General features: G+C 46.8%; 28 protein-coding genes, 6 long non-coding RNA genes, 1 other non-coding gene and 11 pseudogenes across 133 annotated transcripts in view, besides 117 other annotated features; 18 read left to right on the forward strand and 28 right to left on the reverse strand.

The window, feature by feature from the left end:
• Nucleotides 1–1,954: 1,954 nt before the first annotated feature.
• Nucleotides 1,955–17,893, reverse strand: OR1D2 (olfactory receptor family 1 subfamily D member 2). 2 transcript variants are annotated; one of them, NM_001386088.1, is made up of 2 exons: nt 17,575–17,893; nt 1,955–6,517 (listed from the first exon to the last, which is right to left on the reverse strand). In NM_001386088.1, the coding sequence occupies exon 2, from the start codon at nt 6,465–6,467 to the stop codon at nt 5,529–5,531; it is 939 nt and encodes a 312-aa protein (NP_001373017.1). In that variant the 5' UTR covers nt 6,468–6,517; nt 17,575–17,893; the 3' UTR covers nt 1,955–5,528. The 2 variants fall into 2 exon arrangements, with proteins under 2 accessions (NP_001373017.1, NP_002539.2); NM_002548.3 differs by having other exon boundaries at nt 17,570–17,893.
• On the forward strand, nt 29,798–30,945 carry OR1E3 (olfactory receptor family 1 subfamily E member 3 (gene/pseudogene); annotated as a pseudogene).
• OR1G1 (olfactory receptor family 1 subfamily G member 1) lies at nt 40,081–41,022 on the reverse strand. The gene has a single exon (NM_003555.1). The coding sequence runs from the start codon at nt 41,020–41,022 to the stop codon at nt 40,081–40,083; it is 942 nt and encodes a 313-aa protein (NP_003546.1).
• Nucleotides 41,023–48,439: 7,417 nt separating this feature from the next.
• LOC100288728 (uncharacterized) lies at nt 48,440–90,406 on the reverse strand. The gene is made up of 4 exons (NR_147912.1): nt 90,347–90,406; nt 77,164–77,360; nt 73,705–73,759; nt 48,440–48,661 (listed from the first exon to the last, which is right to left on the reverse strand). It is a non-coding gene; the product is annotated as an uncharacterized LOC100288728 (long non-coding RNA).
• Nucleotides 67,361–68,353, reverse strand: OR1P1 (olfactory receptor family 1 subfamily P member 1 (gene/pseudogene); annotated as a pseudogene).
• A 20,583-nt stretch (nt 90,407–110,989) lies between the features above and the next one.
• Nucleotides 110,990–111,919, forward strand: OR1A2 (olfactory receptor family 1 subfamily A member 2). The gene has a single exon (NM_012352.3). The coding sequence runs from the start codon at nt 110,990–110,992 to the stop codon at nt 111,917–111,919; it is 930 nt and encodes a 309-aa protein (NP_036484.1).
• A 9,218-nt stretch (nt 111,920–121,137) lies between these two features.
• On the forward strand, nt 121,138–132,367 carry OR1A1 (olfactory receptor family 1 subfamily A member 1). 2 transcript variants are annotated; one of them, NM_014565.3, is made up of 4 exons: nt 121,138–121,471; nt 122,052–122,469; nt 125,938–126,070; nt 129,087–132,367. In NM_014565.3, exon 4 carries the CDS (start codon nt 129,092–129,094, stop codon nt 130,019–130,021), a length of 930 nt encoding a protein of 309 aa, NP_055380.2. In that variant the 5' UTR covers nt 121,138–121,471; nt 122,052–122,469; nt 125,938–126,070; nt 129,087–129,091; the 3' UTR covers nt 130,022–132,367. The 2 variants fall into 2 exon arrangements, with proteins under 2 accessions (NP_055380.2, NP_001373033.1); NM_001386104.1 differs by lacking the exons at nt 122,052–122,469; nt 125,938–126,070.
• A 21,779-nt stretch (nt 132,368–154,146) lies between these two features.
• OR1D4 (olfactory receptor family 1 subfamily D member 4) lies at nt 154,147–155,085 on the forward strand (annotated as a pseudogene). Its single transcript, NR_145519.1, has one exon. The product of NR_145519.1 is annotated as an olfactory receptor family 1 subfamily D member 4, transcript variant 2 (transcript).
• On the forward strand, nt 179,283–179,925 carry OR1D3P (olfactory receptor family 1 subfamily D member 3 pseudogene; annotated as a pseudogene).
• On the reverse strand, nt 189,584–299,779 carry OR3A2 (olfactory receptor family 3 subfamily A member 2). Of its 2 annotated transcripts, XM_047436157.1 has the most exons (7): nt 299,596–299,779; nt 249,500–249,597; nt 213,204–213,317; nt 212,577–212,736; nt 197,829–198,022; nt 192,547–192,624; nt 189,584–192,394 (listed from the first exon to the last, which is right to left on the reverse strand). In XM_047436157.1, exons 6-7 carry the CDS (start codon nt 192,562–192,564, stop codon nt 191,441–191,443), a joined length of 972 nt encoding a protein of 323 aa, XP_047292113.1. In that variant the 5' UTR covers nt 192,565–192,624; nt 197,829–198,022; nt 212,577–212,736; nt 213,204–213,317; nt 249,500–249,597; nt 299,596–299,779; the 3' UTR covers nt 189,584–191,440. The 2 variants fall into 2 exon arrangements, with proteins under 2 accessions (XP_047292113.1, NP_002542.4); NM_002551.5 differs by lacking the exons at nt 212,577–212,736; nt 213,204–213,317 and having other exon boundaries at nt 189,648–192,394.
• On the reverse strand, nt 204,488–211,831 carry OR3A1 (olfactory receptor family 3 subfamily A member 1). Its single transcript, NM_002550.3, has 2 exons — nt 211,754–211,831; nt 204,488–206,059 (listed from the first exon to the last, which is right to left on the reverse strand). Exon 2 carries the CDS (start codon nt 206,051–206,053, stop codon nt 205,106–205,108), a length of 948 nt encoding a protein of 315 aa, NP_002541.2. The 5' UTR covers nt 206,054–206,059; nt 211,754–211,831; the 3' UTR covers nt 204,488–205,105.
• On the forward strand, nt 223,716–224,917 carry OR3A4P (olfactory receptor family 3 subfamily A member 4 pseudogene; annotated as a pseudogene). The gene has a single exon (NR_024128.1). The product of NR_024128.1 is annotated as an olfactory receptor family 3 subfamily A member 4 pseudogene (transcript).
• Nucleotides 224,671–225,363, forward strand: OR3A5P (olfactory receptor family 3 subfamily A member 5 pseudogene; annotated as a pseudogene).
• Nucleotides 290,938–291,184, reverse strand: OR1AC1P (olfactory receptor family 1 subfamily AC member 1 pseudogene; annotated as a pseudogene).
• OR1R1 (olfactory receptor family 1 subfamily R member 1) lies at nt 299,401–300,345 on the forward strand. Its single transcript, NM_001396056.1, has one exon. It carries the CDS (start codon nt 299,401–299,403, stop codon nt 300,343–300,345), a length of 945 nt encoding a protein of 314 aa, NP_001382985.1.
• A 10,229-nt stretch (nt 300,346–310,574) lies between these two features.
• Nucleotides 310,575–311,881, reverse strand: OR1E1 (olfactory receptor family 1 subfamily E member 1). The gene has a single exon (NM_003553.3). It carries the CDS (start codon nt 311,879–311,881, stop codon nt 310,937–310,939), a length of 945 nt encoding a protein of 314 aa, NP_003544.2. The 3' UTR covers nt 310,575–310,936.
• Nucleotides 311,882–324,840: 12,959 nt separating this feature from the next.
• Nucleotides 324,841–337,541, forward strand: OR3A3 (olfactory receptor family 3 subfamily A member 3). Of its 2 annotated transcripts, NM_012373.3 has the most exons (3): nt 324,841–324,955; nt 325,449–325,642; nt 334,051–337,541. In NM_012373.3, exon 3 carries the CDS (start codon nt 334,057–334,059, stop codon nt 335,002–335,004), a length of 948 nt encoding a protein of 315 aa, NP_036505.3. In that variant the 5' UTR covers nt 324,841–324,955; nt 325,449–325,642; nt 334,051–334,056; the 3' UTR covers nt 335,005–337,541. The 2 variants fall into 2 exon arrangements, with proteins under 2 accessions (NP_036505.3, NP_001373027.1); NM_001386098.1 differs by lacking the exons at nt 324,841–324,955; nt 325,449–325,642 and adding an exon at nt 333,895–333,916.
• Nucleotides 337,542–346,340: 8,799 nt separating this feature from the next.
• OR1E2 (olfactory receptor family 1 subfamily E member 2) lies at nt 346,341–347,312 on the reverse strand. The gene has a single exon (NM_003554.2). It carries the CDS (start codon nt 347,310–347,312, stop codon nt 346,341–346,343), a length of 972 nt encoding a protein of 323 aa, NP_003545.1.
• A 6,177-nt stretch (nt 347,313–353,489) lies between these two features.
• SPATA22 (spermatogenesis associated 22) lies at nt 353,490–427,329 on the reverse strand. Of its 8 annotated transcripts, none has more exons than NM_001321336.2 (9): nt 426,883–427,329; nt 382,754–382,869; nt 380,945–381,025; nt 376,178–376,238; nt 375,954–376,049; nt 362,278–362,620; nt 359,943–360,072; nt 356,645–356,742; nt 353,490–353,809 (listed from the first exon to the last, which is right to left on the reverse strand). In NM_001321336.2, the coding sequence occupies exons 2-9, from the start codon at nt 382,794–382,796 to the stop codon at nt 353,618–353,620; spliced, it is 1,044 nt and encodes a 347-aa protein (NP_001308265.1). In that variant the 5' UTR covers nt 382,797–382,869; nt 426,883–427,329; the 3' UTR covers nt 353,490–353,617. The 8 variants fall into 8 exon arrangements, with proteins under 8 accessions (NP_001308265.1, NP_001308266.1, NP_001164166.1 ...); NM_001321337.2 differs by having other exon boundaries at nt 380,897–381,025; NM_001170695.2 differs by lacking the exon at nt 426,883–427,329 and adding an exon at nt 385,217–385,290 and having other exon boundaries at nt 380,897–381,025.
• ASPA (aspartoacylase) lies at nt 387,581–416,876 on the forward strand. Of its 3 annotated transcripts, XM_017024661.2 has the most exons (8): nt 387,581–387,645; nt 388,889–389,100; nt 389,605–389,866; nt 395,074–395,269; nt 396,970–397,063; nt 402,706–402,813; nt 407,821–407,930; nt 412,362–416,876. In XM_017024661.2, exons 3-8 carry the CDS (start codon nt 389,631–389,633, stop codon nt 412,557–412,559), a joined length of 942 nt encoding a protein of 313 aa, XP_016880150.1. In that variant the 5' UTR covers nt 387,581–387,645; nt 388,889–389,100; nt 389,605–389,630; the 3' UTR covers nt 412,560–416,876.
• Nucleotides 396,215–396,760: an enhancer, noted in NCBI's record as "OCT4-NANOG hESC enhancer chr17:3386038-3386583 (GRCh37/hg19 assembly coordinates)". NCBI's record gives its function as "activates a minimal SCP1, AML or CMV promoter by ChIP-STARR-seq in primed H9 embryonic stem cells {active_cell/tissue: H9 hESC(primed)}" and the evidence as "EXISTENCE:reporter gene assay evidence [ECO:0000049][PMID:30033119]".
• Nucleotides 423,470–424,008: an enhancer, noted in NCBI's record as "OCT4-NANOG hESC enhancer chr17:3413293-3413831 (GRCh37/hg19 assembly coordinates)". NCBI's record gives its function as "activates a minimal SCP1, AML or CMV promoter by ChIP-STARR-seq in primed H9 embryonic stem cells {active_cell/tissue: H9 hESC(primed)}" and the evidence as "EXISTENCE:reporter gene assay evidence [ECO:0000049][PMID:30033119]".
• On the reverse strand, nt 423,973–471,283 carry TRPV3 (transient receptor potential cation channel subfamily V member 3). 2 transcript variants are annotated; one of them, NM_145068.4, is made up of 18 exons: nt 471,147–471,283; nt 468,203–468,323; nt 458,638–458,742; nt 458,050–458,136; nt 456,945–457,099; nt 455,993–456,169; nt 449,044–449,184; nt 446,128–446,408; nt 443,498–443,674; nt 442,308–442,466; nt 441,496–441,597; nt 440,325–440,398; nt 437,669–437,834; nt 434,444–434,510; nt 432,047–432,321; nt 429,928–430,040; nt 428,064–428,143; nt 423,973–427,482 (listed from the first exon to the last, which is right to left on the reverse strand). In NM_145068.4, the coding sequence occupies exons 2-18, from the start codon at nt 468,319–468,321 to the stop codon at nt 427,388–427,390; spliced, it is 2,373 nt and encodes a 790-aa protein (NP_659505.1). In that variant the 5' UTR covers nt 468,322–468,323; nt 471,147–471,283; the 3' UTR covers nt 423,973–427,387. The 2 variants fall into 2 exon arrangements, with proteins under 2 accessions (NP_659505.1, NP_001245134.1); NM_001258205.2 differs by having other exon boundaries at nt 423,973–427,485.
• Nucleotides 437,686–438,185: an enhancer, noted in NCBI's record as "H3K4me1 hESC enhancer chr17:3427509-3428008 (GRCh37/hg19 assembly coordinates)". NCBI's record gives its function as "activates a minimal SCP1, AML or CMV promoter by ChIP-STARR-seq in naive H9 embryonic stem cells {active_cell/tissue: H9 hESC(naive)}" and the evidence as "EXISTENCE:reporter gene assay evidence [ECO:0000049][PMID:30033119]".
• Nucleotides 441,076–441,996: an enhancer, noted in NCBI's record as "H3K4me1 hESC enhancer chr17:3430899-3431819 (GRCh37/hg19 assembly coordinates)". NCBI's record gives its function as "activates a minimal SCP1, AML or CMV promoter by ChIP-STARR-seq in naive H9 embryonic stem cells {active_cell/tissue: H9 hESC(naive)}" and the evidence as "EXISTENCE:reporter gene assay evidence [ECO:0000049][PMID:30033119]".
• Nucleotides 449,220–449,269: a silencer, noted in NCBI's record as "silent region_8012". NCBI's record gives its function as "represses an Ori minimal core promoter by ATAC-STARR-seq in GM12878 lymphoblastoid cells {active_cell/tissue: GM12878}" and the evidence as "EXISTENCE:reporter gene assay evidence [ECO:0000049][PMID:35858748]".
• Nucleotides 467,556–468,057: an enhancer, noted in NCBI's record as "H3K4me1 hESC enhancer chr17:3457379-3457880 (GRCh37/hg19 assembly coordinates)". NCBI's record gives its function as "activates a minimal SCP1, AML or CMV promoter by ChIP-STARR-seq in primed H9 embryonic stem cells {active_cell/tissue: H9 hESC(primed)}" and the evidence as "EXISTENCE:reporter gene assay evidence [ECO:0000049][PMID:30033119]".
• Nucleotides 470,242–470,301: a silencer, noted in NCBI's record as "silent region_8013". NCBI's record gives its function as "represses an Ori minimal core promoter by ATAC-STARR-seq in GM12878 lymphoblastoid cells {active_cell/tissue: GM12878}" and the evidence as "EXISTENCE:reporter gene assay evidence [ECO:0000049][PMID:35858748]".
• Nucleotides 471,483–472,299: an enhancer, noted in NCBI's record as "H3K4me1 hESC enhancer chr17:3461306-3462122 (GRCh37/hg19 assembly coordinates)". NCBI's record gives its function as "activates a minimal SCP1, AML or CMV promoter by ChIP-STARR-seq in primed H9 embryonic stem cells {active_cell/tissue: H9 hESC(primed)}" and the evidence as "EXISTENCE:reporter gene assay evidence [ECO:0000049][PMID:30033119]".
• Nucleotides 471,483–473,114: a biological region, named in NCBI's record as "H3K4me1 hESC enhancers GRCh37_chr17:3461306-3462122 and GRCh37_chr17:3462123-3462937".
• Nucleotides 471,942–472,001: an enhancer, noted in NCBI's record as "active region_11504". NCBI's record gives its function as "activates an Ori minimal core promoter by ATAC-STARR-seq in GM12878 lymphoblastoid cells {active_cell/tissue: GM12878}" and the evidence as "EXISTENCE:reporter gene assay evidence [ECO:0000049][PMID:35858748]".
• Nucleotides 472,082–472,131: an enhancer, noted in NCBI's record as "active region_11505". NCBI's record gives its function as "activates an Ori minimal core promoter by ATAC-STARR-seq in GM12878 lymphoblastoid cells {active_cell/tissue: GM12878}" and the evidence as "EXISTENCE:reporter gene assay evidence [ECO:0000049][PMID:35858748]".
• Nucleotides 472,162–472,391: an enhancer, noted in NCBI's record as "active region_11506". NCBI's record gives its function as "activates an Ori minimal core promoter by ATAC-STARR-seq in GM12878 lymphoblastoid cells {active_cell/tissue: GM12878}" and the evidence as "EXISTENCE:reporter gene assay evidence [ECO:0000049][PMID:35858748]".
• Nucleotides 472,300–473,114: an enhancer, noted in NCBI's record as "H3K4me1 hESC enhancer chr17:3462123-3462937 (GRCh37/hg19 assembly coordinates)". NCBI's record gives its function as "activates a minimal SCP1, AML or CMV promoter by ChIP-STARR-seq in primed H9 embryonic stem cells {active_cell/tissue: H9 hESC(primed)}" and the evidence as "EXISTENCE:reporter gene assay evidence [ECO:0000049][PMID:30033119]".
• Nucleotides 472,602–472,661: an enhancer, noted in NCBI's record as "active region_11507". NCBI's record gives its function as "activates an Ori minimal core promoter by ATAC-STARR-seq in GM12878 lymphoblastoid cells {active_cell/tissue: GM12878}" and the evidence as "EXISTENCE:reporter gene assay evidence [ECO:0000049][PMID:35858748]".
• Nucleotides 472,732–472,791: an enhancer, noted in NCBI's record as "active region_11508". NCBI's record gives its function as "activates an Ori minimal core promoter by ATAC-STARR-seq in GM12878 lymphoblastoid cells {active_cell/tissue: GM12878}" and the evidence as "EXISTENCE:reporter gene assay evidence [ECO:0000049][PMID:35858748]".
• Nucleotides 476,346–476,545: an enhancer, noted in NCBI's record as "active region_11509". NCBI's record gives its function as "activates an Ori minimal core promoter by ATAC-STARR-seq in GM12878 lymphoblastoid cells {active_cell/tissue: GM12878}" and the evidence as "EXISTENCE:reporter gene assay evidence [ECO:0000049][PMID:35858748]".
• Nucleotides 476,766–476,815: an enhancer, noted in NCBI's record as "active region_11510". NCBI's record gives its function as "activates an Ori minimal core promoter by ATAC-STARR-seq in GM12878 lymphoblastoid cells {active_cell/tissue: GM12878}" and the evidence as "EXISTENCE:reporter gene assay evidence [ECO:0000049][PMID:35858748]".
• Nucleotides 477,111–477,909: an enhancer, noted in NCBI's record as "NANOG-H3K27ac-H3K4me1 hESC enhancer chr17:3466934-3467732 (GRCh37/hg19 assembly coordinates)". NCBI's record gives its function as "activates a minimal SCP1, AML or CMV promoter by ChIP-STARR-seq in primed H9 embryonic stem cells {active_cell/tissue: H9 hESC(primed)}" and the evidence as "EXISTENCE:reporter gene assay evidence [ECO:0000049][PMID:30033119]".
• TRPV1 (transient receptor potential cation channel subfamily V member 1) lies at nt 478,917–522,882 on the reverse strand. 4 transcript variants are annotated; one of them, NM_080704.4, is made up of 17 exons: nt 522,780–522,882; nt 521,898–522,036; nt 505,538–505,854; nt 504,658–504,824; nt 504,435–504,587; nt 503,723–503,863; nt 503,278–503,576; nt 501,659–501,838; nt 499,239–499,397; nt 496,809–496,901; nt 493,928–493,998; nt 491,069–491,234; nt 490,597–490,663; nt 487,104–487,426; nt 485,593–485,720; nt 484,995–485,110; nt 478,917–480,458 (listed from the first exon to the last, which is right to left on the reverse strand). In NM_080704.4, the coding sequence occupies exons 3-17, from the start codon at nt 505,819–505,821 to the stop codon at nt 480,286–480,288; spliced, it is 2,520 nt and encodes an 839-aa protein (NP_542435.2). In that variant the 5' UTR covers nt 505,822–505,854; nt 521,898–522,036; nt 522,780–522,882; the 3' UTR covers nt 478,917–480,285. The 4 variants fall into 4 exon arrangements, with proteins under 4 accessions (NP_542435.2, NP_061197.4, NP_542436.2 ...); NM_018727.5 differs by lacking the exons at nt 521,898–522,036; nt 522,780–522,882 and adding an exon at nt 510,389–510,513; NM_080705.4 differs by lacking the exons at nt 521,898–522,036; nt 522,780–522,882 and adding an exon at nt 509,135–509,302.
• Nucleotides 488,469–489,668: an enhancer, noted in NCBI's record as "CDK7 strongly-dependent group 2 enhancer chr17:3478292-3479491 (GRCh37/hg19 assembly coordinates)". NCBI's record gives its function as "activates an origin of replication core promoter dependent on BRD2, BRD4, P300/CBP, MED14 and CDK7 cofactors, with strong dependence on CDK7, by STARR-seq in HCT116 cells {active_cell/tissue: HCT116}" and the evidence as "EXISTENCE:reporter gene assay evidence [ECO:0000049][PMID:35650434]".
• Nucleotides 507,781–508,281: an enhancer, noted in NCBI's record as "H3K4me1 hESC enhancer chr17:3497604-3498104 (GRCh37/hg19 assembly coordinates)". NCBI's record gives its function as "activates a minimal SCP1, AML or CMV promoter by ChIP-STARR-seq in naive H9 embryonic stem cells {active_cell/tissue: H9 hESC(naive)}" and the evidence as "EXISTENCE:reporter gene assay evidence [ECO:0000049][PMID:30033119]".
• On the reverse strand, nt 521,711–549,721 carry SHPK (sedoheptulokinase). The gene is made up of 7 exons (NM_013276.4): nt 549,523–549,721; nt 543,676–543,817; nt 537,519–537,702; nt 536,810–536,962; nt 534,708–534,883; nt 528,808–529,008; nt 521,711–524,443 (listed from the first exon to the last, which is right to left on the reverse strand). Exons 1-7 carry the CDS (start codon nt 549,688–549,690, stop codon nt 524,031–524,033), a joined length of 1,437 nt encoding a protein of 478 aa, NP_037408.2. The 5' UTR covers nt 549,691–549,721; the 3' UTR covers nt 521,711–524,030.
• Nucleotides 522,772–523,273: an enhancer, noted in NCBI's record as "H3K4me1 hESC enhancer chr17:3512595-3513096 (GRCh37/hg19 assembly coordinates)". NCBI's record gives its function as "activates a minimal SCP1, AML or CMV promoter by ChIP-STARR-seq in primed H9 embryonic stem cells {active_cell/tissue: H9 hESC(primed)}" and the evidence as "EXISTENCE:reporter gene assay evidence [ECO:0000049][PMID:30033119]".
• Nucleotides 532,535–533,399, reverse strand: LOC100422717 (pterin-4 alpha-carbinolamine dehydratase 2 pseudogene; annotated as a pseudogene).
• Nucleotides 537,072–538,271: an enhancer, noted in NCBI's record as "MED14-independent group 3 enhancer chr17:3526895-3528094 (GRCh37/hg19 assembly coordinates)". NCBI's record gives its function as "activates an origin of replication core promoter dependent on BRD2, BRD4, P300/CBP and CDK7 cofactors, and independent of MED14, by STARR-seq in HCT116 cells {active_cell/tissue: HCT116}" and the evidence as "EXISTENCE:reporter gene assay evidence [ECO:0000049][PMID:35650434]".
• Nucleotides 547,273–548,138: an enhancer, noted in NCBI's record as "NANOG-H3K27ac hESC enhancer chr17:3537096-3537961 (GRCh37/hg19 assembly coordinates)". NCBI's record gives its function as "activates a minimal SCP1, AML or CMV promoter by ChIP-STARR-seq in naive H9 embryonic stem cells {active_cell/tissue: H9 hESC(naive)}" and the evidence as "EXISTENCE:reporter gene assay evidence [ECO:0000049][PMID:30033119]".
• Nucleotides 549,437–549,496: a silencer, noted in NCBI's record as "silent region_8014". NCBI's record gives its function as "represses an Ori minimal core promoter by ATAC-STARR-seq in GM12878 lymphoblastoid cells {active_cell/tissue: GM12878}" and the evidence as "EXISTENCE:reporter gene assay evidence [ECO:0000049][PMID:35858748]".
• CTNS (cystinosin, lysosomal cystine transporter) lies at nt 549,930–576,574 on the forward strand. Of its 12 annotated transcripts, none has more exons than NM_001031681.3 (13): nt 549,930–550,179; nt 550,578–550,787; nt 553,659–553,738; nt 560,915–560,993; nt 562,318–562,402; nt 568,469–568,572; nt 568,692–568,823; nt 569,958–570,057; nt 570,147–570,266; nt 571,476–571,646; nt 573,329–573,446; nt 573,707–573,821; nt 574,088–576,574. In NM_001031681.3, the coding sequence occupies exons 3-13, from the start codon at nt 553,678–553,680 to the stop codon at nt 574,203–574,205; spliced, it is 1,203 nt and encodes a 400-aa protein (NP_001026851.2). In that variant the 5' UTR covers nt 549,930–550,179; nt 550,578–550,787; nt 553,659–553,677; the 3' UTR covers nt 574,206–576,574. The 12 variants fall into 12 exon arrangements, 11 of the variants coding, with proteins under 11 accessions (NP_001026851.2, XP_006721526.1, XP_011521993.1 ...); XM_006721463.4 differs by having other exon boundaries at nt 549,930–550,174; XM_011523691.3 differs by lacking the exon at nt 549,930–550,179 and adding an exon at nt 550,231–550,358.
• Nucleotides 549,977–550,226: an enhancer, noted in NCBI's record as "active region_11511". NCBI's record gives its function as "activates an Ori minimal core promoter by ATAC-STARR-seq in GM12878 lymphoblastoid cells {active_cell/tissue: GM12878}" and the evidence as "EXISTENCE:reporter gene assay evidence [ECO:0000049][PMID:35858748]".
• Nucleotides 550,507–550,596: a silencer, noted in NCBI's record as "silent region_8015". NCBI's record gives its function as "represses an Ori minimal core promoter by ATAC-STARR-seq in GM12878 lymphoblastoid cells {active_cell/tissue: GM12878}" and the evidence as "EXISTENCE:reporter gene assay evidence [ECO:0000049][PMID:35858748]".
• On the reverse strand, nt 551,968–568,474 carry LOC105371493 (uncharacterized). 2 transcript variants are annotated; one of them, XR_007065579.1, is made up of 6 exons: nt 566,941–568,474; nt 565,938–566,060; nt 564,895–565,073; nt 563,635–563,732; nt 558,432–558,646; nt 551,968–552,556 (listed from the first exon to the last, which is right to left on the reverse strand). It is a non-coding gene; the product is annotated as an uncharacterized LOC105371493 (long non-coding RNA). The 2 variants fall into 2 exon arrangements; XR_001752759.2 differs by having other exon boundaries at nt 565,938–568,474.
• Nucleotides 553,893–553,952: a silencer, noted in NCBI's record as "silent region_8016". NCBI's record gives its function as "represses an Ori minimal core promoter by ATAC-STARR-seq in GM12878 lymphoblastoid cells {active_cell/tissue: GM12878}" and the evidence as "EXISTENCE:reporter gene assay evidence [ECO:0000049][PMID:35858748]".
• Nucleotides 553,893–554,443: a biological region, named in NCBI's record as "H3K27ac hESC enhancer GRCh37_chr17:3543723-3544266".
• Nucleotides 553,900–554,443: an enhancer, noted in NCBI's record as "H3K27ac hESC enhancer chr17:3543723-3544266 (GRCh37/hg19 assembly coordinates)". NCBI's record gives its function as "activates a minimal SCP1, AML or CMV promoter by ChIP-STARR-seq in naive H9 embryonic stem cells {active_cell/tissue: H9 hESC(naive)}" and the evidence as "EXISTENCE:reporter gene assay evidence [ECO:0000049][PMID:30033119]".
• Nucleotides 567,808–568,526: an enhancer, noted in NCBI's record as "H3K4me1 hESC enhancer chr17:3557631-3558349 (GRCh37/hg19 assembly coordinates)". NCBI's record gives its function as "activates a minimal SCP1, AML or CMV promoter by ChIP-STARR-seq in naive H9 embryonic stem cells {active_cell/tissue: H9 hESC(naive)}" and the evidence as "EXISTENCE:reporter gene assay evidence [ECO:0000049][PMID:30033119]".
• On the reverse strand, nt 576,364–609,875 carry P2RX5-TAX1BP3 (P2RX5-TAX1BP3 readthrough (NMD candidate)). The gene is made up of 15 exons (NR_037928.1): nt 609,340–609,875; nt 605,115–605,265; nt 604,427–604,498; nt 604,076–604,151; nt 603,898–603,994; nt 603,541–603,621; nt 602,963–603,101; nt 602,097–602,230; nt 601,483–601,576; nt 595,367–595,449; nt 593,061–593,255; nt 582,529–585,964; nt 578,150–578,269; nt 577,666–577,743; nt 576,364–577,356 (listed from the first exon to the last, which is right to left on the reverse strand). It is a non-coding gene; the product is annotated as a P2RX5-TAX1BP3 readthrough (NMD candidate) (long non-coding RNA).
• TAX1BP3 (Tax1 binding protein 3) lies at nt 576,366–582,049 on the reverse strand. 2 transcript variants are annotated; one of them, NM_014604.4, is made up of 4 exons: nt 581,959–582,049; nt 578,150–578,269; nt 577,666–577,743; nt 576,366–577,356 (listed from the first exon to the last, which is right to left on the reverse strand). In NM_014604.4, the coding sequence occupies exons 1-4, from the start codon at nt 581,995–581,997 to the stop codon at nt 577,219–577,221; spliced, it is 375 nt and encodes a 124-aa protein (NP_055419.1). In that variant the 5' UTR covers nt 581,998–582,049; the 3' UTR covers nt 576,366–577,218. The 2 variants fall into 2 exon arrangements, with proteins under 2 accessions (NP_055419.1, NP_001191627.1); NM_001204698.2 differs by lacking the exon at nt 577,666–577,743.
• Nucleotides 578,648–579,211, forward strand: RPL21P125 (ribosomal protein L21 pseudogene 125; annotated as a pseudogene).
• Nucleotides 580,843–581,374: an enhancer, noted in NCBI's record as "H3K27ac-H3K4me1 hESC enhancer chr17:3570666-3571197 (GRCh37/hg19 assembly coordinates)". NCBI's record gives its function as "activates a minimal SCP1, AML or CMV promoter by ChIP-STARR-seq in primed H9 embryonic stem cells {active_cell/tissue: H9 hESC(primed)}" and the evidence as "EXISTENCE:reporter gene assay evidence [ECO:0000049][PMID:30033119]".
• Nucleotides 581,375–581,905: an enhancer, noted in NCBI's record as "H3K27ac hESC enhancer chr17:3571198-3571728 (GRCh37/hg19 assembly coordinates)". NCBI's record gives its function as "activates a minimal SCP1, AML or CMV promoter by ChIP-STARR-seq in primed H9 embryonic stem cells {active_cell/tissue: H9 hESC(primed)}" and the evidence as "EXISTENCE:reporter gene assay evidence [ECO:0000049][PMID:30033119]".
• Nucleotides 581,997–582,336: a silencer, noted in NCBI's record as "silent region_8017". NCBI's record gives its function as "represses an Ori minimal core promoter by ATAC-STARR-seq in GM12878 lymphoblastoid cells {active_cell/tissue: GM12878}" and the evidence as "EXISTENCE:reporter gene assay evidence [ECO:0000049][PMID:35858748]".
• On the forward strand, nt 582,283–583,136 carry EMC6 (ER membrane protein complex subunit 6). Of its 2 annotated transcripts, none has more exons than NM_001014764.3 (2): nt 582,283–582,483; nt 582,569–583,136. In NM_001014764.3, the coding sequence occupies exon 2, from the start codon at nt 582,618–582,620 to the stop codon at nt 582,948–582,950; it is 333 nt and encodes a 110-aa protein (NP_001014764.1). In that variant the 5' UTR covers nt 582,283–582,483; nt 582,569–582,617; the 3' UTR covers nt 582,951–583,136. The 2 variants fall into 2 exon arrangements, with proteins under 2 accessions (NP_001014764.1, NP_112588.1); NM_031298.4 differs by having other exon boundaries at nt 582,283–582,370.
• Nucleotides 582,438–582,968: an enhancer, noted in NCBI's record as "NANOG-H3K27ac-H3K4me1 hESC enhancer chr17:3572261-3572791 (GRCh37/hg19 assembly coordinates)". NCBI's record gives its function as "activates a minimal SCP1, AML or CMV promoter by ChIP-STARR-seq in primed H9 embryonic stem cells {active_cell/tissue: H9 hESC(primed)}" and the evidence as "EXISTENCE:reporter gene assay evidence [ECO:0000049][PMID:30033119]".
• Nucleotides 582,969–583,499: an enhancer, noted in NCBI's record as "NANOG-H3K27ac-H3K4me1 hESC enhancer chr17:3572792-3573322 (GRCh37/hg19 assembly coordinates)". NCBI's record gives its function as "activates a minimal SCP1, AML or CMV promoter by ChIP-STARR-seq in naive H9 embryonic stem cells {active_cell/tissue: H9 hESC(naive)}" and the evidence as "EXISTENCE:reporter gene assay evidence [ECO:0000049][PMID:30033119]".
• On the reverse strand, nt 586,698–637,306 carry P2RX5 (purinergic receptor P2X 5). 8 transcript variants are annotated; one of them, NM_001425084.1, is made up of 17 exons: nt 637,159–637,306; nt 633,778–633,873; nt 630,159–630,269; nt 628,212–628,413; nt 625,618–625,684; nt 618,897–619,116; nt 605,115–605,265; nt 604,427–604,498; nt 604,076–604,151; nt 603,898–603,994; nt 603,541–603,621; nt 602,963–603,101; nt 602,097–602,230; nt 601,483–601,576; nt 595,367–595,449; nt 593,061–593,255; nt 586,698–587,348 (listed from the first exon to the last, which is right to left on the reverse strand). In NM_001425084.1, the coding sequence occupies exons 12-17, from the start codon at nt 603,089–603,091 to the stop codon at nt 587,339–587,341; spliced, it is 645 nt and encodes a 214-aa protein (NP_001412013.1). In that variant the 5' UTR covers nt 603,092–603,101; nt 603,541–603,621; nt 603,898–603,994; nt 604,076–604,151; nt 604,427–604,498; nt 605,115–605,265; nt 618,897–619,116; nt 625,618–625,684; nt 628,212–628,413; nt 630,159–630,269; nt 633,778–633,873; nt 637,159–637,306; the 3' UTR covers nt 586,698–587,338. The 8 variants fall into 8 exon arrangements, with proteins under 8 accessions (NP_001412013.1, NP_001412012.1, NP_001412011.1 ...); NM_001425083.1 differs by lacking the exon at nt 625,618–625,684 and having other exon boundaries at nt 628,208–628,413; NM_001425082.1 differs by lacking the exons at nt 625,618–625,684; nt 633,778–633,873 and having other exon boundaries at nt 628,208–628,413.
• Nucleotides 602,079–602,987: an enhancer, noted in NCBI's record as "H3K4me1 hESC enhancer chr17:3591902-3592810 (GRCh37/hg19 assembly coordinates)". NCBI's record gives its function as "activates a minimal SCP1, AML or CMV promoter by ChIP-STARR-seq in primed H9 embryonic stem cells {active_cell/tissue: H9 hESC(primed)}" and the evidence as "EXISTENCE:reporter gene assay evidence [ECO:0000049][PMID:30033119]".
• Nucleotides 607,227–607,276: an enhancer, noted in NCBI's record as "active region_11512". NCBI's record gives its function as "activates an Ori minimal core promoter by ATAC-STARR-seq in GM12878 lymphoblastoid cells {active_cell/tissue: GM12878}" and the evidence as "EXISTENCE:reporter gene assay evidence [ECO:0000049][PMID:35858748]".
• Nucleotides 607,677–607,726: an enhancer, noted in NCBI's record as "active region_11513". NCBI's record gives its function as "activates an Ori minimal core promoter by ATAC-STARR-seq in GM12878 lymphoblastoid cells {active_cell/tissue: GM12878}" and the evidence as "EXISTENCE:reporter gene assay evidence [ECO:0000049][PMID:35858748]".
• Nucleotides 608,697–609,213: an enhancer, noted in NCBI's record as "H3K27ac-H3K4me1 hESC enhancer chr17:3598520-3599036 (GRCh37/hg19 assembly coordinates)". NCBI's record gives its function as "activates a minimal SCP1, AML or CMV promoter by ChIP-STARR-seq in primed H9 embryonic stem cells {active_cell/tissue: H9 hESC(primed)}" and the evidence as "EXISTENCE:reporter gene assay evidence [ECO:0000049][PMID:30033119]".
• Nucleotides 609,326–609,375: an enhancer, noted in NCBI's record as "active region_11514". NCBI's record gives its function as "activates an Ori minimal core promoter by ATAC-STARR-seq in GM12878 lymphoblastoid cells {active_cell/tissue: GM12878}" and the evidence as "EXISTENCE:reporter gene assay evidence [ECO:0000049][PMID:35858748]".
• Nucleotides 609,496–609,855: a silencer, noted in NCBI's record as "silent region_8018". NCBI's record gives its function as "represses an Ori minimal core promoter by ATAC-STARR-seq in GM12878 lymphoblastoid cells {active_cell/tissue: GM12878}" and the evidence as "EXISTENCE:reporter gene assay evidence [ECO:0000049][PMID:35858748]".
• Nucleotides 615,733–615,933: a silencer, noted in NCBI's record as "peak2690 fragment used in MPRA reporter construct". NCBI's record gives its function as "represses an SCP1 promoter by STARR-seq MPRAs in K562 erythroleukemia cells {active_cell/tissue: K562}" and the evidence as "EXISTENCE:reporter gene assay evidence [ECO:0000049][PMID:32103011]".
• Nucleotides 624,293–624,493: a silencer, noted in NCBI's record as "peak2691 fragment used in MPRA reporter construct". NCBI's record gives its function as "represses an SCP1 promoter by STARR-seq MPRAs in K562 erythroleukemia cells {active_cell/tissue: K562}" and the evidence as "EXISTENCE:reporter gene assay evidence [ECO:0000049][PMID:32103011]".
• On the reverse strand, nt 628,099–714,659 carry ITGAE (integrin subunit alpha E). 8 transcript variants are annotated; one of them, NM_002208.5, is made up of 31 exons: nt 714,582–714,659; nt 691,011–691,131; nt 677,340–677,431; nt 675,386–675,453; nt 674,874–674,991; nt 674,484–674,648; nt 673,643–673,758; nt 672,873–673,024; nt 671,177–671,330; nt 670,455–670,605; nt 669,301–669,368; nt 668,588–668,732; nt 667,254–667,396; nt 666,761–666,901; nt 665,121–665,345; nt 663,823–663,953; nt 661,393–661,523; nt 659,235–659,398; nt 656,960–657,088; nt 653,276–653,349; nt 648,288–648,420; nt 645,839–645,937; nt 644,575–644,654; nt 642,949–643,026; nt 641,576–641,639; nt 641,390–641,497; nt 637,159–637,215; nt 636,759–636,854; nt 633,778–633,873; nt 630,159–630,269; nt 628,099–628,413 (listed from the first exon to the last, which is right to left on the reverse strand). In NM_002208.5, exons 1-31 carry the CDS (start codon nt 714,613–714,615, stop codon nt 628,318–628,320), a joined length of 3,540 nt encoding a protein of 1,179 aa, NP_002199.3. In that variant the 5' UTR covers nt 714,616–714,659; the 3' UTR covers nt 628,099–628,317. The 8 variants fall into 8 exon arrangements, 3 of the variants coding, with proteins under 3 accessions (NP_002199.3, NP_001412000.1, NP_001412001.1); NM_001425071.1 differs by lacking the exon at nt 642,949–643,026; NM_001425072.1 differs by lacking the exons at nt 636,759–636,854; nt 637,159–637,215.
• Nucleotides 637,275–637,434: a silencer, noted in NCBI's record as "silent region_8019". NCBI's record gives its function as "represses an Ori minimal core promoter by ATAC-STARR-seq in GM12878 lymphoblastoid cells {active_cell/tissue: GM12878}" and the evidence as "EXISTENCE:reporter gene assay evidence [ECO:0000049][PMID:35858748]".
• Nucleotides 637,275–638,059: a biological region, named in NCBI's record as "H3K27ac hESC enhancer GRCh37_chr17:3627127-3627882".
• Nucleotides 637,304–638,059: an enhancer, noted in NCBI's record as "H3K27ac hESC enhancer chr17:3627127-3627882 (GRCh37/hg19 assembly coordinates)". NCBI's record gives its function as "activates a minimal SCP1, AML or CMV promoter by ChIP-STARR-seq in naive and primed H9 embryonic stem cells {active_cell/tissue: H9 hESC(naive and primed)}" and the evidence as "EXISTENCE:reporter gene assay evidence [ECO:0000049][PMID:30033119]".
• On the forward strand, nt 637,374–640,170 carry HASPIN (histone H3 associated protein kinase). The gene has a single exon (NM_031965.2). The coding sequence runs from the start codon at nt 637,407–637,409 to the stop codon at nt 639,801–639,803; it is 2,397 nt and encodes a 798-aa protein (NP_114171.2). The 5' UTR covers nt 637,374–637,406; the 3' UTR covers nt 639,804–640,170.
• Nucleotides 651,266–651,560: an enhancer, noted in NCBI's record as "tiled region #669; K562 Activating DNase unmatched - State 8:EnhW". NCBI's record gives its function as "activates a minimal TATA promoter and a strong SV40 promoter by Sharpr-MPRA in K562 cells {active_cell/tissue: K562}" and the evidence as "EXISTENCE:reporter gene assay evidence [ECO:0000049][PMID:27701403]".
• Nucleotides 668,612–669,315: an enhancer, noted in NCBI's record as "H3K27ac hESC enhancer chr17:3658435-3659138 (GRCh37/hg19 assembly coordinates)". NCBI's record gives its function as "activates a minimal SCP1, AML or CMV promoter by ChIP-STARR-seq in primed H9 embryonic stem cells {active_cell/tissue: H9 hESC(primed)}" and the evidence as "EXISTENCE:reporter gene assay evidence [ECO:0000049][PMID:30033119]".
• Nucleotides 677,150–677,249: an enhancer, noted in NCBI's record as "active region_11515". NCBI's record gives its function as "activates an Ori minimal core promoter by ATAC-STARR-seq in GM12878 lymphoblastoid cells {active_cell/tissue: GM12878}" and the evidence as "EXISTENCE:reporter gene assay evidence [ECO:0000049][PMID:35858748]".
• Nucleotides 684,121–684,240: an enhancer, noted in NCBI's record as "active region_11516". NCBI's record gives its function as "activates an Ori minimal core promoter by ATAC-STARR-seq in GM12878 lymphoblastoid cells {active_cell/tissue: GM12878}" and the evidence as "EXISTENCE:reporter gene assay evidence [ECO:0000049][PMID:35858748]".
• Nucleotides 705,301–705,390: an enhancer, noted in NCBI's record as "active region_11517". NCBI's record gives its function as "activates an Ori minimal core promoter by ATAC-STARR-seq in GM12878 lymphoblastoid cells {active_cell/tissue: GM12878}" and the evidence as "EXISTENCE:reporter gene assay evidence [ECO:0000049][PMID:35858748]".
• Nucleotides 707,655–708,377: an enhancer, noted in NCBI's record as "H3K4me1 hESC enhancer chr17:3697478-3698200 (GRCh37/hg19 assembly coordinates)". NCBI's record gives its function as "activates a minimal SCP1, AML or CMV promoter by ChIP-STARR-seq in naive H9 embryonic stem cells {active_cell/tissue: H9 hESC(naive)}" and the evidence as "EXISTENCE:reporter gene assay evidence [ECO:0000049][PMID:30033119]".
• Nucleotides 708,378–709,099: an enhancer, noted in NCBI's record as "H3K4me1 hESC enhancer chr17:3698201-3698922 (GRCh37/hg19 assembly coordinates)". NCBI's record gives its function as "activates a minimal SCP1, AML or CMV promoter by ChIP-STARR-seq in naive H9 embryonic stem cells {active_cell/tissue: H9 hESC(naive)}" and the evidence as "EXISTENCE:reporter gene assay evidence [ECO:0000049][PMID:30033119]".
• Nucleotides 708,378–710,521: a biological region, named in NCBI's record as "nonconserved acetylation island sequence 85 enhancer".
• Nucleotides 708,860–708,909: an enhancer, noted in NCBI's record as "active region_11518". NCBI's record gives its function as "activates an Ori minimal core promoter by ATAC-STARR-seq in GM12878 lymphoblastoid cells {active_cell/tissue: GM12878}" and the evidence as "EXISTENCE:reporter gene assay evidence [ECO:0000049][PMID:35858748]".
• Nucleotides 708,963–710,350: an enhancer, noted in NCBI's record as "nonconserved acetylation island sequence 85". NCBI's record gives its function as "activates a minimal heat-shock promoter by reporter assays in Jurkat T cells {active_cell/tissue: Jurkat}" and the evidence as "EXISTENCE:reporter gene assay evidence [ECO:0000049][PMID:17135569]".
• Nucleotides 709,100–709,821: an enhancer, noted in NCBI's record as "H3K4me1 hESC enhancer chr17:3698923-3699644 (GRCh37/hg19 assembly coordinates)". NCBI's record gives its function as "activates a minimal SCP1, AML or CMV promoter by ChIP-STARR-seq in naive H9 embryonic stem cells {active_cell/tissue: H9 hESC(naive)}" and the evidence as "EXISTENCE:reporter gene assay evidence [ECO:0000049][PMID:30033119]".
• Nucleotides 710,292–710,521: an enhancer, noted in NCBI's record as "active region_11519". NCBI's record gives its function as "activates an Ori minimal core promoter by ATAC-STARR-seq in GM12878 lymphoblastoid cells {active_cell/tissue: GM12878}" and the evidence as "EXISTENCE:reporter gene assay evidence [ECO:0000049][PMID:35858748]".
• Nucleotides 711,237–712,135: an enhancer, noted in NCBI's record as "H3K27ac-H3K4me1 hESC enhancer chr17:3701060-3701958 (GRCh37/hg19 assembly coordinates)". NCBI's record gives its function as "activates a minimal SCP1, AML or CMV promoter by ChIP-STARR-seq in naive H9 embryonic stem cells {active_cell/tissue: H9 hESC(naive)}" and the evidence as "EXISTENCE:reporter gene assay evidence [ECO:0000049][PMID:30033119]".
• Nucleotides 712,316–712,375: an enhancer, noted in NCBI's record as "active region_11520". NCBI's record gives its function as "activates an Ori minimal core promoter by ATAC-STARR-seq in GM12878 lymphoblastoid cells {active_cell/tissue: GM12878}" and the evidence as "EXISTENCE:reporter gene assay evidence [ECO:0000049][PMID:35858748]".
• Nucleotides 712,386–712,435: an enhancer, noted in NCBI's record as "active region_11521". NCBI's record gives its function as "activates an Ori minimal core promoter by ATAC-STARR-seq in GM12878 lymphoblastoid cells {active_cell/tissue: GM12878}" and the evidence as "EXISTENCE:reporter gene assay evidence [ECO:0000049][PMID:35858748]".
• A 969-nt stretch (nt 714,660–715,628) lies between the features above and the next one.
• On the reverse strand, nt 715,629–759,717 carry NCBP3 (nuclear cap binding subunit 3). 3 transcript variants are annotated; one of them, XR_007065313.1, is made up of 15 exons: nt 759,512–759,717; nt 756,557–756,622; nt 753,571–753,676; nt 742,714–742,839; nt 739,558–739,686; nt 739,238–739,314; nt 738,413–738,521; nt 735,424–735,523; nt 734,720–734,823; nt 731,734–732,043; nt 729,587–729,741; nt 727,793–727,954; nt 726,588–726,750; nt 725,965–726,125; nt 715,629–715,952 (listed from the first exon to the last, which is right to left on the reverse strand). XR_007065313.1 is itself a non-coding variant. In NM_001398494.1 (14 exons), exons 1-14 carry the CDS (start codon nt 759,692–759,694, stop codon nt 726,017–726,019), a joined length of 1,899 nt encoding a protein of 632 aa, NP_001385423.1. In that variant the 5' UTR covers nt 759,695–759,717; the 3' UTR covers nt 715,629–726,016. The 3 variants fall into 3 exon arrangements, 2 of the variants coding, with proteins under 2 accessions (NP_001385423.1, NP_001107590.1); NM_001398494.1 differs by having other exon boundaries at nt 715,629–726,125; NM_001114118.3 differs by having other exon boundaries at nt 715,629–726,750.
• Nucleotides 726,361–726,866: an enhancer, noted in NCBI's record as "H3K27ac-H3K4me1 hESC enhancer chr17:3716184-3716689 (GRCh37/hg19 assembly coordinates)". NCBI's record gives its function as "activates a minimal SCP1, AML or CMV promoter by ChIP-STARR-seq in primed H9 embryonic stem cells {active_cell/tissue: H9 hESC(primed)}" and the evidence as "EXISTENCE:reporter gene assay evidence [ECO:0000049][PMID:30033119]".
• Nucleotides 745,683–745,862: a silencer, noted in NCBI's record as "fragment chr17:3735506-3735685 (GRCh37/hg19 assembly coordinates)". NCBI's record gives its function as "represses an EF-1alpha promoter that drives an FKBP-Casp9 reporter gene in an ReSE screen in K562 erythroleukemia cells {active_cell/tissue: K562}" and the evidence as "EXISTENCE:reporter gene assay evidence [ECO:0000049][PMID:32094911]".
• Nucleotides 759,416–759,705: a silencer, noted in NCBI's record as "silent region_8020". NCBI's record gives its function as "represses an Ori minimal core promoter by ATAC-STARR-seq in GM12878 lymphoblastoid cells {active_cell/tissue: GM12878}" and the evidence as "EXISTENCE:reporter gene assay evidence [ECO:0000049][PMID:35858748]".
• Nucleotides 759,886–760,005: a silencer, noted in NCBI's record as "silent region_8021". NCBI's record gives its function as "represses an Ori minimal core promoter by ATAC-STARR-seq in GM12878 lymphoblastoid cells {active_cell/tissue: GM12878}" and the evidence as "EXISTENCE:reporter gene assay evidence [ECO:0000049][PMID:35858748]".
• On the forward strand, nt 769,670–772,251 carry LOC124903897 (uncharacterized). Its single transcript, XR_007065580.1, has 2 exons — nt 769,670–769,710; nt 772,048–772,251. It is a non-coding gene; the product is annotated as an uncharacterized LOC124903897 (long non-coding RNA).
• Nucleotides 772,252–773,785: 1,534 nt separating this feature from the next.
• Nucleotides 773,786–806,524, reverse strand: CAMKK1 (calcium/calmodulin dependent protein kinase kinase 1). Of its 3 annotated transcripts, none has more exons than NM_032294.3 (16): nt 806,410–806,524; nt 798,799–799,201; nt 797,851–797,898; nt 797,355–797,408; nt 796,900–796,951; nt 796,513–796,646; nt 795,999–796,035; nt 795,098–795,119; nt 793,817–793,905; nt 789,694–789,893; nt 786,880–786,933; nt 786,025–786,098; nt 783,272–783,359; nt 782,958–783,086; nt 779,379–779,482; nt 773,786–775,754 (listed from the first exon to the last, which is right to left on the reverse strand). In NM_032294.3, the coding sequence occupies exons 2-16, from the start codon at nt 799,156–799,158 to the stop codon at nt 775,682–775,684; spliced, it is 1,518 nt and encodes a 505-aa protein (NP_115670.1). In that variant the 5' UTR covers nt 799,159–799,201; nt 806,410–806,524; the 3' UTR covers nt 773,786–775,681. The 3 variants fall into 3 exon arrangements, with proteins under 3 accessions (NP_115670.1, NP_757343.2, NP_757344.2); NM_172206.2 differs by lacking the exon at nt 806,410–806,524 and adding an exon at nt 804,164–804,214; NM_172207.3 differs by lacking the exon at nt 773,786–775,754 and adding an exon at nt 795,728–795,841 and having other exon boundaries at nt 778,628–779,482.
• Nucleotides 781,266–781,767: an enhancer, noted in NCBI's record as "H3K4me1 hESC enhancer chr17:3771089-3771590 (GRCh37/hg19 assembly coordinates)". NCBI's record gives its function as "activates a minimal SCP1, AML or CMV promoter by ChIP-STARR-seq in primed H9 embryonic stem cells {active_cell/tissue: H9 hESC(primed)}" and the evidence as "EXISTENCE:reporter gene assay evidence [ECO:0000049][PMID:30033119]".
• Nucleotides 781,768–782,267: an enhancer, noted in NCBI's record as "H3K4me1 hESC enhancer chr17:3771591-3772090 (GRCh37/hg19 assembly coordinates)". NCBI's record gives its function as "activates a minimal SCP1, AML or CMV promoter by ChIP-STARR-seq in primed H9 embryonic stem cells {active_cell/tissue: H9 hESC(primed)}" and the evidence as "EXISTENCE:reporter gene assay evidence [ECO:0000049][PMID:30033119]".
• Nucleotides 793,486–793,780: a silencer, noted in NCBI's record as "tiled region #11291; K562 Repressive non-DNase unmatched - State 16:ElonW". NCBI's record gives its function as "represses a minimal TATA promoter and a strong SV40 promoter by Sharpr-MPRA in K562 cells {active_cell/tissue: K562}" and the evidence as "EXISTENCE:reporter gene assay evidence [ECO:0000049][PMID:27701403]".
• Nucleotides 793,486–793,780: an enhancer, noted in NCBI's record as "tiled region #11291; HepG2 Activating DNase matched - State 10:DNaseD". NCBI's record gives its function as "activates a minimal TATA promoter and a strong SV40 promoter by Sharpr-MPRA in HepG2 cells {active_cell/tissue: HepG2}" and the evidence as "EXISTENCE:reporter gene assay evidence [ECO:0000049][PMID:27701403]".
• Nucleotides 801,544–802,063: an enhancer, noted in NCBI's record as "H3K27ac-H3K4me1 hESC enhancer chr17:3791367-3791886 (GRCh37/hg19 assembly coordinates)". NCBI's record gives its function as "activates a minimal SCP1, AML or CMV promoter by ChIP-STARR-seq in naive H9 embryonic stem cells {active_cell/tissue: H9 hESC(naive)}" and the evidence as "EXISTENCE:reporter gene assay evidence [ECO:0000049][PMID:30033119]".
• Nucleotides 802,064–802,585: an enhancer, noted in NCBI's record as "H3K27ac-H3K4me1 hESC enhancer chr17:3791887-3792408 (GRCh37/hg19 assembly coordinates)". NCBI's record gives its function as "activates a minimal SCP1, AML or CMV promoter by ChIP-STARR-seq in naive H9 embryonic stem cells {active_cell/tissue: H9 hESC(naive)}" and the evidence as "EXISTENCE:reporter gene assay evidence [ECO:0000049][PMID:30033119]".
• Nucleotides 805,831–806,080: a silencer, noted in NCBI's record as "silent region_8022". NCBI's record gives its function as "represses an Ori minimal core promoter by ATAC-STARR-seq in GM12878 lymphoblastoid cells {active_cell/tissue: GM12878}" and the evidence as "EXISTENCE:reporter gene assay evidence [ECO:0000049][PMID:35858748]".
• Nucleotides 806,221–806,400: a silencer, noted in NCBI's record as "silent region_8023". NCBI's record gives its function as "represses an Ori minimal core promoter by ATAC-STARR-seq in GM12878 lymphoblastoid cells {active_cell/tissue: GM12878}" and the evidence as "EXISTENCE:reporter gene assay evidence [ECO:0000049][PMID:35858748]".
• Nucleotides 806,431–806,970: a silencer, noted in NCBI's record as "silent region_8024". NCBI's record gives its function as "represses an Ori minimal core promoter by ATAC-STARR-seq in GM12878 lymphoblastoid cells {active_cell/tissue: GM12878}" and the evidence as "EXISTENCE:reporter gene assay evidence [ECO:0000049][PMID:35858748]".
• Nucleotides 810,063–829,936, reverse strand: P2RX1 (purinergic receptor P2X 1). 10 transcript variants are annotated; one of them, XM_006721529.3, is made up of 12 exons: nt 829,560–829,936; nt 818,691–818,838; nt 818,329–818,400; nt 817,801–817,870; nt 817,399–817,495; nt 817,022–817,051; nt 816,673–816,814; nt 813,105–813,232; nt 812,405–812,495; nt 811,955–812,020; nt 811,480–811,581; nt 810,063–811,350 (listed from the first exon to the last, which is right to left on the reverse strand). In XM_006721529.3, exons 1-12 carry the CDS (start codon nt 829,694–829,696, stop codon nt 811,285–811,287), a joined length of 1,149 nt encoding a protein of 382 aa, XP_006721592.1. In that variant the 5' UTR covers nt 829,697–829,936; the 3' UTR covers nt 810,063–811,284. The 10 variants fall into 10 exon arrangements, with proteins under 10 accessions (XP_006721592.1, NP_002549.1, XP_011522199.1 ...); NM_002558.4 differs by having other exon boundaries at nt 817,022–817,102; XM_011523897.3 differs by having other exon boundaries at nt 812,405–812,555; nt 817,022–817,102.
• Nucleotides 817,285–817,963: an enhancer, noted in NCBI's record as "H3K27ac-H3K4me1 hESC enhancer chr17:3807108-3807786 (GRCh37/hg19 assembly coordinates)". NCBI's record gives its function as "activates a minimal SCP1, AML or CMV promoter by ChIP-STARR-seq in naive H9 embryonic stem cells {active_cell/tissue: H9 hESC(naive)}" and the evidence as "EXISTENCE:reporter gene assay evidence [ECO:0000049][PMID:30033119]".
• Nucleotides 824,695–824,744: an enhancer, noted in NCBI's record as "active region_11522". NCBI's record gives its function as "activates an Ori minimal core promoter by ATAC-STARR-seq in GM12878 lymphoblastoid cells {active_cell/tissue: GM12878}" and the evidence as "EXISTENCE:reporter gene assay evidence [ECO:0000049][PMID:35858748]".
• Nucleotides 825,125–825,194: an enhancer, noted in NCBI's record as "active region_11523". NCBI's record gives its function as "activates an Ori minimal core promoter by ATAC-STARR-seq in GM12878 lymphoblastoid cells {active_cell/tissue: GM12878}" and the evidence as "EXISTENCE:reporter gene assay evidence [ECO:0000049][PMID:35858748]".
• Nucleotides 827,628–827,687: an enhancer, noted in NCBI's record as "active region_11524". NCBI's record gives its function as "activates an Ori minimal core promoter by ATAC-STARR-seq in GM12878 lymphoblastoid cells {active_cell/tissue: GM12878}" and the evidence as "EXISTENCE:reporter gene assay evidence [ECO:0000049][PMID:35858748]".
• Nucleotides 827,758–827,827: an enhancer, noted in NCBI's record as "active region_11525". NCBI's record gives its function as "activates an Ori minimal core promoter by ATAC-STARR-seq in GM12878 lymphoblastoid cells {active_cell/tissue: GM12878}" and the evidence as "EXISTENCE:reporter gene assay evidence [ECO:0000049][PMID:35858748]".
• Nucleotides 828,058–828,137: an enhancer, noted in NCBI's record as "active region_11526". NCBI's record gives its function as "activates an Ori minimal core promoter by ATAC-STARR-seq in GM12878 lymphoblastoid cells {active_cell/tissue: GM12878}" and the evidence as "EXISTENCE:reporter gene assay evidence [ECO:0000049][PMID:35858748]".
• Nucleotides 828,248–828,317: an enhancer, noted in NCBI's record as "active region_11527". NCBI's record gives its function as "activates an Ori minimal core promoter by ATAC-STARR-seq in GM12878 lymphoblastoid cells {active_cell/tissue: GM12878}" and the evidence as "EXISTENCE:reporter gene assay evidence [ECO:0000049][PMID:35858748]".
• Nucleotides 829,040–829,109: an enhancer, noted in NCBI's record as "active region_11528". NCBI's record gives its function as "activates an Ori minimal core promoter by ATAC-STARR-seq in GM12878 lymphoblastoid cells {active_cell/tissue: GM12878}" and the evidence as "EXISTENCE:reporter gene assay evidence [ECO:0000049][PMID:35858748]".
• ATP2A3 (ATPase sarcoplasmic/endoplasmic reticulum Ca2+ transporting 3) lies at nt 837,344–877,908 on the reverse strand. Of its 18 annotated transcripts, none has more exons than XM_047436151.1 (23): nt 877,645–877,908; nt 867,164–867,181; nt 866,818–866,900; nt 865,052–865,156; nt 864,722–864,860; nt 864,164–864,244; nt 863,982–864,067; nt 860,862–861,326; nt 858,531–858,619; nt 858,175–858,277; nt 856,862–856,993; nt 856,077–856,202; nt 854,907–855,125; nt 854,442–854,777; nt 850,887–851,107; nt 849,738–849,940; nt 848,663–848,748; nt 843,772–843,905; nt 842,799–842,916; nt 842,134–842,251; nt 841,711–841,798; nt 838,867–838,909; nt 837,344–838,272 (listed from the first exon to the last, which is right to left on the reverse strand). In XM_047436151.1, the coding sequence occupies exons 1-23, from the start codon at nt 877,760–877,762 to the stop codon at nt 838,258–838,260; spliced, it is 3,126 nt and encodes a 1,041-aa protein (XP_047292107.1). In that variant the 5' UTR covers nt 877,763–877,908; the 3' UTR covers nt 837,344–838,257. The 18 variants fall into 18 exon arrangements, with proteins under 18 accessions (XP_047292107.1, XP_047292106.1, NP_777614.1 ...); XM_047436150.1 differs by having other exon boundaries at nt 838,867–838,912; NM_174954.3 differs by adding an exon at nt 841,452–841,509 and having other exon boundaries at nt 837,344–838,912.
• Nucleotides 841,335–842,534: an enhancer, noted in NCBI's record as "BRD4-independent group 4 enhancer chr17:3831158-3832357 (GRCh37/hg19 assembly coordinates)". NCBI's record gives its function as "activates an origin of replication core promoter dependent on BRD2, P300/CBP, MED14 and CDK7 cofactors, and independent of BRD4, by STARR-seq in HCT116 cells {active_cell/tissue: HCT116}" and the evidence as "EXISTENCE:reporter gene assay evidence [ECO:0000049][PMID:35650434]".
• Nucleotides 843,362–844,306: an enhancer, noted in NCBI's record as "H3K4me1 hESC enhancer chr17:3833185-3834129 (GRCh37/hg19 assembly coordinates)". NCBI's record gives its function as "activates a minimal SCP1, AML or CMV promoter by ChIP-STARR-seq in naive H9 embryonic stem cells {active_cell/tissue: H9 hESC(naive)}" and the evidence as "EXISTENCE:reporter gene assay evidence [ECO:0000049][PMID:30033119]".
• Nucleotides 854,576–855,075: an enhancer, noted in NCBI's record as "H3K4me1 hESC enhancer chr17:3844399-3844898 (GRCh37/hg19 assembly coordinates)". NCBI's record gives its function as "activates a minimal SCP1, AML or CMV promoter by ChIP-STARR-seq in primed H9 embryonic stem cells {active_cell/tissue: H9 hESC(primed)}" and the evidence as "EXISTENCE:reporter gene assay evidence [ECO:0000049][PMID:30033119]".
• Nucleotides 858,309–858,468: a silencer, noted in NCBI's record as "silent region_8025". NCBI's record gives its function as "represses an Ori minimal core promoter by ATAC-STARR-seq in GM12878 lymphoblastoid cells {active_cell/tissue: GM12878}" and the evidence as "EXISTENCE:reporter gene assay evidence [ECO:0000049][PMID:35858748]".
• Nucleotides 866,444–867,292: an enhancer, noted in NCBI's record as "H3K4me1 hESC enhancer chr17:3856267-3857115 (GRCh37/hg19 assembly coordinates)". NCBI's record gives its function as "activates a minimal SCP1, AML or CMV promoter by ChIP-STARR-seq in naive H9 embryonic stem cells {active_cell/tissue: H9 hESC(naive)}" and the evidence as "EXISTENCE:reporter gene assay evidence [ECO:0000049][PMID:30033119]".
• Nucleotides 870,790–871,694: an enhancer, noted in NCBI's record as "H3K4me1 hESC enhancer chr17:3860613-3861517 (GRCh37/hg19 assembly coordinates)". NCBI's record gives its function as "activates a minimal SCP1, AML or CMV promoter by ChIP-STARR-seq in naive H9 embryonic stem cells {active_cell/tissue: H9 hESC(naive)}" and the evidence as "EXISTENCE:reporter gene assay evidence [ECO:0000049][PMID:30033119]".
• Nucleotides 877,121–877,210: a silencer, noted in NCBI's record as "silent region_8026". NCBI's record gives its function as "represses an Ori minimal core promoter by ATAC-STARR-seq in GM12878 lymphoblastoid cells {active_cell/tissue: GM12878}" and the evidence as "EXISTENCE:reporter gene assay evidence [ECO:0000049][PMID:35858748]".
• Nucleotides 877,461–878,240: a silencer, noted in NCBI's record as "silent region_8027". NCBI's record gives its function as "represses an Ori minimal core promoter by ATAC-STARR-seq in GM12878 lymphoblastoid cells {active_cell/tissue: GM12878}" and the evidence as "EXISTENCE:reporter gene assay evidence [ECO:0000049][PMID:35858748]".
• Nucleotides 878,431–878,590: a silencer, noted in NCBI's record as "silent region_8028". NCBI's record gives its function as "represses an Ori minimal core promoter by ATAC-STARR-seq in GM12878 lymphoblastoid cells {active_cell/tissue: GM12878}" and the evidence as "EXISTENCE:reporter gene assay evidence [ECO:0000049][PMID:35858748]".
• Nucleotides 880,187–880,306: a silencer, noted in NCBI's record as "silent region_8029". NCBI's record gives its function as "represses an Ori minimal core promoter by ATAC-STARR-seq in GM12878 lymphoblastoid cells {active_cell/tissue: GM12878}" and the evidence as "EXISTENCE:reporter gene assay evidence [ECO:0000049][PMID:35858748]".
• Nucleotides 880,777–880,856: an enhancer, noted in NCBI's record as "active region_11529". NCBI's record gives its function as "activates an Ori minimal core promoter by ATAC-STARR-seq in GM12878 lymphoblastoid cells {active_cell/tissue: GM12878}" and the evidence as "EXISTENCE:reporter gene assay evidence [ECO:0000049][PMID:35858748]".
• Nucleotides 889,256–890,092: an enhancer, noted in NCBI's record as "H3K27ac-H3K4me1 hESC enhancer chr17:3879079-3879915 (GRCh37/hg19 assembly coordinates)". NCBI's record gives its function as "activates a minimal SCP1, AML or CMV promoter by ChIP-STARR-seq in primed H9 embryonic stem cells {active_cell/tissue: H9 hESC(primed)}" and the evidence as "EXISTENCE:reporter gene assay evidence [ECO:0000049][PMID:30033119]".
• Nucleotides 890,093–890,928: an enhancer, noted in NCBI's record as "H3K27ac-H3K4me1 hESC enhancer chr17:3879916-3880751 (GRCh37/hg19 assembly coordinates)". NCBI's record gives its function as "activates a minimal SCP1, AML or CMV promoter by ChIP-STARR-seq in naive H9 embryonic stem cells {active_cell/tissue: H9 hESC(naive)}" and the evidence as "EXISTENCE:reporter gene assay evidence [ECO:0000049][PMID:30033119]".
• LINC01975 (long intergenic non-protein coding RNA 1975) lies at nt 890,574–896,616 on the forward strand. Its single transcript, NR_146884.1, has 2 exons — nt 890,574–890,665; nt 894,914–896,616. It is a non-coding gene; the product is annotated as a long intergenic non-protein coding RNA 1975 (long non-coding RNA).
• Nucleotides 895,493–896,408: an enhancer, noted in NCBI's record as "H3K27ac-H3K4me1 hESC enhancer chr17:3885316-3886231 (GRCh37/hg19 assembly coordinates)". NCBI's record gives its function as "activates a minimal SCP1, AML or CMV promoter by ChIP-STARR-seq in primed H9 embryonic stem cells {active_cell/tissue: H9 hESC(primed)}" and the evidence as "EXISTENCE:reporter gene assay evidence [ECO:0000049][PMID:30033119]".
• Nucleotides 907,188–907,317: an enhancer, noted in NCBI's record as "active region_11530". NCBI's record gives its function as "activates an Ori minimal core promoter by ATAC-STARR-seq in GM12878 lymphoblastoid cells {active_cell/tissue: GM12878}" and the evidence as "EXISTENCE:reporter gene assay evidence [ECO:0000049][PMID:35858748]".
• ZZEF1 (zinc finger ZZ-type and EF-hand domain containing 1) lies at nt 917,916–1,056,501 on the reverse strand. Of its 9 annotated transcripts, none has more exons than NM_015113.4 (55): nt 1,056,013–1,056,501; nt 1,037,378–1,037,522; nt 1,030,443–1,030,637; nt 1,027,770–1,027,941; nt 1,026,080–1,026,279; nt 1,023,124–1,023,334; nt 1,019,164–1,019,280; nt 1,018,104–1,018,282; nt 1,015,788–1,015,886; nt 1,010,080–1,010,171; nt 1,009,302–1,009,450; nt 1,004,190–1,004,301; nt 1,002,149–1,002,364; nt 1,000,905–1,001,005; nt 999,957–1,000,126; nt 999,141–999,274; nt 995,908–995,975; nt 994,847–994,961; nt 991,354–991,513; nt 990,339–990,460; nt 990,108–990,230; nt 988,734–988,900; nt 988,568–988,649; nt 987,621–987,822; nt 986,079–986,227; nt 984,155–984,395; nt 980,634–980,713; nt 979,918–980,011; nt 977,832–978,300; nt 976,224–976,388; nt 972,642–972,761; nt 971,465–971,626; nt 969,687–969,816; nt 967,528–967,666; nt 965,442–965,607; nt 964,252–964,514; nt 963,179–963,330; nt 957,695–957,845; nt 955,900–956,039; nt 947,486–947,763; nt 946,299–946,473; nt 945,597–945,729; nt 938,390–938,589; nt 936,180–936,299; nt 934,600–934,791; nt 933,140–933,240; nt 931,307–931,442; nt 930,842–931,201; nt 929,794–929,937; nt 927,818–927,986; nt 927,561–927,659; nt 926,920–927,085; nt 923,075–923,228; nt 922,354–922,425; nt 917,916–920,441 (listed from the first exon to the last, which is right to left on the reverse strand). In NM_015113.4, the coding sequence occupies exons 1-55, from the start codon at nt 1,056,364–1,056,366 to the stop codon at nt 920,361–920,363; spliced, it is 8,886 nt and encodes a 2,961-aa protein (NP_055928.3). In that variant the 5' UTR covers nt 1,056,367–1,056,501; the 3' UTR covers nt 917,916–920,360. The 9 variants fall into 9 exon arrangements, 8 of the variants coding, with proteins under 8 accessions (NP_055928.3, XP_005256618.1, XP_016879872.1 ...); XM_005256561.3 differs by having other exon boundaries at nt 995,908–995,978; XM_017024383.2 differs by lacking the exon at nt 917,916–920,441 and having other exon boundaries at nt 922,161–922,425.
• Nucleotides 918,140–918,219: a silencer, noted in NCBI's record as "silent region_8030". NCBI's record gives its function as "represses an Ori minimal core promoter by ATAC-STARR-seq in GM12878 lymphoblastoid cells {active_cell/tissue: GM12878}" and the evidence as "EXISTENCE:reporter gene assay evidence [ECO:0000049][PMID:35858748]".
• Nucleotides 918,320–918,399: a silencer, noted in NCBI's record as "silent region_8031". NCBI's record gives its function as "represses an Ori minimal core promoter by ATAC-STARR-seq in GM12878 lymphoblastoid cells {active_cell/tissue: GM12878}" and the evidence as "EXISTENCE:reporter gene assay evidence [ECO:0000049][PMID:35858748]".
• Nucleotides 920,566–921,533: an enhancer, noted in NCBI's record as "H3K4me1 hESC enhancer chr17:3910389-3911356 (GRCh37/hg19 assembly coordinates)". NCBI's record gives its function as "activates a minimal SCP1, AML or CMV promoter by ChIP-STARR-seq in primed H9 embryonic stem cells {active_cell/tissue: H9 hESC(primed)}" and the evidence as "EXISTENCE:reporter gene assay evidence [ECO:0000049][PMID:30033119]".
• Nucleotides 932,001–932,050: an enhancer, noted in NCBI's record as "active region_11531". NCBI's record gives its function as "activates an Ori minimal core promoter by ATAC-STARR-seq in GM12878 lymphoblastoid cells {active_cell/tissue: GM12878}" and the evidence as "EXISTENCE:reporter gene assay evidence [ECO:0000049][PMID:35858748]".
• On the reverse strand, nt 970,227–970,347 carry RNA5SP434 (RNA, 5S ribosomal pseudogene 434; annotated as a pseudogene).
• Nucleotides 999,678–999,957: an enhancer, noted in NCBI's record as "active region_11532". NCBI's record gives its function as "activates an Ori minimal core promoter by ATAC-STARR-seq in GM12878 lymphoblastoid cells {active_cell/tissue: GM12878}" and the evidence as "EXISTENCE:reporter gene assay evidence [ECO:0000049][PMID:35858748]".
• LOC124904128 (small nucleolar RNA U13) lies at nt 1,028,079–1,028,181 on the forward strand. Its single transcript, XR_007066005.1, has one exon. It is a non-coding gene; the product is annotated as a small nucleolar RNA U13 (small nucleolar RNA).
• Nucleotides 1,040,049–1,040,138: an enhancer, noted in NCBI's record as "active region_11533". NCBI's record gives its function as "activates an Ori minimal core promoter by ATAC-STARR-seq in GM12878 lymphoblastoid cells {active_cell/tissue: GM12878}" and the evidence as "EXISTENCE:reporter gene assay evidence [ECO:0000049][PMID:35858748]".
• Nucleotides 1,040,539–1,040,588: an enhancer, noted in NCBI's record as "active region_11534". NCBI's record gives its function as "activates an Ori minimal core promoter by ATAC-STARR-seq in GM12878 lymphoblastoid cells {active_cell/tissue: GM12878}" and the evidence as "EXISTENCE:reporter gene assay evidence [ECO:0000049][PMID:35858748]".
• Nucleotides 1,056,227–1,056,396: a silencer, noted in NCBI's record as "silent region_8032". NCBI's record gives its function as "represses an Ori minimal core promoter by ATAC-STARR-seq in GM12878 lymphoblastoid cells {active_cell/tissue: GM12878}" and the evidence as "EXISTENCE:reporter gene assay evidence [ECO:0000049][PMID:35858748]".
• Nucleotides 1,056,227–1,056,813: a biological region, named in NCBI's record as "H3K27ac hESC enhancer GRCh37_chr17:4046085-4046636".
• Nucleotides 1,056,262–1,056,813: an enhancer, noted in NCBI's record as "H3K27ac hESC enhancer chr17:4046085-4046636 (GRCh37/hg19 assembly coordinates)". NCBI's record gives its function as "activates a minimal SCP1, AML or CMV promoter by ChIP-STARR-seq in naive H9 embryonic stem cells {active_cell/tissue: H9 hESC(naive)}" and the evidence as "EXISTENCE:reporter gene assay evidence [ECO:0000049][PMID:30033119]".
• Nucleotides 1,056,477–1,056,786: an enhancer, noted in NCBI's record as "active region_11535". NCBI's record gives its function as "activates an Ori minimal core promoter by ATAC-STARR-seq in GM12878 lymphoblastoid cells {active_cell/tissue: GM12878}" and the evidence as "EXISTENCE:reporter gene assay evidence [ECO:0000049][PMID:35858748]".
• Nucleotides 1,056,639–1,071,172, forward strand: CYB5D2 (cytochrome b5 domain containing 2). 5 transcript variants are annotated; one of them, NM_001254756.1, is made up of 4 exons: nt 1,056,639–1,056,784; nt 1,063,362–1,063,502; nt 1,068,145–1,068,331; nt 1,070,337–1,071,172. In NM_001254756.1, exons 2-4 carry the CDS (start codon nt 1,063,448–1,063,450, stop codon nt 1,070,551–1,070,553), a joined length of 459 nt encoding a protein of 152 aa, NP_001241685.1. In that variant the 5' UTR covers nt 1,056,639–1,056,784; nt 1,063,362–1,063,447; the 3' UTR covers nt 1,070,554–1,071,172. The 5 variants fall into 5 exon arrangements, with proteins under 5 accessions (NP_001241685.1, XP_047291289.1, NP_653212.1 ...); XM_047435333.1 differs by having other exon boundaries at nt 1,056,668–1,056,705; NM_144611.4 differs by having other exon boundaries at nt 1,056,668–1,057,476; nt 1,070,337–1,071,168.
• Nucleotides 1,056,814–1,057,366: an enhancer, noted in NCBI's record as "NANOG-H3K27ac-H3K4me1 hESC enhancer chr17:4046637-4047189 (GRCh37/hg19 assembly coordinates)". NCBI's record gives its function as "activates a minimal SCP1, AML or CMV promoter by ChIP-STARR-seq in naive H9 embryonic stem cells {active_cell/tissue: H9 hESC(naive)}" and the evidence as "EXISTENCE:reporter gene assay evidence [ECO:0000049][PMID:30033119]".
• Nucleotides 1,056,814–1,057,516: a biological region, named in NCBI's record as "NANOG-H3K27ac-H3K4me1 hESC enhancer GRCh37_chr17:4046637-4047189".
• Nucleotides 1,056,937–1,057,516: an enhancer, noted in NCBI's record as "active region_11536". NCBI's record gives its function as "activates an Ori minimal core promoter by ATAC-STARR-seq in GM12878 lymphoblastoid cells {active_cell/tissue: GM12878}" and the evidence as "EXISTENCE:reporter gene assay evidence [ECO:0000049][PMID:35858748]".
• Nucleotides 1,068,308–1,069,664, reverse strand: LOC124903898 (uncharacterized). The gene is made up of 3 exons (XR_007065581.1): nt 1,069,418–1,069,664; nt 1,068,761–1,068,895; nt 1,068,308–1,068,394 (listed from the first exon to the last, which is right to left on the reverse strand). It is a non-coding gene; the product is annotated as an uncharacterized LOC124903898 (long non-coding RNA).
• Nucleotides 1,071,173–1,077,291: 6,119 nt separating the features above from the next.
• The window catches only part of ANKFY1 (ankyrin repeat and FYVE domain containing 1), a 100,159-nt gene continuing 52,857 nt past the window's right edge, over nt 1,077,292–1,124,593 (reverse strand). For 6 of the 10 annotated variants that reach the window (NR_047571.3, NM_016376.5, XM_047436224.1 and 3 more), the window contains 21 exons: nt 1,123,295–1,123,418; nt 1,121,404–1,121,553; nt 1,119,792–1,119,957; nt 1,110,844–1,111,048; nt 1,108,874–1,108,942; nt 1,108,449–1,108,648; nt 1,102,853–1,102,950; nt 1,098,289–1,098,517; nt 1,097,283–1,097,381; nt 1,096,869–1,097,022; nt 1,095,652–1,095,823; nt 1,094,725–1,094,843; nt 1,093,192–1,093,348; nt 1,092,328–1,092,528; nt 1,090,597–1,090,773; nt 1,087,380–1,087,527; nt 1,086,825–1,086,915; nt 1,086,027–1,086,151; nt 1,084,186–1,084,332; nt 1,082,669–1,082,759; nt 1,077,292–1,081,382 (listed from right to left, as the gene is read on the reverse strand). Coding sequence is in view for 9 of the 10 variants with exons in the window: in NM_016376.5 (NP_057460.3) it covers nt 1,081,250–1,081,382; nt 1,082,669–1,082,759; nt 1,084,186–1,084,332; nt 1,086,027–1,086,151; nt 1,086,825–1,086,915; nt 1,087,380–1,087,527; nt 1,090,597–1,090,773; nt 1,092,328–1,092,528; nt 1,093,192–1,093,348; nt 1,094,725–1,094,843; nt 1,095,652–1,095,823; nt 1,096,869–1,097,022; nt 1,097,283–1,097,381; nt 1,098,289–1,098,517; nt 1,102,853–1,102,950; nt 1,108,449–1,108,648; nt 1,108,874–1,108,942; nt 1,110,844–1,111,048; nt 1,119,792–1,119,957; nt 1,121,404–1,121,553; nt 1,123,295–1,123,418 (3,055 nt within the window). In the remaining variant the exon portion in view is untranslated. Of the gene's footprint in view, nt 1,081,383–1,082,668; nt 1,082,760–1,084,185; nt 1,084,333–1,086,026; nt 1,086,152–1,086,824; nt 1,086,916–1,087,379; nt 1,087,528–1,090,596; nt 1,090,774–1,092,327; nt 1,092,529–1,093,191; nt 1,093,349–1,094,724; nt 1,094,844–1,095,651; nt 1,095,824–1,096,868; nt 1,097,023–1,097,282; nt 1,097,382–1,098,288; nt 1,098,518–1,102,852; nt 1,102,951–1,108,448; nt 1,108,649–1,108,873; nt 1,108,943–1,110,843; nt 1,111,049–1,119,791; nt 1,119,958–1,121,403; nt 1,121,554–1,123,294; nt 1,123,419–1,124,593 lie in introns of those variants that run through there. The other 4 variants (NM_001330063.2, XM_017024733.2, NM_001257999.3 and 1 more) reach the window with 2 other exon arrangements.
• Nucleotides 1,082,810–1,082,965: a silencer, noted in NCBI's record as "fragment chr17:4072633-4072788 (GRCh37/hg19 assembly coordinates)". NCBI's record gives its function as "represses an EF-1alpha promoter that drives an FKBP-Casp9 reporter gene in an ReSE screen in HepG2 liver carcinoma cells {active_cell/tissue: HepG2}" and the evidence as "EXISTENCE:reporter gene assay evidence [ECO:0000049][PMID:32094911]".
• Nucleotides 1,089,969–1,090,470: an enhancer, noted in NCBI's record as "H3K4me1 hESC enhancer chr17:4079793-4080294 (GRCh37/hg19 assembly coordinates)". NCBI's record gives its function as "activates a minimal SCP1, AML or CMV promoter by ChIP-STARR-seq in naive H9 embryonic stem cells {active_cell/tissue: H9 hESC(naive)}" and the evidence as "EXISTENCE:reporter gene assay evidence [ECO:0000049][PMID:30033119]".
• Nucleotides 1,090,471–1,090,970: an enhancer, noted in NCBI's record as "H3K4me1 hESC enhancer chr17:4080295-4080794 (GRCh37/hg19 assembly coordinates)". NCBI's record gives its function as "activates a minimal SCP1, AML or CMV promoter by ChIP-STARR-seq in naive H9 embryonic stem cells {active_cell/tissue: H9 hESC(naive)}" and the evidence as "EXISTENCE:reporter gene assay evidence [ECO:0000049][PMID:30033119]".
• Nucleotides 1,091,983–1,093,182: an enhancer, noted in NCBI's record as "MED14-independent group 3 enhancer chr17:4081807-4083006 (GRCh37/hg19 assembly coordinates)". NCBI's record gives its function as "activates an origin of replication core promoter dependent on BRD2, BRD4, P300/CBP and CDK7 cofactors, and independent of MED14, by STARR-seq in HCT116 cells {active_cell/tissue: HCT116}" and the evidence as "EXISTENCE:reporter gene assay evidence [ECO:0000049][PMID:35650434]".
• Nucleotides 1,100,157–1,101,156: an enhancer, noted in NCBI's record as "H3K27ac-H3K4me1 hESC enhancer chr17:4089981-4090980 (GRCh37/hg19 assembly coordinates)". NCBI's record gives its function as "activates a minimal SCP1, AML or CMV promoter by ChIP-STARR-seq in primed H9 embryonic stem cells {active_cell/tissue: H9 hESC(primed)}" and the evidence as "EXISTENCE:reporter gene assay evidence [ECO:0000049][PMID:30033119]".
• Nucleotides 1,113,838–1,114,431, reverse strand: LOC100420060 (stem-loop histone mRNA binding protein pseudogene; annotated as a pseudogene).
• Nucleotides 1,120,521–1,120,721: a silencer, noted in NCBI's record as "peak2695 fragment used in MPRA reporter construct". NCBI's record gives its function as "represses an SCP1 promoter by STARR-seq MPRAs in K562 erythroleukemia cells {active_cell/tissue: K562}" and the evidence as "EXISTENCE:reporter gene assay evidence [ECO:0000049][PMID:32103011]".

Consider the following 1,124,593-nt stretch of genomic DNA (forward strand, 5'->3'; position numbering starts at 1 on the left):
TTATTTCTCTTTGTCTGCTGGGTTTGGGTTTGGTTTGTTCTTGTTTCTCTAGTTCCGTGAGGTGTGACCTTAGGTTGTCTATTTGTGCTCTTTTAGAATTCTTAATGTAATAATACTGTGAACTTTTCTCTTAGTACTACTTTTGCTGTATTCCAGAGATTTTGATAGGTTGTGTCCCTATTATCATTCATTTCAAAGAATTTTTAAGTTTTCCTGTTGATTTTGTTGTTGACCCAACAATCATTCAGGAGCAGGTTATTTAATTTCCATGTATTTGGATGGTTTTGTGGGTTCCTTTAGGAGTTGATTTCCAATTTTATTCCAGTGTGGTCTGAGAGAGTACTTGATATAATTTCAATTTTCTTAAATTGATTGAGACTTGTTTTGTGGCCCATGATATGGTCTATCTTTGAGAATGTTTCGTGTGCTGATAAGTAGAATGCATATTCTGCAATTGTTGGGTAGAATGTTCTATAAATATCTGTTAAGTTCATTTGTTCTAGGATATAGTTTAAGTCCATTGTTTCTTTGTTGACTTTCTGTCTTGATGATATGTCTAGTGCTAACAGTGGAGTATGGAATCCCCCACTATTATTGTGCTGTTGTCTATCTCATTTCTTAGGTCTAGTAGTAAATGTTTTATAAATTTGGCAGCTCCAGTGTTAGGTGCATATATATTTAGGATTGTGATGTTTTCCTTTTGTACTAGTCCTGTTATCATTATGTAGTGTCCGTCTTTGTCTTTTTTAACTGTTGTGGGTTTAATGTCTGTTTCGTCTAAGAATAGCTACTCCTGCTTGCTTTGGTGACCATTTGTATGGAATATCTTTTTCTACCTCTTTGCCTTAAGTTTATGTGAGTCCTTATGTGTTAGCTGAGTCTCTTGGGGATGGCAGGTACTAGGTTGGTGAATTCTTATCCATTCTACCATTCTGTATCTTTTAAGTGGAGTGTTTAGGCCATTTACATTCAACATTACTATTGAGATATGAGCTACTATTCTATTTGTCATGCTAATTGATGGCCTGAAGAGCTTGTTTTATTTTTCCATTTTGTTATTGTTTTATAGGTCCTGTGAGATTCATGCCTGAAGGAGGTTCTATTTTGGTGTATGTCAAGGGTTTGATTCAAGATTTAGAGCTCCTTTTACAAGTTCTTGTAGTGCTGGCTTGGTAGTGCCGAATTCTCTCAGCATTTGTTTGTCTGAAAAAGACTATCTCTCCTTCATTTATGAAGCTTAGTTTCATGGGATACAAAATTCTTGGCTGGTAATTGTTTTGTTTAAGGAGGCTAAAGATAGGACCCTAATCCCTTCTAGCTTGTAGGGTTTCTGCTGAGAAATCTGCCATTAACCTGATAGGTTTTTCTTTATACGTTACCTGATGCTTTTGCCTCACAGCTCTTAAGATTCTTCCCTTCATCTTGACTTTGGATAACCTGATGTCTATGTGCCTAGGTGATGATCTTTTTGTGATGAATTTCCCAGTTGTTCTTTCAGCTTCTTGCATTTGGATGTCTAAATGTCTCACAAGGCCAGGGAAGCTTTCCTCAATTATTCCCTCAAATATGTTTTCAAAACTTTCAGATTCCTCTTCTTCCTTGGGAACACCAGTCATTCTTAGGTTTGGCCATTTTACATAATCACAATCTTCTTGGAGGCTTTGTTCATTTTTTAAAATTCTGTTTTCTTTGTCTTTGATGGGTTGGGCTTTTGAAAGCCTTGTCTTTGAACTCTGAAGTTCTTTCTGCTACTTGTTTGTTTCTATTGCTGGGACTTTCCAGTGCATTTTACATCTCTCTAAATATGTCTTTCATTTCCAGAAGTTGTGATTGTTTTTTATTTATGCTATCTATTTCACTGAAGATTTTTGCTTTCATATCCTTCATATCCTGTATCTTTTTTAGCAGGAAGAGCTGCAGACCAAACTCCTCAGACACCAAGTTAAAGAAGGAAGGGGTTTATTTGGCCAGGAGCATCGGCAAGACTCCTGTCTCAAGAGCTGAGCTCCCCCAGTGAGCAATTCCTGTCCCTTTTAAGGGCTCACAACTCTAAGGGGGTCTGCGTGAGAGAGTCATGATCAATTGAGCAAGCAGGGGGTACGTGACTGGGGGCTGCATGCACCAGTAATCAGAACAAAACAGAACAGGACAGGGATTTTTACAATGCTTTTCCATACAATGTCTGTAATCTATAGATAACATAACCAGTTAGGTCAGGGGTCGATCTTTAACTACCAGGCCCAGGGCGTGGTGACAGGCTGTCTGCCTTTAGATTTCATTTCTGCCTTTTAGTTTTTACTTCTTTCTTTGGAGGCAGAAATTGGGCATAAGACAATATGAGGGGTGGTCTCCACCCTTACTTTTTTTTTTTTTAATTTAAGTTGAACTTCACCTTTCTCGGGCACCTCCTTGATTAGCTTAATACTCAACTTTCTGAATTCTTTTTCTGGCAATTCAGAGATTTCTTCTTGGTTTGGATCCATTGCTGGTGAGCTAGTGTGATCTTTCAAGGGTGTTAAAGAACCTTGTTTTGTCATATTACCAGATTTGTTTTTCTGGTTCCTTCTCATTTGGGTAGACTATGTCAGAAGGAAGATCTGGGGCTCAAGGGCTACTTATCAGATTGTTTTTGTCCATGGGATCCCCCCTTGATATGGGGCTCTACCCCATCTCCTGGGGATGGGGCTTCCTGAGAGCCAAACTGCAATGATTGTTATTTCTCTGCTGGTCTAGCCATCCAACAGAGCTTCTGGGCTCTGAGCTGGTACTGGGGGGTGTCTGTGAAGAGTCCTGTGATGTGATCTGTCTTCAGTCCCTCAGGCATGGATACCAGTGCCTGGTCCAGTGGAGGTAGCAGTGGAGTAAAGTGAACTCTCATGGTCCAAGTGTTTATCTAGGAGTCTATGGTCCTTGGTTGAAGTTTTGTTTAGTGTACTAGTTGGCCTCCAGCCAAGAGGTGGTCCTTTCAAGAGTGCACCAGCTGTGGTAGCATAGGGGGGATACAAACTTGCCCTAAGGTGGCCTGGATAAGTATTCCAGTTTCTCAGGTGGTGAGTGGGACCATAGAGCTCCCAAGAGATTATGCCCTTTGTCTTCGGCTACCAGGGTGCGTAGAGAAAGACCATTAGGTTGGGGCAGGGTTAGGCATGTGTGAGCTCCGACTCTCCTTCGGTGGGGCTTGCTGTGGCCACTGTGAGGGATGGGGGTGTGGTTAACAGGCCAATGAAGTTATGTTCCCATGGGGATTATGGCTGCCTCTGCTGTGTCATACAGGTTGCCAGGGAAGTGGTGGAAAGCCAGCAGTGATAGGCCTCACCCAGCTCCCATGCTGTCCAAGTGGCCATGTCACTCCCAATGTGCCCTACCCCTAACAGTGCTGAGTTTATTTCCGGGTAGCTGGTGAGCAGGGCTGAAAACTTGTTCCAGGCTGCAAGTCTCCCTGTTGAGAAAGCAAGCAGCACTTTCAGGTTTCTGTTTTCCTGCCTGTGGTGGCTGCTGTGAATAGCCATTTTTAGAAAAATAAGTTTTCTGCCTCCTTTTCTTTCACTTTTCCTTCTGATACTTATGTAATGTGTGTATTTGTTTGATGGGTCCCATATGTCCCATAGGCTTTCTTCACTCTTTTTCCATTTGTTTCTCTTACTAGTACTTTCAAATGACCTGTTTTTGAGTAGTGAATTCTTTCTTCTGTTTCTTCATATCTGCTGCTGAAGCTCTTTTGAGTTTTTTAAAGTTTAGTCATTGTATTATTTAGCTCCAGAATTACTGTTTCTTTTTTGTGGTTTCTGTTTGTTGAAATTTACATTTTATTTATGTATTGATTTCCTGATTTTGTTTAGTAGTTTACCTGTGTTTTTGTGTGGGTCACCATGTTTCTTCAAATGATCACTTGAATTCTTTGTCAGGCAGTTCATATTTCTCCATTTCTTTGATGGTTTCTGAAGCTTTATTTTGTTCCTTTGGCTTTGCTAAGTTTCCTTGATTCCTTGTGTTTCCTGTAGCTTCACATTTGTGTTTGCACATTTGAAGAAGCAGTCATCTCTTTTAGTCTTTACAGGCTGGTTTTGATAGGGAAAGTCCAATTTGATAGGAACTGTTTTTCACCAGTCAGCTTAGCCAGATATTCTGGGCTGGCCAGTTGGCAGGGTCTATGGGCAGGCAGGCCTAGTGCTTGGGGATGTGGGTGGATGGGCCAGCTTCTGGGCACCATGCACAGGCCCACTGTAGGGTGCAAGGCCCCAGTTGTTAAAATACACATACTGACTATTAAGAGCTCCCAACCATTTTCTTATTTTTTTTTTTTCTTGTTCTTAGCTACTCAGAGGGGTCTGGCCATGTGAATTGCCTCAGTATTCTTGGTGAGGCATGACAGAAGTGGTCCTCTTGGTTAGCATCCTGAAAGTCAGGGGAAGTTGTACATATGTTTTATTTTCTTTTTTACTTATGGAAGAACTCATGAGATGAGGGGATCTCTCTTTGTGCTACTCTGTGCTGGCTTGGGTGAGGGGTGATTCAGGTAATGTGACAGAGTTTTTTCTACAATGTTCAATATGGTGTTTTTTCTACTTCTGTGTACTACCAGGGTGCTATAAACTTTCACTTGGATTCTGGAGCTCTCACAAAGGTATTTTCATCTGTGGATGGTTGATAAATTAGTCTGTATGTTGGTGGATGAGAGATACAACTGTCGATTCCACCATCTTGTTGACATCACTCCTTTCACCCGTTTTGAAATATCTTTTACCTGATGTCATTGCAGCAATATTTCACTTAAAATATTTAGTATTTTCCAAATATGTCTGTTTCTCTTTTTAATTTCAAGCTTTATATATTCCTGTGCTTTCATCGTGTCTCTTTAAATACATCTATCTATATTTTATTTTTTAATCAGTATGTTGAACATTACTTTTTAATTGATGAGTTAGGTCCATTTATGTTTAATGTAAATTTATGTACTTCCCCGAGTAGACTGTGACCTCACATTTGTAACCCAGTTTGAGGCCTCTGTACACTGTCATTATGAATAGAATGAGTTGATGAATGACTGCATGAATGTCAAATGAATTGAACACCACCTGTCGAGGTCTATATCACGTGCTGGATCAGCTGATACAAATATGTATGATTGCAATCTCTTTCAAACCTCCACAGCCATGTGACTAACTTTCTTATCAGCTACTATTTACTTTCTGTACTTTGGATGTGTGCTAGATGAGAGACACTTCTAGGTTTAAACTGGATATAGTCAGATAAGGCCAAGAATGTGGCCCTGTAGTCAAGTACATTGAAGAATTTGACCCTGCAACATTCTAGTGTTGGTGTTAGTGTGACCTTATTTACGGCCAAGGCTGATGAGACCTGGGGGACACCAGGTTACAAATATGTCTTTTTTATCACCACATATCTATATGCTGTCTCTGAGCTGGAGCCATGTCCCAATCACTGCTGTATAACACACAGGACAATCCCTTACATAGGGTGAAGGATATTCCTAGTCTCCACTTTAATGCTGTCTTTCCAAATTGCCCTCATGTCAGCCTCTTAAAGTGTTTATCTAGGAGTCTTCCCAGAGCCCCATGCATGTCCTTGTTCCTCAGGCTGTAGATGAAGGGATTCATCATGGGTGTCACCACAGCATACATCACTGTGGCTACTGAGTCCTTCACAGAGTAGGTATGGAGGGGCTTTAGGTATACCATACAAAGTGTCCCATAGAAGAGGGAGACTGCACCCAAATGGGAGGCACAGGTGGAGAAGGCTTTGTATTTCTTAGAGACTGAGGGTATTCTGAGGATGGCTCTGATAATCAGCACATAGGAAATGATCACGAATCCAAAGGGAATGAGGAAGATGAAGCAGCCTGTGGCAATCAGCACTGTGTGATTAATCTGAATGTTGGAACATGCCATCCTCAGCAATACATACATCTCACAGAAGATGTAGTGGATTTTTCGTGACCCACAGAAGGTCACTCTGGTCATGAGGAGGGTGTGTATGAGGCCATAGAGGACGGATAGGACCCAACACAAGGAAAGGAGTAAGATACAGAGCTTAGGGCTCATGGCTGTGGTGTAGTGGAGGGGGCAGCAGATGGCCACATAGCGGTCATATGCCATCACAGCCAGGATGAGGTTGTCCAGGGCCACCAAGGAGACCAGGAAGTAGAGCTGTGTCAGACACCCTGCATAGGAGATGGCTTTGTTATGGGACTGGAGGTTCACCAGCATCTTGGGGATTGTGTTGGTGACAAAGAAGAGGTCAGTGAAGGAGAGGTTGGCCAGGAAGAAGTACACGGGGGTGTGCAGGCGGGAATCAGAGCTGATGGCCAGGATGATGAGCACATTTCCCACCACCGTGACCAGGTACATGGACAGGAACATCCAAAACAGGATCCGCTGCTGCTCAGGACTCTCTGACATCCCCAGGAGAAGGAACTCTGAACCTTCACTCTGGTTGCCTCCATCCATTTCCCCAACTCTCTTTTAACATTAACACCAGCAAATGTTTACCAAAAGTCCTTAATTGAATAAAAACATGAAGATAAGCAAAATCAACATTTTCTTAGAATTAAGAATGTCTTACACCCAATTTTATAATTTTTGAAAATAAGAAAGTGAAAAATATAACAAAGTTTTTATGCGATATAATTATTTCAGCTACTTCAAAGCTGGGAAACTCAATGTTAAAGGAATAATGTGTAATTCTTATTTTCAATCCTGTCATCTTACACTATTCTTGAAGTGTTTGGTGATTAGTGTGTTATGATATGTATATGTGTTAAAATAATTAATATAGATACATGCAGTATAAGTAGTTCAAAAAAGGAAGAAAATAAAAGTATTTGAAAGGAGTAGGAACAATTATTATTTGTTGATATGATGATCTATCTGAAAAAAGTGGGACTATCCACTGAAAGACTACTAGAAATAGAGTTTAGAATACTTGAAATCAAGTCTTTCCCTGCTAGTAAGATAGTACGCACTGCCACTTACTTGCTGTGAAACCTCAGGTAGGGTTCCAGAGTTCCTTAAGACTCAGTTTCTTCATGCGAATCATGAGTTATAGGGTGGGGGAAAATTAAGTAGTAAAGTGCTTAACACAAGGAGTTGGTAGGCAATTAGCACTCAGAAATGTTGCCTATTATTGTTATATTTAACGAGAATCAGGAAAAATGTTATAATGAAAAACTATCTCATCCCCACTGTCAACAAATAAATCATGGCACTCAGATGTTAACAAGAATCAGGCGAAACCTTCAAATTCTCCAGTGAGGGGTAAAGTAAAAATTAAATAAATTGATAAACATATCAAGGTTTCTAATATGAAGAGAAGTGTCACCAAGCTATATACTCTTTTGAATTAATTGAAAGTTTACTGGATATCAAAATTATAACAGGGTTTTGGAGAAATGAAACTGGTCTAAATTTCATCTAAATATAAGCATGTAGATAAGCTAGAAAAACATTGAATAAAAGAATAACAGGGTGATGCTTGCACATCAAATATTAAGAATTCTAAAGCAATATGATAGTAATGTTGGAATGAACAGATCAGTAGAAACTTCACAGATAGACACAAAAACGTGGAATTTGGCAGATTAATTTGGGTGCACTGTATATTAGCCGGTAAATTCTGCATGGGTACACTCTATATTAGCAAGTAAAGCCTGCATTATTCAAGAAATGGCACATTGAGATAACTGTGTAATTAATTTCGGAGGACTAGTTCGAACAATATTTTGTATCTTATCAAACACATTTAAAACATACTAAAGATTAAAATACTATAGTGTGCCTTTTTTTCCTTCGAAAGCCTAATGTGTATAGAATAAAATGTTTAAAAAATCAAAAAAGAAAAAAGAAACATGTATATGTAAAAATATAAAAAAATGTAGTATATATAAAACAGCTGAATGCGGTCAGGGAAAGAGTAAGATCTCTTCCAATACTACTGACAGTTCTCAGTGACTGTGGGAACTAAGCAAATAGGTAAATACCAATAACCAGCCCCATTAGGGGAGACTAGTACCCTGAATTGTTACAATAAATTATCTAAAATGTCCATATTCCAACAAAATTTATGAACCATGAAAAGAAACAAAGTATGATCCACATATGAGGAAAAAATCAGGCAACAGAAACTACCTGTGAGCACAATGTGATGTCAGCCTTCTTTGAAAAGACCTCAAAGTAGCCATTGAAAATATTTTCACAAAACTAAGAGAAAGCATGATTAGGGAAGTAAAGGAAGGTACAGTGAGAATGTCATGACAAATGGGGAATATCAATAAAAAGAATGGATAAAAGAGAGCCAAATGGAAATCCTGCAGTCAAAATGTACAGTAACTGAAATGAAGATTTTATTAGTCAGGCTGAATAGTAGTATTGAACTAGCAGAAAAAATAGCATTCTTTAAGATAGATTGATATCAAGCTGAAAAATAGAGGAAGAGAAAAAATGAAGAAAAATGAACAGAGACTCAGAAAAGTGTGGAGCACCATTAAGCATACCAGCACACATGGAATGCAAGTGCTGAAGGACAGGAGAGAGAAAAATCAGAAAAAAAATCCAAAGAAAGAATGGCTGAAAACGTAGTAAATTTGTTTAAAAAACTACACATATAGGAAACTCGACAAACTTTAGGCAGAATAAATACAAAGAGATTCACAAATAGACACATCATAGTAAAAAGGCTGAAAGGCAGAGACAAGGAGAAAATCTTGAAATCAGCAAGTAAAAAAGATTTTTTACTTACAAAGGAAGCCTAATAATATGAACAACAGACTTCTCAACAGAGACAAAGGAGGCTCCAAGACAGTTGGATAACATATTCAAAATGGTTGAAGAAAAAACCCATCAAGTAAGAGTCTAATATTCAGCAAAACTATCTTTAAAAGAATGAAGGCCAAATAAAGATTATCTCAGGTGAACAAAAACACAGAAAATTTTTGCTAGCAGACCTATCTTATAAAAACTACTAAAGAAATTTCTTTAGGTTGAAAGTAAGTTACCTCAGATGATAATTTGAATCCACATGCACAAAAAGGAAAGAACAGTGATAAAGTATGAAAATGTGATATTATAAATGTATGTAAATATGTAAATATATATTGATATAATCTATATATCTATGTAATATTTTACATATATCTATTAAGTATGACAGTATAAATTCATATTTTCTTGTTTTTTCTTATAACTTATTTAAACACCATTTATGTAAGATAATATGTATATGATGTATCGTTGAGGCCATAGCATATAGAAATATATGTATAACATGTTTGTCGATTACAGCATAAAGGAGCTGGGTGGAGGCAAAGTTGGACTAAGGAAATGACTACAGAAGGTATAGTAGTAATTATAACAGTGGATTATCAGGATTAATAGATGTTACATCTGTAACAATAATACTACAAAAGGAAGAAAATAATAGAATTATATAGAAATCATTTTCTATATATCATTGGACTTAAGTTGGTATAAATCTGCAGCTGATTCTGATAAGATGTATGTGGTAGACTTTAGAGCAACCACTAAAAATTACCTTCAAAAATAGAGTGAAAAAATTATTAAAGAAATTAAAATGCAACATGAGAAAATATTAACTTAATGGAAAAGGAAGTGGACAAGGAAAATAGAGGAAAAAAGGACATGGGACACATAGAAAACACAAAGTAAAATGGGAGACATAAATCTAACTATATCAATCATAACATTAAGTGTGAATGCATAGAACAATTCAATCAAAAGGCAGAGACTGTCAGAGTGGATAAAAACATGATTCATTTATATGCATTCTACAGAAAACCTACTTGATTCACAGATACAGCAAGGTTGAAAGTAAGAGGATGGGAAAAGATACCATGCAATCAGGAACCACAAGAAAAACGGAATGGCTGTACTTTAGCCTTAAAATATAAAATGGCTTTAAAGATTAAAATAGAGTTTATGCTGACCTGGTGGCCCATGCCTGTTAATCTCATCACTTTGGGAGGCTGAGGTAGGAGAATGGCTTGAGGCCAAGAGTTCAAGACCAGCCTGAGCAACATAGCAAGACCCCATCTCTTAAAGAGAGTTTAAGTCAAAAAGTCTGACTAGAGATAAAGTGAGACATTTTATAATGACAAGTGGGTCAATCTATGAAGAAGATATAACAATTGTAAACATATATGCACCCAAATACGTGAAGGGAACTGATAGAAATGAAGACAGAAATGTGTAATTCAACAACAGTATTTGGAAAATTCAACACACCACTTTCAATAATGGATAGAACAACTAGAAAGATCAACAAGGAAAAAAAGATTTGATCCACACTGTAAATTAACTGCGCCTAACAGATGTCTATGTAACGCTCTGCCCAACAACAAAAGAAGAAAGTTATTTTCAAGTGTCATGGGAACATTCTCTATGATAGACCATATTCTAGGCCATAAAATAAACCCAAATGACATTAAAAGGCTAGAAAAAATACAAAGTATGTTTTCCCACTGCAGTAGAATAAAATTAGCAATGAATAGCAGAAAAAATTGAAAAACATGTTTCATTTCCATATGTTACTTCATTTCCATATTGTGGAGGATAATATACTTCCAAGAAGGTTCTTCCAGGAATTTATCCATGTCTGTTAAATGTTCTAGTTTGTGTGCGTAGAGGTGTTCACAGTAGTCTCGAATGATCTTTTCTATTTCTGTGGTGTCCATTTTACAATGGACTTTAAAAAAACTTGAAAGCATTCCTACTGAGAAATGGAACAAGACAAAGATGCCCACTTTCATTACTTCTATTCAACATAGTACTAGAAGTCCTAGCCAGAGCAATAAGACAAGAGAAAGAAATAAAGGGCATCCAAATTGGAAAAGAGTCAAATTAGTGCTGTTTGCCAATGGTATGATCGTATGCTGAGAAAGCTCTAAATACGAGTCCCCACCCCCAAGCCAAGGGAGGTGGTGAGTGAGCATGCTACCCAGCCAGGGAAATCATGCTTTTTCCATGGAACTCTGCAACCCACAAATCAGAAGATTCCACTGGTGAACCCATGCCACTGGTGCCTAGGGTACCAACCCCAGAGCTGTGCAGATTCTCAACAGCCTCTCAGCTAGAATCTGCTTAAGCCTGCCAAGTTCCTTGAGGGAGAGAAAACTAGCACCATAGCTGCAGCTGCCTGCTGTCTAAGCTGTTTGAGCTCCTTGCAGGAGGGGCAGCACCCAACATTGGGACTGATAACTGCCTAGCACACTAAGCTCCCTGGGTGGGGGAAGGGCGGCAGCCATCTCTATAGCTCCAGCCCACACTTTTCCCCTGCCGGAGCCTGGGAGACTGGTTGACTTGGTCCCAAAATGTGTCCACCACAGCCCAACACACCCCTATGGTCGACTGTGGCCAAAGCACCTCTTCAGGCCTGACCCTGACCCACTCTTCCTCACTGGGTGGGGCCTCAATGCAGGAAGTACAACTTCAGCCAGGGGCTCAGGGACAGTACCCTGATCTCCCTGGGCCTGAGCCCCTAGCAGGAGAGGTGGCCGCAATCTCTGTGGATCAGCAGACTTAGCCTTTCCTCCTGGTAGTTCTGAGGAATCCAGGTAGCCCAGATGAGTGGGTTTCCCCTAGTGAAGCGCACACCCCCTTCACCAAGGGACAAAGTGCTTCGTTAAACGGATCTTTTTCCCTGTGCCACCCAACTGGGTGAGACCCTCCAACAGGGGATGTCAGACACCCTATACAGGAGTGAACCTACTCGTATCACGTTGGTGCCCCTTGAGGTCAGAGATCCCACAAGGAGGAGCAGGCACCCATGATTCCTGTTCTCCACCTCCTTGAGTGATACCTCCAGGCACAGCAGCGAACCAGATGAATAGGGCCTGTAATGAGCCCCCAGGCCTACTAAAGAAGAGGGACCTGAGCATTGAAAGAAAAACAAACAGAAAGCAACAACAGCAGCATCAACAACAGCAAAAAAGTCCTCACAAAAACCCCATCCAAGGGGCGGCAGCCTCAAAGATCCAAACTAGACAAACTCATGAAGATGAGAAACAACAACAACAACAACAACAAATGCTGAAAACACAAAAGGCCAGCGTGCTGCTGCTTCTCCAGATAGTTGCAATACCTCGCCAGCCAGGAAGCAGAACTGGATGGAGGATGAGATGGCTGAATTGACAGAAATAGGCTTCAGAAGATGGGTAATAACAAACTCCTCCGAGCTAAAGGAGCATGTTCTAACCCAATGCAAAGAAGCTAAGAACCTTGATAAAAGGTTACAGGAGCTGCTGACTAGAATAATCAGTTTAGAGACGAACATAAATGACCTGATGGAGCTGAAAAACATAGCATGAGAACTTCATGAAGCATGCACAAGTATCACCAGCTGAACCGACCAAGTGGAAGAAAGGATATCAGAGTTTAAAGACCACCTTGCTGAAATAAGGGATGCAGACAAGATTAGAGAAAAAAGAATGAAAAGAAATGAAGAAAGCCTCCAAGAAATATGGACTACGTAAAAAGACTGAACCTACGACTGATTGGAGTACCTGAAGGAGACAGGGAGAATGGAAACAAGCTGGAAAACACACTTCAGGATATTATCCAGGAGAACTTCCCCAACTAGCAAGACAGGCCAACATGCAAATTCAGAAAATACAGAGAACACCACTAAAATACTCCATGAGAAGATCAACCCCAAGACACATAATCATCAGGTTCTCCAAGGTCAAAGTGAAGGAAAAAATGTTAAGGGCAGCCAGAGAGAAAGGTCAGGTCACCTACAAAGGTGACCATCAGACTAACAGTGGATCTCTCTGCAGAAACCCTACAAGATAGAAGAGAGTGGGGGCCAATATTCAACATTCTGAAAGAAAAAAATTTTCAACCCAGAATTTCATATCCTGCCAAACTAAGCTTCATAAGTGAAGGAGAAATAAAATTGTTTCCAGACAAGCAAATGCTCAGGGATTTCATCACCACCAGGCCTGCTTTACAAGAGTTCCTGAAGGAAGCACTAAATATGGAAAGGAAAAACTGGTACCAGCGACTGCAAACACACACCAAAATATAAAGACCAATGACACTATGAAGAAACTGCATCAACCAGTGTGCAAAATAACCAGCTAGCATCATGACAGGATCACATTCACACATAACAATATTAACTTTAAATGTAAATGGGCTAAATGCCCCAATTAAAAGACACAGGTGGCCAATTTGGATAAAGAGTCAAGACCCATCAGAGTGCTGTATTCAGGAGACCCATCTCACGTACAAAGACACACATAGGCTCAAAATAAAGGGATAGAGGAAAATTTACCAAGCAGATGGAAAGCAAAAAAATAAAAAATAAAGCAGGCGTTGCAATCCTAGTCTCTGACAAAACAGACCTTAAACCAACAAAGATAAAAAAAGGCAAGGGCATTACATAATGGTATAGAGATCAATGCAACAAGAAAAGCTAACTATCCTAAATATATATGCACCCAATACAGGAGCACCCAGATTCGTAAAAGAAGTTCCTAGAGACCTACAAAGACTCATAGACTTTATGTGTCTATGCGTCTTTAAAGTGGGAGACTTTAACACCCCACTGTGAATATTAGATCAATGAGACTGAAAAATAACAAAGATATTCAGGACTTGAACTCAGCTTTGGATCAGGTGGAGCTAATAGACATCTACAGAACTCTCCACCCCCAATCAACAAAATTTGTCTCAGTACCACATGGCACTTATTCTAAACTTGACCACATAATTGGAAGTAAAACGCTCCTCAGCAAATGAAAAAGAACTGAAATAATAACAGTCTCTCAGACCACAGTGCCATCAAATTAGAACTCAGGATTGAGAAACTCATTCAAAACCACACAATTACATGGAAATTGAACAACCTACTCCTGAATAACTTCTCAGTAAATAATGAAATTAAGGCAGATATCAAGAAGTAGTTTGAAACCAATGAGAACAAAGAGACAATGTACCAGAATCTCTGGGACACAGCTAAAGCAGTGTTAAGAGGGAAATTTATAGCACTAAATGCCCACATCAGAAAGCTAGAAAGATCTCAAATCAACACCCTAACATCACTATTAAAAGAGCTAGAGAATCAAGAGCAAGTGAATCCAAAAGCTAGCAGAAGACAATAAGTAAGATCAGAGCAGAACTGAAGGAGATAGAGACACAAAAAAACCCTTCAAAAAATCAATAAATACAAAAGCTGGTTTTTTGAAAAAATTAACAAAATGGATAGACTGCTAGCTAGACTAACGAAGAAGAAAAGAGAGAAGAACCAAATAGACACAATAAAAAGTGATAAAGGGGATATCACCACTTATCCACAGAAACACAAACTACTATCAGAGAATACTATAAATACCCCTACGCAAATAAACTAGAAAATCTAGAAGAAATGAATAAACTCCTGGACATATACACCCTCCCACGGCTAAACCAGGAAGAAGTCAAATCCCTGAATAGACCAATAACAAGTTCTGAAATTGAGGCAGTAATTAATAGCCTACCAACCAAAAAAAGCCCAGGTTCACATGGATTCACAGCCAAATTCTACCAGAAGTACAAAGAGGAGCTGGTACCACTCCTTCTGAAACTATTCCAAACAATTGAAAAGGAGAGACTCCTCCTTAACTCATTTTATGAAGCCAGCATCATCCTGATGCCAAAACCTCACAGAGACATAACAAAAAAAGAAGTCTTCAGGCCAATATCCCTGAAGAACATCAATGCAAAAATCCTCAATAAAATACTGTCAAACCGAATCCAATAGCACATCAAAAAGCTTATCCACCACGATTAAGTTGGCTTCATCCCTGGGATGCAAGTCTGGTTCAACATACATAAATCAATAAACATAATCCATTACATAAAGAAAACCAAAGACAACAACCATACGATTATCTCAATAGAGGCAGAAAAGCATTTTGATAAAATTCAACATCCCTTCATGTTAAAAACTCTCAATAAACTAGGTATTGATGGAACGTATCTCAAAATAAGAGCTATTTATGACAAACCCACAGCCAATATCATATTGAATGAGCAAAAGCTGCAAGCATTCCCTTTGAAAACCGGTACAAGGCAAGGATGCCCTGTCTCACCACTCCTGCTCAACATAGTATTGGAATTTCTGGCCAGGGCAATCAGGCAAGAGAAAGAAATTAAGGGGATTCAAATAGGAAGAGAGGAAGTCGAATTGTCTGTTTGCTGATGACATGATTCTATATTTAGAAAACCCCATCATTTCCACCCCAAAACTTCTTAAGCGATAAGCAACTTCAGCAAAATCTCAGGTTACAAAATCAATGTGCAAAAATTATAAGCATTCCTTTACACCAACAATAGACAAGCAGAGAGCCAAATCATGAATGAACCTCCATTCACAATTGCTACAAAGAGAATGCTCCCAACACAATGAAATGATAAATGTCTGAGGTGATGACTGTCCTAAATATCCTGATTTGATGATTACACTTATATTCATGTATCAAAATATCACATGTACCCCCAAAATATGTACAGTTATTACTGTACATATTAATTATTACTGTACATATTATTGCAATGTTTTGGAAAACCAGCCAGTGTGCCAGGGAAGTATGGAGCCTGTTCTGCAAATTCAATCTGAAACATGGTTAATTTGAAGTCACAGCAGAATAAGCAAATGGAGATGAGGGAACTGTGAGTAATTTCGACTATTAAAGTAATTTGGAGTGCCAGATTTGGGGTGGGGTGAGGGTATATGGCAGTCCTAGCATTCATCAAATGAGTGAATTCCTTACCTCAATGTAGCAAGTTAAACTCCTAGATGTCCACGGTAGGTGGCATAGTGGAAGGAGATTTTGAGTCTGAAGTTTGGGTTCAAACCCCAGCGTAACAAATTCAAGCATTTTTTGAACAAACTGCGATTTCATTAGACACACACATACATACATACCTACGGTGCTATGTATATACATCTTTTATTTACAACGACGTATATCGTTGTAACAACGAGCTATTTGTTTCTGTTATCCTGCTTTATAGATGAGGTGACTGAGATTTAGGTTAATGAGTTTCTCACATTCACTCAATCAGAACTGACACATTGGGATTTGAGCCCCCGTTCTGCCTCCAGATTTCACAATCTAACTATTCTACCATGGGATGGAGGACAGCAATAATGCCCACCTCCCCCGGGGTCAGGAGAAAGAGCTGAAATGCTGTATGTGGAAGCAGCTCTCCAAACTTAAAGCCTAATTGTCCTTGGAAGGGGCCTGTGATGGGGGTGGCAAAGGGACTCCTATTCTTCATTCCTCCAACTTGTATTTCCCACCCCTTTCTAGTAGGGAACCCACTCTCTCAGTACAAAGAGCAACAGGGTTCCCAGTCTTGCCTCTATCCTGGTTCTGCTGCCCTCTCAGACAGGAGCAGCTGGACCCCACTCTGTCTGTCCGGAATGGTCCAGGATGTCAGGGTGGGACTCCTGGTGTCAGGCCTCATGGTGCAACTGCAGGGGAGACAGAAGATGAGGGCACACGGTATTACAGGCTTCCCACATCACAAATGACTTCTTTCTGCAGTCTTGTTCTTACCATTCAGAGCTCTATGGGACATCTGCTGATGGGAGGGAGGGTAGAGGGCAGGTGACAAGACTGAGGAAGGCCAGAGAACTCCCAGGGAAATTGAGAAATTGATCCCTCTGCTTGCTTGCTTCCTTTTTTCTTCTTTCTTTTCCTTTCTTTTTTTTTGAAATGGAGTCTCACTCTGCCCAGGTTGGAGTGCAGTGGCACGATCTCGGCTCACGGCAATCTCCACCTCCCGGGTTCAAGCCATTCTCCTGCCTCAGCCTCCTGAGTATCTGGGATTACAGGCGTGAGCCATTGCATCTGGCCAGATACCTCTGCTTTGTAACCCACAAGGCAAGCATCTCCTGCACTCATGTGCATCACGATCACCTGTGATGCTTCATAACAAAAAGCTGACTTTCTGACTTTCTGACTCTCTCTCTTGAAGTCCTGAAGTCTCTCTTGAAGTCCTGTTTCTGAGAACCAAGTTCTTTTTAGCAAGCATGCAGTAGTTCTGATGCTATACTTTGGGAAACACTGCTCTGAGTTTGTAAGAGTCAGTGGGTTCTGAACACTGATGTGGTCAGATGGTCACAGAGACACAGACCCCTCTGTTGTGTTGCTGGGGTGTGAGGGGGGAGATTGTAGGGGCAATATGGAAAAGGGGTCCAAGCTTGCAGTGGAAACACTGGGCTTTGTACCTCTTCTGTTACTTCCTAGCTGTATGACCTTGAGTAGGGCCCACGACCTGCCTAAATCCCCTCTTCTCACCTAGGTAGTCATTCTCACAGGCTGTGAGAATTACATGCAACAGAGAATGTGAAAGTACCTTGAAAACTGTAGAGTGCTTCTAAGATTCAAGGGATTGTTCTATTACCTTTGAAGACTAAGAGGTGAGATTACATGAGTTCCCAAAGTGTGTGAGTATGTTTGTGTGACAGAGAAAATGGAGAAGAGAGAAGATAAGAGAGAAGATAAGAGAGAAGAGGGAGAAAGAGCATGAGGCTGAGATGTACAGACCTTACCCACTGCTCTGTGCTGCTCTCAGAGTTCACTGGTTCAGCTTCCTCCACGTTCCTGTTCTACAGGATGAAAACACATTCAGGTCATAAAAGACCAGAATGCATTATTTTCTGAATAGGTCTTGGAGACTCATCCTATTGGCTAAAGGTACAGAGCAGAGAACTTGTTGCCTGGGTCTTCAGCTTCTGTAAAAAAGGAGACAGGATTTCAGGCTATTGATGCCCCAATGAGATTTGTGGGATATGAGAACTGAGTCTTGGATCCTAGATTCATGAAGAAACGGGATGAACAGGGAGCACATCAGGTCTGCTTATCCATTTTGGAGAGAACTTGGGGATGCAATCCCCAGATAGCCTCTTGAGATGAACATGGATAATTGCTCCGATGTTATTCTCTAGAGGTGAGGGTCTTGGGAAATGAGTCTTGTTTACAAGAAATAAACCAGCTCCTTATTGTGCAGTAATCCTAAAATATACCCTAGGAAGGCTGGGTGTGGTGGCTCACACCTGAAATCCCAGCATTTGGGAGGCCGAGGCAGGCAGATCACCTGAGGTCAGGAGTTCATGACCATCTTGGCCAACATGGTGAAACCCCCATCTCTACTAAAAATACAAAAATTAGTTGGGCGTGCTGGCACTTACCTGTTGTCCCAGATGCTTGGGAGACTGAGGCAGGAGGATCGCTTCAACCTGGGAGGTGGAGGTTGCAGTGAGCCGAGATGGCACCACTGCACTCCAGCCTGGGCAACAGAGTGAGACTCCATCTGAAAAAAAAAAAAATAAAAGATAAAATACATATAACAGTAAGCCAAAGTAACAGTAAGCCAAAAATAAAGCGGACTCTACATGTATTGCCTGTTGACTTTGAGTAGGGAGAGGTCTGGCAAATTTAAGGTACTAAACTTCAACTAGAATGATTCCAGATGTCTGTGACCCAAAGTACTAAGCAAAAGCAAGAAAGAAATCCTATTTAGAGGAACATAATGTCACCTTAGAGCTGAAATAACAGAATTATTTCTGTTAATAATTTTTCAAGCACAATATCCAACATAAACCCAAAGATAAAAAGACACAAGGAAGATTCCAATAGCAAGAACCAACACAGGGGAGGCATATAGGGACTCTAGATAATATAGTTATTAGACATAGATGGAAAAATAATGATGCTACATTATTTTAGGAAATAAAATGAAGCCTGAAAATTTTATCAGGAATGTTTACAAACAGGCCAGTCATGAGTAACCAGCACTCAGATGAAAAACACATTACTGACCCTCCAGAAATGACCAAATATTCCTTTCTAGTCACTGTTCCTGCACAGGTACTCACTATCCTAACTGCTAATATCATTAAGCTAGCTTTATCTATTTTCTTACTTTATTTAAATGGAAGTATACAGTTTGTACTCTTTTGTGTTGGCGTTTTTCACTCATTGTATATGTCAGATTCATCCACACAGTTGTATGTGGTTGTAGGTTGTTCATGCTCATTGCTGTATGGTGTTCTATTGTGTGAAGAGACCACTAAACACCCATTGTGGGCATTAGTAGTTTCCGGTTTTTGTCCTGAGTCGTGTAGCTACGCATATCTCTTAGGCATATATACTTAAGAGTGGAATTTATAAATCACATGGCAGGCCTATGTATAGTTTTTGTAGCCAGTGCTAAACACTTTTCCAAAGTACTAGACTTGTATCAATTTTCCCTACTGCCAGCAGTGTATGAGAGTTCTAGTTGCTCAATACCTTAACATGATTTGGTATTTTTCATCCTTTTCATTTTAGCTGTTGTGGTGAGTATAGCGGTATCTCGCCATGGTTGAATTTTTTTTTTTTTAAAAAAAGATACATAATAGAGGTACATGTGATAATTTAATATCTTCATAAAATTTGTCAAGATCAAATTGGTGTAATTGGGATATATATCACTTTAAATAGTTGTCTTTTTTTATGCTAGAAACATCTGAATTGTTCCCCTTTTACTATTTTGAAATATACAATAGATGATTGTAAACTATATTCAGTCTTACTGCTTCTATCAAACTGTACTTTTGTACCTATTAATCAACATTTCTTCCTCCCCCTCCCCTCACTCTTCCTGGCCTCTGGTGACCACCAGTCTGCTCGTTTATCATCATGGGATCCACTTTTTAAACTTTCACATGTTGAGTGACAACATATAATATTTGTGTTTCTGTGCTTGACTTATTTCACCGAACATAATGACTTCTAGTTTCATCTATGTTGCTGCAAAGGACAGGATTTCATTTTTTTTTTGGCTGGATAATATTCCACTGCGTATATATGCCATATTTTCTTTCTTCATTCATCCTTTGATGGGCATTTGGGTTGATTCCATATTTTGGCCATTGTGAATAGTGATGCAGTAAACGTGGAAGTGTAGATATCTCCTCGATACATTGATTTCTTTTCTTTTGAATATATGTCCAAGAGTAGAATTGCTGATTTCCATTTACATTTCTCTGATGACTAATGAAGTTAAGCACTTTTCATAGAGTTATTATCCAAAAGTATATTGTCTTTGTAAATCACCTACTCAAGTGTTCTTCTCATTTTTTTCTATTGGGTTATCTGGTTTTTTTTAAATGTTGATTTGTAATTCTTCATATTTTCTGGCTATGAGCCTTTGTCAGATGTTTGTAACAAGACTATCTTACCCACCTTTGTGGGTTGGCTTTTGTTCAATTAATGGTGCCGTTAGAGAAATAGAAGAGTTTTAATGTTTTAATTTATCAATTGTTAAATAATTAGTGCTGTCTATATCTTAAGAAATCTTTGCTAAATTTTTGTCATGTTCTCTATGATTTCATCAGGAAGATTTGCTTTTACCTTTCACATTTAGATCTGTGATCAATGTGGAATTGATATTTATATTTGGTGAGGTAGAGATCAACATACATTTTTCTTCCTGAAGTGTGGATATTCAACGGATCCAGTGCCATTTGGAGAAAAGCCGTCCTTTCCCTGCTCCATCACAGTGGAAATCTTTATCATCAGTCTGGTGACTATATATATGAATCTGTTTCTGGAATCTTAATCTCTTCCATTTGTCAGTTTGCCTATCCTTATATCAATAGTCTACATATTAATTATTATATCTTCTAATAGGATTGCTATATGGTTTGCTTGTTCTTCTTCTTCAGTATTTCCTTTTTTTCTTTTTTTGACACAGCCCAGGCTGGAGTGTAGTGAATGGCGTGATCTTAACTCACTGCAACCTCCACCTCCCGGGTTCAAGCAATTTTCCTGCATAAGCCTCCTGGGTAGCTGGAATTATAGGCATGTGCCAGCATGCCCAGCTAATTTTTGTATTTTTAGTAGAGACGGGGTTTCACTATGTTGGCCAGGCTGGTCTTGAACTCCTGGCCTCAAGTGATCCACCTGCCTCAGCCTCCCAAAGTGCTAGGATTACAGGCATGAGCCACTGCACCTGGCTGGAATTCGTGTCCTTTTAAAAGAGACTCCAGAGAGCTCCCTTGTCCCCTTCTGACATGTAAAGACGCAGCAAAAAGATGGCCATCTGTGAATCAGGAAGTGGGTACTCACCAGACACGGAATCTTCTGGCAAATGGATCTTGAACTTCCCAGCCTCCAGACAGAACTGTGAGAAATAAATTTCTGTTATGTATGTCACTCACTCTATACTATTTTGTTATAGCAGCCTGAATGGATTAAGATATGCTGTTTGAAGGTATTGAGACCCTGTCCTGTTCCTCAACAGCTTTTAGGGTTTTCGTTTATATTTGGTTTCAGTAGTTTTCTCCAATATGCCTATGTTTGGTTTTCTCTCGATTTATACTGCTTGAGATTTGCTGAGCTCCTTCAACCTGTAGTGTTATGTCTTTTATCTGTTTGAAAAATTCTTGGTTAATTATCTTCTCAAATATATGACCCTGTTCCATTCTCTTTCTCCTGTCCTTCTGGGACTCCAGTGATACATAATTAGGCCTTCTGTGCATGTTCCATTTATCTCTTATGGCTGTATCTGGGGTTTCTTCCTTTAATTTTTTTTGCACTTCAGTTTAGGTATTTTATATTGACTTGTCTTCTAGTTTATTGATTCTGTATCTTGCTATGTCCAACTTGTTAAATTCATGCACTGAGTTCTTAATTTCAGATACTGTAGTGTTCACATCCAGAATGTCCATTGTGCTCTTTATGCTATTTGCTAGTAAAATTATTCATCTTTTTATCTATTTCACATACTAATTGTTATCTTAAATTCCTTGTCTGCCACCTCTAAGATCAGAGTCATCTTTCAATCTTTATTTTTTGGTCTTAATTATTAGGCATGTAATTTTGCCTCTTGCCTGTGTGTAGTAATTTTTTTAGTATGTGCTGGGAGTCATGGATACTAGGGTTACAGTGGCTTCAAGTGTTGTTACCTCTACCAGAGATGGTTCTTCTTTTCCTCTTTAATGCAGATACGGTGAGTGGGTTCATCACCTGAATTCAATCAGGAATTGGTTTGGGCTTAGGATTAGGTTGTAACTTTAGGAAGGTTAAGTTTACTTCTGTTCCTAGGTTGTTTCCTTTTTGGGATTTTCATGCATCTTGATGTCCTTAGCCCTGAAAAGTAGTGAGAAATTTTCTTCAGAGGTTTTTAGCTTAGTTCTTTGGACTTTGCCTCCATGCAAATTCAATGTTTGGCAAATATCTTGAGGGAGAGACCAGAGGCGTGTTCGAAAAAGGCCTCTTCTAACAGTGTGTTTGCTTCCTCAGTCCTGAAAGTCGGCAGGAGATTTTTTTCCGTCTTTTAGTAGTGTCTGCCTAGATTTCCAGCATTCTTATCAGAGTCAGCAAATGTCTCATGCGGAGAATAGTACAGGGGTTTGAGGCCCCTCATGCTTCAAAACTGTTATTCTGGTCTTGCGTGAGTGCTACACGCTTTAATGCTTTCATTTCCCCGGCACAGATCCTCTACCTAAGTCTGTGCCCAGATTCAGCAACTACTTTTCCCAAGGGAAAAAATAGCTAGTTGGAGTAACCTCATCTTAGAATGGTCACCCTCTCTCTGAAACTTTAGGTTATGTAGTTTTTGTTGCTTCTGCAACTCTTTGATACCTTTAAATTATGATTTTACCTTTTAAAATTATGATTTTACCTTTTAAAATTCTAATTGTTGCAGGAGGATCATTTTAGCTTGCTAGAACCCACTATATCCTGTGTGCAAGCAGAGGTCTGCCTCTTTTATTTTTGAAGAGACTTGTGTCTCTGGCATTGTGGCTTATGCCTATAATGCCAGCACTATGGGTGGCTGAGGTGGGAGGATCACTTGAGGTCAGGTGTTTGAGACCAGCCTGGCCAACATGGTGAAACCCCGTCTGTACTAAAAATACAAAAATGAGCTGGGCGTGGTGACATGTGCCTGTAGTCTCAGCTACTTGAGAGGCTGAGGCACGAGAGTTGCTTGAATCTGGGAGGCAGAAGTTGAAGTCAGCAGAGATCACACCTTTGCACTACAGCCTGGGTGACCAAGTGAGGCTCTGTCTCAAAAAAATGTCAGGAAATCTTAGTTTGGTTACAACATTTGGTGGACAAAAGAGGGTATAAATCACACTACTTGTACAAGAAGGTATTCTTTGGCAACTATTATCCCTTGATGGCTCCCCCTTATTTACTTCACCAGATGAATTAAAGTTTTATTTTATTCTCATGTTGAAATGAAGATTAGTGAAGAATATTTATAGGTGTCCCTATTTCTCCAGTATGTGTAATTGAGGCCCTGTTTCCACTCCCTTAATGCAGGTTACCATCATCTCTCACTTGAGTTACTGAAATAACCTTGTAAATGATTAATCTGCCTTTCTGATTGATTAATGCTAGTCTAGTCTCCTCACTTCAATCAGATTTACATTTCTACCAATTAAATCTAAGCATCTAATTGCCCTACCTGAAACCAGTCAGAGACTTTCCCCTTGGGATGAAGGTGGTGCTGCTGACTGCATCTCACAAGGCCTTGAGGAGCAGGACATTGCCTGGTTCCCTTTCTCCCCTTCAGTTCTCTGCTTCACACGATACGCGTCCGGACACAGAACGTCCTTTAGTTTCTTGAGTATGCCATGTTGTCTTGACCTCTTGAGTCTTTGCAAATGTGGTTACTTTTCTCAGAACTCCACTTTCTCCCCATTTATCTTTTTACGCCCTCTTAACCCGTAAAGACCCAAGATAAAGTTGTCATATGTGGCTGGGAGAAATTAGGAAGTAATTGTGTAGAGGTAGCAATTGTATTGTGTTTAGAGACTGGGATTAGATTTCAACATTCAGTGATGAGGGATGTGTGGACATAACTCAAAGTGGGTTTTCCTAAATGTAGCAGAGATAAATGATGGGGCCAGATGATTGAATTAGTTGATCAATAAAGAACGTTTCTTTCTTCATTTTTAGGATAACATTTTTGAAGTAATAAGTGGACAATACAGAGCAATTCATTATATTTTGGAAAGCAAATATTTTAGGAATTAAAATAATGAAATATTCAGGCTGGGTGCAGTGGCTTACACCTGTAATCCCAGCACTTTGGGAGGCCGAGGCGGAGGGATCACCTGAGGTCAGGAGTTCAAGACCACCCTGGCCAACATGGTGAAACCCTGTCTCTACTACAAATACAAAAATTAGCAGTGGTGGGCACCTGTAATCCCAGCTACCTGGGAGGCTGAGGCAGGAGAATCACTTGAACCCAGGAGGCGGAGGTTGAAGTGGGTTGAGATCATGCTGCTGCACTCCAGCCTGGGCAACAGAGCCAGACTTCATCTCAAAAACTAAAATAAAATAAAGAAATATTCAGACAAGGAAGAGATCCTGTGGACTGCTGTGGTCTGAGCAGCATTCCTGGTGGGACTTGGGGATGATCTTGCTTCCTCTTCTGCCTGTTCTCCTACCCCAGAATGGGCAGCTATAAAGTACTGCCTGCTCTAGACCTCCTAGGAGATTTGTCCCAGGGGATCATGGGCAATTACTTTGTTTGTTGTTAATAAGTTTCACCAGGGCCTGGGGTCCAATGGGACCTACTGTCTCTAGAACCTGGAAAACATAGACTGGGAGATATGTGAAGGGACGGGGTGGGCTTAGATGATGACGACAGAGGCTGTATCTCCATGTGTCTAACGTGCATAAAAGAGCGAAGGCTCCCAGGTCAAGGCCTCGGGATTCCTTTCAGACATTCCTTGTAAGTTAGGCTGGAAGCTGTGTCCCTCTGGGTCCTTTCGACCTTCGGGTCCTGATTACTAGGGTTCTATGGTGTGACTATGTGGGACTGTTCTTTAGGTACTGTAAAATCCAAATTACTGTTTAACATTCTAGAAATATCTTGATTGCTGTTTACCAGATTCAATTTCTTTATTTAAAATGGTATTCATAAATACAGTTGCCCCATGAACAACACAGGTTTTGAACTGCATAGGTCCACTTAGATTTTCTTCTGCCTCTGCCACCCTGAGTAGCAAGACTAACCCCACCCTGAGTGGCAAGACCAACTCCTTGTCCTCAGCCTCCTCAACATGAAGACAACAGGGATGAGGAGCTTTATGATGATCCATTTCTACTTAATGATTAGTAAATATGTTTTCTCTTCCTTATGATTTTCTTAGTAACATCTTTTCTCTAGCTTACTTTATTGTAAGAATATAACATACTAAATGTGTGTTAATTGACTGTTTATGTTATCTGTAAGGATTCTGGTCAACGGTAGGCTAGTAATAGTTAAGTTTTGGGGCAGTCAAAATGTATTTGTGTATTTTTTTTTTTTTTATTGATCATTCTTGGGTGTTTCTCGCAGAGGGGGATTTGGCAGGGTCATAGGACAATAGTGGAGGGAAGGAGGGAAGGTCAGCAGATAAACAAGTGAACAAAGATCTCTGGTTTTCCTAGGCAGAGTGTTTGTGTCCCTGGGTACTTGAGATTAGGGAGTGGTGATGACTCTTAACGAGCATGCTGCCTTCAAGCATCTGTTTAACAAAGCACATCTTGCACCGCCCTTAATCCATTTAACCCTGAGTGGACACAGCACATGTTTCAGAGAGCACAGGGTTGGGGGTAAGGTCATAGATCAACAGGATCCCAAGGCAGAAGAATTTTTCTTAGTATAGAACAAAATGAAAAGTCTCCCATGTCTACTTCTTTCCACACAGACACAGCAACCATCCGATTTCTCAATCTTTTCCCCACCTTTCCCCCTTTTCTATTCCACAAAACCGCCATTGTCATCATGGCCCGTTCTCAATGAGCTGTTGGGTACACCTCCCAGACGGGGTGGTGGCCGGGCAGAGGGGCTCCTCACTTCCCAGTAGGGGCGGCCGGGCAGAGGCGCCCCTCACCTCCCGGACGGGGCAGCTGGCAGGGCGGGCTGCCCCCCCACCTCCCTCCCGGACGGGGCAGCTGGCCTGGCGGGAGGCTGACCCCCCCCCCACCTCCCTCCTGGACGGGGCGGCTGGCCGGGCAGAGGGGCTCCTCACTTCCCAGTAGGGGCGGCCAGGCAGAGACGCTCCTCACATCCCAGACGGGGCGGCGGGGCAGAGGCGCTCCCCACATCCCAGACGATGGGCGGCCGGGCAGAGACGCTCCTCACTTCCTAGATGGGATGGCGGCCTGGCGGAGACGCTCCTCACTTTCCAGACTGGGCAGCCAGGCAGAGGGGCTCCTCACATCCCAGACGACGGGCGACCAGGCAGAGACGTTCCTCACTTCCTAGACGGGGTGGCGGCCGGGTAGAGGCGCTCCTCACATCCCAGACGGGGCGGCGGGGCAGAGGGGCTCCTCACATCCTAGACGATGGGCGGCCAGGCAGAGACTCTCCTCACTTCCTAGATGTGATGGGCGGCCGGGAAGAGGCGCTCCTCATTTCCTAGATGGGATGGCGGCCGGGCGGAGACGCTCCTCACTTTCCAGACTGGGCAGCCAGGCAGAGGTGCTCCCCACATCCCAGACGATGGGCGGCCGGGAAGAGGCGCTCCTCACTTCCTAGATGGGACGGCGGCCGGGCAGAGACGCTCCTCACTTTCCAGACTGGGCAGCCAGGCAGAGGGGCTCCTCACATCCCAGACGATGGGCGGCCAGGCAGAGACGCTCCTCACTTCCCAGACAGGGTGGCGGCCGGGCAGAGGCTGCACTCTGGGCACTTTGGGAGGCCAAGGCAGGCGGCTGGGAGGTGGAGGTTGTAGCGAGCCGAGATCACGCCACTGCACTCCAGCCTGGGCGCCATTGAGCACTGAGTGAACCAGACTCCGTCTGCAATCTCCGCACCTCGGGAGGCCGAGGCCGGCGGATCACTCGCAGTTAGGAGCTGGAGACCAGCCCGACCAACACAGCGAAACCCGTCTCCACCAAAAAAATACGAAAACCAGTCAGGCGTGGCGGCGCGCGCCTGCAATCCCAGGCACTCCGCAGGCTGAGGCAGGAGAATCAGGCAGGGAGGTTGCAGTGAGCCGAGATGGCAGCAGTACAGTCCAGCTTCGGCTCGGCATGAGAGGGAGACCGTGGAAAGGGGAGACGAGAGGGAGAGGAGGGAGAGGAGGGAGAGGAGGGAGACGTATTTGTGTATTTTTGACTGCACAGGGGTTGGTGCCTTTAATCCCTGTGTTGTTCAAGGGTCAACTGTATTACATAGTGGAGTCACGTAAAGAAGGAATTTTCATAAAAGATTTCAACTTTATCACTGCTTTGTGCCATCAGCAGGGTTAAGTCAGTACTCCTATTTTACAGCTGAAGAAATTAAGATGCAGAGAAATGAAAAGAGCAGGCAAAGCCCACATGCCTCATCTCCTCAGTGGCAGCATTTGTGATATCTGACTGATTTGGGCTCTGTAATCACACATTTTAAAAAGAGATGGTACCAACTTAGTTCCCAGGATGGAAATTCCCAGAGAATCAAAGATAGATTCTTCTCATCAGTAAAACACAGCACCACATCTTTCATTTTTTCTGTACACATTAATCTGGCCGGGTTAAACCCCACGATCCTGTTAAATACCCTGTAGTGAGAGGTCCCTTCTGTATCTTCAGGGTTTGTAGAAGTTCTGAAAACTCCCCAGGACTGCACTGTGAGAGAGGCATCTGGAGGAGACCAGGAGCCAGGTCGGAGAGATTGGAAATGTCCTTAATCCTTTCCCCGTGATTTTTTCTTTTTTTTTTGATACAGAGTCTCACTGTTGTTGCCCAGGCTGGAGTGCAATGGCACGATCTCGGCTCACTGCAACCTCCACCTCCCAGGTATAAGTGATTCTCCTGCCTCAGCCTCCTGAGTAGCTGGGATTACAGGCACCCTCCACCACGCCTGGCTAATTTTTGTATTTTTAGTAGAGATGGGCTTTCATCATATTGGTCAGGCTGGTCTCGAACTCCTGACCTCAGGTGATCCACCGACCTTGGCCTCCCAAATTGCTGGGATTACAAGTGTGAGTCACCGCACCTGGCCTTCCCATCATCTTTAAACTTTCACATCAGTCTCATTTCTGCCCACATCAATATCTTGATATTGGGTAGGCTGAATCACAAGAAAAGAAAATCGTAGCCTTGTCTGGGTAGATTGGCATTAAGCCATGTTACAGGGTAGCTGAGGATGGGGTAATATTTTGGAATGAAGCTGGCAAGCCTACAGTGCAGTTACCTAGAAATCAAAACAAAGGATTTATAAGAAGGAATTCTTGATTTGGAAAGGCCCAGTGGCAGTAGATGTTCTAACCTCCAGTAGTTTTGGTTTCTGTTGAAATAATTCAGTAGTCTCTTAGGTAGCACAAATATATATATACATATTTTGTGGCACACATTGCTGTAGATGTTGGGGTTCATCAGTGAACAAGATAGATATTTTCTCAATTATTAAAGTCTAGCAAAGAGCAAGTCCTCCCAGATTTAATGATCTAAAGGATGAGTTTCCAGGAGAAGAGATGGAATGGGGTTGAGACAGCAAGTTCAAGGCAGTGGTACTGTGATATGTCATGGTGGGTGAGAGCAGATGCTTTTGAGATACTAGGAGAAATCCAGTGTTGTTCCTGGAGTAGAGAGAGAGAGGTAAGCAGGAGAGAATTCACCTGGTAAAACAGGGTCTTATGGTTCATATTAGCTATTTTGGACATTATCTTAACAGAAATGAGAAACTCTTTAATTAGATAGTGACATGAGCAGGTTGAGTTATGAAAAGGATGATTCAGGATAAAGTCAATAGATTTATTTATTTTTATTTTTTGTTTTTATTTTTTTGAGATGGAGTCTCGCTCTGTCACCCAGGCTGGAGTGCAGTGGCAAGATCTCGGCTCACAGCAACCTCTGCCTCCCAGGTTCAAGTGATTCTCCTGCCTCAGCCTCCTGAGTAGCTGGGATTACAGGTGCCCGCCACCACGCCCGGCTAAGTTTTTTGTATTTTTATTAGAGACGGGGTTTCACCATATTGGTCAGGCTGGTCTCGAACTCCTGACCTCAGGCGATCCACTCGCCTCAGCCTCCCAAAGTGCTGGGATTGCAGGCATGAGCCACCACGCCCGGCCTCAAGTCAATAGATTTAAAGAGAGCAAAAATATATGTTTGGAGACCATGTCTGCCTCAGTGGTGCAGGTGAGAAAAGTAGCTGACCTGAAAGGTGGCTGTGGGGTGCAAACTATGAGCACAAGGAGGGATGTTTAGAAGGTGGAATTGATAAGATGTGGTAATTGAATGAGGGAACTGAAGGGTAGGCAAGAGTCAAGGATGACTGTCAGGTTTCTGGCTTGGGGACCATGTAGATGGCATAGGCAGCAAGAGAATACTGGAGTGGAACACACGTGGGTCAGGGAAGACAGCAGACTTAGTATCAGAAAGATGAAGCTTGTGGTGGCCATGAAACATGCAAATAAGATGGTCATCAGGGAGCTGAACATCCAGGTCTGTAGCTCAGAGGAATGGTGTGGGTTGAAGAAGTACATTTGGGACTCACTGGCATATTTGGGAAATGTGTAAGGACAGTACTCTGAGAAGCACCAATATTCAAAGATAATGGAACAGGAGCAGTTGTCTGAGAAGAGTGTGAAGTATTGCAAGGTAGGGAGGGAGAGCGTCACCTGGCCAAGTGAGGGGAGGGTATCATGGAGTAGGAAGTGATCATTAGTGTTAAATGTGATAGGTCATTGGATTTAGAGATGGGGATTTAGAGTCATCAGTGGCTTCGACTGGGAAATTTCAATAGATGATGGGGTTCAGAGGCCAGTCTGCTACCTGTGCCTACATTCTCATTCATGGTCTCTTTGCAAATAGGCCACACATTATAGAGATATGTTTATTGGTTACCTGTAGGTGTTAAGGTGCATTATATTCTTCTTAAGGATAATAGAGTCACAGAATGATGAAGAAGAACCAAACCATGATCTCAGAGTTCCTGCTCCTGGGCCTTCCATCCAACCTGAGCAGCAGAATCTGTTCTATGCCTTGTTCTTGGCCGTGTATCTTACCACCCTCCTGGGGAACCTCCTCGTCATTGTCCTCATTCGACTGGACTCCCACCTCCACATGCCTATGTATTTGTGTCTCAGCAACTTGTCCTTCTCTGACCTCTGCTTTTCCTCGGTCACAATGCCCAAATTGCTGCAGAACATGCAGAGCCAAAACCCATCCATCCCCTTTGCGGACTGCCTGGCTCAGATGTACTTTCATCTGTTTTATGGAGTTCTGGAGAGCTTCCTCCTTGTGGTCATGGCTTATCACTGCTATGTGGCTATTTGCTTTCCTCTGCACTACACCACTATCATGAGCCCCAAGTGTTGCCTTGGTCTGCTGACACTCTCCTGGCTGTTGACCACTGCCCATGCCACGTTGCACACCTTGCTTATGGCCAGGCTGTCCTTTTGTGCTGAGAATGTGATTCCTCACTTTTTCTGTGATACATCTACCTTGTTGAAGCTGGCCTGCTCCAACACGCAAGTCAATGGGTGGGTGATGTTTTTCATGGGCGGGCTCATCCTTGTCATCCCATTCCTACTCCTCATCATGTCCTGTGCAAGAATCGTCTCCACCATCCTCAGGGTCCCTTCCACTGGGGGCATCCAGAAGGCTTTCTCCACCTGTGGCCCCCACCTCTCTGTGGTGTCTCTCTTCTATGGGACAATTATTGGTCTCTACTTGTGCCCATTGACGAATCATAACACTGTGAAGGACACTGTCATGGCTGTGATGTACACTGGGGTGACCCACATGCTGAACCCCTTCATCTACAGCCTGAGGAACAGAGACATGAGGGGGAACCCTGGGCAGAGTCTTCAGCACAAAGAAAATTTTTTTGTCTTTAAAATAGTAATAGTTGGCATTTTACCGTTATTGAATTTAGTAGGTGTAGTAAAGTTGATAATGAAATATCACTCTAAATCAGTGGCTTAAAGATTTTTTAAGACCACTAAACCTTTAGTTTAAACAAAACTCTATGCTAAAGGCTAACAGGAAAAATATGACAACAGACCTGTGTTTGGAGTGAAGTTGGGGGCAGGAAGCCAGGTGCTAAGTATGCTTCTTCCTTCCTTCCCAGGTGGAAATGAAGCTTGAAAATAAACGTTAAATATCTTTGTGCCAACACCTATTATCCATATTAGTTGGGAATTAACTTTTTTTTTCTTTTTTTGAGACAGAGTCTCGCTCTGTCCCCCAGGCTGGAGTACAGTGGCATGATCTCGGCCCACTGCAACCTCCACTTCAGGGTTCAAACAATTTTCCCACCTCAGCCGCCTAAGGAGCTGGAGTACAGGTGCATGCCATCACACCTGGCTTATTTTTGTATTTTTGTAGAGACGGGGTTTCACATGTTGGCCAGGCTGGTCTCAAACCCCTGACCTCAAGGGATCCACCCACCTTGGCCTCCCAAAGTGCTAGGATTACAGGTGTGAGCCACCACGCCAGGCCTTGGGAGTTAACTTCTTAAATATCACTGTAATCTTTGTGTTCATCCTGCTCAAGAATTTTCAATGACATTCTCAAATGGAGAAAAGAAAAACCCCAACATTTTCTGTCTTAGGGAGCACATGTACTCCTAGAGTTCTGTGCTTCCAATACCTTACTCTTTGCTGTTGAATAAAAGCATTTATTTCCTTCTCTGCATACATATCCTCACATCATTCTATCCTTTAATTTTTATGTAATTTTCCAGACCTCGCAGAACAACCTGTCTGTAAAAGAGCTAATAAATAGTAAACCCTTATTGGGTGGTTTTCTCTGTGTAAGGCACTTTCACAACCTACTCACATACCAACACTATGAAGTTGGTCCCATGATTATCCCAATTTTATGAATAAAGAGACAGAGGCTGGGCATGGTGGCTTACGCCTGTAATCCCAGCACTTTGGGAGGCTGCAGTGGGTGGGTCACCTGAGGTCAGGAGTTCAAGACAAGCCTGGCCAACATAGCGAAATCCCGTCTCTACTAAAAATACAAAAATTAGCTGGGCATGGTGGCACGCACCTGTAATCCCAGCTACTTGGGAGGCTGAGGCAGGAGAATCGCTTGAACCTGGGAGACAGAGGTTACAGTGAGCCAAGATCGTGCCACTGCACTCCAACATGGGCAACAGAGTGAGACTTTGTCTCAAAAATAATAATAATAATAATAATAATAATAATAATAATTAATTTGCCGTCCAATATCACACAAAACGTCAGTGATATAGTTAAGATTTGAACCCAGGGAGTTTACGTTTAGAGATCATGACTATACTGTGTCTTGGGGCTATAGAGTCCTACTCCTGTTTCATTCGGTTCCAATCACTTCTCATTTAATCATGACCATTTCCTTCATATCTTCCTCATAGTTCTCATTGTGAGCTTGAATTATGATTTTCTTCAGATACAACCAGAAAGTGGAGAGCAGAGTTTGTAAAACCACGTTTTCATGGGGCCAAGCAGGTCACATAGATCATTGTAAAGCCGGCCAGATTTGAGAAAAATCAGTTGCAGAAACATGATCAAAAATTGTTATTTTATTAATATGTGGATTATGCCTCTATCATAACACAAACATATATGCTATTGGAGATGATATTTCAAACTTGATATTGAACAAAGTCTAATTAAAAAATAATCACTATATATTTGTAGTTTGTCATTCTTTCATTGGGAACAAAATGTTTTTCTTCTGCACTTTGATGCCAATATGAAGTCCTTTGTTTCTTCACAGATTGGTAGAGAACTGAGGCTTGTGTCCACTAAGTAGGAGGGATATTTAGATCTCTTTTGTTTAATAATAGATGAGTTGTTGAATGCACTGTGAACATGGATCAAATCTTTGCAATAACATTGTTATATTTATTTATTTTTTTATTTATATATTATATATATATTTATACTTTAAGTTCTAGGGTACATGTGCACAATGTGCAGGTTTGTTACATATGTATACATGTGCCATGTTGGTGTGCTGCACCCATTAACTCGTCATTTACATTAGGTGTATCTCCTAATGCTATCCCTCCCCCCACCCCACAACAGGCGCCGGTGTGTGATGTTCCCCTTCCTGTGTCCATGTGTTCTCATTGTTCAATTCCCACCTATGAGTGACAACATGCGGTGTTTGGTTTTTTGTCTTTGTGATAGTTTGCTGAGAATGATGGTTATATTTAATTTAAATATTACAAGTTTAAAATTTTATATTATACATTTCTTTTTTTTTGAGAAGGAGTTTCGCTCTTTGTTGCCCAGGCTGGGGTGCAGTGGCGTGATCTTGGCTCACTGCAACTTCTGCCTCCCGGGTTCAAGGGATTCTCCTGCCTCAGCCTCCTGAATAGCTGGGATTACAGGCACCCGCCACCACGCCCATCTAATTTTTGTATTTTTAGTAGGGACAGGGTTTCACCATGTTGGCCAGGCTGGTCTCAAACTCCTGACCTCAGGTGATCCACCTGCCTCAGCCTCCCAAAGTGCCGGGATTACAGGTGTGAGCCACTGTGCCTGGCCTACTTACACATTTTCATACAGATAGGTTAATGTAACATGTTTGAAATGTTATTCTGATTCTTTATACTGGCAACTGAATGAACTTTGAATGCTACATATGGAAATATTTTTATTTTTGTAAAAATTTATAATAAAAACAAGAAATATTCCTTATTTAATTTCAGTAAAAATTTTATATTAATTTTATTCTGCTTTCAATACATAATTTTTGCCAATTTAGAAAAAGCATTTGAAAAATAATTTTAGGTTTGCAATTTTTTCCATTTACTTTTATATTTTAAATGAAATTACATAAACATAATTATATTTAGCTTTTTAATGTTTAATCTTTAAAAAATTTCATTGTGTAACTTTTAAAAAAAATTTAAGTCCTGGGATACATGTGCAGAACCTGCAGATTTGTTACATAAGTATACATGTGCTATGGTGGTTTGCTCCACCTATCAACCCATCATCTAGGTTTTAATTATTAGTATTATTTCCTGGAGAAGCTTTACAGTATGATTCAATCCTGTTTGTCTATTTTTGCTTTTGTTGCCTGTGCCTTAGAGGACATATTAAAAAAATCATTGCCCAGACGAAAATAATGGAGATTTTCCCCTATGTTTTCTTCTAGTAGTTTTACAGTTTTAGGTCTTATATTGAAGACTTTAATCAATTTTGTGTTGATTTTTGTTTATAGTTAAACTAAGGGTCGAATTTCATTCTTCTGCATGTTAGATACCCAGTTTCCTCAGCATCATTTATTGAATAGACCATCTTTTCCCATAGTGTGTTCTTGACACCATTGTAAAAAATCAGTTAGCCATAAATGTATGAGTTTATATCTGCACTTTCTATCCTGTTCCATTGGTTGATGTGCTCATTTTTATGCCTGTACCATGCTGTTCTGATAATTGTTTTATTATATATTTTGAAATCAGAGAGTGTGATGCCTCCAAGCTTTGTTCTTTTTGCTCAATATTGTTTTGGTTATTTGGGGTCTTTTGTAGTTCCATATGAATTTTAGAATTATTTTCTATTGTGAAAAATGACATTGTAGTTTTGATAAGGATTGCATGAAATCTGTAGATCAATTTGGGCATTTCATAATAATTCTAATCCAAGAACACAGAATATCTATTTATTTGTGTTTTCTTCAATTTCATTCAACAGTATCTAGTAGTTTTCGTCATACAGGTCTTTAGTTAAATTTATGCCTAAATATTTTATTTATTTTTGTTGCTTTTATTTTGTTTATATCTGTTGTAAATCAGATCACTTTCTTAATTTCATTGTCATATTATTATTCGTGTATGGAAACATTACTGATTTTTGTATGTTAATTTTGAATCCTGCAAGTTTATTGAATTTCTTTATCAGTTATAATAGTTTTCTGGTGGAGTCTTTAGGGTCATCTATATATAAGATCACGTTGTCAGCAAATAGAAACAATTTTACTTCTTTTCATATTAGGATGCCTTTTCTTTCTTTCTCTTGCCTAATTGCTCTGGATAGAATTTCCAGTACTGCGTTGAAAAGAAGTGTTGAGGGTGGGCATCCTTGTTTTGTCCCTGATCTTAGAGGAAAAGCTTTCAACTTTTCACTGTTGAATATGATGTTAGCTGTGGGTTTGACACAGACAGTCATCCCTCAGTTTACTTGGGGAATTGATTCCACGACCCCCTGCACATCCCCAAACCTATGGATGCTCAAGTCCTGCAGTTTGTCTGTGGAACCTGTGGATACAAAAAGCCAGCCCTTTTTATTTGTGGGTTCCATATCCCACAGATACTGTATTTTTGACCCATGGTTGGTTGAATCCATGAATATGGAATCTGCAAATATGGAGGGGTGATTATCGCTTCTATTGTGTTGAGGTACATTCCCTCTATACCTAAAGTTTTGAGAAGTTTTTTTTTTAACCACAAAAGGGTGTTGAGTTTTGTCAAATGACTTTTCTTAAGATTATATGGTTTTTGACCCTCATTCTGTTAATGCTTATCTCACTTATTGATTTGCATATGTTGAGCCATCCTTGCTACTCAGGGGTAAATCCTACTTGATCAAGGTGAATAGTTTTTTAATGTGTTGTTTAATTTGGTTTACTGGTATTAGGTTGAGAATTTTTGAATCTACGTTCATCTGAGATATTGGCTTGTATTTTCTTTTCTTGTATTGTCCTTGTCTGGTTTTGGAGCAGGGTAATGCTGGCTTGGTAAAATAAGTTTTAAAGCATTGCCTCCACTTTGATTTTTTGGAAGAGTTTGAGAAGGATTGGTATTAGTTCTTGAAATGTTTGGTAGAATTCAGTGGTGTCGCCATCGAGTCCTGGGCTTCTTTTTGATGGGAGACTTTTTATTACTGACTCAATCTCCTTACTTGTTATTGGTCTTGTTCAGAATTTGTTTCTTCATGATACATTATTCAGTCTTGGTAGGTTGTGTGTGTCTAGAAATTTGTCCACTTCTAGATTATCCATTTTGTTTGTGTATAATTTTTCATACTAGTTTCTTATGATCCTTTGTATTTCTGTGGTATCATTTGTAATGTCTCCACTTTCATTTCTCATTTTATTTGAGTCTTCTTTCTTTTTTCCTAGTTAGTCTAGGAAACGCTTTGTTGGCTTTGTTTACTCAGTAAAACAACTTTTAGTTTCATTGTTTTTCATTGTTTCTCGTCTCTATTTTATTTCTGCTCTGATCTTTATTTCCTCTCTTTGGCTAACTTGAGCTTAGTCTGCTAGATTATTTGAGTTTTGTTAATTGATATAAACATTTGTTACTATACAATTCCTGCTTATACGATGCAGAAAAGTACTCATAAGTTTTTGTATGTTGTAGTCTCATTTTCATTTGTCTCTATTTCCTTTTTGACTTCTTCAGTGACCCATTGGTTTTTTAGGAGTATGTTATTCAGTTTCTACATATTTGTGAATTTTTTAGGATTTCTCCTGTTACTGATTTCTGGTTTCATACTATTGTGATCAGAAAAGATACCTGATTGACTTCAATAGTCTTAATTTTGTTAAGACTTTTTTGTAGTCTAACATACAAGATAATCTATCTTGGAGAATGGTCTGTGTGCACTTGAGAAGTACATGGATTCCGTCGATGTTGGATTAAATGTTCTGTACATGTTTGTTAGGTGCATTTGGTTTAAAGTGTAATTAAAGTCCAGTGTTTCCTTATTGATTTTCTTTCTAGATGATCTTTTACATTTTCATAGCAATTTGGCAAATTAAGGAAATTAAAGAAAATTAGCTTTAAAACTATCTGTAATTATTGCTGGATATATTTTTAAAGAAGGTAGGCTAGGAGAGTAAATCACACAAAAATATGCTTATAAAAATCATATTTATATATTCAAAAATTTGATTTAATCCATAAACTTGACAGTAGAGTAATCTTTGATCAAACTATGGTGTAAGAGTGTCTAGGCATGGTGGCTCACGCCTATAATCCCGGCACTTTGGGAGGCCAAGACAGGTGTATAACCTGAGGTCAAGAGTACCAAGACCAGCCTGTCCAACATGGTGAAACCCCATCTCTACTAAAAATACAACAACAACAAAAATTTAGCCGGGCGTCATGGTGTGCACTTATAGTATCAGCTATTCGGGAGGCTGAGACATGAGAATTGCTTGAACCCAGGAGGTGGAGGTTGCAGTGAGCCAGCATCATGCCACCGCACCCCAGCCTGGGTGACAGAGTGAGACTGTCTCAAAAAAAAAAAAAGTATATAGGCACACCTCAAATACTATATGACAAACATGTAAACTGTGTTGTTACATGGACATTCTTGTACAAAAAATACATATAAAAGAGTAACAAATAATTTAAGTTAAAAAGGTAGAACTAAAAGTATGGATGCATGTTAATTTAAACAGTGAAAGGTGCATGTCTGTCAATGAATTAGGAGAGAATATGGGATGATGTAAAAACTTTTGTATTTTAAATTAAGTAGGCAGAGTTTTACTGTTAAGTACCTAGTATGCATTATTTGAAAGGTAGGTTGCAATCTTTCTTGCAAATGAATCTCTGTAGGTAGGTAATTCCTCATTAAATGCCACAATGTCCCCAAAAGTGTAATTTCAGCAGTGTCCCTTCCCGGTTCACAGTGCGGGCAATAAGTCATTCCTTATTCGCAGTTCCGAGGAGTGGATTCACTTTATCTGCCACTGCTCAGCTTTCATTTTAAGAAGGGCTAATGCAGGACAGTTCTCTGGGTGGCCTTGAATGAACCAGGTTTCCCCCTTTTCTTGCTTATAGTTTTCCAGAATAACTGTAGAATGTGACATCCTGAGATAGGGAAGAGCTGGATGCAACAGCCCAGGTTCTGATCCACTTGCCCTAGAAATAGGATGTTATAGAAAACCAAACACCACATGTTCTCACTCATAAGTGGAAGTTGAACAATGAGAACACATTGGCACAGGGAGGGGAACATCACACACCGGGACTTGTCGTGGGGGATAGGGGGCAAGGGGAGGGAGAGCATTAGGACAAATACCTAATGCATGCGGGGGTTAAAACCTAGATGACAGGTTGATAGGTGCAGCAAACCACCATGGCACGTGTGTACCTATGTAACAAACCTGCACGTCCTGCACTTGTATCCCAGAACTTAAAGCAAAAGCAAAAAAAAAAAAATAATAAAAAAATAAAAAAGAAATGTTCTTCAGCCGTTTAGCCAAGTGGATCCTGTGACCCCCAGGGTGTAAGGCCCAAGGTGGGCTGCCTTATAGGGTCTCTCAGCTGTAGTGTAAGTGGAGTACCTGCATGTGAGACTCATTCCCCCTGTGCAGCTTTTCTGAGCCTTGGGGGACCAGCTCGAGGTGAATCCTAGGCGTCTGTTGTTCCTTGCTGCCTATCTGTGAATAATAAACGTGCTTGATGTCACTTGTTGTCTGTGTGGGTGTTCTGTTTCACTCGACTCGGACAAGTTGGTAACCGGTGCACAGTGAACCTGCTTCAGAGCTTCTACCTCAATGGCTGACACCGATTGAAAATACACTACGTACTAGGAGTTAACCCTGTATGTGTATTTATGCACATTTCATTTAATTATCACAGAGAATGCTTTACATATATTATCATATTTAAACTTACAACACAATGAGGTAGGCTTTTTCTTTTTTTTTTTTTTTTCCAAACATTAAATAATTTCCTAGGATCACACAGCTTAAACGTGGCAAAGCCGGGGTTTGAACTTGATTCCACAGCGTCCACGCTGCTTACCACTTTGCTCTACTACCTTTTATTATCAGACGATCGTGTCTGGGCTTCAGATAAGGTGAATAGGGAGCTGGTGAGCTAGAATTGCTATTATCTACAGCAATTACCATCTATGGCACAGCAGCCTGCAGTCAGATACCTGAAGGTAAACAGACAACAAGAATGAAAAACAGCACCCAGTTGTGACATTTTATTTTCCTATAGAAACGTATTGGTTGTGGCTGTAACGTACTGTACAGAGTCTTGCCACAACGTCTACTGACAAAGCTTTCCAAGTCGTTTTTGGCAACCATGCACAATAATCAATGTATTCTGAAACCGTTGGCCTGAGTTGACCTTGGGAGAAATACGGAAGAGTGTGGTTAACTGTGGACATCAGTTATGAACTGGTGGCACTGGGCTCGCATGCTACGGTAAACAGCTGGAAGTTGATTCTGCAGGCAGTTTCAAGCCACTGGACATTTCTCTTAGTGATATAATGGTACCCTATGAAGATTAATCTGATTATGGTGTACAGAGTTGATGGAAGGCGGGTAGACTGAGGACTGAAGACCAACTAGGAGGAGGCTTTAATCATTCAGGCAGGAGAGCATAAAGTGTCCATAAAAATCATTCTTTTCCCCTAACTTTAAGTTGTAACCATTTCAGTGGGATTCAGCACCTATCAATGGTACCAGGCATTACGCCATGTGGTAAGCATTGGGGCTGCAGAGATGAAATGAGTGTGGAAAAAATTGCCCTGAAGAGGAACCTGAGGTTTTCACATGAAGTCTAAGGTGGCAGGAGGATTATGGGTCTTGGAGGCCTGGTAAGACACTGCAGTGAGTCTGTCTGAAGATGCCATCTCCATCAAGCCCTTCCTAGACCCAGTTCCTCATCACTGAGCATGGGAGCATCACAGATACGGGCAGTGCCTGTGGCAGAAACACTGTGGGTGGGGATCCGAGTGATCAGGATCACAGTGATGCTGGGGGAAGGTCGTCCTTCCCTGAATTTTATTCTTGGCCCTATACAACAGCCCAGCCAGATATTCCCTTATTTCAGTCATGAGCTGTCCCATGTTGTTTAAAAAGCATTAACTAATAACATTATTAAATCATCAATATTATTAACTATAGTAAATATAATAAGGCATGACATTATATTATACATCTGGATGGCTGTGGTTTTAGAACATAATTGTAAGAACTTCACCTGTGACATTGGCCTGATGATGGGTTATGATGCAGTCCTGTAGCTTAGACATGAATATTTCAGGTTCAGATCGTAGGTACTGGAACAGAGGTCTCTAGATTCTCTCCATCTTTCATTCTTCACTGCTTACTGTGGTGAACGCAGGTGCATGGAGACCCCCATATTGGATGTCAAGTCACTACCACTAAGGGGAATGAATTTTCCGAACCCAGATTAACTTTCTCAGGGAAGACTTTATTTCTTGGTTCCTCAAACTGTAGATAAAGGGATTCAACATTGGAGTTACCACTGTGTACATCACTGATGCAACTGTGTCCTTCTGGGCCGAGTGGGTTGAGGGAGAACTGAAATCAACACAAAAAGAAGTCCCAAAGAAGAGAGAGACCACGGAGAGATGAGAGCTGCAGGTGGAAAAGGCTTTCCGCTTCCCCTGAGCTGATGGGATCTTCAGGATGGTCGAGAAAACGTTCGTGTAAGAGATAATCAGGCAAAGCACACAAATGAGTCCTGTGAGACCCCCAGTGATGAAGATCACCAGCTCATTGGTGAAGGGGTCTGTGCAGGACAGACTCAGGAGGGGATTGATGTCACAGAAGAAGTGTGGGATCTCATGGTTTGCGCAGAAGGACAGGCTGTTCATCAGAAGTGTGTGTAGAAGGGAGTGGAGGGCATTCATGATCCAGGATGCAGACACGAGGAAGATGCAGAGCCCAGGGCTCATGATCAGAATGTAATGAAGTGGGTGGCATATGGCCACGTAGCAGTCATAGGCCATGACCGCCAAGAGGAATGCCTCCAGCATCACAAATAACATGAAAAAATACAACTGTAGTAGACACCCTGAGTAGGAGATGGCCTGACTCTGGATCTGTATGTTTGCCAGCATCTTAGGGACTGTGGTGGACACAAAGCAGGCATCTGCAAGGGAGAGGTTGGCTAGAAAGAAGTACATGGGGGTATGGAGTTGAGTGTCAGTAATGATGACTAGAATGATGAGGAGGTTGCCTGCCACCGTGACCAAGTACATGAACAGGAAGGACCCAAAGAGGGGCTTCTGCTCCTCCAGCTGCTCAGAGAACCCCAGGAGGAAACATTCTGAGATGCTGGTCAGATTTTTCCCCTCCATTTGTCTGTAGGAAGAAAGTTGGGTTAATTGGGTGACGTTGGTAAGCCCTGGATTGTGAACTCTGAAAATTATGCAATATTCCAGTGTTGATCTTCTAGTGTGAGGTTGGATCATAGGAAATCTCCACTATTTGACTCTTTGGGACCTGCAAAAATGGCCATTTCATAGGGTTCGACTAAATATTTGCAAATTCCTGTGCTTGGTGCTATGAGAAACCACAGATTTGTTTGTAATGCAATGAGAGGCTTTTAAATTTATTCCATAAGCATTAAGCCAATATGTGTATTTTGGGGCTGGGCTGGAGGGGCTTGCTGGCTTTGCTCTGGTAGTGTTCATGTAGAAACTATGACATTTATACAACCCAAGATTTTACAGGTCAAATGAGCCCATTGTACCAATAATTAAAAAGACAGCTCCTGGAAAGGGGTTTTGGAATTGGGAAAAGCATGGCTAACATGGAAATCATTATCACTGTTATCTACACAGCGGGTCTGGCCAGAAACCTGAGCGTCATTATTGACCCACGTTTCTCCCTCCCTGCCTACATCCAACCACCACCAAAGCCTGGCAATTTTACCTTCTCAATATGGCTACAATTTACTGACGTCTCTCTGTTTACTGGTCACCATCAGTCCCAGCTGCAGCTCATGTCATTCAGGGCACTGTGATTTCTCACTTGGATTTGGGCAGTTGATCTCCATGCCCCCAGGTATGCCCACCTGCCACCTGCTGTTCTAAATACACAGAGAATAGGCTTGCTAAAAATCAAATTCGACTCTTGTCTTTCTGCTTGAAAAATCCTTCATACACTCCTCATTACTCCCAGGATAAACTCTAAACTGAACACGGCTGAATGTCCTGGATCTTACCGTCATTTATTACAGACATCCCCAGTTCCTCATGAAACTCCCTCCTCCACTCCACACTTTATGCACTAATCATAGTTTCAATTATTTTAAAGGCCCAGATACTCCCTCACCTTTAGGCTTTCTCAGGCTGAAATAGTTTTTCCCATCCCATTTATCAGACGAGCTAAGCTTCAGGTCTCACCTTAGATGTCACCTCTTCTGGGAAGTCTTTCCCAACTCATCCTCTCACCAGAAACTCAGGTTCGTGACCTTCCTAATGCAGTGCCTCCCCCATCACAGCACGTGTCACCTTGGATTCTGAGTGTCTGTTTATATGAGTGTCCCTCATTCTGCTGTGAGCATCACTGGGAGTAGGCAGAGATGGTGCCTAATTGGCTCAGCTTTGAAATCTAGCATTAGCCTTGAGGCTGGTACAACACAGATGCTCAGTATGAATCTATCATGTAAATACATAAACCCCAGAGAATGGAAAGAGTGGGAAGAATGGAAAGGGGCTTTGCTATAGAGGTAATATCAGGCATAAGAATTAGCCTGAACCTTTATTATTATTGTTATGATTTTTGAGATGGAGTCTCACTCTGTCACCCAGGCTGGAGTGCAGTAGCACGAACTCAGCTCACTGCAGTCTCCACCTGCTGGGCTCAAGTGATTCCCTTGTCTCAGCCTCCTGAGTAGCTGGGATTACAGGCCACTGCTACCACACCTGGCTATTTTTTTTTTTTTTTTTTTTGTATTTTTAGTAGAGATGGGGTTTCATCACATTGGCCAGGCTGGACTTGAACTCCTGACCTCAGGTGACCCACCTGCCTCGGCCTCCCAAAGTGCTGGGATTACAGGCATGAGCCACCACACCCAGCCAACCTTTTTGTTAGTAGGTTCAGTGGTAGCTTTGAGTTAATGGAGTCCTGGCCATAGGAATATGTAGGGAAACACTACGGTTACAGAGAGATAAGTGTTCCAAACAAATGCATTCTTTCTAGGTGAAATTCTTGGGATGGAACAGTGTTTCAGCTGAGTGATTAACCCACGGAATCAGTTTCCCTGTGCCGCTTTTTTTTACCTTCAGAGTTTAATATAACCTATGGATTTGTAAGCCTTAGTTACGTACACTAAAATTACTACTTACTAGGCAATAGTGGCATCTTATGTCTTATTCTCTCTCTGACCATGGATATTTCTTATTTATTTATTTTTGAGACGGAGTCTCACTCTGTCACCCAGGCTGGAGTGCCGTGGCAGAATCTTGGCTCACTGCAACCTCTGCCTCCTGGGTTCAAGCAATTCTGCTGCTTCAGCCTCCCAAGTAGCTGGGACTACAGGCACACGCCACCACACCCGGCTATTTTTTTTTTTTTTGTATTTTTAGTAAAGATGGGGTTTCTCCTCATTGGCCAGGCTAGTTTCAAACTCCTGACCTCAGGTGATCTGCCCACCTTGGCCTCCCAAAGTGCTGGGATTACAGGCGTGAGTCACCGTGCCTGGCCTGAACATGGCTATGTCTTACCGAACTATCTTCTGCTAGTATGTGGATGCCCCAGGGACTGTGGTATATGTTACTTCTCTCCTCAATACAATTCATCAAAGGAAAAAACAGAAAACCCAGAAGCAGAGCACAGTATTCCTCAGACTTTGCTTTACTAACAGTGGCACTGCCAATCAAAAGGAAGAAGAGATTGAACGAACAATGCTGGGACAAGCTGGTTAAGTCTCTGGAAAATTAATTTAAATTCCAACCTAATAGCACTTACCTGAATAAGTTTCAGATGGTTAAAGCATTTTCCCTGCAGATGTAACTCTAAAGCAACCAGGAGAAAATGCAGCACAATATTTACTCTCAGGACAAGGGTGGACTTTCTAAGTAAAAAACAGTGAAGAAAACAAGAAAGGAAAGGAATAATTGGTTTGATCAAATTAAATTAAAAATACACCATGGAATACTATGCAGCCATAAAAATGATGAGTTCATGTCCTTTGTAGGGACATGGATGAAATTGGAAATCATCATTCTCAGTAAACTATTGCAAGGACAAAAAACCAAACACCGCATGTTCTCACTCATAGATGGGAATTGAACAATGAGAACACATGGACACAGGAAGGGGAACATCACACTCTGGGGACTGTTGTGGGGTGGGGGGAGGGGGGAGGGAATAGCATTGACGAGTTAATGGGTGCAGGACACCAACATGGCACATGTATACATATGTAACAAACCTGCATGTTGTGCACATGTACCCTAAAACTTAAAGTATAATAATAATAATAAAATTCTTTTAAAGAAAAAGATCACATGCAAAGTAAAAAAACAAAGTAGGAAGGTACTTTTTGCATTTATTAAGGAAATAATTAATATTCTTAAAAGTGTTATGTTCCATTAATGAGAAAAGGGTATCTTTCCTTCATTCATAGAAAAACGAAGAATCCCTTGAGCCTTAAGTCACATCCAGCAAGTGGCAGAGCCTGGATGCAGCCTCCACTGTTTAATCCCAAGCTTCTTGTTCTTCTCACCTGCCCACGTGGTCTTCTTTAATCATTTTATCTGCCAGCCGCTGAAATCTCCAAGGTCTCCCCCTTGCGTGTTCTTGGCCAAAATGTGGTCATAGTAGGTGATGTTTCCCTTACTCCCTACCAAGAGTCCCCATTACCACTCAAGGCATGTGTTTATTAGCCTCTGCCTTCCTCATCCTCCCAAGACAGAGCTCTAGGTGAAGTGGGTGGATTCGTGGGGCTCAGTGCATTTTTTTTTTTTTTAAGACAGAGTCTCACTCTGTCATCCAGGCTGGCATGCAGTGGCGCAATCTCACCTTTTTAATCTGCCTAAGTCAATGAAAGGCTCTGCCTCCTGGGTTCAAGCGATTCTCCTGCCCCAGCCTCCCGAGTAGCTGGGATTCCAGGCACATGACACCACACTTGGCTAATTTTTCTATTTTTAGTAGAGATGGGGTTTTGCCACGCTGGCCAGGCTGGTCTCGAACTCCTGGACTCAAATGATCCAACTGCCTCGGCCTCCCAAATTGCTGGGATTACAAGCGTGAGGCACCGTGCCAGCCTCAGTGCATATTTACAGGTGCATCTACAAGGCTCTCCCGACGCCCTGGTGAGCACGATCACCCCTGCAGCTCCCTCACTTTAACAGCTGTTGCTTTTTGTGGTGCCTGGAATTGATTCTCACCTCTCCCTCATGTAGGACAAGCCTTTCATTGACTTACGCAGATTAAAAAGGCCTTAGAATCCTCACCCTCCTTCATCGTGGGGCTCTTGGCTGTTTCTAGTTTAGCAGAGATGGAAACCTCAGCCCGTTTCCCCTCCATTTTTTCTCTTGGTCCCCAAGTCACTGACCAGAGATCTTATTTCCTTCCTTCTCCTTTTAGACCTTTAGGTCTCAACTTTTAGACAACCACGTGCCCAGTGAATGGCCAGCCCTTCGTCCACATAGAAAACCCTTTCCATGCATCGTCCTTCTTTCTTTTCACGTGGAGTCAGCAGGCATTTTCTTAGGCTTATTAGGAACCCTAACTCCAACAACTCAAAATAAAATCGTTCTTATATTCTATATTAGCTATGTGCTGTTTTAGAAGACATTTTGTCTGTGGTAGATGGATTACAATTTTTGGTGAACTTAGTTTGGATGCCTTAGGACCCAGGTTCAAGTTTGAAGGTGGAAATAAAGTGTAGAGAACTTATGCTCCCCACTGATGAAGAAAGAAACATGCAAGGAGGAAAGAAGTGAAAGTTATAAGGTTAAAAACAAACCAGAGGGAATAAGGATGTGGTGGGGGACCGGAGTGATCAGGACACAACTCAAGTCCCTATTCTTATTTTGGTCACAAATAACACTTTAACTCCACCTTCCAAAATAACATGCAATATATTGTCTAGTATGTTCATTAAAACTTTCTGGAAGAATTAAACAGGAAACCAGTAACAGCGATTACTTGTTACAGGCACAGAACTGGGTAGATGAAAGGCAGGAGGGGAGAAAGATGTTCATATCTACCTTTCAGCACTTTTTGAAGTCTGACTATGAGAATGTACTACTTACTGAAAAATAAATTACTTAAGAAAATCTTACCCCAAAGGCAAGCCACAAGCTCATAAAATGTATAAAATGGAAGAAAATGCAGTCGAATGCAGCTTCTCTTTGACGAAGATTCCACAAATAGCAGAGGAACCGTATGGCTGAAGGCTCATCCTTCTAAGGCGTCAGTGTTCTGTGTGGGCAAGAGTGTGCATATGGTGTGGACATCGGGGTGTGACTGCATCCGTGTCTCCTGCAGAGAAAGGGCTCATCAGGGGATTGTTTGGACAGAGGTCTCTGTTGCTTCCTGCTCTCCCATTTCACAATCACTCTGATTGTCTGTAAGGTCCTGAGGATCTGGGTCTTTGGCCTTTTTGGCTATGAAAGCAGCATCATGTCATTGTTATGGTTACAGGGCTGATTTTGAGAGACGGGCTCTCAATGCACCAAAGGCTGGAATGGGCCGGAGAAGGGACAAGAAAAAAGAAGCCAGGCCGGGCGCGGTGCCTCACGCCTGGAATCCCAGCACTTTGGGAGGCCGAAGCAGGCGGATCACGAGGTCAGGAGATCGAGACCAGCCTGGCCAACATGGTGAAACCCCATCTCTACTAAAAATACAAAAATTAGCTGGGCGTGGTGGCGGGTGCCTGTAATTCCAGCTACTTGGGAGGCTGAGGCAGGAGAATCGCTTGAACCTGGAAGGCGGAGGTTGTAGTGAGCCGAGATCGTGCCATTGCACTCCAGCCTGGGCAATAAGAGTGAGACTCCATCTCAAAAAAAAAAAAAAAAAAAAAAAGAAGCTCCTCTAGTCCTCACCCGATCGTTCTCGCCAGTTCCCAGGCTGTCACTGTCAGAATTCTCCCTGCTTCACCTGCATCTCTCCCCCTGAAGACGGGGACAGGAACGTGACAAAAACTCCTTTTAAAGGCACCAAAAGGAAAACCGCTTCAGACTCGGGGTGAGTTGAATGATGACTCTTGACGTCACTACCTCTCCTTCAATTCCTCCTTTTGTCTCACAGGATTAGAGAACCTCTTATCTTTGTCCATTCTGAGAGTAAGGGACAAAAGCTCCAGGTCAAGATCAGGATCATGCCAGCACATGTATCTTGGGAAGCTGCATTCACAGAACCCCACACAGAGCCTGATAATCACATCCTGCCCCTTTTCTACTTACTTAAAATTTGCTCTAATGTCTGTTCACTTTCCTTATTCACGGAGACCATGAGAAATGAGTCCTTATAATTTCATCAGCACCTGGAATTAGGGTCCTGCTATATTTAGTGACAGGTTGGGTCAATTTCAAAACATGTTAAATTGGAGGTAATTAATTCTGGGAGATGCCCCAAACCCAAGGGGATTAGGAATCCAGCGCTGGATCCCTGTGGTGATCGGGTCCAAGAGAGGATAAGGCACTGGGAACCGGCCCACGACACCTCTGGAGTCTCAGAAGAATTTTGGTATTCCAAGTTCACAAGCAAAGAGTGGATTTTTGTTTTCTGGAGCTTTCCAGGGTAGTTCAGATAGAGGCCTGTAGGACCATGAAAAGGGCCAGATGGTGTAAACTATTGTTGGCTCCAAAGTCATATGAATGATTTTAGCTATTATGTTTATTTAAAAATTCTGGAAGAATAAACAGGAAACCAATAACAATGATTACTTGTTAGAGGTATGGAATTGGATGAGAGACAGGAGAGAAAAACGATTTCCATGTGTACCTTTTAGCACATTTTGGAGTTTGAATATGTGAATGTACTCCTTATTGAAAAATAAATTAATTAGGAAGTCTTACCCCAAAAGCAAACCATGGGCTCATAAAATGTATAAAACAGAAGAAAATGCAGTATAATGCAGCTTCTCTTTGATGAAGATTCCATAAACAGCAGAGACACTTGTATGTTTGGAGCCACATCCTTCTAATGTCTTAATGCTGTGTGTGAGCAAGAGTGTGTACGCGCCTGTGTTAGTGCAGGAAGATACGCTTATGCCATCTTTTCTTCTTCCAGACGTGAGAACCCGAGAAGCAAGGCTTAGACTATGTTGGTGCAGGCTCACTTGCCCTATTTTTATCTTCTCTGGACTGGAGAGAGCAGAGATAAGAATCTGAACATCCCTAAACATGGCAGGTGCCAGAAACCTGAACACCATTCTGGCAGATGTGGCATCAACAGCTCCATGCGGCAGGTGGAAAGTGAAATGACACCCAGAAAATGGAGTCTCTGTTTTCTCCTGTAGAAATGGCCCCATGAGTCTCCCTAACCCAGTTGATCTATCCAGGGAATCTGGAGAATAAAGAAGCATAGAATTTGGATAACTTGGGCATATGGGTTATTCTTGATATCTCTTTGGGACAGTGGCCAATGTCTTGTATGTTCTAGGGGTATAATTATGATATACCTTTAAATCAGCAGTATAATAGTTTAAATATATTATTCCATTGGATTGAACAAAAGAACAACCACCTAATTTTATGCTTAAAAAAATCTAGTTTATTTTTTTTCTACCTTTGGTAAAAGGAAGGGAATAAGCTGCTTGTTTAAGAAGAAAGTAGAAATACATGAAATCCATATTCTGTCTTCCAGACACATGACATGGCTTAGCTGTGGTATTTGATGTTCAATCCATTCATCAAAGTGGAATGCTTACTGGTGCAGCTGAATGAACAAAAGTTGGGAAGAGAGCAATGCAGGTCTTGGAGTTGGAAAAGTCATCTGTGTTAGTCCTTCTTCCTATTTCACTTCTTTTCTTAAAACCTGGAGAGGTAGAACATAAAGGGAGCCCAAATCCAACTCATGTGTTCTTAGTTTGACCAGATGAGCATTTGCAAGGACCCCCTTTTATCTTTTAGAGAATGAAGAAGATCTAGTATTTGATAGCACAATACCATCACTATAGTCAATTCAATCATACATTAAAAATAACTAAGTATAATTGGATTGTTTGTAACACAGCGGATAAATACTTGAGGTGATGGATACACCACTTACCCTGATGTGATTATTACACACTGTATGCCTGTATCAAAATATCTCATGTACCCCATAAATATACACACCTATGTACCCACAACATTTTGAAAAATGTAAACAATAATGAAAAATTATGACATTGATTTGGTTGCTTTGTAATGTAGATAGATGTTATATATATAGCATCTAGCAAAAGGCATTGGAGCAATAAATGAGATTATGCAAATACAGAGCTTCTACATTTTACATGAGGTGGTGTGATATTAACTGTAAATGGACTGTGAGAAGCCAAGCATGTATATCGAAATCCTACAACCACGAATGAAAACATAAGATAAAGGGGAATAACTTAAAAAGTAATAAATAAATAGGAATTACAAAAGGGACCATTACCATGGCTGGAGTGTCCCCTCTGCTTGTTAAAGTTCTAGCCATGTTTCCTGCATGTGCACACATCCTGACTTCTTTAGATATCTCTCTTTATTATTCTATATTCCCTCTACAGGCCAGCTGTGGAGGCAGAGGAAGAGCATTCAGCATGAGGAAAACTAGGCTCAAATACAAGATCTGCATTTTTCTAATTGAAAGACATGGGCTAAATCACTTCATCTTTGAGAGATGTGACTTCATCTGGAAAGAGGGCTATTGCCATCTGTGCCACAGGACTATTTTGAAAATTCAAAGAGACAATAATATATGTGATAGACGAAATGCACACACCCACATGCATACATACATTTCATATGTAATGAAATGGCTACTTTCTCTGAACCTACGTGGCACATTAACTTCTTTTGCAGCACTTATCACTTTCTTTCTTGTTTCATTTTTTTCAAAAACAAGTATTTGAGTGCTCAGTAGTGCAGGACAATACACTGTGCTATGTCCCTTGACTGATATAAAAGGGAGAGAGACACATAGTTTGACTTGGAGGGACATCAAGTCTTGACTGTACAAATATCTTCCTTCCCCAACTAGAATCCTCATTCTCCAGCCTGGCTCCCTTTCTTGTAGTCATTCTGCAAGCCTCTTTGTTGAAAACTTGACTTCTCAGCTCCCCTCTGATCCATGTTCTGTTAATTTTGCTCCAAAGCTTTGTGTCTTCATTCTACTATTTAATTCAATACATCCGCAAGAGTCACAGGAACACTAAAAACACACCCAAAATGGAACTATTTTTTTCTTAAATTACTCTTTTGTTCACTACTGTCATTAAGGGCATCTTTTTCCTTTTAGTGACTCAAACTCAAAATCTTGTAGACATCTTATTGCTATCATAATAATTCATTCTGTGGTTTCTATTTCCACATAACCTTTGCATCTAGATCGTAGATGCAAAGGAGCATACCTCCTTATATAGTATCTATCCTCTTTGGTATTTATTATTTCACTATGGGCAATAAACACCTAATTTCATTTGATGTTACTGAGTTTATCCATAACAGCAAAATTAGTCTTGTATTCATTTTGTATCTTCACTCTCTCTTCCCTAGATTGCTTTAAGAGCTGTCTAATTAAACTCCTGATCTCATCACTCTCCCCTCCTCCCTTACTGCTCTCTTATCTATCCATTCTTGATTAAAGAGAAGCTCTCTTCATTGTTTCATTCAGAGCTTTTATCTATGTATCTATGTAACTATCAATCATAATTTCATAAACACCCCTGGACTCACCACTTAATCTGAATATTAGGACTGTAGTAATAACCTACATCTAACTATGTGATAACCCTAGTTCTATTCCTCCATCTCTCCTCTTGAATTTTGTCTCATCCTCAACCCTGTGGTCATTCTCTCCTTTGCTTTTGTTTTTATTTTATTTTTATTATTCATTAATGACTGTCTTAGCAAGATTTTAGGATTTGTATTATCTTTAGATATAGTCTAGTTTAAACTATGAAGTAAGCACAAAAATATTTCCCCAGGTCAGTTTCTTTTTTTATTATACTTTAAGTTCTGGGGTACATGTGCAGAACATGCAGGTTTGTTATGTAGGTATACACGTGCCATGGTAGTTTGCTGTACCCATCAACCCATCATCTACATTAGGTATTTCTCCTAATGCTATCCCTCCAATAGCCCCCCACCCCCTCACAGGCCCCAGTGTGTGATGTTCCCTTCCCTGTGTCCATGGGTTCTCATTGTTCAACTCCCACTTATGAGTGAGAACATGCAGTGTTTGGTTTTCTGTTCCTGTGTTAGTTTGCTGAGAATGATGGTTTCCAGCTTCATCCATGTCCCTGCAAAGGAAAGGAACTCATACCTTTTTTATGGCTGCATAGTATTCCATTGTGTATATGTGCCACATTTTCTTTATCCAGTCTATCGTTGATGGGCATTTGGGTTGGTTCCAAGTCTTTGCTATTGTGAACAGTGCCACAGTAAATATACGTGTGCATGTGTCTTTATAGTAGAATGATTTATAATCCTTTGGGTATATACCCAGTAATGGGATTGCTGGGTCAAATGGTATTTCCGGTTCTAGATCCTTGAGGAGTCGCCACACTGTCTTCCACAATGGTTGAACTAATTTACACTCCCACCAACAGTGTAAAAGCATTCCTATTTCTCCACATCCTCTCCAGCATCTGTTGTTTCCTGACTTTTTAATGATCGCCATTTTAACTGGTGTGAGACGGTATCACATTGTAGTTTTGATTTGCATTTCTCTAATGACCATTGATGATGAGGTTTTTTTCATATGTTTGTTGGCTGCATAAATGTCTTCTTTTGAGAAGTGTCTGTTCATATCCTTTGCCCACTTTTTGATGGGGTTGTTTTTTTCCTGTAAATTTAAATTCTTTGTAGATTCTGGATATTAGCCCTTTGTCAAATGGATAGATTGCAAAAATTTTCTCCCATTCTGTAGGTTGCCTGTTTACTCTGATGATAGTTTCTTTTGCTGTGCAGAAGCTCTTTAGATTCCACTTGTCAATTTTGGCTTTTGTTGCCATTGCTTTTGGTGTTGTAGTCATGAAGTCTTTGCCCATACCTATGTCCTGGATGATATTGCCTAGGTTTCCTTCTAGGGTTTTTATGGGTTGAGGTCTTATGTTTAAGTCTAATCCATCTTGAGTTAATTTTTTATAAGGTGTAAGGAAGGGGTCCAGTTTCATTTTTCTGCATATGGCTAGCCAGTTTTCCCAACACCATTTATTAAATAGGGAATCCTTTCCCCATTGCTTGTTTGTGTCAGGTTTGTCAAAGATCAGATGGTTGTAGATGTGTGGTGTTATTTCTGAGGTCTCTGTTCTGTTCCATTGGGCTATGTGTCTGTTTTGGTACCAGTACCATGCTACCATGCTGTTTTGGTTATTGTAGCCTTGTAGTATAGTTTGAAGTCAAGTAGCATGATGCGTCCAGCTTTTTTTTTTTTTTTTTTTTTTTTTTTTTTTTTTTTGCTTAGGATTGTCTTGGCTATACGGGCTCTTCTGTTGGTTCCATATGAAATTTTAAAGAAGTGTTTTCTAATTCTGTGAAGAATGTCAATAGCAGTTTGATGGAAATAGCATTGAATCTATAAATTACTTTGGGCAGTATGTCCATTTTCATGTTATTGATTCTTCCTATAAATGAGGATGGAATGTTTTTCCATTTTTTGTGTCCTCTCTTATTTCCCTGAACAGTGGTTCTTAGTTTCCCTTGAAGAGGTCCTTCACGTCCCTTGTAAGCTGTATTCCTAGGTATTTTATTCTCTTTGTAGCAATTGTGAATGGGAACTCATTCATGATTTGGCTCTTGGCTTGTCTATTGTTGGTGTATAGAAATGCCTGTGATTTTTGCACATTGATTTTGTATCTTGAGATTTTGCTGAAGCTGCTTATCAGCTTAAGGAGTTTTTGGGCTGAGACTATGGGGTTTTCTAAATATAGAATCATGTTGTCTGCAAACAGATTCTCTTCCTATTTGAATACCCTTTACTTCTTTCTCTTGCCTGATTGCCCTGGCCAGAACTTCCAATACTGTGTTGAATAGGAGTGGCGAGAGAGGGCATCCTTGTCTTGTGCCAGTTTTCAAAGGGACTGCTTCCAGCTTTTGCCCATTCAGTATGATGTTGGCTATGGGTTGTCATAGATGGCTCTTATTATATTGAGATATATTCCATTAATATCTAGTTTATTGAGAGTTTTTAACATGATGCGATGTCGAATTTTATCGAAGCCCTTTTCTGCATCTATTAAGCATGTGGTTTTTGTCATTGGTTCTGTTTATCTGATGGATTACATTTATTGATTTGCATATGTTGACCCAGACTTGCATCCCAGGGATGAAGCCGACTTGATTGTGGTGGATAAGCTTTTTGATGTGCTGCTGGATTCAGTTTGCCAGTATTTTATTGAGGATTTTTGCATCAGTGTTCATCAGGGATGTTGGTCTGAAGTTTTCTTTTTTTGTTGTGTCTCTGCCAGGTTTTAGTATCAGGATGATGCTGGCCTCATAAAATGAGTTAGGGAGGAGTCCCTCCTTTTCAATTGTTTGGAATAGTTTCAGAAGGAATGGTAGCAACTCCTCTTTGATTCACAGCCGAATTCTACCAGAGGAACAATCTGGTGGTCCTGGGCAGTTTTGGGTTGGTAGGCTATTCGTTACTGCCTCAATTTCAGTAGTTGTTATTGGTCTATTCAGGGATTCTACTTCTTCCTGGTTTAGTCTTGGGAGGGTGTATGCATTCACAAATTTATCCATTTCTTCTAGATTTTCTAGTTTATTTGTGTAGAGGTATTTATAGCATTCTTTGATGGTAGTTTGTATTTCTGGGGGAGGGGGTGAGTGGTGATATCCCTTATATCATTTATATTTTGTCTATTTGATTCTTCTCTCTCTTTTTCTTTATTTGTCTAGCTAGTGGTCTATGTATTTTGTTAACTTTTTAAAAAAAAAAAAAAACCAGCTCCTGGATTAACTGATTTTTTGAAAGTTTTCTCGTGTCTCTACCTCCTTCAGTTCCACTCTGATCTTAGTTATTTCTGGTCTTCTGCTAGCTTTTGGATTCGTTTGCTCTTTCTTCTCTAATTCTTTTAATTGTGATGTTAGGGTGTTGGTCTGAGATCTTTCCGGCCTTCTGATGTGGGCATTTAGTGCTATAAATTGCCCTTTTAACACTGCTTTAGCTGTGTCCCAGAGATTCTGGTACATTGTCTCTTTGTTTTCATTGGTTTCAAATAACTTCTTAATTTCTGCCTTAGTTTTGTTATTTACCCAGGAGTCATTCAGGAGCAGGTTGTTCAATTTCTATGTAGTTGTGTGGTTCTGAGTGAGTTTCTTAATCCTCAGTTCTAATTTGATTGCACTGTGGTCTGACAGACTGTTATGATTTCATTTCTTTTGCATTTCTGAGGAGGGTTTTACTTCCAATTATGTGGTCGATGTTAGAAAAAGTGCCCCGTGGCACTGAGAAGAAAGTATATTCTGTTGATTTGGGGTGGAGAGTTCCATAGATGTCTATTCGGTCCACTTGATCCAGGGCTGAATTCAAGTCCTGAATATCCTTAATTTTCTGTCTTGATTATCTAATATTGACAGCGGGGTGTTAGACTCTCACACAATAATAGTGGGAGACTTCAAGTGTCTTTGAAGGTCTCTAAGAACCTGTTTTATGAATCTCAGTGCTCCTGTATTGGGTGCATATATATTTAGGATCGTTAGCTCTTCTTGTTGCATTCATCCCTTTACCATTATGTAATACCCTTCTTTGTCTTTTTTGAAGTTTGTTGGTTTAAAGTCTGTTTTGTTAGAGACTAGGATTGCAACTCCTGCTTGTTTTGCTTTCCATTTGCTTGGTAAATTTTCCTCTATCCCTTTTTTTTTTTTTGAGCTTATATGTGTCTTTGCATGTTAGATGGGTCTCCTGAATACAGCACACGCCGATGGGTTTTGACTCTTTACGCAATTTGCCACTCTGTGTCTTTTAATTGGGGCATTTAGCTCATTTACATTTAAAGTTAATATTGTTATGTGTGAATGTGATCCTGTCATGATGCTAGCTGGTTATTTTGCACACTGGTTGATGCAGTTTCTTCATAGTGTCACTGGTCCTTATATTTTGGTGTGTTTTTGCAGTGGCTGGTACTGGTTTTTCCTTTCCATATTTAGTGCTTCCTTCAGGAGCTCTTGTTAATGCAGGCCTGGTGGTGACAAAATCTCTCAGCATTTGCTTGTCTGTAAAGGATTTTATTTCTCCTTTGCTTATGAAGCTTAGTTTGGCTGGATATGAAATTCTGGGTTGAAAACTCTTTATTTTAAGAATGTTGAATATTGGCCCCCACTCTATTTGGGCTTAAGGTTTCTGCAGAGAGATCCACTGTTAGTCTGATGGGCTTCCCTTTGTAGGTGACCTGACTTTTCTTGCTGGCTGCTGTTAACATTTTTTTCCCTCATTTTGACCTTGGAGAATCTGATGATAGTGTGTCCTGGGGTTAATCTTCTCGTGAAGTATCCTATGATGTTCTCTGTATTTCCTGAATTTGAATGTTGGCCTGTCTTGCTAGCTTGGGGAAGTTCTCCTGGATAATAACCTGAAGTGTGTTTTCCAACTTGTTTCCATTCTCCCCATCTCTTTCAGATACTTGTATCAATCGTAGGTTCAATCTTTTTAAATAGTCCCACATTTCTTGGACGTTTTGTTTGTTCCTTTTCATTCTTTTTCCTCCAATCTTGTCTGCTTATTTCAAGATAGTCTTCAAGCTCAAATTCTTTTCTCTGCTTGGTCTGTTTGGTTATTGGTACTTCTGGTTACATTGTGAAGTCCTCGTGTTGTTGATACTGTGATTGCATTGTGAAGTCCTCCCTTGCCTGGAGTTGCTGAAATTCCTGCAGGGAGCCAAGCCACGAGGAGGAATGTGTCAGGGTCCAGCCTAAACAGGCAGTCTGGCCATGATCCACCACAGCCGCTTTACTGCACTGTAGGAAATTCATCCTGGATCTAAACTGTCCAGTTTCTCTGGCACTGGCAGGGTAAAAACAGCTGACTGGAGCTGTAGTGATGGCTGCCACCCCTCCCCTGGGAGCTCAGCCTTGTTTTTTTTTTTTTTTTTGAGACAGAGTCTCGTGGTGTCACCCAGGCTGGAGTGCAGTGGCATGATCTCGGCTCACTGCAACCTCCGCCTCCTGGATTCAGATGATTCTCCTGCCTCAGCCTCCTGAGTAGCTGGGATTACAGGCACCCACTATCCTGCCCAGCTAATTTTTTTTTTTGTATTTTGGTAGAGACAGAATTTCACCATGTTGGCCAGGCTGGTCTCGAACTCCTGACCTCTGGTGATCTGCCTGCCTTGGCCTCCCAAAGTGCTGGGATTACAGGCGTGAGCCACCACACTGGCAGGGAGCTCAGTCCTCTTAGGCAGCCACCAGCTGCAGTGATGATGGCAGTCCCTCCTCCCACCGGAATTCAGTAGGCTTAAGCAATCTCCAGCTGAGTGGCCGCTGAGAGTCTGCACAGCTCTGTGCTTGGGACCCAAGGACCTGGTGGCATGGGCTTCCGAAGGGGATCTCCTGATCTGTGGGTTGCACGCATCCGGGGAAAAACTGTGGTTCCCTGGCCAGGGTAGCACCATCACTCGCCACCTCCCTTGGCTGGGGGTGGGAGCTCCCCTTGCCCTGTGTGGCTCCCAGGTGGGCCATCGCATCACCCTGCTTTTCCTCACTGTTCATGGGTCACGCCAACCACCTAATCAGTCCCAGTGAGAGAACCTGGATACCTCAGCTGCCATTTTCATTCTTCTCAGAGGAAGCCTCTGACTGCAGCTGTTTCTAGTCAGCCATCTTGGCCCTCTCCTCTATATTTTCTTATACATTTTAGAATAATCTTGTTTATATATAAAACAAAAAAAATCCTGCTGGAATTCGGATAGGAATTTAAACCTAAATCTCAATTTGAGGAGAATTGGCAACTTTGCTATGTTAAATTTCACAATTCATGAACGTGTTCTGTCTCTCCATTTATCTAGGTCTTCTTGATTTCTTTCAGCAGTGTTTTGTAGTTTTCAACATAAAAATCCTGTACATGTCAAAAATTAGCTGGGTGTGGTGGTGCGCACCTGTAGTTCCAGCTACTTGGGAGGCTGAGGCAGGAGAATCGCTTGAACCCGGGGGGGCAGAGGTTGCAGTGAGCCAAGATCCCGCCATTGCACTCCAGCCTGGTGACAGAGTGAGACTCTGTTTTTTTTTTTTTTTTTTTTTTTTTGAGACAAACAAAAAAAACTAGTCCTGTACATGTGTTTTTGTTTTCAGATTTACATCTGTTTTATTTTCCTGAGTGATTGTAAATGCTTTTGTATTTTTAAGTTTGGTGTCTGCATGCTTATTGCTACTGTAAGATATACAGCTGATTTTTGTACGTTTATCATGCATTTTGTGACCTTTCTGAACTCACATAAGCATTTTTTAGGTTTTGTTTTTGTTTTGTTTTAGCTTTTTAAAGACATTTCTTAGAATTTTCTATGTCCTCTGAATCATGTCATCTGAAAATGGTGACAATTTCATTTATTTCTGTTTGTATGCCTTTTATTTCCTTATCTTATTGCACTGGATATAACTTCCAGTTCTTTATTCAATAAGAGTAATGACAGTCAACATTTTTGATTTGTCCCCAGTCTTTCCTCATAACCTACAGTATAATGTTAGCCATAGGATTTTGTAGATGCTTTTTATCAAGTTGAGCAAATTCCTCTTCATTCTTCTCCTTCTCAGGTTTTATTTTTAAAAATTTATGAAAGAATGTTAAATGTTGTCAAATCTGTTTACTGTATCAATTAGTGGGATCATGTAATTCTTTAGGCCGTTAGTATGCTAGATTGGATTGACTGGCTTTCAACTATTGAACCAACCATGCATACCTGGAATAAACCCCACTTGATCATGGTGTATAATTTCTTTTATATATTGCTGAATTTTATCTGATATTATGAATTTTTACATTTATATTCATAAGGGTATTGGTCTGTAGTTCTCTATGTCTGTACTCTCTATCTGGTTTTGGCATCAGGGTAATCTCTTCTCTCCTTTTCTATTTTTGGAAGAGATTGTGTAGAATTTGTGTTAATTCCTCTTTAAACATTTGATGGAGTTTTCCAGTGAAACCATCTGGACCTATATATTTCTTTTGAGGCCTTATACAATTATTATTTCAATTACCTTAATAGCTGTAAGTCTACTCAAATGATCTATTTCACATTGGATGAGTTGTGGTAGTTTGTATTTGTTGAGGAATTCGTTCATTTTATCTTCATTGTCAAAATTATGTGTGTAGAATTCCTAATAGTATCCTCTTATCTCTTGTATGTCTGCAGGGTCTGTAGTGATATACCTTATTTCAGTTCTTATATTGTCTTCTCTGTTTTTTCTTTGTCTTGCTAGAGATTTGTTATTGATCTTTACAAAGAACCGGGTCTTCGCTTCTTTGATTTTTCTCTGTTGTTTTTTATGTTCAATTTCATTGATTTTTGATCCTATCATTATTACTTCCTTCCTTGTGTTTGCTTTGAATTTATTTTGCTCTTTTCTAGGCTTCTTAAATGGGAACTTAGATTATTGATTTGAGACTTTCCTCTTTTCTAATGTATGTATTCAGTGCTATACATTTTCTTCTTATCATTGTTCTAGCTTTGTTCCACAAATTCTGATATGTTATATTTTCATTTTAATTCAGCTCAAGGTTGTTTTTTAAAATTACACTTGCAACTTCCCCAGGGATTATTAATAAATGTGTTGTTTAGTTTTTGAGTGTCTGGAGATTTTCCTAATCTTTGTTATTGATTTCTAGGCTGATTTGTTAAGTTTATCTTATACCCCAGTATATGATCTATCATGGTATATATTCGGGAGCACTTGAAAATAATGTTAGTTCTGCTGTTATTGAAGGGGGTGGTCTATAAATGTCAAATAGATACTGTTGGTTACTGCTGTTGTAGAGTTATCCCATATCCTTACTGAGCTTCTGTCTAGTTATTCTATCATTGTTGAGAGAGGGGTTTTGAAGTCTTCAAGTATAATCGTGAACATTTGTCTATGTCTCCTTCAGTTTTCAGTTTTTTTCTCACATATTTTGCATTTCAATTGTATGATGAATACGTTTTCAGGATTGCTATGTCTTCCTGGTGGATTGAGCCCTTTATTATAATATCCCTCTCTGTCACTGATAATTTCCTTTACTCTGAAATCCACTTATATGAAATATATATAGCCACGTCTCTTTCTTTTCATTAATGTTTATATGTCTTTCTCCATTCTTTTCCTTTCAACCTAAGCTGTAATATTTGAGGTGAGTTTCTTGTGGACAACATAGAGTTGGGTAATGTTTATTTTGAATCTACCCTGCCAACTTCTGTCTTTTAATTGGTGCATTTAGACCATTTACATGTAATATAATTAATGCTTTCTTTTTCCTGCCTTCTTGTGAGTTGCTTTAACATTTGGTGTTTTTGAGTATATCCCTTTGTATAGTTTTTTAGTGGCTGCTGTAGGCATTACACTAAACACACATACATAATTTATCACATTTTACTGTTTTCATCATTTTACCAGTTCAAGTGAAGTGTGGAAACCTTACCTCCCTTTAATTAATCCACTAAAATAAAACCAACTGCCCCCGACCATTTCGTGCTCCTCATGCAGTAGACCAACAGAAAAAGATACGAGACACTTTTTTTTAACTGATAATTGATATTGATTACCATGAAGATTTATGGCTGCTACTACACAATTGAAAATAATACATCTTAAACTTAAGGGGTTTACTTCGATATGCCATGAACTTTCATATTAATTCCATAAATAGTAATAAATGCTAACAAGAATTTTAGTCATCATAACACAAAAAAAGCAGAATAACTAAAACCTCTGATTGTTGAAGGTCTAATTCATTCTACCAGGCATCAACACAGACCTGCCAACTGATAGCTTAGATGAGGGAAATCTAAAATACGTAGTAGAGAATTGAGCTAATTATCTGCAGTTACAGCTTTGGGACAATCAACAGTAGTATGAACTGTATCTTGTTTTGATTACACTTTTATGAAATCTTTCCAACTCCTAACTGGCCACCACCTTAAAGGGAATTCTGAGTTATGGGGCATATACCCACCCTATTTGGGAAGGAATCAGGCTGAATTCATTTTAACAACACTTAGAGGCTCCGTATCATAGGATGAGAGCTGGATACAATGGGGAACTGCAAATGGATCTGAGTAGCACAGGCGTGGATTGCATTGAACACAAACGTCATGCACCTCCTCAGTTTCTCTTGACGATCTCCTTCTTTCTGAAGGCATCCCCTGCCTCCTGGACCAAGTCACTACCACTGACAGCCTTACCCCTCTTGTGGGAGATGGGGTGTGCTACTCAGCACAAGGAAGCAAAGTTATGTGTGGTCCACCACTCTTTGTCAAATTCCTCAAGATGGCTGGAATCCCAGTTTTTGACCCAGACCTGCATGGGCTATAGGCAGATACACACACACAACACTCACAGTCAGCCACGACTTAAGGAAGAAAGCTAGAAATAAATACACATGGCTGGGCGTGGCAGCTCACACCTATAATCCCAGCACTTTGGGAGGCCGAGGTGGATGGATCACTGGAGGTCAGCAGTTCGAGACCAGTCTGGCCAACATGGTGAAACCCCGTCTCTACTAAAAATATAAAAATTAGCCAGGCGTGGTGGCAGGCACCTATAATCTCAGCTACTTGGGAGGCTGAGGCAGGAGAATCGCTTGAACCTGGAAGGCAGAGGTTGCAGTGAGCCGAGATCGTGCCATTGCACTCCAGCCTGGGCAATAAGAGTGAGACTCCATCTCAAAAAAAAAAAAAAAAAAAAAAAGAAAATAAAAAGAACTACACACTAGTTACCATAATATATAACTTACATTTATTTATCTTCTCATTACAAATTGTTTGTAAATCTTTTTACTAAGAGAACACAGATCACTCCTATATTGCTGAGAGCTTTGTTTTTTTTTATTATTATTTATTTTTTTTTAATTATACTTTAAGTTTTAGGGTACATGTGCACATTGTGCAGGTTAGTTACATATGTATACATGTGCCATGCTGGTGCACTGCACCCACTAACTCGTCATCTAGCATTAGGTATATCTCCCAATGCTATCCCTCCCCCCTCCCCCCACCCCACCACAGTCCCCAGAGTGTGATATTCCCCTTCCTGTGTCCATGTGATCTCATTGTTCAATTCCCACCTATGAGTGAGAATATGCGGTGTTTGGTTTTTTGTTCTTGCGATAGTTTACTGAGAATGATGATTTCCAATTTCATCCATGTCCCTACAAAGGACATGAACTCATCATTTTCTATGGCTGCATAGTATTCCATGGTGTATATGTGCCACATTTTCTTAATCCAGTCTATCATTGTTGGACATTTGGGTTGGTTCCAAGTCTTTGCTATCGTGAATAATGCCGCAATAAACATACGTGTGCATGTGTCTTTATAGCAGCATGATTTATAGTCCTTTGGGTATATACCCAGTAATGGGATGGCTGGGTCAAATGCTATTTCCAGTTCTAGATCCCTGAGGAATCGCCACACTGACTTCCACAATGGTTGAACTAGTTTACAGTCCCACCAACAGTGTAAAAGTGTTCCTGTTTCTCCACATCCTCTCCAGCACCTGTTGTTTCCTGACTTTTTAATGATCGCCATTCTAACTGGTGTGAGATGGTATCTCATTGTGGTTTTGATTTGCATTTCTCTGATGGCCAGTGATGATGAGCATTTTTTCATGTGTTTTTTGGCTGCATAAATGTCTTCTTTTGAGAAGTGTCTGTTCATGTCCTTCGCCCACTTTTTGATGGGGTTGTTTGTTTTTTTCTTGTAAATTAGTTTGAGTTCATTGTAGATTCTGGATATTAGCCCTTTGTCAGATGAGTAGGTTGCGAAAATTTTCTCCCATTTTGTAGGTTGCCTGTTCACTCTGATGGTAGTTTCTTTTGCTGTGCAGAAGCTCTTTAGTTTAATTAGATCCCATTTGTCAATTTTGTCTTTTGTTGCCATTGCTTTTGGTGTTTTAGGCATGAAGTCCATGCCCATGCCTATGACCTGAATGGTAATGCCTAGGTTTTCTTCTAGGGTTTTTATGGTTTTAGGTCTAACATTTAAGTCTTTAATCCATCTTGAATTGATTTTTGTATAAGGTGTAAGGAAGGGATCCAGTTTCAACTTTCTACATATGGCTAGCCAGTTTTCCTAGCACCATTTATTAAATAGGGAATCCTTTCCCCATTGCTTGTTTTTCTCAGGTTTGTCAAAGATCAGATAGTTGTAGATATGCGGTGTTATTTCTGAGGGCTCTGTTCTGTTCCATTGATCTATATCTCTGTTTTGGTACCAGTACCATGCTGTTTTGGTTACTGTAGCCTTGTAGTATAGTTTGAAGTCAGGTAGCGTGACGCCTCCAGCTTTGTTCTTTTGGCTTAGGATTGACTTGGCGATGCAGGCTCTTTTTTGGTTCCATATGAACTTTAAAGTAGTTTTTTCCAATTCTGTGAAGAAAGGCATTGGTAGCTTGATGGGGATGGCATTGAATCTGTAAATTACCTTGGGCAGTATGGCCATTTTCACGATATTGATTCTTCCTACCCATGAGCATGGAATGTTCTTCCATTTGTTTGTATCCTCTTTTATTTCCTTGAGCAGTGGTTTGTAGTTCTCCTTGAAGAGGTCCTTCACATCCCTTGTAAGTTGGATTCCTAGGTATTTTATTCTCTTTGAAGCAATTGTGAACGGGAGTTCACTCATGATTTGGCTCTCTGTTTGTCTGTTGCTGGTGTATAAGAATGTTTGTGATTTTTGCACATTGATTTTGTATCCTGAGACTTTGCTGAAGTTGCTTATCAGCTTAAGGAGATTTTGGGCTGAGACAATGGGGTTTTCTAGATATACAATGATGTTGTCTGCAAACAGGGACAATTTGACTTCCTCTTTTCCTAATTGAATACCCTTTATTTCCTTCTCCTGCCTAATTGCCCTGGCCAGAACTTCCAACACTATGTTGAATAGGAGTGGTGAGAGAGGGCATCCCTGTCTTGTGCCAGTTTTCAAAGGGAATGCTTCCAGTTTTTACCCATTCAGTATGATATTGCCTGTGGGTTTGTCACAGATAGCTCTTATTATTTTGAAATATGTCCCATCAATACCTAATTTATTGAGAGTTTTTATCATGAAGGGTTGTTGAATTTTGTCAAAGGCCTTTTCTGCATCTATTGAGATAATCATGTGGTTTTTGTCTTTGGTTCTGTTTATATGCTGGATTACATTTATTGATTTGCGTATATTGAACCAGCCTTGCATCCCAGGGATGAAGCCCACTTGATCATGGTGGATAAGCTTTTTGATGTGCTGCTGGATTCGGTTTGCCAGTATTTTATTGAGGATTTTTGCATCAATGTTCATCAAGCATATTGGTCTAAAATTCTCTTTTTTTGTTGTGTCTCTGCCTGGCTTTGGTATCAGAATGATGCTGGCCTCATAAAATGAGTTAGGGAGGATGCCCTCTTTTTCTATTGATTGGAATAGTTTCAGAAGGAATGGTACCAGTTCCTCCCTGTACCTCTGGTAGAATTCAGCTGTGAATCAATCCATCTGGTCCTGGACTCTTTTTGGTTGGTAAGCTATTGATTATTGCCACAATTTCAGATCCTGTTATGGGTCTATTCAGAGATTCAACTTCTTCCTGGTTTAGTCTTGGGAGAGTGTATGTGTTGAGGAATTTATCCATTTCTTGTAGATTTTCTAGTTTATTTGCGTAGAGGTGTTTGTAGTATTCTCTGATGGTAGTTTGTATTTCTGTGGGATTGGTGGTGATATCCCCTTTAGCATTTTTTATTGTGTCTATTTGATTCTTCTCTCTTTTTTTCTTTATTAGTCTTGCTAGCAGTCTATCAATTTTGTTGATCCTTTCAAAAAACCAGCTCCTGGATTCATTAATTTTTTGAAGGGTTTTTTGTGTCTCTATTTCCTTCAGTTCTGCTCTGATTTTAGTTATTTCTTGCCTTCTGCTAGCTTTTGAATGTGTTTGCTCTTGCTTTTCTAGTTCTTTTAATTGTGATGTTAGGGTGTCAATTTTGGATCTTTCCTGCTTTCTCTTGTGGGCATTTAGTGCTATAAATTTCCCTCTACACACTGCTTTGAATGTGTCCCAGAGATTCTGGTATGTTGTGTCTTTGTTCTCATTGGTTTCAAAGAACATCTTTATTTCTGCCTTCATTTTGTTATGTACCCAGTAGTCATTCAGGAGCAGGTTGTTCAGTTTCCATGTAGTTGAGTGGTTTTGAGCGAGATTCTTAATCCTGAGTTCTAGTTTGATTGCACTGTGGTCTGAGAGATAGTTTGTTATAATTTCTGTTCTTTTACATTTGCTGGGGAGAGCTTTACTTCCAAGTATGTGGTCAATTTTGGAATAGGTGTGGTGTGGTGCTGAAAAAAATGTATATTCTGTTGATTTGGGGTGGGGAGTTCTGTAGATGTCTATTAGGTCTGCTTGGTGCAGAGCTGAGTTCAATTCCTGGGTATCCTTGTTGACTTTCTGTCTCATTGATCTGTCTAATGTTGACAGTGGGGTGTTAAAGTCTCCCATTGTTAATGTGTGGAAGTCTAAATCTCTTTGTAGGTCACTCAGGACTTGCTTTATGAATCTTGGTGCTCCTGTATTGGGTGCATATATATTTAGGATAGTTAGCTCTTCTTGTTGAATTGATCCCTTTACCATTATGTAATGGCCTTCTTTGTCTCTTTTGATCTTTGTTGGTTTAAAGTCTGTTTTATCAGAGACTAGGATTGCAACCCCTGCCTTTTTTTGTTTTCCATTTGCTTGGTAGATCTTCCTCCATCCCTTTATTTTGAGCCTATGTGTGTTTCTGCACGTGAGATGGGTTTCCTGAATACAGCACACTGATGGGTCTTGACTCTTTATCCAATTTGCCAGTCTGTGTCTTTTAATTGGAGCATTTAGTCCATTTACATTTAAAGTTAATATTGTTATGTGTGAATTTGATCCTGTCATTATGATGTTAGCTGGTTATTTTGCTCATGAGTTGATGCAGTTTCTTCCTAGTCTTGATGGTCTTTACATTTTGGCATGATTTTGCAGCAGCTGGTACCAGTTGTTCCTTTCCATGTTTAGTGCTTCCTTCAGGAGCTCTTTTAGTGCAGGCCTGGTGGTGACAAAATCTCTCAGCATTTGCTTGTCTGTAAAGTATTTAATTTCTCCTTCACTTATGAAGCTTAGTTTGGCTGGATATGAAATTCTGGGTTGAAAATTCTTGTCTTTAAGAATGTTGAATATTGGCCCCCACTGTCTTCTGGCTTGTAGGGTTTCTGCCGAGAGATCTGCTGTTATTCTGATGGGCTTCCCTTTGAGGGGTAACCCGACCTTTCTCTCTGGCTGTCCTTAACATTTTTTCCTTCATTTCAACTTTGGTGAATCTGACAATTATGTGTCTGAATCTGACAATTATGTGTCTTGGAGTTGCTCTTCTCAAGGAGCATCTTTGTGGTGTTCTCTGTATTTCCTGAATCTGAATGTTGGCCTGCCTTGCTAGATTGGGGAAGTTCTCCTGGATAATATCCTGCAGAGTGTTTTCCAACTTTGTTCCATTCTCCCCATCACTTTCAGGTACACCAATCAGACGTAGATTTGGTCTTTTCACATAGTCCCATATTTCTTGGAGGCTTTGCTCATTTCTTTTTATTCTTTTTTCTCTAAACTTCCCTTCTCACTTCATTTCATTCATTTCATCTTCCATCGCTGATACCCTTTCTTCCAGTTAATCGCATCGGCTCCTGAGGCTTCTGCATTCTTCACGTAGTTCTCCAGCCTTGGTTTTCAGCTCCATCAGCTCCTTTAAGCACTTCTCTGTATTGGTTATTCTAGTTATACATTCTTCTAAATTTTTTCCAAAGTTTTCAACTTCTTTGCCTTTGGTTTGAATGTCCTCCCGTAGCTCAGAGTAATTTGATCGTCTGAAGCCTTCTTCTCTCAGCTCGTCACAGTCATTCCCCATCCAGCTTTGTTCCGTTGCTGGTGAGGAACTGCATTCCTTTGGAGGAGGAGAGGCCCTCTGCTTTCTAGAGTTTCCAGTTTTTCCCCCATCTTTGTGGTTTTATCTACTTTTGGTCTTTGATGATGGTGATGTACAGATGGGTTTTTGGTGTGGATGTCCTTTCTGTTTGTTAGTTTTCCTTCTAACAGACAGGACCCTCAGCTGCAGGTCTGTTGGAATACCCTGCCTTGTGAGGTGTCAGTGTGCCCCTGCTGGGGGGTGCCTCCCAGTTAGGCTGCTGAGGGGTTAGGGGTCAGGGACCCACTTGAGGAGGCAGTCTGCCCATTCTCAGATCTCCAGCTGCGTGCTGGGAGAACCACTGCTCTCTTCAAAGCTGTCAGACAGGGACATTTAAGTCTGCAGAGGTTACTGCTGTCTTTTTGTTTGTCTGTGCCCTGCCCCCAGAGGTGGAGCCTACAGAGGCAGGCAGGCCTCCTTGAGCTGTGGTGGGCTCCACCCAGTTGGAGCTTCCCGGCTGCTTTGTTTACCTAAGCAAGCCTGGGCAATGGTGGGCGCCCCTCCCCCAGCCTCGCAGCCGCCTTGCAGTTTGATCTCAGACTGCTGTGCTAGCCATCAGTGAGACTCCACGGGCGTAGGACCCTCCAGGACAGGTGCAGGATATAATCTCGTGGTGCACCGTTTTTAAGCCCCTCGGAAAAGCGCAGTATTCGGGTGGGAGTGACCCGATTTTCCAGGTGCCATCCGTCACCCCTTTCTTTGACTCAGAAAGGGAACTCCCTGATCCCTTGCGCTTCCCAAGTGAGGCAATGCCTTGCCCTGCTTCAGCTCGCGCACGGTATGCGCACCCACTGACCTGCGCCTACTGTCTGGCACTCCCTAGTGCGATGAACCTGGTACCTCAGAGGGAAATGCAGAAATCACCCTCTTCCGCGTTGCTCATGCTGGGAGCTGTAGACCGGAGCTGTTCCTATTCAGCCATCTTGGCTCCTCCCCAAGAGAGAGCTTTGTTTTAATAGCTGCAAATATTTTTGATTCATAACCTTGAGACAATTTGTATAATTTCCTATTTTTTGTAGGAAAACATACTTGTTCACTTAAAGTTGTAAAGTCTTTCTTTGCCATCTGATATTGACTTTATTGCTAATATTGTTATTAGCCCACTTTCCATGACTTCATTAAGTTTTAATAAACTAGCATATAACAGGCTACACGGGCTTTTAGAATTAAAAGCATTGCAAAAGTCACGCCTCCTTGTGAAAAATTATTAATAGGTTAAATGAGCAAATAAGGCGCTCTTCACAGATGAAGCACGAAGCAAAATCTTGATTTTCCTTCAAACTTGCAGTGCGCATTCAGGGAGGGGAGTGCTGAGAAGGGATATGTGGGATTCCGAAATTACACACTTGAGGTAGAAATTTCTGTCAAGCCCCTCACTGGAGGGGATGGAGAACACCTTGGGTTTCTCAGCAGAAGTCACTGGCCCTGTGAGAAGGAGACCCTGCCCTTGAGAAGTCTAACCACCGCCGCCTTCATGTCCTTGTTCCGCATGCTGTAAATAAAGGGGTTCAGCAGGGGAGTCACCACTGTGTACATGACAGCAGCCGCTGTATCCTCCTTTACTGAGTTGGAGGAAGAGGATGAGGGGCACAGATAAGCCCTGATCACTGTCCCAAAGAACAAAGCAACAACAACGAGGTGAGAGTCGCAGGTAGAGAAGGCCTTGCGCCTTCCCTGGGCAGAGGGGGCCCTGAGGATGGCTGAAACAATGCGGATATAAGAGACCAGGATGAGCATAAAAGGGATTAAAATGACTGCTCCCCCTAGGAAGAGGAGCACAAGCTCATTGACCTGGGCGTCAGAGCAAGACACCTTCATCAGCGGTCCCAAATCACAGAAGAAGCCAGGAAGGATCTAAGAGCACAAGGAAAGCCGGAATATGAGGAAGGTGCGAGTCATGGCGAGAAGACTTGTGAGGGTCCAGCAGGCTGTCACCAGGAAGGCACAGCGGTGGAGGCTCATGATCATCATATAGTGGAGCAGGTGGCAAATGGCCACATAGCGGTCATAGGCCATTGTAGCCGGGAGAAAGATGTCCATGTCCCCAAAAGTCAAGAAGAAGTAGAGCTGTGCCAAACACCCTGCGTAGGAAATGGACCTGCTCTGGGTCTGGATATTCACCAGGGCCTTGGGCACAGTGGTGGAGGTGGAAAAGATATCTGCACACGACAAGCTGGCAAGGAAGAAGTACATAGGGGTGTGGAGGTGTGTGTCAGTGCCAATGGCCAGGACAATGAGCAGGTTCCCAGCCACAGTGACCACGTACATCCACAGAAACAGCAGGAAGAAGATGTGTTGCTGCTGTGGCTGGTCTGAGAGTCCCCAGAGGAGGAACTCAAAGGTGCTAGTCTGATTCCCTCCTTCCAGGAGCTCAGAGGTCGGAGGAAAAAAATCTTGAGTGAGCCCCATTAGAATTCTATAAAAATGTTTTACTTTAGATTGGTGAGCATGCTATTCTCTGAGCTTTAAGGAAGAAGAAGAAGAAAGAAAGAAAGTACTTTTATTGGCCATCTACTATGTTGCACTGTAAATTTTTACTGAAATACACTATGCTAGAAAGTGTGCGAGATACAACATAAGGTAATTAAAATACATTTCTCGTTTGTTTTTCTACACTCTTTTCCATCCCAAATTTCTTTAGTTGTACTCTCAGAGGAGTTAAGATGCTTTCTTTCATTAATTTTACAGAAATTAATTACTGACTCTGGACCTGGCACAGTGATAACCCTTAACCTCAGGGAATTTTCGATCTAATGGGCTAGACATAACTGCTTCTATTAAAATCTTATATGAGTTGGATACAAGTTTTCCAGCCATTCACCTGCTTTCAAACCACTCTCAGACCCCAAGACTGCACCTGTTCTGATTAATCAAGCCCAAAACTCAATATTCTCTGAAGATGCAATTTCATGTTATCTATTCTTCTGGAAACCAATTCAACAATCAACTATTTAGAGAATCTGATTTGTTCTTTGGAGTTTCACTGACACCTCAAAAAGTAACCTGTATATAGTGGGTCTTTACTAGTCTCCAGAATCTTAAACAGGACAGGACCGAATGTGTCCTGAAAGAGAAGCTGAAGGCCAAAACTCAGCAATCAGGTAACTCAACCCAGGGTTACCACTGGAGAAGCAGGTAGGGCTATTCTGATGGAAGAGGCCTTCATATGGATAGAAACATCAGCAATAGGCCGGGTAAGCTGACTCAGGCCTGAAATACAGCACTTTGGGAGGCCTGGGTGGGCAGATCACTTAAGGGCAGGAGTTCGAGAATAACCTGGGCAACATGGTGAAACCCCATCTCTACTAAAAATACAAAAAAATTAGCCTGGTGTGGTGGCAGGCGCCTGTAATCGCAGCTACTCGGGAGGCTGAGTCAGGAGAATCGCTTGAACCAGGGAGGCTGGTAGTGAGCCAAAATTGCCTCACTCATGCCAGCCTGGGCCACAGAATGAGAAAAAGGAAGGAAGAAAGAAATCAGCAACAGGGAGTAAAGGTCCCCTAATGAGTACGGCCACTATGTGGGGGTGACTTTTCTCTCCATTCTGACTGGTAAAATTCCACACATTTCCACACAAATGCCACCTACTACTTAATTCATGGTCCTTCTATAAGAAAAAGGTTGTTCCTGCACCAAACTTCCCAATATTTTGACTACACATCTCTTTTTTGAACATTTTTGTGCCCCCGTATTAATGATAGATTCTTTAACATGCTATGTCGTCCACACAGTAGCTGTAGTAGTGTCTTGAATATAGAGAAATAAATGTTATTAAATGATTTAGAGTTTCCACTTTTCTACTTTCCTTTCCTGAATTTATTCTTCTAAAGGCTGAGAATTTTAAAACACGGAGTGAAACATGAGTTTGGGTCAGTTTAATTCAGTTCAATTCTGCAAACATTTATCAGTCTTCTCACCCTCTGTACATGCATCTTGACTGTCTTTACCCAGCGAAGCAGTGCATTCTGTGTTTTTTATCTGCATAAACACCCTTGGACTGAATGGAGTGAAGTGTTGACTGGCGGTGATGGCTTTGAGGACTCTGTGAAAGGGAGAAGTTCTAAAACATAATTTGATCAAGTCACAGATAAAACTTTCATAAGATTTTGGTATCCTTTTCAACAACTACATATCTGAAGAAAGAATAAAAAGGGTACAAAGGGAACTACATTAAGAAAAGGGTGCATGGAACCATTTATATCTGAATTATGTATTCGGGACTAAACAGTGATTGTCCAGATCCTGATTTTCTTATGTATCCCCTGAGAACTATGCAAAGTGACAAGGAGGGGCAATATAAGCTCAGATACATATACTTTCATTGAAACTGAGTGTCAGAAACATCCCACAATTAAAAAAAAAAAAAAAAAACCTTGGAAATGAGTGGAAGAAAACACCATGAATCAGCCCCATCAATGTGGAAAGTAAAGGCCAAGTAGCAAAGTAGGTGAGTAGGGCAGGGAGTAATGGGGAGTATCAGAATCTACAAATCCTTAGCTGACAATCATGCCTAGAAACAGAGGGCATAACCCTGAGGGATAGTTATGTATAGATCTGAGGAAACAGGGCAAGAAGTCATGCTGAACAAAGGTGAAGAGGAAAGGTGAGGCACTTGTACACAGAAGCCTCATGTGATGAAGCAACCTTCATCATTGTAGCAAAGGAAGGAGTCCCTGAATGGAGAATCTGGGCAAGTTACCCTCATCTTGCTAAATCTCTGGTACAGAAAAAAGGCAAATTGTTCAAATGTGAATCATAACTAATGACTAAATTGCTGGACCTATACAGAAATATAAAAAAAGGAACCCCTGAAAAGTCAAGCTTTTTATCACAAGAGAACTCACTAGGAAATTGTCTCTATTGAGAAAAATTCCAATACAACATGTCTTCAAGAATTACAACATGTCTTCAATAATTTTCAAAGTGATAGAACTAATTGTGAAAGAATACTACAAAGAGGAAATAAGTAAACTCAGACAAAATAATATGCCTGACCACAAGAAGGTGTGAAATAGGAACTGAGAGAAGTCTGGAAAGAAATTAAAGCAAAAGCTACTTACTCGATGAAGAATAAGTTACAAAGAGTTTTTAAAAATGAACAATACAGAAATCATTATAAAGGACCTAAAGACTAGAAATCAGAAAAGCAAAATAAACAAAAATAAAGAATGGAGTGAAAGACTTAAATAGGTCTAGAAGACTGACCAAGAAGATTCAGTATATTATAAGCAGAATCCCAAAGAAAAAAGTAAATTTCAGAATAGAAGATTAAAAATTAATTTAAAATGAACTTCCCAGAAATAAAAGACTTTAATCTACATATCGAAAAGGCATATATCTTGGAAAATGGACATAAAATAGTAAATTCCAAAAAATATCTTAGTAAAATTGTTAGACCTTTAAAATAAACAAAGAATCCTTCAAGTAACCAGTTCCTCTTCCCCAACCAAAAAAAAATCAGGTTGACATCAGTCTTGATAGCAACTTTTTATACCAGGAAATAATAAAAGAACACTTACAAGAAACTCAGAAATATAAAGATAAGCCAGGAGTTTTATAGCAACCAGTCTGTACTTTAAGTATAAGGGCTACAAGCAAAGAGTCTGAACATAAAGAAACTCAGGGATTATTGTTCCCATGGCTCTTTCTGGGGTTTCTACTAGAAGATGCGGTTCATATAATCAGGAAAATGTTGGAATAATCTTAGTGAAAAGCATTGAATATAGATTTACTGCAGAACTAAACTAGGATCAGAATGTGGGGCTAAAGGTGACAGGATAATACCTAAATGCAATATATGCTAATAATATGGAAATAACTAGCCAATAAGTGCGAAAAGGAAGAAAGTAGGAAGTATAAGTTTCTGATTATCTCTTAGGAGAAAAGGAATATCATATAAAGCAAATAAGTCAAATAGTAGAAGCTTAAGCTTGTCTAAGAGGATAAAGAATATTCTTGAAAAAATAGTAATATTGAATGGTGAAAAAGAGGTAGGAGACGGGAGAATAAAGTTTACAAGTTAATTTCATTGTATATAATAAGGAACAAAAGATACTGTCTAAAGAAAGAAGAGACTAAAGGTATTATATTATGATATTAGCATTATGAAAACTTCCTATGATCAGAAAGAGAATGGCAGACTACATACTAAACATAAAGTCATATGGCACACCAACACATCAGTTATGTTAATAAATGTAAATGAGCTTAATGAACCTTTTAAAAGAAAAATCCTTCAAACTGACTCTCAAAGCAAAACCCAACTCTATTCTGTATATAAGAGAAATTGCTAAAATAAAGTAATTCAGAATGATTGAAAATGAAATGATAGGCAAAGACATAGGTTAATGTGACCAAAACAATGTGATCCTTATATCGAAAAAACAGAATTCAGGAGGACAAAACTAAACCTACAATCAAAATAAAAATCTATAATATTTATGAAGCTTAGTTTGGCTTAGTTCAACCATTGTGGAAGACAGTGTGGTGATTCCTCAAGGATCTAGAACCAGAAATACCATTTGACCCAGCAACCTCATTACTGGGTACATACACAAGGGATTATAAATCATTCTACTATAAAGACACATACACACGTATGTTTATTGCAGCACTATTCACAATAGCAGAGACTTGGAACCAACCCAAATGCCCATCAATGATAGACTGGATAAAGACAATGTGGCACATATACACCATGGAATACTATGCAGCCATAAAAAAAGGATGAGTTCATGTCCTTTGCAGGGACATGGATGAAGCTGGAAACCATCATTCTCAGCAAACTAACACAGGAACAGAAAACCAAACACCACATGTTCTCACTCATAAGTGGGAGCTGAACAGTGAGAACACAGGGACACAGGGAGGGGAACATCACACACTAGGGCCTGTTGAGGGGTGGGGGGCCAGGGGAGGGATAGCATTAAGAGAAATACCTAATGTAGATGATGGGTCGATGGGTGCAGCAAACCACCATGGCATGTGTATACCTATATAACAAACCTGCACATTCTGCACATGTATCCCAGAACTTAGAGTATAATAAATCTATAATATCTGGGTACTACATAAAACAGAAATTTTCTTTAAAAGATACACGAAGAAACAGAAACACATTAATAAAAAGAGAAGGTTTTGTCAGTCCAAGGCAGATCAAGTGATTAAAAAAGGAAGGATAGAAAATATCAAACAAGGCCAGGCGCGGTGGCTCACGCTTGTAATCCCAGTACTTTGGGAGGCTGAGGTGAGTGGAACACGAGGTCAGGAGATTGAGACCATCCTGGCTAACACAGTGAAACCCCACCTCTACTGAAAATACAAAAAATTAGCCCGGTGTGGTGGCAGGCGCCCGTAGTCCCAGCTACTCGGGAGGCTGAGGCAGGAGAGTGGCGTGAACCCGGGAGGCGGAGCTTGCATTTATTCTTAAGTTATTTCATAGATTTTGTCATTGTTGCTGCTGTGATTTTTTTTTTCAATTTCTATTTTTAGCCTGTGGTTACCAAAGCTGAGAAAAAATATATAGCCTGCACTCATATATATATATGTGTGTGTATATATAACGTATGTGTGTGTATATATACATATATGTATGTGTATATATATATCCCTTGTGTCTTATCTATCCATCCATCCATCCCGGCTTTTATGTGCAATAATTTCTACCCCCAGATACTTACAGGGTTCCTGTCATATAGTTTATACTCAGTTAATATTTGTTGAATGAGTGAATGTCATACTGTTAGTAAAGGAAACGTCACCTGTTCTTGCCTCTTGCCAGAGATCCGCTTTGAGGGTAAAGAGCTTTGAGTTCACCTAGAAAATGAGAAGGAATCAACTTGCTGTGGTCAAACACAAGAGCCCAAGAGTCCAAGTTTTTGAGTTTGAGAGAATTGGGCTTGAGTCTTGATTCTACCATTTAAAAGTTATATGAACTTTAAATAATTGTTAAATGATTATTTATTACTTTTAGAGATAGGGTCTTGCCCTGTCACCCAGGCTGGAGGGCAGTGGTGCAACCATAGCTCACTTTAGCCTCAAACATGTGCACTCAAGTGATTCTCCTGCCTCAACCTCTTGTATAGCTGGGACTATAGGCAAAGGCCACTGTGCCCAGCTTATGTGAACATTTTAAGTAATTTCTCTAAATGTCAACTTCCTCACCGGTAAATTGAGATAATAAATAGTTTCTTCCTTTTACTGTATTGTGAAGGTTAAATAAAACAGGTAAAGAACTTTGGAAAGTATCCTGGACAGTAAGGTCTCAATAAATACTGATTCGTACTCAACAGAGGTTGGTGAATATTTTTCTTTGAAATTTAAAAGTTCCAAGATACGTACATGTATAAGCCATTGTTCTTCAATAATTATTTGCAGAATTCTGAGAGCCATTTAGATTTCTAATTGCAAGTCTCTATTTTAGTACAAAGGGCTCTAATATTTTCCTTTGGAGTTTCTCAAATTTTTGCATTGGATTTTAGTTCTCTATTCCCTATAACTATCAGGCAGAAGGTGGGGTGATGCAGCCAGGAGCCAAGGATCCCCTGCGGCCACCTGAAGCTTGGAGAGACAGGGAAGGATCCTCCCCTGGAGCCCTGGAGGCAGTGTGGCCCTACTGACAGCTTGATTTAGGACTTCACACCTCCAGAACTGAGAGAGAGTGCATTTCTGTGGTTTTAGGCCACGAAGTTTGTGACAATTTGTTGCAACAGCAGTGGCAGTACACATACCAGGTAAAGTAACACAGGTTCCAGAGATTTGGATGTGGACATATTTGCGAAGCCATTATCTAGCCTACCAGTCTTTATTCATTTTTGTTTGTTTGTTTGTTTTTGTTTGAGACAAACAAAACTCCAGACTGCTCTCTCTCCCAGTCTGGAGTGCAGTGACGTGATCTTGGCTCACTGTAAGCTCTGCCTCCCGGGTTCACGCCATTCTCCTGCCTCAGCCTCCGGAGTAGTTGGGACTACAGGCGACTGCACCACACCTGGCTAATTTTTTGTATTTTTTTTTTTTTTTTTTTTTTAGTGGAGACGGGGTTTCACCGTGTTAGCCGGGATGGTCTCGATCTCCTGACCTCGTGATCCGCCCGCCTTGGCCTCCCAAAGTGCTGGGATTACAGGCGTGAGCCACCGCGCCCGGCCTTTTCTCGTTATTTTTATCTCTTGTTGCTTTCCTGTGAAACTTTTGAGGAATTCTTAAGTTTTTACTCTACAAAACAGATGATCACTTCTGGAGGGTTCATATTAATATTATCTGCACCCTACATAGGCTTTTTAAATTTACATTTTTATGTTGCAATATTTTAAAGTAAATTGTAATTATTGTGGCATTACACCCCTAAATATTCAGCCTACATCTCTTTAAAAAAAAAACACCTTCTTCCACTTGCCCCAAATAGCACTTTCACACCAACTCAATTAATGATGATTTCTTATTATTATTCATTACTGGGCCATATTCAAATCTTTCCAGTTTCCCTGAAACTATCCTTTTTGTCTGCTTTGTTAAAATAGGAATCCAGTCCAGAACCTTGCATTGTATCTAGGAGCCGTGACCCAAGAATGTCCTAAATTCCCTCTAGAGTCACTGGAGACAGACCTGGCTATCATCCTGTGTGAAAGGAGCACGCTGAGGCTTAAGAGGCTGAGTGAGTTACCCCAAAGTCACACCCCTGATAAGTAGCAGAATCTGGATCTGATCATTACTCTTTTGATTCCAAATGTTATGCCCTGGTGTGGTGTGCTTTGCAAAGAAGAGTGGCCATGCACAGCTTATATTTGGACCCAAATAGCTTTTCCTTCTGGCCAGCAGGCCCATTAATCAGATGCTGTATCCGCTCTCTTAGTCCTTCCTCCCAAAAAGTGCAAGTGTCAAGATTTTTTTTTTTTTTTTGAGACAGAGTCTCACTCTGTCGCCCACGCTGGAGTGCAGTGGCACGATCTTGGCTCACTACAACCTCCGTCTCCTGGGTTCAAGCAATTCCCTGCCTCCGCCTCCCTAGTAGCTAGGATTGCAGGCGCCCACCACCACACCTGGCTAATTTCTGTATTTTTTGTAGAGACCGGGTTTCATCATCTTGGCCAGGCTGGTCTTAAACTCCTGACCTCGTGATCCACCCGCCTCGGCCTCCCAAAGTGCTGCAAGTGTCGAGATTTCATTTGGTGACTCCATAAACTGCCTCGGGAATCTCTTGTCTTTGGGATGAAAAGACTTTTAGACTTTTACAGTCCTTCCTCCCCAAAAGTGCAAGTTTCAAGATTTCATTATATTTTTGTTATCAAATCATTAGGTCTTTATTCCCTACTTGACTTTGACTCTTGGAGATGGAGAACATGTCTTAGGTACTTTCATATTCTCTCAGCACCATTTCTCTGTTGAACAGAGGCTCTCCTGGGACTTGTGTCCCACCCCAGCTGGGAGGCTTACCTTCCAGCCTGTGTCCACGACAGCCACCATCACAATGACCTGTTGCCTCTTCTGTCCTCTACATCATCGGAAATACACATTAAAAAGCTGCTTGAGAACTCGGAGGCTGTCCCCCTGTGGCGCGATGAACACGGCCAGGTTCCCCTTCCTCTGTGGCAGCAGAACTTTGCTGTACCCCAACTGCAGCAGGATAGCAGATGGGAGATTTCTGTTCATTAACCCCACGACCTCTGGAATAATCCTAGGTTCTCCAGCCCTGGGCTACAGGGGACTTGTCCTATTTATTTATTTCCCAGGTAGGCTCTGTGTGAGTTCCCTGGGGTGTCCCTTGGGAAATGGGAGCTTTGTCATTTCCCATGCCCTCTGTATCCCCTCAGGAGCAGTTTCTTGGAATGGGGAAGGATGTGGTCCAACAGTACTGGGATTTCTTGCATGAGAAGTTATTATCTGCCTGTTTCTTGGGTGGAACTAAAGAGCTAACCAATCTATCAAAAAAAATCTCCTTTCATATTTGCAATGATACTCTTAAGTCGCAAAAGGCCTCTGCTAAAATTAAAATGTGTTGCCTGGAGGGAATCATCTCTCGAGACCATAGAGAAATTGTGAAGCCATGGCCATTCTCATTTCAGTGTGGGTTTTTTCTTGGAGTCTTTATGAGAAGCTCATTCTAAACTTGGTCAGGAAATGGGGAGATGCCAAGAGAAAGACACAGTGCTTCGTGAGCCTCCAGCAAGAAGTAGTTTGGGAACAAGGGGCAGCAGATGTTAGAAAACTGCGGGCTGTGGACATACCTCCAGCTCCACCTGCAGATCCCCAGTGAACATGAGCTCCAGGGTGCACAGCCATTGCCTTCCCCAGAGTGGGGATCCAGCACTGGTCCTCTGGGTGCAGCTGCTGCAATTGTGATTAGAGCTCAGATCCAGAACCATGTCCATCCCACCAGCATCTCTGTGGCCACAAACTTGATTGCTCTTCCTCCAGAAAAAGACTGGAAAAGAAAAGCTCAATTTTAGAATATACTTACAGTTGTCTTAGAATCACTAACCCGGCCGGGCACGGTGGCTCACGCCTGTAATCCCAGCACTCTGGGAGGCTGAGGCAGGCAGATCACAAGGTCAGGAGTTCAAGACCAGCCTGGCCAACATGGTGAAACCTCATCTCTTCTAAAAATACAAAAATTAGCCGGGCATGGTGGCGGGCGCCTGTAATCCCAGCTACTTGGGAGGCTGAGGCAGGAGAACTGCTTGAACCCGGGAGGTGGAAGAGATTGCAGTGAGCTGAGATCACGCCATTGCACTCCAGCCTGGGTAACAGAGCGAGACTCCTTTTAAAAAAAAAAGACCTAGATTAATTCTCCCTGCCCCCTTTCGGTGTGGTTATGTTGCTCATTTGAAAGACAGTGGGAGTGGGAGGGGAATGTGTTATAAAATCATAAAACATACCATATAGGCAGATAGATTGAGCTCTAGGTATAGATGTTGATACAGCTATACAAACAGATATGTATATAAAATCAAGTATAGAAGAAAACCAAAAAATAATACAACTAGAAACAAATAAATCTAACTGTATTTCAAATTAATAACAAACCACACTGAAGAAAAGGAAGGAGATCTAATCCAAGCAACTCTTGAACATAGCAATTTGACTATATATGTTCAGGATAAAGAAAACTAACTTTAAAAAATATATTCTCTTGTTATTTTCTTTTTACAGTAGTATGGAAATACTTTATGTATATTCTAAGATTTAGCAAATAAATAAATATAATATGGACAACATAATAAGAGCCAGGTTGCATAATGTTGAAGAAGGGAGTTACAAATACGGAAAGGGTTGGCCAGGCATGGTGGCTCACGCCTGTCATCCCAGCACTTTGGGAGGCTGAGGCGGTAGACCATTTGACGTCAGGAGTTCTAGACCAGCCTGACCAATACGGTGAAACCCCGTCTCTACTAAAAATACAAAAATTAGCCAGGCATGGTGGCAGGCATCTGTAATCCCAGCTACTTGGGAGGCTGAGGCAGGAGAATCACTTGAACCCGGGAGATGGAGGCTGCAGTGAGCCGAGATCGTGCCACTGTACTCCAGCCTGGGTGACAGAGTGAGACTCCATCTCAAAACAAACAAACAAATACAGAAAGGGGAAGGGCTAGAATGAACCCTGAGATGTTGCACTGGAATTGAAAGTATGGTTATAAGCGCATAGTTCTGGGGAGAGAGAGGAGATGGAGGTGTGTGTATTTGTGTATATGCGTATGTCTTGGCTCTGTCCATTGAAAGGACCTCGAAGCAATGACAACTCAATAGCAATGAGCACATCTATTAATTACCCAGACCTCAGCTTTGAAATAGCATTCTCTTCTAAGAGAAATAAAGACTTTTTGGAGAAACGTATAATTCCACTTCTGGACAGAGAAAATAAAAGATGAGTCTGGAACATTTGTTTTGCCAGAAAGGAGGAAAGTGTTCCAAAATTGCTGAAAGCATGCCAAAAGACACAGAAGCCAACTCGAAGGGTTCCCAGTGACAAAGTGGGAAAATCAAGCAACAATATAAAGATAGGAATGAATTATAACTCATAGATAAAATCAAAATAAGTTTATCATACTGCTGCAAATGGATTAATAAATGAATGAATAAATGAACAAACAGATGAATAAACAAATAATAAAAAAAATCTTCCTTGGATATAATTTCAACTAATGTATAAGGCATGATTGAATCAGAAAAAAAATCATATTTAGCAGACACAATAACAGTTGTCCCAGGATATTTATTCATTACAAAGAAAAAATTGTATCTCTTCAGTAGACAGACTAGTATATATCACCTTTCACAAGTGGTCAACAACAGCATCACCAATATTGGGATAAATTATGTGCCTTCTCATAGACCGCACGCAGAAGGACATAGCATTTCTGTCATGCTCCTGCCCACAGCTTCATAGCCTGAATCTACGCATGAGAAAATATCAGACAAAATTCAAACTAGGCATTGATGCAGTGATGTCAGCAAAATGGCAACCAGGAAGTCCCAAACATTTAACAACTTCTCAGGGACAAAAATAGCTCTGGGAGAGTGCCACAGTACATTTAAGAAGGTTCAGCAGCACAGTGTAGCACAGAAACAGAGTGGCTGCAGCATAGAAAAACACAGGCATACCTGGTGAGGATGGTGAAACCTTGTCTCCACTAAAAACACAAAAAGTAGCCGGGAGCGGTGGCAGGCGCCTATAATCCCAGCTGTTAGGGATGCTGAGGCAGGAGAATAGTTTGAACCCTGGAGGCAGAGGTTGCAGTGAGCTGAGATCACACCACTGCTCTCCAGCCTGGGTGACAGAGCAAGACTCCATCTCAAACAAAACAAAAACCAAAACACAAAAACAGAATGGCGAATCCTTTCCAGAAGGTTTTCAGTTTACTTTGCCCAGGTACATCAGTGGAATCACTGTCTATGGCAGCCACAGCCTTACAAAACGTGTTTCTTATATAATAGACTTGAAAATAGACATGACTTGGCCAGGTGCGGTGGTTTGTGCCTGTAATCCCAGCACTTTGGGAGGCCGAGGCAGGCAGATCACCTGAGGTCGGGAGTTCGAGACCAGCCTGACCAACTTGGAGAGACCCCCATCTCCACTGAAAATGCAAAGTTAGCCGGGTGTGGTGTTGCATGCCTGTGGTCCCAGCTACTAGGGAGGCTGAGGCAGAAGAATCACTTGACCCCAGGAGGCGGAGGTTGTGGTGAGCTGAGATCACACCATTGCACTCCAGCCTGGGCAACAAGAGTGAAACTCTTGCTTCAAAGGGGGTACAATTGCTTGGGTTCTGCCCCGCTCTGTCAGGTGGAGTCAGCATTGGCAAAGACTGTGGAGGTCCTCAGTGGGGAAAGGTGTCCAAAGTGGAGAGAGCTCCTGAGACTTAAAAAAAAAAAAAAAAGGAGACATGACTCCCCGATCTACGAGCTGCAGAATGGACGTTGTGTTTGAAAACAACATTAATCTCCTTGTGTGTCTCCATCAGAGTCCTTGAGTGAACAGGTGCATTGTCAATGAGCAGTGATATTTTGAAAGGAATCTTTTTTTTCTGAGCAGCAGGTCTCAACAGTGGCTTACAATATTCGGTAAACCATGCTGTAAACAGATGTGCAGTCATCCAGAATTTTGTTATTCCACTGATAGAGCACAGGCAGAATACATTTAGTATAATCGTTAAGGGCTGTAGGATTTTTGAAATGGTAAAAGAGCATTAGCTTTAACTTCAAGTAACCAGCTGCATTCGATCCTAACAAGAGTCAGTCTGTTCTTTGAACCTGTGAAGCCAGGTCTTGATTTCTCCTCTCTCGCTCAAAAAGTTCTAGATGGCATCTTCTCACACTTGTGTTACGGAGATGGTCCCTTCCTTTTCCCTCCTCTCTCTCTCTCTTTCCCTTCCTTCCTCTATTTCTCTCTTTCTCTTTCTGATGGAGTCTTGCTCTGTCACCCAGGCTGGAGTGCAGTGGCACAATCTCGGCTCACTGCAGCCTCTGCCTCCCAGGTTCAAGCGATTCTCATGTCTCAGCCTCCCAAGTAGCTGGGACTACAGGCATCCGCCACCACACCCAGCTAATTTCTGTATTTTTAGTAGAGACAGGGTTTCACCATATCGGAGATGGCTTATTTTCTTAAACCTTATGAATCAACCTCTGCTAGCTTCCAACTTTTCTTGTGTAGCTTCCTCCCCTCTCTCAGTTTTCATAGAATTGAAGAGAGTCAGGGTATTGCTCTGGATTAGGCTTTGGCTAAAGGGAATGTTTTGGCTGGTTTGATCTTATCCAGACCACTCAACCCCTCTCCACGTCAGTAATAAGACGGTTTCACTTCCTTATCTTTCATAAGTTCACTGGGGTAGCACTTTCACTTTCTTCAAGAACCTTTTCTTTGCATTCACAACTTGGCTGTTTGACGCAAGGCTTAGCTTCCAGTCTATCCCTGCTTTAGACACGCCTTCCTCACTAAGCTTAATAATCTCTCGATTTTGGTTTAAAGTGAGAAAGGTGGGTACAGTGGTGCACACCTGTAATCCCAGCTATTTGTGAGGCTGAGGCAAGAGGGTTTCTCAAGCTCAAGAGTTTGAGACCAGCCTGGGCAATATAGTGAGACCCTGTCTCAAAAATAATAATAAAATAAAGTGAAAGGCATGCAACTCTTCCTTCACTTCAACACTTAAAGGCCATTGTAGGGTTATTGACTGACCTAATTTCAATATTGTTGTGTCTCAGGGAATAGAGAGACCCAAGGAGAGGGACAGAGGCAATGGAATTGCTGGTTGGTGGGGCAGTCAGAACACATACAACATTTATCAGTTAAGTTCACCATCTTACATGGGTGCAGTTCGTGGAGCCAAAAACCAATTACAAGGGTAACATCTAAGGTAAATGATCATAAATCACCATAACAGATATAATAACAAAAAAGTTTTAAATATTGAGAGAATTAATTTGACACAGAGACCTGAAGTGAGCACATGTTGTTGGAAAAATGGCACCAATAGACTTGCTCAAGGCAGGGTTGCCATAAACCTTCAATTTGTAAATTTGAAATATCTTCATACAATAAAATGAGGCATACCTGTATATGAACATTTTTCTGGCATTATTCCATCCCCCAGGCTGGAAAAGCAGGTGCCAAGAGGGATCCTGCCAGCAGCAACTTCCCCTCATGAGGGGAAAAGAAGAGTAGGAGATCCTTCAGGACCTCTCTCCACTTTGGACACCTTTCCCCACTGAGGACCTCCACAGTCTTTGCCAATGCTGACTCCACCTGACACAGCCGGGCAGAGCCCAAGCAATTGCACCCCCATCTCTGGAGACAAAGCAGGAACCGCTGCTACATGCCAATATCCCTGATGAACATAGATACAAAATCCCTGAAGAAATACTAGCAAACCCAATTTAATGGCCCATACACCACAATCCAGTGGGATGTATCCCTAGGGTACAAGAATGATTGACAGATGCAAATCAATCAATGTGATACACCACATTAAGAGAACAAAATAAAAATGTGTTAACAGAATGAATTTTAAAATGAAAGAAATAAATGATCACAGAGACACAAGTGTCTCAACAGAAGTAGAAAAAAACATTTAACAAAATTGAACATTCTTTCTTGATAAAAACTCTCAACAAAATAGCTATAGAGGATGCAGAGGAAGATGGCTCAATAGAAACCTACACTGATCATCCTCCTTGTAAGAACACCAAATTTACAACTATCTACACACAAAAACCACCTTCATGAGATCCAAAATCAGGCAAGCAATCACAGCACCTGTTTTGAACTTCGTATTGCTGAAAGAGGCACTGAAAAGTGTAGGAAAGACAGTCTGGAATTACAGACGTCGCCCTTCTCCCATCCCCCAGCAGTGGCTACATGGTGCAGAGAGAGACTGAGTGCTTGGGGGAGAGAGAATGCAGTGAGTGTGGGACTTTGTATTGAAAGTCAGTGCTGCCAACCGTGGGTAAAACTCAGCTAATGTCCATGAAGGGCGCATTTAGACAAACTCTAGCCAGAGGAAAATTGCCCATCCCAGCAGCTGGGTCAGAACCCAAGTTTCAGCAAGGCTCACCACCACAGGCTAAAGTACTCTGGGGTCCTGCAAAAACTTGAAATGCAGTCTAGGCCACAAGGACTGAAACTGCTAGGTGAGTCCTGGTGCTGTGCTGGGCTCAGAGATAGTGGACTTGGAGGGGAGGGCACGTGACCTAGTGAGACACCAGATGGGGCAGCTAAAGGAGTGCTTGTGCCACCCCTCACCAACCCGAGGCAGCATAGCTTGCAGCTTTGAAAGAGGCCCTTCTGCTTGAGAGTGAATAAGAGGACTTTGTCTTGCAACTTGGATACCAGCTCAGCCACAGTGCCCAGGGCACTGGGCAGTTGCAAGGCCCCCATTTCAGGCCCAAATTCCCAGACATTTCTGGACACACCCTGGGCCAGAAGGGAACCTGCTGCCTTGAAGGGAAGAACTCAGTCCTGGCAAGATTTATCACCTGCTGACTAAAGAGCCCTTGGGCCCCAAATAATCAGCAGCAGTAACCAAGTAGTACACACCATCAGCCTTGGGTGAGACTCAGATATTCTGGCTTCAGGTTAGACCCAGTACACTCACAGCTGTACTGTCTATGAAAAGAGATGCCTTCTGGTTAAGAAAAGCAGAGGGAAGCACAAAGGGGACTTTGTCTTGCAGCTTAGGTACCAGCTCAGCCACAGTCGGGTAGAGCACCAAGCAGGCTGTTGGAGTCCTTGATTCCAGTTCTTGGCTCTTGGATGGCATTTCTGGGCATACCCTGGACCCAAAGGGAGCCTTTTGCCCTGAAGGGTGAGTCCCAGGCCTGGCAGCATTCACCATGAGGCTGATTGAAGAGCCCTGGGGCCTTAAGCGAACACCGGCAGTAGCCTGCTGACATAGTTTGGATATTTATCCCTGCCCAAATCTCATGTTGAATTGTAATCTCCAGTGTTGGAGATAGGGCCTGGTGGGAGGTGCTTGGGTCAGGAAGGCAGATTCCTTACGGTTTGGTGCACGCCTCGTGATCATGAGCGAGTTCTTGAGAGATCTAGTTGTTTACGTGTGTAGCACCTCCCATAACAACTGTCTTTCTCTCCCACTTTTGCCATGTGAAGTGTCTGCACCCTTCTGCCAGAGGAAAAGTTCCCTGAGGCCTTCCCGGAAGCAGATGCTGATGTACAGCCTGCAGAACTGTAAGCCTATTAAACCTCTTTTCTTATAAATTACCCAGTCTTGGATATTTCTTTATAGCAATGCAAGAGCAGCCTAACATGGAAAATTGGTATTGAGAAGAGGGGAATTTCTATAAAGATACCTGAAAATGGCTACATCTGAAAATGTGGAAGTGACTTTAGAACTGGGTAATGGGCAGAGGATGGAAGAGTTTGAAGGGCTCAGAAGAAGACAGAAAAATGTGGAAAAGTTTCGAACTTCTTAAAGACTGGCTAAATCGTTGTAACCAAAATACTGATGGTAATATGGACAGTGAAGTCCAGGCTGATGAGGATTCAGATGTAAATGAGGAACTTACTAGAAACTGGAGCAAAGGTCACCCAGTTTATGCCTTAGCAAAGAGCTGGGGTGCATTGTGTTCATGCTCTAGGGATCTGTGGAAGGTCGAACTTGAGAATGATGACTTAAGATATTTGGCAGAAGAAATTTCTAAGCAGCAAAACATTGAAGAAATTGCCTGGCAGCTTCTAACAGCCCACACTCAGATGCAGGAGCAAAGAAATAACTTAAGGTTGGAATTTATATTTAAACAGGAAGCAGAATGTAAAAGTTTGAAAAATGTGGAGCCTGGCTATGTGGCAAAGAAAGAAAGAACTTTTTATGGAGAGGAATTCAAGCAGGCTGTAGAGCAACCACTTGCTAGAGATACTTGCATAACTAAAGGGAAGGCAAGTGCTACTATCCAAGACAATGTGAAAAAGTCCTTGAAAGCATTTCAGAGACCTTCATGGCAGCCCCTCCCATCATGGATCCAGAGGCCTAGGAGGGAAGAATGGTTTCTTGGGCCAGGCTCAGGGTTCTGCTGCCCTGTGTAGCCTTGGGACACTGTTCCCATATCCCAGCCACTCCAGCTCCAGCTGTGATTCAAAGGAGCCCAGGTACAGCTCATGCTGCCACTTTGGAGAATGTAAGCCATAAGTCTTAGTGGCTTCCATGTGGTGTTAAGCTTGCAGGGGCACAGCAAGAGTGAAGGAGGCTTGGCAGCCTTCACCTAGATGCCAGAGGATGTATGGGAAAGCCTGACATCCAGGCAGAAGTCTGCTGCAGAGGCAGAGCCCTCACAGGGCAGTAAGGAGAGGAAATGGGGGATTGGAGGACCCATACAAAGTGTGCCCACTGGGGCACAGCTTAATGGAGCTGTGGAAAAAGGGCCACCACCCTGCAGACCCTAGAATGGTAGATCCACTGGCAGCTTGCACCCTATACCTGGAAAAGCCACAGGTACTCAACTCCAGGCCATGAGAGAAGCCACAGGGGCTGAACCCTGGAAAGCCACAGTGGTAGAGCTGCCCAAAGCCTTGGGAGGCCATTCCTCATATCAGTGTGCCCAGGATGTAGGACACGGAGTCAAAGATTATTTTGGAGCTTTGAGATTTAATGACTGCCCTGCTGGGTTTCAAGCTTGAGTGGAACCTACAGCTCCTTTCTTTTGGCCAATTTCTCCCTTTTGCAATGAGAATGTTTAACCAATGCCTATAGCCCCATTGTATCTTGGAAGTCCATAACTTGTTTTTGATTTTATAAACTCAGGTGGAAGGGATTTGCCTTGTCTTGGATGAGAAATTGAACTTTTGGAACAAGTTAAGACTTTGGGGGACTGTTGAGAAAGCATGATTGTGTTTTGCAATGTGAGAAGTACATGAGATTTGTGGGGGACCAGAAATGGTATTATATAGTTTGGATATTTGTCCTTGCCCAAATCTCATGTTGAATTATAATTTCCAGTGTTGCAGATGGGGCCTGATGGGAGGTGTTTGGGTCATGGGTGGAGATTCTCCATAGCTTGGTGCTTTCTTGTGATAATAAGTGAGTTCTTGCAAAATATGATTAAGTGTGAAGCACGCCCCTTCCCCACCTCTCTCTCTATTGCTCCCATTCTCACCATGTAAAGTGCCTCAAACTTCCACCATGAGTAAAAGCTATCTGAGGCCTCCCCAGAGGCAGATGCCAGTGTTATGCTTCCTGTATAGGCTGCAGAACCATGAGCCAATTAAACCTCTTTTCTTTTAAATTATCCAATCTCAGGTATTTGTTTATAGAAATGCAAGAACAGCCTAATACACCTGTCAGTATTTCTTATGGGCCTGTGGTGGTGGTGGACATGGGGAGAGACTCCTCTGTCTGAGGAAAGGTGGGGGAAGAGTGGGAAGGCCTTTTTCTTGTGGTTTGGGTGTCATCTTCAGATGCAGTAAATTGAGCACCAGGTAGATTTCTAAGGCTTCCAACTATAGGCCCTGGCTCCCAGATGGCATCTCTGGACTCACCCAGGGCCTGGGTGACTTGGCAGTCCAAAGTGAAGAAGACAAGCCTGGTTGTCTTTACCACCTGCTGACTGTAGAGCCCTAGGGCCTTGAGCAAACACAAGTGGTAGCCAAGGAGTGGTAACAGTGGGTCTTGGATGATACCCAGTGCTGTGCTGTCTTCAGGTCTGACCCAGCACAGCCCTAGTGGTGGTGGCCACAGGAGTACTTGTGTTACCCCTCCCCCAGGAAGCTCAGGAAGCTTCCAGGAAGCTCAGCACAGAGAAGGGGAGAGAGAGATTCCATTTGTTTTGGAAAAAGTAAGGGAAGAGATCAAAAGTTTCTGCCTGGTACTCCAGATAATCCTTCTGGACCTTATCCAAGACCACCAAGGAGGTAGGTACCTCTACAAGTTGGCAAAAACCACAGCATTACTGAGCTTGAGGTGCACCCTAATGCAGATATGGCTGCAGTGACAAAAAAAAATGTAGATCACAACACCCAAGTCCCTTCAAATACCTAGAAAGCATTTCCAAGAGGACAGGTACAAACAAGTCCAGACTGGCAAGACTACAATAAATATCTAACCCTTCAATCCTCAGCCACTGAAAAACTTCCACAAGCATCAAGACAATCCAGGAAAACACGGCCTCACCAAATGAACTACATAAGGTAAGAGGAACCACTCCTGGAGAAACAGAGATATGTGAACTTTCAGAGAGAGAATTCAAAATAGTTGTTTTGAGGAAACTCAAAGAAATTCAAGATAACACTGAGAAGGAACTCAGAATACTATCAGATAAATTTAACAAAGAAATTCAAATGGATAAAAAGAATCAAGTAGCAATTCTGAAGCTGAAAAATGCAATTGACCTGCAAAAGAATACAGCAGAGTCTCTTAATAGAAAAAATGATCAAGCAGGAGAAAGAAATAGTAAGCTGGAAGACAGGGTATTTGAAAATACACAAAGGAGGCAAAAAAAAAAAAAGAATAAAAAAGAATGAAGCATACCCACAGGATCTAGAAAATAGTCTCAAAAAGGCAAATCTAAGAGTGATTGGCCTTAAAGAGGAGGTAAAGAGATAATGATAGAAAGTTTATTCAAAGGGATAATAGCAGAGAATATCCTAAACCTAGAGAAAGATATCAATATACAAGAAGGTTGTAGAAAAGCAAGCAGATTTAACCCAAAAAAGACTACCTCAAGTTATTTAATAATCAAACTTCCAAAGATCAAAGATAAAGAAAGGATCCCAAAAGGAGCAAGAGAAAAGAAAAAAATAACATACAATGAAGCTCCAATATATCTGGCTGCAGACTTTTCAGTGGAGAAAAGGGTAGGAGAGAGTAGCATGATATATTTAAAGCACTGAAGGAAAAAACAAAGTTTACCCTAGAAGAGTGTATCTGGTGGAAATATCCTTCAAATACTAAGGAGAAGTAAAAACCTTCCCAGAGAAACAGCTTGCTGAGGGATTTCATTAACACTAGACCTGTTCTACAAGAAATCCTAAAGGATGGTCTCCGATCTGAAAGACAAAGATGTTAACGAGCAATAAGAAATCAGCTGAAGGCACAAAACTCAGTGCTAATGGTAAGTACATAGAATATTAATTGTGGTGTGTAAATTCTTCTGATCTTAATTAGAAAGACTTAAAGAAGAACCAATCAAAAATAATTACCAAAACAACTTTTTAAGACACAGATAGTACAATAAGATATAAATAGAAACATCAAAAAATTAGAGAGGTGGAGGGATGAAGTTAAAGTGTAAAGTTTTTATTCATTTTCTTTTTGCTTGTTTGTTTATGCAATCATGTTAAGTTGCCATCAGTTTAAAATAATAGGTTATAACACATTATTTGCAAACCTCATGATAACCTCAAATCCAAAAACATACAATGGATACACAAAAAAATAAAAAGCAAGAAATTAAAACATACTATCAGAGGAAATCACCTTCACTAAAATAAAAAAAAGGAAGGAGGGCCAGGCGCAGTGGCTCATGCCTGTAATCCCAGCACTTTGGGAGGCCGAGGTGGGTGGATCACGAGGTCAGGAGATCGAGACCATCCTGGCCAACATGGTGAAACTCCATCTCTACTAAAAATACAAAAATTAGCCAGGCATGGTGGCGGGCACCTGTAATCCCAGCTACTTGGGAGGCTGAGGCAGGAGAATCACTTGAACCTGGGAAACAGAGATTGCAGTGAGCCGAGATCGTGCCACTGCACTCTAGCCTGGCGACAGAGCAAGACTCCATCTCAAAAAAAAAAAAAAAAAAAAAAAAGGAAAAGATAGGAAGGAAAGTAAGACCACACAACAACTATAAAACAAATAATAAAATGGCAGTGGTAAGTCCTTACTCATCAATAATAACACTGAATGTAAATGGACTAAACTATCCAATCAAAAACATAGAGTGGCTGACTGAAAAAAAGCAGGACCCAGTGATCTGTTGCCTACAAGAAACACGCTTCATCTATAAAGGTACACAGAGACTGAAAATAAAGGGGTGGAAAAAGAGTAGGAGTGGGTATATTTATATTAGACGAAATAAATTTCAAGCAAAAACTATAAAAAGAGACAAAGAAGGTCATTATATAATGATAAAGGGATCAATTCAGCAAAAGGATATAACAATTTTAAATATGTATGCACCCAACATTGGAGCACCTAGATATATAAAGCAACATTATTAGAGCTAAAGAGAGAGATAAACCCCAATGCAATAATACTGGAGACTTCAACAGCCCACTAGCATTGGACAGATCTTCCAGAAAGAAAGTCAACAAAGAAACTTCAGACTTAATCTGCACTATAGACCTACATGGATCTAATTGATATTTATAGAACATTTGCTCCAATGGCTGCTGAATTCACATTCCTCTCCTTAGCACATGAATCATTCTCAAGGATAAACCATATGTTAGGTCACAAAACAAGTCTTAACACATTCAAAAAAACTCAAATAATATCAAGTATCTTCTCTGACCACAATGGAATAAAACTAGAAATCAATAATGAGAGAAATTTTTGGAAAATATACAAATATATGGAAATTAATATGCTCCTGAATGTCCAGTGAGCCCCAACTGGTTAGTACTAAAAAATGCCCAGGCTACAGCATCACAAGGTAAAATGGGAACCCAATCCAAAGTGGGGTGGGTCGCTTTACTGTGGGGGGCTCCCTATCACTGAAAGCCCTAAACAGGCAAAACAGCCTCTACCAGCACTTTGGGAGGCTGAGGTGGACAGACACCTGAGGTCAGGAGTTGGAGACCAGCCTGGCCAACATAGTGAAACCCCACCTCTACTAAAAAATACAAAAATTAGCCAAGCATGATGGCGGGTGCCTGTAGTCCCAGCTACATGGGAGGCTGAGGCAGGAGAATCCCTTGAACCTGGGAGGCGGAGGCTGCAGTGAGCCGAGATGGCACCACTGCATTCCTGCCTGGGCAACAAGAGTGAGACTCCATCTCAAAACACAACAAAACAAAAAAAAACAAGAAAAATGAACTCGATTGCCTTCCACAGCACCCCTAATTCCAATGCGCATCCTTCTAGCAAAGGGGAGAAGAAGAGGAGTCAGAAGTAAGGGAAAACAGGGGGAGGAGCCAACAAGGCCGAATAGGAACAGCTCCGGTCTACAGCTCCCAGCGTGAGCGACGCAGAAGACGGGTGATTTCTGCATTTCCATCTGAGGTACCGGGTTCATCTCACTAGGGAGTGCCAGACAGTGGGCGCAGGCCAGTGGGTGCGCGCACCGTGCGCAAGCCGAAGCAGGGCGAGGCATTGCCTCACCTGGTAAGCGCAAGGGGTCAGGGAGTTCCCTTTCCGAGTCAAAGAAAGGGGTGACGGACGCACCTGGAAAATCGGGTCACTCCCACCTGAATATTGCGCTTTTCAGACCAGCTTAAAAACCGGCGCACCACGAGACTATATCCCACACCTGGCTCGGAGGGTCCTACGCCCACGGAGTCTCGCTGATGGCTAGCACAGCAGTCTGAGATCAAACTGCAAGGCGGCTGCGAGGCTGGGGGAGGGGCGCCCACCATTGCCCAGGCTTGCTTAGGTAAACAAAGCAGCCGGGAAGCTCCAACTGGGTGGAGCCCACCACAGCTCAAGGAGGCCTGCCTGCAACTGTAGGCTCCACCTCTGGGGGCAGGGCACAGACAAACAAAGAGACAGCAGTAACCTCTGCAGACTTAAATGTCCCTGTCTGACAGCTTTGAAGAGAGCAGTGGTTCTCCCAGCACGCAGCTGGAGATCTGAGAACCGGCAGACTGCCTCCTCAAGTGGGTCCCTGACCCCTGACCCCCGAGCAGCCTAACTGGGAGGCACCCCCCAGCAGGGGCACACTGACACCTCACAAGGCAGGGTACTCCAACAGACCTGCAGCTCAGGGTCCTGTCTGTTAGAAGGAAAACTAACAAACAGAAAGGACATCTACACCAAAAACCCATCTGTACATCACCATCATCAAAGACCAAAAGTAGATAAAACCACAAAGATGGGGAAAAAACAGAACAGAAAAACTGGAAACTCTAAAACGCAGAGCACCTCTCCTCCTCCAAAGGAATGCAGTTCCTCACCAGCAACGGAACAAAGCTGGATGGAGAATGACTTTGACGAGCTGAGAGAAGAAGGCTTCAGATGATCAAATTACTCTGAGCTACGGGAGGACTTTCAAACCAAAGGCAAAGAAGTTGAAAACTTTGAAAAAAATTTAGAAGAATATATAACTAGAATAACCAATACAGAGAAGTGCTTAAAGGAGCTGATGGAGCTGAAAACCAAGGCTCGAGAACTACGTGAAGAATGCAGAAGCCTCAGGAGCCGATGCGATCAACTGGAAGAAAGGGTATCAGCGATGGAAGATGAAATGAATGAAATGAAGCCAGAAGGGAAGTTTAGAGAAAAAAGAATAAAAAGAAATGAGCAAAGCCTCCAAGAAATATGGGACTATGTGAAAAGACCAAATTTACGTCTGATTGGTGTACCTGAAAGTGATGGGGAGAATGGAACCAAGTTGGAAAACACTCTGCAGGATATTATCCAGGAGAACTTCCCCAATCTAGCAAGGCAGGCCAACGTTCAGATTCAGGAAATACAGAGAACACCACAAAGATACTCCTTGAGAAGAGCAACTCCAAGACACGTAATTGTCAGATTCACCAAAGTTGAAATGAAGGAAAAAATGTTAAGGGCAGCCAGAGAGAAAGGTCGGGTTACCCCTCAAAGGGAAGCCCATCAGACTAACAGCTGATCTCTCGGCAGAAACCCTACAAGCCAGAAGACAGTGGGGGCCAATATTCAACATTCTTAAAGACAAGAATTTTCAACCCAGAATTTCATATCCAGCCAAACTAAGCTTCATAAGTGAAGGAGAAAAAAAATCCTTTACAGACAAGCAAATGCTGAGAGATTTTGTCACCACCAGGCCTGCACTAAAAGAGCTCCTGAAGGAAGCGCTAAACATGGAAAGGAACAACTGGTACCAGCTGCTGCAAAATCATGCCAAAATGTAAAGACCATGGAGAATAGGAAGAAACTGCATCAACTAACAAGCAAAATCACCAGCTAACATCATAATGACAGGATCAAATTCACACATAACAATATTAACTTTAAATGGACTAAATTCTCCAATTAAAAGACACAGACAGTCAAATTGGATAAAGAGTCAAGACCCATCAGTGTGCTGTATTCAGGAAACCCATCTCACGTGCAGAGACACATATAGGCTCAAAATAAAAGGATGGAGGAAGATCTACCAAGCAAATGGAAAACAAAAAAAGGCAGGGGTTGCAATCCTAGTCTCTGATAAAGCAGACTTTAAACCAACAAAGATCAAAAGAGACAAAGAAGGCCATTACATAATGGTAAAGGGATCAATTCAACAAGAAGAGCTAACTATCCTAAATATATATGCACCCAATACAGGAGCACCCAGATTCATAAAGCAAGTCCTGAGTGACCTACAAAGAGACTTAGACTCCCACCCATTAATAATGGGAGACTTTAACACCCCACTGTCAACATTAGACAGATCAATGAGACAGAAAGTCAACAAGGATACCCAGGAATTGAACTCAGCTCTGCACCAAGCAGACCTAATAGACATCTACAGAACTCTCCACCCCAAATCAACAGAATTTACATTTTTTTCAGCACCACACCACACCTATTCCAAAATTGACCACATACTTGGAAGTAAAGCTCTCCTCAGCAAACGTAAAAGAACAGAAATTATAACAAACTATCTCTCAGACCACAGTGCAATCAAACTAGAACTCAGGATTAAGAATCTCACTCAAAGCCGCTCAACTACATGGAAACTGAACAACCTGCTCCTGAATGACTACTGGGTACATAAGGAAATGAAGGCAGAAATAAAGATGTTCTTTGAAACCAACGAGAACAAAGACACAACATACCAGAATCTCTGGGACGCATTCAAAGCAGTGTGTAGAGGGAAATTTATAGCACTAAATGCCCACAAGAGAAAGCAGGAAAGATCCAAAATTGACACCCTAACATCACAATTAAAAGAACTAGAAAAGCAAGAGCAAACACATTCAAAAGCTAGCAGAAGGCAAGAAATAACTAAAATCAGAGCAGAACTGAAGGAAATAGAGACACAAAAAACCATTCAAAAAATCAATGAATCCAGGAGCTGGTTTTTTGAAAGGATCAACAAAATTGATAGACCGCTAGCAAGACTAATAAAGAAAAAAAGAGAGAAGAATCAAATAGACACAATAAAAAATGATAAAGGGGATATCACCACCGATCCCACAGAAATACAAACTACCATCAGAGAATACTACAAACACCTCTACGCAAATAAACTAGAAAATCTACAAGAAATGGATAAATTCCTCGACACATACGCTCTCCCAAGACTAAACCAGGAAGAAGTTGAATCTCTGAATAGACCAATAACAGGAGCTGAAATTGTGGCAATAATCAATAGCTTACCAACCAAAAAGAGTCCAGGACCAGATGGATTCACAGCCAAATTCTACCAGAGGTACAGGGAGGAACTGGTACCATTCCTTCTGAAACTATTCCAATCAATAGAAAAAGAGGGCATCCTCCCTAACTCATTTTATGAGGCCAGCATCATTCTGATACCAAAGCTGGGCAGAGACACAACCAAAAAAGAGAATTTTAGACCAATATCCTTGATGAACATTGATGCAAAAATCCTCAATAAAATACTGGCAAACCGAATCCAGCAGCACATCAAAAAGCTTATCCACCATGATCAAGTGGGCTTCATCCCTGGGATGCAAGGCTGGTTCAATATACGCAAATCAATAAATGTAATCCAGCATATAAACAGAGCCAAAGACAAAAACCACATGATTATCTCAATAGATGCAGAAAAAGCCTTTGACAAAATTCAACAACCCTTCATGATAAAAACTCTCAATAAATTAGGTATTGATGGGACATATTTCAAAATGATAAGAGCTATCTATGACAAACCCACAGCCAATATCATACTGAATGGGCAAAAACTGGAAGCATTCCCTTTGAAAACTGGCACAAGACAGGGATGCCCTCTCTCACCACTCCTATTCAACATAGTGTTGGAAGTTCTGGCCAGGGCAATTAGGCAGGAGAAGGAAATAAAGGGTATTCAATTAGGAAAAGAGGAAGTCAAATTGTCCCTGTTTGCAGACGACATCATTGTGTATCTAGAAAACCCCATTGTCTCAGCCCAAAATCTCCTTAAGCTGATAAGCAACTTCAGCAAAGTCTCAGGATACAAAATCAATGTACAAAAATCACAAGCATTCTTATACACCAGCAACAGACAAACAGAGAGCCAAATCATGAGTGAACTCCCATTCACAATTGCTTCAAAGAGAATAAAATACTTAGGAATCCAACTTACAAGGGATGTGAAGGACCTCTTCAAGGAGAACTACAAACCACTGCTCAAGGAAATAAAAGAGGATACAAACAAATGGAAGAACATTCCATGCTCATGGGTAGGAAGAATCAATATCGTGAAAATGGCCATACTGCCCAAGGTAATTTACAGATTCAATGCCATCCCCATCAAGCTACCAATGCCTTTCTTCACAGAACTGGAAAAAACTACTTTAAAGTTCATATGGAACCAAAAAAGAGCCCGCGTCGCCAAGTCAATCCTCAGCCAAAAGAACAAAGCTGGAGGCATCACACTACCTGACTTCAAACTATACTACAAGGCTACAGTAACCAAAACAGCATGGTACTGGTACCAAAACAGAGATATAGATCAATGGAACAGAACAGAGCCCTCAGAAATAACGCCGCATACCTACAACTATCTGATCTTTGACAAACCTGAGAAAAACAAGCAATGGGGAAAGGATTCCCTATTTAATAAATGGTGCTGGGAAAACTGGCTAGCCATATGTAGAAAGCTGAAACTGGATCCCTTCCTTACACCTTATACAAAAATCAATTCAAGATGGATTAAAGACTTAAATGTTAGACCTAAAACCATAAAAACCCTAGAAGAAAACCTAGGCAATACCATTCAGGACATAGGCATGGGCAAGGACTTCATGTCCAAAACACCAAAAGCAATGGCAACAAAAGACAAAATTGACAAATGGGATCTAATTAAACTAAAGAGCTTCTGCACAGCAAAAGAAACTACCATCAGAGTGAACAGGCAACCTACAAAATGGGAGAAAATTTTCGCAACCTACTCATCTGACAAAGGGCTAATATCCAGAATCTACAATGAACTCAAACTAATTTACAAGAAAAAAACAAACAACCCCATCAAAAAGTGGGCGAAGGACATGAACAGACACTTCTCAAAAGAAGACATTTATGCAGCCAAAAAACACATGAAAAAATGCTCATCATCACTGGCCATCAGAGAAATGCAAATCAAAACCACAATGAGATACCATCTCACACCAGTTAGAATGGCAATCATTAAAAAGTCAGGAAACAACAGGTGCTGGAGAGGATGTGGAGAAACAGGAACACTTTTACACTGTTGGTGGGACTGTAAACTAGTTCAACCATTGTGGAAGTCAGTGTGGCGATTCCTCAGGGATCTAGAACTAGAAATACCATTTGACCCAGCCATCCCATTACTGGGTATATACCCAAATGACTGTAAATCATGCTGCTATAAAGACACATGCACACGTATGTTTATTGCGGCATTATTCACGATAGCAAAGACTTGGAACCAACCCAAATGTCCAACAATGATAGACTGGATTAAGAAAATGTGGCACATATACACCATGGAATAGTATGCAGCCATAAAAAATGATGAGTTCATGTCCTTTGTAGGGACATGGATGAAATTGGAAATCATTATTCTCAGTAAACTATTGCAAGAACAAAAAACCAAACACCGCATATTCTCACTCATAGGTGGGAATTGAACAATGAGATCACATGGACACAGGAAGGGGAATATCACACTCTGGCAACTGTGGTGGGGTGGGGGGAGGGGGGAGGGATAGCATTGGGAGATATACCTAATGCTAGATGATGAGTTAGTGGGTGCAGTGCACCAGCACGGCACATGTATATGTATGTAACTAACCTGCACAATGTGCACATGTACCCTAAAACTTAAAGTATAATTAAAAAAAAAAAAAAAGAAGTAAGGGAAAACGTTGAGGAGTTACAAGTAAGTTGTCCTGAAAGTGACAGACTCCTGTCAGTGGTGGGGACTCCATGGAAGCTCAGGGTCTGGGGTGAGTCCATCCAGAGGTGGTACAGGGGGAGAGGAGCTACATAGAATGGGCTGTGCTCTATGTGCAGCCAGCACAAGACAGGAGAAGAGAGAGTGGGGGGGATGGGGATGAACAACAGTATAAACAGCCAGGATAGGAGGGCTTGGGTCTCAGGGGGTGGACAGAAACACCAGGATGCCAGTGACCTCTAAGGGCCATGTTCCCTCCACAGGACTAAGGACTCAGGCACTGGACAGGATGACTGGCTCTGTCAGACCTCAGAGTACAGACTGAGCAAGAACCTCACCCACCTCAAGTATGGGAACATTCCCTGTAAAGTAACACTGAGCACAGCGTGTTCCTGCCAAAGCCTCCCTGCTGAGGCTGCTGAGAACTTCCTAAATCCCTTCAAGAGTCACTGAAGGTAGACGTTGCTATCAACCTGTACTATATAAGGAAACTGAGGCTCAAAGAGGTTAAGTGACAAAAAACTAAAAATAAATCTACCATATGATCCAGCAATCTCACTGCTGAATATATGTCCAAAAGAGAGGAATATATAGAAGTACATAGAAGATCTATCTGCTCTGCTATACTTGTTATAGCATTATTCACAATAGCCAAGATATGGAATCACCCGAAGTGTCCATCAATGGATAACTGGATAAAGAAAATGTGGTATACACAATGGAATATTATGCAGCCATAAAAAAGAATGAGATTCGGTCATTGGCAGCAACATGGATGAACCTGAGAGACATCATATTAAGTGAAATAAGCCAAGCTCAGAAAGACAAATATTGCATGTTCTCACTCATGCATGGGAGCTAAAAAAATTGATCTCATGAAGGTAAAGAGTAGAATGATGATTAACAGAGGCTACAAAAGGTAGGGAGAAGGAGGGAATGAAGAGAGTTTGCTTAATGGGTACAAAAATACAGTTAGAAGGAATAAGTTGTGGTGTTTGATAGCTCAGCAGGGTGGCTATAGTTAATAACATTTTCTATATCTCAGAATACCTAGAAGATCTAGAATGCTCTCAACATAAAAATATGATAAATGTTTGAGATGATGGATATTCCAAATACCTTGATTTGATTATATATAGTACGCATGTATCAGAATATCACATGCTTCCCATAAATATATGCAATTATAATGTATGAAAAATAAATAGATAAATGAAACTGAGTGAGTTGCCCCCAAGTCATACCCTGATAAGTAGCAGAATCTGGATCTGATCGTGATTCTTTTGACTCCAAATGCTATTCTTCGGTATGGTGTGCTTAGGAATGAATGGCAATCAAGAGCTTACATTTGCACCTGAGTAGTTCCTCCTAGCCAGCTATTGTTCATTCTGATTGGGGTCTCTCCCACTGATGGTCCCAGAGATCTTCTCGTGTTCTCGTGTGTCTCCTGAGTTCCTTCCATCAGTGCCTTGAAAACACAGACTCCCCTCAACCCCACCCCTAGACTTCGTGTCTGGAGGTTCTCACATACTCTTTCTTCTGCCTGAAACATTCTCTTCTCTCCCACCATCCACTCCCTATCTCTTCATTTAACTTCTATTCATCCCTTAGGTCACAACATGAGCACCCCAAAGAGGACTTTCTGCACCTTCCTGGCTATTCTGATATTTCTAATATCCCCCTATTTTAACACCACTAGAATTTCCAATATTTATTTGATTACATCTATCACCAGATAAAAGCTTCAATAAGTCAGGACCCCTATATGTTTTGTTCTGCGTGTGATTCCTCAGTACCTAAAATAACTCATGGCACAAAAGAGATATTCAAGGAATACTGGATGCTGGAGTCAATGAAGACATGAACACTGGAAGATGTATAATTCAACCTTTTCATTCTACAATTAGAAAACCGAGGCACAGGGAAGTAAACAAAAAGCTAGTTTCCCTGGATTCGTGAGCATGTGTGGCAGGGTGAGTGCTAGCCACTGACCATATATTCCAAGAAGTCTAGGACCCTGTACTGTCTGCAACACAGTGGAATGGGTCAACGGTAGGCTTGCCTTGATGCAAAGCAAGAGATCATTCCCACCCAAACCTGTAACCCTTGAATGTCAAGGACCAGTCTGCTAGAAAAGTATTTCTCAGTCAAAGCACAACCCCCCCGGCCTTGTTTTTTTTTTAGAGTGCCCAACTTTCTGAGACTCCCAGCTGGGATGAAAGTATGAAATACACAGCCATCCTAAAAGGCTCATCCTGAGATTGTCTCTGTGAAGGGAAACCCTTCTTTCACGAGTTGGTCCTTTAGCCCAGTGGGGCTGGCTCTGAATCACTCCAGGTCCCCTTGTTTGTGAAGCTGGCCCTGGCCACACCAGCCTGCAGGGATCCTTCTGTGGCTTCACTCCCATATTACCTATTTTCTGTACCCTTCATCTGGTGATGCCCACAGACTGTCTTTGGAATATCTTGACTTCAGCTTGGAGAGACGTTTACACTTATGTCATCTTTCTTTCCAAACAGTACAAGGATCAAGATTTCATATTCGCTTACCAGAGGCTTGGATCTTTACTTTCTTACCTAACCCAGACTCTTCAGAGATGAACAGCATGTTACTTCCTTACAATAAATGAATAAACAGATATATAATTGGTTCCTTTTCTCTATATATTATACTATGTGTTTTACATAAGTATATATAATTTTATATATTATATAAATAAAATTGGTTCTATTTCAGATTTGTGTGTGTATGTGTGTGTATATATATTACCATTTCTCTGGAGAGCCAACATGCTTTCCCTGTGAACAAAAATGACAATGGAAAATAAAAATAAGGATAGCGAATTCTTTATAGCTGCAGAGGGCTGACAACATCCCGAACTGAAAATCTGGTTCAGAGATACTACTCTGACAAGATCTTAAACTGAAAATAAGGCACAAAATTATCTCACTCTCTTTTTCTAGTATAAAGGCTCATATAAAATTTTTCAACTGTAAGCATCCTATTCGGTTTTTAGTTCAAAATAAATATATCCTCGAATAGAAGTTTTTTTCAAGACACTTTAATTTTCAAATATTATTTTTATATCTTATGGAATGTGATCTTTAATCTTGTGTCTTTCAGGCATGTTAACCTGATGGCCTCAATTAATTAGTTAATTGACTAAATAATGATTTCAAATTTGCACCTCTGATTTCTGGAACTATTCGTACTACCTGCTTTTTTTGTTTGTTTTTTGTTTTTTTAGTTGCTAGAGACTTGGAATTTCACCCATTTTCTATTTCTGCTTAAAGATAAATGTAATGTCTGACTCCAGTGGACTTCTTTAAACTAAAATATGAGTTTACTGCTCACTCTATGACATCATATTTTCAATGACTTTATTTTCATTAAGTTTGTTTCTTTTTTACACTGTCTCTCAGTTTTAATGTCTTAAGAACGTAAAAAATATATATTTTTTGAGACAGAGCTTTATTCTTGTCAGCCAGGCTGGAGGGCAATGGCGTGATCTTGGCTCACTGCAACCTCCGCCTCCAGTGTTCAAGAGATTCTCCCGCCTCAGCCTTCCGTGTAGCTGGAATTACAGGTGCACGCCACCACACCTGGCTGATTTTTTATATTTTTAGTAGAGATGGGGTTTCACTATGTTGGCCAGGCTTGTCTCAAACTCCTGACCTCATGATCCTCCCGCCTTGGCCTCCCAAAGTGCTGGGATTATAGGCATAAGCCAACATGACCAGCTGAAAAATAATTTTTTTTAAAAAATTTTGCTAATTCTTAAATTCTGTTCAAGTAAAAAACTGTATTCCAAGTATCTATTCCTGTGATCATATAGGCCACAGCTGATGTGATACAATGACTTTTTTATTCTACTAGTGGATATCTAGTTAACTAGAAGGCTTAACATATTTAAACTTTTTTTTCTCTATTTATAAACTCAAGAACCAAACAATAACCTGAGTCACAAGAATTGGAATATATTTTGCTCCTATTAGGACAAATACCTAATATGCATGCGGGGTTTAAAACCTAGATGATGGGTTGATAGGTACAGCAAACCACCATGGCACATGTATACCTATGGAACAAACCTGCACGTTCTGCACATGTATCCAAGAACTTAAAATAAAAAGTAACAATTAAAAAAAGAATACATTTTGCTCCTTGCATTTCTTCCCAGTCTTCAGATTCATGGTCTTTGTTAAGTTATTCAAAGATTTAAAATACAGGTTATTCCAAAAAAAAATTTAATTTGTGCAAATAAGATTTTATTTTAATAGGATATTTTCACCACATGTTGTAAATATATCCACAATAGAAATAACCTAGCTGGGTATACTTTGAGTTGTGAAATTTTCCTCTTAAAACTCTAATAATTCTTCAGTGTTTTCTTGCATTGATGTTTTGTAGGGAGAAGTCTAAAGCTAATTTGACCTTTTATTTCTCTTTAGGTAATCCTTTATTCCCTGGCATTAAACTTTCAACTATTTTCTTATTATACTTTCAGTTTTAGGGTACATGTGCACAACGTATGTTGTTACATATGTATACATGTGCCATGTTGGTGTGCTGCACCCATTAACTCGTCATTTACATTAGGTATATCTCCTAATGCCATCCCTCCCCGCTCCCCCCACCCCACAAAGGATTTATAATCCTTTGGGTATATACCCAGTAATGGGACGGCTGGGTCAAATGGTATTTCTAGTTCTAGATCCCTGAGGATCTAAAAAAAAAATTTCCTGTCACTAAAATACCAAAATATTACTAAGATACATCTATGGATAATTTCATTAATAGTCTCAAAACTACAGTGAGGCTTTCCATTTGTGATCTGAGGTTTTCGATTTTCTAAAACATTTCCTTTTTTGTAACTTTTTTTTTTTTTTTTTTTTGAGACAGAGTCTGGCTCTGTAGCCCAGGCTGGAGTGCAGTGGTTGTGATCTCGGCTCACTGCAACCTCCGCCTTCTGGGTTCAAGTGATTCTCCTGCCTCAGCTTCTGGAGTAGCTGGGACTACAGGTGTGTGCCACCACGCCAGAATAATTTTAGTATTTTTAATAGAGACAGGGTTTTGCCATGTTGGCCAGGTTGGTCTCGAACTCCTGACCTCAGGTGATCTACCTGCCTCAGCCTCCCAAAGTGCTAGGATTACAGGCATGAGCCACCGTGCCTGGCCTGTAACTTTAATTGTTGCTTTTGTTCTATTTGTTCTGCTTTCTTTTTATGAAACTATTACTCCGAAGTGAGAGATCCACATTTTCTCCAATGTTTTTCATTTTCTTTCCTTATTGTTTTAAACTCTTTATCTTTTTAATCTTCTTTAAGGAAAGACTTCTGAAGTCAGTTCTACATGTTATTAATTTATTTTCTGAAATGACAATTTGGCTAAAATGCCAATTAAAATCTTTTTCTGTCCCTTTTTTATTTCTGTTTGCCGTTTTCTGGTCAACTTTATTTTCATTGAGTTTGTTTCTTTTTTTTTTTTATACAGTCTCTCAGTTTTAATGTCTTAAGAAGAAGAAAAATAATTTAAAAATTTTTGGTTCATTCTTAAATTGTGTTCAAGTATAAAACTTTGTCCCAAGTATCTAAAATGTTGATTGCTGTTTTTTATTCTGCAAATATTTTTCATTGATCATTCCTTTTATACAAAATGTCTGTAAAAAAGAAGGGATTTAACCAAACCTGGAATTTGCCAACGAACAAATGTACTCTCTCTTATCTGCAGGTTTTTCTCTTTGGGGGATAAGTGGAATATAGTGATTTCCTTCATAAGTTAATGAAATCTGCAGTCACAGCCCACAGAAAATATGTGCAAATGTTTGAAAGTTAAAGCATTATTTTCTTTATGGTTCTTTGGTTCTTTTTGAGACAGTCTCGCTCTGTCACCCAGGCTGGAGTGCAGTGGCGTGATTTTGGCTCACTGCAAGCTCTGCCTCCTGGGTTCACGCTATTCTCCTACCTCAGCCTCCCGAGTAGCAGGGACTACAGGCGCCCACCACCACGCCCAGCTAATTTTTTGTATTTTTAGTAGAGATGGGGTTTCACCATGTTAGCCAGGATGGTCTCAATCTCCTGACCTCGTGATCCACCTGCCTTGGCCTCCCAAAGTGCTGGGATTACAGGTGTGAGCCACCGCACCCAGCCTCTTTATAGTTCTTTTCTATGCCCGTGTGCAACTCCTTGTGCCTAATGAGTACCCAGTCAACAAAACCTGGAAGTAGTAAGACATTCTGAGAAGGACCTCAATAGTGAAATGTTGTTACTAGGAAGAAAACATTTATTGTGGGATGTCATATCTGTGTTTTTGGAAACTGTGTCCTAGAAACTACAGCATGAGCTGAACACAGGGCAAGTAAAAATAGAGCAAACAGGATGGTGTGACCTGAAACATATCTAGAAGAAAATGCAATTGAACAAAAGTTGTTGCAACATCCAGCGTTTGCAGAATCTCCTAGAAGATTTTAGAGAGTTGTCCAACAATTACATAACTAGTTTAGGTGTTAGTAAATAATAGATAATGTTTACTAAATGCTAACTGTGGGCCAGGCTCAGTTTTAAAAACTTTTCAGGTATTAATTTGGTGCTCATAATAACTTCATGAGGATGTTATTATTATTATTTCTATTTTGCAGATGAGTATATAAGTTAATAACTGTCCAAGGTCAGTTTCAGGTGATATGCGCAGAGCCAGGATTGAAAACTAGCCAGGGCTTATAGCGTTCATCATTGCCCTAAACAAAAACATAGTAACTTCTCTGCCAGTGGAGGTGTTAAGTCATAGTATCATGACCGTTAATTAAAGCTATTATAAAAGTGGCAGGCAGGTGAAGTGGACTAGACATATAGGCCCTTTTCATCTCTGAAACTCTAAAAAATTAAAATACCTACCTTTAGTATGCTTGATTTTAAAAGTATGACTCTTACTCTAACCCTTCTCAAGTCAAATCCTAGAGAAAAGAGAAAATATAATTCTTCTTTGCATCCTAAACACCAGGAAGGATTGAGCATGAGCTAGAAGAAAGACCAACCACTCAATTGTACTCTAGTCCTTGTAGCTCCCAAGGCATGGTTCCAAGTTTGTGCTAGACAGCAGAGAAGAGGGGTCTGCATTCCAATAAGTAGGATGAACTAGCTTGGCCCATAGTTTGGACCTTGGAGACATACTCTCCAGGAAATCCTCTTGCCCATCCTTTCCTCTGGGATGATGTTTATTTTGGAAAATAAACCTGAGGGGGGCTTCTGGCTGAGTTAGGTTAGAGGCACTCTGTCTTACAGACTAAGAAATTTTAAGGATTCAGGGCAGGAGAGTTTATCAGAGGCTTGGACTGCTTCTGTGTCTCCTTGTTGTGCTTATCTAGGAGGGAGAGTTGTGTGCCTGTTCCCATACATCTTCCTGCAGCTGCAGGGATACCCCCCGAGTCTGCTTTTAGCTTCCGTTAGTGCACCTGAAGGGAAAGGAATGTGGTTATTAAGGCCCACTGTTTTACTGGGGCCCATTGTATGAGGGTGAAGTTTGGCAGTTACCCAACAGACTTTTCCCCCGCCTCCCTCTGTGCCCAAGCTGTCTTATCTGTGTTTCACTGTCTGCTCTTTCTGGCTGCTTGTTGTTAGAAGAGAAGTGATTTCTTTGAAATGCATGAGGCTAGAAAGAGAGCTGAAACTTAAAGTGGTGGAGTTTGTCCGAGATGAGGGTGCTCCTGCTCTGTCATTAACATCCAGCCCTGCAGATGTCTGTCATCCAGCCCATGTGCCCAGTAAACTTTCCTCTGGTGTTGGGTTGCTTTAGATCCCACAGTGATTAATTCTATCAACCTCTTCTCCTTTTCTGGTGCTATTTCTCTTACAGTCTTTAATTTTTTTATTTTATTTTATTGGCTTCTGGTTGTCCTTGCACCAGATTGTCATTCCAAAATGTTGCCCTATTGATCCGGCATCTAATGTATGGGCCCCATACCTATGTTTACATTAAACCAAAGGGACCTAATGAAGACAGTACAAATTCCTTGTGTTAGTCAAAACCCTTCATAATTTAACCCCAAATTTCTTTTCCTGACTGAATTCTTCCTAATCCCTTCCCTGTACCCTCGGCTCCTGATAAAGATATATAACACATTTCTGGCCAGACATGGTGGCTCAGGCCTGTAATCCCAGCACTTTGGAAGGCTGAGGTGGGCGGATCATGAGGTCAAGAGATCAAGACCATCCTGGCCAACATGGTGAAACCCCGTCTCTACTAAAAATACAAAAAATTAGCCGGGCGTGGTGGCGGGCACCTGTAGTCTCAGCTACTCGGGAGGCTGAGGCAGGAGAATCGCTTGAACCCGGGAGGCAGAGGTTGCAGTGAGCTGAGATCGTGCCACTGCACTCCAGCCTGGTGACAGAGTGAGACTCCGTCTCAAAAAAAAAAAAAAAGATATATAACATATTTCTATTTAAAATTACCCTCATTACTGAACACTTTGTCCTTGAGTTTTTCTTAATGATAATGCTAGGGAAGCAGGAGCCTGGGAGAGACAGAGTAACGCCATTTTAAGTACAGCTCCATCTTGAAACTAACAAGGCACATTCCCTGCCAGTCACAACCCACGGTCATAAGACGTTTATAGGTGAGAAAACAGCCTAAAGATACCTGTAAGGACACATTCCTACAACAGCAAAAAGTCCAGCTGTCCCAATACCTATAACAAGACATGCTTTCAAGAAAATTGTAAGCCAAACCATATCACTCTATATATGTCTCAGAATGGTTTTTAGTGTTCTGTACAATATATATTTAAGACCTTTTGTGTTGTAGGGCATGTACATTTTTGAAAATGGATGCTAAGGAGAACGTCCTCTGAATCTCTAATTATACCCTCATCACAATGTATGAGAATACACCCACACTTTTGCTCAATATATGAGGAAGTTTTAATTTTAATAAATGTGAATGGTGAAAAAAAAGAAAATTATGCTTCGATGTACTCACACAGCAGAATATCAAGAATAGTTTTCTTTAAATCAATAAAATAATAAATTTTGTCATGCCATCAGCCAACCCGCACATTGTTACAGCTTAGTTTAGTCTTGACATAAACAAGATCCCTATATAAAAACTTGACACAAAGCCAGTGCATTCCTCTGCTTAGTTTCTGAGGGTGCCCTACCCTGTAAGAGAGTAGCTTTCTAGAGACTACTGCTTCTGACTGCACTCTGCGATTCATCTTGAATTCCATCCTGTGTGAGATCCAAGAATCCTCTCCTGGGGTCTGAATCAAGACCCCTCTTCCAGGACTGTAAGGCACAATAAGGCACTGAGACCTCATCCATTAGGTGATGAGGAAACAAGGAATTGTTTTAAAGAGACAGACACCATCACTTGCATTTTCTAAATGTAATTTTGGGGCCAGTAAGCAAATTTCTCTACTAATAAGCCTGGCTGAGCATGTAAATACATTTTTTCTCCCCATTTATTCTCAATCTTTTCCCAGTGCCATGGACACACTTTTGATCCAATTATTATCAAATATGTGAAATCTTTACCTTAAATTATTAAATGTGTTTATTATAATAGTATGATTAAAACATCAGCAAAACAAAGAGAATAATATAACAAAAATTTATTATCTAGATTTAACAAATATAAGAATGTGGTCTTAGTTATTCTAAGTTTTTTAAATAAATAAATACTACAAATACTTTTGAGACTCCCTTTTTTTCCATCCAAAATCTAATTTTTTCCCCTTTACCTCCAGACATAACTGCAATTCTAGAGTTGGTAGTACGCTCCCAGTCAGGATTTATACTTTGACTACATACACATGTATTATTTTATCCATTAAAATTTACACATATTATATGATATAGTATATATCTTTCAGTAACTTCTTTCTTCAATCACATTATTTTTTATAAAATGAGGTCAGACATGCTGGCTCATACCTGTAGTCCTAACTCTTTGAGAGGCTGGGATGGGAGAGTCACTTGAGGCCAGGAGTTCAAGATCAGGTTGGGGAACATAGCGAGACCCTGTCTCTACAAAAATTTTAAAAATTATCTTATTAGTGTATAGGACTCCTACGTATTCTGAATATGAATTCCTTATCGATTATGTGTTCTGCAAATACCTCTTTCAGTTCATGGCTCATCTTTCCCCCTCCTTACGGTATGTTTTTTACCAAATGTTTTCCATTTTTAATGTAGTCAAATTTTACAATATTCTCTTTCATGTTTTATGTGGTTTAAGAAATAAATTATATCACAAATATATTTTCTCTATTTTCTTCTAAAATTTGGAAGCTTTGCTCTTACAATTAATCCCTTGGGAATTATTTTTCTGCACTTTTTAAATAAATGGGTATCCCATTGTTCCAGCACTCTTAGCTAAAGTCAGTCCATCCTTTCTCTGCCTACAGTATTATAAACCAACTCATGTCATACACCAATGTCTAATAAATTGCTTGGTGCAATGCTTGGTCTGTTCTGAGCTCTCCAGTCTGTTACATAGATTTAATTTTCAGTCCCTACACCAGAACTACTCAAATGCTTCAACTACCACAGTAATTCATTTTTTAAGGAATATGTACACCTTATTTTTTTGCATTTTTAACTCATTCCCTTTTTTTAATTGATATATAATAGTCGTATATATTTGGGGGGGTACATGTGATATTTTGATACCTGTATACCATGTGTAATGCTCTAATTGGGGTAACTGAGATATCCATTGTCTCAAACATTTGGCATTTCTTTGTGTTGGGAACATCATATTCTTCTCGTCTAGCTATTTTGAAATAATATATTATTGTTAACTCTAATTTCCCTACTGTACTATCAAATACTAGAGCTTATTTCTGAGAACATAGTAATTCATTTTAATACCTGAAAAAGTAATTTTTTTCTCATGCTTTTCCTCAAATGGACTTAGACTTCTTGGCTCTTTATTTGTCTACGTCAATTTTAGGATAGTTTGGTAAGTTCCATGTTTAAAATAAACCTGTGGTATGTTGATTAGATTGCACCAAATTTATAGATTAACTTGGGAAGAATTGACATTTTTACCACATTGAGTTTTTCTATCACCGGTGCTTTCATCTCCACGTTTTTAGATATTCTTTTTTTCTTCTTAAGTAAAGGTTTGTAATATTTGATAACAGTCTTGGCTTTTTTTGTTAGAATCATCCTAGATTCCCTAAAATTTCTGTTGCTTTCTGAATGGGGATCTTTTTCAAATTATATTTTCTAAGTTATTTTTACCTAAATACAAAAACAGCATTGATTATTTTAAATGATTTATATCTAACAAGCTTTCTGAAATCTCTTAGTGTATCTATTGATTCTCTTTGATTTTATTTCTAGACAACCACATTTTCTGTGAATTTTCTCTATTTCCTTTCCAATTCTCATGGGGCAAAAGTTTCTTACAATGATCCTTTCAAATATAGGACAGTATTTTAAGTATTTTAAGCAGACGACTCAAGTTAAGCTTCCTGCTTCTGCAGACCTGTGACTGCATCTCCAGTACCAAAAGGGAAATAATAGCACAGACTCCATCCCTGAGAGCCAAATTCCTGGTTCAAAACCCCAAAGGACCACCACAGCATCAGTTATAGCCTAAAACCCCTGCTCTGAGTTTTCTCTTGGGCTTAGCTACATTTACAAAAAAATTTTAATTTATCTAGAATATGTTTTAATAGAAACAGGACCTGTCAACATGAGTTTGCTTTGCCATGTTGCCCAGAGTTCTCCTCTGTCTGAAATCTTACACTTCCGTATCATAGGAGCTAATAATGTCTCTGAGCCCTCCAAAATTACTGAATCCTTTGAAACCTGAGGTATTATGATTCTGTGTGAAGATGAGAAAGGGCATTTCAAGACAGAAAGCCAAGTGACTTTAGGTGCAAAGATGAAAGAACACATCATGTTTGGGGATAAGATAATTAGACCTGCATACCCAGGGCTTAGCATGTACTTCACATGTATACTATATGAGACACCAGGAATTGATGATTGAATTAATTATAGATCGGATTAACTATTCAGCAAAGTGTTTTAAGAAAAAAAGTTAGGATATATTGGGCTACAGTAACAAATACATCAGAAAATGTTTAGGCTGGGCATAGTGGCTCATACCTGTAATCTCAGCACTTTGGGAGGTCGAGGCAGGTGGATCACAAGGTCAGGAGTTCGAGACCAGCCGGGCCAATATGGTGAAACCCTGTCTCCACTAAAAATACAAAAATTAGATGGGTGTGGTGGCAGAGGCCTGTAGTCTCAGCTACTCGGGAGGCTGAGGCAGGAGAACCACTTGAACCTGGGAGGTGGAGGTTGCAGTGAGCCAAGATGGCACCACTGCACTCCAGCCTGGTGACAGAGCAAGACTCCATCTCAAAAAAAAAAAAGTGTTTTAAAAAAATAAAAGTAATTGTTTAAACAAATAAGAATTTCTTTTTCTCTAATGGTCATAGTGGGCCCTCTTGGTCATGAGTGGCTCTGCTGGATATGGAGAGCTAGGGACATAGGCTCATTTCACCATGCAACTCCATCATCACATTCAGCCTCTTCACCATTTGCATTCAGTTGGGACAAGGAGAAAAAGGGTATGGAGGAGCTCAATGAGTAGAACTCAGTTGGTAAAATGAAGTTACCTTACCACACCTCATTGCAAGGGAGGCTGGGAAATGTAGTCTAATAGAGTGTCCACGAGGAAGACAGCAACGCAGATTTAGGTGAGCAGCTGGTAGTCTCTACGACAATTAGTATGATCTCAAAATGCAAGATGGATCAAAGAAGAGGGAACTGTAGTGAAGCAGTTAAGGGACTACTACAATACTTAAGTTGAAAATGATGATGGTCTAAGCTAAATTAGTAAAGGGTAATTTAGCTTAGGTAAGTAAAGAGAAAAGTTGAGTTATATAACAATTTTTTCAAATGAAGATTCAACAAGGTCAGACGTACAGGCAGAAGATAAACTGGATGAGTGTTTCTGTGAGAATCCCACATGTGGGGAACCATGAAATAAACCTGGGTTCAACTCAATAATTGAGTGCAAATTAATTGGTGCACAAAATGAATGATATTTTACAAAAATCAATTTGGAAGACATAAACATAAACAAGTTATGATTTTCCTCTTCAAAAACATCTTGCACCTGTAATCCCAGCACTTTGGGAGGCCGAGGTGGGCAGGTCACAAGGTCAGGAGATCGAGACCATCCTGGCTAACACGTGAAACCCCGTCTCTACTAAAAACACAAAAAATTAGCCAGGCATGGTGGCGCGTGCCTGTAGTCCCAGCTACTCGGGAGGCTGAGGCAGGAGAATGGCGTGAACCCAGGAGGTGGAGCTTGCAGTGAGCTGAGATCTCGCCACTGCACTCCAGCCTGGGCAACAGAGTGAGACTCTGTCTCAAAAAAAAAAAAAAAAAAAGAAAAGAAACATCTTGCAAACTACTTAGGTTTTAAGTGCAGAGTGTGGGGTTTGGTCAGACATGTTAGCAGGATGACTGAATATGGAAATATGGGAAAAAGAAATCGAGACCACAGATACAGACATGACAGTTTACTAAAGAATAGTTGAATCCACTGTGGACTTGGATTACTACAAAAAGAAATAAGGAAGACAAGGAAGAGAAGACTGCTATGGATTGAGTTTGCCCTCACCAAAACTCATGTTGAAATGTGATCCCCAGTGTGGGAGGTGTTGGGAGGTAAAGCCTAGTGGGAAGCGTTTGAGTCAAGGGGGTGGATCCCTCATGAGTGGTCTGGTGCTGTTCTCATGGTAGTAAGTGTGTTCTCATTCTCTCAAGACTGGATTAATCTTAAGGGAATGTTCCTACAGGAGTGGGTTGTGATAAAACCAGTATACTTCTCGGGTTTTCTCTCTTCCCCTGTATCCACTTCCCTGTTGACCTTCTCTGACAGGTTATGATGCAGCAAGAAAGCCCTTGCCAGAAGCCAGGGCCACGCTCTTGAATGTCCCAGCCTACAGATCCATGAGACAATTCAACCTCTTTTCTTATAAATTCCCCAGTCTCAAGTATTCTGTTATAGCAACACAAAATGAACCAAGACAAAGGCCAGTGGAAAAAGCACTGTGATTATGTATAGTTATGGGCTTTGAAAAGAGAGAAAAGCTGTCAAAAAGATAGGGAATATCTTTGAAAATCGAACACCTGTGGAGTAAGTTCACTGAGCTTGTTTTTCTAGGACCTAATGCCAGTTGTCTTTCTGTTTTAGAATCTGATGGCAGTGTAGACACCTCTGACTTCCTGGGCTCTGGGCTCACCCCGAGACTGGTTGGAGGAACAACTTTAAATTGTTCACTGCATTCCTACTATGATACATCCTTTGCACTGGAGGATTTTTTGTTTGTTTTTTTCACAAGGACTCCAAGAGGCTATCCTTTTCTTACCATGTGTAATAAAATTATTGTGTGAGTCTGGCTTTCCTATTCAATTATAAGGTCCTTGAGAACAGATGCTATGTCTTGTGTAACAAATAAGTGGATGAATAACTGTATTTTCACATATTTATTGTTTCTCTACAAAGTAAAAAAAAATCTAAGACATGAAACATGAAATTAGGTTTTTGTTATGTGATTAAATTATAGATATTAAGGTGGTGGTGCTACATTTGGAAGGACAACCATCTTTACTTCACAGATCGCTAACTTCTTTGACATGAGTGTCCAGGAGGTCAATGAGAGTTCGTCCCATTGACCAACAGAGATTTTACCCAAAAGTGCTGGCTATATTTATGATTGTAAAAACCAGGTATAGCCATGGCTAATGAAAAGTGGTGGATAAGTTTGACAGCAGGTGAATTTGTAAAATAATTAAAAACGTTTAAGTGGTAGATAAGGCAGACTATAACACACACTAACTGCGCTAATAATTCTGGGTTCCTCTCCCCTTTCATGCTGAAGAAGCCATGAAGAAAGAAAATCAATCCTTTAACCTGGATTTTATTCTCCTGGGAGTTACTAGTCAGCAAGAACAGAATAATGTCTTCTTTGTGATTTTTTTGTGCATTTACCCCATCACACTGACTGGAAATCTGCTCATCATCTTGGCCATCTGTGCTGACATTCGCCTTCACAACCCCATGTATTTTCTCCTTGCCAACCTCTCCTTGGTTGACATCATCTTCTCATCCGTAACCATCCCTAAGGTGCTGGCCAACCATCTCTTGGGGAGCAAGTTCATCTCCTTTGGGGGATGCCTAATGCAGATGTATTTCATGATAGCCTTGGCCAAGGCAGACAGCTATACCTTGGCTGCAATGGCATACGATCGAGCTGTGGCCATCAGCTGCCCACTTCATTACACAACAATTATGAGTCCACGGTCTTGTATCCTGCTTATTGCTGGGTCTTGGGTGATTGGAAACACCAGTGCTCTCCCCCACACTCTGCTCACAGCTAGTTTGTCCTTCTGTGGCAACCAGGAAGTAGCCAATTTCTACTGTGACATTATGCCTTTGCTGAAGTTGTCCTGTTCTGACGTCCACTTTAATGTGAAGATGATGTACCTAGGGGTCGGCGTTTTCTCTTTGCCATTACTATGCATCATTGTCTCCTATGTTCAGGTCTTTTCCACAGTCTTCCAAGTTCCATCTACCAAGAGTCTATTCAAAGCCTTCTGCACCTGTGGCTCCCACCTCACAGTTGTTTTTTTATATTATGGTACAACGATGGGCATGTATTTCCGCCCTCTGACCAGTTACAGCCCCAAAGATGCAGTGATAACTGTGATGTATGTGGCAGTGACCCCAGCATTAAATCCTTTCATCTATAGTCTGAGAAATTGGGATATGAAGGCAGCCCTACAGAAACTCTTCAGCAAGAGAATCTCCTCATAGCCGCTGTGAGATTACACGCTGGATACTGTAATGACCAAGTGGGATACACTTGGAAATCCAGCTCCAATGTCATTGCCCTTCAAGAAGCTCCTTTTGTTCTTTTGAGCCAGAAATTCCTCTACCAGAAATCTTGTAACGGATGTGATATTTTATTGAAATTATCACTTTGGACAAATTCCTGCTCTTTTTTGAGAGAGTGGCAGGCTGGGAATATCAGGTTCATGTCCCAGTTAGCAGAAATTTACTAGCAGAGTAAAGTTGAAAAAGTCTGAGTCTCAGCTTGCATATCTACATGTTAGGAAAATAATATCTGCCGGACTCTCTGACACAGCTTGTGTATATCAAAATGGCTCATGCTTTGAAGGCTGCAAATTACTATTCTAATGTAATCTTTACTGGACTTTTATGTCTAGCCACCCCTACTATACTTGTACTCTGGTGGCAAAAGCTGTGTTAACATATCACTTACTTTTTTAGTATTTTGATCATATAAAATATTGGTGGAAAGCAGGAAAATGTATAAAAATATTAGTTTCTGAAATACAATCTGATAATGAATAAACATAATCAAACTGCATAGTATTCATTCATGTATTATAGAGCTGGTATGTCTGTTAAGGTCAGTTAAGATCCATGCAGGAAACAGAAATCACACTTGGTATATTTATACCAAGAAGATTTGATACAGAGAATTGGCTACATAGGTGTATCCTGAAAGAGACTAAATAGTGAAAAGGCAGATGCTGATGCCACCCACAGATTACCAACGGCATGAAGAAGATACCTCAGGCAGAACTAGGAAAATAAAAGTGTAAATGTGGTGTTACCGAAACCTAGACCCTCCAAGGAGGGATGACCACACATTTGATGCCCAGGTCTCTGAACACAGGTACCAAAGAGCTGGCACTTGGCCCTTATCTGGTCAGCTAAGCCAAATTTTCACTTCTGGGGATCTGAGGCCTCAGCAGTAGTAGCGACTGTTTAAATGCTTCTGGTTGGTGCAGTTTATATTCACCTTTGCTACTGGGTATGGAAAGAATAAGAAGCACCCCAGACATAATTGTAATCATGAGCTTCTGCCTCTCATTGTGTAGCAGCAACACAATGTCTTTGGTAACTGGGTCAGTCACTCCAGCCAGTAGAGAAATCCCTTTCTCTGAATGACCCACAGAGCCATGCTACAATTTGGTTAAATCTCAGCAACACGACATTAAGTTTGAAAAATGCAAATCCCAAAAGATTATTATTAATGCTTTTTATATGGTTATGAACAACTGAAACAACTAAAAATGTGCTTTCCTGGAATATACATAAATGCCATTAAAGTGCACTAAAAACAAAAGAAAATGATGAGCATAGGATCAGGATGAGAGAAAATTCAAGGGGAGAGACTAAGGGGATGGAAATGGGGATAGCGTATGGTTAGATTTCGGTTGCTACTAAACTCATAATTTTCAGGTTGGGTGATGGGTCATTGGGTATTCATGGTAGTATGATAGACGGATGTATAGATAGGTAGATTGATTAAATAAAAGCTCTTCATGATGCAATAACGAGAGCATGAGAGTTCGTCTTGAGACAATGATTAGTAAGAGGGCAATAAGGGAGGAGCAGGTAGTGGTTAGATCAGGAGTGAAATTAGGCAGCCCCTAAAACAATCTTAGGATGAGACAGTGAAGACATAGACAAAGGGTGAGATAGAGTGGTAATATGGAAATAGAAAAAATAGGATATAGTATTTTTATGATAATAGTAAGTAAAGGTATGTCTTTAAGATTTTGAGGTTGAGCCACTAAAAGAAAAAAAAAAATGCCTTTAGTGGAAATAGTGAACAAGAGTACTATGAGAAAAACTTAACAAAAACTAACACTGAGAACAAGGTGGCAGAGTAATAAGTTGCAGACCTTCCCCTCACCCACAAGTACATCCATTTAGAAACAATTCATGGATAAATTTCCCTTGTGAGAAATCCCAAAACTAATTGAAAGGCTCCCACATCTCAGGCAAATGTTAAACTAGACTTACCAAAAAGCCACCTAAGAGACTCAGAACATCCAGCCAACAAATTCCCTAACCAAGCACAGTGTCATATAATTAGTAAGAGACCCCGTAGCTCCCAGCTTCTGCCACTAAACGGAGGAAGTTGGTTTGTGCATCCAGTGCCCCAATGTGTCTGGAAGACTCTTTAGAGGGCTGGTGTCTCTCTGACCTGACTTGGAGCTCTGATGGGACAATCTAGCTGCCAGAAAAAGAATGAGAGGGTGCTGTGGGCTGGTAGATGCCATAGATTCCATACCCCATGGTTTAACACAAAGTGTATGAAAAGCAGCCCATGAAGACTGTGAGAAGTTCCTGCTTTGTCTAATGCACAGACACCAACACGGTCAAAAAAAAAAAAATGAAGAACCAGGCTAAATTGTACCAAAGTGGCTGGGCACGGCGGCTCACACCTGTAATCCTAGCACTTTGGGAGGCTGAGGCAGGAGGATCATGAGGTCAGGAGATCAAGGCCATCCTGGCTAACACGGTAAAACCCCGTCTCTACTAAAAATACAAAAAATTGGCCAGGTGTGGTGGCGGGCGCCTGTAGTCCCAGCTACTTGGGAGGCTGAGGCAGGAGAATGGCATGAACCTGGGAGGTGGAGCTGGCAGTGAACCAAGATCAGGCCACTGCACTCCAGCCTGGGCGACAGAGCGAGACTCCATGCCAAAAAAAAGAAAAAAAAAGTACCAAAGAAAGGAGCAAGATAAATATCCAGAAACCAATTGTAATGAAACAGAGTAATGTGATTTACCTGATAGAGAACCAAAATAACTGTCATAAAGATATTCACTGAAGAGAACAATGCATGAACAAAGTGATAATTTTAACAGACAGATAAAAAATATTTTTAAAGTGCCAAACAAGAATCATGTTGCTGAAAACCACAATACTTGAAAGGAAAAATTTACCAGAAGGGTTCAACAGCAGACTAGATCAACTGAAGGGTCAGTGAATTCAAAGACAGGTCATTGGAAATAATTTAGTAAAGGGAGAAAAAAAAGAATAGAAATGAGTGAAGAAAGCTCTATGGGATACCATCAAGCAGACAAATATTTGTGTTATGGAGTCCCTGAAGGAGAAAAGACAAGACCAGAAAGCTTATTCAAAGAAATAATGGCTGAACGCTTCCCAAATCTGTAGAAGGAAATGGATATTCACACCCAAGAAACCAAAGGACACCAGAGAAGATGAACCAAAAATTAAAAATCCACACTGAGGCCGGGTGCGGTGGCTCACGCCTGTAATCCCAGCACTTTGGGATGCTGAGGCGGGCAGATCACAAGGTCAGGAGATCCAGACCAGCCTGGCTAACACGGTGAAACCCCGTCTCTACTAAAAATACAAAAAATTAGCCAGGTGTGGTCACGGGCACCTGTAGTCCTAGCTACTCAGGAGGCTGAGGCAGAATGGCGTGAACTTGGGAGGCGGAGCTTGCAGTGAGTCAAGATCACACCACTGCACTCCAGCCTGGGCGACAGAGCGAGACTCCATCTCAAAAAACAACAACAACAATAACAAAAACAAAACAAAACAAAAATCCACACTGAGAGACAATGTAATCAAACTGTCAAAATTCAAAGAGGCAAGTTTGAAAGCAGAAATAAAAAAGCAACTTGTCATACACAAGGGAAGTTTCATAAGACTATCAGTGAGTTTTTAGCAAAAATGAAGAGGAGATAAAGACTTTCCCAGACAAACAAAAAATGGAAAACTTCATCACCGCTGCACCTGCATTACCAGAAACACTGAAGGGAGTTCTGCAAGTTGGAACCAAATGTCAGTAAACCTCACCATAGCATAAGAAAGTCCACTGGTTGTGGTGGCTTACAGCTACAATCCCAGTGCTTTGGGAGGCTGAGGTGTGAGAACTGCTTGAGGCCAGGAATTTGAGATCACCCTGGTCAACATAGCAAGACCCCCATATCTACCAAAAATTTGTGAAAAAAAAAAAGCCAGGCATGGCGTCACATACCTGTAGTCCTAGTTACTTAGGAGGCTGAGGCAGGAGGATTACTTGAGCCCTGGAGTTTGAGGCTACAGTGAGCTATGCTCATGCCACTGTACTACAGCCTGGGTGACAGAGTGAGATCCTGTCTCTAAAAAAAATTTTTAATTTACAAAACAAAAAAATTTTTAAAAGAAAGTAAGAAACTTATTGGTAAAGATAAATATGAAGACAAATATACATTACTGACATTACTGCATAACTGTAATTGTAGATAAATCACTTTTAAAACTAATATAAAAGTTAAAAGAGAAAAATATTAGAATATAAATAAAATATATTAAAAGATACACAATATGAATACATGTGAGGTATGAAAACAACAAAATGTGAGAGAGGAAAAAAAGTGCAAGGTTTCGTATGTAATCATCAGATTAAAATTGATGGTCATAACCAGAAGATACATATAAACCCCAAGAAAATCACAAAAAAAATCCTATAGAAGTTTTACAAAAGAAAAAGAGAAAGGAATCAAAGCATAACACTAAACAAATCATCAAAACAAAAAGAAGGTGTCAGAGAGATGTTGGTCAAAGGATACAAAATTTTAGTTAAGTACAAGAAAATAAGTTCAAGAGATCTATTGTACAACATGATGAGTACAGTTAACGATATACTGTATTATTGAAAAATGCCAACAAAGTAGATTTGAAGTGTTCTCACCACAAAATAATAACTTTGTGATGTTATGCATATTTTCATTAGCTAGATTTAGTCATTCCAAGATGTGTGTATATATTTCAAAACATTATCTTATACACAATAAATACGTACAGTTTTATCTGTCAATTTTTAAACTTTTTTTTTTAAAAAAAGAAAGCCAGTAAGAAAGGAAAAGACAGTCAGAAGAACTACAACTAATAGAAAAAAAAAACAAAACTAACAATAGTAAGCTCTTACTTACCAAAAGTTACTTTAAATGTAAATGCATTAAACTCCCTGGTGAAAGGCATATAGTGTCTGAAAGGATTAAGAAAAATAAAACAAGACCCAAGTGTATTCTGTCTAGAAGAAACTCACTTTAGATTTAAGGACATATAAGCTAAAGTAAAGAGATGGAAAAATATAGTCTTTTATTGGACAAAACAGACTTTACGTCAAAACTATCACAGAAAGAAGGACATTATATAATGATAAAAGGATCAATCCACCAGGAAAATATAATAATTTTAAATATATATGCACCTAGCATTGGAGTACCCTAATATATAAAACAAACAATGACAGAACTGAAGGGAGAAATAGGCAACAATATAACAGTAAGATATGGTAATATCCCACTTTGATAATGAATAGGGAAATGAGACAGAAAATCAACAGGAAACAGCGGACTTGAATAACACTATAGAACAAATGAACTGTGAGACATATACAGAACTTTCCACCCAACCGCAGCAAAATACACACTCCTCTCAAGCACACATGGACGTTCACCAGGATAAATCACATGTTTGGTCACAAAAGAAGTCTTAACACCTTTAAGGAGATTAAAATCATACCAAGTATATTTACCAACCACAATGGAAACAAAACTACAAAGTAATCACAGAAAGAAAACTGGAAAATCAAAAAATATGTGGAAATTTAACAGCACACATTTGAACCACCTATGGGTCAAATAAAAAAGAAAACTGACAATATCTTGAGACAAACAAAAATGAAAATACAACATACCTAAACTTATAGGAGGCAATGAAAGCAGTACTTAGAGGAAAATTTATAGTGATAAATACTTAGATTTTAAAAGATCTCTTTTTCTCCACAACCTTGCCAGCATCTGTTATTTTTTGACTTTTTATTAATAGCCATTTTAACTGCTGTGAGATGGTATTTCTCATTGTGGTTTGGATTTGCATTTCTCTAATAATCAGTGATGTTGAGTTTTTCGTATGCTCGTTGGCCACATGTATGTCTTCTGGGAAGTGTCTGTTCATGTTATTTGCCCACTTTTTGTGAGGTTGTTGGTTTTTCTTTTCTTCTTGTCTAAGTTCCTTATAGATGCTGGATATTAGACCTTCATTGGATGCATAGTTTGCAACATTTTTCTCCCATTCTGTCGGTTGTCTTAAAGTTTACTCCGTTGATAGTTTCTTTTGCTGTGCAGAAGCTCTTTAGTTTAACTAGATCCCATTTGTCAATTTTTGCTTTTGTTGCCATTGCTTTTGGTGTCTCTGTCATGAAATTTTTGCCCATGCCTATGTCTTGAATGGTATTGCCTAGGTTGTCTTCCAGGGTTTTATAGTTTTGGGTTTTGCCTTTAAGTTTTTAATCCATCTTGAGCTAATATTTGTATATGGTATAAAAATGGAGAGAAAATTCTCAATAACCTTCTTACACCACAGGCTTCCTCCTTATCAGACCAGTAGTGGATAGTATCAGACATGCTGCAGATTAAAAAGACATTTGTGGGTCAACCTTTAATATTTACCATTAATCACAGGAATACTTTGTTTTATTGTACTTAACTTTATTGCTCTTCACATATGTTGTGTTTTTGGTTTTTGGTTTCTGTTTTCTAACAAATTGAAGGTTTATGGCAACCCTGCATCGAGCAAGAGTATCAGTGTCATTTTTCCAATCGCATGTGCTCACTTTGTGTCTCTATCACATTTTGTAATTATCACAATATTCTCTCCTTTTTTATTGCTGTCATATCTGTTATGATGATCTGTGATCAGTGATCTTTGATCTTACTATTGTAATTGTTTTGGTGTGCCACAAATCATGCCCATATAAGAAGGCAAACTTAATCAATAAATGTGCGTGTGCTGACTAAAAAAAAAAAAAAAGGTGTAAGAAAGGGGTTGGTGGGTGTGTAAAGTGGTTCAACCGTTGTGGAAGACAGTGTGACAAGTCTTCAAAAACCTAAAGTCAGAAATACCATTCAACCCAGCAATCCCCATTACTGGGTATACAACCAAAGAGACAGAAATTGTTCTATTATAAAGACACATGCATGTGTATGTTCACTGCAGCACCATTCGCAACAGCAAAGACATGAATCAACCCAAATGCCCATCGATGATAGACTGGGTAAAGAAAATGTGTCACATATACGCCATGGAATACTCTGCAGCTATAAAAAGAACAAGATCATGTCCTTTGCAGGGACATGGATGGAGCTTGGAGGCCATTATCCTTAGCAAACTAACACAAGAACAGAAAACCAAATACTGCATATTCTCGCTTATAAGTGGGAGCTAAATGATGAGAACGGATGGACACATAGAGGGAAACAACACACACACTGGGGCCTATCAGATGGTGGAGGATGGGAGGAGGGAGAGAATCAGGAAAAATAACTAATGGATACTAAGCTTAATACCTGGGTGATGAAATAATTGGTACAACAAACCCCCATGATACACGTTTACCTACATAACAAACCTGCACATCCTGCACATGTACCCCTGAACTTAAAAGTTCTTAAAAAGGCAAACCACCATGACACACATATACCTATGTAAGAGACCTGCAAGTTCTGCACATGTATCACATTTTTTAGAAGAAATGAAGGGGGAAAAGCATCACTTCCTTCATAATTCTATGCCATTGTGCAGTTTTGGCCCCTAATACGTACCCAGTAAACAAAGCATGGAATCAGTAAGAAGTTCTGAGAAGGGCACAAGGAGCAAAATGTGATTACTAAGAAGAAAGTATCTATCTGGAATGTCATCTTATCTGTGCCTGAGAGTCCATGTCCAGGAAACCGAAATGTAGTCTCAATATAGGGCAGGTAAAGACAGAGCAAACAGGAAGGCGCAGGCAGAAACATGTTTGCAGGAAAATGCAATTCTGCCAGTGGTTCAACCTCTACCATGTGTAGAATCTGATAGATTTTGTAGAGTTGTATAATACAACAATCACATGACTAGTAGTAAAGCAGGCAGTATTATAGGTCGTCGTATAGAAGTAGCAAAGCATAGAGGAAGGAATAACAGTTAACATTTCCTAAGTGCTAACTATGTGCCAGGCTGTTTTAAGAGCTATCAGGGGCCGGGCTCAGTGACTCACGCCTGTAATCCCAGCACTTTGGGAGGCTGAGGTGGGCGGATCAAGAGGTCAGGAGATGGAGACCGTCCTGGCTAACACGGTGAAACCCCGTCTCTAATAAAAATACAAAAAATTAGCCGGCTGTGGTGGCGGGCACCTGTAGTCCCAGCTACTCAGGAGGCTGAGGCAGGAGAATCACTTGAACCCAGGAGACAGAGGTTGCAGTGAGCCGAGATCGCGCCACTGCCCTCCAACCTGGCAACAGAGCAAGACTCCATCTCAAAAAAAAACAAAACCAAAAAACAGCCTTCAGGTATTCATTCATTTGATCCTTATAGCAACTTAATGAAGATATTGCTGTTGCTATTGTGGTTATTCCATTTTAGATATGAGCAAATGCATTAAATACATAAATGTCTGAGGTCAGTTACAACTAGTTAGTGGCAGAGCCAGAATTCAAACCCAGCCAGAACCCATCATCTTCTCAGGGTCCTCTATAGAAAGGCAGTGAACCCTCTGCCACCGGAGGTGCTGAGCCACAGGATAATGACCATTAGTCAGGGCTACTATAAGGGTGACACATATGTGAAGTGGGCCAGATAACACTAGGCCCTTTCCACTCTAAAAACAAAAAAAAAAAGGCCTACTATCTGCATGCCACATTAAAAACAAGTAGACAAGTATAACTTCCACCCTAAACTTCCTTGAGAATAAATTCTAGAGAAAAGATGAAATATAACTCTTCTCTGTAGTCTAAACAGCAGACTGGAAGAAAGACTAGGAGCTTCACTCCACCATAATCCTTGTAGCTCCCAAGGGGCACTTCTGCGTTTGTGCAAAGGAGAGGGGGTCACATTCCAACAGCGAGGTTGGAATAGCTCACCCCAGGGCTTGGACCTTGGAGACACACTCTCTGGAAAGCCTCCAGTCCATCCGTCCTCCTGGAAATGATTACTCTTGTGAGCCACTGTGTCCCCTCGGGACACAGGTGAAGGAGTATGTAAATAAGCTGCAACAATTACTCTAACTTTGGCTCGGATGAAGTCCTGGAGGAATCACCTTTCCAGAGACTTGATAACCGGGTGACTAATGCCCACTTTTCTCTATGCTGTGACCTGCCTGCTTCCTTGAGGAGGAAACTCGACTCCTTGTCCTCAAGCTCTTTCGGGGTAGCTCCTCTTGTCCCTTCGGCTCCCCTGTTGGGAAACTGGGGACTCCTCCTTCTAAACCATCCCATTCCTGTGTCCTCCACCTCAGGAACAGAGGATTGTTCCCCATCCTGCCACTGCTTCTCCAGCATGGCTGCCCTCAAACGGGATGCTAGCAGGTGCTAGATGAACTAACTGCAAACTTCCTTTCTGTGGAGGAGAAGTGAAGGCCACAGGGCCAGGACCCTTTTTAAAAGCATCTGAACTGACTCCACAGATAGGGACTTAGACATTGGAAGAGACTGTATCACAGCAACATCAAAGGGTAGACAGCCAGCAACTGTAGGCTACTTGCCCAAGAGGTAAGTTGAATTATGATGTCATTTTATCAAACATAAAAAGACGGTAAATTGAACTGCCCAAAGACACACACAGAGATAGTGGCAAAATTAGAACTCAAATCTTGGCCTGGCTCCAGTATCCAAGTTCTGAGGATCAGATGGACAAGAGAGAGATAGAGATAGAGATAGAGATATATATATAGAGAGAGAGAGAGGAGGAGGAGGAGGAGGAGGAGGACCCTCCCCTTCTGATAATGTTTCTCCTTGGGCTGTTGTCCATGAAAACAGCATCAGAAAAAGATAATTCTGATTTGCTTTTCTCAGTCTTTAGCTCTTTCTACCTCCTATAGTAATATAGTGTGTGTGTGCATGTGTGTGTGTGTAAGAGAGAGCGAGAGCACCTGCCAAAAGTGCATTGTCTTAGAGACCTACAAAATCACCTTGGTCATGCTAATGGGCCCATTAGAAAACATGGTATTTCATTACCAAAGCACTGATGAGCTGAACTATCATGGAAGTCTCAAAGTACTGAGAGATGCATCTTGGTGGTCTACACTGCTACCCAGATAAGGGGAAACACTTGCCTCCTCTGTCCCTGCAGAATTGTTCTCAGCACCACCCCATTCACATGGCTGATATCTCAGAGGATGACGCTTTCCAGGAAAGTGGGTATTAAAGGCGCCGCAATGTTCAAGGCCCTGACGTCATCCCAGTGAACTCAAGGCCCGCTACGTCTCCAGCATGCATGTTGAGGCACCTCCTGGCTTCTCTTCTTGGTGGTAGAGGGTCTTTTTACCTCTTTCCCCTAGTCTGATATATGGCCCCTGGGTCCCTCTTCCAGTATAAATAAACCTCCATTTATTCTCAACCTCTTTACAAGGAACATTCTATCTCCTACCTTAAATGAAACATGAACTTGAGCCACCCAGCTCCATCGCTGTCCTCTGGACCAAATCATCACAGAACATGTGAAATAACAACAGAAGCTCATCATCTAGATTATACAAATGGAACATTAGGTATTTGCTCCAACTGTTTCTTTTTAATTTTTTTAAATTATTTTATTTTTCCTTAAGTTACTGGGGTACAGGTGGTATTTGGTTACATGAGTAAGTTCTTTAGTGGTGATTTGTGAGATCCTGGTGCGCCCATCACCTAAGCAGTATACACTGCACCATATATGTTGTCTTTTATCCCTCGCCCCCTTCGCACTCTTCCCCCCGAGTCCCCAAAGTCCACTGTATCATTCTTATGCCTTTGCATCCTCATAGCTTAGCTCCCACATATCAGTGAGAACATACGATGTTTGGTTTTCCATTCCTGAGTTACTTCACTTAGAATAATACAACATAAATATTGCAGGCCAGGTGTGGTGGCTTATGCCGGGAATTTCAATACTTTGGGAGGCTGAAGTGGGAGGATCACTTCAGGCCAGGAGTTTTAGACCAACCTGGGCAACGCAGCAAAACCCTGTCTCTACAAAAATAATTGTTAAATTATTTTTATTATTTTTAAAAAATTTTTGTGGGTACATAGTACAATTCAATTTACCATATCTTTATGGGGTAACATGAGATGTTTTGATACAGGCATGCCATGTGAAATAAACACATCATGGAGATCTACAAATCCAATTTTTAAAAAATTAGCTGGGAGTGGTGGCACACACCTGTAGTCCCACTTGAGCGGCAGATTCAGGGTGACTGCTTGAGACCAGGAGTTCAAGGCTGCAGTGAGCCATGATCATACCACTGCCCTCCAGCCTGGGCAACAGAGTGAGACCTTGTTTCTAAATAAATCGATATTACAGATACACTTGAAATTTTCTTTGTTCCCATCCAAAATCTTATTTTCTGCCTTTCACTCCAGAGAAAACCACTATTCTATTGTTGATAGTATATTCCTATTCAGAATTTACACTTTTACCACATACAAACGTATTATTTTATGGTTAAAATTTACATATACATTGTGACATGCCATATATCTTCCAGCAACTGGCTTTTTATCATCACATTGCTTTTCTTCCCTAATTTACCCCATGAATTTATTCATTTTAACTATTGCATAGGATTCACTACTAAAAAATAGCACAATTTACTTATCTATGCCTCCGTGGGTAGACCATTTCTAAGTTTCCCATATGACAATGCACATGTGCCCGTCTTCTTTTTTCTTTTCCATTTTTTTTTTTTTAGATGGGGTCTCACACTATTGCCCAGGCTGGTCTTGAATTCCTGGGCTCAAGCAATTCTCCCACATCAGCCTCCTGAGTGGCTGAAATTATCTTACATGTGTCTTCTTCCACCCATGTGCTACAGTTTCTCTAGAAGCTAAGCAGAAAGCAGAATGGCTGGGTCAGAGATGTGTGAATTTCGACTTTCCTGGATATGGGCTCACTATTTTCTGAATGTAATATAATACTACTGTATTCATTTTTCCCAACACTTGGAATTGTCAGAGTTTTACACTTTACACACTCCAAGATGAAAGATGTTAAATTTAATTTTATTTTTAATTTAGTTAAAGGTCTTTGCTTATTGGGCCATGCCAGTTTCCTATGACTTGCCTGTTCAAGTCTTTGGACCATTATCTTCTGCCGTATTGCTGGTCCTTTTTTTGTTGTTGTTGTTTTTGTTTTTTTGAGATGAAGTCTTGCTTTGTCACTTAGGCTGGAGTGCAGTGGCGCAATCTCGACTCACTGCAACCTCCGCTTCCCGGGTTCAAGTGATTCTCGTGCCTCAGCCTCCCAAGTAGCTGGGATCACAGGCACCCACCACCACACCTGGCTAATTTTTGTGTTTTTAGTAGAGATGGGGTTTCACCATGTTATCCAGGCCGGTCTCCAACTCCTGGCCTCAGGTGATCTGCCCGCCTCAGCCTCCCAAAGTGCTGGGATTACAGGTGTGAGCCACCGTGCCTGGCCTGTTGGTCCTTTTCTTATGAGTTTGTAGGAAATCAATTCCTATCTTGATAGCATACACAAATTTTCCCTTTATTTTCCACTAAATTTTTTGACGTTTTGCTTTTCACAGTTAATCCTTTAGGAATTATTTTTCTGTATAACTTCTCATATATAGATAACCAACTGTCCAATGACTCTGGGCTAAATAGTTCATCGTCTCCTTGCCTGTTTCTAAACCACCTCATGTCACACACCACTTTCTAAGAAATGCTTAACCTGTGTCTGGCCTTCCTAGTCGATTAGACCAAATATTGATTTCTTTGTCGGTCTCTAACTCACTATTACTCCGATGTTTGAATTATCACAGTAAACCTTTTTTGTACCTAATGAGACAAAAAGTACCTCACTTTCTTTCCTCAAATTGTCTTATCTCTCCTCTTTATTCTCCTAAATGAATTTTTTTTTTTTGAGTCAGAATTTTGCTCCTTCCCCCAGGCTGGAGTGCAGTGGTACAATCTCGGCTCACTGCAACCTCTGCCCCCGCAGTTTCAAGCAATTCTCTTGCCTCAGCCTCCCAAGTAGCTGGGATTACAGGTGTGCACCACCACGCCCAGCTAATTTTTGTATTTTTAGTAGAGATGGGGTTTTTCCATGTTGGCCAGGCTGGTCTCAAATGCCTGACCTCAGGTAATCCGCCTGCTTCGGCCTCCCAAAGTGCTGGGATTACAGATGTGAGCCACCGTGCCCAGTCTCCTACATGAATTTTTGGATCAGTTTGTCAAACTCATGTTTAAAAGAAACTTGTATCTGGTTTGGGGTTGCATTACATTTAGAGAGTAATTGGAAGAGGACTGACATTTTCACAATATTGAGGCTTCCATTAACAATTTACCTCACCACCTTTTAAATATTTTTGTGCTTCACTAAAGTTTATTTTTTAAATCAATTTTGGATCTCTTATTAGAATTATTTCTAGATTCCTTAAAATTTTCTATGGCCATTTTAAAAAATAAATCTTTATTAAAATTATATTTTCTTGCACTGGAAAAAGGGTCTCTGGGAAAAAGTAAAAATGAATTCCATTTTCTAATTTAGTGTTTAAGTACAAGAATAGTATTGATTTTTGAAATACTTGTTTATAACAAACTTGCTGAAACATCAATTCCCTTGGGTTTTCTTTGTAGACAATATTTTCTATGAACTCTTATCTTTTTGTTCTTTTCTTTCCAATTCTTTTATGGCAAAATTCTTTCTAGTGTTCTTTTCAGAAATAGGACAACACTTCAAGGGTTTTTTAACAGAGTCTCAAATTAGTCTCCCTGCTTCGTGTGGATCTGTGGTCACACTGTATCAAGGGGCATAAAGACCTTATACCCAGCCATTAAGAACTAGCTAATGTCTGAATGGAGACCCCAAGGGGCCACCACAGCATCCTCTATGGCTCATGTTTCTTGTTCTGAGTTTTATTCTTGTTTCTCACACTAAGGTATTCCTATTTCTTTCTTTTAGGTATGGTTATGTGTTTTGGGTTTTTTTTTTCTTTACTTTGATATTTTTCTATAACTTCAATGTATTTTAACAGCAATGGGAACTGTCAACATCAACTTAGTCTGCCATGATGCCAAGAGCTCCACCTCTGAACTCACATATCCGTACCATATGAGCTAACCATGCTCTCTGCCTCTCCAGATTTACTGAACGATTTGACACCTGAGGTATTATGATTCTATTTGAAGAAGGGGGAGGGCATCTCAAGAGAGAAAATCAAACTTCTTTAGGCGCAGAGATGAGAAAGTACATCATAATTATGAAATGGCCTCCTTGTCTGGGGTAATACCCGAGGTTCCTTGCCTCACAGCCAAGGAAATCAAGGACGTGGATACACACAGAGTGAGGATAAGAGTGGAAGTTTAATAGGTGAAAGAAAGAGGATAGCTCTCTGCTGGAGAGAGGGTTCTTGGAGAAATGGGCTGCCGGATCTGCAGTGAAATGGAGGCAGGGGGTTAGACGCCTGGTGAGGAGGTAGAGTCTGATTTACATGGAGCAGGAAAGACTGGCTGGACCAGGTGTGTCATTAGCATAGGGTGTGAAAAACTGATTAGGACTAGATGTGCCATTTGCATAGGGCATGAATTTCTGGTAGCCCCCACCCTAATCTTTAATTATGCAGGTAGGTTCTCCGTCTGGCCTGCACCACGTTGCCCATTCCCTTATTGTACACATGATAACAAAAAAAGGAAGATGGAGCCTCCATGTTGGATATGTCTGGCCCCCAGGTAGCCCTTTCCTATTGGCACAGCTGCCAGCCTTCCCCTGTGCAGGCTTCCGGCTTGCTTGTCTATGTCTGCAGCTCAATTTCTCAGGCTGCTCTTTGTTAGAAAAAAAGTAATTTATTGGGCTGCTTTTTGTTAAAAGGGAAGCTCTGCCAAAGACTCTTTTACTTTCACTATCTGCCTAAATAATTTCTTTCTACCTCCTGTATCAATGAGAAATGATAAAGATGATTAGACCTACATCCCTCATACCTAGCACATGATTCAAACATGTACTACAAGAGATGCTGAGAAGTGAGGATTGAATTAATTACAGATCTAATATATTTTTGAGTCAATATCTCTTTAGAAAAATTAGTAAATGCTAGATATTCTGCAGAACTGTCACAAGTTGATCACAAAATGTAAAATGGCTTAAACAAAGTAAAGGTTTATTTCTCTCCTACATAATGGTTACAATAAATGTTTTTGTTTGGGGGAGGTTCTCCTGAGTGTGGAGTACTGGGGATACAGGTTCATTCCATCATGTGTCTCCATCATCCTGTTCAGCCTCCTCTCCATTTGCATCCAACTGGCACAAGGGTAAGAAGGTGTGGAGGAGCCCAGAACTGGGACACGTGTGGAATGGCTAGAACTCAGTCACATGAGCACACCTCACTGCAAGGGAGTCTGGGAAATGTAGTCTAATTGAACGTCCAAGAAGAAGAGAACAACACGGATTTGACTAAGCAGCTGATCGTTGCCGCTGTAATTTAAGTCTTAGAGTACAAGACGGATCAAAGAGGAGGAAACCTGGAGTCAAGCAGTTGAGTTAGCATTACAATACTTCAGGGAGAAAACAATGATGGAGCTGAAGCACTGGGACATTTAGTAGAAAGGCTGAATTATGTAATAATTATTTTAAAGGAAGAATCAACAAGATTAGATGTAGAGGTGAGAGAGAAACTGAGTCATTAAGCTTGTGAGCATCCCACATATGGGGAGTACAAGAAATATACCTGGATTTGACTCAAAAAATATTAAGAGAAAACTTATTGATACATACAATAGAAAATATTTGGCTGGGCACGGTGGCTCACGCCTGTAATCCCAGCACTTTGGGAGGCCGACACGGGCGGATCACCTGAGGTCAGGAGTTTGAGACCAGCCTGGCCAATGTGATGAAACCTCCATCTCTACTAAAAATACAAACAATAACAACAACAACAACAAAAAACTAGCCAGGCGTAGTGGCACATGCCTGTAATCCCAGCTACTCAGGAGGCTGAGGCAGGAGAATCACTTGAACCTGGGAGGCGGAGGTTGCGGTGAGCCGAGATCACACCACTGCACTCCAGCCTGGGCAAGATGCAGTGAGACTCCATCTCAAAAAAAAAAGAAAAAAAAAAAAAAAGAAAATATTCCATAATAGTCTATCTGAAGGAGGTAAAAATAAACAAGATATGGTTTTCCTTCCCCTAAAATCTTGCCCTCATCTTAGGTTGGATGTGCAGTTTGGTCACGTTGGCAGTATGAGTGAAGTGGAAATACGGAGGGAAAAGTTCACACCTACAGATGTAAACCTCACAGTTTACTAAGCAATGGTTGAAGCCACTAAGCAGTTGCTTGAGTCACCCAAAGAAATAATTAAGAACAGGAAGAGAAGGCTGAGAGAAAGGCATTGTGATTGTATATACTTGAGGGCTTGCCAAAGAGAGAAAAAAAACCAACAACTCTTTTTTCCTTTCTTTTAAAGGAAATGGTGAAAATTTACTTTGAAAATGAGACACCTGGGGAGAAAATTCTCCAGACTGTTTTAGTAGGATCTAAATGCACTGGTCCCTGTGATTTACAATCTTCCGACACAGTGTAGATACATGTTACCTCCTGGGCTCTGGGATCCCTCTGAGTTTTTTCAATGGAAAAATTCCTAATTTCTGGGCTGGCCCTTTCACCAGCAGACCTTTTGCACTGGAATATTTTGTCAAAGACTTCAAAATGCTGTCCTCTCCTTATCATGGGTAATAAAATTAGTGTGTGATTTTGGCTTCTCCACTAAGTTGTAAGGTCCTTGAGAACAGAGACCACGTCTTGAATAAATAGATGAATAAACTGTATTTGTCACATATTTATAACTTCTCCATGAGGTCTAACAAAGTGACTAGACCATGGGACATGACAATTATTTGTTATATGATTAATTTCTAGGCGTTTAGTGGTGGTGCTTGGAACAGGAAGGATGGGCACTTCTGATTCAGAGATTGCTCACTTTTTAGACATGACTATAAAGGGGTGAATGACAATTAGTCCTATTGACCTACAGGGATGTTTCCCCAAAATACTGGATATCTCTATAATTTAATAAACTCAGGTGTATACACAGCTGAATCACTTAAGTCAGAAGTGATGGAGAAGGATTATCACTACACACAGTAACTATGCTAATATAATGATATTCCTCTCCCCTTTCATGTTAAAGAAGCCATGAGGGAAAATAACCAGTCCTCTACACTGGAATTCATCCTCCTGGGAGTTACTGGTCAGCAGGAACAGGAAGATTTCTTCTACATCCTCTTCTTGTTCATTTACCCCATCACATTGATTGGAAACCTGCTCATCGTCCTAGCCATTTGCTCTGATGTTCGCCTTCACAACCCCATGTATTTTCTCCTTGCCAACCTCTCCTTGGTTGACATCTTCTTCTCATCGGTAACCATCCCTAAGATGCTGGCCAACCATCTCTTGGGCAGCAAATCCATCTCTTTTGGGGGATGCCTAACGCAGATGTATTTCATGATAGCCTTGGGTAACACAGACAGCTATATTTTGGCTGCAATGGCATATGATCGAGCTGTGGCCATCAGCCGCCCACTTCACTACACAACAATTATGAGTCCACGGTCTTGTATCTGGCTTATTGCTGGGTCTTGGGTGATTGGAAATGCCAATGCCCTCCCCCACACTCTGCTCACAGCTAGTCTGTCCTTCTGTGGCAACCAGGAAGTGGCCAACTTCTACTGTGACATTACCCCCTTGCTGAAGTTATCCTGTTCTGACATCCACTTTCATGTGAAGATGATGTACCTAGGGGTTGGCATTTTCTCTGTGCCATTACTATGCATCATTGTCTCCTATATTCGAGTCTTCTCCACAGTCTTCCAGGTTCCTTCCACCAAGGGCGTGCTCAAGGCCTTCTCCACCTGTGGTTCCCACCTCACGGTTGTCTCTTTGTATTATGGTACAGTCATGGGCACGTATTTCCGCCCTTTGACCAATTATAGCCTAAAAGACGCAGTGATCACTGTAATGTACACGGCAGTGACCCCAATGTTAAATCCTTTCATCTACAGTCTGAGAAATCGGGACATGAAGGCTGCCCTGCGGAAACTCTTCAACAAGAGAATCTCCTCGTAACCAATGTGAGGGCCTACATTGGATACCGTAGTCACCAGTTACGGTATATTGGAAATCCAGTTCTGATGTCATCCTCCTACGAGAGGCAGTCTCTGATCTTTCTAGCCTGAAATTCCTAATCTCAGAACTCTTATAACATTTTAATAAGTTAATAATAAGTGATTATTGAAATTACCACTTTCAACTCATTGCTGCTCTTTTTGGCAGAGTGGCAGCACAGGGATATAGGGCATATGTCCTGATGAGCAGAGTCAAGTTGGGAAGATCTGAGCCTCAGCTTTCACATCTACATGTTAGGAATAATAAGTGCCCTACATGGGTCACATGGTGTGTTGATTACAATAGCTCATGCTTCCAAGATTATAAATCACTATTCATGTGTCCATTTTTATTTGACTGTTAAGTTTAATCACCCTTATTAGGCTTGCAAGCCTCTGAGGGCAGGAGTTGTTTTTACACATCACTGTACCTTCCCAATCTTGGTCAGATAAAGTGCATCCAATAAATACTGGTGGAAGTGGAATGAATAAGATATTAATATCTGAAACGTAATATTATAATTAGGGATAATCAAACCAGACATTATTTTCTCATCCTTTAAACCTTTCAAGAAACTCCCATTCACAAATGCTACAAAGGGAATAAAATACCTAGGAATACAGCTTACAAGGGACATGAAGGAACTCTTCAAGGAAAACTAAAACCCACTGCTCAAGGAAATAAGAGAGGACAAAAACAAATGGAAAAACATTCCATCCTCTTTTATACAAAGAATCAATATCATGAAAATGGCCATACTGCCCAAAGTAATTTATAGATTCAATGCTATTCCCATCAAACTACCATTGACATTCTTCACAGAATTAGAAAACACTTCTTTAAATTTCGTATGGAACTAAAAAAGAGCCCGTATATCCAAGACAATCATAAGCAAAAAGAACAAAGCTACAGGCATCATGCTACTTGACTTCAAACTATACTACAAGGCTACAGTAACCAAAACAGCATGGTACTGGTACCAAAACAGACATGTAGCCCAGTGGAACAGAACAGAGACCTCACAAATAACACCACACATCTACAACCATCTGATCTTTGACAAACCTGACAAAAACAAGAAATGGGGAAAGGATTCCCTATTTAATAAATGGTGTTGGGAAAACTGGCTAGCCATATGCAGAAAAATGAAACTGGACCCCTTTCTTACATCTTATACAAAAATTAACTCAAGATGGATTAAAGGCTTAAACGTAAGACCTAAAACCATAAAAACCTTAGAAGAAAACGTAGGCAATACCATTCAGGACATAGGCATGGGCAAACTTCATGTTTAAAACACCAAAAGCAATGGCAACAAAAGCCAAAATTGACAAATGGGATCTAATTAAACTAAAGAGCTTCTGCACAGCAAAAGAAACTATCATCAGAGTGAACAGGCAACCTACAGAATGGGAGAAAATTTTTGCCATCTATCCATCTGACAAAGGGCTAATATCTAGAATCTACAAAGAACTTAAATTTACAGGAAAAAAACCACCCCATGAAAAAGTGGGCGAAGGATATGAACAGACACTTCTCAAAAGAAGACATTTATGCAGCCAATAAACATATGAAAAAAAGCTCAACATCACTGGTCGTTAGAGAAATGCAAATCAAAACCACAATGAGACACCATCTCATGCCAGTTGGAATGGCGATCATTAAAAAGTAAGGAAACAACATATGCTGGAGAGGATGTGGAGAAATAGGAAGGTTTTTACACTGTTGGTGGGAGTGTAAATTAGTTCAACTATCATGGAAGACAGTGTGGTGACTCCTCAAGGATCTAGAACCACAAATACCATTTGATCCAGTGATCCCATTACTGGGTATATACCTAAAGGATTATAAATCATTCTACTATAAAGACACATGCACAAGTATATTTATTGTGGCACTGTTCACAGTAGCAAAGACTTGGAACCAACCCAAATGCCCATCAATGATAGACTGGATGAAGAAAATGTGGCACATATACACCATGGAATACTACGCAGTCATAAAAAAGGATGAGTTCATGTCCTTTGCAGGGACATGGATCAAGCTGGAAACCATCATTCTCAGCAAACTAACACAAGAAAAGAAAACCAAACACTGCACGTTCTCACTCATAAGTGTGAGTTAAACAATGAGAACACATGGACACAAGGAAGGGCACATCACACACCAGGGCCTGTCAGCGGGTTGGGGGCAAGAGGAGGGATAGCATTAGGAGAAATACCTAATGCAGATGTCAGGCTGATGGATGCAGCAAACCACCATGGCACGTGTATACCTATGTAACAAACCTGCATGTTCTGCACATGTACCCCAGAATTAAAAGTATAATAATAAAAAAAAGAAACTGACCTGGGGAAATATTTCTGTGCTTACTTCATAGTTTAGACTATATCTAAAGATAATACAACTCCTCCTAAAATCTTACTAAGACAGTCACTAATAAATAATAATAATAATAAACAAAAACAAAAGCAAAGAAAGAATGACCACAGGATTCAGGATAAGAGAAAATTCAAAAGGAGAAATGGGGGAATAGAACTAGGGTTATCACATAGTTAGATGTAGGTTATTACTACAGTCCTAATATTCAGATTAAGTGGTGAGTCCAGGGTGTTCATGAAATTATGATTGATTGATAGTTACATAGATACATAGATAAAAGCTCTGAATGAAACAATGAAGAGAGCTTCTCTTTAATCAAGAATGGATAGATAAGAGAGCAGTAAGGGAGGAGGGGAGAGTGATGAGATCAGGAGTTTAATTACACATCTCTTAAAGCAATCTAGGGAAGAGAGAGTGAAGATACAAAATGAATACAAGACTAATTTTGCTGTTACGGATAAACTCAGTAAGATCAAATGGAATTAGGTGTTTATTGCCCATGGTGAAATAATAAGTACCAAAGAGGATAGATACTATATAAGAAGGTATCCTTCTTTGCATCTACGATCCAGATGCAAACGTAGTGTGGAAATAGAAACCATAGAATGAATTATTATGATAGCAATAAGATGTCTAGAAGATTTTGAGTTCGAGTCACTAAAAGGAAAAAGATGCCCTTAATGACAGTAGTGAACAAAACAGCAATTTAAGAAAAAAAAAAAAAGTTCCATTTTGGGTGTGTTTTTAGTGTTCCAGTGACTCTTGTGGATGTATTGGATTAAATAGTAGAATGAAGATACAAAGCTTTGGAGCAAAATTAACAGAACATGGATCAGAGGGGAGCTGATAAGTCAAGTTTTCAACAAAGAGACTTGCAGAATGACTAAACTTCAAGAAAGGGAGCCAGGATGGAGAATGAGGATTCCAGCTGGGGAAGGAAGACACTTGTACAGTCAAGACTTGATGGTCCTCCAAGTCAAACTATGTGTCTCTCTCCCTTTTATATCAGTCAAGGGACATAGCACAGTGTATTGTCCTGCACTACTGAGCACTCAAATACTTGCTTTGAAAAAAATGAAACAAGGAAAAGTGGTAAATGCTACAAAAGAAGTTAATGTGCCACGTAGGTTCAGAGAAAGTAGCCATTTCATTACATATGAAATGTACATATGCATGTGGGCGTGTGCATTTCGTCTATCACATATATTATTGTCTCTGAATTTTCAAAATAGTCCTGTGGCACAGATGGCAATAGCCCTCCTTCCAGATGAAGAAGTCACATCTCTCAAAGATGAAGTGATTTAGCCCATGTCTTTCAATTAGAAAAATGCAGATCTTGTATTTGAGCCCAGTTTTCCTCATGCTGAATGCTCTTCCTCTGACTCCACAGCTGGCCTGTAGAGGGAATATAGAATAATGAGGAGAGATACCTAAGGAAGCCAGGATTTGTGCACCTGCAGGAAACATGGCTAGAACTTTAACAAGCAGAGGGGACACTCCAGCCATGGTAATGGTTCTTTTTATGATTCCTATTTATTTATTGCTTTTTAAGTTATTCCCCTTTATCTTCTGTTTTCATTCATGCTTGTAGGATTTCAATATACATGCTTAGCTTCTCACAGTCCATTTACAGTTAATATCACACCACCTCATGTAAAATGTAGAAGCTCTGTATTTGCATAATCTCATTTATTGCTCCAACTGCCTTTTGCTAGATGCTATATATATAACAACTACTTACACTACAAAACTGGCCATCAGAGAAATGCAAATCAAAACCACAATGAGATACCATCTCACACCAGTTAGAATGGCGATCACTTTCTTATTTTCAAAAATTATAAAATTGGGTTTAAGATATTCTTAATTCTAAGAAAATAGAATTTACGTTGACCTGGTGGCTCATGCCTGTTATCTCCGCACTTTGGGAGGCTGGGGTAGGAGAGCTGCTTGAGACCAAGAGTTCAAGACCAGCCTGAGCAACATAGCAAGACCCCATCTCTTAAAAAAAGTTTAAGTCAAAATGGACACCCACAGAAATAGAAAAGATCATTCGAGACTACTGTGAACACCTCTATGCGCAGAAACTAGAACATTTAGCAGATATGGATAAATTCCTCGAAGAACCTTCTTGGAAGTATATTATCCTCCACAATATGGAAATGAAGTAACATATGGAAATGAAACAAGTTTTTCAATTTTTTCTACTATTCATTGCTAATTTCATTCCATTGTAGCAGGAAAACATACTTTGTATTTTTTCTAGCCTTTTAATGTCATTGAGGTTTATTTTGTGGTCTAGCATATGGTCTATCATAGAGAATGTTCCCATGACACTTGAAAATAACTTTCTTCTTTTGTTGTTGGGCAGAGCGTTACATAGACATCTGTTAGGCGCAGTTAATTTACAGTGTGGATCAAGTCTTTATTTCCTTGTTGATCTTCTGTCTAGTTGTTCTATCCATTATTGAAAGTGGTATGTTGAATTCTCCAAATACTGTTGTTGAATTATTATTATATATTATATAATATATATATTATTATTATATATTATATATATTATTATATATTATATAATATATTATATATTATTATATATTATATAATATATTATATATTATTATATATTATATAATATATTATATAATATATTATTATATATTATATAATATATTATATATTATTATATATTATATAATATATTATATATTATTATATATTATATAATACATTATATATTATTATATATTATATAATACATTATATATTATTATATATTATATAATATATCATATATATTATTATTATTATTATTCCCCACCCCACAACAGGCCCTGGTGTGTGATGTTCCCCTTCCTGTGTCCAAGTGTGAAGATAATGTATGGAGTTTTTCTATGTAGATAAGTTGTTATCGGCTTCAAACAGACTGTTGTAAGAATTTTTATCCAAACCTCATGGTAATCACAAGGAAAAAGCCATTGTACAATCAAAAAATAAGACTGACAGGGCATGGTGGCATGAACCTGTAGTCTCAGCCACTCAGGAAGCTGAAGTGGGAGGATCACTTGAGCCAAGGAGTTGGAGACTGCAGTAAGCTAGGATCATGCCACTGCAATCCAGCCCGGGCAACAGAATGAAACCCTGCCTCTTAAAATAAATAAATAAATAAAAGTAACTTTTAAAAACAAAGAGAAAAGGATCAAAGTATATCACTATTTTACAAAATCATCAAACCACAAAGAATACAACAAGAGATGGACATCCAGCTTTCCCAGCATTCCAAGACACCTGTTAGGATGCCCACTCCAGTCTCACCTCACAGAGATCATAGTGGGGTAATGGCAAGGTTAACTCCCTGTGGTCAGATACAAACAAAGAAGGGAGGTGTTTCTCTGAGAAAGAGAGAAACAAAAGACTGACAAAAAAGACAGAACACAATCACAAATTGACCATAGTGTTTGCCTATCAATAATTACTTCAAGTATAAGCAAATTACACTCATTATTCAAAATATATACAGCAGCTAAATGAATTAAAATACATGATCCAACTATGTGCTTTCTAGAAGACACAAACTTTAAATTTAAGGACACAAAGAAACTGAAAGTAAAGGGAAGAAAAAATACATTCTATGCAAATTGTAACCAAGTGATGTGGTTTGGCTCTGTGTCTCCACCCAAATCTCATTTCAAATTGTAACCTTCATGTGTCAGGGGAGGAACCTGGTGGGAGGTGATTGGATCATGGTAGCAGATTTTCCTCATGTTGTCCTCATGATAGTGAGTTCGTTCTCATGAGATCTGATTGTTCAGAAGTGTGGCACGTCCCACTGCCCCTCTGTCTCCTGCTGCCAAGTAAGATGTACCTTGCTTCCCTTTCACTTTCTGCCATGATTATAAGTTTCCTGAATGCTTCCCCAGCTATGCAGAAATGGAGTCAATTAAACCTCTTTTTTTTATATACATTATCCAGTCTCAGGTAGTTTTTATGCAGTGTGAGAATGGACTAATACAGAAAATCGTTATCAGTGGATTAGGGTACCTCTATAAAGATACTTGAAAATGTAGAAGCAACTTTGGAACTGGGTAACAGGAAGAGGTTGGAACAGTTTGGAGGACTCAGAAGACAGGAAGATGTAGGAAAGTTTGGAACTTCCTAGAGACTTGTTGAATAGTTTTGAACAAAATGCTGAAAGTGATATGGACAATGAAGTCCAGGCTGAGGTGGTCTCAGATGGAGATGAGGAACTTATTGTGAACTACGGTAAAGGTGATTCTTGCTATGCATTAGCAAAGACACTGGAGGCATTTTGCACCACCCTAAAGATCCGTGGAACTTTGAACTTGAGAGAGATTATTTAGGTTATCTGGTGGACGACATTTCTAAGCAGCAAAGCATTCAAGATGTGACCTGGCTGTTTCTAAAAGCCTATAGTCATATGCATTCACAAAGAGATTATCTGAAATTGGAACTTATGTTTAAAAGAGAAGCAGAACATAAAAGTGTGGAAAATTTGCAGTCTGGCCATGCAGTAGAAAAGAAAAACCCATTTTCTGGGGAGAAATTCAAACTGGCTGCAGAAATTTGCATATGTAACAAGGAGCCAAATGTTAATAGTCAAGACAATGGGGAAAATGTCTCCAGGGCATTTCAGAGACCTTCACAGCAGCCCCTTCAATCACAGGCATGGAAGACTAGAAGACTCAATGCAGCCATGGGACATGGCACCCTGCATCCCAGCCACTCCAGCTCCAGCCATGGCTAAAAGGGGCCAAGGTAAAGCTCAGGCCATTGCTTCAGAGGGTACAAGTCCTAAACACTGGTGGTTTCCACATGGTGTTGGGCCTGCAAGTATGCAGAAGACAAGAGTTGAGGTTTGGGAATCTCAGCCTAGGTTCCAGAGGATGTATGGAAATGCCTGGATTTCCAGGCAGAAGTCTGTGGCAAAAGCAGAGCCCTCATGGAGAACCTCTACTAGGGCAATGCAGTGGGGCTGGAGCCCCCCATAGGAGAACCGCCTAGTGGAGCTGTGAGAAGAGGGCCACCATCCTCCAGCCCCCAAAATGGTAGATCCACCAACAGCTTGCACTAGGTGCCTGGAAAAGCCACAGGCACTCAATGCCAGCCCATGAAAGAAGTTGCAGGGGCTGTATGTACCCTGCAGAGCCACAGGGGTGGAGCTGCCCAAGGCCTTGGGAGCCCACCTCTTGCATCAGTGTGCCCTGGATGTGAGACATGGAGTCAAAGGAGATTATTTTGGAGATTTAAGATTTAATGGCTGCCCTGCTGGGTTTTGGACTTGCATGAGGGCTGTAGCCCCTTGGTTTTGGTCAATTTCTCCCTCTTGGAATGGGAGCATTTACCCAATTCCTATATCCCCATTGTATCTTCGAAGCATCAAAGTAACTAACCTGTTTTTTATTTTACAGGGTAGTAGGCAGAAGGGACTTGCCTTGTCCCAGATGAGATTTTGGACTGGAACTTTTGAATGCCTGAATGAGTTCAGACTTTGGGAGACTATTGGGAAGGCATGATTGGTTTTGAAATGTGAGAAGAACATGAATTTTGGGAGGAGAAGGGTTGGAATAATACGATATGGCTCTGTATCCCACCCAAATGTTACCTGGAATTGTAATCCCCACATGTCAGGGGAGGGAACTGGTATGAGGTGATTGGATCACGGAGGCAGATTTTCCCCATGCTGTTCTCATGATAATGAGTGAGTTCTCATGAGATCCAATGGTTTAAAAGTGTGGCACTTCACCCTCCCCTTCTCTCTCTCCTGCTGCCATGTAAGATGTGCCTTGCTTCCCCTTTGCCTTCCACCATGATTGTAAGTTTCCTGAGGCCTCCCCAGCCATGCAGAATTGTAAGTCAATCAAAGCTCTTCCTTACCTAGTCTTTACCCAGTCTCAGGTAGTTCTTTACAACAGTGTCAAAACAAATACACCAAGTGTGCAGGGTGGCTATACTTACATCAGATAAAATGGACTTTAATTCAAAAGCTGTTACAAGAAACAAAGAAGGTCATTACATAGTGACAAAATGGTTGATTCCATAGGAATATATAACAATTATAAATATACATGTACCAAACATCAGAGCACCTAACTATATAAAGCAAACATTGACAGATTTTAAGGGATACATAAAAGCAGTACAGTAATAGGAGACTTTCCATAAAGGATTTATAATCTGAACAGAAGATCAATAAGGAAACACCAGATCTGAACAATGCCATAAACCAATGTATGAGTCAGACATGTACAAAACATTCCACCCAACAGCAGCAGAAAACACATTCTTCTAAAACAGACATGGAACATTTTCCAAGAAAAATCACATGCTAGGTTACAAAATAATTGTTAACAAACTTAAGAAGATTGAAATCATTCTGTGTGCCATTTCTGGCTATTAAAAAATGAAAAATGAATTCAATAACAATAGGAAAATTATAGATTATATGAAATTTAAACACTCCTGAACAACTATTGACTCAAAGAAGAAATTAAAAAGAAAATTAAAAAATATTTCAGGGAAAACAATGAAAATAAACACAACATACAAAAACTTACAAGTTGCAGCAAATGCAGTACTAAGAGGGAAATTGACAGTGAGAAACTTACATTATGAAAGAAGAAAGATCTCAAATAAACAACCTAACTTTACACTTAAGGAAGTAAAAAATAAGACATTAAACCCAAAGTTAGCAGAAGGAAGAAAATCATAAAGAATAGAGCAGAAATAAATGAAACAGAAAATAATTACAAAAATAGACTAAAGTAGACATTGTTTTTTGGGAAAAAATGTGAAAAAATTAACAAACTCTTAGCTAGAATCATTTTTAACATAAGAAATACTCAAACAAAATCAGAAGGGGTGAAATTTCTATTATCTATGGCCATGGAAATTAAAGAAGGTCAGAAAGAATTATTATAAACAATTGCAAGCCAATTAATTGGACAGCCTATAAGAAACTGATAAATTTCTAGAAACACACAACCTTTCAACCTGAATAAGAAGTAGAAAGCCTGAACAGTCCAATAACAAATAAGAAGACTGAATCAGTAATTTAAAAAACAAACTTTCAAACGATAAAAGAAACATGAACGGATGGATTCACAGGTAATTTCTACCAAATATCTAAAGAAGAATTAATACCCAAACTTCTTAAATTCTTCCAAAAATAATAGTAGGAAACACTTCCAAACTCATTTAATGACACCAGCATCACTCTGATACCCAAGCCAGACAAAGACACCACAAGAAAGGAAAACACAGACCAATATCTCTTATGAACACAGATTCAAATACTCAGTAAAATATAAACAAACCAAATTCAACAGCACAATAAAGGATCATACACCACAGCCAAGTAGGATTTATCCCTGGATGCAAGGTTGATTTGACATACACAAATCAATCAATATAACATACCACACTAACAGAATGAAGGATAAAAACTACATGATTATATCCATAAATGCAGAGAAGGCATTTGACAAAATTCAAAACCATTTCATGATGAAGACTCTCAACTAATTAGGTACAGAAGTCACTTACCTCAACACAATAAAGGCCATATATGAAAAGCCCACAGTGAGCATCATTCTCAGTAAAGGATAACTGAGAGCTTTTCTTCTAAGATTTGGAAGAAAGCAAGGATGCTATGTTGGCACTTCTATTCAACATAATACTGGAAGTCCTAGCCAGATCAATTAGGAAACAAACAAACAAAAAGACATCAACTAACACAGGAACGGAAAGCCAAACAACGCATGTTCTCACTCATAAGTGGGAGCTGAACAATGAGAACACGTGGACACAGGGAGGGGAACATCACACACCGGGGCCTGTCAGCGCGTCGGGGACTAGGGGAGGGATAGCATTAGAAGAAATACCTAATGTAGACGACGGGTTGTTGGGTGCAGCAAACCACCATGGCACGTGTATACCTATGTAACAAATGTGCCCGTTCTGCACTTGTATCCCAGGACTTAAAGTACAATAATAAAAAAAGAAGATAAAAAAAGACATCCAAGTCAGAACAAAATAAAATTATTTATAATCTTATATGTAGAAACCCATAAAGACACCACAAAATAAACTGTTAGAATGAATTAACAAATTCAATAAAGTTGCAGGATATAAAATCAATGTATAAAAATCAGACATATAGACCTTATACACACACACAAACACACACACAAATATATTAGTCATAAAAAGAAGTAAATCCTGCTATTTGTGATATGGATGAACCTGGAGAACATTATACTAAGCAAAATAAGCCACACAAAGAAAGACAAAAACTGCAGGACCTCACCTATATGTGGAATCTGAAGACGTATAGCTCAGAGTTAGAGAGTAGAAAGATCCTTACCAGAGGCTGGGAAGGATAGTGGTGGGGGGAGATGGCTAATGGGTACAAAAAATCGTCAGAATGAATAAGGCCCAGGACAGGGTGATTATAGTCAATAATAATTTAATTGTACGTTGTAAAATAACTAAAAGGGTATAATTGGATTGTTTGTAACACAAAGGATAAATACTTGAGGGAACGGATACCCCATTTTCCATGATGTAATTATGATACATTGCCTGCTTGTATCAAAGCGTCTCATGTACCCCATAAATATATACATGTACTATGAACTCACAAAAATTAAAAATTAAAGATTTTTTTTTTTTTGAGACGGAGTCTCGCTCTGTCTCCCAGGCTGGAGTGCAGTGGCGCGATCTCGTCTAACTGCAAGCTCCGCCTCCCGGTTTTACGCCATTCTCCTGCCTCAGCCTCCCGAGTAGCTGGGACTACCGTGCACCACCTACGCCTGGCTAATTTTTTTTGTATTTTAGTAGAGATGGGGTTTCACCGTGTTAGCCAGGATGGTCTTGAACTCCTGACCTCATGATCGGCCTGCCTCGGCCCCCCAAAGCGCTGGGATTACAGGCGTGAGCCACCGCACCTGGCCTAAAGATTTTTTTAAAAGTATAGGTCACAGAAGCAGACTAAAAGAGTGGTTACCAGAGGTCAGGCATGGATGAATTGGGGAAGCATTGGTGAAAGGGTAAAAACTTCCAGTTATGAGCAAGTTCTGGAGAGCTAATATATAGCACGGTAACTACAGTTTGTTGTTGTTGGTGGTGGTGGTGGTGTTTTAGAGGCAAGGTCTTGCTCTGTCACCCAAGCTGGAGTGCAGTGGCAGGATCATAGTTCACTGTAGCCCCCAACTCCTGGGTTAAAGCAATTCTCCTACCTTAGCCTCCCAAGTAGCTAAGATTACAGGCACACATGGCCATGCCTAATTATTTATTAATTTCTCTAGAGATGGGGTCTCACTATGTTGCCTAGGCTGGTCTCAAACTGCTGGCCTCAAGTAATCCTCCCGCCCTAGCCTCCTAAAGTGCTAAGATTACAGGCCTGAGCCACCACACCCAGTCTATAGCCAATAATACTATGTTACATAGTCAAAATTTGCAAAGAGAATAGATCTAGTGTATTCTCACACCAAAATAACAGTAACTGTGTGAAATGATGGATATGCTAATTAGCTTGATTGTGCTGATCATTTACAAGAGATATATATTACATATATCAAAACAGCATATATAAACCTTAAATAATTTTTATTTGTTAGTTATACCTCAATAAAGATATGAAAAAACCATTTACACAACAATGCAGTATGGAAAGGATGGTCTTTTCAATAAATGGCACTGGGTCAGCTGGAGATTCCTATTTGTAGGATAAAAATATATCTTGACCTATACCTCATCTGACATAAAAACCAGTTTTAGATTGATGGTAAATCTAAATGTGAGTGGTAAAACAATACATCTTTTAGCAGAAAACATAAAAAAGAACATTGGCAAATATTACTTTTAAAGGATGCAAAAAGCAATAATTCTGAAACAAAAATTGATAAATTGGACTACATTAAAATTAAAATCTTCTGTTTCTCAAAAGCCACCATTAGTTGCATAAAAGCCAACCCACAAACTTGACACATTTAATCTTTCTATTAGGTTGGGGCAAAAGTAATTACGGTTTTTGCCATTAAAAGCAATGGCAAAAACCGCAGTCACTTTTGCCCCAACTAATACAAGCATTTGCGAAGACTCACAAAACATGTAAGGAAATACAAACCAACATAAAAAGATAACCTGATAGAAAAATAAGCAAAATACTTGAATGGGTAATTTACACAAGAAGATACATGGTAGACAGATGACAAAGAGAGATGATAGATAGACAAACAGCCATGTAAGAAAGTACTTAACCGCATTACTCAACATGAAAATACAAATTATAACCATAAACAATACCACTACACACACACCAAAATATCTTCAGATACCAACTTATAGGAGATATACCTAATGCTAAATGACGAGTTAATGGGTGCAGCACACCAGCATGGCACACGTATACATATGTAACTAACCTGCACATTGTGCACATGTACCCTAAAACTTACAAGTATAATAATAAAAAAAAAATTTGGAGCAACCAGAACCCTCATACACTGCGCGGGGAAATTAAAATGGAGACACGTGTTTGGAAAACTGTTTAGCCCTGTTGACTACACAAAAGTCTGCCCTAGGTTACAGAAATTCAAAGCCAGGTATGTATTTCCAACAGAAACGTGCATCTGCCCTTTTCAGAACACGCCCAACTGGCTACTAATGTCTATCAATGGTTAAATGCATTTATTAAATGGTACATTCACACAATACAATGTTAAACAGCAATAAATATGAGCAATAATATACAACCACATACAACAGTGTGGCTGAATCACACATATATAAGGTTGAGTGAAAGAAGCAGATACAAAAGAGAACAAACTGTATGATTTAATGTAAAGTACAAAAATGAATAAAGCTAATTTATGCTATTAGGAGTCAAGATACTGATTACCCGCGTAGGAACAGGGACTACAGAGGAAAATGAGGTGACTTCTGGAGGGCCAGTAATGTGTTTTCATCTGAGTGCTGGTTACTCATTATGACTGTTCCATTTGTAAAAGTCGCTGACAACATTTTCAGGTTTCATTTTATTTTCTAAGACACCATAAGCATGACTGTTTTAATCTGTGTCTAATAATTATATTATCTGGAGTCCCTATATGCCTCCCATCTGCTGGTTCTTGCTGTTGGAATCCTTCATCCTTGTGTGTCTTATCTTCAGATGTATGTTGGATATTGTGCTTGAAAAAGTATTAAGAGAAGTAATTTGAGCTCAAGGGGGCATTGTTCCTCCGAATAGGATTTTTTTTTCAATTGCTTTTGCTTAAAACTTGGGGTCACTAGAAGTCTAGATCATCCTAATCGAAGTTTAGTACTTCAGATTTTCCAGACCTCTGATAAGTCAAAGCCAGGCTGCAATATGTATGAGATCTGCTTTATCCCTGACTGACTCCCAGCGTGTGTTTTAGGATTGCTGCACAGTAAGGAGCTGGTTTACTTCTCGTAAACAAGACTCATTTCTCAAGGTCCTTGCCTCTAGATAATAACATTGGAGCAATTATCCATGTTCATCTCAAGAGGCTACCTTGGGATTGTATCTCCAGGGCCGCTCCAAAACTGATAAGGTCTGATACAGTCCCTGTTTAGTCCTTTCCATCGTGAATCTGGGATCCCAACATCAGTTCTCAAATCCCCCCAGGCTCATCAGGGCATAAAGAGCCTCAAATTCTGTCTCCTCTTTTGCAGGGACTGAAGATGCAGGTAACAAGTTCTCTGCTCTTTACATTTAGCAAATAGGACAAGTCAGCAAGTTCTATTCAGGAAATAATGCATTGTAGTCTCTTATGTCCTTACTGAATTTTCATCCTGTAGAGCAGGAACGTGGAGGCAGCCGAACCAGTGAACTCTGAGAGCAGCACAGAGCAGTGGGTAAGGTGCGTCCGCCTCAGGCTCATGCTCCTTCTCCCTCTTCCCTCTTATCTTCTCCTCCATTTTCTCTCATATTTGTGGGATAAAAAATATATCTTGACCTATACCTCACCTGATACAAAAATCAGTTTTAAATTGATAGTGAATCTAAATGTGAATAGTAAAACAATAAATCTTTTAGCAGAAAATATAAAAAAGGACATTGGCAAAGATTTAGCAAAGATTTCTTTTAAAGGATGCAAAAAGCAAACATACTCACATCTTCATAATCTAACTGCTAAGGGTTTAAGGTAAGATAACAATTCCTCCAATCCTTTTGGCACTCTGCAGTTTTCACGGGCTCACTGGCACCCGCCCTGCTGCCTGTGATTCTCACAACCTACAAGAATGCCCACATGGTGGCTCTGGGGGACTGACTGCCCAACTCAAAGTCCTACAGCTGGGGAGCAACAGAGGCGGCACAAAGGCCAGTGTCCCAACAGCAAGCTTGCAGCACTTTTCTGTAACACACGCACACTCGCTGTCCTCTCCCCCAGGCCGCGCTACGTAGGAGTTTGTGTCTCTACGGCCTTCACACCGCACGAGCGTTCAGAACCCGCTGACTCTTCTGGGCTGAGAGCAGTGTTTCCCAAAGCATAGGATCAGAATCACTCGGGGCTCACTAAAAAGAACTTGGTCCTCAGAACAGAACCAGCACCTCCGAGAAGGGGCGGGAAAATCAGCTTTTTGTCTTGGAGCATCGCAGGTGATCCTAGTGCTCACTGCAGCGTGGGAGATGATACCTTTAGGGCGGGCGAGCAGAGGTGTCCAGTCCTCTGGGCAGCCTTGGTTTTCTGAAGTCCCATCACCTCCCTCCTACCTTCTCTCCTGTTGGGAAGATGTCCCACCCAGAAGGCGGGAAGGAAGTAGTTTCTTCTGGGGTCTAAGAAGGTGGAAGCCGTTTCTCTCCATGGCAGAAACAGAGGTGGTGGGCGAGTGTGCTCAGGATTGGGGCCCTGCAGGGAATCACCACGGTGCTGCTTTTCATGCTCAGGTCACGTAGGGGCCTTGGGGTGATCTCAGGGATGAGCCCATCAGCTCCCTCTTTCTCATTGTAACCGCTTTTCTAAGAGGCAAGCAGAGCTTTGGTCATGGGCTCATCTCTGCCGTCAAATCGCTCTGACTTTGCGCAGATCTCTTCGGATCAAGGCTGCACGTTAAGTTCTGGAGTGTGGGAAATAAACGGGCTCGTTTGTGCTTAGAGCCGTAAGACAACTAACAGATAAGAGATGTGGGAAGCTGTAGATACAAAGAGTCTCCGGAGCATGTGCTCAGGGTTACTCCCACTTTCACTGAAATGCCAGAGGACCACTCCATCATGAATGTGTAATTTGGAACCTTATTGCTAAAAAAGGCCTTAACCAGCACTTACTTCCACTAAATGCTCCAATTGGCTCTGAAACGATCACTCAGCCCATGGCATCGTGCAGCCTGTTCTAGTCCCTTCTGTGACGGGGAGTTCACCTCCTTCCCAGTGCCCTTCGCTGGCCCAGTACTTAAGTCTTCTGGGTGACAGCCTGGCTCCTATTTTTCTCTCTCTCTCTCTTTGCCCCCTGGTTTCTGACCGAGGCAGTGCTTATCCCTTTGTATGGGAAGCCCATCATAACATGTCCCCCATCTGTCTCCCATGTAGCTGCACCAAGTGTCCGGACACGATTACGTCCCAACCCTGACATCCTGGACCACTCCCTGCAGACCCCAGGGTGGACTGAGGGATCCCAGGGTGCCTGAGTAGGGGGCAGAACCAGGTCCAGGATGGAGAACAGTTTCCTGCTGGAGTGGGCTGGGAGACAGAAGCTGGAGGAAATGGTTAAACAGGACTCCCTTTGCCATCCCCATAACAGCACCTCCCATTTAAAATCAGCTTTCAAGCTAGAGAACTCCTTCCACATTCAGGATTTCAGCTCTTAACGTTGCATAAAGTAGACATTATTGCTGTCCTTTAACACGCGGTCGAGTAGTTGGGGCATCAGCTTTGAGTCAGTAAAGAGGGTTAAATACTGACCCCATTCTTTTACAAGCTGAGTAACTGTAAAAAGATTATTGCTCTTCTAATTCTTGGTGGAATCATCTCTCATAGAGCCAAATAGTTCCGCGTGTGGGATAAATAAAAGACCTTAATATAGATAAGGCACGTAAGCACATTCTCTGTCCAAGTGCTCAGAAATGAGGAGTTATTTGCCGGGGGTGGGTGGAGTGGGGGGAAACGTTGTATGCGTTAATCTAGGATTTGAATCCACACTTCTGCCTCAAACTTTCCTTTCAGTATACCACTGACCCTAGATATCAGGGAAATCAAATCTGTAAATTGAGATTTAAAAGTCCATTCATGGCTGGGCACAGTGGCTGACACCTGTAATCCCAGCACTGTGGGAGGCTGAGGTGGGAGGATCACGTGAGGCCTGGAGTTCGAGACCAACCTGACCAACATGTTGAAACCCTGTTTCTACTAAAAATACAAAAATTAGCTGGACATGGTAGTGGGCGCCTGTAGTCCCAGCTAGTCAGCAGGCTGAGGCAGGAGAATTGTTTGAATCTGGGAGGCAGAGGTTGCAGTGAGCCGAGATCACGCCACTGCACTACAGCCTGGGTGACAGAGCGAGACTCTGTCAAAAAAATAAAATAAAATAAAATTAAAATTAAAAAAACACATTCATTTGCTAAATGCTTGCCTGCCCCATCCTACCTCCACTAAAGCTTGTAGCTCCAACTTACTTTAACCTTCTACATTGCTCACAGTCCCCACATCAACATTTTCTTACCCAGCTGCTACTTCAAATTTATCCTGTTCAAGACTGAATTTGCAGAACGTGCTCCACATTGCCCTGGCATCAGCTAGTTCCCTAAGCAACCACATTTTCATCGATACATAGGCGCCAGGTCTCATGACTCTTGTCCATTCATTTATGTCAAATGCATGAAATGTCTACTATTCTATACAGTTTAGTTCAACCTTGTTTTACTGATCTCTACATTATGCCTGGCATTGTGCAAGATCCTGAGGATGCAGGAATTCAGAGTAATGTCCCTACCCTTGAGACTCTCTCAGTCTTGCAGAGAATGGATAGTTAAGCAAAATGTGCAAAGGGTCAATCCGAAAAAGAATACAAAGGCCCAAAACAGTGCAGAAACTGGAGTGGTTACCTCTGGGGTGGGAGATGTCAGGAGGAGGAGACGCTTAAGCAGGTGCTAGAGCAGGTCTTACCAGGCTGACAATTGAAGGAAAAAAATTCAGTCTGGAAAAGCAGAATGAAGAAAGCATATTTGGTGAAAAGGAACAATCAGTATGAAGGACAGAGACAAAATATTTTGTGTATTCTAGAACCATACAAACTGCAAAGGCACTGCTAGAGTAGAGAGTGAAGGTCAGGCAAGCAGGAGAGTCCACTGGGGCTGAAGCATCCTGGGCCTTGACCGCCTGGCCATAAACTTGAGCTATTGTGGGGGAAATGGGGAGCCTCAGCTACCGTAGGGAAAATACACGATAAATTTGTCCGGAAGCATGCTTCATGCTCAGGCAGAGGTGAGCACTCTACCTCGGCTTTCCTGGTATGTTCCTGTGGTTGTTCTTGGAGCAAAAGCTCACGATGGGAGTCTCCAAAGGCTGCTCTGTCCGTCCAAGTGGGAACTGCAAGTTAGTCCTGCCTCCTATCCACCATTTTTCCTACACTCCCCGAGTCCCTTAAGTTTTGGAAAGTTGTATCTTCACTTTCATTTATCTTTTGTTTCTGTTGCTTCTTTGATTCATTGGTTATTTTGGAGGATGGTGTTTGATTACCAAAAATATGTGAGTTTTCTCCATTTTTTCTTCTTTCCATCGCAAATTTCATTCCTTTGTAATTGAAGTACACACTTTGTGTTATTTCCATCTGTTGAATATCATTGAGGTTTGTTTTATGCCCTTGCATATGGTCTGTCTGGGGGAATATTCCAAGGATGGCTGAAAAGAATCTTGTTCTATTTTGAGGTGCAGTTTTCTATAGATATCTGTTAGGGATACTCCATTTGACATCTCTGTGTAACATTTTGGTAATTCTCACAACATTTCAAACTTTGTCATCATGATTACATCTGTTATGCTCATCTGTGGCCAGTGATCTTTGACGTAACCATTGCCATTATTTGGGGGTGCCATGGACCACACCCACATAAGAAGTAGGACGGAATCGGTAAATGTCTTGTGTGTTCTGACTGCTGATCAGCGATTCCTCCATCTCTGATCAGCCATTCCTCCGTCTCTCTCCCTTTCCTCAGACCTCCTTATTCTCAGACATATCAGTATTGAAATTAGGCCAGTTAGTAACTCTACAAAGGCCTCTAGGTGTACAAGTGAAAGGAGAGTCACATGCCTCTCACTTTAAATCAAAAGCCAGAAATGATTAAGCTGGTTGAAAAAGACAATCGAAAGCAGAGATAGGCCAACAGCTAGACCTCTTGTACAAAACAGTTAGCCAAATTGTCAATGCAAAGGAAAAGTTCTTGAAGGAAATTAAAAAGTGCTACTCTACTGCACACACAAATGACAAGAGAGTGAAACAGACTTCTAGCTGATATGGAGAAAGTTTTAGTGGTCTGGATAGAAGCTCAAACCCGCAATAACATTCCCTTAGGCCAAGGTCTAATACAGAGCAAGTTCCTAATTCTCTTCAGTTCTGCAGAGGCTGAGACAACTAAGAAAGCTGCAGAAGAAAATGTGAAGCTAGAAAAAGTTGGCTCCTAAGGTTAAAGGAAAGCAGCCCTCTCCATAACATAAAAGTGCAAGGTGAAGCAGAAAGTGATGATGTAGAAGCTGCAACGAGTTATCCAGAAGATCTAGATGAGATAACTGACGATGGTGAGTACATTAAACAACAGATTTTCAATGTAAACAAATCTGCTTTCTCCTGGAAAAAGATGTCATCTAGGACTTTCATAGCTAGAGAAGAGAAGTCAATGCCTGGCTTCAAAGTTTCAAAGACAGGCTGATTCTCTTGTTATGAGCGAATACAGCTGGTGACTAAGTTGAAGCCAGTACTCACTAACCATTTCAAAACTCTTAGGGCCCTTAAGAATTAGGCTAAATCTATTCTGCTTGTGCTCTATAAATGCAACAACAAAGCCTGAATGACAGCACATCTGTTTATAACATGGTTTACTGAGTATCTTAAGCCACTGTTGAGATCTACTACTCAGAAAATAATATTCCTTTCAAAGTATTATGTTCATGGTCACCCAAGCACTCTGATGACAATGTGCAAGAAGGTTGATGCTGTTTTCATGTCTCTAGCACAATATCCATTCTGCAGCCCAGGGATCAAGGAGTAATTTTTACTTTCAAGACTTATGATTATATAAGAAACACATTTTGTAAGGCTACAGATGCCATAGATAGTGATTCCTCTGATGGATCTGGGCAAAGTAAGGGAAAGCTTGGAAAGGATTCACCATTGTAGATGCCATTAAGAAATTCATGATTCATGGGAGGAGGTCAAAATATCAACATTAATAGGAGTTGGGAAAAGTTGATTCCAATGCTCATGGATGAATTTGAGGAGTTCGAGACTTCGCTGGGAGGAAGAGTTCCGTAACTGCAGGTGTGATGGAAAGAGCAGAGAACAGAATTAGAAGTGGAGCCTGAAGATGTGACTGAAGAGCTACAATCTCGTAATAAAACTTGGACCGATGAGTAGTTGCTTCTTACGGATGAGCAAAGAAAGCAGTTTCTCGAGATGAACACCACTGCTGGTGAAGATGCTGTGAACACGGTTGAAATGACAACAAAGAATACAGCATAGACATGAACTTATTTGATAAGGCAGTGGCAGAGTTTGAGAGGATGGCCTCCAATTTTGAAAGAAGTTCTACTGTAGGTAAAATGTTGTCAGGCAGCATCGCATGCTACAGAGAAATGTTTCCTAAAGGGAAGAGTCAACTGATATGGCCAACTTTATCGTTCTTGTTTGAAGAAATTGCCAAAGCCACCCCAAACTTCAGCAACCACCACACTGGTAAGTCAGCAGCCGTCAGCATCAAGGTGAGATCTTCCACCAGCAAAAGGATTATAACTTGCTGAAGGGTCAGGTGATTGCTATCATTTCTCAGCAATAAGGTATTTTTAATTAAGGAATGTACATTTTTAGACATAATGCTCCTGCACACTTAATAGCCTACAGTATAGTGTCAACGTAACACGTATACACTGGGAAGCCACAACACTGTGTGATGCGCTTTATTGCAATATTTGCTCTATTGAGGTGATCTGGAATCAAACTCACAATATCTCCAAGGTACGCCTGTAGCTGGGTTGTTTTTTTTTAAATATTAAGATTTAAAAACTATCATGCAGCTCACACCTGTAATCCCAGCACTTCGGGAGGCCAAAGCAGGTGGAGCACTTGAGGTCAGGAGTTCAAGACCAGCCTGGCCAACATGGTGAAACCCCTTCTCCACTAAAAGTACAAAAATTAGCTGGGCATGGTCGTGGGCGCCTATAGTCCCACCTACTCGGGAGGCTGAGGCTGGAGAATCACTTAAAGCCGGGAGGCAGAGGTTGCAATGAGCCGAGATTGTGCCACTGCAGTCCGGCCTGGGTGACAGCAAGAGACTCCATCTCGGAAAAAAACAACTATCATGCAGGCTGAAAAATAAGGTCCCTGAACAACAACAACAACAAAAATAGCTAATGACAATATTGACTTGGAGGAAGTTCCCCATCACATTGCTGAGTGAATAAAGATGACTGAATGAATCAAACGGAAAGTATCTTCACCAAAGTGTAAACAGTGGCTGCTCTGACAGAATTTGGGGCGACTTTTACTTATTGTATAAATTTTTTGGTATTGCTTTAATTGTTCACGTTGGAAATTTTTTGTCTATAATCAATAGATTACAATATAGTTTTTTAGAGCCATTTTTTTGAGACAGGGTCTTGCTCTGTTGCCCAGGCTGGAGGGCAGTGGCACAATCGTGGCTCACTGCAGCCTCGGCCTCCCAGGCTCAGGTGATCCTACCACCTCAGCCTCCCAAGTAGCTGGGACTACAGGCATCTGCAGCCACACCCAGTTAATTTTGTATTTTTAGTAGAGATGGGGTTTTGCCATGTTGCCCAGGCTGGGTCTGGAACTCCTGGGCCCTAATGATATGCATACCTCTGCCTCCCAAAGTGCTGGGATTACAGGCATGAGTCACTGCACCCTGCTGAAGCTATTTTTATTTAGAAAAAGAATTCCAAGGCCAGGCTCAGTGGCTCATGACTATAATCAAACCACTTTGGGAAGACAAGGCAGAAGGATTGCTGGAGGCCAGGAGTTGGAGACCAGCCTGGACAACATAGCGAGACCCTGTTTCTACAGAAAAAAATTAAATCAGCCAGCCATGGTGACACACGCCTGTGGTCTTAGCTACTCGGGAGGCTGAGGTGGGAGGATGGCTTGAGCTCAGGAGTTCAAGGCTACAGTGAGCTGTGATGACACTGCTGTACTCCAGGCTGGGCAACAGAGTGAGACCCAATCTCTAAATAAATAAATGTATACAAAAAGAATTCGACAAAATATTTTTAAAATTTCTCTTGTAAGCCATTAAAGAAATTGCAGGAAATTTTAAATGTTAGACTTGACAATAAGTGAATACAAGTTTAGTATGGACTCTGATGCAAGCCAAATTGTACTAAAAAGGCAGATACCAAAAAAGACCGTAGACAAACTTCACGAATAATTGTGACTACAAAAGTCTAAATAAAATATTAGCAAATTGATTCAGTGGTTCATAATGGGCATACAAGTATGCTTCCATATTAAGAAGGCTATTCACATAATGTATCTTGAGTGACACTGAAAAAGTGTTTTATTAAAAATGCAACAGCCATACCTGATTTTTTAAATACTGTTGATAAACTATGAAGAAAAACAATAGTTGCTAAATATGCACAGCCACTTCTGCTTTACAGTTCATTACTGGCCATTGCACAACATCCTGTCTCACCAATATCCTCTTTGCTCCCAGACATGCTGGCCTATATTTACTTCCTTAAACACAAGAACGACCTTTCCCTGCTCAGGGGCTCTGCTCAGGGTGGCTGTTTTTCTGCAAAGCTCTTTGCCTATTGTGTTACAAGACTGGCTTTTTGTGGTCCTTCATGTCTCGGCTAAAAAGACATTAGCCATGGTTATCTAACTCTACATGCTGGAATTTGATACAATTTTTATTATCTCCTTTATAACTTTTCAGATTTTTAATGTTTTATTCCATATACATTCAGTTTTCAAAAGGAAAAAATAATTTTTTAATCTTTAGTATATTTTGATAAAATATACTAGTATGTTTGGTATGTTTTAGTATGTTTGATAAAATACAAAACATTGATGTAACTTTTCCCAAAAAATAAGTAGACAGTTGTCCTAATGTCATTTATTGCATAATGCAACCTTTCCCTGGTGAATTAAAGTGTCACATTCCACATGAACTTGGCTGTTTCTTAAGTTTCTAGACAGTTCTACTGATCTGTTCATTCTAGCACCAGTACCCCCACTATTTTAAAGTTCTTAATAGAGCAAGTGTCTCCTTGTCTTCAACATTTTCCTAGCTTATTTTCATTCCTATTTTATAGGAAATTTAAACTAGCTCTTGTTTCTTTAAAACCCTGTTACAATTTTGACTTTCAAATAGGTTAAATTTTAGAACAACTCAGAATATGCACCTTTGCAACATCTCATCTTTTTTATCTAGAATCTTGGTTATATCTGTCCATTTAATAAATTTTTACTTTATGCCTCAATAGAGAATTTGAAGACCATACCTGATTCTTATTAATATCTTAATGCATAGATTGTTTGCTGATAATGTGTTTCATATTTTAATCTTAGTATTCTTATCATTCATATATAATAACAGGTACTATTTATTGAGTGCTCTCCACATGTCAGCTCTTTGTGTTAAGTACTTTATTCCTTAATTTTCTCCTCACCCCAACCCATTTTTCACATTTAAAAAACCTGAGTCTTAAAGAACACAAGTGACCTGCCTGAGGCATTACAGCCAAGAAGAGGCAGTGCTTTGACTTGAATTTAAGAGTTCGGGATCAATAGATGCCCAAACGTCAGCATCTCTCAATATATCCTTGTAACAAATCTGCACATGCACCCCCAAATCTAAAATTAAAATTAAAAAAAAAAAAAAAAAGAGTTCCCACAGGACGGTCTTTAGCACTGCACTACGTGGCTTACGGGGACCATGAAAGCTGAGAGCCTGTTCATTTTGTCATGGGTCACTTCACTGACTAATCACAGACATCTTTTTTTTCTAATGATGTTTCCACTCATTTTCTTAGATTTCCCAGAGAGATCATTATATCAACAAGTAATAATAATTCTTCTTTCTCCTTTCCAATATTTTATTTCTCCACTTCCTCCAATTGGACAATAATCTTTTCTTGTAATGCATATACCTGTATTAAATACCACTTAAAACCCTGTATAAAATCATAACATAACACACTAAACTTTAAACACTTCAAGACTATTGGAAGATGGCAGGATTAAAAATAAGGCTTAGACATTGTTTTTATAATATTCATTATGTCAGGTGAGAAGTTGCTGGAATAAATAAGTTGCATACTTTCCATATTCTATTTTTGTGCCTATAATGACCTGTTGCTTTTATTATTTTTAAAGTTTAGTCCAAGATATTTTAATTCTAAGAAAAGAGTTGATTTTGCTTATCTTCGTGTCCTTATTCAAATGAGGGCACTTAATAAACATTTGTTGGTGTTAATGTTACAGAAAGTTGGGGGAATGGATGGAGATAACCAGAGTGAGAACTCACAGTTCCTTCTCCTGGGGATCTCAGAGAGTCCTGAGCAGCAGCAGATCCTGTTTTGGATGTTCCTGTCCATGTACCTGGTCACGGTGCTGGGAAATGTGCTCATCATCCTGGCCATCAGCTCTGATTCCCACCTGCACACCCCCATGTACTTCTTCCTGGCCAACCTCTCCTTCACTGACCTCTTCTTTGTCACCAACACAATCCCCAAGATGCTGGTGAACTTCCAGTCCCAGAACAAAGCCATCTCCTATGCAGGGTGTCTGACACAGCTCTACTTCCTGGTCTCCTTGGTGACCCTGGACAACCTCATCCTGGCCGTGATGGCGTATGATCGCTATGTGGCCATCTGCTGCCCCCTCCACTATGTCACAGCCATGAGCCCTGGGCTCTGTGTCTTGCTCCTCTCCTTGTGTTGGGGGCTGTCTGTTCTCTATGGCCTCCTCCTCACCTTCCTCCTGACCAGGGTGACCTTCTGTGGGCCTTGAGAGATCCACTACCTCTTCTGTGACATGTACATCCTGCTGTGGCTGGCATGTTCCAACACCCACATCATTCACACAGTGTTGATTGCCACTGGCTGCTTCATCTTCCTCACCCCCTTAGGGTTCATGACCACATCCTATGTACGTATTGTCAGAACCATCCTTCAAATGCCCTCAGCCTCTAAGAAATACAAAACCTTCTCTACCTGTGCCTCCCATTTGGGTGTGGTCTCCCTCTTTTATGGGATGCTTGCTATGGTGTACCTGCAGCCCCTCCATACCTACTCCATGAAGGACTCAGTAGCCACAGTGATGTATGCTGTGCTGACACCTATGATGAACCCTTTCATCTACAGGCTGAGGAACAAAGACATGCATGGGGCTCCGGGAAGAGTCCTATGGAGACCCTTTCAGAGGCCTAAATGAAGGTAATTTTGGAAAGGGGATTGAAGTGGAGACCGGAAATATCCTTCTCCACACATAAGGCATTATGCTTTGGGATATGCAACAGTCAGAGTACAGCTCCAGATCAGGATGAGCATATCTACCTGTGGTGAAGAAAAGACACAATGTGTATCCCAGTGCCTCCCAGACCTCACCAGCCTTGGCAATAAATAATGTCATGCTAACACTACTACCAGGATTTTACAGGGTCAAATATTTAAACCTGCTTGATCATAGGCCCACAGTCCTAGGCTTATCTATATATACACAGTCATAGCTTAGGGAGGGCTCTCATGTTTTCTAGCACCCATTCACTTATGACCCAGAGGTTTGGCTTCTCTAAGGAGCCTGCTATCTTCAAGCTCTTTAGAGAAGACACTTTGCACTACCCCTACCACAGATGCCCTGGGTGAGGCTTCCCCTTTCTTGATGTTCTAACAGGTACAACACGCACCACTTCAATGTTGACATATAGTCACTCTGGACACAGCTCATATGGTTCATGCAGAAATGCCAACAAGATTCCTCTTGTGCTCTGGGTTGATTTTATCTTTGGGGCCTCAAAGCAACACTCTCTTGCCTTTTCCCTGCATTCCTTTTCTCTGTAGGAAGTCAGACCTTGCCCTTGGAAAGACCATCCTATCTTTTATTTCTGTAGTTCCTCACCTTCCTTCTCTTTATGCAAGAATTCCATCCACCCCTGAAAACAAAACTCTCAAACATAAATGCATATTCATAAATAGCAGTGGTAGTATGGCCAGTAGAAGGGGAGGATTCTGGAACAAATGAACAATTTAGTGATCCCAGAGAACATAGAGGAAAGGAGATATTTTAATAAATAAATTGGGAATCGAACTCAATAAAATATAAAACAAAAATACAATGAAGAGGATTTTAAAAGCCAAAGATAGGTTCTTTTAAAATAAAATGAAGTGAACAAACCCCTGGAACATTGAGCAAAGAAAGAAAAGACATGAGTAAAGACTACAGTGGGAAGAATGGTGGTAAAAACTAAAGATAACATCAAGATTAGGGTGATGAAGAGGGAATATCATCAACATCTACATGCCAATAATTTTGAACATTTTGACAAAATAAATAAATCCTTGAAAAAAATGTGACTTTTCAAAGCTGACTCAAGAAGAAATGGAAAAATTAAATAGTCCTATAACTAGAATTTAAGCAATCATTTTAAATATTCATATATATATGAATATGTACACATCACAAATATAAATCCATTGATAAGCAACTTTTACGAAGTTACGAATCATCCAGTTTTTTTTAAAAAAAATTTGCAGAGAATAGAAAAAGAAATAAAACTTCCCAAATAGTTTTATGTCATAATTATCACCTGATATCAAAGCAGAAAAAGAGGACAAGAAAAAGTGCAAGAGCTAATTTCACTTAAAAATATAAATACAGGTATCCCAAAGAAAATACTAGTAAATTGAATCCAACAGAGAATTTAAAAATAATAATACTGCATAAGTACCCATTAGGATATTTCAAAGGTATATAAAGATAATTTGATACTTTTTAATCCATAAGTGTTTATTATATTGACAAATAAAAAGAAAAAATCAACATGTCAATAGATGCAGAGACAGACAAAATTCTTAACAAATGTTGTCCTTGATAAAGCAATAAATTTTTATTAAATCACATCTTTTCATGTATGTCTTTTTAATATTTTGTATAATATAATGGCTAGTACCAGAGAGCACTTCTGCATCTCAGAGTACAATGATTGTCTTGTGAGGAAGTACTTGAATGATTGAATTTGGGCTCAACCAGCCATTTCATGGAACATTATTTTTATTTGTTAGAATTACTGATAAACTATAGTTATTCAGAATTGGTATTTGGCAGGCGTTGCCACAAAATAAATGAAGTGAGCCTGTCGCTGTAAGAAAAACTGACAGTATTTGTTGCCAGTAATAAATATTTGGTCTATCAAGCAATCTCACCCCTTTGGAAAATTCGTCCATCATGGTGATGGATATATATTTCATATATATATGAAATGTGTCAACACTGGAAGATCTGTATAACTCAGTGAGCCAGTATTTTTCAAATGACCAATGCATTATGTGAAAAAGTTACACATAAATAAAAGATTAACTTAAAATGCAAAAGAAGCCAATGGATTTTAATGACATAGGGGATAAAATGTCTATTCATGTGTTATCAGATTCTGCATTGCTACTAACCTTTAAGAAACTACCACTTATCATGTTTTGATGTAGTATCAAATAATATTAATTGAAAAGGTTATTAACATAATCCTCCCTTTTGCAATTACACATCTGTATAAGGCTGGATTTTCTTCATACATGTCAACCAAAATAACATATCACTACAAATAAATGCAGAAGCTGATACAGGAATCTAGCTCCCTTGTGTTAAGCCAGACATTAAAAAGATTGGAAAAAAAGTAAAACCATGCTATTCTTCAATAAATTTTTTTAAAAAATATAGTTATTTCTATTTAAAATCCTACTATAAAAACATGTCATGGTAATATTATTGTTTTATGAGGGAATTAGTAAATAAATATTTTAAATGTCTTTCTAATATGAGAATATCAGTAGATAAAACCCATATAAACACAGCTCATGGCTCTTTTGGTCCCAAAAATTTTAAGCAGGTAAATGCATCCTGAAACCAAAAGTTTGAGAACTGTTCTCCTAAAGTACAAACATACTTGAAAATTGTTCTCAAATTCGGAAATCAATTCCTTTGAAAAGGAGAACAAAATGAGGGAAAGGAATAGGGATAATGCTTTAGTGTTAACTATAATATTTTAAATCTTTTTTACAGAAAGAAGTGACATGATCAGGTAACAAATTAATATTTTTAATTTTGTGGATGGTATATATGTGTCTAAAATTATTTTATTTTATTATATGCTTGAAATATGCCGCTAAAGAAAATGTAACACTTATTTTTAACCCTAAAATATTTATTAAGTAGTATTAAATTCCTTTGTTATTTTCAAACTCATATTTTTAATGGTTCTTTAACAAATTAGTTATTTAAAACATATAGCCTTATATGTGCTGGCAATGCCAACAGATAACACATAAATTCCAGCAGATAAGGTTACAAATAGAACACACTTTCAAATTACCTTCCTCTTTTCGTGATCAAAGACTATAAAACGTCATATACTTACTGACCATTCCTTCTCAATATTGATAATAGAATCAGAAATAGTCTCTTGTTTTATTTTCATAAATACTTTAGGAAGACATTGAGGCTTTAACATTTTTAATTTGGATGATGTTTACATTGTACAAGTATATGACATAAAATCATTTTCAGGTAGAGTTTAAGTAACTTGAAATCAAAGCTGAGCTGAAAGGGAAGTGACTCTGTTTCACCCACACTATCTAAAGGCTGATATTGTTCCCGTTTCCTAGCTGAACTGTTTGCTCTTTCATAGAAAATGGAACTATGCAGAAATTGTATTTAAAAATGTATATTGCAAATTTATAAAGGGAGGATAGGACAGAAGACCACTATGGGAAGAAAAAACTGTAACAGAGAATCAGAATGCAAAAACCCAGAAAAAAAACTCAGTACTTAAAAATTATAATACATCTTTTACCACAGTAATTATATAAACTAAAATTAGAATCTAATTTTTGCCTAATTATACCTTATAAGACACAAGTATAATTGAATTTATGCCATGGTTAAGTGCTATTCTACCTTACACTACATCATCTACACTATTGCGAAGCACTTACTCCCAATTTTAACTGTATGTGAAAGGAATAAAAGTCTTCAGCCATCTAGGCATGCAATCTTTCTCAATTGAGTGAGTTAAATGGTACCTGGAAAAGGGTTTGATACGGTGTCAAAATATGAGATATAAAAAGATAGCTTATATCTGTGAGGTTTTTATTATGCCACTGAATTAATAAAGACTTTAAAGAATGAATCAGACTTTAAAACTCATCTATTCATGGATCTGTAGAGACAAAAGTCATGGTTATTTCTAACCAAAATTAGCTGAAGCATTATTTCTATTACTTTTCTATTATGCTCACTGGTGTCAAGAAAGGAAGGAAATCATATTTCTGACATCTGCCAGATTACAGGACTTTCAAATGTTTCTCATTGAGTCCTTTAAACAATCTTATGAACAAGGTTTTGTTATTTTTATTTTACAAATGAGGAAACAGATACATAAGCAATTTTCCTAAGTAAATCACAGGGCAGTTATTCAAATTCATTTAGTTTAAGAAAATGTTATGGCAAAAATGCTGAGAAAGTGTGACGGAAAGAAAATTATAAGATTTTTATGTAATTTTTTCAAAATCTGTGAGTCATTTTCAGAATATAAACCACACTGCCTAAATCAGGGTCAATAGTTGATTTACTCTTCATAATGTATACATCTGACAAAGGACTAATATCCAGAATTTACAACAAACTCAAACAAATCAATAAGAATAAAACAAACAATCCCATCAAAAAGTGGGCTAAGGACATGAATAGACAATTCTAAGAAGATAAACTAATTGTCATCAAACATTTGAAAAAATGCTCAACTTCACTAATGATCAGGGAGATGCAAATCAAAACCACAATGTGACACCACTGTACTCCTGCAAAAAGCAGCCATAATCAAAAAATTATCATACTCCTGCAAGAATGTCCATAATCAAAAAATAGAAAAACAGGAGATGTTGGCATGGATGCAGTGATCAGGGAACACTTCTACACTGCTGGTGGGATTGTAAGCTAGTACAGCCACCATGGAAAACAGTGTGGAGTTTCCTTAAAGAACTAAAAATAGAACTACCATTTGATCCAGCAATCCACTACTGGGTATCTATCCAGAGGAAAAGAAGTCATTATTTGAAAAATGTACTTGCACACTCATGTTTATAGCAACACAATTCACAAATGCAAAATCGTGGAACCAACCCAAATGCCCATTGATCAACGAATGGGTAAAGAAACTATGGCATATATATAATGGAATACTACTCAGCCATAAAAAGGAATGAATTAATAGCATTTGCAATGACCTGGATGAGACTGGAGACTATTATTCTAAGTGAAGTAACTCAAGAATGGAAAACCAAAGATCATGTGTTCTCAATGATATGTGGGAGCTAAGCTATGAGGACACAAAGCCATAAAAATGATATAATGGATTTTGGAGACTTGGGGAGAAGACTGGGAGGGGGGCGAGGGATAAAAGACAACAAATATGATGCAGTGTATACTGCTTGGATGATGGGTGCACAAGGATCTCATAAATCTCCACTAAAGAACTTACTCATGTAACCAAATACACCTGTACCCCAACGACAACGACTTATGGAAAATAAAATAATAAAATAGTTGATTTACAAAGCAAAAAAAAAGAAAAAAAAAAGAAATTATTCATAGTTACTTTTTTAGTTTTTAAAGGATCTGAAGCTTTGGTTTGCCATTGGGTTTGAAACTGGATGAATGATTAGATGTGGAAAACACATTTGTCTTAGTCAATTAGGGATGTTATAACAAATACCATACACTGGGTGGCTTAAACAACAGATTGATTTTCTCACACTTGTGGAAGCTAGGAGTCACTATCAGGATGCCAGCATGGTTGGGTTCTGGTAAGACTTCTTCCTAGCTTGTAGGCAGCCACCATCTTGCTGTGTGCTCACATGACCTCTTCTTTGTGTATGCAACGAGAGAAAGGAAAAGCACTGGTCTCCTCCTCTTCTTATAAGAGCACTAATCCCATTATGGGGCTCACCATCATGAGCTCCTCTAAACCCAGTTACCTCCCAAAGGTACTATCACATGGGGCAGTAGAGCTTCGACATATGGATTTGGCAGGGACACAAACATTCAGTCCATAACAATACTTCTTTCCCCTCTAAACACATAGAAAATCTGAATCATATATTTTTTATTAAAAATTGGTCAAGAAGAGAATGACATAAGCAAGATGGCAGAATAGGAGTTCTCCACTTTCACTCCCCCACACAGAAATCCAACTAGAAGCACCCACAATCAAGAATACCATCCTAACACAAGGACACCGGGAGAGGAATGACACACACTGGGTCCTGTTGGGGGAGTGGGGGCGGTGGAGGGAGAGAATCGGGATAAAGAGCTAATGCATGCAGGGCTTAGTACCTCAGTGATGGGTTGACAGGTGCAGCAAAACACCATGGCACATGTTTACCTACGTAACAAATCTGCACATCCTGCACATGTATCCTGGAACTTCAAATTTTTAGAAAAACATCTTGAACATTCCAGGAATTGGGACTGAGGCTGAGACACCACCCTGGGCCACACAACTGAGAAGAGCCATCATCAAAGAGTAACAGAAATTGTTCCCTGACCATTTCACCCGCCCCAAAGTCAGCACCACACCACACAGAGAATGTTCTAGACCCACAGTTTCTACAATAAGAAAAGTGAATTGGAAGCGGATACTCAGTTTCCCCTTCATTCTGGGATCCTTTGCAGGAGGAGGCAAGCTCATGCTTGTCTCATCCCAGGGGACACAGAGAGAGCGCAGGCAGAGTGAGACCACCTGGGGTCAGTTAGAAACAAAGAATGAAGGTAGGACTTAAAGTAGCCAGCACACAGATCTTGGGAATTGCTCTGTATTCTGGCCAATAGAGGTGCCACACCAGAAGAAACTAGTCGACAACATCGTGCTGTAGGAAACATTGTCCATAGGCCTTTCAGGCTCAAATCCTGAGCCACCTTTCCCACACAACCCAGTTGCTTTCATTAGTCTTCCCCAGGTTGAGAGGCAACTGCATGTCAGCAATTACCTGTAAAATGACCATCTGGACTTGCCCAACTTTACTTCCTGGGATGCAAGGCTGGTTCAACATACACAAATCAATCAATGTGATTTATCACATAAACAGAATTAAAAGCAAAAACCATATGATCATCTCAATAGAAACAGAAACAGGTTTTGGTAAAATCCAGCATCCCTTCATGATAAAACTCCTCAACAGAGTAGGCATCCAAGGAACATACCTCAAAATAATAAGAGCCATCTATGACAAACCCACAGCCAACATCATACTGAATGGACAAAAGCTGGAGCCATTCCCCTTGAGACCTGGAACAAAACAAGGATGCCCACTGTCACCACCCTATTCAACATAGTACTGGAAGGCCTAGCCACAGCGATCAGGCAAGAGAAATAAAAGGCCTCCAAATAAGAAAAGAATAGGTCAAACTATTGAAAAGTGGGACCTAATTACCTAAAGATCATCTACACAGCAAAAGAAACTATCGAAAGAGTAAACAGACAACCTGCAGAACGGGAGAAAATATTTGCAAACTGTGCATCTGACAAAGGTCTAATATCCAGTATTTGTAAGGAACTTAAATAAACAAGCAAAAAATAACCACATTTAAAAAATGGGCAAAGGAAAAGACACTTCTCAAGGGAAGGGACAGGATTGGACAACAAACATATGAAAAAAAATGCTCATCACTAATCATCAGAGAAATGCAAATCAAAACCACAGTGAGACACCATCTCACACCAGTCAGAATGGCTATTAATAAAAAGTCCAAAAAAAGCAGATGCTGGCAAGGCTGTGGAGAAAAGGGAGGGAACGCTTATATGCTGATGGTGGGAATGTAAATTAGTTCAGCAACTGTGAAGAGCAGTTTGGAGATTTCTCAAAGAACTTACAACAGAACTACCATTTGACTCAGCATTTCCATTACCGGGTATATAAATCATTCTACCATAAGGACATATATATGCATATGTCCATCACAATGCGATTCACAACAGCAAAGACACGGATTCAACTTTGGTGCCCATCAGTCGTTGACTGGATAAAGAAAATGCTTATATATACCATGGAATATTATGCAGTCATAAAAAAGAAGGAAGTCACATCCTTTCCAACAACATGGATGGAGCTGAAGGCCAAAATCCTAAGCAAACTAACTCAGGAACAGAAAACCAAATACCACATGTTTTCACTTATAAGTGGGAGCTAAACATTGAAGACACATGGACACAAACAGGAGAACAACAGAAACTGCAGACTAATGGTGAGGGAGGAGGGGAGGGAGGCATGGGTTGAAAAACTACCTGTTTGGTACTATGCTCTCTGGCTGGGTGCAATATACACATGCAACAAACCTGCATATGTACCCTCAATATTGAAAATTTTTTAAAATAAAATTTTTAATAAACAAAAACAAACCATTCCATATAAAACCACAAAAGACCCCAATAGCCAAAAATAAACTTCAGCCAAAAGAACAAAGCTGAAGGCATCACACTCTCTGATTTCAAAACATATTAACATATTATAAAACAATTTTAATCAAAATACTATGGTACTGGCATAAAAACAGAAACATCTATACATGAATAGTGAACTATCTGAAAAAAAAATGGAGAAACCATACCATTTACAATAGCTACCAAAACCAAAGATCCCTTGGAGTACATTTAACCAAAGAGATGAAAGATCTCTAAAATAAAAACTATAAAACATTGAAGAAAAAATTGAAAAGAGAATAGTAAATGAGAAAATATTCCCTGTTCATGGATTGAAAGAATTACCATTACTAAAATGTCCATGTTACTCAAAGCAATCTACAAAGGCATAAAAATCCATATCAAAATAGCAATGATGTTCTTTATAGATATATGAACTGATGTTTCTTTAGATGACATACAAATGGCCAATAGGTACATGAAAATATGCTCAGCATCACTAATCATTAGAAAAATGTACATCAAAATCACCATGAGGTATCATTTCATGCTTGTTAGAACAGCCTTCACCATAAAGATGAATGACGAGTATCGGAGGATGTGGAGAAAAGGTAACTTTTAAGCATTGTTGGTGGGAATGTAAATTAGTATAACAATTATGGAAGATGGTATGGAGGTTCTTTAAAAACTAAAAATCGAACCACTGCTGGGCACAGTTGCTCGTGCCTGTAATCCCAACACTTTAGGAGGATGAGGCACGAGGATCACTTACAGCCAGGAGTTTGACACCAGCCTGGGCAACATGGTGATACCCCATCTCTACAAACACAAAATTTAAAAAGCTAGCTGGGCATGGTGGCACACACCTGTAGTCCTAGCTCCTGGGGAGGTTAAGGCAAGAGGATCTCTTGAGCCCAGGAGGGCAAGGCTGCAGTGAGCTATGACTGTGCGACTGCACTCCAGCCTGGGCGGAAGAGTGAGACCTTGCCTCTAAAAAAATTACTTTTTTAAAATGAAGCTACCATGTTTCAGTAATCCCAATTCTAGGTATGTACCCAAAGGAAATGAAGTCAGTATGTTGAAGGCATATCTGCTCTCCCGTGTTCATCACAGCTCCTGCTCCAGAATCACAACTACCATGTCAGGTAGTCCTGGGTCCCTTTCTGCTCTGGAATCCATCACTTCTGGGTACCAAATACACTTCTGTATACAATACTGTACCCACCAACTACAGCAGTACTCTCTAAGCAAAGGGAGGAGGGAGAGAACAAAGAAGCAAGCCAAGCCCAGCAACAAGGAGCCAGGTAGGAGATATTCCCTGAGCTGGGTTTGAAGGGACAGGAAAAACAGAAATTTTGTTGACCAAAGAAAAAAAATTGAGAAGAAAAGTTGAGGCAAAGGGAATAGCACACATGAAAGCACAGGGATTTGAAACAGGGTGTGTGCGGGGAGTGATGGGGAGTCTGGTATAAATAAGAGCGGCGGCAGTGACGCTATCCAGGCAGTGTCACAGGCCAGGGGCTCCAGAAGCAAGTATGAGAAAGAGTTTGGAGTGAAAAGTGTTTACTAGGGAACAACACCTGTGAAGGAACAAGGGAAGGAGATTGATTGGGCAGAGGAGGAAGTCAAATTGCAGGCTGACCTCCCAGAAAGCCGATTATCTCAGCACATTTTCTGCTTCTATAACAAAATACCTGAAACTGGGCAATTTATAAAAAACAGAAAATAATTTCTCACAGTTCTGGAGGCTGGGAAATCCAAACCAAGCTGCCAGCTAGTGAGGACCTGGTCTCTGCATCCCCTTGGGGGACAAGAACACCGCACCTTCACATGGGGAAAGGTGAAAGAGCAAGAAAGCCACACACTGCATGAAGCCTCTTTTATAAAGGGTCTTATCCCATTCACGTGGGAGGAGCCTCGTGGCCTAATCACCTCTTAAAGGCCCCACCTCATAATACTATCGCACTGGCTATGAAGTTTCAACGCATGACTTTTGGAAAGGACACTTTCACACCGTAGCACCAACCCAGCAGGGAGATTTGGAATGACTGTTGGCCATCGGAGCTGTCCCATATCAGGTTAAAATGGACAGTCTTTATACCCCTGCCTCAATCACCAGGTCCTCAATCACCAGGTGTGGGCTATCCAGGAAAAGGGACTGCCTTGGGGAAGGAGGCTCTCTGCAGCTACGGTAAACCCTAAAGGAGGTGACAGCTGAAGGCTGTCTGCTGACCACACTCCTCACAGCTGGGCAGCAAGTCTGTCTTTGAAGGGAGAACTGTTCTTGAAGATCATCTCCATGTGTCCACAGACACGTGTGAGCAATGTCATTGAGGGCCCCTATGGCTAGTTAAGGAGCTTGGATTGTATGCAATAGACAATAGAGAGTCCATGAAAAGTCTCAGGCATGGAAATGACACACCCAGCTTTGTGTTAAGTGGCATTGTCAACAATGCGTGTGAAACAGGGCTGAAGGGTGAAGTCAGGGAGATCAGTTAGGAGACTGCTAAATTGGCCAAAGTGAGGGGAAGCACCTGAAGAGGCAGTAACAGAAGCATAAAGGAGAGGAAGGATCAGAGAGGAATTTAGGAGGTAAAACTTGCAAGAGGGAAGCCGACACTGTGTATTTTTGGAAGGGAAATCACAGTATCAAACATTCAAAAGCAGAACCTCTCAGCATCTACCCTCGCCCTTCCCAGCCAGCATGCACCTGATTAGACATTCTGGTTTTGTTCACCAGTTTTCCCAGTATCTGGGTCAATTGTTTCATACATAGTAAATGCTTGATAAATACTTGTTGAATGAATGATGGATGAGTAAGAGGACCGAGGCCACAGTCAACTGACACAAGATGTGGCTGCCACTTCCTGACTGTAAGCCTTCAGAAGCCATATCAAATTATAGTCTCTACACTCACACAAACATGCAAGGTGAAATGCAATACAAGGAAAGGGCTGCCACGGAAGCACAGCCTAGCTTTGCTTTAACAGCAGCTGAAGAATGAAGGCACACGCACCCTCTGGTGCAGCAGAGACCGTGGAGTGAAACAACTTGTCATTTTCAGTGGAGCCCAGGCCTTTCTCGTCCATTCCAAGGCCACAGGACACACTGCCTGGCCTGCAATTCCTCCACCACCAGGCAAGCAACCCACTTAGCTATGGGCCAAAAACATCTTGGTAGCCTAAGAATCTCTCTCTCACACACACACACACACACACACACACACACACACACTCACACACACAGAATCCAGATCTCAGCTCTTAAGAGAATGACTAGAAGTGCATATTTTGAGGACACCCAGCAGTGGTACCTAAGATGCCATTTGACTGAAAAAAAAAAAATTCAAAACCTCATCCTACTTAACCCATATTATTACTAAGTACTCATTGATATGTTTTTTTTAGTTGGCCTTCTAATCGGCTTGCCTGCAAAAACAATGCAAATATGCAGAGAGTTAAAAGTAAGAAGTGTATCCATAAGTGCCTATTTGTATAGTCTATGTTGTGAAGGACGCTCAAGACACTTAGAAGCTCCCCCTGGAAATGGGAACAGGGACAGGAAGGGACAAGAAGGATGGCATAAACAAGACCAGACTGCAAAAACTGCAATAAATGCCTAATTCTTCAATGCCCAGACACCAATGAACACCTAAAAACACTGAGACCATCCAGGAAAACATGAGCTCACCAAATGAACTGAAGGCACCAGGGACCAATACTGAAGAAACAGAGATATTTGATCTTTCTTTTTTTTTTTTTTTTTTTTGAGACGGAGTCTCGCTCTGTCGCCCAGGCCGGACTGCGGACTGCAGTGGCGCAATCTCTGCTCACTGCAAGCTCCGCTTCCCGGGTTCACGCCATTCTCCTGCCTCAGCCTCCCCAGTAGCTGGGACTACAGGCGCCCGCCACCGCGCCCGGCTAATTTTTTTTTTGTATTTTTAGTAGAGACGGGGTTTCACCTTGTTAGCCAGGATGGTCTCGATCTCCTGACCTCATGATCCACCCGCCTCGGCCTCCCAAAGTGCTGGGATTACAGGCGTGAGCCACCGCGCCCGGCCGATATTTGATCTTTCTTACAGATAATTCAAAATAGCTGTGTTAAGGAAATGAGAAGAAATTCAAGATAACACAGTGAAGAAATTCAGAATTCTATCAGGTAAATTTCACAAAGAGATTGAAATTATTAAAAAGAATCAAGCAGAAATTCTAGAGTTGAAATACTACAGGGAAACATTGGAGAAACTCTCAAGGACATTGGTCTGGGCAACAATTTCTTGAGTAATATCCCACAAGCAGAGGCAACCAAAGCAAACATGGACAAATGGGATCACATCAAGTTAAAAAGCTTCTGTGCAAAGGAAATAATCAACAAAGTGAAGAGAAAACCCACAGAATGGGAGGAAATATTCGCAAACTACTCATCTGACAAGGGATTAATAATCAGAATGTATAAGGAGCTCAAACAACCCTACAGGAAAAAATCTAATAATCCAACTTAAAAATTGGCAAAATATTTGAATAGACATTTCTCAAAAGAAGATATACAAATGGCAAACAGACATATGAAAAGGTGCTCAATATCATTGATTGTCAGAGAAATGCAAATCAAAACTACAATGAGATACCATCTCATCCCAGTTAAAATGGCTCTTATCCAAGAGACAGGCAGTAACAAATGTTGGTGAGCATGAGAAGAAAAGGGGACCCTCATCCACTATTGATGTGCATGTACATTAATACAAGCACTATGGAGAACAGTTTGGAGGTTCTTCAAAAAAAAAAAAAAACCAACTAAAATTAGAGTTACCATAGGATCCAGAAATCCTGTTGTGAGGTATATACTCCAAAGAAAGGAAATAAGTATATTGAAGAGATATCTGTACGCCCCTGTTTGTTGCAGCATTGTTCACAATTGTCAAGATTTGAAAACAACCACAGTGTCCATCAACAGATGATTGGATAAAGAAAATGTGGTATATATACACAATGGAGAACTATGCAACCATAAAAAAAGAATGAAATCCTAAATGTGGAGAAATAGGAACGCTTTTACGCTGCTGGTGGGAATGTAAATTAGTTCAACCATTGTAGGAGACAGTGTGGCGATTCCTCTAGGATCTAGAACCAGAAATACCATTTGACCCAGCAATCCCACTACTGAGTATATACCCAAAGGATTATAAATCATTCTACTATAAAGACACATGCACATGTATGTTTATTGTGGCAGTATTCACAATAGCAAAGACTTGGAACCAACCCAAATGCCTATCAATGACAGACTGGATAAAGAAAATGTGGCACATATACACCATGGAATACTATGCAGCCATAAAAAAGGATGAGTTCATATCCTTTGCAGGGACATGGATGAAGCTGGAAAGCATCATTCTCAGCAAACTATTGCAAGAACAGAAAACCAAACACCACATGTTCTCACTCATAAGTGGGAGTTGTACAATGAGAACACATGGACACTGGGAGGGGAACATCACACACCAGGGCCTGCCGCAGGGTGGGGTGGGGGACTAGGGGAGGGACAGCATTAGGAGAAATACCTAATGTAGATGATGGGTTGATGGGTGCAGCAAACCACCATGGCACGTGTATACCTATGTAACAAACCTGCACGTTCTGTACATGTATCCCAGAACTTAAAGTATAATAAAAATAAAAATAAAAAAGAAGAATCATAATTGAATAAAAGTAATTCTACCACTAAAAAAAGAATGAGATTTGAAACAACATGGATGGAACTGCAGGACATTATGTTAAGTGAAATAAGTCAGGCACAGAAAGACAAACTTCATATTTTCTCACTTATTTCTGGGAGCTAAAAATAAAAACAAACCCATGGAGATAGAAAGTAGAAGGATGATTACCCGAGGGTGGGAAGGGGAGTGGGAGGATGGGGGAGAAGCGGGAATGATTAATGTGTACAAAAAAATAGAATGAATGATATCTAATATTTGATAGCTCAACCGGGTGACTATAGTCCATAATAATTTAATTGTACATTTAAAAATAACTAAAAGAGTATAATTGGATTGTTTGTAACACGAAGTATAAATGCTTGAGGGGATGAATACCTCGTTTTCCATGATGCGGTTATTCCACATTGCATGCTTGTATCAGGTTATCTTGTGTGCCTCATTAATATATACACCTATTATATACCCACAAAAATTAAAAATAAACAAGTAAAAAATAAAAATAATGAGCATTATGAACCACTATATGCCTAATATATATAACTGACAATTTCCTGGAAAAACATAACATGCCAAAATTGGCCCAAGAAATAGAGAATTGAACAGATGCTAAATATTGAAGAAAGTAAAATGGTAGTTATTGGCTTCCTAACGTCCCTTCAAAAAAACCTCCAGGAGGCCCAGCGCGGTGGCTTACGCCTGTAGTCCCAGCACTTTGGGAGGCCAAGGCGGGCAGATCAAGAGGTCAGGAGATCTAGACCATCCTGGCTAATGTGGTGAAACCCTGTCTCTACTAAAAAATACAAAAAATTAGCCGGGCGTGGTGGCGGACGCCTGTAGTCCCAGCTACTCGGGAGGCTGAGGCAGGAGAATGGTGTGAACCTGGGAGGTGGAGCTTGCAGTGAGCCAAGATCGCGCCACTGCACTCCAGCCTGGGCGACAGAGTGAGAATCTGTCTAAAAAAAAAAAAAAAAAAAAGTTGGAAAAGAATTCAAAGAAATGAAGACCTCTTCTTTAGACCTCCCCTTTCCCTCTCCTGTTCTGTAGATGATCTCATCTGACTCGACGGCTCAAGATAATTTTGTATGTCTCCAAATTCGTATCCCCATACAAAACCTCTCACGTATCTCAGTACCCGCCTGCCATCTCCCTGCTCGCCTCTCAGGAGCTTAAACCCTTTCTCGTGTTAATTCGTTAAGTACCTCCCCAAATTCCTTAAGAAGAAAATGGAGGCCATCCTTGACCTTCCCTTTTGTTTTATGTCCAAGACCCAGTCCACCACTGAATCTTCATGATTTCACCTCCAGATGTAGGTAGCTAATGTATGTTCCTATTTTCCCTGGTCCTATCCTAGTTCAAGCAGCCCTCCCCTCCTGCCTGAGCCACTGGTCTTCCAAACTTGCTTCTGTCTGTCTCCAAGCCTTGTCTGCATGTAGCAACCCAAATGACCGTCTTTCAACCTATTTGAATCAATCCACTCCCCTGCTCAAAATACTTCAATAACCTTTCATTGTAACTAGGATAAAAAACAGAAAGACTCACCAGCTCCATCTGCCCCTCCTTCCCTCCTGACGTTAATTTGTGTCATCATCTTGCTCACAAAACACTAGCACTGACTTTCTCTCAGTCCTGGAACACAAAAAACTAATTCCCCACTTTCATGTCCTTGCAGGTGCTGTTTCCTCTCTCTGGAAAGGTCTTTTCTCAGTCCTTTGAGTAGGTGACACCCTCTCAGTTTTCTGGTCTTAGCTTAAATGTCTCTTTCTCAGATATCTTTTCTTTTGTTTTTTTTCTATGTTTAGATGTTTATTTTTTTATTTTTCCGTAAGTTATTGGGGTACAGGTGGTGTTTGGTTACATGAGTAAGTTCTTTAGTGGTATTTGTGAGATTCTGGTGTACCCATCACCCGAGCAGTATACACTGCACCTTATTTGTAGTCTTTTATCCCTCACCCCCTACTCTTCCCCCCGAGTCCCCAAAGTCCACAGTATCATTCTTATGCCTTTGCATCCTCATAGCTTAGCTCCTACATATCAGTGAGAACATACGATGTTTGGTTTTTCATTCCTGAGTTACTTCACTTAGAATAACAGTCTACAATCTCATCCAGGTCACTGCAAATGCTGTTAATTCATTCCTTTTTATGGCTGCATAGCATTCCATCATATATATACCACAGTTTCTTTATCCACTCGTTGATTGATGGTTATTAGGGTTGGTTCCACGATTTTGCAATTGTGAATTGTGCTGCTATAAACATGTGTGTGCAAGTATCTTTTTCGAATAATGACTTCTTTTCCTCTGGGTAGATGCCCAGTAGTGGGATTGCTGGATCAAACGGTAGTTCTACTTTTAATTCTTTAAGGAATCTCTCCACACTGTTTTCCATAGTGACTGTGCTAGTTTACATTCCCACCAGCAGTGTACAAGTGTTCCCTGTTCACCGCATCCACGCCAACATCAGATACCTTTTCTGACCAAGTGATCTAAGAAGTCGATCACTTCTCTTCCCCTATTATCTGTAGCTCAGATTCCCGTTTCCTGGGGGCATTCATCAGTTTGTGATGATTTTATTTCCCAGTCTGTTTACTTTAGAAGACTTCTCCCATACTGGTCTGCAGACTCCAGGAGGGGAGGCAGTTACGTTCATCTTGTTCCTGGTGGTATCTGCAGCACTGAGCCCAATGCCTGCCGTCAACAACACATGAACAGCGCAAGAAAAAGATGAACGGCAAGATAAACTCTGGGTATGAGTAGAACTGAGGTTGGTTTTGATGAGAGGTGTCGGGAGTCTGGGCTGCTCCCAGAAGGGGGATGCAGGGGTGAAGACTGAATGCAGGGACTTCAGTAGCAGGTGAGAGGGTACGTTCTCCAAATGACTCTGTGGGATGGCTGGGTGGTGGCACTGAGGCAGCCCTGCCCACCTCAGAATCTCACCATGGAGGGCTTGTTATTGTTAGATTTGAAAAGTAGGGGAAACTGCTGGGCACGGTGGCTCACGCCTGTAATCCCAGCACTTTGAGAGGCTGAGACAGGCAGATCACGAGGTCAGGAAATTGAGACCATCCTGGCTAACATGGTGAAACTCCTACTAAACTCTATGAAAAATACAAAAAAGTAGCTGGGCGTGGTGGCGGGCGCCTGCAGTCCCAGCTACTTGGGAGGCTGAGGCAGGAGAATCACTTGAACTCGGGAGGCGGAGGTTGCAGTGAACCGAGATCGTGCCACTGCACTCCAGCCTGGGTGATAGAGCGAGACTCGGTCTAGAAAAAAAAAAAAAGAAACAAAGAAAAGTAGGGGAAACTAGGCCTAGAACGATAATCATGGCCCATTAGTAGTAGAACTAGGAACAGTGCTGAAATCATTCACATTCTCCTCCAGCACAGTGCCTATGGTGTCACTCTGGCCTGAAGGAGGACTCCAAACTGACATGTTTTACACCTGCCAAGTATGAGGACCAGAGGCATGTTGCTTGAAACCTGTTGGAAGGCAGTAAACTTCCCATAGAAGAGGAAATACAGGGCTAGGTTCAGTCCTATAATCCCAGCACTTTGGGAGGCCAAGGTGGAAAAATTGCTTGAGCCCAGGAGTTTGAGACCAGCTTGGGCAACATGGTGAGACCTCGTCTCTACAAAGAAATAAAAAAAATTAGCCAGGTGTGGTGACACACACCTGTGGTCCCAGCTACTCGGGAGGCTGAAGTGTCAGGATCGCTTAAGCCTGGGAGGTTGAGGCTGTAGTGAGCAGTGATGATGGTGCCACTGCACCCCAGCCTGAGCAACAGAGCAAGACCCTGTCTCAAAAAATAAAATAAAAATAAAGAGGAGATACAAAGACAAGATGAGTTGTTAGCCAGATGAGGTGTTGTTTGGCCAGGGTGCTAAAAATCCAATTACTTTATGTGGAGGATATAAGGCTGCGTAGCCTGGTTTGAATCTGAAGTCCTTTCAGCTCTGAGACAGCGGAGCTAGGAGTTTGGTCAGAGAGAGGGCGGGCTGAGGCAGAGAGAGGGCGGGCTGAGGCAGACAGAGGGTGGGCTGAGGCAGAGAGAGGGAGGACTGAGGGAGCCATGGTTTGGTCAGAGAGAGGGAGGGCTTTGGGAGCCATGGTTTGGGAGAGCCAAGAGCATCCTATCCACCAGAAAGAGGAAAGGGAGATGGAGCAGGAAGGTGTCCATGTGCGGGAGGAGGGAGACTCTGGCCTACTCCTTGTAAACAAGACTCATTTCCCAAGGCCTTTGCACATAGATATTGAGATTGAGGGAATTACCCAGGTTTATCTGAAGACACCATCTTGGGATTGCCTCCCTGAGGCCTCCCCCAAACTGATAAATAATCCTGACACAGTTCTGACATGGCCTCTTCCTTCCCGACCTGAGGCTCAGTCATCAGCTTTCGGGTCCCGCAGCCTGGCTGGGGCACCCTGTCTTACATTGTGTCTCCTCTCTTCTGGGGACCAAAGGTCCAGGCGCCAGTTCTCCTGCTTTTCACCTGTACCCTGCTCCAGCCTTGAGTCCCACAACCAGACTTACGGCCCTGTATGTCCTGACTCTGAACGTTCACTGGATGGAGGAGAAAAGTGGAGGCAGCAGAACCTGTGAATTCTGAGAGCAGAACGGACACTGGGTAAGGTCTGGATGGCTCAGCCTCAGGCTTGATTTCTTTTCTTTTCTTTTTTCTTCCTTTCCTTTTCCTTCCTTCCTTCCTTTCTTCCTTCCTCCCTCCCTCCTTCTCTTTCTTTTCTTTTTCTCTTTTCTTTCTCTTTCCTTCCTTCATTCCTTCCTTCCCTCTCTCTTCCTGCCTCCCTCCCTCCTTCCTTTCTTCCTTCTCTCTTCCTCCTCCTTCCTCTTTCTCTCTTTCCTTCCTTCTTTCTTCTTTCCTTTTTCTCTTTCCCTTCCTTCCTTCCTCTCATTCCTCTCTCTTCCTTTCTTTCTTTCCTTTCTCTTTTTCTTTTTCTTTCTTCCTTCCTTCCTTTTTCTCTCTTCTTCATTTCCCTCTCACAAACATCCTTGCATACTTTAAAAACTCTTCATATAATCTCGCGTATTAGTGTTGAAAGGGAATCGAAGAATCCCTGCAATTATTTTACTGCTCTTTTGCAAAGTGCTGTCACACGCCCTGCTGCATGTGATTCTCACAACCTGCAAGAAAGTCTTTGTGGGTGCGAGGAGGCGGCTCAGGGATGTTGCATGCCCTGCTCGAGGTCACGCAGCCAGGAAATGACAGGGGAGGTACCAAGCACAGTGTCCTGACACCAAGCGTGGAGCCCTTTTCCATATGGCCCCCGCGTTCTCTCCCCTCTTCCCCCAGCCACGCTGCAAGAGGGTTTGTCTCTCTAAGGCCATCTGACCACACAACTGTTCAGAACCACTGACTCTTACGGACTCAGAGCAGTGTTTCCCAAAGCACAGGATCCAAATCACTGGGTCCTTCCTAAAAAGACTTGGTTCTCAGAGCAGAATTCAAAACAGGGGGCCAGAAAACTGACTTTCTGTGTTGAGGCATCACAGGTGATTCTGATGCACAGGGTCCGGAGACCTTTGCCGTGAGGGCTAGAAAGCAGTGGTACTGATTCCTCTGGGGGTCTCTGGCTTTCCCTGTCACCTGTCAGGAAAGAGTCCCAGAGGGCGCTGAACTCCAGGCACCAGGCTTGCTAGGGAGTGGACTTGAGCGACAGAATAGGGGAATCAAATCTGGTCTTCGTCACTTACTAGTCAAGCAATTTCAGGAAACTTACTTTCCAAGCCTCAGTTCCTCATCTATAAAATGGGACAATAGGACCAAGTAGGGTTGTTGTGTGAACTAAAGATCTTGATATAAAGTATTTCACACATTGTCTGACCAAATGCTGAGTAAAAGGTGGTGGTTTGCTCAAAACACAGTTGTTATGTGTTAAACTTGGATTCAAACCCAAGCTTCTGACTCGAAATTTTCTGACATACCAGTGGCACTGAATATCTGAGAACTGGATTTGGGGAATTGGAGTAATGAATCCACTCATTTCCTAAATGCAGGGCCTGCCTCATCCTCTGCCCTTCACCTGGAGCTCCTTCTGGGTTACTCACAGTTCCCACATCTGCATTTATTTATTCTTCATTACTTCAAATTAATAATGTTTCCGATTGAATTTGCAGAACAGGCTCTACACTTTGCTGGCACACTGGCTGGATTTTCGCACAACTGCATTTTTCTCTGTACTGTCTCTTACTTTCTTAGGCTCTTGGGCTCATCACGATTCCTTACTTATTGTTCTCAATTGCACGGAGTGTCGAATATTCTATGCAGTTCAGTTCAGCCCTTGTGTATGGATGCCTACACTATGACTGGTACTGGCTGAGGTCCTGAGGATGCAGTAACGACAATGATGTTTTCCCTGCTGTGGAGGTGCTCACAGTGTCGTGGGAAAACAGACATTTAGGAAAAACATGAGATGGACCATCCTAAAAGAATGTGAAGACCAAGATATAACGCAGAACCTGTCATTGTGACCTCTGGGGTGGGAGGAGGTGCTTGACTGGGAGCAATAATGGGTCCTTCCAGGCTGACAGTGGAAGATCAGAGTGGAGAAAGCGCATTTGGTGAAAAGGAAGAGTGAGGCTAAGGATGGAAGGAAAAGTGTTTCTTGCATTCTAGAAGTGCAAGGCCAGGGAGTAGGAGAAGCCACTGGGGATAAAGCAGCCTGGAGCACTGACGAACCGGCCACAAAGTTGGCCTGCTCTGGAGGACGTGGGAAAGCTCAGCTACTACAGGGACGCTACGTGATCTGCTTTGTAATTTCGAAAGCACACCCAATGCAGCATGGGTGCTGAGCCCTTTATATTCTTGCCTTCACCCTCACAGTGACACTGAAGACTCAGTAGCACTAGCATCCAGTGTGGGTGAACTGCATGTTTTTTATATTATTATAGAAGAATAATAAACTGGATTCTTAATTTAACAATTACTATAACCATCTTTCCATATATAAATTAAAAAAAATTAGCATCATTGTTTATGATCATTCCAGAGTGTTCCATTAATTCGATGGATTATGTAATTTTAAAACAGACTTACTGAGATGTAAGTAATGCCATAAAATTCAGCCGTTTAAAGTGTACAACGGAATTATTTTTGTTTGTTTTTTGTTGTTGTTGTTTGAGACAAAGTTTCACTCTTGTTGCCCAGGCTGGAATGCAGTGGCGCGATCTTGGCTCACTGCAACCTCCGCCTCCTGGGTTCAAGCGATTCTCCTGCCTCAGCCTCCCGAGTAGCTGAGACTACAGGCGCCACCACCACGCCAGGCTAATGTTTTGTATTTTTAGTAGAGACGTGGTTTCACCATGTTGGTCAGGCTGGTCTCGAACTCCTGACCTCAGGTGATCCATCTGCCTTGGCTTCCCAAAGTGCTGGGATTACGGGCATGAGCCACTGCACCCGGCCGGAATGGTTTTAATATACTCATGTGCTTTTGCAACTATCACCACATCTAATTCTGCAGCATTTTCATCACTCTCGAAAGAATCCTGTACCCTTTCACAGTCGCTCCTCGTGTCTCCCTCTCCCCAGCTCCTGGGAGCCACCAGTCTACCTTCTGTCTCTATGGATTTGCTTATTCTGTAATCTTTCAAAGAAAATCTCGAATGTTGAATGTTTATGTTATTTCTACACTTTTTTCGATTATTAACAGGTTCTGAGAAACATCTCAGAAAATACCTACATTTTTACATTGTCTGATTATATTAAATTTCTAGAATTAGAATATGCTGAAACAAAAGCATGTCCTTTTTTGTTAGTTTCCCAAGTCACAAAATGACATTGTTGAGTGTACGTTTTTCTCCTTTTTTGTGGAAAAATACTTAGTAATTGATGCCGAAAAGATAGTTTTCAAGGATAATAGTGTGTGTGTGTGTGAAAATGAGTTTTTGAACATATTGTTATGATCTTCAAGAAATATAAAATTAAATTTATGAAAGACTTGAAGGCCAGATACAAGGAGTCTGCTATTTGCTACAGTGTCCAGCACTGTGATAATGATTCCCGGCATAAAAGCAAAAAGTGTACGATCTCAAGTCTCTTTAATAACTGTCAGTATAACTTATAACAGTGTGACTTAGCTCCAAAAAGTCTATTTCCTTGCAGTATTTTTTGCCATAGTTATTGCATTTTCTTTTGCAAAATAAATGCAGGTGTGATAATGCAAAGTGAGTAAGATTGGCCCCCCACACCACACAAACAGGCTGTGGACCAATCCTGTTTATAAATATAACTACAAAAGCCACATAAAACATTAGGGAGTCAATTTTAATAGTTTATACCAAGAACACAAGTATGGCTCCATATTGGGAACGCTGTTAACTGTGATAAAAACTTAAAAAGCATCTGCTTAAAGATGCAGCAGCCCTACTTGATTATTAAAATACTCCTGGTAAAATGCAAGCAGAAGGAGAGTTGCTAAATAAACATATCCTCTTCGGCTTAAAGTCCTTTAAGGCTCTTTATTGCATTTGAAATAAAATTTTAGGCTGGGCGCAGTGGCTCACGCCTGTAATCCCAGCACTTTGGGAGGCCGAGGCAGGCAGATCACGAGGTCAGGAGTTTGAGACCAGCCTGAACAACATGGTGAAACCCTGTTTCTACTAAAAATACAAAAATTAGCCGGCCGTGGTGGCGAGCACCTTTAATCCCAGCTACTTGGGAGGCTGAGGCAGGAGAATTGCTTGAATCCGGGAGGTGGAGGTTGCAGTGAGCTGAGATTGTGCGCCACTGCACTCCAACCTCATGACAAGAGTGAAACTTGGTCTTAAAAAATAAAATAAAATAAAATAAAATAAAATAAAATAAAATAAAATAAAATAAAATAAAATAAAATAAAATAAAATAAAATAAAAGTACTACCATAACAATCCACTAAATCCACGTGTACTGGCTGTTTCTGAAGTTCCATCCAGTTCTACTCACCTGCTCACTCTAGCATCAGTACCAGGCTTCAGAGTCTGGATATTTGGCAGAGCGGGTTTCCTTCGTTACTCTGTTTCAGTCTTTTCCTAGCTTATTTTCATGCTTACTTTTAGGTAAAATTTAGGTTAGCTTTTGTTTCCCCCAAATCCCATGATCTTGACTTTGAGAGGTTAAGCTTCAGGTTAATGCAAGTGACTATGCGTTACTTTTGGTAATTTTATCTATTTATTAAATGTATATCTTATGTCTCTTGGGAGAATCTGCAGGTCCTGAGCAATTCTTGTTAACATCGTAATACTTAGATAATGGAAATGGGATTGCTTTGTATTGTATTTTAACCTAATTCATAGATATAATATATGGAATAATGGGCAATATTTGAATACTTTATTACTTAATTTTATCCTTGCCACCCCCATGTTGCACATGAAGGATCCCAGTTCTGGAAGAGCTCAAGTAACCTGCCTGGGATGTCACAGCTAGTCGGTGGTAGTACTCGGATTTGCATTCTGAGGGCACAGGCTGTATGGCTACACTATATGGCTTACTGGGAGCACCATTAGTTTGGGGTCTATTCATTTTGTGTTTGGTAACTTTACTGACATCCCTTTTTATTTCTAGTGACATTTCATCAATTGAGGGTTCCCAAATAGACTATCATATAAGCAAATAATAATTTTTCCCTCTCCTTTCCAATATGTTCCCCTTTGTCTAGTTGTACAATATCTATTTCTTATAATGTATACATCTGTTTTAAAAATCTATAAAATGTCATAACATAACATACTCATCTTTAAACATTTCAAGAGTACAGTAAGATGATAGGATTTAAAATAAGTCATAGATATTATTCCTATAATATTGAGTATGCCAGATTAGAAGTTGCTGGAATAATTAAGTTGCACAGAGATTTTCCACGTTCTGTTTTTGTGCCTTATGACTTTGTTGCCTATCTAAACAGATTATAAAATTTAGTCTAAAATATTTTTAATGCTAAGAAAATAGCTGATTTTGCTTATCTTCTTGTCATCTTACAAATTGAGGACACCTTGTAAACATTTGTTGGTGTTAATGTTGCAGAGAGTTGGGGAAATGGATGGAGGCAACCAGAGTGAAGGTTCAGAGTTCCTTCTCCTGGGGATCTCAGAGAGTCCTGAGCAGCAGCAGATGCTGTTTTGGATGTTCCTGGTCAGGTACCTGGTCACGGTGCTGGGAAATGTGCTCATCATCCTGGCCATCAGCTCTGATTCCCGCCTGCACACCCCCATGTACTTCTTCCTGGCCAACCTCTCCTTCACTGACCTCTTCTTTGTCACCAACACAATCCCCAAGATGCTGGTGAACCTCCAGTCCCAGAACAAAGCCATCTCCTACACAGGGTGTCTGACACAGCTCTACTTCCTGGTCTCCTTGGTGGCCCTGGACAACCTCAACCTGGCCGTGATGGCGTATGATCGCTATGTGGCCATCTGCCGTCCCCTCCACTATGTCACAGCCATGATCCCTGGGCTCTGTATCTTGCTCCTCTCCTTGTGTTGGGTGTTCTCTGCCCTCTATGGCCTCATCCATATCCTCCTCATGACCAGGTGACCTTCTGTGGGTCTCAAAAGATCCACTACCTCTTCTGTGAGATGTACTTCCTGCTAAGGCTGGCATGTTCCAACATCCACGTCAACCACACAGTACTGGTTGCCACGGGCTGCTTCATCTTCCTCATCCCCTTAGGTTTCATGATCACATCCTACGCCCGCATTGTCAGAGCCATCCTCCAAATACCCTCAGCCACTGGGAAGTACAAAGCCTTCTCCACCTGTGCTTCCCATTTGGCTGTGGTCTCCCTCTTCTATGGGACTCTGGGTATGGTGTACCTGCAGCCCCTCCAAACCTACTCCATGAAGGACTCAGTAGCCACAGTGATGTATGCGGTGGTGACGCCATGATTAACCCTTTCATCTACAGCCTGAGGAACAAGGACATGCATGGGGCTCTGGGAAGACTTCGCCAAGGAAAAGCCTTCCAGAAGTTGACATGAGGGGTAATTTTGGGCATTGAAGTGGAGACAGAAAATTTCCTCCACCGTGAGCAAGGCCTGTGGGGGATATCGGAGTGATTAGAACACAGGTCCAGCTCAGAATGAGTTTATGGATTTGTGGTGAAGCAAAGACGCCTCCGTCTAACCCAACTGCAGCTGCACCAGACCCATCTGCTTCAACTTTAATGTAACAAGGTTGTAAGTTGTTTTTCAGTGGCCATGGCTCCTTAGGTCATGTGACCTGAGTATGCTCGGATGAACCAAGCATGAAACCACAGGAGAAACTAAGTGCTGGGGCTGAAGCTTTTTCTTTTTTTTTTTTTTTGAGACAGAGTCTGGCTCTGTCACCCAGGCTGGAGTGCAGTGGCACGATCTCAGCTCACTGCAACCTCCACCTCCCGGGTTCAAGCAATTCTCCTGCCTCAGCCTCCCAAGTAGCTGGGACTACAGGCGCCCACCACAACGCCTGGCTAATTTTTTTGTATTTTAGTGGAGACGGGGTTTCTCCATGTTGGCCAGGACAGTCTAGATCTCCTGACCTCATGATCTGCCCGCCTTGGCCTCCCAAAGTGCTATGATTACAGGAGTGAGCCACTGGGCCCGGCCATAATTTTTGTACTTTTAGTAGAGACAGGGTTTCACCATGTTGACTAGGCTGGTCTCGAACTCCTGACCTCAGGTGATCCACCTGCCTCGGCCTCCCAAAGTGTGGTGAGAGATGAAGTCCCTGGACTTCCTGGGTAGAGTGGGACTTGGAGAACTTTTCTTTCTAGCAAGAGGATTGTAAAATGCACCAATCAGCACTCTGTAGCTAGGATTGTAATATGTACCAATCAGTGCTCTGTAGCTAGCAAGGGGATGGTAAAATGCACCAATCAGCACTCTGTAAAATGCACCAATCAGCAGGATCCTAAAAGTAGCCAATAACAGGGAGGATTGAAAAAAAAGGGCATTCTGATAGGACAGAAACGGAACATGGGCGGGGACAAATAACAGAATAAAAGCTGGCCACCCCTCAGCCAGCAGCGGCAACCCACTCTGGTCTCCTTGCATGCTATGGAAGCTTTGTTCTTTTGCTCTTCACAACATTTCTTGCTGCTACTCACTCTTTGGGTCCATGCCATCTTTAAGAGCTGTAACACACCGTGAAGGTCCACAGCTCCATTCTCGAAGTTAGCAAGACCATGAACCCACTGGAAGGAACCAACTCCGGATACACCGGGATTATAGATGTGAGCATTTAATAATTTAATACCTGCCTCTGGTTTTGCTTCCCAGATTCCAGATTCTCAGCTTCAGGAGAAGCACCTCCACTCTTACTGCTTTCGCTAACTTCATTTCCCTAACACTATATTGCCATTGTTTTAATACATTCTTCTTTATCCTATGGGAATAGTTGTCTCTCATTATTATTTTCATTTGAATAGCTCTGACGTAATAAGGTTTATCTTTTTCCTGGTATTTGTTAACAATTTGCATTTTTTGTTAATCACTCTTGTGCATTTTATTTTTGGTTGTGTATTGTTCAATTTCCAGTACTATGGAATCTCTATGTATGTCTTTCCTTCAGAAGTAACCATGACCCTGAATTTTGTGTTTGTCATTTTCTTCCTTCACTCCAACCCGTGGGGAGTACAATTCAGCATGATATTTGGGTAGGGACACAGAGCCAAAACTTATCAGTGTCCATTCACCTACAGATGGACATTTGGGTTGTGGGGCAGGCAGCCTCTAAAATGTCTCCCAGTGATTGCTGCCTCATGGTATTCATAGCTGTATATAGTCCCCTCTCTTGGGTGTGGGTGAAATCTAGGGACTTGCTTCTAACAAAGAGAATACAGTAAAACTAATGACTTCTGAGATTAAGTTATAAAAGACTATGATTTCCATCTCCTCTCTTTCTGGCTCTCTTCTCGATTGCTCTGTGGAAGGAAGCAGACGTGTTTTGAGAGGCCTTAGTAGCAAGGAACTGAAGGCGGCCTCCAGCCAACAGACAGTGAGGCACTGAGGCCTCCAGTCCAACAACCAGCAAAATGTGGAAACTTACCAGGGATCACGTGAATGAGCATGGAAGCTTATCCCTCCCTGGTCAAGCCTTGAGACAGCTGCACCACTGGCTGATACCGCTAAGGCAGCCTCATGAGAGAACCCGGACCCAGTATTTCTGATGCAAATTTGGCATCCTAATTGAGATGTGCTATAAGTTTAAAAAACACGTACCAGGCCAGGCACGGTGGCTCACTCCTGTAATCCCAGCATTTTGGGAGGGTGAGGCGGGTGGATCATGAGGTAAAGAGATCGAGATCATCCTGGCCAACATAGTGAAACCCTGTACCTACTAAAAATACAAAAATTAGCCGGGCATGCTGGCATGCACCTGTAGTCCCAGCTACTTGGGAGGCTGAGGCAGGAGAATTGCTTGAACCTGGGAGGCGGAGGTTGTGGTGAACCGAGATCACGCCACTGCACTCCAGCCTGGCAACAGAGCAAGACTCTGTCTAAAAAAACAAAACAAAACAAACAAACAAACAAAAAAAACACATACCAGATTTCAAAGACTATGAAATATAAAAATGTAAAATCTGTCACTTATAATTTTTTATTTTTAAAATATTTTTCTTTTTTCACTACAACCATGACAGATGAAAAATTTTAAATATTAACATGTTGAAGTGGTAATATTTTAGATTATTGAATTAAATAAAATACATCATTAATTTCACCTGTTTCTTTTTACTTTTATTAAAGTGGCTCTTGAAAAATTTAAATTATGTATGTGGTTCATATGAAATTTCTATTGGATAGCACTGCTCTGGATGATAGCTTCTTCTTCCAGAAATGACTTATTTTTGAGTCTGGCAGGCAGAAAGGATAGGAGTAGATCCCTTTTATCCAACCCATGATCGAGTTAGTTGCTTAAAGCTGAGTTTCATTCTTTGCGAGGCTTGGCCTATTTCCGATTATGCCTTACTCCTAGAATGTATAGCACGCTAAAACTCCCATTTCAAAGCTGAGAGTGTTTATTGTACTTTTCCCTTTGGCAGCACCTTACCTGCAAGTTTTATCTCTCCAGCCCCATAAGCCGCTAAAACTCTGCTCACTTCTTAGCCTCTCAGCTACACTCTCTGCTATCTCAGTCCCTGTGTTGGAGTCAGCAAATGCGTTTTGAGGGGAAGCAGTTCAATCATTAGCAGTCTGTTTTTGGGATTCCTTTCTCTTCTGGGTTTTGGCCCAAGTCAGACTTGGTAGCTCTTTTTTGTCTCTCAGACTTCTGGTGGCAAGGTCATTTCTTTGCTTGATGAGGAGCAAGAGTCTAGAGTTGTCCTCTTCTACCAGAGTTCCCTGAGGGAATTAACTGAACGTCCCAAAACATACACTCTGTCATGTACTAACTTCCATCCTATGCGTCTAGAATGTTGCCAGCTATGTATCTTTGGGGAAATTTAGAAAATAGCCGAGTCATTTTGTGTAGGGCTTAATTCTCTCATGGAAACTGAGTTGAGCAATGCTAGTGTAAAGAATCTTGTTAAGGTAACTTAGGTCACACACCCATATAGAACCATCACACCATCGCCAGGCCATTAGATATTCTGATACCCCCTCTCTGGAGCCTGGGCTGGAACCACACTCCCTGGAGCCACCTGGATGCCAAACAGAAATTGGCAGCTGTCAGAAAGGGAGAAACAGAAGTCGGAAAGACCATAAATGTTCACCACCAGCAGTTATCAATAAAATAAAATGTAGAGTCCTGGTTTACACTCCAACATGTAAAGAGATTAGAAGTCATCAGTCCTATTCCCACAATAAAAAGTGCAACAAATTCAAAAGCAACAACTCTTCTTAGATTCCTCAAAGAACTCAAGTCACAGGGCAAGCTGCTGCTCTGAAAATGGGAGAGAGGTGAATACGAAGAATCATGGCTTAACTGGAATAGAAGCCCAGGAGCAGAAGCCCACTGCTGGGGCCAGCACAGGTACACACACCGAGACCACAATTGACAAGTGGGAGAATCGTTGTGAACTAGCTTGGGAATTAGAAACTCTGGGCTGGGGTGTGGGGAGTCTTAAGAGGACCGTCACAGTTTCCTGAGTTTTACCTCCAGGAACACCACCAGATTCTTACTGTGAAGATTTTAGAAGGATCCTTTTATGCTTCTGACGGGGAGGAGAAAAGCAACCCCTGTCAGACCCCCAAAAACAGCAATTTTGAAATATGCTCAGAGTATATTTCCTTAATAATGGCTGGCTCTCAAGGGAAATGATTTTACCAGAGCCTAACCCATTGTAGGTTTTTGTTTTTGGAGATAGAGTTTTGCTCTTGTCACCCAGGATGGAGTGCAATGGGGCAATCTCGGCTCACTGCAACCTCCGCCACCTAGGTTCAAATGATTCTCCTGCCTCAGCCTCTGGAGTAGCTGGGATTACAGGCATGTGCCACCATGCCTGGCTAACTTTTTGTATTATTAATAGAGATGGGGTTTCACCATGTTGGCCAGGCTGGTCTTGAACTCCTAACCCCAGGTGATCCACCTGCCTTGGCCTCCCAAAGTGCTGGGATTACAGGTGTAAGCCACCATGCCTGCCCCAACTATAGGTTTTACCAGAGCCTAATTGACAATGTGGGGGAAGAAAAATACCCAGCTCCCTCTAACCTTCAACATGGAGGAAGGGAAATACCCAACTCTAAACTTCCTGTCTCACTTAAGGGAGAGGAGGAAGTTGAGTAGCACTTGTGAAATAACAGTGCAGGGGCACAAACTCATCATGAGACCTGAGTGAGACCGAGACCTAATCACAGGATTATAGAATGCTTTCCTTGCCCCCACATCTCACCATCACACCAGTAGGGCTCCTATATGCTAACGGGATTACAATGGAAAGAACTGCAAGGTTCCAACCCTATTTAAGAAGGAATATCTACAGAAACCCAAAGACAATGGGGAGATAAACACAAGGACACCAGAGAAAATTTTACCCACTGATATCTATGGCTACAGCAAATAGTAAACACAGCCTAACTTCTGGCCATATAAACACAACACTTCCCACTAAAGGCCTATTTGCCATAGTTCCCTTTACCCATACGTGATGTCCAGCATTCAACAAAAATTACAAGACATGGTAAAAGGCAAAACACACAGTCTGAAGAGACAAAGCAAGTATGAAAACCAGAATCAGATATGACAGAGATTTTGGAATTATCAGATTGGGAATTTAAAATAACCGTGATTAACATGCAAAGGGATCTAACGGAAGAAAAGTGTACAATATGTAAGATGGTTAGTGTAAGCAGAGAGATGGAAACTTTAAGAATCAAAAGGAAATGCTAGAAATCCAAAACACCATAACAAAAATGAAGAATGCCTTTGACGGGTGCATAGAGTGAAATGTTTGTCAAAATTCATGTGTTGAAATCTAATCTCTAATGTGATGGTATTTGGGGATGGGGCTTTGGGGAAACGATTAGGTCATGAGAGCAGAGCCCTCATGGAAGGGATCAGTGCTTTACAAAATGAGCCCCAGAGAGCTCCTTTGTCCTTTGCACTATGTACAGATGCAATGAGAAAACAGCCACCTATGACTTAGGAAGTGGGCTCTCATTAGATACCAGGTCTATTGGCAGCACCTTGATATTGGACTTCCCAGCCTCCAGAACTGTGAGAAATAAATTTCTCTTGTTTATAAGCCACTCACTCTATGTATTCCGTTATAGCAGCCCAGATGGACTAAGACAATGGCCTCATCAATAGACTAGAGATGCCTGAGGGAAAAAAAAAAATCTGTGAACTTGAAGTTATGTCAATAGAGCTTGAAGATATGTCAATAGCAACTTCTCAAACTAAAAAGCAAATAGAAAAAAATGATAAAACTAAAAGAGAATGTCCAAAAACTGTGGGATAATAAAGAAAGATGTAACTTATACATAATGGTAAGACCAGAAGGAGAAGAGAGAGAAACAGGGACAGAATAAATATTTGAAGTAATGGTGTCTGAGAATTTTCCAACATTAATAACAGACACCAAATCGTAGATCTAGGAAACTCAGCGAACAACAAAATAGGATAAATACCAAATAATCTACATGTAGAAATACCATATTTAAACTTTAGAAAATGAAAGAAAAGATAAAAACTTAAAAGAAGGCAAAGGATGAAAAACCAACTTTACCTATAGAGGAAAACAAATAAGGATAATCTTGGATGCTGGTCAAAGGGCACAAAGTTTCAATTAGGTGGAAGGAGTAAGTTCTGGAGTTCTATTGTACAGCATGACAACTATAGTTAATAATAATGTATTATGTCTTTGAAATCTGCTAGCAATAGATTTTACATGTTCTCATCACACACACAAAACCATAACTATATGAGGTGATGAACATGTAAATTAGCTCGATTGTGGTAATCATTTCACAATATATACATTTATCAAACCATGCTTTATAGCATAGGTACAATTTTTTATTTCTTAATCATACTCCAATAAACCTAGAAAAAATTCAATTAAAATACTATAATTTTTCAACTTTCAGATTGTAAAAATTAAAGACACTATTTATAATAGCCCTTGATAGTAGGGATGTGAGTAAACAGACACTATCATAATTCAGTGAATTTATAAGCTGGTGCAAAAGTTTCAAAAATTAAGAAAGGTGTGTATGCATATCTCAAAATGTGTATTTGCACATCCTTTAATCTGATAAAGTTATTCATAAGAATTAATCGCAGCGAACTAATTCTAGAGATTTGGAAAGACAGCACTGTAAGAATATTCATCACTGTTTGTCTGTTGTTGGTGTATAAGAATGCTTGTGATTTTTGTACATTGATTTTGTATCCTGAGACTTTGCTGAAGTTGCTTATCAGCTTAAGGAGATTTTGGGCTGAGACAATGGGGTTTTCTAGATATACAATCATGTCGTCTGCAAACAGGGACAATTTGACTTCCTCTTTTCCTAATTGAATACCCTTTATTTCCTTCTCCTGCCTAATTGCCCTGGCCAGAACTTCCAACACTATGTTGAATAGGAGTGGTGAGAGAGGGCATCCCTGTCTTGTGCCAGTTTTCAAAGGGAATGCTTCCAGTTTTTGCCCATTCAGTATGATATTGGCTGTCGGTCTGTCATAGATAGCTCTTATTATTTTGAAATACGTCCCATCAACACCTAATTTATTGAGAGTTTTTAGCATGAAGGGTTGTTGAATTTTGTCAAAGGCTTTTTCTGCATCTATTGAGATAATCATGTGGTTTTTGTCTTTGGCTCTGTTTATATGCTGGATTACGTTTATTGATTTGCGTATATTGAACCAGCCTTGCATCCCAGGGATGAAGCCCACTTGATCATGGTGGATAAGCTTTTTGATGTGCTGCTGGATTCGGTTTGCCAGTATTTTATTGAGGATTTTTGCATCAATGTTCATCAAGGATATTGGTCTAAAATTCTCTTTTTTGGTTGTGTCTCTGCCTGGCTTTGGTATCAGAATGATGCTGGCCTCATAAAATGAGTTGGGGAGGATTCCCTCTTTTTCTATTGATTGGAATAGTTTCAGAAGGAATGGTACCAGTTCCTCCTTGTACCTCTGGTAGAATTCAGCTGTGAATCCATCTGGTCCTGGACTCTTTTTGGTTGGTAAACTGTCGATTATTGCCTCAATTTCAGCTCCTGTTATTGGTCTATTCAGAGATTCAACTTCTTCCTGGTTTAGTCTTGGGAGAGTGTATGTGTTGAGGAATTTATCCATTTCTTCTACAGACAAACAGAGAGCCAAATTGTGAGTGAACTCCCATTCACAATTGCTTCAAAGAGAATAAAATACCTAGGAATCCAACTTACAAGGGATGTGAAGGACCTCTTCAAGGAGAACTACAAACCACTGCTCAAGGAAATAAAAGAGGATACAAACACATGGAAGAACATTCCATGCTCATGGGTAGGAAGAATCAATATCGTGAAAATGGCCATACTGCCCAAGGTAATTTACAGATTCAATGCCATCCCCATCAAGCTACCAATGCCTTTCTTCACAGAATTGGAAAAAACTACTTTAAAGTTCATATGGAACCAAAAAAGAGCCCGCATCGCCAAGTCAATCCTAAGCCAAAAGAACAAAGCTGGAGGCATCACACTACCTGACTTCAAACTATACTACAAGGCTACAGTAACCAAAACAGCATGGTACTGGTACCAAAACAGAGATATAGATCAATGGAACAGAACAGAGCCCTCAAAAATAATGCCGCATATCTACAACTATCTGATCTTTGACAAACCTGAGAAAAACAAGCAATGGGGAAAGGATTCCCTATTTAATAAATGGTGCTGGGAAAACTGGCTAGCCATATGTAGAAAGCTGAAACTGGATCCCTTCCTTACACCTTATACAAAAATCAATTCAAGATGGATTAAAGATTTAAACGTTAGACCTAAAACCATAAAAACCCTAGAAGAAAACCTAGGCATTACCATTCAGGACATAGGCATGGGCAAGGACTTCATGTCCAAAACACCAAAAGCAATGGCAACAAAAGACAAAATCGACAAATGGGATCTAATTAAACTAAAGAGCTTCTGCACAGCAAAAGAAACTACCATCAGAGTGAACAGGCAACCTACAAAATGGGAGAAAATTTTCGCAACCTACTCATCTGACAAAGGGCTAATATCCAGAATCTACAATGAACTCAAACTAATTTACAAGAAAAAAACAAACAACACCATCAAAAAGTGGGCGAAGGACATGAACAGACACTTCTCAAAAGAAGACATTTATGCAGCCAAAAAACACATGAAAAAATGCTCATCATCACTGGCCATCAGAGAAATGCAAATCAAAACCACAATGAGATATCATCTCACACCAGTTAGAATGGCAATCATTAAAAAGTCAGGAAACAACAGGTGCTGGAGAGGTTGTGGAGAAATAGGAACACTTTTACACTGTTGGTGGGACTGTAAACTAGTTCTACCATTGTGGAAGTCAGTGTGGCGATTCCTCAGGGATCTAGAACTAGAAATACCATTTGACCCAGCCATCCCATTACTGGGTATATACCCAAATGACTATAAATCATGCTGCTATAAAGACACATGCACACGTATGTTTATTGCGGCATTATTCACGATAGCAAAGACTTGGAACCAACCCAAATGTCCAACAATGATAGACTGGATTAAGAAAATGTGGTACATATACACCATGGAATACTATGCAGCCATAAAAAATGATGAGTTCGTGTCCTTTGTAGGGACATGGATGAAATTGGAAATCATCATTCTCAGTAAACTATCACAAGAACAAAAAACCAAACACCGCATATTCACACTCATAGGTGGGAATTGAACAATGAGATCACATGGACACAGGAAGGGGAATATCACACTCTGGGGACTGTGGTGGGGTGGGGGCAGGGGGGAGGGATAGCATTGGGAGATATACCTAATACTAGATGACGAGTTAGTGGGTGCAGCGCACCAGCATGGCACATGTATACATATGTAACTAACCTGCACAATGTGCACATGTACCCTAAAACTTAAAATATAATTTAAAAAAAAAAAGAAAAAAAAAGAAAAAAAAAAGAATATTCATCACAACATTGTTGTTGCAAAACAATTGAAAATAACCCAAATTATAGAAATAGAGGTTTAATGAAAGAAATTGTGACTTACATGTTTAATGATATACTGTGCCACCATTAAAACAGATAAAGCAGGATGTTAGTCTTCATTATGTAAAAGATTGTATGGCACAATATGCAGGAAAAACAGGAAGCAGATCACAGAACAGTATGGTTCTACTGATGTGAAACGGGCATATCATATATACAGGAAATCGCTAGAGGAAAAAACACAACAATTGTCAGAGGCGTAAACTCTGAACAGTGTGATTTTTGGTGCAGTGAAGGAACATTTGGATTTTTATTTCCTACTTGACAAAATAATATCGTCTGAATGTTTCCACTATTAGGTATAACATTCTGAATAATTTTTAAAATAAATATATTTACACTGGGAAGGAAGGAAGACAGGCATGCATGCATCCCTCCTTTCCAGGAACTACATTTATGGGTATGTATTTTCTAAGCAAGGAGCTTTGAGAGAGCTAAGTAAGACTTTGGAGGAGAAGGTTATATTGGATATTCTACATTGAAAATTCTAAGGACCTGATTGTAATACAAACATTTACTCTTTCAAAAACTTTATCATATGTGTGAGGAAGGTAACATTAAATGAGAGAAAAAGGCATGGCAGGGAATGGAGATGAAACCTTCCTTTTATGACCTTAAGATATATCATATATGTATGAACGTAGTTTTAATTTAGTGGGCTCTTTTCCTCTCTAGACCTTTCCTGTTCCCTAAACATCCAGCAGGATTCTTTTTTTTTTTTTTTTTGAGACGGAGTCTTGCTCTGTCGCCCAGGCTGGAGTGCAGTGGCGCTATCTCGGCTCACTGCAAGCTCCGCCCCCCAGGTTCACGCCATTCTCCTGCCTCAGCCTCCCGAGTAGCTGGGACTACAGGCGCCCACCACTACACCGGCTAATTTTGTTTTTGTATTTATAGTAGAGAAGGGGTTTCACTATGTTAGTCAGGATGGTCTCGATCTCCTGACCTCGTGATCCATCCGCCTCGGCCTCCCAAAGTGCTGGGATTACAGGCGTCAGCCACCCTGCGCCCAGTCAACATCCAGCAGGATTCTTTTGTGGTAGCGGAGAGAAGAAAATGAAGGTGAAAGGCAAACAAATGAATGAAATAATCCATTGCACTAGGCCTATGGTTTTGGTTTTTTTAAAAAACTTTTTAACAAGTTTTTAACAAAACAACAACAAAACAAAACAAAGAAACAAACAAAAAATTTTCCCCTATTCTGATCTGCAGGGAATCTCATGTCCTCACCAGAAATATTGCAGAAATACTTTTGGTCACTTAGGCTGTGATTGACCGACTGGACATTCTTTGTAGAATGCTGCTTGCCAGGCACACAGAACTACAAGGCTTTAACTCTATCCAGAAAGTAGGCACAGCCAAAAACAGGGTAAAACTTGCACAGGGCTTGCTTGGCAGAACCTGACTTCATATTAACATCTTTGTTCATCTCTATAGAAACTATCATCATGTGGTATATATGATGCTTATTTACTTTGTCTACTTTTATAGCATGTGAGTTGCATGAGTGCAGAGACTTTTGTCCATTTTGTCCACCAATGCCTTGGAAGACTGTCCAGATCATAGAGGTACTCTAATAAGTATTTGTTGAATGAATAAATTATGTAGGGTTTCCTAGTAGGACAAATATGTAACACCGATCTTCAAGCATCAGGAGATAGGAAAAATAGTTGTGGCTGAATTTTTCCTGGTTACTGTCTTCATGGGAAATTTTCCTCAGTCCAGAAAAGGCAGGAAAGGAGGGACCCCATTACCTCTCAGGTCAGTGATCTCCTCCCCAAAAATATTTGCCACAGAGCACCCTGAACATCAGGGTTTCTGAGGCTGTAGATAAGAGGGTTCAGCATAGGGTTGATAACAGTGTTGAAAACTCCAACCCCTTTATCCTTGTCTGAAGCCTCCTCTGAACCCAGTCTCATGTAGTTGAAGATACCTCTTCCAAAGAAAAGACAAACCACGGTGAGGTGGGAGCCACACGTGGAGAAGGCCTTCTTTCGGCCCTCCACTGAACGGATTCGTAGAACTGCAGCTGCCACGTGGCTGTAGGCAGTGATGATGAGAACCAAAGGTGTGCCTGCCATGATGAAACCCACAGCAAAGAGCAGCAGCTCATTGAGTTGGGTGCTGGAGCAGGAGAGCTGGAAGAGCTGTGGGAGGTCACAGTAGAAGTGATTGACCTCATTGGGGCCACAGAAGTTGAGCGTGGACATGGCCACAGTGTGGGTCAGTGCGTTGGTGAAGGCACAAGCCAAGGACGCAGCCACCAACATCCTCTGGACTGTCTGACTCATGCGGGTGCTGTAGGTGAGGGGCTGGCAGATGGCCAGGAGTCGGTCATAGGCCATGGCGGTCAGCAGGAAGCAGTCCATCCCAGCCAGAAGGTGGAAGAAGAAGAGCTGGGAGAGGCAGGCGTCATAGGAAATTGTGGACTTGTGGGACAAGAGACGACCCAACATTGCAGGAACAGTGACAGTGATACATCCGACATCCAGCACTGACAGGTTCCCCAGGAAGAAGTACATGGGGGCGTGGAGTTTGGGCTCCACCAAGACGGCTGCCAGGATGCTGAGGTTGCCCCCAGTTGTGACCAGATAGGCAAAGAGGAGGAGCACAAAGACAACTGGCTGCATCTCTTCTGTTTGCACTAGGCCCAGTAGAATGAACTCAGCAACAGCGGTCCTATTGGTCCCAGCTTCTGGCTCCATGAGTTTCTGTAAGGACATGTCCCAGCAGGGGAGGTATCAGTTCACTCAGTTCACTTATTCAACATTAATATTTTAAACCATTTATGTTCAAAGCCCCGTGGCGAGTCCCCAGGCCATCCCTCACTCGTTGACCTCCTCCATCACCTCAATGCCTTTACCTTGCTCTTGGTTGACATGCCCAATGACACCACCACCTTGTCCTCCTCATCCTCTGCTAGCTGAAAAGGTCAGAATACCTGGAACAACATGAGAACTATAGTTAATAAAGTGTATTGCATTCAGGATTTTTGCTGAGTAGATTACAGCTGTCCTCGCCACAGGGGGGAAATGGGTAACTATGTGAGATGATGAATATGTTAATTTGTTTCACTATAGTAACCATTTTACTAACTACAAGTATCTCATAACATCATGTTCTGTACCTTAAATATAGACAAAAACTTTGTTTTAAAAAACATACAAGGCTTCCTCTATGAATATAGTTAGATTTAGATGAAGTTTTCCTATTGCTCTCTGAGGGATCATCCCAAACTAATAAGCAGGTTTCAAAATAGAAATCCAGAGAAAGTAGAATGCATTTAAAAACATAACCCAGGCTGGGCGTGGTGGCTCACGCCTGTAATCCCAGCAGTTTGGGAGGCCAAGGCGGGTGCATCATCTGAGATCAGGAGTTTGAGACCAGCCTGTCCAACATGGTGAAACCACATCTCTACTACAAAAATTAGCTTCGTGTGGTGGGGGGCACTTGTAATCCTAGCTACTCAGTAGGCTGAGGCAGGAGAATCGCTTGAACCCGAGACGTGGAGGTTGCAGTGAGCCAAGACTGCACCATTGTACTCCAGCCTGGGTGACAGAGCGAGGCTCCATCTCAAACAAAACAAAACAAAACAAAACAAAAACACCTAGGTTTAAAGGCTTCTAGACATAATAAAGGTCAAGCAAAGCTGTAGCAAGAATCAGAGAGAAGGTATTCATGATTGTGGATATCAGAAAGACCAGCCAAGTACATTTCTTCAAGGTGAGGGACCACACTCTGAAGTATCAACTCAACATTTCTTGTTCAATAAATTGTTAATGTTATTGTTACTTAAGCCCCTACAATGGACTTTGACTAATGACTTACTGTAAAATGATGTTTTTCTGTGTGTATTATCTGCTATTCCTCTCTAAAACCAAAGTTGTGGTCATAGCCTGTGGGTTGGTTGCCGCCAGGTGCAGTTACATTCTGCATTGCACAGTCACTGTCCTTCCCTTGTCCTTGACTTAGGCACGGTAGGTTGACCAATGGCTCTAATGATACATCCTGAAATGACGAAGGCATGTACTTGGAAAACCACGCTGAAGTCATTTTTCAGATTTTTTTTTTTTTTTTGAGACAGAGTCTTGCTCTGTCACCCAGGCTGGAGTGCAGTGGCGCGATCTCGGCTCACTGCAAGCTCCGCCTCCTGGGTTCACGCCATTCTCCTGCCTCAGCCTCCTGAATAGCTGGGACTACAGGCGCCCACCACCACGCCCGGCTAATTTTTTTGTATTTTTAGTAGAGACGGGGTTTCACCGTGTTAGCCAGGATGGTCTCGATCTCCTGACCTGGTGATCCGCCCGCCTCGGCCTCCCAAAGTGCTGGGATTACAGGCGTGAGGCACTGCGCCCAGCCCATCTTTCAGATTTTATATCCTACTCCAGATCAAAAAACATCAATGTCTCTATTGCCCATGGAATAAGCCAGGCCAGAGGTTCTTTAAAAGCAATGTTACTCCCTTGCATAGAATAGACTGGAATCAGAGGATGGGAAGCAGCTGGAGGGGAACAGTGATGATTGCCTGAGCTGGGGCAGTGAAATGCAGAGGCAGGAATGATTAAGGAGGTTCCAGAAATCAGAAATGCTGTAGCAGCAGTATGACTGATATGACTGCCTAGGGGTGTGGTCACCAAAATGATGTTTAAATCCTTTGTTCATAAAAGTGGGAATTGAGTGCACGGGTTGGTGGCACGGTCTTAACTGGTCTCACTAAGATCTGGAAAGCAGAAGAGGCAGGAGTGAATGAGAAGCCATCCGGGCAGGCTGACTGTGCAGTGTTTAGGTGGGACTTTAAAAGCAAGAAGCCGGCATTATCAGCAGTTCCTCAGCCTCTGGTGAGCACTGACTAGGGAAGTCAAGGGAAAATGTACTCACAATCCTGGAACAAGTGACTTACAGCCAGTATCAACCTTGGCTGCACATTAGATTTATGTGGGAGCCCCCAAAACTCCTGTTGTCCAGAATTTACCCACAGGCCGATTAAATCAGAATCTCCCAAGATAATACCCAGGCATCAGGATTTTTTTTTTTTTTTTTGAGATGGAGTCTCCCTCTGTCACCAGGCTGGAGTGCAGTGGCACGATCTCGGCTCACTGCAACCTCCGCCTCCCAGGTTCAAGAGATTCTCCTGCCTCAGCCTCCTCAGTAGCTGGGACTACAGGCATGCACCACCACGCCCAGCTAATTTTTTTGTATTTTTAGTAGAGATGGGGTTTCACCATGTTGGCCAGGATGGTGTCGATCTCTTGACCTTGTGATCCACCCGCCTCAGCCTCCCAAAGTGCTGGGATTACAGACGTGAGGCACCGCGCCCGGCAGCATCAGCATTTTTCAAAGCACCCACCTGATCACTGCTGTCTTAGCATTTAACTGAGCAGATACTTCCAACGACTAGCTCTTTCTTGCCACCCCCTCAAATTAAGAGTTTTGTTTGTTTGTTTTGTTTTCTCATTTTACTTTTACTGATAACCCTGAAGGGAGAGCAGGAAATACTTTATAAAATGACACACAGAAAAGTTACAAAAATTTAAGATACCTTGCAAAGGTTTGGTGGTATTTCCAGCCTCGATTTCCAACTCTGTTAAATTAGATTCTTAGTCCCCATGCTTATTGGAATCACCTGGGATGCTTTAAGAAGAAAATACTGATGCTCAGGCCTTTCACCAAGAATTTTGATTTAATTGGTTTAATTGGTGGTACCTGGGTATGGGTGTTTCCTTAGCGCCTCCCAGGTGGTTCTAATGCCCAGCCAGGACAGAGAACTCTGCCAGATTTGCAGCCTGGGAGGCATGATGATGGCTTGTTTCCCTCTTCATTGTTTTTCTCCATACCGGACATGAAGGTCACCAGCCCTTTTAGGTGATCCAGCCACTTCCACAAAGACTCCTCCACCTACGCTTAGAATCAAGGTAATCTCAGCCAGGTGCAGTGGCTCACACCTGTAATCCCAGCACTTTGGGAGGCTGAGGTGGGTGGATCACGAGGTCAGGAGATTGACACCATCCTGGCTAACACGGTGAAACCCCATTCAATACAAAAAATTAGCCAGGTGTGGTGGTGGGCACCTGTAGTTCCAGCTACTCCGGAGGCTGAGGCAGGAGAATCACTTGAACCCGGGAGGCGGAGGTTGCAGTGAGCTGAGATCGCGCCACTGCACTCCGGCCTGGGCGACTCCGTCTGAGATTCTGTCTCAAAAAAAAGAGTCAAGATAGTCTCTAAAGACTGACCCGCAGTTTCATGTGGATAACGTGCATCTCACTGGAGTCTCTACAGCAAGGGGATGTCTCCAATGTGAGGCTGTCTCGATGACCAGCCTTCCAAATGAGGTCTCCACTGTGTGTGCTCAGGCCACGGGGAAGCTGCAGAGGGGATGCCACATGGGTGAGAATGTGGATGCGGTGATCTCCAAGAGGTCCTTAAAGTTCTAAGATCACATGACTTGGAGGAGGGCAGAAATCATCCTCTGGCCTGATTATCACTGACAGAGGTGGTAACTGATAATGCTTTGCAAATCAACAAATCAAAGGGTGATAGCTCTTTACATATGTTATATTAAAGGATAGTTGACTACTTCCCTTTTTCCTGTCAGGTCCATTTTAACAGAAGCATTGGACAGCAACCCTGTGATCTTCCAGCTCCTTGCTCATGCTGTTTTCCCCACCTGCAATGGTTTCCCTCCAACGGCACATGCCCAGATATTTCACAACTTGACTCAAATGCTGACTGATGAATTAATCCTTCCTTGAAACTTCTCCATCTAAAAAGAATCTCTCTCTCCTTCTTCCTCTCTTCTGCTCTCCTCTTCTGTCTCTTTCTCTCTCTCTCTCTCTCCTCACCCCCTAAACTATCAATATACACCATTTCTTGGAATTTATGACTGTTTACATTTTGGGTGAGTCACTTCTTTATAGAGTCTGTCTCTGTAAGTGACTTGAGGACAGAATATGTTTGATTCATTTTCAATAGCAATAATCATCATAACACTTTACACATAGGTACCCAATATTTCATATTTTTCTCTTTTTTTGAGACAGAGTTTTGCTCTTTTTGCCCAGGCTGGAGTACAATGGCATGACCTCGGCTCACTGCAACCTCTGCCTCCTGGGTTCAAGCGATTCTCCTGCCTCAGCCTTCTGAGTAGCTGGGATTACAGGCATGCGCCACCACGCCCAGCTAACTTTGTATTTTTAGTAGAGACAGGGTTTCTCCATGTTGATCAGGCTGGTCTCGAACTCCTGACCTCAGGTGATCCGCCCACCTCAGCCTCCCAAAGTGCTGGGATTACAGGCGTAAGTCACTGCGCCCGGCCGGTATCCAATATTTCTTAAATAAATGGATGGTTAAAATGTGTACGATATCATCAGTATGAGCTAGAGTTCTCAGGGAAGACTTTCTGGACACACTGGAATTTGTCATGGCTTAGTGTGCTTTAGGGGAGGTCCAGGTTAAGTGCAGGGTTCAAGGCTGTGGCAGGGACTCCTCTGTGTTAACAGGACAAGCAGGTCATGGACCAGTCCACATCTTCTTTTTACTTAAACCTCCCAAAACAATACGGCCCTTAGGAGGGGCCACACCTTACAGACAAGTAAGTCATGGTCAGGGGTAGAAGAACCACTAAACAGCTGTTGCCAACCCTCAGACAGCTAGAGATACAATTGCTTAAAACCAGGGGGATTCTGGGATGACCTCAGGTCACCGAGACATCCAGAGGGTCTGACAGGGTCCCCACGAGGCCCACTGGGGAGCCCTCCTGCACGACCACTCTCGAGGCTCCCCTTACGAGCTGTGACAGCTCCCTGCTCTGGAACTCCAGCCCATCCCTCACGCGCCCAACATGACGAGGCTCAAGGACTTCGCTGGAGCGAGGGTTCCCCGCTGCCTGATGCAGTGGGTGCGGGCAGTGAACTGGTCTGAGCGAGTCTCCTCACACTCATGCTAACAGGCAGCAGGCTTCATCTGAGAGAGGCGAGCACGGGGAAAACCACAAAAGAACCCAGGACCTCCGGGCTGTAGTGCCAGGTCTTCCCCTAAATGGCTTTCCCTGTCAGGGGCATCCATCGCACCAGGCTTACTAAGCTGATGGCAACAGAAGCCCCTTCTCTATCTTGCAGGAGCAGAGGAAGGACTCAGGAGAACACTCACCCTGGCAAGGGCACGGAAGCCACTGAGGTTTCTTCAGGAAAGAAGGGGAGGAGCTGCGCACACCCCGTTATCCTCCCGGAGAGCGAGTGAGGGGCTAATGACTGAGAAATGAGAGGAATCAAGCTGCTGTCTTCTCTGTACAGGGCTGTGTTCACTACAGCATTCTCCTCTGGGGCACTCAGAAACTGGCTCTCCTAGGAGAGAGAAGGATGGGGGGAGAGACACGGAAAAGGAGACACCTCAGGCCCTTCATACTCATGGCAACGATGCCTCACCCCTTCTGGTATTTAGACTTTCTCACAAGGAAGGCTTTGCCTCTAGCCCTGGCTTTGTGGGCAGGTTGTTACGGCAGATGATGTCCGCTCTGCTTAATGTGGGTCACTGAGGCCTACAGGACTTGCCTATGTCCTCAAAGTCCCCCAGGAAGGGAGAGGTGCAGCTGGAGACTCTATATGGGCTTTCTAAGGGGATATTTTCTTTCCCAGATATCAACCAGGGCATTTGAGCAGAAACAAGCCAATTCCTGAACTTGTCTTGGACCTGGGGAGGTAGGAGGAGGCCCCAGAAGGGAGATAAGAGGGAAAAGCTTTCTTCAAAGCCGGTTTCCTGTTGAGCCCTCAGTAGTGAGGCGCTTTCTCTCCTGGGGACTTGTTAGTGGGGGACACTTGGACTGTGTCTTGGGGATCCTATAATGATTCTAGAGGTGGTGGGAGATGAGCCCTATGATGCTAGCAGGACTACTGGGAAGGTGCCTATCAACATGATTTTCTAAGTCCGGCCCTGAGGAATTGAGAGGCCTGGTGAAGGTGGCAGGTTAATGAACAGAAGCTGTGGGAAGATGTAGGCGTGTGTTCCTCTGACTCCTCTTCCCACTAACATTCCCTCGCCTAAGAGAGAGGGCTCCTTCTTCTCCCACCAGGGAGTTGTGGTGCAGTAGAAAAAGCAGAATAGACAAACCTGTTCTTCTGATTATTAGTGGTTTGACTTTGTACAAGCTGCAAAGTCAGTTTTGGGGCCTCAGTTTCCTCATCTGTAAAATGAGATATCCTTCCTCACAGAGCACTGCTGTGAACATTACATTCATTAAGTTGCTAATAGAGGTTCAACAATTTATCTACATATGAATTGATAACAATTATGAGTATCTGTGGCTGTGTGTGGTGACTCAAACTTGTAATCTTAGCACTCTGGGAGGCTGAGGCGGGGATCGCTTGAGCCCAGAAGTTCAAAACCAGCCTGGGTAACATGGTAAAACCCCATCTCTACAAAAAATAACAAAAATTTGTCAGGCACAGTGGTGCGGGCCTGTAGTCCCAGCTACTCTGGAGGCTGAAATGAAAGGATCGCTTGAGCCCAGGAGGTGGAGGCTGCAGTGAGCCGTGATCGCACCACTGCACTGCAGCCTGGGCTATAGAGTGAGAATCCCTCCCAAACAACAACAACAACAAAACAAACACAGACAAACAGGAACCATTTATGAGTGTTTGTCATGTACATGGTAACATGCTAAGAACACAACAAGCCTGGAGTCTCAGTCTTCACAATTCTATGAAGTAGATTTTCTCTTTTTAAATATACTCTAAGTTCTGGGGTACATGTGCAGAATGTGCAGGTTCGTTACATAGGTATACGTGTGCCATGGTGGTTTGCTGCACCCATCAACCTGTCTTCTACATTAGGTATTTCTCTTAATGCTATCCCTCCCCTTGCCCCCCACCCCCCAAGAGGCCCTGGTGTGTGGTCTTCCCGTCCCTGCGTCCATGTGTTCTCATTATTCAACTCCCACTTATGAGTGAGAACATGTGGTGTTTGGTTTTCTGTTCTTGTGTTAGTTTGCTGAGAATGATGGTTTCCAGCTTCATCCATGTCCCTGCAAAGGTCATGAACTCATCCTTTTTTATGGCTGCATAGTATTCCATGGTATATATGTGCCACATTTTCTTTATCCAGTCTGTCCCTGATGGGCATTTGGCTTGGTTCCAAGTCTTTGATATTGTGAACAGTGCTACAATAAACATACATGTGCATGTGTCTTTATAGTAGAATGATTTATATTCCTTTGGGTATATACTCAGTAAGGGGATTGGTGGGTCAAATGGTATTTCTAGTTCTAGATCCTTGAGGAATCGCCACACTGTCTTCCACAATAGTTGAATTAGTTTACACTCCCACCAACAGTGTAAAAGCATTCCTATTTCTCCACATCCTCTCCAGCATCTATTGTTTCCTGTTGTTTCCTGACTTTTTAATGATAGCCATTCTAACTGGTGTGAGATGGTATCTCATTGTGGTTTTGATTTGCATTTCTCTAATGACCAGTGATGACGAGATTTTTTTCATGTTTGTTGGCTGCATAAATGTCTTCTTTTGAGAAGTGTCTGTTCATATCCTTCGCTCACTTTTTGATGGGGTTGTTTTTTCTTGTAAATTTGTTTAAGTTCTTTGTAGATTCTGGATATTAGCTCTTTGTCAGATGGATAGATTGCAAAAATTTTCTCCCATTCCGTAGGTTGCCTGTTCACTCTGATGGTAGTTTCTTTTGCTGTGCAGAAGCTCTTTCATTAGATCCCATTTGTCAGTTTCGGCTTTTGTTGCCATTGCTTTTGGTGTTTTAGACATGAAGTCCATGCCCATGCCTATGTCCTGAATGGTATTGCCTAGATTTTCTTCTAGGGTTTTTATGGTTTTAGGTCTTACATTTAAGTCTTTAATCCATCTTGTGGTAGGTAGAAGAATGGGCCCCAGAGATATCCAACCTAAACCCTGGAATCTACTTTATATGGTAAAGGAGACTTTAAAGTTTGAGATCTTGGGATGGGGACATCACTCAAATAATGTACACTGTACTAATTAAGTAATTTCTCATCATCCACCCCCCTCCTACCCACCCACATTTCTGATACATCCACAGAGTGCAGAGTGGTCAGGTCAGGGTGTTTAGGGTTCCCATCACTCAAATAATGCACATTGTACCCATTAAGTAATTTATTCTCATCATCCACCCCCCTCCCACCCACTCCCATTTCTGATTTTCCATTGTCTATCCTTCCACTCTGCATCCATGTGTACGCGGTATTGTGTCTATATCTCTGCTGAGATTTTCATTCCTTGAAAACATGTTTAATTTTTTACCTAATTTGGGGTAATTATAACAGCCATTTAAAATTTTCGTCTGTTAGTGTCAACATCTAGTTCATTTCAGAGTTGGACTTGCTGGATTTTCTTTTCTCTGGAGAATGTGTTGCATTTTCTTGATTCTTCATATATTAATTCTGGACTGTATCCTGGACATTACGAATATTCAGTTCTGCTGGAGATTCTCAATTACATTATTTATCACGTGTCATTTCCCATGTTTGATAGGTAATTCTCTTGGCGAGGCTTGAACTGCAAACTTGCTTCGTGGGTGGCAGCATTGGTCTCAGTTAAAATATTTTTACTTTTGCTGAATTTATGTTTTTCTATTATATATATATAATATCAATATACTGTATATGTAATCGAGCTTATATTAAATTTTATAATAAAATTATTGTGTTGAGACAATTGTTATCTACTAGGAAAAAATTAGAGCATACATAACAATAAGCTCTAAATATATTAAATATTTGACTTAAAAAGAAATGTAAAAATACTAGAAAAACATCAGACACATATTTATACAGCATTTAGATGAAAAAGCTCTTTTTCCTAAGCATGACATAAAACAAAGAAGATAAAGGTCATAAAATATAAAATTAATTTGGGCAGCAGTTACTCTAAACAAAATTAAAGACAAATGGGAAATTAGGAAATATGTTAGCAACATATATGGCAAAGAATTACCATTTTAAAACAGAAAAGGTTTCTACCAATCATTTACAAAAAGATAAACTATCACCAAAAGGGCAAAAAAAAAAAAAAAAAAAGACAAAAAAAGAAAAAGAAATCTGCAAAGAAGAAATACAAATAACAAATAAATACAGTTATGAGCTGTATAATGATGTTTTGGTCAACAAAGCCTGCATACATGGCAGTGGTCACAGCAATAGGCTATTAACAGGCTATTTCATATAGCCTAGGTGTTCAGTAGGCCATACCACCTAGGTTTGTGCAAGTACATTCTTACACAGGGGTAAGCGATGTTTGCACAACACAATCACCTAACAATGCATTTCTCAGAATGTATCCCCGTTGTAGAGTGACACATGACTGTACATAAAAATGTGTTCAACCACACCCATAATCAAAGAAATTCAAATTAAAAATAATACAGTATTTCATCTAGTTTTCAAATATAAAAAGATATATATATAACATCCAATGAGGTCAAAGATGTGAAGCAACAAGCATTTGCATACACTGCCAATCTGGATGTAAAATGCTGTACATTTTTTGGCAAATACAAAGGCAGAATACTTATTAAACTTTAACTTTGCATTTGTATTTCTGATAGTGAACACGTACTTATACACAAACACACAAACTACGTTCATGAACTTAGCCACTGGAAATAATTTCAGATACTCAGCTATATATATAAATACTAATCTCAGTATTATTGGCAGTCGCAAAAATAGGAACTAAATTACATCAATGGGGTGTGGTTAAATAGATTATAATTTTACATAAATGGAATATTATGCAGCCTTTAAAATGGGTAAGATAGATTTGTAGGCTCACATGTAAGAATTATACTATGCAATATAGACAGAGAAAAGTCAGATTACAACACAGTATGGTTTTGAATGTGGGTGTGTTTGTGTGTGTGAGTGTGTGTTTGTGTGTGTTCATTTGGAAAGCTAAACATGAAACTATTAACAGTAGTTACTTTTAAAGATAAGATTACTGTGCGGATGGTGCGGAAGGGTGGTGATGTTCTGTACTGTTTGTACATTTACAACATGATGTATTACATGGATAATAGAATTTTTAAGTAGCAAGGAGATTTCCAGTTTGAAATATAAAAGGGGAGAAAAATTCCAAATGAAATGGAATCTCCCAAATTGATAAAGAAACCGTGTGATCCTGGAGGGTGAACAGGGACCTGGGAATCAGGCCTTTGGCCATTGTCTATGATGCTGGACCCAGTGGCTCCATTCCACCCTAGTGGCAAGGCCAAGACCGAAATCTCTCCTTGAGGCTTGAAGTAAAGAGCCAGCTGAAGAAATGCCAGAGGCACCAGATCTTTGGAGATAAACAGCAGGCTCAGTTTTGCTGCAGGGGTTAAATGTAGCCAAAGAAGTGATGGTGGAAGGTGTGGTAGCTCCCTCAGGGTAAACAGATACAGTCTTTCTATTCATTCAAACTAACAGACTCAGAGAAATCTCGCAGTGGAAGAACCTTAATATAACCTAGTGCTTTTGGTCAAGAACAGACCCAGAGGAACTCATCAACTTATTCAAGGTCAAGCGTGTCGTGAATGAGAGAAGGGATGAGATGAGAACCACATCCCAGGTCTTCCCCAACGGTCTTCTTGACCCTGGAAGAAGACTCACTCTTTGTGTCCCTGAAGTTTGTCTGATGATGCAATAAATCAGAAAAAGGCATCTTTTTCCTGTGTCTATTGACGCCGTCAGCCAGCATGACTCAAAAGGTAGGGAGTGTTAAGTTGGGCAGTTCGTCACAAATTTTGATGACATTTTAGATACGTAGCTGGAGAAAATACCCAGCACTCTTTTCTTCTGTGTTTTCTCATCTAGTAAACCTTCTTCCTGACATCCTAGGAGCACCTCTGTTTAGAGAAAGAGAAAACGAGTCCTTGGTGTACTTTTTTTGTACACTTAGCATAACTTAAAATATCAATCACTTCCTTCTTAGTAGAGAAGACGGACTACAATGATGGCATCAGGAGTGCTGGAATTGGTTATTGCTGGAAAACATAGAATGGGAAGCCCACATCTCTCATGTGTGACCCACTTATTTTATGCCCCCGCTTTCTTCCTCTGATCTTTCAATACTCTCAAGGCATCTTATCCAATTCCTCCATTCTTTCTCATTTCCCATTCTGTGTACCACGTTTGGTCCTAACCCCCTCCACTTGCAATTCTCTCCCAGTTCTCCCTATTCCTCATCTTTCCACTTCATTTTCCTACCAACTCTCCTCCTCCAGTCTTGTTTTGCTTCCCTCTTTTGTGTCTTTTCTCTTTATCTCTATCTTACTGCATCTATTCAATCCCTCACCCCCATAAAATATTATAGAGAAGCCAAGTCACAGGTGCCAGTCAAAGGAAAGTTTTAGGAAAATGCATTTGGAAACAGCAGTGGCACAGCAGAGTTGCCAGGAATGGGCAATGAGTCCTAAATGGGAAGCTGAAAAGATACAGCGAAATCATGGCTGGTTTAACTTCAAGCAAGTTGAGCTAATGCTCTGGGTCAGAGCCACACTCCCCTACTGAGAAGGGACATTCAGGGTGACTCCTCACCATATGACTTGCATTTATAGTTATGGATTATCTCAGCAAGGAGGTTTGGAGACTAAGAGTGAGAGTTTTGGAGAAATTTTCATATTGAGTAGTCTTGGATTTTCTGAAATATGTAAATAATGCTTAGATTATAAATTCTTATCTTTTCAAAAAATTTGAAACACATGGGAGAAAAAGATGAGGAAAATTCATTTTTGTAACATAAGATATATAATACATATTAATGGAGTTTTAGCATTTGGAAACAAGTCTGTGAGCTGCACACAGGTATCAGGTGCTCCAGAATTACTAGAGAATACATAATCATACAGCTTCCCCTCTGTCCCCTGTCTATGCTATGGGGTCCTTGTTTAATGGGAATAGAAAGAGCTACTTTTTTGTTTTTGTTTCTTTTTGTTTTATTTTTGCTTTTAGAGTTCTGATGGGAGAAATAAAACAATCCTAATCTCTAGACCTATGTTTTATAAACAGACCAAGCACACCTGAACTTGAGGGAAAAATATGACTTCTGGCGGGGAGTTTTCTGGGGTACTTCTGGCAACTAAGGCTGTAACCAACCAAAGAGTCATTCCTTCTGGAACATGAACCTGTCAGCACTCACAGCTTCCTAGGTTTCACCTCTAGCCAGAAAGGAGAGAACACGGTGCCTGAAGCTGAATTTGTCTAAGGGGCTGGCTTGGCAGATCCTATACACTCATTGCTTATAATTGGACAGGGCTGCTTTCAGAAATGAAAACTATTATTCCCTACAAAAAGTCCTTCTTATGCCCATGAAACAGAAACAGGTGTGAACCATTTTTTTCCTAGTTTCTGGCTCTAGAAGACTTTTCCTTTAGTACAAGACACAGGGAGAAAGGGTCAATTGAGACCTCCTCAAGCCAGTGACCGCCTCCCTGTGAGCATCCTCCAGATGGCACTCTGCACATCAGGGTTTCTGAAGCTGTAGATGATTGGGTTCAGCATGGGATTGATGACAGTGTTGAAAATTCCAACAGCTTTATCCTTGTCTGAAAGCTTGGTTGAACCCAGTCGCATATAGTTAAAGATACCTGAACCATAGAATATGGCAACCACAGTGAGGTGGGAGCCACATGTGGAGAAGGCTTTCTTCCTGCCCTCTACAGAGCGAATTCGCAGGACTGCAGCTGCCACGTGGATATAGGAGATGACAATGAGAGCCATGGGGGTACCTGCCATTATAAAACCCACAGCAAAAAGCAGCAGCTCATTGAGTTGGGTGCTGGAGCAGGAGAGCTGGAAGAGCTGTGGGAGGTCACAGTAGAAGTGATTGATCACATTGGGGCCACAGAAGTTGAGCGTGGACATGGCCACAGTGTGGGTCAGTGCGTTGGTGAAAGCACAAGCCCAGGACGCAGCCACCAACATCCTCTGGACTGTCTGACTCATGCGGGTGCTGTAGGTGAGGGGCCGGCAGATGGCCAGGAATCGGTCATAGGCCATGGCGGTCAGCAGGAAGCAGTCCACTCCAACGAACAGATGGAAGAAGAAGAGCTGGGTAAGGCAGGCCCCACAGGGAACTGCACGCTTGCGGGACAGGAGACGACTCAACATTGATGGAACAGTGACGCTGATGCACCCAACATCCAGCACTGATAGGTTCCCCAGGAAGAAGTACATGGGGGTGTGGAGTTTGGGCTCCACCAAGACAGCTGCCAGGATGCTGAGGTTGCCCCTGACCGTGACCAGGTAGGCAAAGAGGAAGAGCACAAAGACAACTGGCTGCAGCCCTGGCGCCTCCAGCAAGCCCAGCAGGATGAACTCAGCAATGACTGTTCCATTGGCCCCAGATTCTGGCTGCATGAGTTCCTGCAAAGAAACATCCAGGGAGGAAAAGAATCACTCCTCCCAATAATTTATTTACTCAAGAAAAAGAAACAGACCCCCTTCTACTTGCCCGGCCCTCTGCCACGTTCCCTCTGTACAAGTAAGGAATTTTGCGCTCCTTAGGCCACACTACACTTGTTTACTCTGTCGCTACATTTACCTGAATAACTTTATTTGCAGGCGTAAGCACAGGTAACATTACCACTCTGGACCTCCCTCCTCCAACCCGCCCCCCAGCTGCAAGAACCTATTTGTAAAGATTATGAAAGACAAACCCTTGGGAAAAATAAGCAAAAAGTGTACTTCTGGTTTGAACATGGCCGAGTAAATCCAAAATGTTCTCTTCTCAGAACTTATCTCTTTCCAAAACAAGCAGAAAAATAAACATACAGATTCTATCTTCAAAGAAACTAGTAAGTGTCCACAACCCCAATCCATAAACTAGATTGGATGGATTCAAGAACAGTAAAGATCAAATAGGAGAGTGACAAGAAGCAGAGAGAGGAAATCCATGACTGTATAAGAGTTAAATGAGTATAATTCTCTTAAAAAAAAAAAAAGGGTGGGTAGGGGGAGGCAATCAACAAAAAACAAAACCAAAGCTCTTGTTTGCAATAATGGGTATATGGTGTAAAGTATGGCACCATAATCCTCTGTGACCCTGAATTGGACTCAAGAAGCAGAGAAAAGGCTAAATGAAGACTTAGGTACACAGGCTATAGATAAAGCATAAAACTGGAGGCAAAAGGTAGAAAAAAATACATCAGTTCTAACAGTTCTATTTACCTGTCTGCATTCATTACACACAAATAAAAGCTAAAATAATTTACCTCCAATTCTGAATCACAAGGTAGGTTCCTGCTAGTCTGAAACATGTCTTAGACTTGCAAGATACAAGCATCTTGTGAATATCTAGTTTGGCAAAAACTCATGTCATTTAAGGATTAAAACAAACCTGCACATCATATAAACAAGGATTCTACAAGAAAAAAGAGGTAAATAAACAAGAAAGACAAATGGATGACAAAATTCACTCCATCAAAGAATGTTGCCAATGAACATATGAAAACTGTTACCTGGCAAAGACATGGAATCAACCCAAATGCCCATCAATGACAGACTGGATAAAGAAAATGTGGTACATATACACCACGGAATACTATGCAGCCATGAAAAAGAATGAGATCATGTCCTTTGCAGGGATGTGGATGAAGCTGGAAGCCATTATCCTCAGCAAACTAATGCAGGAACAGGAAACCAAACACTGCATGCCCTCACTTATAAGTGGGAGCTGAACAATGAGAATACATGTACACAGACAGGGAAACAACACACACTGGGGCCTGTCATGGGAGGGTGGCCAGGGCGAGAACATTAGGGAAAAGAGCTAATGCATGCTGGGCTTAATACCTAGGTGATGGGGTGATAGGTGCAGCAAACCACCATGGCACATGTTTACCTATGTGACAAACCTGCATGTCCTGCACATGTACCCCAGAACTTAAAAAAATAAAATAATAACAATAAAAAAGAAAATTGTTACCCAACATTTCGGCCTCTCTAAAAATAAAATAAAAAAAAAACTTAAGGAGGCATTTTCTGGTATAAAATAAGAAAACAGAGTAAAAATATAAGAGCTGAGGGAAGGGATTGCAAGAAAGATAAGAAATATGAGCTGGAAGAAGAAAGAAAAGATGTTAAAGAAATGTAAAATTACTATACCAAAAAAACCAATATTAGAAACAATACATGGAAAAAAATTAGACAGATGCAGGAACAGTATTTTAAAAGATGACAAGATGCAATGAGAAAAGAGAGAAAATGACAGATATGAGAAAAGACAAAGGAGATCCAATCTATGTACATTCGAGTTACCAAAGGAGGAAATCAAAAAAGTGGAAAAGAACAATTATTTAAAACTCAATTTTAATTAAAAAATTACAGAAACACTTGACTTTACAATTCAAAAGTGTACACTTTGTCCCAGGAAACATTCATACAGAACGCCAGCATTGTTACATACCACTGGAGTATCACTGAATATCAATGATTAAAAAAATGGATAGCCTAGTCAAAAAACAGACAAACAAACAAAATCCTGTCAATTCTAAAGGAAAGAAATTAAGGTAGCATATCATTTCTCCAAAGTAACAGTCAAAGTTGGAATGTAATGAAGAACATGCCTGCAGTCTCCGGGGGAAGAAATGTGATCCAAAATTGTTGAAACTATCTAGACTATTATTCAAATATAATATTCATATATAAAGTTAAGTTGGCAATCTGAGAATTCAAGGAAAGTTACAAACATTAGCCATTGTTGAAGAAAGCAGACTTCAGAGTTTTGTTTTGTTTGTTTTTTTTAACAGAAGCTTTTTTAAGAAACAGACTTCAGTCAACAAAAAGAAAAATAGGAACTCTGCAGTCTATAAACTGGTGGTTAATATTAAATGTATTTAACAATAGGTCTAAGACTAAAACATTTGTGAAAATTGTAAGTATGAAAGAAAGTGTAAATGTTTTTAAAATCTCAAAAGGTAAAATGTTTATAATTAGCAAAAAAAGGAGATAGGAGGACGTATGTGTTGATTTCCTCATCTTCTATAGCTGAATGTTAAAAGATATTATTTAAACCTGATAAATTACATAATGGGGGTATAAGTACACAAATCAGTATAAAAGAAAGATTAATATAACATAATCAAATAAATTACATGGTATAGGAGAGAGAGAAAAGGGAAAAGAAACAGGAATATACTAATTTCATTGTGCTTATACCAGGGAATTAGTAGACACTGACTAAAAACAGAGTATTGGAACTCTACACAAAGTTACAGTTATAAAAGTAACCCTAGAAAAAAATCTTCTAAAATATAAGAGGAAGGATGCATACAAAACAAAGACAAATGTAGCCCTTACAGTGAAAGGCTATTTCAAAACAATAAAAGCAAACAGTATAACATAACAGAACAAAATTAGTACCAAACACACTTACAATGATAAAGCCGAGTGGGCCAAGCTCATCTAGTAAAAGAAAAGAATTTCAGGTTGGATCTAAAAAATACAACTCTAGGCTGATGCCAAAATATACAGCCAAAACCAAGTTAATTAGAAAGGGTGAAAGGTAAAGGAATACCAGTCAGATGTAAACGAAAATAAAGCAGGGATCATAATCTTAATATAAAATGTGTTTGAATTCAAAAAAGTCAGTAAATGAGGAAAAGAAGAGCATTTTATAAGGGGTGCAAGAAGATGTAATAGGTATGAAAACGAATGTCCTAAGTATATAGCATTGATACGTAAAGCAAAAAGCACAGGATGTTCAAAGAGAAATAGTCAGAAACAGGGTAACAGTGGATTTTAGTGACTTTCAGTCCATATAAATTTAAGTTGGCAGAATAAAGGCGATAAAAACCTCAATATTTTTCAAGAGGTAGAACCAATTGACATTGTACACCTTCCTTAAAGTGCCCATGAAACATTTACTGCCCAGAAACAGCATATATAAAACCAGAAATTCAGCAAACTTCAAAAGAACAAATAATACAAACAATGATATATGATCACAGCCCAATGGAAAGAAACATGATTTTAAAAATAAAATCCAATATTTAAAGAAATCCTTAAGAAACGGTTGGACCAAACAGAGAATGAAAACTAAAACTAAAGAATATCTGCAGGAGAAGAAAAAGGAGATAATGACAGCAGCACATTTTAAAAAATGGATTAAATCAGTGTTCAGAAAAGAATTCGTAGCCTTAAATGAGTATATCCACAACAACGAAAGAATTAAATGATCCAATCAAGACATTAGAAAAGGAACCATAAGAAAAGTCATAATAAAAGCAAAACTTGAGTAGAAAGAAATACAGAGCTAATAAACAAGTTCAAGAAATCTTTTATGGGTAGGAAAAGGGGTACATAAACTTGTTAAATTTTTTATTAATTCAATCAATAAAAAGAAAATACAACTGTATAAAACAACAATTTATAAAGGAAAATAATCACAATTACATTAAAAGATTAAAAAGTACTTACAAAGTCACTTTACCCCAATCTATATTTTTTGAAAAATTGGACATAATTGGTAAAATATGATTAAAAATCATGTGAAAACTTGCTCGAGAAAAGTTGAAAAAATTGAAACAAGCTAATTACTATGGGAAAAAGATACAGAGAAAGTTGTTCAAAAAGGGACTCCATTCCATTACACTACCACCAACATTCCGCCATCCCCACCAAAAAATGGAAAAATTGTGTTAAACTTTCAAGGAATCATTTTTTCCAATGTTACTTGACTGTACTGGGATATTGAAGAAGGAAAGCTTTTCAAATTACGTTTATGGAAGGGGCATAACATCTGGTTCTTTTCTTTCACTCTCTGCTCCCTCAGCCAGTAGCTGCCCCCTCTGGGCCCTGCAGAGATTCCCTTTTCTACACAGGTTCATTTTATATCTGCAATTAAGGCAGAGCAGCAGTTATGGACACCAGGCAGAGCTGGTGGAAGCCTCAAAGCTAGAATCCCAAATTAGGTCCCCATAAGGTGGTGGCTGTCGGATTTGGGAGATGTTGCATAGGGTGTCTCCTAAAAATTCTTAAATCAACAATTCCTGTTGTATCACCCTCTGAGTCTAATCATCGACTTAAAAATCATTCACTATAAATACTCTGTGAATTGACATATCTATAGGAGCAGAACAATTCCCTTACATATTAAGTAATTAATTAAACTACCTCTCATTTGCCCTTTCCCATCCACTTTAACTCAGGTTGTAAGGTTTTACACCCTTTGATTCTGTATCTTCCCATCTTTGTTCTAACCATTTACTTTATCTGGAACATCCTCTAACTAATTCTAAGTTCTCAAATCCTTTGGCTCAATTAAAATGTGCTTCCTCTGTAAAGGTTTTCCTGGTCCTGCCCCATCTCATATTCCTGTCCACTAAACTCTGCGGCACTTTAATTGTATACTTTACGGCTCTTAGCTCTGTTAACCTCTCACACGGACATTTCTCTATAGAGCACACCTCCTCTACTCCATTGTGGCTTGCCAACAGATTTCTGCCAAATTCAGCTTTGCATTCTTAATGCCTTGTGTCACACTTTGCATACAGTAGGGTTCAATATTTCTGAAATAAATAAATAAATGAACTTTGAAAGTATGACCGTAAGAGCAACAATATTTCAGTAAAAGGGAGCATCAGATTGGGCTGTAGGAGTTGGGAAAGGCTTTCTGGATGAGCTGGAGTTTGTGCAACACGATAAAAGATTGATACGATTTAAGGGAGGTGCAAGTGTGAGGAAAAGGCACAGAAGTACTGCTGTAGGTGTCTCTTCTCCCTTTATCTAGATGGCGTGGGGTTTCTTTGTTGTTCTTCTTTTTTATTAGTTTCTTCTAGAGTCAAGATAGATGGGGTGGTTCTGAGGACTCATTTGGGAATAGTTAAGACATTAGTTAAAACAATCCATTCACGGAGATGTCTTTTTGATAGAACATCTCAAAAGAATTTGGCAATTAGGAATGGTAGACCCTATGAATAAATAAGAATAGGCTAGAAGAGTACACCCCACAGAGATGCCATATAACCCAACAAGAGTCTAGGATGAACACTGGTCTATGTTTCCAAGAAGCCTGTCTTACACAGGATCACAGTGATGACCTCACCTGTAGAGACTCACCTGGATTACCACTCTCAGGCATCCAGCTTGAGGCTCAGGCTGCCCTTATTGAGTGATCCTGGATCCCTGCTCCAACATTCCAACTAAGTCCTTTATGCATCTGATGATCGTGACTCAATACAACCCTCTGTTGTAGGAACCTGGTTCAGCGTTGCTCCCCGAGAAATGGGTCCAGGCAGGAAGGTTGGATTCTCTGAGTGCCCTCCTACTCACTTCAGTAAAAAGAGAAAGCAGGCCTCATCTAGGAAGGACGGGCATTGGCAACGTGCCCTGGCATGGGAGAGTCCCAGATCTTTCTCTCACTTGATATGTTATCTCGAACAAGACTCTCTTTCTCTAGTAAGTCCTCCATGAAATAAGAGATTTGACCACTTGGTAACAACTCAAATGCCACCTCTATTATTAGGGAGCAGAAGGGGGCCCCCGGAGAGTCCTCACCTCGTTGTGGATACAGAGGCCAGCAAGGTTTCTATTGAAGGGAAAGGAAGCGGGTGAAGCACTGTGCAGGCCTGTGCTCCGGAGAGCAAAGAAGGGCCATATACGAGAAAACGAGTGAGCCAGAAATGAGATCATCCAGTCATCTATCCACTGCCGTGTCAGCCTCTGGGGATCTCAGAATTAGCCCTTCCAGGAAGGTTCGGAGGTTTAGGGAGCCACAGAGCAATAAACAACCCAAGCTTTTAATGAACCCAATAATGATGCCTTATGACTTTGTGATGCTTTTGATTTTCTCAAAGAGGCCTCCCCTCCAACTCCTTACTGCACCCCTCATATTAGTTTCATGGGGGTAATTAGGGAGTATTAATAATCCCATTTATCATACCACACCAATGAAGTCCAGAGAATTTATTCATCTTCACAAAGCCACAGTGGATCTAATGGTGGTGCTGAGGCTAGAGTAAGTATCCAGACAGAGCGTTGTTCTCCCAGATTCCTCTCGGAACAAGAGTTCTGAGCAGAGAGAGCTGACTCTCAGGCTTGCCCTGGAGGTGAGAAGGAGGCACAAGAATGGAGACAAAAGGGAGAAGCTTTCTCCAACCTTGGCTTTCTAATGAGTCCTCAGGAATGCAGTGCTTTCTCCCTCAGGACCTTGTTAATCGGGGGCACTGGGGGGCACTGGAATTGCATCTTGGGGACCCCATCATGACTTTGGAATTGGTGGTAGAAGAGCTGAGTTCAGTTAGGAGGGACCAAGGGGTCCTGAGGGACGTCTCTTCCCACTGTAATTCTCTAGGCCAGGACCTTAGAAGTTGAGACTCTTGGTGATGAGGTTAATGAACGGCGAATGTGGAGAGGTTGCCGAGCCCTCCCTCAATGTCCTACTCCCTGTTCAAACAGGAAGTGCCCACCATGATGGAGACCTTGCATTTCCTTTGCTGCAAAACCTCCAGCCCTTCACACTTCCCCAGAAGAGCCTGGTAAGAAAAACACTGACGTGGTGTACACTCACACTTGCTTTTCCAGTGACTGACGGCGTGCCTTAGGACCAGCTGCTCAGCAACTCTGGCCTTCCATTTCTTCATGTGTAAAAACAGAATAATATTTCCAACCACAGAGGGTTGGTCTAAGAATTAAATAAAATAATAGTTAAAGCACTTGGTAGGGGATCAACAAATATTAATACTAATAAAATGGCAATCATTAATATTTGCTTTATTTTGGTGCATTATCTTAATTTTCTGGACAACTCTTTGACATGGCTTTGTTATTTGCTCCACTTTGCAGAGGAGGAATTTGAGGCTCGGGGAAGTTTAGTAACTTACTTAATGTTACCTATCTAGGATGTAGCAGAGCTGGACCTCAAGCCACAAAGCATGATTTTAACAACTTTTCTATAAGACTTTCCCTTCCCTCTTTTTTTTTTTTAATCTGCTTCAAAAAACAACTTTTATGACATCATCTGATCACTATGACTGTCTCTGCCCTCAAGACTCTGACTTTTGTGCCAGCCTTTTCAGCTTCTTCTAGCAAATGTAAATTAAAATCACAATGGAGGCTGGGAGCAGTGGCTTACGCCTGTAATCCTCACACTTTGGGAGGCCAAGGTGGGGGGATCACCTGAGGTCAGGAGTTCGAGACCAGCCTGGCCAACATGACAAAACCCCATTGCTACTAAAAATACAAAAATTAGCTGGGCATGGTGGCACATGCCTGTAATCCCAGCTACTCGGGAGGCTGAGGCAGGAGAATCACTTGAACCTGGGAGGCAGAGGTTGCAGTGAGCTGAGATCACACCACTGCACTCCAACCTGGGCAACAGAGTGAGAATCGGTCTCAAAATAAATAAATTAATTAATTAATTAAATAAAATCACAATAGAGACACTATTTTACATGTACTATTGGCCTAAATGAAGAAACGACATAATATCAAGTTTTGATGAAAATATTGAGCAACAAAAATTTTTTTCTTTTTTTTTTAAATTATACTTTAAGTTCTAGGGTACATGTGCACAATGTGCAGGTTTGTTACATATGTATACATGTGCTGTGTTGGTGTGCTGCACCCATTAACTCGTCATTTACATTAGGTATATCTCCTAATGCTGTCCCTCCCCCCTCCCCCCATCCCACGACAGGCCCTGGTGTGTGATGTTCCCCTTCCTGTGTCCAAGTGTTCTCATTGTTCAATTCCCACCTATGAGTGAGAACATGCGGTGTTTGGTTTTCTGTCCTTGTGATAGTTTGCTGAGAATGCTGGTTTCCAGCTTCATCCCTGTCCTTACAAAGGACATGAACTCATCCTTTTTTATGGCTGCATAGTATTTCATGGTGTATATGTGCCACATTTTCTTAATCCAGTCTATCACTGATGGACATTTGGGTTGGTTCCAAGTCTTTGCTATTGTGAATGGTGCCACAATAAACATACGTGTGCATGTGTCTTTATAGCAGCATGATTTATAATCCTTTGGGTATATACCCAGTAATGGGATTGCTGGGTCAAATGGTATTTCTGGTTCTAGTTCCGTGAGGAATCGCCACACTGTCTTCCACAATGGTTGAACTAGTTTACAGTCCCACCAACAGTGTAAAAGTGTTCCTATTTCTTCACATCCTCTCCAGCACCTGTTGTTTCCTGACTTTTTAATGATTGCCATTCTAACTGGTGTGAGATGGTATCTCATTGTGGTTTTGATTTGCATTTCTCTGATGGCCAGTGATGATGAGCATTTTTTCATGTGTCTGTTGGCTGCATAAATGTCTTCTTTTGAGAAGTGTCTGTTCATATACTTCACCCACTTTTTGATGGGGTTGTTTGACTTTTTCTTGTAAATTTCTTTAAGTTCTTTGTAGATTCTGGATATTAGCCCTTTGTCAGATGAGTAGATTGCAAAAATTTTCTCCCATTCTGTAGGTTGCCTGTTCACTCTGATGGTAGTTTCTTTTGCTGTGCAGAAGCTCTTGTTTAATTAGGTCCCATTTGTCAATTTTGGCTTTTGTTGCCATGGCTTTTGGTGTTTTAGACATGAAGTCCTTGTGCATGCCTATGTCCTGAATGGTATTGTCTAGGTTTTCTTCTAGGGTTTTTATGGTTTTAGGTCTAACATTTAAGTCTTTAATCCATCTTGAATTAATTTTTGTATAAGGTGTAACGAAGGGATCAATGTGCAAAAATCACAAGCATTCCTATAACAGACAAGCAGAGAGCCAAATAACACCAGTAACAGACAAGCAGAGAGCCAAATCATGAGTGAACTCCCATTCACAACTGCTTCAAAGAGAATAAAATACCTAGGAATCCAACTTACAAGGGACGTGAAGGACCTCTTCAAGAAGAACTACAAACCACTGCTCAACGAAATAAAAGAGGATACAAACAAATGGAAGAACATTCCATGCTCATGGATAGGAAGAATCAATAGCGTGAAAATGGCCATACTGCCCAAGGTAATTTATAGATTCAATGCCATCCCCATCAAGCTACCAATGACTTTCTTCACAGAATTGGAAAAAACTACTTTAAAGTTCATATGGAACCAAAAAAGAGCGCACATTGCCAAGACATTCCTAAGCCAAAAGAACAAAGCTGGAGGCATCACACTACCTGACTTCCAACTATACTACAAGGCTACAGTAACCAAAACAGCATGGTACTGGTACCAAAACAGATATATAGACCAATGGAACAGAACACAGCCCTCAGAAATAATACCACACATCTACAACCATCTGATCTTTGACAAACCTGACAAAAACATTCCCTATTTAATAAATGGTGCTGGGAAAACTGGCTAGCCATATGTAGAAAGCTGAAACTGGAGCAACAAAAATTTTTATACACTGCTGGTGAGATCATAAAATTGTACTATCACATGAAAACACAATTTGGGCTTTATTCTTTAAATATAGTTGCACTAATTCCGTTCCTAATTAGAGACCCAAAAGAAATTCTTGCACATGTACAATCCTACATGCCTCCACCTGCAGGATGTTGACCGACTGGGAAAGGGCTAGTGGCCACATTTCATCTGCAGATGCTTTGCTGTTGGTCTCGTCAAAGTGCCTGGTATCTGTCATGCACTGTGTGAGCCTAGGGCTCCATATCCAATGTCATGCTCATTCTGGGAAGGCCAGTACTCAGTTCGGGCTAAAAGCGGCTGCCACCCACAGTACAACTTTCTATCTCACTAGGCTGCCCCTGTTCATCACAACATATTTTAAAGGAATAGTAATTTAAATAGTGTTATATTTGAGCAAAATTAGAGAAATCAACCAAAATAACACATTAGAGGACCTGTAAATAATATATGGAAATTTGATCCATGACATGGTGGCCAATAGATCAGTAGGAAAGGACAAGTCTTTCAATAAATAGTGCTGGAGCAACTGAGGAACCACAAAGAAAAAAATGATATTATATGTCTTTCTCACGCCATGCATAAAGGTCAGTTTCAGGTAGATGTGATACTTATACTGAAGAGTAAAAATGTAAATCATTGAACATATTCTGTGGAATATCTTTATAATATTTTAGGAGGTAAATATTTCTTAAATAAGTTGAAAGAACTTTAGTTATCTAAAAAATAAGACAGCAATTTGCCTACACTAAAATTTCAAGCCTCTACTCATCATATGACAATGATTTTCTAAGTGAAAAGGCAAGCTACAAATTTGATTTTCAGCATATATAGCTGTTCTGAAGTATCCAAAATATATTTCAAACTTCTACAACCAGGCCAGGCATAGTGGCTCATGCCTGTAATCCCAGCACTTTGGGAGGCTGAGGTAGACAGATCACGAAGCCAAGAGATCGAGATCATCCTGGCCAACATGGTGAAACCCCGTCTCTACTAAAAAAAAAATACAAAAATTAGCTAAGTGTGGTAGTGCATGCCTGTAGTCCCAGCTACTCAGGAGGCTGAGGCAGGAGGATCGCTTGAACACGGAAGGCAGAGGCTGCAGTGAGTCAAGATCACACCACTGCACTCCAGCCTGGCGAATGAGCAAGACTTCATCTCAAAAAAAAAAATTAGCCAGGTGCCTGTAATCCCAGCTACTGGGGAAGCTGAGGCAGAAGGATCGCTTGAACCTGGGAGGCGGAGGTTGCAGTGAGCCGAGATCATGGCACTGCACTCCAGCCTGGGCGATAGAGTGAGACTCCATCTCAAAATAAATAAATAGATATAGATATAGATATAAATATATATATTATATATATATATTAGAAGTTTTGGTACTAATATATATATATACTAATTATTATACTAATAATATATATATATATATATGTACCAAAATAACAGTAAGCCAAAGTAACAGTAAGCCAAAAATAAAGCAGACTCTACATGTATTGCAGCTTGGCTTTGATTAGGGGGACTGAGACAACACTCTTTGTAGGACTCTACACAACCTGTGTGATGGCTGGTGAGCACATGAACCATTCTTGGCTCTACGCCTCAGAGACTTTTCCTTCCTACTGCCTTATAGTGTTTTTCTCTCCGGATGTTAGAGTTTTCTCTCATGCACACACAGATTCCAATGCAGCCAAGGACCGGCGAAGACCCACCTGCAGGACTCTGGAGCTGTCTATCTGTGAAGCTCCCTCTTCTCCAGTACTTTCCCTCACCAATTCGTGCTGCCACAGCCAGCCTGAACTCTGTCTCCTCAATTCAGAAGACCACTGGGCTCTGTTTGGGTTCTCCTTGCCCTGGGTGTGGTTGGCCACTCTTTCTGGCAATAAGCTGAGGCAACTGTATTTCTCACACTGCTCTAGAGGTAAGGATTCACCGTCCTGCCCTGCATGGTATCCACTGCTTCATAGATTTTGTTTGGTTTCTTAGCTGTTTAAAATGGGAGAGTAAATCTGGTCCCTGTCACTTCATCATCATGGCCAGAGTAGTTTTCTAAGGAAATACAATTTCCCAAAACTGTTTACGAAGAAAAAGAAAATTTAAACAGAACAAAAAACAGAAATATTGACAAAGCTTTGGTCCTCCCTTCCTTCAAAAGCCTGCGGTCCATATGATTTCATAGGAGAATTCTACCAATCATTTAAAAACAAACTAGGTATATTCATACGATGGAATACTTCAGCAATAAAAAATAAACTATTGATACATGCTACAACATGAATGACTATAAAATCCATTATGTTGAGTAAAGGAAGCCTTACATAAAGGCATATGCACTGTACGATTCCACTTATATAAAGTTTTAGAATAGGTAGAATTAATCTATGTTGAAAAAATCAGAACAATAATTGTTTTTGAGTAGTCATTTTTTAACTGGAGAAAGGTACGGGGTAACATTTTTGGGTGCTGGCAATGTTCTGTATTTTGGTAAGTGTATGCATTTGTCAAAACTCAGTAAGTGTGCACTTCACATTTCTGTGTTTCACTGCATATTAAGTTTGCATAAACAACAGACATAAACATATTGAAGTTGTGTTATGATATGCATGCTTAAGTATTTAGGGGGACATGTACTGATGTCTGCGTCTAGAGGGGTGGAGAGGTATGTCTTCGTTTTTTTCCTTCACAGTTGACAGAGTTAAAATACCTCTGTTAACCACCAATCCACCAGGCCTTGAAGCCAATCAAAACTCCCCTTGAAACAAAGATATAGGCAAGGAATATGAAGAATATAAGCAGGGGATATGAAGACTACATGTTTCCCTGCCCCTTATATAAAATATAACTGAGTAATTTTTACTTTTGTCATGAGGTAACAAGGAATCTAGTCTTGGGAATGTAGAGTATCAATGGAAGAGACGAGATCCTTGCACAAATTAGGGAGGTAGAGATTACTCATGACATAGGACAAAAATCAGAGATGCAAATACTTTGTTGTATTATTATTCATAATGGCAAAAAATTGAAAACTAAGTATGCAATGGTTAAGTGAATGTTAGCACATGCAAATGGTAGCATATTAGAAAATCATAAAATTTTGAAGAATAATATATTACACGAAGCTCAAATATAAAGACAGTAAAAGAAAGTTGAAAATAAAATTCTATTAAATATCATACCTTTTGTAATAAAATTCTATTAAATATCATACCTTTTGTAAACCACAAATGATTAGACGTGTGTGGACACGTGCATAGGAATAGTGATTAGGTGGTAATTATTTGGTTCGTGCCTTCCTTCTTTATGAGCTGATAAGCTCCATGTAGGGAGGGAGCATGTCTGTATTTGGTCACCTCTTTACTAGCATATTACCTGAAAAATAGTACTGTGCTCAATTAATAGATGCCAAATAATGAGTGGCAGGATCCTATCTCTGTTAAGCAAGGTGAAGAGGAGCATTTGGTGTGCGGAACAAGCAGCTCTGGATACTCAAGAAGGTGGTTCAGCAGCTCAGTGGAAGAACAAGCCAACAGTGGCTGAGCTCCACTGGAGGCTCTGCCTTTTTTGGTTGTTGTTTGTTTGCCTGTTTTTTTAGAGACAGGCCTTGCTCTGTTACCCAGGCCGAAATTCTATGGCGCCATCATAGCTCAACGCAGCCTCAAACTCCTGGCCTCAAGCAATCCTCCTACCTTAGCCTCCCAAGTAGCTGGGACTACATGTTTGTGCCACCACAGTCAGCTAATTTTTTTTGTAGAGACAGGGTTTCATTATGTTGCCCCTGATCTAGAACGCCTGGCCTCAAGCAATCCCCCCACTCCAGCCTCCCAAACTGTTGGGATTAGAGGCACAAGCCACCGCATCCAGCCACCCCCATTTTGATGAGGTTACTTCCTCATCCAGGAGGCACCAGATGTAATGCAGTTACCTAGATGCTCCCACTCCCCCTTCCAATTCCTACAAATATATAGAGTGTTTGTGGGGGGTGGGGTCCCTTTCTACTGAAAAGCTTGCCATAGTGTGTGTAGTCTAGTGACGCTCAACCTTAGCCCCTCTCCATGTGGAATAGGGAGAGTGCAGGGGATCACTGTGCTCTACTACTCTTCAAAAAAAAAAAAAAAACCGTAACCCCTTTTATTTTCTCCACTTAAAATCAAATAGAAAACAAAAACCACTAATATCTTCAAAAGACATTGTTAGTGTAAGAGAAAGACTAAGAACCACTTAAAATCAAATAGAAAACAAAAACCACTAATAACTTCAAAAGACATTGTTAGTGTAAGAGAAAGACTAAGAACAAAAATTGGGTTTATAGAGTCAAACATAAGTGAGTGTCACTCTTATACTTCCAAGTTTTTCCACAACAAGGCATGTGGTTCAACTGGATTTACACACGCACGCGTGCTTGTGTGTGTGCGCATTTTGTACAAAAGGTTTTGTACATCTTGGGTTCCTGTGGGATGTTCAGGTAGAAATATCCAACACACAGGCATTAGGGTCAACAACTTAGTGTCTGGGAGGGAGATAAAAACTGAGGATCGCCTGCATGTACTGCCTTTGGATTGCTATGGGAAGACAGAGGAAGGCCTCCTAGCCTGGCCCCAGGGACTCATAGGCAGTTTCTGGAAAGGAGGAGACCTGCAATGAGTCTTCAAGGAGGAAGTTCCCTTCCTTAACATTGTGTCAGAAAAGGAGACGACACAGCCTCCGGTATGTCAGGAGAAAGCAGAAATAATGGGTTCTATTTGAGCTCTGCAACTTAGCCTCTTACAAGGACAGCTGTCAACAGAAATCCCAATCCATCCTAATTCTCTGACAACTCCTCCTTGGCCCATGACAGGCTTAAGCCACTATGAGTTTCCTCAAGTGATCCTGCAAAGAGCTTCTTCCAAACCTGTTAATGAGAGTCAGTGAGAATGCTTAATTAATGAACAAGGAATTAAAATTGCAGTTGATGTCTGAAGCCACCATTAGATGTTAGTGAAAGTAGATGGTCCTGTTCTAAAAGTCCTCTAACCCTTTATCTTCCTTTGTGGTGTTGGAGGCATGAGACTAGAAAACATTTTGAGCCAGGATGCTACAGGTTCTAGATTACACTGTGGGAGCCCAGAAAAAGGCAAAGCGCTTGACTGAGACTAGAAGAGAAGCCGGGCTTGAGGATGGCTCACGTGAGCTGTGATGGGAGGTGACCTTGTGAGATGATGGCAAGAACACTGATCCAGGGATGAAACAGGAGGAAATCCTGACCTAGGCTCTGGCCTCCTCCCAGCCCCATGCTGCAGGCCAGGTGAGAAAGTCACAAGTCACTGCTCCTCTCCTCTCCTGTCCCCACCCAAGATGATGGGCTGGATTAAATCAGAAACCCAAAATCTCAACACCGTCCCCAACACAAGGTGACTTTCAGGATTTTAAGTCTTTGAGATGTTCATTTTAACTCTATAAAATGTTGATTACAAGAGTGCCGTTTCACCAGTGCTCAAAAATATTTTTGTTAAATAAATGAATGAATTTTGCCATATTGAAGAAGGCTGTACTTGGAAACATTTTGACAAGTCCATAACATTTTAAAAATATTTGAGGTCATTATGTCTTTGGCAAAGGCAGGTGTCTTTACCTGGTTCTGGCTCCCCCTGGAAGGTGCTAATTTCTGAGGCCTCCAGGGGAACAATGAGGAGGAGAAAAATCCCAGTGTGAAAATGATGTCAGCGGAGTTGCTTGTCCCTTTGTCTGTCTGTCCTTTATAAGCCATCCCCTCTGCAGAGGCTGCTGGGCCGGCGGGACTGTCCCTCCTCCTCTTTGCCCATCTCTTTGGCCGGGTGAGTCTCATCTCAAGACTCCTCACTGTACTCTCACAGCTTGGTCTCCATACAAATGAAGTTCACCCTCTGGGCTCTGAAACAGCTTCTCACTCCACCCAAAAAGATCCAGTGGGATTTGGGTGCTTCAATGTGCAGGGTTAGAGAGAGGGAAGAATCAGTAATGACTAAGCTTTCAAGCGCTACTCACGGGGAGGATGGCAATGCTGCTACCAAAATACTTAGTCCAAAGCAGATTGAGATTGAAGAAGGACGGTTCTGATTTGGAGAGACTGAGTTTGAGGTAATGGTAAGAGCATGTCCATGCAGAAAAGGCCATACTATTAGATGGTAATTGACCCTCTGGAGACCTGAGGACGGCATTCTCCACATTTAATCATTGGGAAATATCTTCCTCTGCTCATGCCTTTTGCCCCCTAGTGGTCTCCAACTCCACCCCTTCCCTGGATGAGTTAGCCTCCATGTGAGAGACTTAAATATCTATCCCTCAGCCAGAGGTTGAGGTGGATCACTGAGTATTTTATTTTATTTTTTGAGACTGAGTCTCGCTCTGTCACCCAGGCTAGAGTACAGTGGCGCTGTCTCAGCTCACTGCAACCTCCACCTCCCAGGTTCAAGCAATTCTTCTGCCCCAGCCTCCCGAGTAGCTGGGATTACAGGCACCTGCAACCACACCCAGCTAATTTTTGTATTTTTAGTAGAGACGGGGTTTCACCATATTGGCTAGGCTGGTCTCGAACTCCTGACCTCAGGTGATCCACCCACCGCGGCCTCCCAAAGTGCTAGGATTACAGGTGTGAGTCACCACGCCCGGCCGAGTATTTTATTAGCAGTGATTAGGGCTGGGAAAAGAAAAGCATTACCTAAGTGATCATATATGTGGGCAGTTCATGGCACTGTAAAAGACTTTGGCCCTATCTGGTGATCAGATAAATAGCATGTGTGTTGGATGATGCGTAATTAGAACCAGGAGACAGAAGAGTGAAAAGCTCAGTGATGGTGGAGTTGGAGGCATGGGGAATTCAGGGTGTGGGTATCTGCTTACCTAAGACTCTATTTGTGTGAGAGTTCACCTGTATATTCAATGAAACAGCGTTACTTGGTATCCACCAAACCCACCTGGGAGCCTAAGCCTGGAGACTCACCCTACTCAAAAGCCCTTTTTACATTCTTCATATTTGGTAAACGGTCAGTACTTTTGAGCCCAAATTTCCCAGACTCTATACGGAGAAATGCAATGTAATATTACTACTTGGAAAATCTAAAAGGCTGGTAGTCACCAGCTATGGAGCTGGAAATGTCCTCGGTGATGTTTCCTCGTTTAGTTTCACTGTTTTTCATCTCATTTCGCTTTTTTTCTGAAATGTCCGGACCAAATCTCATGGCCTCGCATGTTAATCTTTTAATAGTCTGGGCCACGACAGGCATCTCACTACTGCCATGGTGTATGACAGCACGTGTATGCGGGGGGTGCAGGGACACAGGTTGTGGGGAGCATGCTTTCCTGCTTCCCCGAAGCTTCCCTTTCATCCTCTGGGATCTTGTGTACCTCAACTATGGCCATGCCACCATCTGTAGACTTGGGGTTTCCTCCCAGAACTTTGGCCTCAGGAAAATAATTTTTCCCTTTACCTTTCTAATGTAACATTTGTTCCCCTTTCTACATCAATTCATGGATCTCTGTTTGAGTCTGTCCAATGCCACTCTTGTTACCCATTAAGAGTCAGATATCAAGTCTTTTCATACTACATCTAAATCTTCAACTTCCTTCCCCTTACATTTCATGCGTTCTTCCATCCCGGCCCTGTCCTGGACATTGCTATCAAGATCTCATTGATGATTGTTATCAACACCTCATCCTGCTTCTGCCACCACCGGCCCCATCTAACACTGCTCAGTCCACTGCTAGTGGAAGACAGCCATGGATCTGGGGAACTCAGGGAATGATTCAGTTGTGACCAAGTTTGTCCTGCTGGGCCTCACAGAGACTGCAGCTCTACAGCCCATCCTCTTTGTCATCTTCCTTCTTGCTTACGTCACTACCATTGGAGGCACCCTCAGCATCCTGGCGGCCATCCTTATGGAAACCAAACTCCACAGCCCCATGTACTTCTTCCTGGGGAACTTGTCCCTGCCAGATGTGGGGTGTGTCAGTGTCACTGTCCCTGCCATGCTGAGCCATTTCATATCCAACGACAGAAGCATTCCCTATAAGGCCTGCCTCTCCGAGCTCTTCTTCTTCCACCTCCTGGCTGGGGCAGACTGCTTCTTGCTGACCATCATGGCCTATGACCGCTATCTGGCCATCTGCCAGTCCCTCACCTACAGCAGCCGCATGAGCTGGGGAATCCAGCAAGCCCTGGTGGGCATGTCATGTGTCTTTTCCTTCACCAATGCACTGACCCAAACTGTTGCCCTGTCTCCTCTTAACTTCTGTGGCCCCAATGTGATCAATCACTTCTACTGTGACCTCCCACAGCCCTTCCAGCTCTCCTGCTCCAGTGTTCATCTCAATGGGCAGTTGCTGTTTGTAGCAGCAGCTTTCATGGGTGTGGCCCCCTTGGTCCTCATCACTGTGTCCTATGCCCATGTGGCAGCTGCAGTCCTGCGAATCCGCTCTGCAGAGGGCAGAAAGAAAGCCTTCTCCACGTGTAGTTCCCACCTCACTGTGGTGGGCATCTTCTATGGGACGGGCGTCTTCAGCTACACAAGGCTGGGTTCAGTGGAGTCTTCGGACAAGGACAAGGGCATTGGCATCCTCAACACTGTCATCAGCCCCATGCTGAACCCACTCATCTACTGGACATCTCTGCTGGACGTCGGGTGCATCAGTCACTGTTCCTCCGATGCTGGCGTGTCTCCAGGCCCACCAGTGCAGAGTTCCCTATGCTGCCTGCAGTTCACAGCTCTTCTTTCCCCACCTCCTGGCTGGGGTGGACTGTCACCTCTTAATAGCCATGGCCTATGACCGCTACCTGGCTATCTGTCAGCTTCTCACCAACAGCACTCGCATGAGCTGTGAAGTCCAGGGTGCCCTGGTGGGAATTTGCTGCACTGTCTCCTTCATCAATGCTCTGACTCACACAGTGGCTGTGTCTGCGCTTGACTTCTGTGGCCCTAATGTGGTCAACCACTTCTACTGTGACCTCCCACCTCTTTTCCAGCTCTCTTGCTCCAGCATCCACCTCAATGGGCAGCTGCTGCTTGTGGGGGCCACCTTCATAGGAGTGATCCCCATGATCTTTATCTCAGTGTCCTATGCCCACGTCACAGCTGCAATATTACAAATCCGCTCAGCTGAGGGGAGGAAGAAGGCTTTCTCCACATGTGGCTCCCACCTCACTGTGGTCTGAATCTTTTATGGAACTGGCTTCTTCAGTTACATGTGTCTGGGCTCAGTCTCAGCCTCAGACAAAGATAAGGGGATTGGGATCCTCAACACTATCCTCAGTCCCATGCTGAACCCAGTCATTTACAGCCTCCAGAACCCTGATGTGCAGGGCACCCTGAAAAGGGTGCTGACAGGGAAGAGGCCCCCAGCTTGAGAAGATGGGGTTCAAAATGCAACCTCCCTCCTCGAGCAACCCCCCGACTTTCTTATGCTGAAGGACTAGGTATGGGCAGGAAAAATCCTCAGCGTCGGGTCATAAAATGGGAGGAAAGTAGATAGTCTTGGTCAGGGTAGAGTGTGGTCTGCCTTGGATTGAGGAGAAAGGCAAAAGCTTAGGTGAGAGAGTATCTAAGTTACTGATACAAAGTGAATTGAAGACAAGAGAAAAATATGATGTGGGTCAGGTAGCGGGAGACAAACTATTTTGTATTTTTTTAATTTAATGATTGTTCAATTGAAACATATATAAAATGTTAATAAAAATGAAATGTCTGGCCTCCTTTTTAGCAAAACTATATTTGTATTCGAGTGTTGGGTGTGATTTTTAAAAGGCTCTACTTTAAGAAATAGGTCTAGTATTGTAAAGTTAAATTTGGGCTTGACATACACTAGGAGCAGAGTGTTGGTACTTGTCAGAGCACCCTGCAAGCACCTTCTTCAGAGCAACATCATCAAACACCTGTTCCCAAAACTGCAGCCCCTTTCTGACTACTTATTAGTAGGGACAACACAGGTACATGGCAGTGCATGAGCCTATTCTCACAACCTGCCCCCGCCCCCTGACCAGAAACATAAGAATGTATCACTGTATGTTCCCTGAGAAGAAGCATTAATAACTAGTAAGATAGATTTATTTATTTATGAGATGGAGTTTCGCTCGGTCGCCCAGGCTGGAGTGCAGCGGCACGATCTTGGCTCACTGCAGCCTCTGCCTCCTGGGTTCAAGTGATTCCCCTGCCTTAGCCTCCCGATAGCTGGGATTACAGGTGCCTGCCACCACGTCCGGCTAATTTTTGTATTTTTACTGGAGACGGGGTTTTACCATATTGGCCAGGCTGGTCTTGAAGTCCTGACCTCATGTGATCCACCCGCCTCAGTCTCCCAAAGTGCTGAGATTACAGGTGTGAGTCACTGCACCTGGCCATAAGTTTTACTTTCAATGGCAAAATACACTGATTTATGTTGGACATTCTGTTTAATTCATACGTACAGATAATTAGTAAAGGTGAGGAGACTGATAAGAAGGGGAAACTAGAGGGGAATATCATTTGCAATTTATCAATGAGTAAGTACTGGAACCTGAGATTTTAACAACAGAGTGAAATTACGGCAATCCAGAGAGAAATAATAGAATCATAGTCAATTTCGTGCACTATCGTGGCCATTTCTAGAACTTATTCTGTAAATCCTTCAGGCACTTCCTGGACAAGAAGTTGGAAGTTGAAGACTCACCTTGTCCGACATGCTTATTATTTGAGGAGGGCAGCAGGGAACCCTTAAGGGGCCTTAGATTATCTCAGCACACAGAGGTATCCACAGTTATTCTCCACATCCAGCCATCCGTTGGGTCCCACTGAACATTATGCTGGACTCTCTTACACCATTGTCCTCTGGCAGACAGCTGCCTCCCAGCTGGGACCCATGCCATCCAACAGTCTCTGAGCCCTGGGCTCCTCCCTAACTCAGTGCTGTCTACACTGCCCCATTAATCCCCTGGAACAATATCTGCTCAGTGTCATTTCATCTGCCAAAGGCTGCCAAGTCTTTCTGATCAAATCTAGACCTTTCTCAGGTAGGCAAAGTCTTCCATCATTCCTTCCTGGCTTCTCCACTCAATCTTCATCTTTCAACCACGGGTGCTCACTTAGGTGGCTCATGAAGCCCTTGGTTTGTATTCAGTGTTCTTAATCTCCTCTGAAAGAGTGTAGCCTACACAGCATGACAGCATCATAATTTTCTCTGTATTCCTCCAGCTTCTTTTATTCTTCCCAGCTAGGTTATAATCTCCTTAAGGACGGGATCCATGTCTTATATTATGTCTTCCAAACACACAACAGAGTGCTGAGTAGATAGCTGATGTTCAAGCCATCTTGTGGGTTATTTGATAGCAGAAAGCATGACTTATGATAAGAAATTTGTCTTCCACATAGGAAGTCAGTGAAACTGCTAGATGTTTTCAAAATATCCTCAAGGTCCCAATATTAGGATAGTATAAAGATATAAAGAGAAAATTTTTTAAAGATAAATTTTCTTCTGATGAAATAAAGACAATCATTGAATTTGACATAACAGGGAAAAGGCTTCCTAACTTTGTGCATGAAATGCAATATCATTTCTCCTCAAACAAAAAAACCCTGAAACTAAAACCAAAGAAGTACCTCCTTCTTGCAAAAAATTATAAACAGAGCATTTAATTAGCAAAATCTGAGCATAACACTATAGGTTGGGAAATCCTATAATATCCAAAGACTTGGGAAAGCATTACAGAGAGAAGTGTAATAATAAATGAGTGATCACAAGTTGTGTCAGTGTTTGTCTTTCCTTAATTCATCTTCTAAAGTAAAGAGTTTTTAACTCTGCTATGCAAATATAAATAATTCATGTTTTATGTAAATAATTTAAATAAAAAGCATATATTTGTTTAAAAAGAAGAGTGAACGTATTGACATGAGAAGTTGTATAGCACATATGACTAAATTGAGAAAGTGATGATGATGTAAACATGTGTATGGGCTGAAAATCCTGGAGGAAAACCCGTAAGCTGCACACGGTGATTCCCTCTGTGGAGGGAATAGGACTGGGGAGGGCAGTGGAAAATGGGGAATGACTTTCGGTTTTTACTCCATTTACTCTGGTATTATTCAAAGTTTTTCACTGAGTTCTGTAATTTTAAAAAATTAAATACATATATTTTTTAAATTTCCACTTTTACTTTAGATAAGGAGATGTATGTGCAGATTTGTTACTTGGTAATACTGCATGATGCTGAGATTTGGAGTCCAGATTCCATCACCTTGGTCATGAACACAGTACCCGATAGGCAGTTTTTTAATCCACACCTTCTCCCTCCTCTTTTTAGTAGTTCACAGTGTCTCTTGTTCTCATATTTATGTCCATGTGTACTCAATGCTTAGCTGTTAATGATTAGAACGTGGTATTTTATTTTCTCTTTCTGCATTAATTTGCTTAGGAGAATGACCTCCAGCTGCATCCATGTTGTGGCAAAGGACATTATTTCATTCCTTTTTATGGCTGCATAGTATTCCATAGTGTATATGTACCACATTTTCCTTATCCAGCTCACCACTGATGGGTACCTGGGTTGATTCCATGTCTTTGCTATTGTGAATAGCTCAGTAGTAAACATATAAGTGCGTGTGTCTTTGTGGTAGAATGATTTACTCTCCTTTGGATATGTATCCAGTAATGGGACTGCTGGGTCAAATAATAGCTCTGTTTTAAGTTCTTTGAGAAATCTCCAGACTGCTTTCCACAGGGGCTGCACAAAGTTACATTTCCACCAACAACGTAGAAGCGTTCTCTTTTCTCTGCAGCCTTGCCAGCATCTGTTGCTTGTTGACTTTTTAATAGTAGCCATTCTGACTGGTATGAAGTGGTGTCTCATTGTGATTTTGATTTGCATTCCTCTGATGATTAGTGATGCTGAGCACTTTTTCCTGGGTTTGTCGGCCACTTGTATGTCTTCTTTTGAGAAGCGTCTGTTCATGTTCTTTGCCCATTTTTTAATGAGATTATTTGATTTTTGCTTGTTGATTTGTTGAAGTTCCCTATAGGTTCTGGATATTAGGCCTTTGTCAGATGCACAGTTTGTGAATATTTTCTCCCAATCCATAGGTTGTCTGTTTATTCTGCTGATGGTTTATTTTGCTATGCGGATCTTTAATTAGGTCCCACTTGTCAATAACTAACTAAATAAATAAAACTTTTAAAGTGCTAACTGGTGAAAATATGGGGGGGGGGGCGGTAGTAAGATGAGTAGTAAGATGAGTCTACTATAGTGTTTTCTCTCCAGCCTTCAGAGTGTCCCGTCATCCTCACCTTTAAGGAAACTAGTGAGTTGTCCCATCTATCCAACACAAGCCCACCTTGTTCACTTGATCAAGATTTAGAGGCAGTCATCTTGTCCATCTCTCTTCATCTAAGTGAAGAATCAAACCAAACAGCTCTTATCCTTAAGAGAATAGCCCTGGTGGACCTTCTTACCTCTTTCCATCTCCTGTCCCTGAAGATTGAAATATCACCCTCCACTCCACACCAACCCTCATCCTGCACCACCATCAACAACCTGTCCCCCCAGCACCCACTTCCCTATTGCACAGTTTTGAATCTTTATATGAAATTCCAGTCAAAGGTGGTGACTAATCTTGGTTGGGATGAATGTATGATCTTTGCAGATATAAGTCCATGGATTCCTGACACTAAAAGAAACTTCTAGCAAAATTTTTGCCCAGCCATCCTAACTGAGATAGCTCATATTCAAAGAAACATGTTTCAGACATTGTGAGTTCTCAACACATCTGTGAACTGTTGAGTACATCCACGATCCATGTGTCAAGCTCAGCAGATGTCATTTTACACACCATGGGCATCTACATATGTCTACTTGGAGATGATCTCACACACATCCCAACAATACCTCCTTCTCCCACATCCATCCTACCATCTGTGTCCAGCCCAGAGAAAAGCTCTACTAGGACTCAGCAGAATTATAACAGTAGTATATTTTATCTTATTATTTTATTAGCACATAGCAATATTTACAAAGCAATTTTAAAATCTGTGTTCTCATTTGAATTTTTCAGTGGCACAGTTGAATGTAACCCACAGTGACAACCAGGACCAGGATTAGAAAATAGGAAGGCCAGCTTTTATTATTCTCACTTCACAGATGACAGATTCGGTGACTTGCCAGAGGCCATAGAGTTAGGCCCAGTAGCTTTGCCTCCTTCCCTGCATCCAGTTAATCATCAAAGAATTCAAAACTAAACAGAGTGATAATGACTGTGGGTGCAATGAGTTTCAGAAATGCAAAAGGCAGTACAGTTGAATGAAGAGAACCTTCAACAGAATATATGGAGATCAAAGTTTTAATTCAGTCTCTGCTATTTTTAGCCTACAGATCTGTTCAAGTTTTGATTCTTTATCTACAAAATTAGTCACTTCCAAGTATCTCAGGCTTTTTTCACTCACCTACTACATAGTAAATACTCAAGCCCAGACAGGATGCCAAAGACTGCAGGGATTAAGAGACTATGAGCTATTAAACGGACAGGCAATAAGGTTGAGTACCGGTGCATAAACCCAGAAACTATTTATACAGTGGATCAGATGAGCAGAAGTTCATTCTGGGGCTTCAGCAGCTGGAGAGATGCCAGAATTGGAGGTGGTAACAGTGAGCCAGGAAGAGACGTGAAGGCCTGAGAAGTAGCAATAAGTGAAACAGAAAGAGGTGAGCTTTGGAAAGAGTCTTGAAACATCAGCCAGAAAATATTTAACCTCTCTTTTAGACTATGGTTGTAAAATCTTGGAGGGTAAAGATATCAGGGATCTGAAAGGGTTACCTTTATTTGGTATTTACAGGTAGTTGTCCAGGCCAGAATATAAGGACAAATAAATACAAATCCAGCATCTTCTGTGTGGCAGGCAGCAAGCTGGGAAGCTCACGCACCTTGTTGCATTAAGTTAACTTTGGTCAAGTGAACATAGCATTGGAGTGAGAAGTTGGGAGGCCGGGGCTCTGGGCTAACACTGCTCCTTGCTAGCTGTGTGACACAGGGTAGATCATTTCCTCCCTGTGGGCCCCAGTTTTCCCATCCATAAAATAGGAATGGGAATCATACCATGAACTTCATATGATTATTTTGGGGACTAAATGAATTGAGGTACAGAATTACTGAGTCAACAAGTATAGTGTAGAACATGTTAAAATTTCATTGGGTTTTGAGTTGAAGGAGTTACCCTATTTCGAGAGTTGTGCCCTCTCTCTAACAAAAGCCAGAGTAGGAATTTATCTCCCCAGGCCCAAAACTCTACCCCTCCCGGCCAGTGCTATGCCCTTTGTACCACACTAGCCCTCACTTTCCATGAATGAACTAGTGAAGAATTCAGGCCTGTAGAAGCCACAGTGTCCCCCCGCTCTCTCCACACTGGGAGACAGCATGATTAATCTCTTGGGATCCACACCACTTCAGTTTATTTTGGCGTTTTAGTTAAGCAGCAACTCACTGATAAACTTTGCTAACTTCCCCAGTTCAACAGGGTCTCGGGAGATATCTATCCAGCAAGTCTTCAAAGAAAGGTTCCCACAGAGACAGCCAGGGCTAGGATTGGGGAGTTAAGTGCTTACAAGTTCCACAAACAGAATCCCCTAATTAGCTCCCAAATGAGAGTTCAGGATAATGCAGCCTAGGTGCTGAGGGAAGACTGGGAATTTCCTGACTGTCTTCTGTGTCTCTGCTAATAAGGCCAGAGGGAAGGGATGCACAGAAAGAGATTCACTTTCTTTTTGGTCCTTAGTCTGAAAGAAACTGGGACCTTAGAGAGTGGAAGAGGCCAATTAGTGATGGGGGAGTTCAGTACTTTTGTTAGCAAGACTCATTAGCCAAGTTGTGACTAGCAGGAAGATGAGTTTAAAACGAGAATGCCTGGGCATGAGTCAGCCTCCCTGTAAACGCTAGCCTCCCCTTTATTTGCTTGTTGTCTGCTTATCGAGACCGCATTCCTCCAGCCTCCTTCACACCCCAGAACTTCCTTGTTCTTCCACTGTTCTTCCTACCCAGCACAGCCTGCTTACTTTTTAGTTCCACGTGAATAAATGCATCTGCTTCAGTGTTTGCAATGGCTACATCATTTGACAACTGCATTATCAACCCTCTATCTTCACCCTTTAGGTTGTTTCCAGTTTTTCACTATTAAGAACCATAATTTGATGTGTTTTTTCCACAGCTATTTCCCTAAATGGGCCACATGTATGTGTATATTTTCAACACTTTTATGAATATTGACAAACTATCAACTAGACAGATTGTACCACCAATTCAGTGCGAGAGGGCCACTTTCCTAACCCTAACCAACCCTAAGTATTGCCATTTTTAAACATCCTTACAATGTGATCAGTGAATCTCTATTTCCTATTGTAGTTTTACTTTGCATTTTTTTTAAATAAACCCTATTCTATAGCTTTAAATGTAAACAAAACAACTCCCTCCATTTTCAAGTATGTCTTAAACCTCCATTGCTTTTACCTGCTACATACACACCAAATCATGGTGTACACTGGTGAATAAATGATAAGTAGTCCATAGCCTTTACTATCATTGAAAAAACAGTGTCCCTCCACTAATTAATTCATTTATTTAGCAAACATTATGATTCTACTGTATGCAAGGACAATCTATATGAATATACACTAACTTCAGTGTATTCCATATTGTTGGGTTATTGAGTCTGAGGGATTAGCAGATTTATTTGTAAAGGACTAGGCAGTAAATATTTTAGGCATTGGGGGCCACATATATCTCTCTTGCTGCTGCTGCTTTTTAAAATTTATATTATTTTTATTTTTTATTCATTTTTTTAAATTTTATTATTATACTTTAAGTTTTAGGGTACATGTGCACAACATGCAGGTTTGTTACATATGTATACATGCGCCATGTTGGTGTGCTGCACCCATTAACTCGTCATTTAGCATTAGGTATATCTCCTAATGCTATCCTTCCCCCATCCCACCACCCCACAACAGTCCCCAGTATGTGATGTTCCCCTTCCGGGTCCATGTGTTCTCACTGTTGAACTCCCACTTATGAGTGAGAACATGAGGTGTTCGGTTTTCTGTTCATGTGTTAGTTTGCTGAGAATGATGGTTTCCAGTTTCATCCATGTCCCTACAAAGGACATGAACTCATCATTTTTTATGGCTGCATAGTATTTCATGGTGTATATGTGCCACATTTTCTTAATCCAGTCTATTGTTGTTGGACATCTGGGTTGGTTCCAAGTCTTTGCTATTGTGAATAGTGCTGCAATAAACATACGTGTGCATGTGTCTTTATAGCAGCATGATTTATAATCCTTTGGGTATATATACCCAGTCATGGGATGGCTGGGTCAAATGGTATTTCTAGTTCTAGATCCTTGAGGAATCGCCACACTGACTTCCACAATGGTTGAACTAGTTTACAGTCCCACCAACAGTGTAAAAGTGTTCCTATTTCTCCACATCCTCTCCAGCACCTGTTGTTTCCTGACTTTTTAATGATCGCCATTCTAACTGGTGTGAGATGGTATCTCACTGTGGTTTTGATTTGCATTTCTCTGATGGCCAGTGATGATGAGCATTTTTTCATGTGTTTTTTGGCTGCATAAATGTCTTCTTTTGAGAAGTGTCTGTTCATGTCCTTCGCCCACTTTTTGATGGGGTTGTTTGTTTTTTTCTTGTAAATTAGTTTGAGTTCATTGTAGATTCTGGATATTAGCCCTTTGTCAGATGAGTAGGTTGCAAAAGTTTTCTCCCATTCCGTAGGTTGCCTGTTCACTCTGATGGTAGTTTCTTTTGCTGTGCAGAAGCTCTTTAGTTTAATTAGATCCCATTTGTCAATTTTGTCTTTTGTTGCCATTGCTTTTGGTGTTTTAGACATGAAGTCCTTGCCCATGCCTATGTCCTGAATGGTATTGCATAGGTTTTCTTCTAGGGTTTTTATGGTTTTAGGTCTAACATGTAAGTCTTTAAGCCATCTTAAATTAATTTTTGTATAAGGTGTAAGGAAGGGATCCAGTTTCAGCTTTCTACATATGGCTAGCCAGTTTTCCCAGCACCATTTATTAAATAGGGAATCCTTTCCCCATTGCTTGGTTTTCTCAGGTTTGTCAAAGATCAGGTAGCTGTAGATAGGCGGCATTATTTCTGAGGGCTCTGTTCTGTTCCATTGGTCTATATCTCTGTTTTGGTACTAGTACCATGCTGTTTTGGTTACTGTAGCCTTGCAGTATAGTTGGAAGTCAGGTAGTGTGATGCCTCCAGCTTTGTTCTTTTGGCTTAGGATTGACTTGGCGGTGCGGGCTCTTTTTTGGTTCCATATGAACTTTAAAGTAGTTTTTTCCAATTCTGTGAAGAAAGTCATTGGTAGCTTGATGGGGATGGCATTGAATCTATAAATTACCTTGGGCAGTATGGCCATTTTCACGATATTGATTCTTCCTACCCATGAGCATGGAATGTGTTTCCATTTCTTTGTATCCTCTTTTATTTCATTGAGCAGTGGTTTGTAGTTCTCCTTGAAGAGGTCCTTCACATCCTTTGTAAGTTGGATTCCTAGGTATTTTATTCTCTTTGAAGCAATTGTGAATGGGAGTTCACTCATGATTTGGCTCTCTGTTTGTCTGTTGTTGGTGTGTAAGAATGGGTGTGATTTTTGTACATTGATTTTGTATCCTGAGACTTTGCTGAAGTTGCTTATCAGCTTAAGGAGATTTTGGGCTGAGACAATGGAGTTTTCTAGATATACAATCATGTCATCTGCAAACAGGGACAATATGACTTCCTTTTTTCCTAATTGAATATGCTTTATTTCTTTCTCCTGCCTGATTGCCCTGGCCAGAACTTCCAACACTATGTTGAATAGGAGTGGTGAGAGAGGGCATCCCTGTCTTGTGCCAGTTTTCAAAGGGAATGCTTCCAGTTTTTGCCCATTCAGTATGATATTGGCTGTGGGTTTGTCATAGATAGCTCTTATTATTTTGAGATACATCCTATCAATACCTAATTTATTGAGAGTTTTTAGCATGAAGCGTTGTTGAATTTTGTCAAAGGCCTTTTCTGCATCTATTGAGATAATCACGTGGTTTTTGTCTTTGGTTCTGTTTATATGCTGGATTACATTTATTGATTGGCATATGTTGAACCAGCCTTGCATCCCAGGGATGAAGCCCACTTGATCATGGTGGATAAGCTTTTTGATGTGCTGCTGGATTTGGTTTGCCAGTATTTTATTGAGGATTTTTGCATCAATGTTCATCAAGGATATTGGTCTAAAATTATCTTTTGTGGTTGTGTCTCTGCCAGCCTTTGGTATCAGGATGATGCTGGCCTCATCAAATGAATTAGGGTGGATTCCCTCTTTTTCTTTTGATTGGAATAGTTTCAGAAGGAATGGTACCAGCTCCTCCTTGTACCTCTGGTAGAATTCAGCTGTGAATCCATCTGGTCCTGGACTTTTTTTGGTTGGTAAGCTATTGATTATTGCCACAATTTCAGAGCCTGTTATTGGTCTATTCAACTTCTTCCTGGTTTAGTCTTGGGAGGATGTACGTGTCGAGAAATTTATCCATTTCTTCTAGATTTTCTAGTTTATTTGCGTAGAGGTGTTTATAGTATTCTCTGATGGTAGTTTGTATTTCTGTGGGATCGGTGGTGATATATCCCCTTTTTCATTTTTATTCATCTATCTGATTCTTCTCTCTTTTCTTCTTTATTAGTCTTGGTAGCAGTCTATCAATTTTGTTGATCTTTTCAAAAAACCACTCCTGGATTCATTAATTTTTTGAAGGGTTTTTTGTGTCTCTATTTCCTTCAGTTCTGCTCTGATTTTAGTTATTTCTTGCCTTCTACTAGCTTTTGAACGTGTTTGCTCTTGCTTCTCTAGTTCTTTTAATTGTGATGTTAGGGCATCAATTTTAGATCTTTCCTGCTTTCTCTTGTGGGCATTTAGTGCTATAAACTTCCCTTTACACACTGCTTTGAATGTGTCCCAGAGATTCTGGTATGTTGTGTGTTTGATCCCATTGGTTTCAAAGAACATCTTTATTTCTGCCTTCATTTCGTTATGTACCCAGTAGTCATTCAGGAGCAGGTTGTTCAGTTTCCATATGGTTGAGTGGTTTTGAGTGAGTTTCTTAATTCTGAGTTCTAGTTTGATTGCACTGTGGTCTGAGAGACAGTTTGTTATAATTTCTGTTCTTTTACATTTGCTGAGGAGTGCTTTACTTCCAACTATGTGGTCAATTTTCGAATAGGTGTGGTGTGTTTCTGAAAAGACTGTATATTCTGTTGATTTGGGGTGGAGAGTTCTGTAGATGTCTATTAGGTCCGTTTGGTGCAGAGCTGAGTTCAATTCCTGGACATCCTTGTTAACTTTGTCTCGTTGATCTGTCTAATGTTGACAGTGGGGTGTTAAAGTCTCCCATTATTATTGTGTGGGAGTCTAAGTCTCTTTGTAGGTCACTAAGGACTTGCTTTATGAATTTGGGTGCTCCTGTATTGGGTGCATATATATTTAGGATAGTTAGCTCTTCTTGTTGAATTGATCCCTTTACCGTTAAGTAATGGCCTTGTCTCTTTTGATCTTTGTTGGTTTAAAGTCTGTTTTATCAGAGACTAGAATTGCAACCCCTGCCTTTTTCTGTTTTCCATTTGCTTGGTAGATCTTCCTCCATCCCTTTATTTTGAGCTTATGTGTGTCTCTGCACGTGAGATGGGTTCAGCACACTAATGGGTCTTGACTCTTTATCCAATTTGCCAGTCTGTGTCTTTTAATTGGAGCATTTAGTCTATTTATATTCAAAGTTAATATCGTTACGTGTGAATTTGATCTTGTCATTATGATGTCAGCTGGCTATTTTGCCCATTACTTGATGCAGTTTCTTCCTAACCTCGATGGTCTTTATAATTTGGCACGTTTTTGCAGTGGCTGGTACCGGTTGTTCCTTTCCATGTTTAGCACTTCCTTCAGGAGCTCTTTTAGTGCAGGCCTGGTGGTGACAAAATCTCTCAGCATTTGCTTGTCTGTAAAGGGTTTTATTTCTCCTTCACTTATGAAGCTTAGTTTGGCTGGATATGAAATTCTGGGTTGAAAATTCTTTTCCTTAAGAATGTTGAATATTTGCCCCCACTCTCTTCTGGCTTGTAGAGTTTCTGCTGAGAGATCAGCTGTTAGTCTGATGGGCTTCCCTTTGTGGGTAACCCGACCTTTCTCTCTGGCTGCCCTTAACATTTTTTCCTTCATTTCAACTTTGGTGAATCTGACAATTATGTGTTTTGGAGTTGCTCTTCTCGAGGAGTATCTTTGTGGTGTTCTCTGTATTTCCTGAATTTGAATGTCGGCCTGCCTTGCTAGATGGGGGAAGTTCTCCTGGATAATATCCTGCACAGTGTTTTCCAACTTGGTTCCATTCTCCCCGTCATTTTCAGGTACACCAATCAGACATAGATTTGGTCTTTTCACGTAGTCCCATATTTCTTGGAGGCTTTGTTCATTTCTTTTTGTTCTTTTTTCTCTAAACTTCTCTTCTCCCTTCCTTTCATTCATTTCATCTTCCATCACTGATACCCTTTCTTCCAGTTGATCGCATCGGCTACTGAGGCTTCTGCATTCGTCACGTAGTTCTCGTGCCTTGGTTTTCAGCTCCATCAGGTCTTTTAAGGACTTCTCTGCATTGGTTGTTCTAGTTATCCATTCGTCTTGATTTTTTTTCACAGTTTTTAACTTCTTTGCCATTGGTTCGAACTTCCTCCTGTAGCTTGGAGTAATTTGATCGTCTGAAGCCTTCTTTTCTCAACTCATCAAAGTCATTCTCCGTCCAGCTTTGTTCCATTGCTGGTGAGGAACTGCATTCCTTTGGAGGAGGAGAGGCACTCTGATTTTTAGAGTCTCCAGTTTTTCTGCTCTGTTTTCTCCCCATCTTTGTGGTTTAATCTACCTTTGGTCTTTGATGATGGTGACATACAGATGGGTTTTTGGTGCGGATGTCCTTCCTGTTTGTTAGTTTTCCTTCTAACAGACAGGACCATCAGCTGCAGGTCTGTTGGAGTTTGCTAGAGGTCCACTCCAGACCCTGTTTGCCTGGGTATCAGCAGTGGTGGCTGCAGAACAGCAGATTTGGTGAACCGCAAATGCTGCTGCCTGATCGTTCCTTTGGAAGTTTTGTCTCAGAGGAGTACCCGGCCGTGTGAGGTGTCAGTCCGCCCCTACTCGGGGGTGCCTCCCAGTTAGGCTACTTGGGGGTCAGAGACCCACTTGAGGAGGCAGTCTGCCCGTTCTCAGATCTCAAGCTGAGATTTTCTTCTTATGTGAATGCATGTATTAAGTATTTGTCATAGATGCTGCAAATATTTTCCTTATTAAATCTGTCCTACTCATGCTAATGATGTTTTTGACATACAGACTTTTACACAGTCAAGCATATGCACATTTTACTTTATGACTTCTGTCTTTGCTGTTATGCTTGAAACTATTTCCCCATCTCAAGTTCATATTGTCATCTATTTTTTTTACTATTTTTATGATTTTGTTTTTTATATCTTATGTTTTATACTTTCATATTCAAAATTCATTTTAGTAAATGTTGTGATAAAGGGGTACAACTTTATTTTAACTCTACAGCTTGTGTTCAAAGATCCTTCCAATTTTTTTTTTTTTTTTTTTTTTTGAGACAGGGTCTCGCTCTGTCGCCCAGACTGGGAGTGCAGTGGTGCAATCTCAACTCACTGCAACCTCCACCTCCCAGGTTCAAGCAATTCTCCTGCCTCAGCCTCCTGAGTAGCTGGGATTACAGGTGCATACCATCACACCTGGCTAATTTTTATACTTTTAGTAGAGATGCGGTTTCACCAGGTTGGCCAGGCTGGTCTCAAACTCCTGACCTCAGGTGATCCACCCACCTTGGCCTCCCAAAGTGCTGGGATTACAGGAGTGAGCCACCCCACCCTGCCTGTTCTAAATGTTTTAAGTATCTCTTTTTATCAAATTTTAAATGTATATAGATATATATACACACACTTGTATTTTCTTCTGAACTTTATATTCTGTTACAGCAGTCCGTGTTAGTATACCACAATGTTTCAATAACTGTAGCTTTATTTATTTTTTCTGATCAAGCCTCTTTTTAAAAATTAAGGTATCACATCTCAGCCTTTTGGTTAAGATCAAGTGTAAAAATTGAGGTAAGATATACATGTAAAATTTACCATCTTTACTACTTTTTCTCTCTTCAACTTTCACTTTAAGTTCCAGGGTATACGTGCAGGATGTGCAGGTTTATTACATAGGTAGATGTGTGCCATGGTGGGTTGCTGCACAGATCAACCCATCACCTAGGTATTAAGCCCAGCATCCATTAGCTGTTCTTCCTGATGCTCTCCCTTCCCCTACTCCCCCTGAAGGTTCTGGTGTGTGTTGTTTCCCCGAATGTGTCCATGTGCTCTCATAGTTCATCTCCCGCTTATAAGTGAGAACATGAGGTGTTTGGTTTTCTGTGCCCGCATTAGTTTGCTAAGGATAATGGCTTCCAGCTCCATCCATGTTCCTGCAAAGGACAGGATCTCATTCATTTCTATGGCTGCATAGTATATCATGGTGTATATGTACCACATTTTCTTTATCCAGTCTATCATTGATGGGCATCTGGGTTGATTCCATGTCTTTGCTATTATGAATAGTGCTGCAATGAACATATGTGTGCATGTATCTTTATAATAGAATGATTTCTATTCATTTGGGTTTATACCCAGTAATGGGATTGCTGGGTCAAATGTAAAACCCCAAACTATAAAAACCATAGAAGAAAATCTAGGCAATACCATTCAGAACATAGGCATCGGCAAAGATTGTTGCGGGAAGTCAGGGACCCCAAATGGAGGGACCGGCTGGAGCTGCAGCAGAGGAACATAAATTGTGGAGATTTCATTTTAATATGGACATTTATCAGTTCCCGAAATTAATACTTTTATAATTTCTTATGCCTGTCTTTTTTTTTTCTTCTTTTTTTTATTATACTTTAAGTTTTAGGGTACATATGCACATTGTGCAGGTCAGTTACATATGTATACATGTGCCATGCTGGTGTGCTGCACCCACTAACTCGTCATCTAGTATTAGGTATATCTCCCAATGCTATCCCTCCCCCCTCCCCCCACTCCACCACAGTCCCCACAGTGTGATATTCCCCTTCCTGTGTCCATGTGATCTCATTGTTCAATTCCCACCTATGAGTGAGAATATGCAGTGTTTGGTTTTTTGTTCTTGCGATAGTTTACTGAGAATGATGATTTCCAACTTCATCCATGTCCCTACAAAGGACATGAACTCATCATTTTTTATGGCTGCATAGTATTCCATGGTGTATATGTGCCACATTTTCTTAATCCAGTCTATCATTGTTGGACATTTGGGTTGGTTCCAAGTCTTTGCTATTGTGAATAATGCCGCAATAAACATACGTGTGCATGTGTCTTTATAGCAGCATGATTTATAATCCTTTGGGTATATATACCCAGTCATGGGATGGCTGGGTCAAATGGTATTTCTAGTTCTAGATCCTTGAGGAATCGCGACACTGACTTCCACAATGGTTGAACTAGTTTACAGTCCCACCAACAGTGTAAAAGTGTTCCTATTTCTCCACATCCTCTCCAGCACCTGTTGTTTCCTGACTTTTTAATGATCGCCATTCTAACTGGTGTGAGATGGTATCTCATTGTGGTTTTGATTTGCATTTCTCTGATGGCCAGTGATGATGAGCATTTTTTCATGTGTTTTTTGGCTGCATAAATGTCTTCTTTTGAGAAGTGTCTGTTCATGTCCTTCGCCCACTTTTTGATGGGGTTGTTTGTTTTTTTCTTGTAAATTAGTTTGAGTTCATTGTAGATTCTGGATATTAGCCCTTTGTCAGATGAGTAGGTTGCAAAAGTTTTCTCCCATTCCGTAGGTTGCCTGTTCACTCTGATGGTAGTTTCTTTTGCTGTGCAGAAGCTCTTTAGTTTAATTAGATCCCATTTGTCAATTTTGTCTTTTGTTGCCATTGCTTTTGGTGTTTTAGACATGAAGTCCTTGCCCATGCCTATGTCCTGAATGGTAATGCCTAGGTTTTCTTCTACGGTTTTTATGGTTTTAGGTCTAACGTTTAAGTCTTTAATCCATCTTGAATTGATTTTTGTATAAGGTGTAAGGAAGGGATCCAGTTTCAGCTTTCTACATATGGCTAGCCAGTTTTCCCAGCACCATTTATTAAATAGGGAATCCTTTCCCCATTGCTTGGTTTTCTCAGGTTTGTCAAAGATCAGATAGCTGTAGACATGCGGTGTTATTTCTGAGGGCTCTGTTCTGTTCCATTGACCTATATCTCTGTTTTGGTACCAGTACCATGCTGTTTTGGTTACTGTAGCCTTGTAGTATAGTTTGAAGTCAGGTAGTGTGATGCCTCCAGCTTTGTTCTTTTGGCTTAGGATTGCCTTGGCGATGGGGGCTCTTTTTTGGTTCCATATGAACTTTAAAGTAGTTTTTTCCAATTCTGTGAAGAAAGTCATTGGTAGCTTGATGGGGATGGCATTGAATCTGTAAATTACCTTGCGCAGTATGGCCATTTTCACGATATTGATTCTTCCTACCCATGAGCATGGAATGTTCTTCCATTTGTTTGTATCCTCTTTTATTTCCTTGAGCAGTGGTTTGTAGTTCTCCTTGAAGAGGTCCTTCACATCCCTTGTAAGTTGGATTCCTAGGTATTTTATTCTCTTTGAAGCAATTGTGAATGGGAGTTCACTCATGATTTGGCTCTCTGTTTGTCTGTTGTTGGTGTATAAGAATGCTTGTGATTTTTGTACATTGATTTTGTATCCTGAGACTTTGCTGAAGTTGCTTATCAGCTTAAGGAGATTTTGGGCTGACACAATGGGGTTTTCTAGATATACAATGATGTTGTCTGCAAACAGGGACAATTTGACTTCCTCTTTTCCTAATTGAATACCCTTTATTTCCTTCTCCTGCCTAATTGCCCTGGCCAGAACTTCCAACACTATGTTGAATAGGAGTGGTGAGAGAGGGCATCCCTGCCTTGTGCCAGTTTTCAAAGGGAATGCTTCCAGTTTTTGTCCATTCAGTATGATATTGGCTGTGGGTTTGTCATAGATAGCTCTTATTATTTTGAAATACGTCCCATCAATACCTAATTTATTGAGAGTTTTTAGCATGAAGGGTTGTTGAATTTTGTCAAAGGCCTTTTCTGCATCTATTGAGATAATCATGTGGTTTTTGTCTTCGGCTCTGTTTATATGCTGGATTACATTTATTGATTTGCGAAAATACGTCCCATCAATACCTAATTTATTGAGAGTTTTTAGCATGAAGTGTTGTTGAATTTTGTCAAAGGCCTTTTCTGCATCTATTGAGATAATCATGTGGTTTTTGTCTTTGGCTCTGTTTATATGCTGGATTACATTTATTGATTTGCGTATATTGAACCAGCCTTGCATCCCAGGGATGAAGCCCACTTGATCATGGTGGATATGCTTTTTGATGTGCTGCTGGATTCAGTTTGCCAGTATTTTATTGAGGATTTTTGCATCAATGTTCATCAAGGATATTGGTCTAAAATTCTCTTTTTTGGTTGTGACTCTGCCCGGCTTTGGTATCAGAATGATGCTGGCCTCATAAAATGAGTTAGGGAGGATTCCCTCTTTTTCTGTTGATTGGAATAGTTTCAGAAGGAATGGTACCTGTTCCTCCTTGTACCTCTGGTAGAATTTGGCTGTGAATCCATCTGGTCCTGGACTCTTTTTGGTTGGTAAACTATTGATTATTGCCACAATTTCAGCTCCCGTTATTGGTCTATTCAGAGATTCAACTTCTTCCTGGTTTAGTCTTGGGAGAGTGTATGTGTCGAGGAATTTATCCATTTCTTCTAGATTTTCTAGTTTATTTGTGTAGAGGTGTTTGTACTATTCTCTGATGGTAGTTTGTATTTCTGTGGGATCGGTGGTGATATCCCCTTTATCATTTTTTATTGCGTCTATTTGATTCTTCTCTCTTTTTTTCTTTATTAGTCTTGCTAGCGGTCTATCAATTTTGTTGATCCTTTCAAAAAACCAGCTCCTGGATTCGTTAATTTTTTGAAGGGTTTTTTGTGTCTCTATTTCCTTCAGTTCTGCTCTGATTTTAGTTATTTCTTGCCTTCTGCTAGCTTTTGAATGTGTTTGCTCTTGCTTTTCTAGTTCTTTTAATTGTGATGTTAGGGTGTCAATTTTGGATCTTTCCTGCTTTCTCTTGTGGGCATTTAGTGCTATAAATTTCCCTCTACACACTGCTTTGAATGTGTCCCAGAGATTCTGGTATGTTGTGTCTTTGTTCTCGTTGGTTTCAAAGAACATCTTTATTTCTGCCTTCATTTCGTTATGTATCCAGTAGTCATTCAGGAGCAGGTTGTTCAGTTTCCATGTAGTTGAGCGGTTTTGAGTGAGATTCTTAATCCTGAGTTCTAGCTTGATTGCACTGTTGTCTGAGAGATAGTTTGTTATAATCTCTGTTCTTTTACATTTGCTGAGGAGAGCTTTACTTCCAAGTATGTGGTCAATTTTGGAATAGGTGTGGTGTGGTGCTGAAAAAAATGTATATTCTGTTGATTTGGGGTGGAGAGTTCTGTAGATGTCTATTAGGTTGGCTTGGTGCAGAGCTGAGTTCAATTCCTGGGTATCCTTGTTGACTTTCTGTCTCGTTGATCTGTCTAATGTTGACAATGGGGTGTTAAAGTCTCCCATTATTAAAGTGTGGGAGTCTAAGTCTCTTTGTAGGTCACTCAGGACTTGCTTTATGAATCTGGGTGCTCCTGTATTGGGTACATATATATTTAGGATAGTTAGCTCTTCTTGTTGAATTGATCCCTTTACCATTATGTAATGGCCTTCTTTGTCTCTTTTGATTTTGTTGGTTTAAAGTCTGATTTATCAGAGACTAGGATTGCAACCCCTGCCTTTTTTTTGTTTTCCATTTGCTTGGTAGATCTTTCTCCATCCTTTTATTTTGAGCCTATGTGTGTCTCTACACGTGAGATGGGTTTCCTGAATACAGCACACTGATGGGTCTTGACTCTTTATCCAATTTGCCAGTCTGTGTCTTTTAATTGGAGCATTTAGTCCATTTACATTTACAGTTAATATTGTTATGTGTGAATTTGATCCTGTCATTATGATGTTAGCTGGTGATTTTGCTTGTTAGTTGATGCAGTTTCTTCCTATTCTCGATGGTCTTTAAATTTTGGCATGATTTTGCAGCAGCTGGTACCGGTTGTTCCTTTCCATGTTTAGCACTTCCTTCAGGAGCTCTTTTAGGGCAGGCCTGGTGGTGACAAAATCTCTCAGCATTTGCTTGTCTGTAAAGGATTTTATTTCTCCTTCACTTATGAAGCTTAGTTTGGCTGGATATGAAATTCTGGGTTGAAAATTCTTTTCTTTAAGAATGTTGACTATTGGCCCCCACTCTCTTCTGGCTTGTAGGGTTTCTGCCGAGAGATCAGCTGTTAGTCTGATGGGCTTCCCTTTGAGGGTAACCCGACCTTTCTCTCTGGCTGCCCTTAACATTTTTTCCTTCATTGTTCAACTTCGGTGAATCTGACAATTATGTGTCTTGGAGTTGCTCTTCTCAAGGAGTAACTTTGTGGCGTTCTCTGTATTTCCTGAATCTGAACGTTGGCCTGCCTTGCTAGATTGGGGAAGTTCTCCTGGATAACATCCTGCAGAGTGTTTTCCAACTTGGTTCCATTCTCCCCATCACTTTCAGGTACACCAATCCGACGTAGATTTGGTCTTTTCACATAGTCCCATATTTCTTGGAGGCTTTGCTCATTTCTTTTTATTCTTTTTTCTCTAAACTTCCCTTCTCACTTCATTTCATTCATTTCATCTTCCATCGCTGATACCCTTTCTTCCAGTTGATCGCATCGGCTCCTGAGGCTTCTGCATTCTTCACGTAGTTCTCGAGCCTTGGTTTTCAGCTCCATCAGCTCCTTTAAGCACTTCTCTGTATTGGTTATTCTACTTATACATTCTTCTAAATTTCTTTCAAAGTTTTCAACTTCTTTGCCTTTGGTTTGAATGTCCTCCCGTAGCTCAGAGTAATTTGATAGTCTGAAGCCTTCTTCTCTCAGCTCGTCAAAGTCATTCTCCATCCAGCTTTGTTCCATTGCTGGTGAGGAACTGCATTCCTTTGGAGGAGGAGAGGCGCTCTGCATTTTAGAGTTTCCAGTTTTTCTGTTCTGTTTTTTCCCCATCTTTGTGGTTTTATCTACTTTTTGTCTTTGATGATGGTGATGTACAGATGGGTTTTTGGTGTGGATGTCCTTTCTGTTTGTTAGTTTTCCTTCTAACAGACAGGACCCTCAGCTGCAGGTCTGTTGGAATACCCTGCCGTGTGAGATGTCAGTGTGCCCCTGCTGGGGGGTGCCTCCCAGTTAGGCTGCTCGGGGGTCAGGGGTCAGGGACCCACTTGAGGAGGCAGTCTGCCCATTCTCAGATCTCCAGCTGTGTGCTGGGAGAACCACAGCTCTCTTCAAAGCTGTCAGACAGGGACATTTAAGTCTGCAGAGGTTACTGCTGACTTTTTGTCTGTGCCCTGCCCCCAGAGGTGGAGCCTACAGAGGCAGGCAGGCCTCCTTGAGCTGTGGTGGGCTCCACCCAGTTCGAGCTTCGCGGCTGCTTTGTTTACCTAAGCAAGCCTGGGCAATGGCGGGCGCCCCTCCCCCAGCCTCGCTGCCGCCTTGCAGTTTGATCTCAGACTGCTGTGCTAGCAATCAGCGAGACTCCGTGGGCGTAGGACCCTCCGAGCCAGGTGCAGGATATAATCTCATGGTGTGCTGCAGTCCGAAAAGCGCAATATTCGGGTGGGAGTGACCTGATTTTCCAGGTGCGTCCGTCACCCCTTTCTTTGACTCAGAAAGGGAACTCCCTGACCCCTTGCACTTCCCAAGTGAGGCAATGCCTCGCCCTGCTTCAGCTGGCGCACGGTGTGCACACCCACTGACCTGCGCCCACTGTCTGGCACTCCCTAGTGAGATGAACCTGGTACCTCAGATGGAAATGCAGAAATCACCCGTCTTCTGCGTCGCTCACGCTGGGAGCTGTAGACCAGAGCTGTTCCTATTCGGCCATCTTGGCTCCTCCCCTCTTATGCCTGTCTTTACTGCAATCTCCGAACATAAATTGTGAAGATTTCATGGACATTTATCAGTTCCCAAATAATACTCTTATAATTTCTTATGCCTGTCTTTAATCTCTTAACTCTGTTATCTTTGTAAGCAGAGAATGTACGTCACCTCAGGACCACTATTGTACAAACTGATTGTAAAACGTGTGTTTGAACAATATGAAATGAGTGCACCTTGAAAAGAACAGAATAACAGCGATTTTAAGGAACAAGGGAAGACAACCATAAGATCTGACTGCCTGCAGGATTGGGCAGAATAGAGCCATATTTTTCTTCTTGCAGAGAGCCTATAAATGGACGTGCAAGTAGGAGAGATATTGCTAAATTCTTCTCCTAGCAAGGAATATTAAATATTAAGACCCTAGCAAAATAATTGCATTCCTGGGTGGAGGTCTATAAATTGCCGCTCTGGGAGCATCTGTCTTATGCAGTTGAGATAAGGACTGAAATACGCCCTGGTCTCCTGTAGTACTACCTCAGGCTTACTAGGATTGGGAAATTCCAGCCTGGTAAATTTTGGTCAGACCAGTTCTCTGCTCTCAAACCCTGTTTTCTGTTAAGGTGTTTATCAAAACAATATGTGCACAGCTGAACATAGACCCTCATCAGTAATTCTAATTTTGCCTTTGCCTTGTGATCTTTGCTTTGCCCTTTGCCTTGTGATCTTTATTGGCCTCAGAAACATGTGATCTTTGTGACCTACTCCCTGTTCGTACATCCCCTCCCCTTTTGAAATCCTTAATAAAAACTTGCTGGTTTTGCAGCTCAGGTGGACATCACGGACCTGCCAATATGTGATGTCACCCTCGGAGGCCCAGCTGTAAAATTCCTCTCTTTGTACTCTTTCTCTTTATTTCTCAGACTGGCCAACACTTAGGGAAAATAGAAAGAACCTGCATTGAAATATTGGGGGCATGTTCCCCCAATAAAAGATTTTATGACAAAAATGCCAAAAGCAATTGCAACAAAAGAAAAAATTGACAAAAGGGAGGCAATTAAACTAAAGAGCTTCTGCACAGCAAGATAAACTATCATCAGAGTGAACAGACAACCTACAGAATGGGAGAAAAATTTTCCAGTCTATCCATCTGAAAAAGGTCTAATATCCAGAGTCTACAAGGAACTTAAACAAATTTACAAGAAAAAAACAACCAACCCCATCAAAAAGTGGGCAAAGGACATGAACAGACACTTCTCAAAAGAAGACATTCATGCCGCCAAAAACATATGAAAAAAAGCTCAACATCACTGATCATTAGAGAAATGTAAATCAAAACCACAATTAAGATATCATCTCACACCAGTCAGAATGGCAATTACTAAAAAGTCAAGAAACAACAGATGCTGGCGAGGTTGCAGAGAAAAAGGAGCGCTTTTACATTGTTAGTGGGAGTGTAAATTAGTTCAACTACTGTGGAAGACAGTATGGCGATTCCTCAGAGATCTAGAAGCAGAAATACCATCTTTACTATTTTTAAGTGTACAATTCAGTGGTAACATTTATATTCTTTTGTTTTCTCTTCATCCCCTGCCTTCCACCTACCATTCCTGGCCTCTGGTAACCACTATTCTACTATCGTCATGAAAAACACTATTATTAGCTTCCACATATGAGTGAGAACATGCAACATTTGTCTTTCTTTGCTTGGCTAATTTCACCTAACATAATGACCCCCAGTTCCATCATGTTGCTGCAAATGACAGAATTTCGTTCTTCTATATGGCTGAATAATATTCCATCACTGTAGATTTACAATACATATTCATGCCTCATTCTGGAAATTTCCGTCATTACTCTCTTTCCTCCCAAATGTTTTTGACTGCTCTCACATGTTTTCTCTTCCAGGTTGACTATAGAATTATTTTTGCTGATTGAGTTTTTCTACCATTGGGATTTTAAGCAGAACTGGGTTAAATTTATAGATTGATTTCAGAAGAATTGACAGCCTTACAATATTAGATCTTTCCATATAGAGGCATACAATCATCTATCCATTTATTCAAGTGTTATTTCTAGAGAAGAGTGTCATAGGCTTTTAAAAATTAGAGTTTCTGCCTTTTTAATAAGTCTAATTCTAAATATGTAGTAAGTTTTTTAACTATTGTGAAGTGAATATTTTAATATGAGATGAATATTTTAGGGTTCTTATACATATTGCTAAACTCTTCAACAGGAAGGTGACAGTTTGTCTCCATTAGAAATCACTGTGTCCATTTCACTGTAACATCACAAGTACTAACTAGTTTTATTCATTGCTAATTTGAGAGGCAAAAGTATAACTTTACTTTGCCTTTTCTGCTTATGAGTGAAGCCATTATCTCTTATCTGTTAAATATGTTTTCATTTGTCTGTTTGTAAATTGCCTTTATGTTCTTGGCTTATGTATTCACCAGTATCTCAGTGTTTTCATATGCATTTCTTAGATCTTTACATGGTAAAAATATTAACCTTTTCATATTTTCTGCAAATATTTCTCCAAGTCTGTTTTTTGCCTTTTAACTTGGTTAACTTTTCCATAAATTTTAAAAAATGTTTATGCAGTCAAATCTGTTGATATTTCTTTGTGCCTTCTTCCTTTTCTTGTATGCCTGGAATATTAATCTAGCCTTTCTTTTGATACATTTTATAAATATATGTATCCAAGAGGGATTTTTCCAATGAATAATCAATTACCTCAACACTATGTATTGAGTATTTCACTCCCTGCCCCACCCCTACTGATTTGTGGTATTTAATTTATGCATATATTAAATTATTTTAAGTTTAAAAATGTGTTTCTGATCTGCATCTTCCATTCCATCAATTTTCTATTCCTAAATCACTATGGCTCAAATTGTTACACAATAACAATCACCCCCACACATTTCCAGTCATTTAGACACCAGCCAGAGACTACACTTTACATACATTATCTCATTTAACTCTTCGAACAAAAGTCCCATGAGGCAAATGTTAGAATTTTCATTTTATAGATGAAGAAAGCCCCAGGAAGAAAAAGTCTGACAGAGAACACATTCCAGCTTTGTCTTCATTCTTTTTCCCAGTTTGTTTAAGAATACACCACCTGGCTTCTCTCAATCCAATTTTTCTTACTTAGTGCCCATGCATACCTCCTACCACCTCCTAATTTGGATTCAGGGTCAGATCAGCCAAACAACTGACAAGGTGCCAACACATAACAAGTGCTAAAATGTCACTGCAACATTTCCACTCTGATTTACTCACGCAACTCCTTTCATAACTGGCAAATGCAAACTTACAAACCATTCCTGCCGGAACACGCAGAGCCCTCCAGTGGAAGTTTCAGAAACTCTCCTTGCCAACGCTGCCTATCTTCATTCAACATTTTGTGGCATGTCTGTGGAAATAATGACAGGTCATCAGCCCTGCCATCAGCCAAGCATTCACTAGTCATCCAAATACAACAGGTGATGTAGGCTAAAATTCTAAAACTGAACAACTCACAGTACAGTGCTTTTCAGTGATGATAATTCATTTTTTCCCTATTGTCTAAATTTTAAACATTTTAATCTGTACCTTGAAAAGTTATCTGGTTTAAAAAATCACAAAAGAAAACTGAAGACAGGATAAATGGAAAGTGTTTTGCTGATGTGAATGCCAGGAAAACAATAATTTTCATACATATTTTGACAAAATTTTAGAACTATATTTATATAAACTTTATGTGTAAGAAGTGTAACTAATGATAGATACAAATAGTGGAAAAAACATTAAATAAAAGAATTTCAAATAAACTTAGATGTTATGTTCAGTGTAACTACTAAATCCATTAATGGTAGCCAACCAAGAGAGATGTGCAATTATTAATTGAAAATCTACTTCATGCTCTACAATAAATATTTGAATAAATGTATAAAGAATATCAATTTGAAGATGTATCCAAATCTTACACTGTCTGGGTTGCCAGACACCATACTTTAGCTGCGCTCATACCTGAGATGTCCTCTTAACTCTTTCCCCTCTAGACTAGACAGACTTCTCCACAAAATCAAGAAATTGGGTATCATTTTTTAAAAAAACTTCCTCAGAACCCAGCACACATGATCACCATCAATTAATGTTTTCTGAGTAAACAAACGCTGCATCCCTCCTCACTCCTACCTAACCCCAATTTAGCTCCTCTTCAGAAAGACCAGTTCTTCCACCCCTTTGACTGTGTTCTCCATCTTATGGAAGATAATTACACAGAAAACAAAAGATTCACCCTAGGTGAGCTATGCACATGGGTTCCGATATCTGTGTCTAATTTCATACCTCTTTCTGCTTCCAAACCCAAAATGGACATTCAGGTCCCAGGAAGCAAGGCCCACACTTCCTTATATGAAATTCTTTTTATTTAACCTTCATTTTTTATTTTAGTAAAATATGCATAACATAAAATGTATCATTTAACCATTTTAAGGGTACAGTTCAGTAGGATTAAGTATATTCACTTTTTTGTGCAACCTCACTACTATCGTTCTCCAGAACTTCTTCATGTGCACTTTTTAAAATTATTATTGTACTTTAAGTTCTAGGGTACATGTGCACAACGTGCAGGTTTGTTATATATGTATACATGTGCCATGTTGGTTTGCTGCACCCATTAACTCATCATTTACATTAGGTATATCTCCTAATGTCATCCCTCCCCCATCCCCCAACCCCACGAGAGGCCCCGGTGTGTGATGTTCCCCGCCCTGTGTCCAAGTGTTCTCATTGTTCATTTCTCACATATGAGTGAGAACATGTAGTGCTTGGTTTTCTGTCCTTGCGATAGTTTACTGAGAATGACGGTTTCCAGCTTCATCCATGTCCTTACAAAGGACATGAACTCATCATTTTTTATGGCTGCATAGTATTCCATGGTGTAAATGTGCCACATTTTCTTAATCCAGTCTATCACTGATGGACATTTGGGTTGGTTCCAAGTCTTTGGTATTGTGAATAGTGCCACAATAAACATACGTGTGCATGTGTCTTTATAGCAGCATGATTTATAGTCCTTGGGGTATATACCCAGTAATGGGATGGCTGGGTCAAATGGTATTTCTAGTTCTAGATCCTTGAGGAATCGCCATACTGTCTTCCACAATGGTTGAACTAGTTTACAGTCCCACCAACAGTGTAAAAGTGTTCCTATTTCTCCACATCCTTTCCAGCGCCTGTTGTTTCCTAACTTTTTAATGATCGCCATTCTAACTGGTGTGAGATGGTATCTCATTGTGGTTTTGATTTGCATTTCTCTGATGGCCAGTGATGATGAACATTTTTTCACGTGCTGTTGGCTGCATAAATGTCTTCTTTTGAAAAGTGTCCATTCATATGCTTTGCCCACTTTTTGATGGGGTTAATTTTTTTCTTGTAACTTTGTTTAAGTTCTTTGTAGATTCTGGACATTAGCCCTTTGTCAGATGGGTAGATTGCAAAAATTTTCTCCCATTCTGTAGGTTGCCTGTTCACTCTGATGGTAGTTTCTTTTGCTGTGCAGAAGCTCTTCAGTTTAATTAGATCCCATTTGTCTATTTTGGCTTTTGTTGCCATTGCTTTTGGTGTTTCAGTCATGAAGTCCTTGCCCATGCCTATATCTTGAATGCTATTGCCTAGGTTTTCTTCTAGGGTTTTTATGGTTTTAGGCCTAATATTTAAGTCTTTAATCCATCTTGAATTAATTTTTGTATAAAGTGTAAGGAAGGGATCCAGTTTCAGCTTTCTACATATGGCTAGCCAGTTTTCTCAGCACCATTTATTAAATAGGGAATCCTTTCCCCATTTCCTGTTTTTGTCAGGTTTATCAAAGATCAGATGGTTGTAGACGTGTGGTGTTATTTCTGGGCCTCTGTTGTGTTCCATTGGTCCATATCTTTGTTTTGGTACCAGTACCATGCTGTTTTGGTTACTGCAGCCGTGTAGTATAGTTTGAAGTCAGGTAGCATGATGCTTCCAGGTTTGTTCCTTTTGCTTAGGATTCTCTTGGCAATGCAGGCTCTTTTTTGGTTCCATATGAACTTTAAAGTAGTTTTTTCCAATTCTGTGAAGAAAGTCATTGGTAGCTGATAGGGGCATTGAATCTGTAGATTACCTTGGACAGTATGGCCATTTTCACAATATTGATTCTTCCTATCCATGAGCATGGAATGTTCTTCCATTTGCTTCTGTCCTCTTTTATTTTGTTGAGCAGTGGTTTGTAGCTCTCCTTGAAGAGGTCCTTCACAACCTTTGTAAGTTGGATTCCTAGGTATTTGATCCTCTTTGTAGCAGTTGTGATTTGGAGTTCACTTATGATTTGGCTCTCTGTTTGTCTGTTATTGGTGTATAAGAATGCTTATGATTTTTGCACATTGATTTTGTATCCTGAGACTTTGCTGAAGTTGCTTATCAGCTTAAGGAGATTTTGGGCTGAGATGAAGGGGTTTTCTAAATATATAATCATGTCCTCTGCAAACAGGAAGACTTTTACTTCCTCTTTTCCCAATTGAATACACTTTATTTCTTTCTCCTGCCTGACTGCCCTAGCAAAGAACTTTCAACACTATGTTCAATAGGAGTGGTGAGAGAGGGCATCCATGTCTTGTGCCAGTTTTCAAAGGGAATACTTCCAGTTTTTGCCCATTCAGAATGATACTGGCTGTGGGTTTATCATAAATAGCTCTTATCTCTTATTATTTTGAGATACGTTCCATCAGTACCTAGCTTATTGAGTTTTTAGCATGAAAGGATGTTGAATTTTGTCAAAGGCCTTTTCTGCATCTATTGAGAAAATCATGTGGTTTTTGTCTTTGATTCTGTTTATGTGATGGATTACATTTATTGACTTGCATATGTTGAACCAGCCTTGCATCCCAGGGATGAAGCCAACTTGATCTTGGTGGATAAGCTTTTTGATGTGCTGCTGGATTCAGTTTGCCAGTATTTTATTGAGGATTTTTGCATCAATGTTCATCAGGGATATTGGTCTAAAATTCTTTTTTTGTTGTGTCTCTACCAGGCTTTGGAATCAGGATGATGCTGGCCTCATAAAATGAGTTAGGGTGGATTCCCTCTTTTTCTATTGATTGGAATAGTTTCAGAAGGAATGGTACCAGCTCCTCTTTGTACTTCGGGTAGAATTCAGCTGTGAATCTGTCTGGTCCTGGACTTTTTTTGGTTGGTAGGCTATTAATTATTGCCTCAATTTCAGAGCCTGTTATTGGTCTATTCAGAGATTCAACTTCTTCCTGGTTTAGTCTTGGGAAGGTGTATGTGTCCAGAAATTTATCCATTTCTTCTAGATTTTGTAGTTCATTTGTGTAGAGGTGTTTATAGTATTCTCTGATGGTGGTTTGTATTTCTGTGAGATCAGTGGTGATATCCCCTTTATTATTTTTTATTACATCTATTTGATTCTTCTCTCTTCTTATTAGTCTTGCTAGCGGTCTATCAATTTTATTGATCTTTTCAAAAAAACAGCTCCTGGATTCACTGATTTTTTTGAAGGGTTTTTTGTGTCTCTATCTCCTTCAGTTCTGCTCTGATTTTAGTTATTTCTTGCCTTCTGCTAGCTTTTGAATGTGTTTGCTCTTGCTTCTCTAGTTCTTTTCATTGTGATGTTAGGGTGTCAATTTTAGATCTTTCCTGCTTTCTCTTGTGGGCACTTAGTGCTATAAATTTCCCTTTACACACTGCTTTAAATGTGTCCCAGAGATTCTGGTACGTTGTGTCTTTGTTCTCATTGGTTTCAAAGAACATCTTTATTTCTGCCTTCATTTCATGATTTATCCAGTAGTCATTCAGGAGCAGGTTGTTCAGTTTCCATGTACTTGTGTGGTTTTGAGTGAGTTTCTTAATCTTGAATTCTAATTTGATTGCACTGTGGTCAGAGAGTTTGTTGTGATTTCTGTCCTTTTACATTTGCTGAGGAGTGCTTTACTTCCAACTATGTGGTCAATTTTGGAATAAGTGCAATGTGGTGCTGAGAAGAATGTATATTCTGTTGACTTGGGGTGGGAGAGTTCTGTAGATGTCTATTAGGTCCATTTGGTGCAGAGCTGAGTTCAATTCCTGGATATCCTTGTTAACCTTCTGTCTTGTTGATCTGTCTAATGTTGACAGTGGGGTGTTAAAGTCTCCCATTATTAAAGTGTGGGAGTCTAAGTCTCTTTGTAGATCTCTCAGGACTTGCTTTATGAATCTGGGTGCTCCTGTATTGGGTGCATATATATTTAGGATAGTTAGCTCTTCTTGTTGAATTGATCCCTTTACCATTATGTAATGGCCTTCTTTGTCTCTTTTGATCTTTGTTGGTTTAAAGTCTGTCTTATCAGAGACTAGAATTGCAACCCCTGCTTGTTTTTTGCTTTCCATTTGCTTGGTAGATCTTCCTCCATCCCTTTATTTTGAGCCCATGTGTGTCTCTGCCCATGAGATGGGTCACCTGAATACAGCACACTGATGGGTCTTGACTCTTTATTCAATTTGCCAGTCTGTGTCCTTTAATTGGGGCATTTAGCTCATTTACATTTAAGGTTAATGTTATGTGTGAATTTGATTCTGTCATTATGATGTTAGCTGGTGATTTTGCCCGTTAATTGATGCAGTTTCTTCCTAGCATTGATGGTCTTTACAATTTGGCATGTTTCTGCAGTGGCTAGTACCGGTTTTTCCTTTCCACGTTTAGTGTTTCCTTCAGGAGCTCTTGTTAGGCAGGCCTGGTGGTGACAAAATCTCTCAGCATTTGCTTGTCTGTAAAGGATTTTATTTCTCCTTCACTTATGAAGCTTAGTTTGGCTAGATATGAAATTCTGGGTTGAAAATTCTTTTCTTTAAGAATGTTGAATATTGGCCCCCACTCTCTTCTGGCTTGTAGAGTTTCTGCTGAGAGATCCACTGTTAGTCTGATGGGCTTCCCTTTGTGGGTAACCCGACCTTTCTCTCTGGCTGCCCTTAACATTTTTTCTTTCATTTCAACCTTGGTGAATCTGACAATTATGTGTCTTGGAGTTGCTCTTCTGGAGGAGTATCTTTGTGGTGTTCTCTGTATTTCCTGAATTTGAATTTTGGACTGCCTTGCTAGGTTGGGGAAGTTCTCCTGGATAATATCTTGAAGAGTGTTTTCCAGCTTCGTTCCATTTTCCACATCACTTTCAGGTACACCAATCAAATGTAGATTTTGTCTTTTCACATAGTCCCATATTTCTTGAAGGCTTTGTTCGTTTCTTTTTACTCTTTTTTCTCTAAACTTCTCTTCTTGCTTTATTTCATTAATTTGATCTTCAATCACTAATACTCTTTCTTCCACTTGATCAAATCGGCTACTGAAGCTTGTGCATGCGTCACGTAGTTCTTGTGTCACGGTTTTCAGCTCCATCAGGTCATTTAAAGTCTTCTCTACACTGTTTATTCTAGTTAGCCATTTGTCTAATCTTTTTTCAAGGTTTTTAGCTTCCTTGCAATGGGTTCAAACACCCTCCTTTAGCTCAGAGAAGTTTGTTATTACCGACTTTCTGAAGCCTACTTCTGTCAACTCGTCAAAGTCATTCTCTGTCCAGCTTTGTTCTGTTGCTGGCGAGGAGCTGCAATCCTTTGGAGGAGAAGAGGAGCTCTGGTTTTTAGAATTTTCAGCTTTTCTCCTCTGGTTTCTCCCCATCTTTGTGGTTTTATCTACCTCTGGTCTTTGATGATGGTGACCTACAGATGGGGTTTTGGTGTGGATGTCCTTTTTGTTGATGTTGATGCTATTCCTTTCTGTTGTTAGTTTTCCTTCTGTCAGGTCCCTCAGCTGCAGGTCTGTTAGAGTTTGCCGGAAGTCCACTCCAGACCGTTTGCCTGGGTGTCACCAGTGGAGGCTGCAGAAGGGCAAATATTGCAGAACAGCAAATATTGCTGCCCGATCCTTCCTCTGGAAGCTTCGTCTCAGAGGGCCACCTGGCTGTATGAGGTGTCAGTCAGCCCTACTGGGAGGTGTCTCCAAGTTAGGCTACCTGGGGGTCAGGGACCCACTTGACGAGGCAGTCTGTCCATTCTCAGAGCTCAAACACCATGATGGGAGAACCACTGCTCTCTTCAGAGCTGTCAGACAGGGACGTTTAAGTCTGCAGAAGTTTCTGCTGCCTTTTGTTCAGCTATGCCCTGCCCCCAGAGGTGGAGTGCACAGAGGCAGGCGGGCCTCGTTGGCTTCCTGGCCGCTGTGTTTACCTACTCTAGCCTCAGCAATGGTGGACGCCCCTCCTCCAGCCAGGCTTGCCGCCTTGCAGTTCGATCTTGGACTGCTGCGCTAGCAGTGAGCAAGGCTCCGTGGGCATGGGACTCACTGAGCCAGGCACGGGATATAATCTCCTGGTGTGCCATTTGCTAAGACCTCTGGAAAAGTGCAGTATCTAGGTTGCAGTGTCCCGATTTTCCCGGTACAGTCTGTCATGGCTTCCCTTGTCTAGGAAAGGGAAATCCCCTGACCCCTTGCACTTCCCAGGTGAGGCGATGCCCTGCCCTGCTTCGGCTCACCCTCTGTGGGCTGCTCCCACTGTCCAACCAGTTCCAATGAGATGAACCAGGTACCTCAGTTGGAAAAGCAGAAATCACCCATCTTCTGTGTCGATCATGCTGGAAGCTGTAGACCAGAGCTGTTCCTATTCAGCCATCTTGAAATGAACCTACTTATATGAAATTCTAATGCAAACACAATAAGAAATTGACTCACTGGCCAACATAAACTCAGTATGCCCCATCCAATATCTCATTTTGGAGAATGCTGAGATTTTAATGTGCTGCGTCTTGCTTTCACTTACTGCCATGCATCCATTTTAGAAAACAGAAAGAAACTAGAAACCATGACTTCTTTCCACCTTTAAAAAGCATTTCATGAAGAAAACTAAGCCACAAATTCAGTAATTCAGTAGTTCTGGGTGGGAAGTGGGGAAAAGAACAAGTTTGGAGGGAGTACACCCAGGAGTTGTCAGCACTGTATTGAACAGGAGTGTTCATTCAATGAAAGCTTGCTTAGTGTCATATCAACCTACTCCCATTTTTAACAGTAGTCTAGTTTTCATCCAGCCTCCACCCCTCCCTGACGTAGCCCACATGCTTTGGCAGAAGATAACTCCATCTCCCCCACCCCCTTTGCCTCATTATTTGTTCAAGTAACCTAGATTCATGCCAACCAACACTTGAAATGCTGTCCCATCACCATGGACAACCTATGTCATCAAAGAAGCAGAAGGAGGGGTCTGTGATTCTACTTTGTCTAGGAAGTTTTTCTCATTCTAATCCATGGCTTGCAATACATCTTAGTGTCATTCACCTTGTTTTGATTTTTCCACTCAGTGATATACAGGAGTGCTGTAGTGCCACATCAGTGCATATGCAGTGGGATATTCGGCTCTGTGGCATTGCCCCTTCTTTAGGTGGCATGTTACAAAAATGAGCCAAAGATGATGTCTGTGTATTGACTCTTAGGTGGTTTATTTCTTCACTGCTGGCTGAGACTTGTGAGCTAAAAAGCCTGCTTCCACCAAATTCAAATTTTTACACATCTAATTATTTTTAAATAAAAATACCCTGAAGAAGAAGATTTTCAGCAATTTAGACCTTCCTGCTTTGCGTGTCCTGTAAATATTCACCCTGCATCTGCCAACCACAAACAAGATAGCCTTGTGGTTGTAAGACTCCAGGCCACTACTGTACCTTGGAGACTCTGACCCAGAGATTCCCCACCATACAGCTAGACAATATCATCTAGACACAAAAGTCCCTCTCCGATTCCCTTCTCTTCTGGGAGTTCTCTTGCCCTCCTCCAGGAAAGGGATTTCTTTGCCTGCAAACCTGACCACTTCCCTTAATAAAGTTTGTAGGCACTACTGCCACTTATAGTCATATCCTTTTCCTTGACCATTCCCCAAATCCCTCAAACCACCTACATAACCACACTCCAATATCACTTTGAGGAACTATGCCTTCAAATCTCCTTCAGTTTATGAGCTTTGGGTGGGGCTGCACACCAAGATCTGGTCAAGCAGTATACCAAATCCTCCAGTTATAGCTTTAGGGAAGGGCATCTGACCCAAGTTGATCCAACCAAAGTGAATCCTAGGCCTCATGCTGAGCCAACTGGAGGGAATGTTCCCTGTCTCCCAAAAGCCTGTAATGGGAAGAGCAGTAGCAGCTACCTTGCCTATCAAGTCTGGAGGATCAAACAAAGTCTCTAGGACTCACTTTTGCTCCATCTCTTAGAACTGCTTTTCTCTGTGTTGGCCTCATCCTCAAGTGGGCTAAAGAGATAGAGGAAACCAAGAAGAATAAAATGATTGTTTTTTAAAAGGCAAGCAGGGGAAGATAAGATCCAGAAGACAGGTGGAGAGGTGGATCTGATGAAGAAAGGAAGGAAGGTACCACGATGCTGATGTAGGTAGGACAATAAATTCAGAGGAAAGATGTCGGTACAGGCAAATTATTAGAGGATTTATCTCTCAGGGAGCTAAGAGGAACAAATACAAGAGAAAAGACATTCATCTACTAATAGAGGTCAACCAAGTAAATAATCCGGACACATCTATTGGTCCACAAGCCTCACCCTTTCAGAGAACTTCCAATCATGTTTTTAGGACCTTTTTCTTAAATAATGAAGACAGCCAAAATCATCAGAGAGAGTACAAGACCAAAAACAAGAGAAAAAAAGGAAAGAGAGAGAGAGAGAGAGATAGAGACAGAGAGAGAGACCAAAATAAGAAACGAAACAACACAGAGGGCAGAAGAACAACAAAATTATAATAAGCAGCCTTAGAAAGTGAAATAAAATAAGAAGAGCCCATAAAAAGAAACAATATCACAAAAACAGTTCTTGAAAATGAAAAACGTGATCACAGAAATTCATTAAAATCAACAGAAGTCTTGTAGTTTAAGTTGAGAAAGTCTCCCAGAAAGTAGAGAGAAAAGAAAAATTGATGGATAATAGGAGATAAATGAATTTTTAAAAAGGCCCCAAAGTTTTAACATCTGAAGAATAAAAATTCTCTAGAAAAAGAACAAAGAAAATGGGGATGAGGGAGCACCAGAGTAATATTTTTTAAAATTTTTCCAAAAATTGAATAAAGTACCCACATTCAAAACAAAATGGATTAAAACTAAATTCACCCCAAGACAATCACTGTGAAATTTCAGATCACTAAGATCTGACAGAAGAGTCTACAAGCTTCCAAAGTGGGGATGGGGGAGAAGGGGCGTGTCAGTTTTCACATGCAAAGGATGAATGAAAGGATTTCTGCTTCTTCTAACAGCAGGCTAGGTGTTTTGTACTAAACCTTCCTCTGGGGACAATTATAAAAGCTAGACAAAATATTTTAAAATATATTTTTGAAGGCACCACAGAGCTAATAAAAAAAATTGCCAGGACAGGACATTTCACTTAACATAATGTCCTCCATGTGCATCCATGTTGTCACAAATGACAGGACTTCTTACTTTTTAAGGCTGAATAGCATTCTGTGTGGTATATATACTATATTTTCTTTTTAATTTTTATGGGTACATGGTAGGTGTACATATTTATAAGTACATGAGATATTTTGATATAGGCAGGCAATGTGTGCAAATTACATCCTGAAAAATGGGAAGGGCATCTGACCCAAGTTGATCCAACCAGAGTGAATCCTAGGCCTCATGCTGAGCCAACTGGAGGGAATGTTCCCTGTTTTCCAAGAGCCTGTAATGGGAACAGCAGTAGCAGCCACCTTGCCTATCAGCCTATCAGCCGCCTTGCCATCCCCTCCAGCATTTGTCCTTTGTGTCACAAACAATCCAATTATAGCAATTATACTATTTCAGTTATTTCAAAATGTACAAACCATTATTAATTATAGTTACTCTGCTGTGCTATCAAATACTAGTTCTTATTCACTCTTTCCATGGTTTTTTTTTTTGTACCCATTATCCATCCGCACCTCTCCATCTCAGCCCCCAACTGTCCTTCCCAGCCTCTGCTCTTCTACTCACTATGGTTATGAGGTCAATTGTTTTGATTTTTAGATCCCACAAATAAGTGAGAACACATGATGTTTGACTTCCTGTGCCTGGCTTATTCACTCAATATAAGGACCTCCAGTTCCATCCATGTTTTTGCAAATGACTGACTCTCATTTTTTATGGCTGAATAGTACTCCATTGTGTATATGCACCACATTTTCTTTATCCATTTGTCTGTTGATGGACACTTAGGTTGCCTCCCAAAGCTTGGCTATTGTGCACAGTGCTGCAACGAACATGGGAGAGCAGATCTCTCTTTGATATATTGATTTTCTTTCATTTTGATATATACGTAGCAGCGAGACTGCTGGATCATAGGATAGCTCTATTTCTACTTTATTGAGGAACCTCCAAGCTGTTCTCCATAGTGGCTGTACTAATTTACATTTCTACCAATGGTGTATAAGGGTTCCCTTTTCTCCACAACTCAATGATGTTGAGTACCTTTTCATATGTCTGTTTGCCATTTGTATGTCTTCTTTTTTTTTTTATCATTATTATACTTTAAGTTTTAGGGTACATGTGCACAATATGCAGGTTAGTTACATATGTATACATGTGCCATTCTGGTGCGCTGCACCCACTAACTCATCTTCTAGCATTAGGTATATCTCCCAATGCTATCCCTCCCCTCTCCCCCGGCCCCACAACAGTCCCCAGAGTGTGATGTTCCCCTTCCTGTGTCCATGTGTTCTCATAGTTCAATTCCCACCTATGAGTGAGAACATGCGGTGTTTGGTTTTTTGTTCTTGCAATAGTTTACTGAGAATGATGGTTTCCAATTTCATCCATGTCCCTACAAAGGACATGAACTCATCATTTTTTAAGGCTGCATAGTATTCCATGGTGTATATCTGCCACATTTTCTTAATCCAGTCTATCATTGTTGGACATTTGGGTTGGTTCCAAGTCCTTGCTATTGTGAATAATGCCGCAATAAACATACGTGTGCATGTGTCTTTATAGAAGCATGATTTATAGTCCTTTGGGTATATACCCAGTAATGGGATGGCTGGGTCAAATACTATGTCTAGTTCTAGATCCCTGAGGAATCGTCACACTGACTTCCACAATGGTTGAACTAGATTACAGTCCCACCAACAGTGTAAAAGTGTTCCTATTTCTCCACATCCTCTCCAGCACCTATTGCTTCCTGACTTTTTAATGATTGCCATTCTAACTGGTGTGAAATGGTATCTCATTGTGGTTTTGATTTGCATTTCTCTGATGGCCAGTGATGGTGAGCATTTTTTCATGTGTTTTTTGGCTGCATAAATGTCTTCTTTTGAGAAGTGTCTGTTCACGTCCTTTGCCCACTTTTTGATGGGGTTGTTTGTTTTTTTCTTGTAAATTTGTTTGAGTTCATTGTAGATTCTGGATATTAGCCCGTTGTCAGATGAGTAGGTTGTGAAAATTTTCTCCCATTTTGTAGGTTGCCTGTTCACTCTGATGGTAGTTTCTTTTGCTGTGCAGAAGCTCTTTAGTTTAATTAGATCCCATTTATCCATTTTGGCTTTTGTTGCCATTGCTTTTGGTGTTTTAGACATGAAGTCCTTGCCCATGCCTATGTCCTGAATGGTAATGCCTAGGTTTTCTTCTAGGGTTTTCATGGTTTTAGATCTAACGAAGCCTCAGGAGCCGATGCGATCAACTGGAAGAAAGGGTATCAGTGATGGAAGATGAAATGAATGAAATGAAGCGAGAAGGGAAGTTTAGAGAAAAAAGAATAAAAAGAAACGAGCAAAGCCTCCAAGAAATATGGGACTATGTGAAAAGACAAAATCTACATCTCACTGATGTACCTGAAAGTGACGGGGAGAATGGAACCAAGTTGGAAAACACTCTGCAGGATATTATCCAGGAGAACTTCCCCAATCTAGCAAGGCAGGCCAACATTCAGATTCAGGAAATACAGACAACACCACAAAGATACTCCTCGAGAAGAGCAACTCCAAAATACATAATTGTCAGATTCACCAAAGTTGAAATGAAGGAAAAAAATGTTAAGGGCAGCCAGAGAGAAAGGTCGGGTTACCCACAAAGGGAAGCCCATCAGATTAACAGCAGATCTCTCGGCAGAAACTCTACCAGCCAGAAGAGAGTGGGGGCCAATATTCAACATTCTTAAGGAAAAGAATTTTCAACCCAGAATTTCATATCCAGCCAAACTAAGCTTCATAAGTGAAGGAGAAATAAAATACTTTACAGACAAGCAAATGCTGAGAGATTTTGTCGCCACCAGGCCTGCACTAAAAGAGTTCCTGAAGGAAGTGCTAAACATGGAAAGGAACAACCGGTACCAGCTGCTGCAAAATCATGCCAAAATGTAAAGACCATTGAGACTAGGAAGAAACCGCATCAACTAACGTGCAAAATCACCAGCTAACATCATAATGACAAGATCAAATTCACACATAACAATATTAACTTTAAATGTAAATGGACTAAATGCTCCAATTAAAAGACACAGACTGGCAAATTGGATAAAGAGTCAAGACCCATCGGTGTGCTGTATTCAGGAAACCCATCTCACGGGCAGAGACACACATAGACTCAAAATAAAAGGATGGAGGAAGATGTACCAAGCAAATGGAAAACAAAAAAAGGCAGGGGTTGCAATCCTAGTCTCTGATAAAACAGACTTTAAACCAACAAAGATCAAAAGAGACAAAGAAGGCCATTACATAATGGTAAAGGGATCAATTCAACAAGAAGAGCTAACTATCCTAAATATATATGCACCCAATACAGGAGCACCCAAATTCATACAGCAAGTCCTGAGTGATCTACAAAGAGACTTAGACTCCCACACATTAATAATAGGAGACTTTAACACCCCACTGTCAACATCAGACAGATCAACGAGACAGAAAGTCAACAAGGATACCCAGGAATTGAACTCAGCTCTGCACCAAGCAGACCTAATAGACATCTACAGAACTCTCCACCCCAAATCAACAGAATATACATTTTTTTCAGCACCACACCACACCTATTCCAAAATTGACCACATACTTGGAAGTAAAGCACTCCTCAGCAAATGTAAAAGAACAGAAATTATAACAAACTATCTCTCAGACCACAGTGCAATCAAACTAGAACTCATGATTAAGAATCTCACTCAAAACCACTCAACCATATGGAAACTGAACAACCTGCTCCTGAATGACTACTGGGTACATAATGAAATGAAGGCAGAAATAAAGATGTTCTTTGAAACCAACGAGAACAAAGACACAACATACCAGAATCTCTGGGACACATTCAAAGCAGTGTGTAGAGGGAAATTTATAGCACTAAATGCCCACAAGAGAAAGCAGGAAAGATCCAAAATTGACACCCTAACATCACAATTAAAAGAACTAGAAAAGCAAGAGCAAACACTTTCAAAAGCTAGCAGAAGGCAAGAAATAACTAAAATCAGAGCAGAACTGAAGGAAATAGAGACACAAAAAACCCTTCAAAAAATTAACGAATCCAGGAGCAGGTTTTTTGAAAGGATCAACAAAATTGATAGCCTGCTAGCAAGACTAATAAAGAAAAAAAGAGATAAGAATCAAATAGATGCAATAAAAAATGATAAAGGGGATATCACCACCAATCCCACAGAAATACAAACTACCATCAGAGAATACTACAAACACCTCTACGCAAATAAACTAGAAAATCTAGAAGAAATGGATAAATTCCTCGACACATACACTCTCCCAAGACTAAACCAGGAAGAAGTTGAATCTCTGAATAGACCAATAACGGGAGCTGAAATTGTGGCAATAATCAATAGCTTACCAACCAAAAAGAGTCCAGGACCAGATGGATTCACAGCCGAATTCTACCAGAGGTACAAGGAGGAACAGGTACCATTCCTTCTGAAACTATTCCAATCAATAGAAAAAGAGGGAATCCTCCCTAACTCATTTTATGAGGCCAGCATCATCCTGATACCAAAGCCGGGCAGAGACACAACCAAAAGAGAGAATTTTAGACCAATATCCTTGATGAACATTGATGCAAAAATCCTCAATAAAATACTGGCAAACCGAATCCAGCAGCACATCAAAAAGCTTATCCACCATGATCAAGTGGGCTTCATCCCTGGGATGCAAGGCTGGTTCAATATATGCAAATCAATAAATGTAATCCAGCATATAAACAGAACCAAAGACAAAAACCACATGATTATCTCAATAGATGCAGAAAAGGCCTTTGACAAAATTCAACAACCTTTCATGCTAAAAACTCTCAATAAATTAGGTATTGGTGGGACGTATTTCAAAATAATAAGAGCTATCTATGACAAACCCACAGCCAATATCATACTGAATGGGCAAAAGCTGGAAGCATTCCCTTTGAAAACTGGCACAAGACAGGGATGCCCTCTCTCACCACTCCTATTCAACAGTGTTGGAAGTTCTGGCCAGGGCAATTAGGCAGGAGAAGGAAATAAAGGGTATTCAATTAGGAAAAGAGGAAGTCAAATTGTCCCTGTTTGCAGACAACATCATTGTATATCTAGAAAACCCCATTGTGTCAGCCCAAAATCTCCTTAAGCTGATAAGCAACTTCAGCAAAGTCTCAGGATACAAAATCAATGTACAAAAATCACAAGCATTCTTATACACCAACAACAGACAAACAGAGAGCCAAATCATGAGTGAACTCCCATTCACAATTGCTTCAAAGAGAATAAAATACCTAGGAATCCAACTTACAAGGGATGTGAAGGACCTCTTCAAGGAGAACTACAAACCACTGCTCAAGGAAATAAAAGAGGATACAAACAAATGGAAGAACATTCCATGCTCATGGGTAGGAAGAATCAATATCGTGAAAATGGCCATACTGCCCAAGGTAATTTATAGATTCAATGCCATCCCCATCAAGCTACCAATGACTTTCTTCACAGAATTGGAAAAAACTACTTTAAAGTTCATATGGAACCAAAAAAGAGCCCGCATCACCAAGTCAATCCTAAGCCAAAAGAACAAAGCTGGAGGCATCACACTACCTGACTTCCAACTATACTGCAAGGCTACAGTAACCAAGACAGCATGGTACTGGTACCAAAACAGAGATATAGATCAATGGAACAGAACAGAGCCCTCAGAAATAACACCGCATATCTACAACTATCTGATCTTTGACAAACCTGAGAAAACCAAGCAATGGGGAAAGGATTCCCTACTTAATAAATGGTGCTGGGAAAACTGGCTAGCCATATGTAGAAAGCTGAAACTGGATCCCTTCCTTACACCTTATACAAAAATCAATTCAAGATGGATTGTATGTCTTCTTGTGAGAAATATCTATTCTAATCTTTTGCCCATTTTTTAATCAGGATTAGATTTTTTTCCTATAGAGTTGCTGAGCTCCTCATATATTCTGGTTATTAATCCTTTGCCAGATGGGTAGTTTGCAAATATTTTCTCCCATTCTGTGGGCTGTCTCTTCACTTTGTTGATTGCTTCCTCTGCTGTGTAGAAGCTTTTTAACTTGATGTGATCTCATTTGTCCATTTTTGCTTTGGTTGCCTCTGCTTGTGGAATATTACTTAAAACATTTTTGCACAGACCAATGTCCTGAAGAGTTACCCCAATGTTTTGTTTTAGTAGTTTCATAGTTTGAGGTCTTCGATTTAAGTCTTTAATCCATTTTGATTTGATTTTTATTTATGATGAGAGACAGGGGTCTAGTTTTATTCTTCTGACTATGGATATCCAGTTTTCCCAACACCATTTGTTAAAGAGACTGTCTTTTCCCCAGTGTATATCTTGCATCTTTGTCAAAAATGAGTTCACTGTAGGAGTGTTTGTTTCTGAGTTCTCTATTATGTTCCATTGGTTTATATGTCTGTTTCTATGCCAGTACCATGCTGTTTTGGTTACTATAGCTCTGTAGTATAATTTGAAGTAAGGTAACATAATTCTTCCAGTTTTGTTCTTTTTGCTTCAGGATAGCTTTGGCTAATCTGGGTCTTTTGTGATTTCATATAAATTTTAGGATTTTTTTCTATTTCTGTGAAGAATGTCATTGGTATTTTGATAAGGATTGCATTGAATCTGTAGGTCACTTTGGGTAGTATGGGCATTTTACCAATATCGATTTTTCCAATCCATAAACATGCAATATCTTTCCATTTCTGGTGTCCTGTTCAATTTCTTTTATCAGTGTTTTACAGTTTTTCATTGTAGAGATCTTTTTCTTGGGTTAATTCCTAGGTATTTTTATTTGTGGCTACTGTATAGGGGATTACATTTTTTATTTCCTTTTCAGATTGTTCACTGTTAGCATATAGATATGCTACTTTTTTTATGTTGATGCTGTATCCTGCAACTTTACTGAATTTGCTTATAAGTTCTTTTTTTTTTTTTGAAGGGTATATCTAGGTTAATTTTAATAAGTGTTGCCAGGTTGCTTTCCAAAAATGCCATAACAATTTATGTTTCAGCAACAGTGAATTAGAGAATGCTTTCCCTGAATCTTTGCCCAATAGTTCTAATTGGTAGAGTCTTTAGGTTTTCCCAAATACAAAATCATATCAACAGGGGTAATCTGACTTCTTCTTTTCCAATTTGGATGTCCTTTTATATGTTTCTCTTGTCTAACTGTTCTAGCTAGGACTTCCAGTACTATGTTGAATAACAATAGTGAAAGTGGACATTCTCGCTGTATTCTGGATCTTAGAGGAAAGGCTTTCAGTTTTTCCTAATTCAGTATGATACTATTCATAGCTGTGGATCTGTCATATACATGGCTTTCATTATGTTGAGGTATTCTCCTTCTATATCCAGGTTTTTGAGGGTTTTTATCATAAAGGGATGTTGGATTTTATCAAATGATTTTTCAGCATCAATTGAACTGTTCATATGGCATTCTGTTGATATGATGCATCACATTGATTTTTAAATTTTATTATTTTAAATTTCTTGTGGGTACATGATAGGTATATATTTATAGGGTACATGAGTTGTTTTGATACAGGCGTGCAAAGTGAAATAAGCACATCATGGAAAATAGGGTGTCCATCACCTCAAGCACTTATGTTTCAAGTTACAAACAATCCAATTATATTGTTATTTTAAAATATACCATTAAGTTATTATTGACTATAGTCACCCCACTGTGCTATCAAATAGTGGTTCTTATTCATCCATTTTTTTTTGTACCCATTAACCATTCCCAGCTCCATGGTTATCAGATGCTGGGAAGGGTATCACATTGATTTATTTGCACATTTTGCACCATCTTTGCATCCCTGGGATAAATCTCACTTAGTTATGATGAGTAATTTTTTTAAATGTATTGTTAAATTTGATTGGCTAGCATTTTGTTGAAGATTTCTGCACCAGTATTCATCAGAGATACTGGCCTGTAGTTGTTGTTGTTGTTTTTAATGTGTCTGTGTCTGTTTTTGGTATCAGAGTAATACTGGCCTCAAAGAATGTTTGTAACATTTCCTCCTCCTCTATTTTTTGGAACAGTTTGAATAGGATTTGTATTAGTTTTTAAATATTTGCTAGAATTCAGCAGTGAAGCCATTGCGTCCTGTGCTTTTCTTTTCCTCTTTTTTGAGAAAGGTTTTGCTCTGTCACCCAGTGTGCAGTGCAGTGGTATAATCATGGTACACTGTAGCCTCAACCTAAAGAAAAGTAAAGGTTTTTATTTATAGGAGACCTTTTATTATGACTTTCATCTCATTATTATTATTGGTCTATTTGTATTTTGGATTTCTTTATGGTTTGATCTTGGTAGGTTGTATGTGTCTAGATTTTTGAATTTATTGGCATATGGTTGCTAATAGTAGTCACTAATGATCCTTCAAAGTTCCGTGGTATCAGTAGCAATGAGTCTTTCTTCATCTCCGATTTTATTTATTTGGTCTTCTCTCTTTTTTTCTTAGTCTGGCTAAAGGTTTGGCCATATTGTTTATCTTTTCACAAAACCAATGTTTTATTTCACTGATCTTTTATATTATTTTCTTCATTTCAAATTCTCTTATTTCTGCGATGATCTTTATTACCTCCCTTCTTTTACTAATTTTGGGGTAGGTTTGCTCTTGCTTTTCTTGTTCTTTAAGATGCATCATTAGGCTATTTATTTGAAGTTTTTCTTCTGTTTTGAGGTAGGCATTTATACCTATAAATTTCCCTCTTAGTATTGCTTTTGCTCTATCCCATAGGTTTTGGTATGTTGTGTTTGCATTATCATTTGTTTCAATAAATTTTTATTCCTTCTCAATGTTGTTATTGGCCCACTGGTCATTCAGGAGTGTACTGTGTAATGTCTAATGTGTTCATATAGTTCCAAAATTATTCTTATTATAGTTCCATATAGTTCACATAGTTTCCAAAATTCTTCTTATTATTGATTTCTACTTTTATTCCATTGTGGTCAGAGAAGATGCTTGATATTATTTCAATTTTTTGAATGTTTTATCATTTGTTTTGTGACCTAATATATGGACTATCATTGAGAATGATCCATGTGCTGAGGAAAAGAATGTGTATTCTGCAGCCTTTGGATGAAATGTTCTGTAAATATCTATTAGGTCTATTTGTTCCATGGTGAAGATTAAGTCCTATCATTTTTTGTTGATTGTCTGTCTGGAAGATCTGTCCAGCACTGAAAGTGGGGTATTGAAGTCTCCCACTATTATCATGTTGGCATTTCTCTCTCTCTCTCTCTCTCTCTCTCTCTCTCTTTAGCTCTAATAATGTTTGCTTTATATATCTGGGTACTACAGTGCTGCGTACATATATATTTGCAATCATTATATCCTGTTGCTGAATTGACCCCTTTACCATTATATAATGCCCTTCTTTTTCTCTTGCAGTTTTTGTCTGGACATCTATTTTGTCTAATGTAAGTATAGCTACTTCTGCTCTTTTTTGGTTTTCATTGGCATGGAATCTTTTTCCATCTATTATTTTCAGTCTGTGTGCATATTTATAGGTGAAGTGTGTTTACTGTAAGCAAGAGATCACTGGGTCTCATGTATTCATCCACTCAGCCACTCTGTCTTTTGGTTGGAGAGTTTAGTTCATTTATATTCAAAGTTATTATTAAGTAGGGACTTACTCCTGCCTTTTTGTTATTTGTTTTCTGGTTGCTTTATGGTCTTTTCTTCCCTCCTTCCTTCTTTCCTTCCTTCCTGTCTTTTGTTTTTAGTCAAGATTATTTGCTCTGGTGATATCATTTAATCTCTTGGTTTTTGTTTTTTATATATCCCTTGTATGTTTTTTGATTTGAGATTACCATGAGGCTAGCAAATACTGTCTCATAACCCATTATTTTAAACTGATGACAGCTTAACACTGAGTGCATAAACAATCAAACAAACACACAAAAAGAAATAACTAATAAAAATTCTACACCTAAACTTCATCCCCCACTTTGTAATTTTTTGTTGTTTCTCTTTATGTCTTATTGCACTGTGTTTAAAAGGTTGTTTTAGTTATTATTTTTTATTGGTTCATCATTTAGTCTTTCTATTTGAGTAGTTTACACACCACAGTTATAGTGTTTTAAGATTCTGTTTTTCCATGCACTTACTATTACCAGTCAGTTTTGTACCTTCAGATAATTTTTCCTTGCTCATTAACATCCTTTTCTTTCAGAGGGAAGACTTCCATTTAGCATTTCTTGTAGGACAGGTCTGATGTTGATGAAATTTCTCATCTTTTGCTTGTCTGAGAAGATCTTTATTTTCCTTCATGCTTGAAGGATATTTTAGCAACCATATGCAAATAAATTCAAAAATCTAGACACATACAACCTACCAAGATCAAACCATGAAGAAATCCAAAACACAAACAGACCAATAATAATAATGAGATAACTTTGAGGATTAGACACTATTTTCCACCATAAATACTCTAACAATTGTAGTAATTAGTAGCAGACAAACCTAGCATCCAGATCACCAATCAATAGCCTTTGGGAGGCAAATATTGAAACTGAAAAATTCTTTGTCCCACTTAACAGACAAAGACTCTATGATGACAAGATGCAAGATAAATACGCTCTTAAGTTTATAGTAACTATATATAAGCATTCTCCAACTGTCTCATCTTTCTAAACAATAAAAAACATGGCTAAGTACTGAGTTTAAAACTTCTCATGTCAATAATTTTTTTCACTAGAAGTTTCTCATTAAGTACTATTGAAACTTAAGGGCCATGATTTCAAGTGTAATTTTAACTAAGCCTGAATCAAAGAACTGGAAGCTTATCAGTTTATTTCCACAATACCAAAGTGAAAATTAATCCCTATTTGAACATCTTCCCTTCTCCCCTTGCTACAACAGCTCAAGAGTGCAACTGTTTCACCACATCTTGTTTACAGTCATGTATATAACACACTAGTTCCCAAACTTAGTTGTACATTCTTGCCTGTTTGCATAGGTGGTACTAATACAGCTAGTCCATGAAGCAGCATTTGGGAACCATGGGGCTTCATCACATCCTCAGTAGCCTGAAAACACTTATCTAGGGATAAGGTGAGAGCTGATTTCTCAAAGGTCCCAGAATCTCATGAGTGTCGTCTGGGGCTCTATCACCTAATCCTTGGTGCAAGAATCAGAGACTTTCAGTTTCCTGTAAAGGCAAAGTACATAATGCAGACCAACCCTCCCCATGAAAATAAAAAGCCAGATGAAATATTAAGAACATCTTAGAACATCAAAGGATAAGCTGCACACAAAGAGACATATAATGTATAATTCCATTTTTGTGAGGTGTCTAGAATAGTCAAACTCAAAGAGACAAGGTAGAATGGTGGTTGCCAGAGGCTGGGAGGAGAGGAGAAGGAGAGTTTTTGTTTAATGGGTACAGAGTTTCAATTGGGGAGGATGAAAAAGAGGTCCAGAGATAGATGCTGGTGATGGCTGCAGAACATTGTGAATGTATCAGTGCCAGTGAACTGTACACTTAAAAATGGTTAAAATGGTGTATATAATTTTTAATTTTTTTTATAGAGAGACAGGGTCTTGCTATGATGCCCAGGTTGGTCTCAAACTCCTGGCCTGAAGCAATCCTCCTGCCTTGGCCTTCCAGAAGTGCTGGGATTAAAGATGTGAGCTGCCACTGCTGGGAAAAATGGTGTATTTTATGTTATGTATGTTTTACCACAAAAACAATTTTTTGATAAAAGCATCAGAAACCTAATAGGCTAGTGAGGCCTTGCCTGGCAGAGATCAGAGTGGGGGTCAGGTTCAGAGAGGCCACTTAATAACTGAAGCCTCTGGACTTGGAGCCAATTTTTCCTAGAAGCATTTTCTGATCCAGACGAGGTCTCGAAGAGGCTGAGCTGTACTACTGGCAGGCTCATTGGCCTAGGAGGACATCAGTGGAACTCCATCACTCTGGGCTGAATTATATCATATAACCACTAAAAAAATTAAATTAGCAATTTAAAATTTTCTCACAAAGAAAATCCCAGACCTAGAAGGTTTCAATGGTGAATCTGATTAAAGAATTAAGAAATAAATCATGGTTTTCTTGTGTCTTGATTTCCCCTCAGTTCAGTTCTGATTTTTGTTATTTCTCATCTTCTGCTAGCTTTGGGGTTGATTTGTTCTTGCTTCTTTAATCTTTGACTTGTGAAGTTATGTTGTTAATTTGATATCTTTTTAACTTTTTGATGTGGGCATTTAGTGCTATGAATTTCCCTCTTAACATTGCTTTAGCTGTGTCCCAGAAATTCTGCTATGTTGTATCTTTGTTCTCATTAGTTTCAAAGACAGTTCTTGAATTCTGCCTTAATTTTATTATTTATTCAAAAGTCATTCAGGAGCATGTTGTTTAATTTCCATGTAATTGCATGGTTTTGAGTGATTTTAATAATCTTGACTTCTATTTTTATTGTGCTGTGGTCTGAGAGTATGTTTGGTATGGTTTTGGTTCTATTACATTTGTTGAGGATTATTTTATGTCTAATTATGTGGTTAATTTTCGAGTATGTGCCATGTGGCAACAAGAAGAATGTATATTCTATTGTTTTGGGGTGCAGAGTTTTGTATAGAAGTCTATCAGTTCTATTTGTTCCAGTGTTGAGTTTAGGTCCTAAATATCATTGTTAATTTTCTGCCTTGATGATCTGTCTAATACTGTCAGTGGAGTGTTGAAGAGTCCCCTTATTATTGTTCAAGAGTCTATGTCTCCTTGTAGGTCTTTAAAACTTGCTTTATAAATCTGGGTACTCCTGTGTTGTGTGCATATATATTTAGGATATTCAGATCTTCTTGTTGAATTGAACCCTTTACCATTGTGTAGTGTCCTTCTTTGTCTTTTTTGATATTTGTTGGTTTTAAATCTGTTTTGTCTGAAATTAGGATTGCAACCCCTGCTTCCTTTTTTCTATTTGCTGGGTAGATTTTCCTCCATCCTTTTATTTCAAACCTATGAGTGTTGTTTTGTGTGAGATGGGTCTCATGAAGGCAGAATACTACTGGATCTTGCTTTATCCAGCTTGCCACTCTGTGCCTTTGAAGTGGGGCATTTAGCCCATTCACCTTCAAGGTCAGTATTGATATGTATGGATTTGATCCTGTCATTGTGCTGTTAGCTGGTTATTATCTTGGCTTCTTTGTGTGGTTGTTTTACAGTGACACTGGTCTGTGTGTTTAAGTATGTTTTTGTATTAGCTGGCAGTAGTCTTTCCTTTCTATATTTAGTGCTCATTTCAAGATCTCTTGTAAGGCAGATCTGGTGGTGATGAATTCCCTCAATATTTGCTTATCTGAAAAGGAACATATTTCTCCCTCACTTAGGAAACTTAGTTTGGCTGGATATGAAATTCTTGGTTGAAGATTATTTTTCTCTAAGAATGTTGATTATAGGTCCCCAATCTCTTCTGGCTTGTAGGGTTTTAGCTGAGAGGTCTGCTGTTAGCCTAATGGGGTTCCCTTTGTAGGTAACCTTCCCTTTCTCTCTAGTTTGCTGAGAATGATGGTTTCCAGCTTCATCCATGTCCCTACAAAGGACATGAACTCATCCTTTTTTATGGCTGCATAGTATTCCATGGTGTGTATGTGCCACATTTTCTTAATCCAGTCTATCATTGTTGGACATTTGGGTTGGTTCAAAGTCTTTGCTATTGTGAGTAGTGCCGCAATAAACATATGTGTGCATGTGTCTTTATAGCAGCATGATTTATATTCCTTCAGGTATATACCCAGTAATGGGATGGCTGGATCAAATGGTATTTCTAGTTTTAGATCCCTGAGGAATTGCCACACTGTCTTCCACAATGGTTGAACTAGTTTACAGTCCCACCAACAGTGTAAAAGTGTTCCTATTTCTCCACATCCTCTCCAGCACCTGTTGTTTCCTGACTTTTTAATGATTGCCATTCTAACTGGTGTGACATGATATCTCATTGTGGTTTTAATTTGCATTTCTCTGATGGCCAGTGATGATGAACATTTTTTCATGTGTCTGTTGGCTGCATAAATGTCTTCTTTTGCGAAGTGTCTGTTCATATCCTTCGCCCACTTTTTGATGGGGTTGTTTTTTTCTTGTAAATTTGTTTGAGTTCTTTGTGGATTCTGGATATTAGCCCATTGTCAGATGAGTAGATTGCAAAAATTTTCTCCTATTCTGTAGGTTGCCTGTTCACCCTGATGGTAGTTTCTTTGGCTGTGCAGAAGCTCTTTAGTTTAATTAGATCCCAGTTGTCAATTTTGGCTTTTGTTGCCATTGCTTTTGGTGTTTTAGACATGAAGTCCATGCCCATGCCTATGTCCTGAATGGTATTGCATAGGTTTTCTTCTAGGGTTTTTATGGTTTTAGGTCTAACATTTAAATCTTTAATCCATCTTGAATTAATTTTCGTATAAGGTGTAAAGAAGGGATCCAGTTTCAGCTTTCTACATATGGCTAGCCAGTTTTCCCAGCACCATTTGTTAAATAGGGAATCCTTTCCCCATTGCTTGTTTTTCTCAGGTTTGTCAAAGATCAGATAGTTGTAGATGTGTGGTATTGTTTCTGAGGGCTCTGTTCTGTTCCATTGGTCTATATCTCTGTTTTGGTACTAGTACCATGCTGTTTTGGTTACTGTAACCTTGTAGTATAGTTTGAAGTCAGATAGCGTGATGCCTCCAGCTTTGTTCTTTTGGGTTAGGATTAACTTGGCGATCTGGGCTCCTTTTTGGCTCCATATGAACTTTAAAGTAGTTTTTCCCAATTCTGTGAAGAAAGTCATTGGTAGCTTGATGGGGATGGCATTGAATCTATAAATTACCTTGGGCAGTATGGCCATTTTCACGATATTGATTCTTCCTACCCATGAGCATGGAATGTTCTTCCATTTGTTTGTGTCCTCTTTTATTTCGTTAAGCAGTGGTTTGTAGTTCTCCTTGAAGAGGTCCTTCACATCCTTTGTAAGTTGGATTCCTAGGTATTTTATTCTCTTTGAAGCAATTGTGAATGGGAGTTCACTCATGATTTGGCTGTTTGTCTGTTGTTGGTGTATAAGAATGCTTGTGATTTTTGTACATTGATTTTGTATCCTGAGACTTTGCTGAAGTTGCTTATCAGCTTAAGGAGATTTTGGGCTGACATGATGGGGTTTTCTAGATATACAATCATGTCATCTGCAAACAGGGACAATTTGACTTCCTCTTTTCCTAACTGAATGTGCTTTATTTCTTTCTCTTACCTGATTGCCCTGGCCAGAACTTCCAACACTATGTTGAATAGGAGTGGTGAGAGAGGGCATCCCTGTCTTGTGCCAGTTTTCAAAGAGAATGCTTCCAGATTTTTGCCCATTCAGTATGATATTGGCTGTGGGTTTGTCATAGATAGCTCTTATTATTTTGAGATACGTCCCATCAATACCTAATTTATTGAGAGTTTTTAGCATGAAAGGTTGTTGAATTTTGTCAAAGACCTTTTCTGCATCTATTGAGATAATCATGTGGTTTTTGTTTTTTGTTCTGTTTATATGCTGGATTACATTTATTGATTTGTGTATGTTGAACCAGCCTTGCATCCCAGGGATGAAGTCCAGTTGATCGAGGTGGATACGCTTTTTGATGTGCTGCTGGATTCGGTTTGCCAGTATTTTATTGAGGATTTTTGCATTGATGTTCATCAGGGATATTGGTCTAAAATTCTCTTTTTTTGTTGTGTCTCTGCCCGGCTTTGGTATCAGGATGATGCTGGCCTCATAAAATGAGTTAGGGTGGATTCCCTCTTTTTCTATTGATTGGAATAGTTTCAGAAGGAATGGTACCAGCTCTTCCTTGTACCTCTGGTAGAATTTGGCTGTGAATCCGTCTAGTCCTGGACTTTTTTTGGTTGGTAGGCTATAAATTATTGCCTCAATTTCAGAGCCTGTTATTGGTCTATTCAGAGATTCAACTTCTTCCTGGTTTAGTCTTGGGAGGGTGTATGTGTTGAGGAATTTATCCATTTCTTCTAGATTTTCTAGTTTATTTGCGTAGAGATGTTTATAGTATTCTCTGACAGTAGTTTGTATTTCTGTGGGATTGGTGGTGATATCCCCTTTAGCATTTTTTATGGCATCTATTTGATTATTCTCTCTTTTCTTCTTTATTAGTCTTGCTAGCAGTCTATCAATTTTGTTCATCTTTTCAAAAAAACCAGCTCCTGGATTCACTGATGTTTTGAAGGGTTTTTTGTGTCTCTATCTCCTTCTGTTCTGCTCTGATCTTAGTTATTTCTTGCCTTCTGCTAGCTTTTGAATGTGTTTGCTCTTGCTTCTCTAGTTCTTTTCATTGTGATGTTAGGGTGTCAATTTTAGATCTTTCCAGCTTTCTCTTGTGGGCATTTAGTGCTATAAATTTCCCTCTACACACTGCTTTAAATGTGTACCACAGATTCTGGTACGTTGTGTCTTTGTTCTCGTTGGTTTCAAAGAACATCTTTATTTCTGCCTTCATTTCCTTATGTACCCAGTAGTCATTCAGGAGCAGATCCAACCCCACATTTCCCCTCAGCACTCCACTAGCAGAGGTTATCCGTGATGGCTGAGCCCCTGCAGCAGACTTCTACCTGGACATCCAGATGTTTCCATACATCCTCTGAAATCTAGGCAGAGGTTCCCAAACCTCAACTCTTGTCTTCTGTGCACCCACAGGCCCAACACTATGGAGAAGCTGCCAAGGCTTGGGTTTGCACTCTCTGAAACAATGGCCTGAGCTGTACCTTGGCCCCTTTTAGCCACAGCTGGAGCTGCAGCAGCTGGGATGCAGGGTGCCATGTCCCAAGGCTGCACAGAGCAGTGGGGGCCTGGACCTGGCCCATGACACCATTTTTCCCTCTTAGGCCTCTGGGCCTGTGATAGGAGAGGCTGTGAAGAAGATCTCTGAAATGCACTGGAGACATTTTCCCCATTGTCTTGGCTCCCCATTAAATATGCAAATTTCTGCAGATGGCTTGAATTTCTCCCCAGAAAATGGGTTTGTCTTTTCTACCTCATGGTCAGGCTGCAAATTTTTCAAACTTTTATGCTCTATTTCTTTCTTCATGCATATGAGTATACACTTTTAGAAACAGCTAGGTCGCATCTTGAATGCTTTGCTGCTTTGAAATTTCTTCTGCCAGATACTCTAAATGATCTGTCTCAAGTTCAAAGTTCCACAGATTTCTAGGGCAGGAGCAACATGCTGCCAGTTTCTTCACTAAAGCATAGCAAGAGTAACCTTTACTCCAGTTTTCAATAAGTTCCTCATCACCATATGAGACCACCTCAGCCTGGACTTCACTGTCCATATCACTGTCAGCATTTCGGTCACAATCATTCGACAAGTCTCTATGAAGTTCTAAACTGTCTCACATCTTCCTGTCTTCTTCTGAGCCCTCCAAACTATTCCAACCTCTGCCCATTACCCAGTTCCAAAGTTGCTTCCACATTTTCAGATATCTTTATAGCAATGCCCACTTCCCTGGTACCAATTTTCTCTATTAGTTCATTTTCACACTGCTATAAAGAACTACTTGAGACTGGGTAATTTATGAAGAGGTTTGGTTGACTCATAGTTCTGCAGGCTTAGCAAAAAGCATGACTGGGAGGCCTTAGGAAACTTACAATCATGACAGAAGGTGAAGCAGAAACAAGCACCTTGTTAACATGGTGGCAGGAGAAAGAGAGAGAAAGAGTGAAGGAGGAAGTGCTACACATTTTTAAACCATCAGATCTCATGAGAACTCACTCAATATCATGAGAACAGCAAGGGGAAAATCTGCTCCCATGATCCAATCACCTCCCACCAGGCCTCTCCTCCAATTCGACATGAGATTTGGGAGGGGACACAAAGCCAAACCATATCACAAGCTTTTAAAAAGTAACTTATAAATGATATAAATGTATGTGTAGAAAACAAAAGAATTTACAGACAAAGTGTTAGAATCAGTAATTTTAAAAGCTAAGGTCCTGAAATTATTGTGACAGAGGAAGCAGATAGCCTAACATGTATATTTTATTATGTTTTATTGTATTTTTAATTGACAGATAATAATTCTATTTATGGGGTATAATATGTTTTGATACACGTATACATTATGGAATGATCAAATCAGGCTAGTTAGCATATCTCACTTCCAATATTTATCATTTCTTTGTGATGAAAACATTTAAAATTCTCTTTTAGCTATTTTGAAACATACAATATGCTATTATTAATTATGGTCCATGCTGGTCAATGGATTGCCAGAACTTATTCCTCCTAACTGAAATCTTGTACCTTTTGACCAATGCCCCCCATCCCTGTCCACGTCTCACCCAGCCTCTGGTCACCACCATTCTACTCTCTACTGTAGTGAGTTCACAATGAGATATCACCTTACTCATGTTAGAATGGCTATTATCAAAAAGTTAAAAGATGACAAGCATTGGCAAGGATATGGAGAAAAAGGAACCCTTGTATGCTATTGGTAGAAATATAAACCAGTACAGCCATTTTGGAACAGAAATTAAAAACCAGAATTACCATATGATCCAGCAATCTCACTCCTGGGTATATAGCCAAAGGAAGTGAAATCACCATGTCAAAGTGATGTCTACACTCCCATGTTCATTGTAGCATTATTCACAGTAGCCAAGATATGGAATCAACTAAAGTGCCCATCAGTGGGGAAATTATATGTGCATTTTAAATACTTAGCAATAAGCAGAACATATAAGCACTAAGGTAAAAAAAAAAAAGCAATTAATTACAGGTCACTGTTACATTATTCTATTATAATTCCATTATTACACATAGAGAATGCTTTTTTTAAGTTAGCAGCAACAATGAGAACTAAGAAATGGTCTAATGATGACCAGAGCAAACCCTGAGCTGAGTAAGACAATGGCTCCTTTGATCATAACAAACTCCAAATGGTGTCACTACAGTTCACCAGGCCATTGAATGAAAGTCTTATAACACCTTGAGAAGTCTGGAAAACAATTCACTCTACAAAAATTCATAGTTCCCGACTGTATCTTAGGTATGTGGGGGTATACCAGAAAATAAGATTGATGGGATCTTACACAAAGCATACAACAGAGATAAACATAAAACTCAGAAGTAAATTAGGAAAAAATAATCTGATCTGGTGACCCAGGACTTCCAGGGGAAACTACTTTTTGTTGTTGTTTGAGGAAATAAAGAAACTGAGGCAAAGACAAATGGTCTCATGAGTGGATGTGTGTCAGAAGCCACAGCACTGAGTTTGTCACCTTTTGCCCCTTACAATCAGTGCTCTGTTTCAGCTGGGATAATGGAGGCTATGCTGAGGTAACAAATTAACTTCATAATCTCAGTGGATTAACACAACACAGCTTGTCTCTCAATCATGCCATGTGCTCATATGGTCACAGTGATCTATACCCACATGTCAAGGACCCACATTGACAGAGGCTCCACCGTCTTGAACTTGGAACCCAACACCTTGAGGTTACTGCAGCAGGGAAGAGAGGGATGGAGGAGTTGCATGGGGTCCTAGCTGAGTCAGACCAAAAGTAACACACAACACTTGTATTCACAGCCTCAACCTAACTGCAGAGGAAGCTGAAAAATACAACGTGTCTTTGCCATCATTTCTTTAATTGCATGCAACAGAAATCAACTAGCTTGCTTATGCAAAAAGGAAAAATTTTTGGAAATGCCTGGGGAAGGAAGATCACAGCATCAAAGGGAAGACTGAAGAGCCAGCTTTGAACACACAGGACTCAGGAAGCCACAGAGGTTCTTGAGAATAGGAAGTCCTTGAATGTCTCTCCTGGGCACCACTGCTAGAATGAATGATGTCTAGTCTTTCTTCAGTCCTGTGTATGTTCACTCAAGAGTCAAAATACCAGGGACTAGTTAGCGGAAAACGTCTGATGGAAGGATTATTCAACCATCTCTTCAAGTTAACATGTGCAAAGGGAAAGCAACTGGATTCACTGTCCAAACGATGATCAAGTAGGAGTGAAGTAGTTCCCCAAAAGGAAATAATAGCAGATTTATACGTTGAAGAATGGACATAGAGTGGCCACTATACTGATATTCTCATTTTCATATTAATCTGTGTTGTTCCAGCTACCTGCCCCATCCTAGCTAATCCCAGAATCTCAGGGACCCTGCCATGGGAACTGACCCTTTAGCTTGATGCAAAAATGTTGGGGAAACAGAAAATCTTTAGTTGCAATTTTAAAAAGAAATCTCTCAAAGGCTGAAAATATTTCAGAAAATTCAGCTTGTCATTTATCATACCACAGTTCCTGGATGCCACAAAAGCTTGGAAATCACAAAGAGTTTTTAAAAATTGTTACAGTTTCTTGTGAAAAGCTTCACTGGGCAACAGCAACAGAAAAAACAGAAGTATGATTAACAACCCCAAGAACATCCGATACTCTCTACCTTACCCCTATTATGGAGATTTATGATTTTCCAATTTGTTTCATCTCAGTTTTTCACACACACACAAATGCCCTAAAACATTCATGGCAGATATTCTTGAGTCTGTGAGAAAATGTAATCTGGTCAGTGTTCTGGGCTTTGTACTCTGTGCTGTACTGAGGGAAATTCCAGGTGAAACAGAGCAGCCAGCTCAGCAGAACCATTGTGGACAATCTCTTCTCCAGTAAACCCCTCCAGAGGCATACAGTGTTTGTGCTTTCATTGCCAATGGAATCCCTCCCAGCCAATGTTCCTTGTCATCTCATTAGCCAGAACCAGGTCATATGCTGGCCCTGAGACAAATTATAAGCCAGGGAGTGAGATTACCTTGAGACTGGTGTAGGCTAATCAGCCTCTGCAACTGGTCCTGAACATTAGTGGGCCACATGATTCTTCCACTATCCAGATAATTGATAAGGCTCTAGGAAATATGAATGCCAGTCCCACTGGCTCACAAAATAGAGTTTGGGAAGCAATGACCTATCAGGGCCACACCTTCAGACTTGATCTGGATCTTCCATTTACAAGTTCTGTGACTTTTGGCAATTTACAGCTCAGACTCAGTTGTTTTTATTTCAATAGATTTTGGGGAAGAAAAGGTGGTTTTTGGTTACATGAAGAAGTTATTCGGTAGTGATTTGCGACATTTTGGTCCACCCATCACCAAGCAGTGAACACTGTACCCAATGTGTAATCTTTTATCCCTCATACCCCTCCCACCCTTCCCTCCCAAGTCCCCAGAGTTCATTATATCATTCTTATGCTTTTGCGTCCTCATAGCTTAGCTCCCACTTATGAGTGAGAACATATGATGTTTGATTTTCCACTCCTGACTTACTTCACTTAGAATAATGCTCTCCAACTCCATCCAGGTTGCTGCAAACGCCATTATTTCATTCCTTTTTATGGCTGAGTAGTATTCCATGGTGTATATGTATATGTGTGTGTGTGTGTATATATATATATATATATATGCCATTTTCTTTATCCACCTGTTGGTTGATGGGCACTTAGATTGGTTCCATATTTTTGCAATTGTGAATTGTGCTGCTATAAACATGCATGTGCAAGTATCTTTTTCACATAATGACTTCTTTTCCTCTGGGTAGATACCCAGTAGTGGGATTGCTGGTTCAAATGGCAGTTCTACTTTTAGCTCTTTAAGGAATCTCCATACTGTTTTCCATAGTGGTTGTACCAGTTTACACTCCCACCAACAGTGTTCCCTTTTCACCACATCCACACCAGTATCTATTATTTTTTGAGTTTTTAATTATGGCCATTCTAGCAGGAGTAAGCTGGTATTTCATTGTGGTTTTGATATGCATTTCCCTGATAATTAGTGATGTTGAGCATTTTTTCCTATGTTTGCTGACCATTTGTATATCTTTTGAGAATTGTCTATTCATGCCCTTAACCCACTTTTTGATGGAATTGTTTTTTTCTTGCTGATTTGTTTGAGTTCCTTATAGATTCTGGATATTAGTGCTTTATCAGATGCATAGTTTGTGAAGATTTTCTCCCACTCTGTGGGTTATCTGTTTACTCTGCTGATTATTTCTTTCGCGGTGCATAAGCTTTTTAGTTTAATTAAATACCATCTATTTATCTTTGTTTTTATTGCATTTGCTTTTGGGTTCTTGATCATAAATTCTTTCCCTAAGCCAATGTCTAGAAGAGTTTTTCCAATGTTATCTTCTGGAATTTTTATGGTTTCAAATCTTAGACTTAAATCTTTGATCCATCTTGAGTAGATTTTTGTATTAAGTGAGAGATGAGGATCCAGTTTCATTCTTCTACGTGTAGCTTGCCAATTATGCCAGCACCATTTGTTGAATAGGGTGCCCTTTCCCCACTTTTAGCTTTTCGTTGCTTTGTCAAAGATCAGTTGGGTGTAAATATTTGAGCTTATTTCTGGGTTCTCTTTTATGTTCCATTGGTCTACGTGTCTGTTTTTATATCAGTACCATGTTGTTTTGGAAACTATAGCCTTGTAGTATAGTTATAAGTTGGGTAACGTGATACTTCCAGGTTTGTTCTTTTTGCTTAGTCTTGCTTTGGCTATGCAGGCTCTTTTTTAGGTTCCTTTTGAATTTTAGGATTGTTTTTTCTAGTTCTGTGAAGAATAATGATGGTACTTTGGTGAGCATTGCAATGAATTTGTAGATTGCTTTTAGTGGTATGGTCATTTTCACAATATTGATTCTACCCATTCATGAGCATGGGATATGTTTCCGTTTCTTTGTGTCCTCTATATTTCTTTCAGCAGTGTTTTGTAGTTTTCCTTGTAGAGATCTTTCATCTCCTTGGTTAGCTATATTTCTAAGTATACATATATTTTTTGTAGCAGTTGTAAAAGGGGTTGAGTTCTTGATTTGATTCTCAGCTTGGTTGCTGCTGGTGTATAGCAGTGCTACTGATTTGTGGACGTTGATTATGTATCCTGAAAGTTTACTTAATTCATTTATCAGATCTAGGAGCTTTTTGGATGAGTCTTTAGGGTTTTCTAGTTATACAATAAGATCTTCAGTGAACAGTGACAGCTTGACTTCCTCTTTACCAATTCAGATGCCCTTTATTTCTTTCTCTTGTCTGATTGCTCTGGCTAGGACTTTCAGTACTATGTTGAATAGAAGTGGTGAAAGTGGGCATCCTTGTCTTGTTCCAGTTCTCAGGGGGAAGGCTTTCAACTTTTCCCGTTCAGTATAATGTTGGCTGTGGGTTTGTGATAGATGGCTTTTATTACCTTAAGCCATGTCCCTTCTATGCTAATTTTGCTGAGGGTTTTAATCATAAAAGGATGCTGGATTTTGTCAAATGCTTTTTCTGCATCTATTGAGATGATCATAAGATTTGTTTTTAATTGTTTACATGGTGTATTCATTTATTGACTTATGTATGTTAAACCATCCTTGCATCCCTGGTATGAAACCCACTTGATCTTCGTATATTATATTTTCGATATGCTGTTGGATTCAGTTAGCTAGTATTTTGTTGAGGATTTTTGCATCTAAGTTCATCTAGGATATTGGTCTGTAATTTTCTTTTTTTGTTATGTCCTTTCCTGATTTTAGTATTAGGGTAATCCTGGCTTCACAGAATGATTTAGGGAAGATTTCCTCTTTATCTTTTTGAATGGTTTCCGTTAGATTGGTACTTTTTTTTTTTTTTTTGAGGCAAGCTCTGGCTCTATCACCCAGGCTGGAGTGCAGTGGCATAATCTCAGCTCACTGCAACCTCTGCTTCACAGGTCCAAGCTATCCTCCCACCTTAGCCTCCCGAGTAGCTGGGACTACAGGCGCATGCCACCACGCATGGCTAATTTTTGTATTTTTTGTAGATGATGGGTTTCGTCATGTTGCCCAGGCTGGTCTCGAACTCATGAGCTCAGTGATCTGCCCATCTTGGCCTCCCAAAGTGCTGAGATTACAGGTGTGAGCCACAGTGCCCAGCCCAATTCTTCTTTGGATGTCTGATAGAACTCAGCTGTGAAACCATCTGGTCCTGGACTTTTTTGTGTTGTTGGCATTTTTTAAATTACTGTTTCAATCTTGCTACTTGTTCTTGGTCTGTTCAGTTTCTATTTCTTCCTGGTTTAATCTAAGAGGGTTGTATATTTCCAGAATGTCTCCATCTCCTCCAGGTTTTCTAGTTTGTGTGCATAAAGGTGTTCACAGTAGCCTTGAATGATCTTTTGTATTTCTGTGGTATCAGTTGTAATATCTCCCATTTTGTTTCTAAGTGAGCTTATTTGGATTTTCTCTCTTCTTTTCTTGGTTAATCTCAAGAATGGTCTATCAATTTCTTTATCTTGTCAAAGAACCAGCTTTTTGTTTCATTTATCTTTTGTATTTTTTGTTTGGATTTCATTTAATTCTGCTCTGATCTTTGTTATTTCTTTTCTTCTGCTGGGTTTGGGTTTCGTTTGTTCTTGTTTCTCTAGTTCCTTAAGGTGTGAACTTAGATTGTCTATTTGTTCTTTCGGATTTTTTTTTTTATTGTTCATTCTTGGGTGTTTCTCGCAGAGGGGGATTTGGCAGGGTCATAGGACAATAGTGGAGGGAAGGTCAGCAGATAAACAAGTGAACAAAGGTCTCTGGTTTTCCTAGGCAGAGGACCCTGCGGCCTTCCGCAGTGTTTGTGTCCCTGGGTACTTGAGATTAGGGAGTGGTGATGACTCTTAACGAGCATGCTGCCTTCAAGCATCTGTTTAACAAAGCACATCTTGCACTGCCCTTAATCCATTTAACCCTGAGTGGACACAGCACATGTTTCAGAGAGCACAGGGTTGGGGGTAGGGTCACAGATCAACAGGATAAGAATTTTTCTTAGTACAGAGCAAAATGAAAAGTCTCCCATGTCTACCTCTTTCTACACAGACACGGCAACCATCCGATTTCTCAATCTTTTCCCCACCTTTCCCCCCTTTCTATTCCACAAAACCACCATTGTCATCATGGCCCGTTCTCAATGAGCTGTTGGGTACACCTCCCAGACGGGGTGGTGGCCAGGCAGAGGGGCTCCTCACTTCCCAGTAGGGGCGGCCGGGCAGAGGCGCCCCTCACCTCCCGGGTGGGGCGGCTGGCCAGGCGAGGGGCTGACCTCCTCACCTCCCTCCCGGACGGGGCGGCTGGCCGGGCAGAGGGGCTCCTCACTTCCCAGTAGGGGCGGCCGGGCAGAAGTGCCCCTCATCTCCCGGACGAGGCGGCTGGCCGGGCGGGGGGCTGACCCCCCCACCTCCCTCCCGGACGGGGTGGCTGGCTGGGCAGGGGGCTGACCCCCCCACCTCCCTCCCGGACGGGGTGGCTGGCTGGGCGGGGGGCTGATCCCCCCACCTCCCTCCCGGATGGGGCGGCTGGCCGGGCGGGGGGCTGACCCCACCACCTCCCTCCCGGACGGGGCGGCTGGCCGGGCGGGGGGCTGATTCCCCCACCTCCCTCCCGGACGGGGTGGCTGGCCGGGCAGAGGGGCTCCTCACTTCCCAGTAGGGGAGGCCGGGCAGAGGCGCCCCTCACCTCCCGGACGGGGCGGCTGGCCGGGCGGGGGTGCTGACCCCCCCACCTCCCTCCCGGACGGGGCAGCTGGCCGGGCAGAGGGACTCCTCACTTCCCAGTAGGGGCGGCCGGGCAGAGGCGCCCCTCACCTCCTGGCCGGGGCGGCTGGCCGGGCGGGGGGCTGACCTCCCCACCACCTCCCGCCCGGACGGGGCGGCTGGCCGGGAGGGGAGCTGACCCCCCCACCTCCCTCCCGGACGGGGCGGCTGGCCGGGCGGGGGCTGACCCCCACCTCCCTCCCGGACGGGGTGGCTGCCAGGCGGAGACGCTCCTCACTTCCCAGACGGGGTGGCTGCCGGGCAGAGGGGCTCCTCACTTCTCATACGGGGCGGCTGCCGGGCGGAGGGGCTCCTCACTTCTCAGACGGGGCAGTTGCCAGGCGGAGGGTCTCCTCTCTTCTCAGACGGGGCGGCCAGGCAGAGACGCTCCTCACCTCCCAGACAGGGTCGCGGCCGGGTAGAGGTGCTCCTCACATCCCAGACGGGGCAGCGGGGCAGAGGCGCTCCCCACATCTCAGACGATGGGCGGCCGGGCAGAGATGCTCCTCACTTCCTAGATGGGATGGCGGCCGGGAAGAGGCACTCCTCACTTCCTAGATGGGATGGCGGCCGGGCAGAGACACTCCTCACTTTCCAGACTGGGCAGCCAGGCAGAGGGGCTCCTCACGTCCCAGACGATGGGCGGCCAGACAGAGACGCTCCTCACTTCCCAGACGGGGTGGCGGCTGGGCAGAGGCTGCAATCTCGGCACTTTGGGAGGCCAAGGCAGGCGGCTGGGAGGTGGAGGTTGTAGCGAGCTGAGATCACGCCACTGCACTCCAGCCTGGGCACCATTGAGCACTGAGTGAACGAGACTCCGTCTGCAATCCCGGCACCTCGGGAGGCCGAGGCTGGCGGATCACTCGCGGTTAGGAGCTGGAGACCAGCCCGGCCATCACAGCGAAACCCCGTCTCCACCAAAAAAATACGAAAACCAGTCAGGCGTGGCGGCGCGCGCCTGCAATCGCAGGCACTCGGCAGGCTGAGGCAGGAGAATCAGGCAGGGAGGTTGCAGTGAGCCGAGATGGCAGCAGTACAGTCCAGCTTCGGCTCGGCATCAGAGGGAGACCATGGAAAGAGGGAGAGGGAGAGGGAGGAGAAGGAGAAGGAGAGGGAGAGGGAGAGGGAGAGGGAGAGGGAGAGGGAGAGGGAGAGGGAGAGGGAGAGGGCTCTTTAGGATTTTTTGATGTAGGCATATAATGCTATGAACTTTCCTCTTAGCACTACTTTTGCTACATCCCAGAAGCTTTCATAGGTTGTGTCACTCTTATTCAGTTGAAATAATTTTTTTAATTTCCATCATGATTTTACTCAAATAACATGCAGAAGCAGCTTATATAATTTCCATGCGTGTGTGTAGTTTTGAGGGTTCCTTTTGGAGTTAATTTCCAATTTTATTCCACTGTGGTCTAAGAGAGTACTTGATATAGTTTCCATTTTCTTAAACTTATTGAGACTTGTTTTGTGGCCTATCATGTGGTCGATCTTGGAGAATGTTCTATGTGCTGATGAAAAGAATGTATATTCTGCAGTTGTTAGGTAGAATGTTCTGTAAATATCCGTTAAGTCCAGTTGCTCTAGGTTATAGTTTAAGTCCATTGTTTCTTTGTTGACTGTCTTGATGACCTGTCTAGTGCTGTCAGTAGAGTACTGAAGTCCCCTACTATTACTGTATTGCCATCTATCTCATTTCTTAGTTCTAGTAGTAATTGTTTTATACATTTGGGAGCTCCAGTGTTCGGTACATATATAGTTAGAATTGTGATATTTTCCTGTTGGACTAATCCTTTTTATCATTATATAATGTCTCTCTTTGTCTTTTTTAACTGCTGTTGCTTTAAAGTCTGTTCTGTCTAATATAAAAATAGCTACTCCTGCTTGCTTTTGGTTTCCATTTGCATGGAATATTTTTTTCCACCCCTTTACCTTAAGTTTCCATGAGTCCTTATGCGTTAGGTGAGCCTCTTGAAGACAGAAGATACTTTTTTGGTGGATTTTTATTCATTCTTCCATTCTGCATCTTTTAACTGGGGCACTTAGGCCATTTACATTCAATGTTAATACTGAGATGTGAGGTAGTGTTCTGTTCATCATGCTCATTGTTCCCTGAATTCCTTGGGTTTCTTTTTTATTGTGTTATTGTTTTATAGGCCCTGTGAAATTTATGCTTTAAGGAGGTTCCAGTTTGTTGTATTACAAAGTTTTATTACCAGATCCAGAACTCCTTTTAGCATTTCTTGTAGTGCTTGTTTGGTAGTGACAAATTCTCTTAACATTTGTCAGTCTGAGAAAGATTTTATCTCCCCTTTGTTCATGAAGTTTAGTTTTGCTGGATACAAAATTCTTGGCTGATAATTTTGTTCAAGGAGGCTAAAAGTAGAACCCCAATCCCTTCTGGCTTGTAGGGCTTCTGTTGAGAAATCTGCTGTTAATCTGATAGGTTTTCCTTTATAGTTTACCTGATGCCTTTGCCTCACAGCTCTTAAGATTTGTTCCTTCACCTTAACTTTAGATAACCTGATGACTATCTGCCCAGGTGATGATCTTTTCGCAATGAATTTCCAGGGTGTTCTTTGAGCTTCTTGTATTTGGTCATCTAGATGTCTAGTAAGACCAGGGGAGGTTTCCTCAATTATTCCCTTCAGTAAGTTTTCCAAACTTTTAGATTTCAGTTCTTTCTCAGGAACACCAATTATTCTTATGTTTGGTTGTTTAACATAATCCCAAATTTATTGGAGGCTTTATTCATTTTTCTTTGTCTTTGTCAGATTGTGTTAATTTGAAAGCCATGTCTTCGAGCTCTGACATTCTTTCTTCCACCTGTTTGATTCTATTGTTGAAACTTCCCAATGTATTTTGCATTTCTTTAAGTGTGTCTTTCATTTCCAGAAATTGTGATTATCTTTTCTTTACGGTTTCTATTTCTCTGGAGACATTTTCCCCCATGGTCCTTCAAGATTTTATTTATTTTTATTTTTTAGCTCCATAGGTTATTTGGGAACAGGTGATGTTTCATCTCACGAATAAGTTCTTTAGTGGTGATTTCTGAGATTGTGGTGCACTCATCACTCAAACACTATACACTATACCCAATTTGTAGTCTTTTATCCCTCACTCCCCTCCCACCCTTTCCCCCAAGTCCCCAAAGTCCATTGTATCATTCTTATGCCTTTGCATCTTCATAGCTTAGCTCTCACTTATGAGTGGGAACATACAATGTTTGGTTTTCTATTCCTGAGTTACTTAACTTAGAATAATGGTCTCCAGAGAATTTTTCATTCATATCCTGTATTTTTTTTAATTTCCTTAAGTTGGTGTTCATCTTTCTCTGGTACTTCATTGAGTAGCTTAATAGTCAACCTTCTGAATTCTTTATCTGGCAATTCAGAGCCTTCTTCCTTTTTTTTTTTTTTTTTTTTTTTTTTTTTTCTTTTTGAGACAGTCTCACTCAGTTGCCCAGGCTTGAGAGATTTCTTCCTTTTTTTTTTTCTTTTTTTTTTTTTTTCCCCCCCTTTTTGAGATAGTCTCACTTGGTCACCTGGACTTGACAGATTTCTTCCTTTTTTTTTTTTTTTTCTTTTTGAGACAGTCTCACTCAGTCACCCAGGCCTAAGTGCAGTGCCACGATCTCAATTCACTGCAACCTTTGCCTCCTGGGTTCAAGTGATTCTCCTGCCTCAGCCTCCCTAGTAGCTGGGACTACAGGCATATGCCACCATGTCTGGCTCATTTTGTATTTTTAGTAGAGATGGGGTTTCACCATGATGGTCAGGCTGGTCTCAAACTCCTCACCTCAAGTGATCCACCCTCCTCAGCATCCCAAAATGTTGAGATTACAGGCATGAGCCACCGTGCCTGGCCCAGTAATTTCTTCTTGGTTTGGGTCCATTGCTGGAAAGCTAGTGTGATCTTTTGGGGGTGTTATAGAACCTTGTTTTGCTATATTACCAGAATTACTTTTCTGGTTCTTTCTCATTTGGGTAGACTGTTTTAGTGGAAAAATCTGGAACTCAAGGGCTGCTCTTCAGGTTCTTTTGTCCCATGGGGTGATCCCTTGATATGGTGCTCTCCCCCTTCCCCTAGAGATGGAACTTCCTGAGAGTGAGACTGCAGTGATTGTTATTTGTCTTCTGGGTCTAGCCACCCAGCAGGGATACTGGGCTCTGGGCTGGTGCTGGGGAATGTCTGCAAAGAGTCCTGTGATGTGATCTGTCTTCAGGTCTCCCAGCAGTGGATACAAGTACCTGCTCTGGTGGAGGTGGCAAAGAGTGAAATGGACTCTGTGGGAGTGCTTGGTTGTAGTTTGGTTTAGTGCACTGGTTTTCTCAAATGCTGGTCATGCTAGCAGTTAAGCTGTCACATGGACAAACTCAGGATCTCTGGTTGACCAGGGTGTTGCAAACAGTGGAATGAGATATTGTTTTCTCCTTCTTTGGAGCAGGTTTGTTCCTTATGAGTTGCTGTAATGGCTTTAGATTGTTGGCCCCCAGCCAGGAGGTGGCACTTTCAAGAGAGCACCAGCTACGATAGTAGAAGGGGGATATAAGCTTGCCCTACATTGGCCAGGATAAATAATGGGGTTTCTCAGGTGACGGTTGGGGCCACAGAGCTCCCATTTATGTCTTTTGTCTTTGGCTACCAGGGTGGGTAGAGAAAAACCATCAGGGGAAGGCAGGGTTAGGTGGGTCTGAGCACAGACTCTCCTTGGGCAGGGCTTGCTGCAGCCACTGTGGGGGACGGAAGGGGTGGTTCTCAGACCACTGGAGTTATGTTCCCAGGGGGAATATGGCTGCCTTTGCTGCATCATACATATCACCAGGGAAGTGGGGAAAACCAGCAGTGACAGGTGTCACCCAGCTTCCATGCAGCCAGAAAGGCCAGTCTCACTCCCATCATGACCCACCAATAGCACTGAGTTTATGTCCAGGCAGCAGGGCTGAGATCTTCCCCCAGGCTACCAGCCTCCCCACTGAGAAAGCAAGCAGGGCTATCAGGTCTTGCCTCTCCCTGCCTGCCTTATTACAGAGGTCAGCTAGAAGCTTCCTTCACCCTTTGGCCCCTCCCCCAATTCTGCTGGCTGCCTTTCCCAAGGATCCCTGTGAGATAAGGCCAGGGATGGCTTCCCTGGGCTTGGACTGGAGACCAGGGGTGCCTACAGGGCTCTTTCTATTGCTTCTTCTACTTTTATATTTTGCTCGGTTCCTTAAATCTGCTTTAGCTCTAGGTAAGGTTAAATCCTTCTCTCCCATGATCTGATTTTCAGGTTCCCTAGTGGGGATGTGGGTTTGGAGGCAGACTTTTCTCCCTCTCACACATTGAAAACTCAGTTTTTCAGCTGCCTTGCAGAGTTTGCAGCGGCAAGCTGCTTCTTTCAAAGGGTATGTGAATTCTTTTGGTTTTGCTTGTATCTTCCTGTAGTGATTCTTGTAGAGAAAGTTCACAATGTGAGTCTCCACACGGTGTTCTGTCCAACCAAGGGGGAGCTGCATGTTAGTCCCGTCTCCTAACCGCCATTTTCCTAGCATTTCCCAGCCTCAGTTTGGTCATTTATAAAATGAAAATAATAATGCCCTACTTCATGAAGCTGTTAGGAATATTAAATGACAATATATAAGCAATAAAGGCAATGTCTGGTAGGTGTTCAATAAAGGGTAGCTGCTATCATTATTATTGTTGCTTATTTTATTAGCTTTATTCTCTCTCTTCCTTAATGGGCCCACATTCTTTGCCTACCTCACTGAGACTGTAAGTGGAAGAGACCATTTTGGCCCTGAGATTTATCCCCGAAGACTCCTTCAGGCGTTTGTTCCTCGGGCTTTAGATGAATGGGTTTGGCATGGCCATGACTACTACGTACAGCACGGGGGCTGCTGAGTCTCCTCTACCAAGCTGTTCCATTGACCAGGGAGATGACACCAAGGTGAGGGCTGCAGGCACTTCTCTGGGGAAAAGAAGACTCTGAGGATAGCTGAGACCATACAGATAAAGAAAAAGATGATATAATCCAGTATGACAGGGCCAGTAGAAAGGCTAAAATTAAAAATTGATAATACCAGGTGTTGACAAGAATGTCGAGAAATTGGAACTCTCAAATATTCCAAAGGGGATGTAAACTAGTCTGACCATTTTGGAAAACTATTTATCAGTTTCTAAGAAAGTGAGACATATAACCACCTTTTGACCCAGCAGTTCTGTTCCTAGGTATATAACAAGGAGAAATGAAAACATAACAAGGAGAAATGAAAACATAACAAGGAGAAATGAAAGCACCATCTGATTGGCTGAATGGTCATCAATGAGGTTCGCACACCAGGCTGCTGACTTCACCTGGAACCGGCAGCCTGGCCCCCAGGCTTCAGGCCATCCCTGGCTTGAAGGTGGGGTTTCACCAGGACCTGCCCCTTCCCACCTAGGAACCTGTCTGCCTTTTACATGCTGTCTGTGGTACCCAGGCTGTCCACACTGAGAGGCATCTGTAGGCCCATGCCAAGCTGCCCTCACACCGCCCTCCCCAGACTCCCCTCCCACACTCTTTGGTGTCCAAAGTCTGGAGGGGGCAGAGGCAGCAGGGGGCTGGCACGTCAGCCCCCTGAGTGTGTGCACACCTGGCTGGGTTGCAACAATGCCCAGGCTCGGCCACAACTTTGCTCTGCCCTGGAGCAGGTGCCAGGAGTAGGGAGAGGCCAGAGCAGAGCAGGCACTTTCAAGCCCGTGGGGGCAGGGGGCTTCCTGGACCCCTAAGAGTGCAGGGATGCTTGGGTCCAGAGCCACGGCTGGGCAGCTGCAGCTGCGCCTAGGAGTGTGGGGCTCCTGCCTCACCAACTTGGTAGGGGGTGGGGCTCCCACCTCTTCCCAGCCCCTGCCAGCTCCACCGAGCACGCAGCCCTGGCCGCACCTCCCCTGCTGCAGCTGGCATCCCCGCAGCAGCTGCTCCAGATGGGCCACCACTATCACTTCTGCATAAACTATGGTTCCCAGGTACTTCCCACATGCCCAAATCCTTCCACTTTTCTTCTTGTTTAAATACCACTTCCCCCCGGAAGTTCTCCCTGAACACTCAAGCCACAGGTGCAGTTTCATTTCAGTACCTAGGGCACTTATTGCCAAGCACTGTAACTTGCTGTGCCCAAGTCTTCTCCCCGCAACCTGTTAACTATGAAATGTGCATCCTCAAAACTTTATACCCTCAAACATGAAAGAATCATCAGTTTACTCCTCTCAATTTACCAGGGAGAAAGCTGAGACTCACAGGGGAGAAATGCCTCACCTAGGGTCAAAAGCTAGTGGGGACTTGAATATCTCACTCATTCCACAACTTCTCTGACACTCCTCAGAGATCAACAAGGCTGGGACCCCATATGCTGAGTAAATATTATCAAGTGAATGAATAGTCAAGCTAGAGAAGTTCATTCCATGGGACGTGACTATCAGTTCCACAAGAACTAAAAGGCATATGGCCCAGGTAGAGAAAGGAAAGATGAGAGAACAAGACTGTCCTCAGGAGAAACTGGTCCAGCCTGGGAAGTTAGGTTGGCCCCTCCAGATCCAGGAGGGCTACTCTGCCGAGGCCAATGAGGACACGACAGTCAAAAGGCTTCAGAACAAGGAACAGAAGTCATTTTGCTCTGACACCAGCTGGACAAGGCTGAGATCCCCACAACTCCAACCTGAGCAAAGGAGTAACAGAGAGCGCCAACCCTGAAGTCCACAAAGAACAGCTCCACATGGGGTGTGAGGCTCGGCTGCCACGATCCCTGAACCTACTGTCCTGGAGCAAATCTGCTGGCAATTCCAGCCCTTCCTCTCCTCCCCCAGGTTCTGGGTGAGGTGGGACCTCAGAGGTTGAGGCAGGCCTGGAGCTCAGGGAAGGGCACCCGCAGCTCCACTTCACTGCTCACAGTGGAATTAGGAGGAAGAGCTCTTCCCCGAGCAGAGGAATCACATGGTGAGGTCGCAGCTTTAGGGGTGATGGTTGTAGCTCAGGGTGGGAAAAACCAGGGAGAAGAGGCCAGGGTCACTAACACACCCCGTCCCTCACATGCCATCCTGCATAGAAGGGGCAGGGGAGTGACAGCATCATCCTCTGAGCACAGCAGACCAGCACAGCCAGTCACCACACTGAGAGGCATCTACCTCAGTTCTGGCTTCCCACACACCTCGATGCCCCCTCTCCTACTCAGTTCTCTAGCACAAGAGAGGAGGGGAGGCTGCACTAGCTGAGGACTGAGGAGTCCTCAAGGGGCCAGTGGTTTCAGAGGCCACCATAACTCTCCACAGAATTTCCAGGCTAATCAATTAGTGGGTGGCCCCTCTCCTCCCAGCCTGCAGGCCACTCCTCCTGCCTTTGGCTGCTGAGGCCAATCTTCCTCTCCAGGGCACACCTGCTGTAACTCCCCCTTTGCCTGAAGCAGATTAGCCTCTGTGGGTGAGCTGTGGAGGGCAGAGCTCGTTAATGCTTGCAGACTTGCTGGGAGGAAGCAGAAGAATCATGGCAGAAAGGGAAGGGGAGTAAATCAAGCGTCTGAGGGAGAGCAATACACGAGAACGACCTGCCAACGTGTGGCACGCAGCACAGGGAAGTGGATGAACCATAGGTGGGTTCGGAGCCCAGGATCTGGACTCTGACTGATCCCCTGATTACTGAGCGACTGCAGACACAGTTCTCCGGGTGCTGCTTTCCCTGTCTATGACATGGGTGTTGGGTGGAATGATATCTAGGAATCATTGCCAGCTGCCTGATACCAGGATAGAATGGTGAGTTCTTTGTCTTTGTCTTACTCATCTCCGAATGCCTCCCCCACCAGTGCTCAAGTACCTGCCTGGCATGGAGTAGATACAACAGTTAAGATGTTTGAATACATTATTGAAGACAAATGAGTAAGAAGTTGGCAGAAGGAAGTAGAGGAGAAGAGATCCTTGGAATACAAAGGGCTCATCCAGGACTAAGACTGTGGTTAAAGAGAAAGCTACTGGGCACACCATCAAGAGAAGAATCTGGGCTGGCCAAGGAGAGACTGGATTTAAGGAATTGGATAGAAACCCCCAGGCCTGAGAGCGTGGGGGCCACTGATGGTTTCCCTGTTTACCACTGCCCACTCTCCACTCTGTTGAGGCAGGCGGACTTGAGGCAAGAGAGAGCGAGAGGAAGGAGGGAACCGGTATGTGGATGTTTGCGTGTAAGATTCACGTGTGTGCCTCAGTGTGTCTGGGAGCATCTATTGAGGTTTTATGTCTCTGGCATTTGTTTGGGGGCAGGGCATCTTTGTTGGGTGTTGCATGTGTATGTGGCATATATGATTTATGTTTTTCTCTAGTGCACGGATCTCTGTAGGTGTCTACGTCTGTGTGTAAGGGACTGAGTGTTTGTATGTGCCCATATATTCATATATTCCTGTCCCGGTGGGTGTGCGTGTCTCTGGCATGTCTGTGTGCCTGGACATATCGGGATACATCCGTGTGTGTCTGTGTGCAAGCGTGTATCCCTGTGCACTTCCGTGTCTTGGGGCATCTGAATGTGCGCTCCAAAAGTGACCATTTTAGCATGGAGTTGAAGGCAGTGAGCTGCCTCAAACATAGGGTTTTTTTTTTTTTTTTAAATTCTAGATCCTAAGCATCCCTGCCTCATTTTGCGACCTTAAATAATCAATCCTTCCTGCCCAATTCAAAGCAGACACCTGCCTGACCTGGGCCTGAGGAAAGGGCTATGTGTCCACAACAGCAGCTCAGCATCCAGGGAGCCCAGCCCTGTGCCTCGTGTTTCAACAGGAGCTGACACAAACTCAGTCATCATATCTCCCCATCGCCTGAAGTCGTCAGGAGATGGGGAAGGAAACTGACATTTATGAAGCACCTACTATTTGCAAAGTGTTTATAAGCAAACTGTGAGGATGGTATTTTTATCCTACTTTTGGAGAAAAAAAAATGAAGCTCAAAGAGGTTAAGAAGCTTCCTGGAGTTTCTCTTGTATTTCCTTTGTACGTGGAAAGGAATTCTTTCTAGAATTCTCTCCTACTCCTATGTGTCCACTGAATGCCTTGTCCTTCAAGCTCGCCCTGCTCAAATGCCACCTCTTCTGTGGAGTCTTCCCTGACTTTGCCAGGAAAGTTAGGACAAAACCTTGTGCCGAGCCTGAGGTCAGATGAGGAAAGACAAACATTTGTCTTCAGAAGGCTCATCATCTAGCAGGGAAGATCAGCATTACAGAAAAAACAAAAACAAAACAAAAAACAGAAAAGAAATCCTCACTTTATACCAGCAAATGAGGGCCAAGTTCCCAATGAGAGATACAAGAAGCAGGAGTGAGGTGTTCGTGTGGGCTGGGAAGTCAAGAAAGGAGGTGGGGTTTCCTGGAGGAGTGGAGCTGGGCGGGGTACTGGGATAGGGTAGGAAGAGTATTTCAGGTAGGGAGGAGCATACAGGGAAGGCATGTGAGAAGGAGGGGGCCATGCTGGAAAGCTCTGGATGTGTGGCTGAGCCACCGGCACTCTATCTAACAGGCAACGGGATATTTGTATGAGTGCAAACGGCTCAGCCCTGCATCCAGTAGGCAAGAGGGAAACTGGCAGGAAAGTAAAGTTGAGTGGGAAAACTATGGCTCAGGAATTCCCAGAGCCCTTATAGCTGTGGCGTTCTCTCTATATACAGCTTCTGTCTCAGCCCACAGGAAACCCACTGAAGTCTCTGGGCTGAGATGGATGACAACACATTTGCCTTCAAGACTGGGTACCTCTGGCTGGGAGGGAGACCAGCCAACAATCTCTGCAGAGAGTACTGAGTTCTGGCATGCTGCCCTTCAGGTGAGAAAACCCAACATTTCTCTGCTATCTTCTTTTCCTCATGTCCTATTTTCCTCCCTGACCCCACGTCCAAACTCTGCCTTACAGCACTAGGGAGGAAGAGGCCACATTTTAGCTCTAAGCAACCCACAAAACATCTTCTTATACCTTCACATTCTCTTTCCCCTGCCTGAAATGCCCTTTCCACTCCCAAGCATCTGTATATCTGGTGGTCTCCTACTCATTCTTCCAAAATCAGCTCGAATTCCACTTATTCTTTGGAATCTTCTCCAAATCGTCTAGCAGAGGAAACCACTCCCACTTTGTTCATGCAGTTAGTGTAGTGCTTATTACATTGTGCCTAGCTGGAGGTCAAGGACAACGACTGGCCTTTCTTCAGAGCCCCGGAACCCAGCACAATGCCGGACCCAATAAAGGCACTCAATAAAGGGGCATGAATTGTACGGCTGAGCCATCATACGGCTAGAGCATTGTGTCCAACTCCTGTTAACATGGACAAAGCAGAGAGTGACCAGAATGGAAAAGGACCTAAAAATATGGCTCTATAAGAAAAGATCTAAGGTACTAGGGGTGTTTGGGTTGAAGAAAAGAATAGTGGAATAGGTTCCTTTGGCCACTATGTGAAAAGCTGCAGAGAAAGCAGGCTTGGCATGTGTAGCTCTGAGGCCAAAATTGGAATCATTTGTAGAAGTCACAGGAAAGCAGACTTCAGCTGAGATTAAGAAAAAGACTTAAACAACTACAGTCCTCCAGCGCTGGACTGGCCTATCTCAAGAAGCCATCAGGGAACAGAGAGAAACCATCAGAAGCTGAGGAAAAAGGAACTAACATCTATTAGCATCCGTTCCCTGCTACACTTCTGTATGTGCATTACCTCTTTAATCTTGACATCAACCGTGTAAGAGAGGCCTCAATATCCCCATTATAGATGAAGAGACTGAAGAGGAAATGAAGTGGGTCCACGTTTCCACAGCCAGTCAGGATGAAAATCCAGGTGGCTCTAAAGCTAGTGCTCTTCTCACTGCATCACACAACCTGCCTAAGAGGAGTTTGGGGAGTGCAGGTTAGGAGTCAGTTGAGAAGAATCCTACAACTGAAGAGAATGGATTGGAGGGGTGCCAAGGTCCTGGCTCTCTGATGCTACTACTCTATACTGGGGCAAGGGGTGGGGTTGGAAGGGGCATAGCAGATGATTTCCCTGGGACGGCAACTGGGTGACAATGATAGAGAAGCAGCAAAATATAAAAAATGTTATATATCTGGTTACCTTAGGAAGTTGACAGCAGTTTGCCTTGGAGTTTGTCCATCACCCTCTCCTTCACGGTCCCTTCACCTCTGTTTTCATTCATTGCTCTTCCAAAAGCTTCATTCAACAAATATTTATTGAATAAATATTGTATACAAATATTTATTGAATAAATATTGTATACAAATATTTATTGAATAAATATTGTATACAATATTTATTGAATAAATATTGTATACAAATATTTATTGAATAAATATTATATACAGATCACTGCACAAGACAGTGAGATGTAGCTCCTTCCTGCAAGGAGCTTCCCTGCTAAGACCTGACTTAGTCCATCCTCCAGGATTTCACCAAAGCCTGGAGCTTTCCTGGCAAAGGGTAGGTGTGCTAGATTGGTTGAACACTGCTAGAAACCTTGGAGCAATGGGAGAAAAGAATGTGGTGTTTTAAGGAAGAGATTAAATGGGGGACAAAATGAGTACATTGTTTCTGAGATAACTGAAGTCACTTGGTTAACTGAGAAATTTAAAAGTGTTTTCTCCAGTTGATTTTGTGCACTGAGGACAGAGCAAGGACAAGCCTTTCCCAGTGTCATGTGCGGATGTTTTACTCTCTTCACTCCATGCCTCCTCTGCCAACAACTCCACACAATCTCTTCATGCAGTCTGCAATGCCCTCCCTGTCCCACACAACATCATGTCTGTTTGGTGAACCTGATTCATTCACCAAGACCCAGTTCAAGTCTCTCCTCTTCTTTGAATTCTTCCCAAATTTCTCTAGGAAGAATAATTTACTCCTGCTTGGTTCATGAAATTAATAAAGTATTAAACATGCTGCAAGCTACTGCACGTCAAACTGTTTGGGGGCAGAAGCTAAGACTCATTCATCTTCCTGCTCTCTACAGTATCTAGTACAGGGGTCAGCAAATTGTCCAAATCCAGACCACCACCTGTTTTGCAAATAAAGTTTTATTGGAACAGTACTGTGGCCATTCATTTACTTTTTGTTGATGGCTGCTTTTGCACTGCAACTTCTGAGCTGAGTTGTTGCAACAAGACCATATGGACCACAAGCCTAAAATATTAACTATATGATTCTTTACCAAAAAAAAAAGCTTGTCTGGCCAGGCACAGTGGCTCACGCCTGTAATCCCAGCACTTTGGGAGGCCAAGGCGGGTGGATCACCTGAGATCGGGAGTTCGAGACCAGCCTGACCAACATGGAGAAACCCGGTCTCTACTAAAAAAAATACAAAATTAGCCGGGCGTGGTGGCGCATGCCTGTAATCCCAGCTACTCGGGAGGCTGAGGCAGGAGAATTGCTTGAACCCAGGAGGCAGAGGTTGCGGTGAGCTGAGATCATGCCATTGAACTCCAGCCTGGGCAACAAGAGTGAAACTCCGTCTCAAAATAAATAAATAAATAAATAAATCTTGTCAATTCCTGAAGAACCATATAATGTGTGGTCAACAAATGAATGGTAAATGCAGTAAGGTGCTTTATGAAGAAATTTAGACTGGTACTCAAATGGCCTGGGTCCGAATTCTGCTCCTAATTGTTTAAACAAATAATGATGATTAAGTAAATAGATGTTAGATAGATTACACAGATGATACACAGATCACATAGACAGCAAAGACAGATGGATAGATGATAGAGGAGGATAGATAGATAGATAGATAGAGGAGTTTGGATAGATAGATGATAGAGGAGTTTTGAGTGCTTATTATATGCCAGGCACTGTGCGAAGTATTTTAAACTTATTCACTGTATCCAACAACCAATTCCATGGGTAGCCACTAATATTTTCCTCATTAAAGAAGAAGAAACTGAGGCTCAGAAAGGTCTCAACACCTTTGTGGTAGAGCCAGGATTCAAAGCAGGTCTGACCTACACCAAAGTCTGAGAGTTACCCACTACGCTAGAACACTCTTCTGAGATTCCGTTTCTTCATAAAATTAAGATTATTGGATGAGCAACGTGATTTTCAATCCATTTAGCAAGCAGAAATTTGTATATTTATAAACATATATTAAAATGTATATCTGGAACCTCAACATGCAGGAAGTCTACCCGGAGTTCTAGAATTTCGGCCGGCTGCCTCCTCCCTCCCCTCGGCATTCCCACCTGTCAGTCCACTCCATGGCTCCGACCAACCTCACATCTGCCCCCGTGTTCCTCCTCCTCGGCCTGGTGGACGGAACAGACGCCCACCCGCTGCTGTTCCTGCTCTGCCTTGGCATCTATCTGCTCAACGCCCTGAGCAACCTGAGCATGGTGGCGCTGGTGAGATCCGACGGGGCCCTCCGCTCCCCCATGTATTACTTCTTGGGTCACCTGAGCCTCGTGGACGTCTGCTTTACCACCGTCACGGTCCCCAGGCTGCTGGCCGGCCTGCTCCACCCGGGCCAGGCCATATCCTTCCAGGCGTGCTTTGCCGAGATGTACTTCTTCGTGGCTCTGGGCATCACCGAGAGCTACCTCCTGGCGGCCATGTCCTACGACCGCCCGACGGCGGCGTGCCGGCCCCTGCGCTACGGCGCGCTGGTGACGCCATGGCGCTGCGCCTCGCTGGTGCGTGCGTCGTGGGCCGTGACGCACCTGCACTCGCTGCTGCACACGCTGCTCCTCTCCGCGCTCTCCTACCCCTACCCCACCCCCGTGCGCCCCTTCTTTTGCGACATGACGGTGATGCTGAGCTTGGCGACCTCGGACACGTCCGCCGCGGAGACGGCCATCTTCTCCGAGGGCCTGGCCGTGGTGTTGGCCCCGCTGCTCCTCGTGTTCCTTTTCCTACGCGCGCATCCTGGTCGCGGTGCTCGGCTTGCCGGCGGCCGGCGCCGCGCCTTCTCCACCTGCGGGGCCCACCTAGTGGCGGTGGCGGTGGCGCTTTTCTTTGGCTCTGTCCTCTCCGTGTATTTCCCGCCGTCGTCTGCCTACTCAGCCCGCTACGACCGCCTGGCCAGCGTGGTCTACGCTGTCATCACGCCGACCTTGAACCCTTTCATCAACAGCCTTCGCAACAAAGAGGTCAAGGGCGCCCTGAAAAGGGGGCTCAGATGGAGGGCTGCACCCCAAGAGGCGTGAGGGCAAATCTGGCTCACTGGCATTTTCATGATAACAGTTACAGAAAAAAAAACCTTGTTTTTTGGCTTTCTAAAGCACTATTAATTTCGATCTACCCTGTCTTATTTCTGTTAAATAAGAAATTAGACCCGAAGTAAATATGACAAAGTGTTTACTGTAGTGATAGATACATAGTAGGTTGAATTCGTGTGTTATCTGAATGTGTGAGATAGATTCTACTTTTAAATTTTGGGTAAATGAAAAGACAGCAAATGGAGGTAGACAAATAGTTTGTGAAGAGGGAGAAGAAAGAGTGTGACTAGCAGGAACCCGGTGGGTGGACGGGAAGCCTGTGAAGCAATGGATAATTTTTTTTTTTTTTTGAGATAGTGCCTCCCTCTGGCGCCCACGCTGAGTGCAGTGGTGCCATCTCGGCTCACTACAACTTCCGCCTCCCGGGTTCAAGCTATTCTCCTGCCTCAGTCTCCCAAGTAGCCAGGATTACAGGCACCTGCCACCGCACCCGGCTAATTTTTTTTGTGTTTTCTTTACTAGAGACAGGGTTTCACTATGTTGACCAGGCTGGTCTCGAACTCCTGGCCTCAAGTGATCCCCCTGCCTGGGCCTGCCAAAGTGCTGGGATTACAGGCGTGAGCCTCCGCATCCAGCCCAGGGGAGGATCTTAAAGAGGTGTTTGTTGTTGGATGCCCCTGCAGACTCCTCCTGGAGAAACTTCAAGATCCAGTTATTTTTTAAGTGGCTTAAAATAATTTAAATTCTTTTCCTAGATACTGTATCAACCATTTTTAATGTAAAAATTCAGAGTTGAAGTTCTGTTTGACTACCACCCAAATCAACCTCTACCGCCATCCCAATTATCAGTTGAATCTCTTGCTCTCACCTTCACTCTTGCTCTCACCTTCACTCTTGCTCTCTCGCTCTGATTTTGAAACAAATAGTGTCATTCTATTTATATATATTATTCTGATCTTGAAACATAAATAGTGTCATTCTATTTATATCTATTATTCTTCAGTTTCCTTTTTTTATGAAACAATACATCTAGAAGATCTTGTCTTATTACCACAAATAGAATGCCTTCATTCTTAACTTCATGCTATACAATCCTATACTGTGGATCTTCCACAGTTTAATCACTCCCTTATTAATAAATATTTATGTTTTTCTAATTTTTCACTATTGCAAGGTTGTAATGGAAATTCTTGCAATAAAAATAATAAAAGCTGGTCGGGCATGGTGGCTCACGCCTGTAATCCCAGAACTTTGGGAGGCCGAGGCAGGTGGATCACCTGAGGTCAGAAGTTCAAGAGCAGCCTGGCCAACATGGTGAAACCCTGTCTCTACTAAAAATACAAAAATTAGCTGAGTGTGGTGAAGGGCGCCTGTAATCCCAGCTACTGGGGAGGTTGAGGCAGGAGAATCACTTCAACCCGCAAGGTGGTGGAGGTTGCAGTGAACCGAGATTGTACCACTGCATTCCAGCCTAGGCGACAGAGTGAGACTCTGTCTCAAAAAAAATAAAAATAAAGCTAACATTTAGTGAGGAACTGTTACATGGCAAGCACTTTTAAAAAGAATATAATCACAAAGGAAGATTTTTTAAATCTTTCTAAAACTTCTCAAGTAAATTTAAAAATCAAAATAAGACTTCTACGCAAAGACAAACTGCAAAACCTGGCTCAATATATACAATGTCTGACTAGACCATTAAAATAAATATTTGAGGAGGGAAAACTTAGACTAATAATATAAAATAAGCCAAAAAATTATCTCTAATGAAAGTCTCGAAGCCGACAAGCATATGAAAACATATTCAACATTATTATTCATCAGGGAAATACAAATTAAAATCGTAAGATACTACTACATACCCATCAGAATAGCTAGAAACAAAAGATTGATAGTATCAAATGTTAGCAAGGATGTGGAGAAATTAACACCCTCATATATTGCTAGTAAGAATGTAAAAGAATAAAACTGTTCTGCAAACTATTTGCAGTGCCCAAAGTTTTAATATTTACCCAGCCTACAGCCCAGAAATTTTGCTCCTGAAGTACCCAAAATAAATGAAAACAAAAGATGTGTATTAGAATTCTCACAGAGGCTTCAGTCATAGTAGCTAAAACTGAAAAACCCAAATGTTCATCAGCAGAAAGAATAAGTACGGTGGCATAATCATTTCAATGGTGTACTATGTAGCAGTGAAAAAGATTGAACTCTGATGATTCACACGACATAGATAAATCTTTAAAACATTATGATGAGTAAAAGAATCCAGAAAAAAAAATATTGTATGATTCCATCTATTCAAAGTTCATGAGCTGGCAAATTTCTCTCTGGCAGTAGAAACCAGAGTAGTCATTACCTCTGGATGTGGGTGGGGACTCACGAGGAGGGGGCACAAGGAAAATTTCTGAAGTGACATAAATCCTCTGTATCTTGATCTGTACAGTGGTCACACGGGTGTCAAATTCAGCAAGCTGTACACTTAAGATTCGTGCACTATATTTAAATTATATTACAGTAAAAAAATCCTTGGGTGAGGAAGCTTTCTGGGTTTTTCAAAATTTCAAGGACCAAATACTCCCCTTTTCAGACGCTCAAGGAATAATCCCCAGGCTCTATATAATTCATTCCAGAACCAAAAATTAAGTAAAATTAAAATAGCTAATTTACTAAAGAAGAAAAATACAAGACACGAATACAATTATAGACCAGTTCTATCTGTGAAAATTGATATCAAAATGATGTCTAAAGCACAAATAATCCCATCTTTTCATATTTGAAATCACACTAATATGTTCAATTTAAACATTTAGGATTACCTCATCAGAGGCAAAAAGGCTTCTTAAAAAATCAATACCAGTTCCTGATCAAAGCTCAGAATAAAATAAAAAGCTACATCTTTAACAAAATGTGTTAGAGTCAGCCAAGGCTGTATCTTATCCTCTCTCTGGATGAGAACATTCTTTAATTCTCTAAATGGCAATAAAATGGAAATTATAGGACCCCTAGGTAATCCTATTAAAAGATTTTGCTCTCCCTTTATTCTTTATCAACTATAATACCAGGTATAATGTACACTGCTCCCAGCGAGGATTCTTCAATGCTTCAAACAGCTTCAGTGCCTCTGAACTCAGCAGTGGATTGCTTGCCCTGGACCTACCATCTAAGTCTCTGCTAGCAGCACTGAATGACTCGTACATAACAACGACATTGTAGTTACATACGAGAATGTTCTTTTGAGGAGATTCAGAACTCTAAATTATATAGTGATGAAGTGTCTTGATGTCTGAACATTATCTCAAGAGGCTCAGCCATTAAAAAAGAATAAAAAAGAAAGAAATAGGGTTGGGGAGAGTATAAATAAGAAAGAGAGGGAGGGAGGGAGGAACAGAGAGAAATTGACATATGCTACAAAAATGAGCAAATGGAATGTGGCCTGATTTGAGAAATTTATGGAGTGTGAGAAAGGGAAACTAATTTGACATTAAGCTTGTAACCTTTGCTCTGACTATCACAGGTTTAATAATGTAGGATTTTTTTTTAAATCTATGAGTTCAATCATACATCTTGCTTCTGAAGTGGTAATATTTACATAATTATAATATTATAAATTTTGTTTTCCATTTTTATTTTTAAAAACAAATCTCTCATTTCGTGTATATTGATTGTGGCATATAAACTTCAAACTTGCTACAAAATTCTTGGTCTTACTAAAGTGCAGAATAAGGAAAAAAAGAAACGATGATGTTCCAGATATAATAGCAGAAAACTGTTTAGAAATGCAAGTGCAGACTTGAAAATCAAAAGGAAACTTTTGTGCTATAAAAAATTATAATAAAAGTCAGCAAATACAAAAATATAGACTGATGAAAAAATAATCCTACATGCATCAGTGGGGGGAAAGATGACCATATAAGAAGTAGAGAAAAGAGAGAATATCAGCCTTACTTCAGATTTTTTCACAGCTATTTCAGAAAATGAGTTATAGATGAGAGAACAGATGTCCACAAATTTTATACCTAGCTAAGTCATCCTTCAGATATATAAATACATATGCAAAAGAAAAATCTAAAATATGTGAAAATTCAATAAATATAACATGGATGTACTAGTCCTTTAAAAATGACTTGATGCAATGCAACCAACCAAGGAATTAGTCAAAATTAAAAACTCGAGAATTTAAAAGTCATAATATTAAAAGGATGGTATGTAAAAATTTATTTAACAATAATAAAGAAAAATATGTGTTATGGTAATAAATGCAGATAGCATGCTTTATCTTTTAATAACAAAGTTGAATTTAAGGCAAACAGCATTACAGAGACCAAAATTCACTGCTATAATAAAGGAAATAAAAAGATTGTTTTAGGGTAAGGCCAGGTTGGAAAAGACAATATAGGTATAAAAAATATATCAGGAAAAAATGATATGACAGAGATAGAATGATTTTAACATTTTAGTAAGAATAAGTTAAGAAGGAAACATATGGATCAATAGAACAGAATAGAATCCAGAAACAGAACCAACCATCTTGAGTTAATTTTTGTATATGGTGTAAGGAAGGGGTCCAGTTTTAATCTTCCACATTTGGCTAGCCAGTTATCCCAGCACCATTTATTGAATATGGAATTCTTTCACCATTGCTTGTTTTTGACAGCTTTGTTGAAGATCAGATAGTTATAGGTATGCAATCTTATTTCTGGGTTCTGTATTCTCTTCTATTGGTCTATGTGTCTGTTTTTGTACCAGTACCACGCTGTTTTGGTTACTGTACCCCTGCTGTATAGTTTGAAGTGATGCCTCCAGCTTTGCTCTTTTTGCTTTAGATTGCCTTGACTATTTGGGCTCTTTTTTGGCTCCATATGAATTTTAAAATCGTTTTCTCTAGTTCTGTGAAGAATGTCAATGTTTAGTTTAGTTTATAGGAATAACACTGAATCTATAAATTGCTTTGGGCAATATAGCCATTTTAATAATATTTATTCTTCCTATCCATGAACATGGAAGGTTTTTCCGCTCATTTGTGTCATCTCTGATTTCTCTGAGCAGTGGTTTGTAGTTCTCCTTGTAAAGACCATTCACCTCCCTAGTTAGCTGTATTCACAGATATTTTATTCTTTTTGTGGCAGTTGTGAATGGGAGTGGATTCCTGACTTGGCTCTCTGCTTGACTGTTGTTGGTGTATAGGAGAACACCTGGACACAGAGGGGAGCAACACACACTGGGGACTATTGGAAGGTAGAGAATGGGAGGAGGGAGAGGATCAGGAAAAATAACTAGGGTTATTTTTCTACAAGTTACCCAGATAATTAAATAGTGAAAAGGATAGCATTTTTCAACAATTCATGGTCTAAAACTGGATACATCCCCAAAACTATCAAAAGTGAAAGAATGAACAAATCACGGTGTCTTTATACAATGGAATACTACTCAGTAATAAAAAAGTCACTGATCTACACAATTACATATGGGTACTAGGCTTAATATCTTGGAGATGAAATAATCTGTACAACAAACCCCCATGATACAAGTTTACCTGTGTAACAAACCTGCACATGTACCCCTGAACTTAAAAGTTAAAAAAAATAGATCCAACTATATATGGTCAACTGACTTTCTACAAGTTACCCAGATAATTAAATAGGGAAAATGATAGCATTTTTCAACAATTCATGGTCTAAAACTGGATACATCCCCAAAACTATCAAAAGTGAAAGAATGAACAAATCACGGTGTCTTTATACAATGGAATACTACTCAGTAATAAAAAAGTCACTGATCTACACAATTACATGATGAAATCTACAAAACATTATGCAGAGCTGAAGTAGCCAGATACAAAGAGTACATACTAAATGATTCCACTTATGTGAAGTTCAAAGCAGGCAAATCTCATTTGCAGTGATATAAATCAGATAGATAAAAATCAGATTAGTGGCAGGAAGAGCTTAATTGCAAGGGTACACATTGAATTATGAAGTGATGGAGTTATTCTAGATTTGGATTGGGGTAGAGGTTACATGACATAAAAGTCCCCTATTCCCACATCATTGCTATTACCATAGAAGGTCAATCATTTCTAAATTTTCCAAGTATGTGGTCATTCAATAATCCCTTATTGTTTTTCAACGGTTTTTTTGTTTGTTTGTTTTGTTTTGTTGTGCTTTGCTTTGTTTTGTTTTTGTTTTTGAGACACAGTCTCACTGCAATGCCCAGGCTGGAGTGCAGTGGCACTATCTCAGCTCACTGCAACCTCCGCCTCCTGGGTTCAAGCAATTTTCTTGCCTCAGCCTTTTGAGTAGCTGGGATTATAGGTGCGTGCCACCACGCCCAGCTAATTTTTGTATTTTTAGTAGAGACAGGGTTTCACTGTATTGACCAGGCTCATCTTGAACTCCTGACCACGAGTGATCCGCCCATCTCAGCCTCCCAAAGTGCTGGGATTACAGGTGTGAATCACCGCACCCAGCCTTTTTCAAGTTTTTTTCCTGGTTAACACTAAAGCTGAACGTCTTCTTATATTGTTTATTCTTTATGAATTTTCTGTTAATATTCTTTGTACATTTTTATTCAGTTGTGTTTTATTTTTATTAGATTATAGGAGCTCTTTGTATATTTTAAATTTCAATCTCGTGTTTATTAGACATGTTATAGCCTGTTACTTCTTTTTCAAATTTCTGTTATCTTTTGTCCCAGAAAACTTTCCTATTTCTATCTGGTCAAATATGTCAACATTTTTATACAGCTTCTGAGTTTTGCATAAATTATAAATATTATTTTATATTAGAGTATTTTTATAGATTGTAATTTAAGTTTAGCTTTTTAAGGCACCTAAAATATAATTTACTTGTACTGTAAAAATTTCATTTACTATTTTCCCATGTCAATTCCCCGGTAGTATATCCCTTCTCCCATTGATTTTCTTAATCACAAAATAAATCCTCTGAGTTTTGCATAAATTATAAATATTTTTTATATTAGAGTATTTTTGTAGATTGTAGTTTAAGTTTAGCTTTTTAAGCCATCTAAAATATAATTTACTTGTACTGTAAAAATTTCATTTAATATTTTCCCATGTCAATTTCCCTGGTAGTGTATCTCTTCTCCCATTGATTTTCTTAATTACAAAATAAATCCTCACATACACAGGACTATTTTTAATGTTCTTTTCACTCAATTGATCTTTTTTGTCAATTCCTGAATAAATACATACTGTTTTAATTATTGGGTTTTTTCAAATATGTATTGATACTTGGTAGAAAAAGAACGAATTTATGGTTCCTATTTTTCAAATATTTCTTATAAATTTTACCTTTTTGTCTTTCAAGAGAACTTGAGAATAAACTTGTCCATCTCCACAAAAATAATTCCACTGGGAATTTTATTTGGATTGCATTGAATGTATTTGAGTAGAGTTGCTTTTGTGAAAGTACTGAGGTTTCAAAACATATTAAGTGGTACAGTTTTAATTAGACTGATTTTATTGCATAAAAATTAATCTTTAAAAAACTGTTAAAATTGAGGTACCCTTTCCAGAGTCATTATATATGTTCATTTCTTGTAGTATCTTTTATACCTTTTATTAAATTTTTAAAGGTTTCTTCCTTAGTTCTTGTACTTACCTTTACTTGCTATTAAGAATTAAATCCATTTTTTATTGATTTTTAAATTGGGTTTTTCTGGCATAAAGGAAAGTGATTTAAAGATCAATCTTTTTTCCTGCCTCTAATACCTCTGATGTATTATGCACTGAGAAACTGGTGTTACCCTAATGACCATATGGAGATTAATAAAGTATTTCAGGAAATATTAAATGAAAAAGGTGAAATTCAAAATGGTATATATACACATATAGAAGTGGTTGGTCAGGTAACTGGATGGGAGGAGACATCATAAATACCAATATGGGATCAATGACAAAGAAGAGACTTGGATGGAACATGAAAAGTTTAATGCTGTGCGTGTTGAAACTGAACTGCCCATAGAGTCTCAAGAAGAGGTATCTATTAGGCAGATAAGAAGAACAGTTGGAAGTTCTGGAGAAAGGCTGGGCTTCAGATAGAGCTGTGGAGGTCGGCAGAACATACAGAAGGATGAAAGTGATGGGCTTGGATCACATCACTTAGAGGGCACAACTAAGAATACAAACTGAGTGGGGCGCAGTGGCTCACGCCTGTAATCCCAGCACTTTGGGAGGCCGAGGTGGGCAGATCACTTGAGGTCAGGAGTTCGAGACCACCCTGGTCAACATGGTGAAACTCCATCTCTACTAAAAATATATAAATTAGCTGGGCGTGGAGAGGTGGGGCAGGAGTGGGGGGTGCCTGTGGTCCCAGCTACTCGGGAAGCTGAGGTGGGAGAATCGCGTGAGCCCAAGAGGTGGGAGAATCATGTGAGCCCAGGAGGCGGAGGTTGCAGTTACCCGAGATGATGCCATTGCACTCCAGCCTGGGCAACAGAGCGAGACTTATTTAAAAAAAAAATAAATAAATAATAATAATAATAATAATAATAATAAAGAATACAAATTGACCAATGTTGGAAACTTACGCCACAAGTGGAGTTAAGAGTTTTAAAAAGATCTATATTCCTTTGGGCATATACCCAATAATGGGATTGCTGGGTCAAATGGTATTTCTGGTTCTAGATCCTTGAGGAATCGCCACACTGTCTTCCACAATGGTTGAACTAATTCACACTCCTATGAATGGCTGCTCCCTTTCTTTCTAAAGTGAGAGAAAATGAGAATAAACTGCAGAATCAGATAGTCTGGAATTTTATAAAAGCTCAACAATTGACACACTGTGTGATGTAGAAAGTTGCTGAGCTACGTACTTTTCAGCATGTAACACAGTGTTAGCATCTTCTCTACTTCCTGGGATCTGTCATGAGGGTAAAATACAAATAGAAATATGAAGTTATTTTGTAACATCCAAAATACCAAACAGAAGAGAGACATTCTTTTTATTTATTTTATTTTATTTATTTATTTTTGAGAAGGAGTCTTGCTCTGTCACCCAGGCTCGAGTGCAGTGGCGCAATCTGGGCTCACTGCAAGCTCCGCCTCCCAGGTTCACGCCATTCTCCTGCCTCAGCCTCCCGAGTAGCTGGGATACAGGTGCCCGCCACCACGCCCGGCTATTTTTTTGTATTTTTAGTAGAGACAGGGTTTTACCGTGTTAGCCAGGATGGTCTTGATCTCCTGACCTTGTGATCCACCTGCCTCAGCCTCCCAAAGTGCTGGGATTACAGGTGTGAGCCATCACGCCTGGCCAGAAGATAGACATTCCTTAAAACTGAGCTTTTTTAAATTTACCAGCAACTAGCTTCTTTCCTGGTGAAATAAATTTTAGGGCCTCAGGGTATTAGTTAATTCCAGGTAAAGACGAAATACACCGTTGTAGTAAAAGTGTTAGAAAAATGTATTGAAGGTCAGACCAGGTGAGAAAAGTCTATGGAGATGTGAAAATAAATCAGGAGGAGGGAGAAGAGGTAAAATGGTGTGAAAATTTGTGCAGGGAGAATATGTAGGAGACACTCAAAGGGCGGCTGGGAGGTTAAGCTGTTTAGATCTTATTTAGCACTAACCTAAGATTATAGAGCACTATTTAGAAATGATTCTATCCATGCACTTTGGAAGGCCTAGGTGAGCGGATCACAAGGTCAGGAGTTCAAGACCTGCCTGGCCAACATGGTGAAACCCCATCTCTAAAAATATAAAAATTAGCCCGACGTGGTGGCATTTGCCTGTAATCCCAGCTACTCGGGAGGCTGAGGCAGGAGAATTGCTTGAACCCAGGAGGCGGGGGTTGCAGTGAGCCAAGATCATGCCATTGCACTCCAGCCTGGGTGACAGAGCAAGACTCAGTCTCATAAATAAATAAATAAATAAATAAAAATAAAATGATTCCACAAGCCAGGCATGGTGCCTCACACCTGTAATCCCAGCACTTTGAAAGTCCAAGGTGGGAGGATCACTTGAGGCCAGGAATTCAAGACCAGCCTGAGAAACTTAGGGAGACCTCATCTCTACAAAAAAATCTTAAAATTAGCTGGGCGTAGTGGTGCATGCCTGTAGTCCTAGCTACTTGGGAGGCTGAGGCAGGAGAATCCCTTGAGTCCAGAAGGTTGAGGTTACAGTGAGCCACGATTGTGCCACTGCACTCCAGCCTGGGCAACAGAGTGAGACCCTGTGCGAAATAGAAAATAAAAATAAACAAAAAATTTAAAAATTTTTTTAATTAAACAAAAATGATTCTACAATCAAAGCAAAATTCTGAGTAACATAACAAAATCCTGTGATAATTTAAGAATGTGGGGCATGAAGACCATTTAAAACAGTTGTTCTTAAACTACATTTTTCCAAGATCACCTTGGGAAGACAAACAGGAAGTCTTAGCCAGGTCACCAAGACCCTCTTCCCTAGTTCAACTACTCAGCTATGCTTCATCTCCACTACATATTGAAAAATTATGTACGATGCCATTTCAACAAAAGGATGGTGAGGAAATAATTTAGAATAATATTCCAATATTAATATCAATATTTTACTGGATAAACTATGTAATAGCTCCAAGTGTTATCATCAGAGAGAGAAGAAAGTTTTCTTCTGATGAATGACTCTGCTCAGGGCTCCCTTCATGTCTCTGTTCCTCAGGCTGTAGATGAAGGGGTTCAGCATGGGGGTCACCACAGTGTACATCATAGCCATGACAGTGTCCTTTAGAGTAGAACTATTAGCTGATGAGCATAAGTAGAGACCAATAACGGTTCCATAGAACAGTGACACCACAGACAGGTGGGAGCCACAAGTAGAGAAGGCCTTGCAGATACCCTTAGAAGAAGGGACCTTGAGGATGGAGGAGACAATTCTTGCATAGGACCCAAGGATGAGTAGGAATGGGATGACAAGAATGAGCCCTCCCATGATAAATATCACCCATTCATTAACTCGAGTGTCAGAGAAGGCCAGCTTCAGCAGAGCAGACATATCACAGAAAAAGTGGGGGATCACATTGTCTGCACAAAAACACAACCTGGCCATGAGTAAAGTGTGTAACATGGCATGGAAGGTGGTCAGCACCCAGGACAGCGCCACCAGGGCGAGACAGAGCATGGGGCTCATGATGGCGGTGTAGTGCAGGGGGAAGCAGATGGCCACATAGCGGTCATAGGCCATGGCCACAAGGAGGAAGCTCTCCAGGTCTCCAAATAACAGGAAGAAGTACATTTGGGTCAGGCAGTCCGCATAGGGGATGGATGGGTCCTGGTTCTGCATGTTCTGTAACAACTTGGGAATGGTCACGGAAGAGAAGCAGAGGTCAGAGAAGGACAAGTTGCTGAGAAACAAATACATAGGCGTGTGGAGATGGGAGTCCAGTCGAATGAGGACAATGATGAGGAGGTTCCCCAGGAGGGTGGTAAGATACATGGCCAAGAACAGGGCATAGCACAGGTTTTGCTGCTCTGGTTGGATGGGCAGGCCCAGGAGCAGGAAGTCTGAGATGCTGGTTTGATTTTGTCCCATCATGCTCTGTCTCCAGTATCTTTAATGGAAAAACAACAGTATCCTTTAAAATCTGAATTTTAAAATGGAGATATTTCTGTGACACTTGGTCTGCTGAGTGTTCTGCGAAAATTATTTAACTGACATTATAATAATCATCTCTATACCACAAATATCTATAATTAGAATCTCTATAATCAGAAATGACTTAACTTTATCTTTTTTCTCTTCATTTATCTTTAACATGTAACAATATTCCATCCTTTCTAAAATACTCATCTATTTACTTCTGAAACATAAAGTGTGTTGGTTTCTCTCTTACCTGCCTCACCAGTAACTGCAGTTGGCTCCTCCTCTGTCAGTATCTTACATGTTGATATTCCTCAGGGATTTTTCTAAACTTCATTTTTTTTTTATAATTCTGCATAATGGCCAATAAAAACACATCTACTCCAATGGCTTTAATTGCCATTTAAAACTCAGGTGTAGGCTGGGCGCAGTAGCTCACACCTGTAATTCCAACATTTTGGGAGGCTGAGGTGGGTGGATCACCTGAGGCTAGGAGTTTGAGACCGGCCTGGCCAACATGGTGAAACCTTGTCTCTACTAAAAATACAAAAATTAGCCTGGTGTGGTGGCGGGTGCCTGTAATTCAGCTACTCAGGAGGCTGAGGCAGGAGAATTGCTTGAACCTGGGAGGCAGAGGCTGCAGTGAGCCAAGTTTGTGCCATTGTACTCCAACCTGGGTGACAGAGTAAGACTCTGTCAAAGAAAGAAAAGAAAGAAAGAAAGAAAGAAAGAAAGAAAGAAAGAAAGAAAGAAAGAAGGAAGGAAGGAAGGAAGGAAGGAAGGAAGGAAGGAAGGAAGGAAGGAAGGAAAGGAAAGGAAGAAAGAAAGAAAGAAAGAGAAAGAAAGAAAGAAAGAAAGAAAGAAAGAAAGAAAGAAAGAAAGAGAAAGAAAGAAAGAAACAAACAAACAACTCAGGTGTTCAGGTGTAGCGTTCTCTAGTATACAGAACTTAGTATCCTGAGTCTCAATGATTAACATCTCTTGGATGGATCACAGGCATCTTTGGCTTGACAGATCCTAAATGACATTCTGATCTCACCCTGCTCCTCTTCTAACTCCATCCTCCTCCACTCTCTCATGTTTGGTGAATGGAATCCAGGCTCAAGTCAGAAACCTAAGGTTTGATTTCATTAATTCATTTCTCTCACAGTCAATATCCAATCTAGCAAGTCCTACAGATTCTGCACTTCATTCTCTTTCTAATTCATCCACTCCTTATCCCAACTACCACAACCCTAAACCAGGTGGAAATCTTGTATTACCTGGACTATTGAAACTGCTTCTCAATTCATCTTCCTGCCCCTGTGTTTCAACAACCTTCTCTTCCAACAATCTTCATTTACACTGTGGCATTCTGAGATGAAAATCTGATCATCCCTCTCTTGTGATTAAATATTTCGTGGATTATCATTGTTCTTAAGATAGAGGCAAAATTCCTTTCAAGAGCACAAAGGATGTTTCATTACCTGACCAACACCTGCCTCCACAGCCTCACCTGGCCCCACAATGACTCTTGCATCCTCTTTTCAGCAATGCTGGACTTATACGTCATAATTTCTTGCCTCCAGCCTTTCATACTTGCTATTCCTCCTACCTAGCACCTATCCCCGCTATGCCCTGTCTTCATCCGGCTCATTCTCACTTATCCTTCAGGTCTATTACATGTAACTTGCTCAGCTAAACCTTCCCTGTGTCTCTGTAAACCAAGTGAGACCTGCTTCTATGCTTCCGCAGCATCTCATACTCATCCAATAGCACTCCATGCTTTGACTACCTGTTGACAGCTGACTTCCTTACCAGACTGTAAACTCTGTGCCTGAAAGGCCATGTCTGCCTTCATAACTGCAGCAAGACAGTTGCGGCACTTGGCGTGGTGCCCAGATATTGCTGATGTTTTCTAAATAGCTGTTGGCTGTCTCTCAGGCTGGAACGTGCATTCCTCCAACTTAAAAGGTAGCAAATGGCCAGTAAGTTAGAATAACTACTTCTACTAAATCCTCCTGGAATAAGAACTCATTACCTTTAGCAATTTAACACTACATTTTGACACTCTGTTGCTGATTTCACCAATGTAATTTTGTGCCCGTGGAAAATATTAGGGTATCTCAGATATACTACTCTTTTCACAAATACAAATGACCCAAACCAAACATTCTTATGCTCAAATCTACATCATGTCATTGAAATTGGTGTGAGAAAAACAAATATGATAATAATTTTATAAATGTTGGGACAAACAGAAAGAAGAAGGATAATTTCCAACCTCAAGCCCTCATTTGAGTTCATCCTCAGATATTCATATCCCATGTGATGGTTAATTTTTATTTTTTTTATTTTTAAGTTCTGGGATACATGTGCAGAATGTGCAGATTTGTTACATAGGTATACATGTGCCATGGTGGTTTGCTGCACCCATCAACCCGACATCTAGGTTTTAAGCCCCACACAGATTAGGTATTTGTCCTAATGCTCTCCCTCCCTTTGCCCCCAACCCCCCAACAGGCCCGGCTGTGTGTTGTTCCCCTCCCTGTGTCCACGTGTTCTCATTGCTCAACTCCCACTTATGAGTGAGAACATGAGGTGTTTGGTTTTCTGTTCCTGTGTTAGTTTGCTGAGAATGATGGTTTCCAGCTTCATCCATGTCCCTGCAAAGGACATGAACTCATTCTTTTTTATGGCTGCATAGTATTCCATGGTGTATATGTGCCACATTTTCTTTATCCAGTCTATCACTTGGCTAGGCCCTGGTACCAAGTTTTGGTCAAATGCCAGTTCTAGATGTTGTGGTAAAGGTATTTTGTAATATGATTTACGCTTAAATCAGTAGACTTTGAGTAAAGCAGACTCCCCCTATTATGTGATAAGCCTCATAGAATTAGTTGAAGGCCTTAAGAGAAAAGACCACAGTCTCCTGAAGAAGAAAGAATTATGCCTTCAGACTGCTCAGACTCAAGACTGTAACATCAACTCTTTCCCTGGGTCTCCAGACTGCTTACCTACCCTGTGGATTTCAGACTTACCCATGCTCACAATCTTGTGAGCCAATTTCTTAAAAGAATCTCTCTCTCTCTCTGCCTTGATAGATATAGATAGGTAGATAGATAGATAGATAGATAGATAGATAGATAGATAGATAGATAGATAATGATAGATGATAGAGATAGGTAGATGACGATAGGTGACAGATGATAGATAGATAGATAGATAGATGATAGATAGATAGATAGATAATAGATAGATACAGGTAGAGAGATAGATTAGAGATAGATAGATATAGATAGATGATGATAGATGACAGATAGATGATAGACAATAGATAGATGATAGATAGCTAGAGGTAGAGAGATAGATTAGAGACGATAAATAGATATTTAGTTAATAGATAGATAGACAGACAGACAGACTATGCTTATGGTTCTGACTTCTGGAGAACCATAAAATTGTCTGTAAAGCTTCACAGATAATTTTAAAACAAAACAAGGCTTGAGAATGACTGCATTAAAGCATACCTCACAGAGCTGTCATTATACCAAAATGATAGGATCTTGTGAGGATATATTGCACAATAAGAAATATTTGTAAGTGCTATCATTACCAATGACTGTAACTGGAAAACATTAGTTAAAATACTTCTGGAATGTTGGAAAGTCGTGGGAGGCAAATACATAGAAAAGAGGAAAGTTATTATGACTGAAAAAATATCCTGCAGAACATCCTACACCTGGGAAATCAAGACCCTCAGGCTGGAAGGACACCAAGAATCAGCTCATTCACCCTTCTGCCCAACTCACCCAGCATCTCAAGGTAACTCCACAGTCCTGACCTGACATCCTGCTCCATTTTATCCATTACGACACGTAAAGTAACAGTCTCTGTAGTTGTCCCCTGTGTCTGGACAACTCCTTCTCACATCTCCCCTTCTACCCATCCCTGAGCCTCAGGGACCCTGCATCCCAGAGGAATCCAGATTCCAGAGTAACTCATTAAAGACACAGTAATTACCCTGGACCTCTCTAGAATAAATTTGCTCAGACTCCTACAGCAGTAACTAATTACCGTACATGTCATCTGTCACTGTAATCAGTCACTGATCGCACCTGACTGTATTTAGGGCTATCATGAGGACGGAGCTCATGGATGGATGCTTAATCACTGCCTGCTTAGGAAATGGAGAGTAGCCCTGTGTGGCTGCAGCCTACATTTTGGGACTTGAAAAAGAATGGCCATAAAAGACTGTGAATGGCCTCAAATATCTTAGACGTATAACATTTACACAATAAATTGACACAAAAAGGTAATGGTCTTTAAGCAGAGTAACCACTATGAAAGACACATGCTTTGTAAAGATATCCAGGTGGTAGCGTCTCACTAAAACTCAGCTTCCCATAAAAATACCCCAGGATCAGACATCTGTGACTCAATCATAAGCAGATACATAGAAAAGAGATGAAAAGAAGAAAAAATGAGCTCTCTCAGGTCATGCTCAATTCTTCCTCAGGCCAAAACAGAAAAAGAAACCCAAATTCCCACCCGCTTAGTTACTTTTATCTCCTTCTCTCTCTAGGAAAACTTGATAGCACTCATCACTACCATTGTGCCAACCGCTCTCCACCTATGTCAGATTACCTCCTAATGCCATGTTCTTCCTGTCCCTACAATGGCTCACAAGGCCACAGTGGACATTTATATTTTTTTCTTCCACTACCCGTTCTACGTTCCCCTTTCTTTTGGCCATTATCAGCTGGGTGACATTCTCCACACAGTGGTAACAGTGCAAACTTTCATCCCTAGGAAATCTGCATCCCATAAGCCTTGCTTTCTCAAGTTGTTATATTTTTTCTTAAACTTTATTGATGCACATGGAAATACTAAGTGGCAACCAAATAATTCTCCAGGATTTTAGACATGGGCCTCTCTTTTCCAGTTGTGTAGAACAACCAAATTTTCCCCTGGTAATCAATATCAATCACACTAGGCAGAATGACAACCCTATTCTTTGTATATTGGCTTACATGAGTACCAAAAAATGACTGGGTGGTAGGCTTAACCTCCAATCCAGTGAAGCCACTGTTACATCACCTGGTAGAAGAACACATCCCTTGAGATCTATAGGAGACACTTATGACACACTATTTTAGGTTCTCTCAGCCTCATCTGGTATTTCAGCCACAGCTGAAGGAACCAGTTCTGCGATGGCTTCAGCTAGCTTTAGTGGGTGCAACTGAAAGCACCTCAGCTCCTTGCTGCTACATAACTTCCTTGCCTCCTTTTCTGGGACTTGTACGACCCCACAGATGTCGTGGTGAATCTTTAGCACTCACACACATATTAAGGCCTGTGATCCACTTTGAACTCGTTGTAGAGTGTTAAATGTTAAATTGAGGTTACATTTTATTTCTTCTGCATATGGAAACCCAATTTTTCCAGCGCCATTTGTGGAAGACTAGTCTTCACTGAATTGCTTCTGTACCTTTGTCAAAAATCAGTGAATGATCAGCACCAGCATGGCACATATATACATATGTAACTAACCTGCACAATGTGCACATGTACCCTAAAACTTAAAGTATAATAAAAATAAATAAATAAATAAATAAATAAATAAATAAATAAATAATCAGTGAATGATACATGAGTAGATCTATTTCTGGACTCTTTATAGTATTATATACCCTCAATACTCATCTACATTTCTATCCTTTGTCTAATACTACACTTACCTCATTATTGTAACTTAATAGTTAATTTGGAAACAAGACAATGTTAGTCCTTCTACATTGTTCTCCTCTTTCAAAACTGATTTTGGGTGTATTTGTCTTTACACATAAATTTTATAATCAGATTGTCAAATCATGCACAAAAATTTCTGTCAGAATTTTTATTAGAATTTTGTTAACTCTCCAGATCAGTTGCTGAAGAGTCAACATCTTAAGAGTGTTGAGTTTTCCAATCTGTAAAAATGTTGTATCTACCCATTTCTTTTTATTTGATTTTAAGTTCTGGGGTACGTGTACAGGATGCTCAGGTTTGTTACATAGGTAAATGTGGGCCATGGTGGTTTGCTGCACATATCAACCCATCTCCCAGTTATTAAGCCCAGCATGCATTAGCTATTTTTCCTGATGCTCTCCCTCCCCTGATCCCACCCCCTATAAGCCCCCGATGTGTGTTGTTCCCCTCCCTGTGTCCATGTGTTTTCATTGTTCAGCTACCACTTATAAGTGAGAATATGTGGTACTTGGTTTTCTGTTCCTGCATTAGTTTGCTGAGGATAATGGCTTCCAGCTCCATCCATGTCCCTGCAAATGACGTGATCTCATTTCTTTTTATGGCTGCATAGTATTCCATAGTATTCCATGGTGTATATTTACCACATTTCTTTATCCAGTCTATCATTGATGAGCATTTGGGTTGATTCCATGTCTTTGCTATTGTGAATAGTGATGCAATGAACATATACGCATTCATGTATCTTTATAATAGAATGATTTATATTCCTTTGGGTATATACTCAGTAATGGGATTGCTGGGTTAAATGGTATTTCTGTTTTTAGGTCTTTGAGGAATTGCCACACTGTCTTCCACAATGGTTGAACTAATTTCATTCCCACCAACAGTGTAAAAGCATTCCTTTCACTCCACAGCCTCCCCAGTATCTGTTGTTTCATGACTTTTTAATAATTGCCATTCTGACTGGCATGAGATGGTATCTCAATGTGGTTTTAATTTGCTTTCTCTAATGATCAGCGATGTTGAGCCTTTTTTCACGTTTGTTTACCGCATGTATGTCTTCTTTCAAGAAGTGTCTGTTCATGTCCTTTGCCCACTTTTTAATGGGTTTTTTTTCTTGTAAATTTGTTTAAGTTCCCTGTAGACGCTAGATATTAGACTTTTGTCAGAAGGAGAGATTGCAAAAGTTTTCTCCCATTCTATAGGTTGTCTGTTTGCTCTGATGATAGTTTCTTTTGCTGTGCAAAAGCTTTTTAGTTTAATTAGATCCCATTTGTCATTTTTTGCTTTTGTTGCCATTGCTTTTGATGTTTTCATCATGAAATCTTTGCCTGTGCCTATGTCCTAGATTTTCTTCTAGGGTTTTTATAGTTTTGGGTTTAAGCCATCTTGAGTTAGTTTTTGTATAAGGTGTAAGGAAGGGATCCAGTTTCAATTTTCCGAATATGGCTAGCCAGTTCTCCCAACACCATTTATTAAATAAGGAATCCTTTCCCCATTGCTTGTTTTTGCCAAGTTTTTTGAAAATCAGGTGGTTGTAGGTGTGCAGTCTTATTTCGGAGTTCTCTATTCTGTTCTATCGGTCTGTGTGTCTGTTTTTGTACCAGTACCATGCTGTTTTGGTTGTTGCAGGATTGTAGTATAGTTTGAAGTTGGGTATCTACCCATTTCTTAAGTGTTTGATTTCCATAACCAGTGTTGCAGGTTTCATGTCATAGATCTTACACATTTTTGTAAGACTTATACTTAAATATTTAATAATATTGTGCTATGTAAAGAGTACTTTAATTTTTTTCAACTTCCACATGTTCATTGCTATTTGATATAATTTTAATATATTAATATTATATATATATTTGTATACACAAATAAAACTTTTTAATATGTTGACCTTATACCCTATGGGTTTACTAAACTTGATTACTGGTTCTAGAACCCTTTTTTAGATAATTTTGTGGATTCTGTACAAACATGAATAGAGATGGTTTAATTTCTTACTTTCCAATATGTATACATTTTAGTTCTTTTTATTGCCCTTTCTCACTGCCTAGTACAATGTTTAAAAAGAGCAGTGAGTTCATTTTTGTATATGGTATAAGGAAGGGGTCCAGTTTCAATCTCCTGCATATGGCTCTCCAGTTATCCCAGCACAATTTATTGAATAGGGAATCCTTTCCCCATTGCTTGTTTTTGTGAGGTTTCTATCTGTCAAAGATCAGATAGTTCTTGGTGTGTGGTCTTATTTCTGGGTTCTTTATTCTGTTCCATTGGTGCCCGTGTGTCTGTTTTTGTACCAGTGCCATGCTGTTTTGGTTACTGTAGCCCTGTAGTATAGTTTGAATATAGTTTGAAGTCGGGTAGCGTGATGTCTTCGGCTTTGTTCTTTTTGCTTACGATTGCCTTGGCTATTCAGGCTGTCTTTCTGGCTCTGTATGAATTTTAAAGTAGTTTTCTCTAATGCTATGAAGAATGTCAATGGTAGTTTAATAGGAATAACACTGAATCTATAAATTGCTTTAGGCAGTATGGGCATTTTAATGATATTGATTCTTCCTATCCATGAGCATGGAATGTTTTTCCATTTGTGTTGTCTCTGATTTCTTTGAGGAGTGTATTGTAGTTATCCTTGTAGAGATCTTTCACCTCCCTAGTTAGCTGTATTCCTAGGTATATTGTTCTTTTTGTGGCAATTGTGAATGGGCGTGCATTCGTGATTTGGCTCTCAGCTTGACTATTGCTGGTGTATAGGAATGCTAATGATTTTTGCACATTAATTTTGTATCCTGAGACTTTACTGAAGTTGTCTTTCAGATTAAGATGCTTTTGGGCCAAGACTATGGAGTTTTCTAGATATAGGATTATGTAATCTGAAAACAGGAATGATTTAACTTATTCTATTCTTATTTGAATGCCCTTTGCTTCTTTCTCTTGCCTAATTGCCCTGGCCAGAACTTCCAATACTATGTTGAATAGGAGTGGTGAGAGACGGCATCCTTGTCTTCTGCCAGTTTTCAAAGGGAATGCTTCCCACTTTTGTCTATTCAGTATGATGGTGGCTATGGGTTTGTAATAGATGGCTCTTATTATTTTCAGGTATGTTCCTTCAATACCTAGTTTATTGAGAGTTTTTAACATGAAGGGATGTTAAATTTTTTTGAAAGCCTTTTCTGCATCTATTGAGATAATCATGTAGTTTTTGTCTTTAGTTCTGTGTATGTGATTAATTACATTTACTGATTTATGTATGTTGAGCCAAACTTGCATCCCGGGGATGAAGCATACTTGATCATGGTGGATAAGCTTTTTGATGTGCTGCCGGACTCAGTTTGCCAGAATTTTGTTGAGGATTTTTGCATCAATGTTCATCAAGGATATTGGCCTGAAATTTTCTTTTTCTGTTGTATCTCTGCCAAGTTTTGTTATCAGGATGATGTTAGCCTCATAGAACAAGTTAGGAAGGAGTCCCTCATCCTCAATTTTTTGGAACAGTTTCAGTAGGAATGGTACCAGTACCAGCTCTTCTTTGTACTTCTGGTCGAATTCAGCTATGAACCCATCAGGTCCAAGGGTTTTTTTGGCTGGTAGGCTATTTATTACTGACTCAATTTCAGAGCTCATTGTTGGTCTATTCAGGGCATCAATTTCTTCCTGTTTGTCTCAGGACAGTGTAGATGGCCAGGAATCTATCAATCTCTTCTAAGTTTTCTAGTTTGTTTGTACAGAGGTATTTGAAGAAATTTCTGATGGTTATTTTTATTTCTGTGGGGTCAGTGGTAATATTCCCTTTATCATTTCTAATTGTGTTTATTTGGATCTTCTCTCTTTTCTTCTTTATTAGGCTAGCTAGTGGCCTATCTTATTCATTTTTTTTTTAAATCAACTCCTCTATTTGTTGATCTTTTGAATGGTTTTTCGTGTCTCAATTTCCTTCAGTTCAACTCCGATTTTGGTAATTTCTTGTCTTCTCCCAGTTTTGGCGTTGATTCTTTCTTGCTTCTCTAATTCTTTCATTTGTGATGGTAGGTTGTTAATTTGAGATCTTTCTAACTTTCAGATGTCAGCATGTAGTGCTATGAATTTTCCTCTTAATACTGCCTTAGCTGTGGCCCAGAGATTCTGGTATGTTATATCTTCTTTTTGAGACTGAGTCTCACCCTATCGCCCAGCCTAGAGTGCAGTGGCATGATCTTGGCTCACTGCAATCTCTGCCTCCCGGGTTCAAGTGATTCTCCTGCCTCAGCCTCCTGAGTAGCTGGGATTACAGGTGCCCACCACCATGCCTGGCTACTTTTTTGAATTTTTAGTAGAGATGGGGTTTCATGTTGGCCAAGCTGGTCTCGAACTCCTGACCTCTAGTGATCCTCCCACCTCGGCCTCCCAAAGTGCTGGGATTTCAGGCATGAGCCACCACACTCAGTGTGTTGTATCTTTGTTCTCATTAGTTTCAAACAACTTCTTGATTTCTGCCTTGATTTCATTATTTATTCAACAGTTGTTCAGAATCATGTTGTTTAATTTCCATGGAGTTACATGGTTTTGAGTGATTGTCTGATCCTAACTATTTTGGAGGCACTGGGAGACATGGAAGTAGTTCTGGAGGACAACAAAAATCATCTTGTGAGACTTCTTCCTCACATAGGGTGTTTGCATGGTCTTCAGGCAAAAGGAGGTTGCTCATTTCTAGCAAGGGGAAGGGATACTTCTGCCCCAGCAAGTGAATTCCGGGGAGTCTGAGGATTCAAAATTCTCATGTTCATCCACTCAAACAAGACTCAAGGTCTCACTCTTTCCTTCCCAGGGTCTGTAATTTAGCATAGGAGACCTACCTAAGCTACATGTGCTGCCTCCTTAGTAGCTCTTGCACCCTTAGAATTAAGTCTCAGGCCTGATTTTCAACACCGTGTGTCAATGGTTGTAGAAGATTAACGTTTCATTAAATGTTGCCATGGATATTTTCTGGCTTTTACAAAATAAACCCTAAGTTGATAGTTGACTAACCTGGACCTATCATTCTATTTCTTCCAGGCTTCCAAGGAAGTTAACAAAAGCTATCCCTATTCTTAAAACTCCAGGCCAGGCACAGTGGCTCATGCCTGCAATCTCAGCATTTTGGGAGGCTGAGGCTGGAGGATTGCTTGAGCCCAGGAGTTCAAGACTAGTCTGAGCAACATAGCAAAATCCCATCTCTACAAAAAATAAAAATTAAAAAAAAGCTTCCAGCTTTTGCTCGTTCGGTATGATGGTGGGTATGGGTTTGTAATAGATTTTTTTTTTTAATTTTTTTTAACCAGGTGTGGTGACATGCACCAGCTCTTCAGGAGGCTTAGGTAGGAGGAGCGCTTGAGCCTGCAAGTGAGCTATGATTGCACCACTGCTCTCCAGCCTGGATAACAGAGTGAGACTCTGTCTCAAAAAAAATCCTAATTCTAATAACTACCATGGTTCTTATAACATTAACTTGCTGGAGCTAACACATGACACAGTGTTTCTCCGTCTACCTGTACCTCATCCCAAACTACCACAAGTGAGTCTTGGTAATTGTGATGCTATCACATGCTAGGGCTTATCACAAACCCCACTTACTCCAACAGTGGTGAATGCTCCAGTTCCAGAATCCCTCCCAAAACCAATTGTCTTAGTTTGGTTCCCACCAAAGAAGAGCCTGAGAGAAGATGTGTGTGTGTATGTGTATGTGTGTGTGTGTGGTTTAAGCAGGAAGTCATCTCAGGGAGCAAGAGTGAAGTTATTTATTTGGGAGCTAGTCCCCAAGAGCAAGACTGATTTATGAAGAGGGTGAGGCAGAGAAAGAAAAATTGTCCCTTACTAACAACATATTACGCAAGTCCCCACTATGAACACTAGAGATTGGATTGACCCAGAGCATACACAATGTCTCCCAGAATTGTGTAAAGATGGGGGCTGAGGGGACTTTTTTTTTGAGACGGAATTTCGCTCTTGTTCCCCAGGCTGGAGTGCAGTGGTGTGATCTTGGCTCACTGCAACCTCTGCCTCCTGGGTTCAAGCGATTCTCCTGCCTCAGCCTCCCAAGTAGCTGGGATTACAGCCATGTGCCACCACGCCTGGCTAATTTCGTATTTTTAGTAAAGAGGGGGTTTCTCCATGTTGGTCAGGCTGGTCTCGAACTCCCAACCTCGGGTGATCTGCCCGCCTCGGCCTCCCAAAGTGCTGGGATCATAGGCGTGAGCCACTGCGCCTGGCTCCTGGGATATTTATCCCCTGGCTCCATTCCCCATTGTCAAGTTGCCCTCTGCACTTCTGAGCTCCACATGTGCTGAGACAGAGTAAGCTCCCCCACTGTTTGTGGCATCAGAGGATCCCAGGGAAGAGGCTTCACTGTCAGCTTGCAATGGAAGCCTGCAAGGAACTATCCCCTGCAACCATGGCTGAAATCAGAAGACAAGCATCTTGTCTCCTTTGTTCTCCAGATGTGAAGCAGAACATCTGATCTGTCTGCTACAATCTACTTTGCAGAAGTGTTAGGAAGACTGATAGACCCTCCAGGCTTGTACGGTTCTTAGCAAATTACCATGTAAATAACAAACACTCACAAATGTTCTCAGTTTGTATGTAGATGAATTGTTGAACTTCTGTTAGCAGCTTAATGAATCCTACTTCGTTTAATGTTCAGACAGCAGTGCTCTGTAGGGGAGAATATGCTCATTTTACAGATGAGGAAACTGAGGCTCAAAAACTGACTTTGCAGCTTGTTCAGAGTCAAACCACTAATAATCAGAAGAACAGGTTTGTCTATTCTGCTTTTTCTACTGCACCACAACTCCCTGGTGGGAGAAGAAGGAGCCCTCTCTCTTAGGCGAGGGAATGTTAGTGGGAAGAGGAGTCAGAGGAACACACTTCTACACCTTCCCACAGCTTCTGTTCATTAACCTGCCACCTTCACCAGGCCTCTCAATTCCTCAGGGCCGGACTTAGAAAATCATGTTGATAGGCACCTTCCCAGTAGTCCTGCTAGCATCACAGGGCTCATCTCCCAGCACCTCCAGAATCATTATAGGATCCCCAAGACACAGTCCCAGTGGCCCCCACTAACAAGGCCCCAAGAGAGAAAGCGCCTCACTACTGAGGGCTCAACAGGAAACCAGCTTTGAAGAACACTTTCCCCTCTTATATCCCTTCTGGGGCCTCCTCCTCCTCCCTCCCCAGGTCCAAGACAAGTTCAGGAATTTGCTTGTCTCTGCTCAAATGCCCTGGTTGATATCTGAGAAAGAAGAGGCAGGCGGATCATGAGGTCAGGAGACTGAGACCATCCTGGCTAACATGGTAAAACCCCGTCTCTACTAAAAAAATACAAAAAATTAGCTGGGTGTGGAGGCAGATGCCTGTAGTCCCAGCTACTCGGGAGGCTGAGGCAGGAGAATGGTGTGAACCTGGGAGAATGGCGTGAACCTTGCAGTGAACCGAGATCGCACCACTGCACTCCAGCCTGGGCGACAGAGCGAGACTCCGTCTCAAAGAAAAAAGAAAAGAAAAGAAAATGTCTCCTTAGAAAGCCCATATAGAGTCTCCAGCTGCACCTCTCCCTTCCTGGGGGACTTTGAGGACATAGGCAAGTCCTGTAGGCCTCAGTGACCCACATTAAGCAGAGCCGACATCATCTGCCGTAACAACCTGCCCACAAAGCCAGGGCTAGAGGCAAAGCCTTCCTTGTGAGAAAGTCTAAATACCAGAAGGTGTGAGGCATCGTTGCCATGAGTATGAAGGGCCTGAGGTGTCTCCTTTTCCGTGTCTCTCCCCCCATCCTTCTCTCTCCTAGGAGAGCCAGTTTCTGAGTGCCCCAGAGGAGAATGCTGTAGTGAACACAGCCCTGTACAGAGAAGACAGCAGCTTGATTCCTCTCATTTCTCAGTCATTAGCCCCTCACTCGCTCTCCGGGAGGATAACGGGGTGTGTGCAGCTCCTCCCCTTCTTTCCTGAGGAAACCTCAGTGGCTTCCGTGCCCTTGCCAGGGTGAGTGTTCTCCTGAGTCCTTCCTCTGCTCCTACAGAATAGAGAAGGGGCTTCTGTTGCCATCAGCTTAGTAAGCCTGGTGCGATGGATGCCCCTGACAGGGAAAGCCATTTAGGGGAAGACCTGGCACTACAGCCCGGAGGTCCTGGGTTCTTTTGTGGTTTTCCCCGTGCTCGCCTCTCTCAGATGAAGCCTGCTGCCTGTTAGCATGAGTGTGAGGAGACTCGCTCAGACCAGTTCACTGCCCGCACCCACTGCATCAGGCAGCGGGGAACCCTCGCTCCAGCGAAGTCCTTGAGCCTCGTCATGTTGGGCGCGTGAGGGATGGGCTGGAGTTCCAGAGCAGGGAGCTGTCACAGCTCGTAAGGGGAGCCTCGAGAGTGGTCGTGCAGGAGGGCTCCCCAGTGGGCCTCGTGGGGACCCTGTCAGACCCTCTGGGTGTCTCAGGGTGACCTGAGGTCATCCCAGAATCCCCCTGGTTTTAAGCAATTGTATCTCTAGCTGTCTGAGGGTTGGCAACAGCTGTTTAGTGGTTCTTCTACCCCTGACCATGACTTACTTGTCTGTAAGGTGTGGCCCCTCCTAAGGGCCGTATTGTTTTGGGAGGTTTAAGTAAAAAGAAGCATGTGGACTGGTCCATGACCTGCTTGTCCTGTTAACACAAAGGAGTCCCTGCCACAACCTTGCACCCTGCATTTAACCTGTACCTCCCCTAAAGCACACTAAGCCAGGAAAGTCTAGCCCAAATATTAATGTGTCCGGAAAGTCTTCCATGACAACTCTAGCTTATACTGATGCTCTCTTTCTCTGAAATTGTACGAACGTTAGAACAATTGATAATTCGTTTCACAAATATTGAAGTATTATGATGGTTACTGCTATTGAAAAGACTGAATCAAACATGTTTTGTCCTCGAATTACTTACAGAGATGTAAGAAAGATATGTTCTATAGAGCAATGACTGAACTGGAAGGTAAAGCATAGTAAGTTGCATGAAATAATATGTGTGGGAGTTTAGGAGAGAAGCAGCAGGAGGGAGGCAAAGACAGGGAAAGAGAGAAACAGAGAGACAGGCAGGAGTGAGAGGGAGAGTGATCCTTTTGAGATGGGAAAGTTTCACGGAAAGATGAGTTCAGCAGCCAGCAACTGGCGTCAAGTCTTGAAATATTTGGGAAGTGGACTTGGAGGAAAACTATCGCAAAAATATCTTCTTCAAAAGAACATATGTACAGAGCTGTTACCTACCCACTGATTTGCCAATTTGCAAAGCATTTACAATTACCAATTTCATCAAGATAATCATACCAGAAGATGATTTCTTCCCACTCCCAAGTCATGTGATCTTAGAATTTTAAGGACCTGGATGGATGCGGTGGCTCACGCCTGTAATCCCAGCACTTTGGGAGGCCGAGGTGGGCGGATCATGAGGTCAGTTGTTCGAGACCAACCTGGTCAACATGGTGAAACCCTGTCTCTACTAAAAATACAAAAATTAGCCGGGCGTGGTGGCAGGCACCTGTAGTCCCAGCTGCTCGGGAGGCTGAGGCAGGAGAATCACTTGAACCTGGGAGGTGGAGGTTGCAGTGAGCCAAGATCATCAAAATCATGCCACTGCACTCCAGCCTGGTGATAGAGCAAGACTCCATCTCAAAAAAAAACAAAAAAACAAAAAACAAAAAAAAAAAACTTTAAGGACCTCTTAGAGATTACCGCATCCACATTCTCATCCATGTGGCATCCCCTCTGCAGCTTCCCCGTGGCCTGAGCACACACAGTGGAGACCTCATTTGGAAGGCTGGTCATCGAGACAGCCTCACATTGGAGACATCCTCTTGCTGTAGAGACTCCAGTGAGATGCACGTTATCCACATGAAACTGCGGGTCAGTCTTTAGAGACTACCTTGACTCTTTTTTTTGAGACAGAGTCTCAGACGGAGTCGCCCAGGCTGGAGTGCAGTGGCGCAATTTCAGCTCACTGCAACCTCCACCTCCCGGGTTCAAGCGATTCTCCTGCCTCAGCCACCCGAGTAGCTGGGACTACAGGTGCCCGCCACCGCACCGGACTAATTTTTTGTATTTTCAGTAGAGACGGGGTTTCACCATGTTAACCAGGATGGTCTCGATCTCCTGACCTCATGATCCGCCCACCTCGGCCTCCCACAGTGCTGGGATGACAGGCGTGAGCCACCATGGCCGGCCAGGATTTTTTTGAAGCTCCACATATTTCTACTGTGCAGCTGAGGTTGAGACTCACTGCAGTACATTTTCATAGAGCATCAGCGAGGAATGAATGCCCGGTGGATTTCCTAACATCTTTACAAAGAAAGAAAAACACGATGCAGGAAGGTAGTGTGAATTCTCCGAAACGATCTCAGGATTTTAAGAGTCACAAAACCCATCTGATAGTGCTTTGACAATTGGAGCAGCAATGCGATCAGAGACCACTGGACACATTCTTGGTAACTGGAGAAAAGACCCAAATCACCTCAGGATGTCAGAGAAAAGGCATTTACTGGCAAGCCAGGAGATAGCTCATCACCAGAAATGGAATTTGGTTGACAGGAAGTAAAATAGCCTGGGAGAGCTGCTGTCTACTCCCAGAACCCACCCAAGGCTCTTCTGTGGATAGCAACTACCGCAGCGTGCAAGGCAAGGGACTTTGAAATTTACAAGTCGTAGCCACTGAGAGGGTGGGAATAATTCGATCATTCATAAAAAGTATATTAATAATCATTAAAAAAATAATATAGGTAATATGTTAACATTTAAAATCTCCAATGAAAAACACTAAAACCCATTATATTACTACCACTCTTTGAAAACCACTGCAATAGCTCAGAGTTTCCTTCTGTTTATTATATGTGTATGTGGTAACAGTGAGATCATATTTTAAGTATACAGTTTTGTCTTTCCTTTTACTTACTGAATATCTTACCACAAGAATTTGCTTGATTTTAAAGTCATTTCTGTTAATGTGAATTTTTTACAATTATTTTTTCTAGTTTATTATGGTATATATAAGAAAACAACATATTATCGTATATTATTTTTATATTTACTTTTTATCTTGAAATTTTCCTATACTTTCATATTTTTAAGAGTTTTCCAGCTGGGCTCGGTGGCTCACACGTGTAATCCCAGCACTTTGGGAGGCCGAGGCGGGCGGATCACATGAGGTCAGGAGTTCGAGACCAGCCTGGTCAACATGGTGAAACCCTATCTCTACTAAAAATACAAAAATTAGCCAGACGTGGTGGCGGGTGCCTGTAGTCCCAGCTACTCGGGAGGATGAGGCAGGAGAATTGCTTGAACCTGGGAGGTGGAGGTTGCAGTGAGCCAAGATCATGCCACTGCACTCCAGCCTGGGTGACAAAAGCGAAACTCCAACTCAAAAAAAAAAAAAAGAAAAGAAAAACCAACAACTGTTTTATTGCTTTCTAATATATGGTCTTTTAATTTCTTGCATTGGCTAAAGCTTTCAGAACAATGTTAAATAATAATTGATAATGAATTTACTTGTCTCATTAGTGACTTGACTGAGAATGCTTTTAATGTTTTTCTATTAAACATGATGCTGTCTTTGGAGTTTAGTTCGTTTTATTTTATTTTTTATTTACTTATTTTTAAATTATTATTATTATTATTATTATTATTATTATTATTATTATTATTTGAGACCCAGGCTGGAGTGAAGGGGCACGATCTTGGCTCACTACAACCTCCACCTCCTAGGTTTAAGCAATTCTCATGTTTCAGCCGCATACCAAGTAGCTGGGATTACAGGCGAGCACCATCACGCCTGGCTAATTTTTGTATTTTTGATAGAGATGGGGTTTCACCATGCTGGCCAGGCTGTTGTCAAACTCTTGAGCTCAAGTGATCCACCTGCCTCAGCCTCCCAACGTGCTGGGATTACAGATGTGAGCCACTGCACCTGGCCTACTTAGTTTTATTTTAACATGTTAGGTAAGTACCTAACTATTCCTATTTTATTATAAGATTTCAGAAATCAAAATGAACATTTAATATAATCAAATGCCTTTTTAGCATCTATGGAAAGGATCACATAATCTCCCTTTACATCTGTTAATATCATAAAACATATTAATACATTTTCTCATTTTGAACTAACCTGGCATTCCTGACCAAATCCCAAATACTTATGGTTAATTATTTTGGTAAAATTACTGAAATAAATTTGTTAATCTTTTATGATTTCATATTTTCTTTACTTTAACATAAATTTTTTTCTTTTCTTTTGAGCTAGTTATGCACACTTCGCAAAAAAAAAATGGAAGCTTTCTTCTTTTATATTCTTGAATAGTTTGATCGTCATTACAAACTTCCCTGTGGCATTTTACGGAGATGTTGCTTTTCATTAGTGGCAATTGGAAGCTAGCTCTTTCTCTACTTTTTCTATAGTAGTCTGTTTAGATTTTCTAACTGTTCTAGAATTATTTTAATAAATCATAACTTCATAGAAAACTTTTATAACTTGGAGTTCAGAAAAATAGAATTTTATAATTTTTATTGAAATATAATAGTTGTATATATTTAGGGAGTACACTGTGATGTGTGTATATATATATAAAACAATGTGTAAGGATCAAATCAGGGTAATTTGGATATCCATCACCTCAAACATTTGTCTTTGTGTTGGGGACATTCCAATTCTTCTGGCTATTTTGAAATATACAATAAATTATTGTTAACTATAGTCTCCATACTCTATCAAATTCTAGAACTTGTTCCTTTTATTTAACTGTATTTTTGTACCCATTAACCAATTTATCTTTATCACTCCTTCCCCTCACCCTTCCCAGCCTCCAATCACCACCATTCTATTCTCTACTAGAATTTTTCAATTTTCTATTGGGCTATGTTTATTTTCTCCCTGTCAATTATTATTTTGCATGCTTATACTTTTTTGCTTTTACTCACGATTAGATCACTTAGTTAAGGTTTGTCAATTTCATTTTACCACAAACAACCTGTTCTCAATTTGTATTCATTCTTTTGTTTGTCTATTTTCTAATTTTTTACTATGGAATTCCTTTAGATTTTCTTAAATTTCTTTTGTTTTCTTATTCTAAATTCATGATTGGGTTAAGCCTTTTCATTTCAACATTTTTGCTGATTAACATGAACATATCTTTTGACTTACAATTGTAAGACAACTAAGGAAGTCAGCATACCTACACCATCTCTACATGTTCTTTCTTCTCCTCTTAACTTTATTAGATTTCTACAGTGTCATTGTTCAAACATTTATATTTTATTCTGAAACCACAATCCCCATATACGTCTTACAGTAAAAAAAATTCAGTGCTTATTACCAGTTATTTTGTTTTCTTTTTCCTTCCTCTTCTCTTTGTTGGCTGAAGTTTATCCTCTAGAAGTTTATTCTATGGGGCTCATAGAACAACTATTCTTGAGTTTTTGAGTGTCCAAAAACTTTAGGCTGTTGCTTGTATATTTGAGTTACAGTTTGTCTTAATAGAAAATTCTTTGGTTACATTTTCCTTCTATGAAGATTTTATAGGAAGTTTTCTATTTTCTTCTAGTCTTGAATACTTCTGTAGAGAAATTTAAGATAAGCATCTTCTCATTCTATTGTAAGTGACTTGATTTCTGCCAATATACCCAAAGGATTCATTATTTTTTAATTACAATGACCTTACTAGGACTATCTCAGAATGGGACCTGTTTCTGTCTCCTGGTACATGTTGTGACTTTTCAGTCTCTAGAAGCCGGTCTTCAGTTATTTCTGGAAAGTTTTATTTTGTCTAATTGTTTGTTCCTCCATGCTCATTTTTTACCTGAGTTCTGTTATCTCACATTTCACTTCCATCTGGTATCTTGAAACTCTTCCCTGAGGTCTTGTATCTCTGTCTTGTGTTCTTGTCACATAGAGGTGAATGGTTTATTACATGTTTTAAGTTCACACTTGTTTTTTGTTTTTCAGTTATTCAGTAGCTCTATGCCACAATTTTTCTTCTGAGTGTTTGTAGTCTAGCATTTGTTTGTCCTAGTTTCTCTCCTCTACCCTCCCCATTTTTTTCTTGAGTATCTTTAACTAGACCTTGTGCTGGTTCCCTTTTGAAGTCTAAATGAATCGAAAGGTTTCTCAGCCAGTTTTTCATGAGAGGTTTTTGCTGGGGACAGGTGCATGTCTTGATTCACGGTTGTTTTTGAGTACCTTTTGCCTTGACTTCTCTAATGTCAATGCTGACACACAGCTGAGGAACTGCTGACAAGGCAGTTTTCTTGCTTTTACAGTCTCACCTAAACACTACACAATCAGCTTGCCTGGGTGGCTTCTCATTCAGTCCTGTCTCCTCTGCTTCTCAGATCCAAACTGAGACCAAAGAAGACCATGCCACCAACCATTTCCACTTTTATAAACAAAGGATTTTAAAGAATATTTTGGTGACCATCCCCCAAAGCAGTCACATCAACCATACTACTACAGCACTCTGATTTCTGAGATATGATTTTCTTAACCGCTCCTGGCCCTGAATTTCACTGCCCCAGTTCAGGCAATCATCATGCTTCCCTTTCTGTTAGAGTTATCAGACTCCAACCCCTTCCCATCTTCTGATTTCAGATACAAGGGTATGATATTGCTCTTAAGGAAGCTCAAGCCCTACTTGTCTCTAGTCAATAAAGACATTGATATTTTTTTGATTCAGAGTTTGACATAATTCAGTATGGCTTTCCAAGTACATGCCTTCTTCATTTGAAGACATAGCCTTAGAGTCATTGGTCAATCTACCATGCCTGAATGAAGGACAAGTAGAAGACCAGTGTCTGTGCAATGTAGAACCCTAACTGCACCTGGCAGCAACCAACCCACAGGACATGATTACAACTTTGGTTTTAGAGGGGAGTAGCTGACAATGTACACAGAAAAAATAATTTTAAATTAACTTGTTAGTCAAAGTCCAGTGTAAGGATTTAAGTAACAATAATAACACTAGCAATTAATTGAACAAGGAGTGTTGAATTGACACTTCATAGTGTGGTCCCTCTCTTTGAAGAAATGTGCTGGGCTGGTCTTTCTGACATTCAGAATCATGAGTATCTTCTCTCTGATTCCTGGCATACCTTCACTTGATCTTCACTATTTCCAGAAGCCTTGAAACCTAGGCAACAGTTTCAATATTTTCTAGTTTCTCTGAAACTCTCATGAATTTTTCTATTTTGAAGTCTGCTTATTGGTCTCTGATTCTATGACATTGACTTTTTAGATTCCACATGTAAGTGAAATTGTCAAATATTTATCTTTCTGTGTCTAGTTTATTTCACTTAGCATAATGTCATCCAGTTTGTATAAAAGGATATATTTTAACATTCTCACCACAAAAATGAGTTGTTGAAGGGATGGCTATGTTAATTACCTTGATTTAATCATTTTACAAAGCATATGCCAATCAATATCACACTGTACCCCATAAATATACACAATTATTATTCATCAATTAAAAATAAATTATTAAAATGTAATCTGCTTATTAGTTTGGGTTGATCCCTCAGAGAAAAATGGGAAAATTCTATCTTTTTTTTTTTTTTTTTTTTTTGAGACGGAGTCTCACTCTGTCGCCCAGGCTGGAGTGCAGTGGCGCGATCTCGGCTCACTGCAAGCTCCACCTCCTGGGTTCACACCATTCTCCCGCCTCAGCCTCCCAGGTTCACGCCATTCTCCTGCCTCAGCCTCCCGAGTAGCTGGGACTACAGGCGCCTGCCACCAAGCCCGGCTGATTTTTTTTGTATTTTTAGTAGAGACGGGGTTTCGCTGTGTTAGCCAGGATGGTCTCAATCTCCTGACCTCGTGATCCGCCTGCCTTGGCCTCCCAAAGTGCTGGGATTACAGGCATGAGCCACTGCGCCCGGGGAAAATTCTATCTTAATCTCACTATATTCAAAAAGGAAGTCTTTTGCCTTTTTTTTAACAAATTTTATTGCGTATATTTAAGGTTCACCACATGAAGTTACGAGATACACGTAGACAGTAAAATGATTAGTATAGTGAAACAAATTAACATATCCATCATCTCACACAGTTACCCATTTTCCCCCTTCCGGCAAGAGCAACTATAATCTACTCATTTAGCAAAAATCTTGAATACAATACACTTTATTAACTATAATCCTCATGTTATAAATTAGATCTTTTATCTTAGCTTATTTTCCCAAGTATTCTGACCTTTTCAGCTAGCAGAGGATGAGAGGGACAAGGTGGTGGTGGCATTCGGCATCTCAACCAAGAGCAAGGTAAAGGCATTGAGGTGTTGGAGGAGTGAGGGATGGCCTGGGGACTCGCCACGGGGCTTTGAACATAAATGGTTTAAAATGTTAATGTGAACTGAGTGAACTGATACCTCCCCTGCTGGGACATGTCCTTACAGAAACTCATGGAGCCAGAAGCTGGGACCAATAGGACCGCTGTTGCTGAGTTCATTCTACTGGGCCTAGTGCAAACAGAAGAGATGCAGCCAGTTGTCTTTGTGCTCCTCCTCTTTGCCTATCTGGTCACAACTGGGGGCAACCTCAGCATCCTGGCAGCCGTCTTGGTGGAGCCCAAACTCCACGCCCCCATGTACTTCTTCCTGGGGAACCTGTCAGTGCTGGATGTCGGATGTATCACTGTCACTGTTCCTGCAATGTTGGGTCGTCTCTTGTCCCACAAGTCCACAATTTCCTATGACGCCTGCCTCTCCCAGCTCTTCTTCTTCCACCTTCTGGCTGGGATGGACTGCTTCCTGCTGACCGCCATGGCCTATGACCGACTCCTGGCCATCTGCCAGCCCCTCACCTACAGCACCCGCATGAGTCAGACAGTCCAGAGGATGTTGGTGGCTGCGTCCTGGGCTTGTGCCTTCACCAACGCACTGACCCACACTGTGGCCATGTCCACGCTCAACTTCTGTGGCCCCAATGAGGTCAATCACTTCTACTGTGACCTCCCACAGCTCTTCCAGCTCTCCTGCTCCAGCACCCAACTCAATGAGCTGCTGCTCTTTGTAGCAGCAGCCTTCATGGCTGTGGCACCCTTGGTCTTCATCAGTGTGTCCTATGCCCATGTGGTAGCTGCTGTGCTGCAAATCCGCTCTGCTGAGGGCAGAAAGAAGGCCTTCTCCACATGTGGCTCCCACCTCACTGTGGTGGGCATCTTCTATGGGACAGGTGTCTTCAGCTACATGAGGCTGGGTTCAGTGGAATCTTCAGACAAGGATAAGGGGGTTGGGGTTTTCATGACTGTGATCAACCCCATGCTGAACCCACTTATCTACAGCCTCAGAAATACTGATGTTCAGGGCGCTCTGTGTCAGCTACTTGTGGGGAAGCGATCACTGACCTGAGAGATGACCTCCTTTCCTGCCTTTTCTGGACCGAGGAAAATTTCCCGAGAAGATAGTAACCAACAAACCTTGTTTATAACCATTATTTCTATCTCCTGATGCCTGAGGAGTGGTGTTATGTGTTTGGCCTACAAGGAAACCCTATATAATTCATTCATTTATTCATTCAACAAATATTTATTAAATTACTTCTATGATCCAAACAATCTTCTAGGGCATTGGTGAGCAAAATGGACAAAAGTCTCTGCACTCAAGCAAATCACATGCTATAAAGGTAGGCTAAATAAATAAATAAGCATCATATATAGTATACCACATGGTGATACACTCTATAGAAAAAAGCTGGTAAGACAGGAAGACATGAAGTGAGCTTCTGCCAACCAGGCCTCCTGGGCAAGTTGGTACCTTGCTTTGGGCTGTGCCCGCTTTCTCGGTAGAGCTGAAATCTTGGCAGCACTTTATGCCTGAGCAGCAATGTCCTACAGGAAAGGGCCACTTCATCCCAGCCTAGGTAACCAAGAATATCACTGCAAAGTTTCCTTCCAGAGGGATGTGAGACTCCCTCCAGATCAGAGTGTGGAAAGGTATTTTGAACCGTGGGCCCAGTGCCAGGAATCATTTCATGCTACTGTTCACCTTTCACCTCCCATAAAATCAGTTCCCTCGCTTTAATACCACACGGGAATCCCATAGGACGATCAGGCAACAGGTGGGGTCTAGAGAAGGAAAGAGCTACTAAATAAAAACTATGTTAATACATAAGTGATATACCTTAAGATCAAAAAGGGAATGTCCTATTTCCATCCCCTGCGGTATCTTTCTGTCTTATTTGATAAATCATCTTCCTGACACATATGATACTTTTTGAAACAGTAAGCGTTTATGTTCCAACTAGGTCCTCAGAATTTTATTGTAGAATACCCAATACAACATTCTCCTCCAAAGTCTTACTTTTCTATCCCAAACCTTCTAGCCTGAAAATACACACCCATAAATGCAGTCCCTGGGAGTGACACCTCCTTCTAACTTTAACTTTATTTGATTAATACATCAATACTGCTGCAACCCAGAGCATTTCCTCATCTTGATGTCTATCCAGGTTTCAGCCCATTAATTCCTGATTCTCTCCAGCCCCTCTAGGAAGACTGTTTACTGCGTCCTAGCAACACTACTGTCCCTCTGCTGTTCATCCCTAAAACTGTCCATGGGTGCACCTGAACCTTGGCTTCTCTGTGATTTCCTCTTGGGGTTGACTGGAAGGATGGGCTGAGATAAGGTTGTGAAGACAAGATGTGAGAGTGGGAGGTAGGAACGGATTGGAGCGGAGCAATGAAGATGAAATGAGCATATCGAGAGGGATGGGACAGGGTGATGAGCAAAAGTGGTAAGAAGGAAGGATGGAAGTAATGAAGGAAATGATGCAATGAGAGAATGGGAAGAGAGAAGTATGTCTCTTACCTGATGCTCTTGGGTGTCCAGACACTTTAACGTTAAAGAACTTGAGCTTCCCTTAAGGGCAAAGTTCTTGTGAATGAAAATCACGGACACGGGTTGTAATCACATCATTCCTACTCATCCACTGCTCTGTGATCTTAGAAAGTTCCTTACCATGGTTGGGCTTGTGTCCACCTGTACCATAAGGGACTGGGACAAGATTTTCTATCCACGGTTCCTCACATTTAATGACCTCTGATCATAATAGTCTGAATGAGCTCTTCCCTGGGTCTGAACACATCACAAACATTTTGAGAGCATTACCACCACCATTTCCACCACTCCATCTACGCCGTGAGCATCTAACGCTTGTCTATGACCCCCAAAGATCCCAGGCCCTGGCACTGCCTCCTGTGTGGCATTGCCACCTCCTTTCCTGTGTTCCACCTGTCCTCCAACACTGAGGGGTTTCCTGAACAAGTGAGAAAGATGTACTTCCTTGGGAGTTTCTCTCTTTGTGCTCTCAAATATAAATATACCTATTTTTAAATGTTTCAGAAATATTATACCTGATAGTGGAAACATTCAGAAAATATTATTCTTTCAAATGGGAAATAAAAATCCAATTATTCCTTCACCTCGCCAAAAACCTCATCAGAGTTAACTCCTCTTAAGAATTTGATGACCAGGCATGGTGGCTCACGCCTGTCATCCCAGTGCTTTGGGAGGCCAAGGCAGGTAGATCACCTGAGGTCAGGAGTTCGAGACCATGCTGGCCAACATGGTGAAACCCCATCTCTACTAAAAATACAAAAATTAGCCGGGCATGATGGCGGGCACCTGTAATCCCAGCTAGTTGGGAGGCTGAGGCAGGAGAATCGCTTGAACCCAGAAGGCAGAAGTTGCAGTGAGCTGAGATAGCGCCACTGCACTCCCGCCTACACTCCAGCCTGGGCAACAAGAGCGAAATGCCATCTCAAAAAAAGAAAAAAAAAAAAAAAAAGAACTTGGTGTTTAATCCTCCAAAGATTTCCTATATATATGATATGCCTACTTCACATCTGTAGAAACATACTGTTCTGTGATCTGCTTTATGATTTTCCCTACATGTTATACAATATAATCTTTTACATGATAAAGACTAAAATTCTGCTTTATCTCTTTTAATGATGACACAGTATATCATTAAACATATAAACTATAATTTATTTAATCAAAACTCCACTGATATAACTTGGGTTGTTTCTAATTGTTTTGCAATAACAAATAATATTGTGATGAATATCCTTACGGGGCATTTTTCTAAATTTATGTAATTATTTCCCCAGGATTAATTCACATGAATAACTTTATCAGATTATAAAATATAAATAACAAATATAAATTTTAAGATACACATGCACAAACACATACACATCTTAATTTCTAAAACTTTTGGGCCAATTTACAGATTTGCTGTTGTGATAGTGTTTGTTTACCCACATCCCTCCCATCAATGGTTGTTATTAAAAAATTTTTTTCTCGATTTTTATAACCTGAAGGTTGAGAAATTGCAGTATTTTAATTTGAATTTTTAATTTCTTTTTTCATTAATTTTAGTTTTATTTATTTATTTAAGTAGGTGCCATGTATTGAGTACTTACCAGGTGCTAGTAAATGCTCTATCCACATTACATAAGAGAATTCATTTAATCCTTAAAGTCACTGTTTGAGCTATCATCCCTATTTTACCAACAAATTGAGGGATAAAACTTTGTATCAACCAAATATCTCAGTAATTGCTGATCAGAGCTGATTAACAAATGATAATCAACATGTTCTATATTTGGTATTTCCTTTACCTTACAGGGCATTCTTTTTTTAACTTTTAAGTTCAGGAGTACATGTGCAGGTTTGTTATATATGGGTAATATAGGTTATATATACCTATATAGGTATATATAGGTAATATAAGTTATATAGGTAAACTTGTGTCATGAGAGTTTGTTGTACAGATTATTTTGCCACTCACATATTAAACCTAGTACCCATTAGTTATTTTTCCTGATCCTCCCCCTCCTCCCAACCTTCACTCTCTGATAGGCCCCAGTGAGCGTTGTTCCCCTCTATGTGTCCATGTGTTCTCATCACTTAGCTCCCACTTATAAGTGAGAACATGCAGTATTTGGTTTTCTGTTCCGAGTTAGTTTGCTAAGGATAACGGCCTCCAAGCTCCATCCATGTTCCTGCAAAGGACATGATCTCATTCTTTTTTATGGCTGCATAGTATTTCGTGGTGTACATGTAACATATTTTCTTTATCCATTTTACCATTGATGAGCATTTAGGCTGATACCATGTCTTTGCTTTTGTGAATAGTGTTGCAGTGAACATAAGCGTGCATGTGTCTTTATGATAGAACTATTTATATTACATTGAGTATATACCCTGTAATGGAACTGCCGAGTTGAGTGATATTTCTGTTTTTAGGTCTTTAAGGAATTGGCACACTGTCTTCCACAATGGTGGAACTAATTTATGCTCCCATCAACAGTGTATAAGCATTCCTTTTACTCCACAACATCGCCAACATCTGTTATTTTTTGACTTTTTAATGATAGCCATTCTGACTGGAGTGAGAGTATCTCACTGTATCTTCAAATCCTTGATAGTTGCACTAATCTCTGCAATCCCTTCAGGGATGCGATATTGTTTTCTATTTACTATTTTTCTAGGTAGAGGCAGCTCTAATGGCTTCCATTTGGCCTTTCCCACCATAATAGCCCTCACCCTACCAGTCAAGGAGTCAATGTGAGGGTCCTGACACTGCTACGTATGTCTATGCCAATTATGCATTCTGGCACTGGGGAAATGACCACGGGATGAGTACAGGGACTCACTGTAAGTTGGACCTGAGCTAAAACTCCATTAATTACCTGACCTCCATAAGCCCCTACTTTAACTGGAGGACCACAGTGACGTTTCGGATCCCCTGGAATCAATGTCAGCTCAGAACCAGTGTCTAGTAGTCCCTGAAAGATCTGATTATTCCCCTTTCCCCAATGCACAGTTACCCTGGTAAAAGGCTAGAGGTCTCCTTAGGGAAGAATGGGAGAAAGATTAACAGCATGAATTGTCAGTAGTGTAGTGAGGTCCTTCCCCAAGGGGACCCCACCTCCCCTTCATTCAAAGGGTTCTGGGTCTGTAAACTGGTTCAAGTCTGGAAACTGATTGAGGGGCCATGATTCTCTGTTTTTATATATCAAATTAGTATTTTGTCCACTGGACCTGGAAGTTTTTTGCTTATATAAATCAAGTAAGAATGCAGTAGGCTTCCTGTCAGTTTCACTTCTAGGAACACCATGATTAATTAGCCAATGCCAGAGCTCTACACAAGTCAGACTATTCTGATTGCTGTTTTGCCTCTGCTGTCCATTATGGTGGCTACAGCCAACTTGTCTTTAATGGTTGAGTGCTGCCACTTGGCCCCTGCCACCTCGGGATCCAATTATTCCCACTGCATTTAAATTTTATAGTTGAGTGACTGCAGTTCCCACTGTAAGATCTGACATACAGAGAGGAGCAATCATAGAGCTCTTTGAGGATGCAGGTGCTGCCCTCACAAATCTATTTCACAAAGTATTAATCAAGGGTATATCTTCTGGGCCCTCCCAGCTGGGATGAGTAGGTCTAAAGTGACTAATCCACTCCAGCATCCCTATCTCCCTAAGCCTTTGGATTCCTTCCTCTACATTAAACCAAAGAAGATCAGGCATTTCCAGCTCGCTCACAGTGGGCCATCTTTTAATCCATATTTCAGCTAACCAAGCAAATAAGCTAGTAGAATCTTTTTTAACTTCCCAAGCAGCAACATTAAATGCAGAATCCCTGCTTAGTGGGCCCAAAGCAATAAATTCAGCCAGATACAACTTTATGTTCCTTCCACCATTATCCCACACCCTTAATATCCATTCCCGTGCCTGTTCTTTAGATTTCTGCTCATTTAAATTAGAAAACTCAAGCAGTTCTTTTGGATTGTAGCACACTTCTTCATGGGTCACACTCTGAACCTCACATCTAGGGGCCTGCTGGGACTTTAGTCTAGTTATAGGTCTAGAAGCAAACAGGGGTGTTGGGGGTGGGCCCTGAGGAGAATAAACATTGCATAGCCACTGCCTCAGAGAAGGCCATTGCTGTTGCCTTGGGCAGTGCAGGGTTATTCTCCTCAATCTCCATACATGCAGTCAGCAAACATACGAAAAAACTCAACATCACTGATCATTAGAGAAATGCAAATCAAAACCACAATAAGATAACATCTCATGCCAGTCACAATGGCAATTATTAAAAAGTCAAGAAACAATGATGCTGGTGAAGCTGCAGAGAAATAGGAACACTTTTACACTGTTGGTGGGAATGTAATTAGTTCAATCATTGTAGAAGACAGTGTAGCAATTCCTCAAAGACCTAGAACCAGAAATACCATTTGCCCCAGTAATCTCACTACTGGGTATATACCCAAAATAATATAAATCATTCTGTTATAAAGGTACATGCACATATATGTCCACTGCAACACTATTCACAATAGCAAAGACATGGAATCAACCCAAAAGCCCATCAATAATACACTGGATTAAAAAAAATATGGTACATATACACCATGGAATACTATGCAGCCATAAAAAGGAATGAGATCTTTATTTAATTTATGGTCTTTTTTTTGAGACAGTGTCTCACTCTGTCACCCAGGCTGGAGTGCAATGGCACGATCTAAGCTCACTGCAACCTCCACCTCCTGGGTTCAAGTTATTCTCCTGCCTCAGCCTCCATAGTAGCTGGGATTACAGGCACCCGCCATCATGCCTGGCTAAGTTTTGTAGTTTTGTAGAGATGGGGTTTCAACATGTTGGCCAGGCTGGTCTCGAACTCCTGACCTCAGGTGATCTGCCCGCCTTGGCCTCCCAAAGCTGAAATTACAGGCGTGAGCCACTGGTGATCATGTCCTTTGCAGGGACATGGATGAGGCCAGAAGCCATTATCCTCAGCAAACTAATGCAGGAATAGAAAACAAAACACCATATGTTCTCACTTATAAGTGAGAGCTGAACAATGTGAACACATAGACACAGAGAGGGATACAACATACTGGGGCTTGTTGGGGTGGGGGGGCAGTAGGAGGGAGAGCATTAGGAAAAATAGCTAATGCTTGCTGGGCTTAATACCTAGGTGATGGGTTGATAGGTGCAGCAAATCACCATGGCACACATTTACCTGTGTAACAAACCTGTACATCCTGCACATTTGCCCTGTAACTTAAAATAAAATAAAAATAGAAACACAAAATTCCAAAACCTATAGAATACAGCAAAAGCAATATTAAGAGGGAAATTTATGGTAACAAACTCCTACATAAGAAATATTTCCAATAAACAACCTAGCAATATACCTCAAGGAACTAGAAAAGTGAGAACAAATCAAACCTGAAAGTAGTAGAAGGAAAGAAATAATAATAAAGATCAAAGCAGAAAGAAATAAAATTGAGACTAAAAATGTGAAATATTAATAAAATGAAAAGTTGATTTTCCTGAAAAGTTTAACAAAATTGGCAAACCATTAGCTAAACTAATTAAGAAGAGAGAAAACCCAAATAAATAAAATCAGAAATGAAAAAGGAGACATTATAAGTGATACCACAGAAACACAAAGGATCATTAGAAAATATTATGAACAACCATATACCAACAAATTAGAAAACCTAGAGGAAACAGATAAATTCCTGAAGATAAACTGCCTATAAAGATTGAACCAAGAAGAAAAAACAAACCTGAACAGACCAATAATGAGTAATAAGATTGAATCTGTAAGTAAACATCTGCCAACAACAACAACAACAAAAAAGTCCAGGATCAAATGGTTTCACTGCTGAATTGTTCAAAACTTTAGAGAAAAAAAACCCTTAATACAATTTCTTTTCAAGCTGTTTCAAAAAACAGAAGAGGAGGAAACTCTTCCAAACACATTCTATAAGGATAGCATTACCCTGATACTAAAACAAGACGAAAAAACAAAAATAGAAAACTAAAGGCCAATATCCCTGATGAACATAGATGCAAAAATTCTTCACAAAATACTAGCAAACAAAATCCAACAGCACATCAAAAAGATTATGCACTATGTTCAAGTGGATTCAAGTGGATTTATCTCAAGAATGCAAAGATGGCTCAACATATGGAAATCAACATATGAGATACATCACATTAACAGAATGAAGGACAAAACCCATATGATCATCTCAATAGACACAGAAAAAGCATTTGATAAAATTCAACATCACTTTATGAAAAAAATTCTCAATAAATTAGGTATAGAAGAAATGTACCTAAACACAATAAAGACCAAATATGGCAAACCCACAGCTAATATCATGTTGAACGGAGAAAAGCTGAAAGCTTTTTCTCTAAGAACTGGAATAAGACAAGGATGTGTACTCTTGCTAATCTTATTAAATATGCTACTGGAAATCCTATCAAGAGCAGTTAGACAAGAGAAAAAATAGACAGCATCTAAACCAAAAAGAAGGAAGTCAAATTGTCCTTTGCAGATAAATAGTCCTATCTATAGAAAAGCCTAAGAATCCCACCAAAATGTCTTAGATTTAAATTAAATTAAGCAAATTCAGTAAAGTTGCAGAATACAAAATCAACATACAAAAATTAGTAGCATTCCTATACACCAAAAACAAAGTAGCTGAAAATAAATCAAGAAAGCAATCCCACTACCTAGGAAAAAAATCTAACCAATCTCTATAAGGAAAATTATATGAAAGAAAATGAAGAGGATAAAAAAAAAAAAGGAAAAACATTCCATGTTCATGGATTGGAAGAAATAATATTGTTAAAATGACCATACTACCCAAAGCAATCTACCAATTCCATGTAATTCCTATCAAATAGAAATGATATTCTTTCATGAAATAGAAAAAAAAAATCCTGAAATTTATATGGAACCACGAAACACCCCAAATAGCCAAACCAATCCTGAGCAAAAAGAAAAAAACTCACTGTATCACACTACGTGACTTCAAACTACACTACACAACTATAGTAATCAAAACAGCACGGTACAGGTATAATAACAGACAGACCAATGGAACACAATAGAGAATCCAGAAATAAATCCATGTATTTACAGCCAACCAATTTTCAACAAAAACACCAAGAACATACACTGGGAAAGTCAGTCTCTTCAATAAATTGTGCTGTGAAAACTGAATATCTACATGCAGAAGAATAAAACTAGGCCCCTACCTCTCACCATATACAAATATTAACTCAAAATTGATTAAAGACTTAAATGTAATACCCAACACTATGCAACTACTAGAAGACAACATAGGGAAAATGTTTCAGCAACTTACTCTGGGCAAATATTTTATGGATAATACCTCAAAAGCACAGCCAACAAAAGAAAAAATAGACAACTTGGATTATATCAAACTAAAAAGCTTCTGCACAGCAAGAAAACCATCAACAGGATGAACAGAAAACCTGTAGAATGGGAGAAAATCTTTGCAAGCTATTCATTTGGTAAGGTTTTAATATCCAAAATGTACAAGGAATTCAACTCAACAGCAAATAATAATAATAATAATCTAAGTTAAAAAATGGGCAAAGGATCTGAATAAACATTTCTCAAAAAAAGACATACAAATGAACAACGTGTGTGAAAAAATGCCCAATATCACTAATTATCAGGGAAATTCAAATCAAAACCAAAATGAGACCTCATCTCACCCCAATTAATGTGAGTATTATCAAGAAAACTAAAAATAACAAATGCTGGCAAAGATATGGAGAAGGATAATTCTTATATATTGTTGTTGGTGGGAATGTAAATTAGTACAGCTATTATGGAACATGGTATGGAAGTTCTCATAAAAGCTAAAAATAGAACTACCAATTGATCTAGCAATCCCATTACTAGGTGTGTATGCAAAAGAAAGAAAATAGGTATGTCCAAGAGACATTTTCACTCCTAGCACTATTTATGTTAGCCAAGATATGGAATCAACCTAAGTGGCCAATCAACAGATGAATAATGAAAATATGGTGTATATATACACAATGGAATACTACTCAGTCAGTAAAAAGTATAAAATCTTGTCATTCATGGCAACATGGATGAGCCTGAAGGATATTTTGATAAATAAGTCAGGCACAGAAAAATAAATACCACATATTCTCATTCGTGTGTGGAAGCTTAAAAAGTTGGCAGTATAGAAGTATAGAGTAGAATATTGGCTGCTAGAGGCTGAGAAGGGGAAGAAGTGGGGTTATAGAGGTTAGTTAATAGATAAAAAATTATAGGATAGGAGGAATAAGTTCTAGTGTTCTATAGCGCTGTAGGATGACTCTGGTAAACAATTTATTGCATTTTTCAAATAACTAGAAGAGAGAATTTTGAATGTTCTCAATACTAAGAAATGATAAATTTTGAGGTGATAGAAATGCTGATTTTCCTGATTTGATCATTGTACATTGTATATATGTATCAAAATATCACACTGTACCCAATAAATATGTACATTATGTGTCAATTTTTAAAACAATTTCAAAATAACTAATATAAATGAATGAGTGAACAAATGAGTGAGGTTCTTAAGCAGACTTTGGTTCCCTTCCCCATGCTTGAGAAGTCCTTTTAGGGCCTTAGGTATGACTTAGTTCTTAGATATAGATAAACTAAAGTATGGTATGTAAGCAAATAGAAAGTTCATTTTAGGTTTGGGTCAGGTAAAAAGACATGCAGACATAAAAATTAAGAAAAGTTCAACCATTGTGGAAGTCAGTGTGGCGATTCCTCAGGGATCTAGAACTAGAAATACCACTTGACCCAGCCATCCCATTACTGGGTATATACCCAAAGGACTATAAATCATGCTGCTGTAAAGACACATGCACATGTATGTTTATTGCAGCACTATTCATGATAGCAAAGACTTGGAACCAACCCAAATGTCCAACAATGATTGACTGGATTAAGAAAATGTGGCACATATACACCATGGAATACTTTGCAGCTGTAAAAAATGATGAGTTCATGTCCCTTGTAGGGACATGGATGAAACTGGAAATCATCATTCTCAGTAAACTATCGCAAGGACAAAAAACCAAACACCGCATATTCTCACTCATAGGTGGGAATTGAACAATGAGAACACATGGACACAGGAAGGGGAACATCACACTCTGGGGACTGTTGTGGGGTGGGGGGAGGGGGGAGGGATAGCTTTAGGAGATATACCTAATGCTAAATGACGAGTTAATGGGTGCAGCACACCAGCATGGCACATGTATACATATGTAACTAACCTGCACATTGTGCACATGTACCCTAAAACTTAAAGTATAATAATAATAAAATTTAAAAAAGAAAGAAAACAAAGTTAGGAGACAGGCTGATGTGAACACTTGCTCAGGAAAATGAGTAAAAAAAATTTATTCAAAATTTGTAGTTTTGTTTAGCAAAGAAGGGGACTGAGATGTCTGGGTCTTATTATTGACATGAGAGGACAGAATATCATTTAAAGCAGACCTACAGGGTTTTTTCAAGTACACATGATAAACTGGTGGTTTAACAATGAAGACGGAAATTTTAATTTAAATATTTTAAATCTTTAATTTAAAGATTTTCTTCACCTGGGATTAGCAAAAAGGAAAATCTTCCTAGCAGGTTACTGAGAACACCTTACTTCAACTACATATCCCCCCCACATCTGTTTTACTTACTCAGAAATTATGTAATATTACATTTAAACAAAAAGTTTCATGTGCAGAAAAAAAGAGATCTGAAATAATATTGAAATATTAATGTCCATGTATCTATTAGATAAAATTATATAAGACTCCCAAGTATTACTGTCATAGAAGGAAGGGATTTTTCCTTTTACAAATGACCCTTTCCAGGGCTCCCTTCATGTCTCTGTTCCTCAGGCTGTAGATGAAGGGGGTCAGCATAGGGGTCACCACAGTGTACATCATAGCCATGACAGTGTCCTTTAGAGTAGAACTATTAGCTGATGGGCATAAGTAGAGACCAATAACGGTCCCATAGAACAGTGACACCACAGAGAGGTGGGAGCCACAAGTAGAGAAGGCCTTGCAGATACCCTTAGAAGAAGGGACCTTGAGGATGGAGGAGACAATTCTTGCATAGGACCCAAGGATGAGTAGGAATGGGATGACAAGAATGAGCCCTCCCATGATAAATATCACCCATTCATTAACTCGAGTGTCAGAGCAGGCCAGCTTCAGCAGAGCAGACATATCACAGAAAAAGTGGGGGATCACATTGTCTGCACAAAAACACAACCTGGCCATGAGTAAAGTGTGTAACATGGCATGGAAGGTGGTCAGCACCCAGGACAGCGCCACCACGGAGAGACAGAGCATGGGGCTCATGATGGCGGTGTAGTGCAGGAGGAAGCAGATGGCGGTGTAGTGCATGGGGAAGCAGATGGCCACATAGCGGTCATAGGCCATGGCCACAAGGAGGAAGCTCTCTAGATCCGAAAAATACAAGAAGAAGTACATTTGGGTCAGGCAGTCTGCATAGGGGATGGATGGGTCTTGGTTCTGCATGTTCTGCAGCAATTTGGGCATTGTGACTGAGGAAAAGCAGAGGTCAGAGAAGGACAAGTTGCTGAGAAACAAATACACAGGCGTGTGGAGATGGGAGTCCAGTCGAATGAGGACAATGATGAGGAGGTTCCCCAGGAGGGTGGTAAGATACATGGCCAAGAACAGGGCATAGCACAGGTTTTGCTGCTCTGGTTGGATGGGCAGGCCCAGGAGCAGGAAGTCTGAGATGCTGGTTTGATTTTGTCCCATCATGCTCTGTCTCCAGTATCTTTAAGAGAATATAATAGGGTCCCTCAAAACCGTGAATAAAAATAAATATATTCCTATGATACATGGTCAACAGGTGTTCAATCACTGATTTCACCCTCATTTTCCCTAACAACAATCTCTATATTCAGAGATTTCTATAATTATTTCTATAATCAGAAATGTGCCACATCACAAAATCCACGCTACTTTTCACACTGATCCATCTCACTTTGCATAACATGTAGCAAGATTGACTCCTCCTTTCTTTCTAAAACACTCTTATCTATTAGCTTCCGTGCAATCACACTGGTTTCCTGACACATATTGGCCATTCCTTCTTAACAACTGTAAATGGTTTCTTCTCTAACAGTATCTTATACGTTGCTGTTTTCTGGGAATTTTTCCTAAATTCTGTTCTAATTCTACAGATCAAGCCCTGAAAGAGTTCACCTGTCCCCGTGACACTGATTACCATCTGAACTTCCTGGGTAAACCTATCATCATTAGTACTGCATTAGCAGTTGCTTCCTGATTATCTCCCTATGGATCATGACCATCCTCAGCTTAACAGATCCCAGATGAAACTCGTTATCTCACCCTGCCACTCTTCCAATTTGCTCCTCCAGTCTCTCATATCTCAGTAAAAGGAATCCAGGCTCAAGTCAGAAACCTGGGAGTTTTCTTTCATTTATTTATTTCTCTCAAGATCAACATCTAATCCTAGCAAGTTATATAGATTCTGTACTTCATTCTATTTCTAATTCACCCACTGCTTATCCCAGTTGCCACAATCTGGAACAGGCTGACATCTTTTCTTGTCTGGACTATTGGAATAGTCTCTTACTTCATCTCCCTGCTGCTATGCTCACTAGCCTTCAATCCATTCACACTGTGGCGTTCTTTTTTTTTTTTTTTTTTTTTTTTTGAGATGGAGTCTCGCTCTGTCACCCAGGCTGGAGTGCAGTGGCGCAATCTCAGCTCACTGCAAGCTCCTCCTGCTGGGTTCACGCCATTCTCCTGCCTCAGCCTCCCGAGTAGCTGGGACTACAGGCACCCGCCATCGCGCCCGGCTAATTTTTTGTATTTTTAGTAGAGACGGGGTTTCACCGTGTTAGCCAGGATGTTCTTGATCTCCTGACGTCGTGATCTGCCCGCCTCAGCCTCCCAAAGTGCTGGGATTACAGGCCTGAGCCACCGTGCCCGGCCACACACTGTGGCATTCTAAGATAAAAATCTGATCATCATTCTCCTGCTCAGAGTCCTTATGGATTCTCATTATTCTTAACATATACACAAAATTCCTTTCAAGGACACAAATCATATTTCATTATCTGACCCATGCCTACCTCCACAGCCTCATCTGGTCCCACAATGACTCTTGCATCAGCATTCTCCAGCATTCTCCAGCAATGCTAGACTTAGAAGTCATAATTTCTTGCCTCCAGACGTTCACACTTGCTGTTCCTTCTGTGTAACATCTTACCTCTGCTTTTTTTTTTTTTTTTTTTTTTTTTTTTTTTTTTTTTTGAGACAGTCTCGCTCAGCCATCCAGGCTGGAGTGCAGTGGCACGATCTTGGCTCACTGCAAGCTCTGTCTCCCAGCTTCACGCCATTCTCCTGCCTCAGCCTCCCGAGTAGCTGGGACTCCAGGCACCCGCCACTACACCAGGCTAATTTTTTTGTATTTTTAGTAGAGATGGGGTTTCACCATGTTAGCCAGGATGGTCTCGATCTCCTAACCTCATGATCCGCCTGCCTCAGCCTCCCAAAGTGCTGGGATTACAGGCGTAAGCCACCACGCCCGGCCCCTCTGCCTTCTCTTACTTGGCATACCCCTGCTTCTCCTGCAGGTTTACTACATGTCACTGGCTCAGCTCAATCACTCAGACCAGGTGAGACCTGCTTCTAAGTTTCCACAGCATCTTGTACTCATCCAGCAGCATTCAATGACCTTGATTGCTTGTTTATAGCTGAGTTTCCTACCAAATTGTAAACTCCATACAGATAAGGCCATGACTGCCTTCGTGACTGCACCAAGGCCAGCAACTGGGATGGTGCCTGGATATGGCCAATGTTTCATTAGTATTTGTTGGCTGTCCTTCAGGCTGAGACATACACTCCTCCAACTTTATTTTTTATTTATTTTGAGACAGAGTTTCACTCTTGTTGCTCAGCATGGAGTGCAATGGCACGATCTCAGCTCACCGCAACCTCCGCCTCCCAGGTTCAAGCAATTCTCCTGCCTCAGCCTCATGAGTAGCTGGGCTCACAGGCAAATGCCACCACACCCAGCTAATTTTTGTATTTTTAGTAGAGACGGGGTTTCTCTATGTTGGTCAGGCTGGTCTTGGACTCCTGACCTCAGGTGATCCACCCGCCTCGGCCTCCCAAAGTGCTGGGGTTACAGGCGTTAGCCGCCGCGCCCGGCCCCTCCAACTTTAAAGCAGCCAACACCCATTGTAGTTTAACGACTCCTATTAAATCCTCCCAGAATAAGAATTCACTAGCCTTAACCATTTAGTGCTAGTTTTGACACTTTATTACAAAATTCTGAGATAAACTTCAGACCTATGGAAAATGTTAGACCATCCAACCACCCTACTCTTTATTTTAAAAAGACAGCCCATTATGCATGTTGACACTGTCATTTTGGTTTTGGTGTTGATGTCTACATGGTTCAGTTATGTTGACATGAAGAATTGTATCTGAAAGTTTCTATAATTTGGGGAGAAAGGGAACGAGGATATCCACCCTTGAGACCTCGCTGTACTTCCTCTCCAGATATCCATACCTCAAAATGCCTCTGAGCTAAGAAAGCTGAAGGGTGTTAGGGTACATGAGAAGTTCCTTCCCTAGAGGGATGTAGCTGAGTCTGTCGGGATCTTCACCCTGCTAGTGATGTTTAGTCTAGCCACGTTAACAGTTTTTCACATTTGAATATAATCTGCTAGTATTGTAGTAGGGAAATGGCATCAAGTGAAGTTTCACATGCCTGTTCTCTCAGAAGTTTGCCTACCTGGGAAATGAGTGGGACCAATCTCTGGTGTCAAGGGTCTTATTAGAAATTCCAAACCAGAGAGACATCACTTGTGAATGCTGCCACTGATCGGGAATATAAATTTCAGCTGCTCCCTCAATAATGCCTCTCATCTTCTTCACCTGGTAAATCTACAGTTCTCAGTCTGGACTGAATATAAGAATCACAAAGGTCACTGCTTCTAAAACTTTAATTTACATACAAACCACCTGGTGGTCTTGTTAAATGCTGATTTTGATTCAATAGGTCTGGTGTAGGGCCTAATATTCTACATTCCGAAAGTTAAAATTTCACATTTGGTGATGCCAATTCTGCTGTTCTGTGGACCACACTGAGTAGTAAGGACATATAATACATTTTAAAAATACAGATTACGGCACCATCCCCCAATAAATGTAATTAGAATCTCTGGAGGGGGCCTTAAGTAAGCTCCTTAAGTAATTCAAATATATGGCCGAGGGCTTGAAATCTCTGTATTAAATGCCTATCTCATAGAGATGTCATTATGTTGAAATGATACAATCATGAGAGAGGACATTGCATAGTATTAATGGACACTGTCATTAATAAAAAGATATTAAGTTGTGAACATTAAATCAAAATATTTCTGGAATGTAGAAAAGTCTTGAAAAGCAGAGAGGTGGAGAAAAGGAAAGTTATATCTGAAAAACTATCCTATAGAACATCATACAACTGGGGAAATCAAGACCCTCAGGTTGTAGGGATGCTAAGCTACCAGCTTATTCACCCTCCTGCCCAACTTACTCTGTGTCTGAGGTTAACTCCAGGGCCCTGATCCAAAATCCTCCTCCCCTTTATTGGTTGCAACAGCCTTTGTAGTCATCACCTGTGTCTGTACTCACCCTTCTGACATCTCTCTTTCTACCTATCCCTGGCCCTACCGGACTATGCATCCCGGAGAAGCCTAGATCCTGGAGGAACTCATTAAAAACAAAGTAATTACACAGGACGTCTCTAGAACAAATTATCTTAGAGTCCTGCAACAGTGACTGATTACAGCTGTTGATCACACCTTACTATACTTTGGGGGATCGGGGGATCATGAGAATGGAGAGAAGCTCAGGGATGGGTGTTTAATCATTGCCTGCTTAGGGAATGGAGAGCATGCCTGTGAGGTTGGGGCCTACATCTTGAGAAGTGAAGAAAAATGGTTGGAGAAGTCACAGAAGCAAGCAGGGACCAGACTGTAAATGTCCTAAAACATCTTAAGAGTCTAAGAGTTTAGGCTTTATCCTGTGGACAACAACAAGCCATCAGTGGTCTTTGAATAGAGGACCACCAGGGAAAGACATATGCTTTGGAAATATTTCCAGGTGGCAGAATCTCTTACTATAACCCAACTCCCTGTAAATAGGCCCTAGGAGAGAGAAAAATGGTAACCAACAAGGATCAGACTTCCATTATCCAACCATATACAGATATAAAGGACAGGAATAAGAGAAAAGATGAACTCTCCCGGATCACATTCAATTCTTCCTCAGGCAAATATGGAAAAGTAAATCCATATTTGCAGCCCTCTGAGTTACTTCTAGCTCCTTACCTCTCTAGGAAAACCTTAATAACCAGACACCATCATTATCTCAACCACTCTTCACGTGTCATATTACCTCCTACTAGCTTTTCCTTACCCTACAACTGATCACAAGACCACAACTGACATTTACAACTCCTTCTTCCACACCCATTCCATGTTCCCTTTTACATAACTTCAGCTAGATTCAACCCACATTCCTTTTGAGTCTGAATCCTCAGTGTTATTGTTTTTCTTGGGTTGCTATAATAGTGTTCCATTAACTTTTACTAAGTGACATACAGAAGAATCCCCTGCATGTCAGATATGGTCTTCCCTTTCCTCATTATGCAGAGAAACACAATTTTCCATTGTTAACTGGGATTGAAGTACCACAGGCAGTACAGTAAACCCCTTCTTTGCCTACTGATTTGAAAACATAAAGAACCAAAATTGCCAAATGGCAGTCTCAACTTTCAGTAGACTAGAACCATGGAAGCACTTCCGGTAAAACATTAAGAATTGTATCAGACACTTCTTCCTTAAGAATTGTATCAGACACTTCTTGTCCACCACTTCAAATTCTCTCAGCCATCTTCTCTTATTCCAGCCATGGTTGCAATAACCAATTCTGTGCAGCCTTTGACCAGCTTCACATAGATTCGGTCTGACAGTTTTACTCAGGCCTATTCCATCTGCTTCTTGTGTCCTGCCATATGGTTCCTCTGATTCCATGGAGTAGAATATCATGGAAAACCAGCCCAATGCTCATACATACACAACCAGAAAGTGCAAGGGAGTTGTTGCCGTGTTGGTCAACCCTTAAATACAGGTATTGGGAGCTTATGCATATATGCCTTAGTCCCTCCTAGTGGCTGCCAACTCAATAAGTCATCCTAGTAACTGGTCTCTCTTCTTCCCTATTTAACACCCCCTCTATTCCTTACTTCTTCACATGAGGTAAAATTCTCAAATAAACTACTTACAAATAAGACTTTTTCTCAGTCTCCACTTTTTGGGTAACCTAGGCTATGACAGAAAGTAAGATCTGTTAATCAACAGAGCCCAAAATTGTGGGGGTAGGGAGCAAAAGTTCTGTGGGTATGTTAGTTGGTCTAATAATGAGGAAGTCAGCCCTACTACCACTCCTTGATTTCCAGACTTGTGAATCATGGCTATGAGAGAAACATGATGATACATGGGCTCCTGGTTCAAAGCACACCAACCTTTCTGGCACCCCTAATTTTTGTTACTTTGTGAACTGCTCTGTCTCTAGCATTTGCAACAATGCCTGGCACAAAGCAGATTTTCATTAAATATTTGAAGTAATTAAATGAACCGCACAGACTAGCAGTTCCAGAACAATGCTTAATAACAGTAGTGACAGTGGGTACACTTGTCTTTTTCCTGATAGTGCAAATACCTGTAGTATTTCCCCCTTAAGCCCAATGCTGGCTTTTGAGCTAACTCAGATGTATTATTATCCCATATTAAATAAGCATCATCTATTCCTGTTACAGTGAGCATTTTTATCTAGGATGGTTGTGGAATTTTAGCAAATATACCATTTTAATAAAAACATTAAAATTATACTTCAAAAACTCTTTCCACATTTAAAAGAATTCAAATACTTTAATTCAACAAGTGAAATACAATAGTAGCTATAAAACTATGGAGATGGTAAATTAAGCAATAACAGAAAACTGCTATAATTTATGCTAAACTTCCTTTTATCACTACTTAAGTTTCATTCATCACATTAATATAATACTGCATCTCAACATCTGCAATTTTGACAAATGCCTGGAAAGTTTTTTGTTCAGAAACAGACGCCGGTCTGACAGAAACACATTGGAAAATGTTCTTTTTCTGGTCATAGTTGCCAACACATCTATGAACTCGGCCTCTAATCAGTCTCGGAAGTTCACGATCCTGTTTTTCAAAAAATAAGTATCAAAAAATAGTTATTACTTCATCTGAATTTCAATTTTTTAAATATTTATGTGATCAACTAAACATGTGCCACCTCAAAATGCTATAATTCCTTCACGTGAGTCAGGGCCCCACTGCTAACAAGACAATGATAGTTATTCACATATTGGTACCCTGTAACAGAGGAAAGACCCTCACTTGGTAGGGCTCTTACAAGCTAGCAAGTTGTTGCTTCATCAAAGACTGAATAATCCCCAGTGTAATGACACATGAAATTACCCACTCTTTTATCAGATTCCCAGAGTTCCACTTTCAGTAGGCAGCAGACTGGGTGACTCAAAACAGCTCATCAGATGACAATTAGGATAGCTGGATGAAATGTTTTGTTAAAAATCTCCTCGTAAGCATCAGAGAGATATCAAGACAGTGAGGAATTACAGAGACCCCCTCACACCCCATCTAGGATAGTATGGGAGTCTCAGATGAAACCTGGTTTGGGGTGTGCTTTCTCCCTGAGATGTCTGCAAATTACAGAAAAGCATTTGAGAGTCTAAGAAACTGAGCAGAGATTTCACAGACTTGTATAGGTGGGAAACAAAAAAATGGAATCTTAGGCGTCCAAGGAAAAGAGATTCTAGTAACCACCCCCACTCAGACCTGAAGCTTAAGGTTGGGACCCAAAAGTGTGATGCCTTTAGAGACAAGTAAATCAGAAAAAGATTAGCCTTCTCCAAATCCTCTCAATTATGAATAAAATTAAAGCATTCTGAAGTTGCTTTCATTAAATAGTCACAAAAAGCACTAATTATAAGGGGAAAGACTAATTATTGATAAAAGGATTATATGAAAATGAAAAACTTCTGTTTATCAAAAGCCATCATCAAGTGGGAAAAAGCAAACCATGGATATGAGAAAATATTTGCAATGCACATAATGGACAGAAAACTGATTCCCAGAATAGTTTTTCTTTTTAATTCCTAGAATCAGTAAGAAAAAGACAAATAAGAGAAGAAAACAGCAAGATGCCTGAACAGACTTTACAAAAAAGATATCTAAATAGCATATGAAAAGGTACTCAACCTCATTACTCACTAGGGAATTGTAAAGAAATGAGATAACACTAAATTTACTCATCAGAATTGTTATAATAAAAAAGATCGACAATACTAAGCGTTCGTAAGAATGCAGAGCAACCATAACTCTCCTACATTGCCTGTGAGTACTTAAATTGACACAATCCTTTGAAAAATTCTTTGGCAATATCTACTGTATTTGAATATACACATGCTCTATGACCCAGCAATTTTACTTCTGAGTATATATCAAACAGAAATACATGCAAATGCATAAGAGACATAGATAAGAATGTTCATAGAACATTATGCATAACAGCAAAAAATCCAGAAACCCAAATGCCCACCAACAGTGAAATAGAAAACTGTAGCATATTCATGCAGCACAATATTATACATAGCAATATAAATGAGTGAGCTACAGCTACACACAACATAGATGAATCTTACAAACATTTTGTCAAATAAAGGAAATCACATATTTAAAAAGACATAATGTATGATACTATTTTTATAAAGTACAAAAACAGGCAGAATGAATTGATGACATTAAAAGTCAGGCTAGTGGTTACCTGTAAGTAGAAGACAAGAGGTAGTGAATGGGAAGAAGCACAAAGGGATTTGGGGGGTGATGACAATGTTCTGTTTCTTAACCTGGTTTGGCATTCACTTTGTGATACTTCACAGAACTGTACAGTTATGATTTTTATACTTTTCTGTACATGTTATACTGCAATAACAAAGTTTTTTTAAAAAACTTCAGACTAGATAAAAATAATACACATTCAAGATATTATAGGAATTGACAATTATTTCTTGATCATCAACTATGTGTCATGCACTGTATATTCATGTTTCATCATTTAATCCCCTTAACAACCTTTCGAAGTAGGAATTTGTCTCCCCATTTTATATTTTTTAAAAATCTGAAGTTCAAGTAATTTAAGCAGCTTTCTTAAGTCATAAAACTAGAAAATGTTGGAGTAAATGCTGGAATCCAAGTCTGATTTCAGAATTGAGGCCAATGTCAGAATTAAGGTCAAACTTTTACAAAGTTTATGTAGCTCTTATACAGCCTCAATGTGTGTAGGTCTATAGCCTCCTTTGCAATCTCCACACTTCTATGTCACCAAGCCTCCTTATATCCCAGCCCACTATGCTTTCCCCCACTTTCAGAACCACTACCCTTACCCCTAACAGTTCCTAACTCTTCACTTTGGTAATTATAACTACTTTCAGTTCCCTGAACAAGTGAAGCTCTCTCTTAGCTTCAAGTCTTTGCATATGCTGCTCCCTCACCTTAGACTATATCCTTCTTTCCCTCCCCAACACATTTTGGCTTAGTTGATTCTTATTAGTCCTTAAAGATCTAGGATAAGTTACCACCTTCTTTGAAAATCTTTCCCTGATCTGCCCCTTCCTTCTTACCTACTTCTCTAGCACCCTGCACATACCTAGCTCCACCAAGCCATTCACCATATCACAGTGTAACATTTCTGTACCATTCTACCTGGGATTACAAACTCTGAGAGAAAGAGCCATTTGCCATTTACATTCCACTTTATATCCCTCAAACCCAGCACAGTACCTAGCACGTAGTAGGCTCTCTATATTATAAAAATAAACAACTTTCATATCAGAACTAAAACCAGTGTTAAAAGTACTAAATTGTTAACAGAATTTATATTTCAACTGAATTATAGCCTGCATGTTTATATTCTGTTGACATAGGCTTCGCAAAGAGTACTTTAAAAATACTCACGATTTCATAAAAGACACAAGGCAGAGTATTTTTCCCATCCCTCATAAGAAAAGTCTTCGAATAATATGGGCCAGGTGTAACAGCTGAATCAAGAACAGCTAAGCAATATTGAAATGGGGGAAAAAATGAATGTTGGTAAACTGCAAATAAAATTTAACAAAGAGAAGCTGATGTTTAAATAACTATCCATATCAACCTCTCATAGTGCTATTTATATAGCAATAAAGAAGACATTTTAAGAAGAGAAGATATTTCTCAGGCAGTTTTATAGGTAGGAAAACAAAACTTCTGACTCTCTCCAACTTAGGAACAGATTATATGCCAAGCTCATACAATTGACAATAAATGGCCATCTGAAACTTTTTCCTTAGAATGTGTAGTACAGAGTGGTTAAATCCCCAGAACAGTCTACAACATTATAATAATAAAATGCACATGTGTAACAAATAAGCATCATAATTTAATGAAAAAAGAAACATTGAATTAGAATCAGGAGACATGCATTCAGGTCCCAGGTACTTCAACTTACTAATATTTTGTGACTTTGAGCAAACTGGGTATTAAATTTATTTTTATTATATACATTTAAGGTATACAACATATTTTCATATACATACAATATATTTTCATATACCTATATATAGTGAAATCATTTCTACAGTGAGCAAGTTAACATACCCAACACCTTCCATAGTTATCCTTTGTGTGTGTAAGAGCACCTACAATCTACTCTTACCAAAATTTTAATATACAATACAATAATATTAACTATAGACCTCCTCTGTGCATTAAGTCTCTAGACTTACTCATCCTACATAATTGCAAGTTTGTACCCTTTGACCTACATCTCCCTATTCCCTCCTCCTTGAGTAAATTGTTTAACCACTTTCAAATCTGTTTCTTCACCTATAAAACGCAAATTGTAATTCATGTTTATCTCAAGAAACTATTATGAAGTGACAGCATTATTCATTTATTTAATAACCATCTACTGAGTACTGGTAGTGGGCATTTGTTATTTTGAGGCTGGCCTCCATTTCTGCTAAAAAGACCCAGATTATCCTTCAGGAAAATTCCATTTTTAGCCATATTATTTGGATAGGATTTGTCCCCATCCCCAGATCCACGAGTGAACTGTGACTGACTTAATCCAATCAGCATATTTTATTACTCAACTACGTAGTTCAGGGTTTCTGCAATAGGCATGTTACCAAGTCAGAAATGGTTATATGCAAAGACTCATTTGTTAGTTTGTAGGAAAGAGCAATCAGAAGAAAAATCTAAGAATATGACGGTGTGGTATAAGAATGTATAGTCTACAAAAATTTAATAATCAACTTGCTACCATAAGGAGAGAGTCAGAAGCTTCTGGAGAGACTATAGTGTGGAGCCTTAAGATGAAGCCAACGTTATGACTGGCCAGAAGGATGGAGAGAAATCACTGTGCCATCTCTTGAGCAGCTAGATCAAGCTTTGCCTGAAGTCAGAAACCTAGCCACTTTTCAGTTGCGTGAATAATTCTCTATGCAACACAATATTATACATAGCAATATAAATGAGTATTTAAAATCCACTAAAGTTGTTTTTTTCTGGGGGGTGCTTGCAACTGGAAGATACTTCCTATATACAGTGCAGTGTGCTAGACACTAAAGTGTAGTAAAATGAAGTATCTACCTTTGATAAGTTTAGAGTCTAGCCTAGGAACTCAGGATTATTATAGCACTATGAAAGCTAACCATCACATATAAAAGCATGGACCCCCTTCATTTCTTGATAAGAATGTCTATTGGTGTTTATAATGAGTATTGTGATATTCTTAAAAGGATTATTCTGGAGTGAACCTGAACAACTCACCAAAGAGAACCTGGGGAAATGAATGGAATCAGCATGTCCTTTTAATAGGCTCAGGTTATTTTAATATTTATATTCTGTAAATGAGGTGAGAGCCAAAGGCATCTTTCACACAGGAAAAAGCAATTTAGTGGGAAGTCCAACAGGGGTTAAGATCTTTGAAATAAGATGTTCTACCTCTGACAGTATTCTAGCTCTGACAGAAAACTGACATGAAATAGAATACCATCTGCTATTGCAGTTACGTGGCTACTGGTAAGAACTGAACAAAATAAGAGCTAAGTCAAGCTTCAACAGAGTAGTAACAGTCATGCCAACCAGCTAAGAGATATGCTTCAAGCAACATGAGTAGGACTTGATAAAGAATCCCTGAAGTATATGGGAGTTCCAGAGGCCAGAGGCATGGAAACCTCCAAAAAGCCAAAAACGAAAACTGAACAAAACCAGCCCAGCCAACACCTTGATTTTAGCACTGTGATACCCTGAGTATAGAACGCAGTCAAGCCCACATGGACTTCTGATCTACAAAACTTGAGTTAAGAAGTGGGTGTGGTTTTTAGCTGCTAAGTTTCCATTACTTTGTTACGCAGCAATTGAAAATGAATACAGCGTGCTTTACTCAAAGTCTGAGTCTCTATTGAATCCAATGTCACTTTATATAATAAAGCTTTTTCCTTAATGGTAACAAGAGAGAAACTGGAATCATTTTTAGGTGAAAGTTAAACATGTGAAATGACTGCACTGATAGAAATCTACATCTATATATACACACATTTATATTTACATATATATATATAACAGGACAAAAGGAAAAGGAGGAGGCTGTATCAGTTTCCCATTGCTGCTTACAAATTACCACAAACTTAGTGGTTGGCTTAAAACAACACAAAAGCATTATCTTAATAGTTACGGAGGTCAGAAGTCTATAATGAGTCATCAAAGCCATGTTCCTTTTGGAGGCTCTAGAGTAAAATCTATTTCCTTAATTTTTCCAACTTCTCAAAGATGCCTGCATTCTTTGGCTCATGGCCCCTTCCTCCATCTTCAAAGCCAGCAAGGTAGCATCTTTCAATGCTTTCCTTGTATAAGGGACCCTTGTGATTACATTGAACCCACCCAAATAATACAAGATAATCTTCCCATTTCAAGATCCCTAACTTAATTACATCTGCAAAGTCTCTTTTGCCATATAAGGTAGCATTCACAGGTTTTGGTAATTAGAATGTAGGCATTTTAGGGTGCATTATTCTGGTAATTAGAATGTAGACATTTTTAGGGAGCATTATTCTATCTACCACAGGGACTATTATTAAAACCAGTTCTTTGAATACACTTTAGGGAGTAGCAAAAAGCAGACTGTTTTATTTGGAAGAAAAAGGACTAATCAGACATTAAAACCTGTCCTCCAGAGAGTATTACTGAAGTATTTTTAAAGTATTTTACCTACCTAATACTTCAAAAAGAAGTACAGTTTTCTGTGCATGTTCACGCCAATACTTCATGCTTTCAATAACTGCAGAAATAATTCTTAAAGAACTAGCTTTTTCCTTAAACTGTAACTGATACAATGAGGTTTCCTTTTGAAAAAATAAGAAACATAGTATTAGAAAAATATTTGTTTTTTTCATCATACTCGTTTACCTTCTACGTAAAAATTCTAAGTCCTTACAATGGACAAGTGTGTAAAAAGAACTACTGAAAATTTTAGTATAGTTACTTCCCTAAAATAAGGCCATCAATACTATATTACAGATGGAGAAACCAGGGTGCACTTAGAGACAATCAAGAGGAGAATTATTTATATAGGTATTCATTCACTCATTCATTCATTGACTATTTTAAAGCATCATATGCCAGATCCTGTGACAAATATAGGTAAGGCCATTCCTTTCCCTAGTGCACTCACACTCTAGGGGACTCTAGGGAAGGAGCCAGACACATTCATTCATTCATTCGTTTCAAAAGTGTTTACTGAGCACCTACTACATGCCAAACATAGCTATTTAGGAAAAATTCATGGACAAAACAGTCAAGATATCTGTCCTCGAAGATTTTATTGTCTAGTGGAGGATTTAAAAAATAAGTAAACATATAACAGAATGTCAGGAAATGTACTTTTTTTTTAGGAAAAAAACACACAAGGTAAATGGAAAGAGAGAGAGATGGGGGTTATTATTTTAAGTGGGTTGTTGAATGAGGACAGTGGGAACAGCAAGTATAAAAGCCCTGAGATGGAAATGTTCTTAGCATTTTTGAAGATCAACTAAGAATACAGTGTGTTAAAATACTAATTTTCAAAGGCAAGGGGACGCTTTCCTTTGTGAGGGTGAGGGTTGTGAAGAACATATGATGGGACCTTTTTTCAAAATACAGGTAGTTTCTTCCCTCTTCCCCCGCTTAACGAAGATTCTAACATGCCTCCTGTTGATGATGGCCACAGTAAACCACTGTTACTAAGGTGATTATGTCATATAATTCTTGAGTACAAGGAAACATAAGATTGAGAACCACTGTGAAACATGCTTTATTAATCTTATTTCCAACAAAAAACAAAACATGCAAAAACAAATTTTACCCCGATGGCTTTTTGAAAAGATTGCTTTTTCAGACATAAGGGCAGAACAAAAACTAACAACTGTAAGAAGTTGTTACCATTCCTAGGCTGAAAGGACAAGAGGAGAAAATAAAAGTATCACGCCCAGGAAAGCTATACTCATGAAGGGGCTACATCATGCAGTGACACAGCCACTGCTGGTGATGTAACATTTAAGACAGGAGAAAGTGAGAAAACCCAACCTTTCCTCCCACCCTATGATGTCGTACCAGTGACTCCTACTGGCTGACCTCTAGCAAAAGCCAGCAAGTAAACAATCTCAGGATGATGCACTACATAGGACAGTTCAGCCTTCCACAACAGAGAAGGGCAGGTGAAGAATCAAGTGGGCCAAGGGGCCAGGGAGCAGAGATGAGGAATAACCAGCACACATAATATATAAATAACATTTACAAAGAGCAATCAGAGCACTGAGCGTAGAGAGGAAGTACAGTTGAGATACAGGTATAGGGAAGAATATAAACCAAAGCACAGAGTGTATGCTATGTTTAGAGAATTGTGACGAGTCTGAAGTGGCTAGAGCATTGGACAATTAGTAGACTATGAAATATGAGGCTACAAAGGTAGACTAGGACAAGATCATAAAGCAAAGGTCATAATAAGTTGATCATAAAGAAAACTATGGCCTGCAGTGCAAATCTAACCTGCTATCTATTTGTGTAAACATTTGTTGGAGGAGAGCAGTGTCCATTCATTTATGTATTGCTTATGGCTGCTTCCAAGCTACAGTGGCAGAGTTGAGTAGTATTGCTGAGTAGCTGCAACAGAGACAGTACGGCCCATAAAGCCAAAAATACTGTCTGGCCCTTTAAGAAAAATGTTTGCTGACCTCTGTTGAAAAATACTTAGAATGACATATCAAGAGCCTGGGTAACTTCATAAACAATGGATAAACTGTCTTTATCTTTAAAATGAGTGTAAAGTGAAAGTCAGAATCCAGCAGAAAACTCTAAAGTTTGAAAGGAAAAGGAGCAGCCATTCATACCCTCTAAGAAAATATTTTGGAAACTAACATTCATCCACTTCAATGGAACTGAATATTTATGCTAATCAAGTAATGTATGTCATGGAATTTATTTCAGGCGCTCTTATCTCTGTAGTTTTCTAAATATTTACCTCATATTTTTAAAAATGTAAATAAGTCATTAATTTGTATTTAAACATTTACCTTCAGGGTGTTGTCTTCTGGAATATCATCCAACATTTGTTTCTTATATTGATTTTGTTGAAAATTGGGCTTAAGTGTCTGTAGTGCACTGTTTTTGTCTAGCCCTCTCATTGTGCAGCCAGATATTTTTGATGAATGTGTTTGTCTGAGTAGCTCGGTTTCTTTGTTGCGAGATAAGTTAGGAGGTTCAGGTATTCTTAATTGTTTTTGTTGTTGAGCTCCCGAACTCACTGGACAAGAATTTTTTCCATCATTTGCCACTAAGTTTGTTCGTTTACATTGAGGCTTAAAATCATTTTTATTCCAAGTTTTCAAGCTGGTATTTTTGTTACCATCTCTGTAGCTGTAATAGTGCAAAAAAAAAGCATTTGTTTCTATATGGTTTCTTAATTACAAAAAAAATTAATAATGAAAAATTCATTTATATGGCAATTTATGACTTAGAAAGCACTTTATAACTAACTACTGAGAAATTCCAAATACATCACAACAACCCTACAATGTTGTACTACCTCTCTTTCCAGATGAGAAGACTGATCCCTAATGAGGAATTAACTTGTCCAAAGTCATACAGGAAATTACTCACAAGTCTAGAACCCAGGAAATACAAGATCTCCCAACTCAGAGTCTAGTACTACAAAGTATATTTTTAAATGATAGCATTCTTCATATGATAGTAGTTGTATCCAAGTGGTAAGACTTTGAGGGCATTTACTTGCTTCTTTATATATTCAATTTTAAAATTTTCTACAAAGTAAAATTTTAAGAAGTTAAACTGTGGCTTAGCAATGATTTTAAATCACAAGGAGAATACATATAAGCAGGATAGATAGCTATTAATATTTGATTAGAAATTTTGTGGTTTTACTGCACAGCTTAAAAGCCCTATAATGTATTTGGTACAGCATTTGTCAGCAACATTAAGTGTGTTATATCAGCTGACCAGAACATTATGCTAGATGCTAATGAGGCCAAAATCAAAAGCATAATTTCTGAGCAGCCTAGTTAGGAGTTCCACAGGAAACAAAACTAGTCTAAGTCACGAATTTTTTTTTTTTCTCTTGGAGACAGGGTCTCGTTCTGTTACCCAGGCTGGAATGTAATGGCAAGAACACAGCTCACTCTAGCATCAATCTCCCAGGCTCAAGCGATCCTCCCACCTCAGCCTCCTGAGTAGCTGGAACTACAGGTGAGTGCCACTATGCCCAGCTAATTTTTGTTATTTTTTGTAGAGACAGGGTTTCACCACGTTGCCCAAGCTGGCCACAAACTCCTGGGCTCAAGTGATCCACCTCCTTGGCCTCCCAAAGTGCTGGGGCTAGAGGCATAAGCCACCATTCCCAGCCCACAAATTCTTAATTCTCAGTAATTTTCCTGGAAATACCACAAGTATCACAAGAGGGCAACCAATACAACCCATCCCCTACTTAGGTAAATAATCCAAAAAGAGGTCTAGGTACACTGCTGACCAGGAACAAATCCAAGTTTTATGAGGTCTGAAGCTTGTATAATTTGGGGAACACTGTTAATTGGGTACAAAGTTAGTACAAAATAACGAGAAAAGAAAGCACAATTACAACAATTTAAGTTATAAACACCACAAACATCACGATACCCAGAAAAAAATTGTTAGAATTATTATAAATTAACTGCCTGATACTCCTTTATAGAAATTTTTTCCTACACTGATCACTTCTTCATACGACAATAATTTTGTAATTTTTTTGGACTCAGGCCAGTCTCAAACCCATGGGCACAAGTGATTCTCCTGCCTCAACCTCCAGAGTAGCTGGCACTACAGGTACGTACCATCACACGCAACAATTTTGTAATTTTATTTTCAATAAAGAGAACAGAAACACAATTTTGTCTTTCCTCACTCTCATGGTTATAGAAATTACTTTTATTATTCATAGTCTAGAAAAATTTATTTCAGCTTTACAACTCTCTGTTCAGCACATTTGTAGTAATGCCAAAGATCACTGATCACAGATCATCATAACAGATATAATAATAATGAAAAAGTTTGAAATATTGCAAGAAGTACCAAAATGTGACATAGAAACATGAAGTGAGCACATACTGTTGGAAAATGGCACCAATCGACTTGCTCAATGCAGGGTTACTACGAAACTTTGACTTGTAAAGAATGCAGTATCTGTGAAGTGCAATAAAGCAAAGTGCAACATAATAAGGTATGCCTATATGAGGAGAGGCTGAGTGGATTAAAGATCCAACTGTATGCTGTCTACAATGAACTCAGTTTAGATTCAAAGACACATAAAAGCTGAGAATAAAGGGATGGAAAAAGATATTCCATGCAAACAGCAACCAAAAGAAAACAGGGGTGGCTAAGTTTATGTCAGACAAAATAGACTTTAAGTTAAAAGTTGTTTCTAAAGACAAAGAAAGTCATTATATAATGATAAATGGGTAAATTCAATAGGAAGACATAAAAATTGTGAACATATATACATCCAATATCAGAGCACCTAAATATATAAAGCAAATATTGACAAATCTAAAAGGAAAAATTGACAGCAACATAATAAAAAAAAGAAAGCTCAATACTCCACTTTTAATAATAGATAAATCATCCAGACAGAAAAATCAATAAACAGTGAACTTGAACAACACTATGGATCAAATGGACCCAAAAGACATATATGGAATTTGCCAACCAACAGCAGAAGACTACACATTCTTCTCAAGCACAGATGGAACTTTCTGAAGGATAACTCACGTTAGGTCACAAAAACAGACTTAACAAATTTAAGAAGATCAAAATCACACCAAGTATCTTTTCTGACCATAATGGTATAAAACTAGAAATCAATAACAGCTAGAAAATGGAAAAATTCGCCAGGCATGGTGGCTTACGTCTGTAATCCCAGCACTTTGGGAGGCCGAGGTGGGCGGATCACAAGGCCAAGAGATCGAAACTGTCCTGGCTAACATGGTGAAACCCCGTCTCTACTAAAAATACAAAAATTAGGTGAGTGTGGTGGCATGCACCTGTAGTCCCAGCTACTTGGGAGGCTGAGGCAGAAGAATCACTTGAACCTGGGAGGCGGAGATTGCAGTGAGCCGAGATTGCACCACTGCACTCCAGCCTGGGCGACAGAGCGAGACTCTGTCTCAATTAAAAAAAAAAAAAAGAAAACCAGAAAAGAAAATGAAAAAATTCACAAATACAACAACACCCTCTTGAACAATCATTGATCAAAGAGGGAATTAAAAAAGAAAATCTTAAAATTATTGAGACAGAAACAAAACATAACATACCAAAACTTATGGGAAAGCAAAAGCAGTACTAAGGGGAGTTTATAGCAATGAATGCCCAAGTGGAAATAAAAAGATCTCAAATAAGCATCCTAACTTCACACTTAAAGAAATTAGAAAAAGAATAACAAACTAAGCCCAAAATAAGCATATAAAGGCAATAATAAGACTAGAGTAGAAATAAATAAAATAGAGAATTAAAAAAAAAAAAAAGCAAAACTGGGACCGGGCGAGGTGGCTCATACCTGTAATCCCAGCACTTTGGGAGGCCGAGGCAGGCGGAGCACAAGGCCAAGAGATCGAGACCATCCTGGCCAACATGATGAAACCCCGTCTCTACTAAAAATATAAAAATTAGCTGGGCATGGTGGGGCAGGCCTGTAGTCCCAGCTACTCGGGAGGCTGAGACAGGAGAATTGCTTGAACCCGAGAGTGGAGGTTGCAGTGAGCCGAGATCGTGCCACTGCACTCCAGCCTGGCAACAGAGTGAGACTCCGTCTCAAAAAGAAAAAAAAAGAAAAACTAAGAGCTTATTTTTTTGAAAAGATAAAGTCGACAGCCCCTTACATAGACTAAAAAAAGAAAAAAGAAGATTTAAATAAATGAAAGAGGAGACATACAATGGATTTCTCAGAAATAAAAAAGATCATAAAGGACTATTATGAACATTATATGACAACAAATTGGATAACACAGAAGAAATGGATAAATACCTAGAAACAAGCAACTTACCAAGATTGAATCAAGAAGAGGCAGAAAGCCTAAACAGACCAATAATAAGGAGATTAACGAAGTAATCAAAAACCTCTCAACAAAGAAAAGCCCAGGACCAGATGACTTCACAGTGAATTCTATCAAACATTCAAAGACAAATTAATACCAATCTTTCTGAAATTCTTTCATAAAACAAGAGGGAATTCCACTTCCAAATTCATTTTATGAGACTAGCATCACTCTGATATCAAAATCAAACAAAGACACTGCTAGAAAACTACAGGCCAATATCACTAAAGAACATACATGCAAAAATCCTCAATAAATACTAGCAAGGCAAATTCAACAGCACATCAAAAAAATTACCTGTCGAGTACTCTGTTCACTTCATGGGTGAGGTGACAGGATCCATACTTCAAACCTTAGCATCACACAATATTCCCATGTAAACAAATCTGCACATGTACCGCTTATATTTAAAGTGAAAGTTGAAATATTTTTTAACAAAATTATACACCATGATTAACTGGGATTTATTTCTGGGATGCAAGGTTGGTTTAACATACGCAAATCAATCAATGTTATACACCACAGTAGCAGAATTAAAGACAAAAATAGATGCAGAAAAAGCATCTGACAAAGTTCAACATCCATTCAGTTTACTCTAAAAAAAATAAGTATAGAAGGAACATACTCCAACACAATAAAGGTCATTTGCAAAATTCCCACAGCTAACATCATAATGGGGGAAAACTGAAAGTTTTTTTTCAAAGATCCAGTACGACGCAAGGATGCCCACTCTCACCACTTCTATTCAAACATAGTTACAGGCTGGGCATTCTAAATCTGAAAATCCAAAACTCGAAATGCTCCAAAATTTGAAACTTTTTGAGCAACAACATGATGCTCAATGGAAATGCTCACTGAAGCATTTCAGATTTTGAATTTTCAAATTTAGGATACTCAACTGGTAGGTATTCTGAAAATATTCCAAACTACAAAAAAATCTGAAACATTTCTGATCCCAAATATTTCAGACAAGTAATACTCAACTAGTCTTGGAAGTCCTAGCCAATCAATTAGCCAAGAAAAGGAAATAAAAGGAGCGCAAATTGGAAAGGATGAAGTAAATGTCTCTGTTTGCAGATGACATGATCTTGTATGTAGAAAACCCTAAAAACTCCATTAAGAAACTGTTAGAACTAAAAAATGAATTCAGTAAAATTGCAGGATACAAAATCAACATACAAAAATCAGGAGCATTTCTTTACACCAACAATAGATATTCCAAAAGGAAACCAAGAGAATGATCCCATTTACAATAACACCAAAAAGAATAAAATACTTAGGAATAAATGACCAAGATAGAGAAAGGTCTATACACTAAAAAATATAAAACAGATTAAAAAAAAAAAACCTGAAGACAAAATAAATGAAAAATCCTGTGTCATGGATTTGAAGAATTGATATTGTTTTTTGTTTTATTTATTTATTTATTTTTATTATTATTATTATACTTTAAGTTTTAGGGTACATGTGCACAATGTGCAGGTTTGTTACATATGTATACATGTGCCATGCTGGTGTGCTGCACCCATTAACTCATCTTTAGCATTAGGTATATCTCCTAATGCTATCCCTCCCCCATCCCCCGACCCCACAACAGTCCCCAGAGTGTGATGTTCCCCTTCCTGTGTCCATGTGTTCTCATTGTTCAATTCCCATCTATGAGTGAGAACATGCGGTGTTTGGTTTTTTGTCCTTGCGATAGTTTACTGAGAATGATGATTTCCAATTTCATCCATGTCCCTACAAAGGACATGAACTCATCATTTTTTATGGCTGCATAGTATTTCATGGTGTATATGTGCCACATTTTCTTAATCCAGTCAATCATTGTTGGACATTTGGGTTGGTTCCAAGTCTTTGCTATTGTGAATAGTGCCGCAATAAACATGCGTGTGCATGTGTCTTTATAGCAGCATGATTTATAGTCCTTTGGGTATATACCCAGTAATGGGATGGCTGGGTCAAATGGTACTTCCAGTTCTAGATCCTTGAGGAATCGCCACACTGACTTCCACAATGGTTGAACTAGTTTACAGTCCCACCAACAGTGTAAAAGTGTTCCTATTTCTCCACATCCTCTCCAGCACCTGTTGTTTCCTGACTTTTTAATGATCGCCATTCTAACTGGTGTGAGATGGTATCTCATTGTGGTTTTGATTTGCATTTCTCTGATGGCCAGTGATGATGAGCATTTTTTCATGTGTCTTTTGGCTGCATAAATGTCTTCTTTTAAGAAGTGTCTGTTCATATCCTTTGCCCACTTTTTGATGGGGTTTTTTTTTCTTGTAAATTTGTTGGAGTTCATTGTAGATTCTGGATATTAGCCCTTTGTCAGATGAGCAGGTTGCGAAAATTTTCTCCCATTTTGTAGGTTGCCTGTTCACTCTGATGGTAGTTTCTTTTGCTGTGCAGAAGCTCTTTAGTTTCATTAGATCCCATTTGTCGATTTTGTCTTTTGTTGCCATTGCTTTTGGTGTTTTAGACATGAAGTCCTTGCCCATGCCTATGTCCTGAATGGTAATGCCTAGGTTTTCTTCTAGGGTTTTTATGGTTTTAGGTCTAATGTTTAAGTCTTTAATCCATCTTGAATTAATTTTTGTATAAGGTGTAAGGAAGGGATCCAGTTTCAGCTTTCTACATATGGCTAGCCAGTTTTCCCAGCACCATTTATTAAATAGGGAATCCTTTCCCCATTGCTTGGTTTTCTCAGGTTTGTCAAAGATCAGATAGTTGTAGATATGCGGCGTTATTTCTGAGGGCTCTGTTCTGTTCCATTGATCTATATCTCTGTTTTGGTACCAGTACCATGCTGTTTTGGTTACTGTAGCCTTGTAGTATAGTTTGAAGTCAGGTAGCGTGATGCCTCCAGCTTTGTTCTTTTGGCTTAGGATTGACTTGGCGATGCGGGCTCTTTTTTGGTTCCATATGAACTTTAAAGTAGTTTTTTCCAATTCTGTGAAGAAAGTCATTGGTAGCTTGATGGGGATGGCATTGAATCTAAAATTACCTTGGGCAGTATGGCCATTTTCACGATATTGATTCTTCCTACCCATGAGCATGGAATGTTCTTCCATTTGTTTGTATCCTCTTTTATTTCATTGAGCAGTGATTTGTAGTTCTCCTTGAAGAGGTCCTTCACGTCCCTTGTAAGTTGGATTCCTAAGTATTTTATTCTCTTTGAAGCAATTGTGAATGGGAATTCACTCATGATTTGGCTCTCTGTTTGTCTGTTATTGGTGTATAAGAATGCTTCACAATTAAAAGAACTAGAAAAGAAAAAGCGAACACATTCAAAAGCTAGCAGAAGGCAAGAAGTAACTAAAATCAGAGCAGAACTGAAGGAAATAGAGACACAAAAAACCCTTCAAAAAATTAATGAATCCAGGAGCTGGTTTTCTGAAAGGATCAACAAAATTGATAGACCGCTAGCAAGACTAATAAAGAAAAAAAGAGAGAAGACTCAAATAGACGCAATAAAAAATGATAAAGGGGATATCACCACCGATCCCACAGAAATACAAACTACCATCAGAGAATACTACAAACATCTCTACACAAATAAACTAGAAAATCTAGAAGAAATGGATAAATTCCTCAACACATACACTCTCCCAAGACTAAACCAGGAAGAAGTTGAATCTCTGAATAGACCAATAACAGGAGCTGAAATTGAGGCAATAATCAATAGCTTACCAATGAAAAAGAGTCCAGGACCAGATGGATTCACAGCCGAATTCTACCAGAGGTACAAGGAAGAGCTGGTACCATTCCTTCTGAAACTATTCCAATCAATAGAAAAAGAGGGATTCCTCCCTAACTCATTTTATGAGGCCAGCATCATCCCGATACCAAAGCCGGGCAGAGACACAACAAAAAAAGATAATTTTAGACCAATATCCTTGATGAACATTGATGCAAAAATCCTCAATAAAATACTGGCAAACCGAATCCAGCAGCACATCAAAAAGCTTATCCACCATGATCAAGTGGGCTTCATCCCTGGGATGCAAGGCTGGTTCAATATACGCAAATCAATAAATGTAATCCAGCATATAAACAGAGCCAAAGACAAAAACCACATGATTATCTCAATAGATGCAGAAAAGGCCCTTGACAAAATTCAACAACCCTTCATGCTAAAAACTCTCAATAAATTAGGTATTGATGGGATGTATCTCAAAATAGTAAGGGCTATCTATGACAAACCCACAGCCAATATCATACTGAATGGGCAAAAACTGGAAGCATTCCCTTTGAAAATGGGCACAAGACAGGGATGCCCTCTCTCACCACTCCTATTCAACATAGTGTTGGAAGTTCTGGCCAGGGCAATTAGGCAGGAGAAGGAAATAAAGGGTATTCAATTAGGAAAAGAGGAAGTCAAATTGTCCCTGTTTGCAGACGACATGATTGTATATCTAGAAAACCCCATTGTCTCAGCCCAAAATCTCCTTAAGCTGATAAGCAACTTCAGCAAAGTCTCAGGATACAAAATCAATGTACAAGAATTGATATTGTTAAATGTCCAAACTACCCAAAGTGATCTACAGACTCAATGCAATCCCTATCAAAATTTCAATGATGTTTTTCACAGAAATAGAAAAAACAATCCTAAAATTCATATGGAACCACAAAAGACTCTGAATAGCCAAAACAATCTTGAGAAAGAATAAAGCTGCAGCCATCACACTTCCTGATTTCAAGTTATACCTAAAAGCTACAGTAATCAAAACAGTATGGTACTGGTATTAAAACAGGCACATAGATCAACAGAATAGAGAGCCCAGAAATAAACCCATGCATTTACATTTAATTGATTTTCAACAAAAGTGAGAAGAACACACAATGAGAAAAAAAGTCTCTGCCATAAATAGTGTTGGAAAAACTGGATATCCAGATGCAGAATAATGGAACTGAACTCTCACCTTACACCATATACAAAAATCAACTCAACATGGATTAAAGACTTAAATGTAAGAACTGAAACCATAAAACTCTTAGGAAAAAACGCAGAGAACAAGCTCCTTGACACTGGTCTTGCAAATGACTTTTTTTAATATGACACCAAAAGCACAGTCAACAAAAGCAAAAGGAAATATTTGAGAACTACATCAAACTAAAGAGCTTCTGCACAGTAAAGGAAATAATCAACAGAGTGAAAAGGCAATCTATAGCATGGGAGAAAATTTTGGCAAACTATGTAACTGTTAAGTAGTTAATATCCAAAATATTTAAGGAATTCACAGAACTCAGTAACAAAAAACAACACAATTTAAAGATGGGCAAAGAACCTAAATAGACATTTTTGTAAAGAAGACACACAGATGGCCAACAGGTATATAAAAAGGTACTCAACATCACTAATCAGCAGGAAAATGCAAATCAAAACTACAATGATATATTATCAATTCACACTTGTTAGGATAGCTGTCATCAAAAATTCAAAAGATAACAAGTGTTGGCGAGGGTGCAGAAAAAAGGCAATCCTTGTACACTCTTGGTGGAAATGTAACTTGATACAGCCATTATGAAAAACAGTATGGAAGTTCCTCAAAAAATTAAAAACAGAACTACTATATAATCTAACAATTCCACTTCTGGATGTATATCCAAAGGAAATGAAATTAGTATCTCAAAGAGATATCTGCATTTCCAGATTCATTGCAGTATTATTCACAATAGCCAAGAGGGCCAGGCACGGTGGCTCACACCTGTGATCCCAGCACTTTGGGAGGCTGAGGCAGGTGGATCACATGAGGTCAGGAGTTGGAGACCAGCCTGGCCAACATGGTGAAACCCCATCTCTACTAAAATACGAAATTAGCCAGGCATAGTGGCACATGCCTATAATCCCAGTTACTCGAGAGGCTGAGGCAGGAGAATCACTTGATCCCAGGAGGTGGAGGTTGCAGTGAGCCAAGACCACACCATTGCACTCACATTGTCTTGTTGCCACTGCCTGGGCAACAAGAGCGAAACTTCACAAAAAAAAAAAAAAAAAAAAAAAAATTCCAAGATACGTAAACAATGCAAGTGACAGATAAATGGACTAACAAATGTATCATAAAGAGATAACGGAATACTATTCAGACATTAAAAAGAAGTAAATCCTGCCATTTTTGACAACATGGATGAACCTAGAGGATGTTATGCTAAGTGAAATAAGTCAGACACAGAAAGAATGTGTGGGATCTTTACAAATCAAACTCATAGAAGCAGAGCGTAGAATAGTGGTTACCAGGGGTGAAGAGGTGGGAGAAATAAGGTGATGTCAGTCAAAGGGTACAAACTTTCAGTTACATAGAATGAGTAAATTCTAGAGATCTAATGTAGAGCATGAGGACTATAGTTAATAATACTGTGTTATACAGATGAAAATCACTTAGAAGGTAGATCTTAAGTGTTCTCACTACAAGAAAAAAATGGTAATTATGTGAAGAGATGGATATGTTAATTAGCTTGACTGAAATCAGGTCACTATGTATATGCATATTAAAATATCAGGTTGTACACCTTAAATATATATAATTTTTTTTAAAAAATACTTTTTTTGAAACAAGATCTCACTTTGTCACCCAGGCTGGAGTGCAGTGGCAGGATCTCAGCTCACTGCAACCTCCACCTCCCAGGTTCCAATGATTCTACTGCCTCAGCCTCCCAAGTAGCTGGGATTACAGGCATGCGCCACCACGCCTGGCTAATTTTTGTATTTATTTGGTAGAGACGGGGTTTCCCCATGTTGGCCAGGCTGGTCTCAAACTACTGACCTCAAGTGATCCGCCCGCCTCCGCCTCCCAAAGTGCCGGGATTACAGGTGTGAGCCACTGCATCTGGCCCTAATTAAAATTTTTTTAAGATAACAATAGAAATACAATATTCAACTGCAGTCAGAACTGTTAACAAAGATGAGACTGTCAAGAGAGTGTTCCAGAGGCAAATAAAGTCCAAAAGAAAATATTCCTCATATCTTTGGCCATCCTGAGCAAGTTGAAGGAGATCTAAAAGTTTAAAAATTTAGTTATATGGATATTGGGGGCCTGCCACCTCCTTTTATGAATTACTGACTTAAGTTATATACTATTTTATATTATTAAACTTTTATAATAGATCTGTGTAACAAGAATGGTTGAAAGACATGATGTGTTATAAGAAAACAATTCTGGGTGAATCAGAGCAATAGGCATTCTAAGTATTCCACACACAAGCACGTTAGATAAATTCATGTATTTGTAAAATCCTTAATCAAGGGTTTTCTTGGTAATGATAGACAAGACAGCACAAAGTTATATAAATACATCAGAACTGTGTGTTTTATCCACAATATATATTGAGCACTGAAGGAACCTTAGATATCATCTAGTTCAATTTTTTTCCCATGGATAAAGACATAAGACTCAAAAAAGGTGAAATGGCTTTTTTCTGTTCAAAAATAAATTAATGATTAACTCTGGATCAGTGCAACTATGAATAATTTTCTTTTTACCTTTTTTCTAGAATTATTCTATTATTTTCATAATGAGAATAGTAAGTTATTTTAGAAAAAAATAATATCCTTATCTTCCCTTAAAATTTATGCATTTATCTGAACCCGTTTGCCAGGTTGTGTTCAGTTCTCAGCTTCTAAAGCCTTCATCTCACCGAGCACAATAGTGTATGCCTGTAATCCCAGCACTTTGGGAGGCTGAGGTGAGGGAATCACTTGAGCCCAGGAGTTCAAGACCAGCCTGGGCAACACAGCAAGGCCTCATCTCTACTAAAAATGTAAAAATAAGCCAGGCATGGTGGTGCAAACCTATAGTCAGTCCCGCCTACTCAGGAGGCTGAGGTAGGAGGATTGTTTAAGCCCAGGAGTTCAAGGTTGCAATGAGCTATGATCATGCCACTGCACTCCAGCCTGGGCAACATGGCAAGATCCAGTCTCAAAAAAAAAAAAAAAAAAAAAAGATTAAAAATGTTAAAAGTCCTCATATCACCTCAACTCCTCAACTGAGATGTCTTAACTACTAAAAGTACAAGCTCAATGTCTCCTCAGAGTCTAAAGCCAATTGTAGGGGCTTTGGCAAAGAAGCTCATCCTTACTAATCTTACTAATTGTCCATATCCTAATACTGGTGAATGAAATCTATATTGATAATGTATCTAATAACACAGTATCTATAAGAATAGGAGTGTACTTTGCTCTTGAAAACTCCATGCCCCAAGAAAGTATAGACTAGGCTGCTAGAAACAATACAGGATGGCCAGTTAAATTTGCATTTCAAGTAAGTAACAAATTTTTGGTATAAGTATGTCCCAAATATTGGCTGTGACACATACTAAAAAATTCCTGATTACCTGAAATTCAGATTTAACTGGGCATCCTTTATTTTTATTTGCTAAATCTGGCAACTGTAGCCTGGACTCTAAACCTGAAGATTAGTCCTTTAACTGGTTCAAAAGATCTTCAGCAGATTACCAACTGCCTGCATGGATTTTTAAATGTTCTGTACTCCTGGATTTCCTGTTGTATTCCAACAGTCTGACAGCTCATGTATTAATTCAAATTGTAATATCCAATACTGGCTGCCTGTCCAGATTACAATCTGTTTACCTAATTATCTGTCTAATGCTTGTCAGAATGGATTTTCTTCTAGCTCCTGCAGTTGGAACAATGTCTCTAAGAACCATCCCAAACCACTGAACAGGCCTAGTTTTAAGGCCTTGTTATGAAGAAACTGACAGACTGGTCCTGGGGAAACTAGCATGAATAATAAAATCAAAACTAATTTTTAAATAAAGATATTATTTCAATGTATTTATTAACAACTATATAAAAAGTTCCCCCTTTTAAAAAAATACGATATCTTTATATAATAAAAATGAGAATAGTATTAACTTCATATGGTTGTTGTAAGGATTATTGAAATAACATATCAAAGCACTTAACAGTGACTGATTTGGTGTTGTTTTCCCAGCACTTTGTTTCCAAAATCATTTCCTTCTATATTGCCATTTATCCAAGGCTACTAAAATCCAACCAAGAGAAATCCATGTTCTTTTTCTATCAATTTTTTCATACTATTTAAACATTAAGCTTTGGTCCTTATGGCAAGAACCCTCACCATCTTTTTGACCAGCTTCTTCATTTCTTGAGCCCCTACTATTGCAGATGCATATGCATCACAGCCTCCATTTTTCTTTCTTCTGCCATTCCGTTTACCTTGAAGCCGGCTGTCTTACAGGATAAGACTGAGCACTCTAATTGGTTCTCAAGTCCTAAATATAATCAATACTAAGATATGATTCCTGTCTATTGTCAATTAAATCATTAATAACCCATAAGCAAAATCATAAATTCATAGCAATGAATATTGGCAGAAATTTCATTGTCATATTAAGAATCTTTTGAAGCATAATCACTGTGAAATTTACATATTTTTTAAGTTTTACATGCATGTTCTCTTAAGCTCTTTCATAAAACATAATTAATACTGCCATAGTTGTTATTTATAGAAATTTCCTAAATGTAATTCTGTCTGAGAAACAACGAAGTGAAGGAGGAGGGAAGAATGAAGAGGAAGACAGGAAAATGAGAAGGAATAGAAGAAGAAAGAAATTTTAAGTAGACTCACCTCCAACCACCCTGGCTTCTTCCAGTATTTGATTGAATAGAGTTAAAGACAGAATCTTGACTTCTCAGAGGACGAGAAACTGAATGTGGTATTTGCCTTTCAAGGGAATATGTCTTGTTAAATATTAATAGTTTGCTTTCAAATTGAGAAATTAAGATATACGTAGAAGAACAACATCAGTTAGTAACAGACACACATCCAATGGTTTATATTTCTCCACATACCCGGTGTCCACTGTTTTCATTACAGGAGCCAACTCTGGATTCACAGCTTCCCAGGCCCAATCTCAAAAGATATAAGTAACATAGATAAAAGTAAGATAGGTAGTATTTTTCAAAATGATAAATTCATACTTATTTAATTTGGAGGGTTTAAAAACTTGAAGAAGAAAAAACTTGAATATATGGATTTCTTCAACAGTACTTGTTGGAAAACCTGTCACAGCCTGCTTTATTAATTTTTATAGATGTCTTTCTTATCCATTGTATTTTAAGCAAAGATAATTTAATCTGTATCTTTTCTACAATCAGTTCTAGTATAGTATCTTTAACTTTGTAACATGAATTTCATCTAATCCAATGTTTACTGAACTTTTAAAATCTCACCCACAGAAAGAAATACATCATAACTCAGAACATATACATGCATGATATATGTGTGAGACAGAGATAGAGAGGAGAAAAAAGAATATAAAACTTCATCAAATCTTATCCTTAATATGTGTGATACACACTGACACAGTCATGTGTCACTTAATGACAGGGATACAGTCTAAGAAATGCATTGTTAGGTGAGTTTGTTGTGCAAACAACATAGAGTGTACTTACACAAAGCTGGAGAGTACAGCTTGCTACACACCTAGGCTATATGTTACAGCCTATTGTTCCTAGGCTACAAACTTGTGCAACATGTTACTGTACTCAATACCACAGGCAATTGTAACATAATAGTATTTGTGTATCTAAACATATCTAAACATAGAAAAGGTACAGTAAAAATATAATATAAAAGATAAAAACCAATACACCTAAGAGGGCACTTACCATAAATGGAGCTTGCAGGACTGAAAGTTGCTTTGGGTGAGTTAGTGATTAAGTGGTGAGTGAATACGAAGGCCTAGGACATTACTGTATACACTACTGTACACTAAACACACCATACATTTAGGCTACATTTATAAAAAAAAATAAACTGTGCTATGACATTATGACAGCTACTATGTCACCAGGAGACAGAAATGTTTCAGCTCCATTATATTTGTAATGGCACCACCATCACACAGGTGGTGTGATTGACCAAAACATGGTTATGCAGTGCATGGCTGTATTTTCTATTCTACTCTATTCTCTTCTATTTCTTTTTTCAAAGATCGATTATACCTCAGACTGATTAATGGATCAAGACAAACATTTTAAAAAAACACTGATCCTCTCCCTCTCCCTCTCCCTCTCCCTCTCCCTCTCCCTCTGCCTCTCCCTCTGCCTCTCCCTCTCCCTCTCCCCACGGTCTCCCTCTCCCTCTGTTTCCACGGTCTCCCTCTCATGCCAAGCCGAAGCTGGACTGTACTGCTGCCATCTCGGCTCACTGCAACCTCCCTGCCTGATTCTCCTGCCTCACCCTGCCGAGTGCCTGCGATTGCAGGCGCGCGCCGCCACGCCTGACTGGTTTTCGTATTTTTTTGGTGGAGACGGGTTTCGCTGTGTTGGCCGGGCTGGTCTCCAGCTCCTAACCGCGAGTGATCCGCCAGCCTCGGCCTCCGGAGGTGCCGGGATTGCAGACGGTGTCTGGTTCACTCAGTGCTCAATGGTGCCCAGGCTGGAGTGCAGTGGCGTGATCTCGGCTCGCTACAACCTCCACCTCCCAGCCGCCTGCCTTGGCCTCCCAAAGTGCCCAGAGTGCAGCCTCTGCCCGGCCGCCACCCCGTCTGGGAAGTGAGGAGCGTCTCTGCCTGGCCGCCCATCGTCTGGGATGTGAGGAGCCCCTCTGCCTGGCTGCCCAGTCTGGAAAGTGAGGAGTGTCTCTGCCCGGCCGCCGTCCCATCTAGGAAGTGAGAAGCGCCTCTTCCCGGCCGCCATCCCATCTAGGAAGTGAGGAGCGTCTCTGCCGGGCCGCCCATCGTCTGAGATGTGGGGAGCACCTTTGCCCCGCCGCCCCATCTGGGATGTGAGGAGCGCCTCTGCCCGGCCGCGACCCCGTCTGGGAGGTGAGGAGCGTCTCTGCCCAGCCGCCCCATCTGAGAAGGGAGGAGACCCTCCGCCCGGCAACCGCCCCGTCTGAGAAGTGAGGAGCCCCTCCGCCCGGCAGCCGCCCCGTCTGAGAAGTGAGGAGCCCCTCCGCCCGGCAGCCACCCCGTCTGGGAAGTGAGGAGCGTCTCCGCCCGGCAGCCACCCCGTCTGGGAGGGGGGTGGGGGGGGGTCAGCCCCCCACCCGGCCAGCCGCCCGGTCTGGGAGGTGAGGGGCGCCTCTGCCCAGCCGCCCCTACTGGGAAGTGAGGAGCCCCTCTGCCCGGCCAGCCGCTCCGTCCGGGAGGGAGGTGGGGGGGTCAGCCCCCAGCCCGGCCAGCCGCCCCGTCCGGGAGGGAGGTGGGGGGTCAGCCCCTCCACCCGGCAGCCACCCCGTCTGGGAAGTGAGGAGCGTCTCCGCCCGGCAGCCACCCCGTCCGGGAGGGAGGTGGGGGGGTCAGCCCCCCGCCCGGCCAGCCGCCTCGTCCAGGAGGTGAGGGGCGCCTCTGCCCGGCCGCCCCTACTGGGAAGTGAGGAGCCCCTCTGCCCGGCCACCACCCCGTCTGGGAGGTGTGCCCAACAGCTCATTGAGAACGGGCCATGATGACAATGGCGGTTTTGTGGAATAGAAAGCGGGGAAAGGTGGGGAAAAGATTGAGAAATCGGATGGTTGCCGTGTCAGTGTAGAAAGAAGTAGACATGGGAGACTTTTCATTTTGTTCTGTACTAAGAAAAATTCTTCTGCCTTGGGATCCTGTTGATCTGTGACCTTACCCCCCAACCCTGTGCTCTCTCAAACATGTGCTGTGTCCACTCAGGGTTAAATGGATTAAGGGCAGTGCAAGATGTGCTTTGTTAAACAGATGCTTGAAGGCAGCATGCTCGTTAAGAGTCATCACCACTCCCTAATCTCAAGTACCCAGGGACACAAACACTGCGGAAGGCCGCAGGGTCCTCTGCCTAGGAAAACCAGAGACCTTTGTTCACTTGTTTATCTGCTGACCTTCCCTCCACTATTGTCCTATGACCCTGCCAAATCCCCCTCTGTGAGAAACACCCAAGAATGATCAATAAAAATAAAAATTTAAAAAACAAAAAAAAACAACACTGATGCAGTCCTATCTCTTACCCAATACAGGAAAACTACTATTTCTGACAAATAGTAACCCTGGTCCGAGCTTGAAGTACTTCAGGAGGACACACATTTCCTTATGGAGTAGCTCAATTTTTCAAGGTCAACATTCATGCTACTTATAAAAATATTTTAAATGACGGAATGTTTTTTAAATGGTGGAGTATGACCAGATAAATGCCCAGTTGTGCATATCCATGTGAATTTATGATTTTTATACACAAAAATTGGAAATATATGAACTTCACACTTAAATTTCTTCAAATATATCTTTTATATATTTTGTTTTCTTTAAACAAAATACAGATTTAGAAGTATATTAAAGTCTATGGGAGCACACTAGATGAAATTAACAATACAAGTATTGCTACATCAGAGATATTTTTAAATTCTAGCTATATAAGATCCTATTAATTTTTAAAATGTGCCCCCAAAATGTAAATGTATATAACCAGCATGTACCACGTATACTTCAGAATGTCTGCCTGCCCATTCCTCTTCCAGAGGAAAGTAAAAAGTCAACAACAACCATTAAGACCTCCCAGCACCCACCAAACCTCAGCTAACTGGTTCAGAGGTAAGAGGCCTAACCCAAACCTAAGCCAGGATTTCAGTGGCCTTACTTAAAAGATGAGCTGAATCACAAGCTGTCTCTAGGATGTGAATTAAGAGATCCAGAGGGCAGTCTACTGGTGACCTCTGAGAACTAGAACTAAAAGGTTATGCAAACTCACAGGAAGGGCAACTTAGCTCATGTGCCAGTTGAAGCTGTAAGGAAGCCAACTGGATGAAGGTGTGTCTTAGTCCCTTTGGACTCTACTATAACAAAATACTTTAGAACGGGTTATTTACAAATATGATAAATGTATTTCTCAGTTTTGGAGGCTGGGAAGTCAAGGCTTCTTACTGTGTCCTCACATGACAGAAGGACGGAAAAGCTCCCTCATACCTTTTATAAAGTCACTAATCTCATTCATGAGGGCTCTGCCCTCATGACTTAATTACCTCCTGAAGGCCCCACATCTTAATACTATCACACCAGCAATTAAGTTTCAACATATAAATTGGGGGGGATCACATTTGGACCATAAACAGCTAACAAATCAATGAAGGCAAAAATGCCATAAAAAGAGAAAAAGACTACGGCCAGGCACCAGATACTTCCAGGCATCTGCACTTCCTAAAATCTATCTTTTTTTTCCCATTTTTCCTGTGTTCCCATGCACACTTATCCCCACTCCTGAGGCAATTCAAGTGTTTCCATTCTTTACCACCAAATGTATAGGCTATAACACAATATCCACGTGAATTTTGACAAAGAAAAAATATTTTTTACAATATATGTTACTACTTTATTAGAACAAAGACTCCAAATCTAAGATACTCCATTTAAATGCTAAGCCACCCTTGTAGATAAGGAAACTTAAACTCCTGACCTGGAATGTTCAGAAAGTGCTATGTAATTTCTATATGTGGATAATGGAAAGAAGAAAAAATAAACTTTCTATTTTCATTATAATATAAATTACAATTTTCTATAATCCTAGTTTTGTATTTCCTGAAAATTTTTACCTTATTAATTTTCTTACCTGTAGGTAGAGGAGGAAAATCATAATTGTCAGAAGGGGTACTGATACCTGAATCATCTTTAAGTGGATTAGAAGTTAATGGCTGTCTGTTCCTCTTTTTCTGATTGAACAACGGAACAGGCAAACAGCCTAAATTGAATGTACCAATAAATTAGTACATAATAGACAAATAAGCAGATCTAGTTGTAAAATAATTACTAGTATAATACACACTTTACATTTATCTACTTCTATATGCTAATATACTTATAGATTTCTATAACCTTAGAATGATTTTTACATTCTTTTTAAGATCCTGAATAGCCTAATTTGTTTCTTCAAAAAACTTTTCTTATTCTACTCTAACAGTTTTAATTCCTCCCATATGGAAGTAATTCCCATCTCCCCCCTCATCCCCCAACCTTTCCAAATCCACTTTTTGTTTTCCTTATCCCCCTCCTGTGCTTGCCTGTTACCATATCGACTGCAGGGGACCTTTGAAGTACAACAGAGGTGAGGAAGAACCAAACTCTGAACCATGCTTTGGACAATAGTGGCACACCCTTTTGGGCCTTGGTTCTCAAAGTTTCATTGGACTAAGATTTATCTGGAATTCTGCTTAATGTGCAGTTCCTAGACTCCACTCTCATAGATTTTATTTCAACAGATTTAGCCTGGAACTCAAAACTCTGCAATTTTAACAAGCACCTCGGGTATCTGTAATTATATATTTTGTGGATCATTTTGAGAATGCCTTAAAGAGTAATAATATCCAGTCCAAATGAGAATAAATACTACTACCGATTCCTCCAGATGGCGGATCTAGGATCTCAATTCAGGTCAAAAGTCACAAAATATAAACTTTGAAACTTAGGGAACTCGAAGGGAAAAGAAGTTCAAAAAGCTTGTGCATTGCTATAGAGCAAGTCAGTGGAAGAATCTAGATAGGACACAAGATTCCTAAATATCAGTTTGGATCTCTTGCCACTGTACCATTCTCTAACTGGTCATCATCAATTGTTCTACAGGCAAATACAGACTCTGTGAACAGTCTCTGATGAAAGGCTGGGAGAATTATGTGGGCTCTGGAATCAGACCGCCTAGGTCTTGAATTATGACTTCAAAGTAGGTTTGAATTACAATTTCAGAGTATGATCTTGGGCAATTTCCCTAAACTCTTTGTGCCAATATGACATATACTGATAGCATAATGATTAAGAGCATGGACTAAGAGCCAGATTCCTAGGTTCAAATTCTGATTCTGCTACTTCATGGATTACTTATTTAACCTCTTTTAGCCTTGTTTTTCTCATCTGAACAACAGAAATGATTATAATAACCTATCTCAGGGTATTGGTGTAAAGATTAAATAAATTAATATATATAATTAATGTCTTGAATACAGTTAATCCACCATAAATAATAGTTACTATTATCTTCATTATGCATCATCATTCCCCTGGTTCTCATCATCCTTGCCATCTGTCTTTATACTAATAAATTGGGAAAGCAAAAATGATAGGAGAAGCTATTAGAAAGACAGAAGTGCTTCCGGAAATATTTTTAACAAGTAAGTCACAAATACAAACAAAAATAGATCTATTTCTTTGTTTTCAGTTTTAAAGCATAGAATAACTCAAGCACATCGAATTTGTAGAAAGAATATCAAAATAAATCTAAGAAACTTTGATCTTACTCCCACCTCTACCACTAAATGTTTTGTCTTGAGTAAGTTATTTTACTTCCTTGGACCTAAAAAGTAAAGAGGCTAGATTAACTGTTCAATCTATTTTAAATTTATTTCCAATGTTATATCTATAAACTATACAAGCTTTATATGCTATACAGAAAATTTAAAAATAAAAAGTTGTTCAATACCTGCTGTACTTCGAGCTGAATTTTCATTTAGGCTTCGCTTCATTTCCTTCAATATCAAAATCTATAATTTTCTATTCAGCATTCCAAATTTATAATATGACATTGTCCCACTAGACCTGCAAAGAAAGAAACTTATAACTCGTATTGTCTCAACTATAAAACCCAATCCTCAGCCCAGTGATTACTGAAATTATGGTTGTAAACTACTTTCAAACCTGATCACGTAAACACTTTAGGGAGTCCTTTGCTTTCTAAGAGTTTACACCATAATCCACTTTTCCAACCCTGTTCAAATTAAGTTATGACTAGGGCAACTGTAACCTTGCTTCGTAAACATATGTGCATTTTTTCACACAGTATATGTAATTTATTTCAGAATCCCGCACCCACAAAGAGAATTCTGAACCACACCTACAAAGAGGAAAATGGACCACAGCGTTGGCAAACGTACATGCTTCCAAGGCCAAGGAGGAAACACAGTATTTAGCCACCGGGAACTTCCTCCATGCCCCACTTTAAGGCATTGTGCAGGACATCTGCCTTTGCATCAGTTTGAAATGCCTGGATTATATAATATCAAAGACTAAGTCTTCCTGAGGTCAGGAGTTCAAGACCAGCCTGGCCAACATGGCAAAAGCCCATCTCTACTAAAAATACAAAATTAGCCAGGAGTGGTGGCGGGCGCCTGTAATCCCAGCTACTCGGGAGGCCGAGGCAGGAGAATCGCTTGAGCCCGAGAGGCCGAGGTTGCAGTGAGCTGAGATCGTGCCACTGCACTCCAGCCTGGGCAACAAGACCCAGACTCCATCTCAAAAAAAAAAAAAAAAAAAAAAGACTAAGTCCTCCCTTCATATCTAGAATAATTGTAATGACAAGTTTCCACTCCATTTCCACAACTTCAACAAGTGAAACAAGTTTTTCCTTAGTTTTCTTCTTTTACAATAGAATTTCTCTTGTAATTTTGCACGTTTAGCCCCTTAACACATTTCATCCCCAATCTAATACAACGAACACTTGCCCACTGCAAGAAGAGGCAAGATACAAACCCAAACCAGGTAACTTCTGTTCCAAATTCACAACCCAATGAGACAGACAGACCGACACATACACAACTAAGCAATAATGCAAGTCAGGCCGAGGTGTTAACTTTCAAATATCGTTTGTAAAAATAAAACTTGGGAAACAGGCCGGGTGCAGTGGCTCACGCCTGTAATCCCAGCACTTTGGGAGGCCGAGACGGGCGGATCACGAGATCAGGAGATCAAGACCATCCTGGCTAACAGAGGGAAACCCCGTCTCTACTAAAAAATACAAAAAAATTAGCCGGGCGTGGTGGCAGGCACCTGTGGTCCCAGCTACTCGTGAGGCTGAGGCAGGAGAATGGCATGAACTCGGGAGGCGGAGGTTGCAGTGAGCGGAGATCGTGCCGCTGCACTCCAGCCTGGGCGACAGAGCGAGACTCCGTCTCAAAAAAAAAAGAAAAAAAAACAACTTGGGAAACACGAGGTCAGGTGCTGCCTCTGTTTTGTTTCCACATCTTAGGCTTGAAGCTGGGTAGAAGAGATGGACCCTTTAGAAAATATTCCTGGTGGCCAGGTGCAGTGGCTCATGCCTGTGATCCCAGCACTTCGGGAGGCCAAGGCAAGTGGGTCACCTGAGGTCGGGAGTTCAAGACCAGCCTGACCAACAACGTGAAACCCCGTCTCTACTAAAAATACAAAAATTAGCCGGGCATGGTGGTGCGTGCCTGTAATCCCAGCTACCCTGGAGGCTGAGACAGGAGAATCACTTGAACCCGGGAGGCGGAGGTTGCAGTGAGCCGAGATCACGCCACTGCACTCCAGCCTGGGCGACAGAGCGAGACTCTAGGGAAAAAATGGAGAGAGGGAGGAAGGGAGGGAGGGAAGGGAAGGAAGGAAGGAAGGGAAAGGAAAGGAAAGGAAAATATTCTTGGCGCCATCCTAGGAGCCACAACAGGGATTCTGCCACTTTCTCCACCGGCGCAACTCACATCCTATATTTAGAGGGGCTTACGAGGGCTATTATGTTTCTCAGGATCAAACAAACAGAATAAACAACAACAAAATTTTTAAGTGTAACATTCCACCCGCGGGACCATTGATCCTGAGGGCGGGGACCCTCATTTACCCCCAATCCCAGCTCCCAAATGGACCTAAGTGGCGTTAGTAATGGGGTTGGTGGCATTGGTGTGCAAAAAGTGTGCTCAATCTGCACGCACACACACACACACCACCCACAAAAACCACGGCCTCAAATGGCGGCCTGTTTTGGCTCCTGACCGCGGTGGGAGAGAAGAGGCTCCAGTCCGAGTTGAGACGCTCTTCCAAAGGCCTCTCCTGACCCGCCCACGGAGTGGGGGCAGTTTGGTATCAACGCACAGTCTTTCCCTTCTAGGCCCTCCTGCCAACACGACACACAACTTTCGCCCTCAGTTTCCCTCGCCTCCGTCAACCGTCGTCCAGGCGGCCCCGTCAGCAACCGCCGCCCTTCCCGCCCGCGAAGAAAGCGCGGGAATCAGGCTGTTCGCAGGCGCCGTGGACCGCGCAGGCGCAGTGGCCGCCACCTCGGCGCGATGGCATCTTCGCTGCCTGCCTGGCCGCCCTTGGCCGGGCGCGATGACGTTAACGCTCTTCCTTGGCGTTCTCACACTGTGGACCCAGGGATGGCTCCAGCTCCTTAGAGTTTTGCCCAGAGAGGAAAGGAGACTGTCCTGTGACTGGAGAGACAGAGGCAGATCTCCTGCCCAACCGGCCTCAGCCCCACCATCGTCTAAAAAGTGTGCCCCACTTCCCCTCACCCCCTGGCCCTTAGGGTCCAGACATCCGTTTGTTAGATGCTGGTGGCCACCCAGAGTGTGCCCAGAGATTGACTCGAAGGCCACCCGAGGTGTCTGGCTCAATTTCTGGGTCGGATCAGGGTCAGGGAATCTGAGTCCCCGGGAGGCTGGGGACAGAGCTGAAGCCCAGGTTCAGATGGCGGCCATGGAAGGCGGAGAGCCGTCAGCGAGGCAGCGCCGGGGCTGCGGGAGCTTGCGGGAGGGAAGCGCCCGTGAGCCGCAGAGACGCTCTGCAGGGGAAGCCGCGTGGTGTGCGACCCTGGGCGTTGAGCTCCAGGCTTCCTGGCAAAGAGGACTGTGGATTCCTGGCCCTGTGACCTTGGGCAAGTTACTTACTGAACACCCTCTGGACCTACCAGTAAAAGAACAATAACAACAATCGCCCTAAAAATACTAGAAGATGAAATAGACAATCCTGGCACACAGTAAATGCCCAGTAACTGTTAGCCCTTATTTAATTTGAGTAACAGTAGCTGCCATTTATCCGGAACTTACTATGGGCCAGGTAGTGGATTCTAGAGCTGTCTGAGTTCAAAGCCCATGTTTTGTTGTTACCGTATCTTCTAACCATTTGAAGACTGGGATAGGGAAGGGCTTAGAGATGAAAGGAAGATTGTTAGTAAAGGCCTAGGCCTATAAGACCACAGACATTTTAGTAGTTGCTTTAAAACTATCTCAAGTAAAGAAGAGTGTTAGAAAATAATATTAGATGTAGACTGAGACCAGATAATAGCAGACCTTGAATGCCAGAGTAAGGAACAGCTTTCAAGGAATAGGGCCATCTTTTATTTTGGGAAGAAGAAGACTTGAACAATAAAAATAAAACTTGTTATTTATCATGGTTCCAGAGAGGAGTTACCCAAAACATGAATAGAAGCTTCAGGGAAGCAGATTTTGACTTGATATCTACATACGGATGTGCATACATTTACAACACACACCCACCCACCCCAAAAATAGATTTTTCATTAAAAAAAAAAAAAAAAAACCACCTTAAGCCGATTACTTCTGTAGGGACTGCAGACATGAGCAATATAGAATATTTGCTAGCAGTTTATAAACTTAATCTGTTTTATACTTGTCTTTTTCTGCTTATTTATTTCCACCTGGAAAGTTGGTCAGGATGGATCACAGGGAAGGAGAAAACTAAAGTAGTAAAAGTAGTTTGATTACATAACTACTGAACATCACATTATGTATGAGACATCTTATGTATAATATTTAACAAAAAACCCTTCTTATCCCCCAGTCATACCATTTGGGAAACAACCCACCTTAAATTTGTCTCCTACAAAATTTCTGGCAGGGATCTACTGGACAGCCATGACTGTGAAGTAAAACTCTGCTCTCCTTTTGTTTTGTTTTGTTTTGTTTTTGAGACGGAGTTTCGCTCTTGTTCCCCAGGTTGGAGTGCAATGGCACAATCTCAGCTCACTGCAACCTCCGCCTTCTAGGTTCAAGTGATTCTCCTGCCTCAGCCTCCTGAGTAACTAGGATTACAGGCACCCGCCACCACGCCCAGGTAATTTTGTATTTTTAGTAGAGACGGGGTTTCACCATGTTGGCCAGGATGGTCTCGAACTCCTGACCTTAGGTGATCCGCCCACCTCGGCCTCCCAAAGTGCTGGGATTACAAGCATGAGACCACACCTGGCATCCTTTTGTTTTAAACTACATTATTTTATTAATACATCAGGCAACTCTATCCCACAAAACATTTGTAATGCTGGAAGTTATGCTTACTCTTTTAAGTACTTCAGAATATTATATATTCAACTTAATAATGAGATAGTGACAATTCGAAAGGGTTTCACTTCGTATACTATCAGTTCGCTGAGAACTAATAAAAAAGTGTGGTTTTTTGGGTCATCCCAAAAATCAAGTACACTTTGGGAAACAGGGAGTTAAAAATCTTTCGGAAGTTAACTTGGTATAAGAGTATGAAAAGCCTCTGTTGCTCTACTTCTGAGGAAATGCTCTCCTTTTTCCTAATAAAGCTTTCCACAGAAGACAAACTCTGTACACAAAAAACAAGGTAAGTATGGGAAATAATTGCTGCAATTCATTAACTCTCAAAAAAGTTATTCATTTTGACATGTAAGAGAAACTTTATTTATGAATGTGAAATGTGCTTCAAAGTGCTGATCTGTTAAAATTCCATAAAACAAGCTTCAAAATGCAAGTCATTTGTGCCAGCTACGAGTAAATAACTGAAGCAGCATTTCCAGAGAGACTAGGGCAAAGGACAGAACAAACTACAAATCAGCAGAAAAGAAACCAAGCATAGTAGAGTGTTAATAATTCACCATGGTTACTGCTCTTAAAACCAAAGCAACTAAACAACTGTCATCTGTTTACTTTTACGTGTGTTTTCATCATCTCTACACCGTCTGAAGTGTTCAGTGTACATGGATGTGGACAGACAGTCAAAGCCTACAGGAGCTTTTTTTTTCTATTAGAACAGTCATTTTAATGCATAGATTTGATGTGGTTATTTTGCTTTCTCTATCTCTGCATTATAAGCTCTTAAAGGAAGAACATTCAGTGGGTTTATTAAATATTAGGAAGCATTCATATTTTATTTTTCCACCATGTATTTGGTTTGTATGCATGTTTGTTTCCTGAGCACACTGTAATGGCTGTTTATGTGAATTCTGAAAGAGCAAAACTAGAACTGTGAAGAAGACCAAAAATAACAGAGAGGCACCCTATTGTCCTGTGAAAAACACTAGACTTGGGATGAGAAACATGGGTCTCAGGCCTAGGTTCTCCTACATCCCTGCAGAACCTTAACTGAGTTACTTAACCTCTCTTTCGTTTACCCCTGCAGTGGGGATGTCAACACCTAACCCACCCTATCGTATAAAATTAATGTATGAATAAACTGAGTGAAAGGACATTATAAATTAAACTCTGCAATTGTAATAAATTACTCTTATTGTACCCTCTATCAAACAACCTGGCGTTACTAGTACATGGTATTCCCAGTACTTGAACATATGTGACTTTCTGGGTGACTGAGCATGAAATCAAATCAGATTTGGCTCAGAGTCATTTCTCCAAAGGGATGTAATCATCTTAGTATTCTGGAAAATTTCCCCTAATAAGACCCCTTTTTGAGTAACACAGTCCAGTGGAGAGTCCCCGCTGACAGTGAATAAGGCTGTGTCTATGTAAGTTCACATGATGTGGTTAGCACATGCAGTGTGTCCCAAGACATTTTCAGGCATCACAAAAACTTGAAAAGTACTAACAGTTGTCTTTCCTTTGGTATTTAGGCAAAAAATGAGGAAGATTCATAAGTAAGTTAACACAGAATTACCAAAAACCTCATGAGAAAGAAATGAAGGGATGTTTCAGGGTAGCTTTTCGAGTCCCAAGTGATCATTGATTTGGCCCTTCTGTTTCTGATTGTGAAAAAGCATTCTGAAAGAATGGGCGCCGGTTCAAGAGGAGGTCTCTGAGGGTCAGCCTTTGGCTGTTTATAGAGGTGAGATTCAAATGCCCTCAGATCATGAAAAGTGCTTGAACTCATTTCAGAGAAGAAATGTTTTGAAATGCCCGTGGAAATACTGAGTGGGCCACTTTTTTATTTTGTGAAATTAGAAACGTATAAACTATTTTTATTATTACAGATAATTGTGAAAGCCTCACTGGATGACATCCTAGCTGAGGAAAAGAATGGAATTTTTGTATTAGTATGAAATGCTAATTTATTACTGTATTTAGATCTACTGACCATCTGAGGGAGTTAGAAGTTAAAGTAAACAGCTGTATCTCTAGTTGATCTTTGCATATTTTAATCCAAATATGGCAAAGGGCAGGGCTAAAGAAGGGAGTGTCCATAAACGGGGCTCAGAACTTGTAACAGAAAATTAAAATATACTCCACTCAAGGGAATTCTGTACTTTGCCCTTTGGGTAAAGTCTCATTTACATTTCTAAACCTTTCTTAAGAAAATCGAATTTCCTTTGATCTCTCTTCTGAATTGCAGAAATCAGATAAAAACTACTTGGTGAAATGACTTCTTGTCACATTGCTGAAGAACATATACAAAAGGTTGCTATCTTTGGAGGAACCCATGGGAATGAGCTAACCGGAGTATTTCTGGTTAAGCATTGGCTAGAGAATGGCGCTGAGATTCAGAGAACAGGGCTGGAGGTAAAACCATTTATTACTAACCCCAGAGCAGTGAAGAAGTGTACCAGATATATTGACTGTGACCTGAATCGCATTTTTGACCTTGAAAATCTTGGGTAAGACTATGCTTTGTATTGTATATGTATGTATGTTGTGTGAAAAGTGGTAGGTGTGTGAAAGAGAACACATATATGTATATGCAGATGATAATTCATGTCCGTACATGCAGTCGTATGTTGAATAAGATCACTTTCACTTTTAATTATACTGCATTGTGAATTGCACAATTATCTAAACTGGGCATTCACATGCTCTTTTATAAACCTTCTTAAGCACCAGATTATTAAGTTTTCTTTTCAAATGTATACAGACTGAGACAATAAATAGAAAAGGGTTTTGTTTTAAAATCATACCTTTAAAGAAACAGATTTAATACTCCTTTGCATTGAGTTAGTGTTTGGCCACTATGCTTGCATATAAAATTGTTAGCTTTTTAGGAAATTCACTACGTTTTCAAGCAACTATGCTTACGGTAATGCATAAAGTTCTAGTTCAAAAAATGTAATGTTTCAAGTAATATTTGTTGAATGAAAGCGTGATTAAATATCTTTTGTCAGAAGACATCAGACACTTTGGGAGGCCGAGGCAGGCGGATCACGAGGTCAGGAGATCGAGACCATCCTGGCTAATGCAGTGAAACCCCATCTCTACTAAAAATACAAAAAATTAGCCGGGCGTAGTGGCGGGTGCCTGTAGTCCCAGCTACTTGGGAGGCTGAGGCAGGAGAATGGCGTGAACCCGGGAGGCGGAGCTTGCAGTGAGCCAAGATTGTGCCACTGCACTCCAGCCTGGGAGACAGAGCAAGACTCCGTCTCAAAAAAATAAATAAATAAATAAAAATAAAGACATCAGACCTCCCTGTGATCCGAAGTAGCAGACGTACTTAACTTCCATGGTGGATTGTTGTAGATGGGATACCAGAGATGAGAACTAAAGACACCATCTGAATTTTCAGAGCTTATATTTTGCTGATTTGTAATATATTGCATACAACGTAAGCAGTCATAACATGCTAGGTTAGGTCCTTATTAATTATTTTTGCCTTCGTTTACATCATAATAGCTACCACTGTGGATATAATATGACTCCACATATTTGCTTTTTACCACTTCTTTCTTTCTTTCTCTTTTTGAGATGGAGTTTCGCTCTTGTTGCCCAGTCTGGAGTGCAATGGTGCAATCTCAGCTCACTGCAGCCTCCACCTCCGGGTTAAAGTGATTCTCCTGCCTCAACCTCCCGAGTAGCTGGGATTACAGGCACTTGCCACCATGTCCGGGTAATTTTTTGTATTTTTAGTAGAGACGGGGTTTCTCCATGTTGGCCAGGCTGGTCTCAAACTCCTGGCCTCAGGTGATCTGCCTGCCTCAGCCTCCCAAAGTGCTGGGATTATAGGCATGAGCCACCGCGCTGGGCCGCTTTTTTTCTTTTACTAAAAAATATTCTGAAACATCTGTTTTTCTCAGGAAACTGTGCCAGGTACTGGGGGAGTACACAGCTCTATACAACTTGGTTTCTACCCCTCAAGGAGTTGGTAGACTACTAGCTAAGATATAAGATACATGGCCGGGCACAGTGGCTCACACCTGTAATCCCAACACTTTGGGAGGCTGAGGCAGGCAGATCATGAGGTCAGGAGATCAAGACCATCCTGGCTAACACGGTAAAACCCCGTCTCTACTAAAAAAAATACAAAAAATTAGCCGGGCATGGTGGCGGGCACCTGTAGTCCCAGCTATTCGGGAGACTGAGGCAGGAGAATGGCGTGAACCTGGGAGGCGGAGCTTGCAGTGAGCAGAGATGGTGCCACTGCACTCCAGCCTGGGTGACAGAGCGAGACTCCGTCTCAAAAAAAAAAATATATATATATATAAGATATGCACAGGCACAACTAGCCACTGTTCTATGTGCTTGTTTTCTGATCAACTCTAATTTGAGTTAGATCACTCCTTAGGTTTAGTCTCAACACAGATCAAAACATGGACACTACTCTTAATAGAAACATGCCTCACTTTATGGAATAGATGTTTTTCAGGGCAATTATACTGCAGTCATCCTGTTTGTATCAAATCATATTTTTACTAGCATAAATTTTAATTTGAGAAATGCTTTATCTTCATGACTGAGGTTATGTCAACACAATTCATGCTTATCTATTGACCTAAGAGAGCTGTTAACTAACTTCTATATTACAAGTAAGAATTTGTTGAAGGATAACTTTTAGTCGGCATATTAACTTCCCAAATAGGTGTGAAATGGACTGGGGTGAGTTTATGAGCACCCAGTAGTATGCATTTCAGTGAGCACAGTCTTTTCACTTAAATTCACTTTCTGCTCCTTACTGTTAACACTGTTCAGAGACTAGACTGTTCCCAGCGTGGTTGAAAAATTATAAAATAGATAAACTAATTAACTTCTCCCATCCTGCCTCTCCCAAATTTATTCATTTTCCTATATTCCTCATCTCAGTGGTGGCATCATTATCCACCAAGTCCCCTGTGAAAATCACCCTAGAACCTTCCCAGTCCTTTGTCTCCCACGTCTAGTGGGTCACTAAGTCCTCCCAATTATTCCTTGCAAGTACTTCACAAATCCAGCCTTCCTCTCCAGTTTTACTACCTTAGTTGATTTCCTCTGTGGACAGTTAGAATAGCCTCCTAAAGGGTCTCTCTGCATCCAGACTTGCTCTGACCCTTCCTGTCATCTATTTTCCATCTGATACCTCTAGGAATCATCCTAATATGCAAATCTTATCATGTCTCTCCCCTGCTGAAAATTCTTTAAAAATGTATCCAGAATAGATTTAATCAACTTAGTATGGCTAATGCCCTTCAGAATCTCACTCTTCCCTATTCTTCATCCCTTGGGACTCTTCCAATGGGAGCTCAACTGCAGGCATGAGAACTCAAAAGTGTCCATCTTTTTGAAAACTTCCAGACTTGACTCTGAGCAACTGGGTAGATACTAGCACCATTTACTCAAATGCGGAAGAATGATATAGAACCAAAATTGTCGGGCGCGACCTCAGGGGGTTATTTCATGAATTAACTTTTAAAATGTATAAATATCCATTAGGCTTGGTTTGCATACAATAGGAACCTAAGAATAGTGGTTTAAACAAATAAGGGTTTCTTGTTCACAAATAATAAGTCCAGAAGTAGGCTGTCCAGGGCTGATGGAGCGGCCACATGATATCATCAATGCCACAGGCTCCTTCTACCTTCCCACAGCACTGTCTCAACATGGCCCCTTCCACCTTCCCACTGCACCATCTCAACGTGGCCCTTTCCACCTTCCCCCTGCACCGACTCGACGTGGTCCCTTCTACCTTCCCAGTGCACTATCTCAAGATGCCGGCTTTGTCCTCATGGTTTTTGCTTCAAAGTCACAAAATAACTACTCCACCTTCCTGATCTCATTCCAGGCAGGAATTAGCCCATTGTACACAGTAGGTCCCTTGAAGATACTAGCAAAAATAACCAAGGAATACAAATAGATGGAATTTTAGGAAAATGTGGTTGAACGGTTTAATGAGGAAAAGTAAATGAAAAACATTATTATATCTAGAAAAAAAATGTATCTTAACCATTGTGGGAAGTGGGGAGAGGGTAGAGGCCCATTTGAGAATGGAAGAAAAACTACTGGCCCTTGTGCCAGAAAAAAAATACATATATCTGTACCTGCAAACTTGTGGCCTTTTTGGAGAGGTTAGACTCTGAAAACTCTGTCCCTGGACCTCTAGTGGTTCCTGGACCTCAATTAAGAATCTCTAATTAGGCCAGGTGTGGCTGCTCATACTTGTAATTCCAGCACTTTGGGAGGCCAAGGCAGGAGGATTGCCTGAGGCCAAGACTTCTGTAACCACCCAGCAAGTTCTCCTCATCCGCTGCCCAGACAGAGCTGATTTATCAAGACAAGGGAACTGCAATAAAGAGTTTAATTCACACAGAGCCGGCTGTACAGAAGGCCAGAGTTTTATTATTACTCAAATCAGTCTCCCCGAAAATTCAGACACTGGAATTTTTAAGGATAATTTGGTGGGTAGGGGGCCAGTGAGTCGGGAGTGCTGATTGATCAGATTGAAGGTAAAATCATAGGGAGTTGGAGCTGTCCTCTTGCGCTGAATCAGTTCCTACGTGGGGACCACGAGACCAGATAAGCCAGTTTATCCATCTGGGTGGTGCCAGCTGATCTGTCAACTCAGGGTTTACAAAATATCTCAAGCCCTGATCTTAGGTTTTACAATAGTGATGTTATCCCCAGGAGCAATTTCAGGAGGTTCAGAATCTTGCGGCCCTCCAGCTGCATGACTCCTAAACCATAATTTCTCATCTTGTGGCTAATTTGTTAGTCCTGCAAAGGCAGTCTAGTCCCCAGGTAGGAAGGGGGCTTGTTTTGGGAAAGGGCTGTTATCATCTTTGTTTCAAAGTTAAGCTGTAAGTTCCTCCCAAAGTTAGTTCAGTTTACACCCAGGCATGAACAAGGATAGCTTGGAGATTAGAAGCAAGATGGAGTCAGGTTAGATCTCTTTCATTGTAATAATTGTCTCAGTTATAATTTTTGCAAAGGCAGTTTTAGTTCAAGACCAGCCTGGGCAACAGAGCAAGACTGTATCTCCACAAAAGATAAGAAGATTAGCTGGGCATGGTGGCACGCACCTGTAGTTTCAGCAGCTACTCAGGAGGCTGAGATGGGAAGATTGCTTGAGCCCAGGAGTTTGAGGGTACAGTGATCCATAATTGGGCCACTGCACTCCAGCCTGGGCAACAGAGCAGAATCCTGTCTCAAAAAATTAAAAATTAAAATGATCTCTAATTAGATTATGTGAGCCCCTAAGTGACTATATTTGTGCACTAGAATTAGCTAAAGTGGGGGAAAAAAAGATGCATTTGATGGTCTAGTCCCATAATAAATAACCCAGTGTACCATAACTACTAAGAAACTGTTCATTAAATTAATGGATATGTTGCGTTCAAGATTGAAATCAAATGATAAATTCTGTTTGATATGTCCTATTCATGACCAGCCACATAAATGCACGTATTACTTCGCAAGCATGCCAATGCAACATTAGTTATATGGAATCAAATGAAGAAAAAGAATGTAAGTTTTCATATATAAACATTTCAGGTAAGTTTTTACTTACCACACAGATTTTTCATATTAAAGATTTGGCGACTGGTTCTTTTTACACTGTGTTCTTATTATATGTTTATATTATCTCAGGCACAGATGTTGTTCATCTTTTTCTTTCTGCTTATAACAGCAAAAAAATGTCAGAAGATTTGCCATATGAAGTGAGAAGGGCTCAAGAAATAAATCATTTATTTGGTCCAAAAGACAGTGAAGATTCCTATGACATTATTTTTGACCTTCACAACACCACCTCTAACATGGGGTGCACTCTTATTCTTGAGGATTCCAGGAATAACTTTTTAATTCAGATGTTTCATTACATTAAGGTAATGTTAATGTTATTAATTTATAAGTTAGCAAAGGACTTGTACTTTTAAGTCAATTATGGATGTGAGACAATCAGAAAACAGTTATGAGGGAAGGTGCAAGAGAAATGGGGTTTATTCCATAGCCAGGCTTGGTGGTTGGGGGGAAAGGGTGCTACCAGAACACAGAGGCAGTGGTGAGAGGAAGGAGAAAAAGAGAGGAAATAAGTAAAATAATAAACACAATTAATAAAGTAATAAAACACTTGTGGATTCTTGTGTCTATAAAATTACACGTTTTATCCAGACAGCCACCAGATGGTGGGGTATTTGTTAAAACCAAGTAAAATTAATATTAAAAGTTTAAATGGTATGGTCAATTTGTTAAAACCAAGTAAAATTAATATTAAAACTTTAAATGGTATGGGATCTCAATTACAAGGTTTTAGGAAACTTAAGAAATAGTCCTTTAACGTAGACTAAAGCCCAGTGATAAAAAGATTGCCTCCCTTTAGTCCTGCCCTCGTCCCCATTTGATTTAGACACCCCAGAATACGTCTAATCTTTCAGTACTTCATAATCATTTTAAGGCTCAGAAATCTCAGAGAAAATTTGCTAGAAAATAGCAACCAACCAGAAACACACATAAGGAACTGTATGCTTATTTCTGTGTACTAGATAGCCTTCCTTCCTGAGAGCAAGGATGATTGAGAGGAAAGAGTGTGGCCTGTGCTCAGATCCTGACTTTCTCCTTCACTAACCTTAGACAAAACACACCATTCCCAAAACCTTGCCTCCTTCATTTTATAAAATTGGTGTCATAACAAACAACACTTACCCATAAGGGTACTCAAAGCCTTAAATGACATAAAGTATTTAAAACATTTAGCCTCATACCTGGCCTATAGTAAAGATTATTATTTTTGTTTCCCTTCAGTTTTGGACAGTAACTGGGTAGTGGTCCTGGTAGGAGATCATAATGTAGCGATTCTTTTTTTTTTTAATTTTTTTTAAATTTTATTACTATTATACTTTAAGTTTTAGGGTACATGTGCACCATGTGCAGGTTTGTTACATATGTATACATGTGCCATGTTGGTGTGCCGCACCCATTAACTCGTCATTTAGCATTAGGTATATCTCCTAATGCTATCCCTCCCCCCTCCCCCCACCCCAATTCTTCATTGCCTATTGAAGAGAGAGCGGAATGCTTTGGTTGCCAGATATGGAAGCAGAATTGCTGACACTTTGTTATCCAAACCAAGAGGCCTGTCTTCAATTTTCATGCAGATAAGCAGGAGGAGGGGGAATCACCCAACATCTGTAGAGAGCTGGACCACAGGAATAGAAACAGAATTGTTTAAGAGACCAATACCAAGCTAAATAGTTAGTGTAACCAGTGATGAAACAAAAATCACCACATCCATTAAGAAAGAACATTTATTTCATGTTTTTTGATCATGGTTCTGGAGAACTATTTAATGTATATTTTACCTGGAAAGACACTGTATAATTCAATTGTATATGAATTTCATATTGTATAATTTATTTGTATGTTTTCAAAGCTATAATACCATTGGGTTTTAAAGTATTTCATAAAGCTGTCTTACCAATCTTAGTTGATGAAGTAAAACGTATTGAAGGTATTATTGACTCTGTTGAAGCAAAGAGAACAAAACATACGGTTTTTACCTAAGAAAGACGTTTTTGATTTTTTTCAGACTTCTCTGGCTCCACTACCCTGCTACGTTTATCTGATTGAGCATCCTTCCCTCAAATATGCGACCACTCGTTCCATAGCCAAGTATCCTGTGGGTAAGTCATAGTTCCCACTGTCATAACTCAATAAAATATGTCCTAGCTGAAACTCAGAGAAATTTATTTTTTATCTTATTTTATTTTTGAGACAGAGTCTTGCTCTGTCACCCAGGCTGGAGTCCGATGGTGTGATCTCAGCTCACTGCAACCTCTACCTCTCTGGTTCAAGTGATTCTCCTGCCTCAAGCTCCCTAGTAGCTGGGATTACAGGCATGTGCCACCCTGTAATTTTTGTATTTTTAGTACAGACGGAGTTTCACCATGTTAGCCAGGGCTGGCCTCAAACTCCTGACCTCAGGTGATGCACCTGCCTCAGCCTCCCAAAGTGCTGGGATTACAGGCATGAGTCACTGCCTGGCCGAGAAAATTATTTTTAAAAAAACATTTACAGCTACCTTCCATATCCTTAGGCTTATAATTGTCAAGTAACAAGCAATTTAGCTCCAGGCAGGCTCTAATTGTACCGAATTTCCCCAATTTCACTGAGCAGCTTTCTGGTTTTGTTCATGTTCCCTTTGCTGTAATGCTTGGCCCTTCTATTTAGTCTGGCACAATTCTTCTCATTCTCAAGATTCAGTTCACCTGTCACCTCCTATAGAACTTTCCCTGACCCTCCTCTATAGCATTAATTACTCCAGAAATGTGTACATTTGACTAATATTTATAGTGTGCCTACCAGAGACCAACCCTGTGCTAGGTGCGGGGGACAGAACAATGAGCAAGACACACAGTCTCCCCTCAAACAGCTTCGTATGTGATGAGAAAACAGACAGGTAACCAGGTAATCACTGCACAGAGTGATAAATGCTAAATAGGGGCAATTACAGGAGACTGGAAGAGCAGGAAAGACCTAACCCAGTCTTGATGGATCACAGAAGGCCCAAAGAAGTGGGATCCATCTTGAGGTTGTGTATGTGTATGTGTTTGGGGGAGGAAAGGAAAAAAATTGAGAGCAGTCAACAGGATTCTAGACAAGTGTCTTGAAATTATCTGTGATGAAAGGCCATTGCTGATTTCCAATCTGCTATAGAGCAATACTTTTGTAAAATGTAATTTAAAAATGGATTTCTAGAAAAACGATCACATACTTGAATATTTTAGCAATGTCAAATTGCTATAAAAGTTTCTAAACACTTACTTTAATTTCTGTACATATCTCGCCTGGGACCAGCAGCAGACAATTGGTGGACCAGTCCCTGTCCTCAGACAATACTTTGAGGAAAAAGGAATATCATATACAAGGGCCCCAAACCCCTAACTGATGACATGCCATACTTGATACACTGTGTTCTCCATTTATCTTAGCACTCTCTGTTCCCTATCCCCTTCTGCAGGCTGATAATGTATGCTTACTAAATATTAGCTCAAATTACCAGTAAGTACACAATTCTAACTTATAAATGATCATCATTCACAGTAGGGTTTTGTTTTGTTTTTTTTCTGGAAAAGGGTCTCACTCTGTTGCCCAGGCTGAGTGTAGTGGCACGATCACAGTTCACTGCAGCCTTGACCTCCTGGGCTCAGGCAATCCTCCCATCTCAGCCTCCCAAGTAGCTTGAACTACAGGCACGTGCCACCACATTCAGCTAATTTTTTATTTTTTGTAGAGACAGGATCTCAGTATGATCAGGTCTCAAACTCCTGATTCAAGCGATCCTCCCACCTTGGCCTCCCAAAGTGCTGGGATTACAAGCGTGAGCCACCACACCTGTACCTCATTCACAGTTTTAATCACACCTATCCCACACAGACTTATACAAACTTATCCATTCCTTCCCATGCAGGTTCTATAACTATAACCATATATAAAATACTAGCCAACCAGGAGAATCGCTTGAACCCCGGAGGTGGAGGTTGCAGTGAGCCGAGATCATGCCATTGCACTCCAGCCGGGGCAACAAAAGTGAAACTCCGTCTCAAAAAAACAAACAAACAAAAATACTAGCCATCTAACACTGGAAATACATACATTCATGAGCTTGTCCGGAGTGATCAGATTTGACTGGATCAGAAAGGCAAGGGATCTGTTTCTCCAAAGTGCTTGTGCTACCAGTGACCTACTCCAGGTTGTTTTCTGACCCTCTCCTTATCAAGACCTGTCAAAGATCTGAGAAATTTTACCCGACTTACAAGCTAACCATTAGCCTAGCACCTCTGAGTGGATGCCAGTAGAAGACACAAGACTCCTAAAACAGAGACAAAGAATAGATTATTGACAGTAGTAATAGCAGAGTGTCAGCATTTCTGCACCATTACCCAAGCTCCAGTTCCCACAGGGTGACATAGAGAGAGCCAGATGGCAGCTATCCATGCCAGTGGTTGCATTCTAGGAGGGAACCTTTTTTTTTTTTTTTGAGACGGAGTTTCGCTCTTGTTGCCAAGGCTGGAGTACAGTGGCACAATCTCGGCTCACTGCAACCTCCGCCTCCTGGGTTTAAGCAATTCTCCTGCCTCAGCCTCCTGAGTAGCTGGGATTACAGGTGCCCACCACCATACCCAGCAAATTTTTTGCATTTTTAGTAGAGACAGGGTTTCATCATGTTGGCCAGGCTGGTTTCGAACTTCTGACCTCAGGTGATCCACCCGCCTCGGCCTCCCAAAGTGCTGGGATTACAGGCGTGAGCCACCGCACCCGGCTGTGAACCTTCATTTTTATAATGGGCAGTAGGCACGAGTGCCCTTTGCTCCAGGGAAGACCCCATTCCTAACTTCCAAGGCTGTTCACTATACAGACATCCTTGAAAAGATCATCTGGAACAAAAATAGTCCGTGTCTTGCTCATGAGACTTGCAGATATGCAGAAGATCCATGAAGAATCCTCTCTCCACATCCCTCTTACCACCTGCTTTGCAATAGACATTTCACGAGCTGTTTGTCATCTATTCACTTGTTTATCCTGCCAGTTACTAGGCTGTGACTTCATCTTTACCTTCTGGTAACTTCCAACATGCAGCCCCACACTCTCACACACCCTCTCAAACACCCTCTTTCTTCTCTAGTCCATTCTCTTTCTTGAGCGCCTCATTAGCATAATTAATTATCTGCAGACTACACTACAATTAAAATTACAACTTAAAATATTTTTTGTTAAATCTCAGATGGTTTAGCCAGGAGTAATGTAATTTAAAAGCAGGTTGGCAAACAATATAAATAAATTAAAATCTAAAATTATTCTGGAAATTCAAGTAGTGATACTTTTGTGCATAATAAAAGGATCTTTATATGCCATCTTTGGTGGCCCTATTGTCCAAACCAAAAATTAATTTTTCGATACAAGATCTCATATCAGAGCAGAATATTTAGATTGTAGGACATGGCTATGGCAGAGTCAGGGGTGGCGTTGAATGAATAATAATTACACAAATAACTTTCCTAAGTCTCAAATGAGACCACGGTTAATCTGAGAAAGTTAGGAGAGGGCTGTGTCCAGTCGCTTTCCCATATTTGTGTGTGTGTGTGTGTTTATGTGTGTGTGTGCGTGTGTGTGTGTGATCATAAGAGTGGCTGCAGCAAACTGCTTCTTTCTAGGATAAGGTTTGCCTAGAATGATCCTGTCACATTTCTTCTTCCTTGAGAACAGAGTACAAAGGTGGTCCTTGTAGGTGCCTACTAGAAGTTAAAGCAAAATTTGTATGCAGCAATATTCTTAGTGTATTATAAAATGTTGACTCAGAAAGATTGTCTCTCTAATGTTAAACATGCTTTTTTCCCAGTGAGTGCATGATATAAAATATTCCAAATAAAACAGCAAAGTTGGAAGGAGAACATATAACATTTCTAATTATTTACAATGAGCTTAATACTCCCTCATATTGAAATATTTTAAAGATTTGGCTCAACTTGTAAGGGCCAAACATATCAGCAATGTTTGTTCTGGCTAAGAGTAGCATTGCCTACAAATATCATAGCCTAAGATTGATATTTGAGAGTTTGGAAATCTTAAGCTTTTATTTGGTGTCACAGAGAAACAGGATCTGTATCTCTTATTGCTAAGCCTTTGATTTGTTTCAGCTAATTGCCTGTATTTGGATATTTAGCTTACTCTAATTCCTTACTTCAAGTATTGATACTTTTGTGCATAATAAAGATTCCTTCATTCTTAAATCATTGACTAGGGGATTATTATGATTGACTTAAACTATTCAACATTTACTCTTGAAATGGAGAGAAATTTACCTACCTTGAAGATTGGAAGCCCAACTAATATCAGGATTCTATTAGAAACAGGAGGAAAGTGAAATGGATTTGGGGTAGGCAAACGACAATGTATTCTATAGTATTCCTACAGACATATCTACAAACACACTTTTTCACATATTTGTGTAAGTCATTTATGCACAGATGCATACCTTAGCCACATTTATGACACCATATACTTAAATATATGTTCATACATATATGCAAGAAACCTAAGCACAACAAATAAAAAATGATGCAAGAGAATAAGATAAGATTTTGTGTATTGGGAAATAACAGAAGCGGGTGAAAACAAGATGAGTGTAAAAGAATGCAGTATGTTAATGGGATGGAAGAGAATGAGGGTAGTGCAGTTGGGGTAAATGGTTTGCCAAATAGAGAAGGTGATGACTGGGGAGATGACTTTGTGGGAGACTTGAACAGGAAGGAAGGGTCTACAAAAGTAGTTTAAAGAAAGAGTATTTTGTAGATGTAAGGATGGATGCTTAACAGCCACACAAAGTAGACCTAATAGTACAGGCATCATTTCATATGAGTTAGAAGAAATGAACACAAGTTTTTTCCTGCATAAAATTAAAACCAGGCCAAGCACGACGGCTCACGCCTGTAATCCCAGCATTTGGGGAAGCCGAGAAGGGCAGATTACCTGCGGTCAGGAGTTTGAGACCAGCCTGACCAACATGGTGAAACCCTGCCTCTACTAAAAATATAAAAATAAGCCAGGAATGGTGGCCCGTGCCTGTAATCCCAGCTACTCGGGAGGCTGAGGCAGAAGAATCGCTTGAACCTGGGAGGCAGAGGTTGCAGTGAGCAGAAATCACACCACTGTACTCCAGCCTGGGTGACAGAGTGAGACTCTGTCTCGAAAAAATAAATAAATAAATAAAACCATTGCACTATTGTGTTAGGATGGATTGCTAGGTTAAGGGCAAAATCATTGCTCAAGGGTCACATAGATTGTCATATTGACTGAAATCCATGATTCATCTAGTCTGGATTTCTGTGAAATCTATAAAAATAGATGTCCTTCCTCCCGTCACAGCTAAATGTTAGATCTTAACAGTTTCTCTTCAGGTCCACCTATTATTTTGTCAGCATAAACTTGTTCACCTTTTTTACTATGTTATGACTTTTAAATATTTTAGCAATACTGAAGGAAATTTAAAGAAAAAAGACCACAAGAGTTTCCTATTTCTAACACCACTGATTTTTTCCATGTTCTTTCCCAGTCTTTATTCACTATGCATCTAACTTAAACATGTAAATGTTCTGCTTCACGTTTTGCCAAACATTATGTCTCAAATATTTTCCATGATGCTACATGGTTTACCTTTTTAATAATTTTAACAACATAATTCTAAATCTTGATACATTAAAATGCTTAGTTTTATAATATATTTTCATACTTATATAAATGTGACTATCTCTCCTTCTGTACCTAGGTATAGAAGTTGGTCCTCAGCCTCAAGGGGTTCTGAGAGCTGATATCTTGGATCAAATGAGAAAAATGATTAAACATGCTCTTGATTTTATACATCATTTCAATGAAGGTAAGTAATAATGAAGGTAACGTTATCAAACTTAACCACCAAACATTTAAATAACAATTGGAACCTGGGTCAGATTTGCCATGCTAAAGATATGAAGTGCTTTTTAAAATTTTTATTCACTTCAGCTATTCCCCAATGGCCAGGATAGACACATTCAAGAAAAGCAGCTGCCAAATAAAGACTCCACATTAAATCCTTATTTCCTGCTAATCTCCATTTTAAAAAGAAAAGACGAGAAAATACAAATGCCCAGTAAACATATGAAAAGATGTTCAACATCACTAGTAATTAGAGAAATGCAAATTAAAATAAGAAGTCACTTCCCCCATTAAGTTGGGAAAATATTAAAGTCTGCAAATATCAAGCGTTGGTAAATGTGTAGGAAAAGGGGAAACTCTCATTACCTGCTGGTGAACATATAAGTGAACATATAAGTTGGTAAAGACATTTTAGAGGATAATCTTACAGCATCCACTTCTTAAAACACACCAATCTTATTACCCAGCGATTCCACATCTCAAAGAAACACAAGCACAAGCAACATGTTGTTTACAAAGATTGTTATCGTGCATCATTTATAACAGCAAAAGAATGGAAACAGCATGAATGTCCACCTGTTGGTGGAGAGTTAAATAAACTAACATGGAAGAATCTTCAAAACACAATGGTAATTAGCAGAAAGCAAGTTGCAGACCAAGACATTCAGTACACCAATTGGCTTTAAAATAACAATAATAATCATCACCTTCTAGGATACATATATATGTTAACACATCACAGGGAAAGTCCTAGAAGAAAACACACCAAACTGATAACAATAGTTACCGGGGACGGGAGGCAAAACCCAGGCTAATTTTGTCTTAATTATATTCAATAAGAATAATGTATTTATGTATTATTTCTGTAATTAAAAATTAATTAAACGGGGACTGGTGGACAAGGTGGGTATATGCAGCTCTATGCACTATCTGCTCATTTATTTGGTAAATCTAAAACTGCACTAAAAAGTCTATTAGTTATAAAAAAAGTTTACTTTAAAATGGAAAATAGTTGCTTAAAATCAAAGAGACATTCTATGTAAACAATTATTCCAACAGACTGAGTTGAAATTGTTGTTGAGGAATGGGCAATTATAATAACAGAGGGGGTGTGTACTTCGGTGTCTGTGGGGAGTGAATTCCTCAACCTCAGATCGTGCGCACCCCACTGCAATCACAGACATTCGTTTTGTGCTTGGGAATCCTTTGACTCCAAAATCATGAAAACTGAAAATTTGCTTTTTACCATCTTTGTCTGAGGGCAGGTTCTATACTGTCTAATGGAACTGGTTTTGAGAAGATCACAACATACTTACAATAAACCCTCTGAATAGGAAGTGTGGGACTACAATATATTAAGAAGTGATACATTCAGATAGAAGGCCACAAATCTGGGTGGAAAACGTGGTTGGTTTTCAGATCATAGTCCATAGAATCCTATCACAACGGTGGAGAAAAGCAGTTCCTGGAACACCCCACCCCTTAACCCCTTATCTCTGCTTCAACCAGAGCTCTTCTGTGTAACATTTCATTTAAGCAAAGGATTCGGCAAATCAAAAATTGTCAACCACGATTAATTTAGACTATCCAGCTTGGTGGATTTTCAACTGAGCACTCCTATCCACAGAATGCTGACAAATGAATCATAGCCGCCATGTGAAAAGTCTGAAGAAGTGTGTAGAAGGGCTTCATTCTTGACTCTGTCCTACTCAGAACTGTAGTTAGTGACTTGGATAAAGACATATGCGACATGCTTAGCTAAGTGACAGGTCTCAGGAAGATAGCAGGAAAACATCCTGGTTGAGAAGGCAGATCCAAGAAGTCCTGACAATCTTTAACAATTGTTTAAACCAAATGTTTAAGGTTAACAACATCAGGGACCAAAGTTTTGTTCTTATGTTTAAAAAAAATCCCAGAATAAGGGAGGTAATGGTCTTTTTTTTCTGCCTTGAATAAACAACACTTGAGAACTGTAAATAAATTCTGAGTCCGTAATCCAGGAGAAACATCTATAAAGAGGAATTTAGCCAAGGAGAGCATTGAGAATGTTGAAGAGCTTGAAAATCATAATGAGAATAATTCCTGGCCAGGCGCGGTGGCTCATGCCTGTAATCCTTGCACTTTGGGAGGCTGAGGCAGGCAGATCACTTGAGGTCAGGAGTTCAAGACCAGTCTGGGCAACATGGGGAAAACCTTGTCTCTACTAAAAATGCAAAAATTAGCTGGGTGTGGTGGCATGCGCCTATAATTCCAGCTACTCCGAAGGCTGAGACATGAGAATCGCTTGAACCAAGGAGGCAGAGATTGCAGTGAGCCGAGTTCATGCCACTGCACTCCAGCCTCGGTGACAGAGTGAGACTGTCTCAAAAAAAAAAAAGAAAGAAAGAAAGAAGTCTACATTAGAAAGAAATTCAACACATTTTCTGTGACCCAGAGGGCAGAAGAGAATCAATGAGATAAAGTTATCTAGAGACAGAAATTTTTTTCTTTTGTTTTCTTTTTTTTTTTTTTTTTTGAGACAGGGTCTCACTCTGTTGCCTAGGCTGGAGTGCAGTGGTCCAATCACAGCTCAATGGAGCCTCAAGTTCCTGGGCTCAAGCAATCCTCCCACCCAGCCTCCTGAGTTGCTGGGACTACAGGCGTGCACCACCACACCTGGCTAATTTCTGTGGTTTTTGTAGAGACAGGGTTTTGCCACGTTGCCCAGGCTGGTCTTGAACTCCTGAGCTCAAGCAATCTGCCTGCCTCGGCTTCCCAAAGCATTGGGGTTACAGGCCTGCGCCATTGCGCCTGGCGAGACAGAAATTTCTTATTAAAAAAGCTGAGCAGCAATGAAACGGGCCACACTTTTTGAGGCTGTAAGAAGTCATCTTCTGCATCTGTAAGATGGCCAGAACAATACGGAGAATACTCAAACATAGATGGAAGTTAGGCTTTCAAGACTCCTTCCAACTGTAAGTAGCAAAAACATACTCCTTTGTGTTCTATCAGTTTTTACTTTCTTCCTATCCAACTTTTTGGTTTAAAGAAATGAGATCTGGTAAGTTCCCATCTTCATCTTGGAAGGTGTGGTAGATTTTAATTCTTCCCTTTCCCGCGTCCACATCCTGGCAGTGTGATGTTTCATATCCTTCTGTTCAGAGATAGAGTCTATTTTTCCACTTCTGGAATAGCTGGCTTGCCCATGTGAATTGTTTTGTGCCATAGAAGAGGCTTGAAAAGCACTTGCACATTGGAGCTTGCTCTCTTCCTGCTCTTGGAAACCCTGTACGTGTACCATTATGTACAACAGCCCACATTGGCCTGCTGGATAATGAAAGCCTTTGAGGTGGAAAACTCAGGCACCCTAACAGACAGAGTCATGCAACTCCAGCTGACAGCCCATCAGACATAACAGTAAGGCCATCCCATAGGATCCAGCCTCCAGGTGAGCTGTCAGCTTACCACAAAGGCAGGAGCAAAACAATAAAAAAAATCCACAAAGCCAGTGTAGACGGAAGAAACTTTCCAACCAACCCACAGAATCATGAACTAAATTAGGAGGTGGTTGTTTGAAGCCACTAAATTCTGGGGTAGTATGTTATGCAGCAGAAGCTAACTGATACAGAAGTGATCACTGGGCATACCCATTCTAACTCTGCTCTAAAAGCAAAGGAAGGCTTTCCTTTGAGTTGTGACCATAACACGCTGTGGGCCCTACATTGGACCAAACGTTCATCCTGTTTGCTCAGAGATAGCCTGGTATATGCATAAACTACTCCTTTTCCAAGTTTCTGGGAATTGGGTTGAGGTTGCTGCATCTTTGGAAGTTGGTCTCCACCACTGGCAGGCTGCCTGCATCACAAGATCTCATTACTCAGGAGCTGTCCAAGTGTCTAATGTACTTAGTTAAGAAAAAGAGGCTGGGCATGGTGGCTCACGCCTGTAATCCCAGCACTTGGGGAGGCTGAGGCGGGCGGATCACAAGGTCAAGAAATCGAGACCATCCTGGCCAACATGGTGAGACCCCATCTCTACTAAAAATACAAAAATTAGCCGGGCGTGGTGGTGCATGCCCATAGTCCCAGCTACTCAGGAGGCTGAGGCAGGAGAATCGCTTGAACCCGGGAGGTGGAGGTTGCAGTGAGCCAAGACCACGCCACTGCACTCCAGCCTGGGTGAAAGAGCGAGGTTCCATCTCAAAAAAAAAAAAAAAAAAAAAAAGGAAAGAAAAAGAGCACGATACTGAAGTCACCTCAGTTGCTGGAACTCCTCCTGAAAATATGCAGTCATAAAACATCATAGCTGGAAGGGTCCTCCAAGATAAGCTAATCCAATACCTTCATTTGACAGGTCAAGAAAGCGAGCCTCAAGAAGTTAAGCATCTTGTTCAAGGCCGCATAGCCAGGGGATTAGAGCCCAGGTCTCCTGACCCCTAAACCTAGATTCTTTTTCTCTCAAACTGGCTTTTTCAGTTCTGTTTTCTACCTCTGGCCGTCGGCGTGTTTGTGGACAGAGTGCTGATAGGAATCATTCAAGGACATCTTTTGGCCTAGTGCTGTTTATGAACATCCTTAACTAAACGTTATCTGTTCTCCCCATAGCTGTCTTCATTTTGTTATTGTTGCTGTTGTTATTATTGTTTCTTCCTTACATTGTTAACTTCCCTTTTTCCAGATTTTTTTTTTTTTTTTGAGACAGAGTTTCACTCTTGTTGCCCAGGTTGGAGTGCAATGGCTTACTGCAACCTCCACCTCCCAGGTTCAAGAGATTCTCCTGCCTCAGCCTCCCAAGTAACTAGGATAATCCCAACCTGGGTATTTTTAGTGGAGATGGGGTTCACCATGTTGGCCAGGCTGTTCTCGAACTCCTGACCTCAGGTGATCCACCCAACTCGGCCTCCCAAAGTGCTGGGATGACAGGCATGAGCCACCACACCCGGCCCAGAGATGTTTTTAGTTGCCATTGATACATATTGTTTTTGTCATAGGAAAAGAATTTCCTCCCTGCGCCATTGAGGTCTATAAAATTATAGAGAAAGTTGATTACCCCCGGGATGAAAATGGAGAAATTGCTGCTATCATCCATCCTAATCTGCAGGTAACATTTGTTCTTTCTTTAAAATGTTGAAAATAATAATGCTGTACCTTTGAATAGAAGTTTATAGCTCATACAGCACTTCGCGTACATTCGCCCATTTGATGCTCTCATTAGACACTGAGTGTAGATAGGGAAGATGTTCGGACTGTCGCTCAATAAATACTTATTCAGTGTAACCTGTGCTGGCTGTGTGGACACACCAGTAAGTATGGCCTGCACGCTCAATGGAATTTATAGTGTAGGTACACAAAAGTCTAACTTTAGTCTAGAAATGAAGACAGCCAGATGAGATGACAGAATAATGAGATGGGAGAGGAGTGGTCAGACAAGGCCACTTAGAGAAAGTGAAACTCCTACCCACATTCAGCGGGTGGGAATTATGATGTCTATTTTAATATAAGGAAATACAGGGACGGAAGTTAGAACCTTCCCACAGCCATGTAGCTATCAATGACAGATCCAGAGTTAGTGCTCTTTCAAGTTGGCCGCATCACTTGCTACCTCCCTGTGACAGAATAAGTTAGAGAAAAACGACTGGAACCTCTTTCTTCTGCCACCATTCCCCAACTCTCCTCAGAACCCCCAGAATCTACTCCTTGCCTAGTTTTATCAATAATGACATAGTGAAGAAGGAAAAAAAAAAGGCTCTTGAGAGAATGTAGGAGGTTTAAATCCGGAAAAGGCAAAGGGAAAAGGAGAGAAGAACAGATTTCCAAAGCCAAAGTATCCATTCCCCAGTGCAAGTGGCCTGCACACTCCCAGACCTCAGAGATGGAAGAGAACTGGTGGATTATCTAGTCCAGGGCTTTCAACCCCGACTAACCTTTACCTAGAGAGCTTTTAAAAAACATCATAATAGCAATGGCAGGACTCCACTCTGAGATACTCTGATCTTTTTGGCTTGGATAATCAGGATTGAAAAACACTGATTGATCCAGTTCCTATCCCTGTTTAGTGACTCTAATAGTCATCCAGACTTGCAACTGAATGAAGTGGCCTGCCCAGTAATACAGACGAGTGAAGCAAATCCTGCTTTGTGGCTTAATGGGACCCAGGTGGAAACCTGAAGAAGCAGCCTTAGGCAGTGTTTGTTTTTGTTTTTGTTTTTGTTTTTGTTTTTGTTTTTTGAGATGGAGTCTCGCTCTGTCGCCCAGGCTGGAGTGCAGTGGTGCAATCTCAGCTCACTGCAAGCTCCACCTCCCGGGTTCAAGCAATTCTCCTGCCTCAGCCTCCCGAGTAGCTGGGATTACAGGCTCACGTCACCACACCCGGCTAACTTTTGTATTTTTAGTGGAGATGGGGTTTCACCATGTTGGCCAGGATGGTCTCAATCTCCTGACATCATGATCCACCTGCCTCGGCCTCCCAAAGTGGTGGGATTACAGGCATGAGCCACCTTGCCCAGCCTTAAGCAGTGTTTTAAAGGAAAGGTAAAGACTGGGGGAGAGAAAGGAAGAAAGCACTATTGGTGACAAAAATATCAAGTACAAGAAACAGAGGCCAAGGTGATGATATCATGGCAGGCTAAAACAGGATTTTTCAGGTTTTAGGATACTCTTGAGGAGTACAAAAATAATCCCAGGCAGACGGAGAAGTGAGATGAATGAGATCAGTAGCAAACTGGGCTAGTGGTAGGTCTCGAAAGTTAGGAAGGATGGTTTTGATTTGACAGACAATAATGAATGGCTCAGTATTCTACAGGAGGGATTGATTGGTTAATTCTGCCAACAAATATTTTTGAATGACAACTAAGCTCATTCTGGGCCTTGAGATTCAAGATAGGGAAGGTTCCTCATGGAGCTTCCATCCCAATGGGTGAGGAGAACTGACCATGAATAAGTAAACAATATGTAAACCAAATCATTTCAAACTGTAATAAGTGCTGTAAAAGAAATACACAAAATAATATAGCAGAGGGTATAACAAAGGGTTCCAATTAGACGGAGTGGTCACAAAGTGCCATCTCAGAGATGGTGGCACTGAAGTTGGAACCTAGAAGATGAGAAGCCAGCCATGTGGAAGGCAAGTGAGAGGCCCTGAGGCTGGAACAAACTTGGAGCATCTGAGGAACAGCAAGAAGACCCATATCCCTGGAGAGGAGGAGTGAGCAGAGGACGGTAGAGCCTGGAGAAAACACAGTTCAGGACCCGGTTATGAGTCTAGATTTTGTCCTAAGAATGACAGTTCTTACTAAGGGATGCTAACTGGAATCACGTAGGGGACCCCCTCCCAGTGCCTAGAACCCACCACAAACTACTAAAGTAGCGCTTCTCAAACTTGAGCCACATGACAATTATGGGGAGCTTTTTAAAAATGCTGATTCCTGGCCAGGAGCGGTGGCTCACGCCTGTAATCCCAGCGCTTTGGGAGGCCGAGGCGGGCGGATCACGCGGTCAGGAGATCGAGACCATCCTGGCTAACACGGTGAAACCCCATCTCTACCAAAAATACAAAAAATTAGCCGGGCATGGTGGCAGGCGCCTGTAATCCCAGCTACTCGGGAGCCTGAGGCAGGAAAATTGCTTGAACTCGGGAGGTGAAGGTTGCAGTGAGCTGAGATTGTGCCACTGCACTCCAGCCTGGACAGAGCTGAGATTACGTCTAAAAAGAAAAAGAAAAAATGCTGATTTCTGAGTCCTCTTCCCAGGGGCTCTGATCTAATTCATCAGGGTGTAGACAGGGAATCAATTGAGTTCACCAGGTGATTTTCATGTGGCTCAGGTCTGGATAGCACTGCACAATGTCGGAATCTCCACAGGTGGGGCTAGCCAGACGTGTGTTGAAGAGGTTCCTTTAGTGATTCTGGGGCAAGTCTCTGCCTGAAAAACCACCGGTTCAGAGAAATAGTTCTCAGCCGAGCCACCCTGTAAATCATCTGGGGCCTAAATACAATAAACACAGAAAACAGTGAACTATAAATGGGTAGCATGAGGGATTCGAGGAGGTGGCTGAAAGAAGCACGTATCCTGATGGCATGGTTGCGGGTTATATGACTCCATGCTCTGCAAGTCAGAACTCATAGAACTGCACACAAAAATGAGCGAATTTCACTGTAGGTAAATTTAAAAATAAAATATAAAAATAATGATGCCTAGGCCCTCCTCTCAGATTCTGATTTGATTTATCTGAAATGGGCCAGCCCCTCTACCTGTATATATGTATTTAACATCCCAAGCGATCATAATGTGCCACCAGGATGGAGAAAACTGCGGTGATGCGGCACTTCCCAAACACTAATGTCGTGCACGTGAACGTCAAGGACCTGTTAACATGAAGATTTTGATTTGGTAGGTCTGCTGCGCATAATGAAATCCTGCTTTTCTAACAGGCTCCTGGGTGATGCGGATGCTGCTGGGAAATGTTAGACATGCAGAATCCCAGGCCCCCACCCCCAACCTATAGAATCAGAATCTTCATCTTAACAAAATCCCCAGATGATTTACAAGCACCTCAAAGTTTGAGAAGAACTGTTCTGGGGTTCCCGTGGTGTGACAGCCATGGTGCTTGAGGGCTCAAAGGTCCAAATCCCTGGTGCGGGACCCTTCAGATAACTCAGTTGTTACCCTAATGTAGGAGCACATTTGGAATACACCCACCTTGTCCCAGACTCTCCCCAGCCCAGCACCACCTTCTCTCACCAATCCCCGTCAGAATAGAATCTCCTTGTATGCAGGTACAACATGGCTCATTTTTATATTTCCCAACGGTAGAATGTCTTGCACACAGAAGACTCCTAATGGATATTTCCTAAATTTTGCTGAACAGAATTTAACTTGAGCTGGCAACAGGCAGACTATGCACTTAGGTAGACATGCATTTAGTTTTGCCTTTTAATATTATAAATCTCTTTGGCTACATTCAAGGTAAACCTGGTATTGAAGCAAACTCTTTTTTATTTTTTTTTAGAGACAGGGTTTCATTCTGTCACCCAGGCTGGAGTGCAGTGGTGTGAACATAGCTCACTGTAGCCTCAACCTCTGGGGGCTTGAGCAATCCTCCCACCTCAGCCTCCTGAGTATCTGGGACTACAGGCATGCACCACCACACCCAGCTAATTTTTCGTATTTTTTCTAGAGATAGGATCTCTGTGTTGCCCAGGCTGGTTTTGAACTCCTAGGCTCAAGCGATCCACCCACATTGGCCTCCCCAAGTGCTGGGATTACAGGCAAGGAGCCACTGCACCTGGCTGAAGCAAATGTTAATTACACGTTTCAATTATACAAATGCAAAGGGGAACTCTTAAAACTACTGCCAAAATTCACGACCCAATGTCAGCGCAGTCAGATCACTTGCCTGCATCTCAATGCCTCGCTCAAGTATCTCTTTTAAAACAACAGAATACTGTAATTTGTTAGTTGTCTAGAGTCTGACATAAATTTTTAGAGGAGAAAAACCAAATATAATATATTTATTTTGATTGTTTCCTGAGAGGATCAAGACTGGAAACCACTGCATCCTGGGGATCCCATGTTTTTAACTCTTGATGGGAAGACGATCCCACTGGGCGGAGACTGTACCGTGTACCCCGTGTTTGTGAATGAGGCCGCATATTACGAAAAGAAAGAAGCTTTTGCAAAGACAACTAAACTAACGCTCAATGCAAAAAGTATTCGCTGCTGTTTACATTAGAAATCACTTCCAGCTTACATCTTACACGGTGTCTTACAAATTCTGCTAGTCTGTAAGCTCCTTAAGAGTAGGGTTGTGCCTTATTCAACTGCATACATAGCTCCTAGCACAGTGCCTTATTCGGTAGGCATCTAAGCACATTTCTTAAATTAATTAATATATCTTTAAAGATATCATATTTTATGTATGTAGCTTATTCAAAGAAGTGTTTCCTATTTCTATATAGTTTATTATACATGATACTTGGGTAGCTCAACATTCTTAATAAACAGCCTTTGTATTCAGAATATAAAATTGAAATAGATATATATAAAGTTATTTGTTTTATTGTGCTTTGCCTTACTACACTTCACGGATACTGTACTTGTACTTTTTTTCCAAATTGAAGGTTTTTGGCAACCCTGTGTCTAGAAAGTCTAACAGTGCCATGTTTCCAACAGCATGTGCTCACTCCTTGTCTCTGTGTCACCCTTTGATAATATTTCAAGCTTTTTTATGATTTATTTATTATATCTGCTATGGTGATCTGTGATCAGTGGCCTTTGATGTTACTGTTGTTAAGTGTTTTGGGGCACCATGAATCGTGCCCATGTGAGACTGCGAACTTAGTGAATGTTGTGTGAGTTCTAACTGCTCTACTGACCGGCCATTTCCTTGTCTCTCTCCCTGTCCTCTGGCCTCCCTGTTCCTTGAGACACAATAATTAATAAGTCTACAGCAGACTCTGTGTGTTCAAGTGAAAGAAAGGGTCATACTTCTAGAAATTAAGCTTAGTAAGGAAGGCATGTCAAAAGCTGAGACAGGCTGAAAGCTAGGCCTCTTGCACTGGTTAGCCAAGTTGTGAATTCAAAGAAAAGGATCTTGAAGAAAATTAAAAATTCTACTCCAGTGCACACACACAAATGATAAGAAAGCAAAACAACCTTATTGCTGATATGGAGACAGTTTTAGTGGTCTGGATAGAAGATCAAACCAGCCACACATTAAGCCAAAGCATGACCCACAGCAAGGCCCTAACTCTCTTCAATTCTGTGAAGGCTGAGAGAGGTGAGGAAGCTGCAGGAAGCTGGGAGAGGTTGGTTCACAAGGTTTAAGGAAAGAAGACAGCTCTAAAACCTACAAGTGGAAAGCGAACCAGCAAGTTGCTGATGTGGAAGCTGTAGCAAGTTATCCAGAAGATGTAGCTAAAATCATTGACAAAGATGGCTACACTAAACAACGGATCTTCAGTGTAGTTGAAACAGCCTTCTATTGGAAGAAGATGCTATCTAGGACTTTCCTAGCTAGAGGGGAGAAATGAATGCCTAGCTTCAAAGCTTCAAAGGACAGCCTGACTCTCTTAAGAGCTAACACAGCTGGTGACTTTGGGTTAAAGCCAAAGCTCATTAACTGTTTCAAAAATCCTAAAACTCTTGTTTTTTGTTTTTTTTTTGAGACGGAGTCTTGCTCTGTCGTCCAGGCTGGAGTGCAGTGGCGCAATCTCGGCTCACTGCAAGCTCCGCCTCCCAGGTTCATGCCATTCTCCTGCCTCAGCCTCCCCAGTAGCTGAGATTACAGGTGCCTGCCACCACGCCCGGCTAATTTTTTGCATTTTTTTAGTAGAGATGGGGTTTCACTCTGCTAGCCAGGATGGTCTCGATCTCCTGACCTCATGATCCGCCTGCCTCGGCCTCCCAAAGTGCTGGGATTACAGGCATGAGCCACCACGCCCGGCCCAAAAATCGTAGGACTCTGAAGACTGATGCTAAACCTGCTGTGTCTGAGCTCTATAAATGGAACAACAAAGCCTCGCTGGCAGCACATCTGTTTGCGGCATGGTTTACTGTATATTTTAAGCCCACTGTTGAGACCTACTGCTTGGGAAAAAAAAAAATTCCTTTCAAAATACTACTGCTGATTGACAATACACCATGTTACCCAAGAGCTCTGCTGGAGATGTGCGAAGAGATTAGCATTGTTTTCGCGCCTGCTACCACGACATCCAGCCGAAGCCCATGGATCAAGGCGTCATTGTGACTTTCAAATCTAACTATTTAAGAAATACATTTCAGGCTGGGGGAGGGGAGAAAAAAGAAAAAAAAGAAAGGAAGAAAAAAATCATTTCATAAGGCTATAGCTGCCATAGATAGTGATTCCTCTGATGGAGCTGGGCAAAGTAAACAGAAAACCTCTGGAAAGGATTCAGCATTCCAGATGCCATTAAGAACATTCAGGATCCGTGGGAGGAGATCAAAATATCAACATTAACAGGAGTTTGGAAAAAGTGAATTCCAACCCTCTTGGATGACTCTGAGGAATTCGAGACTTGAGTAAAGGAAGTCATGCAGATGTACAGCAAGAGAATGAGAAGTGGAGCCTGAAGATGTAACTGAACTGCTGCAATCTCATGATCACACTTGAATGGATGAGGAGTCGCTTCTTATAAATGAGCAAAAAAGTGGTTTCTTGGCTGCAATCAACTCTTGTTGCAGATGCTGTGAACACTGTTGAAATGACAAAGGATTTAGAATATTACGTAAACATAGTTGATAAAGCAGCAGCAGGGTTTAAGAGGATTGACTCCTATTTTGAAATGAGTTCGGCTGGGAGAAGTGGCTCATGCCTGTCGTCCTAGCACTTTGGGAGGCCAAGGCAGACAGAGCACCTGAGGTAAGGAGTTCGAGACCAGCCTGGCCAACATGGTGAAACCCCCTCTCTACTAAAAATACCAACATATTAGCCAGGCGTGGTGGCACGTGCCTGTAGTCCCAGCTACTTGGGAGGCTGAGGCAGAAGGATCACTTGAACCCAGGAGGCAGAGGTTGCAGTAAGCCAAGACTGCGCCACTGCACTCCAGCCTGGTGGACACAGCAAGCCTCCATCTCAAAAAAAAAAAAAAAAAAAAAATGAGTTCTACTGTGAATAAAATGTTATTAAACAGCATTTCATGCTACAGAGAAATCTTTCACGAAAGGAAGAGTCAATCAATGCAGCGAACTTGTTGTTTTATTTTAAGAAATTGTCACGGCCATCCCAACCCTCAGTGCCCAACCACCCTGATCAGGCAGCCATCATCAAGGCAAGGCCCTCCACCAGCAAAAAGATCATGAATTGCTGAAAGCTCAAATGATGGTTAGCTTTTTTAGCAATAAAGCATTTTTAATGAAGGAATGTACATGTTTTAGATATAATGCTATTACACATTTAACATACTACATATAGTGTGAGCATAACTTTTACACGTACTGGAAAATCAAAAAATATGTGTGGCTCATCTGTTATAATGTTTGTTTTATTGTGGTGATCTGGAGCCAAGGCTGAAATATCTCTGAGGTATGCCTGTAATGTATAAGTGCTAGTAGAAATGAGTTGTGCAGAATTGCTATTTTTTTCAATTTTTATATTTGGGTTAATGGTAATATACTAAGCGTCCAGTCTATAAACTTCAGCATTCGTTGCGAAATCCAGAGGAGACTTTTAAGTGCTGTTTTGTAGATGAAATATGAAAGAGAAACAAGGGCTTAATGGTAAAGATGACATATGACTATATTAAGAAACTGAATGGCCCTTTGTCCACAAACAGTAACCCACACAGCATTGCTACTGTGGCATGCCCACTGCTCTGCACTGACCTCATGGAGCAGAGAACCTCCTTCAGACACCTCACGCACCCCCTGAGGAGCTAATGTTTCTTCCCAACATGGAAAATTTGGAAGAGGCCTATTCTTCACAGCTGTCACTTCTCATTTTGAAAGAATATGCCCACCCTTATTCGCAGGCAAGGTGTGAGGAGGTCTTTGGGCTCCAGCTGTTGCCAGCAGAGGTGGTGAAAGTCAACAACAGGGCACTGGACACACATAGAAATGTGACCCACAGCTATGGTTTGCAAATACAGTCTTTCAAGAAGTCCTGCCATGTCCTAAATGCCCAAACCCCTTGCCTCCCATGATTCTTCTCCTCAAAGGACCTTCTGCTGGACGCCGCCCCCTCCCTCTCCAGCCCCACCAGGGCCCTCCCCGCCATCCTCTTAGGCCACAGCAGCCAATAAAGAGTGTTTTTATTCCATGATCTGTACCCCCAATGAATCCATAATCATAGTTTCAAATGTATTTACCAAAAATACTAACATTATCTGGAATGAATGAATGAATGAATGAATGAATAAATATTATATATTTATACATTTTCATTCTTCCAAAGTGAACCCCACTATGCCAGTTTTACTCCATACTCAGTGTTCTGGAAAGCCCATATTCTTTCTAAATTTTTCAGCATTTTTTTCTATTTTTGTACTTTACCAAAATTATTTACATTGGAATAAACTCTCTTCCTTCTGAATTCTGTAGTAAAAATGTGATTTATCAGCTTTTGTACATAAGATTTACCAAGCTTCCTTCTCCTGCTGTGAATGTTCCGTTGTGTCCTATTTCTGAGTCCAATTTTTCTAGGTCAGCTTTTTCCAGATGAAAATTTTGGCAAGAATATTCTTCCCTCAAATTTTAGTTATTTGTAAAATTTACAGTGTACAATTTATATCACTGTGGTTTCAGTGGGTTTCAGGGTTGATTATTCCTATCAAGTCTAATCTTCCCTTTTACAGTCTTTAAAGTTTCTAATTAGATGTGTGGTTGGTTTGTTTGTTTTTAATCTATAACATATTGCTGTGTGGTTTTAGCCACTTTGAGTTTTATTTTACTTTGATTATTTCTAACAATCTACATTTGCATTTTTCTCATTTATAAAATGGGAATGATAATAATAATAGTGCCCCTTTCATGGGGTTACTGTGAGGATTAAGTGGGCTAAGACATATAAGCACTTAGCTCAGTGCTTAGCACAGAATACATACTTAACAAATCACTGAAGTTCAAATTCCTAGCACAAAAGGCCCTTCCTGATCTGCCCTCCCTCCCCGACGCCTCCCTACACTCATCTCCCTTTGGGCCATCTCCACTCCAGTGTCCTTCCCACTGTTTATTCCTCTAGGCCTTTACATAGACTGACTCCCCTACCCAGAACTCTCCCCCACTGTCCTCCACCTCCCACCCCACCTCAGACTGCGCTCTAGCCAATAATGCCTTTTTCTCCTTCAAAATGCAACCCAACTTTCATTTCATAGCCAACATGGTCTTCGTCGACCTGACTTTGTTGCCACTTTGCCCCTCCTTCTATCCCATCTTGAGGGCATCAGCAGTGTCTTTTTCGATGTCTACAATCTAGAAAGTGACCAATAGAGGTGAGTTGAATAAATGAGCATGCTCAAACATCCCTTCTCTACTGGAACATCTTCATCTTCCACCAATGGCCCTGCCTTTCTTTTTATCTTCCTTCCCAGTCACCTCCTGAGAACTGTCCCCATCACTCCCAAGTGAAACACTTCGTTTTACACCCTCCAGACTGTTACTATGTCCCAAAGGACAGTGGAAGGAAAAAACAACCATTTAAGTCTGCAAATCCATGGGAAAAAAAAAAGGAAATTTTCTTTTCTTTTTTTTTTTTTTTTTTTTGAGATGGAGTTTCACTCTTGCTGCCCAAGCTGGAGAGCAATGGCATGATCTCGGCTCACCGCAACCTCTGCCTCCTGGGTTCAAGCGATTCTGCCGCCTCAGCCTGTTGAGTAGCTGGGATTATAGGCATGCGCCACCACGCCTGGCTAATTTTGTATTTTTTTAGTAGAGACGGGGTTTCTCCATGTTGGTCAGGCTGGTCTCGAACCCCCGAACTCAGATGATCCACCCACCTCGGCCTCCAAGAGTGCTGGGATTACAGGCAGGAGCCGCCGCACCAGGCTAAAACAAGGAAATGTTCACACTCAACAATTCCCCTGTTTACAATCCTTTGGTGGCTTCTTACCCTTGTTATGAGATCTCAAAGCCTCACCACGGCTGTCCAAGTCCTACATGCACTGGCCTCTGCCCACCCCTCTAGCCTTATTTCATGTCACTTGGCCCCTTGCTCCCAGCAATTTGGCCACATAAGACTTCTCCAGTCCTCAGATGCACAAAGTTCCCTACCACCTTTGCCCACATTTTCCCACTTACTGAAACGCTTCCCCATCTCCACACTTCCATTAGCTAAATGACGCTACTCTTAAACATGACTCAGGCTAGGTTAGGCCACTCTGTTATACAAGCTCATTGCCAGTACTAGACTGGCACTTACCCAAATTGCAACCGTAATGCTTTATGACACCGGGGCAGGTGAAGTTATTGTCTGTCTCTGATTAAACTGCAAAAGCTCCAAGAAAGCAGGGATAGCATTTGTCTTATTCTTTGTCGTACACACAGCACTTCACGCATAGAAGGAGCTCAGTGCGTTTTGCTGGATAAATGAGAGTTGCTCTGCTGAGTGTGAAGCTATCTGGAAGGGCTTCTTTGGAAGAGCGGGTTGTCACTTCCCTCACAAGGGTGACCCCAAGATAGCCACTGGAGACCACAGAGAGTGGGAATGGTGAACCACATACAGGCAGTGCTCCAATAGGAGGAGCAAATGAAAAGTGGCAGCTGGGGAAACCCTGAAGCCTGAGAGTCCCATGGGGGTGACCAGGGAGAGAGGCCTATACGGGTCATGGATGTTCCAGGGCAGCAGGACCAGGGAGCGTCTGAAGGCCCATATTTGCATATCCGACAAAAACAGAGTCTGGAGGGAAATAGCTGCTTAGGGGTTTTTTGTTTGTTTGTTGTTTTTTGTTTTTTTTTTTTTGTTTTTGAGACGGAGTCTCACTCTGTCACCCAGGCTGCAGTACAGTGGCATGATCTCCGCTCACTGTAGCCTCTGCCTCCCGGGTTCCAGCGATTCTCGTGCCTCAGCCTCCTGGGTAGTTGAGATTACAGGCATGCGCCAGCAAGCCTGGCTAATTTTTATATTTTTAGTAGAGATGGGGTTTCATCATATTGGTCAGGCTGGTCTCGAACTCCTGACCTCAGGTGATCCGCCCACCTTGGCCTCCCAAAGTGCTGGGATTACAGGCGTGAGCCACCATGCCCGGCTGCTTTTCTAATATCTCTATACTTCCCACACATACTGCCTTCAAGAGGCTTGTGATCTACCTGTAGAGACCTTTGTATGCCTGTTCCCAAAGCAGACACACCAAAAACCCTAGTCTAGTACTTGGCAGACAGTAGTTCCTGAACACCTACCAAGCCGATGACTGAGAGGGTCACTCAGAGAGGACTTCGCCCAGGGCTGCCCCATCAGGCTTGGTGGGTTGCACAATATGAAACTCCAGGGAGGTACCTGCACACACCACAAAGTCAATGGCACAGCCCAGAAGCTTACATCCCATCAAAGCAAAAACAGCACTAAAGTTTCCCCCATTCTGCCAAGAAAAGAACAGGAACTTGACTAGCAAACAAAGTCAACCAAAAAACTGAGGTCTATAGGGGATTAATGTAGTATAATTAAGGGGAAAAAAATACTAAAGCCCCATTAGCTACAGATAGACTAAATGTTTAACAGAAAAACGTCATTTTTAGAAACTACATATTAAGGGAAAGAATAACTTTCACAGTCTTGAAACATAAGAAAGCTCAAGAGCATAGAGAGCATAGAGAGAGGTCCCTAGACAGGAGTTTTCTTGCTCTAAGTGAAAGGCAGGGCCACGCACAGGGACCTGTAATCCCAGCACGTCGGGAGGCCGAGGCAGGTGGATCACCTGAGGTCAGGAGTTTGAGACCAGCCTGGCCAACATGGTGAAACCCCGTCTCTACTAAAAATACAAAAAATTACCTGGGCTTGGTGGCGGGTGCCTGTAGTCCCAGCTACTTGTGAGGCTGAGGCAGGAGAATTGCTTGAAGCCGGGAGGTGGAGGTTGCAGTGAGCCGAGATCATGCCATTGCACTTCAGCCTGGGTGACAAGGCAAGACTCTGTCGGAAAGACAGAAAAAGAGAGAGAGAGAAAGAGAGAGAGAAGGAAAAGAGAAGGAAGGGAGGGAGGAAGGGAGGGAGGGGAGGAGGGAGTGGGGAGGCGAAGGCAACCAAAGCTTAGGAATGTGGGTGCAAATAAATTCACAGGTTTGGTGGTCACAAGTTGAAGGTGTTTCCAACTTATGGCTTCCATTTTCACTGTAAAATAAGGGATAAAACCTACTACAGCTATTGATATGGAAATGGTGGGGTCACAGGTTTAAGAAGTATGATGGTTTTGAAATAACAAAATATGATGGTTTTAAAAAATAAAACAGAAAACCGATGAAAGAAATAGAACAGCTGGACAGTAACAAGGGTTGCTATAAACATTAAATGAGACATGTATGTAAAGTGCATGGCACTTTATAAATATTCATGTCCTTCTCCCCTCCTACCACCATCTTAAATGGAAGAAACTGTCTTACTTATATTTGTATCATCTATCATTGCCCATACTTCATGTTCAATTTTTGTTGAATTGGTTCTAAATCTTCACACATAGTAAGTGAGATACATTTTTTGAGTTGGACTGAATCCTTTCTGCAGAACTTTGCTGTTACTGTCAGAGGGGTTGCTGGTGCAGTGAGAAAAATGGTAGTTCTTGATACTAGACTAACTAAACTTCAGAGAACCTGGATCCTCCAGCCAGGAGAAAGGATTGTGAACTTCGCATGTCATTCCGTCTGTCTCCAAGTCTCGATTTCCCTACCTATTAAACTGGGATACGACACTCACCAAACCTACAAAACAATAACCAACATGACCGGAAGAGCTTTGTAAACAGTGTAGCATACAATCTCAAAGGCTGAACGCATTGAAGGAATCCTTTGGGGAGGTAATTTCTCAGAGTATCAAGAACCATAAAAATGTTGAAACCAATTGACCTAGGCATCTCCTTCCCAGAAATATATCCTATGACAAGGGTTTCCACCCTTTTTCTACCCGTCCACCCAAAACATCCCCATGGATGGCACATTCCTAGGTTTTGGACTAACGCCTATTAAGCTAGGATGTGAATCACGTACAATCCCTGTCTTGCTGCCACTCAACAAGATACATCCCAGTGAAGGAAGTTATTCTGGGAATCATCTGAATTAAGTAAATAATTCACCAAATGCAGTATTTCACTTATTAACAAATTGGTTGCAAGTTCCACAACCCATCAAGACAAGCAGTCAAGACTTGGCATTCCATCAGAGAAATGCAAATCAAAACCACAATGAGATACCATCTCACACCAGTTAGAATGGCAATCATTAAAAAGTCAGGAAACAACAGGTGCTGGAGAGGATGTGGAGAAATAGGAACACTTTTACACTGTTGGTGGGACTGTAAACTAGTTCAACCATTGTGGAAGTCAGTGTGGCGATTCCTCAGGGATCTAGAACTAGAAATACCATTTGACCCAGCCATCCCATGACTGGGTATATACCCAACGGACTATAAATCATGCTGCTATAAAGACACATGCACACGTATGTTTATTGCGGCACTATTCACAACAGCAAAGACTTGGAACCAACCCAGATGTCCAACAATGATAGACTGGATAAAGAAAATGTGGCACATATACACCATGGAATACTATGCAGCCATAAAAAATGATGAGTTCATGTCCTTTGTAGGGACATGGATGAAATTGGAAATCATCATTCTCAGTAAACTATCGCAAGGACAAAAAACCAAACACCGCATGTTCTCACTCATAGATGGGAATTGAACAATGAGAACACATGGACACAGGAAGGGGAACATCACACTCTGGGGACTGTTGTGGGGTGGGGGGAGGGGGGAGGGATAGCATTAGGAGAAATACCTAATGCTAAATGACGAGTTAATGGGTGCAGCGCACCAGCATGGCACATGTATACATATGTAACTAACCTGCACATCGTACACATGTACCCTAAAGCTTAAAGTATAAAAAAAAAAAAAAAAAAAAAAAAGACTTGGCATTCAAGTTAAGAACTGCCATCCTTATGAAATCACTCAAAGGAATGAAGAACTGAATATACCTATGAATTAGGCTGATCGGCAATAATGATAGTAAGAACATCAGCTCTTTCCTATCTATTCTCTCATTGCCTCCTTGTGAAAAGCCTGCGTGGTGGACAGGAGGGATTTATACCTTCTGTTCTCCAGGTGGAACCATGGGTTTCTATTCACTCAAAATAATTTGACAGCCAACAGCCATGATGGATAGAGCCCTCATTTTTTTTATTTCTTCCAAAAAAAAAAGGGGGGGATACAGGTGCAGAACATGCAGGTTTGTTACATAGGTATACGTGTGCCATGGTGCTTTGCTGCACCTATTGATCCATCCTCTAAGTTCCCTCCCCTCACCCCCTACCCCCCAACAGGCCCTGGTGTGTGTTGTTCCCGTCTCTGTGTCCATATGTTCTCAATGTTCAATTCCACTTATGAGTGAGAACATGTGGTGTTTGGTTTTCTGTTCCTGTGTTAGTTTGCTGAGGATGATGGCTTCCAGCTTCATCCATGTTCCTACAAAAGACATGATCTCATTCCTTTTTATGGCTGTATAGTATTCCGTGGTGTAGATATAACACATTTTCTTTATCCAGTCTATCATTGATGGGCATTTGGGTTGGTTCCATGTCTTTGCTATTGTAAATAGTGCTGCAATAAACATATATGTGCATGTGTCTTTATAGTAGAATGATTTACATTCCTTTGGGTGTATACTCAGTAATGGGATTGCTGGGTCAAATGGTATTTCTGGTTGTGGATCTTTGAGGAATCGCCATACTGTCTTCCTCAATTGTTGAACTAATTTGCATTCCCACCAACAGTGTAAAAGTGTTCCTATTTCTCCACAGCCTCTCCAGCATCTATTGTTTCCTGACTTTTTAATAATCGCCATTCTGACTGGCGTGAGATGGTATCTCACTGTGGTTTTGATTTGCATTTCTCTAATGACCAGTGATGATGAGCTTTTTTTCATATGTTTGTTGGCCACGTAAATGTCTTCTTTTGAGAAGTGTCTGTTCATATCCTTTGCCCACTTTTTGATGGGGTTGTTTTTTTCTTGTAAATATGTTTAAGTTACTTGTAAATTCTGGATATTAGACCTTTGTCAGATGGGTAGATGGCAAAAATTTTTTCCTATTCTGTAGGTTGCCTGTTCACTCTGATGGTAGTTTGTTTTGCTGTGCAGAAGTGGATAGAGCACTCTTTGAGGGCTTTCATGGCCTGAACCACTGACATTATGTGGCTGTGAATCCCTGGGCACATCACTTCAAGCCCGTGAGTCTCCTTTTATTGAAACTGCTTCCAAAGCTGCTGAGTGGTTCGAATTGACTACCTGATGTGAATGCGCTTTGAGATGCAAATACGTACAAAGGTGACATGCCTTATGGCTTGCTGGCTCTGTTCCTAAGCCGGAACCAATGATAATGCTTCAGGTCCAAAAACGGGCCTTCCCTTTACCCACTCCTGTTAACAACACTCTAGGGTTTCTAGTCAATCTGCACATTGGCACACCTAACGCAAGGATAAAACGTGGCCATAACGAGGCAAAACAAATATTTATTAGAAATCAAAAAACCATTTCTTCAATGGCACAAACATGTTCTTACTCTTTGTATGATTTCTTTCTTGAACATAGAGTTTCGCACACACATACACACTAAGAACAAGTAGGTAAATGAGAATTTACAAGGATCCGGCACATTCAAGGGAGAATGGGGTGACGATTCTGTGTTTGGAACCAAGATCACAGTAAAAAATATGTAAATCAATGCAGAAATCAAGTACGGCTTACAGGCCCGGATGACGGCCCATCTACCTGGGCCCTGCCCAGAGCGAAAGGTCACAGGTCACCAGGCCTTGAGGAAGGACAGGAATGTCAATAATAAAGGGCTCTCTCAGGCTGGAGCCTTCTAAGAGCCTGAAGACTTCACAGTACAACCTCCAGCACCTTCTCCCACATCCCAGGGAGGAAGGTTAAGCACCTTTTATTCCTAACAGATATATCACATAATGTCTAGAATAATGAATTCTTCCTGAGGAAAAGTTTAGCTAAAGGAGCATTTGCAGCCAAAGGCACTATCTGAACCTGGGAGACCCCATCCCTGGAAAACACCTTCCCCTGAAATTACTGAAATGTCAATCACGGAGTTTTAGGATGTCCTGATAGACCCACGGGTTCAACGGGGTGTGTGTGGGGGCTGAGGGTGTGTGTGTGCATGGGTGTGGTTTTGTGCACCCCTGTGGGCACACTTGAATTTTCAACTAGTCATAGGGAACATAGGGGACAATGTTGACTGCCAAATGAGACACCTGAGAAAATAGTCCTGCCCCCCAATATAAGCGAAATACAAAGACTCAAAATGATGGAATAACTGTGCTTTTTAAAAATAAATAAATAATGGCTCAGGGAGACATCTGTGGTCCAAGAATCAGGACACTCCAGCCTCCACAGCTCTGATATGACCTTCCTGCATGACTTTGCCCAAGTACACATTCCTCTCGGAGCATTAGCCTCTGGGCGTAAAATGAAGGAAGTGCTCCTTTTCACTCTGATGCTTCTTGACTTATGGCTTCCCTTGGTAAACCTACCTAGGCTCAGACGTTTTGGCTGAAAGCCTTTTGGGGTGGACACTGTTGGGAAGAATATCCAATACAGAAAATGGTCTTGCCAACAAATTCCATCCAGACCCACAGACAGCAGATCACCAAAACATGTGAGATGACAAACATCCCTATGGCTCTCCATTCCCCACTTGGACAAAAGCTGGCAGGTTAGGCAAATAGAAATCAATAATTGGCTTTATCCATTAACATCCGAGTCAAAGCAACTCTGGATACGGCTTTATCCATAACAGATACGGCTTTATCCATTAATGGATATGACTTTCTCCATTAATATCTGAGTCAAAGCAATTCTGGAATTCCCAGCTCCATAGTGTGGAGCTTGGCATCATGAATCCAAACCACTTCCTTTCAGACCAAGATGTCTGTTCAGGCTTAATGCGGGTAGCTAACTCCAGATGTGGAATGCTGATTTGTACAATCTCCAGGCTAAAAGGGACCTTAAACTTCTTCCAATGACCATTTTCAACAACATTCCTCATTAAGTGCGCAACCAGCTTCTGCTTAAACATCTCCAACATCTGGAGCAGTTGCTGGATTCTGTTGAGCCAAAATCTTTCTCAATTTCCTAATTCTGCCCATTCTGAAACACATCTGCTCCTCCTGCCTCTAGGACAGTTCTCCTCAAATCTTCTCTTCTCCAGAGGCCCATGCCCAGCCCCGACCACTGTGGCTTAGAGCACGCGATTACTCCCTGGGTCAGCTGGGAGGGCAGGGGCTGCTGTGGATTGTGAAGCCTCACACACCCCAGCCCACCTCTCCCCAATCGGCCCCATCAGGGGCACAAAGTCTCTATCTGTCCAGCTAGTCTGGCACACAGAGTGGCCCAGGGCAGAGAAACTGGCCCAGAGTGCACTGCTAGGCCCCGACTCTTCAGTTTGCCTCAAGCCAGATGAACTTATCTATCGCCATGTTATCTGAAGGCCAAATTTCTATTTCTGCCATTTAAGATTAACATTTATGGTTACTATTTTTATAATTCCACCTCGAACATTTTTACATGAATCCTTTCACCAGATAACGGCGGCAGAGTGGATTTTCTGGTGGTTTCGGCCCCAGTCACCTGGAAAATCCTTCCGTCTCCACTTCACCTCTGCCCCCCAGACTGACTCCGTGTCATTTCAGAAAGAGAACATCAGAGGACGAGGACCTAAAAATAAGCTCAAAGTCTTGGCAAATGCTTTTCTCTCACAAGCTTCCCCTTCAGCTTCAAAATTCACAGTTAAAATTAAAAAAAAAATACTTCGTACCAAAGCAGTTGAGGCATTTTGTTAAATTCCCCCACTGAGACATACTGAGGTATGCGACTAACTGCTGAGTTCCAAGATGATATCGATCGAGCAGCTGCTATTTCTGCTTCAGCGAAAGCCACGATCCCAGCACACAGGCACGCGCTACTGTGAGGTCAGGACGAGGAAAAGAGCCAGGACCTTTCACCCAGATCGCGGCGGCCCAGCAGGACTTGCCCGGAGTGTCTCATGCAGACTTTTGTGTGTGTGAAGAAAAGCTTTTTGTCTTGCTCTGGGCACCCTGAGGCCAAATATATAATACTTACATCCAGCCCCAAAGCCCCCAGTCTGTCTCCACTTTTAAAATCACAAACTTCATTGTAGTAATTTTCATTCTCAACTGAAATGTCTTTTCCGTATTGCAAGTTAAAACCCTGTGTTAATTCTGCTACTAAAAACATCTCTCAGCTTGAGACAGTTTGAACCTTGGGGTGTCAGGGGACGTTCACTCCAAGGATGGTCTCCTTTTCCCCGAAGGGTTCCGGAAGGGTGTTTCCAGAGCGCATTCCCCTCCTCCCCCAGGATATCCAGCTTACCTCCGTCCCCCGCACACTCTGGGATGGGATCACGGGTCTCCCACAAATTCAGGCAACCCAGTCACAGCAGAAGAGATGGTACAATGTGTGGGCTGGGGTTGGGGCTGACGGGGGAAGCTGGCAGGAGGAAAGACTCCTCTCCCTGCTCCTCAAGACTGCTGCCCCTTTCCCGCCATCCATCTCTCCCAGCCAAGCCGACCTGCAATTGGTAAAACCAGAGGCTTCACCCGGGACTTCAGGAGGCTCCCAGGCTCCAGACTGCTGCTGGCTGTAGGTTTACACCAGCTGTTTGCCAAGTAACAAAATCCAGGATGTTTCCCACTCAGACAAATTGACAACTGCCCCTCAGTTCAGACACCCACTGAGCACTGAGCACGAGGGTGCACTCTGCTTCTAGGCCAGCAGAGCCGGACTCCACCATCCCTCAAAGCCTCTCTGCACAGAGTCGGTGACTCCGCCTGCAGCGCCAGACAGCGCACGCGCACACCAGCTCTGGGTTCCGCTTCTACACCGAGGTTTCCGGGAATTCCTCGACTTCTTCAAATGCATTGAGAGTGGTTTTGCTGTTGTTCCTGGAAGAATCTTGGATTTTGTTGAAATCTGCTTTTTAAAAAAATATATATTTTAGAAATATATCACTCTGCATAGTGTGTTTCTTTTTTCTTTTTCTTTTTTTTCTTTTTTGAGATGGAGTTTCCCTCTTGTCACCCAGGCTGCAGTGCAGTGGTGTGATCTCAGCTCACTGCAACCTCCACCTCCCAGGTTCAAGCAATTCTCCTGACTCAGCCTCTCGAGTAGCTGGGATTATAGGCACCTGCCACCACGTTCGGCTAATTTTTGTATCTTTAGTAGAGACAAGGTGTCACCATGTTGGCCAGGCTGGTCTCAAACTCCTGACCTCAGGTGATTCACCCGACTCGTCCTCCCAAAGTGCTGGGATTACAGGCACGAGCCACCGCGCCCGGCCTGCATGATGTGTTTCTATGGCTTAGGGCTACGCCATTTTAAAAGTTGTGCCAACTAGGGTTCTAAAAGTCAGAGCTGGAAGAGACCTAAGAAGCATTTCCATTCAACCCTCCCATTTGACAGATGGGGAAAGTCAGGACCCTTAGACTTGATCTGCCCAAGGTTACATGGTCTGAGACAGGAGCGGACACCATGTCACCTCACAGCGACAGTACCTGTTCGTCTTACAGGCCCCGGGTCTTCGTTAAGGAAGGAGACGTGCGTCTTCCATTCAGTCCACTTCACCTCATTGATCCTGCAAATGTGATAATCATTCTTACTATTTCACCAGTGCCTCACTGAGTACTAACAAATAGCCCTGCGTTTGGGACGTCCTGGTGTCTACACAGCTCCCCTTCTGTCTGTCCTAGAGATCAGGAGCACCCCTGACCCGAGGGGTCACACCAAAGTTGTTGGAGTTTGAACTCTATCCCCATCTCCACGTCCCCAGGCCTCAGAGAATCAGTTCTCCTTCCATTGTAGGGAACTCGGAAATCCTGCAAGTTGCCCAGACAGGTGTAAAGGGTCCAACTTCAGACAACAGCTGCTGTGCCTGACTGGTGACAGCCCAAGGGGAAGCGGGGACAGACAGAGGGAGGGCCCGGGCCACGAGGGTGTGAAGATTAAACTCCAAGTGTAGCAGGGGTTGAGGAAGCACGAAGAGCCTGTGGTTAGGGTCAGTGCCCCAACAAGAGTGGGTGGCGTCTGAGGTGTTAGAATACAACCATAGGCATTGATGTGACTTCAATTCACACCCAGAGAACATCTCTAGAGTGAGGGTGGCAACATCACAACTGTTTGTTAGGGTAATGATTGCAGTCAGAAATGATGCTTTCCACGGGGCGCGGTTTCAGTCAGAGAAGTGGGTTAAGGTATGGTCATACTCCGAGAAGGTGGTCTGTAGGCTCAGGCAGTTGGGTCAGGGTAGGAGGAGGTGGGCTTATCAGAAAAGGTGTTCATGGGGCCGGGCACCGTGGCTCACGCCTGTAATCCCAGCACTTTGGGAGGCCGAGGGGGGTGGATCACTTGAGGCCAGGAATTCAAGACCAGCCTGGCCAACGTGATGAAACCTCGTCTCTAATAAAAATACAAAAATTATCCAGGCGTGGTGGCATATGCCTGCAGTCCCAGCTACCGGGGAGGCTGAGGCAGGAGAATCGCTTCAACCAGGGAGGCGGAGGTTGCAGTGAGCAGAGATCGCATCACTGCACTCCAGCCTGGAACTCCTTTTAAAAAAACAGAAAAGAAAAGGTGGTCATAGGATATGTAAGGACTTTAAAAAAAAAATGCAAAAAGCCAGAGATCTGTCAAAGTAGCCACGTCACTTTCCATCTGCCAGGGGCAAAAGGGGCCTCAAGTCACCCGGGGTCACAGGAACTCACACAGGGTAAACAGCAGGAAAAGGAGTACCCAGCAGGCAGATCTTCCCTAAACCAGATAGCGAACACAGAGAGACCATGGAGGCACCTCCAAAAAAGCAGAGAGAGGGGCTGGGTGCGGTGGCTCATGCCTGTAATCCCAGCACTTTGGGAGGCCAAGGTGGGTGGATCACCTGAGGTCAGGAGTTTGAGACCAGCTTGACCAACATGGTGAAACTCTGCCTCTACTAAAAATACAAAATTAGCCAGGGGTGGTGGCGCATGCCTGTAGTCCCAGCTACTCGGGAGGCTGAGGCAGGAGAATCACTTGAACCCGGGAGGCGGAGGTTGCAATGAGCCAAGATTGCGCCATTGCACTCCAGCCCGGGCAACAAGAGCAAAATTCCGTCTCAAAAAAAAATAAAAGAAGAAAGAAAAATGCAGAGAGGGGAGCCGCTGTTGGCAGTCTCCTTCTCTTTCTCTTCTGAAGCTCAGGAACCCCCATCTCAGGGCCTGCAACCCCATAAGCAAATTCCTTCTTCCAAGGAGGCCACTGGAAGAGACAGTAGCTGTGGTTATGGTTAGCAAGTGGCGGCACTGTTTCTCTAACATCCTGTCACCATCCTGCCCCTCTCTACCCACCCCAAAGACCACCACCCCAGGGCCCTTCTCCCTTTGTTACCGCAAACACAGTCGGAAATCATCCTCGGCCACTTTGCACAGCTCTCCCATCCGGAATCTGCTCCTCAGCCATTCTGGTAACATTTTCTCAAACTCCAAGATGGTCCTGGCTCTCTGGGGACATAAGCAAGTCTAAGGAGTAGGCATCCACACTCACAAGCACACACAAGGGCACACACACTGTCGGGGAGCCCACTCCACCCTCACCTCATGCTTAATGCATAGATCGCAAGGGTTTGGCTAATCTACAGAATTCAAAGACAAAAAAGCAGGCCGGGCACGGTGGCTCACACCTATAATCCCAGCACTTTGGGAGGCCAAGGTGCGTGGATCACCTGAGGTCAGGAGTTTGAGACCAGCCTGGCCAACATGGCGAAACCCTGTTTCTACTAAAAACACAAAAATTAGGGCTGAGCGCACTGGCTCTTGCCTGTAATCCCAGCACTTTGGGAGGCCAAGGCGGGTGGATCACCTGAGATCAGGAGTTCGAGAGCAGCCTGGCCAACATGGCAAAAGCCGGTCTCTACTAAAAACACAAAAATTAGCTAGGCGTATGTCAGGCGCCTATAATCCCAGCTACTCGGGAGGCTGAGGCAGGAGAATCACTTGAACCTGGAGGTTGGAGTTTGCAGTGAGCCGAGATCCCACCATTGCACTCCAGCCTGGGTGACAGAGCGAAACTCCATGATATAAATAATATTTCTGAAAGCCCAGGAGCTTCCTATCTGAAAGTGCTGGGGTCCTGGAATCCCATAGCAGAGGACCGTTCAAACATCATTTGTCCCACCCCCTCCCAGGCTTGGAATCTCTCTGCAGTTTCCTGGCCATAATTTTTCCAGTCTCTCTTGAATAGCATCAACAAACCAATTAAGAGGGCCTTGGACAGGCGCAGTGGCTCACACCTGTAATCCCAGCACTTTGGGAGGCTGAGGCGGGCGAATCGCTTTGAGCTCAGGAGTAAGCGGCCAGCCTAGGCAACATGGTGAAACCCCATCTCTACAAAAAATACAAAAATGACCCAGGTGTGGTGGCGCGTGCCTGTAATCCCAGCTACTTGGGAGGCTGAGGTGGGAGAATCACTTGAGCCCGGGAGGCAGAGTTTGCAGTGAGCTGATAATCGTGCCACTGCACTCCAGCCTGGGCAACAGAGCAAGACCCTGTCTCAAAAAAAAAAAAAAAAAAAAAAGGAGGGCCTTAATAAAGAGAAACTTCCATGTGTGACATCAAAGCTTTTCTCCCTGTAGTAACCCCATGTACATCTGCCTTCCAGGACCACAGAAGGGATCTGCTCCCTCTTTCATAGGTTGTTCTGCAGATATCCAAAGGCACGCTCACCTTTTTCCAATGAGCATTTCTTTTTTTTTTTTTTTTTCTATTTTTGAGACAGAGTTTTTGCTCTGTCACCCAGGCTGCAGTGCCATGACACAATCTCAACTCGCTGCAACCTCCACCTCCTGGGTTCAAGCGATCCTCCTGCCTCAGCCTCCCAAGTAGCTGGGATTACAGGTGCGTACTAACACACCTGGCTAGCTTTTGTATTTTTAGTAGCGATGAGGTTTCACCATGTTGGCCAAGCTGGGCTCGAACTCTTGACCTCAGGTGATCCACCCGCTTCGGCCTTCCAAAGTGCTAAGATTACAGGGGTGAGCCACCATGCCCGGCCGCCAACCACCATTTCTTAAGAGGCAGTCTCCAGTCCTCTCCCAAACCTGGTTACCACCTCTGAACCCATCCTATGCATTGGTTTCCTCAGCATGTAAGAAGTGTTCAGGCCAGGATAGAATAGAGCAGAACTGTCACCTCCACTGTCCTAGACGCTGTACTCCTCTTAATGCAACCTAAGGTCAAACTTCAACATCCACACATCACACTGTCAACCCTGAGCAGAGCACCCCCATGAGCCTGAGTTTTTCTACACATTCTGTTGCACAGCCACACTCCCTAGACCCTACACTCAAAGAACCTAGGCTAAGGCCTCCTCAAACCTGGCCACACACTGAGGAGCTTGTGCAGATTCTCAGGCCCCACCTCAGACCCACTGGTGCTGACAGTAGTCAATGACCACGTGCTGAACTGAGTCCCGTGGAGGCCCCCACGCTGGGGTCTCCACCTAGGCTCACCTGCAGGCGCCAGATGCGTTCGCTCTCCTTGGAGACGTTCTCCACAGTCTCGCCCATCAGAGCAATGAGCATGTTGAGGAGGAGAACAAAGGTGAGGATGACATAGGTGATGAGCAGGAACAGAAAGAGAATGGGATACTTGGAGTTCTGCTGGATGTTCAGGTCACCCAGGCCTATGGTGAGCTTGAAGAGTTCCAGCACTGCGTCGCTGAAGCTGCCGTAGGAGCTGCAGTCCTTGTTGTCTTTGGGACACTTCTCGATCAGCGAGGCCAAGGCTAAGGGAACATAACAGGGTGCTCTCCTCAGCTCTCTGCCTGGTAATTACTCTACAAGCTTGCGTGTATTTGCCTACATGACAAGCCTGCTGCCTCCTTCTCTCTGGCCATTAAATCCCATCTCCAGTTTCAGGTCCTCTCAAAGCCTCATCAGGCTGGCTTCTCTGGCCTGGCCTCCTGCAGAAAGCCCTTCCACCTAACAAAGCCCAGAGTCTTCTCTCCTTCCTTTACCCCGCAGTCTGCCCTTGATCACTTGCAGCCTTGCAGAGCCACTAATTATAATCCATGTGTGTGTCCCTGGCTCCCCAGCTAGTCTTTGAGCTCCTGACTTCCTCTAGCCTGGGTCACCTCCCTCAAGGCTGTAAGATCCTGAGTCTCCTCCTAATGCTCTGTTTTGAGTTCCCTGTGAGCAAGACCAGGCTCACACTTCCCTTCTTTCCAACACACCACAGTAGAGGTTCACTGCTGAATGGTTGGATGGATGGATGGATGGATGGATGGATGGATATGGAGGGATGGATGGAGGGATGGATGATTAGATGGAGGGATGGATGGATGGATGGATGGATGATTGGATGGATGGATGGATGGATGGATGGATAGATGATTAGATGGATGGATGGATAGATGATTGGATGGATGGATGGATGGATGGGTGATTAGATGGATGGATGGATGGATGGATAGATGGATGGATGGACCAATTGATCGATGGATGGATGGATGATTAAATGGATGAATGGATGGATGACTGGATGGATGGATGGATGGATGGATGGATGATTAGATGGATGATTAGATGGATGGATGGACTGATTGATCGATGGATGGATGGATGATTGGATGGATGGATAGATGGATGGATGGATGGATGGATGGATGGATGGATGGATGGATTGATGGATGAATGATTAGATGGATGGATGGATGGATGGATAGCTGGATGGATGGACCGATTGATCGATGGATGGATGATTAAATGGATGAATGGATGGATGACTGGATGGATGGATGGATGGATGGATGGATGGATGGATGATTGGATGGATGATTAGATGGATGGATGGATGGATGGATGGATGGATAGATGGATAGATCAATGGATGGATCGATGGATGAATGATTGGATGGATGGATGGATGGATGGATGGATGGATGGATGGACGGATAGACAGGTGGATGAGCAAATTAAATGAGAGAGTAAATAGATGGATGAATAAACAAGCAGGTGAAGGAGCAAATAAATAAGCAAATTGTGACCCAGAAAAGGTACCAGACAGATGGAAACAGCTACTTAATTTCAAATGTCAATGGTCACTGAAGAAAAGAAAAAAAAGCAACTGGTACGTGGGGGAAAATGATATCTCTCTATGCAGAGGTTAGAAATACAACCAGATCGTGCTGTTCCCTCTGTTGTAAATGGAGAGATTTTAAGAGGGGGCTCCTTCCTGGTCCCAGCAGACCAGAGAGGCTCTCACAGTTGTATCTAAAGCAAACTGTGAGAGTAACGTGATGTGAAATCCAAAGGAAATCACCTCAGGGTATTAGTTTGCTCCTACTTTGCAAAGACCATCAGTTGAGTTTCTGTGGACTTTAGTTTCCGCATCTGTTAAAATGGGGCTGAAAACACTTGCAGAACCTATCTTAGGTCGTGAGGGCCACGTAAGCAATGAATGGGAAAGCCAGAGGTATATACCACATGGTGAAGTTGGATTATGAGTGGCTGGCCTGGTTTGAATCCTGGAGTCTCTAAGCCTCAGTTACCTTATGATCGGGGTGATGATTCCCACTTGATCAAGTTGTTGAGAGAAGTAAAAAGGTAATGCTTGATTAGGAGATATACCTAATGTAAATGACGAGTTAATGGGTGCAGCATACCAACATGGCACATGTATACATATGTAACAAACCTGCATGTTGTGCACATGTACCCTAGAACTTAAAGTATAATAAAATATATATGTATATATATAAAGGTAATGCTTGGAAAATGCCAAGCATGGCAAGTGCCCCACTGGTAGTTGGTCTAATTGTTGCCAAGGCCGCCATGCACTTTGCCATTTTGACATCTGTATAAAGTGTTTATAAATGTGGGAGTTACTATTATTTATAAATCAATTACCTACTCCAAATCCAAGCAAAAACACGATATATACAAACAAGAACTTCAGAACATCATGCAAAATGACCTATAAGGAAATAAACATAATTCAAGTGTAAGGTGCAAGCACATATTCACGGCACCCTGATCTTCCTGCTTCCCACCCTCTCCCACCCCCCACCCTAACTGTCTCTTCACTTGGGCCACTCTCCCTTCCCCCAGCCAAATCCTCCTGATGCTCCAAGGCTCAACACTGGATCCTGCCTCCTCCAGGAAGCCTTCTGTTTCTGCTCCAGCCCCAGGTTCTCTTCTCCCTGTGATTCACCCTGTACCTTTCACCATAGGGTCTCACACTGGAATCCTCACACTTGCTGGGGGCAGTGGCATGCTGGAGCCAGCTCAGAAGAGCTCGCAAGAGCTGATCGTTAAATTCTCATGAAGCTTGTGAGCTGGTTGTTAAACACAGCCATTATTCAGAACTAAATCAATGAATAAGATGAATAAGTTCTGGGGATCTAATGGACAGCATGATGACTATAGTGAACAATACCGTGTTGTGTACTAGAAATTTGCTAAGAGAATAGATCATAAATGTTCTCACCACACACAAAGAAATGGCAACTATGTGAGGTGATGGGTGTGTTAATTGGAAATTGGAAATCATTTCACAATATATACCTATATCAAATCCTCACATTGTACATCTTAAATTTATACAATTATATATGTCAGCTGTACCTCAATAAAGCTGGGGGTAAAGAAATTATTATTTGTATTGCCAAAAAATTAAACCATATAAACTTACAATTAAATAAAATAAGTTATATTTAAAACAAAGACAGGCCAGGGTGCAGTGACTCACGCCTGTAATCCCAACACTTTGAGAGGCTGAGGTGGGTGGATCGCCTGAGGTCAGGAGTTGGAGGCCAGCTTGGCCAACATGGCGAAACCCCGTCTCTACTAAAAATACAAAAATTAGCTGGGTGTGGTGGCACACACCTGTGATCCCAGCTACTCCAGAGGCTGAGGCGGGAGAATTGCTTGAACCCAGGAGGAAGGGGTTGCAGTGAGCCTAGATCGCACCACTGCACTCCAGCCTGGGGGGCAGAGCCAGACTCTGTCTCAAAAAATTAATTAATTAATTAATTTAATTAAATAAAACAAAGACAATAAATGTTCAAAACTCATCCCCGTCCAGTTATTTCACTATATTTACAATTGTGTGTGCTTTTGAGGTTACTTGTCTCTATCATAGCCATATGGCAGGAATTCTAGAGCGATGTGGATCTGCATGTTTCTCCCTAACTCTATGTCCAGTAACATAATGTTGGTAGCTGGAAATTGGCCCTGAGAGGAGAACAGTAGTCCGCCCTTCTCTTCGATTTCACTTTCTGCAGTTTTGGTTGCCTGTGGTCAACTATGACCCAGAAATATTACACACAATACAATATTCTGAGAGAGACAACATTCACATACTTTTATTACAGTATATTGTTATCATTGTTCTGTTAGTTATTGCCATTAATCTCACTATGCCTAATTGATAAAATAAATTTTATAAATTCCACATAGCCAGTTGAGTCTTAGAATAATTTGTTGATTCCCCCCCCCACCCCCCAGCACTTTGGGAGGCCGAGGCGGACGGATCACCTGAGGTCAAGAGTTGGAGACCAGCCTGGCCAACATGGCGAAACCCCATCTCTACTAAAAATACAAAAATTAGCTGGGCATGGTGCATGCCTGTAGTCCCAGCTACTCAGGAGGCTGGGGCGGGAGAATTGCTTGAGCCCGGGAGGCAGAGGTTGCAGTGAGCCGAGATTGCACTATTGCACTCCAGCCTGGGCAACAGAGCGAGACTCAGTCACAAACAAAAAAAAAAAAAAAAAGCAAAAATTATTCTAAGACTCAACTGGCTAAGTGGAATTTACAATAAACTGTATTGTATAGTATATTTTCATTATTTGCATAGATGTATATGTATAGGAAAAAACATAGCATATTATATAATGTTTGGTACTATCTGCAGTTTCAGGCATTCATGGGGGGTCTTAGAACATCTCCCCCAAGAATAAGGGGGGACTACTGTATTTACATCATGAAAATTGGTAAATGCCACAAATCAGAGATTGATTGACTCATTGTTTTGTTGATATCTAGATCTAAATGATTTAAGACAGTGATGGAGAAACTATTAATCCAGTTTAAATTTTAAAATGTGTTCTGTCTGCAGCCTTTACATTATGTATAGCACAAAAATATCAACAGAATATTATTCTGGTATTTGCAAACTAGTATCCAATTCAGCAAAGAAGTTGCTCACATCATTGATAAACAAGTAAAGTTCAACATAAATCTTAATTGTTTCACTTCAATCACTGCTTATAAAGAAAACTCTCAACCAACATTCATGTCTGATAGCACTCTTTTGTCAATTGCAACCAAAAGTTGACAACAAAAACTAGAATTCAATAAAAAGCAACAAATAGGCCTGGCGCGGTGGTTCATGCCTGTAATCCCAGCACTTTGGGAGGCCGAGGCAGGTGGATCACCTGAGGTCAGGAGTTCAAGACAATCCTGGCCAACATGCTGAAACCCTGTCTCTACTAAAAATACAAAAATTAGCCAACATGGTGGTGCGTGCCTGTGATCCCAGCTACTCTGGAGGCTGAGGCAGGAGAACTGCTTGAACCCAGGAGGCAGAGGTTGCAGGGAGCCGAGATCGCACCACTTTACTCTGGCCTGGGCAGCAGAGCAAGACTTGGTCTCCAAAAAAAAAAAAAAAAAGCAACAAATTATTCTGAGACTCAACTGGCTATGTGGAATTTACAATAAACTGCATGGTATATTTTCATTATTTGCAAATTGTGTGATACACATCGTTTATATAGTAAAATGTATGATAAGTCTTTTGTGTATATATATGGAATATACATATTCCACCTACACACACACACATACACACACACACACACAGAACAGTCGTTAAATGTTTACCAGCACGCCACTGCCCAGGGGTGAGAACATTCCTCCACAAACTGTACCCCTCCCCAGCACCCCACAAGCCTGGGGGATTTAAGGTCTTGACACTTAAAGCCTGGCCGAAAGCAAAGGGAGTGCATGGCATTTGGGAGAAAGAGCAGTGACCTGCCCCTTGGTAAACCCCTCTTCCTCTCCAGATCTCAGTTTCCCCATCTGAAAAATGGCCATCCTCCGAGGGCCCTCCCGCCGGCGCAGCTCTCAACGCACCTTCTGGATCATGACGCTGTACATGCCCATGGACTGGAAACCCCGCGTATAGTAGAGCATGTTCGCCCAGCCCAGGGCCATGGCCAGCACGAGGCAGGCGAGGTACTCTTTGTAGGCAAACAAGTACAAGAAGACAGACAGTATCACAAGCACAGCTTGGATAAAACTGTTCAGGAGACACAGGAGACACGGGCCTTACTTACTTCTCAGCATCAGGGCAAAGATATGCAAATCCCCCAAACCTCCCTTAAACCCCCTGAACAGTCACCCCGGTGACGGATGCTGAAGAGACCAGAATCACGCTGCCTCAGATCCATTTGGCTACCATAGAATTCAGCCTGTAGAGACATCACCAGATGCCACTCACAGCCTGTGGTAAGCTGATTGCAGCTGGTGGGGACTTTAAAAAAAGAAAAAACACACATCCACAGGGCCGCAGAAGATTCTAGGGTACTGCCCGGGAGGCCATATATTTTTTAAATTACCCACACGGGCCTGGTGTAGTGGCTTTCGCCTGTAATCCCAACACTTTGGGGGGCTGAGATAGGAGAAACGCTTCAGGCCAGGAGTTCAGGACCAGCCTGAGTGACATAGTGAGACCTTGTCTCTACAAAAAAAAAAAAAAAAAGAAAAGAAAAATAATCTAAATCACCCACATAATTTCTGACTCCTGCATCGATTTGAGAACTACTGGAGTAGACCAAAGATGTGGTAAATGATTGTATTTTTAACCAAAATGACAAAAACTGCCAATATCTATACTTAAAAGCCAATCATAGCAAAAGTCCCCCAAACCCTACTTTTTAAATCGTGGTGTTTTTTGGGGGGGTCAGGGGGGCAGAGACAGGGTCTTGCTCTGTCACCTAGGCTGGAGTACAGTGGCATGAACTCTGCTCACTGCAACCTCCGCCTCCCAGGCTCAAGTGATTCTCCTGCCTCAGCCTCCCTAGTAGCTGGGATTACAGGCACCCGCCACCACACCAGGCTCATTTTTGTATTTTTAGTAGAGATGGGGTTTCACCATGTTGGCCAGGCTGGTCTCGAACTTCTGACCTCAGGTGATCCACCCACCTCGGCCTCCCAAAGTGCTGGGATTACAGGCGTGAGCCAACGCGCCCAGCATTAAATCTTTTTAAAGTATGATGTATGCTAAGTGAAATAAGATAGGTGACTCCACTATATGACTGTACCTAAAATAGTCCAATTCACAGAGAAAGATGGAAGAATGGTGGTTACAGGGGGCCGGGAAAGGAGAGGAATAGGGGCTGTTGTTTAAGGGGTATGGAGTTTGAGTTTTACAGGACGAAAACAGTTCTAAAGACTGATTGCCCAACAACATGAATGTACTTCACAGTATTGATTTCTACGCTTAAAAAATGGGTGCAATGCTAACTTTTATGCTATGTGTATTTTACCACAATTAATTTTTTTTTTTTTTTTGAGATGTAGTCTCACTCTGTCGCCCAGGCTGGAGTACAGTGGCATGATCTCGGCTCACTGCAGCCTCCGCCTCCCTGGTTCAAGCAATTCTCCTGCCTCAGCCTCCAGAGTAGCTGGGATTACAGGTGCATGCCACCACACACAAGGCTAATTTTTGTATTTTTTGTAGAGAGAGGGGATTTCACCAGACTGGTCTCAAACTCCTGACCTCAGATGATAGGCCCACCTTGGCCCACCAAAGTGCTGGGATTACAAGCATGACCCATCGTGCCCGGCCCACAGTTAAAATGTTTTTAAGTATAATATATCGCAAACATACAAAATCAATATCTACTCCTACACAGTCACATGCAGACATCTGCATAACATCCATTATGCAGACATCTGGATAAAAACACTGTCTTATAACATCAGACAGTTTCCAAAATTATAAAATAGCTAACCAAAGTCACAACACAGGCACGATTGTAAGAAAAACCATCTAATTCATCAACTGCATTTTAGACTGAAATGAAGAATGTCTCCCTCCACACTAACAAAACAAATAAGAAGCAGAAGAGGCCGGCGCAGGAGCTCACACCTGGAATCCCAGCACTCTGCAAGGCTGAGGTGGGCAGATCACTTGAGGTCAGGAGTTCAAGACCAGCCTGACCAACATGGCGAAACCCTGTCTCTACTAAAAATACAAAAAGGAGCCAGGTGTGATGGTGCACGTCTGTAATCCCAGCTACTCAGGAGGCTGAGGCAGGAGAATCGCTTGAACCTGGGAGGTGGAGGTTGCAGTGAGCCGAGGTCACGCCACTGCACTCCAGCCTGGGCAACAAGAGTAAAACTCCACCTCAACTAAAAAAAAAAAACAACAACGTAAACAGGACTGCTAAGCCTGTTGCCGCCTTCTCCACTCCATGCTGCCTTCCACGTGGGGCTCTGTGATGGGTAGAGTTGGCCATCACCACCATCTCAGCCTCCCAGAGTGCTGGAATTACAGGCGTGAGCCACTGGGCCCCACAGCCCTGAAGTTTTCTGACCTTCTCCATGGGCATTTACGTGTCTCCTACTAGGAGGAAGAGAGGAGACCCCTGGCGTGTAACCATGGCAGAGTGACTGGGACACCGTGGCACAGTAGGATATTTGTTCAAGAGGCGGACACGGCAGCCACCATACAGGACGTCAACCCTGCCTGTGAGGCGATAACCAAGGGGCCAGACCTACTTACAAGACAAAGTGGAACCAGGCATCCGAGAGGATGGACTGCAGATCCGAGGGTCTCAGCAGGAAGATGGCAATGCCCTAAGGCCAGGAAGGAAAGAAACAGTGCACCCTCTTCATGGCCCTCAGCAGGGGAGCTGAGCAGAGGGTGCTTCCCCAGGACCAAGACTCAGTGAGGGTTGAATGCACAAAGGCCCAGCTAGAGTCCAGGTGGCGGATCTGAAAGGGGACCTGTGCCTGGGGGGCGTAGGCACCTCCACGGTGAAGGTGAACGCTCCCTCAAATCTTCTCACCTCCCTCACTCCTTACCCCATCCTCACCCCAGAACCTGCAAAGCGGTACTACCACTACAGCCGCCTTCCATTCCCCACATCCAGCCTAGCGTTCCAGCCTCCGAGCCTTTGCTCATGCTGTTCCCCATATCCACCCTGTAATGACCTTGTCCTCATCGTCCTCGTGCCCAATCCTACCCCACCAGAGTAAGTGCCATCTCTGCCTTCAAGCATCTCTACCATTCCCTGTCCCCAGATAAAAGTCACCTCCCTTCCTCTGAACACTGATCTGAACCCAGCTTAGGGTCTTTTTCGGTCTATCATAAAGTCTTGATATTTATGCCTATGCTATGTCCCCAACCAGGCTGTGAATTCAAAGAGGGCAAACTCGTCCCAACCCTGTCACCTCCTCCAGGGCCACACATATATAGAAGGTGCTCAGATTATATGTGTTGATTCATTGGATGGATGGAAGGATGGATGGATGGATGGATGGATGGACGGATGGACAGATGGAGAGATGGAAAGATGGTTGGATAAAGGATAGAAGGATGGTCGGTAAGGATGAGTGGACATGTGAATGGATGAATGAGTGGCTGGGTCCATGAAAGAGGGCAGGTGATCGGATGGGTGGATGGGGGTGGAAGAGGACAAGGGACACTGAGTGGCTGGGAAGGTAGATAAATGGCGGATAGTTGGGCAGATGGATAGAGAAGTAGATGGATGAAGTAGGTAGGATAGGCCAGCCTTATCCATTTTTTCCCATGTTATAACTCAGAAAGGTAAGGCTTGGGAAGGAAACGCCTCCCCAGAACCCCCCAGCAGTAATGGCAGAGCAGAGAGGGATGGAGGCTGTCACCTGCCTGCCTCGCGGGGCGGTCTGGAAGGGCCGGGTGGCCCACTTACCTCTTTCACAGAGATGCACATGGCCCAGATGAGCACAAACATCCTCCCTAGGAGCTGCAGCCACCCCATCTTGTGCGTCAGGGCCAAGGGGTGCGGGATGGCCTGCAGGGAAAGAAGAGGGGTGGTCAGTATAGGAAGCAAGGAGGACAGGGCTGGCACCAACTCTAGAGGGACCAAAACCCAGGTGAAACACTCAAGCCGGGCCAGAGACCAGCATGAAACCTGATCTCTGTACAGGGCAAGAGAAGGAAGAGCAGCTCCCTGACCCCAACTCTCCTCACCCTTGATGGAAACCCAGAACTCTACAACGAAGAATATCATCCAATCCGTGCTAACAACCCTCACACTCCATTGCAATAGCCTTTCCGGAACCCATCCATATCCAGGCACTCAACATGGCCTCACAGCACCGTTAAATAAAGCCGAGGCTCTGTGCCCCACGTGACGCATGGGAAACCGAAGCCCAGCAGGCAGGGAGAGCTTATCCTCCTCCCGTTTCCTGCAGCCCTCACAGCAGAAACACCCAGCTAGTTCTATATTTACAGACAGAGACCCTGTGCAGGGCCTGAGTCTCCGAATTCTCCAACTTTCCTCCCAGCAAGGGTCTGCCCTTGGGACTCGGCACCTGGGGCTTAGCCCAGGCTAAGCACTGAAGACATATTCAGTTCCCTGGGAAGCGTGAAGGACAACTGGGGGACCCCGCCCAATCTCCTGGTCTCTCTGGGCCTCAGTTTTCCCACCTGCACGTGGGGCAGCTCCAAGCCCCTCCAGCTCTGACGGCCCCATTTTCCCCCTCCAAGGGGCCCACGTACCTCCTCCTCCCGGGGGCGGTAGTACGAGACGAGGGTCAGGGTGATGTTGTAGAAGAAATAAAAGCAGAAGGACAGAAAGAACATGTGCTTGGCAAACTTCTTCCACTTCATATGCAGCAGCGTGTGCAGCGGCTCCAGGGTCAGCATCTCATGCCGGTTCTAGGGGTAGAATGCCACCAGTCACCATGGAGATGAGGGAGAGAGGGAGGGACCGTTTTCTAAAGGCCTGCGGGAGCTCTGAGTCAGTGCTGCAGAAGGGGCCCATCATTATGCCCGATGGACTGGTCTGGTTGGAAATGCTGGGAGGGTGATTTCCGGCTCCTGAGGCTCCTCCCCAGGGTACTAGGGCAGCAGTCAGAGGCCGCAGGAGCCCGGGCTTGCAGCAGGAGGACCCGATGCACAGCAGAAAGTGGAGGATAGAAGCGGGCAGGAGGTGGTGGCAGGGGTTCCAGCCCCAGTTTGCTCCTCCTTTGCTGTGTGACTTTAGGACAGACCCTGACCCTCTCTGGGCCTCAGACTCCTCACCTATAAAACTGCTAACAATCCCTGCCCTACCAACCAGGCTGCTGTGAGGGTCTGGGAAGACCCAAGGCAAGGGGACTCTGGGAAGCATGACTCTTAGTAAAGTATGAAGGAGGAAGACCCAGCCTGCTGCCTCACTGCCCCCAAGAGCTGAACACCTCTCATAGCTGCTCCTCTCTTCACCTCCAGTTGCACCGAACTCTCCCCTCTAGCCTCCTCCAGGAAGGCCCCCCGATTGCTCCTCAGTGCACTCTCTGACCCTCATTTGGGACCAGGTTTTGGGGAAGAAAGAATTCTAAGCCTGGCCGTATACACCAACGGGGGGTGGGAGAGAAACAATATGGAAAGGATCAACCCCAATCACCCCATCACCCACACCCACACCCAAACAGCCCTGGATACTCGGTCCAGAAGACCTCCCGCCCACCGCCCCCGCCACCACCACTCAGGTCTACAGTCCAAGGTCAATCAGGAAGAGTCGGGCCCAGCATCTGTCCCAGGCCTCGCCTTTTCTGTGCCTGACTCTGCTCACTGAGGCAACAGAGTGGGGTATGCAGATGCCGAGGGATGGAGCTGGCAGCACTGGGTCTTCCCAGCGTCCTCTCAGCCCCTGGCCTGAGGTCCAGCCCTCTTCTCCCTGCCCTTCCCCGCCTGTGCAGGAGACCCACGTCGATGTTGGTGTTGTAGACAGTGATTTCCAGCACTGAGTTGTCCGTGGTGGTGTCCACGTTGGTGAGGTCGTAGAGGGAGGATGACACGGGTCCGTACGCCCAGTCGGTGAACTTCCTGGACAGGCTCCGGAGCCGCTTCTCCTTGATCTCACGACTGAGGATGTACTTCAGGATCTGGGACAGGAGGAGGAACAACCATCAGCTGCAGAACAGGGGCTTAAGGCCAACAGGGCTGGACCAGCCAGAGGCTGGCTGGGCCCAGGGGATACACCCGCCCAGAATGGGTGGAGACCTGCCTCTGCGCCTGGCGCCATGGCCCCTGGGCCCCGTCTTTATCTGTGGAATGCGCACAAAGCTTGCTGTTCCGCCCATCTCACTGGGGGTTGTGAATACCAGGGACAAAGGGTGTGAAGGTTCTTCGCAGGCTGCAGCAAGCTGCACAATCAGCTTGAAATGCCTCACGCCAGCTGGGGACCCGGTTCGGTGAAAAATCCAGGCACTGATGATTTTTTAGAAACAGTTTCCATTTGCTCTGGACTTGAGAAGAAGCCAGAAGTGTTCTCAGCGTCCCCAGCCCACCCTAAGCCAAGACTCCTCCAGCTGTGGCTCACCACTCTGGCCAGGCAGGTGGTGACGAGAGACACCACGCCCTACAGGGAGGCCCGTGGGACTTCGGTAGGCCAGTGATCCTCAAACTCTGCTGCATGTTAGGGCTGCTGGGAAACTTAGAAATTCCCACAGCATGGCCAGGTGCAGTAGCTCACGCCTGTAATCCCAGCACTTTGGGAGGCCGAGGCGGGTGGATCATTTGAGGTCAGGAGTTCGAGACCAGCCTGGCCAACATGGTGGAATCCTGTCTCTACTAAAAATACAAAAATTAGCTGGGTGTGGTGGCAGGCGCCTGTAACCCCAGCTACTCAGGAGGCTGAGGCAGGAGAGTCGCTTGAACCTGGGAGGTGGAGGTTGCCGTGAGCCATGATTGCGCCACTGCACTCCAGCCTGGGCAATGAAGTGAGACTCTAGTCTCAAAAAAAACAAAACAAAACAAACAAACAAAAAAACCAAAAATTCCCACAGCATCAACTGATGAAATCGAAATATCCAGGGTGGGACCCAGGAGTCTGTATTTGTGAAGCTTCCTGGTTGGCTCCAAAGTGCAGGCTGGACACAGAGCTGCTGTCTCTGGCTTCCTACTTCCAAAAAGCTGAGCCCTGGGTTACCCCAGGATGAGACATGGACTTCCTAGGACACCAACTCAAGACCCAAGAGGAAGGGACTGTTGGGAAGGACAGTGTCAGAGACCTGGCCTCACAAGACCCACTGGGTTCCCATCCCATCTGTCATGAGAGCCCAGGCAGAGAGCTTCTAGGGATAAGGCCAGGTCTCTCCGCCCCGCACCCCAGCCTATAAAAGCCCCAGGACGGTGGCCAAGCTGGGCAGCATCCAGAAAAGTTTTCTGGAGGACACGGAACAGAGGAGGGAAGCGGGAGACAGGTGCCTCCCCCGGGCCGGCCACAGCGGGCACACTGTCCCCTAGAAAACAAGGGGGTCCTGGGACCATGCTCCATGCAGGAAGCCTCCTCCCTGGGCTGGGGTGGCAGGGACAGCACCCGCCACAGTGGCACACAGGGAAGACGGCCTTGGAGAAGGCTCCTTCTGCAACCACAAGCTGACTCTTCAAAGCCCCAGCAAGCTGTGACCCTGAGGGTAGGCAGGAGCTGCGGGGAGGCAGACACACAATTCCTCCTCTGTTGAAGCCGTTCTCCATCTCCTCCTCCCCCACGGGAGAATCAAAAGGCCCCTTGTGGGTCCCAGCCCTGACCACTTGGGACAGGACCAAGGCCCTCGGGGCAGCTGACCAGGGAGGCGGGTACCCTGAGGCTGGCACAGCTGCGATTACTCAACAGTCACCACCCCCCAGTGTCCTCTGATGGCGTCCCAGGAGCCACAGCCTCCTCGCAGAGCGTAGAGACAGTGAGGCTGAGGAACACGCTTGGACCCCAGAATCAGTCCCCTGAGAAGAACATCTCAGACCAAGCCATGACACCGGCCCCTGAAAGAGATCTGAGCCCAGCCCTGCTCAAGTCTTCACCAAGGCTCCCAGCCAAGCCTCGATTTCTCAGCCACATCACACAAGGCAAGAAGGGCCCAAAGCGGCCACACTCTTGGCTGGGGACCTGGCACAGAGTTCCAACCGCACAAACAGGCTGGGGTCTCCCCATAATTGGGAAATGGCAGCATATTAGCGCTGCGCCCGCAGCAGCCATTCTGGAACTCCCGTCCTCGTGAGAGGCAGAAGGCCCCAAGGGCCACCCACTGCTGGGGCTATTGTGTCACCTCAGCCTCAGGCTCCCCCAGCCTAGCCCTCCCAGGACAAGAGATGGAAACGCGGCGTATTAGGGACTGAAGTCTAGAGAGTGGGCTGCATCGCACCAGCTCCGCGTGGCCCCTCAGAACAAACCTGCCTCCGGCCGCCACGCCACTGCAGTTCTGGACCCAAGGCTGGGACCTTCTCAAGGCTGAGGCTGTGGTTTGTGAATCCCCAGTAAGGCCCCCGGGGCTGAGAGGGTGGCAGCTGTACCTCCTGACCTCCCGACCTCCTGCCTCCCCACGCCCCATGGCCCCACCTCCGCCTTGCCCATCTTGGCGGCCAGCTGCAGCGGCGTGAGGCCATCGTTGTTGCGAGTGGTCTCCAGCTCCCAGTTGCCACTCCGCAGTAGGATCATGTCGTACATGCGCTTCACAAAGTCATTCTGCGTCTTGAAGTCCTCGGCCACGGTCACCAGGGCGTGAAGGATGTTGTTGCCTCGTGAGTCCCGCGAGGTGATGTCCGTCTGCTCGTGCTCCATCAGCAGCTGCACAATCTCGGGCTGGTTGGTGCATGCTGCCAGGGCCAGGGGCGTCTCACCTGGGGGATGAGCGCACTGAAGCTTGGTTCTCTCATGGGCCGGAAGCAGCGTCCCCCAAGCCCCAGGACTGGGGCCCATATCCTATCTCAGCAGGATGGGCACCTCAGGTTCCCTAGCCCTCTCCCCATCTTCCGCTTCTACGGGGAAGAGTGAAGCTAGATCACTGCGGTAGCCTCCTAACTGGCCTCCCTGCCTCCACCCTGGCCCTTTAATACTCTGCTCAGCACAGCAGCCAGACCAACCTGTTAGTGCCTCCCCCAGAATGAAAGCACAGGTTCCAATGACAGCCCACAAAGCCCTGCATACTCTGACCTCCTCTCTCCATCACTCACTCCCTCCTGCTACAACGGCCTTTTTCCACCTCCTCCAACACGCCGCCTGGGGGCCTTCGCTCGGCTGTCCCCTCTGCCTGTAGATAGCCCAGTCACTTTCTCCCTCACCTCCTTCAAGTCCTTGCTCAAATGTCACCTTTCAGTGAGCCACCCTAACCACTCTATTTAAAATTAAAATCCACCCTCCTCTTGTCCCAGACAGAACTCTTGGTTCCTTGTCCTCTGCTTTACTTTTTTTTTTTTTTTTGAGATGGAGTCCTACTCTGTCGCCAGGCTGGAGTGCAGTGGTGCGATCTCGCCTCACTGCAACCTCTGCCTCCCGGGTTCAAGCTATTCTCCTGCCTCAGCCTCCTGAGTAGCTGGGACTACAGGCGCCCGCCACCACGCCCGGCTAATTTTTGTATTTTTAGTAGTGATGGGGTTTCCCCATGTTGGCCAGGATGGTCTTGAACTCCTGACCTCGTGATCCACCTGCCTTGGCCTCCCAAAGTGCTGGGATTACAGATGTGAGTCACTGCACTCGGTCTACTTTGTATTTTTTAAGAGCACTTATCATTTCATATCATAGTATATAAAATTCTTATTTATAGTGCTTATTACCGATGGTCTCTCCCTGTCTAGAATGTAAGTTCCATGAGGGCAAGGATCTCTATTTTGTTCACTGATACATTTCAAGTACCTAGAACAGTGCCTGATGTAGACAGTAAGTGCTCAATAAATGCTTGTTAAGAAAAAATAAGGCAAGTGACTCACATGAGGTCACACAGCAAGCCTGGGACACGACCAGCTCCGGACACCAGGTCTTCAGCTGCCTCCCCTCTCCTCGCCCCACCCAACAAATGCTTCCCAACACCAGGTCCAACCAGCTCCTATGCAGGGCAATGGGGACACACGATGAACTGGACAAGACCCCGTTTTCCAGGACACCCACACCTGGACACGCAGGGCTGCCCAGAGCACAGACTAGCTAGTCCTGCTGATTAAAAAACCACCCAGAAGATAGTCCCAGCTACTCAGGAGGCTGCAGCATGAGAATCGCTTGAACCCAGGAGGCAGAGGCTGCAGTGAGCCAGATGGCACCACTGCACTCCAGCAGCCTGGGCAACAGAGTGAGACTCCATTAAAAAAATAAAAATAAAAAAAATAACACCCAGAAGAGAAAACAGATGGGTGATCATCAGTCAGGCAAGACTGGGTGGCAGGAGGGGTCTCCTCTGCAACAAAGTTACACAGAGAAATTTTTGTGTGTGACGGAGCCATTTGTTCCCTGTTCTGACTGCAGTGGTGGTGAACCAACTCGACGCACTGTGAAAATGAACAGAACTGTCCTCTAACACGGGTGACTTTCACTATATCTAAATTATGCATTTCAATTTTTTTTTTTTTTCCTAGAGCATCCTAACCCCAATTGCTTCTGGACTCTGTGACTTGTGAGGCAGGGGAGTTCTGCCCTCTCACTCTCGACTCCCTGTCTGCAGTCCTGAGATGCACTGGGCCCTGGCACAGAGGTCAGAGCTGGAGGCCAGGACACCTAAGTCAATGCCCTGCTACCCTGGGGCAAGTCCTTTCCCTTCACAGAGCCATCTCCTCGCCTGTAAAATGGGGCTGCCTCCTCAGCCTCCCTCCCAGGTCTCTGTTCCCTCAGAGAGCTACCCAGGACAATGCTTCTAAGACCACCAGGTGACACCACCGGAACATGGACTCCTCCCCCAACACCTCCTCCCAGCCCCTCCTTCTCTGGTCCACCCTGGTGTCCTGCTCAGATGGACATGCCCAGCCTCCTCCCCTCCTGCCCCTCTGGGGCACCAGAGCTTCTTAAGGCAGGGACAGTGTGGGTGGAGCTCAAAGCGGGGTGGCCCCTCCCTTCCTCCCTCCTTCCTTCCTTTCTCTCCCTCCGCCCTCCTTCCTCCTCCCTTCCTCCCTCTCCCTCCTCCTTCTCCCTTCTGTCTCCTGCCTCCCTCCTCCCTCCCTCCCCCTCCTTACTCCTCCTCCCTCTCCCTCCTCCCTCCTCCCTTCCTCCCTCCTTCCTGCTTCCCTCTTCCTTTCTCCCTCCTCCCTTCCTTCCTCTCCCTCCTCCCTTCCTTCCTCCCTCATCCTTCCTGCTTCCTTCCTCCCTCCTCCCTCTCCCTCCTCTCTCCTTCCTGTTTCCCCCTCCCTTCCTCCCTCTCCCTCCTCACTTCCTTCCTCCTTCCCTCTTTCTTCCCCCCTCCTCCCTTCTTCCCTCCTTCCCCTTCCCTCCCTTCCTCTCCCGTCTCCCTCCTCCCTCCTCCCAGACTCCGCACCGGGCGGGGGCGGCACCCACCGAAGTAGAAGCCTTCGTGTTGGTACTTGGGGTTGAAGAAGGCCCCCTTGGCGTGCGCGTTGACGTCGGCGCCGGCGGCGATGAGCAGGGCTGCGATGTCCCCCTGCCGCCGCTCGATGGCGATGTTCAGCGCCGTCTGCCCTGCGGAGCGGGCGGGGACGCGCGGGAGCCTCAGCGCCGGGCACAGGGGCCTCTTGCCCACCCGCTCTGGCCTCCATACCCTCCCCGAACCCACGGGGAGATCAGAACCCTGGTCTGTGTCGCCAGCTACCAGGAATCCCAGCTTTGTTCTTTGCTTCCTTCATGCCTGCGCGGACCCAAGAAATGTTTGTGGAGCGCCTGCTCCGGGCTCCGGCCCCAGGCGCTGGGGGTCAGTGGGTGCCCAAGACGCAATCTCGATTATTTTCCTCAAGAAGCCCGCAGTGTCACTGAGAACGAGGTGCTACGATTCAGAGGGGTGCAGGAGCTGCGGTACCCAGAGCAAGGGCCCTTCACAGCCAGAGAGCGTCAGGGGGCTTCCCAGAGCTCTCTAACCTGGGACCTCAGAAGTTTAGCGAGGCGGTGTGGGGCCAGCTCATCAGCCAGGGCAAGAGGGCAGAGCTTGTGCTAAGGGCCAGAGTCACAGACGGCCTTGAATTAGGAAACTGGCAGGACGAGAATGTAGGGCTCGGTGCATGGGTGTTTTCAGACCTCTCTGGCTGCAAAAGTGGAGGATGCGTTAGAAGCAGCCGAGACCAGTGAAGGAAATGATGAGGCCTGTAATCCCAGCACACTGGGAGGCCAAAGCAGGTGGATCACCTGAGGTCAGGAGTTCGAGAGCAGCCTGACCAACATGGTGAAACATGGTCTGTACTAAAAATACAAAATTAGCCGGCCGTGGGGGCGCATGCCTGTAATCCCAGCTACTTGGGAGGCTGAGGCAGGAGAATCGCTTGAACCCAGGAGGCAGAGGTTGCAGTGAGCCGAGATTGGTCCATTGCACTCCAGCCTGGGCAAGAAGAGTGAAACTCCATCTCAAAAAACAAACAAACAAACAAAAAAATGATGAGGCCTGGACTAAGGGGAGTTGGAGGGCACATGAAGGGTGGAGAAAGGAGGAAGCCCAAAGACCCTCTGGAGAAAGAGCCTTCAGGATGCCCGGCTGGGAAGAAGGGTGTCTCAGGTAAGATCTAGGTATTCAGCCCTGGCGGTGGGTGAATGATACGCTGGTGACACAGCAAGAGGAAAGAAGGGTAGCGGGAGAGACACTAAGCCTGCTGGAGACCAGAGAACTTCCAGATGGAAGGGACCAGAAGGCTGGAGTGGGGGAAGGGTCTCGAAATGCACCAACAGAAACAGCAGTTTCCAAAGAGCTGCCGCTGTGTCATAAACAAACATAGTCTTGGTGGATTAAAGAACCAAGCTTTAAGACACATTAGAAAGTTTGTTTATAGCTAACCTTTTGGTAGGGAAGACCTTCTTAAGCAGGATCCAAAAGGCAGAAACCATAAAGAAAAGGCTGACATATTTGCTTACATAAAGGTTTTTGGTTTTGGGGGTTTTTGGTTTTTTGTTTGTTTGTTTGTATGTTTGACATAGGATCTTGCTGTGTCACCCAGGCTGGAGTGCAGTGGCGTGAGCATAGCTCACTGCAACCTTGAACTCCTGGGCTCAAACGATCCTCCTGTCTCAGCCCCCCAAAAGCTAGACTTTCATATTTGGCATAAGAAATGCTCTAAGACATACAGTTAATCAAACAAAGCAACTTGTAGAATACAGACGTGATGGTCCTATTTTATGTTAGATAAGTAAATAAAACTATTTCTGTGTACATATATACACACACACGTGTGGACTACAGGCCTGCACCACCACTCCCGGCTTATTTTTAAAATTTTTTGTAGAGACAGGATCTTGCTGTGTTGCCCAGGCTGGTCTTGAATTCCTGGGCTCAAGCAATCCCCCTACCTCGGAGATTTCTGTATTTCCGAATGCATCCTAATGAAAGTTAAAGACAAGTGATAGGCTGGGGAAAATATTTGAGATATATAAAAAGGCAATGTGTTTTAGGGCCGGGCGCGGTAGCTCACACCTGTAATCCCAGCACTTTGGGAAGCCGAGGCGGGTGGATCACTTGAGGTCAGGAGTTCGAGACCAGCCTGGCCCACATGGAGAAACCCCATCTCTACTGAAAATACAAAAAAATTAGCCAAGTGTGGTGGCGGGCACCTGTAGTCCCAGCTACTCAGGAGGTTGAAGCAGGAGAATCACTTGAACTCAGGAGGCAGAGATCGCGCCACTGTACTCCAGCCTGGGCTAGAGAGCAAGACTCTGTCTTTTTAAAAAAAAAAAAAAAAAAAAGGCATGCCAGGCACGGTGGCTCACACCTGTAATCCCAGCACTTTGGGAGGCTGAGGCGGGCAGATCACGAGGTCAGGAGATCGAGACCATCCTGGCTAACCTGGTGAAACTCTGTCTCTACTAAAAATACAAAAAATTAGGCGGGCGTGATGGTGAGTGCCTGTAGTCCCAGCTACTCGGGAGGCTGAGGCAGGAGAATGGTGTGAACCCGGGAGGTGGAGCTTGCAGTGAGCATGCCACTGCACTCCAGCCTGGGCAATAGAGCAAGACCCCGTCTCAAAAAAAAAATAGAAAGGCATTGTGTTTTTAAAAGTCTATAATATATTACAAGCGCCTATGAATCAATAGAAAGACAAACAGTCTAAAAGAAAACTGAGAAAAGATTATAAACAAGCACCTCACAGAGGAGAAAATACACACAGTGAATAAACAAAGTGAAAGATGTTTGGAATCACTGGTGGTCAGGAAAATGAAAATTAGAACCTAAAGAGTTAACCCTTTTCACCCACCAGACTGGAAAAGAACAAAAAAAAAAAAAAAAGGATAATTTGCAGTGTTAGTGATAAGTAGGAGAATGAGTATTTCTGTACACCGTTGTGGGGAGAGAGTAAATGAGTATCTTTTAGAGACAAATTTGGCAATAACTATTATAACTTTATTTTATTTATTTAAAAAAAAATTTTTTTTTTTGAGATGGAGTCTCCCTCTGTTGCCCAGGCTGGAGTGCAGTGGCGCGATCTCGGCTCACTGCAACCTCCGCCTCCCAGGTTCAAGTGATCCTCCTGCCCCAGCCTCCCAAGTAGCTGGGATTACAAGCGTGCCCCACCACGCCCTACTAGTTTTTGTATTTTTAGTAGAGATGGGTTTTCACCATGTTGGCTAGGCTGGTCTGGAACTCCTGACCTCAAGTGATCCACCTGCCTTGGCCTCCCAAAGTGCTGGGATTACAGGCATGAGCCACTGCGCCTGGCCACTATTATAACTTTAAATATGCATGCGGTTGAACCCAGATATTCCAATTCAAAATATTTTCTGAAACATATGTGCACCTGTGCACAGGGTCATAGACAAGATCGTGCACTGTGACATTGTCACAACACAGCTGGAAACACCTGACTGTCTGTCAGTGGGGGAGTGGTGAAATTAGCCAAGGTGCAGCCGCAATTGCAGACGAATCTGGTGAAAAGAAGCTAGACTTTCATATTTTGGCATAAGAAGTGCTCCAAGACATATGGTTAATAGTTAATCAAAAAAACCAACTTGTAGAATACAGACAGTATGATAATATTTTATGTTAAATAAATAAAACTTTTTCTGTGTGCACATATACACACACAAATGTCAAAGGCCTAGAAAACTCCACAAAGTATATGGGTAAAGGACTTAAAAAAAAAAAAAGTATGTAAAATGCTGGGCTGCTTTACAATGAAACTCTATTCATGTGACGTGGATGTTGTTAGGCTGGGTGCGGTGGCTCACGCCTATAATCCCATCATTGAGAGGCAGAGGCGGGAGGATTGCTTGAGCCCCGGAGTTACAGACCAGCCTGGGCAACATGGTGAAACCCTATCCCTGCAACAAATAGAAAAATTAGCTGGGCGGGGTGGCACGCATCTATAGTCCCAGCTACTCGGGAGGCTGAGGTGGGAAAATTACCTGAGCCCAGGGAGGTCAAGGCTGCAGCGAGTCGTGGTCGCGCCACTGCACTCCAGCCTGCCCAACAGAGTGAGAACCTGTCTCAAAAACAATAATAAAATAAAATAAAGTAAAATAATAAAAAGAAACTGTTATATTGAATCTGATGATGGATGTGTAGAGGTTTATTATTCTAATATCTTAACTTCATGTTTAAAATTTTTATAATAAAAATGTCTTAATTGAAGAATTGCTTAAAAAAGTAAAACTCTGAAGGCCTCTGATAAAATGCTTTAAAATGATATGAATAAAGTTGTGATTGGTTCCTCTTAGCAGCATAGGGAGGAAATATTCGCCCTTGCCCAGTGGGGAAACTGAGGCTCAGAGAGGTGAGGCAGTTGCCTGTAGTCCCAGCTACTTGGGATGCTGAGGCAGGAGAATCACCTGAACCCGGGAGGCAGAGGTTGTGCCACTGCACTCCAGCCTGGTGACACAGCGGAACTCCATCTCAAAAAATAAATAAATAAATAAATAAATAAATAAATAAACAAAGTCATTGCTCTAAATAAGGTTATTTTAGATACAAAAAAATGCTATGAAAATAAATGAAGATAGGGTGACAGAAAGTGACTGGGGAAGGGAAACTTTAGAGTGGACAATCAGAGTGGTCACCTTGGGTCCTGCCCAGAGTGTGGAAGAATGCTACTCTGCTGGTCCTGGAGCCCCTCTGCTCCGGGTGGAGGAAATGCTAAGAGGAAGGAAGGCACCAGCGGATGGGTCAGAACGGTGGTGGGGTTGGTTTCCAGGAAGACAAGAATAAATAGCTCCTCCCACCATTCAGAGAAAGAGGAGGTGCCCACAGCCTCCCAGACCTCCTCGCCCCAGCAAGAGGCAGATTCATGAAAGGAGAGGGAAAGGGGAGGCTAAGAACAGGGAGAGGTAAGGATCTGTGACCGGGACAGCAAAGTCTTCACAGAAACACTAACAACCTTCTTTCATTCACTCATCCAAAAAATATGTACTAAGCGTCTCTTAGGTGAGACCCTAAGGGTACTGGGAAATGAACTGTAAGCAACAGACTTCATCCCTGCCCTCAAGGGAAACATGTTGCTAGCAAAGGGTAGTTCGTAAGTCCTACAATACTGACAAGAAGAAAGGAGGATACAAAGGGGACTGAAAAGGGAAAATTAGGACAAGCAAGCTTGAGGCACTGGCCTGAACCTCCCTGTCTGCAGGACTACTGTCAACTCCTTAGAGACAGGCTGAGAATGTGATATGGTTCATCCAGTTTCTCTCTTTGCATTGGCTACCAGGGAGCTCAGTGAGCAGTTTAGCACTCAGTTGCAACAGTCTTCCCTAGGTTTCCTCTCCTCCACTCCATATCTTCTAGTTTGTCACAATCCTTGACTTCTTCTTATATATAACAAAAATGCTTTTGAAAGTCTGCAGAGTTCAAATAATAAATCACAATTACTTTCTCCCATGAGAAGGGTTAAAGGCCAAAGCTAAACTCCCACCTGGAAAAACCTAAATTGTGGCAGGGCGTGGTGGCTCACGCCTGGAATCCCAGCACTTTGGGAGGTGAAGGCAGGTGGATCACCTGAGGTTGGGAGTTTGAGACCAGCCTGGCCAAAATGGTGAAACCCCGTCTCTACTAAAAATCCAAAAAAATTAGCCAGGCATGGTGGCAGGTGCCTGTAATCCCAGTTACTTGGGAGGCTGAGGCAGGAGAATCGCTTGAACCTGGGAGGCAGAGGTTGCAGTGAGCCAAGATCGCGCCACTGCACTCCAGCCTAGGCAACAGAGCGAGACTCCATGTCAAAAAACAAAAACAAAAAAGCTCAAACATCTAGTGCCCCCAGCATATCAGCAAGACGGCATCCAATTATAATTGAGTCAATCGCTTTTGCCACGAGCACCTCATAAGACCGTAAAGCGCTGTTGACTGACTCCAAAACTCAAATAAAGACACATCTTACTGATTTTCCCCTGTGGATTTCCTGGGAGGGAGCCACTCTCCCAAATTTGCTCTCCCAGCATCCTCTCTGGCCCACTTACAAAGAAATCCACAAAACTGAGACCCAAATGGGGACAGTTAATGATGATGATGATGATGACAACAGTCGACTTTTGGTGGCCCCTGCCCGGCTCTCTTGCCTCACTTCCAGCCTTCTTTTCATTGCTCAACCATGCCAAGCTCAATCCCATCTTGGGGCTTTCGCCCTGATCCTTCTCATCATGTCGGCCTCAGGCCAAAGATGACCACTCTGACTGTCCACTCTAAAGTTGCCCTCCCCCAGTCACTTTCTGTCACACTATCTTCATTTATTTTCGTAATATTTTAAATCTAAAATTATCTTATTTAGAGCAGTGACTTTCTTTCTTTTCTTTGTTTCTTTTTCTTTCTGTCTTTACTTATTTATTTATTTTGAGATGGAGTCCCGCTCTGTCACTAGGCTGGAGTGCAATGGCGATCTCGGCTCACTGCAACCTCCGCCTCCTGGGTTCAGGTGATTCTCCTGCCTCAGCCTCCCAAGTAGCTGGGATTACAGGCACCTGCCACCATGCCCGGCTGATTTTTGTATTTTTAGTAGAGACGGGGTTTCACCATGTTGGTCAGGCTGGTCTTGAACTCCGGACCTCAGGTGATCCACCCGCCTCAGCCTCCCAAAGTGCTGGGATTCCAGGCGTGAGCCACCACGCCCGGCCTTAGAGCAGTGGCTTTAACCTGTCTTGTTCACCAGTGCATGCCCATGCCAAAAACAATGCCTGGCATGGAACCAGTGCTCAAAATTATTTGCAGAATGAAGGAAGAAAGAGAGGGTTGCCTGAAGCATCCCTGGTACCATGCTACATGCTTGGGGCTCCTCAATGGCAGCAGTGCCTCCACGTGGCCTGGCCAGCAGTGGCCCTGTGGCCCCATACCCCACCCTCAGAGACTCCTGTCTGCACAGCCCCTCTGCAGGCAGGATACCTTCATAGGCCTCCTCTGTGTACTCGGCGTTGATGAACCTGCCCAGGATGTCGTTCTCTTCAGCAAAGGCAAGCAGGATCCGCACTATCTCCTTGGTGTTGGGGTTGATGTTTAACAAGGCCTTCATCAGGCAGGTCTTCCCCGTGTCGGAGGCCGTCAGCTTGTGCATGAGGAAGTCTGCAGGCAGGGCCATGGGTGGAGTTACAGGAGGGCCCCGGCTGCCCTTGGCCCTCCCAGCCCAGAGGGTGTGGTTGCTGCAGCCGCAGACCCCAAGCCCCTGCTCCACATCTCCACTCCCAGACCTTACACTTGGCCGCTCTCCTCCCTCTCCAGCTGTTTCTCCTCCGTCTCCTATGCTGGCTCCTTGCTCTCTGTGGCCCATGGGTGACGTATCTGAGGCCTTTTGCTCTTTGCCCACTGTATGGCTTCCCGCTGTCCACCCCCCTGCTGCCACCCTGGAATCTGTCTCCAGCCTGCCCCCTCCTCGTGGCCTGCAAATAAAGCTCATGGCCTCCCCATCAACCTGATACTGCACTGGTCCCCGAGACACCCAGGGCTCCACCAGCCACCAAGCTACCCAAGTCTAAATGGCACCATGCTGGACCCCCCGTCCCTCACTCCCCAGGTCCTCAAATCCTGCCAATGCTACTGGCCGAGGAGCTGCTCAGAACCGTTCCCTTCTCAAGCCCTGCTTCAGGGTCCCAGCCCTGCCTGAACAGTGGCCTTCTCCAGCTTCACCCCCATCTTCCACACAGTAGTCAGACCCGACTCTCACCTGCCCAAACCCTTCTGTGGTTCCCCATTCTCCTCGGAGTCAAGTTCAAAGTCCCTAGCCAGAATTCAAGGCCCCTCACACTCCAGCCTCATGGGTTGGTGAGGGGAGGGGAAAATGGGCACCAGAAGCCAAGCAGGGCCCCCAGCCCTGCACCCTCTGCCAGGCTCAGACACTCACCAGGCACATCCTCATCATGGCGCCGCCTGCAAAGCTCCTGCAGCTCCACCAGCAACTCTACCAACTCCTCCACGCAGCCCTCAGACACGGCTGCAAAGATGCGCTTCTTCAGCCGCCTCTTTTTCCTCCTCTGCTCTTCCTTGGCCAGCTGTGCACTGAAGCCAGAAAATGTTTCCAACTCAACACACACATCCTCTCAAGCTCAATCTCTCCTTTTCCCCGCCAGAGCTGCCTACGGGGCGCTGCAGCTGCCGCCAACATCTCCCATGCCTGTCACAATGCCTGCAAACTCCTGGGCTCTGTGTGGACCCATCAGGCTCCCCTTGTAATCCATATGCAATCACATTTTGTCAAAATACCTACATTTGGATGCATGAAGTAATGATCAGGAAGGATCTATGCCTATTAAAGACATTACCTTGAAAATATAAGATTTCATATTTTATGTTGTTTGAACTTTTAAAATCTATCCTTCCCTGTCCTCCCACTCCAGATAAGCAACCATGGTAACGCGTTGATGTCTCCTTTTGTTTCTTTTTTCTTTTTTTTATTTGAGACAGAGTCTTGCTCTGTCACCCAGGCTGGAGTACAGTGACACAATCTCAGCTCACTACAACCTCCACCTCCAGGGTGCAAGCAATTCTCCTGCCTCAGCCTCCTCAGTAGCTGGGATTACAGGCATGCGCCACCACGCCCGGCTAAGTTTTGTATTTTTAGTAGAGACGGGGTTTCACCATGTTGGTCAGGCTTGTCTTGAACTCCTGACCTCGTGATCCTCCTGCCGCAGCCTCCCAAAGTGCTGGGATGACAGGTATGAGCCCTGCACCTGGCTATGTATTTTTAGTTCACATAAATGGTGTCGTGCTACAGTTCTTTTTCCACTGCATCCTGCTGTTTGAATGTTTCATAACAAATGGGTTTTATAGAATTCAATACTCCACTCCTTCCCCGTAAACGTCCTACATGCCATGGACCCATGACTCCACTTGTCCCAATCCCCAGGAATGGTGGATTCTTTCTCCTTCCTGCAGGGCCCCGGATCCTGTCTCTCTGGCACCCCCAGCCTGGGTGGGCACAGTGGGTGGAGGGGGAGGGGCAGACTTACCTGGGGCTGTTGGGATTGGATGGGGTCTCTGTCACATCATCCTGAGGAGACTGGGGGGAGTCCATGTCATCACAGTTACCAGAGATGCTGGAGGTGTTGGCAGGGGGAACAGAGAGGGTTTTAAAGTTTTAAAATGGGCCGGGTGAGGTGGCTCATGCATGTAATCCCAGCACTTTGGGAGGCCGAGGCAGGTGGATCACTTGAGGTCAGGAGTTCGAGACCAGCCTGGCCAACATGGTGAAACTAAACTGTCTCTACTAAATTGTCTCTACTAAAAATACAACAACTAGCCAGGCGTGGTGGCATGTGCCTGTAATCCCAGCTACTTGGGAGGCTGAGGCAGGAGAATCGCTTAAACCTGGGAGGTGGAGGCTGCAGTGAGCTGAGATTGGGCCACTGCACTCCAGCCTGGGCAACAGAGCGACATTCCATCTCAAAAAGATAAATAATAATAATAAAGTTTTATAATAGACAGTGGTAGCATGCCACAGCCAGGCCTGGCCCCGTGACCCAGGGCAAGTCACTGGCCACATGCTGGAGCTGAGGGCTGGGCCCAGGGCAAGGGGTTGGGCTGGGGCCCGTACTCACCACTGCCGGATGTTGGAATCCATGGGCTTGGAGAAGACAGGAGGAGAGGTCTTGGCAACTGTGGGGTTGGGTTCAAACCCTTCTATCTCCAGGAAGAAGTGTGCACTGAGGGAACACGGAGGAAGCCTGTTAGGGCCGAGCCAGGCAGAGCCTGTCTGCCTGTGTCCTGCCTCCTGGCCCCAGAGGGTGCCCCCATGCTGAGCACACACCCTGGCCAGCTCTGAGCCCAAATGGCCTTGCCCAGCCCTCCCGGGAGCCCTCGGAGATGGACACTGTCATTATCACCTACGTTTCACAGATGGTCTCCAGGGAGCTGCGAGTCAAGTGTGAAACTAAAGAAAAGGACTGAGGCGAACCCAATTGATGTAGAGGTTTATTTTGCCAAGGTTGAGGACACACCCGGGAAGAAGACACACAAGCCCCAGTAGGATCTGTGGCCCACACTTCCTCCTCTGAACAAGATTCTGAGGGCCTCAATATTTAAAGGTGAAAAGTGGGCAGGAGAGAAAGGAGGAAAGAAAAAAAAAAGAGGGAGCAGGCCGGGTGCAGGGGCTATTATCCCAGCACCCTGGGAGGCTGAGGCGGGCAGATCACCTGAGGTAAGGAGTTTGAGACCAGCCTGGCCAACATGGCGAAACTCTGTTTCTACTTAAAATGCAAAAAAAAAAAAAAAAGTAGCTGGGCATGATGGCAGGCACCTGTAACCCCAGCTACTCGGGAGGCTGAGACAGGAGAATTGCTTGAACCTGGGAGGTGGAGGCTGCAGTGAGCCGAGACCGCGCCACTGCACTCCAGGCTGCGTGACAGAGCAGGACTCCGTCTCAAAAAAAAAAAAAAAAAAGAAAGAAAACAGGGAGCACAGGGCCACGTTCTTGTGAGGCTTCGATTCTGCTTACTGAGCACGTGTTGCACGTGAAAAGGGGTGGGTAGTGGAAACAGTCAATTATGGATTCATCTTGCGCTCAGTAAATCTGCACTTTATGGAAGACAAACATAGACGCATGGTGGCTCACACCTGTAATCCCAGCACTTTGGAAGGCCTAGGCGGGCGGATCATCTGAGGTCGGGAGTTCGAGACCAGCCTGACCAATATGGAGAAACCCCGTCTCTACAAAAAATACAAAAATTAGACAGGCGTCGTGGTGCATGCCTGTAGTCCCAGCTACTTGGGAGGCTGAGGCAGGAAAAGTGCTTGAACCCGGGAGGTGGAGGTTGCAGTGAGCCGAGATCATGCCACTGCACTCCAGTCTGGGCGACAGAGCGAGACTCTATCTCAAAAAACAAACAAACCAACAAAAACATAGACGCATAGGGGAAGCAGTCAGATATGCATTTGTCTCAGTGGGGTCGGGTGAGGGAGGACAATTTCTAGTCTCCTCTTGTCCTGTAGTGTCAATTAGCTGCTAATTTACAATGTCAAGGTGAGGAAGGCCCCCCTTGGAGACATGTGGCTTCTATCTGTAGATAAAGCAACTTGCCCAAGGTCACGCAGCAGATAGGTAGCAAAGTCCAGATTCAAAGCTGGGCTAGGCCAGGTGTGGTGGCTCATGCCTGTAATCCCAGCCCTCTGGGAGGTCAAAGTGGGCAGATCAGTTGAGGTCAGGAGTTTGAGGCCAATGCGGCAAAACCCTGTGTCTACTAAACATACAAAATTAGCTGGGTGTGGTGGTATGCGCCTGTAATCCCAGCTATTCAGGAGGCTGAGGCAGAAGAATTGCTTGAAACCGGGAGGCAGAGGTTGCGGTGAGTCAAGATCGTGCTACTGCACTCCAGCCTGAGTAACAGAGCGGGACTCCTTCTCAAAAAAAAAAAACTGGGTCTGGGTGACTCTCCTTGCTAGAAATACTGGATGGCTGAACCCGGGTCTCTACTGCGGGTGGCCTAACACTTGAGCCAGGTTGCCCTGTCTGCAGCCACCTCCAGGTACAAAGGACACCTCAAGGATGGGGAAGATGGTACTGGGAGCTAGGTTTTCCCGTCACCACCTACCCACCCTCAGGCCTCAGGTCTGAAGTCAGACGCCTTCTGAGGGGCCGTCCCTAGACTCTGAGATCCACGCGGGCCTTCCTGGCTCTTGAGGGAGAGGGAGATGGCTGGAGTTATACTTGCCCCCGCTGATCAGCACTTGTGCTGTTTGTCACAGCAGAAAATGGGCTGAAAATGGCTGATCTAGGCTGGGTGCAGTGGCCCAAGTCTGTAATCCCAGCACTTTGAGAGCTAGAGGCAGGAGGGTCACTTGAGGTCGGGAGTTTGAGACCAGCCTCGCCAACATGGTGAAACCCCATGTCTACTAAAAATACAAAAAGTAGCCAGGCGTGGTGGCACGCACCTGTAATCCCATCTACGTGGGAGGCTGAGGCAGGAGAATCACTTGGACCTGGGAGGTGGAGGTTGCAGTGAGCCAAGATCGCACCATTGCACTCCAGGCTGGGTGACAGAGGGAGACTCCTCTAGAAAAAAAATGGCTGATCTAGAGCAGGGAGGACTTGAGGGGTCAGAGGACAGGGCTGGGAATTCCCTGTGGAGAAGGAAGCCATCTCAGGCGGTGGAGGGGGGCAGCGGAGGGGAGGGGCAGGGCAAGGGCAGCTTTCTCCTTGGGCTGGGAGAAGAGAGACAGAAGCCCCCGGCCCTGTGGCCTGGCTGAGCCCCAGCGAAGGAGAGACGCTGGCCTATAAGAAGCAAGACATACACCCGTGATGTGACTCCCAGCCAGACACACCGCCAGCTCCACCTTCAGACACACCCACAAACACAGGCACCCATGTTCTTGGAAACCACAATCACACGCACAGAGAAGAGCCTTCTGGCTGACGACAACCCGGACTGTGAGGATCAGGCTGAGGGTGACCTCGGTGGCAGCAACTCTCCTGCCCTGCAGCTGCTACAGGACAACTGCAGCCTCTGTGGCCTGGCCAGGGACTGTGGCCTCCTGACCAGCAGGGCCTCTCCAGGCACACGGGGCTCCTAAAGCACCTTTGCTGCCTCCTTCATTCTAAGGCCCAGAAGGGACCAACATGCCCCTTCCTTCCTCACAAGACTACAGAAGAGCTCCCAAAGGGCAGTCTCAGCTGTGTCACATTCAGGAGGGAGGGTAGCAGGAAAGGGACTGTGGCCCCATTCTGCAGACAAGAGAACTGAGGCTCAGTATGGAGAAGCAGCTCATCCATGGTCACCCCCCAGGGTAAAAGTCAAGGTGGTCAAAGAACCTGCTTCCCGACATCCAGGCTCATAGTCCACACTGCAATCCATGCTTCTTTGCTCTCGCCTTAGCAATCTGAGCCTTCTTCCAGCTAAACTAGCTCCAGGGGTTGGCCACAAAGGGAGGTTGCTTGGCATGGCCACTTCCTGGGGTGGGGCAAGCAGGAGAGAGACCCCGGGCTTTCCCAAGGAATCTCTGCCCTTTCCTCCAGCACAGACAAACCTAGAAGGCTCAGCGCTAATCCAGAAATGGGGATACATGGGGTGGAGGGCAGTACTGGCTGCCAGTCTCACCTGCCTCACCTGACAGTCTCCTGCCCACCAAAAGGAACCTTCTGATCTGAGCTCCCAATCAAACCCTTCTTCCAAAAGGGAAGACAAAGGGAGGATTTAAACCCTTGCCTGGGAACCTAAAGCCTGGGTTCTAGTCCAGCTGTGTCTCTGCCTCCTGTATGACCCCAGATGATCACTTGCCATCTCTGGGCCAGTCATCTTCACCTGAATGGATGATGGTTGGGCCAGATGATCCCTAAGGTCTGGACCCTGGAGCCAGGGTAGCTCTGGGATCGTCCTCTTATGGAATTCCAGCTGAAGTGGGCATCGGAGGTCAACCAGTCTGATTGCCACTTCCCTGCGGCCCTGCAGTGCCCCAGAACTTTTGCCCTAAAGTAGTCGCTCCGCAACAACAGCCTGACCTAGAAGCTCCAAACACATTTGCTAGTGGTTCAGCCCCAAAACATCCTGGTTGAGATTTGCCAAATTATCTCCAGACAGAGCTCCAAGCCCTATACCCACAGCTTTTTCCCCAAGAATGTTGGTCCAGTCTGTCCCCTGCTCCCCATCCCGCCCTACCTGTCTGCATTCCTCAGTGTTGCATTTACTCAACAAATATTTATTGAGCATCTACAATGTGCCAGGCACTGTTTCTGCAGCTGAGGATACAGTAGTGAACAAGTGGACAAAATTTCCATCCCTTCCAGAGCTGCTGTTCCAGTGAGTTGGTCAGAACTGACCAAGAAATAGTACAATGAGGCCACGACTTTCCACACTCTGGACAATACACCATCCTACAGCTATACATTCCTCAATGGCAGAGACTACAGTTGAATTATCCTTGATTCCCAACACTGGTCCTAACACTCAGAAGACTTCATCAGTGAATGAGTGGGAGGATAGATAATGAGTGAAAGATGAATGAGTGGAAGGAAGGATGGTTGGTTGTATAGATGCCCAGATAAATGGATGAATGAATAATGGAGAGATGATAGAATGAGGGATGGGTGGATGATGGATGGATGGATGGACAGATGATGGAATGGGTAGATGAGTGGATGGATGATGGATGGATGGATGGATGGATGGATGGAGGATGGATGGATGGATAGGTGGATGGATGGATGGATAGATGATGCGTAGATGAGTGAATGGATGATGGATGGATTGATGAATAAATGATTGATGGATGGATGAATAGATGATTGATGGGTGAATAAATGACAGATATATGTATGTATGGATGGATGGATGGAGGATGGGATGGGTAGATGAGTGGATGGTTGATGGATGGATGGACAGATGATGTATGGATGGATGGATGGATGATAGGTAGATGAGTGGATAGATGATGGATGGATGGATGGATGAATAAATGATGGATGGATGGATGAATAGATGACGGATGGGTGAATAAATGATGGATGGATGGATGGATGGATAATAAGTAATTGGGAGGGTAGGATAGGTGGACAGGACCAATAAGCAGATAAACCAACATAACCTTAAACCAAAATGTTGGGAGGTTGCATCCTTCAGGTGACTTCCACTGTGCTCTCAGGTGCTTAAAGCCTTTACCTCTCCTAAGCCTCATCCCCTTCCCAATCTCTCATAAGAAGATGAGGAGCAGCCCTTTGTCTCTGCCCTACCTCCCTACCTACTCAAGGCCTTCTCCCAGAGTCCACAGGGGCCCAAAGATGGTCCAGAAAGCCATATCACAAGAGTGTGTATCCACTTCAGACCTGAGGCTGAGAGCCCGAGGGAAAGGAAGAAGCATTTCCTCATCACTCCATAGTGTCCTCGTGCTGCCAAGGGCTGTGCTGGGCTACCCGGCTGCTTGCTCACCAGCTCACCCACTCCTTCTCTCATTTTCCTGCCTGCTCTTTTTTTTTTTTTTTTTTTTTTGAGATGGAGTCTCGCTCTGTCGCCTAGGCTGGAGTGCAGTGGCGTGATCTCAGCTCACTGCAAGCTCTGCCTCCCGGGTTCATGCCATTCTCCTGCCTCAGCCTCCCCAGTAGCTGGGACTACAGGCGCCCGCCACCACACCTGGCTAATTTTTTGTATTTTTAGTAGAGACAGGGTTTCACCGTGTTAGCCAGGATGGTCTTGATCTCCTGACCTCATGATCCACCCTCCTCGGCCTCCCAAAGTGCTGGGATTACAGGCATGAGCCACCGCACCCGGCCTCCTGCCTGCTCTTTTATTGACTCATCTGCTTACTCAAAAGCTACTAATATCCTCTGTGTAAGAAACTCAGGGAGACCGAAGGAAAGAGATGAACCTTCCAGGGACTCCATGCTCAGTGATCTCGACCAGAGCTAAGACATCATCCCAATGACCATGTCAACCTCTTCAGAGAGGGGCTGCGCTATGGGAGCTCAGAGGAAGAGAAGATCCTTCCAGTTGAAGACAGGGATCAGGGAGGGCTCTGTGCTCTGTTGGGGTGGGATTTGGTCTGGGTCTTGACACCAGTCTGGTTTGGGAAAAGCCCCGAAGGCAGAACAGCATGAGAAAGCCTCAGGAGAAGGGGAGGTCTATGTCTGGAGAAGGAAGCTCTTGGCATCTGGAGCACCAGATGTGAGAAGACAGTGATAAGCGCAGGGCTGGGGAGGACCCCAACTGTTGGGCAAAGACCTAACTCCTGGGGCAGAGCAGCTGCTAGACCGTGAAGGTCTGTCCTGCGCCCGCCCTACTGGTCACTGCACACACTACATCCCACCCAGCGTCATAAGCACATGGCAAGGCCTTGGCCCAGTGACACCCTGGCTCCAGGCCTGCTGTAGGTGCTGTTTGTTTCTTCCTTCCTTCTGTCCAGACCAAAGGGCACCAGCTGGGTGTGGTTGACCCAGGTGAGCAGATAGCTCTATACCATTTCTACTGCATTTCTGTTCCTTAAAGTCGAAGAACTGTCCCTGAACAGCCCAGGGCTGGGAAGGAGATTGTCCATCCATTTGCTTTGTGCCAAGAAATGCCCAAGTGTTCTGGGCTCTGCAAGGCCAGTGTCTCCACAGCCTCCATCAGTCTGTATCTCTGTCTCTGGGCATCACCTTTTCCAGGGTCCAGGAAGGAAGCCAAGATGACAGCTGCTCTCAGGGAATGGCACGATGGTTCAGGAGCACTCCCAGGTCCAAAAGTGTCTCCTATCTCCAGACTCCCTGGTGCCTTTGATTCCACCATTAGGCCTGTTTCCTTAGGGGTCAGCATTGCCCTCTTTCTTCACCTGTAATTTATTCTTTTTTTTTTTTTTTTTTTTTTTTTTTTTGGAGATGGAATCTTGCTATGTCACCCAGGCTAGAGTGCAGTGGCACAATCTCAGCTCACTGCAACTTCCGCCTCCCAAATTCAAGCAATTCTCCTGCCTCAGCCTCCCAAGTAGCTGGGATTACAGGTGCCTACCACAGCATCCAGCTAATTTTTGTATTTTTTTTTAGTAGAAATGGGGTTTCACCATGTTGGCCAGGCTACTCTCAAACTCCTGACCTTGTGATCCACCCGCCTCAGCCTCCCAAAGTGCTGGGATTACAGGCGTGAGCCACCACGCCTGGCCTTTTCTTTTCTTTTCTTTTCTTTTTTGAGACAAGAGTTTTGCTCTGTCGCCCAGGCTGGAGTGCAGTGGCACAATCTTGGCTCACTGCAACCTCCACCTCCTGGGTTCAAGCAATTCTCCTGCCTCAGCCTCCCAAGTAACTGGGACTATAGGCACACGCCACCACACCCGGCTAATTTTTGTATTTTTAGTAGAGACAGGATTTCACCACGTTGGCCAGGCTGGTCTCAAACTCCTGACCTCAAATGATCCACCCGCCTCGGCCTCCCAAAGTGCTGGGATTACAGGCGTGAGCCACCGCGCCCGGCCTTTTAATTTATTCTTTTCTGTTTCTCTCTGGGCCCAAGTCCCCGACTCAGCTCTGAGGGGGGTGCCCAAACCTTCACATGAGGGTCCTCAGAGGGCCTTTGGGGCAGAGAAGTGGACAGCAATTTAGGAGACATGCCAAGCTCAGCCCTTGGCTGGGCGGAGGAGGCTTTGCAGAGCTGAGCCTGGAGCTAAATCTGTGAATGGGGGGGATGGGCTCAGAGAAGGCAGCCTGACGGTTCCTGCTGAGGAAAGGACGTGGGATTTTCCCAAAACTCTATCCTCATTTTTTTCCGGAGGTCCAAACCTCCCCTGGACAAGTGAGAGCGGATGGGAAGGGGCAGGAGAGCCAGGGAGGTGGTCCTTGCCAGCTTAGCTCAGGGATGTCTCTGCCCTTTCCTGGACAAGCCCACCCAGACCCAGGCTGCCCCCATGACCCCACACGACACCTGTCTGGCTCCTTCTCCACCAGTTTTCCCTTTTGCCTTCCAAGATGGAGCCTCCACCTGGGTGTCTCTCAGGCACCTCCCACCCAACATTTCACAACTGAATTTGGCTCATTCCTCCTGACCTGGATCTTCTCCTCTGATGCGCCATGTCAGATGGCCCCGCCATCCCTCCAGGCCCTCCCACCGGGACTCCTCCTTCTCCTTTACCTCCCGTGGCTGGTCCTGCAGACCCCATGATACTGGCACCTGTCTGTGCTGCCCCCTCCTCTTTATCCGTGACCACCCAGGCTCAGACATCACCACCTATCACCTGGGCTTCCCAAAGGCCTCCTCATGGTCTCCCTGCTGTCAGCCTCTCCTCTAATCCGTCATCCACGCAGATCCCCCAGAGTCACCTCTCCAGAAGGCACATCTCACCATGCCCTCCCTCCCACAAAAAATCCCTCCATGGCTCCCCACTGCCCTGAGGATTATCCAAGTTCCTTGACTGACCCCCAGGACTCAGCTCCAGTGGGACTCGCCTCCCCAAAGACTCCTCTACTGGCCGGTACTTCAGCTACACCAGACTCCTCACCTCAGTGGCCCCACTCTGAGCCATGGCTCTCATGTCCCTCTGCCCAGATGCACTTTTTCCTTCCTCTCCACATCCTCTCTAGCACCACCTCCTCCAGGAAGTCCCCTGAGACTGCCTACAGGATCAGAATAACCTGCCACTCTTCAGGCCCCACGGGGCTAGTTCACCTCTCTGTGGTCACTTCCCACTCTCTCCTCGACTCCCCTTTCACCAGACTGTGAGCAGACGTGGGCATTTTTCTCTCCATGTCCCAAACTCCTTATCCTGAGCCCAACCCTGGGGCTGGTACACAGGACACCTCAATGATTATAGCTCCAACTAACAGAGGGGAAGCACCAAGCTCAGCCCTGGCCCAAAGGGGGCCTGGGATACAGGCAGAGGAGGCAGGGCCACCCCGGGTTCAAGGGACGCACAGGTGAAGTGGGCTGGGGGACAGCGTGAGAGGCACCCAATGAGCTGGGGGTGCAGAATCTATAATGGAGGCAGCGGAGGGGCGGGATGGGTGACCCTAGAGAGGTCCTTTCTCTGCTCCAGGTCTCCTCCACGTCCCCAGCGAAGAAGTAAAGCTGATCATCCCAGCCCTGCCCAGTTCCCAGGGGCTCCGTGGAGTGATGAGGACAATGATGATGGTGAAGGTCACAGAAACACTCTCAATGCCAACACATGCTGAGCGCTGACCGCGTGCCAGGCGCTGCACTGAGCACTTTGTTGACTTGATCCCAATTAACCATCATCCTATAGTTGGTGCCATTGCCGGTGTCCCCATTCCAAAGGTGGAGTTCAAGAGCTTGAATAACCCGGCTGGGTGCAGAGTGGATGGAAAGCCATGGGTGTGTGTGTGGAAAACGTGCCCAACAGAGGCTCCGGGTCACCTGGAACTTCCAGCCAGCATTTTGCTCCTCGTCTCAAGGGTGGCTCCAGCCATCCCTCACCTCCCTCAGGAGCCCTCCTGACTGCTCCTGCCTCAGCACCCCCGATCCCTCCAAGGAGGCTTCCCTAATTGTGCCAGTCACACTGACTACCCCAGCTCAGCCCCCTGAGTGTGCTGTGCTCCCCACCGCACCATCCCCTAGTCATACCTCGCCGGGCACCGGGCCACCCCGGGCGAGACTGAGAGTCTCAGGTCTCCCCAAGGCAAGGGCTCCCTGGGGGGGTGCCAGGCCCCCACTCGTGCCCCTCACAGTGCCGCAGTCCGTGTCCCGAGCTCTCCAAACCCACCTCTTCTTTGTGGGGGTGATCTCCGCCGGCCTCTTCTCTGGCAGGATGGCAGGGTTCCCACTGGGGGCAGCAACTCTCTTGCCCATGAGAGGCACCATCTCCTTGGGGTGGGCTTTCATGGCTGGAATACAACCACAGGGCAGATGCTCAGGCCGGGGGGACAGGGGGAGCTTCAGGGAGTTTAGGGGCCCCATGTGGCTGCATCCAGCTCCCGTTCACACTACCTGGAACTGGAAGCTCACTCCTCCCTTCCCAGTTCACCAATCCTTCTTCAAGGACAGAGAAGCTGTCCCCAAAGCTTCCCCAGCTCCCTGCTCTAGCACCCCCAAATGCTATGGTCCTAGGAGAGCCCAGCAGGGTGTCCCAGTAGAGACCACCATGCCCCTGTCCTCTCTCATGACACCCTCCCCAGCCAACCAGTCCCCAGGTGGACCCCTGAACTAGTGGAGAGTCCAGCAGGGTGTCCCGGTAGAGACCACCATGCCCCTGTCCTCTCTCATGACACCCTCTCCAGCTGACCAGTCCCAGGCGGACTCCTAAGCACTAGCTCTGCTTTCCTGAGGTCCCTCTCCGATTTTGTGATGAGCAGCTCTCCAAGAGTTTTGACCTCCACAGAGCAAGATTATCACCTCCTTTGCTCTAGATGTTATGCTCCTAGTAACACAGCCTTAAGCTCCTCAGGTGTTTTGGATTCCTCAGTGTCCAGGTGGTCTCTGCAGCCAACACACCGATCATCTCCCCCGCCCACCCAAAGCTGTGTGTAACCAGCTTATGGCTGCCTGTCCATTAGATTCCCCTCTCACCTGCAGGGAGCAGCTGAGTCCCCTTGCCCCAGGCAGAGGAGGCCGACCCCCCAGTCCAGACCTGCTTTACTGATGCTCAATGTGGGCTGGGCACCGTGCTGAGCTCCGAGGGGTGTGGGGATTGGGGAAGGGGGACTGATACATCTTCCAACAAGACCAGGATAGACCGTACAGGCTGCTGTGTGGAGGAAGGACAAGCCGGGCAGAGGACAGAGCCTGGGAGGGTCAGGAGTGGCAGGAGTGGGGGGAGCTGCTGTGGCCAGAGAACCTGGGGAGCTCATGGGGACCCTGCCAGCGAAAGCCATGCGGGCAGGCTGGGCCCTGTATAGTCCTCGAACACCGCATAAGAGCTGTGGCTTCAGGCAGGCACAGTGGCTCACACCTGTAATCCCAGCACTTTGGGAGGCCAAGGTGGGCAGATTGCCTGAGCTCAGGAGTTCAAGACCAGCCTGGGCAACATGGTGAAACCCCGTCTCTACTAAAATACAAAAAATTAGCCGGGCATGGTGGTACATGCCTGTAGTCCCAGCTAGTCGGGAGGCTGAGGCAGGAGAATCACTTGAATCCAGGAGGCAGAGGTTGGATTGAGCCGAGATTGTGCCACTGCACTCCAGCCTGGGCGACAGAGCGAGACTCCGTCTCAAAAAAAATGAAAAAAAAAAAAAATAAAGTTTTTATTAAACATAAAAAAGGAGCTATGGCTGACCCCTGGGGGCAGCTGGGAGTTGGGTGCAGAGGCTCTGGGTTACATAGGAGAGCGCGGGCTGCGTTGGGGGGTGGGGGAGACCAGAAGCCAGGGGCCAGGAGGAGGCTGCTGCAGGGGCCATAGGGACGGGGAAGGGGGCCAGCTGGCCACAGAGGGATGACATGGGCGGGGAAAGGGCTGTGTGGACAGGTGGTGACTGTGTGGTCAGGGGGTGCCACTCTCAGCTTGAATCATCCTCAGGGGACTCACCTGGCGACACATAGGTGGGGGCAGGAAGACGGATTTCTGTAAGAAGAACCCAGCTGGGTGGGGTGGAGCTGGGGCCACTGGTGATCCTACCCCAATAGGAAAGCTTCCTGGAGGAAGTTTCCGGAGCCAGGTGTCATCAGGCTGGAGAGAGTCCCCCGCCCTCCAACTCAAAGGGAGCAGGCTCAGGATGGAGGAGGCATCGGCGAGGGAGAGCTTTGGCCCTGGAGCGTAGGCAACCTTGAGGCCAGGCAGGTGGAGTAGCCCACAGAGAGGGACTCCTGGGCACCCGGCCCTCCCGTGTCCAGTCACGGCCTGATGAGGATGGGCAGCCTCTATGGCTTTCCCCATCCCCACGTGGCCTTTGGTGGACTAAAAGGCTGGGATGCACCGAGCGTGAAGGAGACAGAAGAAGGGCACGTCTCTTGCCCCTCCCAGGGCCTCTGGTTTCCTTTCTGAGAAGTGGGCTGAATGGTCCCCAAGGACTCTGTGGCCCTGAGAGCTGGTTGCTCTCTCTCTTCTCTGGGCCCGAGAATGTGGCCTGCCCTGGGCCTCTGGGGCAGGAGAGGCTCAGGGAACTCTGGACTAGGGCCGCAGCAGCTATCATTAGCTCCCTGAGTCACCCCGTAAACCCCACGTTCTCACCTGCTGGACTCTCTTGTTGCCCTGGCCCTCCCTCTCTCTCCCAATCCCTGACACTGATTGAAATGGCCTTTCCCGGGCGACAGACCAGGCCGCGGAGCCACAGCTGCTGACTCAGCACCTGTGAGATGCCTGGGCCCCGTCTGTCTCCCACGGTGGGGCCACCTCCTCCCATCCTGAACTCCCATCACAATCCTGCCCCAGAAAGCCACCTCCCTGGGTCAGCCTCGGGAGGCAGGAGCCTCTCCTCTGCCCCCAGCAGTGGTGAGATTGAGATGTCCCTCCCCAGGATTCCCAAACCTCAGGGGAATGTTCCTGAGTCTGTAAGGACCTATATTCTCACACATCCCTACAGCCAAGAGTGCAGCCAAGAGTGCCTCCCTACAGCCAAGAGTGGGCCCCTGGCTGGGGCCCAAGCTCCTTCCAACCCTCCTCCCAAGGCCTATTGGCCAAGGGCAGACATGGCCCAGAGGACCTCTGAGGGCCACGCTCTGGGCTCCCCAGGGGCCTTGGAGATCACCAGCTGCCTTGTGCACAGAAGACTCACCTGGTGAGGTTCTGGGTGGTCGTGGCAACCCTTGCCCTGAGATCACCGCATGTCTGGGGCCCAAGGCCCCCGGGTGGGACTGTGGCTGAGGCGGCGGGAAGCTCTCATTGCAGGCAGAGGGATGGCTGGAATGAGGCGTCAGAGGCAGAACTGGCTGAGCCACCTGCCCTCGGCGCCAGGCAGGCCACGCCCACCAGCCACAGCTGCAGCACCCGCCCACCCACGTGGCCCGTGTGAGTCACCCCCACACCCACACAGCAGCCTCATCCCCACCGGAGAAAAGGCAGGGGAGGCCGCAGGTGCCAAGATCGAAGTTGTGGGTCCAACTCCTCCCTCTCTGGCATTCCATGCTGGGCAGGGACTGCCCATCTCAGGCCTATTTTTCCAACTAGGAAATGGGAATGATAACATCTACTTTCCAAGGGAGCCGTGAAGAGCCAAAGAGATCACAGAGGTGGGAGGGCCTAGTGAAGAGTCAAGCGCTCTGCTCTGTCCCCTGGGAGGGAAGACCGCAGCCCAGGCCTAGCCTGGTTGACCTCAGGGTGGCCAGCCCCAAGACTCGGCACTTGTTCTCAAAAGTCGGTTCCTGGGATCAGGTCTCTCGGGGACGGAAGTCCCCATTTAATGCTGTCCACCAGCAGTCACGCATCATGGCCCTTAGTGTCAGCCTCACCCCTTCCTGGCTGAATGACCTTAGCAGGTCATTTCTCCGAGCCTCAGTCTCCTCATCTGTGAAACGTGCTTCATAAACCCACTTTGCAAGGTTATCGTGGGGCTTCAACAAGTACAAGTAGAAAGGGCCAGAACAAGGCCCAGGGCACGGCAAGAACTCAATAAACAATGTCAGCTCTTAGCTATGATTGCTTTTGTCATCTCAATGTATTCTCCCAGCAACTGCCCAGGTTGCCCTTCTCCAAGGCCAGGGCGTCATAGAAGGAATCGGTGCCCTCTCTCCTGGCCCAGGCTGCAGCTGTGAAGTGGGTGGAGTGAGTCAGGATGGCCGTGTGTGTCTCGCGTCACTCAGGAACTGCACACCTGCTCCCCGGGGCGAGATGTGGACAAGACACAGCTGGGACAGAGCAGGAAGTCTCTGCTGACGCGGCCGCAGCTGGCGCCTGATGGGCAGGGAAATCCCCAGCTGTGAGCCTCTCAATCCCTCATCATCACAACCTGCCTGGCCTGGGGAGGAGGCAGGAGGCAGGTGAGGCTTCTAGGCCACGGGAGAGCAGGACCTATGGCCGGTAAGGGGCAGACCAGACTTGAGGGTGTGGGTGAAGCAGGAGACCGCTTCTGCCGTTGAAGTCAGGGGGTCCTGAAGTTCCCACTCACAATCTGAAATCTCATGACTGTGCCTGAAACTCGACCGGAAAAGCCCGATCTGGGGTTGAGCACGGCCTCCGGCCACTAGCTTACTCACCCTCTCCCGACCCAGCCCCGCGCCCTCCCTGTTTGCCTCTGGCGGCTCAGACGCCTGGGGAGGAAGCTGCTGCCAAATGTCAGTGCTTCCATTTTGCTCGTGTTCATAACTTTTCTCAGAGGGCAGGTGGGAGCTGGTGAAAAAGGCCCCTGTCTCCCACCCAGAGGTGTGCCCTGTGCCCAGCAAGGAAGAAGGGGACCCCCGCTCTGCTATGAGAGGCAGCAGGAGCCAGGTCACCCAGTGGAGTCACAGTCACTACTTAGGAAGCCCGAGCCCATCCTAATCCCACCCCAAACACACAGAAGCAGCAGCTTCAGCCCCTTAGATGGTCTATATTCAACCCCATTTAACCCAGCACATGGTGAGAGCCCACGGGAGAGGCCGTGGCAAGGGCGCAGGTGGACAACGAGGGATTCAGAACTGGAGAAGGCCGTGTCCACCCTCGTGGGCCACAGGGGACACAGGCTCAGGCAGGAACCATGACCCACCATGTGGGTCATCAGGACAAAATGGGCTGAGACCCCCAAGGCGGGAGGAAGTCCCTGTGATGGGGTGTAGGGGATGAGTTCGGGAAAGAGGGAGCATCTGCCTGGACTTGGAAGGAGGGAAGAGGCCACAACATGGTGAAACCCCGTCTCTACTAAAAATACAAAATTAGCGGGGTGAGGTGCTGCACACTGTAGTCCCAGCTATTCGGGAGGCTGAGGCAGGAGAATTGCTTGAACCTAGGAGGCAGAGGTTGCAGTGAGCCGAGACTGCACCACTGTACAGCCTGGGCAACAGAGCGAGACTCCGTTTCCAAAAAAAAAAAAAAAAAAGAAAGAAAGAAAAAAGAAAAAGAATGGAAAAGTGAAAAGGAATATGATCAGAACAAAAATATAACATGCTATAGTGTAAATGCATACAACACATTGGTCAATGCTATTAAGTTTAAATTAAACACACACACACACACAGAGAGAAACAGAAAAAAAGATAAAAGATAAAATGACCACTTCATACTCTTTAGAATGGCCCAAATCCAAAATGTTGACAGCACCAGCAAATGCTGGTGAGGACATGGAGCAACAGGAACTCTCGGCCATCACTGGTGGGAATGTAAAACGGTGCAGCCACTTTGAAAGACACTTTGGTGGTTTCTTACAAAACTAAACATACTCTTACCATTCAATCCAGCAATCACACTCTTTGGTGTTTATTCAAAGAAGCTGAAAACTTATGCCCACACAAAAATTGCCCATAGATATTTATAGCAACTTTACTTATAATTGCCAAAACTTGGAAGCAACCAAAATGTCCTTCAGTAGGTGAATGGATAAAGAGTGGTACATCCGGCCAGGCGTGGTGGCTCACGCCTGTAATCCCAGCACTTTGGGAGGCGAAGGCAGGTGGATTGCTTGAGGCCAGCAGTTCAAGACCTGGCCTGGGCAACATGACGAAACCCCATCTCTACAAAAAATACAAAAAAATTTGCTGGGCATGGTGGTGGGTGCCTGTAGTCCCAGCTACTCGGGAGGCTGAGGCAGGAGAATGGCGTGAACCTGGGAGGCGGAGCTTGCAGTGAGCCGAGGTTGTACCGCTGCACTCCAGGCTGGGCGACAGAGCAAGACTCCGTCTCAAAAAAAAAAAAAAAAAAAAAAAAAAAAAAGAGTGCTACATCCAAGAGAATGGAATGTTATCCTCCAATAAAAGAAATGAGCTCTCATGCCACGAAAAGACCTGGAGGAAACTCTAATGCATAATACTAAGTACAATAAATCAATCTGAAAAGGCTATGTATTGTATTGATGATGCCAACTACATGACATGCTGGAAAAGGCAGTAAAAGATCAGTGGCTGGCCAGGCACGGTGGCTCACATCTGTAATCCCAGTATTTGAGGAGGCCAAGGCAGGTGGATTGCTTGAGGCCAGGAGCTCAAGACCTGGCCTGGGCAACATGACGAAACCCCATCCCTACAAAAAATACAAAAATGAGCCAGGCGTGGTGGCTCTCACCTATAGTCGCAGCTACTCAGGAGGCTGAGGTGGGAGGATCTTTGAGCCCAGGAGGTCGAGGCTGCAGTGAGCCGTGATTGCACCACTGCACTTCAGCCTGGGCGACAGAGCAAAACTCCGTCTCAGAAAAAAAAAAAAAAAAAAAGGGTCAGTGTTGGCCGGGCGCGGTGGCTCACGCCTGTAATCTCAGCACGTTGGGAGGCCGAGGCGGGCGGACCGCGAGGTCAGGAGATCGAGACCATCCTGGCTAACACAGTGAAACCCCGTCTCTACTAAAAATACAAAAAATTAGCCAGGCGTGGTGGCGGGTGCCTGTAGTCCCAGCTACTCGGGAGGCTGAGGCAGGAGAATGGCATGAACCTGGGAGATGGAGCTTGCAGTGAGCCAAGATCACACCACTGCACTCCAGCCTGGGTGACAGAGCGAGACTCCGTCGCAAAAAAAAAAAAAGGTCGGTGTTGCCAGGAGCTGGAGAGAGGGACGGATTAATAGGTGGAGGATGGAGGATTTTTAGGCAATAAAATTCCTCTGTGTGATACTATAATGATAAACGCAGGTCATACATTTGTCAAAACCCATGGAATCTATAACCCCAAGAGTGACCCCAGTGGACTTTGTTTTTTGTATTTTGGTTTCTTTTTTTTTTTTTTTTGAGACGGAGTCACTCTGTCGCCCTGACTGGAGTAAAGTGACATGACCTCGGCTCACCACAACCTCTGCCTCCCGGGTTCAAGTGATTCTCCTGCCTCAGCCTCCCGAGTAGCTGGGGTGACAGACGTGCGTCACCACACCTGGCTAATTTTTGTATTTTTAGTAGAGACGGGGTTTCACCGTGTTAGCCAGGCTGGTCTCAAACTCCTGACCTCAGGTGATCCGCCCGCCTCAGCCTCCCAAAGTACTGGGATTACAGGCATGAGCTGGACTTTGGATGATAATGATGTATCAATGTCAACTCACTGATTGTAACAATGTACCACTCTGGGGCAGGATGGCAGTAGCTGGGGAGGTTGTGGGCACAGCAGGTGTATGAGAACTTCCTATATATTTTTTGTGTCAATTTTGCTGTGAACCTAAAGTTGCTCGAAAAATAAAGCTGGCCAAGCCCTGTGGCTGGCACCGCAATGCCAGTACTTTGTGGGGCCAAGGCGGGAGGACTGCTTGAGGCCAGGAGTTCAAGACCAGCCTGAGCAACATAGCAAGACCACATCTCTGCACGGGGAAAAAAAAATTGCCAGGCGTGGTGGCTCACGCTTGTAGACCCAGCTACTCAGGAGGCTAAGGCAGGAGGATCGCTCGAGCTCAAGAGTTTGAGGCTGCATTGAGCCATGACCACACCACTGTGCTCCCACCTGGGCAAGAGAGCAAGACCCTGTCTCAAAAAAATAAAATTAAAATAAAGCTTATTAATTTTTTAAAAAAGAAAGACATATGAATTGCAGGTATATCCTTCCTTAAACAATCTCAGGTTTCCAATCTAATAACAAAAAATTTCTATCATTAGTTTTGCAAAAGTACAACCACAGGATCCCTTCCAGCTCTGAGTAAATTTGAAAGCTGATCCAGGCTGGGCACGGTGGCTCACACCTGTAATCCCAGTACTTTGGGAAACCAAGGCAGCTGGATCACTTGAGGTCAGGAGTTCAAGACCAGCCCCGCCAACATGGTGAAACCCCATTTCTACTAAAACTACAAAAATTAGCCAGGCGTGGTGGCAGGCACCTGTCATCCAGCTACTAAAGAGGCTGAGGCAGGGGAATCCCTTGAACCCAGAAGGCAGAGGTTGCAGTGAGCTGAGATCATGCCACTGCACTCCAGCCTGGGTGACAGAGCAAGACTCTGTCTCAAAAAACAAAACAAAACAAAAAGCTGATCCAATTTGCAGAAGTTTGCAGCTGTCTGACACCCACACATTTTCTAAGAAAGGCCTACAGGTAAAGCATGGAGCCCCAGGCCCACAGCAGGAAGCGAGAAGCCCTCCCACCTCCCTCTGGCCCAGGATAGGCTGGCATGCCCCAGCACATTCTCTGCCAGGCAGCCTGACACAGCAGTTAAGAGCCAGGCTTTGGAGTCAGACTGCCTGGGGTCAAACCTAGGCAACGTGTTTACTGGCTGTGCAACCTTACTCACTGTTGGAACCTTGATTTTCTCATCTATAAAAGGGAACTAATAATAGCTTCTTCACGAGCTGTTAGGAGACTTAAAGGGAGATGCACATGGAGCACCTTCATAAACACTCCCCACATCCCGGCTGTCGGCCTCCCTCCTCCAGGCTCCAGGCTCACTTGCCATAGTCACATGCAGGCAACTGGGGCTCCTCCGTGGCGCCTCCTATGTGGAGGCAGACATGATGCTAGAGAACAGGGAGGAGGGATCCCAGTATTTTCTCCCAAAACACCTCTCCTGGTAGGGCCCAAGCCTCAGCCTCAGCCAAAGTTCATCCTTTCATGAACCAACATCCAATAATTCCACAACTGAACAACTCATTCTACACTCCGCAGATACTAACACAACCTGCCCAGTCTGGAACAGATCTCTCTTTCAGAGTATCTGTTTCTTTTTTTTTTTTCACAATGTGTTTATTTTTTATCTTTTTTTTTTTAATTTATTTTTTTATTGATCATTCTTGGGTGTTTCTCACAGAGGGGGATTTGGCAGGGTCATAGGACGATAGTGGAGGGAAGGTCAGCAGATAAACAAGTGAACAAAGGTCTCTGGTTTTCCTAGGCAGAGGACCCTGCGGCCTTCCGCAGTGTTTGTGTCTCTGGGTACTTGAGATTAGGGAGTGGTGATGACTCTTAACGAGCATGCTGCCTTCAAGCATCTGTTTAACAAAGCACATCTTGCACCGCCCTTAATCCATTTAACCCTGAGTGGACACAGCACATGTTTCAGAGAGCACAGGGTTGGGGGTAAGGTCACAGATCAACAGGATCCCAAGGCAGAAGAATTTTTCTTAGTACAGAACAAAATGAAGTCTCCCATGTCTACTTCTTTCTACGCAGACACGGCAACCATCCGATTTCTCAATCTTTTCCCCACCTTTCCCCCTTTTCTATTCCACAAAACCGCCATTGTCATCATGGCCCGTTCTCAATGAGCTGTTGGGCACACCTCCCAGACGGGGTGGTGGCCGGGCAGAGGGGCTCCTCACTTCCCAGTAGGGGCGGCCAGGCAGAGGCGCCCCTCACCTCCCGGACGGGGCGGCTGGCCTGGCGGTGGGTGACCCCCACCTCCTTCCTGGACGGGGTGGCTGCCGGGCGGAGACGCTCCTCACTTCCCAGTAGGGGCAGCTGCCGGGTGGAGGGGCTCCTCACTTCTCAGACGGGGCGGCTGGGCAGAGACGCTCCTCACCTCCCAGACGGGGTCGTGGCCGGGCAGAGGCGCTCCTCACATCCCAGATGGGGCGGCGGGGCAGAGGCGCTCCCCACATCTCAGACGATGGGCGGCCGGGCGGAGACAGTCCTCACTTTCCAGACGGGGCAGCCAGGCAGAGGGGCTCCTCACATCCCAGACGATGGGCGGCCAGGCAGAGGCTGCAAGCTTTGCACTTTGGGAGGCCAAGGCAGGCGGCTGGGAGGTGGAGGTTGTAGTGAGCCGAGATCACGCCACTGCACTCCAGCCTGGGCACCATTGAGCACTGAGTGAACCAGACACCGTCTGCAATCCCGGCACCTCGGGAGGCCGAGGCTGGCGGATCACTCGCGGTTAGGAGCTGGAGACCAGCCCGGCCAACACAGCGAAACCCGTCTCCACCAAAAAAATACGAAAACCAGTCAGGCGTGGCGGCGCGCGCCTGCAATCGCAGGCACTGGGCAGGCTGAGGCAGGAGAATCAGGCAGGGAGGTTGCAGTGAGCCGAGATGGCAGCAGTACAGTCCAGCTTCGGCTCGGCATGAGAGGGAGACCGTGGAAAGAGAGGGAGAGGGAGACCATCGGGAGAGGGAGACCATGGGGAGAGGGAGAGGGAGAGGGAGAGGGAGAGGGAGAGGGAGAGCAGAGTAGAGTATCTGTTTCTTAAGCTCTATTCTACAAAGGAAGAGTCAGCAAACTCTTCTGTAAAGGGCCAGATAGTATGTTTTTTATATTTTAGGTAAGCTTTTTATATTTTAGGTAAGCTTATATTTTAGGCTTTGCAAACTATTTGGTCTCTGTTGCAACTATTCCCTTCTGCATTATAGCAGGAATGCAACCATAGGAATGTACACACACGTACACACACACACACACAAACATGCATGCATGCACACACCCACACACACACCCCCATGTGTATACACACGCATCCACAAGCAGCCTACACAGAGCCAATTAGCTATGCCAGCCCATTTCCTGCCACAAACTTTACACTTGACACGATATATATGTATACATATCTGTTTATTTGAGGATGCCAGTATGGATGGAGTGGAAGCATGTGCCATTGCGGAGAAGCAGGACTGGGGTTCCTAGAAATGGAAGATCTTTCAAACATTCTTACCAGGTACCTTTGGGATGTGGTTCTGTAGTTTTAACCTGCACAGCAATTGAGCTGATCTTCTGGAGACTGTGATTGATCGTAAGGAAGGATGAAGAAGGCACTGCTGCAACAGCTTGATTCTGCCAGAGCTGGGAGTGGGACAGCCTCCCCCATCTTCTCCAGGGAGGAAACACCAACACCCCCAAACCACCCGGGCAGGTAAGAGGAGCAAGCACGGCACAGAGAGGAAGGGCCTCTGCATTTTCCATCAAAGGAAGAGTTTGTTCCCAAAGGTGTTTTCCTGGGCTTCATTTACTTTTGCTCCTAATAATATAAAATCAAAGAAGGCCGAGCGCAGCGGCTCACACCTGTAATCCCAGCACTTTGGGAGGCCAAGGCGGGCAGATCACCTGAGGTCAAGAGTTCGAGACCAGCCTGGCCAACATGGTGAAACCCCGTCTCTATTAAAAATACAAAAATTAGCCGGGCGTGGTAGTGCTCACCTGTAATCCAAGCTACTTGGGAGACTGAAGCAGAAGAATCGCTTGAACCCGGGAGGCAGAAGTTGCAGTGAGCCAAGATCACACCACTGCACTCCAGCCTGGGCAACAAGAGTGAAACTCTGTCTCACAGAAAAAAAAAAAAAGAATAAAATCAAAGAAAACAGCCAGGTGTGGAGGCTCACACCTGTAATCCCAGCACTTTGGGAGGCCGAGGTGGGCGGATCACCTGAGGTCAGGAGTTCGAGACCAGCCTGGCCAACATGGCGAAACCCCATATCTATTAAAAAAATACAAAAAATTAGCCAGACATGGTGGCACGTGCCTGTAATCCCAGCTACTTGGGAAGCCGAGGCAGGAGAATTGCTGGAATCCAGGAGGCGGAGGTTGCAGGGAGCCAAAATTGTGCCACTGCATTCCAGCCTGGGTGAGAAGAGTGAAATTCTGTCTCAAAAAAAAGAATAAAATCAAAGAAAACAAGGGCCTAACATGTCCCAGTAGAGACTGACCATCCAAACTGTTTAGTAAAGTGAGTAAAAACCTGAAAGTCTGTTAGGAGATTCACTTGGGGACAGTGACGGTTGGATGTACATCACTCCCCATGCTTCCAAGAACGCTTCCCACAGCTTGTCCAGCACAGATTTGGGAACATGCTGGGCAGGCACAGACCAGGCCAGGCTGCTGACAGAGCACTGGTGTTCCCTCAGCAGCCCCCCGTGGCAACGGGGTCTCCTAAGGCCCAGTGTTGACAGTGCTGTCTGCGTGACGTCCTCACTTCTCCCCGGAAGCGGCAGGACTCTTGAAGACCTCAGCGTCCTCTGGCTTCAGAGACCCTGAAAACTGTCGCAGATAAACTTCCTCGGGCTGAGCAGACTGCCTATCTCGAGCACTTGCCTCTCTTAAAAGGGGGACCAGGGCAAAGTTCTTCCAGTGTCTGCCTGAAACTGAAGGGTAACACTATTACTACCTTGGATGCAACAAAACAAACATTCACTTCTTGGCCTCCCAAGTCTCCAGATAAAAGGAGGTCCAAGACAGGCACGATGGCTCATGCCTGTAATCCCAGCACTTTGGGAGGCCGAGGCAGGTGGATCACCTGAGGTCAGGAGTTCAAGACCAGCCCGGACAACATGGTGAAACCCCATCTCTACTAAAAATACAAAAAAAAAAAAAAAAATTGGCCGGGCATAGTGGCACATGCCTGTAACCCCAGTACTTGGGAGGCTGAGGCAGGAGAATCACTTGAACCTGGGAGGCACAGGCTGCAGTGAGCCGAGATCGTGCCACTGCACTCCAGCCTGGGCGAAAAGAGCAAAACTCCGTCTCAAAAAAAAAAAAAAAAAAAAAAGAAGAAGAAGAAGAAAGAAAGAAAGAAAAAACGAGGCCCAGGCATGCGAGTGCTTCCTGAGGCACCTGGATCGGTGCAATGTCCTCCTCCCTCAACTACTCAAAGAGCCTCATGCACTCTCGCTGTTCCTTAAATTCTCTTCCTCCATCCCACCCCGACTTGCTTGCAGCCTCAGGAGAGCCCATCGCCTGCCCCTCTCGGCCTCCATCTCCTCCCTGCCCCAGCGGGAGGGAGAGAGGGTCTCCACAGAGCAACGCCGAGGCCTGTCCTGTGAGTGGCTCAACACCAGGGCAGCTCTGGGTGACGAGCACCAGCCAAAGAGGCAGGATCTGGGGTCCAGGCCCACTGGGTGACAGCCTGGGCGACAGAACAAGATTCTGTCTCAAAAAAAAAAAAAAGAAAAAAATTATAAAGGTGACATCAGGCAACCTCCAACCATCCCCCATCCCTGCCCCAGTTAACATGGGTGTGTATACCCCTGCCACTGGGTCAATGTCTTTATAAATATCACAGTGAATGTGCAGTGTTGTAAACCGCCAACACTGTCATGCAAACATAATACAAATCAACTGCCAAGTGAAATAGCAAATCTTGTCAAAGATGTAGGATGTCACTAAATCAACAAGAGTGACATTGAAAAACTACTCAAGGCCGGGCGCGGTGGCTCACGCCTGTAATCCCAGCACTGTGGGAGGCCGAGGCGGGCGGATCACGAGGTCAGGAGATCGAGACCATCCTGGCTAACATGGTGAAACCCCGTCTCTACTAAAAATACAAAAAATTAGCCGGGCGTAGTGGCGGGCGCCTGTAGTCCCAGCTACTCGGGAGGCTGAAGCAGGAGAATGGCGTGAACCCGGGAGGTGGAGCTTGCAGTGAGCCAAGATTGCGCCACTGCACTCCAGCCTGGGTGACAGAGCCAGACTCCGTCTCAAAAAAAAAAAAAAAAGAAAAGAAAAGAAAAACTACTCAAATCACACGCAAAGCTATCTTTCAATAGCTCTCTGGCAAAGTTAGACCAGTTAACAACTGACAAAGAGATCATCAATAAGCATTATTACAGGATGCAGGGATTGCTTCCAACTAAACTCACAGGAAAATCACACGATCGCAGGAGGCCTGTGGAAAAACCAATGGAACCCTCGAGCAGTTTTCTAAAAATGAGCCTTTGATAAAATAGATTTTCGCTTCCAGCTATAATGGAGTATCTAGTACTGGGCTAGCCATCGTGCTGTCAACGATCACAAAATAGGCAACATACAGGCAGCAAACGTTTTTCAGAGATAGGACATCAGGCAGTGAAAAACGGCAGTCCCTCAAATAACACCAACTTAGCAGCTAAAGATTTTTTAAAATTAAACATTAAAAAAAGGCAAGGCACGGTGGCTCGCACCTGTCATCCCAACACTTTGGGAGACCAAGGTGCGCAGATCACCTGAGATCAGGAGTTCGAGACCAGCCTGGCCAACACGGTGAAGCCCTGTCTCTACTAAAAATACAAAAATTAGCCAGGTGTACACATATACACCGTGGAATACTATGCAGCCATAACAAAATGATGAGTTCATGTCCTTTGTAGGGACATGGGTGAAGCTGGAAACCATCATTCTCAGCAAACTATTGCAAGGACAAAAAACGAAACACCACATGTTCTCACTCATAGGTGGGAATTGAACAATGAGAACACTCAGACACAGGAAGGGGGACATCACACACCGGGGCCTGTTGTGGGGTTGGGGGAGTGGGGAGGGACAGCATTAGAAGATATACCTAATGTAAATGACGAGTTAATGGGTGCAGCACACCAACATGGCACATGTATACATATGTAACAAACCTGCACGTTGTGCACATGTACCCTAGAACTTAAAGTATAATAAAAAAAAAAATTAGCCGGGTATAGTGGCAGGCGCCTGTAGTCCCAGGTACTCAGGAGGCTGAGGTGGGAGGATCACTTGAACCCAGAAGGCGGAGGTTGCAGTGAGCCAAGATCGTGCCACTGCACTCCAGCCTGGGCAACACAGCAAGACTCCATCTCAAAAATAAAATAAAATAAATAAAAACTGCAATTCCCAAGAGAAGTGAAATTCACAAGGGGAGCCCTGTGATCTCCCTAACTTTCTGCCTAGGGACATTTCCCCAACTACAACGCGGTGAGCTGCAGTCTAAGAAGAGCATGGAATTGCCTTTGAGTTAAAGAAGAAGAAATCAAAAGCTGGGCAGCGGAAGCAGCTAGAATCTGTGGATCAGAGCACAGGGGAAGAGGAGGAAGGATTCATGGGGGTGGAAGCCCAGAAGTCTTTGGGGCAGATGAGTTCCCCACAGGTCCTTGCTAAGAGCTGAGCTGTGCTAGCTCATGGTGTGACTGCATGAGGGTGATCAGAGAGTGGCTCAGAGTATTTAAAGGGTGTTAAGAAGGTCTCTGGGCCTCTGAGGCCCCCAGTACTACTCAACCTTTAACGTCTCTGTCCCACTTTCATAAAGATAGAAAACAGAATAGGGGCCAAGGGGTTAGGGGCCAGGGGCCAAGTGGTCAGGGAGGAGGGGCCAAGGGGTCAGGGAGGAGGGGCCAAGGGGTCAGGGAGGAGGGGCCAAGCGGTCAGGGAGGAGGGGCCAAGCGGTCAGGGAGGAGGGGCCAAGCGGTCAGGAAGGAGGGGTCATGGAGTTGTTTTAAGGGCACAGAGTTTCCGTGTGGGATGATTAAAATGTTCTGGAAAAAGGCCCGGCATGGTGGCTCACACCTGTCATCCCAGCACTTTGGGATGACCTGAGGTCAGGAGACCAACCTGGCCAACATGGTGAAAACCCGTTTCTACTATAAAAATACAAAAATGAGCCGGGCGTGGTGGCAGGCACCTGTAATCCCAGCTACTCGGGAGACTGAGGCAGGAGAATCGCTTGAACCCGGGAGGCGGAGGGTGCAGTAAACCCAGATCACGCCACTGCACTCCAGCCTGGGCAACAGAGTGAGACTCCATCTCAGGAAAAAAAAAAAAAAAAGTTCTGGAAATAGATAGTGGTGAGTGTTGTACAATAATGTAAATGTACTTAATGACACTAAACTGTACACTTCAAAAGGATTTAAATGGCAAGTTTTAGGAGATAGATATTTTACCACAATTTTTTACAATTAAATACAAAGTAATTCAAAAACAAAGTGTTCAGGGTTGTAATTATAACTCAAAATTTGTCCACTATAAACTATGCCTCTTTCATTTCTAGGTAAACGTCCTCAATTAGACATTTATTTAATGTTTTCTATTAAATGTTTACCAGTAACTGTTAAACAGCTTTCTTTCTGGTAGTAATTTTTCTCAGGGTTTTTCTATTTGTTCTTTTTTTTGAGACAGAGTCTCGTTCTGTTGCCCCGGCTGGAGTGTAGTGGTGCGATCTCGGCTCACTGCAACCTCCGCCTCCCAGGTTCAACCGATTCTCCTGCTTCAGCCTCCCGAGTAGCTGGGATTACAGGTGCCTGCCACCATGCCTGGCTAATTTTTGTATTTTTTTTAGTAGAGATGGGGTTTCACGATGTTGGCCAAGCTGGTCTCAAACTCCCGGCCTCAGGTGATCCACCCGTCTCAGCCTCCCAAAGTGCTGGGATGACAGGCGTGAGCCACTGTGCCCGGCCTCCTTGGGGTTTTTCTGCTCAAGGCATCCCCTTTCTTCTTCTCACCCTCCCCTCTTCTCCACCTGCCCAGATGTGTCCATGAGTGACAAGTGTTCCCGTCTGCCTGTTTGTGTCCGCACAGCCTCTCAGAGCTAGGACGTCGCATGCACACGTGCAGAGTGAGGAACAGGGCTGAGGAGGCAGGGCAGCCCATACAAGGAGGCAGGGCGGGGCTGGGCTGCGTCCCCTGGGGCGCTGAGGACAGGTGCCTGGGCTGGAGGTGCTGGCACAGCCGCCTGCACGGGCCCAGTGAGCCGTCAGCCATCAGCCGTCAGCCGTGACAGCATGAGTGAGGTGCTCAAGTCAGCCCGTGACTATGTGCTCATGGCCGACGTCAGGAGCTGCCACAGCGCCCGGGTCCTGGGGGGATGAGGAACCCGGCAAGGCGTGGGGAACCTGCAAAGCTCCCCCTGCCCAACATCAGGCCACCAGCCAAGGAGGCGCCAAGCACCGGCCCTCACGCCTCACCTCTGCTTGACCGCAGGGAGAAGCTCAGGGTGCGCTTGACGCCCTCACAGTTGCCCGGGTCTTCGTTGATGATGCCCACGTTGGTGTTCCAGGTGGTCCAGTTCACCTCGTCCACCCTGCAGGGTAAGGGGTCGGGAGAGCCTGAGAGCTGTGCCCAGCTTCCCGGGCCAAGGGCTCTGCCCACAGGCCAAGCCCAAGAAACCCACCCATCAGGATGGAGATGTGGTGGGTCGGGGAGGGCAGAGAGGACTTGATTTTTGGACACCATCCTCAAAGATGTGATCTCTGAGCACACTGTGAGGCCCAGGGGGACTTCACATATTGGATGCCAGGCTCTGACGCTGCTCACTAGACGGCCCCTTCTGGACACCTCGAATTTTCCAGAATTTAGTGTCTGGGCCCCACCAGATGAGATCTAAGATGGTCCCCTGTGCACGCCCACAGCTGAGCTCAGGACGGCCCCAATCCCTACAGCTGGCATTGGGAGAGCCCCCTGTGCTCATGACCAGCCCCTCATGGAGGCCCTGAGGCAGGCTCTGTGTCCACAGGTGAGCCCCAAAGCTCCCAAGCCCTGATTCAGGTGGAGCCTGGGCATTACCTGAAGCACCACCGGTAGTCGTCCTTGCCATCAGGTGTGTACCCCACCTGCAGCAGCTTGCCTGAGCGGAAGGCCTTCCTCATGCACTTAAGGAAGCTCTTCTCCGTGTCCAGGATGGTGATGGCTCTCTGCAGGAAGACACCAAGGGCAGAGGAGCTGAGGGGCAGAGGGTGCATCCCGGGGCCACCCTGGCTGCCAGTATCCAGCTCCCCAGGGGCTCTCCCAGGCCTAGATGCCTCCAGGGTGGTTGTCCAGTGCCCTCCACGCTAGCTTTGTTTCTGTAGCCTGGCGGGGGTACACTGTATACAAGGGGCACAGCCCAGCCAGCCCAGACCTGTCCAGGTGCCACTGGTGCCTGCCGGGCCTGGGCAGGGCAGCCCCGGGAGTGATACGGAGGCCCCAGACCCTGCCCTGAGGAGCTCACAAGGGGCAACATAGGGTAGGGCTGAGAGCAGGGCCACGAGTGAGACTGCCTGGGCCAGGTCCTGGCTCTGCCACTTACCAGCCATGTGGCCTTGAGCACAGATACCTAACTTCACTACGCCTCAGTGCCTCATTCATTCAAAAACGGAACAGTATAGCCAGGCACAGTGGCTCACGCCTGTGATCCCAGCACTTTGGGAGGCCAAGGCAGGCAGATCACCTGAGGTCAGGAGTTCAAAACCAGCCTGGCCAACATGGTGAAACCCCATCTCTACTAAAAATACAAAAATTAGCTGGGTGTGGTGGTGGGTGCCTGCAATCCCAGCTACTAGGGAGGCTGAGGCAGAAGAACCGCTTGAAGTCGGGAGGCAGAGGTTGCAGTCAGCCAAGATCATGCCAATGCACTCCAGCCTGGGTGACAGAGTAAGACTCCATCTCAGAAAAAAAAAAAAAAAAAAAAAAAAAGGAACAGTAATAGAATCCACTTCACAGGACTGTTGTGAGGATTAAATGAGATCAGGTGAGACAGACACTTAGTACAGTCCCTATCACAGAGAAAGTGCTTCTTCATAAGAACGAAACTTATTATTAGTAGTTGGGGATGCAGATGTGGCCCACGGGGCCAGAAATGTAGCTGTCAGGGCCCTGCCTCATGGTAGCTGCTCCCCTGAGTCTGGCCTCTGGTGCCCACCTTACACCAGGCTCCTCTGAGGTGGACACCCTGTCGGGCTGAGCCCTCCCCCTTCTTCCCTCCAGGACCACCCAGACCACAGCCAAGCACGGTGTCTATAAACACCAGCTGAGCTCATCTGCCCCTGAGCAGGTGCTGGGCAGGGGAACTTGCTGGAAGTCCACTGAGGGAGGTGCTGAGGCTGGATCCCCGGGCCTGGCCGGGCTTTCTGCTCCCTCCTCAAATCCTGCAGGGCTCATGTGCCCAGCTGGGTAAGGCAGCGGATAGAGAGGCCCATACCCTCCTGGCCACACACCGCCCCCACCACCCACCCACCTGCAGCCAGCTGTGTAAGACAGCAGACAGAGCCGCCCACACTCTCCGCGCCACTCACCACCCCCCAACTCCACCCACCCACCTGCAGCTTCCAGATGTTCTTGCTCTCCTGTGCGATCTTGTTGACAGTCTCACCCATGAGGGCGATGAGCATGTTGAGCAGGAGGATGTAGGTGAGAATTACATAGGCCAGCAGCAGGATGATGAAGACAGCCTTGAAGTCATAGTTCTCAGTGAACTCCAGGTCGCCCATGCCGATGGTGAACTTGAACAGCTCCAGGCAGGTGGAGTACAGGCTGTTGTAGGAGCTATCGGGGGGCCTGCAGGCAGGCCCCCGCCACCTGTGCGACGTGGACTCAGACGGCAGGGAGTCATTCTTCCCGTCTTCAATCAGCGTCACCACCGCTACAGGGCACAGGGAGGGCGGGGTGCCACTGGATAGAAGCCAATATCCCAAGTCCCCTGACATACACCCTCCTGCTCAGTCAGTCTCAAATAACTTTGTGACAAGTTATTTTTAAAGCATCCCTTCTTTAAAACTATCAAAAAAATTTTCATAGTATATTTTTAAGAACTTTATCATCATCTGCTAGAAAAATAAATAAATATATAAGTCTCTATGTGCAATGTGAATACAGCCACCTTTGTACAGTGCACAACCTGCTTAACCATACGTGTCAGCTCTGGCCCCACACCTGCTTTGTCCATCACACCCTGTTGGCCTGCATCCCTCAGAGGTCCATTTTGCTCCATGAGCACTGAGCCGCTCAGAGCAGAATGACCTCTCCCCACATGCTGCCTGCTTCTGTGGGAAGTGTGGCCCAGAGCCTGAGAGCCTCTGCAGCAGCTGTGCATCGTGGTTGCTGCCTATCAGTATCCACAAACCCCCCCGGCCTAGTCCCTTCCTGTACCTACTGAAATGCAGGGCCTTCAGATCCAGGTGCCAGAGCCCACACCTATTAGGTCTCTCTTAGTCACAGGTGCCCATCCCTCCCAGCCAGGGATTCCAACGCAAACGGCAGGGTGGGGACAGGGAGGGTGCACCATGTGAACCACGTAACTGTGGGACTCGGATGAGCATCAAAGCAGAGTCCAGTGCTCAAAAAATGATGTGGAGGCCGGGCATGGTGGCTCACGCCTGTAATCCCAGCACTTTGGGAGGCTGAGGCAGGCGGATCACCTGAGGTCAGGAGTTTGAGACCAGCCTGGCCAACAGGGTGAAACCCGTCTCTACTAAAAATAGCCAGGTTGGGATTATCCTAGCTACTTGGGAGGCTGAGGCAGGAGAATTGCTTGAACCTGGGAGGCAGAGTTTGCAGATCGCGCCACTGCACTCCAGCCTGGGCGACAGAACGAGACTCTATCTCAAAAAAAAAAAAAAAAAAAAAAGATGTGGACATGTGAAAAGAGCACAGGAGCCAGCTGGAAGGGACTCCAGTGACTAATCTCAGACAATTTGAGTATTAAAATAAAAGAGGATAGTAAGGATTATAACCCATTTAACAAAGTGAGAATCCATGAAAACAAAAGACTCCATGAGGCCATTCTGATACAAACAAATACATAGAAATGGGGAATGGTTAGCTCTTCTCTATAACAGAATGCCAGGTAATAAATGCAGAAGCAATGATGGAGTTAGAAGATCATCTTCTCTGGGTGTGGTGGCTCATGCCTGTAATCCCAGCACTTCGGGAGGCCAAGGCAGGCGGATCACCTGAGGTCAGGAGTTTGAGACCAGCCTGAGTAACATGGTAAAACCCCATCTGTACTAAAAATATAAAAATTAGCCGGGCGTGATGATGGGCAGCTGTGATCCCAGCTACCTGGAAGGCTGAGGCAGGAGAATTGCTTGAACCTGGGAGGCCGAGGTTGCAGTGAGCAGAGATGGCACCACTGCATGCCAGCCTGGGCGACAGACAGAGACTCCTTCTCAAGAAAAAAAAAAAAAATCATCATTTGGCCACCATCACAGGATGAAGTGATTCAGGTAAGACTCATCAACGGATGCTAGAACTCCTGGTGAAAGTCTGATGAGAAACAGGCTAGTCACATAGTTTCAAAGCATCTCCTTGAAAAGTATCCATCACAAAGGTAAATATAGTAGCTTTACAGTGGAAAAGTCTGGCAGATCCACCAAAACCAAGTCATCAAAGCTAACGTCACCAGAAGTGAGACGGACATCATGTGACTCCCAATAAAACACACAGCAGAAGACACACATGGCTTCTTGATATTCTGGCCAAAAATGCATGCCTGGCTATAATCGTGAGGAAACATCAGACACACCCAAATTGAGAAACATTGTCAAAACCACTGGCCTCTACTCATTACAAATTCTGAGGTCGCAAATGACAAGGAATGATGCAGGAAGTGCCCTGGATTAAAGAAGACTAAGGTCAGGCGCGGTGGCTCACCCTGTCATCCTAGCACTTTGGGAGCCGAGGCGGGCAGATCACTTGAGGTCAGGAGCTCAAGACCAACATGACAAAACCCCGTCTCTACTAAAAATACAAAAAAAAAAAATAGCCAGGTGTGGTGGCGGGCATCTGTAATCCCAGCTACTGGGGAGGCTGAGGCACAAGAATCACTTGAACCCTGGAAGTGGAGGTTGTAGTGAGCTGAGATGGCGCCACTGCACTCCAGCCTGGGCAACAGCATGAGACTCTGTCTCAAAAAATAATTAATGGCCAGGCACTGTGGCTCATGCCTGTAATCCCAGCACTTTGGGAGGCCAAGGTGGGTGGATCACCTCAGGTCAGGAGTTTGAGACCAGCCTGGCCAATATGGTAAAACCCCATCTCTATTAAAAATATAACAACTAGCCAGGTGCAGTGGCTCATGCCTGTAATCCCAGCACTTTGGGAGGCCGAGGCAGGCGGATCACGAGGTCAGGAGATCGAGACCATCCTGGCTAACATGGTGAAACCCCATCTCTACTAAAAATACAAAAAATTAGCCAGGCGTGGTAGCAGGCACTTGTAGTCCCAGGTACTCGGGAGGCTGAGGCAGGAGAATGGCGTGAACCCGGGAGGCGGAGCCTCCAGTGAGCCGAGATCGCGCCACTGCACGCCAGCCTGGGCAAGAGAGCTAGACTCTGTATGAGAAAAAAAAAAAAAAAATATATATATATATATATATATGCATAAAAACTAGCCGGGCATGGTCGTGGGCGCCTGTAATCCCAGCTACTTGGGAGGCTGAGGTAGGAGAATTGCTTGAACCCAGGAGGCAGAGGTTGCAGTGAGCCAAGGTCGTGCCACTGCACTCCAGCCTTGGCGACAGAGTGAGACTCCATCTCAAAAAAAAAAAAAAAAAAAAAAGTTGAAAAAACAACTGAGCCAAAATGCTATGTGGCAGCCACAGCACTTCCAGCCTGGAAAATTCTTAAAGCATTTTATATAACACGTGGCCAAGTCCTGGAGCTCATTTCAGTGTGTCCTCTGTCCACCCTCTCAGTCACCTGCAGACATGCACCTGCCTACCCAGTGCCTTCTCATTCAGCTCCTGGCAGAGTCTTCAGAAGGCTCAGCCAAGCAGGACCCCTGCCCTCCCCCAGCGCTGACCAAGCTCATTACCTGTGGAAAACCCGAACAAGAAGACGATGTAGACAAACATGAAACGGCACAGGTCTCTCAGGATCATCTGCAGGAGACAGCAGGCTCATCAGAGCCGAGGCCAGGCCCAGGAGGAGCTGAGGGAAGGGCCGGGCCGCATCGGCCTGGGGATGCGTCTTGAGAACGTGCAGGGCGGTTTGCTTTGCTGGTTCTCAGCTCAGGGGTCATGAGGGAGTCACCCACCCTTCCCCCATAGCCTTTGTTCTGGTCGGGAGATGGAGGCCTGGTGTGCAGGGGGGGTCAGGTTTCAGGGGACCCCCCTACACATACCTGGGTCAGGGCCAGATTGCTTGATTCTTGGAAAATAGGCTGGGGGGTAAACCAGCCCCTTCCCAGGCACGACAGAGAGGATGGGCGGAGTTCTTGGCCCCATCTCACATGACCACGAGGTAAGCGGGCTCTGAGGAGACCCACTGGGGCCCAGGGAACCCACCTTCTCTATCATGACGGCATAGATGCCCATCTGCTGGAAACCGCGGGTGTAGTAGAGCATGTTGGTCCAGCCCAAGGCCAGGGAGAATACCATGGAAGCCACATACTCCTTGAGGTGGCTGAAGTACAGCACCACGGTGGCCAGCATGAACAGTGACTGCAGAAAGCTGCGGGTGGAGGGGCAGAAAGCTCCGTCTACGGGAACCCAGGAGGCCTGGCACCCCCAGAACAAAAGGTCACAGGCCGCTCAGAGGTCCAGACTGCAGGCCGCAATAGGAGCTAGGGTTGGGCTGTCCTGACTCTTTCAGCCCAGGCGTTCTCCGTGGAAGCAGCATCGTCCCCAAGGAGCAGAAATTGGCTTGGTGAGGAGCTGTGCAAAATCTCACTCTTTATGTATAAAGCACAGATATAAATATAGTACCTAAAGGCCAGGCGCAGTAGCTCACGCCTTTAATCCCAGCTCTTTGGGAGGCTGAGGCATGCGGAGCACAAGGTCAGGAGTTCGAGGCCAGCCTGACCAACATGGTGAAGCCCCACCTCTACTAAAAATACAAAAAAAAATTTAGCCAGGCATGGTGGTGCACGCCTGTAATCCCAGCTACTCAGGAGGCTGAGGCAGGAGAATCACCTGAACCCGGGAGGCGGAGGTTACAGTGAGCCAAGATCATGCCACTGCACTCCAGCCTGGGAGACAGAGCGAGACTCCGTCTCAAATAAATAAATAAACAAATAAATAAACAAATAAATAAATAAATAAAAAGTACATAAAAGGATATATAGTGGCCAGGCGTGATGGCTCACACCTGTCATCCCAGAACTTTGGGAGGCAGATCACTTGAGGTCAGGAGTTCAAGACCAGCCTGGCCAACACAGTGAAACCCTGTCTCTACTAAAAATATGAAAATTACCTGGGCAAGGTGCACCCCTCTAATCCCAGCTACTGGGGACACTGAGGCAGGAGAATCACAATGCTATGTAGAAAACTGCTTCTCTTAGGCAGGTAAATCAGTGTGGTAAACCTACAGACCTTGCCTCTTGAGTTTGCCTTTCGGGGCTAAAGTATAGGTATCTCAAGATTAGGGGGAAAACAGAGGAAAAGAACCCATTCTACCAAAAAGATGCCTGCACTCCTGTGTTTATCAAAGCACTATTCACAATAGCAAAGCATGGAATCAATCCAGGTGCCCATCAATGGTAGACTGGATAATCAAAAAGTGGTACGTATATACCATGGAATACTATGCAGCCATAAAAAAGAATGAAATCACGTCCTTTGCAGCAACATGGATGTAGCTGGAGGCCATTATCCTAAGCAAATTAACACAGAAACAGAAAACCAAATCCCACATGTTCTTACTTATAAGTGGAGCAAAACACTGGGCACCCACAAGCACAAAGACGGGAACAACAAACACTTAGGATTCCAAAAGTGGGGAAGCCGGGAGGGGGACAAGGGTTGAAAAACTACCTATCAGGTACTATGTTCACTACTTGGGTGACCAGATCATTAGACCCCCAGACCTCAGCATCATACAATATACCCACCTAACAAACCTGCACAAGTACCCTGAAATCTAAATTCTTTTAAAAAAATTAAAATAAGTGTTCCTTTCACAATCATGTTAAATAAAGCTAATTCTAGTTTTACTTGTCCAAAAAAAAAAATTGGGTTAAAGGATGCGGTTTGTGAGTCGTACGGACAAGCTAGCTGCAAGAGGATTTGAAATTATTCCTTGTTCTTCCAGGAAGGAAGAGATCAGGACGGGGACTGTGAGCCGAGATCCCAGGAGACAGGTCCTGGAAGGCCCTCGGTGCACACTGGGGCTTGAGGCTCTGGCTTACTTTCTGAAGGAAGGAGGTTTCCTGCCACATCCACAATGTTCTATTTATTTATTTAGAGATGGAATCTCGCTCTGTTACCTAGGCTGGAATGCAATGGCGCGATCTGGGCTCACTGCAACCTCTGTCTCCCGGGTACAAACAATTCTCCCACCTCAGCCTCCCGAGTAGCTGGGATTACAGGTGCGTGCCACCATGCCTGCCTAATTTTTGTATTTTTAGTAGAGACGGGGTTTCACCATGTTGGCCAGTCTGGTCTTGAACTCATGACCTCAAGTGATCCACCCGCCTCAGCCTCCCAAAGTGCTGGGATTACAGGCGTGAGCCACTGCGCCCGGCCATCCAAACTGTTCTATAACTGTGCTTTCACTCATCTGCTTCCTCCTAAAGCGGTGGTTCTCAACCGGGAGTGATTCCGGCACCACCCCCCAAAACAAGTGAGGGGCCTTTGGCCATATCTGGAAATGTTCTTGATTGTCAAGACTGGGGGATGGGGAAGCTCCAGGCGACTGGGGGATGGGGAAGCTCCAGGCAGCTGCGAGTAGAGGCCGGTGATGCTGCTATATACTCTACGATGCACAGGGCAGCCCCCGCCCCGCCCCGCCCCCCAACCACCACAACTAAGCACTACCCAGTCCAAAATATCAACAGTGCCAAGGTCGCACAACCCCCCGTTAAAGATAGGAAACTCCCCAAAGGCGGGCGCCATGTCTGTTTCATCCAGTATTCCAGGGCCAACCCCTCGAATGGCAGATGGATGGACAATGAGTGGGAAGGTGAACAAGGTCCGTCTCACTCGGACTGTAAGTCACGGCAGTTTCTCGATCCCTGGCCCCTGGCACAGAGCAGGCCCTCAGTATTCATTCATCCCCCGAGTATGTATTCAGTGCCTTCCGTCATTCCCTCAGCATGTTCACTGAGGTCCCACTATGTGCCAGGCCCGGCGTGAGTGAGACCTCAAGTGAGAACTGATTGCGGTCACCTGGGGACTGGACTGGGAATGAGTCAAAGTGTCACTTACAAAAGCATCTCACTGTAGCTGTCCACAAACAGGGTCTTCATCGACGGCCGCCTCTGCAGGAAATACTGAATCTGCAGGTAAACAGAGAGAGTAAGATCCCAGGCAATGCTCGATGTGGCTAAATGGTGAGCACTCAGATGCTTCCTAAATGGCACCATGATGGGGTGGTCGAATGTGTGAAAGCACAGATTGTGAAAAGAGCAGAACAGCAAGGGTCAGGCCAATGGGGTGACACTAGGTGGCCCAGTCAGTAGAGATGGTTAAAAATACACAGTGGAAGCCGGGCATGGTGGCTCACGCCTGTCATCCCAGCACTTTGGGAGGCCAAGGCGGGTGGATCACCTGAGGTTAGGAGTTCGAGACCAGCCTGGCCAACATGGTGAAATCCCGTCTCTACTAAAAATACAAAACAATTAGCTGCGCGTGGTGGCGGGCACCTGTAATCCCAGCTACTCATGAGGCTGAGGCAAGAAAATCGCTTGAACCCAGGAGGCAGAGGCTGCAGTGAGCCAAGATCAGGCCATTGCACTCCAGCCTGGGTGACAGCGAGACTCCATCTCAAAAAAAAAAAAAAAAATTACACAGTGGATTTACAACTATACCCAGAAGTACAGACAGGAAGGAAAATCATTAAAATGTTATCAGTTGCTGTATTGAATTGGGCAAATTGTTTTCTTCTAATTGGAGCTTTTTCCTAATTTTTTTTTAAGAGATCAGAGTCTCACTATGTTGCCCAAGCTGGTCTCAAACTCCTGGCCTCAGCCTCCCAAGTAGCTGGGATTACAAGCGTGAGCCACCTTTTTCTTAATTTTTCACATGCCGAGCATATTTTTTTCTTAATTTTAAGTAAGCGTTAAAATAAAAATTCTTGTAACAAGCCGCCACTGTCAGCCATGAGTCCTGTCCAAGACACCACCACCCTTCTGCTCCCTCCCACAGGCCAATCCTGCTTTTGCCATTCCAGCCACACTTGCTACTGTGGCACTGTACTTTACTGTAATGTAAACCATGAGTGTGAAAAGAAAGACAGTTGTCTCTGTGAAGACGAAGTTCAATGACTGAACAATTCCATAAAGGTGAGTGACTGAAAAAAAAAACTGGATAGAGCTTATACCAAAAAAGACTAGGGGATAAAAATCACAATAGAAGGCTGGGCACAGTGGCTCACGCCTGTAATCCCAGCACTTTGGGAGGCCGAGGCGGGCGGATCACGAGGTCAGGAGACCGAGACCATCCTGGTTAACATGGTGAAACCCCGTCTCTACTAAAAATACAAAAATTAGCCGGGCGCGGTGGCACGCACCTGTAGTCCCAGCTACTCGGGAGGCTGAGGCAGGAGAATCACTTGAACCCAGGAGGTGGAGGTTGCAGTGAGCCAAGATCACACCACTGCACTCCAGCCTGGGCAACTAAGCGAGACTCCATCTCAGAAAAAAAAAAAAATCACAATGGGGCCAGGCACAGTGGCTCACACCTGTAATCCCAGCACTTTGGGAGGCCAAGGTGGGCGGATCACGAGGTCAGGAGATCGAGACCATCCTGGCTAACACGGTGAAACCCCGTCTCTACTAAAAATACAAAAAATTAGCCGGGCGTGGTGGCGGGTGCCTGTAGTCCCAGCTACTCGGGAGGCTGAGGCAGGAGAATGGCGTGAACCCAGGAGGCGGAGCTTGCAGTGAGTGGAGATTGTGCCACTGCACTCCAGCCTGGGCGAAAGAGTGAGACTCCATCTCAAAAAAAAAAAAAAAAAAAAAAAAATCACAGTGGAGCCTGGGCATGGTGATGGCTTCCTGTAGTTCCAGCTACTCCAGAGGCTGAGGTGGGAGGATTGCTTGAGCCCAGGAGACAGAGGTTGAAGTGAGCCACGATCACGCCACTGCACTCCAGCCTGGGTGACACAGCAAGACCCCATCTTATAAAAATTAAAATTAAAATACTACAAGGGTTTCCAGAGTCAAAAAAAACAAAAACAAAAACCAATGATCATCTCAAATTCTACATTCAGACTTTTTTGTACGCAGCTAAGTTCTCACTCTTCTTTAAAGAAGCTGAAACTAGAAATCTTAGATTATATAAATATGGTTTTTGCAAGAAAGGTGATGTAAAATCTGAAACAGTGAGTCCCACATTCAAAGAAAAGATTACTCCTGCATTAAAAAAAAAAAAAATGGCCAAGGATTGCACATGTTTGAGTTTCAGGTTAAAAATAAAACAATTCCTTGCTGGTGTGGTGGCTCACGCCTGTAATCCCAGCACTTTGGGAGGCTGAGGCAGGTGGATCACCTGAGGTCAGGAGTTCGAGACCAGCCTGGCCAACATGGTGAAACCCCACCTCTACTAAAAATACAAAAAAATTAGCCGGCTGTGGTGGCAGGCGCCTGTAATCCCAGCTACTCAGGAGAATTTTTTGAACCCAAGAGGCGGAGGTTGCAGTGAGCCGAGATCGTGCCACTAGCCTCCAGCCTAGATGACAAAGCGAAACTCCACCTCAAAAAAAAAAAAAAAAGATTCCAGTATGCAAGGAGATTTCCTTCACTGCTCAGAGCTTTAACAGATTGGTTTAATTAAAAAACTACCAGTCATGATCCTATCACTTAAGAGGCCTCCACTCTGCCCCTGTAATCAAATACTCCGTTCCGTGGAGTGGCTGGAGTGTCTACTTTCAAGCTTGCCTGCCTTGGGCCTGTGGAGACGCCCTGAGCACCCTCCCGCCCCGCGGTGACTGACTGAAGGGCTCTCATCTTCACCTCTGCGTCTCTCAGCTCCCCAAGTAGGGCTATGATGTGTCTGATGAATTAAAAAGTGAGTGAGCGCTGAGGGATCTTCTTGGCTTTTTGTTTTGGTGATAATGGAAACTCACAATGTGGGAAGGAACGCTTACCCCTCGGAAAAAGAAGTAGACTCCTCCTAACACAGACAGGATCTCTCCAGTAACTCGGAAATAGTCTCCAGTTTTTTCCATCTTAAAGGGAGGCTGTGAGATGCAGAGAAGTTGGTAACTCCATTTACTCATTCGTTCATTCAACAAACATGGACCAGGTCCATGAAGCCATAGTCCCTGCCCAGGAGGCACAGCCTCCATCAGGGGAAGGACACACAAAGACAGTGTGTTATTAGGGGAGCGCCCGCAAGGAGGCCCCTCTGTGGGCCTGATTCCCCAAAGTGGCAGCCTGCAGGTGCCAAGCGGAGCATCTTACAATGCTGTGCCGCCTCCCAAGCAATGTCCCGGCAGGCCCAGAGCTCCTCCTGGCTGGGAGCAGAGTGATGGACAGCAGGGTGATGGAGAGGTGGAAGCACTCTCATGGACCCCACGCCATACACATCCCGCTGCCACCCCAGCCCATGGCCAGTCTCCCACGAGTGTCAGGGACTCCCACTGACCATGGAGGGAGAGACTGTGCCACACACACTTGTGGGTGTCACCCTTGTATTTCAGTGGCCATTTCCTGGAGTGGGTCACCATCCACATTTCCTAAGCACTAGTTCATCAGCTTGCCTTACCAGCACATTTTTCTCTTAAAAAGAAGTCACTGGCCGGGTGCAGTGGCTCACGCCTGTAATCCCAGCACTTTGGGAGGCCGAGGCGGGCGGATCACCTGAGGTCGAGAGTTCGAGACCAGCCTGACCAACATGGAGAAACCCCATCTCTACTAAAAATACAAAATTAGCCAGGCGTGGTAGCTCATGGCTGTAATCCCAGCTACTTGGGAGACAGAAGAATCACTTGAACCCCGGAGCCAGAGGTTGCGGTGAGCCAAGGTGGCGCCACTGCACTCCAGCCTGGGCAACAGAGCGAGACTCTGTCTCAAAAAACAAAAAACAAAAAACAAAAAAAAAGAGGGAGGCTGAGGCAGGAGAATGGCGTGAACCCAGGAGGCAGAGCTTGCAGTGAGCTGAGATCACACCACTGCACTCCAGCCTGGAAAACAGAGAGAGACTCTGTCTCAAAAAAAAAAAAAATAAAATAAAAAAAAAAGGAAGTCATTATGTGGCCTTAATAGGTGGACAGAAATCGGGTTTCATGCAATTATGAAGTTGAGTTTTTAAAGTAAATGTGCAGCCGGGCACGGTGGCTCACACCTGTAATCCAAGCACTTTGGGAGGCCGAGGCAGGCGATCACTTGAGGTCAGGAGTTCAAGACTAGCCTGGCCAATACGGTGAAATCCCATCTCTACTAAAAATATAAAAATAAGCTTGGCATGTTGGTGGGTGCCTGTAGTCCCAGCTATTCGGGAGGCCGAGGCAGAAGAGTCACTTGAACCCGGGAGGTGGAGGTTGCAGTGAGCAGAGATTGCGCCACTGCACTCCAGCCTGGGTGATAGAGCGAGACTCCATCTCAAAAAAACAAAAATTAAGTAAGTAAGTAAACTTGTAAAGTGCCCTGGAAACAAAAGCAGCAAATTAAGTGTCCTGGGTATCAGACACGAAGGACTAAGTCCAGAAGTTTGATGAAGTCTTGGCTCTTGGCAGAGGAAAAAGGCTGGTCTTAGGCTGATTTGATGGATGGCCCAGGGCCTGGCACAGAGCTGCTCAAAAGTCTAAATCCAGGGAATGAATAATGAGCAAGTGAGTGAATGAAAGAGGGCAGGCAAGCAGGATGATGGTGGGCTCTGGGCTTAGACACCAGCCCACATCCCTGGGGACCCCCAGGCCAGGGGTGAGCCCTGTCCCGAGCCCAAATTCCTGCGTGATTTTTCTTTTTTTTTTTTTGAGACAGAGTTTCACTCTTGTTGACCAGCCTGGAGTGCAGTGGTGCCATCTCAGCTCATCACAACCTCTGCCTCCAAGGTTTAAGCGATTCTCCTGTCTCAGCCTCCCTGAGTAGCTGGGATTACAGGCAGGCTCCACCACACCCAGTTAATTTGGTGTTTTTAGTAGAGACGGGGTTTCACCATGTTGGTCAGGCTGGTCTCAAACTCCAGACCTCAGGTGATCTGCCCACCTCAGCCTCCCAAAGTGCTGGGATTACAGGCATGAGCCACCATGCCCGGCCCCTGCATGCTTTCTAACCGAGTACACCCCGTCTACAATCAGGGACCTGAGTCACCACACACTCAGCCCCACAGGACCTCAAGGTTAAAGGAGAGGAACTGAGAAGCGGGAAGGGGGCGGGTCTCCTGTACAGCCTGAGGCAGGGGAGATGGGCGCAGGGATACGAGGTTCTCCACGTTCTCCATCCATCGCTCCCGCAAGCTGGGAAGGAGTCCAGGGCAGAGCCTGGGCCTGGGGTCGGGGAGGTCTCCCGAAATGTCCACACCCCTTCCCCACCACCCACACCCTCGCCCACGAGGCCTGAGCCTCTGGCCGCACCAAGCCATCCACGGGCCTGTAGTAGGCAGCCATGGTGAAGATGATCATGTACAGGCAGTAGACCAGGAAGTTGAAGTAGAAGATGCGCTTGACGAATCTGTCCCACTTGTCCTGCAGGAGTCGGTTCAGCGGCTCCACCAAGAGCATGTCGTGGCGATTCTAGGGGGTGGGGAGAGAAGTGAGGTTCCCTCCTGCAGCAGGAACTCCTCGCACGCCCACACCAGCCCGTGGTGCCCCTCACAGCCATGTGGCCCGCACAGTCCTCAGCCCACGGAGCAGGTGAGATGGGAGGTCTGAGCCAGCCGGCAGCCATAGCCTGGGGCTGGTCCCAGCACTGCCGCGGCTCACGGAGGGACCTGCCCTCTTGGCCTCAGTGTCCCCAGAGGTGCAGTGAATGGGGTGAAACTGGACAAGCTCTTAAGTGCTCACTTAATGGCCCACCGCACTGCCCGTTGTGTCTAATAACTCCCTCCCGAGAGCCCACAGTAATGGGAAGTAGTTGGCTTAGGCAGAGCCTGGGCATGAGGGGCTCAGGGCAGGCAGGAAAGAGCCTCTGGGTCCTCACTTCTCACGTTTCCAGCCCTGGGTCAGGCAGGGCGGCAGGGAGGCAGGGAACTAGGAGGCCCTTCCTGCCCCAGGAGGGCCCAGTGCCTCATGCCATCATTACAAGTATGCTTTGGGGCAAATGTCTCATATCCAGAGACTTTGATAAAGTTCAAATAGGCCGGGTGTAGTGGCTCACGCCTGTAATCCCAGCACTCTGGGAGGCCGAGGCAGGTGGATCACTTGAAGTCTGGAGTTCAAGACCAGCTTGGCCAACGTGGTGAAACTCCTTCTCTACAAAAATACAAAAATTAGCCAGGCATGGTGGTGGGTGCCTGTAATCCCAGCTACTTGGGAGGCTGAGGTGGGAGAACTGCTTGAACCCCAGGAAGCAGAAGTTGCAGTGAGCTGAGATCACGCCATTGCACTCCAACCTGGGTGACAGAGCAAGACTCTGTCTCAAAATATAAAATAAAATAAAATAAAAATAAGTTCAAGTATCCCTGAGACTGATGAGCCAAAATCAGATCATCCCAGCCTCCCTCAGGCCATCGAGTCCAACCCCCACCCCAAACTTAAGCTCCCTCAAAGAGGTTCCTGATCAGTGTCTTCTTGAATGCCTTTGGGAATGGGAAACTCCTTACTGCCTCAAGAGGCCTATGGAGACTCACTGCCTGTAGGGAATACCTCTTCTTTGGTCTTCTCTACTTTCCACTAGTGGTCCTGGCTCTGCCCTAGGGTCCCCAGGACAAGTCCACACTCCTTGTCCCTGAGAGCCTTTAGAGACATGAAGATGTCAGTGGTGGTCCCAGAGCCTCTCCCCCAGGTCAAATACTGCAGTCCTTGTTGAGGCCACCTCCTATCTGGACCTCTCCTCTGGGAACACTTGTATCCAGCACTCTGAGTTGGAGGCCCAGGTTCAGCATGGCAGCCCAGGGGAGGCAGAGCAGACCAGGCCTTTCCCAGCCCCGGACTCTGCTCCTGTAAACGCAACCTCTGACCTGTGAGATGTCGTGGAAGCCCCTCACTGCTGATGGCACAGACTCTAGCCCCCAAGTCTGCCTTAGGAGCTCAGAGCATCACCTTAGAAAGAAGGGACAGATAAGGTGGCCTTTCCAAACAGCGTGGCAGGATGGATTACTCACTACGTAACACTAAGACATTCATTTGGAGCCAAAATATTTAAGTAAGATGCCTACTTCACACCTACACAAAAATAAGTTCTTGGCCTGGCGCAGTGGTTCACACCTGTGATCCCAGCACTTTGGGAAGCCAAGGAGGGCGGATCACCTGAGGTCAAGAGTTCGAGACCACCCTGACCAACATGGAGAAATCCTGTCTCTATTAAATACAAAAAATTAGCAGGGCCTGGTGGCGCATGCCTGTAATCCCAGCTACTTCGGATTCGAGGAGAATCGCTTGAACCCGGGAGATAGAGGTTGCAGTGAGCCGGGATGGCACCATTTCACTCCAGCCTGGGTAACAAGAGCAAAACTTCGTCTCAAAAAAAAAAAGAAAAATCTACACGCCCTGCCATCAAGTGAAAAAAAAAAAAGGTTGTTGTACATTGTGTATAGTCTGATCTCATTTATGTAAACAAAATGAAACTGTGCATTTTTAAATAGTATAAAAGGAGGGTCCTTTTGTCCATGTCCCTCTGAAACGTTTCTGTTTTTATGGGATGATAATCACGTATGGTTGCTATGCTTAGGGAAAATTCAGTGGGCATGAGTGGGGAACGTGAGGCTGCAGGGCCTGGGCCCGGGCGCAGCAGGCTTTCCCTCCTGAGAAGCCAGCTGGAGCTGGACCAGGGGCTGGGATTGGGGCTTGGGTGCAGAGGCCCTGAGGCCCTCCCTGGCTGTGCCCCAGCCACTCACAGGGGTCTCGCTGCTGCTGTAGGCGATCACCTCCAGCACCGAGTTCTTCTCGCAGGTGTCGATGCAGGACAGGTCGTACAGCGAGGAGTGCACGGGCCCGTAGGCCCACTCGGTGAACTTCCTGGACAGGTGCCTGCACTCGGGCTCCTGGATCTCCCGCTGGAGAATATAGGCCAAGACCTGCCCCCGGGGAGCAAGAGCCCGTCAGAGGCCAGCCCCAGGCTCAGCCTCAGACAGTACCTCAACAACCAGCTCTGCTTCCCAGCCCAGCTGGTGGCCCCACCTAAGCCCCAGGCGAGTCCCCACCCACTCCTGACCACCACTGAGATCAACCAGCCGGCCGGGCACGGGTGGCTCATGCCTGTAATCCCAGCACTTTGGGAGGCTGAGGCGGGTGGATCACCTGAGGTCAGGATTTTGAGACCAGCCTGGCCAACATGGCAAAATCCTGTTTTTACTGAAAATACAAAAAAAAAATTAGCCGGGCATGGTGGCGTGTTCCTGTAATCCCGGCTACTTGAGAGGCCGAGACAGGAGAATCACTTGAACCTGATAGGCAGAGGTTGCAGTGAGCCGAGATTGTGCCACTGCTCTCCAGCCTGGGCAACAAGAGCGAAACCTCATCTAAAAAAAAAAAAAAAAACAAAACACACAAACGTCAACCAGCCAGCTGCCTCAGATACTACCTGCACCATATCAGGCCCACAATCCCCTCACGGCGAGGCCCCAGCTCTACCATCTCACCATGAAGGACAGCGGTGGTCCATTCTCGATAACCTCAAGCCAGAAAGAAAGAAAGAGAATGCAAGAAATGAGAGCCAGATGGGGTGGCTCATGCCTGTAATCCCAGCTACTTGGGAGGCTGAGGTGGAAGGATCACTTGAGGCCAAGAGCTGGAGGCCTGTCACCAGGAGCCACCAGCTGGAGCTGGGAGCTGGAGCCATCAGCCTTGTTACCTAAAGCTCCTGCCTGCCATGCTCCTGCCTGCCATGGAAAAACACCAACAGCTTTTTTCTTTTTCCTTTTTTTTTTTTTTTGAGACAGAGTCTTGCTCTGTCACACAGGCTAGAGTGCGGTGGCAAAATCTTGGCTCACTGCCACCTCCGCCTCCCAAGTTCAAGTGATGTTTGTGCCTCAGCCTCCTGAGTAGCTGGAATTGTAGGCACCTGCCACCATGCCTGGCTAATTTTTGTATATTTAGTAGAGGTTTCACCAGGTTGGTCAGGCTGGTCTCGAACTCCTAACCTCAGGTGATCCACCCACGTCGGCCTCCCAAAATGCTGGGATTACAAGAGTGAGTCACCGTGCCCAGCCCAACAGCTATTCTTCTGTTCCACCCTAGGCAGTCCCTCCTCCATTGCCCAGCACCCTACCCCACCCCATGTCTTGTTGCTGATACTCAGAGCTGGAAATTCAAAATGGCACGTTGGCCATTGCAGGGTTCTGCCCTGTGGCTCCCAATTTCTCAGACTTATTCTAACAGCCCTACAGGCTGGTATGACAGAATCAGAGTCCCGCACACACAGATAGCGACGCCAGGCTCCCGCAGTGAGTCAGGCAGTCCTCTCCCATGCCATCAGCCCCGCACCGCACCAGCCTGAGCCGAAGCCCCCTCTTACCCCGATCTTCCCGGTCCCAGCTGCCAGAGCCAGCGGCGTCATTCCCTTCTTGTTGGTGAGCTCCTCCAGCTTCAGCGTCGGGTGCAGTTTGGCCCCCAGCATCAGAATCTCATTGTACATGCTCGTCACAAACTTCGTGTTGTCGGCCGTGTTGTCGGCCACCTCCACCAGGGCGTGCAGCACCGTGTTGCCCACCGAGTCCCTGGCGCTGATGTCGGCCGTCTGCCAGGAGTTCTGCAGCAGGAACTTCACGATGCCCAGCTGGTTGGTGCACGCGGCCAGGGACAGGGGCAGTTCACCTGCATGAACACAGGGCCCAGGTGGGCCTCAGGAGTGAGATCCAGCTGGCCCCTGAACCACCGGCCTCCAAACTCCCTCTGTCTCTGCCCAAACCTCCCCTTAGCAAAAGCCAAAAAGATCAGGGTCTGCCACACTGTCTCCCTACCGAAGTAGAATCCAGGCCGCCCTTTGGTTTTCTTAAAGAAGTCCCCATGGGCCGCAGCCTGGACGTCTGCTCCGTTCTCCACCAGGAGGGTCACCAGGGCCATGTTGCGTCTCTCGATGGCGATGTGCAGTGCTGTCTGGCCTACAGAGGACGCGCACGGTTGGCTTCGTGGTCACGGTCCTGTGGGGCTGCCGGGACAGGTGCTGGGGAAGGGCTCTGGGCAGGCAGCAGCTGCTGCAGGAGGAACTGGGCAGAAAGTGCCTGGAGGACCCCCCCACTGCAGGAGGCCAGGCCAGGGTCCCCCAAGGGGTCCCAGCAAGGTCCTGAGACAGGAGACCCCTGGGAACAGGAAATAACGGGTTGGAAGCCAGAGGAGTCAAAATTGCCCCGGGGGCAAGGAACAGCAGCAGAGAGAAAGGCCAGAGGCTGTGACTTCCAGGGACAGGGACCATCCAGTCAGCAGGGGGAGGCAGGGACTTCTCAGGGTCAAGAGAGGAGACATCAGATCGGGGAGGCAGAGACCCCCAGGACCAGGAGAAATCAAGCCAGCAGATGGGAGAGGCAGGGACCCCCTAGGATTAGGAGCCACCAACGCAGTGGCTGGGACAGGGAGTAAGGATCCCAGAGAAGCAAGGAGGCCCAGGGACAACCATGCCCCCCTGCTTCCCGGTGCTGCGGGCTGAGCCATGCCCGGCCCCGCCGCCCTCCTCACCCTTGTAGTAGCTGTCCGTGTAGCTGGCGTTGACAAGCTCCTTCAGGCTGTCCGTTTGCCGCGCGATCTCCAGGAGCAGGGGGATGGTGGTGTTCTGTCCGTCGTGCAGGTTGAGCATGGCTTTCAGCAGACAGGTCTTCCCTGTCTCAGGGTCTGAAAGACATAAGGGAGGGTCAGGGCAGGCCAGGGCTGGGGCCCTCCCCGAGCCCAGCGCTGGGGCCACCTTTGAACTCGTTGTCTGTGAGGTGCTTCTTGCTCTTCTGCAGGAAGAGCAGCAGGCTCTCCAGATCCTGGCAGTTATTCTGAGCAACGGCTTCAAAGATACTCCTGCGATCATAGAGCCTGAGGGTCTTCTCGGTGCTGGCGGCGACAGAGTCCTGGGACAGCAGCCTGTGGGCCAGAAAACACGCTCGTCTCATACCCTGGCCTCCCCTCGGCCCTGAGGCCTTCGGAGCTTGTCAAGGGAACACGACTAAATCCCAAGGCAAACCAAAAAGGGGAAAAATGATATAAAAGCTGCCCCTCAGTCTAGGTGACTGTCCAGAAAAGCAATGTAACAGGGACAGTGGAGGGCATGTGTCCCCATTCTGTCCCCACCCTGTCTATAGACACCATCTAGAAAGTCACCCTCCTACTCCCAGACCACTGGCTTCTCTGCCTGCTCGGGAGCTCGGGAGGCAGGAGCCTGGTGGGGACGGAGGGAGGTGGAGGCAGGGGTGTAGACAGCCCCTCTAAGGGAAAAGGTGGCCTCACACTCCCCAGAAGTCAGCCAGCCTGTGGCCCTCCCTGCCCTGCCTTGCAGCTCACTGGAGCTGTGCTGTGCTCTCCAAAAGCCTCCTGCCCTTGAGCTTTTAGACTTCAAGTCCAAGTGTCTGTGGCTGGTAGGCATTGCGGGCGTGGACACCTAGACCCAGCACAGACACCAGCCCCCGTGACTGCACATCCCACGAGGTCACATGAGGAAGGACGCTGGACCAGACCACCCCTAAGGCTCTCCAGCCCCCTGGCTTTGTGACATTTAGCCCAGAAGCCAGACCACCCTGTGGCATCTCCATGGCCAGCTGGGCTCCCAGCAGGGAGGGGGGCTCCAGACGCGGACTTACCTGGCACCGGTGGGGCCGTCTCCTGGCCTCTGGATGGTGATAACAGGGCTGACTGTGATGGTCGGGCAGGAGTCCAGCTCACCTTCCTCGTGAGGGCAATCCACCGGGAAAGCCTCCTCCGAGTCACCCTTCCCAAAGAGCCGGGTGCGGCTCTTGGCCGTGGAGAGCTGGGGCTTGGCTGGAGGTGGCCTGGAGTTAGGGTCTCCATCCAGGGGGTCTGGGCAGGTGTCCTTTTGGAGTGGGTCCGCAGCTGCCCCCAAGTCTGTGCTGCTCCATTTCTTCATCCTTGCTGGATCCTCTGTGGCCCAGTGTGCAACCTGCAGCAGCCACCACGCCGGGGTTGACTCCCAAAGTAAGGACTGCTTGTCCTTAGACCCCACCTGCCCTCCTTGCCAAGGGCCCTGTGAAGCAGGGTACCCCAAAACTCCAACTTGCTGCTGCCCCCAGCCCCCTAGAACTGAAGTGTTTCCAGGACTGAACCTCTCACCCCAGAGGCCTCAGAGGTGAGCAGGCCTAGCAGGGCCCAGGCAGTCCTGCGGCCACTGACGTCGGCCTGGGAGGGTGGACAGGCCCCCGGCTCAGAGCCATCTGTGGTTCTGGGTTAGACCCATCCCTCCTCGTCTCTGGGCCTCAGGTGCCTCCTCTGCAGGGTGAGGTTGATAACCACCGCGCTGCCTCCCTCCCCACACAGAACAAGGAAAACGGCCGGGGTGGCTGTCGTGGGCTGAATTCAGGGAGGATCTCGGTGATGAGGATGGCTCAGTCCAGAAGAGCCAAGCAGACTGTGTCCCTGGAATAGGGTGAGCGGCAGAGACTGGCCCACCCACACCCACACCGCACTGCGGGGCCCTGCTGTGCAACGGGTCCACACATCATCAGCCAGGTGCCCGGCCTGCCTTTGCTCTTCAACCTCGCTGCCACAGCCACTGAGCTTATACGAGATTTTGGATTTTGTGCTTTTTGTCATTTTTATGAATCAACATCTGTCAAGCATCCTGGCCTTGAATGTTTAGGCGTGTGTGTGTGTGTGTGTGTGTGTGTGTGTGTGTGTGTGTGTGTGTGTGTGTGTGTCTGTGTGTCTCACTCTGTCGCCCAGACTAGAGTGCAATGGGGCAATCTCTGCTCACTGCAACCTCCACCTCCCAGGTTCAAGCGATTCTCCTCCCTCAGCCTCCCAAGTAGCTGGGATTACAGGCGCCCGCCACCATGCGTGGCTAATGTTTGTATTTTTAGTAGAGACAGGGAACGTTTAGGCTTTAAGTGATTTGGAGCTGGTTGGTCTTCTAGGCCTAAACACCTAGAGATCAGCTGGCCGCTGGCAGCAGCATGTGTAGTTGGACACATGAGCTGATGCTATTTTCCACTCCCATCCTGCCCCATCCCCATGCTTCCCCTCCCTCTGGCTGGGCATCCCCACTCCCTGGCACCCAGGGGTGGCCCATACATCCCTCCCATAGCCTCTATTCCCATCGGGTCTCCACCTAAGGGCTTTTTCCTCTGTCTACCCTTGCACAAGTCCTATCACCACTCAGATGCTACTTCCCCTCAGGATCCAGCACTGATGCCGCCTCCTCCATGAAGCCCCCAGATCCCTGCCCTGCTCATGCTCCCCGCTGTCCTCCACACAGTGGCCCAGCCCACTGACCGCCTGTCCCACACAGCCTACCATGTGGTCCAGCAATTGCTATCTGTCACTGATTTATCTCTCCCGCACCCTGTGACCTCCTCCTGGGCAGGGACCTTTCCTGGTCCATCTCCTTATGAAGAAGCTGTACTGGCCTGGGCGCGTGGCTCACGCCTGTAATCCCAGCACTTTGGGAGGCCAAGGCAGGTGGATCACCTGAGGTCAGGAGTTCGAGACCAGCCTGGCCAACATGGTGAAATCCCATCTCTACTAAAAAAAATACAAAAATTAGCCGGGCGTGGTGTCGGGCGCCTGTAATCCCAGCTACTCGGGAGGCTGAGGCAGGAGAATCGCTTGAACCCAGGATGTAGAGGTTACAGTGAGCTGAGACTGTGCCACTGCACTCCAGCCTGGGCAACAGAGTGAAACTCTGTCTCAAAAAAAAAAAAAAAAAAAAAAAAAGAAGCAGCAGCAGCAGCAGCAGCAGCAGCTGCACACATGGGGAAATAAGAGCAATCAGACCCTTCTAATTGCCATTTCCATAGGAAGTTAGGGAGATTACTGTTCCAGCAGTGGCTACATTCCGGAAAACAGCCGCAGAAGAAATGAGAGGCTTCTCAAGTCCTGCATTTTCTTTTTTTTTTTTTTTGAAATATATAATCAGGCAATCTCCCAAGCCAGAATGGCTCAGAGAGACTCCCAAGTCCTACATTTTCAAGTTAAAATTCAGGCAGTGAAACTCCAGAGCACACAACTGGGCCATGGCTGTAAACCAGCTACGTTCTGAATCTCAGATCCATGAAAACACAGAGGCAGCCTCACCACTCCGCAGGCTGTGAACAGGACGGACGGCTGGCTACTGGCCATCTCCCTGCCTGCCTGTTGATCCACTTTCAACAGGCCTGAGTCTTTCTCTGACTCACCCATCAGGTGGACCCCCTGCAGCAGGAGTGTTCCCGGCCACAGAAAGCCGATTCCCTCATCTCATCACTCAATACCTATCTACTGAGTCCTCCTCCTCAGAGTCCAGCCCTGCGCTGGGGGCACAGAGAGGAGTCAGCTCCCCGCTGAGACAGAAACCAGGTACTGGCTGGGCGGAGGGACTGCAGGAGGGGGCAGGGTGCTGAAGAGGGGTCCATGGCAGTTGGTGATGGATGAGCTGAGCCTGGGAAGGGAACAGAGGTGGGCTAGGGTCTGGAGACAGACAGGGAAGCCTAGAGCAGCTGAAGAACGGGAAGTCAGTGGGACAGGAAGACAGGAGGCCGGGTTAGAACCAGATGGCCGTCAGCCTTAACTCCAAGGAATTGAAAGCCAACATGGTTGCATGGATGATGCTTTGGAAGCCTGGGGGGCCGGGTGCTAGTCTTCCCTTTCTGAAGATAACACCCCGTCAAGGACCGTTCACAGTGCGGACAGCCCTGGCAGCACTTAAAAGGCACCAGAAGCGAATGAGAAGCAGAATCGTTGATGCGTCTGAGCACGTGCACAAAGCAGACACGGTTCTCAGGACTCGCATTCCTTCACCCACTTCATTCCCACAACATCCCTAAGAGGGAAATACTTCACCGATGAGGAGACCGAGGCACAGAGCAGTTATGGCACGTCCCCGAGGTCACACAGTCAGAGATGGAACCCGGACTTGACCCCAGGCAGGCTGGCTCCAGAGCATCTCCAGTGCTCCACCACGATGCTGGAGGTCTGGGGCTCTTTCTCAGCAGTTCAACTCAGACCCAGACTCCACAGCAGGGCCTGGGGGCCAATCAGAATAGGCCCTCTCACCCAAGGGGCTAGGCATAAGACCTGAACCTGAAGCACCTCTCGCTCAAACAAGCAGCTCAGGAACCCCAAAATGCAGTGTGAATAAGACCCAGGTCATACCCATGCCTGGCTGTCCCAGGGATGTCTATGGTCTCCAAGAATAAGCTAAGAATAAGAATAGGGGCTGCTCGTTAGGCAGCCCAGCAAGAGAGCACCTGTTAGCCGGAGCCTCCCATGAACCTTTCGGCAATGTTCTTTGTCAGCGGCGTTGCCTTTTCCTCTGACGGGTCCCAGTCCAACCAAACCCAGCCAACAGGAAGCAGCCGGGATTGTGCTATCATTCAGTCAGTCGACAAACGCTGAATCTATACTGCACACTCTGCACCTGATTCCCTACTGGAAACCAAGCTTCTTCCAGGGAACGGGGTGGGACAGGAACTGAGGGGTCATGTGCCCTGGGCTGGGCCGGGGAACAGGGTCAGGACAGCCCTCCACTGCCAGGCCTGGAGTGTACCCTGCACCTAAGCCCGTGGTGATGCACCTGTCACCGCAAAACATTCTACAGTGATCAGGGGAACTTCTACCGTGATTTAGGCAAACGAGTGTTGGCTGTGTGATGGAGATGGTGATTCTGGTTTACACAAGACTCACAAACTCATCAATCTGGACTAAAGGACAATCCTAAAAGAATCGATTCTGCCCACAGAGACGTGGTATGATCTGAGTCTTTCTCAACTCCAAAGCCAGAACAGATACTGCCTACCCTCTGGGGGAAGGATCCCTTCTCTCCCCAATGCAAGTGAGACAACATGGGGTGTGGCTCCCCTGCTCCTCTCTCTGCCCAAAGCATCCATCCATCCATCCATCCATCCAAGTTCTTGGGAGCACCTCCCGCTCGCCACTGGGGACTTTCTGGAAGCTGGGAGAACGCTGGCCCAGGACCCAGCCAGATTATTCTCAGTAGTCCCTTCTGTCAAAGGGAGGCAGTAGGCTGCGGGCTTCCCAACCCAGGGGTGAAGAACAAAGAGATAGGACAGCAGCACAAGGACCCAGTGTGCCTGCTTCCCAGCCCTGCGCTCGTCCACTCCACAGAGAGGGCGACACGCTGAAAACCTCCGGCCACACACCAGCAATCTCAGCAGCAGCTGCAGCCTCCTCCCCCGAGGACGGCTGATGCAGGAGCAACAAGAACAAACCCCAGTAACAACAACCTCCACTCTCACCTCCCAGGTGCTTCCAAGGAGCCAGGCTGAGGGCACCACAAGTTCGCTTCAGCCTCACGACCACCTTTGAGGCAGCCACTCTTACTACCCCCCGTTTTCAGATAAGGTAACTGGGGCACAGAGAGGTGAGTGGACCTGCCCACAGTCGCACAGCTGGGAAGTGACAGGGCCCGGCTTTTGGCCACTCACTATGCCATCTTAAAAGCTAATGTCTGCATTGGCCATCAGACAAAGAAAGGGACTCACCAGCTAGACGCAGGCACACCCCAGGCCCACGGGTGCTTGTGAGCTTGAAGGCGGTTGCTACTCGAAGGGAGAGCTGGGCTCGTGTGGGAGAAGAGTGGTCTCCCCGCCTCCGTGGGGTCCCGGGCCCGGCCCTGGCAGCAGCTGCCCTGCACTAGCAGGAGTCGCTGTGGACGCCCTTCGGCACTCAAGGAAAAAACGCTTCCAGCGATGCAAGCAGCTGCCTTTGCTGCGGCTCTGATTCCCAGAGGATCCCAAAGCTTTTCCCATCATTTTTGCCCTTTTTCAGAAACCACTTAGCTGCTGCCCCTCCTCCAGCCATGCCAGGGCTGCAGAGCACTTACCAGAGCCAGCCAGAGCTGCAACCTCAGCTCTCAGGAAAGGAGGGCGCTGCTCGGCCTCTCAAACCTGTGGCTCCTGCCCCCGGAGGTCTGGGAAACGGCTCCACAAATGACATTCACAACCAGCGACGTCAAAACTAGCGTCCTGTAACTGTTCCGTTTTCAAAATAAAGAGGGAATGGAGGGTCGTGCTGCCCGCCACACAGTACTGGCCTGGCATTAGGGACTTGTTTTGAGAGTCCGAGCAACCTTGAACTAGTCCCTAACTCTCTTAGGCCTCTCGTTCCTGGGTCCCCAAACCTGGAGTAGGGGTTGGCGTCGAGGGGGTCTTCTGGGTCAGCCAGGTCCCAGCCTTTCTTCTCAACTGGGGGTTCCTCAGGGAACCACAAAACACAGATAACTATCAGTGTCATTTCCTTTTTTTTTTTTTTTTTTTGAGACAGAGTCTTACTCTGTCGTCCAGGCTGGAGTGCAATGGCGCGATCTCAGCTCACTGCAACCTCCACCTCCCAGGTTTAAGCGATTCTCCTGCCTCAGCCTCCCGAATAGCTGCAATTGCAGGCACCTGCCATTGCGCCCAGCTAATTGTTGTATTTTTAGTAGAGTCAGGGTTTCGCCATGTTGGCCAGGCCGGTCTTGAACTCCTGACCTCGTCATCCACCTGCCTCGGCCTCCCAAAGTGCTGGGATTCCAGGCGTGAGCCACTGCGCCCGGCCACAAGTGTCTATTTTCTCTCTTCACTTCATACCACCCTAAATGCACAGGAGAGAAGACCCACAAGAGAGAAACGCACAGGAGAGAGTCACATACAGCAGATAACTAGAACAATAGGTTTCATTCTCTCCCAGACCCTGGCTGAGAAAAACAGTGAGGTCTAGGTATGCATCCAGGCTGCGGCCCAAATGCCCTGCAAAAACCATCCTAGCAGCTGCCTGCGGGACGCCAACAAGCCGTAGGGCAGGTCCAGCCTGGAATAAGCAGCCACTGCCAGGGAGGCCCTCGTAACCCTGCCTGGGGTCGCTTGAAAGCTCTGACCCCTGAGTCAAGGCATTGAAGTGTGGCCACCCCATCAATTCCGCACAGCAGTTGACAAAGAGCTTTCCCAAACCCGCTCTCGCAGGCCGTACAGCAACCCCGGGCAGTGGGAGGGCAGAGACTGTCATACCCATTTTACAGGTGAGAAATGTGTGACGCTGGGCAATTAGACAACCGATAATTAGATAATTGCCCAGGCCGCACGTTGGTCTAGGCATAAAAGCCAGGCCCATCCCACCACGCCACACCCCACCATACCCCTCGCTTAGTCACTTTTTTTTTTTTTTTTTTTTTAGATGGTGTCTCGCTCTGTCTCCCAGGCTGGAATGCAATGGCGCAATCTCGGCTCACTGCAACCTCTGCCTCCCAGGTTCAAGCAATTCTCCGGCCTTAGCCTCCCAAGTAGCTGGGATTACAGGCACGTGCCACCACGCCTGGCTAATTTTTGTGTTTTCAGTAGAGGCTGGGTTTCACCATGTTGGTCAGGCCTGGTCTCAAACTCCTGACCTCAAGTGATCCACCTGCCTCGGCCTCCCAAAGTGCTGGGATCATAGGCGTGAGCCACCGCGCCTGGCCGCTTAGACACCTGTTTATGCTATGTGTGTCATGTTAGCTTCAATTAATATGAACGTTAGAATTCATTCTTGTTTATAAATTGTGGCAAAAGGCCGGGCGCGGTGGCTCATGCCTGTAACCCCAGCACTTTGGGAGGCCGAGGCAGGTGGATCACCTGAGGTCAGGAGTTTGAGACCAGGCCTGACCAACATGGTGAAACCCCATCTCTACTAAAAATACAGAATTAGCTGGGCGTGGTTGTGGGCACCTGTAGTCCCAGCTATTCGGGAGACTGAGGCAGGAGAATCACTTGAACCCGGGAGGTGGAGGTTGCAGTGAACCAAGATCACACCATTGCACTCCAGCCTCGGCAACAAGAGCGAAACTCTGTCTCAAAATATATATTTATATATTATAATAAGTTGTGGCAAAATATATATAACAAAATTTACCGTATTAACCATGTTTAACAGTACAGTTCAGTGGCACTCAGTGCATTCACACTGTTGTACAACCATCAGCATCATCCATGCACAGAACTTTTTCATCATCCCAAACTGAAACCCTGCACCCATTAAACACTAACTCCCCTTCCCGACCCCAACCCCCTAACGACCACCATTCAACTTCCTGTCTTTATGAATTTAACTATTCTAGGAGTCCTCTGGTCAGGAATCATACAGTATTTGTCTCTTTGCTTTTTGTGACTGGCTTCTTTCACTTAGCATAATTTCCTCAAGGTTCATCCATGTAGTAGCCTGTAAGAGAATTTCCTTTTTTTCTTTTCTTTTTTTTTTTTTCGAGATGAAGTCTCACTCTGTCCCCCAGGCTACAGTGCAATGGCGTGATCTCAGCTCACTGCAACCTCCACCTCCCTGGTTCAATCAATTCTTCTGCCTCAGCCTCCCGAGTAGTTGGGATTACGGGTGCATGCCACCACACCCAACTAATTTTTAGTAGAAATGGGGTTTCACCATGTTGGCCAGGCGGGTCTCGATCTCCTGACCTTGTGATTCACCTGCCTCAGCCTCCCAAAGTGTTGGGATTACAGGCATGAGCCATCACACCCAGCCCTCCTTCCTTTTTAAGGCTGAGTAATATTCCACTGGGGCGTGGGATGGATGGACCACATTTTGCTCATCCATTCACCAGCTGATGAACACTTGGCTTGCTTCCACCTTTGGCCATAGTGACTAGTGCTGCTATGAACATAGGCGTGCAAATATCTGGTCCTGTCCCTGCTTTCCATTCTTTTGGGCACATATAGACCCAGAAGTGGGATCTGTCATATATAAAAGACTCAGCAGTGGTGACCTCTCAACTTTCTAGTCCTCTGGGATCATTTCCTTCTAACAATGTGGGATAGAGCAATGGCTGGGAAAGGGGATGGTCATGCTTCTTCTCCAGAACCATTGCCTTAGCCTCCAAAGTGATTTCTGCCTCCAATAAAGACAGCACGGAGCCGGGCACGGTGGCTCAAGCCTGTAATCCTAGCACTTTGGGAGGCAGAAGTGGGCGGACTGTCTGAGGTCAGGAGTTCAAGACCAGCCTAGCCAACATAGTGGAACCTTGTCTCTACTAAAAATACAAAAAATTAGCTGGGCGTGGTGGTGCACGCCTGTAGTCCCAGCTACTCTGGAGGCTGAGGCACGAGAATCACTTGAACCTGGGAGGCAGAGGTTGCAGTGAGCTGAGATCACACCACTGTACTCCAGCCCGGGCTACAGAGCGAGACTCCATTTAAAAAAAACAAAACGAAACAAAACAAAAGACAGCACCATTTCCAGTGAACACAGCACACATCACTAAATGTGTCCTGTCCTCTTTGTTAACAGAGCCCTTGGTGCTAACAGTATCACCGGAGTCTACAGGGCACAGTGCCTGCTCAGAGGCCTGCAGGGGAAGTCCCGGCCCTCCTCCTGCCCTGGCCACTCCTGCCGGGACTCCCTGGCTGCTCTCCTCTTCTTGCCGTTCCCCACACCTGGGGGTCCAAGGACCCCGTCCGCAGCCTTATCTTCTCCAGCTCCACCACTGTCCTTGGAGACCTTCGCCTGGCCCCTCCCAAGGACCTCTCTGATGTGTCCAAGTCAGCGGCTGCTTCATCCAGAGTCCACCCAGCCCTCTTCCCTGAGCTCCATCCCTGCCTCCCTGAATCTGCAGGTGAAGCCCACAAGCCCCCTCCCCCCAGCATAACCCACAATGGGCTCCTGTTCCCTCCACATTCACTCCCCTCCCGCTCCCTGCAGCAGTCCCTGCCTGGAAAGGCATCAACTTCCTTCTGGCCACCAAACCCGGTGCCCTTTGTGACCTCCAGCCTCTCCTTCTCGGCCCTCCCTGGGCTGTTTCTGTGGCTTCCGTCCATCCCTCCTCTACCTGGGAGCCCCTTCTTCTCACCTGAATGACCAGAAGTGCCTCCTTTCCCTGGTCCAACCTCCCACAACCCCTCACCTCCAGATCAACAGTCCTGGAAGCTCATCCTGATCAGGCCCCCTTGCCTCTCAGGGGTCCCCACTGCTGAGCAACGCCCCACCCCCGCACCCTGAGCCCACAGACCCAGTCTCCTCTCCCACCGAAACCCACCTTCTGTCACCTGGGCACACCCCTTCCCAGCCACACTAAACGTGCTGACTCCACCCTTTCCCCCACCCTCCTCCATCCCAGTACCCCACTTAACCCATCTTCAAGTGCGAGGTGAGCCCTAGGGATGCTCAAATCCCACCTTCTCCCAAAGGCCCCAGCATAAAGAGCTCATTTCTCACCTTTTTTTTTTAAAGAGGTGGTATCTTGCATTGTCACCCAATGCAAGGGACTCACAATCATAGCTCACTGCAGCCTCCACCTCCTGGACTCAAAGGATCCTCCTGCCTCACCCTCCCAAGTAACTGGGACTACAGGTGTGCACCACCACGCTCGGATTTTTTTTTTTTTTTGGTAGCAACAGAGTCTCGCCATCTTGCCAGACTGGTCTCAAACTCCTGAGTTCACGTGATCCCCCACCTCAGTCTCCCAATATGCTGGGATTACAGACATGAGCTACCACGCCCAACTCCAGAAGTGCTCACTTCTAAACTCCTACAGGAACTTCAACCAATGCGCTTCCTATGGCAACGGGCACAGTACTCATGGCCACAATGATGACAACAGTAATGGCTGTGAATATGTGTTGAGTGCGTACAACGTCCTGGGTGTTGGCATGAGCACTTTATATGCACTATCTCATCAGACCTCAGTAAGAGTTCATGAGGTGAGTACAATTTTGTCCCCGTTTTACTGATAAGGAAAGAAGCACAGACAGGCTACACACCTGCCGAAGGACAGTGACAGCTCTACTAGTCTCGTCTGGAGCTTTCTAAATCTTGTATAGACATGTAACGTCATGATTTTCTTGTGTCTTGCTTTGCAGATTTAAGCAGCTCCAGGGTGAGATACATACGGCTCTCGTGCCCTCCCCTCTCTGAACCTAGCTTGCACCTTGCTCAAAGCAGCACTCAGGAAACGTTTGTTGGCGTGGTTTTTGGCTTTATCTGAACAGCACCTTCACGGAGTGATTCCACTAAAACTCTCGACATGGTGGCGGGGACAAGACCTCAGGGCTGGCCATCACTGCCATCAGTGTGGTTTTCTGGGTCATCATTTGAAACAGGATGTTCTTGCATTTATGTAATGATGTACCCATTAAAACTCCTTGTGAGTAGAAAAGTTTTAATGACTTCTGGGAGGGAGGGTGGTTTTCTAAGTTCAGGTTTGATGGGAGCGAGAGGCAGCTCAGGAAAGCGTCTGCGGACGCGCCAGCCAGCGGCTGGGCCAAATCTGGAATGGCAGATGCTAAACACCGCCACCGTCGCTAATGGTGACAGTTTTCTCTTAGTGTTACCACTAGGGGGCACATTGACTTAAGCTGAGTTCTTGACATTAAGCTGAGCTCTTGACACTGGCCATCGGAGACAAATTTCTTTTCTTCACTCACCTGGGTTCCTCTCAAGATTCGAGCCCCAGCCGGCCTCAGTGGCTCACGCCCGTAATCCCAGCACTTTGGGAGGCCGAGGCGGGTGGATCGCCTGAGGTCGGGAGTTCGAGACCAGCCTGGCCAACATGGAGAAACCCCGTCTCTACTAAAAATACAAAATTAGCCAGGCGTGGTGGTGCATGCCTGTAATCCCAGCTACTCGGGAGGCTGAGGCAGGAGAATCACTTGAACCCAGGAGGTGGAGGTTGCATGAGCTGAGATCACGCCATTGCACTCCAGCCTGGGCAACAAGAGCAAAACTCCATCTCAAAAAATTAAAATTAAAATTAAAAAAAAAAAGAAAAATACCCTCCTTCCTGCATTTCGTCTCTGTGTTCCTGTCACCGGGTGCCCAAGAGTCTAAAAGACCAGCTTCCGTGGAGGGCAGCGGTCTGCGAGCCGGTCAGCACCCTCCAGAAGTGGCTAGAGCTTGAAGTCTGAGCTGGGGAGGGGTCAGACACCCAGTCAGCACAGAACGCTGGAGCCCCGCTCTGCAGAGCTGTGTTCCAGGGCAGGGACTGGGAACAAGAGGGACGAGGGCCAATGGAGGGTCAGCAGGTGGGTAGAACCTGGACCTTGGATGGAAGAGGCCCGCGTGTGCTAGATGCCGGCTGTATGGACTCCGGCTGGTAGCTGAACCTCTGGGTCTACTTCTTCCTCCACAAAATTACAGCCAAGAACACCTGCCCTACCTGCTTTACGAGGCTTTTCTGGGATTAGTCAGGATAGTGGGTGTGAATGGGCTCTGAGCCTGGTAAAGCTCTAGGCAGGCATGAGAGATGACTGCTCTCATCTTCATTATTTCAGCCTGAGGACCACATCTGCTGACTGCTGAGCTGTATCCGGCCATTAGCTCGAAGTTATGACTAATTGTTTTTTAATGAAAAAAACAAGGTTTGCTTAATGTTTGATGAGTCACGCAAGTGAGCATCTCTGTATCAGGACTCTCCCACTTTCAAAGACTTGGCCTGTCCATCTACCTGTGGCTGAGGGGAGAGGCCAGGTGAGACCCTCTCTCCTGAGGGCCCACCATGTGCTATACAAATCCCCTAGCAGAGCAGTAGGGTCAACAGGGTGGTCTCTGCGCTCAAGAAGCCCACGATGGACAGGAAAGGAAGATGTGCACAGGCTCTCTCTTGACACTAGGCAGGGCAGGGCACCCTGTAACAGGCACAGGCCAGGGGCTCTGGGGCCAACAGACCATGCCAACAACAAATGTTGAGCCGGGTCTTGGCCTCCCCTGCAGTTGTAATCAGATGGCGTATGTGTCACCAGGGAGGCCCTTTGCAGAGGGCAGATGCCATTTGGGCTGGGCCTTGGACAAGGAGAAGGATTCTGCCCCACAAGGAGGACATTCCAAACATGGGCCTTGGCATGAGCTAAGGTGCAGGAGGACAGGGCTGAGGACACCTAGGCACCTGCTCTCAAAGAGCTTTCAGTCCACTTCAGAAGAAGAGAAAAATAGGCCAGGCGTGGTGGCTCATGCCTGTAATCCCAGCACTTTGGGAGGCTGAGGCGGGCGGATCACCTGAGGTCAGGAGTTTGAGACCAGCCTGGCCAACATGGTGAAACCCCGTCTCTATTAAAAATACAAAAATTAGCTGGGTGTGGTGGCAGGCACCTGTAATCCCAGCTACTCAGGAGGCTGAGGCAGGAGAACTGCTTAAACCCAGGAGGCGGAGGTTGCAGTGAGCCAAGATCGCACCACTGCACTCTAGCCTGGGCAACAGAGGAAGACTCTCAAAAAGTCTCAAAAAAAAAAAAAGAAAAAGAAAAAGAAAAAAAGAAGAAGAAGAGAAAAGTAGAGAACATGAAAGCCACATACACATGATGTGGACGGGGTCAAGGCCCAGAGGCAGGCAGTGTGTGGCGGGAGGAAAAGCAGCGGCTGGTGGGCTGGAGTCCCCTACCCTGCCCTGAACTGGGTCTGGCCCACCATCTCTCCAGGCTGTTTTACAGCCTCCTGTCTCCCAGAACACCCTTCCTCCAATCCAGCGTCCACACTGTCAGCTACACTCCCAAGGCCCCAGTCCTCCAAACCCCACTGTCTACAGGAGACAGTCCAATCCCCTCAGGCGGGCATGCAAGACCCTTCACAGTCTGCCCAACACGTCCAGCCACAACTCCTATAAACATCCTTCCATTCACACTATGACCAAGTTACACCAATTTGTCACACTCTGGACATGACGATCACTTTAATGTAAACACATTTACCTAGCCTGACCCCACTGCCTAGTTGCTAAAGAGAGTGGGTTCGCTCTGGGGTTTGAATCCTAGCACTGTGATCTCAGGTAAGTTACTTAACTTTTTTGTTTATCTATCTCTCCATGTGTGAAATGGGGATAACACTACCCACCTTCTAGATTAAATGAGGCCTGGCATGGTGCCTCATGCCTATAATCCCAGCACTTTCCGAGGCCGAGGTGGGTGGATCACTTGAGGCCAGAAGTTCAAGACCAGCCTAGGCAACATGGCAAAACCCCGTCTCTACTAAAAGTACAAAAAATTAGCCAGGTGAGGTGGTGTACACCTGTAATCCCAGCTACTCGCGAGGCTGAGGCATGAGAATTGCTGGAACCCGGGAGGCTGAGGTTGTAGTAAGCTGAGATCGCACCACTGCACTCCAGCCTGGGTAACAGAGTGAGACTCCATTTAAAAAAAAAAAAAGATTCAATGAATTCAAACAAGTAGAGTTTAGATCAGATCCCAGTACACAGCAGGTACTCAAAAAGAAATGTTAACTGTCGTTAGTAACCATGGATGGAAACCCTTGGAGGTTTAGCTCAATGTGACTTGTGTAAAGAATGAATTTCTCCTCCCTCTGGGCATAGAGGTGCTGTCATTGTCTGTGTCTTTTTCTTTTCCTAGGGTCTGTTTATGTAACCAACTGTTGGTATTTTTCCATTGCCTCGTGATGGAAATTCAACGGGGGGCAGTCTCTGAGAGAACACCCAGCTACTACTGGGCGCTCAGAAAATGTGGCTGCCTGGGTCTGTGCTGGGTGCATGGGAGACGTCCCAGGTGCAGGCTACTGAGGCTGCTCTGCTGTGGTGACAACCCCCAAATCTCAGTGGCTTCAAACATCAAAGGTTTATTATTTATTTATTTATTTATTTATTTTAAAGACAGAATCTCGCTCTGTCTCCCAGACTGGAGTACAGTGGCATGATCTCAGCTCACTGCAACCTCCGCCTTCCAGGCTCAAGCGATTCTCCTGCCTCAGCCTCCCAAGTAGCTGAGATTACAGGTGCCGACCACCATGCCCGGCTAATTTTTTTGTATTTTTAGTAGAGACGGGGTTTCACCATGTTGGCCAGGCCGGTCTCGGAACTCCTGACCTCAAGTGATCCGCCCTCCTCGGCCTCCCGAAGTGCTGGGTTTACAGGTGTGAGGCACTGCACCAAAGGGCGCTTACTTCTCTGTCCCACTGCACGTCCCTCGCTGGTTGGTGAGAACTCTACACCACACTGTCCTCACTCAGGGACCCAGGCTGACAGAGCTACCACTCTCTGGGGCACTGCCAGTCACTTGTGGCAAAGGGAAGGGTGTGTGGCAAGTAGCTCACTGGCTCCTAAAGACCTCTGCCCAGGAGTGACAGGCATTCCCTGTGCACGTCCCACTGGCCGAAGCGGATCGGGGGGAAGGTGCAGCCCTGCCGTGGGCTCATAGCATCGGGATACTGACGGCCAGCAAAGGAGCCCCGCTCACCACTTCTTCAGAAGCATGCCGGCCTCAAACCACTTACTGGCACCTCCTGGGAAGGAGGGTGGGTTGTGCACGTGGTTGTGACTTCAGGCAGCTGCACTCATCCCCCACCTAGACGGAGGCTCCAGGCCTCAGGCAACGGAAGCAGCAGGAGCAGCCCTGTTTATTGACAAACTGGGACCCTCCAAGGCTCAGTCCTCAGAGGCAGAGTGAATGCATAGTCTGGAAAGAGGACAGAGAGTTCCGGGGCCACACCAGGCACAAGGCTGGGCTGCCTGAGCTTGCTGGATGTCCATCCCGTTCCTAACCTTACATTTGCAGACCCCATCCACTGCATGCTGGGCAGGCGAGACAGGCTGCCACTCTGAGATTAGACGGCCTGGCTCCTCCCAAAAGACAAAGGACGCTGGTAAACTCAGCCTACTCTTCTCTCTCATGCAGCCTTCCTCAGGGCTGCAATGACAGCATCTTAAACTCATTTGGCTGAAAGAAAAATTACAGTAGCAGGCCAGGCATGGTGGCTAACGCCTGTAATCCCAGCACTTTGGGAGGCTGAGGCAGGTGGATCACCTGAGGTCAGGAGTTCAAGACCAGGCCAACATGGTGAAACCCCATCTCTACTAAAAATACAAAAATTAGCCAGGTGTGGTAGCACATGCCTGTAATCTCAGCTACTCGGGAGGCTGAGGTACAAGAATTGCTTGAACCCGGGAGGTGGAGGTTGCAGTGGGCTGAGATCGCACCACTGCACTCCAGCCTGGGCGACAGAGGGAGACTCTGCCTAAAAGAAAAAAAAAATACAGTAGCCCCCTGTCATCCACAGGAGATATGTCCCAAGACCCTGCATAGATGCCTGAAACCAAGGCTAGTATTGGATCCTGCATATGCCATGTTTTTTCTACACATACATATCTGTAATATAATTTAATTTACAAATTAGGCACAGTAAGAGATTAACAACAACAATAAAGTAGAACAATTTTTTTTTTTTTTTTGAGGCAGAGTCTCGCTCTGTCACCCAGGCTAGAGTGCAGTGGTGCGATCTCAGCTCACTGCAACCTCTGCTTCCAGAGCTCAAGCGATTCTCCTGCCTCAGCCTCCTAAGTAGCTGGGATTACAGGCGCGTGCCATCATGCCCAGCTAACTTTTGTATTTCTAGTAGAGACGAGTTTTCACCACGTTGGCCAGGTTGGTTTCAAACTCCTGATGTCAGGTGATCCACCCGCCTCGGCCTCCCAAAGTGCTGGGATTACAGGTGTGAGCCCCCACACCCAGCCAAAGTAGAACGGTTTTAACAATACACTCTAATAAAAGTTATCACACACTGTGACCATACTTTTGCAGTTTGAGGTGTGACAGCAAAACTGGCATGAGGCTGGGGTCAGTGGCTCCCGCCTGCAATCCTAGTACTTTGGGAGGCCAAGGTAAGTGGATCACCTGAGGTCAGGAGTTCGAGACCAGCCTGGCCAACATGATGAAACTCCATCTCTACTAAAACTAAATTAGCCAGGCGTGGTGGCAGGAGCCTGTAATCTCAGCTACTCAGAAGGGTGAGGCAAGAGAATCGCTTGAACCCGGGAGGCAGAGGTTGCAGTGAGCCAAGATTGCACCACTGTACTCCAGCCTGGGTGACACAGTGAGACTATGTCTCAAAAAAAAAAAAAAAAAGGCAAAAAAAACTAGCACGAATTTCTTTTTCTTTAGAATTTCACAGATAGAAGATTCAGCATATGACTGTTTTCTTCCCATCTTTTCACTTAAAGGAAGCACCTTACGGTTTCTCTTTGGCATATCCGAACAGCCAGCATCACTACCAGCATCACTACTCTGGTGCTTTGGGGCCCTAATGAAGTAAAAAAAGACTGACCTGAACAGAAGCACTGTGATACCAGGACGGGCGATCTGACGACTAAGTGACTGACCGGCGGGGAGCATCTACGGCCTGGACGTGGGGAACACAGGGACGGTTTGCATCCCAGATGGCACGGCAGAGACTCTCCATCACACTGCTCAGAACAATGCACAAGGGAAAACTTGGGAACTGTTTGAAGAATTTTCCATTTAATATTGTCAGACCGTGGTTGACCGCAGATAACTGAACCCATGGAAAGTGACACCGTGGATAAGGGGGGACTACTGTGGACAGCTTTCCTGGGTGATTGGGAGACGTTTTTCTGGTAGAACACCAGGGCAAGGCTTTTCTGAGGATGATCTACGAATTCTCCCCAGAGCACTTCAACCTCCCAAACCAAGCTCTGCGGCTGTGCCATTGCACAGTCTTCCCACAGCAGAGAGGTGTGTTTTATTTAAGGCACAAGACTCTGGAAGAATGGGCTTTGTATTTATTTATGAGACAGAGTCTTGCTCTGTCACCCAGGCTGGAGTGCAATGGCGCGATCTCAGCTCACTGCAACCTCTGCCTCCCGAGTTCAAGTGATTTTCCTGCCTCAGCCTCCTGAGTAGCTGGGATTACAGGCATGCGCCACCACGCCCGGCTTGTATTTTTAGTAGAGACGGGGTATCCCCATGTTGGTCAGGCTGGTCTTGAACTCCTGACCTCAGGTGATTCACCCACTTGGGCTTCCCAAAGTGCTGGGATTACAGGCGGGAGCCAACATGCCCGGCCAAGAATGGGCTTTAGTATCTGACATTTGGCCAGAGTGATCAGGCATTTGCTCTCATCTTAGAGCTTCCAGATAATCACATAATTTGTAAAATGACATTTATAAAGAGACAATATGTTTCATACCTGTCATGGATACTGAGAGAGAGAGAGAGAGAGAGAGAGAGAATACGACTGCTTCCCAAACTCGTGGTTGCCAGCGTGACTCTGGGCCAGGCCTGCCTGAGCCTGGGCTCCTTTGGGAGTCTAGAAGTAGATGCGGCAATGGTGGCCCCCTCCTGGAAGCCACCCCACAGCCATCCCTACCAATCACAAGAAGGCTTACAACGCTCTGGGATCCCTACAGGGATGCCAACTCAAATGGATGTTTCTGCTGAGCCAGGAGCACACACTGGGCCAGCAAAGCCCACGCCAAGCGAAAGGAGAGCCTGGGCCTATGGGATACAGAGTTCTCTTTGAATAAACTACCTGCCCCATCTGGCAGGAGTCTGCCTGGCTGCATCCCTTCCCATGAGGGCTTCTGGAATGTGCAGGGGCAAAAACACTGCTGCACAGACATGCTCCTGGCAAGGGGTCCTGCTGGTGCCTTGTCAGGTTCTGGAGTGGTGTGAGCTGCACAGCATCGGTCCCCCTTGCTGCTCATGCCATCCGCCTCTCCTTCTCGCAACCTGCCTTCCAGGCAGTTGTGCTGTGAAGACCTGGGCGGCCTGGGTGCAGCAAGCTCTCCTGAGGCTGAGTACATGCAGCAAGAAGGCCGGCACACAGCCCCGCATCGTCTTCTGAGCCTGCCTGCTGCATCGCGCTTGGGTCAATCCCTGGCCCAGCTAAGCATCTGCAGCCAGGGGAGGATGAGACTAGGAAAGGGGCCTCCGGTCACATGGTTCAGTCCAGGAGACAAGAACTTTTCCAGAAGTCCATACGACCCGAGTGTGGGCTTCAGGTCTCCAAAAACGATAATCACAAGCTGGGCATGGGGCAGTTCTCTTTTCCCACTTGGGACCAAAGCCACCAGACTTTCTGGTGTCTGAAGTACACATTGATCTGCTCTCTGTCTACAGGTGAACCACAGATGAGCCTGCTGACCAGCAGGCTGGGCTACTGTGCTCTCATGCTCTCTCTCTCCCACATGGACATTTGTAAATAGCTCCCAGGTGGGTCAATTTCGGAAGGCACTCATTTGGGATCTGGCTGACGGCTCCTGGCTGCATTATTAGAGTATGTTCTGAAGGTAAGTTCTTGGCCGAGATGGGACCTCACAACAAGCACTGCTTGAAAGCTGTCCACTGAACGGTCCAGGGAAAGGATGACCCACAGATGGTGTCAGGAATGTTAATCAGGTAAAATTCACAGCAGTCGTTTGGCGAAAGAGTTTGCTGTCTAAGATTCCTTCTGGTTGAGGTGTCTCCGGAGCATGACCAGAGCTGCCCCGACAGCTGCATCCACATCCTGCCCAAAGGACATGGGCAAAGGGAAAGCCCTCTGCACCTCCTGCTTCAGCACGTCATTCCTGGACAGCGCACTCCCACTGCCCATCACCCTCTCCACGCCCCACTCCTGGAGCTGCTGAATCGGAAGCATGGAGTGCAGGTTCTGAACAATGCCTCGGCACAGAGCCCGGGTCACGTGCCCCAGGGAGAGGTCGGAGGAGGAGATTCTGGTCACTGAGGCCAGCTGGTCCGGCAGGTGCCTCTCCCCCAGCACTGTCGGGGTGATGGTCAGGTGGGTATCTCTCTGCTGCACAGCTGCCTGAATCATGCGTGAATACACAGTGGATTCTTCAACCTCCAGGCCTGCCAGAGACAGAGAAGATCTGTGTAAGCTCATGCGTCCCCCTCAGTGCAGGCTGACATGGCAGAGAATTCCCACAGGGTGGGAACAGCGCTACTTGCTGCTTCTCCTCCCGCTGCAGCTGGTGGTTCTGGGCTCAGGGACTGCTATAGCCAGGCTAGCTACACTCTGCCCTGGATCCCCGCCCGCTGTCTCAGTGCAGACCCCAGCCAGACATCAGGGTGAGGTCTCATTAAGTGCTGCCATGAGCCCTACCCCTAACACAGGCTTCTTAACCAAGGGGACCAAATGCATATACAGACTAATAACTATCATTGGCTGGGCGTGGTGGCTCACGCCTGTAATCCCAGCACTTTGGGAGGCCAAGGCGGGCAGATCACCTGAGGTCAGGAGTTCAAGACCAGCCTGGCCAACGTGGTGAAACCCTGTCTCTACTAAAAGTACAAAAATTAACCGGGCGTGGTGGCAGGCACCTGTAATCCCAGCTACTCAGGAGGCTGAGGCAGGAGAATCACTTGAACCTGGGAGGCAGAGGTTGCAGTGAGCGGAGCTTGCACCACTGCACTCCAGCCTGGGCAACAAGAGCAAGACTCCATCTAAAACAAACAAACAAACAAAACTATCATCATGGATGTCATTGGGGTCGTTAGCAGCATCAGAAATCCCAGGATCCAGGACCAATCACTGAATGGGCCACCCTCGTTATGTGCACAGGGCACCTGAAATCCAAGGAAGAAGGATGAGTTGACCATCCTACAACTTGCTTTTCAGTGTCAAGCCAGAATCCCGATCGGACTTTTCTCCCTGACACCACGTTAGCTCTGCGGGTTTTTTTTTTTTTTTTTTTTTTTCTGAGGCTCGCTGTGTCACCCAGGCTGGAGTGCAGTGGCACATATCCTATCGGCTCACTATAACCTCTGCCTCCCGGGTTCCAGCGATTCTCCTGCCTCAGCCTCCCAGGTAGCTGGGATTACAGGCCCACACCACCACACCTGGCTAATTGTGGTATTTTTAGTAGAGACAAGGTTTTACTACATTGGACAGGCTGGTCTCAAGCTCTCGACCTCAAGTGATCTACCTGCCTCAGCCTTCCAAAGTACTGGGGTTACAGGCATGAGCCACCATGCCCCGCCAGCTCTGCATTCTTAAAACAAACAAACGAAAAAAAAAAAAAGGCCAAGCGCGGTGGCTTACGCTGTAATCCCAGCACTTTGGGAGGTCAAGACAGGCGGATCACTTGAAGTCAGGAGTTCCAGACCAGCCTGGACAACATGGTAAAACCCTGTCTCTACTAAAAATACAAAAATTAGCCAGGTATGGCAGTGTGTGCCTGTAGTCCCAGCTACTTGGGATGCTGAGGCATGAGAAACGCTTGAACCCAGAAGGCAGAGCTTGCAGTGAGCTGAGATGGTGCCACTGCACTCCAGTCTGGGTGACAGTGCGAGACTCAGTCTTAAAAAAAAAAAAAAAAAGCCTTTGGTTTCGATACACTTTGACCTTAGAATCACTTTTGATCTATAACCTCGCATGACCTGAGGGAAAGCAAACATCACCTTGATAAGAAGAAAGTTATCAACATCAGGGTTTCTTGAGAGCACTGTGGGCCCCATCTCCAGACTTTCTGATTTAACTGGTGTGGGTTGCAGGCTGCGGGCTGGAATTTGTAAACACTTGCAGTTGATTCTTATACACAGCCACGCTGGGGAGCCCCCGACCTAGACCTAGGGCTTCTCCAGCCTAGGGCTTCTCCAACCTGAACATACAGATGAGTCACTCAGGGATCTTTTTTTTTTTTTTTTGAGACGGAGTCTTGCTCTGTCACACAGGCTGGAGTGCAGTGGCGCGATCTCGGCTCACTGCAACCTCTGCCTCCCAGGTTCAAGCAATTCTTCTGCCTCAGCCTCCCGAGTAGCTGGGACTACAGGTGCATGCCACCACTCCAGGCTAATTTTTGTATTTTTAGTAGAGACGGTGTTTCACCATATTGGCCAGGCTGGTCTGGAACTCCTGACTTCGTGATCCGCCCACCTCGGCCTCCCAAAGTGCTGGGATTACAGGTGTGAGCCACCACGCCCAGCCAGGGATCTTTTTAACACATAGCTTGGACTCAGATTGCCTAGGGCTGACCCTAACATTCTGCATTTGTTAAAAGCTCCCAGAGGAAACTGTACTCCAGGCCAGTAGACCAGGCTTTCTGAGGAGACAGTTCTAGAGCAGTGCTTATTAACACTTCAGGCCTCAGAATCACCTGAGGAACTTTTATAAAACTCATGCTCAAGGCCCACACCCCAGGTCCAATAAATCAGCATTTCTGGGCGTGGGACCAGGATGCAACGATGTTTTTAAACTCCACAGTATTTCCAGGGTGTGGTCAGTGCCAAGACCCACCAATCTAGAGAGTCACTGAGGAGTCACGCCATGGGAATGTTTAACCTCTGCAAATGCACAGGTGCAGTGGTATTATTTCAGCTCACTGCAACCTCTGCATCTCGGGTTCAAGTGACTCTCCTGCCTCAGCCTCCCGAGTAGCTGGAATTACAAGCGTGTGCCACCACACCTGGCTAACTTTTGTATTTTTAGTAGAGACAGGGTTTCACTATATTGGCCAGGCTGGTCTCGAACTCCTGACCTCAGGTGATCCGCCCGCCTCAGCCTCCCAAAGTGCTGGGATTACAGGCATGAGCCACCGCGCCTGGCTATTTTATTTTTTAAATCATGTGCTTATCTTTCTTTAGTAAAAGTTCAGGAAAAAAAGTTTTCTTTTTTTTTTACAGACAGGGTCTTGCTATGTTGCCCAAGCTGGACTTGAACAACTCTGAGCTCAAGCAATCCTCCCGCCTCGGCCTCCTGAGTAGCTGGGATTACAGCCACGTGCCACCATGCACAGCGCCAAAAAAGGTTGGAAGGGAAGGTTAAAACATACTCTTCCTCCTCTCTGGGAAATACTTGGGCCATGACCCAAGCTCTGGGGTACCTGAAGGAAGGTGCATACCAGCTGGAGGCCTGGAAGAGAGGCCTGGCCTCTAGCAGAGTGCCTGCGTCCTCAGCTCCCCCAGTCTATTTAGTGAGGACGAATGGAGGCGAAAGCTGCTATGAGCTGTTGAGTTAATTCTAACCCAAGGACTTAAGACCACAAGACACTGGAGATGGGAAAACAAAGAAGGGAAGGGACTTGCCAAGGCCAAATAATGACTCAGGGACACAGCTGGGAACCAAAGTCACTCTCCTGGGTTCCACCCCGCACCGTGCTTCTTTAAGAAATGCCTACATCAGGGCGAGCGCAGTGGCTCACGCCTGTAATCCCAGCACTTTTGGAGGCCGAGGCAGGTGGATCACAAGGTCAGGAGATTGAGACCATCCTGGCTAACACGGTGAAACCCCACCTCTACTAAAAATACAAAAAAATTAGCTGGGTGTGGTGGCGGGTGCCTGTAGTCCCAGCTACTTGGGAGGCTGAGGCAGGAGAATGGCGTGAACCTGGGAGGCGGAGATTGCAGTGAGCCGAGATCGCACTACTGCACTCCAGCCTGGGCAACAGAGCGAGACTCCATCTCAAAAAAGAAAAGAAAAGAAAAGAAAAGAAATGCCTACATCAGGCCAGGCACAGTGGCTCATGCCTATAATCCCAGCACTTTGGGAGGCCGAGGCGGGTGGATCACCTGAGGTCAGGAGTTCAAGACCAGCCTGGCCAACATGGCAAAACCCCATCTCTAGTAAAAAGACAAAAATTTGCCAGGCGTGGTGGCGCATGCCTGTAATCCCAGCTACTCGGAAGGCTGAGGCAGGAGAATCCCTTGAACCTGGGAGGCGGAGTTTGCAGTGAGCCGAGATCGCGCCACTGCACTCCAGCCTGGGTGACAGAGCGAGACTCCGTCTCAAAAAAAAAAAAAAAGAAGAAGAAGAAGAAGAAAAGCCTGCATCGCACTTCCTATGGCCAGGCTTCTCAGGATATAAGTGCATTGTAAGTGAAATACGCACCATTGTAAGTCAAGGAGCAACTGTCCATGGAGAGCAGAGAAAACTTCATAAATTCTACCCCAAGGATAAGAGAAAGGAGCAGGAGGAGAAAAGAGGGAGCAGGGAGGGCGGGGGAAAGCTGGGGAGACTGTTAGGAAGGTTCACAGTCAAGGTTGGGGGAAGGGTGCCTGACCCAAAGAAAAGAGTAGGTGATGGCAGCTTGGAGGACAAGAAGAAAAGAGGCTGCAAGCTCAGATCCCAAAGGATGGGAGAAATATGCCAGGACCTGGCAGGGTCTGAGACCTCAATGTGGACGCTGAAACCGCACATGAAGCTCCGTGAAGCTCCGAGACCCTGCCGGGTAGAAAGGACAGGCAGAGAACACAGCGCTGTGTGGGCCACACCTTACCTAGATCTGCCATCCACTGAACCAGCATGTGGACGAACGTGGCCAGCACATTGCCCCCGTTGAGTGACGCGGCCACCCCCAGGTAGGTCCTGTTGAAGTATGGGAAGTAGGCGACTGGGGCCGTAGGGTCTGGAGTCTGTGCAGGCTGGAATCCTGAAGGCATGGAGGCTGCCAGCTGAACCGAGGTGCTGATGTTGAGAACTGGGGTCCGAAGAGAGCAGAGCTTAGGCCTGTCGGGCTAACTCAGAGGTCACAAGTCACAGTTTGGCAGTGAGAGGGGGTGGCCTGTCGGGTTAACTCAGAGGTCACAAGTCACAGTTTGGCAGTGAGAGGGGGTGGCCTGTCAGGCTAACTCAGAGGTCACAAGTCACAGTTTGGCAGTGAGAGGGGGTGGCCTGTCGGGCTAACTCAGAGGTCACAAGTCACAATTTGGCACTGAGAGAGGGTGGGGTTTTAAAAATATGTCCAGGATAGTTAGAAGGGCAAGGTGTTGAAGAGATGTTGATCAAAGGAATTTTTTTTTTTTTTTTTTTTTTGAGACAGAGTCTCGCTCTGTCACCCAGGCTGGAGTGCAATGGTGCGATCTTGGCTCACTACAACCTCCACCTCCCAGGTTCAAGCAATTCTCTGCCTCAACCTCTCAAGTAGCTGCGATTACAGGTACCCACTACCACGCCTGGCTAATTTTTTTATTTTTAGTAGAGATGGGGTTTCACCATCTTGGCCAGGATGGTCTCGAACTCCTGACCTCATGATCCACCCACCTCGGCCTCCCAAAGTGTTCGGATTACAGGTGTGAGCCACCGTGCCCGGCCGATACTCCTCCTTTCAAGAGGTAGAACCTGATTCCCCTCCACGTGAGAGTGGGCTGGACTTAGTGACTCACTTCTAGTGAACAAAATAAAGCACAAGAGACAGTGTGTGCCTTCAGAGGCTAAGTCATAAAAGGCACTGCGACTCCTATCTCGGTCACGCTGTCTTGTGGATCACTTGCTCTCGGGGAAGGCAGGTGCCACGTCGTGAGCAGCCCTGTGGAGAACCTCACGTGCCAGGGAACTGAGGCCTTCTACCAACAGCATCAAGCGTGGGCTCAGAGGCAGATCCTCCAGGCTCAATCAAGCCTTTGGAAGACTGCAGCTCCAGAGTGAATGCAACCTCACGAGAGACCTTGAGCCAGGACATCCCACCCCACTCAGAATCCTGACCCTCAGAAACTGTCCAAAATAATAAATGTCTGTTGTTTTAGGCTACTATGTATTAGGGTAATTTGTTACACAGCAAAAGAAAACTATGACAGGGTAAGACCTCAGACCAAGGGCTTTAGTCTCTGAGGAGGTTTCATTCATTGGCAGTGAATACTACTCTTGCTCATTTCCAAAGTATTCTTTTTGTTGTTGCTTTTGTTTTTGCTTTTGTTTTTCAGACAGAGTTTTGCTCTGTCACCCAGTCTGGAGTGCAATGGCGCGATCTTCGCTCATGCAACCTCTGCCTCCCAGGTTCAAGTGACTCTCCTGCCTCAGCCTCCCAAGTAGCTGGGATTACAGGCATGCGCCACCACGCCCAGCTAATTTTTTGTATTTTTATTAGAGGTGGGGTTTCACCATGTTGGCCAGGCTGGTCTCGAACTCCTGACCTCGTGATCCACCTGCCTCGGCCTCCCAAAGTGCTGGGATTACAGGTGCCCGCCACTGTGCCCAGCTAATTTTTATATTTTTAGTAGAGATGGGGTTTCACCATGTTGGCCAGGCTGGTCTCGAACTCCTGGCCTCAAGTGATCTGCCCACCTCAGCCTCCCAAAGTGCTGGGATTACAGGTGTGAGCCAATGCACCCGGCCAAGTTTTTCTTTAATCAGATCTGGTGTCGTAAGTGGGATCTGAACCCACCCACCTCACGATGACCTCTGGGAGCAACAAGCAAACGGGCATAAGTACCCACTGAGCCTTGGCACTCACTGCTTCCTGCTGCACATTGGGAGGCCTTCTCCAGTAAGCCCTCTTGGACATATGAACTCCACAACTTGTGTTGAGTTCACTGAGTTATTTGGGCATTTTTAAATCTGGACTGGGTTTGGAAGCCATGACAGAAACTGGAACAGGTGCTGAAGGGAAGCTTCAGGTGTCCAACTGGGTCAGACAGAAACTAAATTGGGTTTAGTAAAAGACCTCCAGTAGAAAAGGTTCCAGGAAGACAGAAAATAATGGGTTTACTTAAATTCAGGGAGTCTGAGACTCCATCTCAGAACATTTGCTTTTCTAGATAAATGAGTGAATCTTACCAAAAATAATTTAGAATTTTGGTGGCCACATAAGGAAGTTTTAACCTAAACAAACAAACAAACAATTCCAAACACCTCAGAAACAATGGGATATATTTTTGATTGGCAGGTAAAAGTTTCTGACCTCTCTTTCTTTGTACCTTCCTCTCCCTACACTGAATCTGCTGACATTTTTGCCTGTTTACCTCCTACCCCAAAGTCAAAAAAAAATTAAAAAGGAGAACTAGATAACTGTTTATAAAAGTCAGGCTCTCAGATTAACCAGATCTGCTTTTTAAGCATTCTTATGCCTTCGTCAAAATCTTGAGCTCAGAGCAATAATGAAAGATATCCCTGTTTGGCATAAAAAATGCTTTGTCTGCCCTATCAAAATTGTTTTGTCTTGCTTCTGCAAATACTTTATGAAAATTTCCCCTCTTGCCTCTCCTGGCAGAGTGCTAGGAGTCTGGTGCTACCATGATTCACAAATCACTGCATCTTCAAATAAACTCTTTGTTTGTTTGTTTGTTTTTGAGACAGAGTCTCACTCTGTTGCCCAGGCTGGAGTGCACTGGCGCGATCTCAGCTCACAGCAACTTCTGCCTCCTGGATTCAAGCAATTCTCTGCCTCAGCCTCCCGAGTAGCTGGGATTACAGGTGCCCACCACCACACCTGGCTAATTTTTTGTATTTTTAGTAGAGATGGGTTTTCACCATCTTGGCCAAGCTGGTCTTGAACTCCTGACCTCATGATCCACCCACCTCAGCCTCCCAAAGTGCGGGGATTACAGGTGTAAGCCACCGCACCCAGCCAAATAAACTTTTTAAAATTTAAATGTACTTCTTCTATCCAACATTCAATCCTTTTTTAGCTATGTGTATATACCACATTATAAAAATTCATTCATGGCTGGGCACAGTGGCTCACGCCTGTAATCCCAGCACTTTAGGAGGCCGAGGCAGGTGGATCACAAGGTCAAGAGATCGAGACCATCCTGGCCAACATGGTGAAACCCTGTCTCTACTAAAAATACAAAAATTAGCTGGGTGTGGTGGCGTGCGCCTGTAGTCTCAGCTACTTGGGAGACTGAGGCAGGAGAATCACTTGAACTCAGGAGGCGGAGGTTGCAGTGAGCTGAGATTGTGCCACTGCACTCCAGCCTGGGTGAGAGAACAAGACTCCATCTCAAAAAAAAAAAAAATTCATTCATTAGTTGACAGACATTTAGATGGTTTATACTTTTTGGCTATTATAAGTAATGCTGCTGTGAACATCTGTGTACAACTTTTTGTGTGGATATCATTTGTTTTCAGTTCTCCTGGGTGTATTTCTAGGAGCAGAATTGCTGGGGCCTGTGGTAACTCCACGTTTAACATTTGAGGAACTACCAGCTGTTTTCCAAAGAGGCCGTACCTTTTTACAATCCCACTAGCATGTTCTCACTTTTTTTTTTTCAAGTTTAATCATTTTGTATATAAGCACTGATTTTACAAAACATAGTATATAAAGGCAAACTAAATTTACATAACTTAAATTGTTATTTTTTTTTCTGCCTCTAGAGATGATGCCTTAAGAACAACTCAATTTGTTCACGTAAATTGCCTTCAGCCTACGTTGCAGCTAAGATGTGTGTAAGATTTTACATGTATTTTGGAAGAAATCACACAGAAGAAGCTGCTTTTTCAATAAACGTGGCCAGCTTCACATCTCTTTTGATCAGTCCACCACAGTTACGTGAGGTGAGAGTTATCTGGACCTTGTTTTATACATTGAACCATTCCGGGTGATGATTCATCTTCTCTGCTTGTAGGGCAACTCGGGACATAAAGCCAAATGCCTGATTAAAAATTTGGACGGAGAGGCCGGGCACGATGGCTCACACCTGTAATCCCAGCACTTTGGGAGGCCAAGGCAGGCAGATCACAAGGTGAAGAGATTGAGACCATCCTGGCCAACATGGTGAAACCCCGTGTCTACTAAAAATGCAAACATTAACCAGCCATGGTGGTGTGCGCCTGTAGTCCCATCTACTCGGGAGGACAAGGCAGGAGAATCGCTTGAACCCCAGAGGCAGAGATTGCAGTGAGCCGAGATCACACCACTGCACTCCAGCCTGGGCGACAGAGTGAGACTCCATCTCAAAAAAAAAAAAAAAATTTGGAAGAAGAATGATTTGTAGATGGCATCTCTCTCTCACTTAATTCTGACCATCCTGCTGCTTTAAGATTGAGTATAGCTTGGTTCCTCTCCTCTGCTGTCTACCTGTGAGCACCTGACAACATGGCCACGAGCCCTGGGCTCCGGCCTCCCAGCGCCGCCAAGCGCCATATCGTCCCACGTTCTCACGTTTTTAAATGGTTGAAAAAAAATTAAAAGAAGAATTTTTCATGACACATGAAAATTATGTGGCATTCCCATTTCAGTGTCTATGAACAATGTTTTATTGGAACACAGCTACACCCGCTCATTTACATATCGTCTATGGCTGCTTTTGAATTCCTACAGCACAGCTGAGCAGTTACAACAGAGACGGCATGATCCGCAAAGCCGAAAATATTTACAGAAAATATTTTCTGCCCTTTAGAGTAAAAGAGCCAATCCCTGCCCTAGACACAGCTGCCTCTACCTCACCATGATTCCCTTACTATGAATACAGAAAATATTCTACACTTCTTTTTTTTTTTTTGAGACAGAGTCTTGCTCTGTCGCCCAGGCCGGAGTGCAGTGGCACGATCTCGGCTCACTGCAAGCTCTGCCTTCCGGGTTCACACCATTCTCCTGCCTCAGCCTCCCAAGTAGCTGGGACTACAGGCGCCCATCACTATGCCTGGCTAATTTTTTCTATTTTTTTTTTTAATACAGATGGGGTTTCACCGTGTTAGCCAGGATGGTCTCGATCTCCTGACCTCGTGATCCACCTGCCTTGGCCTCCCAAAGTGCTGGGATTACAGGCATGAGCCACTGCGCCCGGCCGTTTTGTTTTGTTTTGAGATGGAGTCTCGCTCTGTCGTCAGGCTGGAGTGCAGTGATGTGATCTCAGCTCACTGAAACCTCCGCCTCCCGGGTTCAAGCGATTCTCTGCCTCAGCCTCCTGAGTAGCTGGGATTACAGGCACCCACCACCACACCTGGCTAATTTTGGTATTTTTAGTAGAGACAGGGTTTCACCATCTTGGCCAGGCTGGTCTTGAACTCCTGACCTCGTGATCCGCCTGCCTCGGCCTCCCAAAGTGCTGGGATTACAGGCGTGAGCCACCGCGCCCAGCCTATCCTGCACTTCTAATCAGATCTGACATCACTTCCAACACAGTAACCAAAACCCTCATCAGCTCATCTGTTTTCTTGGGCCCGGAGTCACATAGAAACCAGAAAGCTAGAAAGAGCCGTTTCTCTCACCCAGCCCCAGAGGTGGTCAGCACAGATGGTTGGTGCTCAGGGACAGAACTTGCCCTGCTGGCCTGTAAGCTCCCTCAATAGAGGATTTTACCTGCAAGGACAAGGGTGCTTTTCATCTTTACAGAATAATGATCTCCAGCAGGATGCCAAGACTGCTAAGCTCTGTGTGCCCTGCAGACTCGCACAGAGCTGGTGCTTATGAGGCAGGCGACAGTGTAAGTCTGAGGACAGAACAAAAGAAAAACTTACCTGCATCTGTCCTCTGGGCCATGCAGGAATAGACAGAGGCCTGTAAATCACCCAAGGCCACTCCCACCTGCGTCCCCTTTGGGATTTCAAACCACATGTGGGAAGTTCTGCCCGCCACACTGCCAGGCTCGGCGATGTCTGGGAGCAGGTGGACAGGAAAACCCGAGCTCCTCAGTCTGTAAAACAGAAGTGGACACCCACATGGACCCACAGTTAGGTTTCGGGAATTTAAGGGATCCTTCCTTCCTTCCTCCCTTCCTTCTCTCCATTCCTCCCTCCCTTCTTCCTTTCCTTTCCTCCCTCCCTCCCTTCTCTTTACTCCTTCCCTCTTTCCCTCCCTTCCTTTCCTCCTTCTCTCCATTCCTTCCCTCCCTCCCTCCCTCCCTTCCTTCCTTCCTTCCTTCTTTCTTTCTTTTTTACTTATTTATTTTTTTGAGATGGAGTCTTGCTCTGTTGCCCAGGCTGGAGTGCAGTGGCACCATCTCAGCTCACTGCAACCTCCACCTCCCAGGTTCAAGCAATTCTCCTGCCTCAGCCTCCCTAATAGCTGGGATTACAGGCGCACACCACCATGCCCAGCTAATTTTTGTATTTTTAGTAGAGACGGGGTTTCGCCATCTTGGCCAGGCTGGTCTCGAACTCCTGACCTCACATCGTTCACCCGCTTCAGCCTCCCAAAGTGCTGGGATTACAGGCGCGACCCACCACACCCGGCTCCTTCTTTCTTTTTTTGAGACAGGGTCTAGCTCTGTTACCCAGGCTGGAGTGGAGTGGTGTGATCACTGCTCACTGTAACCTCAACCTCCCAGGCTCAAGCAATTCTCCCACCTCAGCCTCCCAAGCAGCTGGGATTACAGGCCTGCACCACCACACCCAGCTGCTTTCCTTTTTTGTTGTTGTTTGTTTGTTTCCAGGAAACTCTGCATGGGAAAGTGCTATAGGACACACATGGCCGAAGTGGGGATAGAATTCAGTGCCCTCACAGGCAGCTTCTCTGGCTTTTTTAAAACCATGAGCTTAGGCTTTGTCAATAGAGTACACTGGCTTTCATAAGCTTAGGATTCACCTTCCAGGAAAGAAAACAAACAACATAGGCAGCCGTGATCAAGTCCAGCCTCCCATGTTTGAAGGGAGCTCAAAAACTCTGCAAAGGGAGGCAGCCGGAGGTTCGGCGCCATTATGGTTGGTGAGCACAGCCCAAACCAAAGTCAAATGCAGCAGGCTCCTGAATATCAAACGTGTTAGTCACTCAGGGTTAGTGAATGGGAAGCTGTCAACTTCACACAACATGCTGGAAAGTCCTTTACCTGAACTACCAGGTGCTTTTTGTTTTATTTCAGAGCTCAGAATTTGGGCCCTGAAGGAAGTGAACTTACAGGGCACTGGACTTCTGTACCTGAAAAGGCAAATGATTGTTCAAAAAGAACTTAAAAGGCATCCTTCAAGCCTACTATCTCTAGTTCTTTTTTCTTTTTTTTTTTTTTTGAGACAAGAGTCTCGCTCTGTCCCCCAGGCTGGAGTGCCGTGGTGCAATCTCGGCTCACCGCAACCTCCGCCTCCCAGGTTCAAGTGATTCTCCTGCCTCAGCCTCCAGAGTAGCTGGGATTACAGGCGCACTCCACCACGCCCAGCTAATTTTTGTATTTTTAGTAGAGATGGGGTTTCGCCATGTTGCCCAGGCTGGTCTCGAACTCCTGACCTCAGGTGATTCACCCGCCTCAGCCTCCCAAAGTGCTGGGATTACAGGCATGAGCCACCGCGCCTGGCTCTCTAAGTTTAAGTATTAAAGAGTGAAAGCTGTACTCTGAAACCTACAGACTGGGCTCATGGTCACAGAGAAGGGAGAGCCCACCTGGGGTCTGGGCGGCTGTGGAGGAGCAGGACAGCATGGCTGAGGCCCCTACCCAAGGGCTCAGGGCTGTGCTTACACTGGGCCCATCCATGCCCCGTGTCTGGGACAGGCCAGGGGCACTGGACCCTGATCCTGGCCTCTGGGAACCCTCCACCACTCCCAGATGGGAAAGCACCCACTGAAGCACTGGCTCCGGGGTTGCCCTTCAGATTGGAGCAGGAGGAACAGCCTGCAAGGATGTGATACTCACGTCTCTACGTTCCAGCTTTGGCTCTGCGTGTTGAAATAGCCCCAGCTGGCAGCATTCTGGTCGGACATCAGAGGTCTTGGCAAGCCACACAGCATGGCAACCACATAGTCGTGGATGGTACCGGCTGCGTCGTAGGACTTCAGGAACTCTGGGCTGTTTTTCATACCAAAAACAACCAACACGGTATAACATGAACTCGGAAGCATGTGCCGCACCTAGCTGCAGGCAGCAGGGACCAGCTGTGCCATGGCCAGGTGGCAGCCACAACCGCATATACTATGGCTCAAGTCCAGCTGGGTCCCTGGGATTAGGACCTCCCAGCTGCCCCAAGCAAAGCCAGCCTAAGTCAGCCCCAGGGGAAGGGCCTGAGAGGAGGAAGTGTCAAGCCTGGAAAAGCAGACGTCAGCCTCCTCAGCAGCCTCGCAGGCCTGAACACACTGCGAACTCTCCCCGTGACCCTCGGCAAGTCACTTGCCCTCTCTGTTCCCTCCTTTCCCTATGTGGGTGGGAACTGGATAACCAATAGAGAGCCCTCTGCAAAAGGACGTGGTTCTGGACCCAATCGAGGTCCAGGCCATGCTGCATCCTGTCCTGCCAGGACACACTCACTGCGGCACAGCCCAGCAGGCGGGGTGATGCTGACGCAGCCCCGGCCTATTCTCATTCTCCCGGAAACCCAGCACCCGAGTGAAAGTGCAGTTGCCCGTACCGATATTTCAAAAGCCAGAAGATGGTTGCACAGCCGAAGCCCGTGGCCACACTGAGATGAGACTTCGGCTGGGGCAGAGAGGCCAGGAATTCGCTGCTACATCGGCCATCCTGCCACGTGACCAGGTGGCTAACAGCTCGGGGCTCGAACACCGGGGTAATCCCTCCCTCTGTCCATTCACAGCCTGGAACAAAAGAGATGACCAAAAATGAAGAAAAGAGCAAATGACTAGGCATGGCGCGGCCTTGATACTACTCTGCTGGTGAGTGACAAAATATGTGCGAATCGTCCCATGATAAAGCCTGGCACACCTATGGGTCCTGATAGCACTGGCTTTAGTACTTGGCTCTACCACATAATGACTGTGGGACCCTGGGCACGTCACATACTCCCTCCATTTGCCCCACTTCTCTGTTTGTTTTTATTCTTTTTTGAAGTTGATATCATATCTCCCCACATCTCAGAAGATGTTTGGCACAATCTCAAGTCCCCTGGTCTCTGTCCCTCCAACCCTCATCATGACATTATCTAGGCTTACTGCTACTTGATTACCAGTAAATTTTCTCTTTTCCTTAGTTCTTAGCTGATTGCGTTTTATTTTATTTTATTTTATTTTAATTTTTTCAGACAGAGTCTCATTGTGTCCCCCAGGTTGGAATGCAGTGGCATGATCCCGGCTCACTGCAACCTCCATCTCCCAGGTTCAAGCGATTCTCCTGCTTCAGCCTCCCGAGTAGCTGAGACTACAGGCCCACGCCACCACGCCCAGCTAATTTTTTGGACTTTCAGTAGAGACAGGGTTTCATCATGCTGCCCAGGCTGGTCTCGAACTCCTGAGCTCAGGCAATCCACCCACCTCAGCCTCCCAAAGTGCTAGGATTACAGGCATGAGCCACCGCACCTGGCCCTGATTGATTTTTAGACATCCAAATTTACTTTAAAATCATCTGACCGTCAGATTTTTTTTCATTTGTGCCTTGTGACATCCTCTGGATTTTTCTCTGCCCTTATTCAGTGATTTCTCCCAAGGCCAATTTCAGTGTCAGTCTTTCCAGGCAGTGTCTGAAGGCCCAGATGCCACCAAATATTTCTCATGTTCCCATCTTTAAATGCCAGTTTGATTAGTTATAATAGTCTGGTTCTAAGTTCCTTCCCTTCAATGCTTAAAAGCACTTTTTGTGGTCGATTGTTGCAAATTCTTCACTACTCCTCCCATTAAGAGGTGGCATCTGAATCCTCTTTCCTTGAATATAGAATCACCTTGGTGACGTGCTTGACCAGGAGAATGTGGAGGCAGTCACATCTTGGGACTCCCAAGGCTAGGTCATAAGAAGTACTGCAGCTCCCGCCCAAGCCTCTTACACCAGTCTCTCTGGGGGAATCAGCCTTCAGGTAAGAAGTGCGACTACGCCGAGGCCGCCATGCTGAGGAGACCACGGGCAAAGAGCAGCCGGCAGACCGTTTCCAGGTGAGCCCAGCCTCCAGCCTTCCCACCAAGGTACCAGGCATTGAGTAAAGCCACCGTGACCCCCTGGACCAGTCTGTCCACCAGTTGAACACTAACAAGCAACCTCCACCACCACCATGCAGAAGCAGCAGTGGGCTGAGCCCTGCCCAACCCCTGACCCAAAAAATCATGACAGATGATAAATGCTTGTTGCTTTCAGTCACTAGGTTGGAGGTAGTTTGTTGTGCCGCAATAGGTCATCAAAATACTACTCCTGGTCAGGCACGGTGGCTCACGCCTATAATCCCAGCACTTCGGGAGGCCAAGGTGGGCGGATCACCTGAGGTGAGGAGTTCGAGACCAGCCTGGACAACATGGCGAAACCCCATCTCTACAAAAAATACAAAAATTAGCCAGGTGTGGTAGCGGGTGCCTGTAATCCCAGCTACTCCGGAGGCTGAGGCAGGAGAATCGCTTGAACCCAGTAGGCGGAGGTTGCAGTGAGCTGAGATCGCACCACTGCACTCCAGCCTGGGCAACAGAGTGAGGCTCCATCTCAGAAAAACAAAACAAACAAAAAAATGCTACTCCATTGTCTTTTCACACAGAATGCTGCTGTTGAAAAAAATCTAATGTCAATCTGATCCTTATTCTTTCATATGGGATCTGATCTTTTGCTCTGTAAGCTTTTGGAATTCTGTCTTTGAAATCCTTAAAAGTTCACTAGAATATATCTAGCTGGGGGTTGTCTTTATCTCCTCTTTGACATTCTATGGGCCCTTTCAGGCTGGGGTGTTCTATCTTATGTTGTCAATTATAGGAAATTTTTCTCCATTATTTCTTCAAAGATTTCCTCCTCTCCATTTTTATTTTTCCCTTTCTGGTCTCTTATGATTTAGATGCTAGTGCTTCTGTTTGTATCCTCAATACCTCTTAGCTCATCGGGCGCAGTGGCTCACACCTGTAATCCCAGCACTTTGGGAGTATGAGGCGGGTGGATCACTTGAGGTCAGGAGTTCAAGGCCAGCCTGGCCAACATGGTGAAACCCCTTCTCTGCTAAAAATACCGAAAAAAAAATTAGCCGGGCGTGATGGCGGGTACCTGTAGTCCCAGCTACTCTGGAGGCTGAGGCAGGAGAATGGCGTGAACCTGGGAGGCAGAGCTTGCAGTGAGCAGAGATTGCGCCACTGCACTCCAGCTTGGGCAACACAGCAAGACTCCATCTCAAAAAAAAAAAAAAAAAAAATAGCCAGGCATGGTGGCGGGTGCCTGTAGTAACAGTTACTTGGGAGGGGAAATTTAGGCAGGAGAATCACTTGAATCTGGGAGGCAGAGGTTGCAGTGAGCCCAGATCGCTCCATTGTACTCCAGCCTGGGTGACAAGAGCAAGACTCCATCTCAAAAAAAATAAAAAATAAAAAAAATACCAGTTTTCCACTCCCTTTGCCAACTCTCGACATTACGGAACATTTTGATTTCTTACCATCCAATGGGTGGAAAATGATGCTTTGTTGTTTTCATCCGCACAGCTCTAATGACTAACAATGCTGAACATCTTTCCAGATGTTTATCAGCCATTGGTATTTCCTCTTCCAGGAGTAACCTATTGGTATCCTTCACCCGTTTTTCCACAGAGCTGCTTGTTCTCTCTTAGTTACTGGTTCTTTACACGTGCTGACCTGTCCTTTGTCCACTATTCACTACCAGATATTTTCTCCCTGTCTGCTGCTCGCCTTTTAGCTTTCTTTGATGATCCTGGTTGCTCTTCTGCGTTTACTGAGCCTGAAAATGGAGTTTGGAAACAGGCGTAACCACAGGCCTTTCAGAAGACACTAATCACTCCGTCTCCTCCCCTCCAGCTCGCTCCGGGTGCCCTCACTGAAGCACTTAGCTCTCTGCTCAAGTTACTCCTGCCCATCTGTGTTGACTGTGTTTTGGAAGGTAGAGGCTGCATTCCTTCATTTCTATCTCTCCCCCAGGGCCTAGCAAAGCGTTTTATAGGTTGTAGGTAGGAAAACCAAAGTGAATTAAGGCTGCCATTAAAATCGACAAGACTGGATCCCAAATGTGATTTCACTTGACTTCACTAAGCAGGTATCACCATCACCACACTGTGGCTTTCCTCCTTCCCAGAAACAGAAAACAATCCCAGAAGGCATGTGGGCTGGCTCAATAAAATATTAAGCAGCTCTTTCCAACGATGTGGCTGATGGTTTGTGTGGTTGTTAGAGAGCCCAGGAGACAGGCAGAAAGGAAGGCATGTGACCGGATCACAATCATCAGCTCTCTGCTGTCCTCTTTGGGAAGGGTTTTAGTATTAAAAGGACATTTATTCTCATTAATGCAAAATTAAGGAGTTTTAAAAGCTTTTACAACCTAGACTCCCTCTGAGAGGTTAGCCTTGACACCCTAATCGCCTTCTGCTCCCGCCACTGCTCGGTGCCAAGCAGCTCCCACGGCCCCGGCGGGTCTGATGATAGCCGGACAGGAGGGAGGAAGGGGAGGAGGAAGAGCCTGCATCAGCTCCTACGATTGCCCAGCCCCATCCTGGGAGTGATTAAACGGTGCATCACCAAATGCCAGTCCCACTGACAGGCAGGTCACCGTGCACTTCAGGGCACTCTAAATTGCCGACTCTCCATGTAGAGAGGGATGAATCCAATATTGAAATCCTCATAACTACAGCCCCCCAAAGTAGCCGTCCATCTTCTGCTTAAAATGTTGATCTGTAGTAAAATGTTGATTTTGTTGAAGCTGAGTGATGGGTATATGCTGTTCACAGTACTGTTCTCCCTATTTTTGTTTGTCTAAATTAAATCTTTCATAATTTCTTTTTTTTTTTTTTGAGACGAAGTCTTGTTCTGTCGCCCAGGTTGGAGTGCAGTGGCGCGATCTCGGCTCACTGCAACCTCTGCCTCCCGGGTTCAAGTGATTTTCCTGCCTTAGCCTCCCAAGTAGCTGGGATTATAGGCACACACCACCACACCCAGCTAATTTTTGTATTTTTAGTAGAGATGGGGTTTCACCATGTTGGCCAGGCTGGTCTCTAATTCCTGACCTCGTGATCTGCCCGCCTCAGCCTCCCAAAGTGCTGGGATTACAGGCGTGAGCCATTGTGCCTGGCCAATATAATTTCTTTTAAAGTTTGATTTGTTGTTGTCGTTGCTTTCTGAGACGGGGTCTTGCTCTGTAGCCCATGCTGGAGTGCAGTGGAGCAATCACAGCTCACTGCAGCCTCAACCTCCAGGACTCCAGTGATCCTCTCACCTCAGCCTCCCAAGTAGCTGGGACTATAAACATGTCGCACCACACCCAACTTATTTTTGCATCTTTTGTAGAGATGGGGTCCCACTATGTTGCCCAGGCTAGTCTTGAACTCCTGGCCTCAAGCAATACTCCTCCTGCCTCGGCCTCCCAAAGTGTTGGGATTTACAGGTGTGAGCCACCATGCCCGGCCTTAAAAAGTTTTTTTAATGCCTTCCATAACAGGGAGCTCCCAACTTCCTGCAGGAGCCTCATCCTTGGGCATTCTGCTGGGAAGTCTCTCACTGAGCCACTGTGTCCCCTTGCAGCTCTGGTCCTCCATCAAAAACAACCCTGCCAGGCCTTTAAAAGCTCCTCGGACAGACTTGGATTCAAAAGTGGGGTTCACCTGCTGAAATATGACCCTGAGCATATTATTCTAACCTCTCTGAACCTCAACCTCTCATCCACACAATGGGGACAACAGTGTAATCTATGTCACCAGGTTGTTGGGAATATCCGACGAGATCATGCAACTGATGTCCTCAGCCAGGCACCAGGCATGTGAAGTGCTCATTGTGGTTTTACTGTCTTAGGTTCTCCTCCTCAAGGCCAAATAGAACAGGTTACCCACCTCCGCACTGTGGCAGATCTTCATAAGACAACCAACTAGAAATGCTTAGCAACTGAACCCATAAAAAGGATATGCCGGCCGGGCATGGTGGCTCACACCTGTAATCCCAGCACTTTGGGAGGCTGCCGGTGGATCATTTGAGGTCAGGAGTTCGAGACCAGCCTGGCCAACATGGTGAAACCCCGTCTCTACTAAAAATACAAAAATTAGCTGGGCGTGGTGGCAGGCACCTGTAGTCCCAGCTACTCTGGAGGCTGAGGCAGGAAGACCACTTGAACTCGGGAGGCAGAGGTTGCAGTGAGCTGAGTTTGCGCCACTGCACTCCAGCCTGGGTAACAAGAGTGAAACTCCACCTTAAAAAAAAAAAAAAAAAAAGATATGCCCTGGAATTTTCAAAATCACAAATATGTAAACAACGACAAATGTGCCCCAATTCAAAAGCATGCCCTCCATGTCCTGGCATCTCCTGCAGCTATAGCCAGTCTCTCGGTTGTCTGCACTAATGTTCTGAGATACTGACATGGTAAAGAGAAAGCTATGGAAAATGCACTCTGCTGAATCCTTCAGGAGAATCCGAGAAAACACTCTCTTCCCTCTGCCTGTTCGTGGATAACGTGCTGATGATGTGGGAGTGGGCAGTTCCTTTGTTCACCTAACATTGGTACAGAATGCTCACCCACGCAGGAGGCAGCACGTATTCGTCCACTCCAAGAAACAAGACCCTATTCCCACTGCAGGATAACCCGACCCTTCACAGAAAGCCCCGCACAGCACTGCTCTAGTTCTGGAAGTGACTGCTACCAGCCTGAGAGCATCCCCGAGCCCAGCATACCTTGGCCTGTTTTCCAAAACACGACTCCATGCATCTGGCCCGACACCCCGATGCCCACGACGCTCCGGAGCTGGGGTCGGGGAAGGGCAGCAAGGCACTCGTGTAGGGCTTGGAGGATTCTACTCACATCCTGCTCCCGCCCCTGGAAGCAAAAGAGAACACATGGGCAGGGGCAGACACACAGGCAGGGGGAGGGGCGCAGGCCTCCCGGGATGTCCTGGAGGAGGAATGCAGTGGGCAGCATCCACTCCCTAACTTCACAGTTGAGGCACTGCTGCAGGTGAGTTGCAGCAAACTGCCTGGGCCTGCCCTCCACTGGGGTCAGACTCAGCTGAGAACAGCATTCTCTGTGCTATAAATAGAAGAAATAAGGCCAGGCACTGGTGGCTCAAGCCTATAATCCCAGCACTTTGGGAGGCCAAGGTGGGTGGATCACCTGAGGTCAGGAGTTCGAGACCAGCCTAGCCAAACAACATGATGAAACCCCGTCTCTACTAAAAATACAAAAAATTAGCCGGGTATGGTGGCATGCACCTGTAATCCCAGCTACTCAGGAGGCTGAGGCAGGAGAATCGGTTGAATCTGGGAGGCGGAGGTTGCGGTGAGCCGAGATCACGCCACGGCACTCCAGCCTGGGTGACAAAGTGAGACTCCATCTCAAAAAAACCAACTAGAGGAATCCACAGAAAGTTCAGAAGAGAAGAAGGGGAAGAGAATTGTGGCTCAGCTCTCAATAAATGTCAGCTCTTTGAGGAACTAGCAAAGCTAAGGTCTTAGAAAGGCATCTGAAGGCTGAGTTCTCAGACGTCTTGCTTCCCTCCCGGGAGTGCTGTCTTCCCCTCCTCGGAAAACCTCTCGCTTGCCCCTGTCAGCCTGCGGCCTTGGTCAGGGGCAGCTCTTGGCTCCTAACAAGCAGGAACAAAGAAGAGAAAGAAGGGAGGAGAGGAGGGGTAGGATGGGGCAGGGAGTACAGGGGAAGCACAGCCTTTTCCTAGGAAGCAGCCCCAGAGCTCAACAAGGATTCTACATGCAAGAGAGGCCACAGCCAAGAGGAAGTGGAAGACAAGAGGCACAGAGGAGCCAGGTGGCTATGCAGGATCACCAGAGGGAGGAAAGAAGAGCAGGGTGGGGACATGGGGGTGGGGGGCAGGAAGAAGGGTTCTGGGAATAGACATTTGTTTAGACCCTCACTGTCCAATACTGAAATCGTTAGCCACTTGTGGCTAGTCTGAATTGACATGTAAATGTAAAACATGCACCGGACTACAATTTAGTATGACAAAAAATATACACTATCTAATTTAATGCTTTTTTTTTTTTTTTTTTTTTTTTTTTAGCGATAGAGTCTCTCTCTATTGCTCAGGCTAGAGTGCAGTGGCATAATCTTGGCTCACTGCAACCTCTGCCTCCCAGGTTCAAGTGATTCTCCTGCCTTAGCCTCCGGAGTAGCTGGGATTACAGGCTCACACCACCACGCCGGGCTAATTTTTGTATTTTTAGTAGAGACGGGGTTTCGCCACGTTGGCCAGGCTGGTCTCAAACTCCTGGCCTCAGGGATTCACCCACCTCGGCCTCCCAAAGTGCTGGGATTACAGGTGTGAGCCACCGCACCCAGCCTTGATTATCACACATCAAACTGATAATGTGCTGGATACACTGGGTTAAATAAAATATGCAATTAAAATTAATTTCACTTGTTTATTTTAATAGGGCTGCTAGAAAATTGAAAAGGCCACGCCTGGCTCCATTTGTAGGTTACATTTCTTTTTTTTTGAGACGGAATCTCACTGTCACCAGGTTGGAGTGCAGTGGTGTGATCTCAGCTCACTGCATCGTCTGCCTCCCAGGTTCATGCGAGTCTCCTGCCTCAGCCTCCCAAGTACCTGGGACTATAGGTGCGCGCCACCACACCCGGCTAATTTTTGTATTTTTAGTAGAGACGGGGTTTCACCATGTTGGCCAGGATGGTCTCGATCTCTTGACCTCGTGATTCGCCCGCCTCGGCCTCCCAAAGTGCTGGCATTACAGGCGTGAGCCACCGCGCCTGGCCTGCAGGTCATATTTCTACTGGACAGAGCTAGTTTAAAGAGTCCTCCCAGCTGGGCGCAGCGGCTCACGCCTATAATCGCAGCCACTGGGAAGGTTGAAGCAGGAGATCACTTGATCCCAGAACTTTGAGACCAGCCTGAGACCAGCCTCAGCAACACAGTAAGACTCCACATGGCCATGGGGTGGTGTGTCATCCCAGGACAGAGCTGCTGTTTCAAATGGTCCCAGGGTGAGTGGGTGCGTGAGTTGTGTGGGGGGAGACACGGGAAGAAGTAAGCAGGCTGGATGTGGTAAAGACAAGGAGGCAGTGTTCAGCAGTTAGAAACAGTTTTAGGGGCGGGTGTGATTGGGGAGTAGCTCTTGGACAGACCCCCAGTGTAACAGGAATAGACATTGCCCCCACTCCTTGGCTCAGAATATCAGTTGGTCTACATCCACGTCGAATCCTCGCGCTTTAGACTTGCACACAGTACTTAGAAGCTCATTAAATCCTACTCCTCAGGCCTCTTTTTACAGCGGAGGAAACTGATGCCCAGAGAGGAAAAATAAATATAAACTGTGAAAGGGTCACAGAACTGCCCTCGAAAACCTTGTATTTTAAATGGGCAAATACCAAAAACTGATTGTCTGCACAGCTGCCAAGCTTGACCCTGGTATAGCTAATACTTATGAGTGAAAAGTATGAACTTGAGGAAAGAACACAGCCAGCAGATATTACTTTTTTTTTTTTTTTTTTTTTTTTGGAGACAGAGTCTTACTCTGTTGCCCAGGCTGGAGTGCAGTGGTATGATCTGGGCTCACTGCAACCTCTGCCTCCCGAGTTCAAGCAATTCTCCTGCCTCAGCCTCCCAAGTAGCTGGGATTACAAGCACGCATCACCACGCCCGGCTAATTTTTGTTATTTTGTAGTAGAGACAGGGTTTCACCATGTTGGCCAGGCTGGTCTCGAACTCCTGACCTCAAGTGATCCACCCACCTCCGCCTCCCAAAGTGCTGGGATTACAGGCAAGAGCCACCGCGCCCGGCCACAGATATGACTATAGATCACTGGTTCCTACTCGGGGTGGTCTTGTCACCTAGGGAACATTTGGCAACATGGAGACATTTTTGGTTGTCACATCTGGGGAAGAGGGGCAAGCGTGGCTGGCATCTAGTGGGCCAGAGATGTTGCTAAACATTCTACAACATGCAGGACACCCCTCACACAACAAAAACTATGCAGCCCAAAATGTCAGCAGCACCAAGGTTGAGAAACCCTGCTATATAGACTAACTCACAGCAGTGCTGTTTGTCCCAGAGCACGATTCATATGTGGTGTGGGGGGGTTAATGACTGGCCTCCGCTAAGCACTTCATTAAATAGGTGTGACACACTGGGTGAGCCTGTAAGCACAGAACAGCCTGCTGAAAGCTGGGGAGGGAGGGCAGAAAAGTTTTCAAGAAGTGGCCGTGCTGCCGCCCCTACTGGGAAGTGAGGAGCCCCTCTGCCCGGCCACCACCCCGTCTGGGTAGTGTACCCAACAGCTCATTGAGAATGGGCCATGATGACAATGGCGGTTTTGTGGAATAGAAAAGGGGGAAAGGTGGGGAAAAGATTGAGAAATCGGATGGTTGCTGTGTCTGTGTAGAAAGAAGTAGACATGGGAGACTTTTCATTTTGTTCCGTACTAAGAAAAATTCTTCTGCCTTGGGATCCTGTTGATCTGTGACCTTACCCCCAACCCTGTGCTCTCTCAAACATGTGCTGTGTCCACTCAGGGTTAAATGGATTAAGGGCGGTGCAAGATGTGCTTTGTTAAACAGATGCTTGAAGGCAGCATGCCCGTTAAGAGTCATCACCACTCCCTAATCTCAAGTACCCAGGGACACAAACACTGCGGAAGGCCGCAGGGTCCTCTGCCTAGGAAAACCAGAGACCTTTGTTCACTTGTTTATCTGCTGTCCTTCCCTCCACTATTGTCCTATGACCCTGCCAAATCCCCCTCTGCGAGAAACACCCAAGAGTGATCAATTAAAAAAAAAAAAAAAGTGGCCATGCTGGGTGCGGTGGCTCACACCTGTAATCCCAGCACTTTGGGAAACCGAGGCAGGCAGATCAGTTGAGGTCAGGAGTTTGAGACCAGCCTTGCCAACATGGTGAAACCCCATCTCTACCAAAAATACAAAAAAATTCTCCAAGCATGGTGGCGCACACCTGTAATCCCAGCTACTCGGGAAACTGAGGCACGAAAATCACTTGAACCCGGGAGGCAGAGGTTTCAGTGAGCAGAGATTGCACCACTGCACTCCAGCCTGGGTGACAGAGCGAGACCCTGTCTCAAAAAAAAAAAAAAAAAAAAAAGAAGTGCTCTATTTCAGGAGAAACTGGCACTTTCTGAGCCTACTCTCCCCTAATGCCAGCTCTCCTGCTCACCCCACCAGGGTCAGAGCCAACTTTGCCTCCAATTCATAGTCCTTTAAGTAAGAATCCTTTTAATATGCCCTAATGTCCCAACCAAACTAATCTTGAAAGCTTCTATGTAGATACAAAGTGCTCCTGAAATCCCTATCCTCAGAAATGCTTCTGAGCCAAATGGGCTCTGAACCCTAAACAACCGTGTCCATGTATGTGGCAAGAGCTTGTGAAAAACAAAGCTGGGCCAGGCGCAGTGACTCACAACTGTAATCCTAGCACTTTGGGAGGCTGAAGTGGGCAGATCACTTGAGGTCAGGAGTTCAAGACCAGTCTGGCGAACATGGCGAAACCCTGTCTCTACTAAAAATACAAAAAGTAGCCGGGCGCGGTGGCTCACACCTGTAGTCCCAGCTACTCGGGAGGCTGAAGCAGGAGAATCACTTGAATCCAGTTGGCGGAGGTTGCAGTGAGCCCAGATCACGCCACTGTACTCCAGCCTGGGCAACAGAGCGAGACTTGGTAAGAAAGAGAAAGAAAGGAAAGAATGAAGGAAGGAAGGAAGGAAGGAAGGAAGGAAGGAAGGAAGGAAGGAAGGAAGGGAAGGAAGGGAAGGAGTCTCGCTCTGTCACCCAGGCTGGAGTGCAACGGAGCGATCTCGACTCACTGCAAGCTCCGCCTCCCGGGTTCGCGCCATTCTCCTGCCTCAGCCTCCCGAGTAGCTGGGACTACAGGCGCCCGCCACCACGCCCCGCTAATTTTTTGTATTTTTAGTACAGACGGGGTTTCACCGTGTTAGCCAGGATGGTCTCGATCTCCTGACCTCGTGATCCGCCCGCCTCGGCCTCCCAAAGCGCTGGGATTACAGGCGTGAGCCACCGCGCCCGGCTGACCAAAGGTTTCTTGGTCCGCATTCTGCTTCTGTGGAATGAGCCAGGAGCCAGTTAGGCCTGATTTGACATCTGATTTCCGGAGGAAAACCCAGACTCTGCCCTGGGCAACAAACTGAATCCTGAACTTGAGGTCACAGGGCAGGTGTGAGGAGCGGAGAGCAGCAAGAGTGAAAGGGAGGCCTGTGGTCATTCCATACACACAAGAGATCAGTTCCTCCAAGGTCAGGGGACAGAGAGCACAGGGATCCAGCGCCAAGCGCAAGGCCCCCAGAAGAAGCCAGAGAGTCGGGGAGGGGGCGGGGGGGAATCGGTCCCAGCAGGTGGGAAGGATTCTGGGACCAGACCTAAGGGATCATGAGCACAGCTGCTGCAGGCAGACGGGCCCCTGGAGAAGCTGGGGACAAGCTGGAATAGAGACTTCATTGCGGGAAGGGCTGTCAGGGAGGCCTCCTGGGGTGGAAAAGGGTGGTCAGGAGGCTCCTGGAGGCGGCGCGGCCCCGGGGGTCCAACTCACCTGGGGCCCGGCCACCGCGCTCTCGACCGCCGCCTCTGCCCGCGCAGCACGGGCACAGCTCGCCAGCACTGCGAACCCGGATGGGTCGTCGGGCGCGGCCCTCAGCAGAGCTGCCTTCACAGATGTGGTGCCCAGGTCAATGCCGAGGGTGATCGGCCGCGCAGCCATTATCTCCCTGACCCGCGCAGCTCCAGTCTGCAGCCAGCGGCCCCACAAGTCCGCGCTCTTCGCCCAGGGGGGCGGGGCAGGGGCGGGGAGTCGCCTGCCAATCTTTCAGCCACACCCAACATGGAGGCTTCTCGTCTTCCCACTGGCCGGGGAAGGCGAGCTTCCACGCAACCTCTCGGCGGGCCCCGGCTATAGGCGGAGAGGCGGCGGAAGGCGGGACCTAAAGGGGGCCCCGCCCCACGGGCTCTGATTTCCGCCCAATGGAGGGCGGTCTGAGCTTCGCTCACGAAAGGAGCCGGGAGGCGCTGGCGGCTCCAAGAGTCTCTGTGTCCCTGGCAGCGGACCTCATCTTCCCTCACGCCGGAGCCCCGATCTCTGCGCCCCGGCCCGACCCAGCTGCGCTCTGTCCGTCTAAGACGCGCGGAAACTACAACTCCCAGAGCTCATCTCGCCGAGATCCGGCCCCACGAGTCAGGTGGCGGAGGTCAGGTGACAGCGGACCCGCCTCTCCCAAAGTCTAGCCGGGCAGGGGAACGCGGTGCATTCCTGACCGGCACCTGGCGAGGCTCATGCGTCCCGTGAGGGCGGTTCCTCGAGCCTGGGGGCGCTCAGGTGAGAGCGGACGCGGCCTCCCCTGTTTCCCAGGCGGACCCCTTGAGGCACAGCAGGTCAGCGGGGCAGCCTGCCGGGGGTCCAGCGCCCTCAGCCGCGGCGGGCTCCTTTCCCCGCCACCAGTGCTGGCCTCGCGACACGGGACAACCCCCGGGTGGAAGGGCCCGAGCGGTGGTCAGCCGAGGCAGGGGCAGCGGGCTGCCGGGGTGGGTGCCGTTCCCAGCCCCTTACCTTCTGCTCAGTTGCCGCCTGGGTCTCGGTTGGGGAATTTGCAGATTGCTTTGGAGACGCTGAGAGAACCTTTGCGAGAGCGCCGGTTGACGTGCGGAGTGCGGGGCTCCGGGGGACTGAGCAGCACGAGACCCCATCCTCCCCTCCGGGTTTTCACACTGGGCGAAGGGAGGACTCCTGAGCTCTGCCTCTTCCAGTAACATTGAGGATTACTGTGTTTTGTGAGAGCTCGCTAGGCGCCCTAAGCAACAGAGGTAACCACTTTATATCCTTGTTTCTCAACCTCGTTATTCCTACCTACCCCCTTCCCATAAAATTTAATACCACTAGTACGCTGTGTATTTGTTTCTGTGGCCACAAACCATTGTAATAGCTAGATTTCTTCACTACCACCCCAAGCCAATTTTTTTTTTTTTTTTGAGATGGAGTCTGCAGCCTCTGTCACCCAGGCTGGAGTGCAGTGGCGCGATCTCGGCTCACTGCAACCTCCGCCTCCGGGGTTCAAGCGATTCTCCTACCTCAGCCTTCCGAGTAGCTGGGACTACAGGCCTGAGCCACCATGCCCAGCTAATTTTTGTATTTTTAGTAGAGATGGGGATTCACCATGTTGGCCAGGCTGGTCTCGAACTCCTGACCTCAGGTGATGCGCTCACCTCGGCCTCCCAAAGTGCTGGGATGACAGGCGTGAGCCACCGCGCCCAGCCTACCCCCAGCCAATTTTAGTCCCACTTGACAATGCGTGCTTTACATCTCCTCATTTAAGTCCTGTGAGGTAGTTACCACCTCCTTGTTTGGCACCACAAGGTCGCATAAGTAATAAATAGGTCAAGCCTGTCTCCAGTGCACACAGCCCTTGCCACTATTTGTGTACCCTCTCCAAAAGCAGGAGACCCAGGGAGTTCCAGGTCGTAGAACAGAGGACAGGACCAACTCATACCTGGCAGACAGGAGCTGCCACACTAGACCCCTAGCCCCAGGTTGCTCCTGGGAAGGGACTGAATGGGTGAGGAGCCTTCTTGAAACATGTGACATCTGAATGAGGCCTGGACAATAGTTAGAACTTACATAGGAAGGGCACGCCAGACAGAGCCCATTGTCAGGAGATACTTCATTTCTATCTTGTAGCTTTCACAAGCCACTAGTTGTATGTAATTATCAATCTGGTTTTTTTTTTGTTTTTTTTTTTTAATTTGAGACGGAGTTTCACTCTTATCACTCAGGCTGGAGTGCAATGGTGCAATCTCGGCTCACTGCAACCTCCACCTCCCGGGTTCAAGCGATTCTCCTGCCTCAGCCTCCTGAGTAGCTGGGACTACAGGCACATGCCACCACGCCTGGCTAATTTTTGTATTTTTAGTAGAGACGGGGATTCACCATGTTGGCCAGGCTGGTCTCGAACTCCTGACTTCAAGTGATCCAACTGCCTCGGCCTCCCAAAGTGCTGGAATTACACACACGAGCCACTGCGCTCAGCCTAATCTGATGTTTTTTAACATTTTAATTGACTTACCTCTCAATGTCGTTTTGTCTCTGCTGGCATCGTTCCTCCAGGGGTCTCAGCCTTTGAGGCTTGGGAATGTTTGCTGACCAAGTCTGTGAGTTTGAGAAGCTGGTTAGGCCTGATTCTGCATCTAATTTCTGGAGAAAAACCAGACTCTGTCCTGGGCAACAAACTGAATCCTGAACTTGAGGCCACAGGGCAGGTGTGAGGAGCGGAGGGCAGCAAGAGTGAGAGGGAGGCCTGTGGTCATTCCATACACGCAGGAGGGCAATTCCTCCAAGGTCAGGGGACAGAGCACAGGGATCCAGCGCCAAGAGCAAGGCCCCCAGAGGAGGCCAGAGAGTAGGTACGGGGTCATTCCCGGCCGGTGAGAAGGGTCTCAGATGAGGCAGACCTGCAGCAGGCAAAGAGAGAACCCTGGAGGAGACGGGCCAACAGAGGTCAGACAGCTGGAGCAGCCAGGGAGACTTCTTGAGGAGTGTGTAAGGGAGATGTCCGGAGATGCTGGAGGCCTTGGGGAAACTGAAATCAGAGTGGGAACAGGGATGTCTCCACACAGACCTTACCCAGAGCTCCCCACAGTCTGCAGGAGGCCCGTGAGACTGTGTACTGAGGCAGCACGGAGACCAAGCTACAGAAATCCATGCCGGCCTGGCTGCTCTTGACCCACTGTTCACCTGCTGTGTCTTGGGTTTACAGGAATGCAGCTCCCCATCTTCCACACTAAACCAAGGACTTGCTCTGGGGCTCATCCCTCCCCGAGTCCTCCTTGTGAATGACCCCAGCCAGTCCTGGAATGGTGACACTTGTCAAATAAAGTCTTGACAGGCGCGGTGGCTCCTACCTGTAACCCCAGCACTTTGGGAGGCTGAGGCGGGCGGATCACTCGAGGTCAGGAGTTTGAGACCAGGCTGGCCAACATGGTGAAACCCCATCTCTACTAAAAATACAAAAGTTAGCCGGGCATGGTGGGGGGCACCTGTAATCCCAGCTACTCAGGAGGCTGAGGCACAAGAATTGCTTGAACCCAGGGGGTGGAGGTTTCAGTGAACAGAGTTCGCACCACTGCACTCCAGCCTGGGCAACAGAGCAAGACTCTGTCTCAAAAAAAAAAAAATTTAAATATGTATATTAAAAAAAAATGTTTTTTTAAGTCTTAAGGGTCAGTTGGTGTCATCAGCCCTTAGACTCTTATCCCAGGACAGGAAAGGAAATTAATTTCCTTGAGGTTTATAGGTTCACAATGTCAAATATCTGACCACAGTTTTAACAACTTTTGGAGAAAAAGAATCTCAAGCCAGTAAAATTGCATTCTTTCTTTCTGCTAACTAAGTTTTTACAAAAAGCAATTGAAGAGGGAAAAATTCTGGTCTTTGTTCACTTCCTCAGGGGGGCACTTTACACAACCCATTTATCTGCTCGGAGCCCGTTTCCCCTGTATATCAAAGAAAGATAAGTCCTCTCTAGGGTGTCCCTCTGAGGCCGTGATGCAAAGCCCTGAGGTCACAGCTGTCAGGTGGCAGTCCTTTATGAGCCATCCATGCTCCAGAGGGCAGATTGTCTACAGGGAGCTGAGCTGATTCAACATTCCCCTGAACTTCTCTCTTGCTGTTTTTCTTCCTAGTTCTGAGAAATCGAGAAACATGATAAGGAATTGGCTGACTATTTTTATCCTTTTTCCCCTGAAGCTCGTAGAGAAATGTGGTAAGTTTAGAAATGACACGTCAACTTTGTAAAGAGGGAAATGGTGGCTAGAGGAAGGAGTAATCTGATCTGTTTGTTGCCAAGGGTTTAGAATCATTCAGACCACATGTCTCTGTCTGCCTCTTGGCCATGTGGCCACTGGGGTGGTGGAGCAGACCCAGGTCTGGGATCCAGGTGTTCTGCAAAGAGCCAGATAGTTCCACATATAATTGGCCTTCTGCCCTGGTATCTCTGTACCTTTCTGTACCAAAGTGAACAGCTGGTTCTTAAGGTCAGACTATGCAGCTGATTCTCAAAGTCAAACGGTAGAGCTCCAACAACCTGGGATAATATCTTAAAGACTGGCTCAGGCTGGAGCAGTGGCTCACGCCTATAATTCCAGAGCTTTGGGAGGCCAAGGCAGGAAGATCTCTTGAGGCCAGGAGTTTGAGACCAACCTGGGCAACGTAGTGAAACCCCATGTCTACTAAAAAATAATTTTTAAAAATTAGCCATATGCAGTGGCTCGTGCCTATAGTCCTAGCTACTTGGGAGGCTGAGGCAGGAAGATTGCCTGAGCCCAGGAAGTCAAGGCTACAGTGAGTTATGATCACACTACTGCACTCCGGCCTGGGCAACAGAGTTGAGACCCTGACTTTAAAAGAAAAAAAAGAAGAATGGCTTATGCCTCTGCCCTGTGGACCTCACAGAGAGAGTCTTGGGTCCTGGGAAACACTGGGGAAGCAGAAGAGGTAGCCACCCTGTTGTACCCGGTTCTGCCAGGCACAGATCACCTGAGGAGTCTGCCCAGCATCCCCTTGTAAGATGAGAAAACCTGTCCCTTAGAGAGGGGCTGAGGAACAGGGTGCAACAGCCCAGCAGGGCTAGGGGTCAGTTGGAACACAGGCTGGGATGGAGTTTACACGTCCTTGTAGGAGGAATGACCTTCAGTGCAGGCCTCTTTGAGGCCCGTGCCCTTCTAGCAATTCTCCCACTGCCCAAAACATCTCTGGAATTCCTTCCATAAAGAGCCATGTTTAGCACTTCAAAGGTGCCAGGCCCATTCATTTGATCCTCAGCTTGCCTCTTGGGTCAAATACAAAAATCAGATACATATATATATATATATATATATATATTTTTTTTTTTTTTTTTTTTTTTTTGAGACAGAGTCTCACTCTGTCGCTGAGGCTGGTGTGCAGTGGCACGATCTCAGCCCACTGCAACCTCCACCTCCCGGGTTCAAGCAATTCTCCTGCCTCAGCCTCCCTAGTAGCTGGGATTACAGGCACCCGCAACTACGCCCAGCTAGTTTTTTGTATTTTTAGTAGAGATGGGGTTTCACCATGTTGGCCAGGCTGGTTTTGAGCTCCTGACCTCGTGGCTCGCCTGCCTTGGCCTCCCAAAGTGCTGGGATTACAGGCATGAGCCACCGTGCCTGGCCCAGATACCTTAAATTCCCATTTCAAGTGAACCTTGACAAACAATACAAATCCTGCAGAGGTTTCCCCAGAGCCTAGCACCATTGCCGTTATCTGGCCTCTTGCATCTCTGAGGAAACATGGTCACGTGATCATCTCTTCCAGGTTTGTTAAACAATCAGTAATGTTTGTAGTCACACTTTGTGGATAAGCAATTTCCGGGAAAGGCAGGTCTTTCAGACCCTGGAACCTGGTGTTTCTTAATACAGACGTCAGAACCCTGTCCCCACCCTGTAGGATCAGACTTTGTAAGACTGAGGCTGGAGCATGTGCGTGTGCCTGGGAGTGTGCGCGCGCGTGTATTTGCCTGGGCCTGTGTGTGTGTGTGTACCCGGGCGTGTGTGTGTGTGTGTGTGCCTGGGCGTGTGTGTGTGTGCCTGGGTGTGTGTCTGCGTGCATGTATGTGTGCCCGGGCGTGTGTGTGTGTGTGTGTGTGTGCCCAGTCGCTCATACATACTCTTTAAAGCCCCATTAGTAATGCTAACACGCTCCCCTAGGAGAAAAACAAAAAATCCAGCTACCACCACTCCAGTTACCTGGAGGGGAAGCAGGCCCAGAGAGGGTAGAAGGCTTCCCCAAAGTCACACAGCTAGAAAGTAACAAAGCTGGGACCTGCATAGGATCCCTGCTGCATGAGATCACTTTGCCTCCTTTCCTGAATGCCATTAGAAAAGAATGGGCCAGGTGCTGTAGTTCACGCCTGTAATCCCAGCACTTTGGGAGGCCAAGGTGGGTGGATCTCTTGAGGTCAGGAGTTCGAGACCAGCCTGGCCAACATGGTGAAACCCCGTCTCTACTAAAAATACAAAATTAGCTGGGCATGGTGGCGAGCGCCTGTAAGCCCAGCTACTTAGGAGGCTGAGGTAGGAGAATCGCTTGAACCCGGGAGGCAGGAGGTTGCAGTGAGCTGAGATCACGCCACTGCACTCCAGCCTGGGTGACAGAGCAATTCCCCATCTCAAAAAGAAAAAAGGAAAGAAGAATGGAAGCCACCATAAAATCAAGTCACTGGAATTGAATCTCCAACCTCATTCTGCCCTTGCTGTTTCTTTCTTCTCTTTGCTTTGGGTAGTAATTATGAAGGACCACAGATGAGATGATTGGCCTTCAGACTTGTCTGTCTCTGACTTCTCTGGGTGGAATCTTGAGGCAGTGCAGCCTCATGGCAAGAACCTGGGCTTTGGACTAGACAGGCCTAAGTTTGAATCTTGCCCTCACCATTTTCAAGCTGTGTGGGCAAGAAACCTTTCCTCTTAGAATGCTCAGTTTCCTGAAATGTAAAATAGGAATAATAATGCCTACCTCGGCCTGGCGCGTTGGCTCACGCCTGTAATCCCAGCCCTTTGGGAGGCCAAGGAGGGTGGATCACAAGGTCAGGAGATCGAGACTATCCTGGCTAACATGGTGAAATCCCGTCTCTACCAAAAATACAAAAAATTAGTCGGGCGTGGTGGCGGGCGCCTATAGTCCCAGCTACTCGGGAGGCTGAGACAGGAGAATTGCTTGAACCCGGGAGGCAGAGGTTGCAGTGAGTCGAGATCGTGCCACTGCACTCCAGCCTGGGCGACAGAGCAAGACTCTGTCTCAAAAACAAAAAAAAATGCCTACCTCTCACTTTTGTAATAATTAGAAAATGGGAGCTCGGTGTATAGCAGAGTAGCTGGTATTGGGTAGGTGCAGAGTGGGAGAGAGGCCTATAAGAATTAATTTTAAAAACCTGGCCAAGCATGGTGGCTCATACCTGTAATCCCAACACTTTGGGAGGCCAAAGAGGGAGGATCACTTGGGCACAGGAATTTGACACCAGCGTGAGCGACATAGTGAGACCCCATCTCTACAAAAAAAAATTTTTTTTTAAACGGATTCTCACTCAGTTGCACAGGCTGGAGTGCAATGTGGCGTGATCTCAGTTCACTGCAACCTCTGCCTCCCGGGTTCAAGCGATTCTAGTGCCTCAGCCTCCCAAGTAGCTGGGTTTGTAGACGTGCGCCACCACATCCGGCTAATTTTTGTATTTTCAGTGGAGACAGAGTTTCACCATGTTGGCCAGGTTGGTCTCAAACTCCTGACCTCAAGTGATCTGACCGCCTCAGCCTCCCAAAGTGCTGGGATTACAGGCGTGAGCCACCGCACCCGGCCAAAAATTTTTTTTTAATTAGCTGGGTGTGGTGGTGCATGCCTGTGTTCGTAGCTACTGAGGTGAGAGGCGGCAGTGGTGGGAGGATGGCTTGAGCCTGGCGGGGTCAAAGCTGCAGTGAGCCATGATCACTCTCTTTAGGAGGAACTCAGGATGGTGTTGTGACTCATTTTGTAAATCTGATACAATGTAAAGATTTTAGACTTGGGGGGCCAGCTTCCTAACTGCCTCCCACCTTGGGCTAAAAATATCCTGCAGTTATCATGTGATGATAATAATAGTAACAATTATTTAGCATCTGGGCTTTGTGGAAAACATGTTACAAACATTGCTACATTGTATCTTCACCATGACTCATTCAGATAGGTCTTGGTATTCTCCCCACTGTACAGATAAGGAAATGGAGGCTCAGAGAGGGTAAGTACCTTACCCATGGTCACACAGCTAGGAAGTGTCAGAGCCAGGATGGAACTGCGTGACTTTGGAGCCCAATATCTCAGTTGCTGAGCACCTCAGTTTTCTGTGGTGCTAAAGAAGGAGGGAATAAACATTCTCTGGTCTGGTTCTTGGAGTGTTCACAAACTCCTATTTTATTTTTTTATTTTATTCTATTTTGTTGAGACGGAGTCTCACTCTGTCACCCAGGCTGGAGAGCAGTGGCGCAATCTCAGCTCACTGCAGCCCCCGCTTCCTGGGTTCAAGTGATTCTCTTGCCTCAGCCTCCCGAGTAGCTGGGATTACAGGCGCCTGCCATCACGCCCAGCTAATTTTTTGTATTTTTAGTAGAGACAGGGTTTCACTATGTTAGCCAGGATGGTCTCTATCTCCTGACCTCGTGATCCACCTGCCTCGGCCTCCCAAAATGCTGGGATTACAGGCCTGAGCCACCGCGCCCGGCCTAATTTTTTGTCTTTTTGGTAGAGATGGGGTTTCGCCATATTGGCTAGTCTGGTCTCCAAATCCTGACCTCAGGTGATCCACCTACCTCGGCCTCCCAAAGTGTTAGGATTACAGGTGTGAGCCGCTGTGCCCGGCCCTCAACCTCCTATATGCAAAGATTGTAGGAGCTCTGTAGCCATGTAGATCTCCCACTCACCTTGACCTCCACTACCTCTGGCAGAGCCCTAGGGATCCAGAGTCTGGCTGGCCGCCCAGCATCACTTTCAGCATCCTGTCCTGAGCAGTGGCTGGTTGTGGGACTTGCTTATCTGGCATGGTCCTCAGCTCTAGGCAGAATTGAACTGGTGGTACAGGAAGTCCCAGCTATGCAAGCCCAGAAGAAATCCTCAGAATGACCTCAGAACAGTGAGCCTGAAAAAGAAGGGCAGACTCGCCACAGCGGCTTCCAGGCTCTGAGGCTCCACATAAGGAAGGGACTGCCTTTTGCCGCTCTGAGCACCTTGGCCTCTGCAAGGGCCAGGGGACATCCTGTTCTGAGGAGCCCAGCCAGCCAGCAGGGGACTGGAGATTGTGGACTGTGGGGACCTACGGACTTGGGACAGAGCTTCCATCTGTATTCACATGTGCTGAGCATGGAGAAGGCAGCTCTCAGGGTCTGAGAGGCTCTGGGTAGCAGAGCCTGGCCTGGCAGGGCAAGCTTCAGGCTGTGATCTCCTTAGAGGAGACGAGGTTACAGAGGAAGAGAAACTACCAGGTAGGAGTATTGAGGCGGAGAATCAGAGGTCAAATTGGGTAACTTTAAGTTTCCTTCCGGGCCAGGTATGGTGGCTCACACCTGTAGTCCCAGCGCTTTGGAAGGCCAAGGCAGGCAGATCACCTGATGTCAGGAGTTCAAGACCAGCCTGGCCAACATGGTGAAACCTCATCTCTACTAAAAATACAAAAATTAGCCAGACGTGGTGCTGCATGCCTATAATTCCAGCTACTTGGAAGGCTGAGACAGGAGAATCACTTGAACCCAGGAGGCAGAGGTTGCAGTGAGCAAAGATCATGCCACTGCACTCCAGCCTGGGCAACAAAGCGAGACTCTGTCTCAAAAAAAAAAAAAAAAAAAAGTTTCCTTCCAACCCAAGCGTCTAAAATTTCAGATCTCAATTCATCTGCCTTTGAGGGGTCTGAGTGACAGGGTCTGGGTGGGGGGAACTGGGCCTGGGGGGTCTGAGTGACGGGGTCTGGGTCGGGGAACCGGGCATGCTGGCAGCCTCTGCCGTTGCAAAGACGCTCCTCATCACAGTCATGCACCTGCTTCCCCGCCCGGCCTAGAGTCATGACCATAACCCCAGGCTGTGTGTAACCCTGAAGGCAATCAGGCAGGGGAAGTGAGATGGCAGGTGTGGCATGAGCCTTCCAGTACCCCTGGGAGCAGAGGCTGGGACGGGGCTGCACAAAGAATACAGGAAGCACACAAAGAGAGGCTTACTCAGTCCGGTGCTCTGGGCTAGTTGGCCTTGCAAGAGGGTTTTCTTTCTTTTTTTTTTTTTTTTGAGATGGAGTCTCGCTCTGTTGCCCAGGCTGGAATGCAGTAGCGATCTCAGCTCACTGCAACCTCTGCCTTCCAGGTTCAAGCAGTTCTCTGCCTCAGCCTCCAAAGTAGCCGGGACTACAGGTGCATGCCACCAAACCCAGCTAATTTTTTGTATTTTTAGTAGAGACAGGGTTTCACCATGTTGGCCAGGACGGTCTTGATCCTCTGACCTCGTGATCCACCTGCCTCGGCCTCCCAAAAGGCTGGGATTACAGGCATGAGCCACCACGCCTGCCCAGTTTTCTTTCTTTTTTTAAGAAAATATTCTGTAGAAACAGAGTCTTTCTGTGTTGCCCAGGCTGATCTCCAGCTCCTGGGCTCAAGCAGTCCTCCCGCCTTGGCCTCCCAAAGCGCCAGGTTTCTAAGCGTGAGCCACCACGCCCAGCCCCACGATGGTTTTCTAAGACCCTAAGACCCAGATCTGCTTCTTCCCTCATCTGGGGGCCTGTTTGTCAACTTGATTCTGAGTTAACAGCTTAATGCCAAGAAGAAATCTCAGAGTGAAACAACTATTCACCCTTCCTCCTCCAGTACCCCGCAGATAGTCAGCCCCAGGAAGGGGACCAGTGCCAGGGTGAGCTGGGTTGGGAAGGGACCCCAAAGGGCTCCTTAGAAACTCATTAGCTGGGCCCATGTGTCTCTCTGAGAGTGCAGGAAAGGGGCTGGCCCAGTTCTTCAGGACCATTTTGACTTCATGAACAGAGGAGACCCCTGTGCTTTCATCTGAAGAGGTGGTTCACGGCTGCCTTTTACGCTCCCAGGTCACGCTGGAATTCCCCTGTAATGATTTTTGGGCTCCATGGTTCTCTAACAATCTCTGGTTAACTCAGCCGCAGACTCTCAGAGCCTGTCATCGCAGCGGGAGGAGGACGCTCCGGCGTTTCCTGCTCAGGCCTGTTTTCCTCCATCTCTGTCTCTGGCAGCAGGTGGGGAAGGAAGCTAACCAGGGCCTGTGTTTGCAGTCCCATCACAGAATAGGGCTCGTCAGAGAGTCAGAGCTCAGGAGTTCAGATGTCAGGGGTTTCGGCCCAGTTTTCTGTCACAGGCCTGAACTCTGACCCAGTGCCTCATGTCATTGATTTGGGTCCTTCCAGAGTCAAGCGTCAGCCTCACTGTTCCTCCTGTCGTAAAGCTGGAGAACGGCAGCTCGACCAACGTCAGCCTCACCCTGCGGTAAGTTCCTGGGCCTGGCGCTGTGCTCAGCTCCGCTCAGGCCCCGCAGCTGGGTCAGGGCTGACCCCTGGCTCAGTCTGTTCAGATTTCAGATGCGCTATTCTTGCCTCTTACCTGTAAGACAAGCCCTAGAAAAAGGGATGGTGCTAGCCCCGGGCTGCAGGATGGGATCGCAAAGGCTGACCCCCACCCTGAGTCCTCACTTTCCCTGGCAGGAGAAGGAAGGGGTGCTTCTCCCAGAGACGTGCGTCTTTTCCCCGCATGGGAAGAGTCCTGTGTGACCGGTGTTGAGGCCAGATTTCAAAGCGATTCTTTCTAAGACTAAGTATTTGAAGAGAGCCCTGAAGGTCAAGGGGCAGGGAGCTGAGCTGCTGGTTGGCACTTCTGAGGTTGCTTTCAGAAGCAGGAGTGGCCACGTCGGGTGAATGCCGCTCATGCTGGGCCTTGTCTGGGAGTCTCACTTGCTGCCACCTGCTGGCTTAGGCACAAACGTCGCGACCTAGTCCAGTCTGTGCCAGGGAGGCTGCCTCTGCCTTCTCTGCTCTTAGCTGCTTTGTCCTTCCCTTGCCTCCCAGCCGTGAGGATTCCCTGATGAAGAAGACCTAGAACCCTCTCCTTCTCTCTTTATGCCTTTCCCCCTTCCTCGCCTCTCCTGCGAGATCTGGCCTGAAAGCAAAGCTTTGGTTCCGAGGCCCCTAGCAGGCCTGCCATTCCGCTCCCAGCTCCTTCTGTCTCTGCACACCCTCCCCCTGCAAATCTTACAAGTCATCTCTTACCACAACTGTCCAGGCCCCTGGAGTGGCCTCCCACTGCCTTTCAGATTAACTCCAGGCCTCTAAACCCAGGGCCAGGGCCCAGAAGACGGCTTCCAGCCAGCACATCTGCCTTCTCCCGTCAGATGCCTCTCCCAGCTTTCCAAGTCCGGACTGCTCCCTCCTCATTCCCTGCCTGAGCCCTCTCCTCCTTCAGTCAAATGCTGGCCCTCACACAAGGCCCCACTCAGACCCGACTCTCTGGGAAGCCTTTCCCACCGGAGCAGGGAGCCACGGTCCTGGGCCTCCAGATGCCTCATTTGTCATTCACACCCACCTTGCTTTCTTCTCTGTTCTCACCCTACCCTGAAGGGACAGACACCTGGTCTCCTGATTAAGACAGGAAGGCCTACGGGAGCACGATTTCCACCTGGCTACCCATCAGGGTGGAGCACCTAGCATTTCCTAAGCCTAACTGCTTGAGAGTTGAAGGCCAGATGTGAAATCCAGAGGGTTGGTTGAGATCTCACTGTCCAGCTTCTCAGCAGTAATTAGACTCTTGTCCTCCACAGGCCACCATTAAATGCAACCCTGGTGATCACTTTTGAAATCACATTTCGTTCCAAAAATATTACTATCCTTGAGCTCCCCGATGAAGTAAGTAACCAATCTTAACGGATGGGTAGGGAAATGCTAGGTAACAGAACACATTTGAATTAAGAGCTGGTGGAAACAGGTCTCCTAGGCGGCCCCTGTTCCATCAACCTAGAAATCTGTGATTTTGGCTTTGTTGGTGTCTTTTGGGGATGAGTATCACATGCCATTAGATGGAATTAAGAAGGTGATAGTGAGGAACCTGAGGCAAAAATGGTTCTGGGAATGTAAACGTTCTTACCGGGAGTGGTGGCTCACGCCTGTAATCCCAGCACTCTGGGAGGCCAAGGTGAGCGGGTCACCTGAGGTAGGAAGTTCGAGACCAGCCTGATCAACATGGTGAAACCCCATCTCTACTAAAGTAAATACAAAAATTAGCCAGTCGTGGTGGCATGCACCTGTAATCCAAGCCACTTGGGAGGCTGAGGCAGGAGGATCACTTGAACCCAGGAGGCGGAGGTTGGGGTGAGCCTAGATGGCCCCACTACACTCCAGCCTGGGTGACAGAGTGAGACTCCTTCTCAAAAAAAAAAAAAAAAAAAGTTCTTACAATTTTCAAGGCCTGGCTGCTCAAAGGGCATTCAAGGACCAGAGAATTGGGCTTCCTTAGGAACACAGCATCTCAGGCCCCATCCCAAACCTACTGATTCAAAGTCAGCACACTAGCAAGATCCCCAAATGGTTTGAGTCCACATTAAGGTTTGTGAAGCCTCATTCTGAGACACCACTGGTTGGGTGTCGTTTCCAAAAACCAGTGCCAGAGGCCGTGTGATCTAATAGCGATCATTACCCATAGCTTTATGCATGTATCTATTTGTGTGTACCCTGCTCCCACCTTACTGAGCATTTGAGCCAGTTGCTATTCAATTAGATAAAAAGCATCCACAGAGGAGGTGGCAAATAAGGGTTTAAATAACAAGATGAACGCAAGTCACTCAGGGCGCATAACTTCTGGAGAGCTATTGTACAACCTGGCGATATAGTTAACAATCATGTATTACTGCATGCCTAAAAACTGCTAAGAGATAGATCCTAAATGTTCCCACCACAGCTGGGTGCAGTGGCTTGCACCTATAGTCCTAGCTACTCACGTTCGTAACAACAACAAAAAAAAGATAAGTATCTGAGATGATGGATATTAATTAGCTTGATTTAGTCATTTCACAATGTATGCATACATCAAAGCATCACGTTATATACTGCAAATATATACACTTTTTATTTGTCAATGATACCTTAATAAAGCTGGTGGAAGCAGGAGGAGAAGAATGCAGGGATGAGATCAGTAGCCATGAGGCACATCAAGATGGGCTGCAAATCAGCTCTGAGCCCCCTAGGAAGCAAACAGGAGTGAAACACGATCAGTCTCCAGCATGTGGGAACCTGTGATCTGAAAAATATAGCATCGCTGGCTGCAGAGATGTGCACCTGTAATCCCAGCTACTTGGGAGGCTGAGGCAGGAGAATCACTTGAGCCCAGGAACTCAAGGCTGCAGTGAGCCATGACTGTACCACTGCCCTCCAGCCTGAGTGTTGGAGCAAGACTCTGTCTCTAAAAAATTAAAAATAAAAATAAAATGTTTAAAAATAACAGCATTGCTGAGAGGGGATCTCGGAGTGTCCAGCTAAGAGGACCCCGCATGAGAGGGAGCTCTCCCCGCTGGTGAGCACCTTGTTAGTGCCATTTCCCACACCTCCCCTCTTGCCCAGGGTGTGAGGCCAGCATGCAGAGCCGGTGGGTTCCCACAGCACAGCCCTCTGATCCACAGATTAAATTCTGACTCTGGGAGGAACAGATGCTGATTGCTTCGTTTAGGGCCAAACATCGAAGTCAAAGTGTCATCTTTTTATTTTTATGTATTCATTTATTTTTTATTTTATTTATTTGTTTAGAGACAGAGCTTCACTCTGTCGCCCAGGTTGGAGTAAAGTGGCGCAATCTCAGCTCCCTGCAACCTCTGCCTCCTGGGTTCAAGCGATTCTCCTGCCTCAGCCTCCCAAGTAGCTGGGATTATAGGCGCCCACCACCAGGCCCAGCTAATTTTTGTATTTTTAGTAGAGATGGGGTTTCACCATGTTGACTAGGCTGGTCTTGAACTCCTGACCTGAGGTGATCCACCCGCCACGGCCTCCTAAAGTGCTGGGATTACAGGTGTGAGCCACTGGCCCGGCCATTGATTGATTGAGACAGAGTCTCACTTTGTAGCCCAGGCTGGAGTGCAATGGCGCAATCTCAGCTCACCGCAACCTCCACCTCCCAAGTTTAATCAATTATCCTGCCCCAGCCTCCCGAGTAGCTGGGATTACAGGCACACACCACCACACCCGGCTAATTTTTGTGTTTTTAGTAGAGATGGGGTTTCACCATGTTTGCCAGGCTGGTCTTGAACTCCTGGCCTCAGGCGATCCGCCCACCTCGGCCTCCCAAAGTGCTGGGATTACAGGAGCCACCACGCCTGGCCAAAGTGTCCTCTTTTTAAAATCAAAAAAGATACCAAACAAGCCTTGGCTGTAGGAGTCCTTGAACCTGAAGCACAAACAGATCCAGCAAATCCATGGTGTCAGTCAGGGTAGCAGTGACCCTCGGGGCCAGCGGAGGCTGGAGGAAGCAAGCAGGGGTTCCGAGGACTTGGGAATGTTTCATTTCTTCATCTGGGAGCTGGATGCATTCAGTCTGTAGACATTTCATCAAGCTGTGATGTGTGTACTTCTCTACCTATATGTCATAGTTCAGTTTTTAAAAAAGTCTTCAACAGTGAGAGGCTGGGCACCGTGGGATTACATCTGTAATCCCAGCACTTTGGGAGGCCGAGGTGGGCGGATCACCTGAGGTCAGGAGTTCAAGACCAGCCTGGCCAACATGGTGAAACCCCGTCTCTACTAAAAATACAAAAATTAGCCAGGTGGTAGTGGTGTGCGCCTATAATCCCAGCTACTCAGGAGGCTGAGGCAGGAGAATCACTTGAACCCGGGAGGCAGAGGTGGCAGTGAGCTGAGATCACGCCACTGCACTCCAGCCTGGGTGACAGAATGAGACCCTGTCTCAAAAAAAAAGAAAAGAAAAGAAAAGTCTTTAACAATGAGAGTCAAACCATTGGTGTGAGATGGCATTGATGGGCACCAACCTACCTTTTCAGGCTCCTGCCTCACTGGCCCTTCCCCACCCAACTCTCACCACTCCCCTCTACTACCCGTGATGCTGGAAGCCTCTGGTTAGAACATGGGAGTTGAGTGGTCTAGGAGCCAGGCCTGTGAGCCTTGGGTAAGGCACTTCACCCCAATATAGCACCGTCTCCTTATTCGTAGCTGTACAGTGAATAATGTTTACTTGACAGCCTTGTGAAGATTAAAAGCACAAACAAGTATAAAATGTCTAGGATTGACTGGGCACGGTGGCTCATGCCTGTAATCCCAGCACTTCGGGAGGCCGAGGCAGGCAGATCACCTGAGGTTGGGAGCTCAAGACCAGCCTGGCCAACATGATGAAACCCAGTCTCTACTAAAAATACAAAAATTAGCCAAGCGTGGTGGCAAGTACCTGTAATCCCAGCTACTTAGGAGGCTGAGGCAGGAAAATCACTTGAACCCGGGAGGCAGAGGTTGCAGCGAGCCGAAATCATGCCATTGCACTCCAGCCTGGGTGACATGAGCAAAACTCCATCTAAAAAAATAAAAAATGTCTAGGATTGTCCCTGGCACATAGAAAGCACTCAGTGAAAGGTAGCGATTATCACTTCATTCTGTCTTGTATCGGTCAATCGACTGATTTTCTCCCTGCCTAGTTCCAGAAGGGATTTAGTGGCCACTTAACAAATATGCAAGCAACGTTGCAAGGAATATCTGTTAAAAATAAGAAAAAGTGAGTGGCAGGAAAATAAAAGAGCCAGGAGTGGCACATGTTATGAAGATGTACCTTGTGAGACGTGGACGTAAGTTGGACTCCAGGCTTTGCTGCAGCCGCTATACCATTTCAGTTGTCCTGCCAAAGCCCCTGATTTCTGATGCTAAGAACAAGAAGGCAGTGCTTCAAGGGTCCTCATTAAGAAGCCACTGAAGGATGTGGTAGAGCGCCTGTAGTCCCAGCTACTCAGGAGGCTGAGGCGGGAGGATCGCTTGAGCCCAGGAGTTGGAGTGATCAGTGAGCTATAGTTGCACCACTGCACTACAGCCTGAGCTACAGAGCAAGACCTGCCTCTCGGAAGGCCGGGCATGGTGGCTCACGCCTGTAATCCCACCACTTTGGGAGGCCGAAGCGGGTGGATCACCTGAGGTCAGAAGATCGAGACCAGCCTGGCCAACATGGCGAAACCCCATCTCTACGAAAAATACAAAAAATTAGCTGGGTATGGTTGTGGGCACCTGTAATCCCAACTACTCAGGAGGCTGAGGCAGGAGAATCACTTGAACCCTGGGGGCGGAGATTGCAGTGAGCCAAGATCATGCCACTGCATTCCAGACTGGCAACAGAGTGAGATTCCATCTCAAAACATATATAATAATAGGAAACCACTGCAGTCTAATGAGCCAGATCCTCACGGTACCTGCAATATGGGTGGAGTATTATCCAGGGAGCACAGAAGCTGGGGACCAGGGGAGACAGCTGGGTTCAGTAAGGATATCATCCTGCTCCCCATCACTGCAGCAGGATTTAAGAGTCTCAGGAAGCACTGGGTGCGGTGGCTCACACCTGTAATCCCAGCACTTTGGGAGGCCAAGGTGGGTGGATCACTTGAGGCTGGGAGTTTGAGACCAGGCTGACCAACATGGTGAAACCCCGTCTCTACTAAAAATACAAAAATTAGCCAGACGTGGTGGCACACGCCTATAATTCCAGCTACTCGGGAGGCTGAGGCGGGAGAATCGCTTGAACCCAGGAGGAGGAGTTTGCAGTGAGCTGAGATCGCGCCATTGCACTCCAGCCTGGGCAACAAGAGCAAAACTCCATCTCGGGGGAAAAATAAAGTCTCAGCAGGCATGCTTGGGAGATCAGATGTTGTAGGCAGGCCTCCGGGTACTTTCCTTGAAGCAGAGCATTTGCCAAATATTGCAGAGCAGCAAGGGTGAAAATGCCCTCTTTGCCAAGTGCCTCATGTATGTGCCTCCTCTGCTTTGTCACTTGGCAGCCAGGCTGGCACAGGGCACACATGGTTTTGTGGACAAGGAGGAGCCCAGTGATGATGGAAGTGGAAGTGATGGTATTGTAGTATAGCAGTGGCCCCGTTTGCCATGCACCAGGCTCTGTGCTGTCAGCTTTCTGAACATCCTGTCATTCATGGCAGCCCTGAAGGGTAGACACTTTTGTTAACTCGTTTTACAGATGAGCAAACTGAGATCAGAGCTTGAATAACTTGCCCAAGGTGACATGTCCAGTAAGAGGACGAGAGCCATCCCTCCTTCCCTCAGAGATAAGCCAGGGGAGGGCATGAGGACAAGTCCATAGCTCTGCTCAGAAAGTCTCACCCAGGCCAGGTATGGTGGCTCATGCCTGTAATCCCAGCACTTTGGGAGGCCGAGGTGGGCGGATCACCTGAGGTCAGGAGTTCGAGACCAGCCTGGCCAACATAGTGAAAGTCCATCTCTACTAAAAATTCAAAAATTAGCTGGGCATGGTGGCGCACACCTGTAATCCCAGGTACTCGGGACTCAGGAGCCTAAGGCAGGAGAACCGCTTGAACTCGGGAGGCAGAGGTTGCAGTGAGCCGAGATCACTCCACTACACTCCAGCCTGGGTGACAGAGCGAGACTCCGTCTCAAAAAAAAAAAAAAAAAGGAAAGTCTCACTCAGGCCAGGCGCGGTGGCTCACATCTATAATCCCAGCACTTTGGGAGGCTGAGGCGGGTAGATTGCTTGAGCTCAGGAGTTCGAGACCAGCCTGGGCAGCATGGCGAACAGGAGGTTCAAGTTGGCTGGTGGGCGCAGCGTCTCTCCTTTTGCTTAGTAAGCTCTTGGAAGGTGAGGCTGCGGGTGGTGCGTCCCTCCGTTCCCTAGCGTGTTGCATAGAGCTAGATGCCAGCGGGGTCCTCGGTAACTGTACGTGGCATCGGATTGAACCTCAGTCTTCCTAACAGGTTGTGGTGCCTCCTGGAGTGACAAACTCCTCTTTTCAAGTGACATCTCAAAATGTTGGACAACTTACTGTTTATCTACATGGAAATCACTCCAATCAGACCGGGTAGGCTGGCCTCAGGGTGTGCGGGCCTCACGTGACAAGAAGGGGGCCGTGCTGGGCACGTGGGAGTCTCCTTCAGAAGCCCAGCCTCAGCTCATCCCGGTCCCCAAACTCCTTTCCAGCCCGAGGATACGCTTTCTTGTGATCCGCAGCAGCGCCATTAGCATCATAAACCAGGTGATTGGCTGGATCTACTTTGTGGCCTGGTCCATCTCCTTCTACCCTCAGGTGATCATGAATTGGAGGCGGAAAAGGTAACCCCCTGGGCCGTATGTGCAGGCTCTCTCGGGGCCCCTAGGAGCAGGGCGTTCCAGCAAGGCTGCCGATAGCGCAGCCTCCAACGTCCCCTCTACCCTTCTGTCTGCCTACCCTTTCCAGAAAGTTGTCCCAGTGCGAAGGCTCGGAGAGCCTGGGTCGGATTCCCGTGCTGGGCGTTTCATCCCTTGCCCAGCTCAGCCCCTCCCTGGGAAAGCAGGAAAACAGGGAAAAGGGGCTCCTTAGTTTAGTGGAGAATGGGCGGGGGAGGGAGGGCAGTCCATCGTGAATCTCCTCTGCGCTGGGTCCATCCGACCCTGGAGGATTGCGGCGTCAAGTCCTGTAGTCTCGGTCTTTGGGACGAAGCTGTCCCACCTTGACTTGCAAAGACACAAGCTGTCCTGCAGTCACCCTGGCCACGTCGGCCTCCTGGGTGATGGCAAGCAGAGAGCCGGGAGGGAGACGCTTTCTTCCGGGGGCCTCCTGACTCCCCTCTGGAGCCAGGACTTGAGGGGCAGGGAGATCTTGGGCAGGGGAGGAAGGGAGGAGGGAAGTAGCTCTTCAAGAGGGCAGGGATTAGGTGGCATCCGTGGTGGTAGCAGGAGGGACCTAAGGACAGTACCCTGCTTGAGAAGGGCCGAGTCCTCCTTCCCCGTGGCCTGGGAGCCCTGTCCCTCCCATTCCCCACAGTGGTGCCAGTCCTCACCCCTGGCCCTGCCATGCCCTTCCACCCCCGCCAGCCCTCACCCCCTGCCCTGCCCCTCCACCCCTCGCCAGTCCTCGCCCCTGGCCCTGCCATGCCCTTCCACCCCCGCCAGCCCTCACCCCCTGCCATGCCCCTCCACCCCCGCCAGTCCTTACCCACTGCCCTGCCCCTCCACCCCCCACCAGTCCTCACCCCCTGGGGTCCTCACCCCTGCCCTGCCCCTCCACCCCTGCCAGTCCTCACCCCCTGCCCTGCCCCACCACCCCTCGCCAGTCCTTACCCCCCACCCTGCCCTGCCCCTCCACCCCCGCCAGTCCTCACCCTCTGCCCTGCCCCTCCACCCCCGCCAGTCCTCACCCTCTGCCCTGTCCCTCCACCCCTGCCAGTCTTCACCCCCTGCCCTGTCTTGTCCCTCCACCCCCTGCAGTGTCATTGGTCTGAGCTTCGACTTCGTGGCTCTGAACCTGACGGGCTTCGTGGCCTACAGTGTATTCAACATCGGCCTCCTCTGGGTGCCCTACATCAAGGTACGGCCTTGCCTGCCCTACATCTCTGCCCACATGGCGTGGTGGCCCGGCTGCCCCTCACCACCCAGCTTCTCCCACCCACCAAACAGGAGCAGTTTCTCCTCAAATACCCCAACGGAGTGAACCCCGTGAACAGCAACGACGTCTTCTTCAGCCTGCACGCGGTTGTCCTCACGCTGATCATCATCGTGCAGTGCTGCCTGTATGAGGTGAGACCAGCCCTGGCCCCCCACAGGCCACCCCAGCCAACACCCGCCACCCCACCTCACCTTTGACAGAAGACACGGCAGAGCCTGGGAAAGGAAGGGTGTGTGTTCATTCATCCAGGTCCTGTGCTGGGCATAGAAGACACCCATGAGTCCAGGCCCTCAGAGCCCCCCAAGTCTGGGGTGAGGGACTCAGGGAGAGGCAGTGCCTGGACTCAGGCTGAGAGCCGTGCACAGAGGAGCACAGACAGCTCATGGAGGAGTGCAAGGCCCTGAGCCCTGCCAGGGAGGAGGGAGGAGGGCACAGAAGGGAGGAGGGAGGAGGGCACAGAAGGGAGGAGGGCAGAGGAAGACGCTTGGTTGGGCTCCAAGGATGAGTGAAGTTCCTATGGAGGAGGGGAGGGGCCAGGGTGGGCTCCTGGAGGGGTCAGGTCACAGAGGCCAAGGGGCATTTGAGAGGGACCCTGAGCAGGCGGGTGCAGCTGGGCTTCAGGGTGCCAGGAGGGGGCCCGCGTGCAGGCGGAGACACCTGTATTCAGCTTTGTTGCTGGAAGCCATGGGTGTCGGCAGGGCAGGGCCCCACCAAGGCTGGGTCCGGGGACCCCTGATATGACAGCTTTGCTTTCCCTTCTCTCAGGGAGTTCCCTTCACACTGTAAGGCCAGCTGGGGGCTGTCTGGCCCCACCCGTATGAACCTTCTAGGCTTTCTTAGCTTTTGGTGTGAAGCGAGAGTGAAGGTGGCCCACATTGGGCCCGTGTTCAGGGAAAGGCAAGGCGAGGGGACAGATTCCTGAGATCCTCAGGCTGCTGCCGGGTCGTGGGACGAGTCAGTACCTGGCTGGGAGAGGCACCAGGCCACCAGAGTTCCGACCCCACGTCTCCAAGTGAGTGCTGAGAGGCGCCCAGTTCTGCCAAGTAGGAACAAAGCAGACAGAGCTTGAGAGTCCAAGCAGCCTGAACAGGAGGCCCTGGCGATGAGAAGGTGTGGTTGGTGCTGGGGATGTCCAGCACCAGCCCAGGTGTGATGCTTTCTGTGGTCCACATGTTCCCCTGCCACAACCCCAGTGCAGCCCCCACCTTGCAGGGGCTCCTTCAAGGCCAGGGTCCAGCCTCCGTGCCCCTCTCTAAGCCCGCCCTATCCGGGGCCGTCCTTGCTCAGCCCCGGCGTGGCCTCTGTGTGGGTCCACATCTCTGCCCTCCTCTCGCCCCCAGCGCGGTGGCCAGCGCGTGTCCTGGCCTGCCATCGGCTTCCTGGTGCTCGCGTGGCTCTTCGCATTTGTCACCATGATCGTGGCTGCAGTGGGAGTGACCACGTGGCTGCAGTTTCTCTTCTGCTTCTCCTACATCAAGCTCGCAGTCACGCTGGTCAAGTATTTTCCACAGGTACCTCCAGGGCCCTGTTCACATGGCCGGTGGCAGGAGAGGTGAGAGCTACATGGCCCAGGCCCTGCTCCGGTGGGGCAGCTCCTGCCGGCGTGAGGAAACAGGACGGAAAGCCACAGGGAGCCCGGGAGCCCAGCGGGAGCGGGGCGGTGGGGAGGCCAGCCTGCCGCTCTTCCCCCGGGGCTGGAATCACAGGAGATCGCTAGCGGAGGCCCCTTGGACCCCACGCTCCCCTAAGCATCAGGTGTGCGGGTGGTTCCCCTTCTCCACACCCCAGCCTTTCCTGATGCCTTTGGCTCTGCCCTCACCACTGCCTCCATTTCCACAGCAGGACACTCTGGAGAGGTGAGGTGGGAGGAGGGAGCCCCTTCCCGCGCAGAGCTCAGCCCGTCCTATGAGCATAGCCGGTCCTCTTCAGATCCGGGGACTCAGGGTCCAGCACATCTTGCCCCACAGCCTGGGACAGGGTCAGGGCTGAAGTTGCTGCACCCGGGGACCTAGGGCCTCATTTAACTCACCCCATTCCCAAAGGGAGAAGCCTTGTTCCAGTGCCCCCAGCCCTGGGAGCCTCGTGTTCTGTGAGCTCAGGAGGGCCAGCGTTCTGACTGGGAGGCAGGACTGGACTCTTAGGCTGAGCAGGACTAAGTTCTGTGGCCAAGGAGCCCGGGCGTTCCGGGCCAGGCCAGCCTGCACAGAGGCTGGGGCGGGACACGGGGCGGCAGTGAGGGGATGTGGCTGGTTGAACAGTGTTGAGCATGTTGAAGCTGGGAAGCTGGGGTCAGGTCCCGGGAGCTGGGGGGGGCTTCCGAGGAGGGGAAGGTTTGGGGAAGTGGGCCCCAGTCCCTGAGGGTGGGAGGGATTGGGGCCAAGAAACCGGGGATGGAGGAGCCCAGGTTGGAGACGTTTGGAACTGCTGGAGGGGCAGCAGCAAGTACGGAAGAGGGTGAGCCGGGACACAGACAGGGACTGACTAGAGGCTCACTGGGAGGCCACCAGAGAGGCCAGGACCTGCCTCACGGGGGGAAGGAAAGGTCACAGCAGTCAGAGGACCCACAGGGCTCTGCAGCATGGGAGGACGTGGGGCACAGGCAGTCAGACTGGGGCGCATCCCCGCAGACCCGCCCCCCCAACCAGACCCAGGAAGCCCCGGCCAGGCCTGTGGGGGGCGTTAACCCCGCTCTACAGACGGGGAAACCAAGGCTAGGAGAACTGTCACTTGCCCAAGACAGCAGGCTCCGGTGATGGAGCCAGGATTCCAAACCAGAAGTCCCACTCCCACCAGTCCCTAAGCACATGAAGTCCAGGCTGAGTTTGGGGACAGCCTTGCCTGGAGGTGAGAAGAAGAATCATAGCTACAGGGAAACTAGCACAGGGCCTTGGCCCCAGGGATGTGGAGGAGACGGGGAAGGCCGCATCGGCCCCGCCTCTGCTGGAGCTGTGAGGTGTGGGGGGTGCGGGGCCTTTGCTTGCTGTACATGCAGATGAGACGCCTACCCCCAGGACCACCCAAACTGTTCCTTGGCTGAGGCCTGTCATAGCCCAAAGGTCACCGTGTCCTTGGAGCCAAGGCCCCAGTGGGAGGAATGAGAACCGCTTTTGTTTGGAGGGGCAGTCACGAGGCGCATGAGGCAGCCGCCCAGCCCTCACCGCCCTCCGTCTGTCTGTCCGTCTGTCTGGCCCAGGCCTACATGAACTTTTACTACAAAAGCACTGAGGGCTGGAGCATTGGCAACGTGCTCCTGGACTTCACCGGGGGCAGCTTCAGCCTCCTGCAGATGTTCCTCCAGTCCTACAACAACGGTGAGTCAGCCAGCGGGCTGCTGGCCACCCTGCGGCTGGGGCATCGGGCGGGGCCAGCCTTCCCGGGACCTTCCAGCCAGGGCTCCACCCCCACCTGGGATCCAAGCCAATCCAGCCCCCAAGGAGAGACCCACCTAGGGGCCTTCGTAGCTGGAGGCTTTGTGGTTTTCTGGGACCCCCACCGCCCACCACCCCACAAGCTCCAGCTGCCTCAGGAGCTGCCAACCTAACACCAGCTTCTGTCCCCCGGCTGCTAACAGACCAGTGGACGCTGATCTTCGGAGACCCAACCAAGTTTGGACTCGGGGTCTTCTCCATCGTCTTCGACGTCGTCTTCTTCATCCAGCACTTCTGTTTGTACAGAAAGAGACCGGGGTATGACCAGCTGAACTAGCACCCAGGGACCCAGTGTACCCAGCCTCTGGCCTCGTGCCCTGCTGGGGAAGGCCTCACCCAGCGAAGGCCGGAGAAGCGGTTGGGCCCTGGCACACAGGGCTGGCTCAGTGTGCGGACAGAGGAGACCACTCTGCTCCTGGGGCCAGAGGCCATTCAATAGCCTGCCTTCGTCCGGGCCCCTCCTGGGCCTCCCCGGCCAGGCACGTGGCACCGTCGCCTTGACACCGCCATCTCTTTTCTTTAAGGCTTCAGGCAGCGCGCACAGGCTCTGGCAGCCGTCTCAGGCAGGACTGGGCACCAAGCTTGCAGCCGAAGGCCTTGCCCCAAACTACCAGCGTTTCTGCAAGCAGCTTGAAGGGCTGACCTTGCAGCCGGGTGAGCCAAGGGCACTTTGCTGCCACCGCTGCATTCCCAGAGATCAAGCAGCCCGGTGCCGTGGCCAGTGAACTCAGAGGTGCTGGTGGACGGGCTAGGACTTTGGGGTTAGGCCATGGGGCTCTTTCTCTGAAGGCCACTTTCCTGACGTACTCTCTGTACATAACTCAGCGTCCGTGACTGCAGTAACAGCCAGCCCTACCCAGAGTATTTCTGAGCCATGAGGGGCCCACCAGATTGGTTCTGAATTGGATTCATGCCCAGCGCATTAGCATAGTAACTCCTTTCAGATTTTTTGGAGGGACGTTTGGAAGTGGCTTACTCTCTTCTGCCCTCTCTCCTACCTCCACCTTCTCAGATTAGCCCCATCTGAGCACATCCAGCTGCTCCTTACCCAGCATCTGGAGTACAGGACATAGCTCTCTCCTGCTACCAGTCTGTGCCTTAGAGGTCTGTTAGGCCTGCCAAACGGCGACCAGCTCCCCTGGAGCGAGGGCAGGCCCCTTCCCTCTCTTTCCCCAGACACCTACTTGAGACTCACCAATTTCTGGCCTGTTCAGGAGCCTCAGATAAGTATTTGTACTTGAGACCACCTCACACAATCTGTATGGGCCCAACCCTGATCTCAAACCTCCTTCCCTCTGCCCAAAGCTGTCCTTCCTATGGCAGGAGGGGTGGGGGTCCCAGGACGTGCCTCATACATGACTTGAGCTTGTCAGTCCACTGAGTTTCCTTCTACGAGATCAACGCGAGGGGCCTGTATCTTGAATTAAAACCTACTCGCTTCCTTTCTGCACTCTGTGTGCTCGATACAGAAGGCAGGTGTGCTGGCCTTCAGAGCCAGGTGCCCTGCTCCCCTCGTGTAAGGAAGCGCATAAGGTTGTGAAGGTCACTGACCCGAGAGCGCTGCGTGCTGACCCCACACTTCACTGGGGAGCCCTCTTGGGTAGCGCGAGACGCCTACCCGCCCAGGGCCAGGTCAGTCTCCCAGGCTCCGTGTCTTCACGGTTACCAGGGCACGCCACTCAATCTGGATGTGAGCCGGGGTGGATGAGGTTCTGAAGGGCACACCAGCACTGGGAGCGGGGGCAGTGGGGGTCTTATTCTCCAGACGCTTCCTCTATCTAGTTGTAACAAACGTCAAAGAATGTCAGGTCTTGTTTCTGCAGAGCAGACTTTGGCCTGACGGGGTCCACAGACCTGTTTCACTTGCAACACCCAGTAAATGTGTTACTGGGTGCCCTACTTTAAAAATCAGAGATTTCAAATGATTGACTTTTCCGGCTGAGTGCGGTGGCTCACGCCTGTAATCCCAGCACTTTGGGAGGCCAAGGCAGATGGATCACCTGACATCAGGAGTTCGAGACCAGCCTAGCCAACATTGCAAAACCCCATCTCTACTAAAGATACAAAAATTAGCTGGGCATGGTGGCGGGCACCTGTAATCCCAGCTACTTGGTTGGCTGAGGCAGGAGAATTACTTGAACCCAGGAGGCGGAGGTTGCAGTGAGCGAAGATCACGCCATTGCACTCCAGCCTGGGCAACAAGAACGAAACTCCATCTCAAAAAAAAAAAAAAATTATTGACTTTTCTTTAAAATCTGATTTGGCAGTGCTAGGTAGGTCCAGGAGTGCTAACACCTTCCCAGAGGTGGTACGCAGGTAGTCAGGTGCTCTCTGACTCACCCCCATCTGGCCAGATCACGGCCCCCAGCAACACGTGGGGTTGTGTCCCTCGCTGGGATACACGGAGTGCCCTTATAGGCAGGGAGTCTTATAGGCAGGGGTCTCTCCCAGGCACCTCTGGGTGTCCCTACGGCCCCTCCCAGGTGGGAGCTGAGGCTAGGTTGCAAAAAGGAGGTTGGGAGCAAGTAGGGGCTTCACAGTAACACCCAAGAAAGCACACGCACCCCAGGGTCCCACCCCAGTGCTCCCAGACACTCCCACAGATGTGGTTCTGGTCAGGCGCAGTGCAGCTGCTGCGGCTCCACCAGCCCCGGGCTTTCAGGCAGGTGGGCCTGGGAGTAGTTGAGCTTTGTCCCAGAACAGTGGGGGATGGGGCCATCATTAAAACCACAGCTCTGGCCCCAATATCCCACCGCCACCCCCACCCCGATATCCCAGCCCATGCCTCAGCAAAGCCCCCTGTGAATTCCAGCATTTTTATTGAGCGCACCACATCGGGGAGGGGCGGCAGTGGTTTCCACGGTAACCAAAGTAAGGCTTGTGCACTTGCTGAGCTTCCAGATGCGAATTAGTAAAAGCTAAATTCAAAAGTAGAATGGGCATCTCCAAAGAGTACGATAAAAACATTTTGTATCAAACTTGTGATTAAAAAAATACAAAAGTTAAACCCACAGGCAAAGAGGAAAATGACAATCCTGAGAGCTGCCCTGATAGGTGAGCCTCGAACCTCGTCTAAATCCGTAAGAAGGCAAACCCTGGGGAGGCCAGCACCCCTCGGGAGAGTGGGAGTGAACGCGGAGCCCACCTGGCTTCATCTGGGCAAAGCTTCGTAGCGCCTCTGGCAGGATGTGTGTCCAGTCCCCCGAGGGGCAGAGGCACTGCGGTGTGGACACACGAGGGCTGGGGGGCAGGGGCGGAGCCGAACCCTGCAGCCAGGCAAAAGCGGGAAAGGCCTGGTTCCTCCAGCATTTCCCAGCTTTTGGGGGCTCCCAAGAGATAGTGGTTCCCACTTGCCCAGCCACTGCTGTGGCCAAGCAGCAGGGTCGGACCTGAGCCTGTGGTCACAGCAGACTGGCTACTACTCAGCTCCAGGCCCTTATTTCCAATCCTCGGTGTCCAGGAGAGAAAGCCGGTCCCAGAGGCCCCAGGCCAGGGATGGGAGAAGGGAAGGAAGGCCAGGCCAGGCCTCTGGGACCAGCTATAGCCCTTCTGAGCTGGGGCCCAGCGGTCAGCAGAAGCCAGATGGGGACAGAGTGTGGAAGTGGCGTTACTGTACAGAGAGGCGGCAGGCAGGAGTCGCAGATGGTGGTGGCTGCTAGGACAGCATGGACTGCTGCACGGCCTTCTGCAGCGACTGCCGCGTCACCAGCAGACGCACCACCTCCTCCGAGCGCTTGGTGAGCCGCTTGCGGGCCTGGTCGTGTGTGACCATGGTCATGTCCCAGCCGTTCACCTGGCCCCAGGAGAGAACACAGGCTCACCTCAGCTCCCCGCCCTCTGGGATCTGGAAGCAGAGGGCTTTGGGGGCCCAGGTCATTCAAGTAGGCCCCCAGCCTAACATCCCAGGGCTGGGAGACACCAAGCACTGTGGCTGAGACACACAGGAGAGAAAGCCAGCGTCCTCTGGGGCAATGCCAGTATGGGTTCCCAATTGGCTGCAGTGAGTCTCTCCCAGCTGGGAGGCTGGGGCAGCTCCCCACCCCCAAGTGCTTCAGACCTGCTTGCCCAAACCTTGTTTCTCCTCCTTTGGGACACCTGTTACCTGCATGATCTTGTCTCCAATCTGCAGCCCAGCGATTTCAGCAGGGCCTCCTTCAGACACCCGTGTGACATAAATACCCTGGAAAGGGGCAGCCCAAGTCAAGCCCTGTGGTCACTGGACTGGCCCCTTATCACACAGCGGAAGCCAGCATGGCACATTCTCAGCCGTCCCTCTGTCCCTGCACCCAGCCTCTCCCAGCACATATGGTCAGTGAGGACTGTTCTGAGAGAGCCGGGGCAGAGTTGCTGCACCACCATGCACCGGCCCTGCTGATGGCCGCCTCCTGCTCCTCCTGGGCTCTGTCTGAGCAGCCCTTCCTCACCCCACCCGTCCTTATTCTCACTAGGTCACTTCCGATGCCTTCTTAGAGAGCATGGTTTGAGAGATGAAGTCTGTTCCTTCCATGCAGGCCCAGGAAGCAGAGACCCACCATCTCAGGCCCCTGTGCCCCATGGAGCGGTCCCAGGACCCCAGACCCCCTCACCTTGTCCGTCTTGTCTTCAGAGAAGGGATTCTGGGAAGGATCCTGGTCGATTCCACCTCCAATGCTGAAACCCAGGATTAAGTTCTCACCTTGACGCAGCTTGTGAATTTCAACTCTTTGCTGGCAAAGAAAAAAGCCAGTTGAGAGAAGTGGGTGGTTGGAGAATTAGGCTGGTGGGTGTTCCCAGCAGCAGCCTCAGAGCCATGACAAGGGGCTGGGTCCCAGGCCCCTGCAGGAATCCAGCTGCTCACCAGCCTGGGAGGCTGAGGAGCTGGCACTCAGAACTTGGCCACATTGATCCACCCACACAGCCCTGTGTCCTCAACCTGTCCCCACTTCCCCTGTTAGTCTTAGGCACTAGTCTTGGTCAACATGTGGTGGAAGCCCCTGCTGGCCCAAGAGTCCAGGTGCTGTGGCTTCTGTAGGTGGGAAGCCCGTCTCACAGGAGGTGCTCTGGAAAAGCAGAGATCAAACTTGCATAGAAAGGAGAGGAAGGGGTTTCCTTTCGGCCGGAACCGCCATCTTCCAGTAATTCGCCAAAATGACGAACACAAAGGGAAAGAGGAGAGGCACCGGATATATGTTCTCTAGGCCTTTTAGAAAACATGGAGATGTTCCTTTGGCCACATATATGCGAATCTATAAGAAAGGTGATACTGTAGACATCAAGGGAATGGGTACTGTTCAAAAAGGAATGCCCCACAAGGGTTACCATGGCAAAACTGGAAGAGTCTACAATGTTCCCCAGCATGCTGTTGGCATTGTTGTAAACAAACAAGTTAAGGGCAAGATTCTTGCCAAGAGAATTAATGTGCGTATTGAGCACATAAAGCACTCTAAGAGCCGAGATAGCTTCCTGGAACGCGTGAAGGAAAATGATCAGAAAAAGAAAGAAGCCAAAGAGAAAGGTACCTGGGTTCAACTAAAGCACCAGCCTGCTCCACCCAGGGAAGCACACTTTGTGAGAACCAACGGGAAGGCGCCTGAGCTGCTGGAACCTATTCCCTATGAATTCATGGCATAATAGGTGTTAAACAAAAAAAAATAAAGGATCTCTGGGCTCCAAAAAAAAAAAAAAAAAAAAAAAGAAAGGAGAGGAAGGGCTTGCCGGCCACGGGGACCAGCGCACAGGGTGCCGTGGATACGTGTTCGTGAGACTGGAGTGTCCAGTGCAGGACACAGAACTGGGAGGCGAGATGAGGCTGAAAGTGTAAGGCTGGGGCCAGATCCCGTCCTGGAAGGGGAGCAGGGGTGTCTCCCTAAGCCCCAGACCCTGCTCTTGTGCAGAAACGAGTGTTCTGGGGCATTCCCACCATGCTCTGGGGTGTTCCCACCATGCTCTGGGGCTATGGTCCCCAACTGTGCCAGGTTCTTTTCAAAGCCCTTGGCAAGCGCCGTCCAGTCAGCAGATGCTGGGAGCCAGACCAGATCACTCCCAAAGTCAAGTTTTAACAGGAAGGAGAAAAGAAAAAAGCAGAAGACCACAATCTAGACTAGACCTAAAGAAGTTTCCCAAAGGGAGGATTATTTGCACCAGGCTTTGAGGGGGTGATGGGTAGCCTGACCTTGATCCTGAACCCACTGGAGTTCTCAGGAACGGAGTAGGGTAGGGCATGGTCAGGTTTGCTGCTAGAATGACCACTCAGGTAATCAGTAGAGGAACGGACATCTCACAAAAGCAAGGTGCAGAGGCCGGGGGACATGGAGCTACCTGAAAATGGAGATCTACAGACTTAGGGACCACTCATGGAGGAGAGGAGTCAAGAGGAGCACCCAGCCACCGTGCCTGGCTGAACACACATTATTCAGATGGGGACCCAGGAGGAGGAGGAGCAGGTTAGGTTGGAGTGCCAGGAGCTGCGGGGCAGGTGTCCAGAAGGCAGATGGATCTATGGAGCCAGGGTTCAGAAGAATGGCCTAAATGTCTTTAATATTCTCAGGATTCTACATGGGAGAGGGTGGGGACTGGGGAGTGAGCCTGCCCAAACCCATCCCCAATCCAAGACTCGAGGGAGAGGCCAGACCATACACACCATGTCCAGGCACGTTCCTGGTGTTACCAGAATTAGGGGGCATGGGCCTGCAGTTTTGGGGAAGGCCCTGGGACCAGTTATGGCGTGAGGGAGGGGGGCAGGAAGCATGAGGCCTACTGTGCCTGGGTCCTCATGCCCCAAACTGAGCTCCTCCAGGCCTGCTCTGCCGGCACGGTCAGAAGATTACAGGCCCTTGGGTTGGGAGACAGGGCTGTCACTGATTTGCTGGGTGAGGTCACGCAGAAGGTGGCTTGCTGTAGCTCCTCACCTGTCCCTGCCCCCCTTCTACCTAAAGAGCAAACCTGGTGCCTTCTCTCTGGGGCAGGTAGGGATCTAAAAAAGCCAGGCTGGGCCGGGTGTGGTGCCTCACGCCTGTAATCCCAGCACTTTGGGAGGCTGAGGCAGGTGGATCACCAGAGGTCAGGAGTTCAAGACAAGCCTGGCCAACATGGTGAAACCCCGTTCTACTAAAAATACAAAAATTAGCTGGGCATGCTGGTGCATGCCTGTAATCCCAGCTACTCGGGAGGCTGAGGCAGGAGAATCGCTTGAACCCAGGAGGCGGAGGTTGCAATGAACCGAGATCGCGCCACTGTACTCCAGCCTGGGCGACAGAGCAAGACTGTCTCAAAAAAAAAAAAAAAAAAAAAGTCAAGCTGGTGCAGGGAGGGTGAAGCTTAGGACAGCTGTCAGCTGGTCCAGCAATGTTTCCTCCTGGCCCAGGCCTGAGCCAGTGCTCTAAGCTCAGCCTCACTTGTCGCCTTTATCAGTGGCTTCTCTGCCTCCACCCACCTGATTGCTGGAGCTTCTCCAGCACACCCAACTGAGATAACACACCCAGTCCCTATGGCTCCAGGGCGGGGACTTTCGCTTGACCTACTGCCCACCGGGCAGGCATTTCTTCTCATTCTCTGAACGCTGTCGGGAGGTAGGCAGGAGACCTGAGTCTTTCCTGAGGTGGTCTTTTCTGGCTGAGCACTTCTCTCTGGGACTCCCCACCTCTGTCATAGGGTTGTGTCCCTCTGTGACACCGGCGTCTGAGTCTAACGTCCCAGCCTTCCTTCCTCCCTCTGCCTAGTCTAATAGCACCCAGCACCTAAAACAAGCCAGAGGGCGGCCAGGGGCCTAGGCTAGCCCCCGGAGGGTCTACTCAGGACTCAAGTGCCAGGAGGGAGGCCTGGACTTTTTTGCCTTAAGGGCTGGAGACCCAGGAAAAGTTCGAAGAGGAAACGCTCATCGCAGCTATACGAGCGTCCACCCTGGACCAGGCGGCGAGTGGGTTGGAGGAGCAAGGCTGGACAGGAAGGGGGCAGGGGCTGCCACGGCAGGCTCGGGAGAGCCCCACCCCCAGATCTCCCTCCGGGCGGCGGCGCAGGCTGCAGCGGAGGAAGCATTTCCTCATTCCAGAGGCTGCGACTCATGGACGTCGGGATCGGCGCCCGCCCCCAGCAGCTCCCCGTCTGGGGACACGGAGGCCCGGGAAGGGGGCGCTTTTCCAGGCTCCTGCAGCCAGGCCTTTCCCCGTGGCCCTCCCCGCCCTGCGCACGCAGTCTGGGCTCTGTCCAGGGTCTCGGGAGGCTCTCGGGTCCCGGCCATCCCTGTTTCGTGGCTGGGGGAACTGCGGCCCGCTCCGGCAAAGCGGGGACCCGAGCCCTTGCCGCCGGTTCGCAGGAGCCCCGGGTTCGATGCTCTGTCAACCTGCTTGGGGTGTCCGTTTCCCGCTCTGCGAGGTGGGGTCAGGCCAAGACGAGGAGGAGCCCGCGCAAGCGCACTCACCACCACGGCGGTGACCGGCTGGCCCGGGATGTAGGACATCTCGACCCTGCTCTGGTCGCCCAGCGCCGCTCCGAGAAGCCGGCAGCAGAGTACCCGCGGTCGCGCCCTCGCTGCTTAACAAAGGCCGCCCCGCTCGGCCCGCCCCCTCATGAATAGTTAACAAACCTCCAGCCAATCACTGGCCGGAGCGCCACTCCGCTTTCGGAAGTCCCTGCGCGTGCGCAGAAAAGCGGGCAGAGGGCGGAGCGTGTCCGGGGCGCCCACGGCGCAGGCGCGGAGGGCGGGGCGGGATCTGGGCGCGTGCGCAGCCCGAGACCTCCCGGCAGTCTTCCGAGCAAGATGGCGCCGCGGGCATTTCTTCCACTGCCCGTCTGAGGGAACGCTAAGTAGTGTGTCCGGCGCCGTGTTCCAGGTAACTGGGCCACCGTGGCCGGGGAACGCAGACGCGCCACCACCTCCCGGCCGGCCCGGACCCTCAATCTCCTCGGCGTCTTTGGAAGATCCGAGGCCCAGGACTGGTGCCAGGTCTCGGAAGCTCCAGGGGGAGGGGGCGGCGTGAACCCAACTCACCGAGCTCCGGGCGCCACTTGTAACTTGGTTTTCTCCGCAGCTCCGCGTTGTTCCGCGAGAAAGCGAGAGGCCGAGCCCGGGCTGGTGCGATGGCCGCGGTGGTGGCCAAGCGGGAAGGGCCGCCGTTCATCAGCGAGGCGGCCGTGCGGGGCAACGCCGCCGTCCTGGATTATTGCCGGACCTCGGTGTCAGCGCTGTCGGGGGCCACGGCCGGCATCCTCGGCCTCACCGGCCTCTACGGCTTCATCTTCTACCTGCTCGCCTCCGTCCTGCTCTCCCTGCTCCTCATTCTCAAGGCGGGAAGGAGGTGGAACAAATATTTCAAATCACGGAGACCTCTCTTTACAGGAGGCCTCATCGGGGGCCTCTTCACCTACGTCCTGTTCTGGACGTTCCTCTACGGCATGGTGCACGTCTACTGAAATGGGGGCCCGGGGGACTTTTTTAAAAAACCAGATCGGGAGGACTGTGGCCAGCAATTAACACCATGTAGACTTCCTTAGTTCTTAAGTGGTTGAATTCGCTGCTTGTTCTGTAACGTTATAAATAATTTATATCTGAAGACGGAGAGCCTGTAATATTCTTCAGATTAAATGAAGCGTGAGACACTTTGTGGAGTTCTTTCCTGCTGTAACGCTTAGGCTGCCACTGATGCAAAATCGCCGAGATTTGACTCCTGGAGAGCAAGGAATGGGCCATAGCCTTGTGTTAAGTCCTTGTATTTACACATAGGCCATTCAGAAACGGGCCCTAAGGGCCTACATAAGGAAAGAACTTATTAACATCCTAAGAAGCAGTAACAGTTAATATGTATTAAGAGCTCCCTGGGCCGGGCACGGTGGCTCATGTCTGTAATCCCAGCACTTTGGGAGGCCGAGGTGGGCGGATCACCTGAGGTCAGGAGTTCAAGACCAACCTGGCCAACATGGCAAAACTCCGTCTCTACTAAAAATATAAATATTAGCCGGGTGTGGTGGCGCGCGCCTGCAATGCCAGGTACTCGGGAGGCTGAGGAAAGAGAATCGCTTGAACCCTGGAGGCAGAGGTTGCAGCGAGCCGAGATCGTGCCACTGCATTCCAGCCTGGGTGATGGAGCAAGACTCCGTCTGTCTCTCAGGGAAAAAAAAAAAAAAAAGAGTTCCCTATATGCTGGCATTGTGACTTCTACTCTACACCGATCCTCTCATTTAATTTTAGCAATAACCTTACAGGGTAGATGTTATTGTTAGCTCCCTCGTAAGGAACCTGAGGCTCAGAGAGGTTAAATACTTCTCCCAGAGGAGATACAGCTAGGAAGAGACAGAGCCAGGATTCAAATGCAGGTCTCTTAATTTGCTCTTGATATGTTTGCTGGGTGTACCTTTCACAGGCCAGCGTTCCCTCCCACTAACCACTACTTTCAGGTATATATGGTGTCATTTTAGTTCCATTTCATTTAGTGACAGTCCTTTCCATAAGAAAAAATAAAGTCAAGCTGTATTTTTTAGAATATGTCTAGGGAAGATTAAACATTGTTTGGACATTTAGGCTGGGCACAGTGGCTCACGCCTGTAATCCTAGCACTTTGGGAGTCCGACGGCAGGCAGATCACCTGAGGTCAGGAGTTTGAGACAAGCCTGGCCAACATGGCGAAACCCCATCTCTACTAAAAATAAGATGCAAAAATTAGCCAGGCGTGGTGGTGGGCACCTGTAATCCCAGCTACTTGGGTGGCTGAGGTAGGAGAATCGCTTGAACCCTGGAGGTGGAGGTTGCAGTGAGCCAAGATCATACCACTGCACTCCAGCCTGGGTGACAGCAAGATTCCATCTCAAAAAAAACACAAAAATTGTTTGGACATTGAAGTTGAACTTTGGGCAGGTTTAGGGTGTAAACACCTCCATGTGTTAATCCATGATCCTTTCTTGTCAGGAGGGTTATTTTAGAATAAAACGCATTTGTGGCCGAGCACGGTGGCTCATGCCTGTAATCCCAGCACTTTGGGAGGCCGAGGTGGGCAGATCACCTGAGGTCAGGAGTTCGAGACCAGCCTGACCAACATGGAGAAACCCCATCTCTACTAAAAATACAAAATTAGCCGGGTGTGGTGGCACAGGCCTGTAATCCCAGCTACTAGGAAGGCTGAGGCAGGAGAATCTCTTGAACCTGGGAGGCAGAGGTTGCGGTGAGCCGAGATCATGCCATTGCACTCCGGCCTGGGCAACAAGAGCGAAACTCCCTCTCAAAAAAAAAAGAATAAAATGCATTTGTTTAATTGAGGAATAAATATTGCATTAGAATGACGGTAATTGCCTGAGTGTAGTGGCTCCTGCTGTGATCTCAGCACTTTGGGAGGCCAAGGCTTGAGCCCAGGAGATCAAGACCAGCCTGGGCAACATAGTGAGATGCCCATCTCTACAAAAAAACATTTAATTAGCCAGATGTGGTGGCATGTGCCTGTAGTCCCAGCTACTCAGGAGGCTGAGGTGGGAGGATCAGGATCACCTGGGCCCGGGAGGTTGAGGCCACAGTAAGCCACGATTTTGCCACTACACTCCAACCTAGGCAACAGCGAGACCCTGTCTAAAAAAAAAAGAAATTACAGTAATGAAAATGATGGTGCTCATTGGATTTATGGTTAACTGGGGAAACCAGCATCACCTAACTTCAGAAATACTTAAATCATGGTGAGTACTATGAAGAGGACATAGCAGACCTAGCCCAAGTTGGGGTATATGGAGGTCAAGGAAGTCTTCTCTGAGGAAATAACATTACATCTGAAACCCAAAAGTTGAATAACATAGGCAAGTGTGGGGAAGGAGTTACCTTCAGGAAAGCGCATGTTTCCAGGCCATTGGGCAGGAAGGAATGTGACTGTATTTAGAGAGTGAGAGAAGAGGCCACAGGGTAGACCCAGACCAGATCATGGAGGGCAGTAATGGGTGTGGGGACATGCGCCTGTAGTCCAGCTACTCAGGAGGCTGGAATGGGAAGATCAAGATCACTTGAGCCCAGGAGGTTGAGGCTGCAGTGAGCTCCCATTTGCCCTGGCCTTGATCCTCAGAGCAAATGGGGGAAGCCTTTGGAAGTTTTTAGTCTGAAGTGACGTAATCACATTTGGATTTTTTTTAAAAAAAGAATCTGTTTTAGATTGGAAGGGGATCTGAGAGCTTGAATCCAAGTCCCCTTTTGACAGATCATAGATAGCCCATGGCCAGTCATGGAAATGGATCTGGGACCCAGACCTGTTAAATTCCGTTTCGGCTTCAGGAACACATGCACACGACGCCAAGGAGAAGCTGAGGCCATAGCGTTGCCCCCCATCTCAGTGAGCCCTTTCTCTGCCCCCACTGAAGATCCTCAGTGGTTTGCCCACCTCAGTCCTCTCAGAACCTCCTCTGAGTGGGAAGGAAAGGTTCATTCCTGGTGTAAGGGAGAAGCAGAGGGAGTCCTCAGCCTGGTGGGAGAGGAGAAAAAAGGAAGAGGGATAAGCGAGCTGATGTACTTAACCATTTCCCTATTGTTGGGCAGTAAGTTTGAAATGTTCACTACTATAAAAAATACTGCAATGAATGTCTGCGTTTATATTGTTTTGAGAAAATTAATAAGTTCCTACAGCAGAGGATAAAAATTTGGTTCCAAGTTACTTCCAGAGTTGTGTTAGATTACACTACTTGAATGAAAAGTACCAGTTTTATCAGTTCCTTCCTAGTCTATAATTTTAATAGTTGCTCATTTAAAGCATTTCCATAATTTGAATTTCTTTGCAAGATGAGGAATATATTGCTTACTAATTGTTTCTTGTGTCTGCCTCTTTTGATCTTGCCTTCTTACATTTTCCTTTAAAATACGGGTAAAAATGGGCCAGGTGCGGTGGCTGTTGCCTGTAATCCCAGTACTTTGGGAGGCTGAGGTGGGCGGATCACAAGGTCAGGAGTTCAAGACCAGCCTGACCAACATGGTGAAACCCCGTCTCTACTAAAAATACAAAAAAAATTAGCCGTGCATGGTGGTGCACGCCTGTAATCCCCGCTACTCAGGAGGCTGAGGCAGAAGAATCACTTGAGCCTGGGAGGCAGAAGCTGCAATGAGCCGAGGTCGTGCCACTGCACTCCAGCCTGGGCTACAGAGCGAGACTCCATCTCAAAAAAAAAGATGGGTAAACATGAAGAGAAAAAAATCAGGACACGTTTGAAATTGACACCATTTATTGTTTTATGACCAAATAAGAGTGTCAGAGAATACATATCTTGGGCAGGTCCCAGAAAGCGTCTGCCATCTCCCCCACTTTAATTCTGTGTACTGGCCTAAGGGCAAACAGCTGGCAGGAAGGTGGTGTCTTTAGGAGAGAGAGTACTTGGATCCACTGGAGAGTATGCTCTGAGGGAAGCTGCGGCACTTGCAGAGGGGAGTGGGCTGGAACCAAATGGAGCCCTTTTCCGGACACGCACAATGCTATTCCCAGTGAGGTAATCTAGGAACTCTACAGGGCACTGCGGTCCTTAGCTGAGGTGCTCAAGGACTCCGGAAGGAAGTCATGTTCCCCATTTACAACCCGTTCCCTAGTGCGGGAAGCCAGCCACGGAGAAAGGAAGAACTGACGGCAGGGGGTGGGGCAAAAAGACAGCCATGATGGGTCCGTCCTGATGACCCCAGCATCAGACGTGGAGGTCACTTTGCTCTGTGATGGCTGGTCCCTGTGATGTGGCATTGATAGCACCCAATGTACAAATTTCCCGTTGGGCAGCATCCTGGGATTCCCAAAGGCATGGGATCACTGGGTGCTAGACGGCTGGGTTTAGGACAGGGCCTGAACGTAAGCAGAGGCAATTCACGTGCTCCTGGAATATCAGAACAGAAAGGAGCTCTTGAGAGGCTGGCACTCTCATCTTCCCAGTGAGGCAACCAGTGCCCAGGGAGAAGGGCCTTCCCAAGTCTGAAAAGAGCTACAGTTCATGCTTCACTTCTCCCCATTTAAAAGCCAGTTTCCGGCCAGGCGCGGTGGCTCATGCCCATGCCTGTAATCGCAGCACTTTGGGAGGCCGAGGTGGGCGGATCACGAGGTCAGGAGATCGAGACCATCCTGATTAACACAGTGAAACCCCGTCTCTACTAAAAATACAAAAAATTAGCCGGGCGAGGCGAGCGCCTGTAGTCCCAGCTACTCGGGAGGCTCAGGCAGGGGAATGGCGTGAACCCGGGAGGCGGAGCTTGCAGTGAGCCGAGATCGCGCCACGGCACTCCCATCCAGCCTGGGCGATAAAGCGAGACTCCGTCTCAAAAAATTAAAAAAAAAAAATACAAAAAAAAAAGCCAGTTTCCATCAGAGTAATGAGCTCCCACTCTTGCACCAAGATTATGCAGAAAAATGGTGGGAGCTGGGGGCTGTGCAAAAAGCAAGGAAACTGGAAGAGTGTGACACTGTCTGGAAGCTGTCAGGCGATCCCTGGCTCTTCTGAGCACGGGGCCCCTGATGGGCAGTCAAGAGGTCACTGGAAGGCTTGGCCGGCCTTGAAGAAACAATGAGGTTAAATCCTCTAAGGAAGCAAAGTCTAAAGGGGCAACCTTGCAGCTAAAGACCGTCAACTTCATTAAACAAAAGCCTCACCAAACCTGGCTCCTGTCTGCCGCCTTCACCCAGGTTCTCCGTTGCTCCTTCCCATATCAAAGCGTCTCTTCACACCTGTGCTTCTCTTACCTGGAATGCTTCCCCCTCACCTAGTTAGGCTGCTATAACCTTTCAGATTTCAACTCATAGGTCACTTCCTTGGGGAAACCTTCTCTGGCTACTACTCGCTGACCTCTCCGACACCCCATTCCGTCTGTGATGACGGGTGTGATCATTTGGTAAGGGTTCAATGCCCCATTAGACTGGAAACCCTCGGGGGCAGGGATCGTGTCTGTGTTGCTCATCTCTGTCTCAGCAGCATCTGGTCCAACACCTGACATGTCACAGGGACTCCATAAATATTTCCTGGCTGAAGGAATGACTAACTGTAGGAAGACATTTTCCTTTTTCTAGAGACGGAGTCTCGCTCCGTCGCCCAGGCTGGAGTGCAGTGGCACGATCTTGGATCACTGCAACCTCCGTCTCCCGGGTTCAAGCAATTCTCCTGCCTCAGCCTCCTGAGTAGCTGGGACTACAAGTGCACGCCGCCACGCCCAGCTATTTTTTTGTATTTTAGTAGAGACAGGGTTTCACCATGTTGCCCAGGCTGTTCTCAAACTCCTGAACTCAGGCAATCTGCCCGCCTCGGCCTCCCAAAGTGCTAGGATTACAGGCGTGAGCCACCGTGCCCGGCTAGGAAGACATTTTTGTTGCAATATGAAACAAATAGTATGACTATCCTCAGGTTCTGTGGCTTCTGCCAGCCATTTCGAAGTCTGGTTAAAATCAGCAGCCATGACCCCTGCCTTTTTTGCTTCCTCCCAAACCTAAAAGTCACCAAGTTATAAAAATGCAAGGCTTTGCGTCAGTGAAGAAGTGACACACCTAAGTGGATCACCTGGATCTTCACTTTCTTTTTTTTTTTTTGAGACTGAGTCTCACTGTCGCCCAGGCCAGAGTGCAGTGGTATGATCTCAGCTCACTGCAACCTCTGCCTCCCAGGTTCAAGCGATTCTCCTGCCTCCGCCTCCCGAGTAGCTGGGACTACAGGCATGTGGACACCATGCCCGGCTAATTTTTGTATTTTTAGTAGAGATGGGGTTTTGCCATATTGGCCAGGCTGGTCTCGAACTCCTGACCTCGTGATCCACCCGCCTCGGCCTCCCAAAGTGCTGGGATTACAGGTGTGAGCCACTGCGCCCAGCCTGGATCTTTACTTTCTAATCAGAGAGCAGTATAGGCTTGTTGCAGGTTCCCTTCCCAGAAAACCCAAAGCGAGGAAGTTGCTTTGCTCTAGGAGGGTTCCTGTTCTGGAGACCATGTCCCTGGGCCCCTGACATCCCTCTCCAAAGCCTCAGTGGAGGGATGCTCTCACCACCCCCGCCTTTCTGTGTGCAGAGAGAACCCCTCCAAAGAGGATGCTTCCAGGGAGCCGCCCAGACAGCACTGGGACTGGTTGAGTGAGGGCGGCGCTGGAGCACTTTTCTGCCAGGTGGCTCGGGCAATGGCGAGGGCTGAGCTCCAGGTTTCTCACCTTGGGTTTACGGGGAGACAACTCACATACAACGGGGTAGGAGAAGAGAGCTAGTCAGCTCCCAAGCCCAACATCGAAACGTACTTCATGTCCATTTTTGACAGGGGAGACTGGGTCTTAAGCGCCAGCGTCAGGAGAAGTTCATTACCTGAGTGAATGTGTAAGAAACCACACGAGTTTTCGGCAAAATCAGGGAGCCTCCTGCATTAGTAACACTGGCTGCCTCTGGGGAACCGGGAGGACGGAGGTTGCTTTTCACTGACTATCCTTTGCACCTTCTAAACTTTGAATCATGTAAGTATTACCCAGTCAAAATATTGTAACTTAAATCAGCTGAGCATACTGCTGCTTTCAGGGTGGGGGAGGAAGCCTCTTGGTCTCTAGGCAGCATGCGTGTAAGTCTGACCTAGAAATTGGCTCCATCCACCAAAGCTGGCCTTTTTCCCCTGAGAACCAGGGCTTCTTAAATGTCACTGTGCACACAGATCACCTTGGAATCTTGTTGAAACACAGGTTCTGATTTGGGTGGGGGGCGGGGGAGCTGGGACCTGCATTTCTAGCAGGCTCCGGTCCCTGGACCCCACTTTAAATAGCAAGGCTTGGCCGGGTTTGGTGGCTCACGCATGTAATCCCAGCACTTTGGGAGGCCAAGGCTGGCGGATCACCTGAAGTCAGGAGTTGGAGACCAGCCTGGCCAACATGGTGAAACCCCATCTCTGCTAAAACTACAAAAATTAGCCGGGCATGGTGGTGGGCACCTGTAATCCCAGCTACTTAGGAGGCTGAGACAGGAGAATCGATTGAACCTGGGAGGCGGAGGTTCCAGTAAGCCAAGATCACGCCACTGCACTCCAGCCTGGGTGACAGAGCGAGACTCTATTTCAAAAAAATAAATAAATAAAAAGCAAGGCCCTACAGCGATGGAGGCAGAGAGCAGCTGAGGGTGCGGTAGGTGGGTGTGGCCGTGGCATAAGACAGGTGGGGACGGAGGGAGGGGAATGAGGGCCTCCCTAACTCAGCCCGTTTACACCTGCTGAGTGGCGCCATCCTTGATCTCATTAGCACTTCAGGCCCAGCCTCTGAGGAGGGGTGGGGAGGGCAGGAGCTCGGCAGGGTCAAGGCGACTGTATCTCCCATCTGGGCAGGTCCATATTCCCCGGGCGTCCCGAGGCTGGTGGAGTCAGATGGAGCAGAGGCCTCTTGCCTCCCCTTCCCCATCTTACCTAGACTCCCCAGGAGCTGGCTTCCCCACTAAGAGCCAGCTGCCTCCTGACTGCTCCAGTCCTTTCCTGGTTGCCTCCATGGCCACCTTTAAATTTTATCCTTGGGGCAAGCCCAAATGTCCCCTTGGGTGTTGTCCAAGAGCTTTCTCTGAGCAACCATCATTCTCGGCAGGGATTTCGGAAACCCTGCTAGAGGCTAGAGGAAGGCCAGCTGGAGTGGCTGGGCCTGGCTGTGATGTCTCTGTTGGCTTTGGAGGAATTACACGCGGGCCCCTCTCCCTGAGGTTAGGTCAGCATCTCATTTAAGCACCTCTTGGTGGGCCCAGCACACAGCATGCGTCAATACATGTTTACAGCTCATATGAATGAGTGAAGGTGCAGCCAGGTTGAGGGAAAATCCAAACACTCCACTTCCGCTCAGCACCCTGGCCTGTCCCTTTCCCTGGACACCTGCTCCAGGGACTCCTCTTCTAGGTCCGAGCCCCTCTGACCATTGGGAGGCTCCCCTCCTCACTCAGCAAAAAGCTTGCAGCAAGATCCCAAAGTTCAGGAGAGATGGCTGTGCCTGGAAGCCCCTGTCTCATGCAGGCACAGACTCCTCTACCCAGTTCAGAGCTGCGGGTTGTTCTGGCCCCAAAGTTTTCAGCGACACTGCTGGTAGCCAGCAGCCCTGGCTACATCTCCACTGTCTGCAGCTGCTCCAAATTCACCTGTGCATTCTGCAAATGGCCAGACCTGTGTGTGGGCGGGAGGGGGCGCACAGGGCAGAGAGGACTGTCGGGAGCCGGTGGGTGGGCCAGCCTCACCAGAGGCAGCAACGCTCCTGGCAGCACTGCAGGCAGGCAGAGCATTCAGAGAGAGCACAGCCTGCCAGGGTTCCTGCGGAAGCCCAGCACGCATAGATGCTCAGGCAGAAGCCTCTGGAGTTGCCCCGGCAAGGAGTAGCAGCAATTGCGGTGGCAGCTGGAGCGTGGGCCTGTGAGTCCACAGCCTCCCACAAGCCTCAGCGAGGCTCAGCCAAGACAAGCCAGGCCGTCGGGCTTCCCGCTTGCTCAGAATGGGAGCTCAAGTGAGCACCCAGGAAGTAAGAGTCAGCTCAGGGAGCACAGGAGGGCTGCCAGGCTCTGGGTCTACCCCATACGGACCCCTAGCCTCCAGCCTCCTTGCCCCACTGCTGCAGCCCCTGCCTCTCTCTCTCCTCACTCTTCTCCAGCCCAGTCTATTTCTTGCTCCTTCCCTGCCCAGGCCCAGCTCCCAGCTGAACGCTGCCAATTCCTGAGTCAGCAAGGAATGAAAGCTGGGCCAGGAGAAAGGCCACCAAGGTCAGTGAGTACCTGGGGTGTGGTTTGCAAGAGAGTCACAGAACCCCAGTCTGACAGCAGGAGGTGTCCAGCCCCCACTGGGAGGGGAAAAAAGGGAAAACAAGGCACAGAAAGGGCCAGGCACCTGCTCACCGCACAGGTACTCTGCAAGGCAGACGCAGAGCAGGCCCGAGACAGGTCCCCCACCCAGCCAGACGCCCTCCCCACGCAGGCTGAGCCTCGTCTGCAGAGAAGCCAGCGCCCCCAGGAATCGCGGCCCAAGGACCCCCCTGGCAGCACGGCCAGCACCCTCCTGAGGCCGGGGCAGCCCCAGAATCGCACACAGAAGAGGGGCTGAGGGGGGGTCATCTGAGCACAGAGACGTTCGGCAAAGGCAGAGTAACTCAGGAGAACCTCATCCTACAGACACTGCCGGGATTCAAATCTCAGCGCTGCCATTCACCGGCTGTGTGACTTGAGCAAATTACCGAGCCTTTCTGTGCCTCAGCTTCCTCATTTGTAAAATGGGGAAGATCGGTGTCTATCTGATTCAGTTGCTTACATGAGTTAACAAATACGGAGAGTACAGAGGGGTTCCAGGCAGAGAGTCAGTGCTGTGGAGCAGCGCGCTGTTATCATCTGAGCGCCGGCATGGCACAGCAGGCACCCATGGCCATCCAGGGTCTCGGGAGCTAAGGGGGACCTTGCGGGGTAAAGCACCAGCCCCTTCCCACAGAGGCTCTCCCAGTTCCTAGATGTCCTGCCTTGTGGCCAGCTCACACCAGAGCAGAGGGGTCCGCTGGAGCTGCCAGGCATGAGAAGCCCCAACTGGGGACCCCTCTCTGCAGGACCCAGCTGTCGGGCTCTCTGCCTAGCAGTGGCCTCACCTGTGGGGCTCCAGGAGCTGTGGGCACACAGATCCGTTCCCCTTCTGACTGCTGCTTCCACGCTTCGCCTCGGGTGGCTCCTGCAGCTCCTGCTGCTCCGGCATCCCCAGCAGCCCTGGCCCAGATGTGAGCTGCTCAGATAGCCCCAGCCCCGATGCCTCGTCCTCGGCCTCCTGGGAACTGTCTTCTAGGCCCCTGGACAAGATACAAGCTGTTCACCTGGGACGGCCCTGCAGGGTGCCTCCCCTCCTAGACGGGCGGAGTGGGCCTTGAAGAATCCCTCGCCCTGCAGGCCGCCACCCTGCTTCCTCCAGCCGGTGTCCTCCACCCTGCTTCCTCCATGCGGCTCCCTCCACCCTGCATCCTCCACCCTGCTCTCTCCACCCTGAGTCCTCCACCCTGCTTCCTCCACGTGGCGTCCTCCACCCTGAGTCCTCCACCCAGCTCCCTCCACCCTACATCCTCCACCCTGCATCCTCCACCTGGCTTCCTCCATCCTACGTCCTCCACCCAGCGTCCTCCACCCTGCATCCTCCACCCTGCATCCTCCACCCTGAGTCCTCCATCCGGTGTCCTCCACCCTGCATCCTCCACCCTGCGTCCTCCACCCTGCATCCTCCACCCTGCATCCTCCACCCTGCGTCCTCCACCCAGCGTCCTCCACCCTGCATCCTCCACCCAGTGTCCTCCACCCTGCATCCTCCACCCAGTGTCCTCCACCCTGCATCCTCCACCCTGCATCCTCCACCCTGCGTCCTCCACCCAGTGTCCTCCACCCTGCGTCCTCCACCCTGCATCCTCCACCCTGCATCCTCCACCCAGCGTCCTCCACCCTGCATCCTCCACCCTGCATCCTCCACCCTGAGTCCTCCACCCAGTGTCCTCCACCCTGCATCCTCCACCCAGTGTCCTCCACCCTGCATCCTCCACCCTGCGTCCTCCACCCAGCGTCCTCCACCCGGCGTCCTCCACCCTGCTTCCTCCACCCGGCTTCCTCTACCCTGCTTCCTCCATCCTGGGTCCTCCACCCTGCAGGCCACCACCCTGCTTCCTCCATCCTGGGTCCTCCACCCTGCAGGCCACCACCCTGCTTCCTCCATCCTGGGTCCTCCACCCTGCATCCTCCACCCTGCATCCTCCACCCTGCGTCCTCCACCCAGCGTCCTCCACCCTGCATCCTCCACCCAGTGTCCTCCACCCTGCATCCTCCACCCTGCATCCTCCACCCTGCATCCTCCACCCAGCGTCCTCCACCCTGCATCCTCCACCCTGAGTCCTCCACCCAGTGTCCTCCACCCTGCATCCTCCACCCAGCGTCCTCCACCCTGCATCCTCCACCCTGCATCCTCCACCCTGCGTCCTCCACCCAGCGTCCTCCACCCTGCATCCTCCACCCAGTGTCCTCCACCCTGCATCCTCCACCCTGCATCCTCCACCCTGCGTCCTCCACCCAGCGTCCTCCACCCTGCATCCTCCACCCAGCGTCCTCCACCCGGCTTCCTCTACCCTGCTTCCTTCAGCAGCACAGTCAGGACTGTGGTTGGGGTTCAGCCTGTGGCCAGGGTCAGGGCGCACGGCTATAACCCAGGGCTGGGGTTCAGGCCATAGCTGGAGTGCAGTAAGGCGAATGACCCAGGCAGACCCTGCACCCACTGTCCCAGGCTGTGGGGGTGCTGAGGGAGTACTAAGGTGTCTGTCCCAATTCCCATTCTGATCCCTGCTTCTCCAGAAGGCCTTCCCCAAAGGCCGAAGCCACAGCCCCTTCCCCTTCCCGCCCTCCCACAGTCATCAGGGTTCCCCACCCACGCTGTGCTCTGCCGCTGTGAACACGCACACCCCACCGAACCCAGGGCCCAGGAAACTCCGGAAACAGCCTCTGCATGGAAGAAAATATCCGCTTTTCTTTCCTTTACTACTCCAGCTTCCCTCAGCCCCGGCGCACCAGGACCACCAAGTCCAAGAATCCCAAAACAGAAGTGCTGCAGACACCACTCGATTGGTAAACCAACTCTCTCATCTCCCAGATAGAGAAACCGAGGCCCGGGGAGGCCTGGGACTTGTCCAGAATCAGGCGGAGCCTGTGAACTCCGTCTCCCGCCCTGTGGCCCACAGCGCCCTCTCCTCCCACTGCTGCCGAGGCCGAATCCGGTTCTGTAGAGCATGTACTCAGAACACTTCTCCTCCCCGGGCCCTCCAGCCCCTGCCTCCCACCCCAGCCATCAATATCACATCAGGGCAAAGGCTCGAAGCCACGGGGGTGCTCCACAGGGCTGCCCTCGGGCCGCCGGCCTGGAAGCGGAACTGACCTCACTTCCTCGTACTTCTTGTCACGGTAAAACTCTCTCTTTTTGATGAGGTAGATGAGTACCAGGTCGCAGAAGAAAGCACCCTGCAAAACAGGGGTTCCTGATTCAGAATCCTAGACCTCTGAGAGCACTGTTCATTTAGGGCACTTTGCCCCTTCCATCCTGCAACAGCCCCTAAAGGTGGCATCACTGTCCCCATTTAACAGATGAGGAAACTGGGCTCAGCAAGGGGCACCCTTGTCCGACACCACAGAGCTGGTCCATGGTGGAGCTCAAGCTGGACTGGAGCTCCCCCGATCCCACAGGCCAGGCACTCCCCGACCCCGCACCACCCGGACCCCATCCAATCGTTCCTTCAACACATTTGCTGGGCACCCAGCACGTGCCAGTGTCTGCACCGAAGTACGGAGAGGATCTGGACAAGAGAGACCTCCTGGGGACTCTCCCTCTGGTGCAGGAGACAGGCGTGTCGATGACGACCCACATAGGACTTCACTCAGCCTGGGGAGGGTCCCTATTCAGTCCTTAAGGACTAAAGAGGAGTTTATACAAGACAAAGAGGTGGAAGGACATTACGGAGGGAGGAACAAGCCTGTCACATCTGGGAAATGCCGCAGGGCCTGTGCGGGAAGAGGGAGATGCGCTTCTGGAGAAGGGGATGGGGACTGGCCTGTTAGGCTTCTTAGAATGTTTCCGAGGCATTGGTCCTCATCCTTTAGGTGAGGCGGAGGCACCACAGCCCGAATTTTGGCATTTAGAAAGATCCCTGTGGTAGTCAGTGTGAGATAGGTTGGAAGGGTTCTAACCAACAAGGACGCTATGGTGCTAGTCAAAGAAAGATGATGGGTGCCAGGTGCAGTGGCTCACGCCTGTAATCCCAGCACTTTGGGAAGCCGAGTCAGGCGGATCACCTGAGGCCAGGAGTTCGAGACCAGCCTGGCCAACATGGTGAAACCCTGTCTCTACTAAAAAATACAAAAATTAGCTGGGCGTGGTGGCGGGTGTCTGTAATCCCAGCTACTCAGGACGCTGAGGCAGGAAAATCGCCTGAACTCGGGAGGTGGAGGTTGCAGTGAGCCAAGATCGCACCACTGCACTCCAGCCTGGGCAACAAGAGCAAAACTCCATCTCAAAAGAGACAAAAACAAAAGCAAAAACAAACAAAAAAGGAAGATGATGAGGTGGACGACCCCAGCTCAGCCCCTCACACCCAAAACGTGCCCTACGGACCAGAGCGATGCAATTGCCCCTCTCCTCCAGCAGAGGGAGACTCCACCCACAGCACAGGGCAGGGTTGGGGCCTGAATGATAGAGGAGAGTGGAGGTGGGAAGGGTTGGTGGAGGGGCCAACAAGGAATCTTGGTCCCCTGACCCTGGGTGCTGCACATCCATCCCCTAGATGCCAAAAATGTTGCTTACCAATTCGCTGCTCCCCAGAGACCAACCCCAAACCTAACCTTGACCACCACCTCTTCCTGCGCCATTACTTCCAGTTCACAGGTCTGTCCCCAGAGGGTGCTCTGATTTTACCCACATCACAAGAAAGTGATGAATGGGCTGGGCGCAGTGGCTCACGCCTGTGATCCCAGCACTGGGAGGCCGAGGTGGGCGGATCACCTGAGGTCAGGAGTTGGAGACCAGCCTGGCCAACATGGTGAAACCCTGTCTCTACAAAAATACGAAAATTAACCGGGCGCGGTGGCGCACGCCTGTAATCCCAGCTACTCAGGAGGCTGAGGCAGAAGAATTGCTTGAGCCTGGGAGGCAGAGGCTGCAGTGAGCCAAGATCATGCCATTGCACTCCAGCCTGGGCGACAGAGTGAGACTCCGTCTCAAAAAAAAAAAAAAAAAAAGAAAAGTGATAGCTGAAGGTGGGCCTTCTGTAAGAAAGTAACAGGCGCAAACATCCAGGACCCTCCCAGTGACTGTCTGCAGGTAGGGATCCATGTGGAGCTCACTTTTCTTGACCCCCTCCCAGGAACGTGGTCCTGGTATGGGACACAATTTTCCAGGTTTTAACAAAAGTCACCCCTGGGTCCCAATGGACTCCTCCAGTGGGGCTGTCTTGTGTGCACAGGGAGAGGAATGAGGGAAGAGGCTGCCAGAAACCTGGGAAAGGGACCTGCCGGGATGGGCACTGACCACTCCCATGGCTCTCAAAAACTCCAGAAGGACCACGGGGCAGTGTAGACTCAGGACGCCTTTCCCTGCCCTCAGTCCCTGTGTCTCCTCCCCTGTGAGCCGCTCCCGGCCCCACTGAAGGGCCACCTCTAAGGAAGAGTCACAGGGCTGCCTTCCCTGCCTCTCAGCCTTTCAGTCGGGTGGTTCTCAGCCAGCTGGGATTTTGCTCCATCACAACTGCAGGGGAGGGTGCCCCTAACATCTAGTGGGTAGAAACCGGGAATGCTCTTAAACATCCTACAATGGGCTGGGCGCGGTGGCTCACGCCCATAATCCCAGCACTTGGGGAGGCCAATGCCGGAGGATTGCCTGAGCCCAGGGGTTCAAGATCAGCCTGGCCAACATAGTGAGACCCCATTTCTACAAAAAATTTAAAAATTAGCCACAGGTGGTGGTGCACCTGCAGCCCTGGCTAGTGGGGAGGCTGAGGTGGGAGGATCGCTTGAGCCCAGGAGTTCAAGACTGCAGTGAGCCATGATCATGCCACTGCACTCCAGCCTGGGCAACAGAGCAAAAACCCTGTCTCTGAAATCAACATCCTCAGGGTCTGGGAAAATATAGTATCGACCAGAAAAGTGTGAAATATGAAATAGAAAACAAACAAAAACCTCCTACGACACCCAGCACAGCCCTCTGTGCATTGTGGAATGTTTAAGGGCATGTCCAAGGATGTGTGTAAGACCACAACACAGAATTCTCCCACCCAAAAAGTCAGCAGCACCCAGGCTAAGAAACTGTCTGCAGCCTAATCCTGCCCCCTTTTTTTTTTTTTTTTTTTTTTTTTTGGAGATGGAGTTTTGCTCTTGTTGTCCAGGCTGGGGTGCAGTTGTGTGATCTGGGCTCACCGCAACCTCCTCCTCCCGGGTTCAAGCGATTCTCCTGCCTCAGCCTCCTGAGCAGCTGGGATTACAAGCATGTGCCACCACACCTGGCTAATTTTTGTATTTTTAGTAGAGGCAGGGTTTCTCCATGTTGGTCAGGCTGGTCTCGAACTCACAACCTCAGGTGATCCGCCACCTCACCCTCCCAAAGCACTGGGATTACAGGTGTGAGTCACTGCGCCCGGCCTAATCCTGCCCTCTTTTAGCAGAAGTAGAGATAGAGACTTTAGAAGTTCAGGGACTCACCTGGGATCCCAGGGATATCCCAGCCACGCCTCGGCTGGGGACTGACCTAAACCCATGCACAGCTGCAGAGCTACCAGCACATGCCTCCCTGGCTCTGGAAAGAGACTCGGGCTGTCACTGCTACCTGAGGACAGCTGGCAGAGCGTGAAATCCCAGAAAGCCCTCTTTTCCCACGCCTATTCTGATCTTGCCAGCTCTGGTTCTTTCTGGGGGCACTGGGACACGGTCCTCCTGAACAGCAGCCTCCCCCTCCCTGCCAGTGCGGCCGCCGGGGAGAGGGTGGGACGCGGGGAGGGAGGGGAGGTACTCCCAGCACCCATGAGCGCCACCCCAGAGCCCACGTTGATGATGGTGGGAATGATGCTGAACTTCCCTGCCTGGAAGATAGAGACAAGGCCAGTGAGCGAGGCAGGTTGGACAGCGGGGCCCCCAGGGACCCTCCCAGCGTCCCCCTCCCAGCCTGAGAACAGGAGAACGCACAGCGGGGCCCCCAGGGACCCTCCCAACGTCCCCCTCCCAGCCTGAGAACAGGAGAACGCACAGCGGGGCCCCCAGGGACCCTCCCAACGTCCCCCGCCCCCCGCCCAGCCTGAGAACAGGAGAACACACAGCGGGGCCCCCAGGGACCCTCCCAACGTCCCCCGCCCCCCCGCCCAGCCTCAGAACAGGAGAACGCACAGCGGGGCCCCCAGGGACCCTCCCAACGTCCCCCGCCCCCCGCCCAGCCTGAGAACAGGAGAACACACAGCGGGGCCCCCAGGGACCCTCCCAACGTCCCCCTCCCAGCCTGAGAACAGGAGAACGCACAGCGGGGCCCCCAGGGACCCTCCCAACGTCCCCCGCCCCCCGCCCAGCCTCAGAACAGGAGAACGCACAGCGGGGCCCCCAGGGACCCTCCCAACGTCCCCCGCCCCCCGCCCAGCCTCAGAACAGGAGAACGCACAGCGGGGCCCCCAGGGACCCTCCCAACGTCCCCCTCCCAGCCTGAGAACAGGAGAACGCACAGCGGGGCCCCCAGGGACCCTCCCAACGTCCCCCGCCCCCCGCCCAGCCTCAGAACAGGAGAACACACAGCGGGGCCCCCAGGGACCCTCCCAACGTCCCCCTCCCAGCCTGAGAACAGGAGAACGCACAGCGGGGCCCCCAGGGACCCTCCCAACGTCCCCCGCCCCCCGCCCAGCCTCAGAACAGGAGAACGCACAGCGGGGCCCCCAGGGACCCTCCCAACGTCCCCCGCCCCCCGCCCAGCCTCAGAACAGGAGAACGCACAGCGGGGCCCCCAGGGACCCTCCCAACGTCCCCCGCCCCCCGCCCAGCCTCAGAACAGGAGAACGCACAGCGGGGCCCCCAGGGACCCTCCCAACGTCCCCCGCCCCCCGCCCAGCCTCAGAACAGGAGAACACACAGCGGGGCCCCCAGGGACCCTCCCAACGTCCCCCGCCCCCCGCCCAGCCTCAGAACAGGAGAACGCACAGCTGGGCCCCCAGGGACCCTCCCAACGTCCCCCTCCCAGCCTGAGAACAGGAGAACACACAGCTGGGCCCCCAGGGACCCTCCCAACGTCCCCCGCCCCCCGCCCAGCCTCAGAACAGGAGAACGCACAGCGGGGCCCCCAGGGACCCTCCCAACGTCCCCCGCCCCCCGCCCAGCCTCAGAACAGGAGAACGCACAGCGGGGCCCCCAGGGACCCTCCCAACGTCCCCCGCCCCCCGCCCAGCCTCAGAACAGGAGAACACACAGCGGGGCCCCCAGGGACCCTCCCAACGTCCCCCGCCCCCCGCCCAGCCTCAGAACAGGAGAACGCACAGCTGGGCCCCCAGGGACCCTCCCAACGTCCCCCTCCCAGCCTGAGAACAGGAGAACACACAGCTGGGCCCCCAGGGACCCTCCCAACGTCCCCCGCCCCCCGCCCAGCCTCAGAACAGGAGAACACACAGCTGGGCCCCCAGGGACCCTCCCAACGTCCCCCTCCCAGCCTGAGAACAGGAGAACACACAGCTGGGCCCCCAGGGACCCTCCCAACGTCCCCCGCCCCCCGCCCAGCCTCAGAACAGGAGAACACACAGCGGGACCCCCAGGGACCCTCCCAACGTCCCCCGCCCCCCGCCCAGCCTCAGAACAGGAGAACGCACAGCGGGACCCCCAGGGACCCTCCCAACGTCCCCCTCCCAGCCTGAGAACAGGAGAACACACAGCTGGGCCCCCAGGGACCCTCCCAACGTCCCCCGCCCCCCGCCCAGCCTCAGAACAGGAGAACACACAGCTGGGCCCCCAGGGACCCTCCCAACGTCCCCCGCCCCCCGCCCAGCCTCAGAACAGGAGAACACACAGCTGGGCCCCCAGGGACCCTCCCAACGTCCCCCTCCCAGCCTGAGAACAGGAGAACACACAGCTGGGCCCCCAGGGACCCTCCCAACGTCCCCCGCCCCCCGCCCAGCCTCAGAACAGGAGAACACACAGCGGGACCCCCAGGGACCCTCCCAACGTCCCCCGCCCCCCGCCCAGCCTCAGAACAGGAGAACGCACAGCGGGACCCCCAGGGACCCTCCCAACGTCCCCCTCCCAGCCTGAGAACAGGAGAACACACAGCTGGGCCCCCAGGGACCCTCCCAACGTCCCCCGCCCCCCGCCCAGCCTCAGAACAGGAGAACACACAGCTGGGCCCCCAGGGACCCTCCCAACGTCCCCCGCCCCCCGCCCAGCCTCAGAACAGGAGAACACACAGCTGGGCCCCCAGGGACCCTCCCAACGTCCCCCTCCCAGCCCCCGCCCCCCGCCCAGCCTCAGAACAGGAGAAGGCACACGCACCTTGCCGTTCACCATCACGTCAAAGCGGATCCCGTAGGCTTTCATCAGGGTGCGGAACTCCACCCCGGCTGCGTCTCGGTAATATCTGGCAAATCTGAGGGAGACAGGGCCCAGGGGAGGCCTCAGCCTGCCTGGCCTTCCCTCTTTAGGCAGCACTGATGTGGCTGCTCTGGGGACTTAGAAGGACTCCCGGAACCCTGACTCTCAGCAGCCCCAGGAGTGGCTTGCAGACCTTCTCACTGAGCCAAAAACAAAGAGGCATCCAGCTATTTGAAATCCCTGCCAGACATTCCCTGAGGAGCAAGGGCTTCCCCACCCTACTCTGAGCAACCCTTGGGTCGCCAAAGCGCGGATGGAAAGGATGCGGCAGAGGCCGCAAGACTCGGCTTCACGGAGAGAAACAGGCAAGAACACGCGCTCTCCTCTCCCAGAGGCACCCCCAGCTTCAGTCGCTGGCCACTCTGCTGGGGTCCACACCTCTCCTGGGCCATCTGTCCCTGCACCTCCCGCTCTGACACCCACCCCCAGGAAGGGGCCTCAATAGTGCTGGCACCCAGATGAGTGAGTGCCACTGATCATGGTCAGGTCACAAGTGGGCACAAGGCAGCGGTTACCTGAAGTTGTACCCGGAGGAGACAGACTTTGAAAGTTTATTGTCCAGACGGCTAAAAGAATAGTGAGGGTGGCACTCAGAGGCAGCTTTATCAAGATCACAGTTCCATTCAATATTAATTCCTATCACGCCACCCTTGATAAAAGAGAGATGAGGGTCAGCACACACAGCTTTCCGGAGACGGACAGCATCCCAGGCCAGCCCTTCACCGGCACTGGACAATAGGAGGAGGTGCTCAGGCACGAGGTCAGCCCCTCGAGACCACCCTCCAGGAGGCTTAGTCCCCCCATGGAGCGGCTGAGAACACTGCGTCGTCCCTGCCTCAGGGCTGCCTCCCTCGTTCTTCAGGGAGAAGGGAGCCGCACAGGGTAGGCCTCTCTGGACAGGCACTTCACACTCCAGCCAGCATGTGCCAAAGGGGGTCCCTCTGCCTCACCTTCGGCTGGTGCCCCAAGGACTCAGAACCGCACAGCAGGTGCCAGGTCTGGCTCTCACTGACTGCCCGTGGTCTGAGCGCTGCCACAGCCTGCCTGTGTGCCACAGCCAGTTCTGAAAACACTGAGTCCCTGGGGGCAGGTGACTTTGCAGGGCCACCCTCGCCCGCTGCCACGGCCTGCCTGTGTGCCACAGCCAGTTCTGAAAACACTGAGTCCCTGGGGGCAGGTGACTTTGCAGGGCCACCCTCGCCCGCTGCCACGGCCTGCCTGTGTGCCACAGCCAGTTCTGAAAACACTGAGTCCCTGGGGGCAGGTGACTTTGCAGGGCCACCCTCGCCCCACGAGTCCCCGTCCACACCCTCCTCGTCACAGAGCCAGGCCCAGTGCCCCCAGGCCCTCAGGGAGGGCTCCCTGCGTGCACCCCACCCACCTCCAGGGCTATATCCTGGAAGTCGCTCCCGGCCCAGCGGATCACGGAGCCCAGTCGGAAGATGGGGCAGTAGTGGTTCTTGGGGCCAAAGTGGCATGATTTCAGGAAAGATCTGTCCTTGACGTCCATCACATTGCTTCTGGGTGGAGGCCATGGGCAGCCGAGAAATGAAGTAAGACTTGATGTTTCCCGGCCTGGCCAGGAGTCACTCGGTCCCTCACCAACCTGAGTGCTGACAGCTCCCCGCAGCAACACCCCACTTTACAGCAGGGGAAGGGGCGCCCCAGCACCACCCACCGTTTATTCACATGCAGACATCACCCACTCACATGCAGACATCACACACACACGCACACACGCGTGCACGCACGCACACACGCGAACACACGCACACACACAAACGCACGCACACATGCACACAGACACATGCACGCGCACACACGCACACACGCGAACACACGCACACACGTGCACACACGCGCGCACACACACCCCCAGGCAGAGACCCACGGAGGGCCAGCCAAGGCCCCTCATCGACCAAGGCCCACCCGTGGCCCCCAGTAGCCAAGCCCACGTACTTGGAGAAGTTGAATTTGGGGAAACGGATGTGGTTCTTTATGAAAATGGTGAAGTCTTCGGCCTCCTTCAGGAATGGCTCCCTGAAAACCAACCCAGAACAGCCTGTCCAGGAGGCCCCACCCCTGTGCCCCTCCCCCAGGCCTGGGCCAGTGTGAGGCCTGTTCCTTGGGTCCCCTGGAGCCTCTGCCCAGGACAGTTAATTTGCTCATGCTGGGGAGGCCGTCGGGCCTCGCTGGGACAGCCTGACTCCTCCCTCAGCGTGAGGCTCCCAGAGTGGGCAGGACTCCACCCTCAGGCTGGGACCCACCGCACGGGGCTGGGAAACCCCTCAGGGTCCTGAGGCTGCAGCCACTCACTCCGGCCTGGAGCTTGTCTCCAACGGGCACCAGGCAAAGATCTCACAGGTGCCCCTGGCCAAGTTCTCTCTCCGCAGGCAGCGGCCGGTCTTCACTCCTGCAGGGGTGGGACAGGATCAATGCCAGGAGCCTCCCACTCCGAGTCCTCCTTCAGCCCGTGGCCGCTCCAGGCCCTCACCGTTTCCAGCTGTAACCGCTTCCCCAGCGTGGCAGTCGCTGTCCTTGGAGCACGCGCCATCAGGAATGCCTTCATTCTGCCAGGAGAGAAGGGGCACCTGGATGGGGGGGTTCCCCCAGCTCAGAGCCGGGTCCCACTCCAGGAGATAGAATAGGGGTTCTTCTTCGGCCTGGCCCACACACACTCTGAGAACCTACTTCTCCCCCATATAATGCAGGAACCACACCCGGGTGCACACAGCCACCCGAGACCCTTGGAGTGGACAGACACCCTTGCTTCAGAAGAGAGTAGACCCCAACCACTGCCGGTGGCTCTCCCACCCCCACGCCAGGGCCCCTCGCCAAATCAAACCTCAGCACAGACGTTCTGCCGCTGGTTGGGGGTCACAATCAGGTTGGTGACCACAAAAAAGACGTTCTCTCCCTAAGGAACCAGAGAGGCACTGAGGAACCTCCTCCTGCCCCTTAGGGACCACCCCACCTTTCCAGCGTTACCTGAAAGAGGGCGGTCCCTCTGCCTGGGTTTTGGGGATAATGGGGCCACAAACTTGGTATACTCTGCCCATCTGCTCATGGACCCCACAGTCCCCAGGTAGATGTCCATTGATAGATCTCCTCCAGACTCACAAACCCCAACTGCCCCAGGATCCGGGAGAAGTGGGCGCAGGGCTCAGGCTGCCCTGGCCCTGGCCAACTGTGAACAGGCTGGAGAGCTATTCCCAGAGGCAGTGACTTAGAAGGGGGGTTCTCTGTGCCAGCCCACCTGACTCACAATGACCTGAAAGTTCTCTGGGTCCCATTTGTTCTCAGCAGACTCAGATAGAACAGAGCAGTCACCCGCGGCACAGTCAAAGAGGGCAGGGGTTTGGCATGGGAGGTAGGATCTGGACAGGGTTGCTCTCTGCAAGCCCTGGCAGCTGTCTTGGGCCAAGAGAGATGATGGATGGGGGTCCCTGCGTATCCAAGAAGCTTCCCGTGTGACCCACCCGAACCAGGCAGTCCCTGCCAGCCTTGGCCGTGTGCTAGGTGGGGACTCAGACCTGGGCTGGAATGACGTAGTCGGCGACATCCCAGATCCGCTGCCCAAGATCCGAGGTGTTGGTGAAGGCCACGCCCTTGACTTTGGTGATGACAGCACTCTGCAGGGAGGTGTCGACGTCTTGGTAACCCTTCTTTATCAGGAACACCCATCTGTGGGAAGGGGGCCGGTACGTGGGCATCAGCCACTCTGCTGGCTTCGGGGAGCTTCCCCAGGCCTTGGGGTGGGGTAGCAGTCACAGCAACTCCTAGTTGAGGTGGAGCAGGCTCAGGGCTCCACCTGTCCCACCAGCTCCTGGGCAGGGGCCACAGCTCCCACTGCTGACTGAAACCCAGTCCTGCAAGCAGCAGAGGCGACAAGCAACCCTAGAGATGGGGGCCCTGAAGAGGCAAAGACCAGCCGGGCGCAGTGGCTCACGCCTATAATCCGAGGCAGGCAGATCGCAAGGTCAGGAGATTGAGACCATCCTGGCTAACACAGTGAAACCCTGTCTCTACTCAAAAAAAAAAAAAAAAATACAAAAAATTAGCCAGGCGTGGTGGTGGGCGCCTGTAGTCCCAGCTACTCAGGAGGCTGAGGCAGGAGAATGGCGTGAACCCGGGAGGCAGAGCTTGCAGTAAGCAGAGATCGCACCACTGCACTCCAGCCTGGGCGACAGAGTGAGATTCTGTCTCAAAAAATAAATAAATAAATAAATAAAAGAGGCAAAGACCACTGTCCACTCAGAGGCCCCAAGTGGACAAGCCTGGGCTGAAGCCACATACTGGTTTGGTGACCCCAGGCAAGCCAATTTCCCATACATAACATGGGGTGACAGCGCCTCCCTCTGGGGTTGTGATGGTGCCTAACCTGAAACCAATCACGAGGAGACCTCAAACAAACCCAAACTGAGGGGCATTCTACAAAATAAGAGTACAGGCCAGGCACGGTGGCTCGCGCCTGTACTCCTAGCACTTTGGGAGACCAAGGCAGGAGGATCGCTTGAGCCCAGGAGTTTGAGACCAGCCGGGGCAACACAGTGAGACCCCATCTCTATGAAAAACAAAAAAGTAATCTAGGCATGGTGGCACCAGCCTGTCGTCCCAGCTACTCGGGAGGCTGAGGTGGGAGGATCCCTCGAGCCTGGGAGGTCGAGGCTGCAGTGAGCCATGATTGTGCCCAGGTGACAGGGTGAGACCCAGCCTCAAAAACAACAACAAAAAAATGAAATAAGAGTACAAATCCCATACTTGTTGACACTAAAAACGCAAGCAATAAAAGAAAAAATAGGTAAGTTGGACTTCATAAAAATTTAAAATGTTCATGCATCAAAAGACACTCTCAAGAAAGTGAAAAGACAACCCACAGAATGGGAGAAAACATTTGAAATAATGTAGCTGGTAAGGGTTTAGTATCCAGAAGATACAAAAAACTCTTATAATTTAACAATAAAAAGCCAAATAATCCAATTTAAAAATGAGCAAAGGATTTGAATAGACATTTCTCAAAAAAAAAAAAAAAAAAGAGAGAGAGAGATACACAAATGCCCAATTAAGCATATGAAAAGATGACAAACACCATTGGTCATTAGGGAAATACAAATCAAAACCACAATAAAACACCACTTCACTTCCACTAGGATGGCTATCATTTTTTAAAAACCCTACAGATAACAGGTGTTGATGAGGTTGTGAAGAAATTAGAACCCCCGTATATCACTGATAGGGATGTAAAATGAGGTAGTTATGGTAGAAAACAGTTTAGCAGTTCCTCAAAAGGTTAAGGATCGAGTTACCAGATAAGCCAGAAAATTCCCAAGAGATTGAGAACATGGCCAGGCACAGTGGCTCCCGCCTGTCATCCCAGCACTTTGGGAGGCCAAGGCAGGTGGATCACCTGAGGTCAGGAGTTCGAGGCCAGCCTGACCAACATGGTGAAACTCCGTGTCTACTAAAAAAATACAAAAATTAGCCAGGCATGGTGGCCCATGCCTGTAATCCCAGTTAATCCAGAGGCTGAGGCAGGAGAATCTCTTGAACCCAGGAGGCAGAGGTTGTAGTGAGCTGAGATCATGCCATTGCACTCCAGCCTGGGCAACAAGAGCGAAACTCCATCTCAAAAATAATAATAATAATAATTAAAAATTGAAAAATTGAAAACATGTTCACAAAAAACTTGTACATGAATGTTCTCAGAAGCATTCTTCTTCTTTTTTTTTTTTTGAGACAGTCTTGCTCTGCTGCCCAGGCTGCTGGAGTGCACTGGTGCGAGTAGCTGAGATTACATGCGCTCGCCACCACACCCAGCCAATTTTTGAATTTTTAGTAGAGACGGGGTTTTACCACGTTGGTCAGGCTAGCCTTGAACTCCTGACCTCAAGTGATCCAGCCACCGCGGTCTCCTCTCCCAAAGTGCTGGGGTTACAGGCATGAGCCACTACACTCAGCGGTGTGAAAACCACCCAAATGTCCATCAGCTGATGAATGCATGACCACAATGTGGCAGCCCCACACGGCAGGATAGTATCAGCCACAGAGAGGAATGGAGGGCTGATAGATGCCACAACATGGGTGAACCTTGAAAACATGACACCAAGTGAAAGAAGCCAGAAAAAAAAAAAAAAAGGCCGCATACTATACAATTTCATTTATACGAAATACCCAGAATAGGCAAATCCATAGAGACAGATTCTCCTGCCTCAGCCTCCCGATTAGCTGGGATTACAGGCGCCACTATCATGCCCAGCTAATTGTTGTGTATTTTTAGTAGAAACAGGGTTTCTCCATGTTGGCCAGGCTGGTCTCGAACTCCTGACCTCAGGTGATCCACCCACCTCGGCTTCCCAAAGGGCTGGGATTATAGGCATGAGCCACAGCGCCCGGCCGCCAATTTCCTAATTTTCATACTTGTACTTAGTTAAATATGTCCTGCTTTCCCTGCCATGTGAGGACACAGCGAGAGGGTGGCCATCTGCAAGCCAAGGAGAGAGCCCCCCCTGAGACCCCGAACCATGCTACCACCCTCGTCTCAGATTTCCACATCCAGGACTGCGAGAATTAAATTTCTATTGTTCAAGCAAAAGCAACTCCATTTATTCATTCATGCGTTCATTTCACATCTATTCCCTAAGCAGTTAAGTGCTGCTGGGGCCCCACCCTCAGGGCATTCCCGGACTGACAGCGACATCAGGCAAATGATCCCCCAAATAAGCCCAATAATTACACTGTGGGAAGGCCAGGGAGGAAGGGAGAGGGAGTTACTGGAAAGCCCAGATCTGGGGGCTGAGTGGATGCTAAGGGAGTGGAGGAGGACGGGCAGGCCTGGCTGAGCAACAGCACAGCGCCTACGAGGCCGCTCAGGTGGGAGGCGGCCAGGGGCCTGGGGATGCAGCTCAGAGAACGCGGACTGCTGGACCTCCGAGGGAGAGCCAGGCGTCAGGGCTGCCCTCCCAGGAGGAAGCAGGAGGAACTCCACCGCATTTACTGAACGAGTGGAATGAGGCGCATCCCCATTGTCCAGCGCTGCTTCTCCCCTCCACCTGCTCACCCCCGACCCACCCCGGGGTCAGGGCTCTGAAGGCGCCTGGCAGAGCAGCCTCCACAAGTTGCCTCTTTGGCTTTGTGGCGCCAGCTCCTGCCAGGTGGCATGAGGATGGGGGAAGGGGATGGCCGAGCTGGGTGCAGAGATAGAGGCCTCTGGGCAGGACCCCCAGCTGGACACCAGAGAGGCTGGCCGCGGGTGGGGCAAGTTGACCGGAAGGGAGCTCAGGAACATGCCGGGCTGATGAGTTTCTCCAGCTCTGAGTAGGCAGTGACACCCTGTGATTATAAATAACCTGCCGGCGCCTGGGTCAGCTGCCAGGCCAAGGCCCAGGGAGGCTCCTGGGGCGACAGCTGCCACCCAGCCCCCTGGCATCCCTGCCCCCTTCCCATGGCCCTAACACGTGGGGACCCGACTCTGGGAGAAGCAGCTGCAGGGAAAGCCTGATAAATCGAGGAAACCAGAAGGCCCCTGCCCACCTCTCATCACCTCTAGCGCCAGTGGGGGAGTGGAGAGCCCCCTCTCTACACCCTACTCCTACACCCAAGGACCCAAAGAGGACCCCCACAGCAAGCAGGCTCACAGACCCCCAGCTACCGGGAAAACCGCGTGCACGCCTGCGAATTCCAGGACCCTGGAGAAGGACGCGGCGGCTGGCACCCGCCCTGCCCCTCCCCCGCCTTCCCAAAAGTCCGCGGAGAACTTACACGACCAGGTACGCCAGGATGGAGGCCTGCAGCAGCCGGTACAGCAGGCCCACCTTCTTGTTCTTGGCGATGACATACTTCTCGGTCTTGTAGTCGAACAGCGACAGGCAGAGCCCCTTGCAGCCCGCCTGCCCCATGGCGCGCTCTCAGCCGGGCTTGCGGACCGCCCGGCCCACGTGCGCTCATGGGGAGCACTCGGTCCCTCGGTCCCTGCGCGCCCGGCGCCCGCCTCGGCCCGTCTGCGCCCGCTCAGCTGCAGCCCGGGGTGTCCGGCAGGGCTGCGGGGCGCGGGGGCGGGTCGGGGCGGCCTTTTATTGACGCGGTTGAGAAAGCCTCGGCTGGGAGCTGGGCGGCGGCGAGCACCGGAACCTCAGACCGCGACCTTGCCGCTACCTCTTCTTCCTCCTCCTCCTCCTCCTCCCCTGACACAGTGACACCCCTGCAACCTACTCCCCAGCCACCGGTCTGGGAGCGCAGCCCCCCGGATGCGCAGGACCGCCCTGTGCTGTTGCCCAGCTGAAAGCAGCGATCGCGGAGGAGAGGAAGTGAAAGGGGGAAGGGCTCCTTTTTATTTTATTTTAAATTTATTTATTCATTTATTTTTGAGACGGAGCCTCGCTCTGTCGCCGAGGCTGGAGTGCAGTGGTGCGATCTCAGCTCACTGCTACCTCCGCCTCCCGGGTTCAAGCGATTCTCCTGCCTCAGCCTCCCAAGTAGCTGGGACTACAGGCGTGATAATTTTTGTATTTTTAGTAGAGACGGGGTTTCACCATGTTGGCCAGGCTGGTCTTGAACTCCTGACCTCAGGTGATCCGCCCACCTCGGCCTCCCAAAGTGCTGGGATTACAGGCGTGAGCCACCGCGCACGGCCGGGAAGAGCTCCGTTTAAAGCAAAACTCCCCTTTCTCTCGCAAAGAAATCCCAAAGGGTTCTTCCTATTGAATAGATGGGGAACTGAGGCCAGGGGAGGAAGGAAGGGGACACAACAGGTTTCTCCATTCACCTCGCGCCAGGTCTCCTGCCAGGGAGATACATTCTTGCTCCGTGGGCAGGGGGTGGTTGTGGGGGGGAAGCCGTGGCTCCCCCACAGGCTGGAAGAGACAAGACTTGTCCCACCTGAGGCTGCCTGTGTCTGCTGCGACTAATGCGCGTTTCTACTGCAGCAGCTGCTGCAGGTTTAAAAGCCCACACTCCGGCGGAGTCGGTGGTCAGGCAGGTCCCGAGTGCCGGCAGCATGAAGACCTCCCTCCCACACTCAGGGCGGATGGTGCGGGGGTGGGGGGCAGACGGGGTGGGGGCGGGGAGACACAGGCAACCCACCCTAGGATCCTAAAAATATGCCTGGAGAGTGCGCATGTACCAACTGTTTGGAATGGTTCCCAACGCACAAGAAATAGAACTGATCCATGCAGCTATGACTGCAACCCTCTCAGTATGTGGAATTCAACAGGAGTGGGAGTGGGATGAGGGAGGGCCTCCGGGGGGGCAGGTTTAGAACTCCTGACAGCCAAAGACGCAGGGCCCTGGGTGAGCGCGGTGTGGTGAGGAGCTGCGCACGCTTATTTTCTGCATCCTGCAGTCTGACCACAAGCAGTCCTGCTCCTCTCCCTACCCCTGGCTTTCACACACAAAGAGGCTCCCTTCCCTAAGCCACAGACTCGGGGAACTGGAAGGTACCCTGAAATTCATCAGTGTGATTCTAAAGTAAAAGCCCCAAGGAAGGTGTCCAGTTTCAAAGTGCATGGGAATCATGTGGAAGAAAAAAAGGCAAATTCCTAGGCCCTGCCCCTCAAATTTTCATTCACGAAATCTAAGATGGGGCTGGGAACCTGTATTTTGCTCTCAAACTGTCATTTGGGAAAGCGTGGATCTTTGCATCTTTTCATCCATTTCAACTCAACTGCCATTTCTTCAAAAAGGCCTGTTATTATTGCCCACCCAAAGTAGCCCCCAGTCCCAGCCCAGCCACTTTCTATCCCATTATCTCATCTTATTCCCTTAGAGCACCTGTCACTATCCAGTAGGATCTCGTTGACTTAGTGACTGTGTCCCATGCTAAGACCAGAAGCTCCCGGAGAGCAGGGACCATGCCTTTGGACATCTCTGTATGTCCCTGTGCCTGCCACATAATAGTTCTAGACATATTATTGAATGAGTGGACAAACCTGGCCCTGATTTTTTTTTTTTTCAACAGGGAGGGCATTTCGATTCCACCCTGCCCCAGTCATGACTGCGAATTTTAGGGGCTGAAGTCATCTTGGCTCTCCTGCCAGCCTCCTCCTCAGCCCCCTGCTAACACAGCACTCCAATGCTCACTAAAGCAGCCGCCACCGAGTGACATCACCCCTAAGAAGATGCCCGTCACCCTGACAGTGCTGCTCCAGGGTAAGGTATAGAGGGGAGGTGGACTTTCAGAGTCTCACAGGAGTCGCCTGAATTGCATCTGCCCTGGAGAAGAGCTTGCCCATCAACCCCAGCACAGGACAACATGAGTGTCACAGAGATGGTGCCACATTGAGTCTCTCCACTCCCCAAGGGAGTTCCAGGTTTTGTTCCAGGGCCTGTTTGTTCTTTGAAGGGGTCTTTAGAGACCAGGACCTTCATTTTTCTGGGGTGATTAGGGAAGGGGTGAGTAAGTGAGGCCCCAGAGCAGAGCCTACCACTAGCCCCAGTCCCAGGCACTCTGCTGTTCTTGATTCATCAAACCTTTGTGTGCTACTGGAGAGGCTGAACTGCCAGGCACTTGCCCTCCATGTCCTGTCTTAACTGCCACTGTGGCTTTAGAGAAGGGCTCTGCTCTGACTTCCCCTCCAGTACAGGCAGCCCCTCCTGAACTCCCCACGGCACAGCCAAGACCAGGCTGCAACTTCTGACGGAACTGTCCTGAAGCTTTAGAGACCACATGAGGGGCATCTAGAGGGGACAGGGCTCTCGGGGACAGGACCAGGCCCATCCTTACGGGGTCCCTTACTGCACAGCTTCAGAGACTAGATCCAGACCCACTGGTGAGGCATGACATCAAATTACTGGGCGACAACCAGCATTAAAAAAAATAGGTTGGGCACAGGCGCTCATGCCTGTAATCCCAGCACTTTGGGAGGCTGAAGCAGCAGAACCGCTTGAGCCCAGGAGTTCAAGACCAGCCTGGGCAACATAGCAAAACTTTGTCTATATATATAGACAGACACACACACACACACACACACACACACACACACACACACACCTATATATATAACTAGCCAAGTCAGGCACAGTGGCTCATGCCTTTAATCCTAGCACCTTGGGAGGCCAAGGCAGGAGGATTGCTTGAGCCCAGGAGTTCAAGACCAGCCTGGGCAACATAGGGAGACCCCTTCTATACAAAAAATAAAAAATTAGCTGGATGTGGTCGTGCACACTTGTGGTCCCAGCTGCTTGGGAGGCTGAGGCAGGAGGATCACCTGAGCCCAGGTGGGTTGAGGCTGCAGTGAGCCATTATTGCACCACTGCACTCCAGCCTGTATGATAGAGACCCTGCTTCTTAAAAAAAATTGACCAGGTGGGATGGTGCACACCTGTAGTCCTAGCTGCTCAGGAGGCTGAGGTAGGAGGATCTCTTGAGCCTGGGAGTTCAACACTGTAGTGAGCAATTATCGCAAATAAATAGAAAATATTGCCGGATGCAGTGGCTCACACCTGTCATCCCAGCAGTTTGGGAGGCCGAGGCAGGTAGATCACGAGGTCAAAAGTTTGAGACCAGCCTAACCAACATGGTGAAACCCCCTCTCTATGAAAAATACAAAAATTAGCCAGGCCTGGTGGCACACGCCTATAGTCCCAGCTACTCAGGAGGCTGAGACAGGAGAATCGCTTGAACCCAGGAGGTGGAGCTTGCAGTGAGCCAAGATCGCGCCACTGCACTCCAGCCTGGGTGACAGAGTGATACTCCATCTAAGAAAGAAAGAAAGAGAGAAAGAGAGAGAGAGAGAGAAAGAAAAAGAAAAAAGAAAGAAAGAAAGAAAGAAAGGAAGGAAGGAAGGAAGGAAGGAAGGAAGGAAGGAAGGAAGGAAAGAAAGAAAGAAAGAAAGAAAGAAAGAAAGAAAGAAAGAAAGAAAGAAAGAAAGAAAATTAGTGTATTTAAGGAAGTATTGGTGTTATGTGAAACTTTTGTTTTAAGTGTCCACATATGGCATTGTGATGTGGAATATACTTCTTCCTGTGGGTCACAGTCCAAATAATGTGGAAAACACTTACAAGCTGTGGCCCCCAGTATCTGCATTCTATCTCCCCATGGCTGAGGCCAACTCACCACCCTCACAAGCACATGCCAAACACCCATTGTGCCCAGTGGGGAGATGAGGACTTTGCTTTTTACACCTGCCTTATTAAAAGTCCAAGTCAGGGCCGGGCAGTGTGGCTCACGCCTGTAATCCCAGCACTTTAGGAGGCCGAGGCAGGCAGATCACGAGGTCAGAAGTTTGAGACCAGCCTGACCAACATGGTGAAACCCCCTCTCTATGAAAAATACAAAAATTAGCCGGGCCTGGTGGCACGCGCCTATAGTCCCAGCTACTTGGGAGGCTGAGGCAGGAGAATCGCTTGAACTCGGGAGGCGGAGCTTGCAGTAAGCCGAGACTGTGCCACTGCACTCCAGCCTGGGCGACAGAGTGAGACTCTGGCTCGAAAAAAAAAAAAAAAATTCCAAGTCAGGGACATTTCCAAAACCAAGATGAATTCTCCAACTGAGAGAAAAATGCCTGCTGCTTTCGAGTGATACAGTTTGGATGTGTGTTCCTCCAAATCGCATGTTGAAATGTGACCTCCCATGTTGGAGGGGGCCTAGTGGGCGGTGTAGGGTCATAGATGTGGCTTCTTTATGAATGGCTTGGCACTATCTCCCGGATAATGAGTGAATTCTCACTCTGGTAGTTCACGCGAGAGCTAGTTGTTTAAAAGAACCTGGTACCTCCTCCTCTCTCTCCTGCTGCCTCTCATCCTGTGACATGCCAGCTCCTCCTCTGTCTTCCACCATGATTGGAAGCTTCCTGAGGCCTCCCCAGAAACTCCCCTCACCCCAGCCAGGGGCCCAGGGCGAATGGCTGGTGTTCAGAGCAGTCACAACCCCCTCACTGCCTCACCACGGCCCCCCTCCTTCTCCTCCCTCACAGGAGTCCACATCACGCTTCCCTGTAATGAGTATAATCCCTTCCTGTTCACCTGAAATAAAGGACGGGATGAGCAGTGACTGTTGTTCCGTTGTTGTCTGATTTACAAGCCTTTGTCTAGTTCAAGCTTGTCCAACCCTAGGCACAAGGACGGCTTTGAATGTGGCTCAACACAAATTCACAAACTTTGTTAAAACGTTGTGAGGTTTTTTTTGCAATTTTTTGTTTTTTTTAGCTCATCAGCTATTGTTAGTGTGAGTGTATTTACGTGTGGCCCAAGACAATTCTTTTTCCAATGTGACCCAGGGAAGTCAAAAGATTGGACACCTCTGGTCTAGTTGGATGATTTAAGGTACCTGCAGTGAAGTGATGAGAACTATAAAATGAACTTCTAAGTCCGGGCGTGATGGCTCACGCCTGTAATCCCAGCACTTTGGGAGGCCAAGGTGGGCGGATCACCTGAGGTCAGGAGTTCGAGACCAGCCTGAACAATATGGAGAAACCCCGTCTCTACTAAAAATACAAAATTAGCCCGTCATGGTGGCGCATGCCTGTAATCCCAGCTACTTGGGAGGCTGAGGCAGGAGAATCACTTGAACCCAGGAAGCAGAGGTTGTGATGAGCAGAGTTCACACCATTGCACACTCCAGCCTGGGCAGCAAGAGTGAAACTCTGTCTCAGAAAAAAAAAAAAAAAAAAAAAAAGGAACTTCTAAAGGGACATTTTCTCTGTTTTTTTTTTTTTTGTTTTTTTTTTTTAAGACAGAGTCTTGCTCTGTCTCCGAGGCTGGAGTGCAGTGGTGCAATCTCAGCTCACTGCAACCTCTGCCTCCCCGGCTCAAGTGATTCTCCTGCCTCAGCCTCCCAAATAGCTGGGACTACAGGCACACACCACCATGCCCGGCGGTGAGTAATTTTTTTGTGTGTAATTTTTTCGTATTTTTAGTAGAGACGGAGTTTCACCATGTTGGTTAGGCTGGTCTCGAACTCCTGGCCTCAAGTGATCCACCCACCTGGGCCTCCCAAAGTGCTGGTGAGAGATCAAGCCAGCTGGACTTCCTGGGTCGAGTGAAGACTTGGAGAGCTTTTCTGTCTAGGTAAAGGATTGTAAATGCACCAATCAGCACTCTGTAAAAACGCACCAATCAGTACTCTGTGTCTAGCTAAAGGATTGTAAATGCACCAATCAGCACTGTGTAAAAATGCACCAATCAGTGCTTTGTGTCTAGCTAAAGGATTGTAGACACACCAATCAGCCCTCTGTAAAAGCGCACCAATCAGCATTCTATGTCTAGCTAAAGATTGTAAACGCACCAACCAGCACTCTGTAAAATGGACCAATCAGCGCTCTGTAAAATGGACCAATCAGCGCTCTATAAAATGGACCAGTCAGCAGGATGTGGGTGGGGCCAAATAATGGAATAAAAGCTGGCCACCCAAGCCAGCAGTGGCAACCTGCTGGAGTCCTCTTCCACGTTGTGGAAGTTTTGTTCTTTCCCTCTTCACAATAAATCTTGCTGCTGCTCACTCTTTGGATCCACACTACCTTGATAAGCTGTAACACTCACTGCGAAGGTCTGAAGCTTCACTCCTGAAGTCAGCGAGACCATGAACCCACTGGAAGGAAGAAACTCTGGACACATCTGAACATCAGAACATCAGAAGGAACAAACTCCAGACACACCATCTTTAAGAACTGTAACACTCACCACGAGGGTCCATGGCTTCATGCTTGAAGTCAGCGAGACCAAGAACCCACCGGAAGGAACCAGTTCCAGACACATTGGGACTATATGCGTGAGCCACTGTACCCAGCCTGCCATTTTCTTTTTACATCATCTCCCTTGCTCCTAAGACTTGCCAGCATTTTAAAGTCTATTATTGTGGTCTGGACCCACTCTGGGACATCCTGGTCTGCTCTGAGACCTGGGACAGTCTCTGATAAAATCCTGGTGGACTCCCAAATGTATCCAGTAAAAGCTACGAGGGAGCCTCAGACAGAGCCCTCCCCTCCTCCAAAGAAATGTGCTGGGGGCCTCACCTGGGGGAAACCAGACTCTCCTGCCTCTGATCCCAAGCTTTCCCCACACCAGTATCTGTTCCTTCTACACATTTTATAGATGAAAAGCGAGAATGTATGGTGCAATGGGCTGAGCCTTTAGAGACAGGGGAATTACTCCTCAAATAGAAAAACTCAACAACAAACGAGGCCAGGCCCAGTGGCTCACACCTACAATCCCAACACTTTGGGAGGCTGAGGTGAGAGGATCACTTGACCCCAGGAGTTAGAGACCAGCGTGGACAACGAAGTGAGACTCTTGTTTCTACCTAAAAAAACAAAACAAAACAAAAAACATTAAAAAATTAGCTGGGCATGGTGGCAAGTACCTGTGGTCCCAGCTCCTTGGGAGGCTGAGGTGGGAAGATTGCTTGAGCCCAGGAGATTGAGGCTGCAGTGAGCTGAGATCATGGCACTGCACTTCAGCCTGGGTGACACAGAGGGATACTTTAAAAAAAAAGAAAAAGAAAACTCCTCATTTCCCTATGGGATGAAGTGCTTCCAAGAGGAAAAATGTCAGCTGCAGGAGAGTTGCCAACAGCATCACTGTTCCCAGCAGCAGCTTGGAGGTGTCCCTTGGTCACCCCTGCAGCCTCTGAAGACACGTGGGTTCTCTCTTCCCCTCCAGCTCTGGTGAGGGTGAAATAACACCTCCCCCTTAGCCTGAGATTCCAACAAACCCAAAAAACATTCCCCACAAAATTAAAGGAAACAAAACAGAAAATAAACAACATTTAAAAACCCCAGCCGGGCATGGTGGCTCACGCCTGTAATCCCAGCACTTTGGGAGGCCGAGGTGGGTGGATCACCTGAGGTCAGGAGTTCGAGACCAGCCTGACCAACATGGAGAAACCCCATCTCTACTAAAAATACAAAAAAGTAGCCGGACGTGGTGGCACATGCCTGTAATCCCAGCTACTCGGGAGGCTGAGGCAGGAGAATTGCTTGAACCCAGGAGGCAGAGGTTGTGGTGAGCTGAGATGACGCCATTGCACTCCAGCCTCGGCAACAAGAGCAAAACTCTGCCTCAAAAAAACAAACAAACAAAACCCAAAAAACCACACAAAACCCAAATCCCATAAAATCATATGGTTCTTGGAGTAGAGGTTCAGATGTTACTTCCTTATGGTGAATTCTATTTCCCACCTCAAAGGAGCAGGAAGGCCTGGAAGGAGGAGATTTGAATCTCTCCTGGGGCACAGAAGGTCATTCCGCGATAAGGGGGCCAGCTGCAGACCCAGCCTTCCTGCCGAGTCCTGAGGAGCTGGGTGGCCCAGAGAGACAAGAGTGGGCAGGGGTGGTACGGGAAGAGTTTCACCAAGAGCCTCCCAAGGCAACTCGCCCTTTTCCTTTTGCTGAGGTCCTTCCATGACGGACATATCCCATTAATAGACATTACTGATCCACTTAAATGGCAGATGCATTATTAACGCCATGTAAATGCAGTCAACAGAAGGCAGGACACTCCTCTCTGTGGGAGGCACTTCCGTGCCCATCAGCACCTTGTGTGACCCACCGTAATTGATGGGTTGGTACTCAGTACCCAGCGCCCAATATTTGAACTGAGGAAAATTCCACTGAGACAGTAAACACTTGAAAGAGTAAAGAGCCAAATGCTAGTCCACTGGGCACTAAAAAGGATAAAGATTCAGGCCGGGTGTGGTGGCTCACACCTGTAATCCCGGCACTTTGGAAGGCCGAGGTGGACGGATCACCTGAGGTCAGGAGTTCGAGACCAGCCTGACCATCATGGAGAAAACCTGTCTCTACTAAAAATACAAAATTAGCTGGGTGTGATGATGCGTGCCTGGAATCCCAGCTACTCGGGAGGCTGAGGCAGGAGAATCGCTTGAACCTGGGAGACAGAGGTTGCGGTGAGCGGAGATCATGCCATTGTACTACAGCCTGGACAACAAGAGCAAAACTCTCGTCTCAAAAAAAGAGAGGATAAAGAATCAAACTCGAGTCAACCAAATCCACAAAGCAGTGACAAGTCTACCACGGTACCTCTTAGAGCTACGCACATCTTGTTCTAACTCCAGTTCCCGGCGCTGGCTTCCCCCACAGCATGTGTGAACTTTCTCACACGCATCCGCTCCTCTCCACTCCCAAGTTCCAGGACTGTGGTGATGCAATGAGAATGAGTGTGAGAATGGTGGCAATGCAATGAGTGTGAAACCCACGTATCAAATACCACGAATGCCCGTGTCTTCCCATAGTTCCCTGTACACGATTCGGATCCAATGCACAGTCCTACCTGCCTTCCCAGCTACACAGTCCCCACTGCACACTCAGCCTCAGCCAGCTTGGCTCGTGGGCTTTACCATAGTTTTCAGTGTCCAGCTTCCCTACCTTTGCCCAGGTGGATCTCTCCTCTGTTCTTCATGGCTTCGAGGGTCAGCTTACAGGTGTCTCTCTCCTTCATGAAGGCCTCCTCAATTGCTGTCCTCCTCCAAATGTCCACACGATAGGATCTGTACCATTTAGAGAATTCATTGCTTTCTCCCTCGCTGTCACAGTTGGGTACATATCTGTCAAGCAGGAAAGGCCTTCAACAGTCTGACCACAGGACCTGCATGAAGTAGGTAGTCACTGAGGCTTGTAGAATGATGAACAAAGAACGAATGAATGAAATTTCTAATCACCCATTAGCCTGTATACTTGAAGTGTCTGGGGTAGAGTGACTAAGTGACTTTTATTTTTGTGTGTATATTAATAGAAGATTACTTTTTTCTTTTTTGAGATGGTGTCTCACTCTGTCACCCAGGCTGGCGTGCAGTGGCACAATCATGGCTCACTGCAGCCTTGACCTCCTTGGGCTGAGGTGATCCTCCCACCTCAGCCTCCTGAGTAGCTGAGACTACAGGTACATACTACACCTGGATAATTTTTTTTTTTTTAAGACAGAGTCTCACTCTGTCGGCAGGCTGGAGTGCAGTGGCACAATCTCAGCTCACTGTGACCTCTGTCTCCTGGGTTCAAGTGATTCCCCTGCCTCACCTTCCTGAGTAGCTGGGACTACAGGCGCGCACCACCACGCCTGGCTAATTTGTTGTATTTTAGTAGAGACGGGGTTTCATCATGTTGGCCAGGACAGTCTCGATCTCCTGACCCCGTGATCTGCCTGCCTCAGCCTCCCAAAGTGCCGGGATTACAGGCATGAGTCATCACGCCTGGCCCCTGGGTAATTTTTATGTTTTCTGTACAGACAGGGTTTCGCCGTGTTGCCCAGGCTGGTCTCAAACTCCTGGGTTCAAGTGATCTGCCCACCTTGCGCTCTCAAAGTGCTGGGGTTACAGCTGTGAGCCACTGTGCCTGGCCCATAGAAGATTTCAACAGACGTAATTCCACCAGAGCAGTAAGTTAAAATTCGTCTCCTGAAGTAACTTACTCATCACCAAGACTCCAGGTCTGTGCTGAGTGCAGCCCATTGACAAAGTGTAACCAGATGAACACACACACTGATCTCATAATTAGCATCTCACAGGGTGCGGCTCCCACATCACCACCACCTGGAGCACATGCCGAAAAATGCGGAGGCCCAGATCCAAGCCAAGCTAGAGCGTCAGAGCCTTCGGGGGTCGGAGCAAGGAGCCAGTGTGATCTCGGCTCACCGCAATCTCTGCCTCCCGGGTTCAAGTGATTCTCCTGCCTCAGCCTCCCAAGTAGCTGGGACTACAGGTGCCCACCACCACGCCCGGCTAATTTTTGTATTCTTAGTGGAGACGGGTTTTCACCGTGTTAGCCAGGATGGTCTCCATCTCCTGACCTGGTGATCCGCCCGCCTCGGCCTCCCAAAGTGCTGGGATTACAGGCGTGCGCCACTGCGCCCACCTATAATCTTGATACCAACAGAAATTGTATATTCCTGTCACATTACAGCTACCGCAGGTATCTCAAAATATAATGTAAGCTCATCACCACTTTGGAAGTAGGGTAGTTATTAGACCTGCTGCTTTAAGGCATTAATAAAGATATACAAACATCTCTATATAAATTTTTAAAAACATTCTGATTGTTAGATTTCAATGTAATTGATTTTTATAAACTTTTATTGTTTAAAAATAAGCTGATAGACGGTTGGGAAAACGGGGCAAAACAAGCAGAGGAAAATGCTAACAGCAGAAACTAGGTGGTGGGCAGACCGGTGTTCACTGTAGAATTCGACTTTTCTGTATGTGTGAACATTTTCGTAATGCAACGTTTGGGAAAATACCTGACAAGGGGTTGCTGGACCACCAAAAGGATCTACAGCCCACCGAACAGTCAGAAACCCCTAACCTAGAGGTACTGGTGTCCTTAACCAGCTAGCCAATCCAGTCAGTTCTTCATCCGGGAGCCAAAAGACCCCAGGCCTGGGTATCCCAATTCCACTTAGGCTGGCAGCCTTTTGCCAGACTAAGAAATCAAAAAGGTTTGCAGCACCAAAGTGAGCCAGTGGTGTTTTCTCTCATTCATCCCAGCACTCCAACCTTAGCCTCAGATCTCACAGCTCTAAAGAGAGGAAAGATCACGCCGAGAAACCAAAGCCAAGAGCTCGAAAACGTCTGGCAGTTCTGGGAAGGACTAGTCCAGACCCCCCTCTCGGCCCTGGACAGAAGATGAGGCATCCACAGAGACCACACCTTCAGTCCCCCTGACTACTGTGCCCCCAGGACTGCAACTGGCTGCGGGGTCCTAGGAGATGGTTAACCAGGAATCTCGGCCAGACGCGGTGGCTCACGCCTGTAATCCCAGCACTTTGGGAGGCCGAGGCAGGTGGATCACGAGGTCAGGAGATCGAGATCATCCTGGCTAACACGGTGAAACCCTGTCTCTACTAAAAATACAAAAAATTAGTCAGGCTTGGTGGCGGGCGCCTGTAGTCCCAGCTACTTGAGAGGCTGAGGCAGGAGAATGGCGTGAACCCGGGATGCGGAACTTGCAGTGAGCCGAGATCATGCCACTGCACTCCAGCCTGGGTGACAGAGTGAGACTCCGTCTCAAAAAAAAAAAAAAAAAAAAAAACACCAGGAATCTCCTCCTCAGGGACAGAGGGAGGGCAAGGGCAGGGCCTCTCCCAGAAGCGGAAGGGCACCGTGGTCCTGTCTTCTCCCTGGTGGTACTTAGGAAGACTGTTTTTCAGACAGACCACCAATGATGACGGCTGCTTCCTAATGCCCACCACCTCATCTGTAAGACTTAGCTCCCCCACTTTGGAGAGCACATGGCTCTCTAATCCTATTAAAGTCAAATCACCCTTACTTGCCCAAAGGCTCAGAAGTTCAGAGGTAGAAATGCACCTCTTCTACCCCAGAAGCAGGGAGCAGCTCAGAAAAAGCTAATGAGAAAATACCAGGGTCATGTTGTTTGAACTGGACAAGAAAGAAAAAGCATAGAGGAAAAAAAAAAAAGTCATCTTAATTCATGGAAAAATACATGGCCTTGCCAACAGTCAAAGAAAAGTAAAACTGAAACTATAATTATATACCCATTAAGCAAACAAATTAAGTAAAAATGGAGATTCCAGAACAAGTTCACGCTGCTGATAACCACATAAAGTGGTCCGGTCTTTCTGGAAAGCACTTCGGCACTGCAGAGCAATTACAAAAAGTTTTTAATTCCACTCTTGGAAAAAGCTAAAAGGGCTTCTTTACAAATTGTGATTAATTCCCCAAAGATTATGTTAGCCCAAGATGATACCCTTCCCTCTATTCCCCCACCTGACCCCCAGCATTTAGCAGCAGCATTTAGCTTCTGACATGCATTCCTTGAAAACGGTCACAAATGGCAGAAGATACCATCTTATTTATGCAACCCCCCTCAAAAAAAAAAACCTTTGTACTTAGATATAAATATATATAAATACTTAGAGATGCACAGAATATGGTTTGGTTTTCTTTCTTTTCTTTTTTTTGAGACAGAGTCTTGCTCTGTCACCCAGGCTGTAGTGCAATGGCACAATCTTGGCTCACTGCAACATCCCCCTCCCGTGTTCAAGCGATTCTCCTGCCTCAGCCTCCCAAGGAGGTGGGATTACAGGCGCCTGCCACAACGCCAGGCTAATTTTTGCATTTTTAGTAGAGACAGGGTGTCACCATGTTGGGCAAGCTGGTCTCGAACTCCTGACCTCAGGTGATCCACCCACCTCGGCCTCCCAAAGTGCCCGGCTCAGAATATGGGTTTGGAAAGATACACGTTAAACCAGGTCATCTCAGCCTCTGAGGAAGAGCATTGAATGAAGCAAGGTTGCGACAAAGGCAAATTTTCACTTTTTACTGATTTCACTATGAGAAATGTACCTATTACTCATGTACTTTACAAAATTTGCTCCCACTAATAAAAAAACAAAGCAAGTCAACCGAAGTTGGGAATTGTCAATTTAGGTGCATCCTCCTGAACTCTGCTATTAGGACGACGATGCTTCCTGAAGTGATTAAGTTTCCCTAAGCCAGGCACAGTGGCACATGCCCTTAGTCCCAGCTACTGCAGATCACTTGAGCTCAGGAGTTCAAGTCCAGCCTGGGTAACAAGGTGAGACCCCAGTCTCCAAAAGTAAAAGTTAAAAAATTTTAATAGCCAGGTGCAGTGGAGGCTCAAGCCTGTAATCCCAGCACTTTGGGAGGCTGAGGTGGGTGGATCACGAGGTCAGGAGTTCGAGACCAGCCTAACATGGTGAAACCCCGTCTCTACTAAAAATGCAAAAATTAGCTGGGCATGGTGGCGGGTGCCTGTAGTTCCAGCTACTCGGGGGGCTGAGGCAGGAGAATCGCTTGAACCCAGGAGGCGGAGTTTGCAGTAAGCCGAGATCATGCTACTGCACCCCAGCCTGGGCGAAAGAGCGAGACTCTGTCTCAAAAAACAAACAAAGAAAAACAAAACAAAACAAACAAAAATTAATAAAATGAAAGTTTCCCTTGATTCCATATACTGAATCTGTTCCTAGTTCAAGTAATGGTAAAATTCTGGTGCCATTATAATATAATTATGACTAGAAGACCCAGAAAATCTTAACCAAATACCCCTCCTTGTAAATGTATTAGAGATGTGCACAGAATAATGCAGTAGTGCAGATTATTTAAGACTGCAGGAGGCCGGGCGTGGCGGCTCACGCCTGGAATCCCAGCACTTTGGGAAGCCGAGGTGAGCGGATCACTTGAAGTCGGGAGTTCAAGACCAGCCTGGTCAACATGGTGAAACCCAGTCTCTACTAAAAATACAAAAATTAGTTTGGTGTGGTGGCATGCACCTGCAGTCCCAGCTACTCAGGAAGCTGAGGCATGAGAATCGATTGAACCTGGGAGGCGGAGGTTGCAGTGAGCCGAGATCATGCTACTGCACTCCAGCCTGGGAGAAAGAGCAAGACTCTATCTCAAATAAATAAATAAATAAATAAATTAATAAAATGAAAGTTTCCCTTGATTCCATATACTGAATCTGTTCCTAGTTCAAGTAATGGTAAAATTCTGGTGCCATTATAATATAATTATGACTAGAAGACCCAGAAAATCTTAACCAAAAACCCCTCCTTGTAAATGTATTAGAGATGTGCACAGAATAATGCAGTAGTGCAGATTATTTAAGACAGCAGGAGGCCGGGCGTGGCAACTCACGCCTGGAATCCCAGCACTTTGGGAAGCCGAGGTGAGCGGATCACTTGAAGTCGGGAGTTCAAGACCAGCCTGGCCGACATGGTGAAACCCCATCTCTACTAAAAATACAAAAGTTAGTTGGGCGTGGCGGCATGCACCTGCAGTCCCAGCTAATTAGGAAGCTGAGGCATGAGAATCGATTGAACCCAGAAGGCGGAGGTTGCAATGAGCCGAGATCGCACCACTGCACTCCAGCATGAACGAGAGCGAGACCCTGTCTCAAAAAAACAAAACAAAACAAAAAAAACTGCTGTTCCCTCCAATAACTGCATCCAAAGTTCAGCGGGTCCCAGCTCAGTCCTTTTCTGGGTAGCAGAGTGGCCCTATGGCATGACTCACTGTTCTTGGATCTATGCAAGCTCTACCATTTCCTGTCCCAGGCAGAGGGTGAAAAGGAAATGAGAAAGGCCTAGCACCTAAAAGGCAGCTTGTAGAAGAAAGACCGGCTGGGAAAGTACCCCATGTGCTTTCTGTTCTCCTTTGCCCTGGTACAGGATAGTGAGTGCAGATTCGAATAACCTGTTTCTCTCATGATACCATCTGAACTTTGGAGGGATGAAACCAATGAAACCAAGCAGGTGTGAAAACCTAAATTGGCCACGTTATTTAGACCTCATTCAATTACGAGAAAAGGTTACTCCACAGGGCTGAGCCCAGCACTCATTCTTTTTTTTTTTTTTTTTTTTTTTTTTTTTTGAGACGGAGTCTCGCTCTGTCACCCAGGCTGGAGTGCAGTGGCGCGATCTTGGCTCACTGCAAGCTCTGCCTCCCGGGTTCAAGCGATTCTCCTGCCTCAGCCTCCAGAGTAGCTGGGATTACAGGCACCCACCACCACGCCCAGCTAATTTTGTATTTTTAATGAAGATGGGGTTTCTCCATGTTGGTCAGGCTGCTCTCAAGCTCCCGACCTCAGGTGATCTGCCCACGTCGGCGCCTCCCGAAGTGCTGGGATTACAGGCGTGAGCCACTGCGCCCGGCCTCATTATTTATTTATTTATTTATTTTTTTGAGACAGGGTCTCGCTCTGTTGCCCAGGCTGGAGTGCAGTGGCACGATCTCGTCTCACTGCAAACTCTGCCTTCTGGGTTCAAGCGATTCTCATGCCTCAGCCTCCTGAGTAGCTGGGACTACAGGTGTATGCCACAGACCTTGGCCCAAGCCATAGCATATGAATTTGTAAAATCTAACCATGTCGCACTTAAAAGTGTCTTCCTCCTCATTAAGTAGTTCCTGATGTAGTTCCCCCGATTACAGCTGCCTTGCTCTAACGCCAATTGGATCAGCACGACTCAGTAAGTCAATAACAAACAGGCTTCCCAGTGACGATGGAAGTGGGGTCTTATTTGCAATTTTAAAAAGTATAAAAAGCAGGGGCTTTTATATAATATGAAAACTTGGACACAACTCCTGAGCACAACAGGAAAATAAGTAAGCAAACTTACCTGTGTGTTTTCCCTCAAAGGCAAATTCCACTGAAACAACCCAAGAGTTACAAGGAAGGGGAAAAGCCTGTGGCAGCATTGGAAAACAGAGAACAATATCATCAAGTGACCGATAGCACAGACGGATTTCTGAACGAAATGAAGATGATGGAATCAGATCAACAGGGAAGCAGATGGTGCCCAACAGCCTAGTGATGTAACACTGGCAAGGTACGGGGCTCCATGAGAGGTGAATGGGCTGCTCCAACCAAGCCCTAGAAACTACCCAAAGGCAGAGCAGCCGGGGCTGGGATAACAGGCAGGTGTGAGGCAGGCAGAGGAGGGCCAGAAAAGCCCTCCCATTACAACCAGGTACACGGTTTACTTCTCAGAGCTCTCCACGTCCTAGTCAAAGAAGTAAGGGTAGCCAAAAGTAGAAATATCAGAAAGACTCCAAATTGCCATTATTTGCAAATAAAATTGTCTCCTTAGAAAAATCCCAAAGAATCAACTAAAGAGTGATTTAAAAACAGTTTGGCCGGGCCCGGATTTGGCTCATGCCTGTAATCCCAGCACTTTGTGAGCCTGAGGCGGGTGGATCACCTGAGGTCAGGAGTTCGAGACCAGCCTAACATGGTGAAACCCCATCTCTACTAAAAGTGCAAAAATTAGCTGGGCATGGTGGTGGGTCCCTGTAGTCCCAGCTACTCGGGAGGGTGAGGCAGGAGAATTGCTGGAACCCGGGAGGCGGAGGTTGCAGTGAGCAGAGATCACACCACTGCACTCCAGCGTGGGCGACAGAGTGAGACTCCGTCTCCAAAAAAACAAAACCACAGTTCAGTAAAATGGCCAGATAAGATAAACATTCAAAACCACCAACTGTTCTAAGTGCAAACTCTAAACAGTCGGGGGAAAAAACGGTATTTTCACACAGTAGCAACAAAAGCATAATAACAGGTCAGGCGCAGTGGCTCACGCCCCAACACTTTCAGAGGCTAAGGCAGGAGGATCACTTGAAGCCAGGAGTTTGAAATCAGCTTGGTCAACATAGCTAGATCCCATCTCTACAAAAGAAAAATTAAAAAATGAGCCGGGCATAGTGGCTTGCACCTGTAGTCCCAGCTACGCAGGAGGCTGAGGCAGAGGACGGCTTGAACCCAAAAGTTCAAGGCTGCAGCAACCTATGACTGCATCACTGCCCTCCAGCCTGGGCAACACAGTGAGACCCCCCCAAAATAAATAAACAAATAAAAATGCAGCTGGAAGTAAGTCTTTATAAATTAAGACCCCTTTGAAGAAAATTATAAAACCTTGCTGCAGAGTGTTTTTAAAAATCTCAGCATTGCCAGGCGCGGTGGCTCATGCCTGTAATCCCAGCACTTTGGGAGGCTGAGGCAGGTGGATCACCTGAAGTCAGGAGTTTGAGACCAGCCTGACCAACATGGAGAAACCCCATCTCTACTAAAAATACAAAATTAGCTGGGCGTGGTGGCGCATGCCTGTAATCCCAGTTACTCAGGAGGCTGAGGCAGGAGAATCGCTTGAACCCGGGAGGCGGAGGTTGCGGTGAGCCAAGATCACACCATTGCACACCAGTCTGGGCAGTAAGAGCAAAACTCTGTCTCAAAAAAAAAAAATAAAGTAAAATAAAAATTAAAAAATAAATCGCAGCAAGCGGAGTAGAAAGGAAATCTATAAAGATATCAATGCTCCCAAACTTAACCTGTATGTTTAAATTAAAACCCCAAAGAGTTTCTTCTGGAAATCTGAAAAATTGATACTTAAGAATTATCTGAAAGGATACAATCGATAATTTTTTTTTGAGACAGTCTTGCTCTTTTGCCCAGGCTGGAGTGCAATGGCGTGATCTTGGCTCACTGCAAGCTCTGCCTCCCAGGTTCACGCCATTCTCCTGCCTCAGCCTCCCGAGTAGCTGGGACTACAGGCACCTGCCACCGCACCCGGCTAATTTTTTTTATTTTTAGTAGAGACGGGGTTTCACCGTGTTAGCCAGGATGGTCTCCATCTCCTGACCTCGTGATCCACCTGCCTCAGCCTCTCAGAGTGCTGGGATTACAGGCGTGAGCCACCGCACCCCGCCTATTTTGTTTTTTTCTTTTTGAGATGGAGTCTCACTCTGTTGCTAGGCTGGAGTGCAGTGGCACGATCTCGGCTCACTGCAACCTCCGCCTCCCAGGTTCAAATGATTCTCCTGCCTCAGCCTCCTGAGTAGCTGGGACTACAGGCACCCGCCACCATGCCCAGCTAATTTTTGTATTTTTAGTAGAGATGGGGTTTCACCATGTTGGCTAGGATAGTCTCGATCTCTTGACCTCGTGATCTGCCTGCCTCAGCCTCCCAAAGTGCTGGGATTACAGGCGTGAGCCATCATGCCCGGCCACAATCTATCATTTTTTAAAAATAAGAATGAAAACTTGCCCTATCAGGCAAAATGTACTGCAAATCCTAAGTAATACTGTATTTCCAGATTAAAGGCACTACTGCAAAGAAAAGTGTAAATTTATTTAATACCAAATGTTTCCTAAGTTTACTTTTTGCACAATGCACAGACACTTTTGGGACAATGTATGGTTAAAAACTAATATTCTACCAACAGCTCCATGCTGCTCTAGATCATCCTGAAGGAAAAAGTAATGCAAAGGATGCTGGGTCTCCAAGTCCCAGGACTGGCTGATAGCCTCTCCCAGTGGATAGCAGGTCCTAATTCTCTTCTTCGAGCAGATTCTCTGATTTCAGCTGGGCCTTCCTGATGCTCTCCAAGTTCAGTTGTTGATATTTTCTTTTAAAAAAGCCACACTGAAACAAAGGAAGGAAAAGTCCAGTTACAGGCCAAAGATAGCCATCTGTTTCAGAAAACCGGCATTCTGGCTGTTGCCTAAATAGCCCCTATATTCCTCTGCTTCTCATACTTACTACTCCCTTCTCCTAACTTACTCTGAATCTCTCCTGGAGAGTCCAATCCTTCAAGACCTCTGGTGCTCATCCCTCAATCAGAACTGACTCCACCTTCCTCTGAACCCTGCTCTCCCGAGCAGCTGAACCTTTTTAACTTATTTTGCAAAGCATGATAATTTCGGCTGTACTGGATCTAATCTTATTTATGCAAAAATACTCAGTATAGCCTATGATGCTGAAGACAGAAGGAGATCAAGTACAGCTTCCTACATCAAGCTCATCATCTAGTAGGAAAAAGAGATAATTACAACACAGTGTGATGACTGCCATTTGGAAGGGTTTCTAGAAGGGAGCTCACAGCAAACACACAGAAGCCAGCACAGAGGACTCAGGAGTCTCTAGACCGCTTTCAGGGAAGACAGTGAGTGAAGTGAGCAGTCATGGAGGGCATTCCTGACAAGAAAAGCAGCCTACGCGTACGCAGAGGCACGAACCTATTTAGGGAATAGTTTGACTTGTTGGGAGAAAAAAGCAAGGTCAGGTGCTTATGCCTGTAACCCCACCACTTCGGGAGGCCAAGATGAGAAGATGGCTCGAGCCCCGGAGTTTGAGACCAGCCTGGGCAATATAGGGAGACCTCATCTCCACAAAATTAAAATTAAAAAATTAGCTGGGTGTGGTGGCATGCACCTGAGTAACAGTCCCAGTTACTCAGGAGACTAAGATGGGAGGATCACCTGAGCCTAGGAGTACGAGGCTGCAGTGAGCCCTTAACTGTGCCACTGAGCTCCAGCTTGGGGGACAAAGACCCTGGTGTTTATTTTTAAAAAAGAGGCTGGGAGTGGTGGTTCATGACTGTAATCCCAGAACTTTGGGAGGCCGAGGCGGGAGGATCACAAGGTCAGGAGTTTGAGACCAGCCTGGCCAATATGGTGAAACCCCGTCTCTACTAAAAATACAAAACAATTAGCCAGGCATGGTGGCACATTCCTGTAATCCCAGCTACTCAGGAGGCTGAGGCAGGAGAATCTCTTGAACCCGGGGTCAGGGTGGGGGGAAGGGAAGGTTGCAGTGAGCCGAGATCGCACCACCGCACTCAAGCCTGGGCGAAAGAGCGGAACTCCGTCTCAAAAAAAAAAAAGAAAAAAAAGCAACACTTAAGGGCAGAGACGGGTAGCGGACAGAGAGGAGAGGATCTTAAATAGCAGTAGAAGAGTTTGCACATTAAGACAGGGGAAGGCAAGGAAAAGATTTCAACAGGGGAACAACAGTCACATCTGTTTTAAGGCCTTACCGTTAAGGCCTCTTCCAAGTAAGTTATAAATGCTGGCCTAGGGTTGACCTTCCAGGCCCTATTGAACTCACAGGTAACCGAACATAACAGTATTAAGTTCTGGGCCTTGAGAATAGGGAGGTACCAAAGAAATATATATAAAATCACTCTTTATAACTCAGAGTTTTCTCTTTTCAGACAGATACTGTTTTACTCATTTGTCTAAATGGGGGTGTGCAGTTGAAGGAGGAGAAAAAAGTGGCCACGAGGCCAGGGCAGCTGCTCTAAGTCAGAGGTTGGCTGTCCTAAGGAGTTCTGTGCCCAAAACTAGAGCCCAGTCTTCCCTCACTGTGATGCCATGAGTAGAACTGACCTTGAACAGGATGACCAGAATCACGATCAACACCAGAAGTCCACCAACGCTGCCTTTAATGATGATAGGCAAAGAATGGTACTTCTCATCTTTCAGGAAGACGACAGTGATCTAGACAAGACAAAGAGATCGCCCAATAAATCAGGTGAAGCAAACAAGGAAAAAATCCTACATGTTATTTTAAGGAGCAAAATACGAGGACTTGGCAACAACCCGTGTATTGATCAAAGCTGATGACAGTAAAGCAAAAAGCTAGATATTCCCTGATGCAGCATTTTAGATCATCTAAAACTATCCAATCACCCAAATACTTCGTAAGAAACTATTCTGGCCCCTTATCTAGAAGGGCTAGGTCTGTCAGGAGATTATGACCTTCTGTTAAAGATGCTCTGACAGCTTGAAAGAGGGTCCCACGGAATCCGGTCTCAACACAGGACTGTGAGGCTGTCACGCCGCTACACTGCTCTATGTCCCTGAGCCCCGTGCCTATGCTCTTTAAAATGATGACTTCCTTTAAATGATCTCCAAGTCCTTTCCAACTCCGTTCTGACGGCTCTTTTTGATCTTGCACAGATCCCTAAAGGCTTTGGTAATACACTTTCCCCACATAAAATATGACAAAAGTACTGGTCTTCCCCTCACCAGACTAAAAAGTGTGTATTACCTAAGGGACATAATAAATGCAAATTATATCCATGTGTACTACTTGCAGAGCTCAGCTATTAGAAGTCATCCGCAGGTTTTGTTTTCCAAAGGCTCTCCCAATTTCGGGAGTCTAATCTCTCTTCTGGCAGGGCTCAGCTAGAAAGTTCAGGAGATGTCCTTCCTGAGACCCAGGTATGGCCCTTCCAAGTTGTGGCCAGAGGAAGTTCCCAGGACTTAGGTGGGGCCAGAGAGCCAACAAGACTTCTCTGCCTGCCCAGAGCAACCCTTCACGTGTATGTTTAAGCACCAAGGTCAGGGGTGCTTTGGAGAGGTTTCTGTACGGGGTGAAGGGCTGGACAAACTTACCTTTAAGGCCTCTTCCAATTAAGTTATAAATGCTGGTTGACCTAAAGTTGACCTTCCAGTCCTATTTAGCTCATAGGTAGCTGAACTAAATAGGAGTGAAGTCCTAGGCTTTGAGAATAGGGAGGTACCATAGCAACAAAGAGGGAGGAAGAACAGAAAGAGGGCTGGAATATTCTACAGGAGAAGGAGGGGGACTCAAGACCCTGGGTTTGGGAAGTGAAAGGAAGTCCCAAGGTGACTCGGGAAACAGGCCAGATGTGAGTAGAAGAAATGTCCCTATTTCTCAAAGCCACCTCCCTTTATCTTCTTCTAAACCCACAGATTCCCAAAAGTGCCCCAAAGATGCCCAAGTAGAGGTTAAGGGAGAAGCAAGGCACCGGGTACTACTGTTTGCAGCAAACACGGATGCTGGCCTGCCCAGGGGCCCCTCTCTCCTTTTGGATTTTATTCAGGAATCATCGTTGGTCTCAGGTGATCATGACACAGCTATTCTCCTTTGCCAGTGACTGACATGAGATTCAGATCTCACTAATAAGATGTAAGAGGATGTCTCCTGGGAGCTTTTGGAAACTGTTTCATCCCTGAAAAGGGAAGGCACATGAAGAAAAATCCAACATCCTTTTGCTACTGACTTCTTGCTTCCTGTTTTGTATCCTGCCATGTGAAAATACAGCATTTGGAGATGTGGCAACTTTGTGCTGGCCATGAAGGAATGCGTCCCCCACACGGCAGAGTACAAGGACCAAAGAAGCCAGGCCATCGCCCCAGGCCGGCCTCCCTCACTGGATAAACAGCATATGCCCTTATGCTGCATGAGCTGGATTTTCCCTTTCTTGTGGCTGAAATGCATTTGGATACAGTTTGTTTATACTCATAGAGTCACTGTAAGTCAGGGGCTTATTGTCAGGAACTACTTAACACTTTGCTTAGGATATTGGATTTAAAGAAAGGAATTTTGGGGAATCCATGCTATAGAAATAAAAGTATCAGTAAGTAAGAGGGGGAAACATACAAATTTAAAATGTGCACATAAGAAACTTAATAGTAACTCCTCCCTGCTGGGGGCATGGGAAGGGAGAAATGAAGGAACAATTATTTTTCATTTGGTACCATTCTCTGTATGGCTTGGATTTTCTTGCTATTATTTTTATTTGTTAAAATCTGGGCAGTGCAATAATGGGGCACTTCTATTTCTTCCGTTTTCTGTATTTTCCATTTCCCTCTATTTTCTGTATTAGAAATACACTACTTAGCCGGACATGGTGGCTCATGCCTGTAATCCCAGCACTTTGGGAGGTCAAGGCGGGCAGATCACCTGAGGTCAGAAGTTCGAGACCAGCCTGGCCAACATGGTGAAATCCTGTCTCTATTTAAAAAAAATAAATAAATTAGCCAGGCATGGTGGTGGGCACCTGTAATCCCAGCTACTCGGGAGGCTGAGGAAGAAGAATCACTTGAACTGGGGAGGTGGAGGTTGCAGTGAGCCGAGATGGCACCAACGGACTCCAGCCTGGGCGACACAGTGAGATTCTTCCTCAAAAAAAAAAAAAAAAAAAAAGAAAAGAAAAGAAAAAGAAATACACTACTTAAAAATAAAAGGAAATGTTATATTGGCATGTCTAGAGAATTGCTCCTTTCTCCTCCTCCAGGGAGGAAAACAGAGGACCTTATATTTAGCAATCCAGCATCACTCTCCTGACATTCCCTCTAGTAGAGAATCATGCCTAACTAAAGAGCTCAGAGCTCACAGATAGATCACCTCTGAAGCCATGTCCAGGCAAGGGTCAACAAGAATGAAAACACAGGGTAACACACAAAGCATTCAGTCCACAAATCACAGGCATCAGTCTGACTTCTAGTCATACTTTTGCAAAAAGAATTCCAAGAGTTCCAGTATCTAGTCTAAATCTTATAAAAGATTTATGCATTCCTGAGTACTGTTTAATACTATAACTAAACACTGATACAGCACACTAAGACAGTTACTGGATACAAAAAACAATTTCTCACTTAGGTAATTCATTTTTTATTTATTTATTTATTTTTTGAGACTGAGTCTCACTCTATCACTGAGGCTGGAGTGGAGTGGTGTGATCTCGGCTCACTGCAACCTCTGCCTCCCAGATTCAAGCGATTCTCGTGCCTCAGCCTCCCAAGTAGGTGGGATTACAGGCACCCACCATCATGTCCGGCTAATTTTTGTATTTTTGGTAGACAGGGTTTCTCCATGTTGGCCAGGCTTGTGTTGAACTTCTGACCTCAGGTGATCCACCTGTCTCGGCCTCCCAAAGTGCTAGGATTACAGGCGTGAGCCACCTGCGCCCAGCTGCGAAATTTTTTTTTTTAATCAATCCATTTTCAAATCAAAGTATATACTGCAGATTCCAGCCTAGTTATTTCAACTCAGAACTCCTCAGCTTAGGCCTCTTAATTGCCTTATTTCATAAGAAGCTGACTCACTCAAAGGTCACAAAGGCAGCGATGGCAGAGCCAAGATCAGAAGTGTTAAGGCTGAAAACAGGAAGAGGGCAACAGAATGTCTGTGGAGGTGCTCAAAGGTTAGGCACAATTTTCCTTGGGCACTACTCAGAAGCCAGCCAGGAATTACCTTAGTTCTGTGGTTCTCTGCATTCAGTCCCTCATATAGAGATTTGTTGAAAGATATTTCACCAAGGATCTGCAGTTCAGTTACATCTTTTAGTAACTAGAAGATGGGGAAAGGAATGAGGGAAACAAAACATATTTTAGACATGAACTCACTGTGTTTGAACAGCCTTCACCACCTTTCCCTTTAAAGGTATTCCTGGGCTTAGTTAATGGCCCTAACGTACACAACACTACATAAAGTTACCCAAACAAGACATCTGCAGTTATTCTTCAACTTCCTTTTTTTTTTTTTTTGAGATGGAGTTTCGCTCTTTCGCCCAGGCTGGAGTGAAGTGGTGCGATCTCGGCTCACTGCAACCTCCACCCCGTCAGGTTCAAGCGATTCTCCTGCCTTAGCCTCCCGAGTAGCTGGAATTATGGGCATGTGCCACCATGCCAGGCTAATTTTTGTATTTTTAGTAGAGATGGGGTTTTGCCATGTTGGCCAGGCTTGTCTCGAACTCCTGACCTCAGATGATCTACCCACCTCGGCCTCCCAAAGTGCTGGGATTACAGGCGTGAGCTGCCGCGCCTGGCCTTTTCTTCAACTTCTTTTCCCTTGTGCCATCCAAAGTCAGTTCTTGACTGACTGACTTATTTTTGAGACAGGATCTCGCTCTGTCACCCATGCTGGAGTGCAATGGCATGATCATGGGTCACTATAGCCTCAACCTTCCAGGCTCAAGTGATCCTCCCACCTCAGTCTCCTGAGTAGCTGAGACCACAGGTGCACCCCACCACACTGGGCTAATTTTTGTATTTTTTGTAGAGATGGGGTTTTACCATGTTGCCCAGGCTGGTCTCAAACTCCTGGGCTCAAGCAATCCACCCACCTTAGCCTCCCACAGTGCTGAGATTACAGGCATGAGCCACCACACCCAGCTTATTCATTTTATTTAACGTAAGAGATTTTTCCTTTTTTTTTTTTTTTTTTTTTTTTTTTTTGAGACAAGGTCTCACTCTGTTACTCGGGCCGGAATGGAGTGGCTCAATCATAGCTCACTGAAGCTTCAAATTCCTGGGCTCAAACGATACTCCTGCCTCAGCCTCCCAAGTAGCTGGGACTACAGGCATGAGCCACCATGCGTGGCTAATTTATGTATTTATTTATTTTTAAGAAATGGGGTTTCACTATGCTGCCCAGGCTGATCTTGAACTCCTGGCCTCAAGCAATCCTCCCGCCTCAGCCTCCCAAAGTGTTGGGATGACAGATGTGAGCCACCACACTCACAATTCTTTTTTTTTAAATTATTTCTTGTATCTGTCCCTTTCTTTTCCACCCCCATTGCTACTTCTTCAGTTGAGACCTCACAAATGTCACCTGGATCACTGTAAAACATTAAACTTGATCACTTGATCACTAGTTCCCACTTTAGAATAAGTGATCAGGGAAGGCCTCTCTAAGAAAATAACACGTGTGGCCGGGTGTGGTGGCTCATGCCTGTAATCCCAGCACTTCGGGAGGCTGAGGTGGGTAGATCATCTGAGGTCAGGAGTTCAAGACCAGCCTGACCAACACGATGAAACCCCATCTCTACTAAAAATACAAAATTAGCCGGGCGTGGTGGCTCACGCCTGTAATCCCAGCACTTTGGGAGGCCAAGGAGGGCGGATCACCTGAGGTCAGGAGTTCAAGACCAGCCTCACCAACATGGAGAAACCCCATCTCTACTAAAAATACAAAATTAGCCGGGTATGGTGGCGCATACCTGTAATCCCAGCTACTTGGGAGGCTGAGGCAGGAGAATCGCTTGAACCCGGGAGGCGGAGGTTGCAGTGAGCCGAGATCGTGCCATTGCACAACAAGAGCGAAACTCCGTCTTGAAAGAAAGAAAAGAAAAGAAAAGAACACCTAGGTCGGGTGCGGTGGCTCACGCCTGTAATCCCAGCACTTTGGGAGGCTGAGGCGGGCGATCACCTGAGGTCAGGAGTTCGAGACCAGCCTGGCCAACATGGTGAAACCCCCTCTCTACTAAAAATACAAAAATTAGCTGGGCGTGGTCGCCGGCGCCTGTAATCCCAGCTACTCGGGAGGCTGAGGCAGGAGAATCACTTGAACCCGGGAGGCGGAGGTTGCAGTGAGTAGAGATCGTGCCACTGCACTCCAGCCCGGGTGACAGAGCAAGACTCCATCTAAAAAAAAAAAAAAAAAAAAGAAAAGAACACCTGAGCTAAATTTAAGAAGAAACCACCTACGTCAGGACCTAGAGGAAGAGCAGTGTCAAGCAAAGGAACAGCAAGTACAAAGTCTTGTGGCCAGAATAATGCTGTACTGGCGAGCTAGAAGAATAGGACAGAATAACCCGATTATAAAAGGGGCAGTGGGAGAGAAAGGCGAGTACTAGGAGATGAAGTTGAAGAATTAAGCAGAGACCAGATCAAGTACTGCCTTGCTCTGGCCATGAAAAAAGTATGGATTTTAGTCTAAGTGTGCTCAAGCATCAGTTTTGTTTGTTTGTTATTTTTAATAAGCAGGGGAATGGCACAATCTAATGTCTGCTCTTAGAAGACGGATAGCTGTTACGTGGGAATTATTTGTAAAGAATGTGGGAAAAGCAGAGGCAAGAAAGGCAGGCCGAAGGTTATTGCAACAGCCCTGGCAAGAAAGGGTAGCTTGAATTACAACGGCAGTGGAAATGGAGAGAAGTGAATGGGTTTAGGATATATTTTGGCCCTGAAATGGCAGGGCTTGCTGCTGGAATAGACGTGGGGATGTAGGAAAGAGGAGTCACAGGTAATCCCTCGAGTTCCTTGTACTGTAACTGGAGTATATCTCCCTCCTGAGGGTAGCTAAGGAACGGGTTGGGACAGAGGGTTGGTTTTTTGCACCAAAAGATCTATTTTGGACATGGACATGTTATGCAAAGATGCTATTATCTCTTCTAGGGGCGATGCCCGTGAGCAACTGGATAATCAAATCTGGAGCATTTCAGTCTCAAACACCTCCTCAGAGTGATCCCAGGAGATCTCTGCAGCCACGGTGACATTTTCTTTATCTGAAGCGATGACACAGCTCACTGAATGCCATTCTTCCACATGCTGGAAAAGCGAGGTCTAGTGAACACAATTCCTTTCCGTGCGGAAAGTCTGAAATCTTTTTAACACTTCGGACACAGAGCATCGTAAGGTCCCAGAATAGAGGGTGTGAGCAATTTCAGCGCTCACCTCGGCCCAAGCGAAGCTCCAGCGGGAGCAATTGAGACCCAGGGACGAAGCTAGGGAGGGCCTGGCAGCCCCCGGCACTGGCCGGCAGGGGTAACCCAGGAAAAACAGTCTCCTGGCCTCTCGTTACCCGCTTCAGGCCCTCCGCCCTCCCCTGGCCTCTCGGGACGGCCGCGCTTACCTGAACCGAACTGTACGCACAAGCGCGCTCCTGACTCCAGGTGCACACCGTGGAGGCCTGAAACGAGAGCCATGACCGCGACGCGCTGAACAAACCAAGCCGCCAGTTTTCCGTCCCGTCCCGGCCCCGGCCCTGGCGAGGTGCGCATGCGCAGGGCCGGGAGCTAGGACCCCGCGGCAGGCGGGCGCGTCCGCGTCGCACGGAAGTCTCGCGATGTTTGCGTTTGAACCTCTTGGCGGGTGCCGGCCATGGCGGCTTCGCTCCCGGGACCTGGGAGCCGGCTTTTCCGCACATATGGGGCTGCGGACGGCAGGAGACAGCGGCGGCCGGGCCGGGAAGCCGCGCAGTGGTTCCCGCCGCAGGACCGGAGGCGTTTCTTCAACAGCAGCGGCAGCAGCGACGCCAGCATCGGCGACCCCTCGCAGTCCGACGATCCTGACGATCCCGACGACCCCGACTTCCCCGGCAGCCCGGTGAGGCGGCGGCGGAGGCGTCCCGGCGGCCGAGTGCCCAAGGACCGGCCCAGCCTGACCGTGACCCCAAAGCGCTGGAAGCTGCGAGCTCGCCCAAGCCTAACCGTGACCCCAAGACGCCTGGGGCTGCGAGCTCGGCCCCCGCAGAAGTGCAGCACACCCTGCGGCCCGCTCCGACTTCCGCCCTTCCCCAGCCGCGACTCCGGCCGCCTCAGCCCGGACCTCAGCGTGTGCGGCCAGCCCAGGGACGGCGACGAGCTGGGCATCAGTGCCTCCCTGTTCAGCTCTCTGGCCTCGCCCTGCCCCGGGTCCCCAACGCCAAGGGACAGTGTCATCTCGATCGGCACCTCCGCCTGTCTGGTTGCAGCCTCAGCCGTCCCGAGCGGCCTCCACCTCCCAGAAGTCTCCCTGGACCGAGCATCTCTCCCCTGCTCCCAGGAGGAAGCGACAGGAGGAGCCAAGGACACCAGGATGGTCCACCAAACCCGCGCCAGCCTCAGGTCAGTTCTCTTTGGCCTTATGAACTCAGGAACCCCTGAGGATTCTGAGTTTCGGGCAGATGGGAAGAATATGAGAGAGTCCTGCTGTAAAAGGAAACTGGTGGTGGGAAATGGACCAGAGGGTCCAGGTCTGTCAAGCACAGGCAAGAGGAGGGCCACAGGCCAGGACTCTTGTCAAGAGAGAGGGCTTCAAGAGGCCGTCCGGAGAGAGCATCAGGAGGCCAGTGTTCCCAAGGGCCGCATTGTGCCAAGGGGAATAGACAGGCTGGAGAGAACTAGATCAAGCCGGAAGAGCAAACATCAGGAGGCAACGGAAACCTCTCTCCTCCATTCCCACCGCTTTAAAAAGGGCCAAAAGCTGGGAAAAGATTCGTTCCCCACCCAGGACCTGACTCCTTTACAGAATGTCTGCTTTTGGACCAAAACCAGGGCTTCCTTCAGTTTCCACAAGAAGAAAATTGTGACTGATGTGTCAGAGGTCTGCAGCATCTATACCACTGCCACTTCTCTCTCTGGATCCCTCCTATCAGAATGTTCAAACCGGCCTGTCATGAACAGAACAAGTGGTGCTCCGTCCTCTTGGCACTCCTCCTCTATGTATTTGCTAAGCCCCTTAAACACTCTAAGTATTTCAAACAAAAAGGCATCTGATGCTGAAAAGGTTTATGGGGAATGCAGTCAGAAGGGTCCTGTCCCCTTTAGCCATTGCCTTCCCACAGAAAAACTGCAACGCTGTGAGAAGATTGGGGAAGGGGTGTTTGGCGAAGTGTTTCAAACAATTGCTGATCACACACCCGTAGCCATAAAAATCATTGCTATTGAAGGACCAGATTTAGTCAATGGATCCCATCAGAAAACCTTTGAGGAAATCCTGCCAGAGATCATCATCTCCAAAGAGTTGAGCCTCTTATCCGGTGAAGTGTGCAACCGCACAGAAGGCTTTATCGGGCTGAACTCAGTGCACTGTGTCCAGGGATCTTACCCTCCCTTGCTCCTCAAAGCCTGGGATCACTATAATTCAACCAAAGGCTCTGCAAATGACCGGCCTGATTTTTTTAAAGACGACCAGCTCTTCATTGTGCTGGAATTTGAGTTTGGAGGGATTGACTTAGAGCAAATGCGAACCAAGTTGTCTTCCTTGGCTACTGCAAAGAGCATTCTACACCAGCTCACAGCCTCCCTCGCAGTGGCAGAGGCATCACTGCGCTTTGAGCACCGAGACTTACACTGGGGGAACGTGCTCTTAAAGAAAACCAGCCTCAAAAAACTCCACTACACCCTCAATGGGAAGAGCAGCACTATCCCCAGCTGTGGGTTGCAAGTGAGCATCATTGACTACACCCTGTCGCGCTTGGAACGGGATGGGATTGTGGTTTTCTGTGACGTTTCCATGGATGAGGACCTGTTTACCGGTGACGGTGACTACCAGTTTGACATCTACAGGCTCATGAAGAAGGAGAATAACAACCGCTGGGGTGAATATCACCCTTATAGTAATGTGCTCTGGTTACATTACCTGACAGACAAGATGCTGAAACAAATGACCTTCAAGACTAAATGTAACACTCCTGCCATGAAGCAAATTAAGAGAAAAATCCAGGAGTTCCACAGGACAATGCTGAACTTCAGCTCTGCCACTGACTTGCTCTGCCAGCACAGTCTGTTTAAGTAAGCTAAATGTATCTTACTGCCCCGAAATGAGAGGAGACTGGTCTTGAAGCCTCTGGTGCTGTTTCAACCTCCATCCCCACAGGAGGGTGGAACTCCCATTCTCACAGGTTTCCAGTCAGCTTTTCAAACAAGAATTTTGTTTCCAAATGGAAACTGAAATATTTGTTGAAATGTTTAAATTTGCTGATAACAAATGTTCTGAAAGAAGTAAACTAGCCGGGCACAGTGGCGTGCGCCTGTAGTCCCAGCTACTCGGGAGGCTGAGGCAGGAGGATCGCTTGAGCCCAAGAGTTCATATCTAGCCTGGTCAACATAGCAAGACCCCTGTCTCTATTTTTTTAAATAAATAAACTACATGTGAAAACAAACGTTTATATTTATAAACCCTCTTTTTTTTTTTTTTAATTTTATTGAGACAGAGTCTTGCTCTGTCACCCAGGCTAGAGTGCAGTGGTGCGATCTCAGCTCACTGCAACCTCCGCCTCCCGGGTTCAAGCAATTCTCCTACCTCAGCCTCCCGAGTAGCTGGGATTGCAGGCATACACCACCATGCCCGGCTAATTGTTTGTATTTTTTTAGTAGAGATGGGGGTTTCACCATGTTGGCCAGGCTGGTCTCGAACTCCTCACCTTGTGATCCACCCACCTCGGCATCCCAAAGTGCTGGGTGATTACAGGAGTGAGCCATGGCACCTGACCTATAAGCCCTCTTTCTAATTGTCAGCAGAGTCCTTTCTGTAAATTCCTTTCCGTTTTTTGAGCCTTAACACTTATGTAGTCTGAGCAAAAAAAAAATGCCCAGGCTTCAGCTTCATACTGAGCAGAGCCTGTTGCTTCAGGTATCAAGGCTAGCTTTGGGAACCAGACTACAGATGAGACAACTGAAAGCAAAGAGGCTGAGGCAAAGCAGAGACCAAAAAAGAGTCTCAGGGGAGAAGAAGGGAAGCTAGTAAGCAACTTATAGGGGGCAGTGTAAGAAATGTCACATGTTACATCGCTCACACAGAGAAGCAGAATTTATCAATTTTCAAAGGGAAAATGTCTCTGTCTACTGACAAGGTTTTAATTTTTGCTTTTTTTTTTTTTTGAGATGGAGTCTCACTCTGTCTCCCAGGCTGGAGTGCAGTGGCAGGATCTCGGCTCACTGCAAGCTCCGCCTCCCGGGCTCACACCATTCTCCTGCCTCAGCCTCCCAAGTAGCTGGGACTACAGGCGCCCGCCACCACGCCCGGAGAATTTTTTGTATTTTTAGTAGAGACGGGGTTTCACCGTGTTAGCCAGGATGGTCTCGATCTGCTGACCTTGTGATCCACCCGCCTCGGCCTCCCAAAGTGCTGGGATTACAGGTGTGAGCCACCGCACCTGGCCAATTTTTGCTTATTTTTCCTCAAAGGGAGGAAAACTGACAGGTTGCTTTAAGAGCTGAGTGATTGAGAGTCCTTCTGAACAGGACTTCGGGAATTTACTCCTAATCTTTTCCCATGGTTAACTTGTCTTCACTCTGTTTCTAGAACTCTGGTTTTTATACTTGAGACTCTGTAGTCACTGTGGAAAGAGGTGTGACTGATAAAGAACTGCCTTTAAATACCTGAGTCCTCGTCAGCTTCTTCACTGCTACAACCTGGAGACCTCGTAATTTGGTTGGGACGCAAATTTGCAACTGGTATTCTGCTCCAAAGAGGTTCTCCCCATGTACCTGCAAATTAAAATCAGAGTAGGAAATCAAAGCTGGTATTGCTTTGCCATCTACAGCTTTACAATAATAAGTACTTACATGGAAGAGGAATTCTTTGTGGTGAGAAAGCCCCTGGCCTGTGTTCACGTACATTATGGATGGTCTGCAATTGACAGGACATGCGTCAGCCCTTGAGGAGTCTTTCTCCCTTTTTTGGAGACAGGGTCTCACTCTGTTGCCCAGGCTAGAGCACAGTGGAACAATCATGGCTCAGTGTAGCCTCAACCTCCCAGGCTCAAGTGATCCTCCACCTCAGCCTGGGAAAGTGTTGGGATGACAGGCATGAGCCACTACACTCATCCCTTTTTTTTTTTTTTTTTTTTTTTGAGGTGGAGTCTTGCTCTGTTGCCCAGGCTGGAGTGCAGTGGTGCGATCTCAGCTCACTGCAACCTCTGCCTCCTGGGTTTAAGTGATTCTCCTGCCTAAGCCCCCAAGTAGCTGAGATTACAGGCGCCTGCCACCACACCTGGCTAATTTTCATATTTTCAGTAGAGACGGGGTTTCGCCATGTTAGCCAGGCTGGTCTTGAACTCCTGACCTCAGGTGATCCACCCACCTCAGCCTCCCAAAGTGCTGGGATGACAGGCGTGAGCCACCGCACCTGGCCTTCTCTTTTTGAATGAACTCGACTGCTTTCAACTGAATACATTAGGACAGAGGGCACCAGACCTTTACCAGGAATGAGGCCGGGTGCAGTGGTTCATGCCTATCATCCCAGCACTTTGGGAGGCCGAGGCAGGCGGATCACCTGAGGCCAGGAGTTCAAGACCAGCCTGGCCAACATGGTGAAATCCCCGTCTCTATTAAAAATTTTTTAAAAATTAGCTGGGCCTGGTGGTGTCCACCTGTAGTCTCAACTACTCGGGAGGCTGAGGCAGGAGAATCGCTTGAACCTGGGCGGCAGAGGTTGCAGTGAGCCGAGATGGCACCACTGCACTCCAGCCTGGGCGACAGAGTGAGACTTCGTCTCAGTTTAAAAAAAAAAAAAAAAGGAATAAAAGCTGAATGTCAAAATATAAAGTGGTCGTAGCGCAGTTGGGGTGAGGTGGAATATTTGAATTCTGTATCGTTGGGCTGGTTCATTTTCTAATTATCCCTCAAATGGCCTTACTCATCCCCTCCTTACTTCCCAGTCCCACAGCTGCCTTCTTCCCTCCACAGCGTCATATTAATTCCCTTTTGTAGCACGACTAGTTGGCAATACACCTCCTTTGATGACCACAGTGGGGTTTCTGTGACCCAAATGTTAGCACCCTAGAGATCAATATCAGAGCCTGGGTTCTAAGCAGGCTCCTCTCAGAAGGACAGTGTCCACATTCATCCTGACCACCAGCTCCATCTACGAGAGAGAGCCCAAAGCTGCCCCCTGGGCGATGGAGTCACACCGCTGCTGGCCTCTTGGGAGTACTCACTTGGACAGAACTGCAACGAAGCCATGCCTGAATTGAAGGGTGTGGGTCTCGTTGGCCAAAGACCGTCTTTCATTGGAACTAGGAATAAGAGTGTTAGTTCATAGCACACCTGCTTTGTACATAGCAAGTGCTTCTTAAAAAGGGCTTCGCTCTGTTGCCCAGGCAGGAGTGCAGTGTTGCCGTCTCAGCTCACTGCAACCTCCGCCCCCCGGGTTCAAGCAATTCTCATGCCTCAGCCTCCTGAGTAGCTGGAATTACAGGCGTGAGCCACCATACCCAGTTAATTTTTGTATTTTTAGTAGAGATGGGGTTTCACCATGTTGGCCAGGCTGGTCTCGAACTCCTGACCTCAAGTGATCTGCCTGCCTTGGCCTCCCAAAGTGCTGGGATTACAGGCGTGAGCCACTGCGCCTGGCTATTTTTTTAAGTTCCAGGGTACATGTGCAGATGTGCAGGTTTGTTACATAGGTGAACGTGTGCCATGGTGCTTTGCTGCAGCTGTCAACCCAGCACCTAGTTACTAAGCCCAACACGCATTAGCTATTCTTCCTGAAGCTCTCCCCAACCCTGCCCCTCCCACAGGCCCCAGTGTGTGCTGTTCCCCTCCCTGTGTCCATGTGCTCTCACTGCAGAACAGGTGCTTCTGCACCTGGCTCCCCAGGGTCACTGGGAGTCAGATAAGAAAAGGCTCTCAGAGGCTGGGCGCGGTGGCTCATGCCTGTAATCCCAGTGCTTTGGGAGGCCAAGGCTGGTGGATCACGAGGTCAGGAGTTCAAGACCAGCTTGGCCAAGATGGTGAAACCCCATCTCTACTAAAACTACAAAAATTAGCTGGGCGTGGTGGCGGGCGCCTGTAATCCCAGCTACTCGGGAGGCTGAGGCAGAGAACTGCTTGAACCTGGAGGCAGAGGTTGCAGTGAGCCGAGATCACGCCACAGCACTCCAGCCTGGGCGACAGAGCGAGACTCTGTCTCAAAAAATAAATAAATAAATAAAAGGCTTTCAGAGATAAGCAATTGGAGTTCAGAATTGTCTCTAGAAGACCACACTTAGAAGAATACTGATTTTAAAAGGGCTTCTCAGCCTCCACACTATTGACGTTTTGGGCCAGTTAGTTCTTGGTTGTGGGGGCTGTCCTGTACTGCTCTGCGTGATGTTTGGCAGTATTCCTGGCCTCTACCCACCAGATGTCCTACTGAACACCCCCCTCCCCAAGTCATGGCAATCAAAACAGGCACAGCCTCTGGTGGGCAGAATCACCTCCCTTTGAGAACTCTTCCCAGCAGCGTTCCCCACCTTACCCCCCAACACAGAGGTCTTGCAGGTAACATAGCTATCCCAAGCTATTCCAAAGCTGAGTGAACGAGAACCAGAACTCCAGGGCTCATTCCACCAGGCTGTACCACAGTTTTACTTTGTGTGTGAACAAAAGAACATTTTCATTATCTCTGGTAACAAGAAGAGAAAGTCGAGTCCCTGCAGGGAAACAGATGCCTTCTGTGGGCTCACTGGGGTTTCCTTTCTCCCTGGGCTGTAAGGGGGCCGTTCCTCTCACAGCGTGCATGTGGCAGGGAGATGTCTTCCGGGGTCATAGCCTGACTCTGCTGTGACCCAGGCAGTACTTACTTGGTGACAGTCACAGTGATGTCTGCTGTCCTGTTTGGAAAGGCATTCTCCTCTAGCTGCCAAACGACTGAAACATGAGCCTATTTTAAAGGGGGAAAAATGGTCAGTTGATTCTCTCTATGCCACTCACAATTCAGACCGCTAGCTACTCGTGGAACAGACCTAGGAGACGATTCCTCAGATTTTCACATTCCTCACATTTTTCTAACACAGCATGTTTCCTTTCCCTTCCTTTTTTTTTTTTTTTTTTTTTTTTGAGAGGGAGTCTCGCTCTGTCACCCAGGATGGAGTGCAATGGTGTGATCTCAGCTCACTGCAACCTCTGCCTCCCAGGTTCAAGCAATTCTCCTGCCTCAGCCTCCCAAGTAGCTGGGATTACAGGCACGCACCACCACGCCCAGCTAATTTTTGTATTCTTAGTAGAGACGGGGTTTCACCATGTTGGCCAGGCTGGTCTCGAACTCCTGACCTCAAATGATCCACCCACCTCGGTCTCCCAAAGTGCTGGGATTACAGGCATGAGCCACCGCGCCTGGCCCCGTTATTTCAGTTAAGCCTCAAATACAAATATGGAGTAAGCAAGGCAGGCGGCCTCATTCCCCTTTTACAGGTGAAGAAGCCACTTCAGAGATTTCCCACAGCACAGAGATGACAAGGGACAGATCAGGGTTAATAACTTTTCGTCTTGGCCGGGCATGGTGGCTCATGCCTGTCATCCCAGCACTTTGGGAGGTCGAGGCAGGTGGATCACTTGAGGACAGGAGTTTGAGACCAGCCTGGCCAACATGGTGAAACCCCATCTCTACCAAAAATATTTTAAAAATTAGCCGGGTGTAGTGCTGCACGCCTGTAATCCCAGCTACTCAGGAGGCTGAGGAAGGAGAATCACTTGAACCCGGGAGGCGGAGGTTGCAGTGAGCTGAGACTGTGCCACTGCACTCCAGCCTGGGTGACAGAATGAAACTCCATCTCAAAAACAAACAAACAAAAAAACTTTTTGTCTGACACGCCCTCCATACTACCCACAACTTCACTCTGCTTCACGGAGGTGAGCAGGCAGTTCACCTAGGGCTGTGTACTGGAAAGCTCTCGTCCCCATCACCCCCTACTTTCAGAGCCAGCTTAGCCACTGTAAGCACTGCTGGGGACACACTGCAGTCAAGCGAAGCGCAAAGCTGGAACCGAGAGATTGAGATGAGACCAAGATGCAGAAGACGCCAACTGCAGGGTGGTGAGAAGAGCGAATCAGTCCAAACCGACTCACAGATGACCTCTTGAGGACGGGGTGACCAATCCTGCAGTTCATGATCAGGACAGAAGCAACCGGCTGAGGGTCATCACACTGAATGTTTGGAGAGGGAGGCTGTTAAAAGAGCAGATGACATTCTCTTAAAGAGCCAAACAAAACAAAACAAAAACGTGGTTTCCTCACAGCAATTCAGCAAACATTCACTAATTTTTCTGCCTGTCAGACACCCTGCCAGGAGCTAAAGAAATAAAGTCCACTTGGTCCCTGTCTTCCTCACAAGCCGGACAGGCAGGGTCAGCAGTAGATCCCCGAGGAATTTAAATACAAGGTCGAAGGGGTGCTTCTGTGAGGGAGCTGCAGAGAACAGCAGTGGAGAAATATGAATTCCAACTCGGAGGAATTCGTAAGGTCTTCCTGGGGAAGGAGGCATTTGAGCTGGGCCATGGACTGATGCAAATATAACCCACAGCCTGGCTGGAAGGCCGGCACACACCAGCACTGCCACGTAGCCACCAGGGCTCCCCACCTGGACCCCCGAGGGGCAGGTGATGACTGCAGTGAGTTTTCTTAATTCTCCCAGGGACGGTCCATCCCTAGTTCCCCTCTAGATGCCTAGGAGATTGTTTTTTGCTTTTGTTTTCATTTTTTTGAGATGGAGTTTCACTCTTTCGCCCAAGCTGCAGTGAAGTGGCGCGATCTCGGCTCACTGCAACCTCCACCTCCCGGGTTCAAGCAATTCTCCTGCCTCAGTCTCCCAAGTAGCTGGGATTATAGGTGCCCACCACCACGCCCGGCTAATTTTTTGTATTTTTAATAGAAACAGGGTTTCACCATGTTAGCCAGGCTGGTCTCGAACTCCTGACCTCAAGTGATCCACCCACTTCAGCCTCCCAAAGTGATGGGATTACAGCCGTGAGCCACGGTGCCCGGCCTAGGAGATTGCTTCATTCATATAATGGATACTGTCCTAGCCCAAATAGCCTAAGATGACCGGGGACAAATCTACAGTCCAACAAATTCAAATTTATTGACTCACTGCAATGAGGAAAACTACACTTTGGTTTTGTTTGTTTGTTTGTTTGTTTTTGAGACAGAGTCCTGCTCTGTTGCCCAGGCTGGAGTGCAGTGGCGCAATCTCAGCTCACTCCAATCTCCACCTCCGGGTTCAAGTGATTCTCGTGCCTCAGCCTCCCGAGTAGCTGGGATTACAGGTGTACATCACCACACCTGGCTAATTTTTGTATTTTTAGTAGAGACGGGGTTTTGCCATGTTGGCCAGGCTGGTCTCGAACTCCTGACCTCAGGTGATCCGCCCGCCTCGGCCTCCCAAAGTGCTGGGATTACAGGCATGGGCCACTGCACCCATCCAAAAACTACACTATTGTGTGTATCACTGAACAATGGAAAAGGCGGTTATTAAAGGACTCCAGGGAAGGGTGGAGTTCAGATGAAATGTAAATAAAGTCCTGTTTTGATGGTAAAGCAGGGCTGAGTGTCAAGGAGTCAGTCACCAGCAGGCCAGCCTGTGAATCAGACCCAGGGCCCGCTTCCTGGGAAACCATTAATATGGAGTAGAAAGTTGACAGACACTGTATCTGAAGCTCTCTACCTCAGGTGGAAACAGACTCTTCTCTTGGTCAAAATGACTTACACTCTCCAGGCAAGAGGGATAGGGGTTCATAATTACCGACGTAACTACTTCAAACAGCAAAGTTTTCTTTCTTGTTTTTTCTTTTGAGACAGACTCTTGCTCTGTGGCCCAGGCTGGAGTGCAGTGGCGCAATCTCGGCTCACTGCAAGCTCCGCCTCCCGGGTTCACGCCATTCTCCTGCCTCAGCCTCCCGAGTAGCTGGGACTACAGGCACCCGCCATCGCGCCCAGCTAATTTTTTTTTGTATTTTTAGTAGAGACGGGGTTTCACCGTGTTAGCCAGGATGGTCTCGATCTCCTGACCTCGTGATCCGCCCGTCTCGGCCTCCCAAAGTGCTGGGATTACAGGTGTGAGCCACCGTTCCCGGCCCAAAGTTTTCTGATCTGTGATTTTAGAGAATAAAATTTCTCAGTGCAGTGATACTTGTCAGCCACAGGGTGTCCTCGGGAAACAGACTGTTTCCTAGTATCTGTGTCTGTATCCAGCCTTGGGAATGGCAGGGCAGATTTTCACTTTCCCAGTCTAAGCTAATTTTTACTTTCTCAGTGTCTTAGGGCATTAGACTCACTTCTCTCTCAGAACCCTGGTGAAGAAAGGGCCGCACATAGGGAGGGTGGCACTGCAGCAGAATATGGTGCCTCGGGAGGCATGGAGCCGGACTGGCGGGGATTTATCTAGTTATTAACCATCTGTTGGTTGGACCAGGAGGAGGCTGGAGGCAGGGGTGCCAGTGAGGGGGCCACCACAGAAAAGCAGGCATGCAGCGAGGGAGGGGCGTGAGGGACCTGTTTCCACAGCCACCGTCACAGTCACCTTTTGCATCCTCTTCAACTGCAGGTTTCTGGGGTAATTCAAGGCCATGCTTGTCATGTAGGAATCTTCCCCGGAGTTAGTTAGGTTAATGTTCAGGGTCAGCTCCTTTGTGAGACCCACCACCAACTCCTGCCTGCACAGGGTACAGATAAAAATGTTACAGTTTATTTCATCTGTAAAAACCTCAACGCAATACAATAGGACATTCACCGAGGCTAGAGCGTGGTGCTGTGGTGCAATGATCACGGCTCACCGCAGCCTCCACTTCCTGGGTTCAAGTGATCCTCCCACCTCAGCCTCCCGAGTAGCTGGGACTACAGGTGTTTACCACCATGCCCAGCTAATATTTTTCTTATTTTTATTTTTTTGAGACGGAGTTTCGTTCTTGTTGCCCAGGCTGGAGTGCAATGGCACGATCTCGGCTCACTGCAACCTCCACCTCCCAGGTTCAAGCAATTCTCCCGTCTCAGCCTCCTGAGTAGCTGGGATTACAGGCACGCGCCACCATGCCTGGCTAATTTTGTATTTTTATTAGGGACGGGGTTTCTCCACGTTGGTCAGGCTGGTCTCGAACTCCTGACCTCAGGTGATCCGCCTGCCTCGGCCTCCCAAAGTGCTGGGATTACAGGCGTGAGCCACCCAGCCTGGCCAATGTGCAGCTAATTTTTGTATTTTTTGTAGAGACAGGGTCTCGCCATGTGGAGGCGGGTCTTGAACTCCTGGGCTCAAGTGATCCACCTGCCTTGGCCTCCCACAGTGCTGGGATTACAGGTGTAAGCCACCGCACACAGCCCAGAATAGCACCTTCTTAAGTAACTTCTTAGATAAGTTGCCTAAGGAATACGTTTAGCTTAGACATTCTTCCTCTCAACATAAGCAAACAGCTGGACTGCCACGCCCATCTCAGTTGTTGCATGAGATGACGATAATAGCTGCCCTTTATTTAGTGCTTACCATGTGCCAAGGACTGCGTCTCACACGCTCAACCCTCATAGTAACCCTGTGAAATAGTACAGCTACTCTCCATTTTATAGAAGAGGAAACAGAAGCCAAGACAGGCTAATTACCTGTCATCCCAACACTTTGGGAGGCCGAGGCGGGTAGATCACCTGAGGTCAGGAGTTCAAGACCAGCCTGGCCAAGATGGTGAAACCCCGTCTCTACTAAAAATACAAAAAGTAGCCGGGTGTGGTGGCAGGTGCCTGTAATCCCAGCTACTCGGGAGGCTGAGACAGAGAATTGCTTGAACCCGGTAGGGGGAGTTTGCAGAGGGCTGAGATCACGCCACTATACTCCAGCCTGGGTGACAGCATGAGACTCCATCTCAAAAAAAGAAAAAAAAAATTAGCCAGGTGTGGTGCAGGCACTTGTAATCCCAGCTATTCAGGAGGCTGAGGCAGGAGAATTGCTTGAGCCCGGGAGGCAGAGGTTGCAGTGAGCCATGAGCACACTATTGCACTCCAGCCTGGGCAACAAGAGTGAAACTCTGTCTCAAAATAAATAAATAAATAAATAAAAGGCTAATTAAATGCCTGGAGTCTAGTAGTCCAAAGAATTGAGAGAATTGTACCCAAATCCTCTTTCTACCACCAATTCACTGTGACCCTAGGTGAGGTACTCTATGACACAAATTCATCCATGCCACAATATTTATGGGGCACTGCTGTGCACTGGAGAACAGTGTGCATAAGACATACTGTCCTACCCCGTTTCTTGGCCTCAGCTTCCTACCCACAAAATCATTCAGACCCTTCCCATTAAAAGGCTGTGGTTTAAGACATGGGTCCACATGTCCTGGAAAAGAGGGTCCTGGGGATGTGTGAAAGGGTCCTCCAGAATGCTGAGGTATCACAGGGACCCAGAGTGCAGAACCACTCTCAGTAGCTGAGATTGACAGAAAAACATATTAGCAATACCGAGAAAACTGTTTTCCATCTGAAATGTCCAAAGATGAGATGTGCAGATCTAGGAAGTATGGCCTCCCAAAGTGCTGGGATTACAGGCGTGAGCCACCACGCCCGGCCTAGGAAGTAATGTGAGGTGTGTTTTGTTCCCATTGTTTGGTTTTGGTTTGGTTTTTATCCCAGCTGAGAAGAGGCTGGATTGACTGGAGGGAGAGACAGGAAGCAGAGACAGAGCCTGCTGTCTCCACCCGAGAGATGATACATGCCTGAAATAAGGAAACAGTAGTGGATGCCTGGACACGGTGGCTCACGCCTGTAATCCCAGCACTTTGGGAGGTGAGGCAGGTGGATCACTTGAGGCCAAGAGTTCAAGACCAGCCTGGCCAACATGGTAAAACCCCGTCTCTACTAAAAATACAAAAATTAGCTGAGTGTGGTCACGTGCGCCTGTGATCCCAGCTACACAGGAGGCTGAGGCAGGAGAAGCACTTGAAGCCGGGAGGCGGAGGTTGCAGTGAGCCAAGATCGCGCCACTGCACTCCTGCCTGGGTGACAGAGTGAGACCCTGTCTCAAAAGAAGAAGAAGAAGAAAAAAGACAACAGTAGTGGAGAAGGAAAGAAGTCAGAGACAGTAAAGCAAATGAAACGAAAAAGAGGCAGGGGAGGGGGGACAGAGGAGTTAAGGGCAAGTTCTGAGTTTCTAGCTCAGGTGGCTGAGTGGTGCCGGTGGCTGAGTGGTGCCGGTGGCTGAGTGGTGCCATTGACTGAGGGAGGTAACATGGGAGGAAGACCCAAGGGTGGAAGAAGATGCGTTCAATCGGGGACATGACAAGAGGTGCATATAGGATAACAAAGCAGAGATGCTGACATGTCAGCTGGACACACATCTTAGAGCTCAGGCGTGAGACCTCAGTGTCATCAGAATATTAACAGCGTTGCCTAATCTGAGGCCTAGGGACCGTCTCAGAGGGCCCGGAATGCCAAAATTTATGTATGCACATGTGATCTTCTAAGGAGAGGGGTCTGTAGTCTTCATTAGATTCTTTTGGGGATCTATGTCCTCAGGTCAAAAACCACTGAGACAGCTGGACACCGACGACCAGGCTCACTAGCGTTTTTGAAAGAGAAGCGTTTGCTTGCTATGTACACTAGGGGGCGATGTAGGGCAAGCCATGCGTGCTGTATCTCTACTACCCCCAGTAGCTGGCTGGGAGGTTGGTTCTTGGCTGTAATTAATTCCCTGCTGGAAACAGCTGTGCCTGCTTGTTAGCCTGGATTCCAGAGCATTTGAAAGTCTTCAATTGGTCCTGCAAATGTCTATGAAAGGGCTGACCAGGACTTGGGGAACTGCGTTCTTCCCCATATACGGCAACTCCAGCCAGCTGGCCAACAGAATCACAATACATACACAACACTAGTCGCCAAGGACGCTTGTTTGTTTTGTTTTGTTACCCTCCCCCCCTCCCCGTTTTTGGAGTCTTGCTCTGTCACCCAGGCTGGAGTGCAGTGGAGCGATCTCGGCTCACTGCACCCTCCGCCTCCCGAGTTTGAGCGATTCTCCTGCCTCAGCCTGCCCAGTAGCTGTGATTACAGGCGCCCACCACCATGCCCAGCTAATTTTTGTATTTTTAGTAGAGACGGGGTTTTACCATGTTGACCAGGCTTGTCTCAAACTCCTGACCTCATGATCCGCCTACCTCTGCCTCCCAAAGTGCTGGGATTACAGGCATGAGCCACCGCGCCCGGCCTGGGGGGCATTCTAAGACCACTACATGTCTAAACCCACACTCATGTGCTTGGCAACACTGTCATTCTGGAATTCAGTGTGGTCCAATAGAACGTCTGCAGCGATGGAGACAGGCGGTATCTGCGCTGCCCAACACCACCAGCCACAGGCGGCCACTGAGTCTTTGAAGTGTGGCTAATGTGACTGAGGAACAAAATGTTTCATTGTGATTAATTTTAACTCATGTACATGTAAACAGCTAAGCGTGGCTGGTGTGTTGGACAGTGCAGTGCCGCATGCTGGGGCTGTGGCCCTCTTTCCTCCCTCCGCCTCCATTCTGTCAGCACGTGCTACGTATGAGCTGTCACTTTAAACTGTTACTCCCGTCATGGCCCAGCCCACACCGCCTCTCACCTGAGTGGTTACAAAGGGAGCAAGTGCCGCTTCTCTTCTCAGCTAAGCAGCAAGAAGGATCCTGCTAAGCTGCATGAGTGTGTCACTCCTCTGACTTCCCAGCTCACAGCAAAAGCCCTTCTGAGGGCTTAAGAAGCCCCATGGCCTCTTCCCCCTTCCTCCCCTTCCCTCATTACACCCCGCCCCACTCCACTGCAGCCACTAGCTCCTCACCCTGCCCCCCACCCACCAGGCAGGCTTCCAACCCAGGGTACCTGCAGCTGCTCTTCCCTTAGACACCCAACCACATAGCTCGTTCCCCTACCTCCTCCAGTGTGTGCCAAAGTGTCACCCTCCGTGACCACCCCATTGAAAACTTCAGCATCAGCTGCCACCCAACACTCCTTCCCACCTTCCCTGTGTCTTCAACGTTCATCTCATCAACATGGAATTTACCTACTTACCATCTTCTCCCCCTAAGAGCACCAGGAGGGCAGGGATTTTTGTCTGTGTTGTTCACAGAAGTATCCCCAGCACCTAGAGTGCTTGGCACAAAGTAGATGGTCCAGAAATATTTGATTGATTAGTTAATTTGGCCAAGAGGTGGGCCGGGAAAGAGGTTACCTCTAACTGAGGTAGAGGTCAGCCTGGCTGTGAAGAACGCTGGGTTCTGAATATAGCATTGTCCGGGATGTCAAGAGACCCAGGTTCAAGTCCACCAAATGGCCTATGCAGGGCCCTCGGCGACTGAGTCTGCTTCCTAATCTAGAAAGTGGGAAGACAGATCTCTGTCTTGCCTCCCTTCTGGGGTAGCTGAGGACATATTGAGATAATAAGTGCAGAAGCCATTTGTGGGCCACGGGGAGAGGGGAAGGGGATGTGCAGGGTGTCCTAATGAAGGAATTGCCCAGGCAAGCGTTCGGGAGAAGGTTAATCGAGGAAACTGACGGCTATGTCCAACTCACTGAGAGACGGTGGTGGCCAACTGTAATTCTGCGACACAAAACAGCTTATTCTTGCAGGCCTTCTCATAGGGCAGCTGTAACCAGACAGAGAGTCCCGATCAGCCCAGGCTCCGCCTTCCCCAGCAGCCCTGCCTCCGGCTCTTCTCCTTATAGGAAGTTTTGGGCTGTGCCTCCTGCTCACCCTGAGAAGTGCAGTTACAGGGAGGTGAGGGGTGCAGGCTGGGATTGTCCCCGAAGAGCAGGGACTGTGACATTCCTGGGTGACATTCCTGGATCTGTCCTATAACATGGGCACACTGTGACCCAGTCCTTTGACCAAGGTAAAAACTGGGGTGACCTTCACGGAATGTTAGGGGTGCCCATGACATTTACATCATGCGAATTCAGCAGCAACACACAGCTCACGACTTTGAGCATTCAGGGAGCAGACACCTACGCGAAGAGAAGCTTCCTTAGTCCTTTCGGATATAGGCAGAACAGCCCGGGCAGGAGTGGGGGATGCCTAGCCAAATATCGTCAAGGTCCAGGCCTTGGAGGTTCCTTCCTCATGGCTAGTCATCTGTTTTTTCGGTTGTTTGTTTGTTTGTTTTCAGATGGAGTCTCGCTCTGTCATCCAGGCTGGAGTGCAATGGCGCGATCTCGGCTCACTGCCATCTCTGCCTCCCGGATTCAAGCGATTCTCCTGCCTCAGCCTCCCAAGTAGCTGGGATTACAGGCATGTGCCACCACGCCTGGCTAACTTTGTATTTTTATTAGAGAAAGGGTTTCGCCATGTTGACCAGGTTGGTCTCAAACTCCTGACCTCAGGTCATCCACCCACCTTGGCCTTCCAAAGTGTTGGGATTACAGGTGTGAGCCACCGCGCCCGGCCTGGCTAGTCGTCTCTGTAAGCTAACTATTTCCCTTGCCTACACATAATCGACTAATTCTGAAAGCCACATTTCAAAAGGCCCCATGGAGGTTGAAAAGCTCCAGTTCGTGTTTTTAAAAATTCCAGTGTTCTAAAGTAGCTGGGTCTGTTTTTGTATTATGAAGGAAGGCAGCCAGCTCCTCGGCTGGAGAGCCTCTGCACTTCGCACTTCTCTCCCGGTGGCCACCTCGGCAGCTGTCTGCAGGTCTGTTCCCACGGCCTAGAGGGGGAATGACAGCCCAGGGCTTGAAAGGGAACTTTCTACTTCCTGCGGAAGGGGGATGCCATTTGCAGAAGTCAAAGCGTGGCGCTCTCTCTAAGTGGGTCAACAGTTTCATGCAGGGTTTTTTGTTGTATTTTTTTTTTTTTTTTTTTTTTTTTGAGACGGAGTCTCGCTCTGTCGCCCAGGCTGGAGTGCAGTGGCGCAATCTCCGCTCACTGCAAGCTCCGCCTCCCGGGTTCACGCCATTCTCCTGCCTCAGACTCCCGAGTAGCTGGGACTACAGCTGCCCGCCACCACGCCCAGCTAATTTTTTTTTTTTTTTTGTATTTTTAGTAGAGACGGGGTTTCACTGTGTTAGCCAGGATGGTCTCGATCTCCTGACCTCATGATCCGCCAGCCTCGGCCTCCCAAAGTGCTGGGATTACAGGCGTGAGCCCCCGCGCCCGGCCTTTTGTTGTATTTTTAATATAGCCACATAGCCTGATCTCTTCCACCCAGCCCCAGTGAAAGAGAATGGGGTTAAGCCATCTAAACTCCCAGCCAGAACGCACTCTCTGGTAACACCGATGTGCCTAATACCACGTGGTTTTTTCCTCACCCATTTTATACGGGGAATAACTTTTTAAAAATCTCTTTGCCATAGCATAATAGTCATCACTGGTTAAGGAAAGACACATAAAGAGATGTTAAGCAGGATACAATCGCAAGGCATCTCACCATAAAATGAGACGTGCTTATTAATGACACAGGCAAACAGCACTAGGAATGGACAAGTCCACATTAGGTGCCTCCTGAGATGGTGTACTGAGAAGGACACACTTTACTTCTGTGATATTCCTGACAAAAATGCATAACCTGGCCAGGCATGGTGGCTCACGTCTGTAATCCCAGCACTTTGGGAGGCCGAGGAGGGTAGATCACCTGAGGTCAGGTGTTCAAGACCAGCCTGGCCAACATAGTGAAACCCCGTCTCTACTAAAAGTACAAAAATTAGCCGAGCATGGTGATACATGCCTGTAATCCCAGCTACTCGGGAGGCTGAGGCAGGAGAATTGCTTGAACTTGGGAGGCAGAGGTTGCAGTGAGCCGAGATCACGCCATTGCACTCCAGCCTGGGCAACAAGGGCGAAACTCTGTCTCAAAAACAAAACAAAAATGTATAACCTGAATCTAATTATGAAGAAATATCAGACAAATTGAGGAACATTCTACAAAAGGACTGGCCTGTACCCTTCAAAAATGTTAATGTCATTAAAAGACAAGGGAAGACTGAGTGAGAAACCCTTCCAGATTAAAGGAGACTAAAGATAAATAACTGTAGAACGCTATGAATGATCCTGGACCAGAACCTTTTTTTTCTTTTGCTATAAAGGACATTAATAGGACAACTGGCAAAATTTGAATAAAGTTTGTAAATTAGATAATAGTATTTTATCAATGTGAATTTCCTGATTTTGATTATTGTACTATGTTAAGACAATGCCTTTGTTTTTAGGAAATATATATTGAAGGTTTGTGGTTTTTTTTTTTTTTTTGAGACGGAGTCTTTCTCTGTCACTCAGGCTGGAGTGCAGTGGCACGATCTCGGTTCACTGCAACCACTGTCTCCCGGGGTCAAGCAATTCTCCTGCCTCAGCCTCCTGAGTAGCTGGAACTACAGGCATGCACCACCACACTGGGCTAATCTTTGTATTTTTTAAAATTTATTTTATTTTTTATTTTTTTGAGATGGAGTCTCGCTCTGTTGCCTAGGCTGGAGTGCAATGGCACGGCCTTGGCTCACTGGAACCTCTGCCTCCTGGGCAAAGGATTCAAATGATTCTCCTGCCTCAGCCTCCCTAGTAGCTGGGACTACAGGCCCATGCCACCACACCCGGCCAATTTTTGTATTTTTAGTAGAGACAGGGTTTCACCATCTTGGCCAGGCTGGTATCGAACTCCTGACCTCAGGTGATCCACCTGCCTCAACCTCCCAAAGTGTTGGGATTACAGGCATCAGCCAGGGCGCCCGGCTGACAAAAGTTTCTTATGACACTACCCGCCTGTCTAAGCTGCACTGATGGGCACCAGGAGGAGAGGCTAGGATACAGGTTTGGTGGGGCCATTCAGCCTGAAGGCCCTGGCAGGGCATGAACAGGCAGGTGTGCCAAAGGGCATCCTCTCTGCAGTGCAAGACACGACAGCTCCAGTCTAGCTCCCACAAGGAACCCCCATCACAGCGTCATCAGAGCCGCTTGCCAAGTGAGGTCCCCAGGATGCAATGTATGCATGTGCCTCATGAAAGATGTAGCAAGTGCTTTTGTGAACATAAAGACATAAAGGAACAAGCCCCAGGGGCAGATGGAGACCTGCGTTACCCATGAGTCCTCACTCACGGGGACACATTAACACCATCTCAGGGACTCAGTTTCACCATGAGTACGGTGAGGGGCCCAAATGCCGTCTGAAGACATTGCCTCCCAACTCCACCATTCTTGGAAGTTAGGGGAGCAGGTGGTTTCTGTGGGATAGGCTCTTAAGAGGGCTGGGTACTGGCTGTGGGTAGAGTCACCTGGAAGATGGCAAAGGGCTCAGTGTAGCGGTCCAGGATGGGCTGGGGATGGTCCGTCTGTCCCTCAGGGGTCTGGAGCTGGTAGCTGACTTTGACACTGGCATTGGAGAAGCAGTCCTCCTCACAGAGCTGTGGGGTCACCACGGAAGGCAGGGTTAGAGTTGGATGTGGGGGAGAAGATGACAACAATAATGCTTTTTTTCTTTTTCTTTTTTTCTTTTTTTTTTTTTTTGAGATGGAGTCTTGCTCTGTTGCCCAGGCTGGAGTGCAGTGGCGTGATCTCGGCTCACTGCAACCTCCGCCTCCCGGGTTCAAGCGATTCTCCTACCTCAGCCGCCCGAGTAGCTGGGATGACAGGTGTGTGCTACCACGCCTGGCTAATTTTTGTATTTTTAGTAGAGACAGGGTTTCGCCATGTTGGTCAGGCTGGTCTCGAACTCCTGACCTCAAGTGATCCACCCGCCTCAGCCTCCCAAAATGCTGGGATTATAGGCGTAAGCCACCGCGCCCGGCCTCTTTTCTTTTTTTTTTTTTTTAAGATAAGGTCTCACTCACTCTGTCACCCAGTCTGGAGGGCAGCAGCACCATGATGGCTCACTGCAGCCTCAACCACCTGGGCTCAAGCAATTCACCCACCTTGGCCTCCCAAAGTGCTGGGATTTCCAAATATGAGCCACCGCACCTTGCAAGAATACTTTCTACTTTGATGTCATCATAAGAAGAAATAAACAATAAAAGTGGTGAGTCAGAAGTCCTAAGCATCTTCCAAATAAGCCAGGCTGAAGGGACACGTCCTTCAAGCAAGCTGCCAAGTGCTTTGGGAAAAATCTCCTTCATTCTACTACGGTTTTGTGTCTATAGCTGCTATGGTTCTTATCCCAGTCACAAAGGGGTAAAGAACTGGCTCAGACAGAAGGGAAGAGTCACAGCCACACCTGGGTTTATCAAGTTCTTTCTCTTTTTTTTTTTTTTTTTTGAGATGGAGTCTCGCTCTGTCGCCCAGGCTGGAGTGCAGTGGCTCGATCTTGGCTCTCTGCAACCTCTGCCTCTTAGGTTCAAGGTTCTCCTGCCTCAGTCTCCCAAGTAGCTGGGACTACAGGTGCATGCCACCACGCCTGGCTAATTTTTGTATTTTTTTTTAGTAGAGACAGGGTTTTACCACATTGGTCAGGCCGGTCTCGAACTCCTGACTTCAGGTGATCCTCCCACCTCGGCCTCCCAAAGTGCTGGGATTAGAGGCGTGAGCCACTGCGCCCAACCAACCAAGATCTTTCTCAAAGCAACATGGAGGACATATTAGAGAGGTAAGAGAGAAGATAAGGAGATTGCTTAGCATACCATTTGCCACTCTCTTTGTTTAAATAAGCCTTTCTGCCCCTATAAGAGCCTCAAGCCCATGGGAGAAAGTGAGCATGATTCTCTGGTAGAGAATGTGATTAAGCCTTTATTTAAGGAAGGCTGTAGACTTTAATCCAATTAACAATCACTTTGGGGGTAAATGTGTATTCAGAAGAAGAATTCATGCATTTGTTTATTGGAATAAACGATCCATATAGATCCAAAGTTCGAGATCCTGTCAGGGTTTGAGTCCCGACATACTTTTTTTACCCCATGTCTCTGGGCACCTTTGCCAGGAGTAAACCTTTCTAGATGGTCGTTTCTATCTTTTTATTCTTCCTTTTAGTTGTTCACTTTTTTGATGCCAACTGACATTCAGGCCCTCGGTCCTAGTTATTATCAGGTGAGGTCTGATAACGCATGCCAAGAACACTGGCATTCCTGAGTTATTACCAAGAAAAACGTCAGCAATGACAGCATCTCCATCTTCCGTGCCATTACGTGGTTCTTGATTTATTATTATTATTATTTTGAGATGGAGTCTTGCTCTTGTTGGCCAGGCTGGAGTACAGTGGCATGATTTCGGCTCACTGCAACCTCCCTCCCCTGGATTCCAGCGATTCTCCTGCCTCAGCCTCCCGAGTAGCTGGGATTACAGGCACCCGCCATCACGCCCGGCTAATTTTTGTGTTTTTAGTGGAGACAGGGTTTCACCGTGTTGGCCCGGCTGGTCTCGAACTCCTGACCTCAAGTGATCCCCCCGCCTTGGCCTCCCAAAGTGCTGGGATGACAGGCGTGAGCCACCGTGCCTGGCCTGTTATGATTATTTTAATCACCTCATTTGTAGGTCTGGGTATGTGCCCTTCACTGCATCACCTCAAATCCTTTCTCAATGACAAAGACCCCTCCTGACTCCCATCCAAACTCCGTCACTTACCTCTCCCTCTGTGGGCATGAGCAGGAGGTCCTCACAAAGCTGGGATCCGCTGCTCCACTCCCTCAGGCAGCCCAGACAGCTTCTTACGTCTGAACACTGCAGCCGTCTCCTCTGCTTCCCCACATCCACATCCAGCGTGAAGTTGAGAAGTGCCTCGCGGAGGCCTGGGAATGAAGACCAGACCTTCCCGATGAGGTGGGGATGAGCCAGCCGCAGACAGAAGGCCCCCAGCCTGCCTGAGGTTCCTTGTGGCCCCTCCTGAACAGTGTCCCCATGCAGGTACTTCCCTGCGGCTGGACTCCTGCGTCGGTTTTTCAAAGATATTTTTCTCACCGTCTTCTGACACCTGACCAGGGTCTCTGAGTGCTCCCGCCCCAAACCCGGAGCAGCACATTCCCAGGACTGAGTCAGCCTTCTTTAGGGAAGGAGGGCTCGGGAAGGGGATCGAGATTGAAGAAGAAAATAAGGAGGAAGAGAGACAACAAAGAGAATGGAGAGGGAAAGAGGGACTCTGCGGAGAAAAACCCCAGGACGGCACAGCTGGAAGCACCGTGGAGATCCCGGGGCCGCCTCTCTTACTGTACAGAACAGAACCAGCTCAGCTAGGGAGAGACACTTGCCCAGCATCGCACAGCCCATCGAGCTCTGTGTCCTGGAAGGGACAGGTCTGTTATTTTCTTTTTTTTTTCTTTTTTCTTTTTTTTTTTCCTTTGAGACAGAGTCTCGCTGTCACCCAGGCTGGAGTGCAGCGGCGCGATCTTGGCTCACTGCAAGCTCCGCCTCCCGGGTTCACACCATTCTCCTGCCTCAGCCTCCCCCGTAGCTGGGACTACAGGCGCCCGCCACCACACCTGGCTAATTTTTTGTATTTTGTTTAGTGGAGACGGCGTTTCACCATGTTAGCCAGGATGGTCTCGATCTCCTGACCTTGTGATCCACCCGCCTCGGCCTCCCAAAGTGCTGGGACTACAGGCATCTGTCACCACACCTGGCTAATTTTTGTATTTTTAGTAGAGACGGGGTTTCACCGTGTTAGCCAGGATGGTCTCGATCTCCTGACCTCGTGATCTGCCCACCTCGGCCTCCCAAAGTGCTGGGATTACAGGCGTGAGCTACCACACCCGGCCAGGTCTGTCATTTTCAATCCCCAGGTGGATAATAGCCTGCTGCTTTGGGAAAGCCACCCCACCCCAGGAGACTGCTCTCTGACTGTGGGAGGCAGAGACCATCTCAGAGATTGCTCCTGAGAGATTAAACCTCGGGGACTGTTGCTGAGGAATCGTTCCAGGGGGGAGCTCTTGGATGAGCAGTAAATACCTGGGCTGTGAAAGCCATGCCCACCACCTCCTTTCTGGGAACAGTCTCCTAATGAGTTTCAGGTAAGGAAAGAGAAACCAGGCCTCCAACAGGTGATCCAATCCCACCTGGGCCGGAGGCACATAGTGAGGAGGGAAGGGGAGAAGACACAAGTCAGAGAGAAAGAGGAGGGTGTGTCTCAGAAGCCCCCGCACACACGCACACACGTGGGCATGGAGAAATGGCTGCCTTTTTCTGAGTCTTTTTTTTTTTTCTGAGACGGAGTCTCGCTCTGTCACCCAGCGTGGAGTGCAGTGGTGCGATCTCAGCTCACTGCAAGCTCCGTCTCCTGGGTTCATGCTATTCTCCTGCCTCAGCCTCCCGAGTAGCTGGGATTACAGGCACCTGCCCGGCTAATTTTTTGTATTTTTAGTAGAGACGGTGTTTCACCATGTTAGGCAGGATGGTCTCGATCTCCTGACCGCGTGATCTGCCCGCCTTGGCCTCCCAAAGTGCTGGGATTACAGGCGTGAGCCACCGCGCCCGGCCTTCTGAGTCTTTTTTTTCAGAAACTCAACCCTTCAACCCTGAGGAAGGGCCCCAGTGTCCCTCTTCCCAACAGTGTCAGCTCTAAACCCCTTCTGAGTGTGGACATAACCTCAGACCACCCTTTCTTGAGGCAGTTTGCATTTAACAAACCTGGAGACTAAGGAGCTAAGCTCTAATCGAGGGATTTCAAGCACCAGGACCTCAGACCAACACCCACCCACCCCCCGCCCCAGTCCTCTTTCCCTGCCCCTTACAGAAGCCAAAAAGGAAAGACCATCACACCAGGCAGGGGTCAGCTGGACCATTTTTTTACCTGACTCAGAGGCTGTGGTTACAGAGCTGATTTCAAAACATAAACGGACATTCACGACGCCGTTGAAGCCGATGGGCAGTGCGCTGGGGGTGAAGGCCATGGAGACCTTCAGGCGAACCACAGGCCGGGAGCTAAACAAGACAGCAAAGAGGATGGGAGAAGTGACTGCTCAGCCTCTGGGTCAGGGCCTGGCTGATTGGTTCATGCATTCAATGGTTCTCTATCAAACATGCCCACATCCAGGTGATCCCTGAGTCTCAGGGTACAGTGGGGAAAGAGACAAGTTTCTGCTTTGGTGGGAAAGCAGACAACAAGCAAATAAACGAGAGAAACAGGGAGATACTATGTATTGGCAAGGCTATGAGAAAAATTAAAATACTGTTGGCCGAGTGCGGTGGCTCACGCCTGTAATCCCAGCACTTGGGAGGCCGAGGCGGGAGGATCACCTGAGGTCAGGGGTTCGAGACCAGCCTGGCCAACTTGGTGAAACATCGTCTCTACTAAAAAACTCAAAAATTAGCTGGGTGTGGTGGCGGGCGCCTGTAATCCCACCTACTTGGGAGGCTGAGGCAGGAGAATTGCTTAAACCTGGGAGGCGGAGGTTGCAGTGAGCCGACATCCTGCCACGGCACTCCAGCCTGGGTGACAGAGCAAGACTCCATCTCAACAACAACAACAAAAATACGGTAATAAGGACCGAGGGCTACTGAGACTGGGTGGTCACAGATGGCGTGGCTGATGAGGAGGCATTTCGGTTGAGATTTGTTAACAAGAAAGAGCCAGCTGTGTGAGGATCTGGGGAAGAGCACTCCAGGAAGAAAGCACAGCCAGTGCCAAGGGCCTGTGGCAGGAACACTTTTGGTTTGTTTGAGGAGCACAAAGGTCAGCATGCCTGGAATCTAATTAGTGAGACAGAGGATGGGAGGAGGAGATGGGAATGGAGGGGCGGGAAGGGCCAGGCCACGAAGAGCCCTGTAAAGCCATGGTGAGGAATTGGGATTTTACTCTAAATAGGAGCCGTGGAGGAGTTTCAGGCAGCAGAGTGAAGGGATAGGGCTGCTGCTGTGTGGAGAATGGAGCGCAGGGGCTGGAAGCAGGAAAGGCTGTGGCAGCAGTGTCCAGGGAGTGAAGACAGTGCCTGCACTGGTCTGGAGGCAGAGCCAACTAAGACTTGTTGATGTGGTGGAGAGGAAGGAAAAGAGGCATCAAAGATGACGCCTACGTTTTCATCCTGAATTGCTGGGTGGATGATGATGCCATTTGCTGAGACAGAAAGCCTGAGGGCAGGATAGATTTGGGGGAATGAAGGGTGGGGGGAGATAAAAGCTCTGTTTTTCTTTTTTTTTTTTTGGAGACGGAGTCTCGCTCTGTCGCCCAGGCTGGAGTGCAGTGGCGCGATCTCCGCTCACTGCAAGCTCCGCCTCCCGGGTTCACCATTCTCCTGCCTCAGCCTCCCGAGTCGCTGGGACTATAGGCGCCCGCCACCATGCCCGGCTAATTTTTTGTATTTTTAGTAGAGATGAGGTTTCACCGTGTTAGCCAGGATGGTCTCCATCTCCTGACCTTGTGATCCACCCGCCTGGGCCTCCCAAAGTGCTGGGATTACAGGTGTGAGCCACTGCGCCCAGCAAAAGCTCTGTTTTTAGACGTGTTCACTTCGGGATGACTGTGAGCAGCAGCTCAGGGAGGTGCTGGGTAGACAGCAAGTCTGCAGCTTGGAGAGGACGGGACAGACGGGCGCTCCATGAGCTCATTTACAGCCACGGGACTTGATCATTCACTGAGGGATGGGGCACAAAAACTCTGCAATTCTTGGCCAGGCATAGTGGCTCATGCCTGTAATCCCAGCACTTTGGGAAGCCAAGATGGGTGGATCACGAGGTCAGGAGTTCAAGACCAGCCTGGCCAACATGGTGAAACCCTGTCTCTACTAAAAATACAAAAATTAGCCGGGCGTGGTGGCAGACACCTGTAATCCCAGCTCCTCAGGAGGCTGAGGCAGAAGAATTGCTTGAACCTGGGAGGCGGAGGTTGCAGTGAACCAAGATTACACCACTGCACTCCAGCCTGGGCAAAAGAGGAAGACTCCGCCTCAGAAAAAAAACAAAAAACAAAAAACTCTGCAATCACAGCCATCGCTGAGCACTGTGCTAAATACTTTGTATATATTCGCTTGCATGATCCTCATAGCTCTGGGAGGTAGGTGCTCTTATAATTCCTAGGTAAGGTCTTAGAGTTAAATAACCTGCCCAAAGGCTGAGAGGGCTGAGAGCTGAGGTTCAAACCCAGACGGGCAGACTCCAGAGCCTGTGCCCACAACCACGGTGCTGGCTCCCTCCCTCAGTGCCTAATGTCTGCATGGAGCTATTTAGAGCAGGGCAAATGGGTGAGGCTGGGCCTGGGACCCCAGAAAGCAGGACAGAACCCTACCGGAACACAACCGCCTGGCCCAGAGTGCCCACGGTGATGTCGGCAAGGCCGTCGCCACTAATATCAAAGCCACCAGCCATGGACATGCCGAAGTACTGGAGTCCTGGGGCCACCGTGGAGGCTCTGATCCGCTGTGGAGGCAGAAACACAAGGCGTGGGGCGAGGGAAGGGAGGGAAACGGGGCGGGGAGTCCTTTCATGATCTATCCCGATCAGCATCGCAGGCACCATCCAGCCCCAGGGAGCCCCGAGTCTAGAACCAGGAAAGAGGGAGCAAGCTTTCCCAGAGGAAGTGGCATTTGGATGGAGCCTCGAAGGGCAGGTGGGACTTGACAGGGGAGAGTAAGGGAAAGAGTGAGGCATGGGGAAAGAGCAGGGCCTTCTGAGAAGCAGCCAGGGCCAGGGACGGGGTGGACCACAGGGGATTGGGGTACAAGGAGGCTTGATGTGGGGCTTGGGGATGGGGGGTGTCAACAAAGGTTCTGTTGTTTTGAAGTGACATAATCAGGATAACACTTTAGAAATGGCACTGAAGACATGGGGTGGAAGATGGAGAGGAGGAGGAAGCTGGGTGGGCTGGGAGTGGGATGGCAAGGCCTGAGCTGGGACCGCAGGGGTGGGGATAGAGAGAAGGGGCTGGAGTTGGGAGACAGCTAGAATCATGAGGACGTGGGAACTGACAGGCTGTGCAGGCTGTGAGCGTGCTGAGGACTGTCTGAGGTTTCCGGTGTGGGGTGTGGAGGGGGATGAGGTCTCAGAGGAGCATCAGTTCTAGGGGAAGCAGGTGCTCTCAGATGGGCCGTGTGGGAGTGAGATGCCTGGGGGCCATCCAGGTGGAGGTGCTCATGAGGAGCTGGAGGTGGGTGGAAGTGCCTGTTAATACATGCAGTGTGAGAGGCTGGCAAGGGAGCCCTGGGGAATGAGAGATAAGGCGCGGAGGTGCTGGGTGGGAGACAGGAGCGAGGGACAGAAAGAGAGGAAGCAGGGACCCGAGGCAGGTGGGTGGAAGGAGGGGGTATAGGCCAGGGAAGGAGACAGGTACCGCCACAACCTCCCCTGAACCTGAAGGGGCCGAGGTGAAGCCCTGGTCTGGAACCTCCCCCCAACCTGAAGGGGCTGAGGTGAGGCCCTGGTCTGGAAGCTCCCCCTAGCCTGGGGGACTTCTTTCTTTCACTGGGCATTCCCAACCCCCGAGACCTGCCCAGCACTTAGGACTGAAGCCGACTTGGGGCTTGGGTCATCATATCTGAGAGAGGTCAGAGCCCCAGAGGAGAGGAAGGAGAGGGCCCCATGGGTCACCTGCGAGGGGCTGGCGGAGAGGCCGTCCCAGTGTCCATTGTAGATATACACACTGCCGAAGCTGGCACCATCATCTGCCCCAAAACCTTCCAGGGGGGCCCCGATGGCCACATCTGTGAGCTTATCCTGACTGAGATCCCCCATAGCCGCCATGGCAAAGCCAAAGCGGGCATTGGTGAACCCGGGGTGCCCACTCAGTATGCGTGCCAAGGAGAAAGAACCATCCTGTAAAGCAAACAAACAGCTCAGCCCTCAAGAAGGGGTGCTAGGTGCCCACTCCATTGCCACCCCGATGCACGCTCACTGGGCCGGTGGGTGCCCACTCCATTGCCACCCAGGATGCACGCTCGCTGGGCCGGTGGGTTCCCACTCCATTGCCACCCAGGATGCACGCTCACTGGGCCGGTGGGTGCCCACTCCGTTGCCACCCAGGATGCACGCTCGCTGGGCTGGTGGGTGCCCACTCCGTTGCCACCCAGGATGCACGCTCACTGGCCAGGGACCTTCCCAAGGCCATACAGTGAGCACCAGGGGAAAGCTGGGGTCCTCCTACCTGGAAGTTCAGGAGTCAGAGCCCGCCCCCCTCTAGTTCCATGGGCAGGGGTGCATTGCTGCAAATGGGAGGCCTGGGTTTCACTCGTGGCTCTGCCACACACATGCCAGGTACACTTGAGCAAGTCTCGGCATCACTGAGGCTCGCCGAGCCCCAGCTTCCTCACCCGTAAGATGAGAGTGGCAGCTACCTCCCATAGTTACTATGAGAAACAAGTGAGATCCTGGACTAAACGGGCTTTGCCAACCATGCAGCTGTAAGAGATGTTATCAGCTGGGCGCGGTGACTCACGCCCATAATCTCATCACTTTGGGAGGCCAAGGTAGGTGGATCACCTGAGGTCAGGAGTTCGAGACCAGCCTGGTTAACATGGCGGAACCCCATCTCTACTAAAATTACAAAAATTAGCCGGGTGTAGTGGCACATGCCTGTAATCCCAGCTACTTGGGAGGCTGAGGCAGGAGAATCAACCCAGGAGGTAGAGGTTGCAGTAAGTTGAGATTGCACCATTGCACTCCAGCCTGGACAACAGAGTGAGACTCAGTCTCGGAAAAAAAAAAAAAAATGCTGGGCGAGGTGGCTTACGCCTGTAATCCCAACACTTTGGGAGGCCGAGGTGGGTGGATCACCTGAGGTCGGGAGTTCAAGACCAGCCTGACCAACATGGAGAAACCCTGTCTCTACCAAAAATATAAAATTAGCCGGGTGTGTGGCCCATGCCTGTAATCCCAGCTACTTGGTAGGCTGAGGCAGGAGAATTGCTTGAACCCCGGAGGCAGAGGTTGCGGTGAGCCAAGATCCTGCCATTGCATTGCAGCCTGGGCAACGAGAGCAAAACTCCATCTCAAAAACAACAACCACAAAAAAAGAGATATTAGAGATATTATCATCAACGATCACCCTTGGGTAAGAAAGTGGGTGCGGAGAGCGATGCCGCTGCCCCGCCCAGCCGCCATCCAGCCTGAGCACCTCCCCATCACTGCCCACTGGTGCCAGGCAGGGCCAGGGCACTCCCAGCCTCCATCACCTCTGTGTCAGGCTGAGTGCCACAGCCTCAGCAAGCTCATGAAGATGGAGACTCTCCCACCTGCTCGCTGAGACGGTACACGTAGACTCTGCCTTCTTCTCCATGAACGTGGTAAAATGGAGCAGCCACCAGCAAGAAGTCCGTGCTTCCATCCATGTCAATGTCCACAGGGCACAGCTCAGAGCCAAAATAGGACCCCATCTACAGCCCGGGAGGAACTCAGCTCACCAGGAGCCCCGCTCCTGCACCCCTCAGCAAGGCTACACCCCTGCCCGCGTGCTTCCTGGACCACCCAATTTGGGTCGTTACATATCAATTTGCTCACTGAGAGTAACAGAAGAGTGGAGGAGCAGCCCAGGCCCCACAGCGGAGGAAACTGCCTAGCAATCAGACATGCAGAGCTGAAGCAGAGCCCTCGAGCTCCACTCAGGAGCCTGAGTTTCACCCAGCCCGGGCCCTGGCCCACTGTGCACCGTGGGACCCACTCCTTTCCCTTGGGGGCCTCCAGATTCCCCATCGGTCATAAGGGGTGGAGGCTTTCCCCAGCAGGTACCTGCTCTCCCTCCAGCACTGGCAGGAAGCTGGCCTCTCTGCCCTCCTTCTGGAGCTCAAACACGGCCCCATGATGTTTGTACCGTGGAGCCCCCGCGATGTAGGAGAGGCTGCAGGTCTTGTGCAGCACGGCCACAGCGTAACCTGGGGCAAGGGTGGTGTGGCTGTGAACACACCGTGTGCTCCCACCTGGCCTCTCTCTTGGCCCCGGCACCTTCCCAGTCAGGCCTTCAAAGTGGCCTGGGGAGGGGGGCAAAATAGGAGAGACTGTCTTTCTCACTATGTTAAAAATCGGCATCAGCGAGCACTCTCACTTTGCCAGTCACACACATCCCCATCACACAGATATGATGCACACGCTGTCTGTCACGTATGCAGCTTTGCTCGAAATACTCGTTCGCACACATTCACTACCCACGCTCCCACACACACCCTAGGAGGACGGAGAAGAGGGGTGAGAGGACGCCCACCACTATTATTATTTTTATTTATTTATTTATTTATTTTTGAGACAGAGTCTCAGTCTGTCGCCCACGCTGGAGTGCAGTGGCACAGTCTTGGCTCATTGCAACCTCCCCCTCCCGGGTTCAAGCGATTCTTGTGCCTCAGCCTTCCGAGTACGTGGGACTACAGGCATCCGCCACCACGCCTAGCTAATTTTTGTATTTTTAGTAGAGACAGGGTTTTGCCATGTTGGCCGGGCTGGTCTCCAGACCTCAGATGATCCGCCCGCATCGGCCTCCTGGGATTACAGGCGTGAGCTACTGCACCACTATTATTAATGGAGAGGCCCCGCCCTCCCCTGGGTGGCTGCTGTGCCTGGTGTGTACCTGACAGGCCTTGTACCTACCCAGGAGGCTGTAGTACTCAGCCTCACGGTCCCTAACCAGGACCCGCCCCTCGGCCCATGTGACTGACCAGGTCCCGCCCCCATCCGGAAACCTCAAGTGCAGCCTAATGCGCAGCCTCGGTGTCCCCATCTCGGCCCCGCCCTCGCCCAGGTGGCCTCTAGGCCCCGCCCTCACCCAGGTGGTCTCCAGGCCCCACCCTCCTCACGTAACTTCCAGGCCCCGCCCTCTCCCAGGTAGCCCCCAGGCCCCACCCTCGCCCACGTGGCCTCCATGCCCCGCCCTCACCCAGGTAGCCCCCAGGCCCCACCCTCGCCCAGGTAGCCTCCAGGCCCCGCCCTCACCCAGGTAGCCCCCAGGCCCCACCCTCGCCCAGGTAGGCCCCGCCCTCGCCCACGTAGCCCTCAGGCCCCACCCTCGCCCAGGGAGCCTCCAGGCCCCGCCCTCATCAGGTGGCCCCGCCCTCATCAGGTGGCCCCGCCCTCACCCAGGTAGCTGTACTGCGCAGCCTCCGCGTCTGCCGCCGCCGCCGCTGTCTGGTTCAGGAAGCGGCCCCGGCGGCTGCGTGTGTCGTAGAGCAACGCCCCTCCGGACCAGTCAAAGGCCCCGACGGCGCCGAGCAGCACCTGCCGCTGAAGGGGACGGGGATGGGGCCCAGATGAGTGGGAGGGACCCAAGGCCGGGCCACGGTGGCCGCGGGTCTCCGGGCCAGCGCGGCTAACCTGGCTGGGAGCAGGGGGGCGTTCGGTGGTCTAGTGCCCGCCTGGCCAGAGATGCAGGCGGGAAGGTGAGATGGCCAACACTGGGCTCCTGCCTCGTGCCCTTGCACTCCCTCCTCCGGGAGAAGCAAGCAGCTTGGTTGATAAGCTGACCCAGGCCGAGTCCTGTTGCCTGGTCTGTATTCAGGGGAACAACTGGATGTTTGAGCACACAGAAAAAAGCGACCTCCTGTCATCAATATGGCCACCCTTTTGTTGCAGTGAGCCGAGACTGCACCGCTGCACTCCAGACTGGGCGACAGAGCAAGACTCCGTCTCAAAATAAATAAATAAATTAATTAATTAAAATAAAATCGCTCTTTTACAGGAATCACCACAGGTAGGGCAGAGCCCTGGATGGGAGGCAGGAGTCCCTGAATCCTAGGTGTCCTGGGCCCCTCACCAATGGGCAAGCCTGCCTGGTGCTGAGTCAGCCACGTACCTCATCCAGGATCTGAGCACTGAAGCCAATCTGTGCCAGCTGGTAGTGAAGGGCGTCTCCAACCGTGCCTGCAAGCCAAGAAGCCCAGTGAGACTGCTGTGGGCCGAGGTGAAGGGAGAAACTGAGTCAGGGGACAGTCCAGCTTGGCCTCACTCCCAGAAGGAACCATGCTTGGTGTAACAGGAAGAGAACCCGGCTGAGGGTAGAGACCCAGGTTCTCCTTGAGCAACTACTATCTGGGCAGTTCACTCTTTCTAGGCCTCAGTTTCCTCGTCTGTGAGCTCCTGGGAGAAGGGACTATGCCCCAGCCATCCTTGTTTCTCCAGCACCAGCTCAGTTCATCAGAGCTTCATGGAGATTCTGGGACGCAAGGAGGCCTGGGGATATTGTTGGCCTTTTTTTTTTTTTTTTTTTTTTTTTTTGAGACAGTGTCTCACTCTGTTGCTCAGGCTGGAGTGCCATGGCTCAATATCAGCTCACTGCAACTTGTGCCTCCCAAGGTCAAGTGACCTGGTGCCTTAGCTTCCCAAGTAGCTGGGAATAGAGGTCATGCGCCACCACGCCTGGCTAATTTTTTTTTTTTTTTTTTTGAGATGGAGCCTCGCTCTGTCACCCATCCTGGAGTGCAGTGGCGCGATCTTGGCTCACTGCAACCTCTGCCTCCTGGGTTCGAGTGATTCTTCTGTCTCGGGCTCCTGAGTAGCTGGGATCACAGGCATGCACCACCACGCCTGGCTACATTTTTTTGTATTTTTAGTAGAAACAGGATTTCACCATGTTGGCCAGGCTGGTCTTGAACTCCAGACCTCAGGTGATCCACCGGCCTTGGCCTCCCAGAGTGTTGGGATTATGGGCGTGAGCCACCACACCTGGCCCCAGCTACTTTTTGTTTTAGTAGAGATGGGGTTTTGCCATGTTGCCCAGGCGGGTCTCAAACTCCTGGCCTCAAGCAATCCACCTGCCTCTGTCTCCCAAAGTGTTGGGATAACAGGCATGAGCCACCACACCCGGCCATTGCCTTTTTAGACATGGAAGAGCTGAGGTTCAGGGAGATGATGGGAGTTGCTCAGAGAAACCACATGAAGATGGGACAGAGGCCGGGCTGGAGCATAGGCTCGGGCCTCCTGCGGTGGCCTGGGTCCCGGAGCCCTCACCTTCCATGCTGATGATGTTGTACCGCAGTTTGCTCAGCAGCCCATCCAGCGCCATGTAGTTGGTCACCTTGAAAGCATGGGTCTCATCCGGGTCTGAGGCGATCAGGTTCAGTTCCCTCGCAGTCCTAGCACTCTTAAATTCTTCTCCCACCTGCACAGACAGCCTGGGTCAGCGAGTCAGCGCTGCGTGGATTCCCCAGGCCCAGGGAGAGAGCTGAGCCCCTCCATCTGGCCTCTGGGGCCCTCCATTACCTGTCTCCTTCCTTCCTTTCTCCTCCTTTCCCTGCTCCCTGTTCTACCCATACTCTGGGCAAAATTCCAGTTTTACCAAAGTACACCTGTTCTCCTGAATACACCAAGCTCCTCCTCACCTCTGCACATGCTGTTCCCTCTGCCTGCAGGGCCCCTCTCTGCCTCCCCTGTGCCCTAGGCCAGCTACTCCCATTTGTCTGGCAGGACTCAGCTTGGCACCGCGGTCCTCCAGGAACCCTCCTTGGTGTGTTTCCTGTGGCTCTCCCACCACTATTTGGCCAGTAAGCTGTGACCACCATGGGGAAATGAGCCCTCTCTGGGATGACAGAGCATGGAGAGAAGAGGAGCATTTGCAAATAGAACAGGGTCTGGATAAGCTGCTTACAGAAAAGCCCCCATCGACAACCCTGGCTTCTCCCCACCCCAGGCTGTGCAGGTTCAGGAGGTGTCTCCCGGCTCCTGGCTCTTACCCCAATGGCAAAGCGCTCAACACCCTGCATTTTGGGGGAGTTGATGACTGTCGTAAGGTTGAGGGGGTCCTCGAATATGCCACCATCGGTGAGCACCACCATGACCTTGGATGCCTTTCTCCTGGAGCCGTGGCTTGAGGTGAAGATGCTGTCTCTAAGCAGGGGAGAGTAAATGAAGAAGAGAGCTTTGCCAGAAGGATGACCGAGCTCCAGGAGAGACTTTATTCTCTGACCTGTATTAGAATTGGGAGGGTTCACAATCCTCCCGAAAGACCCAGAGAAGGGGGTGATGCCCCCTTAAGTCACGCAGCGAGGCTGGGCAGAGGGAGGGCTGCAACACAGGTGTTCTTGCTTCTCACCTGCTCCCAGCAGGAAGGTACTGCCTGGCAGTCCATTCCTCTTGTGTGCGTACAGGAAGACTCATGATATTAAAACGATAGATAATACTCACATGGCACTTATCATGTGCCAGGCACTGTTGTAAACACTGTATATTTTAAGCCATCCAACCATCACAAAATCTATCAGGCAAGTGCTATTATTTTTCTTTCTTTTTTAGAGACGGCGTCTCACTCTGTCACCCAGGCTGGAGTGCAGTGGTGTGATCATGGCTCACTGCATCCTTGAACTTCTGGGCTCAAGCAATCCTCCTGCCTCAGCTTCCTGAGTAGCTGGAACTATAGGCACAAGCCACTGCTCCAAGCTGTGAGTACTATTATTATTCTCATTTTATTTATTTATTTTTATTATTATTATTATTGAGATAGATGGAGTCTCGCTCTGTCACCCAGGCTGGAGTGCAATAGCACGATCTCAGCTCACTGCAACCTCTGCCTCCCGAGTTCAAGCAATTCTCCCTGCCTCAGCCTCCCGAGTAGCTGGGATTACAGGCACCTGCCACCACACCCAGCTAACTTTGTATTTTGAGTAGAGACGGGGTTTCACCATGTTGGCCAGGCTGGTCTTGAACTCCTGACCTCAGGTGATCCACCTGTGTTGGCCTCCCAAAGTGCTGGGATTACAAGCATGAGCTACCACGCTCAGCCTATTTTTCTCATTTTTAAAGTGAGGAAACTGAAGCACAGGTCACAAGGTCCTTCAGTTTGCCCGGGGTCACACAGATACAAACCAGAGCTGAGGCCGGGCGCGGTGGCTCACGCCTGTAATCCCAGCACTTTGGGAGGCCGAGGCGGGCGGATCACGAGGTCAGGAGATCGAGACCATCCTGGCTAACATGGTGAAACCCCACCTCTATTAGAAATATAAAAAATTAACTGGGCGTGGTGGTGGCCGCCTGTAGTCCCAGCTACTCGGGAGGCTGAGGCAGGAGAATGGTGTGAACCTGGGAGGCGGAGCTTGCAGTGAGCTGAGATCGTGCCACTGCACTCCAGCCTGGGTGACAGAGCAAGACTCCATCTCAAAAAAAAAAACAAAAAAAAAAAACCAGAGCTGAGATTTGAACCCAGCCAGCCTGTCCACTGAGCACTCTGCTCTCCTGCATCTCACAAGAGGAAGTCTTTGGAAGACTTTTTGGAGGACAGCCTTGAGGTGTCATCCCTCACGTTCTCTCTCGGCCAGGGAAAGGCTGGAGCCCTAATTCTCTTCTCCTGCGGTTCTGGCCAGCCACTTCCTCCATGAGTGATGCCACAGAGACTCTGGGCATGGCCAGAATAATTCCTGCAGCCCCCACACTCACAAGACGTGTTGCATGGCTGAGGCAGTCTTGGTGACACTCCCCACTTGAGTGATGTTCTGGACTCTGGCGAGGGAGGCCATCACATCCTGGCTGTCCCGAAGGTCAAACTCAGTCTGGATCACTCCTCCATACTGCACCAAGGCAAAGTTGCACTGCAGGGGATGGGCAGGAGGGCAGGAGGTTGGAAGAATTGCCACCTCTGCCCCTGAAATGTCTCCCGCTGGAAGCAGCAGAAAAATCCACTCCTTCTACCTTATCCCTGGGCAGAAAGAGATGCTAAGGCAGAGCAAAATCTCTAAGCGAGTAGGGGTGGAGAAGGGTGCGATAGTAAAGGCCCCCAGTGAATCACAGACTTCTCCCCAGCTCCCTGTGTAGTGCCCTCCATACTGACGATGGGATTGGTCATGTGACTGGCTTTGGCCAATAAGACATCAGCAAATGTGATGTAATTAGAGACTTGAAAAATACTTGCATGCATTGGATCTGGCCCTCTTAGAATGTTGCTGCCACGAAAAAGTTGGGCTGGCCTGCTAAAGACACATGGTCCAGACAAGTAAGTGAGGTCATCTTAGGCCATCCAGCCCCAGTCAAGCAACCAGACGCCTGCAGCTCCAGGGTAACTCCAGGCAAGATGGACAGAAGAATCATCCAGCTGAGCCCAGCCCAAGTATGTGACCCATAGAATTGTGAGCAAATGTGGTGATTGTTGTTCTGAGGTAGGGTGATTCTCAGCAATAGATAAGTGTTAACCAGCTCTTAGGGAAGCCCACCTCAAAACACTTTTCATAGAAGTTCCTCATCATGTTGGAGATGAAGTCTTTGGCTCTCTGAAAGTCTGGGGGATCAATGCTTCCTGAGCCATCCAGGATGATGGCAATCTCGGTGCCTGGCCAAGACAAACAGGTCAGGAGTGGGCATGGGATGTGAGGCAGATGTAAGGGTAGCATGTGTAGGGCATGCACCCCCACTGCAGCCCTGACAACCAGCTCAGTTCAGGGAAGAAGTTGGAGAAGCTCCCAAGAGGGAAGCTTTTTTTTTTTTTTTTTTTTTTTTTTTGAGACAGAGCTTCACTCTGTTGCCCAGGCTGGAGGGCAGTGGTGGGATCTCAGCTTACTGCAGCCTCCGCCTCCCGGGTTCAAGCAATCCTCCTGCCTTAGCCTCCCAAGTAGCTGGGACTATAATGCACACCACCATGCCTGGCTAATTTTTGAATTTTCTAGTAGAGTTGGGGTTTCACCATGTTGGCCAGGCTGGTCTTGAACTCCTGACCTCAAGTGATCCGCCCACTTCAGCCTCCCAAAATGCTGGGATTACAGGCATGAGCCACCTCACCTGGCCCCAAGAGAGAAGCTTTTGTCTCCCCCTTCAAAAAGAGAGCTAGAACCTGGTCAGGCTTTGTGTGCTGTGTGAGCCATTCCCATCACTACCACTCTCTGAGCCTCAGTTTCCCCACTTATAAGAAAGAGTGGGTGGAGCTGGTACAGGTCAGGTCTGTAAAGTCCAGCCACTGCTCCCCATCTCTCAGACTGAGGCACCCCTCACCCTTGGAGGCCACCAGCCTAGGAATTGGCTCTGATAGACTCAGAGCAACCCAGATCTGCCTCTTCTCACCAGCTTCCTCCTCCTCCTCGTCTTCCTCCTCCTCCTTGTCTTCCTCCTCCTCCTTCTCCAGAGCCCGGCGCTGCCTGGCTGTGTTCACATCGTCTTCTCCACCGCCTTCTTTGTTGCTGTAGCAGTCTCCAGTGTCCACACGTGCATCTGGATCCAGGAGATTTTCTTTAAAAACACACATGGAAGAGCTCAGAGTCAGAAAGGCTCCATCCTCGCCTGAGCACGCTCACACATGGTTCTGCCCTGATTCCTTTCACGTGATGCCTCAACCCTGCCTTGCTCCACTGTGGGCCTGCGTCCCACTGCATCTGCCGTGAGCTGGTGCCTTTTCTTGGAGACCAAGGAGATCTCTTTAGAGCTATCCAAGGCCAGTGAATGTCCAATCCTTACCAAGGTCGAAGAAGTTGGCCTGAGCCTGGGGACGGAGGTCAGGGCCCAGGAGGCTACAGGTGCCTGTGAGTTCTGAGCTGAGGCTGTGAGGCCGCCGGACCAGCACTTGAATGCATATCTGTGGGAGGGAAGAGAGGGTGGGGAAACACCAGGTCACCTCCCGATTCCCGAGCCACAGCCACATTCTCACCCCCATTCCAGAACTCAGTGGCTCAACCAGGCAGGGGGCACAGGAAGAGCTGGCCCACCCCTCACCGGGTGTAGGAGTCAGTGTTGGCATCAAGGCCGAGGCCGACACCTGCAGGAGTGTGCTGGGTCACAGGGAATACCTAGGTCAGCCCTGGTATCAGGGTGGTCAGAGCTACAGTCAGCCCTGGGGTTGGCACCAGGGAGACGCTAGACTCAGCCTCGGGAACAGCATGGCAGTCAGAACTGGTCTCAACACCAGGGTCAACCACGAGGGCTAGCACCAGCCTCCCTAAGGCCCTCCCTCCTCTCGCTCCTGCACTCACCAAAACACCGTGGTGGCTCCGGACAACGGTCACTCCCCGGTGCCTCCCCTTGGGGATGGGGACATGCTCTGAAAAAGTTAAGCCCAGGTGAGGAGGAGGAGGGGACTCTGGGAGGCAGAGACCCGAAGCCAAGGTCAGAGGGCACAGAGCCACCTTGGTCAGGCCCCCATGAGGAACTGTTGGCCACTCAGAGAAGCCTCTAGAAAGCTAGAGCGGGGGCCTTCAAGGTCAGGACTGGACACGTTCAGGGCCGAGTGCCCATCCCCGGGGCTCATTTGCTGACCCTTTCAACACGTGCCCATTGACGTCTGCTCTGTGCCCAGCCTTGTGAGCGTGGTGATGGGCGTCCAGCAACAGCGGATGCCTGCTGCTTTTCCTCAGTGGGTTTGGTCGGGCAGGTGGGTGGAGAAGCACTGCCTGGTGGGTATGTAAGTGCCAAGGAATGTGCAAGATACCGTGGGACTGGCTGTGTGGACCAAGGAACCCCCCAGCCTCACAGACCCATCCTGGGGAATCTTACTGCCCCCAGCCTCAGGGGCAGAAATGGTAGCTCCTTCCTCGTCCTCCCCACTGTCAGCCTCAGGATACTGTCTTATTTTTCAGTCATGGAATCACTCAGTCAACCCTGCTGGACTGAGATTGAGTCTGTTCAACTCAGTGCCTCTCAGACAAGGATTTTTTTTTTTTTTTTTTTTTTTTTTGAGACAGAGTCTTGCTCTGTCGCCCAGGCTGGAGTGCAGTGGCGCAATCTCGGCTCACTGCAAGCTCCGCCTCCCAGGTTCACGCCATTCTCCTGCCTCAGCCTCCTGAGTAGCTGGGACTACGTGTGCCCGTCACCACACCTGGCTAATTTCTTTTTGTATTTTTAGTAGAGACGGGATTTCACCGTGTTAGCTAGGATGGTCTCGATCTCCTGACCCATGATCGGCCCACCTCAGCCTCCCAAAGTGTTGGGATTACAGGCATGAGCCACCGTGCCTGGCAGGATTTTTTTTTTTTAAACAGTCTTGCTCTGTTGCCCAGGCTGGAGTCCAGTGGTGCAATGTCAGCTCACTGTAACCTCCACCTCCTGGGTTCAAGCGATTCTTCTGCCTCAGCCTCCCAAATAGCTGGGATTGTAGGCATGCACCACCACGCCTGGCTGATTTTTGTATTTTTGGTAGAGATGGGGTTTCATCATATTGGCCAGGCTGGTCTCGAACTCTGGACCTCAAATGATCTACCCGCCTTGGCCTCCCAGTGTGCTAAGATTACAGGCGTGAGCCACGGCGCCCAGCCTCAGACAAGACAAGGATTCTATTTATTTATATATATATAGCCAAGAGGTTGTCAGTAAATCTGTGACCTGAGTTTGACTGGGTAGGATGGATAGAGTTTAATGAGTGAATCAGGTTCATTCATTCATTCATTCATTCATTCATTCAAATGGCATTTATTGAGTACCTAATATATGTCAGGCCCCATGCTAGTTACTAGGGTGGCCACAGTTAGACTGAATATGTAGGGGGTGAATTGCACTGAGGTGTGATGACTTGCATCAGGAAGGGCTAGAGTTTCGAATCAGCCACCAACACTAAAAGTGTGAACTTTGTCATACTGGCAACCAAAAGACCTACATTCTCTGAACTGTAGCTTCCTCTCTTATAAATGGCGCGGTTTTGAGGATGAAAACAGAATGACTCAGAGGACTGCCGGGCACAGGGTGGGCACGCAATACGCTGTAGGTATCATTTCTGTTGCTAGGACTGTGTCAGGAAAGGTGGCTGGGGATTAGGATTGGGTTGGGGTGGGACTGGGCATTGGGATGGAATCTTGCTGTGGGTTATGCTGGAGTCTAGGGGTGAACGGGCTGGATGAGGCAGGGCTGGGGTTGGAATGGTTTGAGTTTAGATGAGGGGGATTTTGCTAGAAAGGGGGTCCTGGGGAGCATTCCCTGGAGTTGGGGCTGACTTACCTACAGGATGGCAAAGGATTTCATCCTGGACAAGGGAACATCGATGGAGGGGCCCTGGTGTCCTCTTGGTTCTGGGGCTGGTGACCAGGAGCCTGAGTGGGAGGGGAGGTTGCAAAGCTGAGCTGGCTGATGTTCCTCGTCTTCTCCCTGCCTGCCCAGCACCCTTCCCATTCCAGTTGCCTGCACTCACAAGCTCCCTGTCTGGCCGGCAGATTCCTAGCCCAGACTCTGGATTATGGGGAAGACATTTGCCCAACCTCTGCTTCTACACAGCACCAGGCAGGAAATGGTTAAATGCAACCCCTCTCTGCCTGCTGCCCACCCTGACAAAGAAGGGGTGATACTGATGGTTAATAAAAACTCTGCTCTCTTATGGGGACAGGGATGGGGAGGCCAGAAAACCACCAGCGTTGGGGTTGGTTCTGTTGGGGGCAGTGCTGGCTTCCTCGTGGGCCACCCAGGGGGCCTGCCCTGCCTGGCCTTAGTTCCTGAGAAGAGTACGCTGGTGCCCCTATCCTGTGGGTCAGTCAGAACTGGAGGTTTGGAGGCCGGGCGCGGCGGCTCACGCCTGTAATCCCAGCACTTTGGGAGGCTGAGGCAGGTGGATCATCTGGGGTCAGGACTTTGAGACCAGCCTGATCAATATGGTGAAACCCCGTGTCTACTAAAAATACAAAAATTAGCCGGGCATGGTGGCGTGTGCCTGTAGTCCCAGCTACTCAGGAGGCTGAGGCAGGAGAATTGCTTGAACCTGGGAGGCAGAGGTTGCAGTGAGCGGAGATCACGCCACTGCACTCCAGCCTGGGGGACAGAGTGTGACTTCGTCTCATAAATAAATAAATAAATAAAAGAACTGGAGGTTTGGGGGTGGCTGCCTCAGCCTGATTAAGGCAGCCTCAAGAGCTGCGCCTCCTGACTGCAAACTTCTTGCCCCCACCCAGGCCCAGTCCAGGGAGACGGCAGATTCCAGGGACAGCCTCAACATTCTCACCATCCACGTTACCCAGGAGAACTGGGCTGTCCTGAGACAGACAGTGAGCTCCGGGGGTTGTCATAGGGGATGGTGGGGAGGGGACGAGGGGCTTGGTGGTTAACAGTGAACCAAGTCCAAGGTCTTTCTGCAGAGGGCAGTAGAAGTCATGGAGGACTTTATAAAGGGGAAGCACATGATTAGCTGTGCTTTCAAAAGCTCATGATGAGGCCGGGCGCGGTGGCTCACGCCTGTAATCCCAGCACTTTGGGAGGCCGAGGCAGGCAGATCACGAGGTCAGGAGATCGAGACCATCCTGGCTAACATGGTGAAACCCCGTCTCTACTAAAAATACAAAAAATTAGCCGGGCGTGGTGGCGGGTGCCTGTAGTCCCAGCTACTCGGGAGCCTGAGGCAGGAGAATGGTGTGAACCCAGGAGGCAGAGGTTGCAGTGAGCCGAGATCACGCCACTGAACTCCAGCCTGGGTGACAGAGCGAGACTCTGTCTCAAAAAAAAAAAAAAAAAAAAAAGGTCATGATGTGGCTACAGTGGGTTGGGACAGACTAAAGAGCACAGGAAGGTGGGGCAGAAATGAGATACCGTCTCCACTTCCTCAACTCCTATCACTCTACATTTTAATACATTATGAAATATATTCACGTATCGGCATGGCTTACAGAATAATAAGAAAGTCTGCACCTGTGCGTCCATCCGCCCACCCACAACTGAACCCACCCCAAGCTGACTTCCCACCCTCTGAGTCAGTTCCTGTGAAGGTCACCAGGGGCCCCCACAATGCCACATCCAACGGACCGCTCTCTGTCCTCATCTTCCTCAACCTCTCAGAAGCCCCAAACATGAGTAACCATCTCCTTCGAACACTTTTTTCTAGATTTCTGCCTACTCTCTCCTCATTCCTCAAGGCTTCGCTGGTGCCTTCGCGGTCTGACCTCTATCTGCCACCAGGATCTGGGGGCTGGGTCACTGTCTTCCTTGCCGGCACACTCTCCCTAGTGATCCCTTCCAAGCCCATGGCTTCAATACACCTATAACGGCTGAAATTCCCACCTCTCCATCTGCTATCGTAGGCAGAATAATGGCCCCCCAAAGAAGGCCACGTCCTAATCCCCAGAACCTGTGAATATGTTGCCTTTTATGGCAAAAGGGACTTCGTAGATGTGAGTTAATAAATTAAGGATCATGAGATGGGGGGGTTATCCTGGATTATCTAGGTGGGCTCAGTGAAATCACAAGGGTCCTTCTATGAGGGAGGCCCCGAAAACGGTGGCATGGGCGAGCCGCAGGGACTCAGGGGGACGTTGAGGCAGGCAGAGGGGAGAAGTGGCGAGACTGCAGGGAATGCTGGGAGCCTCCCAAGGAGGCCTCTCCCATCCCAGAAGCCCCCAGGGCTGTCCTGGCTGGGCTGTAAAGCCCCAGTGTAATCACAAAAGTCCTTCTAGGAGGGAGGCAGGAGAATCAGAGTCGGAGAAAGTTGTGAAGCTTGCTATGCTGCAGGCCTAAGGAGGAGGAGGAGCCCGTCAGCCAAGGAATGCAAGCAGCTTCTAGAAGCCTAAAAAGGCAAGAAAACAGATTCTCCCCCAGAGCTTCTAGAAGGGACCCAGCCCTGCTGATAGCTTTTCAGACTTCTGACCTCCAAAACTACAAGATAATAAACTTGCAGCTGGGCTCAGTGTCTCACACCTGTCATCCCAGCACTTTGGGAGGCCGAGGCAGGCGGATCACCTGAGGTCAAGAGTTCAAGACCAGCCTGGCCAACAGGGTGAAACCCCGTCTCTACTAAAAATACAAACATTAGCTGGGCATAGTGGTGAAAGCCTGTAATCCCAGCTACTCGGGAGGCTGAGGCAGGAGAATCACTTGAACCTGGGAGGTGGAAGTTGCAGTGAGCTGAGATCTCACCACTGCACTCCAGCCTGGGTGAAAGAGTGCAAAATAATAATAATAATAATAATAATAATAATAATAATAATAATAATAATAATAATAAACCTGTGTTGTTGTAAGCCACTACATTTGTGGTAACTTGTTACAGCGTCGATAGGAAACAAACAGAACCTGTGGTCTTTCCTGTCAAGCCTGCTTCTTCTCATCTTCCCCGCCACAGCAAATGGCACCAGCAACCACTAAGTTCTCAAGGCAAAACCCAGGAGGCATCCTCACTTCGTCGTGTTTTCACTCATGCCCTACATCCAATCCACCTGCCAACCCTGTTGGTTCTCTCTCCAAATTCTTTTTTTTTTTTTTCTTTTTTTGAGATGGAGTTTCACTCTTGTCGCCCAGGCTGGAGTGCAATGGCACGATCTCGGCTCACTGCAACCTCCACCTCCTGGGTTCAGGCGATTCTCCTGCCTTGGCCTCCCAAAGTGCTGCGATTACAGGCGCCCGCCACCATGACCAGCTAATTTTCGTATTTTTAGTACAGATGGGGTTTTCACCATGTTGGCCAGGCTGGTCTTGAACTCCTGACCTCAGGTGATCCACTCACTTCGGCCTCCCAAATTGCTGGGATTACAGGTGTGAGCCACCACACCCGGCCAATTTTTGTATTTTTAGTAGAGACAGGGTTTCACCATGTTGGCCAGGCTGGTCTTGATATCCTGACCTCAGGTGATCCACCCACCTCAGCCTCCCAAAGTGCTGGAATTACAAGCATGAGCCACCGTGCCTGACTCTCCAAATTATTTCTAGAAAGCAACTCTTCTCCAGATGCTCCTTCCATCATCGTCCTGCCTTGTTGATGGTAATAGCCTCCTGTTATTTTGTGGGGTTTGTTTGTTTTTTAGGTAGTGTCTTGCTCTGTTGTCCAGGCTGGAGTGCAGTAGTGTGATCACAGCTCACTGCAGCCTTGACCTCCCGGGCTCAGCAATCCTCCTACCTCAGCCTCACAAGTTGCTGGGCCTACAGGAGCGAGTTACCTTGCCCAGCTAATTTTGTTAATTTGTCTATAGAGATGAAGTCTCACTGTGTTGCCCAAGCTGATCCTGGGCTCAAGCACTCCCACCTTGGTCTTCCAAAGTGTCAGAGAAAGATGCAAAGCTTACTATGCTGCAGGCTTGAGGAGGAGGAGGCCGTGAGCCAAGGAATGCAGGCAGCTTCTAGAAGCCAAATAAGGCAAGAAAACAGATTCTCCCCCAGAGCTTCTAGAAGGGACCCAGCCCTGCTGACACCTTTTCAGACTTCTGGCCTCCAAAACTACAAGAAAACTTCTATATTAATAGAAGTGAGCCACTGTGCCTGGCCCACTTATTTGGTTTTTAATTTACTCATGTAATTTTTTTTTTAAGACAGAGTCTCCTTCTGTCACCTAAGTTGAAGTACAGTGGCATGATCACGGTTCACTGCAGCCTTGACCTCCCAGGCTCAAGCGATCCTCCCACCTCAGTCTCCCAAGTAACTGGGACCACAGATGCGTGCCATCACACCTGGCAAATTTTCTTATGTTTTGTAGAGATGGGGTTTTGCCATGTTGCCCAGGCTAGTCTCGAACTCCTGGGCTCAGGTAATCTTCCTGCCTTGGCCTCCCAAACTGCTGGGAGTGAGCCTAGTGAGTTACAGTGAGTTTCAGGCATGAGCCACAGCACCTGGCCCACTCATGTAGTTTACACCAATGTCCCTTCTGTCAGTGGCAGCCCCAGTTCCTGGGTGACCAGCGCCAGCATTTCCTGCCTCAGGCCCTCCACGGCGCTGTTCCCTCCACGGCACTGTTCCCTCCACCGCGCTGTTTCCTATTCCCAGAGCCCTCACCTTCCACTCTCCCCAAGGTTGGCTTATTCTCCTTCCCCAGCCTCGCCTGTCACCTCCTCATAAATGCTTTCTCTACCCAGCCGTGCCTCACAACCCAGTTACTCTGCTTCACATCACCCTGTTTGATTTCCTTCTCAGAACCTGCCATCATCTGATAGTGCCTATTATCTGTCTCCCCACGAGACAGTAGGCTCCCGAAGGATCTTGTCTATCTTCTTCACTGTGTTATTCCCAGGGTCTGGAGCAATGCCTGGCACAGAACAAGGGCTCAGTAAGTGTTGAGTGACTATTGAACAACAGCCCAGGCAACAGCTGAGGGGGCTCATCTGGGGCAGGGCTGAGGGGCGGAGGGCTGGGTGCAGCAGAGAGCTGCTCCTCTGTTCCGGCTCTGCAGCTGAGCCCCCAAATTAGGTTGCTTCCTTAGCAACCCTGCCTCTCTCCCCAGCCCCGACCTCAGCCCTAGACCCAGCATCTCCTTCCCTGCTCCCCCAGGAAGGGTGGGGTCAAAACTGGGCTCCACCGCAGACCCCGTTTTGGTGGGGTAGGTGCAGGCCTGGACCCGCCTCCAGTCTCTCTCCTCCTCAGTCCTCTGCCCGGACTGTTTCCTCTGCCTGCGATCCCTCCTGCTGCAGAGCAATCATCCCAAACCCCAGCTCCTCAGGAAGCCTTCCCAAAGGAAGTGCAGCCTGATCCCCTCCAGGCCCTGCAGCAGCCCTGACTATAGCACCCCACCCCCACCCTTTCTTCCCACCTGGACTGCGCGTTCCCAGGAGGCCATCATGAACAGCTGTGCAGGGTGCGCACTGCAGATCCCAAGACTGCCATTCATGCCGCCATCATGCAATGACATGGCCTGGGGCCCTCTGAGCTGCCTCTGCTTCCCACACCTTTTATCCCCCACTGCCGGGAGTTTGCAGGTTTGTTGACCACGTGGCTGACAAACCATTGACCCACCAGCTCTGACAGAGGACTGGCCATCAGCTCGCAGCCACAGGGGCCCTGTTACACCCTGAGCTGGGTACAGCCCAGCAACCCTTGTCCATCTCCTGCCTTTATTTATTGCTTTAGTATGTTTTTCGTTGTTTGTTTGCTTTTTGAGATGGAGTCTCACTCTGTCTCCCAGGCTGGAGTGCAGTGGCGTGATCTCGGCTCACTGCAACCTCCGCCTCCCTGGTTCAAGTGATTCTCCTGCCTTAGCCTCTGCCTCCTGAGTAGCTGGGATTACAGGCATGTGCCACCACCACACCCGGTTAATTTTTGTATTTTTATTAGAGATGGGGTTTCACCATGTTGGCCAGGCTGCTCTTGAACTCCTGAGCTCAGGTGATCTGCCTGCCTTGGCCTTCCAAAGTGCTGAGACTACAGGCACGAGCCACCATGCCTGACCTTATTTAGTATTTTGTATTTAAATGTTTAACAATCTTTTTAACTGGTCACTGACTTGAAGCTCACATCTTGCCTTCACCCAGCTCTAACCTGTCCTGTTCTCAGGGTTTATTTCTTTCTTTCTTTTTTTTTTTTTTCTTTTTTTTGAGATGGAGTCTCACTCTGTCGCCCAGGCTGGAGTGCAATGGCATGATCTTGGCTCACTGCAACCTCTGCCTCCTGGGTTCAAGTGATTCTCCTGCCTCAGCCTCCTGAGTAGCTGGAATTACAGGCACCTGCCACCATGCCCAGCTAAATTTTTTTTTTTTTGGTATCTTTAGTAGAGATGGGTTTTCACCATGTTGGCCAGGCTGGTCTCGAACTCCTGACCTCAAGTGATCTGCCGGCCTCAGCCTCCCAAAGTGCTGGGATTACGGGTGTGAGCCCCCATGCCCAGCCCTCAGGGTCTATTTCCATGTCTGCTGTCTGTCCCACCCATACCTTCTGTGGCAACCAAAACCCATGATGCTGCCAGCCCTGGTCTCTTACATTTTAAGAGAGACAATGTGAGTGAGAGGCACACGTCATTCTCAAGCAGGAGCACAGCCCCTGCCTTTTTCTAGGCCCGAGTTGGCCAGCCAGCGCACTTCCTGCCCCATGCAGCAGGCCCGTGGTCTCAGGCCCCACTCTCTGCAGCAGGAACCCAGAAGTGCCTCCCACCACATCCTCCTCCCCAGCGTGTTCAAGCCTGGGAGCCCCTCTCTGCTTCAGCAGGTGTTCAGGGAGCCCCGCTGGGCCCTCCCCCAGCCCCTGGTGGACTCAGAGCCCTCTGCGACACGGGCTCCAAACTCTCTCCTGCACCCTGGCCTTTAGGCTTCTGAGAGAGGGGCTGTGAATGTCGGTGGGACCTGGAGCTGAGGCGTGGGGTCGCTGGGTATTGGTGGGAGGGAACTAGGCAGGAGACAGTTACAGAAAACGCTGACTGAAACCTGCTCACACCCTACAAACAGTATGGAAAACTGAATGCAGAACCAATTGCATAACTTCTGACCCAGCAATCCCACTCCTGAGCACATATGCCCTCCCCAAAAATGAGTACATTCTTTGGGATCAACTCTGAGGGATTAAAAAAAAAAAAGAACATTCATCCATCAAAAGGAGGTGCACATCAGTGCTATTCATCACAGCCCAAGAAAACAGCCCAAATGCCAATCATCAGTACTGTCGACACAATGTAACCCTGGCAACCAGAAGAAGTACCGCCTGGGGCAACACGATGGATGAAATTCACAGGCCTTATGTGGAGAGAGAGGAGCCCGACGTAGCGGGGCACACACCGTATGCCTCGTTGATACTAAATGCAAAACCAGGCGAGGCTAATCCACGGAGATGAAAGTCAGCTGGGGGTTACTCTTGGCAGCAGATGTGTCTGGAAGGGAGTGCGGGGCTTAGAGGGGGCCTAGGCGCCGCAGCTCACGTGCCCTTGATCTGCATGCTGCTTACACAGTGCTTCACTCTGCGGATGTTCACTGCGCTGCATGCTTATGAGGTGTGCATTTTTCTCTTTTTTTTTTTTTTTTTTTTGGAGAGACAGAGTTTCATTCTTGTTGCCCAGGCTGGAGTGCAATGCTGCGGTCTTGGCTCACTGTAACCTCCGCCTCCCGGGTTCAAGCGATTCTCCTGCCTCTCCTAAGTAGCTGGGATTACAAGCGCCCACCACCACACCCGGCTAATTTTTATATTTTTAGTGGAGACGGGGTTTCACCATGTTGGCCAGGCTGGTCTGGAACTCCTGACCTCAGGTGACCCGCCCGCCTTGGCCTCCCAAAGTGCTGGGATGACAGGCGTGAGCCCCCGCGCCCAGCCGGGTGTGCATTCTTCTGTATGGCACATGTTGATAAAATTTTACCCAAACCAAACACAATCTTGACCTTTAATTCATCTTCGTGCAACACAAAACTCCCTGAAAACCTCACCACCCCTCCCGGCTTCAGACCCTCTAGTTCCTCCAAACCCTCAGTGCCTGGGTGACGAGGCACCACCACACTCTCCCAGCTTACTTTTCATCACTGTCAGCTTTAGCCACACGTGATTTTCTCAGTTTCCTGACCTTACTCAGCCGGCCTCCAGGCTTCTGATCAAGCTGTTCTCTGTGCCTGCCATCCCCTTCCCGTTCCTTCTCATGCTAATTCCCAGTCACCCTGCAAATCCTAGTAGACGCTGATGAACACACCTGCCTCGATGCGCCCCCCCGTACCTCGGACGTCCCCCAACAGAGCTGTTATTCGGTGGGGTCATTGTCACTCTTGTCATCGTCTAGCTTGTGTTTCCCTCATGAGCCCGGGAGCTCCATGAAGGCAGTGACCATGTCTCCCTCTTATTCCCCAAATATTGCCTGGCACTGAGTAAGTGCTCCATCCATACTTGCTGAATGAATGAATGAATGAATGAATGAATTGGCCCCATCCTTACCACTTAAATCTAATGGTGAGCAGACTTTTTTTTTTTTTTTTGAGACGGAGTCTCACTGTCGCCCAGGCTGGAGTGCAGTGGCGCGATCTCGGCTCACTGCAAGCTCCGCCTCCCGCGTTCATGCCATTCTCCTGCCTCAGCCTCCCAAGCAGCTGGGACTACAGGTGCGCGCCACCACGCCCAGATAATTTTTGTATTTTTAGTAGGGACAAGGCTTCAGCATATTGGCCAGGCTGATCTCAAACTCCTGACCTCAAATGATCTGCCCGCCTCAGCCTCCCAAAGTGCTGGGATTACAGGCGTGAGCCACCGCGCCTGGCAGTGACCAGACTTTTGACTGCACCGATGAAACCAGGATCCAGAAAGGACTCTCTAATGATGTAGGAAACGTCGAGCTCTGTCTCCCCTGCAGCTCTCACAACACAGAACAGTCCAGTGACCCCAGGTGGGTGGGGTTTTCCCTCCACACGGGGCAAGCAGTCCTTCGGCAACCAGCTCCAGCTGAAGGTCCTCACGTTCAACTCAATTCCGACATGCTCCACCTGGAGGTAGCATCAGCCCTCACAGGTCGAGGTCTCAGTCCCACAAGACTGCTCCTAACTTCCGAGGCCCATCACCAGCCGCCGGTTATTTCACCTGTGCTTTCGACCAAACAACCATATCAGGGTTTCTGGGACCCTTTCCTTGGGCTTAATTTGCTAGAGTGGCTCAGAGAACTCAGAGAAGCACTTACCGACATTTACTGGTTTATTATAAAGGATATTACAGGCCAGGTGCCTTGGCTCACGCCTGTAATCCCAGCACTTTGAGAGGCCGAGGCGGGCGGATCACGAGGTCAGGAGTTCGAGACCAGCCTGGCCAACATTGGTGAAACCCCGTCTCTACTAAAAATACAAAACTCAGATGGGCGTGGTGGCAGGCGCCTGTAATCTCAGCTACTAGGGAGGCTGAGGCAGGAGAATCGCTTGAACCCAGTGGTTGCAGTGAGCCGAGAGCATGCCACCACACTCCAGCCTGGGTGGCAGAGCAAGACTCTGCCTCAAAAAGAAAAAAAAAAGATATTACAAAGGATACAGATGAGGAGATGCATAAGGCAAAGTGGGGGTGAGGGGCAAAGTGGGGGTGAGGGGCAAAGCTTCCATGCCCTCTCGGGGGCCACCCTCCAGAAACTTCCACATGTTCTGCTACCCAGAAGCTCCCCAAACCCTGTCCTTTTGAGTTTTATGGAGGCCTCATTACATAGGCATGACTCATTGAATCACTGGCCGCTGGTGATCAACTAAACCTTCAGCCCTTCTCTCCCAGAAGAGGGGTGTGGGGCTGAAAGTCCCAACCCTCTGATCGTGCCTGGTTCTCTCCAGTGACCAGCCCCCATTTTGAAGCTATCTGGGGGCTGCCGGTCCCCCGTCAACTCATTAACAAAGAAAAAGACATTTATTACTTTGGAGATTCCAGAGATTTTAGGCATGTATGCCAGATAATGGGACCAAATGTTTATTTTGAGACCAAATATATTTTTATTTGTTATATTGTAAAATATATATTCAGTCTTGGAATGTCAAATATACATTTCACAGTATCACAGGATCCAAGTCTGCCTGGCTGTCAGGGTCAAGGCCCAAGTCCCAGGGCCTATGAGGCTGCTTCGGGAGCCACCACTGCCCACCCATCCTATTCAAGCAAAGCTCCCGCCCTGCCCAGCCAGGAACCCTGGCTCCTCACCTGGCTCTGCCCCAGTGCCTGTTTGAACCCTGGGCTCACTTGCTCCTGTGTGCTGGGTGTGAAGGAAACCCTTGACCACTGACCAGGAGCAAAGCAATCTGGTGGGCTGGGGTGGGATGAGGAGGTAACCATCCTAGGCTGGGCCCGCTCAGTGGGAGAGTATGCACAAGAAAAGCCCTATGACCACCCAGAAAAAAATGGGGGAGAAATCACTGCTTTGGATTGAAATCAATGACAGAGACATAACAGCAATACGTAATACATAAACCTTGACCAGATCTGGCTTTAAAACAACACAGCACTAGAAGTCATTTTGGGGCCAGGTGCGGTGGCTCATGCCTGTAATCCCAGCACTTTGGGAGGCCGAAGTGGGCAGGTCATTTGAGGTCAGGAGTTCAAGACCATCCTGGCCAACGTGGCGAAACCCTGTTTCTACTAAAAATACAAAAAATTAGCTGGGCGTGGTGGCGGGCGCCTGTAATCCCAGCTACTCAGGAGGCTGAGGCAGGAGAATCACTTGAACCCAGGAGGCGGAGGTTGCAGTGAGCTGAGATTACACCACTGCACTCCAGCCTGGGTGACAGAGCAAGACTCTGTCTCCAATAAATAAATAATAGGTAAAGAAATAAATAAAAGTCATTTTGGTGACACATGGGAAATTCAAATGAGCCTCGGATCTCATGACCCTTTCCACCAGAGCTTCTCCTAACTGCAGACACACTCCTACATCAGCACGCGGCCACCATCGCCATCTGAGGGAATGCATATTTTACTTACTTGCTTCTTTTTTTTTTGAGACAGGGTCTCGTTCTGTCACCCAGGCTGAAGTGCAGTGGCACAATCGCGGCTCACTGCAGCCTCGACTCACCCGCCCCCGGGCTCAGGCAGGTCTCTCACTTCAGCCTCCCAATAGCTGGGACGGACTACAGGCTTAAACCACCATATCCGGCTGATTTTTTTATATTTTTTGTAGACAGGGTCTCACTGTGTTACCCAGGCTGGTCTCGAACTCCTGGGCTCATGTGATCCACCCGCCTTGACCTCCCAAAGTGCTAGGATTACAGGTGAGCCACTGCACCTGCCAACCTTTGTATATTAAATTCTACAACTTGCCTTTTTCAACTCACGGTATGTTTCCAGATGGATCCAGGTAAACAACCATTGCACTGGCTTCATTCAGGGGATCTGCTTTTAGTATTGCATTGCATGAGTCATATCAGTATTTTTCCCATTTTCCTAAGAGGAATATTGCCAGTCTTTCATGATTCCAAACAATGCTACCACAAACATTTTTTGCTTGCTTTTCTTTTTCTGAGACAGAGTCTCGCTCCGTCACCCAGGCTGGAGTGCAATGGCACGATCTCGGCTCACTGCAGCCTCCACCTCCTGGGTTCAAGCAATTCTCCTGCCTCAGCCTCCCAAGAACCTGGGATTACAGGCGCCCGCCACCACACCCAGCTAATTTTTTTTTTTTTTGTATCTTTAGTGGAGACGGGGTTTCGCCAGGTTGGCCAGCCTAGGTCTCGAATTCCTGACCTCAGGTGATCCACCGGCCTCGGCCTCCCAAAGTGCTGGGATTACAGGTGTGAGCCACTGCGCCCGGCACACAAACATTTTTATATGTGTCTGAGAATTTCTCTAGAGCTGGGATCGGGGAGTGGAAGTGTCAGAGGCCACGTGCATCCTCAGCTTTACCAGATACGGCAAAATTGCTCTCCAAGGTGGTGATCGCAATTCACACTCCCACACGTCCCTGTTTCACCGCAACCTTACCAGCAATGTTGGCAGATTTTACATTTTGCTTATCTAATAGGTGGGTATAGATGATATTTAAAAAATGTAAAGTAATGTTTATTGAGCATTAATGTGGCCAGAAATTGTGCTAAGCCCTTTTTTTTTTTTTTTTTTTTTGAGACGGAGTCTTGCTCTGTCGCCCAGGCTGTAGTGCAATGGCACGATCTTGGCTCACTGCAACCTCCACCTCCCAGGTTCAAGCAATTCTCCTGCCTCAGCCTCCCGAGTAGCTGGGACTACGCGCGTGTACCACCACGCCCAGATAATTTTTGTATTTTTAGTAGAGACGGGGTTTCACCATGTTGGCCAGGCTGGTCTCCAACTCCTGACCTCAAATGATCCGCCCGCCTCGGCCTCCCAAAGTGCTGGGATTACAGGCGTGAGCCACCGCGCCCGGCAGAACCTGTGCTAAGCCCTTTACATGCATTATCTCAAATAGTCTTTGCGACAATCCTGTGAAGTAGGTAGTTCCCCACGCTGACTGCAGAGAAGGGAAACTGAAGCTCAGGCCCGAGCACCTTGCTCAGGCTATGCGGCAAATCCACGGTGAAGCTGCCACTGAACCCTGGCTGCCAGAGCCACAGCCTGCCTCTTACCAGTACACGCTTGTTCCTCATAGTTTCAGGGTTTTTGTTCTGGAGACAGGCCGGAGTGCAGTGGTGCAATCACGGCTCCCTACAGCCTCGGCCTCCGGGCCCAAGTGGTCCTCCTGCCTCAGCCTCCCAAGTAGCTGAGACTACAGGCAGGCACCACCATGCCCAGACAGTTTTTGGTTTTTTTTGAGTTGGGGGGGTCTCACTATGTTGCCCAGGGTGGTCTTGAACTCCTGGCCTCAAGAAATCCTCCAGCTTCAGCCTCCCTAAGTGTTGAGATTACAGGCGTGAGCCACGGTGCCAGGCCCAGTTTTTTCTTTGTTATTTTTTGTTTCCAAATGTTCTATATTGAACATGTGTTACTTCCATAAGGAACAAAAGAGCCTTAATATGCTTTATTTTAAAATTGTCTTTTTTTTTTTTTTTTGAGACGGAGTCTCGCTCTGTCGCCCAGGCTGGAGTGCAGTGGCGCCATCTCGGTTCACTGCAAGCTCCGCCTCCCGGGTTCACGCCATTCTCCTGCCTCAGCCTCCTGAGTAGCTGGGACTACAGGCGCCCGCCTCCTCGCCTGGCTAATTTTTTCTATTTTTTAGTAGAGACAGGGTTTCACCGTGTTAGCCAGGATGGTCTCAATCTCCTGACCTCGTGATCCGCCCGCCTCGGCCTCCCAAAGTGCTGGGATTACAGGCGTGAGCCACCGTGCCCGGCCACTAAAATTGTCTTTAAGTCCACCCTCCCCCTGGGCAATGGAGCAGGGAGAGGCCCAGTGAGGCGTGAGGCTGGGGTTCCGTGGACCCCACAGACCAGCCCGATGCCCACAGCCTCTCTCACACCTTCTCTCTTTCTCCTGCATGCCCTTCTGAAAGAGAAAGGAGTTCCTCTCCTGACGGTGGGGTGGGGTGGGCTGCCATGGCCGTCTCTGGGGCCCATCTCAGATTGCCTGGAAGCCCCTCAGTCTGAAGGCCTCTTGCCCACCGGCCCTACTCACCAGGTCTGGTTGGTGCTGGGGTCTTGGTGCAGAAGGGAGCTGAGCACGAAAGGGGCACCTCCCTTGGGCGTGAGCCAGGGCCGGGCCACATCCACATTGAAAGCGGCCAGCAGGGCCAGGCCTGTAGGGAAAAGAGGAGCGTTTAATGAAAGAGGCCTTTTACTCCCGTTATTCCAGCAAATCCTGTGGTGTCATGAACCCCGTTTTACAGCTGAGAAAAGTGAGACTGCCCAGGGATCTTTATGTGTGTGTGAGAGAGAAAGACTAGACGCAGGTGTATCTGACCCAGAGCCTCTGATCCTCCTACTAAACCAAGCTGTACCAGTACCCGAGCCCCCCTCCTCCAAGAAGCCGCCCCTAGCTCTCCCCAAAGAAGCACTTCCCACCTCCTCACGCCTCTTACTGTCATTTCTGCACCTGACACACAGCGTGTACTCACGTCACTGCGTCTTGTACTGAAGTTACAGTAGACTGTGAGCCCCAGGAAGAGGGCCTGTGTATGTTCTATGTACCCCCTTCAAGCGACCCACGAGAAAACGTATCCCCAAAACTGCCTGCACAAGAATGTTTTATACCAGCTTTATTCGGAAGAGCCCCAAACTGCAAACAACCCAAATGTCCATCAACAGGAGACTGGAAAAGCCCACTGTGGTATATTCCTACAGTAGAATCCTACTCAGGAGTAAAGAGGAGTCAACAACAGATACAGCAGCGTGATGAATCCCAAAAATCATTATGCTGGCCGCGCGCCAGTGGCTCATGCCTGTAATCCCAGCACTTTGGGAGGCCGAGGCGGCTGGATCACTTGAGGTCAGGAGTTCGAGACCAGCCTGGCCAACATGATGAAACCCTGTCTCTACGAAAAACGCAAAAATTAGCTGGGCGCGGTGGCACGTTCCTGTAATCCCAGCTACTCAGAAGGCTGAGGCAGGAGAATTGCTTAAACCTGGGAGGCAGAGGTTGCAGTGAGCCGAGATTGCACCGCTGCACTCCAGCCTGAGCAACAGAGCAAGACTCCGTCTCAAAACAACAACAACAAATATCATTATGCTGAGTGACAGAAGCCTTAGGTCTTCCTTCTTTCTTCTCATTTATGTGTGATTTTTTTTATTTACAGCAGAATAGGCTCATGAATTCTATTTTATTCAATGGTTATAATCTGTTATCACTATATTGGTTCTCAAAGTGTCCCTTATTTGGCCTTTCCATGAAGAAATCATTGGTACTGGACTAATTCTTTCACCATAAACAACTAGAATACTGGACAAAACCTATAAAATGTTTTCAGACATTTGACAATGGGCAGAGCAGGACAGTGATCTCTAGAAAACATGGACAAATAACACGAGCCCTGTCGTTACCCTCAGCTTTCTTTCTGGAGGAATTTTATGACCCTGATGTAGGGAAAGGGAATTCAAACAGAGCACAGCAGATTTGTTAAGCTAAGGCAATAAAAATCATATTGTATAACTCCATTTATATGAGGTTCTAGAACCAGCAAAACTAACCTATAGTAAAAAAAAAAAAATGCTTGAGAGGATGGGACTAACTGGGAAGGGACTAGAAGGAACTTTCTGGAATGATGAAAATATTCTATATCTTGATAGGTGTTTGAATTACCAAGGTGTGCATGTGTCAGAACACACGCAATGAATGGTCCACTTAGAATTTGTGCATGTCACTGTATGTAAATATTACCTTAAAGAAGAAGCACAAACACATTTTGTTGATATGTATGCTGAAATGTTTAGAGTTGAATTATACTTAAGTCAGCAATTTATTTTTATTAATTTCTTTTTTTTTTTTGAGATGGGGTCTTGCTCTGTCGCCCAGGCTGGAGTGCAGTGGTGCAATCTTGGCTCACTACAACTTCTGTGTCCCGGGTTCAAGCGATTCTCCTGTCTCAGCCTCCCACATAGCTGGGATTACAGGCGCCTGCCACCATGCCCGGCTAATTTTTTGTATTTTTAGTAGAGACAGGGTTTCACAATGTTGACCGAGCTGGTTTCGAACTCCTGACCTCAAGTGATCCACCTGCCTTGGCCTCCCAAAGTGCTGGGATTACAGGTGTGAGCCACCACATCCAGCGTGCAATTTACTTTAAAATGCATCAAAATATAAGATGGCTTGCTGGATGGGTAGATAGATATACGTGATAAAAGAAACACTCAAAAGTGTTGACAATTGTCAAATTTAAGTGTAGTGATGTGGTTGTCCACCATATAATTTTTCAACTTTTCTATATATTTGAAATTTTTCATTTAAAATTTTTTGGGGAAAAATAGATATCGATAGATTACCTCCCAAAGAGGTTTTGCCAATTCATACTCCAACGACAGCATGGGAGAAGGTTTATCTCCCCCAGTGTTGCCTGGACTGACTGTGAAGACATTTTCATCCTTGTTTTAAGAGTATATCATCATCTTGTTCCAAAATTATTATTATTTTTTTAAGATGGAGTTTCGCTCTTGTTGCCCAGGCTGGAGTGCAGTGGCACGATCTCGGCTCACCGCAACCTCTGCCTCCCAGGTTCAAGCGATTCTCCTGCCTCAGCCTCCCGAGTAGCTGGGATTACAGGCATGTGCCACCATGCCCGGCTAATTTTTGGTTTTTTTGTTTGTTTGTTTATTTGTTTTTTTTTTTTTTTTGGAAATGGAGTCACACTCTGTCACCCAGGCTGGAGCGCAGAGGCGAGATCTCAGCTCACTGCAAGCTTTGCCTCCCAGGTTCACACCATTCTCCTGCCTCAGCCTCCTGAGTAGCTGTGACTACAGGCGCCTGCCCGGCTAATTTTTTGTATTTTTAGTAGAGAGGGGGTTTCACCGTGTTAAGCCAGGTTGGTCTCGATCTCCTGACCTCGTGATCCGCCCACCTCGGCCTCCCAAAGTGCTGGGATTACAGGCGTGAGCCACCGCGCCTGGCCTAATTTTGTATTTTTAGTAGAGATGGGGTTTCTCCATGTTGGTCAGGCTAGTTTCGAACTCCTGACCTCAGCTGATCCGCCCACCTCGGCCTCCCAAAGTGCTGGGATTACAGGCGTGAGCCACTGCACCCGGCCAATTTTTGTATTTTCAGTAGAGACGGAGTTTCTCCATTTTGGTTAAGCTGGTCTCGAACTCCCGACTTCAGATGATCCGCCCGCCTCAGCCTCCCAAATATTTTTTACTTTTTATTTTATTGAGACAAGATCTCACTCTGTTGCCCTGGCTGGAGTGCAGTGGCATGATCATGGTTCCCTACAGTCTTTACCTCCAGGGCTCAATCCATCCTCCCGCCTCAGCCTCTCAAGTAGCTGGGACCACAGATGCGCACCAGCAGGCCTGGCTAATTTTTAAAAAATTTTTTGTAGAGATGGTGTCTCACTATGTTGCCCAGGCTGGTCTCCAACTCCTGGGCTCAAGTAATCCTGCCATCTCAGCCTCCCCAAGTGCTGGGATTATAGGCGTCAGCCAACAAGCTCAGCCCCAAAACTATTTTTAAATTATGAGTGAGGTCAAGTCTCTTTTTGTAAGTTTGTTTACTGCCTACTCATGTACATTATTCATTTTCATGAAACGATATTACTTTCTTATTTATTTGTAAGAGCTTTTCTCTATCCAAGAGAAACAGGCAATGTGTTATAGATGCCGCTTCTCACGCAGCTGTTTGTCTTGCATATGCTGTTTTCCCCCACAACTACGTTTTTTGATGTTGTCATATTGTTTTTCCTTTATGACTTCAGCTTCGGGTCATGCTCCTCCACTCAGGCTATTTCTTTTCATCCACTCATGTTTCCTTCTATATTTTTTTTCTTCTTTCATTTCTTTTTTCTTTCTTTCTTTTTTTTTTGAGATAAAGTCTCGCTGAGCCGCCCAGGCTGGAGTGCAGTGGCGCTATCTCGGCTCACTGCAACCACCATCTCCCGGGTTCAAGGGATTCTCCCATCTGAGCCTCTTAAGCCTCCCAAATAGCTGGGATTACAGGCACCCGCCATCATGCCCGGCTAATATTGTATTTTAGTAGAGACGGGGTTTCACCACGTTGGCCAGGATGGTCTTGAACTCCTGACCTCAGGTGATCCGCCCGCCTCAGCCTCCCAAAGTGCTGGGATTACAGGCGTGAGCCAAGGCCCGGTCTCTTCTTTAATTTCTTATGTTCGAACCTTTTGTCCATCTGGATTTTATTTTTACATTTGGAGTGAAATAGGGATACAACTTTACTTTTTTCCCACAGTTGAAATGTCTCATCATTATTTGTTGAGTAGCTCCTCTTAACCCATAGTTTGGAAATGCTACCTTTATCATCCTCAGAATTCACATGCACATTTGGGCCTCTGTCAGGACTCAGCTCTGCCCCACTGACCTCATCGTCTTTTGCTTGGACACGTTAGTCTCCTGGCCTCTTTCAAGACTTGTACTTCTGGATACATCCTCTCCACATCAGATGCTAGAAAGATTTTTTAAAAGCATGGTCTGGGCCGGGTGCGGTGGCTCATGCCTATAATCCCAACATTTTGGGAGGCTGAGGCGGTGGATCACCTGAGGTCAGGAGTTTGAGACCAGCCTGACCAATGTGGTGAAACACTGTCTCTACTAAAAATACAAAAATTAGCCGGGCATGGTGGCGGGTGCCTATAATCCCAGCTACTCGGGAGGCTGACAAGGGAGAATCGCTTGAACCTGGGAGGCACAGGTTGCGGTGAACTGACATCGCGCCATTGCACTCCAGCCCGGGTGAGAGAGTGAGACTCGGCCTCAAAAAAAAAAAAAAAAAAAAAAAAAAAGCATGGTCTGACCATGCCACTCCATTGCTTAAATCTCTAGTGTGTGTGTGTGTGTGTGTGTGTGTGTGTACTTTTTTTTTTTTGAGATGGAGTTTCGCTCTTGTCGCCCGAGCTAGAGTACAATGGTGCAATCTCAGCTCACTGACACCTTCGCCTCCCAGGATCAAGCGATTCTCCTGCCTCAGCCTCCCAAGTAGCCGGGATTACAGGTACACACCACCACCCCCAGCTAATTTTTGTATTTTTAGTAGAGATAGGTTTTCACCGTGTTGGCCAGGCTGGTCTCGAACTCCTGACCTCAGGTGATTCAGCCGTTCAACGTGCTGGGATTACAGGTGTGAGCCACTGCTCCCATCTCTAATCTACATTTACATGGGAAAAAAGCAAGGTGAAGTCCAGTTTACAGACTTACCTGTTCAATTACTGTTCAATTAACGACTTTTGCCATAAACACTCTTGAAAAGCTATACAACTTCTTGGCAACACTCCTTTTTTTGGTTTAGTGACTTTTTCGTCTCTAAATACACTGAGTAAACACGATATAAGGAATGACATTTGACATCGCACTCTCACGGGAAGACACACTCACCCATTTACTTACTATGTAACAGTTTCTAGTCCAACAATATCATATGGAACAAATCTGCGTTGCATGTCATGTTTGGATAAATCCCATATGCCTGCTTTTGCTGATGTATGTCGATTGAGATGGCTGAAGATTCTATGATTCTGAAGTCGATGAGCGCACAGCCTATTTCCATGTGTTTGGAAGTGCTTTTGGGTTCAGTATTTATTTTGCCCTCAAGGTGTTTCTCTGTAACTTTTGCTATGACTTTATTTTTTATTTTTATTTTTTTGAGATGGAGTCTCACTCTGTCGCCCAAGCTGGAGTGCGGTGGCGCGATCTTGGCTCACCGCAACCTCTGGCTCTTGGGTTCAAGCAATTCTCCTGCCTCAGTCTCCGGAGTAGCTGGGATTACAGGCGCCCGCCACCATGCCCAGCTAAGTTTTGTATTATTAGTAGAGACGAGGTTTCACCATGTTGGCCAGGCTGGTCTCATACTCGTCCTGACCTCAAGAGATCCGCCCGCCTCAGCCTCCCAAAGTGCTGGGATTACAGGCGTGAGCCACCGCGCCTAGCCCCCACTGTCAAATCTTGTCTTCTCCTTTTAATGAGGCCAATAAACCTTCATGACAATACATTTTATACGGAAACTGTATTTTTATATTCAAAGTATTGTTTTTATTTATCTAAACTTGTTTTATTGGTCAATTAATACATTTTCCTAACAGTAAAAGTCATTTGAGTATCTTTGGTTGGCTGGAATGCATCACAATTTTTTTAATGAAATTGATGCAAATATTTTTTCCAATTAATGGCTGTTTACTCAGCAGTAGATTTCAGGAAGAAATTAAAATCACTACATGAAGGACAAGTGTATAAACGACACTAGCTTCTGTATAAGGAAGGGAAGGAGATATATGCACACAAATATGTTGTTTTTGATTCACTAGGAAGATGTGACAATTTTAAATCTGTATTTATCCAATAACATCATTTCAAAATATAAAAGCAAAAATTGACTGAATTAAAAGGAAAAATACAAAACACTACAATGAAAGTGGGAGACTTTAACACTTTAATTAAGCCTTTTACGTCAACTATAAAAGCAGACCAGCGGGGCGCGGCGGCTCACGCCTGTAATCCCAGCACTTTGGGAGGCCGAGGCGGGCGGATCACGAGGTCAGGAGATCAAGACCATCCTGGCTAACACGGTGAAACCCCGTCTCTACTAAAAATACAAAAAATTAGCCGGGCGTGGTGGCGGGCGCCTGTAGTCCCAGCTACTCGGGAGGTTGAGGCAGGAGAATGGCGTGAACCCGGGAGGCGGAGCTTGCAGTGAGCCGAGATTGCGCCACTGCACTCCCGCCTGGGCAACAGAGCAAGACTCCATCTCAAAAAAATAAAATAAAATAAAAAAATAAAAATAAAAGCAGACCAAAAATTGAGCAAGGATATAGAAGATATGAACAACATAATTAGCAAAGTTGACCTGACAGACAAAACTCTGTACCCAACAATGGAAAAAGAAACATTTTTCTTTTTTTTTTGAGACGGAGTCTGGCTCTGTCACCAGGCTGGAGTGCAGTGGTGCAATCTTGGCTGACTGCAACCTCCGCTTCCCAGGTTCAAGCGATTCTTCTGCCTCAGCCTCCCGAGTAGCTGGAACTACAGGCACGCGCCACCATGCCCGCCTAATTTTTGTATTTTTAGTAGAGACGGGGTTTCACCATGTTGGCCAGGATGGTCTCAATCTCTTGACCTCGTGATCCACCCACCTCAGCCTCCTAAAGTGCTGGGATTACAGGCGTGAGCCACCGCACCCTCAGAAACATTATTTTCAAGTACACGTGAAACATTTACCAAAATTGACCATATGCTAGATCACAAAGCTAAAGCCTCAATAAATATCAATGAATTGAAATAACTCAGAATATGTTCTCTGACTATACTAGAATCTAAACCAATAACAAAAAGAAAACTAGAGGTCCAGCACAGTGGCTCGTGCCTGTCATCCTAGCCCTGTGGAAGACTGAGGCAGGCAGATTGCTTAAGCTCAGGAGTTCAAGACCAGCCTGGGCAACATGGCTGGTATCTAACAAAAATACCAAACTCCATCTCTACCAAAAATACAAAAAATTAGCCAGGAATGGTGGCATGCACCTATGGTCCCAGCTACTCAGGAGGCTGAGGTGGGAGGACTGCTTGAGCCCAGGAGGTGGAGGTTGCAGTGAGCCAAGATTGTATCACTGCACTCCAGCCTGGGTGACAGAACAAGACCCCATGTAAAAAAAAGAAAAAAGAAAGAAAGGGAAGAAAAGATGGCCGGACATGGTGGCTCATGCCTGCAACCCCAGCACTTTGGGAGGCCGAGGCAGGCGGATCACTTGAGGTCAGGAGTTCAAAACCACCCTGGCCAACATGGTGAAGCCCCATCTCTACTAAAAACACAAAAATCAGGCAGGCATGCTGACAGCCACCTGTAATCCCAACCACTTGGGAGGCTGAGACAGGAGAATCACTTGAACCAGGGAGGTGGAGGTTGCAGTGAGCCGAGATCGTGCCATTGCACTCCAGCCTAGGCACAGAGTGAGACTTGGGAAAGAAGAAAGAAAGGAAGGAAGGAAGGAAGGAGGAAGGAAGGAAGGAAGGAAGGAAGGAAGGAAGGAAGGAAGGAAGGAAGGAAGGAAGGAAAACTAGAAAAATCTGAACCTCGTGAAAATTAAGCAATGCATTTCTAAATAACCCAGGGTGAAAGATAAAATTACAGTGGAATAGCAAATCAGACCTAAAGGAAGTACGGGAAGGAATAAAGATATGAACACGTATCAATGAAACAGCAAACCAACTTACAGTAGAGAAAACTAATGATGCTGAAGTTTTTTTTAAAGATTTTTAAAATGATAAATCACTAGCAATACTGAACAAGAAAAAAAAAAGAGAACACACAAATTACCAACATGAATAAAAAATAGAAAGGGGGGACATCATAATAGATCCTAAGACATTTAAAAAATAGAGGGGCCAGGCGAGGTGGCTGACTCCTGTAATCCCAGAACTTTGGGAGGCCGAGGCGGGCGGATCACGAGGCCAGGAGATCGAGACCGTCCTGGCTAACACGGTGAAACCCCGTCTCTACTGAAAATACAAAAAATTAGCCGGGCGTGGTGGCGGGCGCCTGTAGTCCCAGCTACTCGGGAGGCTGAGGCAGGAGAATGGCGTGAACCCGGGAGGCGGAGCTTGCAGTGAGCCGAGATCGCGCCACTGCACTCCAGCCTGGGTGACAGAGAGAGACTCCATCTCAAAAAAAAAAAAAAAAAAAAGTAAGAGGATGTTATATCCAACCTTATGCCAGTAAACTTGACAATCTGGGTGAAATGAACAAATTCCTTGAAATAGAAATGCACCAAAACTAACAAAAAAAGAAATGTATCACCTGAGTAAGATATTTTACTCATGACTAAAAATCTTAGGGAGATCTCTACGCCCAGATAGCTTCACTGACGAATTTTTCCAAACATTTAAAGAGAAATAATGCCAAGTTTATATAAACTGTTTTAGAGAATAGAAAATGAGAAAACATTTTTCAGTCATTTTATGAAGCCAGTATAACATTGATATTAAAATCCAGCAAGCACAATAAATGAAAGGAAAATTGAAACAACCGTCTCTCTCGAACATAAATACAAAAATGCTGCACAAAATTCCAGTAAATCAAATCCAGGGAATTATAAAAAGCATAATACGGCCGGGTGCAGTGGCTCATGCCTGTAATCCCAGCACTTTGGGAGGCCAAGGCCAGCGGATCACGAGGTCAAGAGATTGAGACTATCCTGGCCAACATGGTGAAACTCCATCTCTACTAAAAATGCAAAAATTAGCTGGGCGTGGTGGCGCACACCTGTAGTCCCAGCTACTCGGGAGGCTGAGGCAGGAGGATCACTTGAACCCGGGAGGCGGAGGTTGCAGTCAGCCAAGATTGCGCCACTGCACTCCAGCCTGGTGACAGAGCGAGACTCCATCTCAAAAAAAAAAAAAAAAAAAAAGCATGATACATCAAAACAAGCAGAGTTCATTTCGGAAATGGAAGAGTGGTTTGACATTTAAAATAATCAGTTTACTCCTTACAACAGGAAATAAAGGATTAAAAATCATATGATTATGATAGATGCAGAAAATGGCATCTGATAAAATCCAAGACTAATTTCTGATAAAAAGTCCTAGCAAACCAGGAATCAGAGGGAATTTTTTTTTCCTTTTTTTTTTGAGATGGAGTCTCACTCTGTCGCCCAGGCTGGAGTGCAGTGGTGTGATCTCGGCTCACTACAACCTCCGCCTCCCTGGTTCAAGCGATTCTCCTGCCTCAGCCTCCCAAGTAGCTGGGATTACAGGCATGTGCCACCACACCCGCCTAAGTTTTGTATTTTTATTAGAGACAGGGTTTCCCCATGTTGGCCAGGCTGGTCTTGAACTCCTGACCTCAGGTGATCCGCCCACCTCAGCCTCCCAAAGTGCTGGGATTACAGGCATGAGCCACCATGCCCGGCTGTGAATTTCTTTAATCTGATGAAGAATTAAAGCGGTGGGGTCTAGCTATGTTGCCCAGGCTGATTTCATACACCGGCCTTAAGCAATCCTCCCGCCCTGGCATACCAAAGCCCTGGGTTTCCAGGTGTGAGCCACTGTGTCTGGCCTGCTATGAGTGTCTTGCAGACGTCTTCATGACCATATGAACACATTCCTGTTGGGCATATGTCTAACCGTGGAACTTCTGGATCCTGTTAAGCATATGTTCAGCTTTAGTGGATACTGACAAATGGTTTTCTCTTTTTTTTTTTTTTTGAGAGGGAGTTTTGCTCCGTCGCCCAGGCTGGAGTGCCATGGCACAATCTCAGCTCACTGCAATCTCCACCTCTCGAGTTCAAGTGATTCTCCTGCCTCAGCCTCCTGAGTACCTGGAATTACAGATGCCCGCCACCACGCCCGGGTAATTTTTGTATTTTTAGTAGAGATGGGCTTTTCGCCATGTTGGCCAGGCTGCTCTCGAACTCCTGACCTCAGGTGATCCACCCGTCTTGGCCTCCCAAAGTGCTGGGATTACAGGTGTGAGCCACCACACCTGGTTTTAATTTGCCTTTCTCTGACGTCTGAAGTCTCCTTACAAGATTCCTGACTATTTTGATAATCTCTTTTGTGAAATGTCCTTTTTCTGTTTGTGGACATGCCTTTTTCTTATTGATTTGTAGAAATTCTTTACATATTCTGAAGTTAATCTTTTATCAATTTGTGTTGCAATTATTTTCTTATTCTGTGGTTTGCCTTTTCACTCACTTACTTTTTTTTTTTTTTGATAAACAGATGTTCTTAAGTTTAATGAAGTTCAAAAAAAATTTTTTTAGCCCCCAAGGTTGTACACAGTATGTTTTCTTTCTTTTTTGCTTTTTGAGACTGGCTGTCACTCTTTTGCCCAGCCTGGAGTGCAGTGGTGTGATCACAGTTCACTGCAGCCTCAACTTCCTGGGCTCAAGTGGTTTTCCTGCCTCAGCCTTTCGAGTAGCTGGGACTATAGGCCTGTGCCACCAGACCTGACTAATTTTTTTTTTTTTTTTTTTTTTTGGTAGAGGCGAGGTTTCACTGTGTTGTTCAAGCTGGTCTTGAACTCCTAGGTTCAGGTGATCCTCCCACCTTGGGCTCCCAAAGTGCTGAGATTACAGGTGTGAGCCACTGTGCCCAGCCTGTTCTGTTTCTTGATACGGGTGTGACTTAATATGAACATTTACTGATCTAAATTTGTCCATTTTTCTGTATGTTGTACTTTTAAAAAGTCTACATTAAAAATAATAATTATTAAAATAATTATTTAAAAATAATAATTATTAAAATAATTATTTAAAAATAATAATTATTAAAATAATTATTTAAAAATAATAATTATTAAAATAATTATTTAAAAATAATAATTATTAAAATAATTATTTAAAAATAATAATTATAATTAAAATATTTTTTAGAATAAGAATTACAAGTATGTGAAACACACTGAATATATAAAACTTTCATAAGTTCATGATATTTACAAGAGAGAGAAAAATAAAAACAAAAGAAATCAAGGTGACTCACGCCTGTAATCCCAGCACTTTGGGAGGCTGAGGTGGGAGGATCACTTACACTCGGGAGCTCAAGACCAACCTGGGCAATACAGTGAGACTCCGTTTCTACAAAAAAATTAAAAAATTAGCTGCACACAGTGGAGCCTGCCTGTGGTCCTAGCTACTTGGGAGGCTGAGGTGGGAGAATCACTTGAGCCCAGGAAGTTGAGGCTGCAGTGAGCCTTGATCACACCACAGCACTCCAGCCTGAGTGACAAAGCAAGACTGTCTCCAAAAAAAAGAAACGAAAAAGAAAATTTGCTACCAATGGAAGTAAAAAGGGCACCATCTCTTTACTCTGAAAACTGACTGTTAGGAAAAGTATTAAGCATTTTTCTTGCCTTTCCTACATGAAGTGCATTTCAGGGCCATCAAATCATCCTGGTTAATGAGAAAAAGTACTTCTTGTCTTTTAAGTTTTCCTTCCTTCCTTCCTTCCTCCCCCCTCCCTCCCTCCCTCCCTTCCCTCTCTCTCTTTCCTTCTTTTTTTTTGTTTTTTGTTTTTTGAGATGGAGTCTCGCTCTGTCACCCAGGCTGGAGTGCAGTGGTGCAATCTCGGCTCACTGCAACCTCTGCCTCCCAGGTTCAAGCGATTCTCCTGCCTCAACCTCCCCTGTAGCTGGGATTGCAGGCATGTGCCACCACACCCAGATCAATTTTGTATTTTTTGTAGAGATGGAGTTTCACTCTGTTGGCCAGGCTGGTCTTGAACTCCTGATCTCAAGTAATCTGCCCCCACTTGGCCTCTCAAATGCTGGGATTTCAGGCGTGAGCCACCTCACCCAGCCTTAAATTTATTTTTCATTTGTTCATCTGGCCCTTATAAAAATGGCATGAAAAACGTCTTTTTTATGGATAAATTATTACTAATAAATGTAGGAAGAATAATAGAACCAAACTATTTTGTGAGCCCTAATGAAATACAATAATTAATTCAGGCCAGGATCATCAACAGGTAAAGCTTCTAAATGAGAGTCTGATAGACTAACTTTACAATTAGGCTGACACCACCTGAGCCCACTAGTCAATCTTAGCATCCCTAGGAGTGGGCCTCTCAGGCATGTCCTTCTTGGTGTGACACTCTAGGAAGGATCTAAGGGCCCAAGACTACATTTCCAACAAGATTCTAAGGGACACCCACACTGCAGGTCTTCAGACCACATTCTGAGTACCAAGGCTTTAAAACACTTCAGCAAAGAAAAGAAAAAGAAGGGCCAGGCACAGTGGCTCAGGCCTGTAATCCCAGCATTTTGGGAGGCCGACATGGGTGGATCACCTGAGGTCAGGAGTTCAAGACCAGCCCAGCCAACACAGTGAAACCCTATCTCTACTAAAAATACAAAAATTAGCTGGGCGTAGTGGCGCATGCCTGTAGTCCTAGCTGCTTGGGAGGCTGAGGCAGGAGACTCGCTTGAACCTGGGAGGCGGAGGTTGCAGTGAGCCGAGATCGCACCACTGCACTCCAGCCTGGTGATAGAGCAAGACTCCGTCTCAAACAAACACACACACACACACACACAAAAGAAAAAGAGGTGAAATAACTGCAGGAAGTGGGGCAAAATCCTCACAACTGCTTAGAGTGTGCTCGCCACAGAACTGAAACCTGACGTTAAACTTCCAGTTTTCAGGCAGTTTGGGGAATAAAAAGACAAATCACACCAAGAGGAAGCAAACACACAAATCCTGAACATAGATATTCTGCAACACACGTGACCAAACTCTGCCATAAATCAAAGGCATGAAAGCAGAAAATGGGGATGGGGGTGCACTCCAGACGGAGAGCCACAGCAACCGCATGTCATGTGCGGACCTTGTTTGGATCTTGCTTTGAACAAACCAACTGTTAAAAAGACATTTGGAGGCCGGGCATGGTGGCTCACGCCTGTAATCCCAGCACTTTGGGAGGCCAAGGCAGGCAGATCACGAGGTCAGGAGATCGAGACCGTCCTGGCTAACACGGTGAAACCCCTTCTCTACTAAAACTACAAAAAAATTAGCCAGGCGTGGTGGTGGGCGCCTCTAGTCCCAGCTACTTGGGAGGCTGAGGCAGGAGAATGGCGTGAACCCAGGAGGCAGAGCTTGCAGTGAGCAGAGATCGCGCCACTGCACTCCAGCCTGGGCGACAGAGCGAGACTCTGTCTCAAAAAAAAAAAAAAAAAAGACATTTTGAGACAGAGAGATTTGTATATGGACTAAGTATTTGGTATTAGATGATACCAAAGAATTAATTTAGTTAGGTGGTAAGAACATTGTGGCTATTTAAGAAAATGTCCACGTTCTTTATTATTGAGACTGAGTCGTACTCTGTTGCCCAGGCTGGAGTGCAGTGGTGCGATCTCAGCTCACTACAACCTCTGTCTCCCGGATTCAAGTGATTCTCCTGCCTCAGCCTCCTGAGTAGCTGGGATTACAGGGGTGTGCCAACATGCCTGGCTAATTTTTGTACTTTTAGTAGAGATGGGGTTTCGCCATGTTGGCCAGGCTGATTTCAAACTCCTGACCTCAGGTGATCCACCAGCCTCAGCCTCCCAAAGTGCTGGGATTACAGGTGTGAGCCACCACGCCCGGCCCTTCATGTTCTTTAGAAATGAAAATGTCCATGTTTTTTGGGAGTGAAATGACACGATGTTTGGGGTTTAAAATACTGTTTCTGAAACATTAGCGTGCAAATGAGTCATCGGAGATCTTGTTAAAATGCAGATTCTGACTCAGCAGATAATGAATCAGAATGGGGCTGGGAGTCTGTTCCAACAAGCTCCCAGACGATGCTCTCACTGCTGGTCCTCAGGTCACATTTTGAGCAGCCAGGCTTTAAATACCTTGACAACAAAAATGAAAAGGGGAACACAAAATACATTCAGCTTGTGTGGCAGGATCTTGATCATTGTGTCATCCGCTTGATGGACATATTGGCTTTGTTATAGTTATCTCGTTTACCTGTGTACATGCTTAAAATTTTATTATCCAAAAATCAACCTTCCAGACTTGAGGAGGAGGAGGAACCTGGGGAGATGGCTCTGAGGCCAGGCTCTGGATCTCTCATCCCTGCATTTAAGGCCATTTCCCTGAGTCTGGCACAAAGTAGATATCTATATTTAATTTTATTTTATTTATGTATTTATTTTTTGAGATGGAGTCTGGCCCTGTTGCCCAGGCTGGAGGGCAGTGGCGCGATCTCGGCTCACTGCAGCCTCTGCCTCCCGGGTTCAAGCGATTCTCCTGCCTCGGCCTCCTGAGTAGCTGGGATTATAGGCACGCACCACCACACCTGGATAATTTTTGTATTTTTAGTAGAGGTGGGGTTTCACCATATTGCCCAGGCTGGTATTGAACTCCTCAGGTGATCCGCCCGCCTTGGCCTCCCAAAGTGCTGGGATTACACGCGTGAGCCACCGCGCCCGGCCTGATATCTATATTTTATTCCTTTTTCTTCACATCTCTGCCTCGCCTGGAATGATTTGTGGTGATTCATAAAAATACATAATACAGGTAAGATAAAACTCGCTTAAAATAATGGGGCAGGCAAAAAAGAACAGAAGGAAAATGATGGTTTAAAAAAAGAGGGGGATACAACAAGCCAGGAAGGAGGCCAACAGCTAACATGTAGATCACGCAGTGCCAGCACTTTCTATCACGTGCCCCACTGTTGGCTCTGAACACAGCGCTGGCTCACAGAAGTGTTCCTAAAATCCTTTGGCTTAATAAAATCATTTGTTGATTCAACGCATACATGAATGAATGAAGCTTTCTTGAAGGTGATATCAACATGAAAAAGATCAGTTAATGCCATGCGGTGTCCACAAAATTCAAAAAACAAAACACTTCCAGGCAAAGCACAACCAGTCTGGTTATTCAAATCAGAGAAAAAACTGTCCCTAAGGGTCCTTTGTGAGAACACAATGAAGAAACCCTGCACCCCAGCTTTTGCAGACCTGTGATTTGTGTCCTCCCTGCCAATGCCCCAAAGTAGAAAACACAGGAAACATAACCAGACCAGACGTTCTTGTTTGGGGGTAATGGATCCCTTTGAGAATCTTTTTCTTTTTTCTTTTTTTTTTAGACAGAGTCTCACTCTGTCGCCCAGGCTGGAATGCAGTGGCACAACTTTCGTCTCACTGCAACCTCCGCCTCCCGGGTTCAAGCGATTCTCCTGCCTCAGCCTCCTGAGTAGCTGGGAAAACAGGTGCCCATCACCATGCCCAGCTAATTTTTTGTATTTTTAGTAGAGATGGGGTTTCGCCATATTGGCCAGGCTGGTCTCCATCTCCTGACGTCCTGATCCACCTGCCTCAGCCTCCAAAGTGCTGGGATTACAGGTGTGAGCCATCATGCCCGGCCTTTTTTTCTTCATTTTGAGTTGGAGTCTCACTCTGTCACCCAGGCTGGACTGCAATGGTGTGATCTTGGCTCACCGCAACCCCCACCTCCTCAGTTCAAGTGATTCTCCTGTCTCACGTGGGCCCTGGGGCCGGAGCCCAGACTCCCTACTGGGCATCCCTTATCTCAGCTCTGGATTCGTGGGGGAGCAGCAGGAACAGTACAGCCTTCTTCCCTGCCTAGGGGTCTTGATCTGGAACCTTTGAGAGTCTATGTAGGCTGTAAGTGGCCACTCTCCCAGCACCTACCGAGTGTAGGCCAGGACTCAAAATACTGGGTCTCTGGAGTAGCTGGGACTACAGGCACATGCCAGCACTCCTGGCTAATTTTTGTATTTTTAGTAGAGATGTGGTTTCACCGTGTTAGCCGGGATGGTCTCGAACTCCTGGCCTCGTGATCCACCACCTTGGCCTCCCAAAGTGCTGGGATTACAGGTGTGAGCCACTGCACCTGGCCCCCTTTGAGAATCTGATGGAAGCATTGGAGCCCTTCCTGATCCCCTGAGTGCACATGTGTACAAAATCCTCCCCTTGCCTGATTGAAGTGCTCTGTCCTCAGCCTGTCTCCTGGCTTCCTCTTCATCCTTTTTTTTTTTTTTTTTTTTTTGAGATGGAGTCTTGCTATTGTCGCCCAGGCTGGAGTGCAATGGCACGATCTCGGCTCATTGCAACCTCCGCCTCCTGGGTTCAAGCGATTCTCCTGCCTAAGCCTCCCAAGTAGCTGGGATTACAGGCACCTGCCACCACACCGGACTAATTTTTGTATTTTTAGTAGAGACGGGGTTTTGCCATGTTGGTCAGGCTGGTCTTGAACTCCTGACCTTGTGATCCGCCCGCCTCGGCCTCCTAAAGTGCTGGAATTACAGGCGTGAGCCACCGTGCCTGGCCTCTAATTTTTTTTTAAATTTTTTGTAGAGATGGGGGTCTTGCTATGTTGTCCAGGCTGGACTCAAATTCCTGGGCTCAAGTGATCCTCCAGTCTTGGCCTCCCTAAGTGCTGGGATTACAGGAGTGAGCCACTGTGCTTGGCCTTCCTTGTTTCCCTATTGCCAGTGACTGCCCCCTGCCACCAGTGAGTCCAAGGGGGCACACACTGCATCTGCCTCGATCGCCACATTATCTCAGGGCCTGGCATGGTGGCCCACCCTCGGTAGGTGCTGGGAGAGTGGCCACTTACAGCCTACATAGACTCTCAAAGGTTCCAGATCAAGACCCCTAGGCAGGGAAGAAGGCCGTACTGTTCCCGCTGCTCCCCCACGAATCCAGAACTGAGATAAAGGACGCCCAGTAGGGAGTCTGGGCTCCGGCCCCGGGGCCCACGTCACGTTGAGCCCTGTGCCTCCTGGTCAGTCACTCTGGGGAAAAAACAGGACGTCAGCAAACTGCCTAGAGGAGAATTAAAAAGTGCGAGCTGCCAACATGTTACGAGGGGTGGGTGGGGGGCCTTCTTCCCCCCGTTTCACTGTCGGTATAACTGAAAAGGCACGAGTGGAGGCCGCAGAGCAAAGTCCAGTCTCCTCTCCTGGGCGTCCGTGGCACCCCCCCGCTCTGCCCGGCGCACCCTCTGCACACTCCTGCCTCCAGGCCTCGACACAGCGGCTCCCTCCACCCAGCAGGCCTGCTCAGCACTCTCCACCTCTGTCTGCAAAGCCCGTCTTTTGTGGCCCTGCTCAGCCAGCCAGGAGCCAGGAGCCAATCCAGACTCAGTCAGAGTAACTCCCGGGTCCCTGAGCCCCCTCAGCACCCTGTGGTCTGTCTGGCTCTGACCAAACCCTGAGCCCCCTCAGCATCCTGTGGTCTGTCTGGCTGTGACCAAATTCTGTCTGGATCAGGGTGATCTGTGATTCAGTTTGTCTGCCCTGAACTGTGATGTGATCTGAGTCACACACAACACCCCCAGCCACAGAGCCCAGCTCAGCGCAGGGCCAGGCCCACCCAAAAAAGGTGCTCTAAAAAGGTCAGAGTGGGCCAGATATTCCCTTTCCTCACGCCACCCCACCCCTGTGTTCACTTTGTTCAACAGAGATCTTGTTCAACTGAGGGTTCCGCTCCCCCAGAGCACCTGTTGCCTTCCAGGCACCACGCTAGGTGCTGAGGCTCAGAGAGGGGTGTGGTTTGTGCATGGCCCGTCGGAAGATTGAATATTTGTGTCTGGGGCTCAGATTCTGTGTTTATGCCCGATTTCAAAGCCTTTAGTAATAGCTGGAGGCACCGAGGGGTTGGTAAACAGAGAGAGGCCAGGGTCACAAATGGCCTCAAGAAGCTGGGCACTGCTCCTGCCGTGCGGCGGCTCACTGAGCTGGAGCAGGGCTCTGCTTACAGGGCTGGTAACTAGGTCAGCAAGAGCCTGCCGCAGAGGCACGGTGGCATGAGACTGTGTACGTGCGTGTGTGCATGTGTGTGCATCCGTGTGTGCTTGTGTGCATCCGTGTGCATCCCTGTGTGTGCATGTGTGCATCTGTGTGTGTGCATCCATGTGCATCCGTGTGCGTGTGCATCCGTGTGTGTGCATCTGTGTATGCGCATCCGTGTGTGTGCATCCGTGTGTGTGCATCCGTGTGTGCATCCCTGTGTGTGCGTGTGTGCATCCGTGTGTGCATCTGTGTGTGCATCCGTGTGTGCATCCATGTGCGCGTGTGTGCGTGTGCATCCGTGTGTGCATCTGTGTGTGTGCATCCGTGTTTGTGCATCCCTGTGTATGCATCCGTGTGTGTGCATCCCTGTGTGCATCCCTGTGTGTGCATCCATGTGTGTGCATCCGTGTGTGTGTGTGTGTGCATCCGTGTGTGTGTGTGTGTGTGTGTGGTGGGGTAGTTCGCTGTATTTGCTGGGCTTTCCCTGAGAGCCAGCTGGTGCCCAGGTCTGCCAGGCCTGGCTCAGCTTGTTTCCTCAGACTGGACTCGCCCCAGGCCCAACAGTTTGCCTTTGAGCTGCGCCTCCATCAGGAAACCACCTCCTGTTGCATTTCCCACCAGGACTCAGAAAACAGCATTGTCTTGGTAGATGGTCTTGAGTTCAAATCCTCACTGCCTTGGAGTCACTGAAGGACCCTGGGCTTGGCACCTCGCTTCCGTCTCCCCTCTGGGACATGGGGCTGTGCAGATCAAATGGGGCGATACGCGGCCCCAGGTCTGACGCAGGAGGCTCAGCACGTGGAGGCTGAGGTTGGAGAGAGTTATAACCACAGGCGAGGGCTGGCCCTCCCTCCCAATCCCCCCTCCCGTGTTGTCTGACTTACAGACATAGCTACACCAGTGTCTGTCACCACACTACCCACAGGACCACCTCTCTGAGCTGTCCCCAGCCACGGAGGCCTGCTGAGTCAGACCGAGATCCCCCTCCATCCTGTCAGCCACCACTGTCTCCCCTCAACCCTCTGTCTCCCCCAGCACACCGGGCAATTTCAACTCACATTCTCACAGTACAATAAGTACCACGATTCCCAATTTAGGAAACCGAGGCCCATGGGGCATGATTTGCCCACACTGATACCAGGAGCTGAAGAAGTGGGGCTAGATGCAGGGGTCCCGACACCCCGCCCAGAACACCCAGCGGGGCCTCGTGGGAGGACTGTGCCTCAGAGCCATCTGCAGCCAGCCGCAGTCCCCCCACCTCGATCTTCTACACGGAGCCTCATCAACTCCACCCCAAACCTCACAGTCAGCTGAGCCCATCTCTCTCCCTCACCCTTCATCTCCCTAATAACAAGAAAGGCCAACAGGCCTTGAGCACTACTGTGTGCTGGAAACTAAATATATATATATATATATTTTTTTTTTTTTTTTTTTTTTTTTTGAGACGGAGTCTCGCTCTGTCGCCCAGGCTGGAGTGCAGTGGCGCAATCTCGGCTCACTGCAAGCTCCGCCTCCCGGGTTCACGCCATTCTCCTGCCTCAGCCTCCCGAGTAGCTGGGACTACAGGCACCCGCCACCATGCCCAGCTAATTTTTTGTGTTTTTAGTAGAGACGGAGTTTCACTGTGTTAGCCAGGATGGTCTCGATCTCCTGACCTCATGATCTGCCCACCTTGGCCTCCTAAAGTGCTGGGATTACAGGCTTGAGCCACTGCGCCTGGCCTTTTTTTTTTTTTTGAGACGGTGTCTCTCTCTGTCTTCCAGGCTGGAGTGCAGTGGTGTGATCTCAGCTCACTGCAACCTCTGCCTCCTGGGTTCAAGCAATTCTCCTGCCTCAGCCTCCCAAGTAGCTGGAATTACAGGTGCGCACCACCATGCCTGGCTCATTTTTGTATTTTTAGTAGAGACGGGGTTTCACCGTGTTGGCCAGGATGGTCTTGAACTCCTGATCACAAGTGCTCTGCCCGCCTTGGCCTCCCATAGTGCTGGGATTTCAGGCGTGAGCCACCGTGCCTGGCCAGGAAACTAAACGTTTCTCATGAGTGTGTCCTCCTCCCCACGTCTGCCTTCCGCAACAGCCGCAGATGGGGCCAAGGCAGCAGCCTCCTCACGGGCCTCTCTGCCTCCCCTCTCCCCCAGATTCCAACTAACACACAACATACAATTCTGTCGCCATCCTGGTCAAGACCTTCTGTGGCTCCCCACTGCCCTCAGCAGGAACTCCAAGCTCCCCCAGGCCGGCACTCAGGTCCCCACGTTCCTCACCACCTCCACCGTGGGCCTCTCGGGACTGGATGCCCGCATTCCTCCACTTATACCACACCTGCCACACGAATGCAGGCCTCCCAGAGAAGGGCAGGGATGTGGGGCTCCCACACGGCCCACACTCCCCCAGCCAGCTCTCCCCCACACACTGCATTCCGGGGGCATTTCACCTTTGCTTGGGCTGCCCCTCTGCCTGGAGTGCCCCTTCCCTACCCCCGTGCTGTGACACCCTGCCGGGGCCGGGGAGGCTACTGTGTGCACAACCTGCCTTCTCTTCACACAGGGGCTGGGATAGGGGTGGCCTCGCCTCTGCCCGCACCTCCAGGGCCCAGCATGTCCCGATTTGGGGCGGGGCTGGAAGGGAAAGCAACACCAGAGGAGACAATCTCCTGCTCCCACTCACACTTCGCCTCCATCTTCCTACAAACCAGACTCTTCACACCCCAGGGCTTGGTCCCTCCTATCCCCCCTGCACAGAAGGCCCCTCTGCTCACCCCCAGCCTGTACTTGCCAAGGACCTCCCCGTCCTTCAGAGCCCACCTCAGATGCTACAGTCTCCCACTCCCCAAGGACTGAGGTTTTCTATCACGCACAGGCCCGGGGTGATGCCCCGGCACAGCCCCTGGCCTCAGCCCGAGTGCGTGCCACCAGCAGAGCGGGCCCTGGACTTCTGGTTCCTTCTTCTTCACCCCTGTAAGGTGTTGTAGGCTGACAGGACAGGCTTCTTCACGCAAGGGTGGAAACTCAACCTCTGAGACCCAGGATGGAGAAGTGAGTTGATGTGACTGCAGAATGAGTCAGGGGTGAAGACTGACTTGGGGACAGCAGGCCACAGGGTAAGAGGGCATGATGGGGCTGGTGGTCAGGGTGTGGACAGTTCCAGGGTTTCAGTGTCTGTCTGCACCCAATGCTTCTAAAATCTCCCTTAGACAACTGCTATTATTCCGTCTGCTGCCACAAATAAGAAGTAGGCATCACCAGAGTGGCTGGCCTGGAGAGAGTGGAAGGTCAGGGCCAGGCCAGGCCAGTCCTGGATTCTCTCCAGCCTAAGGAGGCCCAACCCGGCACAGGGTACAGGGTGCTGGGCCTGGAGCCACAGTCTGAGGGAGTTCTTCCTCCCAGCATCTCCTGGACATTTTCTTTCTCAGACTCTCCTCAGCCCCCAAGACTCAACGCCACCTCACCTCCTCCAGGAAACTCTCCTGGACTGGCCCATCCTAGTCTCAGGACCTCACAGCATGGAGCAGAACTGCAGCAGCCTCGTTTCCGCCACCCACACCGGAGCTGCGGGGGCCCTGCTCTGGTCCCCTTCCCGTGGCTGAGCTGAGCTGTGGGCTAAGTGGTCTCATGGCAAGTCTGCTCCATCATCGCTCTCTGCTGCCCATCAGCTTGGGAAGGGCCTAGGCCTCAAAAGAGGTTTGATCGATGCCACCTGCTGGAAAAGGCACTGAGGTGATGGGTGGTGGTCTCAGAGGCTAAAGGAGACAGATGAGCCACAGGAGTATTCTGGAGCTGGGAGGCAGGACAGAGGCCTGGGCTTGAGCCTCGTGTCTATTATCAGTTGCTTGCAAGCCTGGGTAGTCACTGCCCGCTCTGTGCCCCAGTCACCTCCTCTGTACTGGGAGAGGGTAGACAAGAGTCTAGTCTAAGCATCTGCTCCAGATATTCTTGGTAATGGGAGATCAAAGCCACAAGCCATAAAAAGAGTGAGACTCTCTCCACACCCCACATGTAACTAAAAACAGAGAAGTCTAAATTGTAAAATAAAAGGAAGTTCAACAAACTGTTGACCTTTCCATGGTGACTATTCTGATGTTTTTGAAATATAAAATATTAGGCCGGGCAAGGTGGCTCATGCCTGTAGTCCCAACACTTTGGGAGGCCGAGGCAGGTCGATCACCTGAGGGCAGGAGACCAGCCTGACCAATATGGTGAGACCCTGTCTCTACTAAAAATACAAAAATTAGCCAGGCGTGGTGGCAGGCGCCTGTAATCCCAGCTACTCGGGAGGCTGAGGCAGGAGAACTGCTTGAACCTGGGAGGCAGAAGTTATGGTGAGCCAAGATCCAGCCTGGGCTCCAGCCTGGGCAGCAGAGCAAGACTCTGTCTCAAAAAATAAAATAAAATAAAATGAAATATAAAATATTAAAATCTGTCCAAAAACGTGTTCCTTGCTGGTACCCTACACATTGTGGCCTGCTTCCTGGGTGATCTGGCCCCAGGTGGGATGCTAATCCCAAGTCCCCTCCCAGCACAGCCTCAGCCCATCTTTCAGGGAGAACTCAGCTACCAGGAGCCTTTCATCCACATAAGCTTGATGCCCATCCAATTCTCCGGCCAACCTCCTGAGCAGGGGCAGGAGACCCATGGGAAGTCTGCTCAGATCACTAGGCAGGACCACCCTGGCCTCCGGCTTAATCTTAGCAGCCTCCAGGGGCTCACCTGACCGTGCTGTCTCATCACAGGGGGCCCCCGAAAGGACTCATGGCTTGGCTTGCCCAGAGGCTTCCATGGGACAGTTAAAGGCTAAAATGGGACCCCCCAGGCAGCAGAAGTGCCTCCCCCCACCCCACATTCCAGTTTTTACCCTGGGCCTGACAACACAGGAAGCAGGCTCCCTGCCAACACTCACACCCTCTACCATACAGACACTTGCCCCCAGTCTCTGGTCAACACTCTCTCACAGGGTCCTCACCCTCATCAGCCCAACCCCTGCTCTGTAACAGAAGGGAGCTCTGCCAGGCGGAGCCTCCACACTCAGAGAACAAACTACAGAGTCAAGGACCTGCCCCAAGTGGGTGCCATGGGGAGAGGGCCTCGGTGGCGGGGGGAGGCTGGCTGGAGGAGGAACAGAATGGCAGAGCCCTGGAGTCCAAAGGCCCTGGCTGACAGAACTGGCAACACGAAGCCTCAGCCGCCCTTCCCAACAAGCCTGGGGCCCTGACCCACCGAGCAAGACTCCTTTCCTGGAGGAGCTGCCACTCTCTAACCTCTGGCTCTAACTGAGCCCCATCAGAGACAGACAGTCAAGGCTGTAGTCTGCAGACACCTGGCTGGAGCTGAGGGCACAGCAGCCCCTCGAAGCAGCGGGTGAGAGGACTTACTGGCTATGCAGAGCAGAGTGTGGAAGAGCCACATCCTTGCTGGAGCAGAGGCGGCTGTGTGGGAGCCGAGGCGAGTGCGACACATGGGCCGTGGCCCACTCAGCTTCCCCTCAGCCAGGAGGCCAGGAGGCGGGGACAGAAGCACACACACCAGCAAGGACCCACAGACCGGCACTTTCAACCAAACAGAGACACTCCGGCTCGTACACAACCAGCCGTGTGGCTTCCTCAGTTGTGGGCTGGACCCTAGGAGCTTAGGGGCCACTGTCAGCCCCACTCTACCACCCACACTTTGACCCACACTTTCATGGAATAGGGAGCTGAGGTTTGGCCAGGGCCACAGTTCTAGGTGTCCTCAGCAGATGCTGGAGGTGCAGGAGCAACGTGAATCCAGCCTGCCGTTCGTATCATCCATTTGAGTCGGTCCCCTGTCCTGCCTCAGAACCTACCACCAGACATCTCAGCCCAGCTTCCAGCCCAGGGTCCTCGGTGGTGGTTGCCTCAGCACTGAGACAGGCGTCCCCCTCCCATAGGAAGTGCCTCCCCAGCCAAAAACTGGGCTCTTGTACCAGCCCATGCACTCAAGGCCCTGGGGTTCTGGAGGGCCAGGTGAGTGGAAAGACCCAACGCACTGAGTGAAATCACTGCCTCGATTCAACTTCGGCTGCGTTCATTCTCTTTAAAACCAGGACAGCAACCTGACGTGGAAACTGACTGAACAGGACTCTGAGTTACCAGAATAACAGAAGTAAAATTCTATACATCTTCCAGCATACCTGTGATGCATCCCAGCATTCCACAGAACACGCCGTTGACAGCTGGCAGTCGTGTTTAAGTGCTGATCTGAGATCTGTACTGTGTGACCAAGTCTGTGACACAGAAGGAACTCTCCTGCACCCCTGCTCCCCAGGCTGCTGGAAGTGCAGAGTGGCGCCGTCAAACAGAACTCTGCGCGGGGATGGAACTGCTCTAGGTCGACGCTGTCCAGGATGGTACTCATGAGCCACATATGGTACTAAACCCTTAAAATGCCACTAGAACAACTGATGAACTGAATTTTGTATATTTTATTTAATTTTAATTAAACGTAAAAAGGCAGGACATTCCAAGGCTCTCTAACACGAGTGTCTGCAGCCCCATTCGCTTTGAGATGTGAATGTGTTAACCCAGGGTGGACAATGGTGTTGACTTCATTACTAGATAAAAATCCATGTTATTTTGTTTCTCGCATTGAAAGGCTGCTTGGCTAAGGTTCTGTGAAGATCCGATGACATTTCCAACACTTTGCCTTGTCTGCTTTGCTCTGACAAAGTGCTTATGACTACTAGATCTTGCTCGGTTATGTGAGATTACAATTCACCGGTTTCCATCCTGTATGAAACAGAAGTTAAACAGTTGTAAAAGCAAAATTCCAGGTCTGGTGGTTTTCCTGCCAGGTCATGATGAAACCATCCTACTTCTGTTGAACCTCGTCCCAGGCAGGATCGGGGCCTGCGGCCTACAGCCTGTCTTCCCAGCGCTCCAGGGCTCGTGACCCTCCTCCTCCCCTCACTTCATTCTGCGCTCCAAGGGCACTGGGGAGAGTCACAGTGGTCTCCTCTCCCCCGCATTGGCCTAAAGCAGGAAGAGAGCAGCCCAGTCACTGAGCAGATCCCTGCTAGGGCAGGGCTAGAACCCAGACTGCAGCTCACTCGAGATTCCTGAGAGAAGACTTTGTGTTTGGAGTGTGAACGTCAGGGTGCCTCGGGAAGCCAGGGAAAGCTGATGACTGGGTGCTGGACAGGGAGCAGGGCCACTTCTGTACCTCTGCACACTTCTAGAATGCGGACTCATCCTGCATCCATCCAGTATGTATTTATCCAAGCGTCAGTGCCTCTAGTCATGAGACACACAGGGGTCCGTAAAGCCCACCTGGCGGTAGCTGCTTTCCCCACAAACCCAAACTACATCCCCAAGGTCAGGGCCAGGCTCTGTTGAGTAATGCTCCCCATCACAGCACGCAGCACAAGGCTGGCTGTTTGACAAATACACACATAACCAAAAGACATGTGAATGTGGTTTCCCAACTCACTTTAAACAAATATTCCGGGACCAACTTCAAGGACGTTCTACAACAGAAACTGGACTGTACTCTTCACAAACATCAATGTCATGAAAGACAGAAAGGCTGAGGACCTGCTCCAAACGAAAGGAGGCTGCAGAGAGGACAACTAAAGGCAGCGCTTGATCCTGGATTGGATCCTGGACCAGAAAAACAACGGCTTTCAAAATCATTATTGGGACAGTTGGCAAATTTGAAACAGGAACTACAAATTAGCAACTCCTGGGCTGATCAGAGAATATTACACATTTCCTGAATTTGAGAACTGTACCATGGGCATGTGAGAGGCTGTCCCTGTTCTTGGGAAATGTTCACTAAAACATCTTACGGATAAACGAGCATGATGTATACAAATAATCCTCAAATGGTTCATGGTTCAGAGAGGATAGGAAGAAACAGGGGTGAGGGAGAAGAGGAGGGAACGAATGAAAGAGAAAATGTGGCAAAATGTTCTTTGTTGTACCCTTCAAACTGCTGTGATTTTGAAATTATTTCAAAATAAAGTTTTAAATATTTTAAAAAATTTTTTTCTTTCTCCCCTTGATACCAGGAAGAATAAAGTTTTTAAAAAATGGGCAGGTGGGCCAGGCGCGGTGGCTCACGCCTGTAATCCCAGCACTTTGGGAGGCCGAGGCGGGCGGATCACAAAGTCAGGAGATCGAGACCATCCTGGCTAACACGGTGAAACCCGGTCTCTACTAAAAATACAAAAAAAATTAGCCAGGCGTGGTGGCGGGTGCCTGTAGTCCCAGCTACTCAGGAGGGTGAGGCAGGAGAATGGCGTGAACCCAGGAGGCGGAGCTCGCAGTGGGCGGAGATCATGCCACTGCACTCCACTTGGGTGACAGAGCGAGACTCCGTCTCAGAAAAAGTGGCCAGGTGCACTTGTAGTCACAGTTACTTAAGAGGTTCAAGCTACTTGGGAAAGCTTGAGCCCAGGAGTTTGAGTCCAATCTAGACAACATAGTATGAACCTGTCTCTTTAAAAAAAAGTTGCAAAATGTTCATGGATGGAGGAGACGTGCTCGGCGTGAGGTGAAAGGGCTGCCTGTGGGTCGGGCGTGGTAGCTGACACCTGTAATCCCAGCACTTTGGGAAGCCGAGGTAGGCGGATCGCCTGAGTTCAGGAGTTTGAGACCAGCCTGGGCAACATGGTGAAACCCTGTCTTTACTAAAAACACAAAAAATTAGCCAGGCGTGGCAGCGTGTGCCTGTAGCCCCAGCTTCGGGAGGCTATGGTGGGAGAATTGCTTGAACCTGGGAGGCGGAGGGTGCAGTGAGCCGAGACTGCGCCATTGCACTCCAGCCTGGGCGACAAGAGCAAGACTTCATCTCCAAAAAAAACAGAAAGGGCTGCCTGCTGTCTTCAGAGTGAGTCAAAAGCACTGAGGCACAGCCTTCAGACACAGGAAATGGTTCTATTCTCCCACTTGCCTTCTGACTCTTAGGAAGCCAGAAAGAGTGACGGCATTGCTGAGACCAGAGCCCAGGGCTGCAGAGCAGTGGTACTCACGACCTTTGAACACTCGGTAGGAGTGCCCTGCTCAGTGCCAAGGCCTCACATGCGAGCCCTCATCTGAGCCTCTCAGCCACCTACAAGGTCAACCCGATTTCTCAGATAAGGATGCTGCCTCTGAGAGGCCACATAGCTAGTAAGGAGCAGAGCTGGGACTCCAAACAGGCCTGTTTCCTCCAGAATCAGGACTCTGAACCACCACAAACTCTCCTGCCTTCAGCTCTTTTGGTGTGTAGACTTTTTTTATTTTTGTTTTTGAGATGGAGTCTTGCTCTTTCATCCAGACTGGAGTGCAGTGGCACAATCTCAGCTTACTGCAACCTCTGCCTCCTGGGTTCAAGCGATTCTCCTGCCTCAGCCTCCCGAGTAGCTGGGACTACAGGTGCCCGCCACCACACCCGGCTAATTTTTGTATTTTTAGTAGAGACGGGGTTTCACCATGTTGGCCAGGCTGGTCTCGAACTCCTGACATCAGGTGATCCCCGCCTCGGCCTCCCAAAGTGCTGAGACTACAGGTGTGAGCCACGTGCCCAGCTAGGTGGTGTGTAAACTTTAAAAAAGCAGAGATTTCATCCCACAAATGCAGACTGGGATCTCCACATGACCAGGTGCTGTGGACTGAACTGTAAATGTCCTCCAAATTCATATGTTGAAGCCCTAACCCCCAATGTGGCTCTTCTTGGACATATGGCTTTTAGGAAGTAATTAAGGTTAGATGAGGTCATAATCCAGCAAGATTGGTGGCCTTACAAGAGCCATGTGCAGGCACCAAGAAAAGCCTACGTGAATAAGACAGCAAGAGGGTGCTCACCATGTTGGCATCCTCCGGCCTCAGATCTGTGGGGGACTGCGGGGGTGATGGGACAGGGAGAGAACAAGGAGTGGATTTTCTTGTCCTTTCTAAGGAAGGGGCTGGGAGGGCGAGGGCTGCACTGGGTGCTGGGACCAAGGGTCCAGGGGCTTGGATCTCTTGTTTACAAACCCCTACTTCTTTCCTGCTATCTAGCCCACACCCCTGATGCTCCCCGGAAAGGAGAGCAAGGATCCTTGAACACGCGTTAGCACTAGAAGGAAACTGGAGCTCACCCCAGTTGAGCCCTCCATTTGACAGACAGGGAAGCTGAGGCCCAGGGAGGTGAGGGGACTTGCTCAGTCTTTCCAATTGAGTATGTGGGGCAGAAGGAGTCCCCAGAGCCCCGGCCCCAGCCACCATCCTATTTGACTTTCCCCAACAGGCATTCTACCTCAGCTAAAGATGCTGCCTGCCTCTCACAGGCCCTGAGGAGAAGATGGCCACATCACAGGATCGAACACTACCACAAAACTCCTAGGAAGGGACAGGAAGGTGAGAATCCTTTCTTTTTTTTTTGAGACGGAGTCTCGCTCTGTCGCCCAGGCTGGAGCGCAGTGGCGCGATCTCACCTCACTGCAACCTCTGCCTCCCGGGTTCAAGTAATTCTCCTGTCTCAGCCTCCCAAGTAGCTGGGACTACAGGTACCCACCACCACGCCCAGCTAATTTTTGTATTTCTAGTAGAGACGGGGTTCCAACATGTTGGCCAGGCTGCTCTTGAACTCCTGACCTCAGGTGATCCACCCGCCTCGGCCTCCCAAAGTGCTGGGATTACAGGCGTGAGCCACCAAGCCCGGCCTGAGAATTCTCTTCTGTCAATGGTGTGGGCCTCTCGACCTCACTAACCTATATTGGCCCAGAGGTGATGGTGACAATTTGAGATAACACAAAGTCTCAACTATTTACGAACCTGGTCATCCAGAGAGGGCCCCGGAATTGCTCAAATGAACAGTAAGAATCCTGAGGCAGGGTACTGACCTTGGTAGGTGAAATACCGCCTATACTCTCAAGTTTTATGGATAGTGCAGCCAAATTCCACTCGGATGCCTCACAACTACTTAAAATTGGCTTTTTGAAGCAGCATTTCCCTAACTACTCCCAGGAACAAAGTTCTGTGAAATGTTCATAGAGCTTCATTGAAAAAAAAAAAAAAAAAAAAGCTACAATATTTTTCTTCTAAGATTTATTTTATAAACATGTAAGAAAAGTTGTAGATATTTATTGTGGGTCTGGTTATGCAAGAACAATCTTCCTGGACACAGTGTGCGATTCTCAGTATCAAAAGCATTCTCTTCTTTCAGTTCGTAAAAGAAAAACATGGTTTAACTTCTAATTTACTGCTTATTATAAGGTTTAAAAGCAATTACTGTACTTATGTATCGAACTTATTTGTGTAGCAACTAATTCATCTGTGAAGCCATGGTTTGCTGTGGCTTCACAGTAAATTTTGACTTAAGTCTAAAGCGTGTGTTAGCATCTCACCGTAACTTAATGCTTCGAGTGAGAAGTTTGAGGAATGCTGCTTTAGGCAAAAGAGCCACTGGAGGAATGAGCTCTGCTCTTTTCACCTGCTCTGGACTGCTCTCACTTTCCTCACCGACAGGACCACAGGCTTAAGAACTGGCTCAGCAGTCCTTCTTTAGGGTCTAGCGCCTGCCTACCAGCTTCCTCTACTTCTATCCCGGGACAGATGAATGCTTTTCTAAAAAATATTTTGGACCATCTGCATGATTCCCTAGCAAATGCTTTAGAGAGCTGGTAAGCTTCAGCTCCGACATGGCCAGATCATCAAAATTTGAAGTTTACTCAGGTCTATTTAATGAGATTTTTTTTTCTTATACAACCATATGCACTTCTGAATAATCTTCCCTTTTTCGAATCTGGGGCTTTCATCTGGAATTAGACTAACCTGCAGACAGTGATGCCAGAACTGGGCTGGGTTACCATAATTCATTCATTTACCAAACACTTTCGAAGCACTACTTACTCTGGGCTGGCCTGATGAAAGGATACAGAGATAACACCACAAAGAAACTTGCTCATTAGGAGCTTGCTTACTGGCTAGAAAGGAAAATACAACATGAAAATAAAGCATTGTACGTACATGGCAGAAAAATGACTAGCCTGCCAGAGGGCCCCAGAGCCTCAGAGGATGGAGCCACTCCTGAGGCTGGAGGGTTTACAAACTCATCCCATCTTTACAGAAGACCTGCTAGATGCCAGGCATGCTGGCAGGCACAGGGGAAAGCCCACTCAACAAGCAGACACGGTCCCTGCTCTCACGGAGCTTACAGTCTAGCAAGACAAACTAGGAACAAGAAATTACAGTCCAGTGTAGAGGTGTGCAGGGTTGTGGGGTACAGTGATTTGGCATTATACACACATTTCGCTTAAACACAATGGTATTTGTCTGAAAAAGATTTAAAAAAAGAAAAACAAATCAGTTGTTTGGGCCATTCCGCTGGCCCCTCCTTCACTCCATGAGCATAGACAAGAGGGCGGGCCCGGGCAAGCTCATGCCTCTGCTGCACCTGCGGCCTGCCTCAGTTCCCAAGCTCCCCAAAAGTGATCTTCTCGCCTAAATGTGGTTCTAACACCCCAAAACAAGTGATTTTTGCACAACACAGCCCTAACTGCAGGCCAATCACTTCACCTGGTACTCAACCAAACAGTAATGTGTTCCCACATGGGCAAGAAATGACTACATGGGACCTCAAGATGTTGGTCTTCAATAGGGCACCTTCCTTAGATTTCTAAGAGGAATTTTAATTACACTCCATTTTTATCTTAGGCACTGACCTTAGAACTGAATCCTGGAGAGAGCTGAGACTCTTCTGTGGCAGTACCATGGGACACATAGAAGTAGCCTATACCCTGGCTCTGGAAGTTGGGGACTGCCTCCTAGAAGGGCCCCTAAGACCTTAAGTTGGTGAGGGGAAGATTGAGGCGGGAGGGGGAGAAGCCTGGGCGGAAGCATGTCACTGGAGGTAGAAACAGCTCTGTGCACAGTCTGTAGGGCTAGTGAGATCAAGATACATTTAGGGAACTGGTGAGCAGAGGGCAGGGGAGATGGGGAGAACAGGCCAGGGATACTGCCAGAGGATAGACCTTGGTGAGCCTCATAACATGCTATCAAAAAGGGTGGAATTTATGTATGTATGTATTTTTTGAGACAGGTCTTGCTCTGCTGCCCAGGCTGGAGTGCAGTGGCTTGATCATAGCTCACCACAGCCTTGAATTACTGGGCTCATGCGATCAGGAGTGTGGAATTTATTCTCGGGGCAATAGTGAAGCTTTGGAAAACGTTCAAGCAGAGGAATAACAGAATCAGATATATATTTAAGAAAGTTCATCCTGAAGCATGTGAAAAGGTGCCCGACATCATTAGTCATTAGGGAAATACAAATCAAAACCACAATGAGAGCCAGGCGTGGTGGCTCATGCCTGTAATCTCGGCACTTTGGGAGGTCAAGGCAGGAGGATCACTTGAGGCCAGGAGTGCTAGACGGCCTGGGCAACATAACGAAACCCCATCTGTACAAAATGTATTTTAAAAAGAAAAAATAAAAACAAAAAACTACAATGAGATACCACTTCACACCAGAAAATAATGAGTGTTGGTGGAGATGTGGAGAAACTGGAACCCTCGCACACTGCTGGTGGAATGGAAAATGATACAGCTGCTTGGAAAAACCACCTGGTGGTTCCTGAAAAGGTTAAAGATAATTATGACTCAGCAATTCCACTCCTAGGTATATACCCAAGAGTCATGAAAATACCTGTCCCTGCAAAAACTTGTTCGGGAATGTTCGTAGCAACACTATTCATAATAGCCAAAAAGTAGGGCCAGGTGCAGTGGCTCACACCTGTAATCCCAGAACTTTGGGAGGAAGAGGTGGGCAGATCACCTGAGGTCAGGAGTTCGAGACCAGCCTGACCAACATGGTGAAACCCTGTCTCTACTAAAAATACAAAAAATTAGCCAGCGTGGTGGCACATGCCTGTAATCCCAGCTACTCTGGAGGCTGAGGCAGGAGAATCGCTTGAACCCCGGAGGTGGAGGTTGCAGTGGGCCGAGATCGTGCCATTGCACTCCAGCCTGCACAACAAGAGCGAAACTGTGTCTCAAAAATAAATAATAGAAATAGAAATATATATATATAGCCCTAAAGTAGAAACAACTCAAATGCCCATTAACCAATGTGGATTAAAAAAAAGGTGGCATACCCATAAAATGGACTATTATTTGGCAATTTTAAAAAATGAAATACTGATAGAAGCTATGACATGGATGAACCTCAGAAATATGTTAAGAAGCCAGTCACAAATAGACACATAGTATATGATCCCATTTATATGAACTATCCAGAACAGGCAAATCCACAGAGAGAGAAGGAAGATCAGTGGTGGCCAGAGGCTAAGAGGGAAGAGGGAATAGGGAGAATTGCTAATGGACTCAGGGTTTCTTTGGGTGATCAAAGTGTTTTAAAATTGATTACGGTGCTGGTGCATAACTGTAAATATACTAAAAGCCACTCAAGTGTACACTTTAAATGGCTGAACTGTATGCAAATTACATCTAAATTAAGCTGGTAACAACAACAAAGGTTCATCCCGCTGCAGTGTGCAGAATGGAGACAGGGCAGAGACCAGTGAAGAGGCTGCTGTACAAATGCAGCTGGAAAGGGCAGTGGCTGAAGAACGGAGAGGGGTTCACAGGATCAGACTACAAGGGGGCCAGAGGAGGAGACTACATCCTGAGGACGCCACAAATTATCCTGGGTACCTGGTAACTCTCCAGAGAGGAGAGTGGGAAACAAATGAGGTATCTGCAATTATCATCAAGCAGCAAACATGTATGTAAAATCTCCTACACATAAGACTAAGAGGAACACACAAAGTGTGCAGCCCTGTGCCCACATGTGTGGGGAGTGTCCAGGGTAAAATCACGCCCAGCTGCCTGCCACGGGCCTGTCCTGACTATCCATTCTTACTCTTAAACTCCAAAGAAAAGGCCTCATCATTCAGGACACACTCAAGATGTTGCAAGATCTGAGTGACTGAGAGTGGGCAGGAGGGTTAGAGAAACTAATAAGGCCAGTAACTCCGAGAAGTAAAAATCTTTAAAGCTGCCTTTCTGGGTTCTCTCTGTGTGTCTGTGAAAACTGTAAGGTTACTCGAGTGTGTATTTCTCTTGGTTACATCAAAGACCCAGTTTTGACTGCACACCACCTCCTTCCAGAATGGCTTCGCTGATCTGTAGCAGGAGACTGCTGAGTGCTGAAAGGCCGTGGAACAAATGGACCTGAGCTGCTGGTGTAAAACCAAAAGGAAAGTCTGTGAAGGAGCATATTCTAAACCCTGCAGAGGCATGCCAGCTGGGACGCTGACCACAAGACATCTTTGCCCCGTCAGTAGAAGCAGAGACTGTGCTGGGATGGGAATAAGCCCCTGTCTACACCTCATGCGCGCCCTCAGTTGTCTCCCTGGCGCCTCCTCCACCTGCAGTAGAAATTCATGCTGGCGAGCCCACTGCCGTCACAGCTTGGGAAGAGTAAACCGCCACTGAGATGCACCAACAAAGCCAGGAATTCTGGTAACAGCCCACTCAACTGCTAGACGGGAAAACTGAGGCCCAGGTCCATGGAGCAGAGCCAGGGGTTGGCATCCAGGTGTCCGATTCTCAGGCCCCCGCACTCCTCACTCTACCAACTCCCCAAACCCTGACCCTTCCTAAGAACCTGGCTCTCAGCTGTATGCTTCACAGGGAAAGAAAAGCTGAGAAATCTCAGATGTCTTAAGTCTCAACTGGCAGAGAAACCAGAACCATCTCTTTCCTAGAATCCTAATAAGAAGCTGAAATATATCATGGTTATATCCTCTAATCTCTCTAAAGGGAGGGAGAAAAAGCAAGGTTAATCAACAAAATATGGGACAATACAGTTTTTGTTGCAGCTCTCAAATCTTGCAGCCCTTTACTTCCTTTATTAATAACAGTGTTCTGCATTAATTCGTGCCACAGTGTAATCAACTATCAATGTGACCATTAGCTCCGCCACAAGTAAAGATCGACAGGATCCAGGCTGCACTGTGTGCACAACAGCCCAGGCAGGTGAAGAGTCGTGACATCGCAAAAAGGACCACGGTTTATTACCATCTCTAACGCCCATGTTCCAGCAAACCGAAGAAAAACACTGTTTCTTAAAACTGCAGAGGAATACAAAATTAAATACTACAAAACAAAAATCAGACAGGAAGACGAAACAATCTACCTCCTCCTAATGGTAAAATAATCTGAAAGGAGTTTAAAAATAAATGAACTAAAATTTTTATAACTATTATCTTTTCTGCCAATTTTGAAGATGTCTTCAGGTGCCACAACGTGGGGACAGAAAGAATAAATATCAATGTATAACTTCTAGAGTGATAATAAACAACAGGACCCCATCTCAGATGGATGGATTTTTTTTCCTACTGGAGCCAAAAAACAAGCTGAACTCTATGTACAACAGACAGACTATACAACTAGGAGCATTTAAAAATAATAAGACTCCTCTCTCTGCCTTCTTCCAAAGAATAGAATATATATTTAACAGCACAAAAGACGACACCACTTGAGCTTCCCCTTTAGCCAACAGGAAGAATTTCCACATATAAAAATTAAAAATTTAAACTTTCAAATCATTCATGTTTTAAACATAATACAGACTTAAAAATTCTTCAACATTGACCCATAATCCCACCCCAGCACAAAAATCAACCCCAAATCCAGACGTCACAGTTTTTTGTTCCTAAAAATCCCACAGCACTGAACTTGATCTTCACATCAAGCTGACAGCACGTAAGAGGCCCATGCCATGAGCAATCCCCGAGGGAAGAACGGAAGCACAGTCAATGCTGCAGCTCTTATCTACCTGGGCGGCACTGGTGCACCTCTGAGGTCAGGTCCGTGAGATTCGCCCCACACTAGGGTCCCGGAAGGGTGAGCTGGCCGCTTCCCTCCTCTTCCCCCTCGAAGGATGTCCAATAAGCACCTGGGAATTGACTTTTCTTGGGAAAAGGGTGCTGGTAACAGCTGTCAGGGCCAAGGCAATAGTGAGAAGTTCAGTTCTCTGCTCTTTGGATGAACTGTGTAAAACATTTCTTTTAAAAGACACAATGTTAAAAATATTAAGAAAAATGTCTACAAAATCTGGAGGGCTGCCTTTTTCTCAAAGGGTAAAGCCTGTGGGGTGGTGGGAAAGGAATCGAGGGCCCAGAACTACAACTCTGCAGCGAAAGATAGAGATGCCCTTGAAAATGTGTCACATTCTTAAGATGTCTTGCCGAAGTAGCAAGAGCGGAGGGTGACTGTGTGAGCAGGAGCGAGAGGGCGCCAGCTCCTGCGGGGGAGGTTCCTACTGCGCGCCCCACCCTGTGCAAGAATGTCAGGCTTTAGGGCAGCTGCCATAGGCCCCAGGGGCATCAGGACTCTGCCTCTGAACCAGAGCTGCTTTCCCGACTAACTTCAATCTGGAGAGATGGTAAGTTATCTAACCGGCTCTTCTTTTGGCGAGACTGCTCTTTCTCCTTAATCAGAGCCCCCCATGCCCTTTGCAGCTCAGAGTCGTCTTCCTCAGCGCCAGGCGCCCTGTGATCCACTTTCTTCGTATTCTTTTCTTTGGTCTTGGGTGCAGATCCTAGGCGAGTCCATAAATTACCTGTTTGGATGAGATGGCATTTCACTTTCGCAGTCAGCGCTAAGAACCAGGGTAGCACTGAGGGGGCAGCAGCACTGCCAACACCTGCTGTGCAGGAAACGCCAGCAGTCTGTGGAGCCTGCCACCACAGTGCAGCCTTGGGCAGGCAAAATCTCATTTCCCGGGCCGCAGCCCCTGCCCGCAAACGGAAGGGTCTGGACCCAGCACGGGATTCTCACCGTGGGGGGACAGGTCAGGTCCCTCCCTGTCACCAGACACATCAGAATCACCTGAGAGGCCGTTTCCTCCTACTCCTGCCCTTCCCTGCTGAGACACCACCCTGTGTGCCAATCCATTCTGCCAGAAGTAGGCCACTCCCAGATCCCTTCCATTAATTTTTGAAATATATTTTATGAAAATTTAACAATAGAGAAATACGTGTTTAGAATTTTGTAGACGGCCACATTATAAGGCAATTCAAAGTTGTTTTTGTTTTTGTTTTTGAGACAAGGTCTTGCTGTTGCCCAGGCTGAAGTGCAGTGGTGCAGGCGCCCACCACCACGCCCGGCTCATTTTTGTGTTTTTAGTAGAGACAGGGTTTCACCATGTTGGTTAGGCTGGTCTCGAACTCCTGACCTCAAGTGATCCCCCCGTCTCGGCCTCCCAAATTGCTGGGATTACAGGTGTTGAGCCGCTATGCCTGGCCTAAAAGTTTTATTTATAAAGATTATAAAATGTGGCAAACAACTACGATAAAATGCTGTATGAAAAAACTAGGATTTGTATGTGGGCAAAGACCAGAATAGCTCACATGAAACTAAAAAGATTTGTGCCAAACAGAAAGAGCCAGGAGTGTGCTATTTTTTTCTATTTTCTAAGCGTTCCTAACTGTTGGGATGATGCTGATGCTGATGCTGACGATAACTATAATGGAAAAGGAATAATCACTTATATTTGGCGTGGGCTGTTTCTTGCCTTCTGCTAAGAAAGTATTTCTCCAATACACCCACTGTCCTCTGCTCTCACTGAATCCCCATTCCCATCCGTTTTAAGTGTTACCAACCTGATTTCTTCTCCCGAGTATCGGCGTAGAGGCCTTTACTATCCTGCCTGGGAACACCTAGCCTACTATGCACATCAGAAGAGGGCTCTCTCCGAACGACGGGGTTACTACTAAAAGCCTTTTCCGGAGAATGTGGTCTTTTTCCTAACCGCTGGCGTATATCTGAAAAAAGAGAAAAAGTGCACCAGTGACCGTGTGTGTGCTTTATGCTCGGCACCAGCCGCCTGACACCTCTAACGGATCTGGCGCTAACCCCTGCCCCGAGGACACAGGGCCTGACAATCAGGCTGCTAAGTATTCTTCCTTTGTAATCAGTCTGGATTTCCTTAGGAAAATTCGGACATAGGGGCTGTCAGAGGAAAAATCCTCAACTGATTACTCCAGAACTATATTTCTGAAGAAACAACCTTTTTTTTTTTTTCTTTAAGCAGAATCAAGAAGACTAAGTAATTTACAAAAGTTTCAGCGAACAAAAAATCCTGTGAGCTCCTGGAAAGTGGAAGGCACAATCTTTGAACATACAAGTAGTTCCCAATAAACTTATTACATTTAACCAGTAAATATAAAGAGACTGGAAAAGGCAAAGGATCAAATGTGTTTTTCCCTCAATCCCCCCAGAAATCGGCCTGTCCTCTTGAGTTCCCCCTAACCACCACAGCAACAACAGAAACACATTCGTTGGTGAGGCCCTGTGCCGAGGTCTCCTCTCACTTTAGCTTCTCTCAGAGAGCAGCACCCTGGTCTCTGGTCACTGAGACCTGAGCTCCTTTCCTCCAACACTTCCTAGCACTGAGTCTTCCTTCACAAGACTATCCTGTTCTTTATCCATTCTGTCTCCACCGACCTAGTTCAGGCTCTTGTTACTTTTTTAACTCTCTACCCCACCCCACTCCACCCTCAAGTTGTCTTTCTAAAATAGATGTAAGATCAGGTTACTTCTCATGTAAAAAAATCAGGTTTGCCAACAGAGATCCTACCCTCTCCAAGGCCTGGCTCTAATGCTACTTTCTCTAAGAAGTCTTTCACAACTTCCCGAGTAGATCTATGACGGCTCTGCGTCCCCTCCAAAGGCTTCTCACATTCCTAGCACCTAGACCAGGGTCTGGCACATAGCAGGTACGGCTAAAGACCTGCTGAATCAGTGTTTGAACATAGAAATTATCTAGTTCAAACTCTTAACTGTTCAGACAACCACCGAACTTAATTTCTATTATTCTTGTATATAAAGTATACCAGTGTCATACAGAGGAAAATATGGTTGGCCCTCCTCATCCATGGATTCCACATCTATAGATTCAACCAACTGCTGATCGAATACATGTGGAAAAAAAGTAAGACATAAGAGTACAGCAAAAAATAATACAAATTTTACACAACACAGGATAAGAATTTATACCGTATTAGGTATTGTAAATAATCTAGAGATGACTTAAAGTATATGAGAGGATGTGTGTAGGTTATATGCAGATAATATGTCACTTTATATAAGGGACTTAAGCATCAATGGATTTTGGTATCTGTAGGGGGCGGGGAGGGGGTCCTGGAAGCAAGCCCCCAGACATACCAAGGAACAACTGTAATTATTTGGAATAAAAACATTTAAAGCTAGTTTTTCAGAAGTCTGATTATTTTTCATTTCCTCAATTTCCAACACCTAGCCCACAATTTAGACATGATGAACCAGGACAGCTAAATCAGTTCACACATCGCATGTTTTACTCAGGAACCTCTCTCTGCCCCAGTCTGCTTTCCGGAGCTCAGAATCCAGCCAGGAATCCAAGTGAGGAACAGTACCTGATTTAGTACTGCTGACTGGTGGCCGTGGACGGGAGTGCTGACGTTTCTCATCTAATAGATGTCGGACATCTGCAAATTTCTCAGGTGGTAATTTGTTACCAATTCGGTTTTTGATATTGCTTGAAGATACACTATCTGCCCTCATGGAGTTCCTTTAAAAAGGGGGTAGGATGGGGCACAGTTAACCAACTTCAACTGTGAGACAAGACCCAAACAACAATCTCATACTTTGGAGGAAACAATTTAAGAAATCCTGTCTTACATGGCCAACATTCACTTACAAATCCATAAACTTATAATTATTTGCTTATGGAAACCATGATCTGCCTGCTCTAAAGAGACTGGTTCTGGTGAGCAGGTTTTCGAAGGTGGTTTCCACATGTGTATGTGCTATTACACAGCATACAACTACAAGTCCCCCTTTTCTGGGACAAACGTTAAGTAGAGGCCTACAAAGAGATTGGGGCTTCCACTTACACATGCTGTGATGTGGCTGTAGTCAACACACAGTATAGTCTACAGTCTCTCTCTTTAAAGGGCAGACTTCTCTTTCAAAGAGATATGCTATCATGCTAGGTGCCAGCACCGTTCCGGCAGCATTCTCTACCAGAAAGCTCTCTGAAAACCAAAAATAAGAATGTGAACAGGCTCATGCCTGTAATCCCAGCACTTTGGGAAGCTGAGGCGGGCGGATCACGAGGTCAGGAGATCGAGACCATCCTGGCTAACATGGTGAAACCCAGTCTCTACTAAAAATACAAAAAATTAGCTGGGCGTGGTGGCCTGTACTCCCAGCTCCCCGGGAGGCTGAGGCAGGAAAATGCTGTGAACCCAGAAGGCGGAGCTTGCAGTGAGCCGAGATCGTGTTATCGCTCCACTGCACTCCAGGCTGGGCGACAGAGCGAGACTCCGTCTCAAAAAAAAAAAGAACGTGGTGAACAAGGCCATACAAACAAATCAGCTTGAATGGTCTTTTCCCCTCCCCACAAACATACTACGTTACACAGAGCATCCCTAGACTCTAACCCTTAGAACTGTGGATTCTGCCTGCACAGAATCTGCTCACCCCTAGTAGTAATCAAAGACATGCACATTAAAATAACTATTTTTTTTTTGTTCATGAAACTAGCTAGCATTAGAAAGAATGGTAATAGCTAAGGCTGGTGAGCTTGTAGGTAACAGGTGGTAATGTGAGTGATTAAAACCCTTCTGGGATTAAAACCCTTCTGAGCCCGGGCATGGTGGCTCATGCCTGTAATCCCAGCACTTTGGGAGGCTGAGGCAGGTGGATCACGAGGTCAGGAGATTGAGACCATCCTGGCCAACATGCTGAAACCCGTCTCTACTAAAATTACAAAAAATTAGCCAGGAGTAGTGGCAGGCGCCTGTAGTCCCAGCTACTCGGGAGGCTGAGGCAGGAGAATGGCGTGAACCTGGGAGGCGGAGTTTGCAGTGAGCCGAGATCGCGCCACTGCACTCCAGCCTGGGTGACAGAGCGAGACTCCGTCTCAAAAAAAAAATAAAAACACACAAAAAACCCTTCTGGAAAAAAATAAAGCAATACTTACCATCTTTTTAAACACATATTGTTTTGTGTAATAACTGGACTTTGAGGAATTTATTGAGTTAGTGCAATTGTAAGAAAATAGAAACCTAAAGTCCATCAAAAAGGAATTCGTTAAATAAATCATGATACTTTCAAACAACAGACTATATACAGTTGAAAAAAATAATGTCTACAATATATTAAGTGAAAAATGCACAATGCAAAACTATAAATAGCATAACCTCATCTTTATAAAAAGTATACTTTTATACAAATATATCTACAGCTTTTCCCTGTGCCATACACACACACACACACACACACACAAATAGCTGAAAGGTTATTCGCCAAATTGCTAACAGTAGTTATTGTTGAGAAAGAATGGGAATACAGATGATTTTCACTTTCTATGTTGTCTTTTGTTTTTATAACAAGAATCACTGCTTGTATAGAGGAAATACTGGATGCGTTTATTAAACTCCTACAAGGGACTGAAATCAGAATAGATAAAAGATATTATAAAATTAGGAGGAATTAAGAAGTTATACTAGTATTTAAAATCAAATTAAAAGCTAGCTTTGATAAAACAAATTTTTACCTAATATTTTTCAACTGAGATTCCACTTCGTCAGCATACATAGTCATTTTCATGCTTTTCTTTGGTGAAGGCGTGGAAATCATTTTCAGTTCTAGATCATAGTCCATTTCATCTGAGTCTGAGCTGCTGGCACTGGATCGTCTAGACGCGCTCCGCTCCCGGGGCTGCTTGAGAGCCGGGAGCTCCTCGTGGTACTCTACCACCACTCTGTCATCTGCATCCATGTCCTGGTCTTCTTCTTCCTCTTCCTCTTCCTCCTCCTCCTCCTCTTCCTCCTCTTCAATGGGTTCCTCGGGAACATTCACTAGCCCTGAAGAAATTTAACCAGAAAACATTAGGAAAAGCACTAAAATTAACAAGTATGATTTTCTACTCTACATCGGTGACCTTTTTAAAAGGTGGGGTTCCCATCCCTGACATTTTATTGGAGCACTATCTATAATAGTGCCAAATGGACATTACTCTGATACTGCAACAGGAGGATGGCTAGGTAAAGTATGATGCAGCAGCCTAACCAAATACCATAAAGTCATTTAAAATACAACTGACCTTTATTATTCACAGATTTTGTATTTGCAAATTTACCAAATTTATTTGTAACTCCAAAATGAATACGTGCAATGCTTCCATGGTCATTTGCTGGCACGCACAGAGTGGCAAAAAAATCTGAGTCACCAGGCACACACACTCCCAGTGGAGGTCAAACAAAGCAACACTCCACCTTCCTGTTTCATCTCATGCTGTAAACAAGCGTCTGTTTCAGTCCACCGAGTGGCACATTTTTCACACTTCTGTGCCTGCTGCTAGTGATTTCACTGCTTAAAATGGCCCTGAGTGTCGTGCCGAAGTGCTGCCTAGTGTTCCTAGATGCAAGGGGGCTGTGATGTGCCTTGTGGAAAAATACCATATCAGGTAAGGCATTCAGGCATGAGTTATAGGGCTACTGGCTGTGAACTCAATGTTAACGAATCAACAATGTGTCTTAAATAAGGTGTCTTAAAGAGAAACATATGGGCCCAGCGCGGTGGCTCACGCCTGTAATCCCAGCACTTTGGGAGGCCGAGGTGGGCAGATCACGAGGTCAGGAAATCGAGACCATCCTGGCTAACATGCTAATACCCTGTCTCTACTAAAAAATACAACAAAAATTAGCCGGGCATGGTGGTGTGCGCTTGTAGTCCCAGCTACTCGGGAGGCTGAGGTAGGAGAATGGCGTGAACCCGGGAGGCGGAGGTTGCAGTGAGCCGAGATCGCGCCACTGCACTCCAGCCTGGGCAACAGAGCAAGACTCTGTCTCAAAAAAAAAAAAAAGAGAGAAACATATGTAAAACAAGGTTACATATTGATCAACTGACAAAAATGATGTGGCCAGAGGCTATGTACGATTCAGTATTTGCTACTTCAGTGTTCACAGTGACTTTATAGAACATAAGCACCATGAATAATGAAAATGGAAAAATACAATAAACGAAAGAAGTAGAATATAAAGTACATGTTCCCAAGAGTTATACTATTTATTATGAAAACAAATGGGAAAAATGTAAGATGAACTCAGTCATCATACAGGGTACTAGAAATAGGGGCAATTTGCTTTTTAATTTCCTTAATATGGATATAAAAAGTATATGATGAAAATATTTTAAAGTAACTCAAATTGGAAAAGTGTAACTGTGTAACAGTAAAGTATGTGTATTATTATTATTATTTTGAGACAAAGTCTTGCTCTGTCGCCCAGGTTGGAATACAGTGGCACAATCTTGGCTCACTGCAGCCTTGACCTTCCAGGCTCAGGCAATCTCAGCCTCCCAAGTAGCTGGGACCACAGGTATGTGCCATCATGCCTGGTCTGGCTAATTTTTTAATTTTTTGTAACGACAAGGTCTCACTATGTTGCCCAGGCTGGTCTCAAACTCCTGGTTTCAAGTGATCCTCCTGCCTTGGCCTCCCAAAGTGCTGGGATTATAGGTGTGAGCCACTGTTCCCATCCTATGTGTATTATTAACATGTAGATCTCAAATATACAATTTTGTATATACACATTAAATAAAACATCTAGACTTCATCCCTTTCTGTCCCCATTACAATGATAAATGTGTGTATATGTTATTTTGTATGCTGACTTGACTAGTTCTATTAGGCATGTAGAAGATTCCATAGATTAGGCTCAAAACAAGAACAATTCTTTATAAAACATAAATAAAATGGTTCTTTTACAATAAGCACCAAAAAAAGGAGAAAGAAACCCAAGTCATGATATCCCACTCTTCTGAGGCATTCACATGCACAAACCAACAAGCACAAAGCACTCAACACAGCAGCCTATTTTTAATACAGAAAAAGAACAATACAATCAGTTCATCTGATAAAATAATTTCAAAAATTGTTTTTGGCTAGGCGCGGTAGCTCACACCTGTAATCCCAGCACTCTGGGAGGCCAAAGTGGGTGGAACACAAGGTCAGGAGTTCGAGACCAGCCTGGCCAACATGGTGAAACCCCATCTCTACTAAAAATACAAAAGTTAGCTGGGCATGGTGGCGCATGCCTGTAGTCCCAGCTACTCGGGAGGCTAAGGCAGGAGAATTGCTTGAATCCAGGAGGCAGAGTTGCAGTGAGCCGAGATCAAGCAATTGCACTCCAGCCTGAGAGACAGAGCGAGACTCCGTCTTAAAAAAAAAAAAAAAATTGTTTTCATGCAGCTGTTGATATTAATAGTAGAAAAATTAGGATCCTAAGGAAAGTTTTGTTTTAATTTTTCCTATGTCATATTTTGCCTTTTTTGATAGAACAGCTTTTATAAAATCATTTGACCTCTTTGGGCAACTTAAAATTAATTGTGACTTGACTTACTTTCCTATATGTTGGCAGAGGGTGAGGGCAAGGAAGAGAGGATGATAAAGTTTGGAACCTTAAAAGATTGCATTAAGAATAAAAATATGATTTCAGGAGCCAAACATGTGTCTACCCAAGAGCTGAGCAGGCAACTACCAGAATGTCGATGTTTATACGACGTCAAGCCAACGTCATCCCCAATCAGGGCTCTCTTCTTGATCACGTCCCGCTGAATACGACGGGAATGATATCTTCGCTTCCTGCAAGAATGCCAAAATAAGCACACAATCAAAAACTGATAGGAAGGACCTTGAAATCCACTATTTCTTTCTCTTTTCTTTTTTTTTTGTGATGGAGTCTCAATCTCTCTCCCAGGCTGAAGTGCAATGGCACCATCTCAGCTCACTGCAACCTTTGCCTCTTGGGTTCAAGCAATTCTCCTGCCTCAGCCTCCCGAGTAGGTGGGATTACAGGCGCCCACCACCATGCATGGCTAATTTTTGTATTTTTAGTAGAGACGGGGTTTCACCATGTTGGCCAGGCTGGTCTCGAACTCCTGACCTCAGGTGATCTGCTGGCCTCGGCCTCCCAAAGTGCTGGGATTACAGGCGTGAGCCACCATGTCTGGGCTCGCTAATTCATTTCAACTACACGTTGACACAATGTTAGGTACTAACACAGATATTTTAAATGTAACTACAATTCAGCATTCCCCATCATTTACCACATCTAAGAATCTTGAATTCTTCCCTCTTGTTTTCCTTCCAGTTTACACAGGGTTTAGACATTTCACCACGGAATACCAACTGAAGGATTAAGAAAAACTCAAATACTATTGCATTTGAAGGTTTTGGACTCACCATGAATTGCTAAGAATTCCTTTCATGCCTCCATAATTTGGATTCCCATATTTCATGTAATACTGACTTCTTCTGGCTGCTCCAAGTTCCTTTTTGTCATCTAAAAATTAATGACAATAGTTACCTAGGATTTCCTGTGAGTGTAAAGACAATGTTGAATTTTTTTTTTAATGTTTTCCATAGCTGGAATCAGATCAGCGCAATTTGCCAACAAAAAGTAAAAATCCACTACCAACATTCACACTCTGAGTGCCCACTACAGCAATGCAGTGTAGAGGGGATAAAGCAAAATACAGAGACGAATGAGGTTAAAACTGCTGTTTGGAGCCAGATGACTTAATGGAGAAAACAAAAATAAACAATACAAGATACAAGGTTCCAAAAGGCATAAAAGAGCTTTAGGTCATTACAGGTACCCAGGAATCAAAAAGACTTTCTCAAAATAGTGGCATTTTTGCCACCCCATGAAAGATGATATTCACTTCTGAAGGATCACATGCCAACAACACAGCATCAGGATTAAGGAAACAGACTACATATAATTCCATATATTTGGTAAATCATTTTTCCAGTTTATTGTGCTCCTCAAAATGGCTTAAAGAAAACAGCATAATACTATACATGTAGAATGTACTCAGCCACTCAAATGAGTAAATGTGGTAAAGATCACATTTGTCAAGTTGAAATGTCAGTTAACAGGAAAGAAAGGTGGTCAGTCATCATAAATTTTTGTCAAAAGTAGTAATACAAAGACCTTCCACAGTTCTTGGACACTCTGACTGTAAAGAACAAACACCACTGTAAATATATCCAGGGCTGTAGGTAAACGTGACAACACAAACCAGTATGTATAGCCCCCAACCCCCGAACCCCTCAAACCATGCCCACCAGCTCCTTGGAGAAATGGCTGATTCCAGATGTGGAGCAGGTAAGATGCAAAATGAGTCTGGAAAAGCAAGATGTTTTGTTGTGCCATAAAGAAAGAAAGTGCTTAAAGAATCATGGAGTATGTCAAAACAGCTTGAAGGGGCTCTACTGGCCAAATCCAAGACAATTTGTAAATTAAAATACTGATATTAGGCTGGGCGCGATGGCTCACGCCTGTAATCCCAGTACTTTGGGAGGCTGAGGCGGGCGGATCACAAGGTCAAGAGATCGAGACCATCCTGGCCAACATGGTGAACCCCATCTCTACTAAAAATACAAAAATTAGCTGGGCATGGTGGCATGCACCTGTAGTCCCAGCTACTAGGGAAGCTGAGACAGGAGAATTGCTTGAACCCAGGAGGCAGAGGTTGCAGGGAGGCAGAGGTTGCAGGGAGGCAGCGGTTGCAGTGAGCCAAGATCGCGCCACTGCACTCCAGCCTGGTGACAGAGCAACACTCCGTCTCAAAACAAACAAAAAAATAAATAAAATTAAATACTGATATCCATGGATGATAACCCACTGAATAAAGAATCCATGATTCTAAACTGATGTAAATAAACAAACAGGTAAAAACAGAAGGCTCTTCCTTAGAGCACCTGTCTACTGGTAAAGAAATGACATAGTCAGAAAGGCATGAAGCTCTGATGAGCAAGAGGCTATTTACGTGATCTCAAAGTATCTGCCCACCAATTTTTTATTTTAATCATTTTTTTATTTTTTAAAATAGGGATGAGGTCTTGCTATGTTGCCTAGCCTGGTCTCGAACTCCTGGGCTCAAGTGATCCTTCTGCCTCAGCATCCCAAAGTGTTGCAATTACAGGCACGAGCCACTGTAACCAGCCAGCCCACCAATTTTTAAATTACAAATGGAAGAATAGCAACTTTACAGTGGAAAAACCTAGTGATGATTACCTTAACCAAGTGAATAAAGTGAACGTCCCTAGGACTGGGACGAGTAAGTATCCAGGGCCTCCTGACATGATGCTCTGGAAATGACATGACATCGCTTCTGTGGCACGCCTGTCTCAAATGCACAACCCAAATTCAATCAGGAGGAATCATCAGACAAACCCAAACTGAGGGACATTGTATAAAATAGTAAACCTATATTCTTGGAAAACATGGGAGGATAGAAGTAGTTTCAGCTTAAGGGGGACTAAGGAAACATTACATACTTACACACTCAGTCCTGGATGGATCCTAGACCTGGGGCTGGGCGGGGAATATATAAAGGACATTATTGGAACAACTGACAAAATTTGAAAATCGACTACGGATTAGGTAACAGTACTGTATTAATGTTAAATTTCTTGATTTTGTTAAGTGTGCTATGTATAAAACAATGTTCTTATTCTTTGGAATACATTTAGGGGTGATGGGTTTTTATCTTCAACTAACTCTCAAATGATTAAAAAAACCAATATGTGTATATGTGTATAATACATATACATACATACATACATACACACACACATACACACACACATACACATACACACACATATACATACACACACATACATATATACACATACACATACATACATATACATACATACACATGCATACATACACACATACACGCGATACATACATACATATACATATATACACATACATACACATACATATATACACATACACACACATTTTTAAATGCCCACCAAAAGTCACCATGTGTAAACAATCTTATGAGAAGGGAATTAGAACCGAATGGTACACTGGCAATGTTCAGGAGGACGTTGCTGTAATAAATAAAGTTTCATTTGAAAGTTTTCATAATTCAGATGGTAACTGGCTGAAAATATATGAGGCAAACCAGTTTCAACAGAAAATAACTTTAGCCAGAAGTCACAGAAATATACAAATAGTTAATATTCACTTTTAAAGTCAGAAATTCCAACTCAGGTGGCAAGCAATTATTTCATAAGCGCAGAATATTATAGTTTGAAGGGAACTTTGAGATTACTTGATCTAACTTCTATTCAAAAAAGAAGGATGTCACTCCATAATAAATCATTTTGATTGAAAATATAAAACAATACCAAATATTACATTTACCTTTTGTAGCAAATCTCATGAATAACCTATTTCCTTTAGCAAGTTTGTTAGCTGGACGAAGATCGTTTCTTAACAAAGACTCCTCTTCTACCTGAGACAACGTATCCAACTTAAGAAAGAAGAGTATTTTTAATATAAAAATTAAAGTCCTTTTGATATTTCTTCAGTAGTAAAGCTACCATTAAGAAAAGCATTCTACCTTTAATACTTACAAGCATTATAGCACTAGTTCCGCTGTAGAATTTCTAACTCAGAGATTTCCCCTGCCCACCTTGTCTAAAAGAACAGTCTCCATCATTCTCTATCCCCTACTCTTTTCACAACACTCATTGCCACCTGACACAGTATGAGATATCTGTGCATCAGTGTATCCTCTGCACTCCCCACTAGAATGCAGGCTCCGAGAGGGCCAGGACTTTGTTTTGCTTGAAGCTATATCCCTAGCACTTAGAATATGGTATATAATAGGTACTCAGTAAATATTTTTTAAATGAATGCATGTTAATATTTTTAACAACAGTACATAATCCATTAGGAAGTATGCCATTACTTGCTGTTTCTTCATTTTACTAATTAGATAACACTTCAAAGTATTTCTCAATAAAACTATTTTCTTTTTTTGTAGAAGCATAAGCACTATTCTAAGATTTCAAGGTGAATCGCTATATCCACACTAACTTAAAGGACAAGAGCCTGGTGCACCCTCAGAAGGTCTAATGGTGAAAGCTAGAGAAAAAACGTAACTAAGTCTTTAAGGCTTAAGTTAAAAAGACAGTGAGCAATTTTTTACAATAACTTTACATCTATCTTTCCCCTATTACTAACCTCTACATCACTTGAGTTCTCATCTTCAACCTCTCCTTCTTCAGCTTCATCATCATCTGAACTGTCTTCCTGCTTGTCTAAAATGGAATGTGAAGGACAAGATGAAACAAGATAAAATATTTCATATAATGAGATACAAGATGAACTATCTCATATAATTTTAAAAGTCCAGTATTTTCTCCTATTTCCTGATGATCTCAAGCATCATAGATTAGTTCAGAAACACTTGGTGATGAGATGCTATATAGAGCTCTGCTCAGAAACAGGACTGTGTAAAGAAGAGGACTTTCAGACCCCAGTTCCCTCCTTTGTGTTGTTACCTTTTTTCCTTTTCTCAGCTGACTTGTCCTCACTGGCATCCCTGCTTCTGATCTTATCCTGTGCAGGCAGGGAGCTCATATTGATAAGTGCTCGTGTGGCTGTCATTTCATCCAGCCAAACTACATTACCTAAAATAAAATGTAAAATAAGACATTACACAGCATGGAAATGGTAAGCTTCTTGAGAGCAGATTCTGCATCGCATTCATCACTACAGCCTCATCTAGCAACAGATTATCATCAGTAAATATACAAACCAACTAATGAAGAGAAATATAGACCAGGCATGGTGACTCACACCTATAACCCCAGTACTTTGGGAGGCCAAGGCAGGAGACTCGCTTGGAGTGAGATCATCCTGGGCAACATAGTGACACCCTGTCTCTACAAAAAAATACAAAAGTCATGGTGGCATGAGCCGGTAGTCCCAGCTACTTGGGAGGCCGAGGTGGGAGAATGGATTGAGCCTAGGATATTGAGGCTGCAGTATGCCAAGGTCACACCACTGCACTCCAGCCTGGGTAACAGGGTGAGACTTTGTCTCAAAAGAAATGAAAAGTTAAAAATAAATAAAAAAGAAAGAAAGAAAGAGAAAGAGAGACAGAAAGAGAAGGAAGGAAGGAAGGAAGGAAGGAAGGAGAGAGAGAGATGAAAGAAAGAAAAAGAGAGAGAGAGAAAGCACTTTGGGAGGCCGAGCCAGGCGGATCACGAGGTCAGGAGATCGAGACCATCCTGGCTAACACGGTGAAACCCCGTCTCTACTAAAAATACAAAAAATTAGCCGGGCGTGGTGGCGGGCGCCTGTGGTCCCAGCTACTCGGGAGGCTGAGGCAGAATGGCGTGAACCCGGGAGGCAGAGCTTGCAGTGAGCCGAGATGATGCCACACTGCACTCCAGCCTGGGCGACAGAGCGAGACTCTGTCAAGAAAAAACAAAAGGAATGGAACAGAATGGAACGGAACGGAAAGGAAAAGGGAAGGGGGAAGGGTAGGGGGAAAGGGGAAGGGGGAAGGGAAAAGATGGAAGGGAAGGGGAGGGAAAAGAAAGAAAAGGGTAGTAAAATCTCTCTGATGAAATTAGCCTAGAGCTGCGTTTCCAAACTGGGTTCCACAAAATAACTTAAGTATTCCATGAAAAAGAGTTGTGTATATTTAAACTACTTGGAACAGAACACAGGTAGTTAAACACTCAATATGTAAGTATTAGCAGTTCTTGATAACTGTCAAGTAAGTTTGGATTGTCCTTTACACTACCGCCCCCTACAGGGAAGCCCTTTGCTGCTCCTTGTCAGGACATGCTAAACGAATTCCCCCTTCATCATTCCCATTGGAAAACGTGGATGATGAAGGTATCCCTGGGATATGTAGAATGGAGGCATGACAGCCAGTTGGCTTTGTAGCAACTAATTTAATGTGCCTCTTTAAGGAAGATAATTTAGCAAGAAAAGAGCTTTGAGAAATCTTACGGAAAATAAACTTAAAAGAGTATTTCTCAAAACTATGCGTCCCCTATATCTCAGTTTGGGAAATGAAGCTCTGAGGCTCTCACTTCTGTTACTAATGTGCCATGTGGCCTGAGGCAAATATGTTCCTTCCTCTGTTTCTCAGGTTCTGATAAATAATACAAGGTAGGTGAACTATGTAATTCTGAGAGTCCCTCCAATTCTAATATACCTTAGTCACAGTTTTAATGACTTAAATCAGGGTTAGTAAACTATAACCCTCAAGCAAAATCTAGCCCACCACCTGTTGTTTATTTACATTTGTACCAGCTTTATTTAGGTTTAATTAATGTACAATAAACTACACACATCTACCACCTGCTTTTGTTTTTGTTTTTTCTTTCTTTTTGAGATGGAGTCTCACTCTGTTGCCCAGGCTGGAGTGTAGTGGCACTATCTTGGCTCACTGCTGCCTCTGCCTCCCAGATTCAAGCAATTCTCCTGCCTCAGCCTCCTGAATAGCTGGGATTACAGGTGTGCATCGCCACATGAGGCTAATTTTTGTATTTTTAGTAGAGACGGGGTTTTGCCACGTTGGCCAGGCTGGTCTTGAACTCCTGATCTCAAGTGATCCTCCCGCCCTGGCCTCCCAAAGTGCTGGGATTACAGGCCTGAGCCACCGTGCCTGGCCTACCGCCTGTTTTTGTAAATAAAGTTCTACTGGAAAACAGCCAGACTCATAGCTTCTGTATTATTTATAGTTGCTTTCATGCTACCACAGCAGAGCTGAGCAGATGTGACAGAGACCGTTAAGCCTACAAAGCCTCAAGTATCTGCATTCCAGCCCTTTACAGAAAAAGGTCTGCCAATTCCCGATTTGGATAGTGTAAGTTAAACAGAAAGAAAACAGGAGAAAAATGTTTCACTCAGTCATGTTTGTCTTTCAATGAAAACATCTTCCTACGAGAGCAGCTAAGAAAACCGGCTGCCATCTAGGGTGCTACCCAGCAGGTCAGCCAGCTGGCAGCAAGTAAAGCCAGACTAGAAGTAAGTCAAGACAAGAAGCCAGCAAAGCAGTAACAAGAGGTCAGGCCAGACTTACAGTAAGCAGGCAAGTTAAAAATTACAGTTGGCCCACAAGTTGGAAAGCTCATGGGTCAGGGCAAGCAGGTGACATTCTAGAACACACAGTTCAAGGCAAGCAGAAATGAGAAGTCTAGTAGAGTGTTTAGCTCTAGGTCATTCTGTCTATTCAGAATGACACTCTGTCCAGTGTCTATTCTGGTCTATCTCTAGGTCAGAGACACAGGCAGAGTCAGCCCTCTGAGTAACAGTACAGAAGGCAGTAATGACAAAGTCCAAGGCTCTGAAAATGCAGCCCCAAGTCTACGCAGTTGGATCCTCTCCTTTGTTGGGAAAAGGTGAGTGTTAAAGAGGCCTCAATCAACTACGGCAGATTCAGAGGCCAGTAACCCACCTCCTAGAGCCCTGGCCACCACCTCTCAGCTGACGTGGGACACTATGGGGTATGAGCTGGCAGACTGGCAAGGGCATGCTGCGTTTCACTGCTCGACAATTTTTTCTCTCCTGGACTAACAGCAGAAGTTCGGCATAAACAAGTAGTATGGGCCAGAACCATTCACCATCTCTGATGGCAAGAACTCTTGAAAAATCATCAACAAAAGCATATTCACAGGAAACTCGGGTGTACTTACAGGAGGTATCATCCAACCATTCGATGTGAGCTGGAGGATATTCTTTAAAATAGGAAAAGACATCTTGGGTGCTCATCTCATCTACTCCGCAAATATAGATTGTCTCCAGTCTCACCTTGGGGATTGCTAGAAAGACAAGACACAGAAAAGATGATAGAATTTTCCTGTCCGCAACTGCACATCCCATCCACACTCCTTCCTAATAGTTCAGACAACACGAGTTTAGAAAGAAACATGCTGAGAGAAACTATAATTATTTCAAAAGAGCACGAGACATAACAGTAAGGTAAACTATCTTAATTTTTATCACTCAACGACAGCATTAATTCAGAACAGGCCTATCAGGCTCAGAAAGATTAAACAAAGGGTGTTGATAAAATACACGATACCTCTCCCCACATTAATCTGTAGCAATCAGAGCACTATCAAGCTCAACAGGAGTATTTGTTGAAGTTAGCCAGCTGCTTCTAAAATTTTTAAATGTATGTTAAAGAGAAACGCGCAGTAGTGGAGACAATTCTGAAAGAGAAGAGATGCTGCCCGTGACTATGTCAAAGCATGAAACTAAAGAGATGCTACAAGTCAATTAAGAAGAAAAAGACAACCCAAAATAAAAATGGGCAAAGGACATGAGTAAGCAATTTACATAAAAGGAAATACAAAAGGCCAATAAATATATGAGGAGATGGGTTGACCTCACTACCAATCATTAACATGCACATGAAAACAAGAAGACACCAGTTTTCACGGACCAGATTTTACACCTTATTTTTCCTGCGTCTCTGGTCCTTGAATCGAGATATCTTACATCTTTTAGTGTGAAGTGCTGGCAGTAAGTAGGGGAAAGGCTTACTTCCCCGGCTGGTGGGCATCGTCACTGCGGAGGGCAAATGGAAGGGTCTGCAGAAAACGTGATTTTGCACGTGCCCTACGGACCTAGGAACTCCAGTCCTCAGTATCGCCCCTCAACAAACACATACATGTGGGCTCACGAAGTAGCTCACACGAAGATGTTTGCTAAGGCACGATTTCTAATAACCCAGTAGTTACCAGGGTAATAAATTATGCTTTATCCACATTATAAAATATTATGTGGTAAAAAATGAGATAATTATATACCACAGAAAGATTCTAAGATGTATCACAGAGTGAAAAAACAAGTTGTAAAAAATTACATGCAAGGTGATGACATTAAACAATACCATACATTTACTAAGGGTACATATTTATGTACACAGACACCCAGAAAAGGCCAATATGAGTCACACTGATAACTGCTGTTACTTCTGAGGAGGCAGAAAGGTTGAAGGCTATGGTCAAAAAAGAAACTTAGCCTTATCAGGACTGCATACTTTTTATTTTTTGAGATGGAGTCTCGCTCTGTCGCCAGGCTGGAGTGCAGTGGCACGATCTCGGCTCACTGCAACCTCCGCCTTCTGGGTTCAAGCGATTCTCCTGCCTCAGCCTCCCCAGTAGCTGGGACTATAGGAGCGTACCACCACACCCGGCTAATTTTGTATTTTTAAGAGATGGGGTTTCACCATGTTGGTCAGCATGGTCTCCATCCCTTGCCCTCGTGATCCACCCGCCTTGGCCTCCTAAAGTGCTGGGATTACAGGTGTGAGCCACGGCGCCCAGCCAATTGCGTACTTTTTTAACTACCTTTTTTTTTTTTTCTTTTTTTTTGAGATGGAGTTTCACTCTTGTTGCCCAGGCTGGAATGCAATGGTGCAATCTCGGCTCACTGCAACCTCTGCCTCCCAGGTTCAAGCTATTCTCCCGTCTAAGCCTCCCAAGTAGCTGGGATTACAGGCATGCGCCACCACGCCATGCTAATTTTGTATTTTTAGTAGAGACGACGTTTCTCCATGGTGGTCAGGCTGGTCTCGAACTCCCGACCTCAGGTGATCCGCCTGCCTCGGCCTCCCAAAGTGCTGGGATTACAGGCATGAGCCACCACACCCGGCTTTTTTTACTACATATTTTAAGTACATTATCTCCTTTAATCTCAATTGCAAAATTTGTAAATATATCAATAAATAAACTTAAGGTCGGGCGCGGTCGCTCAAGCCTGTAATCCCAGCACTTTGGGAGGCAGAGGCAGGCAGATCACGAGGTCAAGAGGTCGAGACCATCTGGCCAACATGGTGAAACCCCATCTCTACTAAAAATACAAGAAAATTAGCTGGGTGTGGTGGCAGGTGCCTGTAGTCCCAGCTACTTGGGAGGCCGAGGCAGGAGAATGGCGTGAACCCGGGAGGCGGAGCTTGCAGTGAGCCAAAATCGCGCCACTGCACTCCAGCCTAGCGACGGAGCAAGACTCTGTCTCAAAAAAAAAGGGAAAGAAAAAGTAAATTTAAAATATCTATATATCTACTACCTAGCTTTATGCTTAATTCGTTATAAGATCTCAGGCACACAAAACATTACATATGAAACTGGGGCCCACAGTACCTCTCCACATCCCTTCTTTCCCTTCCTTCTCTGAAGCAATTCTGTCAAGGGGGTGGTTCATGGGTCCATAAGAAAATAGAAAGAACAAGATCTACTGTTTAACAGCACAGTAGGGTGACTACAGTCAATAATAATTTAATTGTAAATTTTAAAATAACATAAAGAGTGTAATTGGATTGTTTGTAACTCAATAAAAGCTTGAGGGGGCTGGGCACAGTGGCTTACACCTGTAATCCCAGCACTTTGGGAGGCCAAGGCGGGTGGATCACTTGATGTCAGGAGTTCGAGATCAGCCTGGACAACATGATGAAACCCTGTCTCTACTAAAAATACAAAAATTAGCCATGTGTGGTGGCATGTGCCTGTAATCCCAGCTACTTGGGAGGCTGAGGCAGGATAATCACTCGAACCTGGGAGGCAGAGGTTGCAGTAAGCCGAGATTGTGCCATTGCACTCCAGACTGGGCGACAGGGCAAGACTCCGTCGCAAAAAAAAAAAAAAAAAAAAGAGGATGGATACCCCATTCTCCATGATGCGCTTATTTCATGTCACATGCCTGTATCAAAACATCTCATGTACCCCATAAATATACCCACCTACTATGTACCCACAAAAATTAAAATAAATAAAATAATAATGTAAAAAAGAATTTAATGGGCAGGCGCGGTGGCTCACGCCTGTAATCCCAGCACTTTGGGAGGCCGGGGCGGGCAGATCACAAGGTCAGATCGAGACCATCCTGGCCAACACGGTGAAACCCCGTCTCTACTAAAAATACAAAACAATTAGCCAGGTGTGGTGGCAGGCACCTGTAGTCCCAGCTACTCGGGAGGCTGAGGCAGGAGAATCACTTGAACCCGGGAGGCGGAGGTTGCAGTGAGCCGAGATCGCACGACTGCACTCCAGCCTGGGTGACAGAGCGAGAGGCCATCTCAAAAAAAAATAAAATAAAATAAAAAATAAAAATAAAAAAAGGATTTAATGTCTATTACTACCAAGCATGTTTTTACATGCTATTAACAAAATTTAAAAATTTTTTAGCCCATCCTTCTTCTGCAGATATATGCTATTACTTCCATTTAAAACAAAAAAAATTTACAAACAAAAAAATGCATTTAATAATTTTAAACACATAATAATTTTAAATCTCAAAGAGTTAAGAGATGGGTTTAACATGAGCCCATGTAAGTGTGGCCAGACTAATTCAGTTGAGTGCTTTCCTGACATCCCAGATTTAAAAAGATAAAGACACCATGAAGATTTATGAATCCAGGTGGGCATGGTGGCTCATGCGTGTAATCCCAGCACTTTGGGAGGCTGAGGTGGGAGGACTGCTTGAGTCCAGGAGTTCGAGAGGCCAGCCTGGGTAACACAGGGAGACCCCATCTCTACAAAAAATTTTAAAAATTAGCTGAGTGTGGTGGTGTACAGCTATAGTCCCAGGTACTCAGGAGGCTGAGGTGGTATGATCGCCTGAGCCCAGGAGGTTGAGGCTGCAATGAGCCATGATCACACAACTGCACTCCAGCCTGGGCAACAGAGTAAGACTTTGTTTCAAAAGAAAAAACCACCATGCTCAGCTAATTTTTTTATTTTTTGCAGAGATGGGGTTTTACCATGTTGCCCAGGCTGGTCTTGAATTCCTGACCTCAAGTGATCTGTCTTGGTCTCCCAAAGTGTTGGATTACAGGTGTGCACCACTGCACCCAGCGCCTGCATCTCTCTCTTTTTTTGTTCTTTGTATCTTTACCTGCTTCTTTTGAACAGGATTATCCATTGCCCAAGTTTTGATGTGTACGACTTTCCCTAAATTAAAATAGACATGTGAGGCTGGGTGCAGTGGCTCATGCCCATAATCCCAGCACCTTGGGAGGCCGAGATGAGAGGATTGCTTGAGCCCAAGAGTTTGAGACCAGCCTGGGTGACACAGTGAGACCTTCTCTATTTTTTTTAAAAAAAAAGACATCTGAGGCCAGAAATTTTGTTCCTTACACTCTTTCCTGTTTGCTTTTAAGGTATTTCTTCACCTGTATGTAGGTTTTTTTAATGTTGTAATGTTAGAACAATGTTATGATGCTCTTGATAATTATTTTTGTCATTTTTTGGTCTTTGTTTTCTATGCTAGTCTCATTTAAAATTAAATTTTTTGTCAGATCAATAAGTCTCCCTAATGTTTTCTCCCTAATCCTCAGTCTGTTCCCTCTACTATCACTCAGGACTCTCCTTGCTTTCTGCTGCATTCTAGGAAACCATCTCTTTACTTCCCTTAGGCTGTTTCTGTTCCAAAGTCATGGCTTTTAATTCCAAGAACCGAGAAGGCCCTTGGACTCAATAAACCTTATCCGCATTTAGGCCTCTGTTCACTATTGCACTGCCGGTCACTAATAAGGATTTCCTGGGGTTCCCTAGAAAAGAGAAGGTAGCGAATTTTAGGTGAGCACAACTGACCAAGGCACACATGTAGGAGAGAGACGGATTACAATGAGAATGGCACAAATCTGAACGACTAATGCCAGTCTACACAGTAACATGGAAATGCTGACCATAGACTGTCCAGGGAATGGAAAAAAGCAGTGTGACTGCAAAGGAGAAAAACAAAAGTTCACTGCCATAAGAGATTAGAAGGAAACACACAGACTGTTGACAATGACGGGGTTTGGATGGTAGACCGTGGGCAACTTTTCTTCCTGTTCTATGTTACAAATTTTCTTTGGTGAGCATGAACTGTTTGTAAAAGAGCTAATGAAGAAAAGATTAGAGTCCAGAGTGAACAGGCTCATCAAAAATGCTGACAGCAGGCTAGGCGCGGTGGCTCACGCCTGTAATCCCAACACTTTGGAAGGCCGAGGCGGGCAGATCACCTGAGGTTGGGAGTTCAAGACCAGCCTGACCAACATGGAGAAACCTCATCTCTACTAAAAATACAAAATTAGCCAGGCGTTGTGGCTCATGCCTGTAATCCCAGTACTTTGGGAAGCTAAGGCGGGAGGATCACTTGAATCCAGAAGTTCAAGACCACCCTGGGCAACACAGTGAGACCCCATCTCTAAAAAATAAATAAATAAATAACCAAATCTTTCCCACAGGAAATGACAACAGTTCCATAAGAAGCAAGCTCCAAGACTGTGGATGAAACAAAAAAAAAAAAGAAGAAAGCCACACTAACCTCATTTCTTTTTTGATAGGATTACCAGATCAAGAAATTCAGAGAATACATAGACGGTGCTCTATTTCAAGTTCATTAAGCCACGTAATCCAGTTCCTCATGACAGTAAAAGGAACTGTGGGCCTTATGGTAATAGAATAAGACTTATGATACTGGAAGACACTGCCCACCCTTCACCAACCACTGGATGAAGAAACAGAAGCCACGTGTACACAATGGAGAGCAAGAAGCTGAGGAGTAGAGCTAGGAGCTGAAAGGTAGAGTTACGATGAAAATGCACTCAGCAGACTGAAAGCAGAGGTTTGAAATCAACAAGATGTAATTTAATAGGACTACATTTAAAAGTAATTTTTTTAAAAAAGTGCCTCAAGTACATGATGAGAAAGACTGTTCTGATGGGCACAATTCCTGGGGAAAAGACCTAAGTGCTTTGGCTGCATATAGGATGAGTGCAACACTGAAATGGCTGAGACAGAGACAACGGTGAGGAACAGTCCTGCCGTTCTCTCTGTGAATCCAACCATAACTGGAACCCATATCTCACCTCAGAAAGAACATTCAGAAACGGCAAAGCGTTTAGAGAAGGGAGACCAGAAAGTTGCGACACATGAAGCAAAGTTGAGCGAATGGGCAGCAAGCCTGTGCTTCCAGCACCCGAAGGGCTACTGTATGAAAGGACTTCACAGTCACACAGTAACTGACGGACAGAAATTACTAGAAGGCAATGCTCAACACAAGTAAGTACCCAAAAATAAAGTTGCCTGTCTCATAAATAGTTCTCACACTGTCACTTAAGAAACATTCAGGCAGCCGCCAAAAGACCAGTAGGAAGTTTGCCAAAAGGCCTGCAGGGTTGGGCACAAGGTTAACCTAGATGACCTCTGAGGTCTCTTCCAACCATGAGAGTTTGAATCTTGGGCATAAAGAGACTGAACCTTTTTGACACTGAATCGTTCAAATGTAGCGAGTCACTCTTGATGCAGGACAGTCCAGTGTGCCACAGCCCAAACTGTCTGAATGCTGGCAGAGCAGTTAGGAACACACGTTTCAGTCAGATCAGTCTTTGAACCTCAGCCTTGCTACTTACATAGCTGTGGGACTATGAGCAAGTTTCCCAACCCCTCAGCACCTTCATTTTCTCCCCAGTGAAACGGAAATAATCAACACCTTCTCCTCACAGGGCTGTTGAAAGGATCAGTTAATGACACAGCAGAGCGACTGGCACATAGTAAGCACTTAACACACGTTATCTTTTATTATTGTTGTTGGTATTAATAACAAATAACTTGAACTTGACGCCTAGTGTGGATGCAGGAGTCAACATGGTTATTCCAATTTCCTCACTTGCCCAAGAAGCTAGGTCACTTAAATGACGGCTGGGAAGATGGAGAATACCAGATGATGATAATAAGCCACATTAACTGGGCACCTGCCATGTGCCAAGCGCCACTCTATGGACTGTAACATTTTGTTAGAGTCTCCCAGCAGCCCTATAAGAATTCCTGTCATTGGCCGGGCGCAGTGGCTCACGCCTGTAATCCCAGCACTTTGGGAGGCTGAGGCGGGTGGATCACAAGGTCAGGAGTTCAAGACCAGCCTGGCTAACATGGTGAAACCCCGTCTCTACTAAAAATATAAAAATTGGCTGGCCGTGGTGGCAGGTGCCTGTAATCCCAGCTACTCAGGAAGCTGAGGCAGGAGAATCATTTGAACCCAGGAGGCGGAGGTTATAGTGAGCCAAGATTGCGCCACTGCACTCCAGCCTAGGCAACAGAGTGAGACTCCGTCTCTCAAAAAAAAAAAAAAAAAAAAGAATTCCTGTCATCTGCCTTTCCAGATAAGGAAACTGAGATTTTTAGAGGCTAAATAACTTGCCCGAGGCCATAGAGCTAGAAAGTAACAGATTAAGATTTGAATCCAGGTAACTAGGCTTCAGAGCTCATGCTCATAACCATGAAACCAATGGTCCTCAATCCTGTCTGCACATTAAAAGTACCTGAAAAGATGGCCTGGCGCAATGGCTCACACCTACAACGCCAGCGCTTTGGGAGGCCGAGGCGGGTGGATCACAAGGTCAGGAGATCGAGACCACCCTGGTCAACATGGTGAAAACTCGTCTCTATTAAATACAAAAAATTAGTTGGGCATGGTGGTGTGCGTCTGTAGTCCCAGCTACTCGGGAGGCTGAGGCAGGGGAATCACTTGAATCTGGGAGGCAGAGGTTGCAGTCAGCTGAGATCGTGCCACTGCACTCCAGCCTGGGTGACAGAGCAAGACTCCTTCTCAAAAAAAAAATAAAAAATAAAAATAAATAAATAAAAATTACCTGAGAAGATATAAAAAGAATAACTATCAGCCGGGCGCAGTGGCTCACACCTGTAATCCCAGCACTTTGGGAGGCCGAGGCGGGTGGATCACAAGGTCAGGAGTTCAAGACCAGCCTGGCCAAGATGGTGAAACCCCATCTCTACTAAAACTACAAAAATTAGCTGGGCACGGTGGCAGGTGCCTGTAATCCTAGCTACTCAGGAGGCTGAAGCAGGAGAATCGCTTGAACCCGGGCGGCAGAGGTTGCAGTGAGCCGAGATCGCGCCACTGCACTCCAGCCTGGGCTACAGAAAGAGAGGAAAAAAAAAATGCTGGGCAGTGGCCAAGGTGGGTGGATCACGAGGTCAGGAGGTCAGGAGCTTGAAACCCTGTCTCTACTAAAAAATACAAAAAATTAGCTGGGTGTGGTGGCATGCACCTGTAGTCCCAGCTACTCGGGAGGCTGGGGCAGGAGAATCGCTTGAACCCAGGAAGTGGAGGTTGCAGTGAGCCGAGATTGCGCCACTGCACTCCAGCCTGGGTGACAGAGCAAGCCTCTGTCTCAAAAAAAAAAAAAAAAAGAAAAGAAAACCAGTAACTATCCCTGGGACCTATCCAACTCCAACTAATATAAAGTGGTCTGAGATGGGCAGCAGGGTTCCCCAGGGCTCAGGAACACTATCCTAGGCCATGCTGCCTCCTGGACAAAGAATCGACTGAAATAAGCAAGCTTCCCCAGCTGACATCCCACGGCCGACCTTACTGCCTTTTTTAGGAATATCTTTAGAACCGTGAGACTGGAGTTGTACGTTAAAAAAAAAAATTTTTTTAAATTAAAAGTTAACCCCAAAAGTGATCCTATTAAGGTAAGTATCATATTTCCATTTTACAGACAAGGAGACTGAAACTAACAAGGCTCAAGAACTTGTCCTCAGTCACAAAGGAACTGAGACTAGATTCTACGAGGCTTTTGCGCCCTAAAGAGCTCCAACAGATGTGAGAAAACACTTCAAGTGGGTGAGCAGAGATGCTCCACGGGGGAAGTGACACCTGACCAGAGATAAAGCATGGGACAAGGAAGGGCAAATGCACAGAATGAAAGGCATGAGCCGTATCAGAGGCAAGCCGCCTCAAGGAATGCTCTCGGGACCAGAGGTCGACAGGTGTGATAAAGCTATGACGCCCTCGCGGTAGAGTTGTGAGAGAGACTCACAGGTATGCTTGCGCCCGGCTGTGCAGGCACATGAAGGTCAAGCCACACCTGGCCTTCACAGGACTTCTCCTCAAACAGAAACCCCGCCCATGAGGGAAGCAAGGGCGTGTTTCTGACTTGAACTGGTCATGCAGGATAAAGAGTGAAGCAGCTTCCAGAGTTCAGCTCTGCATCCACACTGCTGGGCCCATTAGGACTGACTGAGGAGGGACGCAATATCAGTCGATAGCACCACATCCTACATTACACAGCAACAGAGCAAAGGAGTTAAGGGCAAGGCTCTAGAGTCAAAGAAACTGGGTGTGAATCCTGACTCCACCTTTACTAGCTACATGACCCTGGGCAATTTATTAAACTTCTTTGAGCCTGCTTCCTCTTTATAAAATAGGGATAAAAATAAATTCCTCATACAGTTGTTGTGAGCAACAAAAAAGAAAGAAATATATAATGTGCTTAACGAGTCTAGTAAAAAAGCAAGTTCACAACAAATAGCAGCTATTCTTTCATTCATTCAATATATTTACAGAGCTTTTGCTTTTATCAACCAAACAAGGCTAGAGAAGCTCATACAATACAGCACAGGCCTTTAACATGCATTCAGAAGGCTGCCTACTAAACCCTTTATGAACACCCAAATTTGCAAATAACACAGAGGGAAGCCTTCTGCATTCATGGATTTATATTATAGTAGAATAATAAATAAGAACATAGACTCACTAAAAAAGTAGTAATTTTTCCTTTTATTTATAAATTGCTTTAGAAAACTGCGGCAGATTACTATATACAATAATTCGGGGTGAGTTCTAGGGAGCAAAATACCCCAAAAAAACACAAAGATCAAATCAAATCACAAGTCCAACTGTAAGCGCAGGCTTAAAACTCAGGGCAGGATTAGTTTAGCTTTCTCTGACAACAGGATGTTACTGAGTGGTTTACATATATCAGATATTCAGATTATCAATAGATTCAGAATTTTTTTTTTTAAGACAGAGTCTCGCTCTGTCGCCCAGGCTGGAGTGCAGTGGTGCAATCTCGGATCACGGCAACCTCTGCCTCCCAGGTTCAAGCGATTCTCACGCCTCAGCCTCCCGAGTAGCTGAGATTACAGGCGCCAGCCATCACTCCCAGCTGATTTTTGTAGTTTTAGTAGAGATGGGGTTTCACCATGTTGGCCAGGTTGGTCTCAAACTCCTGACCTCAAGTGATCCACCTGCCTTGGCCTCCCAAAGTGCTGGGATTACAGGCATGAGCCACCACACCTGGCCAATAGATTCAGATTATCAACAAAAGTGTTAATGGCTTTTCCCCACCAATCTCAAAATTGCTCTAACTCCCCGAAAAGAAGGTCTCACTGTGATACACTTTCACTACGTTTAAAGGCAAAGAAAAGTTAACACCTCTACGATAAAAGGAGAAAATGAGTAAGGGTCCTTAGAAGCACAGGTTCGAATCTCAGCTCTGCCACTAACTGGTAACTTTTTCTGGGCCTCCTCAGAAAAGACAATCTCTTATTTCCCAGCTCTAACATCTGAGCCAGCTGACAGCATCTGAACTTTAAACAGGTGACCTCAGAAATGGAGACTTCACAGGTCCCTTCTCACAAGAGTGCTTGGATAAGGAGTGGACACGCAAGGCAAGGCCAGAAGCATGAGGTGATGGCAGGGAAAAGGCACTCTCTGGGGAAATGTGGACAAATTTCCCACAAAACACCCTGTACCTTTCTTCATCATGTCTCGGTCCAAGGCTACATTTCTTTGGGCAAGATTTACTTCCGATCGAAAATGGAAGCGCTTGGCTCGCTGCTCTTTCTTTTCAATTGCTTCCTAGAAAGTACAGAAAAAGTGAAAGTAGTAAAATATGGAGAAGGCGAGTTAAATCACACATGCATCATGATGCATCAGTGACAAACCTGAACTAAAAAAGAAGAAATAAGCAACACTACACCTTGAATCAGTCTGGCAGAGACCTGGATATTCACACTCAATGACTGGGGGGATATGTTAATATCGCTGTAATTTGCAACCATCTCCGACATAACACAGCCTATCACTGTGCCTGGGACATAGTAGGAACTCAGTGAGTATCTGCTGACTGAATGAATAGTCCTTTAAAGTTTATAAAGTTATATGACACTTCATTTGTTATTATCAATTATGCCAACAAATTACAACTAAACAATTTCAACATCCCAATTTTCCAGGTGCAGAAATGGAGGCACAAAAAAGCAAAAAGGTTTGCTGGAGATACTTCAGCTATTAAGCAAGCAGATCTGATTCCAGTGCTATTTCTAGGAGCCCACCTACAACCACTTCACATTGTCTGAGCAATGGTAATCACACCTATCACGCTCTTCCACATTATAACTGCCTGAGCAGTCCACTCCCTAAAGCTAGTCTGTTTAAAAATAACACCGAAGCAAAGAAACTCTCCCTCCTCTTCCAGCCTCGTGTCCACGGAATCACCAGTTTTCATCTCTAAGTGATAAGAACCATTGACACTTTACTGAAAAAATAATCAGCTTTGTAAGTTTCTTCTAAGAGCTAAAATAAACCCAGGTCCAACTGTGGGTTTCTGATGGCTCTTAGGAACCCTTCACTAATTGGTTTTGTTTGTTTTTGTTTTTGAGACGGACTCTCACTCTGTCGCCAGGCTGCCACGATCTCAGCTCACAGCAACCTCCGCCTCCCGGGTTCAAGAGATTCTCCTGCCTTAGCCTCCTGAGTAGCTGGGACTGCAGGTGCACACCACCACGCCCAGCTAATTTTTGTATTTTTAGTAGAGACGGGGTTTCACCATGTTGGCCAGGATGGTCTCGATCTCTTGACCTCGTGATCTGCCTGCCTCGGCCTCCCAAAGTGCCAGGATTACAGATGTGAGCCACCGCGCCCAGTCCCCTTCACTAATTGTATATTGACTTTGCCACACTAATTGAAGGTCTGACTACAGAGAGCTTGTGGGGATTGGTAAAGTTGCAACACTTCTGTTCTTTCCCAATAGTTAACGCTCATTTTCTTCACTGAAGTCTTCCTAGTACAAACAACAATTTACCTTCCTTTAGAAACAAAGTACTAACTCTGAGACTATCACCCTTTTCCCATATACCTGTGTCATATAATGGCAAACAGTGTAAGATTATGAATAGTTTACTTTTTCAATTACAGTAAGAAAAGATTTTCACTTTATTCTCTTTTCTTGTCTAAAAGATGACCAATTCTCTCTCTTTTTTTTTTTTTTTTTTTGCGGGGATGGGGGGCCTTTAAGTGATTGGAAACACAAGAGACACAGATAAACCATAAAAAGGTTAGCTGGGCATGATAGCATCCACCTGTAGTCCCAGCTACTCGGGAGGCTGAGGCAGAGGGATCAATTGAATCCAGGAGGCAGAGGTTGCAGTGAGCCGTGATCGCACCCCTGAACTCCAGCCTGGGTGACAGAGTGAGACTCTGTCTCAAAAAAAAAAAAAAAACACTATAAAAAGGAAGGCACGAAATATATTTTTATTTTTGCTTTTATGTATTCAATACAGCAATATATACTATTATTCAGAAATGTAATACAAAATTCTGTTCCAAACTTAACTGTAAACATTAAAATCAGAAAAAATGTCTAAAACGGAACATCACTGATTAAAGCAACTTACATGTATTGACTACATATAAGGAAAATAATAGGCTTGACTCTATGAGGTGTTACAATGAAGGTGGTAATCTGGTAATAGCAATCATCAGATACAAGGCAATAGTCTTATTAAGGGCCTATTATGCCGACACGGTGGCTTACACCTGGAATCCCAGCACTTCGGGAGGCTGAGGCAGGTGGATCACCTGAAGTCAGGAATTCAAGACCAGCCTGACCAATACAATGAAACCCTGTCTCTACTAAAATTACAAAAATTAGCCAGGCGTGGTGGCGGGCGCCTGTAGTCCTACCTACTCAGGAGGCTGAGGCAGAAGAATCGCTGGAACCCAGGAGGTGGAGGCTGCAGTGAGCCGAGATCGCACCACTGCACTCCAGCCTGGGCAACGGAGCGAGACTCCACCTAAATATGGGGGGCCTACCATCTGCCAGGCACTTTTCATGTTTTGTTTCATTTCAAGTGGAAACAGTACACATTTTTTTAGAAATGGACATACCATTTAAAAAAGCATCCCCCGTCTTGGACATTTTCTTGGAAACGGTTCAACACAGGTATCTAAGTAGAGTGATTTTATCCTTTCATGGCTGTAAGAACACACAAATGCTGCCTGTACCGTTTCAGGATGCATGAAGACATCGTTGTATAACACAAAATTTTTTTTTGTTGCCCCCACTGGAGTGCAGTGGCACGATTTCAGCTCAGTGCAGCCTCAACCTCTCAGGCTCCAGCGATCCTCCCACCTCAGCCTCTTGAGTAGTTGGGACTACAGACCTGTGCTACCACACCCGACTAATTTTTGTATCTTTCGTAGAGACGGGTCTCACTATGTTGCCCAGGCTGGTCTCGAACTCCTGGGCTTAAACGATCCACTTGCTTGGCCTCTCAAAATGCTAGGATTACAGGCATGAGCCAGCGTGCCTGGCCAATAACACAATTTTTTTTAGAAAAAAAATTTAAATCCAGCAACAAAATAAAAGAGGAAATATTTACTGTTATGTCCTAGGGATCAAATTCATTAAGTTCACTTGCTTATCAAGCTGAATAAATAAATCATAGCCTGTCTTACCTTGGAGGTGACATCAATTCCAGTGATGAAGCTGCCAGCCTTGTTTTCATATCTTCTGCTCGTGTCCTAACACAAAGGGGAAGGGTGAGAAATTCAGACAGCAATTGAGGAAAAACCTATAATAAAAGTCGGCCTGACATCTGCAGGTTCTTTTTTCCTTTTTTTTTTTTTTTTGTTGGTGACAGTGTCTTGCTCTGTTGCCCAGGCCGGAGTGCAGTAGAATGATCACAGCTCACCGCAGCCTCGACTCCCCAGGCTCACGCCATCCTCCCCCTCAGCTGGGCCCTCAGGCATATGCCACCATGCCCAGCTAATTTTTTTTTTATTTTGTAGAGACAGGGTCTCCCTATGTTGCCCAGGCTGGTCACCAACTCCTGGGCTAAAGCAGTCCTCCTGCCTCAGTCTCCCAAAGTGTTAGGATCACATGTGTGAGTCATCACAACCAGTCTGGTTCTTTCTGTTTTTCTGTTTGTTTTTTGAGATGGAGTCTCACTCTTATCGCCTAGGCGGGAGTGCAGTGGCACAAACTCGGCTCACTGCAACCTCTACCTCCTGGGTTCAAGCGATTCTCCTGTCTCAGCCTCCTGAGTAGCTGGGATTACAGGCATGTGCCACCACCGCCAGCTAATTTTTTTATTTTTAGTAGAGACGAGGTTTCACCATGTTGGCATACTGGTCTCAAACTCCTGACCTCGGTGATCCGTCTGTCTCAGCCTCCCAAAGTGCTGGGATACAGGCATGAGCCACCACACCTGGCAAGTCTGGTTCTTTTTGAATAGCCACTCTTTTCAAAACCCTTCCCCACCCCTGACAACCTTTTATTAAGAAGCCCCATCCTAGTGATTCCATGGTATCAATCAACCACTCCAATAAGAAGATCAGAGCCTGTCCAAAAACTGAAGTGATTCCATCAACTCCAAGTATCCATGTAAAGAAAATCTAAAGGCTTTTGTGGAAAATGTCAAAAGATAAGGCACAGTCACTTAGCTCCCCAACCCAGTCTGAACGAATTCCTCATGCCCAGCCACCAGGTGGAGCACAACCCTCCACCTCAACGCAGAAGGTCCAGCCTCACCTAGAACTCCTGAGGCAAATACAGCACAGTGCAATGCAAAGGGGATGGGATTTGGAAACCAAGCGAGGACTGAAGCCTCAGCTCTGACAGTCACTAATTACAGGACACTGTATAGTTTTCTTGACCTCTCTGGGTCTCAGTTTCCTCTGTGGTATCTACCTGCCTTCCTGACCTCTTTTACTGCCCTTCCATTAGTACTACAGAAGTTTCCAACAATCCTGGACCCATCCCAGAGCCTCTGTGCTTGTTACTGGCCCTGCTGGGGGAACTCCTTTTCAATCTTCACAAGATTGGCTTTTTGTCATTTAGAGTTTATATGGAACATAAACTCCAGGAGGGAGGTTGAGCTTGATCAAGCACCTAGGGCTGTGCCTTGGTACATAGCGGGGGATGCAATAAATACATGTTGGCCGGACGCAATGGCTCAGGCCTGTAATCCCAGCACTTTGGGAGGCAGAGGCGGGCGGATCACCTGAGGTCAGGTGTTCGAGACCAGCCTGGCCAACATGGAGAAACCCCGTCTCTACTAAAAATACAAAATTAGCCGGGCACGGTGGCACATCCCTGTAATCTCAACTACTTGGGAGGCTGAGGCAGAAGAGTAGCTTGAACCCAGGAGGCGGAGGTTGCGGTGAGCCAAGATCAGGCCATTGTACTTGGCTACTCAGGAGGCTGAGGCAGGAGAATGGCTTGAACCCGGGAGGCGGAAGTTGCGGTGAGCCGAGATCGCGCCATTGCGTTCCAGCCTGGGCAACAAGAGCGAACTCCGTCTCAAAACAAAACAAAACAAAAACCATGTTGAACTGAATGACTAAAGGGATGATAACACCTGCTTCACAACTGCAGTAATATTTATTTATTTTGGTTTTGTTTTTGAGATGGGGAGAGGGGAAAGGGGGGACCTCAAAGGGGTCTTGCTATATTGCTGAGGCTGGTCTGGAACTTAGACTCCTGAATAGCTGGCACTAAAGGCGTGCACGGCCAGTATATTTAAGTGACACAATATAGTGAATGGTAAATGCTACTATATTAGCTGTTGTTAATCATAATTATAACGTTTGCCATCTCTAGCGATCATACTTTAACCTTTCTCCATAACTTCAGTCTAAATATGTTGACATGTGGTCAAAAGTAATTCATGTTAGGTGAGAAATTAAGAGGAGTCATCCAGGCCTGAAACCAGCTCTGAGAACTGGATATACAGCCACCAAGTCACAAGCAAAACACCTCTCACCATCCCCAGCGCGGTAAAGGAGGGACCAAGGATGTCTATTGGTCGTCTGCTAGTTTGCTTTCATTAAGAGTCAGATGCTGGGGCCACGGTGTAGGTGTCACTGGAGCTGCGGGGGGGGCAAGATGACCCCGAAGTCACGACAGAAACAGTGAGTTTCTGCTGCTGACAAGTGCAGCCCTCTCAAGACAAAGAGCGAGTGCCATGTTTCCCAGATACAAATTCCTCCGGGGCAAGACCCACAAGGAGACCTGGTTGCTGGCGCCACCCAACAGCTCCTTCTGGGCTGCCCCTGGTTCTGTTCCCGCCCAGGGCTCCCCCTTTATCTCATCCTTCCAGCCCCTCCTCACTCACCTCCTTGCACAGCGCGGCTCAGAGGGGGCAGCGGAGGGGGGTCCTCAACTCCCTCCCAGCTCTCCGCCACCACCCCCCAGCCCCCTCAACACCCATTTCCGGCGCCCCGGCGTCCTTTCTCCCGCTCCGCGTCCCTCCTCCAGCCCGGCGTTCCCGTTCCCAGGACGCTGGCTCCCTCCTCTCCCGCTCCCTTGACTTCCCCGGCTGGGGCTCCGGCCACCGCCCCTTCCGGCCCCCTCCGGCGCTAGACACTAGCCCCGCGACCTCTTCCTTACCCCCCGACCCCCGCCCGTACCGGGATCAGTTCCTTGAGCGAGCGCCGCACAGGCACGATTTCCAGCTCGCCCTCCTCCACCTCCATGGGCTCCGGCTCGCCACGGTCAACACCGGACTCCGCCTCAGGGGACGGGAGCCCCAGGGCCGGCCCCGCCGGGGCCTCCGCCTTCACCGACACCCGCAGGCCCCGTACGGCCGCCATCGCTGCCTGCCGGCCGCACCACTGAGAGCCCGCCCCTCACGGCCGCCGGCTAGAGCGCCGCTGCCACTGGCCACAGAGGAGCCGCCGCAGCTACCTAGAGCGTCGCCGGCTTCGGCCCAGAAGGCCGCCCTTAGCGCCGCCGCCCCCTGGTGGCGGGAGAAAACCGGGCCGGCTGCGCGGGCGGGACCTGGGGAGGAGAAGGCGGGACTGAGCGGGGACGGGGGCGGGGCCTGCGGGAACTACGGAGCTTGGAGGAGACCGGGGTAGTCAAGGGTTACAATGTAGCTACGCCTTGAGGCTAAAGCTGTACTAAAAGCCAACTTTCCTGAGTGATCACTATGGGCCAGACACTTCCAAGCGCTCGAACCCTTAGAACAACTCTATGAAGTAGATCCTATTTTGACCCCCATTTCATATATGAGGAAACTGAGGCATAGAAATTGACCCAAGGTGACGCCATTTAAGGGATAAAAGCTGGATCTAAGTCTTCCAGAGTTTACAATGAGCCTTGATATATCACCTCTGGACAATCTGTAGGTTTATAAAGTTACTTGCCTTGCCAGTCTTTGTCTCTTAAAAGTCTCCCCAAAATTGGCCCATGTTACATACACAAAAATTGAGACTCCAAGAGGGAGAGACCTGCCCAAAGGCCAGAACTTGGACGCCGATTTCCTGACTCCTGAGGGTGCCATCCACTGTAGACCTGTGAGCATAGTTTCCGGCGGATATTTCTAACGAGAGCCTGGTGGGGGAGAGGGGTTGTCTACGCGTCCCGAGGGTGTCACTGATCAGCTGCTGTTCTGAGTCCTGATTTTCTTTTTCTTTCTTTCTTTCTTTCTTTATTCCTTTCTTCCTTCCTTTCTTTCTTCTTTTCTTTCTTTCTCTTTTCCTTCCTTCCTCCCTCTCCTCTTTCTTTCTTTCTTTCTTTTTTTTTTTTTTTTTTGTAGAGACAGGGTTTCACCATGTTGACTAAGCTGGTCTCGAATTCCTAACCTCAAGCGATCCACCCGCCTCGGCCTCCCAAAGTCTTGGGATTACAGGCATGAGCCACCGCGCCCGGCCTGAGTCCTGATTTTGCATCTTCCTCCCTGGGTAACCTTGGACAGGTTTTTGGGTCTGTTTTCCCATCTGAGGAGGGCATAGGTGAGACCCTACAGTCTCTGAGGCCCTGAGGCCCTACCAGCTCTGACCATGGAGGAGCAAATAATGATAAACCAAGGAAGAGCATGGTCAGCATCAGACACACCTGGGTTTCGAGCTGGCTGGCCGGGCCCCATCCACCATGTGTGACCTTAGGCAAGCTGCTTAGCACTTTGGAGTCTCAGTTCCTTCATCAGTAAAATGGACCATTACCTACCTACAAAGGAGGTTGTGAGGGTTAAATGTGATAATTTATATGTAGATACAGGGTCCAACAGAAGGGGTGCAGTACATCACAGTTTTTCTTAAATTTGGGCTAAACCACAGGATAAACACAAGACAGAGCTCTTTAGAGGACTAGTTTTATTTGATGAATGGGACACAAAGTACTTTTAAAAATTGGGTTGAGGCCGGGCACGGTGGCTCATGCCTGTAATCCCAACACTTTGGGAGGCCAAGGCGGGCAGATCATGAGGTCAGGAGATCGAGATCATCCTGGCTAACATGGTGAAACCGTGTCTCTACTAAAAAAAAAAAATTAGCCGGGCATGGTGGCATGCACTACTTGGGAGGCTGAGGCAGGAGAATCACTTGAACCCGGGAGGTGGAGGTTGCAGTGAGCCGAGATCATACCACTGCACTCCAGCCTGGGCGACAGAGCGAGACTCCGTCTCCAAAAAAAAAAAAAAAAAATGGGTTGAATGCATACATAGAATATGTACGGGTGTGTGTGTGTGTGTGTGTTTAATTTCAAACAAAATGTGTAGTTGGGGTGGCCAGCTATAGGTAAGAGTCACAGCCCCCACCATTACTAGGCCTGTGGGGTTAGGGGATGGGAGAGGAGGAAGTAATCCCTCCTCAGCTATGGACACCAGGAGGCCAGTAGAGAAGGCTGGGCAGGCCCCTCACCCTGCTGGGGAGGATGCCTTGTTGCTTGAGGACGCAATTCGGTGAGGATTCAGTGTTGCAGTTCAGTGCCATCCAGAAGAGCCCCAGCACCCTGGCACACCAGCCGGCAGGTACATGAGGAGTCCAGGACAAGCCGGGACATCAGGCAAACACCAAGGCTCCTAGGCGCGTGTCAGGAAAGCCCTCTGTGCCTTGCTCTTTGTGGTCACCTTAGTCACCATCTCCCATCCCCTTTCCTGTTCGCGATGCAGCCTGCTGAGTTGGAGACACAGAGAATTTAGGAAGGTGGTAAGGGCTGATTTTCAAAAAGTTGAAAAACATGACTCTCAAACAGATGTAAAATGAACACATGTCAAAGCTGTTACCCAGTCATTAGAAAATGAGGAAACCAGTAGAAATATGAAGAATAGTTTGAAGGGGAACTTGAATGAATATGTGGTTGGTCAGTCAAAGGAATGCTGAGATGAATTTGACAAGGCAAGTTAATGTCCTGTAAGGCAAGAAACGATAACCTCCAGGACTCCCTTTACCACCAGACAGAAAACATTTGCATTACTACTGGACAAGAATTATTTACTTGTTATAAATTTTCTTTTTTTTCTTTTTTTGAGATGGAGTCTCGCTCTGTCACCCAGGCTGGGGTGCAGTGGTGTGATCTCGGCTCACTGCAAGCTCTGCCTCCCGGGTTCACGCCATTCTCCTGCCTCAGCCTCCCGAGTAGCTGGGACTACAGGTGCCCACCACCACGCCCGGCTACTTTTTTGTATTTTTAGTAGAGACGGGGTTTCACCGTGTTAGCCAGGATGGTCTCGATCTCCTGACCTCGTGATCTGCCCGCCTCGGCCTCCCAAAGTGCTGGGATTACAGGCGTGAGCCACCACGCCCGGCCAAATTTTCTTTTTTCTTTTTTTTTTTTCTTTTTTTGAGATGGAGTCTCGCTCTGTCACCCAGGCTGGAGTGCAGTGGCACGATCTCGGCTCACTGCAACCTCCGCCTCCTGGGTTCACGCCATTCTCCTGCCTCAGCCTCCTGAGTAACTGGGACTACAGGCGCCTGCCACCATGCCCAGCTAATTTTTTGTATTTTTTTTAGTAGAGACGGGGTTTCACCGTGTTAGCCAGGTTGGTCTCGATCTCCTGACCTTGTGATCCACCTGCTTCAGCCTCCCAAAGTGCTGGGATTACAGGCGTGAGCCACTGCACCCAGCCACCTGTTATGAATTTTCTATAAACCTCTACTCTCAGTTGTAAAATACCCTAATCAATAGTGCATAAGAAGTCAGACAAAGCTATACATCTGTAGAGAATCAGATGGTTCCCCAGGCAGATAACACCTGGCACAGTACCAACAGGGCATTTTCCTTTTTCTGTTTCCAAAGTCTGGATATATATTTTTTTTAGATGGGAGTCTCACTCTGTTGCCAAGGCTGGAGTGCAGTGGCACGAGCTTGGCTCACTGCAACCTCCCCCTCCCAGGTTTTAAGCAGTTCTCTGCCTCAGCCTCCCGAGTAGCTGGGATTACAGGCACGTGCCACTATGCCTGGCGACTTTCTGTATTTTTAGTAGAGACGGGGTTTCACCATCTTGGCCAGGTTGGTCTTGAACTCCTGACCTTGTGATTCACCTGCCTCAGCATCCCAAAGTGCTGGGATTACAGGCGTGAGCCACTGCGCCCGGCAAAAATTTTTAATTAATAGAGAAAATCAGGGGAATGGGACATTGGGACAGACTGGAGAGAGAGTTTTAAGAAGGGAGTGATCAAGTGTCATGTTCTGCCATAAGTTCACGATGGAACTTGTTTTGGGTCTAGAGGTTTGCTGGCCATTGGTGACTTTGAGGAGAGCAGAGTCCATGAAGGGGAAGGCACATTAGTGGGGAGATTTGAGCCAGTGTACACAACTCTCAGGAGAAGTAGGCTAGAGGGCAGGGAGGATATTAACAGGCTCTTCTAAAGGGTTCCTTTTCTGTGATTTCTTTCATTGAAATTGGTCACTCCCTCTCCTTTATTTATTTATTTATTTATTTATCGAGACAGAGTCTCACTCTGTCACCTAGACTGGAGTGCAATGGCACAATCTCAGCTCACTGCAAGCTCCGCCTTCCGGACTCAAGCGATTCTCCTGCCTCAGCCTCCCAAGTAGCTGGGATTACAGGCATGTGCCACCACGGCCGGCTAATTTTTGTATTTTTAGTAGAGACAGGGTTTCACCGTGTTGCCCAGGCTGGTCTTGAACTCCTGGGCTCAAGAAGTCTTCCCACCTTGGCCTCCCAAAGTGCTGGGATTATAGCCGTGAACCACCACACCCAGCCCTCTCCCTCTGCTTATTCCTTCCTCTCTTACCCAGCAAGGAGGGGAATAAAAATAATGGAATCCTACTTCCCCTGGAGTGGCACAGGGAAAAGCCGTGGAAAGGTAATGTGAGCTCCTCAGGAGAAATCAGATGCTCCCTGAGGGCTGGTAACCTGGTGCACTTGCCTGAGCTGATGCCCTGCTGATTGAAGCAGGGATGTTCTTTAGTGCAGTCTGAAGCTGGGTGCCCGCGACCTGCACGCCTCACACTCCTCGGTTCATGAGTGTCCTTGCAACATGCGCACGCCCATCAGTCATTCAGGAAAAGCTTCCGTGGTTGAAGAAGAGGTCATGAGGCAGCTGACCCTGGTGGGGGCACTGTATCTATGTGCCCCATCCACTGCCTAGCTAAATTCTTGTTTTTGTTTGTTTGTTTTGAGGTGGAGTCTCTCTCTGTTGCCCAGGCTGGATCTCAGCTCACTGCAACCTCCACCTCCTGGGTTCAAGCAATTCTCCTGCCTCAGCCTCCCGAGTAGCTGGGATTACAGGTGCCCGCCACCATGCCTGGCTAATTTTTTTGTATTTTTAGTAGAGACAGGGTTTCATCATGTTGGCCAGGCTGGTCTTGAACTCCTGACCACAGACGATCCACTCGCCTCAGCCTCCCAAAGTGCTGGGATTACAGGTGTGAGCCACCGCGTCCGGCCATAGCTAACTTCTTGCAAGGACCATCTTCCCTCACCTTCTCCATTCTCCCTCTCTCCATCTCCCTCACTTTCTTCCCCCCACCCCCAAGACGGAGTCTTGCTCTGTCCCCCAGACTGGAGTGCAATGGCGCGATCTCGGCTCACTGCAACCTCTGCCTCCCGAGTTCAAGCAATTATCCTGCCTCAGCCTCCCAAGTAGCTGGGATTATAGGCGCCACCACCATGCCTGGCTAATTTTTGTATTTTTAGTAGAGGCAGGGTTTCACCCTCTTGGCCAGGCTGGTCTCAAACTCCTGACCTCGTGATCCACCCCCCTCTGCCTCCCAAAGTGCTGGGATTCTAGGCATGAGCCACCGTGCCCGGCCATGTCTCTCACTTTCTCGATCTTCTCCTCACCTCCCTTGAGCACTCGGCATCATGGATGCTGAGGGCCACTCCCAGTTCCTGAGACCACACACGCTCTGCTGTGATCATGCCACTCATGGTTTTCTTTTTTCTCCACCGCTCCTGCCCTACGGCCTTTGCAGGTTCTTCAACTTCCACAACAGTGGCATTCTGCCAGAGCTCAATCCTGGGCCCCTTCTCACTCCCTCGACTAGCTCATCACACGCATGGCTTCCAACTCCACGGCCGTCCACACGCTGAGGGCCCCCGCGTCTCCATTTCCAGTTCTCGCCTCTCCCTCGAGCTCCAGATGCGCATGTCCAGCTGCCTCCTGGACATCTTCCTTTGAATGTAGCAAGGCGGGTCCATTCCTGCGTTCGCTCCCTCCCTGATCAGCACCACAGTCGATCCAGGTGGGCGTGGCTGGAAGCTTGGGGCCCCCCTGACCCCTTCCTCTCCCACCCGCATGGCCAGCCCATGCATGGTCTTGTCACTCTGGCCTCCCGCATATCCCTCATGTCCGTCTGCTTCTTTTCATCCTGGCCACATCCTACTAGCATCCCTTGAGTGGACACTGCCACGGCCTCCTCACTGCCCTCTCTTGTTTTTCTGGTTCTTCTATTCCCATCCTTCTACATTGTAGCCAGAGAAATCTTCATTGTTGTTGTTGTTGTTTGTTTTCTGTTGTTTCTTTGTTTTGAGACAGGTTCTTGCTCTGTTGCCCAGGCTGGAGTGCAATGGTGCCATCTTGGCTCCCTCAGCCTCAACCACCTGGACTCAAGTGATCCTCCTGCCTTAGCCTCCCATGTAGCTGAGACCACAGGCATGCACCACCACATCCAGCTAATTTTTGTTTTTTGTAGAGATGGGGTCTCAGTTTGTTGCCCAGGCCGGTCTTGAACTCCTGGGCTCAAGTGATCCGCCTGTCTTGGCCTCCCAAAGTGCTGGGATGACAAGTATGAGCCACCACATCCGGATTACAAGCATGAGCCACCGTGCCTGGGTGACAAGCATGAGCCACGGCGCCTGGCCTGAGTGATCTGTCTTTTCGGTACACATGCTGCAGCCCCGTCCGCTCTCCAGCTTCATCTCTCACGACTCTCTCCTCACTCCCAGCATCAACACTTCGGTTCTTGGAAAGCACCATTCTCCCTCCTCCCACAGGCCCTTGCACAAGCCAGGCTCCCTGCTCAGAGCTTTCTTCCCCCTCCTTCCCTTGGTCTAGTGAGTTCTGTCTGAACCTCAGATCACAGCTGGAACCTTCCTTCCTCTGGGAAGCCTTCCTGACTACTCTCAGAGAGCCACTCACCACAGGCCTTTCCTGTAAAGCGCCCGTCGCTTCAAAATCATCCAAGCACATGCATGGCAACTTGATTCGTGTCTGTCTCCTGCAGCAGAATGCGAGAACCATGAGAGCAGCGACGGTGATGGTTTGGCTTAGTGTCTAACTCAGAGCCTGGTTACAGAAGGCCCGGGACAAATATTGAAGGATGGATGGATGGATGACAGACAGATGGACATATCAAAAGGAAATGAGACTTTTGCCCATACTAGATTTAGTAACACAGAACCCCAGAGCCACCACCTCCCTTTACCAAATTCTAAACCAGGGCTATTCATGTCAACCCCTGCTGTCGGTGGCTCACACCTGTAATCCCAGCACTTTGGGAGGCCAAGGCAGGCGGATCACGAGGTCAGGAGTTCGAGACCAGCCTGGCCAACATGGTGAAACCCCATCTCTACTAAAAATACAAAAAAATTAGCCGGGCATGGTGACAGGCACCTGTAATCCCAGCTACTTGGGAGCCTGAGGCAGGAGAATCGCTTGAACCTGGGAGGCAGAGGTTGCAGTGAGCCGAGACTGCACCACTGCACTCCAGCCTGGGTAACAGAGAGAGACTCCGTCTCAAAAAAAAAAAAAAAGCTCTCCCTCTCGCTCTCCCTCTCCCTCTCCCTCTCCCTCTCCCCACGGTCTCCCTCTCCCCACGGTCTCCCTCTCCCCACGGTCTCCCTCTCCCTCTGTTTCCACGGTCTCCCTCTCATGCCGAGCCGAAGCTGGACTGTACTGCTGCCATCTCGGCTCACTGCAACCTCCCTGCCTGATTCTCCTGCCTCACCCTGCCGAGTGCCTGCGATTGCAGGCGCGCGCCGCCACGCCTGACTGGTTTTCGTATTTTTTTGGTGGAGACGGGTTTCGCTGTGTTGGCCGGGCTGGTCTCCAGCTCCTAACCGCGAGTGATCCACCAGCCTCGGCCTCCCGAGGTGCCGAGATTGCAGACAGAGTCTGGTTCACTCAGTGCTCAATGGCGCGCAGGCTGGAGTGCAGTGGCGTGATCTCGGCTGGCTACAACCTCCACCTCCCAGCCGCCTGCCTTGGCCTCCCAAAGTGCCGAGATTGCAGCCTCTGCCCGGCCGCTACCCCGTCTGGGAAGTGAGGAGCGTCTCCGCCTGGCCGCCCATCGTCTGGGATGTGAGGAGCCCCTTTGCCTGGCTGCCCAGTCTGGAAAGTGAGGAGCGTCTCTGCCCGGCCGCCATCCCATCTAGGAAGTGAGGAGCGCCTCTTCCCGGCCGCCATCCCACCTAGGAAGTGAGGAGCGTCTCTGCCCGGCCGCCCATCGTCTGAGATGTGGGGAGCACCTCTGCCCCGCCGCCCCATCTGGGATGTGAGGAGCGCCTCGGCCCGGCCGCGACCCTGTCTGGGAGGTGAGGAGCGTCTCTGCCCGGCCGCCCTGTCTGAGAAGTGAGGAGCCCCTCCGCCCGGCTGCCACCCCGTCTGGGAAGTGAGGAGCGTCTCCGCCCGGCAGCCGCCCCGTCCGGGAGGGAGGTGGGGGAGTCAGCCCCCCGCCCGGCCAGCCGCCCCGTCCGGGAGGTGAGGGGCGCCTCTGCCCGGCCGCCCCTACTGGGAAGTGAGGAGCCCCTCTGCCCGGCAGCCACCCCGTCTGGGAGGTGTGCCCAGCGGCTCATTGAGAACGGGCCATGATGACAATGGCGGTTTTGTGGAATAGAAAGGGGGGAAAGGTGGGGAAAAGATTGAGAAATCGGATGGTTGCCGTGTCTGTGTAGAAAGAAGTAGACATGGGAGACTTTTCATTTTGTTCTGTACTAAGAAAAATTCTTCTGCCTTGGGATCCTGTTGATCTGTGACCTTACCCCCAACCCTGTGCTCTCTGAAACATGTGCTGTGTCCAGTCAGGGTTAAATGGATTAAGGGCGGTGCAAGATGTGCTTTGTTAAACAGATGCTTGAAGGCAGCATGCTCGTTAAGAGTCATCACCACTCCCTAATCTCAAGTACCCAGGGACACAAACACTCTGCCTAGGAAAACCAGAGACCTTTATTCACTTGTTTGTCTGCTGACCTTCCCTCCTATTGTCCTATGACCCTGCCAAATCCCCCTCTGCGAGAAACACCCGAGAATGATCAATAAAAAAAAGAAAGTCACCTGGAGAGCTGAAAAGGTTACATACTATGTGATTCCAACAATATGATATTCTGGAAAAGGCAAATCTATGGAGACAGTAAAAAGATCAGTCGTTATCAAAGGGAGAAAGGAGGGGGAGAGATGAATGGGTAAAGGACAGGATTTTTAGGGCAGCAAAACTTTTTTTTTTTTCTGAGACAGAGTCTCGCTCTGTCACCCAGGCTGGAGTACAGTGGTTTGATCTCGGCTCACTGCAACCTCCGCTTCCCGGGTTCAAGTGATTCTCCTGCCTTAAGCCTCTGGAGTAGCTGGGGATACAGGCGCCTATCACCATGCCCAGCTAATATACATATTTTAAGACAGAGTCTTGCTCTCTCGCCCAGGTTGGAGTGCAGTGGGGTGATCTCCGCTCACTGCAAGCTCCGCCTCCTGGGTTCACACCACTCTCCTGCCTCAGCCTCCCGAGTAGCTGGGACTACAGGCGCCCGCCACCACGCCCAACTAATTTTTTGGTTTTTTTAGTAGAGATGGGGTTTCACTGTGTTAGCCAGGATGGTCTTGATCTCCTGACCTCGTGATCCACCCGCCTCGGCCTCCCAAAGTGCTGGAATTACAGGCGTGAGCCACCGCGCCCAGCCAATTTTTATATTTTTAGTAGAGACAAGGTTTCACCATATTGGCCAGGCTGGTCTCCAACTTGTGACTTTGTGATCTGCCCACCTCGGCCTCCCAAAGTGCTGGGATTACAGGTGTGAGCCACCGCGCCCGGCCATAGCAAAACTATTCTATGTGACACTGTAATGGTGAATACATGTCATTATACATTTGTTAAAAACTATAGAATAATACAACTCAGTGAGTCCTAATGTAATCCGTGGACTTTAGTTAATAATAATGTATCAATATTGGTTCATAAATTGAAGCAAATGTACCCCAATGCAAGATGTTAATAATAAGAGAAATTGGGGGGCGGGAGGTGGAGGTTGAGAGGATATATGGGAACTGTCTGTCTCTCTCTCTCTTCCTTCCTTCCTTCTTTTTTTCACAGGGTCTCACTCTGTCACCCAGGCTGGAGTACAATGGCGTGATCTTGGCTCACTGCAACCTCCGCCTCCTGGGTTCAAGCGATTCTCCTGCCTCAGCCTCCTGAGTAGCTGGGATTACAGGTGCCCGCCACCATGCCCCGCTAATTTTTGTATTTTTAGTAGAGACGGGGTTTCACCGTGTTAGCCAGGATGGTCTCGATCTCCTGACCTCGAGTGATCCGTCTGCCTCGGCCTCCCAACGTGCTGGGATTCCAGGCATGAGCCACCACTCTGGCCCTGTCAGTATCTTCTGCTCAATTTTTCTAAAAACCTAAAACTGCTAAAATAATTTTTTTTTTTTTTTGAGATGGAGTCTCACTCTGTCGCCCAGGCTGGAGTGCAGTGGCGCAATCTCGGCTCACTGCAAGCTCCGCCTCCCGGGTTCAAGCCATTCTCCTGCCTCAGCCTTCCCAGTAACTGGGACTACAGGCGCCTGCCACCACGCCCAGCTAATTTTTTGTATTTTTAGTAGAGACGGGGTTTCACCGTGTTAGCCAGGATGGTCTCGATTTCCTGACCTTGTGATCCACCCGCGTCAGCCTCCCAAAGTGCTGGGATTACAGGCGTGAGCCACCACACCCGGCCTAAAATAATTTTTTAAATATAAAATATATATTTTAAAAAATCCTGACACCCAGACGGCATCCTTGACCATTTGAACCAGAATCTCTGAAGGTCGACCCAGGCATGAGGATTTTTTAAAAGCTCCCCAGGAGATTCTAGAACTACCCCTTCGAACTGAATGGGGCTGGGGTGGAGGGAGCAGACAGACTGCAGTGGGGAGCCCTTTCTCAGCTTTGGGGTGGGTTTCCGAGGGAGGTAGATGGATATTGGCACAGATTGCCTTAAAGGAGCGGGAGCGCCTGAGGGCATGGAGAATCTCGTCCTTGTGAAAGCTCCAGTGCCTTAGGCACGGTCCCTCTTGGACTCTGGTGGGGACCGAGTGAGAAGTTTGGCCGGTGCCCTCCTGTGCTGTAATTCTGTATCAATCTGGTGACCATTTCAATGAACCCACCTCTGGATTTTTCCAGCTGCTGAACAGGCCTTGGAGGGCGGGGTCAAGCTTGACAAGCAGGGGCAGGGATTGAGGGGAGGCAGTGTCCCGCCGGAATGGCTGGGCCTGAAGAGGAATGGGAGCAAGGTGAGAGGGTGGGACATGAGTGGGGAGGGCATCCAGAGAGGCTGACGGGGCCTTGAGCACCAGGCTGAGCACCGTGGGGACCATGGCAGGGTTCTGAGAGGGGCATGGTCAGGTGGGTGCTCAGAAAGATCACTCGGGCAGCCAGGGAGGGCATGGACCAGAGGGCCAAGGACCAAGGCTAGAAGACCAGTGAGGAGGTGAGAGATGGCGAGGCTGCATTTGAGGGGCTCCAGTGGTGGGGAGGAAATGAGAACAAGATGGGCTTATTGGTCTTGGTGTCTGGGGAGCTTCAGCCTGACCACCAGCACCCCTCCTGGAGAGGGCATGGTACAGCCCCTCACGGGAGCTTTGTGGGACCACCAGGAAGCAGGCAGGAGCAGCTCTGGTCTGTTTCTCAGATGGAAAACCTGATCACCCCACTGGGCAGCCTATAGCCTGGTCTCCCTCCTGGTCTTCAGCAGCTCTGATGGACCCAGAGGGCAGCTTCACCCAGAGGGAAGCTCCACAGCTGGGCAAATACCAGTCACGTAGGACGTGCTGAGACCGTGACCCCCAAGGCTGGGTCCGGCAGCCCCGAGGCAGAGAGGCCTTTCCTTTTAAGGGTGTCATTTGCTGAGAATTTACCACGTGCTGAGCTCTGTACCAGGCGCTTGGCACAAGGACTTCATTTACCGTCACAAGAACCCTGCAGTACTGTGAAACATATTTGGTTTCGAGCCCATTTCCTGGCATGCAACTCCTGAAATCCTGAGGATCTCCAAAGGGATAGCTTTTTCCCTTTTTTTTTTTTTTGAGACAGAGTCTCACTCTTTCGCCTAGGCCGAAGTGCAGTGGCACGATCTCGGCTCACTGCAAGCTCCGCCTCCCGGGTTCACGCCATTCTCCTGCCTCAGCCTCCCGAGTAGCTGGGACTACGGGCGCCCGCCACCGTGCCTGGCTAATTTTTTGTATTTTTAGTAGAGACGGGGTTTCACCGTGTTAGCCAGGATGGTCTCGATCTCCTGACCTCGTGATCCACCCCGCCTCGGCCTCCCAAAGTGCTGGGATTACAGGCGTGAGCCACCGCACCAGGCCAGGGATAGCTTTTTCTTTGCTAACGAATTGACTGGTGGCTGGCAGCCCCTAGGTGGCTTCAGGATGGGGTCTGGTCACCAGAAAGACCCAGGCAGGATTAGAGGGTTGGGACTGTCAGGCCCATCCCCTACCTCTGGGGAGGAGAGAGAGGCTGAAGGTTAAGGTGATCACCAATGGCTAATGATTTAATCAATCATACCTAGGTATTGAAACCTCCACAAAAACCCCAAAAGGACAAGGTTTGAGGAGCTTCCGGAGAGCTGAACACATGGAGGTCCCTGGAGGGTGGCATCCTGGGGGGACATGGAAGCTCTCCACCCCTCCCCCGTCCTTTGCCCTGTGCATCTCCCCTCATCTGTATCCTTTGCCAAATCCTTTATAATAAACCGGTAAACGTGTTTCCATGAGTTCTGTGAGCCGCTCCAGCAAATTAATCAAACCCAAAGAGAGGGTTGTGGGAACCCCAACTTGAAGCCGGTGGGACAGAAACTCCAGAGGCTGGGACTCATGACTGGTGTCTGACTGAGGGACTGTCTTGTAGGCTTGTGTCCTCAACCTGTGGGATCCGATACTGTTTCCAAGCAGACAGTGTCGGAATTGAGTTAGAAGACACCTGGCTGGGGTCTGCTGCAGAAGGGATATGGGGGTGGGGGGGACTCCACATGGTTGGTCACAGAAGTCTTTTTTTTTTTTTTTTTGAGACGGAGTCTTGCTCTGTCGCCCAGGCTGGAGTGCAGTGGCGCAATCTCAGCTCACTGCAACCTCCACCTCCCGGGTTCACGCCATTCTCCTGCCTCGGTCTCCTGAGTAGCTGGGACCACAGGTGCCCGGCTAATTTTTTGTATTTTTAGTAGAGACGGGGTTTCACCGTGTCAGCCAGGATGGTCTCGATCTCCTGACCTCATGATCCGCCTTCCTCAGCCTCCCAAAGTGCTGGGATTACAGGCGTGAGCCACCGCGCCCAGCCGGTCACAGAAGTCTTCTGTGTTCACTGTTGTAGTGTGAGAGCAGACGAAAACGTTTGCATTGTTTGCATTCAAACCCCATGGGAGGTGGGCGCGGTGGCTCACGCCTGTAATCCCAGCACTTTGGGAGGCCGAGGTGGGCAGATCACCTGAGGTCAGGAGTTCAAGACCAGCCTGGCCAACATGGTGAAACCCCGTCTCTACTAAAAGTACAAAAAATTAGCTGGGGCATGGTGGCGGGCACCTGTAGTCCCAGCTACTTGGGAGGCTGAGGCAGGAGAATCGCTTGAACCCAGGAGGAAGAGGTTGCAGTGAGCCGAGATCTTGCCATTGCACTCCAGCCTGGGTGACAGAGCAAGTCTCAAAAAATCTCAAACAAACAAACAAAACACCCCACGGGAACATTCCCATTAAATCAATAAGGGAACTGAGGCTCCTCCAATGACCTGCCAAAGGTCACACAATTTTTAAGTAGCAAAGCTTGGATTCAAGCTCAGGGCTGTGTGACCTTAAGGATGACTCTTTTCGTCGCTGCCCTGGAGGGCTGTACCATGGGAACAGAGGTGTGGGGTCCCAAAAGTCTGTACCAGTGTCCAAGGCTAAGCGGGGATGGGAGGTCACTGGGCTGGTGTCACAGGCACTCCTGTGACACCACAGGGACCTCTGCCCCAAAAGCAGCAGCTATGGCTCCTACCCGGACCAGACCTTGGCATCCTGAGCCCCTGTGAAACAGGCAGTTCTTCCCAAGGAGTGGCCACGGACCCGCCCAGGAGCCTCAGCTGTACCCTGGACTGCAGCCCGGTCACCTCCTGAGCCAGCCCTTCCCTCTCCCTCCCTCCGCCAAGACCACTTCTCACCACTGTCCTGCTCAGGGACTTAGGGTGCCTCAGACGCTTCCAGAAAATTCAACAAAGCCAGCTGTTCCAGCTGCTGAGAAAGAACGTATATCCAGATGCAGAAAATGTACGCACAAACCTTTTTTTTTTCTTTTTAACTCAAGAAAGGGCTTTTATTGTTTTTAACTCACTTCCTGGGAAGTTAATTTTTAAAACACTCTTATAGAGTTTGCTCATCGCTTGTGCTACATTCAAAAACAACGATGCCAACCAAAACCCTCAGTGACAGGGTGAGCATCCCACCTGGGCCTACCCCTGAGCTTTCCAAGGGTGGGTCCGATCAAAGTGGTCCCCCCAGACCAGATGCTCAAGAAACACTTGGGGATCAGTGATTGGCTCTTAACTTGCCTTCCACTAACTCTATAAAAGTGTTCTTAAAAACAGTACCGAGTAACTTTTTAAGCTTCGGGCCACACTGCCTTAGCCCAGAGGAGCCGGGGAGAAACGTGGACCCACTGACAATGGGGCACATTCGGCTCCTAGCCTTAAATAGACGTAGAAACTGTATTACAGATGCATGTACCAGTGCAGGACATACGAGTGAGCTGTGTGCAACAGATGAGCACGCGACATGCACCCACAGGCGCGGAGATGCAGCGGGATCCGGGTTTCTCCCCCAGCCAGCCTCCCTTCTCCAAACAAGCCCTCCTCCAACAGGACACCCACACCTGTGGCCAAAAGCCCTTGTCCATCCATGTTTCCAGGGCAGTGTCCGAGTCCTGCGTGACCCTGTGGGGGTCAACCTCTATGAGCATTCGGTCAGCAAATGCCACGTCGGCCAGCCGGACACTGATCCCAGAGAGAAGGTGAAGGCTGCTCCGGAAGAGCTGTGTCTGCACGCGCTCCAGCACCCCCGCTCTGAGCAGGCTGACTGCTGATGTCCTCAGGGTGAGGCAATTGCCGCAGAGGCCACCTGCCAGCGTGCACACCCCTCCAGGTTCTGTGTCTCGTGATCCCTCCGACCTGGACAGTTTGTCCTTCGTTGTAGGAGTGTGAGTGCAGCTCTTGGGCCCAGATGGGTAGGCCGGTGTAGGAGGAGAGGCTGGGTTCCAGTTATTTCAGCATGCGCAGGGCCACAGGCCTGTCGCGTCCATGGCCCTCGGTCAAAGTCAGCCCTGGTGTCTTCTCCAGCCTCAGCTCTAGGGGCATCATCAAGGGAGAGAGTGAGATGGGCAGGGACGATGTGGTGCTTCCGCTTCAGGCCTCTGCTCAGAGCTTGATTCCGTTCAGTCCACTTTCCAGATAACGCCGAATGCGAAACACAGTCCAGGAAAGTTAGTTCCATCCACTTGGCTGCCAAATAATCTTGGGCTGTGCTGGGAACCACGGAAGATGTAGGAAAGCTCGTGAGATGTTCCCAAGCAGGGCCTCTCCCCGAACCCCCAGGTTAAAAACAAAAGTAAAAGACAACAAAAAAGGAATCAGAATTCTCCAACACTGGCCCTGTCCCCAGTGAGGGGTCCGAGCCCCCATACCAGCGTCTGAATAGACAAGAGCTCTGGTGCCACCACCCCAAGGTGGGCAGGGTACCCCCCTCTCCACCATATGCCTGTGGCAGCTGAGCCAGGCCTGCCCGGCCCCAGCGGGAGGTCTCTTCCGTTGTGGTAAGCCTGGCCTCCACCTGCCATCTTGGTCTCCTGCCTCTGCCTCCTGCCCCAGGCCATGCCAACCAGCCGGGTGGCATTTCTGAGGCTCCATGGGCACCCGGTTTCCCCACAGAATGGGTCAGGCCAAGGAGGTCCAAGAAGAGGAGGATGGCCTCGTGGGAGCCCTGCCCCCAAGACCCCAAATGACATACATTCCAGTCTGTCCCTGGACGTGCGTGCGTGGAGGTCATGCAGCACGATGGGGGAGGGGCGGGAGTGGGGCTGCAGTCCCCAGCCCCCTGCCTGCGGGGGCGGCTGTTGCATGAGGGGTGGGCCTCTGGAGGCGCGGGATGAGTGTGCTGCCGGGTGGCCCTGGGTGCATGCAGGGGCTCAGGATGCAGCCTCGTCTTCCTGGACGCCGGGGAGCTCTGGGCTCTTGCCCCCTTCACCAAACCCTTCTTTCCTGTTCAGGGGACACCAGGGACAGAGGGACCTCAGGGTCAGAATATGCACTCAGGGAGACACTCTCCCTCACACACACAGGAATCTGAATCCCACATCTCTCAAAGCCCCCTTCACCCACTGCCCCAAGCTTGGCCTCCCTCTGGCCTCCCTACATCACGGCAGTTGCTCCTTGCCGGTCTCTCAGCCCCCAGTCTCAGCCCGCAACGCCTCCGTGGCCCCCCATTGACCAGAGATGAAGTCTAAACCTCCCAGCACGGCCTCTGGAGCTGCTCACAGTCTGACCCAGCTGACTTCCCTACATCCTCCAACTATCAGCCTAATCAAGGGCCTTCTCTCTGTGTGTGTGGTTTTGTTGTTGTTTTGAGACAGCGTCTCGCTCTGTCGTGCAGGCTGCAGTGCAGTGGTGCAATCTCAGCTCATTGCAACCTCTGCCTTCCAGGCTCAAGCGATCCTCCCACCTCAGCCTCCTGAGTAGCTGAGACTACAGGCACATGCCACCACGCCCAGCTAATTTTTGTATTTTTTTATCTCTATAAAAACAGGGTTTCACCATGTTGCCCAGGCTGGTCTCAAACTCCTGGGCTCAAGCGATCCATCCACCTCAGCCTCCTAAAGTGTTGGGATTGCAGGCGTGAGCCACCGTGCCCGGCCTGAGGGCCTTCTGTGTTGACCTCAGTCATCCCCCAGCAGATCTGGGTAGAGAGGCTTTCATTTTGCATTTTTCTTTGCCTTGTTCACAGGGCAGAGTCCATCTATCAGTCTTGGGATTCTGTCACATATTCAACAGATTTCTATATCTAGTTTTCCTCCCAAAATGTCTCTTTTTAAAATAACCAGTAAATGGGTTTTGATATCTTTAAAAAGGACCAACTCCACTTAACTCTACTACTGAGTTTCTACAATTATCCCAAAGTATAAAAAACTCTATGGCCGGGCACAGTGGCTCACGCCTGTAATCCCAGCACTTTGGGAGGCTGAGGTGGGCAGATTACCTGAGGTCAGGAGTTTGAGACCAGCCTGGCCAAAATGGTGAAATCCCGTCTCTAATAAAAATACAAAAATTAGCCGGTGTGGTGGTGGCATGCACCTGTAATCCCAGCTACTTGGGAGGCTGAGGCAAGAGAACTGCTTGAATGTGAGAGGCGGAGACTGCAGTGAGTTGAGTTTGCGCCACTGCACTCCAGCCTGGGCAACAAGAGTGAAACTCCATCTCAAAACAAACAAACAAAAAACCAAAGCAGTCTATCAAGGATAAATATTGGGACTTGATGATGAAGTAAAATCTTCTTTCAAAGTTAAACGTGGAGGCTGGGTGTGGTGGCTCATGCCTGTAATCACCTGGCACTTTCGGAGGCCAAGGTGGGCAAATGGCTTGAGGCCAGGAGTTTAAGTCCAGCCTGGGCAACATGGCAAGACTCCATCTCTATTTTTTTTTTAAAAAGCTCTACCCCAAATTAAACTTGGGTCACAGAATTCTAGAATTTTATAGCTGGAAAGTATTAAGCCCAATCTTGTCACTCTGTTTGCCAGGTACAAACTAGACACTAAATGTATCCTTATCCTGTGTCTGGCTTGTTCCACCACTAGGGGGTGCTGGACCACAGGCTCTGAGTCAGAAGGACCAGGTGTCCGTCCACCTGCTGTCCTGGCATAATTATTATTACTTTTTTTTCTTTTTTTTTTTTGAGACAGGGTCTGGCTCTGTCACCCAGGCTGGAGTACAGTGGTGCAATCTCAGCTCACTGCAACCTCCACCTCCCAGACTCAAGCAATCCTCCCACCTCAGCCTCCTGAGTTGCTGGGACTACAGGCACCCACCACCACGCCCGGCTAATTTTTTTTTTTTTTAGAGATGGGGTCTTGCTATGTTGCCCAGGCTGGTCTTGAACTCCTGGCCTCAAGCAATCCTGCCTTGGCCTCCCAAAGTGCTGGGATTATAGGCATGAGCCACCATGCTGGCATAATAATTATTATTTTTTGAGACGGAGTCTCACTCTGTCGCCCAGGCTGGAGTGCAGTGGCGTGACCTTGGCTCACTGCAAGCTCTGCCTCCCGGGTTCACGCCATTCTCCTGCCTCAGCCTCCTGAGTAGCTGGGACTCCAGGTGCCCGCCACCACGCCCAGCTGATTTTTTGTATTTTTAGTAGAGACGGGGTTTCACCGTGTTAGCCAGGATGGTCTCGATCTCCTGACCCTGTGATCCACCCGCCTCGGCCTCCCAAAGTGCTGGGATTACAGGCGTGAGCCACCGCACCCGGCCGTGCTGGCATAATTATTAATGGCTTCCCCTTTCACTCTCAAAAATGTCCCCATTTGGACGTCAAATTATATATGCCCCCTCTCCCCCTACACTAAGCACAATTCCAGCATCAGGGGCCTACATTCCTGGATGAGCTCAGAGAATCCTCCCCCAACCGCAACCACCTCCCTGAAGAGATGACAGAAAAGCTGCAGTTGGGACCTCCAGGCCTCTCCCAGGCCCCCCACCTCATTATGAGGCTCTCCCTGGGTGCAAGCCACCTCCAGCAGGGAGCAGATGTCAGCTTGTCCACTACGAGGGGTCCCGACCCTTCTGAAGGGCCCTCTTATGAGAGGGAGGCCTCACGGGAAACCAACATGGTGGTCCCGGACAGGCCTGGTGACAGCGTGAAGCCAAGGCACCCGGACAGCGCCTGGCACTCACCCCTCTGGGGAGTGCGCCTTCCACACAGAGCAGGCCAGGGTGGGGCAAACAACTCCCACCAGCCCCTTCCCCAAAGCTTCCCTCCGGGGCCAGAGGAAGGCAGTGGCTGTCCCAGGACCACGCTGTGGTTCAGGACCCCACTGGTTTTCTCTCTGCAGGTTTGTGTACAAACTCCAGCACAGGCCTTATTAGCATCCCAGACTGGCTTTTATTATAGTGAAGAAGGTGGATCTGCTGAGGACGAGGCGCACAGGCTTGGGGAGCTGCTTTTCTGGACCCTCCTAGGAGGTGGTGAACCCACAGGCGTGGCTCACCATAGGGAGCCCTCGGCCAATGCGGGTTCCTCTCCCGTGGTCCACCGGCCAGCCTGTCCCTGCTTACTCACTGAACAAGCACTCACAAAGTGCTGACTGGGCACAGAGCCCCAGCAATGGCTGCAGGCAGCCTGGGCCACTTGGGAGAGCAGCCAACAGTCCCCAGGGCCAGGCAGAGGGGCCAGCACCCCTCCTCTACAGCCCGCCAGCCTCCTACAGGAAGCCAACATCAGCCTGTCTGCAAACCTCTGCCAGGCTGCCAAGGGCTGAGGGGGCCACAGATTTGAAGCCCCAGAGGGGCTGGACCCAGTGAGAGAGTGACATCAAGCTGCATGGAAGAAGGGTCTTCCTGTCCCATGGAGGGGCTGCGTGAGCTCCTCATCCCTGGAAGTGTGTGTGTGAGGGATGCTGGCCCCAGGAATGAAGCAAGAGCTGGGCCCAAAAGGTCCCTTCTAGCCCCGACTAACCTTGGGGACAGAGATGCAAATGGGGCCAACACCGAGACCTGGCCAAGTCCCCAGGCTCTGGCCTTGGCCCAACGACAGTGAGAGTGGGAGGATGGGCCTCAGACCTCCCCACCCAACTCCAGGGAGTGCCCGGCAGTCCCTGGCCCACCAGTACTTACACCAGTAGGTTTCCTGGAGCAGACATGGATCGCTCTTCCCTCCGTGCTTGGGGCTCAAACGGGTTCCCAAAGGAACGCTTCCTCAGCATGGACTTCACCAGGATCTGAGGAGGACAAGGCAGCGTGAGGAGCACAGGTCCCAGGCTCCCAGACACGCAGCCTCTGCTCCGATTCCCCGAGAGCAGCTGCCAAGGGGGCCGCAGTGCGGGTCCCATCTCAATCAGCACAGCATGAAATGGCAGAGGCAAGAACACGGGGCGCTGGCAGCTGGGGGCATATTCCTGGAATGGTGAGGAGCCGGATGCCACTGGTACATGAGGAGGGGGCCGGGACCAGCCCATGAAGGGTCCGCAAGGCCAGGCTGAAAGAGTGGGGAGGGCCAGGGCTGGAAGTGGGAGTCCATTAGAAGATACCTTCTCGCTACGGCAGCAATGCCATGGAGGGATGCTGTGCCATCCTTCCCGCCTTCCGGCCGCCGAGAAGATGCCAAGATGCTACTGCAGGGCGGCCCGGGAAGCGGCTGAGCCGCAGCCGGTGGCCCAGTCAGTGGGGCTGCCAGGAGGGGAACAGCTGCCGCAGCCTGGCTCTCTGCCTTTGTCCCTCCTCCGTGACAAGGACGGTTCCATGCCGTGCCCACAGACACGCCGACTCACACGCATGCAGAGAGGCAGCGGCACACTTGCCAGTCCCTTCACTCCCTCGCTTGTGTCCATCCATCCCGTCAACACTGGTCACCACTGGCTGCCTACTGGGTGCTGGCCACTACTCTAGGCCCTGGGGCCACACTGAGGCCAGAATTCCTGCCCTCATATAGCCTTTTTTTTTTTTCAGACGGAGTTTTGCTCTTGTTGCCCAGGGCTGGAGTGCAGTGGCACAATCTCGGCTCACTGCAACCTCTGCCTCCCCGCTTCAAATGATCCTTCCGCCTCAGTCTCCTGAATAGCTGGGATTACAGGCGTCCACCACCACACCCGGCTAATTTTTTGTATTTTTAGAAGAGACGGGGCTTCAGCATGTTGGCCAGGCTGGTCTCAAACTCCTGACCTCAAGTGATCCTCCCGCCTTGGCCTCCCAAAGTGCTGGGATTACAGGCGTGAGCCACTGCGCCCAGCCATCATACAGCTTATATTCTAGTTGGGGGAGACAGGCGATAAGTAAAGAAGAAAAATCAGTAAATTATGTATGTCAGTAAGTGGAAAGGAAAAAATAAAACAAGGGAATGGCGATGAGGTGTGAAGCAGGGGAGGCTGAAGCTACAGGGTCAGGGAAGGCTCGCTTCTCTCTAGGAGGGGACCCTGGCGTAAAAAGCCGAAGGAAGTGAGGGAGCGAGTCCCGTGGCCATCGGGGGTGGGACTCCCCGGGCAGAGGGAAGCGAAGTCTGAAGGCTCTGGGGCAGCCCCTTCCATGGCACGTGGCCAGAGACGAGTGCATGATGGCGGGACGGTGCACGAGCCCCGCAGAAAAACAGGGCGGGTGGTGGGGCACAGGCTGGAGGTCTGATTCTGAGGGACACAGCAGCCCGAGTGAGAAGCAGGCTCTGAGCTGGGAGGTGACACACTCATGCCACTGGGACCATGCTGGGTGCTGAGTTGAGCATTGACCAGGGGGACAGGGAGTGAGAGTAGAAGCAAGGGACAGCGTGGGAGGTTGTTCCAGTGGTCTGAGAGAGAGGAGATGGTGGCTAAGATCAGGCAAGTGGTCATGGGGACCCCGTGGGAGTTGCCTGGTTCCAGCGACCCCACAGAGTCAAGTAAGCATAGGGGGCAGGGATTGAGCCAGCTGGTCCCAGCTGGGCCGGGACCCTGCAGAGGGGGATAAAGTGCAAGGCCAGGCCCCGCCAACGGCAGTGGCCCTGGCTCTCCTCCTGGCCTTGTGCTTGCCCTGACTCACTTGACTGTCAGGCAGGGGCAGGGCAGGGCTCTCAGTGGCCCCAGGTGGCCACGGGGGACTATGTGAATCACTTCCAAGTGCCAACACAGAAGCTGAGCAGAGGAAGAGGAGCAAAACCGAAATGTGAGCGGGCACTAGGGGAGACACAGGCACTGTCTAATGGATACGCAGGATCTGGGGGAGATGCAGGCACCGTCTAACTGATACGCGGGCTCTGGGGGAGAAGCAGGCGCCGTCTAACTGATACACAGGATCTGGGGGAGAAGCAGGCGCAGTCTAACTGATACGTGGGCTCTGGGGGAGAAGCAGGCGCCGTCTAACTGATACGTGGGCTCTGGGGGAGAAGCAGGCGCCGTCTAACTGATACGTGGGCTCTGGGGGAGAAGCAGGCGCCGTCTAACTGATACGTGGGCTCTGGGGGAGAAGCAGGCGCCGTCTAACTGATACGTGGGCTCTGGGGGAGAAGCAGGCGCCGTCTAACTGATACGTGGGCACGGGGGAGATGCAGGCACCGTCTAACTGATACACAGGATCTGGGGGAGACGCAGGCACTGCCTGATTGATACGCGGGCGCTGGGGGAGACGCAGGCCCATCTAACTGATATGTGGGCTCTGGGGGAGACACAGGTGCTGCCTAACTGATACGTGGGCTCTGGGGGAGACGCAGGCGCCGCCTAACTGATACGTGGGCTTTGGGGCCACTCCTCCAATCCAAAGGCTGCCCAGGCCGTTCCCCTGCCTTGTCCTCGGCACCTTGTGCAGTGCCTGGAGAACGGAAGCTCAGTAACTGTCTGGACGGAATGAAATGCTTCTTCCAGTCACGGTGACTGCTGCCGCTGAGCAAGGGCCATCTATTTCTTTCTTTTTTTTTTTGAGATGGAGTCTCGTTCTGTCAACCAGGCTGGAGTGCAATGGCGTGATCTTGGCTCACTACAACCTCCACCTCCCAGGTTCAAGCGATTCTCCTGCCTCGGCCTCCCCAGTAGCTGGGACTACAGGTGCCCACCACTGCGCCCGGCTAATTTTTTTGTATTTTTAGTAGAGGTGGGGTTTCGCCGTATTAGCCAGGATGGTCTCGATCTCCTGACCTCGTGATCCACCCGCCTCGGCCTCCCAAAGTGCTGGGATTCCAGGCGTGAGCCACCGCGCCCGGTATTTCTTTCTTTTCTTTTCTTCTTTTTTTTTTTTTGAGACGCAGTCTCGCTCTGTGGCCCAGGCTGGAGTGCAGTGGCGCGATCTCGGCTCACGGCAAACTCCACCTCCCGGGTTCACACCATTCTCCTGCCTCAGCCTCCCGAGTAGCTGGGACTACACGCGCCCGCCACCACGCCCAGCTAATTTTCTATATTTTTAGTAGAGTCGGGGTTTCAAGGATGGTCTCGATCTCCTGACCTCGTGATCTGCCCGCCTTGGCCTCCCAAAGTGCTGGGATTACAGGCGTGAGCCACCGCGCCCGGCCCCACGCCCGCTATTTCTTTAAATCAGTCACTCTCCTCACCAAGCCTCCTGGTCTCCCGACCACAAGACCTCCCTCTCCATGGGCCTCCAGCAGAATGGCGGCTCCAGTGGCCCAGGATCACAGCTGGCTGGCCAGGCAGGCCTCTGTCCCCCCAAGGAGCCAGGCACAGAGCAAGGCTCAGGTCCCCCAGGCCCTCCAGGACAAGGGAGCATCTACCCCGGCTCTCTTACCACCGTGGTCCAGCTGGGGATGAGCCTGACTGAGTTCTTAACCTCCTCCTCTGTCACCTCCACCACGCTGCAGTGCTCCTCCTCCGAAGGAAGGGGCTCCTCCCCGTTCTTGGTCACCCAAGGGTGCAACTGTCGGGGCCGGGAGGGCAGGGAGAGGGGGAGAGGTCAGGCCATTACCAGAATCACCTGGAGGGGTCCAAAGTCCACAGACTCAAACCCAACACACATGCATCCTGGTGTTGATCCCTCCAGAAAGGGAAAGTGACTCCTGTTTTCTGTGTCCCAGCCCAGCCCAAGACCCCCAGTTCCCCGACCTTGATGTCTGGCACCCCAATTCTCGTCTCGGGATTCTTGTCTAACATCTTCAGGATCAGGTCCTTGAGCTCCTCGCTGATTTCTGGCCTGGAGAGGGCGAAGGAAGGAGAGGAGGGTGGGACCGCTGATGAGGACCCCTTCCTGTCCACCTCTCTTCCCGAAACCTTCGTCCCTCGGATGGGAAGACTGAGTTCCGGACAGCAGGCAGGAATTTCACAACAAGGGCTTGGAGAGCCTTTCCTGAGCAGGAGGTCAAGTCTCCCTCCAGGACAGAGGCACAGACAGAGTTCCATGGGTGCTGGACACCCCAATGGGTGGCAAAGATGGTGAGGAGAGTCGCTTTATGGGACACCAGAGGCCTTCAGACCCACTCACCACCTCGTCCTTTTCTACACCCAGAGAAGATCCTCTCTCATTTGACAGAGGAGGAAACTGAGGCCCAGGGAGGTTAGCAGGCTGGCACAGTGCCAGCCAGAAGAGTGCAGGCAGAGATGGGAGACTCAGATGGGAGGGAGCAGCCCCCTCAGCGCCACATCAGCTCCAACTCTCTCTGCCCAAACCCCAGGGTTCTTTTTTTTTTTTGAGATGGAGTCTCGCTCTGTGGCCCAGGCTGGAGTGCAGTGGCGCAATCTCGGCTCACTGCAAGCTCCGCCTCCCAGGTTCATGCCATTCTCCTGCCTCAGCCTCCCGAGTAGCTGGGACTACAGGTGCCCGCCACCGTGCCCGGCTAATTTTTTGTATTTTTAGTAGAGACGGGGTTTCACCGTGTTAGCCAGGATGATCTCGATCTCCTGATCTCATGATCCGCCTGCCTTGGCCTCCCAAAGTGCTGGGATTACAGGCGTGAGCCACCACGCCCGGCCAAACCCCAGGTTTCTTTGCCACCAGTGGTCTTGGGGAGCCCATCCTTCCAAGACTAGGGAGCAGAAAGCCACTCTCAGGACTGTTGACTTCGGTTCCCCCTGTTGTCTTAGATGCTTCATCCCTTTTAAAATTCCTGGGCTGAGGGGAAAGACACCCCTCAGCAGGGGGTATAGCAGGAAGAGAGGCACCAGGGGTACAACTGTGGAGGCAGGGAGGGAAGGCAACCACAGGATGAGGAGGAAATGGACAGAAGCCAGCTGGCTGGTGCTCGGGAAAGGGAGTGAGGCGGCCCCAGACGAGCGGGTGGCAGAACCCGGAGACGTGTGAATGCTAGCGCCAGGGTGTGGCTTTGAGAAGCTTCAGACAAACTTCAGGCAAGAGATGCAGGCAGATTTGTTGTGCTTTATCAGGGCTGTCCCCGCCTGAATGTGTTGGCTGGACTGGAGGGAGGCCAGCAGCAGCGAGACCAGGGGGAAGGTGGCTAGATAAGTCTGGGGAGGGGCCTGAGGCCTGAATGAGGCAAGGGGTATAAGTGGCAACAAGGCCCAGAGACAGGGAAGAGGAGGGCTCAGCAGGGCTTGGGGACCACACAGGAAATAAGCAGAAGAGAGCAGGAGTCGCTGAGTACAAGTCCCGTTTCATTTTCTTTTTTTGTTTGTTGTTTTTTGTTTTTTTTTTTTTGTTTTTTTTTTTTTTTTTTTTTTTTTGAGACAGAGTCTCGCTCTGTCGCCCAGGCTGGAGTGCAGTAGCACGGTCTCAGCTCACTGAAACCTCTGCCTCCCGGGTTCACGCCGTTCTCCTGCCTCAGCCTCTCGAGTAGCTGGGACTACAGGCACCCGCCACCACGCCCGGCTAATTTTTTTTCTATTTTTAGTAGAGATGGGGTTTCACCGTGTTAGCCAGGATGGTCTCGATCTCCTGACCTCGTGATCCGCCCTCCTTGGCCTCCCAAAGTGCTGGAATTACAGGTGTGAGCCGCCGCACCCGGCCTTATTCAGTTTCTTTCTTCTGTTTTTTTTTTTTGAGACAGAGTCTTGCTCTGTCGCCCAGGCTCACTGCAACCTCTGCCTCCTGGGTTCAAGCAATTCTCGTGCTTCAGCCTCCCGAGTAGCTGGGACTACAGATGTGCGCCACCACGCCTGGCTAATTTTTGTATTTTTAGTAGAGATGGGGTTTCACCATGTTGGCCAGGCTGGTCTCTAACTCCTAACCTCAGGTGATCTGCCCACCTCAGCCTCCCAAAGTGCTGGGATTACAGGCGTGAGCCACCGCACCCGGCCTCCATTTCACTCCTGAAATCCACTGCTGAAAAGAGGAGCCTGGGAGCTCAGGCTGTGGCTGCCACGGTGGCCGTCATGAGGCGAACCATGCATGAGCAAGAGGCCTCCCCGACGTCCCTGCTACGCTCAGAGACCTCGGTCACAATGGGAAGAGTGGGGAGGAAGAGTGGCTTGAGTCCCAGCCCCCTGACCGCTCTCCTCCAGAGCATCCTCTTTTCCATCTGTGAAATGGGGAGCACGCACTGGCATCTTGAAGTTCCCTGACCCTGAGTGGGGGAAGGAGAAGTTCCCCTTGAGTCCAGGGGCTGGGTGGGGCTGGCGCCACTGACCCCAGGCAGGCCTGCGGTGAAGGAGTGGTGTGAATGATGCCTGTGGTCATCCCTGGCCAACCCTGGATCTCAGGGTTCCCATCCACACAGTGACGTTGCGGAGACCCTTGGCTCCAGAGTCCCTCCCGTCCATCTATTCAGGGGTCCCTCCCAGGGAACAGCACCGCCACCTTCATATCTGCAGGCTGGGGTGGGGTCCTCAGAGGGCAAAAGCTCTGCTAAAACTCAGACACCAGGAGCGGGTGGTAGCCCCCTTGTTCCCCTGGGTGGACAACTCACTCCTCAGGAAACACCACGGGCTCATTCTTGATCTTCCTGTGGAGGGCCAGGATGAAATCGTCGATGAATGGGCACTGTGGGGTGGAGAGGCAGACAAAGGATGTGGGTCCAGGGCCTCGACCTGTGCCAGGGGATCAACCCCCCTCCCTTGGTGGGGGCAGGGGTAGGGGGCAGGTCTGGGCTCCCATTACATGAGAAGGACCTCAACTCACACTGTAAATGTTCAACAAATGTTGACTGAATGAATGAGTTGCTGAGGGAACAATGAGGCTGGGTGCATCCACCGCCGTTACTGCCACCCGCGGCCAGGCCAGGCCAGGCTGGGTGCACCCACCACCATTACCGCCACCTGTGGCCAGGCCTCCACTCCCAGGGCCTGGGGCTTGGGAACATGTTCACTGAAATTCCCCCCTGCCCCTTAGTGTGGTCACCAGAGCAGGCACACCTGCGGGCAGGGATCACCGATACGTCAGCGTTGGGTGTCCCCAGGGTCCAGCCTCAGCCAGGGTAGGGGTGAAGGACAATTTGTCGAATAAATGAGCAAGGGAGTGAACACATGGCTCAATAAGTGAATGGCGTCAAGGGACAGAGGGACGGGGAGCACTCTGGCTGGGGCGGTGGCAACACCATCGTCGGCACCTCCCCTTAGGTGTCTGCTGTCCTGCGACTCCTTCGCGAGAATCGCTCCGCAGGGGACCAGAGAAAGATAGAAAAAGCCTCTTCTCTCTCAGCCTTCTCTGAGCCAGGTGGGCTCTTTCAAAAGCCACTTAAGGACAAAAAGGAAGAGCCTGCATCCGTCGCCCGTGCCCGCCTCACTGGACCCGCCCCAGCTCTGCTGGCATCCCTGGCACTCACCTTCCCATAGACAAAGCAGTACAACGTGACGCCAGTGGCCCATACATCCAAGGCCTGGAAAGAAACATGCTCACATCAGTCCCCAACAGGCACAGCCACCTCTGCCCACCCAGCTCCAGCGGGCTGCAGGAGAGGCCTGCAGGGAACCTCTTTCCTCTGTCATGCACTCACTCGACAAACACTCCGCGGTACTTGCCCGATGCTGGGCCCCGTGCTGAGTGCTGAGGACACAGGGGCGGCCAGAACAAGGCCTCCACCCTCCAGGGGTTCTGGATTTCCTTGGGAAAGACTCTAACCAGGTACGTTTCCAACTCAACAGGTACAAAACCTCCTTCATCCAGAGGGTCACACGGGCCGCTCCCGTGCCACAGACGCACCCCAGGAATGATGGTATATATGGAACTTCTGCTCACTAAACCAGCTCGGGCTTCAAGGAGTCATCCCTTCTCCTCATAATCCACCTTCTTCCTGATATTGCAAACAGCCCCTGCCCACACAGAGGCCCTGTCCTCTCACGCCCTCATCCACCGCCACTGCAACAACTCCTCTGGGCTCCCAAACACCCCTGGGCCTCCCCGCGCCCTGGACTCCAGCGTGTGCTCTCTCTACCTTCTGCTCCGGAACGCCACCTCTTCTGGTATCCACTTTCTCGCTTATATGAGTGATTCTCGATCTCTACCTACATATTCCTGCCCCAGATGCATCATCTGAATCCAACCAGGGAACACCAGACAAATGCAAACTGACAACATTCTACAAAATAACAGGCTGGTTGTCTTCCAAAATGTCAAGATCAGGAAAGACAACGGCAGGCCAAGGCCCTCTTCCAGATGAAAGGATACCACAGACAAGAAGGTGAATGCAGCAAGTGGTCCTCGATTGGATTCCGGGACCAGAAAAAGAAGAAGTTATGAAGTACAGTATCAGGACAACTGATAACATTTAAATAAGGTCTGTGGATTATGTATGTCTTTTTTTTTTCAGACAGAGTCTCACTCTGTCGCCCAGGCTAGAGTGCAATAGCACGATCTTAGCTCACTGCAACCTCTGCCTCCTGGGTTCGAACGATTCTTCTGCCTCAGCCTCCCAAGTAGCTGGAATTACAGGTGCCTGCCACCATGCCCGGCTAATTTTTGTATTTTTTAGTAGAGACGGGGTTTCACCACGTTGGCCAGGCTGGTCTCAAACTCCTGACCTCAGGTGATCCACCTGCCTCGGCCTCCCAAGTAGCTGGAATTACAGGTGCCCGCCACCATGCCCGGCTAATTTTTGTATTTTTTAGTAGAGACGGGGTTTCACCACGTTGGCCAGGCTGGTCTCAAACTCCTGACCTCAGGTGATCCACCTACCTTGGCCTCCCAAAGGGCTGGAATTACAGGCATGAGCCACCATGCCTGACCGATATATAAGTCTTATCAATGATTAATTTCTGGCTGGGCGTGGTGGCTCACACCTGTAATCCCAGCACTTTGGGAGGCCGAGGCGGGCGGATCACGAGGTCAGGAGATCCAGACCATCCTGGCTAACACGGTGAAACCCCGTCTCTACTAAAAAATACAAAAAATTAGCCGGGCGTGGTGGTGGGCGCCTGTAGTCCCAGCTACTCGGGAGGTTGAGGCAGGAGAATGGCGTGAACCCAGGAGGTGGAGCTTGCAGTGAGCTGAGATCGCGCCACTGCACTCCAGCCTGGGCGACAGAGCGAGACTCCGGCTCAAAAAAAAAGAAAGATGATGAAAAAGCCAGTGGGACAAAATGTCAATAATTGGTGAATCTGGGTAAAAAGATATAGGGGATTTCTTTGTACTATTCTTCCAACTTTTCTGTAAATTTAGAATTATATCAAAATAAAACATTTCAAAAAATCTTTATCAACATCCCCAACGTCTTTCTTTCTTTCTTCGAGACAAGGTGTCGCTCAGTCACTCAGGCTAGACACCATCACAGCTCACTACAGCCCCCAACTCCTGGACTCAAGCGATCCTCCCACCTCGGCCTCCCAAGTAGCTGGGACTACAGGTGTGCACTACCACACCTGTCTAATGTTTTTATTTTTTTTTTTGTAGAAATGGGGTCTTGCTATGTTGCCCAGGCTCATCTCAAATTCCTAGCCTTAAGAGATCCACCTTGGCCTCCCAAAGCACTGGGATTACAGGCATGAGCCACTGTGCCCGGCCTCCTGACCTCTTTCCTGGATACTCACACGTGTCCAAATGCCTCTCACCCACAGCCTCCCTGGCAGTGGGGTGGCTGGCACTCCATAGGTGAAACAGCCATGTGCCCAGGGAACTGCGCCAGACCGTGTAACCTCTTGTTCAGACAACTTTGCCTACGCTCCTGTCACTTAGGAGAAAGCCCAAACTTCCAGGCCCTTTATACCCTCTGCCCCCCACCCTGAGCCCTTCTGTTCTCTGGTTTATTCTCTAGGCTCCAGGTCCTGCTCAGATCCTCCCCATTCTTCAAGGGCCAGTTCAAATCCTGCCATGTCCCAAGATCTGCGGGGACCCCCAACTTCCCCCGAAACCATCCAGAGGGCAGGAAACAGGGTTCTCTTTGTTTCTGCCTCTTCCACAGTCCAGTCCAGAACCCAGCACAGAGCAACCAACAGTAAATATCTGCAAGGGAGATTTGGGACCACTTTGCTGGAAAACAGGAGAAGGCCAAAGTTGTGGAGTTTGTCAGGCTCCAAGGAAGAGGCAAATATGTCACTCCCTAGACACAAAGACCCTGGCACCCTCAGGTTAGAAACTGGGCCACTGCGGCAAGCTATTACGCCCCCCACTTGAACCCCAGCCTGGCCCAGGGCCTGCGAGTCACCTTCCCACTGAAGCTCTGGCCGGAATCAGAAATGGCCTCGGGGGCCATGAATGCTGGGGTTCCCGCCGTGCTGGACAGCTGAGCGTCGTTCCCCTCAAACTGGTTGCTGACGCCAAAGTCGGCGATCTTCACGTGCCCATCATCCCCCAGGAGCAGGTTGGATGGCTTGATGTCCCTGTGGACGATCTTCTGGCAGTGCACTGCAGAGAAGGGGAGCTTGAGCTGAGCGCTGGCCTGGGCACCGCTGGCCAGGACCCCACACCCGTCCTTGCACAGCCAGGGACGCCGGCCGGGACATCCCAGCCCATGCACACTTTCGTCTGGTGACGACCTGGGAGGAGGACGTCAGGGCCATCTGCTCCACGCAGGTGCAGACACTGAGCCCAGGCTGTGAGCAGCAGAGCCAGGACTGGAATCTTAGGAGTCTTTGGACTCCAAGTCCAGCACCCTCTCCATGACAAACAAGGGATCTGCTGCTGAGTGGGGAGGTCAGAGGAAACTAGGGCAGGAGAGTTGTTGCTGTTTTTTTTTTTGGTTTTTTTTTTTTTTTTTTGAGACAGAGTCTCACTCTGTCCCCCAGGCTGGAGTGCAATGGCGTGATCTCGGCTCACTGCAGCCTCCACCTCCCAGGTTCAAGAGATTCTCCTGCCTCAGCCTCCCGAGTAGTTGGGATTACAGGTGTCTGCCACCACGCCCGGCTACTTTTTGTATTTTTAGTAGAGACAGGGTTTCGCCATGTTGGTCAGGCTGGTCTTGAACTCCTGACCTCAGGTGATCCACCCACCTTGGCCTCCCAAAGTGCTGGGATTACAGGCGTGAGCCACCGCCCCCAGCTGGGAGCAGAGTTCTTCCTAGGCTAGCTCTGCCCCTTCCCTGTGAGTGCCGTCTGCAGGCCCAAAGCCAATCAAAACCTTTCTCCAGTTCCATCCCCCACCCAGGCTAGGCAAAGATGTCCCTGCTGCTGGGACTGAGAGTAAGATTGTAGGGACTCTGCTATCCTACAGAGGTACCATCTCAGCCCTCGGGATCTGGGCTGATGGGGTTTCAGAGAGATGGATGGCACCCCAGGCCTTGGGACAAGCAGGATGACACAGCTGGGGTGTAAGGTCAGCCACATATAGTAGGACGAATCCCAAATCAGAAATGACCTAATAGGCTGGAGGTCTGCCCTGCTTTCTGGGCCCAGCACCACCACGAAGTGACAGGTGGCTCAAGCTGACATGACTGGTAAGGTCCCAGCCAAGAGAGACAATGACCCCACTGACCCCATCCCGCGACCATCGACCTGTGGGCTCCCTCCTTGGCAAGTACCTTCATCTGGACCAACGGACCCCAGGATGCTGGAGAGGAGGGAGGAGAGAAGGCGAGAGAAGAAAGAGGAAGGGAGAAGAGGAGAGGGAGGCTGCGGGCAGAGAAGGCGGGTGCCGTATAACAATAACCATAAAACCAGTGGCACTTTCTTGATTGCCTACTATGTGCCAGGCACACACAAGGAATCTGACACACCCTTCAGGGCACAGAAGCTCAGGGGGGTGGATATTTGACCATGGAAAGTGGTCTCATGTTCTTATCTCAAACCCTAGCCTCTCCCTTGAACTCCAGCTCTTTACCCACATAGATTTCCAATAGACATCTTGGTAGATAACTAGGCAGCTAGGCATCGATATATGTCTCTGTATATCTGAACACAGTGCAATAACATGTCTAATTCAGAACTTGATTTCTCTGCCTGCAATGCCTACCACCAACAAAATCAAAACAAAGCAAAACAAAACGCCCCTGCTGCTCCCCATTCTTTTCCATTCTGTGAAAGGCCAAAAACTTCAGGATCATCCTCAATTCCTCCTCTGAGACCCCACATCCTGCTCATCAGCAAGGTCTGTGAGCTCAGCTTCTCACATCTATTCCAGATCCAACTGCTTCTCATCATCTGCATCGTTGCACCTGCCCCCATCAACTGAGAACCAGGCCTGGGCCACCCTGACCACCGAGCCCTCTCATGGCAGCCTCAACTCTCTCTTCTTGGGGCCAGAATCACAAGGCAGGTCTTCAGCGCCCTCGTGCCTCTGTTCATCCACCTGTCCAGCCCCTGGCGCTAACCGTTCTGCCCCAGGGAAGCCCTTCACTGTGATTAGCTGGGTCCTGATGAGGCTTTACCCAAGAACCAGGTAAGATAAACTCGTTTCTTTGTGGAGGCTAGGGGATAGCAGACAACAGGACTTCAGGGGAAAGAAGGGACTACAACAGGAAGGAGGTGGAGCCAAGCTGGTACAGGATTGTGCCTGCCACTGACCGTACCGGGGTAAAATGTCCCCTTCCCATCCCATGCCTCTAGGCCCTTGGTAGGGATTTTCTGCAAAGCCCTCCCCTCTGTGTGCCTCAGTTTCCCCATATGTGCAAAGAGAGTCTTAATCTGAAGGCAAAGGAGAGGCTCGAGCAGGATAAAGACAGTCCTGTTTCTGTCACTGCAGGTCAAACCTCAGCCAGATCCCCACCCTGTTCCCCCAGGGAAAGAATATGCTCCCAAGAAACCAAGCTAAGATTTTATTTTTTATTTTTATGTATGTATGTATATATGTATGTATGCATTTATTTATTTATTTATTTTGAGATGGAGTTTCACTCTTGTCACCCAGGCTGGAGTGCAATGGCGTGATCTCGGCTCACTGCAACCTCCACCTCCCAGGTTCAAGCGATTCTCCTGCCTCAGCCTCCCGAGTAGCTGGGATTACAGGTGCCCACCACCACACAAGGCTAATTTTTGTATTTGTAGTAGAGACAGGCTTTTGCCACGTTGGCCAGGCTGGTCTCAAACCCCTGACCTCAGGTGATCTACCCACCTCGGCCTCCCAAAGTGCTGGGATTACAGGCATGAGCCCCTGCGCCTGGCCCAAGCTAAGATTTTAGAGATGGGCATCTCCCCTGGTCCCCAACCCACGCCAGGACCCTAGGTGTCTAGGGGCTCTCCTCTCCCCAGACCGGCAAGTCACTCCATGCTGACCACCCCACCTCCTTCCTATCCCCATCCTGCTGCCACTGCCTTAATCCAGGCCTCACCATCTGTCACTTGGGCTGCAGAAACAGCCTCCTCCCTGGCCAGCTGGCTGCCTCTCACCCTCCGATGACACACTCCAATCCAGCCACCACACAGCTGCCAGACAGAGCTTTCTCAGGCACAAATCCCATCACGCCCCTCCCCATGCTTAAAGCTCTCAGGGCCTCACAGAGCTGGCAGGATGCAGTCAGCAAAGACCTCAGGGGAGGGATTCCCAGCCCTCATGCTGTGGCCCGGACAGTGTTTCCAGCATCATCTTTCACTAACCACGGCCCTCCTCTGCCCACTGGAGGCTTCAGCCAGACTCCACTTCTCCCCAGACTCAGAGTACACGCCTATGCCAGGCACATCGTCTTCCACGCCCATCCCTCAAAACCTGAGCAGGGAAGTCTACTCATCCCTCAGGACCCGAATCATAAGTAGCCTCTTCAGGGAGACTTCCCCAGCCCCCCGGCACTCCTACAGCCTCTAGGCTCCCCAGCCTTGGCAGGCACCACGCTGTATTATCTGCCTGCCTAGATTCCTGTCCCTCCCACTAGGCCGTGAACTCGGGTCTGGGTCTTTCACCCCTATGCCCCCAGGCAAGTGAATGTAGCTAATGAATGAAATGAGACAGAGGCCAAGCTCACATCACCCTCCTGAGCTCTTATCAGACTAGGGCCCCTCACAGGTAAATCCACCCTGCCACCATGCCCCGGCCCCATGCCAGGACAGACTCTCCCCAGCAGCTGGACATAAATCCCTTCCTTCCCACATCTCTTGAAGCCCCGTGGCAACGCTAAGCTAGGCTAAGAACTCAGCAGAAGAAAGATACAGAACAGCCAGGACTCAGACCCACAGGACCAGACACGACGAAGGATCTGGCACATGCCCAGTGGAGTCCACCGCCCGCCCCACCCCACAAAAAGGCCTTTGGCCCCGCCACACGTGCATGCCCCACTCCCACTGAAGCTGATTGGCAGGTCAGCTCTGACTGACGGGAGCTGCTCAGAGTCTGCTCAGCCTGGGCTCTGCCGCCTGCCAGATCCCCTAGCCCCAGCCCCAGTGGGCAAGCTGCCCCGCACTCACAGTACTCGAGGCCCAGGATGACGTCCCGCAGGTAGAGGCGAGCTTGCTCCTCCGAGAAGGGCTTGTCACAGGGCACTTCCATGACGGGCCTATGGAGAAGGATGCGGGGAGGGGCATTCAGCTGAAATCAGGGCACCCGGCCATTCAGGTGGTCGGGACGTCCCGGGAAACCTGTGCCCACATGAGTCCCTACAACTCAAGATATTAGCTTTTTCTGCTACATAATAAAAAATTTAAAGCACACATACTCATACATATCCCATTTCAATCATAATTTCAAATCAGCTTTCTCTTAATTTCTGATTGGCTTGATATTCCTTCTTCTAAGTACTTAATTGTCCATAATCAATTGCAAAGATGCCATTTAGAGCACTGTTTCAAACCGTGGATCCAGACCCAAGAGAGGATCATGAAATCAATTTAGTGGGTGGCAACTGCTTTTTTTTTTTTTTCCTAAATAAGTAGAATATATCAGAATATATTGCATGTAGTAAAGATATATGCTGCTTTGTAAAATTTTGGTTTCAGTTACAGATATGGATAGCAATAGAAATATATATTTCTTGTTTTGGATAGAGGTCAAAACATTTGAAAGCCTCCAAGTCTTAAAGGGACACCACTCCCTGCCCCTCTCCCCAGATTGGTCTGTAGGGAGCCGCCCAGGCAAAGGGACAAGCCGCAGGCTGCATTCAAGCCTTGGCAGTGAGGGTCCCGGACCACCCAGCCCCGTGCTCATTACTCCATGTCATCTGCTCTGTAAATACCCTGAAAAGCCGCATAGGGCAGACATGTGGAAGCCTGGGCTCCATCAGTGACTTGCTGTGTGACCTTGAGCAAGCCACGTACCTTCTCTGGTCCTTAGCTTTCCCTCTCACAAATGGGAGCAACTGGAATCCCACCCACTCCATTCACAGACTTGTTGGAAAGCTGAAAAACCCTTTGTGATTTGAATACCGGTAAGAGTTGAGTCCCACCTCTATATACTTTTACCTAAAAAACACTCCTTTCTTCCCCCTCTCCTCCATCCCTATCTTCCTAGTTCTTCAAGGCCTGGGTCAAAATCCGTCCCCTTTTCCAGAGGTCTCCCTGACTATTTCAGCCTCACTGACCCCCATCAGCCTTCAAAGAATGGTCCTCTTGGTCTCTTATTTACCCCTAAGGGCAGGGCCTCCGTCTCTGACTTCTCCTAGAGTAGCTGACCCCTGGGCTGGGGACACAGGGAGGGAAAGGAAGGAAGGCCTGGATGAGAATTGACCTGCCTGATCAGGACGGGGAACTCACCCCTTTCTCAGGAGGTCAAACACTGAAAGAAAAGACAAGAAGGTAAGGTGTAGCTGGCTGGCAAAGCAGCCGATGCCAAGGTCCCTCCCTGTTCTGGAGGGTAGGAGAGGGGGCAGGCATGCAGGCATACTCGAGGCAGGGACAGGACAGGGGACCCTGGGATATGAGAGCAAATAAATGCATGAGAGTGGGGTCTGCTATGGACCTGTCTCATCTGATCCTCAGGTGCCAGGTGAGAACCATCAGCATCAGCATGGGGCCCTTTTACAGAGGGGGAAACTGAGGCACAGAGAAGGGGCAGAAATTTTCCTAAAGGTCATAGCAGACAGGCAGGTAGGGTAGGGAGTGGAGACTAAAGCCTCAGCCTCTAATTCCTAAGCCAGTTCTTCTTCTGCCCCATTTTCTGAGGCCTCCTCTAAGCCCAGCCCTGAACCAGACACAAGGAACTAAAATAATAACATTACTATTAACAAGGATAATAACGAATGTGCTTTACATATAATTACTCATTTACTCTTCACAGGAACCCTATGAGGTAGACACCACTAGTATCCCTGTTTTATAGGTGGGAAAACTGAGGCACAGAGCTACAGTGTCTGGGAACCCATGCAGCCTGCTTCCTGCATCTACCTGAGCGCGCAGCCCACGTGGATCCACTGTCTTGCTGCTCAGAGGGAAGCAGGGAGTGGGGCTTGGCGATATTTGTTGAATCTAACTGGATATTCTGGGCCTGGTTCTGCAGGGCTGGGCAAGGGAATCCAGGGCTTCAGAACGTGTGTTTTTCTTCTGTCCCCAGGAGGTCAGTGCATTTACACCGCCCACCTGAAGGTCATACATGTCCCAAGGGAGCCCTTGGGCCAGCCCTGAGTGAGCTGCTGTGGGAATGAGCCAGGTCACTCACCCAAATAGAGGTTGTCCTCAGCTGGGTCATCCAGGACCTGGTCAGAGGGAGCAGACATGGGGGTGGGGCTTGAGGAGGCGTGGGGTTGGAGGTCCCAGGCCTCCTGGTCCTTGCCAGCCCCAGAACCCTTAGTATGCATGCAACCACCCCAGACAAGGAAGCAGGAAGTGTACAGGTGGTGCCAGACTGATGGGGCCTCAGAAGTCACCGACCCCCAACCTGGCCCGCCACACGACATCCAGCCTTCCTCCCCTCCAGCTGCAATGAGGGGCTCACTTCTTGCCTCTGGGGCAGCCCCTCACCCTCCATGGGAACTTGGGAACATCCCTGACCAGGCTGGGCCCCCAAAGCCTTCCTGCAGCCCCACCCCAAGTCTGGCCCTGTCCTCAGAGGCCTCAGCCACATCTGCCACCTGGGCAAGATCCCTGGGTCTGTGCTAGGGGCTCCCCAGCACCAGAAGCGGCTCCCATGAGACTCAGGTGCTGGTTCCCACCTGCTCACCACCACCCCCTACCTCGATCAGTTTGACCACATTCACGTGGTCCAGCTTCTTCAGGATGGCAATCTCCTGGTACACCCGCTCCAGGGGCAGCAGCTGCTTGGCTGGTCCTCCCTGGGCAGCCTGGGACCCTCTCGGGGGAGGGCGACCTGTGACCAGGAAGAGAACTCAAACACCTGTTCCAGGTGGCTGGGCCTCACCGTGGCCCCCAAACCAGTCTCAAGCAAGAGTCTTGCATGCCCGTGGTCTTGTCCCAACCCACAGGGCACATTCTGTCCCCAGGCCTCTGCTCACGCTGTCTCCCTCTCTACCCCATTCCTAGCCAAAACTAGCTCAGGATCGAGGTCTCCTCCTCTGCCTCCAGGCTAGGAGCTCCCAGGGACAGGATCAGAAGATACATACGTGGAAAGCCATACTGCTTCAGTAACTTCTTTTTGGAAAGGACTTTCATTGCCTAAGGAAGGAGGGACAGAAATGTCACTACTGTGCAGCCACCAGGGGCTAGAACAGGCTGGTACATGTGGACTGAGGTCCGGAGAGGCACACTGGACATCTGCTACTGGCCCTGAGGGTGTGGCCCAGGTAAGTGTTAAGCGGGGTTGGGGGTGGCCATATCTGAGCCTAGCCCTTCCCCTTATTCCCCCAGCAAGCCTTTCTGGAGCTTTCCCCTCAGAGGAATCCAGTCTCTGCTTGCATATCCCCAGGGTTAGGAAGCTCATTCCTTTGCATACCCCTAGGGACAGGGAGCTCACTCTCAGGCAGCCCTGTCCTCTATCTCCTAAGCACAACTCCTGCCCCACCCCTCAGGCTTCCAGGGCCTGGCTTGGGCAACACCTCCCTCGTATCCCCAGACTCACATAGTGTCTGTCTTCACTTTCGTTGTAGGCCAGCCTCACCACACCGTAGGCACCCTGCAGATAGGCATCAGTCAGCCCCACCTGGACAGGGCAACCCCTCCCAGGACCAGCTCAGGAGGTGGGGAGCCGAGCAGCTCTGGTCTCTCCTGCACCCCATCTGCACTACCCACCACCAGCTGGCTCACGGGCAAATATTGTAGCAGATGGGGAGGGGACTCCTGCGCCCTGGTAACTGCCCCTGCTTGGCTCCACATGGCTCCATGCCTCCCTCAGTCCCTCCTTGTCCACTGTCAAGAACTCAGAGAGTCGGGAATCAGGAGCCATCTTCCACCCTCCCCCTGGGTACCTGGGTACTTCCCACAGGGCACGAAACTGTCCTCACCTCCAGGCTAGGACTTGCCTGGCTCTGCCTCCCGTTCCCTCCCACACGAGAGAAGGAGCAGCGCCAAACAGAGAATCCCGAAGCCCCCACTGCTCTCGGCCTGCCCACTCCTACCTTGCCAATCTCACTCTGCAGCTTGTACTGGTTCAGCTGCACGCAGTCCTGTGGGGGAAGAGCGAGCACCAGGTGGAGCTGGGTCCGGAGGCAGCACTGCTCCTACCTCAGAGCCCGTTCAGGGTCCAATTCTGGCCATAAGCTCCTCATTCCCGGACCCCCAGGTCTCACCAAGCTTTTGAGTTTGGATGGGGAAGTTGGTGGTGCCATCGCCCCCGTATGTGACGAGAAGACGTGGCTCATGTTTGAAAACATGGATGGTGACGCCATGGCTGTGCCTTGTTCCCCAGAAGCAGTGGTGAAGGGAAAACGCTAATTCCTGTCTGGATTCTGGAGTCTGGAAGACCCTAATCCATGAGAAACCCATGAGCAACTATTTCCAGAAGCAGCTGAATGAGAAGGTCTAGACTCCAAGGACAAGATGAGGAGCCCTGGGCACAGAGGCTGAGAGCCTGGGTTCAGGCACAGAAAGCTCAGCCCCTGACATCTGTAGACTGCTTGGAACCTGAGTTCACTTTCAGACCTAAATGGCAAGAACTCCAGCAGAAGCCCAGAGGCTGGAGGCAGGCCGGCCGCTTCTGAGTCACAGCAGACTCTAAGAGGCAGAATTAGAGGCGAGGGGTGCAAGCTGGAGAAGAGTTAGGGGGGAAGGGGGACATAGCATCTATCTTCACATCTCTAAGAAGACTACATAGGGGACCAGGGAGAGACCTATTTCCTAGGCCTGGGCTGGGAGTGGGAATAGCAGGACTTAGGGAAGGCAGCCTTTGGCTCAGCTGGAGCTCCCCTGGTTGGGAAGAAGCTATATTGTTAGGTAGTGATCTCCCCAGCTCTGAGGGTATGCAAACCAAAGCTAGATAGCCGTGTGGCACAGACAGGGGCAGGAAAGAGTCTTCATTGCAGACTACTGAGGGGCTCATGAACAACCCCTCGTTCTGCCCCACCAACCTCTGCATCTGAGATGGCCACGTGGTGGGACTCGATGGTGGGCCTCCGCCAGGCCCGGGGGGAGATGTGGCTGGCAGGCCCCGTGGCATAAGGCCCAGCCTGCGCCTCCAGATAGCTTCCTGCTGGCCGCTCCTGTAGGGAAAGCTTCCTGGCTGAGAGGCTAGGCCGGGCTGGGAGCAGTCTTGAAGTACTGCCAGGGATCACAGAGGCAGCTCTGGCCCGTGGTGGGGGGTCCACACCGTTTCTAGTAGGCTCTGGGCCACCATCTGCCTCCTCCAAGTGAGTCACATCGATGGCTGCCACCCGTTCTACCAGCTCTGCCCGAGGATCCTGGCAGCAGACAGCTGGACCCCCCTCCATTGCTTCAGTCAAGGGGGTTCTTCTGCGTAGCCTTGTTGGGAACCTGAGAAAAGAAGGCAGAGAAGGCTTCACTCCTGGGTGTCAGGCTGGCTACCAGGTAAGGTAGCCACAGCGCTGTGGGTCCCACCTCCATGCCTTTGCCCTGGCTGTTCCCTCTACCGGGATTGCCAACACCCAAACTCAAGTCTGTCCCTATGACCTGAATGAATTCACATCGGTTCTGCCGCATGCCAGCCCTCTAGGCCTCAGTATCCCTGCCGGTAACAGAGGCAGTCACTTCTGCCTGCTGGCTTCACAGGGAAGCAGAGAGAATCTGATATTCTGGAATCAGGACAGACAGGGCAGAAGCCTGGAGGCCCAGCAGCACTGGAAGGGGCAGAGCCCAGGGTCAGCTCAGCCCCAGCACAGCATGCAGCCCTGTGAGTCATGAGTCCCAACCCTTGACAGCAGAGCACTCCGACACTGCCTCCTGGAAGCTGAGCTAGACACTAGTAACTCAGAAGCCTTGCTGATGCTTCAGACCCACCCGCCTCCTCCAGGGAGCCCTCCTTGATGTTTCAGCCTCCTACCCCCATCCCTCTCACTGCTTCCAGGAAGACTTCCCTGGGGCTCCCGACTCCAGCCAGCCCTGCCTCATTGACGTCTGTCAAAACAAGGGGATGGGCCCCACATGGTGGCTCACACTTGTAATCCCAGCACTTTGGGAGGCCGAGGCAGGTGGATCACCTGAGGTCAGAAGTTCGAGACTAGCCTGGCTAACATGGCAAAACTCTGTCTCTATTAAAAATACAAAAATTAGCCAGGCATGGTGGCGTGCACCTGAAATCCCATCTACTCGGGAGGCTGAGGCAGGAGAATCGTGTGAACTTGGGAGGTGGAGGTTGCAGTGAGCCAAGATCACGCCACTACACTCCAGCCTGGGTGACGGAGCAAGACTCGGTTTCAAAAAAAAGCAAGGGGATGAGAATGAGGGGAATGAGGGGTGAAACAGGGGCATGACATCCCCTGAGACTCATGTTCTCAAACTCACTGTGTGGCGGCTGAAACATCAGGGAGGTGACCCCCAGCCCTCACCTTCAGCCATGACCCTGGGCTACATCCTGACCCCGGACTGAACCCTGACACTCAGCCTGAGACCCCCATCTCTGTCCCAGGCTTGTAGAGCGCTGGCCATGCCCAACCTGATGCCCTTCCCCCTGCTTGCGCTGGACTCTGCATGTTCTCAGGAGAAGGAAGTGAGTGAACTCCTGACCCTCCATCCTTCCTGTCTGCTGGTAACTTCCTCCGAACCCACACAGCAACTGAGAACATGGGTCTCAGGGAGACCCAGAGTACGCATGGTGAAGCGCCTGCTCTACCGCTCGTTCCCCATCCCCTTGCTTTGACAGATGTCAGCGAGGCAGGGCTGGCTGGAGTCCACCGGCCACTGAGGAGCCAGGACTGGGTTCCAGTCCTGCCTGCTGACCCACCAGGGGCCCTAGACCAGCTCCTTCCCGACTCTGAGCCCCAGTCTCCCGACTTGTCCTGTGGATTCCCTGCCTTCCCATATTTTCCAGGCTCACAGCAGGGTTTGGAGGTAGACTGAGGGTAAGGGTGAGGTCCAGACCCCCTGTGCCCGGTACGCAGTGTGTTGAATGAGTAGAAGCCTGGAGGCGGTGGGGCTGGTGCTGACATGGAGAAAGGAAGAGAGGAGGCTCCACACTAGGAACAGGAAAAGTCATGGAAGCTGGACCCAGAGGAGTGAGAGGGAGTTAATGAGGCTGGAACATCAAGGAGGCCTCCCTGGAGGAGGTGAAGGAGGTGAGGAGGCTGAGTGAGGCTAGAGTATCAGGGAGGCCTCCCTGGAAGAGAGGGCAGGAGACAGTGAGTGCGGCTGTGGCACAAGGAGGCCTCCCTGGAGGAGGTGAGAGGGGACAGGGAGTGGGGCTGTGGCACAGGGAGGCCTCCCTGGAGGAGGTGAGAGAGGACAGAGAGTGGGGCTGTGGCATAAGGAGGCCTCCCCAGAGGAGGTGAGAGGCTGTGGCATAGGGAGGCCTCCCTGGAGGAGGTGAGAGGGACAGTGAGTGGGGCTGGAGCTTCGGGGAGAGCTTGGAAACCAGACAGCATAGGAAGGAGGAAGCCAAAGCTGGGAACACCCTCCAGGACCCGCCAGGCTCCTCCCAGCAGGTGGCCCACCCCTCCGCCCCTTCCCCTCACTCCGCATGCCTTGTTTTTCCCTCCCGAATGTAAGTTTCATGAGATTAGGACGCTCATCTGCCTTGTCTCCAAAAGATCATCAGTGCCTGGCATGTGATAGGAACTCGATAAATATTTGTTGAATAAATGAGTGGTTGCCATAGTGATCGTTACAGCCCTGTCCCCATTAGACAGATGAGAAAGCAGCCTCAGAGAGGCAACCCCAGCAAGCCTCAGGCCCCAGCACATATAACAGAATGAACTCCAGAGTCAGGAGCTCCTGCTTTTTGGCCCTAGGCAGGGACTACGGGACTCAGAGCCGCCACAGGCAGAAGCCACAGGCTGCCCGGGCCCATAAAATTTGCGTATTTCCTTGAGGTTGCCATTCCAGCAAGAGGCCATCCTCCTTTACCCTTGAACACCTTTCCCTGCTTTTCTTAGATAGGTAGAGGGAGGCCCAGCGGGTGGGGATGGGCCCGGGGTCACCCAGCAAGTCGGGGCAGAAGGTTTCCTGTTCCAGCCTGAGCCCTGTTACCCGGTTTGGCGCCCAGGCTCTGAAGCCAGGCAGCCAGGCTGCACCCTTTCCTGGCTGGGAGCCCGTGAGCAGGTGGCTTCGCCTCTGTGCCTTGGGTTTTCCTCGCCCGCAAGATGGGGTTCTAGCGGGCCTCACCTCACCGCACGTGGTGAGATGCTGAGGAGGGAACGCCCGTAAGGCGCTCAGAACAGTGCCTGCCACTAAGGAGGCCGTAAAAGTGAGTTGTTGTTGTGCGGCTGCTGTTGTGATTGCTCGGGACACGCTGAGGCCCAGATGGATGCGCGGGCGGGCGGAAGGCGGCCGCGAGGGCTGACGTCAGGCTCCCCATCCCTCCCTCCCGCCTGGATCAAATTCAGGTGACTAAGCGCGTCTGCGAGGGAGGCGGCCGGCCGGGGAGGCCCGAGGTTCCTGCCGCGTGTCCGGGAGACAGGGCCTGGCGCCCCGGCCGCGTGTGTGAGGGCGTGTGTCCCCACAGGAGGGAATATGTGTGCGCAGGCTGTGGACCAGGGTGGTGGCGTGTGTGTGTGTGTGTGTGTGTTGTGGGTCCCCACACAGGAGCGCACTGCATGGAGATGAAAACCTCGGTGTGATGTGTGTGTGCGCAGGTGTGTTTATGCGCCTGTGTGCCTGCAGGTCTCCGTGTACCTATGCCCAGGGTAGGGGGGTGGTCCGCGCCCCTGGGGGCCCTGGGAGCCTGATCCCAGAGCTCATATCTGGACTTTTCCCCATAGTCACTGGTCCCACCAGCCTGGCACTGCCTGCTGGGCTGGATTCTGTGCCCCGGGCGGAAACCCAGGCCCATCTGGAGGCTCACACAGGGGGTGTCTCAAGGCCCTTCCCAAGCTCAGGCCTTAGTAGATACTCTGTAGAAACTTAATTCGGTGGATAACTAGGGCCATGTGGGCAAACAGAAAGATGGACAGACAGGCCGGGAACCAGGCCCATGGTACAGCGAAGGATTCCTGTGGGCATGGGCACTGGCTTAGTCCTGCGGCCGTGAACAGCCAGACTCAAGCCCTCCCTCATTGGGAAAAACTACTGCAATCCTGTCCCCCCAGACTGGGGATCTGCTGCCTCGGACAAGTCATCGAGCCTCTTGGAGCCTCTGTTTCCTAACACGTGCATCAAGCAGAAGGCCACTGTCCTGCCAACTCCCAGGGCGATGGAAGGAACAGAATGAGGTGTGGACACAGGAGTAGTTTGTGCCACAGCACTGTGGGGCTGGGATGTGGCTGTGTCTAGAAGCGTCCAAGAGAGCCTTGATGTGCAAGGTCCAACCCCACCTCTGCCCCCAGCTCCAAGATGGCCTGGCACATATCCCCCACCCAGGTTTTTCCTCCCAGGCTGTGCCCCACCCCCCAAGCGTCTGGCCACTCCCAAGGAATGTGGGCCCCCGGCTCCAGACGCCCACTTGGCCTGGCTTCTTCCACAGGACATGCCCCATCCAGCTGCATCCCTCAAAGGAGCCCCAGAGCAGGCAGACCCTGCTGCCATCCACGCGGGTTCAAGTAGCTCCACCTGGGAGCTGGTCAGGCCCTGGTCAGGCCTCATTCTGAGCGCTGGAAGGCCGCTGTGAACCCCAGTGCCAAGCCGAGGCAGGGGACCAGCTACATCCAGGCGAGGGGATGGACAGCCGTGACCAGCAGAGGACCGAACAGAAGGGAAAGCCGCAGAGGTGGCGGCCACCCAGGCCAGACACAGAAGGTGGTCCTCCCATGCCTGGGCCGCCTCACTGGAGCTGTGTTTATGATCCTGGCGAGTATCTGGATGGCCCTGGCAACGGGTGCCCTCCGCAGCTCCCGCCCCCACCCGGGATGACTCAGTCCCCTTGAGGGAGGCCCAGGCGTCTGGTGCCAAGTCATGCTTGACGACTCCTGCTGTGAGGACGCCCGCTCCCACCATCCCTGGGGAGCCCCCAAGCACCAATACGGGCTGTTGCCTGACTCAGCACAGCTACCCCCAGCGCATCGTCCTGGCCCACCCACGGAGGCTGATGGTCTCCAGGCCTCATCCTCTGCCCCTCCTCATCCTCCACACCAGGTCTGTGCCTCCAGCCCCACTCTTTCCAGCTAGCTGCCACCTCCCCGTCCATGTTCCCGAGCAGCTCAGATCCAACAGGCCCCAGATTCAACTCAGCATCTTCCCCAAACCTGCTCGTCCTCCTCTGTCTCCATTGCGAGACGGGTACCACACCCTCCCCATTCTTTCCTGACCCAGGTCAGCAATCCGGGAGCCCTCCTTGTCACTCGTCCTTTCCCTGTTGCCCACCCTTGCTCCCCACAACCCCACACTTACTCTCCACTGCAGCCACACCACAGCTTCCCAAATTGCATACTCTGTTCTGCTGCCAGGCCTCAGTACAAGCTGTGCCTTCTGCCAGGAACACACCTCCCTCTCCTCTGCTGCCTGGAGGACAGCTCAGACATCGCCTCTTCTGAGCCCTCCTTGATCTCCCCACTACCTGCTGGGTGAGCTCACCAAGTCAAACCCCTTAGAAGTCCAGATTCTACCCACTGCTTCGTTTCCCACTATGTGGGTCTTCCCTGACTCCAGGCTAACACCTCCACCCCACCCTACCCCATCCTCCACACCAGCTGCTGGAGGGATTTCCAACATGCAAATGTGGTTATAGTTCTCCCAGACCTGGCCTTCCAGGAACTCGGAATGTCATGGATAGAGGAGCAGAAGTGGCCTCAGACTGGGGGCAAGGTTGGGGGGGGGGTCACAGGCTAGGGAGCAGCCAGGGACATGGACGCCTGGGATGCAAGCACAAATAGTCACGGAGCACCTGCTGTCTGCCAGACTCTGTGCAAGCCTGTGTGGGGAGATACAGCAGTGAACCAAAAAGACCAAGTCTCTGCTCTCATACAGTTTAATTTCTCGTGGGGGCAAGAAGCAACAAACAAGAAAGCCAGTGATTCAGATATGATATGTCAAGTGGTACATATAGGAAGAAAAATACAGCCGAGTAAGAAGGATCAAGAGAAAGGGGCTGGGAGATGCTGCTGATACAGTGTAGTTGAGGAAGGCCTTTTGGGAGCAGGACTGGAGCAGACACCTGAAGGAAGGAAGGGGCAGTAGGCAGTGTAGTTATCTGGGGAAGAGCATTTCAGGTGCAGGGACCAGCAGGTGCAAACGCCATGAGGGGACAGTGCTTGCTCAGTATGAAGAACAGCAGGGAGGCTGACGTGGCTGGAGTGGAGTCTTCCCCACATAAGAGGCACCTGATAGCAAGAGGAGTTACATCTGGAGAGAAAGCCCCCTCACTCATTGTGCTGGCCTCAGGGATGGCTTCCTAGAGGAGGTGGCACCTGAGCTCTCTTCTGAGCACTGAGCAGGATTTCAGGATGAGGCGAGGATGGAAGTTTGCACTGTGCATATAGGAGAGTCATTTCCTGGCTGGGACTCCGGGCTTGGTTTGGGGGTGGGGAGAGCTTGGTGGACAGAGCCCAGGAGGCCCCCAAAGCCAGGGGGAGGTTGTGAGCAGGGGAGTGCCTCGGTTAGGTGAGGTTTAAAACGACTCCCATGGCTGCTGTGAGGACTGACGGTGGGAGACCGAGGAAGAGGCGAAGGGTCCCCAGAGTGTGTGCGCCTGGGACGCAGTGGGGGGTCAATTTGTATGTACTGGAGGAAAGAGGGCAGGGCTTGGGGAGGCCAGCGCCACTTCCCTGGGATCCTCCAGCGCGCACAGGCTGTGTGCCCCTCCCACACTCCTGTGCCCGCCCTGCGGACACCACCAAGGCCCGGTCCTGTGGCCTGTGACACAGCCTTCTCTGCACAGCCCTGCAACGCCAAGACTTGAGCACACCCCCTCCCCTGACAGGCACACGCCCGTGTCCGCGTGACCCGCCCTCACACACCACTCCATCCTGTCCTGCACCCCCCACGCAGACACAGGCACACTCCCGCGTCCACGTGACACACGCACACCCGCCTCCAAACAGCACACGCAGGTCCCTGCGCACGTGGACACCCCCCCAGCCACCAGCCCTGCGCCTCCCGGGCCCCGAAGCCGCAGCGCCCGCCTCTGCCGCCCCCTCTCGCCCCAGCCAAGGCAGGACCCTGCGCAGCCTGAGCCGCGCGCCGCCGCCGCCCCATTCATCTCCCACCCCGCCCCCGGCTCCTGCAGGAAGACGCTCCGGCGGGCCGTGGGAGGAGCGCTCCGCGGAGAACCGCACGTGGGTGCCCCGGGCCGGGCCCACTCCGCACAGACGTGGCCTCCACCAGGAGCCGGGCGCGGGGGACAGTGCACCGGGGATGGATGCGGTCCGCAGACAGAAGCGGGGAAGAACGCAGACGGCGGGGCACCCGCGGCGATGCGGTCCCGGCGGCCGGCGCAGACCCGAGCAGACTCCGCGAGGCACCCCGCAGACCCGGCCCCGCAGACAGAAGGGGAAGGATCCCCGCCCTGACCAGATCCCAGCTCCCTCGTAGACGCGGCCTGGCAGACCCCCCCCGCCTCTCCCTTGCAGGCTCGGGGCAGGTGTTAAGGCGTTCGTCCTCCTGCTCCTCGCCCGCGTCCCCGCCCCGCCGATCCCTACCTGGGCGCCGGGCGACAGTGTCCGCGGCCCGGCGGGCGGCCCCACTCGCTCCTGCTGCGCGCCCCGCCCCGCCCCGCCCCGCCCCACCGCCTCGCTGGGGCCCAGATCGCCGAGCTCAGCCCGCGGGCGCCGCGGCTCCGGGCAGCGCTCGCTGCCCCGCCCACCGCCGCGCCCGGCCGGCGCTCATTGGTCGGAGCGAACGGCCCCGCCAGCGCCGCCCAATCGGAGCCCGGGACTCCCGCCCCCTCCTGGACTAAGGGACCGCGGTGGGCGGCGCGGTAGGGGCCCTCCCTCCCCTGCGGCGGGGCCGACCTCGCCACGCCCCCGGCGTCCTGGGGTCCCCGAAGTCCCTCCCGGCCGCGGCGTGGGCCCTTCTCCTGGGCCTGCAGGGGACCGTGCTTCCCCGCCAAACCCTTTGCGCCCCCATCCCGGCCTGCAGGAGCCAGAGCGCCCCTCCCTCCCGGGCGAGGCGCGGTGCGTGCGAGGGAGGGGCGAGGCCCGGGGAGGAAGGCCTTGAATGGCAGGCCCAGGAGTGTAGCTTCTGCGGGGCGGGGGCAGAGAGGCCGAGAGGTGGCTTAGCACAGAGTGAAGTGCTTGCTCGGTGAGCCGGCGACAGGAATGGCCTAGCGAGGGCCGAGGGAGTAGAGGGAACTCAGCAGGACAGTGAGGTGACCTTCGCTGTGGCTGTTCCTGGGGACTCTGCCGCCACCTCTTCCCCTAACGCCTCCGCGTGTGAATCCTCTGGCACCACCACTTGCCCCATATCCTTCCCCCAAATCTAACCTCCTGCGTCCCTGTCTCGAAGTGGAGCCAGGAGCCTGGGAGTCACCTGCTGCCTCCCTGTTTCCTGCTCCAACCAGTCCATCTCCAGGCCCTGCCATACTGCCTCTTAACTATCCCTGGAATCGGCCCACTCCTCTCCACCCCACTTCCCCTCCCTTAGCTCAGGCTACCACCATCTTGTCCCTGATTGCTGCAGCAGCCTCCTCCCTGGCCTCCAGCCCCATCCAGTCTCACCTCCTACTAGCCTTTCTCTCCCTGGCACCCAGAGCAAGTTTTCAGGAACACAAGTCCACCGAGAGGCATTTTCTATGGCTCACCGTGAGAATAGGTCTAATCAAGCCCTGTATAGCCTTACTCCCAGCCACCTGCCTGTTTAACGCCTACTCGTCTTTCAGGGTTCAATTCAATCCTACTTCTGCCTGGAAACCTTCTCCATGACCTCCCCACTTCCAGCATGGGTTAGTGGCCCCACCCAGGTACTTCCTTGTACCTGGCATCTGTTTACCTGCTGGTTCCTCATTGGGACTGGGAGCTCCTGGATGGCAAGCACTGTGCCTGATTCGTCCAGCACACAGCCTGTCGCATGGCACAGGTGCTCAGTGGATGTTGTTGAATGAATAATTCCAGCAACTTGAGTGTGGCTTTTGACCTCATGGTTCAGGATACCAGCTAGAGCTCCAGCAATCACATAACGCATTCCAGGCAGTGGAGTGGAGAAAAGGATGAAGAAGAGGGCAGAGGGTCTGCACCAGCTCTCTTTTCAGGAAAGTTCCCAGAAGTTGCCACGTGGCACTTTCACATACACCGCTTGAGCTTACTTAACATGACCAGACCCAGCTGCAAGAGAAAGCTGGGAAATGCAGCTTCCATTCTGGGCAGCCACATGCCCAACCAAGAACCAAGGACTGAATTGCTACCGGGAGAACAGATATCCGGAACAACTAGTGGACTCCACCATTGAGAGGGTGGATAGATTGAGGGGCAGAGCTCGACTGTATGCCAGGTGCTGTTTACAGGTCTTTCCTCAACCCTACTAAAAGCTATTATTGTCCGGGTGCAGTAGCTCATGCCGGTAATCCCAGCCCTTTGGAAGGCTGAGGTGGAGCGTATCATTTGAGCCCAGGAGTTTGAGAACAGCCTGGTCCACATAGTGAAACTCTGTCTCTATTTAAAAAAAAAAAAAAAAAGAAGTTGTTATTATCCTTGACTCACAGAGGAGGCTTGGAGAGTTAAGCCACTTCCCCCAAGGACACACAGTGAACTGTGGCAGAGCTGCAATTGAAACCTGTCTTTTCCTTGCACGCCAGACAGGCTGGGAAGTCAGGAAAGGGTGTGTCCTAGGAGCTGCTGGAAGGAAATCTTTCGACAAGGAAGGCTTGGACAACAATGTGAGAAGCTGTCAGGCCAAGCAGGATATGGGGCCCAAGTGTCTGCTTAAGACTTGGCAACCAGGACACTGCCAGTGACCTTGGCAAGGGCACCTAGGAGAAGTGGTTGGGGTGGAGGCCAATTGCAGAGGGAAGTGTGGACTGGTCTTTCTGGAAGGGTTGCAGTGAGGGGAGAGGGGCAGAGCTGCTGGGGAACCTGGGCCAGGAGGAGGCAGAAGAGGGGGACAGATGTAGGGGTAGGAGAATGGAGGTGGCTTCTGCTGGGCAGCCTCTGGGCTGGGTGGTGAGGCTGAATACAGAGGAGGGACCCTTTTCTGCTCACTTGGAAGGGAAGGGGGCAGAAAGTGCAAAAGCAGGTGTGTCTGGAGAAAGAAGGGGGGGCAGAAGAGGAAGTTCCAGTCTTATAAAATCTAAATGATAGGTCTTGGTTGGGGAAGAGGGCAGAAGGCCAAGGCCCTGAGGGAGATGGCAGGGGCTGGCCTGTGTTGTCCAGTCTGGTAGCCACTAGTCACATGTAACTATTTAAATTAATTAAAAGTAAATTGGGCAGTCATGGTGGCTCCCGCCTGTAATCCCAGCACTTTGGAAGGCCGAGGCAGGCGGATCACCTGAGGTCAGGAGTTTGAGACCAGCCTGGCCAACCAACATGGTGAAACCCCATCTCTACTAAAAATACAAAAAAAAATTAGCAAGGCGTGGTGGTGGGCACCTGTAATCCTAGCTACTTGGGAGGCTGAGGCAGGAGAATTGCTTGAGCTCAGGGGCTGGAGGCTGCAGTGAGCCGAGATCGTGCCACTGCACTCCAGCCTGGGCGACAGAGCAAAATTCCGTCTCAAAAAAAAAATATTGATTAATTAATTAAAAGTAAATAAAATACGAATTTCATTTCCTTGGCTGCATATTTCCACCGAGGCCACCTGTGGCTTCTGGGTACCCTATTGGACAGCATAGATAGAGAATATTTCCATCATTCCAGAAGGTTCTATGGGACGGCACTGGTCTAGACAGAGCATGGTGACTGGGTGGGGGATGCTGCCCAGAGATCCTACCTGGCTGTAAATCCAGGCCTGAGGTCATGCCCACAGCAGGGCCCTCCACACAGCCTCAGTCAAGTCCCTCCTCCCCTCTTTGGGATTCCGCCAGATCTCCCTCCTGGCACAGCCAGCCCCTTCCTCCCCACTGTTTCACGAGGCCACTCCTGGGGTTCTCTACTTGTGCCACTGCCAGGCCTCTCCCAGCCATGGAGGGTTGGGAAGAGCGCCAATGTTCAGGGCTGTGCCAAGATGGCAACCCGTGGACAGAGGTGAGCTGACCTCTCCACCCAGCACTGACCCTGCTGGGCTCAGGGCGTATGAGTCGGCTCACTGGTCCCCACCGGCAGATCCAGAGGGATCTCAGAGATTGCCCAGCTCAGCCCCACATTTCACAGACGAGCACACTGTGTTTCAGAGAGGTCTGGAAAGAGAGCACGGACGGCAGAGGTTTGTCCTCATTCCCTTTATTGTACTCCACCCGTCGCTTCCCCCAGACCTTCTGTTCAGACAGAGCCAGGCAGGCCTTGGGAGCTGGGGCTGAGCCACAGGCAGGGAGCCCAGGATTTGGCTGGGGCTCCCACCCCAACCCGAGGTAGCTGAGTAAGGATTCATGGCTGGGAGGGCTGTCCTGGCCTGGCACACTTGGAGAGAAGCCTTTCCCTATGGAGGTGACATGGCACGGACCATGTGTGTGTGCTTGGGGGTGTAGATGTGTGTAGATGGTTGTGTTTGCAGGGCCCAAGCTGTTCACATACACAGTGTGGAAGGATGCTGTGTGCACGTAGGTGGTGTGTACACTGGGTTGTGTGCATGAGACACTGTGTGGCACGTGAGCACACAACACACATGCTGAAGGTGTTTGAGACCCTGTTCAGTGTCTGCACCTGAACAGGAAGTGCAGGCTCAGGGCTAAGTCTGACTCCCGCTCAGGAGCTTAGAGTCAGAAAGTTCGAGGACGGCACTTCTTAAACTTAGGTCCCAGAATGGCCTGGGGAGTTTGCCATCCACACAGATCATACGGCCAGCCCTGGAGCTTTTGGTTCAGGAGGTCTGGGGGTGGGCCCAGGAGCTTGCATTGTCGATAAGTTCCCCAGGGAAACCGAAGGCCAGGAAGAAACAGGGCTCAAGCAGGGCTGTCTAATAGAACTTTCTTTGACAGTGAAAATGCCCCGAGCTGTCCAGTATGGCAGCCACTAACCACACGTATCTACTGAGCAGTTGAAATGTGGCTAGTTCAGCCGAGGAATTGAATTTTGTGTTTCATTCTATTTTATTTTAGTTTAATTTAGTCACCTATGGTTACTGACTGCCACATCGGAGAGCACAGATCTAGAGAAATGGAGGCAGCGGGTTGGATAATGAGAGTCCGGAGAGAGAAGCACGAAGCTAGGGTGCAGGTGTGTGGGAGGGTCCTGCCCAGCCCCAGCCATTCCCCACCAGGAGCGGCTGAGGCTAGGGTAGGGCTCCCTCAGGGTGTGTGGGGTCGGAGCCGGAGCTCAGATTTGCACAGGTCTCTCCTACTATGCACCCTGAGCTTCTGGCAAACTGCTCTCTGCCTGGCTGAGAGGGTAGGAGACTTCCTGGGGAGGCCCCTCTGCCCTGGCTGGGACCCACCAGGGCTCCAGGCTGAAGCCTCACGCTGCACCCAGTCAGGAGTTGGGGCCCGAGCATCAGGATGTCCTCATGTTCTCCTGCAGGCCCAGGGTGGAGCTGGTAGCTGCGAGGTCACGCTCAGCCTGTGTACGTGGTGCAAGGGTTGGGGGATACAAGTCAGTGCTGGGGAAGCAGCTGCCCACGCCCCCCACCCCAACACAGACACAAGCGCCGGAGGCCTTCGAAGGGCCTGGCTCGGGGGGTTCTCTTACCGCCCCTGGCCCCATGTCCTCAGCGTATTTGAACTTCTTCTGCTTGTAGTAGTGCCTCTTAGGCAGGATGTGAAGCAGCAGCAGGTCACAGAGAACTGTGGCCTGGGGTCAGGGAAGGGCACGGAGACAGCGTGGGAATCCGGGGGTGGGTACGGAGCCCTCCACATCCCACCTCAGTCCCTGGTGGTGAGGCCCTGGCTGGATCTGACCTCACTGGAGGCCAGTTTCCTGGAGGGTGGATGAGGCCCTGCAGGACTCTCAGGGGACCAAGATGGTTCCACCCCAACTCTGTCCTGCCCCAGCTCTGGGCCTTGGTTTTCTTAGATCTATGTAGTTGGTGGGGTGGGCAGCTGCTGGCTCAAAAATGATAGACAGTTAGGGTCAAGTTTTAGGGTGAGGGACGTCTTGCTGCTACTGAATTGTGGAAGAGGAGGGGCCAACCCCAGCACAGTGAGCCGGTGACCCCAGCACTTACCACCCCAAAGATGCCAATTCCAGAGCCGATGGTGGTCATTGTAGGGATGATGTCAAACTTCCCGGCCTGGTGGCAGGACCCAGGGAGAGAAGGGCTAACCGTCGGAAGGGGCCCAGCTGGAAAAGGCCGGACCTGGGACAAGGGGACTTCCCCACCCTCGGCTGTGAACTGTCCCCACCTCGGACTCTACATGGGCCACCAGCTGCTGGTCAGTAGACCTGGGTTTTGACCTTGGCTCTGCCTCCCTGAGCGCAAGGAGACTGTGGGGAGGCATGGCCACAGGTTGCAAAGCCCTGCTCTGGACATGCCCCATGACCATCTGTTATTAGAAGTAAAACTGCTGGATGAACCCACCCAACTTCCGGTTGTCTATAACTGTAGATGCCCAAAGGTACTCACAGGAGCTGAGAATGTGTCTCAGCTGCCACCACCCTCACACTGGACACTCACCTTGCCGTCCACCAGGATGTCAAAGCGAATCCCAAACACCTTGAAGAGGTGACGGTAGTTGGTCCCGTTCTCCACAAAGTGCCTGGCAAACCTTGGGGAAGGGATGAGGTGGCAGGAGGGTGATGGAGGGGACTGTCTTGGGTCTGGAGTTCTTAGCGCATCAGGGATACAGGAGATTTAGTGGTCTCTGAGTACAGCCTCATCCCCAACACCGGGCAGGATCCCAGGCCTCATTCTGGGAAAGTTGTACTCAACTCTTGCCCCAACTCCTTTTTCTTTTTTTTTTTTGTGAGACGGAGTCTCGCTCTGTCGCCAGGCTGGAGTGCAGTAGTGTAATCACAACTCACTGCAGCCTCAGATTCCTGGTCTCAAAGCAATCCCACCTCAGCCCCCCAAGATGCCTTGATTACAGGTGTGGGCTGCTGTGCTCAGCCATTGCCCCAGCTCCCAATGTCAGCAATTTCCCCAGCTAGTCCTGGCCAGGTGGGCCTGAAGGGGTCTGAGACCCAGGGACAGGGGATTTGAGACTTCAATATCTTTCTCCCTGCTGGCTTCCTGCATGGCCACCCAGGCAGAATGAGAGCTGCCCAGGACCCTCTGCTCCCCTCTGGGGACACTTTCTCAGACCTGAAGTGTTCTGGGAGTAGAAAAGCCCGCAGGACCACAAGGAAGAATGTGCTGCTGGGGGCCTGGCAGACACCTGAAGTTGAAGCCTGGGGAGAGATTTTTCTCTTCGTACAGCCCATGGAACTCATAGATGGGTCTGCAGTGCCGTACGTGCCAGTCCAGGTCACAGTGCCAGTCGATGGTGATGCCAACCACTCCACCCTGCCAGGGACACAAGTAGTTAAGATCTGGGATTTCAGGATCAAAAACCCCTGTCTCAGCCGGGCGCAGTGGCTCACACCTGTAATCCCAGCACTTTGGGAGGCAGAGGCGGGTGGATCACCTGAGGCCAGGAGTTCAAGACCAGTCTGGTCAACAGGGTGAAAACCCGTCTCTACTAAAAATACAAAAATTAGCCAGGTGTGGTGGCGCACGCCTGTAATACCAACTACTTGGGAGGCTGAGGTAGAGGAATCACTTGAACCTGGGAGGCGGAGGTTGCAGTGAGCCGAGATCCCACCACTGCACTCTAGCCTGGGTGCAGAGCCAGACTCTGTCTCAAAAACAAACAAACAAAAAAAGCCCATCTCACAGCTGGTACACGCACTCTCTCAAGAACAGACCATTTTGGAGCCGGGCGTGGTGGCTCGCACCTGTAATCCCAGCATTTTGGGAGGCTGAGGTGGGCAGATCACTTGAGATCAGGAGTTCGAGACCAGCCAGACCAACGCAATGAAACCCCGTCTCTACTAAAAAATACAAAAATTAGCTGGGCATGGTGGCGGGTGCCTGTAATCCCAGCTGCTTGGGAGGCTGAGGCAGGAGAATCATTTGAACCCGAGAGACAGAGGTTGCAGTGAGCCGAGATCACACCACTGCACTCCAGCCTGGGCAACAGAGCAAGCCTCTGTCTCAAAAAATCAACAACAACAAAAAAAACTGGACATTTTTTATTTAAGAAAAGATACTGAGAAACTGTTTTGGGGTAGAGGTCCTGTCACCCTCACTGGCCTTCCCTCCCATTACCCTCCACACTCCAGCTCTCTGACCATTTCTTGTTTATTTATTTATTTATTTTCGCCCTGCTCTTGTAACCCAGATACGTCCTTGTTATTCCCTTCTGTTTCACTCGTGTGTTTTCTTTGGGAGCATTTCTCGCTTTATAATCATAAGTTTATTTAGTGTGATTATGTATTAACCCATCTCCTCCAAGACTGTAAGCTCCAGGAGGACGAAGCTATCTGTCTCATTCATCACCAACTCCTGAGTTCCTGGCACAGGTCACAGTGTGGGAGGCAAGCAGACAATTACTGCATTAATTAAAGAAGGAATCTGTGAAGACCTGGATTGGGAAGAAAACATTGGAGAAAGCGAAGCTCCTCTGGGCGAGGCGAGTAATGGGACAGGTGGAGATAGGCTGAGCAACAGGAGAAGAGCTGGAAGGTGGTCAGAGAAGGGGACAGGGAGCTGGGAAACTTGCCAGGAGCCTAGTTACTGAGAAGTTCCCAGTTGAAGATGGCAGGGAGATTTTTTTTTTCTTTTTTGTGAGACGGAGTCTTGCTCTGTCACCCAGACTGGAGTGCAGTGGCACGATCTCGGCTCACTGCAACCTCTGCCTCCCAGGTTCAAGCGATTCTCCTGCCTCAGCCTCCTGAGTAGCTGAGATTACAGGTGCCCGCCACCATGCCCGGCTAATTTTTTATATTTTTAGTAGAGACGGGGTTTCACCGTGTTAGCCAGGATGGTCTCGATCTCCTGACCTCGTGATCCGCCCGCCTTGGCCTCCCAAAGTGCTGGGATTACAGGCGTGAGCCACCGCACCCAGCCCTGATGACAGGGAGATTTTTAGGAACAGGGAGGTCTAACATTCAGCATGTGTGTTGCTCCGGCATCAACCCCCTCCAGGGGTCAGGAAACTGAGGCCCATGGGCCTGATCATGGCCAGGTCCACTCTTCACATATGGTCTGTGGCTGCCCTTGCCCTTCCACAGCTGACTTGGGTAGTTGGCACGGAGCCCATATAGCCGGCAAAGCTGAAAATAGTTACTATCTGGCCCTTGAAAAAAAAGTTTGCTGACCTCCCTTGTAGACAGACAAATGTGTCGTGAGTGGGTTATTTTGATAACATCACAGAAAAGGGATTGATTTCGTTCTTGAACAGGCAACTGCAAGGGCAGGACTAATAAGGGACACGTGCTGCCAGGTGTACAGGCTTCCCACGCGCCAGGCAGCGAGGCACGCCAGGCACACGGCGTCAACTCTGCCAGGTGTATAGGCTTCCCACGTGCCAGGCAGCGAGGCACGCCACGCACACCGCGTCAACTCACTTGACCCTCGGGGCGACCCCACGAGACTGGCACCATTATTGCCCCCCGTCGGTGGGTCCAAAAACTCACACCCACTGAAGTTAAGAGACTTGTCTGAGTTCATACTGCTCGTTTGGGGCAGAGCTGGGATTTGAACCCGGTCAGCTAGTTCTGCGCTCATAGGGACTGCTTCTTCGGAATCCCAGGTGACTGCGAGGATCCCAGGGCACAGGATTTCTCAGGGCCATAGGCTATAGGATTCAAGCTGCCTTTTTATTTTTATTTATTTTTATTTTTGAGACGGAGTCATTCTGTCGCCTGGGCTAGACTAGTGCAGTGGTGCAATCTCGACTCACTGCAACCTCCGCCTCCCGGGTTCAAGCAATTCTCTTGCATCAGCCTCCTGAGTAGCTGGGATTACAGGTGCCCGCCACCACACCCAGATAATTTTTGTATTTTTTTTTTTTTGACAGAGTCTTGCTCTGTCCCCGAGTCTGGAGTGCAGTGGCGTGATCTCAGCTCACTGCAACCTCTGTCTCCCAGGTTCAAGCGATTCTCCGGTCTCAGCCTCCCAAGTAGCTGGGATTACAGGCGCATGCCACGATGCCTGCCTAATTTTTTTGTATTTTTAGTAGACACGGGGTTTCACCATACTGGTCAGGCTGGTCTCGAACTCCTGACCTCAGGTGATCCGCCCACCGTGGCCTCTCAAAGTGCTGGGATTACAGGCGTGAACCACTGTGCCCGGCCAATTTTTGTTTTTGTTTTTTTTTTGTTTTTGAGATGGAATCTTGCTCCATTGCCCAGGCTGGAGTGCAGTGGCGCAATCTTAGCTCACTGCAACCTCTGCCTCCCGGGTTCAAGTGATTCTCCTGCCTCAGCCTCCCTAGTAGCTGGGATTACAGGTGCGCGTCACCATGCCTGGCTAATTTTTGTATTTTTAGTAGAGAAGGAGATTTCACCATGTTGGCCAGACTAGTCTCAAACTCCTGACCTCAAGTGATCCACCCGCCTCTGACTCCCAAAGTGCTGGGATTATAGGCACGACCCTCCGCACCTGACCAAGCTGCTTTTATCTAGTTTTTTTTTTTTTTTAAAGCAGGGCATCAACAAACATCCAGATGACAAGGTCTGCCCACATCCGTTCATTCTGGGCACCTCCTTCGTGCCAGTTCCATGCCAGGACCTGCTGAAGACATGGATCTGACGCTCAGGGGGCCCCAGTATCAGGGGACAGACCCATACATATACTCAGCCCTCACCGAGGAGACTTGGGAAGATGAACTGGGCCTAAAAAGCCTTTATCAGGATCCTGCGGCCCAGCCCTCCCCACGTGCCTGGCACCATGCTCCATACCTTCTCAGCCAGGGTGCTGAAGTTCTGGCCTGACTCTTGCACCACGTAGCCAAGCTGGAAGACTGGGCACAGGGGGTGCAGGGTCTTGTGAAAGAGGCAGGTCTTCATGTGGGCAGCATTCACCTCCTCCACCAGGTTGCGCCTGTGGGGGTGGAAGGTGTTGACAGCTGCTGTGTGTCATCCGGGAGGGTGCCCACCACGCCCCAAAGCCTGGGGACCCCTCACAGGCTCCACATTGCCCCTTTGATTCCTTCCACGCCAGCAGGAATGGAGGGAGACAGAGACAGCTGAGAGCTGCCGGAGCGGCCCCGGCCAGCTGCCTGCATTTCTGCCCGAATTTCCCACGCACCTGTTGACCTTGAAGCGTGGAAAGCTGATGCTGTTCTTGATGAAAAGAGTGAAGTTCTCGGCCTCTCGGAGAAGGGCAGGGCTGGAGGACACCACACGCACTCACCGCCCCTCCCCAGGAGGCCCCCTGTGTGTCCCACACAGAGCTTGGCACAGCAGGGGGTGGGCCGAGCCTCCGGGACCCGCCTGCAGCCCTGGGCTGGTGGAGGGGTGGGTGTGCTCTAGCGTGGCCAGGACCCAGGGGAATCTTCAGCCTAGGTTGCGCGGATGGGGTGAGGGTGGGGTCAGAAAAAGGGGTAAAGATCCTTTCTAGACCTAGGCCCCCCTCTGTCTGGCCTGGGACCCTGTTCTTAGCTCTCTGGAAGGTCAGAGTGTTACCGCGGGATGTCGTCATCCACCTCCACGGGGCACCAGCCAAAGATCTCACACGTCTTCACAGTGTCGTTGAAGGCCACACACTTGCCCGTGCGGATGCCTGGAGCCAGAGGGAAACCCCTGGGTGCCTGCACTAAACAGAGGAGGCCGCCCCAGACCCCTTCTCCAGGAGCTCCCAGTGACGGGCCACTCAAGCAAAGGAGCCAAGGACAGAAACGTGGCTGGGTCCCGGACGGGCAGGCCAAGCCAGGGCGGAGGAGGGGAGACGGCAGGAGGGAGTCCCTCCCGGAGGCCGCCTCGGCGGGAGGGGTGTGGAGAGAGGCAGGTCAGCACCAAGCTGGGCCTGCAGGACGTCAGGGACCGCAGCCGGGGGACTGTGGAGGGACAGGAGGAGGCTGACCTTACCTTGGGCCTTCCTCTTGGCCTTCCCAGGGGTACAGCCACTGTCTTCCTTGCATATGCCCCCTTCTGGGTGCTGGGGGAGGCAAAAGCTGCTGGTCCCAGGCCCCTTGGGTGGGGTCCTGAGAAGAGCCCCTCTCCCCACCCCCCAGGGCCCTAGGGAGAGCGTGGGGCAGAGTCTCAGACCTCTCTGGAGTGACGCCTGCTCACAGCCTCCTTCCCCCATTTCCCCCCACACTGCTCTGCCGAGGCGCCCCCCGGGCTCATGCCCAGCTGCCCACTGCCAATGTCAGCTGGGCGGTGGGGGTGGGCACGAAGTCTCGGCACCCTGCCTGGTACACCGTGTGCTGGGCGGGAAGGCTCAGCTCTGCAAGGGTTGACAGTTGCTGTGTGTGAATATGCGCCCAAATTTCCATCACTATGGCCCCTGCAGGAAGCCTCTCTGGCTTCCCCTCCAGTGCCCCTGGAGACTTTCTCTGCACGTCATTTTCCCCTGTGAGTCCCAGAAGGGGGCTGGCGGGCAGAAGTCCTCACCTCTGCGCAGTAGCCTTGAGTCTGCTTCGGGGTCACGATGAAATTGGTCATGACCACGAAGGAGTTGTCCCCCTAGAAGTGAGGGGCAGGGGGAGGGTGGGGTGGGCTGGGAGCTGGGAGAAGAGCCCCAAGGGCCCCACCGCTGCCCCAGCAGAGGCCCCTAGAGCCCACAGGACACGCAGCAGCCACCACACCCCCTGCCACCAACATGGGGTGATATCACCAGGCTGCTTCTGCCCGGCATTCACAGAGGTCCAGAGAGAAAGAGGAGCTGGGCTGGTCCCACAGGGACGTGGGACAGAGTCCCACCCAACTCTGAGACAGGCCCTGTGAGGGGAAGGTGCAAACCTGAGCCAGCTCACCTGGGCTGGGAAGACGTAGTCAGCCACATCCCAGACCTGGGGGCCGAGGCCAGGGAGCTGGGTCACGGCCAGGCCCTTGAGTTTCACAGAGACACTGCTGATGAGGCCGCTCGAGGTCTGGTAGCCCTTCTCATAGAGAAACACCCACCTGTGCGGGTGGGGACAGAGGGGGAGTTGTGGTTGTGGCACCAGCTGGACCTGTCACACGCTTTCCCACGCCCTCCCCAGATGTGCCTCTGAGCCACCATCTGCTCCTAAAGCTCCTGTCTTGGGCTAGAGGCAGGACAGCCTCCCCTGCCTCCCGCTGCTGGCCTGGGCCTGAAGTTCCACGGTGCTTTTCACTATGAAAATGCTAATTCAGGACGGGCGTGCCATCCCAGCATTTTGGGAGGCCGAGGCGGGTGGATCACCTGAGGTCAGGAATTTGAGACCAGCTTGGCCAACATGATGAAATCTGTCTCTACTAAAAATACAAAAATTAGCTTGGCATGGTGGTGGGTGCCTGTAATCCCAGCTACCTGGGAGGCTGAGGCAGGAGAATCTCTTGAACCCAGGAGCCGGAGGTTGCAGTGAGCCGAGATCGCGCTATTGCACTCCAGCCTGGGCGACAAGAGCAAAATTCTGTCTCAAAAAAAAAAAAAAAAAAAAAGGAAAGAAAGAAACTGCTAATTCAAATACTCTTTCCAATCCTTTTCCAAGAACAGAGTTTGCTGGGGCCTGGAGGCCAAGCCTCCTCCTTCCAGGGTGCTCCTCCTTCCAGAGGTCCCAACAGAGCACGAAGGCTGAGAATATGGTCTTCAATGCCTAACAGCCTGGGTCTAAATCCCAGCTCCATACTTACTGTGGGATTTGGGGTAAGCTATTCAATCCCCTGTGCCTCAGTTTCCTCATCTATAAAATAGGAATAATAACGGTACTTCTTTTTTTTTTGAGACGGAGTCTCGCTTTGTCACCCAGACTGGAGTACAGCGGCGCCATCTCGGCTCACTGCAACCTCCTACACCCGGGTTCAAGCGATTCTCCTGTCTCAGCCTCCTGAGTAGCTGGGATTACAGGCATGCACCACCACGCCCAGCTAATTTTTTGTATTTTTAGTAGAGATGGGGTTTCACCGTGTTGGCCAGGATGTTCTCGATCTCTTGACCTAGTGATCCGCCCGCCTCGGCCTCCCAAAGTGCTGGGATTATAGGCATGAGCCACCGCACCCGGCCAACAATGGTACTTCTTGTAGTGATCAAGTGAGTGAGTTCATACATGTAGAAACACTCAGAATGGGGATGGCACAGAATAAATGCAGTATAGACATTAGTTGTTATTATGATCCAGCCATGCTGGGACCCCCTGGGAGACAGCGAGGAAAACAGAGCAGGGAGGTGGTCCTCTGGAGGGCTTGCAGCGTCCAGCCCCTCGGTCGAGGCACTGTGGGAGTGGCTCAGTCGGGAGGTCTTCCAGTTTTCTTGGGAAATTCTGGCCTTGCCTTCCCAGCATTGAGCTGTCCCGTTCCTTTGGATTCTCCACTTTCAGTCTGGAAGGTTCCATGAGGCTAACCTCCCTCTTAGCCCCAGGAGTTGGGCAGATAACCAAGGCTTGCCAATCAATGTTCCATCCCCCTAGTAACAGTGACGGGTCTAAGGACACGCACATGACCTGAGGAGTTTCAGCAATGAGGCCAGGACTTTTCTGGGAATTGCCAGGAAAGAAACATCCTGTCTATTGAGTGGCTAAGCAGGGTGGCTGCAAGACGAAAACTATGGTAGTCATCTTTGCCACCTTCTGGAGAGAGCAATCCTGACAATGAAGCTCTCCTAGAGGAAAGCCAGGCCAGGAGATAGAGAGGGGCAGAATCCTGACAATGTTGTTTGAGCACCTGGATTCAGCCATACCTGAAGCACAGTTGAAAAATCTACTTCTGGACTTTTCAGTTACGTAAACCAATAAATGTCCTTCCTTTGTTTAAGCCAGTTCGGATTTGGTTTCTGTTGCTTGCAAATGAAATAGTCCTGGATAACACTCCTCTCCAGGCTGTGGCCCCTTCCTCGAGGAAAGACTCTTTTTGGAGATTCAGGGTAACGTGTGTGTGTGTGTGTGTGTGTGTGTGTGTGTGTGTGTTGGGGTATGGGGTGTGTGGCTGTATACCTGCAGGGCAAATCTGTGAGTGCACCTGTGGCCAGATGTATCATCCCCCTCCACTCCTTACCCTACCCCGAGCTCACCTGTCCAAGGGGAGCTCAAAGCAATGGACTCCCTGCTCCTTCCCCCAGGGCTCAGATCTGGTAACAGAACTCTCCAGGCCTCTTAGTCCCAGAGTCACCTCTCTCCCTGCTGCAGGCCCCAGGGAGGCCACCCACCAATGTCCTCTTCTTTCTTCTCATGGCCCACCCACCTCTTCTCTAAGCCCCCTCTCACCTTGGCACTGGGGCCAAGTCACATGCTCCCGAAGCCTAAGCTTGGTCACTGCTGTCCCCTGCAGGTCCCAGATAGCAACAGGTGGAGGCATGACAAAGGCCTCTGATCCTCAGTGTCCTGAGTCTGTCACGCTGCCTCCAGCCCCATCAGGGAGAGCAAGAGCATTGCCCATCCCCCCACTGGCCTCCTTGGGCCCCTTCCTCCAGGAGGGCCTCTGGTTCTGTGTCCAAGCCAGAAGGAGCTGATGCAGGGGGGAGGAGGAGTTTCTCCTTGTCCTGGGCCCCTCTGCAGGACAGGCCACTGACCTCCCTCTCGGCACCTTCAGCCCCAACAGCTTAGCAACGTTTCTATCTTTGCCCAAAACGAACTTTCTACCTTTTCCCAAGAGACAGGGAAGCTGAGGCCTGCAGGAGTGGCGGTCTCAAGTGTCCCCATGCTTGAGGCACCCAGCCCAGGACTCAGCCCACCTCCACTGAGCAACACTGGCTTCGACGTGTCTCCCAGGAGGCAGAGCACAGAGGGGAAACAGAGCCACCTGGAGCCCACAAGCCGGGGCTGATGCACCTTGGAGCTGCCGGTCTTGAGGTCGAAGGGAAAGGTCGGTCAGATCTGGCATTCATGACCTCAACTCTGGTGATAATAGAATGACTATGGGCTGGGCGCGGTGGCTCATGCCTGTAATCTCAGCACTTTGGGAGGCCAAGGCAGGTGGATCACCTGAGGTCAGGAGTTCAAGACCAGCTTGGCCAACATGGTGAAACCCCAACTCTACTAAAAATACAAAAACTAGCCGGGCATGGTGGTGGCGGGCACCTGTAATCCCGCTACTTGGGAGGCTGAGGCAGAGACTCACTTGAACCTCAGAGGCGGAGGTTGCAGTGAGCCAAGATTGCACTCTGCACCCCAGCCTAGGCGACAAGAGTGAGACTCCGTCTCAAAAAAACAAAAAATAATAATAGAATGACTATGGTGCCAGGCCTGCTCCTCCAAAGCCATGCCTTGATCTGGCCTTATTGTCACCACCCTGGGAAGACAACCAAGAGGGCCTGATGTCAGACACAGGCATCTTCAGAAGCCTCTCCCCTTCCAGAAATAACCCTCACCATGCTTTCTACCTCGTCATCAGCAATCCCCCATCCTGGGGCTCTCCAATGGCCTTCTCAAGGAAGAGGCCACAGGGTGGAGTGGCTGAGGGTCAGGTGCCAGCCCTGCTGCTCCCCAGCTGTGTGGCTTCAGGCTAGAGACTACACCTCTCTGAGCCCTGGTTTTCTCAATAAAACAGAGGTGACGCCACCTACCTCAAAGGCGCTGCTTATTCATTAAGTGTTTAGTGAGGCTCTGCTACAAACTCAGCCTGGGCCCCAGGAGACAGAAGCATCTAGGTAAGTGTTTGGGGGAAGCTTCTATGAGTTCTTTTTTTTTTGAGATGGAGTCTCAGTCTGTTGCCCAGGCTGGAGTGCGGTGGCACGATCTTGGCTCACTGCAACCTCCACCTCCCGGGTTCAAGCAATTCTCCCACCTCAACCTCCCGAGTAGCTGGGACTACGGGCGCGCCCCACCACGCCCGGCTAATTTTTTTTATTTTTAGTAGAGAGAGGGTTTCGCCATGTTGGTCAGGCTGGTCTGGAACTCCTGACCTCGTGATCCGCCCGCCTCGGCCTCCCAAGGTGCTGGGATTACAGGCGGGAGCCACCGCGCCCGGCCTCTATGAGTTCTTAAGGAAATTAGCACAGTGCCTGGCACTCAGTGGGCACATATAATGAAAACCTCCCATTTTCACTGTTCTCCGTTCCTCCTTCACAAATTCCTCTTTCAATGTTGATCCGCCCCCATTCCCTGAGTGAGCTGCCTCAGACACGCTGTGTCCCCAGAATTCTATCTCCAGACTGCACTCTCCCCTGAGATTCAATTCCACACATTCAATCATTCAACAAACATGAGCCGGGTGTGGTGGCTCAGGCCTGCAATTCTAGCACTTTGGGAGGCTGAGAGGGGAGGATCACCTGAGGCCAGGAGTTAGAGACCAGCCTGGGCAACATAGTAACACGCTGTCTCTACTAAAAAACAAAAACAAACACGTATTTATCCAGCCCCTATTCATGCGCCAAACACTGTTGAACAAAACAAACACAAAAGTGAACAAAACAAACAAAAATCTCGCACCCAAGGGTCTTACACAGATGCTCCTCAAATGACGATGGGGCTATAACCTGATAAACCCATCCTGAGTCAAAAGGCTCTTAATACCCCCAATAAACCCACCATAAAGTCAAAAAATCCTAAGTCAAACCACGCTAAGTCCAGATGCTCCTCAATTTACAATGTGGTGATGTCCTGATAAATTCTTTTTTTTTTTTTTTTTTTTTTGAGACGGAGTCTCGCTCTGTCCCCCAGACTGGAGTGCAATGAGGCGATCTAGGCTCACTGCAACCTCTGCCTCCCGGATTCAAGCGATTTTCCTGCCTCAGCCTCCTGAGGAGCTGGGATTACAGGCGCACACCAACACGCCTGGCTAATTTTTGTATTTTTAGTATAGACGGGGCTTCACCATGTTGGCCAGGCTGGTCTTGAACTCCTGACCTCAGGTGATCCACCCACCTCTGCCTCCCAAAGTGCTGGGATTACAGGCATGAGCCACTGTGCCCGGCCTACGAAATCTATTTCGTGCCAAGCACTAACCACTATACAGACAGAAATTCAATTGGATCAACCTGAACTCTTCATCTCCCTTTAGAACTTGTTCCCCTGTGTCCTCGTCATGGAGAATGGTGCTGTCCTCACCCTATCACCCAGGCTCAACACCCAGGCAGCATCCTCACAGCCACCCTCCCCATCATGCCCCCACATTCATTGGATCCCCCAGTCCTTCTGGTCCTCCCTCGGCTTTCATCTAAGGACCCAGAAGGGCTGGTTTTGGGAAGGCTGAGACACTGGAGGAGCTGGGACAGGTGCGGGGGCAGCTCTGGCATGGGTTGGGAGGACCGGCCAGGTGGCTGGTGGGACACAGGGTATGGCCATGGGCCACAGGCAGGAGTTGACCAGATGGGGCGTGTGCTGTCAGGGAGCAGCAGCCTTGGGGAGGGGCATGAGCAGACTCCAGGCCTGGGAGGGAATGTGCTCAGAACTGGGGCCCACCCTGAGGCCCCCATGCAACCCGCAGACAAGTCGAGGGGCATCTGGGTTAAGTTCCTTGAGTGCAGGATCTTGGTTTGTTTTGTTCACTTCTGTATTTTTAGTGTCTAGAATAGTGCTTGGCACATAATAGGAACTCAACAAACACTGTGTGTTGAATGACTAACTGAATGTGGAATTGAATCTCAGGCCAACCATTTGTGTTTTTAATTATTTTATTTTTATTGTTCTTTATTTATTTTTGAGACAGGGTGTCACTCTGTCCTCCAGGCTGGAGTGCACTGGTGCAGTCGTGGCTCACTGCAGCCTCAACTTTCCAGGCTCAGGTGATCCTCCCACCTCAGCCTCCTGAGTAGCTGGGACTGACTACAGGCACGCGCCACCACACCTGGGTAATTTTTTTTTTTTTTTTTAGATACAGGGCCTCACTGTGTTGGCCAGGCTGGTCTTGGACCCCTGAGCTGAAGTGATCCGCTCACTTTGGCCTCCCAAAGTGCTGGGTTTACAGGCGTGCACCATGGCACCCGGTCTGTTTTTCTTTCTTTCTTTCTTTCTTTTTTTTTGAATACGTCACCAATCTCTAAAAACCAAGCGGTTTCTTTCATGCATAAATCTCACTTCCCACTTCTCTTGAGACGTCGGAAGCTCTGGCTGTGCCAGGTGTTACGTGCTGCGGCAACAATGGGCAGAAGCTGAGCAGGGGCCGCCCCAGGCGTGAGGCCTGCCGGGGTGACGACATCTGTCACCCGTGCTCACTGCCTCTGCCTTGGGTCCCGCCCCGTCCCCCCTTCCCATCCCTGCGGCCTCTTCACAGCTGTCCTGCCTCCGGTCCCCACGCCCACCCCTGCCTGCTCCAGGCCCTCCCCTGCTAGACATCCTGTCTTGGCTCCCTTCTGCCTGCAGAAGAAATCCGGGCGCCTCAGCCTGGTGTTCAAAGGCCTTCGCCATCGCCCCTGCTCTCCCTTTCACAGCCTCTCCCTTGGGCTCCTTTTATGGCCCCTTCAGCCTAGTCCCAGTGACACCTTCTCTATTCCTCTCCGGCCCCAAGACCTTGGTTCACACTGTGTCCCGACAGGAGAGCCTGGAAGGGTGGGCACGCAACCAGGCTCCTCCAATCAGGGCATTCCGTTTCCTTGACTGCAATGATTGATTGGTTCTGGGGTGGGCACGGGACCCGACCCCGGCCAATAAGAATTGAACCTGAGACTTTTGCTGGAGCTCTGGAGAAGGAGCCACTCTTGTGCCTCGGGAGTGGCTAAACTGGTGAGATGTTAGCTTGGAGCTGCTGGTGGCCGTTTCACCACTGTGAAGACAGAGAACTTGCCTGAGAATGAAGCCTCCACAGAGGAAAGAAGAGCCAGGAAAGGGAGATAGGTCATGGGCAGCTTCTTTTGAGAACCAAGACTGGACCCGCAGGAATTCCTCATCCCCTCTCCCCTCTAAACCTTACTCCTCCTGTGTCTTCATCCTGGAGGATCCAGCCGGGCCTGAAACCCACACTGATTTTTCAGTTACATAAACCACCGGATACCCCCACCTTTCCTTTTATTTATATATTCATTTATTTGTTTGTTTTTTTATTTTTTTTTTTGAGACGGAGTCTCACCCTGTTGCCCAGGCTGGAGTGCAGTGGTGCGATCTCGGCTCACTGCCATCTCCGCCCCCCAAGTTCAATCGATTCTCCTGCTTCAGCCTCCCGAGTAGCTGGGATTACAGGCGTGCGCCACCACACCCAGCTAATTTTTGTATTTTTAGTAGAGATGGGTTTTCACCATGTTGGCTAGGCTGGTCTCAAACTCCTGACCTCAAGTGATCCACCCGCCTTAGCCTCCCAGAGTGCTGGGATTACAGGCGTGAGCCAACGCACCCGGCCCACCCTTCCTTTTAAATCTGTTTGATTAGACTTTTCTCACAGGAACCAAAGGAGTCTGGCTAATTCACCCTCAGTTCCTCCCTCTCCCTCTCTCCATTCCATGTCCCACCTCTGTTCCCCGGCACAGCACCAGGCATGGAGAAGATGCTGCAGAAACGGTCCCTGGATGTGTTTCTCCCCCCAATAATTTCTATCCATCCTTCTCCCTGATTGGTGCACTCTGATCTCCACTTGGAGATCTCAGAACATGTGATTTCAAGAGGTCTGTGTGGAGGCGCAGGGGATGAGTGAGGACTTAGTTGAGAAGAGACCCAGAGGGACTGGAGAGAAAGCTGAGAGCAGGCCAGCCCAGCCCACAGCCCCCAGGTCTTTGCTTATGGCTGGTTCCATCAGTGTGTCACCTCCTCCAGGAAGGCCTCCCTGGCTTCCTCCCCACTGCCTGTACACCACCAGGGACAGAGAGCTCATCAGCTCTTCGGGGAGAGCTCTAACTGAGACCATCTTTTTTTTTTTTTTTTTGAGATGGAGTCTCACTCTGTCACTCAGGCTGGAGTGCAATGGGGCAATCTCAGCTCCACTCTGCCTCCAGGGTTCAAGTGATTCTGCTGCCTCAGCCTCCCAAGTAGCTGGGATTACAGGCGTGCACCACCACACCCAGCTAATTTTTTCTATTTTTAGTAGAGACGGGGTTTCACCATGTTGGCCAGGCTGATCTCAAACTCCTGACCTCAGGTGATCCTCCCACCTCAGCCTCCCAAAGTGTTGGGATGACAGGCATGAGCCACTGTGCCCAGCCTTAACTGAGACCATCTTAACTGGATCTGAGAGGGTCAGCTCAGCTCAGCCTTCTGGTCTCAGGCCCACTCACTGCCTGCACTTGCCCAGGATCTCCTGGAGGAGCATGACTGGCGGAGACCATGGCCTCGGTTTTCCTCCTGAGTCTGTGTTCTTGGCTTCTCAGCCTCCCTGCTCAGCCTCAGTAACTCTGTCCATCTCTGAGTCTCGGGACCTCCCACCCTTCGTCTGAGTTGTGCTCTGGCGTTTGTCCCTCTGTCCAGGTCTGTCTCTGTGTCCACCCATCCCCCACCCAGGCTTTGCCCTGTGTCTGGGACACGGGGGCCTGGCTCTTCTCTCATGCTCCTTTCCATCCCCTGGCAGTGCCCACAGGATCAGACATGAAAGCAAAGCCCTCCTCAGGAAACAGCAAAGTGCTGAGCTGAGTGCACTCTTGGGGGGGGTGGTCCCCTGCAACCCGTGCCCCACGGGCCGGTTAGGAAGCTGAGTCCGGAGATGCCAAGACCAAGTCCAGGCTGGGTCAGGGGTTCGGTTTGCCGCTGTGGGTTCCTGGCTGAGAGGTCAGTGCAGTACTGAGCAGTGGCCAGACGAGGGCGCAAGAGACAGCAGGCACCACAGCCTGAGCAGGAGCTGGAAGCCTGGGCCTGCAGCCCTGGGGGTTGCTGGTGATGACGGACTCTGCCTTCCTTCCACCCTCTGCTGTGTGACGTGGGCAGGCCAGTGCCCTCTCTCTGAGGAGGTTGCCTTTCCAGAATATCAAGGCTGACTTTGGAGCCATGCAGGTGGGTTCAAATCCTGGTTAGTCTCTTACTAAGCTGTGAGATCCTGGCTAATCCCTGTGGTCCTGAGCCCCACAGACACCGAGAAGGGCCACATCCATTTGGAAACTGATTAGACAGTCTTGGGAGGGAAGACAGGCAGGAGGACGGTAGTGAGGTCCCCGTCACTGGAGGTATAGGTTCCCGGCTGGGCAGCAGCTTGGGGCATAGGCTACGGCTGGGAATGGGTGGGTCCCTCCAACGCTGACAGCCTGTGACACACACAGAGGAGGGACCTGGTGCCCCTCACACCTGCAGATCTGAAAGCAGAACTAGGGAGCCGCAGGGGCAGAGAGAGGACAGCCTTCCCCCAGCCTCTTCCAGCAAGGGTAGGCTGGGCCTGCGCAGACAGCCTCTCCCAGGGACGGTCAGGAGTGATACTAAGGGTGGACTTCCGGCCCGTCCTGTACCTGGCATCCCACCATCAGTGCCCAGTAGAAAGGATCCACAGCCCCTTGTGATGGTGAGGAAGGAGAAGGCACAGCAGAGGCCTGGGGGTCAGGAGGGCTCAGCTGCAACCCTGGGTTTGCTGCTGACTTGCTGTGGACCTGGAAACCCCACTGCCCCTCTCTGGGCCTCAGTTTCCCTCACAAGCTCAGACATCACAGATGTCAAATTAGTTTCTGAACAAGAGAGAGGAGAGGTCAAGGCTGGGGTCTGGCCCTGGGTCCACCTGGCCGGCTCTGAGGTTCTGGGGACTGGTGGGACAGAAGGAGGGCTCTTTTGGACGCCAGAAGTTTCCGGGGGACTAGGACTTCATGGTCCTTGTTTGGGCCCTGGGTCAGCCTGCCCTGGACTCCATTTAGCAGTTCTGGTTCGGAACCATGGTAAAAATGGGGAGGGTAGAGCTCTCAGAATCACACGGCAAAGGCAGGCAGGGGCTACTGGGCACCCCTAGGACCCCAGCAGGGGCTGAGCCCCCTCCAGTGGCCCTGGGGCCTCCAGGAGACCTCTGCAGAGTCACTGTGAGTGGACAAGATGCACCACACACAGGGGACACACACTGGCCACCCAGACACTTGGCCACAGGGCAGACATGGGCACAGCCATATGTACACATAAGGGTACCCACATGTGGGCACTCAGCACCAGGGACACACACCCAGACACATATAGGCACAGAGCTCCATATGCACACTCACAAGTGTGCCAGCCTCTGCCAGGCCTGTCTTGGCTCCCGAGACAACCATACTGCAGGAGCGTCCCACGCTGCCTCTGATTCTGCACTCCCAGCCCGGTGGGACAGGTCCGGAGATGCCCAGAAAGGAACTATCATCCCTGGGACCAGAACCAATCTCTGTCCTCCGCCTGACATGCCAACATGAAGGCACCAGGTATTCAGAATGTGAGAGTTTCTCTGCTCCGGGGGCCTCAAACGTCCCTGGATGTCCCTTGCTCAGGCAGGGAAGCTGGCAGCAGAGTCTGTCTCTCTCTAACTTGTCATATGGGGTGACGGGTGTGGGGTATGGCCTCTGTGTGTCAGTGGCGGCCTGGTTTGGCAGGCGGTCAGAGGTCGAGGACTCAGTGGCTGTGGTTGGTGGTGCCCTGGCCCTGAACACCACTAACCACTCAAAGGAACCATAACACTGAGCCGGCTCCTCAGAACCCAGAGACTCTGCCTCCTGTTCACCGAAGGCCCCCGGGCAGGGCTTCCCCTCCGGCCTCGTCCCCATCTCAACAGCGAGTTGGCAGGATTTTCTATTCTCGCACAGTGGCTTGCCAGGAAGGCCTTCCCCTGGATGGAGAGGAAGAGGGGCTCGCTGGTGTCACGCAAGGGATGTCAGAGTCTGGAGGACAGGCCCGGGGTAGGGGCTGGTGCAGGCAGCGGGAGGCGCCCGGACTCACCCGATGACGTAGACCAGGACCACCAGCTGGATCAGTCGGAAGATAACGCCCACCTTCTTATTACGCACCAGCACCATGCGGGGGGTGTCATACTCGAAGAGGAAGGCGGCCAGCTCCTCCTGGAACCGCCGTGCCATGGTGGGCCGGCTGGGGCTCAGAACTGAGCCCCCTGCACGGCCTCTGCTCTCAGGGTGAGCCGGGTGCCACCACCCACGTCGATGGTAGAGCTTCTGGGGGCTTCCTGGCCCCTTAGGAAGAGCAGGGCGGTGCAGGTGGAGCCAGAGGACAGGAGCCAGAGGTCAGCTGGAGGCACTTGGGTTGGAGAGAGAATCCCTGGGTGATCAGAGCAGCTCTTGGCCCCTGGAAGGCAACAGACTGCAGGCCAGCCTCGCCCATGGACAAATAAATTCCCAAAGATAGATGGGGCGGGGCTGGTGGGGCCACCCAGGCCCAGCCCCACTGCCCCTCCTGGCTCTGCGTGGGCCTTGTTGGGCCTCCGGAAACAGGAGTTGTTGGCAGGAAACCACAGGCCACCCGTCACAGGGGCAAAGATAAAGCTCTCAGTCGACTCCTCAAGTTATCCTCCCCCCAAAACCTGGCAAGATGGAGCTCTGGCCAGGGCCTGGGGGAAGCTGGAGTCTCCTCAGATTAGGGGACTCCCCGCGACTCCCCTCCACTGCCAAAATGAGACCTCCATCCCCAGCCCCATCCACCACCCTCCACCCTCCCCCACCAGGGTTGGCTGCTTCGTCCCTGGGGGTCTGCAGCGAGCAAGGCAGAGAGGAAGGAGGCTCTGAGTTCCAGCCTGGCCTGTGCCCGGTCAACCTCGGTGCTGAGCTGGCATCTCTATCCCCCAGCTCTCCTCTCCCACTGTCTGTCCTGCCGGGGCCACCATCAGAGGGAGAGAGGTGGCAGGTGCCCAGCCAAGACCAGCACCACATCCGTCACCAGTGCCATGGGGGGCCCAAGACCAGCCGAGAGAGCCTGACCTCGGAGATCCCTGGCTCTGCCACTTCTTGGCTGTGGGGGCTGGGTGTCACCTTGCCTCTCCGAGCCTGCTTCCTCATCTGTAAATTGGGGTAATAAGGGCTGTTCCTTCTAGGTCGAGGCTCACAGGGGATGGGTCTCAGCAACACGGGACAGAGAACTGGAGGCCACCATTGAGTCTGGGGCACAGCACCTCTGCAGTCCCTGCCTTCCCTTCCCACCCCCAGCTCGGGCCCTGAACACAGGGGTTTGGGGTGGGCAGAGGGTCCCACGTTGGCTCCTCAGAGCTGGAGGCCTCCCCAGCCCCACCCCTCGTTTTGAAGATGAGAAAACCAAGCTCAGAGAAGAGAAATGAGTTGCCCAAGCTCACCCGGGGTGGTACTGGAGGTTCAAGCTGGAAGCAGGGGCCTCCCTGGCGAGCCCCCACGGCCCTGTCGTCGGAGCCGCCCCACCCTTAAGGCTGATAAGGAGTCTTCTTGCTGGCGAGCCATGAGCTGGAAGTGCTCTGGGCAGGGAGCCAGGCCCTGGGGCTGGGAATCCCGGCAGCCTGTCTGAATGGGGGTCACCCACAGAGGGCTGCCCATGGCCCCTTCCAGCACCCAGGTCAGTCTCTCCTTGTCAAGTAGATCAGCCTCACCCCTCGCGGAGTTTCTGCTAATCCAGTGGGTGTCATGGGCTTTTCTAAAGAAAATCCAGAGATGCTGGGAGCCAGAACTGTGGTGGCCACGTCTCCCCTTGGCCTGACCTTGACCCTAGACAGTTCCTTTCCCAGCTGCCCCTGTGGCCATTGGAATGGGAGGCACCAGGACACAGCTGCTTGTGATGGGGAGTGGGGTGGGTGCTGAGACTGTGTGGGCCATTCTGGGTCCCTTTTCAGCCACCCTTCTCCCTGATATGCGTTCTAGAGAGTGGGTGGGGTGGGAGGGAACGGAGGGAGGAAGGGAGGGAGGGAGGGAAAAGGAAGGGAAGGGAAGGGAGGGAGAGAGGGAGGAGGAAAGGGAAGGGAAGGGAGGAAGGAGGGAGGAAGGGAGGGAGGGAGAAGGAAGGGAAGGAAGGGAGGGAAGGGAAGAGAGGGAGGGGAGGGAGGGAGGGGAGGGAGGGAGGGAAGGGAGGGAGGGAGGGAGGGAAGGAGTAAAGGAAAGAAGGAAGGGAGGGAGGGAGGAGAAAGGAAGGGAAGGGGAGGGAGGGAGGGAGGGAAGGAAAAAAGGAAGGAGGGAGGGAAGGAGGGAGGAAAGAAGAAGGAGGGAGGGAAAAAAGGGAGGGAGGAAGGAAGAGGGAGGGAGGGAGGAGAGAGGGAGGGAGGGAAGGAAGGAAGATCAGGAAGTTCTTCCTCTCACATCACCACCATGTCTTCTTCCTCCTCCTCCTCCTCCTCCTCCTCCTCCTCCTCCTCCTCCTCCAAGGAGCCACACTTGCTGACAGAGAGATTGACGGATGGACTGACAGACTTGCTTGGACAGATTGATGGACTGACAGAGCACACACACGTGATTCAGTTACAGCCTAGGCCCTGGCCCTGGCCCTGAGAAAGTGGACTGGCCTGGAGCACCGTCTCATTTGGGGATCTTATCATATCCACAGTGTACCCCAGGGACCTACATTTATTTTCCTGCTGCTGATAACTCCACAAGAGCAAGACAGCCAGCTGTCGGGGTCAATGTCTCTTTCACTGGCTCTAAAATGCATCTTTCTGATCCAAAGGCTGTGATTTCTCACCCTTGGGCCCTGCCCCAGCGTCCTCAGGGACAGACACCTGCCTTTGTTCTGGGTGTTTGGGGCTGAGGTGGGCAGGACAGAGGCCAGAGCTCCACCCTCTGGAGTCTGGCAGGGTTTTCCTCACAACAGGCCCATGAGGCAGGTCCTAGAGCCCACATCTGACAGATCAGGAGACTGAGGCTGTGGGGATTGAGTCCCTGGCCCATGGTCACACAGTGAGTAGTTCCCATGTCTGCTGGTGGCTGAGAAGGAGGCTCCCCAAAGTCTGAGGGCTTGGCCCCGGGCCCACTCGAAGCCTCCAGCACTTGAGAGCCGCCAGTCCTGCCTTATAAGCCCAAAGACCGGGTGGCCGACTCGGGTACTGGGCCGGGCCTTGTAGGGAGACAGCCCTGCTGCCAAGCACTCGGCCCCGGGACAGCCTCCCCGGCCTGGCTAAATTTAGCGGCTCTGTGCAGCGTGGAGGCTGGAGGCCGGCTGGAGCCCTCGAGGGAGCAGACACGGGTTCCAACAGGTCTCCTTAGTCACTCAGGGGCCCGAGGATGCCGCAACCATACCCCAGTCAAACCGTGATGCCATCTGGGCCAGAGATTCCTCTAATGCCACATAGCCCCTTAGACCCTGACTGGAGCAGGGCCCTGGGCCAGCCTGGCAGAGGCTGTCAAGGGGAGGTTGGGGGAGGGCCGACAGCTACGGGGAGGCCTGGGGAGTACAGCGTGGGCCCCCATGTTTGGCGTCTCCCATTGCCTGGACCCGGGCTGCTTCTCAGGCCTCTTCTATCCCCCAACTCTGGGTGTGACCTGGCCGAAGCCCCCCTCCCGTGTGTTTAAAATGTCCCACCCTCCTGGTCCTCCTCCATCCCTCTGGGCCATTTCCCTTCATCCTCGGCCTCTCTCTGCCCTGGATTAAGAGAACTCCTGGGAGGCCAGGGCTGGTGGCTCGTGTCTGTAATCTCCGCACTTCGGGAGGCTGAGGCAGGAGGATTGCTTGAGCCCAGGAGTTCGAGACCAGCCTGGGCAACATAGGGAAATCCTGTCTCTACAAAATATACAGAAAAAAAAATTAGGCGGGCATGGTGGAGCATGCTTATAGCCCATAGCTGCCTGGGAGGCCGAGGCGGGCAGACCACCTGAGGTCAGGAGTTCAAGACTGGCCTGGCCAACATGGTGAAACCCCATCTCTACTAAAAAGACAAAAATTAGCTGGGAGTGGTGGCGGGAGCCTGTAATCCCAGCTATTAGGGAGGCTGAGGCAGGAGAATTACTTGAACCCAGGACAGGGAGATTGTAGTGAGCCGAAATCGAGCCACTGCATTCCAGCGTGGGGGATAAAGTGAAACTCAGTCTCAAAAAACAAAACAAAACAAAACAGAAAAAAAATTAGCTGAGCATGGTGGTGTATGCCCATAGTCCCAGCTACTTGGGAGGCTGAGGTGGGAGGATCTCCTGAGCCTGAAAGGTGGAGGCTGCAGCAAGCCGTGATCATGCTACTGCACTCCAGCCTGGGTGACACAGCGAGAGCCTGTCTCAAAATAATACATTAATTAAATAAAAATAAAGAGGACTCCTGGGGGCTGGGCTGGGCCCTGCCCCTCAAACACCCAGTGCTGAGCACTCAGGTGGGAGACCTGCCCCCGCCCACCGCCAGCTCCCAATCCTGCTGACACCTCTACACCAGCATGGTGGCCACATCCACCTCCTCTCTGGCACTCACCTCTTTTTTTCTGTTTCTTTTTCTTTTTTTCTTTTCTTTTCTTTCTTTCTTTTTTTTTTTTTTTTTTTTTGAGGTGGAGTCTCACTCTTGTCATCCAGGCTGGAATGCAGTGACATGATCTTGGCTCACTGCAACCTCTGCCTCCTGGGTTCAAGTGATTCTCCTGCCTCAGCCTCCGGAGTAGCTGGGATTACAGGCACCCGCCACCACACCTGGCTAATTTTTGTATTTTTAGTAGAGACCAGGTTTCACCATGTTGGCCAAGCTGGTCTCGAACTCCTGACCTCGTGATCCGCCCGCCTCGGCCTCCCAAAGTGCTGGGATTACAGGCGTGAGCCACAATGCCCAGCCTTTTTTTTTTTTTTTCTTTAAATCCAACTGTCTTGGGGTGTAATTCGCATACAATAAAACGCACCCATTTTAAGCACATGGTTTGATGAGTTTTGACAAATGCACCAGCCCCCTCCAAATCCATCAGCCTAGAACACTCCCGCCTCCCGTTTGTGGTCCATCTTTCCTCAGCACCCCCAGGCCCAGGCAATCACTGACCCGCTCTGTCACTGCAGATTTGTGCAGTCTCGTCCAGAGCGTTAGGGAGGTGGAATCAGGCAGGAGGAGCTCCTTCGCGTCTGGCCGCCTTTGCTCAGCCCAGCGGTTTAGGCTTCGGGTGGCAGTTGCGTGCATCAGTGGTTGGTTCCTCTCGGTTGCGTGGACGTACTGCAGCTTGCTTATCCTTCATCTGTTCATGGATATCTGAGGCCTGTGCTGGGTGAAGCCGCTGTGGACACTCGGGGGCCTTTGTGCGCATGTCCAGCTTCCCTTCTCCTCCCTGCTGTGATTTTGTGCCTCCATTTCTCCTAACACAGCCCCACCGGGGTCCCTCCCACCACTGTGAGGACTGGAGCGTGGGGTCTGGGGAGCACAGAGTCCTGGTCTCTGGAGGGGCAGGGTCCCCAGGAGGGTTTTGGTAGTTGCCAGTTAGAAGCGTGCCAGGGCTTGCCCCGGAATTCCCTCCTGGGTGACCAGCTGTGAGGTAAGGAGACCTCTGTTTACCTTGGCCGCCCCATCCTGGCCCGTCGGCTCCGTGCTGTGGGCTGGACGGAGCTGGACTCAGGCCGGCCTGGGCGGGGGTGGAGGCAGCGTGGCTGGGAAGCCTGGAGCCGACCGCCTTGTCCGCAGGACCCCCAGCCCATCTGAGCCTCACAGCCTGCCTGGCCCCCGTGATGCAAGCTAGATGCTCAGATCGTCAGAGGGCCTTGGGGAAGGCATGGCCCGCCCATTCTGGGCCTCGGGCTCCTCATCCGTAAATGGAGCCCTAGCCCTTGCCTGGCCCATCTCCCAGGGCTGGCTGAAGACACCGGGAGATGAAGTGTATGAGAAGGTCCTGTGGTATGAGAGGTCTTACGGGTGGACCATGTGGAGGGAGGCGCCTTCTGCCTACCCTGCTCCTGCTGTGAGCTCGGCGCCAACCCCAGGCCCCCTGCTAAGGAACCTGGGAGCTCCTGGGTTGGGGGTGGGGGTGCTGCCTCCACCGACAAGCTGGCATCATGGACGTGTGATCCAAGTACCTGCACCAGGCCCCGGGCTCAAAAACGCTCTGTGCTGGGGCCATTTTCCCTCATTCCCGGCCTCTCTCTGCCCTGGATTAAGAACTCCTGGGGGCTGGCCCTGCCCCCAAACACTGAGCACTCCTCTCCAGTCCTGAGGGTTCTGACACCACCACACCAACATGCCAGCCATGTGCCCACCCACCTCTTCTGTGGCTACCTCTTTTTTTCCCTTTTAAGTCAAACTGTACTGCAGTGTAATTCACAAACAATAAAATGCACCCATTTTAAGCACACGGTTTGGTGAATTTTAATGTTCTTTTTTTTTTCTTTTTTTTTGAGACAGAGTCTCTCTCTGTCACCCAGGCTGGAGTGCAATGATGTGATCTCGGCTCACTGCAACCTCCGCCTCCTGGGTTCAAGCGATTCTCCTGCCTCAGCCTTCTGAGTAGCTGGGACTACAGGTGCCCGCCACCACGCCTGGCTAATTTGTGTATTTTTAGTAGAGGCGGGGTTTTGCCATGTTGGCCAGGCTGGTCTCGAACTCCTGACCTCAAGTCATTCACCTGCCTCGGCCTCCCAAAGTGCTGGGATTACAGGCATGAGCCACCACGTCCGGCCATCATATTGAATGTTCTTCTGTCTTTGTAATTCTTGTCATTTTTGGTCAAAGGGTTCCAGGTTTTCATTTTGCAATGGGCCCTGCAAATTATGTAGACAATCCTGCCTCTGGCCCTGTGGGCAGGGCCTGCGTCTCCTTCCCAGGATAGCTGAGTGAAGGATTAGATACTAAGCCTTCATGATGGGTTTTGGTGAAACGAGGGCCATGGCGACTCCCTTCCCTGAGCCCCGGCTTCCAGGAAGGTAGGGCCACCTGTGCGAGCCGGCTCACCCCAGGCAGCCTCGCAGAGGTCCCTGGGTATTGTGAGCTGAGGGAAGCCCTGGGGAGGTGGTAGGTGTGAGGTGCATTTGAGCTGGGCTTGGAAGGGCCAAAGGTGGATGGGATCCTGGGATTTGAGGAGGAGAGGGAGATAGAGCAGGAGAGCTGTAGGACCTACAGAAGAGCTGGGGTTGAGGCTCCTCTGTGGGATGCAAGGGGCCCCTGAGATTCAGGCTCCGGGCCCAGCCCTGCCCCAGGCCCAATCATGGAACTCTCCCAGGCTGTTTCCTCAGGGGGTGACATGCAGATCATAAAATGCATAAAAGGGGCTGGGCGAGGTGGCTCACACCTGTCATCCCGGCACCTTGGAAGGCCGAGCAAGGTAGGCGGATCACCTGAGGTCAGGAGTTTGAGACCAGCCTGGCCAACGTGGTGAAACCCCATCTCTACTAAAAATACAAAAATTATCTGGCTGTGGTGGCGCATGCCCTCCCAGCTACCCTTCAAGCTGAGGCAGCTACTCGGGAGGTGGAGGTTGCAGTGAACCTAGATCGCACCACTGCACTCCAGCCTGGGTGGCAGAGCGAGACTCTGTCTCAAATAAATACATAAATAAACAAATAAAATAAAATGCACAAAAGGCCTTGAACTCGTGCACAAATTGTCAACACCGTCCCTGTGAGGAGCGAGCATCCCAAGCTGGGAGGCTCTGCGGGCGCTGCACCTGCCACTCGAGTGTGGCTCTCCAGAGCCTTGTCTTGGGGGCCAAGGGAGCAATCCTGGTGATGTGTGAACCCCAGACCTTTGCTCAGCGTTTCCTGGACTGGGTGTGGGCAGGTGGTATGGGCAGGTGGTATGGGCAGGTGGTAGGGCCCCAGGCAGACGCCCCATAGGTGGAGACGGCGGGACCACTCCCCAGGAAAACAGACGCTGAGGATCCTCCGTTCCCCCAGTCACACAACCTTTATTTCTCTACCAAACAGCAGGTCAGCAGGTGGGTACAGGGCCCGCTCCTGCTAAGACCTCCCCACCTCCCCCCAGGAAAGAAGCAGAGAATCTCTGCAGGCACCAGACTCCCTGCCTCCCCCACTGCGTTTCTCTCACTGGCCGCCCAGAACCTGTGAGAGGGAGGAGGGGTGAGGCGTAGGGGAGGGGGCTACAGAACATGGAGCCCATTGGTCTGCAAGGCAGGCTGAGGGGCTTTGGATGTGGGGGACTAGGAAAGGGATGTGAGTCTTGATTTACATATAAAATCATCAGTCTGCACACGCTCTAGGAGTGGCCAAGACATAGGGACAATCCTTGGTGCAGGTTTCTGCTACCCCTCGCTAGTTTTTGCCAAAGTAGCAAAAGCTGAGTTAAGAGAAAAATTCTGTCCATCAGAGGCCATCTTCCTCTCATCTGATATGACGTGTTCCTCCAGCAGGGAGGGAGGGAGAGCGGGTGCCCTTGGGGAATCAGCCATCCTTAGTGACATCCTTTCGGCTCATGGGTGTCGTGGGGAGGGGGCAAGGAGTGAGGCCAAGAGTCCAGGAAGCCCACCAGGCTCAGAGGCCCCCAGCTGTGCAGACAGCGCGGCGGCCGCACACTGGGCTGGGTAGAAGGGCGCCACGGTCAGGAACCTGAGGATGTCGGTGGTCTCAGGTACCAGGGACGCGGGTGGCAAGTTGGACCTCTGCGTGGCAGACCGGGCGGCAGTGTGACTCTGAACATCTCCCGAGCTCAGGACGGGGAACCCTGAGTCCAGGAGGCGCGCGGGGCTGAGGCAGTCCAGCCAGGCTTTCCCGACTTGTCTCCCGGGAAAGGACATCCTCGCTCCGCCCTCCTGCCGGCTCCTTGTGTCCGTCTCTCTGACCCTTCACCCGCCCGGGCCCTGCACATATAAACAGAAGCAGCCTCGAGCTCTCGGGAGCCGACTTTGTGGAAGCAGAGTGGAGTGGAGGGGGCTGCCCACCCTCGCTGTACACAGCTGGGCCCAGATGGCCCCTTCTGATCCCCCAGGGCTGACCCAGTCCCAGACCAGGCACGAAGAGAGAGGTCAGAGCCGGTAAGAAGGACCCCCAGAGTCCTCCGTCAGTGCAGAGGCACCAGTCACCAAGTGAACGTCCAGCTTCCGAACAAGGGGGAGCAAGCTCCAGCTGCACTCGTGATTTGGGGGTGGGGGGGCCCCGGATCTCTGGGTATGCTGCCAGCTCCGGCTTCTTGGCTGCCCCCTCCCAGCCTGCAGCTCCTGGGCCAGAGCTGCAGAGCAGGGAACTTCCCAGGAGAGTCCAGGAGACAGGAATTACAGACCTCCCAGGCCAGAAGGAAGTGGGGACAGAGACCCCAGGACGGGGCCCGGGGATGGCCATTCTGACCTCGGGCCTGTCATTTATCCGGCGGGACCCGGTGGGCAAGTGGGCGAGTGTGGTGGCAAGGGTGGGGGGCGGAGGCGAACACATGGGCACCATCAGTCTGAGGTACACACCGGAGACTCCACTCTGTTCCCAGCGCTCACTTCTGGCTCATTTCTTCTGGAAGAAAAACCCAAGAGCGCGTTAAGATGTATGTGTAAGGGCACACATCCAGACAGCTTCCTTCCAGCCCCTTCCATCCTCCACTTCTCCCAGGACAGCCCCAGGCTCCCAAGGCCTCCCTTAGTCCAGACCTCAGTCTACCCCAGCCCCACCGGACCCCCCAAGCTGCATCCAGGATCCATCCCCGCAACGTCCCCCACGCCTCCTTCACTCCACTGTTCCATCAGCACCCCCAAACCCTCCAGTACATACTCTCCTGGTTTTCATTTTGGGGAATCACCACCCATTATCGTAAGGTTCAGACACCAGGCTCATCCTTGCTTCTCTTGCCCATCACACACACCCAGGCCTGATTTCACCCAAATTGCGAGAGCTCATCTCTCCCACTGCCTTCCCCAACCAGGCCTCAAGGCCTCAAGGCCTGCCGCCCTGCCCCCAGCCCCAGTCTTACCGTCCCATCATACTTCTGCCCCTAGCATCAAGCAAAAGCCGAAATCCAGTCCCAACACCCCATTTCATGGTTCCTCACTGTCCTCAGAGTAAAGTCTAAGCCCGCCTGTAACCTCCCAGATCTGTCCCCAATACAACCACCACAGCCCAGCCCCCACGCCTCCCCTGACAACTGCTCAGCCACACCTGGGCAGAGCCAGGAGGTGGGGTGAGAGGACCGCCCCCAGCCCCCAGGGCTGACCCAGGATCCAGAATTCTCCCCAGGACACATCCCTCGTAAATGACATAAATCACGGGGAAGCCACAAGCATCAGGCTTCAGAAAAACTTCCCTAAAAGGCCACCCAGCTGGCTTGGGAGCGCAAAGGGTCCCTCTCTCACCCCCGCCCCGTCTGGCTTTAGGAGGCCCCAGGGACTGCAGTAGCGCTGGGCAGGGCTGTCTGGGCTTCCAGTGAGCACATTCCTCGGGGTGCCTCCACCCCACCCCTCAGATGGAGCCGCAGGTACCCAGCCTGTGTCTGTCCTCCAGCAGCCAGGCACCACCTTTCCAAGCCAAACTTCACAGGGACCACCGTCAACATCTCAAGGAGGTGGAGGTGGAGGTGCTTTCTGGGGCCAGCTCCCCAGATCTGTTCAATGCCGCTCGCCCACCTCCTGGTGTTAGTCTCACCCTCTCTTTTTGGGGGAGAGTGGGGGAACAGAGTTTTGCTCTGTCACCCAGGCTGGAGTGCAGTAGCTCAATCTCAGCTCACTGCAACCTCCACCTCCCAGGTTCAAGTGATTCTCCTGCCTCAGCCTCCCGAGTAGCTGGGATTATAGGCACCTGCCACCACGCCCAGCTAATTTTTGTATCTTTAGTAGAGATGGGGTTTCACCATGTTGGCCAGGCTGGTCTCTAACTCCTGACTCAGGTGATCTGCCCACCTCGGCCTCCCAAAGTGCTGGGATGACAGGTGTGAGCCACTGCACCCGGCCCGTTAGTCTCACCCCCTCTTGCCTGTCCTCCATGGTTGACACAGTCCGCACCGTGCTTACACTCCTCCCGTGCTTCCCCACTGCCCTGAGGACAATGTCCAGGGTCTCTACCTTGGCACTCAAGGCCCTTGCCCCTGCCGGGCCTCACCCCTCTGCCCTGCATGCTGAGTGTCAACATCTGTGCTCACCCAGCCCTGTTCCACCAGGTTCAATCCTGTTCTTTCCAACCACTGCTTTAACCTCAAAGCCTGGAGAAACTCCCCCTCACTCCTGGCCCAGCAGGAATCTCTCCCTCCCAGCCCTCCTAGCCTGTCCCCTCCCGCTAGGACCCTCCCGCTCTTTAGGCCTGGGGAATCCTCCACCATCCAGCAGCCAATGCTGAAAGGCATCTGAGACACAGGCTTTTCCGTGCTGGCTGAGACATTTTAGCCATGGGCATAATTTTCTCACTTTTAAGTTTTCTCAAGAAAATCTGCTGAGCTCCTAGGCAGTTGTGGCCATTTGGGAACTCTCCCGAGGAAGACAAGCCACCTGAGCTGTCATGTCCCCAGAGGCCTGGCTCTGCAGGTGAGTGAGTGTGGTCAAGGACGGCCCAGAGGCCTGGCTGTGCAGGTGAGTGAGTGTGGTCAAGGGCGGCTGGAGGATTTCCTGGCGGACCGGCCCGGTGCTCCGGCCAGTGCAGGGATGCCTTGGGCCCCCATGGATGGGAGTTTCCAGTGTCTCCCCAGGGCTGTCACAGAGCATTGGCCAGAAAGAACCAGACAGGGGGCAGAATGGCCTTGCTCAGCTCCCCCCACCCCCACCCATTGGCCCCAGCAGGCTTGCCTTGGCTGAGTGCCCACCTGCACCCTCGAGTGAGCCCCTACATGTGTCTGGCCACTCCCTGGACAGGCCAGCTCCCTTGCTCAGCCCCTAGGGAATGACAGACGCGTGATCTATTTATAGTCCCTCCACCCACTCCCCTGGGGCACATTCCTGCCAGAGGTGGCCCCCAACGACCCAGCTGCCCCAGTGCAGGCCTCAGCCACTGCCCAGCCCAACCTAGGCCCCTGCACAGCAGTCCAGCCATACGGCCACCGCCTCTGCGCAAATTCCCAGGAACCGGAGCTCACCCCTGCTTCCTCCCTCTCTGAGCAGCTCTGACAGCGAGACGATGCTGTGTCCCTGGCCCTTGGAAGTTCAGAATCACCCACTCTCAGAGCCCACCTGGCAGAGGCAGGTGGATGGACCCCATGTCCCAGCCCACTTCTCTCCAGCCCGACACCTGCCATCCTGTCCTCTCCACTCCGGGGTTAAGGCAGACCCAGAGCTGTGAGCTCAGAAACAACCCTCCCCTTGACCCACCCACAAGGTGATACCAAAGAGGCCAACCCGGTGTGGTCTGGGGTCCAAGAGGTGGTCAGCGGCTGCCTACTCCAGGCCTGCGAGACTGTCCTGAGAAGGCCTGGATAAAGACAGGCTGGGTGCAGAGGGGTCAGAGGCTGAGGCCCAGAAGAGCACACAGTGCCCTGGCCATGTAGGGGGTGGCAGGTGAAGACAGTGAGGCAGTGTGGCCCAAGAGGTGCTCCCGTTGCTGGCCCAGTGAGCCCAGGTCCCCTGCAGTGCAAGACCCTGCGGACACCTTGGGACCCAGCCACCAGAGCCCCTTCACACCCTCCACTTGGTGATCCGAGAACGCCTCCCCGATGTGCAGACAGAGAGGCTCTGCGCTCCACACCCACAGCGTCCACTGCAGCCCAGGAGCAGAGGCGGGCGGGGAGGCAGGCTGGAGGCGGGACGGGGCCTCCCACTCACCGTGCATGTGGTTCCGGGACAGGTACTTGAGGGCCTCATCCAGCAGGATGACAGGCAGAGATATCTGGAGCACCACCACCCACTGGCGCCCGCTCAGTGGGGTCACCTGGAAAATGAGCTGGCGGGGAGGGGAAGGGAGGTTTGGTTAAAGGAAGGACTGGCTGTCCCGTGCCCCAGCCATCTGCTGGCCTTATCCACCTGGGCTCTGATGGACTCTTCATGAGCGCTCCTAAGAACCCCCTGGATGCACCCCCGATCTTTGTCCACTCAGCTGCACCCCCCGATCTTTGTCTGTTCAGCTGCACCCCCCAATCTTTGTCCGCTCAGCTTCCTCTGCCTCAAGGGCCCACCTCTGCCCTTGCCCACTGGGTCAACTCCCATCCATCCTGTTGGGAGGCGGGAGGATTCTGCCCTGGGAAAGCTCGTCCTTCCTCCCACCCCAGCCTGGGCACAGTCCCCTCAGCAAGGGGTTTCCCCCTCTTCCGTCCCCCAGGTCTGGGAGCTCCTGAAGGTGGGGCCACAGCTGGAGGTGGTGGCTGGCCAGACCTCTCACCTCCCTCTCCTCCAGGTAGTTTCCATTGCAGGGGGGCCAGAGAGGTCCAGTGACCAGCCCAGGGCCTGTGATGTCCAGGGACCAGGGCAGTGGGGCAGGCGGGGTGACTCACAGGCAGGGGCGGCACGAGCAGGATGAGGAAGTGCAGGGCCATGGACATGGCCACAGCCACCAGCAGCCAGGGGTTCATCCAGGGCGGCATCCGCAGCAGCGACTGGTTCTCCGAGACGCTGCCAGGGCACAGGGTGCTCCCCTTAGGCCGGGGTGCAGGGAGGCCCTGCCAGGCACCCACCCCCATGGGAGGAGCCTCACCACTTCTCTAGCGGTGCATTGCTGTTGCCCGCTCGGCCTGCCAGGGCCTGTCCCGGGCTGGGACCCCTTTCTCTGCCCCTCAGACCTAATCTTGGCCGATTTCTTTGGACCCCAGTTTCAGCCTTCTTTGTCTCCTGGGCCCCAATTCCGGTCCCCATGAACTCTCAGAATCCTCTCTGGGCCCCTTTGACCCTTAGGCCCCAATCCAGATCCCCAAATCTTTGGATCCCAATCTTGGACCCCCACTGACCCCCAGACCCTAATCCTGGACCCCGCTTGGCCCCAGACCTTTGTTCTGGACCCCTCTAACTCCCAGACCTCAGTCCTGGACTCCCCTGACCCCTGGAACCCAATCCTGGACCCTTGACCCTCTGATCCCAATCCTGAACCCCCCAAACATCAGACCCCAACCTGAACCCCTTGACCCCAGACCCCAATCCTGGACCTCTCTTGACCCCTAGACCCCAGTCTGGGATGCTCTTGACCTCTGGACCCCAATCCTGGACCCCCTTGAACCTCTGATCCCAATCCTGAACCCCCCAAACATCAGACCCCAATCTTGGACCCTCTTGACCCACAGACCCCAATCCTGGACCCCTGACCCTCAGACACTGATACTGGAACCCCCAGCCCTCAGCCCCCACTCCTCGGCCCCAGCTCCAGGCCCTGCGCCCAGCCCACCTGGACCCCTGACCCTCAGACACTGATACTGGAACCCCCAGCCCTCAGCCCCCACTCCTCGGCCCCAGCTCCAGGCCCTGCGCCCAGCCTACCTGTTGAGGGCATTGCACATTTCAATGGTCACGAGCACGGACAAGGCCATGGTGGTGGGGAAGCGTGACTCGAACACCTCACAGTCGATGCCGGCAAAGAGCGGGTTGTCTTCGGAGCACTTCAGGAAGTTCCTCTGGGGGCACCGTGGCAGGTCAGAGAGAGCGGCAGGTCAGGCGAGGGGCTGGTGGGTGGGAGGAGGGAAGCCTCATCCTGCCCTTGGCCCACGCCTGGGCACAACCAGCACACAAAACACTGCCGTGGGGTGGGCTGGGGATCCCGGGAGGGGTGCGGGGTCGGGGCGGCGGTGGGGAGAGCTGCACCGTGCCAGGGAGAAGCAAGGGCACAGCGTGGGAAAGGCAGACGTTCTGGAGCAGGAGTGCAGCGGCTCAGAAGGAGAACAGCTGGCATTAGCCTGGGGAGGCTAGCGGGAGCCTGGAGATCACTGAATAGGGAAATGCATGTGAAAATCAACCAACAAAACCATGCGGGAGTGGAATTCACCTTTGCGGTATAGAAGATGAAGGCTACGCAGGCCCTGTTCACTGTTATTAAGATTCCATTTACAGCTGGGCGTGGTGGCTCATGCCTGTCATCCCAGGGAGGCGGAGGCGGGTGGATCACCTGAGGTCAGGAGTTTGGGACCAGCCTGGCTAACATGGTGAAACCCCGTCTCTACTAAAAATACAAAAATTAGCCTGCGTGGTGGTGCGTGCCTGTAATCCCAGCTACTCGGGAGGCTGAGGCAGGACAATCACTTGAACCCGGGGGTCAGAGGTTGTAGTGAGCAGAGATCGCGTCACTGCACTCCAGCCTGGGTGACAGAGCAAGACTCTGTCTCAAAAAAAAAAAAAAATTCCATTTACACCTCATACCTCACTCCATTTCTGCCACTGAAACTGAACTCTATCAGATCTGATGTGTGCTTCTGACAGAGACTAATGAATTGCCAAGGTGCAGCTGTAACAGGTAGCTTCTCTGTAATTAACATGAAGCGCTCAGGGCTGATAACCCCTATAGCCTCAGGGGAGTTTTCTTACTGCTCAAAAACCTTGTTCACAGAATCGTGCTAAGAGGCTGAACGGAGGGTATTGGGGGAACTTGTCTTGTTCTCTTCCATATTATAGGGATGAGGGTGAATGTTTCCAACCGTTAACCAGCTTAGTTCACCAAAAATATAGATCCTGCTCTTGGGAGTCTAATCTGAACATGGAGATCTTTTTTCTTTTTTTTTTTTTTTTGAAACAGAGTCTCGCTCTGTCACCCGAGCTGGAGTGCAGTGGCATGATCTCGGCTCACTGCAAGCTCCGCCTCCCGGGTTCACGCCATTCTCCTGCCTCAGCCTCCCAAGTAGCTGGGACTACAGGCGCCCGCCACCACGCCCGGCTAATTTTTTGTATTTTTAGTGGAGACGGGGTTTCACCGTGTTAGCCAGGATGGTCTAGAACTCCTGACCTCGTGATCCGCCCGCCTTGGCCTCCCAAAGTGCTGGGATTACAGGCGTGAGCCACCGCGCCCGGCCATGGAGATCTTTTAAATTAGAAATTGGGGCCATGTGCTGTGAACATAATCCTCAAAGAAAAACGTGTAAAATGCCCGGCTGTCTGATCTACTGTCTGTCGCATAAATACATCCGTTTTCCCACACTGCACAAATGCAGATAAGGCCACTCTGAGTATCGTTTCTCCTCTCTCGTGCAGGAAGAGAAATAAGCCTGGCTAGATATTTTAACAAAGAGATAGAGAATCTGATAATCTCTTAAATCGATAGTGGACGTTTTCTCCAAAACTCAAGCTCCAGCATTTGAGGCAAGTGGATATGTCTTGTTTTCTTTTTATTTTGTTTTGTTTTGTTTTTGTTTTCGAGACTGAGTCTCACTCTGTCACCGAGGCTGGAGTGCAGTGGCGTGATCTTGGCTCACTGCAACCTCCATCTCCCAAGTTCGAGCGATTCTTCTGCCTCAGCCTCCTGAGTAGCTGGGACTACAGGCACCCGCCACCACCCGTGGCTAATTTTTGTGTTTGTAGTAGAGACGGGGTTTCATCATATTGGCTAGGCTGGTCTCGATCTCCTGACCTCAAGTGATCCACCCGCCTCGGCCTCCCAAAGTGCTGGGCTTACAGGCGTGAGCCACTGTGCCTGGCCTTGTTTTGTTTTTGAGACAAGGTCTCACTCCCATCACCCAGGCTGGAGTGCAGTGGCACGATCTCAGCTCACTGTAGCCTCGACTTCCTGGGCTCAGGTGATTGTCCCACCGCAGCCTCCCAAGTAGCTGAGACTCCAGGCCTGAGCCGTCACTGTTGGCTAAGTTTTGTCTTTTTTGTAGAGACGGGGTTTCGCCATGTTGTCCAGGCTGCTCTCAAATTCCTGGGCTCAAGTGATCTGCCCGCCTTGGCATCCCAGAGTGCTGGGATTATAGGCGTGAGCAGCCACACGTTTCTATTTGGTGCTGATCATAGAGAAGGGAAAACCTCCAGAACTTTGAACCTGACTCTACCCACCCAGTGACCGAGAGGACCAAATCCTCCTGCCAATTGTGCCACTGTTGTCGGGCCTCACCCTGCCAGATCTTAATGGCCTATCCATACATGTACACACAAACATAGGGACACACACCTCCCACTCGGGCATGTGAATGCTTAAGACGCTTATGCGTCTACACAGAGAAGAAAATACCAACAAGATCATGTCAGGATGTTTCGGCCGGGCACGGTGGCTCACGCCTGTATTCCCAGCACTTTGGGAGGCCAAGGCGGGCAGATCACCTGAGGTCAGGAGTTCGAGACCAGCCTGGCCAACATGGTGAAACTCCATCTCTACAAAAATACAAAAATTAGCCAGGCATGATGGCGGGTGCCTGTAATCCCAGCTACTCGGGAGGCTGAGGCAGGAGAATCGCTTGAACCCGGGAGGCGGAGGTTGCAGTGAGCTGAGATCGCGCCACTGCACTCCAGCCTGGGTGACAGAGCGAGACTCTGTCTCAAATAAATAAATAAATAAATATGTTTCAATGGGTCTGTTGCTCTTGCTGTAAATGCCCTGCCCAGTGCAGACCTTCTGGGTTTCACCAGCAAGCACCTGCCACACACACACAGTATTCCCCAGGTCATAGGTCTCGGTGTGGCCTCTGGAATTATTCATTAGAAGGTGCGCTGGGGTCCGGGTGCCGTGGCTCACGCCTGTGATCCCAGCACTTTGGGAGGCTGAGGCGGGCGGATCATGAGGTCAGGAGATCGAGACCATCCTGGCCAACATGGTGAAACCCTGTCTCTACTAAAATACAAAAAATTAGCCGGGCATGGTGGTGGGCGCCTGTAGTCCCAGCTAATGGGGAGGCTGAGGCAGGGGAATCACTTGAACCCGGGAGGTGGAGGTTGCAGTGAGCCAAGATTGCACCACTGCACTCCAGCCTGGGTGACAGAGCGAGACTCCATCTCAAACAAACAAACAAAAAAAGACAGTGCGTCGGGCTGGAGCTTCTGCCTCACAGGCACATGGGGAAGCCCTGGAGGAGCCCATTTCTACTGGTGAGGCCACTGCTGTGCCCACTCCTTCCCTTTGCCTGCCTGCCTATGTCCTATTCCCTGTGTCCTGCAAGACCCCCTTTGGTTTGGTTTTCTTTTCTTTTCTTTTTTTCTTTTTTGAGACTGCGTCTTGCTCTGTCTCCCAGGCTCGAGTGCAGTGGTGCGATCTCAGCTCACTGCAACTTCCGCCTCTCGGGTTCAAGCGATTCTCCTGCCTCAGCCTCCCGAGTAGCTGGGAAAACAGGCATCCGCCACCACACCTGGGTAATTTTTGTATTTTTAGTAGAGACAGGGTTTCACCATGTTGGTCAGGCTGGTCTTGAACTCCTGACCTCAAGTGATCCGCCCACCTCGGCTTCCCAAAGTGCTGGGATTACAGGCGTGAGCCACCGCGGCAGGATGTGTTCTTTTTTTTTCTAGAGACAGGGTCTTACTCTGTCACCAAGGCTGAAGTGCAGTGGTGTGATCACGGCTCAGTTCAGCTGTGACCTCCTGGACTCAACTGATCCTCCCACCTCAGCCTCCCAAGAAGCTACAGGCACACATCACCGTGCCTGGTTCATTTTTATTTTTATTTGGTAGAGATGGGGTCTCACTGTATTGCCCAGGCTGGTCTCAAACTCCTGGGCTCAAGTACTTTGGCCTCCCAAAGTACTAGGATTACAGGCGTCAGCCACCATGCCCAGCCTCCCCTCGATTCTTTTTTTTTTTTTTTTCTTGAGATGGAGTCTTGCTCTGTCACCCAGGCTGGAGTGCAGTGGTATGATCTTGGCACACTGCAACCGCTGCCTCCCAGGTTCATGTGATTCAACTGCCTCAGCCTCCTGAGTAGCTGGGATTACAGGCGTGCACCACCACGCCCAGCTAATGTTTGTATTTTTAATAGAGACGGGGTTTCACCTCGTTGGACGGCTGGTCTCGAACTCCTGACCTCAGGTGGTCCACCCACCTCGGCCTCCCAAAGTGCTGGGATTACAGGCGTGAACCACCGTGCCCAGCCCTCCCCTCCATTCTTGATCTCCTCAGTTTGACCCTCTGCCTAAAGTCCCACCATTTAGGGGCTCATTCCTCTGAGGCCTCAACGTTTTAGGGGTCCCTTGACAAAGGTAAGATACATCTGGCAGTGAGGCCTCTTGGTCCCCGCTAACTGACTGGGATGGGGAGGCGCCTTTGGCTTGGGGGTCCGTGCTGGTGTCTCTGGGTTTCCCGTGGGCTCTGAGCTCGGCTCCCCAGGTGGGGATGTTTATTCGTGTATAGCGAGTGGGGAAGGACACTGCAGGCCACCCATGCGGCTCTAGACCCATCTCCCCTGGAACTCCAACAACTCGAGCTGTAAGTTCAACAGGCTCCCTGGCCAGCCCTTGCTCACCAGCTGGTAGAAGTTGATGTGAGGTCCCTCGGCGTCATACACAAACCACCAGGTGGCGGCAGCCACTGTGGCCAGGCCTACGTACACTGCGGGGAAGGGAGGAGACCGGCTGTAGAGAATGGCGGTGGTTTTCTGGCGTCTGTTTCCCCTGCCTAATAATTCCCTGAATTCCCTGCAGGGAGCCACCCTTTTCCTCTCTCAGCCCTGTGGTTTGCAGGCACCTCCCCTCGATGCCAGTGGTGGGCCCTGGCTGGTCAATCAGCATCTGCCATACCCTTGGCCCCAGTGCTTGGAGATGAGCAGGTGAACCCTATGTGGGCCAATGAGAACAGGCCTGTTGAGACTTTTTTTTTTTTTTTTTTTTGAGACGGAGTCTCACTCTGTCGCCCAGGCTGGAGTGCAATGGTGCCATCTCGGCTCACAGCAACCTCTGCCTCCTGGGTTCAAGCGATTCTCCTGCCTCAGTCTCCCGAGTAGGTGGGATTACAGGCACCTGCCATCATGCCCAGCTAATTTTTGTATTTTTAGTAGAGATGGGGTTTCACCACGTTGGCCAGGCTGGTCTCAAACTCCTGACCTCAGGTGATCTGCCTGCCTCGGCCTCCCAAAGTGCTGGGGTTACAGGTGTGAGCCACATGTTGGCCAGGCTGGTCAAACTCCAGACCTCAAGTGATCTGCCCACCTCGGCCTCCCACAATGCTGGGGTTACAAGTGTGAGCCACCATGCCCAGCCCAGGCCTGAGATTCTTATCATACTACCGGGAGAGCAGCATGATAAAAGACTCTCTCTTCTGCTGAATTTGGGGTTGTAATGGAGTGAGCAGAGGGCTGGGGCTGCAGCAGCCATTCTGCCACCATGAGGGACGTGGGCCTGAGAATGAAGCTGAGGCAGTGCCAAAATATGCCAGTGATACTGAGACCCAGATCCCGCCATGCCTGGTCTTTTCCATTACATGAGCTCATACAGTTTCTACTGGCACAAGCCAGGCTGAGTCACACTGTCTGCAGCTTGCAAGCCTGATACAAGGCTCTTAGGAAGCTTAGGAATTCCACGGAGGGCTCAGGCCCCACTCACCTCCGATAGCCAGGTATCGGAAGAAGAGCCAGCCACTGATGAGGGCTTCTCGGGGGCTCCGGGGCAGCTTCTCCATGATGTCCAGGTCTGGCGGGTTGAAGCCCAGAGCCGTGGCAGGTAGGCCGTCTGTCACCAGGTTCACCCAGAGCAGCTGCACAGGGATCAGGGCTTCGGGCAGGCCCAGAATTGCCGTGAGGAAGATGCTGGAACAGAGTCATGAGCTCTAGCCCCGGTAGGCCTAGCCCCCGGCAGATGCAGGCTCCAGCTCCTGCTCAGACCCAAGGCTGGGAGCTCACCCACCCACTGTCTCCACAGCAGCCCCTCCTCCCTCCGCCAGCTGTGATGTGAAGGGTGTGTGTACACAGCTCTGCCTCGGGCCTGGCCAGTCCTGCCTTCCCCAGTCCCAGCTCTGGATCCTGGACATACCTGCTCTTTAGGCCTAGCAGAGGCCAAGTACACACACACACACACACACACACACACACACACGCACACGAAGAGGGCATGCCCAAGAATCAGACATGTGCAAAAACCTAGCACATGCCACACCATCCGGCAAACACAAGCAAACACCTACATATCTGCCCTGAGGTGCAGAGATGCAGAATCCATCCATGTCCAGCAACACACACGCTCACCATTCCCCACAGGCATCCTCACATGTGAATACGAGTGTGTGCACAGTCACACGCCGGCACAAATCCTTCTGCTTGTACTCACGCTCAAAATGCACCAGAGCACACATGCAAAATATACACATTACACACACCTCTCACTCAGGCACTCAGGCCATGTGCACACAAATACACATTCGCACACGGACACACACACGACTGCCTAAAGGTGGGGCTTTTCTCTCATCTTGCTAATCTGCAAGTGGGAAGTTCATGGCTGGAGGGCTGACAGGCGACTCTTCAGGCACCTCCGTGGGTGCTGGGGTGACCATGATCCATAGGTCACCAGGGCCTCTGGAGAATGACAAGAGGTGCTCTCCCCTGTCCACTCCAAGGTGGGACCCTGGAAAGCCCCAGCCAGGGCAGGGCACAGGCCCCTCCATCCCTGCAGCGCATCCGAGGAACAGGCGTTTTCCCCATCTCAGGGGCACAGAGCGGATTGAGAGGGCTGAGAGGAGGGAAGGCCCGGCCTCACCAGACGACCTCGCCAACATTGGAGGAGATGAGGTAGCGGATGAATTGCTTCATGTTGCTGTAGATGGCCCGGCCCTCCTCCACCGCAGCCACGATGGAGGCAAAGTTGTCATCTGACAGCACCATCTCTGCCGCCGACTTGGCCACGGCCGTGCCTGAGCCCATGGCGATGCCGATCTCTGCTTTCTTCAGGGCTGGTGCGTCGTTCACTCCATCGCCAGTCTGTGGGCCAGGTCAGGTAGGGCTGTGCCTGAGAAACTTCCCTTCCACCTCCCCATCTCTTCTCAACTCAGCCCACCCCCAATCTTAGGGGATGTTCCAAAGGAAGCAGACAGTTAGACAGAACAAATGGTGGGTTCAAGAATGAACTAGAAATTGGGCAGAGGATGAGGCTGAGGAGAAGGCAAGGGATGCAGACAAGGACAAAGTTGGGGAGAATATCAAGCATGAGGTTAGGGAAGATGATGAGGTGGGGATGGGGATGACGGTGAGTCAGCGATGAGGGTAGGGATGAAATTGAGGTTGGATGTGGGGTAGAAGATGAAACTGAGGTTAGGGAGAAAGCTGAGGTCAAGTCAGGAATGAAGTCAAGGGGATGGCCCGGGTAAAGAGCCAGGTAGGTGTTGTAGTCAAGTTGAAGATCAAGGCAAAGGCAGAGGCCAAGTCAAGGTCCACATGAGGAGTGAAGTCAAGTGACATGAAGTCTGGAGTTGCAATCAAGGTCAAACTGAAGGCCAGGCCAGGAGCGGTGGCTCACGCCTGTAATCCCAGCACTTTGGGAGGCCGAGGTGGGTGGATGACCTGAGGTCAGGAGTTCAAGACCAGCCTGGGCAACATGATGAAACCCCATCTCTACTGAAAATACAAAAATTAGCTGGGCGCAGTGGCGCGTGCCTATGATCTCAGCTACATGGGAGGCTGAGGCAGGGGAGTCGCTTGAGCCCGGGAGGCGGAGGTTGCAGTGAGCCGAGACTGCACTGCTGCACTCCAGCCTGGGCAACAGAGTGAGACTCCATCTAAAAAAATTGAAGGCCAGATCAAAGTTGAGGTCAACATAAAGCATTACATTGGGGGTGGGGCAGTGTCAAGGTCAACGTTGAGAATAAGGTCTTGGTCCAGGTCAAGACTGGAATTCTTTTTTTTTGGTGGGGGACAGAGTCTCACTCTATCGCCCAGGCTGGAGTGCAATGGCACAATCTCGGCTCACTGCAACCTCCTCCTCCCAGGTTCAAGCAATTCTCGTGCCTCAGCCTCCCAAGTAGCTGAGATTATAGGCATGCACCAGCTAATTTTTGTATTTTTAGTGGAGACAGGGTTTCACCATGTTGACTAGGCTGGTCTCAAACTCCTGACCTCAGGTGATCTGCCCGCCTCAACCTCCGAAAGTGCTGGGATTACAGGCGTGAGCCACCGTGCCCGGCCAAGACTGGAATTCATATCAGGGTTAAGCTCAACGTAAATAGTTATGTCGGGCTGGGTGTGGTGGCCCACACTTGTAATCCTAGCACTTTAGGAGGCCAAGGCAGGAGGATTGCTTGATCCAGGAGTTCAAGACTAGCCTGGGCAACATAGGGAGACCTCATCTCTACAAAAAATTAAAAAATTAGCCAGGCATGGTGGTGCATGCCTGTAGTCCCAGCTCCTCAGGAGGCTGAGGTGGGAGGATCTCTTGAGCCCGAGAGGATGAGGCTTCAGTGAGCCATGACTGTGCCACTGCATTCCAGCCTGGGCAACAGAGTGAGACCTCATCACACAAACAAAAAAAGAATTAGATTAAGATGAGGGTCAACATCAAGGTCAGGGACAAAGTCAGCACAGAGGTCAAAGATAAGATCAAGAACCAGGCTGCAGTGATAGTCAAGCTTGGTGTGCAGATCAAGGCTGGGCCATGGGTCAGGGTTAAGGACTGGGTTAGGCTGGAGGTCAAGATTAAAAACAGAGACCAGGTCAGGGGAGAGGCTGAGGTCAGAAGAATAGGTCAGCAATTAAGAACAAAAACTAGGCCCAAACTAAATGTCCATCCAAAGAGGAATGGTTCAATAAACTGAAATATTCACACAGTGGAATGCTACTCAACAATAAAAAAGCAATAGGCCGGGCGCGGTGGCTCATACTTGTAATCCCAGCACTTTGGGAGGCTGAGGCGGGCGGATCACAAGGTCAAGAGATTGAGACCATCCTGGCCAATGTGGTGAAACCCCGTCTCTACTAAAAATAAAAAAATTAGCTGGGCATGGTGGTGCGCGCCTGTGGTCCCAGCTACTCAGGAGGCTGAGGCAGGAGAATCGCTTGAACCTGGGAGGCGGAGGTTGCAGTGAGCCGAGATCGTGCCACTGCGCTCCAGCCCTGGGTGACAGAGCGAGACTCTGTCTAAAAAAAAAAAAAAAAAAAAAAAAAAGCAATAATCTGATACGACAAGGCAGATAGATCTCAAAAAAGCCCCAAACCAAAACAGTCCATACTGTATGATTCCATTCATTTGAAAATCTAGGGCAGATAAAACTCATATACGGTGAAAAAAAAAACCGAAAACAGTGATCGCCTGTTTTGCGACGAAGGACAGAGATGGGGAAGGCGTGTGACGGAACTTCATGGGTTGATGGTAATGTGTCATATCTTTTTTTTTTTGTTTTTTGTTTTTTTTTTTTTTGGAGAGATGGGGTCTCAAACTCCTGGGCTCAAGCAATCCTCCTGCCTTGGCCTCCCAAAGTGCTGGAATTACAAGCGTGAGCCACCATGCCTGGCATTTTCCTATCTTGATAAGGCTGTGAGTTACACAGGTGTGTGCATGTTCCTAAACTCATCAGATAGTACGCCAAAGATCTGTGTGCTTCATCGAAGGCAAATTTTGCCTCAAAAAGGAAAAACAGAACCACAAACAACATTGCTCTCTGGTTAACATGTATTCTAAAGTAGGTGAGGGGGAAGTATGCCGATGTCTGCAACTGACTTTGAAATACACCTAAGAAAAGATGGGCTAGGGATGGGCAAAGAATGGCTGCATGGACAGGTATGTGATAAAGCAAATACAATAAAATGTTAGTTGTAGAATCCAGATGATAGACATGTAGGTGTTCAGAATAAAATTAGTATTGTTATTATTATTATTTTGAGACGAAGTCTCACTCTGTCACCCAGGCTGGAGTGCAGTGGCGTGATCTCGGCTCACTGCAACCTCTGCCTCCCGGATTCAAGTGATTCTCCTGCCTCAGCCTCCTGAGTAGCTGGGGTTACAGGAATGCACCACCACGCCCCGCTAATTTTTGTACTTTTAGTAGAGACGGGGTTTCCTCATATTGGCTAGGCTTGTCTCGAACTCCTGACCTCAACTGATCCGCCCGCCTCAGCCTCCCAAAGTGCTGAGATGACAGGTGTGAGCCACCGCGCCTGGCCCAGAATAACATTATTTAAATTTCTTTTTGTATTTGAATTTTTTGGTAATAAGATGTTAGAAAAGGTAAGAATGAGGCAGAGGGGAGAGTTGCACGGCTTGCTCTTTTCACACCCCGTGGCCCCACTCATCACCCCCTCCTGGGGCTCCAGGCTGTGGCCTCACCATAGCAGTGATCTCGTTAAAGGACTGCAGGTTCTCCACGATGCGGGACTTGTGTGCGGGCTCCACGCGGGCGAAGCAGCGGGCGGTGCGGCAGGCCTGGCGCTGCTGCTCGGGGCTGAGGTCATCAAACTCGCGGCCCGTGTAGGCCTTGCCCGCCACGTCTTCCGTGTCCCCAAAGATGCCAAGCCTGCGGCAGATGGCCACGGCAGTGCCTTTGTTATCCCCCGTGATCATGACCACGCGGATGCCCGCCTGGTAGCAGCGTGTGATGCAGGCAGCCACCTCAGGTCGCGGCGGGTCCAGCATGCCTACGCAGCCCACGAAGGTCAGGTCCGTCTGTAGGGAGGGGGCAGATTCAAGCGGGGCCTGAGCCCATCCCTGACCTACCACCTGCTCAGCTGCTGCAGGGAGACTTGGCTCCTGCACCCACCTCGTACTGCAGGGAGAATCGGCTCCTGCACCCACCTCGTACTGCACAAACTTGCTGCAGTCGTCCAGCTCCATGTCCTCCTTCCTTGGGGGCGCGTCCCGGGTGGCCAGTGCCAGGCAGCGCAGCGTGTCTGAGCCTGAGCCCCAATCCCGGATCTTTGCCAGGATCTGCTCCCTGGAGGTGGGGGTCAGGGGTGCTGTGCGGCTCCCCACGCGGACTGAGCTACAGCGCTCGATCACACTCTCAGGAGCCCCCTGCGAGGTGGGGAGAGGGAGAAGAGGTAACTCATCAGTCAGAACCCCTCCTCTCCTTCCTGCCCAAACTCAGGAAACTGAGACTAAGATACGGGCAAAGGCCACCCAAGGGTACACACGCAAGGCAGGGAGCAGAATCCATTCACTGAAAGTTCAGAATGAGAACCAAGTGGGTCCCCCTGTGAGACAATCTAAAGAGAATGGGGGGAGTGTGCTGGGGTGGGGGCAGCCACCAACCTAGCGATGCCCTTCCCCCACCAGCCCACAGCAGACTCGGGCACTGCAGCGTTTTGCAGGCAGGGGTGAGAATGGCATCCCCTGCAGGCCCTGCTTCCCTGGTGCTACTCGGGTTCCAATTTGGTAGGGGCCTCAGCAGCAGGGAGGCAGGCTGAGCCCTGCCTGGGGACCAGAAATAGAGCCATACACAGGGTATGGCGGGCATAGCCCTGGGAAGGGGGTCCAGGGATGACAGGCCCCTCAGTGGCCTCAGGTCTCACCTCAGACCTCACCCCGGGCCTAGGAACAGCCTCTAAAGCTCCTTCAGTGGCTTCTCCTGCTCCTAAAAGGTCACCCAGGCACTGACTTTTCCAAGTGGCCCGAGCTCCCAGTACAGAAGCCTTTTCATTTCAAAAGGGGTTTAAACTTCCCTTGCAGGGTGAAGCTAGAGCTGTATTTCTCTCTTCGGTTTTGGGAGCAGCAACGGAGACGCTGTAGACAGTGGTCTGCAAGGGAGTCGATTCCTTTCCCTCCCTGGGACTCAGTTTCCAAAACACAGAGCACCAAGGGTGGCACCAACCACCCCTACACCACCGGTTAGAGGCAAAAGGGGCTCCTGAGAACTTGTAACCCAACCCTGCCATTCACACGGGAGGACTGGGGCTCACAGAGGAGCGTGGATGACCAGGTTCCCCAGGGCGCGCAGGGGCCCAGGCCAGCCAGGCAGGCCCCCACCTTCACAAACATCTTGCTGCCCTGGCCAGTAGGGTGAGGGCGGGTGGGCGTGCAGTACACGGACATGGATTTCCGGTCTCGGGAGAACTCCAGGGTGAACTCCTTCCGCATCAGCTGCTTGATGACCTGCGGGGTCCAGGCAGGTCAGGGCATGAAGGACAGAGCCAGCAACTCTCGCCTGCCTTCCCACCAACTGCTTGGCCCCAAGAGAGCCTCTTGCTCTGTGTGGGATGACATCTACACTCCTCTGACCCCACCATTCAAGGCCTCCATTTCCCTCTCCAGCCCCAGAAATGGCAATACGATGCCGTTTGCTGACCATGCTGTGTGCAGCCCAACTCCAAACCTTTGCCCACACGCAGCCTTCTCCCCTCTTTTCTCCAAGTCTTACTTCACCGTCAGCCAGGAGCGGTGGCTCACGCCTGTAATCCCAGCACTCTGGGAGGCCAAGGCAGGCAGATTACCTGAGGTCAGGAGTTTCAGACTAGCCCGGACAACATGGTGAAACCCTGTCTCTACTAAAAAATGCAAAAATTAGCCGGGTGTGGTGGCACGCGCCGGGAGGTCGAGGCACGAGAATCACTTGAACCCGGGAGGCAGAGGTTGCAGTGAGCCAGGATTGCACCATTGTACTAAAGCCTGGGCGACAGAATGAGACTCCGTCTCAAAAAAAAAAAAAAACAAAACGAAACAAAACAAAAACTTCAGTGTCCTGTCTGCCTTCTCCAGATGTCCCAGAAGCCCCAGCCATGCAGCCGGAGGCCTGAGCCCCCAGCCCTGCTCACCGTGTTACAGGCGCCAGCTCGCTCCACCCGGGACAGAGCCTGCAGGTCGGTGTCGAACACGTTCATCTTCTCCACCAGGCAAGTCAGAGCTGTCTCCGTGGCCTCTCCCACCTTCTCATACACACCCTTGGCCTGGCAAGGACCCAGGGGATAGGGAGTGAGGGGCAGGCAGCCTCCAGCCCGCATCCCCAGCCTCACTCACTCCTTGCCCCTGCAGCTGCCTTTGCTGGAGTTCCGTGTAACCTCCTTTGCACCGGCCCGTGAGCCCTTCCCAGCCTGGCCGCCCTGGGGTCGGGGTGGTGTCTGACACTGACATTCAGCCCCCCACACTGGCATTGATCGCCACACACCGTCCCTGCCCTCCGCCTGCATCTCTGTCCACTTCCTGTCAGCCTCCTTCACCGGTTTCTGCTGTCTGGGCCCGCTTCCACCCTCCCACCTGCTCTCCCTGGGGCCCTTTGCTGAGCCCCAAGCCCAGATGTCCAGCTGCCTGCTGAACCTTGTTCCCCGGGGACCCCTCAGGCCACCTCTCCCACTCTCTGTATTTGCCACTCCGGCGACAGCCCCAGACAGCACAAGAACCAGGAGCCCCCCTGGCTTCCTCCCTGTCTCTTTCACCTAACCAGTCACCAAGTCCCAGGATTTTTGGCTCCTAAATGTCTCTGACCCATACCTTCTCCCCTCTCCCCAAGGCTCCAGCCAGGGCTCAGCCCGCATCTCTCTGGCCTGAATGACCACATAGGCCTCCCTGGCTTCGGTCCTCTACTGTCTGTCTGGCCTCCACACGGAAGCCTCAGTGATCTTCTGTAAATGCACATCTGACTATGTCACTCTCCTGCTCAAAACTCTTCGTTGGTGCTCTACTGCCCTCAGCTTGGCCTCGGACTGGGTCTGGCCAAGGACCTCCCTTTGGGCAGACGCCTGCTGCATGCCCCATTCCACTGCCCCGGCCACGTGAATGCCTAAGTCGCAGGAGGCTTTAACTGAACGTGGGCCTTTTGTGGGCTGTGTCTTCTGCTTTCAACATTTTCTTGGTCCTGTTCCCCAAATCTCTTCCCCCCACAGGTTTCCCCAGCCCTTCAGCCCCTTCCATGGCAGTCCCCCACAGACCAAGAGCCCCAGGGGGAGGGTTCTGAAGCCTGTCTGCGGAAAGGGAGGGGCGGCAGAGAGGGGTGTGCAGGGGTAACCGTGCTCCCTGGGTGTGGCACTTCCAGGGAGCAAGGGCTGCCAACCCTGGGAGCTTTGAGGCTGGGAAAAGGGTCTGTCCTGGTCGCCTGGATACTAGGGAGGTCATGAAAGGGGGTGAGGCCCACCTCGTTGTAGTCCAGAGCCGAGTCGTTGCACAGGGCGCAGATGGTCGCCAGCTCCACCAGCCCGTCGAACTGGCCGCAGCGCACAGGCTGATCCCCCTGCCGCCTGCGGAGCCGGGGCGGTCACCAGGAGGACCTCGGCTCCGCCCCCGAGAGGGGTCCGCCTCTTGGCCCCGCCCCTAGGAGGGGGCTCCGCCTCTTGGCCCCGCCCCCAGAAGGGCTCCGCCTCCTGGCCCCGCCCCGGGAGAGGCTCCGCCTCCTGGCCCGCCCCCAGGGGCCTCCCACGGCCACCTCGGCGCCGCCACGCGTGGCCCCGCCCCCAGGCCGCCCGCCCGCGCGTCCCCTGGCCCCGCACTCACACTTCGCCCTCGGGGGTATACGTGGTACCCGAGATGGTGAACTCGTGCAAAAGGCAGGAGCCCGCATCGGCCTCGGCTACCACGAACATCTGGGGAGCGCAGGGGCGTGCTTAGGCGGGCGGGGTCGCCTCCCTCCTCCCCGGGCGGCCAGTCGACCCCAGGGTGGGGTCCTGCAGGCCCCCTGCCCGACCGAGGGCCAAACCGGCCTGGCCGTCCGTGCCCACCAGGAGGGAAATAGAACGCAGGGTCCAGGCTGAGGCAGGGACCGTCTGCTCTGCCAGATGTGTCCGGCTCCGGTTTGTCCCAATGTCCTGGACTTCTGAGGGATTTATGGCAGATTCTTCAGTGCTCTGGGGGCAGTTGCCAGCTTGAGGGAGCCCTGAGCTAGGCAGAAAGCCTGGGTCCTTGCCCATCTCACTGTGCGATCCCTGGCCAAGTAGCTGAGCCTCAGTTTCTCCACTAGTAACATGGGAACCGCCCCCTCCTTTGCCTTCAAGGAAATGAGTTCCTGGCCTTCAAGGGAGGAAACCCACACGCCTCTCTGGGGCACAGACCCCTCTAGCCCAGAGATGTCCCCAGAGAGTGAGCCCCTGCCACAGGGCCTGCTGGGTCACTCAGCCCCCACCTGTGCACCTCAGGAACAGGAGGCTTACCTGGCCCAGCATGCCTATTTCTTTGTCTGTTCAGCCAGCTCTGCTGGGGAGACAGTTCTTGCTTCGTGGACATGGCCTCACCGCACATTCTCAAGCAAATGGCCAGCCCAGCGCCCAGTAGATGCATAAGTGTCCCTTCCTTCCCGCTCTCCTCCCTACTCCTGGGGGCAGTCACCCAGCAAGCACAGCCCAGCATCCAGCACGTAAGGCCCCTACAACTTCCCCACACTGCACTTTAAAACTCTTTATTATTAGCTGGGCCCAGTGGCTCACGCCTGTAATCCCAGCACTTTGGGAGGCCGAGGCGGGTGGATCACGAGGTCAAGCTTGATTGAGACCATCCTGGCTAACATGGTGAAACCCCATCTCTACTAAAACTACAAAAACTAGCTGGGTGTGGTGGCACGCGCCTGTAGTCCTAGCTACTCGGGTGGCTGAAGCAAGAGAATCGCCTGAACCCAGAAGGCGGAGGTTGCAGCCAAGATCGTGCCACTGCACTCCAGTCTGGCAACAGAGTGAGACTCCATCTCAAAAAAAAAAAAAAAAAAATTTATTAGGGCCGGGCACGGTGGCTCAGGGCTGAAATCCCTGCACTTTGGGAGGCCAAGGCGGGTGGATCACTTGAGGTCAGGAGTTATAGACCAGCCTGGCCAACATGGTGAAACCCCGTCTCTACTAAAATACAAAAATTAGCTGGGTGTGGTGGTGCATGCCTGTCTGTAGTCCCAGCTACCTGGGAGGCTGAGGCAGGAGAATCGCTTGAACCTGGGAGGCAGAGGTTGCAGTGAGCTCAGATCATGCCACTGCACTTCAGCCTAGACAACAAACAGAATGAGACTCTGCCTCAAAAAAAAAAATCGCTATTAGTCAAGAAACACTCTGTTTAAATAAAATCCTATGAGGGCTTTTAGCAGGACAGTAAAGCTCGGTAGCACCCCTCCCCTAAAGCAGCCTTTGATGGGCTCCCAGAAGGCCTTAGGGTCTCAGAATACAGAGCCTGGGTTTCCAAGCCCAGTGGGCAGATGTGGAAGCAGGGGTGACAGAGAGGCACTGGGGACCTGGGAAGGGTGGGGAACACATAGCCTTCACCATCTCCCCACCCACCCATCTGCTGGGTCAGGAGGAGCCTTCTGCCCCATGGGCCTGCTGAAGTCTCAGCCAGAATCCCTTGGCCGTGTGGGCAGTGAGCCCAGGATGTGGGATGAAGTGCAGGGAATGAATAATTCCTGCCCTGGCCCTTCCCAGGTTACCGGAGCTGGCTTATCTGGTGACAGGTGTCGACTGCACAGAGTCATGATGGGGCAGGATGGAACCCGGATCCAGGCCCAGCTTGGCCCCTATGCCAAGGCTGAACTTGAGCCTCTCCTATGTCCTTTACGTTTACCTAGCAGGGCTCACACAGCCAGGCTTCCAATGAGGAGACTGAGGTTAACAGACTGTCAGCAACCTGGCCAGGGCCCCACAGTGACACACAGGCCTCAGTGACATGTGGCTACCCAGGCATGATTTGCTATAGTCTCCCTGTCATCTTGTGAAAACCTGGACCTGCTCTGGGCCAAGGGACAGCCCACAGATTCTCTCCTCCATCCCTCACTGAAAAGGAGGTGGGGGAGAGACCCAGAGAGGGAGCCCAGCCTGCTCTGCAACGCACAGCAACACCAAGCTGGCCGTCACTCACCCGGCAGACAGACATCTGATTGGTGGTGAGCGTGCCCGTCTTGTCGGAGCAGATGACTGAGGTGCAGCCCAGGGTCTCCACGGACGGCAGGCTTCGCACGATGGCGTTCTTGCGTGCCATGCGCCGCGTGCCCAGTGCCAGGCATGTAGTGATGACAGCCGGGAGGCCCTCGGGGATGGCCGCCACCGCCAGGGCCACGGCGATCTTGAAGTAGTAGACAGCGCCACGCAGCCAGGAGCCACCGTGGGCCGGGTCGGCGAAGTGGCCGATGTTGATGACCCACACGGCCACGCAGATCACAGAGATGGCGTGGGACAGCTGCCGTCCAAACTCGTCCAGCTTGCGCTGCAGCGGCGTCCGCTCGGGCTCGACTGCCGCCATCTGGCTCCGGATCTTGCCCAGCTCCGTGTGCAGGCCGGTGGCCACGGCCACACCCACCGCTTTGCCCGATGTGATATTGGTGCCCTGGCCAGGGGAGGGACAAGGAAAAAGCTGCTCAGCAGCCAACCAGGGGCCCAGGACCCCTGACTCCTTCAGGCCGGAATAAGGCACTTATCCTTCTACCCGGCTTTCCTTTTCTCCATGTTGCTAGTGCTTCCAGACTCCTGTAGCTATGTATGCACGGGGTCCCTGCTGCCTTCCCATGAGAGTGTCAGCTCTAGGAAGGCAGGGTTTGGGTTCATCGCCGTATCCCCAGTGCCTAGCACGGGGCCGGGCACAGAGGAGGCACGGGGGCTGATATTGATGATATAATCAACCAGCGCAGCACAAGCATCAACCCCACAAAATGTGATTTCGTAAACAATCACTATAGCCACACAGGAGCATAGCTGACTACGAACCCAATAAACAGTCCATTAATATTTACTAAAAAATCCAGAAAACCTGAGCCTCAGCTCATCCATTTCCAAGGCTCCAGTAAAATCCCCAATTCCTAGCATAAGGGACAGCCAGCCTTGTGGCTTGGTGTCCTCTTCTGTAAAGTGGTCCAACACAGGCCCAAGATAGTTTTTCTGAGGAGGCTAAGAACCTGGTGCCCCTTCAAATGCATATGCTGTTGGGGCTGGCGAGAAGGCAGGCCCCAGCCTCTCTTCTGTCTTAAGCAACGTAGCTCCAGCCCCCAACATGCAGGGCCCAGCCAGACACCTTCCTCCAAAGCTTCTTTTTATTATTACTTTAGAAAATTGTTTTGTTTAATTTTGAATTTTAGTAGAAACGAGGTCTCACTATGTTGCTCAGGCTGGTCTCAAACTCCTGAGCTCAAATGATCCTCCTGCTTTGGCCTCCCAAAGTGCTGGGATTATAGGCATGAGCTACCATGCCCGGCCCCTCCAAAGCTTCTTAGTGACAGCTGCTGATCCTGGAGCAACAGCTCTCAGAGCTTCCCTCCCCACCCCAAGGCATCCTGTCCAAGGCTTCTATGCAGCTAGGTAGGCCCCTCTCAAGAAGAGTTCTGGGCCAGGTGCAGTGGCTCACACCTGTAATCTCAGAACTTTGGGAGGCCAAGGCGGGCAGATCACCTGAGGTCAGGAGTTTGGGACCAGCCTGGCCAACATGGTGAAACCCCGTCTCTAGTAAAATACAAAAATTAGCTGGGCACGGTGGTGTGTGCTTGTAATCCCACCTGCTTGGGAGGCTGAGGCAGGAGAATCGCTTGAACTCGGGAGGCGGAAGTTGCAGTGAGCTGAGATTGTGCCACTGCACTCCAGCATGGGTGACAGAGTGAGACTCTGTCTCAAAAAAAAAAAAAAAAAAAAAAAAAAGGAGTTCTGGGTGAGTTTCACTTTCTTCATCCCTCTTCCCTTCCAGGAAGTTTTCTATCCCCCGATAACTTGGTGGCCTGGGCCATTGTCTGACTGGCCTGACCCTTCCTTGTGCCCCTAAACGCTCCTTGCTGGCCTCAGGCTACTGCGGGGCAGCTGTGAGTATCACTTGCTAGCTTTCTCTGAGGCCACAGAGGCAGGTCTCTCCCGCCAAAGCTGAACCCATCACTATCCCTGAGAAGAGCCAGGTAGACCGGGCATCATGCCTTGTGGGTCAGTTTTCCTGTCGGAGAATGGAGTATCCCCCACCATCCTCCACCATTTTGGCAGACCTCCTTCCTCTAGAGCATTTCTATCGAGTGATTATAGGGAGGCTCTGCCCTTCTCCAGGGGAAGGCAGGGTCTCCCAGCAGAAATCCAGGATGTCTGAGTTCGTCCCAGCTGTGCCACTCATTGGCTGTGTGACCTTGGGAAACTTACTTAATCTCTCTGTGCTTGTTTCTTTCCTTGCTGGAAAATATAGATAACAAGCATAACAAGAGTACTTATTTCAAAGATTTGGTGTTAAGGATTAAATAAACTAGTATGTGTAAAGAGCTTAGAACAGTGCCAGGCACACAGTCCCCAGTAAACACAAGCTATTATTATTACTATAAATTTGCATGTATTGTCAAGAATCGATGAGGTTCTTCCCCGTAGGACTTTAGCTGATTAACCTTAATGTTGGGCCAGGTGCAGTGGCTCATGCTTATAATCCTAGCACTTTGGGAGGCCAAGGTGGGCGGATCACTTGAGGTCAGGAGTTCGAGACCAGCCTGGTGAACGTGGTGAAACCTTGTTGCTACTAAAAATACAAAAATTAGCCGGGTGTGGTGGCAGGTGCCTGTAGTCCCAGCTACTTGGGAAGCTGAGGCACAAGAGTAGCTTGAACCTGGGGGGCGGGGGTTGCAGTGACCCGAGATCGTACCACTGCACTCCAGCATGGGCAACAGGGCCAGAAAAAAAAATATTTTTTTTTTTTTTTTGAGACAGAGTTTTGCTCTCGTCACCCAGGCTGGAGTGCAGTGGCACAATCTTGGCTCACTGCAACCTCCGCCTCCCGGGCTCAAGTGACTCTCCTGCCTCAGCCTCCCAAGTTGCTGGGATTACAGGCACACGCCACCACCCCCAGCTAATCTTTTTGTATTTTTAGTAGAGACGGGGTTTCACCATGTTGGCCAGGCTGGTCTCGAACTCCTGACCTCAGGTGATCCACCCACCTCAGCCTCCCAAAGTGCTGGGATTACAGGCGTGATCATAATCCTAATGTTGTTATTTTTATCATTGTCTGGGCAAAGGCCCCAGACATTTGACTTACAGAAAACAGCATGTTCTTCTTGTCCTGGTTCACAGCTCTGGGGTCTGGGATGGCCTCTGTGTGCTTGGTCACGGACACAGATTCACCTGGTCAGGGAATCAGAGATGAGAAGCCCCACATGAAGACACGCCCATCCCTTAGTCCTGGCCCACTAGGTCCCGGCCTCCTGGGGGGGGCCTCACCCGTCAGGATGGACTGGTCCACTCGCAGCGTGGTGGACTTGATCTCGATGAGGCGGAGGTCAGCAGGCACTTTGTCCCCCACTGTGCGGGGAGAATGGCTTGGCTGAGGGTGGCTTTGGGCACCACCAGCTGGGAAAAGCCAGAAGGGTTCCCAGAACCCAAGGCTGGGGCTGGGCGTCGGGTGCCTGAGCTGTGATCGCTCTGGTGACCCCTGCCCCTCTGGCCCACAGTCTCATCTGTCCAACAGGGTTTTGGCCAAAGGGCTTTGGAGGGATCCGACAGCCACCCCCTCTGTATATACGGCCGGAATGACGGAGGCACAGAGAGGGATGGGGCTCCCAGGCCCACATAATAAAAGGAGGAGGCCCCTACAGAAGCCTGAGACAGGAGGATTGCTTGAACCCGGGAGGCAGGAGGTTGCAGTGAGCCGAGATTGCGCCACTGCACTCCAGTCTGGGCAACAGAGCACGACTCCATCTCAAAAAATAAATAAATAAATAAATAAAATAAATAAATAAATAAAATAAAATAAAATAAAAGGAGGAGGCCCCGGCATACCTGCCACTTCTACAATGTCCCCTGGGACGATGTCCCGGGCACGGATCCTCTGCACGCCCTTGCGGTCCGAGCGGATCACCTTGCCCATCTCAGGCTCATACTCCTTCAGGGCCTCGATGGCACTCTCGGCGTTGCGTTCCTGCAGAATAGAAGGCCGGCAGGCAGTCTGTCCCTGCTGCCCCCCGCAGACCACCCCCTTGGAGTGACTCCTCTGGGGCCTGGGATGGAGGTGGAAGCAGGAGAGTCTGCAGGACGCCAGCACCAGGTGGAGGGCACTCCTAGTGGCTGGGAGACCGCCCCCCGCCCGGTCCCACCCCCAGTGCCTCCCACCTGCCACACGCCCACAATGGCGTTGGCCACGAGGATCAGCATGATGACCAGGGGCTCCACGAAGGCGGTCGTGGTCTCCTCGCCCTCCTCGAACCAGGCCAGGACCTGCAGGATCACAGCTGGTGAGCTCAGGCCCTGCTGCGGGCCGAGATCTGCTCTCCTTTTCCTTGGCACCCCGGATCTCCTGCTTGCTTCCCTGCTTTGGGGAGATAGCACTGGGGAGCTCTTGGCTTGGAGAGGGCCACTCCTCCGAGAAGGCCTTGGCACAGGGTGCCCACCCCACAGGAGTGACCACCCCACCCAGGCCAACCTTCAAGGCTGTGGGGCAGTTGGATGGCTGCCCACCGAGGCCTTACTGTCTGCCTGGAGCAGAGCATCTCAGTGTGGTCCCCAGACCAGCAGCAGCAGCAGCTGGGAACTTGTAAGAAATGTTGATCTTGGGGTCCCTCCCAGACCTCCTGAGTCGTAAATTCTGGGGTGGGGCCCAGTCACCTGTGTGTCGGCAAGCCTACGGATTCTTTTGAGACAGAGTCTTGCTCTGTCGCCCAGGCTGGAGTGCGGTGGCTGGATCTTGGCTCACTGCAACCTTTGCCTCCCAGGTTCAAGCAATTCTCATGCCTCAGCCTCCCGGGTAGATGGGATTACAGGCGTGCACCACCACGCCTGGCTAATTTTTCGTATTTTAGTAGAGACGGGGTTTTACCACGTTGCCCAGGCTGAACTCCTGAGCTCACCCGCCTCGGCCTGCCAAAGTGCTAGGATTACAGGCATGCGCCACTGCGCCCAGCCAAGCCCAGGTGATTCTGATGCACGCATCCAAAGCCCATTAGCCAGGGGAGCATCAGTGGGAATGGAGGAACAGCAAGGAGATGCGGCAGCCAAGAGGAGGCTGCAAGAGGTTCAGACCCCAAAATCCATGTGGGGGACACTGGGATCCACGGAAGGGGCTCCGGCAGCAGCACTCAGCCAGGGACAAGGTGCCCCCCAGGGGCATTTGGCAATGTCCGAAGACATTTTTAATTTTTTTGAGACAGGGTCTTGCTTTGTTGCCCAGGCTGGAATGCAGTGGTGTGATCACGGCTCACTGCAGCTCCATCCTCCTGGGCCCAAGCAATTCTCCTGCCTCAGCCTCCAGAGTGGCTGGGACTATAGGCCTGCACCACCGCACTCGGCTAATGTTTTTGTATTTTTTGTAGAGACAGGGTCTCCCTATGTTGCCCATGCTGGTCTCAAACTCCTGGGCTCAAGCGATTTTATTGCCTTGGCCTCCCACAGTGCTGGGATTTCAATCATGAGCTGTCAGGCCCAGCTGTCTAAAGACATTTTTGATGGTCATCCCCGGGAGGTGCTACTGGCATCTTGTGGGTAGAGTCCAGGTATGCTGCTGAACATCCTACAGTGGAAAGCCCCCACCCCCACCCCGACAAAGAATGATCTGGTCTAAACTATCAGTAGTGCTGAGGCAGAGAAACCCTAGGGTACAGCAGGGCGGGGCGGGGGGCAGATGTGAGTTGGGGAGCTCGCTGAGAGCCAGAGGATAAGATGGATTGGAGGGGTCAGGTGGGAGCCGGGGACCCAATGTAGGGGCCATGAGGGTTCAGGCAAGGGAAGCTGAAGTCTGAGCAGGGCAGGGCCAGGGAAGGCCAGGGCGCAGGCCCAGGGTGTGGAGGACAGGCCCAGGCTCCAGGACCTCGGAGCACTGCCCAGCCTGGCTCTCCCTCCAGGGCTACCGACTACCACAGGATGGCTGGCAGGGCCCTACTTACAAAGGAGACAAGGGCAGCCAGCAGCAGGATGCGCACCAGGAGGTCCTCAAACTGTTCCAGCACCAGCTCCCACAGGGACTTCCCTGGGAACGGGGGTCATGTGTGAGGCTGGGCCCCCACCACTGACCCTGCCCACTCAGAGCTGGGATGGCCCGGGAGACCTCCCGGCCCATTCCCTCCCTGCACTCAGAAGAGGGAGAACCCAGGTCGCTGAGAGGCTCAGGTGGGTGATCCTGGGGAGCTCAGCAAGGCCTCACTCAGCGGGGAGAAGGAAGTCATGACCAGACAGAGAACGACCCAGGGATGCTGCCCGCGGCCTAGAGGTCCATCCCGGTGCCAGCCTCACCTTCCTCACTCGGGAGCTCTGCAGGATCCAGGCAGCCACGGGAGCCATGAGGAGACAAGAGAGGAGTGGGTCACGCAGGGGCCTCGGGGGAGTCTGGCAGTGCCTCCCCACCGTGCCCGCCCAGACCCCCACCACGGACTGGATGTATCCCCAGGGCTCTCTGAGGCCACAGGATAAATGGTTTGAGCCCAAATGCTTCCACCCCTCTACCCTCCCCCGACTCAGATTGAGGAAGATCTAGGGTGACTTGGCTCATCGTGGGATGAGTACGGAGCCAAGAGGGTCCTTCCAGCCCCTCCAGTCCAGCCCCTCCCTGCCCCACTTCACAGAAGGGAAACTGAGGCCTAGAAAACAGACACTTCCCCCACCCAGGTCACACGGAGAGTGGGCTGTTCTCACGGCTCCCTGCATAGCCCTTCCTTAGATGGCCGCAGAGTCCTGTTGAGTCTCTGCCACCCCCACAGCAAGGCAGCCCCTCCCTCAAATGGAGAACACCAGCTCAGGCGCCTTCCGCTCACCCTGCCTCTAACATCCCTGCTCCCCTGGGACCAGCTGGACAAGGTCTGCAGCTGGGCCGGCCTGCTGGGCCCCACCGCACAGCAGGGCTCCCCTGGACAGGACCCCAGCAGCCAGCACCCCGCAGTGAGGATCCCTCCCATGGTGCAGTCCCCCCCAGGCCCTGCACTCCATCGAGCTCAGTGAAGACCCCCCAGCCCCGCCCCACATACCCAGTCGCCCCCCACACAACATGGTGAAGAACACTGTTTCCAAACTCTAACAGCACCCACCTCAATTGAGGTGCTGATTTTTTTTTTTTTTTTTTTAAGAGAGTCTCGCTCTGTCGCCCAGGCCAGAGTGCAGTGGCGCAATCTTGGCTCACTGCAACCTCCACCTCCCGGGTTCAAGCGATTCTCCTGCCTTAGCCTCCTGAGTAGCTGGGATTACAGGCACGCGGCACCACGCCCGGCTGATTTTTGTATTTTTAGTAGAAATGGGGTTTCACTATGTTGGCCAGGGTGGTCTCGAACTCCTGACCTTGTGATCTGCCCGCCTCGGCCTCCCAAAGTGCTGGGATTACAGGCGTGAGCCACCGCCCAGGCCTAGGTGCTGATTTTTATCTCCAACATTTCCCGAAGCACCTTTTGTATCAGGCAGAGGTGCCTCGGGCCCCTGAAGTGGTTGAATCATTCCTACAGCCTAAAGGGCAGGCAGGTGGCAGGGAGTTCCTGCCCTGCTTCACAGACCCGGGCACGGAGGATCAGGGTGGCGGTGTGGCTTGGGCAAGGCCACACAGTGAGTGAGTGGGTCTGTGTGGGGATGAGAGGGGCGGGAGCCAGGCTCTGCAGGGTGGGCTTGGAGAAGCTCCCCCTTCCCAGGCCGCAGTCTAACTGAGCCCTGCCTCCTCTTGTCTCTTGCCACTCAAAGGACAGTCTCCGGACATCTGTGGCATCTCCCCGAAGCTCGTTAGCCATGCGGAATCTGAGGCCCCGGCCATGGCTGGCTCTCTTCCACCTCCTTCTTCCTGACACTGGAAACAGGTCCTTGCATTGGTCCACCTGTTTTTGGCCTACAGGCATTTTTTTTTCCTACGGGAGCCCTCTCCCCGGACCACCTGTTTGGAAGCTTTGGGGTCTGCACCTGGCAGCTGAACCCTGGGGAGTATCAAGCAGCCCACTGGACTGTAGGAATCCAGGAGGGAAATATATAGCCTAAAAATACACTTTCTAGCATTTTCTCCAAAGTCCTATTTTCGGCAGTGGCTGACATTTTCCGTGGAAAATGTAATCTCCAGTGTCCTGCGTCGAGATTAAAATCAAACAGACTTTTTCCTTCTGATCTATTTAGCTGAGGCGAACAGGAAAGGCGGGGGGAGGGCCAGGACTGGTTTCTGGGCCAATTCTCCAATGGAGCAGTGTGCTTTCGAGGTCACCCCAGCCATGCCCCAGCCTCGAATCAGGACAGCACTAACCTCATGGTGCGCATGGGTGGGCTTGTGCTGGGCTCTTCCCGGGGGATGCCTGTAACCCTCACCTTTCTTTATTCTGGGCAGGGGCGAGGCCTGGGGTTGGGAAGCGTGTCATGGGGTACACGTGCCAGCTCCAGTCCTGGACTTCCCCACAAAGGTCCCCATGATGCCTCCTGCCTGCCCCGGCTGGTCTCTCAAGTTCTCCTTTCTCTTATTTTATTTTATTTTATTTTTTTTTTTTGAGATGGAGTCTTGCTCTCTCGCCCAGGCTGGAGCGCAGTGGCGGGATCTTGGCTTACTGCAACCTCCGCCTCCCAGGTTCAAGCGATTCTCCTGCCTCAGCCTCCCGGGTAGCTGGAATTACCGGTGCCTGCCACCACGCCCAGCTAATTTTTGTATTTTCAGTAGAGGCGGGGTTTCACCATGTTGGCCAGGCTGGTCTCGAACTCCTGACCTCAGGTGATCCACCCACTTCGGCCTCCCAAAGTGCTGGGATTAGAAGTGTGAGCCACCGCGCCCGGCTCAGTTCACCTTTCTCTACCTGTCTACCTGGATCATCTCCCCTTCTGCTCTCTGACCCACCCTGACCCAGGATCCAGTCTTTGGTGCTCATTATGTTGTTCCCCAAATATTTCTGGTTCTCCCCCACCTTGTGGGCACATAGTAGGAGGGCACTTCCCGGCCCCCGTGTGAGTTTTGAGAAGAAGGATGTGTATTCGTGCCAGGTTGGAGCATTGACTTTTGGTGGGGGACTTTCTAGGAGGTCACTGTCCAGTAGAATGTTCTGTGAGAGCAGAAGTATCCTCCGTCTGTGCTGGCCAGGACCGCAGCCACTAGCCACATGCAGCTGGCGAGCCCCTGGACTGTGACTAATTTCGAATTTTACTTTAATTTTCATGCATTTAAATGTAAATAGCCAAGCGGCTGGAGCTCTTTGACACTCTCTCCTACAGCAGCCAGCAGCCTGTGAGATGGTGTCTGCTCCATCGACCTGGGTCACAGAATGAGGAAGGCACAGAGCACCCGGGGACCAGCCTGCTGCCAGCACTCAGCAGGAGTGAGAAATGAGCCTCTGGTCCTTTAAGGTGCCAAGAGAGATTTGGAGGCGATTGCTGCAGTATCCAAGCTGAACCTGACTGATACCCCCTCCGCTGTGACCTGGCTTCCTCCGCAAAGCTCCCCTCTCACCCCGCCCACCTGGGGAGGCCTGACCTGCCGCTGAGCACAGCTCTGGTCCTGCCCACACAGCCAGCTCCTTGTGGGGCCTTGAGCCTCATTTGGGAGGTGGGGTACCCACACCCACTTTGAAGGCCTGCTGTGGTGATCATCATCATCATTACTGTTAAGAGTCACATTTACCAAGCACCTGCCAAGCAATGTACCAGGTGCCTTACCGCATTATCACCAGAGAACAAATGGGAAGACGCTGGGGACCGAGCACGTGAGGTGCTTAGCGGAGGTCATAGCAGCAGCAGCTGGTGGTGTGCGCCAGACACCCTGCTAACTCCTTGCGTGCCTTATTCTCATGATCCGCAAACAAGCTGGGAAGGAGGATGCCATTGTTATGCCCATTTTACAGAGTACACAACAGAGAGGTTGAGTGACTAGTTCACCGTCACACAGCGGGGGAGACAGGGAAGGGTTTTGAGCTCAGGCAGTCTGGTTCTCGACCCCCTGCTGTGGGCCTCCGATGCTAACTCTTAGGCTGTCCTGCCTTCCCTCCTCCACTCTCTTTACCGCTCACCCAAGCTCATCTGAAAACCCTTGGTGTCCCATGTCCTGACCGTTGGGCTGGATGTCCCCATCCCTTCAGTCGGCGTGCCCCTCTGTAGAGAGCCCACAGCCCAAATCCTCCTGTCCAAAAGGCCCTGCTGGCCTCACTGATGGTGCTTTAGGGGTTTACGAGGCTCTGCCTGCTCAGGCCTGATCTGCTTCTAAATGCAACCCTGAAGGACCCAATTCTCCCCTCGCATGAATGAGCCCCAGGGTGATGGAGGGAGCCCAGGGCTGGGAGATCCCCTACCCCAGGCATTCCTGGAAGATGCTGCCTCCTTCCTTGCTCTCTCCCAGGCTGCGTGTTGGAGGCTGAGATAGTTCCCCTTGAAATGGCGGCCTTGGGCCTCTGGCAGTGCCAGATGTCCTATCTGTTAAATGAGAGAGTGCCCTGGCTCTGCCCACTCTCAGTGCCATCCGCTGGGCTGCAGGGGGCAGAGACAGGACCAGGAGGTGCCGCTCTCTCTGAGAGCCACAGTGGGGCTGGCCACTATTCTAATCTGAGCCTCCGCCACGGTGACCCCTGCCTGGCTCATGTTGCCAGACTGAGAGGGCCTGTGTTCACGGAGGCCCAGCGTGCAGGCCTGGGAGTCAGCCTGCAGTCCTGGGAAAAGAGGGAGGTGATCAGAGAAGCTTCGTGGCTTAGAGCAAGGAATCTGGTCCAGAGGGCTCAAGTTCAAATCCTGCTCTATCTCACGGTACTTCTGTGGCCACAGGCCAGTTACCTAATCCCCTGTGTCTGTTTCTCCATCTGCAAAAAGAGGGTGATAAATGTAAGTACCTCACAGGGATGCCGGAAGATTGAACGGCATGCATAAAGCACTTGGAATGCGTAGCACACAGTGAACACGCTCCAGCCAGAATCACTTGCTAGAATATAAGCTCTAGGGCAGCAGGACTTCGTTAAGCGCAGCGTCTCCAGCACCCAGAGCAGCTCCTGGAGCATAGCAGGTGCTCAGTAAACATATGTGATGGATGACTGACCCTGCCTCTGTCCTGTTCACAGAGCTTCAGTGGCTGTCCTTGGCCTACAGAATAAAGACCAACTTTAGCACGGGCTTCAGGGCCTTCCTGGATCTGTCCCCACCTGCCCTTCTAGGATCATGTCTGTATCCCGAATGCACATCTGTCCCTCTGTTAGCCAAGCCTCAGGATTGCCACCCCTGCTTTTTAGTGTATTTGTAATTGACAAATCATAATTGTACACAATTATGGGGTCCAGCGTGATGTGTTGATAATCCCGTTTTGCAAAACCTTCTCCTCCTCATTCATATATATATATATATACACATATATATACACATATATATAGACACACATATATATACACACACATATATATACACACACATATATATACACATATATATACACACATATATATATACACACATATATATACACACACACATATATAAATATATATATATATATATATACACACACACACACACACATATATATATATTGTTTTTTTTCAGATGGAGTCTCATTCTGTTGCCCAGGCTGGAGTGCGGTGGTGCAATCTTGGTTCACTGCAACCTCTGCCTCCTGGGTTCAAGCGATTCTCCTGCCTCAGCCTCCCAAATAGCTGGGATTACAGGCGCCTGCCACCATGCCTGGCTAATTTTTTATTTTTATTTTTTAGTAAAGATGAGGTTTCACCATGTTGGCCAGGCTGGTTTCGAACTCCTGATCTCAAGTGATCCACCCACCTCGGCCTCCCAAGGTGCTGAGATGCCAAGGTGCTAGCCACCGCGCCCGGCCTTCCTCCTCCAACATTTTGCTTGTGCCATTCCTTCTGTGCACAGCAGCATCCTATCTCCTCATATAAACCCCCTTTCCAGGAAGCCTTCTCTGAAAGCCCCTCCCCTACCTCATCGCTGTGCCCTTCTCTGACCAGTTGTCAGTATTAGGGTCCCCCCACCACACTGGAACACTTCCAGGGTGGGGCGGGGCTGAGTCATCCCTGTGTTTATGCTGAGTCCTTACAGTCATTGTTTACTCAGTTGCTCCGTGGTGCAGGCCAGGGCCCTGAGCCCACAGTCCAGAGCCAGGGAGAAGGGGGGTAAGCGATGCCCCTGGGCTGCCCCCAGGCTCCACACCACCTGCTCCCCTCATCCCCCCTCTACTCCTTCCTTCATTGGAAACTGGTATTTCAGCTTCTAAATGTCAGTTCCAGCCGGGAGAGGCAAGCACTCACCCAGGTCTTCCTCAAAGGTAAATTTACAGAGCAATTAAATCGTCACTTGCAGAGTCAGGAAGAGGCCCTGGCTGGGCAAGACCCGCCCAGCCCACCTGGCCCTGCCTGTGTCTCCGGGGTCCACCTAGAGTGGACACCTGACCTTGCTCTGCGGGAGCCACTGCGGGGCCTTGGAAGTAGCTCTCCGCTCTGCAGCGGGGCCTGCAGCACCCCTGGCTTATCCGGAGCTGGAGATGAAGGGTTTGCTCAACATCTCTTCGTCCGACTGTGCTATGGGAAAATACAGGCCCTGCCTTAGGGTGTAAGAGGGTGAGGGGGCCCAGCTGGGCAGGCCTGATGCTGCTCCTGGGGGGCTTCAGCTGCCCAGCAGGGGCCAGTGGGAGTGAAAACTAGGGTGAAGCATGAAAGACGTTGAGCTTCCAAAGGGCTGTGGGCAAACCACACCCTCTCAGATCCCGCAAGGCCCTTAGGGGATCCCAGGGTCCCATCCCTGCTATCCTGAGGAGCAGCAGGTCCAGGGAGGGCCAAGTCTGCCCAATGCCACCCAGCAAGCAGGGCCACTCAGATGGCCCCCTCTTCCTGACACACTCCGTTCCTCTTGGCCTGGTTTCCGTGGGCTACGCATATGGGTTGCCCGAGTTTCAGCACCAGCTATGGCCTGGAACTTATTTGAGGGCAGCAAATAAGGCCAGAGCCAAGACGCCGCTGGCAGGAGTCTAAATCTGGACCACTCATCCCACCTGGCAGCCCTGGGGCCAAGGCGCTCACTGCACATGGGCCGCGTGTGGCCCGGGAAGGCAGGCTTCTGCCCGGCCTGCCAGCTCCCTTGAACAGAGACCACCCCAGAAGACCTCCTGGGATCTGCCCGACTCTCAGGTCACTGGGGTCTCCAGGGACTTTAGCTACAGAAAGGACATGCCCAACACAGCCAGGTCTCTTGCCTTGGCTCCAGTCCAGCAGAGGAGATGGGCAGCCCATTTGGTGGCTCCTTAACATATGAAAAGACACCCAATGTGACTTTAAACAGAAAGATGCCAAGCAAACCTACGAGAGGACTCTTCCACCTGACTGGCACAGATCAGACCGTCTGATCCCACCCTGTGCTGGCGAGGCAGCAGAGAACCAGCCGTTCAGTCGGCACAACTGCACAGAGAAGTTTAGTGACAGCTGACGACACTGAAAATATACACCCACTTAGACCCCACAGTTCCACCCCCAGGAATGCGTCCTTCAGTGATATTCACAAGCGCGTGACATGATGTGGCAACAAGGATACTCTGCAATACTGCGTGTCATAGCAGAGGCTGCCAACAACACAAGCGTCCACCAGAAGTCAGAGAAAAGCCGCACGCCGAAATGCCATGCAGCCACTAGGAAGCCCCACCGTGCTCCTCCTGGCACCGGCTCCAAGAATGACTGTCAAGGTCAAAGCAGGGACAAAGAGCACTTATCCTCCTCCTGCTTCCGTGTGGGAAAAGATCACAAGATCACAGCTCCAGATGTGTATATGCACGGACTGTCTTGGGAAGAAGACACAAGATATTGGGAGGACTGGGAATGGGTGGCTGGGGACGGGGCGGAGAATTTACTGTATACCTTTTGAACCCCTTGAATGTTGCACTGTGCACATTTTTATTCAAAAATAAAAAAGATGTACAAGTAAAAGCCCCCCAAGGAAGCTGAACTCTGGGTACCTCTGGCACCTGCAAAGGTGGGCTCACAGGAGGTGCTGGGGCCAGGAGCCTCCCCACTCACTCCCTGTTGGGGGTTACGGCAGATGGGGTTTTATGTGTGAGTGGAGGGGGTCCCTGGCTAGCGTGCTCACTGACTGCGCTGCCGAGGCTCCCCAGCTCTGAAGTGTCTGTGTGCAGTGAGGGAGGAGGGTGGGAAGGTGGGGGTGGGATGCCCAGCCGCTGCCTCCCTCCCCTGGCAGAATTTGCAAGCTTCAGGACTTAAGCAAATGACTTCCTTGTGGTTTCCAACAATAACGACCTTGCAGGTGCACAGACTCCTGGGGTGGGGAGAACACATGTCTCTGGGGTGTCCCTTCTGCCCTCAGGCCTGACCCACCCTGCCACCCAGCTTGTGGCCAGGAGCCCGCCCCAGCCTCTTCTGCGACAAGGAAGGATGACTTGGTGTCTGTGACCTCACTAAAGACTCACAAACAACCCTGGGAGATGGGTTCTATGGCAGCCTCGCTTATGGTGAAGAAACCGAGGCACAGAGAGGCAAAGAGGCTGGTCCAGCATTGCACAGCTATGAAGGGGCAGGGCTAGGGTTCAAAGCCTCATCAGCTCCACCCCAGCAGCTGTGCTAGGGACATCTGCACCTCCTCCTCAAGCCATGGCAAGCCTGAGGCAGGAAGGAACAGCTGGCTCCCCTCTGCTCACCTAAAGACTTCTAGAGCCCTGGAATGCCCCCAGCCCCAATCAGTGATCTGAGAGAAGAGCCCTCTAGGGACCCAAGAAGGCTGGAGGCAAAGCTGAAAAAGCTGCTGCCGGCTGACCCAAACTCCTAGCACAGACGCCCACACCAGGGTTCTGCATCCTGCAGAACTTGTGACTGTCTTGTACAGATGGGGAAACTGAGGCCCAGAGAGGAGCAGGTAACCAGTGCCAGCTCCACCACCTACTATGTGACCTCGGGCAAGTGGTTTAACCTCTGGGTGCCTCCGTTTCCTGCTGTATAAAATGGGGATGACAACAGTCCTTCCCTTATGGAGTTGTTTTGGGGAAGAAATGAGATAATAGATGAAAAATGCTGAGACTAGAACCTGGCACATAGTAAGTGCTCAGTGAACATCAGCTTTTATTATTAATACTATCAATGCCCAGAGGATCCAGGGGAGCCCAGCAATATCCCTCCCCAACTTTTCCCATCACACCCCAACACACATCCACCCTCTGTGGACCTACACACCACGCCAAGCCCACAGCCTTCCCCATCAGTTCACACAGGTGTGCGCTGGCCAGGGCACCCCAAGGATCTCATCTAACCAAATAACAGGTGGGGAAGGCTGGGGCTCCCTCCCTCCCAGTCAGTTCCTCCTCCGCTGGACCAATGAAGACATGATATCAGAATGAAGACAGACCTGGCTAGGGTCGTACAGAAGCAGTATTTGTGTGATTCCAGGGACAGGCCAAGGGCTGCGTCTCCAGTTTCCCTCAGGAATCAGGATTCCCAAGCTGGAGGCTATAGCAGCACAAAAGAGGCAGTGGGACCGCAGACCTGCCTGCGCCGGCCCTCGCCCCCAGCCCACCCCAGGGTCAGAGGCAGCCCATGCTGCCCAGCTCTCCTGCAGCAAAGCACAACCTCCCTGCCAAGTCACTAATGGGGGATATTAAATAATATTTATCTCCCCAGTTCCTCCCACAGCTCAACTAAATATAGCAACTAATTTTTTTGAAAAAGGATTTCTGCTCCAGAAAGATAATATTTATATAAGAGGTGGTTTTCATAAACCAATACAAAACCCAAAAGTCCTTTTCTGACACTTCTTCCTAATTTTCAAGCTAGCCCTGAGTAGTAGGATCCCAGGGCTAGAATACCTTCCCCTCTGGCTGGCTGGGAACCCCAAAAGGGCAAGGCTCCAAGTCCCCAAAGGATGCAGACCCAGGCTGCCCTCTGTAGATGGTGAGGGTATTTCTCCTGGGATCCCTCACACTCTGCCCGATGCTGCGGGCATGAGCAAGGGGGTGGCAGGTCCTGCCTGGAAGGGATGTGGGGAGGGCACCTCTGTATTTTCCACCCTCATGGGACCTCCAAGGTGCCAGGCCACATCTGGACAGTACCCGGTGGCACTCAATGTGCCTTTTGGCAAGAGCAAGAATCCCACACTCCTTTGAAGGAGGTGAGGATGAAATGATAGTGAAGCCTCCCTCCCTCCCCAGAGATGGGAAAGGCCTCCCTGGCAGTTCCCTGAGGCCTTGACTCCGCCACCCCAGGAAGGTGGGTCTCCCGCCTCAGCAGTTCAAAGCCCCCACCGACTCCGCCAGCCACATCCGCTTCGGGTTGCAGAAAGAGGAAGACCTGGGGTGGGGGTGGGGGCCCCAAGGCTGCTAGCTGATAAGCGGCACCTTCCTGGGCGTTTTCTGGAGCCCTCAGGGGAGACCCTGGGGCCAGCTGGGAGGCCGAGCCTGAGTCTCCGGCCGTCCCTCGCCCGCCGGTGTCTGCGCTGCACCTGCAGGATGCCAGCGGGAGCGGCGCGGCGTTGGGGTGGAATACGGTCCAGGATGGGGTGGAATAACGCTTCCAGGGTGGACGGGGCCGGAGTGGAGGTGGGAAGTCCGGGAGGACCGCGCAGAGGGTGCCAGGCGTCCGGTCTCCCCAGCTGGAACCCGCTCCCAGCCCCCAGCCCCCAGCCCCGGCGCCGGCGAAGGTGGCCGCGCAGCCCCGCCGGGTGCCCCAGGAGCATCCGAAGAGGTTTCCGGAGCCCTCGCTTCCTGCCCGCCCAGAGCCGGGTGGGGAGGCAGGAGGGGAAACTGAGACTGCGGCGCGCGCGGCCCCCGCTCCCCGGCCCGGCCCGGCCCGCGCGCTCACCGTTGGGGCCGTAGCGCTCCCGCGCGCCGGTCACCTGCGCCGGGCTCAGGCCGCCCTCGGCTGTCACCGAGAAGTGGCGCAGCACGTCGGCGGCCGGGAGCAGATGCGCCGCCTCCATGCCGCCCGCCCGGCCGTCTGCGCCGTCCGCACCGTCGAGGCCGCCTCTCCGCCGGGGGGCTACAAAGCGGGGCGCGGGGGACTCGGGCCCGGGCGGGCGCCGCGCGAGGCCATGTCCGTGCTGGGACCTTACCCGACGGCAGTGGCGGCGGCGGCCCCGGCCCGCGCCAGGATGCTGCGCCCGGGACTCCCTCCCCGGGGCGGGGCGGCGCGGGGCCCGCCCCCCATCACACCCCTTCCGGCCGCCCTCCGCGCCCCGGGGCGCACCGCCTGGGTCCCCCGCCCATTCTGCAGAGGGGAAACTGAGACCGCCCGCGGGGCGCGTGCTGGGCCTGTCGGGAGCCGGGGGCGCGTGGCCCGGGGGTCCTCGGTCCCGGTCCGCGGAGCTGCTAGGGGTGGGATCTGGCCGAGAGCTGGGGCGGTCTGCGGAGCACCCGGCTCTGGGCTGCGCGTCGCCTCCTCTGGGCTCTCCTGGGCCCGGGGCGTCCTGCTTCCCAGCTCGAATTCTGCGAAGTGACTCCAGAGGGAACCCGAAAGCCTCTGAATAAGCGGGTCTTCTCTAGAGGAAAGTGCTGGATGTTCTCCTTATTTGGTGTTTCTGCTTTCTTTATTCTTTTCCAATGCCCACCGGCGAGGGGTTATTCCTCACATAACCAGAACCTTTAACAAAGAGCCGGTGCATAAGAAAGTTCAGAAAACCAGGCTCGTTACCCTAGACTCACACCGTCACCCCAGCAGGAAATGTAACCAGGGAGCAAAGGTGGGGCTCCCCAGAGGGGCCCGAGAGGGTGGGGTGGGGGGGTCTCTGCCCAGGGCTCCCAGGGGACTGACCCTGGCCCAGGGAGGGGAGAGATGGATGAGCCTCCGCCTCAGCGCTCCCGAGCTCCACCCGCCCCAGGAGGGCCAGGAGAAGTGGCAGCGGGTCAGAGGAGGAAGTCGCAGGAAGGCAGAAACCACTCGCCCCGCCAAAAGGAGGAGCTAAGAGAACAGCCTGATTGCCGCTCCCTCCAGCTTGAGAGACCCAGACAGCCTCACCCCAGCCCTTATCTGCCTCCCACCACGAGCTGGGCTCTGCCTTCTAGAGCCTCAGTCTCTGCCATCCACCAAGGCTGCACAGGGTCAGAGATGCCAGGATTGAGCCCGCACAGCTGGCTGTTCAAACCCCAAACCCCTTCTGTGCCTCTGCAGCCAGGAAGCTTTCCCAGATAGCTGCAGCTGCGCCCTGCCCCAACAACACAGCCCCTCACCCGCTCCTGAGAGCCTCAACTTCCAGCCTGGTCTGGAGCTGCTGACCCCTATCCAGATCATGCACACCCCCAGATTCTGTGCTCTTCCTCCTGGGACAGGACTGGGCCCCTCCTCCTCTCCGCCTCTCGGTGCCTCCCTGAGCAAAGACACTCCCTGAGGACTGGCTGGACCGAAAGGTGCTTTGGGGCTTTTGATGGGTGATCCAGATGGATTCCCTGATATCAGCTGCGTCTCAGCCTGGTGCTGTGGAGCTAGAGGAATGCTGGTTTTCTGGTTGTGGCTCCTCCGGCCTGGTATTTTATTTATTGATTTTATTATTATTATTATTATTATTATTATTTTCCTTTTTTTTTTTTTTAATTTCTTTGAGTCGTAGTGTCACTCTGTCGCCCAGGCGGAGTGCAGTGGCGAGGCGACATCTCAACTCACTGCAACCTCCACCTCTCAGGTCCAAGAGATTCTCCTGCCTTAGCATCCCGAGTAGCTGGGATTACAGGCGCCCGCCACCACATCCAGCTATTTTTTGTATTTTTTTTTTTTTTTTGTAGAGACAGGGTTTCGCCATGTTGGCCAGGCTGGTCTTGAACTCCTGACCTCAGGTGATCCACCCACCTCAGCCTCCCAAAGTGCTGGTATTACAGGCATGAGCCACCGTGCCCAGCCCCATTATTATTTTTTTGAGACAGGATCTGGCTCTGTCATCTAGGCTGGAGTGCAGTGGCATGATCGCGGCTCACTGCAACCTCTGCCTCCCGGGCTCAGGCGATCCTCCCACCTCAGCCTCCCAAGTAGCTGGGATTATAGGCGTGAGCCACCACGCCCAGGTTTTTTTTTTTTTTTTTTTTTTTTTTTTTTTTTTTTTTTTTTTGTAGAGACAGGGTTTCCCAATGTTGCTCAGGCTGGTCTGAAACTCCTGGACTCAAGCGATCGACCCACTTCGGCCTCCCAAAATGTTGGGATTACAGGTATAAGCCACTGCATCCCGCTCAGCCTGACATTTTATATCTCAAGTCTGATATCCCCAGATATTTCCACCCTATTCCTTTCTCCCCCACTGCTATAGTCCACAAAATCCCAACTGTATCCCTAAGTTGCCAGGAAAAATGTTAGCCAGGACTTGACTGGGGACAGAGCCTCACAGCTCCCCGCTAGAGCCCTATTTCCCAGAGATCGGGAGCCCTAGGCGTTCAAGCCGCTGGGAAACCCCTGCTCCACCCTACACACACATCTTGAGGTCTGACTTCTTCTCTGCTGGCCCTAGGGACCTTAACCCCAGCCTCTCCCGCTCCACCGCACCCTCAGCTGTGAGTTGGTATTTGCTAGAAGGTAGGGCCAGAAGGCCTGACTGTTTGCTCTGGCAGCCAGGCCTATGTTCCATTTCTCCAGCCCACCCCACCCTACCTTCAAACCGCCATGGCAGGACAAACAGTTGCCAGCAACCGGGGCCCTCACCTGGCAGGCTCACACACCTGTCAGCATGCCCGCCTGCTCGGCTGCCCCTGTCACAACTTCTGGGTGCCCCCCCAGCTCCCACAGAATCACATGCAGTCATTTCACACTCCAGCTGCCTGCCCCGGGCTCACGTCCCTCCCCGCCATGCTCTCTTTTTGTACCTGGACAGACACACAGCTGGTGGCCAGGGCGACATGGTCACAGGCAGGCTGTCCAAAGGGCAGGTCCACATTCTCCACCTCCCAGCTGCCAGGAACCAAGAACTCCATGCCTGGCACCTAGACACGGCTTTTGCCACCTCCTCCACCAGACAGAAGGTGGCAGAACATACCACCTATCTAGCAGAAGTATATCTACCCGCCTCACCTGAGGGGGCCCGGGTGGGCATGAGGAAACAGAGGTCTTCCCTGGAATTATTATTTATTTATTTATTATTTTTATTTTTTATTTTTTTTTGAGACTGAGTCTTGCTCTGTCGCCCAGGCTGGAGTGCAGTGGCACAATCTTGGTTCACTGCAACCTCTGCCTTCGGGGTTCAAGTGATTCTCCTGCCTCAGCCTCCCAAGTAGTTGGGATTACAGGCACCTGCCACCATGCCCAGCTAATTTTTGTATTTTTAGTAGAGACGGGGTTTCACCATGTTGGCCAGGCTGGTCTCACTAATTTTTGTATTTTTAGTACAGATGGGGTTTCACCGTGTTGGCCAGGCATGGTGAAGATAAGGCAACCCACAGTTCCTTTTATTTTCAGTCCTTCTCTACTCATCCAGCTGCCTCAGCCTCCCAAAGTGCTGGGATTACAGGTGTAAGCCACCACACCCAGCTTTTCTGGAAATATTCAGACACATGGAGAAGAGGGTGCTGCCCGCAGAAAACAACAGCCTGAGTTGAAGGTGAGAAATCTCAGCCATATGTCAGGGATAGTGATTTGATCCCTTAGTGTGGCTGGATCGTAAGGAGCAGGAGTGCAAGGACCAGGAGGGCAGATTAGAGAGACAGGGCTAGGACACTGAGAACCTCGATTGTCTATGTTATGTCCTGGGTTTTGTACTGAAGGGTTTTAAGCAATGGAGAGATGGGGCCAGGTTTGCCTGCTAGAAAAGTCCCCCATAGAAGCTGGTATGGAGAAGAGATTAAAAGGGAGAGCCATGGCTGAAAGGACCATGGAGCGGTAGTCAGGGTCATGCCCCAGCACCCTGATTTCCTTCAGGCCTCCCCAGGGGAGGGGCCTCTAAGCTGTGTAGGGAAATATCTGTGATTAGAGCCACTGACTTGAACATTCACCATATGCTAAGCTTGTTTCACAAGTTACTCCCATTTAACCCTCACAGTAACCCTGGAGGAGGATTTTATTATCCCCATTCAGAGCTGGCTTCATGGGCATGCAACCTGCGCAGGTCACCAGTTGTCAGAAGGACCGTCTGCTTGATTTTTGTTGTGGCTGTTTTTAGAGATGGGGGTCTCGCTATGTTGCCCAGGCTGGATTCCAACTCCTGGACTCAAGTGCTCCTCTTGCCTCTGCCTCCTGAGTGGCTGGGACCATGGGAACGCACCACCATGCCCGGCCTCCCACTTGGTTTAATGCTCTCCAACCGCCATCTTGAAATTCTTTTTTTTTTTTTTTTTTTGAGACAGAGTCTCGCTCTGTCACCCAGGCTGGAGTGCAGTGGCCGTGATCTCGGCTCACTGCAAGCTCCGCCTCCTGGGTTCAAGCGATTCTCCTCCCTCAGCCTCCCGAGTAGCTAGGATTACAGGTGCCCGCCACCACACCGGGCTAATTTTTGTATTTTTAGTAGAGACGGGGTTTCTCCATGTCGGTGAGCCTGGTTTCAAACCCCCAACCTCAGGTGATCTGCCCGCCTCGGCCTCCCAAAGTGCTGGGATTACAGGAGTGAGCCACCGTGCCTGGCCCTTTGAAATTCTTAATATAGTAATTTTCTCTTTGAACTTGTGCTTTGTAAGTGAAGCCCGTTGGGAAAACGGGGCATGCTGTGAGCCAAAGAGGCCCGTTTAATACGCCATCTCTCTCCCGTAAAGTGCTCACTGTGCTCGTGAGCACACAATTCTGGTGGACTCATGGTGGGTGGGAGTTGAGTGGACTCGAATCAAGTCTAGGGTGAATGTGTTATGTCTGCGACTGAGTAAGTGGGGTGCTGACAGCCGAGAGGCCCTGCTTTCCATTTGAACCCGAATTTGCTTCATGCAGAAAGAAGACAGTAGTGTTCTGAGAAACACGAAAGGTCGGGGTCCCTATCATATCATTTCTTACTCACATTACTTCCCTGCGTTCAACAACCACTCGCATTCAACATGATGACACAGAAGGAAAGGAAAAGATAAGGCAACCCACAGTTCCTTTTCTTTTCAGCCCTTCTTTACTCATCAGTAAAGCAAAGGCAGAGGGTGTTGGAGGAGTGTATTCATATTGACAAGTGAAATGGAAACAGCCGAGTCCATGTTGTACGGCATTTTCCTGTTCTGGTCAGAACAAAATGTATGTGCATGTACAAGCTACACGCCAAGACTTGGTCATTTTAGTGATTACACATATGAGTTAAATGCTCTTCATTTTGCATTTAAAACGGGCATTGCACAAAGTAAAGATAAATGAAAAAATTTCATGCAAATTATTAGAATTTTTATTTCTTCTTTTCTTAGAAAATGAATTTGTAGGCTGGGTGCCGTGACTCTCGCCTGTAATCCCAGAACTTTGGGAGGCCAAGGCAGGTGGATCACCTCAGGTCAGGAGTTCGAGACCAGCCTGGCCAACATGGTGAAACCCCGTCTCTACCAAAAATATACAAAATTAGCCTGGTGTGGTGGCGCATGCCTGTAGTCCCAGCTACTCGGGAGGCTGAGGCAGGAGAATTGCGAATTGCTTGAACCCGGGAGGTGGAGGTCGCAATAAGCCGAGATCATGCCACTGCACTCCAGCCTGGGCGACAAAGTGAGACTCTGTCTCAAAAAAAAAGAAAAAGAAAATTAAAGTGTAGATTTTTCAAAAGCACCATGACAAGTTGAGCGAGACTGCACGAGAAAGGAAAAGTTTTATATTTTAGTGCCTTTAATGAGACTCTTTCCCCGGTTTTTCATTTTATTTTATTTTTTAAATTCTTTTGAGATGGGGTCTCACTCTGTTGCCCAGCAGGAATGCAGTGGTGCAATCATGGTTCACTGCAACTTCCAAATGCTGGGCTCAAGCCATCCTCTCGCTTCAGCCTCCACAGTAGCTGGGCCTGTAGGTGCGCACCACCGTGCCTGGCTAATTATTTTTTAAACTTTTTTGTAGAGGCAGGGTCTCACTTTGTTGCCTAGGCCAGTCTCAAACTCGTGGGCTCCCAGGATCCTCCCACCTCAGCCTCTCAAAGAAAGTGCTGGGATTACAGACAGGAGCCACTGCACCTGGCCCCTCTGTTTTTTAAACTAAGGGTCCTCATTTTCATTTTGCACTGGGCTCCGCAAATTATGTAGCCAGTCCTCTTTCCATTTTACAGATAAAAGCCTGAGAGGCTCACAGAGCCTCGGGGACTTGCCCAGGGGCGTTCAGCTGGGATTAAAACCTGATCTGACTCCAAAGCACAGGCTCCTAAGCAATCCCCAGCCTGCTTGTCGGGGTCTGTCCCAAAACACTAGGTCAGTGCAGCTTTCGCTGGGCAGAGAAGGATGTCCTACACGCTCCATCCCCTTGAGCCTGCCTTTCTGTCACTGCCTGAACTCAGGCCCCTCTTCTCTCTCAAGCTATACCTTTCCAATAGCCCGCTTCCTGGCCTTCCTGTCTCCAGACTTACTTCTGGTACAGCAAGATTGCTTCACCGAGATGGTGCTTTCATGACTTCATTCCTCTCCTCAAGAACCTCCCTTAGCTCCCTAGTACTGGCAGGATCAAGTCTAGACTCTTCAGCCCAGCAGAGCCCTTTAGCCACAGGCTCCTAGCCAAGGCAAACCTGTCTCTTCCAGATCCACTGGCCTTGCACATCCTAGCGTCACCCGTTGGTTCATGCAGTTCCTCTGGCCTAGATCGCTCTTCCGGCTCCTCTCCCTAAAATTTGGAAACTCATTTCATTGGCTTCTCCAACCCTGTGTATTCACTCTCTTCCCTGCACGCTTGGTTGACTCTGAATGAGACCCCTGTGGAGGCCCCCAGAGATGAAGGCCTAAATCCTGCTTGTACACAAGGGGAAACTGAGGCCCAGGGAAAGGAAAGGACTCAAGCAGGGACATGGAGCCAGGGAGGCTGAGGCAGAGCTTCGGCGGGAACCCCCGGCCCAGGCATGTGCTGCTCTTTGTGAGTTGATGGCTTTCCTCAACACACAAATGAGTCTGGGTCCTCTGGGTCCTTTGACTGCTGGGTCCTCTGCTGGGCTAGGACCAGGACAGTCTCCTCAAAAGCCAGGGACTGACCTTAGGGCAGCCTGGCCTCAGGGGGTCTAACCCTGCCCTGAGGAAGGGTCTTGCTCCAGAAAAATGAAGAGTTTGAGCCACTGTTCAGGAGATAGTTCCAGGCTGGAGTTTGGGAGGGCTGGGGGGCAGCGGGGAGGGGCAGGAGGCCTGGGCTCTGCCCCCTTGTTATCCTAGCTTAATTCATTCAAAAATATTTCTTGGTTGGGAGCGGTAGCTCACGCCTGTAATCCCAGCACTTCGGGAGGCCGAGGCACGCGGATCACCTGAGGTCAGGAGTTTGAGGCCATCCTGGCCAACATGGCGAAACCCCGTCTCTACTAAAAATACAAAAATTAGTCGGGCTTGGTGGCGGGCGCCTGTAATCTCAGCTACTTGGGAGGCTGAGGCAGGAGAATCGCTGGAACCTGGGAGGAGGAGGTTGCAGTGAGCCAAGATCACCCTATTGCACTCTAGCCTGGGTGACAAGAGCAAAACTCCATCTCAAAAAAAAAAAAAAACAAAATTATCAGTTGGGTGTGGTGGCCCGCACCTGTAATTCCAGCACTTTGGGAGGCCAAGGTGGGAAGATCGCTTGAGGCCAGGAGTTTCAGACCACGCTGGGCAACATAGGAGACCCCCATCTCTACAAAACAATTTTAAAAATTAGCCGGGTATGGTAGCCTGTGGTCTCAGCTACTCAGGAGGCTGAGGTGGGAGGACTGCTTGAGCCCAGGAGGTCAAGGCTGTGAACCATGATTGTGCCAGTGCACTCCACCCTGGGTGACAGAGCAAGACCCCATCTCTAAAAAAAAAAAGAGAAAAGAAAAAAGAAAAATTTCAAGGACCCAGCATGCCCCAGGCATGGCACCATGTTCTTGGAGACATGGTCCTTGTTCTCCCCATGGCCACACCTGAGAAAGAAGCAAGCCGTTCATCCCAGAAAACCACACGCAGCAACAGATCGCAGTGTGGTCAGAGCTGCCTTGAGAACATGACAGGCGGTGGAGGGCGGATGTCACCCAGTCAGGGAGATCGGGAGGCTTTCTGGAGGAAGGGATACTTCTGAAATCTGAAGGCACAGGGGAGGGAACGGTGTCGCAGGCTGAGGGAACAGACTCTGCAAGCTTGACCTGGCTGTGATGTCTTGGAGGTGCCTGCCCGCCTCTGGGCCTGAGCCCCCTGACCGTCATGTCAGTGGTGAAGGGGAAGTGGCGGGGGCAGCGTCTTCCCGCAGAGAGAACAGAAAACAGTGGCGGGGTTGCCCTGCTGCTGCCCCACTTTGGTTTGTAAATTGGTTTGAGTCAAAATGCAAACAGCCTTGCAGGCTTGGGAACCTCACCTTCCTCTTCTTCGGGGTCACCTGGGCCTGGTGGACAGGTGTCCCAGGTGTTCTAAAGACCTGCTGCTGAGCAGCGAGTCACCTGTTTGTTCGTCTTATCTGATGTCATCTGAGCATCGGGTCTGCTGTTTTAAGCCCCCACCCCAGCTCCCTATTTGACAGCCTTCCCTCAGGGGAGGGGCAGGGGAGGACCTTGGCTCCCAGCTGTTCAGGGTGGGCGACACCCCCCTATTATCTTGCCCGGACCCCAAGTTCTTTTGTTGTCGTCTTTTGGGCTTCGGGACCCCTGTGTGAGTCTCTGATGCACCCCATCCATCCTCCTGGGCCTAGACCCCCCTGGCCTGGAGCCACCTCACACCTGGCTCCTCCAGCCTCTCTCTGTGCTCTATGATGGGTCCTCCTAGGAGCCTCGAGACTCCCACCCTCCCACCTCATCAGCTCTGCCCTCTCAGCCACCATCCAGCCCTCAAGACTTTCCCTTCAGGTGCCGACCCCACCCTCACCACTTCCTGCCTCCCATGAGACCCACATTGAGCCATATCCAGCCCCTGCACACAGTAGGGGGGCCACACTGAGACACATCCAGCTCCTGCACACAGTAGGTAGGGGGCCACACTGAGCCACATCCAGCTCCTGCACACAGTAGGGGGTCCACACTGACACACATCCAGCCCCAGCACACAGTAGGGGGTCCACACTGAGACATATCCAGCCCCAGCACACAGTAGGTAGGGGGCCACACTGAGCCACATCCAGCTCCTGCACACAGTAGGGGGTCCACACTGAGACACATCCAGCTCCTGCACACAGTAGGTAGGGGGCCACACTGAGCCACATCCAGCTCCTGCACACAGTAGGGGGTCCACACTGACACACATCCAGCCCCTGCACCAGTAGGGGGTCCACAGTGAGACACATCCCGCTCTTGCACATAGTAGGTAGGGGGCACACTGAGACACATCCAGCCCCTGCACACAGTAGGGGCCACACTGAGACACATCCAGACCCTGCACACAGTAGGGGCCACACTGAGACACATCCAGACCCTGCACACAGTAGCGGCCACGCTGAGCCACATCCAGCCCCTGCACACAGTAGTGGGGGCCACACTGAGCCACATTCAGCTCCTGCACACAGTAGGAAGTTTCTAGCTCTGGGTCTTTGCCCATGCCCTTCTGTCTGCTCGTAACACCTATCTCTCAGCTGGCTAATTCCTACCCATCCTAAAGGACTGTAAGCCCCTCAATCCCTGAGGCCAATAGGGCTCCCTCCCACTCCCTCCTGGTCGACCCGCCGAGTACCCTGCACCTGGTCCTCTGGGTGTTCACTGTCCGCCCTGCTCCCCTCTCTGGCAGCCACCTCACCCAACTCGATGCTGCTCCCGGGAGGTGTCAGGGGTGTTTGTTGAATGACTAAGTTAGGTGGGAACACTCTGGAGCCTCTTTCTGGGAGTGGAGCACACTCTGGTCTTCTGGGGCCCAGGGAAGTGGGGATGTGTGGTCAGCAGGACCGAGCAGGCACCCAGGGCCCCCAACCAGCCCAGGACACTTGGACTGTTGCATTTTGGCCCAAGGGGACCCGCCTCCTGCCCTCTTGCCTCCATCTCTACAGGAACACCCTGCACAGAGCGGGGCAGGGGATCCGGGGCCAGGCAGCTCACTCCTGCGCTCCTTGAGGCAACTTCCTGTCCTCTCCCCGTTATCTCCCCAACCAGACCGAGGAGAGGAAGCTGTCCTCTCCCTCCCAGCGGCAGACGGAGACACCCCTGGACCTCAGGAAGAGGGGGCCAGCCGTGTGAGGTTGGGCCTGCTCCTTCGGGGCCTGCCTTCTCCCTCTGCTGCTCCCACCCCTCCCCAGGCAGCCCTGCTGCTACCCTCCTGCTCACGTGCCTTCAGTGACTCCCTCTGTCACCTAGTTCAGATCAATTCCGCAGCTTGGCCTGAAGTCCATCTCGCCAGCCTCATCTCACGCTCCTGCTCCCACATCCACTCCCAGCACCTTAGAGTTCCTCCCATTGAACTGTTTTGCTCTATACTGCTCCCAGCCCTTTTCCATGTCTGTTGTTACCCATCCTGGGAAACTTCTTCTTCTCATCTGTACATGTCTAAACCCTCAGCATTCTTCAAAGCCCGGCTTCAATGCTGCCTTCTCCAAGAAGTCCCCCTGGATCTCTCAGGAGCCAGTGGCCTGTGCCTCCTGAGCAGCCATCAGCTTGTGTGCTCCTAATTGTCATCCACAGCACCCACACTGTGTGTCTGTCCAGAATAGGCGCTGTATCCGAGTCATCATGAGGTCTCTACAGTCCAGCCCACTGCACGAAGGTCATTGTAAAGTTGCTCTCTAGGGTGGGGATGTCCTGGGGGCAGAAGCCGTGGTGTCTGTGGCACACACCGCTCCATCTCAGTTCGTGGCACCCAGTCTGGCATTTACTGGACTCTCAAAGACATTGATTGGTTAAATGAAGGCGGTTCTAGCCAATGCAATAAGACAAGAAAAAGAAGCAGGGTGCAAATACTAGAAAGTGAAAGAAGGGATGAGCATACCCACATCCATAAGTGTGCGCCATCCTCCTCATGAGATACATCAGGCGGCACCCCATTGTATGGGCAGGGGTTTTTGTGTGTGTGTGTGTGTTTTTGTTGTTTTGTTTTGTTTTTGAGACGGAGTTTTGCTCTGTTGCCTGGGCTGGAGTGCAGTGGTGCAATCTCGGCTCACTGCAACCTCTGCTTCCTAGGTTCAAGCAATTCTCCTGCTTCAACCTCCTGAATAGCTGGGATTACAGACACCCACCACCATGCCTGGCTAATTTTTTTTTTTTTTTTTTTTTTTTTTGAGACAGAGTCTCACTCTGTCACCCAGGCTGGAGTGCAGTGGCACGATATCTGCTCACTGTAAGCTCTGCCTCCCAGGTTCACGCCATTCTCCTGCCTCAGCCTCCCAAGTAGCTGGGACTACAGGTGACTGCCACCACGCCTGACTAATTTTTTGTATTTTTAGTAGAGACGGGGTTTCACCGTGCTAGCCAGGATGGTCTCAATCTCCTGACCTTGTGATCCACCCGCCTCGGCCTCCCAAAGTTCTGGGATTACAGGCGTGAGCCACCGCGCCTGGCCAATTTTTGTATTTTTAGTAGAGATGGGGTTTCACCATGTTGGCCAGGCTGGTCTCGAACTCCTGACCTCAGGTGATCCACCCGCCTCAGCCTCCCAAAGTGCTGAGATGACAGCCGTGAGACAGCGTGCCTGGCCACGGACAGGGGTTTAAGTCTCAGAGAGGGGCTGGGATTTGCCGATGCCACACAGTAGGTTGGGCTCTCCCTGGCTCTGTACTACCTTCTTCCCTGCCACAGTGTCGGGCACAAATACATAGTGCCAGTCTTGTGCTGCACCTACCAGCAGGGGAGAGGGCTCCAGCTGTCCTAGCCCAAGCCTGACCAGTCTGCCTGCACGGCCTCAGCTGGAAGTGGGTTGTTAGTGCATAAGACACAAAATCCCTGTTTGCCTTGTAAATTGTTACACCCCACCGAGCTTGCAAGCCTTAAGGCACAACTGGAAAAGGCATTTTGAGATCTGGGACTTGCTCCCTGGTATGGGGAAGAGGCTGTTGGCTTGGGGGTGCCTGAGGGCAAGTCGTCAGGCCCTGAACCTGGAGGGCCAGCCTGACTCCTGTGTGCAGGGGCTGGGGGGTGGGGCTGCGGCTTCACCTCAGGGGGTGCTCCCAGGCCTGGGGCTGGGTTAGGGTGGCTGGGCAAGTCCTCACGCTGGGCTGGGTTCTCCCGGGTACCACCCTAGCTGTGGGAGTCTGGGAACACCCCTTCCCCTCTGAACGCAGGGTCGCTGTGAAGTGGGGGTGGGACAGCGTCTGGAGGTTGCAGGGTCCCCGGCCGCGAGGATAAAGCGGCAGGAGACCGGGGCCCTGGCCTTGGCTCTCAGGCTCTATTTGTAGGTGCACAGCGTTCCCTGCCCCCACTGCCTGTAGTCCTGGTTTCCATAACAACCCTGGACTGTTCTTGACCCCTGAGGCTCAGCTGTTCTGACTTTCCCTCCTGGATGCCCTTCTGGGTCTTCTCGTTCGGCAGTGCCAGGTCTCCGCCCTGGTGTTCCCTGCGTGGGCAGCCAGCCCAGCTCCCTGGGGATATCCTGTCACTGTGGCCCAGAGCCTAGGCCCGGCGTCTGCCAGGTCAGGCCTAAGCGCTCTGGGTTCTTTCCAGGTCCTCAGATGGGGCCCGGGAACCCAGAGAGGTGGAGGAAGTTGGCAGCGGCACCCAGATCCCCAGCGTGGCAGGGCTGGGCACTATGTCCAAACCACCTGACGCCTGGGCTGCAGCCAACCTCTGCGGCAGACGCACAGGTGGGGCTCTCGGATCCATAGCTGGGCCTGTGGGTGACCTTGGCATGCCCTCTATCTCTCTACGCTGACTCCCTGAAGCCATAACTTACGGCACACCCAGCGCAGGCCCAGTGGACCCAGGGGATCTGCAGGGCAGGTGAGCGTGGTCATTCCCAGAGTGGCTATTGGGTGCTGGGAGTTGCTGGGCCTCGAGCTGCTGTCTGGACACAGTGGGGGCTCAGGGTGGGAGGGAGCTTCAGTTAGGCTCTGTCCCCTGGCTTCCAAAAACCAGACTCCAGGAAAATGTTCAAATTTGCAAGTTGGCGTCCACGTGTCTTTAATTCCCTGGACCCACATCCCCTCATTTGCATACCCAAATCAGCCCACGCCCTCCTGGGTCAGCCCACCCCAAAAGCAGCACTTCCAAAGGCAGCTGCTGGGGCCGATGGAAGGATGGGACCAGGAGAGGGTCTGCCCTTGGCCCTCGCAGCCCTCTCCACTGTGAGGGTGTCAAGTAACCGTGGTTCACACGAACTGCATCCTGGCTGATGGAGGCACGGGGCTAAGTGCATTGCTTCATCCTCAGAAGCAGCCTCAGAGTGGTGCTATTACACCCAGTGAAACAAGGGCCACACGACCAGTATATGGGACAGCAGAGATTTCCTGCAGGTCATGTGGCCCCAGAGCCCAGGCTCGTAACCTCTGTGCTGGACAGAAAGAGTGCTGGAGTTTTTGTCCCTGGTCGCCAGGCAGTGCAAGTTCTAACTCAAAGCCCCTGCTCCCGAGCACTGAGTTAGATAGTCCTGAAGATGGGCCTGGAGCCTCTTTGGCCCCCAACATGCCCTCAGTACCCTCTCCAAGGTCCCCGAGGTACCTGCCAGTCACCCTCGGCTAGGTTAAGGACTCCACCTGAGAAGTCCGTTGGCTTCAGTCTTAGCTCTACTGCGTGACCTTAGAGGAGCGGCTCCACCTCTCTGAACCTCAGTTTTCTCACTGTGAAGTGGGAAGCACGGCGGTCCCAGTCCTACAGGGTCATTATGAGTGCCACCTGAGATGGCGGACATAGGGGCCGGGTACTGTGGCTCACACCTGTAATCCCAGCACTTTGGGAGGCCGAGGCGGGCGGATCACCTGAGGTCAGGAGTTCGAGACCAGCCTGGCCAACATGGTGAACCCTCGTCTCTACTAAAAAATACAACAAATATTAGCCAGTCATGGTGGTGGGCGCCTGTAATCCCAGCTACTCGGGAGGCTGAGGCAGGAGAATCGCTTGAACCCAGGAGGCGGAGGTTGCAGTGAGACAAGATCATGCCACTGCACTCCAGCCTGGTGACAGAGCAAGACTCCGTCTTCAATTAAAAAAAAAAAGAAAGTGGACATAGAGTGGCCAGCATGGGCCCACTGGGCTGCTGATTCTCACAGTGCCCACCTTTTTCTTGCATCCACTTCCAGGGACCCAGCCTGTTTCGGGCCTCTGTTCCCCAGGACACTCCCGCTCTGATCAGACTGTCTGTGACCTGAGCAGGAAGCTAGCCAAAGGCAATACCCACCCAGATCCTGGAGGCAAGAGGCCAACAGGCGGGAACAAAGATTTTTCCATGGTTCCACTGTTAATGAGGAACTGACACACTCCAGGGCCTCAACTGGTCTTTCACCCTCCTCTCCTTCCCCAAATTTCCATCATTGGTGATATTTACATTGGAATTATGCCCAGGACTTCAGGAACCCAGCATGGGTAAGTGGAAAACAATGCAAAAGAAAAGAGGCGTATTTTTAAAGGCAGTGTTGGCAAGTTTAAACTCTTGGTTTTAAAGCATATTACAAAACAGTGAGCATCAGAACCAAATGGTTATGTGTTTAAATCAATTCAGCAGGGCTTCTGTCAATTGCAAGGCACTGCTGAAGTGCAAAGATGAAGATAATGATGAAGATGAAGAGAGGGAAGAACCTCTCTTCCCTCAAGAGGTTCACAGTCTGGGGTGGTATATAAGCAGCAGGTACCTAGTCATGTGTGGTAGCTAAGAGCACCCTCTATGGGGACAGATCTCGGATGAGATCCTTGCCAGTTATGAGCTGTGTGATCTTGGGCAAGTTACAAAGTATCTGTGAGTCTCAGTTTCATCATCTGTAAAATGGAAAGAATAATAGGCCTCACCTCAGTGGGCTTTGTGAGTTTGAGAAGATACATGGCAGCGGTAGCTGGCTGCCCAACAGAGATGACAGCCCTTTTGCTAATGGAAGCCTGAATTTGCTCCAGGTAGCAAAAGTGCCAGGCCCGGTGGATGAATCATGAGTGGGCTAACCCATTGACAGCGATGCCCTTCTCTTTGCTGGATACTGGCTTTCCCAGCATCCCTGGCAGCTAAGGGTGGTCATGTGACCCACCTCTGGCCAATGAGTTATAAGAGGAAGTCTGCTGAGCTTCCTGAATAAAATACAGAGGAGGAAGCCTTTGCTTTCCCTACTCCCTGCCTGTGATGAGCTTATGATGCTGGAATTGCAGCAGCTGTTTTGTGCCCATGAGGCCTCCATCTTGAGGATGTAAAACCCAACAATGAGGACGGCGGAGCAGGAAGATGGGGGCATTGCTGAGCTGCAGAGTAGCCCGAGATGACTAACTCCCAGACTTCTTGTTCTGAGAGATTATCTTTATTTATTTATTTATTTTTCTAATTTTGATACAGGGTCTCGCTCTGTCTCCCAGGCTGCAGTACAGTGGCACAATCTTGGCTCACTGCAACCTACACCTCCTGGCCTCTAGCAGTCCTCCTGCCTCGGCCTCCCAAAGTGCTGTGATGACAGGCATGAGCGCCTGTGCCCGGCCAAGAGATGATCTTAAAAGCCTTTATTGGCTGGGCGTGGTGGCTCATGCCTGTCATCCCAGCACTTTGGGAGGACGAGGCAGGTGAATCATGAGGTGAGGAGTTTGAGACCAGCCTGGCCAACATGGTGAAACCCCATCTCTACTAAAAATACAAAAAATTACCTAGGTATAGTGGCAGGCACCTGTAATCCCAGCTACTCAGGAGGCAGAGGCAGGAGAATCGCTTGAACCTGGGAGGTGGAGGTTGCAGTGAGCTGAGATCGCGCCACTGTACTCCAGCCCAGGTGACAGAGTGAGACTCCATCTCAAAAAAAAAAAAAAAAAAAAAGCCTTTACTATTCAAAGCAATTGGGTTCTTGGTGGTCTGCTCCTTCCAGCTGAATTCACCGGAGTGCGATAGGCCCTCAGCACCATGCTTGGCACATGGGAAATGCTCACTAAATGCCAGCTGTGGCATCATAGAGAGGTCTCAGCATAGTCGCCTTTATCTCTATGCTCAGTAGGTAGAGAAGAAGCGAGGAGAGAAGAGTCTGAGGGGTGGGTGACTCCACCTGCCGTCTCCCTCCGTGGGTGGGTGTGATGGAGTCATGGTTCCGCTGTCCCTTCATCCCTCAGGACCTCGGAGGGTAGAGACGGCTTTGGGTGTAGGATCCACTGGGGAAACCAAAACCTGCCAGGCCCAGCGAGGCTGGTGCAACCGGCAGGTGCCGGCATCGTGCCCTTACCTCTTCCTGGAGGTTTCAAGGGTAATTCTGCGCATTCCCGGGCCTCATGCTGCGACTCTGGAGTGGTGGAAGGAACACAGCTTGGTGTCGTGTTTGAATCAGAATTGCCAGAGGTGCTCATTTCCCCAGCTGGATGGAGCAGCTGAAGGAGAGCTGGCAGATGGAGGGGCTGACCCCACGCCAGAGGTTTCTCACTGAGAACAAAGAAAGGAAAAGGGAGAAACACAGCTCACTTACAGCCTCAGTGATTAATTAGTCTTCATTTATGAACGAACACCGTTTGCTACAAGGAACCCTCCTGTGACTTCATTCAATGTTCTAGCCCAGAGTTAACACAGGCTTGGGAGGGAGAGGACGTCTCAGGAGCTGGCAGCGTTCATATGAAATGTCAGTGGAGGTCAGGTGCCGTGGCTTATGCCTGGAATCCCAGCATTTTGGGAGGCCGAGGCAGGCGGATCACCTGAGGTCAGGAGTTCAAGACCAGCCTGGCCAACATGGTGAAACCCTGTCTGTACTAAAAATACAAAAATTAGCCAGGTGTGGTGGTGGGTGTCTGTAATCCCAGCTACTCGGGAGTCTGAGGCAGGAGAATTGCTTGAACCTGGGAGGCAGAGGTTTCAGGGAGCCAAGATCGCGCCACCGCACTCCAGCCTGGGTGACAGAGTGAGAACCTGTCGTTAAAAAAAAAAAAAAAATGTCAGTGGAGATGGGGCAGGAATGGAACTTACAGTCAAGGATGGAACTCCCTGAGAGGAACACATTCTTGGCCCCTAAGCCTTTCTTTGTAGCTTCCTGGGTTGCAAATATTCCATACTTGTGTTTTGTTATGTTTTGTTTTGTTTTGTTTTGTTTCAAGGAGGTAGAGCTGTTTAGAGGCGGAAGTGAGGAGCACAGGCCCTGCTCTGCATTTGCCTACCTGAGCAACGGGAATAAAGCCGGACTCCGCCTCCCCTGGTGCTGTGTGGCTTCGCGGGCCGAGGCGCTCAGCACTGAGCCCAGGGCCTGTTGGTGAAAAACGCGTCGCTCCAGGCGTCCTAAGCGCCAGTGATGTAGCTCTGCGCTCATGCACGGAAAGGCACCTGAGAGCGCGGACGAGGAATGGGAGGGCCTTGAGCCGTCTCGCCCTGTCTGTGAGGTGCTAATGGACCCAGTGTGCAATGCATCAGACATCTCGGGAGACAGAGAGAGGAATCGCCCAATCCGTCACCCTGGAGAGCTGTCAGGAAAGAGAGTGTGGCTCTGCCCCTCCCCCTGTGAATGACACAAGGGTAGACCCCAGGGTGTTTGACCTGGAAAGGGCCTCTGAGTCACCTCCTCCAACCTCCACCTTGTGCAGGTGGGAGATGAGGTCCGGGGAGGCTGAGGGGCTTCCCAAGTTGACATGCGGGGAGAAGGAGAGAGGAGAAGACTCAGCACTGAAGAGACAGGGAGTGCTTCAGGAAGGAGGCCAGTGAGGGCGAGTGAAGACAACACACACTTGTGTGATGACATTTTCTACAGTAAACACCCAGGGAAAAGCCACAGCATAGGGACCACAAGGGACAGGGGTGCTGCTGCGGCGGCCACACCTTGCTCACCTACGGTGACACCGGGACCTGGCACCAGTTCAAGCAGCGCCCACAGCGGAGGAGCAACCTGGACCCCAGGTGCCCCGGCCGCGGGCTGCGGCTCAGGATAGGAAAGGATCTCCCTCTCGATAAAAGAAGTAGACAGGCCGGGCGCGGCGGCTCACGAGAGGCCTGTGGTGGTTCACACTGTTTTAGGGGGACCCTTCTGCCCAGGGGAAACCTTCCCCAGAGAATCAAGGAGCTGCTGTGGCCGAGACAGCCGCACACGGAGCCTCCTGGGTAGACAGAGCCTGCCTTTCCAGCTGCGGAGCCCCGGCCATTCCTTGCCCTCTCTGGCCTTAGTGACCCTATTAATACAGCTGGGGCTGCACAAGGAGGGTCTCACCAGCCCTTTGAGTCCACTCACTCTAGGGCCTCAGAAATCCCCCCTGGCTGCACCTCTGGCCTCCTCAAGGGCTGCCGGGAACGCCAGGACCCCTGGGGCCACAGCCCCTCCCCTGCTTCCAGCCTCCATGCCTCCACCCAGCCTCCACCCACAGGCCGCCAGCAGCTCTCCTGGTTCACCCTTGGCCCTTTGTGTTTACTGAAGGCCTATGTGAGGGGTGAGTTGGGGAGGCCAGCAGGAAGCTGACCATACTCCTGGGATCTGCCAGAGAAAAAGAAGCCCCTTCAGGTCCAGCAGAGGCTGAGCTTGACGTGGTGGACGAGTCGGGTCTCTTTCCATTGCAAGGGGGCAGAAGCCTGATTCAAATGGGCTGAAGCACAAGGGGAAAATCGTCGGCTCATTTCACTGAAAAGTCCAGGGGATGGATGGCTTCAGGAAAGGCAGGATCAAGGGCTCACAAGTGACATCTTTAAGAATTCACCTCTCAGCTGGGTGCAGTGGTTCCTGCCTGTAATCCTAGCACTTTGGGAGTCTGAGGCAGGAGGATTGCTTGAGCCCAGGAGTTCAAGACCAGCTTGGGCAACATAGTAAGACCCCCGTCTCTACAAAAAAGAAAAAAATTAGCCAGGCATGGTGGCGCATGCCTGTAGTCCCAGTTACTCAGAAGGCTGGGGTGGAAGGATCACTTGAGCCTGGGAGGTTGAGGCTGCAGTGAGCTGAGATCTGTTTCCTCTGTGGTGGCATTCTCGCCTCATGATGGTAACATGGCTGCCAGCAGCCACACCCAACATCCCACTTGAGTGCCCCCCAACCAGGAGATTCTCTTTGCCAATGGTTTAATCAAAAGCATTTGATTTGAGGCCGGGCACAGTGGCTCATGCCTGTAATCCCCACACTTTGGGAGGCTGAGGTGGGCGGATCACCTGAGGTCAGAAGTTCAAGACCAGCCTGGCCAACATGGTGAAACCCCGTCTCTACTACAAATACAAAATTAGCCAGGCGTAGTGGTGCATGCCTGTAATCCCAGCAACTTGGGAGGCTGAGGCAGGAGAATTGCTTGAACTGGGGAGGTGCAGGTTGCAGTGAGCCGAGATCACGCCATTGCACTCCAGCCTGAAGAGTGAAACTCCATCTCAAAAACAAACAAACAAACAAACAAACAAACAAACAAAAAAATCCTTTGATTTGAGCCTCCTAATGGGCTCTCACGGGATATGGGTTCTGTTCCCATTTCTGGACCAATCCCTGCAATGCTCCAGTTGGTTACATGGAGTCATGTGGTCTGAAGTCACTGCAGGAGGTCGGGGGAGGAGGGCTCCCCAAAAGACAGTCAAGATGCAGACATTGGAAGAAGAGGTGCTGGGCAGGCAGGAGCGCAGACGGCCACCGCTGCTGGCAGGGAGCATGCTGGGTCAGGGACCTCCTTCTGGGGGTACCAAGTGGAGCCCAGCTCTGTATGAGCTGCGGTGAATTCCAGAGAGGAGCAAAATGAGCCACCCAGTGCCTGGTCCCAGGCCAGCCCCAAGCGCCAAGTAGCATCCACAGCTGTGGCGGCTGTGGGAGGCGGCTTATGGCCCAGGGTGTGCGCTGAGTGCACAGCAACCCAGAGACTCAGCCTCTCGGACGACGAAGGGGCTGGGAAAGGGCCCGTGGCCTCAGCAGACAAGTCCCTCCTGGGTGGCTGGGAGATTCTTAAGGGAAATGCCATTTGATCTGTATTCTTAGAAACAGGAAGTAGCAGCTTCCTGTAAGCAAACTGACCTCATCCCCAAGCCCTGGGATGGCCCCTGGGTCCAACCACTTCCAAAGGGATGTGGCTACCTCTCACTCAGGGAAGCATCATGAGCCAATCCACACTTATTTATTTATTTATTTATTTATTTATTTATTTATTTATTTATTTGATATGGAGACTCGCTCTGTCGCCAAGGCTGGAGTGGAGTGGTGTGATCTCGGCTTACTGCCACCTCCGCCTCCTGGGTTCAAGCAATTCTCCTGCCCCAGCCCCCCCAGTAGCTGGGATTACAGTCTTGTGCCATGATGCCCAGCTAATTTTTTGTATTTTTAGTAGAGACGGGGTTTCGCCATGTTGGCCAGGCTGGTCTCGAACTCCTGACCTCAGGTGATCCACCCGCCTTGGCTTCCCAAAGTGCTGGGATTACAGGCGTGAGCCACCGCACCCGGCCTCTCTGTTTACACTTCCATTCTCAAAGTGAATCATCATCCATTTAAATAAAGGTGTCCTTCATCACAGGTCCTTGGTAAGGGAGTACTGGCTGTGTGTCATAAGCTTTATCTACTGAATCTTCTCTGATTCTGATGCCTCCTATGTGCTAACACCTCCCATGTGCTCATCCCATTCATGCGCTCATCCTTTCTATGTGCTCATCCCTCCCAAGTGCTAAGACCTCCCATGCGCTCATCCCTCCCATGTGCTCATCCCTTCCAAGCACTCATCCCTCCCAAGTGCTAACACCTCCCATGCACTCATCCCTCCCATGTGCTCATCCCTCCCATGTGCTCATCCCTCTCTTGCGCTCATCCCTCCCATGCGCTCATCCCTCCCATGCGCTCATCCCTCCCATGCGCTCATCCCTCTCTTGCGCTCATCCCTCTCTTGCGCTCATCCCTCCCTTGCGCTCATCCCTCCCATGCGCTCATCCCTCCCATGCGCTCATCCCTCCCTTGCGCTCATCCCTCCCATGCGCTCATCCCTCCCAAGCGCTCATCCCTCCCATGCGCTCATCCCTCTCTTGCGCTCATCCCTCCCAAGCGCTCATCCCTCCCTTGCGCTCATCCCTCTCTTGCGCTCATCCCTCCCATGCACTCATCCCTCCCAAGCGCTCATCCCTCCCTTGCGCTCATCCCTCTCTTGCGCTCATCCCTCCCATGCGCGCATCCCTCCCATGCGCTCATCCCTCCCTTGCGCTCATCGCTCCCATGCGCTCATCCCTCCCATGCACTCATGCCAACATCTTCCAGGAGCAAACACCTTCCTGGGGACTATGAAGGACTTTCACTAAATAGCACAGAGCAAAATTTGGAACTACCTCTACCTTCACTTGGATATTGATGGCTCCTTGCTTTGCACCTCTGTCAAGGTCAGAGTCTGGAAGGTGAGGGATGAGGACTGTCCCCAAAGCCTCCCCAAAATTACAGTTCAGAAAGAAATTCTTGCTATTTCTCTGACAGCCTGTCTGACTGGGGGAGCAGGGAGCAGAGGGTCTCTAGCTGGGGGGCGTGGGTGCAGCCCTTGGACCTGGCCCTGACTTGCTAGGTGACTTTGGGGAACTCCCTGGGCTTCAGACACCCTCAGGGCCCCCTCGGGCCCCCTGGCTCTGTGTTGGCAAATTCTTGGCTCCCAGGTGAGCCTGGGTCAAGCCACGGCCTCCCTACCCCAGCCTCCACTGCCACCTCCACCCCGCGGTTCCCATGGCGGCGGCCCGTGGTTCTCTGTTTACTCAGCTCTCTGTGATTTTTCCATAACCGGCCATCGAGAACACAATGCCAGCTTCCCCCCAAGGAGGTGCCGCAGAGCCCACGCCTGTGGCCAAACAGCGGATGTGACTTTCCAGCCGGGGCAGACACTGACACCAGGCATCTCAGACTCCCGTGGTCCCTCCTGGACCAAGACCTCAGCTTTCTGAAAGGGGGTGCAGAAAGCCAGGCTGGCCTGGGGTTCCATCCTCAGAAACATGTGTGAAACCCTGAGCAAGTCGCTTTCCCTCTGAGATGACGATAGGGCTGTGAAATGGGTCGCATCCCGCATGCAATTCTAAAAGCCCACAACCTTGAAGGGCCCGCCTCAGCTCTTCCCAAAGAGGCAGCCCTGCAGCCCCTGCCCCAGCAGCCCCAGACACAAAGGGTCCGGGACTCCGGCAGCGAACATTTCCTGCCAGAGCCGGCTCTGGGCCAAGCACAGCCTGGCCACGCTCAGGTCAAACCAATAGTGTGGCCTTTGCCCTCGGTCTCCTGTCCTGGGCCAGGAGCAGACCTGGGTTAAAACAGCAAGTCACAGATCCGAACCGTCACTGGGTTCTCTACTCCCAAAGGGATACACCCCCATTGGGAACAATCTAACCTGGAAAGAGTGAGAAAGTAAGTGTCATTCAGCATCTCGGGTACCTGCTCCCAGATGTTCCCAGGCACGTGCTGCTCACCCACACCTGGCATGCAGCATGTGCTAAAAATAGCTCCAGTCTGAGCATGCTGCATGACTGAACCCGCTCTATCCCCCTCTGAGGTGTTCCTCCTTTGACTGTCTGGGGACTCAGAGGCTCAGGGAGGTGAAGCAACGTGCCCAAGAGCACACAGCTGTTTGCAATAGATCCAGGACTTGAACACTGATTGAGAGTTGGATTCCTGAATTCATGAACTTGACCCCTACACTATGTTGCCTGGAAATGCTAACTTTTTTTTTGTTTTGAGGTGAGGCATGGGGGGCCAGGAGCTGAGAATCGTTAGCCATAAGCCCCGTGGCCCTCTGAGGGACAGTGTCCCCCAGGACCATCCAAGGTAGGGGTGATAAGGGGCTCCAGGCTTCCTCCTGGCTCTTGTCTCAGCCTCACCCCAAACCCAGCCTCAAGGCTCTTCGCAGAGCTGGCCCTTCCCCTTCGGCCAGTGGCGGACCCCTCCCCTCCCAGCCAGCCTGCCTACCCTGGTGCCCGCGTTTGCAGCTCTCTCCCGCCTTCCCCAGTTTCTTCCCCTCTTGCTTCATCTTTCTGCCCAGCTTCTGCCCATGATATCCCTTTCTCCCAGTCAGCCCCTCCCCACCCTCCCAGACACAAACCATCCATGAACTGGGTCTGGTGTTTAGTGGATCTGTCCTTTCCAGAATGGTGTGAGCGTGTCCTCTCCCCAGGGTTCTCAGGGGACCTGGGAGACGCCTACCCCAGGCGTCTGTTCGGCTCAGACAACTGAATATCCACGCATAAAAGAACAAGTTGGACTTTGGCCAGGTGCAGTGGCTCATGCCTGTAATCCCAGCACTTTGGGAGGCCAAGGTGGGTGGATCACTTGAGGTCAGGAGTTCAAGACCAGCTTGGTCAATATGGTGAAACCTCATCTCTACCAAAAATACAAAAATCAGCCAGGCGTGGTGGCATGCACTTGTAATCCCAGCTACTTAGGAGGCTGAGGCAGGAGAAGCACTTGAACCCAGGAGGCGGAGGTTGTCGTGAGCTGAGATCATGCCAATGCACTCCAGCCTGGGTGACAAGAGTGAGACTCTGTCTCAAAAAAAAAAAAAAAAAAGAACAGTTTGGATTCTTACCTCACACCATATACAAAAATCAACTAAAAATGGATCAAAGAGCTAACACTATCCAACTCTTAGAAGAAAACATGGGGGGCTTGGTACAGTGGCTCACACCTGTAATCCCAGCACTTTGGGAGGCTGAGGTGGGCAGACCACTTGATGCCCAGGAGTTTGAGACCAATATGGCCAACATGGTGAAACCCCATCTCTACCAAAAAAATACAAAAAAAATTAGCCGGGTGTGGTGGCACATACTCATAGTCCCAGCTACTCAGGTGGCTGAGGCAGGAGAATCACTTGCTTGAACCTGGGAGGTGAAGGTTGCAGTGAGCCAAGATTGTGCCACTGCACTCCAGCCTGGTTGACAAAGAGAGACTCTGTTTCAAAAAAAAAAAAAAAAAAAAAGAACAAGAAGAAAGAGAAAACATGGGGTTAAATCTTAATAATCTTTAATTTGACAATGGTTTTTTAGAAAAACACTGAAAGCATGAGCAACAAAAGAAAATATAAACTGGCCTTCATCAACATTAAAAACTTTTGTTCATCAAAGAACACTATGAAGACAGTGAGAAGACAACCCACAGAATGGGGGAAAATCCTTGCAGGGCTGGTTTCCAAAAGTCACAGGATAAATGGTATATGTTATTCAAAGGTTTCTTGGAGAAAACTTTTTTTTGAGACCAGGGTCTTGCTATGTTGCCCAGGCTGGGGTGCAGTGGCTATTCACAGATACAATCATGGCTCACTGCAACTTTGAACCCCCGGCATCAAGCAATCCTCCTGCCTCAGCCTCCTGAATAGGTGGGACTACAGGCATGTGCCTCCACACCAGGCTGAGAAAACATTCTTTACATGTTAAAGCATAATGGTTGAGAATGCAAAATTTACACAAAATGTAGGCTACAGTGGGAGACATTAGGAAGTTTGGAATCTGAAGCCAAGCACTTTCGGGAATGTAAGTTCAACTTTTTGGTATTCTGCCAATGACGGGGCTTGTGTGGGAGAGTTCCCAAAATCTTCAGAGATTCTGTGGATAGAAGGACCCAGAGGGCTGGCTTACTGGGCGGGCCTGGTAGGGAGACCACAGGCAAGGTCACAGGCAAGGTCACAGGCAGATTAGAGGCAAGATCACAGGCAAGGTCACAGGCAAGATCACAGACAAGGTCACAGGCAAGGTCACAGGCAGATCACAGACAAGGTGAGTCACAAGGAGCACACCTGAGGCTTACAGGGCTGAGGACTCTGCAAGGTTAAAATTGGCCTGCCCCATCACCCCATGGACCTCTGGCCTCCCGCTGCACCTGGTTCCTCGCTCACGGAATCGGTTAGGCCTCTTTTGGTTGTAAGTGACAGAAACACAGCTCAGAGTAGTTGAGCAAAAATGGGAAACTCTTGGCTTAAGGGAATGAACAGCCCAGGGCAGCTGGCCTCGGCTTGGCTGTGGCGGGGGACAAGCATCAGTGGACTTTCCTCTTTGCCTGGCTCTCCACAGGCATTGGGGAAGGCCAAGGCTCTCTTCTCCCAACAACCCCAGAAGAGAAAATTCCTGGGACTGCGCCTTGCTGGGCTGACTTGGGTCACACGCCCACCCACGGCCTATCACTGCAGCGAGGGAGTGGAAGGCTCCTACTGGCCGGGCCTCAGTCACAGGCCTGCTCCTTGGAGTGAGCTGCAGGGAGAAGAAAACTTGCAGGGGACGGGTGCAAATGGCAAGAACAACAAGGCTCAAATGACAGTGCTCCTGTAGATACGGGTAGAACGCAACATACAGGCCTGGGTGCTCTGCTCCGTGTAGGGTGGGCGTGAGGCCTGGCCGGGGCCTCGGCCTGCAGGGCCGTGTGGTGGCCCAGGCCCAGTGGGCTGCCCCGGGTCAGGGCTCCGTGAGAAACGGGCAGCTCCTGTTTGTTCCAAACTCCCAGTGCCTCTCAGGCAACCTGGAAAAACACAATTCCCCGAGCAGGAAACCCGCCACATATTCCAGCCTGGAGCCCAGAAAGCCAGACCTTGTGACAATTTAAAAACAAAACTTGAAAATGCCAGCTCTCACAATAGAATGTAAAAAAAAAAACCCTGTATTTTCCTTTTTTATTATATGAGTGCTACATATTTATTGCAGAAAAAATTCAAAATACAGATAAGCAAAGAGATAAAATTTCCCATAATCTCAACACTGGTGATGACCAATTTAATATTTTATTGCAAATTTTGACAGTTTTTTCTCTATAGGCAAAAAAATATTTCTTTCTTACGTAAATGGGATTGTTGGCATTATTTATAACTTGTTTTTCACTCAGTAATACTGGGCGAACATTTTTTTTTTTTTTGAGTCGGAGTCTGGCTGTGTCACCCAGGCTGGAGTGCAGTGGTGTGATCTCAGCTCACTGCAACCTCTGCCTCCTGGGTTCAAACGATTCTCCTACCTCAGCCTCTCGGGTAGCTGGGACTACAGGCACCCACCACCACACCCAGCTAATTTTTGTATTTTTAGTAGAGATGGGGTTTCACCATCTTGGCCAGGCTGGTCTCAAACTCCTGACCTTGTGATTCACCCATCTCAGCCTCCCACAGTGCTGGGATTACAGGCATGAGCCACTGCGCCCAGCCAAACTGGGTGACTATTTTTACACATCAATAAATATACATGTGCAATATAATTTTTAACCACCTACATAGTATTTAGAGGCATTGAATACATTCCGTAATGTGCATGTTTTGAGGGTGTGTAGTGCTGGAACAGACATAGCTCGGCATATTGGCCAATGATTCCAGTCATCTCAAATTCCTAGAAGGGGAGCAGCGAGGGCAAGGGCTCTGACCCTGTTGCCAACGCCACTGCACAGAGTGAACCGAAGAGCTTAGATTCCCTCGCTACCTGCACAGCCGGTGCCTGGTGATCCACGCCGCCCACACTCAGCTTTCTCATTCATTGTCATTCTTGCCAATCTGGTAGGTGAACAATTACTTCTTCTGTTTCCTTCTTCTTCCTCCTACTCCTTCTTCTTCTTTCTTCTCATTTTCCTTCTCCTCCTCCTCTCTCCTCCTTCCTTCCTTCCTTCCTTCCCTCCCTCCCTCCCTGCCTCCCTCCCTCCCTTTTTCTCTTTCTTTCTTTTTCTTTCTTTCCTTCCTTCCTTCCTTCCTTCCTTCCTTTCTTTCCTTCTTTCTTTCTTTCTCTTTCTTTCTCTCCCTCTCTCTCTCTCTCTTTCTTTCTTTTTCTTTTTTTTGAGACAGAGTCTCACTCTGTTGCCCAGGCTGGAGTGCAATGCCACGATCTTGGCTCACTGCATCCTCCGCCTACCAGGTTCAAGTGATTCTCCTGCCTCAGCCTCCCAAGTAGCTGGGATTACAGGCGCCCACCACCTCACCTGCCTAATTTTTGTATTTTTAGTAGAGACGGGGTTTTACCATGTTGGCCAGGCTGGTTTCGAACTCCTGACCTCAGGTGATCCGCCCGCCCACTTTGTAATCCCAAAGTGCTGGGATTACAGGCTTGGACCACCACACCCGGCCTCCTCCTCCTCTTTCTCATGCTCATATTTCTCTTTCTTTGTATCCTCTTTCTCCTTCTCCTCCTCCTCCTGCTCCCATCCCCCTTCCTCTTCCCTTCCTCCTCCTTCCTCTTGTTTTTTTCTTGCGTTTCTCTGATTACTCCTCCAGGTGAACATTTACCATCTGCTTATTGGCCATTTGTATCTTTTCTTTTGGGAATTGTCAGTTTCTGGTTCTTGGCCATTTTTCTGTCGGTGGGTTTATCTTTATTTTATTGATTTACAAGGGCTCCTTGTAGATTATAGAAAATAACCTTTTGTTGTAAATTTTTTCCAGTTTGTCATTTGTCTTCTATTTTTATTTATTATTTATGGATCATTTGTTTTATTAAAATCTTGATTGTGAAAATAACATTTGCTCATTGTTAAGGATTCCAACAATGCAGAGGGATAAGAGGAGGGTAGAAATGCTTTCTCCTCTCTCATCCCGTGCCCAATCCTCAAACAGAACCACTCCACACTGCTCACCTGTGCTATTAGACAGTTTCTTTTCTTTTCTTTCTTTCTCTTTCTTTCTTTCTCTTTATTTCTCTCTCTCTTCTTCCTTCCTTCCTTCCCTTCCCTTCCCTTCCTTCCCTTCCCTTCCCCTTCCTTCCTTTCTTCCTTCCTTCCTTCCTTCCTTCTTTCTTTCTCTCTTTCTTTCTTGAGACAGAGTCTCACTCTGTAGCCCAGGCTGGAGTGCAGTGTCACAATCTCAGCTCACTGCAACCTTCGCCTCCCAGGTTCAAGCAATTCTCATGCCTCAGCCTCTCGAGTAGCTGGGATTACAGGCGTGCGCCACCACACCCAGCTAATTTTTTCTTTTGTTTTTTTTTTGTATTTTTAGTACAGACAGGGTGTCGCCATGTTGGCCAGGCTGGTCTCGAACTCCTGACCTCAGATGATCCACCCGTCTTGGCCGCACCAAGTGCTGGGATTACAGGAGTGAGCCACTGCACCCAGTCAACATTTTCTATGTTTATTCAAAAATAAATATTTATAAATCCATTCGTTCAACTGTCAACCTAAATAACAAACAGGGAGAGGCTGTCTAAAAGGAAAAGATTGCCAGGCACAGTGGCTCATGCCTGCAATGCCAGCACTTTGGGAGGCTGAGGCAGGTGGATTGCTTGAGCCCAGGAATTTGAGACCAGCCTAGACAACATGGCAAAACCCTGTCTCTATAAAAAATACAACAACAACAACAAAAATGAGCTGGCCATGGTGGCGTGCACCTGTAGTCCCAGCTACGTGGGAGGCTGTCCTGGGAGGATCACCTGAGCCCAGGAGGTTGAGGCAGCAGTAAGCCACGATGGCACCACTGCCCTCCGTCTGAATGACAGATCTCAACATTTTTTTTTTTTTTTTGAGATCTTGTCTCGGAAAAAAAAAAAAAAACCCCAAAACCACCAAAACAATAAATAAACAAATAAATAAATAAAAGTAAAAGATATTTATTATTCCCAACTAACTGACACAACTAATATTTGTTAAGTGCCTGTCGAGTCAGGCCCTGTGCTCTAATTTGGGCACAAAATGATGAACAAAACAGATATTGTCTCTGCCACCATGGAGCTTACAGTTTAACAGGGAGATGCTGATACAAAAAAAAAAAAAAAATCCATGTCAGTATATGTACACATTGTGATCAGTGCTGTGAAGAAAGATAATAAAGGGCGCTGTGGAGGACAGCCTCCACGATCCCCCATGATCCCTACCTCCTGGAATTCAAGCCCTTATTTCGTACCTTCCCCTTGTATGGGGGTAGGACTCATTGACTTGATGATCACAGACACTAAAGCAAAAGTGTTGGAGTGTGACCTCTGAGATTGGGTTATAAAAAGACTGTAGCTGGCTGGGCACAGTGGCTCACACCTGTAATCCCAGCACTTTAGGAGGCCAAGGCAGGAGGATTGCTTGAGCCCAAGAATTCAAGACCAGCTTGGACAACATAGGAAGACCCTGACTCTACAAAAAATAAAAAGATTAGCCAGGTGTGGTGGCAGGTACCTGCAGTTCCAGCTACTCAGGAGACTGAGGTGGGAGGATGGCTTGAGCCTGGAAGTTTGAGGCTGCAGTGAGCCATGATTGTGCCACCACACTCCAACCTGGGTGACAGAGACAGAACCTGTCTCAAAAGAAATGACTGTGGCTTCCAGTTTGGGTGGTCTTGCTCTTGGATCACTTGTGCCAGGGGAAGTAAGCTGCCATGTTGTGAGTTGACTTATGGAGAAGCCCATGTGGCATGGCAAAGAACTGAGAGGCCCTCAGTCCAACAGCCTGCGAAACACTGCAGCCTGCAAACCACCATGTGAGTGAACAGATCTGTTAGCTCCAGCCAAGTCTCAATATGACTGCAACTCGTGAGAACCTTGAGCCACTGACGCCCAGCTAAGCTGTGCCTGGATTCCCGGCCCACGGAAACTGAGATAATAAATGTTTGTTGTTACAGGCCACTAAATTTGTAAGTCACTGGGTTTCCCTCTGTAGATCAATTTGGAGAGTACTACCATCTTAACAAATTTAACGCTTCTGATCCACAGATATGGGATGTTACTTTCTGCTTATTTATATATTATCTTTGTTTGCTTCATGTTGCTACAACAGAATACTTGAGAAAGAATAATATATAAAGGAAAGGGGTTTATTTAGCTCACAGTTCTGCAGGCTGGGAAGTTCGAGAAGCATAGCACTGGCATCTGCTCAGCTTCTGGTGAGGGCTTTCCTGCTGCATGAAAATGTGGCAGAAGGTCAAAGGGGAAGCGAGCACATGTGAAGAAACAAAACCTGAGGGCTGTCCTGGCTTTATAACAACCCACTCTCACATTCTCATGAGATGTTTCTTATGAGTGTGGATGCAAAAGTCCTCAACAAAATACTAGCAAGCCAAATATTTGTAAAAGTCCTCAACAAAATACTAACAAACATTTTTATAAATGCCCATGAGAACAAATCCGGTCTCACAAGAGCTAGAACTCACTCACTACCACAAGAATGGCACCAAGGGGCCTGTGAGAGTGGAACCCCCCCATGACCCAAACACCTCTCATTAGACTCCACTTCTTAAAGGTTCTGACATCATTATATTGGCAATTAAGTTTCAATATGAGTTTTGGCAGAGACAAACCACATCCAAGCCATGGCAGATCTTTAATTTCTTCCAACAATGTTTCATGGTTTTCATGCTATAAGTTTTGTACTTCTTTTGATAAATTTATGTCTAAGTATTTTATTCTTTTTGATGCTATTGTTAATAGAATCTTCTTAATTTCATTTTTGGATTCTTTATTGAAAATGTACAGAAATACAATCAATTTTTGTGTATTAATCTTGTATTCTGCAACCTTGCTGAATTTATTAGTGTTACAGTTTAATAGGGGGATGCTGATACCAAAAAATCCATGTCAGTATATGTACACATTGTGATCAATGCTATGAAGAAAGAGAAGAATTGGCACTGGGGAGGGTAGCCTCCAAGATGCCCCCATGAACCCTGCCTCTTGGAATTCAGTAATTTTTTACTGAGTTCCTTAAAATTTTACATATGGAAGATCAGGTTACCTACAAATAGAGATAGTTTTACTTCTTTTCTAAACTGGATGGCTTTTTGCTTCTTTTTCTATCCTAATTGTCCTACCTAGAATCTCCCCTACAATGTTGAATAGAAGTGCTGAGAGTACACATCCTTGTGCTGTTCCTGACTTAGGAAGAAAGCATCCAGCTTTTCATTAGTAAGTTTGATGTTAGTGGGTTTTTTATAAATGCCCTTTGTCAGGTTAAGGAAGCTTCCTTCTATTCCTAGTTTGTTGAGTACTTTTATGATCAAAGGGCTTGGGATCTTGTCAAATGCATTTTCTGCATCGTTTGAGATGGTCACATGGTTTTTTTTCTTATGCTATTGATATGGTGTATTACATTAATTGATCTTTGGATGTTAAGCCAACCTTGCATTCATGTGGTAAATCCCACTTCATCAGGGCTGGGCATGGTGGCTCATGCCTGTAATCTCAACACTTTGGGAGGCTGAGGTGGGTGGATCACTTGAGGTCAGGAGTTTGAGACCAGCCTGGCCAACAAGGTGAAACCCCATCTCTATAAAAATACAAAAAAGGTAGCTGGGCATGATGGTGGACACCTGTTATCCCAGCTACTCGGGAGGCTGAGGCAGGAGAATCACTTGAACCCGGGAGGTGGAGGTTGCAGTGAGCTGAGATTGTGCCACTGTACTTCAGCCTGGGTGACAGAGTGAGACTCTATAAAAAAAAAAAAAAAAGTCTGTTTCATCATGATGTAGAATTCATATGATGTGAATTTGGCTTGCTAGTATTTTGTTGAGGATTTTTGCATCCATATTCATAAGAAACATCAATCTGTAGTTTCCTTTTCTTGTGATGTCTTCATTTGGTTTTGGTGTCAGTGTAATACTGCCCTCATAAAATGAATTGGGAAGTGTTTTCTTCTTTTCTATTTTTTGAACAGTTTGTGAAGAATTGGTATTATTATGTATTTTATTTATTTATTTATTTTGAGATGGAGTCTTGCTCTGTTGCCCAGGCTGGAGTGCAGTGGCACGATCTCAGCTCACTGCAACCTCCTCCTCCTGGGCTCAAGCAATTCTCCTGCCTCAACCTCCCAATTAGCTGAGATTACAGGCACCTGCCACCATGCCTGGCTGATTTTTTGTATTTTTTGTAGAGACAGGGTTTCACCATGTTGGCCAGGCTGGTCTCAAACTCCTGACCTCAAGTGATCTGCCCGCCTTGGGCTCCCAAAGTGATGGGATTTTAATTATTCTTTAAATGTTTGTTAGAATTTCCCACTGGAGTCATCTGGTCCTGAGCTTTTCTTTGTGGGTAGTGTTGTGATTATCTCTATTTGTTATCTCTATTCAAATTTTGTTTCTTCTTCCATCAGTTTTTGTAGTTTCCACCTTTCTAGAAATTTGTCCACATCATCTAAGTTATCTATTTTGTTGACATGTAATAGTTCATAGTATTCCTTTATAATTTTTTTATTTCTTTGATGTTGGTAGTAATGCTCCTTCTTTCATATCTGATTTTAGTAATTGAAGTTCTCTCTTATTTTCTTGGTCAATGTAGCTAAAGGTTTTCAATTTTGTTGGTCTTTTTATAGAGCCAGCATTTAGTTTCACTAATGTTCTCTATTTTTCTATTCTCTATTTCATTAATTTCCATTCTAATCTTTGTTCTGCTTCCTTTAGGCTTTCTTATTTTGCTCTTCTTTTACCATTGTCTTAAGGTGGAAAGTTAGGTTACTGATTTCAGATCATTATTTTATTGTAGACCTTTACAACTATAAATTTCCCTTCTACTAAAAAGTTCTTCCCTAATAAGTACTACTTTAGTGGTATCCTGTAAGTTTTGATATTTTTGTGTCTTCATTTTCATTCATTTCAAATTATTTTCTAATTTCCCTTTTGGTTCCTTCTTTGAAACATTAGTTATTTAGGAATGTGTTGTTTAATTTCCATATACTTGTGAATCTCTCCAATTTCTTTCAACAGAATAATGATTTCTAATTTCATTCCATTCTGGTTGGAGAACATACTTTGTATTATTTCTTTTAAAATTTATTGGGTTGGGTGTGATGGTTCATACCTATAATACCAGCATTTTGGGAGGCTGAGGTGGGAGTATTGCTTTAGCGGAGGAGTTCAAGACCAGTCCAGGCAATATATTGAGACTCCATCTCTACAAAAAAAAATTAAAATAAACTAAAATATATTGAGGTTTGCTATCGCCTAGAATAGGGTCTGTTCTGGGTAATATTCCATGAGCACTTGAGAAAATGTATATTCTGCTTTTGTTGGGTAGAGTGTTCTATAGACATCCATCAAGTCAAATTGGTTCATAGTGTTGTTTAAGTCTTCAATTTTCATGCTACTTGTGAGACCGAAGTAGGAGGATTGCTTGAGCCCATAAGTTCAAGATCTGCTTGGGCAGCATAGTGAGACTTATTCTAAAATAAATACATAAATGATGTTCAATTTCCTTGTTGATCTCCTGGCTACTTCTTTTTTTTTTTTTTTTTTTCTTTTTTTTTTTTAATTGATCATTCTTGGGTGTTTCTCGCAGAGGGGGATTTGGCAGGGTCATAGGACAATAGTGGAGGGAAGGTCAGCAGATAAACAAGTGAACAAAGGTCTCTGGTTTTCCTAGGCAGAGGACCCTGCGGCCTTCCACAGTGTCTCCTGGCTACTTCTATCCACTACTGAAAGTGGGGTCTTGAGGTCTCCAGCTATCATTGCTGAGTTATCTATTCCCCGCTTCATTTCCGTCAGTTTTTGCTTCATGTGCTTTGGTGCTCTGTTACTAGGTGCATATATATTTATAATTGTTATATTTACCTGATGGATTGACCCTTTTATAATTCTAAAATGTCCCTAGAAGCATTTTTTTTGTTTTAAAGTCTATTTTGTCTGATAAAACTATAGCCACTTCAGCTTTCTTGTGATTGCCCTTTGCATGATATATCTTTTTTTTATTCTTTTGCTTTTCATCTATTTGTGCTTTTAAATCTAAAATGTTTCTCCATGGACAGCATATAGTAGAACCTTGTGTTTTTATTTTTTATTTTTTGAGATGGAGTCTCGCTCTGTCGCCCAGGCTGGAGTGCAGTGGCGCGATCTCGGCTCACTGCAACCTCCACCTCCCGGGTTCACGCCATTCTCCTGCCTCAGCCTCCTGAGTAGCTGGGACTACAGGCACTCGCCACCACACCCGGCTAATTTTTTGTATATTTAGTAGAGATGGGGTTTCACCATGTTAGCCAGGATGGTCTTGATCTCCTGACCTCGTGATCTGCCCGCCTCGGCCTCCTAAAGTGCTGGGATTACAGGCGTGAGCCACCGTGCCTGGTCGAATCTTTTTTTTTATCCAGTACAATAATCTTCCTTTTGATTACATTGTTTAATCCATTTACATTTAATATTATTGGTATAGTTGGATTTATGCCGCCATTTTACTTTTTGTTTTCTATGTCTCAAGTCTTTTCTGTTCCTCATTCTTCCTTCACTGCTTTCCTTTGCATTAAGTGAATATTTTCTAAGGTAGCATTTACATTTCTATGATGATTTTTTTGAAGTATATTTTTGGCATTTTCTTAGTTGTTGATCTAGGGTTTTATATACTTTTTTTTTTTTTTTTGAGACAGCGTCTCACTCTGTCACCCAGGCTGGAAAACAGTGGCATTATCATGGCTCACCACAGACTTGATGTGCTGGGCTTAAGCAATCCTCCTACCTCAGTCGCCCGAGCAGCTGGGACTACAGGCAAGCACCACCATGCCTGGCTAATTTTGTTTATTTTTTATAGAGATGAGGTCTCACTATGTTTCCCAGGCTGGTCTCCAACCCCTGAGCTCAAGCGATTCATCCTCTTGCCTTGGGCTCCTAAAGTGCTGGGATTACAGGCCTGATCCATTGCACCTGGCTATACATTTTAACTTACTAGAATCAGCTTCTGATTTATTTATTTATTTATTTTTGAAATAGAGTCTCGCTCTGTCACCCAGGCTGGAGTACAGTGGCGCAATATCGGCTCACTGCAACCTCTGCCTCCCAGGTTCAAGCAATTCTCCTGTCTCAGCCTCCCAAGTAGCTGGGACTACAGGTGTGTGCCATCATGCCTGGCTAATTTTTGTATTTTTTTTTTAGTAGAGACAGGGTTTTGCCATGTTGGTCAAGCTGGTCTCAAATTCCTGACCTCAGGTGATCCACCTGCCTCAGCCTTCCAAAGTGCTGGGATTACAGGCATGTGCCACCGCGCCCAGCCTCAGCTTAAGATTTATATTAACTTTAATTTTAATGAGATGTAGAAACATGACTCCTATGTAGCTTTTTTCCCTTTCTCTCCTTTTTGTGGCATTGTTGTTATAACTATCACATCTATAAATGTTACAAGCCCAACAATAAGTTGTTATAATCATTACTTTAAATAATTTTATGTTTTCTACAGAAGCTGAGAGAAAAAGGAGAATAAGTATATACAGCTTTTATTATATTAATCCTCTTTTTTAAAAAAATAATTTCTAGGCCGGGCACGGTGGCTCATGCCTGTAATCCCAGCACCTTGGGAGGCCGAGGCGGGGGGATCACTTGAGGTCAGGAGTTTCAGACCAGCCTGGCTAACATGGTGAAACTCCGTCTCTACTAAAAATACGATAGCCAGGTGTGGTGGCGGCGCCTGTAGTCCCAGCTACTTGGGAGGCTGAGGCAGGAGAATGGCGTGAACCCGGGAGGTGGAGGTTGTAGTAAGCCGAGATCGCGCCACTGCACTCCAGCCTGGGCGACAGAGCGAGACTCCGTCTCAAAAAATAAATAAATAAAATAATTTCTAGTTCTCTTCATTTCTTCTCGTGGATTTGAGTGACATCTGGAGTCATTTCCTTAGCCCAGTACAGCTTTGCTCCCACCCACCTTTCTTGTCTTGCTTTTGGTAAATATACTACATTTTATATGTAATAGGCCTAACAATATGTTATATTCATATTTATACAGTTGCTTTTTAAATCAGTTGAGAAGAAAAATGAATTTATACTGTCTTTTATAATTGCATAATTACTTTTACCAGTGCTTTTTGTGGATTCAAATTGCCATCCGGGGTAACTTGCTTTTAGCCTGAAGAACTACCTTTTTTTTTTTGAGACGCAATTTTGCTCTTGTTGCCCAGGCTGGAGTGCAATGGCGTGATCTTGGCTCACTGCAAACTCCATCTCCCAGGTTCAAGCAGTTCTCGTGACTCAGCCTCCCAAGTAGCTGGGATTACAGGCGCCCGCCACCACGCCCGGCTAATTTTTGTATTTTTAGTGGAGATGGGGTTTCACCATGTTAGCCAGGCTGGTCTTGAACTCCTTACCTCAAGTGATCCCCCCCACCTCGGACTCCCAAAGTGCTGGGATTACAGGCGTGAGCCACCATGCCTGGCCTTGCCCAGTTTAATTTTGTCTCAAATTATATTGCCTGATGCTGAATAACTCTGATTTTCTGTTTGCATCTGCTTGATAGACATGTGCTCATTCTTCTGCATTTCACCTTTTTCTGGTCTTAAGATCAGTTGTTTTAAATGTCTGTCTCTCCACTTCTGTTGCAAATTTCTAAACTCACTAGTGGATAAGCTGCCTGCCACATCTGGGGGCATCTTGCCTGGCCGAGTGGTTGAGTGGTCCAGCTGATGTGTTGACGAGGCTCACAGTGGCTGCGTGGGTACTTCTGCCATTGTCATGGATGCTGTGTTGCTCAGCAATTCTGAGGTGACAACACAAACTCATGGGTCTCCCAGGTAGCTTTTAAAACAGTAAATTGGCCGGGTGTGGTGGCTTACACCTGTAATCCCAGCACTTTGGGAGGCCGAGGCGGGTGGATCATGAGATCAGGAGATCGAGACCATCCTGGCTAACATGGTGAAACCCCATCTCTACTAAAAAGACAAAAAATTAGCCAGGTGTGGTGGCAGGCACCTGTAATCCCAGCTACTCGGGAGACTGAGGCAGGAGAATCGCTTGAACCCGGGAGGTGGATGTTTCAGTGAGCCGAGATCGCGCCACTGCACTCCACCCTGGGTGACAGTGAGACTCGGTCTCAAACAAACAAACAAAACAAACAAACAAAAAACAGTAAATTAACTCACGGCTAGAAGATACCAGCCAACAGCTTGGGAAGCCTCACATGAAGAGAGAGTGAGAAGCCCTCTCCACTGGGGAATCAGAGGTGGTCAGTGGCCGCGAGGAAGAGGAGAGAGCCATCACCTGGTGCTTTAATTTTCGCCCTCACCTGCCTGAAAACCCAGGTGGAAGCAGGGCAGGAGAATGAGCGGAGGAGGAAGAGGAGGAAGAGGCAGGATGGAGGGCGGGAGAGAGAGGGAGCCGACATCTTTGAGTCCCTGGAATTTAGCTTTGCCTGGGGCTAGAGGCAACCCTCGGGCTTTTCGGTTTTGTAAGTCAATCCATTTCCGTGTTAAGTTAGTTTGGAGTGTCTTTAACTTGCAACTGAAGAAATCCCAACGAATCCTGGGACAGCGCCTCCAGATAGGAAGTCTAGAAGCTGGTTGGGCATGAGCAAAGCTACGTACGCCAAGAACCCCAAGAGAGAAGGAGAATTTGGTAATGGAGCAACTGGATGCCATCTGTGGCTTGACTGGACACTGTTGGAGGCCTTTTTATTTCTGGAATTTTTACATTTCCTTTCCATATACTGTCCATATTTAATGTCATGAGAAGAGAGCTGTGACATTATTTCAACCTACTGGAGCCAAATTGTTGCATAAAGTTGGGTCAGAAATACTTTCCGCTGAGGTGAGAGGACACCTTGCCACCTCCTGGAGATGGGTAGTTCTAGGGCTCAAACAATGGAATGAAGGAGTCAGACTGTCAGACTCCTGGCTTTCTGCTCCCACCGCCCCAGAGTGTTGGCTTGTCAGCCTCCAGCTGACATCTCGTCTCGGCACAAAGGGAGTGCGTAGGAGCAGGGCTCCTTCCCCAGAGCCTCTGGAGAATGCAGCCATAGAGCCGCCTTGTTACCAGAAAGGGGTCCCAATCCAGACCCCAGAGAGGGTTCTTGAATCTCATGCAAGAAAGAATTTGAGGTGAGTCCACAGAGTAAAGTGAAAACAAGTTTATTCGGAAAGAAATAAAGAATGGCTACTCCAAAGGCAGAGCAGCCTCGAGGTGCCCATTTTTATGGTTACTTCTTTTTATTTATTTGAGACAGTCTCACTCTGTTGCCCAGGCTGGAGTGCAGTAGCGTGATCTTGGCTCGCTGCAACCTCCGCCTCCTGGGTTCAAGTGATTCTGCTGCCTCAGCCTCCCGAGTAGCTGAGATTACAGGCACGCACCACCATGCCTGGCTAATTTTTGTATTTTTAGTAGAGACAGGGTTTCACCATGTTGGCCAGGCTGGTCTCAAACTCCTGACCTCGTGATCCATCTGCCTCAGCCTCCCAAAGTGCTGGAGTTATAGGCATGAGCCACCGTGCCTGGCCTATTTCTTGATTATATGCTAAATAGAGGTGTGTTATTCATGCTTCCCCTTTTTAGACCATATAGGGTTACTTCCTGACATTGACATGCCATTTGTAAACTGTCACAGCGCTGGTAGGAGTGTAGCAATGAGGACAACCAGAGGTCACTCTTGTGGCCATCTGGGTTTTGGTGTTTTGGCCAGCTTCTTTACTGCAACCTGTTTCATCAGCAGGGCCTCTATGACGTGTATCTTGTGCCGACCTCCTATCTCGTCCTGTGACTCAGAATGTCTAACCGTCTGGAAATGCAGCCAGTAGGTCTCAACCTTATTTTACCCAGCCCCTATTCAAAATGGAGTTGCTCTGGTTCAGACACCTCTGACGGCCTCACTGCAAGAAGGGCTGGGACACAGAAGCGAGCTTACTTGGGGTGGGCAGGGGGAGGGAGCAGGGAGGACTTAATCATGACTTTCCTCATGAGCTAGTAGAAAGTCCTACCTTTCTTGAGATTAAACTGTGTAGAGTCACCACCTGCAAAAAATTGGATTTTGTCAGCAGGGAAGGAGGGGAGGGGTAGGAGATGGCAGCTAGGGAAGCGACAGGGCCGTGTTTTATTTATTTTTATTTTTTGAGACAGAGTTTTGCTCTCGTTGCCCAGGCTGGAGTGCAATGGTGCCATCTCAGCTCACCGCAACCTCTGCCTCCCAGGTTCAAGCGATTCTCCTGCCTCAGCCCCCTGAGTTGCTGGGATTACAGGCATGCGCCACCAGGCCTGGCCAAGTTTGTATTTTTAGGAGAGACGGGGTTTCTCCATGTTGGTCAGGCTGGTCTCGAACTCCCGACCTCAGGTGATCCACCCACCTCGACCTCCCTAAGTGTTGGGATTACAGGCGTGAGCCACCACACCTGGCCAGGGCCGTGTTTTGACTTGGCTTCCGTCTGAGTGCCTGGGCTGCTCACTGGTGGTTCCGCATGAAGCCCCGGCGCTAGGTCTGTGGAGGGCATGTATTGAGCGGGTGAGCGCGCGCTGAGCGCCTCTGTGCTGCAGCCGTGGCTGGGGGCCGGGGCTCTCCACCCGCCTCCCGCGTGGTTCGAGGCTGACTTCCCACCGCTTCTGCCTCTCGATAAATGAGGCTCAGCTGGTGGAACCCTGTGTTTCTCTTCAGTTCTAAAAGCTTGGGCTCAACTTGCTTGGCTCTCTGTGGCCTTCTTCTTAGTCCGCTGGTGCTGGCTTAGTCACACTAGCCGGGCAGGGCTCAGATGGACGCGCCTGCTTTTCAGAGTGAAGCCCCAGTGTGCTCCGGACAAGGTGAGGCGGGGAGGGCATCAACATTTGCACCAGGTCCTAGAGATCGCCTCGGGAGCGGCACAGGCCTGGGAGCACCCAGTCCTGCTGAGTCTCAGGTTTCTCTCTGGGCTGAGGGATAGTGAGGGCTGAGGCTGGGTCCAGACCCTGCCTGGGGCTCCCCCGAAAGCAGTCTGGGGCTTTGGGGGATGTGTCAGACTCTGTCGGGCTGGAACAAATGGGCCTCAAAGGTTGGTTAAGTGCAGCCCCTGCCAAGAAGGCACGCTTCTGTAATTTGCCAGACAGTCCTCAGCCCCAGAATGCCTCTGGGAAGGAGACAGAGCAGCGCGTGGCAAAGCAGAGGCGGGGAGGAGGAGGAAGCGGGAGGCCCAGGTAAACCTCAGGCCACACTTGGGCCAGAGGCAGGGTCCAAAGGCCGGCGGGAAGGCAGCCAGTCCCAGGAAGGCAGCAGGCGCACTGCCTGGGGCCCTGCCTTCCTCCTCCGGGTTCCGCAGTGTCCTGCGGGCTACCAGAGAGGTCCACGGCGGGCGGTGGGGCCAGGGGAGCCTGGCCGAAGAGCAGAGGCCCCCACGGCGCCCTGTGTGTGGAAACCTCCGGATGGCCGCAGGGGGGTGGGGGGAGAACCAAAGCCCTGGGATCGCCGGGGGAGGGGCGGGGGCTTGGCTCGGGCTTGGGAGGAGGATGATCTGGAGGAAGGCCTACAGCAGCTTTCCATTCTTTCAGCCCTGAGCCCCCGAGTCTCCGCCTCGCATCCGTTCGGGCGCGGTGTAAACTCCACGCCTGAGCTCCACGAGACACGGCGGGGCGGAGGGAGGAGGGAGAGACCAGTCCACACACAGGCGTACCTTATTATATAGAATTTGTACAATATATTTCTTTTCGTTTGCATATTTTACCCACAGCTTAACATCCTTTTTACAGGCTGAACTCACTCAGGCTGATAGAATCAAAATTCTTTCAACCAAATAAGAAAAATTCAAAATCGTAAACCCGTAAGAAAACAAATTAAAAACGGTGATGAAAATACGTCACTCCTCTCGTTAGGAACAGTGTCTGTTTGTACAACAGGTATGCTCTGGAACAGGATTTCTTTACAGCGTAGGCACGTGTTTCCACCTTTGCTCTGCGGGCTTCGCCTCCTCCGGGCCTGGGGCTCCTGGAAAGCGCCGGGACGCGGCGGCTCTGGCTCGGCAGCGCCACCCGGTGGCCGGAGACAGAGGCGGCCGGGCCGAGCCGGGAGAGCAGCCGCGGGTGCGAGCGGACTCAGGCTTGTTTCCCGTGAACTGCAGCGAAGATCCCAGAACAGCAAGGGCAGTGGGCGGACAGGTGCTCTGGGGAGCCCAGCGTTTATTTACAGCTGATCTTCCTGACGGGAGGATGGAGTACAGCGGCGGCCACTGCCATAGGGGAGGTGACTCCGGCCCTACCGCCCGCTTTACTCGGAGTCTGGGGTGTGGAGGGGCGTGGGTGGCGCTATCTCGTCTACCTTCCAGGTTGGCTGTGAGTCTGAGCACGCAGCGGGGCCTCCCTCCCAAGCACTAAGACTTGTTTCCTGTGAGTCCCCTCTTGGGAAACTCCTTACTGGGAGGCCTCCTCGGGTCTGAGGGATGAAGAAGGTGGGGCCTTCTCTGGGGTGGTGCAGGCAGCTCCCAAAGCAAGGTAGGTTTGGCAAAGAGCAAAAGATGGGAAAAGGGTTTCTACGGAGCCAGCAGCACCTGCCTATTCAGGTCCCAAGCCACAGGAACCAGGCCAGGCCTTTCCACCAGGGCAATGGCCTCAGTCCTCAGGCCACCAAGTTCCAGGACCTGCCCCATGTGTTCCCGTCTCCCTTAAATCCCACCCTCCACCCGCCCCGGGATGGTTCTACCAGAACTCTGGGGCTTAGCTGAGAACCCAATTGTAGGGCTGTGAAGCCCGCTGCACCTTGGAGTCCTGACCCAGAAGGCGAAAGTGCTCTTATAGGAAGATGCTTCCAGACCTGCAGACTTGGGCCCTTGCAATCCAGATCCCTGCAGACCCTGCACAGAGGGATCTTCAGAGGCCACGGGGCACACTGGGCCATGGCAATGCTGACCTGGTCAAGCTTGGCCTTGGTGGTGGGGCCCCTTCTCTGGCTCTGGCACTGTGTGGTGGGACGTGCTTCGGCCCAGACACTGCCCCTAAAGGCATGCTCCAACCCCACGGGTCCCACTAAGGCCGGCACGCAGCCCACACGCCAGACTTGCTTCATGTTCCCAAGCGTGGCTCTGGAGGGAGAATCATCATCGGCACTCCAGGGCAAGACTAAACCCATCAAAAGAAAAATGTAAAACAGCACTGACTAGAACTAATGTCGTTATTGCTACAAGTGACAGCCAAACAGCCACGCAGAGTCCCAGAGGTGGGTATGACAGACTACCATGACTATCAAGCAGAAATAAAATTATGTGGGTTTTTACTCTTAAAATAAGATATCCTCTGATCATCTTCACGGTACATAAGCTCACGCGTGCTCCTCACATTCTGCTCCTTTCACAGAATGGTCAGTCCCCGGTCATGCCCTCGAGCCCCTCCAGGGAGACAGTGTGGTTCTGCTCTAAAAACGTGAGGTGGAAACTGAAATATGTCAAAACAACAACTGAGGAACTGCGGCTGTGCTGCCTGGTGCATGAGCAGACGTACAGGGGCGCCTGCCGGCTGTCCCCAAGGGCACTTGTTCTCCTCAAGGAGTTCTCTGGGAGGGTGCGGCCGTGCAGGGAGCTAGCTCGATGCCTGGTTCTGTACTGGATGCTTGGGGATCACTGGTGGCTAGGAGGGGCTCTCGCCAGTTTTGGTTTGGTGTGAAAAGCAAAGAGGTGCTCCCAGGCTGGGCAGCCACTGGGGGTCTTGCTGGAAAGGTGGATCTGGGTGGACTGTGCCTCCCTCTGAAGGCAAGTGCAGGCAGTTCCAGCTCCACGGAGACAGAAACCAGTTGAGAGAGGCCGCTTCCAAGTCTTCCCAGGCCCACGGCTCCTGCAGTGACAGCCTCTGGAGAAGGCTGGTCTCTGAACCTTCTTAAGGGCCCCCTGCCCACCCTTTCTGAGGCATTCTGCACTGCTTGGCTTATTTTCACCATGCTACAGCCTGTGCTTGTGTCCAGCCTACGCACGGGAGCTCTTGGAGACGTGGCTGCTTGGCATCCTAACTGGAGTGGTCAGCTCAAGGAGAGCTGGGCACTGGCGCTACAGGAGTTTTCCTGAATGAGGTTAGATGTCTGCTCTAAAATCCCTGTGGCAGATGAACTAGTCCCATGCACGCCCCACCAAGGGCTAACACTCCACATTCCAGAGGCGGGTGGCCTTGTTTGGGTAGTTGATGGCCAGGCTGATGGCAGCAATGTTCTGCAGAGCCTGTAGAGGGAAAAAGAGTTGTCGCCAATGTCGGGAGCCACTCCCTCATTCAGTGAGTGCTGATAAGACCCTCAGCTGAGCACTGAGGATGTGGGGACGGAGGAGGGGAACCAGATGTGTTCCCCTCCCCCACAGGCCTGCAGAGTGGAGAGAGAAAAAAAATGCTATTAAGAGCACATGAAAGCTCCAAATGTAGGTAGGAATCATCACTGCCCAGAGGGGCAGTCCCAGGGCGGAGGCTCAGAAGGCTGTCTGCAGAGGTCTGGGAAAACTCTCTGGGGAAAACAGTGCAAAGATGCAGGTGGGGAAGGGCAAGGCACTCACAGGAAACGAACAGCCAGTGCTGGGGACCAGAGGGAGTAGAGAAAACAGGGCCAGGAGGGCACTGAGATGCCCTGGAGGCGAGGCCAGGCCCGTCAGGCCTTCAGGGTCTGGGCAGCAAGAGGGTGGAGGTGGCAGAGGGAGGAAGAGGGGGTTGGCAGGGAGACGTGTCAGGGAGAAACGTCAGGACACTGGTGCAGTACACTCAACAGGCTGTGGGGGGGGTCAGAAGAGGGTAAGGAGGAAATGGAGACTGGACAGGGGCAGCAAGAGGGACCCGCCCACAGGCAAGCCGCCATGCTGAGCTTTGGGGCCAGGACGGGCAAATATCAAAATTTCGTTACATGATGTGATGAAACCTGGGGTGGCGGCGGCAATGCTGGTAGGTAGCTGTTGGGGGTAAGGGAGTTTCTACTCTGCCTACAGGTCTCGGGTGAATTCACACAAACTCTTCGGTATGGGCTGGGGGCATTTCCACTTCCGAGCGTACACGTCAAAGCCTACAACAGGAAAGAAGACCCTTTTCCTGCAAAAGGGCGGTGTGTTCGGAGACTACTTCCAAGGGACAGAGCGCCGCGCTCAGGCAGGGCTCTTGGCTGGGTGTCCCGGCTGGGTGTCCACCCACGGGTAACCCTGTGAGCCTCAGTGTCCCTAGCTGTCCTCCGGGGGGGTGGGGGTGTTGGGCCACACACGCGATGATATTCAAGGAGTCCAAGGTTCTCAAAATGTACTCTGGGGCCAGGCGACTCCCGAGACCCTTTTGGGGTCTGCAAGGTTCATTTTTGACTTTCCTTCTCCTGAGTATATGGTGGAGTGTTCCAGAGCCTGACGTGTGATCTGACTGACTGCAGAAGCAGACATGAGAACATGAGAATCCAGCTGTCTTCTACGAGGCCAGACATGAGAGGGGTCTGCAAGGATGGAACACAACAGCGCCACCCTCTGCAGGCATTCCTTTTTTCTTTTTTGGTCACCTATTTGTCCCAGAGCACTCAGTAATTACTTTGTTTTGAAAAGTTAGAGTCGTTTTTCACAAGACGTGTTATTCATGTTAACATGAAATGGGTTCACTACTTTAAAAAAATAAATTGATAAAGGTTTACACTTTTGCTTAATTTTTAAATTGAAAATCTCGTTTCTAATGGCACATATGGATATATGCATAATAGACATATCCAAAAGCTTTCTGAGCTCCTCAGTCAGTGAAAAGTGTGAAGCGTCCTGAGACCAAACAGCTGTCAGAAGAGGAGTTCCGCTACCAGAGAAGCAACTCACATCTAAAAATATGTGAAATCTAACTCCACGGAAACTTCAAGAATCAGCCAAACTAAATTTAAGGCATCGGTTGTTTTGGTTTTAAAGACACAAATTCTTCTGACCCCACAGTTTAGAGTGAATGACTCTGATAAATGGGGCTCGTGCATGCTCTCTGAGCACCAGGAGGAAGTGACTGAACTGGAACAAGCTCTGTGTAAGCTCCGGGTGGATTCTGTCCTACTCAGACGCAATGTACAGACCTTCTCTGCCCTGGCAATGGTGAGATGGTGGCGCCCCAGCCTGGGGGCCAGCTCTGTTGGGGTGGAGAGAGTACCTGTGCCGCACAGCGGAGAAGGTGGTCGTCCGTGGTTAGGGCCAGCAGGTAATCCTGCAGCACGCCAAGCTCCTGCAGAGAGAGAGCAGGGGCTGTGAGTGACAGCGCCAGATGCGCAGTGCAGCTCTCCCAGACCACCTGGGACACCTGCTTGCGAAAGCAGAAGCCTCTCATGGGCGGACGCTACTCACGCCGCCCAGCACCGCGTGGCACTGCCTTGCTCAGAACCCTGGCGGGAGCCAGGTGCCCGGTGCCGGGGTCACCTTTGCCTCCACCTGCCCTTGGGTGACCAGGCCGGGACCCCTCCTCAAGCCAGTTTCCTCATGTGTGAAAGGAGAGGGAAGCTAAAGAACTCTGAAAGGCCCTTTCAGCTCCCACATTCAATCAGTCTATTGTGCTGAGGGGAGGAAAAAAAGAGAAGGAAGCAGAAATAACCCATCGTTTTATTTTCCAAAACTCACTGTTGTCAAGGGCTGATCCCGGGCAGTTTCTCCCCCATTGGCTCTAGGCCTGACAAAATAAGCAATCTCAGAGCTGACCTGAGGGTTTCCCAGGCCTGGGAGAGGCGAGAGCCTCAGACTCTCAGCCATGCCTGTCCTGTGTGGCCTGTCGAGACCCTGGCCACTCAGGCTCGGATGAGGCAGCAGCTTCTGCCCTGGGTAGCAGAGGGAGCAAACGCACATGGAGGCACCGGGCTCCCTGCCCAGACCTCAGGCCTCACCTGGGCACGGTTCTCGGTGACGAAGAAGAGCTCAGTGAGGGCACGATGCAGGGGAAGGAGGATGCCGGGCTGCGTCACGTCCTCAAACAGGCCGTACTCCATGTGGGTAAAGAGCTGCCACAGGGGCTTCAACAGCGCAAGGTCACACAGGTCACTGCAGGAGGAGCCCCGGAGGTGGTCAGTTTACTGAGAGCCATGCCAAGGTCACATGGCTTACAGCTGGCAGGAACCACAGCTCAGACCCTCCCTCTCCCACAGCTGGTACAAATGATTATAAAGTCGCCTCACCTATGCTCCCCACAAAGCAGCCACGAATAGTCACCAACAGCAAAGAAGGAAAGGGGCAGAACCTAAACTTTAAAACCAGGCTCCAAGGGAACAGGAGGTCGGAAATGTGCTCACGGGGATTACTGTGCATCTTGAAAAATGGATGTTACGGGCTACACATGGTGGCTCACACCTGTAATCCCAGCACTTTGGGAAGCAGAGGTGGGAGGATCACTTCAGCCCAGGAGTTGGAGACCAACCTGGGAAATAAAGCGAGACCCTGTCTCTACAAAAAATTAAAAACAAACAAACAAACAAAACCCCAAAAAACAAACAAAAAAAAAACCTAGCTGTGTGTGACAGCACCCAGCTACTCGAGAGGCTGAGGTGGGAGGACTGCTTGAGCCCAGGAGTTGGAGGTTGCAGTGAGCCATGAGTGCACCACTGTACTCTGGCCTGGGCAACAGAGTGAGACCTTGTCTCTTAAAAAAAAAAAAGTTATGAAGACTTTCCAGTGACAGTGGGAACTCATCTCAAGATAAATATTAAATGAAAAAAAGCAAGATGTGGCCGGGCGCGGTAGCTCACGCCTGTAATCCCAGCACCTTGGGAGGCCAAGGCAGGCGGATCACGAGGTCAGGAGTTGGCCAGGAGACCAGCCTGGCCAACACAGTGAAACCCCGTCTCTACTAAAAATACAAAAAATTAGCTGAGCGTGGTGGTGGGCGCCTGTAATCCCAGCTACTAGGGAGGCTGAGGCAGAAGAATTGCTTGAACCCTGAAGGTGGAGGTTGCAGTGGGCTGAGATCACATCACTGCACTTCAGCCCAAGTGACAGTGTGAGATTCCGTCTCAAAAAAAAAAAGAAAAAGAAAAAAGAAAAAAAGCAAGATGTAAAACTACATATACAAAATAAAATTCAAAAATAACCTGCATATACAGCATTTTCTCTATGCATAAGAAAAACAACAGTAAACAGACACAACAAAAGATGCCACCAGCAGTTGACCCTATCAGCTTTCTAGGTTTTCTACAATGCTCACTGCTTTTATAAACAGAAAAGAACACTTAAGACAAGCGTGGTGGCTCATATTTATAGTCCTAGTTACTCAAGAGGCTGAGGTGGAAGGATCACTTGAGCCCAAGAGTTCACAGCTGCAGTGGCTATGATGGTGCCACACTGCACTCTAGCCTGAGCAACAGAATGAGACCCCACCTCTAAAAAAAATTAAAGAAAAAAAAAAAAGATGGCCAGGAGCGGTGGCTCATACCTACAATCTCAGCACTTTGGGAGGCTAAGGTGGGGGGATTGCTTGATCTCAGGAATTTGAGATCATCCTGGGCAACATGGCGAAACCCCATCTCCATAAAAAAACAGAAAAATTAGCTGGGTGTGGTGGCGTACACCTGTAGTCCCAGCTACTCAGGAGGCTGAGGGGAGGGGGGTCACTTCAGCTCGGGAGGTGGAGGCCTCAGTGAGTTGAGATGGTGCCACTGCACTCCAGCCTGGGCGAAAGAGCCAGACCATGTTTCAAAAAAAAAAAGGTAACGATGACTACCATTGTTATGATTTTCAGGTGGGCTTATGAAACACAAGATGCTTGCAAGGTTGCTCAGGCAGAAAGCTTTTCCCTAAGTAAAGCAGAGCCTCTGCTGAGAGAATGAACTGAGGGGTTTTTTTTTTGTGTGTGTGTGTGTTTTTACTCAGAGGAAGGCTGTGTTTTAATTCCAACTCAATATCCTTTGGAGAAGAAAAATTATGAAATAAATAATATTCTAGAACTTGTTATATGGCCATATATAATTATATAATATTGGATTTTGCTTTTTTTTAAAAAAAATTGCTTTTTCTCTTATGACTTGAAAAATTATTGTGTATATTTAATTGTTATCTTGAAGCCAATCTCTTTCTCCCAGAGGAATAAATCTTCATAAAACAAACAGGAAAATTCTGATAGCTTTCCAGCTGGGTTTTCAGAGAAGCATGAGCATGTGAGGTACAATGTACCTGCGAGCTGAGAAGGTCCCTCCCCTGAGGACTGCCCCTTGTGTGTGGCCTCCGGGCCAAGCCCTCAGGCAGGCCCCTCTCTCACTCTATGAGGAGCACGCATGAAAGAGGCTAGGGTGGCAAGGCATGCTGGGAGTTCCCTCCGGGCTCGGGACAGAGGGTGCGGGATTGTCCCCACTGGAAAGAAGGTTGCCAATGGCCAGCAGACTGTGCAGGCTGCGGCACAGGTCTTCTTTCCTGCTGCAGGCAAGAAGGGCCCACCAGCCAGGAGACCATGGAGATGTTCCATGTTTCATAAGCACTGCTCAACCAGACTGTGCTTACTGGACTCGACGCTCAAGTGAACAGAGCTAAGCCCATGTGGGGCTGAGTGATCCTGTCTGTGTATGAGGACACGGGGGTAACAGCAAGCATGCCCAGCTCTCCCCTCTCTCTCCACGCTGCTTATGGACTGACTACACAAGCCATCTTGTTCTCTCCCCTGACTTTGAGAGTCCTTTGTTATTTTAATGACAGTTCCATATTCCATGAGAAGACAACCTGTTACTTCAAATATCATCACTGCACTCTGGCTAGCATTCTGTGTGTCTGTGTCTGTGTGCCTTAGAAATGCAGGAAAGAGGAAGAATGAGCTCCTGACAGGGAGGGTTCTGAGCAAGGAGGGTGGGGGCCAGGCAGACAGACAACATATATGGCGCAGTCACTACCACCTTCTCTCACAGATGAGGAATAAGGCAATTATGTCTACAATTCCCAATTCAACACTATATGTCCTCCCTATAGCGCAAAAGGCAAGAACAGTGTCTAAGCATTGAGAGGAAGAAATAACATTTGTTTACAGATGACACGACTGTACACCAAATAATCTGCATATATAGTCTTAGAATGAACAAAGTAAGGTCACTGGATATAACGGCAATATACAAAAATTAATTGTACATCAGCAAAAACAAAGCTAAAATTAAAAAATACCAATTATAGTATCAAAAACATTAAATACCTAGTAATAAATTTAACAAAATGTTAAGTCCTCTACATAGAAACCTCTAAAATATTACTAAGACCTAAACAATAGAGGAATATAAATAGAGGAATATATAATGGCCGTGGATTAGAGGACTTGATGTTCTAAAGATCTTGACTCTCATCAAATTGATCTACAGTCGCACCACAGCACTCCAGCCTGCGTGACAGAGTGAGACTCTGTCTCAAAAAAAAAAAAAAAAAATCTATAGAATCAAGTGGAGATCCGAATGGAACAAAACTGACTTGATGCTTACCCCTTCTATCATACACTCAAATGCATTCCAGGCAGATACTCCTCTAAGTGTGAAAGGAAAAACAAGTTCTACAAGATAACAGGGAATATCTTCATGACCTTCGAGTAAGGCAAACATTTCTCAAATAAGACACCAAGAACGCTAGCATAAAGCAAATGACTGAAAAACTGGAAGACATTAAAGCCACAAATGTCTTTTCATCAAAGTCACCACTAACAGCAAGAAAGGGCCAGCCACAGAGTGGGGATACATATGCCTGGCAAAGGGCTGCCATCCGGGACACCGCTTACCTGTGGCCGCAGCATCGCACAATCCTCAGAAGTAAGTGGATGGCTTTTAATCGTTGATGGCCAGTCTGGCGACAGGCCACGCCCACCAGCCATTCCCAAATTTTTGCCAATGGGAGATGAGGCACGACCCTTTCTTCTGACAACATCTGCTTCAAAATCTCGAATCCTGGCCAACACCCCAAAACACGGATATATAAACAGAGATACGTAATAAGTAATATTATTATTAAATAAAGTATAACAATTGTGTACGTTAAGAATTCTACATTTTATAAACTGCTCAAATTTTAATAACTGTGATCATTTAAATTCTGGCTGAAATTAAGGCTTTTGTAAAAATAACACAGGGGTCATATTTCCAGTTCCTCCTTTTTTCAAAATGCCCTGGCAAATTCTAAGAGAATAAGCATCTTTTTCGGGTCCTGACAGAATGCTTCTCATAGCTGGCCATTCAAGTTTACAACTAGCCAATGAAATCACATTCAGGAGTGACAGGTGTGGGGCTTGTGAGACAAATTTGGAAAGTGTGAGAGACAAGTACCTGCTTTGATTTTAACCAAGATCAGTGACATCATGGCACCCACAGCCATGGAGTGTCCCTGGCAGGCAGATGGTGTGAACGCAAAGCCCAGAGCACACACCTGTCTGGAACCGCCCCAGGTGTCCGGCCGTCACGGTGAATCTGTAGCCCCACTCGGTGTTGCTCATGTCGGAGGTGAAGCGGTAATACAGAGTGTCTCCTAGGCACACAAGGATCAGAGGCCCATCAGGAACTGAAGCAACAGGGAATGGCAGCAGTGGTGTTGGGTTTCAACATTCTCCAGTAAGTTCCCTTCTCAATATTAAGTTTAAACACTGCCTGTGAAGAACCTATCTAATCGAGTATTTGTTTCACTACCTGGAAGTTCAAAATCTTTCCACTTCTGCTGAGACCCGCTGAAGCTGTGTCGGTCTTGCTGGAAGTCACTGCTGCTGGACATGGCTAACTCGTCACAGCCCTCCTCTGTGTTGCACTGAGAGTCGAATTTGATTGAGAGGTAGATGGCACCAGGAATGTGAACTTTATCCTAGGGAGGGGAAATGGAGAACACATCTGTCGATGCTGCTCACTAGACACTGACTGCAGCTGTCCCATGCCGAGTCCTGTGGCTGGACCCGGGTGTGTGAGAATGAGTGAACCACAGCCCTGGCCTCCAGGAGTGCAGAGTCCAGCTAGGGCGAGGAGCATGCACAGACTGCAAATATGGTGCGAGGGAGGCACAGCGGGGCAGGCAACACGGGGCCCCAGAGAAAGAGTGTCAGGCTGCTGTGAAGAGTGAAGAGGACAGGAGGACCCTGTTAGGAGAAGGCGGGAGTGGGAGACAAGGTGGACCTGAGTGCATGGGGTGCATTTCAGACAGGGTAACAGCCCTGTGAAGGTCTAGCATGTTCAGGGAATGGCAAGGAGCTTGGCGTGTTTGGAGTAAAGGGTGTGCTACATGGGCACGTATGCTTGGGAAGCAGGAACAGGGACAAGACCTGACTCCAGAGAGACTGGCAGGGGCAGACACTGAAGGCCCTGGGCATGAAAATGAGGCACTCAGACTCTGGACAACAGGGAAAACCCTGGAAAGCTTTGGTGAGGCTTGCACAGTGTAGCATCACTGACAGCTGGTGTGGAGCAAGGCTGGGCTGAGGCAAAAGTGAGGAAATCAGAAAGTAGCAGCAAAAGGAACCCCAGAGAAGGGCAACGGGTGTCCAGGGTCAGTGGAGAAGACAAGACCTCTTTGGGATCGAACCTGGTGGCTGACCACATGTGCCTGTATGGGACCAAGGGAGTGGGGCTGGAGCCCAGGAACATGACAAGAGAAGAGACTTGGAAGAAAGACAGGTTATACTTCTGAAAAACAAAATCTCAGCTGGCCAATAACCCAGTTCTAAATCGGTTTTCATCATCCACCTTCGCTGCTGCAGGTGCCTTCCACTCAGAAGTAGATGCCTGGGCAACTCCAACATTTCAGTTTTCTCTCCAACATTTTTAAAAGCGCTAATGGGGGCCAGGTGAGGTGGCTCACGCCTGTAATCCCAGCACTCTGGGAGGCCAAGGCGGGTGGATCACCTGAGGTCAGGAGTTAGAGACCAGCCTGGCCAATATGGTGAAACCCCGTCTCTACTAAAAATACAAAAATTAGCTGGGCATGGTGGCAGGTGCCTTTATTCCTGCTACTAGGGAGGCTGAGGCATGAGAATCACTTGAATTCGGGAGGTGGAGGTTGCAGTGAGCCGAGATCACACCACTGCACTGCAGCCTGGGCGACAGAGTGAGACTCCGTCTCAAAAAAAAGTGCTAAAGGGACTACATGGCCTTAAGTCAATGAGAATAACGGAGGCTGCCCCATTCCTGCCTCATCAAAATGCCTACCTCCCTGCCCAGGCACAAAGTTAAGGATGGAAAAGATGAGACTCTGATTCAGTTCTGGGAAATTTTAAAAAGGGGCTGTAGTATCCACGGTGGGGGCAGGTCATGAGGTGGCAGCTGAAGAGTGAGGGTCCAACCTGGACCACATTCAGACTCACTGTCTCACTGTGAAGCCAAGGACTCACTCTGAGGAGCCTGCCGCAGGGAAAGTAAAGCTCTCCTCCAGGGCTAGGTGGCCCATTTTCTTCTATTAAAACAAGAAAAGTCCGGAGAAGAGAAGACTTGCTTGTACAGAATCCCTGGCCTCAGGGAGGCAGACTGCAGTTTGTTCAAGGAAGCACTTTCCTGGACAGGTCTCTGCTGTCCAGCGGGAGAGAGCCACAGAGGGGCTGAGCATGGAGGGGCTGAGCACGGAGGGGCTGACGAGGTCTCTGCGGCTCAGTCGCTCTTATGGGGCCTGCCGGCCCCAGGCTTACCTCGAAGTTGGTGTTGTTGTTATACGGGTGTTTCGACTCCCTCACTTGCACCTCCATTCCTGGCTCCTCCATGAACTGGCATGCAGCCAGGGCCATGGTCCCCAGCATGTCCTCTCGGCAGCCCTGGAGCACTTTCTGCAGGATCTGGTGGGAAGCAGACAGATAAGGTCAGGGCCTGCAAGTGGCATCAGGAAGAAGGGACAGTTTACTTCAACCCAAGCTCCACCCAAAGGTGCTGGCATCATCTTAGACCTAGGACGAGCCTCTGTGACTCCACCACCCAAAACCAACTCCACCAGCCACCTCTCACTTGACCAGGCTCTTGGTGTCAATCAGGACACTGCAGTCCTTTCAGAATGATGCTACTTAGAGGTGGTCTGAAAGAACTAACTGAACCAATCATAAAGGGTCCTGGTCCTTGAAGGAGTCCCCAGCCAAGCAGGTGGATTGGCCTATGGATAAATAATGACCACACAATGTAATCGATGCCTGGAGTGAGGTGCAGGGTTGGGAGCTCTAGGTGGCAAGAACTGTGGGAGGACACGCCTATGCAAGGGCCTAGTAGAGGCAGGGTGGCTCCCTCTGTCCCTTCCGAAAGATAGATATGCTAGAGCAAGCCTGCCAGCACCTGCAGGGCTGCAAGGCCGGGAAAAGACCTCGAGGTCTGGTGGTGTTCTCAGATGGACAAAGCAAGGCTGAGAGGCCAAATGAACTTCCTCATGGACTGCGTGTGTGTGTGTGAAGGTGGGTGAGGGACAGGATCAAAAAGGAGCTACCGAATGTGCCTCAAGATTTCTGCACTTGGAAACTGGGAAGATGGCGACAAAGCTTTCTGGTTCAGCTGGAAATCGCGCTCAGGGCCCCTGAGTTCCTCACTAGCCCAATCCTTGGGAGAGGATACAGTGACCCTACCTTTGCTGCATTCACACCTGTCAGGGAGCTGCACAGCCACACAGGTAGCCTCGCTCCAGGAAGCACTCACTGGAGGAAGCCTGTGGGGCAGAGGAAGAACCTGGTGGGTGAGCACAAGCTCAGTCTGCATAACTACCTTCTCCCACTCATGCTTTTCTTCCAGCTGCATGAACATATCCAAAATGTAGGTCATATGGGCAGGGCCACTGAGCTCCAGGATGTCCTCGCTCACTGGCACGTGGCTAGGCCACTCGGCGAGCAGGGATGCAAGCACGTGGCGGGCGTACAGGACAGCTGTGGCCTCGTTCACTCGGAAGAGGTAGTCCCGGACAGCCCTCTTACTCTTGCAGTTCAGCTCCTTGTGCAGGAGGGCGGCGCTCTTGCTACGGCGCTGCTTGGCATAGCTCTGCTGCAGTTCGCTCTCTGTGCTGGAGATCAGCTTCTGGGTCACAGGGTTCGATTCAGCAGTGGCTTGGTCACAGCGTGCAGGCCGGGACTGCAAACCCAAGACCACCATTACAGAGGTCTAGCCTTCTTACAGTGGTGGTATGGGGTGGGGGATGGGGTGCAGATACTTTGGGTCCGAGGTCGGGTGACATACCAAGCATGGCAGGATAATCATGTCTGTATCCACAGCTTTGGCGCTCTGTTCTTCCAGCCTCAGACTCTTACTGGGCTGCCACCGCTGAGCCAGGGACCGTATCCTTTCATCTGTGGTGAGCTCATCACCATCAAACCTGCAGAAGGGCAGCACAAAGTTGAGTACCAACAGTGTAGACAGGCCAGTTTTAACCTGCACTTAAACTTGTTGGCAATGTTCTTCAGAGTTGTTCTTCTGTTAGTATCAATGACATTATCATATTCCGTGTTTTGCCAACTGGATTCACAGCCTTCACTTATGCATGGATACAGAATGCATGTATGCTCTGTGGCAGGAGATGCAAACTCTCCTGCAAAATCCATTCTCCTTTTCTATCTTTTCCATTTTTAAAATTAATTTAAATGTTTTATTTTCATTAAAAAAACATTTTTAAAAAAAATTTATTTGTTTTTTTTAGAGATGACGTGTTGGAGCTATGTTGCCCGGGCCGGCCTGGAACTCCTGGGCTCAAGCGATCCTCCTGCCTGCCTCAGCCTCCCTAGTAGCTGCGATTACAGGCTCATACCACCATGCCTGGACTCCCCTTCTCTCCTTTTTTTTTTAAATTTAACAGAGTTTAAATGAGCAAAGAGTGATCCCCGAATTGGGCAGCTCCTGAATCAGAATGGGTTCAGAGTGACTCCACTGCTGTGGTTGGAGGTTTACGAACAGAAAAAGGAAACTGACACACAGAAAACAGAAGTGAGGTACAGAAACAGCTGGAATGGTTACAGCCTGGTGTTTGCCTTATTTGAACGCAGTCTGAACAGGTGGACGACTCTGGCCGAAACTCGGTGGCCCTTCTCTCTCTCTAAAGCTCCCTGAGTTTTAGCAAGAGCCACAGTCACCCAGCTAGAGACATGGTTAGCAGCTAGATGTGCTGATGCCCCTGGGTTCTGGGCAGTGCAGGTGAGCGAGGTGGTGTGCCACCTCTGGAGTCTACTGGACTAATGGTGCACTCCCTTCTCCACCTCCCCTCTTTCCTCTGGGCTAGAACCGAGAGGTGGGGTGGCCGAGGGAGCTTTCACTCCACAAATGAGAACGCTGGGATTGCTGGGTCCCTCTGTGGAGCAGAGCTGTCACCCACCCCAGACTCTGCCTACCTCTGGACTGTTATGTGAGAGAAAAACAAATTCTATCTGCCCTGATCCATTATATTTCTGGTTTCTTAGTTACCGCAGCTTAGACTGTACCCTAACTAATGCAACCCTGCTTCACCTCATAAAGGCTTTTAGGCAATATATAAGAAACTAATAAAAGAGAAACACGAAACACAAAATAAAAGAAAAATTAAATGAGAATTTACAATGAGTAAGAAGTCAAAATTAGGATACGGGGGATGGAGGAGACTGGATTGCAGATATGTAAAGTTCTACGCAAATTAAAAAGTTGGGCCCAAAAACTAGCTCTGAACTTCCTGGCCAAGAGAAAGGGAATGTTCTTAATTTTAAAAATATCTTGAGCAGAAGTTCCTGCTCTGTGCTGTCTGCTCCCTGGGATTACACATGAGAGACATCTTGGTGCCTGCCCAATTTCTGTGTCTGTAAAATGAGTTTCCTCTCAGAGGCCGACTACAAACATAAGTTTTAAAGAGGAACCACAGTGCACTTTGAAGATGATCCAGGTAACGTAGCACAGGCCACCTCCCACCTCGCCTTACAAAGGACTAGCAACTGCTTCCCGGCCTGTCGGAGCGTCGATCGATCCAGAAGCTGCTGCCAGGAGGCGCACACCCTCCCGCCCTCACATATTCTCTCCCTGGCCACACTTCAGCTGCACGGAAATGTCCCTTACCTCTTCTGAACCTCCAGGAAGAAATAATCGGTCTTTTTCATCTGCAGTTCGTATATGGCCCGGAGAATGTGCAGAGGGGCATTGAGGGCATCATGAGCCATCTGGAGGCCAGGGGAGGACGCAGACAAGAACCATTAACAGTGCTTCAATACGGTATTGATCAACTGAACTCAAAACTGAGAAGACAATATAGCAAAAGCTGCCACAGGTTATAATTGAGGAACATTATATGGGTAGTTTAAAAAGCATATAAAATTGTAAGCACCAAAACATGGACTATAACACCTACACTACGACTGTAACTTCAAAGGAAATTATAAAACACTAAAACCCCAAAGAAATATCCTGTCAACAAAATACAATGCTGACAGTAGATACTTACCACATCGTATTCACGGCTAGCGTCTCTATAACTGTTTTACACTCAAGTTTGACAACTAGCGCATACATAGGCACTGTATTTTCTTTTGATTTTTTTTGACACAGGGTCTCACTTGGTTGCCCAGGCTGGAGTGCAGTGGTGTGATCATAGCTCATACCACTGAGTACCCAAAAGCGTAGAAAGGCAAGAGGAGTTTTAACCTGCACTTAAACTTGTCAGCAATGTTGATCAAAGTAGTTTTTCTGTTAGTATCAATGACATCATCATTTTCTGTATTTTGCCAACTGGATTCATAGCTTTTACTTATTCATGGATACAGAATTGCATGTATGCTCTGTGCCAGGGGATGCAAACTCTCCTGCAAAATCTGTAAACTTGAACTCCTGGCCTCAAGTGATCCTCCTGCCTCAGCCTCCTGGGTAGCCAGGACTACAGGCGCATGCCACACCTGGCTAGTCTTATTTTTTGTAGAGGCAGGGTCTTGCTAAGTTACCCAGGGTGGTCTTGAACTCCTGGCCTCAAGTGATCCTCCTGCCTCAGCCTCCCAAAGTGCTGGGATTACTAGTGTGAGCCACTGTGCCTGGCTGGGATTTGCTTTTTCTGACATTCTACGCTACATTCTGTTTACTCTTCATTTAGTCACAACTTCTGAAGTCCAAGCCCTCATCCTTTTCATATTGTTCTGAGGAAGAATAGATTACCTAGTAAAGGTAAGAGTGTATTTCTGAGAAACTATGAGGAAGGAACTATCGTATAGAGTTCATGGACGAGCCTTAGGGCTTTAGTAAGCCCTTGAAATTCGTGCAAAATTTTACATACATGTTTGAATGTGTATTTTATGGGGAGAGAGGACCTAAAGCTTTTGAGTTTATAACCCAAAATATTAAGAACTATTGTTGTGGGGCTTTTCTGTTCTTCTGGATCAATTCTGCACAACATAAGACTGAGTCTTTAGGAAGTGAATTCTCAGGACAGCAGACAGAAGCATTTTCATGTTTAGGCTAAAACATGGCCCGGGCCAAAGAGAAGCCATCCCTCAGAAGCCCCTCCTAAGCCACAAGATGACTCAAGAACACACCAAGAAACATATTCTGGTGGGCTCATCCAGGCCCTCAAGGGGGTCCAGCTTTTTCTGCTCTGGGTCGCCAGGGCTGCTGACTGGCCGTTCCACCTCTTCCTCTCGGTCCCCTCGCTCATCCAGCTCTAGGTCTCCGTGCTCAGCCAAAGCGTTGATCTCCTTTTTTGAGGAGTACAGCATGATGGACAAAATCTACACAGAAAGAAAATCCAGCTGAATGTGAGCACTCAGTGGGCGGGAAGATGGTACAGTCCTTTAATCATGAAAATATTGGGCCTAACTTTTTAAGACATCAGAATCTACCTGAAGAATGTGAAATTAGAAAAGAAACACGAATGTATGTTTAATTACACTTTGTGACCGAAGAAATACTAACTGAACACTATGGGAACCTTTGTGTTTATTCACTTCCCCACAGATGGTATCAACTGCTATCGTCCTTTTTAGAACTTCTTTTGGCAAAATGTAAAGAGCCAGGGAAATGCTCATATGCTTTCACCCAGCAACTCATCTGTTACGAATAATGTAAAATATACAAAGTTATTTTCATAATATGCTCAGTGAAGCACTAATACCAAAAAAACTGAAAGCCACCTTCATGTATGATATGTAGCCATAACAAATATTATGAAAACTACATCAGAACCTAGAAAGCAGCCCACATGCCATCAATTTATTTGAATACGATGCTCATGATGCAGTCTAGATTTACACATGCAACGCAAAATGCATAGAAACAAAACGAGAAGGAGAAAATACACAAAACGCTAATGGCAGCTGTGTTTGGAATATAGAGTTTGGAGGGTTTTTTTTTTTCTTTTATAAAGTTTTCTGCAATATAGTTCTAATAATAAAAAATTTTAATTTAAAATATTCTCTAAGAATAAAAGTTCAAATACTCTCCAAATTATCCATTAATATGTTGTAGCACATTTTCCTTAAACCTAACCAAATCCTCTTCTGGCAATTGAGAGCTGTTTCTGCAGGTTCCAGCCTCTGCTGGGCTGTGAATGGCCGCTCACTCCCTCCTATGTGGCGGCAGCCTTTCCTGGGCCTGAATGGCCGCTCACTCCCTCCTACATGATGGCAGCCTTTCCTGGGCCGAAAGTTGGCACTGGGCACAGAAAGTCCACAGGGAACCACAGTAGTTCCGCTAAGAAAACTCTAAGGTCTACGGGGAACAGTAATAAAATTATAATGATCAACTAAAATCCTACGTACAAATAAACATAAGTGAGGACAAATTTAGAGACTGATTTTGGCTGAAAGCAACTTTAAAGGGAAATATGAATTCAAGGGTATACTTTATTACCATGATATAATGGTTAATCATGTGTTTCCATAAAATGCTTCTCTTCCACTGTTCTTTGAACAAACATTAAATTCATTTTCCCTGACAGGGGTAGACAGGTGTCATAATCCCTATTTCCAACAGGGAATACAGAAGCAAGGGAGTTTTCAACACTGTACTAAAGGAGTGTGCACAGGGCAGAAGCAGCTGGAACTCGGTGATGCTTCTAACTCCTAGGCCAGCACATCTGCACCAGGAAAGAGGAGCAGGAGTCCCTCTCGTCTCTTACTTCCAGGTCCCGGAGGAGCCACGTTTTACTAAAGCCAGTCCCTTTGCTGCACTTTTTCACCAGCAACTTCAGCAAATCGGTCTGAAGGAAAGTAGCACGGATCTCCTCAAAACCGTGAGCCTGCCAAGCAGAAGAAGAATGATGTGTGACTGCCTTGGAGTGAAGAAGGTACAACCTTAGCTGTAACTCAGTCTGTTCATTCACTCTTTCATTCATTCGTCCATTCAACACATACTTTTGAATGAAGCCTATTTTATGTCACACTCCCCTGCTCTAACTTCCAAAAGCTGTCTGGGGCTCTTTAGGCTAAAATCCAAGCCTCTGATCATGGCTGACAAAGACCTACAAGGTCCCTGCCTGCTTCTCCGGCTGCGCCCCACCTTTCCTGCATTATTCTAAAGCCTGGGAGGTGTTCTTTCTGCTCCTTGACCACCACGCTTGTTCCATTTTGAGGCCTGGAGCTTGCTACTCACTCCGCGTGTAATGCTCTGTCCAGTTTTCCCAAAGCTGACTCCTTATCTATCGGTTCAAATTTTACTAGAGAAAAAGGCTTTTTTTGACCCACAGCAGTTTTTCTCGCAGGCCCCCTGTTGTCTCTCTTGCCGGTCAGACCACAAGCTCCAGGAGAGCAGGGACCTTCTTTCTGGCTCCAACACTACATACTCAGTTCCATCTGGCCCTTGGTGCTCAACAAATATTTGCTGAATGAAGGATTCAAAGACAGAAATTATTGCTGCCCTTAGGGAGTTTATTTTCCCTTTCCTACTATGATGTAAACAATGGAAACAGTAGCACATTGTGATAAACGTCATGAACTAAAGAAACAGCAGGCTGGGCACCATGGCTCATGCCTGTAACCCCAGCACTTCAAGAGGCGGAGGTGGAAGGATGGCTCAAGGTCAAGAGTTCAAGAGCAGCCTGGGAAACTTAGCAAGACCCTGTCTCTCCAAAAAAAAAAAAAAAAAAAAAATTAACTGGGCATGATAGTGCATGCCTGTGGTTAGTCCCAGCTACTTGGGAGGCTGAGGCAAGAGGACCCCTTAAACCAAAGCATTTGAGGCTGCAGTGAGCCGTGATCACAGGTCTATACTCCAGCCTGGGCAACAGAGCGAGACCCTGTCTCAAACAAAGAAATGCCAGAGAAAACCCACAAACAAACAAACCAACCAACAAAAGAAACAGCAGATGAATGGTCTCAATTCTACAACTACAAACTCCCAGGGCTGGATCAGAGCTGAAATGCCACTGAGGCCAGCTGCTGTGGTGTTGAGTGCCCTCCATGACCTCCCTATCAGTGCTTCCACCGAACAGCCTTCAACTGAGCTCCTCCTTTCATGGATATCCTCTGTTGGGAAGATTATCCTAAAAGGGAGCTGACATATGTTTCCTTGAAAAATCATTCCTCCCAATCGCTGCCTCTCAGGTATGGGAAATTCTCATAAGTCAGCTGCTCATCTCCATGCCAAATATTGCCCAGGTTTTTTTTTTTTTTTTTTTTTTTTTTTTACAGAGGGAGTCTTGCTCTGTTACCCAGGCTGGAGTGCAATGGCATGATCTAGGCTCACTACAACCTCTGCCTCCCGGGTTCAAGTGATTCTCATGCCTCAGCCTCCCGAGTAGCTGGGATTACAGGCACGTACCACCACACCTGGCTAATTTTCTGTATTTTTAGTAGAGATGGAGTTTTGCCATGTTGCCCAGGCTGGTCTTGAACTCCTGAGCTCAGGCAATCCACCTGCCTTGGCCTCCCAAAGTGCCAGGATTACTGCTGTGAGCCACTGTGCCTGGCCATCGCCCAGCTTTTCAACTTGTCTACCTCCTTCCACTCCAACTGTCAAACCTGTTGCTCATCCCCTAGGAGGCTAGCTCCCTCTATTCTTCCCTTCATCTTCTATGATGAAGCACAGGAATTGTCATTTAGAGAGGAAAGTAAGAAACTTTTCAATTTTTCTTCTCGTCTGACAAAGTTGTGTTCCCATGAAGTAGTAGTATCAGATTCCTTGAAACAATGGAAAGACAGAGAAGCCATCAGGAAAATTGTATTTCCTCTTTGAAGTTATCTGTGTGTAAGGCCCACGCGTTTCTAAAAATAATCAAGATCCTATGGTTTACCATCCATCGAAATCAGATGGCATTTCCTCCTAGTTAATCCCCATGCAGATGTCAAATTATAGCCAGATCCACTGCCAACTGGAGAAGCTCCCCATTACCTTTAGTGTTTTATACAATCCTTTCAGGGCCAGGGACAGGACCCAAGTTGCTTCTACTGCCTCGGGACAATGGCTGTCCATGCTGCTTTGCAGAAGGTGACTGGCGATAAAGGCAAAGTGCTGGGAGTACTGGCTCAGCTGGGCCCGAGAGTCACCACACTCTTGTCCTCCTCCCTTCTGGACCAGCTGGTAGTCCTTCACTGAAGGGTGACATCAGGCAGAAAAAGAAAGGCACAAAAGTACAGTTCATGCTTCCAGCAGCTATTTCTTCTATAGTAACATGCCTTACTAAAGTAGGGACTGCAGAAACATAAATCTCTCGGGCTCAGTCTTAGCCAATAAAGCCAGCTTGCAGGTAAACACAAAAATAGTAATGGCTACCTATCCATCAAGCAACTGAGTGGGACAATTTGCATTCTTACTATTGTGCATAAGCAGGCCATCTCCACAGGTGTTAACAAAAGTTCTTAAAGATAGCATATATGAGGCCGGACGTGGTGGCTCATGCCTGTAATCCCAGCACTTTGGGAGGCCAAGGTGGGTGGATCACTTGAGGTCAGGAGTTCAAGGCTAGCTTGGTCAACATGGCAAAACCCCGTCTAATAATACAAAAATTAGCTAGGTGTGGTGTCACACGCTTGTGATCCCAGCTACTCAGGAGGCTGAGGCAGGAGAATCACTTGAACCCAGGAGGTGGAGGCTGCGGTGAGCCAAGATCATGCCATTGCATTCCAGCCTGGGTGACAGAGTCAGACTCCGTCTCAAAAAAAAAAAAAAAAATTAGTACACATGAGATTTCCATTTCCAAACAAGACAGAACAAGAGAGACTGGATTTACTCTCCCACCTTAAACAACCAGGACACTGAAAAAACATGAAACAATAGCTTGCAGATATTGGGCAAAAGGTAGTATAGGACTATGATCCCTGAGAGAAGGGATATAAACTAGATCCGCCCTCCAATAGCACCAGCTATCTGCAGACGATTTCCAAGCTGCAAAGTGGGAAGCAAACATCCAGGCAGAATCCAGCAGTCTCAATGAATTAAAGAAACAGAGATCAGAGTTCAGGGAGGTCAAGGCTGCTAGAATGTACAGGGCAGAATATCAGAGCAGGGAGATGCAGAGAGAGAGGGGTGGGTTGGGGAGAGCTCTCCGGAGATCCACAGAGTCACTCACGAGTCTGTGGCTGCATACTGACCTGCACATTTCTGTGAAAGGAAACTATCTGGGGCAGAAGAAAGAGCTACAGTAGACAGAACAATTCCTGGAGCTCACAGAGAGCTGGGAATACTTTGTCTTTCCAACAGTGAGAGTGGAAGTGTCCTAGTGGAGATGGGGGTGGGGGCAGAAAAAATATTTGAATACATAATGGTCAAAAATTTTCCAAATTTGATGAAAACTGTAAATCTAAGGAGCTCAATAAATACCTAAGCAGAAGAAACATAAAGAAAATCATGTCAAGGCACATGCATAATTGAATTGCTAAAAATATAGCCAGAGGAAAAAGAGACATTACAAAAATGTAGCAAAAGAAGAATGACAGCAGACTTCATCCCAGAATCTACACAAGCCAGAAGACAATAGACAAACATCTTTTTTTTTTCTTTTTTTTTTTTTTGAGACGGAGTTTTTGCTCTTGTCACCCAGGCTGGAGTACAATGACGTGATCTTGGCTGACTGCAACCTCCACCTCCCAGGTTCAAGTGATTCTCCTGCCTTGGCCTCCCAACTAGCTGGGATTACAGGTGTCCACCACACGCCCAGATATTTTTGTATTTTTAGTAGAGACGGGGTTTTACCATGCTGGCCAGGCTGGTCTCAAACTCCTGACCTCAGGTTATCGGCCTGCCTCAGCCTCCCAAAGTGCTGGGATTACAGGTGTGAGCCACCACACCCAGCCTTTAAAGTATTTAAGTACATCTTTAAAGTATTTGCTAAGATAAAACTCAGCTTAGAATTTTTTACCTGGCAAAATTATCTTTCAAAGATGAAGTAAAAAAAAGTCCCCCAGACAAACTGAGAGATTATGTCACGGCAGACCTGCACTATAAATAATGTTCAGCGCAGTTTTTCACGTCCCCCCACAAAACTAAAAAAGATCCCAGATGGAAAACTGAATCTTTACAAAGGAATGAAGAGCACTAGCAATGAAAAATAGATAGCTAAATATAAAAGCTAATGTTTTCTCATTTTAAAATCTCTTGAAATCTCTCTCTCTCTTGTTTTTTAGGGGGTGGTAGAAGACAGGGTCTTGCTGTGTTGCCCAGGCTGGCACTGAATTCCTGGCTTCAAGCTTTGTGATCCTGTCTTGCCTCCCAAAGTGCTGAGATTACAGGTATAAGACCTACGCACCCAGCAATATCTCACTTTTTTTTTTTTTTTTTTTTTTTTTTGAGAGAAGTCTCGCTCTTGTTCCCCAGGCTAGAGTGCAATGGCACAATCTTGGCTCACTGCAACCTCCGCCTCCCTGGTTCAAGTGATTATCCTGCCTCAGCCTCCCTAGCAGTTGGGATTACAGGCGCACACCACCACGTGTGGCTAATTTTTGTATTTTTAGTAGAGACGGGGTTTCACCATGTTGGCCAGGCTAGTCTCAAACTCCTGACCTCAAGTGATCAGCCCGCCTCGGCCTCCCAAAGTGCTGGGATTACAGGCATGAGCCACTGTGCCCTGCCTTTTTTTTTTTTTTTTTTTTAAAGAGACAGGCTCCTGCTCTGTCACCTAGGCTACAGTGCAGTGGCATGATCATAGCTCACTGCAGCCTTGATCTCCTCGGCTCAAGTGATCCTCCTGCCTCTGCATCCACAGCAGCTGGGATTACAGGTGTGTGTCACCACACCTGGCTTTCTAAAAAATTATTTTTAGTAGAGATGGGGTCTAGCTATGCTGCCCAGGCTGGCCCCAAACTCCTGGCCTCATCATCATTTATTTATTTATTTTTGTAGAGATAGAATTTTGCTATGTTGCCCAGGTTGATCTCAAACTCCTATCCTCCAGTCATCTTCCCACCTCACTCAGCCTCTCAGAGTGCTGGGTTATTTTGTTTTTCTTAATGATTTCATTTTATTTCCACTATTGGCTCTTTATCTTTTTGGGTTTTGTTGTGGTTGCTCTAGGATTTACAGTAGTGTACCTTCAAATAATTTCTTAAATGTTGTTCTAGGGTTTACACTGAACGCCTTTAACTTATCATAGTCTACCTTCAGATAATAGTATACCATTTCACATATAGTGTCAGAACATTACAACATTTTCCACTCCATTCTTTGTGCTGTTACACATTTTACTTCTATATGACATAAATCTCACAATACATTACATTTTTTTGCTTCAAAAAGTGAGATACTGGCCAGGCATGGTGGTTCACACCTGTAATCCCAGCAATTTGGGAGGCCAAGGCAGGCGAATCACCTGACTCAGGAGTTCAAGACCAGCCTGGCCAACATGACAAAACCCTATCTCTACTAAAAATACAAAAATTAGCTGGATGTAGTGGCAGATGCCTGTAATCCCAGCTACTTGGGAGGCTGAGGCAGGAGAACTGCTTGAACCCTGGGAGGTGGAGGTTGCAGTGAGCCGAGATCACACCACTGCACTCCAGCCTGGGTGATGGAGTAAGACTCTGTCTCCAAAAAAAAAAAAAAAAATCCTAAATTCAACCATCTTGATAACTGCAATAAATGTAAATGGTCTAAACACATCAATTAAAAGACAGGGATTATCAGATTGGATTTTTTAAAAAAAGACAAGAAATCCACTTTAAATGTAAAGACACAGGTAGGTTAAAGTGAAAAGATGTGAAACCCATGGATATGAAGGGCCAAGAGTATTTTTGATTTGAGTTTGGCTGAGCCTCTGGATGCAAAACCCACAGATATGAACAGCCAACTATAAGGGACTAATCCACGAATTTTGCTATCTGTGGGGAGTCCTGGAACCAATCCTCTGAGGATACTAAAGGATGACTACTCTATGCAAATGCTATTTTTAAAAATGCAAGAGAGGCTGTACGAATATTAGATTTCAGAATGAGGAATATCATTAGGGATAAAAAAGGGACATTTCATAAGAAAAAGAGAAACATACAATTACAGTTAGAAACTTCTATAGTCCTCTCTCAGGAATTGTTAGAACAAGTAGATAAAACATCAGTAAGGGCACAGAAGACTTGAATAACATTATCCATTGACTTGACCTAATTAACATCTATAGGATACTCCACCAACAACATAGTGCACATGCATTCTCTTCAAGTGTACATGGAAACTCCATGAAAACAGACCTAATTTTGGACAATAAAACAAATTGTAATAATATTCATAATAGGACTGAACTAATTAAAAATATGCTCTATGACCACAAGGGAATTAAACCTGAAATCAACAACCAAATGATATCTGGAATATCCCCCAAATATTAAGAAACTAAACATCAAACTTTTAAATAATCCACAGAGCAAAGAAAAAAAAAATCACAAGATAAATTGGAAAATATATTGTGACCTAAATGAAAATGACAATATATCATAAAAAAAAATTGTGAGATGTTCCTACTGAATCCAAGGGACACCGAAAAAGAAAAAAAAAATAGTGGATGTGGCTAAAGTCATACTTAAAAGGAAATGCACAACATTAAAATTCTTCTATTGCCAAGGAAGAAAGGTCTCAAATCAGTGATGGCTCCTACCTTAAGAAACCTGTAATCCCAGCACTTTGGAAGGCTGAGGCGGGTGGATCACTGAGGTCAGGAGTTCGAGACCAGCCTGACCAACATGGTAAACCCTGTCTCTACTAAAAATACAAAAATTAGCCGGGCATAGTGGCATGTGCCTGTAATCTCAGCTACTCAGGAGGCTGAGGCAGGAGAATCACTTGAACCCAGGAGGTGGAGGTTGCATTGAGCTGAGATCATGCCAATGCACTCCAGCCTGGGCAACAAGAGCAAAACTCCATCTCAAAAAAAAAAAAAAAAAAAAAGACAGAAACCAGAAAAGCAGCCAGGTGTGGTAACTCATGCCTGTTATCCCAGCACTTTGGGAGGCTAAGGCAGGAGGATCACCTGAGCCCAGCAGTTTGAGATCAACCTGGGCAACATGCTGAGATCCTATTAAAAAAAAAAAAAAAGAAAAGAAAAGAAACCGGAAAAGCAGTAACAACACATTAAACACAAAGCCAGAAGAAATAAGGAAATTTATCTGGGCAGTAATCAAAGAAACAGCAAACAGAAATAAAAGAAAAATGAATGATACCAAAGTTGGTCCTTTGAAAAGATCAAATAACTTGACAGATCTCTGGCTAGACTATCTAGGAAACAAAAAGAGAAGACATAAATTGCCACAATCAGAAAATAAGAGAAGACGGCTCATACCCCAATATGCCAGGCTGAGAGAAATTAAAGAAACCTAAATTTATTCTCTAAATAAACTGAATGATGTACCATGCACTCAATATAGAAGTCCCTGACTTACAATGGTTCAACGTAATGATTTTTCAACCTTTATAATGGGTTTATCAGGACATAACCCCATTATAAACTGAGGAACATCTGTCTGGTTAAGGTATTGTCCCAAATTAATCTATAGATTTGATGCAATGCCAATCAAAATCCCAGAAGGCCATATACTTTTCTGAGACAGGGTCTTGCTCTGTTGCCCAGGCTATAGTGGAGATCACAGCTCACTGCAGGTGATCCTCCCACATCAGCCTCCCAGGTAGCTGGGACTACAGCATGCCACCACGCCTGGCTACTTATTTTATGTAGTGATGGGGGTCTCTACAAAGTGCTGGGATTTCAGGTGTAAGCGACTGCGCCTGGCTCCTGCAGGCTCTTTTATAGAAACTGATAGAAACTCTTTTATAGAAGCTGATTCTAAAACTTACACAAAAAGACAAAGAAACTAGAAGAGTCAAAACAATTCTGAAAAAGAGCAAAGCTGAAAGACCTGATTTCAAAATTTTATACAAATTTAAAATAGTCTGGCCAGATGTGGTTGCTCATGCCTGTAATCCCAGCACTTTGGGAGGCTGAGACAGGTGGATCACTTGAGGTCGGGAGTTTGAGACCAGCCTGGCCAGCATGGTGAAACCCCATCTCTACTAAAAATACAAACGTTAGGCTGGGCGCAGTGGCTCATGCATGTAATCCCAGCACTTTGGGAGGCCAAGGCAGGCAGATCACCTGAGGTCAGGAGTTTGAGACCAGCCTGGCCAATAGGGTAAAATCTCATCTCTACTAAAAATACAAAAAATTAGCCAAGTGTGGTGGTACGTGCCTGTAATCCCAACTACTTGGAAGGCTGAGGCAGAAGAATCGCTGGAACCCAGGAGGCGGAGGTTGCAGTGAGCTGAGATCGTGTCACCGCACTCCAGCCTGGGCAACAGAGTGAGACTTGGTCTCAAAAATAAATAAATAAATAAATAAATAAATAAATAAATTTACAATAGTAAAAAAAGTGTAGTACTGAAGTAAGGACATATAGATTAATGAAACATAATAGAATCCATAAATAGACAGATACATGTGTGTCAATTTTCGACAAGATTCCAAGATAATTGGATGGAGAAAGGATGGCCTGTTCAACAAATGGTCCTGGATCAAATGGATGTTCATACGCAAAAGAAAAGATCTTAGACATTTACATACACGAAAACAGCACAGACACTGCCTAATGCTGATGCTGAGTGAAAATGCAGATGGCTTCACGAGCAGAACTGGGAATGTAATGGGTAGATACTCCAGATTGCCTGGGCCTTGGCAAACTAAGTCAAAAGGGCATTTGTGATATAATACTTTCAATGTTATACTGATAAAACAAAATGGAAAGTTACATGAATTCTAATACAATTATTTTAAGTGCAGCCACCTGACTCCATGTAGTCACCTGACTCCAAAATATGTTTAAATTACCCATAGAAAGCAAATGACACCAGCAAATGGAGAAATTAAATGTTCAGAACCTATATATCTAGCCAACCAAAAAACACAGAGCCATATACACAAAAAGACAGCATGGAAAGGGGCCTTTGAAATTATCCCAATTCAATACATCATTTCAGAAATAAGGAAAAAGAAGCTCGGGGAGCTATAACTTGTTCTTTAAAAAAATCACACGCAGGCCAAGAGCCAAGGTAATTTCATTGATTTTAGGGTACGGAGGGATTAGGCATTTTTCTTCCATTCTTAGAAAAAAATAATTACGCATGGTACCTGTTTTCCTCTTCCGAGTTTTGACATCAACAATCACAGCCCTGTTCTTCTCAGTAAAGTGCTTCAAGATGATCACATTATGGGGTTCATTGGCATTATCCATATAAACGCAGCGGGTTCCCACACAGAGGACCTAGAACGTGGTAGACAGAGACAGAAAGGCAACTCAAACATGGAGACAAGAAAGAATTCTTAGGCATAAGCCCAGCCCCCTTTGATTGTGCCTCTGATTTCAACAAGCACGCAAGGATAGGGATCTTCTCATCTCTAAGTCCAAAGAGTCTGCCACAGGCTGGCACAGAATTGGTTTAAGTCCTTGCTGGATGAGGCCATGTTTTTACAGCCCCCTTTGTCCTAATCAGTTGAGGGACATGAAGATTAGAAATAAGGTCAAGGTGAATGCCAAAATGAAAGACAATTTTCTTTGAAGTTCTTTGTAATCTGATATATTACAGTCACCTATTATTCAAAGCCAACTACTGGCTATAAATGAATCAAATGTTTAACCGTTAAAAATGCAAGTTGAATAAACCATCCCATAATCTTGACAATACTTCAATACTACAAAAGCAAGGTGTACAGGCAAAGGAAAAAGCTTCCAAAGAGATCTATGCCTATATATCCGGAAGCCACAGAGGCTTTGGTGTGTATAGTGAAGACTGGAAGGGGTGACCAGGCCCTCAGGCCTTCAGAGTGTGGTACCTGGGGGAAGCCAACCAGCACGAGCAGGGTGAAGATGTTGGTGTGCTTCAGCTGGAATGGCAGCTGCTTGATGCAGTGGTCTGTGAAGGTGGCAATGACATCACGCCACAGTGGGGCACTGTTGAGTGACCGCAGGATCTCTGCCATGGAGCACGCCCAGTCCAAGCCCACCCGGCTGGAAGGCAAGAGCTCCATTAGGGGCAGTACACAGGGCTCCAAACTCAACTCGTTAGAGCTCACTACACTCCAAGGCAGACCCAGAAGCCTTCAAAGAGCCATTCATTAACTAGCTTAAAAACTACCAGAATAATGCTTTTCGTATAATGGTGAGTAAAAGAGCAAACAAAATCAAGACTTGTTACTTACATACTCACCCTACGGCTGTGTTTCCAAAAATATCTATAAAAATCACCTGTGTGTGTGCACATGCACACTCATATTCAAACACAGAAGAAAATGTAGTGAGACAGCACCAGATGTATTAAAATGGTGCAAGTCAGGGTGACTTTTTTCCTTCTTTTATTATTATTATTTTTTTGAGACGGAGTCTTGCTCTGTCGTCCAGGCTGGGGTGTAATGGCGCGATCTCTGCTGACCGTAACCTCCGCCTCCTGAGTTCAAGTGATTCTCCTGCCTCAGCTTCCGGAGTAGCTGGGATTACAGGCACACGCCACCATGTCCGGCTAATTTTCTTTGTATTTTTAGTAGAGACAGGGTTTCACTATGTTGGCCAGGCTGGTCTCGAACTCCTGACCTCGTGATCCACCAGCCTCAGCCTCCCAAAGTGCTGGGATTACAGATGTGAGCCACCGTGCCCAGCTTATTCCTTCATTTCTGTTTTCCAAATTTGGTGTTGTGGTTATGTTACTTTTACAACGAAAACAGATTTATTTGCTTCAACCTCAAGGCCCACACTTACCGCTCATTAAAAACAGAATATGCCTCATTAGAGAGTTGAATCAGCAGCCAGTGTCGAGACTGCTCAGCTGTTTTAACGTTGGTGTTAAGCACAGTTTTAATGTGGGTTGACAGCATTGCTCATGAACCTAATTCTATTTCCACAAAACTCTCAGACAACACAACTGTAGCACACCGAAATTAATCAACAGCCAGACCTTCAACTTAAACAAATAAACACCAAGGTGGGATAGAGGGCAGGTGGTTAGAGGAGCGAGGACCAAGGCTACCTGTCCAGACACACAGCTCCCAGGCTAAAGAGCAGGTGGGTGGTTTTCCAGCCATCTGGCACAATGGAACTGTCCCCTGCAGCAAACAGGTTGTGTTTGGCTGAGAGGACTTTGATCACTGCGGCGTCTACCTCTGCTGGCAAAAGACGGATAATTAACTGGCCGAGAAGACCCAGGGTGAGATGGTAGGTTTCATTCAGGTGGCCTGCGTTTGAGATGACAACCTGAAACATGAGTGGAAGGACGTGCTCCAGGTCTATCAGGGGAACCGTGGGGCCCTGCCAAGAGAGGGAGAGAAATCTGTTCAGTACAAAATCCACATAACCAAACTTGCTAAATATTATATCTCCCTCCTACCTTATTTACAGCTGGCCTAGTGCTAACGGAATCATGCTTGTAGCTTTCATAAATGCCATATGTATAATCACTTACAAAATAAACATCCTCAGCTCTCATCTTACAATCCTACTTCTAATATTTCTTTACCCTGAAAAAGAAACTTAAAATACTTGGTTTCCCCCTCACCTTTCAAAATGTCCATTGTAAAATAATTTAAATAATTCAGAAACACGCAAAAGTTAAAGCTCCCCTAAATCCCCTCCCTGCAACCATGGCCAGGAGATAACAACTGTTAAGTGTGATGAATAGTCTTTCAACCTTTTTCTATGCATATTTATTTACACATGATATATGTAAAATAGGCCAGGCATAGTGACTCACACCTGTAATCCCAGCACTCTGGGAGGCCAAGGCGGGAGAGTCACTCAAGCCCAGGAGTTCAAGACCAGCCTGGGCAACATAGTGAGACCCTGTATCTACAAAAAATACAAAAAATTAGCCAGGCATAGTGGTACGTGCCTGTAGTCCCAGCTACTTGGGAGGCTGAGGTGAGAGGATTGCTTGAGCCCAGGAGGTGGAGGCTGCAGTGAGCCATGGTCATGCCAACTGCACTCCTGCCTGGGTGACAGAGTGAGACTCCGTCTCAAAAAACAAACAACATGTCTGTGTGTGTATATATATATATTTGTGTATGTATGTATATGTAAAATAAATTTAAAATTTTAAATAGTTGTTTTTCTTTCTTTAAATAGTGTCTTGCAACTTATTAATACTTTGTTTCCAGTTCTTCATTATTATAAAAACCATTCAGCTAAACGGCCTGGTACAAACATTTCTATACTTATACCATTTGTTATTTTCCACAGGAAAAAAATGCACAAAACCGAAGAAAGCTTTTACAATGTCTGAGTTGTTATCCTCAGTGTGACTCAAGAGGGCACTATATCCATAGTATGAAAACAAAGCAATCAAAGAACAAAAAGTTCTTGGAAATAAAAAGTGATTCTCAAGAAGGCGTCTTTCTGACATGGCAGCCTGGGAGGGGTGTCACAGTCCAAGAACTCAGAAGGCATCTAGGCAGGGGGTTGGTCTGGTGGAGGCCACATGGTGTCAGAACCCAAGCAGGGTATGGAATTTCCATGGAGAAGGTCTGGCAGAGGAGTCAGAGCACAGGTGGCTGAGGAAGTCACCCAAGCCCAGGAATGCCCAGGCCTCTGGAGTTGGAGCTTGGGCTCCGAGTGAGGTGAGGAGGGCAAAAACGCAGAAGAGCAGCCTGATGTGAGTGTCCGAACCTAAGTGGAGAGGTGAGGGCATCTGCGCGGGGAGTTCACCCTCACACAGGGGCTCAGAGTCCAAACAGCATAAGGAGAGTGTTGCCACTGAGTAGCAGCCTGTTGCGGGTGAGGGTCGTCTCACTGCAAGGGGGCAACCTGGATTAGAGAGACAGACCCAAGTGTGGTGGGGAGGTATCCATGTCAAGAGTCCACTGTAATCCCAGCACTTTGGGAGGCCAAGGCAGGGGGATTACCTGAGGTCAGGAGTTCAAGGCCAGCCTGGCCAACATGGTGAAACCCTGTCCCTACTAAACATATAAAAATTAGCCGGGTGTAGTGGTTGGCGCCTGTAATTCCAGCTACTCAGGAGGCTGAGACAGGAGAATCGCTTGAACCGGGGAGGCAGAGGTTGCAGTGAGCCGAGATTGCACCACTGCACTACAGCCTGTCCAAAAAAAAAAAAAAAAAGAGTCGAAACAAGGAAAGGAGGACACCTCAAAAGAAGAACAGCAGCAGAGATGTGAGACTGATCCAGTAGGTAATTATACGAAGGATGATGGGATCCAGGATTCTCACCGTTAAAGACTGGATTCTTTAAATCAGGGTTTCTCAACCTCAGTGCTACTGAAATTTAGGTCTGATAATTCTCATGTGTGTGTGGGGTAAGTGGCACCTGTGCATTTAAAAATGTTTACCAGCAATTCCTATAGTGTAGACTCCGCTAGAATTCCAGGAGCATTCCCTGAGTTGTGACAGTCAAAAATGTCTCAAGGCACTGTCAAATAGCCATATTGGATACCTTCAGTTTGAGAATCACTGCTCTAAGGCCGGGCGCGGTGGCTCACGCCTGTAATCCCAGCACTTTGGGAGGCCGAGGTGGGTGGATCACCTGAGGTCAGGAGTTCAAGACCAGCCTGACCAACATGGTGAAACCTCATCTCTACTAATACAAAAATTAGCCAGGCGTGGTGGCACGTGCCTGTAATCCCAGCTACTAGGAAGGCTGAGGCAGGAGAATCACTTGAACCGGGAGGCGGAGGTTGCAGTGAGCAGAGATTGCACCACTGCACACCAGCCTGGGCGACAAGAGGGAAACTCCATCTTCAAAAAAAAAAAAGAGAATCACTGCTCTAAATAAATATATAGAATACACACACACACACACACACACACACACACACACACACACACTCTCTCTCTCTCTCTCTCTCTCTCTCCCCGCACCCCGCCCGCCCGCACTGGGAAGACTGGGGAGCAGTGACACCCTGTTAGCAATGAACCCACCTAGTGCTCAAGCCATTTCAACATACTATCCTCTACCAAAAGGAATGAGGTCACCTTAGAGAAATGGCTGATTCTAGGGCTAGGGGAGGGAGAATTTAAGAAGTGCTGAAATGATGGGGATATGTCAAAAGGACACAGAAGTCAGCGGGAATGGGTTCCCACTGGTCAAAATAAGTAATCAGAATAATGGATTATAGCTCATGGAGTAAAACAGGAAATCATGAACCCATACTGATATAACTAACTAAATAAATAAATTGTTTGATGAGAAACAGGATATTTACATAGTTTCAAAGACTCTCCCCACTAAATATTTACTAATAACAAAAGTGGAAAGATTATGGTAGAAAAGGCTAATGGACACCACTTAATCCAGTGATCAAAGTAAACATGATCAGTAATGAAATACGTCAAAACTGTGTTCCACCTGACAGGCTGCAATGAGAATGCAGCATCTCATCTGTGATTTTCCTGCCCAAGAGGCAAAGCCTGAATCTAATTATGAGGAGACATCTGATAAACTCCAACCCCAAAGAGGAGGACATTCCACACAATAGGTGGCCTGTGATCTTCAAAAGCTCATGATCACGAAAGTAAAGACTGATAACTGTTAAAGACTAGAGGTGATTAAAAGACATGACAACAAACTGCTACACGTTCATTCTTTTTCTTTTTCTTTTCTTTTTTTAAGAGACAGAGTCTTACCCTATTGCCCAAACTGGAATGCAGAGGTGCAACCTTGGCTCCCTATGACTTCGACCTCCTGGGCTCGAGTGATCCTCCTGCCTCAGCCTCCCAAGTAGCTGAGACTATAGGTGTGTGCCACCATGCCTGGTTAATTTTTCTATTTTTTTGTAGATAGAGTCTTGCTATGTTTCCCAGGCTGGTCTCGAACTCCTGGGTTCAAGCAACCCTCCTACTTGGTCTCCCAAAGTGCTGGGATTACAGATTCAAGGCACTGTGCCTGGCCTATACATTAATTCTGATCCTCCTGCCATAAAAGACACTTTTGGAGCAAACTAGTGAAACTTGAGTAGGGAGTAAGCATTAGATGGCAGCAATGTACTGATGTTAATTTCTCTGACTTTGATGACTGCTGTCTGGTTACACAGGAGAATCTCCTTGTTTGTAGAAAACACACACTAACATATTTAGAAGTAATATGGCATGAACTTGGCAACTTTCAGGCATAAAATTATTTGTATAGTACTTTTAACTTTTACATAAGTTTGTAATTATTTCTAAATTTGAGAGGATATGGAGCAAATAAAGCTTTCATGTGCTGCCGTGGGAGTGTGAACCGGTACAAACATTGCAGAAACTGTTTGGCAGGGAGTGTGAACTGGTACAAACAACGGCAGAAACTGTTTGGCAGGCCAAGTTTGGCCTGCATTCAGATGCTCATCAAAAGCCACAGACAGGTGTGCTCATAGTATTGTCTGGAGTAATTTCCAGTTTAGAAACACTTAACAATAGTAACGTGAACTTTAAAATTATGGCATATTCATATAATGGAATTCTGGATAACAGTGAAAATGAATAAAGGAAACTAATCACAATAACATGGATGCATCTCACAAACATAATGTTGAGCAGAAGAAGCCAGACACAGGCCGGGCGCAGCGGCTCACGCCTGTCATTCCAGCACTTTGGGAGGCCGAGGTGGGTGGATCACTGGAGGCCAGGAGTTCAAGACCAGCCTGGCCAACATGGTGAAACCCCGGCTCTACTCAAAATATAAAAATTAGCTGGGTGTGGTGGCACATTCCTGTAGTCCCAGCTACTTGGGAGGCTGAGGCACGAGAAATCACTTGAACCCGGGAGGCAGAGGCTGCAGTGAGCCGAGATTGCTCCACTGCACTCCAGCCTGGGCAACAGAGCAAGACTCTGTCTCAAAAAACAAACAAACAAACAAACAAACAAACAAAAAACCACCACCACCAGGCAAGAGGAATGCAGCGACTTACTCCAGCTATACAAAGTTTCAAAACAAGCAAAACTAACCTATGGTGACAGAGGTCTTTTTATTACTGGGTTGTAAGAGTTCTTTATATATTCCTTATAGGACTCTATCTAGGCAGTTTTTACACTAAAATCAAACTAATAATTTGCCCTCCAAAGTGCCTGCTAAAAAAAAAAGATTATTAGGGGAAAATAACCTCAGTGGTGATTTTAAAAAGTCAACTTAATGAAATCTCTCAGAACAAGAGATAAACATGAAAAATACAACCAAACTGAAGAAAAGATGGAGGGTAGATTCAAGGGGTCCATCCTGGCCAGGCGCAGTGGCTCACGCCTGTAATCCCAGCACTTTGGGAGGCTGAGGTGGGCAGACTGCTTGAGATCGGCAGTTCTAGACCAGCCTGTCCAACACAGTGAAACCCCATCTCTACTAAAAAAACACAAAAATCAGCTGGGCATGGTGGCATGCGCCTGTAATCCCAGCTACTCGGGGGGCTGAGGCACAAGGATCGCTTGAACCCAGGAGGTGGAGGTTGCAGTGAGCTGAAATCGCACCACTGAACTCCAGCCTGGGGGACAGAGTGAGACACCATCTCAAACAAACAAACAAACAAACAAACAAATCCGCCCTGCATCCAGGAGATGCAAATGGGGCAGACACAGAAGCAAAGCCAAACAATGGCAGAAAGGCATTTCCTTAGCTGAAGTAAAAATGGAGTTTTTAATCAGAAAAGCAAATGATGCTGGGAAGGCACATAGAAAGAGAACTTTTTTTTTTTTTTTTTTTTGAGACAGAGTCTCACTCTGTCGCCCAGGCTGGAGTGCAGTGGCACAATCTCGGCTCACTGCAACCTCCGCCTCCCGGGTTCACGCCATTCTCCTGCCTCAGCCTCCCGAGTAGCTGGGACTACAGGCGCCCGCCACCACGCCTGGCTAATTTTTTTGTATTTTTAGTTGAGATGGGGTTTCACTGTGTTAGCCAGGATGGTCTCGATCTCCTGACCTCATGATCTGCCCGCCTTGGCCTCCCAAAGTGCTGGGATTACAGGCGTGAGCCACCGTGCCCAGCCGAGAACATCTTTTTAAAAATTATTTTACAAAATCTTTCTCACAGAGATAATATTTATTTTGACACGGTCTAATGAAACGTCTGAATTCCAAGGGTTAAAAAAAGAAAATATTTAGGCAAAAAAAATCAGTTGATATCATGTTAATACTGGACTTCTCATCGGTTGTTCTAGATGGTGGAAGACTATGCAGCAATGTCACAGGGGTCCGGATGAAAAGGACTGTGTCCCTGTAATTCCACACCCAGACTGTCTCCCATCTTTACCTGTAGCCTTTCCTCAAAAAGTACTTGAGGAAGTATTCTAGCGCAACAAAAAATGAATTAGAGTAAATAATTCAGAAGGAAGAAATAGTAACTAATAAATAACATGCAGCCAACACACTGTAACTATCAATCATTAATTACCATATGGTCTAAAATTCTAAAAGTAGTTTGAGAGAGGCAAAATCCAAAAGATACAACAAAAAACTCCAAAGCAGCCAACCAACCAAGTGATCCAGAGCTAAAATTACAGATAATTTGCACACTTGGGATATGATGAGGGAAATAAAAGCATCTCATCTTGTCAAGGAATAAAAGGTCTCACTTTATTCGGAAGAGAAGGTAAAAAGGTTACACTGTTAATTAAGAGAGAAATACAGGCTGAAAAAAGTGGGTAAAAATTTAACTATAACCATGTTTCTATAAGAAATATGACACAGACTTCATGAATGATTACAAAAAAAGGAGAAAATAACTTAGGAAGGGGCAGGGAAAAATGTTCATTGGAGCAGGGCTGGGATGGGGACAGTCGGCTGGCACAGAGCAGTTAACCAGGTCATCCCATCAGAAGTAAGCTGGCTGGCCGTAACACACATGGTTATAACATAGCTGAGATCCAGTCAGGAAAAGGTCACTCTTACAGTGAAATTGGTAAAATCAACATAAAAAGGCTAAGAGCCAATTGCAGAAGGGCCCTACCCCAAGAGATGGTTGCTCAACGTGCTACCCAGTGAGCTATGGAAAAGGTGCAGCTCTAATTGACACAGAGGCAGCTGAGGCAGCTAAAGTTAGCAGAAATCAGTCATGGCTATTAAGAGAGAACAAAGGCTCCGGCTGATGTGCCTGCTCAGCCTCCAAAGGTTGGGGAGGGCAGGCAAAGACCAGGATAGTGACTGCACTGTCCAAGCCTGAGGGTACTGATTTCAGAGGTGAATTACCAGCTACCTAGACAGGTCCGGCCAATTCATCCAGGTGAAGAAAAACACATCTTCAAAATATCCTGTTCTCCTCATTCTAGTTCCACGTGCACCATACAACCTTCTGAGCTACAGTGTGGTCTTCTGGAGGGATTTCCATACCAAGAGGGAACACATAATGATTTTCCTGCCAGACGCATACCCCTGTGAATTGTGACTGATTTATAAATCAGCCTCAACTCCCACGTAGAAGTTCACGTAAAAATGCTCCTCTGAGTCTGAGCATCTCCAGGCAAACTGCTAAAAAAAAAAAGTCCTTGGACTCAAAAATCTGAGGACCAAACCTTGGGTCCCGCGGGCACCGTCCCTTCCCCAAAGTCCTGCCAACTTGGAAAATCCTGTTTCAGCAGCCTGCTAGCTTTGTCTCTGATTCCTCTCTGTTTACTAGAAAAAGTGGGAGACTACTGTAAAGATTGTCAGCTATTCCTAAATTAATAAATAAATTCATTATCAGCTCAGTGAAAAAGCTAACAGGATCTCTTCTTTAATATGATAAAAATGACACTAAAGTTCATATGGAAAAAATATATTTACAGGAACAGTCTAGAAAATTATGCAAAAGAATAACGAAGGCATACCTAAACTGTTCAGGGTCTTTAAAATGTCAATGTTTTGAAAATTTAAAAAAAGGCAAGGGAAGCAGATTAAAGACAAAGTCAGCATGACATCTAAATACAACGGAATTTTTAAGAGGATCCTGATTTAAAAAAAAAACCTGTAAGGGACATTTTGGGGATAATTGGGAATATCTGTATTTAGGCTATATGTATAAAACTATTCTATCAATGCTAAAAACTGTAAGCATAATAATGACATTGTGGTTATATAGGAGAATGTACTTTAAGGAGAGAAGTATTGAGGGTGAAGTGTCAATGATGGCTTCAACTCATTTTCAAAAGTTCAGGAAAAAAATATAAACAGAGATAAAGCAAAATATTAACAACTGGTGAATCTAGGTGAAGACCTTCATTCATTGTTCTTTGAAGTTTTCTATGAGCTTAAAACTTTTCAAAATAAAAAGGTAGAAAAAAATCATTATAAGCATTATATATAAATATATTGTTTTATACACACACACACATATATATTTACAAAATATAGGAAGGGTCAGAAGAAAATAATTATAACTTCTAATCCTACCCTTAAGGCTACAGAGATGATTGTCATCATTTGTTTCAGTATGTGGCTTTCCAAAACCTTCTTCTATGCATACCACCACCCCCACTTTTAAAAATAAATTGCCCTTACCGACTTTAAGGGAGGTAACATGGCTGCTAGTAATCCCAAAATCCTCTTCTGGGAACACTCAGCAAACACTTGCTCAGGGCTTGGAGTAACTGCTTTTTCCTCTATGGGCTTCTGAGATGACACTTCTGAATCTTCAGCATCTAAGTGGTAAAACAAACTTTCAGAATTTGCCTGCATCTCCACATGTATGAAGAGGCAAGTAAACCACTGCACTGTCCCCTGTGCTGCTACGGAATAAAGCTGGGATTTTATTCATTTATTTTTTAAATTTGAGAGGGAGTCTCACTCTGTTGCCCAGGCTGCAGTGCAATGGCACAATCTCGGCTCACTGCAACCTCCACCTCCCGGGTTCAAGCAATTCTCCTACCTCAGCCTCCCAAGTAGCTGGGATTACAGGCGTGCGCCACCTTGCTCAGCTAATTTTTGTATTTTTAGTAGAGACGGGGTTTCACCATGTTGGCCAGGCTGGTCTCGAACTCTTGACCTCAAGTGATCCGCCCACCTTGGCCTCTCAAAGTGCTGGGATTACAGGCCTGAGCCACTGCTCCCGGCCTAAAGCTGGGATTTTAAAAGCCTATGGCTGGGCATGTCTGCGCTCAGCTGTTTCCTTCTCCAGGAGGCCTGCCTGAGCCCTGTTTAAATGAAAGACTGTCCTCCCAGAGCTCTCTTACCCCCGCCCTCCCCATCTCCCTGAGCCTGCTCTGCTGTGCTCACAGCATTTCATCACCTTTTCACATTCCACATAATTTATATTTATTGTTTACTGTCTGCCTTCTTTCAGATTTTTGTTTCTTTCAGTGATGTATCTCAAGCACCTAGAGGTGTTTCTGGAGCATGGCAGGTACTTAATACTTGATGAATGAATAAACTGCCTATGAACCAGGATGCTGATCCTCAGGGGAATGAGACTCCAGTGAATTTTGATGATTTGGATTGATGTGGAGTGTCAGACTGTTTTCTGGAACTCAGAATTATACACACTGCATAGATAAGCATCAGATAGAGAGGGCAGAAGGCCAGGTGCTCACCCCGCCATCACAGAGCAGGAAGGTGGGGAAGATCCTGCACTCCTGGGCCACCATAAGGAGGAGGCTGGGACTTGCCTCCAGTCTCCTGAGCCCACAGCATGCTCCTCAATCCTCCTAAGCCAGCTCTGACCTTGCTGCTGCTATCCTCTGGCAGGCTGAGGCCTTCAGCAGCATCTCTCCTTTATCATCCTCTAGTGTTCCACTCCATCCCTACACACCTGCCAAGAGGGACTTCTCTACTTTAGGGCCTTTGCTCCTGTTGGCCTTTCTTCTCCGAACGCCCATCCCTATTGCAGATCCTAGCACATTCAAGGTCCCCTAGATCTCTTCCTCTCTAAAGCTTTATGAGGATACAGTCTGCCCCAGAGAGACACCAATCACTGTCAACACCCACTTACACCTCATTCCGCCTCAAATTACAGTTACCTGCACCTGTGTCTTAAGCCCTCCTAGACTGTGAGCTCCATGAGGGCAGGAACCACATGTCTATCTGTCTGATTCAGTCCCTGTTTCATCCCCAAGGTCTAGCACTGTGTTTGGCATATAGAAAGCACTTAGTAAATACAGGAAATAAATAAGGTAGGAAAGCAGTCAAAGTGAAGAAAGATGACATTCGAGGTGTCATCAGCACCATCTGAACAGAACTGAGAAACCACGCACCCCTGGCGTCTAGCCAATGTCAAGCTGTGTGCCACAAACAGCTCAGGGATGGGTATATGTGCATTTTAAGATGAAAGAGATGAAGATAATGGTCAAATAGTCTTTACCTGGAAGTCCTGTAGGTGGGCTAGCATCTGCAGGTGAATCTGAAATTTGGGTCTGGCATGAAGGATCCTTCGATAATGATACACCTTTATCTGCCTTATTTCTCTGCTTGAAATCTACAGGTCTGATTTCCTCATGAACAGCTCTCTTTCCCTAAAAAAACAAAAGTGTAAAAGAATTAAGGTTTCTTATAACAAAGTTTGCTCCATGATTATGATAACTTTTTAATGATTAGCCAGTCTTCATAGACTAAAAAACTTTTGAATGCCATTAGAAAATGCCACTCATTTCTTTTTTCTTTTTTGTGTGTTTTTTTGAGATAGAGTCTCACTCTGTCACCAGGCTAGAGTGCAGTGGTGTGATCTCGGCTCACTGCAACCTCCACCTCCCAGGTTCAAGCGATCCTCCTGCCTTAGCCTCCTGAGTAGCTGGGACTACAGGTGCGTGCCACCATGCCCAGCTAATTTTTGTATTTTTAGTAGAGACAGGGTTTCACCATGTTGGCCAGGATGGTTTCGATCTCTTGACCTCGTGATCTGCCCACCTCGTCCTCTTTAAGTGCTGGGATTACAGGCGTGAGCTACCAGGCCTCGCCTATGCCACTCATTTCTTATGGTAAATCTATATTCTAATTAAGACAGTAACTGTCGGGCTGGGTGTGATGGCTCATGTCTGTAATTCCAGCACTTTGGGAGGCCAAGGCGGGCAGATCCCTTGAGGTCAGGAGTTCAACACCAGCATGGCCAACATGGCGAAACCCCATCTCTACTAAAAATACAAAAATTAGCTGGGCGTGGTGGCGTGAGCCTGTAATCCCAGCTACTCAGGAGGCTGAGGCAGGAGAATCGCTTCAACCCAGGAGGAGGAGGTTGTAGTGAGCCGAGATTGCGCCACTGCACTCCAGCCTGGGCGACAGAGCAAGACTCTGTCTCAAAAAAAAAATAAGATAGTAACCATTGCATCGCATCCCCCATCTTCCAAATGTCCCTCTGTCAGAGCCTGCAGTCCCATAAGAAATGGCTCTATTAAAAACCTCTCATACATTCTATTCAGCTTTCAGAAACCAAGCATGGAAAGTTGTTCCCAGAGGAAAAAGACAAAGCTATGAAATTCTTTCTTTCTTTTTCTTTTGACTCTGTGAGTATAAAAAGTTGTGACTTCCCTTCTAGTACACTCTGGTGACTATCGTTAATGTACTTTGTTTTCTTCAGTATGAAAACCAAACAAACCTTTATTTACAGAATAATTAGAAAATTCTTGGTATCTAACATTATCTTTAATATGATGAAGATAAGACTACATCAATTCTATAGCCTAGAAATATGACATTGTTTTCACTGCCACAGATGAAGCTATTTTATTGCTGTAGAAACTGGCATTCTGTGGGCTGTGGGACAGAGTTGTGGGTTGTATATATTTCCTCTCTTACTTTTCTATAGAATTTGCCTTTGTTAATTAACATGGAAGGTGTACATAAAGCCAACCACACATGTCACTTGATCAAACAAAACCGGATGCTACTCCTAAACCTAACTAATCACACCCTTTCTACCAGGTTTTAGCATTCTTTCCTAGCTGCTGTTTCCTAGATGCTGTTTTTTTGTTCTTGTTTTTTTTTTTTTTTGAGATGGAGTCTCGCTCTGTTACCCAGGCTGGAGTGCAGGGGCGCCATCTCGGCTCACTGCAAGCTCCGCCTCCCAGGTTCAAGTGATTCTCCTGCCTCAGCCTCACGAGTAGCTGGGACTACAGGTGTCCGCCACCACACCCAGCTAATTTTTTGTATTTTTAGTAGAGATGAGGTTTCACTGTGTTAGCCAGGATGGTCTTGATCTCCTGACCTTGCGATCCACCCATCTTGGCCTCCCAAAGTACTGGGATTACAGGCATGAGCCACCACGCCCGGCCTCTTTATTTTAAAAAACAGAATAAACATACCTTTGATGCCCTTTTGAGAATCCCACTTTGGCAATGAGACTTGTTAAAGGGGCCCTTTCTGGAGGTGGGAGACTTTTCTAGAATCAGGAGTCTAGTGGTGAGCTGCCCAGATGGGCAAGGTGACAGCTGTCAGCTGCATTTCCTGAGAAGTCACTCAGAATCCCCCCAGTGACTGTTTGCACTCCTGGGACCCTCAGGGTGCCTTTCCCTATTGTCACACAGGCTTATGTGTGGAACTGTGGCTACATGGGAAGTGTTATGTGCATGGTGGAGGCACCCCAGCTTCAGGTCTGAGAAGGCCAAACGTTGACTTTCACTCTTTGGGGCCAAAGGTGGAGTGTGATTCAACACCAAACATTCAGGAGGTGACATGCCGTCTCCCAGGGGTACCTAACTCAGCCTCCCCTCTGCATATGTAACCTCAATATCAATCCTACCTTCAACCTCTTTCTGAGAAAAATGTGACTGTAAGACTGTCCTAAGAGAGGAATGAAACTGGGAGAGCTACTTGCTTTGTTAAATGTACCCTCTGAAAAGACCCGACACCATACTCCCTGTACCATATGGCACTTGCGAAGACAATATAATTCCCAAGTTATGGCAAATGACTTATCTTTTTTCCTGTTATCACAGGACACTGTAAACAGAATCTTCTGGATGATGCCTCTGGCTAAGGTTAGTTTCTCAGTTGTTGAAAACAAAAAGTATCTCTAGTCATTGGACGGAGAAAAGGTAGATACCCTTACCAGGGCCCTGGGGTTGCTTAGAAGCACGTGAGAGTTGAAAAACAGTGATCTGTCCTAGGGGCCCCAATGGGATACAGTCCTTATGGCCACTGTAGTGGCAACACTCAGGTTCAGTTGTGGGGACAGTGCTGGAAATTGCTTGCAGCTTTACTTGAAGACTAAGAGGAAGAGCCAGAGGCAGGATACCCTGGGCGCACCCGGCTGCTGGTGGGTGGGAAGGGGACTCAAAAGGTGGGAATGGCTCAAGAATAAAAACAGTGCCCTGGGACCTCTTTGGAAAAAGTCCCATTTCAATCCTGAAGCAGGGAAGGCCTAAAACAAGCCTGAAACATCTTTCTCTATCAAAAATTAAGGAACTGTTCAAAAAATAATGGCAACATATCAAAAGAACACAAAAGCCAGGGAGGAGCAGTTTCCACTGCCCAAACATGGGACAATTTGAGCATCAAAATAAATAATGGGTCAGGCACAGTGGCTCAGGCCTGTAATCCTAGCACTTTGGGTGACTGAGACAGATGGATTGCTTGAGTCCAGGAGTTCGAGACCAACCGGGTAACATGGCAAAACCCCATCCCTACAAAAACTACAAAAATTAGCTGGCATGGTGGCATACACCTGAAGTCCCAGTTACTTGAGAGGCTGAGGTGGGAGGATCGTTGGAGCCCAGGAGGTGGAGGTTGCAGTGAGCCAAGATCATACCACTGCACTCCAGCCTGGGCAACAGAGTGAGACCCTGTCTCAAAAAAAATAAGAAAAGTGGCCGGGCGCAGTGGCTCACGCCTGTAATCCCAGCACTTTGGGAGGCCGAGGCAGGCAGATCACGAGGTCAGAAGATCGAGACCAACCTGGCTAACATGGTGAAACCCGTCTCTACTAAAAATACAAAAAATTAGCTGGGCGTGGTGGTGGGCGCCTGTAGTCCCAGTTACTTGAGAGGCTGAGGTAGGAGGATCATTGGAGCCCAGGAGGTGGAGGTTGCAGTGAGCCAAGATCATACCACTGCACTCCAGCCTGGGCAACAGAGTGAGACCCTGTCTCAAAAAAAATAAGAAAAGTAATAGATTTTTATCCATTGAATTAAAAAAAACCCATAAAAAAACCCTATTAAGTCCATTCTGACATAAATAAAAGGATAAACGGGGAAGCACAGTGCTTATGGGTGGAAGGTTAGTTTTAAGATGCTGAGGGCTCACAAGAAGATACAAATATTCCCAGGCTCAAAGGTGAGGACTACTGATTAATCCCATTTCTCCTAACAATGTTCTCTTTGTTCCCATCATAATCCGTGGGTGGTTAAAGTGCCGCCTACAGAAGACGTTTCATGGAAAAAATGTGGACGGTTGAGAGACAGGCTTGATGATTATGTGGCCTGTCTTCTACTGACTCTCTGGCTGAATGGAAATAATAAAAATGTTGATGTTTCTGCTGGCCAGTTTTGCTTTTGTATTCCTCCACATGAGAATGGGACCTTGGTGAGCTACAACCACCAGATGGGGGAATCCTTGAACTAGCAACCTGACAGACAGAGGACAGCAACATCAGCGACCCCTGTGGCAGTCAAGGGCCTTTTCAGCAGAAACACAAGCTCTGGAGGCAGCATCATAGAAACAATGGCGTGCTCTTCCATAAAACAATCTTTAGTGCCACTATCACAGGTTATACCTGGATCCAGAATAGCTTTTCTGTTTATGCAACTATGTGTAAATTACTGCGTCTACCCGGTAAACAGTAAGCATCAGTAACACCTAACTGTTGACTGAATATAAATACAGCTACACCGATACAGTGTACACCATGGGCTAGGAATGACTTTTTTTTGGTTGTTTTTTTTGAGATGGAGTCTTGCTGTCGCCCAGTTTGGAGTGCAGTGGCGCCATCTTGGCTCACTGCAACCTCCGCCTCCCGGGTTCAAGCGATTCCCCTGCCTCTCGAGTAGCTGGGACTACAGGCACGTGACACCAGCCTGGATAATTTTTTTTTTTTTTTTTTGTATTTTTAGTAGAGACAGGGTTTCACCCTGTTGGCCAGGCTGGTCTTGAACATCTGACCTTGTGATCCGCCCACCTTGGCCTCCCAAAGTGCTGGGATTACAGGCCACTGTGCCTGGCCAATTAATTTCTTTAGGTGCACAATCTTGTTTAATTCTTATAAAAACTACCAGGAGACAGGTAATGGGAGTGGTTAACACAGATATGGAACTTACTATCAACTCTTCTAAGCACTTGACATACAGTAGCTCAAAGTACGTCATATATACAACTCCTCACAATAAGCCTATGTTACAAGTATATCATCATCCCCATTTTATAGATGAGAAAACTGAGGCAGGCTGGGTGCAGTGGCTCATGCCTGTAATCCCATCACTTTGGGAGGCCAAGGCCAGAAGATCACTTGAGCCCAGGAGTTCAAGACCACCCTGGGCAACATGGCGAAACCCTGTCTCTACAAAAAATACAAAAATTAGCCAGGCATGGTAGCACATGCCTGCGGCCCCAGGTACTCAGAAGGATGAAGTGGGAGGATCACTTCAGCCTGGGGAGGTCAAGGCTGCAGTGAGCCAAGATCACGCCACTGCACTCCAGCCTGGGTGACAGCGAGACCCTGTTTCAAAACAAAACAAAAGAAAATAAAACAAACACTGAAGAGATGATAACAACATGCCCAAGGTTTGATGGAGCAGGCATGTGAATCCAGCAGTCTGGGTTAGGAGTCTGTGCTCTTAACCTCTCTGCTATGCTGCACTGAGTGAATGGCTCTCTCTAGAGTTCAACCTGTGATTCTGTGTAGTAAAGAATCGTCATTTACATTGCCTGCTTCTGACAGCTCAGCACCCTGGACAGCTTTCTTCTCTAGCTGCTCCTCTGACGCTCCGGTGGGCACAGTGACTGGTAGGGCCTGATCTTCTAGGCTCGAGTCCCCATCTGGCAATACACCCAGCAAAGCTAGAGCTTTAAGGCCTATGTGGGAAGCAAATCAGAGAATGGTTAGAAGTTTTATAATGAGAGTTCTTTTCAGCAAGTGCCATAAGTTACTTTGCCATTATATAGAAATAAATAAATGAGTTCTGCACAAACCAAATCCTAGAGGACTCAACGTGAACATCCCTCGCTGTCTAAATCTACTCAGCTCCTCCTCTCAGATGGTGAGAGGCTGAATAGCAAGGGATACCTGCACTTTATACTTTATTAACAACAGAAGATAAAACATATAACAGGATTGTCTATTTAGAAAATAATCAACATTATACTTTTATACTAGCCCCACACAATCAGACTGCTCAATTCTCACTGGCAAACTGGTATGGGAACTGCTCTAAGGTGCTGGCGTTACCCATGTGCTATCTCATACAGGCCTGGTTCCCTAATGTTGACTAGAATGGGGATGCCATTATCTGAAGGAACTTAGATGTCTCCAAGGTTTAACTTTCAAGTTGCTTTCTTCCCACCACTCCTTAGTCGAGTCAGATTCATGTCGATATATTGCTAAACTATTTTACTCGTAAACAGCTCTCATCTAGAATACACTTGTGTGGAAGCAGATTTACACTCCAGGTTAAGAAGTCTGGATTCTTTCAGCAAAGTTTGGTAGATTCAAATACTAGACTGCATCCACAGATATAAAGAGTTTTAATTATTATTTAAAATTAGTTTGAGGTATTAATATTAGTTTCAGAGAAATTAAATGTTGAACTTCAATGCCAACATTTCTCTAAAATCCATCGGGGAACTTAAAAATTAAGTTCCACACCAGGGTAAGCCCCTTTTGTGGAAAAGTGGATGTTGCCACCTGTAAACTAAGCTTAGTATTTTACATTTGCCAAGGCTTTTTTTCACCAGCAACTGAGGGCTGGTTTTGGTTTCTGTGCATTGGGAAGTCACCTTTTCCCTGATGAGCCTTCATCAGACAGTCCCCGACGAGCTGCATGCACTGGCTCCGCAGGGTGGTGGCACTGCTGCGCGTCTGGGGGTCCAGCTTCTCCCCATCCACATCCTCTGCACTGGCCAGGTGGGCGCTATAGAGAGCCAGGGCAGCAAAGAGCAGCCAGGAGTAGTTATGGATATATGGCTGGATGAGCCTCTGCCGGTCACTGATCCGAATGGTTACCATTGGGTGGGCCGTGATGCTGTGGGTAGGCAAATGGCTGCAAAGGCAAGACACATTTAAAGCTTACAACCCTCCAAAAGCTTTTGTGGCTCCAAACAGGAGCACAGGGCCTTAGGAGAGCATGTGGTCGCAACTGGGCATTAGTCACCTCTAGGATGCGCTTACTGAAAATGTAAAGAAAGGTGTGGGCCCTCTCTCCAGAAAAATGAAGAAACACAAACACAGAACATGCCTTTCAGGGTTTCACAATCCCCAGAGGTTGTCTGCAGAAATTGGACTAAGGAAGAATTGCTTATTGTGATTTTGGAAGGTGTGGTAATAGCATTTTGGTAATGTGAATAAAACCCATAATTTTTAAAGGGGGGTATAAAGTATGTAGGAAGGAAATAATTTAAGGCCTGGAATTTGCTTTATTTATGTATTTATTTATTTGAGATGGAGTCTCGTTCTGTCGCTCAGGCTGGAGTGCAGTGGCGCAGTCTCAGCTCACTGCAACCTCCGCCTCCCAGGTTCAAGCGATTCTCATGCCTTAGCCTCCCAAGTAGCTGGGATTACAGGCACCCACCACCACACCCAGCTAATTTTTGTATTTTTAGTAGAGACGGGGTTTCTCCATGTTGGGCAGGCTGATCTCGAACTCCTGACCACAGGAGTTCGCCTCGGCCTCTGAAAGTGCTGGGATTACAGGCGTGAGCCACCGAGCCTGGTCCTGGAATTGGCTTTAAAATACTTTAACACAGGAAAAAAAAAAAAAAGCAATAAACTAAGCACACATTACAAAATCTTCCTAACTGCTGAACCTGGGTAATGGGTACATGAAGGTTCACTGTGTTAGTCTCTTTACTTTTGGTTATGTTTAAATTTTTAAATAAAAAAAACTTTTTTAAAAAAAGAAAGAAGTCCCTTTTCAAGTGAAGGAACGTGTAAATAAAAGGCTTGGTGGCGACGGTCACTTGAGACATACCCGTAGGAGTATTTCTTCGCTGCATAGCATCCGTAGCAAAGATCAAAGTCATCGCAAACATTGCAGTTCATCCTCCGGCCTATGATCAAACCCTGGCAGTGGTCACAGGTAAACTCCATGTTGACCATTTCATGGTCGTCTCCGTGGCCCTCAGGCTTCACCCCACCTGAGGAGAAACACAGCAGTGTGAGGGGATGAGGTAGAGGGCTCCTAGATGGGCTAGTTTCCAAACCCAAACCAACCCCAGCACCAGGGCCGTTCCCAAGTGACTGCTCAGGGATACAGGGCCCACAGGCGTTCTCTGGAGACAGGGTGCTCTGCCTGGGTGGCTCAAGGCATATGAATGAGACTCTTGGCACAGAATTTCTCGGCAATGGTACAGTGAGATCAAATGCATTATCAGGACTGCTGTTTGGTGGAAACAAGTCCACATGTTAATTTGTGAGCTGTCTCCTATGACCCCTCCACTAACAAAGAGTAAGCTTCTGTTGATGTATTCCTGTTAACAAGCACTGAGGACTGATCAGGATATTTGCTCTTCCTTTTTCACTCCAGAATCACAGATGAAAACAGACTTCCAAAATAAAAAAATAAAAATTAAAAAATTAAAAAAGGGCCAGGCGTTGTGGCTCATGCCTGTAATCCCAGCACTTTGGGAGGCCGAGGCAGGCAGATCGCTTGAGTCTAAGAGTTCAAGACCAGCCTGGGCAATATGGTGAAACCTCGTCTCTATTGAAAATACAAAAATTAGCCACGTGTGGTGGCAGGCACCTGTACTCCCAGCTACTTGGGAGGCTGAAGCAGGAAAATCACTTTAACCCAGGAGGCAGAAGTTGCAGTGAGCTGAGATGGTGCCACTGTACTCTAGCCTGAGGGACAGAGTGAGACTTTGTCTCGGGAGGGCGGCGGGGGAGAAAAAACCAGACCCAGACCCAGTGAGTGAGAGAGAATAACAGTCAGGAAAGAGATGGGCTGCACTGGTCTCCTTCTCACTCTAAGGCCCTTGGGCCCTTCTCACTCTAAGCTCTGTCATGGACCCTAAAGAATGCTCCTCGCGCCTGGCCCACTTCTGTTCATTCTCACTGTCATGAACCCAGTCCAGGCTCCCATGCCTGTGTGAATACTGTGACTGATTTCCTAAAGGAGACTCTTAGCACTGACAGAACCACCTTCCTCTAGCATAGCTCTCATCATGTTATTAATAATACCTACTTCAAAAACCTTCCCTGCTGTCTCTAGACTATTCAAACTCCTTAGCCTAGTATCTTGGGGTCCCACAGTCGGGGGCCCCACCTGTCTTAATCCATCACTTAGTTGGGCAAACATTTCAGCATGGCCATCTAAAGTCACTACAGACACTCCTCTGTCCCAGGGTTTGCTATGCCCTTGATGGTGATACCATCCCCAACGTTTCCTACACATCATCCAGTTCTAACTTCCTTCAAAAACCAATTCTCATTCCACCTCCTTCACGAGCCTTCCCTGCAGCAATGCTGCTACTGCTTCTAAACTTTTCCAGAAACAATCTGTACCCTCCTTTATAACTCAGCACACACATTCTTGTACTGGAATAGACATTCTGTGGATCTGTCCAGTCCTCCTGCTGGACTGTAGATGGTTCCAGGGCAAGGGCTGTCTCTTACCACTGGGCCATGCACAAAAAGGCCAGTCAGGTGTGCACTACTGTGCATCTGTTTTACCTCAGCACCTAGAAGTCAAGTGTACGAGGATTTTTGAAGCTTGCTTGTGTATGTGTGCGTGTGTATTTTGCTACATGTAAACACTGCATGATTCAGAAGCAAACACTATTTCCTGAAAACTCCACTGAACATACATACACTGGTCCCGAGTGTTTATTATGTGGCTACACCCAGCATGATAGAAGAAGGAAGCACGACAGATATTAGGGCTGTGGAGCTTTTCATTTAGTTGAGGAGATAAGGCTCATGTTCGCCAAGAAGTCAGAGAAAATACCACTGGGCAGTACTTTGATTTAGTACACTGAGAGTTTTTAAAAATGACAAGATCATAGAAATCAGAAGTGATATTGCCTTTGGATACGGCGTACCCAGTTCATGAAATTTACCTAGGAAGCAAGTTTTGCAGAGATCCATGTCGCTGCACTGCAGACAGCGGTATCGATGCCAGGGGGCAATCTCATCACACCCATCACAAGAGATGTCCACATTTAACAGGTCACAGTAGCGAGCAATGAACATGTGCATCTGTAAGGCCAAACATATACAATTAACTGATAGATTTTCTAAGGTGGCCACAATTCACTAATCAATTCCTCCATTCACTAGGTACTGAAGATGTTCCAGGCATTGTACTAAGTGCTAGGATTTGATAATGAATAAGCTCCTCAGTGTCTAGTTGGGAATTCCATCAAGGAGGTGATGACCATTTAGTATGACCAGTGCTTTCACAGGAAATTGCAGGAGGCTTAGAGGACAGAGGACTATGGCTACCAATGGGTATTCAGAAGGTCAAAGAAGGTTTTCCAAAGGAGATAATTCCTCAGGTGAGACCCAAAGGACAAACAGGTACTAGACGGGTCGGGGTAAGGGAGGTGGGCATGTCAGATAGAAATAGCAAATTTGACAGACAGCAAAAAGGGGATGAGAGACAGGTTTATGAAACTGGCATGACTCAGTGCGTCGAATACAGTACAGAGGGGAAGAGTCAGATGAAGAGAGAAAGGTTAAACCACAAAGGGCCTTGCATATCAGTCTTAGGAGTTACAGATTGTTTTTAGAGAGAAGAGTAATGTGATCGGACTGGAGTGCTCTTCTGGAAGTTGAGGAAAGAATGGATCAAAGGGGCAAGCCTGGACTCAGTGAGACTGACCATGACCAAAGCGTTAAAGGAACCCCATGGCACATTATAAGGGCTGGGACTGAGTAGTAGGCGGGATGGTGAAAGGTGCGTAGATTTGAGGTGTTGAGGCAGAAGTGGGAAACCTTGGTGACCGACTGGATATAGGGATCAGTAAAAGGGAAGAAAGTTTCTGGCTTGGGTACGTGGTTGGACGATGGTAGTGTTCACAGATACAGGAAACACTGCAAAAGGAGTACTGTCCCTGGCACTTACAGGCAAACTTTCTGCAGGGATAGTCTGGGTACTGTCTAATGAGCAAACAAATTGCTTTACTGGAAAGTACTTGGACTACAGTATTGTTTCTCTTTAGGGCCTGGAAATGAGGGATCTAAATCAGTAAGTCATACAGTAGACCAGAGCAAATATGCCAAGTCACCTTACAACTACAGAACTCCCAAAAGGTATTAACATATGCGAGAGAAAAAGCCACAAAGGCCCACTTGGCAAGCTCCATCCAAGCACCACAGTGGTGCTACGTGAACAAAGTGGTTGGCACATAGTAGGCACTCGATACTTAGAAAATGAATGAATCTGAGGCAGCAGATGCTTGGCACATGTGGTAGCGATGGATTTAACACCTGACGTGGAGATGGACACAGTGGGCTATCTGAGCCTGAGCCTTTGCACATCTGAATCATGCAGCTCTGATGCCCTCTCTATACATAACGGCTGCTCCCATGCTCACCAGGCAGCCTTCTGATGGAAACGTGGCTTCCCACACTGCTTGTCTACAGGAAGAGAATGTGCTGCTCCAAGGACACTAGAGCCCAGGCCCTCCAGCAATTCTATTTCTCACTGTAAATTAGTAAACTGGCACCTCATATTGTACATCAGCTTTAAGAGCCAATTTTTCAATGAGTCTAGTTCTACGGCAGGGAGCCACTCTGAGTGTAGTCAAATCAGGATTTATAGCCCCTCAGGTTAAAGGTTAAACACCAGACGCTAGGGCAGCAGTCCCCCTTTTTGGCACCAGGGACCAATTTCGTAGAAGACAATTTCTGCACAGGACTGGGTGGGGGATGGTTTCGGGATGAAACTGTTCCACCTCAGATCATCAGTCATTAGACTCTCATAAGCAGCGCACAAACTAGATGCCTCGCATGCGCGGTTTATTGTGGGCTCATGCTCCCGTGAAAATCCAATGCCGCAGCTGATCGGACAGGAGGCGGAGCTCAGCCTCCCTCGCTTGCCTGCTGCTCACAGCCTGCATTCGGTCGCATTCAGCGGTTGGGGACCCCTTCACTAGGGTATTGAATGCCACCTGCAGCCCTCTCAGGTAAGAGCCTGCCAGAACCCCCCCAGGCAAACTCTCCTCTCCAAACTCCTAGCAAATCACTTCAGAGTACTCTAGTTGAGAGGTCTTACTTTCCTCTGCTTCTCTGGATCTTCCTGGGCTATTTTTTCATACCAGGCCTCAAACATGCCATCCTGACACTCATCCATCCATTCTGAATTCTGCTTGGCATCAGCAAGCTCATCTTCTTCACTCCATTGGCTGAAAGAAGGACATAAAGAGAGAAAAGCATGCCTCTCCCAATCACCAAGGAAAGTACTGGTTAGCAGACCCTGTGTCTATAGGTCTATTATATTGGGCATTTTTCAACTTCTGAGAGGGAAAGGTCAACTGCTTTTCAAAGCCCCAGGATTTGTCAAATATTTGGTAGATATATGCCAAGAAAGAAGGAGAAGCCCTTTCCAGAGTAGACTATAAGGGATGAGAAATTAAGAGTTTGAAAGGTTGTACCACATGGCATAATTCCACTGGACAATCATTTATGGTGAACCTACTATGTGCCAGGCACTAGGGCCAAATAAAGTTATTATTATTATTATTATTATTATTTAGTCTGATTTAGACATGCTCAGCATATCCTGGTGGAATCAGTACGAGAAGGGAATCAGGAGACACTGTGACTTCAGCTCTACCACCAGCTGCTGTGAGACCTTGACACATGACTCAGCCCTGGTCCTCAGTCTCCCCATTTCAGACGAGATCAGGTGCATTCAGGGTGGTATGGCCACAGTTTCCTCATTTCAAATAAAGCGCTTCAGGTAGATAATCTTATAAGTTCCTTTTGGATGCAAAATTGTAAATTTCCATAATTTCAGTTTACAGCTCGTTTTAACAAATAGAACTTTAAACAGAAAAAGATTTGCTTAAGAGCAAATACAAAATATTTACCAAGCTACAAATACACATTCATTCATTCATGCATTCCAACGAAATGGTTTTGGGCCTACACTCATACTCAAGCTTTGCGCTCGGTGCCACGGGGGCTTGCTGTAAAGGGCGCGCTTCCTTCCCTGAGGACTGTGGCGTGCGGGGAGACAAAGCGAGAAACCGCGAGCAGGCCCACAGCCAAGATCCACAGGCTCATGCCCCCTAGTGCTGCCCCGCCTCTGCCAACGGAGCTCCAACAGCGAGGCGACAGCTGAGGTTCGTGAACTAAAGAGACGGCTCTAATTCTGTCCCCTTTTCCCTTGGAACCGCTCTCCTGAGAGAGTGGAGACTGTCCTGGTGTTGACTCATTCACTTCTTCCCACTTCTCTCCTCTTAGTGCATTCCCCCTCCCCTTCTCCTCTTTTCTACACATGAATGGCCACGAATAGGGAAGTGGATTTGAGTAGAGTGGAGAGATACGGGCCAAATCGGAGGGAAAAAACCCTTCATACATGACTTTTTTCTAACTGAGGTCCTTATAATGTGCAAGAAGTTAGAGTGGCTAACATAACATATACATGTAACAAAAATTATGGAAAGGATTTCCCAATTCAGCAAGCTATACTAAGATCACCAAAATGCAGAGGATTCTCGGCCTCAGAGCTCACGAGTTCACCACCACCAATGTACATAGCTCTACTGCATGCCAGACGCGGTTCTAAACACTGAAATACATAACTCAGGTACTCATCACAACAAGCCTCGGAGGCAGCACCATTGTTATCTCCAGCTCTGAAGATGAGGAAACTGAGGCACAGAGGGATTATAAGACTTGCGCAAGGCCACTCGGCTAGGATGTGGCAAAGCCAAGATATGACACAGACAGTCTAGCTCCGGAGTCTGTGCTCTTAACGCCCCCACTATGTTCCTTGCGTTTCATAACCTACATTAGGAACTGCAGAGCGCAGGACCGTGCTCTTACCTGATCACACTGTCATGGACACTTATATTCTCCTGTGACATTTTCATGAGGAGATCTGGTAACTGAATATCAACAAAGAAGGCGAGATCATTGGGTTCCCAGCCCATATCCAAAAGATGAAGCAGGGCTGTCTGAACACAGGATAAGGCAGGGAGCAAGGACCTAAAGGGCCATGAAAGTGACCATTAGCAGAGCTGCTTACTCCCAACAGAGGCAACAGAAGCAATTCAAGTAGGTGACCTGGTTTGCAATTGAAAGCAGAAGGGAACTTCACATTGCTGGTTTGGGTTCCTTTCAAATTCCTCATACTCCACACAAACATCCTTCAAAGCTTACACAAAATAACTCTGAAAAGTGTAAAGTAAGGTTTCCACCCTGCCAGGACCACCACAGGGGTATCTTATGGTAAAGAACTGAGAAGTGAAAATCACTTTCTGATAAACTGCAAGATCAGGGCCAGCTCCAAATTAGCCAAGGTTATGCAGTTTAGATTTACCGAAGAATCATTTGATTTAAGGCTTATGTCTAAACCATTTACTAAGAGGACTGGGAAATGGCTTTATACTCGTTTTCAAACTGTACATAATACATAATATACTGGCTGGGCGTGGTGGCTCATGACTGTAATTCCAGCACTTTGGGAGGCCGAGGCAGGCAGACTGCTTGAGCCCAGGAGCTCAAGGCCAGCCTGAGCAACATGGCAAAATCCCGTTTCTACAAAACATAAAGAAAATTAGCCGGGCATGGTGGCATGCACCTGCAGTCCCAACTACTTAGGAAGCTGAGGTGAGTAGATCAATTGAGCCTGGGAGGTCCAGGCTGCAGTGAGCCACAATTGAGTCACTGCACTCTAGCCTGGGTGACAGCATGAGGCCGTCTCAAAACAAACCAAAAAATCCCTAATATACCAAAACAGAAAATAATAGGCTATAAATTCTTAGAAAAACCCAGACTCATCCCCTTAAAAAGAAAATATACACACCAGACAGAAAAAGGACTGGGAGAAAATATACGAATAAGTTAACATTAGTGATTAGCTCTCTAGGTGGTAACATTAGAGGTTATTTTTATTTTATTCTTTGTGCTTTTTGGTATTTTTGACAGTGAACATATATTTCTTTTATAATCAGAAAAAAATACATTTTTTTTCTCTAGAAATGATAAAGTTATCCAGTACCTGTCATTTAGGCTACTAAATCCTTTAACTGCTTTGACCAAAAACAGAACAAGTTGATAGTAAGTGTCTCGAATTTCTTTGTGTAGATCAGCACCACAGCCTTCCAGGTGTCCAAAATAACTAGAAACAGAGGAAATCACTGATTCACTTAATTGCCAGAACATCTTTTTCTTAATAATAATAATGATTTCTTACATGAAAAAGAGCAAGTGGCAGTCAGCTGAGCAAAGCGGCACAGGAACTTAAGTAAATACAAATATAATACCTATAGAAGGTAACACACAAAACAGCAAGTGAGTCCCTCTGACGGGCTCAAGAGAGTTACCCAGAAGCATGGAGATGAGATTATTTATCTTCTTTGTGAATATAAACCCATCCCTCCCACCACTACTTGGGTGCCAGATACTGTGTTAAGTATTTTTCACAAATGACCTCATTTGATCCTCTCCACACAATCACGCTCACCCCTCTGCCTCCCTTCATTGATGACTTTGGCACCAGCCTCACTGTCTTTTCTACCATGATCCTGGCCATCTTGGTGACTTCAACATCCATGAAAATGATGTCTCCATTCCTTTTTCCCTCAATTCTCTGCCATCTGCATCTCCAGTGATCTTCTCTTCCACGCCCTTAGCCATCTTAGTTTGATGGTCATTTCCTGGACCTTGTTATCATGTGATGACATCATCTCTGACACACTGATGCCAGAGCACCCTACTCTGACCCCAGCTCTCCTGCTCACCCAGGTAGGACTCCAACAGCAGCCTTTTCTTCAATACCAGTGGGCGTCAGCCCAGGACGCTGCCTCATGTTCACTATCTACTACTCCTGCCATGCTTTCTCTCTGCTCCCTTCTCAGCTTAGATTCCATGGCCCATAATCATACCTTAGCAAACACTAACTCCCGTGTCCCTTCCTTCCTCCATGTACTTGCCTGAGAAATCTTATACCTATATCAAAACAGCTGAATGTCATGGAGGAAACACCACACAAGCAAGCTGACTAGTATGACTTTAAATTTGCAACCATAATGATCAAATAAGCCCTCAAAATTGTCAGGCAATTCAGTAGACTGGCTTTCTCAATTTTCATTACTATCAAACCTTCCCATAGGCCAGGCATGGTGGCTCACATCTGTAATCCCATCACTTAGGGAGGCTGAGCCGGGCGGATCAATTGAGGTCAGGAGTTCAAGACCAGCCTGGCCAACATGGGGAAACCCAGTGTCTAGTAAAAATACAAAAATTAGCCGAGTGTGGTGGCACACACTTAGGAGGCCAAGGCGGGAGGATCACTTGAACCTGGGAGACGGAGGCCGCAGTGAGCCGGGATCATGCCACTGCACTCCAGCCTGGGTGACACAGCGAAACTCTTGTCTCAAGACAAAAAAACAAACAACAACAACAACAACAAAAAACAAACAAAAAAAACACTCAACCCCCCACCCCCACCAAAAAACCCCTTCCTGCTTCTCCTGATGCCACCACTACCTCCTTCTCATCCTTCCATTCTCTCTGATGACTATCCTTATATTTTACTTTTTAAAAGAGAAACTTAGGTATCTTGAGAAAGAAAAGTAACAATCACATAGGAATTCCCTTACCTTTGCACCACCAAATATCTACCAGCCAACTTGTGGACACCGTGTGTCCTATTTCCTCACTACTACAGATAAGAGCCTCCCTGGTTCAATCAAAGGCCAATCTCTCAACTTATACAACTGCTACTGCAAATTATCCCCTCTCTTCCTGCACCAAGTTTCCTTATCACTGATTCATTCCCACCAACACACAGAAGTACTCTTACATCTCTTTGAAACCCTCAGTTGACCTCACATCGCCCTCCAAAAACTTCCCCGTTTCTCTGCTCCCTTTGAGGCCAAATTTCTTAAACTAAATGTCTGTAGTCTCTCCATTTTATCACCCTCATTCTCGCTGGCCTTTTGGCCAATGGCTCCAGTAAGACTGCTGTCAAATCCAGTGTGTTTTTATCTCTTTCGAACTCTCACATTAGTATTTGACACAACTGATCATTCTTATCTTTTTTCTTTTCCAGGGAAGGGCACTCACCTGACATTCTTATCTTTTGAGATCCATTCTTCTCTTGACTTCTGGGACAACAGCATCCCCTGGTTTTTGATCTACCTGACTGGCCACTGCTTCTTGATCTCCTTAGCTGACACTCCTTTCTCTGCTTGACTTCTAGGTAAAGAAGTGTCCCTAAGGCTCAGTCCCAGGCCCCTTCTTGTCCATCTCTGCACCCTTTCTAGGAGGTCTTATGGCTCTAAATGTCACCTACATGCCAACTGCATCCAAATTCTATCCCTAGTCCTGACTTCTTTCCGTAACTTTAGTTAAAACGCTGACCTCTGTTTTCTCAATATCTTTACTTGGTATCTTTACAAAAAAGATTTCCAGCTTAACGTGGCCAAAACAAAACTTTTGATTTTCACCCCCATCTGTTTCTTCCATACTCTTTCCCTCACTAAAACGCATCACTATCCACCAGCTGTTCACTCCCAAATCCTAGGAGTTTCCCATGATTCCTTTCCTTCATTTACCCTCTCCATCTTATCCAACCGTAAGTCCTGACAACTCTACCTCTAAAATGCATTCTGAATCTCATCCTTTCCTCCCCATCTCCAGTATTATTCTCTGGATCAAACCACCATCATTTCTTGCCTGGACTACTGCCACAGACTCCTAACTGCTTTTCTTATTTCCACCTCTTTTCACACAGCAGCCAGGGGCACCTCTTATAAATATAAAACAAAGTGTGATCCTCCTGGGCTTAAAAATCTCCAGTGGTTTCCCAACTACAACTTGGTATAACATCGAAATACTTTACAGTGATAAGGGTCCTGCCTTTCTCACCTTATCCCATCCCATTTTCCCTGTCACTCAGCCACACTGGTTTTCGCTCTGTTCCTTGGACTAACTCCCCCCCTGGAGCCTCTGCACTGTTCCTTCTGCCTTCAAGGCTCTTCTCTCTGATCTTAGCTGGTCATTCACCTCTTTGGCTTTCATCTCCTCAGCCTGCCTTCCCTGACCATCCAAACTAGGTCACTGTATTAATCACCACATAACAATATCACTATCTGGTATTTTTTCATTTATTTGGTTTTTTACTGTCTCTCTCTCCTCAATATAATATAAAATCTGCCTTGTCTACTGCTGCATAACACCCAGAAGACATTCTAGCACACTAGATGCTCAAAAGGTATTTATTGAGTTAATCCTAAGAACCACCTTTTGAGGTACTCAGATTAATATCTTTTCTGTAAGCCTTATATTTAGCTCACAGCTTCCAGGAGCCAAATGATGCATGAGTATATGAGGAATGCAATTCTCACCATCTGGAAAGTAAAGCTCATCAACTCACCAGGAGGAATAAATATGTTCCCGGCAGTTACATATTAAAAGGATATAACCCATCTTTCCTTGGAATGAGAGAATGAATTAACCAAAAACGTACATTTGTATCCTACATAGAAATGATGCTGCTATTAATCAGAGAAGATAATCAGGATTTATTTACAATGATCTTTGCTGTTTTCCTTCTGGACCTGTCCTTTGTACTTACTTGGTAAAATCTTTCTGACAGGTCAGAAGTTCCAACAGGAAAAGTATGAAAGGTGGATGGAAGCAGTGGGGCTGCCCAAGGGATTCTGCACAGTGCTGAGTTATCTTCAGGACTTCCAGGATGCTCTGGGCCTGGGCTTTCCTCAGGGAAAGAACCTTCACAACACTGGAGACACAATGCAAGTCAGGAACACCCAGAAAACTCTTGAGCTGGGGCAGACGGAAAATATCCCCGCCAAAGCCCTGATGCCATATATCAAAGAGGAAACACTATTGTGAGGTATTAGAAACACCATGTAGGAGAAGTACCAATACCTCTTTACTATTTTTAAGTCATCACTCAGCAGCACTACAAATCAGTTCATGCCAACTGTCCAGAAGTCCGACAACCCATTATTTAACTTAACGAATTAAAAAGGAACATTGATATTTTCACTTTCCATAGAGACAAAGCCTTAATTCTTAGGACAGGAAATTCCTCACTAACTTAAACATGCAATACTTCCAGAGATGTAGGCCTATGAACAAATAATTTTGTTGGAAAATATCAAATCCTGGCTGGGTGTGGTGGCTCATGCCTGTAACCCTCTGATGCAGAAAGATTCCTTGAACCCAGGCATTTGAGACCAGCCTGGGTAACATAGGGCGGCCATGTTTCTAGAAAATGCCAAATCCAAATTTCTCCCTGGGTTAAAATAAGACAGTTTTATAAGTGGCAGCTACCCAAAAAATGCTTCCTTTTAAAATTCTAACGGTACGTTCTTGAGATATACTTTATAAACAGTATAATATATAAATCTTACATGAAAAAATATCTTTTTTTTGTTTTTCAGACAGTCTTGCTCTATCACCCAGGCTGGAGTTAAGTGGCATAATCTTGACTTACTGTAGCCTCAACCTACCTGGCTCAAGTGATCCTCCTGCCTCAGGCTCCCAGGTAGCTGGGACTACGGGCAGGTGCCACCACACTCAGGTCATTTTTTTTTTTTTTTTTGAGACAGAGTCTTGCTCTGTCGCCCAGGTTGGAGTACAGTGGCGTGATCTCGGCTCACTGCAACCTCTGCCTTCCAACTTTGAGCAATTCTCCTGCCTCAGCCTCCCGAGTAGCTGGGATTATAGGCATCCACCACTACGCCCAGCTAATTTTTGTATTTTTAGTACAGATGAGGTTTCACCATGTTGGCCAGGCAGGTCTCGAACACCTGACCTCGGGTGATCCACCTGCCTCAGCCTCCCAAATTGCTGGGATTACAGGCGTGAGCCACCGCACCCAGCCTCAGCTAATTTTTAAAAAAAATTTTTTGTAGATGGAGGGGGGGGGGTCTCACTATGTTGCCCAGGTTGGTCTTGAATTCCTGATCCCAAGTGATCCTCCCACTTTGGCCTCCCAAACTGCTGAGATTATAGGCATGAATCACCGTGCCCACCCAAAAATTACTTCTTTAAAGAAAAAAAAAAAAATCAAAACTTTTCTTGAATATTCTAAAACAAGTCTTGATCTATCCTAAATATTATTTGTTCGTTTTTAACATGAACTTCAAGCCTCTGACTAGACTGGGTACCTACGGCTTAAAAAGAGAAAGCGACAGGAAGGTAACAACGGGCTTACCTCCTGTGCGAGAGCGACTGATCCTTAATGAAGTCCATGACGTCCTTCAGCACAGGGTATTTCTCTTTCACTGTGGGCACCAGTCTGGCCTCCTCCATGGATCGAAAGGAGAGCAGCCGGAGTCGCCCTCGGGTGAAGGGAGGCCGGCGGGTGGGTGTGGAAGGTGACAAGGGCTCTTCAGCTGTGGCAGGGGACACGTCTGCAGCAGGAAGGCCACTGCTGGATGGCAGCTTTGGCTGGGTGCCCAGGCCAGGACTCTGGTCTCCTGTGGCAGGGGGTGCGGCTTCAGTGGGAGATACTGAGGCTTGGAAATGCTCTTCCACCACAGAGCTTGTCCTCTGACGCTTGTTGAGTGGCTGGAGATGACTGGTTTCATCAGCAGTCTCCAACTTTTCGCAGCTTTCTTTTGAACTTATGCCCGTGGGCAGAAATTTTAGTAATAGAAGACTCTTCTCAATGCACTCTTTTGCTAGATGCAAACAAGAATCATAATTGAAAAAAAAAAAAGTTAAAATTATGGGGGAGGGGGAGGGGAGAGGGATAGCATTAGAGGATATACCTAATGTAAATGATGAGTTAATGGGTGCAGCACACCAACATGGCACATGTATACATATGTAACAAACCGGCACGTTGTGCACATGTACCCTAGAATTTAAAGTTAAAAAAAAAAGTTTAAATTTATTGCCTACTTCTGTAGAGAAAATAAGTTAAATGTCACAATTTAGGGCAAGAGACAGCTTCATGAATAAAGTGATATAGGCCTAGTGTGGTGGCTCACGCCTGTAATCCCAGCACTTTGGGAGGCCAAGGCAGGAGGATCACTTGGGGTGATACCTCAGCTTGGGTAACATGGTGAAACCCAATCTCTATAAAAAAACAATAAATTAACCAGACATGGTGGCACACGCCTATAATCTTATCTACTTGGGAGGCTGAGGCTGAAGGATTGCTTGAGTCTGAGAAGTTGAAGCTGCAGTGAGCCGAGATCATGCCACTGCATTCCAGCTTGGGCGAAAGAGTGAGACACTGTCTCCAAAAAAAAAAACAAACAAAAAAACCAAAAAACGAAAAAGTGATACACATATTTACTGACAGAATAGAAGAACAGAATCAAATTTTATCTCATTATAGAAATCAAAATCTCGCCAGTACTATCAGCACACTTTTTAGAAAAAGTTTTATTGTAGATGTTTTCAAACATGTATATAGAGAAAATACCATAAGGACCCTTCCATGTACCTGTCACTCAGCTTCCGTCATTATTAACTCACGGCCAATCTTGTTTCACCCCCATCAACCCCTCACTCCCCGGATTACTTCCACACACATTCCAGCACCACACTATTTTATCTGTAAAAATTTTTAGCATATTTCTCTTAAAAATATATGAGTTTTAAAAAATAACAACCATAATATTTAAAAAATAATAGTAATTCTTTTATTTCACTGAATATTCAGTGTGAGCACACTTTAAAATCATAACAAGGCCAGGTGCAGTGGCTCATGCCTATAATCCCAGCACTTTGGGAGGCTGAGGTGGGAGGATCACTTGAGGCCAGGAATCTGACACCAGCCTGGGCAACACAGTGAGACCCCTTCTCTAAAAAAAAGTTTTTAATTGCTTAACACAGGCGATACAAAGAGGAAAAAAAAATTTGCCAGGTGTTGTGGCACCTGCTTGATGTCCCAGCTACCCGGTAGGCTAAGGCGGGAAGATTGCTTGAGCCCAGGAGTGGGAGGCTGCAGTGAGCTATATGACTGAACCACTGCACTCCAGCCTGGGAGACAGAACGAGACCCCATCTCAAAAAAGAAAAAAGATGTAGCTCAAAAAGCACCTGATGCCGCCTAAGAGAAGTGATTAGAAAGATGTTCCATTTGGAGCAGGCCAATAAAACATTACTCCTCTTTGGGATTTTCTCTATTTATGATACATCCTTGGATACTATATTTAGCATCTGTGTTACTTTCCCTAGGTCAACACAGCCTCAATTAAGATAATCTAGAAGGTGAGTAATTGGTTTTCCAGGCTCTAAAACGAAAACAGAAGGCTCAGGGACAACAGCTGGTGTTAGCACACTCACCCAGGCTCTCAGGGTTCACCTCAGTAGCTTCTGAACTATGTTTTTCTTCTGCTTCATTCCCCAGGCTCATCAGGGACTTCTGCTTCATCTCTAACTAGGGGAGAATTTGAGCCACATCATTATGCTGTCCAGGCAGGGAAGCAAGGACAGCCATGGCAAACTACTTCAAAAGCACACAGCACTGACACCACAGAGTACTTCACAGTTGTATCATTTAGAGGGGTTTGTAATACTCACAACCTTATTACTTAAAAATTTCTAGAACACTGGTGCTGCAGGGGGCTTTCTCTAAAGCCTATCTAGTACTGATAAAGAAGAAGCTGAGATCTAGAGAAATGAAGAGTCTTACTAGGGTCATAAACCCAGTCTGCTGCAGATTGAACCAAAATTTCAGAGGGGACATCTCTACGTGATGCTGAGACCTAAAACTGGCCATGGTTACCTAGTATCTAAAGCGATGCTGTTCCGCCAACTCTACGGAGTTCCACGAAGGGATGTAAAGAGGGGTCAACTAAATTCTGTTTCCTCTATTTTCAACTGTCCAGACTATAATTTCAAGGGTTCTAAATTGTTTTATATCTATTCATGTCACTAAACTTTAGCTTAACAAAAATCCTAAAGCTATATTCTTGAGAAGAGAACAATTCATCTTAATTCCATGATATCACGGTAGAAAACCTAAAATATAGCAAAATCACATGCAAAGAAAATCTTACCATCCATATTCGAATCCCATCTGCCAAGGAATAAACCTGGGCAAACTCTTCACTCAGGGCTATTTTGCCCCCACTGTTGACTGGGGAGAGAAGCAGAGATGGAGATTACATTCAGGTAACACAATTCACTACTGCAACATTAAGCACAAAAAATCTAAATCTGCTGAAGTACAGGAAAAGTCCTCCTGACAATCACACATTGAGGATGGTAAGAGAGACTCAGGGAAAAAAATATTCAATTAAGCCACAAATACCTGTGTGGGTTCCTGTGTTATTTCAAACTAACTTTTTTCAAACTAATAATTTCTAAAATGGAAATAATTTTAAAAGTGTGTAAAATATTAAAAGATATAAAAATACTAAAAGTAAAAATTTTAGAATATTAACAGTGAGTAAAAAAGTATTTATTGATATGGAAGAAAGTTCATGGTATATTAAGTAAAAAAGCAGGTTATGAAACAGTATAAATAAAATGATCTTATTTAAAGAGAGTTTATATATTTAAAACATGGAAGCCAAGTGCAGCAGCTCATGCTTATAATCCCAGCACTTTTTATTTTTATTATTCTTATTGTTTAAATTTTTTTAAGAGATAGGGTCTTACTCTATCACCCAGGCTGGAGTGCAGTGGCACCATCATAGCTCCCTGCAGCCTCAAACTCCAATCCCAGTGCTTTGGGAGACTGAAGGTAGATTGCTTGAGGCCAGGAGCTCGAGACCAACCTAGGCAACATAGCAAGACTCTGTCTCTACAAAAAATAAAAAATTGTCCAGGCACACCGGCATGCACCTGTAGTCCTAGCTACTAGGGAGGCTGAGGTAGGAAGATCACTTGAGACCAGGAATTCAAGGTTACAGTGAGCTACAACTGTGCCCCTGCACTCTAGCCTAGGCAACAGAGCAAGACCCTGTCTCTAAAAACAAACAAAAAAATAAAATGTGTATGGATACACATATATATATACAAATATACATACATATGAATATACCTACATAAAGTCCAGGTAAATAGAAAAACATTCATAAAGGTTCTAAGTGGTGAGACTGTAGCTGATAATTATTTTAAGCTTTTCTATACTTAGGTTGCTACATAAACAGGTTTTGTTTATAATTAGAAAAATAACAATTTTTTTTGAGACAGAGTTTTGCTCATTTCCCAGACTAGAGTGCAATGGCGCGATCTTGGCTCACTGCACCCTCTGCCTCCCGGGTTCAAGCAATTCAAGCAATTCTCCTGTCTCAGCCTCCCGAGTAGCTGGAATTACAGGCACCTGCCACCACACCTGGCAAATTTTTGTATTTTTAGTAGTGACAGGGTTTCATCATATTGGCCAGGCTGGTCTCAAACTCCTGACCTCTGGTGATCCACCTGCCTTGGCCTCCCAAAGTGCTGGGATTACAGGCGTAAAGCCACTGCACCCAGCCTAACAAAAAAAATTTTTAAAGAAAGATCTATGAGGCTTGCCCCTTCTCTTCAGCTAAAACCCAAAGGATAATATACTAGAACAGCATGAAGCTCTCTTTTGCATCTATGTTACAATGCAGTAAGTAATTCCTGAAGCCCTGGAATACGCCAGGGCTGTACCAGACACTGGGAATATTATGCTGAGAAAAACAAAGTTCCTGCCCTCAAGCAGCTTATATTCAAGTTGAAAAACTCCTCCCCACCCTTTCTAACCCCAAAGAGTGACTAATTTTTAGACAAAGATGAGCAAATTTGCTAGACAAAGACCATTCTCAAAGTAGTTCAGTCTTAACTCAGAAATAGTCCTTAGACATATAATATCTATATCAATATCTATATCACAAAGGCAGAGACAGAAAGAACTAAGACAAGCCTGGCCTCCTTCAAACCAATAATGGCAGGCATTCTAGAAACAACCTGCACACAGCAAGACATTCCGAGTTCCCACAGTTGTAGAGTTCCCACAGTTGACTGTGTGTTTTCTCTTCTGCAAACAGGTATGTGGTATCTGAACACAGCCTGAAGTTTCCCACAGCAGGAAGCCTTCCATTTCTCAGCTTTTAACCCACAGGCTTTTATCCCTCTACTGAAAATTCCTTCAAGTAAAAAGATTATCCAGCTTTCTTACTATAATTTGATTACAAAAATACATATTGACATTCCCCCCGCCAAAACCATACAGGTTACATCACCCCCTCGATTCCTCAGCAGAGAAAAACTCTTCCATATGACATTTGTTTCCATAAATCACTCATGTCTCAACACAGTTTTGTTTATTTGAGCAGCTTTTTAAAGGAGATATTAAGATTTGGGGATGTAATCAAGATGTTTTAACAATCAGAAAATAAATTCTGCAATGTGAGATCCAAAGAAATGAGCAATAAAGGTGGTAGGAATAAAAATATCAATAATAACAAAACGAGGCTGGGCGCGGTACTCACGTCTGTAATCCCAGCACTTTGGGAGGCTGAGGCAGGCAGATCACCTGAGGTCAGGAGTTCAAGACCAGCCTGGCCAACAGGGCGAAACCCCGTCTCTACTAAAAATACAAACATTAGCCGGGCGTGTTGATGGGTGCCTGTAATCCCAGCTACTCGGGGGGCTGAGGAAGGAGAATCGCTTGAACCCGGGAGGTGGAGGTTGTGGTGAGTCAAGATCGCGCCACTGCACTCCAGGCTGGGTGACAGAGTGAGACTCCGTCTCAAAAAGTAAAACAAAACAAAACAAAATGAGCAACAGTCAATTACCCACTCTAGTGGAAGGAAGCTCTGTTTTTGCTTCTCCCGCCTGCGCTGCGTGGAGAAGACATACCCTGCCAGGCGGTTAGGAAGCCCATGCCTTATCTCTAGGTAGGGCTTGAAACACTTTTCCCCTGAATTAGTATGAAGGTAGAGAGAGACTCTCCCTCCGTGTGGGTCCTGCTAGGCGGCAGGGAAGCAGGGTAAATACAGAGATGGCATCCCTAAGAGACATGAGGAAAAGAGATGGTGAGGAGAAGGTTATCAGCAAAGGAAGCCTAGTGGGGTGATGCTACGAAGGCGCTGCAAGCTAGCTAAAGGTAATAGTTAATACCTACAGCTTCCTCCTTGGTTATTACTACATTCAAGAACTTAAACATCTGTGGTTTTAATTGGAATTTCTTAGAATGTTAGAGCGAATCACCCTTAAACCAATTTTACAGATAAAGAAACTGAGGTGCAGAAAGGTCGTCTGATTAACCTGAAGCTGCACAACTTTTGAGTTTTTGCACTGGGACCAGGACCCAAGTTAAGGTTTCTTTCCATTAAATTTCTCAGCAGTTTTCCATGAGAATTCTGGATAAAGATAATTTACCTGCTAATTTTGCAACTCAAGGTTAGGTGCCACACATTATAATCTGCTAACCATAAAGTGGCCATGAATCTTTTAATAGGCAAAGTAGAACCAACAAGATGATGTTTACAGTTATAGAAATGTGTTTATATTTTAAAATATTTTAAATGTTCACTTAAGATAGGCTTTCTTAAAACTTAGCAATTAGCCTTCAGATCAAAAATATTCCCTGTAATAAAGTTACCATATTTTTGCAGCTTCTCATATAAATCTGGAGTGCGATACACCAGAGCAGCAAAGGTGGCGTTCACAGCTTGATCAATAGTGGAACCAGCAACTATATCTGTCTTTGGGGCCTGTTTTCTACATGCCTGTATGAATCCTTTGAAAAGTTCTGAATATGGCCCACAGAAGTTCTGAGCAGGCTCTGACTGGGCAAAATCAAGAAGAAAATGGCGGCAGGGGTCGTCAGGAATGTTCTTAACCTGGAAACAAAAAATAAACCCATCACATTTAACACATTCATTCAAAAAATAAAATTTATTGAGCAAACTATTAGGCCAAAGCAGAAGTATAAAACACAGTGAACACTCTCCGGAAGTTTAAATCTATTTTAGGAAGACCAGACAGAGATATGAGTTAAAAAAAGATAAACATAAATAAAACATTAAAAGCATTAGAACTAGCATTCCCGTAAAGCAAAAGATTATCAAGTGCCAAATGCCTAGAAGGGATACCCAGTGCTGAGAATTCAAAGGAGAGAGATCCTGGTAGGTTAAAGTAATTAAGAAAAGCCTCCTGGAGGATATGGGCTTTGGCCTGGACCCTGAAGGATTGGCAGATTTGGCTCTGAGGAACATAACCATTAGCAGAGGTTACGAGTCAGTGGGGAGACTGACCTGGCCTGAAGTCTCAGCTGGGGAGTGATGGGAACTAGAGTCAGATAGGTAAGGTGAAAGGAGACTGCAGAGAGCCTTGACTGTCACATTGAGGAGTTAGACTTCACCCTGTGGGCAATGGGGAGCCATTAATGGTGCTTGGCAGTGGAATGACAAGATAATGCAGTGATTATAAAAAAAACTTGGTAGGTACGAATGTCATAAGGCAGGTGCAAATGAGGGCCCGGATAAAGATGCAGACAGAGGAAAGGACAGAGATGAACATCATGAGGAAGAATCCACAGGACCTGCAAGCTGACTGGACAGGAATGGGGAGACAGGTGAGGACAGGGGATGCTAGGGAGCAGTGGCTTCAGGCCTGGGGAACACTGACCACCACAGAAGTGACCGGTCTTTGGTTTTACACTTCTGAGTTAAGGGGAGTCAGGACATTTAAATGGAAATGCCTCACAGGAAGATGGAAACAGGTACTTGGAGCGGGGAGAAAACCAGACCTGGAGACTGATATTAGGAATTAGGGCCACAATGTTTGACAGGAGAAGAAAGTGGAGAGGATGAAGTCTTGGTGGGCTGTGGGGAAGGGAAGAAAGCCTGAATAAAGCCTACCCTTTAGGGAAGGAGGAATATGAAAAGTCAATGAAGGAGGCAAGTGGGCAGTCAGATGTAAGAGAAGACAGCGGACTAGCATGGATCCAAAGAAGAGAGGGTCTGAAGGAGCCAAATTTAACAGAGGCAAGGAGAACAGAAGCTGAGGAAGAGCCACTGGATTTGGCAATTAACTACTGAATAACGTGGGGCAGGGCAGGGAGGGGAAGGAAGAAAAGTAGAATACAGAAATAGAGGGAAGGAGAGGTGAAAAATAAAGACAGGGCAAACTTTTTAGTTTTTAAAATCTTATACACCTAAATCATGTGCTGTAATTCTAAGGAGAACAAAAGGTATAGCACAAATCATTGCTCTAAAGCTTGACTCAGTAGGCACTAGAAGTACACTCAATTGTTTGCCTGATAACTCCATCAACAGAGATTTACTGAGCACCTCCTACATTTCACCCAAGTCACGCATTCAGTATTTCTGAACACCTATTGCGCACTGGCCCCTGTGGGACACGGTGGCGTTAACAAGTTAACAAGGTATAGTTTCTGGCCTCAAGGAGCTAACTGCTTAATACGGGTAGTAAGATAGAAACACAAGTGTTTATAACTTAAAGTAATAAATACTTGCAGGCAGTTTCCAGTCTAAATAGAAAGAAAACGGAAGAGTAAATACCTCCTTACTATTCCGGTGTGGGTGAGTGGGCCAGCTTGCTTCTAATTCCAACTCTGGACAAACCTGATGCCTGAAGACAGGTTTCCACAGTGGGGAGCTTAGGACTAATGCCATTTTTGCCTGAGGTACTACCATGTTACTTCCTAACTCTAGAAAGAGAAGAAGACATATGACAGTTCTATTTTTGCCTTAATATATTGAGAATCTTTGAAATGAGAAAGAAAAGGTTAAAAAAAACCATGGATACTATTAAAACTTAGAGAAAGTTTACCCACATACCAGAATGTAATTGTGATACTTTGTAAACACATACCACAGATTAAGCTAAACCACCAAGTCCTGAAATACTGCTGCTCTGTGGAACAACTTCAGTTACAAGGTACCTTGGAAATGACTAATCTGTTTATAGTAAGCTGAAAATAGGATATGAACCATTTCTGGCATATAACACGAGGCCATTCAGGAACATTTAATTATGGAAAAACATTCACAATTTGTAAACTTAATTCTGTAGCAAATAATAAATATCCAGCATAGATGTGTTTAGAATAGGCAAAGAGAAAAGAATAGGTGGAAATAAAAATGCTAATAGCTATTTCTTTCTTTCTTGGAGAAATATTAAAAAAATCAGTTACTTCTGAGTGTTAGGATTAAGGATGATTCTATTTTCCTTTGTTTTTTTCCACTATGTAATTTTTCTATATTTTACTTCTAAAACTGGAAAAACTCAAGAAATGATCAAGAAATAAAATACAGTAGAAAGTTTTATTCTGTAATTCTTGTTCCCTGGAAGAATTAAATAAACAATTATACTGAACACATCTTTTTCCTTTTGTTTTAAGAGACAAGAGTCTCTCTCTGTTACCCAGACTGGAGTGCAGCAGTATGATCACAGCTCACTGCATGCAGCCTCTAACTCCTGGGCTCAAGTGATCCTCCTGCCTCAGCCTCCCAAGTAGCTGAGACAAAAGGCATATGCCACCACACCTGGCTAATTTTTACATTTTTTTTGGTAAAGATAGGGATCTCACTATGCTGCCCAGGCTGGTTTCAAACTCCTGGGATCAAGAAATCCTCCCACCTTGGCCTCCTAAAGTGCTGGGATTACCAGCATGAGCCACCTTGCTCAGCCCTGAATGAATCACTTTAAAACAAAATCCATAGTCACATATCTACATATATTTACATAAATATTCACATATTTAAAGGATATGCAATCAACTTATTCTATACTCCTGCCTTTTGGTTGGACTATACCTACACCTACTTGCAAAAAAATGACAATGTTGCCAAAAAAAAAAGCTGTTATCCTCCATAGACAGAGAACCCATGGCAGCCTTCCTGCTATGTTCCAAAGTCTAAGGCAAAAAGCTTCGTGACAATGGTATTGAGTGGACACTTTATTCTTTCGGTTTAAAGGAAACTGAAAAGGCGTATTATTAACCCCCTGCCATTACGTGGAAACGACCTACAAGAGGGCAAGCGCGCATCTTGCACTTCACCGTGGTTGTAAGAAGGGAAAGCACAGGGATGTGCACTTACGGCGCACAGACTTGAGCGCCATGCACTGGGAAGCCAGGCGTCCCATCAGCCGGGAGACGAGGAGCTGTAAATCCAGCCCCCAAGACACGGCAACATCGGGCAGCCCACAGGCAGTGACAGTGAATTTGTAGCCCCATTCGTTGTGACTGCTGTCAGAGTGAAAGAGGAACTGCAACCGAGGACCGGCCTTGAAGGTCACTTTCTAGAGACAAACAGAAATCATGTGGTCAGACAGATTAGAGGAGGAGTGCTTCAGAAATCAGCATGCTCTTCATGACGAGAAACATCTCAGTTTAAAATTGATCTCTATTTCCACATGTCCAAAATGACTAACGGAGAAATGTACAAAGGGGTGACGGAAACAGACCATTCACAGCCACACCCCATGAAGAAGGAGAGTTGGCAGAATACTGCTGCTCAGCTTTCTACACCTGGGGTGACCATCTGTCCACTACCGACTCAGCCAGTGGTCACATTTCCATGCCTCTGCTCCTGCCAAGACCACTGACCATGGAGAGAAGGTCAACAGTCTGAGGCAGTACTAAACCTCCAGCCCAAGAGCTCAAGCAGCTCTAACTGTGAGGCAGACTCTTGGCTTCCATCACATGGTCTGGGCCATCCTCCTAGACCCACCAGCACTTCTTGCTAAGGATGAAGGCTCTTCATTTACTCTAGACAACGCTGTCTGCTGCAACTACTCAACTCTGCCACTGCAGTGCCAAAGCAGCTATAAATGATAAACAGGCATGGCTGTGTTCCAAAAAAATTTGTTTACAAAACAGGTGACAGACTATAGCTGGTCAAACTCTGATATAAATCCTTCCTTTCACAAACGTGTAACATAAATGCCTCCCTTCAAAGACCTTACCTCTACTGCCCCCTGAAGGCTGACAAAAGGAAAAGCATTGGTGCAGAAGTAGGTACCTCTTTCTGGGACTATCACTCACCTTGGGCCATTTATCAGTGCCAACTTTTGTGTCATAGCGTGTTTTCCGACCTCTAGCGTCGGTAAATTCCAGATAATCATACCTGTGAAGGCATAACCTCTATTAGCTTCCTTCTCTCATTGCTGACCTATTAGCGCTTGGGGGTGAAAGAATATAGAAGTCTTACCTTTTTTCAGTTTCACACCTGTCATCGAATTCCACTTCAAAATAGGTTGCCCCTGGGCTAACAAAGACGGATACCTCATGGCAATTATTTTCATAGTTGTGGGCAGATTCCTTCGTCCACGTATGTAACACCACAGGCTGTTCCTGTTGCCAGGTCTCAACATCCAGCTATGATAACAAATGAGCCAGGGGAAAGAAAGGTTCTATCACTAGACACCTAGCCACATGCAGCAGACTGTTTCTCTATCAGTGCTCCAGGCAGATGGCCTTGACAGCCCTGCACAAACCAGCAGGCAGGCTCGAAGACAAACCTGACATTCCCATCTTCACACAGATCAACACACGTCCACCACGCAGCCGAGGAGATGTGCTTTTATTACACACAAAAACTCCATGACCAGCTTGTACCTTTTCGCTATGACAGAACTACTTACAAATCATTACCAGTGTGAATTCCCAGTGGAAAAAGTACTGAATGAGGAGTTTAAAGACCTCACATTCCTACCTGGGACACTGGCAAATCTGGATCTACTCTCCCTTCCTCTCCTACCCTTTTCTTTTGAGCGGGGGGTTGGGGGGGGGCCTTTGGTTTTTTACCTGTTAAATATAAATGCCTTTTCTACTGCCACAGAGTTGTGCTCTGTGGCACACAAAAGACACACAAGAAGAAGCTCACACAAGACAGTGATTAAACGTTATGTATGTATAATTAAGTAAGGGAGAAATTTCTTCTAAAGACAAAATGTAATTTGCCTTTCAACATACATTTTCTCTTCTAGACTTCAATTTTGTCACTCACTTACATGGTTTTTATATAACTTCATCAACTATAAAATGATGAGATTCATCTCTACAGCTTTTTCTGCGTCTCCTTTCTTTTTTTTTTTTGAGACGGAGTCTCGCTCTGTGGCCCAGGCGGGAGTGCAGTGGCGCAATCTCGGCTCACTGCAAGCTCCGCCTCCCGGGTTCACGCCATTCTCCTGCCTCAGCCTCCCGAGTAGCTGGGACTACAGGCGCCCACCATCACGCCCGGCTAATTTTTTTTGTATTTTTAGTAGAGACGGGGTTTCACCGTGTTAGCCAGGATGGTCTCGATCTCCTGACCTCGTGATCCGCCCGCCTCGGCCTCCCAAAGTGCTGGGATTACAAGCGTGAGCCACTGCGCCCGGCCTCTGCGTCTCCTTTCTAATGCTGACCAGGCCACATCGACTTGGACTGACATTCACCCTTGTTGGCAAGCCCACTGATAAAATCAAGGGAGCCTTCTAGAGGCTGCTCAGCTGTGCCTATCTGCAGTCCGTGGTCCACTTCACTAAGTGTGTCCCATCACTCCTGAGAGAGAACACGGGGCGGCTCAAGTGCTGACTCGAGTTACCTTCCTCAGTCCTCCTTCGGGGCCACTACAGAGCTTCTTCAGGAGTTCTGTGAGGACGCTGAACTCTCTCAAGAGCACGCAGTGTGGGATGTCTAAAGTGCAGAAGTCCAGCAGGAAGATAACCTAATGGAAGATGGATGAAGCACTCAGCGTCCACCTTAGGCTGGGCCTGGGGATGCAGACCCCCAACCCCCTTCCGGTTCTTTACAAATAGCTGCTAGTTTTTCTTACCAGTTGACGAGCTGCCATTGAAAACACTGAGTTACATAATCTTTCTACTATGGTTTTTCCACTGTACTGTGAGAAAAGGGATTCCAAAATCGCTCTCATGCTTGCCAGAAACTGGCCCACATCTACCGAAACAAAGAAAATAATTAATATATTATATAGTAGAAATGTCACATGCTTGGTTATCACCACAGACAAGAATAAAGAGACTCCAGAAGCTGCAGAGGGGGTTCCACAGCGAAGACCACAAGGCCAGCAAGTGCCGTCCTAATGCATTCCTCCTGGAGGAAGAAGCAGTGCGAATTTCAGTACAAGACTCACTTTTAAAGGGATTTTTTTTTGTCTTTTGATGAAGTAGAGGAGCACTTGTAGAAGTGAAATTCCATGCCTGACTAACCCAGCTGTCAGCCTCTCCTTTTCCTTCTGTTTACAATGAGCCCGTGCATTAGGTGTACCAATCTAACAGGCCAAGCTCTAGGTGGCAGGACCCAATATAAGTGTTTTCGTCACAGCTGCTGGGACCAAGTTTGATGGAACTACATTTTCCACGTATAATTTGTCAGCACCCGTTGGGTTTCATATAATTTTCTGTGAGTTTACAGAACATGAATCTAATTATTCTCGGTAATCAGCAATGGTCACAATGCTCATACACCTTAGATTTCTAAAATTCAAGACTTTCATTTTTAGATGACTTGATTAAAACAGGGATAGACTCTCCTGAAGAGCGAGACATCACGTAAGAGTGCTATATGATTGCAAAAGCAATATTTAGGCTGTGAAATGATCTAATTCTACAATAAAAATACTTAGGCATACCACCACACTCAGAGAGTAAACTCTAGACAAAAAGACATGCTGTTGAATTCTATTTTAATTAGACCAAACCAGTCCAAGAATCTGAATCGTAATGAAGAAAGCCATATGCACACTCATTGCATGAGTTACTAAAGAAGAGAACACTCAGAGTCAAAACCCAAACGCCATCTGTTTTCATGGATTTTATATTGAAACTCACATTTTTCAATAAGGTCCACGGCAAGATCTTTGGCTCCAGAGTCCGTGCTCTTCAGCTGCAGGTAGCACCAGGATAGCAGGCTGCCTTGGACGGACCAGAACAGGGAGAAGAGCACAGAGCCCACCTCCCCTGGGGCCCCACTGAGCATTAACAGCTCGCACTACAAGGGAGGAGACAAACAGAAAGTGTTCGTGACAAGGCCATTCACAGAGCATAGCCAAGGGCATCCTCTAAAGCAGCAGCTGTCACCAGCAAAAACAAACTATAGCCACGGAAAAGTCATGAAACAGCTTTCAACCCAGCAGTCACCAAGAAAGATGGTATTACGAAAACTCCCCTTTCCCTCCAGCTTTTTGGAACCTTTACAAAGGTTTTTTATTCCACATGACATCTCCTTCTACCACCTCAGGAACCTTACCCCCCTGGGTATCTCTTCTTTCTCTTACATCTTAAAATGTCCTTTCTCTGGCTCCTTCCCTCAAGCCTTTAATCAAACCTCTCCCACCTTAAAAAAATCATTATTCATGCCTCCATGGCTCTCTAACCATCACCTTTGTTCTCAAAAGTTTCTTTGAAGGGTTATCTGACCTCCAGATACGGAAGATTGTACACTATATGATTCCATTACAGGTACAACCCAGGCAATACAGATGTGCTGGGTAGGAGTAAGTAGAAAGAAGAACAAGGAAATGGTGAACACAAGCTTCGGGATGATGGTTACGCCTGGCAAGGCAGGAAGAGAGTGAGCCATGAAAAGGCATGTGGATGGAGGGAAATGGACTCAAAGATACTGGGAATGTCTAGTCCTTAAAAGAGACACTTGCCACATTGTTGCAACTACCTGATGACATATTTGCTCCTCAAGACTGTGCTTTTTTAAAATCACTGTATCCCCTGTTCCTAGCACAGGGCCTAACACACAGCAGGCATTCAGTGGATATTTGTTGAATTTGATAGATTCCTGAGAAAAATTTCAGACCAGGTACATTTCTGATCACCTTTAATTTTTTTTCCTGATTGAACCCTAACTCTTTAGTATAACCATAAATGTCTTTTACTAAAAGATAATTCAGGGAAACACATTAATAGCTGCATCTCTAGCAAGGAGGTTTAATGATATCTGTAACTTCTTTTGTACCACAGGTAAGTGAAAGAGAAGAAAAGACACACAACTGATCTCCAAATGGTATATACAATTATGCGAAATTCTCTTGGGCAAAATGCTATCTCATTTCTCCACGTACATCTTAAAATAAATCTGGCCTATCTTATCTAGCAGAAAGAGGACAAGGCTCTGAGTCAAACAGCCCCGGTTTCAGTCCTGGCTCTAGCACCTACCCACTCCTCACGTGCGGGGCAGAATCGACTCCTATGAGAACCAGGTGAGAACGCTGAAGTTTTCTGCCCAATGGCACTGATGATGTAACAACAGAAGAAAGACTGGTGAGGGGGAGAACTCAGTTCAGGCTTCAGGGATCTGAGAAACAGGTAGAATGTAGATGAGCTCCAGAAGAAAGGGAAGGTATGGGAAATGCAGAAATAAGGATGGAGATTCGAATGAGCCATGGCTAACTGGGGCCGAGAACACATACTGATGAGACTGAAGTGAGTTTTTTAAGGAAGACTCAGAGATGGGCAGAAGAGTCTGGAAATAAGCCAGAAAGCAGAAAGTAAGAGAAAATTAATGTGACAGCAAAAAATAGAGCATAGTTTTTTAATTAAAAACAAAGTTGAGGCTTATAAAGTCAACGTTACCCTAGATCTAAATTAATACTAGATCTAAACAGTGGTCAGCCTAAGAGCAACCTTGGCAAATGATAACCTAGGCACCCTACAGGTGCTCTGAGGTCCCCATCAGTGAATTGGGGGAGACACCTGCTGATGGCCTATCATGCCAGGCAGCTGGGAATGAATGAAATCATGGCTCTAACAGCAACTCAAAACAGTAAGGCACCCGCAAAAATGTAAGAGATTTAAAGACACTAAGTTCAGTCAAAAGATACAAGATAAGTTATCAGCCACAAAAGAAAAGTTACCTTCAAGTCCACATCATTAGATACCTCAAAGATGTGGTTTGGACTAGTCTACCACAAAATCTCCTCCAGCTCTCTGGTTCCCATATTTAGCCCAAAGAGATAGTTCTTGGTTTCCTAGTACAGGGGTGCTATCACTTTAGAATCTCTCGGGGTGCTTAGAAAAATGCAGGTTCTTAAGCCCTATCCCTAGAGATCTTGAATCAGTAGCTTAGGGTGGGATCTAGAAATCTTTTTTCTGTCAAATATCCCAAGTGACTGATCCACTTGGAGCATAAACTACATTTTAAGAAAGAAAATCCCTTATATTTTTTAAAAAAGGCAAATTTAAAAAATCACTAACACAGAAAAAAGATAATATACTTTCAGATTTGATTAGTCCACGAAATTGCTAAGAAATCTGAATTTTTTTTTTGTTTTTTGTTTGTTTGTTTGTTTGTTTTGAGACAGAGTTTCGCTCGTTGCCCAGGCTGGAGTGCTATGGCGCGATCTTGGCTCACTACAACCTCCGCCTCCCAGGTTCAAGCGATTCTCCTGCCTCAGCCTCCCGAGTAGCTGGGATTACAGGCATGTGCCACCACGCCCAGCTAATTTTATATTTTTAGTAGAAAGGGAACTAATTTTTAATTAAAAATTAAATTAGCTCAGCTAATTTTGTATTTTTGTATTTCTCCATGTTAGTCAGGCTGGTCTTGAACTCCCGACCTCAGGTGATCCGCCCACCTTGGCCTCCCAAAGTGCTGGGATTACAGGCATGAGCCACTGTGACCGGTCCTGAATTTCTTTTTTAAAGTCCAAGTAGTTTTCCTGAAAATTCACACCACTAACACATATCTGTGTGTTGGGCTCACTGACAACCACTACAAGGGGACTTGATATAAATCCATTCCTCTTTTTCCACAGGAAGCATTATCGAGCACTTCTGTGTTTTTATCGTTTGCTGACTACCAAGAACCGTAACATGCCCTCACTCGTTTGCAAGGGCTGGCTGGGAAACCTTTGTGATCATTTGTAAGAGTCAAGTAACAAAGTACATTCATGCCAGGCAGAGTGGCTCACACCTATAATCCCAACACTTTGGGAGGCCAAAGTGGGAGGATTTCTTGATTCCAGGAGTTCAAGACCAGCCTGGGCAACATAAGAGAGACTCCATCTCTACAAATAATTTAAAAATTAGCTGGGCGTGGTGGCGTGTGCCTGTGTCCCAGCTACTTGGGAGACTGAGGTGGGAGGACTGCTTGGGCCTGGGATGGGGAAGCTGCAGTGAGCTGTGATTGTGCCACTGCACCCCAGCCCGGGTGACAGAGCAAGACCCTATCTCAAAACAACAACAACAACAGAAAAAACCACAACAAAGTACATTCATACTGCAAAGAGGCAAAGGGGGGCACAAGAGACTGCCACATCACGTGCCCCCACAAGCATGAGACAAAGAAAACAGGGAGGCAGCCACTGGATACCTCTCGAGCAGCAACAGAGACGAGAGTGTCCATGACCGCCAGGACTTCACTGATGTTCATCTTGGCCAGGTCGTTCTTCTCAGGTAAAAGAAGAAGGCCGCCTGGATCCTTGTCACTGAAAGGATACAAATTAGTCATGACACCTGGCTTCAGGAGAAAGATTTTTATACTATTTTAAAAGATTCCAAAACAGAGCGCAGAAAGGTTTCAGTGTCATTTCCATGGGATGGGAGGAGTTTGGGTCAGGAATACAGGCTGTGGACCCAGCTGGGGCTGTGCCGCTGTCTGTCCACATGTGCTTCCATTAGCACAGACTCACAAATCCTCCAGTCCTGGATGAGACCCTGAGGTAGAAGGCTGATGAATAAATCACCTTGGCCACCAATATGAAATACACCTCATCTCACGACTGCTAGCTTCAAAGTCCTGGCTAAACGTTCCTTGTGTCTTCACATGTCTTCACAGGACGGCCCCAGGCCCTTTCAGCATCCTTGCTACTTGATTCTGAGCACATTTTAAACAGACAGCCCTCTAAGTCTGGCATCCATACCAGGTATAGTCTGACTTGCAGGCAGTCGCTAAGGATATTAGTTCCCTTCCTCCTTCAAGAGTCAATACTTCTAGTAATGAAGCCTGTAGGCCCATTTAGCTTCTCTGGTAGTTGAAACAGGCAAAAATCTCGAAGACCTCCCCTCCCAGCACACTTCCTTCCACAAACTATCATTCTGGGCTTCTGTAGCTGGTTTTAACGTGACACGAATACAAGACCCTACATTCCTTTGGCTTCAGTTTTTGTTGTTAAACATTACTTGGAAACTGAAGTGTTCAAAAAGACCCTCAACGGGCTCAATCTGAAATTGTCTTAAAATGGATGGGAACTGGATTGGGCTGTCAACAAGATTATTATTTTACCACTATTTGGGTCACCCACAGAAACTCGGCTTTCTAACTGAGTGGCAGGAAGTACTACTTCGAAGGCACATGAAAGGAAGGGCAAGCTCAAGAAAACAACTTTGCAAAGATTTGAGTTATCCGACAATTAAAAAGAACGATCAGCTTACCTAAAATACGTGCACAGTGAACGGAAAGTGAGCTGCAGGGACTGCTTGTGCTCCTGCTCGGTGACATTCTTCTAGAAAACCAGAAATTGTATATTCAGAAAATCTAGTCCATGACATTCCAGAGACCTAGAGCGGCAATGAAACATCACCACCCCACTGTTCTCAAGTATGAGGAATGCCAGGCCAGCAGACTACCTCACAGCACCCCACTAAAACCCGCTCAAGTACTAAGATGGAGCAGAACCAACCATCTAAATACAAGGTGGTAGGTGCACTTGGTTCACTGCCAAAGTCAACAGAAGGTTCAAGTTTCCTGCTTAGGGAAATGACCTCATAAAGAGATATACTTTTTTTTTGAGACGGAATTTCGCTCTTGTTGCCTGGGCTGGAGTGCAATGGCGCGATCTCAGCTCACTACAACTTCTGCCTTCCGCGTTCAAGCAATTCTCCTGCCTCAGCCTCCCAAGCATCTAGGATTACAGGAGCCCACTACCACGCCTGGCTAATTTTTGTATTTTTAGTAGAGACGGGGTTTCACCATGTTGGCCAGGCTGCTCTTGAACTCCTGACCTCAGGTGATCCACCCACCTCTGCCTCCCAAAGTGCTGGGATTACAGGCGTGAGCCACCGCACCCAGCTGATAATATACTTTTTGCCATTGGACAAGCCATCTCAAGAGCAATCACAGCTCTTAAGGGTATGGTATCCGAAGATACTGAGGAGGCACCTGATGGAGAGAGAATCGCTCAGCACTATACAGAAGGTTGGCAGTGCTATTTAACTTCTCAGCATGAGAAGACACCAATGTCATTCAAAACGTCATGCGTCCTGTTTCTACTTTCTGTGTAGGACACATGCTTGGAAATTAATCATTTGCTCAGCTACCTGGTAAACACTTGCACCAAACAAGTAGGATAGAGACCCACCCACAGTCCAGTGGCTCAGGTCAGCTGATGCTGTCAAAGGTTATGTAACTCACAATGTGAGAAGTGATTCCTCAGGCTGATATGCAAATTTTATATATAGCTGGAATTACACAAACAAATATCCTTCCTCTTCTCTGAAACCTTCCTCAATCACTTAGCCTCAACATGATTCTCCTCTTGCATATGGAATAAGTTTTTCCTTGCGGCAGGTGTCCCCAATTAGACTGCTGCTGCTGCCCTTTGTCATCAGGGACCACATTTTATGCTTTTGTTCCTTTTTTTTTTTTTTTTTTGAGACGGAATCTCGCTCTGTTGCCCAGGGTGAAGTGCAGTGGCGTGATCTCCGCTCACCACAACCTCTGCCTCTCGGGTTCAAGCAATTCTCCTGCTTCGACCTCCCGAGTAGCTGGGACTACAGGCATGTGCCACCACGCCCGGCTTCCCTCCCTTATTTCTATAGGCCTTTGTGCATCCCATAGACCACTTTTCTTATGTCTGCTCATTGGCTGTTGCATTAGAAACGCCTTTTTAAAATGCTGTATCTAGTTTCCTTTGTCAAATTCTTTTAAATAATTCTATTAGTTGCTTGACTACACAGACAATAAAAAGTAATCTATAATCATATCAAAACAAATAAATATTTGTTTTATTCTATTATTTTTAACACTTCTTTCCCTTGTCCTACAGCACTAGCTAGGCCCTCCAATGCAACATCAAAGAGAAGCAACGACAGTAAGCATCCTTGTCTTATTCCGCATTTTGAGAGGAATGCTTCTAGTGATCCATCAAATACATTGCTTATTGTGGGTTTTCGATACATGCCCTCTACCAGATTGAAGGAGTTTCTATTTTGAGTTTGCTAATGAAAACATATTGTTTCATTGTTTTAATCATCAGAATTTAATCTTATTAAAATATTTTCTGCATTTAGTGATTTTTTTTTTTCCTCTCTGATTCCATTTACATATTTTCTACTGCTGAACCATCACTGGATTTCCAGCATAAATCCAACTTGGCCATAATTTTGTTTATATGTTGTTGCACTGGTTAATTAATATTTCATTAGGGTTCTTCTAACTATGTTCATAAGTAAGAGTGGCCTATAATTTTGCTGTCTTGTACACATTTCTCTAATTTGTCCCCTTGGTATACTTACACTTCCCTGTGTTTTACCATCATTGTAACACAGGAACCTGTGAAGTTCCTCTACCTAGGTGTTTTTGATATGGCCTAGAGAGAAAAAGTTTTGTTTTGTTTTACATTTTTTCATGTATCATACTCATTTTCATACAGAAATACTTCCTTCAGAAATAAAAACCTGGATCTTTGTATAGAATATTCCATTTGGTAACACAGTGCTTATAGATACTAAAAGCATTTTTCACCCCAGCTACTAATGTCTGAGGAACACGAAGAAGTGGTCTAGGAGAGTGACAAGAACCATTTAAGGAATAAAACTTGGTGATACTGGCCTGGCAAGTGGCTCACGCCTGTAATCCCAGCACTTTGGGAGGCTGAGGTGGGCCAATCACTTGAGCCTTGGGCTTCGAGACCAGCCTGGGCAATATGGCAAAACTCATCTCTACAAAAAATACAAAAATTAGCCAGGCGTGGTGGCATGCACCAGTAGTCCCAGCTACTTGGGAGGCTGAGGTGGGAGGATTGCTTGAGCCTGGGAGATAGAGAATGCAGTGAGTTGTGATTGCACCACTGCACTCCAGCCTGGGCAACAGAACAAGAACCTATCTAAAAACAAACAAACAAAAAAACTTGGTGGTATTAGTTTTACAGATATATACTGAAATATTTATGAATCAAATGTCAGGAAGTTACCTTGAAATAATAATGGTCAGTGGGGAAAGGAGGAAAGGGGGGTGAGGTACACTGTAGGTAAAACAAGATTAGCGTGAATTTATGACTGTTGAAGCTAGGTGACAGGTACATTTGGGGGACAGGGGCATTCACTATACTATTTAGTTAGCTTTGGTATTTGTTTTGAATTTGCCTATAATACAAAGGTAAAATGTGGAAAAGAAAGGATGGTTGTAGGCAAGTCACAAAGATGAAGGAGACTACACTGTCACTTTGTGAGACATCCGATCATGAAACACAGATTGGGAATACGTGTCATCCCACTCTGAGTGGAGTGCCATGTCCTTAGATATCTGTCCCACACAAAGCTCTGCATATAATATTAATACACATCTGGGACGTTGCAACAGACGATATATTCAGAGGTAACAAAGCCTAGCAAATTTCATCCTCACAGACTTCAGACATTGAATCCAGACTTTTAGTAATAATTACCATCATGGTGAAGAGATGGTTCCGTCGGGTCTGTCGATTAGGAAAGAAGATGGCAGCCCCATTGAGAAGGGTATTCCTGACTTCTTGTTTTAGTATCTCCATGGGCACAGAGTCTCCATCCACCTTGTCCACCACTGATAAAATGAACAATGGCATCAGCTTTCATATATTCCATCTATTCGCTTATACATCTGCTATAACTAGCCTATAAATTCACTACTCTCCATTTTGTACTTAATACCAGAGTGAAGAAGTATTTCTGTACAGGCCAGGCAGTATAAAAAAATATTTTTTATTTGCTTTCATTTAACTAAAACAAAGACCGTATGTATCAGTTTTTATGTCATTACTTCCCTGTCCTTTTGAGACACAACTTGGCAAAGCCTTAAATAAAACTTCAGAAGCCCACGTGTTTCACTCCCCCTCAATCTATCAGCCTCATCTGAGTGACTTAGTTGAAGTTAAGGCTCAACAGTATGATAGTAATGACTCTCAACATAACACAGCTATAGATCTGAAACCAGGAGGAAGAGAAGTCAGCTGAGGAAGGAATAAATCCTGAACTCAAACTAGTAGCTCAAAAGAGCATCAGGGGAAACACTCGTTTCCCACAGCGGCAATCCCTTTCTGGGGGATTCCCACAGCGGCAATCCCTTTCTGGGGGATTCCCACAGCGGCAATCCCTTTCTGGGGGATTCCCACAGCGGCAATCCCTTTCTGGCTCGCATCATCGTAGGACAGCCCTCTTCTCTATAGCAAGAGGCCCTTCACGCTACCTACACAGGGTTGTATTAAAGAGAAAACCCAAATCCCTACCATCACACAAGTGTGTGTACAGCTCCTTGGCAGCCTCTACTCCTTTAGGGCTTTGGATTGGAGCCTTTTCCTCCTCAGAAGCAGCCAGTACATCTCCCTGCAGCACAGAGAAGCAGCTCTGGAGTAGCTGCAGAAGCAGGGTTTGGGCAGAGACGCATTCTTCCCTCGGGCTACAGAAAGACAAAAAACATCAGAGAGCAAAAGGGCAAGTTGCATTTACTCTCCAAAGCCATATAGCTGTCTACAAAGGACTTTCCTCTAGGCATCAGGCTCGATGAAAATAATGCCAACTGATGCAAACTGAGAGGAAGAAGGGTGGACCAGAAAGAACACTGTACTAAATGTCTGGAAACAGATCCCATCTGACTCTGCCCACTGTGGGGAAGGAAGTTCATTTCTTTTTGTTGTTGTTGTTGAGACCGAGTCTCACTCTGTCTCCCAGGCTGGAGTGCAGTGGTGTGATCTCAGCTCACTGCATCTCAGCCTCCCAGGTTCAAGCAATTCTTCCGCCTCAGCCTCCCAAGTAGCTGAGATTACAGGTGCCCACCACCACACCCAGCTAATTTTTGTATTTTTAGTAGAGACGGGGTTTCACCATATTGGCCAGGCTGGTCTCGAACTCCTGACCTTGTGATCCACCCGCCTCAGCCTCCCAAAGTGCTGGGATTACAGGCGTGAGCCACCGCGCCCAGGCAGGAAGTTCATTTCTGATCCTACTTTTTCATCTGTAAAATGAGGACAGTACTGTAATCCTTGACCTGCTTACTACTGCCTAAATATTTTATAGAAATCTGAGGTGTTATTTTCAATAATAACCATATATTTTAAATCGAACCATAAACACTGGTAGGAAGTAAAAAAAAAATTAGGAAAAAAATCCACTTAGAATAGTAAAACTCATTGTTTTCAGTTTATGTGCTTATCACCTTATAACAAATTCTGACCTACTTTTGCTTTAATTTACTGTAAAAATTCCAGAAGATCTGCAAATCAAGACCCGCGAAGTCCAGAAAAGATTTATATTTTAAGCCACTTTCCTTCTGCTGCACCTAAAAAATTATAAAGATCAGAATAAATAAAACTGAAAAATGCATTTAGAGAAATACTGTAATGCCTCATTTACTTCTAATTGTAAAGGGATGAGGTGGCTCTACATGAGTGAGACTTTCATATTACTGATGCTTACTCTTAACTACAAAAAGGTTTGCCAACAACTATTTTTGGTTTGAAACTTTCTAAAATATATGTGTGTGTTATATGTATGTATGTATGTAAGTGTATATAGATATATACACACAACACACACACACACACACACACACACACACACACACACACACATCCATGAACGCTCCTGACTTCCTAACCCAGCACATAAGCCAGTCTTTCCTGGATGATCACTGTCCAGGACTGTACTACAATATACTGACGCCTTCCCCGTGCATGGACTGAAAGGTATCAATCCTTCCGTAAGCATGCCTGTTATTTCCAGGCTTCTCCTTCTTATTTGCTCTTTTCTACTGTGATAGGAGGTCTGAATAACGAAGACCAAACAAACCTTATATGAACTGAGTCACCAGCCTCTGAATGTGCCCTGAAGCAGAATGGGGATCAAGAGTGGACACTGCTATACACTACACATGCGAGGGCTCCACCCACTGAACTCCCGAGGCTATGGTGATGGCTGTAAGAATCTTCCTTTGAGTGAGTTGTCACTGTGTTATATTACTGACTGTAAGAGTCAGTATCAAAAAAGTTAGAAATCAAAAAATCATTTTTGATTCGAAATCCTGCCATTATTTTCGTATTTTCAGTAAATAATGAAAATTCACCTAGACCTCAGTTATAATTCTTCTAGGACTTAAAGAAGATGCAAATCCCATGAACTCTGTTCTGTTTGTTTCCCCATGGCAGCCACGGCCAGGGCTCTTGAAGATGTGTCTGTAGGTCTACTCCGGGAGAAGCCACAATGATGGCCACAGGCCACTCACTGACTCACAGGCCACTTCCCTGACTCATGCCATGAATGCCCAACAGCTCACTTTCCTCAGCTTTTCATGTCCCTGCAGCAGTACAATGCCCATCCTATTGGCTTCCGCAGGGGCAGGTTTTATCAGTTGGTGTTCATTTCTCTGAATACTGTCATTCACTTTTCCTAAAGGAATGCCGTCTAACAACTGAGGAAGCCCTACCAGGTCATGGGCGAGCTGCTGGATAAACTGAAGGGTCCTGAGGAGCAACGTGGCCCCACAGACACTCTCCTCTGTGTCCTTTCTGCAGTGTGCACAGGTGACGCTCTGTTCTGCTTCTGCTCTTGCAGGCCGGAGGTACCCACTGATGGTCAAGCCTTGCACTCCCAAGCGCTCTGCTGACTCCTGACGGGTGCAGAGGAACTTCACCATCAAATACTGGACAGGACAAGAGAGATTTCAATAGAAGAACTCAGAATCCCTGAATATTGATTAAAGAGGGAAAAAGGCCTTTCCGGGAAGGTCTTCCTATGATTTTCGTAATTTATTAGGAAACATTATGCTCAGCACTAGGGACACAAAATATAAGTCCAGCATTTACAGTACAGAGAAAAAAAAGACAATACAAATGTTGAATAAAGTCAGGTTTGGGTAGATTACAGTAAGGAAAATTGCATCATTACTCCCTCTTGGAGGCAAAAACCAGAATAGAGGATGAAGAAAAGTACATTTGCTCTGTGGCAGTCATTTTGAAACAGAAATCAGATATAAGACGAAAACAGTCAATGCCCTCCACCTCAAAGCCCCCAAGTGATATAGGCAACCCCTAAGCTAGAAACCCAGGAAAACAGTCCTGTCTACTCAAATCTAGGGCCATTTTCCAAACCCAACTTTCATGCAAACTACCTGCTTCTTATGGTGAGCGCTCTTTGTTAAGGGCCTTTCAGAATACACTACTCAACTGCGTAAATATTTACCGAGCACCTACTATTACGTGCCCTTAAGAGAGTTCCTAATTACTTATTTAAGCCTGAGATTTACATCCAAGGTTTAGCAAAAAATTAAGCAGCCAAATAATGATTGGTCCTTTCTATGGAAAGACACCTCTCTTGAGTTGATGCCTGTGTTCTCACTATTCTCTCAGCCTGAGGTGCCCTCCTCCACACACTGTAGCATGGCTAAGGATGCTGTGTTCTCACTATTCTCTCAGCCTGAGGCGCCCTCCTCCACACACTGTAGCCTGGCTAAGGATGCTGTGTTCTCACTATTCTCTCAGCCTGAGGCGCCCTCCTCCACACACTGTAGCCTGGCTAAGGATGCTGTGTTCTCAACTATTCTCTCAGCCTGAGACGCCCTCCTCCACACACTGCAGCCTGGCTAAGGATGCTGTGTTCTCAACTATTCTCTCAGCCTGAGACGCCCTCCTCCACACACTGCAGCCTGGCTAAGGATGCTGTGTTCTCAACTATTCTCTCAGCCTGAGACGCCCTCCTCCACACACTGCAGCCTGGCTAAGGATGCTGTGTTCTCAACTATTCTCTCAGCCTGAGACGCCCTCCTCCACACACTGCAGCCTGGCTAAGGATGCTGTGTTCTCAACTATTCTCTCAGCCTGAGACGCCCTCCTCCACACACTGCAGCCTGGCTAAGGATGCTGTGTTCTCAACTATTCTGTCAGCCTGAGACGCCCTCCTCCACACACTGTAGCCTGGCTAAGGATGCTGTGTTCTCAACTATTCTCTCAGCCTGAGACGCCCTCCTCCACACACTGCAGCCTGGCTAAGGATGCTGTGTTCTCACTATTCTCTCAGCCTGAGGCGCCCTCCTCCACACACTGTAGCCTGGCTAAGGATGCTGTGTTCTCACTATTCTCTCAGCCTGAGGTGCCCTCCTCCACACACTGTAGCCTGGCTAAGGATGCTGTGTTCTCAACTATTCTCTCAGCCTGAGACGCCCTCCTCCACACACTGTAGCCTGGCTAAGGATGACAACTTAATCTTCAACATTTGACATCACACCACCCTTCCTGAGAAGCTTTCGAGTTACATATTTTTCCCCTGGTTGCCAACAGCTCTCTGTCTCTCCTTTTATCACAGCTCGTATCACACTGTCTTACACATCTGTCTCTCCCACAGAGTATGAACTCCCTGAAGGTAGATTCGCCTCTGGGGTTGTAGCATTGGCACAGGGCTGATACACAATCACTACTCAAAAAACACAGAATAAAAGGAGGGGAGTGGGCAAACGACGCACTAATGCTTACTTTGGCAACTCTGCACTGTTGCAGCTTCACATCTGCTTCATCCCATTCTTCTTCCAGTTCAAACCAGCCAATAGGATCATCCTCTCCAAGGTCATCAGATGAGCAACCAATCCTGTAAAGACAAGAGTATTCACAAAACATTTTATTTTGAAACTTCTCAAGGGTCTAACAAATAAGGTATCATCTAAGTGACATGTAACTTGTATCTGTAGCCTGTCAGTGAACAATCGAGAGCTGACTATGGTACATGGTACCCTGTGAGCACATGAGACAGTTGGTAGTATTGCCTTTCCATTGCTCAGTCTCCTTCTCTATGAACTGGGAAATATAATCTGGGAACTAAGGAGAAAGTTTGCTTCTCTAATTGGCTCATCTGAAGAATGAGACAGAAAGTCGGGCATTGTGGATGACTCAGGAGTAAGGTCCAATGCAACAGCTGGCATGTGCTTCTGGAAAGTGCCAGAAAAGAGGCAGGCTTGGTTTTCTTTCCCTAGGTCTGGCTAACATGTTTATGACCAACCTGAGGTTTGGGCCACTTGCAATAGCTGATGGGTAAACATCTGAGGGCTTTCAGATCCTGGAGGTCCAAAAAAACAAAAACCCCAGCCTTCGTAGGCCTCAGTATTCTTGTCTGTTTCTTAAGAAGTTCTTTCAGAAAAACATTCCAGCCTTGAGGCTGAAGAGATGTCTTCTCTTCTTTTTAAGAGAATGTATGCCACTTCTTTTTAAAAGCTGAACACTTAAATGCTACTCCCTTTTCAGGAATTAAGTAACTAAGATGTGCTGGGCACGATGGCTCACACCTATAAGCACTTTAGGAGGTTGAGGTGGATGGATCACTTGAGGTCAGGAGTTTGAGACCAGCCTGGTAAACATGGCGAACCCTGTCTCTACTAAACATACAAAAAATTAGCCAGGCGTGGTGGTGCACACCTGTAATCTCAGCTACTCAGGAGGCTGAGGCAGGGGAATCACTTGAACCCAAGAGGTGGAGGTTGCAGTGAACTGAGATCACGCCATTGCACTCCAGCCTGGGTGACAGAGCAAGGCTCCATCTCAAAAAAATATAAAAATAAGGCCGGGCACGGTGGCTCACACCTGTAATCCCAGCACTTTGGGAGGCTGAGGCAGGCAGAGCACCTGAGGTCAGGAATTCGAGACCAGCCTGACCAACATTAAGAAACTCTGTCTCTACTAAAAATACAAAATTAGCCAGGCGTGGTGGTGCATGCCTGTAATCCCAGCTACTCGGGAGGCTCAGGCAGGGGAATTGCTTGAACCCAGGAGGCGGAGGTTGCGGTGAGCCAAGATCGTGCCACTGCACTCCAGCCTGGGCAACAAGAGCGAAACTCCACCTCAAAAAAAAAAAAAATAATAAAAATAATATAAATAAATAAGAAGGAGAAAAAGAGCAGTTTTTTCAAGTAACATTCCTAAAACTTTACACTATTCAGTCTGTGATATATAGCCACCAAGCTGGCGACACATTAGTATTTTATATAGGTAAAACTACCAAAAAGAGGGAATTATGGCAAGAAGACAATCCCGAGTAGGTTCTGTAACAGAGAGAAAACATGTCCCTTTTTTTTTTTTTTTTTGAGATGGAGTCTTGCTCTGTCGCCCAGGCTGCAATGCAGTGGCACAATCTTGGCTCACTGCAACCTCCACCTCCCAGGTTCAAAAGATTCACCTGCCTCAGCTTCCCAAGCAGCTGGGATTACAGGTGCCTGCCACCACACCTGGCTAATTTTTTTGTATTTTTAGTATAGATGGGGTTTCACCATCTTGGCCAGGCTGGTTTCTGACCTCAAGTCCTGACCTCAAGTGATCCACCCGCCTCGGCCTTCCAAAGTGCGCTAGGATTACAGGTGTGAGCCACTGTGCCCGGCAAAATGTCCCTTCTTAACATAAGTCTTTCTTGGCATAAACCTTTCATGACACAGTTAACCCTAATGGGAAACGGTATTCTCTTAAGCCAAAACCATGTCAATGAGTTTCATCAATATCATAAGCTTAAAGATTTTTTAATCTACTCTTTGGGAGTTGTCAAGGAAATCTTCGAGATACAGAAAGCTGGCAGGGTATCAGAGAACAGAGAGAAGCAATCTTGTTCCCTACACTGCACTACATAGTAGGCAAGATGGAAGACAGATGAATCCTAGTCCTCTGACGTAGGCACAGCACCAACTGCTGACCCTGGAGCATGCTGACTGACGAACGCCTGACCAGGAGGACATGACCAAAAAAAAAAAAAAGGCAAAAAGAAAATGCATGCACATTAATATTTTGATTTCCAAACTGGAGAGGGACTGGTGAATATGTAGGCCAACAAAATCACGATTTAAGAGTCATTCAGGCTGGAATCAGGAGCTAAAATCATTAAGGGAGTGGTGAATAGGCCTCTATTTAGGTTAAAAAAAAATCATCCTGTATAAGATGTAAAAGACCTTGTTTAACAGCAGGTTTAGGGGAAATGACCCATTTTAATTTGTCCCAAGAGTAGGACATAGCTGCCTAAAACCCAGTGTCATCTCTAGTTATTACTTTAAAAGAAAAGCAGTGTTTAAAAAGGCATACACGTGTAACGGAAGGGAGATTTTAGGAGTGAAAGACATTTGTTCAAATTCATTAAAGGGCTGAAACGAAGACCACTGAAGAGACATTACAAATGTGGATTTCAACTGAACAAATTCTGATTACTGAAGTGCCTGATACGTGGTGAGTTTTCCATCAACGGTATTGTAGAGAGGCTGACCGAACCTTTGCCAGGAATGCTGCTAAAGGAATTGCAGCAAGAAGAGCGAATTATTCGAATTATTCTAGATCCTTACGATTTCAAGTATGGTCCACAGACAGGTAGCATCAGAATCTCCCGAGAGCCTGTAAGAAATCAGTCTCAGACCCCACCCAGAGCTCCTGAATCAGAATGTGCATTTTCACAAATTCCCTGGCTGATGTGTATGCACACTAAAGCTCAAGGAGTACTGCAGTGGATGGTACTGAAAGGCTTCTATTAACACCAGCAATCCACTACCCATGAAATAATGCAGGCAAGTTCAGGGTTTCAGCTCCTTGAGTATTTTTTTTTCTTGTCTTAGCTTCTTCAATTTTAACTCACTAGTAGCAATAGGGGAGGTAACCTTATCCAAGGGGGCACCAGTGGCTACATCCGACAGATCCACTTTTAGACTTTACCTTCTGACTTCTGGGTAACATCTGACACCATCGCCCATTCCCTCAAACATTATTTTCCCTTGGCTTCATGGGACACAGCTTTCCTTCATGAGGCCCTGGCTTTCCTGCTGCTTGTCTGGCTGAGTTTTCCTTGTTGCCCCTTAAAGCCTGGTGTGTCTCATGTTGACCTAAGTTCTCTTCTCTTCCCAGTTCACACACTCTTGCAGAATGATCTCTTCCACTTCTACATTTTATTTATTTATTTTTGAGGCAGGATCTCACTCTGTCACCCAGGCAGGAGTGCAGTGGCGTGAAGACAGTTCACTGCAGCCTCAACCTCCGGGGCTCAAGGGATCCTCCCGCCTCAGTCTTCCAAGTAGCTGGGACTACAGGCGCGTGATACCATGGCCAGCTAATTTTTATGTTTTTCTTTTTTTTTTAGAGATGGGGGTCTCACTATGTTGCTCAGGCTGGTCTCAATCCCCTGGGCTCAAAATCCACCTATCTTGGCCTACCAAAATGCTGGGATTACATGCATGAGCCACCACACTTGGCCTATTTCTACATTTTAAATTATCGTTTAAATGCCTCTCATATCTGTACCTTCAGCACAAACTTCTCTTCCTGGCTCCTGACCTGTTTATCCATTGGCTACCGATTATCCATTGGCTACCGAACACCTCAAAGGTTTCTCAGAACTTCAAATTCAACAGAACAAAATCTGAGCTCATCATCTTCCCCACAAACCTGTTTTTCCCCAGAGTAAGAAAGGCACTACCAATTTCCCCACCTGCTCAAGCCAAAAGCCAGGATTCACTGCCGATGAGGCTTTTTTCCCTCTCCTGCTCCACATTCAGTCAATCACCAGGTCCTGTCGCTTCTCCCTCCTAGTGGTCTCTTGGTCCACATCTCTGCACTGCTGCTGCTGCTCTAGTAGGAGTCACCCACTGGCTTCCTAGGCAATAAGTGACAACCTCCTCCCAGCCCAGCTGCCTCCAGACTTGCTCTCCTCCAGTCCATACTACACACAACATGATCCTGACCAGTGCTTCTACAACATGCATTTGAGCCCCCTGCTTTTCTGGAAATGCCTCAACACATTCCCCTGCCATTTCCCCTCACATGATGCTTTAAGGATACAGAAACAGAGACAAAGCCCTGAATGCCCTGCCCTTTCCCAGCTCTCCAGCTGCATCTCTCATCACCCTCCCTCCGAGTATCCCTCAGCAATGCGGGACCTGCCCGTTCCTTCAATGTGCCATGCTTCACCTCTGGGCCCATGAAGCTGCCCTCTCTGCTTAGGACATTCTCCTTCCAGTGGCCGATCAACTCCAACTCATCCTTCATAAACAGCATAACAACACTTGCTCCAGAAAGATGTCTCTGATCAGGAGGGCCGCTCTGCCCTGTGTCCCCACAGCGCCCTTTCTCCCCTACAGCACATTCATAACACTGTTGATACTGCAAGTTTTCTTACCTGTCTTCTGAGCTAAACAGTAAGCTATATAAAGCAAGAACTGTGCCAATTTCCTCATTACGGTATCTTCAGCACCTAGCATCAGGCCTGGCACACAGTAGGTACTTAATAAGTATTTGTGTTAAAAGCAGGAATGGGAGAAGGGGGGTTGGGGCAATGGCTAAAGACTGCAGGCTGTCCACAATTCAGGCATAGATAGATCATTACCCAGCCATTGTGAAGATGTGTGCCCCTGGCCACAAAAGGGACTGAGTAACATGCTATGAACAAATTAACATACACATCTTCAGATATGCTACTAGAAAGCAATGAAGGCTTATGGCCACTGAGATGGATTAGTGGCGCCTTTTCTATAAAGACAAGCAAGCACAGTTCACCAATGAGCATGAATACATTCTTATTAACTACAAAGATTTTTGTTCTGTAGATCTTTGTTCTACAAAGATTTTTTACCTTCTTACCTGCTTTTTACAAATTGCCTGAGCTCCTGAAGCTTCCATTTGTCATATTTTTCAAACCTTTTGAAGTGTTCTTCCGCACAAAATTTATCTGAAGATGAGTTATAGGCAAACACCAACCCACACTGGGCACCAATGCCACCACGTCGAACCTGGAAACAGAGATTAGGATGAAGTCTATCAAAGGGGCAAAAGTTCTGTGGCCGTTTTGTTTCCAGCATGGTTAAATTCAAACAGGTTAAAACAAAACGAGACCAATGAAAAATATTTCAAACATATTAAGCCCTCAAAAAATAAGAAAGCTGTTTCCCAAGAAATGTTCCTTAACTTTCTCAATCCTTATATTCTCACCATTTCAAAGACTTTACAGTCTATCCATCTTTGTGTCCCTGCCCTCTGCTACAGGCCTGACACAGAGTAAATCATCATTAAATGTTCAATGAATAACCAATGACATGGTCAGCCATAGGTCTGACTTTAAAAAAAAAAACCAAAACACCAATGACGTGGACTTCTGAAATGTAATAAAAGGTAATATTCAATAATAACCTAATTGTACATGGAAAAGTAACTACAACAGTGTAATGGATTGTTTATAACACAAAGACTAAATGCCTGAGGGGATGAATAGCTCATCCTCATCCTCTGTATGATTATTTCACATTGCATGCCTGTATCAAAACACCTCATGTACCCCACAAATATATATACCTACTATGTACCCATAAAAATTGAAAACAAAAGTAGTAACATTGCTTAAAGAAGGTAGCACGAAAATTACCATAATTCTTATCTGTGTAACTTGGAAGGCAGATTCAGTTCCGGTAGAAAAAATAGTGCTGGCTCTGGTTTTTCCAGTTTCCGTAAGAAAACCTGAAAAAAGGGAAAACTCAAGTTAGGGAACTAACCCATTTTTATAGCCCTAAGAACTAAGATCAACAAAAACAAACCATATCCTTTGAGTCATGGGGGGTAACTGGTCTGATATCTTCACGAAAATTAGAGAAAAATGTCCTCTTTGGACAGAGGCAACCCCGATGATAAAGCCCCAGGTAAGCAGAGAACTGACCAGGTTCAACTTTCCCAGGGCACAATCCCCTCCACCTCACAGGCAGCCCTGCTCTGAGGTAACAATAAGAAAATAAATGTTTAGGCCGGGCACAGTGGCTCACGTCTGTAATCCCAGCACTTTGGGAGGCCGAGGCGGGTGGATCACGAGATCAGGAGACGGAGACCATCCTGGCTAACACGGAGAAACCCCGTCTCTACTAAAAATACAAAAAATTATCCAGGTGTGGTGGCGGGCGCCTGTAGTCCCACCTACTCGGGAGGCTGAGACAGGAGAATGGCGTGAACCCGGGAGGCGGAGCTTGGAGATTGTGCCACTGCACTCCAGCCTGGGCAACAGAGTGAAACTCCGTCTCAAAAAAAAAAAAGAAAAAGAAAAAGAAAAAGAAAAGAAATGTTTATAAAACATTTAAGCCAAAGCGACAAAAGACTGGACAATCAATCATCTTCCTGAGCCACACCTACAACCATGGCTGATGGCTGCCTGGGCTGATAAAGCCTACTGGCTTAGTGGCTGAGAAAGGGATTAGTTAGCTTCTACAACACTTTGTCAGGAAAGGTTATGAAAGGCTTTGAAATGGGAAAAAAAAAAAAAAAAAAAAAAAAGAATCACTGGGTGTCCTAGCCAACATACCCTTTCGGTCGTCTCTGCCTTTTATGGTCTCTAAACTATTTTACAATTCTGTAAGTTGTAGAACACTGGTAGTGATGCACATGATTCTTGTCCACAGAACTAAACACTGTGTTCTGTGGAAATGTTGCTGATTATTCCTTATGGATACTGACCAACATTCTATCTATTTGTAAATTAATTTTAGCATTCTTGTTAGTCTACATGTATTTTATGAATTCTCCTTAGAACTGTTTGTAACATCTTACTGGTTCCCTCATTAATTAATGAGCTAAATAAAAAGTCTGGGCCAGGCACAGTAGCTCATGCCTGTAATCCCAGCACTTTGGGAGGCTGAGGCCAGTGGATCACTTGAGCCTCAAAACCAGCCTGGGCAGCACAGTGAGACCCCATTTCTACCAAAAAAAAAAAAAAAAAAAGCAAAAATCAAGGTGGGTGTGGTGGCTCACACCTATAATCCCAGCACTTTGGGAGGCTGAGGCAGGCAGTTCACTTAAGGTCAGGAGTTCGAGACGAGCCTGGCCAACATGGTGAAAACCCCATCTTTACTAAAAACACAAAATTCGCCGGGCGTGGTGGCACACACCTGTAATCCCAGCTACTCAGGAGGATGAGACAGGAGAATCGCTTGAACCCGGGAGGCGGAGGATGCAGTAAGCTGAGATCTCACCATTGCACTCCAGCCGGCCTGGGTGACAGAGTGAGACTCCAACTCAAAAAAAAAAAAAAAAAAAAATCAGCTGGGCACGGTGGTGCACACCTGCAATCCTAGCTACTTGGGAGGCCAGGGTGGGAGGATCGCTTGAGCCTGGGAGGTGGAGGTTGCAGTGAGCTATCATCACAACACTTCACTCCAGTCTGGGCAGTAGAGTGAGACCCTGTCTCAAATGAATGAATGAATGAATAAATAAATTAAAGTAAATAAATTAAAAGTATGAATGTGTTCACTTATATTTGTATGACAGTCACTATTTTCCTTTTTTGATTGTTGGTAATTATCCTTTAACAACTCATGAAAAAGTCTTCTGCTAGACCCAAGGTTGCCTTTCTCTTTCAAACGTCTCTAAATGATATAACTCAGCAATAAATAAGCTTTTTTTTCTGGGACTCTGAATTTTCTTAACAATTCTGCCTATCAAAATGACAAGACTAAAACCAATTTCATGCTTCCTGTTTCATTACATGGAGTTCAAGCCAACAAAAATTTATAAAGACAATGTGCAAAATGAGTCACCAAAACTAAGAAAATTAAATCCAAAGGAAACTTCTCTAATTCACACAGACGCTCTATGATCTAGTTCTATGAAAGAGCAATTCTATAGGCAATTTTAAGAATCCATACTACCAACAATTCACACAACTCCACTAACAGTAATACTAAGAACTATCCCAATTATTGAACTCTTACCTTTTCCCAGAGCCCTGGATGTCTCTATGTAAAAGAAATCTATGTAAAGGCTAAACTATTGTCTAAAAGTTAAGTGATAAATCAGCAATTTTAGTTAGTCTCAATGTAGTAGCAGAAGCAATAATTTAAGTCAACAGAATCGGATAGACTCTTTTAAAATAACACTGCCACCAAATATGCAATGACATTTTTTCAGAAAGGCAAAACAAAAACAAAACCTTAAAAAAAAAAATAAAACTTCTGTGCTTCCTTTTCTTGGTAAGAAATCAGCTCACGTGGTTTTTTTCATTTTTCTCTTTTGTTTTTTAGACACAGGGTCTCGCTCTGTTGCCCAGGCTGGAGTGCAGTGGTACAATCATAACTCACTGCGACCTTACACTCCTGGGCTCAAACAATCCTCCTGCCTCAGCCTAAGTAGGCCCACAGGCAAACACCACCATGCCCAGCTAATTTTTTATTTCATTTTTTGTAGTGACTGGATCTCACTATGTTACCCAGGATGGTCTCAAACTGTTGGCCTCAGGAAATCCTCCCACCTCTGCCTCCCAAAGTGTCGGGGTTACAGGCATGAGCCACTGTGTCCAGCCTAGCTCACAGGTTTGACTGTGATTTTTTTTTTTTTTTTTTTGAGACAGAGTTTTGCTCTTGTCACCCAGGTGGGAGTGCAATGGCGCAATCTCAGCTCACTGCAACCTCCGCCTCCCGGGTTCAAGCAATTCTCCTGCCTCAGCCTCCCAAGTAGCTGGGACTACAAGTGCCTGCCACCATGCCTGGCTAATTTTTGTACTGTTAGTAGAGATGGGGTTTCACCATGTTGGCCAGGCTGGTCTCGAACTCCTGACCTCAGGTGATCTGCCTGCTTCGGCCTCCCAAATTGCTGGGATTACAGGTGTGAGCCACTGCACCCAGCTGAACTGTGATATTTTAAATCTATAAGTTTTGACACCCTGCCCTCCACTTGCCAATTTATTCTTTTTAGATAACAGGGAAAAAAAAAATAACCAATCAGATTTAAAGGACTTAATAAATCTACCACTTCTGCTCCTATCAGGAGCACCCAGTATTCCTTTAAAATACCAGACCAAGTGACAGTGGTGACTGCCAGGAACGTTAGCCCCCTGAAGTATCAGCGTTTGAGTTCTCTGGGCATTCTGTGGGCCCTGCAGTGGCACTTGTCCAAAAGTGGTACTTCCCCACTGTTGGAGAATCAGACGTGTACCCATGAGAAGAGCTTTTACTCCGATAAGGGGAAGAAAAAATCACCCCCAAACCCAACAGCTCTGGCCATGAGTACTTTCCTCTTGTCTTGTCCCTTAAGGGTTACTTTTTGCAGTGCAGCAAGAGAGACCGACATCAACCCTGAGTTACAAGCAATAGATAGTGATGGCTGGAGGGAGTGAGCAGGAGGAACCCAGTGCTCCCCACACCCATTCACATCCCACCCTTGTGTTTCTCAGGCACATGGCAAAAATAACAAATCCACAAACTACAGCTAGATTTTTAAAATCCACTCAATCTAAGGAGGGGAAAAAGCAGGAAGGAGAACTGGGTAGGTAAAAGACACAGGGAAAATAACAAAATATTCAAATCAGACCAGGCACAAGAGCTGGCAAAATCTATTACCAGGAGAAATGCCCGTGAACAATGTTAAAAATCCACATCCAGCCGGGCACGGTGGCTCACGAGGTCAGGAGATCGAGACCATCCTGGCTAACGTGGTGAAACCCCGTCTCTACTAAAAATACAAGAAATTAGCCGGGCGTGGTGGCGGGCGCCTGTAGTCTCAGATACTCGGAAGGCTGAGGCAGAAGAATGGCTTGAACCCGGGAGGAGGAGGTTGCAGTGAGCCAAGATCATACCACTGCACTCCAGCCTGGGCGATAGAGTGAGACTTCGTCTCAAAAAAATATAAAAATAAAGAAATAAAAAATCCACTTCCTCACATGCTCCAGGAACAAAAATTCCAAATCTTCAGCAAGTGAAGGAAAAATGCAGAGGGCCTTTGGCAGGGTGGTCTTGGCTTTCTTGGGTGAGGGGAAGGGAAAGGGACAAGGAGCTAACACCACCCCCTCCCAGCCCCACCCACTTTGGATGGCAGGAGCCTCACAGCCAGCCATGGCCTTCAGTGTGGCTGGAGATGGATGTGGTAAAGAAAAACGTTTCTGCACAGGCTGAGCTGCTCAGGGAAAACCACAGGGAAACAATCTGCTTTAAGCATCTACTGCTGAAGAGGAGCACTGAGGAGAGGAGGTGCAGCTGGGAAAAGCATGTTCTCCTAGGGTCTGGACTCCATGAGTGCTGAGAACGAATACAGGAAACGGGACAGAGAAGAGGCAACCACTGAGAACATACGAGGACTCATTGCTGAGAGGAAAGCCGAGGAGAACCAGACGCAAAGCAGCAAGGCTAGTCCCTTTCAATGTCTGATCACTGCTGGAACATTCCACTTCCTCTAGTGAATCAGCAAGATTCAAATCAGTCCAGTGAGGAAAAAAGGGACACAGAGGACAATAACAAGGCGGCCAACAAGACGAATGAGAGACTCACAAACACCTTATCACGAGATAAGGAAAGAGCCTCCAGCAAAGTTGAAAAGCACATCAGCAATTATTATGTTGACACTAGGAAAAGAGTGAGGCTTCCTCTAGACACGCAAATACTACATCAGCTATATCTGGAAATACCCTTCTTTGTTTTGTTTTGTTTTTTTGAAACAGAGTCTCGCTCTGTCACCCAGGCTGGAAGGCAGTGGCGGGATCTCAGTTCACTGCAACCTCAACCTCCCGGGTTCAAGTGATTCTCATGCCTCAGCCTCCCAAGTAGCTGGAATTACAGGTGCCCTGCCACCACAACAGCTAATTTTTGTAGTTTTTTTATTAGGGATGGGGTTTCACCATGTTGGCCAGGCTTGTCTTGAACTCCTGGCCTCAAGTGATCCTCCCACCTCGGCCTCCCAAAGCGCTGGGATTACAGGTGTGAGCCACTGCACCCGGCCTGGAAATACCCTTCTTAAACTATGTTTTCAGTCAGTAGTAAAGTGCTACTGATCTGCTGAGTTTCCTACCACCTGAAGATAACACAATAGAAAGACAATTGGAACTGAAAAAACGATTAAAAAAAATAGTAACTTTTTATATTCCAAGAGAAAGAATCCTTGCTTTTCAAAACTTCAGGCTCTCAAATACTTCTGAGTTGTTATAGTCATTGACACCTAGGCAGATTACAACTACACCACACAAATTGCTCAGCAACCACTGCCAACTGAGAAACAACCTAAAATTGAAGACTGCACGCCTCAAACATTTCAAAGTCTGGAGTGTGCTTTCACACAGCTGACTCCTGTCTACCGAGCACACTAGAAACAGACAGACCCACCACTCACCATCCCTTGTCCACGGTTCAACAAGGAGGTTTTCGGGTCCAGACTTATCTTCTTTTCCTTTGACATCACATGCCTGAAGAGTCAACTGGAGAGGTTTACCTGACCAAAGAAAAGGAAGACCAAGCTGTAAGCTAAAATATGAAGAACTGGAAACTAGCATGCCTATCTGTGGAAATAGAGTCCTGTGGCTACCCAGACTGCTAACTAAAAATCTCCCTGTTTAAAAGCTGAAATAGAGCAGTAATATCAGACAAAAGTTGACACCATCCCTTTGTACTTTCCTGAAAGAGACAAAGTACAGCTATGGCCCTGAGTGATTCCAAGGACAGCTTTCTAGAACAATCATTGTTCTGAAAAAAGGACATTATAAGACATAGGTTGATAACATAGATTGAACACATTTGGGGGGGTGATTCCTAAGATACTGTTTTGGAGCCAATAATTAACTTTATTACAATTGCATTTAAATATAAAATATTTTAGGTCTCGTTTCTTTAAATCATCTCTGCAGGCAAAATTTCTGTTTCAAGAATTAGAAAAATCAACTTTTTCAGAACACTTGGCTTTGGCAAAAAAAAATATATATTTATATATACATATAAATCAACTTTTGCTATGATGATCTGAAAATGTTTTCCTTTTGTTTTAATAATAGAATGTACACCTGTTCACCTATGATATGACCTAGAACTAGAACATTACCCCATTCCTTCCTATCCACTGCTCCCTGCCTGAACAACCATTAATCTAAATTCTATTCAGCTTCCAGACACTACCTGCTATCCCTTCTATCCAGCCATGGCTGCTCTGGGCTGTTGACCAGTGCAACCCCCAACCACCCAAGAAAATAACCTTTCAAAATTTAGGGAGGAAACTAGATTTACAGGACACCAATTGTCTAACTTAAAAATTTAAACAGGCAAAAGAAAAAAAAAATTAAACAGGCTGGGCATCATGGCTCATGCCTGTAAATTCCAGCACTTTGGGAGGCTGAGGTGGGAGTACTGCTTGAGTCCAGGAGTTTGAGACCAGCCTGGTCAACATGGGGAGAGCTCATTTCTAAAAAAAAAAAAATTTTTAACTAGCCAGGTGTGGTGACCCATGCCTATAGTCCCAGCTACTCAGGAGGCTGAGGCAAGAGGATCACCTGAACCTGGGAGGTGGACGCTGCAGTGGGCTCAGATTATGCCAGTGCACTCCAACCTGGATGACAGAGCAGGACTCTGTCTCAAAAAATAAATAAATAAAAATAAAAATAAACATAAAAAGAAGCCATTAAGTCAGTCACACTAAGACGAAGGTAGAAACCTCACGGCAGAAGCCAGGTGTGGTGGCTCACGCCTGCAGTCCCAGGATTTTAAGAGGCCAAGGTGGGAGGACTGCTTCAGCCTAGGAGTTCAAGACCAGCTTGGGCAACATAGTGAGACCCAATCTCTACAAAAAATTTTTAAAAATTAACCAGGTATGCTGGCATGCACCTGTGGTCCCAGGTACTCGGGAGAGTGACACAGGAGGATCACTTGAGCCTGGGAGGTCAAGGCTGCAGTGAGCCGTGATCATGCCACTGCACTCCAATCTGTGCAACACAGCAAGACACTCTCTCTCAAAATAAATAAAAGGGTAGAAATGTCACTGGAATACTGCCAACAGGATGAGACCCAACACCACATATTGTGGAGTCCAGGAAGGCTGCACTCACAAGTAGAAGTGCTGCACTGCAGTCTTTTGGGAGTGACTTTATGGGCTCCCATGTTGAGAAGGATTATAAGGCCCCATCCTGGTTTGGTAGAAAAGTGCTCATATGAATTACTGCTAGGCCCAAGGGGGGAAAGCAGTGGCAGACAGGTGTCCAAATCCTTCAGAGCAGCTATCACGGGAATGCAGAGGAATGCATTCTAAGACAAAGATCCCTTTGCACCGTATCTTGGCTAGTTTCCTCCCTCCAACAGGTAAGAACTACTCCAACCCTCTTGGCCTACACAATGAGACACTTCAGTACTTCACCAAAGATGGCTGTGTTCAAATGGCCACCAGACCTGAGTAATTTTGCAAGCAGATCATGGGAGTATAGCCTTGTGGACAATCAAGTGTCCTCTTCTGGTGATACTGCCATCACATAAATGAACCTAAATCCCCCTTCTCCCTGCCAATCCTAGTAAGGTCTGATACTCAGAGGATACGTTCATCCAGGAATCATGGTGTAACTATAACAACCCAAAAAGATGAGAAGATACCAGGAGGTCATATGGCGAAGAATGGTTTTACGATTTGTCCACTGTTGACATTTCTATCACCCCCATGTTTTACCATATTTACCATATTTGAGGAGCAGGTTCTGTCTGACTGACGCCATGGACAAGATGAGGGATGAGGCATCATACTGCGTGTCCAGATGGTCAGTGATGGTGCATAGAGAGCTCATGACTTTGGCAACACTTCCTCTTGCGAGAGCAAAAGCCAGAAGAGTCAGTTCTACCTCTGGGGTAGAACAGCAGCTATAAGCAAAGAGCAAAAACTTTTCACTTCTTAAAAACATGAAAAAATCCAGGTAGCTCAAACCCCATGTAAGTGATCAACACAAGTAACATTAACCTGCCATATGCTTTCTACAGGTTTATCCGAAATATTTTTCAAAATCCTTAAGGTAACCTAAGGAAAAATTAAATCAATCCAGAGAGCCAGGGAATGAAAGCCTCACTTCTATAATCTTTAATCTTTAAATATTAAATAATACCAATACGCTACTGTAATAAGCCTCTGCTATTAAGAAGCCTTGGGTAATGAGCTGGCTTGACCAGAGAGTTGAGGGTTTATGCTTGAAGCACTAAAAATGTATCACACTGAATTACACTTCTTTGCTTTTAATTTAAACACATTATACTGAAACGTTAAAAACTGTCTAGATGGCTCAGGGACTGGTTTGACCTCTAATGCAATAATGTCCTCAGGGCTCACTGAGGCAGAAGTGAGTGTCCCTACACAAAGTGGTCACTGCTATCAAGCTATCCAGGTGCCCTTTCCCAGTTCTGTAGGTAATCAGGCTCCCTGGACCTGCATGTGAAGGTCAGCAGGTTCTGAGTGAGGGAAGGCTATGCCAGTTGGACTTTGAGACATCTGTTCTATCAGAATCACAGGACTACTCCCCTTGGGCCCTGCAACACCCCTCACCAACCTTCCCAATTCTTCAGGTCAGGTGATACTGCTAAATAGTGGACTTTAGATGAGTGAACTATTATGTCACTTTCTCTTTAGCTGCTAAAAAGCAACCATTTTTAGTGGTGATCGTTAAAAGATTAATATATATTTTTTAAAGACTTAACAAGCATACGTGCACTCCATTCCTCACAGAGTTTACCCTCATCAGCCTTGATTTTACCTAGTTATCCTTATGAGGAAACTGTCCACTTCTTCCAGCACATTAGGGGAGAGGAAAGTTGAGAAATCTGTAGATCCTGGTGAGAGAGAGAGTGGAGGCATGTGCCGCAGCGCCTTCCTAGAAGAGGAAAATGTAAAATGTAATCAGAACAAAACCAGACCGAATTTAGACAAAAAATAAACTGTTAGAAGCTTGTTTTGACTAATCCCTTATAAACAGACAGTGTTCCCACAGAGAAGCTGGCACACAATATAAACTGGCCCTTCTTTTTTTTTGAGACGGAGTCTCGCTCTATCACCCAGGCTAGAGTGCAGTGGTGCGATCTCGGCTCACTGCAACCTCCACCTCCCAGGTTCAAGCGATTCTCCTGCCTCAGCTTCCTGAGTAGCTAGGATTACAGGAGCCCGCCACCACGCTTGACTAATTTGTATTTTTAGTAGAGACAGGGTTTCACCATCTTGGCCAGGCTGGGCTTGAACTCCTGACCTCGTGATCCACCTACCTCGTCCTCCCACAGTGCTATGATTACAGGTGTAAGCCACCGTGCCCAGCCTAAACTATCCCTTTTTGCCCAGGAGTCACAGTGCTAAGTAGTTTAATAGGGTTTTGTGTTTGTTTGTTTCTTTCTTTCTTTTAGGAGTTCTGCCTCCCTCTGTTGAATAAAACTTATTCAACTCTCTAGAATCCAGCTTTCATGTTAAGTAGTACTAGAAAAACTGACCCAAGAGGCAGAGCAGCTTGAGGCTCAGTAGAAAATTTATTTTATAATTTGTTCAGCAGCAACAGGGAAAAAAAAAAAACAAAAGAAAATTTTATAGCTAGGATCTGAAGATCTATGGTATCTAAAGATGTGCCATGAATGTTATGTTCTCTTAAACAGATTAGCACATCACCGTCTCCATTCCTGCCATGTTTCTTGGCCTTTCCACCTTAATGTCTGTTTTAGTGTTTCCCTTTTCTTGTCTTTGCTTACATTTATCTTTCTGAATCCCCCAATAGCTTTACCTACTCTAGATTAGCAGTCATCAAAAATTTACGCAACAAATGACTTCTGAGCCCTACTGTGTGCCAGCAACTGTGCTAGGTGACTGAATGTACCATGAAAAATTTCAAGGTATTCTGTGAATGTATCAAAAGTAACTCAAAATTCTACAACTGATAGTCGCTTAATGATAATGGTAATGAAAATCCCTGAAACAATTTCATTTCTACATTTCAAAATAGAGACAATAAAGCAAAGCAAACACTGTCAGCTCGCACTCTGCCCTAGTTCTGTTCCTGTCTACACAATGAGCCATTTTGGGGTTGCACAAACATGGCAGCTACACACAGATGCAGCTGATCAGTGAGGTTTAATGCACACAAGTAGCATGCGATCATTTACTGAATTTATTTCCACTGATACAGGCAACACTTCTGTCCCAAAATATTCTTTTCCTTACCTATTTTTCCTCATTGATATTTTTTCAATAAATCTTTAATTTTAAAATAGATTTAGATCACTAATCTTAAAAAGGCAGGAGTGCATGAAAATATCATTGCAGATGAACTAGTAAAACTGAGCAGGGACACAGACTTTAAAATCTGTCCATTCTTCAACCACTTGCCACATCTTCAAAAAAAATATAGAAACCTCTTCCTTTTCCTGAAAATCCAGTCCACAAGATGGGACTGTGCAGTGCAGACATTTGTATGTGTCTGGGGAGTAAGGGGGAGTCGTCATGGTGGCCTACAGTGAGGTTTTAGAGCCTGAGCAGGGTGAGAAAGGTGTCTTCACAAAGGTACGGCCTGATATGGAATGCAGGCACCAAGTGAGGCAAGAAGGGTGGCCTGGCACAGGGTATAGGAACTCGAGGAAGATAAGAAGGGCATCTGTGCAAGGATGGCCACAGCAGCAGCTCTGCAAAAGATGCTGGAGCAGGAATGGGATAGGGAGGGTGTCCATGCAAGGGCAGGGGCAATGGGACACTGGTTACATAGAGGCGAACTGAGTAAGTACAAAAAATGTATTAAGGATCATGGGAAGCAAGTTTCTTAGTATCAGAGAAGGCAGTCACAAATAAAGAAATAGGCTGGGCATGGTGGCTCATGCCTGTAATCTCTGCACTTTGGGAGACCGAGGTGGGTGGATCTCCACCTAAAGAGCCCCTGATTCAGAAAAATGGCTGATTCCAGGACTAATGCAGGGAACATTCAAGATAAGCCTGGAATATCTTGTGTCAGAACATATGGAAGCATTCCGAGAATAATGAGACATGTCAAAAGGACACACAAGCCAGACTGCAGGGGTTGCCACCAGCCAACTCCAGGATAACATAAGCATCAAAACTGTGGCTGACTATAATCTAGTGCATAAAAGAGGAATCCACTAACATAAAGTTTTGATGAGGAATACGATATTTACATAGTCTCAAAGTACCGCCTTCAACGTATTTATTAATTATGAAGTGAAAAATATTTATTTTACAATGGAAAAGTCTGGCAAAAACCACTTTAATCAAGTGATCAAAGTTAACAAGACTGCATTAGAATGAGGACTATCTGAAGTTGTGTGCAACCCAATGGGATGCAATGAGAACAAAGCATCACTTCTATGATATTCCTGCTAGAGACAGATAACAAAACCTCAATCTGATCACAATAAAACATCAAATAAACCAGAATTGAAGGACACTCTTCAAAATAACTGACCTGTAATTTTCAAAAGTATCAGGGTCAAGGAAATACTGAGGAAAGTCAAGGAAATACTGAGGAATTGTTTCAGAATGAAGGAAACTAAAGAGAAAGGACAAAGAAATGCAGAGTGTTTCGCTGGATCCTTTTGCTGTAAGGGGCGTGACTGGGGCAACGTGCAAAACTTGCAGGGAGTCTGAGGATGAGATGGTGGCAACATAGCAATGTACACCAATGTGGATTTCCTGATTTCAATGGTTGTCAGTAAATGTTCTTGTTTACAGGAAATACACACTAAAGCAGCAGGAACGATGGGGCACAGGCAGGCAAATTACTCTCTAATGACTGAGGAAGAAATAAAAATTATTTGTTAAATGTAAACTTGCAGTGCTTCTCTAAGTATGAAATAATTTAGTGAGAATACATGCTACAACAGGAAGAAAGAACAAGGTATGGCCAACTATTAACCTTCAGAGCAGCAGTGTTATTTGCTAACAGTTTTACTCAATAGTGCTAACAAATCTCAAAAGATGTCTAGAGAACAAAATATTAGCAATCTCTTTTTGGCTGATACTCTCACCGCCTACACTATAGGTACCTATTATCAGTTACTGAATCTGCACAATACTAATATTTCAGTGCTGCTATAGCTGGTTGTATTTGTCTTATATGTTACTATTTGGTCTTTTTGCCCTAATGATTTTTTTTCAAAAGTACTCTACATTTCAAAAGAAATTAATTTAGTACCCTGAAAAGATTTCACTCATTCGTGGAAAGAGCCCTCAACTGATCCATTACTGCAGCCTGGTCTTGTGACTTCAGGAAAGGTCACAACATCTGCGTCTATAAAATGGGGTGATTTTCACAGGTACACTTCAGTGTCAGTAGGTAAAATAATAGACTGCATCTGAAAGGGCTTTATCCAACATCAAATCCTATAGAAACATGAGCAATTACTTCCCAATGGACAAGGAACAGGCACAGCATAAGTGACCTCCTCACAAGACTGGTCCACTTAGTGAGCTGATGAAGAACACTGTAGGAACTGTGTGACGAGGAGCAGGAAGGTGGAATGGGCACTTTTTCAGTCTGTAAAGTCAGAACGTCAATCAAAGAGAGATACACTGTGGAGCTGAGTGGCACGAACAGGAAACACTAGGGCACCTGAGGCCGAGCTGACTGAGCCACAACGATCAATGATGGAAGGCTGCTCAGTGATACGCCCTAAAGGATGATGGGAGAATGAGGGCATGTTGAGGGGGCTGGAACATAGAGAGAATGACTTACTGAGTATTGTGCAGCACTGTCTGGACAAAGGCGGGATTTGTCTCCATAGAAGCCGTCACCAGAGATGTCAGCAGAGACCAATACCATATTGCAGAAGCATCTGAGACTGAGACCCCAGACTTCTTAACTCTCTGAAAGCCAACAGCCCTGAGACCATGAATTCTAGTGTCGCAGCCATCGCTAAGACAACGCTTTATGTTAATCTGGACATCTGTCGAGCACAAACAAAAAATTCAGTATTGGATTAACTTCTTTAGGCAAATGCTGGGCTCCCAACTAAAAGCAAAATAGTAATAGACATTTTGAAAAGAAAATTCTGAAGGTACACTTTGATGACAGAAATAAATAGCATGTGCAATGGAACTAGTATATAATAAATTTGTCAAAAAGCTTTGACAAATCTAAGAAATCATAAGAATAATATGTAAAATTAAGGGTGATTTAAGTCTTTACAACAAAACTTCTTAGGAACTTAGGAGTCTTGAAAAAACTACACAAAGAACATTTTAAAACAAGCCTGTCTGAATACATGGTAAGAACATTTCTAGAATTCTTCCTAGGATTCTGAAATTTGGATTAAGTTATAGAACAGTGGCTGGCTTACAAGCAATTGTGAGAATTTATTTTTAATAATCAAATCCAAACAGATGACACAGACATGACTCACTTTTAAGAGATGTCACAATTTCTTATTTGGGTCAGAGGAGAGAAGGTAAGAATTTAAAAAGGACACAACTTAGAGAAAAGATCACAATATAAGACAGGAAGCTTCTAACCCACAGGCCTAACTACTTATTTGCTAGGGGTGAGACACAAAGACTCTACCTCCCTAGGCCTCAGTTCCTTTGAGCAAAGAACACTTCTTTTGGCCCAGGAAAGCATTAGAAGAAATGAGATAAAACATGAAGCATTCCGGCTCCCTGAACGAAATAAGCCCAGAAAGCAATCACAGAATTGTGATTATTTCCAAAATGCTATGTTTAAAGCAAGGTTATAATGGTATAAAATTGGAAACAATCTAAATGTCCAAGAATGAGGGGTGGGTTAAAATTACGGCTTTTTTTTTTTTTTTTTTTGAGATGGAGTCTTGCTCTGTTCACCCAGGCTGGAGGAGTGCAGTGGCACAATCTCAGCTCACTGCAACCTCCGCCTCCTGGGTTCAAGTGATTCTCCTGCCTCAGCCTCCCAAGTAGCTGGGATTACAGGCATGCGCCACCACGCCCGGCTAATTTTTGTATTTGGTAGAGACGGAGTTTCACCATGTTGGCCAGGCTGGTCTAGAACTCCTGACCTCAAGTGACCTGCATGCCTCAGCCTCCCAAAGTGCTGGGATTGGAGGTGTGAGCCACTGCACCCAGCCAATTACGGCATATTTTTACAACACTAAATAAGGATATTCGTGAATATAACACACTCTAAAAAATTACAAAAGAACATGCAAAGAATATCAACATTTTTGTAAAAAGATATGTATAGATTTATGTGAACAGATACATACAGCTCTATTTTTTAGGAAAAAAGGTGTGTAGATATGTGTGCATATATGTGTGTGTATGTAAACCATACACACACTTACACACACAAATACACACACACACGGAAAGGTCTGCAAGGATCCACATCAAGGCAATCATAGTAACAATCCCTGGGTAGTAGGATTTGAGTATTTTTGTTTATATTTTTCTAATTTTCCAATATGAAAATGTGAATAAAATTATTTTTAATGGGCCAGTGCAGTGACTCATGCCTGTAATCCCAGCACTGTGGAAGGCCGAGGCGGGCGGATCATGAGGTCAGTAGTTCGAGACCAGTCTGTCCAACATAGTGAAACCCCGTCTCTACTAAAAATACAGAAAATTAGGTGGGTATGGTGGTGTGCGCCTGTAATCGCAGCTACTCGGGAGACTAAGGCAGGAGAATTGCGTGAACCCCGGAGGTGGAGGTTGCAGTGAGCTGAGACTGCACCACTGCACTCCAGCCCAGGCGACAATGCGAGGCTCTGTCTCAAAAAAAAAATATATAGAAAAAACATATATATTACACATATAAGCATACACAATATATAAATATGTATAAACATATATAAAAACATATTTTATATATATGTTTATATATATATATATATTTATAATCCCAACGTTTTGGGAGGCCAAGGTAGGAGCATAAAGGCCAGGAGTTTGAGATCAACCTGGGCAACACAGTGAGGCCCCATTTCTACAAAAAAGTGTAAAGAAATTAGCCAGGCATCGCGGTGCATGTCTACATTCCAGCTACTGAGACTGAGGCAGGAAGACTGCTTGAACCCAGGAGTCTGAGGTTACAGTGAGCTATGACTGTACCACTGCACTCCAGCCTGGGTGACAAAAAGAGATCCTGTCTAAATATATATATATATATATATATATATATATATATATATATATATATATATATATATATATGTTTTGTTTTGTTTTTAATGAAAAAAATGATTTCACTGTTCTTCTATAATTTCCTTCTTTTTTTTGGTTTGAGATGGAGTCTTGCTCTGTCACCCAGGCTGGAGTGCAGTGGTGTGATCTCAGCTCACTGCAGCCATAGCTTCCTGGGTTCAAGTGATTCTTCTGCCTTAGCCCCCCAAGTGGCTGGGATTACAGGTACCCACCCCCACGCCTGGATAATTTTTGTATTTTTAGTAGAGACAGGGTTTCACCATGTTGGCCAGGCTGTTTTCGAACTCCTGATCTCAAGTGATTCACCTGCCTTGGCCTCCCAAAGTGCTGGGATTACAGGCGTGAGCCAGCATGCCCCGACGCTTTTCTATAATTTCTACAACACTTAATGAATGAAATAATGAACACTTTTGTGTACGTCCTAAGAAGCAAACCGAATCTCAAAAACTAACAGCCTCTTCACTTCAAAGTAAAAAATACTACTCCCTTGCTTTTCCCTATCCCCTCAGTTCTGTTGGACTTACAGAGCTGACTGACGTTGGCATTTTCCAGCAGCGTCACATAGCCAGTGACATTGCTGGGGATGTGCACATCTCGGACTTCCTGAAGATCGCTGGCATTCCTCCCTACAGCTACTGTCACCTGCTGTGGCATGTAGCTCTGGTCAGTGGCAGCCACTGCAATGGACAGGTGCCTAAGCACAACATCTGGCTTCATTTTTAAACTGGAAAACACAAAAAGCAGAAATTACAAATGTTTATAGGAGTCAAGAACTGACAGGATCCAGAAGTCCCACCTCAAAGAGCTTACATTTGATATATCCAAAGACTGGTTTTCCTAACAGCAACTAACTTGAAATGCTGGCTATGAGTTTCAAAGTCCTTCTGACCTTGACCTTCCCACATTTTTTAAAGACCTTTCAGTTCAAGATTAATCTTACGATTCCTTTTAAGCTATTTGTACAGAAAGAACGAACAGTATGAACATTCTAACAAAATCCCTTTACCTGGCAAAAAAGCTAATTTTAAACTGCATACAAAAAAACTGAGTATACTCTCTCATCTATAAATTAGATGTCTAAAGGTCAAATGTGTCCTCTAAGAGAAAACAATATAATTATTTCTGGCACTTAATTCTACCAATTGGAATTAGCCTGTTTTCTGAGGGGAGAGGTGAAAATTTCAATAGCAGCTTCAGAGCTTCCAGAAATACCACTGTTTATTATCATTAGCTCCACTCCAGGATTCTTGACCACACTATTTCTTCTTCTAAAGTGACCAACTCAGTTACATACAGTGAATTTCAAAAATGTATATAGAAAGAGGCCAGGCACGGTGGCTCACGCCTGTAATCCCAGCACTTTGAGAAGTTGGGAGCTTGAGACCAGCCTGCCAACATGGTGAAACCCTGTCTCTACTAAAAATACAAAAATTAGCTGAGTGTGGTGGTGGGCAGCTTTAATCCCAGCCACCCAGGAGGCTGAGGCAGGAGAATCGCTTGAGCCTTGGAGATGGAGGTTGCAGTGAACAGAGATCATGCCACTGCACTCCAGCCTGGGCGTCAGAGCAAGGCTCCATCTCAAAAAAAAAAAAAGAAGTATAGAAAGGGACCGGGTGCAGTGGCTCACACCTATAAACCCAACACTTTGGGAGGCCAAGATAGGAGGATTAAGGCTAGGAGTTTGAGACAAGCCTGGGCAACGTAGTGAGGCCCCATTTCTACAAAAAAGTATAAAGAAATTAGCCAGGTATGGTGGTGCCTGCCTAAATCCCAGCGACTGAGACTGAGGCAGGAGGACTGCTTGAACCCAGGAGTCTGAGGTTACAGTGAGCTATGGCTGCACCACTGCACTCCAGCCTGGGAGACAAAAATAAGATCCTGTCTTAAAAAGAAAAAAAAAAGTAGAGAAAGGATATTTCAAAATACAGTCACATGTAAGTACTTATTCTTTGTGGTATTAATTTTCCTGAGAAACTAGTGAAAAAAGATATGAAATCAGTACTAATCTAAAATTAATCAAATGTTATTTCCTCCTTTAAAATATCAGGGAAATTATCTGTTAGGAATATATAAGCCAGGTTACATGATTTTACATGATTCATTTTACTTGATTCTTAAAGCATCTTCATAGCCACTTAAAATACAAAGAGTAGGCAGTTAAGAAGAAAACAATCCAAAATTTTAAAAAACAAAAAAGTATTATATACCACCCACCGAATCCAGTGTGAACAGGCACTGCCATCTGACTGCCAGTAGGATGAGGTTTCTCCATTTGTCATCTTGTCAATGTCTGCCGAGTTGGAGGATGTTTCTATATAAGCATAGCACTTTGCTACTGACTTGAGTTTATCCATCTCTGGACTTCTAGTTAGATCTCCAGGGCTTTCTGTAGGGGAAACCAGAGTTGATTATATGACATCCCTTTCACAAAGGGAAAAAAAAGAGTCATTTAAAATATCTAACAGAAATACGCTTGGTACTCTGGCCCTAGAAACACAAATCTTCCTTAAAATCTCCTTCCAGATCCTTTTGTAGTTCATCAGTGTCATGAGTGGGTTTTCACGCACATGTGTCAAATATGCCTCCCTCAAACTGTTACGTCATTGGCATATTACCTGACGTGAAGATCATATGTCACCTTCCAAAGAACCCAGTGGCCAAGGATTACCCCATCGTCTCTATCAGTGCAATTCTTTAATCACTGATATATTTGCAAAACCATGCCGAGAAGAAAATGGTAAATTACGGTTTGAATTTACATTTTTTAAATAATGAGTGACACTTTTTAAGCTGCTGGCTTCTGAGTACAGTCTGGTCCTGCCCTCTTCCATGTTCTTCTGAGTTAATTCATACATTTTCTATACATGATCAAATGTATATATAAACATACATAGAATAGCTAACATTTACTTGAGTGTTTACTATAACCCACGTGCTTTTTTTTGTTGAGATTTTTTTGAGAGGGTCTCACTCTGTTCCCAGGCTGGAGTGCAGTGGTGTGATCACAGCTCACCGCAGCCTCGATCTCCTAGGCTCAAGTGATCCTCCTGCCTCATTCTCCCAAGTAGCCGGGACTACAGGTGTGCACCACCACGCCTGGCTAATTTTTTTAAAAATTTTTTGGAGAGATGGGGTCATCCCTGTGTTGCCCAGGCTGGTGTCAAACTCCTGGCTTCAAGCGATCTTCCCACTTTGGCCTCCCAAAGTACTGGGATTATAGGCATCAACCACCGTGCCTGGCCATGTGCTTTTTATACTTTCCTTATGTATTAATTCATTTTAAAAATTAAGAAACTGGCCAGACTCAGTGGCTCACACCTGTAATCCCAGCACTTTAGGAGGCCAAGGCAGGCGGATCACTTGAGGTCAGGAGGTCGAGACCAGCCTGGCCAACATGGTGAAACCCCATCTCTACTAAAAATACAAAAACCAGCCAGGCACGGTGGCACGTGCCTGTAATCCCAGTTACTCAGGAGGCTAAAGCACAAGAATTGCTTAAACCTGGGAGGTGAAGGTTTCGGTGAGCCGGGATCACACCACTGCACACCAGCCTGGGAGACAGAGTAAGACTCCGTCGCAAATAAATAAATAAAATAAAATAAATAAACTAAGGAACACAGAGTTAAATAATTGCCCAAGGGCAGAGTTACTAAAAAATTTAGTCAATTGTATCTGTAATATGTTATAAAATTTATTTTTGTACCCACAATGTCACTTGTTTTTGACTCTGCTTATATTTTTTTTTGCTGTGAGCAAGGTTAATTTTCATACAGACTAATTTATTAATCTTTTCTTTCATAGATTCTGGGTTTCATGCCTTGCTTAGAAAGGCTGTTCCGTATTTTACAAGGTGGAACTATTTTCTTCCAATATTTTTAGCATTTTATTTTTAGTTGAACTTTTTGATCATCTGAAATTTATTTTAGTGAATGGAATGTATTAAGAATCTAGTTTCAGCTGGGTGGTGGCTCACACCTGTAATCCCAGCAATTTGGGAAGCCAAGGTGGGTGGATCATCTGAGGTCAGGAGTTTAAGACCAGTCTGACCAACACGGTGAAACCTGTCTCTACTAAAAATACAGAAATTAGCCGGGCGTGGTGGCACATGCCTGTAATCCCAGCTACTCAGGAGGCTGAGGTAGGAGAATCGCTCGAACCCAGGAGGTGGAGGCTGCAGAGATCACGCCATTGCACTTCAGCCTGGGCAACAAGAACGAAACTCAGTCTCCAAAAAAACATCTAAGTTTTATTTTTTCTTCAAATGGCTAACTAGGTGCCCTAACTCCATCTGTTGGAAGTTCACCTTTCCATCCTGATTTATAACACTGACTTTATCTGGTACTATGTTCTCACATGTATATCGGCGTCTATGCCTGGGCTCTGTTATGTTCCACAGACCTATTTATACACATCATGAACTTCTGTTGCCATCTCCAAGTGAGTCTGTGGTGGCTTCCTTCATTTATCCAGCAAATACTCATTGAATACCTACCATGCAACAGGCACAGTGCAGGAATGAGGAAGCAGACAAGACAGACAACACACAAGTGAATCAATAATGCTACAACTTCAGATAACAATAAGCGCGATTTCCACCATTAAACCTGCAAAGGTGACCCTGACCAGAAGGTGGGGTAGGGGAGGTGTTAATTAGATAAAGCGGAAAGGCATCCCTCAAAGTCACATCTGAGCAGAGAATTGAATGATGAGAAACCAGCTGTGTTAAGAAGAAAGGGAATGAGGAGAAAGATCACATTCTTACGTTACAAACTCATGACTCTGTATTTTCAGAAATGAAGGCAGGGAAAAGAATTGGCTCATTTTACCAACACAACAGTTAGAAGAAATGATCAGAGTATTTTCAGGAGAACCCCCACACACACATACCCTTTTCCTTTTGTACCAGCTGATCCAGAGACTCCTTCAGGACGGAAGACCGCATGGTGCACATGTTATTGCAGTGCTCCAGCATCGGGTAGGGCATCACCGCGCTGGAGAGCCGATTGCGGTGCAGGAAGCGCAGTATCATTGACGAGTGAATATCAAGGCCCTCCTTCGACTCTGAAAATATGTCTGTGAAACCTAAACAGATGAAATCCATTTTTGGTGTTTTGGGGAAGCCACAGTAGTTTCCACATCCCCTGCCTGGTGGCCTATCTGAATTGGCTAAATTAAAAGCAGTCATTAACAATCTTCATTGATATTTTCAGTTTTAATTGTTAAAAAATCTAAGTTTTAAAGAAATGAACCAGTAGCATTCTGAACTTAAGAATTAATTTAGCTGGGTGCAGTGGCTCACGCCTGTAATCCCAGCACTTTGGGAGGCCGAGGCGGACGGATGACCTGAGGTCAAGAGTTCGATATCAGCCTGGCCAACATGGTGAAACCCCATCTCTACTAAAAATACAAAAAAGTTAGCTGGGGGTGGTGGCAGGCGCCTGTAATCCCAGCTACTTGGGAGGCTGAGACAGGAGAATCGCTTGAACTCAGGGGGCGGAGGTTGCAGTGAGCCCAGATCACGCCACTGCACTCCAGCCTGGGCAACAACAGTGAAACTCCACCTCAAAAAAAAAAAAAAAAAAAAGAATTAATTTAATTTTAGTTGAAAAATATTTTAGAAGACTTAGAATAACGATTTTTTGTTTCAATCCAATCTTCAAAAATGTATAAGCACTTAAACACTAATAGACGTTTTTAAGGAAGTCTTGCGTATAGAATACAGGGTAGAAATAAAGTTCAGTGCATTAAGAGTAAAATCATAACTGCTTTTATACTAAGATACTAAGACAATGATAATGACAATACAACCACTGCCATTACCACAGTTTCCAACGGCATTTTACAACCAATAAGGTGCTTCCACATACATCATATCATTCCATCCTCACAGTAAGGTGAGGGGAGGCACAGAAGGTACAGCTATCCTTTTTAACAACTGAGGAAAATGAGGCTCAGGTGACACACCAAGATGTCAACTGGTAATAGGGAACCCCCCATGAGGCCATCGGTACAGGCTGGGAGAGAGAAGGCAGGGTGACGGGTGGGAACCATGGGCATTTGAGTCACTTCCTCATGTAATTTACTTGTGCCTTCAGGACCTGCTCAAGCCCAATCACATATATACCACTTTCATTCGATGATGGAATGCTGCTGTGCACACCCAACTTTAGGCTGGATGGGTCAGAAAGCACCCAGTTCATGACAGGCAGTTCAGGTCACACGGTAAATTGCTGACCCATAGTCCAATGTTCAGTTTCTACCAAGGCCCGGAGCTGTCTCTCAAAAGAAGAGTAGTTATCTGCAAAAGATAGTAGGGCCTTGCTCCAAAATCTTAAAGGCCTCTGCTGTGATTCACCTATGGGGGTCTGCCAAAGGCTCCAAACAGCATCCCTGTCTGCCACTGACACCTCAAGCACCATCAGATCTGCTGAGTCATATGACCCAAGCGGCAGAGCAGCTTGCACAGCAGCCTGGACCTGTTTCAGAGCTACCTTCTGTCCTGGACCCCTCTCAAAACTGGCAGCCTTTCGGGTCACTGGATAAATGGGCCAGAGCAACACACCCAAATGAGGAATGCACTGCCTCCAAAATCCAAGTTGGTCCACTAGGTGATGTACCTCTTTCTTGGTTGTAGGAGGGGCGAAATACAGCAACTTATCCTTTATCTTAGAAAGAATATCTTCACAGCCCCACATCACTGAACCCCTAAAAATTTCACTGAGGTAGAAGGTACCTGAATTTATTTCAGACTTATTTCCCACCCCCTGGCACACAAACGTCTCACCAATAAGTCCAGTGTGTTTGCTACTTCTCACTCACTGAGTCCAATCTGCACAATGTCATCAGTGTCATGTACCAGTGTGATATCTTGTGGAAGGGAAAGTGATCAAGATCTCTGCAAACAATATTATGACGTGAAGCTGAAGAGTTGATGTACCTGAGGTAAGACAGTGAGGGTATATTGCTGGCCTTGTCAGCTGAAGGCAAATTGCTTCTGGTGGGCCTTATGGACAGGAATGGAGAAAAGGGCATTTGCCAAATCAATGGCTGCATACCAAGTATCAGGAGATGTGTTAATTTGCTCAAGCAATGAAACCACATCTGGTACAGCAGCTACAATCGGAGTCACCACTTGGTTAAGCTTACGATAATCCACTGACATCCTCCAATATTCATCCGTCTTCTGCACCGGCCAAATATGAGAGTTGAATGGGAACATGGTGGGAATCACCACCTTTGCATCTTTCAAGTTCTTGATGGTGGCACCAATGTCTGCAATCCCTCCAGGAGTGCGATATTGTTTCTGATTTACTATTTTTCTAGGTAGAGCCAGCTCTGATGGCTTCCATTTGGCCTTTCCCACCGGAACAGCTCTCACCCTACTGGTCAGGAAGCCAACATGGGGATTCTGCCAGATGCTAAGTATGTCTATTCCAGTTATCCACTGCGTCCCGTTCTTTCCCAATCAATGCCCTCATTTTAAAAGTAGACACCTGCTGAGACTGAGCATGCACCTTTCATTGGAGGTCAGCCACTCACATGACATGAGCTTGTGTCTGATTTTCCACAATTTCAGCCCTTTGTCTAAAGGAGGTAAGACTCTCACCCAGGGCAATCTTGGAAGATGTGAGGCTAAGTAAGCATTTCTGGAGACAGAATCCCTGAGCTCATCCTCTTCTTTCATCACTTTGTCCAGCAAACTTAGGAGCACCAACCAACTTCATTATAGTCCTTGGTTCTCCATATATGGCCAAAGGTATCATGTATAGAGTCACTAAACTCCTTGATTCTCAAGAGAGGTGAATCGGGAATATCAAGTGCATTTATTCTGCACAACTCTCTTAACAGTTCACACCAAGGACTAACAGCATTCTCCATACTATTAGAGGTAGACTCCTTAGCATTTTTGGGTCTAATCAAATTAAACAGCCAACTCCCAAAACTACAAAACCAACTAAAGGAATCCATCCTTAAAATTCTGTTCCTCAAAGACCAGGCGCAGTAGCTCATGCCTGTAATCCCAGCACTTTTGGGAGGCCAAGGCGGGCAGATCACGAGGTCAGGAGTTCCAAGAGCAGCCTGGCCAACATGATGAAACCCCATCTCCACTAAAAATACAAAAATTATCTGGGCGCGGTGGCGGGTGCCTGTAATTCCAGCTACTCGGGAGGCTGAGGCAGGAGAATTGCTTGAATCCGGGAGGCAGAAGTTGCAGCGAGCCGAGACTGCGCCACTGCACTCCACCATGGGTGACAGAGCAAGATTCCGTCTCAGAAAAAAAAAAAAAATGTTCCTTTAGAACCCCTTCTGGTATCAAAATCTGTATGAGTCAGTGTTCTCCAGAGGGACAGAAATAATAGGATATATGTATATATAAAAGGGAGTTTATTAAGGAGAATTGGCTCACACAATCACAAGGCAAAGTCCCATGACAGGCCGTCTGAAAGCTGGGGAAGAAAGAAGCCAGGAGTGGCTCAGTCTTTTTCTTAGCTGACTCCACAGTAATACCTGAGCTTCATATTTAGGATACTGCTGATGCTGCACTGTTTTGCTCAAAACCTATGTGAGAAAACAGATTTGGCACAGTGGCTCATGCCTGTAATCCCCACATTTCAGGAGGCCAAGGTAGGTGGAATGCCCGAGCTCAGGAGTTCAAGACCAGACTGGGCAACATGGCAAAACGTTGTATCTATGTTAAAAACAAAACAAAAACTTGTTCCTATGATGGAAAAAGTGTTTTCATATGCTGAAACATTTGGTAAATTAATTTAGCCTTCAGTAAATGAATTCCAAGCCTAATGAATTTGGAAAAGGTACTGTTCTCTTTTCTTAAACGCTTAAGCACCAACACCATGAGATACAAAAGGAACTAGTTTTAGTGCAGACGAAGGTTAGAAACTAAAAATTCCCACCACCAAAGCAACTTCAGCTTACAAAGGTTCATTCCAAGACTGATGAATTGGGTGCTGATGAAAAGTTTTGAGTAGGAAGTCCTAAGTCATGAGCCTGCTATGTAAGTGCCTTGAGATTTGGACCCTGATGCTTTCTCAATCTCATCCCCCATTTCAGCAGTTGCCCAGCACAACAGTACACTACGAATTATCTGTTGGTGGATTCCCTGGTCTCAATCCCTCTGCTTTCCTCCCCAAAACTGTCTGAGGTGTCCAAATAAAGCTCCTGATGCTATCCACATGCTGGTAATGCAAAAGTGGAGTAGTATGTAAACGCTAAGATAAAAGCTAGCTAAAGATAATTCAGGCCGGGTGCAGTGGCTCACGCCTGTAATCCCAACACTTTGGGAGGCCAAGACAGGTGGATCACTTGAGGTCAGGAGTTCAAGACCAGCCTCTGGCCAATATGGTGAAACCCCATCTCTACTAAAAACATAAAAATTAGCCGGACGTGGTGGCAGTTGCCTGTGCTCCCAGCTACTCGGGAGGCTGAGGCACAACAATCACTTGAACCCAGGAGGTGGAGGCTGCAGTGAATGGAGATCCCACTGCACTCCAGCCTGGGTGACAGAGCAAGACTCTGTCTCAAAAGAAAAATAATAATAATTTTAATTGCCATGAGACTAGGGAAAAAGTTAACATGTATAACATTACATAATTAAAGACAACCTGAAGGAGAATGGAGATACACATTTTTTTTTTTTTTGAGACAGGGTCTCGCTCTATCACAGGGATGGAGTACAGTGGCGTGATCACGGCTCACTGCAGCCTCAACCTCCTGGTCTCAAGCAATCCTCCTGCCTCAGTATCCCGAGTAGCTGGGACCAATGGTGCACACAACCATGACCTGCTAATTTTTTTCGTAAGAGATGGGGTCTCACTATGCTGCCCTGGCTGGTCTCAACTCGTGGCCTCAAGCAATCCTTCCACTTCGGCTTCCCAAAGTGCTGAGATTACAGGCATGAGCCACCATGTCTGGCTGGAAATATACATTCTTCATTAATGTATGGAAACTATCCTTCCCTAGCTCAATACGTCACTCAGCAGTGAGTAAGCTAGAGGGTCAAGAGCAATCAGATTTACATTTATGTGTCTATCAAATCTATTTTGCCTCCATTGCTGCCCTAGTGACCCTAAGTATTATGACACCAAGTGCACAGAGCAGGAAAAACGCTGAGGTAAAGTAAACCAAGACCGAAAGGAAAATGTACAAAGTTTCTTTCTCTTTCAAACACAATTGTCTTCTCACTAGAAAAAACAAATGTTAATTTTATTATGATTCTGTCTTTACGTGTAAGTCTGAGCTCCCCCCCAAAAAAATACAAAAACACAGGCCATGTCTTTTCTTTTTTTTTTTTTCCAGACGGAGTTTCGCTCTTGTTGCCCAGGCTGGAGTGCAATGGTGCGATCTCAGCTCACTGCAACCACCACCTCCCAGGGTTCAAGTGATTCTCCTGCCTTAGCCTCCCGAATAGCTGGGATTACAGGCATGCACCAACATGCCCAGCTAATTTTTGTATTTTTAGTAGAGACGGAGTTTCTCCATGTTGGTCAGGCTGGTTTTGAACTCCCGACCTCAGGTCGGGAACTCCGCCTACCTCGGCCTCCCCAAGTGCTGGGATTACAGGCGTGAGCCACTGTGCCCCGCCGGCATTGCTTAATTTTAAGCTATTTTTATTCTTACTTAAATTTCTGAATATAGTAGTCCTCCCTTATCCACAATTTCAGTTACCTGTGGTCAATAAAGACGCCAAAATAGGTGAGTATGGTACAGATACTGTGAGACAGAAAGAGAAAGAAAGAGGAGCCACATTCACCTAATTTTTATTTTACTATATTGTTATAATCATTCTATTTTATTGTCAGCTATTGTTATTGACCTCTTCCTTTTTTTTTTTTTTGGAGATGGAGTCTCGCTTTGTTGCCCTGGCTGGAGAGCAGTGGTGCGATCTCGGCTCACTGCAAGCTCCGCCTCCCAGGTTAACGCCATTCTCCTGCCTCAGCCTCCCGAGTAGCTGGGACTACGGGCACCCGCCACCATGCCCGGATAATTTTTTTGTATTTTCAGTAGAGACGGGGTTTCACTGTGTTAGCCAGAATGATCTCGATCTCCTGACCTCGTGATCCGCCCGCCTCGGCCTCCCAAAGTGCTGGGATTACAGGCGTAAGCCACCGCGCCCGGCCTGACCTCTTCTTATTATGCCTAATTTATACATTAGAATTTATCATAACCATATATATATATATATATATATATATATATATATATATATATCAGAAAAATATATAGTATATATAGGGTTGGGTACTATCCTTGGTTTCAGGCACCCACTGGGGGTGCTGGAACATCTCCCGCATGGGTAAGGAGGGAATACTGTAATAGCTTTCTTAAAAAACCACTAAGTGCTTACCACATGCCAAAAAAAATGACGCAAATGTGAGGACAGAGCAGAAATAAGACAGAAGGTCCCTGCCCTCGTGGAACTATAGTACATGAGTGAAGACAAACACTTTACTAATAATTGAATAATGAATTGATCAATTACAATGGTAATATGTTGCAAAAAAGAATGCAGGATGCTAAGAGAATGAACAGTGAAGGCCAAGGAGGGCTTCTGTAGTGAAATGAAGAGATCCAATAAGGAAAGCGGCCACGTGACAAGGGTTCATGTTATAAAACGGTAGAACTGCTTAGCCACCACCGTACTGGGGATGAAAGAGATGACTAAAGGAAATGCTAATTCAGATCGGGAGCCTAATGAACACTGTTGGGGGAGTTTACTGCATGTGGCCACAATTTTGCCTAATTTCAATCAGTAGTATAGCAAAGTTCACTTTGGTTCTAAGACAGCACCTAGATGGAAGCCTCACCTGGAACCAGAGAGCAGGCCTGTAGTTGTCTGATGATGTGGCTCAGCTCCCCCTGAAGATTAGCTCCACTGGAATTCTTGAGGGCCTCCAACATGTTCTCGGCATCAACTGTCCCATCACCCTCAGCATCAAACTGGGCAAAGGCCTACAAGATAAGAGATGCAAGAAAATCAGGGCTGTTTCAAGTAAACGAGGGCAGTTTCAAGTTTCTTTTATTTAAAATTCTCGAGACCGGTGATTTATTTATTTTTGGTTGCAGAGAGAAGAGTCCATATGTATCAACCAAAGATAAATTTAGAACAGGAACTCACTGCGCTTTGTAGGATGTATGTATGCAAGTACACATCTTATTTGTATTCCAATCTATATTCCAAGAGAGTAACCATTAAGTAATCCAAGAGAGTAATTATGTAGTAAGTCTCCTCCCCACTAAATAATTTCAGAAGGAAGCAGCCACTGTAAAGTTTTTCAACTGGTTGCAAAGTGCCAGAATATAAAGAATTGGCTTAGAATAGCACCTCGACTTTAGCTGGGCTTTTTCTTTTCCCTTTTTGAGACACAGTTTCTTTCTTGTCGCCCAGGCCGGAGTGCAGTGGTGCGACCTCAGGTCAGTGCAACCTCCGCCTCCCGGGTTCAAGTGATTCTCCTGCCTCAGCCTCCTGAGTAGCTGGGACTACAGGCGCCTGCCACAACGCCAAGCTGATTTTTTTTTTTTTTTTTTTTGTATTTTCAGTAGAGATGGGGTTTCTCCATGTTGGCCAGGCTGGTCTCAAACTCCTGACCTCAGGTGATCCGCCCACCTCAGCCTCCCAAAGTGCTGGGATTACAGGTGTGGGCCACCGCGTCTGCCTGGGCTTTTTCAACACTCTTTGGACACAAGAGCTAACTTGGTTTATCTGTTTCACAGCCCTGTTTTCACTAACCTTTAATTGTAATCTAGCTTGTCTCTTGCCCATGTTGGGCCATCTGGGGAACCTGGGACAGTAGAGATTTGGTTTAAATCTGCTCTATCACTACTCTGCTATGTGACCTTACCTAAGTTTCTTTACCTCCATAAGCCACAGCTTCTTGATCTGAAAGATGCAGCGAATATTGTCAACCTCACAGGCTGCTGCCTGGATTAAGTAACATTTGAACAGAGCCCAGTACAGTGAAAAGCACATCGGCCCTGTAGTGTTCCCCTTCTCCTTTCTAACCTCACCCTCTGGTGTCCCTGACCCCCTTCCCTTACATCCTACAAGACTTACCTCACTTAGCAACTGCCCTCTCTCCCCAGATTTCAAACCCTTCCTCAACAATGCCTTCTGCCCTCCTGCTGATACACTCACTCACACATCGCTCTCACCATGCAATACTTCAGGAGTCTTTAAGCCTCCTTTCCAAGTAACCCTCTCTCTTTCTTAAAACTCCTGCCCCTTGTTCTTATTTCTCTCCTCCATGAAATAGGAAAACAACCTACTGAGGTTTCATGACTAACATAAATACCCCTATTTCCATCATAGACCTCTGAACAATGCAGTGTTTAAGAGGAACAAATGCAAATTCCTGTATTTGAGTCCAAAAACCATGGGCATAAATGCAGTAATGGGGACAGTCAGCTTAGAAGCAGCATGGAAAAGATCACAGCATTCTTTTTGCCTCTGTTCAACCTGGCAAGATTATCCAAAAAGTTAATAGGATCAAAGACTTCACTAATCAAGGTATAACATTCAAAAGGAGAGCAGGTATTATCTTTTTCTACTCTGACTAGACCCAATCAAGAAAGGTGAGTTTGGTTTTGAAGCTACACACCAAAAAGAAATGAATGGAAGAGATCAGAGGACAGAAACCATGACAGAAAGAAGACTAGAAACTGTGCCCTGTTGGGGGAATCTTAAGTGCAGAGAAAAGAGGCCTGGGAGTCACACAGTCCTGATGAGCTATAATGGGAAGGAGGGAAGCAGCAGTTAAAATTAATGTCATTGGATAGAAGACAGAGGGAAATGCTCATGATAAAAGTGGACCTGTCTGTTGTCATGGGCATAAAGATGGGTTAGGAGGCCGGGCGCGGTGGTTCACACCTGTAATCCCAGCACTTTGGGAGGCCGAGGTGGGTGAATCATGAGGTCAGGAGTTCAAGACCAGCCTGGCAAAGATGGTGAAACCCCGTCTCTACTAAAAATACAAAAAATTAGCCAGGCATGGTGGCAGGCACCTGTAATCCCAGCTACTTGGGAGGCTGAGGCAGAGAATTGCTTGAACCCAGGAGGCAGAGGCTGCAGTGCGCTGAGATCACACACTGCACTCCAGCCTGGGTGACAGAGAGCAAGACTCCGTCTCAAAAAAAAAAAAAAAAAAAAGAGTTAGGAGGCTCTGGGAAAAAATGCCTACACCCTATCCCTCAAGGCTTCAGAGCAGCGTCTGGACAACCAGTCATCGGGAGTACTCATAGTTCAAAAAAGTCATACTAAACAAACGCATTTACCTCTGTTCCCTCCCAAAACCCACTAAGACAATATTATCAAGAGATCTGGGGTGTGTGTGTTTTAAGCACACAGACAAAGAATACAAGATGCAACAGCTACAAAATTTTGGAAGCTTGGAAACAGATGGATAAGTAGTACCTGGTTGGTTGATCCAAGAAGGTGGAATTCTAATCTGGGTAGGCAAGGCTGAGAAGGAAGCTGTCCCATGCTGCAGGCCCAAAAAGACTTAGGGGCTGGTAATAACAGGTGCTGTGGAAAGTGGATGTAAGTGGTAAAAAGCCTATTTTAAAAAGCAGAACTGGGCCAGGTGTGCTGGCTCATGTCTATAATTCCAGCACCTTGGGAGGCCAAAGTGCCTCCCAAAAGGGTGGATCACTTCAGGCCAGGAGTTCAAGACCAGCCTGGCCAAGCCAGCAAAACTCCGTATCTACTAAAACTACAAAACATTAGCTGGGCATCATGGCACACACCTGTAATTCCAGCTACTCCAGAGGCTGAGGCACGAGAATCACTTGAACCCAGGAGGTGGAGGTTGCAGTGAGCCAAAATTATAACACTGCACTCCAGCCTGGGTGCTAGAGCGAGAGTCTGTCTCAACAACAAACACAAAACAAAACAAAAAGCAGAACTGACTGGATTTTTTTTTTTTTTTTGAGAAAACAATCTTGCTCTGTCACCAAGGTTGGAGTGCAGTAGTGCGATCAGCTCACTGTAACCTCAAACTCCTGGGCTCAAGAGATGCTCCTGCCTCAGCCTCCCAAGTAGCTGGGACTACAGGCGTTTCACACCTGGCTGATCCTTTAATTTTTCTGTAGAGAGGGGGTCTCACACTTTGCTGCCTAGGCTGGTCTCAAACTTCTGCCTTCAAGAGATTTTCCCACCTCGGCCTCCCAAAGAGTTGAGATTATAGGCAAGTTACGATGCCCAGCTCTAAATGATCTTAAGGAGAAACTGGACTTTGTGTTTTGCTTTGAGGAGAAAAGGGCGACAGCAGTGTTGCATGTGTTTTTTAAAGTGTTATTTTGTAGAGATACATAATGAAATATTTATGGATGAAATGATATGATGTCAAGATTCACTTCAAAATAATATGGATAGGGGAAGGAAAAAGCAGGGGGCGGTTTAGAACAAATTAAATTGGCCTTAAGCTGGTAATTGTTGAAACTAGCTAATTCTACTCTTATTTCTACTTTCTTATGTTTAAAACTTTCCTATTAAAAAAAAAGCCAGATCCCCCTTCCCAATCTTGGCAGAAATCTGGGGGTGTATTCTCTCGAGAGCAGTATGGCGTGTGGACTAGAAAATACCAGGCACAACTGAAAGTGAGAATACCACACTGAGAATAGGGACACTGATGTTTACTTGCTCAATGTGTAAGACTCAATCTTCCCCCAGGTTTCCCAGAATGCTGGCAGCTAGCCCCATAGCCTCATACCCTTCAGGCAAATGACTGGAAAAGTATTCTCTGGGGAACCTGGTAAACTCAGGGAACGCACCTATAGCCGCCAACACTGGGGATCTCCCAACGAAAGGGCCAGCCAGTTCATCTCGCTGTGAGTCCACCAGTTGACAAGCCAGACACAAAGAGCAACCAGCTTTTTAGTCCCCCATTCCTTAATGAGTGGACAGCCCAGGCCACCGGGACATTTGAGTAAAGCCTTAACATAAAACTCAGAAAAAGCAACTAGGAGAGGCCAGATGCGGTGGCTCACGTCTGCAATCCCAGCACTTCGGGAGGCTGAGGCCAGCAGATCACTTGAGGCCAGGAATTTGAGACCAGCCTGCCCAACATGGTGAAACCCCGTCTCTACTAAAAATACAAAAAAATTAGCTGGGTGTGGTGGCGCGTGCATGTAATCCCAGCTACTCAGGAGGCTGCAGCACAAGAATCGCTTGAAGCCAGGAGGCAGAGGTTGCAGTGAGCTGAGATGGCGCCACCGCACTCCAGCCTGGGTGACAGAGCCAGACTGTCTTAAAAAAAAAAAAAAAAAAAAAAAAGACAACTAGGAGAAAAGACAGACAATGCAGGGAAAATAGAACTTCAAAAGGATGATTAATATCTTCAGAGAAATATTTTTCTAAAGTTGTTTTTTTTTTTTTAAATTTGACACAGAGTTTAGTTCTGTCACCCCAGCTGGAGTGCAGTTGCGTGATCTAGGCTCACTGCAACCTCTGCCTCCCAGGTTCAAGTGATTCTCCTGCCTCAGCCTCCCGAGTAGCTGGGACCACAGGCATGCACCACCACACCTGGCTAATTTTTTGCACTTTTTGGTTGAGATGGAGTTTCACCATGTTGGCCAGGCTGGTCCTGAACTGCTGGCTTCAAGTGATCTGCCTGCCTCGGCCTCCCAAAGTGCTGGGATTAAAGGCGTGAGCTACTGCGCCTGGCCAAAATCATTTTTTTTTTTTTTTTTTTTTGAGACGGAGTCTTGCTCTGTCGCCCAGACTGGAGTGCAGTGGTGGGATCTCGGCTTACTGCAACCTCCGCCTCCCGAGTTCAAGCTATTCTTCCTCAGCCTCCCGAGTAGCTGGGATTACAAGCATGCGCCACCACGCCCAGCTAATTTTTGCGTTTTTAGTAGAGATGGGGTTTCACCATGTTGGCCAGGATGGTCTTGATCTCTTGACCTTGTGATCTGCCCACCTCGGCCTCCCAAAGTGCTGGGATTACAGGTGTGAGCCACCGCACCCGGCCCAAAAAACATTTTTAATACCAACTTTACTAAGGTATGTAATTCACACACTATAAAGTTCCTCCTTTTAAAGTGTATAATTCAGTAGGTCTTAGAATACTCAGAGTTGTGCAACCACCATTCTCTTATAATAAACAGATATTGCAATCATGAAAGAACAGGATAACTATTAACTAAAAACAGGATATTGAGAAAATGTTTAAAAGCTCTTGAAGGGAGTATAAATTAGTTCGATCACTGTGGAAAGCAATGTGGCGATTCCTCAAAAAGCTAAAAACAGAACTACCATTTGACCCAGCAATCCCATTACTGGGTATATACCCAGAGGAAGAAATATCATTCCACCATAAAGACACATACACACAAATGTTCACTGCAGCACTATTCACCATAGCAAAGACACGCAATCAACCTAAATGCCCATCAATGACAGACTGGATGAAGAAAATGTGTAGTCCTTCAACATAAATAAGGTAAAAAGAAAAAAAAGAGGGCTGGGCACGGTGGCTGACACCTGTAATCCCAGCACTTTGGGAGGCCGAGGCGGATGGATCACAAGGTCAGGAGTTCCAGACCAGCCTGTCCAATATGGTGAAACCCCATCTCTACTAAAAATACAAAAATGAGCCAGGTGTGGTGGTAGGCACCTATAGTCCCAGCTACTCGGGAGGCTGAGGCAGGAGAATCACTTGAACCCAGGAGGTGGAGAAAAAGAAAAGAATAAAAAAGAAAATATGGTACATATACACCATGGAATACTATGCAGCCATAAAAAGAACAAGATCATGTCTTTTGTGGGAACATGGATGGAGCTGGAGGCCACTATCCTTAGCAAACTAAGGCAGGAACAGAAAACCAAATACTGCATGTTCTCACTTACAAGTGGGAGCTAAATGATGAGAACTCGAGAACACAAAGAAGAAACAACGGACCCTGGGGCCTACCTAAGGTGGGAGGGTGAGAGGAGGGAGAGGACCAGAAAAAATAACTATTGGGTGCTGGGCTTAGTTGTAATGTGTACAACCAACCCCCATGAGATGAGTTTACCTCTATAACAAAACTGCACATGTACCCCAGAACCTAAAAAGTTAAAAAATAAAAATATGAGGTTGGGCACGGTGGCTCATGCCTATAATCCCAGCACTTTGGGAAGCTGAGGCAGGCAGATCACCTGAGGTCAGGAGTTTGAAACTAGCCTGGCCAACATGCGAAACCACATCTCTACTAAAAATACAAAAATTAGCCGGGCGTGGTGGTGGGTACCTGTAGTCCCAGCTACTAGGGAGGCTGAGGCAGGAGAATCGCTTGAACCCAGGAGGTGGAGCTTGCAGTGAGCTGAGATCTCACCCTTGCACTCCAGCTTGGGTGACAGAGTAAGACTCTGTCTCAAAAGTAAAAATAAATAAATAAAAATAAAAAGCTCTTGAAAATGAAAATATCACAACAAAACAAAAATCTCAAAGGAAAGGTTGGAAGGTGAAGAGACCGAAGTGCCCATGAAGTAGAGCCAACAGACAAAACTAAGGAAACCGGGAGAGAAAAGCCAGGAAAGTCAGCGGGCCAGTTCAAGGAAACCGGGAGAGAAAAGTGAAGGGAAATCCGGGGACCAGTTCAAGACGTCCCACATCCAAACAAGAGTTTAAGAAAGATGGAATGCAGAAAACGTAGGGGAGGAAATCACTATCATTACGATTCAAGATCATTTCCCCAAACTGAAGGACATGAGTTCCGTGACTGCAGGGGCTGATTACCCTGCACACAGGATAAAAGTGCATCACAGTGAAATTTTTTAAGACTGAGGAAAAAGGGAAGTCCTACTTCCAGGGAGAAGAAACAGTTTCTATGTCAAAGGTCAAGAATCCGAATGGGACTCGATCAGCAGTCACATGGAAGCCAGAAGGCAATGAAAGTAGTGACTGCCACATTCTGGGGCGTGCCTTTTCTAACCCGGAAGTCATTACTCAGCCCAAATCCCATCAACTGTGAGAGAGCAGAAGAAAATCATTCTTACACATGCAAGGTTCTCAAAAGATGAACTACTCAATCCTCCCTTTTTCAGAAAGCTACTAGAGGATGCAGCCACCAGAACGAAGAAATATGCCAAGACAGGAGAAGAATGGGATCCAAGCAGGAGAAAATGAATCCCCAGGATGACGGAGCTTCTCAGATGACACCCGCACAGCCGACCTAGAGAATAACAAATCTAGATTAAAGCAGATCAGAAGGATTCAGGAAATACTTCCTTGAGAAGATGAAGTTGATAGAATGCCAATGTGTTTAAACATATTGAACGTTTCTGTTAGAGGAGATTTAGACAACTGGCAGAGAATCTGGGACTAAATTAATGATAAAAGACTGAAAATTAGGAAAATTAAAGTATGTATTCAATTGTTAACTCCAAAGAAAATAAAAAGATGTATAAGAAAAAAAAAGGCCAGACGCAGTGGCTCATGCCTGTAATCCCAGCACTTTGGGAGGCTAAGGTGGGTGGATTGCATGAGTCCAGGAGTTCAAGACCAGTGTGAGCGATGTGGCAAAACCTCCTCTCTACAAAAATATACAAAAATTTGCCAGGCGTGGTGGTATGCACCTGTAATCCCAGCTAGTCGAGAGGCTGAGGTGGGAGGATCACTTGAGCCTAGGGGGTCGAGGTGCAGTGAGCCAAGATTGCACCACTGTACTCCAGCCTGGGTGACAGAGCAAGACCCTGTCTCAAAAAAAAAGAAAAACAAAAACATGGTACTATATGGCACAGCAATGTAAAGAACTTACATAATCATAATAAGGTAAAGGTCAAAGGGTGATCTAAACAAAATGGACAGAATTGTAGCGGGAGGACAGGGGACGTGCATGCATGGGCAACGATGGGAAGGTAAAAGACAACTCAAGTCTCATCACTGATGGTGGAAATAAAATAGATAAAGCCTAAAACTGAAAACAATCACAAAGAACATAAACATATTACTTGGTAATACAGCGTTAAACACTCAAGAACCAGCTAGAGTTGAAAAGTAATTGTTCTTGGGGAATGAGACATTGGGACAGGACAGCAGGAAAGCATTGTTTCTTGTTCAAGTCCTGTCGGCTATATACCGTGTGCATGTACAACTGATAAAAATAAAAGCCTAAATTTTCTCTTTTTTTTTTTTTTTTTGAGACACCAGGCTGGAGTGCAGTGGTGCAATCATGGTTCACTTCAACCTCGGCCTCCAGAGTTCAAGTGATTCCCATGCCTCAGCCTCCGAAGTAGCTGGGATTAAAGGCATGCGCCACCATACGTGGCTAATTTTTGTATTTTTCCTAGAGCTGGGGTTTCACCATGTTGGCCAGGCTAGTCTCAAACTCCTGGCCTCAAGTGATCCACCTGCCTCCGCCTGTAATCCCAGCACTTTGGGAGGTCAAGGTGGGCGGTTCACGAGGTCAGGGCATCAAGACCATCCTGGCTAACACGGTGAAACCCCGTCTCTACTAAAAATACAAAAAATTAGCCGGGCTTGGTGGCAGGCGCCTGTAATCCCAGCACTTTGGGAGGCCAAAGTGGGTGGATCACAAAGTCGGGAGATCGAGACCATCCTGGCTAACACGGTGAAACCCCATCTCTACTAAAAATACAAAAAATTAGCCGGGTGTGGTGGCGGGCGCCTGTAATCCCAGCACTTTGGGAGGCCGAGGCGGGTGGATCACGAAGTCAGGAGATCAAGACCATCCTGGCTAACACGATGAAACCCCGTCTCTACTAAAAATACAAAAAATTAGCCGGGTGTGGTGGCGGGCGCCTGTAGTCCCAGCTACTCGGGAGACTGAGGCAGGAGAATGGCATGAACCTGGGAGGTGGAGCTTGCAGTGAGCTGAGATCACGCCACTGCAGTCCAGCCTGGGCGACAGAGCGAGACTCCATCTCAAAAAAAAAAGTGGAGCAGGTGGGGGAAGAAGGAGGTGGCACAGAGCAGAGCCTCATCTTCCCTGAGGCCCTGCGGTGGGAACGCTACACTACCAGATAATAGCTACTTCCCAAATTGTTCACATTATAGCATACTGAGAAAATAATGATATTTGTAAGACTCAAGGTCTGAGGAGATTAGCACAGCTATCATTCATTCAGTTGGGAACGACACACAGACTTGGAAACTATGAATCAATATTTGGGCACTCGTTAAATGCCAGGCACCGAGCAGAGCATTTTATATACTATAATGTCATTTATTCCTCATAACAGTAACAGTACTATTAACCTCCCCGTCTTATAGTTGTACAGAGAGGTCAGGTACCTTGCCTGAGGTCACACAGCTAGTGTTTGCATCCAAGGCTTCAGGGTTCATGTTCTTCACCACAACTCCCTTCCCCTTCCTTTGACCAGATAACCCCTCGGGTTCCTTACCATCTGAAGACCAAATGCTTAAAACCTCTTAGCTCCATTACTTTCCTCCATCTATAAAAGCTGCTTTCCGCTCCTTTTGTCCAGGTGAACTCCTATCAACTCTAGAAGTGAGACTCACTCCCTCTGAATCTCAAGGTAGCACTCAAGTCCCACTTCCACCAAAACTTCCACAAATCAAGCACTCCCTGCACCTCCAACTTCCCACACAACTCCTGCTGTGTATTGCTAATAAAAATTCTATATAACCAAGGCTATAAAAATACTGACATTTTTGCTATCTTTTTTTTTTTTCTTTTTGAGACAGGGTCTTCATCTACCACCCAGGCTAGAGTGCAGTAGCGTGATCACAGCTCACTGCAGCCTTGACCTCCTAGGTTCAAGCGGTCCTCCCACCTCAGCCTCCTGAGTGGCTGGGACATGCTCAGCTAGTTTTTTATTTTTTTGTAGAAACAAAGTCTCACTATGTTACCCAGACTGGTCTCAAACTCCTGGGGTCAAGCAATCCTCCTGCCTTGGCCTCCCAGACTGCTGGATTTATCGGCATAAGCCACTGTGCCAGGCCATTTTTGCTATTTTTAATAGATTCTATTGATTCATCAATAGTTAATGAATATGATAAAAGGGATTTTCGAATAAAACAAAAACAAATAATTTTGGCTAAGAAAAAAATTACCACAGCTTTGTGAACAGCTTCACCAAATAATTATGTAATTTCCTAACACTCAAAAACTGACTGTCTTAAGAAAAGAAATGTTCAGGTTTGCTACCCAGGAGGCTGAGGTGGGAGGACCGCTTGAACCTAGGAGGTCAAGGCTGCAGTGAGCTGTGATCACACTACTGCACTCTAGCCTGGGTGGTAGATGAAGACCCTGTCTCAAAAAGAAAAAATATATATATATTTATATATATTTATATATATATATTTATATAATATATAATTATTATATAAATACCTGATCCTGTGTTTGGCTCTGTGGATACAAAGATGAATAGGGCACACAGTCCTTTCCCTTCAAAAACCTCACAGCCTAGAAGACAGATCTGTAAACCAACAGCAGCAATGTAATAGGTGTGACAATTACGATACGAGAACTAAGAGTATAAACTATTTACAACAGCCAATGTTAGTGAGCACCAGGCAGAGTTCTAAGCCCTTCACATGGATCAACTTATATTTTCCACAACAACTCTAAAGGTAGGTACTACCTTTTTGCTGGTGACGAACAGAGAGGTTATTTTTTTTAAGGCATATGGTTAGTACACGATGGAGCTTGAATTTGAATCCTGGACTGATTCCAGATGCCACAATTAACCACTATACCATGGGCCAACAGACACTCCAGGGATGAGAAGTCCGAGACAGGGAGGGGCGTTAGGGGAAATGGCCCAGAAAAAAACAACCCTTAAACTGTGCTTTAATGGGTAACTAGGAGTTTGAAAGTATATGGCGAGGGAGAGGCAATCTCAGGTAGAGGAGACAGACTGTCAGCATACATAAAGACTGTATGGCAGATAGTGAGAACTATGACCTGCCTGGTGTGGCTGGAAAGGAACAGGGCAGGTGATGAAGACAGGGCTAGAGGTCAGAATAAAAAGAGCCTGGCAGACCCAGGATGAAGAGCTCAGATATTACAGTAAGGGCACCATGGGGCCACTGGAGACTATTAAGGGTGGAGGGCGCTGATCACCCCAGATCTGCATAAGCTCTCTTATGTGTGGGACCTACAAATCTCTTAAAATATGTGCCTTTGTGCCAGATGCGTTGGCTTACGCCTGTAATCCCAGCACTTCGGGAGCCCAAGGCAGTAGGATTGCTTGAGCCCAGGAGCTCAAGACCAGCCTGGGTAACATGATGAAACCCCATCTCTACTAAAAACAAAAAAATTAGCCTGGCGTAGTGAGGGGCACCTGTAGTCCCAGCTACTCAGGAGGCTGAGGCAGGAGAATTCCTTGAACCTGGGAGGCAAAGGTTGCAGTGAGCTGAAATCACCACTGCACTGCAGCCTGGGCAACAGAGCAAGACTCCATCTTAAAAAAAAAAAGGTGCCTCTGTACAGCCTGAATCCATTCTCCAGTGTCTCTGAGAGCGCTCAGCCACTTTCTGTTACACACATCAGTGATGCTTCCCAGCTCATCTCCTCTGGACAGTTCTGACAGCAGTAACTCTCTTCCTCTAGTGAACTGAAAACCTGCCTCCCCAAAGTTACCATCCCTGGGGCCATTCAGAACACATCTACTCCTTCTGCCCAGAGACAACCTGCAGATCACTGATAACAGCGATCAGGTCCTCGGAGTTCCTGCCAAACCCTTCTCCATTCTTTCCACCAGCTCTCCATTTGCTATGGTCTCAGTCTCATTCCCATCCTGATTGTCACCTTTGGGATCCCTCTAGTTTGTCAATAAACCTCAGAACAAGTGCTTCTCAACTTTTATTGGCTGATCCAGTAAAATACATTTTGCATCATGACCTAGCATACACATAATTGGTATCAAAGTTCCAAGAAACAATGCAATACTTTTTCTCATCAGTTACAATGTACTCTGATATTTTCTCTTTTTTTTTTTTTTTTTGAGACGGTGTCTCGCTGTTGCCAGGCTGGAGTGCAGTGGTGCGATCTCGGCTCACTGCAACCTGTCGCCCAGGTTCAAGCGATTCTCCTGCCTCAGCCTCCCGAGTAGCTGGAACTACAGGCGCGCTTCACCACACTCAGCTAACATGGTGAAACCCCCGTCTCTACTAAAAATACAGAAATTAGCCAGACATGGGGGCAGGTGCCTGTAATCCCAGCTAATCGGGAGGCTGAGGCAGGAGAATCGCTTAAAACTGGGAGGTGGAGGTTGCAGTGAGCCGGTATTGTGCCACTGCATTCCAGCCTGGGCGACAGAGTGAGACTCCGTCTCAAAAAAAAAAAAACAAAGACATTACAGAGGCTAGAATAAACATCTTGAACTACAACCATAGAAAACAGTAACACTGCCAATTACAACACTTATTGAGCACTGAGCAGGTGAGCTGGTTTTATGGGTGAGGCGACTGAGACACTGTGGTCAAGTAGGTTGACCAAAGTCAGCTGGCTTGAGAATGGTGGAACTAGAACTTGCTCACAAGCAGGCTGGCTCGAGGCCCAGTTCCCAAGCTCAGTCTGAAGAACAGCAGAATGAGCAGACTCATAACACGGCAAACCCGCTGATGCCATTACAGGCTAATTACACACCCGTCCAGGTTGCTATGAAAGGGGTCCCTTTTCGGGGGCAGAGAGGGGGCAGCTTGCAGGCAATGAGTACCAAGGTCCCAGCTGGTTCAGACTGTAGGCTAGGTGCTAAAGGATCATTCCCAAAACGTGCCATGCCCTCTCACTCCAGTATATCTGCATATGCTGTGCCTTTCATACGGCAAATCCCTTCCTTCCTTTGCCAGGCGAATTCTTCCAGCCTCTCAAGCCTTGTTGTGATGAAGCCTTTCTCAAACTCCATGCTGCTGGTAACTGCTTCTCTGTGGTCCCTGAAACTGGAGTGGGCTTAGGATGGAGCAGGGAGCAGACAGGAGGAGAAGGAGAGCAAAGGACAAAATTCCCACATACATGGGAAACGGGACCATAAAGTGGCTGCTTAAAGAGCACTGGGAGACAAGGGTAGAAGGTATAAGAGTGTAAAGGCTGCTCCACCATTCAGATGTGATTCTGAAGGCAATGGGGAGCCACTGAAGTTTCTAAAGCAAGGCAGTACCATGGTGAGGTGGTATTTTGGAAATCAGGGAGAGACAAAAGAGCTGTGGCCCTTCCTCCATAGCTCTCCTAGGTCATGAATTTCTCCAAAGAAACCAATACCATTAACTCCCCCATAGCAAAACACACAAAGCCAAAGTAAGCAAAAATAATCTCCACTCGGCCAGGTGCGATGGCTCATGCCTGTAATCCCAGCACTTTGGGAGGCCGAGGTGGGCGGATCACAAGGTCAGGAGATCGAGACCATCCTGGCTAACACGGTGAAACCCCGTCTCTTACTAAAAAACACAAAAAATTAGCCGGGCGTGGTGGCAGGCGCCTGTAGTCCCAGCTACTCAGGAGGCTGAGGCAGGAGAATGGTGTGAACCTGGGAGGCGGAGCTTGCAGTGAGCCAAGATTGTGCCACTGCACTCCAGCCTGGGCAACAGAGACTCTGTCTCAAAATAATAATAATAATAATCTCCACTCACCAAGGATCTTTCCTGTACTGCCTCATCACCATCCACAGCCAGCCATCCCTTACCAAAGACCTCCTGTGTACAATGGTAGTGCAGGCAGGTGGCTGGCGGCCTCACAGCCTAGTTGCACAGCAAGGCCAGACAGTATGCTCTAAGTGCCAAAGGATCTGTACAGAACAGGTAACAGGAGCCTCAGCTGTAGGGCTGAAAACACCATTATGGAGACACTATCTGAATCATGCCACAGAAGATGTGGTGCTGACCAGGTGACAGTGCCAAGGTGGGGAATCTTCAAGAACTGATAGCAAGGTCCATACACAGGACAAAGGAGGTGTCCCACTAGCCAGCACAGGGCTCATGCGGGGGTAGGGGGAAGATAAATTAGGTAAGGGAGTTAGGAACAAAGCAGGCATCCCACTAGCTAGCACAGGGCTAGTGCAGGTGGGGGAAAGGTAAATTAGCTGAGAGAGTTAGGCTGATGTGTGGGCTTCAACCGATTCAGACAAATACATATTTGGTCCCTTGGGTAGTGGAGAGCTGAGGGCTCCCGGCTGAAGGCAAGAAAAGCTGGCAGCCTGCTGTTGCTTTATGGTGCACACACACAGCTCTTACAGTCAATAGTCTTAAAAGGGCAGATAATCACATCTGCAGATTCCTACGGCACAGTTCCTGGGCTCAAAGCCATTCTAAATTAGTTGATTAATACTTTTCACATAATAATATGAAGACGAGCACAGGGCTTTTCTACAAACTTCCTGTAAACCCGAAAGTGACTAAGAACCTTTTAAAGTTTTCACAAAAATCATATTTAACCGTTTCCTTCAATGTCAAGAAATATTAAAAGGTTACAGACTGAATATAAAATATGAGGTTTGAGTGTGTGTGGACTACAACTTCTACAGTCTCCCAAAGCACCTGGGCACTGGCAACCACCCAGGACTGTGCTAAGACGATGAACAGAGATGAATCAAAAAGGCCCTTCCCTTAGAGCTTACCACCCCACGAATTTCACAAAGTAGGCACCAAAACTATGTGGCAAATTAATAAAACACAACCTATTCATATGAAATTTCACTTTAGGGCCATCTGTTATCCTGTACTCAGCACGTTTTTCTGCCCTAGAAGATTTTCTAGAATCATACTCTAAGAGCATAAATATCTAATCTATAACCTCTGATGTGAAATAAGAACTTAATTTTAATTCTATTTCCCCTCTACATGGCAGTTAATTAAATATTGCTCCTTGTGAGCAAACTGAGAGAGTCCCTTCTCCCTGGACCACACCTACCATGAGAAAAGGTGTGTTGTACTATAAAATGATAATGTTTCAGACTTTGGTCCATGGTCCAACTCCAAGAACTTCTTTATAACACCTCCTCAAGTAACTGAGGTCACAGGAATGTGAAAGCAAGACAGCTGCGTGGACACCAATGGCAGCTAAGTTAGGAAGCCAAAGAAGAAACATGTAACACTTGGAAACTCTCAGCATTATAATAAACCATGCGCACCTTCTCCCTGGACCACACCTACCATGAGAAAAGGTGTGTTGTACTATAAAATGATAATGTTTCAGACTTTGGTCCATGGTCCAACTCCAAGAACTTCTTTATAACACCTCCTCAAATAACTGAGGTCACAGGAATGTGAAAGCAAGACAGCTGCGTGGACACCAATGGCAGCGTAAGTTGGGAAGCCAAAGAAGAAACATGTAACACTTGGAAACTCTCAGCATTATAATAAACCATGCGCACCCGTGGCTATCTGTTTTACCATGTTAGCTCTTATAAAAACGAATGACGGAAACAACTTGTCATTTTAGTTGCTACTATAAAGACATTACTTCACAAGCCCTTCATCTTGCAGTAAAATACAGCAGTATATTCTCAAAAGCTTAGACGTAGATTAACAACGCAGAATTAACTGTGTAAGTATGCACAAAAGTATATACTTATTCAAGTCTAAGGATAGACATTCTTAAAGCACAGAATCAAATGCATGGCTAAATCTTATCTTCTTTGGCTAGTCCTAACTTACTAGTTCTTACAGACAGAGCAGCCATCACAAGATTATCATGAGAGACGGTGGCCACTGTGAGATTATCACAATCAGGTTTTTAAACCTTGGCTAAGCCTCACTCACAGAACTGTATGACCTAGCTATGTGAATCAAAGACTGCCAAATATAACTCAATGTTTTCTCTCCCCTTCCTCAATAATTAAGCCCTGAGTTTTAGCTGAATATATGGCCACGGAAAAAGAATCTTTCCCAGCCTGTCCTGCAGGTAACTGCGGCCATGTGACTGAATTTTGGCCTGTGGGATGTAAGCTATGCCCGTAAGAGAGTGGGCATGGCTTCTTCCTTCTCCTTCCCTTTTCCCTTTCTTGCTTGTTGGAATGTGGAAAATGACAGCAGGAGTCAACAGAATTACTAAGTGGAAGATGTCCGTGGAGGATGACAGCACAAGATGGACGAAGCCAGGTCCCTGATGATGACAACACTGCCACATCAATCTTGGACTGCCTACCTGGACATTTTCATAAGGAAGCAGCTTCTTTTTATGTTTAAACCACTGATGCATTAGGTTTTCTGTCCCTTGAAAAAGTTTTGTGTATCCCTAATACACCACACCAGACTTCTTCCAGATTCTCTGGACTTTGAACTTTTGTGGATACAATTTCCTCTGCCTGAAACGCTGTTACTACCTCCTGTAACACTATCTGCTTTCACCATTCACCTGTGGGCTGAAATGTTACCTTCTCAGGTAAGTCTTGCTTGAGCCCCAAGTGAGGTTAAATACACTTGCTATTTATTCCTTATACCTTCCCCCTCGGTTAACACTCACCATATCTTATAATTAATGGGTTAATACCTGTCTCTTCCACCACAACTACATACTCTTTAAGAGCAAGTATCTGCTTTGTCCACTGTCATCCAAGTGAGTGGCACTCGATATACGCCCAATAAACATTTGCTCAGTGAACAATAATGCCACAACCCCTGAGTGATTTCTGGACCACACCTCAAGTATTTCTTGACCTTCTATTAAGGGACTCCTATGAACTCTACATAAAGTTCTATTTCTGTCAGAAACTCTCAGAATGTAAACGGTGTTTCTCTCCATTTGCCTTTGCTCAAATCTGCAAAGTGCCATCTCCTTCAACAGTTCTGCATGGTTCTTCCCACTACTACTTCATATTCTCATAATACGCGTAGATACTAGAAAGAAGGTACTATGTGTATTCCTGGGGGGAAAAAAAAAGGAGATCTTTCACTAACTAATATGACTTTTTTTTTTTTTTTTGAGACAGAGTATCGCTCTGAGGCCCAGGCTGGAATGCAGTGGCGTGATCTCAGCTCACTGCAACCTCCGCCTCCTGGGTTCAAGCGGTTGTCCCACCTCAGCCTCCCAAGTAGCTGGGATTACAGGCACCCGCCACCATGCCCAGCTAATTTTTGTATTTTTAGTAGAGGTGGGGTTTCACCACGTTGGCCAGGCTGGTCTTGAATTCCTGACCTCAGATGATCCTCCCGCCTCAGCCTCCCAAAGTGCTGGGATTACAGGCGTGAGCCACTGCGCCCAGCCATGACTATTATTTTTAAGGGTTGGGATGCCTTAAAGGTACTTTTTTCATAAGAAACACACAAACTACATTATCTGAATTCTGGCCATGTACAGGAAGACATTCTTAAAATATTTTAAAAGCCTCTGATTTTAAGGTGAACAGAACCTTTTAAAGGCACTGCAAGTACCCGCTGGTTTACTGCTTTATGTACACACCCTTCGTGGCCACTGAAGATTCTACATGACTGGCTAACTCATTTTCACAAAATAAGTACCTTTTTGGTCATACCGTGGTGTTAAAAGAAATAGGATCCCAGGAAGGAGGTAGTGAGACATTAAAAACAAAAAATAGGGTGCGGGTGGAGGGAGAGAGAGCATCAGGAAGAATACCTAATGGATGCTGGGCTTAATACCTGGGTGATGGGATGCTGTGTGGAGTAAACCACCATGGCACACGTTTACCTATGTAATACATCTGCAAATCCAAATCCTGCACATGTACGCCTGAATTTAAAATAAAAGTTGAAAGAAAGAAAAAAAAAAAAAGCAAGAGATCTAGTTGATAGTCTGTTTTACTAATGATTCACTGGGTAACCCTGGATCAGTCTTCTTAACTCGAAGTGAAGCGCCCAGTAAATAAACTCCCAAAATGCCTTCCAAGGAAAATATTTTGTTGCCAAATCAATTTGCTCTCTTAATGACTTAGCAGACATGATCTTGGTGATTATATGAAGAACTGCATAATTACAAGTATTCACAGGAAACCTGGTATTTGCCTATCAGTTTCGGATCCTATGAAGGTTTAAATGAGTCTAATATATGGTTCTTTAAGGATCTACAAACCAGTATGTATTTTAGAAAAGCTAGTTTTTGCATGAGGAGGATAGGTTTTAGAATGTGAGCCTTTCCAGCATGTTACTACTGTCTTTCCACACTTATTCGGCGCCCACACTGAATTGGGAAGGTGCTGTGTAAAAACCTGGACAGGACAATACAAAAAATGGTTCTCAGCGCCACTCCTCCTATCCTTACATCTCTTTTCTCTCCAAACTGTTCGAGAATCTGATAGAAGATCTCCAGAGTAGCGTCAATCAACTGCACAAAGGTCTGCATTACAACATACAGAGAGAGACATATGGGCTTGTCCAGCTCTTCAGAGCAAGGACGGCCTGATGCAGACTTTCCAGACCTCTAACATAGGTTAAAGAGAAACGAAGCAAACGCCTGGTGAAAAGCTGGAAACACCTCATATGGGTCCCCGCCTGGCCTCTCCAAAGCAAATGCCCACCTCTTCCTTCAGTCCCCTGGGGGCGACCGCCCTGCCCCATCCCCGCAGTCGCCTGCCGGCCCTGACCTCCTCGAACTGCTCGCTAGAGCAGCCGGCGCCGCGAGCCTCCAGCAGCTCCCGGAACTGCTCCAGAGTGACAGACTCTTCGCCGCGGCCCAGCCGCTCTTCCAGCCAGCGAAACAACGCGCCGCGATGCCTCGACACCAGCGACTCGCAGGGGGGTGTGGGCAGCAACGCTGCAGCAGCCTCTCGCAGCCTGGCCGGCTCCAGCAGCGCCGCGGCGGGTGGTAGCGCTGGAGCCGCGACGCCCGGGCCGGGGGTCGTGCCCGAGACCGCGGCCCAGTCCTGGTGTGGGCCCCAGCCCTCGCCACCGGCAGCTGCCGCTTCGTCTTCACTGCTGTGACTCGGAGCGTTCCCCATGGGGTCTCCGTCTTGGGCGCCTGGCTCTGCAGCCGCCGCCGCCGCCTCCCCGCCTCGACCTGTCAACCTCCGACAGCAGCTGGCGGGCGGGGACGCGGAGGAGACGACGGCGGCCCCTGCGGCTTCCGGCTTCCTGGCCGTCAAGCGACGACCGCTGTCGCAAAGGCGCCGTCACGTAGATAGGCGGCCTCTACCAACTCACGACAGCTAGGCGGGGAGCGCCGCCTCAAAGGGTGCAACCTTGATTTCCCAGAGGACGAGTCTGTCTCAGTATCTACGTCATTCCGTAGCCTCCGCTGCCGCCATCTTTGTTGGGGCTGACAACCTGCAAGCCAAGAAGTACGAGAAGGGCCAGGCGCGGTGGCTCACGCCTGTAATCCCAGCACTTTGGGAGGCCGAGACGGGTGGATCACCTGAGGTCAGGAGTTCGAGACCAGCCTGACCAACGTGGTGAAACCCTGTCTCTACTAAATACAAAATATTAGCCGGACGTGGGGGCGCGTGCCTGTAATCCCAGCTACTTGGGAGGCTGAGGCAGGAGAATCGCTTGAACCCGGGAGGCGGAGGTTGCAGTGAGCCGAGATTCCGCCAGTGCACTCCAGCCTGGACAACAAGAGCTAAAACTCTGTCTCAGAAAAAAAAAAAAAAAGTACCTGGAAAAAGTCGCAGACAGCGAGCTTTTCGCCAGTGCCAGGAATACAGATAAAACGAGAGAGACTAAGGGAGGGAGCGCGAGCACTAGCGCGCGAGAGAGAGAGCGAGAGCGCGCGCGCCGATGACGTCACGCTCGGCGTCTCGGCCATCTTAGCTGTAGATAGAGGCGGCAACCTCGGAAGTGCGGAGCGGGTGGGCCTATATAGATGTTGAGGTGCGGAGGCCGTGGGCTTTTGTTGGGCCTGGCTGTAGCCGCAGCAGCGGTAATGGCAGCACGGCTTATGGGCTGGTGGGGTCCCCGCGCTGGCTTTCGCCTTTTCATACCGGAGGAGCTGTCTCGCTACCGCGGCGGCCCAGGGGACCCGGGCCTGTACTTGGCGTTGCTCGGCCGTGTCTACGATGTGTCCTCCGGCCGGAGGCACTACGAGCCTGGGTCCCACTATAGCGGCTTCGCAGGTATCAGCGAGGCTGCTCACGCCTTTCTCTCCGCTGGCGCGAGCCAGTAGCCACCTGCGCGTCGTTCGTTGGTTCATTATTCATCTATTTCCCCCCCCATCCCCACCCCACATCCATCAAACCCGTGCGGTGGGCGGGACGAGCTGCATGCACTATCCTTCTAGGCTCTCTGGCTCTGGCGGGACTGTGGGCCAGCTCTGTCATCCACCACCGCCCTGCGTGACTTACATTGGAGAAACATGTCTTCTGTCTCTTGTTACCCATTACCCAGCGTCGGAAGCCCTAGGATACGGGCTGTGTGCCGGACTTTTGTGGGGGCTCTTAGGGCACAGATAAACGAGATCCCGCCCCGCCCCTACCCTCACAGTTTCCTTAATAATTCCAACCATCTCTTCATTATGCCCTGGTCCCAAATAATCTTTCTTCCCCCCACCCCTAAGCATAGTGTTTTCAAGGTTCATCCATGGTTTATGAGCATGCATCAATACTTTATTCCTTTATGGCCCGTCATATAGTACATTTGGTCTGAGTCATTCCTGCTTCTAGTACAAGATGCACCTGTTTGCCTTCCTTAGAAGGTTAGGGCAGAGGAAAGGGGTCCAGTCACCTTTACAGTCCTTGATACGTAGACCAAAGTTGTGCATATGTTAGGCCTCAAGAAACATTTGTCAAATTAAGTTTATGCTGGTGTCCCTGTGTTACAGCTGAGGGGGTTAAAGGATGCGATTTGCCTGAAACCCTCACACCTGAATACTGACAGAATATGGACTCGGACCACCAGTCTAGTGCTTTTTTTTTAAAGATGGAATCTCGCTGTGTCGCCCAGGCTGGAGTGCAGTGGCCTGATCTCGGCTCACTGCAAGCTCTGCCTCCCGGGTTCACGCCATTCTCCTGTCTCAGCCTCCCGAATAGCTGGGACTACAGGCGCCCACCACCACGCCCGGCTAATTTGTTGAATTTTTAGTAGAGACGGGGTTTCACCATGTTAGCCAGGATGGTCTCGATCTCCTGACCTTATGATCCGCCCACCTTGGCCTCCCAAAGTGCTGGGATTACAGGCGTGAGCCACCACACCCGGCCAGCCTAGTGCTTTTTTACAGATGTTGCCTTGCCAGCCAGCGGGACTGACCTCCAAAATTTAAAAAGAAAAAAAAAGTGCAGGGCAAGCCTAAGATCAGCTACTAGGCTGACATTAAATAAGCATTTTCCACTTGTCATTATCTTAGGGGAATTGGGAAGCTGCCTCTAGCACTTAAAATACAAGCCACTTCCCTCTGTCTAGGAAGTACTAAAGAAATACAAAAGTTGACAGAAAAGGAATGAAGTCCAGTTGGTCTCGCAAATCCCCTGAGATAGTCCAGCAGGGGAAGGGACTTACTCAGGGGTACACAGTGAGTTAGAAGCAGAGCTGGGACTGGAATCAAGGTGTTTTGTCGCTGCTAGTTGAAGGCAGTTTTCGTTGCGCTGCCCTGCTGCGTGCTGTGGGAGCTGTCGTTGGATGTTTGCACAAGTGTGGGCATAAAACCTTCGATGTCTGGAGTGCTTTTTATTTTTCAGTGTGCTCTGCTGTTTACTGAGCTCCCGTGTTCTGGTATTCATTGACCATCTTTATTTACCACTACCTACCTTGTGTCAGGGGCTGTGGAATCCAAGATGTCTGCAACATGCTCCCCACCGCCCACACAGTCTAGTTGGGAAGCAGTTATGTCCACGTATTCGTTCATTCAGTATTTTATTTCTCATTGAGATGTAATTCACGTGATGTAAAGTCCTTTTAACGTATACAATTCAGTGGGGTTTTTTGTTGTTTAGAGACAGGGTCTGCCTCTGTCACCCAGGCTGGCGTGCAGTGGCATGATCTTGGCTCACTGCAACCTCCGCCTCCCAAGCTCAAGCAATCCTTCCACTTCAGCCTCCCAAGTAGCGGGGACCATAGGTGTGCACCATCACGTGCAGCTAATTTTTGTATTTTTTGTAGAGATGGGTTTTCGCCATGTTGGCCAGGCCGGTCTTGAACTCCTGAGCTCAAGTGATTCAGCCGCTGAAAGTGTTGGGATTACAGGTGTGAGCCACTGCCCCCAACCTTTTTATTTATTTATTTTTATTTTTCGAGATAAACTGGTTCTTTAGCCCAGGCTGGAGTGCGGTGGCGCAATCTTGGCTTACTGCAACCTCTGCCTCCCGGGTTCAATATTCTTGTGCCCCAGCCTCCCGAGGAGCTAGGATTACAGGCGTGTGCCACCATGTCTGGCTAATTTTTTTTATTTTTAATAGAGATGGGGTTTTGCCATGTTGGCCAGGCTGGACAGGAAATCCTGGCCTCATGTGATCCACCTGCCTAGGTCTCACACAGTGCTGGGATTATAGGTATGAGCCAAAATTCAGTGTTTTTTTTGTTTTTTTGAGATGGAGTCTCACTCTGTCGCCCAGGCTAGAGTGCAGTGGCGCAATCTTGGCTCACTGCAAGCTCCGCCTCCTGAGTTCATGCCATTTTCCTGCCTCAGCCTCCCGAGTAGCTGGGACTACAGGCGTCCACCACCACACCTGGCTAAGTTTTTGTATTTTTAGTAGAGACGGGGTTTCACTGTGTTAGCCAGGATGGTCTCGATCTCCTGACCTCGTGATCTGCCTACCTCAGCCTCCCAAAGTGCTGGGATTACAGGCCTGAGCCACCGCGCCTGGCCCGGTGGGTTTTTTTTTTTAGTATAGCCAGAAATTTGTAAAAATGTCACCACTAACTCTAGAACATTCTTCTCACCCCAGAAAGAAACTTCTTATCTATTAGCAGTCACTCCTTATTCCTTCCTTTGCCAACCACTATCTACTTTCTTTTCCTGTCGATTGGCCTATTGTGGGCATTTCATGGAGTCATACGTGTGGCCTTTTGTGTCTGGCTTCTTTCACCTAGCATCATGTTTTAAGGGTTCATCCATGGTGTACCAGCATGTAGCAGTGCATTATTCCTTTATGGCTGAAAATATTCTATAGATACTATAATTCTAATAATATGGATATACCACATTTTATCTATCAGTTGATGGATTTTTGGTTTCTTTCTACTTTTTTTGCCTGTTATAAATAATGCCACTATGTACATTCATGTACAAATGTTTGTGTGAGCTGGGCACAGTGGTCCATGCCCGTAGTCTCAGCTACTTGGGAGTTGGAGACAGAAGAATCCCTTGAACCGAGGAGGCAGAGGTTGCAGTGAGCCAAGATCGCACCACTGCACTCCAGCCTGGGCGATACAGCGAGACTCTATCTCAAAAAAGAAAAAAACTATGTATTTAATTCGTTTGATATTTACTGGGAATTTACTAAAGATCAGGCACTGTACCAGACACTGGGGAATCCATAGTAAATGAGTTTGGTGTGTTGTCTTACCTGATAAAACTTACTAGTAGAAAAGACAGACATTAAATAGATATTAAATAGATATTACACAATTAATGTATTATTTTTGTGAAAAGTGTTAAAAGGAAAAGTACTGGTGTTACCAGAGGCTGTAACCGATTTGAAGAGGAGGAGAGGAAGGGAGCAAAGTGAACAATAAAGAACGTGGCAGTGGCCAGGTGTGGTGGCTCACGCCTGTAATCCCAGCACTTTGGGAGGCCAAGGTGGGCCGATCACCTGAGTTTGGGAGTTCGAAACCAGCCTGACTAACATGGAGAAACCCCATCTCTACTAAAAATACAAAATTAGCCGGGCATGGTGGCGCATGCCTGTAATCCCAGCTACTCAGGAGACTGAGGCAGGAGAATTGCTTGAACCTGGGAGGCAGAGGTTGCGGTGAGCCGAGATTGTGCCATTGCACTCCAGCCTGGGCAACAAGAGCGAAACTCTGTCTCAAAAACAAACAAACAGAAATTTGGCAAGGCAGCGTTGGTGGCAGCTGGTGCAGGACAATGAATGACGTGTTAAGGAATTTGGACATTCTCATAGAACAGAGGGAAGCCTCTGAGGATTCTTTGGCAGGAGAATGATGTGATCAGTTTGTGTTTAAAGTATCAGTTGAGTGTGGTATGAAGAGCAGATTGGTGGGGCAAGAATGAATGCAGGGAGGGCTTCCTTGAGGTTTGCTGTAGGAGTTCAGGTGAGAAAGGATGGCAGCCTGGGCTTGCTTAGATGTGGGTGGAGACAGGCAGACTGACACAAGAACACTGCTTAGGCAGAAAATAACAGGACTTGGAGACTGGATGTGAGGGATGAAGGAAGTGTTAGGAACTGCAGGCTGGGCATGGTGGCTCACGCCTCTAATGCCAGCACTTTGGGAGGGCAGGGCGGGAACGTTACCTCAGGTCAGGAGTTCGAGACCAGCCTGGCCAACGTGGCAAAACCCCGTCTCTGCTAAAAATACAAAAATTAGCTGGACGTGGTGGCGGGCACCTGTAGTCCCAGCTACTCAGGAGGCTGAGGCAGGAGAATGGCTTGAACCCGGGAGGTAGAGGTTGCATTGAGCTGAGATTGCGCCATTGCACTCCAGCCTGGGCAACAGAGCGAGACTCAGTCTCAAAAAAAAAAAAAAAAAAAAATGGGGAACTGCATTCCCCAGGCTGGATGCGGTGGCTCACACCTGTAATCCCGGCACTTTCGGAGGCCAAGGTGGGTGGATCACCGGAGGTCAGGAGTTCCACACCAGCCTGGCCCATCTCTACTAAAAATACAAAAATTAGCCAGGCATGTTGGTGCGCATCTGTAGTCCCAGCTACTCGGGAGGCTGAGGCAGGCAAATCGCTTGAACCCGTGAGGCAGAGGATGCAGTGAGACAAGATTGTGCCTTTGCATTCCAGCCTGGGCGACGAGCAAAATTCCGTCTCATGCACAAAAAAAAAGAACTGCATTCCTGGATTGAGCAACTGGTTGGCATTTACTGAGACAGGCAATACTGGAGTAGATACAGGTTTCCTGGCTGTGAGGGTGCTGATAATCACTATTTCAATGTGGACTTTTTTTTTTTTTTTAAGAGAGATGGGGTCTCACCCTGTCACGCAGGCTGGAGTGCAGTGGCATGGTCATAGCTCAAACCCCTGGGCTCAAGCAGTCCTCCTTATTCAGCTTCTTGAGGAGCTGGGATTATGAGCATTAGCCACCACGCCCAGCCAGTGTGAACATTTTGATCTTGTGATATCTGTAAGACGTCTAAGTGTTGTTGGATATACAGGTGTGAGCCTTGGGAGACATCTGAGCTAAAGATACAGATGTGGCTATCTTTGCCTGTAGGTGGGCTTTGAAACCACAGGTGTGGATGAGATTGTCAAGTGTGAGGGTGTGGACAGTAATTGACCCCTAAGGCTGGTAGACAGTGAGGAGCTGGAGAAGTAGGAGGAAAATCAGGCCAAGGGAAGTGGTCAGCTGTGTTAAAGTTTGCCGAAGGTAAAAGAAAGAATATGACCAATGCCAAAGAGATGTGTGTCCAAGGTCTAGGAGCATCTTTCACAGAGGAGGTGGTGGGGACCCCATTTCCCTGGGGATAAGGAGTAGGGCTTGTCAAGAGACGTTTCTCAGAAAGCAGTTTCTGGCCAGGCGTGGTGGCTCACACCTATAATCCCAGCACTTTGGGAGGCCAAGGTGGGCGGATCACCTGAGGTCAGGACAAGCCTGGCCACCATGGTGAAACCCCATCTCTACTAAAAAAATACAAAAATTAGCCAGGCGTGGTGGCGGGCGCCTGTAATCCCCGCTACTCTGGAGGCTGAAGCAGGAGAATGGCTTGAAAGCGGAAGGCAGAGGTTGCAGTGAGCTGAAATCATGCCACTGCACTCCAGCCTGGGCAACAGAGTGCGACTCCGTCTCAAAAAAAAAAGAAAAAGAAAGAAAACAGATTCTTGAGTGGGGATGGTGTCAGTGGTTTACACCTGGGTCTGATGGAAACATCTCTGTTCCAGGCCGAGACGCATCCAGAGCTTTCGTGACCGGGGACTGTTCTGAAGCAGGCCTCGTGGATGACGTATCCGACCTGTCAGCCGCTGAGATGCTGACACTTCACAATTGGCTTTCATTCTATGAGAAGAATTATGTGTGTGTTGGTAAGTCGTCCATAGGTCATACATTTCATTTGGTTGTCTGCAGTGTTTTTAGGGGGCTGAGATTTTTTAGGGATTGGGTTCAAGCTTAAAATCTGAAAAACAGCCATGGATTTGTTTTACTTTAAATTCTGGTCGTTAGAATAGGGATGAGCCGCCCAGAAGGAGATGGATGGGCACCTGCTTCCCCCACTCTTAGTCTTGGGAGAGGATTACTAAGCTGCTTGCTTTGGCCTCAGTTTCGCCATAGCCAGTGGTTGCTTGCACCATCCTTGAACAACCAGCTCCAGAAGGGCAGCTTCCCTGTCTCACTGTGTTCGATGCATCTGGCTTCAGCACACAGCCAGAAGGGCTTGAAGCCTGAATTTGTGTTTCGACAAATCCCCTTTTATTTGGTCCTCTAGGAGGAGACAAACTTCGTGAGTGAGCTGTCTCCCAGGTGGTAGTTATGCTAATCAAACCACTGTGTAGGTTACTGCACTTGCTACTTACTGATGCTACATAAGGGACTTGCTTCTCAAATGAGACAACACCAAACTGTGTCCTAAAGCAGTGTTAAAGACTCTAAACACTAGGCCCGGCGCAGTGGCTCACGACTGTAATACCAGCACTTTGGGAGGCTGAGGCGGTTGGATCACTTGAGGTCAGGAGTTCAAGACCAGCCTGGCCAACATGGTGAAACCCTGTCTCTACTAAAAAATACAAAAATTACCTGGGCGTGGTGGCACGCACCTGTACTCCCAGCTACTCAGGAGGCTGAGGCAGGAGAATCGCTTCAGCCCGGGAGATGGAGGTTGCAGTGACCTGAGATTGCGCTACTGCACTCCAGCCTCAACGAAAGACACTAAACACTAGATTGCTTCACAAGTACTGACAACTGGGATGGCCGTAGCCCTTTCTTCTATCTATCTGCAGCCCCCACGTCTCACTGGAGTCCTACTTGGACATGACTGACTTCCTGAGGAACACCAGTATCACTTCACCATCGAAACAGGTCTAACTTGGAAGAATTCTTTCCTTAATGCCTCTGAATTTCTGCTTCTGTCATCACTGCTTGAGTTACCTTTTCTGAGAACCTTGGCATTTTTATTAACACCTCAGCTCCCTCCACATCCAATCAATCATGGCTTTTTCATAATATCTAAAGTTTGTGTCCATCCATTGTGGGCCTCTGCAGCACGCCTTTCTTCATTTTCTCTCGTATGCCCAAGATCAGTCTTGAGACCATAACCCTGTCTACCATCGAAGGCACTGACCTCTACTCACCTGCGCTTCAGAGGGCTGGGTTCTTCCCTTTCCCAATGAAGTTGCCAAACCAAGGTTGAAACATTACTGGGTTAATAAAGAAAAGAAAACCCAATAGAAAAGAATAAGAGCCAGGAGTGGTCTCTCACACCTGTAATCCTAACACTTTGGGAGGCCGAGGTGGGCGGATCACCACCTGAGGTCAGGAGTTCAAGACCAGCCTGGCCAACATGGTGAAACCCTGTCTCTATTAAAATACAAAAATTAGCCGGGCATGATGGCAGGTGCCTGTAATCCCAGCTACTCAGGAGGCTGAGACGGGAGAATTGCTTAAACCTGGAAGACGGAGGTTGCAGTGAGCCAAGATCGCACCACTACACTCCAGCCTGGGTGGCTGAGTGAGACTCTGTCTCAAAAAAAAAGAAAAAAAAGAAAAAGAATAAGAATGGAGTCCAGACCGGTGGCTCATGCCTGTAATCCCAGCACTTTGGGAGGCTGAGGTGGTCGGATCAGTTGAGGTCAGGAGTTCAAGACCAGCCTGACCAACATGGCAAAACCATGTCTCTACTATAAATACAAAAAATTAGCTGGGTGTGGTGGGACACACCTGTAATCCCAGCTACTCAGGAGGCTGAAGCATGAGAATCACTTGAACCTGGAAGGCAGAGGTTGCGATAAGCCGAGATCACATCACTGCATTCCAGCCTGGGCAACGGAGTGAGACCCTGTCTCAAAAAAAAAAAAAAAAGAACAGAGTCCTGTAAATGGGCAAAGAATGCCAGGCCAAATACTTCATACTAAGATTTGGGAGCACACTGGAAGTGTTCGGATGCGTTTGGTGTGACAAGTGAGCTGGTCTTGTTTGAATGATGTATAATGTGTTGAGGATGGGGTGGGGCATGTGGCGGGAAATGCCTCAGAAGGATTTTAGTTGATGTCAGGATCTTATTGAATACCTACTACTCATAAGTTACGGGTTCCATCCTCAGGGGGACCAGGGATGAATTGAGTCCAGTTCCTGCCCCTGTTAGCTCATTCTGTAGGATAGGGGCCATGTTAGGCTCTTTCAGGTTACCAGAAACCCTCAGGATACATCAGTGGATGAAGGTTTATTGTAAGGGTACATACTGAAGTGAGGACAGCCAGGAAGCCATCTTGGCAGCCAACATGGCCAGGCCTCAAGGGAAAACAAGATGGCCTTGGTTATGCTGTGGATACAGGATTGGCTTGGAGATGCAGCCACTGGTGATCACCATTCTCATGACACAGATTCTAGAACTCTTCCTCTGTTGCCTCTGCTACTACTGTCCTCTCTTTGGGTCTCATGTCAGAAACTCACCAAAGACAGGCTTGTCACCATATAACACAGACACCCCAACCCCCGTAGTGGGAAATTCTGTGCCAGGCCAACTCATAGACTGCAGGCCTGTGACTCGGGCCCTGATTCCTTTCTTTATTCATCTAATAAGTATTTAAAATGAATGCTCTATGCTAAGCTGTTTTATTTATTTATATATTTTTTCAGATGGAGTCTTGCTTTGTCACCCAGGCTGGAGTGCAGTGGCACGACTGCAGCTCACTGCAACCTCCAACTTCTAGGTTCAAGCAGTTCTCCTGCCTCAGCCTCCTGGGTAGCTGGGATTACAGGCATGCACCACCACGCCCAGCAAATTTTTGTATTTTTAGTAGAGACAGGGTTTCACCATGTTGGCCTGGCTGGTCTCGAACCCCTGACCTCAAGTGATCTGCCCGCCTCAGCCTCCCAAAGTGCTGGGATTACAGGTGTGAGCCGCTGCGCCTGGCGCTAAGCTGTTCTGAGTACTGCGCCTCACTAGTAGAGAGAGCCATCATAGACAAGTAAACAGATTGAACAACTCCACATAGGACCATGCATCAAACTGTGATGTAATACGTTTGGGAGCTTTGGCTCCTTTAGAGCACATGCTCAGGAGTGGCTTCTTGGAGAAAATGACCGTTAAGCTGAGACCGGCAGGTGAGTGGGAGGCAGCCACACCGAGACCTGAGGAGAGTGTGCTGGGTCAGGGAAGAGCGGTGCGAAGGTGGGGAGTGGGGAAGCACAGCCAAGACACAGAAAGGAAGCCAGTGTGCTGGAGCCCCCCGTGAACGAGGGGGGACGTAGCTTGTAAGAGGCTGAAGAAGCAAATCAGTTAAATGGTTACAGGGCCTTAGAGGCCTTGATAAGAAATTTGCATTTTTGTCTGCTTTAAGAAGCCATTGAAGGGTTTTAATCAGGCATCGGAGAGCCATGGTAGGATTCATGTTTTTAAAAGATCCCCTAGTTGTTTTATGGACAGAGAACTCTAGGAGGGCATGAGCTGACCAGAGAGCAGTTAGGAGGCCACTGCCACAGTCCGTGGTTTGGAGGAGGGTGATGGCAGTGGGAATGGAAAGGAGTGAACAGAATCAGGATCTGTTCAGAGGTAGGACTGACGAGGTTTTCTGATGGATCCGATCAGACAGCAAGGAAGGGAGTATGATGTGGATGTAGAGGAGGAGGAGTCAGGCTCCTAATGCAGGTCACAGGCTAGAGGCAACACGGATTTGGGAAAGTCAGGGAGGGCGTTGGACTTGGGAGACGAGCTGAATCTCAGATGCGCTGAACATACGCGCCACTAGAATCGAAGGTAAAGCTAGTTCTTAGGGGTTGCTCCCTCTTCGGTCGCACCTCCCTCAAGTGCTTCCTTTCTGCTTCTCTTGCCTTGTGGCAGGTGCTGCCTCTGAAGGGCATTTGCACCTCAGGACTGGGCTACATTAGGACCCTGGGCTGAGAGAACTGACCTGTTTTTCCTTCTGGCCTATAGGCTGGTGGACCACTTGCTGGCTGCTGCCATAGCTTAGACTTTTACAAATTCTGACAGGCATTTTAAAGCCGGGCACAGTGTGACTTACACCTGTACCCCCATCTACTCAACAAGCTGAGGTGGGAGGATTGCTTGAGCCCAGAAGTTCAAGACTAGCCTGGTCAACAGAGTGAGACCCCATCTCTATTATAATAAACATTTAAAAAATGTTAGCCAATAAGCCATTCATTCATCAAACATTAATTGAATACCCAGCGTGTGCTCCAAGCACATGGAAGCATGGAGAAATGAATCACACATGGCTGTGCCCTCAGGGAAGCCTTGTCTGGAAGTGAGAGAGGTTTGATGGTTTCTGTGCTGAAGGGCTCTGCAGCTAGAAGAGGGATGCAGCTGTGTGGGGGCTTGTAGGGTGCTAAGAGGTTGGTGTGCAAGGCACCAGGAGTGCCTGCAGTAGAAGTTCTTATTAAACGCGCACCAGCAGGACTGAAGTCAGAAACCCTGGGAACTTGTGCCTTCCCACACCTGCCTCAGCAGCTGAGTATTCACTCTCACTCACATCTGCCTTCCTGTCATCACAGGGAGGGTGACAGGACGGTTCTACGGAGAGGATGGGCTGCCCACCCCGGCACTGACCCAGGTAGAAGCTGCGATCACCAGAGGCTTGGAGGCCAACAAACTACAGCTGCAAGAGAAGCAGACATTCCCGCCGTGCAACGCGGAGTGGAGCTCAGCCAGGGGCAGCCGGCTCTGGTGCTCCCAGAAGAGGTAAGCAGGCTCCCCTTCTTCTCCTTTCTGCCTGTCCCAAATCCAACTCCTAGGCCATCCTGCCTGCAGTATTCAGTGAATTCAGGAATTGATTGTTAACCCTGGGGAGCTTTTTCAAAATACTGATAATAATTCTCAACTTTGGCTGCATATTAGATCTTCTGGGGAATTGCCGAAATTACGGATGGTCAGACCTCACTCCACTCAACTGAATGGGTTGAGACTTGGACTTGAGGCCTGGGCATCTTTTTATTTTTTCCGAATTCTCCAAAGATCCTGCTGACACAACCTTGACCCGGGAATGAGAAGGCACAAGCAGGATTTCTTGCTTTCTTTGGCCTGCTCAGCCACCCACGGGCTTTGGTTTCCTGTTTGACAGCACAAATCATGCCTATCTATAGGAGAGGGACGAGGAGGTGGGGAGGGTACCTGCAGTGATGGCTTCAACTGCTGTCTTAAAAACAGGTGAGGCGGGCATGGTGGCTTGTGGGCCACACCTGTGGTCCTGGCTACTTGGGAGACTGAGGCAGGCAGGTCGCTTGAGCTCAGGAGTTGGAGTCCAGCCTGGGCAACATAACAAAAAAACAGTAACAAACAAAAAAAACCACTGCAAATTCGGAGTTCTCAGCCTTAAATGAGCGGAGCAAGGGCAAAGGTAGCAGGAAGGAAAGCTCCTTCTTTCCTGGCCGCTAGCTTTGAAGAGACAGCTTCTCCAGTGTCATCTCAAGAAAGAGGGGACTGTGAGAACCTGGCCTGCTCACTTTATGGAGAGAAGCTAAGATAGGCGTGGGCCTTCCTGTGACACAGGCCTGAATGCAGGTAGCCTCAGAGAGCACTGGTCTCTGAGACTCCAGGAGGAGGAGACTCCAGGAGGCCTGCGTGCGTTCAGATGCTTGACTTTGCTTCCTTGGGCCCTGCCTCCTTTTCCCTCCCCACAGCCTTCCCCTGTGTCTCCTGAACCTCTTCTTGCTTTCATGACTGAGTAGTTCAGGCTCTGCCTTCCCCACAAAACCCTTCCAGGGCCACCCTAGTGAACTGCGGGGCCCTATCCCTGTGCCTCAGCTCAGTTTGTTGTCTTCTGTTCACCTGTGTGTGTCCCATTAGACTGAGAGGAACAAGTGCCGAAGGCAGGGACAAGGTGTGGAGTACAGATCCCCAATGATGGGATGGAGGCTGGGTAGAAGAGGGAGGCGTTTGGGTGACAGCCTTGTTCTTGGTAAGCTAGAAGTAGGATGTTTTCTCGCTGGGGGCAGTTTCTCTGACAGCAGGCACCGGAAGCTGTCTGAGGCGTCAGTTCCAAGAACCTCAGTTTCTTTCTTGCAAGGCCTCTGAGTCCATCAGAGACTGAGCCCAGTGCCCTGAGGTGGGCAAGGCCCCTGCCCAAGATAGGAGGGTGCTCAGGTTGTTGGGCCACAGCTGAATCCTCCGTGTCTGAAGCCTAGTGCCATCAAGGACTGGACCTGTGGGGCACAGGACAGCTTGCAGCTACACTCTATGCCAAGGGCTTCCCAGAGAAGGCCGACCCAGGTGGCCAAGGGCCAGGGCCCAATTGCCCACCCCCAGCCAAGTGCCCCAGAGAAGAAGGTGAAGACCCTGACCTGCGCTGGGTTGTAGTGGGGAAGGAAGAGGACAGTCGCACCCAGACACTGCTTCTGAGAAGCTCACAGGCCAGCAGGGGAAGCCCTTTCACAGCTGTTGCCACCAGTGCAGGAACGTGGTGCTGCCTCCTAAGAAGGGGCAGGGCAGGGGCTGGGGAGCACAGTGAAAGGAACCATGGACTGTGCCCTTGGCCTGGGGAAGGTGGTGGTGGCCCTGCAGGGGAAGCTGGAGGATGTTAGGAGAGAGCATGAAGGCTCAGGGGCTGAGCGCTGTAGCCTGCTGCCTTGGGAAACACTCTGGTAGGCTTCTACTTTTCAGAAGGCCTGGCTCTCTGCTTCCTGCTCTCCCCTTCCCAGAGACTCATGAGTTCTCACATTTAAGAAGTCCTCTTTCCGTCTATCCTTAGTGGAGGTGTGAGCAGAGACTGGATTGGCGTCCCCAGGAAGCTGTATAAGCCAGGTGCTAAGGAGCCCCGCTGCGTGTGTGTGAGAACCACCGGCCCCCCTAGTGGCCAGATGCCGGACAACCCTCCACACAGAAATCGTGGGGACCTGGACCACCCAAACTTGGCAGAGTACACAGGCTGCCCACCGCTAGCCATCACATGCTCCTTTCCACTCTAAGCCGTAGCCTCTTCTGTTAATAACACACAGAGAGCTCTGCCAAGCACCTGAGTAGGCCCTTGACACTTGTGTGCCCTGGGATGCCTCCTGGCGCGAATCAGGAGGGTCTGGAAGGACTCTGGCTATATTCTGCAAATGTGGCTCATGCCCCTTACCGTGGCTCGGCGTTGTGGTGCCTGAGGGACAGCCGGCCACCTGCCCAGTACTGGTCAGCTTTTCAACACTATTCCCTTTGACCTACTGGCCATCTTCCTCACAGCCCTCAGATATCAACGGGCACAAATAAGACCAACTCAATTTCCACTTGAATTTACAACCAAAAGCCTGCTGAGTTGATTACAGCTGGGCCAATACAGTACGAGGCAATAACAAATTAGTGTGGGTTGATTCTGGAATTGGAAAAGCTTTTGCTTGTATGGATACAGCAAATCCAGATGTCTCTGAACAAAGCAACAATTTAAAGCAACGACATTTTCTGTCCTTTAAGCACTTAAAATCAGGTGTGGTGTGTTTTCAAAGGCAGAAGTCTGCATTTTGAGCAAAAGGTGGCTTCCCAGCTCTAACAAGGTAACTGGTTAGCATGACATTAAAGCTTGGGCAAGGCTTCAAACTTAAGGTGGCTGGGCTTGCTGCTTGTCCAGTGGTTTGTATGTCCAGCGTCATCTGGCAATGTCATACCTGTTACCTCTTGACTACTTGTGAAGGTAGATGGGGGCAAGGAGTGTTCCTACTTCAGACAGAGAAGTGGGACCAGCACTACCACAGACAGCGCCACGGCCTCTGTGCATCGCCTCATCAGAGCTTCCACCCAGCTCCCTTTGCCGCTCAGTCTCACCCTCAACATCCACCAGCTTCCTCCCTCTCTGTCACTGTCTCCTTTTTCTCCATCATTCATTTCACTAAATCGCTTTCCAGATTCACAGACTAGAAAATGGAGGCTGCCTCCCCTTCACTGGCAGACCCGTACTCACTGCCCCTGTCCCCTTCACTGGCAGACCCGTGCTCACTGCCCCTGTCCCCTCACTGGCAGACCCGTGCTCACTGCCCCTGTCCCCTCACTGGCAGACCCGGGCTTATTGCCCCTATGGCCACAGCTGTTCCTTACACTTGGGCTCTGGCTCATGGCTCCTTTTGCCTGCCCCCGCCATCCTCCTCACCTGCCCCTCTTGTACCTTTAACCTCTCCCCGTCTCCTGGATCTTCCCCCAGGTATGCATCAAACAGCTCACTTCTCTCACATCATAAACATTCCCTCAACTCCAGTTTTGGCTTATACTCACTAGCTTTGCTTTTCAGCTCCATTTGCTCTAAAAATCAGGAGAAATTCTGCATTGGCACATTCCGTGGTCACATCCAGTTCTTACCTAGGCTTTGTCACTCTGGATACTGTGGACCGTGGGGTCCTCCATGAAACCCTCGCTGGGCTTTATCCTGCTTCCCTTTTTGCCTCTGCCCATTCCTTCTTAATTGCCTTGAGAACCCCGTTTTGCCTCCACAAACCCCTTCCCATTGGCTCCTCTCACTCCAAATCCGACAGTTACTTAGACCGTCAAACCTGCACGTCTACTCCAGGCAGCTTTGCAGAGCATTTCACCTTCCCCTCCCATGCTGCTTCTAGTTCTCCAAGGGAATGGCACCACCAGCTACACGCAGAGTCAGCATCCGAGCAGCCGTCCACACTCCATCCTCCCTTCCCTCCTCCTAACCCGCCTGCAGGTCCTGGGACCTCTGCCTCCCTCATTCTCTCCCTTTCCTTCCCTCTTATCTGTCCCTAGTACTCTTCCTCTGGCCTAGGCTGTCATTTCTCACTTGGATTACTGAAGGATCCTAACTGTACTCCCTCCCTCCAATCCCTCCTCCACACTGCTGGGAGCCGTCTTTCTTTCTTTCTTTCTTTCTTTTTTTTTTTTTGAGATGGAGTCTTGCTCTTTTGCCCAGGCTGGAGTACAGTGGCGCGATCTCGGCTCACTGCAACCTCGGTGGCACAATCTTGGCTCACTGCAACCTCCACTCCCTGGGTTCAAGCGATTCTCCTGCCTCAGCCTCCCAAGTAGCTGGGGATTACAGGCACGTGCCACTACACCCAGCTAATTTTTGTACTCTTAGTAGAGATGGGGTTTCACTATGTTGGTCAGGCTGGTCTCGAAATCCTGACCTTGTGATCCACCCACCTCGTCCTCCCAAAGTGCCAGGATTGCATGCGTGAGCCACCGCACCTGGCCAAGCTCTTTCTTAAAGATGATCAAGGCATCCCCCATTTAAGCCTCCTCAGGGGCTCCCCTGATCTATAAGGACTGAGTGCCAGCTCCTCTGCTGCGTGCCACACGAGGCCCTTCTGTGGCCTCTCTCCTCTTAGGCCTGTACCTTTCCCATCTCCTCCCATGTGCACCTCCTGTCCAGCCTCCCTCTCACTGCGTTATGTCTGCAGTGCCTTCACACAAGCTGTTTCTTTTGCCTGGAATGACGCTTCTTCCTCCGTTGAATTAATCCACCCCGTATTGCTTCAATATTCAGCTCAATCAGGCCCCTCTTGGGAGCCTTCATTAACTGTTGGGCCAGCAGTGAGCTATAGACGCACTTTCCCTGCTCCATGGCTGTGCTCATATCACAGTGGGCTCTTACCATGAACTTCCTATCAACCTCTTGCACTGGACCTCAGACACTCTGAGGACAGAGCCCCAGTGTGATTCAGCTCCATACCCCTATATCCACATGACTCAGCTCCGTACCCCTATATCCACGACTCAGCTCCATATCCCTATATCCACAACTCAGCTCCGTACCCCTATATTCACATGACTCAGCTCCGTACCCCTATATCCACATGACTCAGCTATGTACCCCTATATCCACATGACTGAGCTCTGTACCCCTATAATCCACGACTGTCCGTACCCCTATATCCACATGACTCAGCGCCGTACCCCTATATCCACATGACTCAGCGCCGTACCCCTATATCCACATGACTCAGCTCTGTACCCCTATAATCCACATGACTCAGCGCCGTACCCCTATATCCACGACTCAGCTCCGTACCCCTATATCCACATGACTCAGCTCCGTACCCCTATAATCCACATGACTCAGCTCCGTACCCCTATATCCACGACCCAGCTCCGTACCCCTATAATCCACATGACTCAGCTCCGTACCCCTGTATCCACATGACTCAGCGCCGTACCCCTGTATCCACGACTCGGCTCCATACCCCGATATCCACGACTCGGCTCTGTGCCCCTATATCCACAACTCAGCGCTGTACCCCTACATTCACGCAACTCAGCTCCGTACCCCTATAATCCACTTTACTCAGTGCCGTACCCCTATAATCCACATTACTCAGCGCTGTACCCCTATATCTACATGACTCAGAGCCTTACCCCATATCCATGTGACTCAGCTCCTCACCCCTATATCCACGTGACTCAGCACCATGCCCCTATAATCCACTTTACTCAGCGCTGTACCCCTATATCCACCGCACCTAGCGTGTGGGAAGTTCGTGCAGAGTTGTTTCTTTTTTTGAGACAGGGTCTTACTCTGTTGCCCAGGCTGGAGTGCAGTGGCGTGATCATAGCTCACTGCAGCCTTGACCTCCCGGGCTCAAAAAGATTCTGCCACTTCAGCCTCCCGAGTAGCTGGGATGATGGGCACGTACCAGCATGCCCGGCTAGTTTTTTATTTTTGTAGAGATGGGGTTTTACCTTGTTGCCCAGCCTGGTCTCCAACTCCTGGGCTCAAGCAATCTGCCCACCTCGGCCTCCCAAAGTGCTGGGATTACAGGCGTGAGCCACCGCACTTTTTGGAGATAAGGCAATAAAGGCACATAGAACTTAAGTCACTGAGCATGGACCTGAGCCTAGAACTCAAAGCTCTGGATGCCTGATTCGGTGCCATTTTCACTCCTCCATATTTCTGTATGTCTCTGCCCTCCCTGGGGCAGGACCAGGAGCAGACAGAAAGAAGAGCTGAAATTAGGATTTTCTTCTGAGTTCTAGGCAGTCCCTGAGCTCAGTGCTGAGACTTCTCTATTAACCAGAAACAGCCCCCAACTCCATGCTAACTGGAAACTAGTTACTGCCCATGATTTAGTCCTCCTTAGTCATTCAGCAAATAACTTACCAAGAACCTACTATGTGCCAGGCATCACGTTAGGGTTGGGTGGTCGAGGAAGCAAGGCTTCCGACCTCAGGGGGCTTATAGTATGGTGGAATAAACCCAGTAGAGCAGCCAGAGGCTGTCCTTGCGGTAGGAATGCAGGGAGAGTGTGAGGGCCAGGTCCCAAGATGTTCTGATCCTTCAAAAAACAAACAAACAAAAAGGAGCATTAGTCATTCCAGCCAGCTGCGGGCTCTGGCCGTGCCTAGAGGGTACCTGATCTCTGACTGATGCAAGAGCCCTGCGTGCAGGCTCCAGGACAGACTTGGCTGGCTTCAGCAGCCTGCTCTGTTCCTTGCTCAGTTGAGAATTCATTTCCTTTTTGATACTTACCTTATGGTACTTACCTTCCTACTTAATCTGGTAACACATCTCTCATGTCAGGGCAAAGGATTCAGCAAAGAATTAGGTTCAGCAAGAGTAGGTTGTCATTTTAATGGCCTGAAGGGCTCAGCCATGAGAAGCTGGTAATTACTGGAGAAATGCCTGGCCTTTCCCTCTCCAGTACAGGTGGCCCTGGGCAAAACCATGGGGGAGGAAGGGCAAGGCCCTGATGGAAGCCACAGATAAGCTCAGCTTAGGCTGAGCATGCAGTTAGACTTGCTGGCAGAAGGAAGGGAAGGAGAAAACATACATATTGGGCAACTATGCTGGGCCAGGCCTTGTTCTCATTTAATCTCTATGCCTGCCTTGAGAAGTTCCCATTTTATGGCCCAGAAAAGGGGCATAAATATCTCCCCACCTCTTCTAATAGTTACATCAACCGTCGGGTGACAGAGCTGGGCTTTGTGATGCGAGTCTGATCTCTGCCACACCAGTGAGCACAGTGTCAAGGCAAAGCCTTTGCAGCTGCACTCCACTCCAACATTGTGAAGGAGGCCGGGCGCTTATAATCCCAGCACTTTGGGAGCCCAAGGTGGGCGGATCTCTTGAAGCCAGGAGTTCGATGGAGGCCAGCCCGGCCAACATGGTGAAACCCCATCTCTACTAAAATACAAAAATTAGCTGGGTGTGGTGGTACGCATCTGCAGTCCTAGCTACTGGGGAGGTGGAGGCTGCAGTGAGCCGAGATCACACCACTGCACTCCAGCCTGGGCGACAGAGAGAGACTCTCCCAAAACAAACAAACAAAACCCAAAAATAAAGAAGTCATCTTGAAAGAAGTTTCAACATTTGCCTTTTCATTCTGAGATTACAGTTTTCTATAAACATCTAAGAGTGAAGAGTCTGACGTTTTTTGGTCACAGCTGAGCCACTGCGTGACCCCCGCCCCGCCCCACACTCACTTTGCTCTAGGCAAAGCTGTACTCTGAAAGCTGGCCCCAATGGGGAGGTTAGGACTGTGCCTGCTCAGAAGTCTGTGGGTGCCTCAGAGAAGGGCAACAACCCTAGGCTGGACCCTAGCCTTGAGAGTACTTCCTACTGCCAGAGCCCCCAGATTTCTTCCGGTGGCAGCAGATACTGCCAGAAGAGCCTGCGGTGCACACACCAGAATCCGGGTACTTGGATGAGAAGGACACATTACTGATCACCTTCCTCCAGGCAACCCTGTCAGTTAAGGACTACAGTCCCGCCCCCATTATGTAGATAGGGAAACAGAGGCAAAGAAGTTAGGAAACTCGCCCAGAACTCTCAGCTCATGAATAAAAAAGCAGAACTAAAACCCAGTGCTCTCCCTGGCTGGGCAAACGTGTGGAAGTTGATGTGCCTGGTTACTGTTTGTGCTTCGCTTATCATAACCAGTGACAGCGTGGTTAGCACTGTTCGCCTCAAGGGCAGCTGTGAGGATTACTTGGGATTGTCCTGTGGAAACACTTCACATGCATATTAACTAGGAGAAAAGCCACTGGAGAATGAGCTTTATGAGCTCTATCAATCACCACAGCTAGTCTGACCTAGGGGTAAGCAAAATGGAAGACAGGAAAAAGGGAATACATTTGCTCAGGACAGCGTGAGGGCCACGTGAGCTGCTTGATTGGTAGTGATTTGTACAGGGGCTTTATGGATCACTAGGTTTTAATTTGCAAGGCCTGAAACTGTCCTTAGCATTCTCTGAAACCCACAGTGCCAGTCGCCCTTCACGCCTCGGCCAGCAGAAAGCTCCTCATGAGTGGATCCTCTTGAGAACTTCAGAGGGGTCAGGTGACGGTGACTGAGACTGCCTCAGTGATCACGCTCGGTGCTATGAGCTGAAATCTGGGCCAAGGGCACAGTAAGTTCAGGCAGCTAGTATGTTTAAAATAACTACTTTTCGGGAGCTAAGCCATGAGGACGTAAAGGCATTAAGAATGATACAGTGGACTTTGGGGGCTCAGGGGAAAGGGTTGGGGTGAGGGATAAAAGGGTCCAGTGTACACTGCTTGGGTGATGGGTGCCCCAAAATCCTGGAAATCACCGCTAAAGAACCTCACGTAACCAAACACCACCTGAACCCCAAAAACCTACTGAAACTTTTAAAAATTAAAAATACATACATAAAATAGCTACTTTTACTGCTGTCAACAGCATGTTCCTGAAAAATGTTGGAATTCAAACTTTCTGGAGGGCAGCTGGTCAAGAAACTTATTCACGTCAGGAGTTTTCTAAAATTTGTTTTTAATGCTTATTGGTACTTCTGCATTAGAAGTAACTACAAATGTCTTATTAAAGTTTCCACTTTAAATGCACAATTTTACTTCATTTTATTATAAGGAATTGTTACAGAAAATGCAAATATCAGTATTTGAAAAATACATTCCATTACACAGACTCCAAAGAAACAATGCTGATAAGCGCCGTGGTCCTCTATGATACCATCACCCCACACTGAGCACCACCCCGAAGGGGCTGGAAGCCAGGTGATCCACCCAAATGTGTGCCTGCAGTTTCTGCCCAGCTACTGCCCCTCCTCTGGGATCACACAGGGATGTCGTAACAGCCAACTCCACACATCTGCCAAAAAAGAGCAAGTCATCAAGGCGAGCAGTCTCGACTCAAGACTCCCTAGCTGCAGAAAACCAATGTTGTCAGTTGTAACAGGTTAATATATTATTTATGCCACACAAAAAAGGAATAGTACAGGCAATGATCTTCCAAAGAAAGTCTTTAAGGCATCTGTAACTTCTGGGAATTTCAGGGTTTTTATCTTGCCAGTCAGCTCTCACTAAAGTACTTCCACAGAGTGAGAAGGTGGCTCCCAAGTCCCTTTGGTGAGTTGGTGCCACCTGCTTCCTCTGCCACCAGGCTGGGGTGGGGAGCTTTGGTGCTTCAGGTAGTTCTTCTGGGACTTGTCCCAAGGGAAGCAAGTGTCTGTCATGGAAACATTACCCTTCCTTGTTCCTGCTACTGTCACCTGGGAAGTTAGCGTTAGCTTGCCTTTCAGGGTGAAGCATTACATAGTTCAAAAGTGTTCTTTTTCTCCAGATAAAAGAAACCTAGATGGAGGTCAAGCTCTCCCCTTTCCCAAGACGTTCCCTCCACTCCGTGCCCGTGGAGAAGATTAGTGCAGAAACGGTTCAATATGGCAGGTGTGGGACATGAGCGGGGAGGAGTGGAGAAACCACACACACACTGAGATCCACACAGGGACCCATTCAGGGACAAGAGTGAGGACACAGAACGGGGTGGTCAGAAATGACTCGGGGCTCTGAGGTAGAGGACTAAAGGTCACGTAGACCCCACTCCTTGGAGAGAACGTGGCAGGTGAACTGAGCAATCGAATCCAGCCTCAACTAAATTGGTAATTGGGGTTGACCGTGCACAGGCCCAAAACTCCAAATGGAACACATGTTCTAACACATCGTTCAGTGAGACACCACGAAAAAGATGACTGAAAGTTCAAAAGTCCTAAGTGTAGGCACTTAAGTTTATGGGAAATTTCGGTGTTAGAGGATCATAGCAAATTAGTTTAAGCCATTCGATTTATATATAGCACATGGTCCGTACCTTTGTTTTAAAAACAACGACAACAAAAGACTGTTAGGAATACACTGGATAATAAATCTGGCGATGAGCAAAGGGCAGTTGAGAGCACATTCAGCATAACAATGTTGACTGTTGCAGCAAATTATGTTTCAGTAAAGTTTACTTTTCCTGCTCTACTCATTCAGAAGTGGCAACTTTCTGAATGAATTTAAGTTTTTGCTACTAGTACTTAAGCTACTGATGAAAACTTACAACAGCTAGGCAGGTTTGTACGCAAGTGTTGACAGCAGGGAGAGCACGGGAAGGGCTGGAAGCATGCCTAGTCCCAGCCAGGGCAGGGCATGTTGGAGTCAGCTCCCACTCAAGCAGCCTGCTGAGTGCAGCCCAGCGAGCGTCCGCGTGGTCGGGGGGCTTCCTAAGTCTGTGGAAAGAGGCTTTTCCTATATCCACATGGATGCGCCCTGAAGCCAATGGAAAACAGGACTCAATGTTCTCCCAGTCCATAGCTGGTCAGTACCATTGCTATCCCTGGACTCAGGCTTAGAAGCAAGTTTGAATCAACATATTTGAAACATGATCTTAAGATTCTGAGTGCAATGACAGGCAAGATTGTTATTGAAATTGGTATGGTAGGGCATGGGCAGAACAATCGGCCTCACCCTTGACTCATCTCCCACATTCCTTTTAAAGAACAGGTATCCATGTACCAACCACTTCAATTCATATCCGAATCATGATTCTCTTACTTTCTAACTTAGGTAACCAAGCTACCTAAGCCCTGCCTGCTTCCTTATGGCCCTTTCCAGGTAATAGAAAATGGAAACTGACCACATGCCTCACATGGCCAAATGTTTGCCAAGACTAGCAGAGTTTTTCTTTTAAACATTCTGTATGAAATATGTCAGACTGGGGGACGGGGGATCTCTTCTAATTCATTGTTTTTCTTTTAAACATTGTGCACAAGCTTATATTCACATAGAAAGCATATACATCTTATAAATCACAGACTTTTTTTTAAGTAGTACTCCAGTTTATCAGCTCATTTTACACACATATTTAGGCAACAGAATGTATAAATCTACCGCAATACAGAGGACACACTATCCAGAAAAGAATGAACAAAGAACAGGCTGTTGCAAAAATATTTAGTCCCTTTACACATATAGTCAAACTTCATTAATGCAAAAAAATGTAGTGGTTATTAAATGTCTGAAAGAATCAGTATGTATGATTGAGATTGTTAATCTCTGAGTATAACACATATTGTTCATCTCAGAGTTGTTTTGTTTTAAAGCCGTGGTAGATGCTTCTCTTTAAATGTGCATTTTTTAGAAACTGGCCAAACCTTCAAAAGAAAAGTTTAACACCTCACGGTTAATATATGTACTAACAGCGATGAACGCCCAACAAGTTCTGGCAGCCTCATCCAGCACACAAGCCAGAGACTTCCAAAGTAAGGTGGCGCACACGTGGCCAGGGCCCTTGGCTGGTGGCCCTTCATGGGGCAGGGCAAGCTACACAGAACTGGGACCAACAGCACTCGCAGCATCACTAGGGAGGATTTCAGCAAGAAGCATTTGTGTCAAGGACATAGGACCTGCCGGCCTGAGGCTGGAGATGCCCTTGGGGCTGAAGCCTTGGTGACTCCCCCTCTCATCACTTGGCCTGTATGAATCTCTTGCTCTAAAAGATGCTCTGTAGAGTTTTTCCTTGGAGATTCGTGTGAGCTGAGGTCCAGTCAAAGCTGATCATTAGAATCACTGATGCAGGGATGTGTGAGGGTATTTTTGAATATGGATTTTTAAATTGGAATCACCGACAATGCAGCTCTATAAAAAGTGCAGCACAGTAAAAGTGCATTTCCTCCAGCACTCTCCAACAGCAGAGTGACTGAGGACTCCACAGACAGGACGCAGCAAGACGAGAGAATGAGACGGCTGCTACGAGGTGTCAAGCGGCCCAGCTGCACTCCTGACACCTCAGTAGCATGAACACTGTAAAGCTTTCAGTTGTTAAGGCCACGATTTTTCAGCTCTCATCTTTGAACCCTGTTAAGAAAGATTTCACCTTTTTAAAAGGGGTAGCTCACTAAAAATACAGCTTAGCGTAAAAAGAAAAAAAGACTTCAGGGCAAGAGGATCCTATTATCTTTATGAAAACACTGTGCAGAAAAGTCCACAGCCACTTACCCTAGAGTAAAGCCAGCTCATTAAGCAGCCAGCTTCCTACGCTGAGAGGCTCTGCCTCATCAGTCAGCCCAGGCGGGAAGACTTCATGAATGCTCTGGGATGGACACCAAGCTACTGGAAGGGGAAATGGTTTTCCAAGTGTCCCTGTATGTTGCTAGCAGAATGGGGAGAGGTCTAATTCCTAATCACATTTACCACTTAGGCCCAATGGCCTGGTCTGATGAGTGAGACATCTAGTGAAATCGATCACAGTCTGACACACACACTGACAATCATATGGAATCATTTGAAATGGGATCTATCACACCATGGTCCTTAATCGTTCCAGTCTATTGCCGCAGGAAGACACCCGCCAGCTCCTGCTCTGGGTGGGGTCAGGCTGGTGAGCAGAGCAGCTGCTGGGGAGGTGACCAAGGACGTGGCCTGGACCCTCCGGGGGGCTCACTAAGAAACCCCACCCAGAGTCAGTACATCAAAACAAATGTTGCAAACCCGCACAGGCTTGTTCAGATCAAACTTTATAATAGGAATCTCCTTGGTCGAGCATTTATGGCAAAGAAGACGTCCGCAGTGACGACTGTGGAAGCAAAGAAAGGAAGTATGAGAGGAGCGCCAACGACAGACTCTGCTTCCTGGCACGTGAGGACAACCGCAGCAGGGCCTGGCAGCCAAGGCGCCCGCAATGCTACTCTGGCAACTCTGCCAACTGCCAGCCCGGTTACCACAATTCATGTAGAATTTTTAGTCTATGAAAACAAAACTCTAGTCAATCATCAAGTTAAAGCAATACTGAAGAAGGCTTTTTTTTTTTTTTTTGGAAGATCAAGAGCAGCTCAGGCCAGGCATGGTGGCTCACGCCTGTAATCCCAGCACTTTGGAAGGCTGAGGCAGGCGCATCACTTGAGGGCACGGGTTTCAAGATCAGCCTGGCCAACATGGTGAAACCCCGTCTCTACTAAAAATACAAAAATTAGCTGGGCGTGGTGGCGTATGCCTGAATCCCAGCTGCTCAGGAGGCTGAGGAATAAGAATCGCTTGAACCCGCGAAGTGGAGATTGCAGTAAGCCGAGCTCGTGTCACTGTACTCAGCCTGGGTAATAGAGCAAGACTATGTCTCAAAAACAAACAAAAAGAGAGCAGCTCAGCACTATCTTTTTTTTTCCTTTTTTCTTTTTTGAGATGAAGTCTCGCTCTGTGGGCCACGCTGGAGTGCAGTGGCGTGATCTCAGCTCACTGCAACCTCTTGTCTCAGCCTCCCAAGTAGCTGGGATTACAGGTGCCCACCACGACCCCCAGCTAATTTTTGTATTTTTAGTAAAGACAGGGTTTTGACGACCCCCAGCTAATTTTTGTATTTTTAGTAGAGACGGGGTTTCGCCATGTTGGCCAGGCTGGTCTCGAACTCCTGACCTCAAGCGATCCGCCTGCCTCTGCCTCCCAAAGTGCTGGGATTACAGGCATGAGCCACCGCACCCGACCTATCTATCTCATTTTAATGGGAACAGCCCCTTAGTTCTCGGCAAAGCGGCCCATACTGAGGCACACCATGAGGGCAGTAGCTCATCTCAGCTTTGGTGCAGGCAGGAAGTCAGGAAGGATGGCACAGGCCTGGCAGGCTGCCTGGAAACTGTGCACCTTCAGCCTCCAGCAGGAAAGCCACCCGTCTGCAGGCTCCCTGCCTTCCCTACATCTCTGTTCCTCAGTAGGATCCTTGGGTGTGCTCATCTCATCCCTCCATTTGGTCAAGGTTTGCCCATCAATGTGCAGGACCCAGGCAAGTTCACGGCCTGTCCTGGAGAAGGGGGGAAGCAATGACATCAGCGGCAGTCCCCTCGCTCCTTGCCAGTGACGCTGGGGTCTTACCAGTGGTGTTTGCGAGTGGTGACTCCGAACCTGGCAGTGCACTCATAGCAGTAGGAGCCGTCACACCACGGAGGCTCCTTGGACAGCATATCTGCAACACAGGGGGGAGGCCCGGTCCCGTCAAACCGCGACGGCGCCACGCAAGCCCCAGGGCTTGGAGGCAGCAGGAACACAGACCCGTAAGTGAGGCAGCGCTGCCACATGACATAGGTGACGAAGGAGCGATAGGTTCTAAGTGGTTCAGGGCCAGCTTCCCAGAGGAGACTGGAGAATCAGCCCTTGCCCGGGAGACTTGGGGAGAAGGAAACGGTGGTCAACGAGGTGAACCAGTGTGATGTCTGTGGGGGAAACACGTAGTCAGGGATGGCTGGGATGGAAGGCACGGTAGGGAGAGAACAGAGACCACACAGCTAGACAAACTGGCCAGGGGAACAGAGGATGGGACTAAGACAAGAGAAATTGAGGAGGCAAAATCTGTAACTCAGTGACTGAACACAAGTGTGGGATGTGAGCGGGAGCAGGCAGAAGACACGGGTGATTTCCAGGCTTCCGGAGAGTGCCTGGGTCTGCAGTGGGACCATGGGCAGAGCAACCTATGAGAAAGAACTAAGTTTTCACATCTAGTTTGGGAGTTACTAATGCAGACAGGAATGACAATCACTTGGATTTACTGGCTGAACTCTCACTCTATCCCAGGCACTGTCTGACTGCTCTACATAGACAGGTCCACTGAGCTCATGGGGACGGAGCAGCACGTGAGTCCGTCAGTTCCTTCTGAGTAATGGGATGTGTGTGCTGCCGGCCCTGTGATGGGCACCGGTGCTGAGCTTTTCAAAGGCCAAGTGCACGGCAGAGGGAAGGTGCAGTAGACCAGATGTCACAAATGCTGTCCTTCAACCCGACTCCACCACAGACCAGCTGTGCCCCCTGGGCAGGTCCTGTGCATCGCCATCCCATGGCTACCGGGGATGTCGGAGCTTGTTTTCCTGCCTGTCTCTCCCCACTGTGGGTGATGACACAGCACAGGCACTCGAGACATTCTGATTCTTTCTGTCACCTCAGCAGGGAAGAGTAAAGATTCACAAATATGAAATCAGGAGGGAAGCACTCCTTTCCACAAAAGGGTCACAGGGGAAGGAGAGCTGATAGGGGCTGGAGCAGCAGGCCATTTTGAAGGTTCTGGAGGATCTGAGTCAGTCTCAAGAGGACAGGTGTGCAGGTAAGTGGCCAGGACACACAGGAAGGGTGGCCTGCCTGGAGCTTTGGCATTTCTAGAAGGTTGTGGGGTGTGGGAAATGCACAAGGCAGAGTGCTTTGAAAAGAGACTGTTCACAGTGACCTTCCCAACACGCTCAAAAGTCCTTCCCTTATTCAGAGAAATGGTCCCAGCTACTGCCAGGAAACGAGCGGTTCCGATCCTAAGGCATCATGAGATTGAAAGATCACCAATACAATACATGGCGATCCCAACACTACGACTGTGCTTGCACTGTGAGAGCAGAGAGCGGGCCACTCACCCAGCAGTCGGAACAGGAGCTGCTTGGTGGCGACCTGGTAGTTGAAGATGTTGACTCCCTGGTTGTTATTCACCCCGAGGCGAGCCCCCGACCGGACGATGGCGCGGCACAAGTTGGCGTTCCCTTTCATGTATGCCAGGAGCAGCACTGGAAAACAAAAGCACGCGCAGGGCTACTTCCCACCCGGCCCAGCCCGGCAGCCACAGACGGAGGGCGGAGGACAGCCAAGGGCAGAACAGACCGCTGGCAGGAAATCTGTTCACAAAGTCCCCACAGACATACGGGGGCCCCGAGGCTCTGGAGAGAACTGTGGACAACCTGTAGCATCTTCCAATAAAGGATGTGGCCACGAGCCAAAGAATTCTAGAGCAGCTGCCGTTTCCAAGACACAGTCTTTCCCACGTAGAGCTTGGGCTGCAAGAGAGCTGAGGTCGCGCAGGTGGGGAGGGATTCAACACAGAGGGAATCATCTACTGTGGTCTCAGTTGCCTTCCTCTGGCATGAAACACTGGTTTCTCCACAAAGGACAAAGCTCTTTTCACCCAATGTAACTAAATCTAAACCTACGAGTTGTGTACACATGGAGAAGAAAAATCAGTATTAGGAACACGCTCCAGAAAGTTCTTCCACCCCGTGGAGCCCGTGGGAACCCATGCTCTGGCCAGGCCAACCTGCTGGCCTTCCCTACGAACAATTACAGCTAACTGTCGCTCCCTCTGCTTCCCTATCCCAGATGCCGGGTTTCTTTCATTTAACTCTGAAAATCATACAATAAGATGAGGGTTATTCTTCCCACTATCAAATGAGGAAGCAGGCCTATGAGGGAGAATGCACCCAGTCACCCTGCTAGAATGCGACAGGGCCAGGCATCTGCACACAGGTCTCTGTAAACCGGGGACCTCAACACGGAGCCCCTCCCTGCTGCCTGTTCCTGTTTCCCTGCTCCTGGGCAAGGTGCTGCTGAGTACGTGCTGCTCACTCCCTCCCAGGGGCGGACTCCTCTGAAGCTTAAAAAACAGTGCGCACGTAGCAAAGGCCACAAACTCCTCTCAAGACCAAGAGAAAAATGGTGATAAAATATGTGGTCCCATGTTAAGGTTCAGACAACCCCATGGTGACTCCATTTCTGCCAAGACCACAGAGGTGAGTGAATGGGAATGCAGCAGCCACACAGCTGCGCAGAGGGCTCTGGGCTGGGATGAGACATCTGGTTTTGCTTTATGGGGTTACTTTTCCTTACCCGAAAAACGGGGATACAACTATGCACTGCTTCCCTTATGAGGCTGCCGTGAGTCCTCGGCAAGAAAACGAACGCGAGAGTCACCGGAAAAGCTAGGAGGGCCACACGAATGAACACAGTGATCACGGGTACCCAGAGCAACCATGAGAGGCCTGTAGCCCTCTGCATAAGAAGGCACCCCGTGTATCTGGGTAGTTTGCCACTTTCTCAGAGCATGCCGACACATGATCTAGCACATTTCTTCCTTTTGAAGATCCTGTGAGATGCTTCTATTTTCTTCCTCTGCTAGAATTTGGGAGCTTGCATAGGACCCTATTTGACTGGACAAAAGGCAAATGAGGGAAATAAAAACAGGTGGAGAGGCCTGTTTGGAGAAGGGTATGGATGGTTTCAGAGCGCTACATGCACTTGAGATGGGACAGTGTCTAAAATCAGACACCCCAGACTCCACAACAGGGCTCTGTAACTCACACCCGGAGGGCCCAACAGAACTGTTCTGCGAGCTGAACGCCCTCAGATAACGACGTGTGCCTGGGCTCTTGCTTTTCCAGGAAGCAAGGTGCGCAAGTGAGACGGGACATACCCAGCCCTTGGTACACACCCGTGCTGCCGTCTGCATCCGGCTTGTCCAGAGGATACCCCGGCATGCATTCTAGGAAGAGATCAAAGATGGCCGCTGCATTCTCCTTGCCATATTGTCCCAAAATGTGCAGTGGTGACTGGCCTCTGATAAAACAAGTTGGAAAAGTTAGGAATGTATCTGCCATGGCCATCACACACAAAATAAATAGAATTTTCTGAACTCTGTGATGGTGGATAAATCTAAAAGACACAAAACAAGTCACAAAAGTTTTTCTTTTTCTTATTTTGTATTTTACTGTAACCTAAGTGCATGCATAACAAAAGTTTTTTTGTTTGTTTTTGAGACGGAGTCTCGCTCTGTCACCCAGGCTGGAGTGCAGTGGCGCGATCTCGGCTCACTGCAAGCTCCGCCTCCCGGGTTCACGCCATTCTCCTGCCTCAGCCTGAGTATCTGGGACTACAGGCGCCCGCCACCACGCCCAGATAATTTTTTGTATTTTTAGTAGAGACGGGGTTTCACCAAGTTAGTCAGGACGGTCTCGATCTCCTGACCTCGTGATCCGCCCGCCTCGGACTCCCGAAGTGCTGGGATTACAGGCGCGAGCCACTGCGCCCGGCCAAACCTTTTAAGAAGCATTTTTTATTAAAACAAAAATACCGGTACCAAAAGTACCAAAATAAAGTACCCGAAGCTGGTGAGGTGCCCCAGCGGCCGGTTTTGCAGCTCCTCCCTGGGGCTGATGGGAGGCACCAGCAACCAGCAGCTCTGAGCAGCAGGCCAGGCGCCGCGGGGCCTACTCGGGCCCAACGCGCTCACCTGAGATTAAAGGCTTCGGCGTCCACTGTGCACTCTGTCAGGAGAACCCGGATGTTGTTGAGCCGGCCGTGCATGACAGCAAGATGAAGAGCTGGGAAGTAAATCCTCTTACTATGCAAGCCCAGAAGCACATGCAGAAAAACCTCCACTCCTCCTCACCCTCACAGACCTCTCTGTAAATGGGACCCGGCCACAGCAGCGACTGGCCACGCACAGAGCCATCCTTTCTGGTCTTCACCGCCCTCAAGGATGCATCACAAATGCAATCTCATGATTGCTCTGTGCTGTGCCTTCTGCTTCAGCAGTTACCCAAAGGTGAGATTTAACAGTTTCCCAAGGAGGCAGTGTGGGCTTCCAGGGCTCCCACTCAGATGGGGAGGCTGCCCAAGGCCTGGGCAGTCGCAGGTTGGATGCTCTACCCAGAGCACTTCCTGTCACAGCTTTGCTCCTGTAAAAGCCAACCTCCCCAGTGGGGAGCAGACCCAAGGGTGCACTGCACCCCCACCCCTAGAATGGAGGGATCGTTCAAGCCACTAAAGAATGACTGGGAGTTACCATTGTTTCCATTCTCATCCACGGCAGCAAAGTCCACGCCATTCTCTAGGAGGACTGAGCAGATGGTGGGCAGGTCCTGCTGGGCAGCAAGATGGAGGGCAGTCTGGCGATGCTTGGTTAATTCGTTCACTTTGGCTCCCGCAAGAAGCTGTTGAAGTTCATTACATGAACAGTCAGTCTCTCTGCCACAATCAAGATCCCCCTTATGGGGGCCGAGCCTGCTTGTCTTCTGACACCCACAGAGGCTGATGGCCTGCCCTGCTGACAGAGCTGGGAGCATAGGAGCTTCACACACACTCCTGCTGAAGCAGAAACCAGCAAAACCCGTGCCAAGGGCAAACTGGCAATTACCTATCAAAATGTTAAAGAGCCATTCCTTGGGATGCAGAAACTCTACTTCTAAGGTTTTCGTGTATAAAAGCTGTGCAGGACTGCAGTGATGGCCGCTGTACTATCTACGGGTGTCTACTGCTTGGAATAGGAAAGCCTGAAGGCAAAGGGGTTTGGTTGTAAAAAATTGTAATAGGTACAAACAGTAGAGTAAGATGATAAATATTTATCGATTAACATGGAAAGATGTTGATGACAAGTAAGTTTAAAAAACCTTGCAAATTAGAAGATAGTATGATTCCATCTGGGGAAGACAGAGCTCTGTGTACACACAAGCATGCAGGCACAGAGGCACTTGGAAGGTGTTTCAAAGCATAAATGCCATACTCCGAAGAGCTGGGACTCAAAGAGAGACACTATCTGTTTCACATCCTTACATGCTTTGAGTTTTTCCACAATGAGTATGTACTATTTCACTATTGTTTTCTATTTATTATTTCTTGAGACAGCAACTTGCTGTGTCACCCAGGCTGGAGTGCAGTGGTACCATCATAGCTCACTGCAGCCTTGAACGCCTGGGCTTAGATGATTGGCCCACCTCAGCCTCCTGAGTAGCCAGGACCACAGGCATGTGACCCTATACCTGGCTAATTAAAAAAAAGAAAAATTCTGTAGAGACAACGTCTTGCTATGTTGCCCAGACTGGTGTCAAACTCCAGGCCTCAAGTGATCCTCCCACCTTGGCCTCCCAAAGTCCTGGGATTACAGCATAAGCCACTGCACCCGGCCTGTTTTTTAAAAGAAAGAACACAGGCCGGGTGCAGTGGCTCAGGCCTGTAGTCCCAGCACTTTGGGAGACTGAGGCGGGCGGATTGCTTCAGCCCAGAAGTTCGAGACCAACCCAGGTAACATGGCAAAACCTCATCTCTACAAAAAATTTAAAAATTAGCTGGGTGTAATGGTGTGCACCTGTAATCACAGCTACTCGGGAGGATGAGATGGGAGGATTGATTGAGCCTGGCAGGTCAAGCCTGCAGCGAGCTGTGATCAGGTCACTGCACTCCAGCCTGGGCAACAGAGCAAGACCATGTCTCAAAAAAGGAAAAAGAAAAAAAAAAGAAAGAAAAAAAGGGACACAAAGAATTACAGAATCAACACAGCCGGAGGGACCTTTACATAATACCTATTCGTTTAGTATTTGAAGTTCGTCATCCTCTTTCTGACAAAGTTTAAAAAACAATCGCTGTAAACAGAAAATACATGTAGTCTGTAGTCAGAACCCAATTTGCTGCTGCTGAGGTGTATGGCCACCCCTGGTTCCTCCGTGTGTACAGGCACTGCCTCTGGGAAAATCTAGGTGCTGCTTAGCTGCTCTGGTTAGGACCCTGACTTCTAAGTCTCAGCCTCCCCAGAACTCTGGGCGCCCAGTCTAATCACTGATCGATAAGACATATGAGTGGATATGGGACTCTCCATACGGGACGTCTCACAGATGTATATTCATGGTCCCTGGTGCTGTGTTAGGGATCATAACTGGCCCCACAGCTGGTTAACTGGGAGGAGAGAGTGGGGAAGGGGTTTCAGTATGAACAGGGTCAAACAGGATGCAGCATCAATTCAGAGGAAGGAGCACACGGACACTGGAAGACCCGCTGTTTCTAGTGTTTCTGGGCGATCCTATCATCTGTCATGCCGGGCCCCAGGAAGGCGGGGTCCTTGGTCAGGGACCGTAACCTCCTCCAGCCCTACAGAGGCATAAAGACTGATGAACACGAGGCCGATTCCCTACGACTTTGGGACCCAGCTCCGCCTCCTTGGCTGCTTCCCCCACATCCAATCTGTTCCTGGCACCATCATACCCACCGCTCCTTAGCCCTCAGTTCACACTCACTGCCACGGCCTCCGCTCGGTCTCGTCACTGGTGAGCCCGCCCCACACCTGTGTGCCTCACTCCCAAGGCGCCTTCTTCAAATGCTGCCTCAGCTCAAACACAATCAGGTCACAAGGCTTTTCTAAAAAGCACTTTTCAGAAACAGTGACACCAAGGCGCCAAAGGCTGCTCAGGTGCCTTAGCGGCCAGTTCTGCGGCATGTGTCTGGGGCTGACAGGAGGGACCAGCGACAGCCAGCTCTGAGGAGCAGAGACCAGACGATGAGGCCCTGTCTCAGCTCTGGACCTTGTTCTCTCAGCTCAAACACTTACAATGGTTTCTCCACTGCCTAAAAGATACTGGCTGCTCACAGTTCTCGGTTTGAAATGTGACACCCCACGATCTGCTTTCTTCCTGCCCCTCTAACCACAGCTCTTTCAACTCTACTAAAACTTCAACCAAACTTTCCTACGTAAACACACCACATGCACTTCCCAATCTCCACATCTTTACTGAGACCCTCCCCGGCCTGGGTGGAAAAAGCAGGCTTTGGAGTCCAATGGAAAAGGCTAAAATCCAGCACTACTTGCTTAGATAGCCTCGGGGGTAAAATTCTTTCTCGGCCTACATTTTCTCCTTTGTAAAATGTAAAACATTTCTCATACCCCTCTGTGGTTTTGAAAATTAAGAGAGACAGCTCACTTCAAAGTCCCAGTTGAATGCCTGACAGAGAACACAAGTGGATCTCCACTTCCTCGGTGCTCCCACCCTGCCTCCACCATTGAAATCCTGCTTTCTGGAAGGGCCCCATCTAGCATCTGGCAGCCCACGCAGCCCAGTGGGGCGCTCAGGACGTGCAGCCCTTGACACCAGTTTCCTGAGTGCACCAGCCTCGCTCCCCAAATTCCCCAGGTGCTTTCACAACACCGGGCAAAGCACCTGTGATGAGATTCTGCACAAGCTCTACAATATGCTTTGACAACATATTATTACATGCAATACTTCTGTGTCACTTACCAAATTGCGGACAATAATTTCTGAGCCTGCTTGGACAGCGAGGTGCAGGGGGGTCAACTTGGAGGCATCCTGGACTCTTGAATTCACATTAGCGTGGACACTGATCAGGAACAGCACACTTTCAATATCAGAGTTCTGAACTGCCACATGAAGGAAATTCCGGCCCTTGTTATCCACCTACAGCAACAAGTGCAAAGCAAAATATTAGTTCCCTTTTCAGAGTACCTCCTGAGCTTCATCTGCAAGCTGAACTGACCACTGGAGAGGTCACGATGGAGACCTTCCCTCAGTCTTAGGAAACCCCCTCCCAAGAATGAACATGAAACGCCATCCCCCAACCCACCCACAGACCCACTCTACACATCTGTGCACAGAACCAGGTGTGCGTGGCCACACCCACGTGGTCAGGAGAAGGGAGCCACTGTGGCAGCCTCCTGTAGTAGGAACTGGATGTGGAAAACCAAGAAAAAGACAATCTGAAGGATAGGGAAACGCAAGCACCAAGATATCAGGAAACTCATGGAGAGGGAAAATGGAGACAAGCCTTGGGAGTCTCTTTGCTTTGGCTAAAACAAGCACCCAGCATCCTGATGCCCCAGCTGCACTGCCGGCCTGACCCGAGCAGTCAAACAAAGGGTTGAGAAACGTGGAGAAAGTTTCCTCTTACTGAGCTACGCTCTATACACAATGCGGGAGGGAGCCAACAGCAGGGCCCGGGCTTTGCTCCGCTGATGGAAAGCCAACAGAGCTCAATGAAATCAAAGCACACCGTCTCCTGTAGTTCCCAGAGCCGTCTTAGCATGAGTGTGGAGGCGGCAGCGAGGGCGACCCCAGTGCCACACACACGGCACGCCGCTTCACAGGCCCACACGTCACACACGGCACGTGCCAGTCTCATAAGCAGCGGATCCACAAAGCGCTTTCATCAGCAGTCCAGTTTCACACTGGAGAGAAGAAACGGGAGAGGCCATTTCACACCACCTGAGCAAACGTGAGGTCACCACCTACGCAATCCAGTCACACTTGTGAAAATGCTGAAGACGGTGGTTACGGAAGCCTAAGACACCAAGCAATCATCTCCACCCATGCGAGGATCTCACTTCACGCGGGTCCCAAGTTCCATCTCACCTTCATGAATGCCACTGATAAATGCGCCAGTACTCTAGGTGCTGGCTGGAGAGCCAAGTTCCTGCAGGACTGACCTGATAAACCCACCCCCTCCTACTCAGATCAGTTGTGATTGTCATTTCCCAGCCAACTGCTTGTTGCAGATCAACAGTTCACCATCCCGATGTAGCAGCTGGTAAAGAACCACAAAGAACAAGGACAGCCGAGGCTACTGAGCAACTGAACTCCTCGGAAACACTCAGGAAGTTGCCCCAACATCACAACACAAGCTCTTTCAAAGACACTCCTCACTAGGACAGTTAACCAACCTAGCAAAAGCAAAGAATGAGCTCAACTGTACATGCCACAGAATTCCTACGATGGAGCCCACTGCCTCCGCTTCCATCGAAGCCGGGCACTGTCAGGCGCTGACACACAGGCAGAGGAGCCGGATCTCATCCTGCACGGATGGGACATCTCAACAGCCACATCTTAGGACAGGAGTACAACTTCAAAACAAAGCTCTTTCCATGAGGAGACCTGTTTAGTCGGTGACATCTGTCTAGTCTCCAGGTTCCGCGACGCCCAGGACCATGTGGAGAAGGTCAGGTGTTATTCACTCACCTGCTCAGCAGCCCCGGACTCTCGTTTGAGAATGGCCTCGGCTGACTTGTTGTTCTTGAAAGTCATGGCACAGGCAAACGGGGTCAGCCCTTGTCTGTCTCGTACATTCAAATGGATATCGGGGTGAGAAACCAACAGCTGAATGATGACACCGTGTTGGCTGCTGATGGCCACGTGGATGGGGGTTCTTCCTTCTGCATCCTATGGAACAAGGCACAGAATTTAATGTTCAATTGCAAGATAAAACTCAGGAAAAATATGAAAGGGTATAACTTTTAAATCAAATTTCAGTTATGAGAATCGATCAATACTACCACCCTGTGTTTGACTCAGCTTTTGAAGAGGCCAAAGAGAAATGACTAAATGTCACTTCCTGTTACACCACGTTCCAGTGACCCAGTGGTGACCGTAGGACCAGCACAAACATGTGTTTCACATCTGCAGTGAGTCTCCGCTCTAAGCCACCACTCCTTATCTGGCTATAGGGCCTTATATATAAATCTGCACAGGCTCGAATGTTGAAAAGCATCAAAGGGCGTAACTCAGGGGTGCTCAAGTGAGCTACTGGGACATTTTCCTAAATACAGTATGCGATTTGGGACTAAACTCTCAGAGGAAATCTGTAACTAAGGGGGAATAGGAGGCAAAGAGAAAGAGCTGAAACAAATCTTCCTCCTGTTGTAGTAAGGACAAAGGCACAGAGAAGCACAGTCAGCCTGAAATCATGAACGCTGCTAGGGAGGTCGTGTGTTCATGAAGCAGCAGCGCCTGGAACTGGGGACTGTGCAAGGTCCTCTGCCATAGGAGGAGGCTTCCCTCATGCTGGGGCTACACCTCTCTCCCCGGAAAAGAGAAACGACACACCTGTGCGTTCACGTTGGCACCAAACTCCAGAAGACACTGTACTGTCTCTTCCAGCCCCCAAGAGGCTGCCAAATGCAAAGGGGTCTGCCCATCTCTAGCCTCTTCCTCTCCTTCTCCATTGGCGCCTGGTTGTCTGGGACTGTTCACGTCACAGCCACTGAAAGGAATGGGGACATTTTAAAAAACGCCACGCTTGGACCTGGCGTATAGGCATGCTGATTACAAATGTAAAGCAGGAGCCTCATCCAATCCAACAGCGTCTGCTGTGGCCGGGTCTGCTGTCCTTGGTCCCTGGCCTCAAATACCAGAGTCGGGGTTCCACTCCCATAGATTCTTCTGTGACTGGTCTTGGGGGTGGGCAACCCGGGCATCAGAATTGTTAGAAACTTCCCAGGGGATATGCATACATTTAAAGCCTGAGAACCAGCCGGATGCGGTGGCTCATGCCTCTAATCCCAGCACTTTGGGAGGCCGAGGCAGGTGGATCACCTCAGGTCAGGAGTCCACGACCAGCCTGGCCAACGTGACGAAACCCCCTCTCTGCTAAAAACACAAAAATTAACCGGGCGTGGTGGTGCGCGCCCATCCCACCTCCCATCCCAGCTACTCAGGAAGCTGAGGCAGGAGAATTACTTGAACCCAGGAGGCAGAGGTGGCAGTGAGCCGAGATGGCGCCATTGTACTCCAGCCTGCGTAACAGAATGGGACTCCATCTCAAAAATAGAAAATACAAAAAGAAAGTTTGAAAACCATAAAGTTTGAGCCAGGCACGGTGGCTCACGCCTGTAATCCCAACACTTTGGGAGGCTGAGGCGGGTGGATCATGAGGTCAGGAGATCGAGACCATCCTGGCTAACATGGTGAAACCCCGTCTCTACTAAAAATACAAAAAAAAAATTAGCCGGGCGTGGAGGCGGGCGCCTGTAGTCCCAGGGCTGAGGCAGGAGAATGGCGTGAACCCAGGAGGCAGAGTTTGCAGTGAGCCAACCAAGATGGTGCCACTGCACTCTAGCCTGGGTGAGAGAGCAAGACTCTGTCTCAAAAAAAAAAAAAAAAAAAAAAAAGAAAGAAAGAAAACCAGAAAACCATTAGTCTGAGAACCACTGCTGTGAAGGCTTCCTGAATAACCTCGGCTCCCACACTTCCCACACTCCAAGGGGGCCACAGAGCCTGTTACGACTCACACATCGTGGTGGGGTCCTGCAGAGACCATCTGGTCTCCCCAGCCATAGCCTCCTGCTTCACAGTCTGAACTGGTCTGCCGTGACTACAGGAGCTCAGGCAGCTCCCAAAGCAGGACGCTGACTCCAGCTTTCAGATTCTTTGATTCAGGGCTGTGAGCTCCTCCCGTCACAAGTGAGCCTGGCTCCTGGCTGACTTGACATGACAGAACAGTGACTCTCTGATAACCTTAACTGTGAAAGTCAAGCCGGCTACTGGCATGCCAAGACTATAGACGGATTTAAAAAGGAAAGAGCCAGTTTGCAACAAGCTCACTAAAAAGCTGTGGAGAGATACTGGGGACTCTCAGACCTGCGAATAAGAAAGCAGGCGGTGGGCTCGTTGTTTTCATCAATGGCTCTGTGCAGGAGCGTCTGAAGGCACCCACCAGGTCCCGGACCCCAGCATGTGGCATCACAGCCATGTCTGACCTGCAGAAAAACATAGGTTATTCACAAACACTGCTGAGCAAAGGCAAACAGTTTTATTACCAAGTCTGAGCTCTATGTATAGCATTAAATCCACTTTCAGATAAGATACGGTTGATAATAAATTGATAATTACTTTAATCTGTATCACTCATTATTTTACAAACACTAATTAAAATTTGCTGTGTGCAAGTTCGTGCACTAGGTCCTGTGGGACAGACTTGGGAAGTATAAACAAGTTATGTTTAATTTGTGTCCTTTAGAGCTGAGTTCTAGAAGGGACAGAAAACAGAAAGTGTCTGTGTACACATGCACCAACGGGTCCTCAGTAACACACACCTGCAATTAACAGGTAATCTCAACAACTAGGTAAAACCTCCAGGTGCACAACGCCTTCATATCACACTGCAGGCCCTTCGGAGAGCTGAATGAGAATGTGCAGGTTTGCCTCCACTTTTGGGGCCTGTCTTGCAAACAAGGGAGATAAACCTAAGATTGAGGAAATTATCACTATGGTGATAATGAGGACACCCCATAGCAAATCAACCAACCCCAGGAGAAGGCTCCTGAGGAAACGCCGCCATTCTCTTGCTTCTTGGTAGTTTTCTTGGTAAAGATGACCTAAAAACAAAAGGTCAGCCAAGACCATGTTGAACTGCAAGTTTCTTTAACATGCTTTCAACTGCTTGTCCTTGTCCCACTATGTTACTTGACAGATCTTGCTCCTGTGACAGCTACGCAGGCAGCAGATCCATCTCTGACACAACATATCCCCATCTGTAAACAGAGGCTAACGTTGTGCCTGTCTCACCAGAGTGGATGCGATGTCCTCCAGATTGTTTGCCAATGCAAGCCACAGCGGGGGGTTCCCCTTCTCATCTGGCACAGACATGTCAGCTCCTCGGGTGCATATGGCATCAACTACGAGTGGAAGCTGGTTTCTGATGGCCAGCTGGAGGGCTGTCTCCCCGTCCTGAGTCCTGCTAGGACATGCACACCCAAACCAACGTTTGTGGTTGAACCCAAAGCACAGAAGGTGCCCTTCTGGGCATTCCAGAGTCCAGAATCTTCTGTCTCTAATCATATTCACTCACAATCATTCAATATTTTCTCAGGGAAATTAAATGTGAAAATAGTGTCTGTCCATTCTGACTTTTTAGAACACATAACCATGTCACCTTATTGCCCTCGGAGATAACATCCCAGCGTGCTGAAATCTTATAGTTACTTTTTAAAGCATCTTAATAAAATGCCACTCCAAGAACCCTCCTGGCAAACCTTCCTTCCCCCACTCAGTCATTCAGTCACTTGGAGATAAAGGTAAGTTCTTTTGAAAATACAACCACAATAAAAATTTGACTCCATGTCTTTTTCCCTCTCAGGCCTTGTTGGTGGCTCATTTGTTGGAACATTCTTCATTGTAACTGAAATTCCTTGTTAAAAACTGATTTTAGGGTGGGCCGCAGTGGCTCATGACTGTAATCCCAGCACTTTGGGAGGCCGAGGCAGGCAGATCACTTGAGGTCAGGAGTTCGAGACCAGCCTGGCCAACATGGTGAAACCCCGTCTCTACTAAAAGTACAAAAATGAGCTGGGCGTGGTGGTGGGCGCCTGTAATCCCAGCTACTTGGGAGGCTGAGGCACGAGAAATGCTTGAACCCAGTAGGTGGAGGCCGCAGTGAGCCGAGATTGTGCCACTGCACTCCAGCCTAGGCAAAAGAGTAAGATCCTGCCTCAAAGGAAAAAAAACCTGGATTTTAGATTGTTTTTTACAATGAGACTTGTGCAATACTATGCACTGGTCCTGAAAGGTTCAAACAAGAGCAAAGGACAGTTCCTTTCCGCCATTACAATCAAGTCTTTTGATGATATTCAGTGATGACACCGCAGTTGTGTGTTTCTAGAGCTACTGTTTCCTTTCCTCTAACTAATATGAAACAAAAACACTTTTCTACAAGCGAGGCTATGCTTTTGACATCTCAATTAATTGTTACCTGGTGTTAGGTGGAGAGAGCGGCTTCCTCCTACCTGACATTTATATCTGCCTGGTGCTCCAGCAGGAAGAGTGCGCTCTTGCTGTCCTGCCGCTGTATGGCCATGTGCAGTAGCGTCTGCCCATCCGACATGGTGTCATTGATGGCGGCTCCAGAGCCCAGCAGCTGGGCTGCGATCGTGTGCATGCCTGGGAAACAAGCCCCGATCTCATCCAGGCTCGGCTTTTCCCGCTTCCTCAACATCTTACTACAACAGCCAGACCCTCTCAGCTTCTCAAAGCCAGCAGTTTTCCACTGGATCTAACAGGCTTAACTCAAACAGAAATGTTATTTTACAACCAAATGATTAGCCCAGTCTCCTCTTTCTTTCTCGCTCCCTCTGTCCCACCCGGCCCCACTTCGGACAGCTGTCTGTCTGCAGACATCAGCGGCCCCGGCACAGCCTTACCAGTCCATAATGCCAGGCCCAGCACAGTCTGGTCTCGGGAATCTTTGAGGCTGAAGTCCGGAATGATCTGCAAGTTGTTGGTGGCATGAAGAGCATTGGCTAAATGTTTGAAAAAGTAAAAGAACACTTGATGTCACCATCTGTGGATCACACTTAAAGCTTCAGTAGAGTAAGAACTCAAACTGCCTGTTGGGTATAATATGATCAATGCTATAAAAAGAGAGTAGATAAATCTTGTCAAGACTCAAAGCCCAGAAATCTGATATTTTGGAGCAAAACTTACAGGGAAAACGAATCTTTTTAAAGCTTAAAACACTGACTCTTCACGTAAGAAAAATGGACTCCATTACGGAAACACGCTTGATTACTAAAAAGACTAAAACAACGCCCTGATGATGTTTCCTAGAACGCAATCTTAAAACTTTCCCTCCTACAGTCTTAAAACTTCTGTGAGGACCAAAAAAAGGGCACATAGTACCTAAAACCCAACCTCCCTCCAGAAGGACAAGGCTAAAAAAACACTGTCCTTAACAAGGATTGAGGCAAGAGCAAAATAAACCTCAGGACAGGCAAGAGAAGGCGTGAGGGAGACTTTCTGAGGGAAACGGCCCTTCTGTCCCACAGGGGCTGCCCCTGGCCCCTCTTTCTGGCCCCTCTCTCATGGGGTGCCTGCCACAACAGGGTTCTCAAAGACAGTGCTCACACCGAGGCACAGCTTTGCTTGACCTACACTAAATGGCCTAGAGAAATAGTCAAATAAGACAGACATTACTACCAGCTTAACCTAACAAATGAAATGGGCAGGCCCCATCCTGAAAACACACACAGGGAAGCAGCAGTCAAGAGCCAGACTACATGCTTCTCTAGTTTGACCTGAAAGGATTTTTTGGGGGTAAGAAACTAGCCATATGAAACTCACCAACAGAAAAAACATCAACTCTGTAACTAAGGATCCTAAACTGCTGTCCCCAAGTCAAAAGGATGGACAGTATTCCCACTTACTTACCTTTCTGCTCCAGGATGACAGACACCACATCCGGATGGTTATAGGCGATCGCCATGTGCAGTGGCGTCTGCAGATGGACGCTGTCCGCCAAGCTGGTCAGGGATGCGGCCTCCTTTGGCAGAGGCAGAGCTTCCTCCGTCTGCAGGTTTGGGTTGGCGCCTTGCTGCAGGAGCTCTGCCGTGAGGTTGGCCAGGCCATGCCGACACGCTGTGTGCAACGGGGTTTCTCCCTGAATGGAAACAAATGGCCGAAATCTGAGCACTCACAGGAATTCCCTTCACAAAGAGCGTGGCAGCCTAAGTGCAAAACCTCGGGTCCTTGGCTCATCCTGCCGCCAGCTGCCCCTCCTGACTTCTGTTCTCTTTCTCCTGAGCCATCGCTCTCAGTATCTTTTTTTGTTTGTTTTGAGACGGAGTCCCGCTCTGTCACCCAGGCTGGAGTGCAGTGTCAAGATCTCGGCTCACTGCAACCTTTGCCTCCCGGGTTCAAGCGATTCTCCTCCCTCAGCCTCCTGAGTAGCTGGGATTACAGGCACGCACCACCACACCCAGCTAATTTTTGTATTTTTAGTACAGACAGGTTTCACCATGTTAGCCAGGCTGGTCTCAAACTCCTGACCTTGTGATCCACCCAACTCGGACTCCCAAAGTGCTGGGATTACAAGCGTGAGCCACCACGCCCGGCCCATTTTTTTTTTTGAAGCAGCATCTCGCTGTGTTGCCCAGGCTGGACTCAAACTTCTAGCCACAAGCAGTCCTCTTGCCTCAGCTTCCCAAATAGCTGGGGTTACAGGCGTGAGGCACTGCGCCTGGTTCCACCCTTAGTTTCTTCAGTGTCTTCCCCAAGCACCTTCCGAAAGCACTGGCTTCTTGACTTCACCTCCAAGGTCCTCTTTAACCACCCTTCGCTTTGTTTTATAATTCTTTTTTTTCTAATTATAAAAATAATATATGCTTATCACGACAGAACAATAACAAGCTCCAAGTGTCACCAAAATAAATAGTACAACAAATGGGAGAGCCGCGCAGCCCCCGCCCGGACCTAAGCCCCGGCAATCGGCAGCCTTAACGCTGTGGCCGTCGCTTCTTCTTTAGCTCCGTCTCTGTGGCCTGCTTGTATCAATCTCATCTTGAGCTCTGATCAAGACCTCCTTCTCCTACTTTTAAAAGTTAAAAATATTTTTAATTGGTATTACCGCTACCTGATGCAACATTTAAAACGAAGTTTCCTCTCACATTTGGAACCATTATTACCACTTTCATGTTTCTCTCCATTGACAGAACCCTCCCAGGAAAACACACGTATGCACACACACATGCATGTGGGCGTGTCCACGTGTATGTCCGTATGTAAACACACACACTGGAGTGTTTTCACCCCAACAAGTGGAAATGAACGGAATGCACCACTCTGCCTGCAGTACGGCGCTTGCATAAGGTGCCTGCCCTCATCAGAGTTATACATCATCACTTAGAGGCAAGAACTCTCCAAGGCTTCTTGTAAAAATCAGCAAGATCCCTGGCGGTGATGTTTACAACTAACTGATCACAACCAGTTACAGATTCATTTGTTCCTTCACTCCCACTGCCTCACTTGGCTAGCCTAAAAAAAAAAAAATATCCTTTCCCAGCAGGAATCACTTTTAACTCTTCCAGCTGGGTTTTGTAACTCTCCATATTTCTAACCAACATGTTTTTATTGCTGCCTCTTGATTTTCCAGCTTTGAACATTATCTGTGGGACTTTCCACTGTGGCAGATAAGGATTGAGTACTTTTACGCCTTGACCCAGAGTGCGCGCTTCCCATCCCAAATCCTCCCCATACAGGGGAACTGTAATTGCAGTGTGAGCCCGCCCAAGTATGTCCTCTTCCTCCTCCTCCCCTGCTCCTCCCGCTCCTCTACCCCTCCTCCTCGGGGCTGTCTTCTGTTCCAGACCTTCTTCCTACGCATTCTCCTTGGGTGTGCTGATCTACTCCACGGCTTCTGCCATTATCTGCAAGGAAGAGACTCTCAAACCCAGGTCTCCAGCCCCATTCTTGCATCTAATTTTCCCACTGCCTGTTAGACATCCCTACCTTAAATGTGTAGAAATTCAAAAATCACAATGGAATTTATTCCCACACACAGGCTCCTCCTCCTGGCCAGTTTCCTCTGTTTTTCCATGGGTTCGCCGCAACTGTTTTTTTTAAATTCGTATTTCAGTGTCTTTGGGGTACAGGTGGTTTCTGGTTCCACGGATAAGTTCTTCGGTGGTGATTTCTTAATGTTAGTGCACCCGTCACCTGAGCAGTGTACACTGTACCCAGTATCACCCTTTTATCCCCCACCGCCCTCCCAAGCTTCCCCTCCAAGTTCCCAAATTCCATTACGTCATTCTTGCACCACAGGGGTTTTAACAGCTCTCTTGCCCTCGCTTCTGGGAGCCTCAAGCATGCGTGTCACAGACTGATTCTGCAATTCCTGTGAAACCTGTTCCTTTGGATCCAAATGCAGTGTGAGAGGACAGGACAGGACAGGTCATTGCTTGTCAAGATGACTCCCACTTGGCTCCAGCCTGGACTCCACGGCACACCCACCATGCCAGCCATCCCAGGCAGTTTTCTCAGCTCCAGAAGAATCACACTACTTCTCTGCCCAAAACCCTCCAATGGCTCTTCTGTCCCCACAGGATAAAGCCCACACAGCGGAAGCCAGTGTTCCAGGCCCTTCTGCAGTGCTGGTCTCCAGTGCTTTCAAGTGAGGCCTCCCGTTTCTCTACAGCTTGGGTTTGACCTAGTTTTGCTATGAAGGGTATTCAGAGAAGGAACAACAGCGGGTAGACAATGTGGGCCCAAGGGAGGTTTTTTTTTGTTTGTTTTTTGTTTTCCGAGACAAAATCTCACTCTGTGCCCCAGGCTGGAGTGCAGCAGCGCAATCGCCACTCACTGCAACCTCTGCCTCCCAGGTTCAAGCGATTCTCCTGCCTCAGCCTCCCGAGTAGCTGGGATTACAGGCACTGGCCACCTCGCCCAGCTAATTTTTGTATTTTTAGTAGGGACAGGGTTTCGCCATGTTGGCCAGGCTGGTCTCCAACTCCTGACCTCAGGCGATCTGCCCACCTCAGCCTCCCAAAGTTTTGGGATTACAGGCGTGAGCCACCGTGCCCAGCAGAAGATTTTAAGTTAGGAGATAGTAGAGCATGTCTCTATGCTATTAGAAATGAATAATGGGCAAAGCTAATGATGCAGGAGGAAAAGAAAGAGACAGAGACACACGATGGCAAGAGCAGAGGCATGGAGAAGGTGAGAGGGCACGAGATGCTGAGATGCTGAGCCCAAAACAAGCAGCAGCCTCTGGTGGGCATGGGGCCATGCCATCACTCTGGCCGGTGGGCACGAGGCCATGCCGTCACTCTGGCCGGTGCGCACGGGGCCGCGCTGTCACTCTGGCTGGAGAGTTGGCTGTGTGCAGACACATAGTGGAGTCAGCAGTGGAAAGGATGGCACTGCCCTCTGTCCTGTACCAAGATACACTTGTCTGGCTCAGATACCAAGCTCACTGTTTACTGCCTTGCCCAGTGCTGTTGAGACAGTGTGCAACTAGATAGCCTTGTGCTGGAGTCTTAATGTGGACACCTCATTATTTATAAGCCACTTAACCTCTCAGAACCTCAAGGTCCTTGACTCCAAAATAGAGAATTGATTGATGTGGGAAAGGCTTCTTCAATCCTAACGATACATGCTGCTTCCAGGTCCACTGTGAAAATTAAAAGGGATAATAGCCTTAAAGCTGCTAGCAGAAAGTGACCGTAAAATAAATGTGATCTTGAAGACAAGCACATCCTCATGGTCTGAAAATAATAAAGTAAAAATAACTATCAAATAGTACCTAATGTCTCAGATATTATGCTAATAAGCATTTAGCTGGGCGTGGTGGTGCATCCCTGCAATCCCAGCTATTCTGGAGGCTGAGGCAGGAGAATTGCTTGAATCCAGGTGGCAGAGGTTGTGGTGAGCCGAGATTGCCCCATTGCACTCCACCCTGGGCAACAAGAGCAAAACTGTGTCTCAAGAAAAAAAAAAAAAAAAAGAAGAAGACTGCATAGGGAGGAAATGGGAAAGCTGGTAAACTCGGTAACGTCCAACCCCAAAGGTAACACTTTTATTCATAACACCGCACATTCCACCTTGTTAGCGTGCGACATAGACTCATACGTGACAATCCACAGAGGAAAACCCAAGCAAATGTGAAGTGTTATCAAGAATCAAATGCTATCGCGGTAGGTTTGTGCACGCGTTTGCTAACCTCTATTAAAGTCCATAGCATCTAGTTCGGGGTCTGATAACCTGAACAAGCACTGTTTCCTACACAAACGCTTAGGAAATGGCTGCTGAATGAATCAATCAACCAATATTTGAAGAAACACAAAATAATCTGTTTCACTCTGGCTTTTTAACCATATGCATGTATTATTCTGATTAAAAACTGAAAAAAACCACCTATTCCCCTTTTTCCTACATATCCACCACTGCCATTTCTTCCATAGATCAACACCATTTTCTCCGGCTGCCCTGTCACACTTACCCACTTGTTTCTGTGGTTGACATGGGCACCGTTGGTTGCCAGGAAAAGAGCTGCTGCCTCGTTTCCTGCTCCAGCTGCCCGCTGTAGTAAACAGTTTCCTAAAAGAAAATGGGCATTGCTGATTCTTCTGTTTGCATCAAAATGCGGTCACGCTGCACAACACCCTGCTCTTCCCTGCCACCCTATGACTGGCAAGCCCACGCCAGACAGTAGGCCCACACCAGACAGTAGGCCCACGCCAGACAGTAGGCCCACGCCAGAGAGTAGGCCCACGCCAGAGAGTAGGCCCACACCAGACAGTAGGCCCACGCCAGACAGTAGGCCCACGCCAGACAGTAGGCCCACGCCAGACAGTAGGTCCACGCCAGACAGTAGGTCCACGCCAGACAGTAGGTCCACGCCAGACAGTAAGCCCACGCCAGACAGTAGGTATCATTTAAGTCCACATAGGTACTCTCTGTATGTGGACACAGAGGCTAGGGAATGCCCCAGGCTGGAGCATCCACACAGGTACTCTCTGTGTGTGGACACAGAGGCTAGGGAACGCCCCGGGCTGGAACATCCAATTCCTCCCTGGGATTCCCGCTAGCCACTGCCCAGGACGGGAGGGAAGTTCTGTCCCCTTGCTGAGGGTGGGTTAGAGCAAGATTTCTCAACAGTGGTGCTACGGACATTTTGGACAGGATAAATTCTTTGTTGTGGGGTCTGTTCTGCACACTGTACAATGTTCGGCAGCATCCTCTGAACTTAAAGACAATTAGAAATGTCTGTAGATGTTGGCCAGTGTGGTGGCTCACAGCAGTCATCCCAGCACTTTTGGAGGCCGAGGCAGGCGGATTACTTGATGCCAGCAGTTTGAGATCAGCCCGGCCGACATGGTGAAAACCTGTCTCTACTAAAAATACAAAAATTAGCCAGGCTTGGTGGTGCACACCTGTAATCCCAGCTACTCGGGAGGCTGAGACACAGGAATTGCTTGAACCCACGAGGCAGAGGTTGCAGTGAGCCAAGATCGTGCCACTGCACTCCAGCCTGGGCGACAGAACAAGACTCTGTCTCAAAGAAAAAAAAAAAAGAAATGTCTACAGATGTTGACAAATGTTCTCAGGCAATAAAGGCAGGATTGTGCCTGGCTGAAAACCACTTGGCTGGATGACCATTTTGAAAACATTTTAAGTCCTATTAGAAAATGCCCCTTAAATACTTCAGTTTTATTCCTAATGCTTTAAATATGTTTGTTCTTGGCTTAGAAATATTTTCCTTAGCACTGTTACTCTTTTCTAAATAAAAACCTTGGAAAGAAAAAAATGAGTTTTTTTTTCTCTCTAAATGGTTTTAGCCCTAAAACAGTGTTTCTCAGCTTTTAAAATCCATTTCCAAAAATGAACAAACTCTCTCATGTCAACAGCTATACTATTTGAAATTCTAAATAAACCAAACACCAGGACTGAAAACAAGATAAAGAACTGTGACAGCCGGGCACGGTGGCTCATTGCCTGTCATCCCAGCACTTTGGGAGGCTGAGTTGGGTGGATAATTTGAGCTCAGGAGTTCGAGACAAGCCTGGCCAACATGGTGAAACCCTGTCTCTACTAAAAATATAAAAACTAGCCAGGCCTGGTGGCACATGCCTGTAATCTCAGCTACTCAGGAGGCTGAGGCAGGAGAATCACTTGAACCCAGGAGGCAGAGGTTGCAGTGAGCCGAGATAGTCCCACCGCACTCCAGCCTGGGCGACAGAGCGAAACTGTCTCAAAACAAACAAACAAAAAGAAATGGGACAAAGTACTACTTTGCTTTCATACCATGTTTTTCCTTATCCCTCAGAGACAGGAATCCGACTCCTAGTTGATGGTTGCTCTATACTGGAGACTCCTAGTTGATGGCTGCTCTAATCTGGAGACTCCTAGTTGATGGTTAATCTGGAGACGCCTAGTTGATGGTTGCTCTAATCTGGAGACTCTTAGTTGATGGTTGCTCTCATCTGGAGACTCCTAGTTGATGGTTAATCTGGAGACGCCTAGTTGATGGTTGCTCTAATCTGGAGATGCCTAGTTGATGGTTACTCTAATCTGGAGACGCCTAGTTGATGGTTACTCTAATCTGGAGACTCTTAGTTGATGGTTGCTCTAATCTGGAGACTCCTAGTTGATGGTTACTCTAATCTGGAGACTCCTAGTTGATGGTTGCTCTAATCTGGAGACTCCTAGTTGATGGTTACTCTAATCTGGAGACTCCTAGTTGATGGTTAATCTGGAGACTCCTAGTTGATGGTTAATCTGGAGACTCCTAGTTGATGGTTAATCTGGAGACTCCTAGTTGATGGTTAATCTGGAGACTCCTAGTTGATGGTTGCTCTAATCTGGAGACTCCTAGTTGATGGTTACTCTAATCTGGAGATGCCTAGTTGATGGTTACTCTAATCTGGAGACTCTTAGTTGATGGTTGCTCTAATCTGGAGACTCCTAGTTGATGGTTGCTCTAATCTGGAGACTCCTAGTTGATGGTTACTCTAATCTGGAGACGCCTAGTTGATGGTTACTCTAATCTGGAGACTCTTAGTTGATGGTTGCTCTAATCTGGAGACTCCTAGTTGATGGTTAATCTGGAGACTCCTAGTTGATGGTTAATCTGGAGACTCCTAGTTGATGGTTAATCTGGAGACTCCTAGTTGATGGTTGCTCTAATCTGGAGACTCCTAGTTGATGGTTACTCTAATCTGGAGATGCCTAGTTGATGGTTACTCTAATCTGGAGACTCTTAGTTGATGGTTGCTCTAATCTGGAGACTCCTAGTTGATGGTTAATCTGGAGACTCCTAGTTGATGGTTGCTCTAATCTGGAGACTCCTAGTTGATGGTTGCTCTAATCTGGAGACTCCTAGTTGATGGTTACTCTAATCTGGAGACGCCTAGTTGATGGTTACTCTAATCTGGAGACTCTTAGTTGATGGTTGCTCTAATCTGGAGACTCCTAGTTGATGGTTAATCTGGAGACTCCTAGTTGATGGCTGCTCTAATCTGGAGACTCCTAGTTGATGGTTAATCTGGAGACTCTTAGTTGATGGTTGCTCTAATCTGGAGACTCCTAGTTGATGGTTACTCTAATCTGGAGACTCCTAGTTGATGGTTAATCTGGAGACTCTTAGTTGATGGTTGCTCTAATCTGGAGACTCCTAGTTGATGGTTACTCTAATCTGGAGACTCCTAGTTGATGGTTAATCTGGAGACTCCTAGTTGATGGTTAATCTGGAGACTCCGAATTCCATGTTTATGCTTGCAGTCATTCCACTGTACACAAGACTTAAATTCTATATCTCCCAATAGAACAAAGATAACCCATGACTGCCAAAACATCACTAAACCGTTAAAAGCGAGTGGACGAATTGGCTGGTCCGGGTGCAGTGGTGTTTAAAACTCATCAAAACCAGTTACAGATTTCTTTGTTCCTTCTTCACTCCCACTGCTTCACCTGACTAGCCTTAAAATTAAAAAAATAAAAATTAAAAATTAAAAAAACTAGTGGACTAAGATTACACGTATAATGAAAAATGAAATATATCAATAGAAAAAACAATCCTGAGCCTGTCTAGACTTAACAATTAAAACTATATAATATAAAATTGACAGAACCAGCAAGAAAAATGGACAAAACCATAACCAATGAAAAATTTTAATATACCTCTCAGAAACTGACAGATCAAGCAGTCCAAAAGTTAGTAAGAATATGTAAGATTTGAACAGCATAATGAACAAGCTTGATTTAATGCACATAGAGAATGCTGCATCCTATAATTAAAGAATGCATATTCTTTTCAAACACATGTCAGACTTTTATAAAAACTAGTTCTGTAAGAGTCTAACATTCAAGCCTTTTGTTTGTTTGTTTTTTAAGAGAGAGAATCTTGCTCTGTCACCCAGGCTGGAGTACAGTGGAGTGATCATAGCTCACTGCAGCCTCCAACTCCTGGCCTCAAGCAATCCTCCCACATCAGCCTCCTGAGTAGCTCAGAGTACAGGCATGAGCCACCAGTCGACTCTTTTTTTTTTTTTTTTTTTTTTTTTTGAGATGGAGTTTCATTCTTGTTGCCCAGGCTGGAGTGCAATGCACGATCTTGGCTCACTGCAACCTCCGCTTCCCGGGTTCAAGTGATTCTTCCACCTCAGCCCCCCAAGTAGCTGGGATTACAGGCATCGCCATCACGCCCGGCTAATTTTTGTATTTCAGTAGAGACGGTGTTTCACCATGTTGGCCAGGATGGTCTCGAACTCCTGACCTCAGGTGATCTGCCTGCCTCGGCCTCCCAAAGTGCTGGGATTAACAGGCGTGAGCCACTGCGCCTGGCTGACCTTTAATTTTTTTTTATTTTATTTTAATTAATTAATTTACTTATTTTTGAGATGGAGTCTTGCTCTGTTGCCCAGGCTGGAGTGCAGTGACGCGATCTTGGCTCACTGCAACCTCTGTCTCCTGGGTTCAAGCAATTCTCCTACCTCAGCGTCCTGAGTAGCTGGGATTACAGTGCGTGGCCACCAGCCCAGCTATTTTTGCATTTTTAGTAAAGACAGGCTTTCACCATGTTGGCCTGGCTGATCTGGAACTGCTAACCTCAGGTGATCCACCGGCCTCAGCCTCCCAAAGTGCTAGGATTACAGGTGTGAGCTACCATGCTTTGGGATTACAGGCATGAGCTACCACGCCCGGCCATATATATATATATATATTTTTTTTTTTTTTTTTTTTTTGAGACGGAGTTTCAGTCTCCTCACCCAGGCTGGAGTGCGATGGCACGATCTTGGCTCACTGCAACCTCTGCCTCCCAGTTTCAAGCGATTCTCCGGCCTTTCCTGAGTAGCTGGGATGACAGGAGCCCGCCACCATGCCCAGCTGATAATTTGTTTTTTCAGTAGCGACAGGTTTCAGTCTCTAAAGGGGCCACCCTGGTCTCAAACTCCTGACCTCAGGTGATCCACCCACCTCGGCCTCCCAAAATGCTGGGATTACAGGTGTGAGCCACCACGCCTGGCCAACCTTTAATTATTAACTTCTTTAGGGAAAGGGCTGTTTTAATATCCATCTTTTTTTTTTTTTTTTTTTTTGGTCAAGTCTTCCTGTGTGAGTGACACCTACCCATGTTTTATGCATTGCCAGTACTCAATACTGAATTACACCAAATCCCTCTCCTTAAAATATCCCTGTTATTTTATTTAGTCAGATCAAGGAAATACATTAAAACAGTGTTCTCAAAGTGTAGTCTAATATGGTAAATACTGAAGTTATAACCCACCTAAAGAAAAGCTCTCTGGGGTACAATTTTTAAGACGGTCAAAGGAATTCTTGAGTCCAAAGAGTCTGCGAGTCGCCGCATTAAATAAATGGAAGTTTCAGTTTCAGGGACTTGATGTCTGCTCAATTGTTTGAAGCACAGGATTTTTAAAAATGACAACCCAGGCTTTTACTGTATATAAAATTAAGTACAAAATAATTATCCTCATAGTATGCCGTTCAGTTTCTAAATTTGGGGTGAAGGCATTTACATGCCATTTCCTGGCGCCTGCAGACCCCAGCGTCGCCCCTTCGGGAGGCACGTGCTTTACCTGTCGCCGTGTCAGGTGCGTCTGTGTGGCTGCCGCGCTGGATGAGTCTGGCTGCAAAGCTGTTCTCATCAAATGAAGTCCCATTTACCACGGGGACATCTTCGAAGGGGTTCACAGACTGGTCAGAAGACACTGTGATATGCTGCACTGCCAGCCACAGAGCCGTGCTGCCCTCGTGGTCTTTGAGTTCTAAATCTAGTCTGAAAAGCAGAAGCAGTGTCAACAGCACATACAATCTTTTTGAGACACTCTATACTGACAACAACCTGGTTCTTTCTCTTTACCCTTTTTCAATGACACATTTTTTTTTAGCTCACTTTAACTTCTTAATATATGCAACACTAAAGATGTTTAAAAAGAATGATTTTTCACTCACAATCCCCCCTCACAACCGCCTTCTCACTTGTGCGTGTCTCCCTACGTACTGTTTGCACTGCAGCAGCTGACTGAACACATATTCATTCCCGGCCATGATGGACACATGTAAAGGAGTCCTGCGGGATCCAAAAGAAGAGGGGTCAGTTCAGGACAGGCCTGTTCAGGATGACTCACGGCAAGACGCAACCAGAATCCCAGGCAGAATCACCACCCGCAAGAAATCCCACATTTCTACAAGGCTTCTAAAACCATGACCCAGTATCAAAACCTGAAAACGGATCTGCTTATATGTGACCATTATTCAGCGGCCAAAATGGACAAGAATCAGCTCAAGGAAGTGATCTCAAATACTCCCCAACTCAATCCCAACCCCTTCCTGAAGGCACAGACAGGATTTTCTTGAGAACAGCAGTTTCTGCCACAGGTGTGCAGATTTTCCCTCATCTCTTCTCCATCAATTCTAAAAGGAAACTCTCCCCCATAATCTTCTATTCTTCTCAAACACACTCAGAGCAGCAACAGGAAAGAACTGATGAAAGCGGCATTTAACCCCTTTCACTGCTTTCATTTAGCACTCGGGAGCCCTGCAGGAGACTGGCACTGCAGAGCCACCACTAACACACACACACACACACCCCCGAGTCAGGGCCCAAGGCTGCACCTACCCACCCACCCCCCCCACCACCCCCCACCCACACAGTGAGTCAGGGCCCAAGGCTGCACCTACCCCGCCCCCCACCTCCCCCCAAAAACACACACTTTGAGTCAGAGCCCAAGGCTGCATCTACTACACACACACACACACACACACACACACACACACACACACACACACACTGCGAGTTTATTGCCGTTGGAGGAAAAAAATGAAAGAATCAACAGCAGGGAAAGGGATGCAATTATTTTAGGAAATAAGGTAATTATCACATGATACTGAGATTTCATGAAGCTACATCTTATTTACGTACTTATCTATCACATAAATACATTCTCCTGTCTGACAACCAAACTTTACAAAAAATCTTTTTTTTGAGAGGTTTTTCAAAGGTATAAAATACTGAGAATGTTCTAATGACAAGCGGGTCCCAACTGTGGTCAGTGATTCAGGTGACTTAACTATCCTTCACAGCCCCTCACACCACTGTCCCAAGACAAGTAGCCTTTTCTCAGATCCTACCACAAGGAATCCTCAACTATTTCTGGAAAGGGGCAAAATGAACACAATAAATATTGTTAAATATGCAAAGGGCCGTGCTATGGACAAAGGTAGCAAGCTGTGCAGATAAAGTGGGAGTGTTTACGAGAAGGTAAAATTGGGTTTAATATAGAGAATTTTCTAACAATTAGAATTTTCTAACAATTAGACCTCAATAGTTCTTCAAACTATCCAAGCAACTCTAAGAAATGCTACAAGGTTTCCTTGGAGGCACTGGACTAGATGACCACTCTGGTTCCTTCAAACATGAGATACAAATTGCTTAAAAGCTCGAAAACTGGCTCACGCCCGTAATCCCAGCACTTTGGGAGACCGAGGTGGGCAGATTGCTTGAGCTCAGGAGTTCGAGGCCAGCCTGGACAACATGGCAAAACCCTGTCTCCACCAAAATACAAAAATCAGCCAAGTGGGGTGGCGTGTGCCTGTAGTCTCACCTACTCAGGAGGCTGAGGTGAGAGGATCACCTGTGCTCAGGAGGTAGAGGCTGCAGTGAGCCAAGATCATACCACTGCGCTCCAGCCTGGGTGACAGAGTGAGATGCTGACACAATTAAAAACAAACAAACAACACACAAAAAAAACCTCGAAGACTTCAGTTACCCAGGATAGAAATGTTTTCCCCAAATGCCTCTGGTTTTAGTAGTGACACTACTACTACACATCGATGTCTGTGACTTTAATGAAAATAAGACTGAATAATGCCAAACTAAAGAACATGAACTCCCCGTATGCCAATTACATGCTACTGTAAGATATCTTCTGAGAACAGTGCTAAGGGCACAGTGTCTGCTCCCCAGCTTACCTCCCCTTGCTGTCCTGCATGTTGGGGTTGGCACCAGCCTGCAGAAGGGCCTCTGCAATCTGCGCCATCTCAGACATCACATCTGCTGAGTGTTTCTTTGAACTGTACAAGGCCACAAGGTGCAGTGGTGTCTCCTGGGCACCCAGTGTAGCAGCGTTGACAAAGGCCCCATTCTTAATGAGGAAAGTGGCAGCAAAGAGATCTCCTTGAAAAGAAATAATAGAAGAAACAGTGTCAGGGCAAAGTATTCTGGCCAGTGCTTCTTCAAGAGGGAGCAGAAAATGACTGCAGACAAAGGAGAGCGATAACTAGATGTGTCTGAAGGAACCTCTTGGGGCATCTGTAAGTGGAAACTCATTGAGATCATGGAGTTACAGACGAATTCAAAAGGCTCTGCTCAATTTTTGGTTACCTGTTACCACTTGTCCTGCCTCCTCACCTCAGTATCCTTTCACTGTTTAAGAATACTAGGCTGGGCCAGGCGCAGTGGCTCATGCCTGTCGTCCCAACACTTTGGGAGGCCGAGGTGGGCGGATCACCTGGGGTCGGGAGTTGGAGACCAGCCTGACCAACAGGGAAAAACCCCGTCTCTACTACAAATACAAAACTAGCCGGGCGTGGTGGTGCACGCCTGTAATCCCAGCTACTTGGGAGGCTGAGGCACGAGATTCGCTTGAACCCAGGGGGTGGAGGTTGCGGTGAGCTGAGACCACATCATTGCACTCCAGCCTGGGGATTAAGAGCAAAACTCCGTCTTAAAAAAAAAAAAAAGAACACTAGGCTTCTACTCTTCAAAGGCCTCCTTCGGTCATCTCTCAGAAGGGTTTCCAGGATCCCTCCCTACACAATTTCTCTCTCTCTTTCTCTTTCTTTCTTATTTCCTGACCACAGCTTGTACCTAACTAAGCAACACCTACCCCCATTCTGCTGTACTTGCATTCACGTTCCTACTCAGAGTAATCCCATGTCTGTTTTATTATTATAAAATTTATTTTCTTTTTAGATTTTTTTTTTTTTCAGACAGAGCCTTGCTCTGTCACCCAGGCTGGAGTGCCGTGGTGCAATCTCAGCTCACTGCAACTTCCGCCTCCGAAATTCAAGCAATTCTCATGTCTCAGCCTCCCAAGCAGCTGGGACTATAGGCATGTGCCACCACACCTGGCTAATTTTTTGTATTTTAGTAGGGACGGGGTTTCACCATGATGTACAGGCTGGTCTCAAACTCCTGAGCTCAGGAAAACCACCTGCCTCGGCCTCCCAAAATGCTGGGATTACAGATGTGAGCCACCGTGCCCGGCCTCTTTTTAGTTTTGTAATCTCATTATATACACATAACTGACTTAATAAGAAGTTTACAATGAAATATTTGAACAGAGTATCTGTACACATTACTATTTACAAAAATTTCACATGGTAAATAACCTTGTTGTGGAAACAAAATTTCTTTCTAAATCCCTTCCATTGACTTACCTCTTGGAGTATTACAGATAAGAGTCTACCTAGGACAATTTACAGATATCAAATTAAGACTGAATAACATCCCAGGTCTTTGGAAGGCCGAGGTGGGAGGATCACTTGAGCCCAAGAGTTCAAGACCAGCCTGGCAACATGGGGAGACCCCATCTCTACAAAAAAAAACTTAGCAAGGAGCGGTGACAACAGCTGTGGTTCCAGCTACTCAGGAGGATGAGGTGGGAGGATCGCTTGAGCCCCAGAGTTCGAGACTGCAGTGGGCTATGACTGTGCCACTGCACTCTAGCCTGGGTGACAGAGAGAGATCCTGACTCAACAAAGGCTGAGTAACTTACAGAAAAACCATTCTTCTTCTTATTTTTTGAGACAGAGTCTCACCCCCGCCACCCAGGCTGGTGCACTGGCACGATCACGGCTCATTGCAGACTCAACTTCTTGGCTCAGAGGATTCTCCTAACTCAGTCTCCTGAATAGCTGAGACTACAGGCACGCATGCCACCATGCCTGGCTTATTTTTTATATTTTTAGTAGAGATGGGGTTTCACCATGTTGCCCAGGCTGGTCTCCAACCCCTGGGCTGAAGGGATCCACCTGTCTCAGCCTCCCAAAGTGCTGGGATTACAGGCATAAGCCACTGTGTCTGGCCAAAATTCATTAATTTTAATAGTTTCATTTACCATCTTTGACTATTTATGCTCTGTAGGAGTGAAAAAAACTACCTTGACATGTTGACAAAAGGCCAAGAATTAAGATGAAAATGTTAATGGTACACATTTGTGAAAATACTTTGTCAGACACTAGTAAAGAGAAATTGACTCTAGATTGGTTCTACAAATACATGGTTAAACTCGGAACTAAGCAATCTGACAAGTGGCCATTTAGTGTTAAAAAATACTTCTGAAAAACCAGTTAAAGTTTACTTGTCAAGTTAACTTGGAGGATGACAAGGATTAAGCAATTAAATTTGTTGTAAGATTAAAAGTTCAGTCTTTCTTGGATTTAGTTATATTTAACATTTAAAACACGCAAACACCATGTATATATAAAATGTATGTTTCTTAAGAAAACAAGGCAAGAATAGCAAAGCATCATAACACACAGAACAGAAACCTGTTACAAAGGCTTGGGGCATCACGCCTTGCTGGGTGAAAGCAATTGCTCTCAGTAGCCTCCAGGTGGCATCAATGAGCTCATATCGGGAAAGTTGGGTTTTGGGGATTTTTTTTTTGTTTTTGAGACAGGGTCTCACTCTGTCACCCAGGCTGAAGTGCAGTGTCATCATCACGGCTCACTGCAGCCTCAACTTCCAGGGCTCAGTTGATCCTCCCAGCTCAGCCTCCTGAGTAGCTGGGACTACAGGTGCACGCCAACATACCCGGCTAATTTTTTTGTGTTTTTGGTAGAGGTGGGTTTTGCTACCATTGCCCAAGCTGGTCTTGAACTCCTGGGCTCAAGCAATCCGCCCACCTCAGCCTCCCAAAGTGTTGGGATTACAGGCGTGAGCCACGGCACCTGGCCTGGAAAGTCTTTCAAGGGTTCAGTTAAACATCTTCCAAATAAAAATCATTTGCAACTTGCAACTTGAAGTCCCCATGTGTGACTCTGATGGGTGATAGCAAGTTAACCCAAGAGCTGGGATTCAGAGGTACTTTCTGCAGATTCCGTCTCCATTTCACCAAGGTCTACAGGATGAATTTCTTGCAAATCACATCCTTCTTCAGCTGGATGATCCCCAGCATGCAGAACAACGTCCTAGAGTTTGATTTGCTGGTCCCATGAGAGTTGACTATACTCCTTAAATGTGTGGGTGACCTTGCGATGAATGCTAGATTGTTGAAGCTGCCTTGGAACTTCTTTAATTTATGGATCTTTCCATAGGATGTGCTTTTGTCTTTGCATCAGGATGCTTCGGTTCCTAATTGTTAGAATTGTGAGTGCAGACTCCTTTGAATCACAACTCGAGACGATGATTTTCTCTCTCTTCCAAAGTTTTCCTTTCATATCTTACGATATCATTTCATCTCCTTCGACTACATATCTACAGTCTGAATATCTAGAATGGGGTTTCAGGAGTGGTAAAGCTCTCTCAGGTCTGTTGCCTGTATTCCTGTGCCCATTTTCATTTGAATATACAGGTTTCATCTGGTTCTCAGTAGGTATGAAATTAGAAAATCATTTGCTTTTGTTTTGGTTTTTGGTTTTTGAGACAGGGTCTCACTCTGTTGGTCAAGCTGGAGTGCAGTGGTACCATCATGGCTCACTGCAACCTCAGCCTCCCAGCCTCAAGAAATCCTCCTGCCTCAGCCTCCCAAGTAGCTAGGGGTACAGGCGCATGCCACCCTGCCTGGCTCATTTGAAAATATTTTTGTAGAGGTGAGGTCTCACTATGTTGCCCAGGCTGGACTCAAACTCCTGGCCTCAAGTGATCCTCCCACCTTGGCCACCCAAAGTGCTGGTATGACAGGCGTGAGCCACTGCGCCCAGGCCGATTGTCTCTTTTTCAACACTTCCCATCTGCTCTATGCTTTCTTCCAAGAGACCATCTTGCTAGAGAATGTGGGCTCTGGCACTGGGGCAGACAAGAGGCCTCAGATGCTGACTCGCTCCTCAGATGCTAGATTGGCCTGTGTCTGATTTTTTTTTTTTTTTTTTTTTTTTGTATTCACACTGTCTTATACAAAACAGAACCTGGGAAATGTTTGAGAAGAAAATGGATTTGACTGGTTAGGGCTATTGGGTTCTACTTTATCAGAAAGGCTCTTATTTGAATGAATCATGACTTCAGGTAACTTAACAATTTTCCAGTAAGTCCCTTCTCTTGAAATATTTTCATTCTTCTGCTCCCGTTTTGGGTGGGGTAAGGGGTGCAGAAGGTTGCAATCTTTCCCAGTATCAAAGCTTAGATTTCTTCACAGTACAGAGGCAGTAAAGCACTGCAGGCAGCAGGTAACATGCATATAGGGGGTTAGGCTAGGTCAGGCTTTTGCTATCCATTTATACATATACGCAGAGGGTCCTACTCTGTAGCATGAACAAACTCCACACGGATTTGGTATAGGAAAAAATATGTAAAGACAACAATATATTAGCAATACAACTAAATATCCTAGAGACGGCCACTTACATTCTGGGAGTAGAAAGAAACTTTAGAATTATTAGGACAAAGGGCCTTAATGAAAAGTCCAAAATATGAGATACTCAGGGGAGAAGGGTTAATGTAGTTTCATTACCTTTAAGCTTAAAATATATTCCAAACTAAGACACAAATACATAGTGGCCGGGCGCAGCGGCTCCTGACTGTAATCCCAGCACTTTGGGAGGCCGAGGCGGGCATTTCACTTGAGGCCAGGGGTTTGAGACCAGCCTGGCCAACATGGCAAACCCAATCGCTACAAAAATAGAAAAATTAGCCAAGCGTAGTGGCATGTGCCTGTAATCCCAGCTACTAGGGAGGCTGAGGCAGGAGAATCGCTTGAACCCGGGAGGCGGAGGTTGCAGTGAGCCGAGATTGCAGCACTGCACTGCAGCCTGGGTGACAGGGCAAGACTGTGTCTTAAAAAAAAAAAAAAGAGGCCGGGCGCAGTGGCTCACGCCTGTAATCCCATCACTTTGGGAGGCCGAGACGGGCGGATCACGAGGTCAGGAGATCGAGACCATCCTGGCTAACACGGTGAAACCCCGTCTCTACTAAAAATACAAAAATTAGCCGGGCATGGTGGCGCGCGCCTGTAGTCCCAGCTACACGGGAGGCTGAGGCAGGAGAATGGCGTGAACCCGGGAGGCGGAGCTTGCAGTGAGTCGAGATTGTGCCACTGCACTTCAGCCTGGGCGACAGAGCGAAACTCCGTCTCAAAAAAAAAAAAAAAAAAAAAAAGAGAGATAAATACACAGTAAAGCTAAGAAAAGATAGGTTAATGAAAAATGTATAATACACCAAACATACAGAAGATAAACTGGGCAATACTGCACAGGTATATGAAAACCTATGAATGACTGGATTCAGATGGATAGCATGATAAAAAAAAATTTTATATCTTAAATCCTTAAGTCCTCTTAGAAGAATTATAGACTTTGGATCAGATTTACTTTATTAATAAGATCCAAATATAAAGTTCTTTTTACTTATAATCATACACATATATATATATATATATATTCACCCCACACAAAGAAGCTATTTAGAAATTACTAGAAATAGAAAATTAATAAAGTTTTACATTAAAAGAAAGCCCAGAGGGTACATAAAGGAAAAGGACAACTGATATCAGAAGAGCAGAACAAAGGGAGGGAACAGAAAATGTCACAATCACCGTTTATAAGGTTTCTGTCAATAAGAAAATGGTTAACACATTTTAGAAAGATTTCAAATCATCAGAAACAGTTAAAATAAAAGCTGGTGCTTAAAAGTTTCAGTTACTTCATCACCTCATTCACTGACACTGCCAGGTAAATGAGGCATGACTATTGACTATTACAATCCGTCCATATAAAAATATTCCTAACAAAAAACTTCACACTAAAAAAATCCATATATAATATTTCTTTCAATGCAGCTTCTTGATGGTTTTATTCAGCCAGTAACCTTCATTATTCAATTAATACAAACCATATTTCATGCTGCTCCAGTTGGTGGCATCATTTTCAAATTTACTAAAAATAACAGGAACAATCTACTGAAGAAACTCATCGGCCAGGCGCAGTGGCTCACGTCTTTAATCCCAGCACTCTGGGAGGCTGAGGCGGGCGGATCACCTAAGGTTGGGAGTTCAAGACCAGCCTGACCAACATGGAGAAACCCAGTCTCTACTAAAAATACAAAATTAGCCGGGCGTGGTGGCAGGTGCCTGTAATCCCAGCTACTCAGGAGGCTGAGGCAGGAGAATCGCTTGAACCTGGGAGGCAGAGGTTGCAGTGAGCCGAGACCGAGCCATTGCACTCCAGCCTGGGTGACAGGAGCGAAACTCCGTCTCAACAACAACAACAAAAAAAAAAAAAAAAAGAAAGAAAGAAAGAAAAAAGAAACCCATCAACTGATGTTGGTTATTAAGGTAAAAAAGTTCAGGAAGAACTGTTTTTATAAAGTGAAGACTCATCTTCTTGCTCAGATCAGGCTAATCCAAGGAGATGGCATCCCTCTGGCCAAACATGTGCCCCCTGTGGACTCCCCCAAGACACTGCCTGCCTGTTCCACTCTTTAGATAAAATGACTGGTATACTTGGTTATTAGGATGATCACTGACTATTTTGTTGACAGATTCTAATGTGTGCTCAGACTAAACCAAAATCTCATATATTAAAGACTTTCACTCTTTAACAGTTAAAGTGAAAAAAACTCCTACAGGAACTGGACCTGGTTATGGCATTTCCAACGCAGGGGCAAGCGATGAATGGCAGGGTTGACCCCACCATTCCCCTGGTAATCACTGCTGGGTGTACTACTAACATTGCCTCGCATTCTCTGAACAAACCAATAAAGCAAAAGTAATTCCCACTTTATGGATAAGGAAGACGTAGAATGTGACTTGTCCAAGGCCACAGAGTAAACAGATGAGCTCAGATTCAAACCTTGGTGAATACCAGCTTCATAAAGCCAGTGCTCTGTCTACCGTAATATGCAACACTCTAAAGTTAGCAAAATCAAGTTTATTATACCCACGCTGTAATCCACATACTTGCAAGCAATTAATAAACTCAGAGTGGAAGGTTAAATCATCTGAAAATAAACATCAAAAATGTATCACTAATTCTTGGCAATTCTTGTATCTAAGCAATCACCAAAATATTTAATAACTCAAAGATGATTTATCATCAAACATAAGAATTAACTCCCTGGGAGGAAAGAAACAAAATTCTCAGATTTTTTTTTTTTAGTAACAGGGTATCTGTTTCCAAAATAAACATCTCAGACACGAAACAGTGTGGGAAAGAATCATTCCCTACGTGGTGGAGATTTCCCCACTGAATCACACTCAGTGCTAAGCACCCGCTGGCTTTGCACAGCACATAACGGTGCTTGAGGAAGATGCATCTGCTCTTGACACTGACATACTCGAAGGATTTCCTACCCAGTGATGAGCAAAATTTTCCTCTCTACCAGCCAGCAAGCTCAGCACTCCAGCACATGGCTTATAAGGATACTTGTATTAAAACCTTGGCCCAAAAAGGACAAAGCTGGCACAGGACCACATCTTGATGTAACTACATTCCACCAACTAGGAGCAATTTGTGAATGGCAAAAATGTAGCACAGACAATAATAGTATAACAATGCATCATCAAAAGGGGAAAATATAGATGATTAAGATGGAACGAAACAAGTAGATTCTCTCTTTGATGTCTACGTGTAAGTAAAAAAAAGTGGCCATGGCAATGCACTTCAATCAAGTCAACCATCCCTCCACAAAACTAACGCTTTGACACTTTGGAAAGCTTTCATTTCTCACTGGAACTCTACCTCTATACAGATTTCACTCTGTCTAAAATGACCATTGCAAAGCAAAATCAGCCCAGATCCATTTGGGACTCATGAATTAGTAAGACTATGGAAAAAAACAAACAAAAACCTAGTATTTTTTTTTTCCTTTGACAAGTTAATTCATTAAGATTAAAATGTTCTGGGAGGACGCGGTGGCTCACGCCTCTAATCCCAGCACTTTGGGAGGCCAAGGTGGGTGGATCACCAGGTCAGGAGATCGAGACCATCCTGGCTAACACGGTGACACCCCGTCTCTACTAAAAATACAAAAAATTAGCTGGGCGTGGTGGTGGGCACCTGTAGTCCCAGCTACTGGGGAGGCTGAGGCAGGAGAATGGCATGAACCCAGGAGGCGGAGCTTGCCGTGAGCCAAGATCGCACCACTGCACTCCAGCCTGGGCGACAGAACAAGACTCCGTCTCAAAAAAAAAAAAAGATTTAAATGTTTTGTTCTCAAGTCTATCATTTCTGTATTCTTCCAACTATTAACAATGCATTCAAAATATAGCTACAATTTCAAATAACTCTGCTAGAACAAAATGAAACTCTATCAATTTATCATAATAGAGGCCTAGCCTGTTAAAGTGAAAACCCTGAAGCTAAGAACACGTTTCAAGGTTTATGGTTTTGCTACTATCCTTGTATCTGTGGTAGAATACAAAAGCAAAACCTTCCTAGCACAATTCCTGGAGAAAGCCATCCATTGAACAAGCAAACATATCAAGTGCTTACAAGTAAAAGGTACTTCTTCACACAAGTACCATCTTTGTAGCCTTTCTTTCTGGGGCCCTGTTGGCACGGTGAATGGCCAAACTAACACGGCATAGGCAACAGCTCTTGAGTGCTTCCTCTGACCCAATGATCAAATTCTAGATCATGTAGCCTGTGAGTACAGACTACAGAAGCCTTTGAGAATTTTGGGAACAAGGTCAGAAAGTCTTCAAAAATTACTCGGATAAAAATAAAATTGCCTGCAGGGAAACATACACACTTCTTCCTACCTCTTTGGATTCCTTTGTGTAACAAGCTCCAGCCACTCTTGTCCACCATGTCCACATCAGCTTTGTGACTAACCAGCGTGGTGGCAATACTCTCCAGTCGTCGTGAGAGGGCTAGATCTAATGCCAGATCTCCGTTATGATCCGCTTCATTCAGCTTCCCAGGGAGCTACACAAACAAGTTTGTAAATTAGCGCCCAGTGAGTAGAGAATACGACCTATTTTAATTTCTCCCACCTTGACCCTTAAATATCATCTCTTATACAAATGTCAAATTTAAGTGCTCCAACACTGCTTACTCCCCAAATTCAACTTTATTCACAAACTTCTATCAGGCTTCCTCAGGGTACATGTTTTCAGGGAGTACAGAATTAATGGGGACCACATAGCCAACATAAACAATGTGGGAGACGATTAAAGGCCACCAGGAAAATGTGGACAGAGTGCTGTGGGGCACGAGTGCCAGGCAGAGGCTCAGAGAGTTTTACGGTGAACAGCTAATGTTTTCATGAAAGGCAGTGGCGTTCCTATTTCATTCTTCCCAGCAGTTTAATGTCTCCCCATACACTGGACACCCGGGATAAAACATACTTCGCTCCCATCTGTCAAGAGCCATTACATTTCTTTCAAGGTCATATGGTGGGCAGAATTATCACCCCCCCCAAAGACGGACATGTCCTAATCCCCAGAACCTATAAACATACCACGTTACATGGCAAAAGGCACTTTGAGGATGTGATTAAGGACCTTGTGATGGGGACAGTATCCCAGATTATCCAGGAGGCCCGACCTATCTAACCACAGAGGGCCCGACCCATCTAACCACAGAGGGCCCGACCCGTCTAACCACAGAGGGCCCGATCTATCTAACCACAGAGGGCCCGATCTATCTAACCACAGAGGGCCCGATCTATCTAACCACACAAGTCCTTCAAAGTGAAAAAGGGAACCAGAAGAGTAAGTCAGAGAGATGTGACATGAGAAGCACCTGACCCACCACTGCTGGCTTTTAAGACAAAAGCCGGGGGCTATGAGCTAAGGAATGTGTGGAGGGCTCTAGAAGGTGGGAATGGCCCTCGGCTGACAGCCAGCAAGAAAATGGGGACCTCGATCCTGTAAGTGCAAGAATCTGAATTCTGCCAAAGATCCAAATAAGCAGGAAATGGATTCTCCTCTTGAGTCTCTGGAAAGAAGCACAGCCTGCCGACATCCTGATTTTGGGCCAGTGATTCCTGTCCTAGACTTCCAACCTACAAAACTGTAAGGCAATACATTTGTGTTGTTTTAAGCCATTAAGTTTATGGTAATTTATTATAGCAGCAAAAGTAAACTAACACAGATTTTGGCACCTAAAAGTTAAGAAGCGTTTAAAAAAAAAAAAAAACTACCTAAAAGCATTTAAGAGGTTTTTAAATTGGGCAATGGGCTAAGGCTGGAAGAATTTTGAGAAACATGTTAGAAAAAGCTCAGATTGCCTTGAACAAACTATTTAGTAGAAATCCGTACGTTAAAGACTGTGCCAGTCATGGCTCGGAAGGAAGTGAGAAGTACCACGGAGAAAGACAAGTGCATTAGAGTTTCGGGAAATGAAGAATGGAAAAGGCAGCTACAGTACCTGGGAATCCATTTCAATCAGATACAGGAAGACCACGTCTTCTCTCTCCACTTTGATGGCTTTATGTAGCGGGTACTCTGTCTTGGATTTGATCATTTTGTATAACAACTGAGCGCTCATGCTGCTGAAATCCTCCTTCCTCAGGTCGTCCTGAGAATTCACAACACAGTGAAAAGCAGAACAGACACAAGGCAATGAATCCAACCACCATTTAGCAAGCCTCTCAAATGCATCAGTCAGGCCCTTCTTTAAGGGCTTAACCTTTCCCAACTCATTTATTTCTCCCCAAAACCCAATGAAGTAAGTACTTGAACATCCCCATTTTACAGAAGAAAATATTATGGCATAAAGAGATTAGATAACTTGCTCAAGTTCAGACAGTCCTTAAATGGCTGGGGAACCAGAAGGCTGACGTTCCGAGCCTCACTCTCCTCCAGCATTACTGTGCCTCCCAGTGAGGTGGCAAAACACCAGCCATGCATACCTCTAACAGGAATGCGCCCCAAGGGAGCCTCACATGAGAGCAGGGAGTCCTCCTCCCACCCCCTGAAAGATGGCAGTTACAAAATCAATTCCAACTTCCACAAACAAGTCACTCCACTGAGTCGCAGCTGGTCCCTATTATTGCAGATCTCTATATTTCTGCCTATTTTAAAAGAAAGGTTACCAATCCTGTTTCAATGCCTTAAAATCCAGTTCTTTAGCCGCCTTTTCTGAAACTCTAAGGCTTTTCCCACAGTGTTGTTGAATACCAAACAATTCGCAGAAACTAATTTGCAAAAGGTAGCACCAGCCCTAATATTCTAAAACTGCAAACAACAACAACAAAATGTAAACACTGGCCGGGCGCAGTGGCTCACGCCTGTACTCCCAGCACTTTGGGAGGCCGAGGTGGGCGGATCGATCACCTGAGGTTGGGAGTTTGAGACCAGCCTGACCAACGTGGAGAAACCCCCGTCTCTACTAAAAATACAAAATTAGCCAGGCGTGGTGCTGCATGCCGGTAATCCCAGCTACTCAGGAGGCCAAGGCAGGAGAATCGCTTGAACCTGGGAGGCGGAGGTTGCAGGGAGCTGAGACCGTGCCATTGCACTCCAGCCTGGGCAACAAGAGCGAAACTCAGTCTCAAAAAAAAAAAAATGTAAACACTGTTCTTTATGATGAAACAACCTAAGAAAGGGAAATCTAAACTGAAAGATGCTCTCCGCCTGATTAGGAGAGCAAGGGCAAGCTCTGAAACTGTGCTGCTGAAGCTGCAGGGCCTGCTGGCCGTGGAGCCACACCCTACTCCTGCAGCTCAGCAGCAGCTTCCACAGATGGAGGGTGAAGGCAGGTGATGCTTCCAAGCCTGTTTCTGGACCTCAGCTATCTTTTTTGGGGGGGCGGGAGACGGAGTCTCGCTCTGTCACCCAGGCTGGAGTGCAGTGGCGCGATCTCAGTTCACCGCAACCTCCGCCTCCCGGGTTTACGTGATTCTCCTGCCACAGTCTCCTGAGTAGCTGGGACTACAGGCACGCACCACTGAGCCCAGCTAATTTTTGTATTTTTAGTAGAGATGGGGTTTCACCATGTTGGCCAGGCTGGTCTCGAACTCCTGACCTCAAGTGGTCTGCCCGCCTGGGCCTCCCAAAGTGCTGGAATTGCAGGCGTGAGCCACCGCGCCTGGCCAGACCTGAGCTATCTTTTGTCCTTTGGCTCCGAAATCACAGAACTACCAGAATTTGAGTTGAAAAGAGTCTCATAGATCATCTAATCAAACTATTTATTCTTCAATTGTGTAACAAGAGAAAACCAGGTGCCAGAGAGGTCACTTTCCATGGAACTACGTCCCCAGCGGCGGTCTCCTGACTGCCAGCTAGAGTGCTTTGTTGACACCCTCAACCTCACTCACCCAATGACTTGCAATAATTTCTGCACAGTAGTTCATCAGTGTGCTGGCATTCAGCTCCTCTGCCGTCTGGTAGAAGCGAATACAGTTCCTGACATTCACTAGAGACATAACACCCTTCTCACATCTGTAAGAGAGTATTCATCATGAGGAGTATTACTGGACAAATAATTCACAAACGAACAAACCAAAGCGATCATCTTTGTACTGGCTGGCTATGTCCTATTAATAACACTATGGGATAAGGTTAAGCAAAGGGTTATGAATAAATTACAGTTGGTCTCCCATATTTAAAAAGTACTAGAATTTCATTATAATATTTCATTGCTCCATTCTGGTCAGAATCAAAATAACATGCAAATAAACTGATTAAGCATAATACCCCAACTGCCTTAACAGCACACATACGACACCCGCTGATCACACAGACAGGTAATTGTCGAATCAAGCACAAAATGGATCAACCTCTGTCCTTCAAAGAAAATTTAACTGTGTGGAACACCACTTTAGTTCCCACAACTGCATGATGCAAACAGTGTGTCTTAGAAATAGTTTCAAATACGAGGCTCTATGCTCAATAATTAACACCTCCTTAAAAGCTCTCCCGGCTGGGTGCAGTGGCTCACGCCTGTAATCCCAGCGCTTTGGGAGGCCGAGGTGGGTGGATCACCTGAGGTCGGGAGTTCGAGACCAGCCTGACCAACATGGAGGAACCCCATCTCTACTAAAAATACAAAATTAGCCGGCTGTGGTGGCGCATGCCTGTAATCCAAGCTACTCGGGAGGCTGAGGCAGGAGAATCGCTTGAACCCAGGAGGCGGAGGTTGCAGTGAGCTGAGATCGTGCCATTGCACTCCGGCCTGGGCGACAAAGGCAAAACTCTGTCGCAAAAAAAAAAAAAAAAAAAAAAAAGCTCTCCTATAAGATGAATGTGTATGATATGTGAATTATAACTCAATAAAGCTGTATTTTAAAAGCCCCACCTAGGATCTACTGAGGTCAGGAGCTCGAGACCAGCCTTACCAACAAGGTGAAACCCTGTCTCTACTAAAAATACAAAAATTAGCCGGGCATGGTGGCAGGCGCCTGTAGTCCCAGCTACTCAGGAGGCTGAGACAGGAGAATTGCTTGAACCCAGGAGGCGGAGATTGCAGTGAGCCGAGATTACGCCACTGCACTCCAGCCTGGGCAGCGGAGTGAGACTCCATCAACAACAACAACAAAAAAAATAAAAAGAAAAAAAGAAAAAAGAAAAAACTCACCTAAAATATCTATAATGTTTTGAAAAAAACAGCCAAATCA

Source organism: Homo sapiens, chromosome 17 (genome assembly GCF_000001405.40).
Source record: "Homo sapiens chromosome 17, GRCh38.p14 Primary Assembly".
Lineage (NCBI taxonomy): Eukaryota > Metazoa > Chordata > Mammalia > Primates > Hominidae > Homo > Homo sapiens.

Excerpts from the sequence above, each read along its gene's own strand:
- OR1D2 (NM_001386088.1), bottom strand. The coding sequence starts at position 6,467 with ATGGATGGAGGCAACCAGAGTGAAGGTTCAGAGTTCCTTCTCCTGGGG.
- OR1G1 (NM_003555.1), bottom strand. The coding sequence starts at position 41,022 with ATGGAGGGGAAAAATCTGACCAGCATCTCAGAATGTTTCCTCCTGGGG.
- OR1A2 (NM_012352.3), top strand. The coding sequence starts at position 110,990 with ATGAAGAAAGAAAATCAATCCTTTAACCTGGATTTTATTCTCCTGGGA.
- OR1A1 (NM_014565.3), top strand. The coding sequence starts at position 129,092 with ATGAGGGAAAATAACCAGTCCTCTACACTGGAATTCATCCTCCTGGGA.
- OR3A1 (NM_002550.3), bottom strand. The coding sequence starts at position 206,053 with ATGCAGCCAGAATCTGGGGCCAATGGAACAGTCATTGCTGAGTTCATC.
- OR1R1 (NM_001396056.1), top strand. The coding sequence starts at position 299,401 with ATGGCTCCGACCAACCTCACATCTGCCCCCGTGTTCCTCCTCCTCGGC.
- OR1E1 (NM_003553.3), bottom strand. The coding sequence starts at position 311,881 with ATGATGGGACAAAATCAAACCAGCATCTCAGACTTCCTGCTCCTGGGC.
- OR3A3 (NM_012373.3), top strand. The coding sequence starts at position 334,057 with ATGGAGCCAGAAGCTGGGACCAATAGGACCGCTGTTGCTGAGTTCATT.
- OR1E2 (NM_003554.2), bottom strand. The coding sequence starts at position 347,312 with ATGATGGGACAAAATCAAACCAGCATCTCAGACTTCCTGCTCCTGGGC.
- SPATA22 (NM_001321337.2), bottom strand. The coding sequence starts at position 382,796 with ATGAAGCGAAGCCTAAATGAAAATTCAGCTCGAAGTACAGCAG. Across the intron at positions 376,239-380,896 it reads TTTTCCTCCTCTACCTACAG|ATTGGGCCTGGGAAGCTGTG; the intron begins GTAAGAAAATTA and ends ATATCTTTTGAG. Across the intron at positions 362,621-375,953 it reads AGAAGCCAGGGTGGTTGGAG|CTACAGAGATGGTAACAAAA; the intron begins GTGAGTCTACTT and ends GCACTATTACAG.
- ASPA (XM_017024661.2), top strand. The coding sequence starts at position 389,631 with ATGACTTCTTGTCACATTGCTGAAGAACATATACAAAAGGTTGCTATC. Across the intron at positions 389,867-395,073 it reads TTTGACCTTGAAAATCTTGG|CAAAAAAATGTCAGAAGATT; the intron begins GTAAGACTATGC and ends TGCTTATAACAG. Across the intron at positions 395,270-396,969 it reads AGATGTTTCATTACATTAAG|ACTTCTCTGGCTCCACTACC; the intron begins GTAATGTTAATG and ends GATTTTTTTCAG.
- TRPV3 (NM_001258205.2), bottom strand. The coding sequence starts at position 468,321 with ATGAAAGCCCACCCCAAGGAGATGGTGCCTCTCATGGGCAAGAGAGTT. Across the intron at positions 457,100-458,049 it reads TCCAATCCCAACAGCCCCAG|TGCACAGCTGGCCAAGGAAG; the intron begins GTAAGTCTGCCC and ends TTCTGGCTTCAG. Across the intron at positions 440,399-441,495 it reads TGTGCATCTCTGTGAAAGAG|GGCATTGCCATCTTCCTGCT; the intron begins GTAAGTGGGCCA and ends TCCTGGCCTTAG.
- TRPV1 (NM_080704.4), bottom strand. The coding sequence starts at position 505,821 with ATGAAGAAATGGAGCAGCACAGACTTGGGGGCAGCTGCGGACCCACTC. Across the intron at positions 499,398-501,658 it reads ACAGCAGCAGCGAGACCCCT|AATCGCCACGACATGCTCTT; the intron begins GTGAGTGGCTGG and ends CCCACCCCCTAG. Across the intron at positions 485,721-487,103 it reads AGAACATCTGGAAGCTGCAG|AGAGCCATCACCATCCTGGA; the intron begins GTGGGTGGGTGG and ends GTCTTCCTGCAG.
- SHPK (NM_013276.4), bottom strand. The coding sequence starts at position 549,690 with ATGGCTGCGCGGCCGATCACCCTCGGCATTGACCTGGGCACCACATCT. Across the intron at positions 536,963-537,518 it reads TTCTGGCTTTTGAAATATCG|CCCAGAGTTCCTGAAGTCCT; the intron begins GTACGGGCAACT and ends TATGAAAAACAG. Across the intron at positions 534,884-536,809 it reads CAAAGCTGGAACGTAGAGAC|ACTGAGGAGCTCGGGTTTTC; the intron begins GTGAGTATCACA and ends TCTGTTTTACAG.
- CTNS (NM_001031681.3), top strand. The coding sequence starts at position 553,678 with ATGATAAGGAATTGGCTGACTATTTTTATCCTTTTTCCCCTGAAGCTC. Across the intron at positions 560,994-562,317 it reads AACGTCAGCCTCACCCTGCG|GCCACCATTAAATGCAACCC; the intron begins GTAAGTTCCTGG and ends TGTCCTCCACAG. Across the intron at positions 562,403-568,468 it reads TCCTTGAGCTCCCCGATGAA|GTTGTGGTGCCTCCTGGAGT; the intron begins GTAAGTAACCAA and ends TCTTCCTAACAG.
- TAX1BP3 (NM_014604.4), bottom strand. The coding sequence starts at position 581,997 with ATGTCCTACATCCCGGGCCAGCCGGTCACCGCCGTGGTG. Across the intron at positions 578,270-581,958 it reads AGCCGGTCACCGCCGTGGTG|CAAAGAGTTGAAATTCACAA; the intron begins GTGAGTGCGCTT and ends TTTCTTTGCCAG. Across the intron at positions 577,744-578,149 it reads CTGAAGACAAGACGGACAAG|GGTATTTATGTCACACGGGT; the intron begins GTGAGGGGGTCT and ends GCCCCTTTCCAG.
- EMC6 (NM_001014764.3), top strand. The coding sequence starts at position 582,618 with ATGGCCGCGGTGGTGGCCAAGCGGGAAGGGCCGCCGTTCATCAGCGAG.
- P2RX5 (NM_002561.4), bottom strand. The coding sequence starts at position 609,476 with ATGGGGCAGGCGGGCTGCAAGGGGCTCTGCCTGTCGCTGTTCGACTAC. Across the intron at positions 604,499-605,114 it reads ACTACGTCATTCCAGCCCAG|GGAGAGAACGTCTTTTTTGT; the intron begins GTCTGAGTCCCC and ends CTGGTTCCTTAG. Across the intron at positions 603,102-603,540 it reads CCCAAATTCAACTTCTCCAA|AAGCAATGTGATGGACGTCA; the intron begins GTACGTGGGCTT and ends GCCTCCACCCAG.
- HASPIN (NM_031965.2), top strand. The coding sequence starts at position 637,407 with ATGGCGGCTTCGCTCCCGGGACCTGGGAGCCGGCTTTTCCGCACATAT.
- ITGAE (NM_002208.5), bottom strand. The coding sequence starts at position 714,615 with ATGTGGCTCTTCCACACTCTGCTCTGCATAGCCA. Across the intron at positions 670,606-671,176 it reads TTGAGCGCTTTGCCATTGGG|GTGGGAGAAGAATTTAAGAG; the intron begins GTAAGAGCCAGG and ends CTGTCTGTGCAG. Across the intron at positions 630,270-633,777 it reads CAGAGAACCACAGAACTAAG|ATCACTGTCGTCTTCCTGAA; the intron begins GTAATTCCTGGC and ends TGTCTTGTCTAG.
- NCBP3 (NM_001398494.1), bottom strand. The coding sequence starts at position 759,694 with ATGGCGGCCGTACGGGGCCTGCGGGTGTCGGTGAAGGCGGAGGCCCCG. Across the intron at positions 738,522-739,237 it reads AGAACTCAAGTGATGTAGAG|TTGGATACGTTGTCTCAGGT; the intron begins GTTAGTAATAGG and ends TTCTTTCTTAAG. Across the intron at positions 735,524-738,412 it reads CATGAGATTTGCTACAAAAG|ATGACAAAAAGGAACTTGGA; the intron begins GTAAATGTAATA and ends ATTAATTTTTAG.
- CAMKK1 (NM_172206.2), bottom strand. The coding sequence starts at position 804,201 with ATGCAATTTGGGAAGCTGTGGTGTGGCTGCAGTGGAGA. Across the intron at positions 797,409-797,850 it reads TGCAGAGTGAGATTGGCAAG|GGTGCCTACGGTGTGGTGAG; the intron begins GTAGGAGTGGGC and ends GCCTATCTGCAG. Across the intron at positions 786,099-786,879 it reads ACTGCTTTGTCTATGGGAAG|TGCCCATTCATCGACGATTT; the intron begins GTGAGTGCCAGG and ends TCCACCCCACAG.
- P2RX1 (XM_047436158.1), bottom strand. The coding sequence starts at position 829,029 with ATGTCAGGCGGAGGACAGAGATTGGTTCTGGTCCCAGGGATGATAGTT. Across the intron at positions 811,582-811,954 it reads GAATTGGCATCTTTGGGGTG|GCCACAGTTCTCTGTGACCT; the intron begins GTAAGTGCTGGG and ends CCCTGACCCCAG. Across the intron at positions 811,351-811,479 it reads AGGACATGGGGCCAGGGGCG|GCTGAGCGTGACCTCGCAGC; the intron begins GTAAGAGAACCC and ends CCACGTACACAG.
- ATP2A3 (XM_011523881.3), bottom strand. The coding sequence starts at position 877,762 with ATGGAGGCGGCGCATCTGCTCCCGGCCGCCGACGTGCTGCGCCACTTC. Across the intron at positions 856,994-858,174 it reads CGGCTCTGGACTACAACGAG|GCCAAGGGTGTGTATGAGAA; the intron begins GTGGGCCTCACC and ends GGTCCTTGCCAG. Across the intron at positions 849,941-850,886 it reads AATGTTGGCGAGGTCGTCTG|CATCTTCCTCACGGCAATTC; the intron begins GTGAGGCCGGGC and ends ACTCTGTTCCAG.
- ZZEF1 (XM_017024382.2), bottom strand. The coding sequence starts at position 1,056,366 with ATGGGGAACGCTCCGAGTCACAGCAGTGAAGACGAAGCGGCAGCTGCC. Across the intron at positions 1,026,280-1,027,769 it reads GCCTGTTCACACTGGATTCG|TTTAAAAATGAAGCCAGATG; the intron begins GTGGGTGGTATA and ends TGTGTTTTCCAG. Across the intron at positions 927,086-927,560 it reads CCTGGGGCGGTTCCAGACAG|GATTCGAGATTTTGAAGCAG; the intron begins GTGTGTGCTCTG and ends GGTGTTGGCCAG.
- CYB5D2 (NM_144611.4), top strand. The coding sequence starts at position 1,057,227 with ATGTTGAGGTGCGGAGGCCGTGGGCTTTTGTTGGGCCTGGCTGTAGCC. Across the intron at positions 1,057,477-1,063,361 it reads CCACTATAGCGGCTTCGCAG|GCCGAGACGCATCCAGAGCT; the intron begins GTATCAGCGAGG and ends TCTCTGTTCCAG. Across the intron at positions 1,068,332-1,070,336 it reads CTCTGGTGCTCCCAGAAGAG|TGGAGGTGTGAGCAGAGACT; the intron begins GTAAGCAGGCTC and ends GTCTATCCTTAG.